Raw genomic sequence first — 1153433 nt, 5'->3', positions numbered from 1 at the left:
TAGTCATGGGTGACTAGAATTCGGTAGTAGGAAAAAAGAGAGGGAAACGTAGTAGGTGAATATGGATTGGGGTAAGAAATGAAAGAGGAAGCCGCCTGGTAGAATTTTGCACAGAGCATAACTCAATCATAGTTAACACTTGGTTCACGAATCATGAAAGAAGGTTGTACACATGGAAGAAGCCTGGAGATACTAAAAGGTATCACATAGATTATATAATGGTAAGGCAAAGATTTAGGAAGTAGGTTTAAATTGTAAGACATTTCCAGGGACAGATGTGGACTCTGACCACAACCTATTGGTTATGAACCGTAGATTAAAACTTAAGAAAGAGCAAAAAGGTGGAAATTTAAGGAGATGAGACCTGGATAAACTGACTAAACCAGAGATTGTAGAGAGTTTCAGGGAGAGCATAAGGGAACAATTGACAGGAATGGGGGAAAGAAATACAGTAGAAGAAGAATGGGTAGCTTTGAGGGAGGAAGTAGTGAAGGCAGCAGAGGACTAGTAGAAATCCTTGGGTAACAGAAGAAATATTGAATTTAACTGATAAAAGGAGAAAATATAAATATGCAGTAAATGAAGCAGGCAGAAAGGAATACAAACGTCTCAAAAATGAGATCGACAGGAAGTGCAAAATGGCTGAGCAGGGTTGGCTAGACGACAAATGGGGGAAAGGATGTAGAGGCTTTTCTCACTAGGGGCAAGATAGATACTGCCTACAGGAAAATTAGAGAGACCTTTGGAGAAAAGAGAACACTTGTATGAATATCAAGAGCTCAGATGGAAACCCAGTTCTAAAGCAAAGAATGGAAAGCAGAAATGTGGAAGAAGTATATAGAGGGTCTATACAAGGGCGATGTTCTTGAGGACAATATTATGGAAATGGAACAGGGTATAGATGAAGAGGATTTGGGAGATATGATACTGCGTGAAGAGTTTGACAGAGCACTGAAAGACCTAAGTCGAAACAAGGCCCCAGGAGTAGACAGCATTCATTTAGAACTACTGACAGCCTTGGGAGAGCCAGTCCTGACAAAACTCTACCATCTGGTGAGCAAGATGTATGTGCTAGGCGAAATACTCTCAGACTTAAAGAAGAATATAATAATTCCAATTCCAAAGAAAGCAGGTGTTGACAGATGTGAAAATTACCGAACTATCTACATCCATACTCCGCAAGCCACCTGACGGTGTGTGGCGGAGGGTATCTTGAGTACCTCTATCGGTTCTCCCTTCTATTCCAGTCTCGTATTGTTCGTGGAAAGAAGGATTGTCGGTATGCTTCTGTGTGGGCTCTAATCTCTCTGATTTTATCCTCATGGTCTCTTCGCGAGATATACGTAGGAGGGAGCAATATATTTCTTGCCTCTTCGGTGAAGGTATGTTCTCGAAACTTCAACAAAAGCCCGTACCGAGCTACTAAGCGTCTCTCCTGCAGAGTCTTCCACTGGAGTTTATCTATTATCTCCGTAACGCTTTCGCGAGTACTAAATGATCCTGTAACGAAGCGCGCTGCTCTCCTTTGGATCTTCTCTATCTCTTCTATCAACCCTATCTGGTACGGATCCCACACTGCTGAGCAGTATTCAAGCAATGGGCGAACAAGCGTACTGTAACCTACTTCCTTTGTTTTCGGATTGCATTTCCTTAGGATTCTTCCAATGAATCTCAATCTGGCATCTGCTGTACCAACGATCAACTTTATATGATCATTCCATTTTAAATCACTCCCAGATAATTTATGGAATTAACTGCTTCCAGTTGCTGACCTGCTTTATTGTAGCTAAATGATAAGGGATCTATCTTTCTATGTATTCGCAGCACTTTACACTTGTCTACATTGAGATTCAATTGCCATTCCCTGCACCATGCGTCAATTCACTGCAGATCCTCCTGCATTTCAGTACAATTTTCCAATGTTACAACCTCTCGATATACCACAGCATCATCCACAAAAAGCCTCAGTGAACTTCCGATGTCGTCCACAAGGTCATTTATGTATATTGTGAATAGCAACGGTCCTTCGACATTCCCCTGCGGCACACCTGAAATCACTCTTCCCTCGGAAGACTTCTCTCCATTGAGAATGACATGCTGCGTTCTGTTATCTAGGAACTCTTCAATCCAATCACACAATTTGTCTGATAGTCCATATGCTCTCACTTTGTTCATTAAACGACTGTGGGGAACTGTATCGAACGCCTTGCGGAAGTCAAGAAACACGGCATCCACCTGTGAACCCGTGTCTATGGCCCTCTGAGTCTCGTGGACGAATAGCGCGAGCTGGGTTTCACACGACCGTCTTTTTCGAAACCCATGCTGATTCGTACAGAGTAGATCTCTAGTCTCTATAAAAGTCATTATACTCGAACATAACACGTGTTCCAAAATTCTACAACTGATAGACGTTAGAGATATAGGTCTATAGTTCTGCACATCTGTTCGACGTCCCTTCTTGAAAACGAGGATGACCTGTACCCTTTTCCAATCCTTTGGAACGCTACGTTCTTCTAGAGACCTACGGTACACCGCTGCAAGAAGGGGGGCAAGTTCCTTCGCGTACTCCGTGTAAAATCGAACTGGTATCCCATCGGGTCCAGCGGCCTTTCCTCTTTTGAGCGCTTTTAATTGTTTCTCTATACCTCTGTCGTCTATTTCGATATCTACCATTTTGTCATCTGTGCGACAATCTAGAGAAGGAACTACAGTGCAGTCTTCCTCTGTGAAACAGCTTTGGAAAAAGACATTTAGTATTTCGCCTTTAGTCTGTCATCCTCTGTTTCAGTACCATTTTGGTCACAGAGCGTCTGGACATTTTGTTTTGATTCACCTACCGCTTTGACATACTTTCGAATTCATTGAACGCCTCTCGCATAGCCCTCCTCACACTACATTTCGCTTCGCGTAATTTTTGTTTGTCTGCAAGGCTTTGGCTATGTTTATGTTTGCTGTGAAGTTCCCTTTGCTTCCGCAGCAGTTTTCTAACTCGGTTGTTGTACCACGGTGGCTCTTTTCCATCTCTTACGATCTTGCTTGGCACATACTCACCTAACGCATATTGTACGATGGTTTTGAACTTCGTTCACTGATCCTCAACACTATCTGTACTTGAGACAAAACTTTTGTGTTGAGCCGTCAGGTACTCTGTAATCTGCTTTTTGTCACTTTTGCTAAACAGAAAAATCTTCCTACCTTTTTAAATATTTATACTTACGGCTGAAATTATCGATGCAGTAACCGCTTTATGATCGCTGATTCCCTGTTCTGCGTTAACTGTTTCAAATAGTTCGGGTCTATTTGTCACCAGAAGGTCTAATATGTTATCGCCACGAGTAGGTTCTCTGTTTAATTGCTCAAGGTAGTTTTCAGATAAAGCACCTCAAAAAATTTCACTGGATTCTTTGTCCCTGCCATCCGAAATAAACGTTTGAGTCTCCCAGTCTATATCCGGCAAATTAAAATCTACACCCAGAACTATAACATGGTGGGGAAATCTACTCGAAATATTTTCCAAATTATCCTTCAGGTGCTCAGCCACAACAGCTGCTGACCCAGGGGGCCTATAGACACATCCAATTACCATGTCTGAGCCTGCTTTAACCGTGACCTTCACCCAAATTATTTCACATTTCGGATCTCCGTCAATTTCCTACGATACTATTGCACTTCTTATCGCTATAAACACGCCTCCCCCTTCACTGTCCAGCCTGTCTCTGCGGTATACATTCCAATCTGAGTTTAGGATTTCATTACTGTTTACGTCTGGTTTCAGCCAACTTTCTGTCCCTAGTACAATATGGGCATTGTGACCGTTTATTAATGAGAGCAGTTCTGGGACCTTTCTATAGACGCTCCTGCAGTTTACTATTAGCACATTAATATTGTTATTCCCTGTTGCATTTTGCCTACTCCTGCCTTGCCGCGTCTCAGGAGGCGTCTTGTCGGGCCTGGGGAGGGAATTCTCTAACCTAAAAAACCCACATGTGCACTCCACACGTACTCCGCTACCCTTGTAACCGCTTGCTGCGTGTAGTGCACGCCTAAACTATCAGTTTAATCAGTCGCGGCTGCAAAATACTAACGCGAATTCCTTAGAGACGAATGGAAAAACTGGTAGAAGCCAACCCTGGGGAAGATCAGTTTTGATTCCATAGAAGTGTTGGAACACGTGAGACAATACTGAACCTACGACTTATCTTAGAAAATAGATTAAATGAAAGGCAAACCTACGTTTCTAGCATTTGTAGACTGGAATACTCTCTTTCAAATTCTGAAGGTGGCAGGGGTAAAATACAGGGAGCGAAAGGCTATTAACAATTTGTACAGAAACCAGATGGCAGTTATAAGAGTCGAGGTGTATGAAAGGGAAGCAGTGGTTGGGAAGGGAGTGAGACAGGGTTGTAGCCTCTCCCCGATGTTATTCAATCTGTATATTGAGCAAGTAGTAAAGGAAACGAAAGAAAAATTCGGAATAGGTATTAAAATCCATGGAGATGAAATAAAAACTTTGAGGTTCGCCGATGACATTGTAATTCTGTCAGAGACAGCAAAGGACTTGGTAGACAAGTTGAATGGAATGGACAGTGTCTCGAAAGGAGGATATAAGATTAACATCAACAAAAGCAAAACGAGGATAATGGAATGTAGTCGAATTAAGTCGGGTGATGCTGAGAGAATTAGATTAGGAAATGAGACACTTAATGTAGTAAATGACTTTTGCTATTTTGGGGAGCAAAATAACCGACGATGGTCGAAGTAGGGAGGATATAAAATGTAGACTGGCAATGGTAAGGAAAGTGTTTCTGAAGAAGAGAAATTTGTTAACATCGAGTATAGATTTAAGTGTCAGGAAGTCTTTCTGAAAGTATTTGTATGGAGTGTAGCCATGTATGGAAGTGAAACATGGATGATAAAGAGTTTTGACAAGAAGAGAATAGAAGCTTTCGCAATGTAGTGCTACCAAAGAATGCTGAAGATTAGATGGGTAGATCACACAACTACTGAGGAGGTATCGAATAGAATTGGAGAGAAAAGGAATTTGTGTCACAACTTGACAAGAAGAAGGGACCGGTTGGTAGGACATGTTCTGAGGCATCAAGGGATCACCAACTTAGTATTGGAGGGCAGCGTGGAGGGTAAAAATCGTAGAGGGAGGCCAAGAGATGAATACACCAAGCAGATTCGGAAGGATGTAGGTTGCAGTAGGTACTGGGAGATGAAGAAGCTTGCACAGGATGGAGTAGCATGGAGAGCTGCATCAAAGCAGTCTCTGGACTGTAGCCCACAACAACAACAACAAATGTTGTTTGTGCCTTGTCATGTCGAAAACTGTATGTGCCATTCTTCTTCAGCAAGAGCACCGTCACTGGATATTCCTACTTGGACCTGTTGCAGTAATGACTGATGCCTCAAATGCAATCGGATTCTCCATTCGTCTTTTCGCAGGATGGGGCTCCACCCCATTTTCATCGTGTAGTCCGTGGGTACCTGAACACAGACCTGCCACATCGATGGATCGGCTGTGCTTCAGAAGGAGACAGCTGTTGCATGAAATGGCCTCCTCGATCACCAGACCTCACTCCGTGTGACTTTTTTTCTGTGGGGACACATCAAAGATCTGGTGTATGTACCGCTTCTACCACGTGATGTAGCAGACCGCCACAGTCAACGATGCCATGCTGGGCCAGGTGTGGCAAGAATTCGATTACTGTATTGACGTCACTCATGGTTCGCATATCGAATGTTAGTAAAAAAACTTTCTGAGTTTTTCTTCAAAATGCAATATGTATCACATCTGTAAAATATTTAGTTCTTGTGCAATAAATAATTGAAAGTGTTCTCGGACTTTATGTACCCCCTGTATTATCTGTGCTGGAGAAAATGCTGCGAAACTCTGGGATTTATTCCTGAGTAGTGCCTCCAAATCAGTTCCCATGTCGAGGATTCGATGGGACTCCAATTGCTTTGAGAGACAAATGCCTTCGAGAACTGCTAATTCCCCTGGGACTATGCCCTCTGCTTGATTTGCCAGTCAATGCTATGATGGGAGCACTTTGTAACTTGCACCACTTACAGCTTCATTAATGTTTTCTTCAGCAGAATTCAACTGAAACAGATAAACATATTATAGTAGTGGAAGACACTTTTTATAGTATCAAAATTTCCTCAGTCACGATCTTATTAACTAATATCTTCTTCTATGTTGCCCTTCTGATTGGAAAACAGTTACTTGCAAGCACCCCCTTTTATTTGACCGTAATCTACTACGTGAAGGCGACTGTAATGGTGCTGTACGAGGGGTGTTAAGCAAACAATGCAAAACATATTTTTTTTATATATAAAAGCAAGCTGGTTTTATTCAGGATCCCAACACACCAAATTATTCCCCATTCTTTTGGCTACAAAAATTAATTTTTCAGCATAATCTCCATTGAATGCGACGGCCTTACGCCACCTTACTGTATGCCCACATTGTACCACTCTACTATGTTGATGTCAGAGCCCATGTTGTGCTGCATCAATAACCCATCATTCGCGTACTACTTCCTGCAGACTTCATCCTTCATTGGGCAAACAGGAGTATTGGAACAAGGCTAGCATCATTCCAAAGTACCGGTTCCAAGATGGCGGCGATGACGTCATCCAAGATGGCGGCCATGACGTCAATCAAGATGGCGGATTTTGGCGGGAAGTTTGAATTTTGGTGGGAAAATGCCACGCCACCCACGCCCAGAAAAGTGGCATGTAGTTCAAATTCCAACACGATAATGCATCACACCACGTTTATCTCTACTGAGCAAAGAAAATGGCGGGAAAAAAGGATTTGTCTTTATCACTTAACTAATTTCAAGCAGGTGTGTTCACCACTGGGTCTGGACTCTAAGTGGCTTAGTTAATATTGGTGCCACCAGAGGGCATTCTCCTGACATCAGGTGATGACGAAAGTACTGTTATTCAAGATGGCGGCACCCAGTGTGTTCACCACGAGTTCCAGAGAGCAAATGGCTCAGTTCATATCCGTGCCAGCACAGGGTGCCACCGTGACGCCAGAGCATGACGCAAGTACCGGTATTCTAGATGGCTATATACAGTGTGTGCACCGCAGGCTCCAGAGCCCAACTGGCTTAGTTCATATTGTGGCCACCAGATGACACTACCGTGACATTGGGTGCTGACACAAGATCATCTGCTCTCTCTCACACCACGCCACTAGCCTACGGGCGTTCGTCCGCTTCTGTCACACACCCTCGGCCGCCACCTCCATACACGTGCTAGACATAGTCTTCTGTAAATATGCTAACCAATTTGACTGAATAAAAGTGACACCAAAATTGCTCATCTAACCTATCAGTTTCCTAAATACTTAATCCCATTTCAATTTTAATCATATTCAATAAATCAATTTACAAGTTCAATATTCAATGATCTAATGAGAAGTTCCACATTTTCCCATTATCAGTGCGCGGTTCATTCATGACCTAGCACCCCCTACCCCTAGAATGCTGCACTCTATTGGCTACTGGATTAGTCACGGGATTCGACTTCACAGAACCGAGGACTTGGAATCAATTTTCACCAATGCCACACCCACCTGGACTTGGAATCAAATAGTTAAATTCTCCACTACGATCCTCAACCCAGCACCATGCCCCCTTACCAACCCCTGTTGGCGGGCTAACGTGTACTGACGTGCATTGCGCATGACGTCATTGAAGATGGTGGGGCGAAATGGCAGGAAAACAGATCTGAACACGTCTTTATTTTGCAGGCAGTGTCTCACATTACTGCCATCAGATCGTACTGTCATCCCTCCTATGACCTAAACGCTCTCCGAATGTGGAGGGGACTGGATACAGTCGAGTACAGTGCTATATTACGCCTCCCGATCAGTGCATTTGGGCTAAATGTTGGTGGCTGTGCTACATTTACAGGCAAATTTAGAAGACAGAACGAGGTTATTATGGCGTGATCGCATGGATTGTGACCTAACATCGATATAATTGCGAAAAATGACGATGGAATAGGTATAAATTGACAGAATACTCGCTGAAGTGCTGTTAAATTGAGGAAGTACTTGGGTATCTTCCAGTTCGCGCCGAACAATTTTTACATGGGGGCAAGTATGCGGCAACATGAGGAATCCAGGAAAACGTCGACATCGAAAAGAATGGAATCAGGGAGGTAGTCAATTTTTTTTCCGGCGAGGCAGTATTATCTGTATGCCTATTGAGGTAGCAGTGATACACGCGAGTTGACTACTGTACTTGATGCTTTTCAGGAGTACAGAGAAGGATTCACATCTAAAATTACTTGCATCTGCGTCAAAGGATATCCGAGAGTGGATGGGGTGATAGGGCTGTATCGAGGTACGATTTAATGGTTGACTGATTCATTCTAGAGAAGGAGAAGTTGCTGCAGGTCAATTTTTTTCCAGTGTTCTGTCCAGATGCATCAGTCCAGTGACATAGCCCTCGTTCTACTAGCAAACAGCCACGTGTTCTGTATGTGGTTTAAAGCACTGTCTACTTGCGATCGTTAACGATAAACCTGTCGGTCGTCAGAGGACTTCCGTCTCATGTGTGATTAAACTTGACACATTCCTCTAAACGAACTTTCGTTTATGCGATCCTCCCTGTCGCATCTTGGGTGTAAAATTGAGACTTCTGCATCGTAACTAAGTTTGCGATAGGAGCTTGTGAGGCGCTGCAATCCCCATGTACACAATTGCCCGACACATGAGCGGTTTACATAGTTAGTGACTGAATGACTTGTCAGTTTCACATGTTGGGCTCTGCTGCTAAGCGTTTATCTGTTTGCTTGTAGGATGCATACCCCGCTACTAGGTATCATTTTATATAGGCCTGATGAAGGCATAGTATAATTTCTGAATTGTGATCGGATGTGAACAGTGGACACTATCGTATCAGGGAACCTATATTGTGCTCATATCACGCAGAGCAAGTGTTTTAGGGAAGTAGTTTGTTTATCGTTTTAGAGTTCGATACGATAATTTATCGTAGAGAAATCGGGAAGAAGGACGTATGTCATGCGCTTGAAATATATTTCTCACATTGGAATATTAACAACGCTACAATTCCATACGTCTGATAGGTCGCAGATGCATGCAATCTAACATTATAGGCCCGTTTTAAGAGCAGAACGTTCTATCCTTAGGAGTGCGTGTGTTTATGTTCTCTCTCTTACGAATACTTTCCATGTGCCGATCCTAGACTCTAGAACAATACTTTAAAGTTGATAGCTTGGTTGATTTAAGTAAAAATGAGTCGAACTCAATCCATTTGGGGCTCCATAGCGTATAAAAATGAATAGTCTGTTGTTCTTCTTAACTGTCAGCTATTATATGAACGCACTTTGAAATCTGTTCCTATACATCGATAAGGTGTGCTAAGCCCCTCGACATGGTCGCATCTCGAGAAATCTCGTGCACTTGGTTGGGTTAGGACTCGGAAAGCTCAACTCATTCACGAGACGTGAAGTGTAGTGGTCTTTTTCTGGTCGGTTGCAGATTAACTCGCTAACTATGCTGCAGGGCTGGTCGGTCAATGGCAGTGTGATGAGGGTCTTTCACTCTCTATATTTACCCTAAGCGAGAATGCTCTGTGACTCCCATACGCAGAGAGATAGATCGTAAATTAAACACTATGCTCGAGGTGATAGAAATATGTGGAGCGCTGATTTATGTGTTCGAGAATTAAGACTGAATGGACGTACTGCTCAGTCATTTATCCATGTTCGAATGATACTCGCAACGTGAGGAGGGCATGGTTTAGCTATGATACTGAAATTGGGGAAACATGCTGTCACATCAGGGGCCGGTGTTGAACGGAGTGTAAAATTCTTCGCACTATCAAGTGTGATGTTTATTATTAGAGTACATGGATGTTGTTTTTCCATCCCATCCCTGCATTCGTTAGCAGATAATGATTGACTGATATGGCTTGTTTGAGTTGGGGAATAAGTTTTGGTGGATGGACGGCAACTTCCGGAGGTTGCTAGCAGCGAAAGAGTGATCGCAGTACATGCATGCAATATGAGGAATGAGTCGAAAGGGAACGCATAGTCGTCAGCCGTTCCACCACCGTGAGACGAGTCTAAATGTAAAGCTTGTGAATCACCTTCGGACTATAGTTTGGAGACCTACGCCAACGCTGTAAAAGTCTTCCTGTTTGCTCACGTTGTAAGTGTCTTTTATTTAAAATCAGCAGATGTGTGGCGTGTTATGGTTTCCGTCGTAAGACACGAAAGGCAGTAGCAGCAGCAGTTTGAGGTGAAAATTCGCAGAGGGAATGTGTATACCGCTAGGAATGCTTGCCTGGCTGCACGCTGTGCTATTCTGGGGAGTATTGTGAAATTTCTGTCTTTGCACTGGACCGCAGTGCAGATGTGTGTCATTGCACCAGCATCGATGCCTAGTTGACTTCTAAATGGGATGAGCTTTTATAGTTCGTAAATTTTCTCTGTTGGGGTGTAGAGAATAAGGAAGACAGCATGTTGGGCTGACTGATATGAATGGGCGCGGATCTGTAGTACTTGTATGTAGTGTGGGGACGTGCCACATTACGTGCATTTCCTCCGAATGGTCAAAACACGGTCCTTTTGCACTAACTAAGGTCGTTCTGTTTCTACGTGGGTTGCAGAAGGTGGTGTGCATGTCTTTCTCCTACTTTTGCTCAGTTCCGACTTAAATTGGAACAATCACATGCGGAAAGCTGTAGAAATGAGAGCACTTGCAAGATACGTAGGGTGTGACTAAAAACATGTTTTAATTTTACTGTAGCAGATAGGTTCGAGGAACGGTGACTCGTTTAGAGATATGAGAGTGCCTGAAATATGATTCACTTGTGGTTGTGAGCCTATGCAAGTATGTGCTTGAATGGAAAGATCTGTTTCCAAATGATGGACATAATTTCTAACATATAGCATAACACTAGAGATCTGAGAAGCTAGTGTACATTTTTCTTTTTATGACCTCATTCAGCACATCATGTACTGCTACTGTTTGTGTTGCTTCTCAATGAGTCATGGCGTATAACTCTGTGGATATATCGTGGAACCTCTGATACAGTCTCGAGACAGAATGCGCTGCAAATAATAAAGAATTATCTAGTTGGGGTCGGTGTGAGGGAGTCGCAAATATCGCCTACACGCCGCATTCCTTAGCCGAATCACTTTCAAAGTTTATTGTCTTTATCCCAAGGTTGCATCGTGGGCTTTCATATTCCTGCGATATGGTCGGTCACGGTATTTGTCCTGAAAAAAGAAAACAACCTTATTCAGAGGTAATGTCGTACTACCATTTGTAAAGTGGGTTTAGCTTTGAACATGGATACTTGTGTGACCTTTAGAACCAAGAGCGCTTGTGAGAGTAATATGTAGTAGTTGTTGGGATGGTTTTTTTTTTCTTTAACATCTGGTCGATTACGTCTCTCTTTCTACGACACTGTGGAAGGACTCGCAAGAAGAACCTAAGGGACATGCACGTGCATGATTTTGGATCAGTATTATTTCGTATCATAGGCAATGATTTACTGACGAACTTTTATACTTAGTAGTGGCGGTGAGTGCGTGATATGTATGCATTTGAGAATTAGGTTTATAAAGTAGGTTTGTGGAGAGGAGATGACTATGCACTGTTGTAGGGAAGGTATGGATTTGACTTAGAGTACTGTGATAGCAAAGGGAACAATGTGTCCAGTCGTAAGGCAGGTACAGATATTTCAATTTACAGAACAACTGCCTTCGGTAAGGTGTATTTACGATACTTCGCTCATTGTCGAATTACGTTCAACTGAGATCGCGATCATACGATTGGGGGCTTTCGTGATCAACTGGAAATTTGAGAACATTGTGTATGGAGGTGCGTTTGCTCTAGACCGTTATTCCCTCGCATGTAAATTGTTTGCTTGACTGTTTCTGAACATTTAGCGCGTTCATTTAGTTGAGATAAGATCGAATGTGGTGTGTGGAAGATAAGTTTTCCTGTTCTCTAGACATGGGAAACACCTTAGTTGGCTTGTAAATTATATGGATGATTTGGGATCTGTTACATGATAGACTTCGGTATTTGAGAGTGGAAATATCGGTTTCCTCTATTTGTTTCTAGTTACTCAGTAGTCTAGTGGACGCTTCACATAGCTAAAGTTTCGGCTTCGTCTATATCTTTGGAATTATACTGCGTGAGCGATCGGGAGGCTATTGCTTTGTTCTTGATATCGAAAAGTGTAAAATAGTTTATTACCGCTGAATGTCGTGTCTGTAAATGACAGAAAAGGCTGACGGTGCTTCCCTATCGGTGTGAGACTATAGCAGCAATTGTAGTATTTAATTCTAGTTATACTGGTAAATATCTTCCTGGCTTTGAATATTTTTCTGAGTATAGTATGTATTTTGCTATCTGTAGACAACTTTGCGGGTTTGACTGTCAATGCAGTTTAGCGACGTGTGGAAAATAATTTTACCTCTGAAAGGTCCAGAAAGAATAAGTGGATGGTCCTTCGATACCAGCGGCACCAGTAATTCGTCGGGTAAACTATATAAGAGCTAAGTATAATGTTCCATCGTTTGTGCTGGGATATAGGACCCTCTACATAACCTAGGGAACATTTGCGCATGTTGAGAGCAGGAAGGGTAACACGTTAGGATCGCTGGGGAGAGTGCATTTGATGTTATTTTCGTAAACAGGTTCTGTTAGGGAAAGAATTTCCGTGCATACAAACTGAGGCATGAAGAAAGGGAGGGTTAACTAGTTCTGGAACAGTATACAATTCTCGAGAGGTTGAGTTGGCTGCAATTTTTTTTTTTTTTTTTTTTTACAAAGAGATGTGATGTAAGAATCACATTGGGAACGTTGTCAGATGCATTTGTAAGTTGTGCATGCACTTGGCTGTGTTGCGTCAGTCACATTGGGTAGTTAAGTATGGTTAAACCCGTGTGTAATGTCGCGCTAGGAGCAATGCGCCCTATGCTATTGAGTCATAGGCGGTAAAGACATTTGCTGCTAGGAGATGTCTCGCGTGTGGGGGCTGCGCCTTGGAATTCCGCGATGTCCGTATAATGGTGGCCGTATAGACCCGACTTTGACCTGCGTTTGGCGGCCGCACCTCGGGACTGTGACGGAGCGTGGTCCTGAACAGATGTCTGTGTGTGTTTTGACAGCTGAAGGCCATGTCGACTGCAACTGCCGGACTAGCTTCCAGCGTTTGCGCCCTGTAAACATGTCTTTGCTCCCGTCCATTCGTGTCATCATTGGCGTCTAGGTGAACATGTATTGCGATAGCAGTTTCTCAGAAATGAAGTATGAAAGGGATGTGGCCTCTTGCGGGACCCGGGCGAGGGCCTGTGCGTAGTTTGACATCTGATGGATGCGTCACTTATTGCTACCTCCTGGGTACTGTACTGGACAGGGGGTGGCGGACTGTGCTTGCGTGCGTTGATTGCATGATTTTGCGAGCAGGTCTGTAGGCCGTGTTATGCCCTATTTGGACAGTTAACGAGTACTGAGCGTGTCTACACTTCAGCGTGAGGCATTATTTAGGAGTCTGAATGTCTGTAATTAAGTTATTACCGTAAATTACGAGTTTTTTGGGTGTCTGGAAACTGTGTATATTGAGCGCAAGCATAAGATGGAGAGTGTTTTGCCTCAGTGTGATAACTATATTCGCTCTCTAAATAAAATGTTCGAAAGTAAATAGAGTGGACTTCTTACTTGCTATCCCCAGCAGCCTAGCGCAGCCTGAGTAATTTTAGTATAATTCCCGCCCCTACAGGCCACCATCTGGGATTAGGTCATAGGGGGATGAGAGCACGATCTGATGCCAGTAATGTGTACTACGTCAGTTAGACAGTAAATCTCGTAGTGGAGACACTGCCTGCAAAATAAGGACTTATGTTCAGATGTTTTCCCGCCATTTAGCCCCACCATCTTGGATGACATCATGCGCTGAGCACGTTAGTGCATGTTAGTACACTTTAGCACATGTTAGCCCGCCAACAGGGATCGGTAAGAAGGCGTGGTACTGGGTTGAGGATCGTGGTGGAGAATTTAACTATTTGATTCCAAGTCCAGGTGGTTGTGGCATTGGTGAAAATTGATTCCAAGTCCTAGGTTCTATGAACTCGAATCACGTGACTAATGCAGTAGCCAATAGAGTGCAGCATTCTAGGGGTGGGGAGGTGGGGGGGGGGGGTGCTAGGTCATGAATGAACACCGCACTGATAGTGGGAAAATGTGGAACTTCTCATTAGATCACTGAATATTGAACTTGTAAATTGATTTATTGAATATGATTAAAATTGAAATGGAATTAAGTACTTAGGTAATTGATAGGTTAGATGAGTGATGTTGGTGTCACTCGTGTTCATTTAAATTGGTTAGTTTATTTACAGAAGACTATGTTCGGCACGCGCATGGAGGTGGCGGCCGAGGGTGTGTGACGTAAGCGTCGGATGCCCACGTGCCGGTGGCGCGGCACTAGAGAGAGCAGACGATCTTGTGTTATCACCCGACATCACGGTAGCGTCCTCTGGTGGCCACAATAGGAACTAACCCAGTTGGGCTCTGGAGCTCGCGGTGAACACACTGTATACAGCCATCTAAAATACCGGTACTGGCATCATGACATGATGTCACGGCGGCGCCCTCTGGTGGCACTGACAAGAACTAAGCCAGTTGGCGTCCAGACCCAGTGGAGAACACACCTGCTTGAAATTGGTTAAATAATAAAGACAAGTCCTTTTTCCCGCCATTTTCTTTGCTTAGTAGAGATAAGCGTGGTGTGATGCATTATCATGTTGGAATTTAAACTTCTTGCCATTTTTCTGAGCGAGGGGGCGTGGCACTTTCCTGCCAAAATTCAAACTTCCCGCCTAAATCCGCCATCTTGGTTGAGGTCATGGCCGCCATTTTGGATGACGTCTTCTCCACCATCTTGGACAGCGGTACTGCGGAATGAAGTCCGCCTTGTTCCAATACTAACAGATGGAAGTCAGAAGTTGCAATATCCGGGCTGTAGGGTCGATGAGGAAGAACAGTACAATAAGTTTTGTGAGCTCATCTCAGGTGCGTAGACTTGTGTGAGACCTTGCGTTCGTTTCCATTTTGATGGGGACGAAGACACTAAAGTCGTATCTTCAATTCCCTGAGCATGGCGAAACACTAAAGAGTTGGTGGTTGCACCATATGGGAGGACATAAAACAGAATAACATTCTGAGTCCCAGAAGACCGCCACCATGGCTTTACTGGGTGAGGGTGTGACTTTGAACTTTTTCTTCAGAGTAGAGGTGGCATGGCGCCACTCCATGGATGGCCGTTTTGTTTCCGGTTCAAAGCGATGAACCCATGCTTCATCACTTGTGACGATTTTCGACCGTTACTCCTTATGGTCTTCCATTAGGAGGAGGGAACACATCTTGCTGGTGGACGAGTGTGTCAGCACTACCAACAGAGTCGTTCAGTTGAGCAGCGATGTGTCTGATTGTGTTTCATCGAATCGAACGGCAGGAGCCACAGCTGTGTGCGACTGGACTGATCAGACACGTTTACGCGATCTGCTCGCCCAATGACTCACCGTGTTTTTGTTCACCGCCAGGTCCCCTTAGACGTTCTGCAAGCGCCTATGAATATCTGCGATGCTCTGGTTTCAATGACAGCTATCCGCTTGAAATGATGCACCTCCGTTACAAACGCCTTTTTGAAGGCTACTTGTGGCGCCGCCACCTGTCGGCACTTCCTGAAAATATAGGGGCTGAAGCGGGATTATGCCACCAGGTCCCCACAACAAATTCCGCATTTATTGAACCAAAACTGGCTAAGAAAAAAAAATGTGTTACAGTACAGAGTAGTTGCTTTCACAACAATACATCCACGAGAACTAAGCAGATGGAATCGCATTTGTTTAGTTGTGCTTGTGCCCACAGAGTACTACGGCGCGTGACGTCAGCTCGCCTTACCGTCGCAGTACCCTGCTGAGGCCATACGCGCTCCTTTTCGACCGCCCTTGGTGGAACAGTCCTGTCATATTTTTGTATACATTATTCTATCGTAGTTCTTTCATTTTTTAGTCTTTCAAATTTTTATGAGCGCTCTTGGAAATGTGTGGTGATTAATTCCACAGTCGAGTATAAAAACAAAATAAATAATTAAGGCAGCGCATTACAGGACAAATTTTATTTGTAACCATAGTTTTAAAACTGTACAGCACTGATATGAAGCAGTTAAACATAATTTCCAGTTAAACTAATACGAGAGGCGTTTTGTGTTACAGTACACAGTTCAAACATTCCACCAACGCTTGCACTGAGTAGTTCTTTATCCATAAAACTAACCACATGCCATCAAAACGTAGTCCCTGCAACCGTACTACTACTGATAACGCAAATAAATGAATTGGCTCTTTTGCTGAGTGGCAATCTTCTCACATTCAATTGGAATGCTGCAATCAGCTCCTGTATAAACAGAACCCATTTTTACGAAGTTAAACAAATCCCTATTCCACGAGTCCCAAATTTGTCTCAACGTGACCTTATCTGCTGTAGCATCCTTGTTGAAAATTAGTGCCTTTTGTATTTGTTTGGCATAACCTGTGCCATTAAGGTTCAACAGTTCATTTCATAGTCTGTTCATACATTGTAGCTGCTTCAGACAACAAATAACGAATTTAAGAAATCATTCCAGCTTCAGACATTGATTAAATTTTGCACGGAAGTATTTCTTTAATTCTTAAATAAGCAAAAGTATTATATATTTCGTGGTTACTCAAACACCTTATCGTAAATAACGCTAGAATGAAACTCTATTATTAATGTTTCTAAGCTGCTGTCCTTCGTGGACAGCTGAATGATGTTTCGACTGCTGTCGAGTGGCTGGTAATAACGCAAGTGAGCGTTTTGTGCGAAATATTCCGAAAAACATTTGCGACGATTTGAAAACGCTCAGGTCTGCTTCTATCCTCGATAATGTACCTCCAACATCCAAACTATCTATGGAAATAAAATGTAAATGCTCGTTTGTTCAAAATCTTAAATGTCCAAAAGTTCTTCACCGCTTGTTTTGAAATTTTGACTCAACGTTACATTTGAATACCGCGTATTTTTATGTACCTATTTACCTCAGTTTCTTACAGATACACTGACATGCACACAAGCTATAGGCAGGTGATCCAAAAGCCTGTCAACAATTGAAAATGCATTAATTCACTGAATAATGTACGTAGAGAGGCAAAAATTGACACACATGCCTGTCACGACATGTCATTTTATTAAAACCAAAAACATGTGCAAAAACTGGTCAAGAGATGGCGTTGGACAGCAACACGTCAGTGCAACCGCTTGAGAATGAGCTGTAGCGAGACAGGCAGTCGGATGCGCCACCAATCGCGGCATTTTAGCCTTACCAGAAAAGGCACTGTCAGAATGGAGAATCCGCTACTACAGCTTTACGATTCTGTCCCCCTAAGAAGAGTATTCGACTTGGTAAAGGTCCTGCTACAAGTGTAATTGTGAAGAAAATGATAACGAAGTTCGAAGCTACGGGTTGTTTAGGCGATCGGCCCCGACGTGGGCGACCAGACACAAGTACTACTGCTGCTCGGACAGTTCAGGAAGAAATGCTGACTGTAGCGGGTACATCTCCGCATGGTGAAGGCAGTGTTCGTGAAGTCGCACGTCACAGCGGCACTCTACGCACAGCACTCGACGTACAACTGTTTGGAGACCACTTACGACGCACTCTCCAATGCTATCCGCACACAATCCGGCGTCGTCACGATCTATTAGCCAACGATTTCGTGATACAGCGAACATTTGCGGTATGGGCACTTTAAAAAATGGGGAAAAATGATGATTAGTGGTCTAACGTGTTGTGGACCGACGAAGACCATTTCATACTTTGAGGATCTGTCAACAGCAATAACTGCAGAATTTAGGTTACCTAAAATCATAGAACAGTCATGGATACACCACTCCATGACGAGAAAGTCACGTTGAGGTGTGGATTTACCACATCAGTCGTGACAGGACCGTTTTTCTTCCAGGAAATCCGGGGTGCTGCTTTTCAAACTGTCAACGTGACGGTTATGAGGTAGGCCGACATGTTACAGAATCGGAACATTCCTAGCCTGGCTGATAAAAACCTGCTAGAAGAAACGACTTTTATGCAGGATGGCGCTCCATACCGTATTGCCACATGTATGGAAGATCTCTTGCGCACATCGTCTGGTGAGCATCGCATGCTGAGCCACCATTTCCGTCATGCTAGGCGTTTCGGTTAGGTTGACCTCGATCCGTGTGATTATTGGTTGTGGGGTCACCTCAAGCCGCAAGTCTACCGAGGTCGTCCGACAATGTACGACGGCCATTTCTCACCATACCTACTGTTAAGTTGTACTGTACCGCTGACAACATTGTCCCTGGATTCCATGTAGATTAGATTAGATTAGTTTTTCGTTCCATAGATCCGTGCTGAGGTGATCCTCGTGGATGTGGAACATGTCAATTTTTTTTAACGCTGAAATAACAATACTAATAGTATTCGTCAATGGAGTAGGAGGAGTTGGTCACTAGTAAGTCTTTCAGGCTCCTTTTAAACTGATCTTTATTTGTAACTAAATTTTTTATGTTTGCTGGCAAATTATTGAAGATGAGTGTTCCTGAGTAGTGGACCCCTTTTTGAACTAAAGTAAGTGCTTTTAAGTAATTGTGATGATCATTTTTGTTCCTGGTATTGTATGTATGAACTGAGCTGTTTGTTGGAAAAAGAGATATATTATTTAGGACAAATTTCATTAAGGAGTAAATATACTGACAGGCAGTAGTTAGTATACCTAGTTCTTTGAAGAGGTTTCTACAGGACGTCCGTCAATTTACTACACAAATAATAGGTATTACACGCTTTTGGACCCTGAATACTTTTGTTTGACTTTAAGAGTTACGCCAAAATATTATACCATATGACATTATGGAATGAAAGTAGGCAAAGTATGCAAGCTTTTTCATTTTTATAATGAAAGTAGGCAAAGTATGCAAGCTTTTTCATTTTTATGTTGCCTATGTCTGCTAACACTCGAATTGCAAATACAGATTTGTTAAGACGTTTCTGCAGTTCTGTAGTGTGCTCCTCCCAACTGAATTTATTACCAAGTTGAAATCCCAGGAATTTAAGACTGTCAACCTCTTCTATCTGCTCTTCTTCATACTTTATACATATGCTGGGTGGGAACCTCTTACAAGTTCTGAATTGCATATAGTGAGTCTTTACGAAGTTTAATGTCAGTGAGTTGGCTTTAAACCATTTATTAATATCCATGAAAATATCATTAGCAGATCTTTCTAGAACTACACTCGACATACTATTTATTGCAATACTTGTGTCATCTGCAAACAAAACGAACTCTGCTTCTGGCAGTGTAACTGATGAGAGATCATTAATGTACACAAGAAAAAGCAATGGCCCTAAGATGGATCCTTGTTGGGCACCACATGTAATTTCTTCCCATTCTGATGATAACTGATGACTTAATTCACTAGTCCCTTGCACTGACACCCTTTCTTTCCTGTTAGCGAGGTATGACTTGAAACATTTTGCAGCACTGCCTGTGACACCATAGAATTCTAATTTATTTAAAAGGATGTTGTGGTTCACACAATCAAATGCCTTTGACAAATCACAGAAAATACCTGCTGCTTGTAATTTGTTATTTAATGAATTAAGTACATTTTCACTGTAGGTGTAAATAGCCTTCTCGATATCAGAACCCTTCAGAAATCCAAACTATGTTCTTGACCATATGTTATTTGTGCTCAGATGGTTGAGAAGCTGCTGTACGTTACTTTTTCTAAAATTTTTGAGAATGCTGACAAAAGTGAAATCGGTCTGTAGCTAGATGGTATCTCTTTATCCCCTTTCTTGAGTAGAGGCTTAACATCTGCATATTTTAGCCAGTCAGGAAACGTCCCAGTTATAATTGACTGGTTACACAAGTAACTTAGAATTGTACTAAACTCACAAGAACATGCCTTAATTAACTTTGTTGATATTTCATCGTAACCACTAGAATGCTTTGTTTTTAAAGATTTTATTATGGAAGTTATTTCTTTTGGTGAAGTGAGTGACATATTCATGTACCTGAAGCTATTTGTAAAGAAAAGATGTTCAAGGGCATTATTTACTGATCCTGATATTTACTGATTTCGCTAAATCATCAGCATTGGAGCTATTCATGGTCGACAGATACGTTTTACATTTTCCTTTTTGTCTTACAGGAAATATTTAATCCTTGTGTAATCCATGATTTTATTATAGACTTCTGTTTAATTTGAGTAACTTTTAGAGGAAAACAGTTTTCAAACATGGTACTGATATTTTTCATGAATGTGCTATATTTTTCATTCATGTCATGAGCACTATAAACATCTTTCCAGTTCATATCTTTGAGCTGTTTTCCAAAACACTCAATTTTTTGGTTGATTGACTACTCTCCTGTACTCAGATTTAGCAGTCTTGATAATCTGCTTAGAGTTTACATCTAAAAGAAGGAGCTGCATGTCATGATCTGATAGTCCATTTATTACAGGTTTTATGATATGATTTTGTTTCTTTGATTTGTCTATAAAAATGTTATTAATGGCTGTCCTTGAGGATTTAGTGATCCTAGTTGGAAAGTTTACAGTGTGAATTAGATTGAAAGACAACATTACTAACTGCAGTAAATGTTTATTGGAAGATTTCATTAGGAAATCTGTATTAAAGTCACCAGGAATCAAAATTTCTTTGTTTCTTCCTGTTGTTGTTGTGGTCTTCAGTCCTGAGACTGGTTTGATGCAGCTCTCCATGCTACTCTATCCTGAGCAAGCTTCATCTCCCTGTACCTACTGCAACCTACATCCTTCTGAATATGCATCCCTTGGTCTCCCTCTATGATTTTTACCCTCCACGCTGCCTTCCAATACTAAATTGGTGATCCCTCGATGTCTCAGAACATGTCCTACCAACCGACCCCTTCTTCTAGTCAAGTTGTGCCACAAACTCTTCTTTTCCCCAATTCTATTCAATACCTCCTCATTAGTTATGTGATCTACCCATCTAATCTTCAGCATTTTTCTGTAGCACCACATTTCGAAAGCTTCTATTCTCTTCTTGTCTAAACTATTTATTGTCCACGTTTCACTGCCATACATGGCTACACTCCATACAAATACCTTCAGAAACAACCTCCTAACATTTAAATCAATACTTGATGTTAACAAATTTTTCTTCTTCAGAAACGCCTTCCTTGCCATTGCCAGTCTACATTTTATATCCTCTCTACTTCGACCAACATCAATTATTTTGCTCCCCAAATAGCAAAACTCCTTTACTACTTTAAGTGTCTCATTTCCTAATCTAATTCCCTCAGCATCACTCGACTTAATTCGACTACATTCCATTATCCTCGTTTCGCTTTTGTTGATGTTCATCTTATACCCTCCTTTCAAGACACTGTCCATTCCGTTCAACTGCTCTTCCAAGTCCTTTGCTGTCTCTGACAGAATTACAATGTCATCGGCGAACCTCAAAGTTTTTATTTCTTCTCCATGGATTTTAATACCTACTCCGAACATTTCTTTTATTTCCTTTATTGCTTGCTCAATATACAGATTGAATAACTTCGGGGATAGGCTACAACCCTGTCTGACTCCCTTCCTAACCATTGCTTCTCTTTCATACTCCTCGACTCTTTATAACTGCCATCTGCTTTCTGTACAAATTGTAAATAGCCTTTCGCTCTCTGTATTTTACCCCTGCCACCTTCAAAATTTTAAAGAGTATTCCAATCAACATTGTCAAAAGCTTTCTCTAAGTCTACAAATGCTAGAAACGTAGGTTTACCTGAAATAGTTACTATTATATAGGATCTGTTATGGAACTCTACTTCTGTTGCACATGCTTCTAGATGCTGCTCTAAACAGAATTTATTAATGTCAATGTTCTTGAATTTATAGCAGTTTTTAATAAATGTGGCAACTCCTCCTCCATCCATATCTACTCTGCAGAAGTAGGAAGCTAGCTTAAATCTTGAAATGTCTAACATATCTATACTAGTGGTCACTTGATGTTCAGAGAGGCAGATTATGTCAATTTGGTTAGGTGAATTCATTTCATCAACACAAATGAGTAGTTAATCAACTTTATTTCTGAGTCCCGGAATGTTCTGGTGTAATAGAGATAACTGATACAGCATACTAATGGGATTATAACTGCTTTGGCGAAGATGAACTGGCAGTTTCTGATTACTTTCTGTTAAACATTGTTTAAATGGAGGCTGTATGCTAAAATCTGACTCCTGTTCATCTGTTTTCTCAAACTGAGTGTGTCTGCCAATCTCTCTTAAAACTCGTTTTCTTTCCCCCTTCCCTATCCTAAAAAAGGCATCCCTCTGCCACCTGTGACCATTGGTATTTTACCACTTTTGACAGTGTCCCCCCTTAAGTTTTCTGCAACAACCCAGACAGTTTTCCCTTTCCTTTCCTATTGAGGTGAAGGCCATGCCTAGTGTAGTCCCACCTATCGATAGCGTTCACAGGAATCAAACCAATATGGGACTCTATATTCGTCCTAAGCAGCCACTCCAGCTCCAAGTTCACCCTCCCGACGGAAGAGTTCAAATGAGGCAGATCATGGCGTCTCAACACAGACACAAATCTCACACTCGTATGCTTCGTTGCTGATGCTATATTGTTGATGAATGGCGGCCGACGTATTGAGCATTTCTTATGAAGAACATTGTCTTTGCTAAAAATAATTTGTTGTGCTAACTGTTGCTTTTGTATAACATGAAGCGCCATCTGTTGGTCATTTTGTGCACTATTTTCGGTGAAGTATTGAATTTCCAAATGTTAACAGGCTTCTGGGTCACGCTGCAACTTTTAGAAAGCAATGCACAGATTTTCTATTAAAACCAACTGCGAGAACGAAAATGTTGTCCTTTGTCCTGTTGTGAATATGTGCGGTTTTGTTTTCTTTCTCGCAATGAGTTATATAAAAACGATGATCTCTTTTGATTTCTTCTTGCCTGATGGTTTTCATAGACAATGTAAAAGTTGTATTTATAGCGTATCAGCTTTCTGAATTTGCGCTAGCAATGAACAAGGCTCAAGGTCAGGTAGATGCTGAGAAGTAGGTGGACATATATAAGGAGGGAGCCGGGAGAAAATGGACATAAGAGGGGGAAGGAGGAGACGGACAAAAGATGGGGAGGAGGCGCTCGACAGAGAGGAGGGTGCGGGGGAGAGGAAGAGACTGGACATATAGCCAATTCCCATACATATTTAGAAATTGCTGAACATTGCTAGGTTCGCTATTTGAAAATATTTTCTAAAGGTACTGATGTGCTCGTTATCTCCTCACTTCGCTGGCGTTGTGTCGGAATCAGGTCTAGAGGCTCTTGACAAGGAACTCAGTGGTCTGTGGAGAGCTCTGATAATGCTTTAAACCTCCTTAGCAACAAACTTGAAGTTCCATTTGAAACTGATAATGAACCTGCATCAAGGTGATGCCAAAGTCCGAGCTGGTGAATAAAGGAAGCGGAAATATGAGTCATCAGACGTGACAGGTAATAGTATCCCTGAGGGTGGAGGTGAGGCGGGTCACAAAATGCACTCATTGTCAATGCCCGAGGAAAATTAAACAACCATTAGGGACATGCGATGGAACTGGATGGTGATTTTGCACCGCAACAAAACTAATTGTGCTGCTCGCCTTGCCTCTGATCAAACGCTTTGTTCATTCCAGTGAATGTCAGAGAACAAAACTGCTCATGCAATTTTGCCAAAGGTCTTTTAGTTCATCCCCGCCCTTGGTCTGTTCATGACCCTCCATTTATGAGCTGTACTGCAACTCTCGGCTGGAGGTCACTACAATTTTGTGTCAGCCTTGGCTATGGACCTTTCTAGAACTACATGGGCCTACTGTGTTGTACTTCAGAATAATTCTCAGTGACCCGGCAGTAAATAATTGCATATTAAGGCTATCAGTGTAAGAAACTGTATCTGGAATGAATGCAACAATTCGTTGTAACTTTAAGAAAACGTCCAATCAGTCTGCATAATAACAGCTTTAGAGACTAAATAATATATTTAAATTTGATCCGAGAAAAGCTTAATTTTACGGTACCGGTATTTGTAACAAAACAGAAAAAGAAATTCACAAAAATAGTGTCAATTCTGTGAAGCATTTCCTATAAAAATGATGGCATATATAGTAACAACAAGTGCTACGAGAAATGTTAAAAAAGGCAGGAAAATATTTTTGCTTGGCAAGAATGACAGAAAACAAAATGAAGAGTAGATGAGCAGTCAACATAAAATATTAAGCTTATATTTGTTCCTTTGTAATGTTGCAGTAATGGAGACAAAAGTACCGCAATAGCACAGTAGCGGGGATGCGGTTGGCGTCAAAATGGTACCCACTATCGCACGGAGTAAACGACCGCGCAGCTGTCCACGCCAGCACCAGCGGGCGGTGACAAAGAATAACAATTTGACCGTTAATGGTGGAGTGAAACGCTGTTCATTTGTTTGTAAAAATGGTTTCGATTCAAATATGAGGCAGATAGGCGGTATCGTTTTTACTCGACAGGAGGTCAGTATCGTTTAGATTCGAGCTGAAGTCATTCCAGTCTTGACTCAATCGTAGCGCATTCGGAAGTAGTTGGCACTCGGGAGTTGGCCGCCGGATTTTTGTTAGCATGCCAATGATTTGTTGTAAAGTTGCAGCCTATCAATACAGGATGGCATAAAGGTTTTCTTCCGTGAGACTACTACGTGGTTGTGTGTCGGATGTCTGAGTGTCGGGATCTGAACATAGGGAAGGTTTATGTGAAATTAATTTCGTGATTTTTTTCTGTAGCGATACAGGAGGTATTGCAACGGTTGTTGACCTTTTTTTATCTGAGAAGAGGTTAATCTGCATGGTTTGGAGATACGACTGTTCTGCAATTCATTTAAGTAGTGTGTGTGTGTGTGCGAAATCTTATGGGACTTAACTGTATTAAAGTAGTGTACTTCTCGTGGTCGCTCAAGGCTAGTTGAGTCGTAGCGTTTGCATATGGTTGTGGATGTGTGGGAAGTGTGGGAGAAAGTAGCTCCATACGTGTGGACGGAACTTTATACCGTAGCACGAATAAAAAAATGAATTGATTTTACGATTCGGATTCCCAAGTTTAATTTTGATCCTCACTGGAGTGAACCATTTAAGCACGGAACAATGTGACTAAGCAGATAATGCGGTCTCATCTACAGGAAAAGAGAAGTTACAAGTGGCTAATTGATCGTCTTTAGTTCACGCGTGGTATCGGTAGAACGCCTGAAGCAGCTCTGTAACTTACTTCGCTCAAATGTCAGAATTTAAATGGTGGTGGCCCTTAGTGGTTTATGTTTGATTTATTTTTATTAATATTCAGTCTGCTCAGTAGAGAGTTGCTTGTCCTCCTAATATAATGACGAATAAATGTACTATAAAATAGAAATAAAGTATTATGTTGTTCAAAGTGAAAAAGAAAGTGTCCAGACTTTTCAATAAATGGAAACCCACCTACTGATTGGCGAAAGAGAGAGAGAAAGAAACAATGCTTAAATAAAAATGAACGATTTTAAGAAAAACAATTACGTAAAGTAATCCACAGAGATTTACTACACAGTTAGGGGTGTTAGAAGGCAAAGATATTTCAAGTTTATTATTCATACAAAAATACTAATGTAAGTTCTCAAGAGAGTAATAATTATTTTCTGAAGACAAGTTCCGAAATATTTTGAGTTAACTGATAAGGGAATCATCTTTCGAATAGTTAATATTACGAAAAGTCTCTCAGAAAACAAACTCCTCTTCGAAGTTGTGGGGCAGCGGGGGGAGGGGGAGGGGGGGGGGGGGCAACAGCGCAAAGTAGGGGATGGTCTATAGGGGTGTGGGACCGAACGGTATCTGTGAAGGCCCTATACGAACTTCGAAAAAAAAAAAGATGTGTGTGAAATCTTACGGGAATTAACTGCTAAGGTCATAAAAAAAAAAATGGTTCAAATGGCTCTGAGCACTATGCGACTTAACTTCTGAGGTCATCAGTCGCCTAGAACTTAGAACTAATTAAACCTAACTAACGTAAGGACGTCACACACATCCATGCCCGAGGCAGGATTCGAACCTGCGACCGTAGCGGTCGCTCGGCTCCAGACTGTAGCGCCTAGAACCGCACGGTAAGGTCATCAGTCCATAAGCTTACACACTACTTAACCTAAATTATCCTAAGGACAAACACACACACCCATGCCCGAGGGAGGACTCGAACCTCCACCGGGATCAGCGGCGCCTTTAGACCGCTCGGCTAATCCCGCGCGGCCACTTCGAAAAGTGGCGACTAACGAGGCTCTGGTGAAGTTGTGATAGGCCTAGCTATCCGACAGGGGATCAACAACCTGCTTTCAACAAGGGAACTACCCTCTGAAAGTATGGATATTAAAGACAACGATCCGACAAGGTAAACGGACTATGAGTTGGAACGTCGAACATTGGGAAGGAAAGGTACAAGAGAAAGTGGATAAGCTGAATAAGTCAGGCATAGTAGAGACAAGATGGAAAGAATAATAATGCAGTGAGGAACTGAGGAAACGTTACAGACTGTATCGGAGTGGAAGCGAAAAAGGAAGAAAAAAGGGAGTGGGAATGGTTGTGAGGGATGGTCTAAAATAAGAGGAACAGAGGATACGCGAGACAATAATGAATATCAGAATGACAAAGGAAAAAGTATGTAGGTGGTTCAGATGTATGTCCTTCAAGAGAGCTTGTACATCTCATGAGATGAAGGACTTTTGGGAAGAATTACAAAAGCTGCTGAATGGGCGATTAATCATGGAGACCTGAATGCACATGTAGGAAATAAGCCAATGTTACAAAAAAGTTCTGATGGCAGAAAGATGGGGAGGTAGAAATATAGAAGGAAAGAGACTGCTGAAACTCTGTAAGAGAAATGGTTCAGTGACAGGTAACTCCTGGTCTCAGGAGATAGAGGGCCACACAGTAACGTGGTACAGCAGGAACCTAGCGCAGAAATCTTTGGTAGATCACATGCTTTATGATTGGGAAAAGAAGAGGACTATAACGGATATAAAGGTTCTACCACCTGAGGTATCGGACAGTGAGCACCAGCTACTGGTGATGAGCATGAGAAACATGAAGGAACAGAAGAAGGCAGAGAACCAGGAAAGGAAAATTAGAGTGTGGAAACCAAAGGAAAAGAAAGTCATGGAAGAATACCAGAAGATTATAAGGGAAAGGTTACCAAAGGACGAGCCAGAAACAGGAGACGAGGAATGGGGATAATTAAAAGTGCTATGGTATAACGGTGGAAGGAGACACCTTGATGAAATGAAACAGTCAAGAAGATGGTGGGAAGGAATAACGATGCATTTCTACAGTGGTCCCAGGAAAGGACCGAATTAGCAAGAGAGGAGCATAAGAGACAGAAGTAAGAGACAAATAAGACAGTGGTTGAAGAGAGAAGAAAGTGGATGGAAGAATGGACAGAGATGATGGTGAAGTAGCAGAGAAAGTAACAAAGTACTATGTGGAATGGTGAAAAGTAAAAAGATACGTTTGAGAGAAGATGCAACAATGATGAAAAACATTGTAAAGAGAAGAGGTTAATAATAAAGAGACACTGAGCCTTGCTAAATCCAAACAGACTTGGAGACGAGGATAACAGCCTAAATGAGGTAGAAGTAAACTCTGGGAGGGGGAGAGGACCTGACATGGGAATCAATGGAAATTGTACTAGGTAATATGAAAGGAGGAAAGGAACCAGGTGTGGATGAAGTAAGTGTCGAAATGATGAAGGCTGCAGGGGAGGTTAGGAAATAGAGGCTGTATAGTGTGATAAGGGTGGTATGGAAGGAGAAGAAGGCTTCAAAAGATTGGAAGATGGCACTAATTGTCCCTATTTTCGGGAAAGGCAGTAAGAAGGATTATAGAAACTACAGGGGAGTCACAATGATACCATAATGTGCCAAGGTATATGACAGGATCCTGGAGAGTAGAATCCGAATAAGTATTGAGAACAAACTGAGAGAGGAACAGCATGGCTTCAGACCGGGGACGTCAACTATTAACTTCACATTTGCAGTGACGCAGCTCCAGGAGCACTACGATGAATTTGGGGAAGATCTTGTGATGGGCTTCCTTGATACTGAAAACGCATTTGATAGCGTTTGTAGAAGAAAGGTCTGGGAAGACTAGAAAAGAAGGAAGTGGAAAAAGAGACAACAAGCAGAGTGGAGGAGACGTATTTTGGAAGTCAGAGTTGGGTGAAAGTGGTAAATGAAAGGATGGATCCATTCCAGAAAACAAGTGGTTGGGAACAGGTCAATGCATTGTCACCTCTTCTCTTCCGGTGTGCTTGGATGAGATAATCATTGACGTGGCAGAAAAAAAACTGGAGAAGACAAGATAAAAGCAGTGGTGTTTGTGAATGACTTGATGATCTGAGGAAACAGGGAGGAGGAGATACAGGAACAGCTAGAAGCTTGGGAAGAAACTGTCAGACAGTATGAAACGAAATTTAATGTAAATAGATGTGAAACATTGGTTACAATTGCAAAAAAGAATAAGGATTGTAAATGAGCCATTGAAGAAGGTGGAAAGTGTCAAGTACATGGAAAGTGTAAGTACCTGGGAAGTGTGATAGAGGAAAATAGAAGAAATGAAAAAGAGATCATTCTATGTGGCAGAGACGCAGAAGCATTCCTACGAAGTGTTAGAAGGCTGGTTTGGAACAAAGACGTCCGACAAAAAAGCAAAGAAATAATATATAGAAGTTACTACATCCCAATATTATCCTACGCATCTGAAACATAAATAGTGAAAATAATAGATGTAAGCAGATTATGGGATGTAAAAAGTAGTTCCTCAGAACTAGGAAAGAGTAACAATGGGAGATAGGATGAGGCATGAAGGACTAAGAGAAATAGTGAAAGAGGAATCTTTGTAGAACAGTACAGAAACATTAATGCTAAGATGGTACGGACACTTAAAGATAATAGAAAACAACAGGATTACCTACAAAATACAGGAAATGGAGATGCGAAGGAAACGACCAGCAGGAAGACCAAAGGACACAGCAGGAAGACCAAAGGACAGATGGCTGGTAAGTGTCGAAGAGTGTGTTGAAAAAAGAGAAACAGACTGGACCCAAATGAGTATAGAGTGTTGATGGGAAGGCAGAGCTAGGTGGCGAGTTTTATATTCAAGACAGACACAGCCTGAGGCTGGAAACTGCTCAAGGTGTTGATGATGCTGAAAATTACGAAACATTTTCTTTGGTAGTAAAGAAAGATATTATTGATTGTCAGGACGTCAAGCGTTATATTGCTGACTTGTAGTTGCGTACAATGCTGACGGTAGAGGAAAGATCTATACTCGCTATACAAGAATAATTAACACTGAATCGTCATATAAATGTTGTAATAAAAAATAACAGGATCACTTATTTAAAGAGCATTGCTGTAACAGAACTGGATTTTGTAAGTATACCAGCGAACATGCAATGCTTCGCAACTGTTATGTTTGTATGGGAATTGGATACACGACCTAATCACCTCCTTCTCCCTCTCTCTGTTCATCTCCTCCTCCCTCTCTTCCTCCTTCCCTTCTGTCTCTGTCTATCACCTGCATTCCCTCTCCCTATCCATCTCCTCCCCCCAACTCTCGCTCCCCAGCTCCTGCTCCCTTGGCTGACCAGATGTCAATGACAAAAAACTGGGACACTTTTTCTAATACTTCGAAGTTAAATTCAGTACTACAGTAACACTTACCTTTCTTGTCAGTTATCATAATATTTTGAAACCGATAATAGGCCTATGATGATGTTGCAGCTGAAAAAGCTATATCAAGAACGTATCTTCATTTTGTGAGTTGGAAAGAAGAATTTAAGTACAATATACACAAACAAAATTCTTTTCTTCGAAATTAAAAAAGACTGATACACATTGTTTTAGTATAGTAGTCTGGATATATTTTCTGCAATGTTTGTCACTTACCATTTTCAATGGGTGCAATTTGTTAATCCTAAAAACTGTAATACTAATCAGATACAAATTACAGATTTCAGCCTAACATTTATCTTTGCTATATTTATTAGAAGAGTGAACTGATTCTAGCAGTTCCTTATTATAAGATAATCATACAATTCTGTACAAGATAGACTGAAATGACTTTTAACAATGACAACTGTTACCGTTGTATCAAAATTAGCATGACCTTTTTCGTCATGGAAATACATATTAGCCAGCCGGTGTGGCCGTGCGGTTAAAGGCGCTTCAGTCTGGCACCGCGTGACCGCTACGGTCGCAGGTTCGAATCCTGCCCCGGGCATGGATGTGTGTGATGTCCTTAGGTTAGTTAGGTTTAATTAGTTCTAAGTTCTAGGCGACTGATGACCTCAGAAGTTAAGTCGCATAGCGCTCAGAACCATTTGAAACAAATACATATTAACCAAACTGAAGCCCCTTTCTACTGCAGCATTTGTGCCTGGCAGAAACAAAGCAAAATTAACAATTTTCTCTACATTTTCCACACAAACAATAGAAATTTCACGTTTTTTTAATACGGCAGTGCATCTTTCTTCAAGAAGCACAGTCTTCAATATCCAGTATTTGATATGCTATTCCATTATGTTCTTAACATGTTCAAACTCATCGAATAATGAATTATCATTGTAAGCAGACAGAGGAATACCATATTGAGACAAAAATCTAAGGGAATCCTGAACCTTAGTCCAGTGAGGTAAATCGTCGCAATGAATCCAAGATAGATCCTGAATTTCTGAATACTGAGCTGAAGTCCACTTTTTATGTAATTCACATAGTCATCGAAAATGGTTTAAATGATCTGAAGTCCTCTTTTTCTGTAAAAATTCTTCTTCTACAAGATTTTTCAACAGTTCTTTAACTGCTGTTGCTACGAGTCTGTTGACCTTTCTAGAAATAAACTTTTATATAAGATTGTCAATAAAATCAGAAATTTCAGTAAGTGAGATATTTTGATTCTCAATTTGATTAATGGTAGCAACTGAAACTTCTAAGTGATCTCCCAAAAATCTCAACCATAATGGCAAAGAGCTATTAGAGAAGGAATAGAGCGAAATTTGAGAGCAGTTGTCAAGGGATAAAAAGCATGACATAAGTCTTTCAGTAACATCCAGGACACTGTGCAAGGCAGGAAGAAAAGACAGCCGACGTGTTTTGCTGTTTCTTAACAGAGACTTGTATTCACCTCACATCAGTTTGCAGACCATCTGCTGCTGACTGAACACTATTGTGCAATATGTGGACACCACAACCAACACCTACCAGTGATTTACTTAATTTTTCTTGAAGTTTCTGCTAAACATTCTGTGTTCCATTACGGTTGGCTTACCCAACATTGGTATTTGCAGAAAATACAATTACCTTACCCATTAAACCACATTTTGTCAAAACTTTTTCAATAAAATGAATTTGTGTATCAGCTATTTCGTTTAGAACATCTTTAATGTCCAACATTTTATTTTTATGCCGAAACCAGGAATGCAGTATCGAACCACTAATTTTCATTTTTCTGTGATTTAATGCATCAGTCTATAATGAAACATAATTTGCTTTTTGTAAGTCATTAGCTATTACCATAACATTACATGGGAGGCAAACACATTAACAACAATTGCTTCACTTTTAGTTCTAGCACAACATTTATAGCTGCTGAAAAGCTTACGGATCAAAGAACAAATACCGTACAGTGATTTGATCGAAAGCTACTTTGAAAGCCATGATTGTGATAGACTGCATGATAAGCCAACGTACCTTCTTCAGCAGCCAGTTTTAAATATGGCATTCCTGGAGTGGTTCTCTTAGAAACGAATTCATCTTCTTGCTACTTGTAGATGTCGATGACGCTTCCTTGTGCTTTTTCTTTTGGAGATGATCTTTTATGTCGCTTCTCTCACCATGATCTATTGAAAACACCAAAGTGCATACTGCACACTCAGCTTCATCGTTTATATCTCTTTCTGTAAGAAATGGAAATTCTTTGTTTGACGTTTCATTAAATGAACACTTCCGCTTCGGCATTTTCATCAGACAACACATTTTCTGAGTTTAATATTCACATTCACTGACTGCTAACGATAGTAGACAGTAACTTTTCCCGCACAGTTGATGAGTCCACGACTTTCGTTTTTAAGTGAGAATTGGCGTCAGTTGTTCCAAACACCGGTAGATCGAAGCTTTGTCACTCGAGTGAGTGAAACCTGCTAACAATGCGCCTAACAATGCGCCGCCATTTCGTTTAACTGCTGACTGCTAGGGCAAGCAGGCATACGTGCCGAACAACATTCAATAAGTACTACTATCGCATGCAGCATCGTTCACATTCTTCACAAAATTAACTTCCATATGGCTACAGTTCCATTAGGAGAAATGGTTTAAATGATGCTTCTTTATACTTCCTTTTGGAAGGTCGGCAAGTTAGAGGCTTTTGTTTTCAACATATGCCTCCCTCTTTCTTTAGGCATAAGACGGGTTAAACCAAATACGGTTCATATTGTGAAAATATATTCCTATAACGTCCTGCACTAGGAAATTTGTTTTTCACAAATAATTAAGTAAGAACTATTATTGTATCCATTTTATTTCTCAATTAAAAACTGGTACGATTAGTGTCTCGAATGATTTTCTCGAGACACCGGGACATTTACATGAAAATCGGGAGTGTCCCTGCAAGACCGGGACGTCTGGTCAGCCTGTACCTCCCACCCTCCCTGCGTGCATGTCATTCTTCCACCTCTCTATGTCCATTTCCTCCCCCTTCTCTGTTCTATCCCTTCCCATACTATCTCTTACCTTGAGTCTTGTTTACTGTTCTTGCAAATTATACCCATATTGGGAATTAAAATCGCTTATAATGAAATCGGTTGGGATCATTGATACACAGGATATGGGAGAGATCTCTTTAGCTGTTGGATCTGTGAAGATAGTAGTTTCAATTACAATATTTCGCATTGTTTTAATCTGTGAATTGGTAGGGTTAAAAAGACAGCCACGTTCCTGTTTTCTGTTAAAACTAACAGCGAGACAGAAAACAAAACAGGACATTGTTGTGTATTCATTTTTGTGTAATATTGTGTTCAGGGAGGAAGAATGTATATATGGGCGAAAATTTTTTGTCTGATTGTTTAAATGCCCTCCTGGCCTACTTAAACTGACTTCGAGAAAGAAAATGAAACCGAAAATTTTTACAGCACGGCACAGCACAGCACATGCTTTTCGCAATCGATTTTAAGAGAAAACCTGCAAACTTATTTTATTTATTTATTTTAATAGCATGTCTGTCGGAATATGTATTAGAGTAGTGTGTAAAACTGGAAGGAAATCGGGCAAGGACTTTTCGAGATTTTACGTAATACATATATTACGTATATAAACTGCCATACATACTAAAAAATATGTAGCCTGTGTCCACCCGAATGTTTATTAGAGCATCATGTAGAAATTTTAAGTAAATCATTTTCGAGATTTTTGGTAAAGTAACGACTTGTCTTTATTTAATACCCTACTGTAGAATAGGTATGCATATTTATGTACCACATAAATTTAAAAAAGATATGTAGCCCATGTCCATCTGTATCATGTAAAGATTTTACGTAAATCAGTCAGATTTTTGCTAACGTTTCCCGTTTGTATGTATGACCGATTTACTCTAAATTTTTACTTGATGCTGTTTTTGGTAAAAACTTTACGTGACAACTCGTCTATATAATAGTATAGGTAATTCGTGTTTCGGTAAGTTGTAGCCAGCGATATAGTAATATTGCGTCGGTAAAAAAATATGCGGCGGAACGCCATTTAATTGCAACCAATATTACATTCGAAAGGGAAAATATTTAATATTTATTTGTTGGTTTAGTCCTAATATCGGTGTTGTGTATAATATCCAGTACAGGTACAATATCCAGTACAGGTTTTATGTAGAGATGAAGAAAAGGTGTTTAAACAAATTACGACGTTGCTAAGTTGTTACGTCATTTTTTGGACAAAAGTACCTAATCAAGTAGTATATCACGAAGGATTTGGATTTAAAAAAAAATAATTTGTTACTAGCTGACTGAATTTTTACTCGTAAACAGAGCGCTATACGCGTCTAAATAAAATCTAGCAGATTAAGCATAACTAAAACTAAAGTCAAAGTAACCATGGTTATTGAAATACGAGGATCGTTCACTAAGTAATGCCCCACATTTTTTTTTTTTTTTTTACAAAATGCCATTAATATACTGTACATAGACAAACATCCTGGTTGGTGCTTCACATTTGATTTGTCCTGTGCGCCGGTGAAGTTTCGAACCTTTCTGGCAGATGGCAGAACCGTACTATAGAGTCAAAATTGCGTCTGCATACGACCATAGACTTACTAAATACGACCATAGACTAGACCGCGCATTGGCGATAGTGTCGCGTCCCCACACTGAACGTGATATAAGCAGCCATTTGCAGGGAAACAGTGCGCAAACATGGTTCGTTCGTGTGCTGCTTTTAATTGTAACAGTAAGAACGGAAGCAAAGACGAAGACGGAAACAACATTACATTTCACAGGTCAGTCATTTCTGATTGTTTGTTACTTTCTATTACTTGTATATAGTATTTTTCACGGAGAAATAATACTTCATTAGCGTTTTTTTATTATATATATATATATATATATATATATATATATATATATATATATATATATATATGTTTCCCCTTACAAATGATTTTATAAATCGGAAATGAATAGCTGCTACTCGGAGAGAGAACTTCCAACCGACAGCAAATCATTTGCTGTGCTCCCTTCATTTTGAAGAGAATTGTTACATGGAAAATTATGTAAATAGACGTCAACTGAAGGTCGATGCTATACCGACAGTATTTGGATTTGCAACTCATTTGAAAAAGGTATAGTGTCCTGGAAATCGTGCAATATGGGCCTGGGTTAAATAGTGTGGAAATACTGTCAGTGTGTACAATTTTGAACGTTCCTTTTCCGGGTTACCAAGGCAAGGAAACAGACAAAGCCAATAAATGTTGAGACAGCAGAAAACGTGTGTGTGTGGATGTGCACGTTTCTGGTTACACTGGAGACCATAATTATTCATTTCCATCAAGTCCAAGTAAGCTGAAGGAAAAGTTCGAAAAAATTGAAGAAAGGAAAAATTGGGCAATATAAGACTAAGTTAAATACAGTGAACAAAAAGTGCAAAAGACAAACGCAGAAGATTTGCAAATTAGCAAATATTTTAGAAGAACTAAAAGCTAAAAACTTAGTAAAAGATAAAGTAATCTCGCGTATTAACGCTACTCACAGTGACATGTTATTGAAGATGGTCATTACAATGTTGTAAATGTCAGTGTGTTAGCTGTTACTTGTGATGGACTTTCCACTAATATTGCAATGGCAAAGGAGTTAGGGGCAAATATAATCGTACTGCCTGCTACTTTAAAAGTTTCATGTAATTATCTAATGCAAATAACTCGATGTAAACTCGCTCCACCTTTTCTGGAAAGAGCCTTACATTCTTAAATTTCGCGTCTCTATGCAGACGTATTTCGGAAATTAGGAAACCTGATTCATTTAAGTATACTTTTAAAATAGACTCGAATACTCAGTATTTTTTAAACAAACATGTATTTAATTTGTGCTTGAATTTACTCTTGTTGCGTCTCATATACTTCAAATAACAACCCCAGCACTAGGATTCATCCCTGCAAATGGCGGCGATCAGCTGCTTCAATTTGGGGACAGTTGCCTCGCTTCTCCGCCACGGCGTGGTAGGGGCTCGCATGACTCACATTACAAGCAGCGTGCTGTTATTGAATTCTTGTGAACATTTATGAACATTTGTGCGCAGTGTATGGCGATGCTGCATTTGGCAAGAGTACAGGTGGGCGACAGGTAAAGAAAGTTACAGCCTCAGAAAATATAGAAATAGAGCACCATGATCAGCCACATTTGGGACGTCCTGTCACAGCCACTGCTCCAGACATGCTGAATCATACGGATGCCATCATTCGTGCCGACAGGAATATCACAACTCGACAACTGGGTCTACGGTTGTCGGTCAGCATTGGAAATGCGTCTGCAATGATCAAGACTCTCGGATATCCAAAGAGATGCTGACGATGGGTTCCACGAATGCTCACAGCAGACCTCAAAATTCAAAGACGATTTCATCTGAATTGTTGGAGCGTTTCGAGACCGACAGAGAGGGCTTTCTGTCATGGATCGTGCCTGTCATGCAGTGAAAACATGGACAAGAGCTTTTACCAGCAGGAATACATGCTCTTCCACAGCGCTGGCGTACGGCCATAGAACGTGATAAGAAATGGTTCAAATGGCTCTGAGCACTATGGGACTTAACATCTGTGGTCATCAGTCCCCTAGAACTGAGAACCACTTAAACCTAACTAACCTAAGGACATCACACACGTCCATGCCCGAGGCAGGATTCGAACCTGCGACCGTAGCAGTCGCGCGGTTCCGGACTGAACGCCTAGAACCGCGAGACCACCGCGGCCGGCAACGTGATAAGAGACTACGTAGAAATATAGGGCATGGACAAGACATGTTGATATATATTGTCATCAAATTCTGACTCTTAACTACAAATATGTTTTGAGAAAAAAAATGAGGGGCGTTACTTATTGAACGATCCTTGTACTTGGACTGTAGGCGCGATCGCGTTGCCAAGGTCTTGGCGAGCTTCTAGTACAAAAGCAGTCAGTACGATGGTGTCGTTCTTACAGTGATAGTACATTTGAAGTTGGCGTGACTTTTACATTAAGTGCAGCATTGTGCAAGTACAGCTTCATCAATTAATACCATCCTGGATTCGAATAAATCTCGCTTCAAAAGACGTCTTGTAGAGTTTTATCTGTTGTTACGATAGATGGTTGAAATGCGGTGACTTGTGTAATACAAGGAGCAACAGAATTACAAGTAGTTGTGTACACGGAACCGCGACATCCAGCGTAGGCAATTTGTTCACTAGACTCTTTCTTAAAGCAGTGTTCGTGAACGAGCAGTGAACATTACATTACATTACACCGTACTACAGGCATGGACGGTGTCGGGGGGGGGGGGGGGGGGGGGGACTATGAGGGCTGTATATATTACTCCAACAGATTCAATCATTTTTTATAATTATGTAGCAACATAGGCTGCAATGTATTTCAGACACATTTTAACAAAAGAATATAGTGGCAAATAGCTTACTATCGAAACCAACAAATATAATTTAACTTAAAATGGACGTCTTATTATTTATTAATACACATTTTTTAACCTGAACTCCAAAACAGTTACCAAAGACTACTTTAAGCAAAATCAAATTTTACCAATTTGTCGGTGGAGGACCCCAACTCTCCTTTTGTTGTTGAGCGATATTCCATCCCCCCCCCCCCCCGGTCCCCCATTAGCCGTACCTACACCCCCTCCCCCTTGACTGACTTCTAGAATCGCCCCTGGCATACAGGGTGACTATAAGCACGGTATGTTATGGGATTGTCCATGTTTTGTTTAAGTGTCCTGTTGTCCAGACAAAATTACATACAGTTCATAATATTACTGTCCCTTTTTTATTAATCGCCCCATATCTTTAGAAATACGGTTGTTTTAAGTGACATGTAGTATAACCAAACGGACAAAAAAAGTGGTCATATCCCAAGAACACAGAAAATACCCTCTTTGATTAGATCAAACTGAATGAGGTATGTAATTTTCAACTTCCTTGCATCTCAAGACACCTATTGCAAGAATTTGCAGCTATTTACTGTCTTATGCTAGCTTTACCAGGCATTTATGCTGCTGCAAAAGCAGTGTTCCCTACCACAAATGATTTAGTGCGGAAACTGTTGACGAAATAACAAGGGCTTACTGTCAGGATACTTAATGTGTTGATTTTTATAAAAAATTTGTTTGAAAATATCAGGCACCTGAATGACGTACATTCTTTTGCAAAATACAGGACGCTTCGAAATTCCCGTTACAGACTTCTAGTTCCTGTAGAGGGGTGTGAGTATATAATACTTTGCATAGGAATGAATGTCCGGAAATACGTTCCACATCATAACGGTTACCGTGAGATTGATCAACGGAACACTAACTAACTATCGTTTCCCTTCTAGACGGTTTCATTTCAGATGTGTAACGCGTCCATGTTTGCTGCGGGAAAGAGGAGATTCCCGGAATTTCTTGTCCTGGTATGCAGTACGGTAGAGAGGATGACACGTACAATGTTAGACATTTACCTGATGTCACTTACCGTCGTAGGCAAAGTGTAATTTACGAGATTCCTGTAGAGACAAAGGAAGAACTGCTGGCACAAATTCTGGCGGCTGCACTAGAAACTGGAGAGACCAGGTGGGACGGAGAGTGTACCAGAACATGCTCCGTAGGTACAATGTCTGTAACAACTTTGGCGGTCGCCACATCAAGCCACTGTTGTAACGCATCAGTACTGTTCTGTACGTACAGCATATTGGGTTCTTTTTAATTTCGGAATAATGTAAACACATAATGTCCAAATGTTAATACAAACAAATGTGCATAAATGATATTGGATCTTTCGTTAGGTTTCCTTTTGAATTGTTACTTAATAACCGTACTCCGGCACACCTAATTCAGTTCCTCAAGCAGAATTGATTGAGTTAAACATCTGAACTGAAACCGTCGTGGAAAAGAAACGGTACGTTTCCGGACATGGGTTCCTATTCACTCCCCTCTTCAAATCCTAGAAGTTTCTAACGGGAATTTCCGAACACAGTGTATAACGAAAAATATTTTTCGGAAATTTCCCACAGCGAAATTTCCAGGCCAAGTGAGAGTGAGGAATACGTAGCCGTCACTGTAGAATATGTTCTTTACATTTTCAAACAGATGAAAATCGAATGGACCCAAGTCGGGACTTCATGGAGGACATCGATGACAGTGAACCCAAGGCACTTGATTGTTGCAGATATCGCAGCACAAGTATGTGGTGTGGCATTGTCATGCAGAAGAAGAGGGTGCTTCCTGTGTGGGCAAACTCTTTGAATTCAAAACTTCATTGCAGCATGTTGTTTCCCACGCACAGACATACTTACATTACACACCGCCATGTTACAAGCTACAATTCGGAGCCTTCTAGTGGCAGAGGACTGCAGATATGTATAAAGCTGTGATGGTGGTGCAGAGCTATGTCGTGGCCTCTCCAACAGAGGAAGGCCATTGATGCCAGTAGCCACTCATGGATGCAAGTTGGGCAGGCAACAGTAGCTAGCACACCTCCACAGGTATAGGACACTTTACCTATACCTGTGGAGGTGTGCTAGCGACTGTTGCCTGCTCAACTTGCACCCATGAGTGGCTACTGGCATCCATGGCCTTCCTCTGTTGGAGAGGCCATGACATAACTCTACACCACCACCACCACCACCACCACTGTCCCATGCAGAGCTGCTGGAAGCTCTGATGACCACAATTGTGCCCTAGTACCAAGTGTAGTTGAGCTGTTGGGCATCACCATCAAGCGACAGCAACTGCCACTAGCCTGGCTGGCTACCATGCATAGCAGGAAGGCTGTGTTATCTACCATCACCTTTCTGATGGCTCTGAGACACTGCTGAGTTGGATGTCAGTGCATTACAGTCCTGCATACTGCATTCATCGCCATCCTCACTGCAGCCAGAGAGAAAATGATTCATTTGTAAAATCAAAGCTAATAAATATATGTGAGGGTGGTTTGATAAGTCTGGTAAGTTTCCATAAAGAATGGAACATATCTGAGGTCCTTTACAGTTGGTAAGCTCGATTATTCCAGGAATTATATAAAGAATTTCAATGTACAGAGCATACAGTTCATTGTTGACAACTATCAGAATTGGTCAGTGTGCCGACTGTGATTGAAAATTGAGAAAACCCGAGTTTGGTGCTGTTATTTAACATTTTCATTTGAAGAACTGGACTGCCCGAAAAATCAAAATGGGACAGGATGAAGTTCCTGTGGACTCTGCACCATCAGAGAATACCATTAACTTTTGGATTATTGACTTTAAATGTAGCTGGACAAGCACTGAAGATGAAGCATGCTCTGGACATCCAGTTAAGGTCACCACAAATGAAACCATTGGCAAAATCCATGATGTAGTAATGCAAGACTGCCAAATGAAAATTCCTGAGATTTTTGTGACTGTGGGCATCCCAACTGAGCGAGTGCATAACATTCTGCATAGAGAATTGGCTATGAAGTGGCTGCACAGTGGATGCCGAATTGCTCACAACTGACCAAAAGCACATCTGGCACAACATTACAACACATGTCTGGCGATGTTTAATTGCCATCCGCAAGACATTTTGTGAGTGCTGATCAACCCTAAATCCATCATTACACACCAGAGTCAGAACAATGGACAGAGGCTGGTGAAAGTGCACCAAATAAGGCAAAGATCATTTTGACACTTGGTAAAGTGATGGCCACTGGTTTTTTGGGAATCCCAAGGAATAGTCCTCATAGATTACTTGCAAAAAGGAGGAACCATAACTGGACCCTCTTTTACTCCAATGTTGGATCATTTGAAACTTGTGTTGGCTGAAAAAAAAGACCGAGGTTGGTTTGCAAAAAAAGTGCTCTTCCTCCAGGATAATGCACCATCTCATACATTAGCAATAACAATGGCAAAAGGGCATGACTTGGTCTTTGAGTTAGTTTCTCATCCACACTCTTCACCAGACTTAGCCCCAGGTAACTTCTTCCTGTTCACTAACTTGGAACTTTGGCTTGGTGGGATCCTCCTCATCAAATGAGGAAGTGATAGTTGCAGTTAATAGCAATCTGCAGAGTGTGACAGAATCTAAATGGGATGAAAAAGCTAGAAGATTGTTGGACTTAGCGTATATCCATCAAAGGAGACTATGTCGAGAAGTACGGTGGGATGTTTATGAAACAAACATTTTTCCCTTGCTTTTTCACTAGATTTATCAAACCACCCTCATAATTTGCTAATGCTGTCTCATTAGCATCTAGGGCAGCTGACAGGCCCTCACCATCATGCTCCATGTTTCATCGTCCTACATCTGCAAGGGCCATAGCCCACTAACCGTTATATATTGGTGTCACAACTAGCTGTCTCCTCAGGATCTCAATGACAGTAGAAACACATCTGCAGTATTTATCATCGTGACCTGTCCACACTTGCATACTGACAAAATGCAGTGCATTGAGTGAACATTTTTCTGTTGCTCTTCTCTTTGCATTCACTTTTGTGTGACCAAGTAGAGCCATAGAGATATCAACAGCACTCCTAGAGTGTCATTTGATAATCCGCAGGAGCCTGCAGACTTGCCACAATTTAGGAGAAACTGCGAGGTAACTTATTTAGTGCTAGTGAAGTACAAGTTTGTGATTTATCAGAACATGAAGTGCCATGCACTAATTCATATGTGACATTTGTAAACGATCTGGCAGTTTGACATGGGACTCTTTTTGAGTCATGTTGGGCCATGATCCAGTGTAAACACCAATTTTGTTCCTGTTTTGTGTGTATTATAAGTGTAGTTTTTCCCAGTGTCTCTGCTACTGTAAGGACAACAGCAGAATACATAAAATGCAGACGTGCAGCTACTATGGGTGAGTCTGTCAGCACTTTACTGGAACAAGGAAGTAAAGTTACTGTAAGTGCTCAACAGAAACAATACAATAAATAATTACATAGGCAAGTAGAAGAACTACAAACCATACAACAGTCAGGATCAGGGGAAGTAAAATCAATATTTAGGTTACCACATCCTTCTGTGGATTGATTAGCCTTTTTCTAGAAAAATAACAGAACTCTGTTTTAACAAAGACCTACAATTAAATTGAGCAATTTGACAGATGAAACATGTTTACATATTATCAAAATATCCACGGGTATGCTGCCGGTCTATAGTGTCCAACGGGCACAATATTTCGGCGATCATACATGTCGCCATCATCAGGTGAACTGACGGACTGAGCTCCTGTGAACGTGCCGGCACGGAGATCCGTACGCTATGGCTGCTCAGAGGGAACTGGGTTCGGTCGCGGCGGCGGCCGATTTAAATACCCTCCGCCCGCGGCGCGCTCCCTCCGCCGTCCGCGCCACGGTCGCGCGGTGGAACAGATTGCGACGGCGTCTGAGATGACGTCGGTGTGATGGCTCTGTCCGCCGTGGTCGTCACAACTAGTTGTGCTCAGTCCGTCAGTTCACCTGATGATGGCGACACGTATGATCACTCGCTGAGTAGCAGTCGAGGGTTGAGCACCGCTCCTCTCACTCGCGTACTGTCGGCCATAGGCCCCCGCTTGCACGGAAGTAAAAACAGGAGTGACCCCGGCTCTGTTTTTATTAAAACATTGACGGGCACCTGCGCCGAGGTCTTAGCACGGACGGCACCTGGAAAAAATTTTGCATGGCGTCGCCTGGCAGAGTTGTCGTGTCTTCTCGTCGTGGTATGTCGAGCTTGGGTGGCGCCTTGGGGTCGCGGCGGTCTCTTTTCTTTCCGCCGACGACACGAGGCGCGTTATCTTGTTGCCGCGGGCCGCGCGGCCGGCCGTCTCGAGCACCTCAGCTGCCGCAGAGTCAGTCTCTGCCCCCCCCCCCCCCCCCAAGAACAGGGAAAAAGTAGGCCAGGACCTGGAAGCGGGCCGCGGAACCACAGAAGGGTTTTCCGCCGCCCCCGTCCAGAACTCCGCGTCTGCCATCGTGATAGTAGGGTCAGCAATGCAACCGGAAAACCCAACGGTGCCAACAAAAGTTGCAACTGACAATAACCTGGCAGCAAGCCCCCTTTCCGCTATTGACATGGCAAAAATACACGATACACAAACAAACAAATACATCGTCAGTATTTGCGATCCCGCCCCTCCCTCTCCTCTCATCTCCCCACTCCTACTTGCCAACGGCTGTGGCCTCCTTGCTGAACATATCCGCAACCTAAATGGCAAGCAGAAGCCCAGTGAACCGACTAAAATCCTTCCCAAACCTGCAACTGCCACCCAACCCCCTACCCGATCCCAGTTCCTCAAATCCCCCCCACTCAAGTCCACCACATCCAAGCAGCGGCGTGTAAGGAAGGACAAGAAGGAGAAGCACTCCAAGGGGAAAAAGCACTCCACCATCCCCATCCCAACCACTTCCACACCCTCTGAGGAGCCTGCGCCCCCGACAGCACCTGTCGTCGTCCTAGGAGGGGACCAGGAAACACCGGCACTGGAAGGGAACCGCATAACCGGGCAGGATTCGGATGATTTCGTGCTGGCGAGGAAAACCTTTCGCCAGCCGAGGCTCCCGCCGGCCCAGGGAGCGGAACCCACCCCGAACAGGTTCCAGGCGGTGGCCGATGAGCCAGAGACACCACAAGACACAACAACACAAACACAAAATCAGGTCAGCCACCACCACCTCCCTCCGATCATCGCGGACTTCACTCAGAACTACGAGGAATTCTACGAAATGTTAAAAACAGCAATCTGGGGAGGCAATTTCAAGGCAAAACCTGCTGGTGGTGACAAAATAAAAATAACATTACTCACACTCGAGCACTACACCACAATAAAAACACTTCTCAACAGCAAAAACATACCCCACTGCACTTTCCCCACAACAAAAACACGTAATAAAAACATAGTCATCAGAGACCTACCAAGACGAGTGGCCCCCCAGGCGATCAAAACAGACCTGACTGCCCAGGGATACGTCGTGAAGGCGGTCCAACAGATGGAAAACATAGGGAGCAAATGGCCCCTGTATCAGGTGACACTGCCGGATGTCCCACAAAACAAAAGGGACATTAAGATGATCCTGGCGGTCCCTGTGACCACTGAACCACTGCGCCGCAAAAACAAGATGGTGCAGTGCTTCAGATGTCAGGGCCTCAACCAAATTGCGGCACACTGCTCCATGGCAGTGAGGTGCAGAAAATGCGCCGAGGCCCATGACACAAGAACTTGCAACATAAAACACAAGGACCCGCAAATAAGGTGCGCGCTGTGTGGCAAAAACCACACAGCGGGTTACCAAGGTTGTGAGGTCCATAAAAGACACACACAGCAGGCAAAGGGCGCAAAGGCCGCCCCCCCCACACACGAAAAGAAACCACCACGAACCCATCCAGACACACAAGAAACCAAAACATGACAACACACACGGACAAGGCCTGGGTAAAACCAAGGCCGGACACACTGAGGGCGACTTATGCGGAAGTGGTTTCTCCTCCGAGGAACCATGAAAGCGTGGCCCAATCACCACAACACCAGACACTATCACGAGAACAACACCGGGAAACACAAAGCAACAATGACCAGGTCCACCATGACGGAGGAAGATCTAGGGAAATGGACCAGTTGTTAGGCGTAATGGTGCAGACCATGAATCTCGTCATGGAAATGATGAAGGAATTCAGGGAAGCCCAGAAGCAGAACACACAGATCCTCGTCGCCCTTCAGGCAACAGTCCAGCAGTCGCTCCCCTCTGCGACTTCCTCAGTAGTATCAAAACCCCATCATGAATAGACGACCGAATATTCAAGGCCTGACAATGTGCGTCTTTAACGCAGACGGCATTGTTAATCAAGAGGTCGAGTTCCGAGAACTCATGAAGGAGTTCTCCATCGACATATGCATGATGGGGGAAACCCACCTAAAACCGGGAATAAAAGCGACAGTTCCCAACTACGTTAGCTACCGTAAAGACAGGCCAACCCAAGGCGGAGGAGTGGCCATATATGTAAAAAGAGGGATCCCCCACCACCAGGTATTCTTACCAGCTACCAACAAAATCGAAGCAGTGGCGGTGGAAGTAACCACTGCCACTGGACCCCTAACAATTGTTGTAGTCTACCGACCCCCACATGACCAGATAGATGAGGGAGACATAGCTGCTCTAGGGCAAATTGAAGGCAAACTCGTAATAGGGGGAGACTTCAATGCCAAACACCCTGACTTGAATTCTGGAGTAACCTCCAGAGCAGGCGCCAAATTGCAACAACTAGTGCGCACCCACCACTTTGAAACATGGGGTCCAGTCGAGCCCACACATTTTCCGAAAAACGGAAGCAGGCCCGATGTGTTAGACATAGCTCTCACTAGGAGGATTGCAGGATTTGTGACCGCAAGGACAATCAACAGAATGTTCTCCGACCACAACCCAGTGATTCTAGAAGTCGATGTGGGAGAATGGGTAGCACTCCCACGGTACCAGACGTCTTACAAACGCACAGACTGGGAGCGATACCAAGAAACTGTCGCCTCTGATATCGCTCGCGCTCCGCCACCTACTGCCGAAACAGTAGAACAAGCGCTACTAGACTTGACAAGCACCATCTTGCAGGCAGCGGAAGAGGCCACCCCACCACAAAGGGATGGCCCTCCACCACAAATACAGCTCCCGGAACACTTGCTAGCTCAAATCCGACACAAGAACAGAGTGGCAAAAGAGTGGAAGATCACCAGAAATCAGGCCACCAGGAGGCTGCTCAGTCGTCTACAGAGAGAACGGAAGGTAGCGCTCAGTGAGCACAGAAACCAGCAATGGCAAAACCGCCTCACAGCTCTCAAAGTAGACGATCATACACTTTGGCAAGCAACCAAACAAGCCACTGCACGGTGAGCGGGGACTGGTCTACAGCCATGCTGAGAAGGCCAACGCCCTCGCCGACTCCTTCGAGAAGCAGTTTCAAACGGCTGAACCCCAGGATGAAGAGCATGAAGAGGTAGTCAGTCGTCAACTTGCCGTCTTCCTCAATGCCGAGGAGGACCCAGAGGACGAACCCATACTTTTTGCCCCCGAGGACGTGGCAAGAGTAATCAGGTCCCTCCCTACAAAAAAGGCGCCAGGGCACGACAGTGTCACAAACCAGTTAGTCAAAAAACTCCCACCCACAGCGATCACAAACCTCGCGAACGTCCTCAACGAGATTACTCGTTCCCGCGAGTTCCCAGCTTGCTGGAAACATGCGGAAGTGGTCGCGATACACAAACCAGGGAAAGACCCTCTATTCCCGCAGCACTACAGGCCGATTAGCCTCTTGCCAACACTCAGCAAGATCTATGAGCGCCTCCTGCTAAAACCCATACAAGAACATATTACCAGAGAGCAAATTCTGCCGGATTTCCAATTTGGATTCCGGCAGAACCACTCTGCCCCACAACAGGTCATGAGAATGGTTGAAGCAGCCACAGAGGGCTTCAACCACAGAGGCTACTGCAGGATAGTGCTACTAGACGTAGCCAAAGCCTTTGATTCAGTATGGCATAGAGGGCTACTCTACAAGTTGTACTCACAAGGGTTTCCAGGGAGCATAGTTCAGCTAATCAAGAGCTACCTCACGAATAGGACTTTCTTCGTCAAAGTAGAAACTGCCACCTCCATCAGAAGGCGTATTTGTGCCACAGGGATCGGTCCTGGGGCCCGTATTGTACAGTTTGTACACTGCGGACACTCCAACGGCCCCCCTGGTGCACACCACGCAGTACGCAGACGACACAGCCTTCTACACGAGAAATGCGAACAAGGACCTGGTCATTCGTAGGCTACAAAGGGTTTTAGACGACACAGAAAACTGGGCCCGTCACTGGCGCATCACCATCAATTCGGAGAAGACGCAGGCAATGCTGATTACCCGCAGGCTCAGAAGGCGCGAACCTCCTCAACGTCCCCCCCCCCTCCACCTCCACCTAAATGGAACCCAACTCCCCTGGCGCAGAACCGCCAAGTACCTTGGCGTAACCTTGGACTGTCGTCTTACGTGGAAACCCCACATAGACGAGGTCCACAGGAAGGTCTGCGCCAGAATGTCCATCCTATACCCTATCCTGAACACAACCAGCTCCCTTCCCTGCCCAGTAGCAGTAAATGTATACCAGGCCCTGATCCAGCCGGTAATGGAGTATGCGTGCCCTGTTTGGGGATACGCGGCAAAGCAGCACCTGGACAAACTCCAGAGGCTGCAAAACCGCGCCCTCAGAAGGGCACTGCATCTACCTCTCGGATTCCCCACAGACGACCTGCACGCCACAGCTGAAATCCCACTCCTGAGAGAGCGTTTCCAGGATCTGGCAAGGGCCTTCTATGAAGGTACTTCCAGATCCGGAAATGCACTCATCCACTCCCTAGGTCGGTATGACATGTCCTGCGATAACCACAAGCGCCCTATGACGATCTTCGACGATTAAGTCGAAGAGAAAACCCCAATACCCAATCCCTAATCCAGTTCCTTCCCATATATCACCAATCATCTCGCCTACCTCCGGCAAGTACCAGACTCATTCACAACAATTCATCACATATCACAGACACCAAAAACATATAGAAAAATCACACACACATGTACACAGGGGAGTAAAAGCCAAAAGGCTACAAACTCCCTCTCACACTTCCCCAAAGAGGGGAAAGTAACAGATGAAAGCAGCAACATGTATGATCACCGAAATATTGTGCCCGTTGGACACTATAGACCGGCAGCATACCCGTGGATATTTTGATTATCAAATATGCAGGGAGAAACTCAAGAATGTTTACATATTACTAACTTCTGGTTAGTGGGCGAGGCTAAAACATTCCTGATGTGTCACAAACATCTCAGTAGCTACCTGTTGCCTGTGCCACCACTACCAGAAATATAATAGCACGAGATTTTTTATGAAGAAACTAAGTGGTTTGGCGCAGAAGCATGATGAATCAGTGGAATCCTTCTTCAATAGGATCCAAAAGATCCGACATGGATTGTAGGGGTTGATGCAGTCACCTTGTGCGAAGCTGAGAACAGGACTCTGGACGTCTCCTTATGTGGTATTGTCACTGACCTGTCATGCAGAGTCTGGGTGGAGAATTCATCTGATATGACAACAGCTGTTAAGACTGGCACACTGTTGGAACAAATCAATATTGCCACAAAAGGGTGTAATGACTGATTTGTCTTTGCCTTCAACATGACGTGTTACAGATGTGGATCTGAAGGCCATATGCAAAAGCAATGTCATCAGCTGTAGTGCTATGAGAGTGATTGAGCTGGTTGTAAGGCACAAGAGTGCAGGATTAAGAAGCAAGGAAAACAGTACTAGATAAAGCATCTGTCAAATGCAAATGAGAATGTGTTGCCTGTTGAAAAGCTTTCACATTAGGGCATGGTACAGCACAGACATATACAGAGATGTAATGCTGCTTGTTTGGTTTAGTAAAGGGTAAGAAACATAGGTTTCAGTAGACAAAGGTGTGCACATGTCAGTCACATGCCTGGACCTCTTAGGCAGGAAGATACTCAAATCTCCACATTACCTGGGGTAGGTGACAAATTCAGGAAGTCATTAGGGGCAACACTGCTGAACTTTAGCATTGGAACTAAGAGTTTTCGTGAACACATCGAAGTTTGCCACCATTTGCTGAAGGTCATTCTCAAATTCCTTGATAAACATCATGCTAAAATCAATCTTTTGTGATATGCTATTGAACTCGGTTGAACTTTGTTTCTGCTGGAAGCAACAACTGCAAGAGAAGCAATGTCACAAGGTGCACAAATCATGAAGATGTTGCCAACTGAACTGCAAAAAATACTTAGGATAAGGATTGGTTCCTATGACAATGCACCATCAGGTACATAGAAGTTAGTTGGATTTCTGTACCCACCAAATATCTGCAAGAGGTACTTTGTGTAGTAGATTCACTAGAGAGGATTTAAGAATTGGATAAAATGTTGTGTTTTGTGTGCTGAAGCATAGCACTTATTAGTAATACAAAGGGGGTGAGTTTAAGATTACTGTTGGAATAGATAATTTTGGCATGGATGAGGTTAGTCTGATTAATTATTGCCATTGTAGATGTTCTGGATGAGGAAGATATTGATAAGTCATGTGATGTCAAAGCCAAAAGTGCATCTATAATACGAAAAAAAAAAAAATAAAAAAAAAAAAAATGTGAATCACTTACAAGGGAGAGATCAACGACCATTGGAAGCTTTACTGCTTCAACTCGTGGATTTGTTTAATACAAATGTCCATTACCAGTGACACGTGTTACACAACATCATATACCCATGGGTAATGATACTCCAGTCCGTAAGATGCTATGCCACATACCAAGGCATCTGCAGTCATTAATGGATGAATTCACTGATCGACACTGGCAGAAGGAACAATAGAAGATAGTGACTGTCCCTGGGGTGCAAGTGTCTTCACAGTTCAAGGGGGGCGGGGGAACTGCCGTATGGTACTAAACAATACAGATTCAGTTGCAACTGCTGATATTTCAATGCAAAAACTGTCAATGACACATATCCCATCTCCAATATTAATGAGAGATTGGGCAATGTAGAAAAATGCAGGTACTTTTCATCAATGGGGCTAAGAATTGGGTATCGTCAACTAGAAGTACTCCCAGAAATAGGCCAAAAGTTATCTTCATAACGCCATGGAATCATTAATAGTATTGTAGAATGCCATTTCGACTCTAGAACACCAGCTACATTTCAGAGATTACCGGCTACAATACTTCATGGATTAAAGCCTAAGTAATGTATGATGTACTTACATGACATCATAGTATTCTTGAAAGATATGGAAGAAAATGTGAGACAGCTAACTACGAACAAGACATCTGATGCTCAGCATGGATAAATGCCATTTCAAACAGACGAAAATTAACTACCTCTGACATGTAACTGGTAGAGAAGGTGTGACAACCAGTCTCAGGAACTTTGCTGAAATTACAGAATTGTTGAACTGCTTCTTAAGGAAAGGTGTAAAATTTGAGTGGTTAATGGAGTTTCCATATGCATTTGGAAAAAAAATTAAAAAGGTGTTGCTATCACATCAAGTTATGATATTTCTTGATTTCAAGAAAGAGTTCATCCTTTCATGTTAATAGCAATAGTATGGTTGGTAGTATCATGAGTCAAAACACAGCTGATAAAGAACATCCAGTGGCTTATGCATCTAGACAACTAAACATGGTGGAATGGAGCCACTCCACTACTGAAAAGGAGGTTGTAGCAGTTATTTACAGAATCGCCTATTTTCATTGCCATTTGTGTGGTCAGAAATTTAAGGTGGTAACCAATCATGCATCGCTAAAATGGTTGTTAGGATTAAAAGATTCTGATTCATTTATTAAATTATTCTTGACAAATAAATGATTTAGACTTCTTTAAATTAAAAATCTTTTAATAAACTTGAAATTCTTCTCTATAAAAAAATCTGGTAGGAAGGTGACATTCTTTTCACAAAATAACTGTGTCCAAAACAAAAGCTTGTAAAACAAAACTCTTTGGAAAAATGTGAATCTTTTTGCAAACAAAGTCTTTTTGCAATCTAAAATTTTCTAGGAAAAGAAATCCTCTTTCTTCCAAAGGTGGAGCTATGATAGGATAACTAAAATAAACAATGGATCTATGATGTGAAAGAATATTTATTCTACACTTTGCCTGTGGGAGACAGTCTTCTTTACAGCTAACTGAATAAAACCTACTGTCCATAAGCAGCCTTCTGAACACTAAAACACTACACACTCCTTGCCAACACTGGATGTGATAAAGACACACAGGAGCTTCTTAGGACAGGCTGGCATAGGGATGGTTTCAGACGTACATAGTGTACTTAAGAAGGATGGAATGAGTTTGTTAGACGCGTGTTGCATCACAAAGAATTCAAGAAAACTACATAGGCTTTTGCAAAAATTGGGCTAAATAACCAGCTATCACAAGCAAATGTGATGATTAGTGGACAGAAACAAATTTCAGTCTGTCTGTCTGTCTGCAAGGTATGGGGTATTGTAATAGAGTGAAGCACTGTCTGTGATAGGCAGCAGTTTCTTTCAGGTATAGTTCCAAATCCCCACCTGGTCTTGGTTCATCAAGCTATGGTCAACTATGTTGATGTGCGAACAATGAGTCGGCAATCATGGCATTCCATGTTGCCTGGCAGATGTAGGGTCAGAGACAAAGTGCAGATGGATGTAGCATAAACTGGTGGGCTAAGGTGTGGTTAACTGCTAGGCACGGAAATTGCTGACGTGCATTAAATATGAAATTGGCATGACATGTACTACATTCTCAGATATGTAAACAATTAACGTTTCAGTGTAGCTGCACACAATAGACGGGAGTAACACCATCTACATCCTGTACATAAGGAATGATTTCACGAGTCTGTCACCCAGAAATAGCATCTGAATGTTGGTCGATTGTGAGAAGATACTGGTATGCCGACTAGCACGTGTCCAAATTTGACAGTGTATAATTGACACTGCAGTTTCATGATATTGCTACACGTGTTATGAAGATCCCACCACTGCCATGCAAATATGGTATCATTGGATTAAGGAGGCACATAATAAATGTCATGCAAGATCTCAATGCCATTGCATAACATAGGTCCTGGAGGACCAACATACTGTTAATTCGAAATTAGAATTATTTATTAATACCTTCAGTTGGTGACGGGCATTGACATGTATCAACGGGGACAGGTGAAAATGTGTGTGACCGGAACTCGAACCCAGGATCTCCTGCTAACATGGCAGATGCTCTATCCATCTGAGCCACCGAGGGCACAGAGGATAGTGTGACTGCAGGGACTATCTTGTGCACGTCTCCCACATTCTCACCTTATATGTCCACACACTACATTCGTAGTGTCCCTACCCACACTCATTACTCGTGGAAGACATTCTTACCAAGTCCCGTAAGAGTACATGTAAGTACTGTTTATTTGGTCATGCACAGAGCCACAAGCATTTTGCAATGATATATCACAACTGCTGTTGCAGCTTTGCTAATTCCTGGATGTAGAAGATAAGATGCCGCAGTGTCTAAGTGGCCAAGAAAGTGTAATGTTTTTAGAGGTATGGTGTTTGGTTCCACTGGGTGCCAGTCTCTTTTTTGCGATGTGATATCAGCCAACTCATTTTATCATTTTCATGACATGGGTTCCTGTTACATCATTGTAGGCTGCTTTTCAAGTAACGTTGTGTAAATAGTGCTTAAGTATATATTTCTGTCACATCCTAAGCATAGATATAATAAAATTTAATATTCCTTTTTATCACACTGTAGAATATTAATGTTCTGAAAAAATATTTTTTATAAAATTAATTTCTATAAAAAACAAATTATTGTAGACTAATGTTTTTATATTAGTCAATGTATATCTTTACATTTTGATGTCTTTTATATTGGGTATGTCTTCAACATGTTTACTGTCACGAAGCTGCCAGTGAAACTTTCCTTACTATGTATGCAGTAGTCAACATACTGAAGAACTGGACCAATAGTTTTGTTTCAGTAAGAAGCTAAAGTCAATTGTCAAGTTTAGTTCGTGCTGGCCAAAAGTAATATTTTGTAATTAATAGCATATAAATATGTGTGTCCACTGACAATGAAAGAAAAGAGGACAAATATGAAAGAACAGATGCTTCTGTGCACAAAACTTAAGTATACACAAAATATTTTTGGCATAATCAAAATAACAGTTCCATTTACAGAATTTATAAGTGTTTCTCGCAATAGGACATACACAGCTGTTATATATTATTCACGATTGATAACATCCACTACACCTGTACAACTGTAGCGAGTATTATCAATTGTGAATAGAATATAGGAAGAGCTAACAACTCAGGACCATTGTGACCACTACAGTCCTCCAATGGTACAACCCATGAACCTCATATTCAAGCCTACAACTAGGAATTACAGTGTTACCATTTGCTGGATGAACACTTGCAGTATTATTGCTAGAAATGAAACTGTGAACATGGTAGAAAGAGTAACCACTTATGGTGGAGAGGTGGAAATTATAGGGATTCCAGATGAGAGTCTTAAAGGAAGAGACTTTGCCAAAATTAACCTGGTACTGATGACTATCTGGTCAACTTGTATAATCAAGCTGCTTAAAAACTTTCCCAATTCAATTCTCTCAATACAACACATTCCTGTCATTAATGGTTCCTTGTTACAACATTTCCTAAATTTTAAGTTGTCTTTGATATTATCATGACCTTAACAATGATTTTCATACAAATTTCTGCAAAAAGTGCATTGTATTTCTGCTAAAAGTGAGCCTTTGAACAAAGCATGAAATACAGCCTATACACAGAGTTATTGATCATGTCTACCTGTATTATAGATTCGCAGTGTTTGGAGGGTTGGGAAAGTATGCCGAGTCACTGCCTTAATGATAATCATGACCTGAAAATAGTAACTCTAGTAACAACCTTCATTCTGCTTTCAATGTTGTATCACAACAATTATAATTTAATGTAACAGTCATTTATACAAAGGAACACCACTTTTGAAGATGGCTGTCTCTACAATGAGCTTTCACGAATTGGCATTACTTCCGCTTAAAATACACTAATCCGTATCAGGCCCGCAGTCTTATGTAGATACAACCTGATGGCAGTCACAAACATTCCTTCTCGAGACACTCCATAACATGATGACAATTTCCACCCTCTTTCTCACCCAGGACGTCCCCGAGATGAGTGATCTCTTTGTCGGCAACAAAGTGCAGATTTCGTGCCTACTGTTCGTTGTTTACAAATACTACCAACTTTAGTGTTTTAACCAATGTCGTGTTACAAGTTTTATTTACCATAATTGTGATAACATCAAAAACACTCTACAGGAGATGTTCCAAATAGTTCCAAATAGTGCCAATATGTCATGAAGAGAACTACGTAAGAAGTCCTCCTGTCGCTAAACAATAAAAACAATTACCGCATATTTAATTAAGAATGCTGAAACAAATTGTGACATTACATTAAACTTCCCTAACAGTAGTCATTATATTTATATTTTACCTTTTCCACATAGTGACTGCTGCTTTGAATGCATCAAGGGAGATTTAACTCTAACAATGATCCTGAAAAAATAGAACTGTACTGGTAATGATAACCAAACAAATACTAGTGTAAAAGTTGTGTTCTGTAGTAACTTCAATCAGTGCCTATGAGTAAAATGATTAGGAGAGAGATGAAATGTATTTCTGTGGCAGAAAAAATGACAATTCTACACCATGTAAATTCACATGCTGGATCACGAGTTCAATTAGTGGAGGATCTTTGACTCTGCATTTCCACCCTGAACACGTTTGTGAGAAATCGCCCCAACATCGAAGCCAATGCAAGACAGTCTGGTTCTTTGGAAAAAAAAGTGTAAATACATATGGCCATCAGCATATGATCACTTGGCTAAACTTGTTGCAGAGTGGTTTGTTAGCATGAGAGCATTGGGAATTCCACTTGATGACAACATCTGAGAGATAAGGCACTTCAGTTTGCTGCAAAGTGGGGATTGCCAAATTCACATTATCAAATGGTTGGATCACTCTATTTAAAACTCACAGTAACATTGTTTACAACCCACTGTTTGATGAAAGTGTAAGTGTTGATAGTGGAACCGAGGACCAATGGAAAAGAAAAATTGCAAAATATCTTTAAAGATTACAATCCAAAACATTTTTAATGTTTATGAAACTGATCTTCTTTATAACATATTACAAACTAAAACCTTATGTTTTAAAGGTGATAAATGCCATGGTGGGAAACTGAGTAAGTAGGGGATAATTATTTTACTTATGGTCAAATCTGATGGGTCTGGAAAATTACCCTCCTTGGTAACTGGTAAATTTAAAAAAACCAAGATGTTTAATAAACTTGAGAACTCTGCCCACTAATTGCGATTCCAACAGCATTGCATGGATGACAATTTCTATCTTCACAGCCACCTTGCGTGCACTGGATGGGGGTAAGAAGTAGGAAAATAATGCTGCTAGTTGGCAGATGTCCATCACACCCTGACAATCTGCAGCTCAAAAATATTAAGTTAGTGTTCCTGCCTCCTATTTGTAGGAATGAGCTCCAACTGTTGGCTATGCCCTTTCAAAAGAACCATCCCAGCATTTGCCTGATGTGATTCAAGGAAATCACTGAAAACCTAAATCAGGACGGCCAGACTTAGGTTTGAACCATCATCCTCCCGAATGCGAGTCCAGGATGATGACGACGATTATTCAGTTGTGCCAGACAGTAGATAAGCTATGGAAACTACATACATTTTGAGGCAGTACATTAGTGATGATAGTGCGTTTGATGCTTTGTGTACTGTGGAGAGACACACAGCACTAATTTCTGTTAGAAAGAAATAAAAACAATTAATTATTTCCATATTTTTTAAATAACCAAAATTTAAATTGTTTTAATTGCGTGTCTTTGAACAATATGAAGAATATGACAGTAAGAATAATTTATTCATTTTCGCTTGTTGTCCTTCTTACGCTTTCCTTCATTTTTACATATTCCTTTCGATCAATCCACTGGAAATTCGACTGTATTCAGAAAAAAAAAAAAGGTCAGAGACTATATCATCTACGAAATATTTTAACTCTGTACCCCTCTCATGGGTTCCTGATCTTAAGTTTGTGTTCGCCAGTATAATGAAGTCACTCTCTCTCCTATCAGCAGTTGTCGCTGGTGAAACCTAAGATTTTCCACTTCACATACTCCATTTTTTATTCCAATAATTAAGTTTACCTTTCAATTGCCTACACTTTTTATATGAGAGTGTGGAGACAGCTGTTATTTTATCAGGTGCATGGGCTGCTACTTTTGTGCCAGAGTCCAACACACACTAGCGATGTCACTACTGTGAACTACATAATGTTTATAAACCAAGACAATGCTAAGGTCATAGTCAGGAACAGAATAGTGAACAAATGTTGCAGCTGCAAGAGAAGTGAGCTCAAACATGTAATCCTGGATAAAAGACAAAATTATCTTAAACAGCAACACAATAACAAAGTGCTAATTAGCAAGTCAAATACCAGGTCCATGAAGCAAAGTAAAATTGTATTCAATATCCACGGATGGAGGCTTCTGCAACAATAAACAAACTGCCTGATCCACTCACTGTGCTTGATATTTATCTCCTCTAGTGTGTCACTAGTTATAACTGTCATGGCAGTCAAAAGGGGAATCATGAACAACAACAATATTGTTGCTGGAGTAGAGAGCAATGAAAGTACCAACGAGGCAAAGCTGCTAGGGCTTCCTGATAGCTACAATGTAGTGCTAATAAGATATCTTTATGCAACACTGTGATGCTGACATCTTTTAACTTTATGCACAAGTTAGGATTCAGTGTGTACTTCCTAATCTCGAGGTGAAAATGCTGTCTCTCTCTACTCTGGCAATGATGATATGCCATGGAACAAAGTTTCCTTGGTACACTTCTTGCTCCATTTATAATTTTAGTGAAGCAATGAAATGAGTGAAATTCACCACTCACCACACAATGGAAAAGTTGAGCGACTGATGAACACAGAATAAAAGATAGAATGTAGTACTCCAAGTAATTAACTAATGGGGGGTGTTTTTAAAGAGGTACCATATTGAAAGTTGAGGTGCCGCAGTCAGTGTTTGGCTAACATGTGCTGTGTACAGCACTTCGATGGCAAGCCACATGCCACCTCCGATGGAGATGCTGGAGATTGGGAAATATGTGCCGAGATTCGTTTTCTTAATGCTAAAGGCATGAAAATGAATGAAATTCATAGTTAGATCAGTAAAGTGTATGAAGGAAACATTATGAGCAGTGGGAGGATATGGAAATGGGCGAGAACCTCTAAAGACCATACAAATGTGCATGATGATGAACAAAGTAGGCGACACTCAAGTCATTACTGACAATTCAGTGCAGAAAGTTGATGAAAAAGTGAGAGAGAACAGACACTTAATGATTTTGACATTGTGCAATAAGTTTCCTCAAGCGCCAAGAAATGTGGTTTATGCAATCATTACAGAATGTTTAAATTGTCAATGTTATGCTCAAACTGGGTACAAAAAATGCTGACCAAGTTGCATAAAAGCAAACATTTAGCCAGTTCTTTGACTTTCCAAAGAAGCAGTACAATGAGGAAGGTGATGGGTTTTTAAGGCAAATTGTAACAGGTAACAAAACTTGTGGTTTACATTATACACAGTTTGAACCATGCATTCTAATTTTGTAATTGGCTCAGTGTGAATTGCATTTTGAAGTACTACAGCAATGTGCAGGGTCCAAGATTGGAACACAAAAATCAATCATACTATCTGCAGAGAATGTGGATCTGGTGTGCAATGAGCAGTTAAAAGCATTGTAGAACAGAAAATCTGCACAAAGGGTGCACAAATCAGCTGGACACTCAAACGTCTACTTTTTCGATGTATTTATTTTTCTTAGCAGTTAACTGTATCTGCAGGTGAGTTGTGTTTCTCAGTCCACATTTCACAAAGTGCTACAGATTTTTTGTAGTAATTTCCATCTATGCAGCACTTATGCATTTTTAATGGAAGTTCATTTCTGCTGGTATGAAGAGCAATCCTTGTTTTCTTCGATTGGCAAGTGGTGATGGGGAGTGAAGGAGGTCAAGGAGTACTTTCCAAGCACATCTTATAGTAAGAGTAAAAAAACTCATTTTAGGAATTTATTGATTTTTTTTTTTCACTCTGCCCAATTATTTGTTGTTGAAAGATACAAATGCAATCTGAATCACAAAGTTTCATTGACTGGTCTGACACAATAATAGCAAACATGCTACGTATCAATTATCATTAGTATTTTAACATTTATAACTCATTACATTTGTACAAATAACGTATTAAAACTAACTATCAAACTGTTATAAGCACACAGGCTTCATAGTTCACACTTTTGCCTGCATTTTTTCCTTTAGCTCTGAGATAATGAACACAACATGCTTGTTGAAAAGACATTTCAAATTAAAGAGTATAAAGAGAACACAAAATTTTTTGTGAAATATGCAGTGTACAAATTAAAACGTAATGTTTCACTCTTGTGCCAGAATGAAACTGACTAAGATTAACTTCCCTTTTAAGATCTATATACTTATAATGCCATTTCATAGAATTGGACTAAAAATTTTAACACCACAGAAACTTCAAAAACAATAACATGTTTTGACAAATCCCCGTATCACTGACATCTTTATAGAAAGAATAATTATTTAAACACAAGATGTAAAATACACAGCAGAAAAACAAACATTAAAAATGAATACAGAAACTCAATTATAGGAGTGAAAGTCAAGAAATTTCTCTAATAAGTTAATATTCAAGTGAAAGATAAGTATCATCCCCCTCCTCCTCCTCCATGTAATAGCAATCTTTAATTTTGACTGAAGAAAGGCACTCAAATCAACAGCATCAAATAATCTGCAATAGCTCTTTAATATGATTCTTATTCGTGTTTTACTACATGTATTGTAGTAACGGATGTAAGCAAAGAACCTGACTAGCAAATGTGATCTTCGTTAGTACTTTCAAATACTCATCATCATCTTCATCAATAATAATAATAATAATAATAATAATAATAATAATAAAGCAACTGAAATGCAATACACTGTCTCATACTGTCTCTATTTAAACATAAACAAAAATTTAATTAACTTTTACCCACAGAGATTCATAAGTTTGTAAAACACTGTGGAACAAGTTAATAGCAATTCTTCCCGGAAAAAGACAACTAAGGAAATTGTCTACTGGATGACTGCATTTTAATGTTTCTGCAGACTGTGTGGAACTTGCAGCAAACAATTTTCACTGTTAATAAAATTGTGCACTCCTTAATACAATCATTTTTAATCAGCCTCATCGCAGTACATTATTTCAGAGCAGCATTTGTTGGAGTTATTTAGCTTCTTTCTTAACTGAAAAGTACTGACACAATTTAAAAAAAACTGAGGACACCTCTGTTAACAAAACAGCACCTAAAATTCAGGAACTACAATGAACATACATAAAGCCGAATGGACTAAATCAAACGCAAAAACCTAGGATGTTAAATTAAGAGCCTGAAAAATAAGCCAGTTTTTAAAACCAACTGATATGACAGGAGTTACAGTGGGCGAGACAATAGAGAGAGAGAGAGAGAGAGAGAGAGAGAGAGAGAGAGAGAGAGAGAGAGAGAGAGAGAGAGCTGGACTCTTGCAAACAAACCTTGCCTGTGCATTATTTTTATTGCTTATGAGGCAGCAAGGCATAAAAATTAATTACACACGACTATAAATATCAAGAGCTTACAATAATACAATTCATGTAAATAAAAGATGTTTACAAGTGTCATAATGATGGAAATTTAGTGAGGAGTACTTTAAAGTGGCAGTCAAATAAAACATTCAGCTGCAGAAATGAAGAAAGGCACAATGGGATTATAATACAATTCTCAAAATTTTCACAGTGTTCCTTGTAATAAATTACTACTGAATTAACAAACCACATTATCCAAATGAGGTTATTATAAAAGGAAAAGAAATGGAGAAATCATTTACAGATCTCACATAGTTTACAAATTATAAAACTGTACTTTAGTACTTAATGTAAGATATGACCACCATAGCAGTATTTTTGTAACTCAATCGTACCATTGCATTTATCGGAAGAGCTCACAACTGCTATTCCCTTTTGCGTGTTTGTATTATCTTAAAACTGGGTGTTCTTATGTCTATATTTAATACTGTTAAAACAAATTCCTTTAAACAAGTCTTACAAAACAAATAATGAGTGAACAAACTCGAGAGAGAGAGAGAGAGAGAGAGAGAGAGAGAGAGAGAGAGAGAGAGAGAGCTCTTCTGATGAACCACAAGAGTACCTATATGCAATAACATCTAAATATAATAATATTTAGATAACCATCTTATTTACCATCAAAAAGGCACAATTTTGGTGTATATTCTGGAACTCATGGGGACATAACATTTGAAACATGGAATCAAAATTTACACCTCTCAGTTACTGTTCAACATGTAATGGAAATAACAGGATGCAAAATACATGCGTCAAATATTACAGAAATTTGAATATATGTTGGCTATACATTAGAAGGCCATAATGGGTGGGTTGCAGATAGCTTTGGTTAAGTTTTTAGCATCAAGTGATTTATGTTTCATTCCCAAATTGTAAAAGAAATTTAAGAAATTATAAGTATAACATATGCATGGACTAAAAAACTGCCAGACAATGTGAATTTTCTAAAAGCACTGAGTTAATATTCATTTACATATTTAAACTGTCAAACAATGACAAAACAATTATTTAACAAATTAACAGTGGATTGTTCCTTAAATGGAAGAGTGAAGCCAATTCTGTAGCTTCTCTGCCATGTACTACCAATAATGAAATCACTCTGCTAAAAAATCTAAAAACATATTGGAAGACAGATTTCCAATTAGAAAAATGGAAGATTAAGCTAGAAAAAATATTACCTTCACCACTCATTTACCACACTACACCTAACAGTACTGTTTTCCAAAAATATTACGGTTAATACAGTATGTGAGATAATATGTGACTAGAATACAATACTCATGAACGTTCCATCACAATCTCATATTTGGATATTTGGGGTCTCCAGACATACATTGGCATTTAAAGATGTGATCTGTAATATTCCAGCAAACGAGAGATAGAGAGATAGAGAGAGAGAGAGAGAGAGAGAGAGAGAGAGAGAGAGAGAGAGGTGATGAGTAATGAGGAAATAGGTAGGAGGCTACATTTAGAATAATTTAGAGGGGCAGGAAGGAAAAAGGCAAGTCTGTCCAGAATAACCCCATCCCAACTGTAGGGGAAAATCATTCAATTTACTTCAAACTAAGTTATCACTAGTGTAATAACTTAATTGCATCTCTTGATCATAGTCCATTTTGTACAAGCACAGTACAGGACCCATGGTCTTCAAATTTCTGATGTTTTTAAAGTACTTTATTTTATGAAATATACAAAAATGATATCCCTCTGAAAACAGGAATCCTAATGTAGTTACATAACCTATAATTTTTTTAACACTCAAGTCGATACCATTCAGTTGCGCAAAAAGGATTTGCATCTAGAGAAACTGTGTAAGAGTGGAAATAATTTATTCATTCAGAAAGCAAAAGATACGGTTATCCAATTTCCTTTATGAATACCAGGAAAATAAATTGTTACAAATATCAGATGACGTGGTAAATGAAGGTGTCATATAATGAACAAGTTGTTTATATTTAGTGACTCGAACCTACTACTGTCAAGATTTCACTATCACTGGGAGGTCTGTGTCCCACAATAGGTTTTCAGGGAACCAGTGGGAATTCGCTGTATGTTAAGGCTATGTACAAAATGTCTATCTGCTTTGTGCAAAAACTTCCACATTGTATCACAAGTAGGATGATCAATTCAACCATCACACAAGACATTAATTTGCATGTAATGATAAAGGGCTTGTCATTTGGAATAATTTACCAAAAATTTCATTTGTAGTCACAAATACAATCCAAGCTCTTTTTTGAAAATATAAACCATAAATGAAAATACAGGATCGCTGTTTCTTTCATTACCACTGAGACACCGAGGTCCCACATCAAAATACTTCAGTTGAATACATAAATTAAAATAACCATACATTAATGTCTCACTCTGGATGGGGGAATGGAGTACTGACCACAATTAGTAACGTGATCACTGATGGAAAAAAAAAAAAAGACAAATCAGCAATCACTGATATTGCAACTAAAGTGTTTGTCTTACCTTATTATGTGAAAAATGCAAGTTGCCAAAACCCACAAGTAAAATATTGCATTACCTATAATTTTTGGTGAACAGTTTTAATATACAGGGCTATTACAAATGATTGAAGCGATTTCATAAATTCATTGTAGCTCCATTCATTGACATATGGTCACGACACACTACAGATACGTAGAAAAACTCATGAAGTTTTGTTCGGCTGAAGCCGCACTTTAGGTTTCTGCGCTCGAGAGAGCAGTGAGATAAAATGGCGACAGGAGCCGAGAAAGCGTATGTCGTGCTTGAAATGCACTCACATCAGTTAGTCATAACAGTGCAACGACACTTCAGGACGAAGTTCAACAAAGATCCACCAACTGCTAACTCCATTCGGCGATGGTATGCGCAGTTTAATGCTTCTGGATGCCTCTGTAAGGGGAAATCAACGGGTCGGCCTGCAGTGAGCGAAGAAACGGTTGAACGTGTGCGGGAAAGTTTCACGCGTAGCCCGCGGAAGTCGACGAATAAAGCAAGCAGGCAGCTAAACGTACCGCAGCCGACGGTTTGGAAGATCTTACGGAAAAGGCTAAAGCAGAAGCCTTACCGTTTACAAATGCTACAAGCCCTGACACCCGATGACAAAGTCAAACGCTTTGAATTTTCGGCGCGGTTGCAACAGCTCACGGAAGAGGATGCGTTCAGTGCGAAACTTGTTTTCAGTGATGAAGCAACATTTTTACTTAATGGTGAAGTGAACAGACACAACGTGCGAATCTGGGCGGTAGAAAATCCCCACGCATTCGTGCAGCAAATTCGCAATTCACTAAAAGTTAACGTGTTTTGTGCAGTCTCACGGTTTAAAGTTTACGGCCCCTTTTTCTTCTGCGAAAAAAACGTTACAGGACACGTGTATCTGGACATGCTGGAAAATTGGCTCATGCCACAACTGGAGACCGACAGCGCCGACTTCATCTTTCAACAGGATGGTGCTCCACCGCACTTCCATCATGATGTTCGGCATTTCTTAAACAGGAGATTGGAAAACCGATGGATCGGTCGTGGTGGAGAGCACGATCAGCAATTCATGTCATGGCCTCCACGCTCTCCCGACTTAACCCCATGCGATTTCTTTCTGTGGGGCTACGTGAAAGATTCGGTGTTTAAACCTCCTCTACCAAGAAACGTGCCAGAACTGCGAGCTCGCATCAACGATGCTTTCGAACTCATTGATGTGGACATGCTGCGCCGAGTGTGGGAGGAACTCGATTATCGGCTTGATGTCTGCCGAATCACTAAAGGGGCACATATCGAACATTTGTGAATGCCTAAAAAAACTTTTTGAGTTTTTGTATGTGTGTGCAAAGCATTGTGAAAATATCTCAAATAATAAAGTTATTGTAGAGCTGTGAAATCGCTTCAATCATTTGTAATAACCCTGTATGTTCTCATATTGAATACTCTGAAATACATAATGGATAGAAGAAACTGTTAGACTATAAGCTTTAGTATATCTGACAGCATAGCACTACATAAACTACTTTTTGGCAGTGTATTCTTTATAATATTTTAGTATAAGGATGAAAACTTGCCCCGCCCCCCACCCCCCACACACAGAGAAACAGAGACAGAGAGAGAGAGAGAGAGAGAGAGAGGGGGGGGGGGGGGGGGGGTTGATGACAGTTTTAAACTGAAAAGAAATAACCACCATAGAAGATGCATTTTGTGTGTGTCCGGGTATGTGGTATCATCTAAAGTCCAAAGTGCTTGTGCCCTGAAAATCGCCCAAAGTATGAAACAAGTACCAAGAGTTTTGTGCTATCTTCAGACCATGTAATACAGCAGAAAAATAGTGTGACAACAGTATAGACAAGCCTATCTATGTCCACTGTTTCTCAGACACAGTTATTCGATTCTATTTACCCCTTTTACCTCTCTTTATTTATGGTCTTGTGGGACTTTAATGGTCTCCTATTATTCTCCTTTTAATGTCTACATGTTGCTCCATTGCCACTTTCCGGTCAAGCATTTAACTATCAATATTCATTTGACATTTCATTATAAATTGTTACTACTTAAAGGAGCCTTTTGATGACAGTTTCTTTATTGCGGCCTTGCTAAATAACATACCTGCAATAATTATTTACTGAGAAATAGCTGAGAAATGCTCATTGTTTATAAATTAGAACATTACGAAAACAGAAGTGTTTTCTTTTGAAACTGTGCCAAAGTAAACTCATTAGCAGTAACAACTCCATAACAGGCTTTCTTGTTAACCATTAAAAAGGAATAATATGTATAACATTTACACAAATGACATCATTTGGCAGCTAACCTGGGATCCAATTACAAAGATAATTCATTTTCGAACAGTTGGAAATAAAGCAAAGACAACTATAATATTTATATTCACCACATCAACATGGAACAAATATGTTAACTACAGCATCTTAAAGCAAATAAGAATGATAGGACAAGCACTACAGGCACTCATTACAGTGTTTGCTTGAAGGAATAGTATCTGGATTCAACAGCAAATCAAATTACACCAACAGTCTACATCACAAAACCATCAAACAGCGATATGATTTACACTGGACAAATCTAAAATGTGACTGCATTTACTGCTGTCGTACTTCAGTGTTCATGAAAACTTATTACAATTTAAACTGAGAATATTTTACACGAGTATTATTAGCAGCTGTTTGATAAATTTGGTGGCCAGTGGTGGAATTCAAAATGTACAGTAATTACTTGATTCGCAAACTGCTTTCAAATTGTAAATTGCAACTGTTTGTAACTATCCACATCTTTGACAAACACTGTGGACAGGGAGAAGGAAAGGCAGCTTTTGACTAGTGGCATCTTAGGTCTCGGGGGTTGGCGAGCACATAAGAATTCAGGTACAGGAAATGTGCTGCTATAAATAAATACTTTTTAGCAGGAGTGTGGCATTGGTCCACAATAGCTAATTCTGTGACAGTACATCACAAATTAACTTGGTTTTACACTGACAAGAACAACGAGAGACTATCTAGTATGTGACAGACTAAGAATGTACACAGAACATAAGGAATAGGAGACAAAAAGAAATCAGTGACAGAAAAATTTACAAATAAAGTAGTACCAAATAAACTTAAATTTTGTTGTCAATTGAGAACTGCAATGAACTACATAATAAACTGTTTAAATACTTCAAGAAAGGAACAGAACATTTGTTAGAGAAGAAGGTACAGTAAAATTAAGTGGTAATTGCAGCATACTATATAATTAATGAGAGAGTAATATTGCTATCAATGGTTTAGATAAGTGGAACATGTGTGTGGTTGTTTTCTACTATTACCAGAATGCCTGTTAAAAAGAAACACAAAATAAGTTCTACAACAGAACCAGACTGACAGGGAATAATTAAAATCCTACAAATATTTATAACTGTGGCTTAGTTTTTATAATATTTTATATTTTATGTCTGAAACATGCAGTCAATGCTGGATTGGGGGTGGTGGATAGTTTTAATTTGGAATAACTTACTTTGTATCATGACGAGAAATAGCATCTTCCCTTACTGACAAAAACAGAAGAGAAGAAGAATTTAGTAAAGTGATGTCATTGTTTATAGACACTAAATTTGTCTTTACTGCGGAACAGGCACAAGTAATGAAAAATTCCGATTTTACATAAAATAAGACAAATGGCAGCCTTCCAAAGGAACAGGAATCACAACGAACTCTCAGGTAAACTAAATCACTGGCAGAGTTCATATCACACAATATGCACTGGACAGCAAATACAAATTACTAATTATTCTGATCAGAAGGAAGTTTTTATCACAGTCTGAGGCACACGAAACACAAATTAGGAATGTGGCTTACACATTTAGATGGTATGCGTATACATGCTCAATAGGGGCACAGTCTACAAAGAAAACTATTAAACAATGTACACATTGGCAGAGAATCAAGAATGGAATATAATACACAAACAAGGAAAAATCACCACTCTCAGAATAGAAGGGGCATTGAACAGCATGCAGGCATACAAAAAGGAAAGAATATTATCAGTTAAGCAATACTCTGTCCTTGGTATTTGTCTGTCCTCTTATTCAGCTCTTTTTCTACCAGTTGGGTTGTGATCCATCCTCATTCACATCTTACAATATTAAGTTTAGATGACAAACACCCAAAGTAATCTTCTTCCATTATACTAAGAACCTTTTAATTTATTGCATTTATGAGTAGAATATTTGGAAGATATTTTAACAGCTAATTGAAATCAAAAGTTCTTACGTAATCAAGTCAAACAAAATAATTTTCAGTACAAGCAAAGGACAGAACCCTCTTACGGGATGGGAAAAATGAGAATTACAATACAGTGAAAACACACTTTACAGTTGGATTGAGGAATAAGAGGAGGTTGATCTCTTTAAACTCCACTTCTCAAGTTTACAGCTTTGTCCAGTACACTTCATTTCAGTAAGTCACAACATGAGTTCCACTTTTTTAATGGATTTATCTTGACTCGTGTACAAAATATCAATATTTACCACAACAAAATGGAAGATATCTTTAAAAGAAAAAAAAAAAAAAATTATGTTTCAAAATCAAAATGTGCCCAGAACAACACACAGATTTTCATAGCTGATTATTTCTTGCTGTTTTTAAGGTGTAATAGTGTCCTGCCTGGTTGTGCTCGAGTGTCTACATCCTTTACTGAATGTTATTTTACCAAATCCTTTTTTCCATAAGCTTAATTTTTGGTTGACATTAAAGGAAAATTATGTAAATATTTATAACTAAGGAAAATTGCTACAGTATTTGCATTCCTGACTTCTAAAAGAAAGCCTCTGCACTATATAATGGACCAAATGCATGTACACAGACCAGGAGGAATAGAACACGTGGGAGTGACTGGTGAAAGAATAATTTACAAATAAGGTTGTACCAAATAAAACTTAGATTTTACAGTCATTGGGAAACTGCACAATCCACATAAATAACTGTAGGAGTACCTCAAGAGGCAATTTCCTCTGACTGTGCTACAGCACACAAAGAAAAATACACAGAGCATTTTAAATGCAAATAGCGTAAAGAGTTTAATAATACAAGTTAAATAGTGTAAAGAGGGAAATAAACACAAGTTAAATGCCAAAATATTTAAGGATGTGAGTGTATGTCATCTTTGTATTTCTGTTGCAAGTTTGAGTTCAGTGAAATCAAGTGCAGTTAATTATAGCTATTATGTAGACAAATGCTGTATATGCCACAGAAGTTCTAAGAAACCTAACTTGTCAGATTTCCATGGAAGACGGAACATAAGAAACAAACTATCAAAGAAGCTTCTTCACATTTCTTTAACAAGTTACATACTTCAAATAGCTTTAAAAAAGTTAAATTGGCAGTTCTAAAAGTGACTGCTCTCTGTGACATAATGCTGTTGTATCTATGGGTTCACAACATATGGAAGATTGTGATGAAACTCCATCAGTTATCAGTTGCATTATAACATAAAAATGAGCAAAAGGAAAAAAAATCCCTGAATTCTAAACGCTATTACACTGAAGAGAAAAAAAGGTGTGAACATTCCTAATATTTTTGCAGTTATAAATTAGATTTCTCTCTGTCCCTCAATACCATGTATACAAAATGATTGCCTTCTGGTGAACACAACTTTATTGCTTCAAGAGGTATTACCAGTTCGTAAAAAAATTATTTACAATAATTCAGCAACAGGATTTAACTTTTCACTTTGTTCTCTTTATATGGCATTTTCATGTTTTAACATTATTGTCATAAATATAAACACTAAAAATAAAAACAAATTATATATATGTATATAGAATTCACTTCAAAATTCCAATAAAATTATAAAGGATGATTCTGTAAATAAATGAGGTAAACAAAATTCAAAACATACATCTACAGTTCAGTTACACAATTACATTCCCTATGTCAACAGAATATCCTTGGACAGGATGCACAATTTTATAGTTTCACTTACGTATTAGAAACAGTAACCTTTTAGAAATGCAGATATTATGCAATGCTGGAAATGTACAAATGTAAAAATGAATGGTGCTGGCTCATATCCAATTGTGCTATTCAGCGCAAGTCACATAACTGCAGCTTTTCAGGAAAAAATGTGGTAAATTTTTCCTTTGATACTGGAACTGCATATAGAGGTTACCAAAAGATATACATCCCTGAGCTTAGCTTGAGTAGGCTGTGGCACTGGTATACATGCTCTGACAATGTGTGTCGACATATACATTCCTGAATGTTACTGACAGAGCTGGGGAAGAGTTGCAGAATCTCACATGTTAACCACATCCTACTGCCCCTCAGAATGGTTACATTTACAGATAAGATAAAGTTTTTTTTATTTACAAAAATCTTCTGTGCAAGCATTGTAAAAAATAATGTACGAGACAGCGTCCATTCTCTGTGACAATAATTTACATAGCCATCGTGACACAAATTTCCATGCTTCTATTAACTAAAGAGGGTCTTAATTCCAAGCATATCATTACATGGCTGAAATTCTGAATTCAAACATTCAGAGAGAGCAGAAGGAGCACCAGAGAAGATAGTGCAACTATGCGATTGTTACCAACCTCTGTGTAGACAGGTAGTTCATGCTCCAATGATCGAAAGTGGCTGACCAGAATGATAAGCACTGAATGAACACAACTCAGAATCAAATGAAGTGCGTCAAAACAGCCTAGGCCTGGAAAAACAAATAAATGTGTAAGTGGAAAATAATATTAAAAACTAAAGCAAATGAAACACAAATGCAGAATATCCATGACAAATATCTAAATACCACTGGTCAATAGCATTATTTGTTACAAAGAATGTGAATGGTTACAAAGACTGTAAATGGCATTCTTAGCTACTGAATTTTAAAATTAAATTTGTTTTTGCTTATTGGGCTCAGTTTTCATGTACAGTACCCTCTATCTACAACAAAAACTTAAAAATGCTGCATATTGGTTACTTTGGACTTACTTAATTTGCTTTTATTTATTTTTGCAGATGTAACTGTTAGCAGACAAGCAAAATACATACAAGGAATTCCATACATGATCTCAGTTACAACATTCACTGCCAGGATACAATGGAGACCGATGGGTCATCCTCACATTTTATCACGTCATGTTGCTCTGCTGCGTCACTCTCAGTAGTGGAAAAGCTCTGACCTTGCGAAGTGCATTCCTGTATGTTCGTGTAGGTTTGTGTTTTGAGTGATTTTAGAAGAAATGCCTCATACCTGTGTGAATAACCCAAATTCCATTTGTTATATCTGTTGTGACTTAACTCTGGAATCACAAAAACAAAAACTTAATCCTCTTTTTAAAAAAAAGTTATGAACTTTATTTTGGGTGCAAGGTTGGCAAACAAGACAAAAATGGGTCCCCTACAAATGCTGTTTGACATGTGTTGCACTCTTAACATTCTAGTTAACAGGATAATGACGGATGTCCTTTGGTGTCCCCACGATTTGGAGGAAATCAATAGGTCACTTAACAGACTTATTTTTGTGTGACAGAAATAGCTGGAATCGCCTTTAAAATAAGGAAAACTGTGCAGTGTCCTAATTTACTACCTGCTTTAAGACCTACATATCACCGTGAAGAATTGCCGGAACCAGTGCCTCCTGACAATGTGACAGAGAATGAAGAGGAATATTGAAATGAAGACAGAGGGGGAGATACACTGACTCAACATTTAATGCCCCCCTGTGAATCAAATGAGCCATTTTTTTCTTCTCTCAAGGGGGCCTCAATGATCTTATTCACGATTTAAATTTGTCAAAGAAACGGGCAAACCTTCTAGCTTCATGATTAAAAGAAAGGAATCTTATTCTTCCTGGTATGAAATTGAATGGTTATTGTGCCTGCCATCCTCCTCTTTCTTAACATGACAAGGTGACATGGTTTTTTGTAATGACATTGAATACATTATGGAGACTTTTGTCCATGATTTCCATGTGAGTGAGTGGCAATTGTTCATAGATTCTAGCAAACTTTGTCTGAAAGCAGTACTTCTCCACAAAGGGAGGAATTTCCTTCTCTTCCGATAGCTCAAGCATTTAACATGAAGGAGACACATGAGAACTCTGAACTGCTATTCACACATATCCAATATGAGAAATATAAATAGTGTATATGTATAGATCTCACAGTTATTGCAATTCTACTCTGTTTGCAGCTCGGGTATACAAATCACTGCTGCTTTATATGCAAGTGAGACAGCAGAGATGGAAAAAAACCACCATTCTGGTAAAAAAATGACCTGCTTGGAAAAAATTGCTACATGGAGAGAAGAATATGGTGAAGACTCCTCATGTTAACCCAAAAAATATTTATCTACCTCTACTGCAGGCTGTTCCAACCGAGCTCCAGGGAGCCGGAGCACTCACTGTGGCAGCTCAGAGCCCGCGTGGAGGGGGAAAGCAAACTCACTGCCCCCTCGCCGCATGCAGCCGCAACTGACGCAATAATCCGCGTTCAATGACAGCTATGACTAGCCGTGGGAGCACTGTACCTCTATTGGAGGATACCTTTCTACTCATTGAGAGGGATGGTCATCCCCAATGTCTTGTATGTTATAAAGTACTCAATTCTGCGAAGAGGTACAATATACAACGACATTATACACGTCCTCACGCAGCGCACTACGATCAGGTAGAAGGCGTTGCACGCAGATAACTGGTAGCCAGGCTTAAGAACGACATAGCAGGAGACGTGTGTTCTGTAATGCGTTTATAATTTTCAGGTGAATGAGAGCGGAGAAAACACTACTGAATCTGCAATTCGAGCAAGCTACAGGGTCGCTCACATTGTTGCGACAAGTGGCAAGCCATTTTCGGTGGGACCACTCGTAAAATCGTGCATGGTAGCAGTTGCAGAATGTTTGTTTCCAATGGAGGTGCAGGCAATTGAAGGGGTTTGCCTGTCGAAGCAAACAGTGTCTCGTCGAATCCTGGACATGGCAGCGGATTTAGAGACACAGCTCAGGAAAAAGGCGGAGAGCTTTGTTGCATTTTCGCTAGCGCTTGACGAAAGCACCAACATATTGGACTGTGCTCAGCTTGCAGTCTTTGTGCGTGGTGTCGACATGGAGCTGCAAGTAACTGAAGAACTCTTGGATGTGGTACCACTCGATTACACCGCAACAGGACATGACATTTTTGAAGCTGTTTGTGAATCAGTGGACAATATGAATTTGCCCTGGGATAAGCTCCATTCTGTAGTGACAGACGGTGCACCACAAATTATTAGGCGTCACCAAGGTTTTGCTTCTCGTTTGAAAAATAAACTCAGGGACGAATTCAGGAAAGACATTTTGACTCTTCTTTGTTTTATTCACCAAGAGGCACTGTGTGAATTTTGTGCGGCATCACAGTATGAATCATCGCCAATTCAAAGGATTCCTGAAAGATACGGAAGCGGAGTATGGGGATATACCTTACCACAGTACAGTTCGTTGGCTGAGTCGGGGAAAAGTTCTTGATGTTTTCTTTGCCATTCGTGAGGAAATATCCCTTTTTCTCGAAATGAAAGGGGTGGTGGTGGTGGTGGTTAGTGTTTAACGTCCCGTAATGAAAGGGGAAGAAATGTGTTGGCTGAAAGATATAAAATGGATATCAGACCTGGCATTCCTAGCTTATATAACTATGCATCTGAATAATGTAAATCTGTCATTGAAGGGCGCAAAGGGCAGTTAATCGTTGACATGCACAACCAGATCAAAGTGTTCATGGAGAAGTTACGTTTATTCGAGAGGCAGATGAGTAATGGACATTTAACGTTCTTCAATCTTCTTGCTTCTTTAAAACTACCTGGAGGTACTACTTTCGGCGATTACCAATCAAAGTTAAAGCAGCTCATCACGTCGTTTGAAACATGATTCCGAGACCTCACTAGTTTGGAAATGGAACTTAAGGTGTTCAGCACTCCTTTTTCAGTTTCCCCCAGTGACTTGTCACTGTCACTTCAATTGGAGATAATTGATTTGTGAAATTCAACTTTGTTGAAAGAGAGATACTACAACATGTTGGATTTGTCACGAAGGTATCGTTCATTACAGAAAAAAAACATTTCCCAAGCTTCACAACAATGCCGCTCAGATAATGTGCATGTTTGGATCTACGTATTGTTGTGTGCAGCTTTTCTCAGTAATGAAAAGAGTAAAAAGTAAGGAACGATCGTTTCTTCAGGATGCAACAATGAAGGCCATCCTCCGCATTAACACTGCGAACACTTTGATGCCTGATATTTCCGATCTTGTAATGAAAAGAAAATATCAAGCTACAGAGGCCCAATAAAGTTAGTATGCAATTTCTTGTAAAACAGTTGTTTCTTATTTATTTCCTGAACATCGTATTTCCTGGTGTAGCATGTCACCACGTCTTAGCAGCTAAGAGTATGAGGTTGTCGATCTTGTAAGACGCAGCTGGCACATCAAAACACTTGCCTTGCCGCCTGCCTCAGACAGCTGTGCCACGTGCCGGCCCACTTGAATGGCCACAGCGAGCGTCACGGCTCCCTGGAGCAGGGAGCGCTCCGCGGCTCACAATGAAGCCGACGAGCTGGAACAGCCTGCTCTACTGCATATTAAATTGTGTCCTACAAAAAACTTTGTGAAAGCCATGGACAAAACATCCCATGGGTTCATGTATTTGAGAAATAAGTTTCCAAATATCAGTGAAGCAAAAATTAAGGAGCGAATATTTGTAAGGATGCAAATAAGGGAATTAATGGCTGATGAAAATTTCCCCGACTTTTTTTGAGTCAACTTGAAAAAACAACATGGCTGTCTTTCATAAAGGTTTGTAAGAACTTTTCAGGCAACAATAAGGCAGGAAACTATCACAATATTGTACAAGAACTAATGAGATCATATCACTATATGGGCTGTAACATGTCAATTAAGATACATTGCTTGAATGATCATTTGAACTACTTCTGGATAACCTTGGTGCTAGTGACAAACATGATGAATGGTTCCACTAGGACATTTCTCAAATGCAAAAACATTATCAAAGGAACATGAGTACTGCAAAATGTCCGACTAACTACTGTTGGTCCTTATGAAGAGATGATCCTGAGGCAAAATATCATAGGAAATCAGGAAAAAACATTATCAGGTATGTTTATTCACTTTTCTTTACTCTTATGTTGCTCATTTCTTTGAATAACTACTGACAAATTTTTTTTGTTCTCCTTTTGCCAGAAACATATAATGCTGAAACACATCAGGTGACATAAGCAGTTACTGAATCCAGTATTACATGGGAACTACGACCGACACAGAAATTCTGAAATTAAATCTGTATTCAGGAATGAAGTATCTTCCAGAAACAGCGTGTTTCTGCAGATGAAAAAACTTTCACAGTGGTAGAACGATGAACGCTACCTGTGATGACTCGCTATCTGGTCTTCCTGAATTGAACAATTATTATCTGGAGTGGTAATGACAAGAATATACTTACCTCAAACTAAGATTATAGCTTTTAATATGTTCTGACAAAGTAGAGCTTCAAAGTAATTTAAAGCTACCAAATCGGTTCCAGAAGCTGTGACACCCATGCCCATATTTTGAGTTTACAATGTGACCAAGTTTGACTGCCATTCTTTCACCCAGTCTATTCATGCTTTCAAATGCTGAGTAAAATTTCATTTAAGTTCATGGCGATGCAAGCTAGTGCATCCTCTTCCCACTTTCCTTTGAGTAGAGTAACATAAAATTCCTCTATCAAAGTACACATATTTCTGAATGTTTCTCAGCAAATATTGCAACCTCACTATCTTCACCCTCTCTGAAATATTCTCAATTTTATCACTGTTGCATTCATATCTGAACAGAATTATTGAATTAGTAATATGTGATCAGACCGATGAACAGGGGGGGGGGGGGGGGGAATTTGGGGGAGGGTGGAAAGCTGGAAAGGGTTGGGTGGAAAGCTGGAAAGGGTTGGGTGGAAAGCTGGAAAGGGTTGCGTGGAAAGCTGGAAAGGGTTGCGTGGAAAGGTGGGGGAGGGAGGGTGGAAAGGTGGGGGAGGGAGGGTGGAAAGGTGGGGGAGGGAGGGTGGAAAGGTGGGGGAGGGAGGGTGGAAAGGTGGGGAGCCCGGTAACTTTGCAAAGTCATGTTTGGATTTATGTTTTGGAGAAGAATGACAGGCATGCCAATTTTCGATGTTAAAACTTGCAGTAATCTGCCAGGCAAATCTAGTGAATTTAAGAATTCAGCTGCATAAGATATCTTCATCTTAATGCATTATGTTAATGGTATGTTATTTGGGGGGGGGGGGGGGGGGAATTCCCGAATCTAGGCTGCACCTGAAATTTGAGATTTGAAATTCAAGGGGGGAGAAAAGTTTTAGGCCGCACCTCCAAATCGAAACAAAGTTGGTCCATTGTAATGTGAGACACAATTTAGGTCGAATGAATGACGATACAGCTACAGTAGTTTGGTTTGAGTCGTAAGCTTAGCAGTTAAGCTTTACCAGGTAGCCATTGCTATGCGTCAGGCACTCCATCCATATTTATATGGGTACCCCTCCTTTTTCATGTGCGTCGTCTCGTTTGAATTGATTGCTTATTTTGCTTTGATCTGATAAGTGCCGTTTTCTTTGTTATAGGTGTTTACGTCACTCTAAGCTGAAAATACATTACTGTACTGTGTCATGCATTGTTTGTCGCATTCTGATAGTGCGTGTTTACGGCTTGCTTTTATGCGTGTTACCGCCGCTTACAATTAAAAAAGAGAGAGAGAGAGGAATCGTCTCATTAGCGAAACAATGGCAAGAGACTGCTATTTGTTGTTATTTACACTGCTGCTTTCTTTGATAATGATCAACAAGAACCAAATAATAGACTGCGTATGATAGAACATGTTCTGAGCGAGAGTTAGGCGAATATTTTTCTCCATTTCAAAATCTTTGCGGCCGCTTCTTTAGTACATCAAATTCTGCACATAATTAGAGTCATCTTAGATTTAAAAATCTAGTCAGTTGCCGTGCTTCATTTCTGACTGTATCACAATTAGGCATAAGAATAATACGAATATAAATATGACACGATATGTATATTCTTCCGCGTTTGCTGTTGGGCCACTCTAGTTTCGTAGTTTATTAGGCAGACAGGATTTGAATGAGATAGCAGCAAACATGAAAGAATACATGGCAAAATGTTTATATTGACATTATTCTTATGGTGAAGAGAATACTGCATGTGATTCACATTTCATCAGGTTCCTATTAGCAACCATCTCTTCTCACAGGCAGGAAAAAATTCAGAACGTAGAGTTGGCCACATTGACAAACATCCCAAACAGTCTTGCCACTCGGATTTTCATAGTATATTGAAATTCTGCTACATTCGAAGATGAACAATATGGAATTTGTATTTACTTCGTTGGATAATGTATGAAAATGCAGTGGTCAAAACTCGTCTTTCACCTTTTTTAAAAATTTATTTACTGACGCAGAGGTTTTGGCGCCAGTATTTATCTTTGTGCCTACAAAGCATGCCTGTGTAGCGCTACACATATTCGATGGCAGAAGTTAGTTGTGGCGGCACCTACCAACATTTTTCAGAACTTCCACTTGCTTTGCACTCGATTCTAAGCCGCAGGCGGTTTTTTGGATTACAAAAACCGGAAAAAAAGTGCGGCTTAGATTCGAGTAAATATGGTATATGTTCTCCATAACTGGGAAACTTCTCAATCCTTAGAATGGTAAAGGTTTTATACACCGGCGCAAAATATCCTGAAACTTCGGAAAAAGAAAGCCAGCATAAAAAAAGACATGTTTTGAGAAAATGTTTGATGTTCAGTAACATGTACACTGAATGTTTCGTATTAAAGTATAAATACGACATCCTCTAAATACAGCAAGTTAGTTTCCGAAGCACTGAAATCAAGATAGCGATGTGTTTTTGTCAGCCAATCACAGCTCATGTCATGTGATGGCTCCAGCCAATGACAGCTGATATTCAGAGCATAGGCCATATAATGTAGTCTGCCGATAGCAACATCACTGTTAAGCAGAGCGAACACACAAATAGGAAAGATTAATGGCTTACATTAACAGACACAGAGTGCAGCTACAAGCTAAACTTTGACATATAATATCAATATTTTTTTCATGTGTTATCCTTTAACATACATTAAGCTCAAATCTGCCAGTAAAATTTTAAATAGTGGCATAAATATGTGGTCTTATGGGTCTGAAACTTTGCGAAGTGGCTGCTCCTCCAAGTTTTCAATGAGAGTCAAATGGTGTGATCAAAAGGACTTTGTTGCTTTGAAGTATTGTGTAGTCTTGTCGTTTGACACATTTTGCTCTCGGCAGATGTGCATTTGCACACACTGTTTTGTTGTTGTAAATGGAGCATTTTCTCTGCAATTTAAGTTTTATTTGAAGTCTTTCTCCCATTTATGTTTTATTGCTGCATATTACTCTGCAGTAGCAGACTGAAGTAAAATTTTTTGCTGGATTATCAGTTCTTACTAGCCAAAATTACAAAAATTTAACTGAAAACTGAAAGAATGAAAACTTCCCAGAATGCTGAAAATTTCTCAGGTTTTCCCAGTTTTCTTCCAGATAAAAAAATTCCAAGGATTTTCCCAGATTTCTAGGGGAGTATACACCCTGACTGAGAACACTGCACAGGTGCCATTACATTCCCACAAGAGCAGCTTCCACCCTCACTCTCCACTCTGTCCTCCTCTATAGTTACCATATACAGCTCCCACTAGTAGCATGGAAGTTATTCCCTGATGGTTTAACCCATGTCCTATCATCTTGTCACTTCTTCTTGTTCATTTCTTTGCCGATTCTGCGGAGAACCACCACCTTCCTTATCTTATCAGGCCACCTAATTTTCAACGTTCTTCTGTAGCTCCATATCTCAAATGGTTCAATTCTCTTCTGTTCCCTTTTACATTGTCCACGATTTCCTACCATACAATGTTGTGCTGCATATGTACATTTTCAAAAAATTCTTGCACAAATCAAGGCCTAGGTTTGATTCCAATACACTTCTCTGGACCAGGAATGTCTTTCTGCCTGTACTAGTCCGCTTTTTATGTCCTTGTTACATGTGCTAGTCTGCTTTTAAAGTCTTCCTTGCTTCATCCATCATGGGTTATTTTGCTTCAAAGGTAACAGAATTCCTAACTTCTTCTACTTCGTGATCACCAATTCTGATGTTAAAGTTAGTTGCTATTCTCATTACTTTTGTCTTCCTGGTTTACTCTTAATCGATATTCTGTACTCATTAGACTGTTCATTCCACTCAACAGATCTCTTAATAATTCTTCACTTTCAGTGAAGATAGCAATGTCATCAGTGGATCTTATCATTGATACCCTTTCACCTTGAATTTTAATCCCACTTTTGGACCTTTTCTTTTATTTCCATCATTGCTGCTTTGATGTATTGATTGAACAGTAGGGGTGAGAGACTGCATCCCTGTCTCATACCCTTTTTCAATTCAAGCACTTCATTCTTGGTCTTCCAATCTTATTGCTCCCTCGTTTCTGGTACATACTATACATTACCCTATCTTTCCCTGTCGCTTACTCCTATTTTTTTTCCCCTTCCATAATTCTGAACATCTTGCGCCATTTTACATTGTTGAACGCTTTTCTAGGTCAACGTATTCAATGAACCTGTCTATTTTCCTTCAGTCCTTTTTCCATTATCAAGCGCATCATCAGGATTGCCTCTTGCACCTTTCCTAAAGCAAAACTGATAGTCATCTAACAGATTCTCAATTTTCTTTTCCATTCTTCCATATATTATCTTTGTCAGTAGCTTGTATGCATGAGCTGTTATGCTAATTGTGTGATACTTCTCACACTCACCAGCCCTTGCTATCTGGATGAAATTTTTCCGAAAGTCTGATGGTCACGTTGGCAGTCTCTCAGATTCTACGCAGCAATGTGAATAGTCATTTCATTATCACTTTCTCCAATAATTTTAGAAATTCAGGTGGAATCCTCTTTTCTTTATTTAATATCAAGTCTTCCACAGCCTTGTTACATTCTCACTAATACTGTATCCCCTATGTCTTCCACATTAACTTCAATTTCTTCTGCTATCATGTCACTGGACAAGTCCTCCCCCTTATAGAGGCCTTCAGTATACTCTTTTGACCTATATGCTCTTTCCACTATGTTTATCAGTGAATTGCCATAGCACTCTTAATATTACCATCCTTACTCTTCTGTGGAAGCAAACAGCAGCAGATATTTATCTTCAATCATTTAAAAGGAAAAACACAAAGTAGACATTGAAGGAGACAATGCCTGATAAGTTTCAAATCAGAAGTGGTTAAGAAGGCCAAAGACGGAAAGGAGTTAATACGAGGAAGAGATCTTGATCAGCAGTGCACCACAATCAAATTCAAAGAGCATTTTTTAAAGGTAATTTGTAATAATAATAGTAATAGTAATAATTAATAATAATAATAATAATAATAATAATAATAATATAATAATAAACTTGCACCTCCATCATCTCATCTTGGCTGGGAGTTCCCATGGGGTAGTCATTTGTTGCTGGTCTTTGGTGGAAGCCAAAATTTGGAGCTAAATGATGATTGTGCCTGGGGCTGAAAGGCTGTCTAAGTGATGGAGCAGGAAATGCAGACTTCCTGGGTGATCTGGCTTTCACAATGCGTGGTGGCTTGTACATCTCTTCTAGTACTGAAGGTGCCACGTAAGTGAATCCCTGTTCACAACAAAATTATAAATTACAAATTGTGTCTACAACATTAGCACTCATGATAATTTACTGGGAAATCAAAAGGAGACAAAGGAGCCCAGAAATTTCAGGAATACCTAGGATTGGCAAGAAGCTGTGTGTGTGTGTGTGTGTGTGTGTGTGTGTGTGTGTGTGTGTGTGTGTGTGGGGGGGGGGGGGGGGGTAGGGGTATACGGAGAGGAACAGAGGGAGATGGACAGATGAACAGGGTGGTGATGTCCAACAATAATTTCCAAATATTTTAGTTAAGTGTAGACAAGTAATAAATATTTTCACCGTTAATTTACTCTGTTTTCACAATATGCTTCACACAATAAAGATTAATTTCTAGAGAATTGACCTATGAATTAATAATCTGGAACAGTATAATGTTACTTTCAGTTACAGAAAGCATTATAGCTAAAAATAGTTTGCTGCAAAGGCTACATTTGTAAACATCTTGATTCTATGAAAAAAGTCTGGAAACTACGTCTATTACAACTAAGAGCGATAAAAACAAAGGGGTTCTGTTTTCAATAAAAGTAGCTAAATGTAGTGCATAAAGAATCTTTAGATTACAATATGGTTAGGCACATAGAAAATTTAGTTTTTCCAATGACAGAAAATTAACAAGAAAGAGCATGTAATGAACCTTTTTTAATTTATTTCTCCTTTTTTTGTGAGTTAGGGCCTTCTAGGGGCCAAGTCCAATTCCCCTTTTTATTAAACACTACTATGTGCCAATTTCATTTCCTACCCCCATGGAAACCTATTTTTGAAACATATCTTTTAATTGCTTCTTCTCCTATATTGTTTCTTTTCCTCTTGAAACCAAATAAACTTTAAGATCATGTTACTTAGTCTATTATCATTCATTCTGTGAAGAACTGGAATCTCCTCTTTCACACAGTTTCTGATAAATTTTATTGTTAACCTGTAATTTCAAAATATTTGAAAAGTTTTTACAATGTCTAACATTTTATTTATAATTGATCTTTCTAATAACCCATTTTTCAACTTTTATTTCAAGCTAAGCATTCGCTGAAATGTGTGTTCCAGTTTCACAACTGTGGTTTAAAGTTTACCTTGAAAGGTTTTTAGATAAGTACTTTTTGCCATAATGTTCTTAACCATACCATAAAATCCTTCAGTCTTGTGTATGCCTCCATTTATAACACAGCAAGCTGACAATTCTGCCAATTTTCTCTTAGAAACAAAAACAAAAAATGAACTGTGTTTGCGTAGTGTACAGTGTCCATACACTAGACACTGCTGCTTTGTGTGTCTACAACTCTATTTTGTGAACATCTCTATGACAACGTCTCTTCATAACTCTTTAGATGGCTATTGCTTCGCCTAAAGCCATCTGTGCTTCACTGTTGAAAGCTGACAAAGTGCTGCCAGGTGTCAAGGATTTCTTTAAGTTGACTCAAGTGTAGGAGTGTCTTAACAGTATAGAATAAAATGACATAGTTTTGTAGATGCTTCCAGTGGCACACTTGGATACTGAACTGTAAATTGCACAGGGAACAGATTTAGTATTAATTGGGATCAGATTTCGTAGTAAAGACGTAATAAATATAAATATCATGCACAATGCAACAATTTTTCATGCATCTCAGTGTTTATGACGTCACATCTCCTGATATTTCTCTGTCATACATTGATATAACTTTGTAGGTATATTCAGTGGCATATATGGATACCATCTGCAATATTTGTTGTGAATAGAGTTAGTAGCACAGAAATAATAAATTAAAATGTTACGCATAAAGTGGCGGTCTTTCACACATTTCACTGTTTATGTCATCATAGCTTCTGAACTACATGGTTCTTAAACCCCACAGCAAATGTTACTCGACAGTAAGGGTTATACGTACCACATCTGTTTGAAATCGGTCCAGTGGTTTAGGAGATAAAAAAAAACACATGCATGTTAGCGTGTACGTGCACACGCACATACACACTTTTATAATATGTATGGATTTTATCATCATTATCTTGAATTGTTGCTTCCAAATATTGGAGTATCTGCACATTTTTTGCTGGAAAATCGTTTGTTCTTGAAACTTAATGACTAATTTTTGTAATCCTCTTTTACTTCTCAACGAAGATAATCAAAGAGTGCTCATGCGAGTTGATCTTAAGTTATTTATGTAATCAATCTCTTAACAGTGGAACATTTCTAGACTGGCTAAAATATCTTTACAAGAATGGGGATAAGGAGATACCATCACACTACAGACTAATTTCACTTTTGCCAGCGTTCTGAAAAATATTTGAAAACGTTGTGTTCAAGCGTCTCCTTGAGCATCTGACTACAATTAATATATTGTCTGAGTGACAGTTTGAGTTTCTTAAGGAAGCTATTTACACTTACAGTGATAATGTACTTAATTCATTAGATAATAAATTATTGGCTACTGGCATTTTCTGTGACCTGTCAAAAGCCTTTGACTGGGTGAACCACAGCATTCTCTTATGTAAATCAGAATATTATGGTGTCACCAGCAATGCTGCGAAATGGTTTGAATCCTATCCAACTAACAGAAAAAAAAGGGTGTCATTTCGAAATACCTATGCAGTAAGCAGTCAATCTCCATGTGGTGTTCCTCAAGGTTCCGTCTTGGGTCCACTGCTTTTTCTTGTGTACATTAATGACCTCTCGTCTGTTACACTGTCAGATGCTAAGTTTGTTTTATTTGCACATGATACAAACATTTCAATAAGTAGTAAGTTATGTAAAGATTTAGAAATAGCTGCTAGTCAAATTGTCAATGACATTAGTAAATGATTTAAAGCTAATTCACTGTCATTAAACTTTGTAAAGACCCATTATATGCAGTTCAGAACCTGTAAGAGATATCCTTCCAGCATGTGTATAAAATATGAAGACATGCAGATCAGAGGGGTTGACAGTGTTAAATTTCTGGTATTACAACTTGATAAATTCACTTGGGAGTGGTATACCACATAACTGCTTAAGTGCCTACACAAGTCCGTGTTTGCAGTGAGAATGATGTCAGATGTAGGGGGGGGGGGGGGGGGGGGGGGCAGGAGGAAAAAACCTTAAGCCTTGCATACTTTGCTCGCAAATGCTAGGCAGTTCATTGAAACTGCTTTTATTCCACCTCACCAGAGTTTGTGCAACTACTTTGTGTTAATTACATTTTTATTACAAATATGTATTTTCCTTAACAAGAAGTTAAAAAGGAGATTGGAGTAACTTACCCATAAATTTTACATTTGAGTGTGTCTGCAAGGACTTCACAAATTTAAGTTTCCCAATCTAAATTCATCTCCATTTTCAAATATTTACAGTTTGTCTATAAGCAGGATCAAAGGATTTTCAAAAATCAGAAGTTACAGCTATGTCTCTGAAGTTCATTAGTCTGTAATGAATTATGGGCATCAGGTTGAAAATATGTTTAGAGTGGGTTCTTCATCCATTGACTCCAGTGTAGATTGTATCTTATATTCAGTAATATTATTGAAAATAGCTTATAAGCAATTGGCAAACAAACCACACTTCTGTAAGTGTCAACATCTTTCTTATACCCTTCTAGTGAAATAGAATATTAAGCCCCTGTTCTCTCCTTTAATATTTTCTGTTTTTAAAATTTCTTCCATGATTATTTATAGATCAATGATTTTACTTCAGACAACTGTAGAAGCTGAGGTGTTATGCAGTCTTTGCTACTGACTTGGTAATTTTCTAAAAGATTTTGTTACTTCCTTAACTCCGTCAACTACACATAGTGAATCAGCTTTTGAGTTTCTGTGAATCTTTAGGTACTGTAATTTATGGTTAGGATCTGGACACTTCAGAAGATGCTTGAAGTGTTTTGCCAATATTTTACAGTTTTCTGTACTGTTAAAGCCAATTATACCATTTACAGCTCTAAAACCAATACTCAGGGCATGACAGCCTTTTAAGTTGTTCTTGAGCAGAAATTTGTCTATGTTTTATGTAATTACCCTATAATTCCAGGACTGCATTGTTTCAAAATATCTTTCAACATTCCTTATTAGTCTTATTGTTTCTTTTCTTTACGAAAAGAATAGACTGCTTCTTACCATATATGACTCGAGTCATCATTGTTCCCATCAATCTAGTGTCCCACATTATTCCTGTCAGTACTATATATGGTGGATAGCAATCTGTCCTTTTCATAATATTGTCGTTACTCCACTATGGATTTTTCAGTATTTGTTTCTTTTCTTTGTAGTTTAGTAGCTTAGAGTGTTCATTCTTTTGACAGCATTTCCATGTTTTCCATTTTTCATTATTTCTTACAGTGTTCCCCCCCCCCCTCCCCCTACACACACACACACACACACACACACACACACACACACGTTTCCACACTATCTTCTTTTTAGTTGTATCTGATACAACATATATTTTGATGCATTATTAATTTGTCTTGACGAATGTCCCCAGACAGCATATCAAGGTATTTTAATTAAATGTCATTTATTTTTTCGTTTCTTTTCAGTTTTTTGAGGTGGAAGTTAACATTTAATTCTTTGAAGGATAATGGCTGGAGTCTAATCCTCTACTTCTCATTTAAAAACTAATAATTAAATAAATAAAAAAATTTAAGTTAGGGGGCAAAAAACTTGAAAATAGTGTTTATGTTTTATATTCAGGAGGAGGAGGGGGGAGGTGACTTTATTGTTATATAGGTTTGGAGAATCCTAATAACTAAATTACGTCAAAGTAAACAAGAACAAAAGTTAAAATCGTGCAGCAATGTGTGTAAGACCAGGTAACAGTAAAATGTTCTCACAACTCTTTTAGCAAAGGCTAATTTGGTACGAAAATCAACCAGTAACCCGCCTGAGCACAGACCACACATTTGAACGTCGATGTTGAGCTTGCCAAGTTCAACATACTGTTGAACACTTGTGGATATGGTAAACATGTCTCACCATGGTACATGTGATGGCAGCATGCACCAGCAGCAGTATTTGGCTTGCAAATCACCCAGTTTGTTTACAAAACGGACAGATGTAAAATTCCTATGTCAGCTCTATTAAAACGTACATTTCCTCCCTTGTCTATATGTTAGGTTCTGTCAGTAGTATACATAAACAGTACCTTCAATCTACATCTACAACTACATGGATACTCTGCAAACCACATTTAAATCCCTGGCAGAGGGTTCATCAAACCACCTTCACAATAATTCTCTGTTTTTCTCATGCACTTTACGGGATTGGAAAAATAAACACCAATATCTTTCTGTGCGAGCTCTAATTTCCCCTATTTTATAATGATGATCATTTCTCCCTATGTAGGTCACTTTCGTGAGAAGATTCCGCTGCAACTAAAAATGCCTTTGTTTTAATGATGTCCACCCTAAATCCTGTATCATTTCAATGACACTCTCCCACCACTATTTTGTGACAATACAAAATGTGCTGCCCTTCTCTGAATTTTCCCGATGTACTCCATCAGTCCTGTCTGTTAAGGATCCCACACTGCACAGCAGTATTCTAAAAGTGGACGGACAAGCATAGTGTAGGCAGACTCTTTAGTACATCTGTTACATTTTCTAAGTGTCCTGCCAATAAATCACAGTCTTTGGTTAGCCTTCCCCTTCCAATTTAAGTTGTTTGTAATTGTAATTCCTAGGTATTTGGTTGAATTTACAGCTTTTAGGTGCATCTAATTTATTGTGTAACCAAAATTTAATGGATGCACTCACATGGATGACCTCACACATTTTGTTATTTAGGGTCAATTGCCAGTTTTTGCACCATACAGATGTCTCTTCTAAATCGTTTTGCAAAGATGGCTTCACTAGCTGATAAGTGACAGCACCATCTGCAAACAACCTAAGACAGTCGTTCACATTGTCTTCTAAATTGTTTATATAGATAAGGAATGCCAACAGCCTTGCGGCAGTGGTGACACCAATTCCCCCGGCAGATAACCAAAGTTGAGTCCTGTCAGTATGGGCTAGCACTTGGATGGGTGACCATCCGGTTTGCCAAGTGCTGTCAGCAAGCTGGGTGCACTCAGTGAGGCAAACTGAGGAGCTACTTAATTGAAAAGTAGCGGCTCCGGTCTCATAAACTGAGTTGAGGCCGGGAGAGCAGTGTGCTGACCACATGCCCCAGCATATGCGCATCCAGTGACGCCTGTGGGCTGAGGATGACACAGCGGTCAGTCGGTACTGTTGAGCCTTCCAAGGCCTGTTCAGGCAGAGTATAAATAAGTAACAGCAAAGAGCCTATATCACTACCTTGTGGAACGCCAGAAATCAGTCCTGTTTTACTCGATGGCTTTCTGTCAGTTACTACGAACTGTGACCTCTCTGACAGGAAATTGCAAATCCAGTCACATAACAGAGACAATATTCCATAACCACGCAATTTCACTACAAGCCGCTTGTATGGTCCAGTGTCAAAAGACTTCTGGAAATCTAGAAATATGGAATCAACTTGAAATCCCTTGTCAACAGCATTCAACACTTCATGTGAGTAATGCGCTAGTTTGTGTTTCACAAGAAAGATGTTTCCTAATTTGTGTTGATGTGTGTGTCAATAGGCCATTCTCCTTGAGGTAATTCATGATGTTCGATTACAATATATGCTCCAAAATCCTGCTGCTTATCACTATTAATGATATGGGCCTGTAGTGTAGTGTAGTGGACTACTACTACTACTACTACTACTACTACTACTATCTTTCTTGAATACTGGTGCAAACTGTGCAACATTCGTCTTTGAGTACAGATCTTTCGACAAGAAAATGGTTGTGTACGATTGTTAAGTATGGAGCTACTTTAACAGCATACTCTGAAAGAAGCCTAACTGGCATACAGTCTGGAACAGAAGACTTTCTTTTGTTAAGAGATTTAAGTCACTTCACTACTCCGAGGATATCTATTTCTACATTACTCATGTTTGCAGCTGTTTTTGATTCGAATTCTGGAATATTTACTTCATCCTCTGTGGTGAAAGAATTTCAGAAGGCTGTGTTTAGTAACTCTGTTTTAGCAGCACTGTTGGCAAAGGTATTTCCATTGCTATTGTGCAAGGAAGGCATTGATTGTGTTTTGCCACTAGCAAACTTCATGTACGACCAGAATGTCTTTGGATTTTCTACCAGGCCTCGAGACGAAGTTTCATTGTGGAAACTATTGTAAGCATCTCGCACTGAAGTCTGCACTAAATTTTGAGCTTCTATAAAAGATTGCCAATCTTGGAGGGTTTGCTTCTGTTTAAATTTGGCAGTTTTTTTCTTTTGTTGTTTCTGCAACAGTGGTCTGACCCGTTTTGTCTACCAAGGAGGATCAGATCCGTCATTTGTTAATTTATTGGGTGTAAATCTCTCAAATGCTGCTGATACTATTTCTTTGAATTCAAGTCACATCTGGTCTACACTTACATTGTTAATTTGAAAGAATGGAGATTGTCTCTCAGGAAGATGTCAAGTGAATTTTTATCTACTTTTTTAAATAGGTATACTTTTTGTTAATTTTTGGAGGATTTGGGGGTTACAATATTCTATCTCACTACGACAATCCTGTGTTCACTGATCCCTGTATCTGTTTTGACAGGTGTTATTAGCTCAGGATTTGGCATGAACTAACTGCTTGAAATAATTTTCAGCGAACGCATTTATCACAATTTTGGATGATTTTTTATGCGTACCTCCAGATTTAAATATATATTTTCGCCAACATATTGAGGGTAAATTAAAGTTACTACCAACTACAACTGTATGAGTCAGGTATGTGTTTGAAATGAAACTCAACCTTTGTTTGAACCTTTCAGCAATTGTATCATCTGAATTGGGAAGTCGGTGAAAGGATTCAATTATTATTTTATCCCGATTGCCAAGAATGATCTCTGCCCACACTAACTCACAGGAACTATCTACTTCAATTTCGCGACAAGGTAAACTACTTCTAACAGCAACAAACACTACATTGCCAATGTGTTTAGCCAATCCTTTCAGAACACCATTAGGTTCTTCCCAAAAATTTAAGCTGAACTGATCTCTGGCTTTAGCCAGCTTTCAGTGCCTATAATGATTTGAGCATCAGTGCTTTCTATTAGTGCTTGGAGCTCTGGTACTTTTCCCAACAGCTACGACAATTTACAACTGTTATACCTATTGGTTCCTGTATCTACATTCTTCCTGTGTTCGGCCTGCACCCTCCAAGACTGAAGCCCTTTTAGTGTTTTTCCAAGACCCTCTAACATGAAAAACTGCCCAGTCCATGACACACAGCCCCTGCTACTCATGTATCCCCCACCTGCATGTAGTGGACTCCTGACCCATTCAGCAGAACCCGAAACCCAACCATCCTGTGGTGCAACTTGAGGAATCTGCAGCCTAGGTTGCAGAACTGTCTGAGCTTCTGATTCAGACCCTCCACTCGGCTCTACCAGACGTCTGCAAGCAGTCCTGTCGATTATGCTGCAAATAGTGAATTATGCTTTTATCTCACAAGCAAGACTAGCAGCCTTTACAACTTGTTAGCCAGTTAAATCGAGAGAGAATCTCTTCCGATCTTAAGTGACACACGTCATTGGTATCGATGTGAGCCACAGAGTGCACCTTGGCATTCTTCCTCCTCCTTTGGCAGCCGTGTCCGTAAGGTGACCCATAATGGGCCAAACATTTGAGCTCCCAACTACCAATAAGCCCACCTTGTGTACGATTGCCTGGATCTTGCAGCCAGAGAGGTTTCCTCTGAAACAGAACAGATGACTGCATCTGGCTGAGCAACAGTGTCAGCCACAGACAGCACATAGAACCTGTTTGTCAGACAAATTGGGGAGGCCTTACATGCAGCCCCCTGGGAAGTCTTTTGCTGCTTGCCACACCCCGAGGCAAAGCCCAACTCGACCACAAGTGAGGGGTTGACCTCAGTGTAAGCAGTAACTAGGCTAGCCACCAGTGAGGACCTATTGGAGGACTCTGATGTCTGTTGGATCCCCATGGCCAACCCACAACCATGGTGCCCATCCGCTGCAGCTTCAAGCTCAGCTGTGTAACCAAAGCAATCACAGCCTGGAGCTGAGAGCAATGTGTCACCAACTTGGCTTGCATCCACACACAACAGTCCCAGTCCCTACCCATACTGAAGACCATGGAAAACCACATTACTCAGATAAACGGACTATTGACAGTGCTGCGGAACTCTACTGCAGGCCCTGATGAAAACACAAGAGCTGCATACAATAAATTACATTAATAGGCAGAGATTCCACACTAAATAAATCTGCCCCAGATTAGGAACTTGTAATATGTCATCCAATACAAATGAAAACGGGAGAACTGCATCTATTAGATATTAAATTAACACGCAAAACCTCAAGAAACTAAACTATTAAAGCACACAGATGAAATTATACGATTTGCTCCTGATCAGGCACTTGTAAAAGTTACAAATGAACATGTTTTAAGGCAAAAAGGAAGGTTCTATAATAAGTCAGTAAGGACACCAGTTTATGAAATCTCTTAGAAGTGGTGCTACACAAATTTGTAATAGTCTTTCATATAAGATAAAAATTATTTCATCTCACTGTTTAGTACAACCCTAAGGTCATTCTCATTAAACCGCTGTTTCTATTCAGTAGCAGAATCTTTAGTGCGTGTGAAATACAAGACTAAACGAGAAAGTGCAAAATATCTCACTGTAAGCAGTGCAAGCTAGAGAGAGAGAGAGAGAGAGAGAGAGAGAGAGAGAGAGAGAGAGAGAGAGAGAGAGAGAGGGGGGGGGGGGAGGGGGGGGGGGACATTGTGAAACACAAGCCTGCAACACATAACACATCACTGTCCGTGTATTCATTACGCTACACACAATTTCCATAAGATGCAGCCTGATCTTTTATACTGCCTTCATTTATGAGGTGGAATCCAAAATTTATGGCACTGGTGCTGCAATCTGGAAAGTAGGAGTAGTAGATCTTTGCACCGCTAGGTGGCGAGAGCTGCATATCTGACGAGTCAGTGTGCGGAAAGGCATTCAGCTGGGAGGACATGTTGCGTGTCCACAGTGATTTCCGTAATACTCTGTTTGGGGTGTGGCGATTTTACGATGAATCCGTGAACGGAACAGCGCATGTGATCAAATTCTGTGCGAATCTCAGGAAAAGTGCTATGGAGACCCTTGCAATGATTCAACAAGTGTTTCGGGGACAGAGCACGAGTCATACACGTGAGTTCGAGTAGTATGCTCGGTTCAGGGCTGTCCATACAGATGTCGAAGATGATGTTCACACTGGAAGGCCCATTAGCCGCACAACGCCAAACACTGTTGCCAAACTTCAACAATTTGTTCGTGCGGATCGACGTCGAACCCTTCAAGAACTTGTGGATTAAGTGAGTATTGGTTATGGGTCATGTCAACGAATGTTGACTGATTAACTGGGCATGCATTGTGTCACCACAAAATTTCTGGCAAGGATCTTAACTGCTGATCAGAAGGTACAGCATGTTGAAGTGTGCATGGACCTTCGTCAGACCACATCTGATGATCCAAACTTCTTGTCACAGGTTATCACCGGTGACGAGAGCTGGATTTACGGTTATGACACAGAGACAAAGTAACAATCATTTCAGTGGAAGAGCCCGGCTCTCCAAGACCCAAAAAAGCGAGACAGGAGAAGAGCAAAGTGAAGAGCATGATAATCATTTTCTTTATATCAAGAGAATTGTGCACAAAGAATTCATCCCACCCAACCAAACAGCGAATTCTGCGTACTACTGTGACATTTTGCGACGGCTCCTTGAAAACGTGCGCCGACAACGGCCCGAACTTTGGCATGAAGGGAACTGGCTGCTGCATCATCACAATGCACCCTGTCACACGCCCTTGCTCACCAGGACCTTTTTGGCAAAAAACACCCACTGTACTCACCAGATTTGGCACCTTGTGACTTCACGCTATTCCCAAAACTGAAACAAGTTGCAAAGCTGTCGGTTCAACACTCTAGAGAGGATTCAAGAAGTACCGCTGGCAGTGATAAACACCCTCAAAGAACAGGACTTCCAGAAAACGTTTGACCAGTGGCAGAAGTGCTGGGACCGGTGTGTACGTGTGGATGGCAACTACTTCGAGGGTGATGGTGACCATCAGCCCAAAGGTAAGATTTTCAACAGATGGCAGCACCAGTCCTGAAAATTTTTGATAGCACCTTGTAGTTTACACAACAAATTGTACTAATAAATGATAGGTTTTCAAAAGATCAATTTTCTGGTGCTTTGAAACAGCATATATTCAGAGCATGTAAGTCGTGACGTAAAAGCCGCCCAGTATGGGCTTCAACTTAAATCCAATATGGCGTTTCCAGACACTGTATGGGAAGAAAGATCACTTGTATGTGATGCAGGTAGCAATGCTCTGCATGTTCGGAAAGTCTCCCCAATGTGCTTTTTCGATGCTATGCTGTCAGAAATTCAGCATGCTCAACATTGACATACAATTGCAAGATCTGTGTTCCGATGGCTTTAGCGTCGTCGTACAAAATAGGAGGAATTCATAATAATGTCTACATGTGCTGAATTGTGTTCATCACAGCAAATTAATACTAATGAATTTTGAAATGTCTCAGTACATTAGCCCTCAGGGCCAGCTTTTTCGACTAAATAAATTCCAATTATGGATAGTTGGCACATACTCTTGTTAAAAGGCATTTATTTTTAGAGTTTTTCCATATTTTATTACATTTTATAACTAAAATTAACAGAAAGGTGGCACTGAGTTAACTGGACAAAGCAGTAGACTTGTTTTATAATTTAATGAAGAAAATGACAGCTCATTTCTCATTGTGAATGCATGTGATGGTCAAATTAGGGCACCTTCAAATCTAAAATAAGAGCAGGATGGTAGCCACCACTAGACTAAGCAGTCATGTGTTGTTAAAAACTGAGAAATCATAAATACGGCTGAGTTTATATGTTTTTTGAAAATCTGAAGCATCAAAAGGAAGTGACAACTAACCCTCTTCTCTGCCTAATCCATCCGAAACTATTTATTATAATAAAATGTGTGTGATCTGGGCTATGATTTGTTCATAAAACTAAAATTAATATTTTCCCACACACATGCACGCATACACGCATGCTAACTTTCAGAAAGAATACACGCATCAAACCACAAAAAGATGTTAAATGGTGTTACCTGGAATACAAGGTTAGCACTCTCACTCAGAGTGGATTCGTCTGGTGAGTCAATTGGTGTCTGCTTCGTAAACTTTGTATCGAATTGGGATACATCATCTTCACTACTCTGTAAAAAATTTACAATAATTTCAATTAAAACAGCATCGATTGTTTCAAGGTTAAAAGATATGTCTCAAGTGGATCACTACAGTATTACGTCATAATTTAGGTTAGAGGCACATTGTGATACAATAATATTAATTTTAGAGGTCTGCAAAGAAAAATTCAGTTCAAAACTAGGTTAAAGAGTTTAGCTGAATTGGTTGGTCTTATGATCTGCTTCAAAAAATCTGAGATTATAGCAGGGCAGACACAAAGATGTACAAAACAAGAGTAGTAAATTAAGTGAGAAAATTAGCAGAGAGTGAAAAAAGATCTCTACCAGGAATTGGAAAAATTGCAGCTGAAACACAATGAGTTAGAAAAGAAAATTTGTCACAGGTACAGTGATTCCAACCTTTCTGAGAGTATTACCCCTGAGAGACAGCATATAGAAACCAATACCCCAAACAAAGTTTGGTAACTAACTAACTAACTAACATTTAGATTGGGAAGAAAAAGGTTTGAATTCATATTTTGGGCAATATATTTCATTAATGCTGTACAATAAAACATGTTTCTGTAGGTGGTGTATTGCATCAAGAAATAATGAAGCTCAGTGAGATGGTTGGTATTGCTTATTTATAGCAATCTTTTATTCAGTTTGGTCTCAGTTAATGCCTCATAAATTGTGTTCAAAATTTCAATCAGTTCCTTGCTTTTGTTTTCATTGCCACTATAACTGCAAATCCACTTAACACCTATAGGTCATAGTAAATGGAATCAGTTTTCTTACGGGTTTCCTGATAACAATGGATAGTCTTCACTAATCTTTTTCTGAAACCTTGCTAGTTCTGTTTAAGAGAAATCTGCTCATGCGTTGTCTTCACATAGCGCAAGTGATTCTGTGTTGGCTTGAATTTTGCTGTCTCAAAATATTCCTTCAATCACTGCAACTGTTTTTAAGCATGGGCATTTAATTGTCGATTCTCCACTTCATGAAAATAATTACCAGTGCAATTTACTACTGATTGTCAGTGACAACTTATTTCACATGGGAAGAAGTACTTTTCAGTGTTCGTGTCCAGCATCACAATCAATTCTGAGAACATCGAATTGTCTTGAACTTCGGCACTGTGTTTGTAAAGCTCCATCTGCAAGGGAAACTGCCAACTTTACCTTGTGCTGTCAAAATAGTCACTGCATTTCCTTGCAACATATTCATCTCTACAGAGAAATCCACAAAGTATGCCACTTGGGAAACAAATATACATTGCCCATTATTTTGGCATATAAGTCTCTCTCTTTTTCCATCTTCACACTTTGCAGAAACAAAACAATTTCTTACCTAAGCTTGAGCAGTCCATGCAACACCTTGCCATATGACAGCAATTGTACTACTGTGTGGAACAATGAGCACATCGAATTTGGTTGTAACCTTTTTGTGCACCTCTTTGAGCTGTGTTTGTCGCAATACCTTGGAAATTGTTTTACAATCTTCACTACCTGATTCAGAAAATTTATAAGCTGCTTGTAGTAGTGTTCAGTGATTCTGAGAACAAGTATTCTCTTTTCAAATCATCATCTTATGTATAGAACATGGGCAAGCAGCTTGGAACAAGATGATGTGTCCGTCAATTCAGCAAAAAGAAATGAACTGGTCTTTATATTGTCGAACACTGTGTCAAAAATATCCAAACTCCTGGCCTTGATATGACTTCTGATTGTGTTGTTAGAAAGAGGTATCTATTTTTTCCTAAAACTAGCTTCATCACATCTAGTAAGCAATGCTTGATGAGATCCTCTAGTGTTGTATGAAGTTCCTTGGTTTCAGTGATTCAAAGAGGATTCAGTATGAAGCTTTAAAGTGTGATTTCTAGTGACTGGAAAAAAGGCTGATAAATCTGTGTGTGAACTTTTCAATTCAGCTTCATTGCAGTTGAACAATGCAGTGCCTTTCATTGAACTTTGCACAATTTCTTTTGAAGTGGTCTTTTGATTTGCTGGGTTTCACACACACTGCTGTTAGCACTTTACTTCATGGGACACACTGGAGCTTTTTGCTAGCTTTATCAATTACCATGGTAAAACTGTTACAGAAGAGCTTCTTTATAAGCTCTTTTTTCTCTCTTGGCATGGCTTCTGAAAGAAGGAAAAATTGTCTAAAATACAGATACTTAAGAACAAGATGCACATTATAACGTGTTTTTTTGCAAAAAAGTATTGTGAAAATGTAATATTATCATTCAAAAAGTAATGCAACTGATGTTTACAATATGTTTGGGGTTAAGCCTTTTTGCAACTTCCTTAATGCAATTTATATTTTGGCATTCATGTTTCATCTCAATTTATAATTTAAACATTCAGTAGCTTGAAGTATATACATATATACATATTTACACGCAATTCAAATGAGTCTGTGACATTGTTTCAAATTCACGGCACTGCATCTTGAATCTGGAGCTTGCAGGACATCACTTCACAAGCATTTAGAAGCCCACCTACAACTTATTCTCAGGCTCAACAATGTGGAACGTTGCCTTTGCAGACTTGAGCCAGCAACAAGTGAATATTGCAATGCACTGCAAATCACAGTGCAGCGTGACAAATCACAACATTGCCCATATTTCATTAACAGCGTTCTGTTCACAGATGATTGCCTGGGTTCACATTGTGTTAAATATGGAGTGGCATCGCAAAGAAACTGAACAACTTACTGAGCTTTATACAGAAATGCGGGAACTGTGGGACCCTATGGACAATAGTTACCATATAAAAACAAAAACAGAATAGTGACTGGTAATTGGCCGCAAGTGATGTTGGCTGTGAAACCGATACAGTTAGGAGGAATATGCAAACATTGATTACTATCTCTGATCTACTTTGGATATCCTCAACATGTACATTTATCGAAACTAGACATATTCATCACAGGGGATTTACCTGTGATCTTGTTTATGTAAATGTGTCTAATTTTTACAGTCTACAGATTTCTGACTTATTACACATCACCAGTTTCAGGAAACGTTGCCCGTCTTCATATCATATGTTATCATTACAGAGTAACTTGTCATACAGGAACTACCAGTTCATTGTCGTATACTGTATATGACAATACACTGACAGTTCCTTTAAGACAGGTTACTTGGTAACTACAACATATGATCTGAAGACGGGTGACATTGCCCGAAACCAGTAATCTGGAAATTACAAGCAACAATTTGCACACACAAAAATTACAGTTTTGAATCACCAATTGCCAAAATATCTTTGTGAGACGCTGGAGTTGTTTGTGCCGATTATTTACAGTCCAACTATAACAGCAGCTGTTCAAAGTGTTAGCGATATTTGATAGAAAAGTTTTGGCATGTTCATTCTTTCAAGGTAACTTGCAACTGTTTGAGAACAACTGCATTAAAAAAAGAGCCAATCCAAAAACTGTGGCTTTTATTTTTTTATGCAAAATGTAAAACACTTTCTGAAAAGCTATTTGAGCAAGAATTGCAGCTTAGTTTTATTTACATGAAGAAATTTTCTTCAGCAGCACAGCACATTACTCAGCTTTCAGATTTCTGCTTTCCTTGGACAAAACCTAGATGTAACAATTCTTTGTGTGGCAGTGTGAAAAAGTCTGCAACAAAGAGTCCACAACAAAGTTGTCTTTCGAGGCATGACCAGGTGTTAAATTTGTTCATGTCACAGAGCTGATAGAAGCATCGAACCATTGATGTGTGCAGAGAAGAGCAGGTCTGACATCACCTTATTGCCCAGCTGTTTGGCAATGCCGAGCTATTTCAAGTGTGCTTAGATACTAGTTCCTCCATGCTGATGTCAAGGTAGCTTTGACGTAAGTGGGTCGTGCAGACACAGTTGTCACAGTTGTCATAATCGGACTGCAAACGTGCAAATGCCGCCCCTCTCTCTATCCCCAAAGGCTTGCTTGGTGATGGCATGTGTAGTCAATCAATACAGAGGAGGTTGTGAAGTCTGATCACACAGTCCACTGACCATCACACAGTCCACTGGCTACCTCTGACAAACTCTGGCAATGGCTGGATTCTGTCCTGGCACTCCTCTGCTGGTTCTAAGCCCCATTTAACTTCTTCCCTTCATGTTCCTCCCTTCCATGAAGAAAATTCACCCTCGAATTTTACCAATATATAGATACTAGTTTATTTACACTCCTCCTGTCCACCTCCATTCGCATCTCACTTTGTCTTTCACATTATTTACTTTATATTTCCAACGTCACAAGCACTCAAGTCTACACAGAGGTCTTTGTTCATGGTGCTCTTTGTCCCTCATCACATTGTTTCTGGGAACCAGGTTTTAAATTTTAAGACATTTCCAGGGGCAGATGTGGACTCTGACCACAATCTATTGGTTATGAACTGTAGATTAAAACTGAAGAAACTGCAAAAAGGTGGGAATTTAAGGAGATGCGACCTGGATAAACTGACTAAACCAGAGGTTGTACAGAGTTTGAGCGAGAGCATAAGGGAACAATTGACAGGAATGGGGGGAAAGAAATACAGTAGAAGAAGAATGGGTAGCTTTCAGAAATGAGATAGTGAAGGCTGTGGAGGATCAAGTAGGTAAAAAGATGAGGGCTAGTAGAAATCCTTGGGTAACAGAAGAGAAACTGAATTTAACTGATGAAAGGAGGAAATACAAAAATGCAGTAAGTGAAGCAGGCAAAAAGGAACACAAACGTCTCAAAAATGAGATCGACAGGAAGTGCAAAATGGCTAAGCAAGGATGGCTAGAGGACAAATATAAGGACGTAGAGGCTTATCTCACGAGGGGTAAGACAGATACTGCCTAGAGGGAAATTAAAGAGACCTTTGGAGAAAAGAGAACCACTTGCATGAATATCAAGAGCTCAGATGGAAACCCAGTTCTAAGCAAAGAAGGGAAAGCAGAAAGGTGGAAGGAGTATATAGAGGGTCTACACAAGGGCGATGTACTTGAGGGCAATATTATTGAAAAGGAAGAGGATGTAGATGAAGATGAAATGGGAGATATGATACTGCATGAAGAGTTTGACAGAGCACTGAAAGACCTGAGTCGAAACAAGGCCCCGGGAGTAGACAACATTCCATTAGAACTATTGACAGCCTTGGGAGAGCCAGTCCTGACAAAACTCTATCATCTGGTGAGCAAGATGTATGAGACAGGTGAAATTCCCTCAGACTTCAAGAAGAATATAATAATTCCAATCCCAAAGAAAGCAGGTGTTGACAGATGTGAAAATTACCGAACTATCAGTTTAATAAGTCACAGCTGCAAAATACTAACGCCAATTCTTTACAGACAAATGGAAAAACTGGCAGAAGCCAACCTCGGGGAAGATCAGTTTGGATTCTGTAGAAATGTTGAAAGACGTGAAGCAATACTGACCCTACGACTTATCTTAGAAGAAAGATTAAGGAAAGGCAAACCTACTTTTCCAGCTTTTGTAGACTTAGAGAAAGCTTTTGACAATGTTGATTGGAATACTCTCTTTCAAATACTGAATGTGGCAGGGATAAAATACAGGGAGCGAAAGGCTATTTACAATTTGTACAGAAACCAGATGGCAGTTATAAGAGTCAAAGGGCATGAAAGGGAAGCAGTGGTTGGCAAGGAGCGAGAGAGGGGTTTAGCCTCTCCCCGATGTTATTCTATCTGTATATTGAGCAAGCAGTAAAGGAAACCAAAGAAAAATTCGGAGTAGGTATTAAAATCCATGGAGAAGAAATAAAAACTTTGAGGTTCGCCGATGACATTGTAATTCTGTCAGAGACAGCAAAGGACTTGAAAGAGCAGTTGAACGGAATGGACAGTGTCTTGAAAGGAGGGTATAAGATGAACATCAACAAAAGCAAAACGAGGATAATGGAATGTAGTCAAATTAAGTCGGGTGATGCTGAGGGAATTAGATTAGGAAATGAGACACTTAAAGTAGTAAATGAGTTTAGCTATTTGGGGAGCAAAATAACTGATGATGGTCGAAGTAGAGAGGATATAAAATGTAGACTGGCAATGACAAGGAAAGCGTTTCTAAAGAAGAGAAATTTGTTAAGATCGAGTATTGATTTAAGTGTCAGGAAGTCGTTTCTCAAAGTATTTGTATGGAGTGTAACCATGTATGGAAGTGAAACATGGACAATAAATAGTTTAGACAAGAAGAGGATAGAAGCTTTTGCAATGTAGTGCTACAGAAGAATACTGAAGATTAGATGGGTAGATCACATAACTAATGAGGGGGTATTGAATAGAATTGGGGAGAAGAGGAGTTTGTGGCACAACTTGACTAGAAGAAGGGATCGGTTGGTAGGACATGTTCTGAGGCATCAAGGGATCACGAATTTAGTTCTGGAGGGCAGCGTCGAGGGTAAAAATCGTAGAGGGAGACCAAGAGATGAATACACTACGCAGATTCCGAAGGATGTAGGCTGCAGTAGGTACTGGGAGATTAAGAAGCTTGCACAGGATAGGGTGGCATGGAGAGCTGCATCTTACCAGTCTCAGGGCTGAAGACCACAACAACAACATCTACAACGTCACAAGCACTCAAGTCTACACAGAGGTCTTTGTTCATGGTGCTCTTTGTCCCTCATCACATTGTTTCTGGGTGGTACCATTGTGACTAGTTTGACCAGTATGTTGAAGGTTGGTAGGGAGGGGATTTGGGCTACTTTCCACTTGAATTGGTGGTATATGATTCCCATTACTGTGAACAGGCAATGGTTGGGAACCTATAGCTACTAGCACTGCTGATATTCACTGCAATACTTTCTTATGTGATTTAACAGGTGTTTCAGTGATGTAGCAATGCTATATGGCTAACATTTGATCTAAGGAGGCAGACAGAGTCGAATCTAATGTATTATTTGGGAATGTTAGTTTTCCAGTGCATAAAGTATCAATGGTAGTTTGGGTACACAAATCAAAGCTGGGGTTATGTATTCAAGGTGGTGGTTCCTGTAAGGTGGTAATCAGAAGATCAGTCAGGACGTGTAACATTGGGTACCTAACACTGATGATCATCGTCTGACCATGTACTGTTAGTTCTGTTCACTGTGTGCCACTTTGGTGACCTCGCTCGTAACAAGTACAGATACAGACTGTCTGGTTTGCTATGGAAATAACCAGTGAAGACCCACACACTGGAAAAAACTTTTGTCTTGCCTGATCCGACTTCTTTCGGACATTCCGTCGCAGATTCCCGTCGATGGAACTGTCTGATGTTACCCTTCCTCCTGAATAAATAAAATGAGTTTGGTTAAATTGAGTAAAGCTAAAAGTCTATGACAAACACTTATACAAATACACATTTGTCTACTGAAAGTTAACAACTACTTCCTTGTCAGTTAATCGTGCACTGTTCACAAAATAATTAACTTACCGCACTAAGTATATAGACGTTTTTCCTGCCAGTTTAAGCACTAAAGTTCAACTGCCATTAATAAAATTGCAATATTGTTTCATCCAAAACTCTTTCAACTTAGAACTGATTCCAAATATTTCCTTTATGTTAACTTGTGAGCCTCTTTCACCAAAATAACGTACTTATAATTCATACTTATAATTCAGTCTTTCCTTTGTATGTTGAGACATCCACCTCACATATAAGATAAAGGGTCATAGAAGGAATTGTGATTCACCAGGAGACAATCTCAGTATCTTTAACTTTACATGATAACTGGGAAATATGTCTTATTTACCAGTTTTAACAGTTCTTGCAAGCCACATACTGCCCCACTTTCAGCTATTTGAACAAAGCATTTTCATGAGCTGCCACAGCAACAGTGGTCCTATTTGCATCTGTTGGATTGACTGATTGGTCCCATAAACCATCTCATTTAATCAATCAGTCAATTAATCAAAACAACCCAGGTCATCAGTACTGCAATTTCTACGTTACTCACAGAAGAAAGAGGGCCCACTAAAAGTGGACAATCAGGGGAGTCAAATTATAAAATAATGAAGTTAAAACACACACAGTAAAAGACATTAAAAGTGAGACCAAATCTGAAAATTGGAAAAAAAAGAGCAGTCATTCACAGAGGAAGTAGTCATGGGATCACAGACTGAAAAGATGTGAAGAGAGGCCCCAAACACTCTGCCCCTGCTCCAGGAGTGAAGCAAAACCTTATATCTGGAAATAAAAACCACTTTCATGGAGAAAACTGAGGACCAGTTCAACCATCCATGAATCATCTGCTAATATTAAAATTAAGGAATCTGGAAGACTATACTTAGCATGAAAAGCCAAACAAGGGGGACATTCCACCAATATGTGGGATACCGTCAGTCTGGCTCCACAACCACATTGTGGGGGTGGTTCATTATGCAGGAGGAAACAATGGGTGAGCCTGTTATGACAAAGGTATGGAAAGTGTTAAGGAGTGGACTACTCCTGACATGAGCGGAAGGAAGAGCGCCAAACTGCAGTAGACTCCTCGATTGTGCTGAGTTTATTACTGTGAGCAGTAGTGCACCAGATGTCATTCCACGTGCAGGCAGGAGGCGGAGAGCATTAAGCTTTGGCATGCATGTAGTCTTTAGATGGTGAATATGGGGCAGCCACGTCAGCTTTTTATAAAAAATAAGATCCAAGAAACAAGACTGTGCCACAATATCAAAGAGCTGCTTGCCTAAATCAAGTTCTGGAATGGGGTGTGCAGTGGGTTGTTGATAAAAATGCATAACCTGTGTTTTGGAGGGAGAAAACTGGAAGCCATGGGAGACAGCTCACGTGGAGGCTCGTCAGATGACACCTTGGAGCTGGCGCTCAGTAGATGCTACCGAGTGGGAGTTGCACCAGATGCAAAAATTGATGACATACAATGCCGGGGTAACCACAGGGCCAACAGATGTTACAAGCCCATTGACGGTTATGAGGAAGAGTGTGGCACTTAGCACAGAACACTGTGGGATACTGTTCTCCTGAGTCTGAGGTGCAGTGAGTGAAGTGCCAACTCAAACCCGGAAGAGCCGATGTGTGAAAATCTTGTGGACAAAAATCAGAAGGGGACCATGGAAGCCCCTATCATGGAAGATAACTAAAATGTGATGGCACCAAGTCATGTCATATGCCTTATGTAAGTCCAAGAAGACTGTGACAAGGTGCCAGTCATTAGTAAAAGCGAGTCAGGTTGCTGTTTCCAACCTGAGTAAATGGTCGATTGGAGATGGTCCTTCCTGGAAACCACACTGATATGGGGACAAAGGGCACCGAGATTTGAGTACTCAACATAATCTGAAGCTAACCATCCTCTTGAGCAGTTTACGAAGTGAATTTGTGAGACTAATGGGGCGGTGAGCAGTTTACAAAGTAAATTTGTCAGACTAATGGGGTGGTACCTATCAAGAGGCATTGGGTTCTTACTGGGCTAAAGGACAGGGATAACCACACTGTCTCACCATAGTGACAGAAAAGCACCCATGAGCCAAATGTGGTTGAAGATCCTGAGGAGCTGTTACCTCTGGGGAATGTCCAAGCATTGGATCATCTGATTGTGGATTGAGTCTTGACCTCGGGCTGCGTCATGTGAGGAGGTAAGTGCCTGCATGAATTCCCATTCATTGAAGGGTTCATTGTTGCGTTCAGCATGGTGCAGGTTGAAATAGAGGGGGGTCTGTTCAACTCTGTGTTTCTGCTGGAGAAAGGTACCATGATAGGGAGAAGACACTGACGTCGTTGCAAAGTGTGTTGCAAGGTGTTCTGCGAGGACCAATGGATCAGCGCACAGAGCACCTTGGATGTAAGACACTGGACAGTTGACTCATTGGTGGCCCAAAAGCTTGGACCAAACCTGCAATGAAGAGGCATATGTCCCCAGGGAAGAAACATAGCGCTCCTTTTTACTCCATTTTTATTAAGTAGTGAGTGAAGTGTCAACTCGAATCCGGAAGAGCTGGTGTGATAAAAACTTGCGAGCCTTAGCACGGAGATGCTTAAAAGCGAGGAGATTGATCCTGGAAAGGTGTTGTTTAAATCGCTGCAGCACTCATTGGCGGTCCTGGACAGCGACTGCTACATCCTTGGTCCACCACGGTACTGGTTGACGACGAGGGGGACCTATGGGTAGGGGGGGGGTGGGGGGGGGGGGGACAGCAGTGCCAGCACCATGAAGAATAATGGCAGAGATGCCTTGCACGACCGTATCAATACGATTCAATAGGGAGGTGTCGAAGTGCACAGTATATGTATATAAAAGCCAACTGCCCTGCAGAATACCCAATGTGGGGGCCTGGCTGGTTGGCGGCAGCAGGGGAACAATAGAATCACTAGGAAATGGTCACTGTCATGAAGATCATCATGGGATGACCAATGTAGGGAAGTCATGAGAGCAAGGGAGGAGATCATGAGATCGATAGCAGTAAAGGTGCTAAAGGTGCCACGAGCGGTACTGAAGTGGGTAGGGAAACCATCATTGAGGAGACACAAATTGAAGTCTGCAATAAGTTGATCAATTAGGAGACCACTACCCATTGAATTGGCACTCCCCCACAGTTGGTGGTGGGCACTGAAGTCCCCAAGGAGGAGAAATGGGGGCGGGAGTTGCTGTATTAAGGTAGACAATTTTCAACTTAAGACAGTGGCCTACCTGGAGGGAGGCAGACATTGCAAACAGTGATTGCCGGAGTCGTTTGCACTCTAACTACTAATCTTTCCAGGTTGGTACCAAGGGGGATCCAGTCACTAATGACATCTGAGAGAATCAAAGTGCAGACCCCACCAGATACTACCCCGAGGCCAGTACAATTCTGACAGAATGCATGATACCCATGAAATGTTGGAGATTGGTCATCATGGAAGTGCATTTCTTGAAGAGCAAGCCAGAATGCAGAATAGGAGGAAATGAGATGATGTCTTTCTGGTAGGTGACAATAGTACAGGTTGCAATTCCACTGGATGATTGTGTTGTGAGAGCCCAAGTTAGGCATAAAAAAGCCAAGAGGAGGTCAGGTCACTCAGTCAGTGGTCATCACTGACAAGAATGGGGTGACATCCATAAATAAGATGTCAGACCCAGGATGTGAGGGAGGAGATGGCACGTCTGGGGGCACCAGGGTGCCTATTCTTGGGACTTAAGTTTCTTCTTATTCTTCTTCTTCATCCTCTTTCTCTTCCAGAGGTGGAGGGCGGGGCACAGAGGGAGTACAGGTGTCCGCGAGATCCAGAACCAAGCGATAGTAGGCGACATTGGGGTGCATAGATGGCCGAGTTATGGTAGGAGGCCTTCGGGGTGAGACGCGCTAGGTGAAGGTCCCAGGGGTCGAGCCCCATCACTTGCAGGTACCGAAGAAGGGGAGCACTTCTTCAGCCAGGGAGGGTAGAGGTTCCCAGAAGGGTGGTCGTTGGAACTGCAGGGGAGAAGGGGGCAGAGCTGGGGTAAGGATGAGGTAGGAGGGGAAAGGATGTAACAGAGGCAAACACTGAAGAAAGTGACACTGGAGTCTTTCTCATTTCTGGAGAACCTCAGCTTAAGACTTGCAATCCAGACTTGTACTAGTGGAACTAGTCTTTTTTTAAGCAGGGCAATCTGGGAAGTGAGGAGAGTGGCGGTCATGACAATTGACTCATACTGATGGTAGAACATAGAGGCTTCCCTCTGTGCATAGGTGTCCACAGTCACTGCACAGAGGGTCCACCCTACAGCGGGAAGACATATGCCCAAAAATGCAAGCACTGAAAACACCTCATGGGTGGTGGGACATACAGCTTCATGTCACAGCTGTAGCACATAACCTTGACCTTCTCATGGAGGGTATATCCCTCAAAAGCCAGAATGGACGCGCCAGTATTGGTGCGATTGTCTTTGTGACCCTCCTGCACAGGTCGAACATAATGAACGCCACATTGCTCCAGATGAGCCCAGAGTTCCTCATCAGTTTGCAGGACGAGGTCCCTATGAAAAATCATTCTCCTGACCATATTCAGAGATTGATGATGGGTAATAGACACTGGGACATTGCCAAGATGATGTCAAGTACAAAGAAATGCAGACTGGGTGCCAGAGGAAGCTTTGATCAACAGGGAGGCTGACCGCTTCATACTGCAGGAGACTCGACTTCACCAAACTTGTCTTCGATATTCTCCACAAAAAACAATGCCTTTGTGGCGGTGAATGTGTCTCCGTCCATCCCAGTGCAGACAACATAGTGGGGAAGTGTGTCATCCCAAGACGGCGAGTCTGATCCTCCTCCCATGGTCTAGCCAGGCAAGGGAAGGCTGCTAGTTCATATGAAGCAGCATTCAGTGATCCTTCACCATTCAAAGGGTGGCCATTTGAGAAAGACCAGATTTTTGCAGCTTGATACATTTCATGCGCCAAGCATCTTCTACCTTGATACTATCCACTCCGGTCAGGCACTCTCCCTATGGGCACCACCCGGTCACAGCAAGGGCCGTCTGGCACAGCGGCCATTGCCGGGAGTTCCAATGCTCCAGGAAGACAAGCAACTACTCCTTGGCATACATGAGGAGGGAACAGCTCAGGTATCAGTAGCGTGATCCCTGTGTTGTCAGGGGGCTCATTCAGATGGGTACATAACAGCCCCACCACACAAACTGGCTACACGTGCTGGTGACCTAGAAGGGTGGAGGGGGGCTACAGCAGACAAGGAAGTGGGCAAAGAAAAGGAGGGGGGGGGGGGGGGAAGAAGGAATCCACACTATAGACGCTTGGGATGTAGTTCTTCCCCAAATGGTTTCACACTATAAACAGAAAATTTAGAGGTGGAGGTCAAACCTCTAACGGGGACCTAACTGCCAAAACAAATGAAAGAACAGGTAGAAGGAACAAAATTGCAAGCAATACATGGAACCAGGTGGATAGCCAGGTCGATATAAATCGGGACACAGAGAGATTGGAAGAAAGGGGCAACGGGGAAGGAGCTAGAATAAGGAGGGAGGGCAGAGTGAAGGAAATGCAGCCAGGGAAGGAAGAATAGGCTGCAACAGCTCAGGCCCCATTGTGCACCAAGCACGAACTAATGAAAGAACTGTGCGCCCCCGGGGGGGTGTCATTTGTTGGTAATATCTGTATTAGAAAGGTGTGAACAACAGTTAGTAGGAATGTATGGTGCAATTTTCTTCCTCTGTTCCAAGAAACCTTCACATGATTTAATGCCTTGTGAAGAAACAAAGAACATATTAATGCCGTGTATTTCTCTTTCCAATTAACTAAAATAAGTATTTTCTGTGTGTTATCCTTATCTCTCCCTTCCTACAAAAAGTCTCGAAAAATTGTCATTTTTTTGAAACTTCACTATGTCTCGTTTCACATTAACATCTTTTGACCACTTTATGTTCTGGAGAAGCAATTGCACCACTACTGTCTTTTAAGTTTTCTTGCTACAAATACCATGTGCTCTGTGATACCAAAAGTAGCTACTACTCTGACAATGCTCCACGAAGTTGGAGTATGTGTTTGAATTTGTTCAGTGTGAGTTGAACTTCTACATTTCTGAGTGCAGAGCTCTATTAAATGAAAAAAAAAAAAAAATGTTTTGCACTATTCACAGGGATATGCTATGAAATACAGGGCATTTATATGTTCTTTGTTTCTTTGCACGAATGCAGATTGTATGAATGTTTCTTGGAACACTTCGCACCACTAATTTCTAGTCACTACTCTTAACACCTTTCTCATGAATAGGCTTTCAACAGATGCAAATTGGACCACTGTTGCTGAGACAGCTCCATGAGAATGCTTTGATGGAACAGCTGCACGTGGGGTAATATGTGGCTTTCAAATAAGGTGGATGCCTTAACATTATGAAGTCACAGTGCATGACTGTACAAACCTGACAATAAGTGTTATGAAAAGATCTTATCTCTTAATTCAAGTGAACTTATTTTTCTTTTATATCAAGATGTAAAGGAAGAAGTTATATTCAAGATGGAAAACATTTTACAATACAATTTCCTTCTTTATATTTGAATTTGTTTATAAACTGTTCTTTGCAGAATTTTTATGTCTTTATACACTGGTATATATGTAGAAGATCACTGATGTCTTTCATTATTGCTTACATCTTTTCTTTTATTTCACTGAAGTTCTCATTTTAACTTACAACACTGCAATAGCGATACATCACTACATTTGTTTACCCAACGTGTCTCGTAATTATTTACACTGAAAAGACATTTAACTGTGAAGTACAACAAACTGTATACATTAAAAAAATAACCAATTCCCTGTATTGTTGAATGGGGACAGCACGTTTAAGTGGCCTTTTCATTTTATTCTTTGCCAGTGAGTTAGGATATTCTTCTTTACATCTAAGAATGCTACCAGGTACATGCACATTTCAGCAAAAAACATGTTGAATTTCAAATGTACATGTCCATATAAACAGTACTGGGAATATATTATACTGAATATTAAATGCCGGCATTTCTTTCTCGGTTGTTGACTAATTCCTTTCTGCCATATTAAGCTGTCAGATTCCTACACTACATGGTATTCCCGCCTATCTATTTCCTGACTCAAAATGCAATAAAAGGAAAAACTGCTGGAGTATCAACTGTGTCTGGTAATCTGGAAAGGCAAGAACTGGCCTAGATGTTAAAACGCCTTTTAGTTTTAGAAATGTTGCTTCACAATCTGGTGACCAATGTAACTTTATCCATTTCCTTAACAGCTATGGGAGAGGTCTTGCAATTCAAGCAAATTTGGGAATGTATTTGCAATAAAAATTGGCATGGCCTAAATACAATTGCAATTCCTTTATTGCAGTGTGTGTTGGAAAATTTTTGATTGCATCAACAAGTCACGAATCAGTGAGAGTCCCATTTCAGTCTGTAACACAGCATACGTAATGAACTTCTTGTAAAATGAAATGGCACTTTTCCATGCTACAAGTTAACTGTGCTGCACACAGTCCATCTAACATTATGCACAAATGCACTATACTCTCCTGGGTATCTCAGGAGAACACAATTATATCAAGCATTGCTTTGGTTTTAATCCTTGCAATATACCATTTAGTAAAAAGCTAAACAAAACTTCGCACGAACATGTCATGAAGGCCCAATGGTACCAACTAGCTGCCATGTCATCTTCAGCCCACAGGTGTCACTGGAAGCGGATATGGAGGGAGATGTGGTCAGCACACCGCTCTCCCAGCCATATGTCAGTTTACAAGACTTGAGCTGCTACTTCTCAAACAAGTAGCTCCTCAGTTTGCCTCCTTAGGGCCAAGTGCACCTCGCTTGTCAACAGTGCTTGGCAGACCAGATGGTCATCCATCCAAATGCTAGCTAAGCCAGACAGTGCTCAACTTTGGTGATCTGATGGAAACTGGTGTTACCACTGCTCACTGCTGCAAGGTTGTTGGCAATGGCTAGAAAGTAACTGGTGTATTTTTCAGTCCAAAAGACATATGATGATACTGATAATGGCCAGAAAGGGTTGAAAATACTGTCTTTGGATAATTTTCTTCCATGGCAGGTTTAGAGTTTGAGGAACATAATATGGTTTGTTATAAACAGAAGCTTCATTTACAGTGGAAGTATGATGATGATCTAGTGGAATAGCAAGCAATGGATGACGAGGATCGAACATTGTATTCTTCCAAAAACTTTTCCCTGTCCTTGTCCTGTCCTCCTCCATTTGCTACCTTATTTCTCAGTGCCATCTGGCTGACACACTATCCCACTGAGATGCAATTCAATGTTAAATCTCTGCCCAACTGATCTACATCTAGTACTTCTCAATTAGCTATTGGGATACCATGTGATAACTGCACCACCTGAGGGCTAAAGTTATCAATACTGACAGGCACTACTCTGCTTTCTCCTATTTCCCCCACGCACTGGCTAAATCTGACCATGAAAAACACTTCATCTTTTCTAATTCTTCATTCTCAAATAAAGGTTGAATGATTTTCAAAGAGTTCACAGGCAGATCAGCTTCTATTTCAACCCAGATTATTCTCAAAGTACCTTTTGATATGATAACCGGAAAGCTGACTTTAAGGGACCTCGTACACAGTTTAGATGGCCACCCCCTCGTCTATGGAGGTGAACATTGCGACGGTAATGGTATTCTGGCTGTAGAGCCCAGATGAAACTTCGCTCAACATTGGTGTGACGTTTAACCATGAAATCTGAACCAAGAATGAGTTTATAGGCACTGTCGACCATGGGAAGAACTTCTGTATCACCCTAGAAGTTACCTTTCCCCACTGTGAAACCTATTACCATTTAACTGATTGTATCTGCATGGTCCCTACCTACGCTACTTAATAACCCAGTGTGACTTGTCGCAGATAGCTAAGAGCCTGTAAAAAAAATCTTATGTAACTAATAAGAAGAAAGTCTGCCACTGATTTCACACTTGCATTAACTCTTACTGGGAGTGTTTTGTAGTGGACACACCACCACCTGCCCCATTTAACAGCATGGTGTGAGGCCTGCCCTGTGACCAACCTCCATGCCTCTAAGTTTTTGTCATTAAAACAACTACTCAGAACGTCCACATATCTGGCAATGTTGTTCTCTGCAATTTTGTTTCATATGCCCCTATGTCCACATCCAAAACATTTAACATCCACATTAAATATTTACCTTCTTTCCCTATGGCTTGATGACCATATTTATCTCAGTGCTGCCACAGATTGTACTGTTTCATTCAGTCTTTGGGAACTTAATCTGAAATCTTTGTGAGATCTCTGACTGTAACCCCCATAAAAATTTATCTTCTTCTTAGGAGCTGGCCTTATCATCATCATCATCATCATCATCAATGTCATCGTCTGATGATTTTGTGAATAGAGTCTGGGCGGTCACAGCAGTGTCTCTACATATTCTTTCTCCTACATCTGTTCACCAAACCTTCCCTGAGGATACCAAATGACTATGCTTCCCTCAACTTTTCATAGCACATCACATACGAGGGGCGTTTGAAACGTCCGTGCAAAAATCAAAACTACTTACGTGTTTGGGGTAAAACTTTTTTATTTTTTGACATAGCCTCCTTTTAGACTTGTACACTTCATCCAACACTGTTCTAATTTGTTGATCCCTTCTGAATAATAGGAATTGTCCAAGTCTGCAAAATAGCTATTAGTTGCTGCAATCACCTCCTCGTTTGAATAAAATCTTTGGCTCGCAAGCCATTTCTTCGAATTGGGGAAAAAATAGTAGTTCGAGGGAGCCAAGTCTGGAGAATAGGGGGAATGTGAAACAAGTTGGAATCCTGTTATCATTAATTTTGCGACCACAAATACTGAGGTGTGTGCTGGTCCATTTTCGTGATGGAAAAGCACTTTTTTGCGGTCCAATTGGCAGCGTTTTTCTAGCAGCTAGGTTTTCTAACGGTCCAATAACAATAAATAATATGCACCTGTAATAGTTTTACTCTTTTCCAGATAGTTTATGAGGATTATCCCTTGCAAGTCCCAAAAGACAGTTACCATAACCTTTCCAGCCGAAGGACTGGTCTTCGCCTTTTTTTTGGTGCAGATTCTTCCTTGGTAACCCATTGTTTACGTTGTTGCTTTGTCTCATACGTTGTTGCTTTGTCTCAGGAGTGGAGTGATCTATCCATGTTTCATCCACAGTGACAGAATGATGGTTAGTCCCGCAGATTCTTTCTGAACAGCTGCAAACCATCCTTGCAATCATTAATTTTGATGCACAAGCTCTTCTAGCATGTATCTCCACAACTACCTTCACACCAGTACGGCCACAGTCCTTACACTGCAAAGCTTTATTTATTAGTTCAGATAAAACAGTGTTCAACGACAACACCACAACCATAATCAATAGTTGTCATCACTATATTATCAGTATTAATACTGTCAAGCCCATTGTTCAAATATGTCAGTTTAGCTTTGAAGCACTTTGAGTAGTTGAAGCTGAGTCAAGTGTTATATCACATTTTATTTCAGTATTAGCAGAGTTAATCCATTTGGTGAACCAGGGTGTATACATGGACAAGGAAAAAAAATTCCCGGATTTTTCCCGGCTGAAAATACACTTTCTCCCGGTTGAAAATACACTTTTTCCGTGTTAAGTGACAGTATACTTTTCCTCGGCACTGTAAAACATATCAATCCTTAGAATGTTTATGGTTTTCTACACAGAGGTAGAATTTGCTGGCACTTTAGAAAACGAAACCCAGATCTTTGATGTGCAGCAACAAGTATGCTGCATTTTTTCGTGTTATGGAGGTATAAATTCGAATTCCATCAAACATTGCATGTTACTTTCGGAAGCAATGAAATATAAATTGCAACGCGCTTTTGTAAGCCAGTCATAGCTCATGTCACGTAATCTCGCCAGCTGATGACAGCATAGGACATGTGATGTAGTCAACCAATAGCAAGATCACTCATAAGTAGTAGCACGAACACACAAAAAAGAGAAGTCAATGGTTTAAATTAATATACATAGTGTTGCTACAAGAAAAACAAAGCTTTCACAAATATATTGGTCTCTAAGATTAATAATCTGCAAGAGAAGCTAAGCTTCCACATATAATGCTGAACTTTTTGCGCGCATTACACTTTAAGATACATCATGCAAATGTGCCAGTAAAATTTTTAATGAAAACTTAACTGTCTGATCTTCTGGGCTCGAAATTCTTCTAGATGGTCATCCTCAAAGAGTTGATTTTTAAATGAGTCAAATGCTCTGTGATTTAAGAAATTCATCGTACATTATCGCACATAGTTCGTCTTGCGTAAAAGGAAATTTACTTTGAAAGTAACACTTTTCAAACCACCATTCGCAATATTTTCCGATGACCTGTTAGAAATTGGGTCGTTTCAGCAGTTGCTAGAGAGTGCCAGATAACAGGGGTCACTGTGCCTGCGAAGCTACAATGACGCAGGAAGCCCGCATGTTGGTACATGTAAAACATTAAAAGATCTTGCATTATGTCATAAAAGAAACAAGACAAAGTATACTTCAAGACCATCGGAATTTCATGAACCATACTAAAATGCATAATTCGTCTTAAAGTGCACAATCTTATGTCCAGATTCGGATGTAAATTTTCTTGAGTACCAGTACTGTATTATCTCATGTTTGGTTCTTTATTATGGCATAATGCCACATGAGCTAGAAGATGGAAAACGTGCACTTGAAATGCAGCAAACAGATGAAACTTGCCCACAGTGTGAAATTAAACACTTCGTTTCAAATAAATTGACTGCCTCAGCGCAAAAGATTAATAAAAGCCAAATCTCTTTAGCAAGCGACAAAAATAACTTCATTGTTCTGCAAGGTGATTAATGCTTGACTGTCAGAAAGGTGGAAATAAAACCTGAAACTAACTACATATTTTATCCTTCCATAATAATGCGAACGTATTTTAATTCATTTGGTAGCTCCCGGCCACAGAAATCCGTTTTGTTTTCATTTAATGTGAGATCAATAAACGAAGAGGAAACAGCAAAATCACTAAACATAAACACAGGTCATGTGGACATTACCCACCTCCCCATTACAACTCAGACTGCTCTGTGCATCAGTCCCGGATCTACGATATTTCTGAACCGGAGCAATTTAGATAGTGGCGCCAAGCCACACATTTGTGGCCAGAGGCGGGAGAAGGTACTACTCATACGCGACTCAACTGCGCTTGCGCAAGAGCTCACCCGAAACTGCTCAAATGAATTTAATGTGAACAGCTGTCGCGTCACGCTCATCGGAGGCAATTTGTTGTTAGGAAGCACTGCATATTCTTCCTACAGCCTTTGACAGACTTTGGTTGGCAGACGCCTGTATGAGCACTGTGTTTTGTTGTTGCATAAGGCGCATTTCCTTTGTGACTTAAGTTTTTTTTTTCTTTTTTTTTTCTTTCTCTCGTTCACGTTTTGTAACTGCAGTGTTATTCTGCAAAAGCAGGTTACAGTAATATCCTTTGTTAGAGTATTGGTTCTTACCAGTCAAAATCACAAAAATTTAACTGGTATCTAAAACAATGAAAAATTCTCGGGTTTTTCCCAAACGAAAAAATTCCCGGATTTTTCCCGGATCATATACACCCTGTGAACCAATTTCCATAAAATTTAAGTTGTTTCACACTGAAGTTCTTAATTCTTTCCACTGCTTTCCAAGTGGAATAAGAAAGAAAAACACACACACACACACACACACACACACACACACACACACACACACACACACACAAATAAAAAAGAAGAAGAAGAAGAAGAAGAAACTCATGCACACAATTACTTCGCTATACATCAAATATTCACACCAAAACAACAGTAAGCAGTGACTAAACTCTCTGTATAAACAAAAGATGATCAATTGTAAAGCTTTCACAAGTTAGCCAACTTAACGGACTAAAAAGTCATAAAAATGAAACAAATGAGAGCAGAACTTTATTTTTAACAGAGCTGGCTTCGTGCCACGAGGATGTTGTGGTACGTGCATCCACTTTTAAATTCCTCTAATTTTGATACTTTCTGTGGTTCATTTTCCTGGAAGTAAACTTTCTCATTCTGGAAACTATAGAGAATTTTTTAAGACTTAAATTTAAAAAATGATTTTTTGACCGTTATTCACATACAAGTCCCTTAAAGCTTTTTAAATAAAACAAACATTGTTAACATTATACATCTGTATTCTTCTTGTCTACACATTTATTTCTCAACATGGTCACAATGCCAATGAACACATTTCTCCCAATTACAGTCCAGTTTGTTGACACTATTATTGTAGAATGTTTGACTGTTGATCGAGCCACAATCTCACCTCTGCTTGCAATGCTTCAACACTATCAAAATGATGTTCTTGATGTTCTTTAAGTCTTGAAATCAGATGAAAGTTGGACAGGGCAAAGTCAGAATTGTATGGAGCATGATTGATGATGGTACGACAGTGAACCCACGGCATCGGATTATTGCAGATGTCAGAGCACTCGTGTGATCTGGCATAGTCATGCTAAACAAGAGGGTGCTCCATGTATGAACTATCTCTTCAAACTCAATAACAGCCTGCTGCTTCTCAAGCACAGACAGTTATGTTACGCACCGCCATGTTACACGCTACAATTCAGAGCACTCTAGTGGCAGAAGGCTGCAAATATGTAGACATAAAGAATACAAATGTATAATGTGTTAATGACATTTGTTTTATTTACAAAGCTTTTATGAGTTTTCAGGACATACTTTTACGAGTTGGAAAATATTTGGGGCCCACAATAAATAATATACAAATTGCAAAAATAAAAAAACCTGATAGATTAAAAATAAAAGTAATCCAGACTTTTTCAACAATACTCTGGGAGAACTGAATTTAGAAAAATGAGGCTAAACAGATGAGGAACTGACACACACTGTAGGAAATGGTAATCCTCTGAGAAGAGCAAGGAAACACCAATAGTGGAGAATTGAATGTGAAGAAAAACAATTTTAAGAACATGGAAGCTTCAAAAAGGAAACAAAATTATCAGAAACAAGAAGACAAAATAAGAGATATTCAATTTCAATTGTCAAAACTTTAAGGGGAAACAACAGTTCATGTAATAACCAGATGCCAAATATTTAAAAGGAAATTAAAAATTTCAGCCACAGTGTGCTTTAAGAAAACAGGATGTAACCTTGCTATAAACAACAGACTTATCTGCAAAATTTTAGTTCAATATTTTGATAAATAACTAAATTGTGATAAACCAAGAAAATGTCATTTGGCAAATCTAAACCAATCCAAAAAACAAGTCAATTTACTCTAGTCCTTGACTAACATACTCCTTCACTCCTGTCCTCCTTTCAGTCATTCTACACTCACATCTTTCTCTAAGCAGTCTCCTCCTTCCTCTGTTGTACTATTCATGAATTTTAACTTTCTACACTTCTGTTATCCACAGTAGATTCTTTTACAAAATACATGTGGCAGTCTACATTCACCATGGAATGCATATGAAGCTGCTACTTGTTTACTACAATTTCCTTGAATAACTTGAGATAATTATACTATGGAGCTTTACTAGTCTAGACGGGGTGGGGGGAGGGGGGGGGGGAGGAGGAGGTGTGGGGGGGGGGGGGGGGGGGGGAAGGTTGTGGGAACACACGTCTCATTTGAAAACTAGTGTAATTTTCTACCAAATATAGTCAATAGTTTGTGACGGGTAAAAATATTGCATTATGTTTTGTTTTCAATCAAACTATCCCCTGCTGAGAAGAATACAGTATTTACTCAAATCTAAGCCGCACTATTTTTCCGGTTTTCGTAATCCAAAAAACCGCCTGCGGCTTAGAATCGAGTGCAAAGCAAGTGGAAGTTATGAAAAATGTTCGTACGTGCCGCCACAACTAACTTCTGCCGTCAAATATATGTAGCGCTACGCAGGCATGCTTTGTAGGCACAAAGATAAATACTGGCGCCAAAACCTCTGCATCAGTAAATAAATTTTTTTAAATAAAGTGGAAGACGAGCTTTTTTTCTCCGCCGCGAGTTTCGACCACTGCATTTTCATACATTATCCAACGAAGTAAATACAAATTCCGTATTGTTCATCTTCGAATGTAGCACAATTTCAGTGTACTACGAAAATCTGACTGGCAAGACTGTTTGGGATGTTTGTCAATATGGCCAACTCTACGTTCTGAATTTTTTCCTATCTGTGAGAAGAGATGGTTGCTAATAGGAACCTGATGAAATTTGAATCACATACAGTATTCTCTTCACCATAAGAATAATACGAATATAAACATTTTGCCATGTATTCTTTCGTGTTTGCTGCTATCTCATTTAAATCCTGTCTGCATAATAAACTACGAAACTAGAGTGAGACAACAGCAAACGCGGAAGAATATACGTATCGTGTCATGTTTATATTCGTATTATTCTTATGCCTAATAGTGATACTGCCAGAAATGAAGCACGGCAAGTGACTAGACTTTTAAATCTAAGATGACTCTAATTTCTGTGCAGAATTTGATGTAATAAAGAAGCGGCCGCAAAGATTTTCAAACGGAGAAAAATTTTCGCCTAACTCTCGTTCAGAACATGTTCTATCATACGCAGTCTATTATTTGATTCTTGTTGATCATTATCAAAGAAAGCAGCAGTGTAAATAACAAAAATTTTTTTTTTTTTTTTTTAAGTTGTACGCGGCGGTAGCGCGCACAAAAGCAAGCCATGCCGCGACCCGCGACAGGCCGTAAACAGGCACTATCAGAATCCGACAAACAATGCATGACACAGTGCAGTAATGCGTTTTCAGCTAAAGAGTGACACAAACACCTATAACAAAGAAAACGGCATTTATCAGATCAAAGCAAAATAAGCAATTGATTCAAACCAGACGAAGCACGTGAAAAAGGAAGGGTATCCGTATAAATACGGACGGAGCGCCTGACGCATAGCAATGGCTATGTGGTAAAGCTTAACTGCTAAGCTTACGACTCGAACCAAACTACTGTAGCTGTATCGTCATTCATTCGACCTAAATTGTGTCTCATATTACAATGGACCAACTTTGTTTCGATTTGGAGGTGCGGCCTAAAACTTTTCTCTCCCCTTGAATTTCGAGTCTCAAATTTCAGGTGCGGCTTAGATTCGGGAAATTTTTTTTCCTTTATTTCGAGTCTCATTTTTCAGGTGTGGCTTAGATTCGAGTGCGGCTTAGATTCGAGTAAATACGGTAAACAGAACAGAAATGCCACAGAGCGTAAAATGTGCATTGTGACATTGTCTTGAGCCGAACGGTACACTATTATAAAAATATTTTCATGGGTGCAATTAAGCCGACAATGTGTCATTAACTTTGAGATTTGAACAATGCAAATATATTAAATCATTAATCTCTTGAACCTTTCCAGAGTACTGACACTTTCAGAATAACATTTGTCAAATCTTTTATCTGTGTGACCTTTGTCAGTAGCTCAAGTATAAATACTGGTTCCGTGAATGCAGCTACTGAAACACACTAACAAAGCAAGTTAGAGAGCATAAAAGGGAACTATGAATCAACGCTGCCATGAAATCTACTAGTAACACAATATTTTTCAGTTGGCCAATGGTAGAGCACTTGCCCGCGAAAGGCAAAGGTCCCGAGTTCGAGTCTCAGTCCGGCACACAGTTTTAATCTGCCAGGAAGTTTCATATCAGCGCACACTCCGCTGCAGGGTGAAAATCTCGTTCTTCTACATATAACAACATACGTATAACCAGGAGCCAGAAAAATCCGCACTTTGCAACAAATGAGAAATAGATGTGAATCCTGCCTAAAAATGTAAAAATGTGAAATTATTTAACACACGCTGTTTCGTAGCAAATTGTATCAAGATGGGCTATACATTAGAGAGAGTTTGAAACAGCTTTATTTCTGTGTAGAATATTGAAAATGTAAGCAATTACTGAGAAAGCCCAATTTAGAAAGATAATGTTGACAAGAATCTACTTGCAAAAAAAGTGCATGGACGTAACCACGTATCAATGTGCCATGTCAATTGTGGACGGCTGAATGGTATAAGATACACGTTGCGTAAGGCAACATAGTACTCAGCCATGGCACCTAGCTATTTACCAGAAAGAAACATGTAGGTTTGTTTGCCAGCTAAAGATCAAAGGTAGTATAATGTGGACAGTTTTAACATGGCAACTTAGGCGGCGGATGTTTTGAACTTTAGTTACACTGAATATTGTTAAAGGCCGGACCTGAAGTATGTCGTTAACAACTTCAACAAGCAATTGCACAGTAGCCATACATGAATGCTTTGTGATGTGCATCGTCCATTGTTTTCTTTTCTTCTTTTGAAATAAGCTCCTTCCCCTGTGGTGGTCAAAATTTTAGTCTGTTTCCACTCACGGCCATCTGTGATTATGGCCTACAGCACCTGTCTTCTGCACTACAGCGATTGGAAAACAAAATCTGAAACATTTTTCGATGATGCTGAAATCCTTCCCCTAATGTTCCAATCTAGTTGCCGTACGGTTGGTTCTATCTGTAGCATCGTTAATCATGTGTCTTAGGGCTATGAATGCCCACAAATAGTCAAAATTAGTAGTCTGCAGTTTTGTTAATCTTCAAATTGGGTGGGAAAAGTAAAATTACGCCCAGAAACACCTTATATCGAAGACTCGGTCACTTAACTGGTGGGAAAATGCTTCTGTTTTTCAACAGAACAATCATTTTTGAAAGCTTACATACAGCCAAACGAAGAACACAGATGTCATTATGGAAGAAAAAAGCCTTTAAGGTTTTGCAAAGACAAACTACTAATAATTTGTACCCTCACTCGTGTGTGTGTGTGTGTGTGTGTGTTTGTTTTTTTTTTAGAAATTAGAATGCTCATCAGCAGACAGAAATAACGCCTCCCATGACTCGGTAGAAATAATTAATTATTAATGTCGAACGAAAGATATATTTTGCATTAACTGCAGTGATCATATAATGCTGATTGTCTAGTGTTAATGTCAAGCTTACTGTGATCAGCGCGGCATTAACATCTCTGTTACTACTATAAATTACGATGTGCTACCGATTTTGCACACTCTATTGTTCTAGCGCTTTTCTGTCAGCCTCTCGAACTATCAGATTCTATCTTGTTAGACATTTTAGTTCTAGTGAGCTCTATTTCTTAATATTATAATTATTATTTTTGTCTTATGACGTATTATTCATCACAATTACTGCGATATTATTATTTCCCACAATGATTTGCTCTGCTGATGAGCATTCTAATTTCTAAACAGGAAATATTAAACTTTATTAACGATAACTAATTTTTGCTGTAAGCTGGCAAATTCCTTTGTGTTTTCTTTGCAGATGTCTGCCATGAAACTTTTAAATGTATGAAATAATTTTTCTAAATAATAACCTGAATTATTGTAATATAAAAAAGGGGGGGGGGGGAGCAGTTTCACAAAATTATTTAGAAGTTAGATTTCCAGAGTCTCAAATATTCTATATTTCATCATTAGTTGACACCACTTCTGGACACTAATAAGAAAAAATACTTTTCTTTGTAAAGTTTTACCCTGCTCTTTAAAAGCTAGCCATCATACAAACCAAAAAACGATATATTTACTGCTGAATGACTTCTTGCAGAACTTCACTACAGGAACTACACAAAAGGTAAATCTCATGTTGCTAATGAACTTATAAAAGTTAGTATTTACTGTTAATAGAAGTCATATCATTTATAAAATATTCTCTCTATTTAACAAGATTTAACATTCTTTCAAGTAATATAAATAGAAAGTTATATTTCAGTGTGTGTGTTTGGAGGAGTGGGGGTGTGGAGGGGTGGAGCCACAGTCGAGCCACAATTGTAGGCTCTATTTCGGAACTACCTAAAAACAAGCATTTTCCAACTCCTTGCACAGGTTCAATAATCTTTACTTTCTTTCCTCTCTATCTGCTCACCTCATGGTACATTTGTGGTCTGACATATTCTGCAAACATGATGGATTTACAAAACATGGCTACATAAGGACCGACATCCAAACTACACAAAAGGAAGAGATTTTACTACTTTTAAACCAGCCCATTGCTGTGACAAGATGTTCCAGGTTATTTTTTTGTTTACGTTGAGTCATACTGTTCATGCTAACTGCCTGTATACTGGAACCATGCTTCAATGCTTATGTCTAATGTACCGGGTCGTTAGTTCCAATTTTGGCTAACAGGTGCAAACCTGGCACTGTACAGCACCTTGACGATATTTCCAATACTCATATTGAACAGATGGTGTGAGCGGCAGTTAATAATGAAATCAACGCTATATCTTTTTCACTTGTCTGACTTTTTCTGTCCACTTCCTGTTCCTAATCCACGAGATACGTAAACATTTCTGTTAATATTTCCTACATTCAGTGTCAGATTTGCACCTTGTGTCCAAAACTGGAACTAATTTTATCCAGTGTAAATCGATTTCACATTAACACATTAGACTATATACCAAGTTTTGTTGTCATATCATAATTACAGCCCACATTGGACGTTTGTGAGTATCTGCACTTTAATTATAACCGCCCGGTATATTGCATAATATGTACAAGCTATAAGGGTATAATGTTAAAAGCACTAGGGCAGCGATACAAACCAAAGAAGGCTTGAATGGTGGTTCCAATTTCCGTGCAAGCACATCAAGCCAATTGATATGCCGGAAAAAGGGGTGCATTTTTATGGCTTCACCATCTCCTGGACCTGAACCCAGTCGCTGGTTCACTTGCCTCTGTTTAAAGACAACAACAAGTTACATAATGAATGTGAACAAGATAGAGGAAGCAAATTACAGAGTTTCTAATTTTTTATGCAAAAGCTTAACCAGTAACTTTTATTCATTTGAGCATATGTATGTAATCATAATCATCAGCTAATTAATATCTATTACTGTGTGTGTGTGTGTGTTGGTTAAACACTTTAGAGACAGAAAGGAAGGTGTCGAGGATGAGCTGCAATCTGGCCAACCATCAACAAGCACAACCCAGACAACATCAAACGAATGTTATGTACACTTGTGGATGATGCTAACAGAAGAGTTGAAGATAAGCAAAGATGATGTAAGCATTATTGTTCACGAATAGTCGAAAAAGCAGGAGATTTGTGCCCCGTTTGTATGAGAGATGAGCAGATGCAAATTCAGATGGAGAATCTGGAGATTTCATCCAAATACCTGACAGGAATCCGCAGCATTTGGAAACTGCCATTACAAGAGGTGAGACCTGGTGCTACAGATATGATCTGGTGACCAAGCGACAGTCAATGACATGGTGTTCGCCATCTTCCCTGACTCCCAATGCTAAAGTGCGCGCAGTTTCAAGTAACACCAGCTTTAGCTCAAAGACAAATGTATGTGTTTTGTTCTAAAATGCTAGGTCCCAAGCCATATATGGCACATCATTCAAACACCCACTGTTTGACATGGCACTAGAGCATAATTTAACAAATGCACTGATACGTCATTGCATTCATGTATAGGTATGCTCTTTATTTTGCAACAATGTTCTTATACACAACTTTCCAAACTGGAATGCACTAGAATTAGTACAATACCAGTAACCAGTAATTGTTTACATTTTTGATGTCTATATGCATAAAACAATGCTATTTTGAACCACTTGTGATTCGAGAGTTCATCTGAATACAATTCGCAACAAAATTCGCATTTTCACATTTTAAGTCAGAAATGGCATCTATATTTGCATCTATCCCCCCAATAGCAATTTTCCAGGTCCCTACTCACGGCCTTATAGTAGCAACAATGGAAAAATGTAAATCGGTATGGCCAAATGGTGACACTAGCCTTCACCATCTCTAATACAATGCTAATTTGTTAAAAACAGTGCAAATTCCTCAAAAGACATTACTTCACAATGGTGTGTGTGTGTGTGTGTGTGTGTGTGTGTGTGTGTGTGTGTGTGTGTGTGTGTGTGTGCGCGCGCATGCACGCATTGTGGCTAGGCTTAGGCGGTCTGAGAGGAAGGGGGGGGGACAGAGTTATGAGTAAGTGCCCATGGGATTTCAGAAGACGGTGCACTAGGGGGCTGGTGTGTCAAAACGTGCACTCCATATTGTTGCATGAAATTAGTTCACATCTGCAAATAAGCAACCCAATGAACAGTCAGAGGTAAGGTCCAGTATGGCACTAATGGTAATGAAATGCAACATGCCACATTCTTCCATTATTCCTGAATATATGCAGATGAGGAAATATTACTTGAAAAATTAAAGGAGACTGATCTTGTTAGCATACCAAATCTGTTCCATAAATGCCAAAATCTTTTCTGCAAAAGGAAAATGCTGGTATTATCTATAGATATAGTGCATGGTAACTGAATAGATATAAGTTTGTAAGTAGTCACTGGAACTGAATAAGCAATGTGCAGGCTTTATATGTAAAGTGTCACATGTGATTTCCTCTGCCACCTCTATCCCACAAAAAATCAATAGCCCAAGGAAAGAACTCAATGAATACACATCACTGCGCAACAAAACGTTCTTCAACACAATAGAACTATACAAACAACACCTACACCAAAACTTCTCATGGAAGAATCTCTCTCTCTCTCTCTCTCTCTCTCTCTCTCTCTCTCTCTCTCTCTCTCTCTGCCCCACTTCTAAAAAAAAAAACCACACACACACACACACACACACACAAAAACCACTGACGCCAAATACAATTCAAACTCACATGCGTCACCCAGCCAAAACACACTACTACGAAACATATGGATACCACACAGCCACAACAACACGTAGTGGCAGTGAAAACTCTGCCTATGTTCTGAGAAATTGAAAAAGTGTAGTACCAAGCACCACAGGTCATGAAGTAAGCCTATTTCCCTCACCAACAACATAGGAGAATGCACCACAACTTCAAAACTGTAACTTACACACAAAAAGCGAGATACTGACTCATTTCCATTCGTAAAAGTTTATCAAACAGAAAAATAAAATACGTTTCAATTTTGCAGATGACAAGTTGTATACTGTGTAGCAGAATAGCTACCAAAATAAATGGACAATAGCATCATGTAAGGTACTTTAAATAATGCATACATCCACTTTTCACCAATTAAGCTAAAATGGAACTTTGACATATGGCTATAAACAATACAAATATTAATATGTAACATCAATTTTACAGTTAAAAATAAAAATTAAACCCACTAATAATAGCACAAAACTGCTGAAACATGTATGGGTGAAACAAAACAGGAAAAAAGGTGTCTTGCATAAGGCGGAATTTCTCATCCCATTTTCGTAACAAGAAGAACTGCACCACAAGATGATTACTCATTAATACAATTTACCAGCAACCAGAAGCACTCAGAATAACAAAAGCTGGCCAGTCACAGTGCAAGATAGCAAATGCCAATGTGTAACTTCACTATGTAGAAAATACAACTGGTATTCAAAGATGATCAAGATAAGTCATCTACTGTTTGCCACAGTCCATAAGGATAAAAGGCTCATACAACTAAACTGTCTAGCAAACACCAAAAGGATGTCTAACATTGTCACAAATCTTTTGCAACTAACTTCACAAAGGGACCTTTGTGCAAGTTGGCTCACAAGTGTACCCTTCGCATGACACCTGTGTCAAAGACTTTGAGCAGGGGAACATCACGGCTGAAAAATTGCATTTAGTTCTGGCATCAGGCATCTGGTATCAGTTCTGGGCAGGTAGCAGCTTTGGTCGATTCTTTCATTATCACTGTCTCCCAAAACCGTTGTCTCATAGCACTATGGCAAGTCGTTTCAATAGTGTCTCACTGGGCATACACAACCTCAAATGACTGTGGGCAGGCACAACTGTACATGCTGCCTGCCAGGTGGTACTAATGCCTGCCTCTTGGCATGCACAAGACTGTTAGCCTCCCATGGCTGGGGTCACTCAACCTAGGCAGTATAGTGTAGGCTATAGTCTGGCTGCCTGACTGCCCATGCTTACACTGTTTCCCCACCTCTGCATGCCAATGCCCACAGGCAGCATGGCATACACTGACATTCAAGCTGGAACAGTCTGCACTATAGTACAGGAGTAAGATCCTCTAACCTTTTGTTCCAATGAATGTGGTGGCATTGGTAATTTTGTCAGTTTTAGAGGCAACAAAATTTAGCCTTAACAGCTTCAGCTGGTGGACAACAGTCACCTTCATAACAACAACAGATAAGGAAAATTAACTGTTAAAATAAACATTGCAGCTAAGACAACACCTCTTTTGGTTGTTCTGGAGTAAGGGAATGCCTTTACAGAAATGCGGTATAATTTTTTTCAGGGCAGCAATCTCAGTGCATCTGATGTATAGGTGGAACTGGTCTTGGTTTTCTTTTTTGAAGCTGATTCACTTTCCTTTCTCATATTATGTGTAGGCAGTAATCACAGAGCATCAATACAAGTACATGAATGTGTATCTGGAACAAGATCGCAGTGTGCATTAAAGTGAACTAGAAATGTGCCTTTCCTTAATCTCTGTCTCCGAGATTATTCCCAAACTGTTGCAACAAGTACAGTTAACACTTTTGGAAGTTTCTGGCTTCTGGTCCTAGAGCAAAGAACAGGAAAGGATGCCAGTGAGGGGCAGGAAATGTTGTAAATAAAATGACAAGTCTTACACAAAAACTGTATTTAAGTACACAATTTTTATCTAAAGTGTTAAATTGAATTATCTTCATTATGGGTCCTCTGTTGTCCCTTAAACTTTAAGGACTGTAGCACTGCATTTCATTATCAGTACTGTTGCAGGGTGATGAAAGCGATCCAATGTTTAAGAGTCTGAATACTGTTATAATGAAAAAATCTATTTTTCACGTTATTGTATTGAAGTCTCAAACTTTTCCACTCATTTATACACATTATACACATTGATAATAGTAATTTAAACATTAACATTACACATAGTAATAAAAAACTAATATTTCTTTCTTTCCATGTTAAACTGATATATGATATGTATCTCTTACTTCTGTCAAGTTTAAAATTTTCTACAATATTTTATGTTTCATTCAGTATCAGAAACATGCTCTTCATTGAAAATTTCATTACATATTGAAACTACACGACAGACTTTTTTTATGTACTTCACACAAAACTTTGTTATTTCTAGCGTACTCTGTACATTCTCCCTTCTTGTTTCTTTCATCATCCACATTCCTGTTTGCAAGCCTTGCTCTTTTTGCTGAAAATCCTTGGTTTTCATTTTCTTGTGTTATCATTTTGGCCACCTCCTTTTCAATGGATTTGGATAAGGATGTCGTCACTGCTCTCTTGTGTATAACTGGTGGTATTAGCTCCTATTTGTCATAGGGACAATATAATGGCCATGTGATCGTTCTCATTATTTCCGGTAAGTATTATTTGAGCATTTATTCCAGAAATATCCAGGATATGGAAAAATATTGCACAGAGCCAGCATTCTGTTTTTTTTTTGGTGTGGAGTAGATGGTGTACATTTTATCCAATGTATCTACTCCTGTTTTTGTGGAATTTTACACAGTGATAATTTCAGGCTTCTTTTCCTTTCCTGTGCTGTCATCTATTTCATTACTAAAATGCATATATGAAAAAAGTATCACATCTTGTTCTCTTTTGGCACACTTTAAAGAACTATCAAATCCTTTTGAAATCCAAATAAGCTGCATCTCACATACCTCGTAGATGAATAACAGTATTCAGAGGTCATGTCATTATACTTCTTGGTGGAGGGCTCTTCATCCCATTTCATTGATTTGTCTTTTCCAAAGCAGAAATCTCTATTTTTCAAAACTTATTTCATTTTCATCACCATCCGTCTCTCCATCAGTTTCAAGTACTAATCCTTCATACTCATCAGGTGATAAATCTGATTTATCATATGTTCCTCCTCCTCGTTGTTCTTCTTCAAGTAATCTCTATTTCTCTTTTATTTTCTTCATATGTACACATGCTGTACATTGAGTTGTTCCCATACATTATCAGAAAGCAAACCAACTCAAAGACTTACTTCACCTGGAAAGCTAATTAACAACTGGGTTCACTTAATATAGCATACAAAGTGACAACACTGAAATAGCTGTGAAATTTTAAAAAAAACTGACGCTCCATATTATGAGGGCTGTTCAATAAAGAATGATCATAATTTTTTTTAATAACATACCTTTACTCATCCTCATAATTTTGATAGTCCTCCTCAAAGTACTCTCCCATGAATGTGATGCACTTGTCCCAGTATTTCTGCCAGTCTTCAATTACATGCTGGAAACCATTTTTTGAGATGTCCTTATAAATCGCCTCTGCAACCTTCACCACTGCTTCTGATGATTGATACTGCCTCCCACGAAGGTGTTTCTTCATGTTAGGGAATAGGAAAAAAAGGTCACATGGACTAAATCTGGACTATAGGGAGGGTGAGGGATGCACTTCACATTGATTTTTGCAAGATATCCAGCAACAACATAGGCAATATGCAGCCGCACATTATCGTGATGCAGCATCCAGCCTGCTTCATGGGAATGTGGTCTTATGCGCCTCGTATGAACTTGCTATGTTTTCAGGGCATCCCTGTAGTATTGTCCAGTTACTGATGTGTGTGCAGGTACAACATGCTGATAAACCATTCCACAAATATCAAAGAATGAGATGACCATAACTTTCCCAGCAGAAGCAACCACTTTTGCTTTTTTGGGGGTTGGTGATGAAGGAGATTTCCACACTTGGCTTTGCTGTTTACTCTCTGGATCAAAATGATGTGGCCAAGTTTCATTAGCAGTGATTACATTTGAAAGAAACTCCGGATCTTCCTCTAACATAAACTTTTACAGACTTGCATGCGAATGACCTTTTGTTTGGGAATCAACAGTCTTGGAACCCATCGCGCATGGAAACGTGTCGTGTAATTTTTCTACCACCAATGTGTGGGTGGCACTCAATGAAATGTTCAGTATTTCAGAAAGTGATCTTAAGGTAATTCGTCAATCCTCTCTCACAATGACAGCAGCAGTGTTGATGTTTTCTTCCGTATGAGGAGTAACTGGAGCACCTGGTCCACTTTCCTTTGAAATTGATTGTCTCTCGTCTTTAAACATTTTAAACCATCTTCGAGCTGTGTTGTAGGGAAGAACAGACTCTCCATAGGCCTCCAGTAACATTGGCTAGGCCTCAGATGAAGATTTGTTCAGATGAAAGCAGAATTTCAAAGTCGCATATTGTTCCTCACATGTTACCTCCATTGCGACAGTAGGCGATACTGAACATGTCCGACGTTGCCTGCCTCCCACAGGTAGGAACCAGGAGTCCCAACAATGAAACTACTATGGCATGTTTGTTGCACATTAAGCTAAAAGAGTATCATAAGATTAAATTTTAGCATGAAAAATTATAAACATAAAAAATTATGATCACTCTTTATTGAACAGCCCTTGTATTTTGATTTTTGTTACATTAGGACTGGCACATGTTGTCCTGAAAATCCCAGAACATGTTTTTGGCATATGAACAACAAGAATAATTGAAATTTAGTTTATTCTTCACTGTCCAGTCACATTAATGTGACCATCTGTCATAAGCCTGAAAAATAACCTTTTACGATGCAGACCTCTGCAGGGTGTACAGGAAGAGAGTCTACGACGTTCTGGAAGGTACCGACAGCATTGTGGAGCAATGCCAACCCCAGTGCCAAGGCTGGTTGTACTATGATTCTCAGTTGAGGATCAATGGCATGAACAGTCCAATCATACAGATTCTTGATAGGGTTTAAATCCGGAGAGTCCAGTGGTCAGGGGGGAAATGTAAACTCATCCTGGTGCTGGTTTAATGATTAAAGGGATCAAACAATGAGGTCATCGGTCCCTTCTGCCAAGAAGGAAAAGGTAAATGAATAAATGCAGGTGAGGTGCCAAGTCCAGGGAGCAGCCAGAGGGTGCTAAAGGCAGAAAGTACAATGAGGGACATACCACCACCACCACCACCACCACCACCACCACCACCACCCTATCCAACATCATCTAGAAAAAGACTTGTGGCACGGAGACAGTAAGAGAAGCACAAGAAAACAGAGGAAGAACATCAAGTCGAACAGCACATGCAAGAAGGGGGAAGAAGAGCAAAAGGGTGGGTAGGGCGAGAGCTGGAGCAGACCACTAAGTCCGGACAGCCACTGCCTATTTGGGGCATAGGAGGCAACAGAGTGTCTTGCCAACCAGTCAATGGGCCTACAAGACTGAGGTGCACTGCCTTAGAGACAGTAGTAAAAACTCCCTTTACAAATAAACTGTAAAGCTAGGTCAGTTGAGGAGGAATCATCCACTAACACCAGAGGTAGTGAGTAAGGAAGATTAAAAGTCCACCCCAGGGCAACTACTAGGTTAGGACAGTCCAACAAAATGTAGACAACCATGAAATGGGCACCATGACGATAGTGGGGCAGATCTTCACAATAGAGAAGATTGCTATGTGTCAGACAAGTATGGCAAATGCAGAGCCAGCAAAGAACGATGGAGTCCTCTAAAAAGGCTTGGATAGAGGAGCTCCGCAAATCTGTGGACTCTATTATTGCTCATACGTTGTTCAGCAAAGACAGTGTTTGCCATTCCATTTTCCAAATGCTTAGAACTAGAAAGTGTAATGCTGGCTGTAGGTCTAATTCTGGAATACTGATCTTAAAAGGCAGCTTGCCGGTAGCCAATTTGGTCAGCCTGTCAGTGAGTTCACTCCCCAGGATGCAACATGACCCTTGCCCCAGACAGTTCAGACAGACTACCAAGCATCAGCACTGTTCGAGGGCAAGCATCAGCACTGTTCAAGGGCAAAATAGGAAATCTGGATAGTCAGAACCAAAGGATGGTGAGGGTAACAGTGTTCAAGAGCTTGTAAACTGCTCAAAGAGTCACTACAGAGGAGGAATGACTCAGTGCAGGAATGGAAATGCTGAAGACCACAAGAGATGCCCACCATGTCATGGAGTGGATTTAATTACATCCTGCATGAACATAAGCAGAGCCAGTGTGATTCACAACCATCGAGCCATCAGTGTAGACTACTTCAGAACCCCAAAATGTACTGAAATTGCAGAAGAATTAACAGCAGAGGGCCTCAGGATAAGTCGAGTCTTTCAGAACTGTGAACGAGGGATGCACCACCAAGGTGCACGCGAATGGGCCCAGAGAAGATGTAGCAAGGAGAAAGCTGGAGTTCAGAAAGAGAGACCAGATGCAGATGGTGATCATAACCCAGACCTGGACCACTGTTGCAGGTGGCAGAGCTTTGTATCTGGAAAGAGGAGATGGTAGTTCAGGTGCTCTGGAGAGCAGCAGATGCATAGCACAAGGAGATCAACTGTTGCTGTTGGTGCAGAACCCGAAATGGTGGTACCCCTGCCCCTACTAGAAGGCTGATCACGGGGCTAGTACGAAAGGCACAAATTGTCATTTGTACTCCACAATGGTGTATTGGGTCCAGCATGTGCAACATCGAAGGTGATGCCGAGCCATTTGTGAGACTCCCATGGGACTGGATCAACACTATGTACAGCTGTATCAGAGCATATTGGTCCGCACCCCAGTTGGTGTTGCTGAGGTGTAAGAGCAAAGAGCATTGAAGTGCAACCAACACGTCTGATTTAGTCAACATAGAGGGAGAAACCATGTCAACCAGGAATCACAGACCAATCGCAAAGATTGGTAAGAGTTCACCACATTGATGGACTGGCCATCAACATTCAGATTTGGATGGGGAATGACAAATGCGTAAGACAGGTCTTGGCTGCCAAAAAATGGAAGATACAAGTGACAACCCAAGATTGCATTCGGTGTATTGCTTCCTGCAGTGTGCATTCAGAAATGCCCATCATGCACAAACAAAAATAAATGCACAAAGACGGGGACACTGTAGGCCCTGCAGCTGCCGCCAGAGCACTGACAGCCACTAAAAAGAGGGGGACACTGCAAACACAACTCTGAAGAACCCCATTTTCCTGCAGATGGGAGACGCTATGGGATGTGCCAACCTGTATCTGAAAACTGTGATAGGAAATAAAGTTCCAAATAAAAATCAGGAGTGGGCCATGGAGGCCCCATTCATGTAAGGTGACAAGGATATCATGGCACCATGTGGTAACACAAGTTTACGCTTATGTAAGAAGACTGTAACTAGGTGTTGATGCTGAGCATAAAATGTTCGGATACCACACTGCAAGTGGACTAAATTATCTGCAGTACAGTAGCCTGGGTGAGAACCACCCTGAGCCGAAGACAAAAGTTCTTGGGATTCAAGGATCCAACACAGCCTTCAATATACCACACATTCAAATAACTTTCAGAGGGCATTAAGTAAACTGATTGGATGATACCTGTCCATCTGAAGATGTTGTTACTCGATTTCAAAACTGCAATACAGACACTTTCTCATCATTTGGAAGGCGATTTCCTCTATCTCCAAATAGTTAAAAAGAGAAAGTATATGATGTTGACTAGCCACGGATAAGTGTTGAAGCATTTAGTTGCGCACCTCGTCCAGTCCAGGAGCTATCTTGGGGCGGCGAGCGAGGTCCCTGGTGAATTACCACTCGCTAAATGGGGTGTTATTAGGCTTCAGGTGCTGGAGAACAAAATATAGAAGACAGAATGTGGACAGATAGTGGATGGACACTGAAGCCTGGCTGAAATACTGAACAAAATCCTCAGTGACAGACTCTGGGCTGGTGAGGATAACATCATTAAGGGAAATTCCCCAGGACACCTGTAGGATGATGGCAGCCAAAAATGCACCTGATCTTTGCCCACTGCTGTGAAGAGGGAGTATGTTGTCCTATGGCAGCAACATATCATTCCCAACAAAGTACATTAGTAAAGGCTCACCTGGGAGTGCATCCAGGAGAGAGATGTTGGAGAGAAAATAAGATGATCTGAAAATGGTTATTGACATACAAATTGTCGTAAACTCCCCACTGGACAGAGGGGAAGAATACAAGGCTGCAGATGGAAAGATCAGTCAGCAAGCAAGTGCCACATACCAAACTAAAGTGTGTGGGGGTTCCAGTGTTGAGGAGTCTGATCAAGCCCCGCCAGCAGGTCTTCAATAAACTTGCCCATCGATCATTGCTGTACCACCCCACACAGTGTACAGGCATTAAAAGTCACAACGAGAAGGGAGGGGACAAGTAGCTGTCAAAGCACAGCAATAACAGCAGGAAGAGCAGGAAGCCTAGGAGAGGTCTGGCGGGAGATAATTATTGCATATTATAACTGTAGGGTCTAAATGGGTCCAAAAAAATGCCACTGCTTCCAGCACAGTATGAAGAGGGAAACAGAAATTAACAATGATTGTGCAGACCAATGTACAGGCACCGACAGAGGCTCACAAAGAGCCAACCTGGTTCTAGCTGATGGCTTGGGGGACCACAAAGAGTCAGCAAATGAGTATCCATAAAACGAGATTCCTGAAAAGCAACACAAGCTACAGAGTAGAGAGAAAGAAGGGACTACAGTTCTGGAAGTTGACAATAATAATCTTTATAGTTCCATTGGAGGAGAGTAGCACAAGACGATGGATGGTCGCCTAATGGGCCAGAATTGGTCATTGTGCTGAGTCAAAGTCAGTCACTGGTAAAGGACGGAGTGACATCTGTGAATGTAAGATTCGGCTCTGATTGAGAGGGAGGGGTGACACCCCCTGGGATGACCGAGGAAGGGGGGTGAGGAGTGGGGGGTGGGAGGGTAGCAGCCCAAGGCTTACACTTCTTCTTCTTCTTCTTCTTCTTCTTGTAGACCTCTTCCTCCTCCTCCTCCTGCTCCTCTGGAGGGCGAGAGGACGTGTGGTTGGGAAGAAAGCAAGCCACATCAATATCAGGATCCGAAAGAGAGCGAGCCATGCCGGATTACTCCTGATTTAGTCATCAGACTGAAGAAGGAGGTCCCTGCGGAAGATAATGTCCTGTGTCATTTTTCAGGACCGGTAAGGAGTGATGCTCGCCGGCACATCAGCTAAGAACTCTTAAGCCCAAAGGGAAGTTAACTGACTGGCAGAAGTAGTTTTAAGCAGTAGGGAACCATTTCACTTCTTACTAAGTCAACTTCACCGAACTTATCTTCGATATGTACTAACTTAAAAATTAAAAAAAAGAGAAAGCGGTTCGGTAGCAATGAAAGTCTCCCCATTGGGCCTGGAAAAAACCAAGTAACAGGGAAAGGTTTCACTCCAAGCCAGTAGGCCAGGCCCTCCTTCCATGGGGTAGCCTGGAGGAGAATGCTGAGGGAACCAAGGTAAGAGCAGAGAGAGAACCATTCCCATCTGAAGAGACAGTCACGGAAGGGTAGTCAGCAAGCTTCATGTGCAGATCATCTGCCCTGGTACCACCCACTCCAATCAGTGCCTCAGCAAGTGGGCTCCACCCAGCTGTGGCACGGGCCACCTGGCACAGCACTCCTTGCTGGGAGTTCCAATACCCCAAAAAGACGAGCAACCACTCCTATGCATACATGAGAGGGTGACAGCTTAGGTACCACAAGTGTGATCCCTATGTCTGTCAGGGCCTGAATGGCTTCCACTGCAAAAACAATTTAGAAAGGGAAGTTGAAGCCCAAGGGGACCAAAAGAGAGAGAGAGAGAGAGAGAGAGAGAGAGAGAGAGAGAGAGAGAGAGAGAGAGAGAAAACATGAGATGCAAGACCTAAAAGGAATTGTGGAACAGAGGGCATAACACTGAGGGAGGCAGAAGGGGGGAGCACGAGGGAAAGCAGCTATGATGCGATGGAGTGGAGTGGGGGAAGGGAATGCAGCCCATTAAGAAGAAAGGCTGCAATAGCTTGGGGCTCCATCTGCTACACACACACACACACAGCCACAGAAGAGCTGTGGGACCCCGGGGGTCAACCTGGTGCTCTTAAAACCATGTGCGTATGCTGTGAGATGTGCGACACATTCTGTTGTCCTACTGGTAGATGCCACCATGCCGAGCATGAACAAACCAAATTTTGGGGTGTCCATGGTCCGCAAGGATAGATGCACTCTGTGTTGAGCCATTTTGTTTTCCAAAATGACACTATCACCCAGGGAATACCATGAAAATTTTTCCCACACCATAAATCTCCCTTCTTCAACATGGACCATTCTGATGATTGAAACATAAAACGTGTTTCATCCGAAAAGGCCACTTGTCGCCACTCAGTGGATGTCCAGTTGCAGCGCTGGCATGCAAATTTCAGCCTTTGTTGCCAACGAACAGTCTTCAGCATGTGTATATCTACCATGTACCTGCTGTGGAGGCCCATATGCAGCAATTTTCACTGAAAAGTCATTCACTCCTGTCATCTATGGCCTGTGGTGCTCCATAGTTGCTTCGATGCAAAGTTTTGGATAGTGTCATTTTGCCATGCATGGTATATGAGTTTATTTTATCCACAGCTGCACATGAACAGTTTACAAACTTAGCCATTTTGGAAATGCTTCCACCCTTGGTCTGAAAGCCAATGATCATGCCCTTTTGGAGGTCAGCTAAATCACTCCATTTCCACCTTATGACGACTGCATTACATTGTGTGTCTCACAGACACACTTTATATATCCTCCACAGCTTGTCCTGCAATCTAGCTTCTGTGAGTGGTTATTGCACGTTGACATTTAACATAGGCAACGGTCACAGTAACACAACTGGGCTTAGTAATTTCATTATTTATACAGCCCTTATACAGAAATCTAACAGGGGTTTTTGACAATTATGAATTTTCAAACTAATAATAGGAGTGGTTTTTAATCTGTGGAGTGTCCACAGCACCCCATGCAGCACTAAAAGGTTAAACAGAAATATATATTATATTTTCCTGCTCTATGACCTCTGAAAGATCCTTATGTTTTGAAAGCCTGAGGTCCTAAAATCCTCTATAGTGTGGGCTACTTTTACTAGGTATTTTTATAAGCACACCTATTTTGCCTTTATAATAATTATATTTCTGAATAAAAAATGTTTAATAGACACTCTACAAGTTATTGGCTATGTACATTCCTTTAATGCTACTATATATTAAGGGCAACATTATGAGTATGGTTATTTTTCCACACAGCCTCTCACCTTAAGGAGCTTGCGTATCAGATCCCGAGCATCAGGTGTAAGGTACTGTGGTAAAACTAGTTTCCCCCTCAAGATTTTTTCTATTGTTTTCTTGCGGTTCTCAGCTGTGAATGGTGGCTGAAACAATAATAATAAAACATAAAGATTAAATTAAAAATATTAAAGAATGATGATGTTTTAATCACAATTCTAGGTTACTTTTCTTCTTTAGTAATTAACTGCTGGTCCCTCACATGTAATTCTCTACTTTAGCAATGAATGATCTTCATTTGTTCAACTACTACTACTACTACTACTACTACTACTACTACTACTATTAAAATTATGCAGTTTCTTATTTAGTTGTTTCCTGCTTTTATATGTACATACTGTTCCAGCACTTCTGGAATTATCACCAGTATATAGTATATAATCTTGTCTAATTGGAATTGACTGACTGCTTCTGCCCCTTCACTACTTAAGCATGTCTTTGTTGATGTTGTCGATACATGCTCTTGTGTATCATTCACATATAATAAGTGTTTCACAGAGTTACTAATAGGTAAACATACATTAAATATTTTAGTTATAAAAACATACCGCTCCCGTCAACATATCATACATCAATGCACCCAGTGACCACCAGTCTACTGCCTTTCCATGTCCACTTCGTGTTAGGATTTCTGGAGCCCTAAATAGAAACATTGAAATAAATAAAATTTAATACCAATTGGAATTCATATGCTTAAAACATATGCTGTAACATGTCTACAGTAGTTGGCTTGAAAAAGAGGAAACTGCTTGATATTAACATTTACTTATGCTGAAACACTACCTACTGCAAGTAGCCTGTGTGTAAAAAATCCAAGTGAACTCATAATAAAATAAATAGATGAAGGTATTTGGCTAACTGAGACATGTCACTGACTCACTGATATGCAGCTGTACGTATCAAAAAGCAACTATTCAATATGAATGGGACTGAATCACAGACTGGGTGTGGCAAAGGTACCCCAGTGGCGCTAGAAAACTGCATTTGGCAAGTGTTGCACTGCTGACCAAGTATCTTGCATCTGGATAGACAAATACTAATTTGCAAGAACTATAGCAGACAGAATGAAATTTTTACTTTGCAACAGAGTGTGCGCTGATATGAAACTTCCTGACAGGTTGAAATTGTTTGCTGGACCAAGGCAGAGCTCTTGCCCACAAAAGGCGAAGGTCCCTATTTCGAGTCTCAGTCCGACAAACAGTTTTAATCTGCCATGAAGTTTCAGTATAGTAGCTCTATCTCAACAATGCATACGACTGATGTGATGACATGGAAGGCTGGCTAAAAACTGACATTACCATTACACACGTGGAGTGGAGGAAATCCCAATACAGCTGCACATTTGTGTTTGATAGTGAGAGAGATGAAAGCTGTAAATTTGATGGGAGGTCATGAAGAAGCACTTCAACTCACTGACTGCTGCTGCTTTCTGCATGGTCTTTATGTGGGACAATTTATCTGTTACTGTACTTTGTTTTTAGTATCAACCAATCCTTTTTGTAACTGGCAACCACTGACTTATTTCTGATATGGTGCTATTGAGGTGCTTGGATGTGGCTTTTGTGTAGAGCCATTACTGTGTAGTGCTGTGATTTGGTTGGGTTATTTTACCATTTGAATTGAATGTTTCAGAGAGTTTTCTGGCTTTTTCGGAGCAGTGTTTCCATGGTCTGTTCTGCACTTTACACCACAGAATTAAGGCCTCTGGTGCACGCACACACACACGCAGTTAGAATTTTCAAGAAGTATGTTAGAACCTGTGATAACCATGTATTACATAGGGTACTTTCATTCACTGTGTTCCCTGCTAGTGTTCAAAGATCATTAAATAGTTTAGAGGCATGTGATGGCCAAGATGTAGGATTTTTAAATGCTTTGCAAGATACTTAGCCACCAACTCTGTCAAACAACTGATCAGCACATGTAACGGCACTTTGTTTATGCACACCATGCAGAGGGGCTAAGGTGTCTTGTGCTTCCAAGGCCACGCACCCATTGAGAACATCAACACACAACAGTATTTTGGCATATCAGATGTGATATGAGTTAGGACAAACTGGGTCTTCAACTGTCTCCAAGTACAATATACGCATATGGCAGATACATCAGAACTCTATTTTGTGCAACCCTCACAGTAAATAGCATGGACAGACTTTAAACATGCTCAGTTTTGGATAGCTACATGTGACACACATTATGAGTAGTTATGCTATTTATGCTGTGTTGTTCTGGTAGAAGTTCTCATGTTTAGAATACCTTGTCACTTAATTGCTGGTAATTACATTGTGAATATTGTCCTAGAAAACTTACCTACTGCATTTGTCAGAGATCACAGAGAGCCAGACATGTGGAATTCTGATACTATAATATCATTGCAATGTCTTTGTAATAAGTCTGAGGTTTCAGTACGATAGATGACTAGGTGGGACTTGAGGGATTGTGTGACGTCTAATAAATATGGGGAAGAGAGGAACAAAAAACAATAAAAATATACACAACACTCACAATGAAGATAGTTTACAATTCTGCATAAAGGATCCTAAATAATGTTAAGCTGTGAAGCTAGAAGTAACTTACATATACTCAATTGTGCCACAAAATGTGTGTGTCACTATGCCTTCTTGGATATGTTCCTTACACAGACCAAAGTCTGTCAGTTTTACGTGTCCCTGTGCATCTAACAGAATATTTTCCGGCTTCAGATCCCTGAAAAAGACAAAGTCTATGAAAGGCGATACTTTCAAGATGCACATCCACTAGATGAGCAAGTTTTACTTCACTGTTCACAGAATTTAGATAAAAATATTTAATAAATCAAGCAGAGACAGCTGAAGGTATTAAACTAAATAAACATTTGCAGCAAGACGAAGGGGCCAACACTGGCTGCTGGAATAGGAGTGACTGGAGCAGTCAGGACTTAAAACACCTTTACTCCATTTGTTGCAGTTGCTCTTAAATTATGTTACTGTTCTTGGGTTGGAAATACATTTTTTTATTTTTACTTTATTTTGCACACAAAATACATGCTACATATGAAGTGCCTACAAAATCTGATCATCAGTTTATACTTGTTACCCACTGCAATAAACACGAGTTGTTTCATGTGGTGTTCTGCTCCATAGTAATTAGTCACTTAGTTTTTATGTATATTATATCCTAACCAAATATTATGATCAAATGGACATGGCTTGGTGTTTCTCCTATTAATGTCTCTCATATGCTGTTCACCTCATTTTAAGAAGTTCTGTAGCAGTACAGAAGTAGCAGTCTGGGGTGAGACTACTTTAACCTGGATGTGAGTACTGTATGCCAATCATTTTACTTCAGTGCACAAGTTATGAAACAGTTTGCTTCACTGAAGTGGAAATCAGCAGATACAGTATAAACTATTTGTTCCCTTAGAATTGTGAATACCGCTACTGTGCTCAAAGCCACACAATTTATAGTTAATGTGAGAGATTTAGAGTACAGTTGCATTGCAGTTAATGATCTAAACTGCTGAAACCTATGGCTACAACATCAACTATTACACCCCCCCCCCCTTTTTTTTTGGCCGACATGAAAATTTCTCCTCCACCTCCAAATTAAGCTATTATCCTTGTCACAGAAGTGCCAATATCTACTGATTTTAGATGAACGACATTATTATGTATGTTGATGTATTTAATGGATCTAACAATACCACTTCGACTGTGCACAAGAAAAGTAAAGCCTGGGATTGTTTCAGAAAGAAGAAACAATATATTGGTCTGCAGGCGTTCATAGCCATTGCCACTGAAGTTAAAATCTTCCGGGTTGTTAGGTCATGCCACAGTTCTTCAAACAATTGATGTTTCGACTCCTCTGCTGGGATCATCTCCAGGATCTTGTGGTTTCCACTAGCCTGCTCTCAGTTGCAAGAAACAGACCCAGACACACTTCAGTCACACGGCAGGCACTGGGAGGTACTGAGTTTTGTAACAAGTTCGTTCCTACATGCTTTGATATTATGCCCACGATGGGGAGCATGCGTGTAAGTGTTCAGCTTCTACGGGTTGTCCAAGGCCTTCCATCAGCGCAGACACTAAAAAGACTGGTTTTGAAGTGTGGTCTGCTGTCCTGCTGCTGGACATTCTGTTTGTGATCCAGCCTTAGTATGGGCAGTGGAAGCCCTGGTTACTTTGTCTTCTGTGCCCCAACAAATGTCAGATGTGGTGTAAGTTTCTACCCATGTTTGACTTAATTCATCTTGTTCATGATACATAAATCTGCCACAGGTGTAAAATATTTTATTGACCAAAGTCTTGCATGACAGAAGTCACTATACACTACCACAGTTTCGGGGCTTTAGCTCCATCATCAGGTGTATCTGAAATATGAAGTAAAACAACAGTTGTAACCTACTCCATTAATCAATGAAGACATTTAAAAAAAATTAAAGTTAAACTAAAGAACGACCCTGTGGCAAGTGCAAGTCAGCTTACAACCTGATAGGACGAACCATGAGAAAATGCCTACATTTGAGGCCAACACTTACCAACTGCTGATACAGGACACCAGTGTGACCCGAGTGGCTATAGCAAGCAGACTGAGCAGTAAAGCCGTAGGCTCTGTTCGTGGTAAACAAGTGAAGAGGGTGCATAACATGGTACGGAGAGGACCTAAGGTACAAGCATGAACGAATGCTGCAAAAATGCAGAAGCAATATAGGTAATAACAAAGTAATTGCAGCCAATTATGGGAGATGTTCACCTTAACAAATAAGGAAAAGAAACATGACTAATAATAGAATAAGTACAATAAAGCAAAACACATTTTTTAAAATATTATAGTAATTGCTTAATTGAGTAGGTAATAACGGTTGTTTTACTTCAGATTTAGATACACATGACGATGGGGTATATATAACTTCCATTGTGAAAGACTTCGGCCAATTGAGTATTTTACAGTTGTTGCTGATTTGTTTACCATTAACATGTTGCAGAACAGTTACAGATGTCTTACAAATAAAAATTTATTAGTTCATCTTGTATCCTGGCTGAAAACACTAACATAAATATGGAGCCAGAGCCTTAGAAAACACAAGAACAGAGATGGCACCACTGTGGCTGGTATAAAGCCAGCAGACAAATATGATTCTTATTGCAGCAGTTCTTGACATACCACAGAGGGCATCTCCAACCTGGCGCACTATCTGAACACAGCCAAAAGGCTACCACCAATGTTTATGGGATCTCCAAGCATGACTCCTGGCACTTCGTGACTTGGGCAGTTCTGCTGCTCAAGGACCGCATATAAAGCTGGCCGGCTACAGGCCCTTCATGTTTGATACTTGCCATGCTCAATTTGCCTCAAGTTCTGTACACCGTCCTTGACACTGCCGTGACCTACAATTCTGCGACCAAATTAACCTTCACTCTAACAAGTGATTGCAGCACATTGGACTATGTCCTGGATTGGCTTTTTGGCTCTGCTTATGGACAAATTGCCTAACGTACAAGCAAGTGTTGTCCGTGGTCTCTGCTCAGTATCTCCGACAGGCTCTGTATGTGACTCTGCTGTGTACTGTGGTGTGTTAGCAATAAATACTTGTTAAAACAGAAAATAAATATGCCTTTGTAGATGTAAGATGAACACATTATCCTTTGCGAATCAATTCCTCTGATAAATCATCATTTACCATTGCCTCTTTTTAGGGACACAAATATTTTATTTATTTCTATGTAACAAAACTCTTAGCTTTGAATGTTATATGTAAAGGTTGAACTGAATGCTATAATGACTGCCAAGTGAAAAGATATCATTTTCTCTAATTAGCTTATTTTTTTGAAAATAATTATTTTGTCTATTTTCTATTTTCACACTTGGCTGCGCCTTATGCTTGCTGGTAGTTTCTGTACAACAGTGAATTGTGATTTACTTGTCTGCAAGTGTGCGTTTTACATATACGAAAAGATGCCCATACAGCAATCAGTTTATTTCAGATGGGAGGTTACATTACCGCTCCTTTGTGGATGTGCAGTATTACCATATACATGTTGTTGTTGTTGTGGTCTTCAGTCCTGAGACTGGTTTGATGCAGCTCTCCATGCTACTCTATCCTGTGCAAGCTTCTTCATCTCCCAGTACCTACTGCAACCTACATCCTTCGGAATCTGCTTAGTGTATTGATCTCTTGGTCTCCCTCTACGATTTTTACCCTCCACGCTGCCCTCCAATGCTAAATTTGTGATCCCTTGATGCCTCAAAACATGTCCTACCAACCGATCCCTTCTTCTAGTCAAGTTGTGCCACAAACTTCTCTTCTCCCCAATCCTATTCAATACCTCCTCATTAGTTACATGATCTACCCACCTTATCTTCAGCATTCTTCTGTAGCACCACATTTCAAAAGCTTCTATTCTCTTCTTGTCCATACTAGTTATCGTCCATGTTTAACTTCCATACATGGCTACACTCCATACAAATACTTTCAGAAACGACTTCCTGACACTTAAATCTATACTCGATGTTAACAAATTTCTCTTCTTCAGAAATGATTTCCTTGCCATTGCCAGTCTACATTTTATATCCTCTCTACTTCGACCATCATCAGCTACTTTACTCCCTAAATAGCAAAACTCCTTTACTACTTTAAGTGTTTCATTTCCTAATGTAATTCCCTCAGCATCACCCGATTTAATTTGACTACATTCCATGATCCTCGTTTTGCTTTTGTTGATGTTCATCTTATATCCTCCTTTCAAGACACTGTCCATTCCGTTCAACTGCTCTTCCAGGTCCTTTGCTGTCTCTGACAGAATTACAATGTCATCAGCGAACCTCAAAGTTTTTACTTCTTCTCCATGAATTTTAATACCTACTCCGAATTTTTCTTTTGTTTCCTTTACTGCTTGCTCAATATACAGATTGAATAACATCGGGGAGAGGCTACAACCCTGTCTCACTCCTTTCCCAACCACTGCTTCCCTTTCATGCCCCTCGACTCTTATAACTGCCATCTGGTTTCTGTACAAATTGTAAATAGCCTTTCGCTCCCTGTATGTTACCCCTGCCACCTTCAGAATGTGAAAGAGAGTATTCCAGTCAACACTGTCAAAAGCTTTCTCTAAGTCTACAAATGCTAGAAACGTAGGTTTGCCTTTTCTTAATCTTTCTTCTAAGATAAGTCTTAAGGTTAGTATTGCCTCACGTGTTCCAATATTTCTACGGAATCCAAACTGATCTTCCCCGAGGTCCGCTTCTACCAGTTTTTCCATTCGTCTGTAAAGAATTCGCGTTAGTATTTTGCAGCTGTGACTTATTAAACTAATAGTTCGGTAATTTTCACATCTGTCAACACCTGCTTTCTTTGGGATTGGAATTATTATACTCTTCTTGAAGTCTGAGGCTATTTCGCCTGTCTCATACATCTTGCTCACCAGATGGTAGAGTTTTGTCAGGACTGGCTCTCCCAAGGCCGTCAGTAGTTCTAATGGAATGTTGTCTACTCCCGGGGCCTTGTTTCGACTAAGGTCTTTCAGTGCTGTGTCAAACTCTTCACGCAGTATCGTATCTCCCATTTCATCTTCATCTACATCCTCTTCCATTTCCATAATATTGTCCTCAAGTACATCACCCTTGTATAAATCCTCTATATACTCTTTCCACCTTTCTGCCTTCCCTTCTTTGCTTAGAACTGGGTTTCCATCTGAGCTCTTGATATTCACACGAGTGGTTCTCTTTTCTCCAAATGTCTCTCTAATTTTCCTGTAGGTAGTATCTATCTTACCCCTAGTGAGACAAGCCTCTACATCCTTACATTTGTCCTCTAGCCATCCCTGCTTAGCCATTTTGCACTTCATGTCGATCTCACTTTTGAGACGTTTGTATTCCTTTTTGCCTGCTTCATTTACTGCATTTTTATATTTTCTCCTTTCATCAATTAAATTCAATATTTCTTCTGTTACCCAAGGATTTCTATTAGACCTCGTCTTTTTACCTACTTGATCGTCTGCTGCTTTCACTACTTCATCCCTCAGAGCTACCCATTCTTCTTCTACTGTATTTCTTTCCCCCATTCCTGTCAATTGTTCCCTAATGCTCTCCCTGAAACTCTGTACGACCTCTGGTTTAGTTAATTTATCCAGGTCCCATCTCCTTAAATTCCCATCTTTTTGCAGTTTCTTCAGTTTTAATGTACAGTTCATAACCAATAGATTGTGGTCAGAGTCCACACCTGCCCCTGGAAATGTCTTACAATTTAAAACCTGGTTCCTAAATCTCTGTCTTACCATTATATAATCTATCTGATACCTTCTAGTATCTCCAGGATTCTTCCATGTATACAACCTTCTTTTATGATTCTTGAACTAAGTGTTAGCTATGATTACGTTATGCTCTGTGCAAAATTCTACCAGGCGGCTTCCTCTTTCATTTCTTATCCCCATTCCATATTCACATACTATGTTTCCTTCTCTTCCTTTGCCTACTATTGAATTCCATTCACCCATGACTATTAAATTTTCGTCTCCCTTCACTACCTGAATAATTTCTTTTATCTCGTCATACATTTCATCAATTTCTTCATCATCTGCAGAGCTAGTTGGCATATAAACTTGTACTACTGTAGTAGGCATGGGCTTTGTGTCTATCTTGGCCACAATAATGCGTTCACTATGTTGTTGGCAGTAGGTAACCCGCACTCCTATTTTTTTATTCATTATTAAACCTACTCCTGCATTACCCCTATTGGACTTTGTGTTTATAACCCTGTAGTCACCTGACCAGAAGTCTTGTTCCTCCTGCCACCGAACTTCACTAATTCCCACTATATCTAACTTTAACCTATCCATTTCCCTTTTTAAATTTTCTAACCTACCTGCCCGATTAAGGGATCTGACATTCCACGCTCCGATCCATAGAACGCCAGTTTTCTTTCTCCTGATAATGACGTCCTCTTGAGTAGTCCCCTCCCGGAGATCCGAATGGGGGACTATTTTACCTCCGGAATATTTTACCCAAGAGGACGCCATCATCATTTAATCATACAGTAAAGCTGCAGGTCCTCAGGAAAAATTACGGCTGTAGTTTCCCCTTGCTTTCAGCCGTTCGCAGTACCAGCACAGCAAGGCCGTTTTGGTTAATGTTACAAGGCCAGATCAGTCAATCATCCAGACTGTTGCCGCTGCAACTACTGAAAAGGCTGCTGTCCCTCTTCAGGAACCACACGTTTGTCTGGCTTCTCAACAGATACCCCTCCGCTGTGGTTGCACCTACGGTACGGCCATCTGTATCGCTGAGGCACGCAAGCCTCCCCACCAACGGCAAGGTCCATGGTTCATGGGGGGTGCATATACATGTATTATAAAATTACAAATAGAAATTTTTTTATATAATACATATACATGTATTATATACAAAAATTTCTATTTGTAATTTCTTAATTGTGGTTGGTAATTTTGGTTTTTGTCAGAGATGTAAATAATATTTTTATTAAGAAATTACCTATATTAGAGGAATGTTATCAATAAAATGTGAAATACAACATTGTATCTTCTAGTATAGGTAATGGTATGAGAATGAATGAAAAGTTCGAAAGTATAGTTGAGTCAGCATAAGTTGATCCCTGACAGCTGGCATCTCTGTTGCCAGCTTTCAATGATAAAGCACAGACTGCTGCCAATGAAAATAATACCTGCCTACAGAGCTCTGGTAACACTAAAGCATTGATGTAGAGATGTTTACAAAATCAAGTAGCATTGCAACTGCTAGGATGTTCTTACAGCAGCAACTTGACTATAGTCATGATTAAAAATATTATTTGTGACTGTTATAGAAACCTTAATTAATAAACTACAAATATACTGAGTTACTCATCCTGGTACTATTGCAATGTTGGAATTACACAAAAATTAATATTTAGACTGCTGAGCTCTTTTTTTATACAAATTTTATTAGATTTTCTGCAGGGTTGGGTACCAGAGTGAAATATTTCGTTTCACATTTTACAATAGGATAAAAACAATGCCATGTGGACTGATAGTTGAAGTTCCAGCAGAACTGAAGAGCTATGAAGTGAGTGAAGATGAAGCTCATGACACAGAATTGGTGATTATTCCACCCAATGCAGATGAAATAACAAATGAAGACATTTCAGAAAATGCGCTGAACAATATTATATTGTACAAGATGCAGTGGGTACTTCAGAGCTTACAACCAACAGGGATGAAACTAATGTTACTGATTTACCTCCAGACAGTTAAGTGAAGAAAGTGGAAAGTGACACACACACACACACACACACACACACACACACACACACAAATGTAAGTGGTATAATGTGAACAAATACTAATGAACCACATAAGAGCAATGAAAATTATGTTGCAGAATATATAGCAAATAAGACAATGCTCCAGATGTTTGAGGAATTTTTTCTGAGGAACTAGTGAATACTATTACAGAACGAAGCAAAATCTATGCTTACCAACAGAACAACATATATTTTCTTGTAACCAAAGAAGAACTTCAGTCTTTAGTGGCATACTACTTCAGAGTGGGAATCATAAGCTTTTCCATGACAGTATGACTGGGGAAAACAGGGTCCAGATGTTGGTGTCCCTTTATTCTTCAACCCCATGCCAAGAAATACATTTCGGGAAATAAAGAAATTCAGTCATCTGAATGACAACTCCAAAACGGACAGAAGTAACAATATATGCAAACTGAGGTTGTACTTTGAAAAATGAAGAACAGATTTGGTATTTGGTGTATTTCATTCAGAACAATTGATAAAATAATGATACATTATTATAGTAAACATTCAGTTAAGATATTTCACAGGGGAAGGCTATCAACACAGGGGAAGACTATCAAATTTAGATACAAAATTTGGTCTCTTTCGAGTTCCAATGGTATTTTTTGTAACATTTCAACATACTGTGGTAAGACAGACAACAAAACGGAGTCTTTGGAAGCAATGGTAATAAATGAGATAACCTGCACGATTCCAGAACAAGAGTATCTAAATGAAAAGCTGTTCTTTGACAACTTTTCCATGAGTGCTGACACACTCATCACATTGAGGAAGCAGAAAATAAAAGCTATTGGAACAATAAGGGAGATGCGAATTAATGCATGCCTCTTGGTTGATTTGGAACAAATAAATAAATAAATAAATGGGGATCTATGATAAAGAGAATTAAGGCCTGGTAGTGAAATGAAGGGACAACAAACCAGTACGTGTAGCCACAAATCACAGCTCTATTATTCGTTTGAGTTGTGCTAAAGATGCTCATGGGCAAAGGAAAGGAAATATGTGTTACAATGCCACATCTCATTAATTAACATAATGCCCAAAATGGTGGAGTTGATCTACTGCACAACCATATCACTTTATAAGACGAGTACACGATCACAAAAGCGTTGATGGCGGCCATTACTCATACATGGTGAACACACGGTGTGTATACCAAACTGTTAACTCAAATGAAAAGCTCTCACTTTTTGACATCCAAAGGAGGACAGTGATGATGTACTTTTCAAAGAAAATGTAAAACCAAAACACAAGAGGACCACAGGGAAGCAAACTGAAGGGAGGGCAGGCATGCGCACACATATGACTAGATCCCAGAAATCATTTTATTGGGCCAAGTAAAACACACAAGAGGTGTGCACACTGTGAGGAAAAAAATGTGTGATAAGTATAATGTTGGTGTACATGACAAGTGTCATGTTTCATTTCATACTGAATAGATTTTTTTTTTTTTTTTTTTTTAGTAAGACAGTGTTTTGATGTCTTTCACAATGTTTCTTATAGTTTTCTGCATTCACACAATACAGGCATTTTGACAGATAATCTGTGATACTAATTGATAAATGAGAATTACATGAAGATTAAAGAGAGAATGCTTGTGAAGATATACAGAGTATTATTCTCAATGTAAAGAAGTGAATTTCATTCATTACAATGATGTGAAGAAAGCTACTGTCCTAGTCCGGAGCTGTCTTCGAAAGCCCACAGGTTTACAGAAATTAAGCAATCCACTGTAAATGGAAGAATTCATTTTACAAGGCAATGGAAAACGTAAGTCAACTAATAAGCATACTCACATGAATTAAGTGTTAGCCTTCTGATAGCAAATTGGCGAAACGTTGCAAAACAGCTTTCTTAAAGCACTGAGCCTTCACTTACAGTACAGTTCCAGTAACAATCTACTTCAGTATGGTTTAAATTTTGACTGATTTTACTTAAACTAATGAGTTACACAATATCACAAACTTTGTGCAAAGGGTCTTTTTTTATGTCAAGTGTGATGTGCTATCAATCTAAGTGTGTATGGAAAAACAAGTTTATGGTGTGAGGTTTAGTCTACTGAGCAAGCACACTATCACCAGGGAAGCAAACAAGGCATACATGCCACATGTAGTACAGAGATAAAAAATCTTCAGTGTAAGCTATCAATGGTCAATGTTCCTCTTGCAAAGGCCTTAAGTCAATTGCCTACAGCAGGAAATCTTCAGCGAATCTTCACTATAAGCTATCAATGGTAAATGTTCCTCATGCAAAGGCCTTACGTCAATTGTCTGCATCAGGAGCTGAGGCTGGATTTTGGGCAATTCTGAAGACAGACCTCTCAAGAAAATGAAGTACACCCAGAAATGCTTTTCAGAAGACTTTACACAGGATGGACATCTCTAAAAAAAATTTTGGGCTGTTGTTACGAAATGCTAGAAAAGGACGACAAATTTTCTTGTTGAATGAAGCAGTGTGCTATTTTAAAGTTTGTGAATCAACATACCTGGAAACAAAGAGAAAAATAAAAATTAAAAAGGTTGAAAAGGCACAGAAAGGGCGTGTTGTGGCAGAGCATGGTGTCTTTCTTTTCTCAATCTATCTTCTTCATGCAAAGTGCAAATGTTAACAGACAGTCAAAAATAACATTGTTCAATGTATGTTTATGTAGAATGGCAATTCTTAAACTTTTTCTACAATTCACTCAGCGTAGTGGCATCAGTATCTGTATAAGAGGATCGGCAGATGTGGACTACATAAACTGTCTCCCCATTTTTACACAAAACTAAATCAAGGTGTCAGATCAGAAATTCAAACAGATGTGTATAAGGGCCTCCAATGTGATGCAACCAGTAAGTTTCCATGTGATCATTACTTTTTCATACTATGTTGCAAGGGTCGGTTTCAAATGTAACAGATTTTTATGGAAACGTGTCTTACGTGGTAAAGCTTGTGTGTAAAGTTGACGGACATTTAAAAAATTTTTAAAAAGGGGGCATGACAGTTCATGTGCCCATTATCAACAGAAATTAGTTCAAATTAGTGAGTGACTGTCAAACTAACCTGTGGTTTCACTCTGTCAAATAGGTTCATTTCAGTTAGCTTCTATTCACTTGCATGCATCAATATATTTGTACACGTACCCTCCGACAGTGAAATATAAATGACCTAGCAGCTCATAGCCCAAACTCAGAATATTAGTTTCTGTGCCAACATTGCTCAATGTTAAATACTGTCACGAGGAAGAAACAAATGAGAAAGATTTCAGAATTTTTTCATTTTCTGAAAATACTCACCTATAAATGATTCCTTGTATATGTAAGTGTTCTAATGCCAGAATTATTTCGGACAGATAAAAACTGGAAAGAGAGGAAAAAAGCTTCATTAAGCATCATTATTTCTCATCAAGTATGTATTTCTCAGGTGAAAGGGAGAGGTTAGTTCTCACAAATAGGCTCACGAGAAACTTAATTAGAAACACATACCTAATAATATGTAGCAACACTCCTTTTCACTCTGATGACAGTGACAACACATTATGGCACGGAGCCCCCCCCCCCCCCTCTCCCCCCAACACGCGCACACAAACACATAACACACGTGCGAGTGAGCAGATGCACAAGACAGTGACACCACTGTGTAGCCATAATGCTTCACAACTACTCAACTATTATCCATCACTTATGGAGAATAGTGAAAGCTGAGCCCAAGGTGCATATCCCTCAATGGTGTCCTGAATGTGCTTAACAGGACAGATCAGTTGACCTGGAGGCGGCCAGGGAGAGGGGGACGGCAACATTGCCCATCATTTGTCCAAATTTACAATTCAGGTGTTGAAAAGGAATAAATTTCCAAAGAGACACAGAGAAAAATATATCAAAGGCCTTCACCACCTGCATGACGAGTGCCCGTTTTGAACTGACCTGATGATTCTTGTGACTTATCTTCCTGTGCTTAGAGTATCAAACCTTAGCAGTACTGTGTTAATGCTAATCTCTGCAACATGCAATGCTTGACCAGAATTGAGTTTGTATGCAATCTGCTGCACTGTTATCTCAGTTCACTCCTATGACCCGCAATAAATGACTGCAACCTGTTATTAATACATTGTTGCTCTTGGCAGTTCACTCAGACGGTGACTGTCTTTTACAAATGAAGGTACTTATGGGACTGACACTGTGGCATATGAATAACTCAGTGCTTGCATAACCTGTGGGATGCAGTGTGCGTTGATCTGACAGTTCTTTGCAGATGAAAACCGGGTGCAGGACTAGGTGAGACCAGTGCAATATGTAACAGTCTTTTCGTTGAGCCTGTCTGCAGCTCAATGCTGCAATGGTGAGCCAGCAATCTGTCCTTTTCTTAATATTGTTCATGTATAGATTAAGCTGTATTTATATGATAAAATTTGCTCTTTGTAAAATAAATGTGTAACAATGCCTCATCAAGCGTTACTGATAATTTTACAGGTAAAGGTAACTGTTAACTTGTGAGCAATTTAATTAGAAGTGGCTGCTGTAGTAAGAAAAGTGTGTTCTTGTCACTATGCCAAATCAAATAGTTTCCCATGTTGCATGACTCCAGCAAGACTCATGACCCTCACTAATCACAGAATGAAAAAGTTTCAAAGGTAAGAAAAAAGGAATCGGCAGAAGTAAAGTTGTGAGTGTGAGTCATGCTTTGATAGCTAAGCAAAAAGGTAAGAATCTCTGGTAAAAGTTTCAGTTCAGCATACATTTTTAATCTGCCAGAAAGTGTCACAAATGGCCTTTCCACAACAAAACACACAATGCCATATGTCCTGCCCATCCTGATCTCAAGTGTCATGCTGACTGCAGGTGCAAGGTTTTATAAAATTCCAGTCATGCAACATGGGAAACTATTTGATTTGGCATAGTAACAAGAACACACTTGTCTTACCACAGCAGCCACTTCTAATTAAATAAGCTCAGAAGCTTACAATTACCTTTATCTGTAAAATTATCAGTAACGCTTGATGAGGCATTGTTATACATCTATTTTGCAAAGAGCAAATTTGATCATATAAATACAGCTTAATCTATACATGAACAATATTAAGAAAAGGACAGATTGCTGGCTCACCATGAAGATTATGCATTGAGCTGCAGACAGGCTCAACGAAAAGACTGTTACATATTGCACTTTTCAGTCAAAGCCTTCTTTAGCACAGAAAACACACACACACACACACACACACACACACACACACACACACACAAAAGCAAGCACACCTCATGTACATGACCATTACCACCACCAGCTCTAACCAGAATCGAATCTGGTTGGTACTGGCAGTGGTAGTAGTCAGGTGCGCACAAGATGTGCTTGCTTGTGTGAATGTGCGTGTGTTTTCTTTGCTGAAAAAGTCTTTGGCCAAACACTATAATGAGTAAAAGTCTTTTCATTGCGCCTGTCTGCAACTCAACAAATCTTTACGGTGAGTAACAATATATCCTTTTCATAATATTGTTAACATTCCGAGCTGGAGTTTTCATTGTTTTAATCTCTAAATGGTTGCTATTCGAAGTAGAGCTGTTGGCATTGTTAAAAATTTTGGGAATCTGATAAATTGATATTTAAAAAAATATCAATATCCACTCTCAATATATCAAGAAAAAGTATTGATATACCAACACAAAAACTATAGACATATTGGCCCATAAAAATATCGGCTACACGTTGTAGATATCCTGCCAGTTTTAGAGATGAGTATTTAAGTATTGATTTATTATTAGACATTTTTACACCAACAAACTAGCAGCCCGCCTATCCCTCTTACAGCAAGAATTGAAAGGAAAATGATGCACATTCATGCTTGGCAATAACCACTCTGCTAACACTGATAACTGCATAAAGTGGTACATTAATAGGTGGCCGATGGGTCCATCGCTCGGTTTTGTCACATATCAGATTTGTCTAGGGCACTTTAAGTTGATTTCTCTTTGTTCTTCCTCTCCCCCCCCCCCCCCCCCCCCCCAAAGTCAATGACCTAACAGTTGTACAGCCAAAACTGTATGGTGTAGCTAATTGTTGCAGTTTCCGTTGGTAGTGCCAAGCGCTGATTATGTCAGAGTTTCCCCCTCACACATCTCCATCCAACCGCAAACACCAATCTTGTCATTTAGATTTTTGTTCCTCATTTCCAGAAAGTGTTTTTGAAGAAGGCCAATGTGAAGAAATAGCATACTACTTGTGTTAAAAATTGCTTTTTAATGGAACTAGTGTGCTATTTCTTCACAGCGGAAATGATGTTATTGCATTCACACTGTCACCCCAAACAGTGCAATCGGACTACTACTTTTGTGCCACATATACTTGCTTCCCATAGACAAAGAAAAAGATTGGGCGTGTTGAAAGTTTAGAGAGTAGAAATATTGCTTCACACAGAGAAAGTAATATTATGTTGTTCTACAATTTCAAAAGAACAAATTCAAACATATACCAAAAATTGCGAAAAAAACATAATATAAAATAAAAATACTGGCACTCGATACTGCCATTTTGATATCGATATATCAGGGGAAAAAATATTGCCGATAAATATTGATATCTTATCAACAGCCCTAGTTCGAAGTACACATTCAGATGTAACTAGCGCGCCTCTCAATTTAATTAGAGAATGATCAGTGGCTCAAAAGCTATTAAGGTATGTGGATGTACACCCGTGCATGTGTAATTCACCAGTCAGCACTTGCTAACACCAAGGAAGCTGGATATTATTGTGTGAGATCAGCATTTTTCTCATGTATTTTGCATTTCCTTTCAGCATCCCAGATACTGCTGAAGGCAATCTGTTCTAAGAAGCTATTAAGACATGTTAGACAAAAAAGTGCTTTACATATTTTATGCTTCGTTAACATTCCATTTGTTGTATGTAATTAACATGGTGAGACTAGAAACTTTTGTGTGTACAACTTATTTTCTTGGATGCTACATACCCTGCTGACCAAGTTAATTCTAAACTACAGGACTCTAGGGGTGCTTGAGTCGGCAAGAATTTGAACTGGCTGGAAAGTGAGAGGAGTGAGTACCAACATAAACTAAGAGATGACATGTTAGTGAAATGTAAACTATTAAAAATTAATGTTCTATAATTTAAATACTTAAAGAATACTGTACATACATTACATATGAAACTACAAATGCTGTAAATATGAGTAATAGAAAGTATTTTTCCACTGGAAAGGAGAAATTTTGTAAGCCGAATTATGTAATTTTAATTAGATTAGGGGCGTAAATGTTGCCTGTTGTGTACATTTTACACTAAACGTGAGCAAGAAATGTCATTGCAAGAATGAAATAGGTAAAGAGTTATCAATGGTTTGCTAAAAAAATAAATAAATAAATAAATAAATAAATAAATAAAATAAAAAATAAAAAAATGGTGACATCTTTAGTTTGTAAAGAGTAGTGCTGAATATTAAATTCATAATTTGTGTGTGTGTGTGTGTGTGTGTGTGTGTGTGTGTGTGTGTATGGGGGGAGGAAAATAGGAAAATAATAATGCAAAATTTTATTTATTTATTTTTTTTTTTAAACTCCAGTTTACTATGGAAGTGGAAAACGACAGTGCAATATCCTTCTTCGATGTTTTCTTTACAAGGCAGACTGATGGAAGGCTGGAACGAAGTCTTTCAGAAAGTCACATATACAGACAAATATATGCATGAGAACTCTAACAATCACCCACAACAAAAGTGTATTGTCGTTGAAAGTCTTGTTGATACGACCAAAAAAATTTGCATGCCGGATCACCTGGATGCCATTTGTTAGCAGAGATGTGGTGTTAATCACAGTGTAGTTTACTATTGAAATTCTGATAGCATACATTCCTAAAGGAATCAAGCAGTGTATTGCTTCTTCTTACATACACCTCACAAAAATTTGACAATTTTTTATCTTACACAGAGGGCTACCAACAATTGTTGGCATGTCTTCCAGGTTGTCTGTGTGGTCCAAGAAACTTTTCAGTCCCTGACAAACGGTAACAACAAATCTGATAAAATGCAGCGCTGAGTTACAGAAACAAATCGGTACCATTGACGATGTTCCTTATACACTTTTTTTAGAGCTGACTGTTCGAATTTTTCCATATGGATGAAGGCCTACACAACAGAATATATAATTTTTTTTCATTGCCTGTCAGAATTAATCTTTGACTTGCATACAATCAGTTTGGATTCCATCAGGAACTGCTGTGCACAGCAACCGTACATTGTATGGAAGGAGAGGCACACAGCAGTCCACTCGCAACCCTGTTAGTTTTTATTATGCTTGGTAATCTAGATTTCGGCTATAAATAGCCATTATTATTATTATTATTATTATTATTATTATTATTATTTATAGCAGAGGGCACTAAACAGCTAGGTCATCAGCAGCCTGGCAACAATGATATACTGAAGAAGATTGTGAAAATCTATGGAAAGACAACAGTAAACGGGAGAACTACATTTGATCCCATCACAGGAATCACAAAGCAACCCTAAGAAGGTGAGCTTCAGAAAAGCCCGTAATAAAATCCCAGCAAGACACAGCAGGATAACTAAATAAAATCATGGACAAAATACTTGTAAAGATGCTGTTAAAAAAGGGACAAATAACCAACTTAGATGATGACTTAGAAATAATACGTGACCCAGCCACTATACCTACATTTATACTCTGCAAGCCACCCCCAACGGTGTGTAGCAAAGGGCACTTTACGTGCCACTGTCATTACCTCCCTTTCCTGTTCCAGTCGTGTATGGTTCACGGGATGAACGACTGCCAAAAAGCCTCCATGCGTGCTCAAATCTCTCTAATTTTACATTCGTGATCTCCTCGGGAGGTATAAGTAGGGGGAAGCAATATATTCGATACCTCATCCAGAAACGCACCCTCTTGAAACCTGGACAGCAAGCTACACTGCGATGCAGATCGCCTCTCTTGCCGAGTCTGCCACTTGAGTTTGCTAAACATCTCTGTAACGCTATCATGCTTACCAAATAATCCTGTGACGAAACTCGCCACTCTTCTTTGGATCTTCTCTATCCCCTCTGTCAACCCGACCTGGTATGGATCCCACACCGATGAGCAATACTCAAGTATAGGTCGAATGCGTGTTTTGTAAGCCACCTCCTTTGTTGACGGACTACATTTGCTAAGGACTCTCCCAATAAATCTCAACCTGGCACCCGCCTTACCAACAATTAATTTTTATGATCATTCCACTTCAAATCGTTCCGTACGCATACTCCCAGGTATTTTACAAAAGTAACTGCTACCAGTGTTTGTTCCGCTATCATATAATCATACAATAAAGGATCCTTATTTCTATATATTTGCAACACATTACATTTGTCTATGTTAAGTGTCAGTTGCCACTCCCTGCACCAAGTGCCTATCCACTGCAGATCTTCCTGCATTTTGCTGCAATTTTCTAATGCTGCAACTTCTCTATATACTACAGCATCATCCGCGAAAAGCTCCATGGAACTTCCGACACTATCTGCTTGGTCTCTCCATTGAGAACAACATGCTGTGTTCTGTTTGCTAAAAACTCTTCAATCCAGCCACACAGCTGGTCTGATATTCCGTAGGCTCTTACTTTGTTTTTCAGGTGACAGTGCAGAACTGTATCTAACGCCTTCCGGAAGTCAAGGAAAGTGGCATCTACCTGGGAGCCTGTATTTAATATTTTCTGGGTCTCACGAACAAATAAAGCGAGTTGGGCCTCACACGATCACTGTTTCCGGAATCCACGTTGATTCCTACAGACTAGATTCTGGGTTCCAGAAATGACATGATACGCGAGCAAAAAACATATTCTAAAATTCTACAACAGATCGATGTAAGAGATATAGGCCTACAGTTTTGCACATCTGCTCAACGACCCTTCTTGAAGACTGGAACTACCTGTGCTCTTTTCCAATCATTTGGAACCTTCCGTTCCTCTAGAGACTTGCGGTACACGGCTGTTAGAAGGGGGGCAAGTTCATTCGCGTACTCTGTGTAGAATCGAATTGGTATCCCGTCAGGTACAGTGGACTTTTCTCTGTTGAGTGATTTCAGTTGATTTTCTATTCCTTGGACACTTACTTCGATGACAGCCATTTTTTCATTTGTGCGAGGATTTTGAGAAGGAATTGCAGTGTGGTCTTCCTCTGCGAAACAGCTTTGGAAAAAGGTGTTTAGTGTTTCAGCTTTACTCGTGTCATCCTCTGTTTCAATGCCATTATCATCCCAGAGTGTCTGGATATGCTGTTTCAAGCCACTTACTGATTTAACATAAGACCAGAACTTCCTAGGATTTTCTGTCAAGTCGGTACATAGAATTTTACTTTCGAACTCACTGAATGCTGCACGCATAGCTCTCTTTACGCTGACTTTGAAATCGTTTGGCTTCTGTTTGTCTTGGAGGTTTTGGCTGCGTTTAAACTTGCAGTGATGCTCTCTTTGCTTTCACAGTAGTTTCCTAATTTTGTTGATGAACCACGGTGGGTTTTTCCCGTCCCTCACAGTTTTACTCGGCACGTACCTGTCTAAAACGCATTTTACGATTGCCTTGAACTTTTTCCATAAACACTCAACATTGTCAATGTTGGAACAGAAATTTTCGTTTTGATCTGTTAGGTAGTCTGAAATCTGCCTCCTATTACTCTTGCTAAACAGATAAACCTTCCTCCTTTTTTTATATTCCTATTAACTTCCATATTCAGGGATGCTGCAACGGCCTTATGATCACTGATTCCCTGTTCTGCACATACAGAGTCGAAAAGTTCGGGTCTGTTTGTTATCAGTAGGTCCAAGATGTTATCTCCACGAGTCGGTTCTCTGTTTAATTGCTCGAGGTATAATGTCACTTGATGCTCTGTCTCTACCACCCGTCCTAAACATCTGAGTGTCCCAGCCGATATCTGCTAAATTGAAATCTCTACCTAAGACTATAACATGCTGAGGAAATTTATGTGAAATGTATTCCAGATTTTCTCTCAGTTGTTCTGCCACTAATGCTGCCGAGTTGGGAGGTCGGTAAAAGGAGCCAATTATTAACCTAGCTTGGCTGTTGTGTATTACCTCCACCCATAATAATTCACAGTAACTATCCACTTCTATGTCAGTACAAGATAAACTACTACTAACAGTGACAAACAGGCCACCACCGGTTGCACGCAATCTATCCTTTCTAAACAACATCTGTGCCTTTGTAAAAATTTCAGCAGAATTTTTCTCTGGCTTTAGCCAGCTTTCCGTACCTATAACGATTTCAGCTTCGGTGCTTTCTATCAGTGCTTTAAGTTCTGGTACTTTACCAACACAGCTTCGACAGTTTACAATTACAATACCGATTGCTGCTTGGTCCCCGCATGTCCTGACTTTGCCCGCAACCCTTTGAGGCTGTTGCCCTTTCTGTACTTGCCCATGGCCTTCTAACCTAAAAAACCGCCCAGTTCATGTCACACAACCTCTGCTACCCGTGTAGCCACCTGCTGTGTGTAGTGGACTCTTGACCTATCCAGCGGAACCCGAAACCCCACCACCCTTTGGCGTAAGTCTAGGAATCTGCAGCCCACAAGGTCGCAGAACCATCTCAGCCTCTGATTCAGACCCTCCACTCGGCTCTGTACCAAAGGTACGCAGTCAGTCCTGTCAATGATGCTGCAAATGGTGAGCTCTGCTTTCATCTGGCTAGTGAGACTGGCAGTCTTCACCAAATCTGATAGCAGCCAGAAGCTAGAGAGGATTTCCTCCGATCCATAGCGACGATCATCATTGGTGCCGACATGAGCGACCACCTGCAGATGGGTGCACCCTGTACCCTTCATGGCATCCGGAAGGACCCTTTACTCATCTGGAATGACTCCCCCCCGGTATGCACACGGAGTGCACATTGGTTTTCTTCCCCTCCCTTGCAGCCATGTGACACATTAAGGTCTCACACCCAGTATTTTGAGAAAAATTCTGGACACCACAGAAAATCTTAAGACACGAACAACATTTGCCTCGTTATAAGTGAAAACAGAGAGAAAATTCTATGGGAGACCCAGTTCAACCCTCAGATTTCCATATAAAACACATTCTGTTAAAATTTGTTATACTGGCATACTAGGGGCTCCTCCCGACATAAGAGGAAGCCGTGTCTCAATGGACAATGTCTCACTCTGAACCAAGTAAGGGCTACTCCTTCACACTGTCGCAAGCGGAAGGAGGTAATCCATGGTCACACTGAAGTCTTAATGGAAGGCAGTATATAATTCCTCACTTCCAGCCACTGAGACTCCCACCAACAAATGGTCTACCTGGTCAGAACTGAAGTGACAGCTCGCAGAGGGACTGAACAGCGAGCAGGAGGAGGAAGGGAGCAAGCCTCCTTGGCAACGGCATCAGCGAATTCATTTCCCTGGATGCTTAGGTGCCCTAGAACCCAGCAAAAAATGATTTCCTTGTTTCGCCTTTGCAAGAGAAGGAGAGTGACCTGTACCTCTTGCACCATCCAATCTTCTGGATAAATCTGTCCAACAGCGAGAAGGGCACTTTGAGAATCAGAGCAGATGATAATTTTTTTTGTCACAATGCCGTCTAATCTGCTCCTCTATTCTCACGACAGCAAACAGTTCTGCATAATAAACTCTCCTTTGCATGCATCCCAAATGGCCATGTTGCTTGTGGCCACTGATCAAACAGCTGTTCCAATGGCGGCTGAACAACGTAACTGGATGCTGGTGATGTAGGAATGGACAATGTCCTATATGCTTGGTGTACCATGAGAAGATGGTGTCGAATAAACAGCAGAGGATCACCAGCCTCTGCACACAAACTAACAACAGGGCTCGTGCAATATGCCCCTATTGACAGCCTAATACCCTCGTGGTGAACTGCATCCAGCATTTTAAGGTATGAAGGCCTTGCTGACCTATAAATCTGGCATCCTTATTCAAGCTGGGGTCGCACAATGGCCTTATTAAGTTGGAGCAGACATGCCCTGTCAGCTCCCCAAGACCTATGACTGACACATTTCAGGATGTTTGAGGCTTTTAGACATCTGAGTTTTAGTTCTTTAAGGTGTGGCAATTATGTTAACTTCTCATCAAAGATAAGATCCAGATACTTCACCTTATCCTTAAAAGTAAGAATGGTGTCCCCCAGTTTTGAAACGGGTAAGTCAAACAGACAGCAGGAATGATTAAAATCAATAAAAACTGTTTTCTCTAATGAGAATTTAAAACCTGTGGTGCTAGACCATTCCTCCAACGGGCTGATCGTCAGCTGCAATTGCCGAGTACCCGTGGCGAGGCTGGAGGATGCACAGAAGATGAAGAAGTCATCCACAAACAAGGAATACAGAGCTGGACATGGCACTGTAGATGTAATACTGTTGATTGGAATGGCGAAAGACGTGACACTCTAAACACTCCCTTGAGGGGCACCATTCTCCTGCTTAAAATGGTCAGACAGGACATTCCCAACCTTGTATCTAGAATATCTATCCAAGAGAAAGGATCATATGAAGGTTGGTAGTCGTCCACGGAATCGTCACTAGTGGAGGTGCAACAAAATATTATGCCTCCAGGTAGTATCGTAGGCCTTTCCCAAATCGAAGAAAACACTGGTAAGGTGTTGCTTATGAAGGGAAGCTTGTTGAATTGCAGCTTCAAGCAAGGTCAGGTTATTGAGCATGGAATGATACCTCCTGAACATACACTGGGAGTGACTGAGTAGGGACCTGGTTTCGGGCAACTGACAATGCAGAATCCAGCTCCCAAAAGGCTGGTTGTATTCTTCCATGTTGATGGAACATAAATCAATTTTTGCCTTTTCCTGTGCCTCCCGATAGCGACGGAAGTTGGAATACTGGCTAGAATTAGCTGTAATGGATTTATATGATTCAGCCACTGTCTGAGCCATATCCCCTGTCAACATTACAAGAGACCCCTGTATTCGTACAGCTGCTCTTTGCAGTCGTGAATTGTGCCTCAAGAGCCTCCTGATGGCTTCTCATACTTTACTTGCAGGTGTGGACCTATTGATGGAGTCCAGGAACTCTTGCCACGGCCTCTGCTTACTCTCCCGAATTACTCCCCTTGCCTTTGCATGTGCCATTCAAAAGTTTGCAAGATTCTCATCTGCAGGGCATCGATTGAATCTGTGCATAGCTGGCCTCCTGTGCCTGATTGCAAAATGACACTCATCATTCCACCAGGTGACAGATTGATTCACAGGCGTTTCCACAGAGTTTGGGATGGATGCATCAGCAGCATAGTGAAACACAGCTGTAATGTGATCCACCCAGTCCTAGACACCGTAACATTGCTCGAAAACAGCTAACTGCCTGCAAAGCATCCAGATAGCCGTTTTGAATAACCATCTCAGTGACTTTCTTTTGGAATCTGCTTCATCAGGCAGATGGCTCCATATTGGGAAATGGTCACTACCATGAAGGTCATCGTCCACTGCCCAATGAGCAATGTCTGCAAGAGCAGGTGAGCAGAAGGAGAGGTCTATGGGTGTACACGAACCTGTAACAGTACTAAAATGTGTGGCTTGACCCATGTTCAGCAGTATAAGATCTGATGTGTGTAGCATATCCTCAGGTATCTGACCCTTGGATACATGGTGTTAGAACTCCACAGTGCACTGTGTGCATTGAAGTCCCCCAAAAGGAGAAAGGGGTGAGGTAGTTCATCAAGAAGATGAATGAGGACCCCACTGTTAAGAAGCTCATGGGGCTGGTAAGTACACAGAGCACACTGTGATTTCAACATGGGCCACTATCCGAACAGCAACCGCTTGCTGTGTTGTTGTTAGGGGAATAGGTGAGGAGCGAAAACTGTCCTTTATGAACACTGCAGCCCCACCTTTTACCCTGTTACCAGTAAGGTCGCCTTCTCTATAAAGGTGATATCCACCAAGTACAGGTGTATCACTCTCTTTAAAATGAATCTCTTTAAGGCAGAGGCAAAAGGGTCTGTCCTCTACAAGAGTCACTTCTTCCAGACGAGTCCTGTGCTCATTTATATTCCATTGGAGTGTAGGAGCCATTTCATCAATGTGGTCTTTAATTACCCCTGTCTTTGCGCCAGGGTGGTGAGGCACTTGTAGAGTGAGGAAGAGTGGTGGGGCTGACTGGGCCTGGTGATGAGGCATTAAAGTCCACGATATCATCAGTCAGACATGCCAGAATGATGTCTGATGGCGCCCAGGTGAGTTTTCAACCCAAATGTTGGGTCCTTTCCCTGCTCCATTTCCCAGCACGAATGGGGGGAAAGTTGGTGGTGAGAGTCACTTTTCTTTGAAGAAAGTTGGCGTTGAGGGGCACTCTGTTTTTGGGGTGCTTTCGGGCTGTGCACTGTGGAAGCATTACTGGTCTCTTACGTCATAGCTGCCTGGATCGCTATGTACACTGGATGTCGTCCGAGTCAAAGCTTCGACCTTAGTAACAGGTTTCAGCACCAACAAAGCACAAAGTGGCAAAGATGGGGTGGGGGCTGGGGGGCGGGGGGGTGTTCATCACCCAATAGTCCTTCATGGCTCCTGCATAGGGGAACTGCTTTTTTGTCATTTTGATTTCCTGAATTTTGTGTTTCTCTGCAAAAACAGGGCAGGCTCAGCTCCAGACTGGGAGGCTCCCAGAGCAGTTAATGCAGAATGATGGAGATGGGCAGTCACTCCAGGCTCCATGGGCTTCCATTCCACACTTCCCACAAGCTGCTTCACCTCTGCAATTAACTGTTGTATGTCCAAAATGCTGGTATTTGAAGCAGGGCATAGGGTTAGGTACATAGGGCCTAACCCTAAGTCAGAGGAAACGTGTCATGATGTGTTCAGGTAGAGTCGCAGGATTGAATGTTACAATAAAGGTGCCAGTCTTACGTGTCCTTTGTTCCACATCTATTATCACCTGTGGTGCCCATTCTTTTTTAGTTCAGCAATGTCTATGTCCATAATATCACAGCAGGTTACCTTTGCTGGAGATAAGGGAGTTATGCAACTCAACAATGATGTCGTACTCACCCAATTTCTGTGGCTTCTTAAGTAGTTGCACCAGCTTAGCCCGCTTAGTCTCGACCAGCAAGGAACAGTTTCATAATCGCTTAATAGACACTACAGTACCACCAAGCCCTTCTAAACCTGGATATAGAAGGGGGGAAACTTTTTTCAAACATTCCCTCCTTCCTCTTGATCACTACAAAGACACTGTAATTCATGACTCCTTGAGCACTGTTACAAACAACAAGTTGATTATCAGGACGACTAGTCTCCCTCTTTCTTTTGGATGATGGTGTGAGTACTCCCAGGCAGTACACCCTTCCTGCCAGGAGGAGAAGAAGATTTTAAGGATTCCATCTTGGTCCCACGAGCAGCAAGGAAAATAAAGGTCCACTCATACAATGCCCCATGTGCCTGAGTAAGCATTATACAATTAAGGTGCAGCAGGCTTCCCAGAGGTTGCCCGTTAACGACTGTTCCTCCGCAACAGCCATGCATCTCATCAGCACACATCACACCTTGAGATTGATGTTTTTTTTTTTATAGAGGTTTATTTCATCCTTGTCATCCGGGCGGTCAATCCGAGATCCCATTCTCTGTGACACACAAAAGTCCACAGCCGTGCCGCATGGTGGTCGCTGAAGCATGTTCAGAGCTTACGGTGGCAGAGGACTGGTGACACTTACCAATCCCCTGCTCAGAAACTCTGGGATCGCCAAGCCCGTACTCAACAAACGAATGCTGAGCCCCTGAGGGCAGAAATGTTGAAAACAAACCGTTAACTTGCACCATGAACAACAGATGAAAAATAGCACACGACAGTAATCACAAAGTTCACATCAACAAGACTGAAGGCAAACTCCTTTGGAGTTACAAATCATGCAGGACGTTCAGCTAGGTATCCACTCTTAGACAATGCATACAGTATCATACTGGCATAATGGAGTGATGAGAAATGATCGAATGTGAGGGCATGCAACTGAATGCAAAACAGTCTCCATGGAGCTCATCATGAAACTAGTTATCCTTTACGGCATAGCAGCAGATAGTCTGATAATACATTTTATAGACAAGGAAAAAACAAACATTCAGAGGATGAATTTACCCAGTGGTTCCAAGTGGTATGAACTGCAATGTCACACACTTTTCAGAAGGGACAGTTTGCTCTAAAGAAGTATAATTTTTATACTCAGACTAGGAATCAAGCAAAAGCAAATTATTTTGTTGGTCGGTGGTTTAGAGTGCAAAACTACTAAGGTCATAAGCCCCATATCATAATGTAAGAAAACCAATCACTAAATAAAAACCTGAGGCAAAAACCCAATGAAGCAACTTTAAATGAGGAGCATCTGAAGATAAGAATGTCCGTACGGAAAATTTCTCAAAACATCATTGAGATCAAATTTGCTTTGCCATGACACTGTGGTGAATAAAAAGTAAAGTGAGATCAACAGAATGTGTGTCATCCAGTAAAACATCTGACAAAATAGACTCCTTTTGGGCACAGGCCAATGAATGGCTCGAGAATCGTAAAGACGAAATTGCCGAAAGGCATGCTAGAAAACTTGCAAATATGTCAAATAAGGCTGACTGCTGTAACACACAGAGCAATTATACTAATTCAATAAAGGAACTCAACTTTTATGAGAGAACAGTTAATAAAATAGTTCACATCTTCTGAAAATATGCTGTTGTCCAAAGGATTCCAATACAACATAGAACCCACAGTTAGTGAAGATGGCATATTAGAAAATCTAATAGTGGATCTTAAAATAGGCCTCAACTGCTCTAAAACAGCCAAAAATATTCAAACGCGAATAGCTCATGAGTCTTGCAAAATTTTAGAAAAAGAATTGACCACCATGCAAACGGATGCTAACATACTTAATACCATAAAAAGCATTAATCGTAAATTGAGAAATATTGACGCCCTGGTCACTAAAGCCGACACAGCAACTCCTTGATTATTTTTAGTAAAGATGAGTACGTAGAAGACAGAAAAGTTTTTTGAAGAAAAATATAGTGTATCAATCGAAAAAGACCCCACCACCACTTTGCAAAAAGAGTGGGTAGATTAGATTAGATTAGTACTTGTTCCATAGATCACGAATACGACACTTCGTAATGATGTGGAACGTGTCAGGTTAATAAAAGGTGTCTATACAAGATATTACATTACACAAAATATTACATGTCACTTAATATTTTTAATTTTTTTTTTTTTTTTTTTTTGGGGGGGGGGGAGTTAGGGAAATGACCCACTTATTATATCCAAAAATTCATCTAATGAGTAGAAGGAGTTGCCATTAAGAAATTCTTTTAATTTCCTTTTAAATGCTATATGCCTATCTGCCAGACTTTTGATGCTATTAGGTAAGTGACCAAAGACTTTCGTAGCAGCATAATTTACCCCCTTCTGAGCCAAAGTTAGATTTAACCTTGAATAGTGAAGATCATCCTTTCTCCTAGTGTTGTAGCCATGTACACTGCCATTACTTTTGAATTCGTTCGGATTGTTAATAACAAATTTCATAAGTGAATATATAAGTGTCTGCAGGATGATCATGCATGAGATCCAGCAATTATTCTGATTACACGCTTTTGTGCAATGAACACTCATTTACTCAATGATGAGTTACCCCAGAATATGGTGCCCTAGGAAAGCAGAAAATGAAAACAGGCATGGTAAGCTAATTTACTCAGATGTATATCGCCAAAATTTGCAATGACCCTAATAGCATAAGTAGCTGAACTCCGTTTCAGCAGATCCTCGGTGTGCTTTTTCCAGTTCAACCCTTCATCAATGCATACACCTAGAAATTTTGAATATTCTACATTAGCTACAGATTTCTAATCGAAGTCCATATTTATCAATGGTGTCATTCCATTTACTATGTGGAACTGTATATACTGTGTTTTGTCAAAGTTTAATGAGAGCCCATTTGCAGAGAATCACTTAATGATTTTCTGAAAAACATCGTTTACAATACTACCAGTTAATTCTTGTCTGTTGGGTGCAATAGCTATACTTGTATCATCGGCAAAAAGTACCAGCTTTGCATCTTCGTGAATATAGAATGGCAAGTCATTAATATATATTAAGAACAGCAGAGGACCCAAGACCGAACCTTGCAGCACCCCATTCTTGATTGTTCCCCAGTTTGAGAAATCACCAGTTTTTTGCATATTATGTGAACTGCTTATTTATTTCTGCACTCTTCCAGTTAGGTACGATTTAAACCATTGGAGCACTGTCCCATTCATACCACAGTACTTCAGCTTATCTAGAAGTAGGCCTATTCCATGATTTACACAATCAAAAGCCTTTGATAGATCACAAAAAATCCCAATGGGTGACTTCCGGTTACTCGGAGCATTTAATATTTCATTAGTGAAAGTATATACAGCATTTTCCGTTGAAAAACCCTTTTGGAAACCAAACTGACATTTTGTTAAAACTTTATTTTCACGAAGATATGAAGCTACTCTACAATACATTAATTTTTCAAAAATTTTGGATAAGGCAGTCAGAAGAGAGATTGGGTGGTAGTTGTTAACATCGGACATATCCCTTTTCTTATGCAGTGGTTTAACAATGGCATACTTCAGTCTATCTGGGAACATACCCTGCTTCAGAGAGCTATTAAATATGTGGCTAAGAATCCCACTTATTTCTTGGGGACAAGCTTTTATTATCCTGCTGGAAATGCCATCAATTCCACGTGAGCTTTTATTCTTGAGAGAGTTTATTATCTTCCTAATTTCCGAAGGACTTCACAACACTAAAAAACTTTTAGCGGAATCTCTCAAAAAAAAAAAAAAAAAAAAAAAAAATGGCTCATTAATATGAGTCCAAAACCGCCAATCTTAAGGAGATAATTTAAGGTCCACAAGATTAATCATCCGATCTGTTCGATAATAGATAGCACCAACAGCGCTTATCATAAATTAGCCAGATGTCTGCATTATAAAAGAAAAGAAAACTTCGTACTTGTGGATAATTACTCTGTTAAAAACTCTGTTGACCTAGCTAGCAGATTGAAAACTTTAATTTGCTCTGATGTTTCTAAACTCGTTTCCTTTGACATCACAAATCTGTACACTAACGTGCCAGTAAACCAAACTTTAGACATTTTAGATGCTAACTTGCGTTTCCACGAAAAATTATCGAACACTGAAATAGATGAATTAATGACACTCTTGCGCATCATCTTTAAGTAGACATCCCCAAGCCCACAATAAGGCCTCCTTCCATTCTTGCATACACCAAGCACTAGCCATTCCTCTTTCAACAGATGCAATGGAGAATGAATTCAAACCATAGAAGTTATCGCCTATAATAATGGATATAAACCAGAAATTGTGAGACAGCTCTTTAACAAGAAAACAGGTAGACAAATTACGACCTCATCTACACTGGGTATCGCACCAGAGGATAACTCCACTAGCTTCATTTTATTCCCTTCCTAAGCATCTTATAAAATAGGGTGACTCTTAAAGAGCCACGGCTTTAAAATTGCATATTCTACAAATAACAGCATAAAAAAATGGTCCACTCGTTAAAGAATACCAATGACAAATTCTCATTCTGGGGTGTACAAAATCACCTGTAGCGATTACCTGAGGTATTACATCAGCCAGACAGGGAGAGCCCTCTCAGCTACATATAAAGAAAATATACCCACGAAAAATGGTGATGGCACGTGTGGCTCGACTTTTGCAGAGCACCTTGTTCAATTGGCCCATGATCCCAATAGACCAAATAACACAGAGCTATTAAATTGCGAGGTTAAAGGCACTAGGCCTGACATCCTTGAGGAGTTGCATATCTTTAAACACCTGTTGCTTGATACAGAAAACCTGCTTAATGACCAGCTACAATTGAGAAATAAGAACTTTTTTGAAGGTTTTCAACCATTGCTTCACCAGCCCTGATGTTATGTTGCCTTTGCAGTCCCCGACGCCAGACTCTACTTTCTTTAGTTGAATAGTAATTTATTCAAAATTGAGAAATAATTTTGCCGAGTAATAGCTAGTCTTTCTTACGGGCTCCAAATCTGTTTAAAGGGTTCTCGTTCTCCTCAGAAGTAAGTTCGGTTACATATTACGCCATTAACAGTTTTAATGCTTATATTAATCCAATTCCTAATGTAAAGGTAGCTACTGTTAAGCACCTATATTTCCATGCGTGCATGCGCATGGCTATCAGCGGTGCTGAGTACATAGCTGCTTGCTGCGATTAGTTCCTGCGCAGCTCTCGCAGCCTACCAATCTCGTCCGCGCTGTGGGGCCTGCTGTTTCCCTTCAGCTAAGTAATGTATATTTATGACTAGGTACTACGGTGCTATAGTTTTATACTTGACATGGCCAAACTTTGGCATGCAATAATTTAGTGTCAATAGCTTCTGAAGGAGGTCAAATTATTTTGGCTGTAGCCTATGTAAAGATTGGTTTCTATTTGCAACTGAGGCAGACATGTTATATGTTTAATTCATTGGAGAATGAGCTGAGTGTACAGTGATAACTTCATGACTGATGGTGGTGGACGTGAATGGTGCTGAAAGTTATGATGGCCGAAATTATGTGCATTAAGTGGACCAAGGACACAAGTCTGCTGTTACAGCCAAATTTGTAGAACAAGTTGACAGCATGGTTAGAGAAAATCATAGGTTCACCATAACTGCTTTGTATATGGAAATTCTAGAAGTTTCAATATCTGTCGTACACTCTAGGCTACAAAAAACTTTCTGGTTGTTGGGTTCCAAAATGTCGGTGAACGCCCATAAAAGTCACCGAGTGGTGTCAGCTTTGAATTTCCTTGACCATTATCATGATGATGGAGAGAACTTTTGGAAATCAATTGTTAATGGAGATGAAACTTGGATCCAATATGACACACCAGAAACAAAACTACAATCACAACAATGGATGCATCCAAATTCACCAAACAAACCAAAGAAATTCAAACAAACATTCAACAACAGAAAGGTTATGATGACCGTGTTTTGGGACCAAAAAGGTGTGTTGCTTGTAGAGTTTATGCAGCCTGGAACCACTATCAATGCAGCTGCTTAGTGTGAAACTTTACGACATTTGTGGAGAGCCATTCAAAACAAACTAAGAGGAATGCTGATTTCAGGAACTGTGCTGGCACAACCCAACAGCTTCTTGAACAATTTCAATGGGACATTTTCAATCATCCGCCATACAGTCCTGACCCAGCACCCAGTGACTCACCTTTCCCTGAACTGAAGACGTGGGTAGGAGGGAAGCACTTTCAAACCAACAAAGATCTTCAAAACAATGTCAATGCTCGTTTGATATCATTGGCAGCAACATTTTTTGGGGTTGGGTTGTTTTGGGGGAGGAGACCAGACAGCGAGGTCATCGGTCTCATCGGAGTAGGGAAGGACGGGAAAAGAATTTGGCTGCACCCTTTCAAAGGAACCATCCTGGCATTTGCCTGATGCGATTTAGGGAAATCACGGAAAACCTCCATCAGGAAGGCTGGACACAGGATTAAACCATGGTCCTCCCAAATGCAAGTCCAGTGGCAAATGTCTCAACCTTTTTGGTGATTATGTTGAAAAGTAACCATAAGTGTACAAAACTTTTGGTAATAAAATAATTGTTTTTTATGAACTTGTCTTGTGTATAGCCTACCGGAGGTTGAAAAAACAAGGTCCTCATACAAGGGCGCACCCGACACCTTGGTTGGTCTTGGAACTGTCGGTGTAGGAGAAGACAACTGCCCCAAGCCATGTGAAAAGTGCAAGAAACTCACTGCGATACATCAGGCCAGTAGTTGTGCCCTTAGGAAGTGAATGGAGTCTGAATGAACATGTACCTCGGCACGAAGCCAGTGTGGTGAAGAGAATGCACCCATGGGGAATGTGGCAGGGAGCATAAAGCAAAGCTGCCCAAGCAGCAAATGAAAGTGAACTCTCAGAGGCAACAGAGAAGATGGGCGCAGCCCATACTGCCTGTCAAGAGAATCAGCAAAAGAGGGAGCATAGGATGGGTGAACAGGCATAGAAGACAGGTCACGTAAGGACAACCATAAATCAGCAGCCACAGCACAAAGACTCAACGGGACTGGTACAGAAGGGACCAGTGGCTAAACGTATCTCGCAATGGTGGATGGTGTTAAGACAACGTAAGATAGGCGGATGTGGGTTTGAATGTACAATACAGCCATAATCCAGTTTCAAATGGACAAGGGACCGGTATAAACGGCAGAGGATGGTTCGATCTGTTCCCCACAAGGTACTGCACGAAACACACAATACACCGAGGGAGCGAGTACAACAAGCTGTCATGGAAGAGATGTGGGAAGACCAACAGAGTTTCCTATCAAACATGAGTCCCAAGAATTTTGATGCGTCAATGAACAGAAGAAGGAACTGGCCAAGACATAGGGACAGGGGAAGAATGTCCTGGCACTGCCAGAAGTTCAGACAGACAGTCTTGTCAGTGTAAAAGCAGAAGCAATTGTTGACACTCCACAAATAAAGACGATCAAGACATCTCTGAAGGTGTTGCTCAGGTAGACAGGTTTGCTGAGAGGAGCAATAGATTGCAAAGTCATTAATGAAAGAAGAGCCTGAGATATCTGCCGAGAGATAATCCATAATAAGGTTAATGGTTTTGGGAAACAAGACAATGCTGAGCACAGAACCCTGAGGCACTCCGTGCTCTTGAATGAGTGTCCGACAGAGCCGAGCCCACACATACCTTGAAAACAGGGCCTTTTAAAAATTGCTGGATAAAAAGGGGTAGGCAAAACCAGAATCCCCACTCGTCCATAATGTGGAGGATACCCATCCTCCAGCAGGTGTCATATTCCTTCTCCAAATCAAAAAACATAGCCACAGTTCGGCACTTCTGCAAAAAATTGTTCATAATATGGGTTGACAAGGTTACAAGATGATCAATTGCAGAGGGTCGCCTATGGAATCCACATTGAGAGTTAGTGAGGAGATTCAGATATTCGAACCCCCACACCAGCCGACCATTAATCACATGTTCCATCATCTTGTGGACACTATAGGTGAAGGAAATTGGACGGTAGGTGGAAGGAAGGTGTTTGTCCTTACCAGGCTCAGGTATATGAGTCACAATAGCCTCATGCCAGCGAATGGGGAATGTGCCATCTGTCCAAATGTGGCTATATGTATGGAAGAGAAAGTGTAGACCCTCAGGACATAGGTGTTGCAACTTCAGAATGTTAACACTGTCCTGTCCTGGAGTAGATGACTGCGACAAAGAGAATGCATGTTTAAGCTGCCTCATAGTTAAAACAGTATTGTAACAGTCATAATTCAGAGGAGAAGGATATCATACTTGTCTCCGGCACCTGTTTCAGAGGGAAGAAGGAATGATGGTAGTGGGTGGAACTCTAAATGTCTGCAAAATATCTGCCCAAGATGTTGGAGATATCAAGAGGGTCTACCACAACAGACCAGGAACTGGGGAATAAACCGTTTCGTGAAAGCCAACAGAGATTACCGCAAACAACAGAAGAGGGAGTACAACTGTTGAAAGAGCTTTGAAAAGGAAGCTAACTATCCTTTTTGCTATCCCTGAAAATGTGGCAACACTGCACACATAGTTATTTATAGCAGATACAGTTCACCATCATGGATGGCGTTTAAAAATGCGGAGAGCTTGTCTTCACACACAGATTACGTCATGGCATGCCTCAGTCCACCAGGAGGTGGGGGCACGTCGCGGTGAGGAAGAGGTGTGCGGTATGGAACATTCCGTGGCAGTAAGGATAGCGTTTGTAATGTTTCTACCTGGTCATCAATGCAGGGAAGATGGTGTTCATTGAAAGTGGCCAGTTAGGAGTAGAGCTGCCAGTCATCTTCAGAAAGGTGCCAATTGGCTGGACGCACAGATGGGATAAGCATTAGCAAATGAATGACACAGAAATAGTGGTCACTTGAGAGTGTGTCGGAGAGAATGGACCACTCGTTACGATGAGCAAGCTGAGCAGTACAGATCACAAGGTCCAAGTGGGAAAAGGAGTGCATGGAACCAAATTGCTGGAGAATGAAATCTTGACAATGGCAGTCACTCGTGCTGGTAAAACAGCAGAAAAATCATTAGACAAATGTTGGCCAAAGAACCCGAGACAGAAGCCAACACACAGTTTGTCAGATTAGATTGAGCAGGTTGTAGATACTTACTAGGAGAGAGCCTCTCTGACAGGGGCGTCTAGAGCCCCAAAGGCGATGGTGGGCACTGAAGTCGCTGAGCAGCAAAACAATAGGAAAAGCTGAGCAATAAGTTACAAAATGCCTGCCCTGCTGACAGCTGAAGACGAGAGTGAGTAGATGTTGTGAACAGAGAAGATTAAACCAGGAAGGGAAAGACGAATAGCAACAACTTGAAGCTGGATGTGCAAGGAAATGGTGTGACTACAGACATCAGCTTGAATGAACAACACAACTACCTCATGAACCACAGTTCCCTGCCTCATAAGCATGTCAAAAATGGACTGAAATTAAGTGTGGGAAGTGGAAGTGATTGTAAGAGCGTAATTTTGTTCCTGGAGGTAGAAAAGGACTGGACAGTATGATCGAAAGTGAAGCTGTAATTTAACCCTATTTGATTTCATGCTGTGAATGTTCTATTGGAGAATAACCATATTTGAAGATAGACAGGAGATGTGTCAAATGTGGCGGTAGTTACAGTGGTGGCTGCCGAGTGCCAGAATTTGAACATACACAACAACCAGGTTCTGAGGTTGGATGGTTCGGGTCCATTAGTTTGACAGAGGTGTCTGTATTCGCTTTCAGTTGGGGAACAGAGTGGTTGTAGGAGGTGTGTCCTGGTGAAATGAAGGTTGGTTGGGTGAAGGTATCGTGTAGTGACATTGTTGAAGACGAACATCGAGGTGGAGATGGTGACTTCCTTTGACTGCTCGGAACCTTGACGTTTGTCAAGTGCAGACTGAGACAATGGCTGGCCAGAAGTGTGCAGAAAGTCATTGTGGGTGTACTCTTTTTTGGCTTTCCATGCTTCTGTTTGCGAGGCAAGCAATTTCACTGATGCAGACAAAAGTTTATTGGTGTAGTGTGCAACTGTAGCAGGTGAAGATGAGGAGGTGACCTTGGAGCTCGACAATTTCACAACTGTGGCGCTAAATTGGAAGTCGCAAGTCTATATAATCATGTCCTTCATAGGTAAGGGTGTAGTGAGAGCTGTACTGTAATTGTCAGAGGGTGGTGTATAAGGTTTACAGCTAGTAAACATTATCCAAGCAATGTGAGTAGGGACCTTTTCTTTCACCCAGATCTCCTGAATGGCTGTCTCACTGAGGTAGATTAGACAGTCACTGGATGAAGCAGCATGATCATCCTTGTAGTTGATAGAGTGAGGGGAAGGACTTGGACACACACCCTCATGAGAATCCCTGCCGCAGGTGACTTATTTAGCTGCTTTTTCACAAGATTCAGGGTGTGGTTGTAGCCCTGACATTTATAACAACATGTGGGATTTGGGATATATGGTCTGACAGTAATAGCTTTGTAGCCAGCCTTAATTTTTGATGGAAGTACCACATGGTCAAATGTGAGGAGTAGAGTGCTTTTGGGACTAATTCTTTATCAACCCTTTTCATGATGTGGAGAACGAACTGCAGTCACTCCCTGGTCAGTGAGATAGGCTGTTATTTCAGTCTCAGTCAGACCATCAAGCAGCCTAGTGTATATGACACCACAGGGGGAGTTCAGAGTGCGGTGCGCCTTTACTTTAAGAGGGTAGCTATGGAGAAGTGTTACATCATGAAGTTTCTATGCTTGAAAAGCACTATCCGTTTTCAAAAGCAAGGTCCCATTACACAACCAAGAGCAGGACTTCACAGGACTGGCAATGGAATCTACACCCTTTTGAATAACAAATGTATTAACTGTCATTAAATTGTCACCATCTTCCTTGAGTGACACCATGAGGTATCCGGATGCAGCTCGAAGAGGCATCAATTCTTTCATCTCAACCCATTTAGGTTTTTGAGATGTGGAACTCATCACAAAGAATCCCTTATGATTGCCAGTATATCTGATGACACGCTCCTCCCGTCCCCTGTTACCATTAGCAGCCAATATTGTGGTTGCATGACAGACAATATGTCGGGTGTCGAATGCTATAAATATATATGGCCTTTTGCAACCTCACACTGAAGGGGTTCCTTGTGAGACTGGATCTAGTTTCCTGAGCAAATCCAGTGTTACTTTCTGCCAAACTCTGTGTTGATTCTTGCCGAGCTCTGCATTGGTAGTGTGAAGCACTCCAATCTGTATAGGATGAACATCCTTTTCTTTTGGCATATGGGATAAACAGGCTTCTGTGTACTAATGGAAAGGTTTACATCTGAACTACCACAAGAATCACGAATACAAGACAGACAGAACATCAAAGTCTTTGCTGACTACAGAAAAAAACTCAGCTGGAACAAATCATGTGCTTCAGTCAGGAAATCCTGATGTGAAGTTTTCCAAAACCAAGCTTTTATCTACAATGGCAATATATTATCAAGGCTATATCAAATGCCACAAAAATATGCAAGCATGGAGATGACCTTAACAGAAAATAAGAAGCCATGAAACATTTAAGGATAGAGGATCTGCAAAATCAATATACAAGTTTTTAATCCTTGACAGGCGACAAAAGCCGAGTTTTATCTTCTTACAAGGATTATATATATGCTGATCATATGTAAACTTGAAGATGCCCATTTTACACAGTATTTATGTCAGCCTGGCACATCCAACTCATCTGTTGGCAAAACTCTGTGTCACCCAGAGCATCTCTGAAAATGTCCAGTGACCTTCTGCACGAAACAGCAGAAACCATACCCATACAACCTGGAAGACTAATCAGCAATTGTTCATAGGCCTTAGTGTGAGCTATAAGACTCAAATTTTTGTGGGATACACACAAGAAGAAGCAATATACTGGCCAACTCCTATCAGAATGTATGCTCTCAGAATTTTAATTGTCAGCTACACTGTGATTAACAACAACTAACTTCTGTCACTGGTGGCTGATAAGCACCTCTTATGTAATTTTCCATTATCAATGTGTTCCCCCTCCATATTTTTCCATTTCTGAAGTTAACTAGCTCAATTTTCAAGCTGATAAGAAGTGCCTAAATACTTGTTTTCTGTGTTACCATTTGAGGTGAAGAACATTCGTATAAGCAGTTTTAAGACAAACATTTTATACAGGCACAAATCGCCTAGAACAATGGAAATTACTTCCTTGCACCATTCTAAAATGGTTATAAAAACAGATTTACAGTTAATGAAACTGAGAACATGTACCACTGCAACAGTATATGCACTGGAAATAATGGGAGTTAACATGTTGTTTGCCAGAGCATACACATATTTCCTTTAGCATGAATATTTCACTTTGTCCTTCCAATGGATATTAACTACAATATTGATGTTCTCTTCTGTACAATTCTTGCATATTTTATTTACTCTTATATGCAATTTTCATCACTTTTAATGGATAACAATAATGCAATAACATTATTCTTAGGGTGTAATTGAAAATATGAGAAAAAACACAAAGTAATAGTATCGCAATATAACTATAAACATAAAAGAAAATATATTTCCAAATTATAATAAAAGTGTAGCAAAATACATGCTAGTACATACCAGGCAGTATCTTCTAGAAATATACCCTCACGCTCCAAGTGCATGAAGAGTTCCCCACCACTAAGGTATTCCAGTATGAGATACAGTTTGCCTCCAGTTTGGAATGCATACATCAGCTCCACAATGAATGGATGCTATACAAGCACACAAAAAGAATAATTTACTTCACCTTGTGATAGCATTCCTGTCTGACAGGGAAGAAAGTGCCACCACTCAAACTCAGAATAAGTACAACACTTCATTATTCAATATTTTCAGCTAAAAAGCAATAACAGATTCATGGTGACAAACTGTGTATGTTCTACATTACAGTGAAATGTGCAAGGAAGTGAAGCCACTTCACACAAGGTGGAGTGGATAAGCACTTCACTAAAAAAATGGAACATATTTTATATGAGGGAGTGAAGAGATTTCAGTGTCTAGCAGTGTGTGGACTTAAAGCCCATAGTAAATTGTCACGATCAAACATGCAGTCTAAGCTTAGTACTATCAATTCTGCCTCTCCTCTCCCTCTCATCTAACAGTTTGTGCTGTTTTAAACTCTTTATTTCCATTTATAATTTCATGTCAACTCTCACTTCCAACTGATCTGACACAATGGATTAATTCAGAATTATTATGTACAGCGTGCTTCAGATCTATGGTATTGGCACTTTTTCTTGGAATTGGTGCCATTGATCTTTTTCCAGTTAAATGCATTTTGGGAAAACCAATAAGGACAAAAAGAATAGGTGAAACTCAAATAGCCTGGAAACTGCTGGAAAACTGAAGAAACTAACTCAACTTCAGAATTTTCAGTTGGAACATGGGGAAAAGTTAGTACTGTTCAAAAGAACTCTCAAAATTGAAGACAATGGAAGTGCAGACGTTCTTGCTGCAATGCACTTTGATGCAGATCTTTTTTAAGTACCAGTAGCATGGGATTCCAGGGAGACCTGAAGTTCCACTTTAAGAAATCTACATGGCACTTTTTTTAATGAACATACCACATTTAAATTTATTATGAATTAAGGAAAGGTTAATTACAGACAAAAACCACCTTCTGTGCCTGGTTTCCGACTCAAAGTCTGGGCTTCAACTGTTGTACTGTGGACTAATGAAGCCGGCCTCAAATTTAATGACAGGATAAATATCAACAAAGGTGATCTCTCAGGTTTTCTCACTTCATTATAAGTCAGAAGAAAACCCTTACCCATAACGTGATCAAGTTAAGTTCATTCATTTTAGACAACCAGCAAATCTGGTGTAAGTGTAGCCAAGATGAACTCATCCATGATCAAGTTATAAGACAATACCTCTTTTATGAACAATCAACTAGGAAAGCACGTCTAAGCAGTGACTTGTAAGACACAGTATTATGAAGTTTAAACCTGTGATTTGGACACTTATTTATTCCACAACCATGGTAAATTGGCCTATTACACCTATGTTCTTGGATATACTTTTACCAAAATTGGTTTATATAACCAAAGATACACATTTTGATGATGACTTGTGTTCTACTCAAGTCTAATGATTTTTGATACTTTTAACACTTGAAAAGGGTCTCAGGCCAAAATCTAGATTGTGGAATAAGACCTGTTGTACAGTCAAGTGGTGCTTATCTCTTTCAGAAAGGTTCCTATGACTGACTCCACACAAAAGCAAAAATCATCATCTAGTAAATGTTGCTAGAACATGTTCCACTTTTCAACATTAGTCTTTTCTGTGCAAGCCTTTTCAGCTCTGCAGCCTAGATACACTTTACTGTATTCAAGCCATGGTCTCCAATAATTTTTACGCCCCCCCCACCCCCACCTCTTGATGTGTGGATGCAAAATGTTTTTCCTAGCCAGTACTATGTGAAGCCAAGAGAGGCCTGAGTGCAGTGTTGTAATTAGAGTGACGAACACACAAGGGTCAATACTGCAAAATATCATGCCACACGACTGAGCCCACTGGCACACACTGAGCAAGATGTTCAAATAGCCAATCAGCAGTACGACCTCACTGTGAAGGGAGCATAGTACAATTCTGCCAACCACACACAGTGGACTAAGAACATATAAATCATCTGCAGAACAACTTTCAGCCCACTGACACAGCAGGAAATAAAGAATTGAAAACCTGAAACAAAAAGCTGGCCCATGTGGGACAATGAAGAACACTGACAGGCCCAGGAAACCAGGCCACAGTCGATTGTCTTCACCAAGGGATAATGTTGCTGCCCTCAACAGACAGCTACTGACAGCCCTCAACAGACAGCTACTGACACACTGTCACTGTTCTGGAGAGGCGCGCTAGCTGCTGCTGCTGCTACCGCCGCCGCCTAAAGGTCCCTTTGCGAAATTCAACCTATGGTTATTTCAATTTATCCAAATCCCATCTCACTAATTTCCCATATTTCTGCAATTTCTTCAGTTTTAATCTGCAGTTTGTAACCAGACAATTACAGAGTGCACATCTGCCCCTGTGAATGTTTTTGTGGTTTAAAATCTAGTTTCAAAATCTGTCTTATTATATAATAATCTGTGTGTCTTCTGGACTTTTCCATACATAAAACCTTCTTTCATTATTCTTAAAACATGTATTTGCCATAATTAAACAGTGCTGTGTGGAAGATGCTACCAAGGGATTTTAACATTCATTCCTTTTCACCAGCCCAACAATTTTTCCTTACGATTGATTTCATAGTATCAAACTCCAGTAAACCAACTTGATTAAAATATAATCTCACTTTGTGTGCTGAAAAATTTATTCTTCTTCAAGCCAAAACTGCAGAAGGTACTGACGATGGACACTGGGGTCTGGAGTGAAGTCGATGTCTTAAGTCATCCCAAAGGTGTTCCACTGGTTTCAGGTTGGGACTTGGGGCAGTGTTATTCATTTCAGGACTGTTATTGTCCATAAATAATGGAACGTAGTCAAATTAAATCGGGTGATGCTGAGGGGATTAGATTAGGAAATGAGACACTTAAAGTAGTAAAGGAGTTTTGCTATTTAGGGAGTAAAATAACTGATGATGGTCGAAGTAGAGAGGATATAAAATGAAGACTGGCAATGGCAAGGAAATCGTTTCTGAAGAAGAGAAATTATTTAACATCGAGTATAGATTTAAGTGTCAGGAAGTCGTTTCTGAAAGTATTTGTATGGAGTGTAGCCATGTATGGAAGTGAAACATGGACGATAACCAGTTTGGACAGGAAGAGAATAGAAGCTTTCGAAATGTGGTGCTACAGAAGAATGCTGAAGATAAGGTGGGTAGATCACGTAACTAATGAGGAGGTATTGAATAGGATTGGGGAGAAGAGAAGTTTGTGGCACAACTTGACTAGAAGAAGGGATCGGTTGGTAGGACATGTTTTGAGGCATCAAGGGATCACCAATTTAGCATTGGAGGGCAGCGTGGAGGGTAAAATCGTAGAGGGAGACCAAGAGATCAATACACTAAGCAGATTCAGAAGGATGTAGGTTGCAGTAGGTACTGGGAGATGAAGAAGCTTGCACAGGATAGAGTAGCATGGAGAGCTGCATCAAACCAGTCTCAGGACTGAAGACCACAACAACAACAACAACATTGTCCCTAAACCATTGCCTCACAGATGCTGCTTTATGATAGGCTACACTGTCACACTGATACAGCCAATCATTGTCTGCAAACTGTTCCTTCCCTACAGACATTAGAAAATGGCGTAAAATTTGTTCACATACTTCTGCATTTAGCTTTTTCCTTAAGTGCAACAATTTTTCTTAAGTGCAACAAGGGACCACACCCAAACCATGAAAAACACCCGCATATCATAACAGCAAATCCTCCATACTTCATTGCCGGGTCCTATGTATGGTGGCAGGTAATGTTCTCAATGTTTTTTTTTTTTCAATCCCCAACCCAAACCCTTCCACTAGATTTCCACAGGGTATAGCGTGATTCACCAATCCAAATCATTCCTTTACAGAAATATGTTGCTTATGAGGAATTGTTTGACAATTTTACCCCATTATTTTTATCTCCTTATGCTAGCTAGATGCCTGGTAGCACTTCCTAACTTACACATGATGTGAAAGTTAGCTTGGCGGTAAATGTATCAATTTTTTGTAACCACTTTGTTATTTTGATTTCACTGTTTGACTGACACCAACATGTTAAATAGAACAAAGCATCATACATTTTATACATGATACATTGCATGAAAGACTGAAGTTTTTTCAAATTTTTAGATTTATGTTCATTGCTACCATAATCTAATGATTTACTTCAAAAATGGCACGAGCAATCTCAAGTTTATTATAAATAAAAATGAGGATAAGCAACCAGTCACTTGTAACAGATTTGATGCATGTAGCATACATACATGGGCACATGTAGAATCTTCAAATGCCTGCATACAGCAAGACAGAAGTCAATAAAATTGCTATACCAATATAAAGGGTCCAAATATGAGGCTAGTTTGAATAATATTATTCTGTACTGTACACCTTCATTGATATTGTAAAATAAATTTTTTTTAACATGTATTGCCATGAAAATATTGAAATGTAGTTTATTTGGTAAGTTTTATTAACCAGATAAATTTACTTCAGTGGACCATTGTCATTTTTATTTGGGCAGACAGGACAATATACAAAGCAACTTTTGAAATACGATCATTGTGCTACAGAAAGTGAACAGCGCATTAGCTACAATGAAGAATGTGCAATCACCCGGTCCTGGAAATATTCCTATTCCTGTGGAGTTACTAAAAGCTGGAGGACGCAATTTTGGAAAAAAAAAAATGGACCTTATGAACAACTGTTATCAAATGGTTCAAATGGCTCTAATCACTATGGGACTTAACATCTGAGGTCATCAGTCCCCTAAGACTTAGAACTACTTAAACCCAACTAACCTAAGGACATCACACACAGCCATGCCCGAGGCAGGATTCGAACCTGCGACCGTAGCAGCCGCGTGGTTCAGGACTGAAGCGCCTAGAACCACTCGGCTGGCAACTGTTGTCAATGAATTAAAATTCCATCCGAATGAAGAAAGATAATATATGTTTTCCATTTTCAAGGAGGGGAAACAGAAGAAAAACTGCTACTTAGTGTGAACTGCGTGTGTTTGTGTGTATCTGATGGGCACCCAATGTCGAGGTCACCAGCGCCCTTACACTTATGAAACCAAATGAATACGGAGATGAACTAAAAGTGTTTGTACAAGCTTGCACTCGAAATGACCACACAATTACTCTGTATCAGATGCACTCTCATGCGCACTAAAACAAATTAGGAGAGAAGAGAGTTAATCAAGGAATTAAAACACAGAGAAAACAAAACGCATAAGAACTAAAAGAAAAGCACAGGGAAATGTGACTGGCTGACCACTTACAAAAAATTAGAGTGAGCCAGCCACCCTTGGACACATTAAGAACATCTCCCTAAAATCTTGTTAAAAATGTAGGTCAATTCACAAAACTTTAAAACTTTAACCACATTCGTTTGATCATTACATAAAATAGACAGCAGATCTGCCTCAGCCCGCTGGTCGGCAAATAAAATGCAGTCCAATAAAATGTGGCACACCGTTATCTGCATGCCACAAGCACCACACATTGGAGGGTTCTCTCGCCGGAGTAAGAGTCCATTATCATAGGAGTGTGGCCTATTCGAAGATGAGTAAAAAGGACCTCGTCTCACCGACGTGGCTGGAAGGAAGTATTCCACGGCTGAGTTGTGGGCTTGATGACATGGAGCTTTTTATCGGTTGCAGCCAGCCATTTGTCTTCCCGTCTACACATGACTTTGTATCTCAAAAGTTAGGTGATAGTATGCAAGGGGGTAGCACACCAAAATACCAGAGGATCACGACACGCCTCCTTAGCTGCTCGATCCGTCCTTTCATTCCCTGCAATTCCAATGTGTCCAGGTGCCCAGCAGAAAGAAATCTCCTTCCCCTGTCATTGTAGGTGTAGGAGGTCATCCTGGATATTCTGGGTTACTGTATCTGCTGGGTACAAATGTTGGAGAGAGTAAAGGGCACTCAGAGAATCTGAGCAGGCAAGAAATCTGACTGACACCAGGAGAACACCTCATCTGCTCCAGTGCTCAAAAGATCACATATAATCCTGCTTCAAAGATGGTAAATTCTGGAGACAGTCTGACGTTGACTATACGATCCAGCAAAACGACAGAGCAACCAACAGTGTCCCCCTGCTTGTACCCATCCGTAAAACCAGCTACATGGTCATGGTACTCGGATAAAATATCAGTGAATATCACATTAAAAATGGAAGCAGGAGTGCTATCTCTCCTGTACTGCACCAAATCTAAAATCAATCTGGCCTCTCCAGTAACCAGGGCAGCAGATGGTTAAAACCATTGATTTGGGGTCATACTGGCTCCACATCAAGTGACTACAGCACACACTGCATGTGGATTCCAAATGGCATCAAGCCTCATGGACAGTTGAAAAATAGGCATTCCAGAGGTGGATGAGCGACAGTATGGTGTGCGGGTGAAGTTTGAGTGAGGAGCTGGCGGTAGATTGTAAGTGGCGGTTCCCCCGCCTCCGCACAGATGCTGGTCTGATAAGCACCTGTGGGCAGCTACCCTCAAGATGGGCAGCACCAATGATCCGCGAGTAAGAGAGCCTCACTGAGCAATGTTTCGGGTGTTGTTTGGAGGCACCTGTTTCAGCATTGCAGCTATCGGTAAATAGCTGTGTTTACCAGAAATCCTTCAAATGGCTTCCCATATTTTTATAGAAGGAGTGGAACAATTGATAGAGTCCAGGAACGCTTGCCATGACCTTTTCTTACTCTCCCTAACGACGCATTTAGCCGTGGCCGTCGCGACTCGAAAGACCCTAAGATTGTCTGCTGTTCTCTGACATTTAAAATATCTAAGAGCCGCACGTCTTTCCCGGATCACAGAATGGCACTCATATGTCCACCAAGGTACTCCTAAGACGACCTGAGGAATGTGGGGTGGAGAGATCAGCGGCACGATGGATCACACGTGTGATGTGGTCAGCCCACCCTTGGACGCTGTCGCAATGTTCGAACACGGCCACCTGGCTGACACGCCTCCAGTTAGCCCTGCTGACAATCCATTTTGGGGGCTTAACTTCAGGTGGTGAGTCATTTAGTAGGTGAAGGTAGATTGGGAAGTGGTCACTGGTATGAAGGTCGTCAATGACCTCTCACTGAAAAGTCGGCAAAAGTGGGAGAACAGAAAGAGAGGTCGATGGCTGAGAATGACCAAATAGCAGTACAGAAATGTGTGCGAGTACCCATGTTGAGGATGTACAGCTCTTGAGACACCCTCCAAAACCCAACCCCGAGGGCAAGTATTGATGCAGCCCGTTGAAGTCTCCAGGAGAAGGAATGGTCATAGGAGTTGTGCGACGTGATTCGTGAGAGCCTCAGAGTCTAGTGCATCTTGCGGAGGTAAATACAGTGAGCAAACAGTGATCCTTTGACACACATGAATTTCAACTGCAACTGCTTGCAGGTCAGTAGCCAAGGGGAGGGCAGAGGAGTAGTGCGCATTTGTGTCAAAACACTGCGAACCCCCCTTGGCCCTTTCCCCCAATAGGTCATCCTCGCAGTATAGCATATACCCTGCAGCACAAGGACATCTGTATCTTTAAAACGTGTTTCTTGTAAATAAAAGCACAAGGGACATGCCTGTGCTAGGAGTTTCCGTTCCTCTGCATGAGTCCTGAACCCATTCACATTCCACTGTAGTATGGAAGCCATGTCATTGGTGTGGTTTTAATTTACCCCTATCTTTGCACTGTGGAGGTGAAGCACTTTAAGAGCGAGGGGCAGTGGAGGGGCTGCCTGGACCCAAGACATGATATCCTCCTCATCAGTTGCATAGGAAAAAATTATATGTGATGGCACTCTGGACAGCCTTTCCCTGCACCCTGTCCCTTTGAGGACAAGCACTCCGCTTTTCTTGTACCTTCTGGTGCAGTTGCCGGGATTACTTTGTCCTTACTCTTTTTCCCTTGACATGTACATGTGAAAGTACGGGTGCTATTCGTGAATACAGGCACACTAGGCATCGTCTATGTCGAAGTGTCCGCCCTGGGAATAGGTTTCTGCACCATGGAGGAATATGAGGTGGCAAAGACAAGGGGTTTTGTGCCCTTATATTCTTTTTCAGCTTCGGCATAGGGGATCCACTTTGTCACTTATCTCCTGTATTTTGTGTCCTTCAGCAAAAACAGGGCAGTCTCGGCTCCAGAATGGGCAGCTCCCAAATCAGTTGATGCAGATCACTGGAGACAGACAGTCAGTCCCAGCGTCATGAGCAGCTTTCCCGCAGATTGCTTCACCTCCACAACACATGGTTATATGGCCGAAATGCTGGCATTTATAGCACTGGATATGGTTTGGAATGTAAGACCAAACATTAAGTCAAAGGAAGCTCGCTATAAGATGTTCAGGTAGTGTTGGAGAACTGAACGTGACAGTAAAAGTGGCGGTCTTTTCAGATGCTCCATTATTCATGCATGTTTGTTGCTCTGCATCGACTATTCCCTGGGATGCCCCCCCCCCCCTCTCCCTCCCACATTCCATATAGTACTTCCTTAATTCCTCAGCTGTCTTCCTCCATCATCTTTGTCCATTCTTCCACCCACTTTTTTCTCTGTAAGCCACTATCTTATTTGCTTCTTCTTCCTCTTTAAATATTCTTCTCTTGTTAATCTGGTCCCATTTCAGAACCACAAACTGAAGGCTTTGTTCTTCCTTCCCACTGCCTTCTTGACTAAGAACATTTCTAACAGCAATAAGATAAGAATGGGTTGACTAATGATTGAATCTGCCCCATGCCATGGATTTTGAATGCTGACCTCAAGAGAAGACTAATGGCTGTGGAAACGGATTATTTACAAAGGAGCACCAGAATATCACAAATCGAGAAGAAAACTAATGAAGAATTAAGAATTAGAATGAGGGAATGAAACAGTGGTAGTATTGAAATAAAATCATTAAAGATTTATGGCCATTTGTTAATGCAAGATCAACGGTGGCCATAGTGAAGTTTAGCATGGAAACCACCTCACACATGTAAACACAGCAGTACACAACATGCTTTGAAAGACTATAATAATGAAATAATGGAACACTGTGATGTATGCATGGATGAAGCCCTGGACATATGGGCTTGGCACAAGGTAACAAGCAAAGTGTCGTTAATTGATTTTTGTATTAATTAATCCTGTCACGACGATGATGACAGAAACAAAAACAATGACGAAGAGAACATGAAGGTAAAACTGACATGCAGAGGAAACAAATTCTTACGTGTTTAGTGGGTACTCCTCTGCAATAATACTGTTCCCGCAGTAAGGTACGTCATCTCCTCATACAAACAAAATTCTTCCGTCTTAAGCTCAAATTGACAAGTGGAAAGAGGCAACCAAAAAAATATGGACATAATATTTACCATCAGCTGGAACACTCATCAAGTTTTGGGCATGGAATGAGTAGCACAAAAGTTCATAAAGGATTTGAATTTCAATCATTAGCTGAATGAACATGTCTCAGGAACTGATGAATAAACTGAGTAACAATCCAGAACTGCTTAAATGGGTTGTGCTTTGTGCTGAAACATTACTGTATGGTTATGACATTTAAAATGAGATCCACATGTTCTCATGGAAACTTCCAGAACAACCAAGGCCATAAATGCTTGTTGCTTTTACTCACTAAGTTCTCTGAATGTAACGGTGTAATGTATGCTACATCATTGTTATCAGTTAGTTCAGTTTGTAAGAGGTACTTGTGTGAAACTATTTGAGGAAAATACCTGAATTTGTGGCAAAAAATGTGTTTTCATTTTGTTTTGTTTTAGGGTGCAAAAACAACTGGGGTAATACGCGCCCACGTCAAAACTATAGAACACGGAAATAGAGGAGAGTTAAATATTGTGTAAATGTCAATCCCAATTCACATATGAGAGTACAACTAAAAACAGGGACATGGAGAAAGGGCTACTAAAGACGCCATACAGGAACAGACATCCAAAACCAAAAATAAAAATGGCCTTTGCCATATTGCTTTGACAGATAAAAAGTAAAACTGCAGTAGACAGCCCACGCGTCATTAGGTAAAACGGCCAAAAACCCAGATGGCAAACCCAAAAAGGAGCGTCAATGGTTAAAAAATGGACATTCCGTCAAGAAGTGGTGGACAGTCAAAACTTGGGCACAATGTGTACAAAGTGGTAGGGGAGCACCACTTATCAAATGACTATGGCTAAAAAGCCCATGCCCAATACGCAACCTAGTTAAAATGACCTCCTCCCGGTGGGAGGGCCAAGAGGAGGTCGTCCACACCGCTGGGAGAGGCTGAATCCCATGAACAGAGGACCTATGGCAATGCCAAATGGACACCACCTCCCGACAGACGGCAGCACAGAGATCATTGGAAGGAATATAGGAACTAGCAGGCTGAGGTACAAGGACTGCAGCCTTGGCACCAGTCTCGTTTCCTGGCAGGCCGACATTACCAGGAACCCACATAAACTGCAAACTGGCTCCATCAAGAGTGAGCAACTGACAGTTTTCCTGCACCCACTGCACTAAGACATGGGCAGTGTATGGCACACATAGACTTTGAAGGGCACTGAGAGAGTCTGAGCAGATGACACAATTGAAAAGCCAGTGACGCCGGATGTACTCCGTGGCCTGATACAGGGCAAAGAGATCGGCTATAAATACTGAACAGTGTGCTGGAAGCTGATACCTAAAGATGTGGGAGGAGGAAGGAACACCTGACACCACCGTCAGTCTGAGAGCCATCAGTGTACACAAAGGTGCTATCACGAAATTACATGCGAAGGTCGTGAAACTGAAGGCGATAGAGCAAGGCTGGAGTAGTAACCTCAGGAAGCGAATGAAGGCCAAGGTGAACACAGGCCACCGTACGAAGCCAAGGTGTTGAAGAGTTCACACCCACCAGGAAAGTCACAGGTAGTGTGAAGTTAAGCTGCTGAATCAAGCGCAGAAAGGAGACTCCAGGGACGTAACAGAGAAGAGGGACACACCCCACACTGACGATCAAAGGAATCATGAAATAAGGAGGCATAGGATGGGTGGCCACGCATGGCAGACAGACGGTATACATACCTGCTGAGGAGAAAGTCACGACGGAAGCAGGACAGTGGTGGTTCACCAGCCTCAGCATACACTCTCAACCAAGCTAGCGTAAAAGGCGTCAGTGGCCAAACAAATGCCATGATGGTGGATAGTGTTGAGACGGCACAAGGGGGGTATTGACATGCAGACACATAAACAAAGCACCCGTAGTCGAGTTTCGAATGGACAAGGGACCGGTACAAACGGAGGAAGGTGGTTCAACTGGCACCTCCAGGAAGTTCCATTGAGGACACATAGGACACTGAGGAACCACATACAGTGGGGTGCCAGGTAAGACTCATCAGAGGACCAAGAGTGTTTGCTATCAAGTACAAGCCCCAGGAATTTCGTAGTTTCAAAGAATGGAAGGGCAACAGGCCCAAGATGTAAAGATGGTGGGAGAAACCATTTACACCACCAGAAATTCATACAGACGGTTTTGTCAGTGGAAAAACAAAAGCCACTGTCAGTGCTCCAGGAGTGGAGATGATCAAGACATTGCTGAAGATGCCACTCAGTGAGTCAGATCAGTGGAGAATTGCAACAGATGGCAAAATCGTCAACAAAAAGGAAGCCGGAGATGCCTGGCGGGAGACAGGCCATTATAGGGTTAATGGCAATAGCAAAGAGGACAATGCACAGGACGGAACCCTGAGGCACACTGTTCTCCTGGATAAGGTGTCTGACAAGGCAGAACCCACACACACCTTGAAAACTTGGTCTTTTAAAAATTCCTGAAGGAAACAGGACAGGCAGCCACAGAAGCCCCACATGTAAAGAGTATGGAGGGTACCAGTTCTCCAGCAGGTGTCATGGGCCTTCTCCACATTGAAAAACACAACCACAATCTGGGACTTCTACAGAAAACCATTCATGGCATGGGTGGACAAAGTAACGAGATGGTCAACTGCAGAATGCCGCACTCAAAATCCACACTGTGCAGTTGTTAGTAAATTGCGAGACTCGGGCCACCATACCAGCTGGGCACGAGTCATATGTTCCATCACCCTGCAAACACAACTGGTGAGAGAGATGGGGCGGTAGCTAGAAGGAAGGTTTTTCTCCTTATTGGGTTTAGGTATGGGTATGATGGTGGCTTCACACCAACATCTGGGAAATATGCCCTTTGCCCCAGATGCAGTTGTCCATGTTAAGCAGAAAGTGCTTGTGTGCAAGAGAAAGATGCTGCAACAACTGAATGTGGACAGCGTCTGGCCCTGGGGCGGATGATTGAGATGAACTGAGCATGATCTAGCTTGGTCATAGTAAAGGCGGCAGTGTAGCACTCATGATTCTGAGAAGAGAAGGGTATCACCTGAGCCGCCTCCACTTATTTCCGATGGAGGGAGGCAGCGTGATAGTGAGAAGAGCACGAATTTTCTCCAAAATGGCGGCCCAATGTATTGGAGATACCAATACAGTCCATGGTAACATTGTATACTAATGTCAGGACGAAAATTGTCAAATGGATCTTGGCCCCAGAGAGCCATTGGAAGTTGGCCCACGCGGCAGAGAATGGTGTGGAACTGTTAAAAGAACTAGTGAATTAAATCCAACTAGTTTTTTGCTATCCCGAAGAAAGTGATGACACTTTGCACGCAGCTGTTTATAATGAATGCAGTTTGCCATCATAGGACAATGGTTAAAAATGCAGAAAGCACGTCTCTGTGCGCAATTTGCATCACAGCATGCCTCAGTCCACCAAGGGACCGGGACATGGCATGGTAAAGAGGCAGCAGTAAGGATAACATTTGTAAGATCTTCCACGTGTTCATTAAAACTAGGGAAATCCTGTTCTTCGAAGGTCACCAGAGAGGAGTAAAGCCACCAGTCTGCCTTAGTAAGCTGCCATTTGTGTCTGCACGAAGGTGTGGTAGGAGTCAGCAAACAGACAGTACATGGGAAATGATCGCTCGAGTAGGTGTCAGAAAGAACGGACAACTCAAGACGATGGACAAGCTGGGCAGTGCAGAAGTAAAAGTCCAAATGGGATTAGGTGTGTGAGGAGTCAGAAAGTAATGTGGGTGCTCCAGTGTTAAGCCAGAAGAGGTTGAGTTGATAAAGAAGATCAACCAAGAGAGCACCTCTCCGACAGATTCTGGGAGAGCCCCACGGGGATGATGCGCCTTTAAGTCACCGAGTAGCAGGAATGGGTGAGGTAGCTGCCCAATGAGCTGAAGGAAGTCTGCCCTGGTGACACTGAATGATGGAGGGACATAAATGGTACAGAAGGAAAAAGTCAGGTGGGCAAGGAAAAGGTGAACTGCAACAGCTTGAAGATGGGTAGTCTGGGAGATGGGTTGACTATAAACGCCATCCCGTACAAGCAGTATGATACCCCATGAGACGGAATGCCAACCTCAGAGGAAAAGTCAAAACGAACCGAGAAGAAATGTGAAAGCTCAAAGTGGGTATGAGGACGCAATTTCGTTTTCGGAAGGCACAGTACAAGGGGGCACTGCAATGCTAAAAGCAGCTGTAAATCCTCTTTGTGGGACCGAATGCTGCAAACATTCTTTTGGAGGAGAGTCATGATGAGGAAGAGATGAAGGGGTGTCACTTCGGCAGCTGCCGAGTGACAGCCTGCGAAGAGTCACTGCTACGGGGCACAGAAGCAGGAGGAGCCTGCTCCACGAGGTCCACAGAAGCATCAACTTGCTTGTGCTGTCGGTCTGTGGAGTCCAACGCAGAAAAATGGTTGGTGGTGTGCACCGATGACCTGCAGGCCGGACAGGCTAAGGTATCACGTGGCGACACCGTCGAAGAGGATCTTCAAGTCCCTGAAGGAGAAGACTGTTTGCCTTTGGTGTTGGTTGGCTGGAGGGCCATGGGAAGTCTTCATGGGAGTAACTCCTCCTGTCCTTTCAGGCCTACCAGTTGTGTAGCTGGAGGTGAGAGTGATGGCTTGCTGCACTGCTGGATGGGGGGATGGCGATGCTACCTTGACACTGGGCGATTTCACAATCTCGGAGCTGCATGGCCATGTCCTTCATGGAGCGAGAGGTAACAAGAACAGAACAATAGGTGCCAGATGAGAGAACACGGGTTTGTGACTAGCCAGTATCTTGCGAGCTACTTGGGTAAGGCACTTTTTCGTTTACCCAGATCTCTTGGACAGCCCGCACATTAAGATACACAATCCCAAGAGGCGGTGGCATGGCTGCCATTGCAGTTGATACAGTGGGGACAGGAGGTGGACAATCTTCCATGTGTGAATCCCTACCACAGGTTACACATTTGGCTGGGTGTCGACAAGACGTTCTAGTGTGGTTGAATCGATGACACTGGTAGTAGAGCATCGGGTTCGGAATGTTTAGTCAGATTGTGAGAATTTTATAGCCTGCTTTGATCTTGGATGGAAGCTCCACTCTATCAAAACTGAAAAAAAAGTGTATGTGAGCAGTAAGAAGGAATCTACCTTTTCCATCACCCGATGGATGGCAATGATACACTGATCAGAGACGTAAGATTGGATTCTAACCTTGGTCAGACCATCGAGCAGCCTAGTGTAAATAACGCCACCGGAAGAATTCAGAGTTCTATGGGCCTAAACACGAACAGGGTAGACATGGAGAAGCAAAGTGGCAAGCAGTTGTTGTGCTTGTGAACCAGAAGTAGTCTCCAAAATCAAAGTGCCATTCCGTAAATGAGATCAGAATTTCACAGGGCCAGCAATTGCGTCAACACCTTTCCGAGCGGATTTACAATGGTGAGTGACTGACAGTCTTCAGAGCGTGAGACCATGAGGAACTGCAGTGCAGCTGGAAGAGTCTTTTGAATCGTTAGCCTAATTACGTTTATGTTTCACTGACATTGATTGTGAAGATGATTGGCTCATTGCAAGAAAATCCCCACGACTGCCAGTGTTTCCAACGATGTGCTCTTTCCAACTGGGGGCCCCCTTCACAAGGGGGCGCACCTGCCTTAGGTGATTGTTCGCACCTCAGATCACACCTTCCGAACACCTGGCAGAGGGACCAATCAGAAATTTGGGAAGGTTGCAGCTCAGGCAATCACCCCTCCCTGAGCCTGGCCTGTACCAGGGCGTATGTGCGAACCCTATGTGTCGACCCGGAGCTGGGAATTACGCATTATCCAGTCACCTGTTATGGCTCAGACACATGGGCCAGCCTTCAGGAGCGCACAGAGAGGAAGAAAACAAAAAGAGGAACCTCAAAAGACAAAATGGAGGAACGAGAGGAGAAGGGAAACAGAAAGTAAAAGGGAACAAAGACAGTGGTGAGACTGTTCTTATGTCAGCGACAGACAATGTGGAACATTCTATTAACACACCAGACATATTCCCCAAGGGAGGCGAAAAAGAATAGCATGAGGATAGACATGCAGCACGGAAGGGAAAAGATGCTACAAAGGGTGAGGCCCGATGGAAGCCAAGCACAAACCTGCCAAACAGCGACGAGCCTCCTGGGGGTGCAAAAAATGTGTGTGTACTTTGTGATAATGGCAAAGACTTCAGAGCTTGTTCATGAAGTTTTGGTGAAACAACACCATAACAATGCCTTATCTCCAAATTTGATGGAGATGCTGTGACTTCTTCCTAGTCCAAAAGCAGAAAAGACCCATGGAAAGGCAACCTTTGTTAACAATGAAGAGAGAAAAAGTGAGAACTAATTACCATTCTGAAGTGGTTTGAAAATCAGAAAAGTGTTTCTGTAGGGTATACTTTGAAAGGGACAAAAGTAAAATTAATGCTTAAGAACTTTACGAGGGGAAAAAATGGCTCTTTCATCAGACTTTGATAATAGTGAGACGTGTAAAAGAACATTCAATGATTTAAATATAGTATGAGAAGTCCAGACACAATGAAAATAATTTACGAGTAAAGAAGACCTCTCCCCGAATACTAGAAGCACTGAGGCATGGACAGGCATACACAACAGAGAATAAAAGCTTTGCTAGCTTTCTGAAGAAATTGTGTCAGATGAACACACAATGCAGAAATTGCAATTCGACAACAAACTACTTTCGTGAAAAAAACCAAGGACAGATTAACCATGCGAGGGTCATCTGCTAACAATGAGGACAAGGAAGGTCGGAGGGCGTATTTAGTGCAATCACTGTGGGGCCGGCAAGAGGGGGGGGGGGGGGGGGGTGCTGCTGTGGCTAGTTGCAGAGTAAAAGACCATGGGTTAATCTAGTATGGCAGATATGGAGACCGTAGAGGATGGTAGATTACGGCTGGGAGAGGTGGAGGGAAGAACACCACATGGTGAAGAGCCTCCTCGATTGCAAAAAGTTTATTAGACAAGAGGAGCAGCCCCGAAAGACTCTACTCATGATTGAGCGAAAAGGGATTTGATGTACAGTCGCAATCTGCACCCCAGAGGGGTCACAGAGAATGGGTTGGGAAGGAAATGGGTGGCTCCCACCAGCCAGATGATGAGCAAGTTCATTATCCAGGACACCCACGTGGCCGAGAACCCAAAAAAATCAACCTAACAAACAGTATCACCAAGATCAGCGAAGGTCGCAGATGGAAGAGACCAAGGGGAGGCAGAAAGAACACAAAGCAGTGGCCTAAAGGCCACTAAGCAAATCCATACATAACGAAACTTGAGTGGGGAGGACCACTGTTTCTGCTTTTTAAAATGGCCCGATAGATGGCCATCAATTCCACAGTAAACACGCCACACATGTCAGGCAAGAGATGGTGTTCTGTGTCAACAGATTATGTGAAGGTACATCCCACGTAATCAGCAGATTTAGAGCCAACGGTATAAAAAGCAATGGCATCCTGGATCTCCTGTAAGAACGGGCGGAACAAACAATGGAACACCACAGAAGCAGTGGAGGCTGTCAGGCCATAGAACAGATCTATTCAAATCTGGAACTAACCAAGGGGAGGGGGTGGGGGGGTGGCCAGGACAAATGTGGGAAAGGGAACAACAAGCAAAGATGGAAACCACAAAGGAGAGAATTGAGGCGGAGCCCAATCAGTAAACCCACCTGTGGGCAGACAGCATGTGGGCAACGTCCCAAAGCTGCAAAAAAAAAAAATAGGATACAAGCAGTGAGCAGGAGAAGAGTGAATAGTAATGGCATAGAAAACCCGTAGCTGGGACTGCCGAACCAAAACAGGAGTGATCCCAGCCTCAACCAGAAGACTACTGACAGGGTTAGTGGGAAAGGCACCGATGGCTTCACGAATACTACGATGAAACGGGACCACCAAGAGGAGCCGCATGGAAGGGGCAGCTGATCCATAAACTTGATAGATATAATTCAGGTGAGACAGAACTAATGTCCCATACACGCGGAGTAAGGTCAAACAATCCACACCCCAAAAGGTGTGGGGAAGTATGTGAAGGACACTTAATTTATGAAAATAGTCAATCTTCAGAGGAATATCGGGCAATCAAGTAAGCTTGTTGTCAAAAAGAAGACCCAAGAAACAGAACTGGGGAACCATGGTCTGGTGTTGGGCATCGAGGTAGATAAGGACATGACATGGACACGTTTGTATGGGCGCACAACAGCAAGGTCTTTACTGCCTGCACGAAAACAAATTGACACAAGTGTCAGTAAAATACACAAAACAGGAAGATAAAACGGCATGTAAAAAACAGGTATCAAAAGTTGAAAACCTATGTGCATGGCCACACAGAAACACGGAACAAAATATTGCGTCAGTAGTAAACATTAACAATACAGGAAGAAAGTGGTATAAGGAGCTAAAACAATATACCTGATGGGGCGTGGCTTGCTGACCACAAGAATAACGAAAGGAGAAACCAGTCACTATGCAATACACTAAAACATTTAGCCTCAAAGTTTAGGCCAGAGTCCAGACACATCACAGAACTTTAAAACCTTCATCACACTTGTATCATCATCAGCTAAAATAAAGGGCAGATCCCCACCAATGTTTGCTTCTGGCTTTGCAGCACAATATAAAATGCACTCATTAAAATATGGCAGACAGCAATGTGCACACCACAAGCATCACAAAATGAGGGATCCTCTCACTGTAGTAAAAGGTATGTGTGACAGGGCAGTGCCCAATTCTGAAACGCACGAGTCACTTCATCCTGCCTGAGCAACTGGCAGGAGGAACACCACGGCTGGGTTGTTTACTTCACCAACCACAGCTTATTGTCCATCACCACCAGCCATTCCTCATTCGACAACTGCATGCAGTTCCTATGTGGTGTCTAAACGACAACATGCAAGGGAATAGGACACTGTGCCACATCCTGTCCTCTGCAGGCCTCCTTGGCAGCCTGATTGGCCAGTTTATTTCCCCCATATCCCTACATGAACTGGCACTCAGCAGTATGACAACTGTTTACCCTGCCGTTGGAGCAAGTACAGCTGGTTATTTATCAGCCGGACCAACTCTCTCAGTTGAGTACAGGTTCTGTAACAATTGTAAGGGAATCGGAGCAAATGAGAAACCAATTGCCCCAAATACTGCACATCTGCTCCAGTGCCTTCAAGATTGCATGGAGTTCCGCTGAGAAAATGGTATACTCATCAGTAAGGCGAATCCTGGTGACATGGTCAGGGAACACGACAGAGCAGCCAAGGGAATTCCCTTGCTTGGAGCCATCAGTATACACTACTGTGAAACTGTGATGCGTATGGAAAACTTTAAAAAAAAAAATTTTTAATGTAAAATCTGACGTATGATCTTTCTTAAAATTCATCAAGTCTAAAATAAGTCTGGGCCTCTGGAGAAGCCAAGGTGGAAATCTGCTTCCACCACGATGTAAAACATGAAAACTGGCCACATCCATCTCTGGAAGGCAATCCCGTGCACGAATCCCATAGGGCCTCATTGCCTGTTGCTGGTTATGAAAAGGCTTTTCCAGTGGAGGCTGAGCAATGATATACTAGGTGGATGTGTATGGTTGGTTGGTTTTTGGGGGAAGAGACCAAACTGCGAGGTCATCGGTCTCATCGGATTAGGAAGGACGGGGAAGGAAGTCGGTCGTGCCCTTTCAAAGCAACCATCCCGGCATTTGCCTGGAGCGGATGTGTATGGTGTGGACAGTGTTCCCTACGCCTGGCGCACTACAAGTAGCCATCACCTGACATGAAGAGGCAGTTCACCAGCCTCTGCATAGAGATTGGTATGGGGCTTGTTCAGAATGCTCCAGTGGCCAACCAAATCCCTTCATGGTGCACCATGTCCAACATCTTTAAATAAGAGGGTCTCGCAGACCCATACACCGTGCAACCATAATCGAGCCGGGATCACACTAATGCCCTGTAAAACTGGAGTAGATAAGTCCTGTCTGCTCCCCGTGTACTGTGGCTAAGACACTTTAAAATACTTAAAGCTTTAAGTGACCATTTTTTCAGGTCCTTAAGATATGGTAACCACGTAAGCTTAGAGTCGAATATGAGGCCCAGAAAACTCACTGTGTCTTTAAAGTAAGGACAGTGTCCCTCATTCTCAACTCAGGAAAATTGAGAATGGAATGGGAATGGTTAAAAAGAACGCACACATACTTCTCTGTGGAAAATTTAAAACTACTCTTCTGCGCCCATTCATCCAAACGTCACAGAGTTAGTTGCAACTGACATGTTGTCGTTGCGAGGCTCGAAGAAGAGCAAAATACAGAGAAGTCATTCACAAAAAAGAAACGTTGGAGAGGACTTTTCACTATGGATGAAATGCTATTAATAGCTTTGGCAAAGACAGTCACACTTAAAACGCTACCTTGAGGGACACTGTTCTCCTGCTCAAAGCAATCAGACAGAGCATCACCGACTCGGTATCTAAAATATTGTGGCCAGAGGAAGGACTGACTAAAAATGGGAAGACAACCATGAAAACCCCATTTGTGAAGCTGCTCCAGGATAAGATGCCTCCAAGTAGTATCGTAAGCCTTCTTGATGTCAAAAAATATACCTAGGAGGTGATGCCGGCGTAGGATAGCCTGTTGTATAGTCACCTCCATGGGGGCACGGTTATCAAAGGTGGAGCGATACCTCCTGAATCCACACTGAAAGCAACTAAGGAGTTGCCTGGATTCTAAGATCCAGACAAGGTGGCAGCTGGCCATGCACTCAAAGGTCTTCCCCATGCAGCTAGTGAGGGCAACAGTATGTTAACTACTTGGGCATGTACGGTCTTTCCCCAGGGGATGTGTCACGAGCTGCAGACAGTGCAGAATCCAGCTCCCACACAGAAAATGGACAGTTACAATCTTCAGAGGTGGACTGGACGTCCAAACTACATGTCTCAGCAACCGCCTTATGGCGCTGGAAACCTGTATCCTGCCTGGCTGTTGCAGTAATTTTGGCAAAATATGCCACCATAATCTGGGCAATGCCTCGCAGGTTGATTTGGAGAGTGCCATTCCCCATTACAGCAGCCATGGGGCACTTGCCTCTTCTCCCAGAAATTCTCCTGATGGTATCCCAAACAACAGACCTTTTGATGGAGCAATTAGTGGTATTCAGGAACTGTTGCCACGACCTCCTCTTGTTATCTCGAATAATTGGGCAACAATTTGCCCTCACCACCCGAAGGCTGCAAGATTCTCTGCAGTTGGCCGACACTTGAACATACGCAGAGCCGCATGCCTGGTCCTGATTTCTGAGTGGCATTCGGCATTCCACAAAGAGACAGCTTGCCTCTTCTTTTGCCACGTGGAGTTTGGAATGGATGCTACAGTAGTGTGGTGGATCATTCTGGTGATGAGCCACCCATGCCTTGATATTCACACAATGTTCAAACTGGGCCAACTGGCTACAAAGTGTCCAGTCGGCTCTACCGAGCACCCATTGCAGCAGTTTCTTTCGGGTTCCACCCCATCTGGCAGATGAATCCAGATCGGGTCATGATCACTTCCATGCAAGTAACTGACCGCTTCCCATTGAGCAATGTCAGCAAGCACTGGAGAGCAAAGCGAGATATTAATGCCAGAAAATAATCCAGTTGTCGTGCAGAAGTGAGTGCTCTGTCCCGCATGTAGCAAGTATGCACATGATGACACGAGAAGCATCTCAAATTACTCTACCCCTGAGGCAGGTAGTTGCAGAACCCCAAAGCGCATTGTGTGCTTTAAAATCACCACAGATGATGAAGGGGCGTGGGAGCTGTGTAATAAGGTCAGTTAGGGCCTCTTCATCAAGTGCATCATGTGGAGGCAAGTAAAGGGAACATATTGTCAACAGGTGACACACGTGCACTGAAACAGCAACTGATTGTAAAGTCGTCACAAGAGATGTGAGGAATGGTAGTCGATATTGATGAAAAAATCTACACCTCCTCTAGCTCGCTCTCCACTCAGGTCGTCCTTTTTGTGGAGTACATAGCCTCGTAGCTCTTGGGTGTATGACTGATGGAAACGAGACAAAGTGGTCTACCCTGAGGTAAGATACGGAGTTCCTCCCCATGCGTCGTTAACCCCTGCAAGTTCCACTGCAGGATGGGAGCCATTTCATCAATGTGATTTTAATTTACCCCTGTCTTTGCACCACTGAGGTGGATCACTTGTAGAGCAAGGGGGAGTGGAGGGGCTGCTTGGATCTGAGGCATCTGACCCCATGATGTTCTCCTCCATCAGTCAGACGTGAAAGAATGATGTCTGATGGCGTTCGGGACAGCTTTCGACCCGAATGTCATGAATCTTTCCCTGCACCCAGTCCCTTTGATGATGATGGGGAGAGGGGTCATTGAGAGGCATTCTGCTTATTGTGTGCCTTCTTGACAGTCACTACGGAACTGTTGCTGGTCTTTTTTGTGGTGGCTGCTTGGATTGCTTTACCCTTACTTGTTTTGCCTTGACATGTACACATGCATGTACAGATGCTGGAGGTGGATGGTTGTACACTGGACGACATCTGCATCAAGTCATCGACCTAAGGAACAGGTTGCACCCCTATGGAAGCATAAGAAGTGGTAAACACAGGAGGTTTCATCGCCTTATATTCCTTTTTGGCTTCAGCATAGGGGATCCGCTTGGTGAATTAATTCCTAAATATTTCATCCCTTTGCAAAAACAGGATAGTCTTGGCTCCAGCCTGGGTGGCTCCCAGAGCAGTTAACGCATACACTGCTGGAGATGGACAGTCAATCCCAGCTTCATGGGCTGCCTTTCCAATTTTCCCACAGGTTGCTTCACCCCCACAAGTCAGGATTGTGTGACGAAAACACTGCGATTTGTAGCACCACATAGCATTAGGTACATAAGGCCTGACACTAAGACGGAGGAAACCCACCATGATGTGGTCCGGTAACGTTGGAGAATTGAAGGTCACAATGAAGGTGGCGGTCTTCTCAATTTCTCCATTACTCCTATACATCCTTTGCTCTATGCCCACTATCCCCTGTAATGCCCATTACTGTTTACGTTCGGCTATGCCGATATCCATAATGACATGGCATCTGACCACACCTTTGCTAGAATTTAGGGTTTTATGCAGTTTAACAGTTACATCAAATTCACCCAACTTTCCAGTCTTCATAAGTAGTTCCATCTGCTTTACACTGTTAGTCTCAAACAGCATGGGAACCATTCTGCAGCCACTTCACGGACATCAGGCTTCCAGCAAGTCCTAAGACTTCCTGAATATAGAAGGGGGACACTTTTTCAAACGTCCCCTCCTTCCTCTTAATGACCAAAAACACATTTTGATTTATGACTTCTTCAGCCCTATCTAGATCGGGTTGTGATCGCTTCCATGCAAGTAACTGACTGCTTCCCATTGGGCAATGTCAGCAAGCATTGGAGAGCAAAGTGAGAGATCAACTGATGCAAGTTAACCACCCCCCCCCCCCCCCCCCCCCCCCCCGCTCGTTTGGTGGATTGGGTGTGAATGCTCCCAAGGCGGTACACCCCTCCCACTGACAGGAAAAGATGATGATTTCGAGAATTCCATCTCAGTTCCACACACCGCTTAGGAAAACAATGGTCCACTGAGACAGAGCCATGCATGCCTGAGTAAGTCTTATACAACTGAGGTGTGGCAGGTTACCCAGACGTAGCCCGCTAATGACTGATCCACCCCAACAGTCATGCATCTCATCAGCACGCAGCACACCTTGAGATTGAGGGGTTTTTATGGAGGTTTTTACCATCCTCGCACTCTAGGCAGTCAAGCCAAGATCCTCATTCCCTGCGACACACAACGTTCCACTGCCACACTATACAGTGGTCTCTGAAGCATGCCCAAAGCTTACGGTAACAGGAGACTGGCGGTGCTTACCAGTTCCCAGCTGAGGAATCCTGGAGTCACCAAGACTGTACTCAGAAAATGAATGCTGAGTCCCTGAGGGCGTCAAGGCAAAGCTCTGGATTAGGATGGGCTGTAGTATGGAGACAGAAATGCACCACTCTCGATTTAAGGAGAGAGAATTGAGAAACATGCGAGAGCTTGCGTGTAGAAGCCTGCTTTTCTGCAGAGGCCACCAATTGGGAGATACACCAAATACAGAAAATCATCCAGGAATGACCAATGGTCTGGCTAAGGCCACAAGGACATTAATAGCAATGAGGTAAACAAGGACGGCTAATACAAAGCCCTGTGTAACTTCATTCTCCTGGGTCTGCTCAGAGCTCACAACAGTGCCATCCCAAACTCTGAATGACCAGTTGGACATGAACTGGCCAATAAAAATCAGGAGAAGGGAGGGAGGGGAGGGAGGGGGGGTGAGACACCACTCATCGAGTTTAAGCAGGATGTGGTGGTGCCAAGCTGTGTCATAGGCCTTGTGAAGATAAAAGAAAACTGCAACAAGATGGCAGTGCTGAGAAACGGCCTGCCGAACTGCAGCTTCCAATCGAAGTAAAGTGGATGATCAATGAGAGATCCTCCCTCCCAAAAGCTTCTCCAGTAAAGGGAGAAAAGGTCCTGAAATTCAAGGACCCAAATGAGCCGAGAAGTCACCATCCACTCAAGTAACTTGCAGGGGACAACGGTCCAACTGGTAGGCCAGTAGCTACACTCCTGGAAATGGAAAAAAAGAACACATTGACACCGGTGTGTCAGACCCACCATACTTGCTCCGGACACTGCGAGAGGGCTGTACAAGCAATGATCACACGCACGGCACAGCGGACACACCAGGAACCACGGTGTTGGCCGTCGAATGGCGCCAGCTGCGCAGCATTTGTGCACCGCCGCCGTCAGTGTCAGCCAGTTTGCCGTGGCATACGGAGCTCCATCGCAGTCTTTAACACTGGTAGCATGCCGCGACAGCGTGGACGTGAACCGTATGTGCAGTTGACGGACTTTGAGCGAGGGCGTATAGTGGGCATGCGGGAGGCCGGGTGGACGTACCGCCGAATTGCTCAACACGTGGGGCGTGAGGTCTCCACAGTACATCGATGTTGTCACCAATGGTCGGCGGAAGGTGCACGTGCCCGTCGACCTGGGACCGGACCGCAGTGACGCACGGATGCACGCCAAGACCGTAGGATCCTACGCAGTGCCATAGGGGACCGCACCGCCACTTCCCAGCAAATTAGGGGCACTGTTGCTCCTGGGGTATCGGCGAGGACCATTCGCAACCGTCTCCATGAAGCTGGGCTACGGTCCCGCACACCGTTAGGCCGTCTTCCGCTCACGCCCCAACATTGTGCAGCCCGCCTCCAGTGGTGTCGCGACAGGCGTGAATGGAGGGACGAATGGAGACGTGTCGTCTTCAGCGATGAGAGTCGCTTCTGCCTTGGTGCCAATGATGGTCGTATGCGTGTTTGGCGCCGTGCAGGTGAGCGCCACAATCAGGACTGCATACGACCGAGGCACACAGGGCCAACACCCGGCATCATGGTGTGGGGAGCGATCTCCTACACTGGCCGTACACCACTGGTGATCGTCGAGGGGACACTGAATAGTGCACGGTACATCCAAACCGTCATCGAACCCATCGTTCTACCATTCCTAGACCGGCAAGGGAACTTGCTGTTCCAACAGGACAATGCACGTCCGCATGTATCCCGTGCCACCCAACGTGCTCTAGAAGGTGTAAGTCAACTACCCTGGCCAGCAAGATCTCCGGATCTGTCCCCCATTGAGCATGTTTGGGACTGGATGAAGCGTCGTCTCACACGGTCTGCACGTCCAGCACGAACGCTGGTCCAACTGAGGCGCCAGGTGGAAATGGCATGGCAAGCCGTTCCACAGCATCTCTACGATCGTCTCCATGGGAGAATAGCAGCCTGCATTGCTGCGAAAGGTGGATATACACTGTACTAGTGCCGACATTGTGCATGCTCTGTTGCCTGTGTCTATGTGCCTGTGGTTCTGTCAGTGTGATCATGTGATGTATCTGACCCCAGGAATGTGTCAATAAAGTTTCCCCTTCCTGGGACAATGAATTCACGGTGTTCTTATTTCAATTTCCAGGAGTGTATTAAGGGACAATGTATTATTGCTGAGCTTAAGGACAGGAACCACAATATTCTCTCTCCATTGTGAGGGGAAAATGCCTTGGAGGAAATATTGTCGTTGTGGAGCACTGAGGTGTTGAAGCAATTGGTTATGGATGGAATCACAGCCAGGGGCTGAATCGTGAGAAGAAGAGAGGTTCTGAAGAAGTTCCCAGTCAGTGAAAGAGTCATTGTAGCTTTCTGCCTGACAAGGGGTAAAAAATTAGTAGGAAGCTTCAGCTCGCTGTTTCCAGATGAAAAAGGCAGCTGGATAGGAGGCTGATGACAATACTATCCAAAAATAAGTCATGAGGCGTTCCACAAGAACTGATGGATCTGTACGAAGGCCACCTGGAAGGGCAACACCCAGAACAGAAGAGTGCCGCTGACAACATTGGAGTGTGCTGAAGGTGCAGAAGAACCTGGGAGGAGACCAAGCATTCCCAACGCATCTGCTTGCTCTGTTTTGATAAGTAACGAGCTTTGGCGTGAAGTCATTTAAAGATAATAAGCCCGGTGGAGGATGGGTGCTGCTTAAGATGTTGCAAGATTTGACGACCATCATGAACAATGGTGGCGATGGCCAAGCTCCATTGTGGAACTGGTTGACGGCCGACGGAACCCATCGGGTGGGGAATGCCAATGTAAGCAGCGCAAATTATCTTATCAGACGTATCACGAATGACTTCATCAATACAACCTTACAAAGAAAGTGCAAACAAAATCTGTGAGGAATACAGAGGTCAATCGGCATAATGGAAAACCCCGTGGAGTAACCAGCCATTAGAAGTGGGAAGGGAACAAAAGGAATAATGGGAAGTGGCCACTACTGCACACGTCAGCATGTGGTAACCAATGTAAGGAAGGAACAAGGAGAAGTGAGTGAAAGACCAATGGTAGAGAGAGTGCTACATGCAGCACTAAAATGAATAGAGAAACCATCATTAAGAAGGCAAAGGTTCTCGTCCACAAGAAATTGGTCAATGAGGAGCTCCTGACTACACAAAAAAAAGCACTGCCCATAAAGAGGAAGAAGGCCAGTGTTCAGTCTGTTTGCTTGCCAGGGGGTCTCATCCGAAATGTGGAGAAGGCCCTGCCGCCAGCAATAGAGAGCACTGGGTGCACCCGACTGCAAATTGTTGCTGATGTCGGCACCAATGACTCCTGCCGTCTGGGTTCAGAGGTCATCCCCAGTTCATACAGGCGGTTGGCGGAGTTGGTGAAGACGGAAAGCCTCGCTCACAGGGTGGAATCTGAGCTAACTATTTCTAGTATTTTTCCCAGAACTGATCACGGTCCTCTGGTTTGGAGCCGAGTGGAAGACTTAAACCAGAGGTTCAGACGATTCTGCAGAGATCTGGGGTGCACGTTTCTCTACCTCTGCAATCGGGTGGAGAAATGTAGGGTCCCCCTGAATAGGTCAGGCGTGCATATAAAATAGAGGGAAACATTCCACGTGGGAAAAATATATCTAAAAACAAAGATGATGTGACTTACCAAACGAAAGCGCTGGCAGGTTGATAGACACACAAACAAACACATCTTTTCGTATTTCCCTCTCCTTCCCTCTTTCCTGACGAAGCAACCGTTGGTTGCGAAAGCTTGAATTTTGTGTGATGTTTGTGTGTCTATCGACCTGCCAGCGGTTTCGTTTGGTAAGTCACATCATCTTTGTTTATATATATAAAGGTGTGACTCAGGGCACCAGGGGACCTTGTTCTGGGACTTACATTTGTTGTCCTCCTCCTCCTCCTCCTCCTTGTCCTCCTCCTCCATAGGTCCAGGAGGGCAGGGCTCGGAGAGGAGCTGACTTCTGCAAGATCACGCACCGAAAGAACATCGGCGACCTTCGGGGGCATGGACTGTAGGTCCCGTAGCCAAGTTATGGCATCAGGCCTCCAGCCTGAGAAACATTAGGAACAGCGGTCCCAGAGGGGAGCCTCATAACTGGCAGGGGCTGAAGAAGAGGTACACTTCTGCAGCCAGGGAGGGGAAGCAGCACCCAGAAGCAAGTGCAGGAACCACTGGGGAGAGGAAGAGGAGAGGAGAACAGGACCAGATAAGGAGGAAAGAAGAGGGGGGAAGGGACTTAACAGATGCAAAGTTAGATGTCATATTTCTGATGAGCCTCAGTGTAGGATAAATGATCAAGGGACTTATGCTCCTGCACCTTCTTTTACTTCTGATAAACTGGGCAATATGGTGAGTGGGGAGAGTAATGGTTGTGACAATTAACACACACGGGCTGCAGACACACAGGCTCTCCTCATGGAGTGGGTGTCCACACAGAGGGCCCACTGAACAGAGGGAAGACACATGCCCAAAACACAAGACCATAAGCACCTCAGGGTGGCAGGACATGAGGCTTCATGTCACACCGATAATACATAATCTTGACCTTCTATGGGAGAATATCTCCCCCACATAACAGAAAAAATGTGCCAGTATTGGTGTGATAGTCCTTACGAACTTTCTGCACAAGACAGACAAAATTAAACGCCCCTTCATTCCAGACTGACCTAGAGTTCCTCATCATTTTGAAGGATGAGGTCCCTGTGAAACTGACTTCCTGAACCATATTTGAAGACTAGTGAGGAGTAATGGACACCAGGACATTGCGAAGATGAGCACAATCACAAAGGGCTTTTCGCGGATGATGCTGTAGTATACAGAGAAGTTGCAGCATTAGAAAATTGTAGCGAAATGCAGGAAGATCTGCAGCGGATAGGCACTTGGTGCAGGGAGTGGCAACTGACCCTTAACATAGACAAATGTAATGTATTGCAAATACATAGAAAGAAGGATCCTTTATTGTATGATTACATGATAGTGGAACAAACACTGGTAGCAGTTTCTTCTGTAAAATATTTGGGAGTATGCGTGCGGAACGATTTGAAGTGGAATGATCATATAAAATTAATTGTTGGTAAGGCGGGTACCAGGTTGAGATTCATTGGGAGAGTCCTTAGAAAATGTAGTCCATCAACAAAGGAGGTGGCTTACTTAACACTCGTTCGACCTATACTTGAGTATTGCTCATCAGTGTGGGATCCGTACCAGATCAGGTTGACGGAAGAGATAGAGAAGATCCAAAGAAGAGCGGCGCGTTTCGTCACAGGGTTATTTGGTAACCGTGATAGCGTTACGGAGATGTTTAGCAAACTCAAGTGGCAGACTCTGCAAGAGAGGCGCTCTGCATCGCGGTGTAGCTTGCTCGCCAGGTTTCGAGAGGGTGCGTTTCTGGATGAGGTATCAAATATATTGCTTCCCCCTACTTATACCTCCCAAGGAGATCACGAATGTAAAATTAGAGAGATTCGAGTGCGCACAGAGGCTTTCAGACAGTCTTTCTTCCCGCGAACCATACGCGACTGGAACAGAAAAGGGAGGTAATGACAGTGGCACGTAAAGTGCCCTCTGCCACAGGCCATTGGGTGGCTTGCGGAGTATAAATGTAGATGTAGATTGGGTGGCAGTAGTAGTTTTGACAAACAGGGAGCCCAACCACATCTTATTGAGAGACTCCACTTTGACAAACACGAGTTCGATATTTTCTACAGAAAATAATGGCTTTGAGGCAGTGAACATGATCCATCTGTCTGAGGGCAGACCAGCAAGCGGGGAAAGTGTTTCACCCCAAACTGGAGAGCCTGGTCCTACTACCAGGGTGTAGCCAAGGAAGTGAAGCCACAGAATCATAAGAAGCTGCATTCAATGATCCACTACCAACCAGAAGAATACTGCACAATAGTCCAGTGCCTCTTGTGCACCATACACAAACTCTTGAAAAAACTGTGAGCCCTAGTGGATGGGGAACGGTGGGGGGGGGGGGGGGGGGGGGGGGGGGTAAGTGGACTGGGGTGAAGGTTGTGTCAGGTGAGATGGCATAGAGTGGATACAGGCAGAGAAAGGTGGGAAGCAGGAGGGGGGGGGGGTTGGTGATGGGTAGCTAGTGGCTCACAGGGAGGCAGGAGTGCAGGCTAGGAATTTCAGAAGACAGAGGTGGCAGGTGCATAAGCTAGGCATGTAGCACATGGGTAAGGTGCGGCTTATGAAGATGACATGGATACATGGGTTGAGGTATGGGATCAGTGGGTTAGCAGAGATTGAACCCAAAAGGATAATCAAGTGGAGTAACAAAACAATATCCTTCAGCAGCACTTTGATTATTTATAAGAAGGCCCGTAAATGAGGGGTACCCTATCCAAGATTGTTCTCATGCCTGCTGAAGTGGTATCTCATCATTCACCCAACCTACACAACATCCTAGTCCATCACCAAGCCATTCTCATCCCAATCCCTTGCCACATATCACTGTGGAAGATTCATGTGCCAGACCTGCCTGATTCACCCACCCAATACATTCTACTCCAGTTCTAGCAAAGGCTCATCCTACCCCATCATCAGAGACAGCCACATCATAACAACCCTGCTGGATATGCTTGAGTTCTCCTCAGTGGCATATGCACATGGGAGGGGACGGGAGGGGAGGGGGGGACGGGAGGAGGTGGGGAGCAAGTGGGTCGCGCGCCCACCCCTTGTGGGGCTCCCCACATTGCCCCCCTTGCCACCCCCGCCAGCCAGCCCGCATGCTATTCGTTCGTTTCTTTCGTCAGTCAGCTCAACTTAATCGAGTTATCAAGTGTATTACAGGTTCGGTATGGGACATTATTGATGAGTATATGTCCAGTAATAGTGACTTTTGAGAAGATTCCTAAAAATGCATTGTTACTATACAGGCTCTCCTTCGAACGCACTAGAAAGGAACGGAATCGACAATAAAAGTTCCACACACCAATTGCCAGACGACATCCTCATTGGAAACTCACCCTTATATTATACGTCATAAGGTACATATTGGCTTGTCGCTTTCACGGTACGTATTTGTTCACACTCCATAGAAGTCTGGAAGTGAACATTCTGGTAGCCAATGTTCTCGAAACAACTGAGCCACATACTTAAGGAAAGCAGAGTCGCTGCCAGGTAGTCAGTTTGAAAGCTACAATTGTCGAGATAACTTTGAAGTGATAAAAAGTGAACAACTGTGATTATTGGCTATTACCATGGACTTCAGTCAATGTTGTGACTAGTGATGTTAGAAATATGTGGATTGTGACTGTGTGTGTTTTAGTGCTAAGTGTACCAGTGTTGCATTTTTCAGTGTGAATAAAGTGTTTATTTTAGAATAATTTGAATCTAATTTACCTACGCCATAACAATATAGTAAAACGAATCATTGTGTGTAATAATAAAAAGAAAAGTAGAAACATCTGAGGATACTGGACACCATTCACCCGCAAAAACACCACCAGATGTACAGGCAGAGCCCAGCACTTTGTCGAAACTTCCACAACAAAGTTCATTGACCAATTCCTTTCATCCCACGGATACTGGCAATTATTTGGATATATTAGCATCAGGAAATACTAGTGATGATATAAAACACAAGCTTCTCACAGCTCCAAGGAAACCTGAAAAAGGTTATAGCTTTCCTACTTCCGAGCACAACAAGAAGGTACGGGTTGAATGTTCTTACAAGGTAATTGGGACTTCATTGCATTAACTGTTCTATTTTTATGAATAATAAAATGGTTCAAGCAAAGAAATCCGTTACTGCAAAGAAACTAATGACTGGTCCACTAACAAAATGCGCCAAACTTACTGGTAAATATGGTGATCTTGAGACCCATTCTCAGCTCAAATACCTCGTTGAAGCATCAACAGATGCAAAATTATTATTTTGCATTATTATGAGACAACAGTGAACTTTAGGACATAAAACAACTGAAAGACAGAGAATGGAAAGCATTAGGGAAAACAGAGATCTATAATAAAAACCATCATATTTCATGGAAAGTAAAATACTTCTCTGTGGGGGCATAGAGATGATGGGAGTCTATTAGTCTACATGAAAATGATCATGAAAGTACAGTGAGTAACGAGGAAAGCCTTAGAGCTCTTCTAAGATTTAGAATTGACGCTGGAGACTTGCAACTAAAACATCACCTTGAGACCACTAAAGTGAATGCCACTTATATAAGTGAAACAATGTGTAACGAACTTATTTCGTACTATGAAACAGTGATGTCATCAAGAGTACTGGAGGAAATTAAAGATTCTCATTATTACAGCATAATCTTCAAGGAGACTACGGACATAGTGCTAAATGAGTTTAGCTGTAAGAGATGCTGATGGTGACAGCAAATTACACGACAGATTTTTGGGTTTCATTGACAACCATTAAGACAATGGCTGTAGTAGAAACATTGACGGTGAACCTCGAGAGAGTGAAGATGAAGAGCATAGCATTACTGGTAAAGTACTAGGTACTATGATTCTAAGGAGAATGGAAAGCCTTTCTCTGTCACTGGAGAACTCTGTGGGTACAGGCTGTGATGTTAATAAGTCAGTTAATATGTCAAGATTGACAGGAGCTGTGGCTACAATAAAAAAGAAAGCTACCAATGCATAAGTAGCACCGTGTCTAAGTCATCAGCTCAACCTCACTGTCTCTCACAGTGCAAAGTTACAAGTGCAAGAAACTCACTTGGTACTATTGAAGTAGTAGTGCCGTTCTTTACAGCGTCTAGCAAGTGGTTTGTAACAATGAAGCGTCACCTAAAACATTCGCTTCCGCCACATTGTCAAACAAGGTAGGTTGAGTGAAATGATGGTGTTATTGTGAGTTTATCATTGCTCTCTTCACACTGAGTGATATTATGAGCATAATATACCCAGTCATCAAAATCTTACAAGTCCCTAGCTTGGACATCGGAATGGCAAAAGCGAAATTAAATTCGACACTCAAGGTGTACGACAGCACGAGAGCTAATGCTGACAGCTCTTTGTTCGTACTGTTGAAGAGATGAAAGGATTTATGGAAGAGTCAGATGTCTAGATAAGTGTTCCTCGTCTTACCAGCAGACAAATACAAAGGGAAACTGCAATCATAATGATGATGCTATTACATATTGGAAAAGAACTGTTTTTATTCCAACACAGGACCACGTTATGACGGATGTGAGAGAACGTTTTGCTGAAGAAAATACAGTATTTATCATTTCAAATTCAACGTACTTTTGCCCTCACAACTACTGAAACATGATAATGATCTGGAACATAAACTGAATCAGTGCTTAACTGAACTACTGTTCTCTGATGAAGAATCACTCTTTGTGATTAAAGAGAGACTAATAGGAGAGATTCTTCAACACAAGCAAACAAGCATAAACACCCTTAATGATCATGATTCTGTTATGCAAGCATTTCTGTTTGTCCTAGCTCTAACTCTCCTACTTTGCACGTCGTACAAAATATTCGCTTGTCTGCATGCATCTATTACTACAGTAGAAAGAAGTTTTTCAACAATGCGGCGTACAAAGACATGGCTTAGGTCGACAATGAAGGAGGCTTGACATAATGGCTTAGCTCTGTTGAACACTCACCCTGACATTGATTGTCCAATAGAAGATTTAATTAACCAATTTGTCAGGAGGAATAGGCACATAGAATTTATCATTTAAGGAAGAGGATCACAATTTTAACTTTTTTTATATCATAAGATGGCATTGTCTTCTATATGTGAATAATCAGTTTAAATAAAACTTTCTTAAAGTTTGCATGTGACTGATAATTTTTTATTACGGTAAAAGTAAAGGTAGCGCAAGATATCTTTAGTGCCCCCTCCTTTAAGTTTTTCTGTATCCGCCACTGTTTCTCCTATGCCCCTCGTTTTTTCTCTGCCTGCCCTCCTTCCAAACACAAATAGATCCCCTTATTTTAACGTAGCTATGATAAAAATCTTGTCTACATTTGTTTGTTTGTCTGTACTTACCAAACCACATGACAAAACTGCCTCACTCTAAAGTTAACCACATTCTTTTTCACTGCAAAAATCAACTCATGACCATACTAAATAATCTTTTTTCACATTATTTTCTTTTTATTGCAATTAAACAGAAGCTACCAGTAAATTTAATGATTAAAACAACTTTCTTCAACTTTATTTTGGAACAGTTTTCGAAAAGCAAACACACATTCTACCACTCTGATTGAAGGAATGAATCTTTTATACTCAATTTTATTTTCACTGGTACCTTCACAGCTTCCAGTATATTTCTCTCAGCCTTTGTATGTGCAGTGTCTTTTTGGTTTCGGACAATAGAAGCTTTCCGCAACACTTTCATGGCAAATATGGTACCAGCATCTTTACCTGTCACCTTCCGAACCTGAAACACTTTACCATAACCACCTTTACCAAGCACTTTTCGAAGCTCAAAGTCTTGTGGACCAGTCTTCTCACTACCGGGATTAACATTCTGTTCTGAAAGCTGCACAGTCTCTACACCTTCAGACCTACAGTGGAAAAAAAAAAAAAAGAAAATTACATAAACTAGATAGCATGATTTATTATTTTTATAATTTTAATTAATTACTGCAATACATTACATATGAAATAACTAACTATAAATAACACATTGCAGTAAGAGTGCTTGCAGGAATGTAGCTTCCGCTTTATTAGAAAGCTATATACAAGAGGTACTCACAAAGCTTTAGTTATAAATTCAAATAAGTAATGTTAAGCAATTAAATTTTTTTTTTTTTTTTTTTTTTTGCAGGCACATGTTTGCAGACCTGGTTCACACTGAAATCCCTGTACAGCAGTACCGTAGCATGCTGCAAGAGAAATCAAAACAAATGTTGCAGCCCATCCCTGCTCTATCAACGGGGGCCACGACATTTGTTTTGGGTTCTCTTGCAGTGTGCAATGGTACTGTGGTGCAGGGATTTCAGTGTGAACCACTTCTACAAACAAACCAATTTGTTACATACTTAATTTTCTTGTGATGATAACTGAAACCATTTGACTACTCTCCATGGTAAATATGTAATGGTGCTGTAACTATAAACAAAACCGATATTTTTCTGGGACTAAGTGTGTACATACAGGGTGCACACAAGTCCCGGAACACTTTCAATTATTTATTGCACAAGAACTACACATTGTACAGCATCATACATATGTCATTTTAAAGAGAAACCCTGAAAGGTTTTTTTTTTCTTCATGTATACTGCCACAGAGTAGTTAGGTAATTTGCCAATAGTCAGCTCCTTGTGAATGTCTCTCATCTGCACTCCACATACACTTCACTCACACTGGGATGTCCTCCTCTCTTTGCAGGGCACAAGCAACCCGTCTTAATGAATTTGTTGTGCCAGTGGTAAATGGCCTTCCTTGTTGGTGGCTTCTTACCGTACTTGGTTCTAAACATCCATTGAATAGCTGGAGCACACTTGTTTTTGTTGAACTCCAACACACAGAAAGCTCGCTCCGCACCTGAACTCGCTGTGTTTGCGTCTAGCGTTGACTATCGGCAAGTTACCAAACTATGCTGTGGCAGTATATATGACAAAAAAACTTTCAGGGTTTCTCTTCAAAATGACATATGTATGATATGTGTACAATGTTTGGTTCTTGTGCAATAAATAATTGAAAGTGTTCCCTGACTTAATTTACACCCTGTGTGTGTGTGTGTGTGTGTGTGTGTGTGTGTGTGTGTGTGTCGCCCACCATATTTCTACGCACCAGGAATTGCATGGCGATGATTTTGAATGTCATATAAATTTTTGCCACTGGGCACAAAATAAATTACGAGGCGATAATAGGTTTTTCTTCTTCAAGGGTTCTATTTAGTGACAAAGCATCATTCACTAATAGAGGCAACGTAAACTGGCATAATATGCAATATTAGGCAAACAGAAAATTCATGACGGCTGCAACAAGTGGAACATTAGGGAACCTGGTGGGTTAATGTATGCTGTGGAATTATGGGAGGATATCTAATTGGACCTTATTTTAACAATGGCAATCTGAACGGTGCAATGTATGCCAATTTCTTAATTAATATTTTACTGATTCTACAACAAGATGTTTCACTTCATGACAGAATGGTGATGTACGTTCAACATGATGGATGGCTGGCACATAGCATGCGTGCAGTTAAAGCACTATTAAATAAAACATTTAATGACAAGTGGATTGGTCGTAGATGCACCATTCTATGGCCTGCACGTTCACCGGACCTTACATCTCTGAACTTCTTTCTTTGGGGAAAATTGAAAGATATTTGTTATCGTGATCCACCGACAACGCCTGAAAACATGCATCAGCGCATTGTCAATGCACATGCGACAAATGCTGAAGAAGATCTACTCACTGTTGAAAGGAATTTCATTACACATATTGCCAAATGCATTGAAGCTGGAAGACATCATTTTGAGCATTTATTACATTAAAGAGGTTATTATGGTTGTTCATGCAGTAACAGCATGCGTTCCCATAATTTATGATAAGGTCAAAAAAGTAAATGTACCACATTAGAACAACAGAAATAAAGTCCAAACATAACCACTTTTTGGGTTTTAATTTAAAAACCACATTGTTACCAAGTGTTCATCCAAATGAGTGTTGCAAAAGTGTTGCCAGTGCAGGATCCTATGCACGAACTGACCTCTCGATTATTTCCCATAATTATTCAATGGGATTCTTGTCGGGCGATCTGGATTGTCAAATCAATTCACTCTAATCGTCTTCCCACGAGACCAAGCTCGGGGTCCACGCAAACGTCGCTGAATGACAACACAGCATTTTGAATGCCGCGCACCAAAGGGTCCCGAGATAAACACTGGTCGAGTGCTTGCAATCCACACAGGGAGTCACTGCAGATGACAAATGACTCCCCAGGGCAGGAGGGTAGGTGAGCGAGTGCACGATAAAGAGTAACCAGCTCCGCAGTGAAAACACTGCTCCCACAAGGCAGAGAATGCTGCTCAACGTAGTCGCCGTGGATGAAAGCAAACCCAGTGCATCTGTTGACCACAGAACCATCGGTGTAGACTACATCTGCACCACGAAACGAGGCAAGAAGAGCCACGATTTGTTGACGAAGGCTGGCAGGTGGAACAGAGGACTTGGAGTCGCAGGACAAATCCAAGCAAAGCCACAAGCAAGGTTGGGACCAAGGAGGGGTAGAAGAAGAAGACCGGAAGGATGGTGGAAAGGGAAAGGACTCGAGTGACGAGAAAAGGGAACAAACACAGACCGCGATTGGAAGACCCGACCTAGGCCGCCGTCGTGGGGAGGGTAGTGCAGAAGATGGAAAAAGGAGCCTGCGGTTTGGGGGGGTCGGGTGAAGCATGGACGCGGGTGATGTATGATGCAAGCAACTGCTGTTGGTGGAATCGTAGGGGAGGGATTCCAGCTTCTACAAGAAGGCTAGTCACTGGACTAGCGCGGGAGGCACTTGTCGCCAGTCTGACGCGACAATGGAGAATCGGGTTGAGGATCTGCAACGTTGAAGGTGCTGCTGAGTCGTACATCACGCTCCCGTGGTCGAGATGGGACTGGACTAAGGCCTTATAGAACTGTAGGGGGGTTGCTCATGTAGCCCCCCAAACGGTGTGGCTGATGCAGCGAAGGATGTTGAGGTGCCGTCAGCACCGTTGTTTAAGCTCACGAAGATGAGGTGTCCAAGTGAGCTGAGCATCAAACAGCATGCCAAGAAAGACATGCGTCTCCTCAATACGAAGGAGTTCATTGGCAAGGTAGAGCTCTGGATGGAGGTGGACTGTTCGACGACGACAGAAATGCATCACTCGGGTCTTAGAAGCTGAGAACTGAAAACCATGGTTGGATGACCAAAAATGTGCCTTACGGATAGCTCCCTGCAGCTGCCGTTCAGCGACACTGATGCTTGTGGAACTGTAATAAAGACATTGTCATCGGCATATAGAGAGGAACAGATCAATGAGCTGACCGCAGCTGCAAGACCATTAATCGCCACCAAAAAGAGGGGAACACTGAGAACCGAGCCCTGCGGGACACCATTCTCCTGAATATGATCAGAGCTAAAATAAGTGCCAACTCTAACCCGAAAGGAGCAATTGGAGAGAAAATTCCGTAAAAAAATCTGAAGTGGACCCCGTAAGCCTCATTCATGCAGCGTAGCAAGGATATGATGGCGCCAGGTGGTATCGTACGCCTTCCAAAGATCAAAGAAAACAGCAACTAGATATTCTCGCCGAGTGAAAGCTGGGTGAATAGCCGACTCTAGCGAAACTAAATTGTCGATCGCTGAGCGGCCCTGACGGAAACCCCCCTGTTGCTAGGCCAGGAGGCCCCTCGAGGGTCCACATGAACCGCCGACTCACCATCCATTCCAGGAGTTTGCACATAACTTTGGTAAGGCTGATAGGGCGATAGCTATCAACCACCAACGGATCTGCACCAGGTTTCAGCACCGGGATGGTAACACTATCCTGCCAACGAGTTGGGAAAATGCCCTCCATCCAGATGCGGTTAAACAGGGCGAGTAATTCACCCTGACAGTTCACCGAGAGAAGGCGAAGAAATTGGTTGTGAATTCGGTCTGGACCTGGAGAGGTGTTGGGGCAAGCTGTAAGGGCACTTTGGAACTCCCATTCACTAAATGGGGTGTTGTATCGTTCCCAAAGGTGCATGCTCTTTAACGGCGCAGAATTCTGCGCTGTAGCCTGCTGTCACGGAATTACGAGTGAAGTACTCTGCCAGATGTTCGGCGATGGCGATTGGGTCAGTACAAAGTGTACCCCGAAGAGAAAGGCAAGGGACAGACGCATGAGGGCGAAAGCCAAAATTGCGCCGAACACACGACCACACCTGAGATGGGGAGGTGCGAGAACCTATGGTGGCAACATATCGTTCCCAGCAGTCCTGTTTGCTCCGCCAGATTAACCGCCGAGCCCGGGCCCGCAGCCATTTAAAGGCAACCAGATTCTCTAGGGAAGGGTGACGCCGGTGTCATTGCAGGGCTCGCCGGCGGTCCCGAATAGCTTCTGAAATCTCTGGTGTCCACCAAGGGACTGACTTACGCCTTAGGGTACTTTAAGAACAGGGGATAGTTGCCTCAGCAGCAGAAACAATGGCCATAGTGACCTCGTCCACTGCCAAATCAATGTCACCAGGAAGCGGAGCACTGGCCATAGTAGCTGAGGTGTAGGCTGCCCAATCAGCTCCATGAAGAGACCATCGTGGCAGCTGATCAGAGGGTTGGGATTGAAGAAAAGAAAGCAGGATAGGAAAGTGGTCGCTACCACAGAGGTCGTCGTGGACCCTCCAACTGAGGTATGGAAGAAGACCTGGGCTACTAAGAGAGAGGTCAATGGCCAAGTATGTGCCATGAGTCAAGCTAAAATATGTGGGAGCACCAGTGTTAAGGAGGCAGATGTCCTGCTGTGCCAAGAGAGCCTCAATATTCCTACCCTGGCCCCGAGATCTGGGCCCCACCCCATAAAGGGTGGTGGGCATTAAAGTCCCCCAAAAGGAAGAATGGCGGGGGGGAGCTGGGCGAACAAGGTAGCTAGGTCAGCAAAAGGGACAACCTCATCCGGGGGAAGGTAGAGGGAATAGATGGTAAGCTTCATTCCTGCCCGGATTCTAACAGCCACAGGCTCGAGAGCCGTGGCACTGGGGCACTAGAAACAGTGGCAAGAACATAAACACAGACACCGCCAGACACCCTGTCATATTCTATGCGGTTCTTATAGTAATCCCGGTAGCCACAGAGGGAGGGGGTCTGCCGAACAGGAAACCAGATTTCCTGTAGGGCCAGACAAGTGGCAGGGAAGCGGCACAAAAACTGTTTCAACTCAGTGAGGTGGTGGAAAAAACCATGGCAATTCCATTGAAGGATAATGGTATCCAACTGTGAAGACATGAAAGGACCTGGGGGGATAGGTCACGCCTTAGAAGCGCTCGCCGCCACCGATTGCGAAGTAGCCTGATCAACTTCCATAGGAGCTGCGGGTCGAGCAACATCTAGCTCCTGAGTGGACGCTAGATGCTCCACATCATCTTCAGGTGCAGTGGTGAACTCCTTTTCTGTCTCTGTGTCCTCCTCCTCTTGCTTTTTCTTCTTTTTGGTAGGGTCGTGTTTGTCCTTTAGTTTATCAGGCTGGGTGGGCTTCTCCGACACAGTCTCATGGACCGAGGAAGACCTGAAAGCCCTATGGCCCTCAGGTGGTGGCTTTTACAGCCACTGGCTGACATCTGGAGGGGCAGTAACTGTGGAAGGGAGGGCACCAAGCGATCCCTTCCGCATGAGGGGAGCCAGAGGAGGCGGGCATTTCTCCAGCTCAGAGGTGGGGACTGAATTCCCCAAAAAAGGAGGGGTTGTTACTCCCGATGTTGATAACAGGGGAGCAACGGAAGAGGGTGTTCCCCAACTACCAGGGGGGGCAGGAATAGACGGCCGGGCTGGAGGGACCACAAAAAGCGGCTGAGCTTGGGGGCTCATCACCAGGGATGGTGACTCGAAGCTGCTGCAGCATACGTCGATGAAATGCGAACAGGGTAAAGTCGGTCATGCTTGCGTTTAGCCTCTGTGTAAGTAAGCCTGTCCAAGGTTTTATACTCCATAATCTTCCATTCTTTTTGATAAACGGCGCAGTCTGATGAGCAAGGTGAATGTTTCTGTCCGCAGTTGACACAAACAGGGGGTGGCGAACATGGGACTTTGGGGTGGGAGGCACGTCCACAATCCCGACAGGTACGGTTGGTGTCACATCTCAATGACATATGTCCAAACCTCCAGCACTTAAAGCAGCGCATGGGAGGAAGGACGAAAGGCTTAACATCACATCGATATATCATCACCTTGACCTCGGGCAGGGTGTCACCCTCGAAAGCCAAGATGAAGGCGCTGGTGGCGATCCTACTATCTTTATGTCCCCTGAAGACACGTCGTACAAAGTGGACACTGTGGCGTTCCAGATTTGCACGGAGCTCGTCATCAGACTGCAACAACAGGTCACGATGAAAAATAAGTCCTTGAACCATATTGAGGCTCTTATGAGGCGTAATGGAGACTGCAACATCACCGAGCTTGTCACAAGCAAGCAATGTCCGTGACTGTGCTAGGGATGCTGTCTGTATGAGGACTGCTCCAGACCTCATTTTAGACATGCCCTCAACTTCTCCAAACTTGACCTCTAAATTTTCCACAAAAAACTGAGGCTTTGTGGTCAGAAATGAGTCCCCATCTGTTCGTCTGCAAATGAGAAATCAAGGAGAATACGTCTCACCAGGTAATTTAGACCACCACTCCTCCCCTGGTGTGGGCAGGGAAGGGAACAATTGGGGGTCATACTTTAAAGCATTGAACTTTCCTTTCTTAGAGACTCGTGCTTGCGCACTATTCGTATTTCTTTTCATAGTCGTCCCACGAGCAGCTAGGGAAAGGAATGTCCACCCAGGCAGAGCCCCGCTTGCCTGGGTAAGCCTAATACAACCGGGGAGCAGCAGGTTCCCCAGAAGACGCCCGCTAGCAACTGTTCTACCTCAATAGCCATGCGTCTCCTCAGCATGCAGCACACCTTGAGATTGAGAGATTTTTTATAGAGGTTTATACCATCCTCACGACCCAGGCAGTTAAGCCAAGATCCCCGGGCTCTGTACCATACAACGTTCCACCGTCGTGCCTTATGGTGGTCGTTGAAGCATGCTCTGAGCTTACGGTATTGAGGACTGGTGGCGCTTCCCAGTCCCCAGCTCAGGCGCCCCGGGGTCGCCAAGCCCGTACCCAGCAGCTAAGTGCTGAGCCCCCTGAGGGGGACAGCGGGAGGAGGAGACACAGATGCCCATGACATTGGGCTATTTCACAACCACGGATCTCAGTTTGAGGTCACATGTCTGTGTGCCCGCGTCCTTCATGGAGCAAAACGTAGCAGGAACAGCAGTGTTAGTGCCGGATGGTAGAATGCAGGGATTCCAACTAGCTGACAACTTGCAAACGACTGAGTAAGGCATTTTTTCCTTCACCTGGATCTCCTAGACAGCCTGCTCATTGAGATACAGCAAACAATATCAGGAGGAGGTGGCATGGTTGCTACTGCAGTTGGTACAGCAGGGAGATATAGCAGGCAATCGCCCTTGTGAGCATCCCTGCCATTTGGCCACGTGTCGACAGGATATTTGAGTGTGGTTGCACCGATGACACTGATAGCAGCATATTGGGTTCAGAACATATGGTCACACTGCGGTAAGTTCATAATCTGCTTTGATCTTTGACAGAAGCATCACTATTAAAATTGAGAAAAAAAGAGCATGTGGGCACTAAGGATGCATTTACCTTTTTCATCACCCGATGGACTGCAATGACACCCTGATCAGAGACGTACATTCGGATTTCTGCCTCGGTCACCATCAAGCAGCTAGTGTAAATAACACCACGGAAAGAATTCAGCATTCCATGGGCCTTGACACGAACATGACAACTGTAGAGATGTGAAGCTGCAAGAAGTTGTTGTACTTGAGAATCAGAAGTAGTCTTCAAAAGCAAAGTGCCATTGTGTAAACAAGAGCAGGATTTCACAGGGCCACAAATTGCATCAGCACCATTCCAAATAATAAACAGATATACCGTAGCAAAAGGCTGACCGCCTTCAGTACTTGAAACCGCGAGGAATCCTGGTGGAGCTGGTAGGGTCTTTGAATCGTTATCCTCATTGACTGAGAAGAGGATTACCAGTTCATTGTGAGAAACTCCTCCACGACGGCCAGTGTCTCCGATGGCGAACTTCTTCCAACTGGGGGCTGCCTGGAGATGGGGCACACCCAACTTAGGTGATTGTTTACACATCCTGAACACCTGACAAAGGAACCAATTGGCAATTTGGATAGGTAGCAGCTCAGGCAATCACCCCTCCCTGGGTCTGGAACGAAGAATGAAAAAAAGGAACGAAAAACAGTGGAGAGAGTCCTTCGAAATCGGTTACTGAAAATGTAGAACACTTTTCCAAAAACATCTCAGCCATGTTCCCCAAAGGAGGGGAAGAAGAATATCAAGAGGACAGACATGCAGTACAGAAGGGAAAAGATGGTGCAAAGGCTGGGCTTTGTGGGAGCCAAGCACAAACCCCCCAAAGAGTGACAAGCCACTTGGGAGAGAGTAGATGTGATGATGCACCAAGCCTTCATATGGGACATATCCTACTGCAACACATTCAGCAACTGGTGTATGCGAGGATGCAACATAGAAGGGATGACCATTCAACAGCCCTGCTCCACCGTGGCCAGGATGAGGACACCACTGACAATGTTGAACTGATCTTGTAGCAGAAAAGATATACACCACAATGTATCTGGTACTGAAGTAGTATGCTCAGAACATCTTGTCCCTACTGCTGAAACGATTTTCCGGAAATGTGAGTTATGTTTTGTTTTAGGACGCAAAAACAACTAGGGTCTTATACGCCCATGTCAGAACCGTAGAACCTGAAAACAGAAAGAGCAGTTAAAAATGACTACACATTAAGCCCAATTGACGGAAGGAGACAGCTAAAAACAGGGATGTGGAGAAAGGTCTCTAAAATACATCATAGAGAAATGGAGGTCCTGAAGATTAAATGTCCTTTGCCACATTACTATGACGGATAAAAAATAAAATGCAATCGACAGCCCACGCATTGTTTGCTAAATCGGTCAATAACTCAGATGGCAAATACAAACAAGAACAAAAGTGGTTAAAAAAAAGGCATTCCATCAGGAAAGGGCAAACCCTCAAAGGCTGAGGGCAATGAGCACAAAGTGGTAGCGACTAATACTTAGCAAATGGCAGTGGCTAAAAAGACAGCGCCCAATGCGCAACCAAGCTAAAATGATCTCACGGCAAGAGGGCCGAGAGGAGGTCATCAAAGCCACTGGGAGAGCTTAATATCCCGGAGCTCGTTCCTGTCAAGGGAGGACCAGTGGTGATTCTAAAGTGACACCACCTGCTGACAGACAACAACACAGCCATCATCAGTTGGAATGTATGAACTAGCGAGCTGAGAACTAGTGAAGGAAAACCAGCTAGCTTTTTTGCCACGCGACAACACTGTGCAAGCAACTGTTTATAATGAATGCAGTTTGTCATCGTAGGAAAACTGTTAAAAACACAGAGAGCATACCTCTGTATGTGAACTGAGTCACGGTATGTCGCAGTCCACCAAGGGACTGGGACATGGCGTGGTAAAGAAGTGTGAGGAATGGAATATTCTGCAGTGGTAAGGATAACTTTTGTAAGGTATTCTACCTGGTCATCACAACTGGGGAAATGTTGTTTGGTGAAGGTCACCAGGGAGGAGTAAAGCCTCCCGTCCGCCTTAGTAAGCTGCCATTTGGGTGTACATGTAAATGGGGTGAGATTCAGCAAATGGATAGCACACGGGAAATGATCGTTCGAGTTTGTGTCAGAGAGAACGGATCACTCAAGAGACAATGGGCAAGCTGGGCAATGCACAACAGATCCAAATGGGAATAGATGTGAGTGGAGTCTGAAAGGAACATGGGTGCTCCAGTGTTAAGGCAGAGGAAATTAAGTTGATTGACAAGGTTAGCCAAGAGGTCACCTCTCAGACAAATTCTGGGGAACCCCAAAGGGGATGGTGCGCATTTAAGTCACTGAGCAGCACAAAGGGGTGATGGAGTTCCCCTATAAGCTGGAGGAAGACTGCCCTGGTGACATCGGGAGATGAATTGACTATGAACATCATCCTCAATGAGCAGCATGATTCCCCCAACAAATGGAATGCCATCCTCAGGAGGAAGGTCAAAGTGAACTGGGAAGAAAGGCAAGAGCTCAAAGCAGTCTTGAGGACAATTTGTTGTTCCTGGAGGCGGAATACAAGCTGACACTGTCATTCTAAGAACAGTCGTAAGTCCTCTTTGCTGGACTGAAGGCCATGAATGTTTCATTGGAGGAGAGTCATTACAAGGAAAGCGCAGGAGGGAAAAAATGAAGGGATGTCGCCTTGGTGGCTGCTGAATGCCAGCCTTCGAAGACTCACTGCTATAGGGTGCAGAAGCTGGAGGATCCTGCTCCACGAGACATACAGAGGCATCAGCATTCTCCCTCTGCCGGTCTGCCGAGTCCAGGTCAGAAAAACACTTGGCGGTGCACTCTGCCGACATGGAGGATGTAAGGTGAGGGTATCACGTGGCAACACCGTTGAAGAGGAGCTCAGAGCCAGCGAAGGAGAAAACCATTTGCCTTTGATTTCTTGGAGCCTTTCCCGTTGGCAGAGAAAGACTTAGATGTTTATTGGCTGAAAAGACCCAAAAACTCTACATGGGAGTATTCCTTCTGTCCTTTCTGGCCTGCAGGTTGTGTGGCTGGTGACTTTGCCCCTTGAGGTGAAAGTTTGGTGGCTTGTTGCACAGCTGGAGGAGGAGACTGTGATGCTTCCATGACACTGGGCGATTTCACATCCGCAGTGCTGAATTTAAGGTCACGTCTGCATGGCCATGTCCTTCATAATGCACTTTTTCTTTACCTGGACCTCCTGGACAGCCCGCTCATTGAGATACACAGGACAATTACGAGAGGAGGCAGCATGGTCACCATTGCTGTTGATACAACAGAGTAAAGGAGGCAGATAATTTCCCTTGTGAGCATCGCTATCACATGTTACACATTTGGCCAGGTGTTGACAGGACATTCGAGTGTGGTTGAAACAATGACACTGGTAGCAGCGCATTGGATTCAGAAAGTATGGTTGGATGTGTTAACTTAATAACCTGCTTTGATGTTGGATGGAAGCACCACTATCAAAAGTGAAAAAAAGAGTGCATGCAGGCACTAAAGATGCAGCTACCTTTTTCATCACCTGATGCAGTGACACCTGATCATATAGGTACGTTTGGATTTCTGCCTCACTCAGACCACTGAGCAGTGTAGTGTTAAATATCACCTTGGGAAGAATTCAGAGTTCTATCGGCCTCAACATGAACAGTATAGCCATGGAGGAGCAAAGTGGCAAGCAGTTGTTGTGCTTGACAATCAGAAGCAGTCTCCTAAAGCAAAGTGTCATTGTGTAAATTAGAGCAATATTTCACAGGGCCGGCAATTGCGTCAACACCTTCCTGAATAAGAAATGGTTTTACTGTTGCAAAGGATTGACCATCTTCAGTACACGAAGCCACAAGGAACCTTGGTGCAGCTGGGAAGCTCTTTGAATCAGGAGCTTCATTCTGTTTACATTTGGTAGACACTGACTGCAAAGATGAGAATTGATTCTACATCTACATCGATACTCCGCAAGCCACCCAACGGTGTGTGGCGGAGGGCAACTTACGTGCCACCGTCATTACCTCCCTCTCCTGTTCCAGTCGCGTATGGTTCGCGGGAAGAACGACTGTCTGAAAGCCTCCGTGCGCGCTCTAATCTCTCTAATTTTACATTCGTGATCTCCTCGGGAAGTATAAGTAGGGGGAAGCAATATATTCGATACCTCATCCAGAAACGCACCCTCTCGAAACCTGGCGAGCAATCTACACCGCGATGCAGAGCGCCTCTCTTGCAGAGTCTGCCACTTGAGTTTATTAAACATCTCCGTAACGCTATCACGGTTACCAAATAACCCGGTGACGAAACGCGCCGCTCTTCTTTGGATCTTCTCTATCTCCTCCGTCAACCCGACCTGGTACGGATCCCACACTGATGAGCAATACTCAAGTATAGGTCGAACGAGTGTTTTGTAAGCCACCTCCTTTGTTGATGGACTACATTTTCTAAGCACTCTCCCAATGAATCTCAACCTGGTACCCGCCTTACCAACAATTAATTTTATATGATCATTCCACTTAAAATCGTTCCGCACGCATACTCCCAGATATTTTACAGAAGTAACTGCTACCAGTGTTTGTTCCGCTATCATATAATCATACAATAAAGGATCCTTCTTTCTATGTATTCACAATACATTACATTTGTCTATGTTAAGGGTCAGTTGCCACTCCCTGCACCAAGTGCCTATCCGCTGCAGATCTTCCTGTATTTCGCTACAATTTTCTAATGCAGCAACTTCTCTGTATACTACAGCATCATCCGCGAAAAGCCGCGTGGAACTTCCGACACTATCTACTAGGTCATTTATATATATTGTGAAAAGCAATGGTCCCATAACACTCCCCTGTGGCACGCCAGAGATTACTTTAACGTCTGTAGACGTCTCTCCATTGATAACAACATGCTGCGTTCTGTTTGCTAAAAACTCTTCAATCCAGCCACACAGCTGGTCTGATATTCCGTAGGCTCTTACTTTGTTTATCAGGCGACAGTGCGGAACTGTATCGAACGCCTTCCGGAAGTCAAGAAAAATAGCATCTACCTGGGAGCCTGTATCTAATATTTTCTGGGTCTCATGAACAAAATAAGGCGAGTTGGGTCTCACACGATCGCTGTTTCCGGAATCCATGTTGATTCCTACATAGTAGATTCTGGGTTTCCAGAAATGACATGATACGCGAGCAAAAAATATGTTCTAAAATTCTACAAGAGATCGACTTAAGAGATATAGGTCTATAGTTTTGCGCATCTGCTCGACGACCCTTCTTGAAGACTGGGACTATCTGTGCTCTTTTCCAATCATTTGGAACCCTCCGTTCCTCTAGAGACTTGCGGTACACGGCTGTTAGAAGGGGGGCAAGTTCTTTCGCGTACTCTGTGTAGAATCGAATTGGTATCCCGTCAGATCCAGTGGACTTTCCTCTATTGAGTGATTCCAGTTGCTTTTCTATTCCTTGGACACTTATTTCGATGTCAGCCATTTTTTCGTTTGTGCGAGGATTTAGAGAAGGAACTGCAGTGCGGTCTTCCTCTGTGAAACAGCTTTGGAAAAAGGTGTTTAGTATTTCAGCTTTACGCGTGTCATCCTCTGTTTCAATGCCATCATCATCCCGTTGTGTCTGGATATGCTGTTTCGAGCCACTTACTGATTTAACATAAGACCAGAACTTCCTAGGATTTTCTGTCAAGTCGGTACATAGAATTTTACTTTCGAATTCAATGAACGCTTCACGCATAGCCCTCCTTACGCTAACTTTGACATTGTTTAGCTTCTGTTTGTCTGAGAGGTTTTGGCTGCGTTTAAACTTGGAGTGGAGCTCTCTTTGCAAGAAAATCCCCCTTGATCACCAGTGTCTCCAATGACACACTCCTTCGAACTGGAGGCCCCTTTAGAGGGGGGGCTCACCCCTTTAGGTGATCGTTCACACCTCCCGAACACCTGACAGAGTAACCAATCGGCAATTTGGGAAGGTAGCAGTTCAGGCCCTTCCCTGGGCCTAGCTTGTACCAGGGGTATGTGCAAACCCTAACTGTTGACCAGGGTCAGGAATTACGCAGTACCTAGTCACCTGCTATGTGTCAGATGGGTGGGCTGGCCTTCAGAAGTGTACAGGGAGGAAGAAGAAAAAGAGGAATCTCAAATGCCAAAGCTGAGGAAGGACTGGAGAAGGGAAACGAAGAAAGAAAAAAGGAACAAAAAACTGTGGAGATATTGTTCTGATATCGATTATTGAAAATGCAAAACACCTTCCCAAAACCATCCTAGACATGTCCTCTCAAGGAAGGGGAAAAGGATAGGAGGAAGACAGACATGCAGCACAGAAGGGAAAAGATGCTGCAAAGCCTGGACCTTGTGGTAGCCAAGCACAAACACATCAAAGAGTGGTGAGCTACATGGGAGAGTGTAGACGTGATGATGTACCAAACCTTTCATATGGGACATACCATAGTGCAACACAATCAGCAACTGCAGTATGTGAGGACGTAACAGAGGGATGACCATTCAACAGCTCTGCTCCACTGTGGTCAGGATGAGGATACCCTGGACAATGTTGAAATGATCTTGCTGCAGAAAAGATATACACCACAATGTATCTGGTACCAAAGTAGCATGGTCAGACCATCCTGTCTCTACTGCTGAAACAATTTTCCAGAAAAGGAGGTTGGCAGCCATGACCTCCCACACTGTCAAAGGAAAATACAGCACCATCTGCTGCAAGGTATTGTCCTACCTTGGAAACTACAGCTTCCTGGCAATCAAATTATGAATTTGGTCCACCAAAGCCATACTAGGAACCACTGGCAGCCAGGTTAACATTTTACCCAGGAAATCAAACAGGGTGCAGAGCACCAACACTGCTTGAGGGTCTGCATTGATAATCCACAGACGACATATATTTGGTGCACTTTCAGCAAAGCCAATTAAAAAGATGAAGACGTGCACAGCCTGAGGAAACAAAGCAGTATACTAAGAAATTTCATCCAAAAGGACTGAACTGCCTTGAAGTTCTTGGGTTCTGGCAGGCTCACGATTGCTTTGATGCGCTTGTCTAAAGGGATGAGGAGATCTTCGTTAAGCATGTGGGATAAAAAAATGCACCTTTTGGGGAGACTAGGGAGAGGGGGATAAGATTTTTCCATTTACAACAAAGGCTTTTCACAAGAAGGCTGGGAAAACTGCCCACAGATTTTGTAAATGCTATTTCTTGTATTCCATGAACCAGGTGTCACAGATAATCAAGAGGGCATGTCTTGAATCAACTGTTTCAAATATCAAATATCACTGATGAATTCCTGGCGCTGATGTTATTCCAAAGGGTAAGTGATTAAACTGATAAGAGTCTAAAGCAGATGTCAAGCACTAAGAAATTCTGAGAAGTAGCACTCCACCACAACTGCCGGAACATGTCATACAAGTTAACGCATGGAAAATACTGGCCCCCTGACAACTTTGTCAACAGACCCCCTGGATGCAGAATTGGATACAGGTCCGTGACAGGTTGGGCGTTGTCCATCTATTTAAAACTGTTGCTATGGTGCAAGCTGTTGTCCGACTTCTGAATCATCACCAAGGAGGTGGCCCACTGGCTCAAAGTAGGAGAAATGATACCAAGGTCCTGCCAACATTACAACATTGTCACACAGTGAAGTGCATGGGGCGAGGCAACAAAATTTAGGTGTTTCTGGCGGCTTAAGGGAGGTATGTACCCCGGAATTATCTGTCTGACCCAGGACATGTTCAAACAACTTGTTGTACAACAGTAGTAAAGAATCACCGTTTTGAAAGGGGACCACACGAGACCCTAAATGTACTTTGTCAACTACCTGAAAACAAAAATAAGAAAAGGAGTCTAACCCAAAAATATCCTGTGGCAACAGTGAATTAAACACTAGCAACATAAGCTGCTGTTCCACATTCTAATAATTTGCAGAAATTGAGAATTATCACTTTGATCCTCAACCAATGTAACGAAAATACAATGGGACAAAGCTTGTCGAGTGTCAGACAGCCTCTGAGACAAGGGAAAAAACCAGGGCCTCTGACAACTGTTCCACGGCTCACCAACTGTCACAAACCATAGCCAAATGGCCCACCTTGCAGCATATCCCACACATGGCGTCTATGTGCAGGCTATCCCATTGAATGTGCACCAGAAGACATTCAGGGCAGGACCACCACCAACTTGCCTACCGAACAGAAACAGGTGTGGAAGGAAAGCAATATGAGACCCTGAAAAAAAGCAGCGAGAAGGGATGATGAGGCAGTGACTGACTCAAACCTCCTGAGCTCGATGCGAGCCACGACAAGCAGCACCACAATTCTGTTGCAGTACAACCATCCATGGTGCCAACACATGAAGGCTCAGCAGAAGGCAATGCCACCTGGCTCACCCACAAGGCACTAGAGTGGTTGATCAGACTTGTCGAACTTTATCAACTGCCAACTGTCAGATGGTACATCCTACAGCGCAGCTGTGGCGAGGGGCAGGGGGCAGAGTAGAGAGTAGATAGAGTTGAAGATGACAAGGAGATGTTGCTTGTAGTTGGACGAGAGATGTTTAATCATCTGACTGTGGATCCAATCTCACCCACGAGCTGTGTGGGAGCAATGTGCAAGAGTGTTGAGGAGCTCCCATTCTGTAAATGGGGCATTCATGGTTCAGTGTGGTGTGTTGTGAACGAGAGGACCTTCCCTTCCATCCGCCGTTTGAGGGTGTGAAAAGGGGGGGGGAGGGGAGGGGGGGGGGGTAATTCTCCAACGCAGAGAGTTGAGCATAGTGTTCAGCAAAGTGCTCAGCAATGGCGTTGAAGTCGGTAGATAACACGCCATTGATGTTAATGTCAGGGAATCTTGTTGGAGTCTGGTATCCAAAAACATGTCTGATCTTCGTCCAGACTTAGGAAGGTGACATATGGCAGCCAATGGTCAAGACATACCTCTCCAAACACTCCTGTTTCCGTCTTTTTATAAGCTGGCAAACGCCGGCACAGATCCGTTTAAAAGCTATTAGGTGCTCAACGGAAGGGTGCCACTTACGTCGCTGTAGGGCCTGCCTAAGGTCTTTAATGGCCTCAGCAATTTCTGGCGACCACCAATGTACTGTCTTTCGCTGGGGGCACCTTAAGGAACAAAGGATTGCATTTTCCACTGCAGAAATGATCATTCTGCTGACTCTCTCAACTACCACATTGACGACGTCATGTGTTGGAGAATCAGCAGTGACAGTAGAGGTGAAAGCTTCCCAGTCTGCTTTGTTTAAAGCCTATCTGGGTAGGCATCCATAGGTATGATGCTGGGGGAGTGACAGGAAGATTGAAAAGTGGTCACTGCCACTCAAGTTATCATGAGCTCTCCAATGGACAGATGGGAGACGTCCTGGGCTGCAAAGTGATAAATCAATGGCAGAGTCAGTAACATGAGCCACACTGAAATGTGTGGGGGGCCCAGCATTTAAAAGGCAGAGGTCAAGTTGAGACAGTAAATTTTTGACACCTCTACCTCAGCCAGTAAGCATGGTGCCACCCCACAAGGGGTTATGGGCATTAAAAACTCCTGAAAGTAGGAAAGGTTTAGAGAGTTGTTGAATCACTGCAGCCAGTACATTCAGGGGTACTGCACCATCTGGAAAAAGATACACATTGCTGACAGTGATTTTCAGTGCCGTCCTTATCCTGACAGTCACAGCTTCAAGAGGAGTTTGAAGGGGCACATGTTCACTACAAACAGAGTTCAGGACATAGATGAAAACTACACCTGACAGTCTATTTATTCGCTATGGTTCTTGTAATATCCCCTATAGGCGCGGAGGGCAGGGGTCCGCATTGCCGGGAACCAGGTTTCTTTGAGGGCAATGCAGGAAGTACATCTACAGCTTAAGAGTTGCCATAGCTCAGCCAGATGGTGGTATAAACCGCAGCAATTCCACTGGAGGATGACTTTTTCTGAGGCTGGGAAGGCATGAAGCACGCAAGGAGGCAGTTTACACCTCAGGGCCACCTGCTGCTAGCAATTGGGTATTGGTATCCATTCCCATTGCAGATGAGGCATCAGTGAGAATCAGGTCCTCAGGGGACGCTAAAAATCTCCACCTCATCCTCAGATGCAGAACCAGTAGGGAGTGGTGGTGTTGGGGCCACCAGAGAGTCCTGTATCTTAGCATTCTTCTTCTTCTTCTTCTTCATTTGGTTGCCCTCTCGCTTATTTTTATGGGCTTGCTGTGAGGACTTCTCCAAAGTAGCTTCAGGCATGGAGGAGGACCGTGAAGCTCTTCGTCCAGCAGCTTTTGACTCCTTTAGCCACTGGCGAGTGTCCGCTGTGGCACTATTGGAGACCTTGGAAGAGAGAGTCCCAAGGGACCCCTTCTGCACAAGAGGAGCTGGAGGAGGCTGCTGCTTCTCCGGCTGGGGGGAGGGGACTGATGGTCCCTGCTTTTGATGGGGAAACGAGTAGTCACACAGGTTGACTCTCCAATGGATGGAGGGGAGAAGACCAGGGCTGTTATGGAAAACCCCATCAAAGATTTTCTCCTTACCACCAAGGAGGCAGATGTATTCTAGTGGCCAGGAGGGCCCACTGTTTGTGGCACAGAGTGTGGAACTACTGGCACTTGGGACAGCGATGATGAAGTAGCTGCAGCATATGTGGACATCAACTGAGTGGGGTGTAATCTTTCAAATTTACACTTAGCCTCTTGGTAAGTCAACCAGTCCAGGGTCTTGTACTCCACGATTTTCCGCTCCTTTTGGAGCACTGTGCAGTCTGGCGAGCAGGATGAGTGGTGCTCTCCACAGTTGATACAAGTGGGAGGAGGCGCACATGGAATATCTGGGTGCAGTGGATGTCCGCAGCTTCAACATGTGGCCCTGGAAGTGCAGCGGGAAGAAATGAGCCTGAATTTCCAGCACTTAAAGCAGCACATAGAGGAGGGACATATGGTTTAACGTCACAGCGTTAAACCACCTCCTTGACCTCCTCGGGCAATGAATCACCCTCAAAGGTCAAGATGAAGGCACCAGTAGCAACCCTGTTGTCTTTGGATCCCCTGTAAATGCGTCAGATGAAATGAACACCCCGCCATTCTAAATTGGCACAGAGCTCGTCATGAAGACTGCAAGAGCAGGTCGTGAGGGAAAATAATCCCCTACACCATGTTGAGACTTTTACAGGGAGCGACAGGAACAGGAATACCACCTAGCTTGTCACAGGCGAGTAGCACCTGGGATTGCGCTGGGGATGCTGTCTGAATCAAGACTGTGCTGTTTCACATCTTGGACAGCGCTGTCACTTTCCCAAACTTATCCTCAAGATGTTCAACAAAAAACTGAGGCTTTGTAGGTTGAAAGGAGTCCCCATCCATTATGCTACAGACTAAAACCCGAAGCCAATATGGCTCCCTTCTTTCTGTAGCCCTACGTTCCTCCCATGGTGTAGCAATGGAGGGAAACAATTTATGGTCGTACCTGTCAGCATTGTATTTGATCTATCCCTTCTTAGAAACTGGTGGCGCCATTCGGTCCCCAGCAAAAGATGACTTTGTCCACTTCATTGCGAGTCATCCGCCCTGATGCCACTCTCTCAGATCAGGGGCTCTCCCCACAGACGCCACCCAGCCACAGCAAATGCCACCTGGCATGATGGCCGTGCCGAGATTCCACGAAGACGGGCATCTACTCCTGGGCATATGTGGGGAATTTACAGCTCAGGCATCAGGAATCCAATATGTCATGGTGGCGAAAGAGGACAGAAGACAGTGGAAGTAGAGGACATACACCGGCAAGTGTCCTCACACAAATAGTTGAATTGCAGGTGGTGATGCAAAGCCATGATGAGAAGAGGTTCAAGAGATTGAATCTAAGGGCACTATGGATAACTCGTGCACCACATAAGGCATCCTTCCCCATATGACCTGTACTTCTGTAGAATTTGGAAAGTGTCAGGTCAAACCATAAAATGGGACCTGAACTTATAGGGCTGAAACGTGAGACTCTTTTTGGTCGCCTCTTACGGCAGGCAGGAATACCTCGGGCCTATTCTAATCTCCGGTCCCGCAGGGCAGTGATAAGGTGTGGCACTAACAAAAGCTGAACGAAAGGCTGACTCCAGGCAGACCAAACTGTCAACAGTAGAATGGCCTTGGGAAAAACCACCCTCACACAAAGACAAAACACACCGAGCCTTAAGGTACCAATGCTGCCGCTGGCTCACCATATATTCGAACTACTTGCAGAGATAGTTGTTCTCTTAAGGGGGCATTTAGGCCAGTTCCAACACTAAAATGATTACGTTTTCTCACCACTGAGATGGCAACTCACTTTTGCTACAGAAATGATTGAAAATGGGAAGGCCATGACAACTATCCACCGATCAGTGTTCAAGCATTTGGCTGTTGATGCAGTCTGTCCTGGAGCAGTTTCAGGACAAAGGGCAAGGGGCAAGGACACTGTGGTATTCCCACTCACTGAATAGAACATTACACGGCTCCAGGTCAGTAGTTGTGAAAGGTAGGTGAAATTGGTCCACCCACTCTTTAAGGACACAAAACGCAGGCTGATAATTCTCAGATACAGTGACTTGAGCATAATGCAGTGCAAAATGTTCAGCAACAGCATCTGAGTTAGCAGACAACACCACACAGTGAGAGACTAGTTACACCTGTGGGGGACTTGTGTCCATAGAGGCAATGAACCGGTCCCCAAACCTGCGAAGCAGGGGTGCGCAGTCCAGTGGTAGTAACATACCATTCCCAGCATTTTGGTTCTCTCATCTTATTCAGTAGCAGATACAGCACAAAGCTTATGGTGTTGGAGAGCCCATCTGTGATCTCTAATGGCCACAGCAATTTCTGAAATCCATCAAGGTGTGTCTTCTGACAGGGGGGCTGGAAAGTCCCAAGAAATAGAGAATTACCAGGTCTGCTGGTAATAGTATGGCTGTGGAAGTGCTCTGGACAGTGGCATCAAAAACCCAGTTTGGAAGGTGGTAAGTGACGACAGGGATAACGGTGTCCCGGTTGCCATTATTGGGAGCCCATCTGGGTGGACGTTCAGATGACTGATGCTGAAAGAGGGACAGGATGACTGGAAAACGAGTAGTCACACAGGTTGACTCTCCAATGGATGGAGGGGAGAAGACCAGGGCTGTTATGGAAAAATCAATAGGTAAATAAGATCTACCTGTGACATTGAAGTGAACGGGAACACCAGTATTCAAGAGACAAAGGTCGACTCTGCAAGCAAGGCAGGAGAAACCCTTAAGAGATGTTGTAGCTCAGCCAGGCAGTGGAAAAAACCGCTACAGTTCCACTGGAGGTTCGCACTGTTGGTATCACGTGGGGGTGTGAAGGGACAAAGGAGACGGGTCATGCTCTAGATTTGCCTGCTGTCACTGGTTGGCGTCAATACATATTGGTTTTGAAGCAGGTTGTGTGGTGGGCAGGGAGAGGGGATCTGGTGCCACAAGGACTATGGGGAACTTCACCTTTGGTACAGTGTTGAAACGTGGTCTCCAGTGATGTGAGGCCCATCAGAACAATGTCCAGGAAGTCTTCTTTTTGTCCCTCTTCTTCTTGGATGGATTCAATGTCTGCAAGAGCTTGTCTGCCCTAGCTTCAGAGACAGAGGAGTAATGCAAAGCACTATGATCAGCACCCACCTGTAGCTCCACCAGCAACTAGTTAGTATTTAGTTACAGATCAGAAGAATCCTGGGAGTGGAGCATGCCAAGAAACCCTTTCCTGGTGAGGTATGATGGGGGAAGATGTTACTTTTCCAGGTGGGGGCTGGGCATCAACGTACTTGGTAGGTAGTGAGTCAACACTCAAATTTGTGTAAGGAATTGGCCCCTAACCACCAGTGGAGCTACTGTAGTCTAACAGCCTGAAGGGCCTGATGCAGAAGGCCTGAAGGGCACGGTTACTGTCACTAGAGAGGATGCCAACATTGGAGCCATAGCAAATTTTATCGTCTTAATTACAGGATATAAACAATCATATTTCGTCTTGGCCTCCTGATAGGCGAATCGATCAAGAGTGTCATTCTTGAATTTTCTTCTTTCTTTGGGAAATTGGGCAGTCTGGTTAATAGGGGTAATGGTGCTCCCCGCAGCTGACACGGCAGGGGGAAAGGCACAAGGAGGAGTAGCAGTACGCAACTGAATCCACAATTCCTACAAATAGGGAACACCTGTTACAACACAAAGACATGTGCCCCAATCCCATGCATCTGAAGTACCACACCATGAGACGGAGCATAAGGTTTCACATCGCATTTGTTCACAATCATCTTGACCTTTTCAGATGAGCCAACTTCAAAGTTCCAGTATCAACCTACTGTCCTCTGGTCTCAGTTGGGCACAACAAACAAAATGCATGCTCCGCCACTCCAAATTGGCACATAATTCACCATCAGTACATAAAAGGGGGTCACAGCACTAAGATGATACCATGTACCATATTAAGGCTGTTATGGGGAGGGGTAATGGCTACATGAATGCGTACCTGCCCATCAGCAAAAACCAAAAGTTAGGAGATTCAGTTTTAAAAATCAAGAGATATGAATGATCAAAAAGTCACAGCTCATTCTTGCATAAGCCCAAGCCAACTGATTTGACTTCACTATGATGTCACAAATATATATAATTGCTATTGAAACACAAATGAAAACACCGAAAGACGACAAATAACTATTGATATACAGGTAGCGCACGAATTCCTGATTTCTGTACAAACTTCAATAAGTATCGGGGGAATTGACTGGTATGTGAATGTCATCCAGCTTTTCACAGGCAAGCATCCAGTGGCTGAGCAGGGGATATCATTTTAATCAGAAATGCAACATTTTTCATTTTCAAAATCACCCTCAAGGTGTTCAACAGAGAATAATGGTTTTGTGGCCACACAGCAATCACCGCCAATCCTTGAGCAACATACGATAAGTACTGTGGACAGTGTTCTCCCCTTGTCTCTTAGCCCCATATTCCTACCCCAGTGTAGTCAGGGAAGGAAACTTTCTGGGGTTCTCTCTCTCTACACTACAGCATTCCTTTCCTTCAGAAGAGATTGCTGGAGCAGTGCAGCCACCAGTAGGTGAAAGTTTCGAGCTGCTTCAATTCTGTGTCATCCACCTTGGTGCCACCCACACCAAATAGGGACTCTCTCCACTGGCACCACCTAGCCACAGCCATGGAAACCTGGTCAGTTAACCATTGTCCAGAGTCTCCTCATGCCCCAATCATGGGAGACACACACTCTTAGGCACCAACAACAGTGCAATCCCTGCGTAGTCAGGTACTTTATTACCCCCCCCCCCCCCCCACACACACACACACACACACACACACACACACACACACACACACACACACACACACCCCCCAATGGTTGGCTACCATGTTGGGCTGTTAATGTTGAGTGGGTGGGTTATCCAGAATTTGCATAAATGGATGGTCCAATGACAATGAGGCACAAAAAGTAGTATGTACATCTCAGGTGATGGTCCTCAGACGATCCGTCCTTCTGCAAAATTTGGAAGAGGAATGGCAGGTCAAAACCAATAACAGGGGCTATATAGTGAAGGATGAAAGGTTGTATAGTGTTTCAGAAAAGCAAAAATTAAGTGTCCAAAATCAGAAACCAAAACCAGGGACGATAAGCACCAAAAAGACCATCCAATGGAAAGGCAGAGGGGGAAAAAAAAAAAAGCAGCAAGGAAAGGCAAGTAATGCTGTAATGATCAAGATTGAGTTTTGGCCAAGTGCATACTCACAATAAGAGGTGTTAGCCCTATGGGGGGGGGGGGGGGGGGAGGATCAAAAAGAGAGTAAGAGAAGGAAGGATAGTCAGAAGAGAGATTGCAGCACAGGTAAGGAAGGAGGTGCTGCAATAGCTTGGTGTTCCCTGCTCACAAAACACTCATGAAAGAGTTTTAAGCGCTCTGAGGGGTATGTTTTGTGGAACTAGTGTGGCACCACATCACAGAAAACCATGTCTCCACAATTATGGATCTCAGTAGTGATTTTCCAGACACCTTGATCCTTGTTGCATCAAACTGTCATGAAGCACCTTCTGCTTAAGAAATTGTCTAACAGGTGGGTACTAAAAAACTTGACACCTGAACACAAAAGGAATCTCAGAGAAGTAGCACTGATATATCAGCAGTGGTGCCACAGTAGCAGTAATGACTACCTTAACAGGATCATAGCAGGTGATGAGATAACAACTTCTCACTTTATCCCATACACCAAGCAGTAGTCAATATGTTAGTGTCACAGTGAATCTCTGGTCAAGATGAAGTTCAAACAGACTGTTGCTGCAAAAAGTGATGTCCATCCACAGGCCACAAATTTTAACACTGCGAGGATTGCAGCGGGAAATTCCAAATCATAGTCACACAATGCCTAGTGCAGCTGTTGTGCTGATCCACAACAATGTTTGCTCACATACAGCTCAGTGCACAATTACTATTCTGAAGGAGTTGGACTGGGAGCAGTTTGATAATCCACTGTACAATCCTGGTGTTGCTCCCTGTGATTTCCTTTTTTTTCCCCAGCACTTCATGAATTGTGTGTCAAATGATCAGCATTTTTACAATAATGGTGAATGTGTTAGTTCCATTCCCAGCAGACACGAGAATACAAATGAACTGATCTTGTGGCAACTGTCAATTCTGGTGATGATTGTGTGAAAAAATTACTCAAATACTGCTGCATATGTTGTCACTTAAGTTCTTCCATGTATTTATTTTTTAAAAATAGGAATGACCCTATAACATTGTTTTAAATACCTTCCTTGATTTTATGTACATTATCTGTTTGGTGATCTAAACTTCCTGAATTTCTCTCTCTTTAGTGAATATAGAGGAGCCTTGTTCCATAGTGAGTAGTTGCCAGAGCAAGTGATGCAAAAACTGAAGGAAGGTGCATGCCAGTCTCTGACTGTGTACAGCTGATCAACATCTTTCACAGGTGTGTGGACCTTCAAAACCAACTGTTGTGTGCCAAAACTTTAAAAATTGTGGCAAAATATGAGATTCAAAATGTTGGGTCATAGCTTCACAGAGAAAAATCCAGCTTTAATGTACTCGTGCAGAGATGGACTATCAGAGACAAGAATGAAAGCTGTTTTTTCCAAATTTATTTCTCCATTTGGTAAGACTACACATGTTACACTCACTTCCACTCCTCTTCCAGTTCTTGTGTTGAAATGTCAATAAAATTATGGTGAGTTACTACACATACACTGAATATTGTGCAACTGTGCTTTAATGGGATATTACCCTAGCAATTCGTCCCCCTCTTCTTCTCCTTTTCTTTTGTAAGGGTACAAGCATATTCAGACAGTTATATCAACTAAAAGATTTTTATTCACAAGGTTTCACAAAAACTTAATTCTCAACATACTAAAAAATGTGGAAGTGTGGGATGGGGAGGGAAAGGGGGGAGGAGAGAGGGAGAGGAAGGGGGAGCAATAACAACAAGAAGAAGAAGAAGAAAAAAAGACATTCCGCACTTAAATTAGTGACGCTCTTTCAAATGCCCACAATGTTCTTTTACAGCCAGATATATGGGGGCATTTTTGTATTCCCAAGGAGCATCACAGAAAAAAAGTGGATTCAAACCAATGTATCCCAGCAAGCATATAACAACCTAAGTGTAGCAGGTGCCACTTATTATACCCATTAATAACAGTTTTACCTCAACAACCACCAATCCCACCTGCTCTGCTTGGATATATTTCTGATCTTTTTAATGAAGTGTACACATATTGTGCCAATCCCAAAGAAAGCATGTGTTGACAGATGTGAAAATTACCGAACTATCAGTTTAATAAGTCACAGCTGCAAAATACTAACGCGAATTCTTTACAGGCAAATGGAAAAACTGGTAGAAGCCGACCTCGGCGAAGATCAGCTTGGATTCCGCAGAAACGTTGGAACAAGTGAGGCAATACTGACACTACGACTTATCTTATAAAATAGATTAAGGAAAACCAAACCTACATTTCTATCATTTGTAGACTTAGAGAAAGCTTTTGACAATGTTGACTGGAATACTCTCTTTCAAAATCTTAAGGTGGCAGGGGTAAAACAAAGGGAGCGAAAGGCTATTTACAATTTGTACAGAAACCAGATGGCAGTTATAAGAGTTGAAGGGCATGAAAGGGAAGCAGTGGTTGGGAAGGGAGTGAGACAGGGTTGTAGCCTCTCCCCAATGTTATTCAATCTGTATATTCAGCAAGCAGTAAAGGAAACAAAAGAAAAATTTGGAGTAGGTATTAAAGTCCATGGAGAAAAAATAAAAACATTGAGGTTCGTCGATGACATTGTAATTCTGTCAGAGACAGCAAAGGACTTAGAAGAGCAGTTGAACGGAATGGATAGTGTCTTGAAAGGAGGATATAAGATGAACATCAACAAAAGCAAAATGAGGATAATGGAATGTAGTCGAATTAAGTCGAGTGATGCTGAGGGAATTAGATTAGGAAATGAGACACTTAAAGTGGTAAAGGAGTTTTGCTATTTGGGGAGCAAAATAACTGATGATAGTCGAAGTAGAGAGGATATAAAATGTAGACTGGCAATGGCAAGGAAAACGTTTCTGAAGAAGAGAAATTTGTTAACACCGAGTATAGATTTAAGTGACAGGAAGTCGTTTCTGAAAGATTTTGTATGGAATGTAGCCATGTATGGAAGTGAAAAAATGGACGATAAATAGTTTGGACAAGAAGAGAATAGAAGCTTTCGAAATGTGGTGTTACAGAAGAATGCTAAAGATTAGATGGGTAGATCACATAACTAATGAGGAGGTTTTGAATAGAATTGGGGAGAAGAGGAGTTTGTGGCAGAACTTGACTAGAAGAAGGGACCGGTTGGTAGGACATGTTCTGAGGCATCAAGGGATCACAAATTTAGCATTGGAGGGCAGTGTGGAGTGTAAAAATCGTAGAGGGAGACGAAGAGATGAATACACTAAGCAGATTCAGAAGGATGTAGGTTGCAGTAAGTACTGGGAGATGAAGAAGCTTGCACAGGATGATGATTCCCACAACACTTTGGTTGGTTAGTGGGATTGAAGAGACCAGACTACTAGGGCCATCGGTTCCTTTTTCCATGAACTTGAAACCTCCACAAAAAATAAAAAACAAACAATGCAGATGACAAGAGACGACACAGGACAAGAAAGACACAGACAGAGCCCAGACAAAAGGAATTAAAATCACACCGAGTGTGACAGTGGTTGGCCAACCATAGAAACAAAAAGAAAGAAACAGCCAACCACCAAGAAACGCACTAAAAACCCCAGGCTAAAATCATAGGTCAAAGGCCAGACTCAACATAAAAAAAGGACAAACACTTAGATCAAGCGATAAAATCCCCCTGCACGAATAAAACTCAAAACTAAATCTGCCATCGCAACGCCATCTGATAAAAGAGCAGGAAGCGTATCAGGCAGCGCAAACGTCTGCCTGAGCAGAGTTAAAAGCGGGCAGTCCAACAAGATGTGGACCACAGTCAAAGCTGAACCACAGCGACAAAGATGATTCCTCGCAGCACAATAAATAGCTGTGCATTATCCAGATGTTGCCAATGCGCAGCCGGCAGAGGACAACAGAGTCCTTGCGAAAGACCCACAAGGAGGAGCGCCACCAACCGGTACCCTCCTTGATGGCCCAAAGTTTGTTGGGCGAAGGCAGGGCATGCCATTCTACACCCAAGGTGCAAAGTACCTTCTGCCGCAAAACTGACCTGACGTCACTCTCCAAAAGGCCAATCTCCAAGGCTGGTGCACCGACAGCCTGTTTGGCCAGCGTGTCAACACGTTCATTACCTGGAATGCCAACATGACCCGGGGTCCACACAAAGACCACAGAGCAGCCGCAATGGGCAAGAGTATGGAGGGATTCTTGGATAGCCATCACCAGACGTGAGCGAGGGAAACACTGGTCGACAGCTTGTAAACCATTCAGGGAGTTACTACAGATAACGAAGGACTCACCTGAGCATGAGCAGATATACTCTAGGACACGACAGATGGCGACCAGCTAAGCAGTGAAAACACTGCAGCCAGCTGGCAATGAGTGTTGTTCATAATGATCCCCTAGAGTAAGAGCATAACCGACATGACCAGCAACCATTGGACCGTCAGTATAGACAACGTCAGAGCCTTGAAACATGGCAAGGATTGAAAGAAAGCGGTGGCGGAGGGCCTCAGGAGGGACTGAGTCCTTCTGGCCCTGTGCCAAATCAAGCCGAAGGCACGAGCGGGGCACACACCACGAGGGTGTATGCACAGGAGCCCGGAAAAGAGGCGGAAGACGGAAAACCTCAAGCCCAGAGAGAGAAGAGCTCTGATGTGAACCACGAACGTACACCCTGACCGGGGCCACCGTTCCGGAAGATGGACGACCGACTGAGGGAACAGGAGACGATAATTGGCATGCCCGGGCAAGCTACAAATGTGTGTAGCAAAAGTGGCCAGTAATTGCTGGTGCCGGAACTGCAATGGAGGGACACCTGCCTCCACAAAGGTGCTGTTGACAGGGCTTGTCTGGATAGCTCCAGTGGCGAGCGGATCCCGCTGTGAAGGATGGGGTCCAGCAACCGCAATGCAGAAGGGGGTGCCGAATCGTAAGCCAGGCTCCCATAATCTAGATTATGGGTACAACCGTAGAAGGGTAGACTGATCGGCAACCCAGCTGGTGTGACTCAAGCAGCGAAGAGCGTTAAGATGACACCAGCACATTTGTTTAAGCTGCCGAATATGAGGCAGCCAAGTCAACCGGATGTCAAAAACCAATCCCAAAAACCGATGTGTCTCCAATACAGCAAGAGGTTTGCCGTCAAGATAAAGCCATGGCTCAGAGTGAACAGTGCGTCGCCGGCAGAAATGCATAACGCAGGTCTTGGCAGCCGAAAACTGGAACCATGCGCTACAGCCCAAGACTGCGCCTTTTGGATAGCGCCCTGTAGCTGCCATTCAGCAGCTGCAATGCCAGTGGTGCTATAGTACCACGTGTACTGGTATGAAATGAGCGTATAGTACGACATTCATATTTAAAAAAAAAAAAAAAAGAGGCGCAAGTTCAATGCTGGCTTTGTAGGAGAGCTTGTTGCACAGCCAACAACAAAAAGAGAAGGTTGTCCTGAACCCACACTTAAACAGTGGCCAAGGAGAGCTGCTTTGTCTCCAGTATCCAGATTTGGTAATGTTACATTCGCTCCATTTATCCTACACTATCTGCTGAGACAATCATCCTGTAACTAATGGTTTCTTCTTGTGCAGAATGCATTTATGGATGCACCCAGCATTACCCTCACTTCACGTAGAGCTTTTTCTGCATTGGAGGACCATGCTTTCTCGGTTTTCTTTTTGTGAATGTAATGGACGATCCTACTACTCAATCCTGTAGTCCTCGAACTGTCAGAAGGCCATAGAAAAAAGCATTCTGCAACATACTGGTCGACCATTCTATTGTTGGGCAGTAATGTCTTCTCTGGGATTAACAGATATTTTATTTCTCCTTTTAGGCGATTTTGATCAATTGATATGCAGTTTCCACTTCATTTTATCTGTGATGCAAAGGGGTCTTTCTCAGGGGTATTTATCCACTTTCCTAGGTATTTAAACTTTTCCATCCATGTTATTTCCCCTCCCACCTCATACCTGGTAAGATATTTGTAGTGATCTCCATAGATTTCAAAAAGGCTTACGATTCAATTGACTAAATAACTCTTTTCAAAATAGGGTAAGAATCTGGCTTTTACAGATGACTTTACAGTTTTTTCTCTGATTCACTAGATGCAACTGCAGAACAACTGACAACACAATCAGCAAAGGGAGGATTTCAGATTAAGTCTGGAACTAGGGAGGCGAAACGAGTAATTTAAAGAGAGTAACAGTTCTGGGTCAAGCCAGTTCGCAGGTCAGAGAGCAGATGACTACTTCCATGGCTCATCTGTGATGATAAACACTTCACCCAAAAATTATCTGCACCAACCTAATTAAAGGCGAAGACAATAACAGAACAAATAATGCCTTCTAGCTGGAGAATTAATAAGAGTAAAAATGAGAATGTTTAAAACATTTAACATTAGTAGGAGTGACAATAGTAAAATAAGGTGAGAGAAACGATCACGCAATACGTGGGCGGATGCAGTAGTGTTCCCCAGGGCTGAAGCATATGGTGGACTTGTCCCTTTGTCAGCTATCCCAACCATGAAAGTATAAAAATCTGTTCATCTATTCTTTTGCAAACAGATAGTACCAAGGTTAAGGAAACCTTAAGGGTTTGTCTTCACTGGAGCAGGTGGCTGGCAGAGGAGATAGAGTCAAAGGGCACCCGGGCCCAGCATGCAGTGGGAGACAACTCAACACTAACCATCCAACCCCAAAGAGAGTTTAAAAAAATATTACATCTGGAAATCAAAACAACATTCCTGGAGGAGACTAAGAACCAGTTTACCTGTCCATACATCATCTGCCAATATTGAAACCTAAGACCCTAGAACCATGGAGAGCCAGAAGGCTAGGGTGTTCCACCAGGATGTGAACTACTGTCTGTAAGGTTCTGCAATCAAAATATGGAGGTGGTTCAATAAACAAGGTAAAACTATTGTAAGCACAAATAATGTTGACACCCGGTGCAGTGGCTGTTGGGAGCAACTGCAACACCATTTCCCATTTACAGCCACTCCCATCAGCCAGTACACCGAGTGTCAATTTTGCTTGCGCAATCAGGATGTCTCAAGCTGGTATGACCAATGCAGAGTAAAACAGGACGATGGATTCCTTTTGGTGAAATGGAAAGAGCACCATGCAGCCAGTCTCCTTGGAAATGTAGAGTTTATTAGAGGTAGAGGTAGCTCACAAAATTTTGTTTCGTCGCCAACTGAGTAACTGCCTTATTTACATTTACAAATCTGCACCCAGAATTGTCAAAGTGAATTTGGATTAATAACTGCTTTTCTTGTGAGTGCCAGGGGTCAACACACATTGCATGAAAAAAGAATCTGATAAATCAGATCATTAAGAAATTGCTGTATGGTGAGTATGCAAGTGAGCAAGGCATGGATAGTCACTGCTGAGGAGGTAAGATCTCCACTGTGACTTTGATATTGGAGAGCAAAAAAAAAATTTAACTAATTTACACAAGTGCCCCCTGACAATCTGTGGATACTTTCAATGTTTGATGCTGCACTAACCATGCCTATTCATTTAAGCTGCCAGTCAGTGTCACAAAACAGGTTTCATGACAGCCAACATAACAAACACCAAACATTCACAACACACTTGCCTGCAGCTCGATGTCCCAAAACCATACTTAGTTTTATCTGTTTCCAAAGACAAATTATTTTCTCGCACATCACATGAAAATTCTGTGTTCTTGTCAGCGAAAGATTTACAGCTCATATGCTACATTTGGCAGTATTAGTTCTTTGGCATTGTCAACAGTCAAATCGATTAACTTCTATTGTTTTGAGCTAACAAACTGTCAGCAGGAGAGTTATCAAGTCCACTCAAACACTACGTATCTCCATGCAAGGAAACAAAGAACTAACCACTCAGTAATTAACTAACACATGGAATAATCTACCAATGCAATGACATACAGTATACAAATAAATCATAATATTCTCTTTGACACAGCTGTCCAAGAAGGTAGGTGCTGACAGTGTTTCTGCATTTCTTTTAAAAAACAGCTAACGTGCAAAACATTTCTGCCGGTACGATGATATAGTACTTACTCTGTGATGTCATTTATATTCAGATGTGGATCATATGGGCCCTGAAAATAAAAATTTCCGTCACTTACACAATGCAGAGGTTTAACCTTGGCACGAAACCCGACTATAAAATACTATTTGTCCCTCGAAACACCTTCACAGCACGCGAATCATACGCAAGAATAAGTTTACCTCTATCGTTATATCATCTTCAGAGTCTTGTTCAACATCTTCTTCATGTAGCTCTATATCAAACACTCCAGCCATCGTTTCTAAAAGTTACATTGATACTTCTTGACAATTCGGCGAAAGCATCAAACTCAATATGTTTCAGTATACGGTACAGAACCAGCGTCAACACAGTGTCGCAAGTGAATTGTATACCAAAAACTGTGTGCACCTGAAAACGTGAGACTTGAGGATGAACACAAGCGGCTGCACTCCTTTGGACCATATGTCTGTGTTAGAACTACAAATATCGATAAATTGAAAACTTCGTACCCTGACTTGGCATATCTATCAGTTTTTTTTCTAGCCGACATGAATATTACTTCCGACACACTGTGTGCTTTTTTATTTTGGTGTAACATCTACATTACAATATATATAATTCGGTATTAACAGTGAAAAGACCAAAATATGTCGTATGGAAGAGAGGTAAACTGTGTAAATATAGAAATATAGCAGGACATACCATGCAAATTGCATGTCTTAAAAATAAAGGTTTAAAATATTGTGTTTTTTTCTCTATCGGAAGATATATATTGATTTAATTTATAATTTAACCACATACGTTTCGAATAGAAAGAGGGGACGAAGCCAAAGATGCTTATTGACGCCGAGTGTGATATTTTTGAATACAAACATTGGATATGTTGTGATTTTGGAGGCGCGAAGTATGTGAGGCTTTAGTAAATCAAAATCTGTGTTGAGTCACTGATTTCTAAGGTATCGAAAATGACAAGCTTCTTGAAGAGCCCTAGTAGCTACTGTGAATTCAAAGCCAGGGGCAGGGATGCAGCTTACCGATTCAAGAATGGTTCACCTCAATTTAAAGAAGTGCTTCGAATGGTTAGTACTGTTTGATAAACATAATTTCCACGTATGCATGGTTAAATTGTCATGGGTCTGCTCTACAGTAAAATTTGGTTCCTCTTGATTAATGTATAATTTACAGTACTTAGATTCTGCGTTATAAACGAAAATTCATTTACTGTAGCCTACGATTTGATCAAGATAAACCAACTGTAACAAAAAAAAAAAAAAAAGCCCCGTACTAGAATAGTACTGGTTATCAGAAACTGCCTTTTCACTTTCGGGTACTGGTTATCTGAAACTGACTTTTCACTTTAACTTTTCGTTGTGGGTATGTGTGTTTGTGGTGGCCAATATATCGCACCCAGGCATGAAAAATGCCACCAAGACGAAGAAAGGCAATTTTAGTTTGTCACTGAAAAATACAGGCGTAGTGCCCCAACATGCACGAAAAATACATTGAAATTTGCTGCCAACCATATTTACTTGATATTTAAAGGGAGCTTATACTCATTCAGTATATCTTTCACAGAATTAATTTCGTAAGTCGATTTTTCTCAAATATTGCATTTTTTAGTTGCCAATGTTCATACCAGGGTGCAATATGATATCCCACACGTTGCAATCGAGTTTTGCTTATGTTTGTTATATTACAGTTACAAACATACGTATTTAAGAATTCTGCCGAAGTTGATTGTGTGTATAAAGTTAGTCAATCAAGAGATTTAAGTAACTTGCAAGCTTTGATTTCTCATTGAACAGTAAATACAGAACTCTAGTAGCTGGAAACCAGAGCACACTTGTAAATTTGATTTGATGAAAAATCACAGATCTAATAATTTATGTATGAATCCAGTGACAAATCAAGAGGACACTACGAACACTAGCAAAATGGGAACTAAACTTGTGTCTTCTTAAACTGACAGATATGCACAGCCAGCAGCTTTGTATCTGGTCATCTTCCCTCGTTTTCTCTAGGACAAAATTTTATACGTATACAAGAAGTAGCAGTATATTCATACTGTACTTGGTCTTTCAATTCTCATTTCTTTCATAATGAGACAATTGTTCTTGTGTATTAACACTATTAATATGCTACAAGAACACTATAACAGCAGAAGGTGCTGCAGTAAAAGTATCATGTCTGAGCGAGAACTTCAGATACTTAAAAAAAATTAAAACATGGAAAAATTTACAGATCCAATTCAGAGGAGACTGTTCACAAATAGGGAACAGATGGATATGCACCAGGCATAGCAGCCTTACCTAAAAGTTCCTTTTGCATCAAGAAACCCCCCAAATGCAGCTGTGGTAGTCATTTCAAAATAACCCTATTCTCACAGTGTGTGCCCTGCCGTTTAATCTAAGACAAGCCATGAACCTGCCTACCTCTTTACCCCAGATACTTTCTGATAACGGGGTAGCAGATAAAGAAATCATACTTTTTGTGAGGGGAAGCAGATTATATTAGCTACAAAATTTTGTACGCCTTGATGTTCAGTGTTGGGGTAGGTACTTGGAGGGAGTGTATCTCACTGTGACATATGCCCTGAGAGGTCTCCAACTGCTTTCTCCCCCTACACTGCCACAAAATTGTATGTTTTTGTGTACATATAGTATTTACCTAACCGTTAAAGTTAATAAGCCCTCCGGTCCATCCAAGTTGTCATTTTCTATCCTTTTTTTTTAAGTCATACTGAATTTGATGGCATCACTTGGTATATCCTTCAGTGAGAGTGGAGGCAGAGAGTGCACTTGCACCACAGATATCTCCTGCAGGAAGCCCCTAGCTGTGTCCACTTGTGCACTGGCATACATTTCCTCTAGCCGGCCAGCTGCCTGGGTTTTATCTCACTTCTGACCAAAGTTGCTCTCTTGCAGATTTCAACACTGTTGACAATGTCGAAAATGTTGTAGCTAACCATTCTCCTTTTTGTGTTAAACAACATTTTAATTGAATTCCAGAGGAGTGAAGGATGGATAACAAAGATGGATTGAGCACATCAGGTTGCTAGAAAGAAGGCAAATGCTCGAATTCATTTTATTGGGAAAGTGTAGCTCATCCATAAAGCAGGTGGTGTGTAGGATGCTAGTGCAACCCATTCTTGAATCCTGTTCTACTGTTAGCGGTAAGTTCGATCAGCACACAAGTATTTCAGGGACACCTCATTACGTCAAATGGGAATCCCTGGAAAGGAGACGATGATCTTTTCGTGAGGCACTACTGTGGAAATTTAGTGAACCAGGCATAATCCTTATTCTTCAGGTAGGGGGGTTACCTTCATAGTCTCATATGTTATTGAATTTAGCATGTGTTAAAATTCAGGCGTAAGTAAGAAACAGGTTTTTTTCCCCCCAAAAAAAGAAATTCCTGCCTCGAGATACAGGCTTCCAAAGATGACACTGCGAACACCATTTTGAAGAAGTGAATTTTGGAAAAAATTTTAAAGTGCTGTATCTCTGTCTGTAACAGTTCTAGATATTTTGTCAAGACAGGTTTTTTTTAAAAAAAAGATAATTGCTTTATGATTACAATATTACCCTTGGTTTGGACATATCTGTTAAAGTTGTTTTACTGTCACCTTCCTAAATTTTTTTATAATTTACAGATAATTTTCTTTTCAAAAATGCCAGTCCACAAAACTTAGATTTTTTCTGTTGATTAGAGCCATGTAGTACTATATTCTCTACAAAGGAGAGCTTCCACTTTGGTTGGACAGACTGTATTTTAAAAAATCACTTTATTTAACTTTCAAGAGTAATGTCTCTCCTCACTGAAGTTGTTTCTTACTAATTTCTTTGTTACAGTGTTTATATATATTGTCTTTGTTGCAGTTATTTCTTATCACTGTCTTTGTTGCAGTTATTTCTTATCACTTTCTTTGTTGCAGTTGTTTCCTATCACTTTCTTTGTTGCTGTTGTTTCTTATCAATTTCTTTGTTGCAGTTGTTTCTTATCACTTTTTTGTTGCTGTTGTTTCTTATCACTTTCTTTGTCGCTGTTGTTTCTTTTCTCTAACATTGTTCCAAATATTTCTTACACTTTGTTGTAGTTTCTTGTCAGTTTCTTTGTCCTGATTGTTCATTGCAGGTTTATGTATTATAGTTGTTCAGTGTTAATTTGTTTACTGAGGCGACTTATAAGAAATCTGAGACCATCCAGTGAGTTCTGTGTTTTCATGATGAATTTACCAGTTGACACAGTTGCAGTGTGTTTTGTAAAAAGGACTGTTTGAAATGTCTTCTGACTGGGGCCACAGGAGAGTGAAGTGTGCAGACTATTCGCATATCCATAAAAAGAGTGATATATAAGACAAACAACAGACATTGTTCAGGTTGGGAATAAGTGTTCTCATTTAAAGACTCTGTTTCAAAGTGAAGATGTTTCCAGTGACAACTTTTTGTGTTTTAAATGATAGCATCTGAACAAGGTGAAGCCTCCCATGATACAGATGATGCAGATTTTGCATCAATAGAGGAAGAAATAAATACCCTGAATCAGTCAGCTACAGAGGTAGGTGTTAGACCTGTTAAGTGAAGTTGAGTCATAAGCTCTGTGCATCAAGAAGGCGTAGAGAAATTATCAAAGCTATGGATGAATACACTATAGCAAAACTGACCAGGCTCTTCAAATTAGAAATTCCATCTTCAGAAGAAAATGAACCAAAGCACTCTTGCCACAAATTTTTCACAAATATCAATTCAGCTTTTGAATATTGTGCATCCTACAGTGAAAAGGTGCAAGTTTGAACCATTATTCCAGAGATATTTTCAAAGAAAACAATTTCAAACCACGTTCCATCAGTATCAAAGTACATGGTAGACACATCAAGAAATGTGAAGTCTGTTAAAGGAGTCTTTGGAAGACCAGATCCCTGTTGTGCTCATCCCGTAGAAGCAGCTCAAGTTCAAATAGTGGAGTCATTTTATCTGGAAGGTAAGTGGGACTGCTCTCGCCAACAAAAAAGACACTATAACTTTGACAGTTGAAGGTCAAAAAGTTGTGAAAGTGAAGAGGTACGGGACGCGTAGTATTAAAGAAACTTTTGCAGTTTTTAAGAGCAACTACACAACTTCACATATTGGAAGATCAAAATTTTATGACTATGACCTAAGTGGGCAATTCCACACCCACATAGAGATGTCTGTCTGTGTGTGAACTGTGCGAATTTTGAACTTGGCGTCGTAACTTTGAAGAACTTACTGCAGCACATGACAGGTCTCTTAGATCCTGAGTAATGGTAAATCAAAGTTGATCATTTATACATTTAAGTTGCAGTGTCGAGAAATGTAATATAATGAAAATGTAAGTTTATTTGTTCGTAAATGCAAAGTCTCCAAAATAAAAAACTTTTTCTGATCAAACAAGGCGAGCTCTTTTCAACGGTGCTGAGAAAAATCAAATTTGAGTGATCCCTTTTTAGATATGGCCTTTTGAAAGTGAGCCAAAAGTGACTAATTAAATTTTTAGCACACTTTGAACTTCGATAACTCAGTTATTATTTGAGCAATCTGGGTGCCACTTGCAGAGCTTTATGACATGGTGACAGGTTGCAGATAACTAAAGTATCAGCTTCAGAAAGTTATTCTTTCAGTAGGTACAAGGCAATAAAGTATAGTCAAAATTTGGCATGACAAGATTTATGAGCCACTTTCATAGCACACTGTGATGAATTTACCATAGTTTGACCTTTTGTACTACAACTAAGCTGTTGTAGCCAAAAAGTTGAGCAGGATCACAAAGTTTCAGCACGACAGGTCTCTTAGATCCTGAACAATGGTAAATCAAAGTTGATCATTTATTCATTTCTGTCACAGTGTCAAAAAATGAGCCGTTACGATAAGGTGGCTAATGGCCCCACCATACTACTTATGAAGCTGTAATTTGGCAATGCTTCATGTAAGGTCTATAGGTACATCCTGTAAAAATTTCATCGGAATTGGAAATGGTCGAGTGGGGACCCTTAGGCCTCTTGACATGGAATGACCCTTTTGGGACCATTTAAAATGCTTGAAAAATGAGTTTCTTATTTATCTTTCAAAACTAAAGGTGTGGTAAATAAGGCTAGGTTTTGATTTTATGATCCTGTTATGTAATAATGTGGTAATAAAACAGGTTTTATGTATGGCAAAAATTTCAGTTGTTTGTAAAACCTGTTTAGCTTAAAATTGGAAGCTCTCCTTTTCAGGAAATATAGAACTATGGTACTAATCAACAGAAAAAGAATAAAAATTTTGAGGATTGGCATTTTTGAAAAATAATTTCCATAAATTATAAAAAAGTTCACTCGCTGTAATAAAAGAACTTTGGTAGATAATTCCAAAGGGAGGAGTTCTTTGTAATAATAAAGCAATTCTTTTTCAAATATGGAATAAACCAACAAAAATCTAGAACTGATCCAGCGATACAGCATTTTAAAAATGTTTCCAAAATTATATTCTTCAAAATGCCATGCACAGTGTCATCTTTGGAGGGCTGTATCTCGGAGCAGAAATTTTTTTGGAGAAAACAAAAAAATATGTGTTCCTTTCTTAGTCCTTCATTTTAATGTATGCCAAATTCAATAACATCTGAGACTGTGAAGGTAAGATTTTTTCCTAGCCTGCCTGAATTGATATGGACTATGCCACCAGCATGAGAGGCAAACTGCAAAATTATTCTACTACTGCTAATGTGCATTCTGCATAAGGGCCACAAAGATATGATGCAGAAAGTTAGGGCTTAGACTGACGTTTTTCTCTTGATTTATTTGTGAATGTAACAGAAAAGAAAATTACTAGCAGTGCTATATTGTATTTCCGCCATGAACCATACGGTGGCTTGTGGGCTATGTATGTAGATTGATGTGTAGCCCCTTTAAATTCATAACCACATAATAGTAAGAGAACTAGCTGTAAGAACTACGTCATAAGGCAGTATTAACTATTAACTTCAGTTACTGATACTCTTCTGTATTTTCTGGTTGAACACAGTACAACTGTATGTGTTATATAACTATCATTTTTCCTGGTGTTTCGTCCACGTATGCATTTGACACATACATTGAACACACCACCTCGCCTCCTTCTCTGTGTCCACAGCTTCTTCCCTTTGCCTGTCCACTTTGTCCTCCCACCTCTACATGTTTATACCCTCCACGCCACTCTGTCTCTTCATCTCCTCCATACCGTCTCTCTGCCAATTTCTTCGACACTCTGTCTCTTAACTGTCTTCCTCAACTCTGACCATATCCTCATCCACACCCTCTATCTCCATTTCCTCTTCTTCCTTTTCCATCTGCCCTCTACCGTTCTACAACTTACATATGCCTCATGCACCTCCCCCTCCTCTCCCCTCTCTGTCCGTTTCGTCCTCTCCCCTCTCTGTTCGTTTCCTCCTATCCCCTCTCTGCCCATTTCCGCCTGTCCCCTCATTCTGTCTATCCCCTCCTCTGTTCATCTCGACTTGTTACAGCCATGTTCATCGGCCCTTGTAGGTCCCTGCAACACAGTTCAGTAAAACAGGCCAATAGTACTTACATAACATGCAAGTAATGCAGGATGGATTAGACATCAGGAGCTTTTGTGGGACGGCTTACTACACTTATGCAGTAATTTGTTTTTGGATACAATATAATCCAGTTTATTGTACACAAGATCAGCTTGTTGAAAAATTTCACACTTCGAATCCTTTAGGAATTCATATGTGCCACTGTTACATTGTATAGTTATTTCTAGAACACTACATCTTGTTCATGATAAGTTTGTGATTCACACCATGACTGTTGGGAAAGGCAGGAGGCATGCCTTGCATGTGCATTAGAACTGTTGATGGGAGAGGATTGGTGAGGAGAAGGCTGAGTACAGTAATACTTTGCATCAAATACTAGTTTAAAGTTGGAAGCACTAAGAGCAAATGAATATCTTTCAGCTAGTGCTGAATTTCTCTGCTTCTGGCACCACCAGTAAAATTGTCAACTTGTAGGGGACCAGCTGTACTTCCACAATGGGTTTTGGTTATTATTGACATGTTGCATGAATCATTTGTGTGGTGTACCTTAATGGCATGAACCGAGTCAATTTAAATATTATTAATTATTTCATTTGTGCTTAAATGTTGTCACATGCTGACCAGTTACACCAGTTCACATAAAATGTCGCAAGCTGACAAGTTACACAAGTTCACTTAAGACACCAAAACATTTAATTTGGAAATAGAGGCAAATATGCAACACTTTTGTACTAAAAAATTGTAAATAACAGAACATGTAACATGCCAGCCTCAGTTGCAAATAGAAGCCAAGCTTTACCTAGGTTTCAGCCAAAATAATTTGGCCTTCTTCAGAAGTGAGTGACAGCTCTTGCGGCCAACCGACCTCGTCTGCGCAGTGGGGTCTGCTGTTCTCTTCAGCCCAAGTAATGTAGTTTACTACTACCTACTATGGTGCTACAGTTTTATACATGACATGGCCAAACTTTGGCATGCAGTATTTTTGTGTCATTTGCTTCTGAAGAAGGCCAAATTATTTTGGCTGAAACCTGGGTAAAGCTCGGTTTCCATTTGCAAGGCTCACGTGTTACATGTTCAATTATCACAGTTGCTGACAGGGCTACACAATGTTAAAATTCTTGTTTTACGAATACTTATTTTGAGCACTATCAGAGACAATCAAAAATTTTGTTTTTTGAATTCATGTATTTATTTGTTGGTTGTAACTCTTAGCTTAACTTTGCTTACTGCATGTATTTCTGATCGTTCCTCAGCATAACAAAACTTTCTATTAATTGAGTATATGTTCTTAACTTGATATTTCATTTACATTGTATCTTGTATTGTAATTACATAAGTTACATCTAAACTAGGTACAATTTGACACATTCCTTATCCTTACAATTCGGTCACTACCTGGATCTACAGAACATGAAATAAATGAAGGGGAAGAAAAAAAAAAGGACCATGTGCAATCTTTTATAGCTGTGTATGACTGTGTGTGAAAGGCCATATTCTATAAAAAGGAAAATAGATAACATCACAAGGAGTAAATTTTGACGTAGAGCACAAAAAGCGGACAACAAAGGTAGCATTGATAAGGGCATGAGAGTGGCCCATCATCCACAAGAAACTACAGAAGTGTTCGGAAAGCCCAAATAATATATTCGGTATCCATTATTGTGTAGGACCTTAAAAACTGTGATATAAACTGCTTGAGTTTGTGGGATTCTTTGTGTGGCTTATTATGTAAGTTTGTTTGATAGTAGTATTCTTAAATATGCTTGAGTGTCAACATTAAAGGAGAAAGATTTGTTACAACAAATATATCCATACTACGCAATAATGTGGAATTATAATTAGGCAAACTACATGCACATATAGTAGTGTAGAGGCCTAGGGTCCCATGAGAGTCACAGTATCATTAATTACATTGATGAAGAGGGTGAGAAAGATCTTAAAATTAGGCACATTATCAGCCATGGTATTGTATGAAATAAATAGCAGGAACTTTTATATCGAACTAGTGTTGGGGCAGCAGTAACTACGTAATTTTCAGTAATTTTTTGATTGCTAACATTACATCTCGATGACTGTTATGTTGTTACCAATAACACTTTAGCTGTTTTGGCGAGCTGAGTGAGTAAAATTTTTGATTACATTTGTCTTTTTAAAGTGTGAACAGCAGTGGGTCAACTAGATATTTCTATAGCCTTGAGAATGTCTCTAGCACCAATAGACAAAATGTAGGGGAAAAAATTGCCTTGTATCATGAACAAAACCTCAAAGAAACAGTTACCACCTTGAGTGTCAGCATCAGCAATGGAAGTCTGCACTTCAGACAACAACATTGTTTTTCAAACGCAAATTAAAGTGCTTTTCCCTTAATGACTCCTGTGCCATACAGGAATTCTAAGTGAGAAGTTAATTAACATATAAATTCCCAGCGTAACTTTTGGAACACTGTACTTTCTCCCAGCTTTGCTGGCAGCACTACTTGGCAAATCTGACATACTATTCCTTGTAAGTATCTGCCAAATATTGTCAGCATGAGCCAGGAAATCTCCTGTATGGGTGCTTGTTCTGACATCGATGTGCAGATTTTCATCTGCAAATTATCTGTGCTTTCTGCAGGTAACTTTTCCATACACATCAAAAAGTCACCAAGACATGATCCACATCATAATGTATATCATGAAAACAGTCTGAGACATGCAGCTGACCAACCTTCTAAGAGCCCATCAGTATGTGCTGTTCGTGGCATTCTAATTTCTGACATTTTAATTGAATGTGTTTTATATCAAGACAGAACTTCCTGTCAGTTACTGTATGGCTTTATCAGATTTAATTTAGTATCCATGTTCAGGGTGGAATATACAATCTGAGGCAGTCCTGTTCTGGGAAGTCGATCTAAAACAATTGCTTTAATGTCACATTTAGTTAAAAACATAGTTTCATGCTCTGTACCTTGTTCATTTGTGTAAAAAGCCAGAATAACTGTACACAGAAACTCTGTTAATTGTGGCAAATTATGTCTATGGCAGTTGGATGTTCTTTGGATCATATTCACAGCAACTTGCCATGATGTGAAACATGCCAGTACCTTCTCAAGTAAAGTATATTTTCTCTGCTAAAACATAACTACATGCTATTTAATTTTAATGTACAACAAAATATTATTAATTTGACCCAACCATATGACAGCCTATTTTCTCAGAAATTCCTCTGTGAAGCAGAAAATATTAGAAAGTGTTGTCACATAGAAATGATTTCAGTTTGTGTAAAACCTTCATTGTTTACCAGCTTCTTTTTGTCGTAAGGTTAAGCTCTAAATAGGGGGACTATTTTTGTTGTTAGTATTGTGTATATGAATGCTGCTGCTGTTGTCAAATAATGACAAGATTCTTCGTAACAAGCTTCGTAAGAGACTAAATATATTATGAGGCTGTTGTTAAAAGCCCATTTTTTAAACAGCCCTCCCCAGTGAGACCAGCGCCACCTCTATGGAACACACAGCTATATGTAACTTGAAAACCAAGCTTCAGGTCATTGAGCATCTCTTCCGACATTTATCAGTTTTCCCTCTGCATGTTGTTATGAAATACTAGTGTGTCCTGATCTCTTTCAGGAGTACTTTAATTACCATCTCTCCACATACATCTCAGTCTGTTGTTAGATTTGTTTCTCTGTTGTCTTTGTCCCATTAATTGACTTATTAGCTTGGATTTGTGTACTGTCCCTGATTGTGTTTCTGTTGTATGTAGCTGTTCCAAATTTCTAAAAGGCTCTTAACTGTTGTCCAGTCTTTTGCTAATAACTTATCTTGTACTCTACACAGTAGCTAGCTTATAATAACTTCTAATAAGGGCTCCTCACAATTAGGATCATTGAGGTGTTTGACTTCACTTAGTTTACATCCAACAAAATCTCTGTATCCCTTCCATATGTTGCTATTATACAATTTTGACCTCAATAATTACATTTAAAATTTGTTTTGTGCTACTTCAATCCAGTATTTAGGTTTGAATTTGCTTTAACACCAATAAAAGGCTTGAAATCATCTACCCTCAGCGTACCCCATTGTACTGTGATTCCTCATAAATGCTTGACTACGAATTTAATCTTCTTGTGGTCCTACCATGTCCTGGATAACATACCTTGAAGTGAAGTGCCTTGAGAAATAACAAAGAATGTGTATCAATATAATGAAAAGGATAGTTGCTATTCACCATATAGCAGAGATGCTGTCGCAGCCGGCCTGTGTGGCCGAGCGGTTCTAGGAGCTACAGTCTGGAACCGCACAACTGCTATGGTCGCAGGTTCGAATCCTGCCTAGGGCATGGATGTGTTTGATGTCCTTAGATTAGTTAGGTTTAAGTGGTTCTAAGTTCTAGGGAACTGATGACCTTAGATGTTAAGTCCCATAGTGCTCAGAGCCATTTTTTTGCTGAGTCGCAGATAGGCACAACAAAAAGACTGTCACAAAATAAGCTTTCGGCCAACAAGGCCTTTGTCAAAAATGGAACACACACACACACACACACACACACACACACTTACTTTCTCTCTCTCTCTCTCTCTCTCTCTCTCTCTCTCTCTCTCTCTCTCTCTCTCCCTCCCCCTCTCCCGCCCGCACACATGACCACAGTCTCTGGCTACTGAGGCCATACTGCGAGCAACAGTGCACAGCGCATGATGGGAGAGGCAACTGGTTGAGGGAACTAAGGAGGAGGCCAGGGAGGAGAGGGATAGCAGGGTAGGGGAGGAGGATGGTAAAGTGCTACTTGTGGGAGTGCATAAAGACGAGGTGGAGAGGGGGTAGGGTAGTTATGTGCTTTCAGGAGGTTAAATGATGGGCAAGGGGGAGGGGGGAGTGGAAAAGGAGAGAAATAAAAAGACTGAGTGTGTTGGTGGAATAGAGGGCTGTGTAGTGCTGGAATAGCAACTGGGAAGGAGGTAGATAGGTAAGGACAATGACTAACGAAGGTTGAGGCCAGGAGAGTTTGGGGAACGTGAGGATACATTGCAGGGAGAGTTCCCAAGTGCGCAATTCAGAAAAGCTGGTAGTGGTCTAAAGGATGTCATGTTTGGCAGTGGGCTCAGCAACAATATGGTCCAGCTGTATCTTCGCCACACTTTGTAAATGGGCATTCATGTGGATAGACAGCTTGTTGGTTGTCATGCCCACGTCGAATGCAGCACATTGGTTGCAGCTTAGCTTGTAGTTCAAATGACTGGTTTCACAGTTAGCCCTGCCTTTGATGGAATAGGTGATGCCGATGACTGGATTAGGAGTAGGTGGGAGGATGTACGGCACAGATCTTGCATCTAGGTCTGTCACAGGGATATGAGCCGTGTGGCTAGGGGTTGCGAGCAGTAGTTGTATAGGAATGGACAAGAATATTGCATAGGTTCGGTGAGTGGCAGAATAACACTGTGGGAGGGACGGGAAGGATAGTATATCGGACATTCATCATTTCAAAGCATGATGAGAGATAATTGAAACACTGGTGGAAAATGTGATTCAGTTGCTCTAGTCCTGGGTGGTACTGAATCATGAGGGAAATGCTCCTTTGTGGCCGGATTGTGGGAGTTTGGGAGGTGTTGGGTGACAGAAGAGATGAGGCAAGCGAGATCTGTTTTTGTACAAGGTTGGGAGGATAATTGTAGACTGTGAAGGCTTCAGTGAGACCCCTGGTATATTTCAAGAGGGACCAGTCGTCACTACAGATGCAATGGTCATGAGTGGCTAGGTTGTATGGAAGGCACTCCTTGGTATGAAACAGGTGGCAGCTGTCGAAGTAGAGGTATTGCTGGTGTTTGGTAGGTTTTCTGTGGACAGAAGTATTGATGTAGCCATCTTTGAGGTGGAGGTCAATGTCGAGGAAGGTGGCTTGTTGGGTTGAGTAGGACCTGGTGAAGTCAATGGGGCAGAAAGTGTTACGAGATTCTGATGGGGCAGAAAGTGTTAAGAGATTCTGGGGGAATGTTGACAGGGTGTCCTCACACTCGATCCAGACCATAAGGATGTCATCACTGAATCGGAACCAGGTGAGGTGTTTGGGATTCTGGTGATTAGAGAGGATTCCTCTAGATGGCCCAAGAATTGGTTGGCATAGAATGGTGCCATGTGGGTGCCTATAGCTGTACTCCCAATTTGTTAATAGGTAATGCCTTCAAAGGAAATGTAATTGTGAGTGAGAATATAGTTGGTCATGGTGACTAGGAAGGAGGTTGTCAGTTTGGAATCTGTTTGGCATGGTGGAAGGTAGTGTTCGACATTGTTAAGGGAATGGGCTTTAGCAATGTTAATATAAAGGGAAGTGCCATCAATAGTGACAAACAGGGCACCATGTGGTAAAGGAACATGAACTGTGGACAGTCGGTGGAGGAAATAGTTATCTTTTATATAGGAGGGTAGGTTGTGGATAATATGCTGAATGTTTTGGTGTGTGAAAGCAGAGGTTCTCTCAATAGGGGCACAGTAAGCGGCCACAATGGTGTGTCCTGGGTGATTGTGTTTATGGAACTTAGGAAGCATGTAGAAGATAGGAGTGCAGAGTGTGGTGGTGAGGGGAGATATGGACTCCGGGGAGAGATTCTGGGATGGGCCTGAAGATTTAAGGGTCTCACTGTAGCCTTCACAGTCAGTAATTACCCTTCCAGCCCTGTACAAAACAGATCTCCCTTGCCTTACCTTTCCAGTCACCCATCACCTCCAAAAATTTCACCATGCGGCCACAGAGGAGCATTCCCCTCGTGACTCAGTACCACCCAGGACTGGAGAACTGAATCACATTCTCCATCAGGGTTTCAACTATCTCTCATCATGTCCTGAAATGAGGAATGTCCTACCTATTATCCTTCCCACCCCTCCCACAATGGTATTCCACCACTCACCGAATCTACACTATATTCTTGTCAATCCTACACAAGCCTGCTCCCAAACCCTTGCCTCACAGCTCATTTCCCCAGATGCAAGACATGTCCCATACATCCTCCCACCACCACCCACTCCAATCTGGTCACAAGCATCACCTATCCCATCGAAGGCAGGGCTACCTGTGAAACCAGACATGTGAACTACCAGCTAAGCTGCAGCCACTGCGCTGCATTCTTCGTGGGCATGACAACCAACAACCTGTCTGTTTGCATGAATGGCCACAGACAAACTGTGGCCAAGAAACAACTGGACCTCCTGTTACCCACCTGGCCTCAACCTTCGTTAGTCAGTGTCCTTACCCATCTAGACCCTTCACTGTTCCCATTCCAATACTACACAGACCTCTGTTCCAACACATCCTGTCTTTTTATTTCTCACATTTTCCCATACCTCCACTCCACCCTACCCCTCCCCTCACCCTCCAATTAACCTCCCAACTGCACCTACCTCACCTGCCCTCTCTCCACCTCGTCCCTGTACACTCCCACAAGCAGCACTTTACTGTCCCTTACCTCTACCATGCTATCCATCCCCATCCCAGCCTCCTCCTTACCACCACCATCCAGTTCTCTCTCCTATGATGTGCTGCTGCTCACATTCTAGCCTCAGTAGCCAGAGACTCTGGTTGTGTGCACGCGCGTGCGCACATCTGTGTGTGTGTGTGTGTGTGTGTGTGTGTGTGTGTGTGTGTGTGTGTGTGTGTGTGTGTGTGTGTGTGTGTGTGTGGCGGGGGGGGGGGGGTATTATTCACCTGTGAATGTAATTTACTTTCTCTGTGCTCATTACAGTAGTCCAGTGTAACAAATGTCAGTTTCATTAATTAAGAATGATATTGTTTCAATATGTTTGTCAATTTTTGCATGTTTGTTTCAGTCCATAGTAACCTGGTTTCTGTTTGAAGCTGTTTAATTATCATGTCTGGGGTTGTATTAAAAGAAGTTTTCCTTGTCATGTAATATCTCCTACTGTACGTTTTATTTCTTCTGCTTGTTTGAGTTTGAACCCTAGGTAGATTCTAATTTCCATTCTACCATTGACCTGTGTCATAAGATTATTGATATTAATTCCACCTGTTGCAATCTGGTATCCATTTTGTTCAACCTTGAATGTAATTGGGTAAAATTGTTATTCATCTGATCTGTTATTTGATGGCAATGCCATTACCTCTGTGAAAATTTTACATTGATCTGTTATGCAAATGTATGTAACAACACTTTGGCTGTTTATGATCTCCTGTGAGAGCCATGGTTGTTGAATTCATGTCTTAACTATTTGGTACATCGACACAAAGTTGTTGCTATACTATTGAATGAATTTGGTATGGTCTTGACTTTAAAAAAACTTCAGAGAACTGAGGTGGTATGCACTGATTGCTAGTTTACACTGAATTCATTCTATGCAATATATGTATCAGTATGCAAACAAATAAACATAGCTCGTTTCTGACGCACTGGATATTTATAGCTAAAAAGGTACATGCTTATGTACACCCTTAAACAACATGTCGCGCTGCTCGTAGGTGTTAATTTGGAGGGCTGGAATGTTTGCCCACTTCTGCTACTGTGTGGCAGTGATGCTGCATGCTGAAGTGGACAACTGATGTATGTGTATCCAATGACTCTTCATAGCTCTAAATTGGCATGCTGGAAATGTACGGAGGTATTGCTTGACTCGTATTCAACAATACAGAGATGTAAACCAACTACAACGTATGGTATTGTGTACGAATGAACTCATTCCCAGTTATTTCTATGTGAGGCAACACATTGATTCTTGTTGTTGTTGTTGTTGTTGTTGTTGTCTTCAGCCCTGAGACTGGTTTGATGCAGCTCTCCATGCTGCTCTATCCTGCGCAAGCTTCATCATCTCCCCGTACATACTGCAACCTACATCCTTCTGAATCTGCTTGGTGTATTCATCTCTTGGTCTCCCTCTACGATTTTTACCCTCCACGCTGCCCTCCAATACTAAATTGGTGATCCCTTGATGCCTCAAAACATGTCCTACCAACCGATCCCTTCTTCTAGTCAAGTTGTGCACAAACTTCTCTTCTCCCTAATCCTGTTCAACACCTTCTCATTAGTTATGTGATCTACCCATCTAATCTTCAGCATTCTTCTGTAGCACCACATTTCGATAGCTTCTATTCTCTTCTTGTCTAAACTATTTATCGTCCATGTTTCACTTCCATACATGGCTACACCCCATACAAATTCTTTCAGAAACGACTTCCTGACACTTAAATCTATACTTGACGTTAACAAATTTCTCTTCTTCAGAAACGCTTTTCTTCCCATTGCCAGTCTACATTTTATATCCTCTCTACTTCGACCATCATCAGTTATTTTGCTCCCCAAATAACAAAACTACTTTACTACTTTAAGTGTCTCATTTCCTAATCTAATACCCTCAACATCACCCGACTTAGACTACATTCCATTATCCTCGTTTTGCTTTTGTTGATGTTCATCTTATATCCTCCTTTCAAAACACTATCCATTCTGTTCAACTGCTCTTCCGAGTCCTTCGCTGTCTCTGACAGAATTACAATGTCATCGGTGAACCTCAAAGTTTTTATTTCTTCTCCATGGATTTTAATACCTACTCTGAATTTTTCTTTTATTTCCTTCACTGCTTGCTCAATATACAGATTGAATAACATCGGGGAGAGGCTACAAACGTGTCTCACTCCCTTCCCAACCACTGCTTCCCTTTCATGCTCCTCGACTCTTATAACTGCCATTTGGTTTCTATACAAATTGTAAATAGCCTTTCGCTCCCTATATTTTACCCCTACCACTTTCAGAATTTGAAAGAGAGTATTCCAGTCAACATTGTCAAAAGCTTTCTCTAAGTCTACAAATGCTAGAAATGTAGGTTTGCCTTTCCTTAATCTAGCTTCTAAGATAAGCCGTAGGGTCAGTATTGCCTCACGTGTTCCAATATTTCTACGGAATCCAAACTGATCTTCCCCAAGGTCAGCTTCTACTAGTTTTTCCATTCGCCTGTAAAGAATTCGCGTTAGTATTTTGCAGCCGTGACTTATTAAACTGATAGTTCGGTAATTTTCACATTTGTCAACACCTGCTTTCTTTGGGATTGGAATTATTATACTCTTCTTGAAGTCTGAGGCTATTTCGCCTGTCTCATACATCTTGCTCACCAGATGGTAAAGTTTTGTCAGGACTGGCTCTCCCAAGGCCGTCAGTAGTTGTAATGGAATGTTGTCTAGTCCCGGGGCCTTGTTTCGACTCAGGTCTTTCAGTGCTCCGTCAAACTCTTCACGCAGTATCGTATCTCCCATTTCATCTTTATCTACATCCTCTTCCATTTCCATAATATTGTCCTCAAGTACATCGCCCTTGTATAGACCCTCTATATACTCCTTACACCTTTCTGCTTTCCCTTCTTTGCTGAGGACTGGGTTTCCATCTGAGCTCTTGATATTCATACAAGTGGCTCTCTTTTCTCCAAAGGTCTCTTTAATTTTCCTGTAGGCAGTCTCTATCTTTCCCCTAGTGAGATAAGCCTCTACATCCTTACATTTATCCTCTAGCCATGCCTGCTTAGCCATTTTGCACTTCCTGTTGATCTCATTTTTGAGACGTTTGTATTCCTATTTGCCTGCTTCATTTACTGCATTTTTATATTTTCTCTATTCGTCAGTTAAATTCAATATTTCTTCTGTTACCCAAGGATTTCTACTAGCCCTCGTCTTTTTTACCTATTTGATCCTCTGCTGCCTTCACTACTTCATCCCTCAAAGCTACCAATTCTTCTTCTACTGTATTTCTTTCCCACATTCCTGCTATTTGTTCCCTTACGCTCTCCCTGAAACTCTGTACAACCTCTGGTTTAGTCAGTTTATCCAGGTCCCATCTCCTTAAATTCCCACCTTTTTGCAGTTTCTTCAGTTTTAATCTACACTTCATAACCAATAGATTGTGATCAGAGTCCACATCTGCCCCTGGAAATGTCTTACAATTTAAAACCTGGTTCCTAAATCTCTGTCTTACCATTATATAATCTATCTGATACCTTCTAGTATCTCCAGGGTTCTTCCACGTGTACAACTTTCTTTCATGATTCTTGAACCAAGTGTTAGCTGTGATTAAGTTATGCTCTGTGCAAAATTCTACTAGGCGGCTTCCTCTTTCATTTCTTCCCCCCAATCCATATTCACCTACTATGTTTCCTTCTCTCCCTTTTCCTACTACCGAATTCCAGTCACCCATGACTATTAAATTTTCGTCTCCCTTCACTATCTGAATAATTTCTTTTATCTCATCATACATTTCTTCAATTTCTTCGTCATCTGCAGAGCTAGTTAGCATGTAAACTTGTACTACTGTAGTAGGCATGGGCTTCGTGTCTATCTTGGCCACAATAATGCGTTCGCTATGCTGTTTGTAGTAGCTTACTCGCATTCCTATTTTTTTATTCATTATTAAACCTACTCCTTCATTACCCCTATTTGACTTTGTATTTATAACCCTGTATTCGCCTGACCTAAAGTCTTGTTCCTCCTGCCACCGAACTTCACTAATTCCCACTATATCTAACTTTAACCTATCCATTTCCTTTTTTATATTTTCTAACCTACATGCCCCATTAAGGTATCTGACATTCCACGCTCTGATCCGTAGAACGCCAGTTTTCTTTCTCCTGATAATGACGTCCTCTTGAGTAGTCCCCGCCTGGAGATCCGAATGGGGGATTATTTTACCTCCGGAATATTTTACCCAAGAGGACGCCATCATCATTAACCATTCAGTAAAGCTGCATGCCCTTGGGAAAAATTACGGTTGTAGTTTCCCTTTGCTTTCAACCGTTCGCAGTACCAGCACAGCAAGGCCGTTTTGGTTAGTGTTACAAGGCCAGATCAGTCAGTCATCCAGACTGTTGCCCCTGCAACTACTGAAAAGGCTGCTGCCCCTCTTCCAGAACCACGTGTTTGTCTGGCCTCTCAACAGATACCCCCCCCCCCCCCTCCCCCGTTGTGGTTGCACCTACGGTACGGCTATCTGTATCGCTGAGGCACGCAAACCTCCCCACCAATGGCAAGGCCCATGGTTCATGGGGGGTGGTTCTTGTTACTACCATTAAATTGTTCTTGAATGATGAAAAATATAGTTTTCACTGGTAAATAGCGAGGATTCCTCCTCTTTGAGTGATATTACTCGTTTTGGAAGGAACCCGCCTACCACCATACTTACACTGTGAAGTGGCTGCTATTATATACTAACAGGCACTGGTAGGCTCACAAACTGGATTTATTATTCCAATTACAATTCAGTTTAACTTCTGATCAACAGTAACTTCATACAACCAACTAATAACAAAAATGGACTGTCCTTATGGTTCTCAGTCAAATTTGGTTCTGTGTTGTACAATGATGAGGCAGAACATTATGACCACCAATGTAATAGACGGTATGTCCACCTTTGGCATGAATAACAGCGACGACGCGTTGTGGCATGGAAGCAATGAGGCCTTGGTAGGTTGCTGGAGAGAACTGGCACCACATTTGCACACACAAGTCGCCTAATTCCTGTAAATTCGGGGGATGGAGGCAATGAGCTCTGATCCTGCAATCGGTCACATCACAGATGTGTTGAACCGGTTTCTGATCTACTGAACTCGCCACTGTGTTCCTCGAACCACTCCATCACACTCCTGTCCTTGTGACATGGTGCATTATATTGGTGAAAAATGTCACTGCCATGTGGAAACATGATCGTCACGAAGTGATGCATGTAGTCTGAACCAGTATGTGACACTCCTTGGCCATCATAGTGCCTTGCACGAGCTCCATTGGACCCATTGGTACCCATGTGAATTTTTTTGCCAGCTTGTCTCTGTCCTGCAGTAAAAGTGTCAAGGATCTGCTCCCATGGAAGATGGATTTGCACCCTGCCCTCCCTTCGGCATGATGAAGAAGGTATCGGGATTCGTCAGACCAATCAATGCTCTGCCACTGCACCAGTATCCAGCACCAGTGGTCACATCCCATTTCAGTCGTACCTAACAATGCTGTGGTGTTAACATTGGCACATGCACAGGCAGTTAGCTGTGGTGACCCATCTTTAGACTGTCCTGTTCTACCAGTCTGCCCAGCCTACGACATCAGACATCTGTAATGGGGGGGGGGTGGGGGGGGGGGGGAAGTTGGCCACTCAACCCCACAATGCGTGGATAAGGTTTTACTTTGGTTTCACCATGTCTTGAAGACAACCACCACTGCACTCCTTGGACACCTGCCACTGAAATACTCGTGCCAAGCCTCCGGGCCACCACAATCTGCCTTTAGTCAAACTCAGATAGATTGGGCACCTTCCCCATTCTACGCACCCCACAATGTCTGGACAAGGTTTTACTTTGGTTTCACCATGTCTTGAAGACAACCACCACTGCACTCCTTGGACACCTGACAAGTCGTGCAGATTCTGAAATACTCGTGCCAAGCCTCCGGGCCACCACAATCTGCCTTTGATCAAACTCAGATAGATTGGGCACCTTCCCCATTCTACGCATGCTCACTGATAACTACATGCTCCAAGTGTGTGTCTGATTGGCAGTCATTCCTCACCAAGTGACAATGCTATGACATGGATGGGTTTATATCAATAATAGGTCAGTGGTCATAATGTTGTGGCTGATTAGTGTACATAGATCTCCTTAGTTACCAAGTCCCATGATCACGGAACTTGGCCATGAAAGGAAAACTATGGCATGCCGTACTGCTCTGCAGACTCTGAAAACAAAGATGATGTAACTTACCAAATGAAAGTGTTGGTGTGTTGATAGAGACACTAACAAACACACACACAAAATTCAAGCTTTTGCAACCAACGGTTGCTTCATCAGGAAAGAGGAAAGGAGAGGGAAAGACGAAAGGATGTGGGTTTTAAGGGAGAGGGTAAGGAGTCATTCCAATCCCGGGAGCAGAAAGACTTACCTTAGGGGGGGGAAAAAAGGGACAGGTATACACTCTAGCGCGTGCGCGCGCGCGCGCGCGCGCGCCCCCACCCACCCACACACACACACACACACACACACACACACACACACACACACACACACACACACACTCTTCTTGATGAAGCAACCGTTGGTTGCGAAAGCTTGAATTTTGTGTGTGTGTGTGTGTGTGTGTGTGTGTGTGTGTGTGTGTGTGTGTGTGTGTGTTCATTAGTGTCTCTATCAACATACCAACGATTTCGTTTGGCAAGTTAAATCATCTTTGTTTTTAGATATATTTTTCCCACGTGGAATGTTTCCCTCTATTACACACACACACACACACACACACACACACACACAATGAAGAGCCAAAGAAAATGGTACACCTACCTAGTATCGTGCAGGACCCCTCGCGAGCATGCGGAAGTGCCACAGTACGACGTGGCATGGACTCTACTAATGTCTCAAGGAGTGCTAAAGGAAATTGACACCATGAATGCTGCAGGGGGCTGTCCATAAATCTGTAAGCGTACAAGGGGCTGGAGTTCTTTTCTGAACAGCATGTTGCAAGGCATCCCAGATGTGCTCAATAATGTTCCTGTCTGTGGAGTCTGGTGGGCAGCGGAAGTGTTAAAACTCAGAGTGTTCTTGGAGCTACTCTGTAGCAATTCTGAACATGTGGTGTGTCACATTGTCCTGCTGGAATTGCCCAGGTCCATCAGAATGCACAATGGACATGATGGATGCTGGTGATCAGACAGGATGCTTACATATGTGTCACCTGTCAGTCATATCTAGGCGTATCATGGGCTCTATATCACCCAACTGCACGTGCCCCACACCATTGCATAGCCTCCTCTGGCTTGAACAGTCCCCTGCTGACATGCAGGGTCCATGGATTCGTGAGGTTGTCTCTTACCCATATACGCCCATCTGCTCAATATAATTTGAAATGAGACACATCTGACCAGACAAAAAGTTTCCAGTCATCAACAGTCCAGTGTCTGTTGACGGGTCCAAGCACGCCATAAAGCTTCGTGTCGTGCTGTCATCAAGGGTACACCAGTGGGCCTTCAGCTCTGAAAGCCCATATTGTTGATGGTTCGTTGAATGGTTCACACATTGGCATTTATTGATAGCCTTTTGAAATCCGCAACTATTTGCGGAAGGGTTCCATTTCTGCCACGTTGAATGATTCTCTTCAGTCGTCATTAGTCCTTTCTTGCAGGATCTTTTTCCGGTCACAGTGATGTCGGAAAAAGAACCTGGTGACCTCCATGTCTCCAGCCACCAACTGTAACTGCAAATCTACATCAAATGATGTACAGCACACAGTAATACACAATTATTTTACGTAGCATTGTTATTTATAGGCCTGTATTTTCTTATCTATATTACACTAATGATTTGACTCAGTTGTTTGCAGCATGAAAGTGTAGTTTTTCTATTGTTGCACCCTTTATTTGTGAAGTCCAGTATGGGAACAATACCAGTTATCAATGAATGACCTATTTCGTTTCAAGCGCTGCCACAAACGAGTGAAACAGGACCGTGGGAAGATTATGAACCTCCTCCGAAACTTGCCAAATGATGAACTACAAAATGTTTTATCAGATACAATACGTGATGAAGTAATGGATATAGTAGAGGCACCTTCAGGAAGTATGGATGGAGATTCTGAGGAGGAATTTACAATAGAAAAAGAAGAAGAAACTGTAGAAAAAGAAGGTAAAACTATTTACTTTTATTTAATATTATGATGGAATGTGAAATGAGGACACCTCTGAAAGTGCTGATGAGACCTCTCAAGATCTCCTTCATATCTTAGATGTCAAATTTTTGTGGGTATGGACTACATAGTAAAATATGGTTAGTTGTTTTTCATGACATTGAAGTGTAAGCTAGAAAATTACCACCACCAAAAAAACACACAGTATTGATGATTGGTGGCTGTAAGATGAAATGAGTGGTAGTAAAAAGAGAGGTATATGCAGTGCAACCTTAATTAATTATCACCTCACTGCTCTATATAACTTGGGATAGAACATGCTAGATTTAACGTAATAAAATTAAGAGCAAAGTTGTTACTTTGAAAGAAACCTTTTACATCTTCAGTTATTTCAAATAGCTGCTGCTCATCTACTGTTAGCTTAGTGTTTATATGACTGTAGATTTGTATAAAAAGTAACTTACCTGTTTACAGTTAACATTGCTGCTATTTATGCCGCTAACTGGTTCCTTCTAGTCTTGAATTTGGAAGATGATATTTTGTAGAATGAATGGCCAAAAAGAAATGTAATTTCTGGCATTCTAAGTTTTTGTCTTTGATAATAGGAGCTTATTGAAGTTGATGTAGAAACGTTTCTTTCTTCTGTTGTGGCTGTGTAAATCCATCGCTCTGGGGGGGGGGGCCGGGGGGGGGGGGGGGGGGCAAGATATACTGTTAAGGAGAAAATGTATTAGGAAGTGAGTATAAGAAGTCCAAGGTTTCTGCAAAATGTGAAGTTACTTCACTTAGAATTATTGCTGCTTGCATGTGCCGAATAAATATTTTATGTATTAAGTGGCATTGTCCCAAGAGAACTGCAAAACACAACAGAGTGTGAAACTGCTTGAAAGAAATACTGTTGTCATAGTGTAAGCATAGTGAGATATTGTTGTAAGTGAAAGTAATGCTGAACTGATTTAGCTGTGTGTGGACTTCGTTTTACATTGTCATCAAGATTGGCCCTAAGGAATGTGACACATTCTTTCATTTAGAATGTGGTTAATGATATCTATTTATGTTACCAGATTGTAATTTTTATTTGTTTTATATTGAATATAGTTAGTCTTTGGTGAGGTTAAGACTTAATTTGTAAAATTAAGAGACAGCACTGGCTAGCCATTATTTACCTCCAGGTAGCAAAATTTGAAGCAAGTGGATATGGAAAGTAGATATAGAAAGTAGATAGTCACAGACAGTACATTGGTAAGCACTGTGCCAGCTTCAGTCAGAGATGATAGGGGGAGGTGGTGAGAAGTAAAGATGGACTAAGGTGGAGAGGAGTGAGATGTCGGAAAGATGGTACAGTTAAGGTCTAGATTGGAAAAATGAGGAGATGGAAAAAAAATCAGAAAGGTGTGAATATAAGAAAGAAATAGGGATTGCTTCTTACTAACAGATAAAAAGAGGTGTAGGGTGAGAAACATTCTCTTAAACAATTGAAAGTATTCTCAGTTATGTAACTTACACAAGTGTTTAACTGAATATCATGAAGACTTCTGTAGAGTCAGCATTATTTTCATGTGGAATGTTGTGTTACAACTTCATTACATGGGGAATTGATGCTGGTTACAAATACTAGAAAATTGTACCTAATCTTGAAACTGCAAACTGGTTCAGCAGCTTTACAGGTATAAGTGTGCCATCTCAATGAAAAGATGTGACAGGTGTCATAGCTTTCATACTGAGTGAGGTAGCACAGTGGTTAGCTCACTGTACTCGCATTCCGTAAGATGACGGTTCAAACCCACGACTGGCCATCCAGATTTAGGTTTTCTGTGATTTGCCTGCCTCACATAAGACAAATTCCAGGATGCTTCCTTTGAAAATGCACAACAGCTTTCCTTCTTCATCTTTCCCCAATCTGAGCTTGTGCTCCATCTTGAAACAAGTTCAGAAGCACCCAGTAGTACAGGGTGTAATGTGTAGTATAAGACTATAAAGGAAAAGGGGCACAAAAAACTAAAGATCATATTGTCAGGTAGTAGTCATGGAAGTCAAATACAAGGATGGTGCAGAATTTCTTAGGTGGTGATTACTGGGAAGTTAATATTTTTAAGCCAAGTGTAAGGATCAGCAGTGTCACCCACTTTGGAAAAACTGTTAATAAAGATCTTGTTATTGTGTTTCAGTGCCGTCTCCTTATAGCACTCTGGCAAATGTAGGGTCTTAAGGAATCCTTATCCTTGATGCTGGCTGACAATGCAAGAAGACTCAATAAGATTTTATGCTTTCTCAAAAACAGAGGGTTTTATTCCGCTATTTATTATTTTCACTGTGCTGGCCCAGTAGTGGTCTGGGCATGGGAGGACTGTGCACCGCTGCATGCTCAGTCCTGCATAGAGGGGGGGGGGGGGGGGGGGGGGGCAGGCGGCTCACATGTCTGTCTTGCTTGTTAGCCAATTTTTTTTTTTTTTCCTTTTGTTTTATTTTCATCTGTCTTTCTGATCTTTGATGCATTTAGCCCCTTCCTCTTTTACTTGTATTGGCTTCCCCTCCTCCAGTCAAGAGCAGAGGGTTTATTACGTCACTGTTTCATGCCTGTACCAAGTTGGCTGGGGGTCAGGCGTGGGGGCGTGCTTCTTGTCGCAGATTAGGTACATCTACATACATACTCAGCAAGCCACCATATGCTGCACGGCGTAGAGTACCTCATACCACTACTAGTTGCCATCCCCATTTCTTCTTCACAGCATCCTACAAGACAACCTGATCTGACATTACCTTGCTATGTCACACAACCAGTTGAACCAGAGGTATTGTTATTGACCAATATACTTAAATTCTACGTGCCACAACAATACAACCAAATGGGTTTTACCACTAGCTGACAACACTATCCTTTTAGGACTTGCCAGAATGAGATTTTCACTCTGCAGCGGAGTGTGAGCTGATATGAAACTTCCTGGCAGATTAAAACTGTGTGCCCGACCGAGACTCAAACTCGGGACCTTTGCCTTTCGCGGGCAAGTGCTCTACCATCTGAGCTACCGACGCACGACTCACGCCCGGTCCTCACAGCTTTACTTCTGCCAGTATCTCGTCTCCTACCTTCCAAACTTTACAGAAGCTCTCCTGCGAACCTTGCAGAACTAGCACTCCTGAAAGAAAGTTCAAGTCTCGATCGGGCACACAGTTTTAGTCTGCCAGGAAGTTTCTTTTAGGACTTCTTTTGTGAAAGAGTTACTGATGACGATGTAGTTTGGTAACCTCAGAACACCATCCATTATTATTTTTTGACCCCTCAGTTCTGAGTTTTCTTGAGCTGGTAGTATCTGTCGACGATAACATTTACCCAGTGGCGGCTCATGCAAAATTTTACCAGTGTGCGATAATGATTGCTATAGCCATTTGATTTAGTAGAATAGTAATTGTACTTACAATGTATTAATACTGTTGAAATTTTATGATCAGTCAATTAACATTGCTATCAAAACCTTCAGAGAACTTACATGCTATTCACTTGTTCACACATTCCGTACCGTCAACCCTCGCAGTGCTGCGGATGACTTATTTCATTATCTTAGTGAAAAAAAAGGTTACATCATTTATTATATAATGTGCCTGTTTGTGTGCTATCATGTACAAAAAAGCCTCATTTCAATGTCTTGATCTGTTTATGAAATATGACTATTGCCACAGGATGAAAATGGGCATGCCGCACCCGACTGTCTGATGGATGTATAAACTAATAACTTGAAAATGAAATAAGACATCATTCTGCACTCGGTTTCAAAGAAAATTTAATATCTTACCTACATTTCATACGCAAAAATGTATGGACTAAAATCAACCATAAGCAAAGTTCACACCATGCATTTTTAACTCTGCAGACTCTTTAAATTTTTTTGCAGTATTTTACTTAATTTGATGCAGCACAGTAACTATGATGAATAATGAGAAGAAATTGTCATTTATTGAGTGAAGATATCTGAATGTAAGATGTGCAAAGATCAATTTTTTTCAACTAATAGTTTTCCTAAATTCAGATGTGTATTTCATAGCAGCAGCAGCATTAGTTAGGCAAACAGTATAGCAACAACAAAGCCGCCTCAAGAATGGAATGTAGAGGGCATGTCTGTAGCAGTCAAAAAATTAAATTTTATAATTGAGGTTTTAACATTGTGAGGAGTATAATAAAATGGAAAAAAATGTTGGTAGCAGTGGGATTTAAGCCCAGGCCAATGAATCGCCAGTCCACGGTCTAGACCACTTTGGCTGTGGGAATATTGTAAAAACTGCACCTCTAAAACCCCTCATACACTTTGCTTGTCACACCCACCCATCTTTCCCCGCTCCTCTCCTTTTTCGCTTTTCCCCTTCCTCCTTTCCAACACTCTGTCCCACAGCCTGCTTGCACTCTGACTGTTGGTAGTTTAGTCCCTGTACACTCTGTCACACAGTGCTCCCCCCCACCCCGTCCACCCATACACTGCCATCCATTGTTACCGCCCCCTGTAGATAGCTGCTTCCATTCCATGTGACAGTTGCATTCTGGCCCTAGATAAGTCATGTGTGCATGAGATGTGCTTGCATGTGTGAGTAAATGTGTGTTATTTTTCTGAAGAAGACTGTGACTGAAAGCTAATGCATAAGTGTCTTTTAATTGTGCCTGCCTGCAACTTAACATGCAACCTTTTTGGTAAGTATCAGTCACTCTTTCCTTACATTGTTGCATAATACTTTGCATGTATTGCTCAAAGAAAAATATTGAACTGGTACATTGAGCATGGTAACACCATCCGGGATGACATTACATCAGGGCATGCAAGGTCGAAAGCAGACAACCACATCCCTTCTCTGAGTTTGTTGTTGTGCAGCTGACTGTCATTTCGGCACTCGACCCTAGCTTCTAGTTATCATGGGGAGAGCGCTACAAAGCCTGTTTTTATCTGTTTTATTTGCTTGCTAGCATGCATTTGAAGAGAATTGGTGATTTCTGGCTTGTATTCAATGAGAAATGGCATAATGATAGCGTGATTTCGACCTTGCATTTGAACAGAAATGGCATAATTCTGTTGCCATTTTTACAGTTTGCTGTAGCACATTCTCACATGATCATCAGCCCCCAGTACATTTACTCATAATTTGAGTTCAGTTGGCCCCCTAATGACACTTTCTGGGAACTTTCGAACACTGAACCAAGGTTCTCATCACATCGTAATTTGTGGAATGTCTGTATCCAGACAGTGCTTAGCCACTGTAGATTCACAAGAGTGACCAAGCCTCGTGTGGAGTTAGTGTTCCACAGGTCAAACTTCCACTGTTCTGATTGTTTGGCTAATATATGAGATACCACATTCACAATAAACATTGTAGTTTTCTGGCTTCTGCAAGCTTAAATTGTCCTTTACATTGCTTGTTATGATGCTTGTCTTTTTCAGCAGGTGTGTCATACATTTGCCATTTATGTTTATTTAGGATTTTCGTGGTTTTTGCAGAGATTCTCTGCATAGGGGCATTGCATTTGGTTTTCCCACCTGTACTTTTTCTTTCTGCCAAGATGCTGATACATGAAATGCATTTGCAATTTGGATATGGCAATAGACGTGTGGAAATTCTCTTGTAAATGCTGAAGTTCAGATCCAATCCTCTTCATCTGACAGGGTGTTTTGAGATCTTCAAGACACCTGACTTCTGAGTCTGATAGTTACATGTATTTGTTGAGAGGTATTGCTCAATGTGGGGCAGCATATGTACAACCTCAGTTACCCCCTGCGGGCCCGGGGGTTAGAATAGGCCCGAGGTATTCCTGCCCATCATAAGAGGCGACTAACAGGAGTCCACACCTTTCAGCCTTTTATTTTATGGTCCCCTGTTGGGTTTGACCTCCATTTTTCAAAATTTTCCCGAACAGCGAGCCAATCAGGATAGGGCGCCGTACATGGTGCATCGTGTCTATAGTGCGTTGAGATCTTCCCACTTTCTCATCGTGGCATTGCAGTCCCGCTCGTCCTCCATCTCTTGGGTGAGGACACCTTTCTGGGTTTGTTTTCCTCCACCCACTATGCAGTGTCATTTTCTGCACCAATCATGGCCATGTAAAAACACGGGAGAACTGCCGGATATCAGTAACTTCCTGCCACGATATTTCGGCGCAGAGTCTTCTGGCCATCTTCAGGTGAATGCCACTGTAGTAGTACTGGCGAGTACGCACTGAGCTCCGCTATTTAAAGCCTTCTGAGGTGACATTGCGCATGCGCTGCTCAGCGTGCGCATTCATAACGGCTCCGTGCACTGTGCCTCGCGCCCTCCACTGCAAAAGCCTGGCGTATCGGTGTCAGGTCGAATTCCATCTTTATGCAGATAACTACGTCGACTACGAAGTTTCTCTACAACAGGATTCCAAGCAGAGTTCAGCTGATAACCGCTATCTCGATTGATGAGAGTCTCGTTGTCACACAATCTTATTTCCATAGATTCATTGATAATCGAGCTCCAAAAGTTTGATGTATGGGCCAAAATTTTTGTGTCGTCGTAATTCATGGAATGGTCTGTGGAAATACAATGTTCGGCGATTGCGGACTTGGTGGGTTGGAGAAGGTGAGTATGCCGTTGGTGTTCCACAATGCGTTCCTGCACAGTTCGCATTGTTTGCCCTATATATGATTTGCCGCGTTCACACAGAATTTTGTAAACACCTGGTTTATGCAGACCCAGGTTGTCTTTAATGGATCCCACCAGTGATGAAATTTTGGAAGGAGGGCGAAAGATGACTCTCACTTGATACTTTCTCAATATTCTGCCTATCTGTGAAGAAATATTCCCAATAAATGGTAGATAAACAGTCGACCTGAAGGCCTCTTCCTCTTCCTTGTTCCGTCATTCGTAGGTCTTCATCACTCTGTTCACTTGCCTAGGTGAAAAGCCATTCTTCAAAAATACTTTTTGCAGGTATTCCAGTTCCGCTTGAAGACTGTCAGCGTAAGAGATAGTATGGGCATGGTGGACCAAGGTTTTGAGAACGCCCATTGTTTGTGCTGGATGGTGGCAACTAGTAGCTTGTAGATACAGGTCTGCATGAGTGGGCTCTCTGTACACTGAGTGACCAAGTGTGCCATCACTCTTCCATCGCACCAAGACGTCTAAAAATGGCAGACAACCATCTCTCTCTATCTCCATGGTAAACTTTATGTTTTCATATATGGAGTTAGTGTGACGTAAAAATTCTTGGAGACAGTCCAGACCATGAGGCCACACTATAAAAGTGTCGTCAGTGTACCGCCAAAATACTGTCAGTTTAAAAGTGGCAGAGTCGAGTGCTCTCTCCTCAAAATCCTCCATAAAAAGATTGGTAACTAGGGGAGACAAAGGACTCCCCATGGCGACACCGTCAGATTGTTCGTAAAATTCGTTGTTAAATATAAAATATGTAGAGGAGAGTGTGTGCTCAAACAACGCTGTAATGTCCGCACCAAGCATATTGCCAATGAGGTGTAGTGAGACCACCAGAGGCTCTTTTGTCAACAGTGAAACCACATCAAAACTGACCAATAAATCACTACTTTGCAGTTGTAGTGACTGAAGTCGACTGATAAAATCACCAGAATTCTTTGTGATGTGCACACTTGCCTATCATTGGTTTGAGCAAAGATGCCAAGAATTTTGCTAGGTCGTAGGTGGCTGCTTCAATGTTACAATTGGACATAATGGCACATTTTCCTTGTGGATCTTAGGCAGTCCATATAGCCTAGGTGGAACTCAACTGTTTGGTTTCAGTCTCTTGATGACCTCCTTCGGTAGAGAACTATTTGATAAAAGTTCTGCTGTTTTTCGCACTACTCGACTCGTGGGATCCTTATTGATTTTGCGATACGTTGAATCACATAATAAAACATTGATCTTATTAATATAGTCATCCCTTGGTACGAGGACAGTAGCGTTTCCTTTGTCAGATTTTAAGACTACTGTATCCACATCTGCTCGTAAGTTACTGAGGGCTATCCTCTCCATGGGCGAGATGTTTTTCTTCAATGGTGCACCCCTGGTCAATACACGGCAAGACTCTCGACGAACTTCCTCCACTTCATCTGTATCAAGACGGCGTACAGCTTCTTCGATGGCACTGATGAAATCCACTAGTGGCGATGAAACAGGTGTGGGAGCAAAATTCAGTCCTTTTGCTAGGACAGACACAGTCGCGTCATCTAAAGTTTTCTCTGTCAAATTAACAACAGATCATCGAGTTGGAACTTCCTGCTGCATCTGTTTAGAAAGTCTGTCAATCTTGGCAGTTTGCCTCGTCACAGCTTTATCATGGCTCCAGTTTGCTTTAGCCCATGTCACACCATCCACCCAGTCCCACGACAGAGAAGATAGTCTTGCTGCCAATTCCAAATGTATGTGGAACATGTCCTTTGACACAGAATCCAATTCACGCCGAGTAAAACGAATCCTTTCTCTCACCAAAGTCATGCTTGCTTTACATTTGATGTTGTTTGCAGCAGTGGTATTTATGAAATGCACAATTTTGGCAAACGTTGGAATAATGCCCTTGTCTCTGCAACTTAATAAGAATATCAACGAGCTCAGCAGCCTCGCTCTTCTTTCATATAACTTGTCGAATCTTCGAATACATTCCATCACTTCCTCTCCGTAGAGTTGCTTGATGCGATGTTTAAAGCTTTCCCGGTGTACCGGGAAAGCTTTAAACATCACATGGCCATGTAATTTTTTGCACGTCATATCCAGCACGGTAGCCAGTCCGTTGTGATGGGGCTGCCATGTACCCTGTTGGTTGTAGCACCTTGACTACACAGGGATTGCTCTGCTGATGCCTGCGCCATTAATGCTCCACTTATGCAAAGGAGTAGGTGCCCCTCACCCTGGGGCATTGGGACTTGTGGCAATGGCCACCCTGCCAGGTGTCCTTTGCTGTGGCTGAGTGGCACCCATGGGGAGGGCCCCTGGTCGGAGTGGGTGGCATCAGGGCAGATGACGCATGATGAAACGTACCACATCATCACTTGCTGGTGATCAACCGCCAGCAGTCTGTAAGTGTTCCAAGTCTCATTACAATGCAAGGAAGTATGATCCTAAATCGTTCCCCTCCCTGGCCACACCATAGGAAGAACACAGGGCTAAGGATGGCAGCGAACCTTATTTGCCCCGGTACCTCATATGTACGAGAGCTGATGGGCACTCCTTTGTCTCGAAAGCCTCAGGTTTTTGTAGAGCATTTATAGGACAAGTTTGGGGAGGTGGAGGGCTTATCCGAAATGCGGTCAGGGTAAGTCTTGATAAAAACAGCATCTTCTGCCCAGTCACGGGCATTACTTGCTTGTGAGAAGCTGGGGGATGTTTCCATTACCATCACATCTCATAAGAGCTTAAATATGGTCCAGGGTATTATATTCCACAGGGACCTTCTTTTGCAATCTGATGACAAGCTGCGCTCCAACTTAGAGTGCCGAAAAGTCTATTTTGTCCGGCATGTCCATCGGGGTCTGAGGGATAATCAGGTTGCCATCGGTGCCTTCATCTTGGCCTTTAATGTTGACACGTTGCCCGAGAAGGTAAAGGTGATGGTCTACCGCTGTGACGTTAAGCCCCATATCCCTCTCCCAACGCAGTGCTTTAAGTGTTGGAATTTCGGTCACATGTCTTCCCGCTGCACATCCAGCATCACATGTCGAGATTGTGGGTGTCCATCACATCCCAATCCTCCATGTGCCCGGCCTCGCATCTGTGTCAACTGCAGTGAGCATCATACACCTTGCTCGCCAGACTGCAGGATTTTGCAGAAACAGAGGAAAGTCATGGAATATAAGACCCTGGACCGTTTGACCTGCACTGAGGCCAAGAGGAAATTTGAATGCCTACATCCTGTGGCTATGACCTCATCTTACACCGCCACTTGGAGAACAATTGTTGCCCCATCATTTGCTCAAATTCCTGTCACCTCTCAGAACCGGGAGACTACACCTGTCCCCTTGATGGTGGGGGGGCACTTCCCTCCCTGTTGCTCCCACACCACCTACTTCGGAAGCAACAACCCCCTCCCCAGCCATCGGGGAATTCAGTCCCCACTTCCGAGCCAGAGAAGCATAAGGCTTCTTTGCTCCTCTCGTTGGCTCCTCGCGCTAGGAAGGGGTCCCTTAGGTCACTCTCTTCCCAGGTTTCTGCTAGTGGGAAAGATGACAACCGCCAGTGGCTGTAGAGCCCAAAAGCAGCTGGTCGTAGGGCTTCATGCTCATCCTCAGTCCCGGATACTGAATTTGTGAAGTCCTCCCAGCCAGGGAAACCCAAGAAGCAGCGAGAGAAATCCATAAAGAAGGTCCCCAAGACCAAGGGAATTGCAGTAGCACCCACACCACCGCTACCTACAAGCTCTGCGTCTGCAGATGAGGTGGAGATTCTGGCGTCCGCTGAGGACATAGATCACGCCAGACCCTCGGACAAAATGGATATAGACTGCTCAGGCAAAAAGTCGGTGACAGCAGGTGACCCTGAGGTGTAAACTGCCGCATTGAATGTTCCATGCCTTCCCAGTCTCACGATGTTGTCACCCAGTGGAATTGCGGTGGTTTTTTCCACCGACTGGCTGATTGAGCTACGGCAACTGTTAAGCTTTACACCTGCTTTCTGCATTGCCCTCCAGGAAACCTGGTTCCTGGCAATGTGAACCCGTGCCTTCTGCAGCTATAAGGGATACCACAGGAACCGTAGCGACTATAATAGTGTGTCAGGTGGAGTTTGTATTTATGTCCTAAACTCAGTCTGTAGTGAAACTGTGCCCCTACAAACCCCCCTTGATACTGTAGCTGTCACAATAAGGACGACGCAGGAAACAACTGTCTGCAGTGTTTATCTTCCTCCAGATGGTGCAGTACCTCTGAATGCATTGGCTGCTCTGATTGATCAACTCCCTAAACCTTTCCTACTCTCAGGAAATTTTAATGCTCATAACCATCTACTTCGGAAGCAACACCCCCTCCCCAGCCATCGGGTGAAATCGTAGAGGGAGACCAAGAGATGAATACACTAAGCAGATTCAGAAGGATGTAGGTTGCATTAGGTACTGGGAGATGAAGGAGCTTGCACAGGATAGATTAGCATGAAGAGCTGCATCAAACCAGTCTCAGGACTGAAGACCACAACAACAACAACAACACTGGCCGAGACAGAGATGTTGAAATTTTACTGTCTCATTTCGACCTCTGCCTATTAAATACTGGGGCCGCCATGCGTTTCAGTGTGGCTTGAGGTAGTTACTCAGCTATTGATTTATCAATTCGCAGCCCAGGACTTCTCCCATCTATCCACTGGAGAGCACACGACGACCTTTGTGGTAGTGACCACTTCCCCATCTTCCTGTCACTGCCCCGGCGTCAGGCCCATGGACACCTGCCCAGATGGGCTTTAAAGAAGGCGGACTGAGAAACTTTCACCTCTGCTGTCACCGTTGAATCTCCCCCACACAGTAACATAAATGTGATGGTTGAGCAGGTGACAACAACAATTGTTTCTGTGACAGAAAACACGATCCCTCACTCTTTATGGTGCCCCCGGTGAAAGGTCGCTGAAGCAATTAAGGAGCATCGGCGAGCTCTACAGCCGCATAAGTGGCACCCTTCACTGAAGCACCTCATAGCCTTTAGACTGCTCCATGACCGTGTTCGCCAACTTATCAAATGACAGAAGCAGGAGTGTTGGGAGAGAGATGTCGCAACCATTGGGTGCCATACGTCACCTTCCCCAGTCTGGGCAAAGATCAAATGTGTTTTCGGGCACCAGACCCCAATAGGTGTCCCCCCACCCCACCCCCAGCCTTCTGCACTCTCAAACAGCAGCTGGAAGGTAAGGTCCTGTCATTCACTACATGCCACAGTGAATCCTATAATTCCCCATTTACAGAGTCGAAGCTCCTCAGTGCCTTTGCACATTGCCCCGACACTGCTCCTGGGCCAGATCGGATCCACAGTCAGATGATTAAACATCTCTCATCTGACTTCAGGCCAGGGTCGCTCTACCACTGATAATCTTTTGTCACTCATGTCTGCCATCTGAACAGCCTTTTTGAGGCACCAACACCTGGTTGCCATCCCTTACATAAAGCATAACACAGAACCTGGCAACATCATATCCTTGCCACATTGTCTGAGTGGGGCCACCGAGGCCCGCTCCCAATTTTTACCCAAAACTTCGTCGCTCCGTACTTTCCAGTCCAAGTTGGTGCCTCCAATAATTCCCCCCATATTCAGGAGAATGGTGTTCTGCAGGGCTCTGTATTGAGTGTATCTCTAATTTTAGTGTTCATTAATAGCCTAGCAGCAGCTGTAGGGCTGTTGGTCTCCCCTTCTCTGCATGCGAATGCCTTCTGCATTTCGTATTGCTCCGCCACTACTGGTGTTGCTGAAAGGCACCTAGAGGAAGACATTCACAAGGTGCAGTCATGGGCTTCTAATTTTCAGCCACGAAGTCGTGTGTTATGCTCTTCTGTCGGCGTCATACTGTTCATCCAAAACCTGAACTTTATCTTAATGATGAGCCACTCAGTGTAGTGGAGACATATCGATTCTTAGGACAGGTTTTCGACGCCCGATTGGCTTGGCTCCCCTTCCTTCGTCAACTTAAGCGGGAGTGCTCTCCACTGCCTGAGCAACGCCAACTGGGGTGCAGATCGCTCTACAGAGCCCTTGTTCAATCCCACCTTGACTATGTGAGTCTGGTTTACAGTTCAGTGGCACCCTCAGCATTGCATTTGCTCGACCCAGTGCACCACTGTGGTGTTCGCCTAGCGACGGGAGCTTTTAGAACAAGTCCAGTGACCAGTGTCCTAGTGGAGGCCAGAGTCTCTCCATTGCAGATCCGACGTGCACAATTGCTCGCCAGTTATGTTGCACACATTCATAGTTCTCCAGAGCATCCGAACTACCGTCTCCTTTTCCCACCTTCGGCTGTTCATCTCCCACATCGGCCGCTCAAGTCAGGGCTCACGATTACGGTTCATGTGCAATCCCTTCTCTACGAACTAGAATCCTTTCCTTTGCCACCTCTACATGAGGCCCATTCACATACACCTCCATGGTGTACACCTCGGCCGAAGCTTTGTCTGGACATTTTGCATTGCCCGCCGCTCTCCGCTGTCACTTCACCTCAATTCTTGACGTATTCCGGGGCACTGAAATTGTTTACACTGATGGCTCAATGGCTGATGTTAACGTTGGCTTTGCCTATGTCCACAGAGGCCATATTGAACAGCATTCCTTGCCCGCTAGCTGCAATGTATTGACTGCAGAGTTTGTGGCCATATGTTGTGCACTTCAGTACATCCCTGAGCAGCTTACAAGCTATCGACTAGTGCTACCCTTGCCATCCTTTGGTAGCGAACATCCAGGAGTCCATCTCTGTCCTGAAACTGTCCAGTCATTCAGTGGTGTTTGTGTGGACCCCAGGACACATTGGAATCCCAGGCGAGGAACTTACTAACAGGCTACGCAGAAACCGCTCCTGGAGATGGGCATTTCTGAAACTGACCTGCATTTTGTCTTACACTGCAAGGTTTTTCGGCTTTGAGAAACAGAGTGGAATAATAGTATGCACAAAAAACTGCATGTCATTAAGGAGACTGTGAATGTGTGGAAGTCTTCCCTGCAGGCTTCCCGCAGGGAATCAGTTGTCCTTTGTTGGCTCTGCATTGGCCATACGTGGCTCACACATGGCTACCTCATCTTGTCGCGAGGACTCACTTCAGTGTCACTGTGGCTCCCAAATGACAATCGTCCACCTCTTTGCTGGACACTTTAACTTTCCCAGCACCGTACCTTCGGCGTTCGGTGACAATGCTTCAACACCAGCTTTAGTTTTACATTTTATTCATGAGGGTGGGTTTTATCATTTGATCTGAGTTTTAGCACATGTCCTTTGTACCTATGTGTCCTCCACCCTAGGGCCATTAGGGCATAGGTTTTAATGTGTTGCGGTGTGGCTGGCTTCGCCTTTTTTATTCTCATGGTCAGCCAGCCATGGTAATTTGCTTTCTTGTTTCTAGTCTCTTCTCCCTGTTTCTTGCGTCTCTCTGTGGTTGTTCTGTTTTGTCCATTGTGGTGTTTTTTGTCCTTTTGTCAATCCTCTGGTTCTTCCTTTCTCGCGTTATTGCGCCATACTTCTTTTTCTTCTTTCCCTTGGTAATTGTTCTACTGGGAACAAGGGACAGATGACCTTGCAGTTTGGTCCCTTTCCCCCTCTTTAAAACCAACCAACCAAGCAAGCTCAGTTAGTTCTTTTCTGCCAAACTCGTGCTACCCCAACATTCTGTCTACCATGGAAATGGAAAGTTGTTTGGATTCTGTTCTCTGTGTCTTACTAAGGCAGAAGTCACTTAGTCCTGTTGGGCGAAATGTCTGTTGCAAGCCAACCCAGGTTGTGGGACTGTCATTAGGGAAGCAATTGAGATCATCCTGAAGGAAATCCTAATCAATATAGACACTGACTACCAAATTAGAAAGGCTTGGGAGCAATGCTCAAGTCATTGAACAAGAAACACGCCTCTCCCCTCCCCCTACACACAGTAAACAGAGGTGGCTCTTCTGGAAATGAAGAAAGCACTTCTTAGCCATCCTCTTAAGCGGCAGACACAGTAAAGGTCTCAGTGGTTCTGCAGGGAGCAGGCATGGATTTCAACTGCAGTGATGCAGCCAAGAAATAACATAATAATGCTGCAGGTTTGGAAGTGGACCATGTACAAAATGTCTCTGACTCGGCTGTCAGCTGTGGGGAGCAGACAGCAGGTGCAACTTTGTTAGCAAGACCACAGGAAGCCCAGGAGGATGTAGATATAAGAGAATCGGTAGTTTTCTTGATAGTTCAGTAGGTCAGAGCACCTGATGTTGACGACCAGTTGTGTTATCGAAATGTTGTGCCATTCAAACATTAGAGTCCAGCCAAATGCCTGCAATGTCGTCAGTTGACCTTGATTTTGGAAAAAACCTGAGAAGTTAAAATGCATACATGCCTTGCACAGTATAATTCTGCAGCCGTTGACACACTCATTCACATTGACAATGTACATATCGTTAAGAAATTTAAAAAAAGCTTGGGAGCAGAAGTAGGAATTAACTGCTTGCTGGACATAATGTGTGAGGGTAATCCCAAAAGTAAGGTCTCCTATTTTTTATAAGTACATAGACCTGTTTATTTCTACAATGGTTTACATCAGTTTACAACTTGAACATTTAGCTATTTTGCGACATAATCACCATTTCTGTCGCATTTTTGTAGACGCTGTGGCAGTTTTTGTATGCCCATGTCATACCAGCTCACCGCCATGCTGTTTAGAAAGCTATGAACCTCTTCTTTCACCTTGTTGTTGGAGCTGAATCGCTTTCCGGCCAAATGTTCTTTTAACCTAGGGAAGAGGTGATAGTCACTGGGTGCCAAGTCAGAACTATAGGGTGGGTGGGTGATTATGTTCCACTGAAACTGTTGCAGGAGGGCAACGGTTTGCCGAGCGGTGTGTGGGCAAGCATTGTCATGGACAATGTGTACGCCCTTGCTCAACATTCCTCTTCTCCGTTTCTGAATTGCCCATTTGAGTTTTTTCAGAGTCTCACAGTACCTGTCAATGTTAATTGTGGTCCCAGCGATTTAGCTCCGACGACAAGATGAAAGAAGAGGTTCATAACTTTCTGAGCAGCATGACGGTGAGCTGGTATGACATTGGCATACAAAAACTGCAACAGCGTCTACAAAAATGCATCGATAGATTGTGATTATGTTGAAAAATAGCTAATGTTCAATGTAAACCATTGTAGAAATAAACAGGTCTATGTACTTATAAAAAAAATAGGAGACCTTACTTTTGGGATTACCCTCGTATGTGTGGATCATATAGTAATATGATGCAAAAGTTACACATTGTACACCACAGTGCTCCGGTAGGCAGGATCCTCTTGGCTGTCTGTGACTTGCCATTGGCTTCCTCCAACTTCTCAACTAACCAAACAAATTATAGTTTAATCTGAATTCCAAACCATGGTGCTGCATGACATTTTTCTCATTAAAAAACAATGCTGTATAGAGCAACTGAAATTACTTTGCGAAATATGTAGTGGAAGCAGTATTGGGAAAGGCAAAGCTATGAAGTTATAATTTTGTTTCCCAAAAGCATAAAAGTTCTATTGCTCCCAGAATGTAAAGAAATAAATCATGTGTAAAGGGTATGCAGTTTCTGTACTGTCAACAAAATTTTGTCAGACTGAAAAAAAAAAGATTCTAACTTGTGTTCCAATTACACATGTATGGTCATTGATACATTGAGACAAAGTAATTCGAACTAGATTAATAGAGTGAACAAAAACATGATCTAAAAATGAAATATCTACACAGCATACCAAAAATTAATCTTTTTTCAGCTGAGACACGGCTTATGGAGTGTTACGAGTTGTTGCTTGAGGAGTACCTGGAAGCTATTCTGGCCGAACCACCTGCATGTTGGTGTCCTTTGTGCCAACGAGGTTCTTTGGCACTTATACCTGATGGAGAATTTGTGTGCATGCGCTGTGCTGCCCATCTGCCTGCACATGGATGTACCTCATTATCTTCTTTAGGGACGAGACTGATTGACTGCAGTCAGAGACACGAAAAAATCTGTGCTTGTCCACCACAGTTTCTGTTGACCACTGCCGAGGAAGGAGGGCATTTGTTGGCAGTTTGTAGCAACTGCAACACTGTTGAAACTGTGCTGTGATATTTCGCATTGTATTTTATGCTGTGTCACATTCTGTAATTAAATATCTCCAATTTGTTTTTCATTCCTTGGTCTTTTTATTTATGTTTGTGTCTGTTTTTAAAGACTGTAAAAAGACTCAATGTTACTTTAAAATAAATATAAACATCAATGGAATTATTGTATTTGATGTGCTGATTCCTTTTATGTGCTGTGATTACTGGCTGTGATTATTCACATTTTTCATTAAAGGCTTAATATAAAGACAATTTTATGAGTGAAAGTAAATGATGGAGTAGTTGAACTAAAATTCCATGTTGTGACTTAATGCTCATGAATTCTTTTGTAAATCTTACTGTATTTTCACATTCAATAACATATTGATAAAATGACAGATAGTTAACATGTTTGAACTTTAGTGGTACATAGTTCTTCCATCTAACAGCCCTTAAATCAGCTCTAATACACAATTACACTGGGGAAAAATCTTTTAAAAACATATGAATTTGACTGGTATCTAATAATTTTTTTCCTCACAAGCGCGCATATTTTGAGTCAACTCGGAGAGTGAATGACATGATGAAACTAAGTACTAGTGGAAAAAACAGATGAATACTTCAGGGAATTGACTTACGTCTATAGTTTACTCAGTGTATGTATCATCTCTAAACAAGACTGTTGCAAAAATACATAGGTCACCAACAAGCTCATAGTACCACGAATACTTCGTACCATTTGGAAATACATTACCAGAACTATTCCCACGGGTGCCACTGATGAATTTTGGCGAGTGCCATCAGTGAAACCAAAGGAAGTGGTTATTCCCCATGAAAAAGAAAGTAACATTTCTCCATCTTGCCAACAGTGGTATCCAATAAAATGTGTGAAAACAAGCAATTCCACGCTTAATAAAAACAAACACAGAAATGTAAGTTAAAAATTTCAGTATTAAATTGTGTCGAGATTGCAAATACCCTTGTTACTCCATCACATACAGAAGTTACAGCCACTCAATCAGTCATCATAATCAGGAAAACTAAATGAAATGAGGTGACCATCTATGTAGGTGAGGTGGCTGCAGAAGAAAATCCACATTGGATGACGTCTGCCAAGGTGTTGGAAAATCATACTGTCATCATCATCAATGACCAACTCTTCAAACATTAACTGATCTCAGAGTGTCATTCTATATGGTATTTAGTGCTTGTGCTGCCAGCAGAAGGTTGCAGGGATACAAACCAGAAAAAAGGCGAAGCACCCAGAAGGGAAGAATGAAACAGAAGGGATTACAAAATCAAGTCTTGTTTTCAAATAACTTACCATATATAGGAGGTGTTTTGTTGAGCACTTCAGAAACAGTGCATGTGCTTGCCCACCCACACGCACGCTCGCACACACTGTGTTAGTTTGTTGGTCGTTTTTGGAATAACCGCACTGAAGGCAACCCAACAGCAAACACAGAGTATGAATTGGCATGAAATTTATGTAATGAGAGATAATTACTACTTGCAGTACTGAAATTAAAGCATGGATTCTTGTTGAAACTAAATTGGTGCCATGAACAGTCTTCCTCGCAGCATAAGAAAAATACAGTGCAATGTACAAATAATGAAGTCACAAAAATGAATAATGTATACAGGATAATTTTTCTTACTCTGTCCGTTGAGATTTTAAAAAATGTCTGACTTCACAGAAAACTTGGTGCTTAACAAAGTCAGTTGTTTAATTATTACACATATATATTTAATAGAAATCACTATTAGGCTGCACTGATATCATTATTTTACGTCTAATTTTCTGCCAGTCGTGCAATCCATCCACTAAGTCTTGATGATGATTAGCACATACATATTTTAAGATGTGTTACAGCAGGGCCGGCCAAACGCTGCACAGTGTGCAGACGTGTGGAAGTGCTGCACATGTGTGCACGTGTGTGACAGCGTCATTTGTTGTTCGAGATGTGTCCTAAATGAACGGCGGCGGCTCCACTTCCCTGTTTATCTGGTACAAGCAAGAGCGCAACATACACAATCTCGTTTACCCCTGGTGACCGTAACTTTAACAGAGAAGTACTGAGAAATGGCAGGTACTGTGAAAAAGCAAAGAACGGTCGTTTCGATCAAGCATCAGTGATGAAAATCTCCTGCAACTGCTTGCGTTTGTCAATGAGCCATGTTTTTGAGCCTGGTATTAACTATATCATTTCTCATGACCAGTGATAAACGTGTTTGGATTTATTCCTTTCATAATTAAAAATTATTGTTTACTAACTGTGCATTATTGCCTCATTCTGCTCCATGTTACATTATTATCAGGAAAATTGGTCATTAAACCAATTGTTGTATACTTACATTTAGGTTTTTTTTTTTTTTTTTTTAAAAAATGTGTGAAGGGCTACGCTCAGCTGAAGTCGATAAAACATAACATTTATCTAATTGTTGGTTATTATGCAGATTTCAGACGGAACTGATGAAAGATGTAGCAGTAATGGTACGAGAGGTCTGCGGTTGTCATTCTGTTCAGAGGTCAGTGAGACAGAAATTATGTGGGTGTAACTGAGGGCACCGAGAATTAGTTAGGGGAAACCGTGCATTGGTTTAATGTTATTTGAAACCATCACTAAGGTTTGTTGGAAGTCGCTAAGTTCTCTCTTTCTTAAATACTAGATCAAAAACATTACGCTTATTTACGTGCCGTCAGTCAAGCTGCCTTAATAAAAACCCACGGTTGTTAACTGTATTACTTGTCTTACTGGGTTAAACTGTTAACATAAAAGTAGACGTCTCAATGAGTAGACTGTGAGAGTATTTTAAATGATTAATACGCGAAATACCTTCCCACGGTTGGCTTGCAAGCTGTGGAAAGAGCACTAGAATGCGCCGGTACAGAGTATCTCAGCAAGTGGATAAAGCGACATCTGTGCGTAGAAACATGCACTACATGAACGCTGACGGCTGTGGTGTGCACGCTGTGAACAGAAGTTGCACATGTGCAGGAGCACCGCACGCGTGCAGAATTTCTGGGCGGCCCTGTGTTACAGGATGGAAGAAATTACTGCCTCTTCTCATGATTGCAGGCAAAAGTCATGCTTATGAACAAATATAGCTTTTACTACACATATTGTTGATGCATGAGTGAAAATTACATGCCCTTTGTATGTGAGATCTTAAACATAAGTACTCTAAAGCAAGACTGAAACAAAAGTTGTTAAAAAATTTAATATTCTCCGGACACCGCTCCTCTCTTACAAAGATAATTTTAAAATCCTATCTTTGCCATCTTCTGTGGCAACGTTCAAATTTTTTATTGCTAATGGGGAAAAGAAGAAAAACACACGCACACACGGTTGCTGTCTCTAGCTGCTGCTGAGGCCCAACTGCAGACTACAGCTGTGTCTGAGGTGTGGAGAAATCTAGGGTAGATGGTGGTATTAAGGAGGATGCAAGGGGCAGGGAGAAGAAGGGATAGCAAAGTTAGGATGAGGGAAAATGTACTGCTTGTGGGAATCTGCAAGGACGTGATGGTGACGGGATGCAGTCTGCTTCACATCTGCTGTGCAGCGAGCTACGTTCATTTAAGTATTAACTGTATTTTTCTTACTTGTCACTTCTTCTTCCATGTGTTTTTGCTTTTAGGGAGCTTTAATTTTCGAGTGCCAGTAATGGTGTTCCATAGATTTCGTGTTTGTTTTGAATACAGTCAGAGTGAGTCCCTTTAGTCAGCTGAGTGCCGGTAGTGCTAGTGTTTGTTTTGAATACAGTCCAGAGACAGGTAGTGCTTATTTTCATTGTTTTCAACCAGAAGTGTCTAGTAACCACAGTTTAGTCAGCTATCAGCCGTCTTTACTGAATTAGCAGTCTAGTTAAAAGTTGATTAACTCTCTACAGTAAATTGATTTCTTAGGATGGATAGGATGTGTGACTGCTGTGTACAGACGCAGGAGGAACTGGCCACTGTTCACGAACAGCTGAACGTGTTGATGGCCATGGCCAGCCGTCTTCAGGCTGCTGCCTCCGAGTGTAGCGGCAGAGGGAAGGCTGGTGCATCGCATGGTACACCCCAGGTGTTACATGCTTCACCCACGGTCCCTGCTGTCAAGACATCTTCGTGGGTACTGGGCGCGGTTAGGCCACCCTCTCCCCAAGGGGAGTGGCGGGTTTGGTGGCGCATGAGGCGGAGGGTCAATGTGGAGGTTGGCCGTGTGGCATCGCCTGCCTGTGAGTGAACATGTGGCCACTCCTTCAGCAAGGTCCGAGCAGGCACACGAGAGGAGGGGTTTATTAGTGATTGGGAGCTCCAACGTTGGTGGGTGATGGAGCCCGTTAGAGAAATAGCAGAAAGGTCGGGGAAGAAGGCCAGTGTTCACTCAGTCTGCTTGCCAGGGGGTCTCATCCGAGATGTGGAGGAGGCCCTGCCGGCGGCGATAGAGAGCACTGGGTGCACCCGACTGCAAATTGTTGCTCGTGTCGGCAACAATGACTTCTGCCGTCTGGGTTCAAAGGTCATCCTCAGTTCATACAGGTGGTTGGTGAAGGCGGAAAGCCTTGCTCGTGGGGTGGAATCTGATCTAACTATTTGTAGTATCGTTCCCAGAACCGATCACGGTCCTCTGGTTTTGAGCCGAGTGGAAGGCTTAAACCAGAGGCTCAGACGATTCTATGGAGATTTGGGGTGCAAATTTCTCGACCTCCGCTATCGGGTGGAGAAACGTAGGGTCCCCCTGAATAGGTCAGGCGCGCACGACACGCAGGAAGCGGCTACAAGGGTAGCGGAGTACCTGTGGAGTGCACATGTGGGCTTTTTAGGTTAGAGAATTCCCTCCCTAGCCCCGACAAGACGCCTCCTGAGACGCGACAAGGTAGTAGTAGGCAAAACGCAAGAGGGAATAACAATATTAATGTGGTAATAGTAAACTGCAGGAGCGTCTACAGAAAGGTCCCAGAATTGATCTCATTAATTAACGGTCACAATGCCCACGTAGTACTAGGGACAGAAAGTTGGCTGAAACCAGATGTAAACAGTAATGAAATTCTAAACTCGGATTGGAATGTATACCGCAGAGACAGGCTGGACAGTGAGGGGGGAGGCATGTTTATAGCGATAAAAAGTGCAATAGTATCGAAGGAAATTGATGGAGATCCGAAATGTGAAATAATTTGGGTGAAGCAGGCTCAAACATGGTAATTGGATGTGTCTATAGGCCCCCTGGCTCAGCAGCTGTTGTGGCAGAGCACCTGAAAGAAAATTTGGAAAATATTTCGAATAGATTTCCCCACCATGTTATAGTTCTGGATGGAGATTTTAATTTGATGGATATAGATCGGGAGACTCAAACGTTTATATTGGGTGGCAGAGACAAAGAATCTAGTGAAATTTTTTTAAGTGCATTCTCTGAAAACTACCTTGAGCAGTTAAACAGAGAACCGACTCGTGGCGATAACATGTTAGACCTTCTGGTGACAAACAGACCCGAACTATTTGAAACAGCTATGGGCCTCCTTCAAAGAGAGTATGAGTGACGAAATACTGTACCAAATCCGACAATCTTATCCTGAACTAACCATCAAATTCAACAACGATATCGTCAATGAAACACTCATTCTTCTAGGTTTAGCAATTAACAACCAGATCTCAGTACAACGTGGGATGTAAGCACCATGAAAAGATGCTATTAATGTGCTAAACTTCGAAATTACAGAGGAAAAAAGCTACATCATTAAAAAACTGCTTCAGTACATTGCTCACAACAAACCATCCTTCATTGATAATCAAAAGGAAACAACACTGGCGGAATAATTTGCTTGGACGCACCAGGCGGCACCAGCAAAACATTTCTAGTAAATCTATTGCTGAAGAAAATACATGCTAAACAACTCATCGCACTTGCACTGGCATCATTCGCCATTGCAGCCACACTTATCGAAGGAAAATGAACGGCGCATGCCGCCCTACAACTATCGTTGAATATAGTCGAAGAACAATTCCTGGAATGTAACACCTCAACAGCATCTGGACAGGGTGAACTTCTAAAGAAAGCTAAAATTATGCACAATGGCACATAAAAAGTCATTCGTAGCCATGGACAGAACAATACAAGAGTTGCAAGGAAACTCTGGAGTGATGCCAGGAGTTCTACTCATGATCTCAGGAGATTTTCGGCAAATACTTCCAGCTACTGCAAAGTTAAGCAGACAAGGTCGGTGCACATCTTTGGCCACACATACAAATACTGTGACTAACAAAAAATCTGAGTGTTGAACTACCAAAAAACGAAACAATAGCACATTTTGCTCAACGACATTTCAAAATAGGCGAAGGCACATATCCTGATGACCAGAAAACTGGTCTCATTAAACTCAATAGCGATTTCTGCAAAATAGCCACTGCTGAAAATGAACTCATCGACCAAATTTACAATTTCTAAACTCTTTGCAAGTACCAGGAATGTCATTACACTGCCTATGACTTAAAATTAGATCTCGGATCATACTATTCAGAAATCTCAGCTCACCAGAACCGTGTAATGGAACAAGAATGCTCGTCAAACAGCTATCGAATAACATCAAAGCCGAACTTTTGACTGGAAAGTACATAGGATGCACAATATTTATCCCGAGAATACCACCGACCTCTAGTAAACTGCCGTACCAGTTTAAAAAAACTGTGATTTTCAACAATGTTGGCTTCCAGTTTTACAAACCACAAGGACAAACTTTAAAATATTGCGGAATCAACCTCAAAGATTCCTGTTTCTCTCATGTTCAATTATCCATAGCTTGCTCTTGTTAGGAAATGTGAAAAATTTGTACATTTACATCCCAGATAACAAAATGAAAAATGTTTATAAACAAGAACTGTAAATAGTTCGAATATGTTTCCAATAAAAAAAATTTTTCCTCATATACTCTAAAGTTCGTCCTTTTATGTCAGCTACCACACAATCGCATATCGACTTCCTGAGCGAAACCCTGTACCAAAGCTAGTTAGTAGTTATGTTGTATACAGATGTACAGGAAAGTTAAGATATAATATCGCTGAAGAGGTCAAAGAACTTCATTAAAATTAAACATTTTCGATCTTTTTTTTATTTTCTGTCATCTATTTTTGTGATCTCGTATTAGCTCCATGTTAAATATTACTTGTCTGGATAAAATTCATAACAAAATTTGTACATTTTACTGAAACATATTCAATACAAGAGTTGCAAGGAAACTCTGGAGTGATGCCAGGAGTTCTACTCATGATCTCAGGAGATTTTCGGCAAATACTTCCAGCTACTGCAAAGTTAAGCAGACAAGGTCGGTGCACATCTTTGGCCACACATACAAATACTGTGACTAACAAAAAATCTGAGTGTTGAACTACCAAAAAACGAAACAATAGCACATTTTGCTCAACGACATTTCAAAATAGGCGAAGGCACATATCCTGATGACCAGAAAACTGGTCTCATTAAACTCAATAGCGATTTCTGCAAAATAGCCACTGCTGAAAATGAACTCATCGACCAAATTTACAATTTCTAAACTCTTTGCAAGTACCAGGAATGTCATTACACTGCCTATGACTTAAAATTAGATCTCGGATCATACTATTCAGAAATCTCAGCTCACCAGAACCGTGTAATGGAACAAGAATGCTCGTCAAACAGCTATCGAATAACATCAAAGCCGAACTTTTGACTGGAAAGTACATAGGATGCACAATATTTATCCCGAGAATACCACCGACCTCTAGTAAACTGCCGTACCAGTTTAAAAAAACTGTGATTTTCAACAATGTTGGCTTCCAGTTTTACAAACCACAAGGACAAACTTTAAAATATTGCGGAATCAACCTCAAAGATTCCTGTTTCTCTCATGTTCAATTATCCATAGCTTGCTCTTGTTAGGAAATGCGAAAAATTTGTACATTTACATCCCAGATAACAAAATGAAAAATGTTTATAAACAAGAACTGTAAATAGTTCGAATATGTTTCCAATAAAAAAAATTTTTCCTCATATACTCTAAAGTTCGTCCTTTTATGTCAGCTACCACACAATCGCATATCGACTTCCTGAGCGAAACCCTGTACCAAAGCTAGTTAGTAGTTATGTTGTGTACAGATGTACAGGAAAGTTAAGATATAATATCGCTGAAGAGGTCAAAGAACTTCATTAAAATTAAACATTTTCGATCTTTTTTTTATTTTCTGTCATCTATTTTTGTGATCTCGTATTAGCTCCATGTTAAATATTACTTGTCTGGATGAAATTCATAACAAAATTTGTACATTTTACTGAAACATATTCAAGAAAGTTGAAATATTGTCTGAGAGTTACTTAAAACCTGTATGTTAACCAGTGACAGAATACGAGAAAGTACAGCTAAAAGGTCCGATCGCCTTCCGTTCGAATTGCACATGGCATAAAACCATTGTTAGAGGAACTACAAAATCTGCCATCTCCTTGGAATTGGAAAATTTCGCAAACATAGTCTTTATTGGGCACCAATTATAATACTGGCTATGCAACAGTTGAAAATATAGCAAAGAGTCTGAAAACCAACTATAAAGACTCTTTCGAAAGACAAATATCTCATTTCCTTATAAGATTAATCTTCCCTGTGCGGGAAGCCGTTCCTCTCTCTCTACGAATAGTAATATAAATATTTTACTTTCAGTGTCACAGGAACTGTACCTCTAATGGATAATTTGTGTATGTAAATAATTGTAAAATATTTGAGTCTTCAATAATGAATGTAATTTTCATTTCTGCGTACACGTCATGAGAGGAATTATACAGATCAGGAGAAAAATAATCACATAAAAGAGGAGATACGAGATATGGAACCTAGGAATTTCCTTAAATTTAACCTGAATGAATATATGGAAATGGACACATGACAGACGAGTATGGTAAGACAAGGCACAATAATAATTCGCCTTATCTATGTATACACAATGTAGTTAGGTTCGGCAGCAGTAGATGCTTTCCTTTATGAGTAGATCATATAGCGAATATTTCCACTAAATTTTAGAATTCTGTAACGATGTAATTAGTAGAAACAATTACATTGTTGAGAAGCAGCCATGTTGTCCTTACATAACAGAAATTTTTTCGGCTCCAAGATGAGAGCAACTTATAGCAACAGAAATATTAGTGAAGTCAGTCTCCATAGTTGAGTAGTTAGCGAGAAATCGACATGAATACATGCCAACTGGACCATTGCAGCGCCCTGTTTTGCTTTTGTTAGTGAGTTCCTTAAATCTAGATGGCATTGGGAGACATTTTACGTGTGGCTGTGTTGAATGGCAACTTCAGTTTCTGTATGTTTTTTGCACCTATAAACTGCAAAACAGCAATAACAAAAAAATCAAATAAAAATTAAAAAAATAAAAACCTTTTCGTCCCTTGGGCAACATTCCCAGAAACGGGAGGGAGGAGACAGTTATCAGTGCGGCTAACTGCCGTGCAGAAGGCCCGGGTTTGATTCCCTGCTGGATCAGAGATTTAATCCACTTGAAGAATGGGTCTTGTGTTGTTCTTGTTATCATTTCATTATCATCAATGCGCAAATCAAAGAAGTGGTGTCAAACATAAAGACTTGGCACCCCAGGTGGGGTCTCCTGGCCAAAAATGTCATACAACCACTTCCTTTTTCAGTACGAGTGGACACAGTTCATATAAGCAATAAATCTGAACCAGTAGAAAATAAAGAAACTAACGGAAGTATTTCAAGCAATCAGAATCAGGAAATAAATAATACAGATATGCAAACGGAAATAACTAGTGCTGAACATCATAAAAATGACATTACAATAAGTGGTAGTCAGTATCCAAATTTGACACCGTAAACAACCAAAGGGGTTTTGCTTAGAGATATTTCAATGCAAACGATGCTGTCATATTTAACACCAAGAAGTACTTTTTCTCAGAGTTGTTTAGAGGGAGATATTGTAATAGAATCTTGAGCTTTTGATAGTCTGATGTCATGATAACAAATAACATTCACGGACGAAAGGGCATCACAGATGTCAAGGAACACTATTTCATCTGAGCCAAGCAACATGAGCGACATAATACAATTTTTTAAAAAGTATGTTTACCAATATGTCGAATGATTTTGATCAAGAATTTTCACAATTACTGGAAGTGCAAAAGAAAACTACGTGTAGGTTAGAACAGCAGACCGAAATGCGAAGCAATTTGCAAGCTGCACATGATGATTTAGCTAAGACCACATCTAGAGTTCAGATAGATGTTTCACAATTATTATCCGTTTGCAAGAAACTGTCCCACAAAGTGAAAATACTGTCGGAAGAAACTTTGACAAAAACGTGTTAACACTAACGTAAAAAATTTGAACAATCGCACGGAGGTCAGGGCATTAGACAGTGACACCACACTCTCGGAAAAGTCATCACTGCAGCACCGAACTTACGTCGATGAAGTAGAAAAATTAATACCAAAAAAGAAAATAACATTGTTACCAAAGTAGATGCGGGCATCAAAGCTGCCATACAACGAATTCCTTATTTACTGGTCACTAGCAGAATGCAAGGACACACAGTAGAAATCCCATCAATGAGCACTGGTGTAAAGAAAGTGAAATCTTATATATTAATTTACCCTCATATGTCCAAGCATGTTCTTATTTCAGAAATACATTTAATGGTGGAGGGTCATGTATTTATGTTAAGAATGGCATTGAATTTAAAGTCAGTAATGATATTATCATGCTAAGTGTAGACAAAGACTTTGAAGTGTCAGCAGTAGAGATAGTTGCTATAAATATGCCCAAGAAACTAACTATATTATGTGTATATCGTTCTCCCAGTGGTAATTTAGAGATATTCTTTTCAAAACTTATACAAAGCCTAGAACTAGCGTTGACTCTGAAACATTATATCCTTTTGTGTGGGGACAAATAAAACAGATGACACCAGTAACACATTTATGAATATCCTACATAGTTTTAGTCTATCATCACTAGTCAATGGTGCAACAAGAATAACCACACATTCATCATCTACCATTGACCATGTAGCTACAGATGTAGGCAGAGAAAACTGTGATGTACTTGTCAAAAATCTGGGACTGTCTGACCATGTATGTCAAATTATAAAAGTAAAAGCTTGTGTAAAAAAAGAATCAAAACTGCATGTATATAAAAGAGTCTACTCTCCATCAGCTTTGAAAGAGTTTTCCTTAAAGTTAGCACATTAAAGTTGGGAAGGAGCATACACAGAAACTAAAGTGAATAGGAAGTTCTCCAATTTTCTGTCTGAGTTTAAATTAAAATTTGAAGAAACATTCCCCAAAGCATTAATTCCCATTGGAACACCCACCAACAATAAATGGATTACTAAAGGAATTATCTCAAACTTGTAAATACCTAAACTCCATTAAAAAGGACAATAGTGATCCAGTTTTATTGCACTACTACAAAAACTACAAAAGGATCTACAGGAAGGTACTCAAAACTGCAAAAAAAATCAGTCAATGATAGGTTCATAAATTTAGCCAATAATAAAAGTAAAGACCGAGCGAGGTGGCGCAGTGGTTAGACACTGGACTCGCATTCGGGAGGACGACGGTTCAATCCCGCGTCCGGCCATCGTGATTTAGGTTTTCCGTGATTTCCCTAAATCGCTCCAGGCAAATGCCGGGATGGTTCCTTTCAAAGGGCACGGCCGACTTCCTTCCCCGTCCTCCTCTAACCCGATGAGACCGATGACCTCGCTGTCTGGTCTCCTTCCCCAAAAAAACAAACAAACAATAAAAGTAAAGCTACATGGGCAGTAGTGAAACAAGAAACAGGAACTGTGAAGCAGAGAGGTACAAACACACAAATCAGGAACAAGGAAAACTTAGAAAGTAACCTGAAAGAATTAGCAAACTATGTGAATACCTACTTTAGCAGCATTGCAACGAACTTACAGAAAATTTTTCCAAAAGGGGCTAATCAACCAATACAGAAGCATATAGCAAACTCAATGGTATTGCTTCCAACTACTGAGGAGGAAGTATGCAATGTTGTAAGACAATTAAAGAACAAAAACTTGGCAGGTTTAGATGAAATCCGAACGTGTGTGCTGAAAAAATGCATAAATGGTATCAAAGCTCCACTAACAGAAATCATAAATGAATCCTTCAAAACTGGTTGCTTTCCTGACTATGTGAACCATGCCAAAATTTTACCAGTTCACAAGAAAGGTGATGTAGAAAACGTTGAGAACTACAGACGAATAGCCCTATTGTCATGCTTTTCCAAGGTGATAGAAACAATAATGAAAAACAGGCTTTTGAGCTACCTAAGTAAATTCGACCTCCTCTGCAATGACCAGCATGGTTTCAGGCCTGGTAGAGGTACAGAATCTGCAACAGCACAATTTACAAAAACAGTTTTAGAAGCACTAGATGAGAACAGCTATGTAACTGGCCTTTTCCTAGACCTGTCTAAGGCATTTGATACAGTAGACCACCAGAAGCTGTCTCATAAATTAGAGGCATTAGGAGTAAGGGGAGTGGCTCTCAAATGGTTTCGTTCATATCTAGAAAACAGAGTACAGTCAGTAGAGATCACACACATCTCCAGTGTATCAAAGTACATTGAGAAACACATATCTGATCCACAATATATCAATATTGGGGTCCCCTCAAGGAAGTGTACTAGACCCTGTATTATTTCTGTTGTATATAAATGATTTCCCACAACATATCAGCCATGGAGAAAAGATATTGTTTGCAGATGACAGCAACATAGTAATCACCAGTAAGACACCAGCACAAATGTTGGAAAATTCTACTGAAGTGCTGAGGGATGTTCACAAATGGTCTCAGGAAAACAAGGTAACTCTCAACGTAAAGAAAACAAATACAATATGCTTTAGAATGAACAGAAAACAGAGTCCCTTAAATTTAAAACTAGATAACAGCTCCATAGACCCCCACAACAAAATTCTTAGGATTGCACATTGACAGCCAAATGAAGTGGAAGAACATGCTATGAAACTCTCTGAAAAGATATCCACAACATGTTATGCACTTAGAGTCCTTGTATCCGCATGCAGTAGTGAATGTTTGAGAACTGTATACGTCAGTTACGTTCATTCAGTATTATTTTCTGGGGAAACAGTGTTCAGAATTTACATACAGTATTTAAAATGCAAAAGAGAGCAGTGAGAATTATAACAAAAAGCAGTAAGTGTGCCCACTGCAGAGAACTTTTCAAAATGTTAGAAATTCTAACTGTCCAAATGATCAACAACGTATGGATGAAGTCAGCCGTCAAACCTTTCTTGCCGAGAAATCTTGATCGTGCTGTGACGGGACAGTCAGTGTTGATGCCGCCATTGGAACTGCATTGCAGGATGTTTTGATGGGACAGTGTGAATTGGCCTTTGCGATGTATGTTGTTTTGAAGCCAGAGTGTGTGAGGCCTGTTGCCCTCTTAAATAATCCAAAACAATAGCAGAGTACTGTTTGTGAATGCTTCTAGTTCATTATTTCTGTTGTGCGCACACAACAGCAGTTTTAAATAGTAAAAATTACAGTGCTTACATGACTTACATGAATAACATAGCGCAAGGAAGGCAATTTCGATCGTTTTTATGTTCCTGAATGTGTATTTGATCTAATAATACAACACATTTGGCCTCGTTAATGTAAGTTGTTTTTGTTGATACAATTCGAGTAAACCGGGAAGAGAACGATGTGATGTGAAAAGGATGCTTTCGTAATGCATTTTATTCCTCTTTTACCATATTTGTATCGATAGCAAATGAAGCTGGAATTCCCAAACCAATGCTTGTTTGCGTACTGGAACCGTACTGCTTCTTGTTCATCAAATTCTCAGCTTTTAGCTCATATTTGCAATATTTTAATGCTGACATTTGCAAAAAAAATTCTGTTTGTTCTCTGTTAACTCATATACAAGTGATGAAGAAAGAAGCTAGGCATGCTATCGATCCTGTGCATGTAAATACAGTGGACGATTATTGAAATGTCAATGAAATATAGCTGCATAGAAGAATACCTCCATCCAGAATAGATTTCTTGTTTCATTAGATTGTCAGTGCATTAGTCTCAGCGTAGTTTACAAATCTTCTCACACTGAAAGCTGACCTATCACGCATCATTCAATTGTGGCCAAAAACAGCAAAAAGCGTTAACACAGCGGTTCGCATGTCGCAAGCTATAGGAAGAAGGGGCCCACTGGCGCAACCATGATGTGGGGCGTCCGTGACTCGGAGCGATGCGTAAGCGAAACAGAGCCACAGAGCCAGGGCGGGCCACTCTTCAGCTCGCTACCACGGACAGTCGTCTCAGTTCCCGACACATGTCGGAGACTTACAAGGCGAGGGCCGCAGGTTCGGACGCCGGAACGGGAGCGGTCATTGCCGCTGCATTCCCAGCTACGCCAGCCGAGGAAGAAGCAGCAGCACGGCCGCCCTACGGCTCCCGGCGGAGCAGTGTGGAGTCAACGGGGACGTTGGACGCTGAGTCGGCTGTTAGCGCAGCCATCCTGACGTAATTAGAACTCTGCAATTGGCGTACTAGGCCGGCTTGACACAGTGAGTTGCACAGGCCACAGGGGTGCTACTTCAGAAATGCGGGGCCTGTGACACGGACTGAGGTCAACGAAGATCTGTAGCGGAAAAAAATAAACCATTTGAAAAGCTCGGACGAGTTTTAATACACCACATTCTGACACCATCTACTACATTTGGTGTCAGGATAGCGGACGTCGTCTGTCCAGTACGACGTTCGAGCCCACCGCCTGCAGTACAGTCACAAAATGTGGTGAGTGCTGTCAAAATTGTTCTTTTGAGTGCTGGACGTTTTCTTTCTTTTTGGTGTTTTGAGTATGGCTTGCCAAGCCACATTTTGGATGTTTTGCGTATGCATATTATTTATTTTGTCAGAATAAGTGTTAGTGTATTTGGAACAGTAAGATGCTGTTTTTCGTGGCATTTGATTACTTTGTGTTGGTTTATGATGTTACTGAGTATGATGATACGGATTTGTAGGAAGTCAGATTATTCTTGTACTTAGTCCCGAAACAAAACGACTAACTGAGAACGAAAGCAACACATTGGCAGAGCCAAGGACGCAAGGTGTGTTGGAACCAGAAGCGGTGCGGATTTTGTTGGAAAAAGTAGCACAATTGACAGCAGACAATACGCAGTTGAGAAATGAATTAACATCTAGAAGTAAGCGGGAAACCGCATTTGATCAGTCGTTGTTGCCTAGGGTGCAGGAGATTGATCTAGCCACTGTCAGTTTGATTATTCCGTTTTCTGGCAAGGCATCTGAGGATGTGTGTTCATTTGTGAAGGACTTGGAGACTTCAGCGGTGATGAATGGTTGGTCTGATGAACAGCTGTTACATGTAGCTAAGATTAGACTAACGAGTGAAGCAAAAACGTATGTAAGGTGTTCTGAGGCCTTAAGGAAGGCAGGACAGTTAAAGTAGTTAAAGGAAGGGCTTTTACAAAGGTACAAGAAACAGAATAGCGGTCGGTACTTTAGGGAGAGGTTAAGTACAATGACAAAGAGACAGGGGCAGACGGTGGAGAAATTTGCGAACAGGATAAGGGAAATTAATGAGTACACTTACGAGTTGGGTCAGAGCGATGAAGCGAATAGTGTTCTGTTGCAGGAGGCCGAGCAAAGGGCACTTGATGTATTTTTGAGAGGGTTACCAGCGCATATGTCACGGAAAGTGCGTGAAGGAACTCCGAAAGATTTGTATTCGGCCATTCAGCTGGCAATCCAGTGTGAGGAAACAGACGTGGCAACAGGAGTACGCGAGAGGCAAACAGTATTGCAGCTGGTATAAAATGTTATAAGTGTCGTCGTACGGGACATGTGCAGAGGCAATGTACCCAGTCACCAAGGAATAGAGGAAGGGGTGGAAATCAGCAGCGTGGAGGATGGAGAAATGAAGATAGGAAAGGTGGACAAGCGTTAAACGACAGAGGGGGCTCCCCTTTAATTTCAATGCTACAAATACGTATGCAGAGGTGGAATGTTCAGTGGTAGGATCCGTAGGAACTAAAAAGTTTAAGATTTTGTTGGATACAGGGGCTCAAGTGTCAGTGGCTACTAAGAATATAATGAGACGAAGGAAGTTAGACCCATCACGTTATAGGTTGCGTGGAGTGGGGGACAAGGAGGTCACGCCTCTGAGGTCAGTGATAGTTGACTTTCGCATAGGGAAAGTCCAATTTAATGCATGCACGGAGGTAGTACCATGGGTGAGCCAGGGCTACGACATGATACTAGGAGTAGATTTCTTGCATCAACATCATGCCAAAACTGACCTTGGACAACGAACTGTGGAACTTGGTGGAATGTTATTTCCGCTGGGGGAAACTGTTGTCAATGCAGAGCTGTCGCAAGGGGCGTTCAACGTAATGAAGATACCAACTGAACCGCGTACATTAGCATTAAGGCTTAACTCGCATGAGTGTGTGTCTAGTGGCACCGGGAAGTCGCTTTGGGTAAGTGTGGAGTCGAATCTACTGTGAGTACACTATGTGTTATTGAACCAGTGGAGGATAATGTAGGTTTGGGTTCATTGGGTTGTTTTGTGAAACGTAGTGTTGTACGCGTACAGGAGGGAAATGACAGGCGAGTAGTTCCCATCAACATGGATAATTTTAGCGCTGTAGACACGAATTTGAGGAAAGGAGTTTTAGTAGCAAATTTGGATGTACCAGATGACGAAGACTGGTGTTCGAGAGGTAGGCGAAGCGATCTACCAGTAACTGCCGATAGAACTGCATTGCGTGACAAAATTAAGCATGTGAAAGGAGAAGAAAGGGAGCATATGGCAGAATTATTGTGGGAATTTAAGAAGTTGTTCTTTCCACAAGGGCCGTTACCAGCAACTCCGCCGGCCGAAGTGGCCGTGCGGTTAAAGGCGCTGCAGTCTGGAACCGCAAAACCGCTACGGTCGCAGGTTCGAATCCTGCCTCGGGCATGGATGTTTGTGATGTCCTTAGGTTAGTTAGGTTTAACTAGTTCTAAGTTCTAGGGACTAATGACCTCAGCAGTTGAGTCCCATAGTGCTCAGAGCCATTTGAACCAGCAACTCCATTAGTTCAACATAGGATACCAACAGGGAATGAAGCACCTGTTTACCATAAACCATACAGAATACCGAGGTATTTGCAGCCGATTGTGGAGGATTTCATTGATCAGCAGCTTGCGGACGGTATCATAGAGCATAGTAATAGTTGCTTGGGAGCAGGCATTGTCGTTGTGCCTAAAAAATCTGCGGATGGAACTAAGAAATACAGGTTCTGTTGTGACTATCGATACCTCAATAATAAGACAGTAACGGACACTTACCCCATTCCAAACATATCGGAGACTTTGGATCGCTTAGGACAGTGCCAGTACTTTTCTACGATGGATTTGACTAGTGGTTATCATTAGTTAGAGGTGGCTCCAGAGGATCGTCCAAAAACTGCTTTCTCTACACCTGGAGGCCATTACCAGCACATTAGAATGCCATTCGGTTTGAAAAACTCTCCGGCAACGTTTCAGAGGTTCCTAGACAGTGTATTGAGGGATTTGAAACCATGGCAGTGTCTTGTCTATTTGGATGACATTATAGTGTTTTCAAGTAGTGTGGAGCAACATAGACAGCGGTTAAGGGAAGTATTTATGAGGTTAAGAGCAGCTCGTTTGACGTTGAGCCTGGAGAATTGTCATTTCGCATTAGAAGAAGTAAAATATTTGAGACATATTATCAGTAAGAACGGTGTGCGAACAGATCTGAGGCTCGTACAGGCTGTAAGGGATTTTCAGGAACCGAAAACAGTTAAGGAAGTGCAGTAATTCATCGGACTTTGCAATTTCTATCGCAAGTTCGTGAAGGGTTTTGCAGATTTAGCACAGCCGTTGACGCAATTGTTATGGAAAGGTGTGAAATTTGAGTGGACAGAAGAGTGTCAGAAAGCGTTTGACAAACTGACATGAGTGTTAACATCAAGCCCGGTTCTTGTGTTTCCAGATTTTGAAAAGGAGATTATACTATCATGCGATGCATCGAATCAAGCATTAGAGTTTGTTCTTAGTCAGGAAAGTGACGGTAAAGAACATCCTGTAGCCTATGTGTGTCGGCCATTGAATGCAGCAGAGAAGAATTACTCAAGAACAGAAAGGGAGATGCTTCGCGTAATCTATGGAACCACTTATTTAAAATGTTATTTATATGGGAGAAGATTTCGGGTAGTGACAGATCATGCTGCATTGAAGTGGTTGTTAGGGTTGAAGGATCCGTCTACTAGACTCGCTCAATGGGCTGTGAGGCTTAGTGAGTTCAACTACGAGGTGGTGCACAAGCCTGGGAAGAAGCACGGTAATGCGGATGACCTAAGTTGGAAGATGGCAAAGTAGAAGTCCTAGGTTATGACCTAGCAGTATGGCAAAAATTACAGGACGCGGACAACGATTGTAAATTGTATCAGACATAGCCACAGTTTAATGTGTACGATGGTCTTCTGTGCAGGGAAATGAAGTTAGGGCCAAGGGTAATAGTGCCAGCGAAGTTGAGGGATGAGGTTTTAAAGGAAGCACATGATCACGTGTTATCCAGTTATGGAGGGTGTAGAGCGACGAATAGGAGAGTGGTGGAGAGGTATTGGTGGAGAGGTAGGAAAGGAGATGTGGATCAGTATTTCAAGAATTACATACTATGTGCGCAGAGAGCAGATTTGAGTAGGAAACAGATACAGCTACAATGATTACCGGAAGCAACATGTCCATTCTCTTCCCTGGGGATTGATGTCTTAGGATCTTTTAGGCGAATACCATCTGGGAACAGATTCGTTCTGACAATAATAGATCATTTTTCAAGGTACGTGGAGATGGTGGCCATGCCAAATCAACAGGCAGTAATTGTCGTGCGAGCGTTAGTAAACAACTGGATTTTGAAGTTTGATGTACCAGCGACAATAATTACTGACCAAGGGACCAACTTCATGTCGGATTTAATGAAGGAACTGTGTAAATTGTTGAACGTAAAGAAGTTGAGGACAAGTGTGTTGCATCCACAGGTGAACGGAAGGACAAAACGGGTACACAGAACAATCGGGAAGATGTTGAGTTTTTATGTAGATTGTCATCACCATCAGTGGGACTAGTATTTGAAGCGTATTGTATGCGCTTACAATGCAAAAGTCCATACAAATACCGGTTTGTCTCCATATGAGGTAGTGAAAGGGCGAAAAATGCCGTCACCGTTTGATTTAGTGAAGGTACAGAAAGGAAGGACTGGTGAATCTGTACGCCAATTTGCAAGGACAGTTCGGGATGTTTGGAAACGAGTACAAAAGGCGAATACAAAGGCTTTGGAAAGGCAGGAAGATGCAGTAAAGCGGAAAGGAAGTTTACTGCAGTATAGGGTGGGGCAACGGGTAATGCTGTCCAGCCCCTATACGCAAAAAGGGAAAACGAAGTAGTTGTTCACGAGGTATCAAGGGCCATACCAAGTTGTTGAAACTACATCTCCCGTTAATGTTAAGCTTCAGCTGCCAACTAGAACGACGATAGTACACATTGGGCGGTTACGGCCATTTAAGGGTTGCCTGCATGTGACTCCAGGCATGTCACAGGAAAGAAAGAGGAAGAAAGAGAGAGTAAAGAGAGGTGCTAAGCGCAGAGAAAACAAGGAAGATAGAGTACAGCATGAAGTACCGTATGCTTTGCTTTCTAGAAAGTAGTAGAGTATTTGTAGTTTTGTTTTTTATCTTCTTGTTATGTATCATTGGGTCTGTGTAGATTAATTAGGCATTGCATTTTATATGTGTTTTCGAGTATTGTGAGCCTGCTAGGAGCAGCAGTCTTTTTTGAAGAGGGAGGAAGAGTGATGGTGATCCCTGTCCTCAGGTCACTGAAAAGGACTGGCTCTGAGCACTATGGGACTTAACATCTATGGTCATCAGTCCCCTAGAACTTAGAACTACTTAAACCTAACTAACCTAAGGACAGCACACAACACCCAGCCATCACGAGGCAGAGAAAATCCCTGACCCCGCCGGGAATCGAACCCGGGAACACTGAAAAGGGAAGTGTAGCGTCTGACGTATGTTGAGTGTTGTTGGAGGAGAGGTCGAACGCAGTTCTGGAGAGATAAATGTGTGGGAGTGAATTTTGCGGCTAAGCCGTAATAAATATATGTCGAACGTTGTCAGAGTCGCACGATTTCCTGTTTAAACTTTTGGTTATCGGCAGTGCTGGGTCAGAAAAGTCGTGTTTATTGCACCAGTTCATGTAATGTATATTTAACGATAAAAGTAATCACACAGGTGTTGTTTGGAATCAAAAATAGTGAATGTTGGAGGAAAATCTGTGGCGCTACAAATATGGGACACGTGCATGGTGCACTTATTTTTAGCAAGGGGGTAAGGAATAGAATGTCCAAGGGACATCATGGAGCCAAAATTGAGCATGCATTGGATCTTCTCCAACTACGAAAATTTGATAGTAGTAACAATTTGTTTTGAGCAAGAAGTGTTTATGGAAGCAAAACGTGTAGAGCTCGAAGGAAATGGAATTTCAATCAATGGAACTAAGTGTAACATAATAGGGCCAACCTTCCATCTGCCAGCGTCAGTTTCAGGAGTCACACAATTGAATGTTACGCAGCCACAGCTGTACTGGCCCGAAACCACTTTAGAATTTTTGCCAAGGCAGAATCTGACCTTGTTAAATCAAACTCTGGAGCCAGGTCTGTTGAGATTCGTAAACCAGTTCATTATAGAGCAAGAGGGTCGTGTATCAGCCGAACAGCTTGTTCAACATGTCACTCAGTATAGGGAAAGGCAACGGCAAATAACGATCATTTTGAGCACCTCTGTGCCAAGTGTCATCGCAGCCTTAACTGTGTTTTGTGTCGTTTTCTTTCTAATCAGGCAGAGAGCTAATTCCAAAAGGGAATCGAGGGTACTCAAAGTCCCAGTGGATTGGATACTGAGGGCATGAGACGAGTAGGTAAGGGGTTGATCAAACAGTGGTCGTCCAGTAAGGAATTTTTACGTTTTATTTTATGTCATGGTTTTAAGGGGGCACTAGACCACATTTAAGTTTTCTAGTAGTAAGTAAGTATGTCGTAAGTGCCAATCCCAACAAGTTTAAGAGTTAGTTAAAGGACGACCCGAGGACTGGGTCTTTCCAAAGAAGGGGAATAATGTAGCGGCACCACAGTTTAAGACAGGGAAGTTAGATTTGGTGCAGTATTTCGGAGTGCACAAGTTACAGCCAGGTGCAGGCTGGATTGCAGTAAGTTACGCCGACTAGCGGTTGCAAAGTGGAATGGAGGCCACAGGGGCCATCGAACCGCTGAAAAGCGTAAACACAGCGGTTCACATGTCGCAAGCTATAGGAAGAAGGGGCCCACTGGCGCAACCAAGATGTGGGGCATCCGTGACTCAGAGTGATGCGTTAGCGAAACAGAGCCATGAAGCCGAGTATAAATAGGCGTGATTCATTCAAGTGTGGCAGCTCTCCTGGACGTCGGGGTGTGTCACGCTACTGGCAACCGATGGGGCGACAGCATCCCAGTCCACAGCGGGTCGTTGGTTTGACCCTCTGAGGCTGACGCAGAGTCCACAGCCAGCCAGGGTGGGCCACTCTTCGGCTCGCTACCACGAACAGTCGTCTCGGCTCCTGACACACACCGGAGACTTACAAGGCGAGGGCCGCAGGTTCGGACGCCGGAATGGGAGCAGTCATTGCCGCCGCATTCCCCGCTATGCCAGCTGAGGAAGAAGCAGCAGCACGTCCAGCCTATGGCTCCCAGCGGAGCAGTGCAGAGTCAACGGGGACGGTGGCCACTGAGTCAGCTGCTAGTGCAGCCATCCTGACGTAATTGGAACTCTGCAGCTGGCGTACAAGGCCGGCCCGACACAGTGCGTTGCACAGGCCGCTGGGGTGCTACCTCAGCAATGCGCGGCCTGTGACGTGGACCGAGGTCAACGAAGCTCTGTAGAAGAAAAAATAAATCATTTGAAAAGCGAGTTTTAATATGGCACCTCCTGGCACCCACCAGAGGGAATTGTCTCAAATGCTTAAGACCCTGTGAAGTGGATATTATACTTTAACTTGTATGTAAGTAATTTTTTTTAGTAATGACAGTGTAACCTGTGTGAGATGGTGAACCTACCTTACCAACAGTAGCCTATTTGCTTCTTTTTCTGAATATTTCTCGGCAGTCAGTTTTTCAGGAATAACCAAACATAGGACAATTGCAATTTACATCTACTTTGACCATCTGCTTGGTTTTACTCTTGAATTTCATTAGTTGGTTTTCCAACTATATAAGCCTATATCAAACTCTGTGATGTATCAATCATTGGTTAGGTAGTTTCATGTCCCATTTATCATTTGCACAATAAATCGTGTTGACGTGGAAATAGACATTATATACTGACATCAGTTTTTTGAAAATGCCTCCATACTGATCATTTATTAGATTTTTCGTTTTTTAAAATAAAGACAGACTGATGTTAGTCAGTAATTATTATTCATCACCATTTACACATTACATCGCTCAATTGCATTTGCTTCTACGTTGCTCAATTCTACACAGCAAAACTATTCCCAGATCGAGAAAGAAACTTTAGCTATTGTGTATGGAGTGACTAAGTTTCATGATTTTTTGTATGGTCGTAAGTTCTATTTGGTAACCGACCATAGCCTTTGACGTCGTTGTTTCTCCCGTCAAAGCCAGTTCCGGCCCGTAGGCCTACTGCACAAAAGTTGCAACGTTGGTCTTTGTTTTGTGCCTACAGCCCAGCATGGCAATGCTGATGCTGTGTCTCGTCTGCCTATCGGTCCTGACGAAGTGTTTGATTCTTCCAAATTGTCATGCATGTTTATTGATTCGCAAGATAAGGAATTAGCTGATGGTTTTTCGGTGAATTTTCGTCGCATTGCTGCCGCGACAGCCGCCAATACTTCTTTGCAGATTCTTTTGCAATATATTCATACTCAATGGCCTCCATCTTCTACACAAATTCGTGATCCATTTATTCGATGTTACTCTGCGCAACGTCACAACTTGTTTGTACATCACAGTGTTATCTTGTTATGAACTGACAATGATCAGTCTCGTGGGGTTGTACCTCGTACGTTGCAGTCGGAAATCCGGCGATTACTGCACGCTAGTCATTGGGGTACAGTACGGAAGAAGCAATTAGCGCATCGTCACTGCACTTAGGTCGGCATTGATAAACATATTGAGAATTTGCTTGCTAACTGCACAATCTGCTCCCCGCCAGCGCTTCTTTGCGTGGCCGACTCCTACTGTGCCTTGGCAGCACATTCATATTGATTTTGCGGGTCCTTTCTGGGACACCCGCTGGTTGATAGTTATTGATTCATACTGAAACTTTCCTTTTGTGGTACCTATGTCTTCTACTACATCTGCAAGTACTGTTCAGGCTTTGACGTCTATTTTTTGCATTGAGGGCCTTCCTGAAGTTATTTTCTCTGACAAAGGCCCCCACTTTGTGTCCTCAGAGTTTAAAGCGTTCTCTGCTGCTAATGGCATTCGCTATCTGACATCAGACCCGTTCCACTCCCAGTCGAATGGCGAGGTTGAACGCTTTGTGCATACATTTAAGTCGCAGGTGAGCAAGTTGCATGCCACGCACTCTCGTGAGCATGCGCTCTGGACTTTCCTTGCTTCCTATCGCTCTCAGCCCCACAGCACCCATTCCCCAGCGGAATTGCTTCATGGCCATGCCCATCGGTCGCTACTGCAACTTTTGCACCCGCCGCCACGTGCTCCCGCTGCTTCGCCCTGTTCTGGCTTGGCGCCACATGATTTGGTGTTGTATCGCATTTCCTCTGGCAGGCAGCGGTGGGAGCAGGGCACATTCTTCGCCAACTTGGTTGCGCCTTATTTGTTGTTTCTGGTCCCTTTAGCATTGTCAGTCGACACCGGAACCAGATCCATTTGTGCTGTCCTCGGTTTTCTGCCGCTGGTTGTTTTCTGGGAGAATTGGGGGCTTTGCTGCTTCTGCCACCTCAGCCCATGACTCCACCGACAGCGCCTCCGCCGCTCGCGCCTCCGCCGCTCGCGCCTCCGCCGCGGCAGTGCCTGCCATTGTCACTGCTACCAGTCTGGTCAGCTGCACCAAACAGACGCCTCTTCCCGCCGCCACGGCCCCACCTCCGGCCGCTGCCACCACCGTGTTCCTCTGCGGTGGCAGAACCGATGGACGCTGGGGCTGCCGTCACGCCGCCACCGCCACCCATGGATGTCGTTGCTCTGTCTCCTTATCTGAGCACACCAAGTGGCAGTGTGCGGCCTGGGCAGGTTTTCCACGGAGCATTTTCCTCGCACCCTCACAAGCGGGTGGACAGCACGCCCTGGCAGTTCCGCTGTCTGCCCCCTCAGCTGCACCACCCCTGGGCCCTCCACCTGCCGTCGGAAGCCGTACTCAATGACGGTGCGTTGTTTCAGGGGGGAGGGATGTGGTATTGATAGCAATGATGCCATGGCGTAAATACAAGTTCTAAAGTTGGCACTACAACATACACCAACGACACCACATTCTAGCCGGAGCGGGAGAGGTCTACGAGCTCCGCTCTTGATTCTGCCCATCTGATCAAGAGCCGACGCCCAGGACACTTTGCTTCAGCTTGAGACTGTGCTCATCTGTACAAAGTTACGTATGCCTCTGTATATATATTCAGGCTCCAGTAAACCACTTTTACTTATGTGCAGTACCGACATATTTTTCGTGCTCCTGCTCCTACCCACGCACCGCCTTCCAGGCAGGATACAAAAGTTACATTCGTCTGCAATCTCTCAGTCAGTCAGTCCCCAACTGGCATGCACAATTTTGTTGATGTTCTTGGCCTGATAATTGTTGGTAGATGTTGAAGGGCATCCTGAATGAGGGTCATCTTTAATGTCTGTCCAGCCATTTTTAAACTGTGTGAACCATATGTAATACCGGCTTAAGTATTCATCACCATAGGCTTCCTGCATTATTTGGTGTGTCTCTGTAGATGTTTTCTAAAGCTTTACGCAAAACTTAATGCAGACACGTTGCTCCTGTAACACTGCCATCTCGAAATTCGCAAGCTGCAACACAAGATTCTACTCAATACAGCACTCAACAATAAGTAACAGATATACAACAATGAAACTTCCAGCAATTACACATTAAACATAGGCGTGTGCAGGGATGCCAACTGCATTTCAATCCAACACACCTTTGGCACAAAATTCCAGAATTTTTTGAACAGACCTCATATTCCTAGAGTCACCATTTACAACCAGTTCTTGAGACTTTGTTAGTAGACTTTCTCAGGTTAGTTTATGGCTGTCTTCAAGAGCCTACCAGTTCAGTTTTTTTCTGTATCTCTGTGAAACTCTGCCACGGACCAAACAAACCTGCAATCATTCATGCTGTCTTTATCTATATGTTTTTGAACATTTAAAGGAAGCTGCCAATCTTTGCATCACTTTGAAATCTTATCAAGGTCTAACTGAATATTTATGCAGATTCTTACAGATGGTACTTCATTATAAGTAACTGCATCATCTACAAAAAATCTGAGGTTAGGGTTCTGACACACTTCACTGGGGCACACCTGGAATTGCTTCTACATCTGATGGTGACTCTCCGAGATAACATGCTATATTCTCCCTACCAAAATGCCCTCAATCCAGTCACAAATTTCACTTGATACCCCATCGTACTTTTGTAACAAGTGTAAGTGTGGTACTGATCCAAACACTTTTCAGAAATCAAGAAATACTGCATCTCCCTGCCTGCCTTGACAGTAAGTATGTTAACATGGAACTGTGTAAGCGTACTTATTTCAAAGAGCAATAATCACCATTTTCACAGCTGATGGACTAGGTGTTGAATTTTTATTAGTACGCTTTCTGAAATTACAGCTCACCTACGAGCAATTTGCAGCCATTTTCTTACATCTCATGCAGGTAGCTAGTAATGGTAATAAACTTTTTGAGATTCTGCAGTTACCAGTGCCGTACAAAGTCCAATAACTTAGCATCATCAAACTGACTGCCTGTAATCATCGTTTCGAATTAGAAATTGCAACACTATTATTCTGACAGTGGACCAAAGTTCTACATATCTCAATTCCAAAAATTCCAAAATCACAATAATTCATAATAAATGTTCTTTTGCCGATCTAATTCTTCCTCTCAGTTCTGGAAAGGAGAGTTGTAAGATGTTGAATAAATTTCTCTCTGTGTTGCACTACATTGACCTAATACAAAGAAGTACAAGGTCAAGGAAACTACACAAACATGCAATCAAATTTTCATTGGTATGCGAACACACAACCCAGTAATAACAAGAAAATCTGTGGCTGCAATTCTTATGTGCCATTACAAGACAATAGACCTAAAAACTCTGGCTATCAAGAAAATAACCATTATCAAAAAATGGAAATCCCAAAATACTATAACCCACCTAATCATGAAAACAGTGGTCAATACAACAGACAAGGTGCTCCAGCCAATAGGCAAGTAAGCAATGAGACGTAATGCCAATGAATGGTGGTCTGATACAAAAGAGAGGGGTCAGACAAGGGGATCAAGGTTTTTGCAGTAATCAGGATATAAATGGGTGTAATAGAGGAGATACAGTGCACATAGTTAAAGTGGTGGACAGCAGTGATGTTACTCCTCTGCCGCCATTGAAAACACTGATAGGTTGTGCTAAGCCTTCTGTCAACAACCAATAGGAATAGTGGGGGCACACAAAGTGAATGTGTACACTTTACGCAAATATAAATATTAATTTTAAGTTTAAATTTAAGAAAATGGACTAAGGAGGTAAGTGTGAATTATTATATACAAAACTCTGAACTGCACTATACTGCAAAGTAATTAAAACTTAACTAAATTAAATTCTGCCTGAACAGGTCATGAAGGCCCAATGGTACCAACCAGCTGCTGTGTCATCCTCAGCCCACAGGCATCACTGGATGTGGATATGAAGGGGCATGTGGTCAGCACATCACTCTTCCGGCCATATGTCAGTTTACGAGACTGGAGCCGTTACTTCTCAATCAATAGCTCCTCAGTTTGCCTCACAAAGGCTGAGTGCACTCTGTTTGCCTGCAGCACTTGGCATACTGGATGGTGACCCATCCAAGTGCTAGCCCAGCCAGACAGCTCTTTACTTTGGCGATCTGACGGGAACCAGTGTTACCACTGTGGCAAGTTGGTAAGAACTAATTAAACCTCTACTATTTACAGATATGTACTCTGATATCTATGAATAGCAACTGTAATAACTCAAAATGCTGTAGTTGAACTTACAATTTGATTCAATGAGAAAAATTCTCAAAAGGTTAGTTTTACTACTTACAGATTCAATAAGGTGTGCAAGCTATCCTGCCAACATGGGAGTTAATACATGAATCCACTAGTATGAGTCTTGTCAGGATAAGTTCAATTTTAGTACTTGTGGACTGCATAAGACACAAGAACAACATTTCATACAAGTGGTAAATAATGTGTTCTAAACTACCCTGCAAATACTGTTCTTGTGTATAATGGCATGCTGGCTAACCTAAGGGTAGTGAAGCATTTAATTATTCTGTCTAGTGGTAAATTTTAAGGGAATGATGTTGGTGCATATCCCAATTAGTAGAGGAGGGTATGTATAAAAATATTCATAAACATAGTGGTAGGAACTGTATGGGCCCTGCTTATATGAAAAATAATTTTGTTTGAATGTATAAGTGTGTGTGAAGACAAATGATATGTGGAGTAGCAAGGCATGTATGAATACTGTGGATTGAAAAGTAACAATAATTGTAAGATAGAAGCTGAAAATATATGCTATGTATCCTGCTACATACAGTGAGTCATAGAAGAATAAAGCTACTCATCAATTGACTGCATGTATTTTCACCGGCTAATGTAAAAACATTTAACAATATAAAAGCAGAGCTAACCTTTCACTTCCCCCCCCCCCCCCCCCAGTCAAGATATAACCATTAGCATTTTACATGCATTTAGTACAGAACTAGTAACAAATGGTAAAATGCTTGCACAAAATACAGTTTTTGAACAGTTCACAGCATCTATACTAGGTATAATACTCCATGTTGCACATGCATGAAGATAATATGTTAGTAGAATAGTCATGTACAGGGTGCAGTGCTTAATCCAGACAAATTTCCTGCCATATTGCAGCTCCACTGGAAGTTACGATTGGTGTTCTTCAAAGCCATAGGTATTTAGTAAAATGGCAGAACCTCAAAATGGCTGAGATCTTAACAGAGAAGTGCAGACGATAACTGAAGAGTCGCGATTGTCAAAAGTCTTCTAGCTGAGCATTCTCCCACTCAAATAGTTCCAATTCTTCAGGTACCGAGATCAACTCTATAAGGTATTGTGGCCAAGTATAAAGCTTCGGAGAAGTCTGAGGCAGGTTCTGATAACACGACAAGGAAACCTCATTCGAGAGAAAGGGTGTCATGACCTGCAACATTCATTGAAAAGGCTCAGATGCTTATTTTGGAGGACCGGGGGCAAATTGCTGAGGAAACTGGTGTCAGTATTGAATGCCAGTCCACGAACAGTGCATCAAATGGCAGAAGAGGATCTCATATGAGCCATCTAGTCCAAAACTGGTTCTCAGATAACATTGACATGTTCTGTCAAAGGAGTTTTGGCCCCAGAACAGCCCAAATTTGAAATCCCTCAACTACTGTGTTTGGAGGGTAGTTGAAAGAGTTACCGATACGATGAGGCAACTTAATGTCGCATATCTATGCACCACTATCGAAGCAGCATTTGTGATTATAGATAGCGCTGTTTTAAAGAATGCATGCGATTGCTTCTGGACAAGATTGGAGGTGGTCATTGTGGATGAGGGGGGTTTTGTCAAGTAATGTTACTCTTGAAAGATACCACTACCTACATGTAAAAGGATTTTCATTTGTATTTTGTTTTAATAAATTTAATTTTAAAAAAATGTTTCATTTGTCCATATTTAAGTGCCACACCCTGTATTTCTGTGTAAGAATGTGAAAGAGATACAATTAAGACTTGCCATGCAGGAGAATAAGATTAATTATGTAAATATGTATAGTTATAAGAATGACTGATGGAAATACGACCACAGGTTGATACACATACATATCACTATTAAAAATGTGAAATGACGATTACAATGATAAACATATATCTGCATATATATAAAAGTTTTGAAGTTTTGGAGGTGTGAACACTACAACCAATGCAAATTTGAAATAATGTTTTGACACAACATAGTGCGACTACAACATTGCCTCCTATTTGGAGTTGTTTATGTAAACATGAACATATTACAAGTAGTAAATAGGTACATGTTAGGTTTGTAGAAATTGTATATTGTGTTTGAATCTTATCTTGATTTATGCAGATGAAAGATGGCTTCTAAGCAGACACAGAAGTAAACTCTTCCTTGGATGCTGTTTAATCTAGTTGCAGGTGTGTAGACTATAGATTTTCGGTTAAGATTTTCTGGTAGCCAATGTAGAGTTGATAATACCCAGTGTGTTTGGTTACCTATAAAATGAGAAACCATGAATCAGCCTACTGTCCTTGAGAAAAGTACTTGATACACCAAGAATTACTGGGTCATTGCAAAGCAAAAATAGATAACAAAGGTGGATTATATGACATATTACTCTATAGGAAAATATTCATTGTAACACAAAATGTAAGTAATTGAACTTAAATGTGCCTTTAAATATAAATAGCAGTGTAAAAAGCATATGGGAGGTGAAGTTACCTATGACTGTTATCACAATGTTAAGAGAGAGATAAATGAATTTAGAGACAGTGAAGTCTGTAGAAAGGAAAAAAAAAATGATACAGTTTTATGATGAATATCTGTAAATGGTTTTCAGTTAAAGTGATAAAGTGACCTGCACAATGAAGTGTGGGCTTTGAAGCTGAATTTCAAGTATGAGTGAAGCTAAGCATTTGCCGTGCACCAACAGAACAGCAACCAGCACCGCTTCACCTCAACAAAAATACTTGATACTGTTGTTAAATCTTCTCTTATTCATATACACATATAATACGTAACACTCATAATTCTTCATACTTTAAGCTATACATCTTAATCATCTTTCCACATACGAGAGAGTGAAAAATAAAATCATGTACAAAGAAAAATGAATGATGTTATTTTTTCATTTGTCCGCCCCTTACCACATATTAATAATTAATGTCTTTGGTGATGCTTATGGTTGATCACAGTTTTTTTTAAATAAATTTTAACCTTACCTTCACCATGTTGTTGTTGTGGTCTTCAGTCCTGAGACTCATTTGATGCAGCTCTCCATGCTACTCTATCCTGTGCAAGCTTCTTCATCTCCCAGTACCTACTGCAGCCTACATCCTTCTGAATCTGCTTAGTGTATTCATCTCTTGGTCTCCCTCTACGATTTTTACCCTCCACGCTGCTATCCAATACTAAATTGGTGATCCCTCCATGTCTCAGAACATGTCCTACCAACCGGTCCCTTCTTCTAGTCAAGTAGTGCCACAAACTCCTCTTCTCCCCAATTCTATTCAATACCTCCTCATTAGTTATGTGATCTATCCATCTAATCTTCAGCATTCTTCTGTAGCACCACATTTCGAAAGCTTCTGTTCTCTTCTTGTCTAAACTATTTATCATCCACATTTCACTTCCATACGTGGCCACACTCCATACAAATACTTTCAGAAACGACTTCCTGACATTTAAATCTATACTCAATGTTAACAAATTTTTCTTCTTCAGAAACGCTTTCCTTGCCATTGCTAGTCTACATTTTATATCATCTCTACTTTGACCATCATCAGTTATTTTGCTCCCCAAATAGCAAAACTCCTTACTACTTTAAGTGTCTCATTTCCTAACCTAATTCTCTCAGCATCACCCGACTTAATACGACTACATTCCATTATCCTCGTTTTGCTTTTGTTGATGTTCATCTTATACCCTCCTTTCAAGACGTAGTCCATTCCGTTCGACTGCTCTTCCAAGTCCTTTGCTGCCTCTGACAGAATTACAATGTCATCGGCGAACCTCAAAGTTTTTATTTCTTCTCCATGGATTTTAAAACCTACTCCAAATTTTTCTTTTGTTTCCTTTATTGCTTGCTCAATATACAGATTGCATAACATCGGGGATAGGCTACAACCCTGTCTCACTCCCTTCCCAACCACTGCTTCCCTTTCATACCCCTCGACTCGTATGACTGCCATATGCTTTCTGTACAAATTGTAAATAGCCTTTCGCTCCCTGTATTTTACCCCTGCCACCTTCAGAATTTGAAAGAGAGTATTCCAATCAACATTGTCACCATGTACCTACACAATTGCCCGCACACTGTATGTTGACATGATACGAGACGTACAGTGTTTTTTGCATATACATATTTACATTTACATTTGCCGATAGGGGTCGATAACCTTTATTTGTCTGCTTCTCTTTTATTAAATGGAATGGATATGCCAGCTCATCCTATGTATGTTAAAGTTCTATAAGAAACTGCAAGATTATATACATAATATGATAGTTCATTACATATTTGAATTTGATATGCTGACAATAATGTTCAGTTTGCTTCGGCCTTATTGCCGGGTTTCGTGCTTGTGCACTAGCAGGTTTGGTGGCTAAGCACTAGTCGCTAATGGTCAACCTGCTAGTTGCTACCATCACACATGCCTGCGCTCATTTTTTTAATGTTGATTTCACCTGAGTATTAAATATTGAAGAATTGCCGTGGTGTTTGTCATCTACATCTACATGTACATGATTACTCTGCTATTAACAATCAAGTGCCTGGCAGAGGGTTCAATGAACCACCTTCAAGCTGTCTCCACTCTTGAATGGAGAGCGGGAAAAATGAGCACTTAAATTTTTCTGTGCGAGCCCTGCTTTCATTTATTTTATCTTGATGCTCATTTCTCCCTATGTAAGTGGGTGCCAACACAATGTTTTCTCAATCGGAGGAGAAAACTGGTGATTGAAATTTCATGAGAAGATCCCATTGCAAGAAAAACATCTTTGTTTTAATGATTGCCACTCCAATTCACATATCATGTCTGTCGCACTATTTCCCCTATTTCACAATAACACAGAACGAGCTGCCCTTATTTGTACTTTTTCGATGTCATCCGTCAGTCCAACCTGATACGGATCCCACACCACACAGCAATACTCCAGAGTAGGGTGTGCAAGCAGGGTGTAAGCAGTCTCTTTAGTAGAGCTGTTGCACCTTCTAAGTGTTCTGCCAATGAATGGCAGTCTTTGGTTTGCTCTACCCACAATATTATCTATGTGATTGTTCCATCCTGGGTGAAGTGAGTGTGTGCTTATTGTTTCAAAATCTGATGCTGTGGCAGAAGATCTCCATTTCCATGGTCTGGGCATCATTATTACCCGTCGTACTTGCATTTTCAGCAGAGAGAACCCTGGTCTACAGCATCCGTCGACGAGGTAAGTACAACTATAGTTCATTTATTAATGTATTAAGTGTTGTGAGCCATGATACTCAGAAATTATTTCGTTGCACACGTATGTTAATGTCACCACACTTGACTGTCCACTTGCTGAAAGACACATGTAGCCATCCAAAACATTGTATAAATTGCTTGTCTTTAAAGTTAATTCCTTCACACAGAGTTTTGTTTCCAATGAAAATTCATACAGGTATTGAGTTACAACAATATAGGTAACATGATAGACTATACCTATGGCTGACATTGCATCCATCACTAATACTATGAACATAAATTTCTCAAGTTTCAAAATGTCATAAATTTTTCATTAACTGCATTCTGATACTACAGTTTGTTTGTTAGTTTTAAGTTATCTTCATTCACACCACATATACAAATTAATTATATAACACATTGCTATGGTAAAATACAAGCATATGATATATTTATACTTCATTTTATAGATAGGCTTTTATCACTTACGAGAACTCATTTCTTCCTTAAGTAGAGTGGGAAGAAAAACATTCGAAATAGGACTAAAACATTATGCAGTGCTGGCCTAACTGTGCTTGGTGCTGCCTCCTTTGTTTGGGAGGGGAGAAAGGAAATACTCATCTATTAGTTCAAGGATTTATGAGGAAATGTTACTCATACAATCATGGACTAGTTGCCAAGGAACTGTTGTTCGTTCATGCGCTCGTGCTGTTTACTTCAATTCACATGTAGCTTCAGGTGAAATATGAAGAAGTTTCAACTATTGTAGATTTATCTTTCTCAAATACCTGGAAATGTCACTATTTAAGCTTTCATAAGACACAAAAAAAATGCAATTGCTTTTTGTAAAATCACATGCCTAAATGTTTATGTGTACTCTGCAGCAAATAGGTACTGGTAATTGTCACAGAGATATATTGCGATGATGCATATTTTCATTTTTCATTTGCCTTATGACCTTTCTATAAATATCCTTATAACTAAATTGTTTCTCAAGGTGCGGCCTGTTTCTTTATTTGGTGCCTGCTACTCTCGACATAATTCTGTTCTTCTGCACCATGATGATGCACTGGTCGCTGAAAGAAAAGAACTTAAAACTAATTGCATTATGTAACTCGGTGGCCACTGATACATTTGGCCATTACATCTGTCCGCAGATATTTTGTTTAAATTCGTAGACATTGGTTTATTCTGTTACCCATTATGATCATTTACCTTGCAAAGAAAATTATTTGACATTTCTAATAGTATTTTGTCATTTTCCTTAGCTTACACATCTTGTATATTTTCCCATAATGGTTCCTTTTGCTTGTAAATATGTTGTATATAGCTTAGTATTTAATTAAATCTCTGTGTACATAGATCAATAGGTTCCTTAGATCTTAGACAGTAGATGCAATTGCTTAGTATTTCCGTTTACTTTGTACTTAAGTGAGGTACATGTACATATCGTATTACTGTTTGGTTGTGCCTTCTGCCAGTCTGTTGCTCATGACTACAGGTCAATGCCTCCTCTCCTACTACCAACATCAGTGCATAATTTTGAGCAATGACAGCTGAGCCATAAGCTAATTTTATTTATACTTTCGCTTCACATGAAGCAATGTATTACTTCTCATTACTATTGGATTTTATGCTTATGTGTACAAATCAAAAGAATTACTTATGCCTATACACATTACTTTATCTTAAAATACACTGCAGAAGAAAAAATTAGATTTAGAGTTATGTACACCATGTACAATTATCTTGCGATAGAAAGAAAAAATGCTACCTAGCTTCATCATTCTATAAAAGCTTTTATACCTTTGTGAGGGTGGAGACCTTTGTCTTTCCCTGTTTCCTCACAGGCAAATCTGTACATCACAGGGTATGGTATCTTGGAAATTATGTATGGTCCTGAATAGAGTAATTGCCACTTCTTATTCAGTTTGCCAAATTTTGTCGATTTAGAGTGCATCTGTAAGAGAACTCATTGCCCTTCAAAAAATTGTGCAACACGTTTCAGTCTCTCATTATAAATTTTCTTTCTATACTCAGCACTCTTTTCTAGTGTAACCATGGCTTGTTCGATTTTGTCTTGTAGTGCAATTTCTGTAGTGGGTACCTTTGGTATGGGTGACTCCCACTCATTTGTTTGTTTTGTCGGGAACATCAATTTGTTAGGTGTGAAACCTGTTGAAGACTGTGGAAGGTTATTGACAACTTGCATCAAAGGAGTTACATAGTCTACCCATTGATTTATACCCTCTGAGGTCATAAATTGTTCCTGCTTTTGCCCGATGAAATATGAAGCATTATCAGTTAGTAGCACCTTTGGTTTACCTATTCGTCTCAAAGTCTCCCTCAATTCTTTTTCTGATATTTGCATTTTTAATGGCATACATTTTGAAATGTTTCGAGAAAATATCGTATAGTGCTGCTACGTATTTTACTCCTCCTTTACTTCTTGGATATGGACCAGCTATGTCCAGAAACACTATATCTAGAGGTTTTTATGTGAGTATTGGGTGTAGCTCAGTATACTTTGACACATTGTACTGTATGATTTTTAACATATTGCACACTTTCTTAATACCTGTAGGACTCGCCTTCTCAAATTTGGAAAATAACAAAGTGTTGCAATTTTCTCAGTACATTTGCCTACTCCATAATGTCCCCATACTTCATGTGTGTGTCATATAAATTTATCGATATAATCTTCAGAAATACCCACACATGATTGATCAGATTTTTCACGTGTCCTATGAAACAAAACGCCCTTGTACTCCTGATACCATTTATTTACCTTTCCACCTTTATCTTGCTTAAAGTCTTGCATGACTTTACTCCATCTGTGATCTTGCTGTTGTATAGCTTTCATCTGCTTACAAAACTTATGGGAATCAGACTGTTGTGTTGCACCTTGCATTAATACATTTTGATTTCTGCATCTTTCTCTTTTAATTCACTAAATTCCTAGACAAGGCATCTGTAATAACATTCTGACTTCCTTTAATGTAAATTATCTCAAAATTAAATTCTTGTAAATATAGACACCACTTAGGTAATCTATGGTGCAATAGTTACATGTTAAAAGAAATGAAAGTGACTGATGGTCACAGTAAACTATGGTATTCTTACCCCACAAAGAATATTCAAACTTTTTAAATGCCCGTATTACGGCTAAACTTTCCAATTCTGACACAGCGTAAGATATTTCTACTTCTGATAATGTGTGACTAGCAAAACTGATGAGCCTGGGTACTTCTTTACCTTCTTCTCGCATCTGGAATGAGCATGCCCCCAGCCCCTGAGATGAGGCATCTGTTCATAGACAAAAATCCTTGGACATGTCAGGGTGGCTAAGAATGTTTGCATTGACTAATGCCTGCTTAGTGTTATTAAAGTCCTCCTGACATTTATCATCCCATAACCAAGGCCTATTTTTTCATAACAAGTTGAGTAATGCGTCACTGTTCATCAGTTGCTGTGATATGAATTTACAAAAAAAGGATGCTAATCCTAAAAAAGCTTTTAGTTGTTCTTTATTCCTTGGAGCTGGACAATTGTGTATGGCGTCAAGGTTTTCTTTTCTCTCTCTCTCTTTTTCAGGTAATATACCTTATTCTGAAACATGTCCTACAAATTTGATTTGCTGCCTACCAAAACTAGACTTTTTTTTTGCTGTTACCCTGTAATCTGTAGATCGTTGAAGTACATGTGCAATCAGCCTGATATATTCAGACCAAGTGGGTGTGGCTGTTAGCGTATTGTCTACATAAACTGTAACTACAGTTGGTAATTGCTCAGATATTGGAGTTGTGGGTATGTCTACATTTTGGACTCTACAACTGTCACTGGTACCTGCTTCAGCTTGACTAAAGATATCACTCAAATTTTCAGTGATCTCTCTCTCCTTCTTAGCACATGCTGAGTCAACTTCTAATGTTGCTACCCTTAAAGTAAGTTCTTGTACAGCTAGAGATACACCTTCATAGTCTTTATTTAGTTTGTTAACGACAGTGGTTACCTTTTTTACTGCAGAACACAACTGGTTTTGCGTGGCTTCAGTATTTGTGTTTGTATCTGAGAATTTCTTTATCTGTTGCTCTACTAGATCATGAGGGTCATTTAAAAGAATCTACCTTCTGTTTTAACTCTGTAATGTTACTGTTAACTTCTGAAAGTTCATGCTTTACTTGTTTTTCCATATCATTCAATTTTTCGTCGATTTCAGTGCGATAATTTTTGGCTAAGTCATTGAATTTCTGTGAGATTGTGTCTTGCAAATCCTTGAATACTTGTTTTAGTTCTTGTTTGATTATATTTAGATCTTGTGTGCTGGTGTTCAGATTGTGTGTCAAATTATCAATTTTGGTATTCATATCTTGTTTCATACCACTGAAATTGTGTTTCATATCACTGGGATTTGTGTTCATATTATCAAATTCCGTGTTTATATTAGATAATAATTGCCGTAGCAGTGCATCAGTTATACTACTGTGGTTGCTGTCAGCTGTACTTTCCAAGTTAGTGTTTGTGTTATGAACAAGTGGTGTTTGTAATGTACTGTCAAGATTCATGTTTGTATCGCTCTCCAATGTTTCATTCATGAGCAGTATGTGACTCTGGGAGATGCGTGACATTGGCTCATCAATTATAAACAATGTTTCGTCAAGATTATTCTACTGTGGAGTGTCGCTATCATTTGTCACACCTGCGACATTCATCTCTGATCTGCTTAAACCTTCTGCAGTAGGCATGCATGGTGCCTGAACTTCAATTGTTCGATTGCGCAGTTCTACGCCATCTTGGTTGATTGTGTTTTTGCTATTGCTATCAACAATGGTCATACATTTTTCTGCCATTTTGTATGAATATGCAGAAACCAAAATTTCTTAAAAAACTTTAACATTTCATATGCTAATTATTACACTTGATAACTGTGATTCATATGATGTCAAAGCCTGTTTTACATCTACTATGATGCGCAAACTATTGTGTCACAATTCTTTATGTTTTACTGACAGTATATATCACACTGAAAAATTCCTGTAAATTTTCCACCATAAAATTCAAGGAAGGGAATAATGAGCAAAAGGTTTCTATCTACATCAAAAGAGGCCCTACCAAGCGTAACCAAGCAAGCAACTTGCGTAGACATGATACCTTTGTTGCGCTAAACAAAACAGCTTACTATGAAAAATTTGATGTAACCTGTGTCCAATTCTTATTCCTTTCCAAAATTTTCTCCTCAATTTTTGCCTTTTTACTTTACATGCTCCCCTTTGTGATTCATGCAAACAGAAAATACAGACAATTAGTCTTTATGACTAATAACAATGTCATAGAAATTTCTTACGATATTGATAGTTAACAAACCCTACTTAAAACCAGTGCCCTGAAGTCATGACACTCAGGTCACAGTTGTGTGATAATAAGAATAGTAATAAAATACATATATGAATGAAAAAATTATTAGAAATGTTCTGTTTGTACGAATTTAGGCTATTCGGACTTCCTATCTTACATTTCAAATGTAGATGTAGACAGCTGACTTCAAGGACACCAGTGCATGTCAAAAAATGAAGAAAATCCTCCTTACTTGGCTTCACTTCACTTCAATAAAAATACTTAATACTGTTGTTAAATCTTCTCTTTTTTTTTTTTTTTTTTTTTTTTTTTTTTTTTTTTTTTTTTTTACGCCTTTCCGCGCATTCATAATTAATGTCTGGTGATGCTTATGGTCAATTCAATCGCTGTTTCCTTAGATAAAGTTTAACCTTACTGTATCTGATCTGGGGGGTCTTTCACCATGTAACTGCACATAATGTCTGCTTAGGAGTAGTTGCTTGTCATTCTGGAGCATCCGAACTACTGGCAATGGCCACCATGCCAGACAGCTCTTGCTGTGGCTGAATGGTGTCCATGGGGAGAGCCGCTGATCAGACTGGGTGGTGTCAGGGAGGATGCTTTGCATATGAAACATATCAAGCTACAAGAATCTGGCCTTTCTTCTATAGCCATCTCTCTGGTTGGTAACAGGTCACTGAATGCTGCCCCTTATGACCCTTCGGCCTTCCCTTCCCTGGCTACACCCTGGGAGGAGGGCCAGGCTCACCATCTTGCGGTGAAACGCTTTCCCTGCTCCCTGGTCTGCACTAGGATGGATGGGGATACATTCACCACCACAAAGCCATTATTTTTGTGGAAAATATCGAAGACAAGTTTGGCAAAGTAGGATGTGGTTTGGTTCCCTGTTGATCAAAACTATTTCTGCCACCCAATCTGCAGCCCTTTGCACTTGTGATCAGCTTGTCCACTTTCTGGTGTCCATTACACCTCACCAGTCTTTGAATAAGGATGGTGGGTGACATCCATATATAACAGGTCAAACTCAGGTTGCAAGAGGGGAGATGGTACCTCCGGGGACATCAGGAGGGGGGCCTTATCCTTAGACTTATGTTTCTTCTTCTTCTCTTTCATTGGTTAAAGAGGGCTGTGCACAGAGGGAGAGCCGGCTTCTGCAAGATCCGGAACAGAAGGAGCGCAGGTGACCTTGTAAACTTTCTGTATACACTGAACAAAATGAATGCCCCATCATTCCAGATTGGCCTGGAGTTCCTCATCAGTTTGAAGGATGAGATCCCTAATAAAAATGACTCCCTGCACCTTATTCAAAGACATTTTGTGGGCTCTGTATCCAGTGTCCTTTCCTTTCTCAATGCTATTAATGGACTTGTGGCCACTGCTGGACCATTGGCCACCACTGCTCTGTATGTGGATGATTTCTATATTTGGGATAGCCCCCACTTGCTTGCCTCAGCAGAACCGTGGCTCCAGGGTGCCATCTGGCATGCTTTTGTGTGACAAAGTTGCAAAGATTTCAATGCTCTCCCCTTAAGTCAAGGGTGCTGCATTTTTTTTTCACAGTACTACGGTCCGTCCTGGTGTGGAGCTCTGCCTTGATGCCCAACAACAGACGATGATCCCCCAGTTCTGTTTTTTGGGTCTTATTTATGAAAACAAGCTTACTTGGTTGCCCCTTATTCACCTTCTGAAGGTTGGCTGTTTTCGTAAACTCAGTGTTCTTTGCTTTCTTGCCCACACCACTTGGAGTGCATATCGTTCAACTCTTCTCCACCTTTACTGGGCATTAGTTCTGTCTTATCTGAACTTTGGTTGTCAAGTTTATGGACCAGCTGCCCCTTTCATGCTGCTCCTCTTAGACCTGGTTCACCATTGTGTCATCCATTTATCCATAGGTGCCTTTCACTCTAGTCCTGTCGATAATCTTCTGGTAGACACTGGGATCCCTCTGCTTTCAATGTGCCAGTTCCAGCTCACTATCCACTCTTCCCCTGCTAACCACTCCTGTTCTATTTCTTTCACGTCTTCGGGCCATTGTCCACCCGCTGCCCACCCTCGGGAAGGTTTACTGGTTGGGCTCCGTCTTGCTTCTCTCCACTGTGACTTCCATGTCCCCTTTCAGTCCTCCTACCCCACATTCTCTGCTGACCACACCCCTTGGTTAGCTCCTTGGCCCTGAATTTGAATGGATCTCTTCTGGAATCCAAAAGCCTAATCGCTCGAATGATGTTACCTTGTTTGCTCTGAATGCTCTTACAGGCGTTTCAAGATGCCACTGTTTTTTTACGTCAATGGCTTGAAATCTACTGATCACATGGGATATGCCTTCATGTCTTCTGCTGGCATGGAACATCATCTCTTGCCTGCCACGTGTGGTGTGATTACTGCGGAATTTATGGCCATCTGTTGGGTCCTCTGCTTCATTAAATGGCCCTTACTCACTTGAGTTTTATTGTGTATGGACTCAATGGGTGGCCATCAGGCTATTACTTGGAATTTTTCCCACCACCCCTTGGTCTCTGCCATCCATGACGATCCTGGTGATGCTGCTTGTTCGGTTGATGTCCTTTGGGTTCCTGATCTGTAGATATCCTTGGTAATGAACTTGCTGATCATCTGGCTGGGGAAGGCAGCAACTACCTGCCCCTCCATTTTCTGTGTCCCCTCTGGGGGCAGATTTGTGGCTTAACATCAAATCACTTTTTAAAAATTTTTTTTCTTTTTAAAATTCAGTCTCGATCACACCACGTATGCTACAAGAACATAGGTGACCAGTTTCGGTCATATCACATGACCATCATCAGACCTGTAATTTAATTTAGAAAGTAATAGAAACTTTACTAGATTGACAATAAAATATGACAAAATGCTTATAAGGATAAAATACAATAAGACTCGTTATACCCATGGCATACGTGGTGTGATCAAGACTGAATTTTAAAAAGAAAAAAAAATTAAAATTTTTTTGATCACTGTCCCAAAAATGTTTATTAAAATCACTTTTTGCTCAATTGTGGACTGACTCTTGCAAGGTCCCCCCCCCCCCCCCTCCTCCCTCTGTCTAATAAACTTCATACAATCAAGGAGACTCCCACCACTTGATGTTTTTCCCTCTGTGTCTCCTGGCAGGAATCTACCATCCTCTGCCATATGAGTATTGGCCATACTAGGTTGACCCAGGGATTTTTACTCCCCAATGAGCTGCCCCCCCCTCCCCCCCCATCCCACTGCACCAGCCCTCCCTCACCCCTCCATCTCCATGTAGTTGCAGTGCTCCCCTCATGGTGATCCATATATTGCTGAAATGCCCCCCCCATTTTGGCCCTTCCACTAAATATGCATTCCCACCTTCCTTGTCTCGGATGTAAGCGGATGACCCTCACATGGTTACGTCTTTCCACAGTTTTCTTCACAAAAGTGGTTTCTTCCCTCAGGTTTAAATCCTTGAATTTTCCTCTGGAATTTGAGTCCTTCAATTAGTATAGTCATTGGTTATGGAGGCCTTAACCTTGCCTCCACGATGGCCAGGTTCTCCCTGCCTTTTCTCCCCATTTTGTCTTGTTTGTTGTGCAGTTTTGTTTCCCCTTTCTTATGCCTGTTTCACTTGTTGTTGTCCCCCTTTGTATCATAACAATAGTATGGTGTGAGTGTGAGAATGGATGGGTGGTGGTGCCGGTGCCCCACTGCGCATAGCGTTTCTGGGACACCCCTGCTGTCCCTGTTTCCACTTGCCCACTCCTGTTTCTGCTACCCTGATGCCCCTTTTCCCATTTCTTTCTTTCTTTCCTTTTTTTTCTTTTTTTTTTCCTTGCGTATTATCCCTTTGCCTTGACTGGACTGTCCTGTTTGAGTTGTTCTTGCAATGATTTCTGCCATCTCAGAACATGGAACTGATGAACTTGCTGTTTGGTAGGCCCCTGCCCCCCTCCCATGCTCCAATCAATGGACCAACCACAATAAAGTTAGTTCTAACCCTTGAAATGATCTTTCTACTTAACTTTACTGAAATGTACAACTATGTATGCTTGTTCATTTATATATCAAGCTAGTATGAGGTTTTCCTAATAATCAAATGGTTGCCTTTTTTGAAATTCTTACCAATAAACACTAGCAGAATGTCTTGTACCTTGTCACTAGCAAGTTTGCATAACATTTGCTCCAGGGCCTATATCTACCATTTAAAACACACTCATCTCATCACCATGGAGATGATGGGCACTCATTTTAACTCTGAAACTGTAGTAGAATATAAAAAAAAGATATTCAGTCTCACAAAATAAATTTGTATGTTAGCAACAATCATAATCATCACAAGTAGCCAGGGAGTTACCCCAACAGATGTGGTCCATCCCTAAGTGTATGTGCATGTGAACAGCCACACCAGTTCAGAAATGTCAGTTGAGTGTCTTCAACAAAGAATCATTCTACACTGTTGTTATTATCTACCCACCAGATGACTCTGCTCTCTAGCCGGAAGTAGGCCCTGGTTCTCATGAGTAACAACTTCAGTGAATATTGGCCATTTTGTCAATTGTTGCGAAAGCTTGAATTTTGTGTGTATGTTTGTGTTTGTTTGTGTGTCTATCGACGTGCCAGTGCTTTCGTTTGGTAAGTCACATCATCTTTGTTTATATATATATATATACACGAAATTCAAGCTTTCGCAACAAACTATTGCCTCATCAGGAAAGAGGGAAGGAGAGGGAAAGATGAAAGGATGTGGGTTTTAAGGGAGAGGGTAAGGAGTCATTCCAATCCCGGGAGCAGAAAGATTTACCTTAGGGGGAAAAAAGGACAGGTATACACTCGCGCACACACACACACACATATGCATCCGTACATACATGCATATGTGTGTGTGTGTGTGTGTGTGTGTGTGTGTGTGTGTGCGAGTGTATACCTGTCCTTTTTCCCCCCTAAGGTAAGTCTTTCCGCTCCCGGGATTGGAATGACTCCTTACCCTCTCCCTTAAAACCCACATACTTTCGTCTTTCCCTCTCCTTCCCTCTTACCTGATGAGGCAACAGTTTGTTGCGAAAGCTTGAATTTCGTGTGTATGTTTGTGTGTCTATCAACCTGCCAGCACTTTCGATCGGTAAGTCACATCATATATATATATATATATATATATAAGCGCTGGCAGGTCGATAGATACACAAACAAACACATACATACACACAAAATTCAAGCTTTCGCAACCAAAGAGTTGGGGCAGAGATGTCATTCGAGGCAGAAGTACAGAGGCAAAGATGTTGTTGAAAGACAGGTGAGGTATGAGTGGCGGCAACTTGAAATTAGCGGAAGTTGAGGCCTGGCAGATAATGAGAAAAGAGGATATACTGAAGGGCAAGTTCCCATCTCCGGAGTTCTGACAGGTTGGTGTTAGTGGGAAGTATCCAGATAACCCGGATGGAAGAAAAATGATCCTAATCGTACTCCTAATGATCCAACTCCCCAAGACACTATCCAAATTGAACCCTGCCTGGAACAGTTCCGTCCTCCGTCACAGCGGGACCCACCTCCTCTTCCTCAAAATCACCCTCTCCAAACCTTCCAGGAATTTCTGACTTCCAGCCTTGCTTCTCAATCCTTCTTAAAAAACCTTAATCCTACTCCCAACATCACCACTGCTGAAGCCCAAGCTATCCGTGATCTGAAGGCTGACCGATCCATCGTCATTCTTCCGGCGGACAAGGGTTCCACGACCGTGGTACTTGATTGTCGGGAGTAGGTGGCTGAGGGACTGCGTCAGCTTTCAGAAAACACCAAACACAAAGTTTGCCAAGGTAATCCCATTCCTGATGTCCAGGCGGAGCTTCAAGGAATCCTCAGAACCTTAGGCCCCCTACAAAACCTTTCACCTGACTCCATCAACCTCCTGACCCCACCGACACCCCGCACCACTATCTTCTACCTTCTTCCTAAAATTCACAAACCCCATCATCCCGGCCGCACCATTGTAGCTGTTTACCAAGCCCCCACAGAACGTATCTCTGCCTACATAGATCAACACCTTCAACCCATTACATGCAGTCTCCCATCCTTCATCAAAGACACCAACCACTTTCTCGAACGCCTGGAATCCTTACCCAATATATTACCCCCGGAAACCATCCTTGTAACCATTGATGCCACTTCCTTATACACAAATATTCCGCACGTCCAGGGCCTCGCTGCGATGGAGCACTTCCTTTCACGCCGATCACCTGCCACCCTACCTAAAACCTCTTTCCTCATTACCTTAGCCAGCTTCATCCTGACCCACAACTTCTTCACTTTTGAAGGCCAGACATACCAACAATTAAAGGGAACAGCCATGGGTACCAGGATGGCCCCCTCGTACACCAACCTATTCATGGGTCGCTTAGAGGAAGCCTTCTTGGTTACCCAGGCCTGCCAACCCAAAGTTTGGTACAGATTTATTGATGACATCTTCATGATCTGGACTCACAGTGAAGAAGAACTCCAGAATTTCCTCTCAAACCTCAACTCCTATGGTTCCATCAGATTCACCTGGTCCTACTCCAAATCCCATGCCACTTTCCTTGACGTTGACCTCCATCTGTCCAATGGCCAGCTTCACATGTCCGTCCACATCAAACCAACCAACAAGCAACAGTACCTCCATTATGACAGCTGCCACCCATTCCACATCAAACGGTCCCTTCCCTACAGCGTAGGTCTTCATGGCAAACGAATCTGCTCCAGTCCGGAATCCCTGAACCATTACACCAACAACCTGAAAACAGCTTTCACATCCCGCAACTACCCTCCCGACCTGGTACAGAAGCAAATAACCAGAGCCACTTCCTCATCCCCTCAAACCCAGAACCTCCCACAGAAGAACCACAAAAGTGCCCCACTTATGACAGGATACTTTCCTGGACTGGACCAGACTCTGAATGTGGCTCTCCAGCAGGGATACGACTTCCTCAAATCTTGCCCTGAAATGAGATCCATCCTTCATGAAATCCTCCCCACTCCACCAAGAGTGTCTTTCTGCCGTCCACCTAACATTCGTAACCTCTTAGTCCATCCCTATGAAATCCCTAAACCACCTTCCTTACCCTCTGGCTCCTACTCTTGTAACCGCCCCCGGAGTAAAACCTGTCCAATGCACCCTCCCACCACCACCTACTCCAGTCCTGTAACCCAGAAGGTGTACACGATCAAAGGCAGAGCCACGTGTGAAAGCACCCACGTGATTTACCAACTGACCTGCCTACACTGTGAAGCTTTCTATGTGGGAATGACCAGCAACAAACTGTCCATTCGCATGAGTGGACACAGGCAGTCAGTGTTTGTTGGTAATGAGGATCACCCTGTGGCTAAACATGCCTTGGTGCACGGCCAGCACATCTTGGCACAGTGTTACACCGTCCAGGTTATCTGGATACTTCCCACTAACACCAACCTGTCAGAACTCCGGAGATGGGAACTTGCCCTTCAGTATATCCTCTCTTCTCATTATCCGCCAGGCCTCAACTTCCGCTAATTTCAAGATGCCGCCGCTCATACCTCACCTGTCATTCAACAACATCTTTGCCTCTGTACTTCTGCCTCGACTGACATCTCTGCCCAAACTCTTTGCCTTTACAAATGTCTGCTTGTGTCTGTGTATGTGCAGATGGATATGTGTGTGTGTGCGAGTGTATACCTGTCATTTTTTCCCCCTAAGATAAGTCTTTCCGCTCCCGGGATTGGAATGACTCCTTACCCTCTCCCTTAAAACCCACATCCTTTCATCTTTCCCTCTCCTTCCCTCTTTCCCGACGAAGCAACCATTGGTTTCGAAAGCTTGAATTTTGTGTGTATGTATGTGTTTGTTTGTGTATCTATCGACCTGCCAGTGCTTACATATGGTAAGTCACATCATTTTTGTTTTTAAATATATTTTTCCCACATGGAATGTTTCCCTAGGGAAACATTCCACGTGGGAAAAATATATCTAAAAACAAAGAAGATGTAACTTACCAAACAAAGGCGTTGGTATGTTGATAGAGACACTAAGAAACACACACACACACAAAATTCAAGCTTTCGAAACCAATGGTTGCTTCGTCAGGAAAGAGGGAAGAAGGGGGAAAGACGAAAGGATGTGGGTTTTAAGGGAGAGGGCAAGGAGTCATTCCAATCCCGGGAGCGGAAAGACTTACCCTAGGGGGAAAAAGAGACAGGTGTGTGTGTATAATATATATATATATATATATATATATAGACACACACAAGCAGACATATGTAAAGGTCTTTATTTGTTACCAGTGCTCATTTACACCCAGGCATACTGCAGTATTTTCATGGTGCTCTGATGTCAAGTCAGCTGAAATTGCTAAGAGTCTCAATAGGTCCAGAAACAAGACTCATTGGCATAGCCTCTATAGTCTGTTAGACAATATGTAAGTCAGTGTAAGGAATGGCAATGAGGGTAGCATGTGACTGTTTCCCCCAGGACATCTAATACCATTTCCTCCTGTAGTTGCTCTATTTCTCCAGCTTGGCGTTGACAACTTTGGGAGGTTTTCCAAATTGACCCATAGGAATAAATGGATAGTAATATTATCTGAGTAACTCACCCATTGTGCTTCCACCAAGACTGTACTGACTATTGAACCTCTGTGAATTACTGGCACTGGGATGGAGTTGACATCAGAGCTGGTCCGATACTTGTTTTATTGGGGATTGATCTGGGAGATCTAGCTGACCAAGAGAGTACCTCAATATCAAGCAGACACTTCACAGAGCTTCATGCCATGTGTGAATGAGCATTGTCCAGTTGAAAAACGGCACAACCACACTGAAGTAAGAGATGTAACACGTGAGGATACAAGCTGTCTGTGACATACAACTGTTCTGTCAGAGTTCCCTCAGTTACTACCAGACATGACCCCCGGAAGTCATGCCAGATAGCTCCCCACATCATTATGGATTAACACCACTGTGCCTCCCAAAACATGAGAAGAATAGGATCTCTTCCGAGGTCTTTGTCTTACTCACTGACTATGATCATCCTGTGCAGTGCAAGGCTGCGATTCATGGTGGAACACAACACACCGCCATTTGTCAGCAGCCCGTGCTTCCTGGTCACAGCATCACTTCATAGATATTTGTGTTGTGGTTTTAATGTCAGCCTACACCTGGACAGTATTTTCCTAGCCCAGCTGCTTCTAGTCTGACCAGTGGTGCAGAATGATATAGAATTTTGCAGGGCGGCCATTAATTATTCTCAGATGGTTGGTGCAGATGTGAAGGGGTTATGATTTGCATGGTGGACAATACAGTAATCCTCCCTTGTGGTGGTCAGACATGGTCAACTGGAACCTTGATGAGGATTGAGCCTGTCCTCGCATTACCACGCACTTCCGACATCAGGCTGGTGTCATATCCAGCAGGCCCACAAATGTGGATATTCCATGATTTGACCAGCTGGCCAAACGAAGACTCGCAATGAGGCTCCTTTCAAATTTTCAGATGCTACTAATGCTGTCTCAGACAAATGTGTGGCACCCCTGTATCCTTCACAATGATCATTCAGCAAATGAAGCTGTTCACAACACTTAATGCTCTCCATGCCTGGTAACAAACTAAAGGCAAACAACATCAATCCACTCTGTTGACCACTCTACTTGTCACAGAGAATTGCAGTTCTAGTTGTTGACATATGTGGAAAATGTGTGTAAGTGTATGAAGTTATATTGATATCTGGCCATGTCTTCTGTGTGCTTCACTTTGTTGTCAAGCAGTGTATATCAGTCTTCATGTGATTAAGACTTAAAAGATTTGCTGAGAACAAGTTGTGGGCTTGTTCAGGTATTATATGGGCTCTAGCTAGTAATGTTGCCAGTGGCCTTGCCACAGTGGTAGCACCAGTTCCCATCAGATCACCGAAGTTAAGTACTGTTGGGCTGGGCTAGCACTTGGATGGGTGGCAATCCGGTCATCCGAGCGCTGTTAGCAAGCGGGGAGCACTCAGCCCTTGTGAGGCAAACTGATGAGCTATTTGATTGAGAAGTAGACGCTCCAGTCTCATAAACTGACATACGGCCAGGAGAGTGGTATGCTGACCATAAGCCCCTCCATATCTGCATCCTGTGATGTCTGTGGGCTGAGGATGACATGGCGGGCATGGTCAGTACCGTTGGGCCTTCCAAGGCCTGTTTGGATGAAGTTTAGTTTTTTCAGTTAGTAATGTTGATTTCTGGCCCTTGACTGATATGCTTGTATCATCAGCAAACATTACAGTTTTTGAGTTGTCCTTTGAAGCAACTGGAAGATCATTTATTATAATGAGAGTACCTTGTCACCAATCCTTATGAAATCTCTTTTATTATTTTCCCTCACTGTGACTTTAGTTTTATTGTTGTGATATAGTTTATCAATGTGATCCTCTGCTTTCTGTTAAGAATGTAAGGTCCCATCAATGCAAGAGGGTTACCATTAATGCAATAACATTTCAGTTTACCAAGTAGAATGTTGTGGTCACATACAGAAAGGCTTTGGCAAAATCACAGAATATACCAAAAGTATACTCTTTTTTGTTTAGATATGCTATGATTCATTTTTTAGATCTCAAATGGCAGGTCTGCAGCTAATATTTTGTCTAAGACAGGCAGTTAACAAATTCTGGTAAGAAAAATGAGTTGATATTCTATCACGGACCACTATGTCAAAAACTTTGGAAATGATTGGAAGGAATGAGATGGGTTTGTTATCAATTGTGATTTGCTTACTTTCCACTTCTATTGCTGATGTTCTAAGCGTATCTAAGTCTATCTGTTGCTGATTACAAAGATAGCATAGGGATGGTCCTATCAAGTTGGCTAATAACACAATTATAGCCTGGAGAATCACCACATTTAATGTCCTAATGATTTTTGTAATCAACTTAGATATGTAGTTTTGGAACTTTAATGGTGGTGGAGTTTGCTTAAGTAAATCTAAAGCATCTGGTGCAATATAACTAAGTATTCAACAATATAATAGAGGGAAACATTCCACGCGGGAAAAATATATTTAAAAACAAAGATGATGTGACTTACCATACGAAAGCGCTGGCAGGTCGATAGAAACACAAACAGACACATACATACACACAAAATTCAAGCTTTTGCAACAAACTGTTGCCTCATCAGGAAAGAGGGAAGGAGAGGGAAAGACGAAAGGAAGTGGGTTTTAAGGGAGAGGGTAAGGAGTCATTCCAATCCCGGGAGCGGAAAGACTTACCTTAGGGGGGGGCGCGCGCGCGCGCACACACACACACACACACACACACACACACACACACACACACACAAGCAGACATATTTAAAGACCAATATGTCTGCTTGTGTCTGTATATGTGTGGATGGATATATGTGTCTGTGTGCGAGTGTATTCCCGTCCTTTTTTCCCCCTAGGTAAGTCTTTCCGCTCCCGGGATTGGAATGACTCCTTACCCTCTCCCTTAAAACCCACTTCCTTTCGTCTTTCCCTCTCCTTCCCTCTTTCCTGATGAGGCAACAGTTTGATGCGAAAGCTTGAATTTTGTGTGTATGTATGTGTCTGTTTGTGTTTCTATCGACCTGCCAGTGCTTTCGTATGGTAAGTCACATCATCTTTGTTTTTAAATATAAGTATTCAACAAATTTGGTAGTCAATGGTTTCAGTGCATTATTGTTTCTGTCGCAGTTATTTTCATTTTATTTGCATCACTACTTTTGTTGGTTAATAGTGTTCCAAATTATTTCCTTTGTTTTTCTTGTTCATAATGTATGTCTTTAAAAGTTTAACAATAGACAGGATGATTCATCAATAGCGATGGTAAAATAAATTTCAGTTACTGACTATAAACAGTTTCATAATTTTTTGGAGGCCTCTCTCTCTCTAGCCCAACACAATCCCAAGGCTTATTCACTCCCTGCCCATCCTTATGTTTAGTTTTAAAGGAAAACAAAATTTAAATTTCAGCAGGAATGCATTTAGGAAATAGTTAAATTTTCTAGCTATGCTGTCAGCATCAAAAAACTTTTTCTGGCATTCTTCCTATAATCTCTCTAAACAGCGTGACTTCATAAGTAATGAATTTGTGGTACAATGCTTTTCTTCTGTGGCTTGAACCTAATTCGTCTGCATACATAATTGTTAAAATAACTATTCACAGTTGCCTGTACATCTAAATTACTGATTGGGACTTAAGTATGAGGACCCCCCCCCCCCCCTTTTCACACACACACACACACACACACACACACACACACACACACACACACACACACACACTTTTGATTTGGATACTAGAATTTCATCAATTTTTTATTTATAAAGCTTCTGATATTTTGATGACAGAGGCTGTGTGTTCTGTATGATCTATAACTTTGCCCAAGCTACAGTATTTTGTTTTGCTAGTAGCTGTTTCAACTATAACCACATGTACTTTGCAGCTCTCTATTTTGGAAGAACTTACCCGTGATACACCTAAGAAATGCTTTGGATGAAATGAATACTATTTTGGCTGGAATGAATTGTTGTGGTAGTTAGTTGTGCAAATACATTCTTACCATATGTGTTCAGATGCTGACTGTCTTGTGTATGATGGTACTGGAAGAGTTTATAATTCCTCCACCTCTTTGGCGAATAATCAAATGTTATTTTTCTTATGTGTTTAGTAAGAAGAGGAAGCAGAACTATCTTAATGACAGAAGCAGCGGTAAAATCAGCACAGTCGGTGATTGCTGGTCTGTTACAAAAAGAGTGATGCATGAGCATGAAAGAGATATGACAATTTCAATGTTAGTCTTTGCGCTGTGTGGTAATGCTTCTTTTTAAAGGACTGGACTTTGTGAAACAAATTTTGAATAAATGCAGATTCTTTTATTGATCATGTAATATGCATTTAAGGCAGCAGCAATGGCAGCTGATGAATAGCGTCACCATATTCATAACACCCAACTCATTAGGAGTGGCGGTAAAATCAGCACAGTCAGTGATTGCTGGTCTATTACTAACAGTTTATACAATTCTGTACAGGAAATGGCATAACACCATTGATAAATATAGACTATGAATGGAAGTCTGTTGCTAAAGTAGAATACTCAAAATTTCTGAGTATGTGCATTGATAAGAAATTGATTTGGGAGAAACACATTGATGATCTGCTAAAATGGTTGGGTTCAACTACTTATGCTATTAAGGTTATTGCAAATTTTGGTGATAAACATATCAGTAAATTAGCCTACTATGCCTATTTTAATTCACTGCTTCCATATGGCATCATATTTTGGGGCAATTCATCATTAAGAGAGAAAGTATTCATTGCACAAAAGCATGTAATCAGAATAATAGCTGGAGCCCACCCAAGATCATTTTGCAGACATTTATTTAAGGAACTCAAGATATTCACAGTACCTTTGCAATACATATATTCACTTATGAAATTTGGCATTAATAACCCATCCCAATCCAAAAATAACAGTGTAGTGCATAGCTACAACACTAGAAGAAAGGATGATATTCACTATTTTGGATTAAATCTCACTTTGGCACAGAAAGGGGTGAATTATGCTGCCACAAAAATCTTTGGTCATTTGCCAAATAGTATTAAAAGTCTGACAGATAGCCAACCAGCATTTAAAACCAAATTAAAAGAATTTCTGAATGGCAACTCCTTCTACTCAATAGATGAATTCTTAGATACAAAGTAGTAAATGTAAAAAAAATAATTAATTATTTTGTGTAAAGAAAACTTATGTTATAGTGACACATTCCACATCATTATGTCATATTCTTGATCTATGGAACATGGATTAATGTACGTATGTATGTATGTATTAGGTGCTCACCATTAAAAGGCTGTGAAAACATTTGAAACAATTTTAGGACAGGAATTGTGTAGTCCTTAAGAATTCTTCTGACACTGGCAGACACTGTTGTTGTCTTTGTAGCATAAAGTTTGACATATTTTGAAAAAAGATCATAAAGGCCTATTAAGTACTTAATTCAACCTCATGCAAAGGGTACAGGTTCGGCAACACTGACACATACTACTTCCAGAGTTTTAGTTGGCAATATAGAGAATAGTTCTGTATAGCAGCACTTATTTATGGGTTTTGTTCTCTGACAGATCAGACAAGTTTTCAACAACTGTTGTACACATATTCACATATTAGGAAAACAACAATAAAGGTTTAGCCTTCTTAGACATTGGGTGCACCCTAGTGCCCCAAACATAATGTTTCAGCATCATCAGGTGCATGCGCGCGCCCACACACACACACACACACACACACACACACACACAAACGCATGCACCAATTTCACTTTTTTTGTAGTGTTGTACGAGTTTCTCAGGTGCATTTTCTGTGACTAATGTCTTTACTTTGTGTCATCTAGGATCTGCGTCTTGTAGTGTGGAATGTAAGGTGTTATGTGGATGTGGACTATATGAAAGCTTTTGTGGTCACTGTTGCTTAGCTGTATTAAGTACTTGACTGGACTGTGTAGATACATCTTGAGGTGGCAGACTCCTTTTTCAAAGAGGCAAAGTCCATACCAGCTGGAAATCTCAAACACCAATCTCAACAGAATAAATTCAAAAGCTGCCACTTTACCGTGCATGTATTTCATCTCCATCATATACACTCCATGTGAAATTTTATTACAGCATACGAATTTAACAAAACTCACAACACACATTAGTTTTTGTCTCATCGCTCTGTACATCCTCTCTGAGTTACGCTTAACGAGTGATGACATGAGAATTGTCATGGAATAACTGTCCCTATGAGCAGATGTCTCCTTGTGCAGGAATGCAGGTGCCTCTTGCCCCTGCCTTGCAGGAGAAGGAAAGTAGAACATATTAGCAAACAGATCAGAAATTCTGATTGTGTCTCAAAGTCATGCTGAGCAGTAGTTAATGATATGAGGAACACTGATTAAAAAACTAAAATTAATAATATAGCGTTATCAAAAAACAAAGTATACATAATGATAATTTTTCTGATCCTTATATAGTTAGCAATATATTTAATGATTACTTTATAGATGCTATTGAAAATGATACTTGCATGAAACAGGAGAGGCAGTTTAAATATAAGGAAAAGGAACGAGACTCTTGTAAGCTACCTACAGTAACCATCAAGTACGTAACACAGCTAATTGACAGCCTAAAAAATAAAAGATCAGCTGGATGGGATGAATTTTCTCCTTTTCTACTGAAAAAATGCAAGGCTGAGTTAGCCAGACCATTAGTCCATCTAATAAATTGTGTACTCGAAGAAGGTGTGTTTCCGAAGAAACAGAAACTTGCTATAGTTAAACATTTATACAGAAAAGGGGAAACAAAGCAACTACAGACCAGTTGCCTTAACCTCAGTGTTTGGTAAATTAATTGAAAAAATAATGCTAGAAATCTTAATCGAGCACTATAATACGAATAACTCAATAGGAGATTTCCAACATGGCTTTAGAAGTGGTCGGAGCACCATATCTGCAGCAGTACAGTTTGTACACTGTCTGATGGAGAAAATAAAAGAGGGTCACAAAACGGCAGGAGTGTTTTTAGATCTTTCCAAATTGTTTGACAGAGTCCATCATGGCGCTCTTTTAAGTAAACTTGCTTGTAATGGTGTCAGTGGGAAACTGTTGCTTTTAACATAATCTTACCTTAAAGATACACAACAATGCACAGAAGTTATGTATGATAATGGAGAGGTAATCGAAAAAAGAAGATCAAAGATAAGAAATATAAATTTTGGTGTGCCACAAGGCTCTATCCTGGGCCCCTTCTTGTTTATTTGCTATGTGAATGATTTCCCAAAAGTATTAGACACCAGTCATCATATTACTATGTATGCTGATGACACCTCTGGGGTTTGCTGGGCACTTAGTAATGATGGCCTAAATTCAGTGGTATCGAATTTTGTTGAAAAAGCCCAAACACATTTTGAAAAAGAAAACCTGAGGGTCAATATTAACAAAACTAATTTATTTTAAGACAAGTGGCTCAAATAAAAATACTGTTGTAAATGAGGACATTCAGGAAAATACCTGTTCAAAATGTAAATTTCTGGGGATATATACATAGATGACAGACTTTCGTGGAATCAGCAAATAGATCATGTTTGTGGTAAAATAGCGTCTAGTCGGTATATACTAAGGAGATTAGTTCAATATCTAGATACTGAAGCAATAAAAATAGTGTATTTTGGGTTGGTGTATCCCCATCTATCTTATGGAATTGTATTGTGGGGGTGGGTGTAGCCAATACAATACAATATAATAGGAGTATTTGTATTGCAGAAAAGAGTAATAAGAACTATGGCAAAAGTAAGACCCAGAACTTCATGCAAAAACCTGTTTATTAATTTTAATATTATGACTATCTATGCAGTATATATGTTTCAATCAATATTATTAGTGAAAAAAGACAAAAAAGTGACAAACAGGAATATGGAAACCCATGATTATGATACAAGACACAAATCAGACTTTCATATGGTGAGCCGAAGATTGAATCTAACAACAAATACCCCATTCATTAAGGGAGCAATATTTTATAATTCTCTGCCAAACAACCTGAAACAGCTTTCTGATAGAATTTTTAAAAATGAGTTTAAAAAATGGCTTATACTGAAGTGCCCATAAAGTATGGTGCTGATATGATTTGACCTCAGGAATGCTATGTTAAATATAATTAAATGATCTTTTACTTAATACATATATGCATATAAAAACAAATATGATGAGACTTACCAAACAAAAGCGCTGGCAGGTCGATAGACACACAAACAAACACAAACATACACATAAAATTCTAGCTTTCGCAACCAACAGTTGCTTCGTCAGGAAAGAGGGAAGGACAAAGCAACCGTTGGTTGTGAAAGTTAGAATTTTGTGTGTATGTTTGTGTGTCTATCGACCTGCCAGCACTTTTGTTTGGTAAGTATCATCATCTTTGTTTTTAAATATATTTCTCCCACGTGGAATGTTTCCCTCTGTTATATATATATCTTAATCTCACCCAGCCAGTCTATTGTTTTCAACATATGATCTGTAAATAATATGAACAACAGTGGAGACAGGTTGCAGCCTTATCTTACCCCTGAAACTACTCTGAACCATGAACTCAATTTACTGTCAACTCTAACTGCTGCCTGACTATGTAAAGACCTTTAATTGCTTGCAAAAGTTTGCCTCCTATTCCATAATCTCGTAGAACAGACAATAACTTCCTCCTAGGAACCCAGTGATATTCCTTTTCTAGATCTGTAAAGCATAGATCAATTCCCTGTTCCACTCGTAACACTTCTCTATTATTTGCCGTAAGCTAAAGATCTGGTCCTGACAACCTCTAAGAGGCCTAAACCAACGCTGATTAAAGAGATACCCCTGTAGTTGTTACAATCTTTTCTGTTTCCACGTTTAAAGATTGGTGTGATTACTACTTTCATCCAGTCTGATGGAACCTGTCCCGACTCCCACGCCATTTCAATTATCCTGTGTAGCCATTTAAGACCTGACATTCCACTGTATTTTATGAGTTCCGACTTAATTTCATCCACCCCAGCTGCTTTATTGCACTTCAATCTATTGACCATTTTCTCCACTTGCTCAAATGTGATCCTATTTCCGTTATCATTCCTATCCCATTCTGCCTCGAAATCTGAAACGTTACTGATCGTATTTTCACCTACATTGAGCAACTCTTCAAAATATTCCCTCCATCTGCCCAAGGCATCCACAGGATTCACCTGACCTGTCCAAAATACTTGTCATTTCCTTCTTACCTCCCTTTCGAAGACTGCTAATTACACTCCAGAATGGTTTTCCAGCAGCTTGACTCAAAGTCTCCAACCTGTTTCCAAAGTCTTCCCAAGATTTCTTCTTGGATGCTGCAATTATCTGTTTGGCTTTGTTTCTTTCTTCAACATAACTTTCTCTGTCTACCTGAGTTCTAGTATGTAGGCATTTTTGATACACCTTTTTCCTTTTACAGGCTGCCTTGACTGTCATTCTACCAAGCTGTTTGCTTCATCCTACCTGTACACACTACTGATCCAAGACATTCTTTAGCCACTTCTAGTACTGTGTCCCTGTACCTTGTCCACTCCTTTTCCAATGACTGTAATTGACTACATTCAACTAACTGGTACCTTTCTGAGATCACTGTTATGCACTTGTGCCTGATTTCCTTATCCTGAAGTTTCTCCACTCTTATCCTCCTACCAATGGACCTGACCTCCTGCACTTTCGGCCTCACAATCCCAATTTCACTGCAGATAAATAGTGATCAGTGTCATCAAAGAATCCCCTGAATACACATGTGTCCCTCACAGCCTTCCTGAATTCCTGATCTGTTATTATATAGTCAATGACAGATCTGGTTCCCCTGCCTTCCCAAGTGTACCGGTGAATGTTCTTATGTTTAAAAAAAGAGTTTGTGATTACTAAGCCCATACTGGCACAGAAATCCAAGAGTTGTTTCCCGTTCCTGTTGGCCTCCATATCCTCTCCAAATTTACCCATAACCTTTTCATACCCTTCTGTTCGATTTCCAATCCTGGCATTAAAATCACCCATGAGCAGAACACTGTTCTTGTCCTTTACTCTAACAACTACATCACTGAGTGCCTCATAAAAACTATCCATCTTATCTTGATCTGTCCTTTCACAATGCGAATATACTGACACAATCCTAATTTTCTTGCTAGACACTGTCAAATCTATCCACATCAGTCGTTTGTTTACGTACCTTATTGCAACTACGCTGGGTTCCATTTCTTTCCTGATGTAAAGCCCTACACCCCATTGTGCTATTCCTGCTTTGATTCCTGACAGGTAGACCTTGAATTCTCCCACTTCCTTTTCTTTCCTCAGGAGTCTTAATTAAAATAAACATTTGCAATCTTCCTTAAGCTTATGTTATCTGTTCCGTGTTCTAGAATGAGCTCCACGACAAGTAGAGACTGTCTGAATAATTCGTGACAAAATTTGAACATTTTATTGAAATGTATTTCAATGAAGTTGAAATATTGTCTCTTGATTTCTTTAAAAACCATTATATGAATATTAATCAGTGACAGAAGAGAAGAAAGCACAGCAAAAAGTCCGGTTGCCTTCCATTCGAAGTGCACACGACATAAAATCATTGTTTGAAGAACTGCAAAATCTACCTTCAGGAAACAGGAAAACTTTGGAAAGATAATCTCTATTCGACACTAGTCATAATCCATGGTTAAATAATGATGGCGTCCTCTTGGGTAAAATATGCCGGAGGTAAAATAGTCCCCCATTCGGATCTCTGGGCGGGGACTACTCAAGAGGACGCCATTATCAGGAGAAAGACAGAAGAATGCTGAAGATTAGATGGGTAGACCACATAACTAATGAGGAGGTTTTGAATAGAATTGGGGAGAAGAGGAGTTTGTGGCACAACTTGACAAGAAGAAGGGACCGGTTGGTAGGACATGTTCTGAGGCATGAAGGGATCACAAATTTAGCATTGGAGGGCAGCGTGGAGGGTAAAAATCAAAGAGGGAGACCAAGAGATGAATACACTAAGCAGATTCAGAAGGATGTAGGTTGCAGTAAGTACTGGGAGATGAAGAAGCTTGCACAGGATGATGAGTCCCACAACACTTTGGTTGGTTAGTGGGATTGAAGAGACCAGACTACTAGGGCCATCGGTTCCTTTTTCCATGAACTTGAAACCCCCACAAAAAATAAAAAACAAACAATGCAGATGACAAGAGACGACAGCTTGCACAGGATAGAGTAGCATGGAGAGCTGCATCAAACCAGTCTCAGGACTGAAGACAACAACAACAACATCCAACGTGTGAAAAATACGTGGAGGAGTCTTAAATCCAACTGTAAAGACGTGAAACTTTATTTTATTTCTTTATTATATTCATCTTCCCAGTGAAGAAAGCCGTTTCTTTCTCTCTACATATAATATAAATATTTCACTGGCTTCCTCACAGGCCAATATTATGTGTGTAAATAACTGTAAAATATTTGATTGTTCCAGCAATAATAAATGTAATTTTCTTTTCCGTTTACATTTCAAGAGAGAAATTCAAGGCATTACAATCTACAGGGTAAGGAAAAAAAAAAAAAATCACATAAAAAGGAAGGTACAAGACATGTATGTTTTTTTTTCTTTCTTTCTTTTTTTTAAAATACAAAATTGAACCAGAATGAACATATCTTACTCATCGATCATGTCCCCATTTGCATAACGCAAGGAATAATAAATATTCGCCTTTAGTTATGCTAACTCAGCGTAGCACAGAAGTAGATGCTTTCTTTTCTGTGTAGGTGGTTTAGTAAAAATTTTCAGTAAATTGTAGAATTCTGTAATGGTGCAATTTGGGTCGGAAGGAATATTCTGGTGGAAATAATCAGATTATTGCAGTCTGTTTCCATAAATTAAGCAGCCATTACGTTGTACGTGGGACTGGAAAACGTAGCATATATTTTTGGCTGGTACATGTACTGCTTGGGAGTGTAATGTGGTAGTTCCCTGTTACTTTCCATGTAGGCAATAAGTTGCCCAGCCTGAAATAAGCCGCTCACTAATTGTAAGACTCTGTCTTAGCTGCCCCTATGGAGTACAGTTGCTACTTGTACTCTTTTTGTATCTAAAGAGAAAAGGGGTGCCTCTTCCACAAGCTTCTCTGTTCCAAAAGATTCTTTCTCTGCTGTCGCTGCTGTTGGGGTCTTATACATACAACAGGAAAAGGACATGGTGAGGACAGGTTTGGGGTAGAAAAGAGGAGTGATAGGCCATTGTGGGATACACTTGTCTGGCTCCTCCCCTTTGGCCTGTCCAGCTTGGGTGACCCTTCTGGCAGCTAAGCTACCACCAGCATAGTCCTCCGGATCCAGAGCATGCAAACCTCCTCGCCCATACAGACACTGCTACATTAACGAGGTGTCCCCTGAGGAGGTGTGTCAATGCAACCGAGAAATATATTCTCGCCTGTGTAGGCAATTACTTATGAGGGCCTAATGTAATGTTTCAGTAACCCAACTGACAAGAAGTTACCTGAAATGGCATTATTAATACTTCCAACGATTCTTCCTCCGTTGTTACATGGTATATGGAAGACAATTGCCCACAGATAAAATTTTATCTTAACAATCAGTATTAAGTATGTTTTACGTTATGTTCTTCCTTTGGCTTTAGTTTTATATTAATGGAACAAGCGTGAAAATATAAATAGTGTGATGTTGACAATCATAACACAAATACCACACAGAACCATAGAAGTTCATGTTTAGAATACGGATTCTAACCACGTCGTTACGTTCACTAGTATCTAAACATTGTCAGTAACTCTATATAGCAGTAATTCAAAAGTAAGTGCAACATTAAGTCGATTACAGAAATCGAGGAAGGTATGGATGAGCTACAGATTACTATGGAAGACCTAAGAAACAAAACTGACAAAATCAGGAAACTCACAGACAAACAAACCAGAGTGTAAATGAGAATCAACTAACAGACAATAGAAAGGGTGATTTCTGATGAAGAAAGAAGAATGAGTTCTGAGAGAATGAAGAAGTACTGGGCTGATACAAAACTGGAAAATTCTTTGTATAAAGTTGGCTAAAGTAAAAAAAATGTAAATAATAATAATTAAAAATATCAGTGATAACAGATCTGGAACAGTTGACACAGCGTCTTTACACCTTCTTCATCAGAAGTAAGGTTAGTTTCTAAGTTCGTGAACAAACATAATGGACATCGTTTATTCAAAATGTTAAACTTCCCACTCAACTGCTTTCACTCCCTAAAGTATTAGCAGCCGTATAATGTGAATTATATTGGTAGTAATTAGCAGTGTAAAAGTTTAATAATTCTCGTGATTTTCCATACACAGTTCCCATTTCGATTACTGACTGCTCTATGTATCCATCCATGTCTAGAAGAGATGATTCAAAATGACCCTTGAAGAATTCGCAGTGTATGACAGCCATAATTGATAACATAAGTGTGCAAAATGAGTATTTGTATGTATGTCATTGAGAAGTCATTATGTAATTTGAAAGGGATGATAAACTAATGTGAACTACACTGTGAGTGAAGTAAGAAAACTGCATTCTGAGATTTCATCCCATACCCCAAAATTTTCTGCCATGTATTTAGTTATAAAGACTTGCTAGAGTGTGATACTGATCTGTCCACCTCTCCTGCCTTGAATTTTAATTTTGATGACAGTGATCTGTAGCGTCGGCCAAGGGCTAGGTTAGGTAGGGAGGTTGCGTGGCTTAAGGTTGATGATGCTCAAGTGAAAACAATGGAAAGCAATGATAGTACAGTTACAAGTTGTCGTTGGGAATAGTACTACTGCAATATTTCAAAATACTGACAAAAGTTTAACTGCATATTGTACCGCTGGAAAAAATAATTTCTTGTTAAACATTTCGTAATACTTACATAATAGACACCAAACTGCATTTTTAGTAGTTTATGTACGATATATGTGAATAACATGCATCAAAATACTCGTCGGAGCCTTATCCATTATCTGTTTTTGAAATTACCCTGCAGTTTTAGCTGATGAAGAGTGTGTTTAAATATGTCACGAAAATTCCAGGCTACGCTACAGGCCTGTCAATTACACAACCCTTATTCGGTCTTCACATTTCTCGGCTGTACCCACTCTCAACAGAGTATATAATTTTTCTTGGAGCAAATTAGCTTCTTGGTTCATTTCTTCGACCTTAAGCATGGAATATATCCCCAGCGTGAGACACAAAGTTCTTAGAACGAAGTACGGACGTAGGACAACAGATGGCATACGGAATATAATGTTAACTGCGCTTTTTAGTTGCTACTTACGACTTCTAGCTGCGACTTGTCACAGAAATTGGAGTTAGACTCGGTAGTGTGTCACAAACAAAAATAGTAGTACGAACTTAGGCTGTCAGATGCACAAGGCTTTGAATGTTAACTGCACTTTTTAGTTGCACTTGCGACCTTCACTGAAATCATAGCTAGACAAAAGGTTCACAGGAAGAATGACGAAATTCGGCCAACATATGGCACACGGCATAAAATGTTAAAGGCTACTTGCGACTCCTAGTTGTGACTGAGATCGCAACCAGATTCTGTAAAGTAGTTATTGTGACACCTGCGACTTGTCAATCACTGTGATAACACAAGCGATTTCTTGCTCACCCCTAGTCAGGTTCAAGATTAGCACAACTTACAGCAAGTTATACTAGTGAACATAGTTCATATAAGCAGTAAAATGGAACAGGTAGAAAATAAGGACGTTAACGGAAGTGGTATTCCAAGCAATCGGAATCAGCAAACAAATAATATAGATATGAAAACAGAAATAGCTTCTCTTGAACGTCATAAAAATCACGTTACCACAAATGGTATTCAGGACCCAACTTTGATGCAGCATACAACAAAAGGGATTTTACTACAAGATATTTCTATGCAAATGATAGATGACTTACCATCACAGTTAACACCAAGAAGTATTTTTTCCCGAAGTAGTTTGGAGGGAGGTAAGTTATGGTAAAAGAATCGTAAAGTTTGGGCAGTCCGATGTCACTATAGAACAGGTGAAAGGAATCACAAATGTCAAGAAACGCTACTTCATCTGAGCCAAGCGAAGTCAATGATTCTGATTAGAAATTTTTCACTATTCTGGAAGGACAAAAGAAAACTACGTGTAGTTTAGAGAACTGACAGAAAAGCAAAACAATTTGCAAACTGCACGTGACGAGTTAGCTAAGACCTCAGAGCTACAATTAGCTTGCGACAACCTCCCGGACGAAGTGAAAAAACTGTCGGAAAAGATTGGGGTTATGAAACGTACAAAAAACGTGTTGTCACTGACGTAAAGAAGTTGAATGACCGAGCGGAGGTGGTGGCATTTGATAGTGACATCACACTCGCGAAAAAGTTGATACTGAAGCAACGAACTAACGTAGACGAAGTCGAAAAATTGATGTCCGAAACAGGAAATACAATTGTGAACAATTAGTGGACATCAAAGCCGCCGTACAATGAATTCACTCTGGTCACTGGAACAGTTAGTTCGAACAAACTGACTACTATCAAAGAAGGAAGCATGCAGGAGGGTTTAGCAAACGAAAGAGAAGATGCTTTTCACCTCCACGGAGTCACAATGCCGCTGCAAGAAATTTTGACACGTGTAATCAACCACTGATGCCTATGACAAACCAAAGGAGTTACCCACCCAGTGTCAATTCCACACTCACTGGAAACAAAATCCTGTCTTTCATCAATATTGTTAGATGGAAGCCTCTTAAAGTATTGGCAATTTTAGGTGTTTTCTGAACATCTCGTAATGTGCTGCTGCATGGCTGGATCGAATCACAAGTAGTACACTATGTAGTAGGATTTACCCAAGGAACAACAACTCTGTGCAGCGGATGATCAGTGTGAACAAACATTTCCAGACAAAGTTTGCTCTACGATGAGAAGTGTTTGACCTACAACCATTCAACAGGAAACATGGGGGGGGGGGGGTTTTGAAAAAAAAATTATACTTTTCAAGAAATATATACATAAAATGATGTACTGAAGCAAACTATCTTTCATGTAGATGTCGTAAAAATTTCGAAAGGAAGGTTACTGTCAATCATCTGCAAAAATTTAGCCACAATACCAGAAATTGATCTTGAAAGTTTTCTATGTTGGCTTCTGTTGACTTAATTTATGAAGAAGGACATGGTCAAGGAGGCAACACAAGCACTCAGTCGAATTTCCAGGGCAACAGGAACACAGAATCAAGTAACAACAACAAGGTCCATTGCTGGCACCCTTATTCATCACCAAAAGACAATAACACTAGAAACTAAGGAGGAAATTACTATAATCAAAAGAAAGTAGATTGTAGGTACAAAACCCAGATACCAGAACCCACCAAATCATGACACCAGAGTAGATACAACAACTGGCAAGCTGCTCCAAACACTAGACGAGTAAATAATGAGAGGTGATGAGTATAGAGCAATTAATGCTGGTTTGATGCAAAATAAGTGAGGTCAGACAAAGCGATCAAGGTTTCCGCAGTAATCAGGATACTAACTGACACAATACAGGACATGTAGTGCGCATAGTTAAAGTGGTAGACAATAGCGATGCTACTCTCCTACCACTGAAGGAAAACACCGACAGTTCGCGCTAAGTCTACTGACTATGATCAATGGGAATAGTGGGGGCACACAAAGTGAATATGTACAATTTATACAATGTGTTACACACACAATATATACAAAAATCTGAACTAATTAAACCTATACTATTTACAAATATGTATCCTTATGTCTATAAACAGCAACCCCAATAACTCAAAATGCTATAGATAAATGCAAAGATTAATGTGGGGTAGAGATATAGCAGTACATTGTATTATTATGAAGCACTTACAATATGATTCAATGAGCAAAGTTCTCAAAATTACTGGTGATGAATGCAACAAGTTGTGCAAGCTATCCTGCCAACATGAGTGTTAATACATGAACTCACTAGCATGAGCTTTGTCAGGACAAGTTTAATTATAATATCTGTGGGCACAAGAATAACATTTCATGAGTGGGAAATAATGCGTTCTAAACTACTCTGCAAACATTGTGCTTCAGGACGAATGGTAAACCAGCTAACTTACAGGTCATCAAGCATTTAATTATTCTGTCTAATGGTAAATTTTAAGGGAACGATACAGATGCACATCCCAATTAGTAGAGGGTATGTGTAAAGATATTCATGAATACTGTGGTAGGAACTATGAAGACCCTGCTGATGTGAAATGCAAGCATTTATGTATAACATTTTTATGTTTTATCAAGAATATAACTGATTTTATTACAGTTCTTTGCCTATTATTGGTGTGTAGTCTCCCCAGCAGATTACTACTTGACACCATATTAATCTGATGGCAAAGAATCAGTGAAATTTTTTGAAAATTTTATCTACAGTTAGTTCACAAGAAACACTGAGCAATACTGGTTGAAAACTACTATAGTCAATAACTGACTACACCTGACAAACAAATTTATCAGCACTTAAGTTTTCCAGACCTGCTCCAAGTGCTGACTGCTTCACATGAAATTTAAACAAACTGAAGAGTTTTAACAGGTGCCTGGCATGAACATCTAAATTGCATGTTGGGTTCTGATATGGATGGTTCCCTTATGCCTAAGATGCAACTAAGGGTTTTCCTCCCAATTCTTATCCTATTCCCCTTTGCAAACTCAACCACGATATTATTTTAAAAATTCATTATACTTCTCACAGTTCTGCATGAATACAGCACTATTCTGACATGAAACCTAAACAGTTATGTGAACGAAATGGCATTTATCATCTTAACAAGTGCCCCGTTTCACCTCCAGTCCAATGGAGAAGCAGAACGCTTCGTATGCACTTTCAAATGACAGATGGCCAAGCTTTGCACCACCCACACATGAGAATAGACTCTGCAACTTTTCTCACCTCCTATCTCTCCCACCCATGAGGCAGACCATCAGTGGTGGAACTTCTGCATGGCTGTTGCCATTGGATGCTCCTACAACCATCGCAGCATCTGGCCCCGCCAATGGTCCGCAAGTGTCGCTTTGCGCAGCACAGTTTTGTTCTCTTCAGGGTTTATGGCAACCGTGAGTGCTGGGAAAGAGGTGTGATCCAGGAACACATTGGCTCTTTTATGTAATTGATTGCAGTGCTGCCACCAGAACCAAATTTGTGCATGTCATATGCTCCACGATTCTGCTGCTTTTCTTCCCCCAGATTCACAGGTCTGCACGTCCTTCGCAACGGCCTGCTGGTGATACCAGGGCACTCCTGGAGGAGCGGATGGATGATGCGCCTTCACCTCTGCTGTCCCCATCACTGACCCAGTGGACCTGGACCCGCCACCACCATCACAGTCATTGCCCCAGGACACGCCCTCAGGCCTAGATATGTTCCCTAGCAGCAGTTTTCTGGAAGATGTTCCCACTGTCTCGCAAGCCAGATGGCTGGGAATGGTCAGGAGTATGCCATCCTCCACAGTCACGGCTCCTGGCTCATCTCCAAGTCCAGCATCCTGCCTCCCCTCCTCGTTGTCATTCGAATACTTCCTACACAACAGGTGCAGCATTTTTGTGAGGGGGGGGAGGGGGGGGGGGGAGAGGAGAAATGTGCTGGCCTAAGCTGTCACCAGCACACTGGTCAGCAAAGATGTAGCAGTAAGATCAATAGTAGGTGCTGGATCAAGCGTGCCTATCGGAGAGAGGCCAAAGACAGACTCGCAAGCAACATGCCACCAATGCCCCTCAACCACAAGTATTTAGATTGCTGCTGCAGACTGGAGGGCTCAGTCTGTCATGCGGTCTCAGTCACTAGCTCAGTCTCTCAGTCACTAGCCCAGCCACTCAGTCACTGGCACACAAACTTGCACTTCAAGTTGGCATCCAAGTTGGCATCTGACAGTACATTGCAACCAGATTAGTGTACCTAGTGGGACTTGTACCTCACCAGCAGTGAGGTTAACAAGGACTAATACTGAAGAGCTTGTACCACAACACATGAACACTGTTAAAGTTAAATAGCAGATATCTGTCTAAGTAAATAAAGAACCCTGTTAATACAAGTGTGTAGTTGTGTTGTAGATAAAGGATACCAGCCACTAAACAACATCTTCTCCCTTGATTCCTATGGTACAAGGCACAAGACACCATAAGAACCTACGGTTGCAATGACACATCTAGCAGGATGAAGGACATGGTTTGAGTTACTGTGAAGAATTCTGTTTTTGCTTGCAGTACCATGCTCTCACCTGGTTCGGTCTTGTATTACACACCCTGCAACAAGCCTGGCATTGGATCCCAATATTGCTCTCTCTAAGTCTGTGTATATGGAATTCCGACCAGAAGCAGTTTCTTCACAGAGGTGTTGGACCATTTTCTTGTTTCCTGAATGACCTTTGTCCCCAGCCTGAGTGTTCTCAGAATTTTTCATCTATCAAACTTGTATGATCCTTTGTTGAATGATGACTAGTCTGCTAGAGTATATCCCTAGTGACAACAGATGAAATTTAAGCATACATTAAAGCAATATGGGTAAAGATACCCAGAGTCTTCCTCACAGTGCTATTTCTGCACTGCAAGTGTAACACATGCTACAATGCATACAATGGTACAAGTAATCCACCATAAATTCGCATCTTCCTTGTGTCTGAAATTTAATGATCAGCAAAGTACTACACTGTTTAAGAATGGGGGAGTAAATTATAAGCTGATAATTTCACATTTATAAAAGTTGTTTCTTTTATTACAAATATATTATTACAAATTTTTTCAGTATCCAGAATGACCAAACAAATTTTTAAAAATTTTATGTACAGATATCACATGATTAGATAGAAACAGCACAGAGAGGAGCAGAACAGCAATTTTCATTGTTTTAAGAAAAGCACAGAACAAAAACATTGATCACTTGGTGCAGTTACTATCAAGTTATAATGCTTTATACGGAGCACAGAAATGCACTTAAAAAAAAAAACCGAAAAGAAAAAAAAAGGAAAAAAAAAAATCAGATTATATATTAGTATCGCAACGAGCAGTAAAAGGATAAACTCACCTAAGTACAGGCATTATTTGTGCCATATTCTTGCTAGGATTCACAAATATTTTGACTGTATTGTATGAAAGCATCAAAGTTGCTCATGTTACTGTGGCTGACTGAATAGACATAACTTTAGTAGAAGAGGAGAATTAATACATACGCTTTTCACTTCGTTAATTTCAACACGGCACAAATTTATTTGATAATTATTTAATGTTATTACCTTGAACACTAACCAGGAAAGTTGTATCTGTGACATTGTGAAATTATAAACCTTACATTGTACAAATAAAAATTTTGGGCTTCAATATGCTCTAGAATATTCTTGGACAAAATACACTTCTACATAATCAGATATAAGCTTGTGTTTAACATACAGCCTACTCCTGATTATCCAATTTGTGGATTATTCGTGCATTACCCATTGACGCTGCCACTAATACCTGTCCAGCAGACATAGTCCAGAATACATGTTTGAAAATATCAATTATTTGTATTTTTTGATTATTCATGCATCTTCTGCACCACATTACCCTGAATAATCAGAAGTATACTGTACATAATGATCTGCCTACCAAATGAGGACTTTTTTTTTTACCAAACATTACTTACTCCACAACACACCAAACTATCTTTGTCAGAATACCATGTCTATCTTTTAATGTAAATCTGTTTCTCATTTTGGACAAGACTGAGTTGCAGTAAGATTCTGTATGGAGAATTTACATATTTATTGACAATCTCTCTCAATAAAGTGACATAAGTAGCAGCCAGAAACTGTTTTTATCTCTATTCTTGCAGTTTCTGTACTCGCCTCTAGTTTCATATCCCAATACAAATCTATTTACAAAAATTCAGTGCATGATGATAACTTGCGTTAGGGAATATTTTATACAGACAGCTGATTCTTGGGACTTGGGAAAAACACCACTGTTAGCTGCTACTGGAAACTAAAACTGTAGCACACTAGAACATATTTAGCTATACTGGATAGAGACAAAATTTACTGCCTGCCCATTAAAGTTTAACAACTAAGTTTAAAGTGAGCTATATTTGTTTGATAATTTTAAACAACTTTTTTTGATTAAATCTGAAATGGAAAGTAAAAATACTGACCATCACAGTTTCCCTTGGTGTCTTTCCTTGTTTTGTGTTAATCATGGTGACATTATTCCTCCATATTTACACTACCCTGTAACAATCTGTGTGTTCAGAGGCATTAAAAGGACACCCTTCAAGTAGTGTAGAGCTCGCTTAAATGCAATATTTAATGAATATTTGTGTTGTGACAAACATTATCTCTACAAGCCCTCATAACAATAACTCTATTGTATGTGATGTCCTCTTTTACTCTCCAAATGTTTCACGTAAAAAGAATGTTACTGCTGCTTACAACCAGAGACTTTTCAAAAGGCAACAAACTGATCCTTCAGAATAGTCTTTATTCTTCTTTTAAAGTTTCTTTTAACAGGACCAATTGTTAACTTTACTTTCCTGGAAAAACTCAATGTTTTAACTATCAGTAGTTATAAAACTGACCTTAAGAAGCTACACCGAGGTGCATTTGTTTTGAGGTCTTTGCTTTTAGCAGTGGAGGTTTAATTTTCAAAACTACAAGCTAATTCTTGAAAAAATGAGAAGGTCTGCTTAGACAGAAAAATTATAGAAAAAATGACTTGTGAAATGTTAAAAAATAAAAATTGGAACGTATCACAATCTATCAAGGATACAGACATTGTGAATTGCTTTGCAGTCTGCTTATTTTTGAAAAATGTAAGAATAGGCAGTGTTAGTGACTTTGAAATACAGTGGAGTAAACAACAAAAACAAATAGAATATGGGAGGGTAATATGGTTGTCATGCCTTTCATACTTCCATATCTCATGTGTGGAGTCATGAAAGCAAAACAGTTTAATATAAGGTATAATATAATATGTGTTAGTCTCCTGCCATTTCACAGGGGGCAATGTTCAAATAATTTTTATCTCCATGACTTGTTATAGAATATTGTTGGGAAAAAAAGAACTGAAGTCTTTTGAATCTGTTTAGTTCACTACAGCTAACAAGATGAACACAGCACTATTAATAAACCAGCTGACAAGTACGGCTTTTAAATTTCCAGTATGCTTGTTTTAAATATTTGGTTATGAAAGTATCAACTTGTTGAAAATGAAACTCCGATCATTTTGGAATACAACAAAGAGGACACAATTGTGAATTTAAGTATTTAAACAGCAACTTATAAAACAATGATGCCAGTTTATGGCTCTGAAGTCCCTAGTATCAATCTTGTTTAAAAAGTGCATTTGGAGATAAATTACTATTCTGATCAGTTAACCATGGACAGTGGTGCCACAAAGAACTATGGAAAATTTAAGGAACAAAGCTCATTCATCTGGAGATGGTCTCATAACATGAAATAAGAAAACCTGTTTCAGAAAATATGCACAAATCCATGTTATTGCTCGCACAGGTGATAAAATAAAAAAGCTTCTTTTTAAACTGAATTTACAGTAACAGTATGTAGAGTGATGAATCTTGATCTGTTTATTTCTCTTGCTTGAATATGATGTATGATATATGCATCTCTTCAGATCTGAAGCTAAATGTGTTCCAACCTTTTTAACTTTGTCAAAAATATGAACAACTGAGTTCTTGCTATCCTCGGTTTTACAGGACTATTTTTATATCAATTTGCAACAGCACTGGAAAAAGGGAGAGGGGAGGGGGGGGGGAGGGGGGGGGGAGAGAGAGAGAGAGAGAGAGAGAGAGAGAGAGAGAGAGGACAGTCATGCGTTGAGAGTACTACATGGAATTTCAAAACATGTGATTTCATCTTGAAAAACAATAAAGAGTTAAAGTGAATTATAAATCTTGTGACAAAATGGGCTGTCTAATAATTGCTGACTTCTACATTAACATTTTTTAGTCATTACATTAAGATACAAGTAATGGCATAGAGGCATGTCACAGTTATTGAGATAATGCTTTAAATTTCAGTTTTCATTATGGAGTAAATAAAGCTGGCAATAAATGAGTACTGTATAGATCAATTACGTGCCTGACTTCACTGCACCAGCAACCATCCACACAACAAATTTTGCTGTTGATAAATTCTAATCACTACTTCATGATATCACAGCACTGGCAGACTTGTTTGCATTATAAACATTTGAAATATAACAAAATCATACATCATTTATTACTCATTAGAAAAACTGAAGGTAACTAGTATATAAATCAAAACAAAACAAAAATACACAATAATTAAGACTGTTATATTTACAACCACTGTATATTTAAAAATTCCTATTTATAAAAGTAATTGAGCCATTATTTGTACATTTCAAAGTTTGAGTTCATATTTATTGTAATTATGAACGGAGACTGGGCACAACATGAACACAAATTATATAACCAGAAAGCATGGGCATAAAGGAGGCTAAGATGCAACAACTTACTTCCACTTTGAGTTCTTCAGTTTTATATAATTACTTCAAGTGCATTATGAAAATGTGATTTGACAGAATATGACACCATACACAATTTCCGGCAACATGAAAATTAATAACTAGTTAAATGTTGGATCAAAGTAGTGCCTGGTGTTAAAATAATTTTGTTATGCCTAAAGAACAGCACGGCACAGAGATCAATGACAGGCCATAACATATCATTTATGCAATGCAATCATTTGCACAGATAAAATTAAAGGCAATGTAACTCTGCCATTTCAAGAGTGGAACTTCTTTCACTGCAAGAAAATTCAAGGTATTGACATAATTAAAAAAAATTATAAAAATATAATGACCATGGCTTACAAGTTTTATACTGTGATTGTGATGCAGTACTAATAATATAATGATTTATCTTCTATAAGTAACAGTGAAAGACAGTTACTGTTCCCTTCATAAGAGAAAAAAAGTTCTAAATCATCAGAAACACTCCTATCAAATACTTGCTAATGAAACTTGATCAACGAAAACTCTTTAAAGACGGACCAGACAATCACATCATAACCACATTATGTTGTTGGCTACTTCAAACTTCTCACAGAAGTTACTAATGCCAATACAGATAGCAATAAACACAAGTCATGAAACTGTTTATGAACTGCTGACTTTTACTGTTGAGGGTCAGTCTGGAGGCAGCTAAAAATTAGTAGAATTCTTTACACATAACAAACTCCAAGCACATTTGCTTTGATTCTTTCATACTTCTCCCCCACTTTTTGCTGATATGTAGCAAGCAGGTGAATAAATAACGGAAATAATCAGGTATCTTGAGTAAGTACTGTCTCTTCTCACATACATTCTTCCATGCAGTAGCTTGACAGCACTCCACTGCAATGCACAGATAAAGAGAGAAGATTATTATAATTAGACTCAATGAAGTAATAATGAATACACGTTCTCATACAACATGCCAACACAAGCGAGATCTTTAATGCAGAACATAACAAGTAATTGAATTTATGAAATGTAAATGTCTTTGGAAGTAACACACCTGAAGGACTCAGTGTTTTTGTATGAAAGAGAAATACAAAAAGAACTAGAGAACTAATTTCAAGATTCATAATTTTAAAATATTGCTTCAAACTGTACAATAAACATCACAAAACCAGAAACATAGATGTGTTACAAGCTGTTAAGGCAACAAATAAGTTCATTACAAATGAATATAAGCTAAGGATAGATAACAGGCTATAACAAAATGAGATAAAACACAGTTTCATGTTATTACAGTTATGAACATAATGATGAAAGAGTAGTATATTTGCCTTCTGCATACCTATGGGGGTACTTCAGGACCCCAACATGACTATTTTATTATTTGTAGCTGTTTGAAATAGTTTACAGTTTTTGGTACCCCGCTTGGGATTCCGTGTGACAAGAAAACAAACATGTATAAATGCACATTGTGGAAAGTTACGTTAGTAAAAGTGTGACATTAATATTTTAATTTTTCACGAATTGTTGTGGGTCTGTTAGACATTTACTTCAGTTCTGTTGCCATAGCACATTGTGTTGTGAAATGAACTTGTCAAAACAGGTAAAGTTACAGAAGAGATACAATTTACACAATGAAGGAGATCTCCAGAAGAAGTACTTTAAATAACAGGAGCAGAATTGGAACCAAGAGATAACGATGTGGAGTCTGTGTGTTCAAAAATGGAAGACAATGTGGAAGAAGTGGACATGGTTGAAAATGTTATTGAAGGAAGGACAATGAAGAAGTGACATAGATACATACATACATACATACATACATACATTTATCCTTCTTCCATAGATCATGAATACTACATTTCATAATGATGTGGAACGTGTCACTTTAACATCAGTTTTCTTTACACAAAATAATTAATTAATTAATTTTTTTTACAGTTACTACTTCATATCTAAGATTTCATCTATTGAGTAGAAGAAGTTGTCATTCAGAAATTCTTTTAATCTGCTTTTTAATGTTGGTTGGCTATCTGTCAGACTTTTAATACTATTTGGCAAATGACCAAAGATTTTTGTGGCAGCACAATTCACCCCTTTCTGTGCCAAAGTGAGATTTAATCCAGACAGTGAACATCATCCTTTCTTCTAGTGTTGTAGCTATGCACTTCGCTGTTATTTTTGAATTGGGATAGTACATTAATGACAAATTTCATAAGTGAATATATCTATTTCGAAGGTACTGTGAATATCCCAAGTTCCTGATGATATTCAAACAATGGAGAGACCTCCACACACTAACAAATTGGAATTATGTGACAGTCAATGTGCAAACAACCTAGTACGAATCAGGAAGAGTATATTTTGTCTACGAGGCTTGGCTTTAAAATAACGGGACTGATTCTGTTGGAGATTAAGTACGCATGCACAAAAGATGAACGACCAATAACTCTAAAGCATGAAGCCTTCTCAGCGAAATGCGGCACCTCTGAAGTCTGTAGACAAATCATTGTGGCTGTGGCCTTTGTGTATGTACGAGCTGTTATTTTGCCTTGCCAGAAAAATGGTAGGTGTAATAACAGAGCAACGAATTGTCATGAAGTTTCACATGAAACTTGGAAAAACTGCTACTGATACCTAATCTTTACTAAAAGAAGGGTATGGTAAAGACTGTTTACTTCACGTTTCTGAGTGGTTCACGCGTTTCCAAGGTGATCGAGAAGACGTTTAAGATAACTCATGCCTGAGATGTCCTTCAACATCAAAAACTGACGAACATATCGAAAAAGTCTGTAATCTGATTCAATCTGACTCTTGGTTGAGTATCTGATCAAATGTTGAAATTGTAGGACTTAATAAAGAATGCGTAAGGCAAATAACTAATTTAACATGAGAAAGGTATGTGTGAAACTACTGCTGAACATTTTCATGTTCGAAGAAAGGGATGCTCATGAAAATGTTTGTATTGACACTTTGAATACCACTGAAAATGATACTAATTTCTTGGAAAGACTGATAACATGTGATGGATCCTGGTTTCTCACTTATGATCCTGAAACGAAGTGCCAGTCCATGCAATGGAGGGCCCAACTTAACCAAGAGCAAAAAATGCTTGAATGTGCAAATAAAGATTTGATGAGATGCTGATTGATTTTTTTCCAATATTGATGGAATTGTGTATTTTCACTGGGCCCCTGAAGGTCAAACAATTAATCAATATTACTCTCTTGAGATTCTCGTTCAACTTAATGAGAAAATAAGAAAAAACATGACCCAAATTGTGGAAGAAAGAGACATGGGATCTGCATCAAGAGGATACACCGGCTCATATCATATTGTCTGTTATGAGGTTTCTACCGAAATACAGCATCCCTGTGTTAGAGCACCAACCCTATTTGTCTGACCTAGCACTACATGAATTTTATCAATTCCCCAATATCAAATCTGCATTAAAAGGAATGAGATGTCAATCTATTGAAGCAGTGAAAGAAGTGGCACATGTTATCAATGAGTACACAGATGAAGACATCCCACACTGTTTCCAACAATGGAAAATTCTTATAAAATGTTAAATGGATAGAGGAGGGGAGTATATTTGTTGTTACAATAAATAAATGTAAATGTTTTTGAAATAAAATGTTTTATAGCAATAGTTCGATTATTTCACAGCCACACTTCATACATCTAGCGGTCTCACAATGACTTCCAGGAGTGTGTCTTCGATTATTGAGACTTTCATGTTTTTCATTACACCTAAAATAGTGGACAAACTAGTAAAATATACAAAACAAAAAGCAGATACAATTTATAACCTATGGAATGTGACTCATCCTTCTAACAAACTTATGTTGATACCAACAAGTGCAACAAAAATGTTTAGTTTCATAGGGCTCGTTGTAATTATGGGAACATGAAAACCTAAAAGAGATTGATTTTTTATGTTATGGTCCAGGGAAATATATCCAGTTTCATTTTTGACAAATAGATTTTTTGAACTTCTTTCTTACATTAGATATGATGACAGGACTACTAGAGAGGAACAGAGACAAATGGACAAATTTTGTGCATTTAAAGAAATATTTACGACTTTTACACAAGAATGCTGGGTATCCAAATAGTCATTTGACAGTGGATGAGCAACTGGTAGCTTTTCATGGGAAATGCCCATTTAGGGTTTACATGAAGTCCAAACCAGCTAAGTAAGGCACAAAAATTTGGGCCCTCTGCGATGTTGAATCTCTGTATGCTTTCAACTTGCATGTCTTGCAGGTATACACAGGGATAGAAAGATCTATGGGAAAAAATCAGGGTGCTAGATTTGTAATGTACCTTATGTCGCATATGGTTCTACATCATAGCGACCTGATGAGCGGTCTGCTGATCACACGCCCCTCCTATTTGCATCCTCAGCTGAGGATGACACGGAGGTCGGATGGTCCCGATGGGCCGCTTGTGGCCTGAAGACGGAGTGCTTTTGTGCTACTACAACAGACAACTTCTTTACAAGTGTTCCACTTGTACAGGAGCTCTTCAAACTAGGGCTTAATTTCACTGGTACTCTTAGAAAAAACAAGCCTGATATCCCATTTGAACTTCAACTATTGCCACTGAAACCAAAATTTTCATCTCTGTTTGCATTCAATGAAAATCTAACCATAGTATCATATGTGTCTAAAAAGAACAAGGTAGTAATCCTTTTGAATTCTGAACATCATGACAGTAATTGCAGCACAAAGTAGGAGGAATTCAAACCCAACATTATTCTACACTACAGTAAAACCAAAGATTCTGTTGACACAATGGACAAAATGATACGTAAGTGGTCATGCAATACGACTACCAACATGATAGATACAGCAGCCATAAATGCATATGTTATTTGGAAGACAAAAAATTCTGACTGGGAGGTTCTTGCAAGCGACAAAAGGAGAAAACTTTTGTTGGATCTATGACAAGAACTTGTAAAGCCTCACATTAAGCAAAGACTTACACAAGGTTAAGGGCTGGGTCAAATAAATGCAATTTCTGGCAAACTTTTGATTGGTGGAAACAGGGCAGGACAGAAATATAAATACAACAGTGTGCAAAACTTAAGGAGGAAAGTAACTTTCGCTTGATGTGTCATTGCCAACTGACATAGCTCGATGGAATTGGACCACATGCATTGTAGTGCCAAAGAAACTGGTACTGGCATGCGTATTCAAGTACAGAGATATGTAAACAGGCAAAATAGGGTGCTGCGATCAGCAACGCCTATAAAAGACAAGTGTCTGGTGCAGTTGTTAGAGCGATTACTGTTGCTACAATGGCAGGTTATCAAGATTTAAGTGAATTTTGTGTTATAGTCGGCATACGAGTGATGGGGACACAGCATCTCCAAGGTAGCGATAAAGTGGGGAATTTTCTGTATGACCATTTCATGAATGTACTGTGAATATCAGGAATCCAGTAAACATCAGATCTCCGACATTGCTGCGGCCAGGAAAGGATCCTGTAGGAATGGGACCAACGACAGTTGAGGAGAATCACTCAACGTGACAGTAGTGCAACCCTTCCACAAATTTCTGCTGATTTCAATACTGGTCCATCAAGTGTCAGTGTGCAAACCAGTCAACGAAACATCATCGACATGGGCTTTTGGAGATGAAGGCCCACTCGTGTATCCCTGATGATCGCACGAGACATAGCTTTACACCTTGCCTGGGACTGTCAACACCGACATTGGATTGTTGATGACTGGAAACATGTTGCCTGGTCAGACGAGTCTCATTTCAAACTGTATCGAGCAGATGGACGTGTATGGATACAGAGAAAACCTCATGAATCCATGATCCTGCATGTCAGCAGAGGACTGTTCAAGCTGGTGGAGGCTCTGTAATGGTGTGGGGCATGTGCAGTTGGAGTGGTATGGGATCCCTAATATGTCTAGATACGACTCCTGACAGGTGACATGTATGTAAGCATCCTGTCTGATCACCTGCATCCATTCATGTCCATTGTGCATTCTGATGGACTTGGGCAATTCCAGCATGACATTACAACATCCCACATGTCCAGAATTGCTACAGAGTGGCTCCAGGAACACTCTTCTGAGTTTAAACACTTCCACTGGCCACCAAACTTCCCAGACATGAACATTTATTGCACATATCTGTGATGCCTTGCAACGTGCTGTTCAGAAGAGATCACCATCCCCTCGTGCTCTTACAGATTTATGGACAGGCCTACAGGATTCATGGTGTCAATTCCTGCCAGCACTACATCAGAAATTAGTTGAGTCCATGCCACACTGTGTTGCGGCATTTCTGCATTCTCTTGGGGGCCCTACATGTTATTAGGCAGGTGTATCAGTTTCTTTGGGTCTTCTGAGCAGAAAGAATGCATACAGTATAGTACAGATGCTAACAGAAGGACGTATGCAATGAGATGAACTGAAATGACACTTATTCAAAGACAACAATTAAACTGAAGTTAATTCCTACTCAATGGGATTTAAGTCAAAGGAATGAGCAGGCCAGTCCATTTGCTGAATATCCTCTCATTCCAGGTGCTCTTTGATCTGCACTGTTTGATGGGGATGCACATTGTCATTCATAAAAATCAAATCAGAGCCAAATGCACTACTGAAAAGATGCACATGGGAAGGAATACACTGTCATAATAACATTTACTGGTGAGACTATTGTTTTCAATGATTTGGAGATCAGAACACCCATGCAACATTATGCCTCCCAGCAGACAAACACCTGGACTACCAAAATGATCATGTTCGGTGGGTATATGCAGTGTTGTTGAATATAATAGGTTTGGTAGTCCAAGTCTTATGGTGTGGGTAGGCATAATGTTATTTCAGTGTACTGACCTCCAAAGTTTTGAACACAGGAAACTCGCAGGTAAACATTATTGTGACACGGTGCTCCTGTGCAACACACATGCTATTTGAATCATGTTCCATCTTTAGCAAAGTCCAAAGAACCACCATGAATTGTGGTGACTTTATTGTAATTATTGTATTTGAATAAAAGTGTCATTGCTGTTCATCTCATAGTATATTTCTTCCAGTTATTATACTGCATCAGTGGTGGCAGCAAGTTTCATCAAAATATGTTACTTGGCAGTGACGCATCATGTGAATGTTACTTTTATTCTTACGTTTTGCACATCAGTGGACTTTTGAAAGAATAGCCTCAGATCAAGACATCCTACTGTGACCGTAGTCACGTCATGGAGCAGCTCTGCAATAAGTTTTTCACAGCTTTTTTCATCTGAGCATGACCACCAACCAGCTGTTTATCTAACTGTAGCTAAGAGCAGAGTTGACTCCTCACTGGCAGAATTTAACATGCTCGATTTCGATAGCTGCATCACAACGCAACCCGCACCATCTGGATAGTTTCAATACCAGTTTCCACAGTTTCAATACCAGTTTCCACAGTTTCAATACCAGTTTCCACAAGTTACGTAGATGGGAATTGCTCTTACAATACATCCCACAATCCCCTTGGCCACAATCTCCATTAGTCCTTGTTCCAACACCAATATCCACCCACAGCCCTATGCTCACCCCTTCACTCATTCCACTACTCCCATTCTCCTCTATTCTCTCTCTCTCTTTTTCAATTCAATCCTTTGCTTCATTACATGTCACACACAATTCTACCTGTCTGTTCCAGAGATAAGTCACCAGTTTTGTATTCCTATTCCATGCCATTGTTGTGTCTCCATCCCAGTCATTACCAACCCTTCCTTCTACCACCCCCCCCCCCCCCCTTTCACTCTTTTTTCCCTCACATTACTTGAAAAGTATATGTGCTTGTTTGTGTGTTTTTTTGTGTGTGTGTGTGTGTGTGTGTGTGTGTGTGGGGGGGGGGGTTTCTATATTAATTGTCTCTGAAGAAGAACATTTTCCAAAAGCTTAGTATCACTTTTAGTCTTGTCTTCATAACCATTGAGAACTCAATGCCTCAACTACATGTCTTCCATTATACGTATTCTACATGGGATTTGGCATTGTCATAGAAATAAAACCATGTTCATTGGAAATACAGGCAATCTGAGAAAACAGCCGTTTTCTTAAACCGATGGTGGGAAGTATTCAAGATAAAGAAGTATGGTTCCAAAATTTACTCAAGAATGGGTATCGACTTGGTTCTAATGAGGAAATAATCTTAACAATTGACAATGACAAAATGTTCAACGGTTTGCTAAGCTACACACATATTGTATAATAAAGTTCACAAATACAGAAGGTGCACATTAGCACCTTCCACGAAGTTAAGTCTATATGGATTTTAATATAACGTAAAAAGTCTATTTAATGAAGGGGAGTGGTTACACACCGAGATAGGAGAAGGGGAGCTGACTGACATGGAAAAAAGAAACTCTAGTACAGTGGTCAGAGCAATGAAAGACAGTAACTTGAGCAAGTCGACAAAATTGAAGCACTAGCTTTTAAGGACTAGGAGGTTATTTTATTTTGTGTCTAAATTTTATGTAACATGAAATATACCATAATATTTAGAGAAACACTATCAATACGTTTTAATGACATTAACTTTCTTTTGGACTGGTTCCACAGTCTTGTTATATGTACAAAATGACAATATAGTTCCACTTACAGTTTGTTAGTCCAATACTGGTCAATATCAACTTTACAGTCATTATTAAGTGGTACATGCATAAAAATCTAGCTTAATTATATATATGTGCATTTAACAATATTATTAATAGGATAGATTGCTACTCACTGTGAAGATGAGACTCGAGTTACAGAAAGGCGAAATGAAAATACAGTCTTCTCACCGTGCCTGTCTGCAACTTAGTGTGTCATCTTTACAGTGGGTAGCAATGTATCCTTTTCATAAAACTGTTAGGTAAGATTTAATAATTCGGTGGATTGGTGGAATAATAATTCACTGTCATTTATGTTTTTATGAAAATGTGTAAATAGCAAATGTCCTCACAATAGGTTGGTACTTCTCAATCTGGGGTCTAGGTGATCTGCCTCTCTCCCCCAACATTTCTGAAACCTATCCGCTTTTCCGCCACAAGGGAGTTTCGAAAGTTATGCATAGTTTTTCCAGTTTTAAATGTACCAAATTTTCAGCTCTTGCCAATCAGTACTAGCCAGTCATTTTGTCACATTTTAATTTAACATTTTTCTCATATGATTTCTCATTTTGATAAAGTTACCTTCCTATGTAATTATGACACTCAAAAAAAAGTGTTCTAATTAACATCTGTACAGAAATAATGACAGTTCATGCAGATCACAACTTTTTTAGCAGTTATAGATTTATTATGAAACACGGACCTTGCCAAAATGGGTGGCTTGAATACCTCAACGATACAGATAGCCTTACAGTAAGTGCAACCATAACGGAGGGGTATTAGTGGAAAGGATAGACAAATACGTGGCTCCTGAAGAGGAGCAGCAGTGCTTTTCAGTAGGTGAAGAGGCACCACATTCAGTAATTGACTGATGTACACATCAGAGGTTGCTATTCAGGTTGCTGACTGTGTGTGAGGTGTACACAGGGATTTTTTTTAGATTAGGCAACTCTCTGTCCAATCCAGATAATGATAGCTGTAGGTAACAGTAGCAGTGTAAGAACGAAAGAAATAACTCCCACAGGTGAGAGTATTAAAATCCTAATGGTAAATTGCTGAAGCATTTGCAAAAAAGTGCCAGAGTTTGAAGCACTCATGAAAAGCAGTGAAGCTCGCATAATACTAGGTACAGAAAGCTGATTGGAACCTTAAATTGACAGCAGTGAGATTTTTGGGGAAAATTTAAGTGTATATCTTAAGGCTAGGCAAATGGGAAATGGAGGTGGTGTATTTGCCACAGTAGACAAGAAACTCAAATCCAATGAGGTAAAACCTGAAGCTTCATGTGAAATTGTTTAGGCAAGACTCACTATCTGGTGTGGACACGAAATGATAACTAGATCCTTCTATCGCCCACCAGACTCATCTGCTGATGTATCCGAAAACTTTAGAGAAAACCTCGGTACACTTGTACGTAAGTTCCTCAATCATAACTTAATCATTGGCGGAGACTTTAATCATCAAACGATTAATTTGGAAGATTACAGTTTTGTTACTGATGGTCATGATAAAGATACCCTGTGAAACTTTACTAAATGACTTCTCTGAAAACTACCTAGAACAGATAGAAACCCCACTCATGATGGAAATATACCGGATTTAATAGCAACAAATAGACCTGACCTCTCTGAGGAGATCCACATCACAACTGGGTTCAGTGACCATGATGGAGGTTTGGCAACAATGATTACCAAAGTACGAAGGACAACTAAAACAAGCAGAAAGATATATATGTTCAGCAGATAAAAAATTGGTAGTGTCACATCTCAATGACGAACTTGAAATTTTCAGCATGGAGCAAAGCATGTAGAGGAACTTTGGCTGGGAGGTAACCTCCAAGGTATACAGCCACTCTAAAGAAACTTTTAAAGAAAGAAAGAAATATTACTGAATAATAGGCGTGAAACAAAGTGTAGGGCTATAGACAGAGAGATGCTGAATGAAACGTATTTGGCTGTCAAGAGAGCAATACGAGATGCCTTCAATAAAAACCGTAGCAGAATATTGTCAAGTGATCTTTCACAGAACCCAAAGAAATTCTGCACATATGTGAAGACTGTTAGTGGCACCAAAGTTAGTGTCCAGTCTCTAGTGAATGGGACAGGAACTGAAATTGAGGGCAACAAAGCAAAAGCTGAAATGCTTAACTCCATTTCCAAATGTTCCTTTACAGAGGAAAACTGAGGAGAATTGTCCCAATTTAATCCTTGCACCACTGTAAAGATGAATGTAATAAGTATTAATGTCAGGGGTGTTGAGAAACAGCTGACTTCGTTAAAATTGAACAAAACTCCAGGTCCCGATGGAATCCCTGTCAGATTCTATACTGAATTTGCAGCTGAGTTAACTCCTCTTCTAACTATAATCCATGGTAGACCCCCAAACAAAAAACTGTGCTACAGCTCGTTAAAAAGCACAGCTGACATCCATGTACAAGGAGGACAGTAGAAGTGATCCACTAAAACTACCATCCAATATCCTTGACACTGACTTGTTGCAGAATCTTAGAACATACTTTGAGCTGAAGCATAATGAGGAACTTTGAACAGAATGACCTAAACGCCAACTAGCACGGATTTCGAAAACATCAATCGTGTGAAACCCAACTCAACTTTTCTCATATGACATATTGAAAGCTTTCAATCTAGGCAGTCATGTAGATGCTGTATTTCTTAATTTCTAAAAACCATTTGACTCAGTACCACACCTATACTTAATATCAAAATAGTGATCATATTGGGTATCAAGTGACATTTGTGACTGGATTGAGGACGTTTTGGTGGGGAGGGCACGGCATGATATCTTGGATGGAGAGTTATCGTCAGATGTAGAAGTAACTTTGGGTATACCTCAGGTAAGTGTGTTGGGAACCTTGCTGTTCATGTTGTGAATTAATGACCTTGCAGACAATATTAATAGTGAAATCAGGCTTTCTGCAGATCATGCAGTTATCTATAATGAAGTACTATCTGAAATATGCTGCATAAATATTTAGTCAGATCTTCCCCAATAAGATTTCAAAGTAGTACAAAGATTGGCTACGTGCTTTAAATGTTCAGAAATGAAAAATTTTGGACTTCACAAAATGAAAAAAATTAGTATCCTATGACTATAATATCAATGAGTCATTGTTGGAACCAGCCAACTCATACAAATACCTAGTTGTAATACTTTGTAGGGATATGAAATGAAATGATCACATATGTTCAGTTGTCGGTAAAGCAGGTGGTAGAATACTGGGGAAGTGACATCAATCTATGAAAGAAATTTTTCACAGATCACTTGTGTGACCAGATCTAAAATATTGTCAAATGTGTAGGACTCATACCAGGTAGGCCTAACGGGGGATATTGAATGTGTACAGAGAAGGGCAGCAAAATGGTCACAGGTTTGTTTAATCTGTGGGAGAGTGTCACAATGACCTGAACTGGAAGACTCTTGAAAATATATGTAAACTATCCCTAGAAAGTCTGTTAACAAAGTTTCAAGAACTGGCTTCAAATGATTACTCTAATTTTACTGCAACCTCCTATGTATCACTCACATAGGGATCGTGAGGATTAGACTAGAATAATTACTGCACACACAGAGGCACTCAAACAATCATTCTTCCTGCACTCCATATGTGAATGGAACAGAAAGAAACCCGAATAACTGGTACAATGGGACATAACCTCTGCTATGGACTTCACAGTTGTTTGCTGAGTACAGATATAGATGTAAATGTGGCCTTGGGACATTAGCCAAAACGGTCTTGGCTGTGCTTGTACTGTGAGCAGCTGAAAGCAAGGGGGCACTACAGCCGTTACTTTTCTCAAAGACATGCAGCTCTTCAGTGCGGTTTAGTGATGATGGCATCCTCTTGGGTAAAATAGTCTCTGATTTGGATCCCCAGACAGGGACTAGTCAGGAGGATATCATCATCAGGAAAAACAAAATTGGCATTCTACTTATCGGAGTATGGAATGTTAGGTCCTTTAATCATGTAGCAAGTTTAAAAAGTGGTATGGATAGGTTTAAGTTAGATGTAGAGGGAATTAGTGAAGAGTGGTGGCAAGAAAAACAGGATTTCTGGTCAGGTGAGTATATGGTTATAAATATAAAATCAAATAGGGAAGAGTCAGCCTAATAATGAATAAGAAAATAGGAATGTAGGTAACCCAAAATAGACATGAAGCCAAAGGTCCTCGCTTTCATATACCCATTACCTCCGCAGATAAAGAGACTGAAAGAATGTATGAAGAGATAAAAGAAATTAATTAGACAGTTAAGGAAGACAAAAATTTAATTGTGATGGGACACTGTAATTTGATAGTAGGAAAAGAAAGAGAAGAACAAATAATATGGACTGGTGGGAAGGAATGAATGAGGAAACCATCTGGTAGAATTTTGCACACAGCCTAATTTAATCATAGCTAACACTTGGCTTAAGAATTATGAAAGAAAGCAGTATGTGTGGAAGGGAGCCGGAGACACTGGAAGTTTTCAGACTGGTTATATAATGATAAGGCAGTAATTTCAAAACCAGATTTTAAACTATAAGACATATCCAAGGGTAGATGTGAACTCTGAACACAATTTATTGGTTGTGAACTGCAGACTAAAACTACAGAAACTGCAAAATAGCAGGAAACTAAAGAAATGGGACCTGGATATATTTAGGAACCGAAGGTTGTTGAAGAGTTTCACATGGAGCATTAGGTGATGTTGGGCTGTAACAACGGAAAGGAATATGGCAGAAAACAAATGGGTAGCTTTGTGAAATGCAGAGCATCACACGGGTAAAATGGCAAGACTAGTACAAGTTCTTGGAGATATTGATACTTACAAGGGAACCTCCCCATCGCACCCCCCTCAGATTTAGTTATAAGTTGGCACAGTGGATAGGCCTTGAAAAACTGCACACTGATCAATTGAGAAAACAGGAAGAAGTTGTGTGGAACTGTGAAAAAATAAGCAAAATATACAAACTGAGTAGTCCATGCGGAAGATAGGCAACATAAAGGACAACGTGAGCTCAGGAGCGCCGTGGTCTTGTGGTAACGTGAGCAGCTGCGGAACGGAAGGTCTTTGGTTCAAATCTTCCATCGAGTGAAAAGTTTAATTTTTTATTTTCAGTTTATGTGACAAACTCTTATGTTTTCATCACTTTTTTGGGAGTGATTATGACATCCACAAGAAAACCTAAATCGGGCAAGGTAGAAAAATCTTTTTACCCATTCGCCAAGTGTACAAGTTAGGTGGGTCGACAACATATTCCTGTCATGTGACGCACATGCCGTCACCAGTGTCGTATAGAATATATCAGATGTGTTTTCCTGTGGAGGAATCGGTTGCCCTATGACCTTGCAATCAAATGTCTTCGGTTCCCATTGGAGAGGCACGTCCTTTCGTCTACTAATCGCACGGTTTTGCGATGCGGTCGTAAAACACAGACACTAAACTTATTACAGTGAACAGAGACGTCAATGAACGAACGCACATATAATAACTATGCAAAAATAAAGAAAGTAAAATTTTCACTCGAGGGAAGACTTGAACCAAGGACCTCTCGTTTTGCAGCTGCTCACGCTACCACGGGACCACAGCGCTCCTGAGCTCACATTGTCCATGATGTTGCCTATGTCGCCCATGGACTACTCAGTTTGTATATTTTGCTTATTTTTTCACAGTTCCACACAACTTCTTCCTGTTTTCTCAATTGATCTGTGTTCAGTTTATCAAGGTCTATCCACTGTGCCAACTTATAACTAAATCTGAGGGGGGTGCGATGGGGAGGTTCCCTTGTTAGGAGATATTGATTTAAGTGGTGAAAAGAGAAAATATAAAAATACAGCAAATGAAGGAGGTGAATAGAAATACAGACAGCTTAAAAAATGAGTTTAACAGAAAGTCAAAATGGCTAAACAGGAATGGCTAGAGGACAAATGCAAGGCTGAAGAAACATGCATAACTAGGAGAAATATAGATGTTGCCTAAAGGAAAATTAAAAAGAGACCTTTGGCAAAAAAAGAAGCTATTATGTGAATATCAAGAGCTGAAAAAAGCAGCAGTTGTGTGAATATCAAGAGGTGAGATGGCAAGCCAGTACTAAGCAAAGAAGGGAAGCTGGGAGCTGTGGTGGTGATTTTAAATATAAAGTGACTCAATTATGTGATTATTAGTCGTTTAGTTCTCACTTGCCATCCAAGAATATAAGTATGAGACTTTTTTCGTACCTCTCTTTGTCTAATAGTAATTAATGAATGGATAACTAGCCTCTGAAAATTCTATTCTCAAAATATTACACCAAAATCATTGTGTAAAAGTTAAAATGCAAACCTAATATGTGTAGACAGTATCATTGTTCTCTGATGACACCTGCAATCTCTCTGCACCACCAAGGAACATGTTTCTGTCTAGAATGGCCTTAAGAGAATGATGTTGTGTTATTCACAATTTGGATGATCATTTCTATTGCATTTTTTACTACTTAATTGACCCTCTTCTCTGTATTTAATGTGATATGCACTTTAGCAATGAAAGTATTCCAGTTGGCTATTCACAGTGAGGAATGTGACAAACAACTGATTCGGTGCAAATTCGGGACCAATGAGTATCACACACGATGTCAAGAATGTTCGCTGGGTCTTTGGAGTGTAGTTATGACTTCACATTGTCAAATCTGTTTTAGAATAGGTGCCATAGACATACTGAAATGTTTTGGCACTCCCAAATTTATTAGACAGAGATCAATGTCTAAGAATAGTGTCTCTAGTGGTTGCTTTCTACAAGTCAAGTCATGGAGCATCATCACCACATGCATTTATTCCAGCCAGAAAAATCTGCAGTGGCGGAATATTGTCTTATGGAAGGACATAAAATGCTTTACGATGAGACACAAGTGGTAGCCCCTGCGTCACAGTGTTGGGACTGTGTAGTGAAAGAAGCCATTGAAATCTGGCTTCTGACAATATTATAAACAGAGATAAGGGGTAGCCTTTAAGTAAGAGTTGGAACCCAGTTCTGTTTGACAATAACAAACAACGGTCCTTCTCTCGGTCTTCAAAAACTGTCAATTAGGGTTTGATATCGATTTATTGTTTTCACGAGCTTTCACCACTGGTGCGCTGTTGTGTCTGTTGCTAGAGGGTGGTTATTTTCGTGCACGCACGATGGTCCAACGGTCGGTGTATAAAGGAGCTGCCGCGGCATGTTTGACTTCAGTTCTGGCGAGATAGTGCGACGGCCTACTCACCTGAAGATGGCAGCCAGGTGGACCGCCGAAATATTGTGTCCAGATGACGAGATGTTCCGGCTGGAGACCCGATATGAATACAATGAATTATTATGCCAGCAAGTTTACGGAGCCATTTCCATATGTTCATTCTGTGTTTATCTTATTTTTGTGATATATATATTATATGCTCTAGTATTAGGAAGGTGGTCTTCTAAAAGTCTCGATTCTTGTATTTCTGTACATACTGTGAGATACTTCGTGATTAATTGTAAATTTTTTGCAGGTAGAAATGGCAACCATTTCATTTCCATTGTAAAATCATTGAAAAGGCATTGATGTGGTCAGCGAAAATGAAGGTGAACTATGTTGAACTGCAGAGTGTTCCAATGCCTCCTGTCCACAGAATCTTGTATTGTCAAGGAAAGTTTCGGTTACATCAGAACAGATTAATCAGATCTTTGTTTTTTTTTCCCCCTGTCTGTTTCCTTCTTTTTCTCTTTTTGGTGTTTCCTTTTGTGTAATTTTTCAAGTTGTAAGTCCTGGTAAGAAGATGATCAGGCATTTCACTAGCTCAGTGTCTTAGCCTCGTTTAACCTTATTTTGGAAGGAAGAAGCTGTGGAGTGAGTCTTTTCCTCTTGTGCTGTCAGAGGGCTATGAAGTGTCCTCCTGCTGTATTTGCTGAGAGCCTCTTGCTGGCTTCATTGGTACGTAATGTGACTAAAGTGTTCAAGATTGTGCAGCAGAGGATATGCCTCCTTTGTGCTGATGAAATCTAATTGGTTCATCACTGTAAAAGTAAATCCTCTTATTCTAGCACACACCAGTGGTTGAATAAATTATTTCAGTCTCAATCTACATCTACATGGATAGGACACATTCTGTGGCCAACAAATTGTATATTTGGCATGGGAAGAAGTGTGAGAGGTAAAAATCAATCTTCTGGCTTGCCCTCTTTCTGTGTGGCAGCCAGGGAGGGAAAGCAGTTAGATTGTGACTGTCCACATTGAAATATCAATATCAATCTGTTGAGATGTCCAGATCAATATGGCCATTGTATGACTTAGTTCAATGTGTTCCATGTGATACAACCTACTCTGATCAAGGGCTTTCTCCACTGGTGCCATCCAACTGCAGTGAAGGTCATCTGGATGATGGCCATTGCTGGAAGTCCTGACGCCCCAAAAAGATGAGCATCTACTCATGGTATATGTGAGGAGTGCAGGGATCAGAAGGTTCTACCTAAAGGGTATAGAACAACCTCATTACATCGGCTACCTTAAGGCATTCCTCCCGACTCAGAATCCACACTACAGAAAAAAATTTGAAAATGTAGGTCAAATCCAAAAGAGGAACAAAAGTTACTTAAGCCAAAAAGAGATGTAAAGTAAATGGATACAAGTATAACCAAAGGAAAGCAGAACCTAGAGACATAGCTCAGTTGACATCAAAGACTGCCACCAAGGGGTAGAGGGTAAGAGAAGTAAGGATAGTCAGAGATGGGAGACTGCACACAGGAAAGGAATTAAATGCTGCAGTAGTTTGGGTCTAATGCCCACCAAGAAAATACGAAAGAGTTGTGGGGTCCTGAAGGGAAGGTAGAAGGAGTAAATACTGGGTCTGTATTAAGGAAACAAATTTGAGGACAATATTATAGAAGGAGAAGAAGAAGCAGGTGAAGATGAGATAAGGTATATGACATTATGAGAAGAATTTGACAGACTGAAAGACATAAGTGGAAAAAAAAGGGCCCCTGGAGAACGTGATGTTCCTGCAAAATTACCGAGCCCCTTGGGATAGCCAGTCACGAAAAAAATATTCTACCTGATTTGCAAGATACAAGGTGCTAACCAAGTGTTCCCTGATTGTATGAGTAGCTTGTGGAGTCCAGCTAATACAACAAAATACCTCTAGATGGTACCTCATACATCCTTTTGAGTTATTTAGCAGCTCAAGTAGCTTTGGGCTAGATGGTCACATTTAGTTTTTATGCATATTTCCCCATTCTCATGTTTTGTGTAACTTGCAAATTTGATGATTGCAGGTGTCTGGGAACCATGTATATGCATAAACTTTGTGTTTTAGACTTGGGAAAAACCGCTACATAAGCACATTATATGCTGAAGCAAGCATTTAAGGAGGTTGCCTTAGGTCACACTCAAACTTACATTTGTCTTAAAATGTTTTCAAGATGGCAGAACACTGTTTGACGATGATACCCATTCAGTACAGCCGTCAACCAACATTACTCCTCAAAATGTCGCTGCCGTTCCAAATACGGCGCTGGAAGATCATAGGCAGACCATTCAGTAGATATGCATTGTCACAGGGCGGTCTTACAGGAAGTGTTAAAGGATTTTATCTGGCGAAAGTGGTGCACAGCAAATGGTTCCTCCGTCATGACAATGCGAGGTCACACACACTGCATTGATCACCCAGGACTTTCTGGCAGCAAACAAAATGACAGGTGTTCCTCATCTGCAAGTCACTTTTTTTTATTCCTTGGAATGAAGCTCAAGTTAAAAAGCCGAATATTTCACACACCTGAGGAGATTAAAACAGAATTACAAATTGTAATAACAGGCTCATAAAAAATTCATTTCAAGAAGCTTTCAGTTTATGGTAAAAATGATAGGAGCAGTGTATGGCACCCCCAACGCAACTACTCGAATGTGATAGTGATAAGTAAGATCAAGGTGTATTCTGGTAATTTTTGTGCAGCACTTTGTATATGCCACAGGAAAACCATCCTCAAGTTTCAAGAAGAATGTAATGATTCCTGTTTCACAGAAGGTAGATACTGACATATGTGAAGACTACTAAACCAAAAGTTTAATAAGTCATAGTTGCAAAATAATGACATGAATTATTTACAGAAGAACAGAAAAGCTTGTAAAAGCCACCCTGGGGAAGATCAAGTTCAATTTTGGAAAAATGAAGAACACAAGAGGCGAAACTAACTCTATGGCTCACATTAGAAGATAGATTGAATAAAGACAAATTTACATTTATAGCATTTGTAAACTTAGAGAAAGCTTTAGACAGTGTTGACTGAACTATACTCAAAGTGAAACATGGTCAACACAGAGTTCAGACAAAAAGAGAATACAAGTTTCTGAAATGTGGTGCTACAAAAGAATGCTGAATATTAGATGGGTAGCTAGAATAACAAATTAGGAGGAATTGAATTGAACTGGTGGAGAAGAAGTGCCTGGTACAACTGGACTAAACAAAGGAATTGATGGTTAGGACACATTCTGCGGCCAACAAATTGTATATCTGGCATGGGAAGAAGTGTGAGAGGTAAAAATTGTAGAGGGAGACCAAGAGACATATACAGTAAGTAGGTTCAAATGGAAGTAGGTTGCAGTACTTATTCAGAGATGAAAAGGGTTGTGCATGATAGACTAAGGTGGAAAGCTGCACCAAACCAGTATTTGGGCTGAAGATACAATAATAAACTTTCCAGTTTATGTGAGAACTCTTCATATGTGAGAGACACAAGAAAAACTGAAGAATTACATCAGATAAGGTCAGGCACCACATTACAGTAAAATACTGTAGCGCATAAAAATTCAGCACTATGCTCTAGTTCACCAGTTCTTCAAAGACCACTACAGATCTTAAGAGTTTTGTGATGGATGTGCAACTGCACCAACAAATAATAATGTGTAATTCTTATGCTGACCTCAACTAGCAGGCTTTTAAAAAATATATGAGGTCTGTTCAAAAAATTCCAGAACTTTGTCAACAAAATTGTTCTACACTTTCCTTTTATTTATTTTGCACTGTCTTCTTTGAAATACTCTCTTCCGCAATTGATACACCGATCCCAGTTCTGTTTCCACTTCCAGAAACAGTCTTGGTATGCCTCATGCTGGATCACGCGAATTTCCTTTTATCTCGTCTATTGTTGCAAATATTCGTCTTTTCAGGGGAGTTTTCAATTTTGGAAATAAAAAACAGTCTCCAGGGGCCAGGTCTGGAGAGTACATAGGATGAGGCAGCACAGTGATTTTATTGTGAGGCAAGAGCCATGAATCGTCTTGCCACATTTCAGGCTGTTTCATTGTCACATTTTCATGTACGTGTCACAACACATCCTGACAGTACCAGCAATTGGCAGTTTGTCCCTGTGGCATGAATTCATGAAGAATTAATCCTTGAAATCTAAGAAAACTATCAGCGTGGCTTTGACATCTAACCTGACCTGATGAGCTGTTTTTTGGTCTTGGAGAACCTTTCCCAGGCCATTGTGAAGACTGAACCTTGATCTCAACAGCATAACCTTAGACCCCACGTCTCGTCACCAGTTATGATTCTCTTAAGGAACATCTCGTTCTCATTTGCATGATCCAAAAGCTCTTCACAGATTGCGAGGCGATGGTCTTTCTGTTCTTGACTCATGAGCCATGGGACAAACTTGGTGGCAACAAGATGCGTTCTAAGTTGCTGTGTCAAGATTTCATGACATGATCCAACTGAAGTATTACATTTTTCTGCAATCTCTCAGACAGTCAGTCTTTGGCTGGCACGTACAATTTCGTTGACGTTCCTGACATGAGCATCGTCAGCAGACATCGCATCCTGGACAAGGGTCCATCTTTAACTTCTGTTCACTCATTTTTAAAGCATGCAAACCATTTGTAAAACCAAATACAGCTTAAGCACTCATCACTGTAGGCTTCCTGCAGCATTTGGCACATATCTGTATACGTTTTCTTGAGTTTCACGCAAAATTTTATGCAGACGAATTGCTCCTGTAACTCTGCCATATAAAAATTCACAAACTGTGTGATACAATGTTCTACTTAATAGAGCACTGAACACTGACTAACAGACATACAACAATGAAACTTCGAGCAGTTACACATTAAACACATGCATGTGCAGGGATGCCAACCACATTTCGTTTCAACACACCACTGGCATGAAATTACAAAACTTCCGGAATTTTTTGAACAAACCCTGCATATACTCTCACCAGATAATGGTCAGTATAGCTAGTAATGTCTTATACAGACAACACTTGTTGTATTCCTTTATCATCATTTTTTGAAGTTTTGTTTGCGTTGCCAGTTCTGAAACAGGGATAATCAGACAAATTTCCAGAAAAAGCAAAATGGACTAATCAAAATAGTAAATTTTATTGAAAGTTTAAATATTCAACTTTGAACTCAATATTATTTGAACAGATTAGTAAAAAATGAACTGCATACATTATTATTACTACAATCTATGTTCACTGATTAGCAAGAGGCTAATTACTAAGTATTTTTTTTTCTTTTACATGACAGATGAGATAAAAACCTTCATTACATGAAAAAGTTCCACTTGCACAACAGCTGCTAATCATCCATAGTCTCACCCTTAAACATATTCATTCTTCATCTACAAGAGGAAAAAGTATCAGTATCTGACGCAGAAGTCAAAATTGAAACTTTGATAAGGGAATTCAACAGCATCTCTCAAACTGTAATAGTGATTAATTTCCTAGTTTCCATAATTTACTCATATCTACATAAACAGCAATGTTAACTTCAATTTACCTTATAACACATCACACACATCTTTTACATTATTTATGACACATTTTTGTGAAACTACTCACCAAGCAGTGGCAAAACACACACACAAAAGAAAGTCATAAGTAGGCAAGTTTTTGGAGCCAATGGTGGCTCCTTCTTCAGGCAGAAGGTTTGAAGGGGAAGGAAGAGGGGAGAAGGAAATGGACTGGAAAGGTCTAGAAAAATAGGTAGATCTTGGAAATATCACACAGAACCATGGGTCAGGGGAGACTTACCACACAGGATGAGAAGGAAAGACAGACTGTTGGGGACTGCACTGGATGAGATTTGAAAACCTGAGAGCTCTTAGGTTTTCAAATCTTGCCGATGCAGTCCCCAACAATCAGTCTTTTCTTCTCATCCCATCGGGTAAGTCTCCCCTGACCCATGGTTCTGTGTGACTTTTCCAAAATCTACTCCTTTTCCTAAACCTTTCCAGTCCTTTTCCTTCACCCCTCTTCCTTCCCCTACAACCCTTCTGCCTGAAGAAGAAGCTAATGGCTCCAAAAGCTAGCCTAATTATACCTTCCTCTTGTGCATGTGTTCTGCCACTGCTTGGTGAGCAGATTTTTTTATCTATCCAATTAAATTATTTTGTCAAATATTCATTATTTTCATTGTTATAAACCTTTTTGTCAGTGCTTTCCACAAAACATGAGTCATACAAAGATTAGGACAAAGCTCCAAAGACCCATTATCTGACAATGTGAGTACAGTGAATGTTTAGTGAGCACGTAACTGTATATTTTTGGGCTGCTTCAGCACAAGACGCATTAGAAGTAATGATACTGTTCGTCACTACCTACACATGTGAGACAGCAGCTTCTGTGATAGTTAAAATGAAAAATAAATACATTTCAAAAAGATTGAGCTATATTTCACAATAAAACTTCCAGGAATTCAATACGATATTAACATCCCTGTTGATGAGCTGTCCTATATTACCCACCTGAACATTTCTATGGAATACTTGGTTTAAAAGTCCAAGTAGACCTATAGAAATAAAATGCCTGAGAGACAGGCTATCTAAGCTTCTTTACGCATTTAGAGACATTCCTTATCAGAATAAAAGTAGTTAATTAGAAACCTGTAAAAACGGTCGGCACGTAGTCAATACACACAGATTTTTTTTACAGTAAAGCCTGAAAAATTTTCCACCTCACCACATGCAATATTAATGCAATATAAAAATTCACTACCAAGTACATTAATGTTCATGAAAACTGCTGCAGGATTACAGAGTTGTACACAGTCATTTATTGAGAATTCAAAGTCATGTGAAGCCCCCATGTGCTGCAATCAGAGCCTCTCAATTTCATGGCATGGAATCAACAAGGGCCTAGATACATTGCTGGGGATCTCCCTCTGTGCAGTTTGCATTTGAGTCTACACAGCATCGACAATGCTAGTTAGACAACAAGTTGCTGATCAACATATGCCTGACATGTTCAATGGGTGACTTGACAGGCAAATCTGTGATTTGATTGTGTGAACCACAACATCCTTTTAAACAAATTAGAATTCTATGGTGTCACGGGCAGCGCTGCAAAATGGTTCAAGTCATACCTCGCTAACAGGGTGTCAGTGCAAGGGACTAGTGAATTAAGTCATCAGTCATCATCAGAATGGGAAGAAATTAAATGTGGTGTCCCACAAGGATCCATCTTGGGGTCACTGCTTTTTCTTGTGTACATTAATGATCTATCATCAGTTACATGCCAGAAGCAGAGTTAGTTTTGTTTGCAGATGACACAAGCATTGCAATAAATAGTATGTAGAGTGTAGTTTTAGAAAGATCTGCTGATGATATTTTCATGGATATTAATAAATGGTTTAAAGCCAACTCACTGACATTAAACTTCGAAAAGACTCACTATTTGCAATTCAGAACCTGTAAGAGGTTTCCACCCAGCATATGTATAAAGTATGAAGGAGAACAGATAGAAGAGGTTGACAGTCTTAAATTCCTGGGATTACAACTTGATAATAAATTCAGTTGGGAGGAGCACACCACAGAACCGCAGAAACTCCTTAACAAATCTGTATTTGCAATTCGAGTGCTAGCAGACACAGGTGACATAAAAATGAAAAAGCTTGCATACATTGCCTACTTTCATTCCATAATGTCATATGGTATAATATTTTAGGGTAACTCTTCAAGTCAAACAAAAGTTTTAAGAGCCCAAAAGCATGTAATACATATTATTTGTGGAGTAAATTCACGGACGTCCTGTAGAAACCTCTTCAAAGAACTGTGTATACTAACTACAGCCTCTCAGTATATTTACTCCTTAATGAAATTTGTCCTAAATAATATATCTCTTTTTCCAACAAACAGCTCAGTTCATACATACAATACCAGGAACAAAAATGATCAACATATGCCTGACATGTTCAATGGGTGACTTGACAGGCAAATCTGTAGGCCAAGGAGGTCATTACATTTCTTGCCACGGATGACCAGCAATCTTCCTGCTGAAATATACCCTATGTAGCTGCATGAATGAGTAACTCTGGCTCTAAAACAATAACACAGTGGCTGCTGTTCAGAATGCTCTCCATACATAGTGATAGAGCAGACAACAGGCTGTATCTAAAAGGCACCCCAATACAACACTCTTAGTATGTTTGTTGTGACACTGAACATTGCAGGTTGCCACACTGTGATCACCACAATGGTGTCTAAAACATGCATGGTCACACCTGCAGGACAGTATGAAGTCATACTTGTCTGTAAACAAAATATATTTTACCAGTTATCAATGCCATCTGATTTGTCACTCTGAACCATAGAAGCTGATGAAATAGTATGTGTGCCATAGTCCAAATCACAGCAGATGGTGTGAACACCGAGTTTAGAAGTGTCTGCACCTGTTGCAGTACGCCATTGTAAAGCCAACAGTGGCAATGAAGAAGTACATCCATGACTACAGTCACATGAGGTGATTGTCATTCCATGTCACGCTCATACTGTGTGATGCAGTATCCATTCATTTCTTGTACCCACTGATTCCCAAAACCAGTAACATCGTAAAAGCTCAAGCTCATTAACAGGACAAAAAATCTATTCCCTCAGAGATCTGTTATTGTGATGTATTGAGGCTCATCTTCATGCTGATAGTGGCCCACTTCAAATTTCACAATAAGTAATAAATATGCAATTTGATATAGGTACTTTGGAGTGTCAGACAAAGTTTTGTATTTTTATCCACTTTTGCTAGATACTAACGTACTAAATATTGACAATGTGAACTACGAGACAATGTGAACTACAAAAAACAGAGAGAGAGAGAGAGAGAGAGAGAGAAAGCAGTTCAATTGTGCTCTTTCATGCAAATGTGTTTTGGAATAGTTTTAACTGACTCTCACACTACCCTTATATTCTACAGTTGTAATTTTATCAGCAGAAACTGGTTTCAAGGTTTTCAGTCAACTGAATATATTTTAAAAGAACTCTAACATATTAACTGTACTTCTGAAAAATGTCACAACACAAAAATGATTCTACTTGGAATATGGTGTTACAGTGAGCCAACTGATTTTATGCCACAATCACAGACAAGAGCTTATTGCCCTTATTTATTTTCTTTGAACAGCGAGAGGTTTTAGCTGGAAATACAGAGTGGAGCAGAGGAAACACATGTTTTTCACAACTGAATAACTGAAACCAGGTTTTATTTAAAGAAAGTTTGCATCAGTAATAGTACTTTTATCGCATTTTTGAAATCTGGGTACCTTAGAAAATATTATTGTTGAGATGATGTCCTCCTTGCTGGACACAAATTTGGATCCTCTCCAAAGAGGCTCTCTCTAACATTTCATTTGGTATAGCTTCAATTTCCTCACAAATGTAAATCTTACAGGTCATCAAATGTGCAAAGCTCATTCACATACACTCAGTTTCAAGCAGCCCCACAAAAAAAGTCACAGGTCAACAGATCAGGTGGGCCTGGGGGCTAAGGAACATCACCATATTTGTGAAATGAAATGTCTCGGTTACATGTTGAACCACTTCCATGGATGTTCTTGCCACGTGAGCTGTGGCACGATCCTGCTGGAACAACATCTCTCTCATGTGCACTTGACAGCTTGCAAGATCTGGACAAAGAAAGTTGTTTAATACTTTGACACAGTACACTGATGTCACAGTAACTGCAGTTCCTCCCTCTTCAAAACAACTAAGGTCCAATAATCCCTATTTTGGAGATACCGAACCACACTGTAACTTTTGAGCTATGGAGAAGTTTTTCGTTTAGTTCATGTGGGTTCTCTGGTGCTCAGTACCAACAGTTCTGTACATTAACATAACCATACAGATGAAAATGGGCTTTCTCACTAATGAATACTGGGGCATCTGCATCTTCTGTAAGAATAGTGCCTATACATTACAAAATTCTCTGTGCTGCACAAAATCTGTTTCATTTATCTGCTGGACAATCATTTTGTATTGGTGAAATCTGAGATCATCATGTAAGACGTGATTCAATATGAACAACATGACATACCCAGTGATACAGTGGATTGTTTCATTTTTTTTTTTTTTTAAATTCCCTTCACATATCCAGTACTTCTAAAGGTTGCAACCCACTCGAATATAGCGTTTCAATCTGGAACTGCTTCTCGACATCCAACATGAAACTTTCAAGAGAAAAAGTATTGAACCGTAACCACAGAACCATTGTTTTTAAAGAACTTCTCAACCATGAAACACAATGCTCTATGCTCAGACACATCACAGTGACTGAAACTGCATAGTTTGAGCTGTTTGCCAACAGTCATTCAAGGTCAATACCCCCACTTATCGAACACAACTAGCAATTTAAAAAACATGTGTTTCTTCTGCTCCGCCCTGCACTTACAACATGGCTGAGTTGTCTGCTCTACTTGTTTTCTCTCTGTATCCAAAGGCAGCCCACACTTGGTTGTTTGAGAAAACTCTAATTGTTTGAAGGTGGGATTAAGAGGAGAGGGTGTGAGTTTGGAGAAGAGGGGTTTCCATGATACTTCTGCCATACAAAAGTACGACTACTTTTAGCTATCTATAATGTGATGATATTAATGAAAGCTAAGATAAAATTGACAGCTCCCACTAGTATTGTATTGTATACTGTGTTACAATTAATAAATGGCATACCTGCTATGCATTTTGTCAGAGATGCATGTCTCTCTTCAGAACAGCTCTCCGAGCCTCCTCTGGTAACCGTGCAGGGTCTGTCAGAATATCTGTTGCTCTACTCAGGTACCGCAGTGAATTCAGAACCCCTATACATTTAAAACAGATTAATAAAAACATGAATATTAACTACAGAATCCTAAAAAAGTAAGAAGGAAGTAAATGGAGAGAGGGGGAGAGGCAAGAGGTGGGGATTGGAGGATTTACATCCCAGTTGTCTCATTGAACAAACAATATTTGTAGTTTTATTTTATATGTAATAAATTGGCATAAAAACCTGCAACTTAAGCTATGGTTTAGTTTAACACCCATATTATTTTTTAAATTCTGTACAGACTTTTGGATGCTCTTGTAAGAAAAAAGTTTGTGACCGCACTGCAACCTAGGACGCACAGTTCCTTTTTCACATTATTGTTACTATAAATTGCTGAGAGTGGGTATAAATTATACTGGCACAGTCACAATAAAAAGGATAAAAACGGAGTGGGGTTAGTGTTTCACAAAGATATTGACCCAGTTACAGATGTGAGCTTGTAAGTGAAAGGATAATCAGAGGAAGAGTGAACATGAGAAAGAATAGTTTTACTATACTCCAAGTGTACGCATCTCAGCAAGGGTACAGTGAGGAAGAAAAAATGAAATTCCTCGAAGAAAAGGAAGACCAAGTAAGAGAAGATAACATTATGATAATTGGGGATCTGAATGCTCAGGTTGGCATGGATAGAAATAGATATGAGGTGGTGATGGGCTCTTTTGAATACGGAAGACGAAATGTGGAGGGTGAAGAAACTCCAAATATGTGCATAAGGAATCATCTTTTAGTGAAGAATACATTCTTCAAGAAAGAAGATAGCCATAAGATTACTAGATATGGCTGAGATGGCAAATCTAAGACAGTTATAGACTATGTATAAACAGACAAATTACTTGGAGGAAAAGTTAGGAGGTTGGTTGGCAACACTGCGCTGACGCGGACTCTTCGAGTATTTGCTGCAATAAATAATTATAAAAAGCGTTGTTATTAACCTGTTTTTAAACATTTACAGTTGTTATAAATATAATTTAAGTGTTGTTAAATTAGTGGAAGTGTTAGTGAAGTATAAAATAAGATTAAATGGGGTAAGAAGCATATTTTTCTTCTCACACCTGTAGCACGAATCCTAGGCCTAATATCACGCGCGAATCGTAAGTAAGCAGTGAATTAAACTTATAGGTAAACGTTTCCAGCTGGTATAAATATAATGTAAGTGTTGTTACCTTAGTGGAAGTGTTAGTGAAGTGTTAAAGAAGATTAACGGGGTAAGAAGATCATTTTCCTTCTCGCGCCTATAGCACAGATTTTAGGCTTAATTTCATGCGCGCGCGTATCGTAAGTAAACAATGACTTAAACTTATATGTAATCACCAGTTTTTTAATTCAGTACTCTTTCAATTTATTTATATCCACCTAAATAGTTTCTAGGGTCCTTTGTTTACGTTTTAGTCAGTACTTAAATCAGTTTATACGATTTCTGTTTTTACCATGAGTGAGAAGTGTGTGACATGCCGTAGGATCGTGAGTTCTGGGGTGTGGTGTGATGTGATGGGTGCTGTAGTTTCTTTCATTGCGGCAAATGTAGTGGTGTGGGAAATCAGGACATAAATGAGGCTCACCAGTGGTACTGTAGGATCTGCAGTAGAGATAGGAAAATACTGGAACAGGAAGGGAAAACTGCAGCTCTTCAAGCTGATTTAGACAAGGCAAGGGAGGATCTGGACAGGTTAAAGAGGGAGAAGGGTGACAGAGTTGGGAATTGGCAACAGGTAATAGGGGCAACAGGCTGGTACTCTGGACCTAGATTTTCCTGCAGTAGTTGGCTAACACTTCTACCATGGGAACTACCTAACAACAGACCTTTTTTTCTCTTTACAAATTTCCCTATCTTTTTCAAGTCCTTGAAAGCTTGTTATGCCCTTTCTACAGCTTCAGCTACATGATGCTCATCCGATTCTGACTGAGGCAACAGGTCTACTCTATTTTCAAGATTTATGACCAGCTTTGTTATAAATCTTGAAAATAGATTTGACCTGTTGCCTCAGTCAGAATCTGATGAGCATCATGTAGCTGAAGCTGTAGAAAGGGCACAACACGCTTTCAAGGACTTGAAAAAGGTAGGGAAATTTGTAAAGAGAAAGAAAGTTCTGTTGGTAGGTAGTTCCCATGGTACAGGTGTTAGCCAACTATTGCAGGAAAATCTAGGTCCAGAGTACCAGGTCACAAACTTTTTCAAGCCTAGTGCAGATCTGGGTCAGGTAACACTAAGATGTAGGTTCTTTATGCAAGGATTTCACAAAGGAGGATGCCGTGGTTATAGTGGGTGGTCCGGGAAATAGCACTGACAGAGACTCTGAATATTCCATAGAGAGTGACCTGGTGAAGATAGCATCAGCAACGAAGCATACGAGTGTGGGATTTGTGTCTGTGTTGAGACGCCATGATCTGCCTCATATGAACTCTTCCGTCGGGAGGGTGAACTTGGAGTGGCTGCTTAGGATGGATATAGGGTCCCATATTGGTTTGATTCCTGTGGATGCTATCAATAGGTGGGACCAGACTAGGCATAGCATTCACCTCAATAGGAAAGGGAAGGGAAAACTGTCTGGGTTGATTGTAGAAAACTTAAAGGGGGGAAACTGTCACAAGTGGTAAAATACCAGTGGTCACAGGTGTCAGAGGGATGCCTTTTTAAGGATAGGGAAAGGGGAAAGAAAACGAGTTTTAAGAGCGATTGGCAGACACACTCAGTTTGAGAAAACAGATGAACAGGAGTCAGATTTTAGCATACAGCCTCCATTTGAACAATGTTTAACAGAAAGTAATCAGAAACTGCCAGTTCATCTTCGCCAAAGCAGTTATAATCCCATTAGAATGCAGTATCAGTTATCTTTATTACACCAGAACATTCCGGGACTCAGAAATAAAGTTGATGAACTACTCATTTGTGTTGATGAAATGAATTCATCTAACCAAATTGACATAATCTGACTCTCTGAACATCAAGTGACTACTAGTATATATATGTTAGACATTTCAGGATTTAAGCTAGCTTCCTACTTCTGCAGAGTAGATATGGATGGAGGAGGAGTTGCCACATTTATTAAAAACTGCCATAAATTCAAGAACATTGACATTAAAAAATTTTGTTTAGAGCAGCATCTAGAAGCATGTGCAACAGAAATAAGAGTTCCATAACAGATCCTATACAATAGTAACTATCTACCGAGCACCTGCAGGAAATTATACTCTATTCATAAATCATCTAGAAGCTCTTTTGGGTTATTTATTAGGAAGAAACAAAAATTTTGATTGCACATGACTTTAATACGGATTTTCTAATCCAATCTTCCAGTATACATTTACTGCAGTTAGCAATGTTGTCTTTCAATCTAACTCACACTGTAAACTTTCAAACTAGGGTCACTAAATACTCAAGGACAGCCATTGATAACATTTTTATAGACAAATCAAAGGAACAAAATCATATCATATAACCTGTAATAAATGGACTATCAGATCATGACATGCAGCTCCTTGTTTTAGATTTAAATTCTAAGCAGATTAACAAGACTGCTAAATCTGAGTACAGGAGAGTAGTCAATCAACCAAAAATTGAGTGTTTTAGAAAACTGCTCAAAGATATGAACTGGAAAGATGTTTATAGTGATCATGACATGAATGAAAAATATAACACATTCATGACCAATGTCAGTACCATGTTTGAAAACTGTTCTTCTCTGAAAGTTACTCAAATTAAACAGAAGTCTATAATAAAACCATGGATTACACAAAGAATAAAGATTTCCTGTAAGACAAAAACGAAAATGTATCTGTCGACCAAGAATACCTCCAATGCTGATGATTTAGCTAAATACAAGGAATACTGTAAAATATTAAAAAAAAGTAATTTAGACATCTAAACAAATGCACTACGAGAAGAAGATAGCAATGTCAGGGAACAAAATAAAAACAATATGGGATATAGTGAAAGAGGAGACTGGTAGAACCAGAGAGGAACAGGAGCAAATAGGATTAAGGGTAGATGACACATTAATAACCGATGGGCATAGTGTGGCAAATCTATTTAACAAGTACTTTATATCTGTTACTGATAGAATGGGATTGTTAGGATCAGTAAATAATGCCCTTGAATATCTGAAACTAGCCTTTACAAATAGCTTCAGGCACATGAATATGTCACTCACTGCACCAAAAGAAATAACTTCCATAATAAAATCTTTAAAACAAAGCATTCTAGTGGTTACGATGAAATATCAACAAAGTTAATTAAGGCATGTTCTTGTGAGTTTAGTACAATTCTAAGTTCCTTGTGTAACCAATCAATTATAACTGGGACATTTCCCGACTGGCTAAAATATGCAGATGTTAAGCCTCTATTCAAGAAAGGGGATAAAGAGATACCATCAATCTATAGACCGATTTCACTTTTGCCATCATGCTCAAAAATTTTTAGAAAAAGTAATGTACAGGCAGCTTCTCAACCATCTGACCACAAATAACATATTATCAAAAACACAGTTTGGATTTCTGAAGGGTTCTGATATCGAGAAGGCTATTTACATCTACAGTGAAAATGTACTTAATTCATTAAATAACAAATTACAAGCAGCAGGTATTTTCTGTGATTTGCCAAAGGCATTTGATTGTGTGAACCACAACATCCTTTTAAACAAATTAGAATTCTACGGTGTCACGGGCAGCGCTGCAAAATGGTTCAAGTCATACCTCGCTAACAGGGTGTCAGTGCAAGGGACTAGTGAATTAAGTCATCAGTCATCATCAGAATGGGAAGAAATTAAATGTGGTGTCCCACAAGGATCCATCTTGGGGTCACTGCTTTTTCTTGTGTACATTAATGATCTCTCATCAGTTACATGCCAGAAGCAGAGTTAGTTTTGTTTGCAGATGACACAAGCATTGCAATAAATAGTATGTAGAGTGTAGTTTTAGAAAGATCTGCTGATGATATTTTCATGGACATTAATAAATGGTTTAAAGCCAACTCACTGACATTAAACTTCGAAAAGACTCACTATTTGCAATTCAGAACCTGTAAGAGGTTTCCACCCAGCATATGCATAAAGTATGAAGAAGAGCAGATAGAAGAGGTTGACAGTCTTAAATTCCTGGGATTACAACTTGATAGTAAATTCAGTTGGGAGGAGCACACCACAGAACCACAGAAACTCCTTAACAAATCTGTATTTGCAATTTGTGTGCGAGCAGACACAGGCGACATAAAAATGAAAAAGCTTGCATACATTGCCTACTTTCATTCCATAATGTCATATGGTATAATATTTTAGGGTAACTCTTCAAGTCAAACAAAAGTTTTAAGAGTCCAAAAGCATGTAATACATATTATTTGTGGAGTAAATTCACGGATGTCCTGCAGAAACCTCTTCAAAGAACTGTGTATACTAACTACAGCCTCTCAGTATATTTACTCCTTAATGAAATTTGTCCTAAATAATATATCTCTTTTTCCAACAAACAGCTCAGTTCATACATACAATACCAGGAACAAAAATGATCTGCACAAGGACTTAAAAGCACTTACTTTAGTTGAAAAAGGGGTCCACTATTCAGGAACACTCATCTTCAATAATTTGCCAGCAAACATAAAAAGTTTAGTTACAAATAAAGATCAGTTTAAAAGAAGCCTGAAAGACTTACTAGTGGCCAACTCTTTCTACTCCATTGACGAATTTTTTAATGGAAACAAATGATGTATTGTATATACTCATACTATTAGTATTGTTATTTCAGCTCAAAAAAAAAAAAAAGTGACATGTTCCACATCCACGAGGATTTCCTCAGTATGGATCTATGGAACGAAAAACTAATCTAATCTAATCTTCATTATCGCAGAGGTGGACGAACCCGTGCTCGGGGTATATTTTTCTTAGCCCATGCACTGTCACCCAATCTACAATGAGGTACACTAACCATTAACTTGATAGACCGTACCACCAGTTCAGGTATCTCTTCCCTCTCATCTGAGAGCGCCACACTATTGTGTGAGCTAGCTGAAGCCGCTGTTGCAGTGCTCTCTCTTGGATCACACGGCGACGAACTTCGAGACAGCAATGAAGCCCTCCGCCTACACATCGCCGCCATGCAATCCAAGTTCAAGGACGCTCCTAAGCAGGTCACTCCTCTGTCACACACGGCCACACCCCCAACCCCTGCACCACTTCCTCGCACCTGCTGCCGACGCCATGTGACATTTCTACTGCCGGACAGAAGCTGTGCCCTCGACGCTACAAAGTACCCCACCGAGCTCGTAGTGCATCGGGTGCAGGCCCATCATCCCCATTGGTATTCGTGATCAACAATGGTACTGTCCACAGAATCAATACCACAGAAGGCCCACCGGTACATGCAAAGGCTAGGCGTTTAAATCTGGAGAAACATAACATGGCAAAGCTATTATTCAGGAACTTTTAGATGATAGGACTATTCGCCCTTCTTCTAGTAGTTGGTCATCACCCATTCATTTGGTGCCCAAGAAAGATGACGCTTTCCACCTCTGTGGTGATTATCGGGCACTTAACACCAGAACAATTCCAGATAATTATCCCATCCCAAATATTCAAGACTTTGCTTCCCAACTGCACGGGGCATGAATTTTCAGTATAATCGACTGTCACAAGTGATATCACCAGCTCCCAATGGCACCAGAAGACGCTGAAAAACCTGTCACCACCCCGTTTGGGTTGTTCGAGTATTTGTTTATGCCGTTCATCCTTAAAAATGCTGCACAAATGTGGCAACGGTTCACTGACTTGTTGGTCGGAAAACTGGATTTGCATATGCCTACCTGGACGACTTGTTAATTTTTCTTCCTCCCTCGAGGAACATGAACTCCATTTAAATACAGTGTTCCAATTATTAAAAGCAAATGGTGTTGCAGTGAATGATGCTAAGTCACAACTCCACCGCACTAGTGTCACTTTTCTGGTCCACGGGTTTTCTGCCAATGGCATCTGCCCCTACCCGAACGGGTTGAGGCCATTGGTACGGTGCCTTTGCTAAAGATTTTCAGGGCCTCCGCCGCTTCCTTGGAATAGTAAATTACTACTGCAAACACATCCCACATGCCGCTGAAATACAAGCCCCACTGACGGATGCTCTTGCAGGAAAAAACACTTCAGGGTCTCGGGCAGTGACGTGGACTCCTGATATGCGGTGCGCATTCGATAACCTAAAGTCAGCCTTACAGACAGCCGTTACGCTCGCTCACCCCATTCCTGATGCTCCCATCTCGCTTTCGTGGTATTTACCGACCAAGAGCCTTCCGTAACCCAAGCAAGGACTCGTCCCCGAGATGTTTTCATCATATGGACCTCATATGCCAGTTTATGAACGACATACTTTACGTCAGAGGGGCAGACAATGTTGTTGCCGATTTTATATCTTGTGTGTCGGTTTTATCTTCACAACTGGACCTCAGTGAACTCCCTAAATTGCAGGCAGAGGATACTGAATCACCGCATTGCGCTCCGATGTTAAAGCAGGACTCAAACTAGAGTTAAGGACACTTCCTGGGTTTTCATCACCCATCTGGTGATTCCGGCACCTCTCTGCTGGGACATTTTTAATAGTACCCACGACTTGGCACACCCTGGCATTCGTGCCATCACACGTCTGGGATGTGAGCCTTTCGTTTGGCCCTGGGTGATAAAAACAATGTCGCAGTTGGGTGCAAGCGTGCATGGCTTGTCAGCGCACAAAAGTAGGATGCCTTGCACAGCCCCCCATGGGTACGTTCGATGTGGCAAAAAGAAGATTCCAGCACATACACATCGATATTGTCAGGCCCTCAACCCCCTCGGGCCCTTCCGTTATATACTGTCTGCCATTGACAGGTTTACCCGCTGGGTAGAGGTAATTCCTCTCACAACTATCACAGCCGACGCAGTAGCCCAAGCCCTTTTATTAATGTGGATCTCGCGCTTTGGCTGCCTGGTTTCTATCACCACTGACCAGGGCCGCCAATTCGAGTCCATCCTCTTCCAACAGCTTTGTGAACTGCGTGGAGTGAAATGATTTCGGACTACAGCATACCACCCCCAGAGCAATGGGCTTGACGAACGCTGGCACCGAACACTTAAAGCTTCCCTGATGTGCCACGGAGGGGAGTGGGCCGACGCCTTACCATGGATAATGTTAGGTGTTCGGGCCGCATACAAAGAGGACCTTGGCACCTCCCTGGCAGAAAAACTGTACAGAGAACCCCTCACACTTCCACCAGAGCTAGTTGAGCCTTCACTCCCTCCAGATCAAAGCTGCACTCGACATTCGTTGGGCATGTTAAGGAGTTAATTGCTAACATTTGCGTGCCTCCATCTCGACCGCATTCGCCTCCTCCCGTATTTCTGCATAAGGACTTGGCGTTGTGCACTCACGTCATGGTGCACGATGACACTGATCGACCGGCACTCAGACTCGGGCCTGTACAGAGTCGTATCACGGCATACCAAAATGTTTGAGTTGCTCATTAATGGCACACCTCAAACGGTATCTGTCTGCTGCCTCAAACCGGTATGGTCACTGGGAGAACTGCCCGATACCCCACACAGTCAGCCCCGACCCCCTGCTAAACCCACCTCACACGAGGCATCCACCGACAGTCCGTGGATGAGTGACGCCCATTCCCGCACGTGTGATGTTACCCACACCTAGTTGTTTGACAGTGCTACAGGTATGTGTGACATTCCCACACAGAGTGATGCATGTGATGATTCCCCCTCCTATGGGCAGCCCCCCACCTTTCCCCTGTTAGGATTCAATGACGTATCAGGGACCAGCCTCGGGATAGGTGATGTTACTGCTGATGACTCATGTGGAGATCCTGTCAACCCGTATACGGGAGTGGTAGCGAATGTCAACACAGGTCTTATTTGCGGCTCTAAAGTGTTTTTTGTTATACAGCCAGATAATGTGTGTATCTTCTACGAACGAGCCAGCTCCCCCAATGACAACTTAACCCACATTCACCTTCTCCAGTCTGTCCCCTTGCCTATTGGTACTGACCCATCCATGGTAAAAGTACTACATACTGCAACAGGCATTCAGGTCCGCTACCCCAGTTCCTCACAATCCACAGTCCCCTCTCCAAATCGCTCGACTGCTGTACGAGGATTCACCCGCTCCGGCAGGACCATCCGCCCCCCTCGCTGGCTCGAAGACTTCAATTACTAATGTAATGTAAGGTATGGTTTCGGTTAAACACCCTCTACCTCCCCCTTGGGTGTTTCCTTTACATGTATGCCCCAATATTTATGTTTTGTGCTCCACACTCTGGGGGGGGGCTAATGTGGTGACTATCGACCAAGTCGCATGTAATATCTTTGTTTTGCGAAGCTCTTTGCGGCTGTCTGTGGCTGCTCGCGAAAGTTTACACACGTGGTGAGTGACCAAGAATGTATTTAACTGCTTCCGAGTAATAAAATACTGTTTATTACATGTGGTATAGTGTGCATCATTGGATCCTGCAGTCCTACAACACTAAAACCCATATATTTTTAAGTGTTTGATTTTTTTCTTTTTCACTGTTAGTTATAATTCAAATTAAGACACATTATGGACCTACACACAAATTTTTATCTATTGAATGCGATCAGTCAGATTGTTTCAATAGTGTCTAGCTTCACTGACCTCCTCCTGTCACTTACAACTACACTGTATGTTGAGAAGTACCTCTCAGCATCCACGATATTGACAGGTACCGGAATTGCAGGTAAAGTAGCTCTTTCAAATTCATCATATTTAAGCTTTTCGCAGAGTACAAGTTTCACTATATCAGGCTTCTCATCACATCTGAAACAGTTTGCAAGATGTCAATGGAATTTTTAAAAAAACAGTCAGGTGGCTTGCCAATGTTTTTGTAAAAAAATATTAGCTGGGCATTGTGATGTGTGTTTACGTAGTTACTGTAAACCTTACATAGCAGCAGATTTGAGACAAAATTTTGCAAATGCTGCCCATGCCTAGTTTTGGAATGTGTCGGAACAATTAATAGCAACTGTTGAAAAACAATCTTCAGAATTTTTCAATAGTGATTCTACACTCTCAAATGCCTCCCTTAACAAACATGCGAATGGGTAAGTCGTGTCTTCTAGTGTTGTAATTGAACTGCCAATGTTAATACATATACAACTTACAAATGTGCACTCTAAGAAGACTAAATCTGACGCAGCTTCACGTCTTAAATGATGATCAAGAGTGAGCTTTTTTGTTTTTGAATGATTGAAAAATTCCATGATTGCTGGCAAGTATGTATACAAGTACTGCACTGCATAGAACCAAGAACACCCTCTCACGATTATTGGATTGGTGAAGATTTTTTTCAGGTGAGGAAATTTCTCTTGAAGGAACTGAAGGTATGCTTTTTTCATTTTGCAAGAGTGCAGACAACTTGACAATAAAGTTTAGCTCCTTTGGTACTTTCATGAAGATATCATCTACTAAGTTTATTTTCATGTTTAATGCTATAGTCTTTTAGGGTCCCTACTGTGGCCTAGGCACAAGAACTTCTGATAGCAGAACTTGTTAGCAACATCTAAAAAGTTACAATACAGTTTATGTTCTGATGCTGCAGTCGTCCAAAATAAAACTGCAAATATGCACCTGCCATTTTTGTCAAAAGCATCTTTGATTTCTTCTTTCATTTCGTCACTGCACTACCTGACACATTCTTGGGGAAGTCTGTCTGAAATGGGTATACAGTCAGCACCGGGTACATATTTATTCACAAATGACCAAACTTCAACACCAATTTTCATTTTTTTGACATTTTATAGCATCTCACCAGTAGCAGCCAGTATTTTAGATGAAGTTCCTACAGCCACTGCAGATGTTTTTTTGTCTTTTGACTAGCACTGTTAACGTGTTTTTCCCCCAAATTGTCCTTCTACTTGAGTTTCACGTTATAAAAGTGACACACAAAAGAATTTTTGTCATGAACATAGAAACCTTAGTCTTTTGTGCCTACCTATTTTTAACACACTACAATCACATTCATTCACGAATTAACAAGACATTACAGTGTAACGGTTAATTAACAGCAGCTAATCCCAGTGATACCATATCTATACGACAGAAAAAAGTAGTTTTACTCATCTTTTAGAAAATCTTGTTCTGTAATTATGAGAACTAAAGAGTAAAAATACAGCCGAAGCCAGAAATAAACACCCATTCCAAAATTCAAGCAAGCGATGTATGTTTGCCACTTTCCTAACAAACATTCCTGTGTTTAGTGCAATAATGCTGTATTTATATCTAGTTATGGATTGCAGCGAATTAAAGAGAAGCAAAGAGAAAAGATAAGCAAAAAAATTCAAAAATTCTACACTACTATCCTTTCACATGCAATAAAGCAAGAAAAAGTACTGTCGGAAGTCATCTAGTAAAGCTTTGTAAGTTGCAGGTGGTGATTTTTGACTATGTATCTCAACTTTGATGCTTGTTTCTTGCCTCACTTTTATTTGTTAAGTACTCTATCCAGGTATAAATAAAACATCCTTGGTTTAGCGTTAGCAGAACATCATATCTAGCACATACATATTTACGCAACAACTATTTATTTATAATTGTAATTTTCACTCTTTTGTCATCTTTGTGGTGATTTCACATATAATATGGATATATTAAAGACAGTACAAGTTGCACACTTGTATATTCAGATGTTTTGCGGTTAAGTAATAAATTTCACTGAAATATGCAAAGTTTAATAAACTTTGCTGCAATATACCGATTTCACATTTTATCGCACTTTTAAATTGACTGAAAATGTAACGCTCGGGGTAGCATTAGAGTAACCATTTTTTACACATTTACAGCACATGCAACCTTACAGTGTATGACAGAGAGTACTTCATTTACCAGTGTGACTTCCCCCTTTCCTGTTCCAGTCTCGTATGGTTCACAGGAAGAAAGATTACTGATAAGCCTTCTTGTGGTTTCGAATCTTTCAAATTTTGTCTGCGTAGTTTTTTCGCAAAACATACATGGCAGGAAGCAACATACTGGTTGACTCTTCTAGACACACAAACTCTTGGAACTTTAACAGTACACCAAACTGATGCAGAACCCCTCTGTTGCAGCATCTGTCACTGGAGATGACTGGGCACCTCTGTGACACTTTCGCACTTACTAAATTAACCTGTAGCAAAACATACTGCCCTTTGCTCGATCTTTGGGTTTCCCTCTATCAATCCTACCTGGTGTGGATCCCAGGCTGACAAGCTATATTCACATATTGGTCAAACAAGTGTTTTGCAAGCTACTTCCTTTTTTAATGGGCTAAATTTCCTGACGATTCTCCTGATGGATCTCAGTCTGATATCTGTCTTACCTTTGAATAATTTTTCTGGTTGCTCCACTTCAAACTGCTCTGTATGCATAATCCTAGGTATTTTATGGAAGTAACTGCTTCCAGTGATTGTTACATTTGTTTATGCTGAGTGTCAATTGCCATTCCCTGAACGAAGCATCCATCATCTGCAGCTCTTCCACATTTTGCTACAATTTTATAGTATTGTGTCTTCTCTGTATACAACAACATCACCCACAAAAAGCCTCGTGGAACTTCTGACATTACCTACAATGTCATTTGTCTACATTGTGAAAAATAATGGTCATATAACACTCACTTGGAACACACCCAAAGTTACTTTTATTCCTAAAGAGTTCTCTCCATTCCGAATGACATGCTGTCTTCTGTTTGCTAGAAACTCTTCAACCCCAACACACAGTTGGTCTGATATTCTGTATGCTCATATTCTGTTAATTCGGCTGAAGTGCTGAACTGTATCAAATGCCTTCTGGAAGTCAAGGAATACGGCAGCTACCTGGGTGACTGTCTACTACTTTTTGGGTCTTAATGGAAAAAAAGCAAGCTGGGTTTCACACAACGTCTCCAGAAATAACATAATATGCATGCATAAAACTGGTCCCAAAATTCTACATCAGGCCAATGTCAGAGATAAAAGTGTATAGTTTCGCAGGTAAACCTGACAACCCTTCCTAAAAACGGAAATGACCAGTGCTTTTTTGCATATAGTTAACAATGCTTTGCTTCTCAAGAGACCTACTCTGTGTAGAATCAAACTGATAGATTCTTTTCTATCCCTTGATCGCTTAATTCAATATCTTTCACTCTGTTGTTTGTGTGGCTATTTAAAGGAGTGAACAGTTTTAGAAAAATGAGTATTATATTTGGACAGTTCCATCCTCTGTTTTAATGCCATTATGGTCACCGGGCATTTGGATCAATATCTTTAATCTGTTTACTGATTTAACATATGATTGAAACTTCTTTGGATTTTCTGTGAAGTTAGTATGTAGAATTTTACTGCTGAATTCGCTGAACATTTCACGATTAAATCTCCTTATGTCAATTTTGGCTTTGTTTAATTTTCATTTGTTTGTGATTCTTTGGCAACATTTAAATTTGCAGTGAAGCTCTCTTTGCTTTCATAGCAGCTTTATAATGTGGTTGTGGAATCGGGGTGTGTCTTTTCTGTCCCCCACAATTTTGCTCAGCATGTAACTGTCTAAGGCATATTGTACAGTGCTCTTGAACTTTGTGCACTGATGCTCAACATCATCCATGCTTGAGAGGAAATTTTCATGTAGAGCTATTAGGTAATCTGAAATCTGTCTCTTGTCGTTCTTGCTAAACAGAAAAATCTTTCTACCTTTCTTTGTATTCCTATTTACAGCGGTATTCAGTGATGTCATAATGACCTCATGATTATCAGTTCCCTGTCCTATGCTAACAAAGCGAAAAAGTTTGGTTCTGTTTGTTCCAGCAGGACTCTGATTTGATCTTCATGAGTCAGTTCTCTGATGAACTGCTCAAGGTAATTTTTTGGATAAAGCACTTACAATGATTTTACCCAATTCTCTGCCCCTACTACCCATCCTAATCACTTGAATCACCTACGCTGTAGCTGATAACTGACAATCTCCAGCTGAATTGTAACACAACCAGGAAATTTAGATGAATAATCTCCAAGTTTCCTCTCAGATGTTCTGTTATTACTGGTGCTGAGGCAGGGGATCTATTAAAGCATCTGATAACCATGTTTGAGCCACCTTTGACACTTATCTTCATCCAAATTACTTCACATTCTAACTCTTTAATAATTTCACTAGATATTATTGCTTATAAACTCACCTATCTTTGTGACATACATTCCAGTCTGAGTTTAGAATTTCATGGCTACTGACATTTGGTTTCAGCTAGCTTTCTGTCCCAAGTAGTATGTGAACACTGTAACCATTTATAAGTGAAACCAGTTCTGGGACTTTCCCATAGACGCTCCTGTCACTAACTGATACTATAGTAACATTTCCTATCACCAATCTGCTATGAAGAATGCTACCCTATATGGACTCAGAACATGTCTTTTTGGGCCTGCGAGGGGATTTCTGTGCTAAAATCCCATATGTGGATGCTGCAAGTCTTCCACTACCTTGGTAACCTCTCACTGGATGTAGTGCACACTTGATCCATTAAGGGAGAGGGGTCCAATGTTTCTCCATTGGATAGCACAAGTTGAGAAATCCGCCTTCAAGATCAGCACAGAATAGTCTGAGCCTTTCACTTGGTTCCAAATCAGAGGACAGTAATTAGTTCTGGGAACTAGGGTACCAAATGATATCTCTGCTTCCACCTCATGGATGAGGCTAGCTGTCTTCAACAAATCAGCCAGCCACCTCGAGGAACCAAGGATGTCCTACGAACCCACGTGACAGACACCATTTGCGCTGACATGAGCCTGGTTTGCAACCAGGTGCAGTCACTACACACAAACAGTGCCAGCATAGCCTCCTCCACATCTTGGATGACACCCCCTGGCAAGCAAACAGAGTGGATACTGATCTTCTTTTCCAACCTGCCCAATATTTCAATGAGCTGCTCAAACACCGGCCTAACATTGGAGCTCCCACCAACACACAATCCCAGCCTCTGTGCTTCTTTGCACCTCTCAAGAGCATAAGCCATGCTCCCAACACGTAAGACATACCATGCCAGCTCAGAAGTACTTTCAGCAGTGGGCAATACCTAAAAACTGTTCTTGAGGCATAAAGGAGCAGCCATACAGTCCGTATTAAGTTTGCCTTACACCCAGTCATTCATGACCCCAAGACTGTTCACCAATCACCATCAGGCAAATTTGGGCCAGCAGAGACGTGTGGATCTGAAGGTGCAGTGGCAACAGAGTGGCACAATAGGCTCCAGCAATGCCAAAGCAACTGTCTCCGATGCTCCAATGCTACTGCAGCTGAGGGCAGCAACCTGAAGCTTGTCAACCAGGGCCAACATAGCTTCCAGTTGTTTACATGCAGTGGGCAATTCCTAGCATGAGTAATGTAACACTAACCCAAGAAGTCCCTGGGTGCAATCTAAGTTCTGCTGCCATGCTACCTCTAACCTATAATACCAACGAAAGGCACTTCACACAAAGATAATGCACTAAAATTTACACCAAAAAACTTAATTAAGAGTAAGGTAGTAAACACTAGTCTACATGGTAAAATAAACAGGAACAGTTCACTTCTTCATAGAAGTACATGAAAAACACAGACTAAAATTAATTAATGTGTATTAGATAAACTGCTACAGCTCCAGGAGCGTCCTCTTGTCTCTGGAACTGCCACTACACTAGTCACATCCCACATTATGTATAATTAGTCTTTGTTTATCTAACAAATTAGTGTGTGTATGACAGAAAGGAACTCAGAAATAAAACTACACTCACATGAAGATCGAAATTCTCCTACAACAGATGAGATATGAAAACCTAATAAGTTACAAGTGGCAGAGAAGGTATCTGCCAAATAAGAGAGGAAGGGAAGTTATCTTCATACTTCAGTACACATTAAATATATTTTCCACACAATATTTCACCTCTTATAAGTTTTGTCATCTGCAGTGAATGTACAGGGTGACACATGGGAGACGGATGGTTTTGAACTGCGTAGTACTGAGGGCATGGTGGTGGGAGGTGATTGTGGTGGGGATAGCTCTGATCCACACAAGATGCCATTTCATTTACTCAGTCACTATGGAGGAGTGGGACTTGCAACGTCAAGTGTGTCTATGACAGTTTCATGAAAAGTGGTGAGTCTGTGATTGCTATGCAGCGACTGCATAGTACTGAGGGCATGGTGGTGGGAGGTGGTTGTGGTGGGGATAGCTCTGATCCACACAAGATGCCATTTCATTTACTCAGTCACTGTGGAGGAGTGGGACTTGCAATGTCAAGTGTGTCTATGACAATTTCGTGAAAAGTGGCGAGTCTATGATTGCTATGCAGCGACTGTTTCGTGCGCGGTTTAATGTCAGTCACATGGAGCTGTTCCGAGCCGTAACATAACCCTCAGATGGGTGGAAAACTTCGGATCAACTGGAAACATACTGGATAAGAAGCATCCTGGCCCTGTGAGGCAGAGTAACACCACCAGAAAGTGTATAAAGCGTAAGGCAAGCAGCAGTCAGAAGCCTAGGACGGTCAGCTAGATGTCATGCTAGTGAGTTACAAATCAATCGTGAATCGGTTAGATGAATTTTGCATTAAGAACTAAAATTCCATCCCTACAAAAAGCTCATTGCCCAACAACTAAAGGAAACTGATTTTGCTGTACAAGAAGACTTCGCTTACAGAATGCAAGTGATTTTGGGATCGAATGAAAATGAAATTTTATTGATGAGTAGTGAAGCTCATTTTCATTTAAACAGGACCATGAATAAGCAAAACCTACGTTACTGGGCTCCAGAGCATCCACATCTTATCCACCAGCGTCCTCTCTTTTTTTTTTTTTTTTTTTTTTTTTTTTTAGAACAGGGCCACAGTTACTGTTAATTCGGTTTGTTACGTTCATTTTCTTGAAACATTCTTGAAACCAGAACAAAGAAGACAAAGAATCCCTTTAAAACGCGTTTGGTTCGAGCAGGATGGGGCAACATTGCACACCGCAAACACTTCAATGACAGTTCTTAGACGCATGTTTCCTGGCCGGATTATCTCACGTTTTGGCAATGTTCCTTGGCCTCCCAGGTCTCTTGACTTGTCAGTGTGTGACTTTTTTCTGTGGGGGTACCTTAAGAACTATGTCTATAACCACAAATCACGAAATTTGGACGAGTTGAAGAATGCAATCATTCAAGAAATTGCTGCCATCCCTGCAGTGGTTTTAGTCTGTGTGATGGAGGATTTTGAGAAGAGACTTGAGTCCTGCATTTGAAATGATGGACATCGCCTTGACAACATTATTTTTCACGAATAACTTTGTTAACTAAAATGGCAAATAATGAGTTTTGATTTTGTGTAGATAAACATGCATTAATTTTAAAGTTGGCTGAGTATTATTTCATTAAAAACCGTCCATCTCCCATGTGTCACCCTGTATATGCCCAGATGCTGCCAAGTTAAGCAGATAGTTTTTTGGATATGTCCTCCACAATGGCCTCATGGGCTGTTGTTCCTCTCAACCCAGTTCTTCGTCATAATGTTTGTATCACAGTGACAGTGCCTTTTGCAATATTTGTCCTGTGCACTTTACTGTCACTACCTACACCTGCTGCATCACCAAATTGATTTCTCTCACCAGTGGGAGATGGCTTATCAGTTTATGCACAGCCAAACAAAGGCACACAATCGATGCCAGTAGCACAGTGTCCTCTAAATTACAAGGAAACAGAATGGCTTGCCAGTACTTACCATCAGAAGGCAATTTCTAAGTAGAAACCACTCTTCTAGCTTTCGACTGTTAGTTCCTTCCTGCAGGGGAAAAGAGAGAGAGATTGGGAAAAATCAGAAAGCATGGCAATGTCACTCACACAAACATATCGTCACATTTTGCCACCTTCCTTAAGTTTACATCTGCTGACATATCCTCCCTTTTCCTTTTTACCCTATCCCTCTTGCCAGTCTTGGTAGCATTTCTTGTTTATTTACTCAATAACTTATTCTGTCACTTTTTTATCTTCATGTGTTTTGCTCTCTCGCTGGTATTCCCCAGCCCCTTCTCTTCCACTTATTCCAAAATACATCTCATCTCTGGTTTGAAGATGGCACAGCATTTCTCTCTCCCCCCGACCCCCTCATCATACTAAAAATGGGTGGAACCCCCTCTGACCTTCCCCAACACATTCCTCTATCCTCCTTAAGTAAGCAACTAACAGTCTTGAAGGCTAGGCTAGTTTATTTATTTTTACACGTTTCCACTGACAACACTTAAAAATTTCATCTTTAGTGTTTGTGTTCTCTCTGTACTTTTACAGTTTTCTCAAACTATTTTTCCTTTTGATAAACAGTATCTTGTTGCAGACAATGCTCTGTAAAACAAATGCCGTGGCTATAGTGCATTCTCGACCAACTGTGGAACTTGCGATTCTGTTGAGCACTGCGTGTAACGCAGTGGTGGGAATTTGTTCTACAACACACTCAATTCCAACAACCAACCTGGTTTGAACTTACATTTATTATTACTATTATTGCCTACATCCTTTGCATGGTGATTATGTTTAATTTAATGCTTATGAGCTTGTACAGGGTGGTCAGAAACAGTCTGAAAAGATTTCAAGGCTGTTCCTGGGGAGGTTGTGCTGAGAAATAATTCTTAAGAAAAAAATTTGGTATGTTGCGCCTTTCCCAAATTATTTAGTAGGGAAGATAGCCAATTAGGTAGTCATGAGCGCAAACTCCAGCAGCTAACCAGAGGTGGTGTTGCCAAACGTGCTTTCATTTGGTTTCTTAAAACTGAACAAGAGAGTAATACAAAAATTGCACATGGGACGGTAGTAAGGATTGAAACTGAACCAATGCTGACAGTTTGGTGCACTATCACCTATGCTATGAGAACAACTGACATTAATTGTATTGGCAGGCTGCTTGCATTTACAGGCATGATGACCAAATTGACTGGCTTCAGTGCTAAATAACTTGGAAACTGTGCAATGGATCGAATGTTTTTCTCAACAATTACTTCTCAGCCCAACATCCACTGCAATACCTTACAATATTTTCAGACTGTTTTTGGCCACAAACTATAATGACTATTCAATGCAGAAAACACATAAAAGGAATAACAGAGGGTATAGTGATAAAGGCATTTACACTATATTGACAATGAAGTTACTGGGCATACAGCTAGTGTTCTAAAAGATGGGAGGAAGAAATTAGATGCAGCAACCAACAGAAGTAATTTAGGGAAAGCAGACTAAACATAAAACAGGTTGACCTGATTTAGAGTAAAGAAATAATCCTCCCAAACGAGGAACCACTGTTCACATTGTGTTGTCTTATTCTGAAGCAGAAAAGTGTTTATTTTGAAAATATTTGATAAAAAAAGCTCTAACACAACTTTTGTTACTAAATACATGTATCTCAACTGTAACATAATGAAAGCCAGTATCCAGCGGGAGAGAAACAAGTCTGTAGGTATTTTTTGAAACTTAGGAAAACCTGTATTAGAATGACACGGATGTGCTTCCGGAAGCCATGACGAGTATAGGATGCTGGTTTTGGCTGGTTATCTGATCTAGTAAGGACTGACAGTCTTGCCTGTGAAATGTAGGCAGAGCTCATCATCTGTAGCATCATCAACAGGACCGATGGCAGATGATTGGTACAGAGCCCAGTGAAGCATCTGAATCAGAGGCTCAGGCAGTTCTGTGACTGTGCAGGCTGTAGATTCCTTGACATGTGCTATAGTGCAGTGGGGTTCCAGGTTCTGCTTCATATGTCAAAGGTCCACTACACTCAGGTAACAACTACGAAAGTAGCAGAGGCTGTGAAGAATGAACTGGGCAGTTTGTTAAGTTAGGGGGTCTTGGGAAAATACAGAAAGGGCTTCAGTCTCAAAGGATGCAGGACAAACACAGGATGAGGGTGGACACAGCAACACTCAGTACTGTAGTTGTAAATCATCGTAGCTGTGTTGGATAAGAATCAAAGTTCTAAGTGCTAATAGAAAGCACTGAAGCTGACTAAAGCTGGGGACAAACTCAGCTGAAATTCTTACAAAAGGACCTAATTGTGTTCAGAATGGATAAGCTAAATACCACTGGTGGTGGACTGCTTGTTGCTATTAAGAGTTAGTTTATATGAAATTGCGGTAGATAGTTCCTGTGAGTTAGTATGGGTAGGATTCATACTTGAGAACCAGAATAAATTAGCATTTGGTTTCTTTTACCAATACTCTAACTCAGATAATACAGATTTTGAATAGTTAAAAAAAAGCTTGAGTCTCATTTCAAATAGGTACTCCACTCATACAATTATAGTTGGTGGTGACTTCAACCTATCCAGAACACATTGGTGAAAATACATGGTTAAAATTGGCAGTAGGTATAAATAATCATCCGAAATCCTACTGAATGCATTCTCAAAAAATTATTTTGAACAATTAGCTCAGGAGCTCACCCTAAGTGTAAATGGTTGCAAAAATATACCTGACTTCTTAGCAACAAATAACCCTGAGCAAATAGGAAGCACCAAGATGGATACAGGGGTTACTGACCACAAGGTTGTTGTAGCGAGGATGAATACCACAAAAAATAAATAGAAAATACATCTATTTTAAAAAGTATATAAAAATTTGCTTGACACCTTCCCAAGGGACAGTCTCCATTCCTTCCAAACTAACTATGTAAGTGTTGGCCAGATGTCGCTTAAATACAAAGAAATAGTATTGGCAGCAACTAAGAGATTTATATTGAATAAGTTAATAAAAGATGGCACTGATCCCCCATGGTACACAAAACAGGTCAGAACACTGTCAAAGAAGCAATGAAAAAAGAATGCCAAACTTAAAAGAATGTAAAATCTCAAAAGATTGGTGATGTTTTACTGACACTCAAAACTTAGTGTGGATTTCAATGTGGGATGTTTTTAATAGCTTTTACAACAAAACTCTGTCTCGAAATTTTACAGAAAATCTGAAGACCTTCTGGTCTTATGCAAAGTATACTACATGATACCGATGTTAACATTACCGACAACAGTGCCAATAAAGTGGAGTTACAAAACAAAGTTTTATAAAACCCCTTTGCCAAAGAAGATGGTGTAAATATTCGAGAATCTGAATCAGGAACAGCTATCAACATGAGTAACTTAGAAGTAGATATCCTTGGCATAGTGAAGCAGCTTAAACTGCTTAATAAAGGCATCTTATGGTATAGATTATGTACCAATTAAGTTCCTTTCAGAGTATACTGATACAATAGTTCCATGCTTGTAAACATATACAGCTGCTCGCTAGACGAAAGATCCGTACCTAAATACCACAAAATTGCACAAGACAAACCAATCCTCAAGAAAGGAATTAAGAATAATCCGATGAATTACAGACCCTTATTGCTGATGTTTATTTGCAGCAGAACTGTGGAACATACACTGTGTTCAAATGTTGTGAGTTACCTCAAAGAAAACTGCCTACTGCCACATAGTCCGCAAGGATTAAAAAAATATCATTCTTGTGAAACACAACTATATATACATACAAAGTGGTTAGTGCTACTGGCTGGGATCTCAAACTGATTTCATATTTCTAGATTTCCAGAGGGCTTTTGATTCTGTTCCTTAAAAGCGACTTCTAATCAAATTGTGAGCCTATGAGGAGGGGGGGGGGAGGGGACTGTCTCATTTGTGCAAAAGGATTTGTGATTCACTGTCATCAGAAAGGTCACAGTTTGTAGTAATCGAAGTGTTATAGGTCCTCTGTTTTTCTAATCTCTATAAACGATTTAGGAGATAATCTCAGCAGTCCTCGCAGACTGTTTCCAGACAATGCTGTCATTTACCTTTGAGAAAAGTCTTCAGCAAATTAAAACCAATGGCAAAATGACCCGAGGCACAGTATCTGCATGGTGTGAAAAGTGACAATTGTCTCTAAATAAGGAGAAGTGTGAGGTCATCCACATGAATGCTAAAAGAAATCAGTTAAATTTCAGTTTCATTATAAATTACACAAGTCTAAAGGCTGTCAGTTCCACTATATACCTAGTAATTAGAATTACAAACAACTTAAAAGATAATGGTGTGGGGAAGCCATACCAAGACTGTGTTTTATCAGCAGAACATGTAAAAGATGCAACATGTCAACTAAAGATACTGCCTACACTACACTTGTCCATCCTCTGGTAGAGTACAGCTGTGAAGTATGAGGTCCTTACCCGACAGGATTGACGGAGGAGATCAAAAAAGTCCAAAGAAGAGCAGATGATTTTGTACTACTGTGAAACTTGGGACAGTGTCTCTTGGACATGATAACCGAGGTGGGTGGCAATCACTGAAGCTGTTTGATAGTGGAACAGTAGAGAAATAGTCAGTAGGTGATTTAATAAACCTTCTGCCAAGTACTTACGTGCCGTGATCAGTCATGTTGATGTACATGAAAGGAGATGAAACAATATTTGATATGTGATAGGCTAGTAGACTGTCATGAAATATCTTACAGTTACCAAGTTTATCCAATAACCTTATGTTACAACACTTATACTCTTGTTTTATTTGATAACAACGCATTTTGTGCTAAAAAACTGGCATAACATGAAAAATTAACTTTGAAAGCAGGCAATGTACCGTATTTACCTGAAAATAAGACGACCCTCAATTTTAAAGAGGATGCTTCAGAAAAAATTATTTTTTTAACATACTCTGACTAATCAAAATTAAAAACTTTTACTGCTGAAAGGGTTTTACCTAGAAAGTTTATAAAGTGTCTATTTAAACTTATGTCATTTATTCACTGTCTACATTATACAAAGAGTGATAAAATAAACAAAAGAAAATGATTTACATTAATTTTTAACTTTACTGTCTTTTTTGTTCCTGTCATCTGTGGTATCACTATTTTTAATCATCATCATCATCATCATTCTAGCAGGACAGCTGTGAAACTTATATCTTCATTGTCAGAAATACTTGGCCATTTCTGAGATTGTGGTTACAGTAGGATCTGAGAACATGACTTTTTTTCCTGAACATGCAGCAGATTTCACTTCAATATTAATGTGAGAAATTTGCATCATCTCTGGCTTCCAAACATATCGTCTGTCTGCCACTCTCTCATTGGCTGTGTTAGACCCTATCATTCCTGTTATACCTCACGATGAGCGTCGACAACATTGCCGCACAAAATACATAAGTAGGCCACTGGCCATAACCTAGACTTTTAGTATCTGTTGCAGAAATCTATGCTACTGTTGAGTATTTGTCCAACTTTGAAGTCAATTCGATTCTGAGTACAAATGGATTCAGGCAAACTGCAGTTTAAACACGGTAGCTATTCCTAAAAAAGGTACAGTACATTCCTGTGGTTGGCAGCATGATAAAATTTGCTACCAAGTTACCACTCCCTTCCCTGCATTCATTGTAGTTCTCAACTAAGCTGCCAAATGTCACACGATTGTGTGACCGAGGTGAATACTGCACTGAACGAATCGGCTATTCAGGAAATGTTGAGCCTATTTGAACAAAAGCATTGTTTGCTAAGCCCTGCCCTTTGGAATTCTTCAAAATAAAGTTGTACAAAACCTCAAAAGTCAAAGCTTTACCTGTAAGTGCAGGATGACCTCTATATTAATCTCTTAAACGATGTAAAATCATTGACCCCAGCAGTTATAGTTTAGTTTGTGAATATAAGATGACCCATATTTTTCAAAAGATGAATTTGGAAAAAACCTTGTGTTATAATCAGGTAAATATGGTAATAGGCAGTAGAAAATTCCATGCTTGTGTGTACGTACCTGGTCGGAGTTCAACAAGGGAACAGTGCTGCTCAACCCATAATAAGGTGGAGCGGTATAAATCATCAAGGCTTGCAGTGCTCACAGCTGCTGTATATGATGACAAAAGTGGTTCAAATAATATGCTAAACTGAATATGTGTTAAAGTAAAATACTATAATCCCAAACAAATAATCTGAAACATGTTTAATTTTAACAACTGCTAAAGAATGAGTGAGAAACAGTAAGTGAACAATGGGTCAGAATTAGAAAATATACGCTACAGAATATTAAATAAGGAATTGTAATAAAGAATTGTTGGCAAAAGAAAACTTTAGAAAGAAGATCCTATGAGATAAAACCCGACCCATCAGAATTTGCTAAGCAACTGGAAAGGAGAATGTCTGAACTTAAGTCTTACAATAATTACAATATTTATATATATTTTCAAAGGAAGGCTAGAATAGTCTTATATATTTACTACAGCAGATGTTAGTAGGATGAAAAGTATTGAGAAAATGAATTCATTCCTGTAAAGTAAGTAAAAATGGGATTTCCCCTCCATGGCAAAAATATAGTTGGTCAATAGCAACTAGTCATGTCACCCAATATGCAAGGGAGCATTTAAAATCAAAACAAGAAAAAACAAAGGTACACAAAATTTATGAGGAAGAACAATTACTCAGATAGAAGACTGAGGCCACTGCCAGGATATCATTAGAAATTTAAAGGTGGTGCATAAACAAGAAAGAAGGGAACACAAACAAAAATAAGACTGACAACATATGGAGGGGAAAAATGGAAGTGGCAGGAGGAAGTAAAACATAGTACTGATTTTGCAAATTAAATTTTTTGTGCCTGCCAAGGATCAAATACAAAAATAATGGAATCTGCCTTGTTGTCAACTTCTTACCTCTTGAGCCTTTTCAGTTTTGTTGTTTTTTTAAAAACCTCCTTTAGGTGCCTTGCCAGGAGTCAAGATCACACTGAAAACTCTACAGAAGCAGAAGCAGACAATCTGGAGCTGAAGAATAATCATACAATCTTGCAGCAGTCATGTGCAGTGGATCACACTGACTACAACCACCTCCTCCTCATACTACAGGCCTCATGACAAACTCTGAATTCTGAAACAATGACTGTTAAAAAAAGTAAAGCAAAGTCTGTGGTGCTAGCCCATGGTTGGGCTATTGGCCTATCTGTAGGGAGACTGCAGCCTTTCTTTGCTGTGGTACTAGGAGATACAGGGTGGCAGGTAAATTGTCTTGGTTGCCTTTTACACACAAGAAGACACCTAGTACGCATTTAATATCAGGTTGAGCGGATCTGAAGCCATACTGGAGGGACTTGAACAAGAAAAATCCCCACTCCTATCTGGGATTGAACTCAGGAGCTCCAAGGCCAAAGTCTAACACCTTGCGTGCTAAAGACCATGGCCACAAAGTGAATGTTACTGGTGGCAAAAGCTATAACCACTAATTGTAACAAAATTAGTAACCAAGTTTCTGTGAGATATATGAGGTTTGATTTTTAAGTAAGGTCCGAATTGTTGTAGACACTAGTAGATCGCGCGTATACCGCAACGAGCATGTGCGTCGTGTACCAGCATGCCTCGGGAACAACTGTGCTCAGTTTCAGCTCTGTAGCTAACCTGTACAGTTCTGTTCTATGCTTTCAAAATGTTTAAGACTGTCAACTCACCCGCCACGTGTGAGGTTTGTTCAGTGATATGGTTTTTGTCAGCAAGGAACCTGTCTGCTGCAGAAATTCATCAACATATTTGCAAAGTGTACGGTGATACTGATATGAGTGAAAGCAAAGTGCATAAGTGGGTGTGAGAATTCAAAGCTGGCCGCGACAACGTCCATGATGAGGACCGGTCCGGTCGCCCTTCTTTGATTACAGACGATTTGGTGGCTTCAGTTGAAACGAGGGTTCGTGAGAACAGGCGCTTCACAATAATAGGTCTCTCAAACGAATTTCCTGACGTGTCGAGATCAGTGCTTTACAACACTGTTTCTGAACACCTAAAGTTTAGGAAACTGTGCTTCTGTTGGCTCCTGAAACTCCTAACAGAGGACCACAAAAACCAAAGAATTGAGTGTGTGATGAAGTTCTTGACTTGTTATCATGAAGAAGGTGACAGCTTCTTGAGTCAGATCGTAACTGGAGACAAAACAAGGATTTCGCATATTATGCCCAAGTCGAAGCAACAGAGCATGGAATGGAGACACAGAACATGGAATGGACACACACACACACACACACACACACACACACACACACACACACACACACACACACACACACACACTTGCCTGTAAAGGTGAAGGCCAAACAGACTCTGCCCCAGCACAAAATCATGGCGTCGGTGTTTTGGGATAGGCATGGTGTCTTGTTGGTCAACTTCATGCAACAAGGAACCACTATTAATGCAGAAGCTACGCAGAGCGATTCAAAACAAAGATGCGGCATGCTGACAAAGGGAATTGTCTTTCTCCATGACAATGCAAGACCACACACTGCAGGTCAGACCCACAATTTATTGGACAGTTTTGGCTGGAAAGTTTTAGACTACCCACCCTACAGTCTTGATCTTGCACCGAGTGATTACCATCTGTTCCTCCACCTCGAAGAACACCTCACTGGCAACCGTTACAATTACGACGAAATGTGAAAATGGCAGTGAAGTCTTGGTTACTGGAGCAGGCGTCAAGTTTTTATGAAGAGGGTATTTTAAAATTGGTTGAGAGGTATGATAAGTGTTTCAACAAACTTGGCAACTATGTCGAAAAGTAGAGTGAAATATGTACTTTCTGAAAATAAATTTACTTTTATGAAATAACCTTATGTTCAAATGGACCTTACTTAAAAAACACACCTCGTATATGCATTGTTTAAAACATTGAGTATTGCAAGAAGAGGTAGTCTCCATCACTTAAAGCTCTATTTTACAGAAAATCAGCCATAGAAGAGTATGTGTTGGATTTCAAATTATTTCTTTATGCACACGTTATTCTGAACAGAGTTCATGTTGGCGGCACATAAAAATGTATTTAAAAAGTCTTGCTACTAGCTTAGTTTTGTGCACATGTGAGAATAGTTTTTATGTTGACAGAATAGTTATATTCTTGGGATGCTATACAAGTGTTTTGTGCCACACCAAAGAGGAAACCATGATAATGAGCCAAAAATGTTTTCAATCCCCAAAGTCAACGGTCTTCACTGGAAACGGACAGAAACCATTCAACGAGGTAATTTTAAAGTTAGACAAAATTTGAAGGTAAGCTGAGCATTTTGTCATTGTTTCATACTGTCCCAAAATATATGTGTTTCATATTAGGGATCCAAAGGCACTTGCTGGCTGCTGAACCCATCCTCATAATCTTTCTCAGCTCATACTTGTCTGAGGTCTACTGCACAATGTTTTTGAATTTTATCTTTTTTTCATATCCTCAGAATGAATGTACAATGGTACCTAACCAGAAACTGCAGAAAAGAGCATTGCAAGTTCCCTACTTATGTCACACTTGTAGCATGCCCCACTGCATACACTTTGCACCTGTCATGAAACATGGTAATATCGCCTAGACTTGTGATCAGCAACTACAATAAGGAAGCCCAGTTACCATGTTCACTTCACTTTTTTGTTGTTTTCACTGTCTGTCTGTTACATGTTATAAGTTCGTTGCTGACTGTCTACTACTAGTCACAGTTACAATGCAATACAGCTGCCTACCAGGTTCAACAATTATGGGCCACATTCAGATTTACAGTAATGGAACATGAAGTGGCTAATATACAAAACTGTATTTGTCAATTTTTATTTGATTTTTGTAGATCCAAATATGGCACCTAATGGCCCAAGGCAGTAATCAATTCTATTGGCTCAAGTCAGTAATCAATTGTACTGCATCACAACTTGACTGTAATGAGTACTCAATTATAGATTTCCAATGGCTGATTTCCTGTTGATACAAATTGTACCACTGTTGTTATTATGGAAGTTTACATTAATATCTGGGTGTTCCAGAGGTTAGTAATTACTTGATAGTTGAAAACATTAAGCATCACATTTGCACCTGCTTTAGAATTTAGTGGTATCGCATACATTATTCGGCCAAATCTTTTGAATCAATTGTTGGCTATTAATTACCTTACATCATACTACATTTGCTCACATAATAAATGTTTCCTACCTCATAAACAGATATTTTCTCTCACATTCACTGCATTAACTTTCTGGACTGACTCAGAAGGACAGACAAATACAAAAGTAAAAAGATCTACTTACTTCTTGGATCACAGGTATGTAACAGAAACAAGTCCTATGTGTGCTCTAATCGAATTGTTGTCAAAAGACAAACATATTTTTGCTAATATAGTTTCATTATACATTCTTCTTGTGTCATTACATAAAGTAACATGTACCGTCAAACGGGGTTATTTTGGACACCGGGATGAATTCGGACAGTATGGCTTATTTGCTCTTTGCTACTGCATAGAAACAAAGAGTCACTTATTTTAACTTCCATGCGCCAGTTATTTTAAGCGCAAGATTGCATTTATCACTTTCCACAACTTTTATTTTGCGTCAATTGTTTCCCTAGGTGAATAACTGATGAACAGTCTCTGTGTTAAAAATCCATGCATTATCGTAAAGGGGAAACTTTCTATTGTTGTGCCGAGCGGGAAGTTATTGTAACCATAATTGTCAACGCACTCAGCAGCTAACAGCATTGAGACAATTTCTGTACAAGTCTGTTGAGTTTCTCATGCAAGGTTATAAAATAACAACGGTTTTTGTAAAACTGTGTACTGTGTGGGGTGATTTCGGACAATGCAAAGAATTTGTAAGAGCAGGAGAGGTGCTACAGTACGGTGTAATTATGACCCAGAACTTTTAGATAAAGCTGTTCGTGATATTCATAGTGGTAAATTATCGTACAGAAAAGCATGTGATTTGTATGGTATACCTAAATCAACCCTACAAAATAAAGTGCAGGAAGCACATCCGAAAAAATTGGGAGGACAGCCAGTGCCAAATAAAGAAGAAATGGTGAAGCAAGGTATTTTGAGGGCTGCACATTGGGGATTTCCTTTCACTATATTGGATATTAGATATTTAGTTAAAGGCTAACTTGATAAATCTAGCAAAAAAGAGAAGAAATTTCGTAATATCGTGCCAGGAGAAGAATGAGTGCATTTATTCCTCAAACGACAGTCAGAATATTAAATGAGCTTGAGCAGAAGTGAACAAAGAGACTGTTTGTTTAAATTATTGCAAAGTAAAAACTTATCTGTAATATATAAAATCCATTATATCATTCCATATCACTTATTCATAACAAAGGGCTCCCTTAAAATGTGTACAATGTCACCAAAATCAAATAAAAAGCATGTAGAATTTGAAAAAAATGCAGTAACTGTCTGAAGTCACCCTCTATATACTGTAATTTCAGACAGAGATTTAAAAACACACGTGTCCGAAATCACCCCAATCCATGGTGTGACTTCAGACACTTTATTTAACTGCCTCAGATAAATATACCTACATATATACTTTCTGGTTATGGGATATTTTATTCGTTACACATATACCCTACCACTTCCATAACAATTAATTTAATCTAACAATATATACGAAAGTTACAATCAAAATAATGACAAAATCGTCTGAAATCACCCTGTATGACGGTACTTTGAACAATTTACAAGAACTAATTTGTTCACGAATCTACTTAAGTTTAGGATTAAGAATAATAAACTACTTAATAGACATACAAGAATGTCTGAAAGGATACGATCCAGAACTTCCAGTTCTCTAGTGTCCTGATACGAACATATTCATCAAACATTTCTTTCATTTTACTGGTTCGTTGCCGTGAGACAGGCGCTCCAGTAGCTGGAAGCAGCGCCTGACAATTGCTGTAACAAATAATTTATCCAATGATCCTAAAAAAATGGTTTTATATCCTTGAGATGCTTCCCCTGTGCCAAAAAGCACGTTCGCACCCTCACACACACACACACACACACACACACACACACAGAGAGAGAGAGAGAGAGAGAGAGAGAGAGAGAGAGAGAGCACTGAATGCCCACTTAACCACATAACAAAAATTATTTCAAGGAAGTTATGTTTACTAATTTCTAGAAATAGTTGAAAATAATGAGATAGTAGTAAAATATTAGATCTCCATACATTATAATTTCTAGGACTTTTAGAGGGGAGTGAGTACAAAATATTTTGAATAGGAACCCATGTCCAATGGTTTCAATTCAGATGTGTAACACATCCATGTCTGTCAAGGGAAAGAGAAAAATCTCAAGAGCTTCTTGTCCTAGTATGCCAATAGGGTAGACAGGATGACATGTACTATGTCAGACAGTCACCTGATGTGGGGGCGTATGTAAAGTTTAATTTACAGGACTCCTGTAGAGGCAGAGGAAGATCTGCTGGCACGAATTTTGGCTGCTGCACTTGAAACTGAAGAGGCACCAGGTGGGATGGAGAGTTTGTACCAGAATGTGCTTCCTAGGTAAGATGTCTGCAACAACGCTGGTGTTCGCCACATCGAGATGCTGTTGTAGTGCATCAGTACTGTTCTGTACATACAGTATGCTGGGTCCTTTTTTGTTCCGGAATAATGTACACATGTAATGTTTAATTGTTTACATAAACAAATGTGCTTAATTGATAAATGAATGTTTTGTTATGTTTTCTTTCAAACTGTTACCAAATACTTGTACTGTATCATGTCTAATTCAGTTTCTCAAGCAAAAGTGGACAAGTTACACATCTGAATTGAAACCATTGTACAACAGAAACAATTAGTTTCCGGCCATGGGTTCCTATTCAAAATATTATGTACTAATTCCCTCTACAAGCCCTAGAAGCTGGTAACTGGAATTTCCAAACACCCAGTATTTATTTTTTTCAACAACTCAGTTAACAAAATCAATAATAGGAATGAGAAAATCTATGAAGACATAATAGCACTTACTTAGGTACAAAAATATATCTTATTGTTCAGAAACAAACATTTTCAATCACTTGTCAGCAAACCATGAAAAGATCAGGTATTAATGAAGAAGCACCATGTAAGCTACATCTCAAGAATGCGTTGGCAGCCAGTTCCCTCATTACTGAATAACTAGTTAACAGAATTTATTGTAGGCACATAAGAACACAAGTGGTAGCCAATTTCCCCCTACAGAATAACTTTCAAGCAGAATTTATTATCCGCACAATTTAAAGTGCAGAAAAATGATAGGTATACGCAATTGCTATAAACTGTCTGTTTATTAAGCTTGCTCTCTGGGCTTGGTTACTACAGTTTAGGATTTAAGTTATTTATTTTCATATGTATATGTATACATTCACATGCTTATGGGTATTTGCTGTATTAATTATATATTTATATATACGATTTATATTTATATACAGTCACAAGCAACTAAGCATAATATTTCTTTTTTCCTACCACGTTGTAATTAGAAAGTAAATTTTATTCTGTCTGTTCAAAGTTCTTGGATTTCTTACAACTAAACTTTAAAGATTCAAAGCACATTAGGAGCACTACTGAAAAGCTGAGGAAAAAGCTGAGGAACAGCACCTCTGAAGTTCTACCTTGAACCATCACCAACTAGCATTTTCAGGTGGACTTTCTAAAGTAGGCACGAAAGCTGCACACACTGGTGGCTAGTACCGTTACAATTTTCTACGTAAGGTTAAGAACTAAGCATTTGGTTTCGAAATGGAAGTTTTATTTTTCTTGGACGGTAATGGAAATTTCAAAAATAAAATGTTCTGGAGCCATACCTAATTGATGCATTGAGGCACTCTATTTCCTGGCGGAGACTCAGCATCTCCTCTCGCAGCTGATCCCGTTCAGCTCTCAGCTGTTGGATGTATTCCGCACCTTTCTGCAACATTGCTGCCTTACTAAGCTGTGAACACCATCAACAAAGAAAACTCAAGAAACATTTCACCATTACATCTGAGTGACACTATTGACAACATGTTTACTTCTTAGTAATTTCTAGTTATACAAAAGTGAAATGAGATACATCACTACCTTTTCAGAACTACTGACACTTTTGTTTTTGTAGCAAATAATTAAATTGCAAGAAGAAAGCCACATTTTTTGTTTACCGAATTTCTCACATGGCAAGTAAAGTCAAAACTGTATTGCTATTCAGCACACTCAATATCAGTGACAGCCTGCTGACTTTTAAACTATATTCTGGAGACTAGAAATCTACTCTGTACGAATCAGCACGAGTTTCAAAAAAGACGATCGTGTGAAACCCAGCTTGCGCTATTCGTCCAAGAGACTCAAGAGGGCCATAGACACGGGTTCCCAGGTAGATGCCGTGTTTCTTGACTTCCGCAAGATGTTTGATACAGTTCCCCATAGTCGTTTAATGAACAAAGTAAGAGCATACGGACTATCAGATCAATTGTGCGATTGGATTGAAGAGTTCCTAGATAGCAGAACACAGCATGTCATTCTCAATGGAGAGAAGTCTTCAGAAGTAAGAGTGATTTCAGATGTGCCGCAGAGAGTGTCATAGGACCGTTGCTATTCACAATATATATAAATGACCTTGTGGATAACATCGGAAGTTCACTGAGGCTTTTTGCGGATGATGCTGTAGTATATCAAGAGGTTGTAACAATTGAAAATTGTACTGAAATGCAGGAGGATCTGCAACGAATTGACGCATGGTGCAGGGAATGGCAATTGAATCTCAATGTAGACAAGTGTAATGTGCCACAAATCCATAGAAGGAAAGATCCCATATCATTTAGCTACAAAATAGCACCTCAGCAACTGGAAGCAGTTAATTCCACAATTTCTTTGGGAGTAGGCATTAGGAGTGACTCAAAATGGAATGACCATATAAAATTAATCATCGGTAAAGCAGATGCCAACTGAGATTCATTGGAAGAATCCTAAGGAAATGCAATCCGAAAACAATGGAAGTAGGTTACAGTACACTTGTTCGCCCACTGCTTGGCTACTGCTCACCGGTGTGGGATCCGTACCAAATAGGGTTGATAGAAGAGATAGAGAAGATCCAACGGAGAGAGATGATAGATAAACTCCAGTGGAAGACTCTGCAAGAGAGACGCTCAGTAACTCGATACGGTATTTTGTTGAAGTTTCGAGAACATACCTTCACCGAGGAGTCAAGCAGTATATTTCTCCCTTCTACGTATATCTTGCGAAGAGACCATGAGGATAAAATCAGAGAGATTAGAGCCCACACAGAGGCATACCGACAATCTTTCTTTCCACAAACAATACGAGACTGGAATAGAAGGGAGAACCGATAGAGGTACTCAAGGTACCCTCCACCACACACCGTCAGGTGGCTTGCTGAGTTTGGATGTGGATGTAAATGTAGATACTGTGCTGCTCCTTGATGACACTTGCAAGCAGGAAAGAGGGCAGTGCTTGCTCCTCAAGGTGTTAACAGTGGTGCACTGGCAAGAGGACAGTCCGTTTCTGTCCTGAGCAACAGCAACTTGGCAGTGTACGGCACTCTTGCTCTGGGCAGATTAAGCAGCAATGATGTGGTGGACGACTGTGGCTCGCTGTGGATCTGCATGTAGACAGACGGGAGGAGCAAGTGATTGCTTCCTGGGCTGGATACTGTACTCAGCCCATTGCTTATGAATTGCTGCGGTGGCTGTATTGAGTGACAGGAGCTATCTGTCAACTGCACAGTGCTGCTACAATTGAGTTAACCCTTTTTTTGTATATTTGTTTGTGATATTCTTCCAAGATCCTTTCTGGCAGTAGTCAATTTCATCACCACACTAAGTGTTGCTAATTTTAAGATTTAATGCACATACATAAAAAAATCTATTCAACAACTGGTGGCAGGAGAATAGTTTTTCTATAGGTCTATATTACATTTTCAAACATTGGTTATTTTTGTTGGTATAATTTTAAAAATTGGCACAGGTTATTGAGAATAACCTAGTCTAAGGTATTTCCAATTTAATTCATTAGTGTTTCTTAAGTCAGTTTTAAGTTGTTTGTGTTTTTAAATTGCTGAAGTTCTAGTTGAGAGGTTTGTCTTGTAAATAAAGTTGTCTAATGGTACACCAAATATGGTTGGTCACAATCAAACCCCATATTGCCTAGATGGCCTGTTAAATACTGGTAAATATTTGTAGTAACTCTATTGGCCTATTACAAAAATGAAATAAACTGATCTGACCGATAGATTCTTCACAGTTAACTGATAATGTCTTTGGCATGACAACACAAAACCATAAATTTCTCTTCATGTGCCAGAGGAAACAGAAATTCCATAGTTAGGTTCAGCGTATCTGCTGTATGGCCCATAAACAGAAGCATTCGATCTACACATCCTTGGACCTTTCAAGTTTTTGAGGTAAGAATAATAAAACGTCCATGGTTCAGTGAGTAGGACATTGCTTTGTTTTTATTTGAGTGAAAGCGCATGGGATAAAAATTTAACATGCAGGCACTGGCCATGGTGAGGTTGTGCAGCACATGATGATGATGATGATGACGATGATGATGATGACGATGATTATGGGGAGTTGGTTGGGAGGAGATGACAGAAAAGGGCTTTGGGGAAGAGAAAGTGGTGGCAAAATGGGTGAACTTATGGTTTTGGGGCAAGGAGAGGGTAGGTGTGGGGCAAGGGATTATTGTAGACTGATATAAGGAGGATTATGGGAGAGAAGGATGTCTTGCCAGGGTAACTCCAATCTATGAGTTCAGAAAAGCAGCTGCTAGGTGGAAGGATCCAGTGCTCAACAGCGTGTTCCACAGCCTGATGGTCAATTCTGTTCTTAGCCACAGTTCGTTAGTGGCCATTCATTTTGATGGACAGTCGGTTGGTGGTCATGTACACATAAAATACTTTGAAGAAATTGCAGCAGAGCTGGTAATGTCTTGGCTGCTTTCACACGCGGCCCCTACCTTTGATGAGATGGGATGGGATAAGTGTTGTGACTCGCCGATCATTCAAAGCGCCGCCGCGCAATTACGCGCGTCCTCTACGTGCGGCGCTGTCTGCCAGCCATGCAGCAGCTGCGCCACCTAAGCGGCCAGCCGAGCAGCGGCCGCTAGACTGGGACTCAGTGCTTATTCGAATGCTAACGTGTACACATGTCTTGCTTGTCAACTTACTCTGCGACTTATATGTGTTGTGTCATTCTGAAATATACTTGTTAAACTTGATGTTATAACAATTGGCGACGAGGTAGTGGATTTTTCCTTCTCACCGTTGACCCACAGGGTTCCATGGCTACTGTCGAGCAACTTTTGCAAAATCTCCTTGAACAGCAAACGCTTCTAACAGCAGTGGTTCGCGATTTCGTCGCGGCGTCAAATGCGGGGCGTTTCTCGTCGTTGGCTGTACCTCCTTTTCCTCCTCACGACGAGACAGCGGAAGACTGGTCTGATTATGAAAAACGTCTTCGACAGCACTTCTTGGAATTTCATGTCACGTACGAACAACCACGTAAGTCTCAGTTCCTTTCCTGGATTTCACCTCAAATGTATCGGTTGTTGTCGCAATTGGCTCCTTTGAAGGATCCTGCATCTTTGTCCTTTGCTGAAATGTGCTCACTTCTGTCTGTCTATTTTCAAAAGCAAACGCATGTGGTAGCCTCTCGTGTTGCCTTTTATCGTTGTCCAAACCAGCCACATCAATCCTATCGTGCTTGGGCTGCTGAACTTCACGGCCTCAGTCGAAAGTGTCAATTTGTTACTGACGTTCACAAAGAATCCTATGCCGATTCCATGGTACGGGATGCTATTATCCGGTCGGCGCCCGACAAAGAAGTTCGGCAACGTGCCCTTCAGTTGGCGAATCCAAGTCTAGATGAAGTTCTCTCCATTGCGCAGTCTTTTGAAATTTCTCGCGCCGCTGGGGCGCAAATAGAGGCGTGGGGTGATGTCGGGGAAATACAACCTCTGTGCGCTGTTTGACGACGCGTGCGGCACGTCCCCACCGGCCGATGTGGCCGCAGTGCGCTCCCACGCGCAGCCTCGGCCTAGCCGTAAACAACCCGCTAAGAAACTGCAGCAAAACCCCCGGCAACTTCCTTCATGTCCGCGGTGTTTTACGAAACATTCACGTGAGGATTGTCCCCAACATTGGGCTGTGTGTCACAATTGCAAAAAGAAAGGTCATGTGTCTTCCGTTTGCAAATCCGACCGCATAAATGATGTTCATGAACATAACGCTGATTCTGATTCTGTGTTGTCTGTCAATTGCACTTCTTCCCTTTCAGGGAAGTTATTCCTCACTGTCCAAATCCTTGGTCGAGATGTTTGCATGCAAGTGGATACCGGTTCTGCTGCCACTATAATTAATTCTCAGACGTATCTTCAGTTGGGTTCTCCACTTCTGTCACCTGTCACTCAGCAATTACGGATGTTCAATAAACAGAAGATTTCTCTCTTGGGACAGTTTAATGCTGAGGTATCTTACAAATCCGTCGTTCACACTGTTCCCATTTTTGTGGTCGACCAGAGCAACGCAGAAAATCTTTTTGGTTTTGATGCCTTTCGCGTTTTTGGGTTCTCCATAGATGACTCTGTCAATATTGTCTCTGATGCTATTCCTTAAGCTCAACTGTATTCCTTGTTGACGACATTTTCATCCCTTTTTTCTCCTGGTTTAGGCCGTGCAAACAATTTTGAAGCTCATATCACGCTCAAACCCACTGCTCGGCCTAAGTTTTTTCAGGCTCGGCCCATTCCTGTGGCCCTTCGTGATGGGGTAAAACAGGAGTTGGATCGTCTCACTACTTCAGTGGTCTTGCTTCCTGTCACTTCCAGTGAGTGGTCCTCTCCTGTCGTCATTGCTAAGCCCAATGGTGATATTCGTCTCTGTAGCGATTTCAAAGCCACTGTAAATGCTCAATGCCTCATCGACACTTACCCTATGCCCCGTCCTGAAGAACTGTTCACTAAACTTGCTGGAGACCAATATTTTTCTAAAATTGACCTGTCAGAAGCTTATCATCAACTTCCTCTCGACGCTGCTTCCCGGCAGTTTCTGGTCCTTAACACGCCTTTCGGCCTCTATCAATACCAATGCTTGCCCTTCGGGGTTGCTAGCGCCCCTGCTCTCTTTCAGCGATTCTTGGAACAACTATTGCTCCCTGTCCCTGGGTGTATCAATTAGATGGACGACATTGTTGTCACTGGCTCCACCACTGAAGAACATCTTCAAAATCTCCACACACTTTTTCATGTCTTACAGACTGCCGGTCTTAAGTGTAATCTTCAGAAATCACAATTTTTTCAGGCATCTATTACGTACTTGGGGTTTCAACTCTCTCGGGATGGTATTCGTCTGCTTCAGCAAACTGTCGCTGCGATTGATGCCCTTCCTCGCCCTACATCTGTTAAGGAACTGCAGGCCTTCTTGGGGAAAATAGCATACTATCACAAGTTTTTACCGTCTGCGGCTTCGGTGGCTCAGCTGCTGCATCGCCTGTTGCATAAAAACGTGCCTTTTCACTGGCCCGTGTCATGCGATGCGGCTTTCCAGAAATTGAAGACTATGCTGAAACAGGCCCGGGGCCTGGCTACTTATCGACCTGGTCAACACCTTGTTCTTGCCACAGACGCCTCTCAATACGGGGTCGGTGCAGTCCTTGCCCACCGTTTTTCTGACGGTTCAGAACAACCCATTGCTTATGCCTCCAAAACGCTCACGGATGCCCAACAAATTGAAAAAGAAGCTTTGGCCATTATTTATGCTCTTCATAAGTTTGGTGTTTTTCTCTATGGCTCCAAATTTCATCTCGTTATGGATCACAAACCACTTGTTTCCTTGTTTCATCCATCAACATCACTTCCCGACAAGGCTGTACACCGCCTCCAGCATTGGGCTCTTTACTTGTCTCGTTTCAATTATGAGATTCATTTCCAGCCAACGGCTCAACATGCAAATGCTGATGCTCTGTCTCGCCTTCCCATGGGTCCCGATCAGGCATTCGATAGGGACGAACTTTTGTGTTTCCACCTGGATGTTGCCGAGCAGTGGGTTGTGGACGGGTTCCCCATCACTGGGGACAGGCTGGCGGCTGCTACGATTTCTGACCCTACCCTCTCCCGGGTTTTACACTGTATTCAGAAGGGTTGGCCAGATCGCCTGTCCGCTAAGACTTCTGATCCGTTGCGGAACTACTACGCTTTGCGCTACCACCTCACGGCTAGGGATGGTGTTATCCTCCTCTCCACTGACAATGCTTCGCTGCATGTCGTGGTACCTGCGTCTTTGCGTGCTTCGGTCTTGCGCCTCCTTCACCAAGGGCACTGGGGTGTGTCTCGCACAAAATCTCTGGAGCGCCGTCATGTGTACTGGCCTGCCATCGACTCTGAAATAGCACACATGGTCACTGCTTGCGGCCCTTGTGCGTCACAGGCCGCTGCCCCGAAGTCATCTTTGTCACCGTGGCCTTCGCCTGAGAAGCCCTGGGAGCACATTCATGCTGACTTTGCGGGACCCTTTTTAGGTACATATTGGCTCCTTGTAATTGACGCCTACTCTAACTTTCCTTTCATTGTCCGTTGCACGTCGCCTACCACCGTGGCAACCACCAGTGCTCTCGCCCGCATTTTTTCTTTGGAAGGCCTTCCCTCTACTCTTGTTACTGATAATGGTCCTCAATTTGCCTCTTCCGAATTTGCGGATTTTTGTGCTCGTCACAGCGTTATGCATGTCATGGCCCCGCCATTCCATCCACAATCCAGCGGTGAGGCTGAACGACTGGTCCGCACATTTAAGGCTCAGATGCGGAAACTTCTGACTTCTTCTGCTGCTGATGATGCGCTTCTCCAGTTTCTGGCGTCTTACCTTTTCACCCCCATGGGCGACCACAGCCCGGCTGAGCTCTTACATGGCCGACAGCCCCGCACGCCACTTCATCTTCTGTGGCCTCCCACCTCACGGCCACAGGTGCCTTCCCTTGGCCGGTTCACCGCTGACGACCTCGTCTGGGTACGGGGATATGGCAGGCGGCCAAAATGGAGCCCGGGCCACATCTTAAGATACCGTGGCAGACGCCTGTATGAAATCCAGATGGACACGGGTGTTGCAGTACGTCATTCGGACCAGCTTCGGCCTCGTGTGCCAGCAACGCCTGTTCCAAATGCCGCTACACCACTTTTGGCCCTACCTGACGCTCGGGATCTTGGCATCTCTCAATACTCACAACGCAGCCCTCTCACCGTCATCGCGATGCCAGCACAAGAACGGACACCACCAGGAGATGTGCCCGTGCAGGAACCAGATGACCATCCTCTGTCAGAGCAAATCTACTTGCCTCCTCCTCCAACGGATGCCGACACATCGCCCATGTCTCATGTCATATCAACTGGACTTGCTGCAACGGGCAGATTGGTGCAGGGGGTCCCAGCAGACTCGACCCCTACGTCTCCTGTCATCTTGACCCGTTATCATCGGGGCACTTCCGTCCGTACGGGAAGCCTCCTCCTCGAGACTTTACGGTGAGTCAAACAACGCCTATGGACGTTAGCCATCTCCAGGACACCTCCATCAAGACCAGTGCAACAATTTCAAAGGGGGAAAAGTGTTGTGACTCGCCGATCATTCAAAGCGCCGCCGCGCAATTAGGCTCGTCCTCTATGTGCGGCGCTGTCTGCCAGCCATGCAGCAGCTGTGCCACCTATGCGGCCAGCCGAGCAGCGGCCGCTAGACTGGGACTCAGTGCTTATTCGAATGCAAACGTGTACACATGTCTTGCTTGTCAACTTACTCTGTGACTTATATGTGTTGTGTCGTTCTGAAATATATTTGTTAAACTTGACGTTATAACAATAAGCCTGTAGTGTGACTGGGATAGTATGGGTTGGGTGAGTGAATCAAACGGGTACTGCACCTAGGTTTCCCACAGGGATATGACGAATGTGGCAATGGGTTGAGGGTGGTGTGGCATCAGGGTGGAACGAGGGTATTGTGTAGATTGGGTGTGTAGAGTGGAATACCACTTTAGGAGGGGTGGGAAGAATTGTGGGTGTGTTTCATTTCTGGGCTCGATCATAGATAGTTAAAGCCCTGGTGGAGGATATCGTTCAATTGTTCCAATTCCAGATGACATAAAGTGATGTGGGAGTTGTTCCTTTGCAGCTGGTTCTTCGAGACGGGAGGGTTACTGAATGGAAAATCTGTCTGTGGACTAGACTTGGGGGCTGGTACCTATCTGTGAAGGTCTTAGTGAAACCTTCAGCATAAAGGGCATGGGAATTGTCTTCACTGTAGATGCACTTTCCACGGATGGCCACCAATATGGCAGCGATTTTTTGGTGTGGATGGGGCAACAGCTGTTAAAATGCAAATAAAAGATAATTATGGAACTTAACTGTTAAGAATCTTACAAACACAAATGTTTTACTCTGCAAAACAGAAAATAAGTTAATGTTCTATTCCTTAAACAGTGTCAACTTTGCTTTGTTTCAAAAACACTAATCATCAAATTGTCTCACACCTTTGCATTTGGGTTCTGATTCAGTTGAGGTATGAGAGAATGCAACATGTCAAATCCATTCTTAATGTTGCAACGTCGCTTCTGCTCTGCATTTATATGGCACATACGGCGATGTTCCTGAAATAAAGAAAATTTGTTTCCTTCTAATAAGTTTATAGATGACAAACTATTTATAATTAATCTAACAAGTCCAAAATTTTTTATTCTTAACTTATAAAAAAGTCCTTTTCATTAACATTACGTGGATCTTCATTATCATCTTTACAATAATGATGAAATATTTTAAAAAAAACCATTATGTTTATCATTACAAAATATAATGTACAATTTTCATGAATTGCTTGCATGGGAACCTTTACAGACACTTATACCTAACTGCACTTATTATGCAAGTACTGCATAAAACTATGAGGACACCAAAGTATGGAATTAAGTCGTCTTGTGTATTGCAAGAGTTCTGTTGGCAATGACAGTGGCCTATCTTTCACTAGCAACAGATAAAAAGTCCTGCACTGTGGATATAAAAATTTAACACTATCTTCTAGGCAAATATTACTTCAGTCTCAAAACAGAAATTGGTTCCATTTCACTAACTGGTAGGGCAAAACCACTGTATAAATGCGACCATCCCCGTGAAAGGTGCCTCCTGAATGAACCGAAGTTCAGACCATGAGGTGAACCCTATTAGGCAACCTCTACACATAATCAATGGTAGTGAACCAGCCTTGAAATGTGATTATGTGGCCAGGAGACTATGGTGGAACCCACCATGTTACCTCTTGTCATGTACTGATGCCTCTGCCACTGTTACCATTAGGTCCGTATGGTGCCGATATGAGCCGTTGGTATTCAGCTCACCTCCAATAGTGCCAGGCAGTGTGAGGCTGGCCACCAGGCAGTGCCGTGATCAAACATCAAAGGACAGCTCTGCATCATGGCCTGCATGTGCTGTCTTTGATCACCGCCACCACTGCTCACCGACAGACAAACTAAATTCATTTGCTTTTGTACATTCATCGTAGTTACTTCTACTCTGGTCTTTCTGACTAATCATGAACTGTGTTGTGTAGACTGTCCTTGGCTGTAGTCTGGAACTGGTGTGGAATATCAGATTGGTGTTCATATTAAAACCGTTATAACTTTGTGTGCGTTCTTACTTGTGTGGGGAGTTAGAACACAGCGGCAATGAGGGGGTTTGGACTTTCTTGCTGTGTTTCTGGACAATTTGATGATGACAGCCAGGGCATTCTTGGAGCTGATTCATCAAAGCATACTTTAATAATGACTGGAGAGCCACCAGTGGTTGGAAATGCAGCAGTGAGATCACATGTCCATGTTGGACAGGATGTTGATGGAACTGCTGGTCAAAACAGAAGAGCTGCCAGCCCAGCTGCCTTCCTTCCCAGTCCATGATGAATCTGCAGAGGTCTGGGAGATAGATGAAAAGTTGTTGCAGCATATCTTCGTCGCTTTCAAGGTAACAGACGCCGGGACCATTAAGGCTCTTTTTCTGCTGTGAACTACAACCCACACATATAACTTGTTATAGACATTAGCTCTGCTTCAGGAACCCTCTACCCTCTCATTCACTGAAATGAGTTGTTTACTGATGTCTTATCATTACTGACATGCTCAAGTTATTTTCTCCTTTGCTTATTGTCAGTGCAGGATGCAACTTCATCTAACATACCGTGCTTGGACAGTACAGTTGCAGGGTCTCAGCTGGAAGTGCTGACTCGTTACCTCTCGGCATAATGTGTCTTACACCGATCTGTGGTCAGGGTTGCTATTATTAGGTAGGTCACCAACGGAGAGATCCACCAATGGGAGCAAAAATTTGAAGACACCATCTAGAAAGAAGTCCTCTCAAATGCTCACTTTACGTTTTTCATGTGGCAGGCTACCAGTTGGAATCCTGGGTGGATATGGCCACAGTGACAACAACTGGCACACAGGTTTCGGCATGTCCTCTGAGGCAGAAATTGTGATGGTGCAGCATGCCCATAAGCCAGACGCAGGCTGCTTTCTTCTAGCCCCTTCCTTCTTGCCCCATGTCTTTTGTTCAACATGACCAGCTGGTCTATCTCAAGCATTGGTCTTCCTCCCATGATAGTCAGAAGAAAGGACACATTGCGGTGATGTGTAATCCTTGGCCCACTCGCACCACACCATCGAGCCCCCAACCTATGGGCATCAATGTGTGTGACACTTTTACGAAGGTACCCAATAAGTTGTTTCTCACTGTGAGTATCAAGGAGGAACCTTTTCAGCTGCAACTCCAATACTGGCAACTCGGAGTCTCTCATTCATTCTCACACATATTTGCACCTTGGAGCCTGCTGCTGGCACTCGCTATGCTTCATCTTATGAGCTGCAACAGGCAACAGATGCCCATATTTGGCCAATTTATGGCAGGCACGATGTACAAGTCTGTGGTCCAACCATTAACCATTCTTGTGGTGAGCAGTGCTTTCAATGAAAACTTGTTTGTCTTGGGTGCTTTCATGGCCTTTGGATTTATGGACTCCGATTCAGTTCTTAGATTTCTGGCCAAGTGTGGTACCAGGAACTTGAAGAACTTTGCAAGGGATTAATTGTCATTTTTTTCCCACCTTTTTCTTACCGCTTTGCAATCAAATCAAGCACGAAATCGACAAGGTGACGGCTTTGGATGTGACTGAATGTATTTCGTCAAGCCAATGGGCTACGCCACAAGTGGTCAACAAGAAAACCGTGCCACAAGTGGTCATCAAGAAACTGTCTCACAAGCTCCACATTTGCAAGCATTTTAAAATGACAATAACCACTAGCAGTGATCAACACTTACTGCATCCCGCATTCAGATGAATTGATGGTGAAGCTGACAGGAGGTCATTAGTTTTTTTACAAGTGGATTTCCTGGAGGTATATCTGTTGATTCCGCTCGATGAGTCATCTCACCAATAGATAGTGGTCAATACCCTCTATGAACTGAACTGTACAAATACAAGCAGTTGGTTTCTGAAGTATCAAGTGCTCCTGCAATTTTTCAACATTTCTGGAGCAACTCACACAACACATTTCTTGTCATATCAACTCTCTGGATAATACTGTCATCATTGGTCCTTCCATGGAGAAACATCTTCAGAACCTTCGGCTTCTGTTGCAGACACACAGAATGCGCGTCTCACATGTACTCTGTGTAATTAAGAATTCTTTCAGCCGTCTGTTGAATATATCATTTCCTGTCAGGAGATTAAGTTGACCATCAGTCATATCACTGCCACTTACAGTCTTCCATGGCCCACTAACCTGAAGGAACTCTAGGCTTTTTTGGGTAAAATTGCCTGTTACCACAAATTCATCCCAAAAGCTACTACCATTGAGTATTCTCTAAATCGGTAACTGAAAAATGCTGCACCATTTGTTTGGATGGCTGTGTGTGACAGAGCATTCATGATGCTGAAGGACAGTCTTTGTTTGGTCCACTATTCAGCCACATTTCAGCCTGGTAAACTGCTTGTCTTGGCTACTGATGCTTCCCAGTTTGGGCTTGAGTCTATTCTGGCTCATTGCAGTTCCAAGGTTCAGAGCAGCTAACAGGACTTGCCTCAAAGACGCTAAACACGGCGCTGAAGAATTACTCACAAATTGAGGAGGAGGCCCTAATCGTTATACAGGATGGTCCATCTGAAGTTTCGAATGAGATTATCTCGAAAACTATACATCGGGTAAAAATAGTGGGTAAGACAAGTTCGTAAGCTCAAACGGGGACATCATATGATACTACACGTGACCTCCAGCCCCTGCCCCCTTGCGTGGGGCGGGGAGCAACTTTTAAATCATAAATAGAAACCCCCATTTTTTATTGCAAATTTGGATTCTCCATAAAAATGTAATCAAGTTTCATCTGAAACATTTTTTTAACCATTGACAGATGATGCTGAAATCGAGAAAAATTAAAATTGGGGAAGAACTGAGATTTATTTAGAATGATCTGAGAAGGACGCATCAAATCAATACAAAATGCGCACCATTCCTTTCATTACGCCAAATCAAGCTCTTTTTTTACAAAATGTATCCTACTTACCACAGTTTTTAATGGAGGGAGGCGGAATAGTGTTAAAATCTCATTAGGGAACTCCTCACAATTGCATTACTCATCTGACTTCGCGCTACCATGGCCAAACTGCGAACTATGGATCAGTATAAAGGTCAGTGCAATGTGATCAGACTTTCAGATTGTGAACCGTAAACATCAGCTGACAAAAGTAAATGATTCTTTAGCGAAACATGGCTCACTATCCTCCTACAGAGATTGTTGATATGATGTTAGTTTTCGGTGACTGCCATAACAATTACGCTGCAGCTGCACAATTGTATGCGGATCATTTCCCAACAGATGACATCCAAGCGAAAACATTATTCAAAATTGCACTCAATGAGCCTGTAATGGATACATGCACCATCCACCTCGTCATCACGAATACAATGAAAATGACGCTCGTACCCTTACCGTTCTTACTTGTGTTCAACTGGATCCCGAAATGAGTAGTCGTGCGATTCAGAGACAAACTGGAATACTGAAATCAACTGTTTTGAGGATTTTGAAGACACACAAATATCATGCTTATCGTATCATACTGACACAGGCATTACCGCTGAAAGATATGCAAATACGTGTGTATTTCTGCCAATGGGCCTTGTAAATGATCAGAGATGACAATGATATTTTTAGATACGTTACGTTCACCGATGAAGCCACATTAAAAAACAATGGCAAATTAAATCATCATGATTATCATTATTGGTCCCCTGCCAATCCACACCAGCACAGACCTGTAGACAATCAACACAAATGGCCGTTAAGGATCTGCTGTGGAATTTAAAACAGTTATTTGAGAGGACCGTATTTTTTTGACCGAAATGTTACTGGTAAATCTTATTTACAACTTCTCCGCGATGATTTGTTGGAGCTAATGGAAGATGTTTATTTAGAAACTAGGCAATGAATTTGGTTCCAACAGGACAGAGCAGCTCCCCATTATGCTAAAAATGTGCGGAATGTTTTAAATTTACAGTACCCTGGTCAGTGGGTAGGACGCGGCGGACCAATTCAGTGGCCTCCATGTTCACCAGACCTAACATCTCCTGATTTTTTCTTGTGGGGTTATTTAAAAAATATTGTTTATGAAAGACAGCCCACAGCCCGAAACGATATGGAACAACGCATTCGAAGAGCGAGTGCAGCCATACCACGGGATGTGCTGCTCAAAACTGTGGACAGCTTTTGCAGACAATTGACTTTATGCATTGAAGGAAATGGGGATCATCTTGAACAATTTCTTCAGGGCTAATTTCATTAATTAAGCACCCCAAATTGTGAAAAGCAAGGGGTCTCACACTAATGAAGCACCTCAACATGTGAGAGGCAAAGGAACATCATTCTACTACATCCATGTCGTCATTCCTGGGTAACGCTAAAAGTAGGGTACAGTACATTTTGTACAAAAATAGCTTAATTTGGCATAACAAAAGATTTGGTGCACATTTTATTTTCAATGTGATGCATCTTTCTCGGATAATTCTAAATAAATCAGAGTTCTTAACCAATTTTACTTTTTTCTCAATTTCAGTGCCATCTGTCAATGGTTTAAATAATGTTTCAGACAAAACTTGATTACTTTTTTATGGAGAATCCGAATCTGCAATAAAAAAATGGTGGTTTCCATTTAAGATTTAAAAGTCTCCCCACACCCCACCCAAGGGAGTGGGGGCTGGAGGTCACGTGTAGTATCATTTGGCGTCCCCCTTTGAGCTTACGAACTTGTCTTACACACTATTTTTACCCGATGTATGGTTTTCGAGACAATCTCATCCGAAACTTCAGATGGACCACCCTGTATATGCGATAAAGTAGTTTCTTTTATATGGCGTGAAGTTTCACCTCATCATGGCCCACAAACTACTTATGTCCCCCTTTAGCTCATCTCCCCGACAGGATGGTCCACAGGCTGCTCCTCAGCTGTTACAGTTAAGAGATTCACTTCTGCCCGATGGTTCAGCACTCCAACACAGATGCCCTCTTGTAACTTCCTAAGGGTCCCGACCCCTGCAAATATCCAGGAGGCAATCTTTTGCTTTTATCTCAATGAGGGAGCTCAGCATGTGGTGGACAGCTTCCCTGTTATGAGCTCAAGTGTAGCTAATGCCATCAGCATGGATCCTGTTCTATACCAGATGCAGCAGCATATCCAGTGAGGTGGACGGAACGGCTCCTGACCCAAGCTGTTGGATCCCATCCATAATTACTTTGTGCTGTTCCACAGATTACGCAGCATGGTATCCAGCACATCAAAGCACCTCCATTTGACACGCAGTTTAACAGAAAAGTGGAGCATCTTGTATGGACCTTTAAAATGCAGATGAAGAACTATATGAGGATGCTCCGGTGGAAGTGGCGCTCTTTTTCCTAGTTCTTACATGGCCATCCCTACTAGTGGGAAGAGTCCAGTGGAAAGGCTGCATGGGTGCCAGCCACACACCTCGCTGCACCTCCTGCTGCCAATCCCTTGCCCACCGCCTGTGCCAACGTCACATACTAGGCGCCCTGGCCCCATATCTGGATTTGCGCCTCAGTCATTTTAAGTGCTGGATTCCGGCAGTTGTTCATGAGCCAGTGTTGTCTTCACAACACAGAACGGTTACAGGTTGGAGGCCTGCCACTGGAACTAACTGTGCCTGCAGGTGGGCTACACACCCACTGGCCCTCTTGCACCTCCTTTGCTGTCCACATGTTATATCCTGGTCTCCAACCTCTTCTCTACTTCTTGGTGCAGTTCCTCTCTCTCTGATCTGGCCTACAGCAATGTGTTCCCCTTTGCCTCCCATGCCCTCAGCTGCTGTTTTTTCCAGGCCTTCCTGGGTCACACAGGGCTGGTGGCAGAAGAGTTCTTCCCGCAGGGTGAGCTGCTGAGTGGACCATTGGAGCTGCCCCAGTACATTCCTATTCCTGTCCCCGAGGAGCCGGAGAACTGCATCACTTCCACTCTGGCACCACAGACACTGGCAGATCGCACTGCATGGTGTCTGCCCGTGGTAGAGTCATCATCATAAGAGCTACTTCCAGCTCCATTCTATGGTTACTGCCAATAGAGAGCTTCTGTCTGCATTGCACTCAGTTTAATGCGATGCCCCGGAGGTCATGGACATTGCTTCCTGCGTACCTGACTACAGCACATGGCGTGGGGGAAGGATGCTTGGTTCGCACTGATATCACTATTGCCCCTGAAAGGGTAGAGGACTGCAGTAACCCTCCACGCTACTGCTTGCCACATACTGACGCTTCCAATGCTGCTACCACAATGTCCTGCACAGTGCCGATGTAAGCCGTTACATTTCAACTCACCTGCCACAGGTATGATTGTCATTCTGGACGTTTGTATGTCACCATGTACCCAGATTCAGTACTTTACAATGCTCCATACAAATTATCTGCTTGGGTCGCAGGCACACTAACTAGGAGGATACTAACTACTTGCCACCTTCTATGGTTTTTAAGTTGGCTGTGACTCAGTGTAAGTTACTTGGGATATCTTCAAAAGACATGCTAAGAGCTCTTGGTGAAAAGTTTAACACTTGTTTAGCATGAAAATAAAGTCTCATAAATGCAACTTCAATTGCCAGAGGGATGAAAGGGTTAATCAATATGACACTATGGTGCATCCAAATTTTTATTGAAACACTATGCATGGTGGAAAATATGTTGAATATTTGTATTATGACATATATGAAACAGAATGACTTCATCTCTCCAAGTGAGCAGAAAGAGGTATGCCGTGGGCGACTATTTCAGTTCGCTAACCACATATTATTGTCCATCATTCCCAACCACTTTAATTACAACCCACACATGTCTATAAATCTCAGTACAGGAGTGATAGGATGTCAGGAGACAGCACATAGAAACAAGGGACTTTCCGCACAAGTCTTCTTTGTTACCATATCATTTAAGTCTTGTCTCTGAGACCTAGCAGAATGGCACCACCTTCTCCAGTCTCTGTTTATATAGAATTAGTCCTGGACTTAGTTATTTTCTGGATAAATGCATGATATACACTGAATACACAGAAGGAGTTGGAGTAAATGGATATTTTCACAATGAATATATATTGCATGCTTCAGTGGCCTCAAGATCCCTTGCAATTCTGCAGGAAATATTGTATATTTGTTTCGTAAAATTATCTTGAGGACAAACTCGAGGGAAGCAACAGAGTCCCTAAAAGAATAGTACTGTTTAGACCTGTCTGTGAGCACTACCAAATAGTTGTCATGCACGTTAAACTTTTGTAAAATATTGAGTTAGGGCTTCTTCAGTAATCATGGGAGAAATCAATTCCAACCCTAGCTAAAGAGTCAATGTTTGTTTCACACAAAGAACCACCAGATGATGAAGTGTGTGAATCTTAATGTTGTAATTGATCATGGGAGATTCATAAAAGAAAAAGAAAATCCATGGTAGGGTGAGCAACAGCTGGATATACCAGTTATTCTGTAATGTATTCCTGGCACACCATCAGCAAATGCCAAGAGATTGCATGTAGCACCTCCCCCCCCCCCCCCCTCCCCATCCCCCACCAAGTCAGAGAAATGAGTGCTACTGGAATAGAAAACTAGAGGAACTGATTATGGATACAACTGTAAAAAGAACAAACCACTTAAAAAGTCTATGTTATCAAATGGGACCATATTAGATGAATCTGAGTTATCACCATGTGAGTAAAAAAAGGATACACATTCATTACCTTTGGGGGTGGTCCCGAGTCCCTTCTTGAACTACGGTATGGTGGAGATTGTGGACTCCCAAGTGGTGAAGTCCCCAGAGGTGAACTCAAATCTGATGGTGAGTTCTTACATGGGCTTACCATGCTTATCTGCAAAATGGAGAGAATTACACACTTTTGCATCAGAAGGTTCCGTTTGCTACTCCATTTCATTTTGCAATGAAAAATGATAAACATGTAACTCACAATGCAATACAAATTTAAATACAACTAAATGTAAGAAAACACTCCATGGCATTCAGAAATATCCCATTCACATACTGAATTCAGAAGCTAACAATTTCCTTTGATGTATTTTTCAAAAATTATGTTGCACATTTTCTCTTAAACTAGATTTCCGTACTACTTAACAAATCCTACAAAATCCTAAAATTTTGTAACACTTAGCTTTTTCTTCCATATGTGTTTTTCTTTCCGTGTATTATGCAGAGAAATGAGGGACATTAATAGAAAAATTGAATAATCCACTGATCTAGCCCTGAAATAAAGTCACATATTCCGCTTTAATTTACACTGTGGTATTCGGTTTGGCCACATGGACATAGCAGTAACAACACACACAAGTAAGTACACCGCTAGAGCATAAAACACTGAGAAAACTGTTCAGAAGTTCCATACACAGCCCAAGAACAATGGCTAGCCGAATCCAATGCAATGCAGAGTGTCATGATAGTGGAGTAAAGTTAACATGAGAAAATACAACAACAGAATGAGACAGCATCCACTCCACTCCAGGATTATATCAGGTAGATGGCTTGTCAGTCTCTAGAGGGATGGTGTCCATTAGCTACCCATGCAGACTGCGATGTGGTGCTGCCGTCTATGTTTGATTGCGAAGCCACCTGACGGCCGGACTTGCACTGCTGCATGCTGGTGCAGGGGAATTGAATTGTGATAGTTCATGCTGGTGTGTTGTTGCTTTTTATTATGGTAATGGCCACTGAGGTGCCAGTATTACCACAGTCCTCACTCCTTGGAGGGGTGACTGTCAGATGGTACAATACCAGCATCCCTCTCCCATAGTGTGACGTATCACATGGTACACAGGAAAGCAATATTCATGTTGTGCTGAGCACTGCTGATGGGTGCCCTCAGAGTGGACAGAAGGTCTGTGTTGGTTGCAACTGGAATTTAGGGCAGAAAATGCTCTTGGTGGTGATGACCCCATCGAAGGCGGATGCCTGATGGTGCAATGCCACTCACAAAGGGCGCCAACACCAGAGCTGGATCTGTGTGGACATCAGGTGCCTTGGTGAGTGAAAGCAGGAACTAAATGGGACCCTGAGGCTTGTGTGGAGGGCAGGAGAAAACAGCGAATGAGAGTGTGGTGAGCAAGGACAACTCAGAACAGAAGATGGAGCCAAAAATAGGGACAGTGCCTGTAGGGATGAAGGAGAAGACAAAAATCCAGACCCCAGGAGAGAGGAAAGCTTGAGAGGTGTGCGCGGGCAGTGGAGCCCAGATGGGGGCCCCTGGCACATAGTGTGACAACAAACATGTATGTGGTGTAGGTAGCAGGAGGTGCAACACAATGCATGGCTGGTGCCCCTGCAGCAGCTCAGCAGGGCTCTTCTCATCAATCGGAGTGGACCTGTCAGAACTGGGGAAAAAACTGAGGGCTTCTTCCATATGTGCGTCTCTTATGTACTACTTCATCTCCATTTCGAAAGTCCATATGACACTTTCTGTTTCACTGTTTGTTTGACTGAAGGTGGAATGGATGTGTTCCAACATGGCGGATACCGTTCTGCACACAGAAGTCTTGAAAAGTCTGTGAAATAAACTGTGGGCCATTATCTGTCACCACAGTGCAGGGGAGACCCTCTATGGAGAAGATCTACATGAGGGTCTGCACCGTCGATTCCACTGTCATTGAACAGCAGTTTGTGATTTATAGAAATACAGATAGGCACTTATGACAATCACTCAATATCCATCCATCCAAAAAGGGGCTCATTGCAAAATCCAGATGGACATGCTCAAATGGCTGTGAAGATCCAAGCCACAGCAATTAATGTTGCCATGGCATTGCCTCATGGCCTGCATGCCCAGACAAGTAGTGATTAAATGTTCAATCTCACAAGAATGTCTCATCTGAGAGACAGCTGAATGACCACCCGTAGCACTATTGTCGACAAGAGTCGGTCAACGGCACAGCACAAAATAATTGGAGATAGGATCTGATACTTGAGCAGGAGGCCTTTCCAACGATCCCCCATGGACCTCTTCAGGGGACACCTCCTTGGCGAAGCACTGTCAGTGCAGGTGGAGGCTTGCATATTCACATGAAGCTGAGGGCTATGCTGAACGTAGAGGACCTACTGCCGGAAAGGTCTTAGCTGAGGGCTCAGACTAAGAGCGTCCCACAATGTCCTGTCTTCCTTATCCGCTCCTAGTCCTTACCCAACCCAAGGTGGGATGGGATCCATGCTGAGGGGTGCGTGGCACATGGGAAGATGTGTCGCAAACAGAGCTGCAGTGATACCAGGCGACCTCCCTGAGTAAGTAGCCTTACACCATGTGGTTTTTCCGTGGTCAGGACCGTTTGAATGCATTCCCACTACTGAATCAGGGTCTAGACCTGAGCGAGAAGTGGAAACTGTAACTATGAAATTGGACCAGATCAAGATTAAAGCCTTGTCTGGGGCCCAGAGGAGGAAACTTCTCAGGGAACAGAAACAAAAGGAAGGAAAAGAATGGCTTCCCAAACAAAAGTGAAGGGAATTAAAAGGGAATGAGACCAAGACCTCAAGAAAAAACTGTCTCAGGTTGAAAGGGATATGCAGACTCCCACAACGTCGAAGACGGGTAACAAGAGGATAAGGGAGGAATCTAAGATTCCCTCCTCCCAGGATAAGCGAGTCCAGAAAAAGCCAAGGCAAGAAATAGGGAAACAGACCTATAGTACTGCAGTCTTGGTTTTTAGGATGGCAGTTATCCAAGAAGGCTATCCACTGGTAAGCATAACTTCGCAGCAGGAGCAGCTCGTGCAGATGACCCTCTTCGAAAAGATTAGGAGGGGTGGGGTGGGGGCGACACTGGTCCACGACCCAATTTCAGGAGGGTCTGTCTAGATCGCAGAGCCCTCATTTTTGTCTGTGAGGGGGTGCATACAGTGGAATGTCTCAAGGACAAGATGTCCATGATATCCCCATGGGAGGATGCGATGCTGCAGGTCAAGACTGCAGCTGAGCTTCTTAAGACCTCAAAGGTATCAATATCGGTACCAAAGATCCTTAAGGATGTCTCTCCAAAAACTCTGTTCGAGAAAATAGGGCTCCAGAACTCAAAAGTCTCGACAGAGGATTGGAGAGTAATCAACCAGACGGCTGTAATGGAAGGAAAAACCCTGGTGCTGGAGGTCGGAGAGAAGTAGCTGAAATTGTTTTTAGAGTTCTCACAGGTTGCCATCAGGGTTATCAAAGGCCTCAAAAGCAATGATGGCAGCAAGATAGAGACTTGAGGTGCTGCAGATTAATCTGCAGTACAGTAAAGGGGCCATGCTGCCCTGAGATGTCACCTGGAGAGACAGGAAGTGGACATGACCCTGACAAGAACCCTACTTATATAAAGAGGGTGTATCGGGCCTCGGTGGCACTGGAGTTAAGCTGATTTCTGCTAGAAATCTAAGAAACTCCAGAACATGCACTTATGTCAGAAATGGAATTCTTTCATGCCAATGATGGATTTCTGTTGCAGGGACCTGGTGACCATCAGGATGCAGCAACATGAGGAAGGTATCACAAAGGAAATTGTTTTGGCCTCAGCATACCTTCCTTACGAAGGTAGTTCTCCACCTCCTTTGGAAGTGAGGAGACTGACAGAAGCTTGCCATCGGCAAAGTGACCAGCTGTTGGCTGGATGTGATGCCAGTGCCCACAATCTAGTTTGTAGCAGCAATGACACCAACAGTAGAGGTGACTTGCCACCAACAGTAGAGGTGAGTACCTTCTTGAATTCCTCTTGTCTAACAGCTTGGAGGTCCTGAATAGGGGTGACAAACCTACATTCAGGAACAGCAGAATGGAAGAAGTAACTGACATTACCTTTGTTTCCATGATGATGGGCAGCTATGTCAAACAATGGCATGTGGCATTAGAGCCATCCTCACTGGACCACATGTATATTAAATTCAAGGCTGAAATTGGAATTAAGACTGACCACGGCCAGTAGGAATCCCAGGAAAATAGACTGGGAGACATACAGGAGGGACCTTGACTTAAGGTTATCAGAAATTAAAACCACAATAAGGAAACCAGTAGCGTTTGAGGAAGTGGCACAGGCTGTAACCTCTGCCATGGTGACCTCATACCAAGACAACTGCTCAATCACCAAGAAGTGCACAAACAGGAGTGTGTCTTGGTGGAACAACAACTTCGAAGCGCAAAGAAGACAGGTACGAAGACTGTTTAACCTTGTGAGACGTAAAGGACAATGGGCAAAATATCGTGAGGCCCTTGTCAACTACAACCTTGCCACTAAACAAACAAAGGAGGCATCCTGGAAGGCATTCTGTGAGGAAGTGTAGGGCACAACTGATCAAGCCAGACTTCATGAAATCCTTGCTAGAGTACCAACTAATCCAGGAGATACGTTAAGGGTGGAGGATGGGGAATATACAACGACAGCACATGAGGCACTGGAATTGCTCCTCACAACTCACTTCCCTCAATATGCTCTGGCAGATAACATAGGCCAGAATGCAATCCCTGAGAGACAATGGTTCTCAGACATTCGAAGAGAGGACTGGGAATTGGCCAAGGAGTGTGTTGACTTAAGTAAAATCCAATGGGCAGTGAGAACATTCCAACCATTTAAGTCACCTGGCCCAGATGGCATCTTTCCAGCTCTCCTGCAACAAGCAGGAGAGAACCTTATAAGAGTCCTATGCAGGTTATTCACAGTTAGCCTAGCAGCAGGAAACATTCCCAATGCCAAGGACATGAGAACAATCAGCCAGTCCTCCTTCACTCTTAAAACATTGGAAAAACTGGTTAATGTACATGTTTGGGAGAGGAGGCTAACTAGGCTCCTCTACATTCAAACCAACATGCAAATCAACAACGTAAATCATGCGAGGCAGCTCTCCACAAATTCATTGGGAAGGTGGAGAAAGCACTTCACTTTCAGGAAATGGCACTCTGCATCTTTCTGGACATCAAGGGGGCTTTTAGTAGCACAACCTTCGATTCCATGGTTAGGGCAGCAGAGGTGCATAACCTAGGGACCACTATATGTAGGTGGACTAGGGTCATGCTTAGTGGAAGGAAGGTAGAGGCCACCAAGATAAATAAAAAGATGGTAATTAACACCACTAGAGGTTGTCCCCACGGAGGAGTTTTGTCCCCTTTATTGTGAAATCTAGTGGTGAACGAACTCATTGAGGGAACTAAATTCCACACAATGCTTTTGCGAAGTATACGCAGATGACGTCGTCATAGAAAATACCTGTGAAGGGGATAGTGAAATATCTAGGGGTAACCTTGGATGAGAAGCTAACATGGACCCCTCACATTAAGAGCAACAACTCCAAGGCGAAAGGTAGCCTAGTGAGTACCAGAAGAGCTTGTGGCAAAAACTGGGTCCTAAGCCCCAGAGGTATGCACTGGGTATACACCACAGTGGTTAGACCTAGGATCTCCTACAGGACTGTAGTGCGGTGGAAGAAAGTAGGACAGCAGGTTGTAGCTAAAGAGCTTGCTAAGCTGCAGAGACTGGCTTGCTTAGCCATAACAGGTGGAATTAGAAACACACCAACCACTGGGATGGAAACCATGCTGGACATGCATTCACTACACCTCTGGGTCAAGATGAAAGCAGCAACAGGTACAATACAGACTCAAAACTGGTAAAAACTATATCTCATTGGGATATCCAGTCACACACTAAGATAGTGAGTGAGGTAAATACAGGAATGGTTCGGGAAATGCCAGCTTATTATATAATAACTCCCAACTGCTTCAACCAACCTTACAATATGATAATTGGAAACAGGGAGCAGTGGGAAAAAACAGTTCAACACAGTGCAGGGAACACTATCTGGTTCACTGGTGTGTCAAAATCAGACGAAGGTGCTGGGGCGGGGTGTACGAGGTTCTGCCAAGACTGGAGGGCACCATCTATCTAAGAAAACTGGTCTCAGTATTCCAAGCCGAAATCACTGCAGTCAGGGAGTGTGTACGTGTGTGTGGAGGAGAATGTGTGTAGGTGCTACAAGGACTGAAGCATCTACAGCTACTCAGACAGCCCTGAAATCATTGGCAGCTCCTGCAACAAGATGTAAGATTGTTGCAGAATGTCACAGGGTTCTCGTGGAGCTAGGGGGAAGCAATAGGGTAAACTTAGTGTGGGTCCCTGGCCACTCAGGCATCGGTAGAAATGAACAAACTGACAGATTGGTCAGGATGGGGGCAAAGAATCCATTTATTGGACCGGAACCTGTCCTGAAAATCACCAAGGCTATGATCAAACTAGAACTATGGAACTGGCTCAGAAGACAGCACATATAATACTAGACCAAGGTCTATAAATAAAAACATGGTAAGGTAATGATGCCAAAGCCATGTTTTAAAAGAAGCTCTGTAATCCTGGGCTTGAACAAGAAAGAGATTAAACTCATGGTTGGACTGATGACCAGCCATGAGAATTTCAAAAAACACCTGAAAACAATGGGTATAACAGAAGAAGATCCTAAATGCAGGATCTGTGATGAGAGTAAAGAAACTGCATCAGTAGTGGAAATGGAGAGATATAAAAAGACTGGGTGTGATGTTGGAATGACGGCTATGTGGTGCTGGGATGAGAACAGGGAAAGGGCTGTATGGGTGAGGATAGTGACTAATGAAAGTTGTGGCCAGTAGGGTTGCGGGAACGTAAGATGTATTGCAGGACAAGTTCCCACCCGCGCAGTTCAAAAAAGCTGGTGTTGGTGGGAAGGATCCATACAGCACAGGCTGTGAAGCAGTGATTGAAATGAAGGATGCCATGTTTGGCAGCATGTTCAGTAACAGGGTGGTCCACTTGTTTCTTGGCCACAGTTTGTCAGTGGCCATTCATGTGGACAGACAGCCCGTTGAGTGTCATGCTACACAGAATGCAGCACAGTGGTTGCAGCTTAGCTTGTATATCACATAACTGGTTTCACATGTAGCCCTGCCTTTGATGGGATAGGTGATGTTAGTGACCGGACTGGAGTAGGTGGTTGTGGGAGGACATGTGGAACAGGTCTTGCATCTAGGTCTGTTACAGGGATATGAGCCATGAGGTAAGCAATTGGGAGCAAGGGTTGTGTAAGAATGGATGAGTATATTGTGTAGGTTCGGTGGACGGTGGAATACCACTGTGGGAGGGGTGGGAAGAATAGTGGGCAGGACATTTCTTATTTCAAGGCATTCAGTTGCTCCAGTCCTGGGTGGTACTGAGTTACGAGGGGAATGCTCCTCTGTGGCCAGGTGGTGTGACTTTGGGGGGTGGTGGGAGACTGGAAAGATAAGGCATGGGAGATCTGACCACCTCTCCACAGTTCCTGTCCCTTTACCATGCAGTGCCCTGCTTGTCACTATTGATATCACCTCTCTTTACACTAACATTCCTAAGGCCCATGGCCTTACTGCTATTGAACATTACCTTTCCCAACACCCGGCAGATTCCAGAGCAACAACCTCCTTCCTAGTCACCATGACCCACTATAACCTCACCCACAATTACTTCTGCTTTGAACGCATTACCTACAAACAAATCTGGGGTATGACTATGGGCACCCGCATGGCACCATCCTATGCCCACCAATTCATGGACCATCTAGAGGAATCCTTCCTAAAAACCCAGAATCCTAAACACCTCAGCTGGTTCAGATTCACTGATGATATCTTCACTATCTGGATTGAGGGTGAGAACACCCTACTCACATTCCTCCAGAACCTTAACAACTTCTTCTCCATTTGCTTCACTTGGTCCTCTCAATCCAACAAGCCACCTTCCCAGATGTTGACGTCCACCTTAAAGATGGCTACATCAGTACCTCCGTCCATATAAAACCTACTAACCACCAGCAGTACCTCCACTTCAGCAGCTGCCACCCGTTCCGTAACAAGACGTCCCTTCCGCACAGTCTAGCCACCCATGGTCGTCCTATCTGCAGTGGCGAGCAGTCCCTCTCAAATATACCAAGGGTCTCACCGAAGCCTTCACTGACTCTAATTATCCTCCCAATCTTGTATAAAAACAAATCTCCCATGGCTTATCTTTCAAGTCTCCCACCATCTTCCAAAGTCCCACCATCCAGCCACAGAGGAGAATTTCCGTTGTAACTCATTACCACCCAGGACTGGAGCAACTGAATTACATTCTCCACCGGGGTTTCGATTACCTCTCATCATGCCCTGAAATGAGAATTGTCCTGCCCACTATTCTTCCCACCCCTCCCACAGTGGTGTTCCGCCGTCCACCGAACCCACACAACATACTCATCCATCCTTACACAACACTGCTCACAATCCCTGACATCATGGCTCATACCCCCGTAATAGACCTAGATGTGAGACCTGTTCCATACATCCTCCCACAACCACCTACTCCAGTCCCGTCACTAACATCACCTTTCCCATCACAGGCAGGGCTACGTGTGAAACCAGTCATGTGATCTACAAGCTACGCTGCAACCATTGTGCTGCATTCTATGTAGGCATGACAACCAACAAGCTGTCTGTCTGCATGAATGGGCATCCACAAACTGTAGCCAAGAAACAAGTGGACCACCCGGTTGCTGAGCACACTGCCCAACACAACCTTCTTTATTTCAATGACTGCTTCACAGCCTGTGCTGGGATCCTTCCCACAAACACCGGCTTTTCTTATATGCGCAGGTGGGAACTTTCCCTGTGATACATCCTACATTCCCACAACCCTCTAGGCCTCAACCTTTGTTAGTTACTGTCGTCACCCATCCAGCCCCTTCCCTGTTCCCATCTCAGCACTGCACTGCACAGCCATCTTTCCACCATCACACCCAGTCTTTTTATTTCTCTCCTTTTATGCTAGTCTCCCCCCCCCTCCCCCCCCAAATCTCTCCCCTGCCCTCTGTCTATCCTGCTGCACTCCACTGTCTGCTACCCCCACCATACATCCCTTCCCCTCCATGCCCCAGTTTCCTCCCTTGCCCCCCCACCCAGTTGCCAAACCCCTCCTGCATTGGTGCTGCTGCCCGCAGTGTGGTTGCTGTTGCCTGAGACTGCAGCTGTGTGTGTGAATTGGTGTCTGTCTGTCTATTGTTCACAAAGGCTTTACTTACAAGAGTCTTTTTCTTGTGCAACTCAGTATCTCCGCTATATAGTGAGTAGCAACTTTCCTTTTCATAATAAAGTTCTCCCTTTAGTTGGTTATGAAATGCAAGTGACAATGACCTGGCTCTGAAGAAATGAGTCTGTGCTGTGGGTTTAAGATGAATGTGCACTGTAAAATCTCTGGCCTTGCCTGCCTATGCATAAAAATGTCTGAAAATTCTCTGCAAAGTCCATCTAATTACTTATATGGCACAAGACTGGAAATAGGGTTAGCGAAATTTGCGATTGTGAACCCAAACACCTTAAAAGTATAGAAGCCAAACAAATTTTCTGTAAAAGCTCTGTCCATCACACAGAAAGTCAGTGTGTGGACCATCACCCTGTATGCTATCTTCACCATAAACCGTCCAAGATCAGGGATTTGCTGTCTGTTATAGCTGATACATGAGGTAGCAGATGACAACAGGGAGCCAACACATAGATAAATATTAGAATTAATAAGCATGGCTGCCATGCCTGTATCCACTTGTAACTGTAGTGGTGTCCTGTTAATATACACAATGATGAACAGCTCATTGGAAACAGTTGCAAGCCTGTTACATGCATGGCTAATCACACCAATGTACATAAATCGAGAGGCATGGCGTACTGCTGCAATTTGTCCTTTCTTCCTACAATGGTGGTAAGAAGACCAATGCTTACATCAGGCCAACTGGTCATGTTACACAAAAGAAGCGGAGCAAGAAGGCAGGGGCTGATGGGAACCAATCTACCCGAGACATGTTTAAGTGGAGCATGTGGCTGGGTGTGCTGCACTGTCGCAATGTCCACTTCCGAAGATCTGCTGGAACGTAAGTGCATATCATTGCCTAAGCTGACAGCGGTCACATCCACCCAGGAATCCAACTGATGGCCCACCCACGGTTGAAGCCTTGCTAATGGACCAGTCAATACACTGTCCAACATGCCCGTGCACTCCTGCTGTTGCAATTCAAGAAGTTTCTTGCTTTCCAGCTGTTGCCATAGTAAGCTTTGAACCACTATCTCCATGGACGGGCCTGTTGACATCGTCAATTAGTGAAAAGAAAAAAAACATGTGAATGTTCAACTGAGCTCATCGCTGCTTGTGTAGTAACATCACACACGGATAAGTACGCACTTATAGCATAAGCCATTTTCATGAGAAAACAGTTTTGAAGTCCCACACACATTAAAAAAATAATGCCAGCCCACATACAACACAACGCGGAGAGTCCCAAAAGCACAGTAAAGTTAACACAAGAAAACACAATATCAGAATGATGCTGAGTGCACTCCATTCCGAAATTACATCAGATAGATTGCTTGTCAGTCTCTCAAGATGGCTCTGTCCCATCAGCTGTGCATGCCGACCCTGAAGCAGTGCTAATTTCAATATTTGATTGTGCTGCTACTTGGTGGCCAGAACTGCACTGCAATGGGCAAGTTGAACCATGATGGTTTGTTCCAGTGCCTCGCATCAAGTTATGGTAGCAGCCATAGAGGTCCCGTTACGATACGAGATGTAGCAAATTGTTATTATAGATACTATGGAAAGATTTTGATCCTCATCGAAACCTCTCTCTGTTCTGCTTCAATTGATGTTGAATATAAAACTTTCCTCAGTTTCTGATTCCACTGGATTCTAATCAACATTTGTTCTGAAAGAGCTCCATGAAAAGCAATATCTCAGTATTAATACAGGGTGGGGGCAAGTGAAAGTGTCCCAGAGAACAGAGTTCCAGTGTACAAAGAAACACAGCAGAGGAAAGGAAATACAGTACTAATCTGACTACAGCGGATGTTGAAAGTGCCGACCATTCATCTCTCGTCACGTTTGGGCACTGGTCAGCAAGCTCCTGAAGGCGGAAATGTTTTGCTGCACTTCCTGAATACTATGATGGTTGTTGTGATACACCTTAGACTTGAGGCCTCCCCACAAAAAGTAACTGCACTCTGATAGATCGGGTGACCTTTGTGGCCTATTAGGGACATGACCAGACTGACCTCAGCTAACAACTCTGTCAGGCGTGAAGATTGTGTAACTGTGCTCCACGGTTCGACAGTTGTGTGAGCAGTTGCTCCATCCTGTTGGAAGTAACTGCACATCTTTTCCTCCTCCGTTAATGCTGCCACAAATGGTTTCAAAAAGTTGACAATGTAACGTGCTGAAGTCAGAGTCTAATGAGAGAAGATCGGACCAATAATGCAGTGTGCAGACACTGCACACCAAACCAAAACCTTATGATCACGCAATGGTGTTTGTGAAAGTTGTGCGGATTCTCCACTGCCCAGAACCTGTGATTCTGTGAGTTGACATAACAACTCCAGTGAAACCAGGCTTCATCAGACATAAAGAACAGATCCATCTCCAAACCATTTATTGTTATCTCAGTCAATAGCCACTCACAAAACTGAAGGTGCTGAGTAGCATCTGCTGGTTTTAGCACATGAACAACAGATGCTCAGTAGGGATGCATGTGCAGGTCCAGGTTGAGTATTCGTCCGCATGATCAACGTGATATACAGGTCTCTGGCGACAGGCATTGAGTTGATTTGGTAGGGCTCTGAAGCAGTATGTGGTGAATCACAGCCACATTTTTTGGTTGGGGGCATGTTTCAGAGAGTTTGTTCCAAACATATCCTGTCCAACGCCATTTTTGGAATAAGCACTATATGGCGCTCTTTTCTGGCATATTGACAACATTAAATTCTCGTCAAACAACTGACCACACTGTTTCCATGACTCTGTCGCCACATAACTTTCCACGATGAACACCTGCTGGTCCACTCTGAGTACCATCACCTCCTTTGCACTGCTCCACTCAAACTGACACAGCCTGCACAATGCTCTGAACCAGTGCGGGTCACGAGATGGGCGTATACGTGATGTGCGCATCACGGGGTGTGGTTATATGCATACAATCGTGTCCAGTTGTATCCACTTGTCCAGGTCACTTTTATTTGCCCCATCCTGTATATTGTTTAAGGAGCAAAGATAACAATTCACTGAATCATAGAGGTGCTGATTTCTCAAAGGCACATAAACAAGTCTGAGAACTTGACTAGCTTTTGAACAAATCCTTTTTGAAATCTACAGTGCACACACTTGCACATTCCACCCCCCTCGCCTCCCACACACTCCTGTATGAGATTCCTTAAACTGTCAAATGGTTTGATAATTTCTTGACTGGTTATGGTCCACAGGCTGTGTGTCTGTATAAAATTGAAAGTTAGCTGAATAATACTGTGCCTGAGCTAGTGTAAGCACTTGTGGAGCTGTGCACTCCATGAAGCTGCAGCAGGTCATGAGCAGCTAGCATTAAGGACATTAGATCCGCAAGCAATACAGAGGAATGAGATGACCTAGTCCATCTTTGACATGATCTAGTCCATCTTTGACAATACTATAGCTGTAGTTTCAAGAAAGGCAATAGAAGACTTAATGAGACATTCAACTGTATGACATCGAGCTGCAATCCCTAACAGTCAACACTTCATACAGATAGACAACCGAGTTCGGGAACCACTGAAAGAAATGATCTTCAAATCTGTCCCTCACTAGAGTCAGCGACTACAGAAATGTGGATTATGAATGGAAAGATGGGTCGTAGAATCAATTGCTGATGTGCCATCCTCAATCCAGGGAATTCAACGTATAATTGCTCTTGACCAGGGAAGTTTTGGGGTAGATCCAGTAGTGGAAGCAACTGACGATATTTTAAACATGTTAGTTCCACAAGGAAATGATGAACCTAATGAACAACATGACAAGTGTAGCAAGAGTAGTCCTATAAACAATAGTACTAGTAGTTGCACAAATGGCTAAACTGTCAATACCAGTTTTGTATAAGTGGAATAGTAGTTTTTTTCCTTTTCTTTCGTGCTGTTAATATGTAATAAGTATTAATAATTATTACATAAATCTGTTATTATATGCAAATAGATGGGCTGTATAGCCTATTAAGAAAATAGGCTGTAATTGTGAAGAATAAACAAATTTTAAAAAATGAAGACAAAACTGTTGATTCTTTATGAATCTAATATGATAGCATTCATACAATGTCAAAAATTCTCATAGGAAATATTACTAGAAATATATCACTTTAAAGGAGATACTTCCTGGTATATTAAAACTACATGCCAGATCAGTTTCAAATCAAACCCTTCCCCATTTGCTGCCTCGGCTATCTCATGATCTGTCCCACAAGTGCATAATTTGTCCAGGTATCACTTCTGAGAGAAATGGTTTCATGGGGACAGACTGTGGCCAATCCACCAGAACCAGCTTTTCAGCTCATAGTAGAGTGTATGCAGATATTCAACTATGAAATAGGAACTGCATGTCCAATTGGGATTCAAATCCAGACCCCTAACTTTCTTGAACAATGCCCTTACCATATGAATTATGCCACTTGCCAAACAGTAAGGCACAGCTAGTGGTAGGCTAAAGTTTTGGGCCACATCATGTAAAATGTGTGAATAGCTCGGTTTAATAATAGCTCTATTTATTCATGGGTCTCGACACAAATGCTGGCCTTGTTCTCATCTTTAGTCTCCAAAAGACTTTCGTACCAGTGTACAATCCTCTACACAATGGATTTGGAAAGTTATTTTCAAATTTTTAATCAAGTTTTTTCCCCCTAAGATATGCCTCAGATCATATTAGCTTTACAACAAATGCACCATAGTTTTTGAAATGACAAAGATCCTGAACATGTAAAATTTCCTTTTTGAAAATAATAATAATAATAATAATAGTATGCTTGCTAAAAGTATTTCTTCCCTTTTTATGCTTATCATACACACAGTGTTCACAAAAGTGATCATTCCCCGACTAAACTAGCGAAATGAAGCACACATTTATGTATATGGTTTTTTCAGCACTAAAAATCATTGAAATATCTTTAGCAAATCTCCCCTCAAAAAAGGACTGGTAATTACTTCCTCATTCCACAATCAATGCTCTTTGATACCGCAGCAACAACATAGAAAGTCTGTATAAAGTGCTGGCAAGCAGAGCAATGCAGCATACAAGTAAAATGCTCAACCATTTGACGAGTGGTAAATAAGTGGAAACACAATGAAAATCACACTGTGGTCACCCACTTCTGATTCCTTGACATTCAAGATGACTGCTCAATTCAGCCTATTACCATTTCCTTCTCGCATAAATTTCAAAATTTCATCTCATTCTTAATGAAAGGAGGAAACAAAGATGATGACATTGAAGAAGAAATAAAGGTAGTTCATGTGTTTCAATCCTATGACTTGTGCAACTTGAAACTGAAACTATAAAGCCTGTTCTGTCTTAGTTAATTTGAATGCATTAATTTTTTCCAATGATGAAATTGACTATTCTAAATAGACAACAGATGCATAATGCTGTAATCAAAGTAAACTGGACAATGTGACCTCGTCACTGGAAAGAGAAACTGGTAACAAAGAATATATCCTATATGCACCACTCAAAACAGTTAGAAGGACAAGAATTTTATCAAGTGTGCCTTGTACGTAGCCTGTGATTAAGACATATACTGTTGCTTTTAGTCTCAATGCCCATTTTAATTATGAGAACAATCCTCCACAATTCATTTGAAAGTTATGGCTTAGTGGCAATATTCAAAGTATCATGCTGTAAGAGTGAAATGGATGAGTAATGTCTTTCACTCTACCATCTAGTTAGTGTAAGTAATGAGAGCATCTCTACACTCTTTCTGTACATTTCATCAGACACTGTGACACATCTAACTGATGCAGAATGTGTTCAGGCAGTGTAACTACTGCAGGAAGGTTGGACTATTCACACAGTGTCTACACAGTTTAATGTGGCTTCATTGTTCTTGGGAGGGTTTGGTAACAATTTTGTCAAACTAGCACATACACAAAAAAGCCAGGGCAAGGGAGACAATGCAAAACATCCACCAGAGATGATTGACATGTGGTTAATTGTTCTCTTCACTGGCGCACTGTGACAGCCAGGAACCTACAAAATGATCTAAGAGCAGCAACTGGTTGTAGTGTGAGTGATCAAACAATATAAAACGGACTCCGGGAGGCGCATTTAAGGCCAAGACGATCTCCTCACATCCCTCGATTAACTGCTTTGACAAATGAGGGATCGATTCTGATCTGCTGAGGAACATAGAAACAGGCAGATGCGTCACCTGTGCAATGTACTCTTTACAAATGAGTCTAACATGAGGCGACAGTAGTACACATGTATATCGCCATCTTGTTGAATGTTATAATGAAGCAGTAGTTCAGGAAATGGACATCTGGCTGCAGCTTAGTCATGGTGTGGGGTGGCATCACAATTGATGGCCCATAGGACCTTCAGATACTCAGAGGTCAACTTAAGCTCAAGTTACATCAATGAGATTGTACCGGATCATGTTATGTCCATCACAGTTGTCATGGCTCCTCAGTCTATCTTGCAACACGATAATGTGTCCCCAGTTTATCCTGCAACCAAAATGTGACAGCACATTCAGCAGCAGCCACCATGGAAACTTTACAGGACCTCGCGATTCAAACATTAGACGGGTCTGCTCTGAGTTCTGACCTCAGTCCTCTTGGGCATCTATGGTGTATACTGGACAGACAACTTTGGGCCCCTCCTGTAATACCTCAGACTCAACTTGCAGATGTCCTTTTTGAAGCATGGGGGGGGGGGGGGGGGGGGGGACACTGAAATGTTTCTTTTTGTGCCTTATGTCAAGTAGTTTCCACTTTGGTTTACGACCATTATGTTGTCTGGCCATAGCAATAGCATGTTCATTTATGTTAATCAGAGGTTTCATTTTCCACAACAAAATTCTGCTTCACTCCAAATATTTCCACAAAAATAATGCAGGTGCTTAAAATGTTGTTCCTCTAATTTTTGAGCAGTATATAATTTCACGTATGTAATGAAGAATGTCCTACCGTTGGAACAACTTGAGTGGGTGCTGTAGTTATAAGCAGTGTTGCCGGAGATGACTGCTGCTGTACAGGCAGGGCCGGCAATATGCTTGAAGCTTGTTTTGTTGGCACCTGGGCCGCTAGCGTTGGCCTTTCTGGTGTTGCCGTAAAGTTGAAGACTGTATTTGCAGAAGGAGCTGAAACAAGGAATAAGAATCTTTACAGGTAAATAGTGTAGTAGAAAAGTTACAGACATAGAATAGAAAAGACTTAACATAGGCAGAGTATACAAAACAGAAGGACAAGTACCAAGATACATTTTGCGCAAAAAGTTTTAATGTCATGAATGATAATTGACAACCTTTTCTTATGGAAGTGCAACATGTGAACACAATAATCAACTGTACATCACGTACCAAGTACTGTAGTGTCACTACTATTTTACAAGCAAATCAGTGGGAATATAGTGGTAAAGCACTGCAGCAGGTGCAGGCAGCTGGCAAGTGAGAGATGCTTTTCCAATAACCGTAACAGGGCTGTTTAATTCTTTGTGGGACAGGCTCAACTCTGCGAAACCTGCCAGCACAGTGAAAAGAGATGGCTTTTGCAGTACAGGCAAGGGGATTTCTCTGCCAAGATGCTCCAGCAATGTTGTCAAGAACGTGACTATACTATGTTCTTCATAAGAATAAACTTGATGTAAGCATTATGCCATGTATTCTTCCATGTTTGCTTACATCTCATTGGATTATGTTTCACATGGAGAGAAAACCAAGCTGCAACCAGTACAGTTATGTACACTCATGAGGATACGTTTTATGCCGTGTTACACACACAAAGACTGAGCGATAATGCAGGACAACAGCTTTACCGGCACATTGAACTTTGACAGCAATGGCCAGCTAGATGGGCCGACTAACCTGCAGTGATGTGAGCAGTTGCAGGTTCAGATGTAGAAAGAGACGAGCAAAGAAACTATATAGCTTTGAATGTCATCTAACTTTTAAAGAGAATGAAATAATATTCGGCAGAACTCCAGCACTAATGCATGCTTCTTAGGTGACCAGATGGAAATCATAAAATGCTCTTGCTCTCGCCTAACACAGTATTATAAACACAAACTAGAGTGATGAAAATTTCTAAGTTAAACACAGAGCAATTTTTCTGAGAGAGCTATGTGTGATGCAAAAGCATACTGCAGGGATTTCATTGCACTGCTGAATACTGAAACCACTGAAGATATTAATTACACTCAGTCATCTAATAATCTCTTGTCTCCTTCCTTATCTGAAACTGAGAAATAAATTTCAGTTCTGGAACTTTCGTCTGCTATGTTGATAATGAGTCAACCTACAACAGAATCCTTGAAGTCACCCATGTGCCTCATTTTCTCCTCTTCTTTTATTACGTGCCGTTCTATATCCCACCAGTGTTCAGCAGTGACGTGAAAAAGCTGTGCGCGTTAGTTTCAGTACGTCTGGCAGCTTGGCAATCTTGTTATTGCTTGAGCCAAATCCCTTAACTTGGCTCCAGATCAGCTCTGGTGTATTCATATTGTAATGGTACAGTGGCAAATGCAAAAATGCAGCATTTGTACATGCCGGATGCTGTGAAAATGATTGTTTTTCATGCTTCTATGATGCTAATCACCCTGGTTCATGTGAGACTACAACTGTGGTATAAAACAATGGGCATAGTCCAAATAAAAAGTATTTGGATTTTCATTTTTGCCCTAAAAATTTAAACTGTTATGTTTTCTTAATTTAGGCAACATTTATTAACAATCTTTCATAAAATATCGATAAGTAAGAATTGGTATTTGAAATTAAAACAAAAATTTCACTTACAATATGTAATTATAAACAAGAAGATGTGCGTTATTCATAAAGAGTGATGATGAATTTTAAAATTACGAGATGTACGTATTTCAAATTGAACGGAAAAAAAGAAAAGAAAGACGACTATGGTGAGACTTGAACGAGCGATCCATGAACTGCACTAGGTTATCAAGCTACTACACTACACTTTATGTGTGTTTGTACAGGGTGCGGCAATCAAACTACATTTATTATTAGTGCGCGGAAGTGTTGGAACTAGTGGGGGACGAGTAACCGAGGTCGCCACTGTGCTCCCCCAACACAAAGCATTTCAGTAGCCATGGAGCAGTGGACTAAGCAACAACGGTCGTTTGAGGTGAAAGCATTCTACCAAAGCGGTAGCTATGTAGCTGCTCAGCTTTGTTTCCGGGTACATTTCCAAATTAATTGTAATAGGCCGGTGCCTTTGGTTAACTCAATAAAAACTTGGGTCGAAAACTTTTAAAATGTCGGTGAAACAACAAGGAAAAGAGATGGCAGAGCGAAGACAATGCGTACTCCCGAGAATGTGGAACATGAAAGAGTTAATGTGGGAAGAAGGCCCTGGAGATCAGCGTGTAGACAGAGCGTTGCGCCTGGAATTTCTGGCAAGACTGTCTTAAGGATTTTGAGGTTAGACTTACATCACCACCCACACAAAATCAAAGTGGTTAACACTTTGAATAATAATGACCTCGTGGTCTGACAGCATTTATGTGAAAGTCTTTTGCAAATGATTGAAGAAAAGGAGGAGCTTGTTCACAGTCTCTGGATGAGTGAAGAGGCACATTGTCACCTCAGTGGATATGTGAACAAACAGAACTTTAGATATTGGAGTAATCAGAACCTTCACCAACTCCATGAAAAACCCCTGCACTCAACCAACGAAACAGTTTGGTGTGCAATGTCCTCATTGGGAATAACAGGCCCTTATTTTTTTGAGAATGAAAGAGGGCAATCTGTTACCATGAATGTTGAGCGCTATTCAACAATGTTAAGGACATTCTTCATAACTCAGCTTCGTCAGTATGGAGCAACAAGTCACACAGCCCACCTGAGCATTAATGTTTTCAATGAAGTTTTTCCTAACTGGGTGATTTCCAAGAATGGAGTGGGGAGTGGTTGCTTCCCCCCCCCCCCCCCCCCTCGACCTTACAGCTTGTGATTTTTTCTTGTGGGGTTACCTTAAGACCAAAGCGTACAAAGAATAACCTCATAATGATAATGTTGGTGCTCTCAAAGCAAGAATAAGGCTGGAAATCGAGAGAATAGCTCAGCGTATGCTCCGTCACGTGATGGACACCTTCATAAAGCGCCTGCAAAAATGCTGTTATCAAGAAGGATGCCATCTTGATGATGTATTTTCAAACAATGAAAAAATGTGTTTCTTAAATGTTTTTTAACGCAGAATAAGATCGTAAGAATAAAATTTTGATATCTGCATCCATGTTTATTTTACACTCATTTTAAAAAATGCAAGTTTGAGTGCCACACCCTGTTTATCAACTGTATCAAATACAGTGCCTCGGAAAACTTAAAAACGGATTTTTTCTGTAAATTTATGAAAACATTAAGAACGACCTATTTCTTGGCATTTTTTAACTGTGTTCAACACGTGTTTCACTACAGAACAGGAAGCAGCCCCAGCTATTATTGTACTGCATATAAACAGTGCGACAATCAGAGCACAATAGTACAGAGACTGTGACTGTACACAAGTTTTGAAATAAAAACTACATACCCAAGGCATGATTAAGAAAAACATTGATGGCTGTTAGTGCACTGCATTCTGGTATAAATAGCTATCATTTTCTGGCAGATTCATTGTAAATCCAGCAGTACTATTAAAGTGTGGAGGCTATGCCTGATGAAGGGAACACATGGATCCGCCAACCGCAGTCATGAGTTTGAGCCTCAATCGCTCCACCTTCCACACTTAGTACAAACGTGCAGCACAGCTATCCCAGGTCCACTCCATTAGTGAGCCTGACTTCTGCCCAGGGGGGCAGCACGTCGAATCAGACATGGCGGCTGTCTTCCGCCAATGCTAGTGCGGGCACCACCGCGCAATACCCTATCACCTGCCAGGCTGCAACCATCGACCAGTAATCTGGCTACATTGCAACAATTCCAGCCATTTTTGAGTCCTACTGATGACATGAGTTGTGGCGTGATTTACCTAACCAGTTTGTGTGCTGCATACAGGGCACCAACATCAGCAATTCTTGGTGTGCATGTCTCAGCCAATCGGCTGGGCACTAACAGTCATCTTGATGGTCACACAGCCCTGTGGAGACATGCTGAGATGGGTGTGGTCACTACTCCACAATCAAAGAGGGCAAATGGTAGAGTAAAACAAAGACAGCTGTGTTTCTCCGGGCCACCACTGGCCATCAGCCCCACAACAACACTCTGCCACCAGCCGTCCTACAACAAAAAGCCACCCCAGAATCTCTGGGGGTTGGCTCCAGTACTGAGCTTTCACCCAGTAATAAGAGTCTCTACCCCTCCATAATACAGGACTGTTTCTCATGTTTAGTTCTTATGCCTGGAAATTGTGATTTTTAGGTTTTATAGTTTTTTTTTTTTTTTTTTTTTTTTAATTTCACATTAGCCAGTGCTTCTTCAACGTTGCTTATTTCCCGATCTTGGACGACAATTTCTGCAACGAGAAATTATTCACAATTTTACTGGTTTGTGGTTACTAATCCATCTTCCTATTATGTTTTGCTGTATTACTTAATCAAGTCTTGTGAATATTATGGACTTAATTATATGAGAAAGGAGGTGTTCAGATACCAATGCATGTGAATGATGAATACATAATACTTAATACTTGATGTCAGGTTGCTTATGGTACCTTTTCACATTTGATTTAGCATCATATCCCAACCTTCTGCAGAGTTTTTATTGTCTGCCATTCTCAACTATTATTATGGCATTTGACTGTTATTTTTGGATATGTCATATTAGCGTAAGTATACTTATTTTCTGTAAATATTGTGCACTTTTTTGTATGAGAAAACATTATGTCACTCAAGCATGTTAATTGTTGTATGTTAATATTTGTAATATGACATTTGGAGAAGTACGGTATGTGTATATGGTACATTTGCATGACTGTGATTTGGTTTGTTATTCTGATTCTCGTATTTACTATAATCATACTGGTTTCAACCCTCTACAGCTGAAAATATGTTTTTATTCATGTAAGAAAATGCACACTTACATACTTTTGAGATAATGCAATCTTCCTTTTCCTTTTTATTTTTCCTCTTTTTTACACTTGTTAACATCTTATCGTTTTGTTCTGTAATTATGTATGGAGTCAAATAATTATGTGAAACGAGTAATAACTCTGGTTCTGTTAGTATGAAGGAGCACGAGTTACATCTCAGCTACAGTTAATTTATTGTAACAAATTTATTTAGTTCTTACTCTGTCACGTGTGTATACCTATTTGATCGTTTGTAACTGTGAGTTCTAATGGGTCACACAATTTTTGTGCGATCACACAGGTTGGTTTACCGTATAGGTGTAACTGTATATACAGGAAAAGTTAATATGTGCACATGTGATCAAAAGTATCCGGACACCTGGCTAAAAATGACTTACAAGTTCGTGGTGCTCTCCATCGGTAATGCTGGAATTCAATATGGTGTTGGCCTGCCCCTAGCCTTGATGACAGCTTCCACTTTTGCAGGCAAACGTTCAGTCAGGTGCTCGAAGGTTTCTTGGTGCATGCCAGCCCATTCTTCATGGAGTGGTGCACTGAGGAGAGGTATCGATGTCATTTCATGAGGTCTAGCACGAAATCGGCATTCCAGGACATCCCAAAGGTGTTGTATAGGATTCAGGTCAGGACACGGTGCAGGCCTGTCCATTACAGGGATGTTATTGTCGTGTAACCACTTCGCCACAGGCCATGCATTATGAACAGGTGCTCAATCGTGTTGAAAGATGCAATCGCCATCCTCGAATTGCTTTTCAACAGAGGGAAGCAAGGTGGTGCTTAAAACATCAATGTAGGCCTATGCTGTAATAGTGCCACGCTAAACAATAAGGGGTGCACACCCCCTCCATGAAACACACGACCACACCATAACACCACCACCACTGAATTTTACTGCTGCCACTACACATGCTGGCAGATGAATTTCACCAAGCGTTTGCAATACCCACACCCTGCCATCGGATCGCCACGTTATGTACAGTGATTTGTCACTCCAAACAAGGTTTTTCCACCATTCAATTGTCCAGTTTTTACGCTCCTTACACCAATCGAGGCGTCATTTGGCATTTACTGGCATGATGTGCGTCATTTGGCATTTACTGGCATGATGTGTGGCTTATGAGCAGCCACTCGACCATGAAATCCAAGTTTTCTCACCTCCCGCCTAACTGTCAAAGTACTTGCAGTGGATCCTTAATGCAGTTTGGAATCCTGTGTGATGGTCTGGATAGATGTCTGCCTATTACACATTACAACCCTCTTCAACTGTCAGTGGTCTCTGTGAGTCAACAGACGAGGCTGGCCTGTATGCTTTTGTGCTGTACGTATCCCTTCACATTTCCACTTCATTATCACATCGGAAACAATGAACCTAGGGATGTTTAGAAGTGTGGAAATCTCGCATACGGATGTATGACAAGTGATACCTAATCACCTGACCACGTTCGAAGTCCGGAGCGCCCCCATTCTGCTCTATCACGATGTCCAAAGACTACTAAGGTCGCTGATATGGAGTACCTGGCAGTAGGTGGCAGCACAATGCACCTAATATGAAAAACGTATGTTTTTGGGGGTGTCCGGATACTTATGATCACATAGTGTATTTCCATACTGATAATTGATACGACATGTGATTAATTATTAAATATTTGACCTTTTTGTAAGTATTACTTTGTATAATACTAACAAACAATTGATCAGTTTACATATAATTCTGTACATTTCTTGCTTTGTTTGGTCTCATACAGATACGGAGATTATGATACAGTGTTGAAACCAGTAATAATACAAGATTATTAATACAGCTGTCTGTCACACATTTCAAAGACTACATTACTCTTGCTGGAAATCACCTGCAAAAAATGTTCAATAACTGACCCACACAGAATAAGACCATGAACAGACAGATGACAGAAATGATGCATTTGCTGATGACTTGGGAAGATAAAATCCTTATAATTAGCTGTATATTACAACATAAAGATATCACACCAGTAAGGTGTCAAGACATGACTTTCTGCAAGATATAACTTTACGTTAACTGTTTATCACAACATACTATTATTCAGCAAGCATAGGGAATGAAACCTAGGCAAATCTATTATGTTTACAACATAAATACTCTGATAAATCAAAGAGTATCTTATGTTTTTACATAATGTCACAATCACAGCCCTCCATCTGGATTATAACTTGTCAAATGCCCATGCAATGGAATTTGATAGTGGGGAGTGGAAGCCTCCCCTTTTAGTGTGATATGCATTCCAGCAAGTATTTTACAAAATGGCACGTTTTAAGTTCTTCAACGATGGACTGATCATAATTTTATTTATTTATTTATTTGTGAATAAATCTTATGAACTCTATTCTCAAAAACCTAATTGATGGTCTTCCGAACTGAATGTTATAAACATTCATAAACTTAGCCAGACACAGGAACGAAATATCAATTCCAGTGTACTGTGATCAATACATTTGATTAGAACAAACCACAGAAGTTATACAGATTCACTAAATAATTGTGTCAATCTGTTAACTGTACACAAATTGAAACACAGGAAGATGCAATTTCTGCAGAAGTCCAAGCTTGAAAGGTAAATAACAGAGGTTCCATATACGAAAATTGACAGTCACGGAGCATCGCATTGTGTTAGAGAGAGAATTATAACAGTGTGCCTGGCGCCAAAGTGTGAACTCGTTTGACAACCATATCAGCTGACAGCTTGTTGACGACATGTGCCAATCTATGTCGTTACACCAGCCCCTTCAGTGAATGCAGAGTGTCATCCACAAATTACAACAGGAAGTGTACACACCATCCAGAAGGCGTTCAGTGCTTTGGTTGAGTTTCTGTTTCCTGCATAGTTTGTTGTACTCGAGGTGCAAGCTGTGTCTGGTTAGGTTGTACATGCATTTGTACTAATTCAGGTAACACAAAGGCTGGCTTAATCCTGTCAATTGAGACAGTACTTGATTTGCCATTAATCAAAATCTCCATGGTTCTTTCACCTATGTCAACAACACTAAAAGGGCCTGCGTATGGAGCTGTCAATGACAGTTTCACTCCATCTGTATGTAGCTTAACACGTGTGCATGACTAACACACGGTGCACACAGATGTGCGAAGTCCCATGCTTCGCTTGATGAGGTCAGGTACGAGTCATCTGTTCCCTCAGGTGAGAAATGAAATCTGCTTAATAGATATCATTCATCTTGACAGCACTCTGATCAGTAAGCTCACCAGGGAGTCACAGTGTTTCACCATAAATAAGCTCAGCCGATGAATAGTGCAGGTCAGATTTGTAAGTGCTTTGCAGACTGAACAAGACCAAGGCTAAAGTTGTTGTCCAACTTGAATTATGAAACATGGTTGTGCCTTTTAATGAATGGTGCCACTACTCTATCATGTCATTACTTTCTGGGTGATAGCTTTCGGTCTTGTGATGCACCGCACTGCAGGATTTGATCAGCTGGGCGAACAGTTCAGACTCGAATTGTCAGACCTGCTATCTGTTGTGATAGGTAGCGGACAACCGAAGCACGATATCCAGTGCAGAATGAAGGTGAAGGTTATTGTTTCCACTGAAATTTTGTAAACTTGTATGGCTTCGGGCCAGTGGGTAAAACGATCATTTTCTATTATCAGGTGTTGTTGGCCCTGGAGGCTCCTAGTTGTTAGGGTATCTTGATATCATCCTTGACTTTTCAGCCACAGTAAAGCAACACCAACAACACTTGGCCGAAAACTTTAAACACCTGGATCGGTACAGGGTTGTATTAAATATTTATAAGTGCATTTTTGGCCAAATTGAGATGAATTTGGTAGGCCAACATTTGTGCTTTAATGAGCTGAACAAAATCTATTGCATTCATTACTATGTCAATCTTGCAGTGTAAATCTTGCGGTTGTGCCCAGGCAATTTCGCACAGGAGCTGAGAAATCTTACACATTGACACGGAGCACATGTAAGTCCACGCTCGAAAGTCCTTTTGCATGCCAGGCCATACAAAACGGTTAACAATCAGTTTAACTGTAGATCTGATGCCAGGGTGGCAAAAGTTTTGAAGGCCCTCACAAGCATGTCTGCAGAATGAGGAAGGTAGGAACAGATGAGATGTCCCACCTGAGACTTTGCAATAAAGTGTTATGTTGGTGGCAGGAATGTCAGTCATTTTCAGCTGGAGGTTGGAGAAAGCACCTTTAATAATGCCCTGAAGCTCCTGGTCCAACGTTTGTCCTTTAACGAGTTGAACAAAATCTATTGCACTCATTATGTTGTTTACATGGGATAGGCAGTTGGCTACTATGTTATTAATTCTTTATATGTGGCGTACTTCAGAGTTGAATTGAACAATGAATTGTATTGTTGTGGCAAACACTTATTGTTATTCTGTCGGATGGCATAGACATGCGGTTTGTGGTTGGCAAAAATTGTAAACTCGTCTCCAATTGTCAGTGAAAGTATTTAAGATCTGTGTACACAGCAAGAAGTCGCAATCATGTGTGCACCAAATTTTATTTTATTTGTTTATTTTTGTATGACAGAGAGAGTTGGTGCAAGTAAAATGCAGGTGGCTACCACATACCATCTATCAGCCATTGCAACACTGAACCGATTGCAGTTTGGCTTGTATCGACCACCAGCACAAGAAGTGCTTCTAATGCGGGAAGTGCTGCGAGTGCTGCATTCACTATACTTTGTTTAGATGCTTCAAAAGTGGAGCTCACAGCATCTGTCCACTGGATTGGGGAGTTCACCTTGTGCTTAGGACCAGAAAATGCTGCAGTTAACAGTTCTTGAGTTCAGCTGAATGGGGTAGGTGATACCAGTGAAAATTCAGTATTTCTAGAAAGTGGCACAGTTCTTCATCCTTTCTGACTGTAAAATCCTGAATATTGCCTCTACCTTTTGAGGAAGTGGTAAGGACCCTCCAGGCAAGGTCAGATGGCCTACAAAAGTCATCTCAATTTGGCCAAAAATGCACTTATAAATATTTAATACAACCCTGTACTGATCCGGGTGTTTAAAGTTTTTGGCCAAGTGTTGTTGGCGTTGCTCTACTGTGGCTGAAAAGTCAAGGATGATATCAAGATACACTAAACGAAAAGACAAGCCTTAAAGCATCGAGTCTATAAATCTCTACCAAGTCTGCACAACATTGAGTAAGTCAAATGTCATGAAAAGACTTCCAAACAGGCCAAATGCTGTAATTGTAGCCATCTTCCACTGGTACGGGATAATAATACGGCCCCACTTTAGCATTAAGGGTGTGATAATCTCTGGACACTAAGAGTAGAGGCCATGACCACGGACTACTAGGAAGGTGAATGATGCCTTCCTTGAGCATAGTATTGAATTCAGCCTAGGCAATAATATAATGGTTGGGGGCAAGGTGTCTAGGCCTACGTGAAATTGGTAGGCCTGCAGTAATCTTAGTATAGTGCACAGTGCTGTGATGTACCTCTTTCGGAGCATCTGGAGGTCGTATAATACCCAGGAACTGCTCCAGCAGCTTGGCATAGCTGCTGCCTGCCATCTGGATAAGCTGGTGCTGTGCTGTGGCAAAACCTGGAAGCAGCTAGACCAGTGATACTATTGACGAGATGTGCATTGGCGATGTCTGGCAGCAGACAATAAAGCACCAGGAAGTCAACTCCAATGACGGGCTCAGTCACGTCCGGTACCATGAAGTTCCACGCAAAAGCGCAGCATAATCCCAAATCCAACTCTATGTGTTGTGTGCCATAGGTCATTATGATGAAGTTGTTGGCTGCAGAGAGATAGAATGCGATCGGCTTCCAATATTTGCTCAACAGGGTTCATGGGTTAATACATAAATCTGATCCTTTATCCTTTGGAAACTTCTGTCCTGACTTCCAATCTGTAATGAAGAGGTGCAGAAATGCTGACTGGCAATCAGATTGTTGTTTAGGAAGGCACATGGAGAAGTGCATTTAGGTGCCTGACTGAACTTCCGATGATACCAACAAATGTCGGGTGATGGCCATGCTGTGCCCCTCACTCGCTGATTTGTTTGCTCTGGGCATCAACCTTGTTCAGGAGGCAGATATATTTCGCACACATCACTGTAGTTGTCACTGCACTGTTGCACATAGCTGCTGTTGTACTACATGGGGACGGCACAATCATGTCCTGAATTGTATTTGCCAGATTCACTACAGCATCTCTTCTCTGGGGCAGTACAATGGCCTTTACTTGAGCTGGCAGTCAAGCTGTTCCACAGCGTGCACAACAGTCTGTCCAGTACTGTGCCCACATCGAGCTTCTTGCGGAGATGCTGAGATGACTTTCTGTCTCCAATGTCCTCTTGTGTAAATTCTGGCCTCGTACACTCTCGTGTGGGATGGATACCTCGCGTATCAGCTCTGCCTTGAGCTACTCGTATGAATTTGTCAGAGGGTGTAGTTATTATACCCTGGACTTCTGCAGCATAACAATGGTCTAGTTGGCTATTCACTAGAATAAATTTTGTGGAGTCTGTAATTACTCGAGTGCACAGAGAACTAGCCTTGACTCCAGCTAACTGTAGTGTGGCATTGTGTGGGCAAAATGGGATAGTCACATTGAAAGCCTTGATACTGGGGTATGATTATCTTCTTGGAAATTTTCAACTCTTGAAACAGCAGTAGTAATTCCTCTGGAATCATAAGTTTGTTCACAATGGCTGCCTCATGAAGGGGTCAACACTGTCACAAGACCGGTTGACAGTCTTCCAAACTGAATGCGATAATTGTTCATAAATTCAGCCCAACACGGGCATGAAATATCAGTTACAGTGTACCATGAGCAAAATATTTATTTAGAATAAATCATAGAACTTGCTAAATGGTCATATGTACCGTATTTACTCGAATATAAGCCGCATTTTTTTTCCGGTTTTTGTAATCCAAAAAACCACCTGCGGCTTAGAATCGAGTGCAAAGTAAATGGAAGTTCTGAAAAATGTTGGTAGGTGCCGCCAGAACTAACTTCTGCCATCAAATATATGTAGTGCTACAGAGGCATACTTTGCAGGCACAAAGATAAATACTGGCGCCAAAACCTCTGCGTCAGTAAATAATTTTTTTTAAAAAAAAGGTGTAAGACGAGCTTTTTTCTCCGCCCCGAGTTTCGACCACTGCATTTTCATACATTATCCAACGAAGTAAATACAAATTCCGTGTTGTTTATCTTCGAACGTAGCAGCATTTCAATGTACTACGAAAATCCGACTGGCAAGACTATTTGGGATGTTTGTCAATATGGCCAACTCTACGTTCTGAATTTTTTCCTACCTGTGAGAAGAGATGGTTGCTAATAGGAACTTTTATGAATTGCGAATTACATCCAGTATTTTCTTCAACATAAGAATAATACGGATATAAACATTTTGCCATGTATTCTTTCGTGTTTGCTGCTATCTCATTAAATCCTGTCTACCTAATAACATACGAAACTAGTGTGAGACAGCAGCAAAACCGGAAGAATATACATATCATGTCATGTTTATATTCGTATTATTCTGATGCCTAATAGTGATACAGTCAGAAATGAAGCACGGCAATTGACTAGATTTTTAAATCTAAGATGACTAATTTCTGTGCAGAATGTGATGTACGAAAGAGACGTCTGCAAAGATTTTCAAACGGAGAAAATTTTTAGCTAAACTGTCGTTCAGAACATCTATCATATGCAGTCTATTATTTGGTTCTTGTTGATCATTATCAAAGAAAGCAGCAGTATAATTAACAACAAATAGCAGTCTCTTGCCATTGTTTTGCTAATGAGACAATTCCTTTCTTTTTTTTATTGTAAGCGGCGGTAGCGCGCACGTAAGCAAGCCATGCCGCGAGCGGCGACAGGTCATAAACACTTACTATCAGAATGTGACAAACAATACATGACACAGTACAATAATGCCTTTTCAGCCTAGAGTGACGTAAATACCTATAACAAAGAGAATGGCACTTATCAGATCAAAGAAAAATAAGCAACCCATTCAAACCAGACGAAGCACGCCTGACGCATAGCAATGGCTACCTGGTAAAGCTTAACTGCTAAGCTTACGACTCGAACCGAACTACTGTAGCTGTATCGTCATTTATTCTACCTAAATTGTGTCTCATATTACAATAGACCAACTTTGTTTCGATTTGGAGGTGTGGCCTAAAACTTTTCTCTCCCCTTGAATTTCGTGTCTCAAATTTCAGGTGCGGCTTAGATTCGGGAAATTTTTTTTCGCTTGATTTCGAGTCTCATTTTTCACGTGCGGCTTAGATTCAAGTAAATACGGTAACTGTAAACTGACTACAAATTGAAACAAGGGCAGATACAATTTCTACATAAGTCCAAGCCTGAACGGTAACTAACTAAAGTTTTACATAGGAAAATCAATAGTCATGGAGCATTGCACTGTGCCAGAATGAGAAGAATAACAGTGCTCCTGGCAGCCAGTGCATCAACTCGTTTGACAGCTATGATGAGCATATCAGCTGATGGTTTGTTGACAATGTGTGCAGTTACAAGGTCATTAATACTGAATTTTGCATTACCAAAATAAATTACTACATAATAGCCAGGAAGACGAATCATCTATCTATTGTGAAAATATACAATGATACTGGAAAACCAGAAGAGACCAATGTTTCAAGACAGATGCCAACTTTTCTGCAAAAGTCTATTCACAAAATTTAAAGAAACAGAATTAAGTGAGCAATCTATGAATAAACCATAACCCTCTACATATTCCTCCCACACCAACTACAAAGACAAAATTAGACTTATTACAGCACACACAATCATTCTACCATTCTAATGGACCCACCCTTGAGGAAGCAACAAACAGTCATCCACCTGAGCCTAATAGCATAATACTGCTACGAACTTGATGATGGGACGTCTTCCTGAAGTGTGTTGCGTTTTTCAAATTAAATAAATCAAACATTCAGATAAGTGGTGCATCCCTAATTTCTGTGCTGACAGAGTAGTCTGCAGAAAAATTTACCAGCTCCTCAGCACTTAACAGACTGCCCCTTGACTTTTTTAATACAAACCTCACTAGAAATTGGAATAGTCCTAATCTTAGATTTTATGAATGAAAACTGTGTATTGGTGTTCAACGTATTGTCCTAGACAAAATAAGATTAAAATATTAAATTTAGAAAAATTGGTGTGACACACAAAAATTTTAGAATCTGTTCTAGGTGGAAACTATTTGAGTTAGAAAATAACTTAAATATGTGCAATACTGAGAAAACTGTATAGCAACCACGGAAAAATTATAAAAACAGTGCTGCTGGAATGTGAAAGTACAGACTGTTGCAAATCTACACCCAGTGCTTTATTGTGGTATTCCTGTTATGAAATAAATGATCATTTATTCGATGCTGTAGGATATATTAACACATTACAGCATGTTCTAAATATACTATACTACAAAATTACTAAAAACAAACAGAAACTAGCTACATTTCTCAGAAACATGCTGACATTGGGATAAACAGGTTTTTCTTTTAAGTGGATGCTGCCATCTACTTGGAACAAGCAGAAATAAAAACAAATTATGCACTGAAAGCAGATGGTGTAAAGTATATGCTACAATCAGGCACACCAAGTTTAGTTTATTCCTTGAGCTAGAAAAAAATACAATTTGGATGTAACATATATGCTAGATTAGTACTGAGGAGGTTAAAGCTAAATGGAGTGTGTGTGTGTTGGGGCTTACGGGCGCTCAATGTCGAGGTCATCAGTGCCCTGACACATATTAAAAGGAACAAATGTGGACAGACTTAGCAAAACCAAAGCACACACGCAAAGAAAGCAGGAAAAGAAGGAAAATGCTACATAAGAAAGTAAAATGTAAGGAAAACAAAAACATAGCAGGAAGAATGCCACAGGAAAGTGGCATTGGCTGGCCACTTACATAAAATATGGGCGAGCCTGTCACACAGTGAGCAAATTAAGACCCTCTCCTAAAATCTTTGTAAAAACATTTCACAAGTCACAGAACTTTAAAACTTTAACCACATACGTTCGAGTGTTAAAGCTAAATGGACTACCACCAGAATGAATATTACTTGCAGCATGAGAACTGTTTCATTCTCTTTTATTTCATGGTAGTAACTTCAATTACATTGTGTACCTTCTTCCTTACACATAACCTTGTGTTACTGCAAAGTTTTGATGGGTTAAGATTTTGTAGTAACATCCTACTTTAAGACAAGATAATAGGGGAGGAGTGGAGAGTATAATTGAGTGAGTTGTTGCGTATTTAATTTTCTAGATGTTGGAGTCTATTAATTGCTAAAAATACCCAGAATGTTCTTCGGAGACCTTTTCATCCTCTTACACTAAAACTCAGACTTCAAAAATGTCATCAGTCACCTCACATATACTGCAATTTGTGCAGCAGATATTTATTTATTTATTTATTCTTCTTTTAAAATTATCTCACAACAAACGTGTACTAAAAGTAATATAAAAATAATGTGTTTAAACAATGAATAGCCAAACACGTCAAATTTTAATAGCTTGTCTTTATTTGTTTGCATATTTCATTTTGATCTTTAATTTTATGTAAGATTGTTTGTGTGATTGGTATCACTGCACATTTTTGTTGCCAGTTTCTAATATTCAAATTGTGGCTTTAGCTCTACTGTCATTACTAAATTTTTTTCTGGGAGTAATTTTTTGTGTTGTAATTTCTGGTTGTTATGGAAGTTTAGTTTTAGGTATCAACAAAACTCCTGAGCAGTAACAGGTGCTTATACAGAGTGAGAGATATTGTGATCAGTGGCAGCTGTTATCACTTTACCGTGTAGTTCTATGTCAATTCAGCAAAGTGCAAACAGCATGTAACTTAATGCTACATCTGTTTTGAAATCAAGGGCTACATAAACAGCATTTACTTTTCCTCAAGTAATTGTTCATCTTATCTGCATCCTTTGGGCCTCCTCATCCTCAACTGTCAAAATTACAGGACAACAATATGTATCAGCAACATTTGTACCCCAACAATACTTAATATGCACATAATATTTTTACTAAGTAGCAGATAGCTAAGGATAGTGTGAAGGATATTCCTCATTTCAGAGTATGACAAGAGGTAGTCAGAACTCTTGTGAAGAACATATTCCCGATTGCACTTAGCTGCCCTCCCCTCCACATCCCTATATGCTCCGACAAGCAGCAATTTTCCGTCCCCCACCCCTATCCTGCTTTTCCTCCCCCTCCCCTCCACAACCCAGATTGCTTCTCTCATCATGCACAGTTGCTTGCAGTCTGACCTCGGCAGCCAGAGACTGGACTGTTATCATGTGTGTGTGTGTGTGTGTGTGTGTGTGTGTGTGTGTGTGTGTGTGTGTTTGTCTACTTCAGGAGGTGGTTTTTGGCGAAAGCTATCGTTTGTTTAGCAGTCTTTTTTTATGCTCGTCTGAGACTCACCACATCCACCGCTACATGGTCAGTAGCAATTTACCCTTATCACAATATTGTCATTATTTCATCCTGGATTTTCCACTGCTCGATTGTCAAGATCTCTGTATTTCGGATTTTTATTTTTTTGGAGGAACTAGTATTTATATTGTAAGAATACATATAATTATGCACAACTAACTTTGATTCAATTTTATGACAACTGAAATTAGTGGATGAAAAAAATCAACAAACAAGAGTGAAATTCTAACATGTCAGAACATAATAGGCTTTCAAGTTTTCACTTTCTCTCTCTCTCTCTCTCTCTCTCTCTCTCTCTCTCTCACACACACACACACACACACACACACAAAAGCTGGTAAAATGTGGGTTAATACTGGTTACAATCACAAGTTAAAAAGGTAGTGTGTGATATTAAAGCAAAAAATGATGGGAAAGAATAGCAAAAAGAGGGTAAGAGAGGTGGAAAAAAAAGTGTTTCTGATGATGTCATTGAATAGTTTGAAATAAGAAAGAAGGAGGAAGAAAATGGCCTGTGATTTCTCAAACGAAGTATCCCTGCATCTATTTTAGATGATTTTGGCAAATAACAGAAAAGCTAACTCTGGCCAGGGAACAAAAGTGTCGTCCTCTCAAATGTGAATCAAATGTTCTTATCACTGAGGGGATGGCCTGGACTTCAGGGGAAGAGGTTCGAACAGCTTGTCAACTGACACACCTTTTTAAGTCACCAGTGATGTGAGGTGCCACATCTTGAGAAAAAAGATGGAAAGATGACAGAGTTTACAGTTAGTTACAATTTGGCAGGAGCTATTCACACTGGTAGATAGCTGGTCATTCACATTTACATAGAACACTGCATATAGTATTAACATAGCTGGTAGATAATATGGCTTCTTTAAATTATGACCTTCTCTCAAATCTAATCATATATGTAGTACATTTAAACACAAAGATTCTGTAATTTACCAAACAAAAGCGTTGGTACGTTGATAGAAACAATAACAAACACAAACACACACACAAATTTCAAGTTTTCGCAACCCACGGTTCCTTCATCAGGAAAGAGGGAAGGAGAGGGAAAGAAGAAAGGATGTGGCTTTTAAGGGAGAGGATAAGGAGTCATTCCAATCCCGGGAACGGAAAGACTTACCTGGGGGGGGGGGGGGGGGGGGGAAGGGACAGGTATACGCTCGCGCACACACATATATCCATCCGCACATAACAGACACAAGCAGACATACGTAAAGGCAAAGAGTTTGGGCAGAGATGTCAGTCGAGGTGGAAGTACAGAGGCAAAGATGTTGAATGACAGGTGAGGTATGAGCGGCGGCAACTTGAAACTAGCGGAGGTTGAGGCCTGGTGGGTAACAGGAAGAGATGATATATTGAAGAGCAAGTTCCCATCTCCGGAGTTCTGACAGGTTGGTGTCAGTGGGAAGTATCCAGATAACCCGGACGTAGTAACACTGTGCCAAGATGTGCTGGCCGTGCACCAAGGCATGTTTAGCCACAGGGTGATCCTCATTACCAACAAACACTGTCTGTCTGTGTCCGTTCATGCGAATGGACAGTTTGTTGCTGGTCATTCCCACATAGAAAGCTTCACAGTGTAGGCAGATCAGTTGGTAAATTACGTGGATGCTGTCACACGTGGCTCTGCCTTTGATCGTGTACACCTTCTGGGTTACAGGACTGGAGTAGGTGGTGATGGGAGGGTGCATGGGACAGGTTTTACACCGGGGGCGGTTACAAGGGTAGGAGCCAGAGGGTAAGGAAGGTGGTTTGGGGATATCACAGGGATGAACCAAGAGGTTACGAAGGTTAGGTGGACGGTAGAAAGACACTCTTGGTGGAGTGGCGAGAATTTCGTGAAGGATGGATCTCATTTCAGGGCAGGATTTGAGGAAGTCGTATCCCTGCTGGAGAGCCACATTCAGAGTCTGGTCCAGTCTCGGAAAGTATCCTGTCACAAGTGGGGCACTTTTGTGGTTCTTCTGTGGGGGATTCTGGGTTCGAGGGGATGAGGAAGTGGCTCTGGTTATTTGCTTCTGTACCAGGTCGGGAGGGTAGTTGCGAGATGCGAAAGCTGTTGTCAGGTTGTTGGTGTAATGGTTCAGGGATTCCGGACTGGAGCAGATTCGTTTGCCACGAAGACCTAGGCTGTAGGGAAGGGACCGTTTGATGTGGAATGGGTGGCAGCTGTCATAATGGAGGTACTGTTGCTTGTTGGTGGGTTTGATGTGGACGGACGTGTGAAGCTGGCCATTGGACAGGTGGAGGCCAACGTCAAGGAAAGTGGCATGGGATTTGGAGTAGGACCAGGTGAATCTGATGGAACCAAAGGAGTTGAGGTTGGAGAGGAAATTCTGAAGTTCTTCTTCACTGTGAGTCCAGATCATGAAGATGTCATCAATAAATCTGTACCAAACTTTGGGTTGGCAGGCCTGGGTAACCAAGAAGGCTTCCTCTAAGCGACCCATGAATAGGTTGGCGTACGAGGGGGCCATCCTGGTACCCATGGCTGTTCCCTTTAATTGTTGGTATGTCTGGCCTTCAAAAGTGAAGAAGTTGTGGGTCAGGATGAAGCTGGCTAAGGTGATGAGGAAAGAGGTTTTAGGTAGGGTGGCAGGTGATCGGCGTGAAAGGAAGTGCTCCATCGCAGCGAGGCCCTGGACGTGTGGAATATTTGTGTATAAGGAAGTGGCATCAATGGTTACAAGGATGGTTTCCGGGGGTAACAGATTGGGTAAGGATTCCAGGCGTTCGAGAAAGTGGTTGGTGTCTTTGATGAAGGATGGGAGACTGCATGTAATGGGTTGAAGGTGTTGATCTACGTAGGCAGAGATGCGTTCTGTGGGGGCTTGGTAACCAGCTACAATGGGGCGGCCGGGATGACTGGGTTTGTGGATTTTAGGAAGAAGGTAGAAGGTAGGGGTGCGGGGTGTCGATGGGGTTAGGAGGTTGATGGAGTCAGGTGAAAGGTTTTGCAGGGGGCCTAAGGTTCTGAGGATTCCTTGAAGCTCCACCTGGACATCGGGAATGGGGTTACCTTGGCAAACTTTGTATGTGGTGTTGTCTCAAAGTTGACGCAGTCCCTCAGCCACATACTCCTGACGATCAAGTACCACGGTTGTGGAACCCTTGCCCGCAGGAAGAATTACGATGGATCGGTCAGCCTTCAGATCACGGATAGCCTGGGCTTCAGTAGTTGTGATGGGAGTAGGATTAAGGTTTTTTAAGAAGGATTGAGATGCAAGGCTGGAAGTCAGAAATTCCTGGAAGGTTTGGAGAGGGTGATTTTGAGGAAGAGGAGGTGGGTCCCGCTGTGACGGAGGACGGAACTGTTCCAGGCAGGGTTCAATTTGGATGGTGTCTTGGGGAGTTGGATCATTAGGAGTAGGATTGGGATCATTTTTCTTCGTGGCAAAGTGATATTTCCAGCAGAGAGTACGGGTGTAGGACAGTAAATACCTGTCCCATGCACCCTCCCACCACCACCTACTCCAGTCCTGTAACCCGGAAGGTGTACACGATCAAAGGTAGAGCCACGTGTGAGAGCACCCACGTGATCTACCAACTGACCTGCCTACACTGTGATGCATTCTATGTGGGAATGACTAGTAACAAACTGTCCATTCGCATGAATGGACACAAGCAGACAGTGTTTGTTGGTAATGAGCATCACCCTGTGGCTAAACATGCCTTGGTGCACGGCCAGCACATCTTGGCACAGTGTTACACCGTCCGGGTTATCTGGATACTTCCCACTAACACCAACCTATCCAAACTCCGAAGATGGGAAGTTGCTCTTCAATATATCCTCTCTTCCCGTTATCCACCAGGCCTCAATCTCCGCTTATTTCAAGTTGCCGCCACTCATACCTCACCTGTCTTTCAACAACATCTTTGCCTCTGCACTTCTGCCTCGACTGACATCTCTGCCCAAACTCTTTGTCTTCAAATATGTCTGCTTGTGTCTGTATATGTGTGGATGGATATATGTGTGTGTGTGTGTGTGTGTGTGTGTGTGTGTGTGTGTGTGTGTGTGTGTGCGCGCGCGTGCGCAAGTGTATACCCGTCCTTTTTTCCCCCTAAGGTAAGTCTTTCCGCTCCCGGGATTGGAATGACTCCTTACCCTCTCCCTTAAAACCCACATCCTTTCGTCTTTCCCTCTCCTTCCCTCTTTCCTGATGAGGCAACAGTTTGTTGCGAAAGCTTGAATTTTGTGTGTATGTTTGTGTTTGTTTGTGTGTCTGTCGACCTGCCAGCACTTTCATTTGGTAAGTCACATCATCTTTGTTTTCAGATATATTTTTCCTACGTAGAATGTTTCCCTCTATTATAATCATATCATTAATTTGAACCCAACAATCACGTTTGTTATTGTCGCTGTTGCATTTCGAAATCTTTCCTGTCGTCTTATTTTCTCTTTCTGTTTTTACCAGTAGTCTCACTTTTTATTCACCTTCCCCTTTTTACCGTAATCTACTATACAATTTTATCCCGCCTATATATACTCAATAATACGTAACCTACTTCCAAACCATAACCAAAAAAATTTCATTTTCCGTTTTCAACACTACCGCCGCCATAAAATCCACCGCTTCTAGTTCAATAACAGCTGCTTTCACGTATTTAACAACAATTTTGGCTAGTTCTAATAACTTTCACTTTATTTCCACTTCCGTTTTTCGCGCATCACTAATCATTTTTAGCCGCTCCCCACAAGTTTTAACTTCATTATTTCTTCGTCAGACAAGTGTTAGCCCCATTTTCGTAATCTTTCACCATAACACCACTCCTTTTCATACATTTACACGTTTTTTTCGAAATTTTCCCGAATTTCTCTGTCCTTTAATGTGTTTTAGCGGCAACACAAGCACCTAACCTTTATGCACATCGCTATCTACCAAGCCAAGTTCACCACAGGATCAACTTAACCAACACTTTTTCGCCTTTTTTTCATACCAGATCTCCAGTTGCTTTCTAGTTCACCTTTATCTCTCCCCATATATTTTTATTTTCATTTTCATTTCAGCCTCGTGTTACACTTTCCACCTTCTAATACCATGTCACCCTCACAACACCCCCGCAACGACCCCATTAAGTTTTATTTACATTCCCTCTGCAAACATGCCTTCGCCCTAGCCAGATTACGCTCCCATATTCTATTTTCTCAGGCCTGTCTGACATTTGGCATTACCCCCAAAGGCCTCACACTTAAAGTTCCCATCTCTGGCTGCAACCCTTCTTTCCATCAGTCCCTATACCAGTTCCAAACTGAACAATCCATTGCCCTCACCCACCTAATCCTTCACCTACACATCAACTCAGCCAATGAACACACCCGTCAACTCCTATCCTTAATAAAAGTCCTTAATCTTTCCTCTCCGACGTCCACACCGGCTGTTCAGAGCATCCTCCTACAGGCCAACCGTAAATTAGAACAGCATGCCACCCTCCACCTCAAAAAACTATCCAATCTCCTGGTTTCCCACCTCCAGAAAGGCAACTCGCTCACCCTTCACAACCTTTCCAGCAAACCTCAACCTCCTCTCATTGCACACCAACCCAGTCTCTCCCATCTACTCAATCTCCCACTTCCAGCTCCACCCCCTCCAAAACCTCAAAATTCCAATCAACACAACCTGGAACCACAACACCCAAATTCAGTAGTTAACCTTTCCTCCAAACCTCTCCCCCAATCCGAAACCTCTGTCCTATCCAAAGGCCTCACCTTCAGCCCCACTCCCAGATTCAACCAAACAGCCCTCGTCAAAGATTTACTGTCCTACACCCGTACTCTCTGCTGGAAATATCACTTTGCCACGAAGAAAAATGATCCCAATCCTACTCCTAATGATCCAACTCCCCAAGACACCATCCAAATTGAACCCTGCCTGGAACAGTTCCGTCCTCCGTCACAGCGGGACCCACCTCCTCTTCCTCAAAATCACCCTCTCCAAACCTTCCAGGAATTTCTGACTTCCAGCCTTGCATCTCAATCCTTCTTAAAAAACCTTAATCCTACTCCCATCACCACTGCTGAAGCCCAGGCTGTCCGTGATCTGAAGGCTGACCGATCCATCGTCATTCTTCCTGCGGGCAAGGGTTCCATAACCGTGGTACTTGATTGTCAGGAGTATGTGGCTGAGGGACTGCGTCAGCTTTGAGACAACACCACATACAAAGTTTGCCAAGGTAACCCCATTCCCGATGTCCAGGCGGAGCTTCAAGGAATCCTCAGAACCTTAGGCCCCCTGCAAAACCTTTCACCTGACTCCATCAACCTCCTGACCCCACCGACACCCCGCACCCCTACATTCTACCTTCTTCCTAAAATCCACAAACCCAATCATCCCGGCCGCCCCATTGTAGCTGGTTACCAAGCCCCCACAGAACGCATCTCTGCCTACGTAGATCAACACCTTCAACCCATTACATGCAGTCTCCCATCCTTCATCAAAGACACCAACCACTTTCTCGAACGCCTGGAATCCTTACCCAATCTGTTAACCCCGGAAACCATCCTTGTAACCATTGATGCCACTTCCTTATACATAAAAATATTCCACACGTCCAGGGCCTCGCTGCGATGGAGCACTTCCTTTCATGCCGATCACCTGCCACCCTACCTAAAACCTCTTTCCTCATCACCTTAGCCAGCTTCATCCTGACCCACAACTTCTTCACTTTTGAAGGCCAGACATACCAACAATTAAAGGGAACAGCCATGGGTACCAGGATGGCCCCCTCGTATGCCAACCTATTCATGGGTCGCTTAGAGGAAGCCTTCTTGGTTACCCAGGCCTGCCAACCCAAAGTTTGGTACAGATTTATTGATGACATCTTCATGATCTGGACTCACAGTGAAGAAGAACTTCAGAATTTCCTCTCCAACCTCAACTCCTTTGGTTCCATCAGATTCACCTGGTCCTACTCCAAATCCCATGCCACTTTCCTTGACGTTGACCTCCACCTGTCCAATGGCCAGCTTCACACGTCCGTCCACATCAAACCCACCAACAAGCAACAGTACCTCCATTATGACAGCTGCCACCCATTCCACATCAAACGGTCCCTTCCCTACAGCCTAGGTCTTCGTGGCAAACGAATCTGCTCCAGTCCGGAATCCCTGAACCATTACACCAACAACCTGACAACAGCTTTCGCATCTCGCAACTACCCTCCCGACCTGGTACAGAAGCAAATAACCAGAGCCACTTCCTCATCCCCTCGAACCCAGAATCCCCCACAGAAGAACCACAAAGGTGCCCCACTTGTGACAGGATACTTTCCGGGACTGGACCAGACTCTGAATGTGGCTCTCCAGCAGGGATACCACTTCCTCAAATCCTGCCCTGAAATGAGATCCATCCTTCATGAAATCCTCCCCACTCCACCAAGAGTGTCTTTCCGCCGTCCACCTAACCTTCGTAACCTGTTAGTTCATCCCTATGAAATCCCCAAACCACTCTCCCTACCCTCTGGCTCCTATCCTTGTAACCGCCCCCGGTGTAAAACCTGTCCCGTGCACCCTCCCACCACCACCTACTCCAGTCCTGTAACCCGGAAGGTGTACACGATCAAAGGCAGAGCCACGTGAGAGAGCACCCACGTGATCTACCAACTGACCTGCCTACACTGTGACGCATTCTATGTGGGAATGACTAGTAACATTCGCATGAATGGACACAGGCAGACAGTGTTTGTTGGTAATGAGCATCACCCTGTGGCTAAACATGCCTTGGTGCACGGCCAGCACATCTTGGCACAGTGTTACACCGTCCGGGTTATCTGGATACTTCCCACTAACACCAACCTATCCAAACTCCGAAGATGGGAACTTGCTCTTCAATATATCCTCTCTTCCCGTTATCCACCAGGCCTCAATCTCCGCTAATTTCAAGTTGCCGCCACTCATACCTCACCTGTCTTTCAACAACATTTTTGCCTCTGCACTTCTGCCTCGACTGACATCTCTGCCCAAACTCTTTGTCTTCAAATATGTCTGCTTGTGTCTGTATATGTGTGGATGGATATGTGTGTGTGTGCGAGTGTATACCCATCCTTTTTTCCCCCTAAGGTAAGTCTTTCCGCTCCCGGGATTGGAATGACTCCTTACCCTCTCCCTTAAAACCCACTTCCTTTCGTCTTCCCCTCTCCTTCCCTCTTTCCTGATGAGGCAACAGCTTGTTGCGAAAGCTTGAATTTTGTGTGTATGTTTGTGTTTGTTTGTGTGTCTATCGACCTGCCAGCGCTTTTGTTCGGTAAGTCACCTCATCTTTGTTTTTATATATAATTTTTCCCACGTGGAATGTTTCCTTCCATTATATATATATATATATATATATATATATATATATATATATATATATATATAATAGAGGGAAACATTACACGTGGGAAAAATATATCTAAAAACCAAGATGATGTGACTTATATATATGTTTTTTGAGGGCTGATACCATGCAAGGTCAATTACATTTTGCAGGAGCATTCTGAGTTATTAACTGAATATTCCGGGACAGGATCAGCTTCCCTAAAACCTAAATGATGGAACAGTGTCTCGCATTTGCTGTCAGATAACACTGTGCAAGTATGATAAAAATTTAATCAAAACAACTGTTCAACATAATCAGTTGTAGTAGCTGCCATCACTGCTGAAAGTTGTAGCTGGGGCTGCTTTACTGCCTGGATGTGCCAACTCTGTTGGCAAACTACCACCACTGTAGCACCATTAACAGATGAATTAATCCTGCACTTTGACTGAGGCAAAGGAAGTTTGAACATATTGTTTCACTTACATGATTCATAGAATGAGCACACTGTTATAAAATGGCCGCGAGGTGTAGAGTAATGGTTTCCTTTGCTGCTTGAGGGACTGAAGGTTAAAACTTGCTGAATGGCATCCCAAAATGTTGCACCCACTGTTCAGGATGTATCATATTTGTATGGTCATGTTAAACAGCACAATTGTTCTTTATCTTACAAAATACAGTGTGTCTAGAATCTGCCTGAAAGTGAATGACACTGTATTCTCAAATTCAACTGGCAGGCATATGACAAAGAACACAAAAGGTTCTGTTAGAGCAGTACTGAGTTTCATGTAATCATTGAGACTTTTGCAGCCACTTCTTGACATATTGCTTAGAGGTATTTATCTAAGGCTCCTTGACTGACTGCTGATTGATTGATAATCTTGACATTTTGTCAGTATGAGTGTCTGCCATTCTCAAGGGATTGTCTTCCACCATAAGGAAAGAAGAAAATTTCTTTGGAAATGCAAGAAAATTGTGCTAGTGAAATTTTGGATTATCAATCAAATACTAGAATAAATTTTCACTCTGCAGCAGAGTGTGCTCCGATTTCAAACTTTGTGGCAGATTATAACTGTGCGCAGAACTGGGATTCAAATATGGAACCACTGCCTTTTGCAGGCACTTGCTCTATCAAATGAGCTATCTGAGCATGACCCATGACCCATCCTCACACTTTACTTCTGTCAGTACTTCATCTCCCTTCCAAGCTTCACAGAAGTTCTCCCGCACTTATGGAACTAGCACTCCTGGAAGAAAGGACACGGTAGAGACATTGCTCAGCCATGACCTAGGAGATTGTTTCCAGAATGAATTTTCACTCTGCGGTTGTGTGTGCACTGATTTGAAACATCCTGGAAAATTAAAACTTATGCTGGACCAGGACTCAAACCTGGGACCTTAGTGGTTCGCGGGCAAGTGGTCTACTGACTGAGCTATCCCAGCTCAAATTCTGTGCAGAGTGAAAATTCATTCTGGAAACAATCCCCCTAGCTGTGGATAACACATCTCCACAATATCCTTTCTTCCACGTGTGCCAGTCGCACAAGCTGTGCAGGAGAACTTCTGTGAAGCTCGGAAGGTAGGTGGTGAGGTATTGGCAGAAGTAAAGTCATGAGGGGGGTTGGATAGCTCAGTTGATAGAACACTTGCCCACAAAAGGCAAAGGTCCCAAGTACCAGGTCTGAGTCCGGTCTGGCATACAGCTTTAATATTCCAGGAAGTGTCAATCAAATAGCCACCAGCTGAAGAATGTGAAACAGATGTCTCCAGGCAACACCCCACAATTTCTTCAACTAAAACAGTGATTAAGGTATTGTATTTGTATTACAGAGCAGTGAGGTTCAAATTTTCAACAAGCTAATGTGATTTTGATTTGCTGTGTGTTGCCTGAATTCCTTCAGGTTGAATGCACGGGTGGTTTCTTGAACCAGCACTGTTTGACTGCACTGAGCTCATAGTCCTCCAGCTCTAATGACCTTGATGGCAATAGGATGAAAAAACTCGAACATTCCTTCCTTTCATTTTTTTAGTGTTATAAACAGAGAAGACTTGACTATCTACTTTGGTGCACTGCAATAATCCCCCACCCCCTTCCTTTTTAAGTAGGGTCTCAATTGTCAAAACTAATCTTCAAGCACAGATGTCTAACATACAGTTCATAATTCTGAACTTTCAGCTAGTGTCACAGAAAAGATATAGACATCTAGTTTCCATCTTTTTTTATGTGTGACAGTCATCTTTCTTTCTTTTACTGTGGTATGGATATAAAAATAAGTGTTTAGTGGTACAGGTAATTAACATAAGCTCTCCTACACGCATGATTTGCTTGACAGAATGATACAAATGCTGCAAAATAGTTGAACGCCTGGAAAAAAAATTACAGAGAAATGAAGTAGGTTGCACATGCAAAAACAAACATCCAGAGTCCTGGGCAAGTCTTCAGTGAGACAAAACGAGACACTGTTTCCAAGACCTTGAGGTTTAGTGATAGGGTAAAATTTTTGTGTGCAGAAACATAACTCTCAAATTTATTAAAAAAAAAAAGTACATAACCAACTATACCTATCTAATTCACAATGCATACAGACTTACTGTTGGACAACAACTGTGCTAACAGCAATGGCTGCAATCCCTGACTGGCACCAACAACTGCTGGAACCTCTTGGGATGTGGTCTGAGGCATTGCCACTGTTGCTACAGATGGCGAGGGCCTGTTTACACCAGCAAGCAGGTTTGGACCACTCCGAGAACGTGTGCGTACAGCTTTCATCTGGTTCTCCTGGAATAAAAAAGTTGTCTGTCAGCTTTAAAAATATTTTACTTAATTATTTCCTCTATATTGGGACATACAATGGAAGTCTAGAACAAGGAAACCAATAGCTTAAAATTAAACTAATGAAAAGAGCTGAACAAATAAGATGGTTGGAAGCCACAGGTTCTACTTTTCCTTCAAAACGAGGAACAAAAATTATCTTATATTCCACTTATCAAGTATTATTTTGTGGCTTCTGTCAGCATTGTCAAGGTTTTTTTTTTCTGTGTTAAATGGAAGGTCAATCACACATATTTAAAAAACAATAATTTATACAACATTGATTCCTGTGATTTCTTCTTAATTACAAATATTCTTTCTCACAATTGTGTTCACTGAATTATTTAGTATAACACTTTGCATTCTTCTGGTTAAGTATGGTGCAAAACAGCTGTCTGTAACAGCATTAAATTTATAAAGCTTAAATTACCCAAAATAATGGCTTGCACATCTAAATACTTTGGAAAAATCACATCAAAAAAATATAACTGAATACTAACTGGTGCCATCATGTTACTTGAGGTTTCTACTGAGCAGAGAAGGGGAACAGGAGCGGGAGTGGAAGGAGCAGGAAGGCACCACACAACACTTCAAATTATTCTAAATGTGCACTAAATTTTGCGGAAAGATATTAAGATGAAATCATGATTCTTGAATCATGCATAATACTTTAACAGAGAAGGGAACTACAACGAAGCTTATCAGGTATTTTATAACGAAGTCTTAGGAAAACTAAAAATAACAAGGAGTTAAAAAAACTACAGGAAAGCGGGAATAATTTAAAAAATAATGAAACAGCATGATCTAGATCAAAATGCATGGAGGACTTCGTATCAGCTGATTACAGAAGTAATTTTGCTGTGAAGTCAGGATCAAGTGGTGAAGTTGTGTAGCAATTGTTCTAAGGAACAAACAGAAGATGAAACTGAAAGCTTATCTAATATACGTATCACTTACACACACACGAACTGGTCATACCAGACTCAAGAGTCCATTACCACAGCAATGTATTTTTGCCATCTGTCCCTGTCTTGGGCTATTTCCTTTCATTCACCTTCAATACCTAGGCTCCTCAAATCAGCCTTCACATTGTCCTCCCATCTACGCCTCGGTCTCCCCACAGGATGTTTTCCCTCTAAGTGCCCTACCAGTACTCTGCGCGCTGCCCTGCCCTATTCGAGCTATGTGACCTGCTCATTGCAGCCTACGTGATTTAATAATACTGATTATGATAGGGCTTGAATAGAGTTCATGAACCTCTTCGTTATGCAGTTTTTGCCACTCTTCGCTAATGTCATCCCTTTTTGCTCCAAAAATTTTCCTCAAAATTCTGTTTTCAAATACTCGAAATGGCTTTTCATTTTGCACAGTGAGAGACCATGTCTCACACCCATACAGCATAACTGGTAGAATAATAGTTTTGTATATTCTAATCTTTAAATTCCTAGACAATATCTGTGATGAAAGTAATCTATTCAGTGAGAAGTAGCACACATTTCCTGCCTATAATCTCTTCCTCAGTTTGGATTCAATCTCATTTCTCGAAGTGATGTCCACGCCTAGATACTTAAATGTGTTCACTTTTTCAAACTGCGTGTCTCCAACTCTTAACATTTCCTGATCTACTGCTGTTGGCATTCAAGTAGTAACCAGGTATTTAGTTTTGTCCTCACTTATCCTTAGACCTACATCTTCATTAACCTTGATTAATGCATTCACATTTGCTGTTACAAGTTCTTTCCTATCACTAATGATGTTTAGATCATCTGCATACCCTAATATCTTAATATTTCCATTTAACTCCACACCCTCTGAATTATCTGCTGCCATTCGTACAATATATTCTAGGACTAAATTAAAAAGTAGCGGAGACAGGGCATCTCCCTGCTTAAGTTTCTTTATTACAAATTCTTCTGACTCCAATTTCCCTACGCGTACTCTACCTTTTGTGTTTTTCAAACTCTCTTCTATAAGTCTAACATACTTCTTTGGTATTCCAAGTTCCAAAAGAATTCTGTACAATTTTGATTGCAATACTGAATTACATGCTTTTGTAAAATCTATGAAAACATTATGAACTGGTTTATTGTGTTCCCATTTCTTTTCCAAAATTTGACACAGGGTGAATATTTGGTCTATAGTTGATCTGTTCCTCCGAAAGCCAGCTTGGTAATCCCCCACAACTTCATCTACATATGGTGTAAGCCTGCTTAGCAGAATACTCGAGAAAATTTTGGAACATACTGGTAATAGCGATATCCCTCTCTAATTACTACAGTCCATTTTGTCGCCCTTCTTAAAAACTGGGATCAGAATCGACTCTTGCCACTCTTCAGATATCATCTCCGAGTTCCATACTTAAGTTATCACTTTGTGAACTACTTCCACCAATTTCTGTCCCCCATTTTAACTAATTCTGCAGTTATGCAATCTGATCCTGGTGCTTTATGGTTTTTCAATTTGTTGATTGCATCTCTTACTTTCTTTAACGTTGGCTCAGTTATCTGAAGTTCTGCTGTATGTATTTCGTACGCCTGCTCATTTCCTGCTTCCTGGTGTACATTTAATAGATGCTCAAAATATGCCCTCTATTTACTTAATATAGCACGGGGTTCTGTCAGTATTACCCCGGCATCCCCTCGAAGTGCATTTGTCCTAGCCTTGAACCCCTTCCTATACCCATTTATGTCTAGGTAAAGTTCCCTATTGTTTTTTGTTTTACTCTTTGTTTCCATTTTTTAAATTTGATTGTTCAAATAATCTCTCTTCTTTGCGCATAGCCTACGACCAACTTCCCTTCTCATGTTCAAGAACTCCTCTCATTTTCTGTCTCCCATTCTATCACAATCTAATCACGCTTTTCTCCTTTCCTCTACCAATTTCTTGCATTCCTCATCAAACCATGGTTTCTTCCTGTTCTTCTTAATTGTATCTATTGTGACCTTCGCTGCCTCTTTGATATTATTCCTCACAGTGATCCACTGTTTATTTTCATCCTCGTCTTGATCTCCGTGTGTCCTGAGAGCATCAAACCTATCTGCAATTTCTATCATGTACCTTCTTCTACGGTTTTCATCATTTAGCCTGTCTGTGTCGAAACTAACAAGTTCTGCATTGTGACACCTTGATGTTGCTGTAGATAGCCGTTGGTGAACTTTGGCAACTACAAGAAAATGATCAGAATCACAGTCTGCTCCCCTGAAAGTCCTAACATTTTCTATACTAGTGTGCCATCTCCGATCTACAAGAACATGATCAATTTGGTTTCGGGTGTGTTCATCCAGAGAGACCCAAGTTGCTTTATGAATGTCCTTCCTTTTAAAATATGTGCTCTCAACAATCATGTCTTTTGAAACAGCAAAATTAACCACCCTTGTGCCATTATCATTCGGAATGTTATGCAAACTTTCTTTCCCAATTGTATGCCGGAATGCTTTCTCCATCCCTATCTTCGCATTAAAATCACCTACGATTAATTTTGTATCGTACGAGGGGAACTCATCCTACAGTTGATCTAGTTCTTCATAAAAACCATCTTTAACAACCTCTTCAGTGTCCTCAGTTGGTGTGTGTACATTAATTACTACTAGTCTATTCCACCAGTCAGACAACACTATAACTCATAGTCGGTCACTAATGAACCTTATATCTCTGATTGCGTGAAGCACTTTTCTCTGTACTGTGAAACCTGTTCCGGAACTGTGAGCTTCCACACCTCCATCGAAAAATGTATAGTTACCCCTCTTTATGCTACTCTCCCCCTGCCACCGAGTTGCTTGAATAGCTGTAATGTCTACACTGTATCTATCTAACTTGTCTAATAATGTCTGGAACGTTCCTGGCCTGTTCAAACTTTTAACGTTCCAAGTTCCCAATATACTTATGAACTGTTTAATCTTACTCTCCAATTACAAACAGGAAATATGTAGAAAGGAAAGCTATATATGATAAAATAGAGGAAATGCATGAAATAACAGAGAAAAATGATAACTAAATGACCACAGGTAACTTAGCTGCCTGTGTGGGCACAGACCAAAATTTAAAATGGTGTGATAAATTTGGATATGGAAAAAAGTAGAGAAGGTAAAATGCTACTGGATTTTTTGGGCACTAGGAAAGAGACTTAAAAACACTTGGTTCCAGGCTCCTAATACAAAAAATAAGCTTGAAATACTCAAAGAAATAATGCTTGGTATAATACAGATCACGTTTTAGCCCAGGAAAGATACAGAAACCAAATTAAATCTCATCACACTGGCACAGGTATCAACACTTAGTAAACATTAGTTACAGCTGAAAGAAAGATTAGGGTTTATTGTCCTGTCAACAACAATGTCATTCAAGATGGAACACAAGATCAGACTGGGGAAGGAAATCGGCCATGCCTTCCCACAGGAATCATCCCGACTTGTCTCACACAGATGATTAGTAGTGTACATGATGCAGGTCACATGTTAAGTCGCAGAAAATAGATTTGAGATTGGAAAATTCAGGTAACATGTAAGAAGTTTTGTCTGTAAACACTACCCATTTTCTATCATACTTTACTCCAAGAGGCAACAATACGAAACATACACTGTTGAAAACTTTGCATCATGGTAAAGCTGATTGTTTTCTCAGGATAAGCAATGCAGCAAAAGCATGAGTTTCACTTAGTCTCCATTCAGGGCCTCACTAAAACATTCAATACAAATCAGTGGTTTCATCTGGACCAGAATGCACTGGATCATGTCTACACATTGTCTACTTTGTGATGCCTTTTCTTCACGTAGAGACAAAGTATAACTTTTTTCAAGTGAGAAAAGACATTCTCATATCTTTCTCTAGGTATGATGACACAATCCTATTGTTGAGCTAGGAAAAGGAAATAAAACACGCTAGAAATGCTGCCAATGTGTCTTAAAAAGCATTTCTACTTTTTCAACTTTAAGGTGACAGAGCCCCCAAATAAACTGTTGTCTCACTGTACTGTAACCACTCTGTAGTTCATCCTTTTTTTTTAATTGCTCTGCACTTTCCACATACTACTGAACACCGTTTTGTTGGTGCATTTCATTAATTGAGCGACTGATATGTTACAAACATTGCATTTTACAAAATATGTGTCACTCTGAATACAGTAATTACTGAACTGTTTAACAGTGTCATAGACTCTATCCCGGTACTCCTTCTGGATTTCAGTATCTTGGATGCAGAAATAAAAAGAAAATTATAAAACAGAAGAGCACATCATCAAATTCCAAACCTACTATGCTATTTCAATATTTGATGTATAATGTATAGCTAAAAATAGTCCAGTTACAATTTGAATTACCAAACATAGCCCTTTTTTTTTTTTTTTTTTTTTTTTTACTCGCAGTTCTTATTAATAATTCATTAATTTTTTTCTTGTTTGCCTCTTTCTGTAAGTGTTATTCATAATGATGCAATAACAGTGCCATGTCATTACAAAATTACATTTATTTCTTCACTACATATAAAGTGTCAAAACATTTCTGCACAAAATAACAAGGTAAGTTTTCTACTTCCATTGGATTAACAGCTTGTGACGAAGCAAGCTGGGATACTTTTTACTTCTCCTCTTGTTTTGCCATCTGCCTCCTTTCAATTTTAACTAATTACCATTAACATACATGACTATAATCTGCATTTTCATAAAAGAGAAAGGTTGGCCCCCAGTTTTAAATAATATAGCACCAGATTAATTTTGTGCTTAGTTTTATGTATGTAATTGATTTTCTAATTTATTTCGACTATTCCTAGTTAGTATCTTTTGTTATAGGGTGAAATCAGTAATTGTTTGGTAACTTAAATTCTATTGTAGATGTATAAACAAGTATAAATTCTGCAGTAATTATAAACATTTGGAAGACAAAATGCTAATAATCTTAAAGTATCTATGTGGCTCTATTCGAAAACATGTAAGCAAAGCCAGCCCTTAATTAATTCCAAAGTAATTAACAGTTTTGTCAAAAGTAATGTTTGCATAACTATATTTGTTTATTTCATGATTTAAACAAATAATTCTGCCTAGCTCTTACAGTAGAAGAAACTGTTAAAAGGACAGATTTTATTTCAATGTATTCAGTTAATTTAATGAGTTAAGTTTTAATTGTAATTTCAGTAAATTAAACTCCACAGCCGAGTTTCAGACGAGGAATCTGTGTTGCTTACAATGACAACAATGCATCAACTTAATAGCGAAATAAGTGTTACAGCAATAGGCCGTGTGTTAAAACAATGACGTGTCTGCTCCATACGTATCTTTCTATTCTTCAAGAACTGTGAACTTTGTGGTTAGGTTTTTACTGCTCTTAGATGTTCAGCAGTAAAATATTGTAGCCTGCAAACTATTAATGAGGCTTATGGAAAGTTAAACAATAGTGTACCGGCCGTACTAAATGTGTATATGGGGGGGTTGTGAAAAGTGGAAGTAAAAGACTGTGAAATGCAATTGAGCATCTGTCGGCTACATCATTTAAAGTAGTCAGTGTTTGACTTTCACTCCCCATTTTTCAGCCAGTATGTCAACACTGAGGACAACAAACGAAGAAATAAAAGAAAGCGAACTCCTACAAGCTGGTGTGTAAACATCAGGTTTTCCAACAGAAACAGATCAGCAGAGATTTAAGAATATTCCCAAATATTTTTCCTCTCATTCTGGGAATGAACTTGAATGATTTAGGTGGAGGTCAACGTGGAGACAGCATGAGCTTTAAGGCTGGAAAGTGCAACACAAAGCTTACAATGAGGCTAATGACATCCCATAGGGATGTATGATCATTTTAGACAAATAAACCTCAATGGTAAAAGACATTATTTGCTGTATCTGGAGGATATACTCATGAAGAAAGGCACTGAACTGGGAAGCAAGAAGTGAGATAAGTAAGTGTTTGATAATATTCTATGAAAAAAGTGTGAACCAAGCATGAAAATCTATCAATCAAATATGGCTCACATCTGCAGTTCATTAGCGATGATTAAAAATATTTGTTTTCAGTCAGAGAACAATTTTCAGAAAACAACTTCCTGATAACAGCCTACTGAGTTCTAGTGTGCCCCTCTCAGTCATTGTCGTCGTCACCACCACCACCACCACCACCACCACCACCACGACTTCACTTCACGACACTTCACTTCAAGCATCAGGCCTTCTTTTTGTCTTGCTGTTACAGTACTCATCACTTCCTTAGTCTTCTTTGACTTCTTTTTTTAGTCTGGAAAAAAGTGCAAACCCTTCCAGAAATAAAAACATCACATAATCCCAATTAATTATGACCCAAAAGGTTGTTTGCAAGCTGATCAGATATGCTTGCTCTTTTAATAGCTTGTTTTTACATACATGATAGTATGCATGTCCAAAAACATCCAGTTCAGCATCTGACTTTATTTACACTTTTCCCGATTTGAATTTACTGTACAAGATGGGATCTTCTCTCAACAGCAAAGCTTAAATCTCAAATGGCTTGCCTTGGTATTTTTGCATTATGATCTGGCAGCTCCTTAAATTCAAAAGTGTTACTGCTGTACCTGCAAGTACCTGGCTTTACTCCCCTGACCCCCATCTTCTTTTGAAGATGCTTAAAAATTTTGCAGAGAAGTCTGGGAAAATATAATTACACTACTGCCCCTGAAAAACTACCAGGAACTAATAGATTTGAGATTTATGGTTAACTTAATTATACTTCACACAAGAAAAAAATCACTCATATTATTTCCAAACTCCAAATCATGCATCTACATCATTCTATGTATAAACAAAATTGCATAAAATGTATTTCTGGACAGCACACATTTCAGATTTGTCATCGGAAGAACGATGTATTCTATGGTACGTACAGCATGAGGGGATGGGACAAGAGTTAGTGTCAGAAGACTATCTGCTCTCATATTTAGGTCTTCTTCTTCTTCTTCTTCTTCTTCTTCTTCTTCAAGTGTTGCAGTCTTTTCAGTACAGGTCAAGAAGCTTATCCATGGCAGCACAATGAGTCGATACAAGTTTACTGCTTATTACCGTTTCACTGTTAACCCGTGCGTATAACTGCCAAACAGGGTACCTACTGTCTTGCACTATGTGATCGTAAGACAAAAAACTTGTAACAGGGAAAATTAAGGCTAAACACAACCTGTTGAAATTTCCTGGATTTTTGCCCAAAATTCTCGCACCCTAGACAAATGCCTACAGCATAAGTGAAACAACTAGCTCCGAGTGAAAAAACAACTGTACTATGTTATATGTGTATGCTATGAGGGTGACATACTACCAGTGACATTTACAAAATGCACAATAATTAACATACCTGCAAAAGGAGAAACCAATAAACCACAGTTTTACAATTCTATGCTTCTTATATACAACTCAAGATAACCAGAGGAGTAAGTTCAACAATGAATTAAAAAATAGGAGTGCAGCTAAGCTACTACAAACAGCATAGTGAATGCATTATTGCAGCCAAGACAGACACGCAGCCCACACCTACCAGCACAGTAGTACAAGTTAATATGCTGATTAGCTCCACAGATGACGAAGAAATTGAAGAAATGTAAGATGAGATACAAGAAATTATTCAGGTAGCGAAGGGAGGCGAAAATTTAATAGTCATGGGGGACTAGAATTCAATAGTAGGAAAAGGAAGAGAAGGAAAAGTTGTAGGCGAGTATGGAATGGGGTAAGGAATGAAAGAGCAAGCCGCCTGATAGAATTTTGCACAGAGCACAACTTAATCATCGCAGACACTTGGTTTAAGAATCATGATAGAAAGTTGTATACATATATGTGGAGACACTGGAAGGTTTCAGATTGATTATATAATTGGAAGACAGAGATTTAGGAATCAGGTTCTAAACTGTAAGACATTTCGAAGGGCAGACGTGGACTATTACCACACACTGGTTATGAACTGTAAACTAAAACTGAAGAAACTGCAAAAAGGTAGGAATTTAAGGAGACGAGACCTGCATAAACTGAAAGAATCAGACATTGTAGAGGGTTTCAGAGAGAGACTTAGGGAACAATTGACAAGAACGGGGGAAAGAAAGAGTAGAAGAAGAATGGGTAGCTTTGAGAGATGAAATAGTGAAGGCAGCAGAGGATCAATTAGGTAAAAAGGCGAGGGGTAGTAGAAATCCTTGGGTAACAGAAGAGATACTGAATTTAATCGATGAAAGGAAAAAATATAAAAATGCAGTAAATGAAGCAAGAAAAAAGGAATACAGACATCTCAAAAATGTGATAGACAGGAAGTGCAAAATGGCTAAGCAGGGATGACTAGAGGACAAATGTAAGGATGTAGAGGCGTATATCACTAAGGGTAAGATAGATATTGCCTACAGGAAAATTAAAGAGACCTTTAGAGAGAAGAGAACCACTTGTACGAATATCAAGAGCTCAGATGGAAACCCAGTTCTAAGCAAAGAAGGGAAGGCAGAAAGGTGGAAGGAGTATATAGAGGGTCTATACAACAGCGATATAGTTGAGGGCAATATTATGGAAACGGAAGAGAATGTAGATCAAGAGGAAATGGCAGATATGATACTGCGTGGAAAGTTGAAACAAGGCCCTGGGAGTAGACAACATTCTATTAGAACTACTGATAGCCTTGGGGGAGCCAGCCATGACAAAACTCTACCATCTGGTGAGCAAGATGTATGAGACAGGCGAAATACCCTCAGACTTTAAGAAGAATACAACAATTAAAATCCCAAAGAAAGCAGGTGTTGACAGGTGTGAAAATTACCAAATTACCAGATTAATACACTGTGGCTGCAAAATACCAAAACGAATTCTTTACAGATGACTGGAAAAACTGGTAGAAGCCAACCTTGGGGAAGATCAGTTTGAATTCCATAGAAATGTGGGAGCACTTGAGGCAATAGTGACCCTACGACTTATCTTAGGAGATATATTAAGGGAAAAAAACCTAAATTTCTAGCACTTATAGACTTAGAGAAAGCTTTTGACAATGTTGACTGGAATACTCTCTTTCAAATTCTGAAGGTGGCAGGGGTCAAATACGGGGTGTGAAAGTCTATTTACAGTTTGTACAAAAACCAGACGGCAGTTACTAAGAGTCGAGGGGCACAAAAGAGAAGCACTGGTTGGGAGGGGACTGAGACAGGGTTGTAGCCTATCTCCACAATGTTATTCAATCTGTACACTGAGCAAGCAGTAAAGGAAACAAAAGAAAAATTTGGAGTAGATATTAAAATTCATGGAACAGAAATAAAAAATTTGAGGTTTGCTGATGACACTGTAATTCTGTCAAAAACAGCAAAGGACCTGGAAGAGCTGTTGAACGGAATGGACAGTGTCTTGAAAGGAGGATATAAGTTGAACATCAACAAAAGCAGAATGAGGATAATGGAATGTAGTCAAATTAAATCAGGTGATGCTGAGGGAATTAGATTAGGAAATGAGACTCTAAAAGTAGTTGATGAGTTTTGCTATTCAGGGAGAAAAATAACTGAAAGCGTTTCTGAAGAAGAGAAATTTGTTAACATCGAGTATAGATTTAAGTGTCAGGAAGTCATTTCTGAAAGTATTTGTATGGAGTGTAGCCATGTGTGGAAGCGAAACATGGACGATAAGTAGTTTGGACAAGAAGAGAATAGAAGCTTTCAAAATGTGGTGCTACAGAAGAATGCTGAAGATTAGATGAGTGGATCATGTAACTAATGCGGTACTGAATAGAATTGGGGAGAAGAGGAATCTGTTGCACAACTTGACTATAAGAATGGATTGGTTGGTAGGACACGTTCTGAGGCATCAAGGGATCACCAATTTAGTATTGGATGGAAGCAAGGAGGGTAAAAATCATAGAGGAAGACCAAGGGATGAATATATTAAGCAGAGCCAGAAGAACATAGGTTGCTGTAGTTACTTGGAGATGAAGAAGCTTGCACAGGATATAGTAGCATGGAGAGCTGAATCAAGAGCACTTGCCCACAAAAGGCAAAGGTCCTGAGCTCGAGTCTCGGTCCGGCACACAGTTTTAATCTGCCAGGAAGTTTCATATCAGCGCACACTCCGCTGCAGAGTGAAAATCTCATTCTTCAGCAAGGTCATTGTTCACACGACCTAAGATGACACAAACTAAAGGAGAAACAACACAAACAGCACAGTCCATTCGACAGAAGAAGAAAACAGGTAAACAAAGAACCAAAAGGAACATCATGGAAGCAGGAAGAGTAAAGAACAGGAGTGGAGCATTGGGGGGGGGGGGGGGGGGGGTGATAGCAGGGGGGTGCCCTAAAGGCAGTATCCATGAGGGGGTGCCAGCACTACCAATACCAATGACCCATCTCAACCCTCACACAATACCATGATCTAGACACAATGGGGACAACACCAGGGGAAGAAGACACAACAAAAGGGGAAACAAATTGGCACAAAAGCCAAAACCAATGCTAATTGAGGAACTGAAATTCTGGAAGAAAAATCAGGTACTTAAATCTGGGAGCACAAACCACTGTCACAAAGAAAACTGAGGATGGACATAACCATTTGAGGGTCGTCCACTAATAACCGGACAAGAAAGGTGGGAAGAAATATTTAGTGCGAAAGGCGGGTAAGTCTAGCAAAATATGGACCACCATGAGGAAGACCCTGGAACTACAAAAGGGAGTGGGGATGGGGGCTCATTACAGAGTAAAAAACCATTGGTCAACCTGGTATAGCCAATATGAAGCCAGCAAGGATGGCAGATTCCTGGCAAGAGAGGCAGAGGGAAGAATGCCACATAGTGAGAGTACCCTTGATCGCACAAAGTTTATTAGACATGCGGGTGACCTCCCCCAGAGTCAGCCCACAATTGAGCAAAAAGGAATTAGACACGAAGTCGCAAAGCTGCCCCCAGAGAGGTCATGGGCAGGTTGCTGCATACTCAGCCAGACAATCAGCAAGTTCATTACCTAGGATACCCACGTGGCTGGGAATCCAAAGGAAATCAATCGAACAAGTAGCAGCACTAAGCTCAGCGAGAAGGTCATGGATGGCAGAGACCAAGAGGTGGTGGAAAAAACACTGAACAATAGCCTGAAGGCCTCTCACTGAGTCCATGCACAACAGAACTCGGTTGAGGAAGGACCATTTAATAAAGTAGAGGGCCCAACAGAAGGCCATCAGTCCCATGGTAAACACCTGCCACACATGGCAGGCAAGAAATGGTGTTCCGTGCCAACAGAAGAAGGAGGCATATCCCACATAATTGGTGGATTTAGAGCCACTGGTTAATAAACAATAGCATCCCGAAGCTCTCGTAAGTGTAGGCAGAACAAACAATAGAAAACCACCAGAACAATCGCGACTTTCACTTCAGAAGAGATCTATCAGGGGCCAAGGAACTAATCAAGGCAGGGTGTTTGGGAGAGAATGGGGGAACAGGACAAAAAGGGAAGATGGAAATCACAGTTGAGAGAGGCGAAGCGGAGCCCCACAGGTACACCCACCTGAGGACACGTGGGTGATGTCCAGAAGCAATGAGAATAATAGAATAGGAGGGGTGAGCACAGAAGAGAGGACAGTGAGGGCATACGACACCAAAAGTTTGGATTGCCAATCCGAAAGGGGCGGGATGATCCCAGTGTCAACCAGAAGACTATTGACAAGGCTACAGCAAAGGGCGCTGGTGGTCAAACTGATACCATAATGGTGGACTGGGTTGAAGAGAAGCTGTGTGGAATGGGCAGCTGAGCCATAATTCAGACGAGGCAGAACTAAGGCTCAATAACGGCGGAAAAAGTATCACAATCCGTGCCCCAAGAGGTGTGAGCAAGGAAGCAAAGGAGATTGAGTTTACGGAAGCAGCCAATCTTCAGAAGACAGATATGGGGCAACAAAGTAAGCTTGTTATCAAAAAGAAGACGTGAGAAACGAAACTCAGGAACCACGATCAAATGTTGGGCATCAAGGTAGAACTCAGTATCAGGATGGACTATAGTATGGTGACAAGAATGCACTACCCGTGATTTAAGATGGGAGAATTGAAAATTGTATGATAGTGTTCACACACAAGGGCACTATATAGCACCCTGAAGCTGTCGGTCCACAGAGGCCATCAAGTGGAACTAGCCAAGATGCAGAAACCATCCACATACAGAGTACGGGTGACCAACAGTCCAACTGAGGTCACGAGTCCATCAATAGTGAAGAGAAAAAGAAGGACACTTAATAAGAAGCTCTGTGGAACATTATTCTCCTGCATCTGCGAAGAGCTGAGAATGCTGCCAGCCCAAACTCAGAATGACTGGCGCGACAGGAACTGAGTAATAAAATCTGGGAGGGAGCCCCGAAGACCCCACTCATGGAGTGTAAGTACGATGTGAAGTCACCAGGCCATGTTGTGGCCCTTACAAAGATCAAAGAAAACTGAAAAGATGACATTGCTGAGAAAAGGCCTGCGAACTGCAGTTTCCAATTGAACCACATGACCAACTGGAGACTGTCCCTCCTGAAAGCTGCACTGGTAAGAAGACAAAAGATCACACGATTTGAGGACCCAACTGAGCTGACGAGCCACTACTCGTTCAAATAACTTGCATGTGACATCGGTCAGACTGACCGGCAGATAACTATGGAGGGACAATGTATCCTTATTGAGCTTAAGGTCAGAAACTACAATACTGTCCCTCCATTGAGACGGGAAAACACCTTCGAGCCAAATATGGTTAAACACTCGGAGTATATATTCGAGTTGAAGAGGCTTGAGGTGTTGAAGGAATTGGTTATGGATAGAACTGGGGCCAGAGGCCGAATCGTGGGAAGAGGGAAGGTCAGGGCTGGTTGAGATGCTGACACTGATGCCGTCGCACAATGGATTGCTAGATGTTCTGCAAGAAGTGATGGATCTGTACAAAAGTCACTTGGAAGGGCAAGGTCCAGGATGGAAGACTGCTGCTGACAGTCTTGAGGGTGCGGAGTGTAGCCCACACCAGTAATGTAGGGACCGAAGAACATAGGGAGGAAGCAAAGTGTTTCCAACACATCCACTTGGTCTATTTGATTAAGTAACAGGCTTTGTTACCAAGACTAATAAGAACAGTCGAGAATGGGTGCCACTTAAAACGTTGCAATATCTGATGGTGATTGTAGATGGCTAAGCCAACAGCAATGGCTGTGCTCTACCACGGAGCCGGCCGACAGTGAACAGGGCCTATCAAATGGGGGACGGCAATGCTGGTGGCATGTGAATAACTGTAAGAATTTCATCAATATAATGTGCAAAGAGGTGGCAAATGGGACCTGGCAGGTATTTAGAGTCCAATTGTTGCAATGGAATGGCTAGTAGGGCAACCTGGCCATTTGGAGGCAGGAAGGACTATCACAGAGGTCATCATGCGGCAACCAGTGTCATGAAGGAAGAGGGGGAGCGGAAGATCTATGGCAGAGAAAGTGCCATAAGCGGCACTGAAATGGGTAGAGGAACCATCACTAAGAAGGCATAGGTCGTGGTCTCTACGAAGATGAACTACGACAATATCCTGACCAGATGAAAAAGCACTGCCCCACTAGGGGCGATTGGCATTATAATTGCTATGGAGGAGGAGGGAGGGTGGGGGTATTTGCTGAAGGATAGAAGTTAAGGCAGCAGCCATAGGTGGCCTGTGAGGAGGGAGACAGGGGTTGCAAACCATGATTACAGAGTCTAAGTAGAGCCAGCCGGAGACCACTTCTAATCTGGTATGAATGGGGATCCATGTACTAACAACATCAATATGGACCAATGGGATCAAGCCACCAGAAGAAGCCCCCAAAGGGCCAACCCAGTTCAGCAGAAAGCATGGAACCCACAAAAGGTTGGTGAGTAAGCATCAGTAAAATGGGATTCCTGGAGAATGACACAATCTAGAGAATAAAAGGAAGTGAGGGACTCCAACTCCAGAAGGTGATGGTAGTGTCCGTTACAATTCCACTGAATAAGCACAGAACGGGGATCCAATGGGTGGAAAACACGCTGAAACCGATCACGCCACTGGGTCACCATTCATCATCAAGTATGGGGTGACATCCATAAACAAGAGGTCTAACTCAGGTTGGAAAGAGAGAGTTGTCACCTCGGGGCACCTGAGGGGTCTTGTCACAGGACTTACATTTCTCCTTCGTATTCATAGGTCAAGGAGGACAGAGCCCATAGAGGAAGCAGGCTTCAGTGAGCTCTGGAACTGAGAGAGAGTGGGTACCCTTGGGAGTCCAGACTGTGGATACCACAGCGACTTGTGGCAGTAGAGGCTTCCAGTCTCAGAGTCAATGAGGAAGAGCGGTCCCAGGAGGGAGTCCTATCATCTCTCAGGCACCAAAGAGGGGGGACAATTCTCCAACCAGGTAAGCAGAGCAGCACCATGAGGGTAGGGCATGGGAACTGTAGGAGAGGTGGAGAGGAGAGGAGGATGGGACTGGGGTGTAAGAGTCGAGAGACATGAAAGCGATGCAGTTGTTGCGAAAGGAGTGAGACAGGGTTGTAGCCAATCCTTGGTGTTACTGCATCTGTACACTGAGCAAGCATATGAATGGAATGGACATTGTCTTGAAAGAAGGATATAAGATGAAACATCAACAAAAGCAAGACAAATATAATGGAATGTAGTCGAATTAAATGAAGTGATGATGGTGGAATTAGATTAGGAAATGAGACACTTAAAGTACACTGAAAAGCCAAAAAAAAGGTACACCTGCCAAATATCGTGTAGGGCCTCCACGAGCACGTAGAAGTGCCACAACACAATGTGGCATGGACTCAACTAATGTCTGAAGTAGAGTTGGAAAAGAATTGACACCATGAATCCTGCAGGGCTGTACATAAACCCGTAAGAGTACAAGATGGTGGAGCCATCTTCTGAACAGCATGTTGCAAGGCATCCCAGATATGCTCAATAATGTTCATGTCTGGAAAGTCTGGGGGGCAGTATGTGTCATCTGTCAGAGTCATATCTAGACTTATCAGGGGCCCATATCACTCCACCAGCACATGCCCCTTGCGATTACAGAGATTCCACCAGCTTGAACAGGCCTCTGCTGACATGCAGGGTCCATGAATTCATGAGGTTGTCTCAATACCCATACACATATCAATATAATTTGAAATCCTGTCATCAACAGTCCAATGTTGGTGCTGACGGACCCAGGCGAGGCATAAAGCTTTGTGTCATGTAGTCATCAAGGGTCCACGAGTGGGGCTTCGGCTCCAAAAGCCCATCTCGATAATGTTTCAATGAATGGTTTGCATGATGACACTTGTTGGTGGCCCAGCATTGAAATCTGCAGCGATCTGCAGAAGGGTTGCCCTTCTGTCACATTGAACAAATCTCTTCAGTTGTCGTTGGTCCCATTCTTGCAGGATCTTCTTCCAGCTGCAGCGATGTCGGAGATATTATGTTTTACCAGATTCCTGATATTCACAAGCACACTCATGAAATGGTTGTATGGGAGAATCCCCACTTCATCGTTATCTCGGAGAACCTCGGAGATGCTGTGTCCCATTGTTCATGTGCCAACTATAACATCATGTTCAAACTTACTCAAATCTTGATAACCTGCAATTGAAGCAGCAGTAATTGATCTAACAACTGAGCCAGACACTTGTCTTGTGCCGACCACAGCGCCGTGTTCTGCCTGTTTATATCTCTCTGTGTTTGAATGCACATGCCTATACCAGTTTCTTTGGTGCTTCAGTGTAGTACAGGAGTTTTGATATTTGTGCAGCAAAATAACATGATGGCCGAAGTAGAAAGGATATAAAATGTAGACTGGCAATGGCAAAAAAAGCATTTCTGAAGAAGAGAAATTTGTTAACATCAGATATAGATTTAAGTGTCAGGAAGTCTTTTGTGAAGTTGTTTGTGAACAGTTTAGATAAGATGAGAATAGAAGCTTTTGAAATGTGGTTCTATAGAAGAATGCCGAAGGTTAGAGGGGTAAATCATGTAACTAATGAGGCAGTACCGAATAGAACTAATAAGAAAAGAAATCTGTGGCACAACCTGACAAGAAGAAGGCATCAGTTGGTAAGACACATTCTTGAGACATCGAGGGATCATGAATTTAGTATTGGAGGGAAGTGTGGGTGGTAAAAATTGTACATGGAGGCCAAGAGATGAATACAGTAAACAGATTCATCCTTCCCATCCTTGCCACACTGTATTTCCTCCATCCACTGAACCTACATAATATACTTGTCCATCCCTACACAACCCCTGCTCCCAATGCCTTACCTCATGGCTCATACCCCTGTAAGAGACCTAGATGCAAGATCTTCCCATACATCCTCCCACCACCACCACCACCTACTCCAGTCCAGTCACTAACATCACCTATCCCATCAAAGCCAGGTCTACCTGTGAAACCAGTTATGTGGTCTACAAGTTAAGCTGCAACTACTGTCCTGCATTCTATGTAGGCATGACAACCAACAAGCTGGCTATCCACATGAATGGCCATTGACAAACTGTGGCCAAGAGACAAGTGGACCACCCTGTTGCTGAACACATTGCCGAACCTTATATCCTTCATTTCAATGACTTATTCACAGCCTGTACCATGTGGATCCTTCCCACCGACACCAGCTCTTCTGAATTGTGCAGCTGGGAACTTTCCCTGCAATACATCCTACATTCCCACAACCCTCCTGGTCTCAAGCTCCATTAGTCTGTGTCCTATCCCATCCAGCCTCTTCCCTGTTCCCATTCCAGCACTACACAACCATCATTTCCCTCCTTTTCCACAACTCCCCCCCCCCTCCCCCTCCCCATCTCTCCTCTGCCTTGTGTCTAACCTGCAGCACTTCACTGTCCGCCACCCCCAGCATACTATGGATCCCCCTCCCTGCCTCAGCCTCCTCCTTACCCCCACCCAGTCACCACGCCCATCATGCGCTGGTGCTGGTGCTCGCAGTGTGGTTTCAGTTACCTGAGAGATTAAAACTATTTGTCGTTAACACTCTTGCAATATCACAGATATCTTGAGCAGAATTAAATAGTAATTATAAAATACTAAACCTAAACACACACACACACACACACACACACACACACACACGAGCGGGTGCAGGTACCCTATTTTACGGACTATAAGATGCACCTTATTTTTTAAGTAATTTTTTTTAAAAAAAATAACATTTTTACCTTTTTTATTATTAGATTGCAAAGAAAGACTAAAAAAATTCTTAGTTTATAAAACCGAACTGACCTTTAAAATCTCTGAAAATAGCCATCTGAACTTCCTTCTTCTTCATCTTCATCTTCCCCTTCACTGTCCTCTTCATATATAAGATGGTCTTCACTGTCATCAAGATCAATGCTTATGCTGCACTTCTTGAAAGATTTGATAATGTCTTCTCTCAATCTAGACCACGACTGTTTTATCCGCTGACACACGCGTTTGATTGTAGGTCACTTTTAAAGCTCCCTTCAGCATGAATTCATATTGCGTTTCATCCATCATCCATTTGCTCTATTCCTCTCTCATATACTCTTTTAAATGGTTTATTTATCGTGACATCAATAGGTTGCAATTGTGAAGTAAGTCCTTCTGGAATAACAGCAAACTCTGTTCAAACAAATTTTGGGCTCGCAGTCGGTCGTCGTTCAATACTTCGCATGATATTTCAACTGGGCACCTGCCATCTGCAACGGCTCACGTGAAGATGACTGGCAGGTGCCCAGTTGAAATATCATGCGAAGTATTGAACGACGACTGGCTGCAAGCTCGGAATTTGTTTGAACAGTCAATTCGACAGGAAAATTTTAAAATTCACAGCAAACTCTGTATTTCCCTCTCTCAGTTTCTCTTTCACAGAATTTTTCAAGTAACTACTATACCGATCTCGCACAAGAAGAGAACTCTCCTTCAATAAAGTACCTTTCCTTCTCTCCCAAATCCATAATTTCATACCACTCTCGTCCATGTAACCCTCATCGTGTATATGAACACCATCACCTGGTGCTATTGCAGACAGTTCTGGCATTCTTTTGCACTTGAAAATGATTACTGGATGAAATTTAGTACTGTCAACACAACATGAAAGAACAACAGTGTAGTGCATTTTTTCATGCCCACTTGTTTCCATAAATTTAGCAACTTTCATGGCAATACTTCCGTTACTTGGCACATCAAATGTCAGAGGAGTTTTGTCCATATTTGCCAATCGGCTTAGTCCCACACTGGCTTTCTTTCGAAGTTGAATAATAAAGTGATGAAAGCACACAATTTTCTTTTCATACTACTGTGGCATTTTCTGAGATATTTTGGTTTTGGTTTGCATGCTAAGCCCGTGAGGCTTCACAAACCTGTAGCACCAACCAACTTCACCATTTAAGTCTGTTAAGGTCAACTGTAGCACCAACTTACGAGTTTGTATTTGAATCATTTTTGTATTAATTCCAATGCCATTTTGATGGTGTTCTCGAATCCATTTCCACACATCATCTAGTTTTGGCCATTTTGCATTCAGTCCTCTTTTGGCAAATTTCATCTTCTTCAGTTTTTTCAGTTCTTCCTTATTAGCCCGCCAATCGTAAATGTTTTTCTTCAGTTGCTGGAGGGCCAAAATGCTGCTCAGCTGCTCTGTTTCCATGTTGTTCTGCATATGCTGTTATTTTCAGTTTATAGCCTGCATTATATGAATGAATTTTATTTTTTACCAGTATGAAACTAGCTACTAACAAAAATATTGTACTGTTACCCATAACACTAATCACTTTCAATTCAAGTTCACTGGTACCATAGACTGTTAACAAGCTTGTGAATCCCCACAACTCATGTTCATCACATCAGTGCACTGCTGCTGCCAGTTGTATTCTGTGTTGCAAGATATATATGGCCATTTTTAAGACTGGCGGGAATTTTAAATCAAACACTTAACCTTTTTTATATTAATTTCGAGTATAACATACGCTTGAATTTTGGAGGCAATTTTTCAAAGAAAAATGTGCATCTTATAGTCCTTTGTGTCAGTAATGTGGAATGTCATACGAGGCATATTCAAAAGTAAAGAAGGTACATGCACTGTAGACACGTAGAATGAGAACATAAGAACACAATAAATGTACCTAACGTACCTTCGGAACAGCAAAGAGAGTACAATCTGTCACACTGTTGGAGCGTGATGTCACTTGGTGAGGATGAGCAGGTTGGTAACTTGTTGTCTGAGATAAAGTTTGCTGTTGTTGATGCCTCTGCAACTGCTGTGGCAGTGGCAACTGTGGCTGTTGGCGTTGCTGTTGTTGATATGGCAATGGCTTGTCCAGCAGCTGCTGTGACTGAGACTGTGTTATAACCTGGCGCTGAATGGGTGGTTGTGCTTCTTGCTTGCAAAAAGCCTGGATGGTTGTTGGAGGTTTTTCAGTCAGCGAGACAGGCTGCCCTGTAAACAATTCACAGCTCTTAATTATGGTTACTGCATTAGTAGACAATGTCACATATTTTTCTTGTCATGAAACATAGACAAAATGTAATATATAGCAGAGAGAACACACCTATTTTGTGTTTCAACAGGATAAAGATATGAGACACGAACTGCAATACCATGAGAGGGAGGAAGAAAAATCAACATTTTAGACATGGTTTTATGTTTATATCCTCTCTTGCAAAGCATTCTGTTAATTTCTGTTTTGTTTAATTATCCCAGGGTTCTGTGGTTCCATTGCATCTCCTCCCCTTTTTCTAGTTATTAGATCCTTACAAATGAGAAAAACGTACAAGAAGTCCCATAAGTGAATATAGGTTTACTATCACCACTGCAACAAGAGATGACAAATAATTCATATCAAAAGAAAGTTCATTGATTAGCTAACACTCACAGCATAATTAAATCAGAACTGCTGGATACAACTTCTCCCATTTTGCAAATCTTCACCTGAAAGTCATGATGTGACAGAGATTAATAACTGAATGTTACTACACAATATTTGAATGTTTTCTGCTTCTCAAAGAAACCTGAATGAAACAAGCTAATTATCGATACTGGTGACCAGATATTGTTGGTTGGAATGAAAATTATTTAGGATGTGCTCGAACTACCACGAAAATGAATTCACTGTATGGTTTATGATCCGGATTTCTCAAGTCGGCTTTTAATCTTCAGGTCAGCTGCCTATGCACAGACCAAAATTAATTACTCCTCAGTAATGCCTCCTTCATGGCTCAATTAGATATTAGATATCTTGAGACAAGAGTTCAAATTAGGTAAGACAATGATGAAACACTGCGAATGAACAATAATGTGTTGGCTAGGTAGTTCTAATATTACAGGTCTAACTTCACAGTAAGACTTACACGAAGAGATAGTAATGAAATCTTTTTAGCAGAATACGAGGTGTGCAAATAAAGAGACCATGCTGATGGTGCCAAACTTGGAGGGGAGGCAGATAAACAGGTGATACACTTACAGTGTGTGTTGGACCATGCTAGTGCCATCTTGGTTGTCTGTAGTGTATTTTTTTGTGATGGTTTTTCTGGTGATTCTTACAATAAGTGACCTGAATTTTGAGCAATGGTATGCAATCAGATTTTGTTTCAGATTTGTACACAGTGCATGGGCAATATTTGAAAAACTTTGGCAATCCTACAGAGACAGTGTTTTGTTAAGTAAGGGCTCAGGTGTTTTGGTGGTTTAAGGCATTTGCAGAAAGAGGACAGTCAACTGAAGATGAACCTCACAGTGGAAGGCCTTCTGTTTCAAGAACTGATGCATCGGAGGAGTCCATGAGCATGTGTGCAGATCATCAGCTGACAGAATGACACGGACAAATTTGAATATGAGTCACACCATCATTCGTAAGATACTGACCAATGAGTTGCAGATGTGAAAAATCTGCTCAAAACTGGTTCCAAGAAATCTCAAGTGCCTTGTCATGCAGCAATATCAGTAAACCGTATTTTGACCAGAAAGTACATTCCTGTCTCTCTTCAGCCTCCATATTCACCCTACATGAGTCCCTATGACTTTTTTCTCTGCCCAGGATTGAAAACACATCTCACATGATGTCACTTTGAGGCACTGGATAGTATTCAGATGGCTTTAACAGACCAACTGAATGCTATTCCATTATCCGAGTTCCAGAACTGCTATGAGAAATGGAGAAACCATCTCCAGCATTGAGTGGCTTTCCAAGACAAGTACTTTGAAGCGGAAAATATTCAATTGTGATGTTATAGGAATAAGACTGGTGAAAAAAAAATCTAAATACTTTACTCACACACCTTGTTTCTATGACAATGTTTTCTATCAACATTTCAAAATGAAGTGCTGAAATGTTGCAGCATGGGGATAGAGAAATCAGATGAAAATTCAAACACAGCTCATACTGAGGATACTTGTTGCATCCAACCACCACACATCTGCAGATTATGCAGGGTGGACATGGCAAAAAAGTGGGATGCAATGGGGTGGGGTGGAAGGAGGGAAAGCTGTATTCTGGAATTATTTGCAACTCAGTTTTATGTCCCAAGATTAAGTATTATCCCAAGGTGAAAACTTATTGCTCCTACCAGAAATACCATACTTGTAAAAGTACTACTTTTCCTTTATATTATGTTTCAATTTTAGCAAAAATCATGAAATATACAACAATGCTTCTTGTGTCATTTAGGCACGACTACTATGTGTTCAAGACATTTACATCAAGTTTTTTTAAGCAGCAATAGGAACTTTCATGATACACAATGTTACAATACCATTAAAAGATCTATCTGAGATATTATGTACCACCAGCAGTTCACAGCTGGTGAGAACTAGGGCAGAGGTCATCAGATATTCTTAAAATTACAAAAAAAAAAAGACATTAACAGCAATGAAAAATTATTCTTCAGTGCCCAGTGTGTCTTCCCACTGGAAATTATTCATCTTCACTTCAAATACTCACTCCAAAAACGTTCTATCTCAACACACCCTGAGTTGTTCACTTATAATGAGACAAGCTAAGTCTACATCTACATCTACATCTACATGATTACTCTGCTATTCACAGTAAAGTGCCTAGCAGAGAGTTCAATGAACCACCTTCAAGCTGTCTCTCTACCGTTCCACTCTTGAACGTTGCGGGAGAAACGAGCACTTAAATTGTTCTGTGCAAGCCCTAATTTCTCTTATTTTATCTTGATGATCATTTCTCCCTATGTAGGTCGGTGCCTACAGAATGTTTTCGCAATCGGAGGAGAAAACTGGTGATTGAAATTTCGTGAGAAGATCCAGTCGCAACGAAAAACGCCTTTGTTTTAATGATTGCCACTCCAGTTCACGTATCATGTCTGTGACACTATCTCCCCTATTTCGCGATAATACAAAATGAGCTGCCCTTCTTTGTACTTTTTCGATGTCATCCGTCAGTCCCATCTGATGTGGATCCCACACCACACAGCAATACTCCAGAATAGGACGGACAAGCGTGGTGTAAGCAGTCTCTTTAGTAGACCTGTTGCACCTTCTAAGTGTTCTGCCAATGAATCGCAGTCTTTGGTTTGCTCTACGCACAATATTATTTATGTGATCATTCCATTTAAGTTATTTGTAATTGTAATCTTTAAGTATTTAGCAGAATTTACAGCCTTCAATTTGTGTGACTTATTGTGTAATCAAAATTTAGGAGATTTCTTTTAGTACTCTTGTGAATAACTTCACACTTTTCTTTATTCAGGGTGAAATGCCACTTTTCTTATCATACAAATATCTTATCTAAATCATTTTGCAATTCATTTGGTCATTTGATGACTTTGCAAGATGGCAACTGACAGTATCATCTGCAAACAATCTAAGAGGGCTACCATATTTACTCGAATCTAAGCTGCACTCGAATCTAAGCCGCGCCTGAAAAATGAGACTCGAAATTAAAGAAAAAAAATTTTCCCGAATCTAAGCCACACCTGAAATTTGAGACTCAACATTCAAGGGGGGGGGAGGGGGGGGGGGGGCAGTCAAGTTTTAGACCACACCTCCAAATCGAAACAAAGTTGGTCCATTGTAACGTGAGACACAATTTAGGTTGAATGGATGAAGATACAACTAAAGTAGTTTGGTTCGATTCGTAAGCTTAGCAGTTAAGCTTTACCAGGTAGCCATTGCTATGCATCAGGTGCTCCATCCGTAATTATACGAGTACCCTTCCTTTTTCATGTGCTTCATCTGGTTTGAATCGATTGCTTATTTTGCTTTGATCTGATAAGTGCCATTTGCTTTGTTATAGGTGCTTACGTCACTCTAAGCTGAAAACCCATTATTGTACTGTGTCATGCATCGTCTGTCGCATTCTAATAATGAGTGTTTACGACCTGTCGCAGCTCGCGGCACGGGTTGCTTTTGTGCACGCTACTGCCGCTTTTTTAAAAAAAAAAAAAGAGAGAGAGAGAGAGAAGAAGAAGAAGAGAGGAATTGTCTCATTAGCGAAACAATGGCAAGAGACTGCTATCTGTTGTTACTGCAACGGTTACTTACAATGCAATGCAGGGGTCGAAACTTGGGGCGGAGAAAAAAAGCTCGTCTTGTACCCTTTATTTATATTTTATATATCTTTGCACTCGGTTGTCAGCCGCAGGCAGTATTTTGGTTCACAAAAACCGGTAAAAAAGTGTGGCTTAGATTCGAGTAAATATGGTACTCAGATTGTCTCCTGTGTCATTAATATACATCAGGAACAATAGAGGGCCTGTAACACTTCTTTGGAGAATGCCGGATATTACTTTTGTAGACTTTCTGTCTATTACTATGAACTGTAACCTTTCTGGACAGGAAATCACAAATCCAGCTGCACAACTGAGGCGATATACCACAGGCATGCAGTTTGATTAGAAGACGCTCGAGAGGAATGGTGTCAAAAGCCTTCTGGAAATCTAAAAATATGGAATCAATTTGACATCCTCCGCTGACAGCACTCATTACTTCATGAGCATAAAGAGCTAGTTATGTTTCACAAGAATGATATTTTATGAATCCGTGTTGACTATGTGTCAATAAATTGTTTTCTTCAAGGTACTTCATAATGTTCAAACACAGTATATTTCCAAAACCCTAATGCAAATCAACGTTAGTGATATGGGTCTGTCATTCAGTGGATTACTCCTACTTCCCCTTTTTGGGTATTGGTGTTACTTGAGCAATTTTCCAGTTTTTAGGTATGGATCTTTCTGTGAGCGAGTGGTTGTATATAATTGCTAAATATGAAGCTACTGTATAAGCATACTCTGAAAGGAACCTGACTGCTAGTCAATCTGGAAAAGAGGCCTTGCCTTTATTAAGTGATTTAAGCTGGTTTGCTACACCAAGGATACCTACTTTTATGTTTCTAATCTCAGCAGTTGTTCTTGACTGGGATTCATGAATATTTACTTCGTCTTCTTTGGTGAAGGAGTTTTGGAAACCTGTGTTTAATAACTCTGCTTTAGTGGCACTGTCATCAGTGAGTTCACAGTTATTATCGCGCAATGAAGGTATTGATTGCGTCTTGCCACTGGTGTGCTTTATGTATGAACAGAATCTCTTTGGGTTTTCAGCCAGATTCCAAGACAGAGTTTTGTTGTGGTAATTATTGAAAGCATCTCTCATTTAAGTATGCGCTATAATTCAAACTTCGGCAAAACTTTGCCAATCTTGGGGATTTTGCGGTCTTTTAAATTTGGCATGCTTTCTTCATTGCTTCTGCAACAGCAAACTGACCCATTTTGTGTACCATGGGGGATCGGCAGCATCACTCATTAACTTATGTGGTATATATCTCTCAATTGCTGTCGATACTATCTTTTTGAAACTATTCCACATCTTTTCAGTGTTTACATGATCAGATCAGAAGGTATGAAGACTGTCTCTTAAAAAGCCATTAGGAGCTTTTTTATCAGCTTTTTTAAATAGATATACTTTGCATTTATTTTTGATGGTTGTAGATGTTATGGTATTCAGCCTAGCAGCAACTGCATTTTGGTTGCTAATCCCTGTATTCGTCACAATATTCACTATTTGTCCAGGATTATTTGTTGCTAAGAGGTCAAGTATGCTTCTGAACCATTTGCGCTTCGAGTGGGCTCATGAACATGTCCAAAATAATTTTCTGAGAAAGCATTCAGTACAATTTCAGATGTCATTTTATGCCTGTCACCGACTTTAAACATATAATTTTTCCAGCACATCAAGGGTAGAATGGTCACCAACGACTTTAACTGTATGCATGGGGTACCTATTTGAAATGAGACTCTTTGAACCGTTGAGCAACTATATCTGCTGAGTCGAGGGAGGGACCGGGGGAGTGGGAGGGGGAGGGGGGGGGTGTACGTAAAACGATCCAATTAATAGTTTTGTCAGATTGTCAAGTATAACCTCTACCCATACTATTTCGCAGGAACTACCTACTTCACTTTCACTACAAGGTAAACTACTTCTGACAGCAATAAGTACTTAACCAGCAACTGTATTTCATCTATCCTTTCTGAACACTTTTAAATTGTTTGAAAAAATTATGGCTGAGCTTATTTCCGGCTTTATCCAGCTTTCTGTGCCTATAACTATTTGAGCTTCAGCGCTTTCTATTAGGGCTTGGAGCTCTGGTTCTTTCCCAACACAGCTACAACAATTTACAACTGCAATATAGATCATTTCTACAACTACCGTACTGTATTGTACCTGTCTCCCTTTAGACAGGCACCCTTTCTGTGATTTCCTGAGACCCTCAATCACACAGTCCCTTCCACACAGATCCCGCTACCAGTGTAGCCACTTCCTTTGTGTAGTGGACTCCTGAACTATTAAGTGGAACCTGGAAACTCAACACCCGACGGCGCAAGTCAAGGAATCTGCAGCCTACATGGTCACAGGACCACCTGAGCCTCTGATTCAGACCCTCCTCTCGGCTCTGCACCAAAGGAACACAGTCGGTACAATCAACGATGCTGCTTTGTCAAAATCAGTTAACGAGGTGGCAATTGTTGACCAGTTTACTAAAAATGTGTTCCTGTGCTCCACGGAAAGTCAAAAACGATAGATCTCTTACACAGTCTCATAAAAATTAGATGCAATAGTATTTTTAACAGTGAGACATACAAATGGAGAAGCATGTGAACTCAAATTGTTCTACTATGGTGACAATTACCGTTAATTGAACATTCTTGGTAAGCTGTAAAATGTAAAGTTACTAGGACAAAAATTTCACACTTATTAAAGTATTCTGGTCTATTACAATGTTGTCAAGTAAATTTCTTGGAGAAACCAAACATTTTGTTCACATCTGTGGAGCACATCTTCTGTGTCTGCACAGAACTGTGGTGCCAAGGAACACAGCCCTGAACTGTTATTAGGCCACAGCTGCAGCCTACCAGCTGGTCATCACCCCTGCCTACACAGTAACATCAGCAAAAGCTGTCACTTCTGTGTCATCCACTTCTGCATGTCGTTGGCCAAGGCTGGGATAGTCATCAACTGCTGCATAATAATAACCAGACCTCAGTCTTCAGCCTCTGTTCGAGATGCTTACAAGTGGCACAGAAGCATGGCTCTTCCATAAATTCAGCCCTGGGCAGCAATACAGGGTGTACATAAAGTCCAGGAACACTTTCAATTATTTATTGCATAAGCACCAAACATTGTACACATATCATACATTTTGAAGAGAAATCCTGAAAGTTTTTTTTCCACGTACACAACCACAGCTTAGTTTGGTAATTTGGCAATAGTCAGAGCTAGTTGCAAACATGGAGATTGCTTGTGCACGGCAAAGAGAAGCGGGCGTCCCAGTGTGAGTGAAGTGAATGCGGAGCACGTACAAGACACATTCATAAGGAGTCCAAAGAAATCAGTGTGTCGTGCATCCCACGAACTCAAATGACTATAATGACAGTGTGGAAAGTCCTGCACAGAATCTGTCTATGAAACCATTCAAATTGGAGCTAGTGCAGAAGCTCAATGATGACAGCAAAGACGAGTGTTTTAAGCTTTGTTTGCAGTTGCAACAACAGAATGAGGATGGGGTGGTATTGTTGATCACTTAATTTTTAGCGGTGAAGACACTTTTCACGCTAATGGGAAAGTGAACAGGCATAATTGTCGAATCTGGGGTACAAAGCACCCACACAAATGCATTGAATTTGAGCATGATCCCCAAAAGGTAAATGTTTTTTGTGCCTTGTCACATTGAAAACTGTATGGGCCATTCTTCTTCGCCGAGAGCACTGTCACTGGATATTCCTACTTGGACATGTTGCGGCAATGGCTGATGCCTCAATTGCAATCAGACTCTCCGTTCATCTTTCAACAGGATGGGGCTCAACCCCATCTTAATCGTGAAGTTCATGGGTACCTGAACATGGAGCTGCTGAATCGATGGATCAGCCATGCTACAGAAGAGGACAGCTGTTTCACGAAATGGCCTCCCAATCACTAGATCTCACTCCATGTGACTTTTTTCTGTCGGGACACATTATAGATCTGGTGTATGTACTGCCTCTACCACGTGATGTAGCAGAGTTCCAGGAGAGAATACGGGAAGTGACTGCCACAGTCGAAGATGCCATGCTGGGATGGGTATGGCAAGAATTTGATTACCGTATTGGCATCTGCCGGGTCACTCATGGTTCGCATACTGAATGTCTGTAAAAAAAAAAAAACTTTCAGAGTTTCTCTTCAAAATGCAATATGTATGACATCCATACAATGTTTAGTTCTTGTGAATTGAAAGTGTTCCTGGACTTTATGTACACCCTGTATTTAAAGCTCCAAGGCAGCGCATCCCTCAACAATACAGCTGAGCCATACTAACATGCACATCCCGTGCCAGTCGTTGCCACACTTATGCCGTAGCCATGACTGTTGTCTGATTGCCTTTGCTTTGGCAGCCAGCACTCAAGTTGCCACCTTATGGTTCGGGCCACACTGTGAGTTCCAGTCATCTCCACCTTAAGGAGAATCGCCACTGCCCACCATAGCTCTCCAGCCTGCAGTTCCGAGTTTGTCAACTGGGTAGTCCTACCACGCACACCAGTCTAGCCCTAGCTACTGGCTGTCTTGTTGTTGCACCACAGATATGCCGGATGCTGCTAGTGCATCTTTGCCAGCATGCTCAGGTCCGAGGGACATCGCCGACCACCTGCTCTCGATACACTGCTCTACATTCATGTATGACTGATAATAAAGAGTATTGGCAACCAATTGGCTGTCTACGTCATCTGCACCCCCACCCACCTCCAGCAGAGAGCAGCTTGTCTACACTTTCCCGCATGATCCATTATACTTCAGATGGTTGTGTGTGTTCTATTGAAGTCTCCAGTGTGATGCATCTCTCCACTGCCAGTTTATTCAGTGCAAGCTGCTTTACCTCTACATAACTATATAGCTTCTGCAGCCTGTATCCATTTTAACCTGTTTGATGTATCTCAGCCTTGATTAATATCCTGGCTCACTGCTGGCAGCAGTAATAGTTAATTTCCATGTGCCCCCTTAGAAAAGGTTGATGCTTCATGCTTTCAAAAACCTTGGACACATCTGGTAATTGTCAGTTGCTGTTACCCACTATTCCTACACATATCTTCCTCAGCACTGGGATCCAGATACCATTCAGTTTCACAATCTACTCCTGTTTAAAATTATTGGCATGTTTAAAAATCTTTATTGCCCTTCTGTACAGCCAAAGGAAATCCCTGCTCATGGTGTCTTCCTTGTTCTGGATGTGGAAGTCTTCAAGAAACAACAATGGCGGAAACACTTAATTTTTCATTTGCAACATTTTGTTGACAGGGAACTAGCAACTTTATTAAATTTCTTAAAGTGTTTATTAATGATTGTATCAACAGTTGCAGTATTTATATGAGGCAACTAGTTTCAAATCTTACAGGTTCATTTTCAAAACTAGCCTACAGAGGCTCCACTGACAGTGGACATCAAGGTGGCAACAGAGGTTGTGTAAATGTATCAAGAATGAATGCCATAATACACATGTGCCTCTTACCAAGTCAAAATCAGAGTGACATGGTGCAGCCTCAATAGGCTGGGCTTGAAAATGAATCTGTAATGTTTGGAACAAGTCACCTAGTATAAATACTGCAATTGTTGACAGAATCATTAATAAATGGTTAAAAAGAAACACTTAAATTATTTATAGGCTCTCTCCAAAATTAATGGGAGCAAGATGATAGACCATACTGCAGCTGTTGACAGAATCAGTAGTAAATGCTTTAGAGAAACATTTAAATTATTTATACACAGTCTCCAAAATTGATGGAAGGAAGATTATAGAGAAAGTTAGAAAAATATAATTTCTCTGTTAAAGGCATCAAATATTTGGATGTCTTTTAATATGAAAGTTATAAATCAAACCAAGAAGCATTTAAAAGCCTTTGAGGAACAATCCATTCCCAAGAACATAGAATTACAAGTGTTCCTAGGGAGGATCAACTACTAAATAAATTTTACTTCAAGTGCATCCCAAATACTGTATTCTTTTAACTATCTGAGATAAAAAGGTGTCACATGTTTGGTTGCACAACTGTGACAGAGACTTTGAAACCTTGAAATAGAATCTTAGATTCATCTCACACCTAGCAATGAATAACGTAGAAGACAAATTATACTGGTATGAGGGGTGTCAGTCTGGCACTGAATGATACTGTTACACAAGAATGCAGGTGGCAGTAAACATCCATTAGCCTACACTTCTCAACTACGAGGGTTGGAACTTTAATAGTGGCAACTATTTATTTACAGCTCGTACAAAATAGATACCTGTTTCAAAGTTTTAATATCATTCAAAGTAGTCAGCAGCATTGTGTATAACCTGTTGCCAGTGATGTGGAAGTCATAGGATACTCTTAGCAGAGCCAGTTGTGTTGACAGCTTGAGTGATGTAGTCTATTGCCCAACAATTTGTAGCAGTTCTGAAGCGAATGCTTTGAAGTATTTCCTTCAGTTTAGAAATCGAGTTGAACTCACGAGGGCGTAGGTCAGAGGAGTGCAGTAGGTGGTACAGCACTTAGCAACCCCATCTGTCAAATAAATCAGTAACAGCTTGCACCGTACGTGTTTGAGCATTGTCCAGCAAAATGATGGTCAGAAGCTGCAGAAAGTTTCACCACTTCTGTCTCTAAGCTGGTCATAGGTTGTGTTCCAAAAATGAACAGCATAGAGACAGAAGTGATGACACTTTCTGCAGGACCTAACCATCATTTTGCAGGACAATGTTCAAGCACGTACAGTGCAAGCTGTTACTGATTTTTTTGGCTGACGGGGCTGCTATTATTTGTGACAGTCTTTTTATTGTGCTTATCTGCAACTCAGCATTTCCACCATATTGTGAGTAGCAAATTTCCCTTTGACAATATTGTTACATTCCATCCTGGATTTTCCATTGTTTGAAGACTATAGTGATGATTGTTTTGAAAATAATTTACTGTTTGACACAATCACACTAACTTCAAACAAAGTTACTGGTTTTGGGCTGGCATTGACTATCCTCAGATCTACAACACAAATAAATTAAAAAATTAAAAGTGAAGTTACACAGATTACATCAAAATTAAAAAACAGTAAAACACAACAAAATAAAGTGAGGTTAAACCATAAAATGTGTGCTATGGGTTTAATCCCACCACTGTGGAAGCCTCATAGTCAATGAAAATAAATGAAATGAGTCCTGTAGACATATAAAACTTTTTATCTAAATACATTAAACTCATGGTGTACTGAGTGCTACAGTACAGGCTGTATCCATCACAGAATGCTGAAACATTGTAGGTATGTGCATCAATCAGTGTGCTCACGGAGTATGCTGAAAAATAGTTTCACTTTTTGCCAACAGGTGATAGCCGAGATATGGCCGAGGTATGCACAGAAATGAAGAGGATCCTCCAATCTTGTTATGGCAACAATGAACAGATCATTCAGTCCCACCCAGATTACCAGTGACCAGAAAATACAGCATCTATTTTTGGCAACATTCGCATCTATTCGTGGCAGTTCACATCTGTTCTGGTAAAATTTTGTAAGTGATTAGATGCACTTATAAAAGGTTATCACACTACATTAGTGCAGACAAACAAAGCCTTAGTTTCTTGAAACTGACTGTTAAAAGAGTGGGGATTGTGAACATTTTGACTGAACTGTTTGCTTTTGCAAAAACTTGAGCACTTTTTCTTCTGAAGTGGCCTTTGTATTCCTGGTTTGGCAGTATTTCAGCTTTCAAGAAGGACTGTTCTGTTGGAAAGCAGCAGCATTTTTCCGCCAGTGAACTGAATGTATCACTGAATTAAAGTGTTTCTGGGCATTGTTTGTCTCTTCCCGCCCAATTTGATGATTAGAAAATCTGGAGACTATTAATTTTGACCCCCCCCCCCCCCCCCCCATGAACCATGGACCTTGCCGTTGGTGAGGAGGCTTGCGTGCCTCAGCGATACAGATAGTCGTACCATAGGTGCAACCACAACTGTTGAGTGGCCAGACAAACGCGTGGTTCCTGAAGAGGGGCAGCAGACTTTTCAGTAGTTGCAGGGGCAACACTCTGGATGATTGACTGATCTGGCCTTGTAACACTAACCAAAACGGCCTTGCTGTGCTGGTACTGCGAACGGTTGAAAGCAAGGGGAAACTACAGCCGTAATTTTTCCCGAGGGCATGCAGCTTTACTGTATGGTTAATGATGACGGCGTCCTCTTGGGTAAAATATTCCCCCATTCGGATCTCCGGGTGGGGACTACTCAAGGGGACGTCATTATCAGGAGAAAGAAAACTGGCGTTCAACGGATCGGAACGTGGAATGTCAGATCCCTTAATCGGGCAGGTAGGTTATAAAATTTAAAAAGGGAAATGGATAAGTTAAAGTTAGATATAGTGGGAATTAATGAAGTTCGGTGGCAGGAGGAACAAGACTTTTGGTCAGGCGAATACAGGGTTATACATAAAAAGTCAAATAGGGGTAATGCAGAAGTAGGTTTAATAATGAGTAAAAAAATAGGAATGTGGGTAAGCTACTACAAACAGCATAGTGAACGCATTATTGTGGCCAAGATAGACACGAAGCCCACACCTACTACAGTAGTACAAGTTTATATGCCAACTAGCTCTGCAGATGACGAAGAAATTGAAGAAATGTATGATCAAATAAAAGAAATTATTCAGATAGTGAAGGGAGACGAAAATTTAATAGTCATGGGTGACTGGAATTCGGTAGTAGGAAAAGGGAGAGAAGGAAACGTAGTAGGTGAATATGGATTGGGGGTAATAAATGAAAGAGGAAGCCACCTGGTAGAATTTTGCGCAGAGCACAACTTAATCATTGCTAACACTTGGTTCAAGAATCATAAAAGAAGGTTGTCTACATGGAAGAAGCCTGGAGATACTGGCAGATTTCAGATAGATTATATAATGGTAAGACAGAGATTTAGGAACCAGGTTTTAAATTGTAAGGCATTTCTAGGGGCAGATGTGGGCTCTGACCACAATCTATTGGTTATGAACTGTAGATTGAAACTGAAGAAACTGCAAAAAGGCGGGAATTTAAGGAGATGGGACCTGGATAAACTGAAAGAACCAGAGGTTGTAGAGAGTTTCAGGGAGAGCGTAAGGGAACAAATGGCAGGAATGGGGGAAAGAAATACAGTAGAAGAAGAATGGGTAGCTTTGAGGGATGAAGTAGTGAAGGTAGCCGAGGATCAAGTAGGTAAAAAGACGAGGGCTAGTACAAATCCTTGGGTAACAGAAGAAATATTGAATTTAATTGACGAAAGGAGAAAATATAAAAATGCAGTAAATGAAGCAGGCAAAAAGGAATACAAACGTCTCAAAAGTGAGATCGACAGGAAGTGCAAATGGCTAAGCAGGGATGGCTAGAGGATAAATGTAAGGACATAGAGGCTTATCTCACTAGGGGTAAGATAGATACTGCCTACAGGAAAATTAAAGAGACCTTTGGAGAAAAGAGAGCCACTTGTATGAATATCAAGATGGAAACCCAGTTCTAAGCAAAGAAGGGAAAGCAGAAAGGTGGAAGGAGTATATAGAGGGTCTATACAAGGGCGATGTACTTGAGGACAATATTATGGAAATGGAAGAGGATGTAGATGAAGATCAAATGGGAGATATGATACTGCGTGAAGAGTTTGACAGAGCACTGAAAGACCTAAGTCGAAACAAGGCCCCAGGAGTAGACAACATTCCATTCGAACTACTGACGGCCTTGGGAGAGCCAGTCCTGACAAAACTCTACCATCAGGTGAGCAAGATGTATGAGACAGGCGAAATAGCCTCAGACTTCAAGAAGAACATAATAATTCTAATCCCAAAGAAAGCAGGTGTTGACAGATGTGAAAATTACCGAACTATCAGTTTAATAAGTCTTGGCTGCAAAATACTGACACGAATTCTCTACAGACGAATGGAAAAACTAGTAGCAGCCAACCTTGGGAAAGATCAGTTTGGATTCCGAAGAGATATTGGAACATGTGAGGCAATACTGACCCTACGGCTTATCTTAGAAGCTAGATTACGGAAAGGCAAACCTACGTTTCTAGCATTTGTAGACTTAGAGAAAGCTTTTGACAATGTTGACTGGAATACTCTCTTTCAAATTCTGAAGGTGGCAGGGGTAAAATATAGGGAGCGAAAGGCTATTTACAATTTGTATACAAACCAAATGGCAGTTATAAGAGTTGAGGGGCATGAAAGGGAAGCAGTGGTTGGGAAGGGAGTGAGACAGGATTGTAGCCTCTCCCCGATGTTATTCAATCTGTATATTGACCAAGCAGTGAAGGAAACAAAAGAAAAATTCGTAGTAGGTATTAAAATCCATGGAGAAGAAATAAAAACTTTGAGGTTCGCCGATGACATTGTAATTCTGTCAGAGACAGCAAAGGACTTGGAAGAGCAGTTGAATGGAATGGATAGTGTCTTGAAAGGAGGATATGAGATGAACATCAACAAAAGCAAAACAAGGATAATGGAATGTAGTCGAATTAAGTCGGGTGATGTTGAGGGTATTAGATTAGGAAATGAGACACTTAAAGTAGTAAAGGAGTTTTGCTATTTGGGGAGCAAAATAACTGATGATGGTCAAAGTAGAGAGGATATAACATGTAGACTGGCAATGGCAAGGAAAGTGTTTCTGAAGAAGAGAAATTTGTTAACATCGAGTATTGATTTAAGTGTCAGGAACTCGTTTCTGAAAGTATTTGTATGGAGTGTAGCCATGTATGGAAGTGAAACATTGAAGATAAATAGTTTAGACAAGAAGAGAATAGAAGCTTTCGAAATGTGGTGCTACAGAAGAATGCTGAAGATTAGATGGGTAGATCACATAACTGATGAGGAGGTGTTGAATAGGATTGGGGAGAAGAGAAGCTTGTGGCACAACTTGACTAGAAGAAGGGATCGGTTGGTAGGACATGTTCTGAGGCATCAAGGGATCACCAATTTAGTACTGGAGGGCAGCGAGGAGGGTAAAAATCGTAGAGAGAGACCAAGAGATGAATACACCAAGCAGATTCAGAAGGATGTAGGTTGCAGTAGGTACTGGGAGATGAAGAAGCTTGCACAGGATAGAGTAGCATGGAGAGCTGCATCAAACCAGTCTCAGGACTGAAGACCACAACAACAACATTAATTTTGACCGTTTGTAGGCATTCATAGCTGTGGGCCCCATGCCTGACAACGCTAAAAATTGAACTGACAAGGTACTTAGTGCAGAAGTACAGCTGACCGTACAGTAATATGATTTTTGCGTTAGGGGAAGGATTTCAGCACAGTCCAAAAAAGTTAGTGCGGGCGCTATTGGCTATAGTAGCAGATAGCCACGAGTGTAAACAAACTAGAATTTTGACCGCCAGACAGCAGAGGAGAAGAGCAAGGGAACAGACCCCACCTCCCTGCAGCAATGAAGCAGCCTACAGCAGGACTGACACATTGTTACAGGGATTGCTGATCTCTTCTGGTGTTGTAAGGGTGGTAGTCAAAATCCATGATAGACCAGGACTAGTCACTTCACTTTTTTTCAAAATAAGAAAAGAAATGCACAAACCAAGGAATTCTGGGATGGCTACTGTGCGACTGCTTGTTGAGGTTACCATTAATGACTTAGTTCAGGCACGATCACTAGCGGTATTCGATGCGACCACAGTACAAAACGTTCACCACCTAATTTGCCATGACAAAAGTGTCCACATTATACCATCTTCTGAGCATTTCTTAGGTGTAAAATGCTATGTCCCATAGCTGATAACTACAACGTTGCATTACATAGTGTGTATCTTAACATTATGCCGTCCGGTGACACCACAGTGGTGTTGTGCACAAAATAGCAATCAACGGCCAGCGAGACGACAGTTTTGTCATGTGCATAGTATCGCTCAGTGGCCGGTGACACCACAGTGGTGTCTTGAGCATAGTATTGCACAGTGGCCGGCAACAGCACTTCAGTATCTTTTATATTCTGTTGGTGTTTTGTTTAGGTAACAATAAATTACACACATCAACAAGTTTTTTGTTTTTATAAGTACTTGTGCCTTTTCATCATGGCAGACGAAAGAGACAGTATGATTAGTTATTTTGAATGTGTGGAAGTCTTGTCTAACATTCCCGATGACTTGGCCGATTGGGAAAAAGACATTGGAGATCCAAAAAATGGAAGTGAAGCAGAATTGTCAGAAGATAGTGAAATATGTCCAAGAAGGATTGGGCAAATGCTACGGTTGCCAACTGATTCGGATGAATCAGATGAAGAAGACAGTGCACAGTGGTCAGACTTTGATTTACCGAGGACCAATAATAAATTTGAAGAATCTCCGGGTTCAAACATACTTCCCAAAGATACACACAGTGTCAAGGATATCACAGAATTATATACTGGGAGCAATCTATTTGAATATATTAGCAACGAAACCAACAAGTACTACAGTCAAAAATGCAATAGAAGGAAACAGGATCAAAAAAATGCCAAATCTGTCAACGTTATGGGACCTGAACTTAGAAAATGGTTTGGGCTTGCTATCCTTATAGGAATTGTAAAAAAAAGCAAGTATCGATGATTATTGGTCAACGAATCCATTGACAGACACACACATATCTCATAAAACGATGTCCCATAACCGAATCAGACAAATATTATCATTTTTACATTTTTCCAACATGAACAATAAATTGGATAATGCCGACTGGCTTTTCAAAGTGCAATTCATAATTAATTATTTTCCAAAAAGTTTAAAGAAATGTTTAATCTAAATCAAAACATCTCAATTGAAGAAGGAATGATACTGTGGTGTTGGCGATTAAATTTTAAAGTTCACAATTCGTCGAAAACTACCAAATATGGCATACTCATTCGGATTCTGTGTGATTCAAGTACAGAATACATTTTCTCATTCAAGATATATTCCGGCACTGGACAGCCCTTAGCAAAATGTGATGGAACTATTGACACCTTGTGATTCTTGAGTTTCTCCTGGCGTATTTGACAGTCAAAATATCCACGCGTGTACTGCCGGTCTACAGTGTCCAACGGACACAATATTTCTGCGATCATACATGTCGCCATCATCAGGTGAACTGACTGAGCTCCTGTGAAATTCGCACCAATGACAACCTCGTAAACCGTGACTGTGGCTATAATCTTAGCAAGGCTTGGGAACCAGCGATTGGGTTAATCAAGAGTAAATCGAGCAAACGTAAAGTTCTGACGACCACGGCGGACAGAGCCATCACACCGACGTCACCTCAGACGTCGTCGCAATCTGTTCCACTGCGTGACCGTGGCGCGGGGCGCGGATGGCGGAGGGAGTGCGCCGCGGGCGGAGGGTATTTAAATCGGTCACCGCCGCGACCGAACCCAGTTGCCCCTGAGCAGCCATAGCGTACGGATCTCCGTACCGGCACATTCACAGGAGCTCAGTCCATCAGTTCACCTGATGATGGCGACATGTACGATCACTGAAATATTGTGCCCGTTGGACACTGTAGACCGGCAGTACACCTGTGGATATTTTGGTTATTGACACCTTCTTATGGAAAGTGGCATCACCTCTACATGGATAATTATTATAGCACTGTAGAACTTGCAGAGAAGTTTCTTGAAAAGAAAATTCGAGTATGTGGAACGATACGCCAAAATAGAGAATTTCTGGAAAAATTAAAGCACACAAAAGTCAATGTGTTTGAAGCTTGTCATGAACAGAAAGGTGGAAGTACTCGCCCAGGTATGGAGACCTTCAAAAAGTAAAGTGATATGAATGATCTCTACAATACTGACGCTTTGACTGACACTCAAAGAAAATGTAGAAAAATCAATTACACAATAAAAAAAACTTGAAAGTATATTAGGCTACAGCAAATACATGAAAGGAGTGGACCGGGCAGACCAATATTTGAGTTATTAGCCCTATATACAGAAAAACTATAAAATGATCAAACAATGCTTGCATGTACCTCTTTAATCACGCATTATTTAATGCATTCCGTACATGTCAGTATTTCAATACAGAACATAAGAGTCTCCAATTTCATGATTTTTTATTGAAAGTGTCTGATGCGTGGATAAAAGACCATGTACCTGCTTCTGAGTGAAACTTGGAGGTTGCCATTACATCGCTTATGTCCCATCATGATCCGGTTGACAAACTTTACGGTCACATAAAGCAACACCATCTAATACTTATTTCTGAAACGAATAAATGAAAACGAAGAAACTGCCATGTATGTTTCAAAAACAAAAAAGAACAATAAACTTAATGTGCAAGTTTATGGAGTTACGTTACATCTTGGAGACTGTTTTGCAGCATATCATATGAAAGAGAAATACTAAGTACCAAAGACAATGCAAATAAACAAATATATGAAATAAACAAATATTGTGTTTATTTACGTATGTATAGCCTAGAAATTTCATGAAAGTAGGGGAACAGGGTTGAGAACTCATAAGAACTAATGATGAGATTAGTAAAACTTAACAATTTATAATCTCCCGATAATGTCAAGAATGGCCGGCAACAAGCCAAGTAATCCGAATTAGCACTGCCGGCGACAAGTGAATAAATTTGTACGGGACGTTGGGACAGCAAAGTGTTAAATAGGCCATTTAAACGTTCACAACAGCATGGCACCAGATCATTGTGTGCAATGATACATTGTTGTGTTCATAAAGTTTTTATTTGGATACAGGTTCTTATGCACATTATCTTTTGAAACTGGGCTTTGACAGATGGTGTACAGTATCAGTAACTGAAAATTGGGACATGAAAGGGAAGCAGTGGTTGGGAAGGGAGTGAGACAGGGTTGTAGCCTCTCCCCGATACTATTCAATCTGTATATTGAGCAAGCCGTAAAGGAAAAAAAAGAAAAGTTCGGAGTAGGAATTAAAATCCATGGAGAAGAAATAAAAACTTTGAGGTTTGGCAATGACATTGTAATTCTGTCAGAGACAGCAAAGGACTTGGAAGAGCAGTTGAAAGGAATGGATAGTGCCTTGAAAGGAGGGTATAAGATGAACATCAACAAAAGCAAAACAAGGATAATGGAATGTAGTCGAATTAAGTCAGGTGATGCTGAGGGAATTAGATTAGGAAATGAGACACTTGAAGTAGTAAAGGAGTTTTGCTATTTGGGGAGCAAAATAACTGATGATGGTCGAAGTAGAGAGGATATAAAATGTAGACTAGCAATGGCAAGGAAAGCATTTCTAAAGAAGAGAAATTTGTTAACATTGAGCATTGATTTAAGTGTCAGGAACTCGTTTCTGAAAGTATTTGTATGGAGTGTAGCCGTGTATGGAAGTGAAACATGGATGATAAAAGTTTAGACAAGAAGAGAATAGAAGCTTTCGAAATGTGGTGCTACAGAAGAATGCTGAAGATTAGATGGGTAGATCACACAACTAATGGGGAGGTATTGAATAGGATTGGGGAGAAGAGAAGTTTGTGGCACAACTTGACTAGAAGAAGGGAACATTTGGTAGGACATGTTCTGAGGCATCAAGGGATCTCCAATTTAGTACTGGAGGGCAGCATGGAGGGTAAAAATTGTAGAGGGAGACCAAGAGATGAATACACTAAGCAGATTCAGAAGGATGTAGGTTGCAGTAAGTACTGGGAGATGAAGAAGCTTGCACAGGATAGAGTAGCATGGAGAGCTGCATCAAACCAGTCTCAGGACTGAAGACCACAACAACGACATGCAGAAAATAAAGCTATATCTGAGAAAGTAGTTCATACGGCTTCCATAAGCAATGAAATAGTGACATAATTTTGCGTTTTTGCATTTTGAGGCAAAATTCCTATCAATTTTGCATTTATCACAAAATGTGAATTTTTCCTGTTCCTACAGAGTACATAGAAGCCATAAAACCCATTCAGTTGGCCATCCCAGAGGAACTCAGTCCGACATTAACTGAATACCAGTGATGTATTCCATCTCTCTGGTTTCTTGGGGAAGATGTGGATGAATATGGTAGAGTCCTCATACCGAAAATTCTCCACACTTTTCTGGAGGACAATTGCCACCACTGAGTAATTCACATCAAGAGTACGGAGTATCTAAAGGGGGTATTTTGCAGATGATTGAGTTTTGAAGCATGGGAGTGTATGGGGGCACTTATCACACACAACATATGTGATGTTATTTCCACTACTCCCTCCATGGCTGCCACACTACATATTCATGTGAAATCTAAAAGACCAACCCAGAAAGTGTAGTAGTACAAGAACCATTCTGCATCTTCTTTGAATATCGGGGCTACAGCAAACAAGACTATAAGAAGACTGTGTTGTATCAGTGATTGAATACATAAACTGGTTTTCTTCGTTCCCAACATGGTTATATAGTTTCAGATTGGAGGCAGAAGGCAAAAGCTCAGTGTGCTATGCATAGGCAGCTACATCATAAGTCCATTTGTGATGAAGAAAAGGGTACTAAGACTTCTGTGGCTCAGATAAACATTACTTCCGTGGGAAAAACAGTTGTTGCTCTTCACAGTGTCATGCATCATTAGATGGTGCAAGTAAGAGTCTCAGACCTACAAGCCTGAGTAGGACGACTCAATGTGTGCTAAACACAAGAAGCCAACCGAGCTTCACAGCAAAGTCACTGATTGAGGATTTGAAATTGCAGACCTTCGATCAGAAGGAAATAACTATTTGTTCATTTGAATCAAAGCCTATTACCTTCACATCACTGCAGTTTTATTCAGTTTAATATGAAAGGGCTTTGGAAGAATTCTTTAGTGTCACTCATTGCCTTTGAAAGTCTTCATTCAGGGTTGCTACAATTTTCCCCAAGTGAAACTCCCTGATCTTATTCTGATCTCCAGACAAGTTTTATGATTTTTCCCTAAAAAGCTCTGATATCTCAAGGGTAAGTTAAGATGTAACTTGACATTCTATCTTTGCCGCTATGGTACAAGAAACAAAAGTGCAAACGAGGAAATATCTAAAAAAGATAGTGTTATGAAAAAGCAAGCCAAATGGTATGTGTGTTTCATTAAGACCATTGATGTTATTTTACTTCAATAAAATGAAACACATTTGGTGACAAAAATATGCATTTCCTTGGAGTCGCAAGACAGATTTAAAATACCTTCACTGATTTCAGAAATAACCTCAGAAGAAAGTAGGCCTCTTGAAAAAAAAGTATAAGCAGGGGAAGAATTGTGTAAACTAACACTGTAGGTGACCACCAATTAAATGTTGGTTCTATTATGTTCGTTATTCTCAGTTATTGCCCACTGTGTTATACCTATTATTTTACAGGTATTGCTCGATTTTTCTTTCGAGAAATATATGAGTACATAATGCGCAAACCGCCATCAACTGACACAATTTTCTTCTTCTTATCGTCCATACTTTCAAACATATACACTACTTTTGTAGTGCCAATATGTACTAGAAAAAATAAAATGTCAATAAAATGCCACACTGCACAACATACTTGTTGTGAAAGTGTCGAAATTCCTGAACTCCATCACCCTTGGCCTCTCGCCTGCCGAGGAGCACTGCAGTCTTGGGTCCATGGAAAAACCACAAAAATGTGCTGCATTACGCCACAATTAAACAGACCTGTCCTGTGGGCTGATCAGTAAGACTAGATTCGATGGGCAGGGTTTGCACATTGGTGGGAACCCGAATGGCTTCAGATCGGCAGGTCCAAACCATTACAGATACCTGCAGAAACAGCCTGCAGTTTTGGCCTGTCATGGTAATCCAATTGTGTGGCCAGCTATTTGCGAGCCACTGGCAGCATTTCGATGAAATGAGACTGTGGTGATCAATCCATGCAACAGATAACTTGAACAAATTCTCTGAGAATCAATAATAATGAGGATAGGTAGCAATTCACCATAAAGATGATTGCTGAGCCACAGACATGCACATGGAAAAGACAATCATCCTCTCACAACTAAATTTTCATTCATAGCTTTTGTCAGAAAACAAGAGCACAGACACATTCCCTCAGACACAACACATGCCTAATGCTTCTGAGTCTACAGTCTCTGAGAATCAGATCCAAACAAAGGAAAATCGTAGATGAAAATAACAAGATTGCTCCAAAAAAGCAAAATATCCATTCATACAACACAAGAAATAATCAAGATTTACATATGCAGTTTTCACATACAACACTAAAACAAAAAGGACCCTTGCAAGCAGGAAAAAAACTGTATAACAAACTACCTAAAGAAATTAAGGCAATAACTGGCATGCATAAATTCAAAACTGCAGTGAGTGACTACTTGCTACAGAATTGTTACTACAGTGCTAATGAATTTTTATCTACAATGTAAATATGTGAAAAATTTAAATAGTTTATACAATTAAGGCCAAAATAAGAAATGTGTACATTAGATTTATTTGTGTATTACATGTGGTCTATTACATATATGTGTGTGTCTGTATAATCAAGGCCAAAAGTACGAAATGTGTGCGTGTAAAATTTACTTGTGAAATGTTATTCCCATATGTTAGAGTTATATTGCTATATACTGAAAACCATACAACAGCTTTTTTCTGTTAAACTTTATTGCAAATTATTTGACTTGTCCTATACCATTATGTACCCCTGTACAGTGTATGATTCACAGGACCAATAAATATGCAATACAATACAATACACTCCTCATGCCCCTCGCCCACAGCTGCTAGGCTAGCAACAAGAAGTGATGGCAGCACTGACTGCTGCAAGCTGAGAGGAGTGGTAGGATGGGGAGAAACAGTAGTAATGAGGGAATGGAGAAGTGGCACACATACTCAGCTACACCTAGCCCGCAATGATGCATGACACCACAGTAAACAAACCATTTCATCTACAGAGACAAAAATGAGATATTTCCAGTTTTTATTTATTAATTTTTTATTTCCATGATGTGTGTGAAACTCCCTGACATTCCCTGTTTCCAGAACCTGTGGCGACCCTGTCATTTGATTTCACACTAGCCACCTGTTCCACAACATATAACGTGTTTATCATACGCCTGTAAGATTACAATAACAGATCCAAAAACCCACCAACGAAATATTTGCCGTGGATATTCTCATAGGAGGCAATTTTTGTTATAAATCAGTGAAGGACAGTTCCCCAATAGACATCTCTGAATCTTTAGTGTTAGTTTCTTCCATATGTGGCTGATTACTTAGAGGAAACAAGTCACGAGCCTGTGTGCATGTAACTCTGGTAAATTTCGTTCATTCTGACTGGTCTACTCTGCCCTCGGATAATGACTTCAAATGCTTTTGAGACTTGGAGACTATAAGAATTACTGCCAATCAAGATCGATCCATGAGCAACGAGGACAGGAGACTTCTTGAGGAATTCAGAGCATCTTTCTGTAGAATGGATCAACAAGCAGTGGTTTCACTTCCCAAAGACAGGACTAAACCCTCCCAACTGCAGACTGACTTCAGAGAAATGAGTCAACCACCTGGGGACAAGATTTCAACATCAAGAAGCCTTTAGGCAACTGTATCACTTAACTCTCAGAGAAGGCACTGTTTTATCTCCCTCATTATGCAATGAGGATAGAGAAATGTGGGAAGACCAAGAGGAGGATAGTCTTTGATGTATCGTCTCACAAAAGCAATTCCTCTCCTCTGAACGAGATGCTTGAGGCAGCACCGAATCTACTACTTGAGACCTTAGGAATTTTACTGTGATTCAGACTACATTCCATTGCTATTGTCATGGACATCACACAGGCATTCTTTCGATTGATCTTGCATGAAGAAGACAAAGACTTCATCACATTCTTCTGGTTCATAATTATCCAGAAGAAAACAGGATATCTTCAAATGATGGATAATGCAAGAATGTGTAGACGTTCTAAATAAAATTAGTAATTTCAAACTTGCCAGCAGCTTTTGTAGAAAAACAAATCTCGTGGGGGCTCCTGTATCTTACTGCATTCCTCCTTAAACACTTTAAAGTGAAAGAAGATTTTAGTTATCTAAATGAAGAATGTATTTTTGAAAGCTGTTGTGTAGAGCTGTGTGATTTAAATACTGTGATAATATCAATTTACAAAATTAGTGGGAGTTCTGCTACTAAATTGTTCTTAGAAAAATTTCAATATCACTTAGATAAACTAAAAAAAAAAAAAAATAAAATAAAATAAGAAAATTAAAAAAAAAAAATAAAAAAAAAATTGTGACTGCAGGGGACTTCAACTTAAATACATTAATTGAAAGCAGTGACATTGAAAAATTTCATGATTTAATCCAAAAATCTGGCTTCAAGTTAAACTTTACTATGAGCAACCTGCATAGATAATATCGTTACAAATTATCGGTTTGATGATACAAGGATCTGGGGATATCTGATCACTCAGCTTTGTTTCTATAGTTCCCCAAAACAGAGAAACTAAAATCTGAATCTGAATCTTATATAAGAAGGAATTTTAGCAAAGAAAATTTAGGGAGTTGTTTTGTGATATGTGAAGGGTTATACGCTGGCCTTTAGACCACTGTGATTCAAGCAATAAAAATTTTGATAAATTTCCAAATTGTTTTTTGGGTGTATTCAATAAAACATTTCTCCCAAAATCCTATCAAAAGAGAGTCAGGAATAAACAAAATTGGATTACACCAGGTATGAAAATTTCAAGTGCCAGAAAAAAAACAGCTGCACAATGAGCTCAAAGTAAATAGAAACCCTAATTTTGTAACTTATGTTAAGTGCTGTAAGACTATATTCAAAAAAGTGATACTGGCAGCAAAAAAACTGGCAAATAGTATATTCATAAACAAAGAAATAAAATAAAGGCAGTCTGGTCTATTATGAAATCAGAGTTGGGAGTCAATGTTAAAGACCAAGAAATTTCTCAAATTAGGTTTCATGTTGATATTATTGTAAATCATGTTTCAATGTCAAACTGCTTCAATGATTTCTTTGTCAATATAGCAAAATCTGATGTAGGCATGGCAGCCCATCAGGACAATATGATTTTCAGGCATAGAGATGACATTTGTTTTAAAAAATCAGAAAACGCACTCAGAAAGATGTGGAAGAGAGAATATTATCATTATTCAGCTGGATGAGATGGAATACCTTCCATGGTAATCAAGGAAGTACGCCATATTATTTCATACCTACTGACTATTATTGTAAACCAGTCCTTTGAACATGGATCTTTCCCAGATGTCCTAAAATATGCAGAGACTAAGCCATTATTTAAAAAGGGATCACCAGAAGATATGGGAAACTACTGGCCTATTCTCTCCTTCCCATTTTTTCTAAAATATTTGAAAAACTTGTGGCAAACAACTAGAAAATTTCCTTACAGTAAACGATAGTATTTGTACAAATCAGTTTGGCTTTAAAAGAGGAAAAAGCACCATAAATGCCATCAGAGAATTTACAGAAAAAATAAGCACATCACTAGACCAGGGTACAAAAGTCTCAGGAATATTCTGTGATCTAACGAAAGCCTTTGACTTCGTGAACCACTCATTATTACTTCACAAACTGAAGAGCTATGGGATCGAAGATACTGCATTACAGTGGTTCAACTCTTATCTGACAGAAAGGAAACAAAGAGTTATTTTAACATCAAATTCAGTTAACTACCACTCCAAATGGAAAACAATTTCCCAAGGAGTTCCACAGGGTTCAATACTGGGTCCTTGAACGTTCTTGTTGTATATAAATGATTTACCAATAAATATTGATGCTCATTCAGTCTTGTTCACAGATGATACCTCAGTCCAGATAGAAAATGATACAATAGACAAGATTCCAGAGTGTATACAAAATGTTCTGGGGAAACTGGAATCCTGGTTCCATAAAAACTGACTAAAGCTCAATGTCCATAAGACACAGATGATGCAATTTGTCTCTAAAGTGTCAACAATATGTCCTGTACAAATAGCCCATAATAATAAACTGATGACAGAAGTGAGCCATGAGAAATTCTTGGGCCTAAACCTTGATAAAAGTTTAAACTGGAAGGCACATATAGACTTCCTGGCAAATAAATTAAATTCCCTAGCTTTTGCAATGTTTATTTATCTGGTGCCACAAGAAAGACAGTCTACCACAGTTATTTTGAATCTGTTATTCGGTATGGGATAATTTTCTGGAGAAACTCTAGAAGCAGTACAAGGCTACTAATTATTCAGAAGCAAATCGTTAGAAATGTGTGCTGCCCACAAAAATAAGTCATGTAGCCCATTGTTCAAGAAATTAAATATACTAACAATTACTTTGTTGCACATTTTTGAAATTTTGATTTTTGTATACAATGATCAACATAATCTCGGAAGGTTTTGTTTTAAGCATCGCTATGATACTCGTCACAACGAAAACTTCAAATTTCTTTCGCAAACTTAAATCTTTATGCTCGGACACCACTGTACATGGGGCTAAAAATATGTAACAAATTAAAAGGAAGAAACATGTTAACAATGGACCTTCGTTCACTGAAAAGTTTACTCCAAAATATTTTAATTAAGAAATGTTGCTACACCACTGAAGATTTCATGGAAGATAGTCTCTGACACTTTGAACAACAAAAATCTGTAGCTAATATTGCAGTGTTGTCTGTGTACAACAAAGGAAATCGGTAAACTGTTAATTTATAGTAAATACTGTAGTGTTGCATTTACTGGCATTATTCTTAAAGTAGTGCCAAAAGAATTTCTGTAAATCATTATACATTATATTTTTGCTAAACTTGACGTGTTTCCTGTACAACAGATCATATGATCTGTACAATGTATGTAATGAGACTAATAAATCACAGTTTACATTTACATTTTACACATTGCAATACAATATGCTTCACCGAGCTCCCATTCGGGCTGACCTGTAGCCCATTTCTACACTCGGCAACGTTAAGACAGCATGCTGCCAAGTGTACATTATTTCCCACCGTGGTGCCACTTACAAACTGAATACATACATGGATGACTTTACGATCACAGTAGGAAGTGGTAATTCGGTGATCACCTACACTATGAACTAGTAGTCCTAATGAAACTAATCGGCCTCTCCTTATCAAAATGGGCTACCAACTCCAAACAACATAAAATTATCTGGAGATCCAAAGGGTGAGAACCCCCACACAGACTCAAGTTTTAGGTGTAGGTTGGAACACCATGGATGATTACTTCTGAAGCAACCACAGAGAAGTTACCAGAAAGTCGTCATAAGATCAAGTCACTAGTCAGTTCTTGCGGTGTACAGTTAGGATCTATGAACCACATGGACAGTTCTCCCCTGTTCCTCTTGTTAGAAAATTGTTATTCCAGGACATATGGTGCAGCTCTGCACATTTGTACAGACTTAGAAAATAACGTCCAACTCATTTAGTTTGTAGCAAGCACAAACTTGCTCCTATTAAGAAGGTAACCTTGCCACAATTGGAACTTTTAGTGGCAATAATAGGAACTTGACTACTTTGTTACATCTGATTACTTCTGTCATGCAGCAGAATTTAAAATCGTTCGTGTAATATTGTGGACAGATGCTAGTGATCCAAACAGATGGAAGAAATTTTTTTGTAATTATGTAACAGAGATACAAACTCACATAACTCTTACACAGTGGAGACACTGCTCAGCACAAGACAACTCTGCTGATATCTTTCATGAGGACTCCTCGGATGTCAAATAAGCCCCCTTCAAATTTTGTGGCATGGACTGCCTTGGCTTGCTTGCCCTCCTGAGTGTTGGTCAATCTGATACTTTGACAGTACACTGACTACATCCTGCAGAGAAGACAAAGAAAAATCATAGCCAAGTTCTGTCGATATCTGCAGTGACTATCCTCATGAACCTATCTGAATTCAGATCATACTGGAGGCTCATTCATATTGCAGCATGGACATACTGTTTTCTACATAACATTCGTCAGAAGGAGAAATCTTCGAGAAAGGTTACAGCCACTGAGCTATCAGCTATACAAATGTTTTGGATATGAGTAGTCCAGAGAGACTCCTTTGCTGAAGAACACCAAATGCTTTAAAATAACTTACCACTGCCAAGAGAGTATAACATTGCTGGTACAGCCTTTTCGTGGAATACGGACTGATATGCCTAGAGGGTCAACAACATTGCACTAGCCTTGATGGGGAACAAAAACATCCAGTGCTTCTTGACGGTTTCCACCATTTCAAGCAATTTGTTATTTGAGAGACACACTTTTTCCTTTCATCACTTTGGTGCTCATTCTTTATGGTCCAAACTCCAAATTGAATTTTGGATAATCAGAGCTCATTAGGCAATCAAAAGAGTCCTACACTTTTGGTTGTCATTTCAGATCCTGGAGAAACTGTGAGTGCAACAGATTGAAGCACCACTGTCATTTGAACAAGTTTTGCCTCCTAACCATTAGCTGTAACAGGGATATACTTTGCTGGACAATTATTCACTACAATCAGAAGAGAAATGCACAAGTCACATACTGCTCTATCGTATGAGCTACTGCACAAGCAGTGCACCTCAACCTCTGTACACACTTGTCAACAGATAAGTTTCTCGAGTCACTCCAGTGATTCACTGGAAGACATGGACAAGCCCATACGACTCACAAAAAAAGGATGTGAAAACATTAAATTTTGCAAATGTAGAACAAGCACAGCATTGGAAGGCCACCACAAAACCTTGCCACTTTCTTGCCCACCATGGTATTACATGGAAAATCATTGCCTCATGCGCAGCGTGGTGGGAAAGATGGCAAGACCTATAAGCGGTTGCCTGAGGAAGGCTCAGTGAAGAATTACTGAACACCACCCTCATTAGTACTAAAGCTACAGTTAACTCTAGGGCTGTCACACAATGAGATGATGCAGATGCACTGACCCCTTCCCATTTACTGACTGGAGAGAACTCTTGACAATTCCTACATCAAAAACGAACTTAGCAAAAGAATTTTGGCTGAGGCAGCAACTCTCTGACAGCTTTTGGAAATGTTGGATGAAAGAACATTTGTGGAACTGAGGAAGTTCCATGAATTTAAATGTCCACTACGATGACTCAAAATTCTGTCCTGGAGACAACGTTCTAGTACAAGGGGAAATGCGTCCACGACACAACTGGAAGGAGGCCAGAACAGAGAGAGCACTACCAGGGAGAGATGAGCAGGATAAGAACAATAATCCTCTGCACACCATCAGTTGTCCTGTGCCGCCGGACCTCTAAGAGGTTGATTAGGGTGGGGAGGATGAGAGACTATCTGTTTATTCTTTGGAGGAATATCTCTGACTTTTTGCTATTTCTCAATATATGTGGTTCTGTGATGAGAAGTATTGTTTTTGTTAGTACACTCTGTTGTGACTACATTTTTATGACACTCTTGTTCAACTGATTCTTAGGAACAGCTCATCATAAGAGGACTGTTACCACAAATGATTAAAAATGAGTGTTTCAAAGAAAAGCTGCACGTTTCATCATGAGTTCATTTACTAAGTGCTCATCTCATTCCTGTGACACATCTGCCACTGGAAGAAACCATTGTGCAGCTTGGAGAGATTTAATCGAGGCTCACTAACATCTGTTCCTCCCATATTCCTAAAAGAGTTGAACAGAGGCTGCAACAATGTAAGGTGGATAGCAGAGTGTAGATGCAGAAATGTGGCATGTTGACAGACGTAGGGAGAGAGAGTCTGTGACCATTAAATGACAGAGAAAATGTGAATACCATATAAATACAGAGCACTGGACATGACTTACACATACAAGCTAACCCTTTTTTAGTAACTCTGAAATCTCTGGTGGCATCGTCTCTGAACTCATGACTAATGACAGAAACCAAAGTGCCTGTATTTTTCAACAATCAACAGTTGTACACCACTGTGAGCAAGTTATATCTTCCATAGAACTATGTACTGAATTTATTTATTTGTACTTTCCACGAGTACTAAGACACTGAAACTCTATACTGGTATACTGCTCATCTTGTTTCACATTGTAATTTTTTTTTTATCTTCTCTCACTCTCAGCTCTGCTTGTCAACCCTCAACCATTTCCTTTCTGTGCACATCACACTCCTCTTAATTTTTACACATATGATTTAATGACATTTTTACATGGAATTCATTCAAAGCAGAATACCTGGGAATATTTGATAAGATCGAATAGTCACCAGTGGTGGTCAAGAGTACAGATGCATACTTCTGTGATACATGAAAGATCAACACGTCAATATCTGGATAGTCAAGGAGCAATCAAACTGCAAACCACACCATTATGAACTGCTGCGGTGGCAGCTTGTTGAAATTAATGAGTTCCATTACTAATTTCAGTTGCTGCTCCTGGCACACTACAAGTGACAATTTCTGCCCTGTTATCTCTTTACCAAATTAATATAATTTGTTGCCTACTTCACTAATATCGGCATGTGTTTTTTGTACAGCTGCTAAACTATTCCTCTGGGTCTACATCGAGAGATTTAACCTACCCTTCAGCACTTTCACCCTTTATAAAAATATTTCAATTCTCAAAGCTCAGAATACACTATTTAATGTGATGTACCTTATGATGACCTCAACTTATGTTTATAACAATACAATTGTGGACAAACCTTGGGTGAACACTGGATCCTGCTGCTGAGAGCTGTATGTGGCAGTGGGAATACCAGCAAGAGGATCTGCCAAAACATCCACTCCACTTGTGTTGCTTGCAGAATCGAACACTGTGGATGTAGTACTCTCCTCAGGCACAGCTGGCAGTTTAGAATAAGACAGCAGCTCTGCAGCAGAAGGAAGTGCGACTATTAAAAAAAAATGCACATTTCACGAAAATAGATACTTGAGCTATGAAAGAGATGGTATTCGAAAGAAACATTGATAACATTAGCTAATTTCCACTTAATAATACAAAGATGAAATATTATATCCTTAGTTCCAATGTCCACACTTTTCTTCGGCATTAATTTACCAATTCACCCCACTGTACAGCAAACCATCTTGTAGATACTGATAAGACATGATTCTGAGTGTTACATTCCGACGCCAGATTTTTTATCAAGCTTCCCGTTTACAACATTTGTAAGAATTTGTGCCAGAAGGAATGAAAAATAATGACTTAGAAATAAGTTGGTGTATTTGGTGGAATAGGTTGAGGAGGTGAGTAACATAGATGTATAGAACAGCAGTGGGGGAGGTGGACCAGCAAGGCAAGGGAGCTCTTAAAACCAAACTGAAGGCAGGTCATTTTGCATACAGAAGAGGCAAGCACAAAAAGGGATTAAATTCACTCCCGTTCCATACTTGGACTAAATTGTGTACAGTACACGCGAAATGTTGAATGAACTCTGCCATGATGCTGCTTATAAATGAGTACACCAGAATTATTGTGAAAAAGGTTGTAGTTTTTATTACTGATTTATTATAACAAGTCCCACATCAAATGTCCCAGTTTAGAACTATTCTGGGTATTCACCTCCACGAACTGTTGCCAGCCAATGACATTCAGTATAGTTGCTGGTGCCTTGATGTGAGGCACACAGGATGGCTATAGGTACAATCCTCCTGACTCTGCTGCAGCAATACTTCGGCAATGATACAACTATATTAATAACTATCTGCAGCGACTCTCTGTAAGGCTTGGCAATATGAAAGGTGTCCTTCCCCCTCTCTACCACACATCGAGCAGGTGCCTAAGATAGATGCCAGTTGATGTACGCCATGTGGAAGACTGTCTCTGGAGAATGGCTATAGAATACGATACTACAGATCAAATTGTGAAAAATACCTGGTCTTTGTTATCATATAATATTCATCACTGGATTATGCCAAAGAAATGGGAGTATCTGTGGAGGGCTCGTGTTGCAAACACACTTTCATACCTGGCTATGAGACATGTTCATATAAAATAAAGCTCCCACAGTAGAGGCGTATGAGCCATGGGGCTGGGAGTGGAACAGTTGCAAGGAATTTAAGAATTTTCTGCTGACTTGGTACTGCGGAAGAATACCAGCTGGGCAACTTGTGGCAGAATAAAAGGCATGGTATTCCTCTTTCCAGGGCTCAATTAAAGGCAGCCTAAGCCTACCAGAAGTTAGGGTTGAATTGTTTAAGCCCCTCAGTTCCACACTACATTTTAACAAACGAATAATCTATTGCCCTGAAGCCATGCGACCAGCGCAAGTCATAAAGATAAGTTATTTTAGATTACAACAGCATTTAGTTTAGTACTGATTACTTGGTAAATAGGTGTATTAGTGTGCTTTTTAAGCATACCATGAAATATTTCATTTCGCTTTATGTAATATAGCATAAAACATGAAAAGATCATCCTCTTGTGTAAAATATTCTGGAAGTAAAATAGTCCCCTGTTCAGATCCCCCGGCAGGGACTACTCAAGAGGACATCTTTATCAGGAGAAAGAAAACTGGCATTCTACAGATCGGAGCGTGGAATGTCAGATCCCTTAATCGGGCTGATAGGTTGGAAAATTTAAAAAGGGAAATGGATAGGTTAAAATTAGATATAGTGGGAATTAGTGAAGTTTGGTGGCAGGAGGAACAAGACTTTTGGTCAGACAAATACAGGGTTATAAATACAAAATCAAATAGGGGTAATGCAGGAGTAGGTTTAATAATGAATAAAAAAAATAGGAGTGCAGGTAAGCTACTACAAACAGCATAGCGAACGCATTATTGTGACCAAGATAGACACGACCACACTACTACAGTAGTACAAGTTTATATGCCAACTAGCTCTGCAGATGACGAAGAAATGTATGATCAAATAAAAGAAATTATTCAGATAGTGAAGGGAGACGAAAATTTAATAGTCTGGGGTGACGAATTCGGTAGTAGGAAAAGGGAGAGAAGGAAACGTAGTAGGTGAATATGGATTGGGGGTAAGAAATGAAAGCGGAAGCCGCCTGGTAGAATTTTGCACAGAGCACAACTTAATCATAGCTAACACTTGGTTCAAGAACCATAAAAGAAGGTTGTATACATGGAAAAAGCCTGGAGATACTGACAGGTTTCAGATAGATTATATAATGGCAAGACAGAGATTTAGGAACCAGGTTTTAAATTGTAAGACATTTCCAGGGGCAGATATGGACTCTGACCACAATCTATTGGTTATGAACTGTAGATTAAAACTGAAGAAACTGCAAAAAGGTGGGAATTTAAGGAGATGGGACCTGGATAAACTGACTAAACCAGAGGTTGTACAGAGTTTCAGGGAGAGCATAAGGGAACAATTGACAGGAATGGGAGAAAGAAATACAGTAGAAGAAGAATGGGTGGCTCTCAGGAGTGAAGTAGTGAAGGCAGCAGAGGATCAAGTAGGTAAAAAGACGAGGGCTAGTAGAAATCCTTGGGTAACAGAAGAAATATTGAATTTGATTGATGAAAGGAGAAAATATAAACATGCAGTAAATGAAGCAGGCAAAAAGGAATACAAACGTCTCAAAAATGAGATCGACAGGAAGTGCAAAACGGCTAGGGGACAAATGTAAGGATGTAGAGGCTTATCTCACGAGGGGTAAGATAGATACTGCCTACAGGAAAATTAAAGAGATCTTTGGAGAAAAGAGAACCACTTGTATGAATATCAAGAGCTCAGATGGAAATCCAGTTAAACAATGAAGGGAAAGCAGAAGAGTGGACGGAGTATATAGAGGGTCTATACAAGGGCGATGTACTAGAGGACAATAGTATGGAAATGGAAGAGGATGTAGATGAAGATGAAATGGGAGATATGACACTGCGTGAAGACTTTGACAGAGCACTGAAAGACCCGAGTCGAAACAAGGCCCCGGGAGTAGACAACATTCCATTAGAACTACTGACACCCTTGGGAGGGCCAGTCCTGACAAAACTGTACCATCTGGTGAGCAAGATGTATGAGACAGGCGAACTACCCTCAGACTTCAAAAAGACTATAATAATTCCAAAAAAAAAAGTGTTGGCAGCTATGAAAATTACCGAACTATCAGTTAACGGCTGCAAAATACTAACGCGAATTCTTTACACACGAATGGAAAAACTAGTAGAAGTTTATCTTGGGGAAGATCAGTTTGGATTCTGTAGAAATACTGACCCTACGACTTATCTTAGAAGCTAGATTAAGGAAAGGCAAACCTACGTTTCTAGCATTTATAGACTTAGAGAAAGCTTTTGACAATGTTGACTGGAATACTCTCTTTCAAATTCTGAAGGTGGCAGGGGTAAAATACAGGGAGCGAAAGGCTATTTACATTTTGTACAGAAGCCAGATGGCAGTTATAACAGTCGAGGGACATGAAAGGGAAGCAGTGGTTGGGAAGGGAGTGAGACAGGGTTGTAGCCCCTCCCCAGTGTTATTGAGCAAGCAGTGAAGGAAACAAAAGAAAAATTTGGAGTAGGTATTAAAATCCATGGAGCAGAAATAAAAACCTTGAGGTTCACCAATGACATTGCGATTCTGTAACAGACAGCAAAGGACTTGGAAGAGCAGTTGAAAGGAATGGATAGTATCTTGAAAGGAGGGTATAAGATCAACATCAACAAAAGCAAAACGGGGATAATGGAATGTAGTCGAATTAAGTCGGGTGATGCCGAGGGAATTAGATTAGGAAATGAGACCCTTAAAGTAGTAAAGGAGTTTTGCTATTTGGGGAGCAAAATAACTGATGATGGTCGAAGTAGAGAGGATATAAAATGTAGACTGGCAATGGCAAGGAAAGCGTTTCTAAAGAAGAGAAATTTGTTAACATCGAGTATTGATTTAAGTGTCAGGAAGTCGTTTCTGAAAGTATTTGTATGGAGTGTAGCCTTGTATGGAAGCGAAACATGGACGATAAGTAGTTTGGACAAGAAGAGAACAGAAGCTTTCGAAATGTGGTGCTACAGAAGAACGCTGAAGATTAGATGGGTAGATCACACAACTAATGGGGAGGTATTGAATAGGATTGGGGAGAAGAGAAGTTTGTGGCACAACTTGACTAGAAGAAGGGACCGGTTGGTCGGACATGTTCTGAGGCATCAAGGGATCACCTATTTAGTACTGGAGGGCAGTGTGGAGGGTAAAAATTGTAGAGAGAGACCAAGAGATGAATACACTAAGCAGATTCAGAAGGATGTAGGTTGCAGTAGGTACTGGGAGATGAAGAAGCTTGCACAGGATAGAGTAGCATGGAGAGCTGCATCAAACCAGTCTCAGGACTGAAGACCACAACAACAACAACAACAACAACAACAACGTTTATCATGAGTGAAAAGTGCTTGACTTGCCACAGAACTGTTAGGTCAGAGCTTTGGTGTACGGGTGCTGTAGATTTTCCATGTGGGTGGCTGTAGTGGCGTGGGAGTAGCAGAAGTAAATGAGACTCATCAATGGTTTTGTAGGATATGTAGTAGTAGAGATAGGAAGATATTAAAACACGAGGGGAAAACTGCCGCCCTTCAGGCTGAGTTAGACAAAGCCAGGGGAGATCTTGACAGGTTAGTTGCAGTGGTTAATAAAAAAGAAAAAGAGAAAGAAAGAAAAGGTTGAAAATGGTGGGAAGGAAATGGTGAATAAAAAGGGAGTTTTAAAATTGTAAATGACCGTGAAAAAGGGAAAGAATGAAAAGCAAATCGGACTTAGTATTACAGAAAAGCTATCGGACTTCGTGATTCGGAAAAGCTATTGTTGGGGTGGTCCTTGTGGCGTTTTTGAGCAAAAGTTAAACCAATTTCCACTACAAAAATTATTGAAAAAGAACAGAGAATAACAAAATGTAACTGACAGGGGGAAATGGCGTAGATAAGAGTTCATCCTTTACCAGGTTAACAAGTCTTCTTTCGTGCGGTGTCCTGGTCTTCAAAAATCTCCTTCATTTCTGCGTGAAAAGTCTGCTCCAAAATTTTGCAATAAGTTTCATTGTCCAGGAATTTCTAATGTATCCAAATGAAAATCATCTTGATACTGAATGCAATTTAATTTACTTTGCTACTTCCATCCTCCGAATTTCATAACTTCCACAATATGTCTACACATTAAAATCAGATCAAGACTAGCTAATAAGTTTTTTACGTCTTCATCAGATCACGTCTGCCTTAAGCTTCCGCTCTCGAGAGACAAAAAAGAAACGAATAGAAAAACAAAAAAAGTTACAATTTTAGTATTTTCTCTGCCGTCGAGCGCTCATACTGCTGCGCCAGTATAATTTTTATCTGAGGGAACGAGTGTAGCGCGGCGAAATTCAAAGTCCCGGTACAAAGGGATCACCAATTTAGTACTGGAGGGCAGCGTGGAGGGTAAAAATTGTAGAGAGAGACCAAGAGATGAATACATCAAGCAGATTCAGAAGGATGTAGGTTGCAGTAGGTACTGGGAGATGAAAAAGCTTGCACAGGATAGAGTAGCATGGAGAGCTGCATCAAACCAGTCTCAGGACTGAAGACCACAACAACAACAACAACAACAACAATAACGTTTATCATGAGTGAAAAGTGCTTGACTTGCCACAGAATTGTTAGGTCAGAGCATTGGTGTGACGGGTGCTGTAGATTTTCCATGTGGGTGGCTGTAGTGGCGTGGGAGTAGCAGAAGTAAATGAGACTTATCAGTGGTTTTGTAGGATGTGTAGTAGTAGAGATAGGAAGATATTAGAACACAAGGGGGAAAACTACCGCCCTTCAGGCTGAGTTAGACAAGGCCAGGGGAGATCTTGACAGGTTAAGGAGGGAGAAGGGTAAAGAGAGGTGGGAAGTGGCAACAGGCAACTGGAGGAACAGGCCTAGAACTTTGTCTGACAGCTTCGTGATGAATGTGGAAAATAGATTTGACCTGTTGTTTCACTTAGAAGCTGGTGACCCTAAAGCAGTTGCAGGTGTTGACAGGGCACAACAAACTTTCAGCAGAAAATTGAAAAATAAGAATGCAGGGAAATCAGGAAAGAGATAGAAAGTGTTGTTGTTAAGTAGTTCCCAAGGAAGATGCATTGGCCAACTTTTGCAGGATGAACTAGGATCAGAATACCAGGTCACCAATTTTTTTAAACCCAGTGCTGGTCTGGAGCAGGTGACAGAGGATTTAGGATCAATTTGCAAAGATTTCACTAAGAAAGACACTGTGGTTATAGTGTGTGGGCAGATAATAGTATTGACAGAGACAATATAGAGTTTGACCTGGCAAAGATTGCATCACCATCGAAGCATGCTAGTGTTGAGTTTGTATATGTTCTTGGGCGCCATGAGTGACCTCATTTGAACTCTTCTATCAGGAGAGTTAATTTGGAGTTGGAACGGCTGCTTATGTCGGGTGCAAGATCACACATTGGTGTGGTTCCTGTTGATTCTCTCAATAGGTGGGATTATACTTGGCATGGCCTTCACCTCAACAGGAAAGGGAAGGGTAAACTGGCTGGGAAAAAAGCAGGAAAGTTAAATGGGGGAGGCACTGTCATGAGTGATAAAATGCCAGTGGTTGTAGGGTTCAGACAAAACACTTTTTTTAGGTTGGGAAGGACAGAAAGAAACCCAAGTTTTAAGAGAGGTTAGGATTGGGACAAACCTCCAGTTTGAGAAAGAAACCAGAAAACATAATTCTAGCTTATTACATCAGAATAACCAGCTGTTGGTCAAGAATTTTCAACAATCTACAGAAATTTCAACTCAATTTTAACTCTGCCAATGTGAAATGTCAACTGTCTTTATTGCATCAAAATATTCAAGGCCTGAGAAATAAAATTAATGAACTAATTATCTGCATAGATGAATTAGAGACCTCAAACCCAGCTGACATACTCTGCCCCTCTGAACATCATGTGACCACTGGTACAGAACTTTTAAACGTTACAAGATTTAGGTTAGCATCTCACTTTTGTAGAACAGAAATGGAGAAAGGAGGAGTTGCCACATTCATCAGGAACTGTCATAAATTTAAGAAAATAGACATTCATAAATTTTGCCTAGAACAGCATACGGAAGCATGTGCAACAGCAGAATTTCACAAAAAAATCATTCATAATATTAAGTATGTATCGAGCACCTGCAGGTAACTTTAATCCGTTCATAAACAACCTTGAAACTGTACTGGCCCATTTAACAACCAAAAACAAAGAAATAGTGGTTGCTGGTGACTTCAATGTAGATTTCCTTAAAGACTCTCCCAATAAGAACTTATCTGAGTTAGTAACACTATCATTCAACTTAATTCCCACTGTAAAGTTCCCAACTATGGTAGCCAATTGCTCACAAACAGCCATTGATAATATTTTTATAGAAAAGTCCAAAGAACAAAATTATATTACAAAACAAATAGTCCATGGCCTCTCAGACCATGACATGCAGTTCCTTCTGTTAAATGTTAATACTGAACAGGATATAAAATCTCTTAAATCTGAACTAAAGAGGGTAATCAATAAGACAAAAATTGATTATTTTAGGACACTCTTCAGAGACATTCACTAGAGTGATGTTTACAGTGCTCATGGCATGAAGGAAAAATATAAAACTTTTGCTAATAAAGTGCTTACCTTATTTGAACACTGTTGGCAGCACTAGTGCAGATCGCACAAGCTTGAATATTAAGCTCGTGAGGATTGGTAATTAATTCTACCATAACTGTCAATGAAGTTAATATTACACCATAACGAAGTTAATTAGATTCTGTTTTACATTATCTATTTAGGGTTTTTTATGTATTTAAAAAAAAAAAAAAAAAAAAAAAAAAAAAAAAAAAAAAAAAAAAAAAAAAAGGAGAAAAGAAAAGAAACACCTAAGGGCTGGTTTCCGTGTACTTTGGACATAGGTCTACATACGAATTTAAGACATTTCTTTAAGTATTAAGGTTATTTTCATTATACATACATTTAGTAGTGCCATATCTAATCGAGGAATTAAAGGTTTTAAGTTCCTTCCTTTATTTCCTTTCAAAACACTTTAAGTACATATCACGCATACACAATCTTAAGCCTAATTTGTTGGGTATAAAAGTTTTGATTTTTAATGTTAGTTTAGCTGCAGTACATTACTATATGTATAATAGTATACACATATTACTGTTCCACATAACTTTAGTGACTCTTGTGATCTGTAGTTAATAGTATATTACTGTTATTGCCTAGATAAATTTTTTAATAATATTGTAAACAACATGAACGCGAAGCATAACTTAGTACCATCCTGGACTGGAGGAACTGAATTACATTCTCTGCCAGGGTTTCGATTACCTCTCATTATGCCCTGAAATCAGAAATGTCCTGCCCACTATCCTTCCCACCCCTCCTACAGTGGTACTCCGCCGTCCACCGAACCTACACAATATACTCGTCCATCCTTCCACAACCCCTGCTCCCAATACTTTACCTCATGGTTCATACCCCTGTAATAGACCTAGATGCAAGACCTGTCCCATACATCCTCCTACCACCACCTACTCCAGTCCGGTCACTAACATCACCTATCCCATCAAAGGCAAGGCTAACTGTGAAACCAGTCATGTGATTTACAAGCTAAGCTGCAACCACTGTGCTGCATTTTATGTAGGTACAACAACCAACAAGCTGGCTGTCCGCATGAATGGCTATCGACAAACTGTGGCCAAAAAACAAGTGGCCCACACTGTTGCTGAACACGTTGCCAAACATGATACCCCCATCTCAATGACTGCTTCACAGCCTGTGCCATATGGGTCCTTCCCACCAACACCAGCTTTCTGAATTGCGCAGGTGGGAACTTTCCCTGCAATACATCCTACGTTCCCGTAACCATCCTGGCCTCAACCTTCGTTAGTCACTGTCCTCACCCATCCAGCTCCCTCCCTGTTCCCATTCCTGCACTACACAATTGTCATTTCACTGCCACACCCAGTCTTCTAATGTCTTTTTATTTCTCTCCTTTCCACTACTTATCCCACCCCCCACTTTCCACTATCTCTCCTGCCCTTGCAGCACTTCACTGTCTGCCACCCCCACCATACTATCCCTCCCCCTCCCTGACCCAGCCTCCTCCTTACCCCCACCCAGTTGCCACTACCATTATGCACTGGTGCTGCTACTCACAGTGTGGTTTCAGTTGTCTGAGACTGCAGACATGTGTGCAAGTTGCGTGTGTGTGTGTGTGTGTGTGTGTGTGTGTGTGTGTGTTGCTGACAAAGGCCTTAATGGCTGAGAGCTAGAATTGTTTGAATCTTTTTGTTGTGCCTATCGCGGCTCACCATCTCCGTTATATGGTGAGTGAGAAGTGTTTGAGCTGCCATAGGAAAGTCAGTTCTGGGGTTCTGTGCAGCAGCAGTTGTGGCAGATGGTTACATTGAGGTGAATGTAGTGGCATGGGAATTGGAGAAGTAAATGGGTCTCTTCCAGAGTATTGCAGATTATGTTCAAGGGATAGGAAAATAACAGAACAGGAAGGGAAGATTAGAGCCCTTCAGGATGAACTGGATATTGCTAGGGAGGAACTGATGAGGTTAAGGGGGGGGGAGGAGGGTGAAGACAGGTGAGAAGTGGTAGCCAGGAACAGGGTACACAGAAAGAGAACAGTGTCTCACAGTTTCATCATTGGCACAAACAACATATTTGCCTTGCTACCTCAGTCAACTAAGGAAGAAGCTGAAGTAGATGTAAGTGTAGTCATCACTCAACAGACTTTCACTAGAAAACCAACAGTTGCAAAAAAAAGTAGAAAGTAGGAGGAAAGTTCTGTTGTTAGGTAGTAGCCATGGAACAGGTGTGGGCCAGATCTTGCAGGAAAAATGAGAGGTTACAGGTATTTTCAAGCCCAATGCACATCTTAGCCAAGTGATAGAGGATGTAGAATCCTCGTGTAAGAGTTTTACAAAGCAGGAGCGTGTTGTGGTAGTGGGTGGAGTGGGCAACAGTATTGATAGGGATCAGGGCTACAATATTGAGTGTGATCTGGTAAAAATAGCATCAGCAATGAACCATACAAATGTTGGCTTGGTTCCTGCTTTCATGTGGTATGATCGGCCCGAATTGAACAGCTTTGTCAGGAGGGTCAATATGGAGCTAGATCAGCTGTTTCGGGTGGCTACTTTGTCAGGCGTAGGTTTGGTTCCTGTTGATGGAGTTGGTAGATTGGACTTTGCGAGACATGCCCTGCATCTCAAAAGGAAAAGGAAGCATAAACTGGCCGGAATGATAGCAAAATCTTTAAGGTGTGCACTGAAACTCATGGGAGTACTTTTTTAGGCTAAGATCAGTGTCCTATCATCCTACACTGATTGAAATTAAGCTTAATAAGAAGTTTAGGCAGACAGGTACTAGAGATGTGAAAATATCACAAGATTCTCATAACAGTACAGTAAAAAATAATGTTAGTATGTCACAAGATTCATATAAAGGCACAGTAAAAATAATGTTAATATACTGCATCAGAATACCAGGGGGATTAAAAAATGAAGTAGATGAGCTTCTTGTTTTTTTAGAAAATTTAGAAACTGATGATGGAATAGATGTACTATGCCTGTCTCACCATCATATAGTCACAGGTATGAAAATGATAAATGTAGGTGGATATAAGCTTGCAGCACATGTAAGCAGACACTACGCAGAGAGGAGTTGCCATACATGTTAAAATGTCACAGAGTGAAAAATTTGGAAACTAAAAAATTTTGCATAGAGCAATATATAGAAGCATGTGCATGTGAGCTTAAACTAAATAATGGCACTTTTATAATTGTAGCCATGGATAGATCCCCATTGGGAAATTTTCAACTATTTTTGAAAATCTTGGATTCTTTTTTGTGCTATTTGTCAGACAGAGGAAAGCAAATTATTGTTTGTGGGGATTTCAAAGTAGATTTTCTGAAAGAGTCCGATAGAAAGCTTGACTTTGAAGTATTACTTTGTTCTTTCAACCTGGCATCAGTTATTGACTTTCCTACACGGGTGGTACAGGAAAGCAGCACACTGATAATGTTTCCATAGACCAAGATAAATTTAATCAAATAAAAACTTTTCCTGTTAAGAATGGTGTGTCTGATCATGATGCACTGCTAGTTACAGTATATGATATAGCTCCATACAGTAATGGAAAACAGTCCTCCAACATAGAGTGTTCGATTAACAATTTAACAATTCAAAATTTTAGGGATAGCTTGAAACAGACTGGGATGAGGTGTACAGGGAACATGATGCTAATTTAAAATTTAACCTATTTCATGATACCTTTGTGAGTATATTTGAAAACAGTTTCCCTCCGAAAACAGTGAAATATAATTGTTAGAAACCATGTAAAAAGCCATGGCTTACTAAAGGGATAAAAATATCCTGTGATCATAAAAGGGAAATTTATCTTATAGTTAGGAGGAATAATGATCCAGAAACAGTGAAACACTATAAAAACTACTGCACTGTATTAAGAAAAGTTATTAAAAAGTCCAGAAGTAAGTGCATTATGTCTCAGATTAGCAGATCTGATAGTAAAATTAAAATAATTTGGAATATTGTTAAAAGGGAAATAGGGCAACTGAGAGCACAGGAACATTTTAATAATCACTTTTAAGTGTTGTGGAGGAAATAAAACCTAGCTATTCATTAGAAAATGCACGGCAGTATATGGAAGAGGCAGTACCTATGCAATTTGATAAAATTGAAATTCAACCCGCCTCTCCTACTGAAATTGGGAAAATAATAAAATCACTCAAAAGTAACAGCTCATATGGAATTGATGGCATTTACAACAGAGCACTAAAAGCTTGTTCCCAACAAATAAGTAGGATTCTCAGCCACGTATGTAGTAGCTCACTGAAACAGGGCATTTTTCCAGATAGACTGAAATACGCTATTGATAAACCATTGCATGAAAAAGGGGATTGATCTGATGCTACCAACTACCGCCCAAACTCACGTCTGACTGCTTTATCCAAAATTCCTGAAAAAGTAATGTATCCGAGAGTAGCATCACATATTTTTAAAAATGAAGTACTAACAAAATGTCAATTTGGTTTCCAGAAAGGCTTTTCAACAGGAAATGCTATATATGTTTTCAATTATCAAAGATTAAATGTACTGAATAACCAAACATCATCCATTGGGATATTTTGTGATCTCTCAAAGGCTTTTAATTGTGTGAATTATGAAATTCTTCTAGATAAGCTTAGTAATGTGGTATGAATGTGACAGTGCACAAATGGTTTAATTCATACTTAACTGGAAGAATGCAGAAGATTGAAATTAACAGTACAGATAGTCTGCAAAAACCAGCAGAGTCCTCTAACTGGGGAGGTATCAACAATGGTGTCCCACAGGGTTCAGTCTTGGGTCCCTTATTGTTCTTAATATATATTAACAACTTGCCACTCTATGTTCATGAAGATGCAAAGCTAGTTCTGTTTGCTGATGATACAAGTATAGTAATCACACCCAAAAAGCTAGAATCAGCTGAGGAAATTGCAAATAATGACTATCAGAAAATTATTACGTGGTTCTCTGCAAATGGATTCTCACCAAATTTTGAGAAAACACAGTTTATACAATTATGTACAGTAAATGGCATAAAACCATTGATAAATACAGACTATGAACAGAAGTCTGTTGCTAACGAAGAATATTCAAAATTTCTGGGTGTGAGGAATTGAATTGGAAGAAACACATCGATGATCTGCTGAAATGGTTAGGTTCAGCTATTTATGCTATTAGGGTTATTGCATATTTTGGTGATAAACGTATCAGTAAATTAGCCTACTATGCCTATTTTCATTCACTGCTTTCGAATGGCATATATTTTGGGGCAATTCGTCATTAAGAGAGAAAGTATTCACTGCACAAAAGCGTGTAATCAGAATAATAGCTGGAGCCCACCCAAGATTACCTTGCAAACATTTATTTAAAGAATTTGAGATATTCACAGTACCTCTGCAATACATATATTCACATATGAGATTTGTCATTAATAACCCATCACAGTTCAAAGATAACAGCAAAGTGCATAGCTATAACACTACAAGAAAGGATGATATTCACTATTCTGGATTAAATCTCACTTTGGCACAGAAAGGGGTGAATTATGTTTCCACAAAAATCTTTGGTAATTTTCCAAATAGTATTAAAAGTCTGACAGATAGCCAACCAACATTTAAAAGCAAATTTCTGAATGACAACTCCTACTCAATAGATGACTTCTTAGATATGAAGTAGTAACATAAAAAAAAAATATTTAGTGTAAAGAAACTTATGGTAAACTGATATATTACATATCATTATGAAATGTCGTATTCATGATCTATGGGACAAGGATTAATGTATGTACATTTTCCCCCAAAACTAACCAAGGTTAGAGCAAAGTCTACAAAGAAGCCATGGATTACTCAAGGAGCAGAGGTATCTTGTAAAACAAAAAGAAAAATGTCAATCCGAAACAGTGCTGATGTTGATACTATAGCACATTACAATAAATACTGCAAAATATAAAGCAAATATATTACAAGGAAAAGATAGTCATATCAGATAACAAAATAAAGACAATATGGGATATAGTGAAGGAGGAGACTGATCGAACCAGACATGAAGAGGGGCCCAATTGCATTAAGAGTAAATGATACATGGGTGACAGATGTGTATAGTGTTGCAGAACTTTTTAACACACATTTTATAACTGTTACCGAAAAGATGCGGTTGTCAGGTTCTGTAGATGCCGCCATGGGATACCTCAGACCAGACATTTCAAGTAACTTCCATAATATGAATTTGACCCTCACTACCCTAGCAGATGTGATGCCCATCGTAAAATCTTTAAAATCAAAAACATCTTGTGGGTATGATGAAATATCAAGAAAGTTAATTAAAGAATGTGATTCTTGAGTTAAGTAATCTATTAAGCGATCTGTCTAACCAGTCATTTATCAGTGGAATTTTTCCTGAATGGCTGAAATATACTGAAGTTAAGCCACTGTTTAAGAGGGGAGATAAAGAAATAGCATCAAATTTCCATCCAATTTCACCTTTGCCAGCATTTTCCAAATTTTAGAGAAGGTAATGTAGAATCGGCTTTATAACCATCTTATCACAAATAACATACTGTCAAAGTCGCAGTTCAGATTTCTAAAGGGTTCTCATACTGAGAAGGCTATCTACACTTACAGTGAAAATGTACTAATTCATTAGACAAAAAATTGCAGGCAACTGGTATATTTCATGACCTATCAAAGGCATTTGACTGTGTGAATCACAATATCCTTTTACGTAAATTAGAATATTATGGTGTAACAGGAAATGCTGCAAAATGGTTCAACTATTATACCTCTGGCAGGAAACAAAGGGTGTTATTAGGAAAGGGACATGTATTAAGCTATCAGGCATCATCCAACTGGGAACTAATTACATGTGGGTTCCACAAAGTTCCATCTTAGGGCCCTTACTTTTTCTTGTGTATATCAATGACCTTTCATAAGTAACACTACCAGATGCTAAATTTGTTTTGTTTGCCGATGATACAAACATTTCAAGTAATAGCAAATCAAGTGTAGTCTTAGAAAGATCGGCTAATAAAATACTTGTGGAGATTAATCACTGGTTCATAGCCAATTCATTGTCACTAAACTTTGAAAAAACACACTACATGCAGTTCAGAACTTGTAAGAGTATATGCCTAACATATGATGAAAAGCAGATAGAAGAAGTGGACAGCATCAAATTATTGGGATTACAGGTTACCGCTTGATAATAAATTCAACTAGGAGGAGCACACCACAAAACTGTTGATGCATCTAAACAAATATCTATTTGCAATGCAAATTCTGTCAGACACAAGGGATATAAAAATGAAAAAGCTGACATACTATGCTTACTTTCACTTCATAACGTCATATAGGATTTTTTTGTGGGTAATTCATCAAGCCAAGCTAAAGTTTTCTGGGCACAAAAACACACAATAAGAGTTATATATGGTGTGAACTGAAGAACATCCTGCAGAGACCTGTTTAGGGAACTAGGGATAGTAACTACTGCTTCCCAATATATTTATTCCTTAATGAAATTTGTCCTTAAAAATATACCACTTTTTCAAACAAACAGCTCAGTTCATGGAATCAGTACTAGAAATAAGAACAATCTTCACAACGATTTAAAGTCATTTACTCTTGTACAAAAAGGTGTGCATTATTCAGGAACATACATTTTCATAACTTGCCAGCAACCATAAAAAGCTTAACGACCAATGAAATTCAGTTTAACGGAAGCCTAAAGGATTTACTGATGGCCAACTTCTTCTACTCCAAATAAGTATTGTAGTAGTTCTATTATATGTTTATTACCTTATAAATGAATAAAAACATGTTTTTTAAATTTTAAATTCAGTGCATTAATGCAATCTTAGTAAATGAGTGTTGTAAAATGATCCTTTCACATAGAAAAATAAAAAGAGGGACGATCATTCCACTTGGGAACTGTGGAAGGTAAATTAGCTTATTTGTTTTAGTTGTAAATATTTGTCAGGTATTATTGTCTTTCTGACATGTTCTACATCCTGGAGGACCTCCTCACTACCGATCAATTGGAATGAAAGTAAATCTAATCTAATCTACATGGACTGCCCAGTAAAACAGTTTAAAAGAGCCAATGACATAATCTCAATGAATTTCATGTAAAAAGGAGTACCCTGATAACATAATGTTTCAGATTTATAAATATGTCTTGCATATATCTTCCAAAAGTCATTTTCCGTGTGATGTAAGCTGTGGTGCATTATTCGTACAACAGCATATATTTTGACAGGGGTTTTCTATTAAGTTATTGTATAATACACTTCCTGGTAAATAAATTTCAACAAAAACAGTAGAAACAAATTTAAAGAAAGAAAATGCAACCTTGAAGAGGCTCAAATGTGTCCATGAAGTCATCCAGATTTGGCTGAAGCTGCACCAAGCTCGGCTGAATGAAGTCTGCAAGACCAGCTCCACGTGCTGTAAGACGCACGCACACACATTAACATACAGTAATCCACAGCATGTTAAGTCATTAATTGAGTGGTTTATTAAACACGGTATCTGAACAGCACTTTATGAAAGAAAAATAATTTTTTAGTAAAAGTTTCTTCATTCATGGAAAAATACAACACTAAGGTAACTTATTCACATTCGTCATCATCATCATCATCTATCTTTTGATCATTGTCTTACATTTCTATGTTCCTAATCTTCTCCTAGAAAATAAATATAAATCAATAGATAATCTTACAAATACTTAAGTAATATGCATAGCATTATCAACTAACGAAATGTTTAAATTCACAATTTCCTATGCCTTTGTTGATACTTAAGCTCTCTAGAGAGCGTGAATTGATGCAATAGACCCATCTCACGCATTAAAATGACTCACATTACACATTGAAACTTAGAGGCACACCAGGACCAAACTTAAATCTTTCATCATAAAATATGTGAGTTCCAGTTAGAAACAGTCAAAGTCTACCCATCGCCTGGGGTGTGAGCACTAGCGTGGCACCTCCAGCTGATACTGAAGGTGGACTAACTAGTTAATGCAGCATTGGTATTAAAATTTTATTAAGATATTAATTTTGTTCTATGACTTACACAAAAGCACATTTTGTAGAATCTTCATTTACTATCACACATACAATACCAAAGAATATGGTCACCCCATTTTAAAAATAACACATCTACTTTTGAGCTTTGATATTCGCAAAATCCTTGACAATATCACTTACTGAAATTCAGCTTAATGCTTTAAACTTTTTTTAAATAACAAAATCACATGGCAAATTTTAGGTAACAACAAAGGAAACAATAGCTATGTATGATATCTATATAGACTTGATTGAAAACACTGAGTTTAATACACGGAAATTTTAACTGTGCAGATGGTATCAACAAATTTAAAAATCAAAATATCCTGGATATAATGAAAGTTATGTTACACTCTGGTCTCATGCAGTTTAAAGTAAAATCTTTTCATAAGTAAATCTATGATATGATACACACCAATTTCACGTTGGTCTGGAAAGGCATATGGCTGATTTGCAGAAATGGTGGTGAACAATGTATCACTCATAAATTCCATGTAGTCTTCATCCACCATCATGGAGCCCACAGAATGCATACTGTCATTGCTGTGCGGCTGCCAATCAAAGATATCTGCCTCTGACAACTACAAAATGAGAAACAATTAAGGCTTCCTTCTTTTTTTCCAACAGAGAGAAAAAATGAGTATTGTGCAAATTTTATAGAACAATTTCCATCTGCAATAAACAAAACATACTTATGATTCAACAAACGTTTGACATCACGCAGCATTTTAAAATAAATTCCTGAATGATTATGCTCCCCTCCTCTAATGAAAGCTAATGTGATGAATAGGTGAATAGGTAGATGTAGGAAACTGAAAGTGAATAAATGGAGGTAGTGACACACACACACACACACACACACACACACACACCGCCTCAACCTCCGAGGTGTCCGTGATACTTTAGCAGATGTTTGTAAAATCACTATCTTCAACACTTTTACTTCAATAATGTAGGAAAAAGACAGATTGCTACTTACTGTAAAGAAGACTTGTGAAGTTGCAGACAAGCACAATTACAAGACACATACAGCTTTAGGCCACAGCCTTCATCAGTAAAAACACACACACACACACACACACACACACACACACACACACACACCTCACCTCATGCATGTATGAGTGCCAACTCCAGCATCCCTGTGTGTGTGTGTGTGTGTGTGTGTGTGTGTGTGTGCGCGTGCGTGCGTGCATGCGTGCGTGCGTGGGTGTGTTACTGTCAAAGGCTGTCGCCAAAAACTATATGTGAGTGTGTCTTTAACTGTGCCTGTCTGCGACCTGACATGCCTTCTTTACGGTAAGTAGCAATCTGTCTTTTCCTACATTGTTGATATTCCAACCTGGAGTTTCCATTGTCAGACTTGTACCTCATAAATTTCTAAGAATAAAGGATTTATCAAAACGAATTTAATCCCACTCATTCAAACACAGAGCAAATTAATTGAGAGATTAAATATTTATAAGTTTCAATTACATTATACTATACAAAGTAAACTTCCACTAACCACCTCATTGTTTCCATCTTTCGATGACCAGCCAGCCAACCTGTTTCTGTAGAACATCCTCCATTTCTTGTACTCTGCTGTTACAGCTGCAAGTTTACGCTTCCAGTATTTCCCCTCCAAAACCACTGCCTTAAAAAAAAATCAGTATATTTTGACTGTGAGATTATGTAACTGGTTCAATAATGTTAGTTAATGTACTGCAAAGCAGAAACAGTTGAATGTGATATTAGAATAACAGATACATGGAAAAGTACAGTTAATGAAAATATGCTACATTGTTTTCTATACCTATATTTTATATCAAAATGTTGGACTGAGATGTTTCAAATAACTTATTGTATGAGAAAGTGAAGAGAACGTAATATGTTTGTATGGACTGGGAAAAAAGAGCAGTTTGTTGCGGCAAAGTATTTCAACCTCTGATTTTCATAATTTTAATATGCACTCGACTGAAAATTCAGCAGTTTTGTGTGCGGTCTAATTTGTAGCAACATATGAATGAAATCAAACTAAAGATATTAATTACAATCATAGTATGGACACTAAACAGGCAATCATACGAGAAACTGAAAAGAAGGCAAGACAAACAATTAATGTCATTATGAAAAGAACAGATTACTACTCACCGTATAGAGGAGATGCTGTCGCAGATAGACACAACAAAAAGACTATAAAACATGTAAGCCTTTGGCCAATCACTCATGCAAATGTAACTCACACACATATGACCAGAATTTCTCGCTGTCGATGCCAGACTGCAGTCTATGTTGCCTAATTCCAATGAAAGCCTTTTTTGTGCAAGGCTTACTTATTTGACAGTCTTTTTGTTGTGCCTATCTGCAACTCAGCATCTCCGGTATATGGCGAGTACTAGCATATCCTTTTCATAATATTGCATTATTGTACCCTGGATTTTCCATTGTTTAAACAATTAATATCAGTTACATTCTAACAGTTACATTATGTATTTTGTCCTGGCTTGTGATACAACATTGTACATACTAACACTGCCAAGTATTTCAATGCATTTTATTAACAAACAAAATTAAAACAGATCAGTTTTCATTGCCCAAGTTCTACAAAGACCATTTTAATAGTTGAAAATCTTATAGTCAACACATAGGAAACATGAAAGACACAGGAAGAGGAAGAGAAATGTTAACAAACTGACGTAAATTTATTTCACAACATATTACAGAATTCACTATCTTTTTATGACAAACATTTTAATGAGCATGTGAACGAAAACTTGATTTTATTGTAAATTTCCTCTCTTTTTAGCTGCAAAAGATGACTTTGCTATGAACTGGGAGGGCAGCCTTTAAGCACAGCCAAGTGAGAATTAAGGAAATGAATTAAGGCAGGTTTTAGTGTCCGATTCAGACATTCATACCATGCAGTCATTAGCACTCATATGGTAACAATCATGGTGGATTGCTTGCATTCTAGTCAATGTAACAGCAGCTGCTTTCCTGTTGACTCAATGCCTTATGAAAGACACAAAGTATGGGAGACACTGAATGACCACACTGGCATGAGGTCTCTGGTGACATGATCAGCATCCGAACTGGTTGTGTTAATACCAGTTCTGAGCTGAGTGCCAGGTAAGTGTAACATGGGAAGGTTTGTTAGTTCCCCTACTGGCACATTCAAGGTGCAAGACATGGATGCTTTAGTCCAGGTAAAAGAAAACTGGGAATAGCAGACAGAGGAAACTCAGGCTTCACTGTAAGGTGCACACCCAACTATTTCTGTGTTTGTTTCTTGCTAACATTAGTTTGCCTTCGGAGAATTTACGTTTACCTTGATAACACAATTACCTGGAGTAAAATTTATTTTGGGATAATAAACAGCAAGCCTTTAGGCTCCAAAGACAGGTTGGAAGACGAATTAACTGTAAGTGATCATAGGCACATATCATGCAGATTAAAAAGACGTACAAATTTTGAAAAAAATGCACTCATCAAGCAGGAAATCAGAAACATAATTTTAAGAACTTATTTAAGAATTCAGAAGTATATCACATTAAATTACATGACTAGTTCAGTATTTCAGAAGATAAAGATTGCAGAGACAAAGAAAAGTGGATCACTTCTTTTAAATGTTGCGTTAAAATAAGCAGTAAAATAGGTTGCAGATACAAAGAGAAGTAAGGAAGAAAATTTCCAATGGAACAAGGCAGCAAAAAAATTGAAGACAAGAGCTTCAAACACACAATATCAGAATTATGACAAAATGTGCAGTAATAAATAAGACTATTTTGAAATGTCTTCCAAAGCATTTTAGAATACAGAACAAAAATTCAGTAAGATTCACTATGAAAACCCATAAGAGTATGGGGGGGGGGGGGGGGGCATTATGGCATTAAGTCATGGACATCTAATGTGATAACTCTTCAAAAACTGAGGGCTTTCTAGCAAGCAATGGAGAGATACTAGAGAAGAGCTGGGAGAAATAAGAAAACAAACAAAGGGATTAAGGAACAGACTGGTGCAGAAGACGTAATGAAAAAGATAAGGAGATGGGAAGGACTTACATAGCCAAGGTGAATGGTTGGTAGGTAGCAGATGGAGCTAGGATGCCTGTGTCCAATGCCAAGAGAAGGGGAAAGACTGAGACAACAATCTAATGGAAAATTGGCTAATGATATTAAAAAATGTGCAAGAATGGCATAGAAGCTTTTATGCATCAGTGGAGTCTAGTAATAGTAGTAGTAGTAGTAGTAGTAGTAGTTGTTGTTGTTGTTGTTGTTGTTGTTGGAGGTGGTGGAGGAGGAGTAGTACGTATTCTCTTAAAGTGATATAAACTTAAGCAGAAAGTAATTTTAAAATGATGCCAAAGAGCACTTGACAAAAGGTTAGGTATGGACAAAGCAATATTGCAAAATTTAATTAAATAAAGGAAGGAGAAAAATACATGCACCTACTGACATTTAAAGGCATTCAAACCAAACTGATGTTAAAGCACACAAGGTATCCAGAATAATACCATTTTGATATGTAAAATGTCACTATTTATGTAAAATTATTAGGTTTTACACCACTTTTGAACCTATGTTAAAACTAAATACAACACCAAAAAAACACAAGCACATCTTCTGCACACACAGCAGACTGCGCCACAAAACAACTGAGAAGAAGAATGGTATACAGCCGCTGAGATGAGGTGGGCAGATGTTTGGCTTCACTAAGAATCTCCTCAAGTGACAGCTGCCAGACTCCAGTCAACATTGCTTGATGCAGATCTGGCACTGGGTCCAGTACACTGACGGTTACAGTAATTTACAATGTTTTTCAGTTAGAAAATGGATACCAAAAGCAAAACCACAAAGGGACAGACATAAACCAACTAAAAATTTAAGATATTTACAAGCCATGTGTTCAAAAATGCACTGTGAGCAACAGCATTCCCTTTAGTAATATTAGGTACTGGAATCTACAAAAAGATGGCTCACACACCAAAATTATGTGATATGCACAAATCACAATTCATTAAACATGGCACATTACACTGCACTCATATCAGCACTGTGTGTCATTATACTTCTTCCTGCCTCATACTTGTGTAGTGTCAATATAGTGTGATTTATTCTGACTTAATGTCTCCTTTTGTAACATAATTCCACAGATGATCCATGAATTATGTCTACAATACAGTGCAGAAATGAAGGTGCCTTTTCTTCAAGTAATTATACTCCCAGGAGTCGAGGAAATGTTGTGAAACACCTTTGGTTCACCAGATTTGCAGCTCAGTCAATACACATTTGTGCACTCAAAGACAAAATAAGGTGTATGGTGAGGTTGTCAGTTATAAGCACACCATATGAACAGGAAATCCAATCAACTAGTATATGCTGTGCATTCTTCTCAAAATTGTGTGTACTGTCTTCCAGCAAACCTATGTTCACAAAATGAAAATCTGTAAGCATGTAACAATCATTCTGCAATGAAAGAGGCATCATGGGACCATTGATAAACAGTCATAGATATATCAGATTGTATTACTGTATTAGATTACAGCACATAAGCTGACTGACTGGAGGGCACCAATACAAAAATCAGTGTTTGCAGGGATACTATGATGAGACTGCATCATATGACTAAATGGGAAATTTGCAGTAATCTGCAACAGGAAGAGAAATCAGTGTAATGAGAAAAGAGACAGTAGGCTGATAATTACTTCACATATAATCAAAATATGACTTCTGCTATCAACCAGTTTGTAGATAACTGATGGAAGAGGAATTGAAAAACTTAGGTACAGTCTAATGGAAAAAAAGGAATGCGAGTGACTAACATCCCATAATGGCAGGGTCATTAAACACAGAACACAAGCCAGGATTGTAGATGGTTGGGGTAAGGAAGTCAGTCATGGGAATTTCAAAGGAGCTATCCGTGCATTTGCTTCAATAGGCTTGGAGAAACTATGGAAATTCTAAAACTGGATGGCCATGTGAGGAATTAAATCCTTCTTCAGTGCTGTAACTACTGCACCACTTTACGGGGTTTGACTGTTATGTGGAACATGTACTGGAGTGCTATGAGAGTTGGTTATGGGATCATGTTTTGACATCAGCGTGCTTTGTAAGTCTGACTGCTCTGTTAGTTCATTATTCTTATCCTCTACCAGCCTTTGGCCCATGACTCCACCCCCATATGCATATGTCCAAACACACGCGCACCCCCCACCCCCCACGCGAGCACACGTGCACACACGTGCGTGTGCACAGACAGCTCATCCAGAGATAACACTGAACCTTGAACAATGGAGTACGCTCACCTTGCATTCATAATGAGATTCTTCCATTCTGAGGTAGTTCCAAACATGTAAAAGAGAAACAGTTCTAAAGGTATTGTGACTGGTGGTAGACGGACTTTTCCAGGGCAGTGGCACATACCTGAAACCTCACTCTATCCATCACTAAACTTTTATGATTGCTGTAATATGTGCTTGGATCATAATGAAACCATCTAGAAATAAATTAGTACGACTGACCTAGGTCACTGATGTGCTAGCATATTCCCGTACTGGTTGTAGACGGTACCAACACTGACTCTTACATTCACCAGCCCATGATGATATGGGACATTCCCATATTCCTTGTAAGAGACATTCACGTTGCTCCTTGGATTCAGAAGCCCATGATGTGACGGCTTGTTGCCTCATTTCTTGTACATGACGTTCACATCATCCCTCAGATTCAGCAACTTACGAAGTGCTGGCTCATTCCCTGATTCCCTGAAAGTGACATTTGTGTCGATGTTCATATTCACTTGCCCAAACTGTGGTGACACGTTCCCACATAACCTGTAGTCAATGAAATGATCGATAATCTGTTATTTCTTCATTATAGTTTTGCTTTTTACCGTGTCTCTGCTTAATCTGATCAAAAGATTTCTGTTTTGTTTGAGGCATATTGACAACAGTAGCTGATTGCCATTTCAAGAAAAGGGACTGTCTGTGACAACTGATTGATTCTCAACTGTTTTACATTTATGACCCCACAGAGGACGTTAATTGTATCTTTGGTACTCAACCACGTGGCATGATCTTTGGACTGAAACATTACTGGCTCCCTGCAGCACTCATTCTCACAATCCGCTTGACACAGTGAACAATGCAAGTACGAGGCAGTTTTGTGTTTCATACTGATATAGTAGAAGGGTAACTTACTCCCACTTATTTCCACAGAAATAATGAGTCATATGTATTCCATATTTGATTGTAATTGCTCCAGGTATTCCTAGAGTTATGCCTTTTTGCCCTTAACCCAACATTGGGGATTGTACTGGTGTCTTACTGTCATAGTAAGTCATGTCTGTGCCAAGTTGAGTAGAAATTACTTCAGGCATTACAGAAATACACTGATATGTCACTGGAATTGCACCATCACCCCTCAGTGTGAACCGTCATCAACAAGCCTAGTGACACTGAAAACTATGAATCTGATACTAATTCAACTGAATATTTTTACATGTCTGTGGTTCTCACCCCACTCCTGTTAGGGGCACACTACCTGACAGATTTTTGCATGAAGAACTATACAAATAATGATTCATGAATATAGAAAACTTGGTTGAACTGTTCCAGAAGTTCTTCTGTTATTCTACTATATCACCTCCTTTTCACACCCACCCCAATGAGAGGTAGGTGCTTCTTGCTCCCATAGTGCTTTTTTCAAGACAGTAGGTGATTTGTGTACCATACTTGGTTCAAATGGATCCATTGGTTTAGGAGCAGAAGTGGAATCTATGTATGCACATACTTGCATACAGGGTGGACGAGAAGTCTCTGTACCTGCTCGTATCGAATGCTAATACATTTTACATGTGCCTTAATGATTACCCATAACAAGTTGTCAGGTGTGGTGAGGTCAATACTTCTTTGTGGCCATTTCATGGGAGCTGGCGTTACTGATTAACCATGACCTATCCACTGTCCTGGAAAGTGTTCATTAACAAATTTGTGCACTGCAAAAGCTTAGTCAGCAGGTGCTCCATCTTGCAGCAACCATATGTGCAAAGTAGGCTCCAAGCAGACGTTGTTGTCCTCTGTATATCAAATTCCAAAGCACATTTACGTCTCGACTTTGTAGGAGATTGTTCAAGTGAGACAGAGACTACAGCACATGTTTGTTCTTGTCTTCTTCCTTTCACTCTGTGGCCTGTCTTTAACACTGCCAAAAGCAAAAGCACATCCTTCCCAATCCACAAGTGATGCCTTTCGTGGTGGAGCCTTATTAAATGTTCCAAAATGCTCCTGTAATCTTTCTCACGGTCTGCCCTGTGTGGTGCTGTTCATCATGACACATATACTTGTCACTACTGCCCTGTGTGGTGCTGTTCATGACCCATACACTTGTCACTAAGTGCTTCTTAATAGTGTAACTGTGACTGCTCATAACTGCAAAGGCACACCATTTAAAACTCAACTGAGACTACAAAAACATTTTTAAACATGTATTCCAACAATCGATAAGAAGTAACATAGCTACCAACCCGCATAACAACATTTAATAATAAACAGGGGTTACAGGAGTACATGGACGTCTTGCCCACACTGTACACACATACATACAAATGTACATAGAACGATTTTTTTTAAACATATAAATGTAGCAGAAACAGGAACAACCAACTACATTTCACTGGATTCTAGGACATGGAACAGTCACAAAATGGCAAGCAATAATTCATGACTAAAAAGAGCATTAAATTAATAATTCTGAAGCAAGGTTTAAGATGTTTCATACGTATCAGCATGTATAACTGCATGATCAATAACCTAAGACAGTTTAAAATTTTCAGAGAAAACACTACATTGTTTAGAAAACTGAACAGATAGTTTCAAAACCAAGCTAAATAATTATGTGCACTGTGTTGTGCACGTTTAATTAAAAGTAATAATTAGAATCTAGCACAAAACGGCAACTAATCAAATGGTAATTTTTTTAAAGACACAGTTGGGCATTTCAGAAAATGCTTTTGTTATTTCTTTAGTATTTCAACAAGCTTCTGGATTTCATGAGGAGCAACTGTTGTCTGATGAAGTGAAATTCTGTCGCGAGTTCACCTAATGAACCTTATCAACAGCATTTTAGACTTACACTCCACCAATATCCAAATCATCTTAGTCACTATTGAAAAATAATATGCATACCTCAGGTTTGTTGTGAGTATCGACATCAAGAGGAGATGCAAATTGACACACAAGTGTGTTCTGCTTTCTTATGACTGAAAACAAACAGAGAGAGATGTATCCCACTGAAATCAGCTGAAAAGAGGTAAATAATTTGACACACATTATCAATAAATATTAAAGTCTAAACTATAGGGGTGTTCAGTAAATAATGCAATACATTTTATTTTTCTAGGCCAATTTACGTTGGAAAAAATGCAGAATTTGATTTGTGACATCGTGAAATATTTTGTTGGATGTGGTACATGTAGCCTTGAAAATGAAGTCTGCAACCGAGGTGCATTCCACGCAGAGATGTGTCACCAAGTTCCTTTTGGCAGAAAACCGGACATAGCAGGTATTTAAAGGCACTTGCAGAATGTCTACAGAGACCTGGCACTGGGCAAAAGCACGGCAAGTTTGGGCAAGGCATCTCATCATCACAACAAGGTCATGCAAACCTGTTCGATCTCCTGCGTGCCGACTGGCCGCACACATCTGCGACTCCTGCAATTTTGGAATGAGCGGACACTCTATTCGAGGCAATCGATGGATCACAATCGAACACCTCACTTCACAACAGGATGCCCCTGCAGATAGGGCCAACACACTCATCCACCAGTTGGGATACTTGAAGGTGTTTGCTGCTGAGTTCCTGGACGCTTAACAGAAGATCATAAACAGCAAGGAAAGGCACCAAGATGTTGGCTCCAACAACAACCATTACAGTGGAACCATGCAGGCTTACACGCCTCCCCAATAGATGGTATAAGGCTGTTGCATTGAACAGATTTTATATTGAAAAACACGGTTTAGTAGGCAAGAGTGGGGAATAATATGGTGTATTGGAATCCTGAATAAAACCAACCTGCTTTTAGAAAGAAACATGTATTGCATTACTTACTGAACACTCCTTGTATTATATTTAAAATGAATCACTAGGATATCACTTTCATGCATCAGTAGTTGAACAAAGACAGGACATTTAAAATTACTGGCTAATTTTATAACGCTATATTTTACGAAAACTGCCACCATCTCAAATAGAAACTGCAAATGTGGACAGTACAATATTACTGCGTATATGCCATCTATAGATAAATACACTCCTGGAAATTGAAATAAGAACACTGTGAATTCATTGTCCCAGGAAGGGGAAACTTTATTGACACATTCCTGGGGTCAGATACATCACATGATCACACTGACAGAACCACAGGCACATAGACACAGGCAACAGAGCATGCACAATGTCGGCACTAGTACAGTGTAAATCCACCTTTCGCAGCAATGCAGGCTGCTATTCTCCCATGGAGACGATCGTAGAGATGCTGGATGTAGTCCTGTGGAACGGCTTTCCATGCCATTTCCACCTGGCGCCTCAGTTGGACCAGCGTTCGTGCTGGACGTGCAGACCGCGTGAGACGACGCTTCAACCAGTCCCAAACATGCTCAATGGGGGACAGATCCGGAGATCTTGCTGGCCAGGGTAGTTGACTTACACCTTCTAGAGCACGTTGGGTGGCACGGGATACATGCGGACGTGCATTGTCCTGTTGGAACAGCAAGTTCCCTTGCCGGTCTAGGAATGGTAGAACGATGGGTTCGATGACGGTTTGGATGTACCGTGCACTATTCAGTGTCCCCTCGACGATCACCAGTGGTGTACGGCCAGTGTAGGAGATCGCTCCCCACACCATGATGCCGGGTGTTGGCCCTGTGTGCCTCGGTCGTATGCAGTCCTGATTGTGGCGCTCACCTGCACGGCGCCAGACACGCATACGACCATCATTGGCACCAAGTCAGAAGCGACTCTCATCGCTGAAGACGATACGTCTCCATTCGTCCCTCCATTCACGCCTGTCGCGACACCACTGGAGGCGGGCTGCACGATGTTGGGGCGTGAGCGGAAGACGGCCTAACGGTGTGCGGGACCGTAGTCCAGCTTCATGGAGACGGTTGCGAATGGTCCTCGCCGATACCCCAGGAGCAACAGTGTCCCTAATTTGCTGGGAAGTGGCGGTGCGGTCCCCTACGGCACTGAGTAGGATCCTACGGTCTTGGCGTGCATCCGTGCGTCGCTGCGGTCCGGTCCCAGGTCGACGGGCACGTGCACCTTCCGCCGACCACTGGCGACAACATCGATGTACTGTGGAGACCTCACGCCCCACGTGTCGAGCAATTCGGCGGTACGTCCACCCGGCCTCCCGCAAGCCCACTATACGCCCTGGCTCAAAGTCCGTCAACTGCACATACGGTTCACGTCCACGCTGTCGCGGCATGCTACCAGTGTTAAAGACTGCGATGGAGCTCCGTATGCCACGGCAAACTGGCTGACACTGACGGCGGCGGTGCACAAATGCTGCGCAGCTAGCGCCATTCGACGGCCAACACCGCGGTTCCTGGTGTGTCCGCTGTGCCGTGCGTGTGATCATTGCTTGTACAGCCCTCTCGCAGTGTCCGGAGCAAGTATGGTGGGTCAGACACACCGGTGTCAATGTGTTCTTTTTTCCATTTCCAGGAGTGTATGTGCAGTATTGTTCTTTCTGGAGAATGTAGCAATGTTGCCAACTGGTGTACTTTCAAAGATGAACAACAATCAACTGCAGCTTCACTATCATTTATATGACAATCTGGACAGTATGCTCCTCATATGACACCAACCCAACTGGGAGATCACATGTGAGATCGTAAGTGAATATGCAGTTGACAAAAGTATGTGAAAATTTGCTACAGGGCCCAGAAAAATGAGTCCTTCAGCTGTTGCACATACATAAGTGTTATGGTAGCTGTTGACAAGAATGCTGCACAAAGTATAACTTAATGATCATGTAAAGAGGCAAGAATTTTATACTAATTCTATAGTTATAATTGAGTAGTGTTTATGAATAATAAAGTGACAGTCAATTTACCTGGATAAGCCAACTATGTTCAGCTATGGGGATCCGATAAACCAGTAGCTACATTGAGATTAAATATGACAGCTAAACAATGAAGCAGTTTTGTGCACCTTCTACACGATATAATGCGCCAGTTCTGGTCACATCACTTAATTTGTGTACACCCTTTTGTATAAAAGGAGCATTATCAGGCAGTATTTGTTTTGTTCGTAACACAGCTTCGGGACTGTTCACCTATCATTGTTTTAGTAGCATAAAGTAGAGCTGGATAAATGACTTAAGTTGTAGCTAACATTCTTTGTTAACTGTGAGATGACTGTGGATATCAATAACTTCATTAACTTAAAAAGTCAGTTGTTTTCTGTTTGAGTTCTCTACTAAATGTTGAAGTATACATTTTTATACCAGATAAACTAAGTCTGTAGTAATCCACAAATAATTCCCCTTTTTTTATTTCTTCTCTCATACTTTCTTGTTTAAGGTCCTTTCTAATATCTACATTCCTTACTCTGTCCATTCATGTTTTTCCCTTAACTGCTCTGAGAAATTCCATTTCCCCTGCTTGCAGGCTGCTCCAGTCCCTTTCTGTCGTTGTCCATGTTTCTCCTCCAAAGGTGATCATAAGTAAATAGTAACTCTTATACATAAGGAATTTTGCTTTTTCCTTATTCCAAATCAGGTGTTTTATTTGTTCGGCACAAATTGCCTCCCTTCTGTAACCTCTTATTAATTTTGTTGGTTATTCTTCCATCATTACATATTTCACACCCTAAATAAGTGAAACTGTCTACCCCTTTGAGGAGTGTTCCATTCAAAGTAATATTCCCATTGACACCTTTGTCTCTTCCAAATACCATTACTTCACTCTTATATTTATTTATTTTTAATCCATACCTTTACATTATTTCCTTCCACACATCAAGCTGTAACTGTACATCTACCACTTTATCGCCCCATATTACCATATCATCTGCAAAAATCATCTTTTTGCCTTTTTCTTTTACTATAACTACCTTATTCATTCCCTCCATCACAACATTAAAAAGTGCAGGAGATAGAATACTTCCTTGTTTAAGTCCTTGTCTTATTTCGAAGAATTGTATCATCTGTACATTGCCTTTATTACATTAATGTATCCATCTTCTATACCTATCTTCTTCACTTCTTCCCACAGCCTTTCCCTGTTAACTGAGTCATATGCTTTTTCTATAAAAACAATTATCATCCTTTTGTATACTCCCAACTTTTTTGTATCAGTTGACAGAAAATATCAGCTTGATTGTGCTTCTTCCTTTCCTAAACCCATGCTGTTCTTCACTTAGCTCCACTTCTCTTTTCACTTATTCAATTTAGTAAAATTCTTACAAAAATATTGGCTGTATGATTCATAAGGGTTATTCATCTGTAGGTTTTACAAACACTTTTAATCCCTTTTTTGAAGATGGGAACAATGTCTCCTCTTCTCAAATCGTCAGGTACTGTACTATTTCTCCACACACTTGACAGTACTCTACACAGCCACAGCATTCCCACTGGACCTGCTGCTGTTATCATGTCCACTGATACTTCATCAGGTCTTGGGGCTTTCTCCCCATTCGTCATCTTCACAGCTACTTCCATTTCTTCCTGTGTAATTTGACCTAATCCTGCTTCCCAACTTCTCTCAATTACTCCAGTATTTGTTGTTTCCTGGTGTACCTGCTCCTCAGCATTTAATAGTTTCTTAAAATGTTCTCTCCAAAGATCTTTTCTATTCTCTGGATGTTCAATCACAGTACCGTCCTCTCTTTCCATCTTCATTGGTACTTCAGAAGCCTTCCTTTTATTTTTCATCATTTTATAGAACATTTTCTTATTGCTCTTAACATCATCTTCAAGATTTTTGTAAACTCTTCCCATGCCCTTTTATTTGCTGTTTCCACTATTTCTTTGTGCTATTTCTTTTCCTCTATGTATCTTTTATGGTCCTCGTCATCTTCAGTTTCCCACCGCTTTCTCCATGCTTCATTTTTTCTTCTAACTGCCTGGATTGTGGTATCATCCCACCAACTTGTCTGTCTTACGTTTTCCTTTTCAGATGTTTTACCACATACTTTTTGTGCTCTTACGACTAGAGTGTCTTTGAATAAACTCCATTCTTTTTCTGCATCGTAGAAAACTTCTTTTGGAAATTTTTTGTGATTAATTCTCTATACTTCTCATATCCTCATCACTTTCTTCTATTTTCTGTTTTTGACACATTGATTCATTTTCCATTGTCCCACCAGTAATCTATGGTCTCCATCTACACTCACATTTGGAATTATTCACATTTGTTACTTTCTCTTCCCATTCCCTATCTACTAGAATATAATCAATTACACTCTTGGTTCTTCCATCCCAACTGTATCTGGTGATAACATGACTTTCTCTCCTCATAAACCAACTGTTTGCTATTTTCATTCCATTCCTCTGGCACAAATCCAGAAGTTTTTCCCCTTCTTCATTTCTGCCTCCATATCCAAAACATCCCAATACTTACTCAAATCCCTTTCTGTCTTTGCCTACCTGTGCATTATGTAATTCTCTGACTCATTTTCAAAGTACATCTTCTCTTCTTCACTACATTCCACTTGAGGTACATAAATCTGGATAACTTTTATTGTTTCTTTTTGGAATCTCAGGTTTAAGATTATGATCCTTCCTGATATATATCTCACACTTTCAATACAGTTTTGTACATTCTTATTCACCATCACTGCCACACCATTTCTTCCACACCTATTATTCCTCACTCCAGTATAGTTTTCCTCCTCCTCTCAAATTATTCTCACCTTTTCCCTTCCATTTCGTTTTGCTTAATCCCAAAATATCTAACTTTCTCTCTGTTAGTACATCTGTCATTTCTTCCATTTTTCCACTGCGGGTTAGTGCATTAAGGGTGGCAGTATTTAGGTTATTTTTTAGTCCATTTGATTTCATCATCTTGTCCTGATGAATATCATCAGATCTCCCATCATTTGCACCAGTACTTGAAGAAGTAGTTGGGTCAAATCCTGAGTGGTTCGTTCCGAGGCTCCTCTGTGTTTTGAAAGCAATATATGTAGACTTTCCTACTGGCTTGTTAGGCCGAACGCAAGAAAAGATTTTCTGTTGGGATTGTCTCCCTTAGCCTTTGGAGTTTCTCCTCCATCACAAGGCAGTGGTTCCCTTCTAATTTAATCTCATGAAAGGAGGGTTGCCTCATCTGCCAGTTCGCTGTTCCGTAGTCTTTCCTCTACACCATCACTGCCATTAAGGTCTTCACCCATAACCCTAGGCATGTGTTCTGTGTTATACCCCAGGGGATTGGGTCCCTGCCTGAACTCAGCCATCGTATCACTGCCTTTGATTGTGGCACCATACAAAATCATTAACCCGGCTCCAGGAGGTACTCTACTCCTCCGCTGAGGTAATTCCTGTCTGGTGCATCCATGTCGCAGGGGTGGGCATCCTACACTTCAGTAGGTGGCAAGAAGTAACTGGGACAACTTTCCTAATTATTGAAACTTCCTGGCAGATTAAAACTGTTAGGACCGAAATCGGGAACCTTTGCCTTTGCGGGCAAGTGCTCTAACAGCTGAGCTTCCCAAGCACGACTCACGACCCGTCCTCACAACCTTATTTCCACAAGTACCTCATCTCCTACCTTCCTAACTACACACAAGTTCTCCTGCAAAACTTGCAGGACTAGCACTACTGGAAGAATGGATATTGCAGAGACATGGCTTAGCCACAGTTCTCCTGCGAGTTTCTCCTGCAAGTTTCGCATGAGAACTTCTGTGAAGTTAGGAAGGTAGGAGACGAGGTACTGGTGGAAGTACAGTTGTGAGGGCGGGTTGTGAGTCGTGCTTGGGTAGCTCAGTTGGTAGAGCACTTGCCACGAAAGGCAAAGGTCCCGAGTTCGAGTCTCGGTCTGACACACTGATTTAATCTGCCAAAAAGTTTCAAAATCAGCACACACTCCACTACAGAGTGAAAATTTCATTCTGGATACCTAATTATTATCTGGAGCTGTCATAACTGATTATGAGTGTCATAATTTATTTTAATAACAACAGACACCATGCTTTAACTGTTCATTGTAATGCGCACTTCAACTTCTATCAAACTATTTGGCCTTGCATACATACTCACCATACAGTATTTGTACTTCCATGTCAATAAAAGCTTATTTTTAACTGGGATACAATTACTGGGGTTCAATATTCTTACTGCTATGGAAATAATCCTTCCTGGCATTGTAACAATTTCAGAACATATTATCCTTTCTTAATTCTGATTAATGTGTAATTTGATGCTCAATCCTCAGTCACAAAAATATTGCATAAATGAGTTGACAGTCAATCTGTAGTTCAGTTACATGTCTTGGGTGATATTCTGTGGCACTACACTAGATGGAGAAAATTAATAGCAGTAGAAACTTCTACCACAATAACAGAATTACAAATTAATTTATAAACGCAGAGGATCTACAATAAAGATTTATTTTTATGGTGAAATAATAGAATTTTCACACACTTTCAAAACTTTCTGCCTCAGTTTCAAGAACTAAATTATAAATTATGTTTTGACTCACAGCTCAGAGGAAACACTGCCAATTTTCTGATCTAGTAGATACCAGAATGTTAGTCAGGCATCTACGCTAATGGCACAATTCAGCAGATACTTGAATTGGCTATTAATAACCATAATATTAATTATAATCACATACTAAACTCTGAATTGTACAAAATGTGGGGCTATTGGTACCATCAGTACTCTTAGTTCATCCATGGGGATAGCCTCAGAGGTTAATATCAATTTCCTTCATATTATAAATATTTCACTTGTAAAATTTAGTCAACACATGATGTTCCAGTACATTACATATTAGAAGTGAGACAGAACGTTAGATTTGTTTCTCAAGACATATAACACTGTCATACATCACCTCTGACCTTTCTGTACATCAAACATGCCACCAAGTGACACATGCACAAGATGGGGTCATGTGACAACCAATCAGTATTCTCCACACTTATAGAAACTATGGACTTACAAAAGAGGAATTTGACAAGCAATGTCCCAAAGGCACACCTGATTCAATGCAATCATATATGTACATGAAATTTGCCTGTAGGGTGTTGTGGTTGGTTGGTAGCAATATCAATACATTATTGTATTACTATTATTAATGTGTGATGTAAACTTAAAACTTTTCTAACAGTTCTTCATGATACTGAAATTTTTCTGTCTGAGGTTGAGTGCAATGATCTCTCATTTGGCTCTCCATGTTATATCTACAGTCACCCTTCAACTGAAAAAAATTAACTTAGATGAGGAAATTGGAAAGTGTGTGTGACACAGACTAAACAAAATCTGTTGAATGAACTACGGCTCTATCGGATTCCATAAGATATATGAAATAGATGTGGACATAACTACCAGTAAGATACAAATGAAGTCCAAGACTATTGATTTTCTGCTGCTGTCACACTTACAATTGAATTTTGGTACCTTCGTAGAGCCTTTCTGCCTGTATTAGATTATGCCAGTTTCGAGTAAAATCCACTGTGGTCATAATATCTTTCAGCTGACTATTCACCATCAAAGAGGTCTTACCAGGAACTGAGAGACTGCCTAGAAAACCACTGTCTTTTCTTTAGTGCACCATCCTCAAAATGTTGGTTCATCCACTACTACACCCCTTCTGCAGATCTCTTGCATCATCCTACACTTCTTGTATCTGTAAAGACACTTTCTTTCTCCACTGATGTCACGAGAGCCAGACCAACCGTACAGAAGGCAGCATGTTGTCAGTAGAAAAGCAGTAACACCAGAAAGGGTCAGTCAGAAGAGCTCTGTCACTTTGAATGTGGACTAGTCAGTGGATGTCACCTGAACTGCATCTGCATCTCCATCTCCATAGCAGAGGATACACTGTACTACTACTAGTTATTTCCTTTCCTTGTCCATTCAGATATGATTTGTTCTGTGCATTACAATAACAAGTAGTAATTATAAGAACCAAAGCTGCAGAGCAAGGGAAAAATGACTGTCTGTCTCTATGCCTCTGTATGAGCCCTAATTTCTATTATTTTTAAATATCCACCAGTGACATTTCAACCCTTCTAAAACTGTTCAACAAGATTGTCGGTTATATGATTGTGAAGTGGAAACACATAGGAAGGAACACAACTAGCCCAGACAGACTTCATGCACTAACAGACAGGGACCTTGGAGCACTGCGGAGGGTTACTGTAAATAATCACACAAAATCAGTGGAGGGAATCACTTGTGAGTTACGGAGTGCTACCAGCAGTCCATCTAGCACAATCACTACATGCAGGGAGTTAAAAAGAATGAGGTACAAAGGTCGAGCAGCTCCTTGGAAGCCACTTATTTCTGTTGTCAATGCTTTGTGATGCTTGACGTAATTTAAAGATTGATGTTACTGAACAGTGGATGATTGGAAACAAGTTACTTGGAGTGCTCAGACACATTACCTGCCACAACATGCAGTGTTAACAGTAAAGTATGCAAGAAACATTGTTGTTACGGTATGACTGTGTTTATTGTGGTTATGATGTGGTAGCCTTATTGCACTGGCAAAAATGCTAAATGTGGAAGGATATGAACACATTTTACAGCACTGTGTACTGTGCTCAACAGACACACAGTTTGGAGATGATGGTTGATTTTATCAGCATGAATCTGCACCCTTCCATAAAAAACTCTCTGTGAAGCAATGGTTTTTGGACAGTAACAATCCTAAAATGGACTGGCCTGCCCAGAATACTGACCTCAAGTCAATGGAACACCTTTCGGATGAGTTAGAATGTTGACTTTGCTCCATACTGCAGTGTCAATGTCACTACTTTCTTTGGTTTGGGCTCTTGAGGAAGAACGGGTGGCCATTCCTCCACAGACATTCAGACACCTCACTGAAAGTGACCCCAGCAGAGTTAAGTGTCCAGACACTTTTGATGAGATAAGTGTACATCAGTATGCTGCAAGCCAGAGTACAGCATGGGGCAGAGATATATAAAGTACAAGTATCTTTCAATGATTTTTTAAATTAGTGTTGGCAGTAATGAATGACTTATGCTACACTTGGCCCAAATTTCTGTAACTTCGATTTCACGGTCATTATGTGGGTTTTAAGATGGATGAAGCAGCATGCTCATTGGTCACTGGCTAATAATGTATGCTCCTAGAATTATTATTGTAATGCACAGAAAAAATCATATCGTTTTAACTTCTAGCTGCACAGCAAAAATTCTTGTCAAGTACAATGGCTCATTGCTGATGAAAGTGCCAAACAGTCTATCCCCCCCCCCCCCCCCCCCAATCCCATATTTTCTAGCATGAGACTACAACTACGACGAGGGTCAGCCACCATTTTTGCACCAAAGTAGTTTCTCTGAAAACTGGTAGGACCTGTATTTTGCAACTTTCATGACATGATCTATATATACACAACACTGTCTCAGAGTGAATAATATACTGAGTTTTGTATTTTAAGAATTCTTCAGTCCAACCTCATATCTGTACCAATATACTATAAGCACAAATTTTGTTCACTCAGTGGAATGGTACTGAAAATTTCCAGAAAGTCTGTAACTACATCATCTTGTGCTCTGCTCTCGATAGTTTTCTTCATCTCGTAGATGTAACTGTACTAGGGTTTCACATGATCAGTGCTTGTGGATTCTGTACTGATTCCAACAAAAGAAATGTTGGGTTAACTGAAACAGTTATGATCCATAAGTATACAGCAAATGGATGTTCTTGCTCTAGTCTTTCCACTCTTCACTCAAGAAATGCACCAGCATGGTATGTAAATTCAACACCACTCTTTTGTACTGAGAGACCAACCACTTATTATATTTTCCAAAATATTACTGCTTATTTCAGGGCAGTAATAAAGAAAATACCAGTCTCCTTTAACTGATGTTGCCAAATAGCTGACGCACTCAATCTGGATGTAGTTGCATGAACCACAACCAGGAAGTGCATCGATGAGCTGTTGTGAATTGAAGTTATCACCAGAGTATTAAACATGCCAGAAGTTCACTCTGAAGAAATTTGTAAATCTTGAGGATCATGCCTGTGATCTGAAATGTCATTGAATTTGCGGTTCTGGAATGACGAATGTGGACGAGACTGTATCTATATTTTTACGCAGATACTCAATAAATGAATACACTACGTTTTTGAAGATTGAAGAGCAACATGTGAAAGGTAAAATTCTAAGATAACTGCTAATACCTGGCTTATAATGGGATGTAGAAAAAAAAAAAAAAAGAGAAAGAGAGAGAGAGAACCCTCAGTCTGCCTGCAAAGACTGTTTGTGAAAGTGATGAAATAGCTTTAGAAATAGATGCAGCAAAAAAGAATATTTGCAAGTTGTGAATCAAACCAGAGAACGTATCACTGAGTATGAATGACACTTTTGCCAAGGATGCAAAGATTCTGAAAAATTTTCTGACTGAATGTCAACAAATTCAGTGCAAATAGTGCTTGAGAAACAAAGAATTAATTCAACTATGTTAGTATAGTGGAGCTCACAAACACCAATGCTGCAGTTTACATTAGACTTACCACAATTTTTACAGGGTTTCCAGACCATGAACTAGGAAAACACAAGTGTACATGTTAATGGAACACATGCAAACCACATTTATTTTTCTGCTGCTGATGATGATGTAATATTTACCTCCAGTGCAATAAACAATGAACGGAAGAACTTATTAGAACAAGTTTGAATGTAGGCCTGAAAATCAATTATAATGAAACTAAAATAGTGTGTAATCAATACACTGAAAAGAAAATCATATAACTTTATAGTGAGGTCAAGGAACCAGCTGAGTATTTACAGCAGCTGAAGACAACAATTTGATGACGAAAAAGAAATAGAGAGATAAGTATAAACAGCCTTGCGTGCTTTTGGTAGATACTGTTGTACTGAATTGTCTATGGATGAATAAATAAATAAAATGAAATAAAATAAGCAAAGGGAAGTTTACAATCAGTGTGTCAGAGTGTCTTACCAGATCGGATTTACAGCACAGAGTCATGGACTTTTAATCTATTAACCATTCAATAGCTATGGGTTGCTCGGCAGTGATGCCGAGATGCTTGTTGATGATTACAAGAGAGAGAGAGAGAGAGAGAGAGAGAGAGAGAGAGAGAGAGAGAGAGAGAGAGAGAGAAACACTCATGTGGATTACGGAACTGGAATGGAAGACGTAATAGGACAGTAATGAAAGTGATGTTGGGTTGGGTTATGGCTGCCATATGTCATGGTTTCTCAGCATTTGTACTTGTGTTGAGGGCAACTGGTGGTATCCTGAAAGGGGAGGGCGGGGGCAGGGGGGAGCGGAGGGGAACGGAGAATGTGAGAGGGGCGTGTTGTACAACTGTCTGGGTAAACCTTTTGTGTCTGCAGGATTTCGATTGATTACAAATAAACAGATTTTAATGAATCTCCGTTAAAATTCAATAAATGACTGGCACATAGGTAGTTTAATAATTGTCAATGCGATAGGGTCCGCATCTGCAATAAATTTTTTGAACGATTTCTTGAAGCCTTCAGCTGCTATTTTCTTAATTTCCCAACCAGAATCATTAGTTGCGCTGCGTTCACGTCTGTTTGTATTGTGCTGTAGCCAAGGAGTTTGCCGTGTAGGCGTGCCTGTAGTCTTGCATGCCAGCTTCCTACCGCGATTCACTAACGCGGTTGTGTTAGTCTTACTGCTATAAATGAGTCTCACAATGCACGTGTTTTCCAGGCATCGGCTGATTTACGTCCCTGCCTCACTATTACGTAGTGCCTACGTTGTGTCGTGTGTGTGCTTTTGTGAAAACTAGCCAGAGCAGTGTTGAGGTGACCACACTGGCGGTCAGCGGTGTTGTGTGCCTGTCGTGTGTAGATCAGTTGGGATACCATCGGCAGAGCCTCGCAGATGTCAGACCCTGTGACTACCGTGGGAGACTTCTGATGTATACTTGGCTAAGCACTCTGGCTCTGTAACCTTCACATGAGGTACTTGAAAACGGCCTAAGGCCGAAATTGTACAATCGTACAGGAAATTAAGAAAATGGCAGCTAAAGGCTTCAAGAAATCATTGAAAAAATAGGTAGTTTTGTTTATTTCATTTTAAAAACCCAACATATCTTTGACAGATGGTATGTGTCTGGGAAAATAATCACGTCTGACCCAAATGTTCGGGATTTTCAAAGTCTCCGTCCGAGTTTGGCAATTAAAGTGATGGCAGACCAAGGTTGGGTAGGATATGAAGCTAAGTGAATGGATGGTAGAGGGATCAAGGAAGTACGTTGGTTTTCGTGGGGGAGGGGGAGGGGGGGGGGATGCGAAGTCCTAATGGGAAATGGTGGGAACATGCGGAAACAGCTTGGATGGATATAACTGAAGACGTATAAGAAAAAAAGGTCCAGAGGTGGCTTGTATCCAGCAGTGGACATCATATGACTTGCAATGACAACAGCCTTCTAGATCAAGCTTTGCATACTTTTTTCGACACATTTTGTTCATCTCAATTTTAATGTCCCTAAAATAAGTTGGAATAACTTCAAACTGACAATTTCTGAGGACTTACTAGTAACACGGAGTGTTATTGTTTCGAGCTAGCTTTACACGCTTTCAGTGTTATGTATACAAGATTACTGTCAGCTATGAGGATGTCCAAATGCATCATTTGGTCTTTTGAGTGCACGATACCTGTAAAGAAACCTCATAAATAATGCTGTTTTCTTTGTTATCTTGTTTGATTACAGTAACATATTTATTCAGAACAATAAATCGTCCAACAACAGGAAGCAAATATCGTTTTTGTACTGTAAACTATTCATACCCCTCACTGGTCGAATAACTGAAAATATCGGGGGCGCAACTGCCCCTCCTGTTAACTGCAGGACAATACTATACGAAGCTGATCCGCATGGAATGTGGTGAGTGAACATGTCGCAAAATTAATTGCATTTGCTTTCCGAAGGGAGGAAATTAGATGTGGTCCTACAAAATATACCTAAAAAAGTTGCTTAAAAATAATAATTCGGAAATGCTGATAGAAAAAGGAGATGAGCAAAGTAAGCAACTAAAACGGATATGCTTACACTGCATATGCCAACAGCGCCAGATGACGTTGTTCAGCCGTATTTTGTCCTTCCAGCGAAGACGAATCCCCTTGAAACGATTCCATTTCGGCGATGTCAGCTTCTGCCTGCAACAGAGTAATAACAATGTCAAACATCACTACACCTACCACACCAACGCTTATTAACAAAAGTACGGTCATGCGAAGTATCAAACAATATTTGTAACTGGAATGAGGATCTCGGATGGTGAGTCATCGACAGAAGGAGAAGTGTCGAAGAGAAATGTGCTGGTACCCTTGTTGTTCATGCAGTACATTAATGACCTAGCATATAATATTAAGAGTGACGTCACATTGTTTGTAAATGACGCAGTTATCTTCAATTACGTGCTTTCTTGCAAAAAAATGGACAAATACAGAATCAGATTTTGATAAGATTTCAAGGTGGTGCGATGATTGTTGCAAATGTTCAAAACTTAAAACTGAGCTCTTCACAAAACGGAAAAACACAGATAACCACAATATTAATGTGTCACAATAGTGATCAGTCAATTCAGAGGCAATGAGATATCTTAAACAGAATGATGCTCCTCAATGCCAACCAGCACGGATTTCGAAAACATCGATCATGTTGACTTCCGAAAAGCATTTGACTCAGTACCACACCTACGCTTATTGTCAAAAGTACTACCACAAAGGGTATCAAGTGAAATTCGTGACTGGATTGAGGGCATTTTGATAGGAAGGGCCCCGTATGTTATCTTGGATAGAGTCATCGTCGGCCGACCTCTGTGACCGAGCGGTTCTAGGCGCTTCAGTCCCGAACCGAGCGACTGCTACAGTCGCAGATTCGAATCCTGCTTCGGGCATGGATGTGTGTGATCTCCTTAGGTTAGTTAGCTTTAAGTAGTTCTAAGTTCTAGGGGATTGATGACCACAGAGGTTAAGTTCCATGATGCTTAGAGCCATTTCAGCCAGAGTCATTGTCAGATGTAACTTCAGGTGTGCTCCAGGGAAGTGTGTTAGGACCCTTGCTGTTCATGTTTTATATTAATGGCCTTGCAGACAATATTAATAGTAAAATCAGTCTTTTGCAGATGATGTAGATATCTATAATGAGGTAATGTCTGAAAGAAGCTGTGTAAATATTCAGTCAGATCCTGATAAGACTTCAAAGTGGTGCAAAGATTGGCAACTTGCTTTACATGTTCAGTAATGTAAAACTGTGCACTTCATAAAACAAAAAAAGTATTATTCTATGACTAATATCAACGAGTCACTATTGGAATCGGCTAACTCATAAAAATACCTGGGTGTAACACTTTGTCGGGATATGAAATGGAATGATTACAGAGGCTCAGTTGAGGATAAGCAGGTGGTAGATTTCGGTTTATTGGTAGAATGCTGGGGAAATGCAATCAGTCTACAAAAGAGACTGCTTAAAAATCACTCGAGTGAATGGTTCTGGAATATTGCTCAAGTGTTTGGGACCCGTATCAGATAGGACTAACAGGGGTATTGAACGTATACAGAAAAAGGGTAGCACAAATAGGAGAGTGTCACACAGATGCTGAATGTACAAAACTTTTAGTCTAGGAAACAGACGTAAACAATCCCGAGAAAGTGTATTAACAAAGTTTCTAAAACTGGCTGCAAATGATTACTCTATGGACATACTACAACCCCCTACGTATCGCTCACACAGGGACAGTGAGGGTAAGAGTAGAGTAATTACAGCACGCACAGAGGTATTTAAACAACATTCATCCCGCGCTCCGTACATGAATGGAACAGGGAGAAACCCTAATAACTGGTACAACGGGACATACCCACCGCCATGCACCTCACGGTGGTCTGCTGAGTACAGATGTATGTGTACATGTAGACAAATACCTGTATGTAACAATTTCTAGGGATACAAAATTGAACAACCACTGGAAGGAAAGTGGCAGAGTTCGGGTGATTGGCAGGGTTCTGGGAAAATACTATTTGTCTACGAAAGATACTGCTTACGAAACACCCGCACGATCCATCCTAGAATAACGGTCAAGCGTGTGGCACTCTTGCCAAACAGGACTAACAAAGGATATGGCTAGATACAAAGGTGGGCGGTACGAAACGTCTCATGTCTGACTCACAGGAGAATGTCACGGAAATGTTGAACACCTGAATTGGTAAACTTTTGACGATGAAAATTCTGTCTCGAAGGCCTAATTCCACAATTTCTAGAACAATTATTACGTGAAGAATCTAGATAAATTCTTCAGTTATACTGATTACCGTAAGCCCAGAGGCACATCAAAAAGTAGGGAATAACTAAACACTGAACGAAAATCTAACTTGCCCTTCCATTTCATCTCAGCCACTCGCCTTAACCTGCCTGTGAAAATTATACCTGGTCCTTTGCTGTCATCAATTCGTAGAAGGCTGATATTCCATGAAACTTGTTGGCAGGTTAATACTTCGTGTCGGACTGGGGCTCTAACTCAGAACCCTGCCTTCCACTGAAAATGCTTTTAATGAGTTATGCAGGGAGCCTCGCTGTTCATGTTGTATATTAATGACCTTGCAGACAATATTAATTGTAAAAACAGGCTTTCTGCAGATGATGCAGCATGTTATTTTGGACGGAGAGTCATCGTCAGATGTAGAAGTAACTTCAGGAGTGCCCCAGGGAAGTGCGCTGGGATCCTTGCCGTTCATATTGTATATTAATAACCTTGCCAACAATCTTAATAGCAACCTCACACTTTCTGAGATGATGCAGTTATCTGTAAGCAAGTGCTGCCTGAAAGAAGCTACATAAATATTCAGTCAGATCTTGATAAGATTTCAAAGTGGTGCAAAGATTGGTAACTTGCTTTAAATGTTCAGAAATGTACAATTGTGCACTTCACAAACCGAAAAAGCCTAGTACCCTACGACTATAATATCCACCAGTTGGAGCCGACCAACTCATAAAACTGTCTATGTGTAACACTTGATAGGAACAGGATATGGAATGATCACATAGGCTCACTTGTGGCTTGAGCAGATGTTAGTCTTCGGTTTAATGGTAGAATGCTGGGTAAGTTCAATCAGCTTACAAAGGAATCAAAAAGGACCAACAGGGAATATTGAACGTATACGAAGGCGGACAGTACATATGGTCACGGGTTTGTTTGATCCGTGGGAGAATACTGAAGAAACTAAACTGGAGGACGTGAAGAGAGACGTAAACTGTCACGAGAAAATTTATTAATAAAGTTTCAAGAACCAGCCTAAATTTATGACTCTAGGAATACACTGCTATCCCCTACGTGTTGCTCATATAGGGATTGAGAGGACAAGATTAGAATAATTACAGCACACACAGAGGCATTCAAACAATCATTCTTCCACCGCTCCCTATGTGAATGGAACGGGAAGAAGCCCTAGTAACTGGTACAATGAAACGTACACTCTGCAGAGCACTTCATGGTAGCTAGCTGAGTATAGATGTAGATGTAGCGTTTGCTGCTCGAGTTAGCCAAGCATTTACATAACGTTCTCGCGCTTACTAAACAAATCCATGTTCTGTTAATTGTCTTCACTATAAATCCTGACCAGTAACCGCTCCACACTAACGAACAAAACTCAGTAAATCGGTGGCTTGGTAAGCTACCAACTACCTAAATGAATTATATTTCTTACGATTCTTTCAATTAATCTCTGCCTATATAATCTGCCTTGTATACAGCTAGTTCAACTTAAATCGCTCCGTACGCATGCTCCCAGATGTTTAATCGTTGTCACTGTTTCCAGTGATTGATCGTCACTGTGTAACAAAACAATAATGATTCTTTCGCCTATTTATGCGGAATACAATTTTTTTTTTTTTTTTTTTGAACAGTCAATTGCCAGTCCCAGCAGCTGCTTTCGGTTCTCTGGAGGTCTTACCTACCTACACTCCTGTAGCTATTTTCACATATGAAGATTGTTCGTATAGAATGACGTTTTCTATATCCCGGTCAACATAAGAAAAACCTGATGTAAACAAACACAAACGCGGTGATTGGTGGTGTTACGATCTTGGAAGTAGGTCCTGCTTATGTATTATATGTATTATTACTAAGTTACGTTAAATGAAACCTCAACGCCGGCCGCGGTGGTCTCGCGGTTCTAGGCGCGCAGTCCGGAACCGCGCGACTGCTACGGTCGCAGGTTCGAATCCTGCCTCGGGCAGGGATGTGTGTGATGTCCTTAGGTTAGTTAGGTTTCAGTAGTTCTACGTTCTAGGGGACTGATGACCACAGCTGCTCAGCTGCTCAGAGCCATTTGAACCATTTTGAAACCTCAACATATTCAAATGTATTAACAGTCAATCAATGTTTTTCTTAATTACGCTTTGGCTATGTAGTTTTTATTTCAAAAATCGTGTATAGTCAGCCTCTGCACTGTTGTGCTCTGATTGCCGCGCTGGTAATACGCAGTATGAAAATGGCTGAGGCTGGTTCCTGTTCCTTTCTGAAACACGCGACTGGAAAGCGGTTAAAAAGTGCCGAGAGATAGGTTGTTCTTAATGTGTCATAAATTTACAGAGATAATAGGCTTTGAAGTTTTACGAGGGACTGTATTAGGTACAGTTGCAACGCAGATGTAAGTTAATGTACAGCGGAATCGGTAACGCAATAGTTGCACACGGCTCGCAGGTTCGAATCTTGCCCGAACCAATTTTTTCTCTCGTTCAATTTGAATTACCTTCACCTAGTAATTTTTATAAATAACGCACATCTTCTTGTTTTTAATTACATATTGCACGCGAAATTCCAGCTTTCATTTCAAATACAAATTCTCAATTACAGATATTTTATGAAAGACTGTTAACAAGGGTTGTTTAAATTAAGAAAACATAATTTAATTTTTAAGACAAAAAGTAAAAACTAAACACACTTTATTTGGACTATGTTCGCTGTTTTATACCACAGATGCGTCGCAGAAACATGAAAAACCATCATTTTTACAGCACCGAGCACACCATAAAAATGCTGCATTTTTACATTTGCCAATGTACCATTATATGAACCCAACAGAACTGATCTGGAACCAAGCTAAGGGATTTGGCCCGAGAAATAACAAGACTGTTAAGCTGCCAGACGTATTGGATCTCATGCACGCAGCTCTTTCATGCCAGTGCCGAACATAGGAGGGATACAGAATGACACATCATGAAAGAAGAGGAGAAAATGCGGTGCTGGGTGGCTTCGTGGATCCTGTTGTTAATCGACTCGTTATCAACGTAACATATGATAGTTCCAGCAGTGAAATGTATTTCTCGGATTCGGATAAGGAAGGAGCTAAGAGATTAGCAGACGACTGACTGTAATTAATACCGTCAATGGCTTCAGTATACAACACTACGGTGAAATCCCTGCAGTATAATTCTGCACCACACGTGGCTCGCTCAGAAAAACTACGCTGTGTTTAAGTTACGAATTTTCTTCACTCTTGTTTGTGATTATAATACTACGTAAAGTGAGAACGAAACCATTTTATGCTTTCCGTCTGCTCACCTAAGAAGCGCGCCGTAGTGCTGAAGTTTTGCCGAATTTTCATTCTCTTTAAAAATTAAATGACATTCGAAGCTATATCATTATTATATAAGGCCGTCTCTTTTTACGTTTGAACTGCAACTGTGAGTATCATTGCAGGCTAGTTGGACCGCTGGCTGGCCAGTGCTGTTTAATGTGCCGGTAAAGCGAAATTACCGCTCAAAGCTGCTGTCCCGGACATTATCGCTCAATCTATGTGCATGTAACACAGCATAAAATGTATCCTTATGATCGTACTTGACTGTACTGGTCACAACTTGGCTTCAGCTCCACGTGAAACGAAATCCAATGAGATTCTTCAAGCAAACACGGAAGAATACATGGCGTAATGTAAACATCAGGTTTGTTCTTATGATGAACGGAGTATAGTAAGTTTTCAATCCTATCACGAAGCTAGCTCACCAAATCAGCTTACACTTGTATCAACACGTTGCGTGAGAAATGTCTAGTGACTTGTTGCTTAAATGCTCAAGTGTAGTACAGATTTAGCACTTCCAAGCGCGACTGAAAATACCGTGGCTTTAACTACCACTATACACCTTAAATTTATTTGTCTGTCACGTTATTAACGAGAAATTGTGTCGTTCCTTTGGCGTGGCGCCAGTTTCGATAAGAGTGCTTTCGTACGGTTTCCCACATTCATCTACTTGAATACTGGCCCTGGATTAAACTTTACGCAAACACTCAAAAATGAAACTTTCTATATGTTATTATGTTCTAGTTTAACCATGCCAGTCAACATAAAAAAGATAGGCCGCAAAAAAGCAATCCGATAAAACTATTAACAGGACCAGATTTGAAGTACTGTAAGCAAACAAAGCAGTCTACATTGCATCATCGAAGCTGTATAAGCAATATTTTAAAGCTTAATTGTAGTTTCCCCATTTCTTAGGATAAATTATTTATCGCATTTTTTGCTTATTTTTTTACCAGAATATTTTTTTCTGTCGTTTACCTATCTCCGATTGTTAATTTCTAGTATCAATCAACCGTTATGTGAACAGAAGATTATTTTTTTAAATTTTCCTAGTTTTATTACTCAACTCGAGGGATATTTTTTATTTAATGGAACGAGGATGTAGTTTCAGGCAGTTAATTCAGTACAGGTGGCATCGATCGTCATGTTCATAATACGAAAAGATGCAATTTGCATCTATCAGTGGAATATGCTTACTTTTTAGGAATCAAAGTAATTTACCTCAAAATAAATGGAGTGGATGCACTACGTGATTAAAAGTATCCGGACACCCCCCCAAAACATACGTTATTCATATTAGGTGCATTGCGCTGCCACCTACTGCCAGGTACTCCATATCAGCGACCTGAGCAGTCACTAGACATAGTGAGAGAGCAGAATGGGGTACTCCGCAAACTTAGAACGTGGTCAGATGATTGGGTATCACTTGTGCCATACGTCTGTACGCGAGATTTCCACACTCTTAAACATCCCTACGTCCACTGTTTCCGATGTGATAGTGAAGTGGAAACGTGAAAGGACACGTACAGCAAAAAAGCGTACAGGTCGACATCGTCTGTTGATTGACAGAGACAGCCGACAGTTGAAGAGGGTTGTAGTGTGCAATAGGCAGACCTCTATCCAGACCATCATACAGGAATTCCAAACTGCATCAGGATCCACTGCAAGTACTATGACAGTTAGGCGGGAGGTGAGAAAACTTGGATTTCATAGTCGAGCGGCTGTTCATAAGCCACACATCACGCCGGTAAATGTCAAACGACGCCTCGATTGGCGTAAGGAGCATAAACATTGGACGATTGAACAGAGAAAAAACGTCGTGTGGAGTGACGAAACACGGTACACAATGTGGCGATTCGATGGCAGAGTGTGGGTATGGCGAATGCCCGGTGAACGTCATCTGCCAGCGTGTGTAGTGCTAGCAGTAAAATTCGGAGGCGGTGGCGTTATGGTGCGGTCGTGTTTTTCATGGAGGGGCCTTGCACCCCATGTTGTTTTGCGCGGCACTATCACAGCACAGGCCTAAATTGATGTTTTAAGCACCTTCTTGCTTCCCACTGTTGAAGAGCAATTCGGGTATGGCGATTGCATCTTTCAACAAGATCGAGCACCTGTTTATAATGCACGGCCTGTTGCGGGGTGGTTACACGGCAATAACATCCCTGTAATGGACTTGCCTGCACAGAGTCCTGACCTGAATCCTACAGAACACCTTTGGGATGTTTTGGAACGCCGACTTCGTGCCAGGTCTCACCGACCGACATCGATACCTCTCCTCAGTGAAGCACTGCGTGAAGAATGGGCTGTCATTCCCCAGGAAATCTCCAGCACCTGATTGAACTTATGCCTGCGAGAGTGGAAGCTTCATCAAGGCTAAGGGTGGGCGAACACCAAATTGAATTCCAGCATTACCGATGGAGGGCGCCACGAACTTGAAATTCCTTTTCAGCCAGGTGTCCGGATACTTTTGATCACATAGTGTAGCTATTAATCGTTTAGGATACAGGAAGCGTAGTGTACTTCTTGTCAAAATATATTCTTCGAGGACGGCATGTCTTCAAATTCTTCAACTCACTTGTCAGTTGTATACAAGCACGGGCCTGATCAGAATGTAAAAATGAAATCTGTGGACTGCTGGCGATGTAATATTTAGTCTTTGGCACGTGTAAATAAGTGCACCGTAGAAGGGTGTATCTTGTGTGTTGTAACTTAGTCAATAACTTTGTCGATACAGCCATGAAATCCATATCTTTGAAGCATCTTTCCCCCATCAGAATGTCTGCTTCATCGTGAACTGCTTCTTAATATTTTTCCAGCAGCTGTCAAATCTTACTTTACATTTATCATCTACTACAATTTCGGTGTCTATAGGGGGAGATTACATCACCGAGAATTTCAAACTGAGACTTCCCGCTCCACAATCTTCTCGTGGGTCTAATTTCTTCGTAGCGTATGTTTCAAACACTATTTTTTGCCTTAACCCGACCATTCTCATTATTTCATAACATTTAGAGAAATGCCTCTATATGGACATGCTTCGCAGAGTGAAATTTGATTTTACATCTCTGTTCGGCGTTAATGTACCATAGTTAACTTCTGCAGTTCATTTTGAGATTTCTTAAATGAAAGTTTTGGCTGCAAAAATGTCATTCTCCGGCTTCCCCCCCCCCCCCCCACCCCCTTTTGTTTGCAGTAGTACTGTTATCTCCGCACGACAATAAAAAATTAATGTATTTTTTCATTCACTAGTTTCGAATTTTACTCAGATATTAGTTCTCGTTGAAAATCGCAAATCTGTTTCCATTATGAGTTAAGTTTTAATACTGTGAATGGAAATTCTGTCGATGTAGCGCCCACATTAAATCTAACTCGCCCTTCTGCTTCTCGCCCACTCACCTTACTCTGAGATTTATATTGGGAATATTCCTATCTTCGATTCGTAGACGTCTAACTTTCCTTGCTACTTCCTGGCAGATTAACACTGTGTGCCGGACCTTTACCTTATGCGGATAATGCTCTTACCGATTGAGTTACGCAGGTACGACTCACGCCCCGACTTCGGCTGTATGAGAGTTAAGCCTAGATAGCTCAACTGGTTAAGAGTACTGTCTTTGAAAGGCAAGGTTCGTGTTCGTGTGCGAGTCCCAGACCAGCACACAGTTTTAATCTGCCGGAAAGTTCCAAAAAACAGTGAAAACCCTGCTGCATAGTCAAAGATTTATTTGAGAATTAAAACATACAATTTAAATAAATCAATCAATGACGTTTATCTTCGAACATTAAGACTACGGCACGACCAGATTCCTGCCAGTAGTTCTAGAATTTGGTAAGAAACTCTCAGTATCAATGAAATCATTTATCTAATGGTTATAGAACATTTTCCACAACACTGCTAAACATAGTGCAACCTATCCTAGACAGTGTATCGGGTGAATTGTCAAGATGTATTTAGAAATGGAAGGTTCTATTCTAAGCAAATTTTCAAACGCAAATATATCATTCGTTAAAGATTAATGAACGAAAAGACATGGTCATAATATTAATTGATTTTAACATGTATTTTGACTCTGTTAACAGACAAAGCCCTAGATAAAATCATGCATGAGTTTAAGAGTTCAATCTAAATTCGTAAGCCTAATCCGTAGAGTCCTTACAGACGCAATCTTAGAAGAAAAATTTCTGAGTGGGGTATCCCGTGCTTTCAAAATAAGTACAGAAGTACTGGGTGTAGTGGTGTAGTCGTCGTCGTCGTCATCATTATCAATGACGCGCTAGTGTCGCCGAAGCGGCATCGAATAAAAAGACTCGCACTAGGCGGCCGAACAACTTCAGGAGGACACAAAGGAATTACAGACATTGGCTGCGAGCGGGCATTGACTGAAATCACTGGGGCAAGTTGAAAATTTATTGCGGACCAGGATTCAAACCCGGGTCTCCTGCTTACTAGGCAGATAACCTGACCACCAAGCCATCCAGAAAGAATGGTCATTGCAGCTGCACAGACTATCCGAGCATGCATTCTGTCGAACCCAAATTCTCAACTTATCCTCACATGGTTAAGGGGAGCCGGAGGTGGTCAAATCCAAAAAATTACTTTTTTTTTGCTACCGAAAATTAATTGGAATATTCGTCTTTAATGTAAACTTTGAATTATTGTTCTACTCGCCCTAGAAGTGGAGTTATTACCATTTTCCCCCACGCCTGCAGAGGAAATGGGCGGCCGCTGAATACATCTAACACCCTCTCGTGACTTCCTGGCGAACTGCTTGGGATTTTCTCGGCCTGTTACGCATACAGCGCCTTATGTTACGCATACAGCGAGTGTGCAAGGGTTGGCTACATTGTTTTCTGTGACAAATGAAGCGCTAAGAGCGCGGAACATCGTCTCTTTGCTGTTTACCGTTTCGAATTAGTTCAGTGTTGCGCCTGTTGTTGGTAGTATTATGCTTCTTATGTAAAGCGTTGTTCTGGTTACGATGCCACGTTTTAGTAACCGTGTATAAGAAGAGGAAGAACGTAGGCAAAAGAAAATTAACACTAATACCAAGTTGCGATACTACAATTACTGAAACAGTGCGTTCTTCTGCTAAGCAACACATGGCCGGCCATAGCCCTGTGACATCTTCTAGCAAGAAGCTGACTGGTGGAAGTGACAGATTTCGTAAATATGTTAGTGACAGTGATGATATTAACGAAGTACTGAATATTGGATTATTATCTTCTGTGCGGAAAGAAAGTGTTCTGTGCAAAATGTGTTCAAGTGTAGGAGTGGGACTAGAGATAACAAAGCACTTTGGTTTAGCTTGTGAGATGAAGATAATCTGTGCATGTTGCAAGTATTAAGTGACTTTCTACAATTCACATGCCAGTCTCTTTGGTGAAAATGGACGATCTAGAGTGTTTGATGTGAATGTTCGACTTGTGTATCGTCTTTGATCCATTGGAAAAGGGTCTGCTCCTGGTAAACTGTTTTGTGGTATTATGAACTTGCCATCGCCTCCAAGCAAATTTGGGTACTACTGTGAACTGGTAGGATCCTCTGTTGAAGATGTGGCTTTGAAAACCATGAAGGAAGCAGTGGAGGAATCTGTAGAAATGAACAGTGGTTCTAGGGATTTGGTAGTGGCATTAGATGGTTCCTGGCAAAAGAAGGGTCATAAATCCCTGAATGGGGTTGTAACTGCTACTTGTGGTGATAGTGCAAAAGTGATAGATGTTACAATATTATCAAAACATTGTAGGTGCAAAAATAAAATCAAAGGAGAGCACAGTGGAACTTGTGAGGCAAATTTTAGTGGATCAAGTGGAGCAATGGAAGTGGATGGAGTGAAACAAATTTTTGAACGTTCAGTTCCCAGATACAACGTTAGGTACAAATACTACCTTGGGGATGGTGACTCCAAAGGTTTCAAGACTACAGAGGAACTGAAACCATATGGAAATGAATTTGTAGTTGAAAAGTTGGAATGCGTTGGGCATGTGCAAAAGCATATGGGTGCACGGCTTCGAAGGCTCAAACAAACTTTGGGTTCAAGTAAGCTCAGTGATTGAAAGACAATAGGAGGGAGAGGCAGGCTTACTGATGAGGTGATTGAACGTCTACAGAGATACTATGGGTATGCTATAAGGCAAAATACTAGTAATGTTAGTGACATGCGAAAAGCAGTGTGGGCATTGTTCCTTCATACTGCCTCTTCCAATGAATACACTCAACACAGCCTGTGCCCAAAAGATTCCTGGTGCAAATATAATGCAAAAAAGGACTATGATCACAATCATGGTTTGCCAACAGCTGTGATAAATGCAATAAAACCAATTTTTCATGACTTAGCACAGCCAGAATTGTTACACAAATGTCTACACGGAAAGACGCAGAATCCTAATGAGAGCGTAAACAATTTAATTTGGAAAGTGATTCCTAAAAGGGTGTTTGTAAGCATAGAAACACTGCACTTTGGCATTTATGATGCAATAGCAACCTACAACCAAGGGAACAGTGTGAAGTGTGAAGTTCTGAAGGAATTAGGATTTACAGCTGGGGTGAACACTGTACAAGCACTAAGAAATATTGACAGAGAAAGGAGAAGAGGAGCAGAAAGAAGAGAAAGGCATATGAAGTATGATAGAACAACAGGCCAGAAAAGAGGACAGAAGAGGAAGCTTTTGGAGGATGAAGAAGAAGACCCTGATAATCCATCCTATAGTGCAGGAATGTATTGAGAAACTCTGATAGCCATTTCCCGTAAATTAGAATTTTTCGAATATAAGGAACATTTTCTCAAAATCCGCTCAAGCTAGAGAGATGAAATTTTTATACAGCACTCCTAGTGGTCAAACTTACATTGTAACACAGCCATTTGGCAATATGTTCAGTAGTTTCATTTCAGTTTAATTATAAAGCAATTATTTGTAAAAAAAATTTGGGTCATTAATAAAAAAATAATTGGAAGGAAACTAGAAAAGATACTCCAAAATCCCTCAGTCATAACTGCAATACTAAACCACTCTATATGTAAAAAAAAATTCAAATTTTTCTATTTGGTAGATTATTCATAAATGTTCCTGAAACTTAGTGATTTTAACATGGGCAGCATAGGCACCTCCGGCTCCCCTTAATGTAGTGTTCCTTGCCCATTATCCTCATTACTCGCCCTGTTCCGCCGATTCCCGTATGAGTTCGAAGTTGGTGTGCCTCTGCACTGATGAGATCACTGGCAGTCTCGCCGTAACGATGGGGTATCCTGCCCAATAATGCCATACGATTACTTCATTTCCATGATTTTTCAATTACAGCTTGGAAAAAGACCGAGCATTTGGAATGAACAAGGTAAGTGCGACAAAATATTAATCGTCATGCTGGCAAGAAAGAATATAGGTGTTGTGATACATTGTGTAGCATTTGCAGACGACTTTGCTATTTCTGTGGACCCCTGAGAACAGTTGCCAAACAAGTTTCCTGCAGGAGACAGCCACCATGACAGGCTACAGAATCTCCACAGAATAACAAAATTTATAACCAATGTAAAAAGTGCTCTAAATTTTTAGGAACAGATGTTACACCCATAGAAAAGGAAAAAAAATACAAATTTTCATGGACTCAAAACAAGAAAAGTACTTAGAAAAACCTGTTTGTGGGGAAATGGTACACTACAATGATGACAAGAGCTTCCGGTGAAATTATGAATACACACAGAAAAAATACCTACAAAAAAACCTTGAAATAAAGTACTCCAACAGCAGTGATAGCGTGTTGCCTATGAATGACAGTGGATGTTGTTGTTGTTGTTGTTGTTGTGGTCTTCAGTCCTGAGACAGGTTTGATGCAGCTCTCCATGCTACTCTATCCTGTGCAAGCTTCTTCATCTCCCAGTACTTACTGCAACCTACATCCTTCTGAATCTGCTTAGTGTATTCATCTCTTGGTCTCCCTCTACGATTTTTACCCTCCACGCTGCCCTCCAATGCCAAATTAGTGATCCCTTGATGCCTCAAAACATGTCCTACCAACCGGTCCCCTCTTCTTGTCAAGTTGTGCCACAAACTCCTCTTCTCCCCAATTCTATTCAATACCTTCTCATTAGTTATGTGATCTACCCATCTAATCTTCAGCATTCTTCTGTAGCACCACATTTCGAAAGCTTCTATTCTCTTCTTGTCCAAACTATTTATCGTCCATGTTTCGCTTCCATACATGGCTACACTCAATACAAATACTTTCAGAAACGACTTCCTGACACTTACATCTATACTCGATGTTAACAAATTTCTCTTCTTCAGAAACGCTTTCCTTGCCATTGCCAGTCTACATTTTATATCCTCTCTACTTCGACCATCATCAGTTATTTTGCTCCCCAAATAGCAAAACTCCTTTACTACTTTAAGTGTCTCATTTCCTAATCTAATTCCCTCAGCATCACACGACTTAATTCGACTACACTCCATTATCTTCGTTTTGCTTTTGTTGATGTTCATCTTATATCCTCCTTTCAAGACACTGTCGATTCCATTCAACTGCTCTCCCAATGACAGTGGATAATTAGTTCTAAATTATAAGCTTGCAAAGTTAAAAGTATTAGAAAGAAGAATTATATGGAAAATATTAGATCTTTAAGAACCTGACTGTAGAAATTATCAAAACACAGGAGACTTGTCAGAAACAAGGAGGAAGACAAGATTGATATTCTTTGGATATATTTACAAAAATGATGAAAATAAACTCATCAAAAGGATCTTTTAAATATCATTGGGAAAAGAAGTCAAACCACCTGGAGTCAAACAGCCAAAAAAGTTTTTGAGAAAAAAGAGACAAGAGGAGAGCAGTAGTAATGGGAAGAGAAATGTTTAGAAGGAAAATCTTGAAAATGGAAAGATTCTGTGGTGTCACCGCCAGACACCACACTTGCTAGGTGGTAGCCTTTAAATCGGTCGCGGTCCGTTAGTATACGTTGGACCCGTGTGTCGCCACTATCAGTGATTGCAGACCGAGCGCCGCCACACGGCAGGTCTAGAGAGACTTCCTAGCACTCACCCCAGTTGTACAACCGACTTTGCTAGCGATGGTTCACTGACAAAATACGCTCTCACTTGCCGAGACGATAGTTAGCATCGCCTTCAGCTATGTCATTTGCTACGACCTAGCAAGGCGCCAGTACCAGTTACTATTGATACTGTAATAATGTACTGTCAAGACCGACGTTCACCATTAACGGATTAAAGTTAAGTATTCCACCAGCTACGTCCGTTTTTTTTCTAAATTCTAATTTCCTTGTCCTGTTCCAGACCTCACGCCAGCCTGCGTGAGCTAAACCGCGTGCCTTTCGGCTTCCTCTATTAATACGGTGTTGGCTCTCCTGCCAACCCACAACAGATTCCATGGGAGGGAAGAAAAGAAAACAAGCAGAAAGTAATCTGAAGAAAGGAAACATAATAAAACAATGACGGAATCTGGAAGGAAAGAAAGAAACAATAACAGACGAAGAGCTGAAATTGGAACGTGATTCCTAGAAGGTGCAGAAATTCCGAAAGCACAACCGTCGGTGGCACAAGCTGACTCTCTTTGAAATGGGGCCCTCGTACTATCGCTCGCCAGCTTGGATTTACGTGTAACAGACCCCGGAAACGGTTGCGCAGTGGAGGAGCAGCGGCGGCGACTTCTGCGAAGCGTCCCAGGGCCCACGCCGCGGCCAGCGGCCGGTACGCGCTCAGCGCCTGCCCACGGCGCGCATTCTGCAGCGATAACGCGGATTTGCTTACGGGGTCCCGGCGCCGCTTCGGGCAGCACACGTGTACTTTAGCTACCTGCGGGCTCAACGTACGTAGCTCCCAGGCACGCTCTGCTCCACTACAGTTACCTCACCCGCACAATGGAAACATCTCCCCTGTAACAAATACACGCAAAGGCGCCCGCAGATATCTCTGTATGTAAAAGACACTGTTCTGACTGACTGACTCATCATCTCCCAGCCCAAACCGCTAAGGAAATTTGTATGTGTGGATATTACACTATAGGCCTCGTTTAAGAAAGGATTTTTCGAAATTCTAACCTTAAGGGGGTGAAATAGGGGGCTGAAGGTTTCTATCCTATTTTTATTTTATTTTATTTTGAAAATGTCGCTATTAGGGCAATTTTGAAGCAAGACTTACAAAAAATTGTTATTTGTTTTCTCGGTCAGAAACAAAGAAATACGTAATGAGATTTGCAGTGTGCGCTGATATGAAACTTCATGGTAGATTAAAACTGTGTGCCGGACCGAGACTCGAACTGCAGAGTGAAAATCTCATTCTGGAAACATCCCCTAGGCTGTGGCTAAGCCATGTCTCCGCAATATCCTTTCTTTCAGGAGTGCTAGTTCTGCAAGGTTCGCAGGAGAGCTTCTGTAAAGTTTGGAAGGTAGGAGACGGGGTACTGGCAGAACTAAAGCTGTGAGGACGGGGCGTGAGTCGTGCTTGGGTAACTCAGTTGGTAGAGCACTTGCCCGCGAAAGTCAAAGGTCCCGAGTTCGAGTCTCGGTCCGGCACACAGTTTTAATCTCCCAGGAAGTTTCAAAGAAATACGTGTTTCAGCATTTTTGGAAGTTTAATCCTATGGGGGTGGAATAGTGGTTGGAAGTTTTTTTTAATATATCATTATTGAAGAACAAATAAAATTATTTTTAAAGTTACATCTATGAACACTGGTATTTGAATTCTCGGATTAAAAAAAACTTTCAGTGCCTTTGGAAACTGAGCCCGCAAGGAGGTGAAATAGGGGATGAAAGTTTTTAAGGAAATACTTCAATGTCCAAACATTTTTGAAGATAAATATATCAAAATCTCTATTTGACTTCTCTGTTAGAAACAAAACATACGCATGTCACTGTTTTTGTAAATTCAACCACTAAAGGGGAGAAATAGTGGATGAAACGTTTTATGAAAATATTTCATTGCGAAAGCATTTTTATACCTAAATATTTGAAAATTCGTGTTTAGCTTCTCGGTTAGAGGTGAAAAAATTGGAAATTCATTTCCTAAGGGGGTGAAATAGGGTCAGACTCATCCACTGACTCATCATCGTCCAGCCCAAACCGCTGAGGATAGAAACTTGAAATTTGGAGAGGGTGTAGCCGTCGTTTAAGAAGGTTTTGTCCGAAATTCCACTTTTAAGAGGGTGAAATGAGGGATGAAAGGCTTTTTGAAATTATCTCGCTATTAAAGGAATTTTGAAGCTAGAACTAAGAAAACTGGTATGGTATTTGGTTTCTTAGTCAGAAAATAAAAAATAAGCGTTTCCGCCTTTTTTAGAAACTCAGGCACTAAGGGGGTAAATTAGCGGCTGAAAGTTTTTTTTAAAATAAATAATTACTAAAGACATTCTGAAGGATTTTTAAGGCTACATCTATGACAATCGGCTTTTTGACTTCTCGGTCAGAGATAATAATAATAATAATAATAATAATAATAATAATTTGGGCTCAGAAAAAACACAAACAATCATCATAAAGGAATTCAAGTTCAAACGCTCTCTTAAATGGGAATAATCGAAAAAAAAAAAAAAAAAAAAAAAAAAAAAAACGAGTTTCAGATTTTCTGGAAATTCAAACCCTAAGGGGTACAATAGAGGACGAAAATTTTTAATATAATATTTCATTACACTAAAAAAATTGAAGCTAAATTTATGAAAATTGGTATTTCACCTCCCGGTTAGATATACAGAAATATTTGTTAGGGGATGAAACTGGCTATAGAAATATCTCCACAAGATCATAAACGGCATGATCAACAAAAACTTTAGACTAGAGCCACCAAAACCGCTTTTTGGTCAGAAGTAGATTGGAGAAGACCATGCCTATATGGCCTTAATTAGCGTGAAAAGCTTAGAAGTTGTTTGAATTTGCGAAAAACACAAAAATTCGATTAAATAAAAAAAACAAAAGATCTCTGCATGTCATACAGAGTACGCGAGCGAAGCAGCGGGTGGTAAGCGTAAGCTAGTTTTGCTATAACCGATTCGTTGTGTCTTAAAACTTTTCGTGTCTGAAGAACTAAATTTGACAAGAAGAACAAAATATTTATTGTATCTGAAAATATTAATACTCATGCACTAAGTGTTTCTAAGGGAAATTACTTTGATACCTCAACGGTGGCGTATTTCAATAGTACATGCAAAGTACATCGTTTTATATTATTAATGTGACTAAGGATGCAACCTTTTTGATTCAACGATCTAAAATTACGCTGAAACTCAAAATACACGAATCTGTAATAGGGAAAAGAGCCAATACAACGGGAGAATCCCGATGGATACTAACAAAAATGCCACATTAATACTCCTGGGACTGGAGAAATCGACAGCAAACGTTCTAGAAAATTTAAACTTTTAACACGAGCTTGTTTGATTACAAAACTTCACATCTGTTCACTATTTTTTAATGTCGACTGGCATAACTGAAGTAGAACGAAATGTATTTTCTAATCTACATTTTTTGGGGGTTGGTTAGGTAAAATGCAGCCCACGGGCAGTAGGTGACTAGGTGACCTTGGAATATCTCCTCAAAACCACCCTCAAATTGCCCGGTACTGTCAATTTTTTAACAGCCTACGACTTAAGCAAGGCAATCCTCACCTCTCCAGTTTTAAAACATTACACTGAGGTGATGTAATGTCATGGGATAGCGATATGCACATAGGCGGAGCTGTAATTCCTACTCAGCTGATTCATGTGGAAAGGTTTCCGACGTGATTATGACCGCACGACGGTAATTAACAGACTTTGAACGCGGAATGGTCGTTGGATCTAGAGGCATGGGACATTCCATTTCGGAAATCATTAGGGATTTCTGTGTTCCGAGATCCATAACGTCAACAGTGTGCCGAGAATACCAAATTTCATGCATTACCTCTCCCCAAGGCCTTCACTTAACGGTCGAGAACAGCAGCGTTTGCGTAGAGTTGTCAGTGCTGATAGACAAGTAACAGTCCGTGAAATAACCGCATAATTCAAAGTGGGACGTACGACGACCGTATCCGTTAGGACACTGAGGCGTAATTTGGCGTTAATGGGCTATGGCAGCCGATGACCGATGCCAGTGCCTTTGGTAACTGCACGACATTGCTGTAGCGCCTCTCCTGCTCGTGACCACATCAATTGGACCCTAGGCGACTGGAAAACCGTGGTCTGGTCAGATGAGTCTTGACTGCACTTGGTAAGAGCTGATAGTAGGGTTCGAGTGAGGAGCAGACTCCATGTAGCCGTGGACATCAGTTGTCAACAAGGTACAGCACAAGCTGGTGGTGGCTAAAATAATCGTGTGGGCTATGTTTACATAAAAAGGACTGGGTCCTCCGGTCCAACTGAATCGATCATTGACTGGAAACGGTTATATTCGGCTACTTGGAGACCATCTGCTGCCTGTCATGCACTTCATGTTCCCAAACAACGATAGGATTTTCACGGATGCCAATTCACCAGGTCACCGGACCACAATTGTTCGCGTGGTTAGAACAACATTCTGGACAATTCGAGAGAATCATCTGGCCACCCAGATCGCTCGACATGAATCCCATCGAACATGTGCATAATCGAGGGGTCAGTTCGTGCACAAAATCTTGCACCAGCAATTCTAACGCATCTGTGGACGACTTTAGAGGCAGCATGGCTCAACATTTCTGCAGGGAACTTCCAACAACTTATTGAGTCCATGTCACGTCGAGTTGCTGCACTACGCAAGTGGCAAAAGGAAGTCCGACTCGATATTAGGAGGCATCGCAAAACTTTTGTCACTTCAGTGTATTTTGCAGAATTCGTAGCTCTACGACTCCTTGTAGCATTGTGTTGCACCCCCGAGTTTTAGAAGGTCCCAATTTCAGACGAGGATATCTTTTTAAACCTCGGAATTTCACAGTTTTAGGCCTTCTTCTGTGCAGAAAATTATACCCCCGTTTTTCGACAGGCGTGTTGTCTAAGGATAGAAATTTTAAATTTGGAGAGGATGTTGATCTTATTTTGTAGGCGTCGTTTCAGACAGGATTTTTCGAAACGCCACCCCTAAGGGGGTGAAACAGGGGATGAAATGTTTTATGGCAATATTTCATTATAAAAACATTTTAAAGCTAAATCCATGAAATTTTGCAGCCATTTTTGAAGTTAAATGTGTGAAATTTTGTTAGAAAAAAAATTAACTGTTTTTGGAAATTCAACCCTTACGAAGGAAAGACTGATTTTCACTGTTTTTGGAAAGTCAACCACTAAGGCGGAGATGTAGGGAATGAAAAGTTTTGAGAAAATATTTCCTTTCATTAAAAAAAAAAATCAAAACCGGTATTTTACATCTCGCTTAGACATATACAAATGTATGTTTGGGAATGAAAGTTTCTATTTAGAAGGTGTTGCAACTTATGAAAAACATAAAAATTCGATTAAACAAAAAATAAAAAAACAAAAAAAATTACAGCGTAAATCACCTGAAACTTGCACCGCAAATATTTCGATAATGGAAGGCGCCACTGATACGTGGATATCACACTCTGGAATGTTAGGCATGGGCTCGCCTATGCAGCCTATACATAGAGTGTTACGAGTTTCAAATGTGTATTTATTTCTTTAAAAAAGTACAAATATTTCAACGGAACAAAGCCTTCGGAAAGTACCACAATCAAAGCAGACAAAATTAGAAAGCCAATGGCGTTCGTTGCAGCGGTCTAGAGCAAGTAGTGTACGAGATATCGTAGTTTGACCATTGTAAACACCTACAGTTGTCTGCAACATGTTGTAGCAAAAACGGATGTGAATTTCACATGGGTGCGTATGTGCAGCACTACACAGATGTTGGTAAGTATCCGGAGGTTTCGTGTTGTTAAATCAGACATTGCCTACAACAAACGAAAGGCAAACAAAGGTGAATGCAGTGCCTCTGTGGTGTCTGACACAGAAAGAACCAATGTACCCTCAAAATCTGTGGTCAAGACGATGTCAATACAAAACTGCAGTCTGCCATGCAACGATTACTGTACACGTTCTAGCATTTCAGCGGAAACTGCAGCGTAGGCAGCAGTTGCATATCATCTGTAATTCTTAGAAGAGGTTGAATTGGTTGGCTTCTGTTGGGATATCTTTCGACGTACCAACCAACGGCATACTTCCCACATTCACCATAAACCATGAGCCTGTCCGTCGTTTTCGCACTGGGAAATTTCCAAGCACATCTTACTATGTCCACTATCACAAAATAAGAAACTACGTACAGAAAACTTTCAAGCTGCTAAACCGTTTGGGGTGTGTTTCTCTGTCGACATCATGAGTGTACTTCTATTCATTTTTTTTCCTTTTCTGCACAAAGTACATTTCTTCAAAGTGGTTGGTTTATAATTCAATCTACTTCAGTTAAACAACTCACAATTAGTCGGATAATATCAACCACTTGCGTGATACACCTCACATTACTGCTGCACGTACTGCTGAAGATGTCATGCTAAACTCACAAACGTAACATGACGACGATGAACGGATTAGGACGCGTCTGCACCCCATTCGAGTAGTTGACTGAACAGTGCACACATTCCAGTGAAAGATTCCTGGCAAAGACTGCCAGATTTCTGCCCTGCCTCGCTGAGGTCACTGGCCCTGTAAGAAGTGTGTCGAGCTACATATAAAAGTAGTGCAGCCTTCCAGGCGGCAACTGACCCTGGTCACGTTTTGCGTGTCAGTAATGATCCGATGGAGAGGTTTCTACTTTCTACCCAGTATAGATATAACTCTTTTTCTGGCTTCTCGTGTTCTTTTATCGCCATACAATTGAGAGTCAAGGTCTCAGCAGTTATCACGAGTCGTGTATGCGCTGCTGCGTGAGCGAAAAATCAGGAACATAATTCTTGCTTATACTTGGCAAAAGCAACACACAGAATTGTACGAGAAGACGTATCGTATGATACGACTAATTGAGATACATACATTAGGATGTCCGACACTCAACTCAGGACAAGAGGATGGACTACGGTATCGGGGACAGGTCGTTCTTTATCTCTTCGAGTACAGACTCAAAAGGGATCCCCGCGCATCACATATAGATTACGCTCAACTGAAACCAACGCTACGAAACTGGCTTTATAAGACATAGGAGTACAAATATTGGGCGCAGAAAGGATGACTGGCAAAGGGCAACATCGTGCGAGTAGAAAGTTGGAATAGGTATCTGGGGCGGAGGAAGCCTTTGGACTCATCTACAGCCACGAACGAATGCATGATACATTTTTAGTAGCTGCTACACCTATTTTTCCCACTACGTCGTTCCATTCTTCAAGCACTGTACCAAAATAATGCTGAGTAGAGAGACCTTCAATGCACGATACTTGTCATTAACCTCACAGAGACAAGTACCCGCCGCTGCAGATGGACGAATTTGGTACCGAGCAAAATAGATATACTCTACCTCACATGCGACAATTATCTGAATGTTGCTGTTGCTGAAACACAAAGTTAAAACAAAATTATTACACAATTGGCACAATTCATTCAGATTTGCCACTAAACGCAGACACCCTTCCTCACTGCAATACCAGCAGAATCCACACAAAGGTAAAACAGCGAAAATGGCCAGTGCTGATGCCGTATCCTAGCCTTGTGGCTTGACTCCGACGCCGAAACTAGTAGCGAGAACCGAAAATAAATAAATAAAATAAAAACAAGGTAAGTGTGGTAGGTCTCAACAACAAATACTTTTATCATTTTCGGACCTTCCAATAAAAAATTCTCCTGGTAAAACAATGGAGATCATGAAACCTACGGCAATTTCGAGAATGAGACAGATTCCTGCGACTGAATCATGGCTTCCAAGTCACCATCAGTACAAAACAGACTGGAGGCGGGATGCAGAAGAAGACATACAATGTCAAGTGTTTCTGCGGAAGCATTAATTTACGGACTAATAATCTCCAGATGCTGGAGTTTGCAGCAGAGATTGTGTTAATTTCCTGCAGCTATGGACGCTGTCGAAATATCATCGAAAAATGATAAACATGATTTCTACAGCGGATGTACGGGGATTATCAATCTCGCCTAGCGTTAAAATCATATGTTCATTCACACGCCATGTTTTGGCATTTTAGTAAAACTGACTTAGTGACTTTGTAACTTGTTTTCTACGATGTTCTTATTGATGGTAGGTAAGTTAGTTGTGCACATGACGTGACTAACAAGCCTTAATAATTATTACAGCCTGAATGGAAAAAAGTCTCCTTAATTGAACACAGTAGAAGCTACATGCGAGCAGGTCCGCCACAGCAGTTGTGGCGCGTACGGGCGGCAGGTTATCGCGGCTGGAACCTTTTGTGTCAATCACGGAGGCCACTAGGCCAGGCAGCAGCCGGAGGTAAACAGCCGGTGAGTAAACAGCGGCGCTGGGTACACTCGGGCCCGGTGACCGCGCTCGTTACGTCACGAGGTGGAGGCGAGGCGCAGGCGGAGCAGCGACTCAGCACGGCTCACCCAAAGGCAGTTCCAGAGGAGGCCTCATATGTGAGCCCACCACAGCGCGGAAAACATGTAGCACCTCTTCCTAACCACTTGATTTTAGTTGGAGACTGACAGATTTCTAGCCCAAACACTGATTCCCTACAAACTTATTTTACTAGTAAAACCCTGTCAACTGTATTTGATGCCGAAAGCTCCATCTTCAGGAATAACGCATTTAAATCGAGACTTCTCTTGGTGAGCTGCAGAAGCAGTCACACCCGAGGAATGTCATAATGATAAAAAAGACGTAACTGAACATCCAATTTTGTGAAAATGTGGTTATACGTTGGTCCAAAATGGGTTTTCATCGTATGCTTTACTCGTAATGTGACAACAAACATAAGTTCGAAAAGTTTGCACGTTGTCCGTCTGCTTTCAGAGATCGTTTCTTCTTTAATATACAATTTTCATTATAAACCGGATAAACGATTCGCATTATACACTGAAATACAGGAATAGTTGATATGAATAAATGGCTGAATTAAGGTTTTCACATAAATGCTGTGTTCTGTGGTTTGTTTTGCACTAATGTTCCGAAGCACGTTGCGTTTATTTATCAATAATGCCCTCCCTTACGGCTGCTTCACCAGGTCACGATGAAGACCCTTGTACTGTATTGTACTTTAACCGGGGGGCCTAGAAACGACGGAGAGGCTCCGTCCCCGCCGCAGCCGCAGTGGTCCACAACCCCGCGACGACCACCGCAGTCCATTTCACCCCTCCGACAACCCACACCGAACCATTCTTTCAGGGTTATTGTGCGATTCGGCCCCCGGTGGACATCTAGATTTGTGGGGGATTCGGATGTGACAGTGGCCCGATGTCTGACTGTACGGGAAGGCATACTCACCGTCAAGGTTCCAGTCGACCACGTCTGACCATCACAAGGGAGTATTACGGTACTGTGCACTAAGGACATTATCTCTGCGCCTGCTATCGGTGAACAAGTAATTGACTCTCTGAAACACTGTCACATTCCGCACCATTGGTCGGAAACTAGCACATGCTGGAGTGTGGAATTATCCGTTTCAGGCGTAGGCTAGTGCTAACATCACAACAGAAACGGCTGCGTTTGGAGTGGTACCCTCACTGGAAAGCATCGACTATTGATGAATGGCGTCACACGTGTTAAGCGCTGAATCGTGGTCCTGCTCTACCTCGAATGACCATCATCGGCGTGTATGGCGCCCACCTGGGTGAGGTACCAATCGTACAATGTTTTGCAGGGGTACAGCGGTGTTACTCTAGGCGTCATGGTGTGGGGAGCCAGCAGATATGACTTCAGGTCACATCTGGTACAGATTGAGGAGTCTCTGACAGCAGAACGGTACATCCGTCCTCATGTGTTACCTCCAACGCGACAGTACTGTAGTGGCAGTTTTCAACAGGACAATGCTCGCCCATATATGACCCGTGTGTCTATGAACTGACCGCGTGATGATGGCGTATGTCAACTCGGTCCCATTGCCAGTATTCAGGGTATCAAGGACCAGAGACGGTAGTTGTGGGCCACCTTCCCTCAGGACAGGATAAACGGGTTCGTGACACCATTGCCAAACGAATCAGTGCTTGCAACCACGCCTAAGGGGGGTCCAACGTTATACTGACAAGTAGGCTCGTACTGCCAAGTTCTTTGTAAATTTAATTCGATTTTGTACTGAAATAACATCAAACACCATCTCAGCCCTTGAAGTTTGATTACGTTTCCTCCTCACCTTCTGGGAACTTCACTTTTTTATGAGGAAGCGTATTTGACGTGTTTTATGAACTGCTCAAAAAAGTTTTGCACCACCCTTATGACGTATACAGTTTGTGAACCCGCCTCGTTCCCCCTCCCCAATACCCTATCTTTATCACCGTCGCCTACAGATACCTGCGTAATGGCGGTTAAATAAACCTGCTTTCTCAGTTTATTTCAGTATAGCCCGATGTGTCTGCAATCGTGAACAAAACACTGCAACGTTATTACATTTTTCAGTGTGTCATCATACATCGAAAGGTTATTCCAAGCTAACACCGATGAGCGTTGTCACCAAGGAGCAAGAAGTGGTCTATGCATGGGATGTTCCCTGCCGAATTGGCGTACACCGCAACGACGTCATTCGAGCATTCAACCTTTACAGTGATGACAAAACATTGAAGGACTCCGTCATTTTGTCGCCCGAGGTCAACACCACCACTAGTGGACGCTACCTATAAATAACAATGTCTCGCACGTGCTCCGCGGAGAATGTAACAGAACTACTCGCTATCTCTTTGGCGGAAACTGGGAGGGCTTTGTCAACCCAGGACAATACTCAACTGCTTCCATGCAAGAAATTTGGCCTCTGCCCACTCCGTTACGAAAGACTGTACGAATCCCCTGCCATCGTGGTGCGGTAAGAAGATGGGTACAGAAACACCTAGAGTGGAACCTGGATCATTGGCGTCGGAGTATCTTCACTAACGAGTGCAGTACTTGCCTGATGATCGTCGTGGAAGAGTATGGAGGCAGTCAGGCAGCAATGCACGTCTCAGGCACGCAGTTCCACTGGTTCCGCAGGGAGGCGGGACAAACACGTTTTGGACCGATATCACGTCGGTCGCCTTTGCAGGCTGTGCAGTAACGGGGCAGGGTCCTCCAACCTATAGTTGAGCCTCATAATCCACATTTCGGCGATCGGTTATCTTTCAAGACGATACCGGACGAACACACAGCGCCCAACTCATGAACACTTTCCTCCAGGAGGCAGAAATCAAACCGGTGGTGTGCGTTGCGAATGACACGAGCCCCACTGCCCATGCTTGGGACCGTTGAACACTGCAGAGCGTCGTCGTAGGAAACGTTCTCACAGACTGGATGACCTCAAGAGTGCCATTGACGAGTAAGATAAGCTTCAGCAGCAACGTCTGGATCACCCTGTAGACAGCAGGCCGAGGACCCAAGCATGTTATAATAGCCAGAGTGAAGGAACATGGTATTGAATGTTACCCAGCAGGAGGTATTAATTTCTGCAAGTGTGATCTTTCGAACAGACTCTTAATTTGGTTATCGGTTTGTTTTTATTTAATAGTAGTTAACTTTTATTTCACTTTCAAGAGGCTTTTTCGTTCATTCCCAGCTCCCTTTGAATCTGAGACTACATGTTCACTCAAATCCAGGTTGTGCAAAAGATTTTTTGAGCAGTTTCTATTATTCCACTCTAATTCGTTAGATTTATTAATCCAACGAATCTTGGACGGCGAAGCTTACTGTCGGTTGCTAAATAGCCAAGGACTCAAGACAGCGTAGTATATTAGTGCCCAAAGTAATGTTATCTATACTACTATATAAAAACAAGACTTTCTTTAACGTTGTTACCAAAAATCTCGAAATGTACTTGATCGACGTACTTAAAATTTTTACACGATACTTTATTGGACTTTCGCTCAGATATAGGCTATGTGTTTTCAAGATATATAATATATGGCTGTATATGTAATATAAAAAAGAAACGTTGTTACCAAAAATCTCGAATAAGTTTTTACATGTGATTCTTCAGTTTCTCCCGGCGTATTTGTTGCTCGAACAGTCCACGGGTATACGGCCGGTTCATAGTGTCCAACGGCCTGTTGGACACTATGAACCGGCAGTATACCCGTGGACTGTTCGAGCAAGCTTTTACATGATACTCTGATGAACATTTGGACAAACAATGGTTATTTTTTTATATATACAATATATAAAGGGGAAATGTTGTTACCAAAATCTCGAAAGGTTCTTAATTGAATTACTTCAAATTTTTGCACGATACTTTAATGAACATTCGGACAGTCATGGTGTACATATTTTTAACGTGTATAATATATAAATATATTTGTAATATATACGCGGAACACATTTTTATCAAAAATCTTGTAAAGTTCTCGACTGATTAACTTATAATTCTTACATGATACTTTAATAAACCGACGGATATGGGCTATATATATATATATATATATATATATATATATATATATATATATATATATATATATATATATGCAGTTTCGATCTCTTTCTCGCAGGTAGTTTCAACTACAATAGGAGGGCATGTAGACTACTAGACAAGTTGTTTCTACCATACATATTCTTTCTCCTTTTTATACGCACACAATATACCATCCTCAAAGATCCAACAGCTGGAGAGGTGTCTCTCATAACCTGTGTACCAATGATGCCAATCGATTTACACATTCACCTTACGGAACTTCAGCTCCCAATTAAGGTTTTGTATAAAACAACAATAAACAAGGCACGAGATCAGAGAGAGGGGTCAGAAGGCAGTGTGGGTGGCGGGAAATAGAGACGGTGGAGGAGGAGATGGACGGAGAGAGGAGGGAGAAGGTGATGCACAGAAAGATGGGCGGAGGAAGCAGATGGGTAAAGAGAGTGGGGAGGGGAAAGATCCGCAGAGAGAAAGGGAGAAGTAATTTAGGATGTATATCCAATTCTCACATGTATGTGCAATTACGAAGCATTGCCGGGTTCTCTAGTATACATGCTTGTATATAGCAATAACTTTATTGGGTAAAACCCTTAAAAGTATAGTCCGCTTGAGTTTTGGTAAATTTTATACACGTTAAATGGAACAGTTTGTTTGTCAGAACCAACGTAGAGGCCAAACTAAGTTCTACTCCCCAATATTTTGCATAGAACCTGAGAATTTTAACAGAAACTTACAGTGCATGCAATACTGCATGCGGTTATATAAAAGAGAGGTTAAGCTCTCCACCAAATTATCAACTGATCTCTCTTTGGTAAACTGAATGATCTTTTCCGAAACGTGGTGTATGCCACAAGCGCTACATTCGCCAGAGTAGCAACACTCGAGTTAAGAAGCAGTACCCAGTACGGCGACGAGTGAGAGGTACGCCATGGCCAGGTAGTAAGTTCCACCGCTCTTTGTCCTCACTCCCAGCCACTCACCGGCACAAGTGCGAGAGAGAGATCATTGTATCTAGGGGAAGGGAGGGGGAGGTACTGACATTGTTCAACTGTAGCCAGCATCCAGGAATTTTTAGAAACTGACTGTGACGCTGTACGTTTATACGTTTCAGAAGTGCGCGCTTCTAATGTGTCCCCCCCCCCCCCCGTCCCCTCCCCTCCTTTCTCTCAGTCTTCTTCGTCTGTTAGTAACAGTTACGAACCAGCGTTGTTTCAGAGCTTTAGTACATACGACGTACCTACCATATAGCCTTTTCAGTCAGAAACGTCGTGTATTCTTCGCATGGCTGACGTTCTGTAACACGACCATGCCACCTGCTTAGTTCAGTGGTTTTGACGCCGACCAGTAGTTAATAACAGAATTGTACTTTACAGTGTAATTAAGAAACACGTACTAAAATGTTGAGAACAGATCTCAAACCATACACACAGAAACGTTAAAGTAATTATTAGCAAGTCTCACTCGGTTTCTACCATCTCCACGCTCCCACAAACTCATATAAAACTCTGAATATTGTTCTGCACGAGACATGTCTCTCAACAGAAAATAAGGAAACTGAAGGAAAGGGATCATCTGTATTCGTACGTACGTTGACGGAGATCGCTAATTAACGAGCCAATCACTCCGGATATCGCACCAAATCTTCCGCGAACAACTAAGTATCAAGTTCGGCTGCCAGTAAAAATATAGGACCACTTCAGGCACATCCCGTCGATAGTTAAAACACAGGATGCATCTCTCTGAACTCTTCCGTTGGAATATGGTTTCAGTTAGTACCCACCACATACAATAAACACTATCAGACCTATCTTTTTACAGTAAAAACGCCATGATTCACTGGGCATTGTCTTGTCTGCTGCAGCGTAACTACCAAGTGGTGATAAGCAGAAACGCTACAGGACTGCGTGTTCTGCCGACTGTCTCTACTGCTGTAGGGACAATTGCATCACAGATTTTATTAGATGCCTTCCTGAATGAGTGTGTCTGCAGATAGACAGTCCAAACAGTTTTCAGGCAGTCGAAGTAGAAAAGAAAAGTGTCCCCTACGAAGGCCGGATCTCCTGTAGTATCTTTAGCGCCCAGCACAAATCACGTACTTTCATTAACACATGCCAAGAAAATGGCTTGTTCTATGTAAGCAAGTACAATATTGAGACACTCAACTGAAGTGGAGCATGAGTAGAGATGTAATGGCAACAGATGGTTTCTCATATGCTATCTTCTTAGTTATTGCAGTTAAAGAGTAATGAACTTCTGTGCTACTTGCAGATATTAGAGATTATTCCGGATTCTAGACATTAGATTCAGTCTCCGGAATAATGGTTCTCATGTGGACGAGGAAAGAACTTAAAATGTGCAAAATATGGGGTCAGTATCTCTCATGTGAAAGTCACACATAGAGCTGCCACCACCCGCTAAGCGGTCGTCTGCCAGCATCTGCGCAAATGGTGAGCACTGGTCTCGCCTGGTGTCGACAGGGTCATGTCCACCTGGCTCGATGAGCCGCATTCAGTACGGAAGCTGCACCGACCCACAGACAGTACAGCTACAAACGTAATCCAATGTCCTTTTTGTTCAGCAGGGAGTTACCCAGCTTTTGTTGTGACTTTCTGGACTCCTATGCAGCCACTGTCAAAGGCACTTTACTGTCAAAAAGTTCAACAGACGTTTCAGTTTTGCCTTTGGGAGTCGCAACTGATGTTGAGTAAGAATAAATTCTGAGCTCGTAAATGTATGAAAAAAGCTATATTCGGAGAACTACCGCGACGTTTGATGAAATAAGCTATATTAACTACAAATTTCGATCAACCAGTCATTATCAGGTACCATAAAATTATTTACATCGTCTTCTACGAGCGCGTTCTTGCCTTGGCGTCAAAAATTAAATTAAAGAAGAGTCCTCGAAATTTCCGTCAACAGCAAAATGCACTAGTTATTACTGGAGGAAGTTTCAGTGATTTTTTTACACTACGATAAGAACGCTGCCATACAAACTGACGCAAATAATTTTATGGAACATGATTTAGGCGAGAAAGCCGAAACTGGTGAGTTAAACTGCCCGGGAGAAGGTGAAGGGTTGGTCTGCGCTATTCAGGTCATTAATACGGGAGACAGCAAACTTGGATGAGGGTGCAATAGGAACTCAGCCGCAGCCATGCTGAAGGAAGCATCCCGGTATTCCTTTAATTGATTTTGGGTACCTGAACCAAAATGGAGGGACGGGAATTAGAACCCCAATCTCCCAGAAAGTGAGTCCACCCAGTGTCGACGACAGCGGCATCTCTTTCGGTCAAGCGGAAGGAGACCTCCGCTTGGGACCTCAGTTTCCACCTCAGGATTCCGATCAGCTTCAGTGTTTTCTGGAAGGAAATTGTGACTGGTGATTGCCAAATATTGTTACTGAACGAGTGCTGTCAGAAATATCGAAAACTACGTCGCCTGGCACTCACATGTTTGCAAAAGAAAAAGTACGTGAGGCATTTAAGTGTGCAGTGGGTTCTGATGTTGCTCGTATTGGAGAAAGAGGACTTCGTGTCCCGATTTGCTGATGATTGTACATTATCTTTAACACAGCTGGATAATTTCAAAAGTAATGACTGCGAAGAAAATTTGCTTACGACATCTTGGTTTTCAGAAATAAAAACAAAGCTCGGCATGAAATTATCGAATCAGCAATTTACAAAAAATGATTTGTCACGATAATCTTAATCACTTCATTTTTTTTATTTTTATGGCATGCTTTACGAGTAGGTCGTAGCTACGCGTAGATTATCATAGCGACGTTTACGTAAATTACACCGGTTTCCACCTGTTGCCATTTATTAGGGTTATTTAAAAAGAAACGAGCCGGAGTCAATAAAATGAAAAACCGCTGATAGGACCGTATTGCCACAGCCTCCGGAAGAAGTTATGATTCCCTTTAAGAGCCCTGAGGCCCCAAACTCGCCGCTAGGAGAACACTGGCGCACGCCCAAGGATACAACAGACCGAGCACGTGCACGCGTCGACCATCCTTTGCACTCATTCGCGCTGAAACAGTGGAAAGGAGACTTGAAACGAAGAGCAAAAGCATTTAGTGCGTTTCCTGGCAGAGGAAGGAGTGCGGGGAACGGAAATTCATCGAATAATATCACAGGTAGACAGAGAGCAGTCAGTGTCCGTCGCAATTCGGACGCTTAATTCGACCTCTGGGCTCATGGTTGCCACCGTAACTCGCCGCCATTCAATAATGACATCTACTTGCCGAACAATGATACTGATAATCCGGTGTGGCATTCCAGATTGTGCGTCATCGGCCAACGACATACGTCCCGTCCTTCAATCGTTTGTGCTACGCCTTGATCCTTGCAAAGGACAGGCAGTGCTCTTCGTACACTTGCACCATTATTTGACGAATTTCCGTTCCCCGCATTACCTCCTCTGTCAGGAAACGCACTACACTCTTTAGCTCTTCTTCTCAAATCTCCATTCCTGGGTTTTCAGCAAGGCTGAGTATAGTGGTCGTCTGACGCGTGCACATCCTCGCCTTGACGTCACGTACGCGTGCGCCCATGTCCCTCTAGCTTAGTGGTTCCCCATCTTTCTAAGATCATTACCACTGAGTGCAATCAGGTATCAGCCAGCCCCCCCCCCCTCCTCACCCCCCCCCCCAAAATATCATCATCAATATTACCGCCTAACTAAACTTTACAACAAAAAAATGTTTATACCGTCTTTTTTAAAATGATGAAAGATAAATGATGTTTAAGTTCAACGGTTTTTTAACTGAACCACTAACTAACGAGTCAACTGGTCTATTATTCCCAAAACTTTTTTTCAGAATGATGAAGCTATTCTCGGTGCATCGCAAGTGTTGTCTACAACTCTGTTTCAGGAAAGAAGTTAAATTATCTTCATGCGGGGCAGGCATTTGTTACAAAGCATGCTTCCTTTGAACCAATCTTCTCCCTAGCGACACTTGCACTTCCATTTACGAGGGTTGTTTTTTAAGCAAGGGCCGTTCGCGCGTATAGTCCCGTAGTTCGCGCGGACGCCGCAAGCCACCGCGCCACTTGCCGGCATCCTTCCCGTTCACACTAATGCAAGTTGCAACTCTGTAGCTGACGTACGCATCGCTGTGCTACTTTATAATGTTTACGATTATTGAATCGCCCGCCGCGTGTGAGATACGGTCAGTGATACGTTTCTTGACCGCGAGAAGCCTATCAGCTGCAGAAATTCATCGTCAGTTAACAGAAGTTTATGGCTTGAATGCAGTGGGTTAGAGAGTTTAAAAATGGCCGTCAAAACGTCCATGACGAAGAACGCTCAGGCCGGCCCTCTGTGATCACTGATCATTTGGTGGCTGCAGTCGAAACAAAGATTCGTGAGGACAGAAGATTCACAATTTCCACTCTTTCTTTGGAATTTCCACAAGTTTCAAGATCGGTTTTGTACAAAATTGTGTTTGAAAACCTAAACTTTAAGAAACTGTGTTCTCGGTGGGTACCCAAACTCCTCACAGAGGACCACAAAGGGAAGAGATTTGCCACTTCATTGGGCTTTTTGATTCGTTACGAGGAAGAAGGGGATGACATGTTGAGTCAAATTGTCACTGGAGATGAAACATGGGTATCCCATATCACTCCCGAAAGCAAGCGACAGTCGATGGAATGGCGACACACAACCTCACCCGTCAAGGTCAAAGCCAAACAGACGCTGTCAAAGCGCAAGGTTATGGCAACTGTGTTCTGGGACCGGCGCGGTGTTTTGCTAGTGGACTTTATGCCACGAGGAACGACAATCAACTCAGATGCCTACTGTGCAACTCTAAAGAAGCTCCGCAGAGCAATTCAAAACAAAAGGCGCGGCATGCTGACAAAAGGAGTTTTGCTCCTGCACGATAACGCTAGGCCTCACACCTCTCAAAAGACTCTGGATTTGATTGATTCTTATGGCTGGGAAGTTTTGGACCATGCACCATACAGCCCCGACCTTGTTCCTAGCGATTTTCACCTTTTCCGGTACCTGAAACACCATCTTGGCGGGCAGCGCTTCAATGACGACGATGAAGTGAAAGCGGCCGTGAACTCTTGGCTGTCGGAGCAGGCGGCCGAATTCTTTGAAGAGGGAATTAAAAACTTAGTTGTACGGTATGACAAGTGCTTAAATAAACAAGGCAACTATGTAGAAAAATAGGTAAAAGTGTGTAGAATCAGAAAATAAAAGTTTTTTTACAAAAGTATTTGTATCTTTTTTTAAAAATAAAAACGGCCCTTACTTAAAAAAGCAACCCTCGTACAATCAACCAAATTAAAATATATGCACTATTCCATCTGTCCCTAAATCATTTCATTTTTGCGCTCCTTACCTCTGAACTGGTAGAAATTGGAAGATTTCACCACCACCACCATCGATACTGATGTGGTTGACGGTACTGTGCAGGACTTACAGCAGTGTAGTGGTCATTACACAGCTTTTGTTGTGCTGTCGTGTCAATTAGTTTACCAGTTACATTGTGAATACTGAAGCCTTTTCTGGTCCAATCCGGGATCTATCTACAAGCTGGAGAAGGCAGTCTCATGAGACGTTTAAACATACATGATGAATATGTCTCAATTTTAGTGTCACAGATGCATGGTACGAATTATGTGTGTAGTAGATGGACTATGTTTGGAAGCTGATCCATACATTCGATTCACAAGTTGTAATGTCCACCACATTGCGTCATGCACTAATGATAGTGCTGATAAAAAAAAAGTAATTGTTGGTAACTTATGTAATCAGTATTACCGTCTTACAAAATAGTGATAATTGAATGGTCTTTTTTTTTAAAAAAAAAGGGGGGGAGGGTTCGAAACGCAATCAAATCCTTTTGCTTTAACCACTCAGAAAACTTCATTTTACTCCTCAAGGGGTAATTATCACCTGGTTGGGAATCACTGCTGTAGTTGCGACTTTGGGATCTCAACGCTCTTACAGGGATCACACCTTCTTCTGTACGCAACGTCATTACGATCTCTTCAGCGGTTTTTATTTTACATCCTCTGGCTCGTTTCTTCTTGAATGTCCCTAATATACAGAATGCCTCTCCTAAGATTCGTCAGGCGCATTATCTGTGGCCTTTCGCCAGCTATCTGCAATTTCGTTTTTGCACTGTGCAGATGGAGTCGGCCCAAACAAATACTGCACGTCACGTTTCGTGCGACGCTCAGTGTGAACGGAAAACTTCGATTTGTCTCCCGTTACGAATAAAATTACTTTTAAAGCAGAATTTTACATGCCCATTCAATAGAGCGGTCCCGAAGTAGCCTAGTACCATATTCGGTTTAGCGATATATATTAAGAGGAACAATAAAACACGAAGCATAGCCAGCATTCTGGTAGCAACCGAGGAGTGCCGCTACTGCACGGCTGTGGCTGTCAGCGCGTGCACGGCGGCACACACACAGTCGCTGCCGGCTATTCTTCGTGTTCTACTGACCCTTACAATATACATCGCTACATCGAATACTGCACTAGGCTAATTCGGAACCGTTCTATCGAACGAACGTGTGTAAAATCCTTCTTTTAAAATCATTTTCTTTGTATGAGGAAACAAAGCGACGCTTTCCGTTGACACTGAGCATCACATGAAAGACGCGACGAGCATTATTTGCTTGGACTGACTTAGCTGCAAATTGCAAAAACAAAATTGCACAAATATCTGGCGAAACTCTAGAGACAATGCGTCTGACGACTCTTGGGACAGACACCCTGTATACTGTTGCAGCCGCAACACATTTCTGCGTAGCTATGACCGAACATTCAACCAGTTCATTGTGTCGACACGATGTGGCGTTGTTTCGGTTATCATTCGTAAGGAAGGTTTGACCTGTCGCTTCTCAGCTGCCACTTTCATTTCAGCAGAACTGTTGGCTGCATCTTGCTTTCGTACCTAGACCTTCTTGTGCAGTTCTTCGAAGCTCTCCATCACCGGTTCAGAAAAGGAACGATTTGTCTCACTACGCGATAAATCACTCCGTCTCTTCATTTTATTGCGTTACCTGTAATCAATTTTTCTTTATTCCTCTCTCTGTCGTTCCACCAATTTTACTGAAGCACAACGTTTCAAAGCCTTTTAATCGTTTCATTTGTGTTTTCTCCATTCTGTACCTTTCGCATACATACAGAGCTGTGTTTTAAACATAGATTTTCGTGCTTTTTTCTGCCGTTAGGTTTGCATTCTAGCAGTTCTCTTTTCAGAGAAACCGCTTTCTCCTCATATAATCTATGCTACTATGTCTGCCCTGTATCTCCCTTCTTTATCTGTTCTGTTCCCAAGGTAGAGGTTTCTTGTCAGAATTTACCCTGCCAGCATGTCCACCTGTTGCGGACGCCACTACCTTGGTTTTCGTTTTGTTTACATGCAAACTGAAGCTATCAGCTAGCACAAGTTACATTTTATTTAGCGCCCGATTCAGCTCGTTTTCACTTTCAGAGACTATTGTTTTGTCATCAGCGAACCCATAAAATGTAGATTTTTTTCTCTGTAACAAACCATCCCACGTCGAGGTAGACCTTTACTTCCCTCACTGCCTCTCCTACACGAAAAATACAAATCAGTGGTGACAACGAGCAACTCTGCCTTATGCCCTTCCTGATTTTGGCATCTTGTATGAATCTCTCAGTCCTCTACCGTCCTCCGGCCTGCTTCGCGCAATGAGAGTGGATCTTCTTCCATTCCCGTACTTTATACCACACTACCTTAGGGTGGGATGCTACCCCTGAAACAAAACTGGTCTTTTTTTAATTTACTTTTCATCGATAAAATATGTGAATACATTCAACGTATGTTATATTAGACTGCATGTACGATAACATTCACATCAATCGGCTTTCGCTCGATTCAGAAACTTAATAATAACATTCTTTTCAGAATCTGGTGGAATTTCTCTAACTTCACAAATTAACAAGCTGCTACAGACGTTGCTCCGCTCTTTTGGCGCATGCCCTAAAGTATTCTGCTACTACGTCATCTTTACCCGCACATTTCTTCCTTCTGAGTTCAATGAAAGCTTTCTGAAATAATTCTCTCTATCGAATTCTAGCACTGTGTCCTCATTTTCAGCTGACTTTATTTCCTCTGTCCAACTACATGGGTTGGATAAAATGTCGTAGCATCACTGTTACAATTCATACCACATTTTATTGACAGACGTCCACTGTATTACATGCCCTCCGTATAATTGCCCCGCAACATGTCACCTTCCCTCGCACAAATGGAAGGCATCGTACACCGGCAGCCGTCAGCGCGTTCACCTTTGCCGATGTCTCTCAAGGACGGCCCTGGGGCACGGACAATATCTTATCTTGTGCTGTAGTAATTGGTGAATAGATCGCAATAGCACCGACTCATATTGTGCTGAACATGGTGGATACGAAAGAGCTTCTGCAGGGGGTGTGGTGTCACCGCCAGACACCACACTTGCTAGGTGGTAGCCTTTAAATCGGCCGCGGTCCGTTAGTATACGTCGGATCCGCGTGTCGCCACTATCTGTGATTGCAGACCGAGCGCCGCCACACGGCGGTTCACTGTCTACATACGCTCTCATTTGCAAATACGACAGTTTAGCATAGCCTTCAGCTACGTCATTTACTACGACCTTGCAAGGCGCCATATTCAGTTACTATAATTACTGATAATATTGTGAATCATGTACCGTCAAGAGCGACGTTCATCATTAATGGATTAAAGTTGAGTATCAAACTAATTACGTCCGCTTTCTGAATTCTCATTCCTTGTCATGTTCCAGACTACACGTCAGTATAGTTCTTCCCTCTTCACGCCAGCCTGCCTGAGCTAACACGCGTGCATTTCGGCCTCCTCTCGTAACACGGTGTTGGCTCTTCTGCTAACACAACACGGGGTTCGCTGTGTAGCATCGTGCAATGTCAAGAAATTACAGCAGTAGACTGCAATGACCGTCTGCCCCTGCGGTACAACGTCATGCAGAATGAATCCATGGATATCTTCAGCCACAATAACCATCCCTTACGAGATGTAAGCAGTGCAAGGCAGGAAAGTTGTCTGGGAGCATTAATGTTGTGTGTTCCATATTGAGTTGGCGATTGGAATGATATCACATGCATATGATGGGAGCAAGTCATGACGTAAGTAATATGTTTACAACCAATGTAAATATTGTGTGTGTGTGTGTGTGTGTGTGTGTGTGTGTGTGTGTGTGTGTGTGTGTGTGTGTGTGAGTGAGAGAGAGAGAGAGAGAGAGAGAGAGAGAGAGAGAGAGAGAGAGAGATTCAATGTGTCTGAGGCTGGCAGAGGTAGTACAAAAAAATGGCTCAGAGCACTATGAGACTCAACATCTTAGGTCATAAGTCCCCTAGAACTTAGAACTACTTAAACCTAACTAACCTAAGGACATCACACACACCAAGATGTAGATGTTTCGCTCGTGTTACAGTAATCCTCTTGTGAAGCTTAAAAGTGAAACACCCTATCGCACCCCATTCAGATTTAATGGTAAGTAGGCCCATTGGAGAGTCCTTCAAAAACTGTACACAGATCAAGCATGAAAACAGGAAGGTGTACTGAACTGTGGAAAAAAAGAAGAAAAATAGAAACAGTGAATGACCCAAATTTAATATGTGTAACATCGAGAAGTGTTAACAGTCGTCGTATGGTGGTCGTGTGGTCACGGTGGTGGTGGATTACTTCACAGGGGATCCAGGTTCAAAATCTACCCGGCCCAATTTTTTTCCCTTAATAAAATTACGAGCTTTCTGTCCAGTCATTGACACGTCTGTTCGCTGTATTCAAATTTGTGTGCGCGTTGTGGTGTAATGTCACTCGGCAACAGTGACATGTAACGAAGGGGCCACCTGACGCATGAACCTCCTACTTGTTCTCCACAGGTACATGTTATGCCTCTTGCATTCCGTTTTGGAAGTTTTTACTCTTTAATTCCTTCGTTGTAATATAGTTGACACCCGTTTGTTTTCGTTTCTGTGAGAGGTCTATGTGGCATCTCGCCTGCTCTTACTACTCGTCACATTTACTTGCGACGGTGATATATTCTTACCACATGACTCATATTGTGTGATGAAGAATGGGAGCAGCTGAGATGGCGCATGGACCTCTCACAGAAATGAAAACAACAAACCAGTGTGAACTATATTACAAGGAAAGAATTCAAGAGTCAAAACTTCCAATTCAGAAAGCAGGAGGCATCACATGTGGTACCTGTGTAGAACAAAGGAAGGTACATACATCTGGAAGCCTTTCGTTACACATCGCTGTTGCAAACTGACATTAAGCCACAACACAGAAACAAATCTGAACACAGTGAATACACACATCAATGACTGAACGGAATGTTCATAATTGTGTGTGTGTGGGTGGGGGGGGGGGGGGGGAGGTGGAGGCAAAAAATTGGACTGAGTGAGATTTGAACTTTGATCTCCCACGTTGGAGTCCAACACTGTGACCACTCAACCACGACACGACAACTATTAACGTTGGTCGATGTTACAAACAATAAATTTGGACCGTTCCCTGTTTCTATTTTCCTCCTTTTTTCCACAGTTAAGTATACCTTCTTCCTGTTTTCATGCTTGAACTGTGTTCAGTTTTTGACGGTCCATCCAATGGGCCAGCTTTCCACTAAATCTGAGGGAGGTGCGATGGGGAGTTTCCCGTATTAGTATAGTGCGCGCAGAATATCTTGGTCGGTAGATGCCCAGACGGCAGGGCATGCCTGGGGAGAGCGGTAATGGTGGGGGCTACGGGCAGGCGCTGTAGGGATTTGGGGGAAATGCTGAACGCTGGAGGAAAGTGCCATTCTAAACTGAAGCCTACCTCAAATTTTCTGTAACTATTAAGGGGGGGAGGGGGGGCTTCTCCACGCCCATACTTGCATGGTGGCCATTCTAATAGATGTACTGTCACCTCTGCTTTGATTAATATCTAAAAGAATTTCGACGAAACTGCAGCGATTTATTTTCGCCTGGCTTGTTAACCATTTGCTTCTTTTGCCAAAACACAGCGAAGTTTATAGTCGCATCTCACCGACATGCTGTACAGACGCCGTTCCAAAAGAATTCTGAAAAAGTGGTTTACTAAGCCTGTTAAGTGACGAGCTGAGGTAAAGTGAGATCAGTGGCTTATGAAAGAGCACATTACCGGCACAAAATAAACGTTTAATCTCTTATGTTGTTTCCAAACCAACAGCATTTCTCGTTTCACCATCTATCGATGGCCCTTAAAAACTGCTTTCTTTCATCGAAAAAGACTGCAGTGACTGGAATAACGCGGCAGATAATGAAATTTTGCATAATAACCACACAGCAAAATACTCTTCTCTTTGCTTGCTATCATTTACCAAAATCTCATTCCGATGTGTCAAACCGTTTACGAAATATCAGGAATGTTTTGGAAATTTCACTCTGGCTTTAACGCTGGCGATCTTAAGTGAGTGTGTTGCGTCAGATCAAATTTCTCGAGATGGGTGACAGATAGAGACCTCCACCAAAGTCTAACGAAAAATTCAATACTTTGGCTAAATTTCATACGCTGCAACAATTATGAAATATGCACTAAACGCAAAATCATAGCGACCTCTATTTTTCACTGCAAACTTTTTCGAATTTCGCGCAGTGTCTTACTTTCAGGTAAATACCACTGTAACTATGACCACTAAGGAAATGATGTCATCATGAACCTGACATATAAAGCTGTAAGAGTACAGCAAAAATGACGTTTTGTTGTTTTTTACCGAACAGTTTCTGTAAGATCGTTTGAGAAAGATTGCAGGGCGTGCGCCTGGATTCTGTCATCGCCGACCGGCCAAAAGGTTTCAGATACTTGTCAGCCTGCCCTTCCGAACGAACGAAGTCGCCCAGCGCTTTGGACGATAACTGGCTCCTGCGCACCGGTTACTGTATCCTGCGGGAGCTATACGCACTGTCATGATTACTGAGATTCACTGCCGTCATTCATTCATTGTCGTGTACTCTTTGGGGCACACTCCTTAGCCGTGCCACGCACAGAGCGTGTCCATATCTAGGTTTGATTCATGGCAGGCAGAAAGGGAAGCTGAGCAATCTGCTGTGCTGCTGAAAGAACATACGAGGGTAATCCCAAAAGTAAGGTCTCCTATTTTTTTATAAGTACAGAACTCTGTGCGGCAGTTGGTCACACTGTTATGAAGAGTGCTTCACGCGCTGTGGGTAAACATACGCACGCCGCGCTGAGGCGCTCAGTCTTTTGGTCGTAATTATTACGGTACTTCAAATCTGTGTAACTCACAGCCCACTGTTCGATGAATTTGCGATGAATTAAGATGCAAATTACGATTGCTAATCTGGGGGAAGCTGAAATTGGCAATCTGAAATTTACGCTAGGTTTGAAAAAAAGTGACTCAACCGGGCTTCGATCGCACAACCTTTCGGTTTCCAGCTGTAAGTTCTACCGCTAGACGATCACACCTGATGCGAATTAGATCTCTCATGCTGTATCCTCGAGGCACTACTGTCCGCAGCGTTTTCACAACTTAACTTTAATTCATTATAATTCAAAAAATTGGCAGAAATATTTATAAATTATACACAAAAAACCTTCCCTGTGAATCAGTGTACTTATTAGTCAACACCGGCTTAAAAAGTCCTACAGCAGCTTCTTCTGAGATTAGCGTGCATGTACAGACGGAAGCGAGCAAGCGACTTCAATTTATATATATAGAAAGAGAAGACAAGAGATATATCGTCTGCTATCTAAGGTAACCTTTTCCTGACCCCCCCCTTACCTCATCCCTGTTCCTTTTCTGCTGCATTTACCATACCTCTTAAGACCATTGTATTGGTCTCCTACATCAGCAACTTCTTGGGGGTTATTTTATGTTCTCCCATAAAAGCAATTGTTTAGTTTCGTCAAAATGTCTAGGTTCCAACCTTTACTTAATTTCATGAATTTCAGCTAGCATTTCATTAACACTAGATTACGGTTACTGGCGACACCAGCATTTTGATAAATTTTGCAGTCTAACTTAATTCCGGACATCTTGCTTGATCCGTTGGCGTCTTCGACGTGTACCTCCTTCTCAACGAGTTCTCGCAAACAGTATTCGCAACGATTGATTCATACCCAGCAAAAAATTCAATTAATGTTAATGAATAACGCAGCCATGCCGAATTCCTTTACCTTGCTTTCGCCATCTGTATTCCAGTTTCCCATTATGTTTAAATTCTCAAGTCAAACACCTTACGTGTTGATTAATATTAGCATTTCTTCAATTCACTCTTCTTCCGCATCTATGGTTAGAATGTATAATTGTATGATTACAATGTCCACTGGATAGCCATTCAATTTTACACCAATGTTCTTTCATTATTATCCTACTGCTTCTATGCCATTATCTGACAAGAGTACGAATAATAAGACCGTCACTCCAAAAAAATATCTAATTCTAGTCATCGCATCTAACTGATTCATAAAATATCTACCTGCATTCTTTCCGATTCTACCTTAGCTTTTTTAGTTTTCCCACACTGCGTTAGAGTTCAAACAGTCCACGTGTCACCCCACTTACCATTATCTCCTCGCCTCAGAGCTCTTCCCGAGAAGTCCGCGCTCAGCGATCTGTATCGTGGGCTATTTTACCTTTGGAATATTTCACTCAGGAAGAAGCCATCGTGACATTTTTGGCAGAGAATTGCACATACTAGGAATCCTTGCTCGTGAAGGGTAGAGCTTCGTCCTCCATAATATACGTCAGGTTCAGGTTGCCGGCAGCTCCAAAGCAGCACTATATGGTGGACTGTCTTCGCTAAAACGGCACAATCTCAAAGGTCTGAGATTCAGACCTCTGTCAGTCGGTACTACAATCTTTGTCTCCGTTCAGGCCAAATTTCACTATGGTTCCGTACCCATGTTAAACTGTAGGTCCGGTTACCCAGCCAGTGCAAAGAAAGGCAGGGGCAAACCACTGTCAACAGGACCATACTAAAGCTAGGAGGTTGATAGCAGCTTTAACTAACAATAAGTATGTGTATTGTGCTGCCGCAGTTACATTATCAGTATTTATGAACTACACGCAAGCGCTACGTGGAACATCGGTGGTGCACAGTTTAGACATCGGTGAAGCAAGAATTGTGTGCTGTGGCAGTCTATCATTTAATCTAGGGGCATTTTCATTTAAATATATTTCAATTAGCATGGTGCCTAACCTGTTACGGGCATGGCATCTAAGATCTTACAGAGAATAATTTTCTGAAAATAATATACTTTCATTTTCGTCAGACTGTATCGAACATTGAAGATAGTTCCACAACGGTTTTTTTTTCCTTCCCCTGAAATCCCTGGTCGATATGATTCGTAAGAATCACCACCCGACGGCAGCTATTTCTCGTGGAACGAAATCCTGTGTGTTCGACGAGAATGCACTGAAGTACTGTCAGGTGACTTTTGTTGTACATCAATCTCTCTAGTATTTTACAGCATACGCTTATAATAAGGCCGTAGGTCAACATACTTCCGTAGAGTATCAGGCTTTTCCACGCTTTACTATGGCTACAATTTTTCGTCTATTGAGAAAGGATGGGAGTCCACATTTCTTTACGATATCACAAAACATTTACCACGGCGCTGCATGTTTTTAGGGCCACGCCGTTTCAGATGTTCACACGGTAGATATAAACCAGGCTTGTCCCTTTTGATTTCTTTCGGGGTATCTGAAATTTCTATACAGAAAAGTCATGAGAAGCGAGTGTCTGTTTTAGCTCCTTACTTTTAGTCCTTAGTTCACTGTGGATTTTCCACTTCACATTATTTTTAGTGACTTCTGACGCTCTTCATTTTGAAGAAAATAATTCTGAGTGTTATGCGGCGTCATTGTAAAACACTAAAGTAACTTAATTGCTGACGTTTCGACCGACTTTCTGGATACTGATGAATGTCTTCCCCTGTTTGCTGTCTAGTTCAGTTGTCTGATAGCTATCGACGTCACATGTCTGGGATGTCATTGGATAATTCGAAGAGATGTTGCTATGGAGAGGGATGGCTTTACAGCACGCTACTGACTGTGCTGTTCTGGTAGCTGACGTTCTGGTTAAGGCATGCAATCTACTTACCACAGGATCTGGCTTTATTATAGAGTTATTGACATGATAGCTTGGGGTGTTAGAGTCCAATATCCGGCAATGAGATTATACTTTCGTGTTGACAGCTTATACTTATTGTCAGTGTATTCCCGTTCTCTTTCATGGAGAAGTCTAAGCCATCCAGTAATTGATTAGTGACCTCTGTGGGTGGCGAAAGGAAGGGCATCCCGCCAATTGTTATTTGCTCTACGCTGTTACGATTAAGAGGAAAAGGCACACTCCGCTCGTAAAGTATCACTAAAATTACCAAATGCAATTATTAACACGCCAACCCCGTGAAGAAACGGAGTACAGGCCAGGAAAAAATAAGAAGAAACTCTTGCAACATCTTACATACTAGTACTTTGGGGGAAAAATATAAACAGTTCCGTTTTTCTCTATTCGCCAATTTTCTTCTTAATATATGCTCATGACAATAAGCCCAGGCGCTCTCATTCCAAGTTTGGTTTGGGACGCCGTAGTACTTCATGGGATATCTGTCGTGACTAGTTTTATACAAATTGTTGTTTGCTCTACGCTGTTACAATCAAGAGGGAAAGGTACACCCCACTCGTGAAGTGCAAAGGAAATAGCTTCTTTGTCGTCAGCATCATCATCCTGTGGTCATAAACGCAACTTCTGTGCAGAATACATGTGTTCATCTTGTTACGACGTCAGCACAGTTTTCACGACTTTTCAGCTATCGTCCAGATACCCCTCTTTATCAGTAAACGCGCCAGGAATTAAGCAGCTTTTATGACGCTATCAGCTTAAGTCGTTCTCAAACATGCCGCCTTATTTCACAGGAGAGACAATGGGATGTTCTGACAGACGTGCCTCACACGAATATTCACAGAATCTACAACTGATGCGTCAAAAACAGACTATCACAATCATGAATACGAGCAATCTTTTTTCACATTGATCTACATGGATGATACCCAAAAGACGTCTAACATCTTTATGACTATCATTACAGCAGTAGCAGCAGTTATTGTTGCTGCTGTTCCCAGTTCAAAGACGGATTTGCTGCGGCGCCCACGCTACTCTGTCATGCAGATGTCTCTTCGTCTCTACATATTTACTGCAACCTACATGATTTTGAACATGTTTATAGTACTCATGCTTTGGTCTTTCTCTACAATTTTTAACCCTTCCCCACACTTCCTTCAATAAAGAAACTGATTATTCTTTGATACCTGAGGATGTGTGTTACCAATCGAGCCTACCTTATTCCCAAGCTGTGCCATAATTTTGTTTTTTCTTTTTCAGTATCTCTGTATTTGTTGTAAAATCTACCAATCCAATCTTCAGCATTCTTCTGTAGCGTCACATTCCAAAAGCTTCCATTCTCTTCGTATCCGTACTGTAGATAGCCACAATTTCGCTTCGCCAGAAGATGATGATGAATGTGGCATTTGTCGAAACAGAGGCATCTCAACACTGCCAGCCGGCTGAAGAGTCCAAATACTTTTCACCACTACCTTGGAAAAGCGAGTCGATTATTGATTCTATACGCGTGTGTTTATGAAAATACAAACAGAGCATAATTCGTCTTAAAAATTGGCTTGTTAAAAATGTGTGGAGTCGTCTTAAAGAGAAACTTGAAATGATGCACTGTAAAAGAGGCACGATGAGGTAGCATAAAATTTATACCATGGCCTACATTTTGTTTGCGGCGCTGAAGTATTTTCTCTAAGTACTTACTTTCGTGTACCAGCTCACACAGTGAACGCCCAGAGCGTTAGCCTTGAGAGACAGGGGAGTGTTACAGATGATTACGTGGTGGTGAAGGCGGACGACAGCAAGTGTTTAGTGCTGGTGTTAAAATGCAATGACATGAGTGTGGATAAAGGTCATAAAATTATTGAAGTGGGAATTGCAAGCAAAAATTTAAGAACGTTCTAATTTTTTTATTTCGCGTTGTACTCTACATCAAGCCTTTCGTTTTTAAGTAAAAGGTTACAACACATCAGAAAACAATACCATGCATTACTGTCAATTTGTTGCGACATTAGAAAGATAGCGATACATATTAGTACTGGTATCGATTGTAACACTGATCCCTACTACTGGTTAAAACCAAATTATCGACATCAATGTCCTCTCCTATGTGATGGTGGAGAATTCAGGGCGCGCCAGGAGGCGTGCTTGGATAGCCTGGTTGCGAAAAGCTGGAAATCCACGTTCCAGTAGCATTCTTGACAAAAATTTCTAAGTGTCACTTCACAGCATTTGAAGCGGTTGTTGCAGCAAGTAAAGGCTATCACAAAAATATTTGTGTGTTTTTTTCCCGTCGTTACAACTACAAGAAAAATGCTTGTTTTCCTCAACAGGCACGTTTCTCCTTATTGAAGTGAAGCATTATCAGTGGTCTGTAATAAAAAAAAAAGGCTCTGAGCATTATGGGACTTAACATCTGAGGTCATCAGTCCCCTAGAACTTAGAACTACTTAAACCTAACTAACCTAAGGACATCACACACATACATGCCCGAGGCAGGATATGAACCTGCGACCGCAGCGGTCGGGTCTGTAATTAAAGACATAAACAATTTAATTTGTTTTTACGATCGAAAAACTAGGGGTTGCACAAAAATACACGGAAACATCTCGTGAACTGCATGCTTGAACATACATGCATAGGCTAGCCAACCAGCAAGCTGCGCTGATGTGTCTGACCACGAACGGCGCCTGTTCAATGACCTTAATACTTTGCAAGTGTCAGTCGTGGTCAGAACTGTTCTGTGTAGTTGTTGAGTGCATTATGTCGGAACTAAGTGAATTCGAATGTGGGTAAATTGTTGGTACTCGTATGGTGGGTGCTTGCGTAACTAGCAGAGCCTAAGTGTTTGGTGTTTCAAGTAAAACGGCTGTATCACAACACGGAGGAAAGTGTGTTGAGTCGTGACCGACGGTCATTTGCTGCCAAAGCCTGGACTATGGAGCAATCGAAGAATGTCATTTGGTCAAATGAGTCTTCCACACTGTTTTCAACGTTGGCCGAGTTTACGTCCCAAGAGTGCAACAAGGCGGGAATTTGGTGATATTTGGGAAGCCATATCATGGAATTCTATGGGCCCCATGGCCACTCTGTAAGGTCGCATTACTGTCAAGGATTATATGACAATTTTGGCTGATCTGACCCATCTACATCTACATCTACATCTACATTGATACTCCGCAAGCCACCCAACGGTGTGTGGCGGAGGGCACTTTACGTGCCACTGTCATTACCTCCCTTTCCTGTTCCAGTCGCGTGTGGTTCGCGGGAAGAACGACTGTCTGAAAGCCTCCGTGCGCGCTCTAATCTCTCTAATTTTACATTCGTGATCTCCTCGGGAGGTATAAGTAGGAGGAAGCAATATATTCGATACCTCATCCAGAAACGCACCTTCTCGAAACCTGGCGAGCAAGCTACACCGCGATGCAGAGCGCCTCTCTTGCAGAGTCTGCCACTTGAGTTTATTAAACATCTCCGTAACGCTATCACGGTTACCAAATAACCCGGTGACGAAACGCGCCGCTCTTCTTTGGATCTTCTCTATCTCCTCCGTCAACCCGACCTGGTACGGATCCCACACTGATGAGCAATACTCAAGTATAGGTCGAACGAGTGTTTTGTAAGCCACCTCCTTTGTTGATGGACTACATTTTCTAAGCACTCTCCCAATGAATCTCAACCTGGTACCCGCCTTACCAACAATTAATTTTATATGATCATTCCACTTCAAATCGTTCCGTACGCATACTCCCAGATATTTTACAGAAGTAACTGCTACCAGTGTTTGTTCCGCTATCATATAATCATACAATAAAGGATCCTTCTTTCTATGTATTCGCAATACATTACATTTGTCTATGTTAAGGGTCAGTTGCCACTCCCTGCACCAAGTGCCTATCCGCTGCACATCTTCCTGTATTTCGCTACAATTTTCTAATGCAGCAACTTCTCTGTATACTACAGCATCATCCGCGAAAAGCCGCATGGAACTTCCGACACTATCTACTAAGTCATTTATATATATATTGTGAAAAGCAATGGTCCCATAACACTCCCCTGTGGCACGCCAGAGGTTACTTTAACGTCTGTAGACGTCTCTCCATTGATAACAACATGCTGTGTTCTGTTTGCTAAAAACTCTTCAATCCAGCCACACAGCTGGTCTGATATTCCGTAGGCTCTTACTTTGTTTATCAGGCGACAGTGCGGAACTGTATCGAACGCCTTCCGGAAGTCAAGAAAAATAGCATCTACCTGGGAGCCTGTATCTAATATTTTCTGGGTCTCATGAACAAATAAGGCGAGTTGGGTCTCATACGATCGCTGTTTCCGGAATCCATGTTGATTCCTACATAGTAGATTCTGGGTTTCCAGAAATGACATGATACGCGAGCAAAAAACATGTTCTAAAATTCTACAAGAGATCGACGTCAGAGATATAGGTCTATAGTTTTGCGCATCTGCTCGACGACCCTTCTTGAAGACTGGGACTATCTGTGCTCTTTTCCAATCATTTGGAACCCTCCGTTCCTCTAGAGACTTGCGGTACACGGCTGTTAGAAGGGGGGCAAGTTCTTTCGCGTACTCTGTGTAGAATCGAATTGGTATCCCGTCAGGTCCAGTGGACTTTCCTCTATTGAGTGATTCCAGTTGCTTTTCTATTCCTTGGACACTTATTTCGATGTCAGCCATTTTTCCATTTGTGCGAGGATTTAGAGAAGGAACTGCAGTGCGGTCTTCCTCTGTGAAACAGCTTTGGAAAAAGGTGTTTAGTATTTCAGCTTTACGCGTGTCATCCTCTGTTTCAATGCCATAATCATCCCGTAGTGTCTGGATGCTGTTTCGAGCCACTTACTGATTTAACGTAAGACCAGAACTTCCTAGGATTTTCTGTCAAGTCGGTACATAGAATTTTACTTTCGAATTCAATGAACGCTTCACGCATAGCCCTCCTTACGCTAACTTTGACATCGTTTAGCTTCTGTTTGTCTGAGAGGTTTTGGCTGCGTTTAAACTTGGAGTGGAGCTCTCTTTGCTTTCGCAGTAGTTTCCTAACTTTGTTGTTGTACCACGGTGGGTTTTTCCCGTCCCTCACAGTTTTACTCGGCACGTACCTGTCTAAAACGCATTTTACGATTGCCTTGAACTTTTGCCATAAACACTCAACATTGTCAGTGTCGGAACAGAAATTTTCGTTTTGATCTGTTAGGTAGTCTGAAATCTGCCTTCTATTACTCTTGCTAAACAGATAAACCTTCCTCCCTTTTTTTATATTCCTATTAACTTCCATATTCAGGGATGCTGCAACGGCCTTATGATCACTGATTCCCTGTTCTGTACATACAGAGTCGAAAAGTTCGGGTCTGTTTGTTATCAGTAGGTCCAAGATGTTATCTCCACGAGTCGGTTCTCTGTTTAATTGCTCGAGGTAATTTTCGGATAGTGCACTCAGTATAATGTCACTCGATGCTCTGTCCCTACCACCCGTCCTAAACATCTGAGTGTCCCAGTCTATATCTGGTAAATTGAAATCTCCACCTAAGACTATAACATGCTGAGAAAATTTATGTGAAATGTATTCCAAATTTTCTCTCAGTTGTTCTGCCACTAATGCTGCTGAGTCGGGAGGTCGGTAAAAGGAGCCAATTATTAACCTAATTCGGTTGTTTAGTGTAACCTCCACCCATAATAATTCACAGGAACTATCCACTTCTACTTCACTACAGGATAAACTACTACTAACAGCGACGAACACTCCACCACCGGTTGCATGCAATCTATCCTTTCTAAACACCGTCTGTACCTTTGTAAAAATTTCGGCAGAATTTATCTCTGGCTTAAGCCAGCTTTCTGTACCTATAACGATTTCAGCTTCGGTGCTTTCTATCAGCGCTTGAAGTTCCGGTACTTTACCAACGCAGCTTCGACAGTTGACAATTACAATACCGATTGCTGCTTGGTCCCCACATGTCCTGACTTTGCCTCGCACCCGTTGAGGCTGTTGCCCTTTCTGTACTTGCCCAAGGCCATCTAACCTAAAAAACCGCCCAGCCCACGCCACACAACCCCTGCTACCCGTGTAGCCGCTTGTTGCGTGTAGTGGACTCCTGACCTATCCAGCGGAACCCGAAACCCCACCACCCTATGGCGCAAGTCGAGGAATCTGCAGCCCACACGGTCGCAGAACCGTCTCAGCCTCTGATTCAGACCCTCCACTCGGCTCTGTACCAAAGGTCCGCAGTCAGTCCTGTCGACGATGCTGCAGATGGTGAGCTCTGCTTTCATCCCGCTAGCGAGACTGGCAGTCTTCACCAAATCAGATAGCCGCCGGAAGCCAGAGAGGATTTCCTCGGATCCATAGCGACACACATCATTGGTGCCGACATGAGCGACCACCTGCAGATGGGTGCACCCTGTACCCTTCATGGCATCCGGAAGGACCCTTTCCACATCTGGAATGACTCCCCCCGGAATGCACACGGAGTGCACATTGGTTTTCTTCCCCTCTCTTGCTGCCATTTCCCTAAGGGGCCCCATTACGCGCCTGACGTTGGAGCTCCCAACTACCAGTAAGCCCACCCTCTGCGACTGCCCGGATCTTGCAGACTGAGGGGCAACCTCTGGAACAGGACAAGCAGCCATGTCAGGCCGAAGATCAGTATCAGCCTGAGACAGAGCCTGAAACCGGTTCGTCAGACAAACTGGAGAGGCTTTCCGTTCAGCCCTCCGGAATGTCTTTCGCCCCCTGCCACACCTTGAAACGACCTCCCACTCTACCACAGGTGAGGGATCAGCCTCAATGCGGGCAGTATCCCGGGCAACCACAGTCGTAGTCCGATCAGGGGATGCGTGGGACGAGCTGGCCGTCCCCGACAAACCCCCATCCGGACCCCCACAGTGATGCCCATTGGCAACAGCCTCAAGCTGTGTGACCGAAGCCAACACTGCCTGAAGCTGGGAGCGAAGGGATGCCAACTCAGCCTGCATCCGAACACAGCAGTTGCAGTCCCTATCCATGCTAAAAACTGTTTTGCAAAGAACGTCTGAACTAATCTACAGAGAGCGCAAACAAATCGACAAAATTTAAACGGTTATTAAAATACAAGATTGCCTAGTAAATGCAGTAATGCTGCTACTTGCGCACTGCTGACACTGCTCGGCGGCGGAAGGAGACTAAGCGAAATTACACTATTCAGGTACTAAAACACGATGCTACACTCTCAAATACTATAATACGCCCGAAATTTATGAATTAAACAATGCAAGTACCAAAAACACGCAAAGAAATTAAGAATTAAACTATGTAACAAATGAGTGAGCTAGGAGTATACGACTTGCTGCTCAGCTGCTTATCCAACGGCGGCAGGGAGCACCCATTTCAAGGTATAATGTTGTTCCAAGACGACAGAGCCCGTGTTCAAGCAGCTCGCATCGTCCAGGTCTTTTTTTTGTAAGCACGTGGAAAAATGTCGTCAGATTCCCTTGAAAATCATACAGGACCCGTATTTAGCCGTTCTGAGACGACTGGAAGCAGTTTTCAATGCCAGCGGGTTCCCTACACCGCATTAGACATGGTAATATGTTGTGTTTTTGGTGTCTACATTTTTTGTACAACCCCTGTAGTTCCTCCCCCTCCTAGATGTCTTCAATATACTCTTTCGACCCGTCCATTCTCTACGTTTAACAGCGGAATTCCTCCTGCATATTTAATGTTGAAACTTCTGCCTTTAATTTCACCGAAGCTTGTTTCGACATTTCTACGGGGTTTAAAAAGAACTATTCAGTATTTCAGGGGATGATAGCATGCATCAAAATAGGACAAAAATCTCTTAACCTTGGGTCTTAAAAAGTATACGTTATGACATTCATAGGACATGTTCTTATGATGTAATCCACGGCAATGCGTTACTTGTTATACTACAGACAACTATCCGATAATTAACGTTAATTATAACCCCTGGCATGAAATACTGCGTGGTAGGAAAGCATCACGAAGAGGTGGTTGCAGATATGAGCACCATTGTTACATTGGCGCTCTGTGTCATAACAAGGATCAACAGCTTGCTGGGATACTACCGTGCAGTATCGATGTAAACATTAGTTGGCTCTGTAGTCTTCAGTGAGTTGTCCCGTTTACGTTGTGTGATTGTACCGAAATCTTGTTACATCGGACATACCCTCTAACTCCGAGTGTGTACAGTGCTAACAGGTCACGCTTAAAGCACGTGTTATGTGATGTTTGTGGTGCTGTACAACGTGTTCTCTCTATCACAGATACTCCGTCACAAACTAGCAATGGAAGCCTTTATCTCACAAGTGAAATGGCAGACATGATTTACTGCTATGCTTTAGCAGATGGCGTTAATCTGAGAGCCCGTAACCTGTACACTGAACGATTTCCGGCACGCAGGGTACAATCTGTTAAGTTGTTCAGTCGGTTTTTCCAGTGCTTGGGGAAACAGGTTTCGTAGTACGCAACAAGCCGATAAAAATACTCATACGGTTCAAGAAATAAGGCATCAGGATCGATTCTCAATGTATCGGTAAGCGTTCTTGGCGATAGATTAATAGGGCCATACGTACTACCACCGGGGTTCGTTATCACCGCTTTCTGAAGAACGTACTGCCTATCTTGCTGGAGGATGTGCCATGTCAGGGCAGACTACAGACGTAGTTCATGCATGATGGTGCACCAGCACATTTTCTCTGCATTGTGTGTCGGCAGCTGACGAGGACATATGAAATCGGTGGACTGGCCGTGGAGGTCCCATAACTTGGCCTGCTTATTCCCCGGACCTAAAACCATTAGACTTCTGGTCATGGGGACACATGAAACAATTGGTCTACGCCACTGCAATAAACGATGTGGTCTACGCCACTGCAATAAACGATGTGCAGATGCTGCACAATCGTGACTTCCGTGCATCTCAGCACATTCAGAACCAACCAGGACGATTTCAGAGTGTGTGAGACCTTACTTTAAGATAAGTGGACATCATGCTGAGCACCTCCTCTGAACAAATGGTCATATATCAGAATGTATGCTTTGTAGGACCCTTGGTTATAAGACTTTCTTGATTTGATGCGTACAATCATCCCCCTAAAATACTGAACAGTTTTTTAACACTGTACATGCTGAATCTGTCTTTCAGAAAATCACTTGTTTATAGATTTCTTCGCCTTTTTTCCTGTAATCATTTCGCCATTTCCCTTGCAGTTTCTATATCTTTCCTGCCTAACGATGTATTCCCTTCTTTTCCCGAGCATTTTTGTACTTACTTCATTCGACGATCAACTGAGGTATTTCTCGAAATAAAATTTTGCCTTGATCGTATATTTTAAAATGACCGAGTTTCGATTGCTCGAACAATCATTTCCAAAAAGAAAGTGACAGAGAACATACTACTAAAACTTCGTTACAGTGAGTAACTCGTAGTACAAACACGTACCGACATTAAAACTGCTTTCTGTTATGTGATGCAACTCTTTAAGATAGAGACAAATGAACATTTGCTAAAATCACAATGGTGTGCACAGTCATTTGAATAAATGTATCACATAAAATCAAAAAATAAAATGTGAAATACTAAAGGACAGCCGCGTGGGATTAGCCGAGCGGTCTCTGGCGCTGTAGTCATGGACTGTGCGGCTGGTCCCTGCGGAGGTTCGAGTCCTCCCTCGGGCGTGTGTGTGTGTGTGTGTGTGTGTGTGTGTGTGTGTGTGTGTGTGTGTGTGTGTGTGTGTGTTTGTCCTTAGGATAATTTAGGTTAAGTAGTGTGTAAGCTTAGGAACTGATGACCTTAGCAGTTAAGTCCCATAAGATTTCACACACATTTGAACTAAAGGACAAAGAGGAAAAGTTGCATCGCCGATGAATTAATTGCATCCAGCAGTATTCCTTATGTTGCCGACGCTTTCTTCGCAATTACCTTTCTGGTGCTTATACCTGTCGTCCAACTTCTGTGATTGCGCTTTTTCGAAATGTCCATTCCTCTTCATCTGAACTTCCTACTCTTGTTGCAATAGAAAAATGTTGGAAATTAAGTGGACTGGTACGATAAGGAATAAGGAGGTTCTCCGCAAAACCTACTAAGATAAAAATATGTGGGAAACATTAATAACAAGAAGGGACAAGATGACAGGATATGTGTTATTGTTAAGACACAATGAAATAACATTCATAGTTCAAGAGGATCTGTAGGTGGTGAAAACTGTAGGGGGAGACAGAGAATGGGATATTCCAACAAATAACTGAGGACTTTGGGTGCAAGTGCTACTCTGAAATAAAGAGGTTAGCGCAGGAGAGGAATTCGTGACAGGTCGCATCAAATCAGTCAAAAAACTATGTTTATTTCTGCTAGCTGTTTACCTTCATTCATAGTACGATGGAACTTTTTTGAAGTTATTAAAGAAAAAAAAGTTTGTTGAGGAGACAAAATCTCGTTATTGGTAGATTTCAACAGGAGATTGCGTTCATGAAGAAAGGATTCCAGTCTTTGCCGACCGAAGTGGCCGTGCTGTTAAAGGCGCTGCAGTCTGGAACCGCAAGACCGCTACGGTCGCAGGTTCGAATCCTGCCTCGGGCATGGATGTTTGTGATGTCCTTAGGTTAGTTAGGTTTAACTAGTTCTAAGTTCTAGGGGACTAATGACCTCAGCAATTGAGTCCCATAGTGCTCAGAGCCATTTGAACCATTTTGATTCCAGTCTTCGTCTATCCGTCCTCGATGGTTTGAATTCATTCGAAAGTGGCAGAGACAACAAAAGAATGAAAAAAATCCAAAAATTACCTGAAAAACAAAAAAGGTTGCCTTGGGAATATGCTGCCGTGAGACACAGATGATCAAATGATAACGACATAGTGTTTTTACTTCATAATTACAAAGGAAAAACTACTGCCAGCATTTCTATTATCATTGTATGCAGATATGAAGTGTTTCTCCGTGTACTTGGTTTCTTGAACATATAATACCCCCCCCCCCACCCAAAAAAAACTGTAGTAACGGGTGCAAAGTCGTGTTTATTGTGATTTTACAAAAACACTCTTGGAGTTAAAGTTTTTTATTTCATCTCCGTCTCAAATGAGGGCTTTAGAAGAAAGCTTTTTAATGTTGAATGTGTACGGCAATAAACGAAAAACGACAGTAATTAGTTATATTTTCAGGTACACGTTGGTTCAGCCCTCTTCAGATCTGTCTTGAACATGTTACTTGATTTTCTCTTACAGCCACGCCACTTTAAATTACGGTTTGTAATTTTCAACGAACTGCGTATTTACATCATAAGCCAATAAGCAAACTTAGCTGCCAACTGAAAATTTGCGTGAGCCTAGACATACGTTACGTACAAAAACACACATTTAAAAAGAAAAGTAGTGAACGTTATCGATTTTTCAGTTTTCTAACAGAAAAATCACGTAATTCTACAATAACCGTGTCTTTTTTTCTGAAACAGAATTCCGTGAACCGTTTTGAAGCGACCCCGTTCCCTGCTATTACCATCATCATTATTAATATCAAACACAGCAAATACATTAAATTCACTACGCTGAATTTCATATTTTATCACTAGTCGGATACTTCCTAAGCGCCTACGACTGTGTGATGTCGGCAGATAATTTGTGCAGATTCCAGTAAAGTGGCATTCCTTTGGCAGATGGATATTTTATCAATGACATTGGTTTTGGCACTCTTTCACGACCACAGGGGCCATTTTTTACTGATTTACACCACAGCAGCTGTAGTACGATTTTCAAGTCCTCGTACCTTTTTTCCATGATTGTGACACCTGGTGTGTTAGTTATTATGTTCCAGCATTTGAGCTGCCTGAAGTCCCACAGTAATTTGACATGTTCGTTTCCGCCATATTTTTCTGGCTTGTGACCCCCACCTGTTCCTTGTCACCGGCAGATGGTAATTTTCGCCTAAATCCCAGTGGGTCATTCGAGCCACATGAATAGGAGCGATCTTTTTGCAACAGCTCAACATATGGTCAACTGTTTCCCCAGTTTATTTGCAGAGTCTGCACTTTGGGTCTTCTGTTGACTTCTCGATTGTTAGTTAGATGCCTTTAGTTCTGATGGTTTTTTCCCTTCTTCCGGTGCAGCAAAAAACAATCCTGACGTTTCCATTTAGAGTTCCGTTGGTAAGCCAAGGCTGCGTATTTTCGGTATCAGTTTCTCCTTCAATATACTCCAAAAACTGCCCATGCATTATTATTATTATTATTATTTCCTTCACTTTCTCAGACGTTAAGTCCGGTTAAAAATGGAGTGACACGGACCTTGATCAAGCGTCACTTCCTTTTAACTGTACGGTATGTGTTATATTGCATTTAGGAACTTTCGGGTAATTGAACATGTATCAATAATTACGGATTTCTGTAGCTGTATATATATGTTTGGATGTAGCTGTATTGCATTGATGTACTGGTGGATATTGTGTGGTATGACTCCTGTAGTTGATAGTATAATTGGTATGATGTCAACTTTATCCTGATGCCACATGTCTTTCACTTCCTCAGCCAGTTGGATGTATTTTTCAATTTTTTCTCCTGTTTTCTTTTGTATATTTGTTGTATTGGGTATAGATATTTCGATTAGTTGTGTTAATTTCTTCTTTTTATTGGTGAGTATGATGTCAGGTTTGTTATGTGGTGTTGTTTTATCTGTTATAATGGCTCTGTTCCAATATAATTTGTATTCATCATTCTCCAGTACATTTTGTGGTGTATACTTGTATGTAGGAACGTGTTGTTTTAAAAGTTTATGTTGTAAGGCAAGCTGTTGATGTATTATTTTTGCGACATTGTCATGTCTTCTGGGGTATTCTGTATTTGCTAGTATTGTACAGCCGCTTGTGATGTGATCTACTGTTTCTATTTGTTGTTTACAAAGTCTGCATTTATCCGTTGTGGTATTGGGATCTTTAATAATACGCTTGCTGTAATACCTGGTGTTTATTGTTTGATCCTGTATTGCAATCATGAATCCTTCTGTCTCACTGTATATATTGCCTTTTCTTAGCCATGTGTTGGATGCGTCTTGATCGATGTGTGGCTGTGTTAGATGATACGGGTGCTTGCCATGTAGTGTTTTCTTTTTCCAATTTACTTTCTTCATGTCTGTTGATGTTATGTGATCTAAAGGGTTGTAGAAGTGGTTATGAAATTGCAGTGGTGTAGCCGATGTATTTATATGAGTGATTGCCTTGTGTATTTTGCTAGTTTCTGCTCGTTCTAGAAAGAATTTTCTTAAATTGTTTACCTGTCCATAATGTAGGTTTTTTATGTCGATAAATCCCCTTCCTCCTTCCTTTCTGCTTAATGTGAATCTTTCTGTTGCTGAATGTATGTGATGTATTCTATATTTGTGGCATTGTGATCGTGTAAGTGTATTGAGTGCTTCTAGGTCTGTGTTACTCCATTTCACTACTCCAAATGAGTAGGTCAATATTGGTATGGCATAGGTATTTATAGCTTTTGTCTTGTTTCTTGCTGTCAATTCTGTTTTCAGTATTTTTGTTAGTCTTTGTCTATATTTTTCTTTTAGTTCTTCTTTGATATTTGTATTATCTATTCCTACTTTTTGCCTGTATCCTAGATATTTATAGGCATCCGTTTTTTCCATCGCTTCTATGCAGTCGCTGTGGTTATCCAATATGTAATCTTCTTGTTTAGTATGTTTTCCCTTGATTATGCTATTTTTCTTACATTTGTCTGTTCCAAAAGCCATACTTATATCATTGCTGAATCCTTCTGTTATCTTTAGTAATTGGTTGAGTTGTTGATTTGTTGCTGCCAGTAGTTTTAGGTCATCCATGTATAGCAAATGTGTGATTTTGTGTGGGTATGTTCCAGTAATATTGTATCCATAATTTGTATTATTTAGCATGTTGGATAGTGGGTTCAGAGCAAGGCAGAACCAGAAAGGACTTAATGAGTCTCCTTGGTATATTCCACGCTTAATCTGTATTGGCTGTGATGTGATATTATTTGAATTTGTTTGGATATTAAGTGTGGTTTTCCAATTTTTCATTACTATGTTTAGGAACTGTATCAATTTAGGATCTACTTTGTATATTTCCAATATCTGTAGTAACCACGAGTGGGGTACACTATCAAAAGCTTTTTGGTAATCAATGTATGCGTAGTGTAGCGACCTTTGTTTAGTTTTAGCTTGATATGTCACCTCTGCATCTATTATCAGTTGCTCTTTACATCCTCGTGCTCCTTTGCAACAGCCTTTTTGTTCTTCATTTATAATTTTGTTCTGTGTTGTATGTGTCATTAATTTCTGTTTAAAGACTGAAGTTAATATTTTGTATATTGTTGGTAGGCATGTTATGGGGCGATATTTAGCTGGGTTCGCTGTGTCTGCTTGATCTTTAGGTTTCAGATATGTTATTCCATGTGTAAGTGTATCAGGGAATGTGTATGGGTCTGCAATGTAACTGTTAAATAATTTAGTTAGATGTGAATGTGTTGAGGTGAACTTCTTTAACCAGAAATTTGCTATTTTATCATTTCCAGGGGCTTTCCAATTGTGAGTAGAATTAATTGCTTGGGTGACTTCATGTTGCAAAATTATCACTTCAGGCATTTGTGGTATCATCTTGTATGTGTCTGTTTCTGCTTGTATCCAGCGTGCATGCCTGTTATGTTGTACCGGGTTTGACCATATGTTGCTCCAGAAGTGTTCCATGTCTGTTATGTTTGGTGGATTGTTTATTTTAATGTGTGTGTTATCTATTGTCTGGTAAAATTTCTTTTGGTTTGTGTTGAATGTTTGGTTTTGTTTCCTTCTATTTTCACTTTTTTTGTATCTTCTGAGTCGTTTGGCTAATGCTTGTAATTTCTGCTTCTTTTCGTCTAATTGCTCTGTCGCTTCTTGTTGTGAGATTTTACCTAACTTTTTTCGTTTTTTTCCGAGATTTCATTTCTTATAAATTGTGTTAGCTGTCCGATGTCTTTTCTCAGTTTTTCTATTTTGATCTGTAGCCTGTGTTGCCATGCTGGTTTAGTGGGTTTCTTCTGTGTGTTGGTTGGTTCTGATCTCTGCCTAGTGTGTATATTTAGTGTAGTGAGTGCTCCTATATAAACCAGTAGTTGTAACTCTTCCATAGTTGTGTTTTCATTTATTTTGTTGTGTATGATTGTGTTGATAGTTTTTATTGTTGTTTCGACTTGTGGGTTATTTGGTGGTCTACGCAAGAATGGTCTAATGTCTGTATTTGTGCCTTTGTATTCTATATATGTTAGCTGAAATTTTTCTTGTATATCTAACATCTGTGTCACTTCGTGTTCTATTTGTGCTTGTTCTGGTGGCTGTCTTAAGATTTCGTTTTCCTCTGATTGTTTAATTGGTGCATGTTGTTCTTTGTTTGTTTGCTCTGGGATGTTTGAGTCCATTACTGTATTTTCTTCTTCTTCTGATTGCACATTATTTTGTTCCAGTATTTCTTGTACTTGTTGTTTGATGTTTTCTAATTCTGACTGGGGTATCCTGTTATTTTTGATTATTACACGGATCTGATCAGCTAATCGTTGTTCTGTTAAAAATTTTAATTCTGGGTATCTGGTAATAAATGTTGTGTATACTTGTGATCTGTATCCAGTTGTGTTGGTTCCTAGGTTTGTTGCTTGGTAATAACAGAACATGAGGTGTCGATTAACTTCATCTGACCATCTCATCCTCTGTCTTTGTTTTCCTTCTAGGGTGGTTGCAGGAAGCATATCCTGCAAAACACCTCTATTTGGATTTAAATCATTTTCCAGTTGGCTAGCAGTGTCGTTACCATTGTGGGCGGGCATAGGGTTCAAGCGTCGTCCCCGACCATGACGGCGCTTGTCCGAGGCTTCTTTAGTTCTGTCCTGAACCAACTAATCACACTAAAAGGGGGGTTAGCCCTATTAGTGGTTTGTTCTTTTCGTCGCCTTTTACGACTGGCAGAACATACCGGAGGCCGATTCGTTTCCCGGGCCTCCACGGGGTTTATTATTATTATTATTATTATTATTATTATTACAATACTATTATTATTATTATTATTATTATTATTATTATTATTATTATTATTACAATACTATTATTCGAACAACTAGCAACGCATGCATCACTATTGTTTTGCCACTGTATTCTTCGTCAATTACATTGTGAAACACGATTAGCGGAATACGAAGAGTTCCGTTGCCAAAAGTCTGTTAACTCAAGACATACTCCACACAAACATAACTCTGATAAGTCGGCATGCATCAGCGTTCTTAAAACCACGCGCGAAGTGCAGTAGTTAACGCTTCGGCCTCTTGCTGTATTGGGCGGCGTCTCACTGGAATGTTCCATTACTCGTAACGTTCTAAAGCCACGTAAGTTAGTTTTTTGCTATCAAAAAATGACGAATAATTAGACTGCGATAAAATATTATGAGTGCCAATATTATTTGCGGGCCCTCATGGCCGACTGATAAGAACTGTTCTTGTCACGAACTCTTCTATATGACAGAACAACTGTGTCGTCTTTCTTATCTCTCCCGAGACACTGCAGTATTAGTGTACAGTCTTTTTTTGTTGCTTCCACTGCAGAAGAGGTGTTAGCTAGAAGTGAGTTGTATTGGCCACAGGCACGGGGTCGTACAAATAAAAGGGAGAATGTACTTGATTCTCGGAATTTCGGAAAACATTCCCAGGTTCGCATGAATAAAGCGAATTGGAGAATATACTTCGCCGAGAAAGTTCTCACCTTGAGTAAAAGAGTGGGGACATCGTCAAATGAGAATAAACATTCCCCTATTTCGTATGAAGAAAACTAGAGAAGTTTCTCCAAAGCAGGAAACTCTCTCTCTCTTTTATTCTCGGAATTCCGGAAAGCATTCCCAGGTTCGCATGAATAAAGCGAATTGGAGAATATACTTCGCCTGAGAAAGTTCTCACCTTGTAGCATACTTCGAGCTGAGTAAGTTCTGTTGAGGTTCTTTTAAAGTAGAAATGACAGAATTTATGTTGTTCGGAAGGCAAAAAAGGTATACATTGCCCGAAGAAATAATGAAGAAAAAAACTGTAGTTTATACAGATTTAAGAATAAAAAAATTTGTTGGCTGGCGAACTTCCTTCCCGTAACTCATGAAAGAGGAGGAGGCAACCTTTAAAATAAAACGAAGATGAGAATATTTTTGTGCTATGTAGCAGATCCAGTTTCCAGACTGGTGTAGAAGGTATTCACCAGATAACCATGTCACTGAAATTGTCAAATGTTCTTCTTCATGTTTCCTCGCAACATAAATCTTATATCTTGCTATGTGAGAAATAAACAGGCAGATGAGAAAAAGTAATGACTGGTTTGTTACGAACCTAACGATCTGTTTCTCATAACGAAAGCACACGGACGACCGTCTTAATACATGACGAGTGAGCAGATGAATTCGACAACATAGTAAGAAAACGTATTTTCGCAAAATGTCTGTAATCGTCTTAATAATCTATTGCCGCACATAAAACTAAAACTGAAACGTAGTGCAACTCTTCCAGAACTCACTGGTGGTAATTCAATATTTGTACACTGTTTGAGCAAGACGAATGAAATGTAAGATTATGCGTGCGTTCTGCGCCGGACGTGGCAGACTACACACACCCAGAACCCTCTCAAGAAGGAGAAGTAGTGAGAAAGAACTTTCTCATCTGGAAATACGCTTATAAGTTTTTGTTCGTATGAAACTGAGCACTTTCTCAGAAAATGTTCTTTTGCTCTGAGAACCTTCTCTATGGATTTTTTTTTTCATTCATATAACCCACGAGCTCCATATCGTGCACTTACGATCCTGTATAGAAAGAAACTAAATATGCTCAGTAGCACGTTATGCTGGCATGGGGGAAGGCAAGGAGCGTGGAAAGCTAAAATCCCTGGTTGCGACAAAACTGGGTCGATTTGTTCTCCATGCCGATTGGTCAGCACGCGTGCCGTCGTAACAGCGGGATTGGCTGAAGCGGGTCTCCTCAGGGGCACGCTGCTGACCTTCAGCGATAACAGCTCGCAACGAATTCCTATCGGCTAACTACTGATGCGGGATTTTTTCTGACTCCTGAACTACCACACGCACCGTATGAAGCTTCGAACAGAACTACGTGATATACTCTGCACAGTTAGAACGAGATCCCAATATTCACCCACCTAATATCAATAATGTGATATATCACTGTCTGTCTGATGAGCCACTGAGACACAAGACTCACTTCATTTAATTGATATTACTGATAACCGTATCTCCAACATCCTATCTCGTATCTCTCCCTCTCTCTCTCTCTCTCTCTCTCTCTCTCTCTCTCTCTCTCTCTCTCTCTCTCATAAATATTTATTCACAGCATGCAACATGAAAAAAGTTTAGAATACTACAATTTTCCTCAAAACAAATTATTTAAGAAACACGTAAATTATTCTTTTCAGCTGACAGCTTCCAAATGAAGTTTTTCTTTTACAACGATTAAGTCATCATCAGAGACGGAATAGTCCGAATCATTTTTATTAGTGACTGCAATAATTGTTCATCGTGTTCTCTTTCAGTGAGTTTCTAATCGTCACATACATTATCATCAGAAAGAGAACAACATGAACAAATAAAGGAAAGGCAATAATATGAGGGTTTTACGTCCCGTAGACGAGGTCATTACAGACAGAGTATAAATTCGGACACAGGAAACACGGGGAAAGAATTTGGACTTTTTTTCAGAAAATTATCTCAATATTTGCCATAAGCGATGATTCGAGGAAACCGCGGAAAACCTAAATCTGGATGCCCAGACGAGGATCTGAACCACAGTCCTCTCGAATAAGAGTTCAGATGACCAATGTGAAAGAATGGAGTCGCTATTTTGGCACATACCAATGTAAGATAAAGAACAGTACAACAATTTTAACTCGAGAGAAACGCCCATGTACGATACAATAATTGCGGTACGTCTGATCTGACGGTATACAAATCTCTCTCTGCGCCCTGTATCTCAAAGTGTAAGCGAGATGGACAAACTCGCAGCTTCCTTTAAATGTTCTGGAACGTAAAGCTGTGCACTTTACAAAACGAAACGAAGTATTTTATGATTCCAGTGTCAGCGAGTCACAAACAGAATCCGTCAACTCATACGAATACCTGGGTATAAAATGTTGTAGGAGGCATGAAATGGAACGATAGATCATAAAGTCTCAACCAGGTGGCAGCCATCATCGGTTCGCTGGCAGAATACCCGAGAGGTGCAACCGGTCTACAAAGGAAACTGCTTACAAGACACTCGTCCGACCCTTAGTAGAATACTACTCAAGTGTGTGGGATCTGTACCAAATAGGACTAACAGAGAGTACTGAACGTATACAAAGAAAGGCGGCACAAACGGTCACAGCTCTGACCCATGGGCTAGCGTCACCGAGATGCTGCAAAAACTGAACTGGCATAGCCGGCCAGAGTGGCCGAGCAGTTCTAGGCGTTAGTCTGGAACCGCACGACCGCCACGGTCGCAGATTCGAATCCTGCCTCGGGCATGGCTGTGTGTGATGTCCTTAGGTTAGTTACGTTTAAGTAGTTCTAAGTTCTAGGGGACTGATGACCACAGAAGTTAAGTCCCATAATGCTCAGAGCCATTTGAACTGGCATACGCTTGAAGAGAGGCGTAAACTATCCCGTGTGAAGCTCACTGCACAGTTTCAAAACCCAGCTTTAAAGGGAAAATCTAGGAAAATACTGTAACCGTCTACGTATCGCTCCAGTAGCGATCACGGAAAGATTACACTAGTTACAGCGGGCACAGAGGCCCTTATGAACGCATTCTTCCCGTTCTCCATAATTATGCGAACAGAGGACTCAATATCTGCTACATTACGGAGTACCCTCTACCACGCTAAACAGAGCATAGATGTATATGTAGGGATCGACAATGTCATCGAGGTATTTCACGAGAACAGTGCTATCCCACGAGATAACGATAATGTGCATATGTCATTTTATTACCCGTTTCAAACAATAGCTGTTTTAATTTACGTCGATATTAAACGGGCATAATTTGCTGCAAATGATTCCGTACAATAGAATGAAGTGAAGACACAGAGAATAAGATTTAACTCTTATATCGCGCTTCGGATACCAAATTACACTGTCAGGATAAATGTGAAATTTTGCATGTTATCAACAGGATGTGTCAAAGTTATTAGCATACTGGTCGTAGTATCAGACAACCACGTAACACGCTTGCAGAGGGTTATGCATAGAGTGCTAGGCTGTGAGAAGAATGCAGCCTGACCAGAATATAACTGGCATGCCGGTATGTTAGCCAGCCAGAGCTTGGTTTTTACGCAGTTTCTCATACCCGTTTACGCTGTTACTGGGGTCCTCACAAGGGGAATTACTTATCGCACCCTCCTCAGGTTTAGTGGTACGAGGACAGCCCGTCAAAAACTGAAGACAGATTAGGCATGAAAACTGGAAGGTGGTGTACTGAACTGTGAAAAAGCAAAATAGAAACAGTGAACAACCCAAGCGCTAGGTGTGCAACATCAAGCATGTGGCACAGTCGCGACGCCGTGGTTAAGTGGTCACGGTGTTTGACTGCCCAGCGGGCGAGCCGTGATCGAAGCTCCCTCATGCCTTCTTTTTTTCTCTCCATAAAATTATGAACTGTCCGTCCAGCCACTGACATGTTTGTTCGGTGTATTAAAATTTATGTTTGTGTCGTGGTGTAACGTCCGTTTGCAACAGCGACGTGTAAGGACGGGGCCTATAATGAAAGTTGATTCTGCACTACTACTCCATTAGCGGCCGAAAGGAAGAGGCTTTCGAATGGAACAGCAAACGTTTGATGACAAGGCAACAAACAAGTCAACCGAATCCTCCACCGGAAACACGTCTGGTGTGTCAGTGACGGCATTAGTAACAATACGTGTGTCATATGATAGGAATCTCTTATCGAAGCACTTAACTTGTACGCCAGCTGAGTGAGATATGCCTCCTTGCCCGATTTAGGTGGTGTTGTGAACGTGAACTATAAAACTGCAACAAATGAACGCAACAGTTTCATCATCACACAGTCTTCCCTGTCTCTATCAACCCATATGTTTTTAACGTTTTTGACGCTGTGTTCCATTTTGTGAGTTTTGACTCTTGAATTCCTTTGTTGTAATACAGTTCACACCCGTTTATTTGTTGTCTTCATTTCTGTGATATGTCCGTGTGGTATCTCGCCTGCTCTCACTATTAGCACATTTACATTTGACGGTAATGTATTCTTATACATGACACATATTCTATAACCAATGGATAGTATAACAACTGCCAAGACTACAGAAAGAGAACAAACATTTCAATGACTGGACGGACAGTTCATAATTTTGTGGAAAAAATATGGCATGATAGAGTTTTGAACCCGTCTCTTCATCTCTGGAGTCTGACACCGTGACCATTTTATCACGACGCCCTGACTCTTCTTGTCCGCTACGTGTTTCACTTCTTGAGCTTTGACCGTTCACAGTTTTATTTTGCTTCCTTTTCACAATTCAGTACACCTTCTTCCTGTTTTCATGTCTGATCTGTGTGCACTTTTTTATGGGCTACCCACTGGAACATATTACCACCAAATCTGATGGGGGTGCGATGGGGAGTTTCTCTTGTCAGAAACACAAACAATTACAAAGATAAAATACGTTGCACTCATAAACGATCTTCGCTAGTTCCAAGGCAGTACCTACTAGGGGGTGAAGAATGGTGAACTAATTGCATCCTAGCAACTGAGACAGACAAGAGGATGTTTTGTCCACCATGCTTTTAAATCTGACATTTGTGCGGCAGTCCAACGTTTCAAATTAAAATGTTTAATAACAGCAAGAAATTAGGTTGTCCGCATTTTCAACCGCAGTCGACGCACTGACCAATTCTGACGGCTGTCGAGAACGAAATCTGTATTATACATTGTTGAAATTCTTCATACGCTTCTTGTAATAATCAAGCTTGCCAACCACGAAGGCGCAATAACAATGTTCCATTTTTAATGGTAATTTGCCAGACTTATCAAACCACCCTCTTATGTGCCAGCTGGTCCTATGCACTCAGTGCAGGAAAAGGCGTCGACGTGGAGACGTGACAGTCAGAAAGGCTCTACCTGTGCGGGCGTGCCTGTGACCACACGGTGAATGAAGCAGGCAGATCTGTTGGAGCATCAACGCTGTCTGTCCACTGTGTCTAGAAGAAATGGTGTACTACTCGCAGCGGTGTAATATGAGCACAGAGGTCGTAGAAAGATCCTAACCGACAAGACTGGAGACGAGTATCGCGCCTTTTCAGTGACGATCGGTAGACGTATGTGTGTTCTGTGGATACCTGCATAGTATTTCGAGCTCGGGCAAACTGAAGAGCACGCTATGCGTAACTCCACATGGTTGGTGATTTCTGTTTTTTTTTTTAATACTTGTGAGGTGCGTTACAAAAGTAACGGGATCCTTTTTTACATTAGAAGTATCAGAACAGCTTTAGCTATATCGAATACTTAGTCTGTAAGCTGTCAAGAATTAAGTATGTACTAACAAAATGTTCATGGTGTGGGTTCCTGTAGTCATGTCCTGGTTCATGAACCACGGGCAACGTATGAGTGGCCAAGTAGGCCTACGTGGTCCCGACAGTCGGGATACCAGTTACTTTGGAATAATGCTGGGCATCTCGGACATATTCTGAGTCGCGGTCACCTTTGTGCTCATACGGCAAAGACTACCAAATCCACCGGTTAGTCCCTCAGCCGTTGGGGGTAAAACCCAATGGGACTCGGGGCAAGTAAGGCTAGCAACCTGCTTCCCTGGTACTTTAAATATGATGCTGGTAACAATAAAAGCAAAATGCCTCGGACCTTTGGAGGTGGCGGAGTCCCATCTCTAACTGACAAATCAGGGACTCCTAAGATACGACTTGGCAAACAAATGGTAATGAGATGGGGAGCTATTAATATCAATGGGGGCTACTCTGGGAAGGAGGTAGAGCTGGCAGAGGCTGCAAGTAAGATGGGGCTGGACGTTTTAGCTGTTGGTGACATTCGGGTAAGGGGTGAGAAAGAAGAGGAAGTGGGAGAATACAAGGTCTACCTGTCAGGAGTCAAAGCAGGAATAGCACAATGGGGTGTAGGGCTTTACATCAGGAAAGAAATGGAACCCAGCATAGTTGCAATAAGGTATGTAAACGAACGACTGATGTGGATAGATTTGACAGTGTCTAGTAAGAAAATTAGGATTGTGTCAGTATATTCGCATTGTGAAGGGACAGATCAAGATAAGATGGATAGTTTTTATGACACACTCAGTGATGTAGTTGTTAGAGTAAAGGACAAGAACAGTGTTCTGCTCATGGGTGATTTTAACGCCAGGATTGGAAATCGAACAGAAGGGTATGAAAAGGTTATGGGTAAATTTGGAGAGGATATGGAGGCCAACAGGAACGGGAAACAACTCTTGGATTTCTGTGCCAGTATGGGCTTAGTAATCACAAACTCCTTTTTTAAACATAAGAACATTCACCGGTATACTTGGGAAGGCGGGGGAACCAGATCTGTCATTGACTGTATAATAACAGATCAGGAATTCAGGAAGGCTGTGAGGGACACACGTGTATTCAGGGGATTCTTTGATGACACTGATCATTATTTAATCTGCAGTGAAATTGGGATTGTGAGGCCGAAAGCACAGGAGGTCAGGTCCATATGTAGGAGGATAAGAGTGGAGAAACTTCAGGATAAGGAAATCAGGCACAAGTACATAACAGTGATATCAGAAAGGTACCAGTTAGTTGAATGTAGTCAATTACAGTCATTGGAAAAGGAATGGACAAGGTACAGGGACACAGTACTAGAAGTGGCTAAAGAATGTCTTGGAACAGTAGTGTGTACAGGTAGGATGAAGCAAACAGCTTGGTAGAATGACAGTCAAGGCAGCCTGTAAAAGGAAAAAGGTGTATCAAAACTGCCTACATACTAGAACTCAGGTAGACAGAGAAAGTTATGTTGAAGAAAGAAACAAAGCCAAACAGATAATTGCAGCATCCAAGAAGAAACCTTGGGAAAACTTTGGAAACAGGTTGGAGACTATGGGTCAAGCTGCTGGAAAACCATTCTGGAGTGTAATTAGCAGTCTTCGAAAGGGAGGTAAGAAGGAAATGACAAGTATTTTGGACAGGTCAGGAAAACTGCTGGTGAATCCTGTGGATGCCTTGGGCAGATGGAGGGAATATTTTGAAGAGTTGCTCAATATAGGTGAAAATACGATCAGTAATGTTTCAGATTTCGATGTACAATGGGATAGGATCACATTGGAGAAAATGGTCAATAGATTGCAGTGCAATAAAGCAGCTGGGGTGGATGAAATTAAGTCGAAACCCATCAAATACAGTGGAATGTCAGGTCTTAAAAGGCTACACAGGATAATTGAATTGGCCTGGGAGTCGGGACAGGTTCCATCAGACTGGACAAAAGCAGTAATCATACCAATCTTTAAATATGGAAACAGAAAAGATTGTAACAACTACAGAGGTATCTCTTTAATCAGCGGTGTGGGTAAAATCTTCTCAGGTATTGTTGAAAGGAAAGTGCGAGTATTAGTTGAGGACCAATTGGATGAAAATCAGTGTGGGTTAAGGCCTCTTAGAGGTTGTCAGGACCAGATCTTTAGCTTACGGCAAATAATGGAGAAGTGTTATGTGTGGAACAGGGAATTGTATCTATGCTTTATAGATCTAGAAAAGGCATATGACCGGGTTCCTAGGAGGAAGTTATTGTCTGTTCTACGAGATTATGGAATAGGAGGCAAACTTTTGCAAGCAATTAAAGGTCTTTACATGGATAGTCAGGCAGCAGTTAGAGTTGACGGTAAATTGAGTTCACGGTTCAGAGTAGTTTCAGGGGTAAGACAAGGCTGCAACCTGTCTCCACTGTTGTTCATATTATTTATGGATCATATGTTGAAAACAATAGACTGGCTGGGTGAGATTAAGATATGTGAACACAAAATAAGCACTCTTGCATATGCGGATGACTTAGTTGTGATGGCAGATTAGATTGAAAGTTTGCAAAGTAATATTTCAGAGCTAGATCAGAAATGTAAGGACTATGGTATGAAGATTAGCATCTCCAAAACGAAAGTAATGTCAGTGGGAAAGAAGTATAAACGGATTGAGTGCCAAATAGGAGGAACAAAGTTAGAACAGGTGGACGGTTTCAAGTACTTAGGATGCATATTCTCACAGGATGGCAACATAGTGAAAGAACTGGAAGCGAGGTGTAGCAAAGCTAATGCAGTGAGCGCTCAGGTACGATCTACTCTCTTCTGCAAGAAGGAAGTCAGTACCACGACTAAGTTATCTGTGCACCGTTCAATCTTTCGACCAACTTTGTTGTATGGGAGCAAAAGCTGGGTGGATTCAGGTTACCTTATCAACAAGGTTGAGGTTACGGATATGAAAGTAGCTAGCATGATTGCAGGTACCAGTAGATGGGAACAATGGCAGGAGGGTGTCCACAATGAGGAAATCAAAGAAAAACTGGGAATGAAATCTATAGATGTAGCGGTCAGGGCAAACAGGCTTAGATGGTGGGGGCATGTTACATGCATGGGAGAAGCAAGGTTACCCAAAAGACTCATGGGTTCAGCAGTAGAGGGTAGGAGGAGTCGGGGCAGACCAAGGAGAAGGTACCTGGATTCGGTTAAGAATGATTTTGAAGTAGTAGGTTTAACATCAGAAAAGGCACCAATGTTAGCACTGAATATAGCATCATGGAGGAATTTTATAAGGGGGCTATGCTCCAGACTGAACGCTGAAAGGCATAATCAGTCATAGATGATGATGATGATGATGACTAACAAAATGTTAATTTTTTGGTTTTCAGAAATGCTTTTCAACAGAAAATGCTATACAGGGTGGTCGGAAATTCCCGTTACAAACTTCTAGGACTTGTAGTGGGGAGTGAGCACATAATATTTTGTATAGGAACCCATGTTCAGAAACGTACCATTTCCGTGCTACAACCATTTGAAAACGTATTGCTAATGCACCCATTTTTACAAGTAGTTGACAGGGCGTGATCCAGTAAATCACTTGTTTTACAATTCCACTCATTAATAGACAATGAGACTGCTCGTGTACTAGTTGACGGGTTCTCATCAACGTGATGCACTAACTCCTCTTCCAGTTCGGGCGTGTGGGGCCTCCCTGGAGCGCCACAGTCACGCCTGCTGCTGGTGAAGACACCCTTTCTCGAAACCGCTGCGTGATTGTGGCGGAAAGGAGACGCGATGTAGTCTGAAGTTGTGGAGAATTATCTCGAAAACGCGACGAGCAGCTCTTCCATTGCCGTGAGCTTCGCCATACAGGAAGATCATGTCGGTGTTTTCTGCAAACTTGTACTCAACCATGTTGCTCAAACACTGACAGATGCGTGAATGAGGCTCAACCAAGTCAGTGAGGTAGGATAGGATGTCAAATGACATCAGTCGAACTAACGTAAGCACCCATCACTATGACTATCCTGTTGCAAACCTACCTAGCAAATATGTTTTCAAACGTTTGTAGCACGAAAATGGTATGTTTCCGGACAAGGGTTCCTATTCAAAATATTATGTACTCACTCCCCTCTACAAGTCCTAGAAGTTTGTAACGGCAATTTCCGACCACCCTATATATGCTTTCACTGATCAAATATTAAATGCTCTGATAACCGAACATCATCCACTGGAATTTTTTGTGGTCGCCCAAAGGCTTCTGACTATGTGAATCATGAAATTCTTATTCTAGATAAATATTGTGGTATGAGTGGGACAGTGCACAAATTGTTTAATCCATATTTAACTGGAAAAATGCAGACGGTTGAAATTAACAGTACAGACAGTAGCCTTTGCTTGCTGCTACGTTAATATGACAGCTTTGCAAAATCCTACTCTGTATTTTGAAGGCTATTGTTGGCACTACGTGTACTGTATCACGTATTTCTGGTACATTGCTCTCCATATCTTTGCAACTGGATCTTTGTTTCTGGGCTTCGCAATTTTCACAACCGTTAGTATGTTAGGGGAGTCCGCTAGTCAAGCGTACTTGTAATTTAGTGAAAATCAAATACATGAAGTCATGCAACAAATGCAGTTAGCTCGAGTATTGGCAAGCTGGAGGAAATGAGAATATTTAAAAGAATCTGTTGCGTGGTTATTAAACCAGCATTCGTCTGTGCAGTACCGATATGACAACGCAGAGACTGCAGTGCTTAATTTGTGACGGTACGCGCCGCTAAGGAATACTGGTACCGTTCAAATACGATTTTAAGAAGTCTAAACTTGAAAAAAAACCTCCCTTCTGAAACGTCATAGCACCGGAACTATTTTTTCCCCTCCCAAACCAAGCACTGACAGTCTGTTAAATGAGCATTTGTGAATCTTGAAGTTAGTGGATACTGGATTACTGAAGAAGATACTCTTGTATTGCAGCAGTTATTACGCTACATAGTAATATTTTCCCCGCCATTGTGTTCTTGGATATCTGTTGACGATTTACTGATGAACCAGTTTCAGCCAGATTTGTCTGTACTCTTAGCATATTGCAACAGACTGTTCAGCAATCTGCAGACACGCGTGACCCTTTTTCTTATGTGATATAACAAGTCTGCTACTGCTGACAGATGTTCCTGCGACAGGTACAGCGTGCAGCGGAAATAACTATCGTATCACATATGGATCCTAACCTTTTGGAGGGGGACGATGTCTCTCATGTCCAGAATTTCAATTTTTCATTCTTGTTTTCTTAATCAATGATCCTTTCGTTACATAACAAAAGCTGAACTTTGTAGCTTTTTTTTCTGTAACAGCAATAGTATCAACTAGCTGCCACAGCGCATCAAACTGTCCCGCCCACATATCTCGGTTTGCTTTGGTGTACCGATTTTGGTAACGGTGATAGAAAGGCGTTCAAAAATGCGACCAATTGACCTCTCACCCGGTAGTACAACTGAATACTGCGTATGTAAAAGGACGGAAGACCAATTGAAAACATCTGTGAAACAACAGAAAGTAATGACCCTTGAACATTTACTTGCAGCTATAACCTACATCAGAATTCCGTCATGTGAATGAAACGAACTACAGGCGTTTCACCTGTATTAACCCGCAAAATTCAACTAGAACTGGAGTCGTTAACAGCGGCAACTGGCTCATGCTTTTTCATAAAAATATCGCTTCAAGACAATCCACATTTCGTTTTTTCGAAAGAATTTTCTCTATTCGTCTACATCAATGTTATTCCCTTCAAAATAGTTCCCAATAGAAATTATGCTGTACATTTGGCGTAAACTAGATCTTTGGGATACTTTTTTTTTTTTGTACTTTAAGGTTTTCTTTATTTTTGGGAGCAGTTTAAAGTCACATGCAGTGACGTCTTGCGAATATGGATGCTGGGGCAATATTACAGAGTTATTTTCGGCAATAAATTCAAGAAAATGTAACGAAGTGTGTAAGGTGCATTGTCGTGGTGCAAAAATTAGTAGTACTCACTGATCGTTCGACCTTGGTACAAAAACTCAACTAAGCCGTTAGCATCGAAGAACACACTGTGCATAATTTTCGTTCGCATTTGACAGCACTTCTCAAGCTTTTTTCGGTTTTGGTGATTCAGAAGATTTCCACTGCAACGATTTAGCGTTCATTTCCAAGTCATATCCGTAATGCCATATTTCATCTCTCGTTACGACACGCTTCAATAGATCTACATCGTTCTTGTTTTCGTCTACCGACGCTTGTGGAATTTGCATTCGATGCTTTTTTTTTTTTCTTGGAAAGTCGACATTTTGGAAGAGATTTTACTGTCACACGTATCATATTTAAAAAATTCGAAAAAGTGTCAAGCCATGAATCAGTTCATATGCCAATATCATTAGCGACTAGTGTGACTGTGATCCAGAGATCGTTCCTAATGGGTTGTACCATTTTTTCCACGATTTCATTAGTTAATGATGTGCTGGGGCGTCCAGGTCGCTCGTCATCTTCAGTGTCTTCAGGGCTCCTTCGAAACGATTATACCACTCTTAAAGCGTTGTTTTGCCATAGCACATTCACCAAAATCAGTATTTATCATTTCTAAATTTTCCTGTTTTTTTGTTACACTAGTGTAGCAAAATTTGTTACAAATATGACCATTTTTATACAAATAAAATAATTACCAATACTAACAAACCTTTTTACATTACATTAACACTTGTCCCATAGATCATTAACACATTTTACAATGATGCGGAACGAGTCAGTTTAACATAAGGTTTGTTTGCACGATATAATTTTTGTCTTTGCAATTATTACTTCATATCTAAAAATTCATCTATTGAGTAGAAGGAGTTTTCATTCAGACATTCTTTTAATTTGTTTTTAAATGCTGGTTGGCTGTCTCTCAGACTTTTAATGCTGTTTAGTAAATTACCAGACTTTTGTGGAAGTATAATTCACCTCTCTCTGTGCCAGATTTAACCCAGAATAGTGATCACCTTCCTTCTAGTGTTGTAGCTATGCACTTTGCTATTTTGGACTGGGTTGGGTTATGAACAACAAATTTCGTAAGTGAATATATGTATTATGAAGGTACTGTGCGTATCCCTAGTTCCCTAAATAAGCGTCAATGTGATCTTGGGTGGGCTCCAGCAATTATTCTGATTACGCACTTTTGTGCACTGAATGAAAATGGACATAATAGGCTAATTTAGTAATATGTTTATCACCAGAATTTACATTAGCCCTGATAGCATAAGTAGTTGAACTCAAACGTTCAATCGCCAATGTGCTGCTTCCAATTCCACGTCTCATCAATGCACACACCCAGAAATTTTAAATATTCTGCCTTAGCAACAGGCTTCTGTTCAAAGCCAGTATCTATAAATAGTATTATGCCATTTGCTGTACAGGAATTTCTCAAAATGTAGTGGGAGTCCATTTGCAGAGAACCACTTAATAATTTTCTGAAAGACATTATTTACAACTTCCTCAGCTAATTCTTGTTTGCTGGGTGTGATTAATATCCAAAGGGACAGAATAATCTGCCTCTGGGTAATGAGTCTGTCAAACCGTGCTATTTCGACTAGTACAGAGGCTGGGGCACCGCAGCGGGAGTGTATCTGCCTGCATCGTCTAGTGCGAGCTGCACTGGTGGCTCTCCTGCCATTGTATGGGCGTCCCCTTTCTCATAAACAGAAATAAGACCGAGAATGTGAACGCCATCGTTGGCTTGCTGAACGGAATAGTGTACTGATTTCAAGAGTGTTTTGTTTCAATATGACCTAAGTGATAGAAGTTGGACACTACTGTGGAAATGACCAGATTGCACTGGTAATGATATGGCGGACAAATGCAAATTGTGAAAATTTGGGGACGCAATCGAACTTGAGACCTCGATGTCAATAGCATCTACTGCATCACGGAAATTTTAGAGCCAGCCTTCGAGCAACTCCAAAACCACATTTCAACAAGAAAATGCCCTGAGAAAATTGCAAGCCTTCTTCCGCAAAAAACAGATCCAATGTTTCCCTGGCTTTCACGTGTGCCTGACATGTTGCCGAGCGAACATGTCTGGGGTATGGCCGGTACGCAACTCGTTCGTCAGCTACCAGTGTTGGTTCTTTGTGGACTCGCTTGCAAACCAGGTGGAGACAGAATTTCCTGGAAATACAGTGTCTCAAAAATACTTTTTCAAACATTGGGGGCAGGTTCGTTCACTCAAACGAGGGAAAAAATCATACAAATGTATGAGAATCTTTCGTTTTCGAGTTATTATTGAAAGTTCATAATTTATGTGGCTGTAGTTCAAATGGCTCTGAGCACGATGGGACTTAACTTGTAAGGTCATCAGTCCCCTAGAACTTATAACTACTTAAACCTAACTAACCTAACACATCCATGCCCGAGGCAGGATTCGAATCTGCGACCGTAGCGGTCGCGCGGTTCCAGACTGTAGCGCCTTTAACCGCTTGGCCACCCCGGCCGGCCATGTGACTGTAGTTCGTCGACACATTAATACGAAATAAATGCTCGAAAATGTTCTCCCCTCTTGCTTCTAAACACGCATGAAATCGTCTAATCATGGATTATCGCACCCTTTCAAACATCCTGGTTTTGAATTGGTCTGCTGCATAGACCAATTGTTTAAGGTTTTCCCTGAGATGATAATCCAAAGGACTGACGTCGGTTGAACGTGTAAGCCACGGAACTGATCCTCCTCTACCTATACATCTGTCATTACACTCGCAGATACTAGCCCGTGCATTTCGAGCACTGAGTCTGAAATGCGCTGGAGCTCTATCATACACAAAACTCTTATTTCTTCTTATTTACAGGTCTTCTAGTAGGTCTTCGTAGGTGTTCTGAATAAAGCCCCTTTAGACAGCACGGTATGTGCTGGGGGAACATATGGCCCTACCGGACAGTCTTGCCGCCCACCCCCACCTCAAATAAATCATTCTGTTTCTAGCCCGTACTGTAAAACAAGGATTGCGATCGGTCTATATATGTTGGCTGTGGAAATTTATTTCATCTCTCCCAAACGTTGCCTCATCTGTAAACAATCAAGCGAGGTGGCGCGGTGATTGGTATATTGGACTCGCATTTGGGAGAACGACTGTTCAAATCCCCTCCTGCCATCCTGATTTGGGTTTTTCGTTATTTCCCTAAATCTCTCTAGGCAAATTGCCGGGATGGTTCCACTGAAAAGAGGACGGCAGATTTGTTTCCCCACCCTTTGGTAATCCGAGCTTGTGCTCTTCTCTAATCTTACCTCCTTCAGCTGTAAACAAAACTGCGAGAAAATACGGACTGGCAGTTTCTGTAGCAAACCATCGGTAGTTCTTCCGTGGTGGGCGATCGGCAGGCGCAACACACTGCACACATTGAAGATGATACGGATACACGAGTTTGTCGCGAAGTACCGTCCTGGCTGAACGTGGAGATGTACCACATGCCAGGGCTACTAGTCTAGCGCTGATACCTGGTTCTCGCTCGACAAACCGTAGCAAGTGCTCTTCCTGGTCACGTACGAGCAACATGTGATCTTTCCCGATCCACGGACTCTGACTCGGCAACGCGATGACACACAGCACCAAAGGGTGGATGACTGACTCGGCGATCTTCGGCTTGGGAACGCCGTCTGATACAGCGGTGCTGCCAAGAGTCCATTATCATTCTCGCGGCCGTACATATCAATCATGTCCGTTTGCTCACGAAACTAATGTCTTGCCATGTTTGAACAGAGCACTTACAGTTAACTCACTACCTGTAGACACGTTGAAGACAGGCGAATGACGAATGTGCCAAAGTATCCCTCACAGCGCAGCACCCTATAGGGCACAATGAGTCAAACGGGTGCACTGATAAGCGAAGCTGTTGGGTTGTACCTGGAAAGACTTTGAACGTCAACTTTCGTTAATAACTCAAAAACTACGGATTTTTGGAAATATGTTTATATCAACTTTTTTCTTGTTTTGGTATAAAGAACCTGTTCCCAAAGTTTGTAAAAGTATTTTTGAAAAAGCCTGTATATCAGTTTATCCGATGACCCCAAACAGTACCTTTATATGTTTTGACTGCAGCACATATTGCCTTTCAACCCACACTAAATTTTCAAAATTAGAGATCATCTACATTTCTGCATTTTCTAAAATAGAGGTTACTGTGTTGTCGCACGTTCCTTATCGAAGAGCAAATGTGGAGTTTTGACGAAAATGTTTGATATACAGGAGAATAGAACAATATGTACACTTGACATTGGCAATGTGTGGACATGCTACACATTTGCGGTTTATACCCGCTGCAGTAATCCAACAGCAATAAACAAAACAAATTATCCACATCTTTACCACGAGCTGTTCCTATGCGCTGTGTTTAAATCACTCGAGTAAAGCTCCACATCTGCACTTCAATGGCGAATGCGAGAAGATCGTACGATAACATAACATAAAATAGAACCGAAAACTAAATTAAAGTAATATCCTCACGGAATCGAATCTACACGATTTCAGAGGAGTACAATGCCAAAAGCGCTCAGAACGTTTTACGAAAACATCTTCTTATCCGATGAACCAGGGCAAACATTTTAGGAAACTTCCGACTGATGAGACAGCCCTCTTTGGAAAGTTTTGATATTTAAATGACAATATCGTAACTGAAATAGTGCACAACTGGGTCAAAAATGAAAGTTCAGCTGGGACGTCTTGTGATTTGTCCCTCACCGAGCACTTCTCCTTCACCTTCGCGGTAACAATGGGTCAACAGCAACACCAATATTTCCCTTTACAGTACTGAACTCGGACCTCTTGACGCTTCGGCTATCTACTGTTTCCCAACGGCGAGAATCTCCGAGCGCTATCGTAGCGATTGCAGCAGCACAGAAAAGTGAAAGCCGGCGCCACTGCGCAGATTCATCCTATGCTCCAGCTGGCGACACCACAGCCTGTGGTGGCTACATCCGTTCCAGCGCCTTCCATGGGCTTCCTCTTCGATCTCGCCAGTTCCTGTGTGTGTATAACAATCAAGTACTCCAGTCATTTGCTGCTAGAACCGGCTAACAGCGTACTTCAAGTTATTTAGGGAACTCACAGGAAACCTAGCTTATCATACGACAAAAAATGCGTGGTTTCGACTGAGCATATCATAGGCAGCAAACGGTTGGTAGAAAAAATTAACGCTGCTGGCTGTCCTGCCACATTATTGTGATCACCAATTCTATTCGACATCAACGTGTAGTAACCACTCATAGATAGCAGGCGGCAGCACTAGCAATGGACGGTATACACAGCTTGCAGGGGAACACGGAAAACACTGCAGTCACTGTCGTAACGCGGAAACGGAGCGATTTGTCGGGGGTCCAAAAGGGAATTACATTGGCTTTCAGGCCAAGGTTGGAACCATTTCCTAATCGGCTAAGTTTGTCAACTGTTCGCGTGCCGCAGTGGTTAAAACATACCACGCATGCGAAAACGGCGCTATACAAAACCGGCACCGAGCCAACTGTGGTGCATCATGGGCCATAAATGACTGTAGTGAACGACGGCTGCGAAGATATGTAAGGACGAATAGAGTGCAACTGTTGAGCAAATCGCTGCCCCGATGAACCAAAGGGTTACCAATAGTGTCTCCTCAACGACCAATCTGCGAACGTTGCTACGTATGGGCCTCCAGAGGATGTGCCTAGGTCGTGTACCCATGCTGGCTGATATTCATCAGCGACGAAGGCTGGAATTTCCACGCCAATACTGCAACTGGACGTCCAGTGAGTGGTGAAAGATAGCCTTTTCAGATGAATCACGTTTTATACGTCATCGGACAGATGGACGTTGGAGTGTACAGCGTGAAAGGTCTCAAATCAAACACCCTGCAACAATTGCCGGAATGCTAGAAGACTGAGCGTTACGGTGTGCTGAATGTTTTCGTGGCATTCCCTGGATGGTCTCGCCATTCTAGAAGGCACAATGGATCAACAAAAGCATAGAACTATCCTTGGGGACTATGTCCACCTCTAATGGCAATTTATTTTTCCTCAGCACGATGGCATCTACCAGCAGGACAATGCAACGTTTCACGCAGCTCGCAGTGTATGTGCGAGGTTCGAGGAGCACCAGGATGAATTTACTGCAATCCTCTGGGAACCTAAATCGTCGGGTTTAAACCAATGGAGAATGTGTGGGACCATCTAGATCGGGCTGCTCGCGCCATGGATCCTCAGCCAACAGACCTAGCGCATCTGAATAGGGCACTGGAGTCGGCATGGCTCCCCGACCCTGTCCGTACCTTCCAGAACCTCACTGACACACTTCCTGCACGTCCCACAGCGGTCCGCGCTGCAAAAGGTGGTAATTCAGCCTTCTGACAGACGGCCCAATTAATGTGATTGGACAGCGTATAACAGTGTGAAAATTGACACATGAAAAGTGAACGAATACAAAAACAACGTGGGCTTATGACAAACTTAAAAAAGCCGCGTTCAAAATTTTTCGTTTAGAGTCAGTTTTGGTGTGAAATGTAGGATTGAAACGATTAACAGATTAGAGAAAAGTTTCTTACACGAAGTAAAAAGGGCTGTTAAATAGTCCCGATATCTGGAAACTAATTTCTGGATTCTAAAGTCAGCTGCACACTACTATTGGTCATACACCATTAGATGGCTCTAGGGTAATGTATGCATAAGCAAACTGTTAATGTCGACACTGCGTACTTCATACCCTGTGAGCCGTAGTAAAAATTGCCGTTTTGAAGAGCGCGCCGCAACGCTTAGTGTAAAGCAGTCGCCTTCCGTTTCTGGCGGTGGCGCCGCTGTGGCAATCGCAGCTTGGGTGTCTCCCTCTGGTGGGAAAGCGGAAAAGTTGCCTGTTCACGTGCATTTAAGGGGCGAAATCAGCTCCGCAATGGGTCAGTCTGTGAGTCTGAGTCTAGTCAGTTGGTCAGCCGGCTCAGTGTCGGGCAGTCAGTGTCTGTCCGTTTGTCGGTCTACCGTTCGTTAAGGTCAGAGTCGCCGAGTCTGGTTAGTTGGTCAGCCAAGTTAGTCTGGGTCTGTCTGTCGCCCGGAGTGCTAGTATGTGTTAGGCCGCCAGTCAGCTCGAGTCTGTTTAGGCAATGGGCATTGGCGGTTGGTCGGTCGCGCACTGAGACACAATATGACTTCTCCGCCTGGAGCGTCGGCGCATGTGAGGTCGCCACGTGAGTCCAGTGGCTGCGCCGTATAGCGAGGCGTAGTGGCTTCGCGCCCGACACGAGAGCAACAGGAGTCTACCCCCGAAATCGGTCTGGCCGGCGCGAGCTGCGACGCCGTGAGACGGGAGATTGGCGCGCCTTACTGCGTCCGTTGAAGCGGCTGGCAGCGGACGGTTCGGGAGAGCGTTGGGGGTGCTGCGCCAGGTCTTCGCCAGAAATCGCAGTTTATTATAAGTGACTGGAGATATGTTGTGTCACTTGTTAAATTAAACTTGTTTTCTTAGTGAGTCTGTCAGTCTCGGGCAGTCTGGTCAGTCTGGGAGTCGGTGCAGTGAGGCGACAGAGTCAGTCAGAAGGCAGGCACTCCCATGTTAGTCGGTCGGCTCTAAGTCTGTCGCTGTTGGGTTGTGAACTGAGTCGGGTTCGTCGTTTCTCCGATGTTGGACGAGTTAATGGTTCAAATGGCTCTGAGCACTATGGGACTTAACTTCTGAGGCCATCAGTCCCCTAGAACTTAGAACTACTTAAACCTAACTAACCTAAGGACATCACACACAGCCATGCCCGAGGCAGGATTCGAATCTGCGGCCGTAGCGGTCGCACGGCTCCAGACTGTAGCGTCTAGAACCGCTCGGCCACTTCGGCCGGCGAGTTGGCAGTCAGCAGCAGGCAGGTCCGCACCGTGCAGGTACGCGCCAGGACCGTGGTTGACGCAGATGGAAGGCCGTTGGTCGATCGGTCGGCTGGTCGTCAGATGGCGACATGTGGTCTGCTGAGCACGGACATTAGTATCAGTCGGGAAGAGTTGGCAGCCAGCAACGGTCGGGTCCGTATGGTGTTACTATTCGCCGGGACCGATGTCGGCGAAAGCGGGCAGCCGTTGGTCGTTCCTCGGCCGGTCGTCTTAGTCGACGACGTCTTCGATTCTCAGGATGAACACCATTTTCCGAGTCGGGATGTGGTTGGACCTTGTTGGTTCGTTGGAACTGAGCAGCGACGCCGTCTCCACAGCGCGAAGCCAGGCCGGAGCTTTTGGCGGCGGGCACGCGCTGTTGCATGTGTAGGTGCTAGCTGCGAGAGCGACTCTTCGCTTTCCTCCGAAGCAGGATCATCAAGTTGAGTAATTAGTTACTTCTTTTAAAATCTAGACTGTTACGATTTGTTCGTTATTTGTGGATTGTTGTTTCCTCAGCAGTTCACGCGTGTGATAACAAGTGGTGGGTGTTGTTTTCTAGAACCCGCAGCCTTCTTCCGTAGTGGTTTGACAGTTGCGACTTGTGTTTTCTGTATTCTTTTAAACTTGTCTTGAGTGGTGTTTGATGCCTTGATCTTGGTCAGGCCGAGTTAGAAAGTGTAGGTACCTTGGTTTACTCGACATCAGCCGATATTCTGTTGTTTGTGCAGTTGGATCTGACGGTTGGAAATCGGTCGGAGTGCTAATATGTCTGTCGTTCGGAGCTGCCTCTGTCATGTTTGTCGGATTTGGTGTTAACGAATTTATTGCGTAAAGGCCGAATTCTTGATGTATGTTTTTATCTTGCCTATCATCTTGCGAGGTGGTATATGTGTAATGCAGAGCCTATTGTACATTTTATGTAAGTCTGCATTTTATGGGTTTTATTTACTCATTTTAGTTTATAAAGTGGCCACCCTTCCACCGTAAAACTTCTTTTAAAAACAAGTAGCACTTTCGGTGGTAAATTTTAATGTGTTTTGTACCATTTCCATCCCTCTTACGGGGTGCATAGTTTGTGTGTTTGTGTGAGTTTTTTAGTTTAATCTCGTGTGTTGCAGATTTACAACAGTGTAATCTTTCAGAGGTTGATGTGAGCGGTCGTGACTGCGGCCGTGTTGAAAGGGAGCAGGCAAACTTCTCAGCCCGAAGGCTCCTACTGTTAATATTGTTCTTTGCCTCCAAAATTGTAACCTGATATTTCGAGGGTGCTTTTCTGCTTATAATTTTAAATCTGTTTTTGAAAAGGGTTTTAGGAATAAAATTCACATTTGTTAAAAGTAATTTTCCATCAGTTACTTCCTGGCAACTACTTCCACGCTCACCTAGTGTGATTAAATGTGTTAATGTTCTTGATGAATCGCTAGTAAAGAAAGTAAATTCTCGGTTCACCCTGAAAGACCGATTTCGAATGATCTTGGAGTGTGAAATATACAGGGTGTTTCAAAAATGACCGGTATATTTGAAACGGCAATAAAAACTAAACGAGCAGCGATAGAAATACACCATTTGTTGCAATATGCTTGGGACAACAGTACATTTTCAGGCAGACAAACTTTCGAAATTACAGTAGTTACAATTTTCAACAACAGATGGCGCTGCGGTCTGGGAAACTCTATAGTACGATATTTTCCACATATCCACCATGCGTAGCAATAACATGGCGTAGTCTCTGAATGAAATTACCCGAAACCTTTGACAACGTGTCTGGCGGAATGGCTTCACATGCAGATGAGATGTACTGCTTCAGCTGTTCAATTGTTTCTGGATTCTGGCGGTACACCTGGTCTTTCAAGTGTCCCCACAGAAAGAAGTCACAGGGGTTCATGTCTGGCGAATAGGGAGGCCAATCCACGCCGCCTTCTGTATGTTTCGGATAGCCCAAAGCAATCACACGATCATCGAAATATTCATTCAGGAAATTAAAGACGTCGGCCGTGCGATGTGGCCGGGCACCATCTTGCATAAACCACGAGGTGTTCGCAGTGTCGTCTAAGGCAGTTTGTACCGCCACAAATTCACGAAGAATGTCCAGACAGCGTGATGCAGTAATCGTTTCGGATCTGAAAAATGGGCCAATGATTCCTTTGGAAGAAATGGCGGCCCAGATCAGTACTTTTTGAGGATGCAGGGACGATGGGACTGCAACATGGGGCTTTTCGGTTCCCCATATGCGCCAGTTCTGTTTATTGACGAAGCCGTCCAGGTAAAAATAAACTTCGTCAGTAAACCAAATGCTGCCCACATGCATATCGCCGTCATCAATACTGTGCACTATAACGTTAGCGAATGTCTCTCGTGCAGCAATGGTAGCGGCGCTGAGGGGTTGCCGCGTTTGAATTTTGTATGGATAGAGGTGTAAACTCTGGCGCATGAGACGATACGTGGACGTTGGCGTCATTTGGACCGCAGCTGCAACACGGCGAACGGAAACCCGAGGCCGCTGTTGGATCACCTGCTGCACTAGCTGCGCGTTGCCCTCTGTGGTTGCCGTACGCGGTCGCCCTACTTTTCCAGCACGTTCATCCGTCACGTTCCCAGTCCGTTGAAATTTTTCAAACAGATCCTTTATTGTATCGCTTTTCGGTCCTTTGGTTACATTAAACCTCCGTTGAAAACTTCGTCTTGTTGCAACAACACTGTGTTCTAGGCGGTGGAATTCCGACACCAGAAAAATCCTCTGTTCTAAGGAATAAACCATGTTGTCTACAGCACACCTGCACGTTGCGAACAGCACACGCTTACAGCAGAAAGACGACGTACAGAATGGCGCACCCACAGACTGCGTTGTCTTCTATATCTTTCACATCACTTGCAGCGCCATCTGTTGTTGAAAATTGTAACTACTGTAATTTCGAAAGTATGTCCGCCTGAAAATGTACTGTTGTCCCAAGCATATTGCAACAAACGGTGTATTTCTATCACTGCTCGTTTAGTTTTTATTGCCGTTTCAAATATACCGGTCATTTTTGAAACACCCTGTATCTGTACTTCATTAAGAACAGGTCGCATTTTGCGTCTAAAGGAACGCGTATCTAAAACTGTAAATAACTAGCTCAATAACTTAAATATTATTATCAATACAATTACTAATGGAGGCCCTTTGGTGTCACCGCATTTCCCTCAAGCTCTTAGCTAATGATCAAGCTCGTTCCCAGCTCGGCAGTTCCGTCTATTTGTAACGTAACTCCTCTGTTGCTACATAGGGGACCAATGTTACACATTTGTGTGCCACAATTAGCTTGCAAATCCAATAACAGCAATCGCAACCTTAGGTCTTTATCAGGTGGCCCGGTGTATATTGCCCAGCAGACTGCGCAATGGATTATCGTCGTGTCCGTCATTACTGTGTAGGCAGACACACATCGATCCCGTGCCGAAGAGACAATAGCCACCCAACACATATGGCGTGTGTGTTTCCATGCTACCCTCCGCTCCTATATTCCATTGTTCTTCAGAAGCGGGAAAAATTGTGTATACTTAATTTCACTCTGACGTCAATCATCAATCTGCCAGAGTTCCGCTACAAGAAACCAGACAGTGTGTTTAAATAGAATATAGTTAAATTACATCTGGTTAAGGTAGGAAAATTAGGTTACGAAATGAGACACTGCAAGTAGTAGATGACTTTTGTTATTTGGGCAGCTAAGTAAATGATTATGGACGGAATAGAGGGATATAAAATGCCGACTGGCAATCACAGGAAGTGCGTTTCTCAAAAAGGTAAATTTGTAAACATCGAATAAACATTTGAATGATAGGAAATCTTTCCTGAAGGTATTTGTCTGAAGTGAACGATAAACAGTTCAAACCAGAACAGAACAGAAGCTTTTGAGGTGTGGTGCTATAGCAGAATGCTGATGGTTAGACCAGTAGATCGGATAACTAATGAGGAGGTACAGAGTCGAATTGGAAAGAGAAGAAATTTGTGGCATAACTTGGTTAAAATAAGAGATCGGTTTACAGAACGCATCCAGAGGCATCAAGGAACTGCGAAATTCGTAATGGAGGAATGTGTGGTGGGTAAAAATTGTGTGGGAGACAAAGGCTTGATTACGTTGTGTGTGTTCAAAGTGGTTGGAGGTTGCAGTAGTTACTCAGAAATGACGAGCGAGGTTCCACTAGCGTGGAGAACTGCGTCAAACCAGTCTTCGGACTTACGACCACAACACACTTAAGTAACGGTCAACAACGGAGATATGAAGAACAACGGGGGCAAGAGGGCGGGGGAAGCGAAGCAGGGAGATATTAATACAAAGGTTCCACCAAAACGAATACAAAATTGGTCGCGATTTCTTAACTGATGCAGTTATTTATTTTTAATTTCTGCAACCAGTCACTTATATTTTTTTTATGTTTAACATAATACAACGCGTTTCGAACATATTGTGTTCAATAGGTGTTTATACGTACGTACATACATACAAACAGAGAAATGTTACTCAAAAATAAATTGTCTTAAACTACATTAACCTATGACTTTTTGTCCATTTTTCGTTACTGCAGTGGCTGCCGTGGCATTTGGGAGGGAGGGGGGGGGGGGGGGAGGCGGGCAGTGGATGGCCAGAAACCGAGGTCAGTGTTGTCTGGTTTTTCCTGTTGTTGGTTATGTATGACATCAAAGCCTGTATAGGATGCAGATAGTTTTGCATCAGCTGTGTGACGCGAAAGTCGTGTTAAAGGCGTTTATATGACAGTTGATCACTTACAATTTTATTATCTAGATTTTGTATCGATATCCTTGGTACTACAGGACCTAGGGCTAGCAATGGAAAGCCGCCCCCCCCCCCCCCCCCCCCTCAGTTGCCTCATAGCTGAAATATTTATCAACCATACAGAAAATAAAATAGTGACACTAAATTATAACATCACAAGCAAAGTTAAATTTTATACGAGATAGGTGGATGACATCCTCAGTCTATTTGATGGCACAGAAGATGAAGTGACAAGCCTTTTTAGTAAATTGAGTAGCCCACTTAAAAATATTCAGTTCACCCTCTAACAAGAAGACAACACCACAACTTTTATAGACATGAAAGTATCAAAACAGAACCAAAAGGTAGTTTTCGTAGTTTTCAACGTTTACAGAAAACCAAACTCCTCTCCATATACCTCCTCCCACAAAAAAAACTGCTTATAGATCAATTCTGAACAGAGCACACAAATCTCCACTTCAACATACAAAACTCCAGTAAGAAATAGAAACCATAACATATACCGCAATAAATAATGGATATGATCCTTCACTAATTAATACCATGTTACAAAAGATAAAAAAACTGTACAAATAGTATCAAACTACACTCACAACTGACAGCGACCCAGCAGTCAAACACGTAAAATTTACCTATCTTGGAACAGTATCCGACAAATTAGCAAGACTAGTCAAAAACACAAATGTAAAAATCAGCTTGAGCACCAACAACAACCTAAGTAGGAAGCTTATTCACAGTATAAAATCATCACTTACAAGTCTTGATGTATCTGGCATTTACAAAGTTACCTGCAGCCAATGCAATAAATATTATATAGGCAAACAGACACAAGTTTCACAACTCGATTCAAAGAACATTTAGACTACTAGAGACTTGATAAATGTAACACATCAGCAGTAGCAACTTACATTAAAGACACACGCCATCCTTTAAAAATCGAAGAAAACCTCGAAATTTTACATAAAATAGGAAAAGTAAAAGAATGGACATCGTGGAGGAAATGGAAATTTTCTTTCATAATACCGAAAAAGGAGATAACATTCTTAATGACATAACCGAATTCAAAAACTCAAACTTCTTCAACAGCCTGAAGCCAATTCTAACTCAATAGGTTCAAGATGTCAATGTAAAGAAAGACTACAAATCTGTCGGTACCAAGAATATCTATACAAAAACTCGATAATCGATACTGACTAACGTGCTAGAAGTCCACCATATTGTATTAAGTGCATAATGTTTACATGCATGTCGGGCAGTGGCCACGTGTAATGTTACTCAACAGCTCCGCTATTACACAAATGATCCAAGTGAAGCTACAAGGCAGAAAATCGTAAGTGATCAACTGTTATCCAAAAGCCTTTCACACGATTTTCGCAACACACAACTGACGCAAGATTATCTGCATCCTATAAATGCTGTGATGTCATATATAACTAATAACAAGAAAAATCAGCAGAAGACATCACTGACATCGACTTCTGGCCATTCACTGCCACCTCCCCCCCAAATGCCGCACCAGCCCCTACAGTAACGAACAATGGACAAGGAGTTCTAGGTTAATTTAGTTTACGACAATTTATTTTTAAGTAACGTTTCTCTGCATGTATGTACGTATAAACGCCTGATGATGAACAGAACATGTTCGAAGCGCGTTGTATTATATGAAACATTAAAAATAAAAGTAACTGGAAGCAGAAATAAAAAATAATTAATTATTCCACACAGCAACGGTACACAAACTATCCATTATGACCGAAAATAACGGACGTAGATTTTGTCCATACCACCCAGTTATAGTAGCTCTTACTTTACATGTGCTCCACTATCTCCTCTCTGTATAGCAACGTGCTGGCATAGAGTTCTTGGTGGAAAAGGAGCGTAAATTAACCGTTATTCGTAGAAGTCTGCAGAATATATGCTGAAATGGCACCACAGTTGTACACATGTGTATGAAGAAGTTTACCTAAGGGGAAACTAAAATTAAAGACGAACAATGTAAAGTGAGACTTTCAGCGGAGTCAGTGAGTAGGCGATTTGAATCCTGTGGAGACATGTCAACATTAATGATCTTCCAGCACTACTAAACAGTGGCCTAGCATTTTTGAATAGAGGAAGAGTCATTCAAGTTCATGTGAAATACGAACAATCAACGTCAGTTAACACTGAACTTCAGTTTTGCATTACTTTCATTATAATGATGGTAGGGAGCCAGAGCGAACTAAGACGGAGACACAATGTAATCCAGACAAGAAAATGTCTATTCAAACGCGACTGACTGTGTCAGTGGTTACCTTTATTCTATTACTCTTCTTTACGAACAAGAAAGCTACTGACAATGACAGATATGCTCAGATATATTTCAAGGGTGATGCCTAAGAGTTTTCAGAGGAAAAAGTCTTCTCCGATTAACGCTGTTATGGTGACGTGTTCTGTGGATAATTTCCTATCTTTGGCTATAAAAGACGAACTTCCAAGTTCTGACACACCGGAAATACGAAATGAGAGGGAGTGCTGTTCATTCATATACATACATTCTCTAATGTCTGTTGTTGGAATGCACTAGCTTCGAGTGATATATTCTGAACTTTCTGAAAGTACAACCATCATTCGTATTATGTTTCGTTCATTTCGCCACTTCTTAGAGCATGGCTAAATATGAAACGCACTATTTACTAGAAACGAGCTCTGACGGAACAGTAAACATATCTTAAATAGTGGATGGGGAAGAGGAGAAGTCAAACGAAATGTCGAGGTCTTCATAAGTAAACGAAGAGTGGTAAACTGACACAGTGTACTTTATACGGCGCTATAATTTTTTACTTGCCTTATAAGAATTCTCTCTTACTGCCTCCTGGAGTCCCACAACAGATTCTAAACAAAACAGCTCCGGAATACGAAAGTGGTAGACGCGTCTGCACTGCACGTACAGACCAGGAGCCTGTTTGTGGCGGAAAAGGAGCATAATAGCAATTGTCAATATACATCGGTAAAATCGTATGTCCCACGTTAGTTCACATGAGTTTTTCGCAAGCGCACTGATGCCAGCTAGCTGAAGCACCTTTGCGCTTTACTGCTGTCACTCATGTGATTCTGAAATAACGTTATTGTGTGAGAGGCAGTAAATTATTTTTTGCCATAAACAGAGGTAATATTAACCTGGGAAGAGGCAATCTGGATGACAGCACGACTATGTCACAAAACAAGTGTTCACAGGAATTTCAGTTTTCAGCGGAAAGGCTGAGTGCATAGAACACAGAATGATATTCATAAACCGGATTGAGCAGAACGTATTGTGCAAGAAGTTTATTTAATTTTGCTCTTTTAAAACTACGTCATTTGTAAAACATTATTCTTTACACATATATCTTTCGATACCTATGTGTTATCTTCAGTGAATCTCTTTTAGTTTCTGTAAAAATATTATACAAGGTTAGCTGTTGGTTTTTTATTTTAGACATTTCTAAATTTTATTTTGATTGCTCATCTGAAACTACATTACCTTGAAGACATTAACTTGAAGATGAAATTATGCAGATTGGCTTGCTTGGCTTGACAGCATGTCATCTGCAGCGTCGTACAAAGAACTTCCTTTAAGATTTACTATTTTTAACAACTTTTCCTACAGAAACAATTGAGCATCTGTTTTCTTTATTTGTAGAAATTATACATACTGATTTAATAGTTTTCTCGCTTCACGCACATCTGGTATCGCACTTTTCAATACACGAGATTTACGAATAACTTATGTCACCACGTTCATTGACAAACAGTCACACAGGAGTGAGACAAACTTAATAATGGGCGAATCGCTCAAGGATACTGCATTCGCTCTTATACTAAGCCCAGATAAGTGGTCTTCCAATGACTTTTAACACGCTGACTGCCACATCGCCGCTAGCGGCCACAGCAGAGGCTCACGCCTGGCGCATGATGCCGTAGCCTGGTCTGGTCTGGCGGTGGGACATCCGTCACTATGGGTGCGGCAGGCCCGCCCGGTTGGTCCGTGCGGTCTAACGCACGGCTTTCCGAGCAGGAAAGAGCGCCTGGTTCCAGGCACGAATCCACCCGGTGGATTTGTGCCGAGGTCTGGTGAACCGGCCAGTCTGTGGGTGGTGTTTAGGTGGTTTTCCATCTGCCTCGGCGAATGCGGGCTGGTTCCCCTTGTACCGCCGCAGTTACACTACGTCGGCGATTACTGCGCAAACAAGTTCTCCACGTAGGCGTATACCACCGTGGGTCGAACCGCACAATAACCCTTGGTTCCGTGTGGGGCGGCGGAGGGGTGAAGTTGACTGCGGTGGTCGTCGTGGGGTTGTGGAGCACTGCGGCTGCGGCGGGGACGGGGCCTCTCCGTCGTTTCTAGGTCCCCGGTTAACATACAATACAATACATAGAATGGGTGCGGCAGTCAAACGTGTTAAAGGGCGATTCAAAAGCTATACATTTGCTGATGTCACATGCGTACTAATTAAGTGCTCAAACTCAAAGTTAGCCTACAGATAATAACTGAGCAGACATACGGGGGCTTTACTGCTTGACAATATTTTCAGCCATTTTTCCTCAGTTGCTACTTCAATTATGTTTTATCATATAAATAAGAAATATTTCGTCTTCTGAAACTAAATATTTTAATTGTGTGTACCAAATATGTTTGACCCTATTTATGATAGGTATCTTCAATTGTATTGACTTTCTGTACTTTGTCTCCTGCAACTGAATGTTTTATTTGTTTCCACCAAATATGTTTTACTTATTCATGCTGGGCGTTTTGAGTGACATCCATTTTATGAACTGCGTCTGCTGCAAATGAACATTTTATTTGTGTGTACCAAACCGTGGTATTCATTTTATGAAGTCCGCCTCTTGCAACTGAAAACTGTACAAACATCGTTCGTCTATTCATAGTAGGTATCTTCAGTGGCATTCACTTCATGAATGGTGTGGTTCCGCACCGTGTGGGACGATGATTTCTTTCGTCATTGCCTTACTATGGCTTCAGTTGTGCAGTTCAAACACTGCGTTGACGCGCTGACGATCAACAGCCGTATTCAATTGAGAACGAACTTGCAAACTGCGACTATGGTTCTGCATCAGTTGTAGGATGTTTCACAACGAGTGAAAATTTGTGCCGGACAGGAACAAAAGCCAACAGTGTCTCACATTGCACTACAGTATCTTATGGCATAGCAAAGCAATGCCGAAAGAAAACAGTGCCTCACCCTGTGCAGGAATCACGATAATATAGAGCGAGCACAAAGGAGGGAAGACATAACGACAAATGGAGATTTGGGCCGCTACTGGAAAAGCGTGCTGGGATAGCCGAAGTGGTTAAGGCGGCAAGCAAGAAATCTGGGTTCGAATCTCGGTCTGCCACAAATTTACGTTTGTTCAGAAATAACAGCTAATGCAGAACCACAATCGCAATTCGCGAGTTCATTCTTAATTGAACACGGCTATTGACCGCTACCGCAGCGTCTTACACTACATTACATAAGATACAGGAAATTTGGAATCCTTACCAACGCAAAAGAAAATTATAAATTTAGCGTATTAGTCATCCCTACTACACACTGCCCGACCGTCAAGATTCAAGGGCTGAAAATTCGTATAAGCTAAGTGGTAAGTAGCGTTATACATTTCAAAGCTCCGTGGCGAGAAGTGGTGTACAGTTATTAGGTTTCATTTCTGAGAGATATGTGTAACTACAATCTTTTGAAAAGTACCTATGTATATTTTACTTGACGATCCTACAGCCGTCGAAATATTTTAGCATCAACTGTAGTAAGTATACCTATACTACCCATCGTTGACGTATGAAAATTTGCGCCAGGCTGGGCCTCGAACTCGGATGCCCCACTTGTTGCGAGCAGTTGCCTTACAACTTAGACTACCCGAACGCGCTCCCTGGACGGACGAAGGGATGAACAGACGAGACCATGACATAAGTATGTAGACAACATGACATATGGAAGTTTGGGTCGTTCCAGGGAGCGTGTTCGGATAGCCTAAATTGTAAGATGACCGCTTCCTGTCGGCCAAAGTGGCCGTGCGGTTCTAGGCGCTGCAGTTTGGAACCGCGCGACCGCTACGGTCGCAGGTTCAAATCCTGCCTCGGGCATGGATGTGTGTGATGTCCTTAGGTTAGTTAGGTTTAACTAGTTCTAAGTTCTAGGGGACTAATGACCTCAGTAGTTGAGTCCCATAGTGCTCAGAGCCATTTGAACCATTTTTGACCGCTTCCGCTAAGAGGAAAATCCGGGTTTGAGTCCCGATCCAGCACAAATTTTCATTTGCTACCGACGGGTAGTATAGCTGACGCTAAAAGAATTCGCAATTCAGTGAATATATTTCGGGAAGTACCTATGGAATCAAGAGCTACAGAATATAAACGGCTGCTATTTATAGTGAGTGGTTCTCTCTATAATTTAGTAGGCTAGATTTATGTGGCACAATCAAAAATAGCATTGATCAGTATAGTGGTAGTTTATTGTTAATGTAATTCACGGTTAATGTTTTCATTATTTGCTTTCTTTGTTACTGGAAACCACCTCCAAAGTTCTCCTTCATGAAGCGACCTACAAACCATCATGAAAAAAACCTCAATTAACAAACATGTTTGGAAAGCTGACGGCCACAGCTTGCAACAACAGGTTAACTAGGGTAAATAACGGAATCTTTCCTGCAGTTCCTGCAGCGGCGGGGGTGGGGGATGTGGGGGTGTGGGGGTGCCAACGATAAGCTGATCTTGGAAAACGTTCTCGCCGTTGCAGGATACGCAATCACACGCTTAATATAAGTTGCTGGGATTCGTTTTGTCGCCAGAACTTTACCCTCATTCAAGACGAATCACATTTCAATCTGTCATGTTTTCCTATGTGTCAGAATCTAATCTAAACACCTCAGCCAAGTGCACAAAAAGAACGGGTGTTAATAAGGACAACCATAGATTTGCATCTAACTTCAATTCTGTTTCGGAAGCTGCCTTACATTGCACTGCGCTATATGAGGGTATCGACTCAAGTGACATATTATTTAGCATGTTGTAACGCATGAGAGAGAGGAAAAATGCGAGGTCAGAGTTTAAGGTCGCGTCGACATCGAGGCCATTAGAGACGAAGGCCTATCTCGGTTGGATAAGGACGCGAAAGAAAATCGGCTGCGGATTTCATTCCGTTGAAACTAAATCACTTACGGTAAGCCATGGAAAATTTAAGTCGAAGTGGACGTGGGAGATTTGGAGCTCTTTCCTCTGGGAGAGGGAGGGATACGATCGATATTATAAATTTTAAAAAAGTATCATTTTAAAAGCATAGTGTTTTTGTTAAGTAAGCAGTGAAACTATAAAAGCGACAACAACAACACTTGAGCACTATGAGACAGACACTATTTGTTAACGGAAGAATGGAACTGTTATTTCGTGTTACTGAATTGACGCAGGCCACTAAAGGCCGATTATATAAAGCACTTAACCTTAGGTTAAGACAGAAAGTAACCTTAGATCAAACTTAACCTGGAAATCAGCGTTGTACAAATGTTAATCCTACATCATATCGCCGTGAAGACGGATCATATTTGACTGGCGAAAATTCGTGGTTTAAAGCCAGGTTCAGCTCTAATCGTCTGTTTATAGTATAGTGGCACTACGATTCATCGCTTTTGTTTTTAGCAGATACCAAATGAAATGATAACAAGATATTATTAACACAAACAATGGCAAGTAAATATGTGATTACGCCATTTCCATTCCGCTGATGTTCAAAATAATTTTTTTTCCATCTGGACGGTTAGGTTAAGAAAATTACCGTGATTACTTATCGATCAATCTCATAACAGCTCTTGGGAGACGACTAATTTGTGTGATTAGGCATTTTACAGACACTCAGCAGCAGAGTAATAAAGTAAAATTCTAAATATTTGCAGGGAACAGTTAAGTAAGGGAATTTTGTCAGGAGCCAATAACGATTCAACATCACTTATATATGTTCTCTTTCGGCTCTAGTAGCAGTTACTATGCAATTCGTAATAAAATGTTAACTACCGGACACGTCCTTAAACTGCTATGATAATTCACGTGCGTTGATAAAGAGAACATGAGTTAATACGTTGAAATACATTAACCGCAGAACTCTCTTGATTCATTTCGATGACTCAGAGGTTGCGTTGTGGACTGCAGTGCAAAAGATCGGATGTTCGCACCGACGTCATTTTTTGAATTTTTTCCGTTTGTTAGTACTTTATCTATATTATTGTTCGTAAAGATAATTGTATCAGCACTACCATGTCATTCCATACCACAGACACAATACCATACTCTCCGTTTTCCGAGTATTCTGCACCACAGTTGGACAAAATGCTGTGTGCAAGAGCCCTTAGCGAAGTGAATCACTTTGTTCCCTTTCGTTTACTTTACACATATCTGAGCATCCAATGTGTCCACAGAGGACGTTGATGACGGAGTTCAACGAGTTCCCCGCACGTTCCATGAGAGGGTGAACCCACTCCAGGAGTTAAGTAACATGTCATTTTAGATGACGTTTCGTTTGGAGCAAAGTACTGTAGAGCAGTTGGAACTAAGGCTCAGAGATTATCTGATGAAACCAATCAAAAGAAACCAACCACTGACTGCAATGTGCATGTTGCTGTTCACTTTAAGATTTTACGCCACATCAACCTTTCAAATGGTGGTTGGTGATCTGCTTATAGCAGACATAGCAATAGCTTGCAGAGCTGTCCATAAGGTATCGGCCTTACGAGAGAATTTATAACAGCAACTTCTCTCCATGCTTTTACCGTTTTGGCCACAGTGGTTTTACCTGTTCTTTCTTTTTTTTTTTTTTTTACTCACTTATATCTTTATACCGGTCCAACACAATTTCCAGCAGCAAATATTTCTCGTACTGCGAAAAGTTTGACGATCGCTCCTTTTTGTCTTTACTTGCTCCCACGGTTATAGCACAATACTTTCGATAGCAAATACTGCGTATCTACGATGTAAGATAAATATTTGCGATCGAAGCGCAATAATAGTGTCGATATCCGATTTTAGCCACGTTGCCAAGCGTGTTATGTGCTTAAGATCACATCTGAACTTGCTTCGGTGGATCCAAGTTTAGCGTTATTTGACAATAGAACTGAGTCCTGAAAATATTTCACTTTTTGATCTAATGTCAAATTTTATCTCCAGTCAGCGATGATTTTACAATATATCCTAAGAGTTATGCATTCTGTAAGTGTGCATCCCAACTAAGTACACTGCCTCTGCTTAGAAATCAGAGTTATGCATTCTATAGGTGTGCACCCCTACTAAGTACACTGTATCTACTTAGAAAACTTTTTATTGATTTCTTAAAACATTTTTTCACTACACAAACAGGGAAAATTGTTGAATTTTTCACATAAAGTCGCAAAATTTAATTTTCAACTCATCATATTCCATTACAGTTTTCGAAGGGCTTACTTGGTCTTTCTCTTTATGCGGTAGACTGAGCTATCTTCGTAACTAAACACGATAAGTTCACTGCACACAGCTCCTGGCAGCATTTGTCAATGAAAATATATCAATTTCAGACAATACAGATAGCTTACTGTTCGAGGTAAATCTTTCTTGCTGCAAGGCTAAATGGGTAATGTCCAGTGGTTAATAAATTAATACAACCTCTTGTTTCCCGCCCTAAGTGACTGAAATCACTCCAGACTGACTTCTGAGCTCATATTTTCAGTCCTTTCATGCTGTTGCGGGTCCTGGTCTGTACAGTCAAAAGAACTACATCACTAGTTTCGAGATGATGTACTGAAGTGTGTGTGTGAGGGCAGGGCGGGGGGAAGGGGGGGGGGGCACGACCATCAGATAAGTGAACGCATTGGGTGGCGGGCGGCGAGGAGAAAGATGGGAGGGGGGGGGGGTTACAGAAACAAAACAACGAGGCCATCAGTCCCTCTATCTAAGAGTGGTGCTTCAGGAAGTAGAGACGTCCACCGAGAACATTTTCTGATTAGCCAGAAGATTCATAACAGTGAAAGCGAGAAGGCTAATGAAATATGGAATTCAGTCGATGGCCGTCCTCGGAGTCTGCACGCGAGAGGAAACGTTCCATCCGCAGCTGTTCCACTCCTGATACATTATAGTGAAGAGAGCCTACTATTCAACGAAGTGCGACACCTAGAACAGAAAATTGAGCGCGGCGGCAGAAAGAAGGCAAATAGAATCTAAAAAGTGATTACAACAGAGTAAAATAGGGATGAAAGAGTAGCCTGAACGGGGATTCCACAGATGTAGCACACGGCGGGATACACCCCATCCTTAACCACCCAACCATGCTTCGGACATTAACTGAGAATAAAGACCACCTGATAATAAAAACGAATTTCGCGGAGAAAACTGAGAACCAGTTCAGCCATCCGCGAATCGTCAACCAATATTAGAAGCTATGAGTCCTGAAATCCGTACTTAGCATGGGGTACAAAAAGGAGGGCGTGTTCCACCAAGAGATGAGTTAAAGGTCTTTAAAGCTCCACACCCAAAACGTAACGGTGGTTCGCAACACACAATAAAACTATGGCTAACCCGATATAACCAAGGAGAAAATGACAGTCTTCTTGATTGTGCAGAGTTTATTAAACGAGGTAGTAACCAACCAGATGTTCCGTTTCCGAGCGAGCGGAGACTTCATATGCACCTGCAAACACGCACCTGAGGTCGGCAAGGCGAATGGGGAGCGAGTAACTGCTCTTCCCGCAAAACAGTCGGACAGGTATACCCACACGACTTGGGACCCACAAAGGTCAAGGGATCCACAGAAAGACAACTGAGCAGGCAACGCGATGAAAGTCAGCGAGAAGGTCATGAACAGCGGAGACCAAGAGTGGCAAGGACAGCATTGGTCAATAGCTTGGAAACTGCTCACTCAGTCAGTACATATTAAAACACGTTCAAGGAAGGCCCGTTTAATAAAACGGAGGGCGCTGGTACGGGCTGTGAGCTCTGCCATAAACACTGCATGTTCCTGGCAGGAAATGGCGTTCCATACCGGCAGGAGACGTAAAAGCATAACACGTCTGATACACAGTTTTAAAGCCGTTGGCGTAAAAGATGGTAGCACCCTGGAACTCTTGAAGAACTGGACGTAACAAATACCATAAGGTTCTGGGGGCGACAGAGACTTCAGGAACTTCGAACAGATCGGTCCTAATCCGTGGCCTGGCCACCATACTTGGGGGAGTGTACGAGAAAACAGTCTTGAGCAGGGGAGGGGAGAGGAGAGGAGGAGAGGGGAGGGATATGGGGATCTTGACAGAGGGAAGTGAGACACATTCCAACTGGTAATCTCATCCGAGGGTGGGACAGACGGATGACACACCTGTATAGAGAATAGGATACGTGTGTTGATCAAGGAACTCCTGAATGGCGATTGCATCGGAGACCAAGTGCTGGTACCACAGAACCTGGGGGGAGAGGGGGGGGGGGGACCCGCTTCGATAAAGAGACTGCCTGTGGAACTAATCTGAAAGGCACCGGTGGCCAGACACAGGCCACGATGGTGGACTGGGTCTAACAGTTTTAAAGGTGAGGGAGCCGCCAAGCCATAAACCTGGCAAAAATAGTACAGTTCCGACGAAACCAGCTCCCGATCTGGGTAAGAGTAGCATGATCCGCACTCCAAGATGTGTGGGCAAGGAAGCAGAGAGCGTTAAGTTTATGCATGCAGCTAATCTTCAGGTGTCAAATATGGGAAAGCCAGGTCAGCGTTTTATCCAAAAGGAGGCACAAGCAGAGTTCTGGGCCAGGATGGACTATGGTACGACGATAGAAATGCATTAACCGTGATTTTGTAGGAGAGAACTGGATACCATGAGAAAGAGCCCATGCAAAGGCCACCGGGTGATACCTTTGAGCTGGCGTTCAGCAGAGGGTACCGAGTGGGAGCCGTATCAAATGCAAAAATGAACACCAGTTTCGAATTATTTTCATAGTTAAAACTATCTTGGTTGCGAAATTATTTAATGTCAATGACGTGCTTCATCCTTTTGGGGCATCATTAGATTGTCTATAAGAACAAGAAACCAATTAATTAGTAACAGATAAAGGAAGGTGCATGGCACTATCTTGAACGACTACGCTGGTAAAACGAACTGAAAGTAATGAGAGACACAAAAGTAGATGTATATGAAAGCCATCCGTCATACAGCTATATAAAATCCAAAACTGACGCATTAACAACTTGATAAATAATCCATCTGTCATAAATGAAAGGTGGACCTAGTTAAAAGACAAGATAACCGCCAGTATTTCATCACGAAAGCACAGAAAAGTGGCGGAAAAATTTCATCGACTATCGAAAAATGGTTCAAATGGCTCTGAGCACTATGGGACTTAACATCTGTGGTCATCAGTCCCCTAGAACTTAGAACTACTAACCTAAGGACATCACACACATCCATGCCCGAAGCAGGATTCGAACCTGCGACCGTAGCGGTCACGCGGTTCCAGACTCAAGCGCCTAGAACCGCATGGCCACAGCGGCCGGCTCACCGACTATCGCACGTTACCTGAACACACCAGTTGACACTATCATGGTAGTACAAAATAGGGCCGCACTTACGAAAATAAACGCGGTACGAGCCGCACCCAGCACGCACCACAATGTCCTTTTGGCGTGCACACAAATACCACTGAGAAGGAACAAGATGCAAACACTGCGTTTAGTGTGACAAGAAGAGCCCAGGTGGTGCACATGATCGGCGTAAGGCACATTTACGAAATATAAAAACCACGTTAACCCAATAAATTGCAACCACATGAAGACAAAAGTACATTAAGGTACCCCTATACAAAACAGAATATTTAGTTGAAATGATGACACAAAATAGCAATTCAAAATATGCCATTAACTGTCATACGGAGTAAAATAGCTAAATTTTAGAGTGCTTGCACGGCATACAAAACCAGCAATCCAAACACAAAGCCGTCAGAAATAGAGGCAGGTGTAAGCATTGCAAAGTACTGACGTCGTCCTATTTCTTACCATTTGAATAAAAAATGTTAAGTTGCAGAATACAAAAAAGTATTGTGACCTACGACAAAATAAGTTCATTAATAAGCCCCCTTTAAAATATAACTGCCGTGACTTCACGCACAACAAAACAAACAAAAATTGGGCAATCGACAAAATAAAATGTATCACTGTAGTAATATTTCAAACACCAGAAGCACTGTATCATAACAACTTGGTTTCTGCTAATCAGTTGATCCTTCAGCAACTTGGCTTTATCAACATTGAGATGTTTAACGATTTCCAACTCCTCAAGTAGATTCAACTTTTTCCCTTTCTGAGCAAGTTTTCTAGTGTGAGTACGTTTAACTTAAGATGTTCAGCAAACGCAGAATTCTGTTTAACCTGGCCTTTCTTCCTTAGCATGTGCTCGCTGAACCTGGTTTTCGATATCCTACCTCTCTGGCCCACATATGACTTGCACAATCACTACACTCTAATTTGTATTCGCCCAACCCAGCATACTTATCCTTACGAGGGCGTTCATTGCGAATGTAATTATGCTGGAGCTAAAACAACACGCTTATCTCGGTTCTTAAAAAGCTTAGCCAAATTATAAGAGAGGATTCGCACCAACAGAATATTCACAAAGCTGGACCTCGAAAACAGCGAGACGTGGAGACCTCTGTGTTCAGCTACTGAATTTTTTCTTCTTCTTTGTATATCGTATCAACAACTCCAAAGACTGTAGGTATTATTTACAGCGATGCATTTCAAATTCGCTAACGCTTTATCTATGGAGGATTTGCTGAGCGGTATTTTATCACACACACACACACACACACACACACACACACACACACACACACACTGTTAAAACACCACGCCTAACCAGTAAGAAGTAGAAGACAAACTTCGTGATGCACAGCTACAAACTACATGAGCATCTTCTTGTAAAGAACCCCTGCAGCCGCTGTATATCTCACATTTTAATAAAGCCACAGAACATTCGGCGTTTAGATTTCTGTCCAATGGCACAAAACTGGTTTAATTCAAACAATTCAAAATTGAAATCGGTATTCGACGTTACACATGGTGCGAAACGTGGCTGTATTTATTTGAAATCAGAATAAATAGATGTTGTTATGAACGCTGAACGTGTAGGTCCAATGCCACAGGAGCGGAAACAGCGCATCATACAGTGAGATGTAAAAAGTCGTGGGATACCTCCTAACACCGTGTCGAGTCTCCTTTTGCCCGGCGCAGTACAGCAACTCGACCTGGCATGGACTCAACAAGTCGCTGGAAGTTCCCTGCAGAAATATTGAGCCATGCTTCCTCTACAGCCGTCCACAAATGCAGAAGTCTTGCTGGTGCAGCAGTTTGTGCACAACTGGCCTCTCGATTATGTCCCATAAATCTTCGATGGGATGCATGTCGGACGATCAGCGGGGAGGGGGTTGGGCAGATCATATGCTCGTAATTGTAAAGAATTTTCTTCAAAGCAATCGCGAACAATTGTGGGCCGGCGACATGGCGCGTTGTAATCCATAAAGAATTCCACTGTCATCTTGAAATATGAAGTCCGCGAATGGCTGCAAATCCTCTCGAAGTAGCCGAACTTAACCATTTCCAGGCAATAGTCGGTTCAGTTGTACCAGGGGGCCCAGTACATTCCATGTAAACACAGCGCAGATCGTTATCAAGTCACCACCAGTTTGCACAGTGCCTTGTTGACAACTCCAGTCCATGGCGTCGTGGGGTCTGCGCCACACTCAAACCCTACTATCAGCTCTTACCACCTGAAATCGGGACTCTCATCAGAGGTGGTCACGCTTTACCAGCAGTCAATGGTAGAACCAATATGATCACGAGTCCAGCAGAGGCGCTGCAGGCGATGTCGTGCTGTTAAAAAAGACACTTGCACCGGTCGTCTGCTGCCATAGCCCATTAACGTCTAATTACAACGCATTATAGTAACGGCTACGTTGACTTCTGCAGTTATTTTACGCAATGCTGCTTGTCTGTTAGCAATGACAGCTCTACGCAAATCCCGCTGCTCTCGGTCGTTAAGTGAAGTCCGTCTGCCACTGCGTTGTCCGTGGTGAGAGGTAATGTCTGAAACTTGGGTATTCTCGATACACTCTTGACACTGTGGATGTCGGAGTATTGAATTCGCTGACGATTTCGAAACAGGATGTCCCTTGCGTCTAGATCTATCCACCATCCCACGTTCAAAGTCTTAATTCCCGCCGTGAGGCCATAATCAAGTAAGAAACCGTTTCACATGAACCCATTGAGTAGCAATGACAGCTCCGTCTATGCACTGCCCTTTTATACTTTGTCCAGGCGATACTACCGCCATCTGTAAATGTACGTATCGCAATCCTAGGACTTGTCAGCTTAGTGTATGTACCACAAAATGGGTTTCCGAGAAAAGCTACAAAATACTGGACCTGTGTTGCGAGTTCTGTCAGAGAGGCCGTTTAGAATCTAGAACGACCGCACGTAGGAACGTTGCGTAGGGCCAGGCCTTGCGGCCGTTACGTTTATCCAAACCATAAATACCTTGGCCTCAAGCCGGCTGTCAAACAATAATCGCTCAGCGGTCTGGACTAAAATAATAAACTCACGAGGAAGCGCGCACTCCCGAGACTAGGAATCAGGAAAAACAGATTCCCTCCCTCTCCCCCAACTCCTACCACTACTCTCTGTACACACCAACACGACTAAACTCTTAAAACAGCAACCGAATGTCGACTTGACAACTTGATACCGCATTTGCCCCGTTTCCAGCGCCTCTTATGGGTATTAAAGTTCGGACAAAAATTCAGTGCCGATTTTCTAGGAAGTCTTGTTTTTTCTCCGCTCAAACTTTTTACGAAAAATAGCTCTTTTCATTTTTTTCTTTATACGATAACTGGTAATTCTTCTGATTTATTACAATTTCTCGAGTATATTTCGACAAAAATGAAGTCAGTTAAAAATTTGTCCTGTTACACGTTCATCACATGAAGAGTTAGCTGAAAATACGTTACAACGAAGAAACAAGAGTGCCACGCGGAAAGCGAATTTCTGGCGTGGTTTTTTGTCGACAGTGCGGCACGACATTTCTTAACAATGAGACTCAACGATCGTAAGGGACGCATCGCCCAAAATTCCTCCAAGGTCACCTGGTCTCATTATATGACTTTTTGTGGTAGTTTGTGAAAGACCACGTCTAGTGCCCCTCTTCCGACAACTTTAGGTGAACTGCGAAGCCGTACGTGAGCAGCAGTGAAAGCAGTTGATTCTAGACATGTACGGGAAAAGTTTAACCATCGTCAGGTGAGGGTCACACTGATCATTTGTGAAATATAAGTACAATTTTTTATCCTATACGTAATTGTAAATAGTCTCCTGGTTGAATGTGTATGTATGTAAAGGACATGCAAAATCTGATAGTTCTTTTGAAAATAAATCTTTGTAGCCCTAAACGAAAGTCTTGCGATATCGGATGATTCTTTCAGAAACACCACGTAAAGCATTATGACGTTTGCTGAAGTTTGCAGCAGAGAAGTGTACTAAACGTGTACGCTGCAACTGATGGGACAGCGGAGAAACACTGTCGACGGTTAAAAAGCGAAGTAGGTTAATCTACCCGAATATCGTCCCATCAAAAATGCATAGGCATCAATAAATAGGTGGATAAATAAAACTGGGCCACGAGTACTAGTCATGAAGCAGAATACTTATCTCGCGTAGGGCAATGTGCATAATCAGAGAATGACATGTATACAGGGGGTGGACAAAAATACGGAAGCACCAAACACACAGCACATTACCATGATTAATACGGTGTAGAAACCAGTAGCTATTGAAAACAGCTTCCAGTTACCTCAGAACACACACGTCCTGTAGGCTTTTCTAGGGAATAGCATACCATTCTTCCTGCAAAACAGCAGCTGGTTCAGGTAACAATGAAGATGGTGGACAGCCATCACACACCCTTCTCTTCAATTTAGATCACAAAGACTCAATAATATTGAGATCCCCCCCCCATGAACCATGGACCTTGCCGTTGGTGGGGAGGCTTGCGTGCCTCAGCGATACAGATAGCCGTACCGTAGGTGCAACCACAACGGAGGGGTATCTGTTGAGAGGCCAGACAAACGTGTGGTTCCTGAAGAGGGGCAGCAGCCTTTTCAGTAGTTGCAAGGGCAACAGTCTGGATGATTGACTGATCCTTGTAACAATAACCAAAATGGCCTTGCTGTGCAGGTACTGCGAACGGCTGAAAGCAAGGGGAAACTACAGCCGTAATTTTTCCCGAGGGCATGCAGCTTTACTGTATAATTAAATGATTATGGCGTCCTCTTGGGTAAAATATTCCGGAGGTAAAATAGTCCCCCATTCGGATCTCCGGGCGGGGACTACTCAAGAGGATGTCGTTATAAGGAGAAAGAAAACTGGCGTTCTACGGATCGGAGCGTGGAATGTCAGATCCCTTAATCGGGCAGGTAGGTTAGAAAATTTAAAAAGGGAAATGGATAGGTTGAAGTTAGATATAGTGGGAATTAGTGAAGTTCGGTGGCAGGAGGAACAAGACTTCTGGTCAGGTGGCTACAGGGTTATAAACACAAAATCAAATATGGGTAATGCAGGAGTAGGTTTAATAATGAATAGGAAAATAGGAATGCGGGTAAGCTACTACAAACAGCATAGTGAACGCATTATTGTGGCCAAGATAGATACGAAGCCCACGCCTACTACAGTAGTACAAGTTTATATGCCAACTAGCTCTGAAGATGACGAAGAAATTGAAGAAATGTATGATGAAATAAAAGAAATTATTCAGATTGTGAAGGGAGACGAAAATTTAATAGTCATGGGTGACTGGAATTCGAGTGTAGGAAAAGGGAGAGAAGGAAACATAGTAGGTGAATATGGATTGGGGGACAGAAATGAAAGAGGAAGCCGCCTGGTCGAATTTTGCACAGAGCACAACATAATCATAACTAACACTTGGTTTAAGAATCATGAAAAAAGGTTGTATACATGGAAGAACCCTGGAGATACTAAAAGGTATCAGATAGATTATATAATGGTAAGACAGAGATTTAGGAACCAGGTTTTAAATTGTAAGACATTTCCAGGGGCAGATGTGGACTCTGACCACAATCTATTGGTTATGACCTGTAGATTAAAACTGAAGGAACTGCAAAAAGGTGGGAATTTAAGGAGATGGGACCTGGATAAACTAAAAGAACCAGAGGTTGTACAGAGATTCAGGGAGAGCATAAGGGAGCAATTGACAGGAATGGGGGAAATAAATACAGTAGAAGAAGAATGGGTAGCTTTGAGGGATGAAGTAGTGAAGGCAGCAGAGGATCAAGTAGGTAAAACGACGAGGGCTAGTAGAAATCCTTGGGTAACAGAAGAAATATTGAATTTAATTGATGAAAGGAGAAAATATAAAAATGCAGTAAGTGAAACAGGCAAAAAGGAATACAAACGCCTCAAAAATGAGATCGACAGGAAGTGCAAAATGGCTAAGCAGGGATGGCTAGAGGACAAATGTAAGGATGTAGAGGCCTATCTCACTAGGGGTAAGATAGATACCGCCTACAGGAAAATTAAAGAGACCCTTGGAGATAAGAGAACGACTTGTATGAATATCAAGAGCTCAGATGGAAACCCAGTTCTAAGCAAAGAAGGGAAAGCAGAAAGGTGGAAGGAGTATATAGAGGGTCTATACAAGGGCGATGTACTTGAGGACAATATTATGGAAATGGAAGAGGATGTAGATGAAGATGAAATGGGAGATATGATACTGCGTGAAGAGTTTGACAGAGCACTGAAAGACCTGAGTCGAAACAAGGCCCCCGGAGTAGACAATATTCCATTGGAACTACTGACGGCCGTGGGAGAGCCAGTCCTGACAAAACTCTACCATCTGGTGAGCAAGATGTATGAAACAGGCGAAATACCCTCAGACTTCAAGAAGAATATAATAATTCCAATCCCAAAGAAAGCAGGTGTTGACAGATGTGAAAATTACCGAACTATCAGCTTAATAAGTCACAGCTGCAAAATACTAACACGAATTCTTTACAGACGAATGGAAAAACTAGTAGAAGCCAACCTCGGGGAAGGTCAGTTTGGATTCCGTAGAAACACTGGAACACGTGAGGCAATACTGACCTTACGACTTATCTTAGAAGAAAGATTAAGGAAAGGCAAACCTACGTTTCTAGCATTTGTAGACTTAGAGAAAGCTTTTGACAATGTTGACTGGAATACTCTCTTTCAAATTCTAAAGGTGGCAGGGGTAAAATACAGGGAGCGAAAGGCTATTTACAATTTGTACAGAAACCAGATGGCAGTTATAAGAGTCGAGGGACATGAAAGGGAAGCAGTGGTTGGGAAGGGAGTAAGACAGGGTTGTAGCCTCTCCCCGATGTTGTTCAATCTGTATATTGAGCAAGCAGTAAAGGAAACAAAAGAAAAATTCGGAGTAGGTATTAAAATTCATGGAGAAGAAATAAAAACTTTGAAGTTCGCCGATGACATTGTAATTTTGTCAGAGACAGCAAAGGACTTGGAAGAGCAGTTGAATGGAATGGACAGTGTCTTGAAAGGAGGATATAAGATGAACATCAACAAAAGCAAAACAAGGATAATGGAATGTAGTCTAATTAAGTCGGGTGATGCCGAGGGAATTAGATTAGGAAATGAGACCCTTAAAGTAGTAAAGGAGTTTTGCTATTTGGGGAGCAAAATAACTGATGATGGTCGAAGTAGAGAGGATATAAAATGTAGGCTGGCAATGGCAAGGAAAGCGTTTCTGAAGAAGAGAAATTTGTTAACATCCAGTATTGATTTAAGTGTCAGGAAGTCATTTCTGAAAGTATTCGTATGGAGTGTAGCCATGTATGGAAGTGAAACATGGACGATAAATAGTTTGGACAAGAAGAGAATAGAAGCTTTCGAAATGTGGTGCTACAGAAGAATGCTGAAGATTAGATGGGTAGATCACATAACTAATGAGGAGGTATTGAATAGGATTGGGGAGAAGAGACGTTTGTGGCACAACTTGACCAGAAGAAGGGATCGGTTGGTAGGACATGTTCTGAGGCATCAAGGGATCACCAATTTAGTATTGGAGGGCAGCGTGGAGGGTAAAAATCGTAGAGGGAGACCAAGAGATGAATACACTAAGCAGATTCAGAAGGATGTAGGTTGCAGTAGGTACTGGGAGATGAAAAAGCTTGCACAGGATAGAGTAGCATGGAGAGCTGCATCAAACCAGTCTCAGGACTGAAGACCACAACAACAACAACAACAACAATATTGAGATCTGGTGATTGTGATGGCCATGGGAGATGAGGCAATTCACCCTTGCACCCACGAAACCAGTTCTGGACGACATGTGCTGTGTGAACAGGGCCCTGTTTTCTTGGAACACAGCACCACCATTGGGGAACAAATACTGTAGCACTGGACGGACTTTTTCAGCCAAAATGGTCAAATAATCCTAGGCAATAATGTGACATTGCCGAGTAACCATAGAGCCCATGGAATACCACAATATGGCTGCCCGGATCCCCACCATGTTTCACTCTTCGCATCAAGCAGTCTGCACCGTAAACTTGTGACGGCGTATGTCAGAAGTTGGAAACACCGTGAATCAGCCGACCGAACGACTTTCTTCATTTGCTCCGTGGTCCGGAATTTATGGTTTGGGTACCATGTTTTCCTGATATTTGCATCACTGATGAGTGGTTTTGAAATTCCAGCTCGTCCTGCACTGCCCTGGTCATGGAGCACCCCTCTTGCTGTTTTGGTCTTGAGAGACAAAGAGATGGGGTGTCGGTAATGGCAATCAACAGCTTGTTTATCATTGTCCTTGCGGAATGTGAGTGTATACATCTCGGGAGATGAAGGCCCCTCTTGCCTTGGCAGCGTGTCACTGGGTCTGGCGCGATCTCTCGCGAAGTCTATCAAGACATTCAGTTCTGCAGCGACTTTTGCAGCGGTCGTCCTCTTATTTTTCGTCACATTCCTCTTCATTCACGGTCTGACAGGATCACTCACAACACACACTTTCATACGCGTTATAACTTAGCGGACGATGTTTTTCCCCTTTAGGTGAATGCAGTGTAAATCATCTAAACGGCGCCTCTTTAAACAATAAGCGCTTCAGCTATTTTGGTTACATAAGTATCTATCATACAAGCACCAAAAATTTGCCGACGTATGCAATAAGGAAACGTGGTTCTGCCTTGAGCAAACACATTTTTTTCTTGTTTTACTACCGATGCATATGTTTCTCCATTTTTATTTATTATCTGCTGAACAATATACAAAGAATTTATGCATTTGATGTTTATCAGTTTTTGAAAACATAGTATTTGCACTGACAGAAACACTAACATGAAGAATAAATGTAAGCATTATTACATATCGGTTTTCACAACCCTGTCTGGTATTTGCAGCATGGCTGCAATGAACGTCTTTCAGTATGTCATTTGTAATTAATAAACGTTTATCACTGGTTTGTGCGTCATAGACTTTTTCTTCTTCTTTCTATAACACTACTGTCGTAATATTACTTTATTTTGTAAAAAACGTTCGTTGTCCACTTTCGAATTCACTTAGCTCCGATGTAACGCACTCACAACTACACAGAACATTGTTGTGACCACGGCTGACACTTGCGACGTTCTGAGGGCACTGCACAAGTGACAGAGTCAAATTCAACAGCACAACCTGCAGGCTTGGCTAGCATCTGCATTTATGTTCAAGTATGCATTTCTCGCGGTGTTTCGATATTTTTGCACAACCACTGTTCCATTTGCCTGTGGCAAAATCCCGTCGCGCGGGAATGGACGACACACACACACACACACACACACACACACACACACACACACACACACACACGAGAAAGAGAGAGACAAAGAGATGGGGTGTCGGTAATGGCAATCAACAGCTTGTTTATCATTGTCCTTGCGGAATGTGAGTGTATACATCTGGGGAGATGAAGGCCCTCTTGCCTTGGCAGCGTGTCACTGGGTCTGGCGCGATCTCTCGCCAACGGGGCAGCCCTCTGCGCCGATACGGGCGGCGGATATTACCGGTTCGCAGCAACACAGCCGTGCCCGCCTTCGTGAGCGACAGTGGTGCTTCCAGTCGCGGCTTATTACTCCTGCGGCACGCAACGGAAGCTGTGGGCAAACGTCCGCTGGCTCTCGCGAGAAAGGCTGGCGCGCCGACGAAGCACGGACACGATGCAGTCACCCAACACGTATGCGCACTTGTTGTTACGCTATCTGTAATTACAGACGCTGTTTACTGCTGTCAGCATACCGAGAGGAGCTCTAGCGTCGTGCGCTCGTAGGAGGCTGGGAAGCTAGCAAGCATACTGCTACGGCTGAAAAGCAGCATTGATAATGTACTTCCTGTCTCTCGAGATGTAACGCCACTGGAGACAGCTTTCTTATCTTTTAAACATTTAAAATCGAAAGCAAACAGCTAACGTCCAGTAAAGCTAGTTAGTAAATTCGATCGAGCGTACGAGGAGTAGAAGTGGATAGAAATGTAGGATGCGGTGACAAGACGGGAAGAAAACAAAGACGTGCAAGGGAGGCGGTAGGGGGAAGAGGAGGAGGAGGAGGAGGAGGAGGAGGAGGAGGAGAGAAGTAGTTCGGTAAACCGTTGTCACACTTATTCCCTTGCTGTTACTGGACGAAAACGCCAAAGGCCACAAAAAACCGCAGGGTCTACGTAGCAATGATTTTTCCTGCGAAACCATTCTGGCACAGAAATAAATAATCCAGAAGACGTAGCACCCGAACAACGGTGCCTGCAGTACCCTATTATCTAACAAGTAGAGGATCTTTCCAGAAATAAATACAGCCATTTCGCCACTTTCTGGGTAAACGTGCTGCTATTTAACTGTCACATAATTTATTTAACAATTACTTGTCGATCACGCAACCGTATCCCAACTCTGACAATAGTCAAGTATCGACATCAACTACCACTGTTGTCATGACATTGCAGACGACGATTACAGACCAGCATGAGTCTGCGTGGTCACTCCGATCATAAATTTAAAAATCTTTCTACTGACCCTCAGCGATTTCTTTCGAAACGAGAGCCAGAGCTGCACAGTCGGATTTCTTAATTAGTAGGTCGATCTTGCCGTCTAATTCTCAGCGTTCTGCATCGTTAGATTCAAAATTACATCTGAAGAGGGTGAGTAGGTTTCGCTTTGACGGTTGGCACGACACGTACTGGAGTACAAACGAAATCGTAATGGATTGTCATCAAGTAGTGCTAGCAGTATATTAGTTGTGCTATGTGAGCATGAAAATAACTGACTGATATACGGCAGAATTAAGGAGGGTATAAAATGTAGATCGAAAATGGCAAGGAAAACTTCCTGAAAATGAGAAATATAACTAAAAATATATATTACTACGAAGTGGTTTCTAAAAATATTTGTTTGTAGCTTAGTGTTATACGAAAGTAAAAATGGACAAACAAGAAGAGACTGTAAGTTTACTAAATTTAGCGCTACAGAATAACGCTGCAGGTAAGATGGGTATATTAATTACCTAAGAGGTACTGAATAGAGGACGGATACGCTGATAGGGAATCTCCTGAGGCATTTAGAAACAATTAATTTGCTCAAGAGCTTACGAAGCGAGGAACATGGGAGGTCATACGAGCTCCTTCCTCGTAGAAACTAAATTTTCACACCGAAATCAAATGCTGGTCCGCCGAACGAACAGACCTCGTCAGTCCAGTATGAGACCGAGAAAAGCCACGATGTGTACTGGATATTGACCAGTAGCATGTGTAGGGCCTACAGACAGAATATAAGCTCAATTATTTCGCCATTCAAAGAAAAATAAATTAGCATGGTTTGCCACCGCCCTCACCCCTCCTTCCCACCAGACGAGACCCCGAGTACGGTCTTAAATCTGGTAACGTAGTGAAGTTCGGGAGGTAAAAACCGTAAAGAGAAACCATGGTTTGAACACAGTGAGCAAGTTCAAATAGATCGTAGTTATGGAAATATACCCAGAATAGGCAACCGTAGATAGTATGAAGGCTTTCACGACCGGATGACATATCCTCTGGTAAACCTTCCGGGATGTAAGGTCGTGGTCCATGAAACTCTTCAGCTCCTAACGTTTCGTCCAGAGCTGCGCTGGACATCTTCAGAGGGGTGTGTCTCCTCCGGTGAGTCGGCAAGACTCACCGGAGGAGACACACCCCTCTGAAGATGTCCAGCGCAGCTCTGGACGAAACGTTAGGAGCTGAAGAGTTTCATGGACCACGACCTTACATCCCGGAAGGTTTACCAGAAGATACAACCGTAGATAGTTGCATCAAAACGGTCTTCCGACTGATAACTACAATAACAAGAAATATGAAACTTCCTTACCAGCCTCTGATAAACATTTACTTCAGGACTATGAATTCACTTTTTATTCTCGGACTTTCCCAATTCATTCCGCATATCTGACTGACACGTAACGGACTTTTTTTCGTGTAGTATTTTATAAGAAAATGCGCTCGCTGATGCAACTCTTTCAATTATTGCGACAAGTCAAACACTTCTCGTAGGGCCGTCCACATGCTGTAAAATTTAAACCCTTTATCCTCGCCATTTCGTCACTGGCATTAATGTATGCACGCAAGAACACTGTTATGAAGAGTGGTACGGCTGCTAGCCGCTGGCCTTTTGTCCGCCGCTAACGAACGCACATTCCCGTATTTAGAGTCACAGAGAAAATCCACCCAGCGTGCAGTTAGCAGATTGGTATCTGCAAGGAGAAAATATGAATAATAATAATTTGTGACCCTTCTTCAGTTGATATTATGGGTCAAACTCGAGAAAACTTACGATATATTTCTTCAAAAATTAGTTTAGTAGACTCAGATTATAATTCCAGTCATAAAATGTTTCAGGTCTATTTTCGTTGCAATAATTATAACTCAAAACATGTTTTCGTTTTTCAAAGCTGAATGAAAATACACGCTTACAATGGCACGAAGCTGTTGAAACTTTCTGGGGCATTAAAAAGAACGGCCGTTTTCAGAACAGGCGGATTTGGATTCCCGTAACCAAGATGTATTAATTTCTGAAAATAGACTGCGTTATCGCACTAAACGCAGGCTAGCACTGGAAAATCAAAACATTTTTTCTGTAGATTTGTACAGTTTTAAGCGACGCACAAACGTTCTTCGACACACAGTAAGTTAGCCACACTCTAACGTGCAGTGAAAAGGTCACGTTCCTGAAAATACGGGACGACCTTGCTCCCATGCCCGACACGCTAAACACGCGCTCACTAGGCTTCTCTGTGGCGCTAAACGCGGGAAGTGTCTTCATACGGCCATCATTAGCAACGAGGCAGAACCAGTTTTCAACAGAAAAAATAACAGACCTCCACCCTGCCGTCCAATGAGTTCTCGCTTGACTAACCTGAAGTCGCAAATGGAGGTGGCTTGAGGACAGTGGAACGCACGCTACAGGGCGTCTGGCTCGGAACTGTCCTTGAAGTAACCGATTTGTAACAGTTCACTGTGTCACTGTGGTGCCAACTGCTGCTCAAATTGCGACTGCAGATGCAGTACGATGCGCCAGAGGCATACGCTGAACACGATGGTCTTCCCTCTCGGTAGTGTCACGTGGACGTCCGGAGCCCGGTCTTCTTGCGACCGTTCATTCTCGTAATCACAGCTGCCAGCAATCAATCATGTACAGCGGCTACATTCCTGCCAAGTCTTTCTGTAATATCGCAGAAGGGACATCCAGCTTCTCGTAGCCCTATTACACGTCCCCCTTCAAGCTCAATGAAGTGTTGGTAATGGGATCTTTGTCGTCTTAATGGCGTTCTCGACTAACATCAACTCACCACGTTGTAATGGTACTTGAATTACGTAACCATTACGGCACCTCACCTCAACCTCTCGATACCAGCAATATTCTACTGTTTCTGTAAAATAATTAACATATTTCTGTGACAACAGATTTGATTTCATTAATGTAGAGGTACTTTGATACATCGACATGTTTATATTGCAATGATATTATTCTTATGTGTATTCTTTCTTCTGTCACTATGATCTTTGACGTACGTGTAACTCTGATTTTTGGGCGCGTAAGCGGTAATTAGAGAGTCAAGTCTTGGTCGTCATGTTGAAAAGACGCAAATTGTAGTCAGTTTATGAAATGTGAACTTTAACAGTGAGGAAGATATTTTCAAGTATGTTTTATATTGTGAAGTGATGTTGCAACAAAAGTAATAAATAAGAAGTGTAACTTAAATTCGTAGTGCTGATTACTTTTTTACATCACCACTGTGCTAACTTGCAAAAGTTTAATCTTCAAGAATGGTTTATGAAACACATCTACAAAATTTTTGAATATCGCAGAATAACACCTAGGCCTCTTTGCATACGAGCTTGGAATCATCACTACATACATTTTCGACGATTGAGCCATGAGTTCACAACGAGACCAGCGTGGGAAACACGAAAAGATGAGTGCCTAGTTTATCCATTATTTCAAGAAATGACTTTAATAACTGTGCTCTAATGACACCTGCCACGTAATATAACTTTGTTGTTGCCCGAAAATGCAATATTTAGCAGCGTGAGCAACACTACAATCATAATTAATTTTTGACCTTTGTTGTGGTAGGGTTGTTAGAAAGTCCAGTTTCAAAGGTAACACGCTCACGACCGTTATATATGTATTCAAAGCAAATCCTATTCACACTCATGCGGCAGGGGCTAAATTTGAACAGATATCATCTTTCTGATGTAGAAACACGCCTATCAGATTTTGCTTAAGTCGCAAAAGTCCTCCTTGGTGTTGTGACTTTTTCCGTCGATGTATTTTTAATATCGTAAATAACGAATTTACGTCTTTGTGTCTGATATGGATAGTACTATGAAAACATTCACGAGCTGTAAATGTTTGTTAATAAAAAAATGCACTGTCAATCTCGTTCCTTTTGTGCCGACATCTGACATTTTCCCTCAAACCCAGGAACCCGTCCGTAGAGTAATCTACTCATCTCCTGCACTGTGTCCATTCGATCAAGTTCTACATAGTCTAGAAAGCCGAAAAAAAGTGCCGGAATGGTTTATTACTATAGAAATAATTTCTTGATAATGCGTGCAGTTCTGTTTAATTTGTTGACAGCCTACGTTCTATTATGCGTAGCAACCGATAAACGTACGCTGTCCGGCTCCAGACAGTATGGGTGTAATTCAGCCAAAATAATGCACAGAGCGAATATGTCTGTTCACAAATTTAATTTTTATAATAAAAATGACAAATTAGGGTTTAACGTGGTCAATAGAAAGGTAGCACAAGCTCGGATTGTGGAACGATGGGGTTAGGATATCGGCTGTGTCGTTTTGAAAGGAAGCGTCCCAGAATCTGTTTAAAGCGATTAAGCAAAATCACGTAAAACCTAAATTAGGATAACCGGACGGGTATTTCAACCGCCGTAGTCCCGAGTGCGAGTCCATTGTCGCATCGCCGCGCCTGTCTCTCGGACCTCGTATCGACGTCACACTATAAGTACGGAATAGCATCGGGGCATTCGGAGGGTGACAGTATAGCGTTGCGTGTCCTTATATGCCATCAGCTACCGGATGTCACGGCGGTCATGGCGGCAGCACTGTTATCGTGGACAAGGTGCTCTCAGTGTGTACGTCGTGCGTTGTCATAGGCCCAGTAGATAAGTCACAATCCTCGTAGTTCGTCTGGCACACAAGAAAAAAGTACCTCAGACATTTACGCTGTCTTTTGACAGTGCCTGTTCATAAAACTAGGTTTTTGTCTTTAAACGTTGTTAGTTTTCGACGCAGTCAAAAAATAATGACAGCGTCGTCGGGAGAAAAGATTGGCGCGGTTTTGATCAACAACAAATAAAAAACCATTTGTGCGCTACCTTTGTGCAACAGTACCGCTGTTCTCTCCACTTAGCAACTGCTTCGAATCGGAATTCGAAACCGGAACAACTCTTTGAGTAAGAATCTACCGTGTGATTATTGTAGAAGCTCGCGACATATCTCACTGTTTTTCTGTCAAATAATGACTGGCGGAAAAATTCTCCTATAGGAGCACAAAAAATGCTAATATGTGAAAAACCTGGACAGAAAAATGGTGTACCAGCTGCCTCAATTCGTACTTTTTTCAAACATGTAACTCACGTCAAACTCCCACAAGTTCCCCTATATGTAACTCACACCCACTACTCCATTGCTGTCAGTTGCTCATACCTACTCATTCCCTGTTGCCACTTCTCACTCACTCAAGCAGCCCAACTCATTGTCAGTATATCTTTGTGTCTGTCATTGTCACCTGTGTCACAGCCGCAGTTCCCTTCATTCTGTCCTACTACTACAGCCACCTCTCACTGTCACTGTCTCCTCTAACTGCTCTTATGTCATTCATTCCTTCCTTCCTACTGCTGCTATATCTTCTCACTGTCGCTATTTCTCTCTTCCTTGTCAATGTCGCCCGTCTCCCATTATCACTGGCTCTCAGCCACTTTCACTTTCTCTTTCTCTTCCTCCCCAGGAACTGTTTCCTTCACTCTTTTCCTAGCACTGTTCTGTCACTGTCAACTCGGTTCCATGCCACTGTGTCCACTCTTTCTTTCATACTGCCATTGTCTCCTTCGATCTTTCTGTAACACAACTGCTGTCTACTATTTTCAAATATTTATTATTTTTCTGTCTAGCGCGAATATGTTCGCATCCCAAAATTTTTAGGAAAAATTTTAAATGTGCTGAGGAAGGTAGATGAGGTAGATGGTACTCCACTTTTCAGCCAAAGTCTTTTAAATAAACAGGAACATATTCACACATCTTGCGCACCGATAGGGGTATTTTTCCGCTGGTTCCCTTCTTTTCCCTGCTGCATTCGTCAATAGCATTTAGATAGTTTACTTATGTGAAATTCAAATAACGCAAAACTTCTTTTAATCCAAAAAGACCGGATTCGACGTACACAAAAAAATTGCATGTATTTCAGTATTACAACTTGGTTTTCCAGTTGATAATGGAGATACTTTAGAGCATATTGCTCTGTTTGCCTAAGCAGGAGGAAATGTGTAATATTCATACTTTGACCCAGTACTATACAGCAGTGATAGTAAAACGATCCTTCTGTTGTGTATACAAATGGTGCCTTGCCCAAGGGCTATCCTGAAAGAACACTTAACCCTACTTTTCTATCACCAATAGAACCCGAGGTATGAGCACCGGACCCGTTTTCACGCGCATATTAGGTACGCATGGAGTACGCTACCCCCCCCCCCCCCCCCCGCACTTTTTTCAGACATGTAACTCACGTCAAACTCCCACAAGTTCCCCTAAATGTAACTCACACCCACTACTCCATTGCTGTCAGTTGCTCATACCTACTCATTCCCTGTTGCCACTTCTCACTCACTCAAGCAGCCCAACTCATTGTCAGTCTCTCTCTCTCTCTCTCTCTCTCTCTCTCTCTCTCTCTCACACACACACACACACACACACACACACACACACACACCGCAGACGGTGCAAAGATAGGCAACTGCGCACAACTGAAGCGCTTGTCTCTGCAACAGAAGGCTAAAATGTGGAAAACACAACTAATCAATACGCAGCCACTGGTAAACAATGTGCTACACAAATACTAAGCTCTACAAAGGAGGTTCCCCCAGCCCCCAAGAGGTCACTAAACTCAAGAGGACGCAATGATCCACTGCATTATGCTCTGTAAGTGAAGACACTGTCGACGAAATATATGTAACCACAAAGAAGTGGTCATCTGAAACTAACACTTGGTTGCCCACGGTAGAGGCTCTCAAATTCAAGTTAAGAACGCCACGCGAAATACTTGTCAGAAGACTGGGAAATGTAGCTGTAGTTCAACCGAACAAGGGTAGGAGAGGCAACAGCTATGGCCTGGTATACGGAATAACCCCGGGACTGGCCTGACCGGACTTAACGGAAACGACGAGAGTGTAAATCGGAATGGTAGGACAGTAATTTCAACCGTTCCCCTCCAGATTAACAGGCCAGTACCGTAACCAGAGCGCCAACTCGGTTGGCACCATTCAAATGGACACCAAGTCGTTTATGTCAGATGTGATCAAACTCAGGTTCTCATCCCACGTCACCACACGAGTCGCCTACAGTATTTTCCGCAATGATGCAATGCACCGAACTTGGACAAACTCAAATGGTGGACCGCAGCGCAAACATTTTCGGACGTGAGCACTAATGACATCGCCGATCCTAAGAGTAAAACGTACAGAAGACTTAAAATGTGAAGCAGAGACAGCGCTACCAGGAACGCACAAGAAGCTATTTCTCAACAGTTTTCAACGTCTCTATGGATGAGGATTTCGAATTTTTATACTCATAAAATAATAACCTCGTCCATTACATGTATCCTATGGGATATTTGCGTTTCCAGAGCTCTATTATCTTCAATGTTTGGAAATGCTTACAGAAGTTAAAAAAAGAAAAAAGAAAGAAAGATCCATACATTAAAGTCCATTTAACATTTTTACTATCTAACATAATTTATTATAAGAGCCTATGACTTTCCCACGGAAAACCTTAAAATATAATCTACAATATCACATTTGATTCAGCTAAGTTACTAATGAATAAACAAAACGAGATTGGTACACACGAGAAGTCCGAAGAGAACAACTTTACTTGGACACTTTTAAAAACCTGAATACCAATCGCGAGGGACGAACCGACCGTTACCCGATGTCGGCTTTGATTTCGGACGTATTGAAGTTTTCTAGTGTGCAGCACACACGCGCGTAAACATAAAACGACGTATTGCCAACATTTATTTTGCTCCTACATTATTTTCTGGGTTGTAGGTTGTTGTGAGAAAGGTAATTTGTGGCGTAGCCCGACGTCTGCGTTAGGTTCGAAAGTGGCAGTTTGGTTGGAAGTTAGCAAAGTCAACGAAAGTATGGACGAAACTTTCGTTGGGTGAATGAATGTCAGTTTCGATTAGCGGATTATGTGTGCACTTTGATGACGCCATTGGGCAAAACAGACGGGTGAACCAAGTAGGTTCAATATTTCCTATATTTTCAGGCGAGTCATTGCACTCCTCCTGTGCTTAATGGTATTAAGCTGTCTTTGATTTTTCTGGTCTCTTTTTGTACCACTCAAGTCTTATTTCGCTTTGCAAAATTCAAAATGTTTGATTACTCCAGAGCTAGTTTGAAATGAAGTAGTTTTCTGACTAGTAAAAGAATTCTTTCTCACTTCTGCGACCCAGTATCCGGTCACGCGGATTTTGCTATCGGTGGTTTGCAAAGTAACACTGATGCAAGCTTCAAATAGTTGCTGCCTACCTACCCTCTTGTGTGTATCCCTGGTTGTCTTTTTATGTGACAGGCCTTCCACAGCGTAACAGATCTGCGGGTTCCTAAATGACGGGATTCCTGTCTACATAATCCTCCTGAATATTTCAACAACTTTACAACGGGGCTGTAATAGTTACGTCGACGTTTATCGCCCCCACGTCTACAGTCACGCTAACGTATCTGAATCAATTTGATTTTATCCATAATTCGTAACTGTTGACAAGGATTTATTCAATACACGGAGTTTTGTGGCGATTCCAGCAGAGATGACAAATTGCGGGAATGTTGATTGCCACATTTCATCCAGTGTTCCAAATAATCTAGGACACTTTCTATGGCATTAAGAAGTGTGATTTGGCGGACTAGTCGAGATGCTATAGAGTGCCCGAGTTTTCTTCAAACCAGGGACGTATGCATGGAGCTCTGTGAACACGGACGGCTATTCTCATCTGAATGTTCAAGAGTTATTCATCATGAAGACGTACGACACTAAAAGGCAATAATTGGTCAAAGAGAATGTTGAAATAAACCATCTGGCCCACGCTTACGGTAACCAGTCAGCTACTGCGTTGTTTCGCCTAATTAAGACGTGAACATTCACGTACCGCTGTTAGCAATGGTCTTTTGAGATGCACCCGACTCGGAAAGCATGCAATTCCCTTCAGTGTTCGCTCGCGCAAACTGGTTGGGCTGGACCTGCATTCACAAAAAGCAGCAATGAAACAGATTTGCTAACATGATGTGCCACTCGTCTCAGATTCCTGTCGGTTACGATATTTTCCATGACAATCGTTCTTACACCGTGTAGTGCAGCATTCTATGTAGCAACGTTGGACATTCCGAGTTGATACCCCAACAAATTAGGCAATTCTGGGTGTGGTCATGAGCAATTACAACATAATAGCTTGTGTCTGTCAAATCTCCTCGTCGACCTATCTTGCCGTCTGACACATGCATACCACCGCACTGCAATGAAATACGTCATCAGTGAGGGTCACATAACTGCTGGAAACCAGTTCTATACCACCTACTGCACTCCAAAGCGACGTGCTGGCATACATAGCTAGCTATAATTTGAATCTTACATTATTTCTCTTGGCAGAGGTAGGTCGTATAAATGTATGTTTCTGTTACAAGAATGTTAGAACTCAAACTTTGAAAACTGCGGATAAAACAAAACGAAAAACGGTTAAGTAGACTAATATGGCTACAATCAATAAGCGTTATTTGTGACCGATGACTTTGGTTATTATAGTTTCCGTATAAAATGATTTATTTGACCTTTGGTTACAATTAAGCGGTAGCTTCCATTTCTGGTGGCACTGGTAGTACAGTGCTCTCAACGGTGAAATATCATCGATTAGCAGCGCGACACTAGTTGTTGGAGCATCATGCAAATCACTAGTTTTGTTTACTATGTTTGTATTTAATCGATCATTTAGGATTTGAATTGACAGGTGAAATGACTGCGAACCGCGAGTAAATAAACAGTACGGAGTCACTGATTTGAAAACTTGTATGCAGTATGACCAACGGTACTGTTGGATCTGTTTCACGATACACTTGTTGTTTCGATTCTATTACACATCATATGTACTGTTGACAGGTTGTCAACGATCAATTCGACAGCAACAAGTAGACGTTAAACGTATGTATGTGTTCGCACTTTGTAATGTTGTTGTATTAATTTGTTCTGATTGCGGTGCTGATATTCAAGACCATAAAAGTGGGTTAAAAGCTGTGAGCTATCTGAGGAAGTTAACCTTGCATTACTGCGCAACTGTTTCACCAGGTATCCAGTCTAGCTTACCAAATTCCCAACCAGACTAACATTAATTACAATCTTTTAGTACTCATCTTACGATAACCGGTGATATATATATAATCAGTTTATATTTGGACATTTATTTTAACATTGATCATTGTTCCGTTAAAATTTCAGCATATCAAACTTGATTCATAACTAAACTGGTGCCTTATTTAGGATTGTGAAAATGTGAGTTTGTAATCTTACAGAATACATCAAATAGGGAGCCAAGATTGGGAGACTACATACAACACTGCATTCATAAAATAACACACGAAGAACGTTGAAACATATCCAAGAGGAAATTAACCACAACCAACCGATTCAATTTTCACCCAAAGAAGTTACGTTCGTAGTGCAATCCTGTCCGTCATGAAATTACCATACATTGGTATACTAAGTTCATACTAAATCTTTGTGAAATCTTCCCGAAAAGAATAGCTGAGGGCTACTTTGATGCTTACACCACTTGCTTCACGTGGTCAACTTGGTTTACACAAAGAGTGTAACGCCACAAAAATTTTGATAATTAAAATAAATTACATCGAAACGCAATTTACAAAAGAAAAACCTCGAACTGGTTACTATCGTCTTACTATTAACCTGATGGGTCAAACAATTGTATAACCACGTGGTACTGGTCTCACAAAGTACACCCCACGTGGGTTGAACATAAAGAAATGTTGCTATATTGAAAAATATTGTCAAGACGAGACGTTATAATCTCACGCACATTCGCATTTAAGATTGATGATCTTGGTTAGAGTTACTGATCAACACGTGGTTCCACTTTACTCACAAAGTAGTGACAAAGCAACTACCGGAAGATATTCTGAATTTCACACTCGAATTACACTGCGTTGCAATTTAAGATAACATTAGATATTTTAGAGCTAAACCTGAAATAAAGGCGATTAAATTTTCAGTTAGACTGAACTTAAGAAATCCATTGTCCTACGGACTCAGCAGACACGCGCTTACCCGGAGATCTTACCACTTCAGACGCTCGCCAGGGACAGACTGCTGTGGGTCCCTCCTGAGGGGTGCCTCACAAATACAAACGGGCTAGAGAGGCAGCTCCCTATACCAACATGACAAGGGACGGACAGGACCATACTAAGAATAGAAACCTCTTTGCTTCTAGAAAGCGTAGCTACCTGTTCCGACGTTGGTTCTACTGTTCTCTAGCAGACAGGCTTGTCTGCTACCATCAAGCATGCAACTAGAAATGCATTTGCTCATTCATTCTTTCACACAGAAGGGAAGGGGGATGACAGTATCTTATCATATACAGTATATAAAAGAAAGCAGATGTAGGTTCCGTATGAGACTGTGTGACATGAATTACATATAAACTGTGTTTTAAAGTGTAGTAGTGTGACAGATCGTTCTTGTTTATGTGTAAAAGTAACACGTTTCACTGCTCAGTCTCCTCCCAGATAGCCAGAAAAACCACAGTAAATTTAGAAGAGGAATTTATGCCGTAAATGACAACAGATTTAAGAAATTAACATGAAAGGAATCCAACAGAGACCTTTCAACTTGGTTGCCACAACCAGCCGACGCCGGAGACAAGGAATGTAGGAGTGACCAGCGACGAATACCGAGAAGTGTAACAACCAAATGGGTAGAGCGTAGACCAAGCCACCTGTAAGACCTCTGTTTAGCGACCACATGGCGATCAGACTGTTTGAGAGTGCTTTTTCGGAAAATGACGTTCGATATAGGGAAATTTATCGTCGAAATTCAGCGTTGTACCCCGTTACATGGCGTATGTTCCCGATTTATCATACAATTAAATATAAATCTGCTCACCTTAACCCTCCAGCGGGCGCACCTGTGTATAAAGTGCGCCAACCAAAAATAAAATGATTTTGTGCGGTTCCATTTTTGTTTCACAACTGCAAACCTATACCTATTCCTTCAGTGATCCTTCAGGTAACACAGCGATAAATTGCGTTGTCGTACGTCCAAGGGAGCAGCAGTAATATAAAATAAAAAGCGAGGATGGCGAGAAAAAAATTACGATCAGTTCAAAAAAAATGACCCCAGTTACGAACTAGCAACATAATCCCACATTGAGGAAGTTGTCTACGAGATAATAAGTGATCGAATAAGCAGCTGACAGAGATCTGATGCAACTGCACGTCTTAATGCTTCGAATGCGCCATTACTGTCTCTTTAACACTTGTCCTTGGCAACAGAGTTAAGAGTGAAAATTTATTTCATTATTGTTTAATAAAACAGTAGTTTAGCTCATATTATGTAAGTTTATTTGCTCCTTGTTGAAATAAACTGAGATTAAACTTTTTCTGATCATACATGACTTACCTTGGTAACATAAGGAAACCTATTCTATTCATGTGCACAAAGTGCGCCGCGCGCCCGCTCGTGTTATGAAAAACGGCGCGCCCGCTCGAGGGTTGATGTAACAAACAGTTTTTCTCCTGATGATATGTAATATTTTGAATGTGTGTCCGGGTCCTGAATGGATAATCTCAGCTCGTTCAGCACTTTTTCACATAAGTTGACATTCTCAAGTAGTTCAAAAGCTCATCGACATTTTTTTCATAACTGAAAACTTTGAACATAACCTTATTTCTTCCTTTTTGTAGCAGAAAGTGCACCCAATATGTTTTTTTCCTGGCCTTTTTGTTCTGAGCAGTCAAAAGAACAATTACGACGTCCATCTCTGTAAACTATAAGCGACGAGCCGCGGTATCCTCCCTCCCGGCTGCTTCCACCTTTGGTTGCTGGCAAGCATAGTTACTAGCGACTGATCGACAACGAGATTTACACAAACTGTCCCTCTACTAGTGATGCCCAACTTGGTATGAAACAGATAAATCTACAGTGACAGTGGACAAAGTCTGCCTGCGAACCGGCACGAACCGATACCTGTCGGTCGCCCAGGCTCATTTCCTAGAGTGGCCGAGCACACACGCCGTCGCCCGGTAGCGTGTAAGGCGAACGGTGCACTAGGTTCCCAAAGTGGCGAGGCTCAGCGAGCAGGATTTGTGAGAGTAAGGTGGCCGGAAAGATGTGAGCTGGAACTTCATATTCAGCTCATAGCATACAGCGTAGTTACCAGAGATGGAGGAGGATGGGGGAGAGGAATCGTCGAAGTCTATTGACGCCTGCCCAACGTTGACCTGTGGTTATTTAGTGAGACCGCGGAGATGATGGCACATAAATTCCACTCTTCCAGAATACGACACAGTGCGCTACACACACGGTTATTCATTGTTATCTACAGGTCCTAATTAGTCACAAGAACAATGACAGAATACTCAACAGAATATGCCCAATGAGACAGCCTACCGCCTCAAAGAATGAAGAATGCAATATTACATACGAGCCACAAAAGTTTGTAATATTAGAAAAAAACAGTAACTCTGAAACTTCGTGGCAGATTAACTACAAGCCCGGTCGGAACATACGAACTGGGCGATGTTTTTATAGACAGAACTATCTGGACGTGACTCATGAAATGTGTAACACCTTTACTTCTGCTAATACATTTCCCCCATTTCTCAAATTCACAGTATCTCTCCTGCGTACCCAGCTAGCCTACAACTAGGACGAAGGATGGCGCGGACAAACGGGTTACCCCACAGTCTTGGGGTTTACATCCAAAGTGAATGTTACCCTTCGTAGCGGAGTGTACGCAGTTTTTACGCCCCCTGGAGGTTTCAAGCCCTGTGGCCGCCAAAGGCAAGGTTCCGGGTTCGAGTCCTGCATAGTTTTAATTTGCCAGACAATTTCAAAACAGTGCAAACTTCGCTTTAGGGTGGAACATTCATTTTGGAAACTGTAAATTGCCTAGTAATGGTAATCAGATGTTTGAATAATGTTATTTCTCTTTCTGTGTTAACGATAAATATAGCAAAAAAAGTTGAGTCCAGAGCGCAACTAATATTTGTTTATTCTGATAGCCAGTTTCCGCCATAAATGGCCAGCCTGAGACCACTAACTCCTTAGTGACGTGAGGAGCCGGTACCTGCTGCTGTACGTACGAGAAGGTACGAGTCAGCAAATGCAGTTGTTTTGTTTGGGTGGTACTTTCTTGGTGACTCTGGAGTCGCTACCTGGAACTGCTATGCGTACGAGATGATACGAGTCAGCAAATGCATCTGTTTTGTTGACTGGTATTTTCTAGTACGTACAGCAGCTCCACTCGTCACCAAGGAGTTAGTGGTCTGAAGTTGGTCACTTTTTACAGAAACCAGTTATCAGAATCAATAAATATTATTGAGATCTAGCCTGCCTGTTTTTGCTACACTGCTTAAGAAGAACTGTAGTTCCAACATCAAAAATTATTACCGAGTAATAGCTACAATTTCGCATGCTCTTCATTACTTGCTACCAAATTTACAGAAAATTGTGATTTTTACTTTATGGGCATTCGGCCGTAGTCCAATGGATATTTGTCTGCCTAACTGATGATATCTCCAGCATTTGGTGACGAAACGTCAGAGAGAGAAAAATGTTCTGCACCACGGCCTAAGCCCACAATTAACTAAATCTACCAAGGACGCAAATACAGGTCGTTAAAAGCCTACACTTATGATTTGCACACAATCTTGTGCAGTGTGTCATTTTTTTACATCAGCTAACTTTATCGCAATTATTTATTGCGTTACAATAAGAGCGTTCGCGCAATGGTTAAAGCTAGTGGTCTTGTATTCGAGAGTGGGACATCGAATCTATGTTTTCTATGTTTTCTCTACAGGAACGAAGTCGAATGCCGAAACGATTACTTCGATAAGGTGAAGGGCGATCTCTTTCCCCGCGCTCCTCCGAGTCAGTCCGTGCTGTGTCGTTAATGACAACGCTGTCGACAAGGTGTTAAAGCCTATCAATCACTTTTATTTTTTATCATACCTCCTTAATATAACCTCCTGAGTATCTCAGTTTCAGAGCAATGGGTTTTCCAGCCGGTTAACACACCGTCGCTGCAGTTGTGCCCGCCAGTGGTTTCTTACATCCGTTTTGTAGGGTCTAGCGCCATCTCTCTTTTCTTTGCTTTATCCCATCAACACTTGACCAGCTGAATTGCCGTTCATTCCAGTGAATACCTACTCTGGAACTTTGTTACTTTTTTTACCAGCTAGAAAAGCACCTTCAGCCATGAAACTACTTTTTATACTGTAGTTCGTACTTTTTATGTTGCCTGGAGGTCCTTTCGATTCCTTCACCTCACAATACCCACTGAACAATGTGGCCGTCAAATTGCATTTCTTCTCGATTTACTTCTACGTTGGTGCTTTCGTCGCACATCCATATTTGCTATGGTTTCTCTCCTGTGCGCTGGTTACACCTCGTATAAATTTAGAGGTGAGATGATTAATTCTATCTACCATTGTTTTGTAAAGTAACTACTTTAAGTCAAATGAGATCAGACCATGGCTCTAATAGCCTGCGAACGACTCTCGGATTGGCACTCATTGGTGGAATCGAATAAAGCCTGGCACACATTGTCTTCGCGAGGAGGCTGCTTGCTGATGCGTCCCTCTGTTTTGCTCCGCACCTCTCTAATTTTAGAGTGGTTACTTGGTGCTTGAAAATATTCGAACTCGTCTATCTACGTAATATCGTTATTCGTTCAAGTCATCACAAATGCTATTGCAATCTATAGCGTCGAAATGTGATCCTCATAGGATGTCAGTTCTACTTATGTTCAGTGTCAATGGGAATATGGCAATTGGATCTATTATACAAGTTGTATCGAAAAGAATGTTCCGATTAAAAAAAAATCATAACTAATACGTTGTTTGAGACATATGCGTAAACGACGTACTCTTGGAAAGAGCAAACCTCGAGTTTTGCATGGTTTCCTCTAGGTACCAGCAGTGTGCACCCACTTCAGTTCTACTAAAAATGGTGTCGGGACGACAGAAAGCGTTTGGTGTTCTACATTTTACGCAGTGCGGGTCAGTAATAACTGTTCAGGGTGACTTTCGTACTAGGTATGGAGTGGATCCTCCTACAGAAAAGAGTATTATACGATGGCGTGAACAATTTCGAAATACGAGTTGTTTGTGTAAAGGAAAATCGCCGGACCGTCCCAGAGTGTCTGGCACAGACGTACAACGCATTCGCCATTGTTTCAGGAGTCCGCAGAAAACCGTTCGCCTTGCAGCTCGACAGCTCAACATGCCCCCGACGTCCGTCTGGTGTGTGTTGCGGCGAAGTTTACACATGAAATCATAAGAAATTCAGCTACTACAGACTCTTCGTGAAGGTGACGAACAACAACGCATGGAGTTCTGTAATTTTGTCCTTGACAACATGGAGCACGACAGTTTCCTTCCACGTTTAGAATTTAGTGACGAGGCAACATTCCATTCAAATGGAAAGGTGAACCGTCATAATGTGAGAATATGGGATACGGAATAACCACGTGAAGTTGAAAAAGAAGAGAGGGGCCCTCCAAAATTTAATATGTTTTGTGCAGTTTCACGGGAAAAGGTGTATGGTCCATTTTTCTTTGCCGAGAACACTGTTACAGGAAGAACGTATCTCGATACGATTGAGAACTTTCTTTTCCCACAGTTGGAGACTGGTTCGAACGGCTTCATTTACCAAGAGGACGGGGGCACCGCCACAATGGCATCTGGAAGTGCGGGAATTTTTAAATCAGAAGATTACTGAACGATGTATCGGTCGCACTGGATCAAATGACTCAGCCTTACATTACTAGCCTCCAAGGTCACCGGACCTTACTGTATGTGATTATTTCTTGTGGGGGTTTATAAAAGACTGTTTAAGTGCCTCTGTTACCAACAACAATGAATGAACTGAGACATCGCATAACAGCAGCTGTGGAAGTTTTAACTCAAGACATGCTCGCTGCAGCGTGGAAACAATTTGAATACCGCATGGACATATCTCAAGGGGGGCATACTGAACACCTATGAAAAGGTATGAAAAAACTTTTTGAGTTTCCCGTTCATCAAAAAACCAAATTCATTGTATATGTTTATTAATTTCAGGAAGTATAGACGAGCCATATTGGATGATTCTTTTTGATACACCCTGTACATTGATTTTTTTCGCTAGACCTGTATGTTGCACAGTCTCTCCCGACTCCCGGAAATTATACTGTGGGGAAGATTTGCAATTACAATATTTTGTCCCAGTAGTTAGGAGACATATTTTTCTTCACTGGCTTACGTACTCACTGGAGTGGGGTTAAGACTGCAGAGTTGCTTAGTTTATGGGACGCCAGTCATTTAATGCTTACGCATTGATTGTTTCATGAGGGTGATTTCTGAAATTCATGACTAAATATCCTAGCGATAAATTTCTTAATTTTTTTCTGTCCAGAAAACAAAAAATAGTTCTAGGACTGCGGTCACGTACATTGGTCTCTAACTATTTTGCCTAAATGTTAGGCAAGAAAGTTTTCGTTCGTAAGAAGGGATCAGATTCGATTGGACCATCATAAATGTGATTGGAATCTGACCTGGAAGCAGGCGGCTGACGAAAAAAACGTTGAAATGTACTCATATGAATACTTAGTACGGGGTCATTGTTTACTGTAGACGTGAAGTACAATGATTCATCAAATAAACTGTTTTTATTCAATTTCATCGCGGTACCAAAGACCAATTAGTCTCGCGTTTGAACAGAAAGTCTCGTTCGAACAACGGAAATTATTTCTGACATGATTGCAGGTTAACCGTGTAGATGTGCCGACAATTCATTGCATGGTAGTTAAAAGGGAACAGATTTGACAACAAGTACGCATATATGTGCAACTTATGTCAAACGCAGAGAAATATGCAACCCAACATGTCATCAGTTGAATTCTTATCTGGCATTAATATTCAGTCTGTGCTGCCACTTAACACGAAACAGTTTTTGACAGAAGACAGCGTTGTAAGATGGTATTTGCTTTCATATCGTCTGCTGACATATGCGTTCCTTCTATTCACACCCCCCACCCCCAATCACTTCCCACCTGCTGGAGTGTGCTGTCAGCGTGAACAGTAATTTGAGTTATGAGCACATACTACTACACTTTTCTCCTCGCGAATCTGATACTAAATCGCGGCTCCCTTATTTCTGCAGTAAAATGTTATCTTTTCACCAGGTGATAATACGTTTTATAAAACAAATGCTCCTCCGCTACAACGAAAAATTAGACAAGTATCAAATAAAATATAAAAACGCTGAATACAGCCTACTCACGCTGAAAACAGTTTGTACACTGCATAGATCTAGAAAGAGGACCGTACCTACGAAGACCTATAGGCTTGGACAACAATTTCAACATTTATAATACCTTCCTCTAGCTGCATTGCAGTTCTGCAACTGTGTTATACACCCGATTATACTTCATTCTCGGGAAGTAGGTGAACCCGATGCCCCATGCATGCCAAGCGATCGCACTGGTCACAGGAAGAAGCAAGACTATGGTTTAGCGTCCTGTCGACGAGGATGTCATTAGAGGAGCAACACAAGTTCGGATTGAGGAAAGCCGTGGTCGCTATTCGCCATGTCCTTTTCACAGGAATCATTCCAACATTTAAGTGAAGCGATTTAGGGACGCACGAAAAAGCTACTCAAGATTGCCAGACAGAGTGTTGAAGCTCCATCCTACCGAATGTGGGTCCAGTGTCTTACCTCAGCGCCACTTAGCTTGATTTTAGTATGGTTAAAAAAATGGTTCCTAACTATCTGATGAGATATCACGTGAACTAAACTGCAGAACACATCACTGACAGATACCTCAATCTCTACCTTGACAAGCGACTTTTAAAAACAAGCCTATTAGAAGCAGTTTTCTAAAATCAATTTTCCAGATGCATACTTGCAAACAGCACTTGCGGGGCTTAGCAATGAACTGCCTTTCATTTTCTACGACTGTCTCTCGAGGCACTATGAAAGCTAAATTACGGGTGGACAAATTTACCTGGACCAATCATTCAAGATCTGTCACTGAAGCTTTCAGTTCGTCGTCAGACACTTATCCATACATCCATCAACGTACAGAACTTTTTATAAAATCTAAAAGTTTGACGTTCAAAAACAGCAAAGGAGCACCAATTGTTTTCGATCTGTATTTAAAAGAACTGCGTGGTTAGAAAAATCCTGGCGCTTTTTACATTTTTATTTGTTGGCATTTCGTACAGCAGGATTTTATTGGTGTGATGCCTGCGATGAAAAGAATATCCGCTGCATAAATGATGAAATCCAAAAGGTGTATGAAAAATCTTAAAAGCGCATTATGAATATCTTTAGTTTCTTTCTCCTTTTTAAAAAGAATTTTCAAATCAGAAATGACCGTAATATGAGACTGCAACAGATACGTTAGAGCTAGTCCTTTGAAGATGCTTTTTTCAAGTCTGCAACAGGTCTTAATCATCCCTTAAACAAAGATTAAAGAAAACTGTGTGCCACATTTCTCAAAATAGCCCTTTATGACGAAATGGTGATCTACGAGGGTCACTCGAAAAGAAATGCACACTATTTTTGTAAAAATACAGTTTTCATTCTGCATGTGTGAAAGTTTTGCAGTGTGTAGATACATCCTTCCTGCTTGTTTTCAAACTTAGTTCAACTTGTTCCCTTGAGTGGTGCCGCAACAGAATGTCTTCAAGATGGCTGCTACACTTGACGTTCGTCAGAAGCAACGTGCTGTCATAGAAATCCTGTGCTGTGAAAACGAGACAGTGGTAAACATCCACAAGAGGTTGAAAAAGGTGTATGGAGATGCTGCTGTCGATCGCAAATGGAGGATTGTCCTAGCAGTGGCAGACCTCGTACTGCACACACTCCAGAAAATGTGCAGAGAGTTAACGAATTGGTGACTGCTGACAGACGCATCACTATCATCTCTTTGGGAAACTGACAGACTCTCTTCGTGGAGCAAAGTTTGAAGATGATGACTCCCTGGTCCACGCTGCCAAACAGTGGCTCCAACAGGTTGGTCCAGAATTTTACCGTGCGGGTACACAGAAGCTGGTTCCAAGGTGGCATAAGGCAATTGAGAGGGATGGAAATTATGTGGACAAATGAAAATATTGTTTCTAAAGGATGTATCTACACACTGTAAAACTTTCAAACATGTAGAATAAAAGATGGATTAAAAAAATAGTGTGCATTTCTTTTGGAGTGACCCTCGTATAATATATTAATCAGATTAATTGCAAACGCTAAATGCCTGGAAAATAAGGAATAACTATAAACGAAAAACGTGCTGAGGAAAAGCTATACGGTATGGCGCTTAAACGACGTGAAAAAGAAACATTATATTACGGGTTTGCAATGTCTGCATTTCACGATGAATAGTAAAACGGTCGCCTTAACTACTGTAGCTGTCCGTGCACGCCTCCGGAGCGACCTAAACTTCCACATCTCACTTTTGATCTTTCTCCGTATCCTCTATGCTCGCACTTCGCAGTTCTGCACAGGGCGAGTCAAATTTTTTATTAATGACATTTTAGCCATTCGAGGCATATATACCAATTTCCAGCGCGGAAATCACAAACTGCGAGCACGGGGGATACGGGCAAACATGACACATATGGAAGTTTGGGTTGGTCCGGGAGGCGTTCACGGATAGCCCAAGTAGTTACGGCGTCCGTTCGCGATGGGCACGAAATCCGGCTTCCACTTCGGGTCCGGCGCAAAATTTCAGTTGTTCAAATGGTTCAAATGGCTCTGAGCACTATGGGACTTGAAATTTGAGGTCATAAGTCCCCTAGCACTTAGAACTACTTAAACCTAACTAACCTAAGGACATCACACACATCCATGCCCGAGGCAGGATTCGAACCTGCGACCGCAGCGGTCGCGCGGCTCCAGACTGAAGCGCCTAGAACCGCTCGGCCACACCGGCAGGCTTTTCAGTTGTCACTAATCATTAGTACAGCTGATGAATAATTATAGTCTGTTTGTAATTTGCGAATACGTTTCTTCAAATATTATATTATTGAACCAAGAAGTGTAACGAATAATACATTTCCGAAATGTCTGAGTAACTAGATTAAATTCCAATTTGATACTATTTAGGCTTAATATCGGTGCTCTCAGAAACAAGCGTGCGCGTGTAACGGGTGATTGTTTTAGTAGGGGCCGTATACGCCCTATCGTTGACTGTAGCACATAACTCATCCACCATTTGCCGGTCGTTAGACGGAGCAGTAATAGCATCGGGATCATAAAGGAATGCTGACCGTGCAGATTTACGTAAGGCGTAGGAGCCACGGGACCAGCACGCGCTGAAAACATCGTTATGAGTATTAGCGGGCCACGCCTGAACTCGCCTGTGACGGTGTCTTGCTAGGATCCCGCTGCGATCATCTGGTCCACTACTTCCCGCTACCAATCTTACTGGCCTTCCTCTCCTACACTAGGGTGTTTTATAAATCTGGAAAGGCACACAGTAAATAACATTGATTTTTAAACACAATCTTCAAAGAGCTAGACGCACTCTGCCTCTTAAAGTTTCAATTTTTTTTTTAAATAGTCACAAAAATTGTTTACCACTGTGCGTACTACTCGTTAACAGCACAGATAACCACTTCATGTGATGATCCTCCTCCCCCCCCCCCCCAAAGCTCTATCTTATAAGATTAGGAAAAAGAAATAGTCACTTGTAGCAGACATGGGAAACAGGGTGGCTGAGAAAGTGTTTCGAAACACAGCTCGTCAACTTTCGGCAACGCAGCGGCCGCTGTGTTAGCAGGCACACTGCCCAAGTGCGAGAAAACGCTTTTGTGTGCTAATATTGTTCGCTTCTGCTTCAAATCTCACTGCAGACGATCCAACAACGTTGCGTATAAAGAGTCACTCACTGGTGTAACCTTTTCAAAACAGTCACTCACTGGTGTAACCTTCTCAAAACAGTCAATCGTGATAATATACGATTAAAGAATTGGGTTTGCAAATGACAACAAAAGACTTTTTGCAGATAGAAATTTTCGGCGTTTCTGTGGCTCTGCCTGCATATGAACAGCATGCGCATGAGGACAGATAAGAACACAGGATAAAAATATGAATGGCTAACCAACCAATGCCTTATTGATTAGTAAATATCCATAAAACAAAAACCTAATAATGATGGTATAGGCGTAATAGAAATAGTTGAGGTAATACTACTAAAACAATTTGTCGTTTTCAAACATACGTATAATATCTAATGCCTAATTTTAGACCGCCAAAAATAAAGTATAACTGCGATGATACCATGCGATGACCAAAATAGAGCCTACAGCAATTTTTACGCCGAATAAACTGTTTCCTCTTTTTGCTGCACTTTTTCATCTTTTCCAACCAATTACTTGACTGTAGTTTTCAGGCTGTATGATGAGTCCAGATGTCGTCTAAAACCGAATGACGACAATGCGTTAACCACTGTGAAGCATCAAACGGCATCTGTCAGATATTAAATTTTGTGGTAGCTTTGTTTCCCAATCGTTCTCGTCGGATAAGCTTAGAAGTTGTCAAAAAGGAGATCTAATCTAGTAAAACACAAGCGTTACCAAGATTACTATGAAAGATTCATTTAAAATAACTATTGGCGACCGTTTCCCTTGATTCTACCTATCGATGTGAAGCGCCAAGCAGGAGTAACACCTTATGTACCGCGGAGAAAGCTCAACGTTGTTTTCGTACTTTCTGTGCTCAGGGGTTTGTGAAATAAGTAACTATCGTATCATTTAACACATATTTTCCGGTCTTTTACAACTTAAGATCTGAGCGAGCTACTGTACTGCTCAAGGAAATTGCACGTCAATAGTAAAGGGGTGTGTGTGTGATAACATTTAGGAACACTGGTAACGTCGTAATCTGACAATGAGACCCACCGTTCTGGATGTTCAACTTACGGCTGTAACTGAGCTTCATATATGATTATTTGTATGTGCAACTTTTTAAACTCCAGAATTATGCATTAGTTCGACGAATATGAAGACTTGAGTAGGCGTCGATTTCAGTGAACGGAAAAAAAATTGCTAAAGTGAAAACGTCTAGGACGTCTTCCCGGCGTGTAGTGCTAACAGAAATCCCTTAGCGTGCGTGATAAAGTGACCCGCTATGATCCTCGGTATAGAACAACTCTCGGCAACTGGCTTGTGCCGAGTACCAAACAGCGTTAGCTGGCACGAGACTGGTTGACGGCGTGTACGAAACGATTCCTGAATGTATGAGGGGAAGTAAGCAAGGGGGACGGGGGAGGGGCAGAGATAAGGGGCACAGAGGAAACATTTGACACTAGACAATACTTACTGCAGTTCACATACTAAGGATACCTAATCCTCGTGGAGGGGTGGGGGAAATTAATTACCCTCTGCATGCGAACACACACACACACACACACACACACACACACACACACACACACACACACACACACACACGAGAGAGAGAGAGAGAAAGGGGGAGGAGTGAGCGACGACCGAAGGGATGGTGACAAGAAGAGTAAGTTCTCGTAAGCGACTGACGTCATACGGTCGCACGAGTTCAACTGGAAATTTTCACAGCGAACGTCAGAGAATGCTGCGTACTGCGAACCATTTCCCTGTCCGTTCCCAGAAGAGAACGGGGCGACTGCGGGGCTTCCCTGTCCGCTGCGTGAACCTACGCTACTGCACTGGCGTTTCTTTCGACTTTTACGTACCTTCGACGTTTAACGAGTGAACGTTTCCGGTGTGGTACGTAAGTTTTAGGAAAGAGGCTGACAAGGCCCCTGACACGTGTCTCTGGTTTATGGCGAGTTACAATCTCTCGAACAGAAGTTACATCCGCTTGCCTAAGGCGAAGTAGATGCAGTCACAATGCCGTATCACGCAGTAAATCGAGCAAGAATGGTTACCACATGAGCGAGACCTTCCGTGGAGGCACGCCTGAACGTCAGCCTTCTATCGGCGGCTACGTCAGTGGCAGCTGTCCTGCATCGACGATATCTACAGTGGAATACTCCAACGTCTACCCGTGGACAGCAGCAACGTCTGACCGAGCAGTGTTATCCCCCACACTAGCCGTTCTCTCACGCACGCCCAAGTCCCAAACTGAAGCGCAGTTCTTGACATCACTGAACCGTGATACAAGGTGCGTTGCGCTTTTTCGTATTCTTCATTTTATGACGCTAAAGCGCTTGCGTCAGTTTCTTATCATCGGTTGTGGAGTATTAGCTTACGTCCATAATAGAACAACAACACAATGTTTCGTGTTTCACTATAAATCGCCATTTCGTGCGGTACATCTAGTATCATGGAAGTTCTCTGCGGAATTTTCGCCCGTCAGAGAAAAAAATCTGGAAATAAAAATAAATGAAGAAGGTATTCTGAACAAATAAGAATAGTCGAAGACTGAGGCAGCACTTGCTATTACAGAAATACTGGGTACTCAGTTGGTCAGTGGTTAGCAATCACTTGAGACGATTTAAGGAAAACACAGTAAATCTAAATTAGAATGATAGCAAAAGAGGCCAGACCGCAAATACTACCTGTCCGCACTTATGCAGGAATTACTATGTTAAACATTGCGATAGTCATAATGCAAGCAAAGCCGGATTTGTATTCAAGTAGATGACATGATGGGGTATGAATTATTGTCTGCTGCATTAACGATGAGACTGAAAAGAATGATGTTCGTAATGGATGGAAGCTTGAATGATGCGGTGATGTGTTTTCTAATTAGTTTTACTTTCAAACTTTCGTTGCCATTGATTTCGTTACTCGCACAGATTACCCTTTACAGTATTTGTGGTCCGCCAAGTGCACGTGGCACCAGTCGCTACAAAGGGTGGGGAGCTGATGTTAATCCACAAGGCACTAGAATGAATTTTCGCTCTGCAGCATATTGTGCACTGATTTGAAAGTTCCTGTCCCGATTAAACCTATGTGCCGGACCGGAACTCAAACCTGGAACCATCACCTACTGCGGGCAAGTGCGCTACCGACTGAGTTATCCAGGCACGACTCACGACCCGCCCTCATAGCTTTACTTCCGCCAGTACCTCGTCACCTACCTTCCAAACCTAACAGAATTACTCCTACATACCTACCAGGACCAACACTCTTGGGAGAAAGAATATTGAGGAGACATGACTAAGCCACAGTTTGGGGACCTAGGTTCAACTCCCGGTCAGGCACACAGTTTTGATCAACCAAGAACTTCTGCACAACACTGACCACAGAAGTACCGCAAATATGCGAGACAGGAGCAGCTGTCTGAAGGAGCAGTGAAACATCTAGCACGTAAAAGCCTTTAGAAAACATCTCAGGAAACTCCTATCACTGTTGTAACAGTATTCGCGAACAAAAACTATTCGTAACATCTCAGGTATAGAAAAAAATGCGCAAGTTAATCGAACAGCCACCACATTGACTTTTGTTATATGTAGTAGCTGAGTTAAAAACAACGGTGTACGATTGTATTCATGCTGGACCACAATGTTTCTTCTCAGAAATGTGCTATTACTGTGTATTGTTACTACGCTGAGCTGACGAAGTCAAGGGGAGTGATATGCACGTATACCGATGGCGGTACTATCGCGGACACAAGACATAGAAGAGCGGTAATCGGCTGAGCTGTAATTTGTACTCAGGTGAGTCATATGAAAAGGTTTCCGGCGACGAGAATTAACAGACTTCGAACATGGAATGGTAGTTGGCGCTAGACGTGTGGGACCTTCCATTTCGGAAATCGTTTGGTAATTCAATATTCTGAGATCCTTCGTGTCAGAAGTGTATCGAGAATACCAAATTTCGGGCATTACCTCTCACCACGGACAACGCAGTGACAGAGAATCTTCCCTTAACGACCGAGAGCAGCCACGTTTGCGTAGAGTTGCCAGTGTAACAGAAACGGAAAACTACGTGAAATAACGGCAGATATCAATGTCAGACCTACGACGAACGTATGTGTTAGGACAGTGCGACGAAATGTGGTGTTAATGGGCGATGGCGGTAGATGGCCGACGCGAGTGCCTCTGTTTTTAGCACGTCGTCACCTGCAGCGCCTCTCCTGAGCTCGTCATTATCGGCTGGACCCTAGGTAACTGGAAAACCGTGGTGGCCTGGTCAGATGAATCCCAATTTCAGTTGGTAAGAGCTGGTAGTGTTCGAGTGTGGCACAAACCCCACGAAGCCATTGACCCAAGTTGTCAACAAGGCACTGTGCATGCTGGTGGTGGCTCCACAATGGTGTGGGCTGTGTTTACATGGAATGAACTGGATCCTCTGGTCCAACTCAGTCGATCATTGACTGGAAACGGTTATATTCGACTATATGGAATCCATATGCAGCCACTCACGGACTTCATGTTCAAAAGCTACGACGAAATTTTTAATGGTCACAAATGCTCGCGATTGGTTTGAAGAACATTCTGGACAGCTTCAGTGAATGATTTAGCTACCCAGATCGCCCGACATGAAACTCATCAAACATTTGTGGGACATAATAGAGAGGTCGGTCAGTGCACATCATCCTGCACTGGCAACTTTCACAATTATGGACGACTGTAGAGGCAGTATGGCTCAATATTTCTGCAGGTAGCTTCCAACGTCCTGTTGAGTTCATGCCACGTCGAGGTGCTGCTCTACGCCGGGCAAAATGAGGTCCAACACGATATTACCAGGAATCCCATGAGTTCGGTCACCTCAGAGCAGTACTTACTGATAAACATATAGAAGAAAAAAACAACTGGGTTGTTGTGCCACGTCATGTTCCTCTTCAATAGCACACGATTCGACCCTCTGCTGGGGGTCTTCTTCTGGTCTCTTGTGGTGTGTCTGGTTGGCTGAAGACTCGTCAGCTACTGAAGAAGTAAGTCTGAAGAGAAACATGGCGAGGCCTATCTGCTTAGAAGATTTTAACTTCAATTAAAACGCCAACGACAGCTCCTGTTTCACACAAGAGAGACATCCTGTAAAGGCATCGTGTAAACCTGTTCGACGGTACATCTTCCGTGCTCAGCCGTGCTGAACAATCGAGGCTGTTTCTTTCGAAGGAACATACTAATTAACTGGAATTCGCTGTGCTCCAGCTTTATTTGAGTAAAAGGCAAGTACAGTGAGAGAGACGAGAACAATAAAACGCTTCCTGTCACTGTGAGGCGCGGCGTTTATGAGCAAATGTTTACTTGGCAGCAAGCGCGCGATAGTCTCGGCCTTGAACAGTGAGGCTGGGCGAAGAATGCAGCCGTCATCGATGACGTAAGTGAGCGCCGTTGCTGTGCAACTCAGACCGTAAACAGGTCGACGACAACTCGACGCGAAATGCTCCGGCCGCCAGCTCGAGGAAGCGGACGTTTGCCACTGCTTTAAAGATAACTTCAAAACATGGAGGGACGATCACGGTGTAACGTCCCGTCGACAACAAGGTCGTTTAGGGAGGTAACCCAAGTGCCGATCGAGGAGATGCAGAGAAGAAAATAGTACGTATCCTTTTTCAAAAGGAACCATTCCGTAATTTACTGGAAGAGATTTCGGGAAACCATGAAAAAACGAATTCTGGATGGCCGGCTGGGTATCTGAACCGGCGTCCTGCTGAGTAATGTACATACAATTACTAAGCTTACCACCACTCCCAGGAAATGGTCTGACGAAATATTAATCTCCTTTAAAATTTACCTGAAGAGCGGACACATAGAACCCACAGTATTTTTGTTCAGGAAACTTGGGCGACGCTATAACGGATGGTACAACTACGCAATTGCTTGATCCACAACTGGTCCTATTCAACGACTGCGAACTGAAGGAAGAAACGCACGGTGGAGTCAAAAGGTATACTAACAAGGGGAGTCCACGACGTTCGGATCACGGATTTACTTCAGACTTTGTACACGTTTGGTAGTCCATTAGAACAACATAAGGTGCAAGAAGTAAGGCGTAGACCCTACTACCTAGGCACTTTCGAGAAAATCGCAAGAGAGGTTCCACGCGTCAGTGATGTACCCGTGTGTTGCGATCCCGAGTACGAGCTGATGGCAGTCGTGGGGTTAACGTTCAAGCTCCGTTGTCGCTGGATCGCTCGATTGAGTCCGATCATGCTTTTTTTAAAAAATTTATATTTTCTTCAACACTGTTCATATTACTCACATTTGAAATGTAATATGATAAAGATACGTGTATTTTCATGAACTTTTATTGAATTCCCAATGTTACTTGGTTGTTTGATATTTTTACTATCACAACAAATACTACATTTGTAACCATCGACAAATAAACGACCAGACGTACACAGTTTTTCTTAAAATCTATGCCTCATGATTTCCGAAACTCCTCATACCTGCAATCGGGTAAGGGACCGGAAACTGCTTTGCATCTGGACACTTCGATCTGCAGACACTTGGTTCAAGGACGAGGGACGGGTTTTGAATGCCAAAGTAAAACGACGATAACTAATGGAGTAAATAACTTTATTCAGTCATACAATGAGTTACAATATGCCAGAATATGAGGGTGTTGTAAGATAAATCGTCGGGTTTGCTTTCGGCATTACAAGTTGCAGGATGATATTTTTGATACGGATACGAAAACATAAAAAGGCATATACTACTATAAATGAATGCAATTTTTCCACATGCACAAAACATCTTCAGAGCTTCTAAGGAAAAATATAGCTCGTTGACATATTGAAAAGTTTCTGCTTTTTCCGACACTTTGGTTACAAACCATGCGTAACGCAATATTTTAGTAACAATAGGTGCTGAAAATTAGCGATGAACAACTGAATGAATTTTGTAGCATCTTTACGAGAAGCAATTTCTCGTTCTTTACCAATCAACCATGAAGAAGTTTGCAGGCCCTTGATAAAGTTTTTAACTTACCTATAGAGATAAAATTCGCGTAACATTTGCTATAATAATGAAAAAGTAGTTAACAGCGAAATAACATTGGAAATTCGATAGAAGTTCCTGCATATACGCGTATCTTTTCATTATATTACATTTCAACTGTAATATGACGAAATAATATGACTAGTGTTGAAGAAAATGTAAATAATAAAAATGAGCGGGGCTCGATCCAGTGGTCCACCATTTACCTCTTGACCGCCCCCACCTCGTGCTCAGAGTGGCAAGTCGCCGGTAAATCGTTGACGCGTAACACTTATCCTGCTATCTTCTCGAAATCGCGTAAACAGGGCGCCTTACTGCTTGCACATTATGTTGTCCTAATGAACTATCAAAAGTGTATGAAGCTTGAAGGAAATCCGTGATGCGAACGTCGTGGCCTATTCCTTATAAGTGAGCCACTGAAATGGGAAGGTCGCATATATATGGGCAATACAGTGGAATGGAAGTAGTGAATAAGCTTTCTGTAATGCTTATTAATGTTGGAATTACGGACAGTTTAAGCCACAGGCTAAAAAATTCGGGAAGCTTCATTGACGCTCAAGCGCAGGTTACAACAACAAAATTGCTTCATTCACGACTGATCCCACACAGTGAATGAACTGAAGAATGAAATGACCCTCCTACACAGTGGAGTCAGAGGGAATACGAAGTCTGTTCAAAAATTTTAGAACATTAGTAATTTCGCGCCGATGGTATGCTGGAGCGAAATGCGGATGGCATCCTTGCACACGTCTGTGTTTAATGTGTAACCGCCTGAAATTTCATGTTGTACATCAGTTAGTTATTGTTCAGCGCTGTACTGGTAAGAACGTTGTGTCACATGGTTAGCGAATTTCGAGAGGCCAGAGTTAGAGGACCAACACGTCTGCATTAAATTACAAGTGAAACTCAAGAAAACCTTTACAGAGACGCACCATATGATGCAGGAAACCTACAGTGATGAGAGCTTAAGCCGTACTCGGTGTTACGAATGGTCCACACAGTTTAAAAATGGCCGGACGGAAGTTACAAGATGACACTCGTTCAGGACGTCCTTCGACGCCTACCGACGAACGCCCAAGTTGAAAAAGAGAGGGCAGGGAAAGAGAGGGTGATACATACTTACACATGATAAACCCTCTTCCCTCGAATATTTTTTTCTCCTTCATACCCCCTCCGTGTTACAACAGATGACGTACTAAGGCTGCAGTACACGCGACGTGCCTATTTGCTCCCACCGCCCTTAGTGGAATGCCTAAGTTCCAATAAATATCCACCAATCTTCTATAGTTGTTGTCTTCCGCTGCGCAGAAAACAGCACATAGGTCGTGAATCCGTTATCTTGAGGCTGTAAGAAACGCTTATTGAGGAACTGATATTATGTGAATAATTAAATAGTCAATAAGCTTGTGTATGCGGGATGCCGCTCGCTTTTTATTAGCAGAACACGAGAAACTGCAAATTACATTCCACGTTAGAGTCACAAATATTCTTCAACAAAACAATTAACTGCGTATTTCCGTAAATATTATCACACACTTCTGAACCACATGTCCAAATAACCAGAGTTAGCAAATAAAGTCTCAACTGACACCGACTGCGGCAGACAATATGCTTGTCCTCCGACACTGGCGAACCAGCTCTCATCTTACAGCCGAACCATTTCGCCCGCCATCCAAGTTAGGAGCGATCCGAAGATCACCGAACTGCTTCGTCTGTCTCTTCGTTTAGCAGTTGTTTATTATTCTGCTGTTTATTAATACTTGTGAAATACTGGAATGATAGCACAATATCGAGAGTTGCTCTAATTTGAAATGTAAGTAAATACGCCGTTTACTTTGTCTAATATTAATAACAGAATATTATTATTTTGGCGCGCAACTTCCGAATGCAGCAGCCAATAGCGGAGAAGGACCGCAATTTTGGCGGTCTTTCTCACAATACCCGTAACGAAAAACCATCTGTCATCGGTACCTCACACCACATTGTCATCTTGCCACTTCTCAACTGCTCTAAGAAGAGCTTCTTGTACCTGAATATCATGGGTGCAAAGCCAGAAATATTGCACGCTCATGTCAGGAAAGTCAACGACATTGTGCGTGCCAATCGAAGACTCACTGTCCGAGAGATTGCTGAAGAATGTAACATTTTAGTTGGTTCATTTAATGAAATTCTGGCACAGTATCTCCGAATGCAACGTGTTGCCGCCATCTTCGTCCCGTGGCTTTGGAGTCAAGACCAGAAAGACCTTCGCTTTTTTATCGGGCAAATCAGAACGAGATTTTCTTAAAGAGAATCATAACTGGTGATGAGACTGGGCCTAAGGTTATAATGTTGAACCAAGGTTCAATCTTCACAATGGGTCGGGAAAGGTTCTCGAAAATCAAAAAAAGCTTGTCATGTCAGGTCAAGCGTCAAAACAAAGGTGACAGTTTTCTTTGACTTCGAAAGATTGGGTCGTCATAAATTTGTGCCACAGGGACAAACTGTTAATCGATGGCATCTGCGAGAAACTGTGAGAGGAAAACAGAAAATTTATGGCTCTTGCATCACGATAACACAACTCGCATTCATCCCTGTTGGTGCGTGACTACTGCACAAAAAAAGTGAAATCACTGTACTGCCTCATCTTCCGTACTCTCCAGACCTGGCCCCCGCAGACCTTTCTCTATTTCCAGTGTTGAAAACCCTGTTGAAAGAACGAAGTTTTGTAACGATATACGAGATAAAAGAAAATTCGCAGACGGCGCTTCGCGCGTTCCAGCAACAGACGTACCAAGACAGCTTCCGGAAGTGGAAACGGCGTGGGGAGTGCTGTATCAACTATGAAGGAGAGTATTTAGAAGGAGACCACGCACACTAAGTAAAAAGTAATGGTAGAAAAAAATTGTGGACAAAGTTCCGGAATTTTTGGTATAGGCCTTGTACTAAGTAAGCAACTGAAACGGGAAGATCGTATTCACGCGAGCAATACAGTGAAATGGAAGTGGTGAGTACTATTTCGGTAATGCTTATTACGGTTGGTATTACAGATATTTTAACAGATTGAGGAAAAGAAGATGGAGCCATCTTCCTATAAGTTTGCCTGACTGTAGAAACGAGTGATTCAGAGAATCACTCTAAAGTACAGCTCAGAAGCGATGTGAAACGGAGACGGCCCCAGTAAAATCAAATGTGAAATTTATCGAGGACAGAAAAAGGGAAGATTACCCAAACACAGGAGTGAGACCACGGAAATCCAGACAAATTGCAAAGTAGTGACCACAAAGTGAAAATCCTAAATCCAGCAGCGGATAACAAATGTTCACTCTGAACTCAGTTCCAGTTAATATACGTAAGAGAGAAAACATGTACGCTTAATTAATCAACAGTTAACACCTGACAATGCGGCTGATAAAGAAAACCATACCTTTTTTGTTTATTCTGATATGCAACCTCACACCTTCTGTAGTTAGGTGCCCATCGTAGGATCAAACATTAACTATAATTCAGAAGAATTTTGACAAATCATTAGACGCTACGAAATTCTGCGAGAAAAGTGCACTATTGCTGTTAAATATTGTTTACAGATCTTCTGCGAAACGACAGCGTAGCAGGCAATTAACACGTTGATAGCGGACAGAAACACTGCCCCGTGACGTCATGCGCCAGCCGGTTACGTCACGAGCGGAGGCAGCGGCGCAATCAGAAGATCAGTGGCACATTCCCCCCCCCATCCCCCCCCAACCCTCTCTCTCTCTCTCTCTCTCTCTCTCTCTCTCTCTCTAGGCATTACAATAACTGTGCAGTGCTCCATTGGTTTAACTGAATGGTGATCTGTATGCACCATCAACTTTTTTGCTAATTCAAGCCACAAAAAGGAGAGATTGATGACCGCAATGACAACCTACCTTCGAAGGTCTAGTAATCATTACTTGTGCATCTGGTCGTCACTGTAGAGAAAAGATGAAAACCTGAGAACAGTCTACGTCATTGTACGGTCGAAATTTTCTGAAACAAACTTTGTGGTACCGATATCCAGCTTATTATATATTAACTTTTAACTGAAGTAGTATATGTGGTCTTTTAAACTGCTACTACTAGTTTTCAAGGTCAGCGGAACAAAGTCTCTTGTTCAAACGAACAACTGTCATGTAACACGTTCCCTCGAGTCTTTTCGATGTCCCTGGAAGACTTAGGATGCTAAACAAACACAGCACCCACAAGCCATTCTAGGCTTTTGTAAACGATCCCGTTCGATTTATTAAAGCAACTTTCTAGCAAATTAAAACATTATCGTTCAACCCGCAAACCAAGGTTATCGACTGACACGTTTGTGTGTGTGTGTGTGTGTGTGTGTGTGTGTGTGTGTGTGTGTGTGTGTGTGCGCGCGCGCGCGCTCGTGATGTCGGTGGGGTGGCTGTGACGGAAGGGCCTTGTTATTCTTTGACGACGAATACCAAGAAATTTATGATTTTAAAAGAAAACATTGTTTACACAAGAATCGTCAATCCAACTACACACGCGAAACAATTTAAAATAATGTTCCAATTAACATTCCAGGTTCAAAGATTTCTGGGGTTCGAAGTTGGGAGAAGAGTTAGCGGGCAATGGGGAAGAGGAAGGCATAGTTAATTAATTTTGCTAAATATTACTCGAAATGTTGAGTTGCTGTCGACTTTGCCTCAGGAAATAGTTCTACTTCGTCTATTTTCTGTCCCTACTTTTCAGAAATTCATATTTACATAAAATATTTTGAGGCTTGTCCACTGGATATCGCTCAACCCTTTATGTTGTTTAATCTCAGGAAACTGTGGGAGCGCCTTTCCACAGTAATGGTTAGGTACGTATATTCTACACTTAAAACTGTTATTTGGTAATGCTAACGTCACTGTGGTATCGTTGACCATGCCTACTGTAACCTCACTAATCCAAAAACAAAAAACAATAGAAAAATCAAAATTGAAAAAGAAACGCCGAATCTTAATATGAGTTCGGGAATGCTGGTGGGTATTTAGTACTTCGTGGTCTGACATTTCATTTGCGATCATTTCAGACATTTTCCAATGATCTCGTGAAATACACAGCATATGTGACAGTATTTACGAAATCTTACGTAGTACTGAATCTTCTATCCCTTCATTCCATGTTTACTACCAGACTGCAATGAACGAAGGCAAAGTTAACGTGGAAATTTTCTGGGTATGGTGCTGTATCATATTGTAAATAACTACCACTGATGACATCAGTAACAGTTATTTACAATATGACGCAGTACCATGCCCAGAAAATTTCCACGTTAACTGACTCTGGCTGCGGACGCTTATGCAATTATAGCAAGCAAAGTGATTTTCAGTTTACTATATTACTCACTCTTTGGTGGAAACGACAATATTGCGCGGTATCCATCAACGCTTCTCCACAAGGAACAAGTGACCGTGTTTAAATACCTACTGACATCGACGGAAAGAAGTATACATTTTACACGTCTCGTCGAGTCGACACCGTGGTCATTAGAGGCGGAGCACACCACCTCAGAATGTTTCGCGGATGGGGAACCAACGCGGCACTGGCCCGGAGCGATTTATGGAAATCATGGAAAACTTAAATCCGGCCGGTCGGACGCGGATCTGAACCGTCATCTTCCCAAGTGCGAGTCCAGTGTGCTAAAGACTGCGTCACCTCGCTCGGTCGCTGACATAGGGTCAAACACGATGAATGTTTGTTCGGTCAGACAAGGATTAGGCACTACTCAACCGTGGCCTGGAAGCTGGAACCATAACATTGTTTACTTACGTCATTTTTTGGAGTGGGTGGGGGGTGGGGTGGAGATAGAGCGAGGCTGGACCACGAGCTCCCAGATCTGTCCCATTTTAGCAAGAAAGTGGTTGGTCGATGGGGTTAAACTTAATTTACCTTTGTACTGAACACATATGAGACAAACCGGACAAAATACATCCAAAAAACCTCAGCAAAATGCAAATAGCTTAATAGAGCACTGTGACGCTTCTTTCTTACGTTTACGAAAATGTTCAAGCACAAGGGCTAAGATTATGCTAGAACAAGGATAAATCGCAGAGACATTATACAACGTGACGAGAATGTCTTTTCACAACTGATACACAAGTCACGAAACAATGAACACTCTTTCAATAGCACTGCATTGCATTCCATTGCTGATTTCATACTGATTCTGACTACTATTCATTGCCGAATTAATATAAGCGTATGAAGAAAATAGAACTTGAAAGCAGTGTTACTCAAAGTCGTGAGTATTACAAAAGGGGCGTTCAAAAAGAAACGAGCCGGAGGCATAATTACAGAAACCAGTAACTGTATGTTAGAAGTACTGACTCTGGCTGTTGAGACACTTGTCGCACTCTGACACAAAGCGTTGAATGGCTGTCTCATAAAATTCGCGGGGCTGCCATGTTAACCAGTTCCTAACGTACAGCTGAATGTCGTCGTCCACACGAATGCAGGAGAGGTTCTTCTTCTCAATAGCCAGGATCAATACTTCTAACATACAGGTACTGGTTTCAGTAATTATGCCTCCGGCTCGTTTCTTTTTGAACGCCCCTTATATATTCATTCCCAGTCACAACTTAATTTCAACAACATTGTGAGACAAGTGGCATATGTTAAAGACGACGTTTCGAGAGTTTTAAGTCGGGTTCTCCGGCAATTAAACAGACTGTATATCTGAAAAAGCAGTGTACAATTTTCGGCATTACGTTAAAGTAGTTCGATGATCTTCCTAATAGACGGCACGGTCAAATGTTTTCAGTGATATATTCAAATCCCATGAGCTGATATCACAGAGAATTTTGGTTTACAGTGGGCCTATTTATGAACAACATTTATTATTATAAATTATAAAATATTGCTACGTTTTATCTCATTAGCAGTTCATACGAAAGAAAATTTTCTTGACAACAATTTATGAACCAAAGATATAACACGATCACATTCCACTTTCGTGTCGGATTTCATTGTTATAGCTAGATAAAAGTAATCATAGTCTCCGATTACGTATAGTATCCAAGCGTGAGTAGAAACATTTTTAAAAAGAATAATGTCTTATTTTTTTTAGTTAGAGCATACAGGTTATAGACCATTCGGTGATAGTTAAATGCATTTTCAATAGTAGCATAACAGAAACAGCTGACTACTGGATTCCTTCTAACAATAAGGGAAACTACCTGCGAGAAGACTGGAGGCGGGGGGAGAACCGCTTGACAAGCGCTTCTAGGAGGTGGCGTATAATGGAAGCTGAGAAAGGCTCTCTATCTCTCTCTCTCTCTCTCTCTCTCTCTCTCTCTCTCTCTCTGTGTGTGTGTGTGTGTGTGTGTGTGTGTGTGTGTGTGTGTGTGTGAGAGAGAGAGAGAGAGAGAGCGCACGCGTGTACATGTGTGTTTGTTGTTTTGTTTTCCCGGTAAAACTGGGTGTTTTGTATTAGTCTCATTGTAAACAGCCATTTTTAACTACACTTAACTGTGATTATGCACAGAAAGCCTTCCTGTCATTTATCGACATCAAAACATTGTAAGTTACTGATGTAAAATGATATCAAATTGCTGAAACAGCTCATGCAGTACAGTGTTCTTTACCTAGCGACTAACAAAAAATGTCTTGGACCTCAACGAACGAAAGGCACTGTCTCACTAAGCCACGGGTTTTAAAGGTCTTGGCATTAAACTGTGTAGTTCCGTAAAACAGCTTTTAGGCGGATTAAGGGCGGTTTTGTGGTTCTGGCGGCCTGGTTTAAGATGAAAAGATCTTGGGATAGAGGCCGTACCTCATGCTTGATTCTGCAGCTGAGCTATAAGAAAGTCGTGTCGAAGCATTCGACATGCGTCGTATGAGGAGAGTAGGCTGCTGCTTTATACATGTGGTGCATAGTTTGACAAAATTAATACTGTTTTATGTGTGTACATTCAATATCTCCGTGTTCGCAGTATCTTAGTATTCTCGTATTCTTAGTCGTACGGTGTGACTTCTGCGAAGCAACTCACAGTACTGTCTGAACGAAATGAAAACTCGTGGAGTCTGCCTATGAAAGGGGAAACGGGAGATGGGTTATTCGCAGGGGGTATGAATACAGTGGATGAAGTTTGTGAAGGACTGCACGCGCATGTGAACTTACGACAAAAGGCAGTGTGCTGCACAGTGCCGAGTTGGTTATATTGCGTTCATTGTAAGAATAAACCTAAGTAAACATTACACTTTTAATTCTTCGCCGTTTGCTGCAGCCTCATTAAATTTTCTTTTACGTGGAGCGGAAGCCAATTTGTGTTCACAAGACAAAGTGTTATATCTGGAACACGTTTTCTGCTTAAGTTACGCGCACACCGATTCAGCGATAATACGGGACACTACAGCTTTAGCGCCGTATTTAATTTGGACAGCCATGGCCAGCCATCTGGTCCCAACTAGTCTGCAGAGTCCGTCTCGGTAGCTGCGCGGCGGATTGCTAGCCGAAGGGGCCCGGGTTCGATTCCGGGCCGGATCGTGGATTTCCTCCACTCGAGGACTGGGTATTGTGTTGTCCTTACGTTCATGTCAGCATAACTGACATTCCACTGTTGAGCTGGATGATGGGCGCGAACTGACGAAAAACAAAAAATCCTAACCTGCAGTGATGTGTGGAATTGCAGTTAAAACGTAAACAGGGATGAGCAGGGAAAACGACATAGTTCAGAATTTCATTTAATTTGTGAACAGAACGAAATAATATATCTCTGAAGTCCTTCCATATTCGTAACCGAGGAATCCATATCAGTATTGGAACTGTCATCTGCTCCGTTGATAATGAGGCGACCAAACCATTACACACGAAGCCACACAACGCCACATTTTCTTCTTTTCTTTAATCACGTGCTGTTCTGCATTCCTTCAGTGTTCGGCACTGATGTGTGCACAGCTTCGCGCATTAGTTCAAGTACTTCTGGCAGCTTAAATGTCTTGCTACTTCTCGCGACAACCTTCCTTAACTTGGTTCCAGATCAAGTCTGTTGGGTTCAATTTGCAGTGGTACAGCAACAATTGTACAAATGCATTAGTACGCTGTACAAATTATTATTTTCCATGTTTCTACGACTCTCTTCACTCTGGCTCATATCAGACCACATATATCGTATAAAACAATGGACATGGTCCAAATAAAGAATATTTGATTTTTCATTCTTATCTGAAATTTTTTCTTTATTTAAACTATCCTTAACAAAAATCGTTTGGAAAACATCGATAACTAAACATTTATAGTCACAACAAAATCTGGAGTTTAGATGTGACATATAATTACATACAAGACGACGAACATTCATAAAAACATGATGATTATGTCAGTTGATGCATGTTTGATGAATTTTTATATTTAAATGATGTAGGTATACGAATTGAACGAAAAAATAAAAGACCACGCTGAGATTTCAACCAGTGATGCGCAACAACACTGGTTCCTATTCTCCAACGCGACCAATTAACCAGGGCATCTCGTTTACAAAAACGAGAAGGAAGCAATATCAGCTATTTTCACAGAACATGTTAACAGCGCGACCATGACAGTACTACTAGAGTTTACAGAGCCTGCGATTGTACACGATTAGTAAAATAAAAAAACGACGTAGCTAAAGTACCATTACGAAAAATGATTCATTTACAGTAATAGTAAAAAAATATCTAAAACATGAGCAGAACCTACTTCCTAGAGAGCACCACCACCTGTGTATGTGAGCTACGGCTGCTGACCAGTCATCGCGTTTGTGTTTGTTTACATCAGGTTTGTTCTTATGATGAAAGAAATATAGTGACTGAGGTACTCGCGACGTCCAGTTTGTTCGCTTCCTAGGCCGCCCGCAACACATTTTGCGAATACAACCTAAACACTGCAAGAAATGAGGCGTTCCTTCAGATATCCGGATCGGTCACCTATCAGTTTCTTGGATTCGCTGAGTTTTCGTATGTGTCTGTGGGCAGTTATTCGTTTCTGATGGTTTCCTCTTGAATTTTGCACTCAGAAATACGACAGACATGTCCACGATACGAAGAATTTACGAAAAATACCAATACCGTCGTAGAAAAGACAGAAGATGGCACTAATGTACCACTAATGTACCCGGCAGATGACAATACGGTAATCGAATTCTTGCCATACCCGTCCCAGCATGGGATCGTCGGCTGTGGCAGTCCCTTTCCGTACTCTCTTCCGGACCTCTGCTGCATCACGTAGTAGAGGCGGTACACACACCAGACCTTTAAAGTCAGACGGAGTGAGATCTGTTGATCGGGGAGACCATTTCATGAAACAGCTGTCCTCTTCTGTAGCACGGCCCATCCATCGATGCAGCAGTTCCTTGTTCAGATGCCCACGGACCTCACGATGAAAATGGGGTGGGGCCCCATCCTGCTGAAAGATGCATTTGAGGCATCAGCCATTGCTGCAACACGTCCAAGTAGGAACATCCAGTGACAGTGCTCTCGGTGAAGAAGAATGGCCTGTACAGTTTTCGACGTGATAAGACACAAAAACATTTACCTTTGGGGAATCACGCTCAAGTTCAATGCATTTGTGTGGATGCTTTGTATCCCAGATTCGACAATTATGCTTGCTCACTTTCCCATTAGTGTGAAAAGTGGCTTCGTCGCTAAAAATTAAGCGATCAACAATGCCATCCCCATCATTCAATTGTTGCATCTGCGAACAAAACTCAAAGCGCTTATCTTTGTCGTGGTCACTGAGCTTCTGCACTAGCTCAAATTTGAATTGTTTCATAGACAGCTTCTGTCGCAGGACTTTCCACACGTCGGTTTGCAGTAGGGTTTTGGAGCATATACTGTATTCAAACATAATGAATCACCTCGAAAGGAACGATCTATTGATACGTAATCAGCATGGTTTCAGGAAACATCGTTCTTGTGCAACGCAGCTAGCTCTTTATTCGCACGAAGTAATGGCCGCTATCTACAGGGGATCTCAAGTTGATTCCATATTTCTAGATTTCCGGAAAGCTTTTGACACCGTTCCTCACAAGCGACTTCTAATCAAGTTGCGGGCCTATGGGGTATCGTTGTGCGACTGGATTCGTGATTTCCTGTCAGGAAGGTAGCAGTTCGTAGTAACAGACGACAAATCATCGACTAAAACTGAAGTGATATCAGGTGTTCCCCAGGGAAGCGTCCTGGGACCTCTGCTGTTCCTGATCTATATAAATGACCCGTGTGACAATCTGAGCAGTTCTCTTAGGTTGTTCGCAGATGATGATGTAATTTACCGTCTAGTAAGGTAATCCGAAGACCAGTATCAGTTGCAAAGCGATTTAGAAAAGATTGCTGTATGTTGTGGCAGGTGGCAGTTGACGCTAAATAACGAAAAGTGTGAGGTGATCCACATGAGTTCCAAAAGAAATCCGTTGGAAGTCGATTACTCGATAAATAGTACAATTCTCAAGGCTGTCAATTCAACTAAGTACCAGGGTGTAAAAATTACGAACAACTTCAGTTGGAAAGACCACATAGATAATATTGTGGGGAAGGCGAGCCAAAGGTTGCGTTTCATTGGCAGGACAATTAGAAGATGCAACAAGTCCACTAAAGAGACGGCTTACACTACACTCGTTCGTCCTCCGTTAGAATATTGCTGCGCGGTGTGGGATCCTTACCAGGTGGGATTGACCGAGGACATCGAAAGGGTGCAAAAAAGGGCAGCTCGTTTTGTATTATCGCGTAATAGGGGAGAGAGTGTGGTAGATGCGATACGCGAATTGGGATGGAAGTCATTAAAGCAAAGACGTTTTTCGTCGCGGCGAGATCTATTTATGAAATTTCAGTCACCAACTTTCTCTTCCGAATGCGAAAATATTTTGTTGAGCCCAACCTACATAGGTAGGAATGATCATCAAAATAAAATAAGAGAAATCAGAGCTCGAACAGAAAGGTTTAGGTGTTCGTTTTTCCCGCGCGCTGTTCTGGAGTGGAATGGTAGGGAGATAGTATGATTGTGGTTCGATGAACCCTCTGCCAAGCACTTAAATGTGAATTGCAGAGTAATCATGTAGATGTAGATGGGAGCCATTTCGAGTTGACGGAATGCACGACGCACCGATTTCTTTGAATCCTTATGAATGTCTCGTACGCGCTCCACATTAACTTCACTCACACTGGGACGTCCGCTTCTCTTTGCCGAGCACAAGCAACCCGTCGTAACGAATTTGTTGTGACATTGTGCCACAGGTAAATGGCCTTCCTTGTTGGTGGCTTCTTATCGTACTTGGTTTTAAACATCAATAGAAGAGATGTAGCACACTTGTTTTTGTCGAACTCCAACACAAAGATAGCTCGCTCCGCACCTGAACTCATCACGTTTGCGACTATCGCTATCGGCAAATTACCAAACTACGATGTGGCGGTAGACACAAAAAAAAATTCCGGGTTTATTCTTCAAAATGACATATGTATGTTATCTGTACAATGTTTGGTTCTTGTGCAATAAATAATTGAAAGTGTTCCCGGGCGTTATGTACATCCTGTATTTTGCTCGACATTAATTCTTACAACTACCTGCTTCAAAAACACTGTACATGGATTTAATTAGATTAAATCAGGCACTACAGTATAAATGTTGCTGCTCCGACCCATTTGTCAGAACAATTTACGCCAATCATACACCATTTCTCCAGCTGGAAGAGACTTTTTAGTTTGGGGAAGCCAAGCTATTTCTGAACCTTATCAGCGCCGAACCTTGTGTGGGTGTCTCGGCAGATTGTCGTGTAACGAAACCGCTCTCCCTTCCTCCCCCCCTTCCCTCCCCCACGTCCAAAACAAAAAACAATAATCTCTTGTGCAATACCTGGGCGCCAGAGCAGAAAACACCGCACGAGGCGCTGCAAACACTGCAGAGGCGGTAGACGCGCAGGCTGACCTTGCTGTCGGCTGTGTGAACACGGTTCATAGCAGAGTGTCTTTACGTTACAGCAGGAATGAAAACTACTACTCAGCGTCATCGCTTTTTATCTAACTTGAGACATCTAAACTGGCGCAGAGTCGTCCGGAAAATACAGCTCGCTCAATGTATACGCACAATCTGCACCCATACACCAAAAAGAAAAATTGTTCGACCCAAGTCGCTTTATTGGTCTTTTTTTCGCCACGTATACGTTCTGCATGTGAAGGAGACGTGTTAAACGCTGCGCTACGGAAACGACGGTGAAGGCAGCTTGTGCTTGTGCACTGTTAGCAGCATTAGCTTCTCTTCCCTTCGCGCAAGAGACATTTGATAGACAACAGTTTCGACAGTCTGAAAGCCAACACAGATAAGATCACAATTAGTGGTCGGAATGTTCGCGCACGTGTCTTCTTCCTATGTTATTGCCCTTTTTTTTAATACAAATCGCTTTTTCTGGGCAATGTGTGGATCTCAGTTTTCTTTTTTCTCGAAAAATAAGGTACACGATTTCACTATCGATTCTTTTATGCTGCAGCCGTTTGTCGTTTGGCACTGTGTTTCGAGACATTCTAACTACTACCTCAATTTATTACTCTTTTCCTAGAAACGAGAGCGAAACACCTCGCTGTATGTTATGGCTCACAGCGTTGTACTGAATTGCGTGCAGCTTATCCGCTACCCATTTCTTAGCGGTCCAAGGTGATAAAACATCATCGCGCTACCTGACACGACAACTTTTCCTAGCAAGGAGAAGTAATTGTCTTGAGATTACTAGTTTCTTTACAGTTTTTCATAGTGCGCCATTGGATAAGTGCGGTCAAAGCGAACCCAATCAATAGATCCCATAGATCCCACAATTGCGTTAGCAGTAGCAAATAGCAACTTTTAAGTATTCAATACATCTATTTAAGCAGTAAAGTTAGATAAAAGTATTGGTACATAAAATATTGTTGCATAAAATACATGAACTGGTGTTCTCTTCGTCGACATTCGAACGCTGGTTCCACATTTCTCAGAGGCCAAACAACATAATACTTTAAGAAGCGACAAACAATAGGAAGTTCTCAAAATATTTTATGTGAATATGAGTTTCTGGAAAACTGAGACACAAAAGAGACGAAGTCAACAAATGAACATTCTGAAATTAAACCTGTGCCAAACGAATTTGGGTATGTACGTGTAGCATTTTCAGCCGTTTCGGATCTGGAACAGTTCCGCCCGGTTCAGCAAACTGCACTGGAAACTATTAACATAGTAACAGTGTGCTACTGTATCTTCAAACCTTATTTGCAATGAAATTATACCGTGACACCTTTTTCAGATCTTTGGAACAGCAATGCTGACACAGAAGTTAGAAAATGCATTAGAACTATCCGTGGACACGAGCTAACGCAGTTTAAAGTATTTGCGGTTCTGATAAAAGAATCACACTAAAATAAAATTATTACAGATCGACTGTTTTCCAAAACCAAATGCTATTTTCTGGGAATGTGTCAGTAAAGAAACGAAATTAGTAGAAGTTTCGGCTCCGTTAAGTCTGTATTTAAAACTATTAAATTCACCATAAGCGTAAGAGTAAGATCTTACCTCCATGGCTTTGACGCGACACAACACCTAATAAGTTTCCAACGCTGTTTTTAGAATAGACAGTTTTCACAATTCGCGCTTACCGAAATGGTTATTAGCACTATGAGTGTGTTCTAAAACGCGTTTGGTCCGAAAGTTAAGAAGAAAGATTTATACATAAAACGAAACCGACATTGTGCATAAGCATCATAATTTTTACTACGACAGAAATAAAGAGTATTTATACATGAAAGAAATGAGACGCAACTTCTAAAGAGATTTAAACACTTTTCTCGACCCGTAAAATTCATGTAACACGACGGTTCCTTGGGGCAGCCACATCTCAATCGACGGCACCTCACTGAAAACAAACACCCTGTGCAACAATAGTTACGGAAGGTTGCAGTTTAGCGTCTCGTCGCGGCCTTTACTTGAACAGTTACAGAATAATTGGTAAAGGAATGAGCCATGGGATGTTTTTGGGGCAACCCTAGCGTTTTCATGTGAGTTTAAACAAGTCGTGGGAAGCCTAAATGAGGATAAAATGACGCGCTCTTCCCGAATACTAATCCAACAGCTTAACCACCCCCCGTGCCGGGAGTATCTGTTGAGAGGCCAGACAAACGTGTGGTTCCTGAAGCGGGGCAGCGGCCTTTTCAGTAGTTGCAGGGGCAACAGTCTAGGGGACGGAGGGGGGGGGGGGGGGGTTGGGGAGGAGACCAAACTGCGAGGTCATCGGTCTCATTGGATTAAGGAAGGAAGTCGGTCGTGCCCTTTCAAAGGAACCATCCCAACATTTGCCTGAGGCGATTTAGGAAAATCACGGAAAACCTAAATCAGGATGGCCGAACGCGGGATTGAACCGTCGTCCTCCCGTGTGCTAACCAATGCGCCACTTCACTCGTTCAACAGTCTGGATGACTGACTGATTTGACCTTTTAACATCAAGCAGAATGGCCTTGCAGTGCCAGTAGTGCGAACGTCTGAAAGCAAGGGGAAACTACAGCAGTAATTTTTCTCGGGGGCATTCAGCTCTACTGTATCGCTAAATCATGATGGCATCGTCTTGGGTAAAATATTCTATGGGTGAAATAGACCCCCCCCCCCCCCCCGTTCGTGCCAGCAGGTGGGCCCGACTCAGGAGGATGTCATCAGGAGAAGCAAAACTGGGGTTTTAAGGATCGAAGCGTGGAACGTTAGTACTCTTCATCGCGAAGGAGAGTTAGAAAATTTAAACAGGTAGAAGTTTTATACTGCGAGAATTAATGAGGTTCGGTGGCAGGAAGAACAGGACTGCTGGGTCAGATGAATGCAGAGTTACACTACAAAATCAAATAGAGGTAATCCAGGAGTAGGTTTAAAATGAATAATAAAATAGGTATGCGGGTAAGATACAATAAACAGCACAAAAACTGTAGATCAATATGGGGTGGGAGAAAGGATGCCGCCTGGTAGAATGCTGCACAGAGCATAATATTATCATCGCTAAGATTTGATTTCCGAATCATGAAAGAAGACTGTATACGTGGAAGAGACCTGGAGACACCGGAAGTTTTCATATTGATTGTTTAAGTGCAAGACAGAGATTTAAAAACAAGATTTTAAACTGAAAGACACTTCCACGGCAGCTGTGAACTCAGATCACAATTTATTGGTTATGAAACAATAAAGAAATTGAAAAAAAAGTTAGGAAATTAACGAGATGCGACCCGTATAAAATGGCAAAAACAAGGGTTGCTGAGAGTTTCAGAGGGAGCATTAGGCAACGACTAGCTCGAACAGGGGAAAGGAATACAGAGAATACGAATACGTAACTTTGAGAGATAATATAGTGAGGGTAGTAGATTCAAATAGGTAAAAAGACAAGGTCTAGTAGAAATCCTTCGATAACACAGGAGATGATACTGAATGTAATTGATGAAAAGACAAAACATAAAAATGCAGCAAATAAATCGGGCGATAGGGAATACAAACATCTAAAAATGAGACTGACAGGAAATGCAAGGATTTAGAAGCACATTTCTCTAGGGGACAGATAAATACCGCCTATAGGAAAAACAGAATCAGTTGTACGAATAGGAAGAGCTCAGATGAAAAAAACAGTCCTAAGCGAAGAAGGGAACCTGAAGGTTGGAAGGAGTATATAGAGGATCTATACAAGGGAGACGTACATGAAAGCCGGCCGCGGTGGCCGTGCGGTTCTAGGCGCTCCAGTCCGGAGCCGCGCTGTTGCTACGGTCGCAGGTTCGAATCCTGCCTCGGGCGCGGGTGTATGTGATGTCCTTAGATTAGTTAGGTTTAAGTAGTTCTAAGTTCTAGGGGACTGATGACCACAGCAGTTGAGTCCCATAGTGCTCAGAGCCATTTGAACGTACGTGAAAGCAATATTACAGAAATGGAAGAGGATGTAGATGAACATGAGATGCAACGTACGATACGGCGAGAAGAATTTGATGGAGCATTGAAAGACCCAAGTCGGAACTAGGCCCTGGGAGTAGACGACATTCCGTCACAACTACTGATAGCCTTGGTAGAGATAACCAAGACAAAACTCTTCCATCTGGTGTGCAAGATGTATGTGACAGGCGAATTACCCTCAGACTTCAAGAAGAATGTCGTAATTCCAATTCCAAAGAATACAGTTGTTCACAAGTGTGAAAATTACCGAACTATCAGTTTAATAAGTCATGGTTGCAAAATACTAAGGTGAATTCTTTACAGAAGTAGGAGAAAGTGCTGGAAGCCGACCTCGGGTAACATCGGTTTGGATTCCGGAAAAATGTAGGAACACGCGAGGCAAATCTGACCCTACAATTTGTCTTAGAAGGTAGGCTACGGGAAGGCGAATCTAAATTTATAGCATTTGTCGACTTGCAGAAACCTTTTGACAAAATGCAACACGGAAACAACAGAAGAGTTGATAGCTTAAATTATTTGGGAGAATGGATACAATCAAATGGATGGCATAGCTCACCCAAAATCGATGTAATAAAAGATGAGTATCATTGCAGGCGAAAAGTAAGGAAAATATTGCGAAAAATTTTAGGACCCCTAAAGATGAAAGTTAACAACTGGACCAAGAGAAAAAAATGAGGGTTTTTACAGAAATATAGAAGCAATTACGTGCCCAATAAGGAAGAAGAGATTGAAGTTTTATAGTCATATTCACAGAATGAATGATAATAGGCTAACCAAGTAAATTTGGCATATTTTATATATTTTATATATATATATTCTCAAATCCCTTCTCGTCTGCCTGCCGGAGTGACCGAGCGGTTCTAGGCGCTACAGTCTGGAACCGCGAACTTTTATATAGTTTATATAAAAACCAGAAGTAAAAACTTTGAGGTTCGCCGATGACATTGTAATTCTGTCAGAGACAGCAAAGGACTTGGAAGAGCAGTTGAACGGAATGGACAGTGTCTTGAAAGGAGGATATAAGATGAACATCAACAAAAGCAAAACGAGGATAATGGAATGTAGTCAAATTAAATCGGGTGATGCTGAGGGTATTAGATTAGGAAATGAGACACTTAAAGTAGTAAAGGAGTTTTGCTATTTAGGGAGTAAAATAACTGATGATGGTCGAAGTAGAGAGTATATAAAATGTAGACTGGCAATGGCAAGGAAATCGTTTCTGAAGAAGAGAAATTTGTTAACATAGAGTATAGATTTAAGTGTCAGGAAGTCGTTTCTGAAAGTATTTGTATGGAGTGTAGCCATGCATGGAAGTGAAACATGGACGATAACCAGTTTGGACAAGAAGAGAATAGAAGCTTTCGAAATGTGGTGCTACAGAAGAATGCTGAAGATAAGGTGGGTAGATCACGTAACTAATGAGGAGGTATTGAATAGGATTGGGGAGAAGAGAAGCTTGTGGCACAACTTGACTAGAAGAAGGGATCGGTTGGTAGGACATGTTTTGAGGCATCAAGGGATCACAAATTTAGCATTGGAGGGCAGCGTGGAGGGTAAAAATCGTAGAGGGAGACCAAGAGATGAATACACTAAGCAGATTCAGAAGGATGTAGGTTGCAGTAGGTACTGGGAGATGAAGAAGCTTGCACAGGATAGAGTAGCATGGAGAGCTGCATCAAACCAGTCTCAGGACTGAAGACCACAACAACAACAACAATATAAAAACCTCCAAAGGTTCGCTCGAAGAGACGAGAAGGGATCTGAGAAGACTTAACATAACAGAAGGCACCATACGGGATAGGTAAAATTTAGGACTACCTATCAAAACTGCAAAACTTGATGTCCAACAACAAAAACCACTACCTAGGAGAGTGACGTGAAATTAACAGGAGCAGGTTATCTGGCAAAGTAGAAAAAGTTTTGGGGAAATAAGAACACAGTAAAATAGTTATATCTTCTAAGCGGTTTAGAATTGGCCAAATTCTGTAACAAACAAATACAGTACGCGGTTGACACAGTAGCAGAAGGACAAAGTAGCGGCAGTGAGCCGCCACGCGGTGACGTCGCCTGCCCGACAGACTGTTTACGGCCAGGAGGCGGCGATTAATCGCAGGCAAATGCGGCCTCCCGCGCCGCGCCGCCTCGAGTTACACAAGCGCTCATTTGCATCACTGCCGCCGTCGCGTCATCGAATTATTTTACGCTTAATGGCTGGGATCCCCGCAGATGGCAAGCGTTCGCAAGCAGCGTTAAGTTCGCACCAGGCGAGTTTCGCGACAGAATCGCTGACAATAGATACCTTCGCCGAAATGACAGACATGGAAAACCATTACTAACAACCGTATAGTTATAATTGTAATTAATATTGTGTTCATACTTGTAGCTGGTGAAGAGGAAAGTTAGTTATTAGTATTTTATTAATGATCTCATTCATAAGCAACCATATCACAGCATCACAGTCGCTCAAGAAAGTTATAATTGCCGGCCGAAGTGGCCGTGCGGTTAAAGGCGCTACAGTCTGGAACCGCAAGACCGCTACGGTCGCAGGTTCGAATCCTGCCTCGGGCATGGATGTTTGTGATGTCCTTAGGTTAGTTAGGTTTAAGTAGTTCTAAGTTCTAGGGGACTGATGACCTCAGCAGTTGAGTCCCATAGTGCTCAGAGCCATTTTTTGAAAGTTATAATTAAGCTTTACACGTTTAATCAGAATCGGACGATGACTCTCCTTGTCCGCAGTCTCGATGATTCGAAGCTATCTGCAATCCTGTGTAAATAAAATGTCTTGGTTTTCTTGCGTTGCGTAGTCAGTCGGGAAACCTCAGATCAAGCGGAAAGTTTGCTTTGATAGAGTTTAATTATCCGATGAAATAATGGAGCTCTTGGATCAAATAATTGCAGGTTCGTTTCCAATTCATCGGAAGTTCCCTTCTGATTACCAACGAAACGACACCTCCGTGAAAATTTCCAATTAGAGAATACATATATAATGAAATTCCTTACATACCTTTGATATAAATGCTCAGTATATATTTTCTTGAGTAGCATACAATATATTTTCAATCTCTTTCTTCCAGTAATCTCGATAGCAAAATTCTAATTATTCAACGCGGCTATTCTGCACGGAGATCATCCTAGAAGTCCCCCAACACACCAGAGAGAATATTACAAAGAGTAATTATGCTCTCATGGAATAGTAATAGTACTGTACTACTTTGCGCATCGATTCTGCGAGAATATAGACGATCAAGTAGGAAACTTAATTCACTTATAAAATTGTGCAGAGATAATTTGGTTCAAATGGCTCTGAGCACTATGGGACTTAACATTTGTGGCCATCAGTTCCCTAGAACTTAGAACTACTTAAACCTAACTAACCTAAGGGCATCACACAACACCCAGTCATCACGTGGCAGAGAAAATTCCTGACCCCGCCGGGACAGAGATAATTAGTAGAATATAAAGAGATATTACATAGTATCCAAACTAATGGCGCATAATATTTGTTGAGGGTATGGTAATAAATGCCTGGAACTTGCTGTACACGTACTTTCGGAACAGAGTTCAAAATTACTAAATCTCGATAGGAATGAACAAACAAACAAAACCACTTCATTACTCAAGAATCACATTTAACAGCGCTATTAAGTATTCAAATTATCGAGTTTCTACTTATAACTATTCTAATTAAAGGTATTGCCAAATTCACGAAAATGGAATAGACAGTGTCATCGTTTCTATGAAAATCTTTAAATAACTTCTCAAATAAGAGAATGTGATATTGTGTTTGAGGAATTTCTGGCACCTTATCTGTTGCCGTATGTCTGAAAATCTGGTTGTTGTACCATCAATCCTATTTTTGAGATATTCAGTAGTGAGTGACGGAAGGAAGATTAGTGTTTAACGTCCCGTCGACAACAAGGGTGGTCTCCCACCCCTATTAGACGTACGATTGGCGTTGCACATTATTTCTATTTGTGCTTCAACTACGGTATGTTGTCAGAGACCCAAGTTACACAATGGCCAAAAATCTGCATGGAAAAGCTCAGAATGTCTCAATGTTGTCCGTTTATACGTTCAAAAGTTCTTCCGCATGTACGCTATGTGATCCAAAAGTATCCGGAAGCTCTATGTAATGCGGAATTGACCGCTAGATGTCACGGGAGACGGACCCGACACTATAAAAGGACTCACGGAGTATTCTGTTATTAATACAGAAGCAATAACAGCAGAGTGAGTCAGTCTGGAGACCTCAGTGACTGCATGTCAGTTTAGTACGAAAACCATCAGGCACATTCATATCCTTCTAAAGCTGCTAGAATCACTATTCGTGGTGTGATTGTGAAGCGGAAACGTGAAGAGATACCACAGCCAAACAAAGGCCAGGCACTGAGGGACAGGGACCATCGAGCACTGCTGAGAGTGGTTGTAACAAATCGCACGAATCACTTGTGGTCAAACGTGCTACCAGCAGCCCATCTAGCACAATGACTGTGCCTAGGGAGTTAAAAAGCGTGGGGCACAACGGCAGAGCAGCTCCTCATAAGACACACATTTCTATAGTTGATGATATTGTATTGCATGTTAACCGAGGGCCTAGAAACGACGGAGAGGCTCCGTCCCCGCCGCAGCCGCAGTGGTCCACAACCTAACGACGACTACCGCAGTCTTCACCCCTCCGCCGCCCCACACCGAACCATTCTTTCAGGGTTATTGTGCGGTTCGGCCCCGGTGAATCGCCCCCAGGGAACGTCTCACACCAGATGAATGTAACCCCTACGTTTGCGTGGCAGAGTAATGGTGATGTACGCGTACGTGAAGAACTTGTTTGCGCAGCAATTGCCGACATAGTGTAGCTGAGGCGGAATACGGGGAATGGACAAGAGGGAACGAGTGATCACACTATACTCTGTGTCGATCCCATGAATGGTTTGGGTTTGACGAATGTCTGGGAAACATCTGCCGTCATGTGTAGCGCCAATAGTGAAGTGCGGAGGAGGTTCTGTAACGGTTAGGGTATGGTCCCCTTATCGCGCTATAGAAAACACTAAATGCGGAAAGGTATGTACACATTTTACAGGATTGTTTACTGCGTTTAATAGAGGAACAGTTTGGAGACAATAATTGCCCCACGCCATAAAGCTGCACGTTTCAGGCAATGGTTTGTGGACACTAACATTCCTGAAATGGATTGACATGCCCAGAGCGTCAAATTGAACCCAGTGGAACACCTTTGCGATGTCGACTTCGCTCCAGACAAGAGAGTTCAACATCACTCGCACTTTCTCTCGAGAGCGGGTCACAAAGGCCCAAACATTCAGATCTGATGACTGTGATGGCCAGTGGAAATTCGACATTTCATCCTCGTGATCACAAAATCAGTACTAGACGATGCGACCTTTGTGAACAGGGGCTATGTCGTCTTCACAGCATGAACACTAGGGAACAAACACTGTACCATGGGTTGGAACCGATCAGCCAAAACGGTCAAATAATCCTTTGCAGTAATGCGACCTTGCAAAATAACCATGGAGCCTACGGAATATCACGATGTGGCTACCCAAACCATCACCACATACCAGCCATGTTTTATTCTGCGAATTAAACTCAACCAGAAGATGGAAACAGTGTGAAACAAGATTCATCCGACCAAATAACTTTCTTCCATCGTTCAACAGTACAGCTTTTATGGCTTCGACGCCACGTTTTCCTGTTACGGACATTTGCATCACTGATGAATGCTTTTGGAATTCCCGCTCGCCCTGCAATTCTCCACGTGTGGAGCTCCCTTTGTATTGTTTTCGTGCTGACGAGGTTCGCGGTTGCACATTCAGTTCTACAGTGATTTTTGCTGCTGTCGTCCTCTTAATTCTCGTCACAATCCTTTTCCATGACCGTCTGTCACGAGGACTCAACGTACACTGTCGTCCGCTCTGTGACTTAACGGATGATGTTTTTCCGCTTTCCTTGTAAGCGGTATAGATCTTCGATACGGTGCCTCTTGTAACAACAAACACTTCTGCCACCTTGTCACGGAAGCGTCCACCATAGGAGCAACAACAATTCGCCCACGTTCAAATTCACTTAGCTGCTACATAATGCACTCACAACTACATAGAACTCTGTTCTGACAGGGATTGACACTTGCAACACATTGAGTTCATTGCACGGGTACCGTTCGTGGCTAAATACAACATCGCAACCTGCATGCTTAGCTAGCATCTACATTTACGTTCAAGCATGCATTTCTCGTGGTGTTTCCATATATTTATCCAACCCCTGTGTACTCTCTAAAGTATCTTCTTGAGGTCATTTAAAGGTTCAGCACGAATTTAACCCGTTTCATTTCCTATCTCGATAATTACATGCCGCGTGGGATTATAGCCGACCGGTCTTAGGCGCTGCAGTCATGGACTGTGCGGCTGGTCCCGGTGGAGGTTCGAGTCCTCCCTCAGGCATGGGTGTGTATGTTTGTCCTTAGGATAATCTAGGTTAAGTAGTCTGTAAGCTTAGGGACTGATGACCTCAGCAGTTAAGTCCCATAAAATTTCACACACATTTGAACATTTTTTGATTATTACACGGCCCTTCAGACGTAGGTATTAAATAACACTATTACGGTCGTGCTTGCATAACCTCAGTCACACGTAGTATGTACAAGTCGACATGCACGCATTTAGTGTCATGGGGCGTCCACGAACGCCCAGTGTTATAAAACTCAGTCATGACGCAATGGCCTGCAGTATTTGTAATATTTTGTTTTTGGGTGGAAGAATGCGAGGGGAACAGGGTCAGATTACTAGTCTACTGACTGACGCAGTCTGCCACAACTTCCTCTCCTGTGTCAACCTCATCATTTCACAGCAGCACCCATACCCAACGGTCTCGATTACATGTGGCATATCTTTCAACGTCTATCTTCTCATACTGTTTTTGCCCTCTACGACGCCTACTAATCCCGTATAAGTTATTCCCTGATGTCTTAACACACATTCTATCACCTCGCCCCTTCTCTGGTAGTGCTGTCCACATATTTCTTTCCTCATTTATCATCAGTCAATTTTCAGCGTTCTTCTATGTTGTTATTCTTGATTGTGGTCTTCAGCTTGAAGATTGGTTTGATGCAGATCTTTATGCTATACTATCATGTGCGAGCCTCTTCATCTCCGAATAACTGCTGCAACCTATACCTTCCTTAATCTACTTACTGAATTCACCTCTTCGTCTCCCTATACGATTTTTATCGCCACATTTCCTTCAATACTAAATCGATAATCCTTTGATGTCACAGAATGTGTTCTATCAACAGGTCCCTTCTTTTGGTCAAGTTGTGCCACAAATTTCTTGTCTCCCCAATTCTGTTCAGTTCTTCCTCATTAGTTACGTGACCGAGGCACCTAATCTTCAACATTCTTTTCTAACACCACATTTCGAAACATTCTATTCTCTTTTTACCCAAACTGTATACTCTCCATTTTTCACTTCCTCACATGCCTACACACCAGACAAATACCTTCAGAAAAGTTTTCCTAACAGTTAAATCTATACTGGACGTTAGTAAATTTTTCTTCATAAATGCTTTTCTTGCCATTGCCAGTCTACATTTTATTTTCTCTGTACTTCAGCTATTATCAATTATTTTGCTGCCCAAATAGCAAAACTCATCTACTACTTTAAGTGTCTCATTTCCTAATGTAACTCCCTCAGCATCACCTCATCTAATACGACTACACTCCATTATACTTATCTTATGCTCTTGATGTTCATCTTATATGTTCCTTTCAAGACAACTGTCCATTCCATTTAATTGCACTTCCACGTCCTTTACTGACGGAATTACAATGTCATCTGCACACCTCAGAGCTTTTATTCCTTCTCCCTGAACTTTAATTCCTACTCCAATTTTTTCTTTGTCTCCTTTACTTCTTGCTCACTGTACAGATTGAATAACATCAGGGATAGGCTACAACCTTTTCTCAATCCCTTCTCAAGCACATCTTCCCTTTCATGACCCTAGACTCTTGTAACTGTTGCCTGCTTTCAGTACAGCTGAAAATAGCCTTTTGCTATCTGGTCTATCTATTTTACCGCTGCCACCTTCAGAATTACAAAGAGAGTATCCCAGCCAACACTGTCAAAAGCTTTCTCCGAGTCTACAAAGGCTATAAATGTAAGTTTGTCTTCCCATAACCTACATTCTACGATGTCGTGTGACTCGTCGTAGGGTCAATATTGCCTCGCGTGTTCCTACATTTCTCCGGAATCCAAACCGAGGTCGGCTTCCAGTAGTTTCTCCGTTCTTCTGTAACGAATTCGTCTTAGTATTTTCCAACCATGACTTATTAAAATAATAGTTCGGTAATTTTCACACTCGTCAGCAACTGCTTTCTTTGGAATTGGAATTACTACATTCTTTCTCAAGTCTGGGGGTATTTCGCCTGTCGCATACATCTTGCACATCAAATGGAAGAGTTTTGTCATGGCTGGCTCTTCCAAGGCTATCACTAGTTCTGAGGAAATGTAGTCTCCTCCCGGAGCCTTGTTTCGACTTAGGCCTTTTTAGAGCTCTGTCAAATTCTTCACGCAGTATCACATCTCCCAACTCATCTTCATCTACGTCCACTACTTTTATACGATGTTGGTTTCAAGTTCATCTCTCTTGTACAGCCGGCCGGTGTGGCCGTTCGGTTCTAAGCGCTTCAGTTTGGAACCGCGTGACCGCTATAGTCGCAGGTTCGAATCCTGCCTCGGGCATGGATGCGTGTGATGTCCTTAGGTTAGTTAGGTTTAAGTAGTTCTAAGTTCTAGGGGACTGATGACCTCAGAAGTTAAGTCCCATAGTGCTCAGAGCCATTTAAACCATTTTTTTCTCTTGTACAGACCTCTCTATATACTGCTTCTATTTTTCAGCTCTCCCTTCTTTGCTTAGGACTGGTTTTCCACCTGAGCTCTTCATATTCACACACTTGCTTCTCTTTTACCCCAAGGCCTCTTTAATTTTCCTGTAGGCGGTATCTATCTTTCCCTTAGTGAAATATGCTTCTAAAGCCTTACATCTGTGATCTAGCCATTCCTGCTTAGCCATTTTGAACTTCCTGTCAATCTGATTTTTTAAACGTTTGTATTCCCTTTCGCAAACTTCATTTGCTGTATTTTCATATTTTGTCTTTCCAACAGTTACATTCATTATCATCTCCTGTTTTCTTGTTTCATCAATTAAATTCAATATCTGCTGTGTTATCCAAGGATTTCTACTAGGCCTTGTCTTTTTACCTACTTGATCCTATGCAGCCTTCACTGTTTCATCTCTTGAAGCCACCCATTTGTCTTCTACTGTAGTCCGTTCCCTTGTTATAGTCAATTGTTGCCTAATGCACCCTCTGAAACTCTAAACAACCTCTGGTTCTTTCAATTTATCAAGGTCCCATCTCTTTAATTTCCAACCTTTTTCCGGCTTCTTCCATTTTAATCTACAGCTCATAACCAATAAACTGTGGTCAGAGTTCACTCCTGCCCCTGGAAATGTCTTACAATTTAAAATCTGTTTCCTAAACCTCTGTCTAATCACTAGAAAATCAATTTGATAAGTGTCCCAGATGTCATCCACGTATACAACCTTCATTCATGATTCTTAAGCAGGTTTTAACGATGATTAAATTATAATCTATGCAAAATTCTACCAGGCGGCTTCTTCTTCCATTCCTTTCCCCCAGCCCACATTCACCTATTCTTCCTTATCTTCCTTTTCCTACTATCAAATGCCAGTCCGCCAACACAAAAAAACGCGTGTGAAATCTTATGGGACTTAACTGCCAAGGTCATCAGTCCCTAAGCTTACACACTACTTAACCTAAATTATCCTAAGGACAAACACACACACAAACACACACCCATGCCCGAGGGAGGACTCGAACCTCCACGGGGACCAGCCGCATAGTCCGTGACTGCAGCGCCTTAGACCGCTCGGCTCATCCCACGCGGCCCGTCAACACAATTACATTTTCGTGTGCATCGTAATCTAATACAGGTCTCCCAGGAAACGCTCAAAAGAAAGCACAAACTATGAGAAGAGTCAGGCTTCTTATACTTAAGTCGGTATTGTGCCATTTGAATTAAATCCCGAGTCAGTCGTCTTGTACTTAAGTCGGCATTGTGCCATTTGAATTAAATCGCGACTCAATATCTGTGTTTCATCGTCAATGTCAAGGTTCAAGGGATACAGTAAAGCTGCAGTGTTGCTTCGTAATCTAATATTGTTCTCCCAGGAAGCGCTCAAAGGAAACCACAAACTATGAGAAGAGTCAGTCGTCCTGTACTTAAGTCGGCATTGTGCCATTTGAATTAAATCCCGACGCAATATCTGTGTTTCATCGTCAATGTGAAGGTCGCAAAAACTTCTTTTATCTCATCATATATTTTTCAATCTCTTTACCATGTGTGAATCTAGATGGCATGTAAACCTGTACTACTGTTGTAGGCGTGGGCTTCGTGTCTTATCCTGGCTACGATTATGCGTTTACTATGCTCTTCACAGTAGCTTACTCGCATTCCTGTTTTCTAATTCATTACTAAACCCACTCTTGGATTGCCCCTACTTGACTTTTGTATTTATAACCCTGTATTCACTTGACTGGATGTCCTCTTCCTCCTGCCACCGACTTCACTAATTCCCATTATTCCCTTCAACCTATCCATTTGCCTTTTTAAATTTTCTAACTTACTTTCCCGATTAAGGGATTTAACATTCTACGCTCCGATCCGTATAACGCCAGTTTCGTTTCTCCTGGTGACATCCTCCTGACTATTTCCAGTCCAGAAACCCGAATGGGGAACTATTTTACCTCCGGAATACAGGGTGTTTCAAAATGAATATACGGAAGTTAAGGCTTTGTAGCACATATTACATTCACCTTAAAATTATAAATAATACACCAAATGAAAGAGAAACACAAACAGTTTTTCTTACAATTATCACACATCGAATAGATAGGCGAGTTGTTCCGAAACCTTGATCAATGTGCAGGAGTAACTGTTGCAATAACACTGTTTCCAAAGGCGGATAGATCAGCTGGTATCGGAGGCACACATACACACATGATCGCGTCAGATCGTGTGTGAACGTGGAGGTCATGCATAAGATGCTGTGTCAACCGGCCCCTTGCGCCCAATCCACGGTCGGATACAACGTCGTTTTACCAGTCGCGTACTGAGTTATGTCGGTGAGGCGGCGCACCATCTTACTCCCAAATAAAGATGTGTTGTTCAGCTTCTTCCCATTGAGGCACGGGCCATAGCGGAAGCACATCACGATAAGAAACATCAGTTACAGTTGATTCACCGAAAAAGGCAGGCCCATAAACATTCCGCGGGGACATTTCTTGGGGGTAAGCGTGAAAAACTAGCATTCGTTCAACACGTTTTTCAGGCACTGTTTGTCATTCCATTCTCTTCCCATTGCGCACAGGTATACAAATCAAACTGTCTGAGTTGCTCTTTCATTAGGTGTATTATTTACAATTGTAAGTTGAACGTAATAAATGCTACAACACCTTAAAACCGGTATGTTCATTTTGAAACATCCTGTATTTTGTCCAAGAGGACGCCATCATTTAAGCATGCAGTAGAGCTGCAAGTAGCCGGGAAAAATTATGGCTGCAGTTACCCCTTGCTTTCAGCCGTTCGCAGTACCGGCACAGCAAGGCTGTTTTGGCTGATGTTGCAAGGCCAAATCAGTCAGTCATCCACACTGTTAGCTATGCAACTACTGAAAAGGCTGCTGCCCCTCTTCAGGAACCACACGTTTGTCTGGCCTCTCAACAGATACCCCTCCATTGTGATTGCACCCACGGTACGGCTATCTGTATCGCTGAAAACGCAAGCCATCCCAAGGACGACAAGATCAGTAGTCCACGGCGGGGGGCACCGTACTTCTATAACACATCTCTCACATTATCTCTTTTCACCACAGTTGATGATTCACTTTCATATTATACTGTACTCTAGAAGTAAATTATTAAAAGTTTATTCCTCAGATTAAGTCTAGTAGATATCTTCTAGCGGGCAATGCTGTCTTTATCTTTATTAGTTTGCTTCCTACAGCCTCCTTGCTTCGTCAGTCATGCGTTTGTTTGTTTCCTAGCTAAAGGATTTGCTTCGCTTGGTCTACAATGTGGTCGCCAAGTTTGATGTCTATAACGGTAATAACACTTCTATGAACAGCAATTTTGGTGTATGTTAGGAACCTTACATAACAAACTGTGCTACTGAATTATTTATTTATGTATACATTTATTTCATGTGTCACATCTCACCATAATTATATTAATATCGCTACGCTGCTTTGATAACGCTAAATGAGAGATGGGTGAATCTCTTTGTGACTAGCTATCCAATGTACACTTTTTATTTTACGTTGTTACGAACGGCCAACCTTGCGAGTCTGATAATTGATCACGCCTGTACAAGGCCACAGGCTGTTGAAACGTGCAACAGACCAGATATAATTACGCAACAGCGTCGTCGATCTTCTGTCACATTCGCCCAGATCATAAACCACGACCATTAAAAATACATAAACAAACAAACAACCTGCACCCTACAGATAAACAAACGAGCCACATAAATCAAGGCCGTATAGAAGGGCACAAAATGGTGAAAATTCCTTATTATCGGAAAACTTGACACGAGCACAATCTACCACGACGCTTCCTTCGTAAGAACATTTTTCTGCAACGACAAACTAAAAAGTAACGTATTCTTTACTAAGGGCTTGCATGGTATTTTTCTGGTATTGCATTACACTAAGTGGGGAGAGAGAGAGAGAGAGAGAGAGAGAGAGAGAGAGAGAGAGAGGGAGGGAGGGAGGGGGGGAGAGAGAGAGAGAGAGAGAGAGAGAGAGAGAGAGAGAGAGAGAGAGAGAGAGAGGGGGAGGGGGAGAGGGAGAGAGAGGGAGAGAGAGAGAGAGAGAGAGAGAGAGATGCCTTATAGTAATTCGCGTGTACCGTCATTGGTTACCATCTAGTACGAGGATCGAGAGCTGCTCTAAGCCTGGCTTTCGTGAAGTTGTGAGTTACGACGCGCATAGAACTATAACTCTGCGCCGCTTGCTAAAGCAGAGTACACAAGCTGATACAGACTATTTCCCCGACGAAGATTGTTGACGGCAGGTCGTTAGGATTATCTATTAGTTCTTGGAAAGAGGTGAACCAATGGATGCTAATAAGAAATACGCCCTGAAATACGCTGCTTCTAGATAAGCAACCTGTAACAGCTAACAGGAGCGATGCTTTGTTAGTTTTCTTTTAACTTTATGAAACAAGAACGTGAGTGTCAAAACTGTCCTATGAGACCCTATTAAAGTCTCTACATTCAGCTCAGGTGAGTAACCAAGCAGCTATACCCCTCCTTAACCGCCAGTGTCTTTTTGAGGTGATACATGATACACCAATAAATTAACTTTCAAACATATCTTTGACTGCTTTCTTCAGTGAAGGCTGTCAAAACTTTAAAATATCAGCAGTAAGGCATAATTTTCTCGTCCGAAAAAATATTGAACTGTACATCTTCTGAGTATTTTAAACATCTTTATTATACTGCTGTCAGGAGGTTCACTGCCAGCATGTATCATCTTATGAGAGCAGGAAGCGAAACTGCCAATCAAATAAAAAGAAAAGAGGCAGCACTTGGCGATCTCATATACAAACGATTATGTTGATCACTGCGAACAAATGTAAATAAATGATCATCTGTCAGGACCACAGCTCGCGACGAACACAGAGAAAACGTTGGCGCATAAGCTGCACGCCTTATGGCGAAACAAAGCGAATATGAAGTAGGCCTAACACACGTAATTACAATTGTTCCAAGAAACGATTAAACTCTGTATATAGTAGTATCACAACAATCTGCAGTATGTGGAACTACAACGAACAACCGCAACAGTCTACATCTAACAGTAAAGAATGAAACAAATTTAGGAAGAATCTCCGAAGAGTGACATTCCAGCCAGATCCTTCAAATACTATACAAGTCTGACGTCCAACTGCGTCGGGAATTGGACGAGACAGGCGCCGTCGGACGAAATCTAAAATATTCAATGCCCAACAAGCAGGGGAACAAGTAGTACCGTCAGTGCAGAGGAAAGGGCTCGAATATTTTTTGAATAACGTGCGCTAAAGATAGGAATGTTGCTCCCGGCTTACTTTGAAGCATATCCTTCGGGCTCTACAGCTTTCTAGGTCCGCCGACGCTGTTTAAAAAGTATGTACTCTGAACGCAATAGTTCACGACAGGCAACACAAGTCTCCGATCGTCGCAGCAACCGTTTGTCAGTTATTGATGGATCCTGTGTGGCACAGCGATCTTCGTTTGTGGAAGTGTACAACGTTACATTTCTGTACATTAAATGATAGCTTTACCCGCAACTATCAGATATGCGCATTATCATCAAAAAGTCTTGAGATTGAAACATACTATCTGACAACTCATTAATGTACTGCAAGAAAAATTACACTACATGTTATTTGAGGTTTTGCAAACGACTCTTCAGCCAGGACAGCGTGCCTGTCAAAACATTCCTTCCTGTGGGGTGCTGTCAGATGATGATTTCCTGACAGGCAGAAACACTATCTGCTTATGTGGAATAATTAAGATTCAGAACTGATACCACACACATAGTACGACAACGCGATATGGACGCTTTGAGTGCTCACTGTATTAATAACTAAAACAGAGCATCTGTTTATAATCTAAACTCATCACAAAGCAGTTATCTAATACTTAATATTTCGTGATAAGCCTACAAATCACACACTGGTGAAGTTAAGTACTGAATTTCTTTCTGCAGAAAATATACACATCGCTTCACTAGTGCTAAAACCTAACTGCGCCCATTAATACGCGTCTCTCGAACTGCGTGTAGAGCATGTTTGTAAGAAAGCGACCGAGTCAGTGACCTGCTGAAACGCTATGTTATCAGGAAGTTTTCAGGAATTCAATAGACCTTTCTGATTCTACAATAATCAGACTGGAAATAAATACGAACAATGGATCGAGCTTAAAGATGTTTCCTCAGTATGAATTAAATCTTGCATACTTCTTTTACTTAGACGAGAATTTGTAGCACTCGCCAAAGAAATAGCGTAACAGCAAATACTATTTTTCCACTTCCTATGTGCGTGAAACATTTATGTAGCCTTCTCTTAATATTTGGCCCATGTGGTTAAAGCGTATAGTATAATAATAATGTCATGTGACTAGGGCCTCCCGTCGGGTAGACCGTTCGCCTTGTGCAAGTCTTTCGATTTGACGCCACTTCGGCGACTTGCGCGTCGATGGGGATGAAATGGTGATGATTAGGACTACACAACACCCAGTCCCTGAGCGGAGAAAATCTCCGACCCAGCCGGGAATCGAACCCGGGCCCTTAGGATTGACATTCTGTCGTGCTGACCACTTTTTTTTAATCTCATTTTGTTCGTCTTCGTTCTTTGTATCTGCTCGGAGCGGACGTCGCAAGACACCCTTATTACAGAGGGCAGCTAACCCTCTGACCGAACACGCTCAGTTACCGTGGCGGCTATCTTATTTTGTTCGCTTTCGTTCGTTGCATCTGCTCGGGGCGGACGTCGTAAGACACCCGTTTAAGATCGTCGTTGATCGATTAACTCAGTTTTTATTTATTTATGTTATATTACAGAGGGCAGCTAACCGTCTGACCGAACACGCTGAGCTACCGTGCCGGCACCACTCAGCTACCGGCGGCGGACTAAGCGCATGGTTAAACGATGTGATAGGATTATGATTTCACTCAAGGTAATTTGTTTCAAAGGAATACCAGGAAAGGGCACTCGACCTCAACGCGACAACAGAACGAAGAAACAAAGCTTTTATTTTCTCCCGGATCTGAATTGAATATGGGATTTACGTCCGATTTAAAACTCAACAGGCATCCAAAGGTCTAGCTGCTGTAAAGTTGCTGAACGTTACGATTACTCATCCCCTCTTATGTTGTTGAGGTTTCTATTCTCAGCGCTTCACACGCTGAAGGCAATAGGAACAGAGCACTAGCTTACTTTATTGGAGATGCAAGGTAGAATTATCCGGAGTTTAACTACGCAATGAAGCTCGTCCTGAATATTAATCTTTAAGCAACATGACGCCAGTTAATAGTAATTCGCTAGATCAAGTAACGCCCGCATCAATCACTTGTAATGCAACTATCGTACAAATGAAAGATTTAATCGGCATATTTGCGTAGTGCTTTTAATTCGACGAGTATGTCTACTGACAGAAGAGTATGCCTCTGAAAGGAAAAGGAAAGCGAGAAAAAGCTGTATGACGCCCAGCAACAAAATTATCGTATTATCAAGAAATTGCATCGAAAAGTGCTTCAATTAGTCTAAATAAAATCGGACAAACATTCTGTATGGGGAAACAAAATAGATCTACGCCGCTATATTATATATCGCAGCACCTTATATATATAAGAGCACCTTGTGAAGAATGATACGCGATACATTTTTCAAGGACGCCCAGTATATGCGAGCATGTGAAGTTTAACGCTACGATGTAGTCAGGGGGCAACGCAGTGGCGACACCTGCAGCGGGGTCTGGAGCTTAGATTACAGAAAATTTGCCGCGCAGGTGATCTCTGGAAAGTAACACTCGTACTAGGGACACTTTCCCAAAAGTGTTCCTGTTTGGTAATTCATATGAAGAACGTTAGTAACACGTTGGCTGCATCTTTCTGAAAATGCCACTACTTTCACATTCACCAGTTTCCATAGGGCTCCCAAACCTGGATCTCTTAAGCCGATTTCACAATACTAGTTCTGGTTGGTCATGTCTACACTGCAAAACAGATTCTTGAAATTCGTTTCTAGCTGCCTGTTTTGAACTTCCACCAAAGTATTTTCGATCCTATGTAAACCCATGACCGATTTGGAATGTGCTTGGGTTGTCAAGTTACGTCTTGTTATCAAAATATTGGGCTTAATATGGACGGAGTGACTTATTGCGCAGTGAAGGAGGCGCAGAAATATTACGCTGAGTACGAAACTGTCTGTCTATAATATTAAACTGAAGAAAAATAGCGAGTGTGCTAACTGAATCAGAAACTGGAACAGCTGTTTTGCTGACGCCATATTTGACTAGGCCAGTAAAACCGCTTCACGCCTTAACAAGTAAACATGACGGCGAAAAACAGTTTCCGAAATCCGGGAGTCGTCTTGGAAGATGTGTACATGTGAATGTAGTGACTGTGCCGCTTCGAGACGCATTGTCGTTCAGCTGGGAATGTGAGCTCCGAGTGTTACTGTATGGCATATGAATGGGGCGGCAAAGTGGCGTGGTCATTTATGACGTTATTTGCAGCTGACTTTGGCTTTCATCTGTCGCGGGATTCGGATTACTGTCCATAGATGTTCGAAACGAAGCTTCTCAATAAAATCTTAGCGCATCTGTTTGAGAATACTCGAATTTTCATGAGGCAGTGTATTGTAGGTAGATGCACTGTTCTCACCGAAATATACAACGCAAGCGGTACATTCTCACTGTCATCTATTACGGACCTCTTAATTGTAGGCTGTGGTTCGATGGATTAATTCCACATAGCTTGTAGGTGGGCCAGGAATGGCTATATTAGTCTTTAATTTAAACGAGTACCCGTTATTTAGGTAGCAGGTTATATATCTTGTCTTTTGGGTTTGAACGTTAAATGGAGCTCCACATGCTAGTTACTTTCGTAGTGTTATAATGTTTTCCTTTTCTATGCCAGTTATACTTTAAACTCTAAGCTAGGAGGCTGGCGTTTGTAGCCATGTTCTCCAGTATATGCTAATCATTTTCTGAAGTATTATTTCGTAGTTCACTAAGGTGCAGTCCACCCTGGAAACTTCGAACCTGGAATATATTAAAATTTAAACTATTTTAATTATTTGGGTAGAAGGAATTTTACTGCCACACGTGCGAAGGCTTTGGTTTACGGATAATAATCTTTTGTCTTGGTCAAATCCCAATGTTTCATTTTTCAGAACACCAGGGTATCCATAATGTGATTACGAACGACCCTAAGCACTGGCTGACGTAAATGGTGAAGGAACGTCCTTTCAAAGGAATGAAATAAGTCATTCATTAAAAATTCAATGAAAATTATTCACTGTTCAACTATTGTGGCAGATATTTATTTTCTTGCCACTGCAATATTTTTAATTAATAAATTAAGAAATCGTTATGCGCTCGATTAACCCAGAACTCGCTGCCACTACCGACCTGTGGTACAACACGTGTTTCCTAATACGCTTTTATCCCCTTGACGAAATCCGTGTCCAAGCAACTGGAGACGACGCGTGCGAAACGGGCCAGCGCGACGCGCCTATCACAATACGAGCCGACATGCGGATACCTGTTACGTAGCTACACGTTTGTTTCACGTGATACTGCTTTTGCATATGTTACCACTACTTTAGTTCTGTTAAATAATTTTATTTTTATGTTTATTTTTGAATATATATACATAAATTTTTACACAAACAATTTTTTGACAGAAAATATCTTTCTCGGCGTCTCCAGGTGCGACTTCTTCAGAAGAATTGTAATAACACGACGCCTAAACGTAGTGGTTCGGTTTCTCGCTGCCTGTCCTCCTGCCCCTCCCCCCAACACACACGAAATATAACTTACCGTCACCCCTCCCCTTCTGCATGCTACAGATAAGTTTTTAATATTAATATCAATAAGACATATAAAATACTTTAATGTAATAATTTGTTTAGATAAGTGAATAGTACATTGCTATAGTATAATAAGATTGGTTGGTGGATTCGGGGGAAAGGGCCAAACAGCGGCCCCACACGATTGGGGAAGGAAGTCGGCCGTGCCCTTTCAAAGAAACCATCCCGGCATTTGCCTGAAGCGATTTTGAGAAATCACGGAAAACCTAAATGAGGATGGCCGGACGCGGTTTGAACCGTCGTCCTCCCGAATGCGTGCCCAGTGTGCTAACCACTGCGCCATCTCGCTCGATTAGCATAATAAATAAATAGTCTTACACTTTGGGAATGAAAGGAGGGGAAGCAGAAGCAATGTCTTCCACAGCTACTCATGATACGATCTTAGTGAAGGTGGTTTGTCGTTGCCTTCCTTTAATCTTGTATGAAGTGTATACCCTTGTCGTATGAATGACTGCGATGAGAGCTTGCACTGTGCAATGTTGGGTTACTGTTGTTGTACATGAAGGGAAGGGAGAGCGTGAAATCTGGTGTCGGCACATAATCTAGTCTTCTCGAAAAGCACCAAGGCGGCAGCAGAGCTTAACATCCCCATCCAAAGGACGGATCACTATCAATGCTCCCACTTCATGAGACACTGCGGAGAGGTTTCAGATTTAATCCGGCACATCGGCGCAAAGAATGACGAGCAGAAACTTCGCGCACCATCTCTCCCTTCCCATGCCGGACTAATACTGGCAGTGAAAATTTCATCCACGACTAAGAATGTGTGTGAAATCTCATGGGACTTAAGTGCTACGGTCATCAATTCCTAAGCTTACACATTATTTAACCTAAATTATCCTAAGGACAAACACACAGACAGACACACACACACACACACACACACACACACACACATATACATGCCCGAAGGAGGACTCGAACCTCCGCCGCGATCAGCCGCACAGTCCAGGACTGCAGCGCCTCAGACCGCTCAGCTAATCCCGCGCGGCCACAACTAAGATTCGAACTGGCTGCCTCAGAGTCGAGCGTTAGCGACCTCGGCTACGGAGGTGGGTTTCAGCGTAACACCCAAGAAATAAAAGTTGTCAAGAGAAAATAACTACAGAGGTGGATATAGCACAGCTTTATCTACATAAAACAATGCTTCAAGCGCATTAAATTCACTTGAGATTTCCGTTCCGCGTATCGTACGACACAGTTGCGTGGAGCAACCAACACTCCACGTTGCGCTGGGCGATACAAATGAGAATAAAATCGGTGTCGTCCCTGCGTTTCTACGCGCTCTGCCGATCTGGGGGGGGGGGGGGGGGGGGGGGGGGGGGGGGGGGGGAGGGAAGCAATTCTGCGTGGTATCGCAAGGCGAGTCGCATCGCGTATCGTATAGTATCACTTCAGTGAGAACCGTGCCTTTGTTTCCATGCTACTTTATTCTCTGAAAGTTTGCTGTCAAATTTGGAAATTTTTGTACGTAAAAATATAAATCCTCCCATTTTTTTTATTTCGACGGTGGGCCATGACCCCCATAACCCGTCATCCCTGACGCCTACTCCGTATCCTGAGAGCGCTTCGTGTCCGTTGCTGGAGTTCGGTAGCTGCAGCTCGTGCGTCCCCCTCGCTGGCACGGCAGTCGCACGCGCGTTTAGCTGGAGTACAGCTGGTGGCGCAGGTGCTGTGCCCAGCCGCCGGCGCCAGCCGGGCGCCACTTGGCGTCCCCCCCCCCCCCCCCTGCCACTCGCTGTGCTATTTTGTAGCGCGGGCAGCGACGTGGCGTGGTGGGGCGCCGCTCCCCCTCCCCGACGCCGCCGGCAGACCTTCGCGCGTCGCTGACGACCCGCGAACCACCACCTGAAGATTCGCGCCCCGGCGCTAGCCAAGATCCCGGCAGCCGCCTTGTTTACCATCGGCTGAGGCACCAGCTCGCCTGGTACCGCTCTGCCAGCACGGTGTCAACTGTGACCGCGTGGCGAAACTTGCTGTCCGCCGACTTTTTACTTAACCTCGACAATATGCGCGAACTAGCGGCACGACCAAGAAGAGTATACAAAGTGTACGTAAAGACGCTACGGAACGTTCGGGAGCATCTGCAACTTAATCAGTTGTACAGTATGTTTCGCAACGCTTTGACGATTTCAAATAACATTGTACTGGTCGAAGCAACATCGTGCGTTCACGGTGGAATGCCATTTTCGATTCGGCGAATCTGTCGTGCACATGCAACGTGCCTTTCGTAAGCATTCCAAGAGTCAGCGGCGATATCCAATTCCCGCTCGCAGAACAATATTTAGCTGGGTAATAAACTTCCGTCCAGCTACCAGCGCATCGAATCAAAAGCCAACAGGCTCTCAGGAAACGGTCCGAACTCCGTGTCAGACTTTTACCTGCGGGGTTATTTGACAGCGAGCGTGTACTCCCGTACTACAACCACTACCTTTGGCAAAAAATAGGGAATGCTGTGTAGAACTGACAGTGAACGTAAGATAACGCAATGCGTTCACCTGTTGCAAATCCTTCAAACTCACACTGGCGGTAGAAAGGGAAGTCTATTTATCGTGGTCGGTAGATTGATCGGACGGTGCATAATCAACATCTGCATGTCTAACTTTGCAAGTCATTTTCTGGTGTGTGGCGCAGTTTACATCGAGCCCATCTGCCTCATTTCATGTTACTCGCGACGAATGGTGCTCTGTAAGAAGCCTAAGTGAGGAAGTCGAAATTTACCTTCATTAGCGTTTAGAGAATTATGTGAGTGTGTAGCTGGAAGTAGGATGGTGCAAGACTTCTCTTGGGAGTTGCGGTCACGGAGTTTAACAGTAAACCACAAAATGATGCAGAACTCTCTTGTAGTGGAATAGGATGTGTATAACCGCAACACACTGGCTAAACGCAAAGGTGACAAAACGTGGCGTTTCTCTTTTTCTATTCTCCGCCTCTTCCTTTAATTCTACACACTGTCATGGTTCGGTGAGCATGGGTGGAACAAGGGTTTTCTGTAGCTTATTTGCGGATCATTTACATTCCTTTAAGATTCTTTCAACAAATCTGTCTTGTCATCTGCTTCTCCCAAAATCGCGTCAATCGTTTAATCAAGGAAGAATGGACCTTTCCTCTTATTTATGTGCAATACGTAAAATTTGCTATTGTTGGAGATCAACTGCTGGTTCCTGTACCACGCAAAGATTCTCTACAGTTCTTCCATAATTTTATGGCGCTGCATTTTTCCATATACAACAGCATTATTTGTAAACGGCCTCCGACATTACCCACATTGGTTATACGCGTCGTGAAAAGTAATAATCCTGTAACATTATCTTGCGTACGCTCAAAGCTGCCTTTACAACTGACAGTTTCTCCTCGATGAGAATTATGTGCTGCGTATTATTTTGCTAGGAAGTCATTGATATAATCAACATCAGCTTCGGCGTTCCGTACTCCTTCTTTTGTTTACAGGGGACAAATGGCTCTGAGCACTATGGGACTTAATATCTGAGGTCATCAGTCCCCTAGAACTTAGAACTACTTAAACCTAACTACCCTAAGGACATCACACACATTCATGCCCGAGGCAGGATTCGAACCTACGACCGTAGCGGTCGCGCAGTTTCAGACTGAAGCGCCTAGAACCGCTCGGCCACAACGGCCCGCTCGAAAGCAATAACCGCATTCTGAAATGTGATTGTTATCGAAAGATAGCAGATGGAGAATATCACAATCTCCAGTATTGTTCCCTGCAGATACCATTAAAGGTGCTGCGAAAGAGTAAAAATATTCTACATTTATATATATGCTCCGCAAGTCATTGTATGGAACAAGATCCCAAATTCTCCAGTGGCCGGGACTACTAAGGTATCATTGATGATCAGCAGAAGCATTGGCTGAGCACTATAGAAAAATAGTGGAGTCGCGCAATTCTTGATCAAGTGTGCTGGCAAAAACTTGAAATTAACGGAAACGTGCTTTTTGAAACAAACATAACTGCACTGAAGAAAAAAGCAGGCTCCAAGGACTGGTAGGTGGTGAATTTGCAAAAGCAGACAAGAATCTTGAATCAGCTCAGGCTGAAACTAAATTTACCAGCGAATCAGTGAAGAAAGATTAGCAAGAATAGGACAAGAGTTGTAGCTAGGTCCTATATCGGACCGGTTTCTAGACTCATCTGCAGAGGTAACTGGGAACATCAGACGAATACATCTCTCCGTAGAGGCGGTGGACAAAAATAAGGAAACATCACAAGAAATGCATATTTCAGCATAAATGCAAACGCTAGCCGGCATGCTGGTTGCGCTGTTGTATTTGACCAGGAACGGCATCTGTATAATGTTCTCAATATGTTGCAAACGACAGTCGGCTCAGAACAGCGTTCCGTGTTGTTGTAAGCATTATGTCGAAGGTCAATGTATTCGACGGGGGTTCAAATGGCTCTGAGCAATATGGGACTTAACATTCGTGGTCATCAGTCCCCTAGAACTTAGAACTACTTAAATCTAACTAACCTAAGGACATCACACACATCCATGCCCGAGGCAGGATTCGAACCTGCGACCGTAGCAGTCTCGCGGTTCCGGACTGCGCGCCTAGAACCGCGAGACCACCGCGGCCGGCTTCGACGGGGGCAAATTGTTGTTGATCATATGGCGAGTGCTTCTAACCATGGTAGCCCAAGTATTCGGTGTTTCAAGAGGCATCCTATTGCAGATTTATACCACATACACGGAACGTGGAAAAACATCATCCGCCAAGTCACAAAAGTGTGCGTTGAGTGAACGTGACGGACGATTACTGAAGGGAATTGTGACGCCAAATAAGAGGACGACAGCCGCGAAAGTCACTGCAGACCTGAATGTCGCACTCGTGAATCCTGTCAGCATAAAAACATCACGAAGGGAGCTCGAGAAGCAGGAAACTGCAGGGCGAGCTGGAATTCTAAAATCACTTATGAGTGATGCAAATACCCGCAACAGGAAAACGTGGTGTTAAGGCCACGTGGTGGTCGGATGAGTCTTGCTTCAAACGTCTGGCCGAGTTTATATCCCAAGAATAAAACATGGGGGGTTCGGTAATGATTCGTGCGTTCGTGGGCCCTATGGTTACTTTGCAAAATTTCATTACTGCCAAGGATTATGTGACCATTTTGGCTGATCATTTCCATTCCGTGGCACAAAGTTTGTTCTCCAATGATGATCTGTGTTCCAAGACGACAAGGCCCCTGTTCGCAAAGCTCTCATCATCCAGGACGGGTTTTGTGAGCACGAGGAGAAATCGTCGCATCTCCCCTGCCAACCACAGTCACTCATCTGTATATTACAGAGCTTTTATGATCTACCTTGGAGAGAAGGGTGAGCGATCGCTATCTACCTCCACCGTCGTTACGTCAACATGCCACTATTCTGCAGAAAGAATGATATATGACTCCCTTAAAACCACCCATGGAAGGAGGCCCCCCGAAGATTGCGATTGAGAAAAACAATGAAGGTTGACCCTTTCACACCAGAAACATATACAAGCCCATTTTTAGGGCTACAGCTACTCATTATCCCAATCAACATAGAAGGAATAACATCAGCCAAAGAAGAACTGCTACAAGAACTTTGCTGACAGCACCAATGTCATGTGCTGTGCGTACAGGAAACAAACAGGAGTTGCGACATGCGTACACCAAAAATAAACGGACTGCACCTTGCCATCTAAAGACCACTTGATAAATACGGAAGTGCTACCTTTGTTCTTCCAGACGTCCAAATTCTATCCACAGCACTCACAGAGCAAGTCCTTAGTATAAAAACAGCTAATTGCGCCATGTCGTCTTTCTACGAACCACCTGGTGAAGAATTCACATTTAATAAACCGACAAATTACCAAAATAAACAGGTGCAGATTGTGATGGGCCATTTCGACAGACATAGTAACCTTTGGGGCTATGATAATGAAGATGAAAATGAGGCAGCAGTACTAGAGTGGGCAGAAATGACTCACCGTACAACAATCAACGATGCAAAACTACCTACATCATTTAACAGCGGCAAGTGGAGACAGTGTACTTTAGAAAGGCTTACTGGTCGAGATTTGCAAATTTACTGCATTCCGAAGTGTCTTCTATAGAACCAACACCAGAACGGTACGATACCTTCACCACGGCAGTAAAGAGATGTTTCAAAATATCTATCCCTCGTGGCTGTCGAATACCTTACATCCCTGCGCGGACCAAATAGCACACCACTTACTGTCAAATGGGAAGCCCAGCCATAAATCCAAAAAACCAAACCTACGAAGAACTGAGCAAGAGCAAAATAACAACTTCTCACGCTCATTCACGATGGACGAATTGCAGAAGGCTATTAAACAAAGTAATACGGGTTAAGTCAGTTGGCTTGGACGATGTATGAATTGAGAAAATTAAGCACTCTGGATTAGCAACAAATGGATGGATTCTCCAACACTTCAATAAATGTATCGATGGATATCAAATTCCAAAGGTATGGCGGAAGAGCTGGGTAATTGCCACATGAAACCTGATAAAGAAGGAAACAGTGCGAAGAATTTTGGAGCAATCGCTCTACTGTGTCACCGCTAGAGAGAATAATTTTAAACTGTCTCTCACATGTTACCGATCCCTTGCTTATACCTCAGAAAGCTGGATTCCACTCTGGTAAAAGCTGCACAGGACAATTACTCAGTCTTACACAGTTCGTAGAAGATGGTTTTGAAGCCGGTAAGGTGACAGGAGTGGCATTCATTCATGGATTTGACAGAAGCGTAAGACACCGTTAACCACTAGTTACTGTTAAACCAAGGATGTCAGACACCAGGCTCAACGCCAATCGTCTGAAGAACCGAAGATTCTTCACTGACCTCCAAGGACAGTGTAGCCAATGAAGGTACAGAAAAATGGCCTTCCCCATGGAAATGTATTGGCTCCAGTTCTGTTCAGTATATAAATATTAACGACCAACCAATAGCCTACAACTGCAGGAGTTTCTTGGCACTGTGGCAACCCAAAGCACGAACTTCAATTCAATAAAAATCACCCCAAATAGTGTTCTTGAAGATCTGTCAAAATACTATTGAATAAACCAGCTTAAACCAAACCCATCAAAGACAAGTGCGTGCTTTCCATCTGAGAAACACGGAAACCACCCACAAGTTACAGACAGAATGGTCATGGGTTAACTTGGAACATTGTGATACTCCAAAATACCTTGGAATAACACTTGGCAAATCTCTAATGTTAAAAAAACTGCATGAATTTCAAATCAAAAGTCTCCACCACGAACAACCTACTGAGAATACTGGGCCGATACAGTGGGGCAGTCAAGCTGAAACCATCCGAACTTCTGCAATGACATTACGCTACTCCACTGCGGAGTATGCCTGTCCTTTCTGGTGTAAGTGAACATATGCCAAACAGGTGGATACTGCCCTAAACGGCACATGCAGATTTACAACAGGCTCCTTGAAGTCAGCTTCAGTCGAATGGCTCTAAGACATTGCAGAAATTGCACCACTTCTTGTTCGAAGAGAAATAGCAGCAAACAGGGAAAGAACGAAACTGGAGCAGGGAAAAACGCATCCCATGCATGAGCAAAAACCCTACCCACTACGACTGAGCACAAGGAAAATTTCTTCAGAACATCGGAGAAACTAACAACCACTGAGTAAGACTGGACGACTGAGGCACCTCTCCTGGCTGGACAAGATTTTCAGAATCTTTAACCCCTGATCATGATGAGAATTCGCCCATTTGGAAGTCCTTGAACAGGCTGAGGTCAGGAATGGGCAGGTCACGTGTTAATCTGGGAAAATGGGGATTCATTGAAGAAAACAAAAACCAATGTGACTGCGCGGAAGAACTGACTGCACAGAAGATGACCTTCACCAGGAAAAGGAAAATGCAAAGGAAATGGCCAAATTTTGGTCAAAGATTATATAAACTTTTTATGTATGTTTCTGACACGAGAATAACAACTGGTTTCATCTGTAAAGCGCCGCATATACATAGAGTACTGGTACACCCATTATTTACATTTCCCATTACAAATGAGGAAATGGAAATTATACATTTTCATACCTTCAAAAAAAAACTTGTTAATATACAGGGCTATTACAAATGATTGAAGCGATTTCATAAGTTCACTGTAGCTCCATTCATTCACATATGGTCACGACACACTACAGATACGTAGAAAAACTCATAAAGTTTTGTTAGGCTGAAGCCGCACTTCAGGTTTCTGCCGCCAGAGCGCTCGAGAGCGCAGTGAGACAAAATGGCGACAGGAGCCGAGAAAGCGTACGTCGTGCTTGAAATGCACTCACATCAGTCAGTCATAACAGTGCAACGACACTTCAGGACGGAGTTCAACAAAGATCCACCAGCTGCTAACTCCATTCGGCGATGGTATGCGCAGTTTAAAGCTTCTGGATGCCTCTGTAAGGGGAAATCAACGGGTCGGCCTGCAGTGAGCGAAGAAACGGTTGAACGCGTACGGGCAAGTTTCACGCGTAGCCCGCGGAAGTCGACGAATAAAGCAAGCAAGGGAGCTAAACGTACCACAGCCGACGGTTTGGAAAATCTTACGGAAAAGGCTAAAGCAGAAGCCTTACCGTTTACTTTTGCTACAAGCCCTGACACCCGATGACAAAGTCAAACGCTTTGAATTTTCGGCGCGGTTGCAACAGCTGATGGTGAAGTGAACAGACACATGTGCGAATCTGGGCGGTAGAGAATCCTCACGCATTCGTGCAGCAAATTCGCAATTCACCAAAAGTTAACGTGTTTTGTGCAATCTCACGATTTAAAGTTTACGGCCCCTTTTTCTTCTGCGAAAAAAACTTTACAGGACACGTGTATCTGGACATGCTGGAAAATTCGGCTCATGCCACAACTCGAGACCGACAGCGCCGACTTCATCTTTCAACAGGATGGTGCTCCACCGCACTTCCATCATGATGCTCGACATTTCTTAAAAAGGAGATTGGAAAAACCGATGGCTCGGTCGTGGTGGAGATCATGATCAGCAATTCATGTCATGGCCTCCACGCTATCCCGACTTAACCCAATGCGATTTCTTTCTGTGGGGTTATGTGAAAGATTCAGTGTTTAAACCTCCTCTACCAAGAAACGTGCCAGAACTGCGAGCTCGCATTAACGATGCTTTCGAACTCATTGATGGGGACATGCTGCGCCGAGTGTGGGAGGAACTTGATTATCGGCTTGATGTCTGCCGAATCACTAATGGGGCACATATCGAACATTTGTGAATGCCTAAAAAAACTTTTTGAGTTTTTGTATGTGTGTGCAAAGCATTGTGAAAATATCTCAAATAATAAAGCTATTGTAGAGCTGTGAAATCGCTTCAATCATTTGTAATAACCCTGTACATCCTGTTCCCTTATGACTGTATCATACATACCGTGTTCACATTATAGTGGACAGTATGTGGCACATTCCGCAAAGGTTTGTTAAAAATAAAAAAAGCTCATTACAAATATAAACAACACAGTTACAGTACATCCTTAATTGCACAAGATGCTTTTTAACTATTATTTTTATCTGTGACAAGCTGTTTCTATTTTTAACATACCTGTGTGGAATGTGCTACATACTACCCACTTAGTGTGAACATGGCATGTGTTATACGATCATAATGAAACAGGACGTATAATTACATAATACGATCATAATGAAACAGGACGTATAATTACAAGTTTTTATGAAGGTATGAAAATGCAGAATTTCCATTTCATCATTTGTAATGGCAAATATAAGTAATGATTCTGCATTCACTCTGTGTAAACAGTCTCAACTGTTGAAACCAGTAATCAGGGATAAATGCGATCTTGACTATTGAAAGTTTTTCCAAGACAAATACAAATCGCTCGTTCTAATCTCTAATTATGAAAAAATTCAATCTAAGGTAAAACAGTGCATTTCTGTTACGCCACAGTCAACAACTGTTCCATTACTGCACAGAGCTTCTCCTAAGCAACTCTTCGCCATGACCACGAGATACTGTGTATTAAAGCTTCAGATACCCCATCATCCCACGGCAATGGTGCGCAGCTTCTGTAATAGCGAAATATTCAGCACGCACCAGTAGTTGTCTAGCGATGCGATATGCGCTGACGGAGGAAAGTAATGGGCCCGCCACGAACAACGCATCATTGTCCACGCTGTTTTTCAAGGTAGCTGCTAACATCTTGTGTCATGTTGGAACCGTATGTACCTATGAATTATCAGCGCCATGTCTTCCTGGAACCGTCGAAGGACTTTGTAGAGGAACGTTAGGCAGGCCCCTCTTTTCAGTCTTAAGGAAATTAGATGGTAATGATGCACAGAGTACCAGCAAACATTACGGAACAAGCTTCGAAAGACTGATGAATCCATCTCAGTCTTCCCTACGTTTGCTCACTAACATAACAGCTTCAGCCGCAACAGATGCAGTGTTTTGCTCGTGTTGGAAACATCGGTGATTGTTCAAATAGTTTATTTTCCGGCACAAACACACAATTTCAACACGAAATTACCTGTTTCGGCCGTGGCTGGGGTGAACTACTACATCAGTCTTGTGATCTGTAGATGGCCGGTGAAAGTCGAAAACTGTAATTTCTTAGTCATATTTTGGAATTAAGCAGAAAATAGCTGCCATTTCAGAATTTATTTTACAACGACTGTGGAGTTTAGTTGTGCACATAAATTGATAAGATAGTGAAATCGTTGGGGCTTTCGTGGTCGCCACTTGATCTGCCTATTACAGTTCTCCTCCAGTTTTTCAGCTGATTTTGACACCACAAACGACTACTGCTGTCGAAGATCCACCCTGAGCTACTGGTGGAAACTTGGAATCGAGCCCGCGGTTGGAGGTTAGTATCACTCACCGCGGCATTGTCTGCGGACCTACTCCCTCATCATTGCTGGCGTGGCTTCCAGCTTGTCACCTGAGACGGGTATCAGCCACAATGGGAAAATCTAGCTGCGTTTCTTCTGCAGCATTCTGCTTCCTCCTTGAAGCAGTTGTCCTACTTGTGATCTCCATAATTTTCACTTTTAATATGTTTCATTTTCCACCCCGAAGAGTGGGTAGAGCTGGCTGTTCCTGACCCATGGGAGGGACCATTTCTTTTCACGTAGATGCAGCGACGATTACTTGTCTATCAAAAATGCTGGTCCGAAGTCTATGTTAAACTGTAGGTCCCCCCTACAGCTGGCTAGAGAAGTCGTTCCAGGATCGGACAAGGGAAAGGGTACACTGCCTTGGGATTTCCAATTCCGGAATTTGTCTTACAATCTAGAGAAAATTACCGAATATCTTGGTCGGAGTTGAGAAATTTGATTTATTCTTAGGGCAATACTCGCCAGACCAAAGAGGGAAGGCCTAGTAAGTGTTTTAAGTATCTGTTTACAACAGAGTAACGCCGATAGCTTGTTCGATATGGGAACTGTGGCTATCGGCTCATTCCAATTCGTCGTCTTTGAGTAAATGGTCACGATAGCTGTTCTCCACGGCGAGTACATGTATCTTCAATCTATGCGATCGCAGTCTCACCATCTCGTGCCCAGCAATAACTGATTTCTCCATGTATCCCAGACTGCTAAGTCGTTTATATCAGCTAATTCGGGTACTGATAGATCGTAATTTACCCTAATATAAACGTTTCTGTAGATACACTTTCGACGTTGCGAGTGCATCCATCACATAAGATACAAAGTCTTGAGGGATGGAGTGGGAGAGTCACGGGAAACCCTGGAACATATGCACTGCTAGAGCGAGTGCCTGCGTGTGCACGCGTGTCCGTGTGTAATGGCAGCGCGATTCCACGAAAAGTAGATATTCAACGCGGTATCGGCGGACTCAGGAGAATGCGCGCGGAGCTTCGTTGCGTGAGGCGGCAGCGACGAGCTATTTGTGAACAGCAACGGCGCGAGCTCGCTATAGTAGGTCCGCAGAGCGACGCGTGCATTGCGTCCCAGACTTTCGCAAGCGCCCACTCCACAGTATTTTGTAAGATTTTAGCTCAGCGCTGGTGTGGCATGTGCCCGTCTATGTTTGTAGTCTTTCTTCTGGAAGACAGGTGACTAAGTAAAATTACACTGTCACTTCTCTCTGCTGCTAGTGGTTCAGAGATATTTTCAAGTTTTGCGAGAAAACGTGTCACCTAAAGCACGTATTAAATGTGTCTGGCGAGCAAAAGGGAACTTCTAGATATAACAGGTGATGCGTAAGACGGAAGTCTGCTCCCATGAATTACTACACCTGTTTGTACAATGACATTTTCAGTCTGCTTCTACATCATACATTGACATGACAAAAGTCCTGGGTTATATCGTATCGGACCTCCTTTAGCCCGGCTTGATGCAGCAACTCGAATTGGCATGGGCACAACAAGTCGTTGGAAGTCCCCTGGAGAAACAGAGCAATGCAGCCTCTATAGCCGCCCATAAGTGTTGCCGGTGAAGGATTTTGTGTACGAATTGATCTCTCGATAATGCCCATAAATGGTCGATGCGATTCATGTCGAACGTAGCCAAATCATTCGCTCGAATTGTCCAGAATGCGAGCAATTGTGGCCCGGTCACATGGCGCCTTGTCATTCACAAAAATTCCATCATTGTTTGAGAACATGAAGTCCATGAACGGCTGCAAATGGTCTCCAAGAAGCTGAATACAACCATTTCCATCCAATGATCGGTCCAGTTTGACCAGAGGACCTTAACCCACTCAATGTACACGCAACTCACACCATTCCATTACGAAGGCACCACCAGCTCACAGTGCCTAGTTGACAACTTGGGTCCATGTCTTCGTGGGATCTGCGCGACACTCGAACCCTACTGTCAGCTCTTAACAACTGAAATCGGCACTCGTCTGACCAAGAGAGGCGCTGCAGGCGATGTTGTACTGTTAGCAAAGACACTCGCGTCGTTCGTCTGCTGCCATAGTCCATAAAAGTAAAATTTCACCGCACTGTTCTAACGGATGCGTTCGTGGTACGTCCCACATTGATTTCAGAGGTTATTTCACGCAATGTTGCTTGGCTATTAGCACTGACAACTGCACACAAACGCTGCTGCTCTTGATCGTTAAGTGAAGGCCGTCGGCCGCTGCGTTGTCCGTGGTGAGAGGTAATGCCTGAAATTTGGTACTCTCGGCACACTCTTAACACTATGGATCTCGGAATATTGGATTTCTTAACGATTTGCAAAATCGAATGTCCCACACGTCTAGCTCCAACTCCATTCCGTGGTCAAAGTCTTAATTCCCGTCGTGCGACCGTAACCACGACGTAAACCTTTTCACATAAATCACCTGAGCGCAAAATGTGTGTGTGAAATCTTATGGGACTTAACTGCTAAGGTCATCAGTCCCTAAGCTTACACACTACTTAACCTAAATTACCCTAAGGACAAACACACACACCCATGCCCGAGGGACGACTCGAACCTCCGCCGGGAGCAGCAGCACAGTCCATGACTGAGCGCCTTAGACCGCTCGGACCTGAGCGCGAACGACAGCTCCGCCAATGCACGACCGTTTTATACCTTGCGTACGCGATAGTGCCGCCGTCTGTATGTGTGTAATCGCTGTCCCATGACTTTTTGTCACATCAGTGTGCACCGGTATGCAAAACTTTGGGACAAAAGTAACTTTCGCCTGATGTGTCAATACCAATGTAACATAGTTCGATGGAAGTCGGACCATACATAGGACAGCTACGGTACGGTACAGTACAGAACAGAAGGTAACTGAAAGAAATACGCAATTAGAATAATAGAAATGACGCTATTATTCAAAGATAATAATTAAAATGAAGTCACCGTCATTCATGAGTGTCTCCTGGATATTAAAAAGGCAGTACACGGTTCCTAATAGGGTGTCTGATCACCACGGGCTGCAATGCATGCTCTGCAACGTGTTCCAATGCTGGCCACAAGGTTGGTTAGGAGTTCCATGCTTCCATCAGCGCCCTGATAACTAGAGCATTTTTTTTTTAATTTTAATTTCCGTCATTTGGCGTTTATTTCGCACAGTCATGATTTCGGCTTTAAAGTCATTCTCAAGTGCAAGTTAAATGTCACAAAATTCCCGACATGTCTGAATGGCATGTCATCGTCGAAATAATACAGGGTGTACATAAAGTCCGGGAAGACTTTCAATTATTTACTGCACAAGAACCAAACATTGTACAGATATCATACATATGTCATTTTGAAAAGAAACTCGGATTTTTTTTTCATGTCTACTGCCACAGCGTAGTTTGTTAATTTGCCGATAGTCATCGCTAGTCGCAAACGCGACGAGTTCAAGGTGTGGAAAGAGCTTTCTGTGTTGAAGTTCAACAAAAACAAGTGTGCTACGGTGCCCGTCCGTGCAAGAAGCCACCAACATGGAAGGCCATTTACCACTGGCACAACAAATTCGTTACGACGGGTTGCTTGTGCCCGGCAGAGATAAGCGGACGTCCCAGTGTGAGTGAAGTGAATGTAGATCGCGTACGAGAGACATTACCGTATTGACGTCTGCCGGCTCACTCACGGTTCGGATATAGAATGTTTGTAAAAAAAAAAAAAAAAAAAAAAAGAAAAGAAACGCTTTCAGAGTTTCTCTTCAAAGTGCAATTTGTATTACATATTTACAATGTTTAGTTCTTGTGGAATAAATAATTAAAAGTGTTCCCGGACTTCATGTACAAGCTGTATATGTCTGGTCTTATGAACCAGATACGTTGTTTCTACGATGACGTGTCACTTAGGCATGTCGGACATATTGTGACATTTCAACTTCCGCATGAAAATGTCTATAAAGTCGAAATCATGACTGTGTGAAATAAACGGTTTACAGTCCAATGTAGGAAACTTCTTTCAAAAGCTCCTAAATGACAGTGGTCATCCATGAAGGGAAATTAATTGCTTGATGGTCACATGTGGACATGGTGCAACAGTCTTCCACACTACGTCCCACACGTGCTCGATGGAATTTAAAACACAATGCGACTGGAACCTTGGCGACGAGTATGCTTGCCCTCGCGTTCCTGTGCGGTCCAACATCGGGCCACTGCCACACCCGCATGCCCCACAAATGTGGATGCTGCACGATTCGAGCAGACGGCCATATGCAGAACCACAACGACGTGCCTCTCAAATTTTGTCAGGTGCCGACAACGCTGTCTCACAGAAGTACGCGACATCACCGTGTGCTTCACAGTGATCACTCAACTTCTGATGCTCTTCACGCCCCCTATATGCTCGACAAGACTTGGCAACAGCACTAGACATGGACAACACTAACTACCTGTCACAGAGAAGTGCAACTCTAATCATTTACGTACCAACCGACGGTGTTTAGGTGCACGAAATTACAGAGATACGACCCTGTCTTCTGGGCGCGTTACTATTTTTGGCAGGCAGGGTAAAATTCAAGCACTCCGACGCCGCAGTGCGATTCTTTGCATACCAACATCACAAAACTGCTCTGTATGTTTCAACATGCAGTTGACCTTATTTAAAGATTACCTACTACGAACGGTACCACACAAACAGGAATACTAGTCCGTCCACACAACATTTCGGACTATACTCCACTGAGGAGATACAGGGTATTTATAAATGAATATCGGGGTTTTAACGCTTTATAAAATTTATTATATTAAACTTACAGTTATAAATGATATGTCAAATGAAAGAGCAATTCAAACAGTTTTAACAAGAACCTTATAAATGTTCAATGTGTGCACCATTTGTCACACGGCACACATCAATTCTATAGCCGAGTTATTCCAAAACGTTGATAAGTGTGTCTTCAGTGATTGTAGCAACAGCTGCTTCAATCCGGTTTCTTAATTCAGAGTGGTCTGCTGGTAGAGGAGGCACGTACACATGATCCTTGATGAAGCCCGAAAGGAAAAAAATCGCATGGCATTAGGTCCGGTGAATGTGGAGGGCATGCAAAGCAAGCCCTTCATTGGGCTCCTTGCGGCCTATCCAGCGCTTGGGTATAGACTTGATGGTGCCGTGTGACAAATGGTGCTCACATTGAACATTTATAAGGTTCTTGGTAAAACTGTTTGAGTTGCTCTTTTATTTGACATATCATTTATAACTGTAAGTTTAATATAATAAATATTATAAAGCGTTAAAACCCCGATATTCATGTATAAACAACCTGTATAACAGAGTTTCAGACGATATGTTTGAAGCTCCAAGAAACATTTCGTTCATCGATAGCAGTGTGATCTAAAATTTGTTTCACCGAACAACTATTGGTTTTATACCACAGTCTTCTTTCCCCAAGTCCTTACTACAAGTGACGGTCAAATAAAAACGAGGCAAATGGAAAAAAAGTGAGTAAACTACATATTATTTCAAAAGTAATCGCCATAGACGAGATGGTCAGTTTCTTCTTGGAAAAATGTTTGCGGTTGCCTACGGAACCATGACTGTACCCAGAAGTGCACCTCTTCGTCTGAAGCAAATCAATAACCACTAATGTCTTTCTGCACGGCTGCGAAAATGGGGAAATCGCATGTGGAGAGATTGGGATTGTATAGATGATGCGTACGGGCTCACCCGTTAAATTTCTGCAGCGCAGTCGAAACAGCATTGGTAAAATTGGGCCCGTCCGTGCAAAAATTGAAGTTCAAACGCCCAAGAATGTTGATGGACAGCATAATGCCTACCTACATGTTGCCAAGTTTGTTTAGAGTTTCGACTACACTGGAGATGTGATGCTGGGAAGCCCTTACACATCATCCACACGATGCCGATATCTCCCCATGCGATTTCCTAATTTTGGGACTCACGAAGTAAGACATTCGTCGCAGTCGATGAGATTCGGACGAAGAGGTGCACGCCTGGGTACAATCATGGTTCCCTGGCCAGCCGCTAACATTTTTCCATGAAGGCACTGAACGTCTTGTCTCATAGTGTGTTAAATGTATAACCAGTTACGCCGATTACTTTTGATGCAGCAGTTTACTTACTTTTTCCGCATCTGTCTCGTTTTCATTTGACTCTCCCTCATGCTTCGATGTGGTAATCCATATGTGTTCTTGGCGCTGTCAACTCACCGGTTCTTGACATCTTAGAGCGCGTTTCGCGGTCCTGCTTTTCTTTGTCCCTCCTAAAAAATTCATGAATTAATCGTGGAAAAATACATTCGTCAAAAACTTTTATCCGAAGGGCAGACACAATTCTCGACGGACAGTCCCTTCTTACACAAGCTAATCTTGTCCCGCCGCGCAAAAACATGTCACAAAAGTCGCACCACGAGAGGTCCATCTTGCAATCAAATCTGTTTCCATCTTCTTAAAGTAGCCAGAGAAATATTAAAAGTGATTATTAGTATATCAGCTAATATTAAAAGCTATTACAGGTACATATCCCCAACAATGACATGGTACTATGTATTGACTGTCCCTCTGTCGGGAATCACTGTGTGTGTGTGTGTGTGTGTGTGTGTGTGTGTGTGTGTGTGTGTGTGTGTGTGTGTGGTGGGGGGGGGGGGGGGGAGACAAGTAGACGCATGGAAGTTTGGGTCGATCCTAGAGGCGCGAGCTCGGACAAAAAAATGGTTCAAATGGCTCTGAGCACTATGGGACTTAACATCTGTGGTCATCAATCCCCTAGAACTTAGAACTACTTAAACCTAACTAACCTAAGGACATCACACACATCCATGCCCGAGGCAGGATTCGAACCTGCGACCGTAGCAGTCCCTCGGTCCCGGACTGAGCGCCTAGAACCGCTAGACCACCGCGGCCGGCGAGCTCGGACAGCCGAAGCCGTTTAGGTGACCACTCGCCTAAAGCGGTGAATCTGGTTTAAAGTCTCGATTCGACAAATTTTTTCACACGTCACCGATAAACAGTATAGCTGAAGTTGAATTAGATTCTCAATCTACCAATCATATCATAAAAGACACATCTGTTTTGACGCCGCTAACATCGTTTGCTAGGAGGAGCGTCCCGTATGGAACTTTCTTGTTGCTGTGGTAGGAAAGTGCACCATTAAAAATTAGGCGTTATTTAATCGTTACTATTAAGATGACATTAAAAAAGAAACCCGACATATTGTAATAAAAAAATAAAAAGTCCCACTAAATCGAAAGAACAATAATTTGCATAAGTAATATTGATTGGAAATAATAGTTTCCTTCCCTGACGTCCTCTCTGATAACGCGGCTCCAGGCTGGTTCATGATTAAACGTCTCCTGCAACTAACGAAGCACTTATCAGACAACAAACGAGTCCCGAATAACCTGTGATCCTGACATCGTTATTTAACTGTATCCAGAATCCGATTCAGAAAACTCGATGACAGTTGCATTGGCGCCTTGTACCAGACTTCTGCTAGCTACTGCTCGTTCGTACCAAGTTTGGTTTGAAGTTCCGCCTGGAAAAAAGCCGCCGACCGCCTACGAAGTAGCTATTTTGGGGCGGCCAGAAACGTCTAGTTGCAGCGAAGGCCTAACGGAAAAACATCAGCAGAAGCCTCTGGTAAGCAAAGCGCGCCTCGAAACGTTTATTTCTCTTCCCATGTTTTCCCTGCCAAAGACACGGTATATGCTTCCTTAGATCAGCGTTTCTGAAGTACTGTTCGACCTCTTCTTGAACGAACCCCAAATGCAGAGGTCAGTGTTTGTTTGGTTTTGGTATAAGTCTACGAACTAACAAGGGACGGGGCACTTATTGGATTACAAGCCGCCATTTGTACACAGTAATTTAGAAAGCCATGGAAAATCTTCATGTGTCCAATGACCATGGCGTCGACGAGACAAACCTCTTTATCCATAATGGTTTTCTCATATTGCAGAATTTTTTGGTACCTTGCAATTATGTGAAACTGGTAACACTGCGACATATAAACTAAGGAGCCAATCATAGTCCAAGTGCCTGCTTGGTGCCACTGTGTTACTGCTCAGCCAACAACACAATGTCAAGTCTTTTTTGACACCAATGGACAGCAGTAACAGGAGCATGGATGACTGGATTGGTACAGCAGACGAAACAAATACATTTTGAAAGAATTCACAAAACCATCCACTGGCAGGGGCGATTATATCTGAGGGGGGCGGGGGTGCAAGACTATGGTGATGAAACTTCAGGGCAGATTAAAACTGTGTGCCAGACCAAGACTCAGGACCTTTGCCTTTTGCGGGAAAGTGCTCTACCATCTAAGCTACCCAAGCACAACTCACAACCTGGCCTCATAGCTTCAATTCTGTCAACTGCGCCAGTACCTCATCTCCTACCTTCCAAACATCCCCAAGGCTGTGGCTAAGCCATGCCTCCGCAATATCATTTCTACCAAGAGTGCTAGTTCTGCAAGGTTTGCAGGAGAGCTTCTGTGAAGTCTGGAAGGTAGGAGAGTCTCAGTTAAGTCCACACTTTCAATCTGCCAGGAAGTTTCATATCAGTGCACACTCCCCTGCAGAGTGAAAATTTCATTCCGACTATGGTGATGTTTTTCTCAAAAAAGACACTGTATTTCCACTTGTTGTAATGGATGGTGATTCTCTTTAAATGTAAATGAAAGCAAAATAAATATGAGAATGAATCCAATACTATCTGATTACAAGGTAAGTGGTAAATTTCTGGAGTCTGTCATATGGTTTAAATATATGGTTGCTATATTATGGAATGATGTGAAATGGATGAACCTGTAAATACACGTTTAGGAAAAGCTAATGGAACACTTACATCTGTTGGAAGGCTTATGAAAAACTGTAGTGAATCTGTTAACTAATCCATACACATGAGCATAGTATGAAGTATGCTAAAGGACTACTCACACTTGGAGGCTCTATCAAGAGACATAAGAGAAATCCTACTAGAATCTTAACTGGTAGGTGCAGCTCATATGAAGCGGTAAGAGAAACACCCAATAACTTGAATGGGAATCACCAGTACAAATGCAATGTACTTCACAAAAAATATTGGTGAGTAAATTTAGACAACTAATATAAGTAGAATGTCCAATAGTTGTGGTGCCGAAAGTGTAGAACTCATTTACGGATTATGAGAATAAGTTAAGATTGTTTAGAAGGCGCACAGAGGTTACTCAATCCACCACTTGTTTCCTGTGTAATATGGGACAGTGAATCTACTTCAAGAAGAAAGTATCCTCCACCGTGTATTGTGTGATGGCTTGCAGATAATATAAAAAGCTGTAAAAGTTGGAAAATCTAGCTGTGACAACAAAATGTAACCAGATACACATATAAAACGTTATTCTGGTACACGCAATCTGTTGGAAATGGCACAAAATAGAGGTCATTAAACACGAAGACTTATCAGTTGTCACTGTTGTTCATTCGGTTTCGAAGCAGGCAGCTCAAATTTCAATATAACAAGTAATGATGTATGCAATGTTGGCTGGAAAAATCTGATGTGAAGGTCTACTTGCATATATCAAAAAGATTTTCCATCTTCGCAAATTGTGTGTGTTGTGTCTTAAGTGTAGGGGGTTGTTACGGTTATGCATAGAGCTTCTTATTGTGTTTGTGATGTTGAAGATGAGAAAGATGGAACTGAGAAAGCCTGACATCCCATCCATTGGACAAATCACAATCAACAGCGTCAGCTGCCCTTACTCCAAGAGACTTTGAGAACAAGTTTGGCATTTAAAACAAGACTGAAGCAGGGTCTTTTGATCACAAATTTCATACAATCAATGATAAACACTATATATCAGTAGAACTTGCTGAGAACAATATGTTAGTTCTTAAAATTTTCTTGCTGCAAGAAGGTTAACACAAAATAGGCCTGATAAGAACCAAATTAAACTAAAATTGAAACTGACTATGCTTTATCAAATATTAAAGAAATTACATTAGATGTGAAGTCCTGAATAAAATAGAATAGAAACAAAACTAGAGACAGACTGAATCTTTCGCTCTGCAGTGGTGCATATGCCATTTTAAACTTTGTGGCAGATTCATCAGACTTTAAGTAATAAACATACATTACGAAAAATTATCAACTAAATTAAGCAACCAATTCAGAAAACTAAAAAAAAAAATTTGATTATGCAAGCCTTCCCCTTTCAGAGCAATTATTTAACAAAGGTATTTATTCTACTAGCAAAGGATGTAGATAGGAAAAAAGCCAAAGAAGAAAAAATGTCAAATGGAACAAAACAACTATTTAAGGGAAGGTGAAAGTTTCAAGTAAACAATAATAAGAACATGATAGAATAAGCTAGATTAAACAAAACTATTTGGAATTACCTTTGAGAGCATGTGAGGAGATGCAATGAAAATGTGGATGGCAACAGAAATGATTCAAAACAATAAGAGTATGGAAAAAACAGAAAGTTACATTGAGTAGATACCACATACCTTCAAGTGTTAGATGTCATGATAATTAGCAATGCAGAAAAACTGGACAGCCATTGAGTATTTCTTTAAGGGTCTGTATAATTCCAGAGGTGGATCACAAGTGCAGACAGTCAGTACAGAAAATAACAACGTTCTGGAAATAATGCCAGATGTGGTGTATAAAGTAACTCAGAATATGAAGACAGAAAAGTGCTTTGATATAATGATGATTCAGCTGAAGGCATACTAATACAAAAGAAACTTGCAAAATTCTGTTCACAAAGTATGTGGAGGAAAACAATACCTCAAAACTAGAAAGAAGAAGAAGATGATGATGAGGTCCTATACTCCGAGGAGTGTAGGGGACGAGCGGGAGACCAGCACCGCCGTACTAGGGAAGGTCCTAGTGGAGGTGGTTTGCCACTGCCTTCCTCCGACCGTAATGGGGATGAATGATGATGATGCAGACGACACAACAACACCCAGTCATCTAGAGGCAGGAAATCTCCCTGATCCCGTCGGAAATAGAACATGTGACCCCATGTGTGGGAAGCCAGAATGCTCATAAGAAAGGAGATAATGAAAGAAAACAACTACAAGCCTAACTGGCTAATCACAGTGCGCCCTTCACAAGTCATGAATGAAACTGCAGAACAGATTAATGAATGTGAATAATCATATCATCTACAAATTATAGGTTTTGAGAAAACTTTTGATTTGGGTTCTACCAAATTTGCAGAGACAGCCCCTGTACTTGAGAAACAAAGTACTGATCCATCCTCTGGCAAGGCTACAGTTTCTATTACACGTCACCAGCACTGTGAGAAATTCAAAAATAAAGATCAATCACACAAGATTTCATACCACCAAAACCGTTCCCAGTAATTTCATAGCAAGTTTTTGAGTTCCTTAAACCAGGAAAATAAGGAAGGCATATGCATTAAATGAATATATCTGAATTAGCTTTCAATAAAAGCTTTAATTATGACCAAAATGAGAATTAAATGGTGGTGGGGACATGTAGCAAGATAAAAAGATGGTAATTGGACAAAGGAAGCTGTCTGTTGGATTCTAGACGATAAGAAAAGCCCATGTAAGGATCCAATGGAAGGTGAGTGGGTGGAATAAAAAACACAGGAGTGAAATTGATGCCTGTAGCTGATGAGTGTGGCACTTGGAAAAGCCTAGATAAGCCTTTATCCAGCAGTTTATGTCAAATGGATGATGACAATGACGGTGGTGGTGATTAGAGCAAGGTCCATTGCTCAGGAATTTTATAACCCTTCCTCTTCTCCATTGGCTAGCAAAATAATGATTACTAAGATTTCTCTGCCCATCATGATTCCTGCAGATCACGAGACACTGTATTAGTCTACATTATAAAACTTAACTACAAACCACTGGTTGGTATTGTGATAGCGAAAGAGTTATTAGATGAGCTTAGTTGGTAAAAAGAGTTTGTCTTGCTCATGAGACAATGATTCAATGGTAGTGTTTAAATTAAAAACTTTTGCTACACTGCTTTACAGGAAAAGGGACTAAAATAAGGAACTAAGATTGTGATGGTGGTAGGTCCTTAGCATAAGTACTTCACACTTTCCACAAGGAGTGATGCTACCGACAGCCCGAATTCGTCATTTCACTACTCTTGTATTGATCATTAACAACATAATAATAGACATGTGCTGGAAATAGTATACTTCAACCAAAACAGTGGTACACTAAAGAATATTGAGAATTTACTACACCTGAGAAAAAGTTTCCAAATAGATCAGCTGAGCTAACTCTGAAGATATCAAAATCAATGACAAACCATAGTGTTAGACTTTTCTCAAAAAGAAATAGAGAAAGTTCTGAATCTTCTTGTGCTTTCAATGACTGTTACAGCAGCATAATAATTTTTTTTAACAAGCTCCATTACTGTATAATCTGATTTCAGAGGCACCACGTGAAGCAAATACGCAGCTGTTCACAATGTGTCAACAGTTAAACCCAAAATTAACATCAGGCTTATCTAGACACTGAAATGCTTGACTAGAATAAGCCCTTAAGGAGATGGTATGAAACTGTCTTTCTCCAACCCAGTCATTTATTAAGGAATATGATGAAGTATCTCAACCACATGTAATTTTTCATATATACAAACTCTAGAGCACCTGAGCACTTGTTGTCTGACAGTTACACATGGAGACATAATATCCCCCACCCCCTCCGTCTCTCTGACAAGAGGCAAGATAAAGGGTGTGATGATAAACTATACCTTGGAAATTAATGATGTGTTCTGTTGTTTTCCAAATGGGTAAATGCCCCTTTCCCCAGGTATCTGCCCCCTCTCCAATGGATAGAGTTTTAACTTTCATGTTAACAGTTGACAAGTGAGTTCCACATTACAATAACATATTTTTTTATACTTTTGATGGGCGCAGACTGAAACATATTAATGGCAACGTCTGCTCCAAGTGCCTTACCAGTTGAAAGGATATAAACTGATATTATACGAAACCCTATGTATGTAATCTAGTATTACGGCAGATATATGTGCAATATCATAAACAATATAGATAAAATACAAATAACTCTAGTATTTAATGGCAAATTTCATTAATCACAAGTTACAACCACAAATAATTACAAAATACTACAGAAATTACTTCTAGTTTGTTTCAGGACTTACATAAAACTCTATACTTCATGCCATTATGGCAGACAATTAAAATCACACTTCTACAGCTGTGAACATTTTTCAGAAAACGGGATAGGTTACATCCCTGGTAATCAAAGTATATTAATCTTTCAATTCTTTTCTGAAAAAAAAAAAAAAAAAAAAAAAAAAAAAAAAAAAAAAAAAAAAAATTGCATTCTTCGTTTTTCACATAATATATATGTGTTTAAATGTACTATACTGGTACACTAACTATCGACAAGCCCTACCTCAAACTAAAGCTACAATTAAATTGTCATATTAGGTGGATACACAAAGCCCATAAGCACTGATAAATTTTAACTCAAAAAATTAATTTCTAAACCCATAACGTCTGTTGTGTACCAACAAATTGTCTGATAATTCAGAATTCAATACATTACATACTAACTTATGTGGGAATAAATCGTCACTCGTCAGACAGAATTGGACAAAGAAAAGATTAACCATTCATTCACTTTCACACAACTACTTATTTACACACTGTGACTGCAGTTGGGCCTTAGTAGCAGGCATCAACAATGACCGAGTTCTGGGCACATGTACTGTGTGTGTGTGTGTGTGTGTGTGTGTGTGTGTGTAGAGAGAGAGAGAGAGAGAGAGAGAGAGAGAGAGATTGTGTGAAAATTATGGTGTCTACTACATCTGAAGAAGGGCTTAGTCCAGCAGCTGAGAAGTATCTAGCAGTCTTTTTCAATGTGTGTGTCTGTCACTCAACAGCTACTTTATGTGGTCAGTAGCATCTATTCTTTCATAGTGCTGTTATTCACAAAAGAATGATATTATGCTCATTAAAGAGTGTGAGATACTTCCTAGGCTTCTGTGGCCAATGATTATCAAAATCAACAGTTTATGCTCAGTATTTACATAGGTCACATTATGAAACTGAAAATGTTCACAAGCGATATATTACACAGCACTCATCTTATATATTTTTTTTGCATATGTAACATTTTTTGAAATGTTGGTTATGGTGATACTCTAATCTGAAGCACAGAAAAAGGTATAGGTCGCGGTGGAGGCTTATAGTAAGGTTAAATGTTGGCAGAGCCGACGAATGTGAATACGAAGTTTCAGTTGTGATAACAAACTGATTGGCAGTGTAAATTGGGGCATAAGTTTGTTTGTGTGTGTGTGGGGGGGGGGGGGGGGGGGGGGGCAGGTATCTGTAAAATTAACTATTCTAGGAGTGAAACAGCCCTGCTTTATTTCTTCAAAATGCGAGTGAGGTTATCTAAAATATAGCAATCATCTGAGCTCATGATATAATACTGCAGATATCATACAATGGTGACAGGTAGGATTGGCAGATTAACTAAAGTGTTTGATACCACTTTGCCAACTTACAGCCAAACTGTCACTCACTAAGGTGTCTCACCACTGTAAGATTTTGTATTCACATTTGTTGGCTTCTTCCACTATTCTGTCATCTTCTGTGCTTACCAAAACTTTAGGCTATGTACAGATCAGTCTGTAACCACAACCATAATTCAAATACTAATAAAGAGGCAAAATAAATATTGTCAATATTCTGTTCTTTTTTTTATTTGTTTGAGCATGTATATCACACTTCATGTTGTCACACTGTGGGACGAAACCAAGATCTGGTAATCTGGTATCAGTAGGTTCAGTTCACCTAGAGTGTCAGTATTTCAATTGCATTAACTCTAAGCCTGCACTCAACATTTAGTCCTATCTGGCAATATTGTCAACAAGTCACTTTAATTGTGATAATTCCAGCTTCTGTTATATATTTGCGATTTACTTGGGAATTGGGTTTTGAGAAGAGCAGGAGAGGCAAGTAGCCTACCAAAACAATTAAGCCTACGTCTTTCATACCAGCGTACCATGATGATCGAAGTGTTGTTGGAAAGAAAAATGCAGCATGCACAAGCACGACAAAAATCCATGGGCGACATTAAATCTGGCAGAAAATATGAGAACTTCATAAGGATTAGCTTCAAGAAAATGAGTGAATCCATCAACTTTTATGTTAATGAATACAGCAGAAAGTACAAAAGCTGACAAAAGTCGTCTCCTTCACTACTATAGAAAGACATATTTCTATGAAATTTGTTCATATCTGATAGGCAGCTGCCAGTTACATCAATATCACAACCATATTACAGCAGTAGTGAAGCCTCTAAATCAGAAAGCTAAATACAGAATAATAATAATAATAATAATAATAATAGTTGAAAATTATCAGATACAATAATAGTTATGTACCACGTCCATAAATGTAAATGGATCACATTTTGGTATAGTCTGTTAGTAGTATAGATGTATCACTGTTCAATGAATAAGTCTATCCGACACAAGGAGCAGTTTTGACTACGTCTGTGTGTTCTTTTTCATGGAAGTAGCAGTAAATTCACATTGATACTAGCCTACCCTACAAAATTTTAAAATAAACATGGAGTTTTTTTTCTCTGTTGTCAACTGTTGTCATTTACATTTATTTAAGAACTTGAATACTCCTGTCTGCTGTATGGCACTTTTAAAATAAAATTCCATTATCACATCTGAAAACTACACTACACAGAAGGATAACGTGTGAATGGGAAGAAAAATACCCATTATCAATGTACACCAAAGAGAAAATATTATGGTCAAATACAGCCAAACGTCACTCCCATCATTCCCATATTCCCTGCTTCCACATAACTAAGGCAAATAAAAAAATCATAACATCCATAATACGCAAGAATTTAATCTTGAATCATTTCCTAGCCATCTCCACTGGACACAAATTCGATATAGGCCTAATCCTTTCTGTGAATACGATGGAATAAGAGTAGAGGATATCAATCACATATTTTTTGAACATAAACAGTATGCAAACCAGCAAATCGATTTCATACAACTAATCCTATGTCTTCAACCACTGTCAACTACTATATCAACTTTACTTCATCAAATGATATAGTAGTTTTAAAAGTAATTATGAAATTCTTTGATAAATGCGATGTTAACCTATAAAACTCAAAACACTGGGAGATGGCTGTATGGCCTTCAGCCAAATGCCACAAAAATAATTTTAAAAATTTATAAAGGAACAACAGTGGGAGTATTACTAATTTATAATTAAGAGCTGGAGAGGCTCCAAGGACTATTTGACATTACATAAATATTTCAAAATAAGTGTTCATGCACCATACAAGCCATATTGCTCCTCAAGTTTTAAAATTATATAATCAACAGCATAGGAGAATTCTTATTATTAAAAATGTAACAGAAAATAGCAGATTACACAAGGAATCCTGCTAAGATGCTACAGCCTATAAAATAATAGAAGCAAAGTCAACATCCTTAAAACCTAAACCTCTTTTTTGGTTGGATCTCTCTAAAATTTGCGGTGGTGTATACATAATATCAATTATAATGGGAACTAACAGAGCAATACTGATTACTCATTCAGCCGGAGAGTAAGTTCAGGTAGTGTTGCTGGGCATAAGGTCTGATTCTTTCATGAATTTTATGAAGAACAAGTTTCCTAGTTACTTCAAGCATATCGGATCTCTGAGGTCTTATGTACAGATATGCAATGATGGACAGCATTACTGACAAGGAGAAGCATATGTTAATAAAGTTAATAAACAATTATTTTAGTACTATGGTGATTCTATACAAATACATGCAAATGCTAAGTGCCTGTTTATAATTTAAAAAATGAAGCTATGGTTAATGTCTCGGAACGATATGCATGTTCATATGCTGTGACTCTGTTGGATTTTGATGCATCTCTCTTTCACATAAAAACGAAACACACTTTATGTAATGCACTACATGTAGATGGAATGATGTTGAAAGAAATCTATAGTGTCATTTTCTACAGGAATGCAATATTAATGCTCTTTCAGACACTGTGTATGCATGTAAACAAACAACTTGGAAAACAAAGGATTTGCGGTTTTACTTTTTTAAATGTAGCTCTGAAAATGAAACACAGTTTTGTTTATTTTATTTATTAGTGTTATACGATCAGATAACTTTTTACTGTTGTTTTAACTGATTGGGTTAAAAAATGCTTGTAACTTTTGTGTCACTATCACAAAGAATCAACACAGGTTACAGGGCAACAATTTGTCCCGTATTTGAAGTAAATCGTATTTTTTCAAAATCTCACAATTCGTGTACAATACAAACGTGATTATCTCAGAGAGATGTAAGGGTTAAAACCTTCATATCAGCGTTTTAAACAGTGTTTTGATTATTAAGAACGACAATTTTGGAAGAAAACAAACATCTTTATTGTTTACAGTCTCATTTCATGAACATCAAATTACTGAGATGCTGCACAGATAAGGTAAATTCGTCACTATTTGTTGTGTTTGTCAGCTGCGACTAGCGTTTAGAACATGTGAAGCAAACACCAGGAAGCAACTACCAAGCTGTACAGGAAAGTTGCTTCAAATTATAGCATTCAAGACACACAACAAAATGACTAGCAGAACTTCTGTGCATAATTCTAAGGAGAAATGACTTAAATACTCACCTATACGCTAGGGACATGCATTGAAACAGCTTTGCTAACGATGTCTCGATGGAAACTTGTTGCGTTTTTTCTTGGCGATTTGCACTGATGAATGTCTCAGTATTCGAAATGCTAATGGCAACAGCAACCGTTTTGTTTTCTTCCTCAGGCAACGCGACTGCCACATTGAATTCGTCATCTTGTGCTTCAGCCTCAAAATCTGATACCATAAAATGTCCCGAGTGTATTGCCTCTTTCTCGGGCTTCTTCTTCCTCTCACCAAAGGAATCAGCTCCCTGCGTCATGCTGTACACTTTTCGATACGCTAAACCACTACACTGCATTTGTACTGATTTAAAAAGTATGTCAATGAAACTCAAATATGAATGTCACTACTTTTCCACTTGCGTCGGGCACTAGCCATCCTCCGAACTGTCTCCATATCACAAACAGATGTACAACGCGTATATTCACGTTAACACAAACGCACTTCTCATGAGCCAAACTTAGTTACGGAGTCGCCTCCTGAGAGCACTAGTGTTCCATTTAGTTTGTGCTCCGCATTACAGATGGCGCTGCAGTAGCGGTGACAATAGGCAGTTGGAGTAACTAGTAGATTGCTCGGAGTGATGTGACATCACGCGAAAAGATGCGGAAGTATGAAGTATTAAAGGTATGAGCCACGATGTATTCGAAACGGGCATAGCAAAATACGTCTTTAATTAATAAATTTGTCATATGCTCGGGGCTACAATTACCGGGCTTACACACAATGTCTGTGTTTTACTAACATGCGTACATTGTTAAGCTTGCAGCGTCTTGATGTTCCTATCATATTTAGCATTTAACATTAGTAAAAGTAGTTGATTTATCACAACAAAATACCACTTTTAGTCTGTTTTTAAATACCAACTTGCTTTTCGCTTGTTATTTCATGCGAAGTTTTCTTTACATCGTTAACATAATCACGTTCTTACCAATCTGTCTGCAAATATCTATTGTAAAGCATGCCGCAAGCTTGTCTGGCGTAGGTCCAGAGTTCGATTCTGAGGAAGGTGACAGTTTCTTTGGGATTTGGGTGTTTTACAAAATATATTTTAACTTCGGCATGTCTGTCGGCACGAGGGGCATTAGAGTGACGCCTACGCTCCCTCCATAGACCGTTGTTCATAATGTAGGTTACTTTCACTGTAGACAATGGTGCTTACAATGACCCCCCCCTCCCCCTTTGCCAGAAATTTGACACGCCTCACATGCCTAGGATTTTAATACTGGTAGCAACAACACACAAATATAACAAAACTAATAATAAATTAATAGTGTGTTTATACCAGTTCATCACCCTAACATAACTTCAAAGAAAATGAAATCCAAAGGGATCCATCGTTTGAAAATTTGATAAATGTTTACGTTATGAAACGATTTAAGAAACTTTAAAAACTATGAGAAGTCATAATTTACACACCATAAAATCAAAATGGGTACGCTCCATAATAAATATTTCACTCAGCATTAAATTTGTGAGCACAGGCCTGCAGACTATTACTAGGCAAGCGTGTAAATAGGGGAATGCTACCCGTTTCAGTAGTCTCTGCCTATATTTGGCAACAGCCAATTTTTTTTTTTTTTTTTCTTGGTGGAAGTTCTTTCCCTTCGTCTTGCCTTACTCAATTTCCTCGAACTCCAAACCATGTAGGATTTTTTGTTGGAAGCAAACATAGTCAGTCCGTGAATGAGCGCCTTTAGTTGCACGAATATTTTTTCAGCTGCTCAAGCTGAAAGCCCATCCACGTGGGCTTACTCCTAGAAAGTTAACTAAAAAGTAGAATGCTTTACCATTTTCGAGAACCACAGTTTTTATGCTACATTATTCTTCTTGGCTAAAAAGTCTGGAAAACGATTCAAGTAAAAATATAAATGGTTTTGATAAGTATTCTTTAGGGAGGATGAATGAGCCTCCCTTGCATCCACGCCTAGGAAAGGCCGGTATTACACTATCAAATTTCTTTGTCCAATATCTTTGTCAAAGATATTTGATAGTGTAATAGGGACTTTGTCAAATGTCGTCCAATATTTGATCAAATCTAGGGCCTCTCTGTATATTTGATCAAAGAAACCGCTTGTCTTCTGTTCACTGCAATGTGACATGTTACCACATGGAGCGCTAGCATTGCTGCAGCGTTCTGTCGTCTGTATTGTTTTTATAACCATTGCCGGTAAATGCAATTGGTGTGTGCTGACAACTACAAAATTAATTGAGATGTCTGAAGCTGATGAGGCGCTTTACAACGTGGGGCACCATGAATACAAAAATAGATTAAGAAGATTGGAGACCTGACCTAACCGAACCTAACATAACATAACCCTCTCCTCTAGCAAGGAATCGGAGTGTTACAGTGAGCCTGTCTTCTGAAGATGTAGCAGTTCTTAAGTGAATATTGTGCTTTGTGATATGAGGATACACTTCATTGAGCACATACAGAAATGTATGCTCATCCATTCTTAAGTAATTGATGTGCGACTTGACGTCTTCCACTGTAAGCTCACGTAACAAGTTTTGTTGAATGCTTTTGTCGTGTCGTTGTAAAACCCACGGCTTCACCCAGATTAGATTAGTTTTTCGTTCCATAGATCTGTGCTGAGGAGATCCTCGTGGATGTGGAACATGTCGATTTTTTTAAAGATGAAATAACAATACTAATAATATGAATAAATACAATACATCATTTGTTTCTATTAAAAAATTCGCCAATGGAGTAGAAGGAGTTGGCCAGTAGTAAGTCTTTCAGGCTCCTTTTAAACTGATCTTTATTTCTAACTAATTTTTTTATGTTTCCTGGCAAATAATTGAAGATGAGTGTTCGTGAGTAGTGGACCCCTTTTTGAACTTAAGTAAGTGCTTTTAAGTCCTTGTGCAGATCATTTTTGTTCCTGGTATTGTATGTATGAACTGAGTTGTTTGTTGGAAAAAGAGATATATTATTTACGACAAATTTCATTAAGAAGTAAAGATACTGAGAGGCAGTAGTTAGTATACCCAGTTGTTTGAAGAGGTTTCTGCAGGACGTCAGTGAATTTACTCCACAAATAATACGTATTACACGCTTTTGGACTCTGAAAACTTTTGTTTGACTTCAAGATTTACCCCAAAATATTATCCCATATGACATTATGGAATGAAAGTAGGCAAAGTATGCAAGCTTTTTCATTTTTATGTTATCTATGTCTGCTAACACTCGAATTGCAAATACAGTTTTGTTAAGGCCTTTCTGCAGTTCTGTGGTGTGCTCCTCCCAACTGAATTTATTATCAAGTTGTAATCTCCGGACTTTTAAGACTGTCAACCTCGTATGTATGGTTCCATTTTTCCCCCACTTCTTTTCCGCAAGTGCACACAATGCAATTGGGGTACGTACAACTGCTGCAGTTAATAACAAGTTGTTGTCAGCCATCTTGAACTTTTGACGAAAAATTTGATGACAGTGTAACACCCCTTCTAGCGCTACGTCAAAGATCTTTGTCAAATATATTGGTCGGAATATTGGATCACATCTTTGATCAAATCTTTGACAAAGAAATTTGATAGTGTAATACCGGCCTAATGCCCAAATATCGGCCTGGCGCAATAATTGGTAGCTTTGTTTCAACATTGAGATCTACAGAAATGTATTGTTGCACACTCCAGTACTGTTTTACAAGTACTTGTGACTAACAAAGAGTGGAGATACGGAACAATCTGCTACAATTTTATGGACTCACAGCCATCCCAAGGAAAGAAAGAAGAAGAAGAAGAAAAAAGCAGACTGTTTCTATCATAAGATACTGGATGCTGCAGATTACTTAGAAAACAACTGTATGGGCCATGCTGAAATATTACTGGAGAGTATAGAACCGGTATCAGGTTGATCTGACAAGGAATATTTATTTTATATTTACATTACATTACCAGTAGTCGCAGTCCATGAAACGCGAGAAGAGTGGAAAGAAGTGAAGGAAGTACATTTAATTTAATTTAAGTGCAATACAGTTACAATGCTATTTATCATCATAGAAAAACTGAACCGTTAAATTTAACAGTTTATGTGACGATACGCATCGAACGAATTTTCCAACGGAAAGTGCTTTAATTCTGCCTTTAACCCCTGCATATTACCTACACGACAATTACTGTGCTCTAGTAGGTTGCTGAATACAGATGCACCCATGTATCTGACCCTTTTCTGTAGTAAAGTTAGCCCCGCAAAGTCTTTGTAGAGGTTCTTTTCTCTATTTTTCAGTAACGAGAAATACTGGTAAACATTGGCGTATTCTGATGATGTTGGTAAGGCATGCAACATGAAACTTATCAGTGCATAGATATGCGTACCTCAACTAGAAAACCCACTGACTAGAATTAATAGAGGGTCTTGGTTCAGCTATGTTTCCAGTATGCATGACTACTGCCATAGACGATTTCAAAATGAGGAGAACTAGGTTATTCTCCATAATTCTATTCAAGAATGTGTTATGGATTCCTTTTCCGGGGAAATCCAAGTGACACGGCAGGTATTTCAAAATACAGAAGCGTATTATAATAATATTTTGTGTTATCCCCAGAAACAGTTAGAAATCTACTCTGTAGGAATCAGTATGGGTTTCGAAAAAGACGATCGTGTGAAACCCAGCTCGCGCTATTTGTCCACGAGACTCAGAGGGCCATAGACACGGGTTCCCAGGTAAATGGCGTGTTTCTTGACTTCCGCAAGGCGTTCGATACAGTTCCTCACAGTCGTTTAATGAACAAAATAAGAGCATATGGACTATCAGACCAATTGTGTGATTGGATTGAAGAGTTCCTAGATAACAGAACGCAGCATATCATTCTCAATGGAGAGAAGTCTTCCGAAGTAAGGGGAGTATCATAGGACTGTTGCTATTCGCAATATATATATAAATGACCTTGTGGATAACATCGAAGTTCACTGAGGCGTTTTGCGGATGATGCTGTAGTATATCGTGAGGTTGTAACAATGGAAAATTGTATTGAAATGCAGGAGGATCTGCAACGAGGTGCAGGGAATGGCAATTGAATCTCAATGTAGACAAGTGTAATGTGCTGCGAATACATAGAAAGAAAGATCCCTTATCATTTAGCTACAATATAGCAGGTCAGCAACTGGAAGCAGTTAATTCCATAAATTATCTCGGAGTAGGCATTAGGAGTGATTTAAAATGGAATGACCATATAAAATTAATCGTCGGTAAAGCAGATGCCAGACTGAGATTCATTGGAAGAATCCTAAGGAAATGCAATCCGAAAACAAAGGAAGTAGGTAACAGTACGCTTGTTCGCCCACTGCTTGAATATTGCTCACCAGTGTGGGATCCATACCAGATAGGGTTGATCGAAGAGATAGAGAAGATCCAACGGAGAGCAGCGCGCTTCGTTACAGGATCATTTAGTAATCGCGAAAGCGTTACGGAGATGATAGATAAACTCCAGTGGAAGACTCTGCAAGAGACGTTCAGTAGCTCGGTACGGGCTTTTGTTGAAGTTTCGAGAACATACCTTCACCGAGGAGTCAAGCAGTATATTGCTCCCTTCTACGTATATCTCGTGAAGAGACCATGAGGATAAAATCAGAGAGATTAGAGCCTACACAGAGGCATACCGACAATCTTTCTTTCCACGAACAATACAGGACTGGAATAGAAGGGAGAACTGATAGAGGTACTCAAGGTACTCTCCCGCCACACACCGTCAGTTGACTTGCAGAGTATGGATGTAGATGTAGAATATCTTGGGAAGACCTCTTCAAAAAAACCGGGCGTTTTAACAACTACTTCACAAAGAAAAATTGGATGGTTTTATTCAAGAGAAAGAACTTGACACATGGAGCAAATAAATAGTGCGTTGATCCACCTCTGGCGTTGTGTAAGCAGTTATTAGCCTTGGCATTGTTTGACAAAGTTGTTGGATGTCCTCCTTAGGAATATCGTGCCAAATTCTGTCGAATTGGCGCGTTAGGTGATCAAAATCCCGAGCTGGTTGGACGGCCCTGGTCCAAACGTTCCCTGTTGGGGAAAGATCCGGTGACCTTGCTGGCGGAGGTAGGATTTGGCAAGCGCGAAGGCAAGCAGTAGAAACTCTCGTGGTGAGTGGGCTGGGATTATCTTGCTGAAATGTAGGTCCAGGATGGATTGTCGTGAATGACAACAAAATGGGTCGTAGAATATCGTCGACGTACCCATGAGCTCTGACTGGACTAGAATTGTCTAGAGTGATGAGTCATGCTTCGAACTGAGCCCCGATGACGAGAGAAGACGTGTCTGGAGACACCGTGGACAGCGGTGGGATACCAGTCTGACTGTTGCTCGCCATACGACCCGACAACCAGGAGTGATGATGTGGTGTGGCAATTATTTTCATAGCAGGACCCCTTCGGCAGTCAGCCGCGACACCTGACAATACTGCGGTAAGTCGACAATATTCTACGCCCCGTTTTGTTGCCCTTCATAAAAAGCCATCCGGGTTCACATTTAAGACGCAAGAGTTTTTACTGCTTGTCTTCGTTCTTGCCAAACCCTACCTTGCCCGGCAAAGTCACCAGATCTCTCCCTAGTAGAGAACATTTGAAGACTTATGGGCAGAGCTCTCCAATCATATCCGGAATTATACGATCTAACGCGCCAATTGGGCAGAATTTGGCACGATATCTCTCAGAAGGACATCCAGTAGCTCTATCAATCAATGATAAGCTGAATAATTGCCTGCGAGAGGACCAGAGGTGAACCAACGCGTTTTTGACTTGCTCCTATTCTGAAGCTCTTTCTATTGAATTAATCATCCACTTTTCCTGAAATTGTAATCATCTTTTTGTTTGTACATGTACAACACATCTAGCGACTTCCGTCCCATTCGGTTAATGCCTTCATGGTGCATACCTTTTTTTTGTCTTAAGAGCGCATATTTATTAATGTCCTTTGTCATTACGTACCAACATTTCTCTGTTCACAAAAGACAGTGAAAAGCACGGCTATGGGAACAGGATAAAAAAATCCTCTAAAAAGTATGCTAGTATATCTGGGACACTTACTAGATAGCATTAACAGACGGGATGGGTTCATTGGGTTCATTTAGCGGGCACGAGAATGTTTCGGAGGTGCCCATCAAACTCCAATGAAAGGTTACAAGAGAGACGATGGAGACCATGGAGAAGTTTTCTGCTAAAAATCTGAGAGCATACGTTCCAAAAAGTGAAACACCCATTATTTTCTCACATAGAAATCCCACAAAATAACCAAGACGACAAAGCCGGAGAAATTATGATTCATACGATTCGCCGACTGTCGTTCATTTCAAACAGTAGTATTGAAAACGAAAGGGGAGAAACGGATGGGGTGCCAGAGCTGAGGTACTCTCCGCCATAAGCCGTAAGGTGGCTTGTGGATCGTAGCTGTAAGTGTGGTGGACGTAACAGCTGCCGTGCTGGGAGACGTTTGTACGAAATACGAGTATTTGCCAGTACTGAACTAAAAATGCGGATAGGGGATAATTATCTGTCTCGTGGGATGGTCTGCGTAATATGCTTAAAACGAATCAGATACAAGAAGAAAGTGTATTACGTAAACGAAAGTTGGTAGGCGTGTTACTACACTACTGGCCATTAAAATTGCTGCACCACGAAGATGACGTGCTACAGACGCGAAATTTATCCGACAGGAAGAAGATGCTGTGATATGCAAATGATTAGCTTTTAAGAGCATTCACACAAGTTTGGCGCCGGTGGCGACATCTACAACGTGCTGACATGAGGAAAGTTTCCAACCGATTTCTCATACACAAACAACAGTTGACCGTTGTTGCCTCGTGTAAGGAGGAGAAATGCGTACTATCACGTTTCCGACTTTGATAAAGGTCGGATTGTAGCCTATCGCGATTGCGGTTTATTGTATCGCGACACTGCTGCCCGAGTTGGTCGAGATACAATGACTGTTAGCAGAATATGGATTCGGTGGGTTCAGGAGGGTAATACGGAACGCCGTGCTCAATCCCAACGGCCTCGTATCACTAGCAGTCGAGATGACAGGCATCTTATCCGCGTGGCTGTAACGGATCGTGCAGCCACGTCTCGATCCCTGAGTCAACAGATGGGTACGTTTGCAAGACAATAACCATCTGCACGAATAGTTCGACGACGTTTGCAGCAGCATGGACTGTTAGCTTGGAGACCATGGCTGCGGTTACCCTTGACGCTGCATCACAGACAGGAGGGCCCGCGATGGTGTACTCAACGACGAACCTGGGTGAACGAATGGCAAAACGTCATTTTTTCGGATGAATCCAGGTTCTGTTTACAGCATCATGACGGTCGCATCCGTGTTTGGCGACATCGCGGTGAACGCACATTGGAAGCGTGTATTCGTCATCGCCATACTGGCGTATCACCCGGCGTGATGGTATGGGGTGCCATTGGTCACACGTCTCGGTCACCTCTTGTTCGCATTGACGGCACTTTGAACAGTGGACGTTACATTTCAGATGTGTTACGACCCGTGCCCGCATCTCGTGATCGTGCGGTAGCGTTCTCGCTTCCCGCGCCCGGGTTCCCGGGTTCGATTCCCGGCGGGGTCAGGGATTTTCTCTGCCTCGTGATGGCTGGGTGTTGTGTGTTGTTAGGTTAGTTAGGTTTAAGTAGTTCTAAGTTCTAGGGGACTGATGACCATAGATGTTAAGTCCCATAGTGCTCAGATCCATTTGTTACGACCCGTGGCTCTACCCTCCATTCGATCCCTGCGAAACCCTACACTTCAGCAGGATAATGCACGACCGCATGTTGCAGGTCCTGCACGGGCCTTTCTGGATACAGAAAATGTTCGACTGCTGCCCTGGCCAGCACATTCTTCAGATCTCTCACCAATTAAAAACGTCTGGTCAATGGTGGCCGAGCAACTAGCTCGTCACAATACGCCAGTCACTACTCTTGATGAACTGTGGTATCGTGTTGAAGCTGCATGGGCAGCTGGACCTGTACACGCAATCCAGGCTCTGTTTGACTCAATTCCCAGGCGTATCAAGGCCGATATTACCCAGATGTGGTTATTCTGGGTACTGATTTCTCAGGATCTATGCACCCAAATTGCGTGAAAATGTAATCACATGTCAGTTCTAGTATAATACATTTGTCCAATGAATACCCGTTTATCATCTGCATTTCTTCTTGGTGTAGCAATTTTAATGGCCAGTAGTGTACATCAGGAGTTACTGTCTGGTGTGCCATTTCATATGACAGCAGTAACACTGTCGTGGTTATTCCACGCACCCTGGCTGCAAATTTGTACGTCAGTCTGGTGATTCGACCTGATGTGCTACCATTTATGAACAGCGTTCGAAGGGGTGTTTTCCAACAGGACAACGCTCACCCACATATTTCTCTTGTAACCAAACATAGCCTACAGAGTGTCGACATGTTGCCTTGGCGTGCTCGATCACCAAATCTCCAATCAAGCATATATGAGAAATCATGGGACGACAAGGCCAGCGTCATCCACAAACAGCATTAACGGCCCTTGATTGACCGACAAGTGTAACAGGTACCTAACTCCATCCGACGAACTGTCACCCGTCATCTATGCAACACAATACATGCACGTCTGCATGCTTGCACTCAACATTCTGTTACCAGTATTATCAGTTACACGAGTTATTAATGTTCTAGCATTTCATATTTGCAATGGCGTACCTCGCACGTTCATTAACCTGTGATCTTTCAATATTAATCACTTAAATATGTTAACTAGCCAAATGCATAAATTTAATTACTCCACGTTATTATTTTTTAGTATTGCGATTTTCTTCCCATCGGTGTATTTTACGCTCCGTATTCAATTAAGATATTTTTAAAAGTTTTTAATTATTTTTTTAATGAATCATCATTCTTCTGACTGGTTTGATGGGCCCGCCACGAATTCCTATCCTATGCCACCCTCTTCATCTCCGAGTAGCACTTGCAACCTACGCCCTCAATTGTTGCTGGATGTATTCGAATTTCTGTCTTCTACAGTTTTTATCTCTAGTATCATGGAAGTTATTCTCTGATGTCTTAAAAGATGTCCTGCCGGCGTGTGTCTTTTCTTGTCAGTGTTTACCACAGATCCCTTTCCTCCTCATTCCTTACCCTATAGGCCCACATAATTTTCAACATTCTTCTTAGCACCACATCTCAAATGCTTCTGTTCTCTTCTTTTACGGTTTTCCCACAGTTCATGATTCACTTCTATACAATTCTGTGCTCCAAACGTACTTTCTCAGAAATTTCTTCCTCAAATTGAGGCCTATGTTTTGTTAGTAGTAGACTTCTCCTTGTCAGGAATGCCGTGTTTACCAGTGCTAGTCTGCTTTTTATGTCCTCCTTCTCCGTCAATCACGGGTTATTTTGCTGCCTAGGTATCAGAATTCCTTAACTTCACATCTGCTTCGTGATCACCAATTTTTATGTTAAGTTTTTCGCTGTCCTCGTTTCTGCTACTTTTCATTACTTCCGTTTTTCTTCGAGTTAGTCTCAGTCCATATTTTGTACTCATTAGACTGGTTATTTCATTCAGCAGATCACGCAGTTCTGCTTCACTTTCACTCAGGATACGAATACCATCAGCCAATCTTATCACTGATATCCTTTTACCTAGAATTTTAGTTTCACTCTTGAACCTTTCTTTTATTTCCGTCATTGCATCTTCGATGTATATATTTAACAATAGGGGCGAAAGCCTACACCCCTGCCTTACATCCTTTTTAATCTGAGCACTTCGCTCTTGGTCTTCCACTCTTATTGTTGTTCCCACTTGGCTCTTGTACACATTGTATAAACCCGTCTTTCTCCGTAGCGTATCCCTATTTTCCCCAGAATTCGAACATCTTGCATCATTTTACATTGTCGAACGCTTTATCCTATGGACGTGTCTTTATTTTTCTTTACTCTTGCTTCCATTATCATCCACAAAGTCAGAACTCCGTCTCTGGTGTCTTTGCCTTTCCTAAAGCCAAACTGATCCTTAATTTTATTTTCCATTCTTCTGTACATCATTCCTGTCAGCAACTTGGATGCATGAGACGTTAAGCTGATTCTGCAATTAAGTCTTGTAGTCTTCGGAATTGTGTGGATGATATTTTTTCCCAAAGTCAGATGGTATATCACCAGACTCATACATTGTACACACCAACATGAAGAGTCGTTTTGTTGCCACTTTCTCCAATACTTTTAGAAATTCTGATGGATTGTTCTTTTGCCCTTTTGCGTTATTCGATCTTAAGTCTTCCAAACCTCTTTCAAATTCTGATTCTAATACTGGATCCCGTATCTCTTCTACATCGACTCTTGTTTCTTCTTCTATCACGTCATCTGATAAGTCTTTCCCCTCATAGAGGCCTTCAGTGTACACTTTCCGCCTACTCGGTCTCACCTCTGCATTTAATAGTGGAATTGTTATTGCGCTCTTAAAGTTGCCGTCCTTGCCTTTCATTTCATCAAAGGTTGTTTAATTTTTTTATATGCTGAGTCAGTCCTTCCCACATCCATTTCTTTTTGATTTCTTCACCTTTTTCATACACCCGTTTCGTCTTACATTTCCTGCACTTCCTATTTATTTCATTCCTCAGCGACTTGTATTTCTGTATTCCTGAATTTCCCTGAATATTTTTGCATTTCCTGCTTTCATCGAACAACTGTAGTATTTCTTCTGTTACCCATGGTTTGTTCGCAGTTGCCTTCTTTGCACCTATGTTTTTCTTTCCAACTTCTGTGTTTTCCCGTTTTAGAGATGTCCATTCGTCTTCAACTGACTACCTACTGAGCTATTTCTTATTGCAGTATCTATAGCCTTAGGTAACTTCAAGCATACCTCTTCATTCCTTTGTACTTCAGTATTCCACTTCTTTGCATATTGTTTCTTCCTGACTAACCTCTTAAACTTCAGCCTACTCTTCATCACTACTGAATAGTGACCGGAATCTACTATATCTGCTCCTGGGTACGCCTTAGAATCCAGTATCTGATTTCAAAATCTCTGTCTGACCATGGTGTAATCTAAGGAAATCTTCTCGTATCTGCTGGCCTTTTCCAAATATACCTCCTACTCTTGTGATTTTTGAACAGAGTATTCGCTATTACTAGCTGAAATTATTGCAGAACTCAATTAACCTTTCTCCTCTTTCATTCCTTGTACGAATCCCAAATTCTTCTGTAATCCTTTCTTCTACTCATTCCCATACAACGACATTCCGATCTCCCATGAGTATTAGATTTTCGTCTCCCTTTACGTGCTGAATTACCCCATCAAAATCGTAATATATTTTTTCTATCTATTCATCTTCGGCTTGCATCGTCAGCGTGTATAGCTGACTATCGTTATCGGTGTTAGTTTGCTGTCGAATCTGATGGGAACAATCCTATCACTGAACTGTTCACAGTAACTCACTCTCTGCCCTATCTTCCTATTCATAACGAACCCTGCTCCCATTATAGAATTTTCTGCTGCTGTTGATATTACCCTATACTCATTTTATCAGAAATCCCTGTGTTCTTTCCACTTCAGTCCACTGACCCCATCTGTATCTAGAGTGAGCCATAGTATTTTGCTTTTCAGATTTTCTAGCTTCCCTACCACGTTCAGGCTTCTGATACCCCACGCCCCTAGTCGCAAAACATTATCCTTTCGTTAGTTATACTGTCTTTTCCTCATGACGGCCACCTTTCCCTTGGCAGTCCCCTCCTGGATATCCGAATGGGGGCTGCTACGGAATCTTTTGCCAATAGAGAGATCATCATGACACTTTTTCACATGTCCGGCGGATACACATTACGTGTGTTTAATGCAGTGGTTTCCATTGCCTTCTACAGCTTAATGCTTGATCATTGCTAATTCTTCTGCCTTTGGGAGCAGTTTACCACCCGAAGGGAGGGGTAGTGCCCTGAACCTTTGTCCGCTCCTCCGCCCTCTTTGGCGAGGCCGTTGGCCAAATGAGAGTGACTTCTTATGCCAGACGTCTTGGGCCGCCTTTGTTGACGATTTTTATTCAAAATTGAAAATTCGAACCTAGGACTGAGGACGTTTTGTTTACTAATCAAAGATACTACCCCCACCCTTTTTTTTTTGTTCGTTGCATTTGTTCGGGGCGGACGTCCCATGATGCCTGTGCAAGTTCATCGTTGATCCTTTCAGTCGTTTTTTTTTTATTATTACAAAGGGCAGCTAACTCGCTGACCGAACGCGCTGAGCTATCCTGCTGACCCCTTAGACCACGGGTTGAGAGTAATGTGATAACGGAAAGACTGTTTCAAGTTAACTTCGATTATATTTTATAACAAGTGGGATAAAATTTCGTGTTGCCTCGGCTTGGCATAGCAATGGGACGACTGTCTTGCGCTTTATTTCCGTTTCTGGACTTACAATCGCATCCTTTCGACTGTTTTGTAGCATGGTTCTGGAAGCCAATGCAGCCTGGCGGAGAGCAAAGCGGTACAGAGAATGGCTGGAGTATCGCGAGTGGCTGAGCTCATGAGGTGCCTTCGGCTCGGAGGCAGAGCTGACGCTATGAAACACAGTCGCATACAATACAGGAACTGAAAAACATCTGCTGGGAAGCTGCCGCCATCCAACTTTATGCCAGGTGTCTGTGAATATGCTTAGAGGTGCACAGCTGTGTATTAATTTTGCTATGGATCACTCAACATCTTTTATAAATTTATTTTTCATTATATTTTTCATTGTAAATAAATGGTTAGTCCATATCAGCACTTCGTTTCCGTAATTTCACTGATTTTCCTCGTACTTACACGGGCTACTTCTAGGAGTATCTGCGCCACCCTGTACCTACAGTACTCCTGTATCAGGGTTATGAATGTCTCTGGTTGCAAAATGTACTTTATGCTATAGTGATTGTGTAAGAAAAAATTTCAGCATTTGGGTTAAGAGAACAGTCTGATTCCACTCGTCTGCTTTGACCTATGACGTCCTGTCTGAAGTCACGAGTTTACATTGCGTAGGATGCAAGCAGCATGGTAAGCGACCTGCTATTAAATGTTATTTGTGGTTGTCTTAGTAAGTAGTGTAATTTCTGCTGTTTATTCCAAACATGTGATGTACGAGGTTGTGCGTAGCATGGAACCTTGCGCAGCTTAAATTGTTGATAGAGGAACTATTAACGATTATATATTATTTTTTCCTTACATGTATTTGGGTGTATTTGGTACGATTTCCGAGGGTAGAGTTAGGCAGGTATCTAGATGCATGACTCAAATGGTCGTGAGTGAAACGAGTAGTAATGTTGTTTATAATTTTTTTAAAATTATTTGGCTTTTTTTCGATGTGACGTTGTGAGGTTGCTGCACACATGAAATGGATTGTTCTTAATAGGGACTGTGTTTCTCTTACGGGGGTCTAACTCTTGTGATGGATGTTTGTTTTGCGATGTGGTTTGTAGTAATGATTCAGTGAAATGGGATGGACTCTGTGGTATTTATTGGTTGTTTATTTGTTTTCGGTTTTTGACCAGTTACTTTTCCTTTGTATATGCTTTCGGTTTATTCTGGAAGAATTCCTGTGTTATTTTTCGATTAAATCATTGCTTTGTGGCTGTGTGCCTGGTCTCCCTTCCTTAGTTTCAGCTATAAAGGTCAAGCGAAATATTCGATTTCAGCTGTGTGCTTTTTGCATGTTTTGTTCGGTTTGTTCTTGAGCAATGAGTCTGTGTTACTTTTTGATTTGTGGTTGTGTTGTGGGTGTTCCGGTATCCCTGTCTTCGTTTGAGCTATAGAGGTCAAGCGGTCACATTTCGATAATGTGGTTGTCTGTGTGTGTGTGTGTGTGTGTGTGTGTGTGTGTGTGTGTGTGTGTGTGGAAGGGGGGGAGGGGAACTGGTAAACTGGTATTGCTTACCTATATAGGTCAACCGAATGATTCGAATCCAAGTTTGTTTTTTGTATATCTTCGTTCAGTTTTTTCTAGAGGAATTCGTGTGCGCTATTTTTCAATTTTTTGGTTGCTTTGGAATGAACTTAGCTTTACTATCGTTTTTTAAATTTGTCCCCAGCCATCACCCTCTAATTTCCGCAGATGTTCCGTTAATTTCACTACATTAGCTGAGTGAAATATTTCGCTCATTTTTTTTATGTTTCTATTAGACCGTAATGGTCTGTCTTGTGGTTGCCATCTTGAAGGATGTAATCGGCCTGTTGTCATGTGCGGTTGTCTTAGTAACTCGTGTAAACTATGCTCTTTGCTCGAAATATGACATCACGCGCCAAAGCAGACTGATGGAATCTGACCTTGCTCTATTCGGCTAATTTGGACAGAATGTTGATGCAGTACTACTCTCGTTTCAGGAACCTGGGGCTGTCTGCTAGCGTAACCTACAGTACATTACACTAACCGTGCTTATTTTATCTTAATTTGGAAAGAAAATGTCTGTAACTCTCCCCCTACGTCCGATGGCCTAGAATGTGAGTAGCGAAATCTACAGCGGATAGTACGCTTACAATATACAGGGCTTATCTCATTACTTCTGCAACAAGTAATAACTTGCCGTTAGATGGCTCTGAGCACTATGGGACTCAACTTCTGAGGTCATTAGTCCCCTAGAACTTAGAACTAGTTAAACCTAACTAACCTAAGGACATCACACACATCCATGCCCGAGGCAGGATTCGAACCTGCGACCGTAGCGGTCTCGCGGTTCCAGACTGCAGCGCCTAGAACCGCACGGCCACTTCGGCCGGCAGCCGTTAGATGGATCATAGCTGCAGTACTTCTCCTGTTTCAGGGTTATGAACATCACTGCTTGCAAAGTTCACAGCGTATTATTGTGCTTTCCTCATTTTTTGTGTAAAACTTATTGTCTTAATATGGACAGGTTGCTGATACCAAACTACTCCTGTTTCAGGGACCTGAGGGTTGAATGTTAGCATAATGTATGGTTTATTACACTGATTGCGGTTCTTTCACCTTGATTTAGAAAGAATATTTCTGCAGTTCTCCTCCTGGGTCAGGAGCCCAAGGATGGGTGCAGCGAAAAATACGGTGCATGGTACGGCTACAAGCAATAACGTGCTTTGGACGCAATACAGGGTGAGTCACCTAACATTACCGCTGGATATATTTCGTAAACCACATCAAATACTGACGAATCGATTCCACAGACCGAACGTGAGGAGAGGGGTTAGTGTAATTGGTTAATTCAAACTATGAAAAAATGCACGGAAGTATGTTTTTTAACACAAACCTACCTTTTTTTAAATGGAACCCCTTCAGTTTTATTAGCACATATGAATATATAAACAAATATGTAGTCAGTGCCGTTTGTTGCATTTGAAAATGTTAATTAGCTCCGGAGATATTGTAACCTAAAGTTGACGCTTGAGTACCACTCCTCCGCTGTTCGATCGTGTGTATCGGAGAGCACCGAATTACGTAGGGATCCAAAGGGAACGGTGATGGACCCTAGGTAGAGAAGAGACTGGAACAGCACATTACGTCCACATGCTAACACCTTTTTATTGGTCTTTTTCACTGACGCACATGTACATTACCATGAGGGGTGAGGTACACGTACACACGTGGTTTCCGTTTTCAATTACGGAGTGGAATAGAGTGTGTCCCGACATGTCAGGGCAATAGATGTTCAATGTGGTGGCCGTCATTTGCTGCACACAATTGAAATCTCTGGCATAATGAATGTCGTACACGCCTCAGTACATCTGGTGTAATGTCGTCGCAGGCTGCCACAATACGTTGTTTCATTTCATATCCTCTGGGGTTGTAGGCACATTACGGTACACATTCTCCTTTAACGTACCCCACAGAAAGAAGCCCAGAGGGCTGGCCAATTTATGCGTCCTCCACGTCCTATGAAACGCCCGTCGAACATCCTGTCAAGGGTCAGCCTAGTGTTAATTGCGGAATGTGCAGGTGCACCATCATGCTGATATCACATACGTCGACGCGTTTCCAGCGGGACATTTTCGAGCAACGTTGGCAGATCATTCTGTAGAAACGCGATGTATGTTGCAGCTGTTTGGGCCCCTGCAATGAAGTGAGGACCAATGAGGTGGTCGCCAATGATTCCGCACCATACATTTACAGTACACAGTCGCTGTCGCTCTACCTGTCTGAGCCAGCGAGGATTGTCCACGGACCAGTAATGCATGTTCCGTAGATTCACTGCCCCGTGGTTTGTGAAACCCGCTTCATCGGTAAACAGGTAGAACTGCAACGCATTCTCTGTTAATGCCCATTGACAGAATTGCACTCGATGATTAAAGTCATCATCATGTAATTGCTGATGTAGCGACACATGAAACGGGTGAAAGCGGTGACGATGCAGTATGCGCATGACACTACCTTGACTCAGTCCACCGGCTCTTGCAATGTCCCGTGTACTCATGTGTGGGTTCATGGCAACAGCAGCTAACACACCAACTGCACCCGCTTCTCCTGTGACGGGCCTGTTACGGACCCGTTTGCGTGCTACGACCATACCTGTTGCATACAGTTGGCGGTAGATGTTTTGCAATGTGCGGCACGTTGGATGCTCTCTGTCCGGGTACCGTTCTGCATACACCCTGCAGGCTTCAGCTGCATTTCGTCGACACTCGCCATAGATGAGTATCATCTCCGCCTTTTGAGAGTTCGAATACACCATGGTCACAGTTCCTACAACACTACACTATCATAGACGTCTGGTAACACGGTGTACTACAGTTGATCTGCGTGCGGAGACGAATGCAGAATAACAATAGCAGCAAGCGCTACATGCGGACACTGCGACAGCTAGACCAAACCACAAGTGCACTACAGCCACACTCGTAAACACGGTCGTCATCGTAAACATGTCCCTGTAGATGCTGCTCGCCGACCGTGGCCCGTGTTTGTTACAACACGCAACTGAACGTCGGAGGTTTCAAGCGTCAACTTTAGGTTACAATATCTCGGGATGTAATTAACATTTTACAATGCAACAAACGGCACTGATTACATATTTGTTTATATGTTCAGATGTGCTAGCAAAACTAACGTGGTTCCATTTAAAAAAACTTTTTTTTTTTTTTTGTCATCAGTCTACTGACTGGTTTGATGCGGCCCGCCACGAATTCCTTTCCTGTGCTAACCTCTTCATCTCAGAGTAGCACTTGCAACCTACGTCCTCAATTATTTGCTTGACGTATTCCAATCTCTGTCTTCCTCTACAGTTTTTGCCCTCTACAGCTCCCTCTAGTACCATGGAAGTCGTTCCCTCATGTCTTAGCAGATGTCCTATCATCCTGTCCCTTCTCCTTATCAGTGTTTTCCACATATTCCTTTCCTCCCCGATTCTGCGTAGAACCTCCTCATTCCTTACCTTACCAGTCCACCTAATTTTCAACATTCGTCTATAGCACCACATCTCAAATGCTTCGATTCTCTTCTGTTCCGGTTTTCCCACAGTCCATGTTTCACTACCATACAATGCTGTACTCCAGACGTACATCCTCAGAAATTTCTTCCTCGAATTAAGGCCGGTATTTGATATTAGTAGACTTCTCTTGGCCAGAAATGCCTTTTTTGCCATAGCGAGTCTGCTTTTGATGTCCTCCTAGCTCCGTCCGTCATTGGTTATTTTACTGCCTAGGTAGCAGAATTCCTGAACTTCATTGACTTCGTGACCATCAATCCTGATGTTAGGTTTCTCGCTGTTCTCATTTCTACTACTTCTCATTACCTTCGTCTTTCTCCGATTTACTCTCAAACCATACTGTATACTCATTAGACTGTTCCGTTCAGCAGATCATTTAATTCTTCTTCACTTTCACTCAGGATAGCAATGTCATCAGCGAATCGTATCATTGATATCCTTTCACCTTGTATTTTAATTCCACTCCTGAACCTTTCTTTTATTTCCATCATTGCTTCCTCGACGTACAGATTGAAGAGTAGGGGCGAAAGGCTACAGCCTTGTCTTACACCCTTCTTAATACGAGCACTTCGTTCTTGATCGTCCACTCTTATTATTCCCTCTTGGTTGTTGTACATATTGTATATGACCTGTCTCTCCCTATAACTTACCCCTACTTTTTTCAGAATCTCGAACAGCTTGCACCATTTTATATTGTCGAACGCTTTTTCCAGGTCGACAAATCCTATGAACGTGTCTTGATTTTTCTTTAGCCTTGCTTCCATTATTAGCCGTAACGTCAGAATTGCCTCTCTCGTCCCTTTACTTTTCCTAAAGCCAAACTGATCATCACCTAGCGCATTCTCAATTTTCTTTTCCATTCTTCTGTATATTATTCTTGTAAGCAGCTTCGATGCATGAGCTGATAAGCTGATTGTGCGATAATTCTCGCACTTGTCAGCTCTTGCCGTCTTCGGAATTGTGTGGATGATGCTTTTCCGAAAATCAGATTGTATGTCGCCAGACTCATATATTCTACAGACCAACGTGAATAGTCGTTTTGTTGCCACTTCCCCCAATGATTTTAGAAATTCTGATGGAATGTTATCTATGCCTTCTGCCTTATTTGACCGTAAGTCTTCCAAAGCTCTTTTAAATTCCGATTCTAATACTGGATCCCCTATCTCTTCTAAATGGACTCCTGTTTCTTCTTCCATCACATCAGACAAATCTTCACCCTCATAGAGGCTTTCAATGTATTCTTTCCACCTATCTGCTCTCTCCTCTGCATTTAACAGTGGAATTCCCGTTGTACTCTTAATGTTACCACCGTTGCTTTTAATGTCACCAAAGGTTGTTTTGACTTTCCTGTATGCTGAGTCTGTCCTTCCGACAATCATATCTTTTTCGATGTCTTCACATTTTTCCTGCAGCCATTTCGTCTTAGCTTCCCTGCCCTTCCTATTTATTTCATTCCTCAACGACTTGTATTTCTGTATTCCTGATCTTCCCGGAACATGTTTGTACTTCCTCCTTTCATCAATCGACTGAAGTATTTCTTCTGTTACCCATGGTTTCTTCGCAGCTACCTTCTTTGTACCTATGTTTTCCTTCCCAACTTCTGTGATGGCCCTTTTTAGAGATGTCCACTCCTCTTCAACTGTTCTGCCTACTGCGCTATTCCTTATTGCTGTATCTATAGCGTTAGAGAACTTCAAACGTATCTTGTCATTCCTTAGTACTTCCGTATCCCACTTCTTTGTGTATTGATTCTTCCTGACTAATGTCTTGAACTTCAGCCTACTCTTCATCACTACTATATTGTGATCTGAGTCTATATCTGCTCCTGGGTACGCCTTACAATCCAATATCTGATTTCGGAATCTCTGTCTGACCATGATGTAATCTAATTGAGAGTTCGAATACACGTAGGTTTGTGTTAAAAACATATTTCCGTGCATTTTTGTATGGTTTGTATTAAACAATTACACTAGCCCCTCTCCTCACGTTCGGTCTGTGGAATCGGTTCGTCAGTATTGGACGTGGTTTACGAAATATATCCAGCGGTAACGTTAGGTGACTCACCCTGTATAGCGGCACTACTCCTTCTGTTCCAGGCGTCTACACGCAAAAACTACAGTGCATTGTACTGTTACAGCGTACAAGGTTATTGTAAATGATTCATTGGTGCTTAAAGCATTGTTTATTGACAAGTGTACGGCATACAAAGACAATTAACAAGTGAAGAGATAGATACACCACCAAGTTTATAAGATCCTGCCTTGTGGCTCCTGTGCTCGGCAGGCGGCAGGCCTGTGACGGCACCCTACAAGACGGCGGCAGTTCCGGGGAAGAGATTTTGTGTGTTAGAACATGAGAAGTGTTCGTCAGTTACAAGCGTTCAGCACGTATTCGTAAACACATACGGAAAAGCTGCACCTGGTCACCAGAGCATTTTGCGTTGGTTTCGTCAGTTCTGTGGTACTGGTTGTCTGTTGTCTGTCCAAAGGGAAAAGTGCGTTGCGAAATCGTGGAGCACTTACGTGCTGTTCGCGCAAGTCGTGATCTGCTGATTCCATACAAAACGGTATGGAATGTTTTGCAGATATGTTTGCATTTCAAAACCTACCGTCTGCAACAGTTACAAAATCTGACTCCAGATCATTATGCCAGCCGATTGGAGTTTTGTATCCAAATGCTGCAAGCTACGGAAAATGATGATGACTTCGCGGGAACATCGATATTCAGTGACGAGGTGACATTCCATACGTTGGGAGAGAAGAATTGTCACATTGTGAGAGTGCGTGGTACTGAAATACCGCAAGTACATGTGGAATTGGAAAGGGATTCGCCAAAAGTGAATGGCGTCTGTGCCATATTCTTTTTCTTCGTCGAGCAGACGGTGGCATGTTCTGTGTACCTGGATATGTTGCAGCTGTGGTTGTTGCCACAACTGCCTACTGACTCCTCGGCTTTCATCTTTCAACAGGACATGGCTCCACCTTGCTAGAGCACAACTGTCCACACCTTTCTCAAGAGAGAACCACCACATTGCTGGATAGAGCCTGCTGGTCTGGGTGATGTTCCTCTGTTACCATGGCCACCTTGCCAGGTCTCATGTCATGTTATTTCTTCATGTGGTCTTATATTAAAGACAAAGTTTATGTGTCTCCAACACCAACAATGCTGCAAGCATGTTGGAATGCATCACTGTCGCTGTGACAGAAATTGACGGAAAAATGCTAGTGAACAAATGGATGAAACTAGATTACTATTTGGATGTGTGCTGGGTGACCAAGGGCGCACACAATGAACATCAATGAACATCTGTAGAACGCACCAGAAACTTGTTGAGTGTATATATCTCTTCGTGTATCACTCGTTTTTGTATCATCATCATCATTTAAGACTGATTATGCCTTTCAGTGTTCAGTCTGGAGCATAGTCCCCCTTATAAAATCCCTCTATGATCCCTTCAGTGCTAAAATTGGTGCCTCTTCTGATGTTAAGCCTATTACTTCAAAATCATTCTTAACCGAATCCAGGTACTTTCTCCTTGGTCTAACCCGACTCCTCCTACCATCTACTGCTAAACACATGAGTCTCTTGAGTAACCTTGCTTCTCCCATGCGTGTAACATGACCCCACCATCTAAACCTGTTCGCCCTGACTGCTACACCTATAGAGTTCATTCCCAGTTTTTCTTTGATTACCTCATTGTGGACACCCTCCTGCCATTGTTCCCATCTACTAGTACCTGCAATCATCCTAGCTACTTTCATATCCGTAACCTCAACCTTATTGATAAGGTAACCTGAATCCACCCAGCTTTCGCTCCCATACAACAAAGTTGGTCGAAAGATTGAAAGGTGCACAGATAACTTAGTCTTGGTACTGACTTCCTTCTTGCAGAAGAGAGTAGATCCTAGCTGAGCGCTCAATGCATTAGCTTTGCTACACCTCGCTTTCAGTTCTTTCACCATGTTGCCATCCTGTGAGAATATGCATCCTACGTACTTGAAACCGTCCACCTGTTCTAACTTTGTTCCTCCTATTTGGCACCCAATCAATTAATATCTCTTTCCCACTGACATTACTTTCGTTTTGGAGATGCTAATCTTCATACCATAGTCCTTACATTTCTGATCTAGCTCTGAAATTTTACTTTGCAAACTTTCAATCTAATCTACCATCACAACTAAGTCATCTGCATATGCGAGAGTGCTTATTTTTTGTTCACATATCTTAATCTCACCCAGCCAGTTTATTGTTTTCAACATATGATCCATAAATAATATGAACAACAGTGGAGACAGGTTGTAACCTTGTCTTACCCCTGAAACTACTCTGAACCGTGAACTCAATTTACCGTCAACTCTAACTGCTGCCTGACTATCTATGTAAAGACCTTTAATTGCTTGCAAAAGTTTGCCTCCTATTCCATAATCTCGTAGAACAGACAACTTCCTCCAAGCAACCCGGTCATATGCCTTTTCTAGATCTATAAAGCATAGATACAATTCCCTGTTCCATTCGTAACACTTCTCCATTGTTTGCCATAAGCTAAAGATCTGGTCCTGACAACCACTAAGAAGCCTAAACCCACACTGATTTTCATCCAATTTGTCCTCGTTTTTGTATGTCATAAATAAACCGTGGTCTGAAACCCGATGAATCATTTAGGCCAATCCTGTACTGTGTGTATCTCTGTATTTCTACAACAAAGTAATGTATTTCACCTCTCCTCTTTTTCCTGAGGTAGTCTGTGAGATAATCGGCTCTGTATTTTACAAGTAAGAACAGTGTATATATCATTACTTGTGAGACAGAAGCTCTGTTGCTTTTGGCAAATCATAATAACAATAACAATAATAATGATTGGAGTTCTCTTCGAGTTGCATGAATCTGAGTAAGTCTGGAAGCTAAATCTACTTTGTAGTGTTGGCTGAGAATATACGGTTTTTATGTCTGTATCTGCAGAACTGGTCTAATTGTAATTTGGTAATCTGGTACATTTCTCTTCGATGAGATGGTATGTCTCAGAAACTTTACTGGCAGTGATTTCACTTCTCGAGAATGTCACTAACACGTGATGTAGCGGTTTATAATGTTCTTGCCAAGTCGCAGTTGCAATATGCAGGTCGTCTACATATGCCATGACCGTGTCTAATAATAGTTCCAGACCAAAGACGGAGTTCAGGGCCGTTATGAAGACCCAAGAGCTCACATTCAGCCTCTAGGCCAATACTTTAAATAAAGGTAGTATACTTGCGGGAGTCCTCCGTTAAGCTCACACGCCAATAGAAGTACATGAGATCTGTTGTAGACAGATATTGTGCTTCATACAATTTTTGAATTTGCTCCTGTAGTATGTCAGGTCTGGACCTGACTGGAACTACAATTTAATTAATGGATCCAACACTAACCCCACGGCGCTCCAAGCTAAGGTATGGCTAATAATGGACTACTGTAAGGTGACAAGGAAGTCTCTATGATATTCCATTGCAATATCTTCACGTTTTACGACCTCCCTTCTAGCCCATGGGATGGAATACGACTCATAACTATGTTTTATGTGGAACCACCTTCCTATGATACTGATATCCTTTAATTACCTCAAGTTTATTGGAGAAAACTAGCATAACAACAATAAGTTTGCTAGTCCAAGTGCCTGTTCCTCTGACAAACATTCTGGTTCTTAAACATTCTTGTATATTCGGACAGGATCATAGCTCACTGAAACCTGGTAGTCAAGGGAAGGCATGATTCGCTTACGATTGTGGACTGGGCCGTAATCAGCTACTATTGGTTCCCTTTTATAGTTACAAAAAACTTATTTTAAACCAGTAATTCCAGACTCAACAATAAATAAAAATACCACACGTTATTAATGAAGGAATAAACACCTGTGTAAATAATAGTGTTTTCAATGAGTTACAATTTAGCAAATCACCATTAAATAGAGATACAGCAGATAATGTTTTAAAAGCAAGCCACTGTGATCTGGGCAGAAGGCCTTACACACCAGGAATGGCAATAAATTACGAATTGTTTAAAACTCGCTGCAACTACAAATTACAGGTATTGAAATATTAAAGGCAAGTCCCCACAAACACAGAAGAAGGCATCTGTCGCCAATGGCAGTAAATAAGGTTTTAAAGGCTTACTGCGTAAATACAAATACCAAATTAGAATTTTAAGGCAAGTGACCACAATCACGGCTGAAGGCCTTACACGCCGGGAACGGCAATAATATAAAACATTTAGAAACTGCTGTAAAATAGCAAATACAATAGCAAAGGTTAATTAAAAAACAAGCAACCGATCACCAAACGGGTGAAAAAAGATGATGGTAAACTTTGTAACACGACGCTTAACATCCACTGAACACTACACTGCTAGATTTATTCCAGAAGGCGACCAGAACTATTAACGAGAACTATATAACATTTAATGTGGGCATACAAGGTATTGTAATAAATAATACAATAATAAAATACAAGGAACAGTACATAAGTTCCTTAAAGGCAGATTGTTCCCGCGGAAGGCGTGGGATGAAGGAGCGTTACACTGAACTACTGGCCATCAGACCTCCTTTTAGAACACACATGTCTTACAAGAACCAAGGGGTCAGAGACGGTGCTCCAGGAATCGACCTCTGAGAAGGACCAGCAACAAACACTTCGCGAGCGATGAGATAGGCAGCCAAGAGTTGCATTCATTTCACAAGATGGTAACTCAGACTAGTGGCAGTCTAACTAGTGACTAATGATAATCTTGCTGAAGCTACCTGATGTCCGATAAGCCGAAAACAACGATGGAACAATACGCCAAAGCCGGAACTGGCGGTCTGCATTACGTCCCCAGAATGCTGTGCTTAGAGCGCCCAGAACGAGAAGGAATCACTACCACCAGAGTAGAAGAATCACCAAGCAGCCTACAATCAAGAAAGCTGTCAAAACTACACGCCTTACCGGACAGCAGCGACAAGGCGAGGAAACGTACACTGCCGTTACATACACTTACCCCCAGGGCAGGTAACTGGGGTGTTAGCGGCCACCAGGCAAGAAGAATTACCGCTGGTTGAACGTAACAAATTGTAACAAGCTGAACGCAGTAAATAGTAATAAGAAGTCGAGGAAAGCTAATCAGATCCGCCTTCCCCAAGCACTTCACTCGCTGCTCTTCACTTCGGCGACACTACGAGCAGCAACACGAACACAAGTCACTGGAGAATCGCGAGATATCACAATGGTGGAGGTTTCTCTACTTGCATTGAAATGCACTCATCTTAAAGCTTGCTGGATCTGGTTTACGACGAGGTCGTGCACCCTCGTGACCACAGCCCTTCCATCCAGCAGTCCATGTGTGTCGCCAGCGGTCCCGGCGTGTTCTGGCACTGCGCGGACCTGGCTCCTCCTCAGTGCCCAACCGAACTCGCACACTCACACGACCTGGAGAAACAACGACGTTGCCCCAAAGATAGGGCAACAGTTACTACATACCGATAATCGCCGCTGCTGCCACTAGCGGACAGGACACGCTTTGCGAAACCGAGTGGCGCCAGTCAACACGAGAAGAAGACAAACAACCGCAACCATGCCGACTAAACGATACCGTCTGGCCTCCAAGAGAGGGTGGAAACCTACAAACCGCATCGACGCGAGCCGTAGCACGGATAACTCACGTCATCATCATTTGACAGTACAGACTTGTTACTAGTAGAGTCAGGGTGATCGAGCAAGCACATCACCGAAGATCATATTATTTTCACTTTAGTCCCCTTACATAATCTGCCGTGACGTGCCTTGATTTTAACTAAATTTTAGATAACCTCTCTGTCATCGACTATGAAATGACATTGGTCGCTTGGACGGTCAATTTTTGTGTTCCTTCCTCGCAGGAACTCGATGTTCAATAAGAGTTGACAGATAACCCTTTCACCACTGTTATCATATTTTACATTAATCTGCTCTTGCTTATCCGTCTGTCTTCTGGCACCGATAGACCTAGATACTAAGTAATTCTGCACTGTTAGAGGAGGAATTTTCAAAGTGTCGCTAATCCTTTTAAAGAAATTACTATCAATAACGTTCACATTAGCGCCAGTGTCAAGTATAATGGCGGTCGGAATTCCCTCTGCAACGGTATTAACTGTGGCCTGGCAAGTTCTGGTGTAAGTTTTCTAAACAACTCAGAGTCAACGCAGAGCTCTTGCCTAATATCTATGTCGTCACTGTACCACAACATATAGAGATGCCTCCTTTCCGTGCCTCCTTTCCGTCCCACAGCTGTCTCCAGGGAGCACGATGGAGATGCATCTTGTCTGACACTTCGTTTGTTGTTGAGGATGCTTATCTGTCACCTCAACAATGTGAACAGCATGATTCACTCCTTGTGGCCATTTAGGCAGAGGTCCTGGATTGGTCACCAGTCTGTTGCCAAAATTATGGTTTTGATTCGGTGGCCAATTCGGCGGAGGTCCTGCATTGGTCAATGGCCTGTTACAATGATTAGAATTTCGGATCTACAGTGTCGGTGCTACTGGTTGCCGAATTTCGAGTGCCATTAGTTTTGGTGGGTTCCATTGCAGTTCGCAGGTTAAATCTGTTGTTGTTATTTCTCGACCGCCTATAGAAACGCGCCAAGTTCTGCGTGTTTACGTGATTGTTTTGGTTTGGCGGCCCGGGCTGCGGCTCTACGCAGTTGCCACAATGTCCATTGCTGCGCCCTTGATTGCTGGCGTGCGTATTGCTTTCACAATCTGCGCGTCGCCAGTGCCATAAGCACATTTAAAATGATTCTGGATACAGTCAGTCGATTTTACTAATGTATCGTTCGAAGTATTTCCTCAAGCTACGATGCTTTGGACTGTAGACTTCTGGGTTAAAAACCTTTTTCTGAAGACGTTCCTGCATGCATCATGGCTAATACTTGGCCGAGGAGGCCTTCTCAGACTGGTCATATGTTGTACAGTTCTCAGCAACATCAGTTGGCCAGATAGCTCCCTCGCCCTGAATGGATGCCGTGACAAACTGAATTTTCTGCATTTCGTTCCAAGAATGGGCAGGAAACCTGTAAAGGCTTTTATAAAGGCAACTGGCTATGGAGGCTTCTTTTCACGTGAATACACCTGTAATTGGCAATACTTCAATAAGCATTCTTCTAAAAATGTTGCCGTCAAGGCGAGTGCTGCCACCACTGATTCAGTAGAATAATCTACGCGTCGAGCAGTTTGTCCTGCCTTATCCTTATAATTCGATTGCAAGCTTCAGTCGCCCCATAAATTTCATTGAGTGCGGATCTGCAGTAGGTCCTCCATCATACTACGGTGCCTTTATTGCGGTGGCCTCGGGGTGCGGATTATTAACTTGACAGGCGGTGCGCCCTCAGGAATGCTGTGATTTAGTACACGCTTTATATCTTCCAGCTCAGTATCGCTTCACTCAAAGGATCTGATTCAGGTTATGCTTCAACACTAGCTCGCTGTATATGATGTATTCAGTTGGAATTTGATTTTTTATTAACTTCTTTATTTTTTCCTCTAATGACTTTGTAAACTCGTTACAAATCCTTTGATCTTGAGCAACTTGTAGCACTTTCTTGGGTTCAAGGACTGTATTTCCTACCGTCTGAGAGAGCTGCTGCACGTACTGTCTGTCATGATCTGAGCTGTCTGTTTCTGAACATCACCGTTTAAATGCTTTATCACTTCGGACATGCCCTGACAAGTTTTCTTTAAATTAGAAATTTCAGTTGAGATGCTTGATAAACTAGAATCTATTCGCTTTCTTAATTCTTTGTCCTGTCCTGTTTGCGTGGTATTTACCTCTGCGCCAAAGTGTTTATTACGTTCGTCCATTCACGCAGCAGATTATTTTTCTCGCTCACTAAGTGTGGTATTTACATGACCAGAAATTTGCATGGACAATTCTTTTTATGCTCATCAAGTGTCTTATTTATTTTTGCAGCAAACTGTTTATCACATTCGGCCATTCATACTGCTAACTGTTGATCATGAGTATTTATCGTTGCTGTATTTTTTTCTAAAAAGGTTCGCAAATTGATCCTCAGTCTCAGTAGTTTCGGAAATTTGCTCACTGCTAGGCTCGTTTAATTCCGATTCAGGAATAACGGAGTTCAGTTCCTCTGTTGCCGGATCGGCGTTGCTGCCGCCATCAATATGAGATTTAGTGTTTATCTCATTTACTGCTTCCAATGGTACCGTTTCTCCCATTTTTATCATACTAAACAATGAGAAAATGATTTATAATTAATTTGTCGTATGATACAGCTAATAAATGCCATAACTTATGGCAGCAAAAATTATTTCTGTCTGCAGTTAAACAATAGGCAAAAAAAATGGCTCTGAGCACTATGGGACTTAACATCTATGGTCATCAGTCCCCTAGAACTTAGAACTACTTAAACCTAACTAACCTAAGGACATCACACAACACCCAGTCATCAAACAATAGGCAATATGGACCAAAGAAGAACTCCCAGCAGAATGGAAAACAGCTCTGATTTGTCCAGTAAGAAAGGCGACAAACTGAAATGTGACAACTATCGAGGAATCACCCTGCTTAACGTCTGCTATAAGATACTGTCCAATTGCCTGATACATGCAGTTCAGTCAGTGGCAGAATCGGTGAATGGGGACTACCAGGAGGTTTCTGGCCAGGACGGACAACAGTAGACCACATCTTCTTATTGAGAAACTGGGTGAATATGGTAAAGATGTGCATATTTTATTCATTGATTTTAAGAAAGCCTATGATTGTATACATCGCAAGAGCCTCTTAAGCTGTTTAAGGGAGTTTGCATGGCAGAGAAAGATCTGTCTGAGCGAAACACATGCAAAGGTGAAGATGGGAAATAGCGTAACTGAGGAATTTGAAATTGTGACAGGACTCAGGCAAGGAGATGGTTTGTCCCCTATCCTGTTCAACTTTGCCCTCGAGAAGATCGTACGCGAGACCTTCCAAGAGACTGAAGGGATTGAAATCGAAGGAAAGAGACTGGCATACTTAGCCTATGCAGACGACATCCATTTACTCTCTAGGTCTGAAGAGGAATTGGAGCAAATGACCAGAGCACTAAAGGAGGTCGCCAGCAAATTTGTGCTAAACGTAAACGAAGCCAAGACAGAGTACCTCGTTATGACGCGTGGTCAGAGTCAGACTGCTGGTCATCCACAATCACTGCAGGTGGGAGACCAGTCCTACAAGAGAGTGCATGAACTTTAATACCTAGGGGCACTTTTCACTGAGAACTCGTCATGTGAAGAAGAGATCAATGTCAGAATACAAGCAGGAAACCGATCTTACTACAGCCTAGCACAACTAGTTCAGTGAATATGTCTCTCCAGACAGTTCAAGATTCGACTGCACAAAACCCTGATCCAGCCTGTTGTTTTTTTATGGTTGTGAGACATGGAGTATCCAAAGGTCCCGAGTTCGAGTCTCGGTCCGGCACACAGTTTTAATCTGCCAGGAAGTTTTGTGTAAATACTGTTCACGAGCTATCTCCGATCTGGAATAATCCAAATATATCTTTGATGGATCAAATAGCTTCTTCGATATGATTCCATACGGTATGTTTCCGTGATGATATTAAAAACTTTCGGAAATGGAGTAGTAGGGTAAATGTATCAATTTTAGGGAGGGGACCCTGGTCCTGAAATGAGCTAATCGAAAGTTATAAGCGAAAATCATTCTGATACCTCTGCCAGTGGAATTCTTCCACTGAAAGCTCTTTGCATTCAGTACATTGGGAGGGGGCGTATGGAATATGGAATGGAGGTAATGAATGAAAGAGGAAGCCCCCTGGCAGAGTTTTGCACAGAGCATAACTTGATCATAGCTAACACTTGGTTGAAGAATCACGAAAGAAGGTTGTACACATGTAAGAGGCTTGGTGACACTGGAAGGTTTCAGATAGATTACGTAGTGGTAAGACAGAGATTTGGGAATCAGGTTTTAAATTGTGAGACATTTCCAGGGGCACATGTGGACTCTGATCACTATCTATTGGTTATGAACTATAGATTAAAACTGAAGAAAGGAAGGAATTTAAAGAGATGGGACTTGGATAAACTGAAAGAACCAGAGGTTGTAGAGAGTTTCAGAGAGAGCATTAGGGAACGATTGACAAGAACAGGGGAAAGGAATACAGTACAAGAAGAATGGTTAGCTTTGAGAAATGAAGTAGTAAAGGCAGCAGAGGATCAAGTAGGTAAAAAGACGAGGGCTAGTAGAAGTCTTTGGGTAACAGATATTGAATTTAATTGATGAAAGGAGAAAAAAATGAAGCATGCAAAAATGAATACAAACGTCTCAAAAATGAGATCGACAGGAAGCACAAAACGGCTAAGCAGGGAAGGCTACAAGACAAAAGTAAGGGCGTAGAGGCATGTATCACTGGGGCTAAGATAGATACTACCTACAGGAAAATTAAAGGGACCTTTAGAGAGAAGAGGACCACTTGTATGAATATCAAGAGCTCAGATGGAAAACCAGTTCTAAGCAAAGAAGGGAAGGCAGAAAGGTGGAAGGAGTATATAGAGGGTTTATACAAGGGCGATGTACTTGAGGACAATATTATGGAAATGGAAGAGGCCGTAGGTGAAGATGAAATGGTAGACATGATACTGCGTGAAGAGTTTGAAAGAGCACTGAAAGACCTAAATCGAAACAAGACCTCGGGAGCAGACAACATTCCATTAGAACTACTGATAGCCTTGATAGAGCCAGCCCTGACAAAACTCTACCATCTTGTGAGTAAGATGTATGGGACAGGCGAAATACCCTCAGACTTAATGAAGAATATAATAATTCCAATCCCAAAGAAAGCAAGAGTTGACAGGTGTGAAAATTACCAAGCTATGAGTTTAATAAGTCACGGCTGCAAAATACTAACACGAATTCTTTACAGACGAATGGAAAAACTGGTTGAAGCCGACCTCGGCGAAGATCAGTTTGGATTCCGTAGAAATACTGGAACACGGGAGTCAATACTGACCCTACGACTTATCTTAGAAAATAGATTAATGAAAGGCAAACCTACGTTTCTAGCATTTGTAGACTCAGAGCAAGCTTTTGACAATGTTGACTAGAATACTCTCTTTCAAATTATGAAGGTGGCAGGCGTCAAATACAGGGAGCGAAAGGCTATTTACAATTTGTACAGAAACCAGATGGCAGTTGTAAGAGTCGAGGGACATGAAAGGGAAGCAGTGGTTCAGAGGCGAGTGAGACAGGGTTGTAGCCTATCTTCGATGATATTCAATCTGTATATTGAGGCAGCAGTAAAGGAAACAAAAGAAAATTTGGAGTAGGAATTAAAATCTGTCGAGAAGAGATAAAAACTTTGAGGTTTGCCGACGACATTGCAATTCTGTCAGAGACAGCAAAGGACCTGGAAGAGCGGTTGAAAGGAATGGATAGTGTCTTGAAAGGAGGATATAAGTTGAACATCAACTAAAGCAAAACGAGGATAATGGAATGTAGTCGAACTAAAACAGATGATGCCGAGGGAATTAGATTAGGAAACGAGACACTTAAAGTATTGAATGATTTTTACTATTTGGGGGGGGGGGGGCAAAATAATTGATGATGGTCGAAGTAGAGAGGATATAAAATGTAGACTGGTAATGGCAAGGAAAACGCTTCTGAAGAAGAGAAATTTGTTAATATCGAGTATAGATTTAAGTGTCAGGAAGTCTTTTCCGGAAGCATTTGTATGGAGTGTAGCCATGTATGGAACTGAAACATGGGCGATAAATAGTTTAGACAAGAAGAGAATAGAAGCTTCCGAAATGTGGTGCTATAGAAGAATGCTGAAGATTAGATTGGTAATCACGTAACTAATGGGGAGGTACTGAATAGAATTGGGGAGAAGAGGAATTTGTAGCACAACTTGACTAAAAGAAGGGATCTGTTGGCAGGACACGTTCTGAGGCATCACGGGTCATTAGTTTAGTATTGGAGGGAAGTGCAGAGGATAGAAATCGTTGAGGGAGGCCAAGGCATGAATACACTAAAGACTAAACAGATTCAGAAGGATGTACACTATGTGATCAAAAACATACGGACACCCCCAAAAACATACGTTTTTCGTATTAGGTGCATTGTGTTGCCATCTACTGCCATGTACCCCATACAAGCGACCTCAGTAGTGATTAGACATCGTTAGAGAGCAGAATGAGGCTCTCCGCGGAACTCGCGGACTTCGGACGTGGTCAGGTGATTGGGTGTCACTTGTGTCATACGTCTGTACGCGAGATTTTCACACTCCTAAACATCCCTAGGTCCCCTGTTCACGATGTGATAGTGAAGTGGAAACGTGAAGAGACACGTACAGCACAAAAGCGTACAGGCCGACCTCGTCTGTTGACTGACAGAGACCGCCGACAGTTGAAGAGGGTCGTAATGTGTAATAGGCAGATTTCATGGTCGAGCGGCTACTCATAAGCCACACATAACGGCGGTAAATGCCAAGCGACGCCTCGCTTGACGTATGGAGCGTAAACATTGGACTATTGAACGGTGGAAAAACGTTGTGTGGAGTGACGAATCACGGTATACAATGTGGCGATCCGATGGCGGGGTGTGGGTACGGCGAATGGCCGGTGAACGTCATCTGCCAGCGTGTGTAGTGCCAACAGTAAAATTCGGAGGCGGTGGTGTTATGGTGTGACCGTGTTTTCCATAGAGGGGGTTGCACCCTTTCTTGTTTTGCGTGGCACTATCACAGCACAGGCCTACATTGATGTTTTGAGCACCTTATTGCTTCCCACTGTTGAAGAGCAATTCGGTTATGGTGATTGCATCTTTCAACACGATAGAGCACGTATTCATAGTGCGTGGCCTGTGGCGGAGTGGTTACACGACAATAACATCCCTGTAATGGACTGGCCTGAGCGGAGTCCTGGCCTGAATTCTACAGAACATCAGTGGGATGTTTTGAAACGCCTACTTCGTGCCAGGCCTCACCGACCGACATCGATACGTCTCCTCGGTGTAGCACTCTGTGAAGAATGGGCTACCATTCCTCAAAAAATCTTCTAGTACCTGATAGAACGTATGCCTGCGAGAGTGGAAGCTGTCATCAAGGCTAAGGGTGGAACAACACCATATTGAATTCCAGCATTACCGATGGAGTGTACAACTAACTTGTAAGTCATTATCAGCCAGGTGTCCGGATACTTTTGATCACCGAGTGTAAGTTGCAGTAGTTAATCAGAGATGAAGAAGCTTGCACAGGATCGAGTAGCCTGGAGAGCTGCATCAAACCAGTATCTGGACTGAAGATCACAGCAAAAAGAACATATTAGGAAGAGTAGTATGGACGAAAAACAAGTTGTCCTCACCTGTCGCTGAAGATATGCTTTTATGCGCTTGGTACGCATCCACGTTGATATGTGATGGATCTGTTTTTAGCAACGTGAATCAGATTGTTTTCCACGTACAATGTACCGGAAAACATGTCAAAGCGGTGAGATTTCTTTTTTGGTTTGCGCATGGTGCGAGAAATTTTTGTGTTTCGTCTGTTTCTACGATAAATTTAACCCAACTGTTTATGAGAACGCTCATGAATAGACGATCAGTTAGAATCACGCAATAATATACTTAGGGTGTACTTTTGTGCTATGTATTACGATGAAAATAACTGTCGATACATTATAAATACTTTTTTGATTAACTTGAGAGGTATGGGCACTTGTTCAGTACAAGATGGGTTACACGATAGCAAAGATAAGAAGTGCTCATGGTTCTTAAGGTATGCACTTAATGGTCTACGTTTATTGAACTTTTTTTGTTGTTTTGGTCCATACTACATCCTCCCAAAATATGGAAAGCAAAGAGCTTGCAATAGAAGAGGTCTAGCGGCAGAAGTATCAGAACGATTTTCACTCACAGATTTCGACTTGGTTGTTTCCACACCAGGGTTCCTTACCTGAATTCGATACATTTATCTTTCCCCAGCAGCCCTGAAAGTTTGTAACATCGTCACCGAATCACCCTGTATAATACCACTGTTCTTTCTAGTGCAGAAAACTATGACTAATTTTTATCTAAACAAGACTGGTAAAAGCGATCGTAAGACAGGGAACATCTCGAAGGCGGCACACCAGCGGAGGAGAAATCGAATAATGATCACATTCTTAATCATTTCGCTAATAGGTATAGTACTGGAAAAGGTCTGGAAGGTGCATCCTGTTCCTCATATTAGTGCAGGTTTTTTTAAACACTTTTCCGCTCAGAATAGGAGAAAGATACAACTTCAGTGCAACAGAACTGTTCTTATCGCAGAAACACAAAGACGTATCGTTTGCCTCATGTTCTGACATTTTGGGACCGTATTTAATCACCTACATAAATTTTAAGCAAACAGTTCAATTCTTAACTCAACGAAGAGAAATTCTAAGAAATATGAAATAATAATCTAGAAGAAGATAACTAATTTGAAAATTTACGGCAAGCTGAAATTCCTTTTCTTTCGCCTAATTTACAATAAAGACGTTTCTTATTTAAATAGATACTGCGAAGTCGTTGATACCTCTCTCGATACTTTTTTGTATTTCTAGTTTGTGTATTTAGGACAGGCCGCTTGCAGTGGAAATACATCGAAATATGATTTAAAATTTCATACGAAAGAGATAGTGATGTAAATGTGGTGAAATTAACGTCATTAGAAACAGATATCACGAGCTGCAATAGAGAGCAAGTGAACTTCACCTATTAAAACTCTAGGGACTTGAAATGTTCACTAGCGGTAAAATGTGAAATAAAAAACATAGCGATGGTAGAGAAGAGTGTAAAACATAGTTCTAAAGATTGCATTCATTACCCTGTCTGACTTCTTCTTTTCGGATTTTCCTGTTTCTCAAGTCATACTCTTTCATAACGTGTTTCAGACGGTATTGACATATAGTCGCTCGTACGTAGGCAACATGCATAACCAGTCTGACTGTTGGGTGGCCTAAGATTTGCCATGCTCAAGGAAATTTTTGTGGCCAGAATTCTGCATTGAGCATTACTGGAGATTAATTTCAGTGCAGTTGCCGTACAGAAATCAGTCACACGACTATTTGTCAAGAGCGAGTACGATTCTGTTTTCATGGTCGTTATGCTGCCGATAATTCACAGCTCACGAGAACTAGTTCGCAACGTTTCTTATAGCGGTGGTAAGCACATCACATCGTCCAGAACATCGAATGAAAATTTTGAGGAGTGGTAAGTCTCGGGAGATTGTGTCATACTCCGATGTGTGGAGCTTTAGACTGCCTGGTTATCAATGTTCATCTAAACATTTTGTGATAGTGGAAGTGCAAGGAGTAAGATCAGTAAGTCTGCAGACTTTCGTGGCCGTTGTCGTTAAAGGTAAAGTTTTCTAGTTTTCTGGGCCACACGACGTTCCTCTGCAGTGTCTTCTTACACAATCGAGGTTTCGACCCCCTGGTGGGATCTTTTCAGGATTTTCTGGTATCCCTCGTTAGCTAACTGGAGACATTAAGAGGTCGTGAGTTCCCAACAGAGGGATGGAAACCTCAATTGCTTAAGAAGAAACTGAAGAAAAACGTGAGGCGACCTGACAGTCTATAATACTTTACCTTCAAGAGAGTAGGGTTTAACGCACGGACGACGACGATTTCATTAGAAACAGACCACAAGCAATGACTGGCTGGAAAAGGAACTATCGCGGAATCCGCATTAATCGATTTATGGACCACGGCAGACTTAAATTTTTGTGGGCGTACAGGAATTTTAAAATCGCTCCTCCCTGATTCGAGTGCATTGCTTCCACCACTGCGTAACTGCGCTGGGTACATATGACAGTGATAATCTAATTATGGTTTTCGGCGGTCTGGATACTCTACTGTGTTATGCCATTTCGATCTTATAGCGTAGCCTGACGTGACTAATTTGTGTATACTGACAATAGCCCTGCTTTCGAGGCTAGACACATCTCTCCCCAGTACTAATATAAGTCGTTAAATTTTGTTTAATCGTGTGGATGTAATAGGAACAGTGCGCAAATTACGCGTCCGACTAAAACAGAAGTACACAGGTTACATGCCCGTATTACATCGTACACATTCTATCAATACTACATTCGCCAATAGTATTGCAATGTGTTGAAGTGGTGAGTGGTCAACACGCTTTAGTATTGGTACTTCTCGTTATAGTAATTAGGATTTGATTAAATCTTGTGTACACTGCCCGTTATCTGAAATATAAATACGCTTGCTCAAAGAGCTGTAACGTGGGTTGCTATTGACAACTACAATTCAACAACTCTCGGTAAAATTGCCTACTTTATTCACCCGTAACTTGCGCCTACTATGGCGTTGTTATTCACACTTAAAATGATTAAAGCCTTTTAACGACAGCAGACAACTTTATAACCCCAAATAACAGTAGCTATCGCTGGTTATTCACGTTACTCACGCTAACGATCGGTATAGTTTACTACGCAATAATCTATCATAAAGAATCACCTAAAACGTGTAATAAATACACTCCTGGAAATTGACATAAGAACACCGTGAATTCATTGTCCCAGGAAGGGGAAACTTTATTGACACATTCCTGGGGTCAGATACATCACATGATCACACTGACAGAACCACAGGCACATAGACACAGGCAACAGAGCATGCACAATGTCGGCACTAGTACAGTGTATATCCACCTTTCGCAGCAATGCAGGCTGCTATTCTCCCATGGAGACGATCGTAGAGATGCTGGATGTAGTCCTGTGGAACGGCTTGCCATGCCATTTCCACCTGGCGCCTCAGTTGGACCAGCGTTCGTGCTGGACGTGCAGACCGCGTGAGACGACGCTTCATCCAGTCCCAAACATGCTCAATGGGGGACAGATCCGGAGATCTTGCTGGCCAGGGTAGTTGACTTACACCTTCTAGAGCACGTTGGGTGGCACGGGATACATGCGGACGTGCATTGTCCTGTTGGAACAGCAAGTTCCCTTGCCGGTCTAGGAATGGTAGAACGATGGGTTCGATGACGGTTTGGATGTACCGTGCACTATTCAGTGTCCCCTCGACGATCACCAGTGGTGTACGGCCAGTGTAGGAGATCGCTCCCCACACCATGATGCCGGGTGTTGGCCCTGTGTGCCTCGGTCGTATGCAGTCCTGATTGTGGCGCTCACCTGCACGGCGCCAAACACGCATACGACCATCATTGGCACCAAGGCAGAAGCGACTCTCATCGCTGAAGACGACACGTCTCCATTCGTCCCTCCATTCACGCCTGTCGCGACACCACTGAAGGCGCGCTGCACGATGTTGTGGCGTGAGCGGAAGACGGCCTAACGGTGTGCGGGACCGTAGCCCAGCTTCATGGAGACGGTTGCGAATGGTCCTCGCCGATACCCCAGGAGCAACAGTGTCCCTAATTTGCTGGGAAGTGGCAGTGCGGTCCCCTACGGCACTGCATAGGATCCTACGGTCTTGGCGTGCATCCGTGCGTCGCTGCGGTCCGGTCCCAGGTCGACGGGCACGTGCACCTTCCGCCGACCACTGGCGACAACATCGATGTACTGTGGAGACCTCACGCCCCACGTGTTGAGCAATTCGGCGGTACGTCCACCCGGCCTCCCGCATGCCCACTATACGCCCTCGTTCAAAGTCCGTCAACTGCACATACGGTTCACGTCCACGCTGTCGCGGCATGCTACCAGTGTTAAAGACTGCGATGGAGCTCCGTATGCCACGGCAAACTGGCTGACACTGACGGCGGCGGTGCACAAATGCTGCGCAGCTAGCGCCATTCGACGGCCAACACCGCGGTTCCTGGTGTGTCCGCTGTGCCGTGCGTGTGATCATTGCTTGTACAGCCCTCTCGCAGTGTCCGGAGCAAGTATGGTGGGTCTGACACACCGGTGTCAATGTGTTCTTTTTTCCATTTCCAGGAGTGTATTTACTGTGACCAACGTTTCACTTACTTGCTGCAAATCTCAGTTTCGTTTATCCTTGTTCAGTTAAATTTAATAAGCCGTTTCTTATTAAGATAAATCCGAACGTAGTAACCGAAGTTGTAATTTCATTGCAAGGCAGGGATATAGCGATAGCTATCTCTGTGATTCTGTTAACTCTCTTACGATCTACAAACGTTATTTCTTCTTCTCCCTTTTCCTTACTTCTTTCTCTTTACATTCTTGAAATAACGTTTAATTGAAAAAGAAGTTAATACCTTTGATTTTTCTTAAATGAAATCTAATTAAACCCTTTTTCTCTAAATACGGATTTTAAATCCTAATAAACTCTCAATAAGACGTTAATTCTTTGTGTCTGTGTAACCTGGAATAACTGACTTAACATTGCAAGACTGACTTTTAACTACTTCGCATGACTATAGCTATTTATTATTCACGCCGCTTGCGTATCTTTCTGTGGGGATTCAATCCTTTCCACAGTACAATTAGACTCTGCAGTCAGAAGTAAATTTGATTTTTCTTTATTGGAATAAAATTAGTATCTCACGTACAATTTCCATGTGAACGAGTGACATTTAAAAAATCTAACCCCATACTAATCGGTACAGGACAGACAAAACAAAAACACAAACAAAAATCCTACGTGCCGCCACCACTTTTGTATTAACTTTAATACAGTAATCAAGGCTCATACACTTCAGCTGTTGGCAATCGCGTTCCCTAAGTTGAATTCGCCACTCGTCACCCTAGGAAGCGGTGGAATGGGATATCATCGAAAAATATTTGTTGATTCCATCTTCAAAGGTCAGGCTCACAAAATTTACGGTCAACAATAACTGTATCGTCTTTTACATAAGTCGTACAGATCCTGATTCCTGGCTTTATAAAACACCATTTGAGATTTAAACTCAATGGAAAATAAAATCACAATTATTACGCCACTAACCTTGTAGTGCGTACTCAAAATATACCCAACAGAAACCACTCAACACTCAGGTGCCTTGGAGCGGGCGTCCAAAATCACAAAAATACCGCAACCGCTCAATTATCTTAGAGTGTGCGTGAATACAACATCCATCAACTTAAACCACAACGACTTCTAGAGTCTTATGAGCACTAGGAATACCCCGAACCGCACTCTAAGATAGGATCGATGACTAACACTTTCAAACATCAGCTTCTCCCAATATGGAACACAGTTTCACCAAAATTAGAGCGTAAATTTACAACACCACACTAACCCGCTACTTCCTACACAACGTGATCACTAATAAACTTTATCCACGCAATAGCAACGTCATTTAACCAATTCCTCTACATACACGACCGTAGCGAAAATCTCTCCTGCGCCACGACCTAAAATAAACTCAAATCAGTTACTTAACGTGCCCTACTTTCTCTCACGAAACAACATAAATTGAAGTAGATACACGTCTAACAACCCGGTCACATTAAGTTCTGATCTACAGCACCGACCGAATACTAACTCAATAATTCAATAAAATTTCTTCACGATATTCTCAAAAAAATTATTAGTCGCTAAATTCGCGATTTATTGTCTTTCCCGGTGGCTGTTAGACACGATAACTGATTAGAGCTTGCACCTACCAGCCCTAGCATAGGCTTCCATGGGAAGACTTAAATCCGAACTGAACTTCTAAAACCCAAAAACCATAGGGGAACCAATTTAGACAATCACTTTACAGTTACATTCCTTTTAACAACTAAATGTGAGTTCTTCGGCGGCCTTCATCTCGTTGAATAGCGGACAGCTCGATGTGATGATATCTTTTGCTCGGACAGCTGATGTCTGCTGCTGCGACGCGAGGAGACTCTTTGCCGCAATTTACTCGTTCTGTCAAGCGCGGTCGAAAGCTCACTTTTCTACAACAGTTGCACACGTAGAGACTTTAGTTATAGAACATACATACATTCATACTACATACAACATACATACATACATACATTCATCACCTATTTAATACTTGCCAACCACTAAGTTAATACGTTGATGGGAATCTAAGTCCGTGACGGCACCCAAAAACGTTTATCCCGTCACAACACAAACCATTAGTTTGTGTCTATGTCGAAATGAATGCTGATGTTTACAAAACCATTTTGGACAATAACATCCTTTCTCGTTTTGCGTCAATAATTTTATGTTGCGACAATTGTTTGGAATTCGACCTTTTAGGTCTCACCATGATTATATTCCTGTCCGCAAGGTCCACTGCATAGTGGTTGATGAATGGAGATGATGGAGCTGATGGAGTTGCCAGACTGAGTTTGTTTATAGCTCAGATCTGCAGTCTGTGAATCACGGTCGGGGTGAATTAGGACTCTAATCTACGCCAGATCAATTTGCCTAAAAATCATGCGCCAACTTTTAGCCAAGTTTCAGAGAAAGCTGAAACCAGTTCTGCATTAACTTATCGAAACTTCGTGAAAGCCTTTCCAATGGCTAAATGCAGTGTTAGCACCGGATAGGCGCTACCATCATCGGTTAAATGTCTGGTATCTTTGGAAAGAACGATAACTCGTATCGGTAAATGTTAGTGAAACGTTAGAAACGTGTTTTACTGAATGACTAAGCTCATAATCCGTTTGAAGGCGTTAAATTTTTTCACGTCTTGAATTAGATCTCCCGAGGTGTCCCTTCTGAAGTTCTGCAATGTCTATAGTGAGACGGACGTTACTGTCATACTAACCCCAACAGTTCTTCTTCATTAGTGTCATCGTCATGAAGTGATAGACTCTGCTGACAGTGGTCATCAGCAATCAGTGACCATCAATAGACGCTGGTTATGACTTTTTTTACTTTTTTCTGTTGCACTCAGAGATGTAGGTGGTTAGAAGAGACTGTAAACTTCTGTATGTTCAGATTTATTTCAAGCAGTGGTTGCTACTCTTCACTGTGAGGCTGAAAATAGTTTTTGCGAACATTGGTTAGAACCAATAATCTGGCTACGTGTATTCTTAATAGGAATTAGGCTAATTATGAAACATGATCTCAAATTTAAGAAGACTATGTCTACACGACGTCGTCAAGGCAGCTTAGCCGTTCCAACAGAAACAATGCGAGAAACCTTTCAACTTATTCGATCCCGTCAGTAAATTTCAATAATTGAATGCACAATTACTTTTGGATATCAGTTAAGATTAAGGAAACGATACTTAACAGGCAGCAAATATTTTACGGGTTGGCAATAACCTATGGGCTACAGCTGCAATACGTACAACTGAAGAGGCAGTTACTTCCTCCTTTCAACATCGTTCGTTACTGTACATATACTAACAGAATCATCATAAAAACGTATTTTTTGTCAATGAAAACTACTTGGACACACTAAGTTCTGACCTACAACATCAACCGAATACTAACTCAATAATTCAGCAGTGTAGTGTGGCTACACTATTCTAAATAAGAAGACAATATATGTTATTTATAACAATGACATTCGGAGACCTGGCGAGTAACCAATTTTATCTACTCATTTTCCACTTCTTATTTCGCCTGATGAGGCGCTTATACATTTTGTACATTTTGTGGCCAAAGAAATCTGGACAACCCACTACTCGCATTATATGTGACGCTATAATCAGCATCCAAGGATGCATGGATGCAGGATCGAGGCATCAGCATGACATAGTGTTTTCTGTCAGAGCTAGGCAGTTGTTGAGTGAACTCGGAGGTTTACAATTGTAGTCGAAAATATACTCGTTTATTCCCGCAGAGAGATTCACAGTCATAACTCTGTTAGACAAAAAAATTAAAAAAAACTGTCGTATCAAGACCACCAAAGTCTAAAACATACTGTGCGATCAAATCACTAGACGTAGGCGTCGTCTGTAGTAGTGAAGTTCCGTTGTAGCTTAACTACAGAGGTCAGGAACACGACGGTCGGCTGACAGGCGGTAGGACTGTTTCCATAGCCGTCATGCTTACCACAAAACGTCGATGACATGGTGAGATCTAAAGGATCAAATTTCAAACAAATAGCGCGACATCAAACTATCAAGACAGTACGAGGAAGCATGTTATTGTCTGCATTAGAATTCATTTCGATACCGACTCAAACCGGCGAAAAACATCAATTGATTATCACTGCCATATTTACCCAGTGCAGTTGTCCAGTGGTAGAGGCAGTGGACTCGAACCAGGGAGGAGCGATTTTCAAATCCCTGCAAGTCCACAAAAATTTAAGTTTGTCGTTGTTTCTCAATCTATTAATGCGGGTTCTGGGATAGTTCCTTTTCCATACTCCCAACTCGGCTGCACTTCAGGAACGGCTACTGAATGACAGGCGAATAAGACAGCCAACCAGTTGCAATAAATGATGGTCCTCAGTTACCCTTAACTGTTGATTCAACGGATTTAAACACGTTTTCTACAGGACAAGAAACCTGGATACAGTGCAACAATATAAATTACACTCAAAATATCATGGATCAAAATTACATGTCATACAGAAAGTACTACCTACAATGAACGTTGGCATGTTACAAACAACACGATAAATACCAACATACAATAAGTAATACTTACATTTCACATTAATGAACGGTCAGTTCGTAAAGTGATCTGTCTCCACATAAAACGTGTCGGCAACGAGCTGCGCATTCATTTGCGAAAGTTAAGGCCCCTAAAACCAAGGGCTTGGCACATAAGTAAAAATCAATCACATAAAATGCCAGACCATATTAAGAGCTACAAGCCAGCTGACGGAGAGAGGAGAGCGTGGATACCAGGAGAACAAATACTGAGGCGCATGCGCCGATAAACAAGTACGCTTGGCGGCATAAACAGACAGCAAGCGTAAGCACATTGAAATTACTAACAGAACGACAGAAATTCACCCTGCGAATAAACGAGTATAGAATAAAATGTTGAAAAAGACAAATGCAAAATAAAATACGCTAGCATACATTAAGAACCGTATAGGGCCTTCAGTACGTTATCATTCGAAAATAATGTTGTCTGTACATAAGTACGTTATTATAAGCATAATGACAGTAAACAAATTACTATCATCAAATTCGAGTGATTAAATATAACTGTAATGTCTCTTTCGCTACAGACAATGGTTTACAGAGAACACTTTTGCGTACATAGGAAAATACTGGAGACTCCTTTTCCAATTGACGTGTCTATAAATTAACCTGCAATAATTGCCCATGCTGTTACATTGGTCAAACAGGCGAAGCTGTGAGGAACAAATGTAAAGAGCATTTGTTAGGAAAGAAAGGAGCAAACATACATAACTCTACGTTCACTAGACATCTACTAATTGGCAACCACACTCTGAGAAATATTGTAGACACAGCTATCCTTCACAGGAATGTCAAAGGTTTTTTTTTGTTTTTTGGTCATCAGTCTTCTGGCTGGTTTGATGCGGCCCGCCACGAATTCCTCTCCTTTGCTAACCTCTTCATCTCAGAGTAGCACTTGCAACTTACGTCCTCAATTATTTGCTGAATGTATTCCACTCTCTGTCTTCTCCTGCAGTTTTTGCCCTCTGCAGCTCCCTCTAGTACCATGGAAGTCACTCCCTCAAGTCTAACAGATGTCCTATTATCCTGTCCCTTCTCCTTATCAGTGTTTTCCGCATATTCCTTTCCTCTCCGATTCTGCGCAGAACCTCCTCATTCCTTACCTTATCAGTCACATAATTTTCAACATTCGTCTGTAGCACCACATCTCAAATGCTTCGATTCTCTTCTGTTCCGGTTTTCCCATAGTCCATCTTTCACTACCATAGAATGCGGTACTCCAGATGCACATTCTCAGAAATTTCTTCGTCAAATTAAGGCCGATATTTGATATTAGTAGACTTCTCTTGGCCAGGAATACCCCTTTTTTCCAATGCTAGTTTGCTTTTGATGTCCTCCTTGCTCCGTCCGTCATTGGTTATTTTACTGTCCAGGTAGTAGAATTCCTTAACTTCATCTACTTCGTGACGATCAATCCTCGCTGTTCTCATTTCTACTACTTCTCATTACCTTCGTCTTTCTTCGATTTACTCTCAATCCATACTCTGTACACATTAGACTGTTCACTCCGTTCAGCAGGTCATGTAATTCTTCTTCACTTTGACTGAGGACAGCAATGTCATAAGCGAATCGTTTCATTGATATCCTTTCACGTTGAATTTTAATTCCATTTCTGAATCTTTCTTTTATTTCCATCATTGCTTCATCAATGTACAGATTGAACAGTAGGGGTGAAAGGCTACATCCTTGTCTTAAACCGTTTTTAATACGAGCACTTCGTTCTTGGTCGTCCACTCTTATTATTCCCTCTTGGCCGTTGTACATATTGTATATGGCCCGTCTCTCCCTATAGCTTACCGCTACTGTTTTCAGAATCTCGAACAGCTTGCACCATTTTATATTGCCGAACGCTTTTTCCAGGTCGACAAATCCTATGAACGTGTCTTGAATTTTCTTTAGTCTTGCTTCCATTATTAACCGCAACGTCAGAATTGCCTCTCTCGTGCTTTTACCTTTCCTAAAGCCAAACTGATTGTCATCTAGCGCATCCTCAGTTTTCTTTTCCATTCTTCTGTATATTATTCTTGTAAGCAACTTGGATGCAAGAGCTGTTAAGCTGATTGTGCGATAATTCTCGCACTTGTCAGCTCTCGCCGTCTTGTGTATTGTGTGGATGACGCTTTTCCGAAAGTCAGATGGTATGTCACCAGACTCATACATTCTACACACCAACGTTAATAGTCGTTTTGTTGCCGATTCCCCCAATGATTTTAGAAATCCTGATGAAATGTTATTTATCCCTTCTGCCTTATTTGATCTTAAGTCCTCGAAAGCTCTTTTAAATACTGATTCTAATACTGGATCCCCTATCTCTTCTAAATCGACTCCTGTTTCTTCTTCTATGACATCAGACAAATCTTCCTCCTCACAGAGGCTTTCAATGTATTCTTCCCACCTATCCGCTCTCTCCTCTGCGTTTAACAGTGGAATTCCCGTCGCACTCTTAATGTTACCACCCTTGCTTTTAATGTCACCGAAGGTTGTTTTGACTTTCCTGTGTGCAGCCATTTCGTCTTAGCTTTCCTGCACTTCTTATTTGTTTCTTTCCTCAGCGACTTGTATTTCTGTATTCCTGAGTTTCCCGGAACATTTTTGTACTTCCTCCTTTCATCGATCAACTGAAGTATTTCGTCTGTTGCCGGCCGCTGTGGTCGAGCGGTTTTAGTAGCTCCAGTCCGGAACCACGCTGCTGCTACGGTCGCAAGTTCGAATCCTACCTTGGGCATGGATGTGTGTGATCTCTTTAGGTTAGTTAGGTTTACCTAGTTCTAAGTCTAGGGACTGATGACCTCTGATGTTAAGTCCCATAGTGCTTAGATCCATTTCAACCATTTCGTCTGTTACGCATGGTTTCTTCGCAGTTACCTTCTTTGTACCTATGTTTTCTTTTCCAACTACTGTGATGGCCGTTTTTAGAGATGTGTATTCCTCTTCAACTGTACTGCCTGCTGAGCTATTCCTTATTGCTGTATCTATAGCCTTAGAGAACTTCAACTGTATCTCGTCATTCCTTAGTACTTCCGTATCCCACTTCTTGCGTATTGATTCTTCCTAACTAATATCTTAAACTTCAGCCTACTCATAATCACTACTATATTGTGATCTGAGTCTATATCTGCTCCTGGGTACGCCTTACAATCCAGTATCTGATTTCGGAATCTCTGTCTGACCATGATGTAATCTAACTGAAATCATCCCGTATCACCCGACCTTTTCCAAGTATACCTCCTCCTCTTGTGATTCCTGAACAGAGTATTCGCTATTACTAGCTGAAACTTGTTATAGAACTCAATTAATCTTTCTCCTCTCTCATTTGTTGTCCTAAGCCCATATTCTCATGTAACCTTTCCTTCTATTTCTTCCCCTACAACTGCATTCAAGTCCCCCATGTCTATTAGATTTTCATCCCCCTTTACATACCGTATTACCCTTTCAATATCCTCATACAGTTTCTCTATCTCTTCATCTTCAGCTTGCGACGTCGGCATGTATGCCTAAACTATCGTTGTCGTTGTCGGTTTCCTGTCGATTCTGATAAGAACAATCCTGTCACTGAACTGTTCACAGCAACACACTCTCTGCCCTACCTTCCTATTCATGTCGAATCCTACTTCCGTTATACCATTTTCTGTTGCTGTTGATGTTACCCTACAATCATCTGACCAGAAATCCTTGTCTTCTTTCTACTTCACTTCACTGACCCCTACTATATCTACACTCCTGGAAATTGAAATAAGAACACCGTGAATTCATTGTCCCAGGAAGGGGAAACTTTATTGGCACATTCCTGGGGTCAGATACATCACATGATCACACTGACAGAACCACAGGCACATAGACACAGGCAACAGAGCATGCACAATGTCTGCACTAGTACAGTGTATATCCACCTTTCGCAGCAATGCAGGCTGTTATTCTCCCATGGAGACGATCGTAGAGATGCTGGATGTAGTCCTGTGGAACGGCTTGCCATGCCATTTCCACCTGGCGCCTCAGTTGGACCAGCGTTCGTGCTGGACGTGCAGACCGCGTGAGACGGCGCTTCATCCAGTCCCAAACATGCTCAATGGGGGACAGATCCGGAGATCTTGCTGGCCAGGGTAGTTGACTTACACCTTCTAGAGCACGTTGGGTGGCACGGGATACATGTGGACGTGCATTGTCCTGTTGGAACAGCAAGTTCCCTTGCCGGTCTAGGAATGGTGGAACGATGGGTTCGATGACGGTTTGGATGTACCGTGCACGATTCAGTGTCCCCTCGACGATCACCAGTGGTGTACGGCCAGTGTAGGAGATCGCTCCCCACACCATGATGCCGGGTGTTGGCCCTGTGTGCCTCGGTCGTATGCAGTCCTGATTGTGGCGCTCACCTGCACGGCGCCAAACACGCATACGACCATCATTGGCACCAAGGCAGAAGCGACTCTCATCGCTGAAGACGACACGTCTCCATTCGTCCCTCCATTCACGCCTGTCGCGACACCACTGGAGGCGGGCTGCACGATGTTGGGACGTGAGCGGAAGACGGCCTAACGGTGTGCGGGACCGTAGCCCAGCTTCATGGAGACGGTTGCGAATGGTCCTCGCCGATACCCCAGGAGCAACAGTGTCCCTAATTTGCTGGGAAGTGGCGGTGCGGTCCCCTACGGCACTGCGTAGGATCCTACGGTCTTGGCGTGCATCCGTGCGTCGCTGCGGTCCGGTCCCAGGTCGACGGGCACGTGCACCTTCTGCCGACCACTGGCGACAACATCGACGTACTGTGGAGACCTCACGCCCCACGTGTTGAGCAATTCGGCGGTACGTCCACCCGGCCTCCCGCATGCCCACTATACGCCCTCGCTCAAAGTCCGTCAACTGCACATACGGTTCACGTCCACGCTGTCGCGGCATGCTACCAGTGTTAAAGACTGCGATGGAGCTCCGTATGCCACGGCAAACTGGCTGACACTGACGGCGGCGGTGCACAAATGCTGCGCAGCTAGCGCCATTCGACGGCCAACACCGCGGTTCCTGGTGTGTCCGCTGTGCCGTGCGTGTGATCATTGCTTGTACAGCCCTCTCGCAGTGTCCGGAGCAAGTATGGTGGGTCTGACACACCGGTGTCAATGTGTTCTTTTTTCCATTTCCAGGAGTGTAGATTGAGCCGTTGCAATTCCATTTTCAGATTTTCTCGTTTCCCTGCCATGTTCTAGCTTCTGACATTCCACGCCTTGACTCCTAGAACGTTATCCTTTCGTTGATTGTTCAATCTTTTTCTCATGGTAGCCTCCCCCTTAGCAGTCCCCTCCCGGAGATCCGAATGAAGGGACTATTCCGGAATCTTTTGCCAATGACACTCCTTCAATTACAGGCAACATGTCCTGTGGATACACGTTACGTGTGTTAAATGCAGTGGTTTCCATTGCTTCTTCATCCTCGTGCCGTTGATCATTGCTGATTCTTCCACCTTTAGGGGCAATTTCCCACCCCTAGGACAAGAGAGTGCCCTGAAGCTCTGTCTGCTCCTCCGCCCTCTTCGACAAGGCCATTGGCAGAAGGAGGGGTGACTTCTTATGCTGGAAGTCTTCGGCCGCCAATGTTGATTATTAATCAAAATTTAAGCAGCGGTGGGATTCGAAACCGGGACTGTAGACGTTTTGATTATGAAAGCTACCCCTACTATAACATCCAGAGCTCAGAGGTGGCACTTTACTGAACGACCAGTTGCAGATCGCCTGCAGATAATTTTTCGATGGCTTCAAAACCATACTGTTCGCGAAAAAACCTTCATACGACTGCCGGTAGCCTTTACGAGTAATTCATTTCCTCAAAATTCTAGTATACAATTTTTGAGCATATAGTTTCGTTTGTCAGTTTAAGTTGTACTAACATATTAATGCAACTCTTGTTACGTTTCTCACTATGCAGGCACCTAAGAATTTTAGCTCTTGACTGTCATTATGTTTAACAGCGTACTAATGCACTGGCATTATTACATTTCGGACGACGACGTACTGGAGGTTATATTAATTTGTTTAATATCATTATGCTTGTAATAACGTACCTGCGTGGAGACATAATTATTTTCGTACTATAATGTGCTAATGGCCCTATAAGGGTCTTAATATATGCTAGTTTACTTTGTTTTTTTTTTCAACATTTTATTCTATACTCGTTTATTCGCTGGCTGAATTTCTGTAATTCTGTTAGTAATTTCAATGTGCATACGCTTGCTGTCTGTTTATGCCGCCGAGCGTACTTATTTATCGGTGCATGCGCCTCAGTATTTGTTGTCCTGGTATCCATGCTCTCCTCTCTCCGTCAGCTGGCTTGTAGCTCTTAACATGGTCTGGCATTTTATGTGATTTATTTTTACTTATGTGACAAGCCCTTGGTTTTAGGGGCCTTAAATGTCGCAAATGGATGTGCAGATTGTTGCCGACACGTTTCATGTGGAAACAGATCACTTTACTAACTGACCGTTCATTAATGCGAAGTTTGTAAGTACTACATTTTGTATGTTGGTATTTATCATGTTGTTTGTAACATGCCAACATTCATTGTAGGTAGTAGTTTCTGAATGACATATGATTTTGGTCGAAGATGCTTTGATTGTAGTTTATGTTGTCGCCCTGTGTGCAGGTTTCTTGTCCTTCTAGAGATGACGGGTTTAAATCCTTTGAAACCATGTTAAAAGTTAATTGAAAACCATCATTTATTGCAATTAGTTCGCTGTCTTATTTACCTGCAGTTTCTTTCCAGTCTGCTTTTGTAGTCTTTTTCTAATGACGTAGGCATCGTCGGTGCGCTAATCCCTAATCTCCCTTCAAGGTTAAGTCCTATAGGTTTTACGTCGCGTCATGTTCCGCTTGAATTTCTTCTTACACGATCGAAGTTTTGACCCCTCTGCTGGGATGTTCTTCACGATCTTTTGGTGTCCCCAGTTAGCTAACCAAGGACATCAGAAGATCCTGAAAATATCCAGCAGGGGCGTCGAAACCTCGATTGCGTAAGAAGATATTGCAGATGAATATCGTATGGCTTAGAAAACTAGAAAACCTTACCTTTAACGACAACGGCAAAGAAACTCTGTAGGTTTACTGATCCTCCTCCTTGCACTTCCACTGTCACAACATACTCAGATAATTAGGCATCCGAGAGCTCCACACATCAGAGGGTAACACCATCTCCCGGGACTTCTCACTCCGTAAAATTTTCATTCGGTGCCCTGAAGATCAGTGACGATGTGGTTGCCAAAGCTGTAAGAAACGTTGCGAACTCGTTCTCGTGAGCTTTGAATTATCGGCAGCGTAACGACCATGGAAACGCAGTCGAACTCATTCTTGATGGATCGTCATGTGACTGATTTCTGTACAGCAACTGCACTGGAATTAATCTGCAGTAATGCTCAATGCAGAATTCTGGCACAAGAATTTCCAAGAGCTTTGGAAACCTTAGGCCACCCAACAGTCAGACCGGTTATGCATGTTGCCTACGCACTACCAAAGAAGGCGCACGGCGAAACACCTTCTCTCTCTCTGGCGTATGACCGGAGGATCTGAAACAAGAGTCACCGATTTTGATCAAGTTTTGCAAGGGTGTTATACACTGAAAGGAAAGAGCACATGTTTTGGCTTTTTGCTAGGCACTCCCTAGTTTATAGAAAAAAATAGAGATCGAAACTGACGATGGAAAATCGTATTTTCAATGCAATAAATCAAAAGATCGTCTGAAAACAAACATTGTTTCTTAATATACTATGAGTACGAAATCAGTAATGTTGGATTTATTAATGCTTTTATATTTTCATGTTGTAGCTTGGGTACCTCTCATTTCACGTCAGGTCAGTGGTCGAGCGGTTGAGGCGTTAGTGTTCGATTACTGGTCGTGGAATCTTTTTTCACTTGATATTTTTGATAATCGGAGTATTTTTCTTTGTCTTTTTTTGAAATAATACATTCGGAGAAGTGATAAATAATCAAAAAAGTATGTATAATGTACTGAAAGTTATTTTCATTCTGATACGTAGTACAAAGGACACCTAAAGTACATTATTGCGTAATTCTAACTGATCATCTATTCGTGAGCGTTCTCGCAAACAGTTGGGTGAAACTTATCATAGAAACAGACCAAAAAAGTTTCTCGCACGATGCGCATAACAAAAAAGAAATCTCGCCGCTTTTAAATGTTTTTCGGTATATTGTTCGTGAAAATATATCTGATACACGTTGCTAAAAACAGATCCATCAGATATCCATGTGAATGCTTACCAAGTGCATAAAAGTACATCTTCAACGGCAGGTGTGGACAACTTGTTTTGGCCATACTACCTCCTCCCAATGTATGGAAAGCAAAGAGTTTGCAGTGGAAGATGTTTACAGGCAGAGGTATCAGAACGATTTTCTCTTATAACTTTCGACTAGATCATTTTAGTACAAGAGTCCCTTATCTAAAATTGTTACATTTACCTTTCTCCTTAATGCCTGAAAGTCTGTAACATCATCACGGAATCACCCTGTATGGGTTCTCGAGCCGACAAACGTAAGTAGTCTAACATCAAATGGGATATTTTCAAAAATGCAATTCTTAAAAATAAGATTAAATGTTCAACAGTTATTCCTACCCCCAAATTCAAACTGAAAATTATACATGGCTATTTATATTTCTCTATACTCATGTCTTTGGATGTCTGAACCAAGAATACGAAACCACAAGCTGCTGTAACAAAGTACAAATTTAGAAATCAATTACCTTAAATTAAATCCTCTTCTGTGACTTATCAAAAATCTTACTCTCTTTTCTCGTCCCAAATAATTAATCGGTAAATCAACATGTTCCACTTCCACAAACATAACTGCAGCCGTACCACTCGTCCATGCCGTACTATTCCACATGACACACCACTGCCGACTACTGTGTCTCCTCATCTCACGATTAACAGTGCGCATCACCTCCTGCCCGCGCGTCTTGCACAGCAGAGGTGGTAAAGGCAAGACTCCAGGCAACACAACATCTCCAATGACACTGCGCGCGTATAAGATCAGACAGTAGAAAGGCGCTTACGCGTTCATGACATCCAAATACTAGGGAAACGCCCATGAAATTATCTACAGTCCCCTATCCCTCCTTAAGCATAGTCACTGTGTTAGCTGGACTGCTGGTAGTGCTCTGGGATTCAAGAATGATTCATTCCTATGATTTAACATGAATTTTTACAATCACCCTCTACAATGCCCAACTGAGCCTGTCCATCAGTACATGAGGTCTCCAGTACATGAGGTCTGCCGATCTTGGTCTACAATGTGGTTGTTCCTTAACGCTTCTACTGTGAAGACGGGTTTCCATGGGAGCGATATTTGGCCGGAGTTTGTGTAAACATGGACTTCCGACTGTTTTATTAACATTTTACACTGCAAGAGCGCATACGTAAATAAACTAGGCAAACACTTGTACTCGATCTTCAAATCAATTGACATCAAGAGAAACAATAATTTAAAAAAAAATGACCCGCAGCAATACGAGTAAAATAACGAAAGCTTCAGAGGGGGTACTACGTACATTCAACAGTACTTAACCTAAGATACATATCATTCATTAGAAACATGTCCTCGGCCCGCAGAGACTAAACTTACAGGAAGTGATACTACACAACAACGCTAGCTTATCAGAAAATACAGCACCACCAAACTACAGCAACACGTAAACACACACTGGACAAGCAACACATACACTGAAGAGCCAAAGAAACTGGTATACCTGTCTAATATCATGTAGACCCCTCAGCGAACACGCAGAAGTGCCGCAGTACGACATGGCATGGACTCGACTAATGTCTGGAGTTGTGCTGCAGGATACCGACACCATGAATCTTGCAGGGCTGTCCATAAATCCATAAGAGCCGTGTGGAGGGTCTAAACCAGAGGCTCAGACGACTCTGCGACTATAATGGTTGCAAATTCATCGACCTCCGTTATTGGGTGGAGAACTGTAGGGCCCCCCTAGACAGGTCAGGCGTGCACTACACACCGGAAGCAGCTACTAGGGTAGCAGAGTACGTGTGGCGTGCACACGGGGGTTTTTTAGGTTAGAGGGACCACCCCTTGGGCGAAACGATAAAATACCTCACGGCTTACCAGAGAGGACATTATCATCGTTGATAAAGAATGTCCGTCCTCAGAGACCAAAAACAGGAAAAGTTAACGTAATATTGGTAAACTGCAGGAGTATCCAGGGCAAGGTTCCTGAATTAGTATCTCTTATTGAAGGAAATAGTGCGCATATAGTATTAGGAACGGAAAGTTGGTTAAAACCGGAAGTGAACAGTAACGAAATCCTAGACACAGAATGGAATATATACCGCAAGGATAGGATAAACGCCAATGGTGGAGGAGTATTTATAGCAGTAAAGAATTCAATAATATCCAGTGAAGTTATTAGCGAATGCGAATGTGAAATAATCTGGGTTAAGTTAAGTATCAAAGGTGGGTCAGATATGATAGTCGGATGCTTCTATAGACCACCTGCATCAGCAACCGTAGTAGTTGAGCGCCTCAGAGAGAACCTGCAGAACATCGTGAAGAAGTTTCGTGATCATACTATTGTAATAGGGGGAGACTTCAATCTACCAGGTATAGAATGGGATAGTCACACAATCAGAACTGGAGCCAGGGACAGAGACTCTTGTGACATTATCCTGACTGCCTTGTCCGAGAATTACTTCGAGCAGATAGTTAGAGAACCAACTCGTGAAGCTAACGTTTTAGACCTCATAGCAACAAATAGACCGGAACTTTTCGACTCCGTGAATGTAGAAGAGGGTATCGGTGATCATAACTCAGTGGTTGCATCAATGACTACAAGTGTAATAAGAAATGCCAAGAAAGGAAGGAAAATATATTTGCTTAACAAGAGTGATAGGGCACAAATCGCAGAATATCTGAGTGACCACCATCAAACGTTCATTTCTGAGGAAGAGGATGTGGAACAAAAATGGAAAAAATTCAGAAACATCGTCCAGTACGCCTTAGATAAGTTCGTACCGACTAAGGTCCAAAGCGAGGGGAAAGATCCACCGTGGTATAACAATCATGTACGAAAGGTACTACGGAAACAAAGAAAGCTTCATCATAGGTTTAAGAGTAGTCGAATCATAGCTGATAAGGAAAAGCTGAACGAAGCGAAAAAGAGCGTAAAGAGAGCAATGAGAGAAGCATTCAACGAATTCGAACATAAAACATTGGCAAACAATCTAAACAAGAACCCTAAAAAGTTTTGGTCATATGTAAAATCGGTAAGCGGATCTAAATCCCCTATTCAGTCACTCGTTGACCACGATGGAACCGAAACAGAGGACGACCGAAGAAAGGCAGAAATACTGAATTCAGTGTTCCGAAACTGTTTCACTGCGGAAAATCGTAACACGGTCCCTGACTTCAGCCGTCGCACGGACGCCAAAATGGAAAATATTGAAATAAACGATATCGGAATTGAAAAACAACTGCTATCACTTAGTAGCGGAAAAGCATCCGGACCAGACGAGATACCCTTAAGATTCTACAGTGATTATGCTAAAGAACTTGCCCCCTTTCTATCAGCAATTTATCGTAGATCGCTGGAAGAACGTAAAGTACCTAGCGACTGGAAGAAAGCACAGGTCGTTCCCATTTTCAAGAAGGGTCATAAATCAGATGCGAATAATTATAGGCCTATTTCGCTTACGTCAATCTGTTGTAGAATAATGGAACATGTTTTGTGTTCTCGTATTATGACGTTCTTAGATAATACAAATCTCCTTCATCATAACCAACATGGATTCCGCAAACAGAGATCATGTGAAACTCAGCTCGCCCTATTTGCCCAAGAAATTCACAGTGCCGTAGACACTGGCGAGCAGATTGATGCCGTATTCCTGGACTTCAGGAAGGCATTTGATACGGTTCCGCACTTACGTTTAGTGAAAAAAATACGAGCTTACGGAATATCGGACCAGGTTTGTGATTGGATTCAGGATTTCGTAGAAGAAAGAACACAACATGTCATTCTTAACGGTTCAAAATCTGCAGATGTAGAGGTAATTTCGGGAGTACCGCAGGGAAGCGTGATAGGACCTTTATTGTTTACAATATACATAAATGACTTAGTTGACAACATCGGTAGCTCCATGAGGCTATTTGCAGATGACACGGTTGTCTACAAGAAAGTAGCAACATCAGAAGACTCGTACGTACTCCAGGAGGACCTGCAGAGGATTAATGCATGGTGCGACAGCTGGCAGCTTTCCCTAAACGTAGATAAATGTAATATAATGCGCATACATAGGGGCAGAAATCCATTCCAGTACGATTATGCCATAGGTGGTAAATCATTGGAAGCGGTAACGACCGTAAAATACTTAGGAGTTACTATCCGGAGCGATCTGAAGTGGAATGATCACATAAAACAAATAGTGGGAAAAGCAGGCGCCAGGTTGAGATTCATAGGAAGAATTCTAAGAAAATGTGACTCATCGACGAAAGAAGTAGCTTACAAAACGCTTGTTCGTCCGATTCTTGAGTATTGCTCATCAGTATGGGACCCTTACCAGGTTGGATTAATAGAAGAGATAGACATGATCCAGCGAAAAGCAGCGCGATTCGTCATGGGGACATTTAGTCAGCGCGAGAGCGTTACGGAGATGCTGAACAAGCTCCAGTGGCGGACACTTCAAGAAAGGCGTTACGCAATACGGAGAGGTTTATTATCGAAATTACGAGAGAGCACATTCCGGGAAGAGATGGGCAACATATTACTACCGCCCACATATATCTCGCGTAATGATCACAACGAAAAGATCCGAGAAATTAGAGCAAATACGGAGACTTACAAGCAGTCGTTCATCCCACGCACAATTCGTGAATGGAACAGGGAAGGGGGGATCAGATAGTGGTACAATAAGTACCCTCCGCCACACACCGTAAGGTGGCTCGCGGAGTATAGATGTAGATGTAGATGTAGAAGAGTACGAGGGGGGTGGAGCTCTCTTCTGAACAGCACGATCGCAACTACCATATTACTATCACAAGCGGTATTAGTTCTACAGGTACACACAAGTATCCATATACTGACTCTATAAATCATGGCATGGCATTACGTCCAAACGGAGTGGTTTTTCCATACAAATACTGCCAAACTGTATATAGAAATAGATCGCTGGAGTGTATATTATCAGACCTACGGTGCGGTTACACGTAGCCGACAATGCAACCTCGTGATACAATCACTGAATTTAGAAAGTTATTTGGGTAAGGAACGTTGTATGAAACCGGTACTTGCAACTCCTTCATGCCGCCGCTAGATATTTCTCCAGTATTTGTAATGCAGTCTATCTCGATGCCATGTCAGAGGTTTTGCGACATATCCACTGGGTTATAGGTGAAGGCTGATTGAGAAGGATCACAAACAGTAGACGCTGTGCTGATTGAGGTCGTAAGAAATGTACACTATCTTTTCAGATCTCTAGTGTTACGCTCTCTGGTAGAAATGCTGTCTGGGATTTGGACTCAAGACTTTCCATTCAACCACACGCCCTGCGTTGAATCCTATGGAGAAGTCCTTTAATGATTACAGCCACTCATATTTCTGGCACTCTCGTATCGTGAAACGAGTCAGCTTCTCCGAACTTATCAGCCACAGTAAAATTTTAGATAGTCCCTATCCCTTTTGCAACTGCTGCCATTTAGGCAGCTTTGCGCGTGTTATCGTTCCAGTTTAAGTAGGAACTGAGCAGAAGTTGAAGAGAGCCGTGTCTACCACCTTCTGCAACCCGTGTAGAAACGGAGTGATCTGAGTTAGTGCGGCAGGACCGTGTTTTGACCATTAGGTGGAAATGGGAACATGTTGTTGTCGCTCCGCCAACATTGTACGATGTGTAAGGTCAGCGCCAAACGCTGGGTGAACTGGGAGAAAGTCGAGGATTTTCTACTGTATATTGGTGCATCCTCATACTACATACAAGTACTGCTGTCCGAAACAGATCCGCGTCCCTCAGGGCCCATTCACGTCTGTCACCCCAACATGCTATCTTCGTTATTCTGTACTATCCAACAGAGAAAAATTATCAACTATAAATGCCCCACTAACTTCATCCGAGAGAGAACTCGATAAGATTTTTTACTGCATCTCTCTCCTCCCATATATCGAAAAGAAATACCGTCTGTGTGCTGGCATCGATCACATGTGGCACTCCTATTAAATATGCAGCTATTGATCCAATGCATGGACCAGCGTAAAGTTGTATCACCTATACTGTAGAAGGATGACTGTATCCCAAAAATTATACTATAAATCGAAGAGAACCCCCCTTGACCGTGTGTCATTGTTTGAAACATCGTTTTTTTCTGCTGTAACACGCTTTGTACACTGCCATATATTTTATTTTTTCCTGCCACGACTTCGAGGTCTATGTCAGTTTCTAAACTGACATTAACACGTTCTGATCCATTGGTTATCACAGAAAACTAGATGTCATACGGTATAAGCCATTTTGCTAGTGCTGCTACCATAATACACCATGCACACTGGGTGATTTTAAATAAAAGATAGTACAACGTAAGAAACTGGAAGAGTTTGGTGGTGTTGTGGAGAGCTGCCAAACTGCTGTCCGAAGGTGACTGACGACCTCTACATTTAAACTCATCTGTCACAGTGACGGAATAGCTGATGGCCCTACGTTCCATTTCGACTGATTCCTCATATTGCATTCATGTATGTGATCACTGTTTCGGTGCAGCCATCCACCGAAGGTGTTGCATTGTCGGCAATGTGTAACCGCACCGTTGGTCTGATAATATACACTCCAGCGATGTATTTGTGTATACAATGTCGCAGTATTTATCTGGAAAAACCACTTCACTTGGAGGTAATGCCATGCTTTGATTTATAGAGCCGGTACATGGATACTTGTGTGTGCCTGTAGAAGCAAGATCGCTTGTGATACTAATATGGTTTTTCTTAACATATGGCTGTCTGTAAGACGATTACGCCTCTCTTTCTAAGACACAGGGCACCACTCGGTATCACCGGAAATCAGTTATTGGCCAAGTATTATATTTAGTAGTAGGGCATGCGTGATAGGTTCGCCTTGAGCATCAGGCTTGTAAAGTATGTGTGTGTGTGTTCCGACATTGGCATAGGGAATGACTATGTCCAATTGTAAGGAAAGTATGGATTTGATGCGGAACACTGTGACATCAAAGGGAAGAGTATGTCAAGTCATAAGAAAGGTATATTTCCGACACTTCATTCATTGTAGAATGTTGTCCAATTGTGAAGGCAATCGTAATATTTAATTCTAAGGTCTGTGATAAAATATAAATGTGGCCAGTTTACTAGGATGATTTGGTCTATATGTGCTTGGCGTGCAGTGCTGGTGACTTGTGGTGGGAATGACTCATGTTTCCAGCTAATGGTAGGAGCAGTCCGAATGGAGAAGCCTGTTGGGTTGCAGGAATGTATCTGACTTAACCGTGTCGTCCTCTAGATGGCATACTAATATTTAGTGTGTGTTGGACAGCTTTCATGATCGCATGGATATTTGAGAAGATTCAATATGGACATGTGTTTGCACTGGACCATTATTCCGCCCATATAATTGTCCGATTTACTGCTTCTTCACATTTCCTATCTTTGTTTAGTTGAGAGAACGTCGATTGTGGTGTGCACATCTAGCAGGTGAAACACAGGTGGGAGACACGTTTGCTGGTTCTCCGGACATGAGAAACACCTTATTTGAATTTATAAAGTATAGGGATGATTTGGAATCTGTTACATCACTGACATCGGTATTCACGAGTGGAAATATCAGTTTCCTCTATTTTTCTTGGGTTTTCATGTAGGGGTCTTCACAGACAGGATAAGTTTCTAGTTACTCAGAGGTTTACAGCAAGCTTCACCTCGCTAAAGTTTCGGATTTCTAGAGATTAATTGCCAGTTTATATCTTCAGAATTATGTTGCAGGGGCAATATTGCTATGCAAGCGATATTGCTATGTGCTTGATATCGAGAAGTATCGTGTAAATGGTATAATATTCAGGCAAACCATAGGAAATTACATATTTTCTTCTAATCCCAGAGACTGGAGACTGGTGTAGAAAACAAGCAGGCAAGCAGGTCAGCACCAGAAATGGTGACGCCTTTGTGCTGAGGGGAAACGAGCCCATCTTTGTTCAACAGTTTGGAAAGTGAATTTGGTCCACCAACAGCGCTCTGGTCACACATCAGAAGCTGATGACTTGTGACTGTCAGCTGCAGCAAAATATCTAGTGCTGCGAGGAATATATATGATGCTGTCGATCTTTGTGGTATATGTACAAGTGTCTGGTGGCCGACAGCTATATGCATGATGCAAAAGGGGCGATTTTGTATGGCGCAGAATACGAATTGTAAGTTTACTACATCGACACTGTACACTGTGATATTTTGTCGAGTTAGTAGTCGGTTTCACGCTCTAATATTCAAGCTTCTGTTCTCAGTGGCAGAACAGCGTAATTGAGTAAGAGTCTTTCTGTATTTGACGATCTGTATGCCACTTTTGCAGGGTTTAAGTGTCAGTGCAATAAGACAATCTGTACAATATAGTTTTGCCACTGAAACTGTCGTCTGCAGAAAGAAATAAGAAGGCAGACAGTGCTTCCATACTGGCAGCCTCAGTAATTTGGCAGGTAAATTCAATAAGAGCCGATCACAAGGCTCCATTCATTCACGAGACATACTTTGTGCCTGGACGTAGGAGCCTCTACATAGTGGCGAGAATGTTTAACGCTGCTGGCCTTATACCACTACTAGGGCTCCTCCGAGCCATAATCCTAACAACATCACCTTGGTTCACTCCGAGCTGCCTGGTCACTTCCCTTGTTGAGAGCCCTTCCTGGCACAAAGTAATGGGGACGCTATCTAATCGCGGTATTGACCATCTAGGTATGGTTGAACTTCAGACAACAAGAGCCGTGTACCTCGTTTCTGATGGAATAACTGGAACTGATCGGCTGTCGGACACCCTCCGTCTAGTAGGTGCTGCTCATGCATGGTTGTTTATATCTTTGGGCGTGTTAGTGACGTCTGTGAACAGTCAAAGGGACTGTGTCTGTGATATAATATCCACAGTCAATGTCTATCTGCAGGAGTTCTGGGAACTGGGGCAATGCAAAACTATTTTTTATGTGAGTATCTTAAAGTCTGTGGAACACATCTACAATAATGGCATCTAAGGAATGCTACTTTCTATAGAATTTTACGAGCTCGCCTAACTACTGGGAAGGAAAGTAAATGAAGAAGGAGAAAAATGGTTGATTTTGCTGTGCACTGCATGCTATTTGTTCCTTTTGAAAGAAATACGTTATTACGGAGTCAGTAGTCAGTCTGCCAAACAAAACAAAAGTAAAATTTTTGCCGCAAGTGTATTGAGTGAGAAATCTTACCTAAAAAGTATTTGCTTAATGTACTCGAACTATAGGTCAGGTAGAGGGTAAACAGTAAAGAGTTGGCATAAAAAGATTACCGCTAAACATATTGGAATAAACAGAAATAATTTAAGACAAAGTGGTGTTGACCTGCTGAGAAAAACAACTGTAAAATTAGGATCATCGACACAGGTATAATCTTTCGTCACCAGAGTGAACAAACAGTTATCTAGAGGCAAAAAAATCATTAGAAACATCGTGACAAATCAAATATAGCTTCCTCTCCACAATCTTGTTAACAACCTCCTTTCTCAATGCATAAGCAATCCCTTCCTCAGGCAAAAAAATTACTAAGAATTACAAAGTGTGCATAGTAAGCAAATCACAAGTTTCCTAGCCATATTCGCACCCTCCTACGCATCATCAAAACATCGCTTGAAAACATATCACGTAAAGCCAAATAACTGGATCAAAATAAAATATACATAACATCATGTCTCCTACCCACTACTAAAATTCCTCCAATACGTCGTCATTCATCTACGAATCAATATAAATGTTTCGTGACTTTGCCCAAAAATGCTGCCTTTGCCATAATACGCTGAAAACAGCGAATTCTTCAAACATTTTAACAACTACTTCAAAGAAATGTTACCTGACCTACGCAAGCGTCCAACCTCATTTACCTTTACCTCTAACTTCTACTGTATAACACTGTCTCCCTATATATGCACTACTGGCCTTTAAAATTGCTACTCCAAGAAGAAATGCAGATGATAAACGGGTATTCATCGGACAAATATATTATACTAGAACTGACATGTGATTACATTTTCACGCAATTTGGGTACATAGATCCTGAGAAATCAGAACCCAGAACAACCACCTCTGGCTGTAATAACGGCCTTGATACCCCTGGGCATTGAGTCCAACAGAGCTTGGATGGCGTGTACAGGTACAGCTGCCCATGCAGCTTCAACACGATACCACAGTTCATCAAGAATAGTGACTGGCGTATTGTGACGAGCCAGTTGCTCGGCCACCATTGACCAGACGTTTTCAATTGGTGGGAGATCTGGAGAATGTGCTGGCCAGGGTAGCAGTCGAACATTTTTTGTATCCCGAAAGGCCCGTACAGAACCTGCAACATGCGGTCGTGCATTATCCTGCTGAAATGTAAGGTTTCGCAGGGATCGAATGAAGGGTAGAGCCACGGGTCGTAACACATCTGAAATGTAACGTCCACTGTTCAAAGTGCCGTCAATGTGAACAAGAAGTGACCGAGACGTGTAACCGATGGCATCCCATACCATCACGCCGGGTGATACGCCAGTATGGGGATGACGAATACACGCTTCCAGTGTGCGTTCACCGCGATGTCGCCAAACTCGGATGCGGCCATCACGATGCTGTAAAAACAACCTGGATTCATCCGAAAAATGACGTTTTGCCATTGGTTCACCCAGGTTCGTCGTTGAGTACACCATCGCAGGCGCTCCTGTCTGTGATGCAACGTCAAGGTTAACCGCATCCATGGTCTCCGAGCTGATAGTCCATGCTGCTGCAAACGTCGTCGAACTGTTCGTGCAGATGATTGTTGTCTTGCAAACGTCCCCATCTGTTGACTCAGGGATCGAGACGTGGCTGCACGATCCGTTACAGCCATGCGGATAACATGCCTGTCGTCTCGACTGCTAGTGATACGAGGCCGTTGGGATTCAGCACGGCGTTCCGTATTACCCTCCTGAACCCACCGATTCCATATTCTGCTAACAGTCATTGGATCTCGACCAACGCGAGCAGCAATGTCGTGATACGATAAACCGCAATCGCGATAGGGTGCAATCCGACCTTTATCAAAGTCGGAAACGTGATTGTACGCATTTCTCCTCCTTACACGAGGCACCACAAGAACTTCTTTCCAGGCAACGCCGGTCAACTGCTGTTTGTGTGTGAGAAATCGGTTGGAAACTTATCTCATGTCAGCACGTTGTAGGTATCGCCACCGACGCCAACCTTGTGTGAACGGTCTGAAAAGCTAATCATTTGCATATCACAGCATCTTCTTCCTGTCGGTTATTTTTCGCGTCTGTAGCACGTCATCTTCGTGGCGTAGCAATTTTAATGGCCAGTAGTGTAGTTCCACGCGTCGACGAGACATAGAATTATAACGGACAGTCAAATGAAAACCGAACAGCCTTCGTCCGACTGGCGTTATCATAGCCTTCTTTTTTGACTGCAGGAGCCCCCTGCTCGTCGAGTTCCTCGGTTGTGGAACCACAAACAATGCGTAGCGTTACGAAGGCACTTTGTAGAAACTGCGATATGTCGTAAAGTCAAAACGCCCGGAAATGCTGTCGTACGGAATCATACTGTTGCACGACTACTCCCGCTCCCACACTACCAATCGGACGAGGGCTACGTGCGTTTCGGCGATTTGGATGGGAGAACTGCAACATCATCCGTAAAAATGGATCTTTCACTGTATGATTTTCACATCTGTGGCGACCTGAAGAAAAACATGCGTGAGCGTCAGTTTCAGTCGGACGAGGAAGTACAGGAGAGGGTGCAGTTGTGGTGAAACGTCCCCTTAGAAAAATTTATGAATGTCGTGACCAGAATTCTTAAATGTTTTGAATTTACGTGTAGTGATGAATAGCTTATAGTCAAAATCATTATGTCGGCGAGTCGCATACCGGTCATTGTTACTTCGTTTCGGCGGTTCCATCTCAAAATTCAGTGCGCCTTGCCAATATCTTTCATAATTTCCGAAATGCCCTGTGTTACTATTTTGTGACTTTTCCGTATTTCTATGTCCCTCTTCCCGTGTTGGAGCGCGTGTCTCCTCTGAAATATGTAATTCTTGTATTACCAGTATCAGCTGATCTTGTACTTCCCGGATTTCTCTTTTGTATTGTGTATTGATTTGATTTTGATTTTGTTTGAATTTTCTAATTTGTTCATAATTCCAAAAACTTTGTGAGTGCACAAGTGGTGGTTTATGGACTTGCTATATTGTCCGCAAGACTCTACGATGGTGATTGTGCACCTGCACATTCGCAAGAGACGGCTGCTGGCCGTCTCTACAAGGACTGCAGTGGGTCTGCACCTCTGGTGGCCCAACAATACCATACTGTCTACCAGGACTACCGTGGGTCTGCTTTGTGATGACCTACCTATCAATATTCTTCAAAACTTCGACTGACTCTGCTGTGGATTTGCTCTGTTGTGGCCCATTGCCTGTCTGCATGTCAAGAGTCAGCATTATCTTTCTGTTGGAAGGACAGCACTATTTCTTCAAGACTACATGGGAATCCACTACTTCCGTGTGCATTTTCTTTTACTAATCAGACTTTGTGAGAAAAAAACTGTAATTACTATTGTGATAAATGATCAGGACTGTCTTTATGGACTGTGAGAAAATTTTAGCTTTTGACCAACAGTGTATCAATAAGTGTGTGCATTTGATATCTTTGTTATTGTAATTATAAAATTTTTTTTCAAATATGTATTGGCCACTGCCCAAAACAATTTGTAAAATTTTTTGTGGGGAGCATGTGGGCCATGTAAGTAGGCTGTTTAGGTTTTTATGTTAGTAACGCCATGTAGCGCTCTATATGAAAATCACTGACTGTGCTGTGTGCAGTCTGTGGCTGGTTTGCATTGTTGGAATTTGCTATTGAAGTGTTGGGCAGTTGGCTGTTAACAGAGCGTAGCGTTGCGCTGTTGGAGGTGAGCCGCCAGCAGTGGTGGATGTGGGGAGAGAGATGGCGGAGTTTTGAGAGCGGACGATCTGGACGTGTGTCCATCAGAAAGAGTAAATCTGTAAGACTGGATGTCATGAACTGATATATATAATGACTTTTGAACACTATTAAGGTAAATACATTGTTTGTTATCCATCAAAAATTTTCATTTCCTAACTATACCTATCAGTACTTAGTGACTTCAGTAGTTAGAATCTTTTATTTAGCTGGCAGTATTGGCGCTCAGGGTATTGCAGTAGTTCGAGTAACGAAAATTTTTGTGAGGTAAGTGATTCATGGAAGTTATAGGTTATAGGTTATTGTTAGGCAGGGCCATTCTTTTGTAGGGACTGTTGAAAGTCAGATTGCGTTGCGCTAGAAATATTGTGTGTCAGTTTAGTGTTGATCAGAATAAGTAAAGAGAGAAATGTCTGAGTACGTTTAGTTCTGCTCAGCTGTTTGAAAATCAAATAACGTAAGGGTTTTATTAGCACAATCATTCATAAATTTTTCTAAGGGGACGTTTCAGTGGATCTGTCAGCGGCCGACCGTGTTCTACGAAACAGGAATTGATTGACTCTTATCCCAGTAGGATAAATGTCTTAAAGCGTGTGGTGATTATTTTCGAACCATTCCATGGTCGCGTTGTGGCGTAAGTGGCTGCCACTTGTACTTCCAAGCGTCACTTCTGTGTTGTTTCAAGAATCGCTACACTGAGGTGTTAACGCGTTCTATTTAGGTACGTCTCCTATGTGGGCTACTCTCTTCGTAATGCTGATCTTCAGTTAGAGCCCAAGAGCTTCCCAAGTTCCACGATACAGGAGGTTGGTTGTTGCGACGGCGATGAACAGTTTTCCTTGGAATGGTTGTGGAAGCTGCTGTTTTCATTGCGTCGATAAACCTGACATACCATACATCTAGCGTGAGGAGCGAACTAATAATTTACTGTTTGATCCGTTTCTGACTCAAAGCGATCAGGATGAAACAAATGCCTGATAACATGGAATGTTCCTAGACTCCCCAGTCACTTATAATTTCTAATTTCCTATTCAACTAATGCCCTGTGGACTCTGTACCGATGCCAGGGTTTTGCTATGATAGTATCTACTTCTCAGATGTGACGTATGACATGTCAGAGTTGATCTAATTTCTCATGAATCTTTATTATCCTGACTTTATGGACCTGAGTTTGATTATTTCTACAAGAGGTTCCAAACTGACCTCCTCATTCAGAGTTCAGATGCACGTGTATCGTGAAGCCCTACGTATGTACCGAAATACTAGGTGTGACGCAATTTGAGTTTTCCTAGCGAGGCCCCATGATGTGCTCGCAAAAACGATTTTCGATAGTACAGTTGCCTTGTAGGGTCTAACGTTTGTTAAGATGTTGAGGTTCCTACTGCGGAATACTGACATCAGTTCCGCTCCGTACCGGAAGCTTTAGGTCCTGCACATGTCTATGGAAAAAATGCGTGTCCATTGTGACTCCCAGATACTTGGCAGTTGAGCTCCCCTTGCCCCTGGACAACAATTTTTCTGTCTAGTTGCGATCGTTTTTTGGTAAAGTATATTGCCATTGTTTTGGCCATAATAATTTTAATCTTGTTATGTCTGCACCACTCAGTGGTGAGTTCCAGTTGTGTCTGTAATCTTATGATGTTGTCGGTTACGCAGTGTCATCAGTGAACTGTGCCAGTTGAACGTTTCCAATCGTCGGCATGTCGTTGACGTGGATTGTAAAAAAGAGTGGTGACAAGACTGAGTCTTGTGGAATTCCGGTCTGTAGGAGTTTGATCTCCGAACTGATGCCTTCAGTTTGCACTTGCATTTTTTTTTGCTTGTCTGGGGGTCATTGTTTGGTCTCTCATCTTCTGTAACAGGTTCTCACGCTAGACCTTATCATAGATCTGTTCCACGTCTAGAAAAACAGCAGTGTTCGAGGTTGTCGTATTTAAATTCTTCGTGACATGTTCCATAATTCTCAACACTTCGCCGAAATATTCAGCCGGAAGTTATACTGCTCTGTTCGGATCATCTAATCTTGAGTTAACATGTCCTGTTGTTTGTCCTTGATTCTTTCGGAAGTTTTTTGAGGACTGCTCGGTAAACTGATCGGTCTGCGGTTTGCAGGTTGAGTTAAGTCTTTCTCTGGTTTTGGAGTAGGAATGACGCGTGGCAAACGCCGTTTGTGTGGAAAAAGCAGTTGAGCAAGTAGCTGTTGTAAATTCCAGTCAATAGGACGAGTGGTTTTGTAAGTAGGCTGTTTAGGTTTTATATTGGTAACGCCACTTAGCGCTCTGTACGAAAATCACTGGCTGTGCTGTGTGCAGTCTGTGGCTGGGTGGCAGTGTTGGAATTTGCTATTGTAGTGTTGGGCAGTTGGCTGTTAACAGCGCGTAGCGTTGCGCAGTCGGAGGTGAGCCGCCAGCAGTGGTGATGTGGGGAGAGAGATGGCGGAGTTTTGAGAGCGGATGATCTGGACGTGTGTTCATCAGAGACAGTAAATTTGTAAGACTGGATGTCATGAACTGCTATATATATTATGACTTTTGAACACTATTAAGGTAAATACATTGTTTGTTCTTTATCAAAATCTTTCATTTGCTAACTATGTTATCAGTAGTTAGTGACTTCAGTAGTTAGAATCTTTTATTTAGCTGTCAGTAGTGGCGCTCGCTGTATTGCTGTAGTTTGAGTAAAGAAGATTTTTGTGAGGTAAGTGATTCGTGAAAGGTATAGGTTATTGTTAGTCAGGGCCATTCTTTTGTAGGGATTTTTGAAAGTCAGATTGCGTTGCGCTAAAAATATTGTGTGTCTAGTGTTGATCAGAATAGGTAAAGAGCGAAATGTCTTGAGTACGTTCAGTTCTGCTTAGCTGTTTGAAAATCAAATAATGTAAGAGGTTAATCAGCACAGTAATTTATTAATTTTTCTAAGGGGACGTTTCAGTTTCACCATTGAAGTCGCGGAGTGTGACTCATATCCTGGTGCAGATACTATGGTTCACGTTATTTATTTCACTTGATGCGTGACGTGGAGAATAGTTCCACCCTGCTGGCGACCTCTGCAGCAAGCCCCTAGAATTGGTGGTGAACTCGCTTCGCCTGGCGGGTCCGCCCTCCTGTGTAGCATGCGTTGCTTCAGGTAACTCTAGCTTGTAGGAGCTGCAACAAAGTCACGACAGTGAAGACTACTGGTTTCTACTGCACCTTGGCGTGTAACTAAGAATCCACTGAAGACAGACTTTCTTATCAGCTCATGACCATTATTCTTTTGTGTTACTGTATGTACTATCTGTCTATGGCGAAATGCTGATCATTGCATTTGGCGTATTTAACGTAAAGCAGTACGCGGCTGTACAATATGTACACTGTCACTTTGATGAGCACCTGGCTTCGCTCTGAAGCAACTGTAGCACTGCCTGATAACAACAATGTATGATGACACATGGAAATGCACCTCGTCAATAACAACACAAGCTAGTAAACCATGTGAATGCCTCTAAGAACGTCTCAATAATACGTTTGGTTACTATGTTCCTTTGAATCGTTCTACAATTGCCACTGTGCTCGTAAAGGGTACGTCCTGTACCAGTGTCATCGCCCCTTTCCTGCTCCAGTCGTTCATGGCGCGGTGAAAAGAACGACTGTTGCTAGACCTCCATGTGAGATTGAATCTCTCTCATGTTACCTACATGATCTTTTTGTGAAATATTCTGGGGACACATTCAAGTATTTGTATGTCTGTGGAGAAATGGCAGCCCATTCTTCTTCAATAGTTGAAACCAGAGATGGTAGTAATATTGGATATTCCGGTCTGAAATCAAGTCAACGTTCTAACTCATCCCAAAGCTATTCTATTGGGTTCATATCGGAACTATGGGCAGGCCAGTACATTCCTGAAAGCAACTGTTCACAAATGATTGCCTCACAGACACAGCTTTATGACAGTACACTGTCATGCTGATACAAACAGCTGTCGTCTCCTAACTGTTCCTCTACTGCACGCACTACACAATGCTGTAATATGTATTAGTATCTTTCCTAATTTAGTGTTTTCTTAAATGCAATAAGAGGACTGCAACCCAACCATGAAAACACCTCATACCTTCAAACCACCTCCTCCATGCTATGTTGTTGGCACTACGCATGATGGCAGGTAACTTTCCCAAGCCATTCACCAAACGCAAACCGTTCCCTCGGACTCTCACAAGATATCTCGCTCATCATCCCTCCAGATCACTCGTTTGCAGTCATCCACAATCCAGTAGCGTCGCTCTTTACACCAATTCAAGCGTTGCTTAGCACTGACTACAGAAATCTGCGGCTTATTAGGAGCTGCCCTACCATTGTATCCTATTGTTCTGAACTCCCGAAAGTTATCTTAATAACAATAATCTGACTGCTGTTATTTATTAAAGGGTTTACTTGCTGGCAACGTAATCTATCTCTAACCTTACGTACAGAGTCCACAGGGCATTAGCTAAATACGAAATTAGAAATGAGACGCGACAAATAACGAAACAAACCATCAGAGGAGAGAGTTATGGACCTGTCGCCTTTACAAGTCTTCCCGAAGTGCAGTAAAGAAAGTGGTGAAAACTAAACCTTACCCTGTCATCGAGAAGAGGAGATCGCTGAAAAAGCGATGAGGTTTCAAAAAATAAAAAAAAGAAATAAAAAATAAAAAAATTAAGTGGCAGAGTGTTTTCGAGAGGGTGTTACTGCGAGAGTTCCAGTTCCAGTCGCCGCCACAGCTACCGCTCTAGTTCATAGCAGCTCACCTATCCGAAGAAGGTTTCGCCACTCTTTGACAACTCATGACAATGTCACGAAAATGCCTAAGCTGGATAGAAGACTTTAATGTCCAGCAATTGGACTTATCCTCAGAGCAAGACTGTTACTGGCTGGTAATGATGCAGAAGGATCTCTTTAAGTTGAGTATTTGTGTTCCATTGAATGAATGTGTTTCGGAAATAGAACTGTAGGCGTTTCAGTAATTGAACTTATTGGAATGCTTGCTTTATGTCTGGTTGGGAGTGGCGCCCCTGTTTACACTGACATCAGTGGCATGTCGGTGTTTTTTGTCAACATACACGTTGGCGACGAGGTGTAGCTACTCTATTCACTACTTACCCACTCTGAACATCACGACCAACAGGGCGATGCCAGCTGACACATTGTCGACAACAGCTGTCGGCAATGCAGCGACCAAAGCTTGCACTCAACCGCTCCGGAAGCGACAGCAGAGGCGCGCCCATGCGAGTGCCGCGAGCCGAGATTGAGAATCGACAGCGGGAAGGTGAGGGTGTGGGAGTGGTGGTGGTGGGGGAAGTGGAGGGGCGGGGGGCAACACGTATAGTATTCGTCCACCGATTTCGGCGGTTGTGTCGATATGGCCCAAGCGTAACACTCAGCTTAGATTCTCCAGATAGAACATAATTCGAGAAGATTGTATTTATATGAACATAAGTACCAGTCTAGCCATCCATGACACAAACCCGTCTTGTCAATATACTCTATTCGGACGTCTTGCGCTACCTCGAGGAGAACGATTTATCGACACAGTCAGCAGGGATCCAGAAAATTTCGTTCATGTGAAACACAACTAGCTCTTTATACTCAAGAAGTAACGAGTGCTATCGACAAGGGTTGTCAAATAGAGTACATATTTTTACTTTTCCAGAAGATTTTTGACACTGTTCCTCACAAGTAACTTCTAATCATATTGCTTGCTTATGGGGTATCGTGTCATTTGTGCGACTGGATTCATGATTTCCTATGAGAAATCTCACTTTCGTAGTATCTGACGGAAAGTCATCGAGGAAAACAGAAGTGATATCCGCCGTTCCCTAAGGAAGTATTGTAAGCCCTTGCTGTTCCCAATCTATACATATATGATTTAGGAGCCAATCTGAGCAGCCCTCTTAAATTATTTGCAGATGATTCTGTCATTTACGACAAACTGCTGGAAACAGAATCCACTGTAAAATATTTATGTATCTACCAAGAGCGACCTTCAGTGGTATGACCACATAAAACAAAAGGAAAAGCGGGCACCAGACTGAGATTCATCGGAAGAATCTTATGAAAATGTCATTCATAGACGAAGGAAGCGGCTTATAAGGTGCTTCTTCGACCAATTTTTGAGTATTATTCATGATTCTGGGACCGATCAAGTAGGACTGATAGAAGAGATTGAGAAAATCCAACGAAAAACGGCGCGTTTCTTCACGGTATCGTATAGCGGGCGCGATATCGTTGCAGAGATATTTAACAAACTCCATTGGCAGACGCTACAAGAGAGGCTTTGTGCACCACGGAGAGGTTTACCACTAATTAGAAGAGAGTACATTCCTCCACATACATCTCATGAAATCACCACGACGACAAAATTCGAGAAATTTGAGCTAATATAGAGGCTTACTGACAATCATTTTCCCCATGCGCCATTCGCGAGTGGAACATGGTAGAGGGGATCTGTTAGTCGCACCTGAAGTATCGTCCACCACACACTGTCAAGTGACTTGCGGGGTACTTATATAGGTATAGAAACAGATATCCAACTCCACAGTTATCGCTGATGGTTACTTCTATCTATCGTCGATATGTTGGTGAAAATATATGTTTAAAGTTGGTGGCAAGAATAAAATATCGTCCGAAATCGTACTTGATTCGTTGTCAGAAAATTATTTTGAACAATTAGTTCAGGAACCCACTCGAAGTGTAAATGGTTGCAAAACATGCTTGAACCTTAGCAACAAATAATCCTTAGCAAATAGGGAACATCTTGACGTTTACAGGAATTAGTGACCACAACGTCGTTGTAGCGAGACTGAACAGTGTAACATCCAAATCCACCAAAAACAATCGCAAAACACATCTGTTTAAAAATAAAAAGGCAGATAAAAGTTCACTCGACGTCTTCCGAAGAAACAGTCAACACTCCTTCCAAACTATATAAGTGTAAACCAGATGAAGCTTAAATACAAAGAAACAGTATCGGTAGCAGTTTAACGATTTTTATCGAATAAATTAATAAAGGATAGTACTGATCCCCTATGGTACACAAAACAGGTCAGAATACTGTTACACAAGCAACAAAAAAGCATGCCCAATTCAAAATAATACAAAATGGCCACGTTTTTCTGAAGCTAAAAAAATAGTGCGGGATTCAGTGCGGGATCATGCAATGAAGGCTTTCACGACCGGATGTTTCAACTGCTGAGAATTCTTCTGGGTTGTTTGACCGTGGTCCATGGAACTCTTCTATCTCTGACGTTTCGTCCAAGGCCGCGTTGGACATCTTCGGAGGTACTCAGCACAACCAGGAATACCTCCGAAGATATCCAACGCTGCCTTGGACGAAATGTCAAGGATAGAATAGTTCCATGGACCACAGCCATACAACCCGGAAGATTTCTCAGCAGCTCAGTGCGGGATGCTTTTAATAGCTTCTGCAACGAAACTCTGTCTCGAAATCTGGCAGAAAATCCCCCAGATTCTGGTCTTGAGTAAAATACACCAACGGCAAGACACAACCAATACATTCAATCCGTGATATCAATGGAAATATTATCGGGGTGACAGTGTCAGTAAGCAGAGATTTTCAGAGGTTCCTTCACCAAAGAAGAAAATGTAAATATTCCAAATTTCCATTCAAGAATAGTTACCAACATGAGTAACATCGAAGTAGATATCCTCGGCGTGGAGAAGCAGCTAAAGTCACTTAATAAAAACAAGGCCTCTAGTCTACATCGTATACCAGTCACATTCCTTTCAGAGAATGCTGATACAACAACACCATACGTAGATATCATATACAACCTAGAGACTGCAAAGTTGTCCACGTGACACCAATACTCGAGGAAAGAAATAGGAGTAATCCGTCGGATTACCCAACCATATCATTGACGTTGATTTGCAGTAGAGTTTTGGAATACATGCTGTGTTAGAATATTATGAAATACCTAGGAAAAAACGATTTATTGACACATAGTCAGCAGGATCCAGAAAATTTCGTTCATGTGAAACTAGCTCTTTATACTCATGAAGTGATGAGTGTTATCGACAAGGGTTGTCAAATAGATTCCACATTTTTAGATTTCCAGAAGGTTTTTGACACCGTTTCTCACAAGCGATGTCTAATCATATTGCGTGTCTATGGAGTATCGTCTCAGTTGCGCGAATGGATTCGTGATTTCCTATGAGAAAGTTCACTTTACGTAGTAACTGATGGAAAGTCATAGAGTAAAACAAAAGTGATATCCGGCGTTCCCTAAGGAAGTGTTATAGGCCCTTGTTGTTCCTATGCTATATAAATGATTTAGAAGACAATCTGAGCAGCCCTCTTAGATTGTTTGCAGATTATACTGTCATTTACCGTCTTGTAAATTTATCACGTAACCAAAACCAACACCAAAATGATTTATACAAGATACTTGTAAGGTGGCAGAAGTGGCAATTCACTCTAAACAATGGAAAGTGTGAAGTCATCCACATGCGTACTAAAAAGAATCTGCTAAATTTCACTTGCAAGATAAAACACATAATTCTAAAGGTTGTAAAGTCAACTAAATACTTAGGGATTACAATTACGAACAACGTAAATTGGAGCAGTCATAAAGATAATGTTGTTGGGAGAGCAAACCAAAGACTGCGATTTATTGGCAGATTACATAGGAAATGCAATAAGTATATTATAGAGACTGCTTACACAACACGTTTCCGTGCCCTTCTGGAGTACTGCTGTGCGGTGTGTGATCCGCAACAGATAGGATAGACGGACATCATCGAAAAAGTTCAAAGAAAGACAGTTGGGTTTGTATTATGAAGGAAGAGGAGAATGCCATGGATATGATATGCGAATAGTGGTGACAATCATTAAAAGAAAGGCGTTTTTCGTTGCTGCTGTATGTCCTCATGAAATTTCAATAGCCAACTCTCTCCTCAGAATGTAAAAGTGTTTTGTTGGTGCCAAGCTACGTAGTGAGGAATGATAATCGTAATAAAATAAAGGAAATTAGAGCTCACACGGGAAGAGTTAGGTGTTCGTTTTTCTCGCGCGCTGTACGAGCGTGGAATGGCAGCGAAGTAGCTTGTAGGTGGTTCGATGAATACTCCGCCAGGAACTTAATTGTCAATTGAAGAGTAATAATGTAGTTGTAGCTGCAGAGGAGGATGAACCCTTTTAAAAAGTACTTTCACTTTATCTGTTTATTGTGAATTGTACAACTTGTTTTGGTGCTTGCTTTTAATTTTGATTTTGCTTCCTGAGGAGGATTACTCTCAAGAAAACAAGAATCAATTATCCTTACCAGTTACTCATTATTTACAAAGTAATATAACACGGCATGGGAAAGTGTTGGACCTAGACGATAGTGTACATTTGTTTTTTGGTCAGTGCTTCAATCTGGTGATGGATTTTAGAATCACTTAAAGTAACGCGCTCTAGAGGCCGCCATAAGCAGTTAGCGCATGTTTCTACAGTTTTTGTTGCTGGTAGGCATGAGGTTGTGCTTTGCACATGATTTGTAAAGATTTCGAGCTCTGCACATTTAAGTGGTGTGTAATATATTGCAGGTATTTGGAATATATTAAATCTTCATTTACAGAATTTCATGGCAAGGAAAGTTCTATATATTTTTAAAACTACTTATATAGCATGTGGACAGTCAAACTATACTTCGACAGTTGTATGTCAGTTTTTACCTTGAAACAGAAGTTCTTTTACCACGGAGCACTGGATAATCGCAAATGAACTGAGTTTTGTTAATGTCTTAACAGGTTCCCTTGTTTTGAAAATGAAAATTTGTGTTGGTTTCCAATAATTTCACTTTCAAAATGTATTTAACTCGTAATGGTTTTTTGATAACACTTGCGTTTTATTTTATTCCACTTAATGATTATTGGTGTGTAGTAGAGTAATAATGTAACTGGTAGACGGCTAAATATAGTATTGACAAGATTTTCTCGATTGCAACGCTTTTAAATTTCAATGTAATAATGTAATATTCGTTTATATGTACACGACCATATTGTATGTTGGAAAATGATTTTACGTTTGGGAAGTCCTTAATTTTCTGGAATAATTTCAGACAAGACTGCCGCACATAGAAAGTTAATGCCACATTTCGGAGTGGTATGAGAAAATACGAGGGCAGTTCAATAAGTAATGCAACACATTTTTTTTCTCGGCCAATTTTGGTTGAAAAAACCGGAAACTTCTTGTGGAATATTTTCAAACATTCCCGCTTCGTCTCGTATAGTTTCATTGACTTCCGACAGGTGTCAGCGCTGTACGGAGCTGTTAAAATGGCGTCTGTAATGGATGTGCGTTGCAAACAACGGGCAGTAATCGAGTTTCTTTTGGCGGAAAACCAGGGCATCTCAGATATTCATAGGCGCTTTGCAGAATGTCTACGGTGATCTAGCAGTGGACAAAAGCACGGTGAGTCGTTGGGCAAAGCGTGTGTCATCATCGCCGCAAGGTCAAGCAAGACTGTCTGATCTCCCGCGTGCGGGCCGGCCGTGCACAGCTGTGACTCCTGCAATGGCGGAGCGTTCGAACACACTCGTTCGATATGATCGACGGATCACCATCAAACAACTCAGTGCTCAACTTGACATCTCTGTTGGTAGTGCTGTCACAATTGTTCACCAGTTGGGATATTCAAAGGTTTGTTCCCGCTGGGTCCCTCGTTGTCTAACCGAACACCATAAAGAGCAAAGGAGAACCATCTGTGCGGAATTGCTTGCTCGTCATATGGCTGAGGGTGACAATTTCTTGTCAAAGATTGTTACAGGCGATGAAACATGGGTTCATCACTTCGAACCTGAAACAAAACGGCAATCAATGGAGTGGCGCCACACTTACTCCCCTACCAAGAAAAAGTTTAAAGCCATACCCTCAGCCGGTAAAGTCATGGTTACAGTCTTCTGGGATGCTGAAGGGGTTATTCTGTTCGATGTCCTTCCCCATGGTCAAACGATCAACTCTGAAGTGTATTGTGCTACTCTTCAGAAATTGAAGAAACGACTTCAGCGTGTTCGTAGGCACAAAAATCTGAACGAACTTCTCCTTCTTCATGACAACGCAAGACCTCACACAAGTCTTCGCACCTGAGAGGAGCTCACAAAACTTCAGTCGACTGTTCTTCCTCATGCACCCTACAGCACCGATCTCGCACCGTCGGATTTCCATATGTTTGGCCCAATGAAGGACGCAATCCGTGGGAGGCACTACGTGGATGATGAAGAAGTTATTGATGCAGTACGACGTTGGCTCCAACATCGACCAGTGGAATGGTACCGTGCAGGCATACAGACCCTCATTTCAAGGTGACGTAAGGCCGTAGCATTGAATGGAGATTACGATGAAAAATAGTGTTGTGTAGCTAAAAGATTGGGGAATAACCTGGTGTATTTCAATACTGAATAAAACAACCCCTGTTTCAGAAAAAAAATGTGTTGCATTACTTATTGAACTGCCCTCGTATATTAAACTTCTACAGTATTATCAATAGTAAGACTAGAGGCGCCACGAGGGCAGTGTACTAGGTAGGCAACCCACATGGAGCCGCCTACGTCATTTCAGCTCCGTGTTGCTCAATGATACGCAATCGAGCTACATGGGGCGTGGACCTACTGAGGCTACTCAAGTTCACGGAGACATATGCAGCCCAGACAGCTGTAGTGCATTTATCATTTTCTTCCCTTAAAACTAAAGTCTTCTGTAATACCATATCCCTTCATTAAAAAATGTACAGCTTGTGCTGGAACAACTTTGCTCCAACTCTTGGTGGAAACTATGAGAGTACATGGAATTAATAAGTCGATACCCGATAGACCTTGTTGGCAAACGCAAATATGTGAAACGTCCTCTACACAATCATGTCCCTTTCATTAAAACTCTCAATGAGAATTAATAATAAAGCTATGAAAGGAACCACCAAAAACCTGTCTCTGTCCAGGTTCCCATGTTTTTTTAAGTTTGTAAGTTTTCATTTAATATATTTCATATTAGTGCAGTTGGACGTGGTAATTGGTGGCTTACAGTTGCTGTGAGTCGCTGTATTACTGATTCACTCCCTGGGCTTGAGAGTTGAATTAAAGAGATTTGATTGCATATAAGACGTTTCACATATCTGAGTTTGCTACCCTATTGCGCCTCTGATAGTTTCCACCAGGAATCACAGGAAAGTTGATCCAGCAGAAGCTGTTCATTTTTGGATGAAGGGACTTGGTATTATAGAAGACTATAAAATCCCTGGAGATATAGCCCTGTAATGTCATTATTAGCAAATATTTAGCTTTTAGGAGAAAACAATTATGAATTACATTGAAATCTAATGAAGAAATCACTTGTGCTTCGTACGACATTTGTACACTGATTTTGGCGATTGTGGGGATATGGCCCAGATTAGATTCTCCAGATAGAACATAATTCGAGAAGATTGTATTTGTATGAATAGACATAGTCATCCGTGACATGAAACCATCTCGTTAACGGACTATGTAAGCTATGGTCGCCACCCCAGCTCGTAGCAGCATGGATCATATCAAATCATTTTACTACCACCCCCCCCCCCTGCCCCCCCTCACGATATTTGCCATATGAAATGACACTGATAAGAAATCTAGCCACATTACATAATTTGTGGTGATGTTAATACACTTGCTACATCCTGGGGTTGCAATGACCTCTCGCCCACAATGATATCTTCACCCTATTCTGAAAAACTCAACTGTTGATTTCTTCCTCTGTTCTGATATGTGACTGGGAAGTCTAGAAACACTCCATGGTGTCAGGTCATTATTGCATCCTGATCACTTTGAGTCAGAAATGGATCAAATAGTAAATCATCAGTTTCGTTCCTCACCACGCTAGAGGTATGGTATGACTGGTTTATCGACACAATGAAAACAGCAGCTTCCTCAACCATTCCAAGAAAAACTGACCATTGCCATTGCAACAAGCAGCCTCCTATATCGTGGAACCTGAAAATCTCTTGGGCTCTATCTAAAAGTCAGCATTACGAAGAGAGTAGCACACACAGAAAACGCACCTAAATACAAACGCGTTAACACCTCAGTGTAGTGGTTCTTGAAACAACGCAGAAATGACTCGTGGAAGTCTGAGTGGCAGTAATATGAAAACCGAATACATGTCACAACGGGGCCATGGGATGGTTCCATTCAAAACTAATTGCAACACACGTTAAGACATTTATCCCATTCGGAGAAGAGTCGATCAGTTCCTGTTCCGTAGAAAGCGGTCGGCTGCTGACACTGCTGACAGATCCATAACTGCATCCACTCTTGTATTTCATCGTCTGACTGAAACTGATGTCCACGCATGTCTTTCTGCAGTTCCACAAGGATGTGAAATTCACACGGTGAAAGAAGTAGATATCCTCAGTGTAGCACAGCAGCTTAAATTACTTAATAAAGGCAATGCCTCCAATCTATTAAGATTCCCTTCAGAGTGTGCTGACACAATTGCTCCATACTAAGCAATCATGTTCAACCGCTCGCTCATCGAAAGATCCTTGCTTTAAGACTGGAAACTTGCACAGGAAGCTACAAAACTCGCGAAAAAATACGAGTAATCCGCTGAATTACAGACTAATATCATTAACGTCGATGTGCAGTAGGATTCTGGTATCCGTGTTTTTATAGGCTTAAGTTTTTTTTTAGTATATTTCATATTAGTGCAATTGGACATGGTAAAGGTTGGTTTACTGTTGCTCTGATTCGCTGTATTACCGCACCACTCTCTGGGCTTGAGAGTTTTAATGAAAGAGATGTGATTGTGTACAAGACCTTTCACATATCTGAGTTTGCCAAGAAGAACTATGGGGAAATGACTTATCATCCTGATGTTCCTCCGATGGTTTCCACCAGGAATCAGAGGAAAGTTGATAAAGCAGAAGTTGTTCATTTTTGGGTGAAGGGACATGGTATTATAGAAGACTTTAAAATCACTGGAGATATAGCACTGTATTGTCATTATTAACAAAGATTTAGTTTTAAGGAAAACAAAGAAACAATTATGTACTGAAGCTGTGCGGGCTGCTCGTGAGCTCTCTTGTGACTTTGAGCAATCTCAGTAGCTCCGTGCAACTAGATTGCACATGATTGTGCAACACACAGCTGCAATGATGTACCGTGGCTCCATGCGGGTTGCCCACCTAGAGCCCTGAAAGTCTGGAAAGTTTACCAAGGCACAGCACTCTCTCCTACATGACAAATAAATGCATGATAATACCGTAGATAGCCCGCCCAGTTAGCCGCGCGGTCTAACGCACTGCTTCCCGAGCAGGAAGGCGTGCTGGTCCCCAGCACGAATCCGCCCGGCGAAGTTGTGTCGAGGTCCGGTGTGCCGGCCAGCCTGTGGATCGTTTTTCAGGGGGTTTTCCATCTGCCTCGGCGAATGCGGGCTGGTTCTCCTTATTCTGCCTCAGTTACACTACGTCGGCGATTGCTGCTCAAACACTGTCTCAGCGTATGTGTCCACCATAATTACTCTACCAGACAAACATCTGGGGTTACACTTGTCTGGTATGAGACGTTCCCGGATAAGGGGGATTCGCTGGGGGCCGAACCACACAATAACCCTGCGTTCAGTGTGGGGCGGCGGTGGGCTAGGTGAACCACAGAGGGCTACGGCGGGAACGATGCCTCTCCATCGTTTCTAGGTCCCTGGTTCAATATGCAATACCCACAATATAGAAAATTGTTCTAAAAGGCCTGAGAAGCTAATTTATCGTCATGGAATTCAAGGAACTCTTTAATGTTGTGAAATAGGCTGTTGACAGCTAGCTGCTTAACTTCATTGCAGATGTCTTTAGTGGTATAGAGTGAGGATATGTGGCTTCACTTAGTGAGAGCTCAAGTTCTATTTCACAGGGAACGAGCTTAGCTGTAGTTTTATGCTTTCAAACTTTCTGCATGACAGCAAATTCTGAAATGATGTTTGTAATATAGAGCCGCGAAGCATAGACATATACAGGGTGTCCCAGCTATCTTGTCCACCCAAAATATCTCTGGAACAATAACAGCTATTGGAAAACGACTTTCACCGGTATCAATGTAGGGCTGGGGCCCATGAATGTACATATTTGGAAACATTCTAAAACGAAAGCATATGTGTTTTTTAACACAAACTTATGTTTTTTTTAAATGGACCTCCTGTATTTTTTCTTCAGCAATCCATAGCATGACAAAGCACGTACACAATGGCGTTGATTGCATCGCAATTTTCCCTTTACATCCAGAGATATTAAGACGCGAAGTTGACGCTTGAAACACCCGACATGCGCTGTTAGCGCACGTCCTGAGGCTCAGGCGTGAACCCCATGCTGCCCGTAATCGCGATGTGATTGACATGCGTAATCACACTTCCATACTTATCGAGAGGTCCGAAACGAATAATACGGTCTGCTGCCATTCTGCATTAACGTCGTACATTCCAGCAGGTATTTATCCCATAGGCTAGGATCGATGCGATTCTGTAACATATCTGTGTACCGCAACGTTAGTCACAAAGTTAACTTCGCTTATCGTTAATCCGTTACTAAAAAGGTAATGCCGTTCAACGTTAAAACTTTACTTTACTGTAGATCTAGCGCAAGTGACAGTTAATCATTCACTCGTAATAGTAAAATTCATGTTGATGGTTTTAGTGAAACGATTTAGTGGACTAAAAGTTTTACCGTTGTTTAGGTAAAAATGTTTTGATTTGGGAAGTTCAGGTAGGACATAGAAGATGAATGTAAACATGTTTAACCAATTAGTTTTATTATCACATAATTATCAATGTTATGTTTATCTAATGCGTTAAATGACAAATTGTTGCAAACAAATGTTTCTTAACATCACTGGGTAAAATGGCCCTTTGTAGAAACTTCCACTGTGATACCAGCACTACATACTAAACATAGCGTTCACATCTCATGCTCAAAGTGATGCCCATTGGCTTGCATACATAGGGTCACTCTGGATGAAGGATGCCCTACTTCGTGCTACTGTTTCCTCTTTGGTGGCTGTACAAGCATCAATAATGCGCTGCTTCATGTCCTCTGGTGTTGTTGATTCATGTTGGTAAACAGCATCCTTCACTGCTCCCCAAAGAAAATAATCCAGCGGTGTAAGGTCCGGAGATCGGGCAGGCCACCTAACTGGGCCACCTCGTCCAATCCTCCTACCAGGGAACTTACAGTTCAGAAGTTTCTCCGGTTCAGAGGTACGGTGTCCAAGAGAACAGGAAGATTGTGTCGTATAAATCTGGAGTATTATCTGCCATTTTGTATGTCATTTATAAAGAAAGGTCCGATAATGGTATCTCCAATAATCCCACACCAAACATTAACTTTCCACGGACGTTGATGCTCTACCTGACGGAGCCATTTTGGATTGTCTGCGGACCAATAATGCATATTCCTCATATTGACAATTCCTTTGTTGGAGAATGATGCCTCGTCGGTAAAGAGAACATTTGCAAAAAATTTGGATTAGTCAGAAGTTTTTGCTGAGTCCACCAACAAAATGTTACCCTATTGCGGAAGTCATTTCCATGAAGATCCTGGTGTAAATGAACATGGTAAGGATGAAATTTATGACGTTGAAGAAAACGCTGTGCACTTGATTTCAACACACCAACTTCACGTTCAATTTGGCGTGTGCTGATTTGAGGATTCACAGCTATGGTAGCGAGCACAGCAACTTCAGCACGTTCATCTGAGCGTGTTCTAGGACGATGTCGAGGTCTTGGATTTAAGCTTCCCGTTTCACGTAGACGAGATGTGAGACGACCAAACATCCTGCGCGAAGGCGATGGCTTGTCAGGGAATCGTCTTCTGTACAGTCGTTCTGCCTGAACAGCATTTCGTCCACCTACAACAGGGTGCAGTACAGGTACGTAGAGTAGGGTAGAAAAGAGACATATTAACTTAATAATCATGATGTTCGCTAACAGTACTATCAACAAACAAGCAATCTTATAAACGTATTTCCCTTCAACGTACATTCTCCATAGATCAGCAGCATTTCTACCATATCTTCATGTGTGTACATTATACTGTACAGTATAAGTTCCACAACACAACGTTTATTCACAATGTGTACTACCTCCGTGCCGTCACTAGATTACTCTGATGCATGACTACACTGGCAAGCGGTGTACTGCACGCCAAAGCAACAACAAATGGGATGCTCGGAGGGTGGTGGAGTACAGGAGTTTGCATGGGTCGCAAATCATGAACAAGGCGAAGTGGTAGCTGTGGCAGTAGTGGGAACTACGTTGGACACTTGACTAGGTAGAGCCAGGCCCTGCGCGACAGGCACAATGGGTCATATAACGCATTAGATAAACCTTATTTTGGTGTGCAGGATAAATAAGACAACCTGATGGGTGTACGCCGATCGGTACTGGTTCATATTGTATACGTAGACACGTAAAACGTGCAAGATGGAAACCATTATGTGCTTATGAGAGTTGATGGCAGCAGACCGTATTATTCGTTCCGGACCGGAGGTGTGATTACACATGTCAATCATATCGCGATTACGGGCAGCATGGGGTTCACACCTGAGCCTCAGGACGTGCGCTAGCAGCGCATGTCGGGTGTTTCAAGCGTCAACTTCGCGTCTCAATATCTCGGTATGTAATGGGAATATTGCGATGCAATCAACGCCATTGTGTGTGTACTTTGTCATGCTATGAATTGCTGAAGAAAAAATATAGGAGGTCCATTTAAAAAAACATAAGTTTGTTTTAAAAAACACATATGCTTTCGTTTTAGAATGTTTCCAAATATGTACATTCACGGGCCCCATCCCTACTTTGATACCGGTGAAAGTCGTTTTCTAATAGCTGTTGTTGTTCCAGAGATATTTTGGGTGGACAAGATAGCTGGGACGCCCTGTATATTCACAATTGTAAGCCCACAGAGCCTGTTAAAATGGAGACAGTACTCCATACAACCCATTGTTCAAATTATTCATACAATTTGTTCTTGTGTTTTTGAAATATTAATGACATGAGGGTAATTTTTCCATATGAAACATGGGGTGCGCCAAGTAAAAGTGGCACAGAGAAGAGAGTTCCAGGCTACAAAGAAACACAGCACAGGAAAGAAAATACCTGACTGTCGTAGATGTTGAAAGTGACCACCATTCATCTCGTGGCACTTCTGGGCCCCGGTCTGCAAGTCGCTGAAGACAGATCGAAGCTGTATTGCAGAAATTGTTGCAGTCTCATTCGAAATGTTCTGCTGTAATTCGTAAAGACTGTGAGGGTTGTAGTCACAAACTGAGAGATCAGGTGACTTGGGTGGCCAGTTAGGGCCTTGACCAGACTGACCTGTGCTAACAGTCTATCAGGCGCGGAGACCGTGTAAATGTGCTCCAATGTTCAGCTGGCTGTATGGAAGTTGTTGGAAGTAACTATAGGTCTTTTTCTAGTCCGTTAATGCTGGTACAAATGATTTAAAAATATTTGCAATGCAATGCGCCGAATTCAGCTTATGATGAAAGAAGATGGAACCAATAATGCGGTGTGCAGACATTGCACACCAAACCCGAACCTTCTGATCACGCAGTGGTGTTTCATGAAAGTTACGCGGATTATTTGATGCCCAGAAACTGATTCTGTGAGTTGGCAATCAAGTGAAACCAGGCTTCATCAGATGTAAAGAACACATCCATAACCAAGCCATTCATTGTTATCTCAGTGAACAGCCACTCACAAAACTGGAGGCACTGAGGAACATCTGTTGTTTTAATACACGGACAACAGACACTTTGTAGGGATGCATGTGCATATCTAGGTGGAGTATTCGTCAGCATGATCAACGTGGTATGCCAACCTCTTGCGACAGGCGTCAGTTTGATATGGTAGGACTCTGAAACATTTTCTGGTGAACTGCAGCCACATATTTTGGTGTGTGGGCACATTTTGGAATGTTTTTTTTTGACTTGTTCAAAACAGATCCTGTCATACGCCATTTTCGGATTAGGCGTTGCATGGCACGGTTTGCTGACACTTTGACACCATTAAACCTCTCAGCAAACAACTGACCACACCGTTTCCATGACTTTGTTTTCACATAACTTTCCACAATGAAAACCTGCTGCTCCACTATGAGTACCACCATTCCCTTTGCACTGCTCCACTCACACTGATACAACACGCATTATGCTCTGAACCGATGAGGTTCGCGTGGCAGGTGTACACATGGTGTGTGTGTGTGTGTGTGTGTCAAGTGTGTGATTATATGCACACATTCATGTCCAGTTGTCTCCATTCGTCTGGGCTACTTTTATTTTCCCCACTCTGTATGTAACTGGAACAGACAAAAATACATTACTCAATGATATACTCTGCTCACCATGTATCTTACCCCACAAATCCTCTTCCCGCTGGAGTTTGGAATCTATTGGATGTCTAAATATTTTACTAATTTATTTGCCTATAGACGGCTGGAATTAGAGCTGAAGGTGTTCATAATGTTTAGCCTGTGTTATATACAAGTTTATAGCGGCGAACGAGTGCAAAATAGAAGCTTTTGTTTTCTGATTCAGAGATGAAATGTCCTGATGCGTAATGAGTATTGTCGTGTCATCAACCTAATGTATGACAGACTGATGTATGTAACAAGGATAGCTTATCTCTACTCGATTTGCTTTTCTTTCAACCCTAAACCTATGAAACCTGCCCACTCTCGTCTTTTGTTCTCTGTCATGCTTTTAACTATAATGAACTTCCGAATTACCCTAATTCTGGTCCTAGCTTTTCACAAAAGACACTAAAAGGTGCATTTTAGCATTTTACCTGGACTTCACTTAAGACGTAATGCTTCAAAGTCAAGTTTACAGGACTAATAATTGATAAGATCAACACCCACTATCAAAACACCACTTAATTAAGAAACGTTTGGGACTAGGTGTTCCATCTCAACGTTATTAACTTTCAACGGTAGCAGCAAAACGCTGCAAAATTTTTGACGTTAGACAGCGGCATTACAACTGTTCTTTCTTTATTTGTAAAAACATCAAAATACTCAAGCACCAACACAAAGATTTCTGAACTATGACTGTTAAGATTTCATAACCAACACTGCCTACTCGCGCACATACAACAGGAATGATACTGTAGCTGCCATAGGATCATTTTCATGCAAAATATCTTCAATAATGGATCTACAAGCAAAATCTCTGTTACCAGAAGAATCTGCAGTTCCCGCTTTTACCAGAGGCAAACGCTGGAACTGCTTAAGCAGCCTGTCATGAAGATACAAATGACATAGGCCCTTTACCTCATATAACTCTGCGCGCGTGTCTAAAAGGTAAGTAGCCTTATTATCTATCGTTAAGCGCTGTTTCCGTCACTTTCCCAACGAGTACGGATCTTTATATGCCCCCTGTTCCATTAGCCTGTATACACACAAAATTAGAGCGGTGAACGAGTGCAAAACAGAATCTAATGTTCTCTGATTTAGAGCTGCCTTGCTAAGTTTTGAGTTATTTCCGGGGGGCGCATTCTCGACCGCATCTTGTAATTTATTTGATAGAGCCCACATATACTGCTTCTGCCAGCTAAATGTTCTACTCCTTAGCTCCTCTCCTACAATGTTTGGTTGGCATTCATTAAGTAGCAGTCCAATATAAAAATATTGTAAGACGTATGCGTTGCCGGCGATGGGCAAGGCATGGGAGAGTCTCTGACCAGAGAGCAGTATGTAGTTGGTTGTTGCTTGTCGCTAGTCGGCAGTAGTCTTCTGTAGTCTTCGGTAGTCGGCAGTTGTGTGCGCGTGTCGGGAGTCTGCTCTGGTCGAGACTCTGGAGGATGAGTATTACTGTTTAAGGTAAAGAAGCATCCTTGCGCATATCTAGTAATGTACGTGAATTATCATTCCAATTTTTTTTAAATGCCACAATAATAATTTTTACAATATAAAGTAATTTTTTTTAAAAGAAAGCATTCATTTCAATTTAAAGATTTTATCCAATGAATAATTAATTCCTTTCACGAGTCACAAAGCATAGGCCAGCATTGCACGGAGCTGTGCCGAAAATTTTTTAGGTAAGGGCAGATATATTCGCAGTTTTTATTGAGGTAAGAATTTTTGCTTTTTTTATTCCGAGCACAGGGCCGTGGCGCAGCGCTGCTGTCGTCATAAAATTTACCAGGTTACTGAATTTTTTTATTATTTTGGTGTTTAGGAATTTTTCTGTTTCGAACTTAACATTAAATGAGAAAAGAATTTTGTGGGTACATTAAATGTGAATGCATTTCAGCACGGAGATAATAAATGGGAGCCAATTTTGTTCAGAGGTTACAATATTTAAAATTCATTTAATTATTATTTCCGTGGGAGGTTACACTTGGTTCATGGTTCATATTTTAATATAAAATAATTTTGTGGGGAGGTTACAATATCATCCACTTTTATTTCGTAGAAAATATCATGGTTGCTGCGTTCAAGGACGTCACGCTGTGCTTAGACACTATTTACTTTTATTTCTCAGGTGGAATACAATGATTTCCATATTCTGACATCACAAAATACTCCTCATTACATCGCACGCCATCTGAGTTTGCCAGCTTGCCTTGGCTGTGCATTATATGCAAGTGCCGACTGCAATCTTACTTTCTTAATTCTGCCATCATGTACGTGCAAACATTCCAATCATTCAATAAATTTGACATGGTTGTTATAATTATACCTGGGTACTGAAATTAACTCTCAACAGATGTAGAAAAGCAACAGTCTATCGATGCTGGCAGCAAACACCTCTTGGTCCATTCCTGTGTCAATGTACTAAATGCATTTCCACTAATACTAAAAAAAAAAAAAAAAGTTACATTGTGCCGCAGTTTGACTAATATCATTCGTCACTACAAAAATCAACTAGTAGTTCCCTCTGAAGTTCGGTGGACCAATATTAGTTCAGGAATTTGTCTCGGTGTGTGCATATATGTGAAATTTCATTTCCCCTCGGAACAGTATCCTCTTTCAGATGCCCCACTATAAAAAGAAATTGTTCTTGCACTGACCAAGGTACAGCTAACACAGTTATAAACTCATATACACATAATTTTGCGTGCTCTATCCCTCGCAGATCAAAATAACTGAACTGACAACATCCAATAAATGGACCTTCTGCTAAGGTGACCAATGACTGTTGTACCATCTGTTGCAACAACTGTTGAGTTTGTTGGTCAGTTTCACCCAATTTCTCATCCACACTACTGGCCAGTAAAATTTCTACACCAAGAAGAAAAGCAGATGATAAATGAATATTCATTGGAAAAATATATTATACTAGTACTGATATATGATTACATTTTCACGCAGTTTGGGTGCATCGATCCTGAGAAATCAGTACCCTGAACAACCACCTCTGGCCGTAATGACGGCCTTGATACGCCTGGGCATTGAGTCAAACAGAGCTTGGATGGCGTGTATGGTACAGCTGCCCATGTAGCTTCAACACGATACCACAGTTCATCAAGAGTAGTGACTGGCGTATCGTGACGAGCCAGTTGCTCGGCCACCATTGACCAGACGTTTTCAGTTGGTGAGAGATCTGGAGAATATGCAGGCCAGGGCAGCAGTCGAACATTTTCTGTATCCAGAAAGGCCCGTACAGGACCTGCAACATGCGGTTGTGCATTATCCTGCTGAAATGTAGGGTTTTGCAGGGATCGTATGAAGGGTAGAGCCAAGGGTCGTAACACATCTGAAATGTAACGTCCACTGTTCAAAGTGCCGTCAATGGGAACGAGAGGTGCGTAATGTGCGTTCAGTGCGATGTCGCCAAACACGGATGCGACCATCATGATGCTGCAAACATAACCTGGATTCATCCGAAAAAATGAGGTTTTGCCATTCTTGCACCCAGGTTCGTCGTTGAGTACACCATCGCAGGTGCTCCTGTCTGTGATGCAGCGTCAAGGGTAACCGCAGCCATGGTCTGCGAGCTGATAGTCCATGCTGCTGCATACGTCGTCGAGCTGTTCGTGCAGATGGTTGTTGTCTTGTAAATGTCCCCAATTGTTGACTCAGGGATCGAGACGTGGCTGCACGATCCGTTGCAGCATTGCAGATAAGATGCCTGTCATCTCGACTGCTAGTGATACGAGGCCGTCGGGATTCTCCAGCACTGCGTTCCGTATTACCCTCCTGAATCCACCGATTCCATATTCCACAGTCATTGGATCTCGACCAACGCGAGCAGCAATGTCGCGATACGATAAACCGCAATCGCGATAGGCTACAATCCGACCTTTATCAAAGTCGGAAACGTGATGGTAAGCATTTGTCCTCGTTACACGAGGCATCTAAACAACGTTTCACCAGGCAACGCCGGTCAGCTGGTGTTTTTGTATGAGAAATTGGTTGGAAACTTTCCTCATGGCAGCACGTTGTAGGTGTCGCCACCGGCGCCATCCTTGTGTGAATGGTCTGAAAAGCTAATCATTTACATATCACAGCATCTTCTTCCTGTCGGTTAAATTTCACGACTGTAGCACGTCATCTTCGTGGTGTAGCAATTTTAATGGCCAGTAGTGTACAATGGTATTATGCTGCAGCTGTATACTTTGAAATAATGCACGTATATTCCTCTTACGTCAAACTTGTGATTTGTGTCATCGACGTAGTTACTAAAACGAGTGCGCTGCTCTTGCGCCATATTAGCACTTATACTAGACTAGCGCGCAGCCCAGGCTGTAACGCCGGAAATGCATATCCTCCTATTTCCATCTATTGTACTATAATTTGTTTTCCTTATTTTTGCTACCTGAATATATGATATTTCTGTGTCTTTACATATTGTAATTGTTTTACTATTTGTATATATATATTTATGCACTTATGTCGATGTATAATTGGTTTGTTGTGTAAAGATTATTTGTATTTTTACGCTGGGTCTTGCCTAGGGAAAACTGCTATCGAACGATTACATCGATAGGTCGTGTGAAGACTCAAAGTGTGTAGGATCTTTGGTAGTGTTAACTCTGCCGCGTGGAGCGCGGGCAGGGCTGTCAGAGTCTGGCTGGAGTAGTGAGTGGAGCAGGTGTGTTGTGTGACGCTCCCGCGAGTTGCCGCGCTTTCGGGGTTTGGCAGCATGTAATTGCGCTCGACTCGCGATGATAGTTTCTGACATGGTGTCGCGGACGGGAAGCATTAGCTGGCGCACATCAAGAGCCCGTTTCGCCTGGTGACCGTGTCGAGAAGAAGGCGCGCCAACATCCAGCTTCTGCAACAGCGACGGCCGACAATGAGTGACTGTCGCCACCTCCTCGATCGACGGCTTCAAACCTTCAATCAACCAACAAGGAAGACTAAAAGCACGTAAAGTTTCAGAACTGTATGGCAGACCTCAGCTTTTCAAATTGTTCCATTTGCCTCACAAAATTACAGCAACTTAGCATGAACCATTTGTTGCTCATTGTCCCAATTGCATTGCCAAGCAGGGTCCCTTCCTTTTCCGAAATGAACCCGAGTGTCGTTGAAATTCAAACGCCAGCGTAATTCCATTTCACTGCTTTAATTTCAAAGTTCAATTTAAGTATTCATAGCTGGCTACAATAGTTAGATTACACAAGCACAAATTAAGAGTGCGAGTTTTGTTACCGTATTTTAGCTTACCTGTGACTGCAGCTCAGCTTGGTACGTACTAAATTTTACTATTGTTAATTATTCAGAATCGTTTAATTCAAGTTCAAAGTTAAATCTCTTCTTTCTAAATTGCGTAGATTCAAGTAGCTTTAGAAATGATTGTTGAGATAGTCCAAGACTAACTGTATTTCGATGTGCTTCAGAAAGAAAGCTCGCTATTAACTTCAGTCACTAAATTCACTTTCGATTTTCCGGTTTCATTAATTCTTTTGCTAAATTAAGTGTAGCGAAATTTATTACTTCTGACAAACTTTCAGTTTTCACACTACACGTGTCAACCTTCAGTTGCCACGCTTCTAGTGCTAATTATACACTCCTGGAAATGGAAAAAAGAACACATTGACACCGGTGTGTCAGACCCACCATACTTGCTCCGGACACTGCGAGAGGGCTGTACAAGCAATGATCACACGCACGGCACAGCGGACACACCAGGAACCGCGGTGTTGGCCGTCGAATGGCGCTAGCTGCGCAGCATTTGTGCACCGCCGCCGTCAGTGTCAACCAGTTTGCCGTGGCATACGGAGCTCCATCGCAGTCTTTAACACTGGTAGCATGCAGCGACAGCGTGGACGTGAACCGTATGTGCAGTTGACGGACTTTGAGCGAGGGCGTATAGAGGGCATGCGGAAGGCCGGGTGGACGTACCGCCGAATTGCTCAACACGTGGGGCGTGGGGTCTCCACAGTACATCGATGTTGTCGCCAGTGGTCGGCGGAAGGTGCATGTGCCCGTCGACCTGGGACCGGACCGCAGCGACGCACGGATGCACGCCAAGACCGTAGGATCCTACGCAGTGCCGTAGGGGACCGCACCGCCACTTCCCAGCAAATTAGGGACACTGTTGCTCCTGGGGTATCGGCGAGCACCATTCGCAACCGTCTCCATGAAGCTGGGCTACGGTCCCGCACACCGTTAGGCCGTCTTCCGCTCACGCCCCAACATCGTGCAGCCCGCCTCCAGTGGTGTCACGACAGGCGTGAATGGAGGGACGAATGGAGACGTGTCGTCTTCAGCGATGAGAGTCGCTTCTGCCTTGGTGCCAATGATGGTCGTATGCGTGTTTGGCGCCGTGCAGGTGAGCGCCACAATCAGGACTGCATACGACCGAGGCACACAGGGCCAACACCCGGCATCATGGTGTGGGGAGCGATCTCCTACACTGGCCGTACACCACTGGTGATCGTCGAGGGGACACTGAATAGTGCACGGTACATCCAAACCGTCATCGAACCCATCGTTCTACCATTCCTAGACCGGCAAGGGAACTTGCTGTTCCAACAGGACAATGCACGTCCGCATGTATCCCGTGCCACCCAACGTGCTCTAGAAGTGTGAGTCAACTACCCTGGCCAGCAAGATCTCCGGATCTGTCCCCCATTGAGCATGTTTGGGACTGGATGAAGCGTCGTCTCACGCGGTCTGCACGTCCAGCACGAACGCTGGTCCAACTGAGGCGCCAGGTGGAAATGGCATGGCAAGCCGTTCCACAGGACTACATCCAGCATGTCTACGATCGTCTCCATGGGAGAATAGCAGCCTGCATTGCTGCGAAAGGTGGATATACACTGTACTAGTGCCGACATTGTGCATGCTCTGTTGCCTGTGTCTATGTGCCTGTGGTTCTGTCAGTGTAATCATGTGATGTATCTGACCCCAAGAATGTGTCAATAAAGTTTCCCCTTCCTGGGACAATGAATTCACGGTGTTCTTATTTCAATTTCCAGGAGTGTATGTGTAATAACCTTTCTTTTTCAGTTATTATAGTAATTGTCCATAGGACTGGCGACCGTAATTTCCCCCAAATCTCAAATATCTAATTACCGCTAGTTGATTGTTAACGTAACGGCCGCACATTTACTTTCTTTATTAACTTTATCCCTATTTCAAAATTAATTTCCACCAGTTTCACTTGCATTTTTCCTTTCATTTAGATGTAACCCTTTCCTCCCTCTTTACCGACAGGTTAACTTCGGTGACGATTACTTTTCAAAAATTACCATTAGGTACACGCGGTTTCATTTTTCACTGTCATTAAGGTCGATAAGTGAGGGGGAGGTTACACGTGGCGACCTGGTGACAGGACAATCTTCAAATTTGAGGTTGTTCTGGACACGAATTTTGCATTGTACAAATCTCGTAACAAAGTACTGGTTACGAAATGGTCGATACTTCAGCGAGAATATTAGTGTGAGGAATCCTAATTAGATTTGAGATTTGGCATTTATATTGAAAATTATTAAAATGAGTGAAGGCAACAATTACCAAAATTTGGTAGTCTTGGATAAGGAACAATCGGTCGAACAGTGGGGAACGCGCACCGCTGTACCCATTGTTCAGGGACAGGCGGCTAGCATGAAAGACGCGACCGCCGAAACGCAACAAAGAGCAGAAATGGAATTCCACACTTTAGAAAATGTTTCGGAGTCGGAAGTGAAAATCAAATGCGAATCCCTTGATGACGAATACGGGGGACAATTAAAGAGGAAGCCGCTACGGAAGTAAAACCGGTAGTTTCCGGGAATTTAACTGATTTATTGAATGTTTTGATTAACGAAATCAAGAGTCAATCGGCCAAGCAAGAAGCTCAGTCTGAAAAAATTGAACGAAAGCTAGACAGTCACAACAAAGCTATAAATGTTGTTAACAACAATGTTGGAGTTGTTAACACAAAAGTTGATAAAATCAAAGAAGATATTATTGTGATTAATAGCGAAATCGGTAATCTTAAACAGGAAATGATAGGCGTTCAGGAGGAAATTGCGAGCATAAATACTCGTTTTTATTCCGAAATTAGCAGAATCGAGAAAAGTGTAGGAGAATCAGTTGCTCCGATCATCGAGAATAAGGTGACGGAACAAATTCAATTAGTGAAAAAAAGAGGATCAAAAGAAGGTGGAAACTTTAAAGGCTTTAGTATCCGAAGTAGATACCAAAGTGACGAAGCAGGCTAATACCTGCGAAGAGAAAAAAAGGGAAGTAGAAACGCTTGCGACAACCACTTGCCAAGTAATTACGAGAGTGTCGGAATTAGAAAAGAAGCTTGACGAAAAACAGAGCTATGTGCCAATCTATGCACATAGTTCGGAATTGTTGACGAAAGAGGAGCGGTTCGATCCCTTGAAAAAAGGCGGTATACACGCGACGGATTTCATTAAGAATTGTGAAAGAGTTTTACCCAGATCATGGACTAATGAGAGAAAAATTAATGCGATTATTGATGTGTTGGCTGGTGATGCCAAGCGTTGGGGCTTAAACCTCAACATTACGGACCTGACTTTTGACGAATTTAAAAATTTGTTTCTGGCTGAATACTGGTCAGAGCAAAAACAGCAAAGTGTCTGGCGCGAATTTGTCGTATCGAGGCCTTTCGATGCGAATTCGCGCGGTTCGATGAAGGAGTTTTGTGAGGGCTGGATCCGCAAGTTGGAATACTTGCGTGATCGCCGCACGGAATCCGAAATAGTCTGGGAACTCTACAAAAAGCTTCCAGATGATACAAAACGCTACGTAGGAAGCAATTACAGAACAATAAATGATTTCCTGGAAAGAGTGGAGGACGAGGACAATTGGCGCAATAATCGCGACAGTGGTAGAGGCCGTGGTAACAACAACGGGTACCACAGCAACCACAACAACGATAACCATGGGAATAATGCATACCGCAACCATGGCAGCAATAACAATAATGGTTCGGATCGTAATAACAATCGGTACAATGCAAATAATAACAGGAATGACGGAAACCAGTATCATACTAACGTGATACGGGCTTCACAGAATAGTAATAACGCCAGAGGGTGTGATCAGCCGCCTCAGCAGCATCCGGGGACCGTATCTGCTGGGACGAGACAGGGAAATCATTAGCCGCGCCGGTGAGGGGCCGACCGGGCGTGGAGAAATTTTGGCGGCCCAATAGCAGGAGAAAACCCAGGTGTCGTCGATATGAAAATTCCGTGTGGAATAATCAACGGCGGGAGAGTGTGCCAGTGTTAGGAGAAAGGAGTGCGCCCACAAGTAGTAGATCAGCTGTATACACGGCAGTAGGAAGTACATTCACTGTCAGTGAGAACAATTTAAGTAGTGTTCCGGAAATCGATTATAAAGTGGCAGCTGTAATACCCACAGCGGAACTGGAGATTGAGTTTAAGAATGATTCGCAAGTGTTGAGAGAAGATCAGATGTCGGATAAAACGTCCGTCATCGAGCGAGGGGATGCAGAGAGGGATGAGGTCTGGTTAAGGCAGTTCGGTCGCTTATACGTCGAACTAAGAGATTATAGGGGCCTGTATGGGAGAAGTGATTACGGGGAGCGCGTGCAGGATTTTCCGCGTCTCGTCCCGCAGGAAGATAGTGTTTGTGAAATGATAGAAAGTTCTGGCCCTAACCGGCAGACTTTACTAGAAATAGTTGATGTTAATGGGGAGCACGAGCAAGATTCGTCGTGTTTCGTCCCGCAAGAGTTGGATGTTGAAGTAGTAACGGAAAGTTCTGGCCCTAACCGGCAGACCTTACCGAAAGTTTCAGTGGTAGAAGTAGCCGACCCATCCGACGCAAACCTCCAGTTTAAACATTGCGAAAGTATTAAGGAGAAAGATTGCGAAAATTTTAGTGATAGCTGGACACGATTGGTAGAAAACCACGTAGATTACAGTGTGTATGAGGTTAGAGCTGACGTTATACGGTCAGACGATAACAGCGTGGGTTGCGCAGATCTAGAGGAAGTAATTGCAGATACTACTGGGCACATTTCTCCAGGTAGATTGGCAGATGAGATCAATCTGGCTAAAGAGGAATCAACGAAGATGACAATTAGTGAATTGATAGCAAAGCAACACTCGCTAGTTGACGAGTTACAGGAAAAGGTTTCGGTATTGGAGGCGAAGCTACAGACAAAGCCTCAGGACAAACGTGTTGAAATTAAAACTGTATGTGAACAGAGGCTGAAAAAGCCGCCAGATAAGCCGGATTTGGGATCAAAGCCGGATGGTTTTTTCTGGAATGACCTGGATATAGACGAGGATTTACTGTGGGAAAATAAAGAAACAGTCGAGGACAAGTGTAGACGGGTACTAGTGTCTGTTAATATGCACGACCTACAACTAAACGTGTTGATTGACACCGGTGCAGAATTGAGTGTTGTATCTGGGAAAATATTTGAGTTACTGAAAGATAGACCTGGCATCGTAGTTATGCCAGTAACAGGAGTGAAAATTATCGGTGCTACTGGGAAGGCCAGTAAACCGGTCACAAAACAGATTTTTGTCCACTTCGAGATATGTGGGGCACGATTTGAACAAGAGTTTGTCATCGTGCCAGACTTGACTACGGAAGTAATTATCGGGTTGGATTGGCTATTAAAGTACCGTGCAGTGATTAAGTGCGAAAGCAAAACTTTGACATGTACGTCACAAGATAAAACAATAGTAGTTAGTTTTGACGAGGCAGGAGACGGTGTGCATAGGCAATACCAGCCTATCACATTGTTAACTGGCCGGATGCTATTGACGTAGGTATGAATTTGAACTACTGTAATGTGAGGAATCTCGGCATTGACAATAGTGTAGAAAGTGAATTGGAAAGTATTATAGACGGTGTGTCAAACGTAACACACGAACAAAGACGAGGCCTGTATGAAGTAATAATGAAGAATAAGAGTGTGTTTTCAGACAAACCGGGACTTGTGGAAGGATATAAATGCAAGTTGCATGTGATTCCGCACGAACCATTCTTCGTGAAACCGTATGCTATACCGCTGTTCAAAAAGGAAGCAGTGCAACGGGAGATAGATAAGATGATCGAATGGGGAGTGATTGAAAGAAGTACGAGTCCATATAATAACGGTTTGGTCACTGTAGCAAAACGGGATGGTAGTGTGCGTATTGTGATTGACGCACGCACGTTGAATAGGGTCGTTCAACGTGAAACAGACAGACCAGAGAGTATGGAGGACATTTTGCAACGTTTTCATGACGTTAAATTCATGACTAGCCTCGATCTGACGGCTAGTTACTGGCAAATAGAACTCGAAGAAGAATCTAGGCCATACACCGCCTTCTTGTTTGCGGGCAGGTGTTATCAGTATAGAGTACTGCCGTTTGGACTTAATATATCTGTGTCCGTATTCATCAGGGCCCTAGATAAAGTGCTAGGACCGGCTTTGAGTTCAAGATTAACTGTATATGTTGACGACCTATTGTTGGCCAATGCCACTTGGCATGACCATTGTGACCTGTTAGATGAAGTTTTTAGAGCATTGCGCCGTGGCAGAATGACTCTAAAGCTAAAGAAATGCGAATTTGTGAAGCAGGAACTGAAATTTTTAGGGCATGTAATTACCACTGCTGGTATTACAAAGGACCCAGAGAAACTAGAGGCAATAAGGAATTGTCCTCCACCCAAGTCTAGGAAACAGTTAAAAAGTTTTCTAGGGCTAACAGGATTTTACCGTAAATTTGTAAAAGGACAAGTGTTTAATGATGAAAATTTGAATAACCTCTTACGCAAAAACGTTCCGTTTGTGTGGACTGACGGGTGTCAGGCCGCTTTCGAGAGATTAAAAGACGAGTTGTTAAGATCTAACATACTGTTTCATCCTGATTTATCGCTACCCTTCCATCTGGGAACGGATTCGTCGAATTATGGGGTGGGGGTAGAACTGTTCCAAGAAGTTGGTAAAGGAGAGGATAAGGAACACCGGACGATAGCGTTCGCGAGTCGAACTTTATCAAAAAGTGAGCGAAACTACACGATTTCTGAGAAAGAGTGTCTCGCTATCGTGTGGGGATTCAAAAAGTTCAAGGGTTACCTATGGGACCGTAAGGTGATTATTCATACGGACCATAAGGCGCTCACTTATCTGAAGGATTGTAAACTACTTCACGAAAGACTGACTAGGTGGTCGCTGTATTTACAGCAATTTAACTATGACATCTGTTACGTAAAAGGGACCGACAATTGCGTAGCGGATGCGCTGTCGCGTTTGCCCGAGTCTAATCGAGAGATATTGAAAGATGAGTCAGATGGAGTGGTCAAATTGTACTATTTTAAAGAAGTTGAGGGACGTAAATTATTAATGAACATCTGTAAGAATCTACGTCGTCATCAGAACGAGGATGGTTGTTTAAATATGGTGAAAACCCGATATGATGAAAAGAGTCCAGAAGGAGAGAAATTAAGGAAGTATTACAAGATATACGATCATATCTTGTACATACGTAAGGGTGAAGATAGTAATATTTGGCGGGTATGCTGGCCCACCAAATACGTCACGGAAAAAATAGACTACTACCATTTGGCGTATGGTCACTGTGGACCAAAGAAATGTACGGAAAAGCTGAGTGAAGTAGTGCATTTTAACAACATGTTAAAACGAGTTACTGACAGAGTGAAAACTTGCGATTTATGTCAGAAGGTGAAGGTTACCAACTGTACGAGTCGTGGTCCTATGCAAAGTATAAGGCCTAACGACGCCTTTGAGTTACTGTGCGTGGACTTGTACGGACCTTTGCCCAAGTCATCAGGAAACTTTGCCTACATTTTAGTAGTGCTAGAAGCTTTTTCCAAGTTCATCAAACTATACCCGATTAGGAAAGCTACAGCCAAAGCGGTCTATAGCAAGCTTGTGAACGATTATTTTGTTCATATTGGTAAGCCCAAGGCGATTCTATCAGACAATGGGGCACAATTTACTTCTAAGTTGTGGAATGAAGGCATGGAAAGTAATGGTGTCGAGGTGATCCATATTTCAGCTTATTGTCCGGCTGGGAATCTCGCTGAGAGGTATATGCGCGAGCTAGGCCGACTGTGCCGTACCTATTGCCATCACAACCATAGGGCATGGGGCAAATATGTAGCAGTATTTGAGAGAATTATGAACACCTTGAGACATGAATCTACGGGATTTTCTCCAGAGGAAATCCTGTTGGATGACAGAAGTAAAAGTTTAGTGGAAGAGATAATCAAATTCCCTCCACGGATTGACATTAGTATTGGTGTGAAAAAGGATCGTTTGCGAGAAGTAATGAAGCTAAAAGCCGATGCTCGCATACGTCGTCATGACGCTAAAGCGCGTTTTGCTAAGTTTGCAATCGGAGACTTAGTACTTGTAAAAGCTCATGAGAAATCGAGCGAGTTAGACCATGAAATCTCTAAATTTAAGTTTGTTTATAATGGACCATATAAAGTCATTGGTATACCTCACACAAATGCTTATTGCTTAGAGTATCCAAGCTCTGGAAAACTATTAGGTATACGGAACATTGTAGACTTGAAATTGTACCAACCTAGGATCGATTAATACCACACAATGGGTAATTTATACAGTATGTAAAATAGAGTGTAAGATTTAACGATTTGCTAGATTGCCATGCTTTTGACTGACCAAGGTCATTAAAGAAGTTGTAATTAACAAGTAATTAATTTTGAATAATCAATTTAATTTTAATCAATTTAATCATGATCTAATCAACTGAAAAATCCAAGCTGCTAGTTTAAGTTTTCAGCTGAGTCACAGTAGATTAAGGAATGTAAATATGATTTTGTAAATAGCTGTAAGATTCCATAAATATGTGATTTACTAGTCATTGCCGATGTACTTAGACGCTGTTTTAAGTTTCAGGCTAGTGCATGCGTGTGATGATGGACAGTGTTGAGTTATCCACTGTGATAGTGTTTATGGACTCCTTGAGATTACTCGGGAGTGAGTTTTACCGAAAGAATTCAGTGAAACGGACGTTCTGGAAATGCCGTTACAAGAGCCAGAGAGATCAAGCGTGCCGCACAGGCGGGCGCAACAATACTGGCGGGGCGGAACCGCTGTCGGCTCTTGTGCCGCTGTCGGCTCTTGTGCCGCTGTCGGCATTCTTTGTACTTGCGAGTACGGAAGGCGGAGTTGTTTTTCTTCCCGGACAGCTGATATGAAAGAATTCTGTTGTCAATATTTATGTTTTTGTCGATCTGCTGTATATTATTTTCTTGTTTAGCGTTAAGTGCACACTCATGACGAGAATATTAATTATGAAAAGGTTATATAAAATGTATAGTCTATTTAATTATTTATTTGCGTATTTTGATCTACCTGTTTTTATGACCATGCACTCTAATTAATTTTGCAAATAGTATTCCATTTCTCATAGTGTTACGAATTTTAATGATTTTGGAATAGCTAAACCATTTTCTATGTTTTCTATGAATTTTAATATGTTGTCAACCTGTTTTATTTTGTGCAAGATGACAGAGTGGAATAAGATTAGGAGTGTCTCCACTCAATTATTATCGTCTAAAAATTGGTTTATGGTTAATTAGGCGAATGCTAAATTTTGTTGATGTTTTGAGCATATGCATTTCCGCTGTTTCTTTTTTTTTTTGGACATTTTCTGAGTCTGTTTACGTTACACGAACATCCTCAGACAATGTGGGGCACGTGTAACGCCGGAAATACATATCCTCCTATTTCCATCTATTGTACTATAATTTGTTTTCCTTATTTTTGCTACCTGAATATATGATATTTCTGTGTCTTTACATATTGTAATTGTTTTACTATTTGTATATATATATTTATGCACTTATGTCGATGTATAATTGGTTTGTTGTGTAAAGATTATTTGTATTTTTACGCTGGGTCTTGCCTAGGGAAAACTGCTATCGAACGATTACATCGATAGGTCGTGTGAAGACTCAAAGTGTGTAGGATCTTTGGTAGTGTTAACTCTGCCGCGTGGAGCGCGGGCAGGGCTGTCGGAGTCTGGCTGGAGTAGCGAGTGGAGCAGGTGTGTTGTGTGACGCTCCCGCGAGTTGCCGCGCTTTCGGGGTTTGGCAGCATGTAATTGCGCTCGACTCGCGATGATAGTTTTTGACATGGTGTCGCGGACGGGAAGCATTAGCTGGCGCACATCAAGAGCCCGTTTCGCCTGGTGACCGTGTCGAGAAGAAGGCGCGCCAACATCCAGCTTCTGCAACAGCGACGGCCGACAATGAGTGACTGTCGCCACCTCCTCGATCGACGGCTTCAAACCTTCAATCAATCAACAAGGAAGACTAAAAGCACGTAAAGTTTCAGAACTGTATGGCAGACCTCAGCTTTTCAAATTGTTCCATTTGCCTCACAAAATTACAGCAACTTAGCATGAACCATTTGTTGCTCATTGTCCCAATTGCATTGCCAAGCAGGGTCCCTTCCTTTTCCGAAATGAACCCGAGTGTCGTTGAAATTCAAACGCCAGCATAATTCCATTTCACTGCTTTAATTTCAAAGTTCAATTTAAGTATTCATAGCTGGCTACAATAGTTAGATTACACAAGCACAAATTAAGAGTGCGAGTTTTGTTACCGTATTTTAGCTTACCTGTGACTGCAGCTCAGCTTGGTACGTACTAAATTTTACTATTGTTAATTGTTCAGAATCGTTTAATTCAAGTTCAAAGTTAAATCTCTTCTTTCTAAATTGCGTAGATTCAAGTAGCTTTAGAAATGATTGTTGAGGTAGTCCAAGACTAACTGTATTTCGATGTGCTTCAGAAAGAAAGCTCACTATTAACTTCAGTCACTAAATTAACTTTCGATTTTCTGGTTTCATTAATTCTTTTGCTAAATTAAGTGTAGCGAAATTTATTACTTCTGACAAACTTTCAGTTTTCACACTACACGTGTCAACCTTCAGTTGCCACGCTTCTAGTGCTAATTATATGTGTAATAACCTTTCTTTTTCAGTTATTATAGTAATTGTCCATAGGACTGGCGACCGTAATTTCCCCCAAATCTCAAATATCTAATTACCGCTAGTTGATTGTTAACGTAACGGCCGCACATTTACTTTCTTTATTAACTTTATCCCTATTTCAAAATTAATTTCCACCAGTTTCACTTGCATTTTTCCTTTCATTTAGATGTAACCCTTTCCTCCCTCTTTACCGACAGGTTAACTTCGGTGACGATTGCTTTTCCAAAATTCCCATTAGGTACACGCGGTTTCATTTTTCACTGTCATTAAGGTCGATAAGTGAGGGGGAGGTTACAAGGCTTCGCATCCGTAGTACTAAGTAATGTCATTTTTCCTCCTATCTATGTAATTATGTAGTTCTCAATTCGCTCGAGCACTCAATCATTCATAATAGGAAACACAATCATAACTCAGTCACTCAAAATGATTCAGAAATTTTACTTGTTAGAATGAAATCAGCTGATGATTCTTCTTCTCTGCAGGCTCGTGCTTTGCGGCAGTCTGCTAATCTGTACAAATAAAATGCCTCGTAATTTTGGGAGCGTTGTATAACCAGTCGGGAAACCTCAGATCAAGCGGATATTTGGCTTTGATGAAGTTTAACCTTCGGAAGAAGTAATGGAGCTCTTGGATTATTAAATACAGTTTCGTATCCAGTCTTTCGGAAGTTCTTTTCTGATTAACAACTACGTAATATATATTCCTTTTAGTCGTACAATTTCGTATCAGTTATCTTTTGTCATAAATCTCAATATTCAGATTACACTTCTTCAAACAATGCTCAGGCTAATCGGCACCAAGACAAGCTCGGAGGCTTTATTCTAACAACCACCAGAGAGAGTACTACAAAGAATAATTATGCGCTCATGGCATAGCTATTGTATGAAACTACTTTGCGCATGGATTCTGCGAGTATGAAGATAGAAAATTAGTAAACGTCATTCAAGGGTAGAATTGTATCAGAATAATTCATCGAATATAAAGAGATATTACAGTAACTACGGCTGTACAACTTGTCTAGCGTAGCGGTAATTTTGTTTACACGCCACTGAATAGAGCAATCATAAAAATAAGAACGTTAGGTTACTGAATAGCATCACTTTCATACAAATTAAACGATTTTAGCAATACACACCACTTGCTAGCGTACTGTAGCACCTAAAGGCTTCAGCAGACTGCCCGACTGCAACACGTCAACTATGCAAACAGTGCATCGAAGGTGCCACTTCTCTGCGGCCGCTTCATACCCGATACGGCCGTAAAAGCAGGTCATTAGCTGGCGGTCACAGCTGTGCCCTGCTTCCCCCGCTGCAGGTGGCGCAGTAGCTCGCAGCTCCCATTAATGCCACAACTCGTCACTCCAAGTGCCAGCTAAACATGTAACAGATATCATCAGTGCCTCCTGAGAACTTACACCAGTCTGCCACGAGTGTAATAATCCCTACAGTAGTTCACGACACTAGCCCGAAAATACAGACAGAAGCGGGCAGGGAACTTGCATTTATACAGACAGCTGTTTACACACGGATTTTTCGGGTCTGGCTTGCGGAGCCTCTATTTGTTTAGTGACTGTGTTACAGGCGTTTTCATTTACTTCCAACTTTTACTCGAGTTTGAGCTTAGATTGTTGTGTGCTCAAAGTGTGCTTACTGTGCCAAATTCCAGGTCGACATTAACAAGTAACAACTTTCAATTTGGAAGTGACATGTTCATCCAACTGTACTCTAGAGAGAGTAAACTGGTATTCAATGGCCTGTTTCGCTTCCAGTTTTAAGTTAAAAATTTTATTTGAAAGATATGTTCGTACATCATTGATCTCAGTTATTACGAGTATACAGGAATAAAATGTCATTTTCATGTTTCAATTTGGACTTGAGATCACCGGATGCATCTATTAAAGACAATGCCAAAACGTTTTGCACTCTGGGTTTGACATCCAAAGACAGTCTCTGCACTGTTCTTCTGACATATGCGAGTGTCTTCAGTACCTCTAGGTGCTGAATCGCTCACCTCGAGTTCAACTGCTTTAATCTTCTCTTGAGCTGCCAATCTCACACTAAGCTGTTACTCCGCGATTTTGTCATCATCCTGAGTAAGAAAGGAATACATATCATGACTGAAACCTACTGTATGCTCACCTCAGCTTTAATTCTGCTGCACATTATACTGAGCATCACTAGGTGGTATAGAATCTACTTGTTCCCTACTCTGAGCTATTCTGTTTGGGAATTTTACAGGAGTGCCCAGCAGCTGCAAAATTACTTTTTGTCTTAGCTTTTACGGAGTCTGTGGATGGGTTATGGAGAGCTGTGTTCTCACTGATGTGGCAAACCTCCAGCGTGACCCTCGGGTGTAGGGCCATCGGTGTGCCAATCGCGTACGTCGTGTGACTAGGGCCTCCCGTCGGGTAGACCGTTCGCCTGGTGCAGGTCTTTCGAGTTGACGCCACTTCGGCGACCTGCGCGTCAATGGCGATGAAATGATGATGATTTGGACAACACAACACCCAGTCCCTGAGCGGAGAAAATCTCCGACCCAGCCGGGAATCGAACCCGGGCCCTTAGGACTGACATTCTGTCGCGCTGAACACTCAGCTACCGGAGGCGGACACTCGCGCAGGTGATTCCTTGCTACCTGCGCAATGGGATTGGTTATTGGTCTTTCCCGTGGGATAGTAGACAGATATAAAAATCTCCCTTCTGTCTTTAAAGGTCCATGCTACCACCTGACAACTCTGTTCTCAATGTCTCTTAAAAAAATCCCATGTTTCAAAACTTTTATGCTCAGTGCCTCCTATTGCAGTATTCCTAAGGTTCCACAGAATCCTGATGTACCAATTTGTAACTTAGCGTCCTACCTGTTAATATTGCGTCGATTTGTACAAGCTATGTCAAAAACACACTACATACAACATCGCCGTCAAAAAAGATTCTCTGCATAGGCGGCAGCTTGAGCTACAGGCACTCACAACCGCACACTACAGTGAACACAGCTATTCGTTTCGTCAAGTCGACACACGTAAGTGGCGCTGCAGCCTCCAAAACTGACCTGCCTATCGTTTACTGCGCAATTCTGTCATTCCAGTCCTGCTGGTGGCACATGTGTACACTTTATTTGAAATAATAGGCCAGGGAAGAGGTTGATTGACCAGAAAATAAGTACCCAGTGCGTCTGGTGAAACCAGACATGTTGTTGACATGCTGTATCCACCAAGTAAGTTGGTTTACAGACGTATAATATTAAAAATCAAAGATATGTGTGCGTCAAACCCAAATTCAAGGAGTCTTCACTGCAGCCACTTATTCCGAGTAATCGTCTCTCTACGAACTAGCAACACCTGTGGCATCTTGCCCACTCATCACGTATACTACACTACTGGCCATTAAAATTGCTACACCAAGAAAAAATGCAGATGATAACCGGGTATTCATTGGACAAATATATTTTACTAGAACTGACATGTGATTACATTTTCACGCAATTTGGGTGCATAGATCCTGAGAAATCAGTACCCAGCACAACCACCTCTGGACGTAATAACGGCCTTAATACGCCTGGGCATTGAGTCAAACAGAGCTTGGATGGCGTGTACAGATACAGCTGCCCATGTAGCTTCAACACGATACCACAGTTCATCAAGAGTAGTGACTGGCGTATTGTGACGAGCCAGTTGCTCGGCCACCATTGACCAGACGTTTTCAGTTGGTGAGAGATCTGGAGAATGTGCTGGCCAGGGCAGCAGTCGAACATTTTCTGTATCCAGAAAGGCCCGTACAGGACCTGCAACATGCGGTCGTGTATTATCCTGCTGAAATGTAGGGTTTCGCAGGGATCGAATGAAGGGTAGAGCCACGGGTCGTAACACATCTGAAATGTAACGTCCACCGTTCAAAGTGCCGTCAATGCAAATAAGAGGTGACCGAGACGTGTAACCAATGACACCCCATACCATCACGCCCGGTGATACGCCAGTATGGCGATGATGAATACACGCTTCCAATGTGCGTTCACCGCGATGTCGCCAAATACGGATGCGACCTTCATGATGCTGTAAACAGAACCTGGATTCATCCGAAAAAATGACGTTTTGCCATTCGTGCATCCAGGTTCGTCGCTGAGACACCATCGCAGGTCCTCCCGTCTGTGATGCAGCGTCAAGGATAACCGCAGCCATGGTCTCCGAGCTGATGATCCATGCTGCTGCAAACATCGTCGAACTGTTCGTGCAGATGTTTGTTGTCTTGCAAACGGCCCCATCTGTTGACTCAGGGATCGAGACATGGCTGCACGATCCGTTACAGCCATGCGGTTGCCTGTCATGTCGACTGCTAGTTATACGAGACCGTTGGGATCCAGCAAGGCGTTCCGTATTACCCTCCTGAACCCACCGATTCCATATTCTGCTAACAGTGATTGGATCTCGACCAACGCGAGTAGCAATGTCGCGATACGATAAACCGCAATCGCGATAAGCTATTATCCGACCTTTATCAAAGTCGGTAACGTGATGGTATGCATTTCACCTCCTTACACGAGGCATCGCAACAACGTTGCACCAGGCAACGCCGGTCAACTGCTGTTTGTGTATGAGAAATCGGTTGAAAACTTTCCTCATGCCAGCACGTTGTAGGTGTCGCCACCGGCACCAACCTTGTGTGAATGCTCTGAAAAGCTAATCATTTGCATATCACAGCATCTTCTTCCTGTTGGTTAAATTTCGCGTCTGTAGCACGTCATCTTCGTGATGTAGCAATTTTAATGGCCAGTAGTGTATGTGTAAATGATGCTGCGCTCTCGGAATGCTATACAACAGTTAAAGCGAATAACATTAATAGTTTTTATTACAAATAAGAAGACTGACAATACTTAACTTCTATTTACAACACGTGGTTGCGAGCGATGGGCGACATGCAAATAAGTGGCCTTTGCTATATACAATATTCCTGCAAGCAGTTGATATGGATGATACGTCGCTACTATCGTAGCACTCTCTGCTAGGCCTGTCCGTATACCGTACGAATCCTGTCCGAATAATGAGGGAATACTGAGCGGCCGAGGCTGTCAGGAGCGGAGCTTATATTCTCCTCTTGTAGAGGCCTCTCCTGTCGTGTGCGGTCCTAATCAGCGCACCTTTGGCCGACGTTTCACCGCCTTTTCTTCTCTTGCGTTCTTCATCTTCGTTCCGGCGCTTGTGGTTACTCCAGAACAACACCAGTGGGAGGTAAATAAACGGGGGGTATTACAGCCACACATTCAATGACTCCTGAACAAAATTTGCTGCCACACTGGACTTTACACACGAAACGACAGGATATTTAAGATACCGCTTGGGATTGTACGCAATAAGATCCTCCTCTGCTATTACGTTTCCCAACTCAATCCCTACAGTAGTTCACGACATTAGCCCGAAAATATAGACAGAAGCGGGCAGGGAACTTGCATTTATATATAGACAACTGTTTACACACGGATTTATGGAGTTGAGAGTCACGATACAATAGACTGGCATAAGCTTTGTTCATCTGCGTTAATCCTGCCTAATTAGTAGGAATAACTACTACTTATTCTTACCATTCAAAATAAAACTTTTGTGCAGTGATCAAATTCACTTCCTACACGACTGTACATGGTTTTACTGTTCAACATCAGATAAACTACCAATTGAGCTAGACCGAGCGAGGTGGCGCAGTGGTTAGACACTGGACTCGCATTAGGGAGGACGACGGTTCAATTCCGCGTCCGGCCATCCTGATTTAGGTTCTCCGTGATTTCCCTAAATCACTCCAGGCAAATGCCGGGATGGTTCCTCTGAAAGGGCAGGGCCGACTTCCTTCCCCATCCTTCCCTAATCTGATGAAACCGATGACCACGCTGTCTGGTCTCCTTCCCCAAACCAACCAACCAATTGAGCTTAGTGTGGCAATGAGGTAGGACTGCCTCCAGTGACATGGTCTGCCCTCAGCCAACCCCCTCACGATCCGCCTCAAACAAGAAGATGCTATTCCCATTGGTAAACCTTTCTGTCTTGTGATCTCAGATACATCACTTTTCACAAAATCCGTAAGTAACATACTTTTACTAGCTCCAATGGTGACTGACGCTTATACTCACTCGGAGCGCCTGTTGGGAGAATTTTAGGATGTATTTTTCTTATCGAAACAGTATATTTATTGATAACTATTCTGCATCTCCTCCCCTTCTGGGACATGGGCGAGTCCATTCTACTATTGCCAAGGGGTGTCTCTCTTCAAATTGCGTGCTAGTTTTTAGTTTCATCAGAAATATTCCCAATGCCATCTTGTAGAACATTCGAGACACGTCTTTTCCCTTCCTCTGGAACACGGCTTCCACCCACTTTTAGCCACCTTACTTTTTCTGCGGCCATTCCGCATCTCCTTGCATAACAGTGGCCATACACGGCTGCCTAGCACCATGAATTCTGCTCCTCTGCTAAATTCAGAATTCCTGAGCCCACGATTGGATTTAGATATGGGTTGTATCAATAAATTACAAAATTCCAATCGCATGTTTTACGATCTGTTGTATATTAAATTATACTTTCCCTCAGTTTAAGGAATTATGTGATCTGGTGTTCGGAAATGAGTGTGGACAAGGAGATAACATGTCACTGCCATGTTTCAAATATGCTTCCAGTTATTTCACGGGAGTAACATGTTGTTGTTGTGGTCTTCAGTCCCGAGACTGGTTTGATGCAGCTCTCCATGCTACTCTATCCTGTGCAAGCTTTTTCATCTCCCAGTACCTACTGCAACCTAAATCCTTCTGAATCTGCTTAGTGTATTCATCTCTTGGTCTCCCTCTACGATTTTTACCCTCCACGCTGCCCTCCAATACTAAATTGGTGATCCCTTGATGCCTCAGAACATGTCCTACCAACCGATCCCTTCTTCTGGTCAAGTTGTGCCACAAACTTCTCTTCTCCCCAATCCTATTCAATACTTCCTCATTAGTTATGTGATCTACCCATCTAATCTTCAGCATTCTTCTGTAGCACCACATTTCGAAAGCTTCTATTCTCTTCTTGTCCAAACTATTTATCGTCCATGTTTCACTTCCATACATGGCTACACTCCATACGAATACTTTCAGAAATGACTTCCTGACACTTAAATCTATACTGGATGTTAACAAATTTCTCTTCTTCAGAAACGCTTTCCTTGCCATTGCCAGCCTACATTTTATATCCTCTCTACTTCGACCATCATCAGTTATTTTGCTCCCCAAATAGCAAAACTCCTTTACTACTTTAAGTGCCTCATTTCCTAATCTAATTCCCTCAGCATCACCCGACTTAATTAGACTACATTCCATTATCCTTGTTTTGCTTTTGTTGATGTTCATCTTATATCCTCCTTTCAAGACACTGTCCATTCCATTCAACTGCTCTTCCAAGTCCTTTGCTGTCTCTGACAGAATTACAATGTCATCGGCGAACCTCAAAGTTTTTATTTCTTCTCCATGAATTTTAATACCTACTCCGAATTTTTCTTTTGTTTCCTTTACTGCTTGCTCAATATACAGATTGAACAACATCGGGGAGAGGCTACAACCCTGTCTTACTCCCTTCCCAACCACTGCTTCCCTTTCATGTCCCTCGACTCTTATAACTGCCATCTGGTTTCTGTACAAATTGTAAATAGCCTTTCGCTCCCTGTATTTTACCCCTGCCACCTTTAGAATTTGAAAGAGAGAATTCCAGTCAACATTGTCAAAAGCTTTCTCTAAGTCTACAAATGCTAGAAACGTAGGTTTGCCTTTCCTTAATCTTTCTTCTAAGATAAGTCGTAAGGTCAGTATTGCCTCACGTGTTCCAGTGTTTCTACGGAATCCAAACTGATCTTCCCCGAGGTTGGCTTCTACTAGTTTTTCCATTCTTCTGTAAAGAATTCGTGTTAGTATTTTGCAGCTGTGACTTAACATCTGACTATATAAATTATCTCCCATATACGAATCGAAGAGGAAGGCTCTGTTCTCGCTTCGATTGATACCTTCCCTCGCAAGTGAAAGGCGACTGAGTGTTCAAGTTGGCACCTAAGAAGAAATGGGTAGATTCACTCTGTCCTCTCCCTACCTCTCTTGGAGTCAATGACCCATCACGTCACCCAACCAATGTGACCTGTGACATGAGTACGTGTTCGGTTAAGGTGAATGTGGTACACAAACTGCCTACAATCGCTAATGAATAAATTTGTCACGCAGAATATAATTCTCTCTTTCATCCCGAGAGGAAGAATTATAAGCAAACGAGAAAATACCGTTAATTATTGTGATTTTGAGCTTGAGATATGTAGATCCATTTTCCGCTGCCGGAATAATAGGCTCTCAATTTCTAATTCGTGACCGTGTGAATAATAGTTGTAACACGCACTTCAATTTGATCGTGCTAAGACATCGGACTCCGTAGAAAATCTGCAGGCTCTGAAAAGGTTTACTACCGTTAGTAGCGATCTGCATGAGATGTAACGAATGGTTGCTAATTGTTCCCGTTATTCCGGGAAGCGTTGCAAGTACTTACAAAAATTCAACATCAGGTCGGTCATCTGTGAAAATAGTAATTATTATTCTTTGAAGTTAACATACTCATATAATTTCGTATTAACATACTTATTATTAACGAACCTTACAAATGCTTACATAGGCAATGGCTAAGGAAGCAGGGACGGATGTGTCTGACTGTAAAGAACAAGCGAGAGTGAGTCTCTTAAAAACAAGTGATGAACAAATTACAAAAGTTCAGAGAAGCAGTTCGTTAATTTTCATCGCAGTCACTGATATGCTAAGTCTGCCTTCTCTGGCCATGAAAAGTCATTGGATTACATATTTTAGATAGCATGGAGGCAAGAAATTTTCTTTATAAAATTACGCGGTGAAAACAAGTGTTCCTTTCACTGCAAGGAGCCTGTATGTAGGAAATGTATTTCATATTGAAAGTCACTTTCTATACGTTTCGCGTTATGATTTAGATATAACACGGAGAATTATATTTTTTTGTCTACATCGTTTTAGAATTAGGTAGTAAGTTTGTTAACCTGTATTCGTGTTTCCTTCGCTCTCATTTTAGTTCGACTTAGTCGCCTTACACTTGTGACACAACAGATTCAAGCATTTCAATTGATTTTGGCCTGTTCACTTAACATCTAACAGAAAATTACAAATTTTTTTTATTGAATGTTGTTCTAGAAAGAAAATTAAGGAACAGTTACCTAACCATTTCTTTGAGGTAAAATGTAGTTAATTGATATTGGACTGTGGTGATGTTCGTGGTAGACGTGAGATCAGATGTGATGAATCGCAGGTACAGTGATGAAACGGCCAAGGTTTCATTGGCTGAACCAAGAAGCTCCAGGAAAGTCTTTCACGACAATCGGGTAAAGTACTTCCTGGCGGCCTTGGATAGGAATCCAGGGAGCTGTATCGCCGCCCAGAATTAGCGGTTTAAGTAGAGATGACATAGAAGTAGCAGTTAGGGTGACTGGCCAAGCCAGTTACTTGAGCGTGCAGTAACGTAAGTAATCCTAGTGAATTACTTGTTCGGTCTTTAATGATATTAGGCATTAAATTTTACTGGTGATATCTAGATTGATTTACAGAAGAATGGAAAGACTGTTAGAAGCCGGAAGATGAGTTTGGATTCCAGAGAAATGTAGGAACACCTGAGGCAATACTGGCCCTACGACTTCTCACAGAAGATAGGTTAAGGAAAGGCAAAACTATGTTTATAGCATTTGTAGTCTCAGAGAAAGACTTTGACAATGTTGAATGGAAAACTCTCTTTCAGATTCTAAACGTGGCAAGGGTAAAATACAGGGAGCGAAAGGCTATTTACAATTTGTACAGAAACCAGTTGGCCGTTATAGGTGTCGAAGGGCACGAAAACGAATCAGTGGTTGAGAATGGACTGAGACAGGGTTGCATCCTATCCCCGATGTTATTCAATCTGTATATGGAGCAAGCAGTAAAGGAAACAAAAGAAAAGTTTGGAGTAAGAATTAAAGTCCTGAGAGAAGAAATAAAAAACTTTGAGATTTGTCGATGACATTCTTATTCTGTCAGACAGAGCAAAGGACCTGGAAGAGCAGTTAAATGGAATTAACAGTATCTTGAAACGAGGATATAAGATGAACATCAACAAAAGCAAAACCAAGATAATGGAATGTAGTCGAATTAAATCAGGTGATGCTAAGGAAATTAGATAAGGAAATGAGACACTTAAAGTGATAAATGAGTTTTACTATTTCGGCAACAAAATAACTGATGATGGTCGAAGTAGAGAGGATATAAAATGTAGAGTGGCAATGACAAGAAAAGCGCTTCTGAAGAAAAGAAATTTATTAACATGAATGTAGATTTAAGTGTCAGGAAGCCTATCCTGAAAGTATTGTATGGAGTGTTGCCACGTATGGAAGTGAAACATGGACGATGAGCAGTTTAGGCAAGAAGAGAATAGAAGCTTTTGAAATGTGGTGCTACAGAAGAATGCTGGATATTAGATGGGTAGATCTCGAACTAATGAGGAGGTACTGAATAGAATTGGGGGGAAGACAAATTTGTGGCACAACCGGACTAGAAGAAGGGATCGTTTAGTAGGACACATTCCGAGGCATCAAGGGATTATCAGTTTAATGCTGCAGGAAAGCGTGGGAGGTAAAAATCGTAGAGGAAGACCAAGAGGTGAATACAGTAAGCAGATTAAGAAGGATGTAGGTTGCAGTAATTACTCGGAGATGAAGAGGCTTGTACAGGATAAAGTAGCATACAGAACTGCAGCAAACCAGTCTTTGGACTGAAGATTAACAACAACAACATGTTATTCTCGTGAGTGCAATAGATGTCGTGTTACCATTAGATAACTTAATGGTCGCAAACTTTACATACCCGTTTACAAAGTGCATTACGTACCTCTTGAATAAATTAATTCAATCGATAGCAGCTTAATAGAAAATAGCAGTTACAGATGCTACAGGTGGCATCGCCTTTATACGTCATCTCGTAGACTGAGAAATTATTTTCATTCACGCACTTAAATTTCAAGAACGCGGACTCCATGTCCAAGGCAGCCGCGCGGGAATAGCCGAGCGGTCTGAGGCGCTGCAGTCATGGACTGTGCGGCTGGTCCCGGTGGAGGTTCGAGTCCTCCCTCGGGCATGGGAGTGTGTGTTTGTCCTTAGGGAAAATTAGGTTACGTAGTGAGTAAGCTTAGGGACTGATGACCTCAGCAGTTAAGTCCCATAAGATTTCACACACATTTGAACATTTTCCATGTCCAAGGCACCGCCGACAATGACAGCTAAACCGCCGCAGCGGCCATTTCGTTGCTCACGTTACCAGCTGCAGTGTCACCAACTCAGCCGATTTTCGGATCATTCTGGCAGTTTTGTGTTTCTTAAAGTCGAAAAACATTCCTTTCAGCTGACAGCCGAAAACCGGTCACATTTCTTGTACTGATTTATTTTAATAAACTAAATACTTTAATCAATCAACTCAGTTCACATTGTTATTAAAATATTAACACTTAAACAAGAAATTCCATTGAGTTAATAATGAAATTTATATTCTGGGCGAACTTCTAGAATACACAGCTTAATACATTGTTTAACAATCATTATTCTTATTATTACTGCGTACAGCGTAACATCTGACGCGATGACAGACTGCTGCGGGACCACAGTGGGTTGCTAGAATAATCACTCTTGATACAGTACACTCTGAAGTGTTATCACAGCCATTATTATTATCAACAATACACTGGCAGCGGTCTCTAAATCGTTTCCAGTGCATTTATTTAAATCTTTTCACTCTGAATAAGAAGTTAGTTTTCTTAGACATGTGTACGTTTTGCAAAAAAATGTCGAAAAAACATACACGCAGCATTTTGGAGAAGAATGATTAAAAGATGAAGAGTTAAAAGGCTGGATTCAAAAGTTGCTGACAGATAAAAAATGCTGCATTGTCCTTTTTATCAGTGCCTTCTCAACACTGTAAGTATTTGGGACTGAGAGATCATTCTAAATCCGACAACTATCTGAAAGCGGCTAAGCCATTTTCTCGTGCTGGGCAGTCTACATCGAATTTTCAGCCCAAAATTCCATAAGTGACGACACTTAGAGTTGAGGCCAGAATGAAAATATTTGTGAGAATGCGTTGTGCGGTACAGAGTTTTGATCATCTCAGCGAGCTTAACAAATGGTGTTTCTAAATAACTGATCTGAAAAAACATCGCACGAAATGCACTGAAATGATAAAAATGTAATATATCTACACTTTAAAGTTTTGTTAAAAATGGTGTTGGCGATAGTTTGTATAGTGTACTTGTGGACGACAGCACCGTCATTACTACACTGCTGGCCATTAAAATTGCTACACCAAGACGAAATGCAGATGATAAACGGGTATTCATTGGACAAATATATTATACTAGAACTGACATGTGATTACATTTTCACGCACTTTGGGTGCATAGATCCTAAGAAATCAGTACCCAGAACAACCACCTCTGGCCGTAATAACGGCCTTGATACGCTTGGGCATTGAGTCAAACAGAGCTTGGATGGCGTGTACAGGTACAGCTGCCCGTGCAGCTTCAACACGATACCACAGTTCATCAAGAGTAGTGACTGGCATATTGTGACGAGCCAGTTGCTCGGTCACCATTGACCAAACGTTTACAATCGGTGAGAAATCTGGAGAATGTGCTGGCCAGGGCAGCAGTCGAACATTTTCTGTATCCAGAAAGGCCCGTACAGGACCTGCAACATGCGGTGGTGCATTATCCTGCAGAAATGTAGGGTTTCGCAGGGATCGAATGAAGGGTAGAGCCACGGGTCGTAACACATCTGAAATGTAACGTCCACTGTTCAAAGTGCCGTCAATGCGAACATGAGGTGACCGAGACGTGTAACCAATGGCACCCCATACCATCAAGCCGGGTGATACGACAGTATGGCGATGATGAATACACGCTTCCAATGTGCGTTCACCACGATATTACCAAACACGGATGCGATCATCATGATGCAGTAAAAAGAACCTGAAGTCATCGGAAAAAATGACGTTTTTCCATTCGTGCACCCAGGTTCGTCGTTGAGTACACTATCGCAGGCGCTCCTGCCTGTGATGCAGTGTCAATGGTAATCGCAGCCATGGTCTCCGAGCTGATAGTCTATGCTGCTGCAAACGTTGTCGAACTGTTCGTGCAGATGGTTATTGTCTTGTAAATGTCCCCATTTGTTGACTCAGGGATCGAGACGTGGCTGCACGATCCGTTACAGCCATGCGGATAAGATGCCTGTCATCTCGACTGCTAATGATACGAGGCCTTTGGGATCCAGCACGGCGTTCCGTATTACCCTCCTGAACCCACCGATTCCATATTCTGCTAACAGTCATAGGATCTCGACTAACGCGAGCAGCAATGTCGCGATCCAATAAACCACAATCGCGATAGGCTACAATCTGACCTTTATCAAAGTCGGAAACGTGATGGTACGCATTTCTCCTCCTTACACGAGGCATCACAACAACGTTTCACCAGGCAACGCCGGTCAACTGCTGTTTGTGTATGAGAAATCCGTTGGAAACTTTCCTCATGTCAGCACGTTGTATGTGTCGCCACCGGCGCCAACCTTGTGTGAATGCTCTGAAATGCTAATAATTTGCAAATCACAGCGTCTTCTTCCTGTCGGTTAAATTTCGCGTCTGTAGCACGTCATCTTCGTGGTGTAGCAATTTTAATGGCCAGTAGTGTATTATGAAACAGCTAGGTGTTTGTATTTTGTACTTCTCAGAAAACAAAGAGCATATAGTTTCAACGTTTTCGAAACTGTTACAGGTAGATTCAGCTGACGCAAAAGCAACTGTTGATAGAGCTAAAGCTTATATTAGCTGCCTTGAACTCAAATGTGTGTGAAATGTTCAAATGTGTGTGAAATCTTATGAGACTTAACTGCTAAGGTCATCAGTCCCTAAGCTTACACACTACTTAACCTAAATTATCCTAAGGACAAACACACACACCCATGCCCGAAGGAGGACTCCAACCTCCTCTGGGACCAGCTGCACAGTCCATGACTGCAGTGCCTTAGGCCTCTCGGCTAATCCTGCGCAGCTGTCTTCGAACTGAATTTGGAGTAAATGCATGGTAGGCACAGGTAACACATGTGTTATGGTAGGGAAAGCAGCAGAATTTATACTCTCCATAGGCAACGAATTTCATATTTAATCCTAATATGATGTTCTTTTCATTAGATCCAGTTGGCCTTTTCTCACTCTTGTAAGGGAGAATTACCGACCTATTTTTTTCAAAAACACACCACTGCTTTCACCGCTCTTCAATAAGGCAAAAGGCCTGCAATGATCTGTATAATACACTTTATGATGATCTCTTGCAGATACTACAAAGCGCCGGTACACGATGGATCTCAAGTGAGCGTGTCAGTGGGAGGCTCTAACAGAGCACTTCAGAGAAGACTCGGTGAATGAAAAGTACTACACTTCTCAGATACTATATAAAATGTATAAAGACAATGAGACGAAATTATAGTGCGAGAGTGCAACGTAGTTAATAAAGGCGCTCCAGTCTAGATCTACTGACTCACGAAGTTGTTGCAAGATCTCACTGTTTTAATCAGAACACTTGTGCAAATGGTAATCGTAAGAGGGTGTCAAGAAGATCTACTTTTTCCAAATGTTAAGGATTTTCCTCTTCCGAAGCCACATTTGGTTTCCGCTTTTGAGATGGTTCAAATGGTTCTGAGCAGTATGGGACTTAACATCTGTGGTCGTCAGTCCCCTAGAACTTAGAACTACTTAAACCTAACTAACCTAAGGACATCACACACATCCATGCCCGAGGCAAGATTCGAACCTGCGACCGTAGCGGTCACGCGGTTCCAGACTGAAGCGCCTAGAACCTCACGGTCCCACCGGCCAGCTCCGCTTTTGAGACGCAAATAGGAATTTGCGTACCTGCGGTAGAATGACTGTGGCCACTGAAATGGAAAGTCGGGTAATTTGCCCTAATTTTATCGTACGCCTTGTCAGTGAACTCCAGTCCAGTCTCCCGAAGAGTGTAGAGGTGCTACGCAGGGCATTTTCTATAGTACCATGAAACTGTTTGAGAAAAATAAAGGACAATATCACATCATTAGTTTCGGAAATAGTTATCAGACTGGCCATCCTGTCTGACGTAGAACACCAGTAACAGAAAATCCGGAGAATGTGACAGAGACGGTGCTCTGACGTATCAAAATATGAGCTTGCAAGTAAACAGAAGCCTTTTAGGCTCTGAGCACTATGGGACTCAACTGCTGTGGGCATCCGTCCCCTAGAACTTAGAACTACTTAAACGTAACCAACCTAAGGACATCACACACACCCATGCCCGAGGCAGGATTCGTACCTGCGACCGTAGCAGCAGCGCGGCTCCGGACTGAAGCGCCTAGAACCGCACGGCCACCGCGGCCGGCAGAAGCCTTTTAGTAAATGCGGCCATTTGGCTAAGACACTTCTAGTGCTGCTTTGAATAAATACAAAAGCAGGGAGGTGCTTTAGCGAAAAGAATATTGCCAAAAGATCGTACACGAACAGGATAGGGAAGGCCATGCTCAGTTCCATTCTGGCGATTCGTGTTGGCGTTCGGCACCTCAGAGTGTAAATATTCCTGAATGTAAATATTCCTGAATTCCAATGATGAACAACTGCCAAGATGAGAAACATAGAAGTAGATATCCTGGGTGTAGCAAAGCAGCTTAAATCACTTAATAAAGGCAAGACCTCCGGTACAAATTGTATAGCAGTCAGGTTCCTTTCAGAGTATGCTGATGCAATAGCTCCGTATTTAGCATTTATATACAACCGCTCGCTCACAGAAAGTTCCGTACCTAAAGACCGGAAAATTACTCAAGTCACACCAATATCCAAAAACGGAAATACGAGTAATCCTCTGAATTACAGGCCCATATCACTAACGTGGATTTACAGTAGGGTTTTGGAACATATACTGTGTTCGAACATTATGAATTACCTCGAAGAAAAAGATTTATTGATACACAGTCAGCACGGATTCAGGAAACATCGTTCTTCGGAAACACAACTAGCACTTTATACTCGTGAAGTAATAAGTGCTATCGACAGGGGATGTCAAATTGATTCCAAATTTTTAGATTTCCAGAAGGCTTTCGACACCTTTCTTCACGAGCGAGTTCTAACCAAACTGCGTGCCTATGGAATGTCGACTCAGTTGTGCGACTGGATTCGTGATTTCCTGTCGGAAAGGTCACAGTTCGTAGTAACAGACGGAAAGTCATCGAGTAAAATAGAAGTAATATCCGGCGTTCTCCAAGGAAGTGTTATAGGCCCTTTATTGTTCTTGATCTGTATTAACGACATAGGAGACGCTCTGAGTAGCCCTGTTAGATTGTTTGAAGATGATGCTCTCACTTACCGTCTTGTAAAGTCATCAGATGACCAAAACGAATTGCAAAGTGATGTAGATAAGATATCTGTATGGTGTGAAAAGTGGCAATTGACCCTGAATAAAGAAAAGTGTGAAGTTATTCACATGAGTACTAAAAGAAATCTGCTAAGTTTGGATTACCCAACAAGTCACACAAATTTGAAGGCTGTAAATTCAACTAAATACTTAGGGATTACAATTACAAATAATCTAAATTAGAACGATCACATAAATAATGTTGTGGGTAGAGCAAACCAAAAACTGCGATTCATTGGCAGAACACTTAGAAGGTGTAACAGGTCTATTACAGAGACTGCTTACACCACGCTTGTCCGCCCTATTCTGGAGTATTGTTGTGCGGTGTGGGATCCGCATCAGGTGGGACTGACGCATGACATCGAAGAAGTTCAAAGAAGAGCGGCTCGTTTTGTACTATTGCGAATTAGAGGAGATAGTGCCACAAACGTGATACGTGAATTGGAATGGCAATCATTAAAACAAAGGCGTTTCTCGTTGCGATGGGATCTTCTCATGAAATTTCAATCACCAGTTTTCTCCTCCGATTGCGAAAACATTCTGTTGGCTCCCACCTACATAGGGAGAAATGATCATCACGATAAAATAAGAGAAATCAGGGCTCGCAGAGAAAAATTTAACTGCTCGCTTTTCCCGCACGTCGTTCGAGAGTGGAACGGTAGAGAGGCAGTTTGGAGATGGTTCATTGATTCCTCTGCCAGGCGCTTTATTGTGAGTAGCAGAGTAATCACGTAGATGTAGATGTAGACCATCGTGAGTCCTCTCCATCTTGCCATATTTCTATAGTGCTTTACATACATGTATCTAGGTCCCAACCACGAGAAATCCCATTAGAGTACAGTTACTGGCATGTCTAAAGCCTTAACATTTCACTACAGCAATTTGCGCATTTGCATGTTGTTTGCATAATCTCATTCTCACTTTACGGAAATACTAATTTTTTACAGGTTGTGTCCTCGTCAATTGTTGCTAACAGAGCAAAGTCACTCAGTAACGTTTGGCGTCACTGACCAGATGGTCACGATCGCTTTAGTCATACTATGAACGCCGTTGGCAAAGCTGCAGCCTTTCAGAAGATTCTGAATGGTAGAATAATAGACCTTGGACAGCAGACAGCAATTCAAAAACTACGAAATCGCAGTACTGTCTTGTAGCTTTTCTGCATACAGCAGACGAGAGACATGAACTCCAACGAGAATGAAGAAACTCAGAAACATCTCAACGAGAGAGTTTAAGGAGGGAGGTGCTCCCAAGATCATTGCATACTACGTGATAGAGGAGAAATCCCAGCCAGAAAAGCGAAGTTCAGAATCGTGTTCTAACTTCGCTAAAATACGAGTTCACCTGAGAGCAAAACGCAACAAGAGCTGAAGCGAAAGACGTCCTTTCCCCACGGCCTTGCAGATAGAAGACACTTCATCAAACCTTCTGGCTCTCCAGCAAACACCAGATTTCCTCCACCATAAATGCGGGCGGCGAATCGTAATCATAGAACCCCTTGTACATTCTCCCTCTCTGTTCATCCTTCCGACCGCTGAGCAACGTCCGACTTTTGTCTGTTTTTTGGCGTCGAAAATTCTAGAATTTATCCCTACTTTGTCGTCTAAACAAAATTAGAAATTTGTGGTGAGTTCTATGGAACCAAACCGCTGAGGGCATCGTTCCCTAAGCTTACACACTACTTAATCTAACTTAAACTAAGTTACGCTAAGGACAACACACATACCCGTGCCCGAGGGAGGACTCGAACCACCGACGGGGGGAGCCGCCCGAACCGTGACAAGGTGCCCCAGACCGAACGGCTACCACGCGCGGCTTAACAAAATTCTACCACTCGGACACCACTTAGTGAAAAATTCGAGGGAAGCAACCTGACGTACGTGACTGCCGAGCTAACGGCTGCTGGAGCCTCAGTGTCGCTTAGGACAATCCAAACTTCCTCTGTGTTCTTCAACAAGATTTCCAGAAGCGACAGCAAAGGCGCCGACCAGGCTTAGGTGCACATTATTGCCACGCTCTCGCAGTCCAGTCTACGAGGTTGCCGACCGCTCTAACATGAAAGGACCGTGGGCCGCCCCGCGTGTCCCTGTGGGAACTCGCGTGGCAAGCTGGACTCAGAAACAGCCGTTGAAAGCTGTGCCGCCGCATCCCCACACTATCTGCCGCTTCCGGCCTGGCGACGACTGCCCACACACACATACACATACCGTGAGACCTATGTTCCGTTTGTCTCTCTTATTCCACTGAGCTCGATAACAAAATCAATCACCCGCCAAGCAATGAATGGGTGGAAAAGTGTACCTGACGATGTCAGTCACATTCAAATGTCCTCATAAACGATGCGGAACCTATCAAATATTTCCTAATTACAGATTAATCACGTGGCAAGGAGTGGCAATTGAATCATTGCAAGGTGTAAAATACTACCACCTTATAACACTTACAAACATACATGCACATGGTGACCCATAAGATAAATAAAAGAAAATTCAGTTGCCATCGCTACGTGGTTATTCCAACATTTTAGTAATATTCTTCATCCTACCCTTAATGGTAATACAATTATTGTCATCCATGGGCTCACTCATCACTGTGTGCTTAACAAATTTTACTCAGTTTCCGAAACAGCAGACAATTAGTTAAGTCATTTTGGTTCAAATGGTTCAAATGGCTCTGAGCATCATGGGACTCAACTGCTGAGGTCATTAGTCCCCTAGAACTTAGAACTAGTTAAACCTAACTAACCTAAGGACGTCACAAACTTCCATGCCCGAGGCAGGATTCGAACCTGCGACTGTAGCGGTCTTGCGGTTCCAGACTGCAGCGCCTTTAACCGCACGGCCACTTCGGCCGGCTAAGTCATTTTGATAATACATTATGCTTACATCATTTGATCATTTTGTGATCGTAGAAGTCTTTACTGCACCAATTTCATGTAACCAAGAAAATGAAATTGTCTCATCACTGTCCTTAAAAAAATATTCATTCAACATTTACTTCGATGACAGTCATTCCATCATTAGAAATCTTCACTATTTACACTCACTTGAGCGTCATTATTGGTCACTTTATATACCTACGTTCCAGACGTCGTACAATGCTTATAGCATTTTTGCTCATTAGGCTTAAAATCACAGAACAGAAAATTTATTCTATAATGCAGACGGAGCACTTACTGGCCCAGCTTCAGGTACATGATGGTTGAATAGAATTCGTAAATTATAGGCTGCCACATCTACATTAGATCTTAGCTACAGATGACAGACAGGCTTACAATATGATCTTTTGCCTAAACTTTACTATTACTAACACTTAGTCCTCACCATCATCATCATCAGTGTTCTGCCAAAAGGCAGGTTTTCACATGGTAGTTCTCCAGGCTGTCCGGTCTTCTGCCATCCCCTGCAGGTCTGCATAATTTCCTCTTCCCTCTATGTCATCTATCACCTTGTATCTCCTTCTTCCTCTCAGTCTTCTCCCACAAACCAATCCTTCCAAAGCATCTACTAGCAAGCACTCCCTTCTCAATGAATGTCCCAACCAGTTCTTTTTCCTTTCTCTTACAACCTTCAGCAGACATCTTCTCTCACCAACCCTTTCCAATACTCTTTCATTACTCATTCTTTCCATTCAGATTATTCTCTCCATTCTCCTCCACATCCACATCTCAAATGCTTCTAACCTTTTTTCATCCTCTCGTCTGAGTGTCCATGTTTCTGCCCTGTATAGTGCCACACTCCAGACAAAACATTTGCCAAACCTTTTCCTTAGTCCTTTATCTAATTTGCCACATAAGAGTCTCCTCTTCCTGTTGAATGCCTCCTTTGCTACGGCAATTCGAGTTTTCACCTCCTGGTGACATCTCAAGTCTTCAGTTATTGTGCTTCCGAGATATTTAAGTTGACTTACTTGGCTAATGGTAGATTGTCCTATTTTAATATTGGACAGTCTGCGTCTTGTCCATACTCTTTGTTTTTGCTGTGTTTATTTGCATCCCATATTCCACACAAGCTTCATTCAGATCTTTGACCATGTTATTCACTGTCCGCTCACTTTCTCCCACTAATACTATGTTATCAGCAAATCTTATAAAATTTGCTGACTTAGTCCTATAGCAGATTATTTTGTGAGGACATAGCATTTGGCTGGCTATTCATGTGACATGTGAAGTTTTTACATACACTCGCTTACTTATTATACAAAACACTTCCATACCTTGTACAGGGCCTTTAATTTTTTGTTTGCTCTTACCCAATAGGCATATGACCAAACTGCTTTTACTTACATACTAAATGAGTCGTGTCCAATGACTCCAATTACTTTAATCAATACTTAAGGTTGTAGTGGTCATACTACTCAAACATTCTCCTCTGACACATCAAGTGCATGTTTTCACTTAATCAGATGACTAGTTGTCTATGTCCTAGCTCCTGTTGCTACACCCACCAATAAAATTTGTATATGGAGTAGATGTACTTTCTGACGTACTTCCAACCAAATACGGGCACGTCCCCTCCATAACTAAAACTTGTGGTAATTTAAATTATCAATTTTTTAACATTATTAACTAAGCATGAAATTATATTTACTGTAATTAGCGCAACTGTATAACAGAAGCCTGTACTAATCCTATTTTACTGGTTCTGTCAATATATGCTTTCAGCTACTGAAATGTCTCTTGAAGTCAGGATTTTCCTCGCAGTTGGTTATGCCAATAGGTAACTATGTTTGTGGGAAATTATATAGTAATTGCCATTTGTTATTCTTTTTCAAACAACTGTGAAGGTTTATAGTGGGGTTTCAACATTACACTCTCACTTACATAGTATACCTGCATTCTGCCTAATCTTTTTTCACACTGCTACTTTCGCAAATTAGCATTTTCCATGATAGTTTTCAACACTTGTTTTGTCTTTTTTACCACATTTCTCCGTTCATGCCATATGTGGAATAGTGCTCAGCCCCTCATTCTTTTATTTTCCTCCTCTTCAAAAAATTTGCTGGAGTGTGTGAGGTGGAGTACATAGGAAGATTATTCATTATTTGGAGTTGATAGTCTCCCATCGGACGCCTCCCTGGGTAGAAGATAGGGGAAGCTCACCAGATATGGTGGGTACCAGGCAAATAAAATACCTTTTGTGGACCATAATTAGCAGCTGCTGCCTTGTAGCGTGATATTGTCTTATCAAAAGGCTAAAGAAAGAAAACCTTAAGAATAAGTTACCCAGTCCCTGAGGTTGGGGGCTGTGCAGTGTGCCAGCTCATTACTCACATGAAAAAATTAAAATGCTAAAAAACATAACATGCTTCAGAAAGAGAGGAATCTTTGATGACTAACTTGCAAAGAGAAACGGAAAATGATATTTGGATGCTGGAATGCGCAGGGCGTCTCCACAAAATTGAATACATTACCAAACAGAACTTGACAGGTTCAAAATAGATGTTGTCATGCTCTCTGAGACCTAGAGGAAAGGCAAAGGAGAAGAACTTGGTAGTTATGTAGGTAAGTGGAGTAGGGTGTCCAAAGTGGTAAGAGACAAAGCAGAAGTCTCCATTATGATAAAGTAAATATGGAAAAAGAGAATCACAAGTTGTAAATTTATTAATGAACGTATTGTTACCCTGGAACTGACTCTGTTTGCTGTGGAAGTTGTAATTATTGTGTACCGACAAATGATACGAGAGACCAGTAGAAATATGCTTTTTGGACAATCCTTATCGAGACTACAGCAAAAAACCCAACGAACCAGCAAAAAAGCAACTGATTCTCATGAGAGATATGAATAGAAGAGTAGGAATTAGAGAATCATGTACAATAGTGTGAAAACATGGAGAGATGAATATAATGACAATGGAGAACGACTGATTGAAATTTGTGAACAGTTTGTCCAAAAATTACCAACACATTTTTAAATACAAGGATATTCATAAATATACTTGGCAAGAGAATACTAGAAAACTTCATTGTATAATAGATTATGTTACCATTAGACAGACAAGTAGTTTCAAAGCAGCAGATGTTAGATCTTATAGAGGAGTCCAGTGTGGACCAGACCATTAACTAGTAAACAAGAAAGGTCTTTGGCCATGGAAGAATGCAAAGAATGATACTAACAACACTAAAATGAGTTGTGCCGAGAAAGCTCAAAATCTACACTTCAATGTAACGTCTGTGTTAGATTCGTTTCATATTATTTAACCCAATTACATTAAAGTATTAATATTCCAGTAAGCATCTAATCCTATGTACATTACCTACATTTTGTGCTCCCAAATTTCCATTCTCTCTTTATCATCTGTATGAATGAGTTAGTGAGTGTGTATATTGAATTTGTCATATATGTTGTAGTAGTACAGCATCTGGCTATCTGCTGCGGTCGCAACAATGTAGTCAATGTAGCTTTCTCAGTCAAGGCAAAGAGATATGCACCCTTTTGGTAGTCATTCGACAGTAGCCAAGTTGGTGGTGGGAAAGAACCCTTTGGCCCCTTCCAGCTGTATGGAAGAAGTTCACTGCAGGGAGAATGTGCTATCAGCACTCTGGACTGGGTATAATAATTAAAAATAAGCTGAAAATAAATTTTCAAATCCAGGTAGAACAATTATTTGCTTGACAGCTGGTAGACTATGCATAGATCATATTTGCACATTACGACAAATTTTAGAGAAACATAAAGAAAAATTAAAAAAAAACATGGGATTGATTTTCATGTTTTCAGAAAAAAGCATGTAATACTGTTCGGAGAAAACTGCTTTGGAGAGCGTTACATAAGGCCAACATAAAGGGTCCTTCAATTAAAATAATTCAAGAAATATGTAAATATAACATGTGAATTGAAACTTGATAATACCGATTCACAGATATTTAGAACAAGCAAAGGTCTGTTACAAGGCTCCCACATGTCACCAACATTATGTGAGATCTATATAGACATTAATCTTAAGACATGATCTCATAAATGCAATGGGGTGGGGCTAGAAATTAAAGATGGAGTTTATTTACATCACCTATTATTTGCTGATCATCAACTAGTTACAGTATAAGATGGGGAGGATGAAAATTACATATTCTGACACTCCACTCCTTTTCATTTTTGTCAGGCATCAGCAAAAACACCCTGTGAGTGCATTAGTGTCTCTAGAATCAGTGATTGGGGTCAGGAGTGGATCCTTATTCTAGGACAGAACACGTTGGTGTTTAGCTGTACACAGTTTGTTTAATTTCAGAATTATTGTCAAAGAAGTACATGAATTTACATAGGTTGCGACATGACAGTTGTCAAGATAACGCATTACGTGCTGTTTAACCGAAATACCACTGAACACAACAATATTAAATTTAAATAGAAAGTTCTCTACAATTGAAGTTGGCCAATATTACGACAAATCATCCGATTCCGGTTCTAAGTTCGGTACTATTTAGGATGACAATGAAGTCTACGGAGCATGGTTAGTTTTTGTGACAAGATGAGCAAAAGATTACTCAAGCTTACTCGAGTTCACAGTGGACGCAAGCTGGAGAATCAACATGTTTATGCATTTGCTAATGGCATTTACCTTAGCTGCGATGAACTGGCGGCTGAAGGGCTGCTCTCGCCATCTGAAAATCCTATAAAAAAGCTAAACTGCGGAAACAGTCCTATGTTCCTCGTTAAGCAAGAAAACATTCACAATCCCCTAGTCTGGAAATATGGTGATATACACGTGCATAGATAGAGCAGCATGTATATTACAATGCCCTCTCAGTTACCGCAAGAACAATTAACTACGTGGCTGTTTAGTTTCTCCGCTGTTGGAGCTCAACGACTCTTCAGCTAATTTCTAGCTGAATGTCAGCCGAAGTGAATACAGTGTTCACACAAAATTCCTCTTTTGGCGTCATACAGAGCGTGAGGTGCCCTGTTCTAAACTTGACACTGGTTCAGAGTCGGTCTAGTGTCTTTTGTAGCAAACTGTTCCCCACTTTCGTGTTTCACGTCACAGTTTTTCAGACCATTGGGAGCATTCCTTTCATCTTGTGGAAACTACCTCTGCCAATCGCAAAGGGCCTACCTTCAAACTGCGTCGAAATTTCGCTCCTTTCTACTCCTTCGGGGTTTATTACAGCCAATCAGACATTTTGTGCCCGCTACTGACACCCAAAAGTTACATGCATATATCACGAGCGCACCATGGGCATTTCACGTGATCAAGTGTGTTGCTGGTCTATTTGTATCCATCTGGAAATTCCCCAGCCCAGTTTTATAAAGAATATCTCTGTAGCAAGCAGCACTAGCCTGCTACCTGCTCTCCTTGATGTATCAGCAGGCATGTTCATTGTTCCTTTCGCCATGTGTCACCAACTCCTTTTTAAAAGCATTCCGTTGTGCTCGGACCATGATGGCGCAATGCGTCTGCTCCCAAACTAAAATGTTTCCTCCAGCAGCTTTTTTCACCTTTTGCTCATTGACATGCATGATTTGGGTTCGGTGTGTTAATACCATTGAATCTAGTGTCATCCCTTTACGTTACATACTGTAAATTTTAATAGGCAAATCTGCTCATTATCGCCAAAGTATGTCAGTTGACATACTCATCTACTTTTTATGACATAAAATCTCTCATGTAAGGTGCGAAATTGACATTCATTCCATCTACCACCTTACAATATGTAATCAGTTAGAAGTGGTATACAGAAACTGGGGATTAAAGATTAATTAATCAGAAAACAGCATACTGCAGTAATGATCCAGATGACTTATACATAGCAGGAAAAAGAATTAAGAAGGTCAGTACTTTGTTATTTGGGATCCATTTTAGAGATGGGTGGAAAATCAGAGATGGAAATTAATAAAAGAATTAGCATTGTAAGGAATGTTATTGGAATGTTTAATTCAGTCTTATGGAACAGAAATGTAATAAACTGAACCAAAATAATCATGTATAAATCAATACTAGAGAGCATAATTATGTATTGACTGAAGACATGTACTACTAATCTGAAACACAAGAAAAACTGCAAGCAGTAGAAATTGACTTCTGGAGAAGGTCACCAAGAGTTTCTGGGAATGAGAAAGTAAGAAACGTTGAAATAATAAAGAGAATGGAAGGAAGGGAAAGAATATATGACATAATGAATAGAAGGAAGTTACAATGGTATAGGCATGTAAGAAGAATGGAGGAAGATGGAATATCAAAAATGATCCTGCAATAGAAACCAGAAGAAAGGAGGGCACCCTACGATCACCTGGTTCCAAAATGCTCTATTAACAATGAAAACACTTGGTACAGAAGAAGAAGATACACAAGATCTAAACACTTGGAGGGACATCCTGAGGATATAAATTAAGATCTTGTTGTAACAGATGGTGATCTGTAGGGGGAAAATGGCGCGAAAATGACTCAGGCTGCGCTGGGCTGCTGGGGAGAATAAGGAAGCAGTGCACTCTATTTATTTTTGAACATTTTATTTATCACACTCATACAAAGAGACATCCTTCAGGCCATCTCACACAGTCCAGAAATCTATAAACAACTTCTAAATAACGCTCTCCAGACACGCAAACAACTCATAATTTTCCCAAATAATTTCATTACACACTTGCAGACTCCTCCTAACTAATGCAGCACAGGGATGTGTAGACATGCTCAATACTCGTAAACTGTTCAAATAACACGTAGCACAGCCTACAGGACCGCTCTCAAAATACTGCAATAAACATGCATAATCACCCTCGGCCAATCCCTGTCCAGTAGAGCACACAGACAACCCAAACGAAGGGGCGCGGCTGTCAGCTGTCAAACCATGCACAGGCCCCCGCTCAGGTCCCACAAGCATGAGTCGGCCACATCCCTTTTCATACTTGACACAAGAGAAATTCCTATCGCAATACGTATTCACCTAGACACATGTCCTGACGCGACCGACCAGGGACCCGCGTGCTGTCACAGTCGCGACCTGCCACCGAACATAGGTGAAAGTTGGCTGGCCATATTTTCGTGTATACACTCACGCTTATACTGACGTCACTAAATTCCTAGATGCGCTCACACGAGACACCTCCGAGCAGCACATGTTTTTACCGCCCATGACAGAACAGCACAGGGCGCACTGCTCCTAGCGCGACATGAGACATCCACTGAACCATACTTAACTACCCAGCGTGGCTCTCGCCTCGCCGCGAAACGTCTCCATGGCTACTCGCCATCTAAAACGTTCTCAATGTTATTCTTACGTCACATGGCTTTGTAAAGAAAAGTAAGAGCCAAGTAGACCTCTCGGGAATTGTATAGTGTCGCAGAAATAGTTAACGCACGATTTCTACGTGTCTCAGCTTGTTTGCACGAAAATTCATACCCTCACAGAACCTGTTTAAGAAAATAACATACAATTCACTCGTCCCAGCACACCTAACGTGATACCCTTGCTGCACTCAACATACGCAAACGTCCTTAACGCTATGTAGAGGGTCCTGTATTCCAGCACAAACGATATCAATCAATTGAGCATTATGATTCGCTCTTGTCGAATTTACCCACAGAATTACTTATACTGCCGATATCGAAGCACTGTCAACAGTTTTTCCTTCTGCACAGATCGTCATATTGCACTGACAATTAAATCATACAATCTACCATATATATCGTCAAATATGGAAAGACTATCACTATAGGACACATAGTCATCCTCTCTAGTCAGACCATAACATAAGCCGTAATAACTTTACATTGCAATATATACATATTACACACATCGTAAGCTACATTAACTTTACAATACAATATATACACATTTCAACACACATGCAGTTATCTTTTATATCTGTACAGCACTCGAAAAAATTATACTATGCCTACACTCACACAGGCTATATGTTACCATGCACAGCAGGTCGCGACTGTGACAGGGCGTGCATCCCTGGCCGGTCGCGCTAGGGCATGTGCCTAGGTGAACATGTATTGCGATAGGAATTTCTCTTGTGTCAAGAATGAAAAGTGATGTGGCTGCGTCATGCTTGCAGGACCTGAGCAGGGGCCTGTGCGTCGTTTGACAGCTGACGGCCGCACCCCTTCGTTGGGGTTGTCTGTGCGCTCTACTGGACAGGGTTTGGCGGAGGATGCTTGCATGTGTTGATTGCATTTTGGGAGTGGGCATGTAGGCAGAGCTATGCGTTATTAGGACAGTTTACAAGTACTGAGCTTGTCTAAACATCCCTGTGCTGCATTCGTTAGGAGAAGTCTGCAAGTGTGTAATGAAATTATTTGGGAATATTAAGAGTTGTTTGCGTGTCTGGAGAGCGTTATTTAGAAGTTGTTTACAGGTCTGTGGACTGTATGAGATGGCGCGAAGGATGTCTTTTGTATGAGTGTGGTAAATAAAATGTTCAAAAACAAATAGAGTGCACTGCTTCCTTATTCTCCCCAGCAGCCCAGTGCAGCCTGCGTCATTTTCGCGCCATTTTCCCCACTACTGATCACCATCTTGGGTTCTATGACGTAGAATCACATGACTAATGCAGTAGCCAATAGGAGTGCAGCATTCTAGGGGTGGGGGGTGCTACGTGATGAATGAATGAGCATTGCAGTCCTATTGGGAAAATGTGAAAATTATCAATTGATAACTGAATATAGAAATAGTATATTAATTTATGGAATATAATTAAAATTGAATTGGAATTAAGTACTTAGGTAATTGATTGGTTAGATGTGCGATGTGGGTGTCACATGTGTTCAGTTACATTCGTTAGGGTATCTGTGGTGTGGATATGAACGTGCAGGCTGGAGGTTGTGACCTCAGCGGTCACATGCTCGCAGGCCGCATATGCGAAAGAGATAGAATGGATGATCTGGGGTTCCATAATGGGACCGTGCAGTGGTTGTGAGTCCTAGAGCACATGGTGAAGAAAATGTATGCAGCCATCTTGAACAATGGTACTTGCTTCATGACCCAACATCATGGTAGTGCCCTCTGGTGGCGACGATGTGAACTAAGCCAATTGGGCTCTGGACCTCTTGGTGGACACACTGGGTGGCGCCATCTTGGATAACGGTACTTGCATCACAACCTGATGACCTGAGAGTGCCCTCTGCTGGTGGCAATCTGAACTAAGTCAGTTGGAGTCCAGACCCAGTGGCGAACACACCTGCTTGAAATTGGTTAAAAAATAAAGAAAAGTGCTTTTTTACAACGAATCCTTAGGTGGAGCAGTCGACTGAGGTTAGTACAAGTGTCCTTTCTCTCACGCCAGCAGCAAAACCACAAGTGACCTACGTTCCCTCGAAAATTGAAACCTTTGTAGGAGGAAATGGTGATCTGGTGACTTACGTTAGTGGAGGTAGGCCAAGTGTCCTATCTTCCCGCGATTTTCTTTGCTTAGTAGAGATAAGTGTGGTGTGGTGCATTGTACTGTTGGAATTTGAATTTCGCACAATTTTTCTGGGGAGGGGGGCATGGCACTTACCTGCCAAAATTCAAACTTCCCACCAAAATCTGCCATCGTGAATGACGACACAGACGCCATCTTGGATTACGTCATCGCCGCCATCTTGGATGACATCATCGCCGCCATCTTGGATAACGGTACTTTGGGGTCGTACATACTTTGTTCCAATACTCATGATGTATTTAGAAAAGATGCCATATAAGGCAGAAGGCAGTGACCATGAAAAGTAATTGTAAACAGCACTCAGAGGTTTTGTAGCTAATGTCAGATGAAATTCTGTCTTACTAAGCAAGTTAAAAGGTTTTACCTTTTAGTGGAGTGGACAAGCTTGCAAAATTTGTTGAGCATGTCACAACATATTTGGGAAATAGCAATGTACGTTCAGTTTCCTGTGGCACTTCTTTGCGACATAATGCTCCTGAACATAATCAGTATATAATGCAAGAGCATGATAAGTGCTGAGAACACACACACAAACACACACACACACACACACATTTGTCAGATGAGATATCTCTCCTGTAGAACAAACCACCGTCCTATGATTAATAATGTTGTTGTATCTTGGTATTATTCATTTGCTGAAGAAGAAGCTTCATTTTACTCCACCTAGGGTCGTTACTTTGTTACTCCTTCACGTCCTTACAATGGCTAGAAAATGGTGCTTATACTGCGAATCTTTCATCAGCATAATTTTCAATTCAGGGGTTTGTTCTACCAGGTTTTCAAAGTCGGGTAATCCCTGGGGTAATCGTGATAAGGCGTCAGCAATAATACTGCCACTTCCTTTTAAGTAAATACTCTCAAAGTCATATGACAGAAGAAGCATTGTGCAAGGGGCAAGACGATTGTGTAACACTTTACGTGGCGGTAAGAAACTCAAGGCTCGGTGATCACAGTAATCTTTGAAATGAGAAAATTTTTTAAAAGTCCAGACAGTAGCCAAGATCTCTAGTTCAGTTTCAGTGTATCTTTATTTGCTCTCACATAAGGCCCATCTGGTGAAGCTGATTATCCTTACTTCATCTTTTCCTTCATTGGGTATAAACTGAAAGAGGCATGCCTCCAGCCCAGAATATGAGGCATAAGAGGCAAGGCAAAAGTCTTTCGACTTGTCACGACGATAGAATATGTTAGAGTGTGCTAATGCATTCTTTATAGCCTCAAAGTCTTCCTTCCAACGCTCCATCCAGTTCCACTGGCTATTCTTCTTATCTAATAAGGCATTATTATTTATTAACTGATGTGGCACAAATCACCTAAAAAGAGAACATAACGCTATAAAGGCTTTCAGTTGTCGTTTGTTGCTTGGATACGGAGAGTTTTTAATAGCATCCAATTTCACAGACTCGGATATTATACCCTCAAATGAAATTACATTATCTAAAAATTGGATTTTGTTTTGTACGAACTTAGATTTTGATAAATTTGCAGTAATTTCAACAGATAAAAATTTCTGCAATACTTTTTCTAACAATTCAGTGTGCTATTGCCAGGTAGGACTGCAATTAGGATGTCATCCATGTACACAGTTATTTTATCCAATAATTTTGCCCAAGCATTGTGTCATGTGCGACTGTAAAGACTTCTGAACTAACATTCAATCCGAAGGGCAACACATGGTATTAGTGACATCTTCCAGCCCAGTTAAACGCAATATATTTTCTCGAATCTTCCGAGAGCAAAATCTGCCAGTATGAAGAACTTCTATAGTTGTTCTTCCATGTTTTCAGGAGAAGTTCATACCAGAACAATTATGCGGTTAACATCCCTTGCGTCGACTACGAGGCAGACTTTACCATCGGGCTTGGCCGCAGCAAGAAGCGAACTACCATAGGGAGAGGAAGAAGACTTGATGACCACCACTCCAACATACGTCGTATTTCTCGAATCACAACATCTAGCTTAGACCACAGAATTGAACGGGGGTTTTTACAAAAAGTTTCATACCTCAGTGCCGTATTAATAAATTTTAATACGCCTGGGTTCTTGTAAAGCACTTTGACAGTAAATCTTTTAACTCCTTCTACTGCTGGACAGACTTTAAGACTTTGCCTAGAACTAATTTTTCATCGCAAAATTCGAAGTACTCTGATGAACGAATCATCAACCAGTAATTGTCTCGTTTTGACAAGCTGTAATCGAATGTTTTGACAATGCTTATGACGAATAGAAATTTTGATTAAATCCACAGCGACCTCCTTCTCATCAACACGGAGATAGCATTTACCATTATTACCAAGCAGGGACCCTTTCCTTTCCATGCAATCACCGAGTGTCGTAAAAATATGAAAACTGATTAACTATTTACTGCCAGTTTTGTTTGTTTGCTAAGGATCACTTTCAGCGCAAATTTTACTGCCTCAGTAACTGTTCATTATCGTATTGCATAATCGAGGCTTAACAAATTTGCGGTTTTGAGTATGAAGTTCACCCACTTAAGGTAACGTAAAAGTTCATTGGCAAAACTAATAACTAAAGATACAGCAAAAATTAAGAGTGTGCAATTTCACTTTTTCTGTATTTACTTTATCGAGTGAATTCTGTTGGCTTGGTAAGTACGTTGTTGCTCTTATGTTAATAGTAAATTCAGTTGCTCATTCGCTTGAATTAAATTCAATTCAGTTGTTCAATAATTAAAAATAAATTGCTTGCTTTTTCCAAATTTTGCATTACGTTATGCAGGGTTTGTAGCCGCCCACCGTCGATCTGCTGTCGTCGATTTCTCTGAGATAATATATTTATGTCGTTATCTACTGCATATGTCCGACTTTTCTTTATATCTACGCATCAGATGGAGCAGCCGCAAATATATTCACTGTAACGGCAACTAAATTTCGGGTTTCCATAATAATAATAATTAATGTTGACTTTTTGCACAGTCGATCACCCTTCATTTTTTGCTGCGTTACTGAAGACAAAACAGTTAATAACGTCTTTGGATGTTAGTTATTATTTCAACTTACTATTTCCGACGTTACTATTTATCCGCACTGTTTCTGATTCTGTATTAATTCTGTCCGATTGAAAATGAAATGTTAAATAGCTTTTAAGTCACAATTCACGCTTCGTAATATTTCATAATCGAACCTTCCGTCATTCAGAGATATAGCTTTCAGCTTGCCTATAATTATCGTTCACTAATACACATGCTATTGTGGAAATCACTTTCGTTTTTTATTAACAACATTTAATAATAATTAAATGACCATGAATGATTTCGCTTTGTGTATAGAGAAAAGGAAGGTTGATCCTGCAATTACTCTCAGCAGCTACGGCAACTTATAGTTCGTCACTTAATGATATTACAGCAAGGACTATGGGCCATTGCTATACTTGGATACAGTCATTGAAACTTATTACGATTTTACTTTCACAAAGCTAAGTGTCCAATTCCGTTCTTATGTTCAATTTAACGTTCCTTCGTGTAGTCCACGGACCCTATTATCAGTTATTCGGCATCTAAACAAAGTTTAATACTGAGCACTACTTTCTCTCGCGCACACAATTCCTCAGATATTCTTAGTCCGCGACCTTATGGCAAAGATCTACCAAGATCTCAGTATAAGTTTCAACCTAAGTCTGTCCCGTATGAATTAACTATAGTCACTTTTCTTGCAGTTTAACAGAAGTGCCCTGATTCCTTCCGTAGCATATCACACGGAAATGCCAGCTATATCGCACGTCGCAGCTACGTAGACTTATTCAGAACGCAGAAAACAAGACAACAGAACTAAAAATACCCATGCATAATTTATATAGTAGAATTTAGAAACTAAAGTAGCCGCTTTGAACCCTCTTTGATTCCCCTGAGGCGCTACTTCGTTGCGCGTTTTATTCAGACGAGAGACTGTTGTTGTGGTCTTCAGTCCAGAGACTGGTTAGATGCAGCTCTCCATGCTACTCTATCCTGTGCAAGCTTCTTCATCTCCCATTACTAACTGCAACCTACATCCTTCTGAATCTGCTTAGTGTATTCATCTCTTGGTCTCCCTCTACGATTTTTACCCTCCACGATGCCCTCCAATACTAAATTGGTGACGCCTCAGGACATGTCCTACCAACCGATCCCTTCTTCTAGTCAAGTTGTGCCACAAATTTCCCTTCTCCTTAATTCTGTTCAATACCTCCTCATTAGTTATGTGATCTACCCATCTAATCTTCAGCATTTTTCTGTAGCACCACATTTCGTAAGCTTCTATTCTCTTCTTGTCCAAACTATTTATCGTCCATGTTTCACTTCCATACAAATACTTTCAGAAACGACTTCCTGACACTTAAATCTATACTCTATGTTAACAAATTTCTCTTCTTCAGAAACACTTTCCTTGCCATTGCCAGTCTACATTTTATATTCCCTCTACTTCGACCATCATCAGTTATTTTGCCCCCGAAATACCAGAACTCATTTACTACTTTAAGTGTCTCATTTCCTAATCTAATTCCCTCAGCATCACCCGATTTAATTCGACTACATTCCATTATCCTTGTTTTGCTTTTTTTGATGTTTATCTTATACCCTCCTTTCAACACACTGTCCATTCCGTTCAGTTGCTCTTCCAGGTCCTTTGCTGTCTCTGACAGAATTACAGTGTCATCGGACAACCTCAAAGTTTTTATTTCTTCTCCGTGGATTTTAATTCCTATTCCGAATTTTTCTTTTATTTCCTTTACTGCTTGCTCAATATACAGATTGAATAACATCGGGGTTAGGGTACAACCCTGTCTCACTCCCTTCCTACCACTGCTTCCCTTTCATGCCCCTCGATTCTCATAACTGCCATCTGGATTCTGTACAAATTGTAAATAGCCTTTCGCTCCCTATATTTTACCCCTGCCACCTTCAGAATATGAAAGAGAGCATTCCAGTCAACATTGCCAAAAGCTTTCTCTAAGTGTACAAATGCTAGAAACGTAGGTTTGCCGTTCCGTAATCTCTCTTGTAAGATAAGTCGTAGGGTCAGTATTGCCTCACGTGTTCCAATTATCGATATACAATCTCTCCCCTCCCGCGCCCCCCCCCCTTCCTAACATGAACCATGAACCTTGCCATTGGTGGGGAGGCTTGCGTGCCTCACTGATACATATAGCCGTACCATAGATGCAACTACAACGGAGGGGTATCTGTTGAGAGACCAGACAAACGGGTGGATCCTGAATTTTTAATTAAAATTATCGAGAGATTATATATCGATTATTATAATTAAAATTTTTTCAGTGCTATTAATTATTTCCGATATTATCCATCACTTCTCCCCTGTCTGCATCTGCTGCACAGTGTTGTCATTCTCACCCTTAACCATGATCTTTATATTTCCACTAAGTCAGTAAACAATCTTTACTTCGCCTAAGAGGAGGAATGAACTTATATTTGCTGATTTATTTAGTGATTTTAATGTAGACTGTGAGGCTAATTCTCTTGGCTTTTGCAGCACCGAGGTGTTGATGATTGGGGAAAGGGGGAAGATTGTTGGTTATGTTACATTGTTCTTTCTATAGTAGTTTGTACAGTGCTTCTTACAAATAATATGTTTACACAATATCATCGTAGATTTTTAAATATTATAAGTCATTTAAATACTTCATGACTGTTATGCAGAAAAAGTCTGCCTATCATAAATATCTGCATTGTAGATATAGTTCATTTAAATACTTCATCGCTAAATTGTGCACAATAAGTCTGCCTATCATTAATAAGTTCATTACAAGTATTTTACAATTGTGTTAAAGTTGCCTAAAAGAACTATCTTTGGTCTTGAGCTTTATAGATTTTTCAGGTGACTTCAGCTTGTCAACTCCGCGTCGCCTTCTCTTGAGGCCCTCCGTGCGGTTGCGCGGGGGAAAGTAAAACCAATTTTCGTGAGGCCCTCCGTGCGGCTGCACGAGGGAATGCAGCAATTATTTGAGATGGGACTCATCTTTTCGAGCCGCCTCTTGAATAGGCTAGCGACTCGACAGACTGTTGTTAGCATTGTCTACATGCCGACTTCAGTTATTTGTTTGTTACGGCAGCGTCTCCACGAGACTGTTTCAACACATGTACCAACCTCCTCTTATGACTTGCGGAATACGTTAGTTCAACTAAGTATTTGCTGGTATGTCTCTTCTTACAATTATTAATCAGCGGTAGACGATATATCTTGATCATTGGTGCATCTGATTTCTTCTTGCTGATTGATGAAATACTTATTGACATCTTCTTGTTTTCCGTTGCTTTTAATGCATCATGGCTTTATTAAGTGGGGTTTTATTTTGCAGATGTTGTCCCCCGCAAGTTTCTTTCTTGACATTATCGTCAATCTTGACATAAGCAGCTTTAGACGAGGTTGTCGTTGCAATATTCTTAACTTCTTGGTTCCTAGCTGTGTGCAATTTCGTCCGACAGGATACTGGTACAGCATCTTCAATCTCGTTTCACTTAGAACTTTACCAAGAAGTACATTTCTATCGATTGTGCTCTAGCCCCATCAGAGAATTCAGGCAGCGAAAGCACGTCATCTCGACCAGCAGATAGTTGTGGCAGCCTCGGCATGTTAGCTCACCCCGTAAGATGTTGCAGGCAGCGTCGGCGTGTATTCTCGCCTTATGAGGTACGTTGTGCTGCGTCGGTACGTTGCACCGAGCTGACTCTCGAAGTAAGTGGTTCTGCAGAACTCAGTCATATAGATAGTGTGGATATGGGTGATCAAATTTGTGCATACATACGGTAGCAACAATTGCATCGCTTCAAGACAAAAGAATGATAATTGGTCACACTTAAAATAGTTACCACCTTAGGAGCTCGTGAGCTTCACGAAATAAACTTAATCATAGTCATTTTTCACCAAATCACTCACCTCACTGTCTTTAACACAGATTCTACATCGTCATGTATTACATACATAATCACATCGGGTTCATTTGATAGTAACACTCACATTAATTACATTTAATAATTGTGCAACTAGTTACGTGACAGATACCGTCCTTTCAGTTCTACCCACGTACAGCCGCAACACATGATCAGTCAACGTCTCCCAACACGAGCTCAGATTCTTTCCTTTCACCTCTAAACACGTAATGACATGACGTTTGATTAACCACTTCCTGCGCGTAACTAGCCAAGATTCTGTCTTTTTTCATTTCCGAACACGTAAAACGCATGATACGATGGTCCAAGCTTCTGTCTCACACTTTATGATTCAGTTACTTTTATCTTTAATAACGCAGTTGCACATCATCAAATAACCAAGTATAGTACCAAGATTCTGTCCTCACGTCAGTTCTTGACAACAGGTCAGTCACAGTCGGTGATCATATATTGCAAAAACTCACACAGTTTGTTACAATGAATTAGGATCAACCCCCACTAAATAGGAAATAACTGACTGTTAACTTTTACCACAATTGTACTCCGGCTACTCCTGCTACGTACTGAATTACTGCTTCAATACTCATCGTGCTTTTACATATAATGGCCTCATGAAACTGACTTTACACCTGACGCATTTATTCAACTTAATCCTAGAACATAAATTCACTAATAATGCAAATAACCATATAGAAAACATGCACTAAGATAGTTTCCTTACAATTACATGAAATCGCACAAAAAATATAACTTATCCTAAAGACAATAACTAAACTTTTCTTCCTCGTTTTCTTCTCATTCTTAATATTTCTTTAGGTCTTTGAGTGAACAATCCTTTGGCAAGCCCCTCATTATGGATACCTCCCAATACATGTCTACCCAGACATGAAATCTTGATTATCTTATACAGTCCGGTATACAGATGTTGCCATTATTTATTCATCGTCTTCAACGAAGATGACTTAGCGTGTTTCCGTAACAGTACTTTATCATTCAAATTATATGCATTAACTTTAATTAGTTTCCTATGATACTTTCGTTTCCTTAACGTCGCAGCTTTGTGCGAGGCTAGCTGAACTTTACCAAGAAGTACATTTCTATCGATTACGGGATCAGCTATTCTCTGTAAGTTCTTAATTCGTTCCCAGGGTGCTGCCTTGTGGAACATTATTTCTACAGAACTACACTGGACGGATGACTGAGGCAGTTCGTTATGAATCTTTTCAAACATATCTACGTGTTCTATCCATATAAACTGGTTTGTCTCTAGATATGTTCTAAGAAACCTATTGAATTCCCGGAATACCTAGCCCCTGATCGTTTAAAGAACACACACCCTTCTCAGTGTTGAGTGTTACACCTCGTTCACGCACAAAATCCCATCCTCAAATACTTGGGTAAGTTAAATTACGAGCCAAGGAAGTGCTAATAAGTCGTTCCCCATGCGCTACTATTTCTACCTGTACTTGCGCGTTTATGCATACTGACTGGGTTCCTAATGTTCTAGACAAAGTACAGTTTGCTACTTGTACTACTGGCAACTTCTGTTTGCTATTCAAATATAAATAAAGTCTCATATTCATCACACTAAAAGTTGCGCCAGTGTCCAACAGGATGCTAATATCGTCATCTAAGATTTTAACTTTAACCATGGCTTCACCACTTCAACCTGGATTACCTAAGAGTTCTTCTCATCGTATACCTCGTTATAAAATATTAATTGGCTCCCGTCTCTTCGCCAGCTGCGCTGGGAAGGCTCAGGGCAGCTGGTTTTAGTTTGACGCATCTGTTTGGTGGTTATCCGTTTCATCGAGTACCACCACTCGAATCCTAGAATTCTGCCCATTCCATTCATTGTTACTGATAGTCGAGATATTCTCAGGCATAGACATTAAGGACGTTGGTACAAACTGTCCGGTAGATGTAATAACATTAGTGGGAGAGCCCTGCCCCCCCCCCCCCTTTTTCACTGAATATTCGGTCCATTACCCCACTGAACACCACTGTCTTGCGCTTGTCCTTGCTGTCCCGACTGCTCTTCGTACTTTCGTTTTCTATTAAAACCGTTTGAATTGTGTCCATTCTGCTGATTCTGTTGATTTCTATTGCTGTATTCAGCGTTATTATTACGATTTTGTCCGTAATTGTTATTAGAGTTGTTCTGTTTATAATTTTATCTCCAGAGTGATTACCATTATCCTGATAGTTATACTTACTATTCTGATTTCGATTAACATAGTGATCATTTCCATTGTCTTTCGTTTTACTATTACTGTTATTGCCACTACAACAAGTATTTTGTTGAGAGTTGCTACAATTAGTACAATGAAATTGATACTCCATGCTTTTAGCGTCTTCCTAAATTACGTCCAGGGAATCAGTAACTCACAAAAATTGGTCAACATCGTCATCCGGTATGTTTATTAATTTCTCGCGTAACAAATAAGTAATTTTCGCTTGAGAATTCCAATAACCTCTCTGTGACTAATGGAATTATCAGACAATGTGAGTTCTTAAGGGACCAAACTGCAGAGGTCATCGGTCCCTAGACTTAAACGCTACTTAAACTAACCTATGCTAAGAACAACACACACACCCATGCCCGAGGGAGGACTCGAACCTCGGCGGGAGGGGCCGCCCAGTCAGTGACACGGCGCCTCTAACAGCGTGGCCACTCCGCGCGGCGGCGATTATCCCAATATCAAATTTTATTAATGTACTTTCCACTGGTGTTTGACAGTATAAACTGTATTTTATCTTGTTCCTCTCAAGATCGGAGAAATACCTTTCTGAACATTTTATAAACACCATTGAGTGTACAGAATTTTTGTCGTTCGAAAATATTTGTAACTGCCTACCTTTGAAAATACTGTGTTCAGTCTTAGAGAATGAAACAGTCCGCTTGCGATCATACTATAGAACTTCAAGTTCCGACTCATCGCTACTCCTGCTGTTGCTATGATCGCTCTCTCGCCACTTGATTTTTAGAATACGGTTCTGGATATCTTTCAAATTGGTTTTGTTTTTTAGGACTATCTTCATCTTTTGACAAACGATTAGGTACATATTCCTGTCACATAGGCATCTCGGATAATAAAACTTTCCCCTTGTTGTTGTTGTTGTTGTGGTCTTCAGTCCTGAGACTGGTTTGATGCAGCTCTCCATGCTACTCTATCCTGTGCAAGCTTCTTCATCTCCCAGTACCTACTGCAACCTACATCCTTCTGAATCTGCTTAGTGTATTGATCTCTTGGTCACCCTCTACGATTTTTACCCTCCACGCTGCCCTCCAGTGCTAAATTTGTGATCCCTTGATGCCTCAAAACATGTCCTACCAACCGGTCCCTTCTTCTTGTCAAGTTGTGCCACAAACTTCTCTTCTCCCCAATCCTATTCAATACCTCCTCATTAGTTACGTGATCTACCCACCTTATCTTCAGCATTCTTCTGTAGCACCACATTTCGAAAGCTTCTATTCTCTTCTTGTCCAAACTGGTTATCGTCCATGTTTCACTTCCATACATGGCTACACTCCATACAAATACTTTCAGAAACGACTTCCTGACACTTAAATCTATACTCGATGTTAACAAATTTCTCTTCTTCAGAAACGATTTCCGTGCCATTGCCAGTCTACATTTTATATCCTCTCTACTTCGACCATCATCAGTTATTTTACTCCCCAAATAGCAAAACTCCTTTACTACTTTAAGTGTCTCATTTCCTAATCTAATCCCCTCAGCATCACCCGATTTAATTTGACTACATTCCATTATCCTCGTTTTGCTTTTGTTGATGTTCATCTTATATCCTCCTTTCAAGACACTGTCCATTCCGTTCAACTGCTCTTCCAAGTCCTTTGCTGTCTCTGACAGAATTACAATGTCATCGGCGAACCTCAAAGTTTTTACTTCTTCTCCATGAATTTAAATCCTACTCCGAATTTTTCTTTTGTTTCCTTTACTGCTTGCTCAATATACAGATTGAATAACATCGGGGAGAGGCTACAACCCTGTCTCACTCCCTTCCCAACCACTGCTTCCCTTTCATGCCCCTCGACTCTTATAACTGCCATCTGGTTTCTGTACAAATTGTAAATAGCCTTTCGCTCCCTGTATTTTACCCCTGCCACCTTCAGAATTTGAAAGAGAGTATTCCAGTTAACGTTGTCAAAAGCTTTCTCTAAGTCTACAAATGCTAGAAACGTAGGTTTGCCTTTTCTTAATCTTTCTTCTAAGATAAGTCGTAAGGTTAGTATTGCCTCACGTGTTCCAACATTTCTACGGAATCCAAACTGATCTTCCCCGAGGTCCGCTTCTACCAGTTTTTCCATTCGTCTATAAAGAATTCGCGTTAGTATTTTGCAGCTGTGACTTATTAAACTGATAGTTCGGTAATTTTCACATCTGTCAACACCTGCTTTCTTTGGTATTGGAATTATTATATTCTTCTTGAAGTCTGTGGGTATTTCGCCTGTCTCATACATCTTGCTCACCAGATGGTAGAGTTTTGTCATCACTGGCTCTCCCAAGGCCATCAGTAGTTCTAATGGAATGTTGTCTACTCCCGGGGCGTTGTTTCGACTCAGGTCTTTCAGTGCTCTGTCAAACTCTTTACGCAGTATCTTATCTCCCATTTCATCTTCATCTACATCCACTTCCATTTCCATAATATTGTCCCTTATATAAACACTCTACATACTCCTTCCACCTTTCTGCCTTCCCTTCTTTGCTTAGAACTGGGTTGCCATCTGAGCTCTTGATATTCATACAAGTGGTTCTCTTCTCTCCAAAGGTCTCTTTAATTTTCCTGTAGGCAGTATCTATCTTACCCCTAGTGAGACAAGCCTCTACATCCTTACATTTGTCCTCTAGCCATCCCTGCTTAGCCATTTTGCACTTTCTGTCGATCTCATTTTTGAGACGTTTGTATTCCCTTTTGCCTGCTTCATTTACTGCATTTTTATATTTTCTCCTTTCATCAATTAAATTCAATATTTCTTCTGTTACCCAAGGATTTCTATTAGCCCTCGTCTTTTTACCTACTTGATCCTCTGCTGCCTTCACTACTTCATCCCTCAGAGCTACCCATTCTTCTTCTACTGTATTTCTTTCCCCCATTCCTGTCAATTGTTCCCTTATGCTCTCCCTGAAACTCTGTACAACCTCTGGTTCTTTCAGTTTATCCAGGTCCCATCTCCTTAAATTCCCACCTTTTTGCAGTTTCTTCAGTTTCAATCTGCAGTTCATAACCAATAGATTGTGGTCAGAATCCACATCTGCCCCTGGAAATGTCTTACAATTTAAAACCTGGTTCCTAAATCTCTGTCTTACCATTATATAATCTATCTGATACCTATTAGTATCTCCAGGATTCTTCCAGGTATACAACCTTCTTTTATGATTCTTGAACCAAGTGTTAGCTATGATTAAGTTATGCTCTGTGCAAAATTCTACAAGGCGGCTTCCTCTTTCATTTCTTCCCCCCAATCCATATTCACCTACTATGTTTCCTTCTCTCCCTTTTCCTACTGACGAATTCCAGTCACCCATGACTATTAAATTTTCGTCTCCCTTCACTACCTGAATAATTTCTTTTATCTCGTCATACATTTCATCAATTTCTTCATCATCTGCAGAGCTAGTTGGCATATAAACTTGTACTACTGTAGTAGGCATGGGCTTTGTGTCTATCTTGGCCACAATAATGCGTTCACTATGCTGTTTGTAGTAGCTAACCCGCACTCCTATTTTTTTATTCATTATTAAACCTATTCCTGCATTACCCCTATTTGATTTTGTATTTATAACCCTGTAATCACCTGACCAAAAGTCTTGTTCCTCCTGCCACCGAACTTCACTAATTCCCACTATATCTAACTTTAACCTATCCATTTCCCTTTTTAAATTTTCTAACCGACCTGCCCGATTAAGGGATCTGACATTCCACGCTCCGATCCGTAGAATGCCAGTTTTCTTTCTCCTGATAACGACGTCCTCTTGAGTAGTCCCCGCCCGGAGATCCGAATGGGGGACTATTTTACCTCCGGAATATTTTACCCAAGAGGACGCCATCATCATTTAATCATACAGTAAAGCTGCATGTCCTCGGGAAAAATTACGGCTGTAGTTTCCCCTTGCTTTCAGCCGTTCGTAGTACCAGCACAGCAAGGCCGTTTTGGTTAATGTTACAAGGCCAGATCAGTCAATCATCCAGACTGTTGCCACTGCAACTACTGAAAAGGCTGCTGCCCCTCTTCAGGAACCACATGTTTGTCTGGCCTCTCAACAGATACCCCTCCGTTGTGGTTGCACCTACGGTACGGCCATCTGTATCGCTGAGGCACGCAAGCCTCCCCACCAACGGCAAGGTCCATGGTTCATGGGGGAAGACTTTCCCCTTAATAAGATTGAATTCTGCTTTCATGTGTTCCACCTGTCTACCTCCTCGCGTCGCGGTGCATTTGGTTTATTCTGTTGCGTCACGTTGTCGATAGCATTCTGAACTTGCGTTTGAACTTCTCCCGCCTTTGCTTCTAATCATTCTGACAAATCATCCTCTATCTTAGTTGTCTGTTTACTAAGGTACTCATCAATTACTACAGTCATCAGTAAACTCCTGCCCTGTGATTTTTAAACCTTCTACTTGTTTAGTTCTTTACCGATCTGTCCACCTATTTTAGTCTGTTCTTTATTTATTGCCTCCACATTCACCCTCTAATTTGGAGGCTGACGTTTGCAATGTTTCGTTCATTTCATTAGCAGATTTTACACTTAATGTTAATTTATCTATCTCGGCAGATAAGTATTCATCCCTTTTGTTAGTTCATGATTCTAGGTCATCAACAATCTTTAATACCCCTTTCTTAAATTCTTGGTCTTGATGATCTCGTTGTTCCTGTAATTCTAACATCTTCTCCTTAAAAGCTTTTTCCGCAGGTTCGCGTCGTTTCTGTTGTTCTCTTTCTCTAAGCTCGCGTCGTTTATTTTACTCTTAAATTTCTTCTCTAAAGCGTTTATGTCTAAGATCACACTGTTCATTTAGCACTATTCCTCTGAGTTCACGTTGTTTGTTTTACTCTAATTGTTCCTGATTTGATTTCACTAGAAATTCAAACAGCTTACTGATACTGACATCTCCAGTCGGCATATTGACCACACTGGTAGGATTACTTTCCTCACAAGTTCCTACAGCTTCAAACTCGTCACTTTCGGTATAATCATTACTCCTTACCAAACTTGGCCTACTCATATTTGACATTTCACGTTCCAACACATCCTCTGTGCTATTAACATCTAAATTTTCCACACCGCTTCCGTCCTCGCTCGTATATTCTCTCTCTCAAAGTTCCTAGACTTGTACCTAGATTCGCCGGCCGGAGTGGCCGAGCGGTTCTAGACGCTACAGTCTGGAACCGCGCGACCGCTACGGTAGCAGGTTCGAATCCTGCTTCGGGCATGGATGTGTGTGATGTCCTTAGGTTAGTTAGGTATAAGTAGTTCTAAGTTCTAGGGGACTGATGACCTCGGCAGTTAAGTCCCATAGTGCTCAGAGCCATTTGAACCATTTTGTACCTAGATTCGATCTTAAATGATATCCCCGTTTCATTGTTATCAATATTCACTCCCAGAATAACACCGAAATAATAATATACAATAAATAAAATATAACTCTAACTACTTATACAATTTCTGCGTCACGGACTTGCCTCATTTATCCACGCAATTAAAATAAAAAAGCAAGCACAATGAGGTACCGTTCATCCAGTAATAAAATGTCTTCACACATATAAGTCCGAGACGCAGTAACACAAGTCACTTATTACCCACCTTCCGCACAGCTCCCGACGCCTTGTAGTTCCAGGAGGTAAGCGCCTCGTTGTCGGCCGCACTCGCAGATGCGATCTACCGTCCGCAATCAGCTCGTGTCGTTGCACGTGCGTCGTCGGTTGTCATAGTGGAGAATATGAAACAGCCGCGCGGGATTAGCCGAGCGGTCTCGGGCGCTGCAGTCGTGGACCGTGCGACTGGTCCTGGCGGTGCCTCGAGTCCTCCCTTGGGCATGGGTGTGTGTGTTTGTTCTTAGGATAATTTAGGTTAAGTAGTGTGTAAGCTTAGGGACTGATAACCTTAGCAGTTAAGCCCCATAAGATCTCACACACATTTGAACATTTTGAATATGACACATAACGTTGGAAGTTTACAGTCGCTGTTCATTACGTAATCACAACAGTTATATTTCATCACCGTTTATTATGTAATAATTGTTTTCATACCTTTCTTCGAGCCCCACGTTGGGTGCCAGTTGTAGCCGCCCACCGTTGATCTGCTGTCGTCGACTTCTCTGAGATATATATTGATGTTGTTATCTACTGTATATGACCGACTTTTCGTAATACCTACGCATCAGGTGGAGCAGCCGCAAACATCTTCACTGTAACGGCGACTAAATTTCGGGTTTTCATAATAATAATTAATGTTGACGTTTTGCACAGTCGATCACCCTTCATTTGTTGCTGCGTTACCGAAGACAAGACAGTTAATAACGTCTTTGGATGGTAGTTATTATTTCAACTTACTATTTCCGACGTTACTACTTATCCACACTGTTTCTGATTCTCTATTATTTCTGTCCAGTTGAAAATGAAATGTTAAGTAGCTTTTACGTCACAATTTACGCTTCGTAATATTTCATAATTGAACCTTCTGTCATCCAGAGATACAGTTTGCAGATTGCGTATGATTATCGTTGACTAATACACATGCTATTATGGAAATCACTTTAGTTTTTTATTAACAACATTTAATAATAATTAAATGATAATGAATGACTGCGTTTTGTGTATAGAGAAACAGAGGGTTGCTCCTACAATTACTCTAAGCAATTACGGCAACTAAAATAGTTTATAGTTCGTCACTCAAAGATATTATGGCAAGGCCTACGATCCATTACTATACTTCGATACAGTCATTAAAACTTCGTACGCTTTTACTTTCACAAAGCTAAGTGTCCAATTCTGTTCTTACATTCAGTTTAGCGTCCCTTCGTATAGTTCACGTATCCTGTTATTAGTTATTCGGTATGTAACAGAGTTTAGCACTGAGCGCAACTTTCTCTCGCGCACATAATTCCTCAGATATTCTTAGTCCGTGACTTTACGGCAAAGATCTACGGAGATCTCAGAATAAGATTCAACGTAAATCTGTCCTGTATAAATTAACTAAAGTCACTTTTCTTGCAGTTTAACAGAAGTGCCCTGATTCCATCCGTAGCATATCACACGGAAATGCCAGCTATATCGCATGTTGCAACTATGTAGACATATTCAGAGCGCAGAAAACAAGACAAGAGGTCTAAAAATACCCGCCCATTATTTACGTAGCAGAAGTTAGAAACAACAGTAGTCGAATGGAACACTCTTTGATTTTCCCGAGGCGATACTTTGCTGCGGGCGTCTTTTTGATGAGAGATTATAAATCTATAATTTTAATTAAAATTTTTCAATGCTATTAATTATTTCCGATGTTATCGATCACCTCTCTCCTGAATGAGAATAAGCCTCATCAATTAAAAGAGCGGTTATAGATTACTTAAAGTAATTTTTTATGTAACAAAGTTTCAGTTACAGTCAGTCATTTATTTAACCAGCAACCTCATTTAACTTTGCTTTTAAAATTTAGTATTTCAGAATTAGTAACTGCAAACTCATTGCTTTTGATTCATTTAATTTCTCGTGAACTGTTGTGTTATGGGAAAGCGTGATAATCTTCTGCTGCCACGCCAGTGATTACTTGCTTAATTTTCTTTGCCATTACCTATCTTAAGATTCTGGATAATTATGGCCCTAGTGGGCTAATCAGTATTTTTTGTATTATCAGTATTTTTGTATTTAAATATTGCGTGGTATCCTTTTCCTCCCTGTGTTGCTCCTGAGCGACTGCACTCTATTCCACCCATTTCAAAATTATTACCAGTAGGATTAGATTATGGTTAGACTAGATTCTGCTATCAGGAGGGATTGTTGTGCACTTTCCTCCTGCTAACTGGTATTATTTTCCTTCGGCTCACTGTGAAATTTCATTAGGCGTAAGCGATCACGGTCAATTATATCGCAGTCCAGTAGGCCGATTAGGAAGGGGGAGGTTACAGTGTTATCAGCAATTTACCATTTTACAGTATTTGATTGCTTTCCCACTTTATTAGGTCGAACGGTTAATTTAACTTGAACCTCTTGTTGCCAGCTGCGCAGATCCTGAGTCTAAGTTTCTCTCAGGAAACAAAGTTCGTTTTTGACAGCTTGTGCTATTGTACCCTGTTAAACACGTACATCAATGACTGTTCTACTTCGAATTTTTAGTTGTTTTACTATCGTTTTCTTTCAGAAATTCCTCCAATTTTCTTCACACAACACTTCTTGTTTCACTGTAAGTTTCAGACTATTTTTCTCTAGCCGCAAAGTGACAAAACTTTCGGACCATTCTGTTACCTTTTCAAATGGCTCTAAGCACTATGGGAGTTAACTTTTGAGGTCATCAGTCCCCTAGAACTTAGAACTACTTAAACCTAACTAACCTAAGGACATCACACACATTCAAACCCGAGACAAGATTCGAACCTGCAACCGTAGTGGTCGCGCGGTTCCAGACTGCAGCGCCTAGAACCGGCTGGCCACTCCGGCCGGCCTTTACCTTTTCAGGAACGCCCTTAACAGTTCCTGCAAACCTGATATTTCGGTATTTATGTGATCCAGATGGGTTCTTAACACTTCTGTTACGTGGTTTGCCCCTTCTGCTTTCTACTGTTTGGTTTGATTCTGAAGTTATTCGTTGACATGCTCCACTTGTTGTTTCAAAGCAGAAAAATCATTAGACATTGGACTGGAATGACATATTTCAAGAGGAATTTGAAAGGAGTAAAGAAGCATTGTGTAATGCAGATATAGTATCCGATCCTGATTTCGCTAGAGACTTTTACTTGGGAGTGGATAGCTCAGATTATGGACTAGGCGTACATTAATACCACATCGAAAAAGGAGGAGATACCAAGGTGATAAAGACTACAGCCTTTGGTAGCAGAAGAGTGAATGCATGGGAAAGGAGATATAGCGTTACAGAGAAAGAGACACTGGCTATCATGTGCAGTTTTAAATGATTTCGTTATTATCTGGCAGGATGACATGTAAAGGTGGTCATGAACCACAAAGCTCTGACATTTTTAACTAAAATAACCTGAGACACAGCCACGTGATAAGATGGACATTGGCGTTGCAAGATATTGACTTCAAAGTGATACTCAAACCTGGTAAAGCACATACCATACCTGATGTGTTATCAAGGCTGCCACTCGATTCTTGGGGAACAGCCATGAGCGGACCAGAAGGCAGAGAAGTTTGACTAAATTTAATGAAGGCATTAGAGCATGAAGATTTTGTGAAGTGGTTCTTGAGGAACATACGTAGAGAGCCAAACCAGGGTGAAAAACTGATAGTAATCAAGATTAAGTATAGATGTGCTGACGAAGAAAAGATTAGGGCATACTATTATATGTATCAGGGTATACTGCACAAGAGAAGAAGAGAGGATGAAGAGAGCTGGAGATTATGTATGCCAGAGCATACAATAGAAAAGTTAATCTGGTACACACATTATAGCAATGCCCATTATGGATCTAAGAAATGCCTTGACAAACTGAAAGTGGACTGCGTCTTCAATAACGTGGGAAGGTGTACACACAAGTTACTGAGCACTTGTGATACCTGTCAGAAAACTAAAACTACCACTGTTCAACACAAAGGTTACATGCATCAAGTCATACCAGAATCAATTAGAGACATCGTGGAAGTGGATCTGTTCAGCCAACAGAGAGGTGCCAAAAGGAAATTAAACCCAAATTCTACTTGCAGAAGAATTAGGGAAATTACACACAAATTCTACTTGCAGAAGAATTATTATCTAAATTTGTGAAGTTTTATCTATTAAAGAAAGCGAGAAGCAAGGCTATCATTAATAAGTTTGAAAAATATTACTTCAGCTATGTATGTAAACCGAAACGAATCGTAAGTGAGAATGGATCCCAATTCTGATCCAAGGAGTGGAGGAAATAGTTGAATAGGCATCAAGTGGAAGAGATCACCATCTCTAGATACAAACTGGCCTCAAACCCAGCTGAACGAATGATGAAGTTGAGTACTTGGAAGGAATACCTAGAAGAATTAGAGCATATTCAGAACCACCTGTAACACCATAGCTTAGACACTACATACCTTTTGTTGATTCATTTTGCTTTCTGTTTTGTTCAACATTCCATTGTTGAGCTTCTGTAAATGTTGTTTGATTGAATCGATAACACAAAATTGTATACTCCTTTCTTTGTAAAAAATTTGATGTCATGGTTTGATTCCATGCAATGTAGTGTATCTGTCATTTAAATTCTTTGTCTCATTTGGAGGGAACAAAACTTACTGTAAATAATTGCAATTTCTGTGTGAATAATATTTTTGTAGATACGTCAATATTGTAGGCTGCAGTAGGTGCTGGGAGATGAAGAATCTTGCACAGGATAGAGTAGCATGGAGAGCTGCATCAAACCAGTCTCAGGACTGAAGACCACAACAACAACAACAACGTCAATATTGCAAATGTTCTGTTTTAATTAATATGTTTGGTTGCTGTTATGTAAGCTGCTGACCTTCACTTATGGTTCAGAGTTATTTTGTATGTAAAAGGTGGTGTGGTTCCCCTCAGGAACGGAACTGTGTAGCATGTGCAAAATGTGGTGGGCATGGATAGAAAGGTGGAACCAAGGGTCAGTCGGGGACGAGCTACCAAACTATCAACTGCTCATGTAAAAGTTGTGTATTATGCTGGTTCCGAGAGAGGCTTTTTCTGACGCTTTCCAATGCCTCAGATGGATGGATAAAGAGCTTGAACTATTCTGGAATTGGTATCTATCATCGCCACCAGGAAATGACAGAGTCCAGCAATTCTACCTGCAAATCCACCTACCAACATGCACTCGCCACCACATTGCACAATCACTGTAATGGAATAGAAGAACTATAGTAATGTATAGTGAAGGGTTAGGTCATTGGATGTTTTAGTGTGCTCAAATATAAGGTAATTTATAACTGAATTTATGTGCCTACCTTGATTTTTTCCTTATCACAACACCTCTCCAGTTCCTCTCCATTTGAACTATAATTACCGAGTGTCCTTGTTGTAAAAGAAAAAAAAACCTCAAAGCCAAACAGTTAATTAAGTAATGTTGTTTGATCTTTGGTAAGAAGAGAGTATCCAGTTTTACTGTGGATTTGGTAAAATTGTGAGAGGTAGCAAATGTAGCTTTGTGAAAACCTCCCAGCGATTGAAACAGTCCAATTTAAAGTTTTGTGGACTTTCAAAGTTACTTGTTTGATCATTGACTTGAAAGTAGAAGACTGTAGTAATAAAGACAATTTGCTGTTACTTTTAAAAATTAAAAGTTCTTAAAACTGAGGCTTATAAAGTTTTGCTTAGTTAATGATCACAGTGCTGCCTGTTGTAAATTTTAAAAGGTGAGTCAGTTTTTTTTTATAAATTTGTCAATATTGTGTCTCACTGCAGTAAAAGTCGTGAACTGCATTTGTGGAAAGTTATATACTTATGTTTGCTAAGTGCTTGTCTCTCTTGTGAATTGGAAGTGCATGTTAATAGTGTAACAGGATCCACAGTTTGTCTATTGTGCTCTTGCTAGATAACAATTAATAGAAAGACCACTATCTATGAAAATAGTAACTTCTTTATTCAAAAGACAGTGAGAAGTAATTTGTTAGTGAACTCTATTTAATTTTCATTCTAGGTAGAAAGGTATTCAGTAGTGAGAGACTTAATCTATGCACAATAACTAATTTTGCTGTGAGCTATATCAATATTGCTTGTCAGACAGGAATTTGTTTGAAAAGTAATATTAAACCTAGGCCCAATTTATGATTCTACAGTGAATATTAATAGTAACATTATTGAGACCATTCAGTCTGACTAAGTCCTCAAGGTAATAGTGTGTTTTGTTATCTGTTATATTTATGCAAATAGTTTGTTCTGCTCTGTCAGCTCCAACCTTAACGTGAACATACTGCATGTAGGTGCCAGAGTTCATTGCACTCTCGTGTGACAAAGTATAGGCTGTGTTTGCCCATTGAAGTTACTTATTTTCAGTTTCTTGAACAAGAGTGTTACTCATTCTCATGTGTAATTAGGCTGGCGACCGTTTTTATTATCATTTGGACGCTGTGGATAGGTAAATTATTGTTTGTTACTGTTTAAATATTTATTTATTTCTGACATTCACTTCCGATATGCCACCTCCATTAGGTACATCGCGGTCATCAGAACAAAATTCCTTTCAGAGGGTAACGCTGCTCTGTTGCTTGATACCATAATTGCTTTAACAAAATAGTTCCATTTTACGATCTACATCCAACTTTAATGTTATGGTATAGCAGTAACACACGGTAGTGTTATACACCTACCACATAATTCAACACGATTTGCACCATGCGAAATCCTACTTAATCAGGAGCCTGACACTGCTTTTTGTGCGTTGGTGGAATATCCACAAGGAGATAACCTAACTTGGGAGAACAAACTTGGACTAGTAGAAGCGAACAGAAGGGAGAAGGCGACAAGGAGACAGGGAAGACATGATAAATTGGTGAAACTTATAACCTACAGGGTAGGAGACTTAGTGTTGGTAAAAGTGCACGATAAGCCAAAGAAGATAGATTCTGAAGTACATAAATTGAACCAAGTATACAAGAGACCATTTAGAATTACCAAGATCGAACACCCCAATACTCTGGAGTTGGAATATGCTCAAACCAGTCAATTGCATGGCAAGGAACATGTTGAAAATGTAAAATGATACTATCTGCATGAAGATCAGGGCAACCCAGAGGAAAGAAGGGATCAGGACGATGAAGTAGGGCCTAGCCAGGCGTAAACATAAATGTGTATAGGTGTTTTTTGGTTGTTATGTGTATTTGGAGAGTAAAGATCATGAGCACTGGCGTTCAAGTGTCAGCTGTTGTCTTTTGGTTACTATATTTGTGTCTGTTCAGGATTATGGGTTTTCATGATGACTTAACCATATTTAAGGGATGAATTGCATATAAACTGAGATACAGTTATCCTTTCTAGTGTGAGAAGTTTTAGTATTTAGAATATTGTAGTATTTATATGACCTTGATATAAACCATTCTGTGAACTGTGTTAATAATAAACGCTCAGAAGCAGGAAACACAATTTGTAACCAGGAAGAAAGACATTTCTTTAGAGATTGATCTTGTAATGACCACACTGATGGTAGATTCATATATACATTATTGAATAGAGAGTAAATTATTGTCATTTATCTGCATTTGTATTAAGTATTATTTGTTATGTACTGTGTTTTCGGTCACTGATGTTTTAGGTTAAGTAGGTATTAGTCGAATGAGAGAAAGTTATTTCCTGTGATGTGTGGTGCTAATATAGTAGGGTTTTGACTGTGTTCTGGATGACAAACCTCACTGAGATGAACCGAAATGGAAATAGTTTTGTTACAATATGATTCAGTAGATAGCCAGAGTTTTATAGTTCATCAATTGCAGTGGAGAGGAGTTTTGTTATAATCTATATGTGATAATGTTGTTTCAACAGATTACAATTTTGAGTGGTGTCATTAGGATAGTTTGTAATTTGGATGTAACTTGTTTTGTAGAAGCAGTTTATAACTGGAGTCAGGGGATTTACCACTGAATTTGTAAATTTCATTGTACTTGTATTTAATGTTTATTCTCTTTATACCACTGTGTCTATATTCTTTTCCACCTCCGGTTTCAAAGAAGTCCTTTTTTTGGGGGGGGGGGGATATAAGGGTTCAACTGCCCCTTCCGTATTGAGAACAGTATACCTTTGCATCATGCTGGACGCATTAGGTACTATCGATAGTCGAGCGCCCGGTGTGTAAGAGTAGTCTCTGTTGAGACTCCGAATAAGTAAGTTGTTGACTGCTAAACGAGCAGGGCGGATTTCGGCGGGACGGCCGACTGCATACAAGTGTTTAATGGCTGTGTGCGTCACCCAACGCCTGGAGCCTGACCTCCAGCAAATACGGAAATGGCATTAATTGAGTGATTTGTCGATGTGTTTAAGTGTTCATTTGTGCATCGTGATTACACACAACCACGCCGGGTACCAACGATTTTGATTGCACGGAGGAATGTGCATTCGGTGCTACATGAAGCATATTGGCATGTGACGATGTTAGTAGGCGACCTGTGATGAGTTAACCGTTATTATTTTGTCAGACGAAGGGAGTAACTACCTCAGTCGTGACGTTTAGACAATATATATAGAACCTTAACAACAAAGTATTTACCGATTATTGCTACCTGACATCCTAATTAGCTTTGTTGGATTTGAAAAGAAACAACTCCAGTGCAAATATTAACCGACCAGCCTTTATCAGTTGCACACTGTCAAACTATTCTAAACTGTTAGGCTATAGTCCACTAGTCAATAATAGTAGGTTAATGAGTGAGTGTTTCAAGCTATATTTGAGGTTCCAATGAAAATGGACATTGCGACCTCAGTTGTTTCACGTTGTTTAATAAAAAATACAAACATCGAAGAAGAATTGGAAACAATGTTAAACACTACTTCCACTGACTCACAGGAAATTGAATATGACGGCCAAAGAATTGATGCCAGTGAATCGAGTACCGGAACAGAAGGAATGGAGGTAGAAAATGCTGCTATAGCAGGTGAGGAAGCACCAGAGACACAGGATTTGATGACAGTTAACAACGAGACACCAGCACCAACTAATGGTTGTTACAAGATACTGACAACTTCAAACAGTGTTAATAAAGTGAAACGCATTCGAGAAGCTTCCAAAGAAGGTTTTCAATTGCAGCCAAAGAAAATGAAAGCAGCCTTATGTAACAAAATTCCAAAACCTTCTGTTGGACAGAATGTCAGAATTAAAGTACCAAATGTAGACTCGGCAGAGATACAAAATCTGTAATAGCAGTAGTGATAAATATTCAGGATGACGAATTTTATCAACTTGGTACCAAAGCTGGTAAACTGAAGTCGTACACCAGGAACCAATTTACACTGTGCAAGGAAAATTTTATCAACGTCAAAGAAGTAGCAAGAGAAAAATTTAGTCCAAGGGAAGTGGTTGCCAAACAGTCTTTTGTTGGAGGACAAAGGCTCACAAAGTGCAAATGCTTAAAAAAGGTATTCAACTAAAAAATGCTTGCGTAAATTGTCTTCCATATTATGTAATTCGAAATGCCACAATAGTCAGCCTTGTAACAAAATTCAAAGTTTACAAGGTAACATTTTTCACTAATATGGAATATTGCTCATTAGAATCACATTGGAACGCAAGAATGTATAAAATACGAGGGCAGTTCAATAAGTAATGCCTCACATTTTTTTTCTCGGCCAATTTTGGTTGAAAAAACCGGAAATTTCTTGTGGAATATTTTCAAACATTCCCGCTTCGTCTCGTATAGTTTCATTGACTTCCGACAGGTGGCAGCGCTGTACGGAGCTGTTGAAATGGCGTCTGTAACGGATGTGCGTTGCAAACAACGGGCAGTGATCGAGTTTCTTTTGGCGGAAAACCAGGGCATCTCAGATATTCATAGGTGCTTGCAGAATGTCTACGGTGGTCTGGCAGTGGACAAAAGCACGGTGAGTCGTTGGGCAAAGCGTGTGTCATCATCGCCGCAAGGTCAAGCAAGACTATCTGATCTCCCGCGTGCGGGCCGGCCGTGCACAGCTGTGACTCCTGCAATGGCGGAGCGTGCGAACACACTCGTTCGAGATGATCGACGGATCACCATCAAACAACTCAGTGCTCAACTTGACATCTCTGTTGGTAGTGCTGTCACAATTGTTCACCAGTTGGGATATTCCAAGGTTTGTTCCCGCTGAGTCCCTCGTTGTCTAATCGAACACCATAAAGAGCAAAGGAGAACCATCTGTGCGGAATTGCTTGCTCGTCATGTGGCTGAGGGTGACAATTTCTTGTCAAAGATTGTTACAGGCGATGAAACATGGGTTCATCACTTCGAACCTGAAACAAAACGGCAATCAATGGAGTGGCGCCACGCCCACTCCCTACCAAGAAAAAGTTTAAAGCCATACCCTCAGCCAGTAAAGTCATGGTTACAGTCTTCTGGGACGCTGAAGGGGTTATTCTGTACGATGTCCTTCCCCATGGTCAAACGATCAACTCTGAAGTGTATTGTGCTACTCTTCAGAAATTGAAGAAACGACTTCAGCATGTTCGTAGGCACAAAAATCTGAACGAACTTCTCCTTCTTCATGACAACGCAAGACCTCACACAAGTCTTCGCACCCGAGAGGAGCTCACAAAACTTCAGTGGACTGTTCTTCCTCATGCACCCTACAGCCCCGATCTCGCACCATCGGATTTCCGTATGTTTGGCCCAATGAAGGACGCAATCCGTGGGAGGCACTACGCAGATGATGAAGAAGTTATTGATGCAGTACGACGTTGGCTCCGACATCGACCAGTGGAATGGCACCGTGCAGGCATACAGGCCCTCATTTCAAGGTGGCGTTATGCCGTAGCATTGAATGGAGATTACGTTGAAAAATAGTGTTGTGTAGCTAAAAGATTGGGGAATAACCTGGTGTATTTCAATGCTGAATAAAACAACCCCTGTTTCAGAAAAAAAATGTGTTGCATTACTTATTGAACTGCCCTCGTACATAAAGTTACAATAAATACGAATGGGTACATCCTAAAATTTACCAATGTCTCTTGGTGAAAGTTCAAAATCTAAGCATATAATAAGAAATTTCGGACTTTTACCACACCATGATGGTAAGTCTTAGGTTTCACGAGTTAATTCTACGATTTACCAATCATGTTACTTTTACAGTAACATATACAGCACAAAATTCAAGTCCTGTTATGGTCGGCAGTATAACTCTCCCTTTCAGACCGAGAGGAAGAGCTGTATTGGTAAAAGTACAAATATTGTTAATTACTGCTATTTGGAGATTGAGATATGTAGAACCATTGTCGGCTGCCGGAATAAGAGGTTCCCGCCGGCCGTTGTGGCCGAGCGGTTCTAGGCCATTCAGTCAGGAACCGCGCGACCGCTACGGTCGCAGGTTCGAATCCTGCATCTTGCATGGATGTGTATGATGTCCTTAGGTTAGTTAGGTTTAAGTAGTTCTAAGTTCTAGGGGACTGATGACCTCAGATGTTAAGTCCCATAGAGCTCAGAGCCATTTGAACCATTTTAACAGGTTCCCAATTTCTAATTCCCGACCGCATGATTGATAATTATTGCAGGCACGTCAATTTGTTCACGTTAAGACATCGGACTTCGAAGAGAATTAATAACAGCAGTTTTCTACTGTTAGTACCGATTTGCTTGAGATGTAAAAAATAGTTTCTAATTGTTTGTTGGCAAGCATTCCAGAACGCGTTACAAGTACTTACAAAAACTCAACATCAGGTCCGTCAGCTGTGAAAATGGTAATTATTATTGTCTGAAATAAAGACAATTACACAATTTCATGTTGACACACTTATTATTAACGATAGTTACAAATGTTTATATAGGCAATGGCCGAGGGAGGAGAGGGAGAAGTGTCTGTTTCTAAAGAACAAGTCAGAGAGGGTCTCTTAAAAACAAGTGATGAACAACTTAGAAACTTTCTCAGATAACCTTTTGTTAATTTAATTACAATCACTGACATACACTAAATGTGCCTTCTCTGACCATGAGAAGTCCTGAATTACATATTTTAAACAGCGCGTATAATACAAAATACAAATCAGTTTACGTACCCTTTCAAGAAGTAATAATCTGGGAAACTGATGGGTTTATTTTTATGGTTTATCCGATACTGTAGGTCTAGGACAGGGATGCCGCTTATGACCGGCCATTGATCTGATGGAGCCTCATTCCCTCACCGCTCGTTCATATAATTTTGTTTTACTCGTCTTTCATCTGTTCTGGACACGAGAGGGTGGACCCTAGTTAACATAGTTCTTTTGAGCCACGCCAGTGTAACTGGCATTGGGCAGGGGGATCCCAATACGGAATAATAACTTGTCTTTCATGATTTAAGTAATGAAAACTGTATCAGTTACTTATTTTTTGATGAGTAGAATTTATTCTCATTTTCAAGTGCATTTGTGCGTTTGTTTACATGAATATGTTTGGTGATATTTTCCTGTGTAATTTTCTGCCTCTCTTGCGTCTTTTTGTAAGTAGGCTATAATCGGAAAAGTGAACAAAATGAATCTTTGAGTGTTTTTAAATGGTAATGTTAGGAATGGTATTTTTCTTTGTCTACTTATAGGTATTATTCTTCGCGCATTATAGAGAATATCACACACACACAAGACATGCTACAAAGATATTACGACAGTATGGCTTCACAAAGAGTTTGTATACAGTCAGAGTTGTTAGTGTTTTGGATTACATAATCTACGTATATGAGGCTTTAGATTATACACCAAAGACACAAATAACATTATAAATTTGTTTAATACTGTAGACAAGAAAATAAATATCACAGTACAATTTGACGGAAAGAGTAGCATTAATTTTCTACATTGTGCGTAGAAAATGAAAATAAGAGGCGCAATTTCAAAACATACAGAAGGAAGACAACCTCCAGCAACATAATCCCTACCACATTGTGTCACCCAAATGTACACAAGAAAGCTGCATTCCAAACGATGATACACACAGCACACAAAATTCCAGTGAACAAAAAGGATAGAGAGAAAGAATTAGAGATCATTATGAAAATTACAGTGGATAATGACTTCCGCAGCTCAGTGATAGTATGCAGAGTCAAATAACAAAAAAAGAAAGATATTCCTGGATCTTTAGAAGAAACCAATGATGCAATCAAATGTACGGTTAACATACCTTACATAGATAACATTCCTCTAGAAATAACAAACCTACTTAGGATACATAAAGTGAAGTTAGTTATCTCCATAAGTAACAACAAATAACAAACCTTAAAAAATAAAGAAAAGATAAATTCTAAGACTCAGGAATATAGAAAATAACATGTCAAACTTGCTCAAGCTACTACATAGGACAAACTGGCAGGAATTTTCAAATTAGATACATTGAGCGCATCAGCTGTTACACACGCAATCGGTTTACAAAATCAGCAATAGCAACACACACAAGAAACACTGGACACTCATTCGAAAACATAGAAGACGATCTTAAGATATTCCACCACTTCCAAAAATCTCATAGAATGGATTTAATGGAGGAGCTTGAAATTTTTGTACACCAAAAAAGCAAGGGAAAAAGTTCTCAATAACAAGGTAGATAGTGAATCAGTTATTTTCTTTAAATGTTTCTTCTGCATGTGCTAACTGTAACAATTTTCGTAAATATGTACATTTCCTCATTAGGAGAAAAAATATACTCGATAATTAAGCAATCAATAGTGGTAAAAATATATTTTACAATTAACAACCTTATTTAGGCCCCTACGTATATAATGTAGTCCAAAACACTGTAACAACTCTGACTGTGGTTCAAATGGCTCTGAGCACTATGGGACTTTACTGCTGAGGTCATCAGTCCCCTTGAACTTAGAACTACTTAAACCTAACTAACCTAAGGACATCACACACGTCCATGTCCGAGGCAGGATTCGAACCTGCGACCGTAGCGGTCTCGCGGTTCCAGACTGTAGCGCCTAGAACCGCTCGGCCACTCCGGCCAGCACTCTGTGTACAAACTCTTTGTGAAGCCATATTGTCGCAATATCTCAGTAGCATGTTTTGCAAACATTGTAAGTGATGATTTGCGTGTGTGCGACATTCTGTACAATGAAGGAGGTACAATATCTGTAAGTCGACAAACAAAAATACTATTTCTAATATTAGCGTTTAAAAACACTCAAAGATGTATTTTGTCCGAATTTCCGATTACAGTCCGCCTTCAAAAAGACGCAAGAGAGGCAGCAAATCATACATGCAGACATCCACTAAAAACACATTCATGTAAACAAATGCACAAATTCCCTTGAAAATGAGAATAAATTTTCTAAACGCATTCTTCTAAGCATCAAAAACATAAGTAACTGGAGTAGTTTTAATTGTTCAAGTCATGAGTGACACAGTTGTAGGTTTTTCTGAAACATCTAATATGATGAACGAAATTAAGTTAATGAGCACTTGCGACTGCAGGGAACGACGTGTTTCTGTATAAATATGTTGTTGTAATTAAATTTGTTAAATAAAATAAATATTTGTCTGGTCTCAGGAAACCTCTTCTCCTTATCCTAGTGAGCCCAAATTCCGCAAGTTAATTTTTACATGCAATGGAACTGAACCGAAGGCTATCGTAAAAAACGTATTGAAATTTTTTTTAAAAAAGGTGCCAAACAAGATTAGTAAAGCTGCGAGGACAGCCTGAATTTCCACGTCAGTCAAGGCACCACAAATTTCTATATGATTCGGCGTAAGGAATCATTAAATATAACACTTTCTCCAAAATGAGGAATGTGGCCCTACTGGAGTCAAACGCATCTCCTTTTTTTAGTCATTTTTACATGTGATTTATGTTCTGTCGTACTTATTCATTGATGAGTAAACAAAGGAACGTCGCGGAGTATTGGAAGTCGAAAGAATTACGGAAATATTTGACGAAACACTCGAATTACCGCGTTTTAAACAGCCACTAACTTCGAACTGAGTGCTTCTGGGCCGTCGCTCGTAACAATCGCTTTGATTTATCGAATGTGCTAAAACACAAGAATTATTCGATTTATCGATGGTTTTCCAACGGGCAACTAATCTGAATTATCGAAAAATTATATTTATTGCAGTTTGTATTAGCAAGAGTCGACTGAATGTATCCTCCTCCAGGCGCCACATTGTATTCTTTTACATTCGTGTAAGATCAGTGTATTAGTTGAATGAACTCCAGAAAATGACTGTTACTTTTGTGGATTTAGGAAATCTCGCTGTAATTATTATTTTCACTTGATATACCAACGTTACAGTAATACAGTCTTCAGACATTTAGGTTCGTTAAAACCGAATTAGCGGGTGACGACTTCCGGCCATCAGTAAAGACTGATTTCTGTCTTACATGTAGCCGATATGATCTTTAAAGAAGTGTTTGAGATAAGATTATCTTACTGCCGACTTCCGCTGTTTGTTGACTTCAAAATTATCGGTTTTACTGATTGTATTCTATCGTAGCCTCGAGCAGGCTACTTATCTGGAACGTGTTCGTGGAGAAGTTCAAGGAAATCTCCCTTTGCGATCGCTGTTTACTTGTTTTCGTGGAATCTGCAAAGCAACAGCTTAACTCTATGGCGTGGAACAATGTATTGGTGTGCTTTTCCAGGCTGAAGATCTCTTTCTCTGCCTGATCAGCAACGTCCTTGATATCTATACTTCGCTAAAAGGCACTCAAGAAAACACGGTTCCGTATAATAGGTCCAAGGAAGTTCGTTTTGATTACTGCTTGATGACAGACACAATATAACACTCTATGTAAGACATACGAATGAACGTGAAATCTGAAACAACATATGTGTTTTAGCAACAAACATGTATGGGTTAATATGGTTATTCTCTCGTTTATCTGCTCTGCGTATGAGTGGAGCAAACAAGTCTGTTTACCACAAAGATAAAGGCTAAGTATACTCAACTTGCTTCTGAAACAATGTGTTCGCGGAATATGGAAAACAATTTTTTCTTTTTATCTTATGTTCTTCCTGAATAGTGGACATTCATGTGCTGCGAACTTAATATTCCATTTTTAGTAATATGTATAATGCTGTTGATCTTTTTGTGTATTTATTGGTCTTGGATCAAGATAGGCCTTCTTGAATCTATTGCACATCGTTTAACACAAGCGTAACAAAAGCTTACGCTTTTTCTGAAACAAAATACCTCTGTCAAAGCTTCCTTTTCTTTGAATATCGGCTACAAATTACTTATCAGTGAAATGAAACATAGCATTCACCATTGGCTACTATATCGGTAGTTCACCCACAGTATCGTTGGATAGCTTAGGATGGCTGCAACTACACACAGAATATTGCATGCATCTATGGTGCAAGCAGTGTGATGTGGAGGTTAGCGCCGCTGACTGGCGTGCTGTGGATCAGCGGCTCAAATTCGAACAGCAACAGTTATTTTTTATTTCGTATTTATCATTTGTGGAAGGTATTTGAAATATTGTGTTTGTATATCTGGAATATCATTGGTTGTATAAATACTAGCATTATGGAGTATTCGATGTTTATACTAACAGAGAACAGTTTTGTTCTGGATGTAAGTTGGCGTCAGTAATGAACGTACTGTCTATACAAAGTGTTGAGCTTCACTGTCGACCCTGCCTGCGGATTTGAACTTAGTTCCGGTTTAGACGTGACAATATTAGAAGAACAAAGTTTTCCGACTTCTAATGGTTAAGAACAAGATATTGCAGACGCTAAGATAAATTGCATCATAATATGCACTTCATACTCTACCAACCTCTATGCCAATACGCAGTGCGGTGACGCACTGATAGTCTTGCTGTTGAATTAACTGTGTTGTCTAATGGTGTTGTGTTTAAGTGTTATGACGGAAGATGACTGGTGACACAGAAACACGTACCCAGAGAGGAGCAGGTCAGATGCCACCCTCCTCCCCTCCCCTCCCGAATAAGCAAAAGAAATGTACCCCACAGACCAATCTCTCATGTTGCTCTGACACACTGATAGACGTGAAGAAAGTCACAACATGTGACTTTTGTTGAGTCGTAGCAGGTGTACCCGCAACCCTTCGCCGAGCAATCTCAAAACGTTTATGCCCTTTGCCGATATTCTCCCTACAGATAGATGAATTTGCTAGATGGCTCTTGGTTCTAAAAGCTTTAATTATTGCGTCGCAGCTTCACTTCGCAATGCTTTTTCTCGCGTTACCTGCCAATGTCAAAAACTATTAAACAAAAGTATTTACTAAGTATTTACACGTGTCTGAACGTTATCGCGTGACAGCAAAATGTACTGCCCTGAATATGGAAGTCAATAGGAATATAAAAAAGGGAGGAAGGTTTATCTGTTTAGCAAGAGTAATAGAAGGCAGATTTCAGACTATCTAACAGATCAAAACGAAAATTTCTGTTCCGATACTGACAATGTTGAGTGTTTATGAAAAAAGTTCAAGGCAATCGTAAAATGCGTTTTAGATAGGTACGTGCCGAGTAAAACTGTGAGGGACGGGAAAAACCCACCGTGGTTCAACAAAGCTAGGAAACTACTGCGAAAGCAAAGAGAGCTTTACCGCAAGTTTAAACGCAGCCAAAACCTCTCAGACAAACAGAAGCTAAACAATGTCAAAGTTAGCGTAAGGAGGGCTATGCGTGAAGCGTTCAGTGAATTCGAAAGTAAAATTCTATGCACCGACTTGACAGAAAATCCTAGGAAGTTCTGGTCTTACGTTAAATCAGTAAGTGGCTCGAAACAGCATATCCAGACACTCTGGGATGATGATGGCATTGAAACAGAGGATGACACGTGTAAAGCTGAAATACTAAACACCTTTTTCCAAAGCTGTTTCACAGAGAAAGACCGCACTGCAGTTCCTTCTCTAAATCCTCGCACAAACTAAAAAATGGCTGACATCGAAATAAGTGTCCAAGGAATAGAAAAGCAACTGAAATCACTAAACAGAGGAAAGTCCACTGGACCTGACGGGATACCAATTCGATTCTACACAGAGTACGCGAAAGAACTTGCCCCCATTCTAACAGCCGTGTACCGCAAGTCTCTAGAGTCTAGAGGAACGGAAGGTTCCAAATGATTGGAAAAGAGCACAGGTAGTCCCAGTCTTCAAGAAGGGTCGTCGAGCAGATGCGCAAAACTATAGACCTATATCTCTGACGTCGATCTGTTGTAGAATTTTAGAACACGTTTTTTGCTGGAAACCCAGAGTCTACTCTGTAGGAATCAACATGGATTCCGGAAAGGGCGATCGTGTGAGACCCAACTCGCTTTATTTGTTCATGAGACCCAGAAAATATTAGATACAGGCTCCCAGGTAGATGCCATTTTCCTTGACTTCCGGAAGGCGTTCGATACAGTTCCGCACTGATAAACAAGGTAAGAAAAATGGTTCAAATGGCTCTGAGCGACTTAACTTCTGAGGTCATCAGTCGCCTAGAACTTAGAACTAATTAAACCTAACTAACCTAAGCACATCACACACATCCATGCCCGAGGCAGGATTCGAACCTCCGACCGGAGCGGTCACTCGGCTCCAGACTGTAGCGCCTAGAAGAGCACGTCCACTCCGCCCGGCCAAACAAGGTAACAGCCTACGGAATATCAGACCAGATGTGTGGCTGGATTGAAGAGTTTTTAGCAAACAGAACACAGCGTGCTGTTCTCAATGGAGAGACGTCTACAGACGTTAAAGTAACCTCTGGCGTGCCACAGGGGAGTGTTATGGGACCATTGCTTTCACAATATATATAAATGACCTAGTAGATAGTGTCGAAGGTTCCATGCGGCTTTTCGCGGATGATGGTCTAGTATACAGAGAAGTTGCAGCATTAGAAAATTGCAGCTAAATGCAGGAAGATCTGCAGCGGATAGGCACTTGGTGCGGGGAGTGGCAACTGACCCTTAACATAGACAAATGTAATGTATTACGAATACATAGAAAGAAGGATCCTTTATTGTATGATTATATGATAGCGGAACAAACACTGGTAGCAGTTACTTCTGTAAAATATCTGGGAGTATGCGTGCGGAACGATTCGAAGTGGAATGATCATATAAAATTAATTGTTGGTAAGGCGGGTGCCAGATTGAGATTCATTGGGAGAGTCCTTATAAAATGTAGTCCATCAACAAAGGAGGTGGCTTACAAAACACTCGTTCGACCTATACTTGAGTATTGCTCATCAGTGGGGGATCCGTACCAGATCGGTCTTACGGAGGAGATAGAGAAGATCCAAAGAAGAGCGGCGCGTTCGTCACAGGGTTATATGGTAACCGTGATAGCGTTACGGCAGACTCTGCAAGAGAGGCTCTCTGCCTCGCGGTGTAGCTTGCTGTCCAGGTTTCGAGAGAATGCATTTCTGGATGAGGTATCGAATATATTGCTTCCCCCTACTTATACCTCCCTAGGAGATCACGAATGTAAAATTAGAGAGATTCGAGCGCGCACGGAGCCTTTCGGCAGTCGTTCTTCTCGCGAACCATACGCGACTGGAACGGGAAAGGGAGGTAATGACAGTGGCCCTCCGCCACACACCGTTGTGTGGTTTGCGGAGTATAGATGTAGATGTAGATGTCATCACAGAGTTAAATATGTTGTAGGTGGCAGGTATCTATTACAAAATGATAGTATTAGTATGTCTGGTAGCGTTTCTGAAGAAGAGAAACTTGTTAACATCGAGTATAGATTTAAGTGTCAGGAAGTTATTTCTGAAAGTATTCGTGTGGAGTGTAGCCATGTATGGAAGTGAAACATGGACGGTAAATAGTTTGGACAAGAAGGGAATAGAAGCTTTTGAAATGTGGTGCTACAGGAGAATGCTGAAGATTAGATGGGTAGATCACATAACTAATGAGGAAGTATTGAATAGGATTGGGGAGAAGAGAAGTTTGTGGCACAACTTGACCAGAAGAAGGGATCGGTTGGTAGGACATGTTCTGAGGCATCAAGGGATCACCAATTTAGTATTGGAGGGCAGCGTGGAGGGTAAAAATCATAGGGGGAGACCAAGAGATGAATACACTAAGCAGATTCAGAAGGATGTAGGTTGCAGTAGGTACTGGGAGAGGAAGAAGCTTGCACAGGATAGATTAGCATGGAGAGCTGCATCAAACCAGTCTCAGGACTGAAGACCACAACAACAACAAGTATGTCTGGTGGTTAATAAATATAGTTACTCAATAGTTCTTAGTTTTATTTTATAACTAGCTAGCAAACTCAGTACTGCTCGGGTATTGATTTCGCCAATTTTCTAATAGAAATCAAAACAAAAATATACTGTGTTTGTAGTGTAACATAGAAAAAAATTTCTTTCCATTTCGGCATTTATGACGTCGTATCTTTCGAACTATGTGTCGTGCAATGATATACTTATGGAAGTACATCCAACGGCATATGTGAATACTATCTGTGAAATACGTTGCAAATAGAGTTGGTAGCAAAGAGGTAAGAAATTTCGACGCCATGCATCATGTAACCGCTTTTCTCGCGTCTGTGTTTATGATGGTCTTGTCTCCTGAACTATGTATGGCATCATGATATTATTTTGTAGGTGCCTTTTAGCGGCATGTGTGTACACAATCTGCGAAATTTATTGCGAGTAGAGTTATTAGCACAGAGATAATAAATTTAAACGTCATGCGTAACGCGGCAGTTTTTCACTCATCTCATCGTTTATGACAACATACCACCTGAACTATAATAGGCAGATGGTTCTTATCCCCACAGCGATTGTTGTCTGATAGTAGGGGTTCTGTGTACAAAGTTTGGTTGAAATCAGTCCAGTGGTTTAGGAGGAGATATAGAACATACTCATATGCACACACAAATACATACATCCATTTTTATAATATGATTGGATTATGCTTCTTTTCCTCCATCCTTCACTCTTCCACGAAACTTAATATGAAGGAGATATTCGTGTAGCTCACAAGCTGTGTGGTGTTGCTGGTCATCGTAGTCATCACCTAAACCTTCTAGGAAAGAGAACTCGCAATTCACGTATTAGTAAACTTTACTCGAAATTGAAAGGCGCCAATCTTCTGCTTATTCTTCTTCGGCCAGTTTCCACATCCACATCTTGCAGCTGAAGGATAGAACAGGCTGACCTAATATGGGCAGCCAGCTGGTCAACCTTGTCATTGCACAGCAGTGAATTGAGGCTCACAGCAAGAAATTCCAATATCTGTTCTTACACTTTTCAGTTATTCTTGAGTTATTTATAGTATCTGGATATTCATTTTGCTGTCCAATTTCGGATTTTCAATGGTTAATCTGATAATATAAATAGCTTCTAGAGCCTTGAATGACAATCAAATCTGAAAGGTTCTCAGATCACTATCGCTTCTGCAGTAAAAACTGAACAATATGGGGGCAGGTGAAACTGTTTGGAATGTTTCTAATTGGGAACAAGAAACGCAGCTATCTCCGCTTGTTAATGACATGCACTAATGCACACCAGTACGAGCCGCCTGCCAGTTGTCCATTTCTGTCAAAGCATCGACCAGAACCCCGGAAGGTGGCCCAGCGATTTATATTAACAAAATGGATGTATTTTGTTTCCTTTTTAATTATACGTAGCTTGTAATGGGAAGATAATAATTGTTTCAGAATTAAAACGTAGCTGTAGTCTAAAGTGATATAATGTTATGTGAAGATAACAGCAATTGTAACGTATGGTACTCTTCTTACGTTCCTATAGCAGGCGCGCCCTTTATTTGTTACTAATTGCAAATGGCGCATTGGAGAAACGTAACTAATATTAATTAGTTTCAAAAAATGGGGTTAAACTAATTGCAACACTACGTAAATTGCACCCAACGTCCGCCCTTAACAAAGTGCTCACAACATACGCAATGCCCATCGTGAGGTTAACGACATTCTTCATCCTATAACACCTGTACTGAGAAACACATTCTTTTATGCGAGAGAAAATAGAATGAAGACGCCCGTTCCAGTGAGCATATGAAACTTATTAAGGAAGGTATAACTGAAGGCCTTTACGCTGACGGACTAGAAAATGTTTTATCATGAATATCTGACCGAACGCTCGAAAACGGATATGCCATAGATGTGGAGTAATTGATTAAAATTTAATTCGTACACGATATTATTTTGAATTTATTTAGTAGCGAAAAAAAACCAATTGCACAGATGAAAAATGATGTGAGTACATTATAGCTGTTGGGTATGTCTAACATTACTTGAATTTTCAAGTGGTGATCTCAACACTATCCCGAAAGACGTGGAGCTGCAACTTGGTGCCATCTTTCAGACTGCGAGAAATCGAATCGTTAGCACTGTATCGTACGAGTCAAGTCAGGGAGCAGTGCTGTATTTAGGGCACGAGTTGAAGTCAGGCGATGCAGCATTTCGTCACATCAACAGCTTCCTCAGTAGCGATCCAGATCTCCGAAAATTGACCCGCCTACAGGAAGTTTCGACAGCATTAAAGTACATCTACATCTACATCCATACTCCGCAAGCCACCTGACGGTGTGTGGCGGAGGGTACTTCGAGTACCTCTATCGGTTCTCCCTTCTATTCCAGTCTCTTATTATTTGTGGAAAGAAAGATTGTCGGTATGCCCTTGTGTGGGCTCTAATCTCTCTGATTTTATCGTCATGGTCGCTTCATGAGATATACGTAGGAGGGAGCAATGTACTGCTTGACTCCTCGGTGACGGTATGTTCTCGAAACTTCAACAAAAGCCCGTACCGAGCTACTGAGCGTCTCTCCTGCAAAGTCTTCCACTGGAGTTTATCTCCGTAACGCTTTCCCGATTACTAAATGAACCTGTAACGAATCGCGCTGCTCTCCGTTGGATCTTTTCTGTCTCGTCTATCAACCCTATCTGGTACGGATTCCACACTGGTGAGCAATATTCAAGCAGTGGGCGAACAAGTGTACTGTAACCTACTGCCTTTGTTTTCGGATTGCATTTCCTTAGGATTCTTCCAATGAATCTCAGTCTGGCATCTGCTTTACCGACGATCAGCTTCATATGATCATTCCATTTTAAACCACTCCTAATGACTACTCCCAGATAATTTATGGAATTAAATGCTTCCAGTTGCTGACCTGCTGTACTGTAGCTAAATGATAAGGGATCTTTCTTTCTATGTATTCGCAACAGATTACACTTGTCTACATTGAGATTCAATTGCCATTCCGTGCACCATGCGTCAATTCGTTGCAGATCCTCCTGCATTTCAGTACAATTTTTCATTGTTACAACCTCTCGATATACCACAGCATCATTCGCAAAAAGCCTCAGTGAACTTCCGATGTTATCCACAAGGTCATTTATGTATAATGTAAATAGGAACGGTCCTACGACACTCCCCTGCGGCACACCTGAAATCACTCTTACTTCAGAAGACTTCTCTCCATCGAGAATGACATGCTGCGTTCTGTTATCTAGGAACTCTTCAATCCACTCACACAATTGGTCTGATAGTCCATATGCTCTTATTTTGTTCATTAAACGACTGTGAGGAACTGTATCGAACGCCTTGCGGAAGTCAAGAAACACGGCATCTACCTGGGAACCCGTGTCTATGGCCCTCTCAGTTTCGTGGACGAATAGCGCGAGCTGGGTTTCACACGATCGTCTTTTTCGAAACCCATGCTGATTCCTACAGAGTAGATTTCTAGTCTCCAGAAAAGTCATTATACTCGAACATAATACGTGTTCCAAAATTGAGGCAGAACGCGACTTCCGCATTAACAGGGTCCATTTTGCTGCATATACATCCTCAGACAGGCTGAGCAGGTCACCAGCACAGCCAAGCCAAGAGCCGGTCTCTGCTGCTGGGTCGTGGAAACTTTCCTTACGCAGCTGTCATATTAACGCACTGGTGATGCGAACCAACGCCTTCTGCCAGAGAGTCGTTGCTTCGCCATCAGAGCACCTACACTTCGCCGTCATCTCCACATGACTGCCTGCCAGAAGTCCACTTACTGCCTCGCAGTCCGAGATAAGAACTGTGAGCCTCCCAGCCGCATGTTAATGTGATCTGCCGACGCCAGCCTTTGCATTCCAGCCAGCGGTTCACGTTTCGACCTTTGGCAACACCACCAACCACCACTGATGCTGCGTCTGGGCTTGCTCCACTTGCAGCATCAGGAGCGGAGGCGCTTCTACGTGACTCTGCATTGAGAAACAGCTGTTACCAATGTGGAAGCACAGCCGTGCAAATGAGAAGTGCTGACAGAGCACATCTAGCCCAGCCCATCTTGACCTGAGGTTCATCGCCTGGCGCCCGTCACCCGCTGGCACATAGTTTCTGCACCTGTTCACTAGATAATCAGTAATTGTTCGTCAACCACTGGCTGCCTCAATCTTCTGCACGTCCTCTCCACCTCTCTGAGATAACTTATCGTCCGCAACAATCCGAGTCATTACAAGTGGTATCAGAAGAGCTGTTGGAGTTTGAAACGATCGACTGATAAGCGGCGGCACGGACGATGGTAGCGGCAATTTAGCAGTGGCGTACAGAAAAAGTGTGCTAGTAAATGCTGACTTTAAGTTTTTTCTGTTTGACCTTGTATCGTTGTTCTCTGTCTTTCTTTTTCATTTTGGGGTATATAGTACATTTCTGATAGTGATGGATGAGAAGATGACAGTAAGTGAACAGTATCAACTTAGGAAGCGATTTAGCACTTGCTGGGTAAGTTCGCTTAAATGTTAGCTGCTAATGTACCGGGTGATCAAAAAGTCAGTATAAATTTGAAAACTTAATAAACCACGGATTAATGCAGATAGAGAGGTAAAAATTGCGGTTTTATTAGCACTAAAAAGAAAAAAAAAACAAAGTATTGCTAGACGCGTGAAAGAACTCTTGCGCGTCGTTTGGTGATGATCGTGTGCTCAGCCGCCGCTTTCGTCATGCTTGGCCTCCCAGGTCCCCAGACCTCAGTCCGTGCGATTATTGGCTTTGGGGTTACCTGAAGTCGCAAGTGTATCGTGATCGACCGACATCTCTAGGGATGCTGAAAGACAAAATCCGACGCCAATGCCTCACCATAACTTCGGACATGCTTTACAGTGCTGTTCGCAACATTATTCCTCGACTACAGCTATTGTTGAGGAATGATGGTGGACATATTGAGCATTTCCTGTAAAGAACGTCATCTTTATTTTGTCTTATTTTGTTATGTTAATTATTGCTATTCTGATCAGATGAAGCGCCATCTGTCGGACATTTTTTGAACTTTTGTATTTTTTGGTTCTAATGAAACCCCATGTCATTCCAAGCATGTGTGTCAATTTGTAACTCTCTATCTACATTATTCCGTGATTTATTCAGTTTTCAAATTTATACTGACTTTTTGATCACCCGGTAGATTTAAATACGGACCTAGAAAGGCTAAGAGAGGAGAGACGGGGGCCAAATCCTAACACATCACCACCTGTCCTACAGTAGAGTCGGCATAGGCTGATTCTGGGCAGCTGGCTGCCCAGTTGCCAGCTTCCAACTACGAAGCGCCAACTGCTGCAGGTGAAAACAATAGCCATGCATACAGCTCCAGCAAGGCAAGCCAAGGCAAAAGAAAGTAATTAATGTTGAGATCGAACAATGAAGCACAAAAAAAAAACTGGTGTAGGTATGTTTAGCCGGCCGGTGTGGCCGTGCGGTTAAAGGCGCTTCAGTCTGGAACCGCGCGAACGCTACGGTCGCAGGTTCGAATCCTGCCTCGGGCATGGATGTGTGTGATGTCCTTAGGTTAGTTAGGTTTAATTAGTTCTCAGTTCTAGGCGACTGATGACCTCAGAAGTTAAGTCGCATAGTGCTCAGAGCCATTTGAACCATTTTAGGTATGTTTATTCAAATACAGAGACATGTAAACAGGCAGAATACGGCGCTTCGGTCGGCAGCGCCTATATAAGACAAGTGTCTGGCGCAGTTGTCACATCGGTTACTGCTGTTGCAGTGGAAGGTTACCAAGACTTAAGTTACTTTGAACATGGTGTTATAGTCGGCAGATGAACGATGGGACTCTGCATCTCCGAGGTAGCGATGAAGTGGGGATTTTCTCGCACGACCATTTCATGAGTGTACCGTGAATATCAGGAATCCAGTAAAATATTAAATATCCGATATCTCTGCGGCCGGAAAAAGATTTTCCAAGAACGGGAGACAACCGTTCAACTTGCAACCCTTCCGCAAATTGCTGCAGATTTCAATGTTGGGCCATCAACAAGTGTCAGCGTGTGAATCATTCAACGATACATCATGTGTATGGTCTTCCGGAGCCGAAGGCCCACTCGTGTACCCTTGATGACTGCACGACACAAAGCTTTATGCCTCGCCAGGGTCCGCCAACACCGACATTGTACTGTTGACGACTGGTAACATATTGCCTGGTCGGACGACTCTCGTTTCAAATTCTATCGAGCGGATGGACGCGTACCAGTACGGAGACCACCTTATGAGTCCATGGACACCGCATGTCAGCAGAGGACTGTTCAAGCTGATGGAGGCTCTGCAATGGTGTGGGGCGTGTACAGTTGGACTAATATGGGATCCCTGATACGCCTAGATACGCCTCTGACAGGTGACACGTACGTAAGCATCCTGTCCGATCACCTGCATGGCTTCCATTCTGAGGTGCAACAGCTGGTAAGATAGGTATAATCCTGAACAGCAAGGAATCAGATCAGTCTACTGACCAATCAGGAAAACTGAAGAAATTTCGCTACCTGTTAAAGATCGTCTTGGCCAGAGAGTGCGGGAAATTTATAATATTCCTTACGAGTGTGGCAAAAGCCATGTGGACCAGTCTGTATGGACTACTGCCGAGCGCCACGTCTAGCATGAGCGTAGTCTTAAATATAGCTATTAAAAAAAATCAGCTGTAACACAGCCTCTTAAACAAACATAAGATTTTGTATGAACAATGAGAATACTTGCTCACACACTGATCTATTGGGTCTCTGTGATCAGGAAAGCAGTTGGCATTAGACTATGTGAAAACAAATTCAGTAGACACACTGGGTATGCATTTAGCAATGCATGGAAGTGCGCACTTAATAAAAAAAAAAGAGCACAGAATAAAACTTCTCAAAGTATATTGCTGTTGCGGTTGATGCAAGGGATGGCGCTGTAAGCAATACTGTATAGAGAGTGCAAACAAAATCTATGGACGTAGAGAGCGCCACCTCAACAAACACCATTTCTGTGTTGACATCATACGTCATTCAGTATAAAATAGGAGCCTCGCCAGCTTCACGTACCAACTCATCAAATTCCCACCTCTCCTTAATCACTTTCAACACGTCCACAAACTCAACTCCAATAATCCTCTCGGTTCCCCTCTACTTTCCAATCCTCATATCCTGCTGCATCTTTACCAACACATCCTACCAACCCTGCACTTACCTCCATATGCTTTCCCAACGAAATTTCAACCATGTCCCCTTACCAGATCGTGAACTCCGCCCTGACATTTATGCATCCTACCAGCTATAGGCCACCCTATCCAATCCATCTTATCAGTGTACCTCTCCCTTCTCTCCCCACATTTCCTTACCCCCTTTTTTCCCCATCTGCCTTTCTTTCCCTATCGCCTTTTCGCACCAACTATTAGTGTCAGCAACTCCCACTCTAATCCACCCCCTCTTGTGTCCCAACAGCCACTCCTACACCATCGCTGCTGCACACCAGTCTTCCTTCCCTCCTTGTATCACCACATTCCGACCCTCCTTACCGGACAAACTTTCTCCCCTTCACAAACTGAATCCCTATCCCACGGCAGGTGCTTACCAGTTTATAGTGATAGGAAAGTGCTTATTTTAAACATCAGTGTTTCAGCAACATGTTTTAGACGTTTTAAATAGATTAAGGAAAGGCAAACCTACGTTTGTAGCATTTGTAGACTTAGAGAAACCTTTTGACGATGTTGACTGGAATACTCTCTTTCAAATCCTGAGGGTAGCAGGGGTAAAATACAGGGAGCGAAAGGCTATTTACAATTTGTACAGAAACCAGATGGCAGTTATAAGAGTCGAGGGACATGGAAGGGAAGCAGAGGTTGGGAAGGGAGTGAGACAGGGTTGTAGCCTATCCCCGATGATATTAAATCTGTATATTGAGCAAGCAGTAAAGGAAACAAAAGAAAAATTCAGAGTAGGAATTAAAATCCATGGAGAAGAAACAAAAACTTTGAGGTTCGCCGATGACATTGTAATTCTGTCAGAGATAGCAAAAGACCTGGAAGAGCAGTTGAACGGAACGGACAGTGTCTTGAAAGGAGGATATAAGATGAAAATCAAAAAAAGCAAAACGAGGATAATGGAATGTAGTCGAATTAAATCGGGCGATGCTGCCGGAATTAGATTAGGAAATGAGACACTTAAAGTAGTAGAGGAGTTTTGCTATTTGGGGAGCAAAATAACTGATGATGGTCGAAGTAGAGAAGATATAAAATGTAGACTGGCAATGGCAAGGAAAGCGTTTCTGAAGAACAGAAATTTGTTAACATCGAGTATGGATTTACGTGTCAGAAAGTCGTTTCTGAAAGTATTTGTATTGATTGTAGCCATGTATGGAAATGAAACGTGGACGATAAATAGTTTAGACAAGAAGAGAATAGAAGCTTTCGAAATGTGGTGCTACAGAAGAATGCTGAAGATTAGATGGGTAGATCACATAACTAATGAGAAGGTACTGAATAGAACTGGGGAGAAGAGAAATTTGTGGCACAACTTGACTAGAAGAAGGGATCGGCTGGTAGGGCATATTCTGAGGCATCAAGGGATCCCAACTTTAGTATTGGAGGGCAGCGTGGAGGGTAAAAATCGTAGAGGGAGACCAAGAGATGAATACACTAAGCAGATTCAGAAGGATGAAGGTTGCAGTAGGTACTGGGAGATGAAGAAGCTTGCACAGGATAGAGTAGCATGGAGAGTTGCATCAAACCAGTCTCTGGACTGAAGACCACAACAACAACAAATTTGCCCTTATTGTGTTTCATTTTACCTTTTATTATTACTGTTCCTTACTACTAGTGCAAGAAGGCATCTAGTATACATCTGACAACTTCCATTTTATTTTTCACATCTAAAAAGTTTTAAATTCAACGCAAATGTCTCCACTATGTGTTTGTTTTTCGTCTCATTCACTTTTATATTGTAAATTTGCAGGAGGTCGTGTAGTGGGACTTTGAAGTTCGCCGCGGTAAAAACTTATTGAAGTGCAGACATATAGCATAGTGGAAGCTTGTATGAAATCTGGAGGATGGAAGCAGTCATAAAATACATTGCATTCAAGATCAAGATGGTTTTAATTTGTAGACATTAGTAATTCCTGGACGATGAAATTTGCTGCATGATTTTGGAGCAGCTACGACTTTTTCAAGCAGAAATGAAGCAGGAGATCGTTGGAGAACAAGACCTGAACGCCGCACGAAAGAAGACATATTAACTTGGTAATGAATGTACTCTTATCTACGCCATTTCCCCCTGTTAATCACATTTTGTTATTCTCTGTTCTCTTTCAAATAATTTTTGTAGTGGAAATTGGTTTGACTTTTGCTCAGAAACGCCACAAGGACCACCCCAACAATAGCTTTTCCGAATCACGAAGTCCGATAGCTTTTGTGTAATACGAAGTCCGATTTGCATTTCATTCTTTCCATTTTTCACGGTCATTAACGATTTTAGAACCCCTTTTTATTCACCATTTCATCCCACATTTTCAACCTTTTCTTTTCTTCTCTTTTTCTTTTTTATTAGCCACTACAGGCGGGTGCCTGTACCGCTGACAGCCCACCACCTGCCTTGCCTATATGTGGCGAGGGGGGATGAAATAAAAAAAAATCCTGTTTCACGTCAGTCACACTTAGCCCCTGACGTCAATAATACGGGCCATCATCTAAATTTTATCCGAATCTGACATGGCAAGTAAACTGAGAACTTGTTATGCACTGGATATTCGAGATATGGATAACAGAGACTGTAGTAATCCGGCAGGGCAGGAAATTTATTACGGAACAAGTAAAGCTATTGTGTCGACTTTTACAGTAAGGAGAAATTGTGAACTAGCGCACTATATCTGCAAGTAAATGGGAGGGCAGAGAGGACGCACAGAAAACGGAAAAATGCTAAGTTTTTGCGTAAATAATTATCATAGTTACTGGGACACTACTACTGTACATAGTAGCAGCACATAATTCAAAAATACATGATACTCTTGGCTTGACAACATACAAAGTTGTTTATGGGCAAAGGATACAATCCCCACAACCTACAGATGTATCTTCCGTTTGAAATTTTGCTACGATGTTGAAGAGCCCATGTTGCAGGGTTCAGAAGATGAACACAATAGCCCTGGAGCGGCAAGAGGATGTGCAAAAAAGAAAAGGAAAGCTACCCAAGTAGCGAACCTCGTTGGGCAATTGGTAATACTAACTAACCACTAAGAACTAAAAGTTAAAACAAAGAAATTTGTGAAGTGGTAGCAACGTCCTCATCGAGTAACTGAAATGACATCTCCAGTCAATGTCAAACTGCAACTTGCGATTCAGACCACGGTAGTACCTGTGGGATGAGTCCGTCCATTTAAGCACTACTGCAGTTGCTGACAGCTCCTTCGAAGGAGAGGAAAGAAGAGTATAAGGTCAAGCAGAAGGAACAGGATATACACCGGCGGTTATTCTAACGTATCAATACAGTTCGAAGTCATAGGGTCTCCTCGTACCCTATGATATGATCCAAATCCTACCCAGGACCAAACCATAGAGTACAATGGATGTTTATCACTTCCAGAATAAAGAGTATCGGAAAATGGGAATGGTAAAAATGAGAGGTATCGCCGCAGTGATGGTTCAAAATGGTTCAAATGGCTCTGAGCACTAAGGGACTTAACATCTGAGGTCATCAGTCCCCAAGAGCTCAGAACTACTTAAACCTAACTAACCTAAGGACATCACTCACATCCATGCCCGAGGCAGGATTCCAACCTGCGACCGTAGCGATCGCGCGGTTCCAGACTGAAGGGCCTAGAACCGCTCGGCCACACCGTCCGGCCGCACTGATTGTCTTGGCCCTGTTGTGCAGGTAAGAATCCAACAGACCTTATGTTTCGTGTGTGAGCAGAGGCCCACCAGACACTTTCTGGGATGGCAACGGTGTTCGTTTCCTAAGGCTATTGAGTAATAAAAGACTGTTTTTAACGTGGTGTATCCGTCGACGCCAGGGGCGCGTCGCAACCTTTTCCCACAAACTAACAATGACAACGTAGGCAGAACTGTAAAGAACTGACTCCTGCAGGAATCCCATATTCTGGGAAACACTAGGCTAGGACAGTTTAGAGATAAAGTTTTTTATTCCTGTCTTTGATCAAAATATGAAGTGCTTCGACGATGACCGGTTTCAGTCAGTAATGACCATCTTCAGATCTACAATATAAAAATATACAACTAGTGGGAAATTTATCAATCAAAACAATACAGTATTTCATATCACGATATACTCTCATATAAACAGGGAATGTACAGATAAAATAAGGTAAAGCTACCTGTTTTCCACCATGTCCTGATGTGATAAAGCCTTAATAGCGTCGTCAAAATATATAAATACACTCAGCAAATCGTCATCACGTAGAACTAAGATATGGTGTAAAATAGGCCACATCGTCCACACAGTCATTTTGCAACTGGCGTTACTGTACAAAACATACCCAAGTATGTTTTCCTATATGCTTCATAGATGTCGCTACTTTGGGCTTAGATGTATTCTTTATTTACGTAAGAACAATAATATGATGAAAATACGGTAGGTAAAATACACTCCTGGAAATGGAAAAAAGAACACATTGACACCGGTGTGTCAGACCCACCATACTTGCTCCGGACACTGCGAGAGGGCTGTACAAGCAATGATCACACGCACGGCACAGCGGACACACCAGGAACCGCGGTGTTGGCCGTCGAATGACGCTAGCTGCGCAGCATTTGTGCACCGCCGCCGTCAGTGTCAGCCAGTTTGCCGTGGCATACGGAGCTCCATCGCAGTCTTTAACACTGGTAGCATGCCGCGACAGCGTGGACGTGAACCGTATGTGCAGTTGACGGACTTTGAGCGAGGGCGTATAGTGGGCATGCGGGAGCCCGGGTGGACGTACCGCCGAATTGCTCAACACGTGGGGCGTGAGGTCTCCACAGTACATCGATGTTGTCGCCAGTGGTCGGCGGAAGGTGCACGTGCCCGTCGACCTGGGACCGGACCGCAGCGACGCACGGATGCACGCCAAGACCGTAGGATCCTACGCAGTGCCGTAGGGGACCGCACCGCCACTTCCCAGCAAATTAGGGACACTGTTGCTCCTGGGGTATCGGCGAGGACCATTCGCAACCGTCTCCATGAAGCTGGGCTACGGTCGCGCACACCGTTAGGCCGTCTTCCACTCACGCCCCAACATCGTGCAGCCCGCCTCCAGTGGTGTCGCGACAGGCGTGAATGGAGGGACGAATGGAGACGTGTCGTCTTCAGCGATGAGAGTCGCTTCTGCCTTGGTGCCAATGATGGTCGTATGCGTGTTTGGCGCCGTGCAGGTGAGCGCCACAATCAGGACTGCATACGACCGAGGCACACAGGGCCAACACCCGGCATCATGGTGTGGGGAGCGATCTCCTACACTGGCCGTACACCACTGGTGATCGTCGATGGGACACTGAATAGTGCACGGTACATCCAAACCGTCATCGAACCCATCGTTCTACCATTCCTAGACCGGCAAGGGAACTTGCTGTTCCAACAGGACAATGGACGTCCGCATGTATCCCGTGCCACCCAACGTGCTCTAGAAGGTGTAAGTCAATTAACCTGGCCAGCAAGATCTCCGGATCTGTCCCCCATTGAGCATGTTTGGGACTGGATGAAGCGTCGTCTCACGCGGTCTGCACGTCCAGCACGAACGCTGGTCCAACTGAGGCGCCAGGTGGAAATGGCGTGGCAAGCCGTTCCACAGGACTACATCCAGCATCTCTACGATCGTCTCCATGGGAGAATAGCAGCCTGCATTGCTGCGAAAGGCGGATGTACACTGTACTAGTGCCGACATTGTGCATGCTCTGTTGCCTGTGTCTATGTGCCTGTGGTTCTGTCAGTGTGATCATGTGATGTATGTGACCCCAGGAATGTGTCAATAAAGTTTCCCCTTCCTGGGACAATGAATTCATGGTGTTCTTATTTCAATTTCCAGGAGTGTACATGTAGCAGACTTTTAAATTTTGGTAACTGTTATAGAAATAAATAGTGATTAAATAGAAGACGAATACAGTTAAATATATAAAATTATTTAAAGGAAATATATAAAGATAATAGGTTTGACTCTTTTATGGTGAATTTACGGTCAAAATAAAATGTACGTGATACATTGCCTATAGCAACCTATAAATTACCTATGAAAGATAAAATGTCTATATGACAAAATTAAGAACTTATCCGCTAGAGGGATTTTCGTATATCGTGATATGTCTTCCAAAGAAAAGATCTATACAACATAATAACAGTCAATAAATAAGATTATATAGTCTGACCATACAATCCATGAATAGGTAGGATATAATCAATTACAGGATTAGAACATTCCCAGTTTGTATGAGAGTATATCGTGATATGAAATACTGTATTGTTTTGATAGATAGACTGCCACTAGTTGTATATTGTAGATCTGAAGATGGTCACTACTGATTAAAATCGGTCATCGACGAAGGACTTTATATTGTAATCAAAGACTGGAATAAAAAACATTTGACAGTACCTGGATCATTGTTCACATTCGCGACCACGTCGTGAGTTTAGAGATAAGTTGTGAGAGGTAGAATGAGAAGACGCCATCCGGCATCTTGGAGCTTAGGAGTGTGGCACCAGCAGAACTCAAGCTAAACGAGGTCGCTGATTTTTGCTAAGAAATTGCAAGAGCAACTACTGTTGGTTAACATAAATAAACTGTTCAGTGGCAGAACGCAACTCGCCCGTTCGCATGTGGAGGAGGCTTCACTGGCTGCAGTGTGAAATAGGACAGACAGTGAGAGTCAGACGCTTTCTGATTCTGAGGTCCACCACTAATAGTCCCCACTGTTGGATAATCATGTTAAAATTGGGGGTGGGACGGATACTGCTGACTTATTTGAAAGTATCTGATTGGTCATCGCTCAGTAGAACCACTGTATTTGGCTATCAAAATCATGCACCAGGTTTATACAATAAGAGTAAAGATTCATTTCTTGCTGCGAATAGTCTGAAGAGCACTTCCGTTCGAAACTTGACAGGGGACACTTCATCCGAGACACGGATTTCGACTCTGTGCTCCGAGGTATATAAGGGTTTGATGCAGGGCAGGTGACTTAGAGTTTACAGCCACCACAGCAGCCACTCATCAACATCAGCAGTTCCAAGCGTGGTGAGTAACAGAAGTATTCTCCAACCGAGTTGTAGGACACACGCAAAGAATGCAGATCAACGTTAGACATTTCACATTTTTATTTCGAGTACACTGATAAGCAATCGCAGGCCCAACATGCACGCAATTAAGGCAGCAGGTGCATGTGTGATTCTTTCTGTTGTTCTTTCCTTCCTTCTTGATTAACAACAGGCAATCACTGTGCAGAATCTGTGCAGTTAAGTGTTTCCACAAATGCATGCTGATTCTAACTTGTTCTGTAACCTATATTAACCTCTAGCGTCCGTAGGTATCGTATGCGATACCTCTAGTCTAAAATTTTTTACTTGTTTTTCGACCGCTTTAGCGAGAGCGCCTGCCGCTATCACAGTATACATTCAGCACATTCTGTTCGTCATTTGTTTAAACTTCTTCACGGCATCAACAGGTGGCAGCAGCAGCAGCTGGAAAGTGAGTGTTACGATGGCATGCACCATGTCGGGAATAAAAAAGATAAATATTCTTACCTTTTGCAATTTCACACATTTAGAAGCACATATATATTCGCAAATGGTTCATTTATCCTATAAATAAATATCTCTACCGAGTCCTGTAAATAAATATCTCTACCGAGAAACTACTCATCAAGAACAAAATCTTCTACTTAATTGGAGGAATCATCCCTGATACCTCGGGATTCTAATAAATCTCCTGTCATTGTTTACTTGGTTATAGTGGCGCGTGTGTTCGTTTCTCATTTTTTGGTAAATGTTCTTCTGTTTGCTGTCGTTGTCCTGATTAAATTACGTGTTTCCCTTACATGTAAATATATTGGGCATTTATTGTATTACTTTCATGAAAATAATGAACCCAGTATTCCCATTTTTCCCTGCTGTGGGGCTAACTGATGAAGAAATAGCGGAACTTTTGGTAGTGGAAGTTCCAAATATTTCTGAATTTTATCTATCTGAAGAAGAAGATGGGCTTGATATAGCTTCAGATCACAAACTACAGCAGCTGATGAGTCATCATCCGAATCAGATGACGATGGGGTACCTTTGAATGAGATTGCAAAGATTTTCAATATTTCATGCAACGTATTGACCAAACATTGTTTGATGATTTGGCTTATTATATATATTTACGTCATGTTACAATAACGGGAAGGTAAATGGACTGTAGTGGAGCAGAATTGAGACAGTTTTGGGGGGTTGGTATGCTGATTGCATTACTGGGGTTCCCTAGTTTGATAATGTGTTGGGAAAGGCGAACACCTTATCCACTGATTGCAGGGACAGGTTTTACCTGACAAGAAATAATCTGAAACTGATAAATGAAAAGCACCAGTTTGCTTTTGTTCTACAATATTACTTTTATTGTAAACCGGTTTTCGGCATACAAGGCCATCTTCAGACATTTACTGAGTATTATCACCAAAGAAGTTAAATGTTAGCAGACAACATTGGAAGAGAAGTAACACATCTAGACTGATGTAGAAACATACTGTAAGTAACATCTTTGCAATGAAAAAGTAAAAACTAAACTGTACATGAATAACAATGGAGTAGGCAGGAAAAACTTTAGCACAAAATAGGAATAGCATGCCTACATAACAGTCTCTATTAATAAACAAAACTAATAAAAAAAATTAGTACTAGACAAGGCTTCATCAGGAGGTATGAAACATGGAGAGTGATATACAACAAATTAAAAGAAGAGACAGTTATCAGTGTAAATACAGAATACATAAGGAACTTAAGAAATATCAATAAGATAAACAGAAATAAATAAATGCAGGAAAATGGAGGTGTTTGAGGGAACCCACAGTCTAAGAGTGTGGTGGTACTGCATTTTAACATTAACATTATAATCAAAGCAGTGGCTGTGTAACAGTTTTCATTAAATAAATGAGCAAAGTAAAATATGAACAGTATTTGACGAGACAACTACAAGGGGTGTTAAACATGGACAGTAATACAAGTACCTGTTAAAAGAAAGCCTTAACTATTGAAACTACAGTCTATGTGGAATACAAAGACAACTTCAACAAAACAAAACAACTTAATGAATACAGGAAAACGGGAATATGTAGGAAGAGAGAGTGTGGGGAGTCATTAACAACAAAGATGATTATATGAAGTTTAGGAGAGGGGAAGTGTTGACCTGTATCTGGTCATTTAGGATCTGGACTGTGAGCAAGATGTTTAATTTCGAGGGCTTCGAGCAGGTTGAGTTTATGGCCTTTGTTTGCTAAGTGAAGTACATGGGACACTGGCTGGTAGTTGTGTCCCTCACTCAGTACATGCTCAGCAAATGCAGAGTCTGAATTCTGCAACCTCCAACTGCGTTCATGTTCAGCCATCCTAGTTGATATGTCTGTGCCTGACTGACCAATGTAAAATTTGTCACAATCAGAACAGTTGATTTTGTATACCCCACTGTTGGCTAATAACTAGATCTTGTCTTTGCTATTAAAAACACACCGGGCTGTTGTGTTCCTGACATAGTAGGAAACCATATACTTGCAGGATTTCAGTGCTTTGGCTACAATCTGTGTTACCTGACCTAGAAATGGTAGTGTACACCATTTCTTACAGACAGTGGATGGGGAAGCAGGTGGGGCATAGAGGAGGGGTATAATTTTTCGTTTTTGTTTCCTGTGCAAGATGTGGTCAATAAGAACTGGATTGTAGCCATTGGCTGTGGCAATAAATTTTATTGTATCCAACTCTGCTTTAAAATCATCTCTGTACATGGGGATAGATATGAGACGGTGTACCATTGAGTGGAAGGCTGCATGTTTGTGAGCTATGGGGTGTTGTGAGCAAGAAGGTATTACTGTGCCTGTAGTTGTTGTTTTTCTGTAAATTTTGAAACAATGTGTGTGTGTGTACTGATGTCAATGGTGAGATCTAAGAAGTTTATGGATTTGTTGCCAATCTCCATAGTGAACTGGATATTTTTGTGTTGACTGTTTAGGTTTTTCAAGAATGTGTTGAGTTGTCTTGTAGTACCAGTCCACATACACAGGACATCATCTAATATCTACACCAGTATTTGATGTTTGCACTGAAAGGTTCTGTTTTAGAAAATTTTGTTCAAAATGGTCCATAAATATTTCAGCCAACAGTGGACTAAGAGGGGAACCCACAGCTAAGCCATCTAATTGTTTAAAAAAAGTCCATTGGAACTGGAAATAGTTCTGTGTGAGGCATGTCTGTGTGGCCAGTTTCAAGTCATTCAATTCTACAGGATTGACATTAGACTTGTGCATCAGCTCTGTCAGAATATCAATGCATTCTTCTACTGGTATGTTAGAAAACAAACTGTTGACATCAAAGGATACTAATTTATCACTGTGTGAGACAGATATACCTTTTAACTTGTTTACTAGGTGCACAGAGTTCGAAATACCATGCTTTGGTTTGAATTTAGTCTTGCTCTTGATTAGGACATCCAGTTCACTGGCTAGTTTGTAGGATGGAGCAATGAATGATGATACAGCTGGACGAATAGGAACATCTTGTTTATGCTGTTTAGGAAGCCCATACATTCTAGTAGGCACTGGGTTCAGTTATTAGAAGATATGACCACTCCTTGACAGACTAAGAAGTAAACCCCACCCAGTTGGCTTGAAAAACTTTGTGCTAGCTACATCCAATGGTATACCACTTGACTTTTTGCTGTACCAAGGAAAGGGTAAAGATATCACGCCTGGAAAAATTCTAGTTCCTGACAACCTTGATATTGGAGGGCGTGTTGTTCTAAAGCTTACAGATTCCTTACCACATGGATCACTAATACTTCACATCTGTCGCCTTACTAGATAGTCTCCTAACTCGTGGGCCAATCTTAGCAACTGGGACTGTCATGGCTAAGAGATTTAGATTTGAAAAAGAAGGGCAGAGGTTCTTTTGATCAGGTTGTAAGGAGTGATGAAAAAAACAGCTGCAATGAAATGGTTTGACAATAAACCTATTGTTAATGTATATGATTTCACTTCTGGTCGTCAGTGTTAATGTATACGGGCAGGGAAGGGGGGAGAAGGTTGTTGCATACGCCTCGTGACGACAAGGTGCAGGAGGTCGAACGGTTAGGATTTAAGAGTGAGCATCCAGGGCTGCCGTTAAATGACAAAACAGGAAATTAGGTACCGGTACAATAAAGACGATATATTTGAATGTTCAGTGTACAAGGGGCGCGCCTAGGGTCGCAAGTAACCAGGTTTACACCAGTCTAGGAGGTCGAACAATTAATTGAAATGGGCAACGGAAGGGGAAGGGCGGTTCATGTTAACTTACGTTGGTGGCCGGTCGTGAAAAGCAGAGCCGGAGGCTCTGCCTTCCAAAAAGACGACTGTTCTGCTCGAGGTCTGGATTACAAGAGAGAGAGGCAACCGTGTTCCGCACCGCAGAACACTCCAGCGTCCATACACGTGACCTGTATCCCACGCTATTGGCTAAAACCAATGGCGTGAATTTGCTAGCAGTTTCAGGGGAGGGCTCAGGGCGTCTCTTGTCAGCCTCTTTAACTGGACAGAACTGCCTCGGTTTTGAAAGACAGGCAACTTGTGTCACGTAGCCACAGCGTAACTTGCTCTCGGAGTAAACTTGTAAAGATTTGACTGGCCCTTTGAAATAATGGTTCAAATGGCTCTAAGCACTATGGGACTCAACTGCTGAGGTCATTAGTCCCCTAGAACTTAGAACTAGTTAAACGTAACTAACCTAAGGACATCACAAACATCCATGCCCGAGGCAGGATTCGAACCTGCGACCGTAGCGGTCTTGCGGTTCCAGACTGCAGCGCCTTTAACCGCACGGCCACTTCGGCCGGCCTTTGAAATAATTTTTTTAAACCAATTCCCTAAAATATTCCTTGAGTGGCTGCCACCATGTACACTATTTAAGTTGCATCTTTTGCTTTTGGTGTTCATCTCACTGTCAAACTACAACGTTGGTCAAAGAAAGATAAGGTTTATGTCCAAACTCCTAGGCCAAATGCAGTTACCAAATATAACAAATATATGGGTGATGCGGATCTCCTGGGTAGGGTAGTGGGAAAATACACAATGAGAAGCAGAACTAACAAATTGACAGCACGCGTGATCCAACACTTCATAGATTTTGCTGTTGCAGTAGCTTGGCTAGAATATAGGCAAGCAACGCAAAGTAATAAATTTATGAGAAAATACATCATGCAGTATCAAGCTTTCAAGCTTGATGCTGCACAAAATCTTATTTTCTGTGGTCTACTAGAAAATGAGCAAAGATCAGACTCAAGCAATGATAATGATGACTACCATATTTTGACATTCAGGGTATCAAATGCTAAGCACATGCCTCAGATGATGAACAACATACAGAAAAATAGATCAAAATGCAAGTTAGGGGGTTTAAAGGTCTAACGTTTGTACGATGTAGCACATGTCAAATGTTCCTCTGCTTTACATCTGAAAGAAATTGCTTTGATCGTATTCACAAGAAGTGAATTTGAACTTACGTTTCTCACACAAAAAAGGATTATTTTATATATTAATAATAATTTTGTTGTAACACTCGTATGTATTACTTTGTATTAACATAGACTGCAGGTATCACATATGATACGATCTGAAAAATATATGTAAAAATGATAATAAAATTTTTCTCTGTAATAAGTTTCCTTTAATTTACGTCTATGGTCACAAACTTTTTGTTAACAGATTACTGGTTTCGGTCTTTAATGACCATCATCAGATCTGTTTCATAAAAACAAAGTCCTAATGTACTGCAGCCATAGTGGCATCGTCAAATGTTAAATGCGGAATCAGCACCAGCATCGTCAAATACATATAAATAACATCACATGCACGCGTCATGTTGCCAGTAGTACTTTTTCTCTGTATTTTTTACGTATTTGTGACCTTATCACTTGTGAATATCTGTTTTAATAAACTCAGACTTCGGACCAACCTTCAGGACTCTAGAGGTTAAAGGACTTATAATAAATAGAGCTTTATAGTGACCATTTGTTTCACTCAATAGTCTCATGAACTTCCTATTTTTACCATCTTTGCGTGCTACAGCATCCATTTTCACGTACATTAGGGCCACTGCTGTTTAATTATGTTATCAGTTGCACAATACCCATAATAAAATAAACATGATCCTATAGCAAGCGATTTGTTTATCAATACAGTCAACCCACTACAGGTCACTCTGACATCCGCATTGGTATGTCGATTGCTCAGCCAAAACATCACAGTATGCACGATCATCCTGGATGAATGATGTTTTAAACACTCAATTTAGCGCAACTTTCCTCTGTCCCTTCCATTACCTCACCAGACTTTTCGACGAGTGACTGACTTTGATTTTACATAGGACCGGAATATTCTCAGGTTCTCGGCACTATGGGAACTGTTGTAATAGTATGACTATTTGCGAATCGATCTTTTTATAGATGAACGAATTTCTACAAACTTCTGCCTGTAGACATCTCCACGTTCCTTTATGAACCGAGAGTGAAACAGTCTTTGTTTTGTCAGCATTCTCCGAATTTTGCTATTATAGCGTGGTGCGTCTTATCCGTTCGTAATCCACTTACCCCGCACATATTTTTCCAGAGCGCGGTTAACAATTAGTTTAAGCTGCGCTCATAATTCCCCTATGTCCGTCGTACTGAAACTAAATTATGTCCATTAATTGTCTAATGTAGGAGGCTAACGACTGCTTATCTGCCCCTTCCAGCATAAAAAGTCTCATAGCTGCTACTGACATAGTTATTAACTTTTGTATCAATAGTCATTATGGTGACACCGTGATCACTAATCCCTGACTATTGCGACGGTGCCAATAAAATCAGGCCTATCTGTAGCTACAAGGTCTAAAATATTACAATTGCATGCGGATTGATGAACTAATAGCGCAGAAGAGTTTTCGGAAAAGAGTGTTAAGAACTACTTCACAGTATTGTCCGTGCATACACTGAGCGAAATGGCCCAGTAGAAGCCGGCACGGTAGCTCAATGTGTTCTGCCAGAGGGTTAGCTGTCCTCTGTAGTAAAAAAACTTGAGTGAATGGATCAACAATGAACTACAATGGATGTCATGGGACGTCCGCCCCGAACAAATTCAGTGAGCAATAACGAACAAAATGAGATAAAAAAGTGGTTCGGAATTGCTGTAGGGATGGTTCCTTTGACAGGGCACGGCCAGTTTCCTATCCTACCATTCTCTAACCAGACCTTGCGCTCCGTCACTGATGATCTCGTTGTCGACGGTATGTTAAATTAATTTTCCTTCCTTTTTCCTGTGCATCCCATATGCAAAGAATGTGTAGGAGTCCCAGTCTGTACTCGGTAGGTTAAAGTCGCCTCCAAGTAATATTACATTCCCGAGATATTTCTGCACTACTGAGACTACACTTTCCTTGAATGATTCTGCAACTCTTACTGCGCAATCTCTCGGCAGCTGAAAATATCTTGTAATTAACTTGAATTTCACGTAAGTCGGTTATTCACGCCCTTATAACATGGTAGCCAGAGTCAATTACGACCTCTATAAACACAATATTTTTGTCGGCTGTAATGGACATTCTCCTATGGCGTCTAACATGTCTTTTCAATATTATGTTCCATGCTTCACTAAATATTTTGGAAATTTCCACTTCGGATTTCGTCCTGTTCTCTGTGCCGAGTGTGATTTGAAAGCAACAGCAACCAGCAGGGTATACGGATCAGGTGTGCTACATCTGCATACTGCGTACCCCAGAAAATTGATAGAGTGATTTTCAACACAAAACCTTAGAAGTGATTCAGGAAGTTTACCTACCCAATTTCACGTGGAGCAGATAACTGGATTATAAGCAACATACCCCGCATATGTACACTGCAGAGTGCCTCCTCCTTATTGCCTCTCGGAGCCATAACCAACCACAAATCACGCCTAACCTAATAAGGAAGCGTCAGCAAATATTTTCCCCATGATTTGATCTATGACCTCTATAAATTTGATGCAATAACGTTGAGACTTTTTATATATGCAGCCTGTTAGGGTTATAAGAGCAGATATTTCTATAGATGATTGAGGACGATGTACTGAACAACATTACATCAGTGTTTATTTCGTTTGCAGATTAATAATTATAGCTAATAAGGTAGTATGTTTTTAGGATGGTTGGTACCTCTAAGACCACGCGGCTAGAGGAAGTCATTAATTTAACAGGTTAGGTGTCGATGTGTGGATGCATAGACTCAAATCGGTTAGAGTATCCTGACGGTCGTAGTACACTTAGCGATGAAATTATGACCGTGCAGAAAACATCAGGCAGTAAGTTACGTGATGAGTTTGCGGGAAAATTGTTAGATGCAGAGAAAAAACAATTAACATGTTGAAGTGGGTACGTATTAAGATAAAAATGATCACAAAATCTGCACTTATACCCCTAACACAGGGTCAAAGTCATTGCATAAAACATATACCGATGGTAGATCATAACATGAGGAACAACTTCTGTTGGAGAGAAGATGTTCGCTGCCGCTTCCCAAAGACGCTGGGGGTCTTTTATGATATGTGATGCTCCTGCATCTTGTCTGATATTACACTACTGTCCATTAAAATTGCTACACCAAGAAGAAATGCAGATGATGAACGGGTATTCATTGGACAAATATATTATACTAGAACTGACATGTGATCACATTTTCACACAATTTGAGTGCGTAGATCCTGAGAAATCAGTACCCAGAACAATCACCTCTGGCCGTAATAACGGCTTTGATACGCCTGGGTATTGAGTCAAACACAGCTGGGATGGCGTGAACAGGTACAGCTGTCCATGCAGCTTCAACACGATACCACAGTTCATGAAGAGTAGTGACTGGCGTATTGTGACGGGCCAGTTGCTCGGCCATCGTTGACCAGACGTTTTCAATTGGTGAGAGATCTGGAGAATGTGCTGGCCAGGGCAGGAGTCGAACACTTTCTGTATCCAGAAAGCCCTGTCCAGGGCCTGCAACATGCGATCGTGCATTATCCTGCTGAAATGTAGGGTTCCGCAGGGATCGAATGAAGGGTAGAGCCACGGGTCGTAACACATCTGAAATGTAACGTCCACTGTTCAAAGTGCCGTCAATGTGAACAAGAGGTGACCGAGACGTGTAACCAATGGCACCCCATACCATCACGTCGGGTGATAACGCCAGTACGACGATGACGAATACAAGCTTCAAATGTGCGTTCACCGCGATGTCGCCAAACACTAATGCGACCATCATGATGCTGTAAACAGAACCTGGATTCATCCGAAAAAATGACGTTTTGCCATTCGTGCACCCAGGTTCGTCGTTGAGTACACCATCGCAAGCGCTCCTGTCTGTGATGCAGCGTCAAGGGTAACCGCAGCCATGGTCTCCGAGCTGACAATCCATGCTGCTGCAAACGTTGTCGAACTGTTGGTGCAGATGGTTGTTGTGCAAACGTCCCCATCTGTTGACTCGGGGATCGAGACGTGGCTGCACGATCCGTTACAGCCATGCGGATAAGATGCAAGTCATCTCGACTGCTAATGATACGAGGCCATTGGGATCCAGCACGGCGTTCCGTATTACCCTCCTGAACCCACCGATTCCATATTCTGCTAACAGTCATTGAATCTCGACCAACGCGAGCAGCAATGTCGCGATATGATTAACCGCAATCGCGATAGGCTACAATCCGACCTTTATCAAAGTCGGAAACGTGATGGTACGCATTTCTCCTCCTTACACGAGGCATCACAACAACGTTTCACCAGGCAACGCCGGTCAACTAACTGCTGTTTGTGTATGCGAAATCGGTTGGAAACTTTCCTCATGTTAGCACGTTGTAGGTGTCGCCACTGGCGCCAACCTTGTGTGAATGCTCTGGAAAGCTAATCATTTGCACATCATAGAATCGTCTTCCTGCCAGTTAAATTTCGCGTCTGTAGCACGTCATCTTCGTGGTGTAGCAATTTTAATGGCCGGTAGTGTATTTTACACATTCCAACGGGTTGAAGGAAACGTATATAAAAATTATTTCAAATTATCTGTAATATCTTACTAGTTTCATTAAAATCTATCATACGACTAGGATTAGGCTACAGAAAACGTATCTATATTAGCGACTATCCCAGAACTCGGGACGCAGGTTGTCTGTCCTATCGGCTTCCAGGAGCAACAAAATTGATTTTAAATATTTTGCGTAATTATTGACCGTAATCTACGCTAAAAGAGGTATAATCCTATGTCAAAAGCTTAACATAACAAGTATTATAAATAGAAACTGTGCATTTGTCTTAAGGCAGGACAAATCACGGCGTGCAAATATCCTGGATGTATTCTTCCAGTATTTGAGAACGAGAGAATTTAGCGATTTCCAATGAACTTTACACTTTATTACTAACCTTTACGAAAATTTTTTTCCCTGACACCCCCACAAAATGATGAAAGGAAAAAAGCTTATCTCTTACTACATTTTTGCTGTTCATGTAGTAAAATTTCAGCATTAAACATGATTTTTTGATGTATTAGTTCTTTACTGCTAACTCCAAAATTATATATAAATTATATGCTTCAGGATACATATAGCCGTAAGTTAAGTCATTACCAATACTTCTCCTTTTATAAAAAATTGTAAAGCGCCAAAAACAACCTGAACAAAGACATCATGGGGTTAACATTAGTAGAGAAAGGAGGCAGATACACAAGGTACGCTTGTATTCAACAACTTACCAGAGCATACTAAATGTGTTGTAAGAACTTTGGTAGAGTTTATGATTCAACTAAAAAACCTCTTGAGCACATCCTTTTAGGATATCTTAACGGAAACTCTTAAAATTAATATGTTAGCTTATTTTATGATCAAGTATCTCTGATAAATCTTCTAAGAAGCGGTCATGGTTTCACTGTAAGTCAGTATAAGGCTGTAATACCTTTATAATTTTATTATCACTTCAATTTTAAAGTTCAGAAGCTGTAACTTCAAATCGGTCTCACTTAGTTGAGCCACCATCAAACCCCATATTCTTTAAAGAATCGAAATCACATGTATAAAACAGCTTCAAACGTCTGATTATTTGACAAACCAGTAAATGTATTCAGCATTTGATGCAAGTCATGTAAGCAAGAAAAAATTTAGGTAAGGTCTGAAATTATGCTAAAACTACCCCCCTTCTTCAAACACTTGCAGCATTTACCAGCACTTATCCTGGAACACAGTCTGACTAATTTCCACGCAAAAACAGGTGTCTGTCATTCTCTGAGTCTGCTTCATCTTTAGTGGAGTCACAGCTCCAACCACAGCCTCATTTCTTGATTCCTTTTGGCGATAATGGCCTAAATTTCCTTTTCATCAGTCTTCTTGCTTGTCCTTTCTTCTTGTTTCTGTTACTATTTTTTCATTTCATTCCTGTGTTAATCCGTATAAATAGGGCGTTTTGATAAAGGAACAGCAGGCAGCTTTTCGTTTCCTTACTGACCTGGGTCCATCCAGCTTCGGCAATAAGAAAATTTCCTGAAAAGTTATTTGGAGGAGTTTCACTTGTACTTGTAGCTGTGGCTGTCCAATTTATTGACCTGTTGCAGTCGTTTCTAGGAACTTCGCTCAGGATTTCCGCTTATTCATTGTCTGCTTGCTCAGTCGTCACTGATGTGAGAAAGTCAGCTTCAGTAAGCCGGCCGGGGTGGCCGAGCGGTTCTAATCGCTACAGTCTGGAACCGCACGAGAGCTACGGTCGCAGGTTCGAATCCTGCCTCGGGCATGGATGTGTGTGATGTCCTTAGGTTAGTTAGGTTTAAGTAGTTCTAAGTTCTAGGGGACTGATGACCTTAGAAGTTAAGTCCCATAACGCTCAGAGCCATTTGAACCAGCTTCAGTAAAAAACATTGGGATTGTGTGGCGTAACCCAGTTGGCGATATTCATTGGTGTACATCATCTGAAATGTTTCACACAAAATATTGCGGTCGTTTCAAAAACTTATTCATCCAGATGTCAAGAGCTTGGTCATGACAGGCACTAAACGGAAACATAACCTCAACATCTGAAAGCTGGAGCTAATGTGCCCAGTGTAGTGGCAAGCACAAAACTGGAGTGCAGTTATCTCCTACTGCCTCAATAAGTTTTAGGTCCTTCTCGTCTAATCTCCATCTCCATCTATACACTGCAAACAACTGTAGAGCGCATGGTGGATGGTACTTCCCGTGGTACCAAGTATTAGGGCCGCTTCCCGTTCCACTCGTGTATGACGCAAGAAAAGAGTGATTGTTTGAATACCTCTGTACGCGCTCTAACTACTGTAATACTGTTTGCGACGCCTTTAGAGCGATACGTAGATAGTTATAATATAATTTTAGATTTATCGCTTAAAGTTGTTTCTTGATTCTTCGGAAGCAGGCTTTCACGGGACAGTTTGAGTTATGTTCAGGCGTCTGGCACATCAGGCAGTCCAGCACCTTCGCTACACTCTCCTGTGGTTCAAATAAGCCTGTGACTACTCTTGCTGGTCTTCCTTGTTTATGTTCAATATCCACTGTTATTCCTATCTGATATGAGTCCCACATACGCCTGCGATATTCTAGTATGCGTCACACGAGTGTTTTCAAAACAATCTACTTCGTCTACTAGTTGGATTTTCCTAGTATACTACCAATGCAGCAGTCTACATCCGTTCTACCTTCGACTTAGCCTATATGGTCATTCCGTTTCTCGTTCCTACAAATTATTACACCGAGGTTTTTTATGAGTCGGCTGATTCCAACTGTGACTCATTGACACTTAGGTCAGAGGGTATTACGTGTTTCCCTTTGTGAAGGCACACTTTTACATTTCTGAACTTCTAAAACAATCTGTAAATTTTTACAGTTTGAAATCTTATCAAGATGTGATTGAATATTTATGCAGCTTTTTTCAGACAGTGCTTCAGTGTAGATAATTCTATGATGGGGAAGATGAGCGATATATACTGGGTGTCTACACCAAAATTCCCTTATTTTGTGAGGCAATATAAAAATAGTAAATCTTTCTTTGTTTCAGGTCCGACTTGTCCATTGGGTGCAATAGGACTTAAAGTTGCTGCCTAAATTTTTTCAACATCTGGCGCACTTTCATTTCTGAATTGTTGTCAGTAGAAGCGAAAACGCGTCAGTTCAGAAGAAGACACAAACAGTGCTTTGGTACGCAGAGTTTAAATCCACTGTATGGTGCAAATGCAGTTAGTGGTTTTTAGAGGAAAGCGGCACCAAACGCCAAGAGCGTAAAACCACGCCACGGTCGGTTTCTGGAAACTTGCAGAATTTCCAGAGGGGCATGGAGGAGGTCGTCGGGTCTCTGAAGAATAAGTTGAGAATATCCGCCAAACATTCCAACGAAGTCCACGAAAATCAGTCCGTCAAGCTTCACGAGAACGTCAGATGCCTCGTGCAACTGTTCATAAAGTCCTCAGAAAGCGTTGCATCTCTATTCATACAAGGTGCAGATACTGCGGGCCACAAAGCCTGACGACAAGTAGCGACGAAACGAATTTGCATGTGAAATGCTTAAAAAACGGTTCAAATGGCTCTGAGCACTATGGGACTTGACATATGAGGTCATCAGTCCCCTAGAACTTAGAACTACTTAAACCTAACTAACCTAAGGACATCACACACATCCATGCCTGAGGCAGGATTCGAACCTGCGACCGTAGCAGTCGCGCAGTTCCGGACTGAAGTGCCTAGAACCGCTTGGCCACAACGGCCGGCTGTGAAATGCTTAACCGAATCGAGTGGAATCCCGCGTTTCTGTCAAGTATAATGTTATCTGACGAGGCCACATTCCATGTCTCTGGAACTGTGAACAACCATAATGTTCCAATTTGAGGGTCGCAGAATTCTCACGCTGTCAGGGAAAAGGTACGAGATAGCCCGAAAGTGAATGTTTGGTGTGGCCTCATGTGTGACGAGATAATTTGACCATTCTACTTTGCTGACACAACTGTCACAGGAACGACGTACCAAGACATGATGGAGATCTTTGTCTTTCCCCAGGCTGAAGACTTGCAACGAAACCTTTGGTTTCAGCAAGTTGGTGCTTCTAGCGTTAAAAGGTTTTGCTTTTCACATTTAACCAAATATAACATTGATGATGATAATTTATGGCAATGTTTGCCGACAAGATAAAGAATGCAACCTTTAACACTAGATTGCGTACTCACGGCAATTCTCCTTGGCCGTTTTTTTTTTGGTACGACTTGGAAAGAGAGTAAAATTAATGAATGACCGCCGATGCGTCGGTTCTCGATTGTGTTCAGGAGATGTACAGATTGACTGCGCGAAAATAATTTCTGAAATGACCTCTTAACCCGGATTGCTTTCGCGCAATCAGACTCCTTAATGAAATTACCTAAGGGACCTATTTGAATAATAATAAAAAATTGTAAATGAGTGCAAAAAAGTGAAATTTTGTAAAAAAAGTTGTCAGATCGGAAATTGAACACATTAATGGTCTCCCAAATACAATCGAGACAGCGCGATAAAGAGCGAACCTGTAACAAAGTTCATTTAAACATAAACATTATTTGTGGTTTATTTAAAGAAAAGAATAAGCATAGATTTTCTGTACAGTGAAGCATCAATGTATTCTCAAAGAACAAAGGCGTTAAACTATAAACATTAACAAATTTACAATGAATACAAAACTTACATTTTTATGTTTTTCTCATACATGGAGCAGTCCAACAATCGCTGCTTTTGTATGTGTGATATTTTGTAAAAATTAAATGTCCTGGCGTGCGCGTAAGTATTTTTTATCGTCACAAGGTTTACAAAACCGTTTTTTTTTCTTAGTGCTAACGTGGTTTTTCACACTAAATGAAATATAACTTGTAGCGGTATTACACATGTCTTAACAAGTCGGCGACCAAACATCAAAGGTAATGAAGTACATGTTAACATATCGGCGACCAGAAGTACAACTAACTATAAAGACTTTAGAATTTTCCTAACAAATGATAAATTCCCGAATGAGATTTTCACTCTGCAGCGGAGTGTGCGCTGATGTGAAACTTCCTGTGAGAGCGGGCTTGAGTCGTGCTTCGGTAGCTCAGTTGGTAGAGCACTTGCCCGCGAAAGGCAAAGGTCCCGCGTTCGAGTCTCGGTCGGGCACACAGTTTCATCTGCCAGGAAGTTTCAAATGATAAATTGTTCTTTCTTCTGTTTCGCAGCTTCTTGCTATCAAGCGCTGCGGCAATGATTTTAAATATCTGCGCCCAGCGAGTCATAGTGTTTAAAACTACCTTTTAAACGCTGGCCGCGCGTCTTGGTATAGGCGCACGTTATAAACAGATTTCGTTTCTTCACTCTCGCGTTGTCATGCTTAGTATCATTACAAATTACAGCTCGATGGCTGTCCTTTTCTCATATGCAAAATGTCTGAAATCCAATAATATCACATGCTCCACCACACTGGTCGACGAATGTTCGGGAAGCTCTAAATGCAACATTTCCAGGACACTGAATTGGACGAGGTGCACTCATGAATTGGCCTCCAAGTTCTCCTGACATCACGCCATGAATTTTTTTCTATGGGGATACTTCAAGGACAGCGTGTGCGCCACTGCAGTGCGGGACATTCAAGACCTCCGTACTCTGATTGTGGAAGTAATTGACACCATTCTTTCGTACATGTTGCAGTGGACCTGGATGGAAATTGAAAAAAGACTCGACATTCTTCGTGTCACCGCAGGAGCTCACGTGGAAGCGTTTTGACTTGTTACTGTAATTTTCTTTCAAAACTTAGGTTCACTTAAACCTATTTTTATGGAAAAAACTGTTTCATTTAGTTTTGTATATGGAACACATTTAAAACAGCGAATTTCGGTGAGACACACTGTATACTTGTACCGCGATGGACACGGCACCATTCCAATAGTGCCAGCATGGACTTGAATTCCCTGGCGGTAGTGTCGAGCGTCACCGCTGGACCCGTGCTGATTCTGGGCCCTATAGAGCCGCATTGTCCCTGTACTGCCAGAGGCAGAAGGACACTACCTGCATCACGGAATTTGGGCTACACTTGGACGGCACAGCAACTGCCTGGCGTGCCGTGACTGCAGCTGAGCGAGGGGCACCAGTTCCGCCTGGCGGTCGACTTGTAAATGTTGGTGAATGTGGTGGCACTCCATCATGACACAGCTTCCCGGGTGTTGTCACCAGTTGTTCAGAGTAGTCAGTAACAATGCTCCTTTCGAGAGTATACTAGTAGTAATAATGTTAGATTACTGTCTAAGACCGTAGAGTTTTTCCGTAAGTTCAATAAACAGAGACTTTAGTCGTCACTAATATATTCTCCTACACTATTTACAATAGTCTGCCAACGCTGGGGTAACTTTTCTATTTTGTGACGGTAGAAATAACGTGGTTTTGAGGGGAAGAACCCGTCGAACCCTGTTCACAGCGCATTTTCATCCGGAATGGAAGTTCCTTCAAGCTTGTTCGACAGGGAGCAGGAAAGGTGAAAATCTGAGGACGCAAGGTGAGGTGAAGAACTTAAGAGTGGAATGACTTCCCAACCCAGCTCCTGTGTAGTGTTTCTTTTGTCAGTCTAGGAAAATACGGCCCGGCTTATTGTGACGCAGCATCACTTCACACTGTCTTCCTGGTCGTTGGATTGCGTCTGCAAGACGTCTCATCTGTTGACAATAAATGTCAGCAGTGATGGTTACACGACGGGGAAGCAATTCGTAGTACAGGCACACCTTTGCTGTTCCACCAGATGCATAACATTATCTTTTGTGGATGCACGCAGGTCTTTGTACGGGGAGCTGCTGCTGTTTTGGGCTCAACCATTCCTTTCTCTTCCTTATGTTAGCATAAAGACACCATTTCTCGTCACCAGTAACGATACAGGATACGAATAGTCGACATAGTTCACGAGCCAATAGACGACGAGCAAGCAGAGATGCACATGTGGCCACCAGCAGATTTTTTGTTGTTTTGGCTTAGAGCATGCGGTACCCATACCATTTTTTAACCTTCCCCATTGCATGCAAATGTCGCACCATGGCGGAATGATCACAGTTAATCAAATTTGTTGTTCTCTAGTACACTGACGTGGATCATTGTGGATTAAATGATCTTCAGCAAACCCCCGAAGATCTTCCCAAACGTGGATAGTCACTAATGTCAAAACGATCGTGTTTAAAACGAGAAACCATTCTTTACAGTGGTCTGCTCAACGGCATTATCCCCTTACACGCTAAAAATGTTTCTGCGTGCCTCCACTGATGTCGCTCCTCTACTGAACACAAACAGAAGAATACGTCGAAATGTTCCGATTTCTCCAATTGTCATTCCATTTTCTAGCGTCTACAGTTCCACTCACTGTTTCCAAATGACAAAAAATCCGAGGTCCGACTGCGATTCGATGCCGCGACCTCTTGGTTTCCAGTCAAGTACTAAAGTAAAAAAAAATAAAAAAATAAAAATAAAAAGTGAAACGAAAATCAAATCTACCTCTTCTTGGCACCGTCACTTTTTCCCTACCACAAGAAATGAACTATCCCTCTTCATGCGTTGCCCCTAATTATTCTCAAAAATTCTCCCGAGGCGACAGGATCCACGGTTTTATAATTATATTTATTATTATTATTTTTTAATTGTTTTTCATTTATTTAAATACTTTTGTTACATGATAATAATTAGTAAATGTGTACAAATGAAAATCCTGTAAAACAGAATGCTATAAAAGTTTTATTCAGAGGATGAACTAAAATAGCGTTGTGTATTATTCGTGTAACTTCAGCTGAAAAGAAATCTTTCTTCAAGGGATGATCTAATTGGAGTTTTCTTGTCTTCAGCCACTGGCGTTTTCTGTCTCTAACGATTCAGTCTAAAATATCTGCAACAGACTGTTGCTGCTTTGCTAATGTCTTAATGAATGCAGCTTTCCATGTGTCAGCCAACATCTTTCCCTGCTCACTGCTTACAATTCAGGTCATTCTGTCTTCGATGTGATGCTGCACGGAAAGTGTTGTGTTGGCGGAAGAGCCAACATCGTGTTACTAGAGGAGGCCGAAATGCACGCGTTTTAGCTCACGCAGGCTGGCGTGAGGAGGGAAGGACTATACTGACTTGAGGTCTGGAACATGACAAGGAATTAGAATTCAGAAAGCGGACGGAATTAGTTTGATACTTAACTTTAATCCATTAATGATGAACGGCGCTCTTGACGGTACATGATTCACAATATTATTTGTTCAGAATACAGTCTTGAAGTAATTAGTTGCAGTAACTGAATATGGCGCCTTGCTAGGTCGTAGCAAATGACGTAGCTGAAGGCTATGCTAAACTGTCGTCTCTGCAAATGAGAGCGTAAGTAGTCAGTGAACTATCGTTAGCAAAGTCGGCTGTACAACTGGGGCGAGTGCTAGGGAGTCTCTCTAGACTAGACCTGCCATGTGGCGGCGCTCGGTCTGCAATCACTGATAGTGGCGACACGCGGATCCGACGTATACTAACGGACCGCGACCTATTTAAAGGCTACCACCTGGCAAGTGTGGTGTCTGGCGGTGACACCACAGAAAGACACACTGAACCTGGCACTCCCCAACTAGAAAGGGGAGGGAGGGTTACGAAAACACTGCTTAAATAATTTGCAAAGAGCGTACGGTACCTCAGTCTACGTTCAAGAGCGTTTAGCAGGTACCACGAATAATCGAGCTCCACACTTTCTCCCCTTCGCCGAAGACGTAGTCGATGTTCGTTCCCTTGAACCATGTAAGCGCATGACATTTATCGAGGGGAAAGTAACAGTCATCTGGGCACAGAAGGGTTTGAGGTTCAGTCAGGTCTGCTGTGACGCAGTGGTAACAAGCTAAGATCTTTTATATCTCCCGCCAAACGCTGGACGACGACACAAACGTGAAGCGATGTTCATCGGTGTCCAGGAAGCGACAGTCAGGGCAAAGTGGGGGGTCCGTTAAGCCGATAGCGTGGAGCTGGTGTCTCGTCGCATACATTTTGTTGGTGACTTGATATCACGTGACACGCACAGTGGTTGACAGGAAGTGGTGAAGTATAGTTTTCCACATTCAAGGCCAATTGACAACCGGGTACTTAGTTTCTACCATGTTACGCGGAACTGTGCACGGAAGGCCGGTGTAAAAATCTTTTGTCTTCGGCAGATACGAGAGAGCTACCGAGAGAGCTACCGACACCGACAGGACGTGAGAGACAGACAGACCCATGAGGGAGGCGTGTTGATTGGTCCATTGGTTCCACGTATTCCTCATATAAAGGGCACTTGCCTCTGCCCGGACGTTAACCAGTCCCAGCCATCCATCGTGCAGAGGGAGGGTGATAGTATCACAATGTACTTTAAACACCAGTCCTGTGGATAGGAAATAGCCGAAAACCGCCTGAAGTCGGTAGGGTGAGGACCAGTGTCACGTTATTGAGTTTTGACGCCGCATTGAGGTTCAGATATTCCACACGTTGCAGCTGGTTCAAATCTTGGAGCAGGCTCTGGTGCACCATCACGCATACGCTCTGTAGTAATTGTCGATATTTGCAGCGGCCTCTCCGCGCACGTCCTTTGTAAACATGACTCCCAAATACCTCAATTCGGTAACTGGCGAGAGGGGGGCGACAGCACCCGGCCCGACACCGCGCCTTGTATATAGCGCTGCCAACTTGATAATGTTTAGAAGACTGCTTGCAGCCAGTCCATATTGCTCGAACCAGTTTAATATGCTGCGGACTTCATCGGTGGAACGAACCAGCAATGGCAGGTCGTCGGCGCACGCTATGCAGGGAAAAATGATGTCCTACAGGACGATGCCAGATAGCCTACGGTTGAGACCCCAGAAGGAGTGGCTTTACCGTAATTGTATAAAGGTAGGTAGAAAGGGGCACCGTTTTTGTAGAGACCTCTTAATGGGTATTGAGGCCACTATCCATCTGTCGATCTGGACCTGAGACCTGGCTGGTGCCAGAAGGCACTACAGGGTGTCAATGAGCCTCAGAAATCCCATGAAATCCATCGCCTGTAGGAGGAAGTTATGGTGCACTATCGAAGGCCCAATTGAAATCGATGGAGACAATCACCACTCTCAGGCGGCACTCTGAGGCGATAGCTATTAATTCACAGCAGATGTTGGCATCGCACCTCAGCGACACTTGTGTACTGGGTCTAGGATCATTGGCAAAGTCTGCAACCAGCCAAAAGCCTGGCGACCACCTTGTAGTTGGCGTCCGACATTGTAAGTGAGTGATAATCATTCAAAGATTGCCCTCCCGCTGGCTTGTGTACCAGTGTGAGAAGTCCTTTGACTGATGTAGGCAGTACAGTCTGGGAACATGAGTTCTCAGAACACTGTAACCCGTTGGGGCATCATGATGTCACGAAATGTCTGGTAAAACTCTATTGGTGATCCACTGGGCCTGGAGACTTACTGACCGCACATTTATCCAAGGTGCCCTCACCTCCTCAGGTGAGACTTCCTCTATTAATGCTGTCGTTGTTACTGTGTCGATAGCGCGTGTCACATATTGTAATGCTTCCGCAGTGACCTCATCACCTAATGTTCTTTCCTGGTAAAGATGACGAAAATGATCCTCCATGGCTTTTACTGTGGTTGCTTGAGTTGTACAGGAACTACTGTCTCGCATCGTAAGGCGTTTGGTTAACTGTCAGCGGTGTTGGCGCAAGTCCGCCACAATGTGGTGCGTGATGGATACTTCTGTGGCCGTTTGGTTGTGTCCTCACGAGCGGAGTACAGCGCCTTCTAATCGGCGCTTCGTAAGCGATAGTTTGTGAGCCGTGATTTGGAGTCATTCTCGTTATCTGCCTGGCAGCGGGGGTAGAGCGGTGAGGTCCCTGAGCACCACGTAATAAAAGTTCAGGGTCTGCCAGTGCCATGCAGCTCTGTCCTAGCCAAACTGCATAAGCATCTTGTGGATTGTAGAGGAGCCACCACGCCATAGTCGAGTGGTATGGGGAGTGATGTTGTTCACAGTTTGCCCATGTTGTGGCAGCTTGCCAAAGGCAGTTTGGGTCCTGGAGGGTGTTACATCTTCCAAAGTGCCAGACATGTTGAGGATGGAAATACATCATGCAAATATAACAGTGTCACGAGAGAAGGTCAGAGGCCATAATTCAGCGGCCGCTACTCCCTGTTAAGAAATTGTCACGCATATACGCGATCCAGTCGGCTCGCCGAACTACTGGTAAGATGCGTGTGTACAGAGCTTCTTTTTTATCTTTACCCACGGGTCGCACAAGTGAAGATCGTGAATCACCGTACCAACTTGTGGACAAGGCATGTAGAGTGGGATTCGATCCTTGGGATGAAGGACGCAATTAAAATCGCCAACGTAGAAGCTGTGTTTACGCCGTCCTAGGAAAAGGGGGACGACATCAGTGGAGCAGAAAATGGCCCAGTCACAACATCTAGTGATGCCCGACGGTTCATGAACATTAATCAATCGGGCGTTGAGTGCTGTGACCACTAATCCTCGAGTTGAGGAAAGATGTCAGTAACTTCGATACTGTCACACATTAAAATCGCCACTCCAGTATCTGTGGGACCATCAGGTGTCACATACGTCGCATAACCATAAAAGTTCGGAAGTATGCTCGTTCGCACCTATTGCAGGAATGCAAAGTCGACTCCTGTGGTGTGTATTCTCTCAGGACTTGGATTTGGGCAAGGGAGCTAACCAAGTTGGTATTCATAATGGCCAAACAGTAAGCCTGGCGGTACGTTGGTTGGGTAGGGTTATCCATGTGACGATGGAGAGAAGCAGACGTCGCTAGTGACGTCACACCCCACCGAATGCGGCCCTTCTGGTACTGTTCAGAACTCAGTGGGCTCCAGATCAGGATCCCGGCCAGTCTCGACGTCCTCGGTCCACGATGTGGGCGCGGAAATCTGTTCACGTTCCGTAATGTTGTAGTGGTTGATAGGAACGCACCGAGCAGTTTCACAGTCTGCCCTGGAACCTTCCTGCTGACCACTGTTTGCCCCAGAAGGTTGGCAGACGGACTCTGTTTGCCCCACCGTCCGTTCTGCAGGGCAGAGTCAGTAGATTATCGTGTCGTTCTTATGGTCGGCGCCTTACAGGATCAGTTCTTCTTCCTTCTGCGAGTGAGAGGTGTTATGTTCCGACATGGTCTTGTAGCATCGCTTTCGGCATTCGTGCGTGGCCTTGCTTGTCGGACAATAGCACTGACTCACACTTCGCCAGCACGAAGGCTTCTGTTGATACGATAAGTGTATCGATTACCATCTTCCTGTCAATGGTGCCTACAGTGTTCAGTGGTATTGATGGCATTGTATGGACTTCTCTCACTGGCTACATTGACTGATTGTCCAGGCATTGGCCCATGGACTGTTGTTTCGGTACTGAAACGTCGGTCTGTTGTGCATGGACAGATGTAGAAATCGTGAGTGCCGCCACTTACGTTTGGTAAGATAGTTGGCGTCAGTGCAGGTCCCACATCCTGTGGTGGAAGTTGTGTGATTCGACATTTGGAGAAACTCGCTTTTGGCTGGCTGTCACGAATAGCTATGGGTCAGTAGCGTCCTATTTGGAGATATGATGATATGTGTCATCGGAGTTCAATGTGCACCTGATGTACTCCGTTGAGGGCTGGATACGTTATAAGTTGAGTCCAATTTTCTGTCACGTGTTCTTCTAGCATGCCATAGGGCCGAGCGCCGCCACGATGTCTGCCGCTGGGACTTTAAAGGGTTGTTCGAATATGCATATCGTTTGCAGTCCCAGTCCAGCACGGTCAACCTCGACGTTGCCAACATTTCCGCCTGCATAGGAGAAGAGGAGTCTTTGCTTCATCTCTCGAAAAACCCTATCGAATGTAACGACGTTGATCAGTTTCACACAGACCTTGTTACTTACGATCGAAAAGTGGATGCTGACAGCGTTGGTAGCCGGGGTCTTGACTGCTTCCTCTAGAAAGCGCTCGACACAGAGTGCTTTTGGGCTAGCAAAGTCGTTTCTAAAAGCGAATTTCTGTGAAGATTTTCGGTACTGATTCGGCATGATGCTGTCGCCCTACGGCCTCACGTTAGTGTCGGCCGGAAGAAGTGAGCATGCTTGCGCTACAGGCGAAAACACACAGCACCTCTGCTCTGCTTGGGTCCTAAAGCCGGACTGACCGCTAAACCACAAGGCGCGACTTATTTCGAGAAATGTTGAAGGCAGTTGAGTCATCTCAGTTGGTACACTGATGTACTATTATTTATTATCTGAACTGTGTTCCAACGTCAAATGCTAATACTGGGAAGAGAATCTATATTGTATGAGGATCATCTCTTGAAGAATGGAATTTCTATTGAATCTCGTTAATATGACTTTTGACTCAGTCATGTCATTAAATATCTGAGTGTAGCGTTGCGATGCTATGTTAAACAGAACGAGCATGTGAGAATTGTGTTCGGGAAGGTGAATGGTCGACTTCACTTTATTGGGAGAATTTTAGGAAAGTGTGGTCCATCTGTAAAGGAGACGGTATATAGGACGCTAATGAGACCTACTCTTGAGTACTGCTCGAGTGTTTGGGATCCGCACCAGATTGAATTGAAAGAAGACATCGAAGCAATTCAGAGGCGAGCTGCTAGATTTGTTACTGGTAGATTCGATCAGCATGCAAGTGTTACGGATGAGTTCAAGTAGGAATCCCTGGAAGGAAGAAGACGTTCATTTCGAAGAACACTACTGAGAAAGTTTACAGAACCAGCATTTGAAGCTGACTGCAGAACAATCCTGCTGCCGCCAACATATATTTCGCGTAGGGTCCACGATGATAAGACACGAGAAATTAGGGCTCATTCCGAGGCATTTAGATAGTCGTTTTTCTCGTTCTATCTGCGAGTGGAACAGGAAAGCAAACGATTAGTTGTGGTAAAGAGTACCCTCGCACACTGTACTGTGGCTTGCGGAGTATGTATGTAGATGTAGATTAATCACACACATAACTATTATACAATAAGTTTTATACTGTGAACTTATTGTGCTGTCCAGCAACTTTGTCTGTGATGAGAATTTTCTGTTTATTGTACTTTATTCATGCTTACGTGCCTGGAAGGTCGACTTTACACTGTGCAGTGGTTTTCAATAAATATTATGAGACCAAGTGCACGTAATGAGCCAGTCCTATCACTCCACTACCGCTCCATAACACTTAATTCTGTATGTCAAGTTATTAATATATAATATGAACTGCTATAGTCCCAACACACTTCCCCCGGACACGTCTGAAATCGACGATTCTCCATCCAAGATAACACGCTGTGTTGTCTGTACCAAGAAATCCTCAACCTAGTAACAAAATTTCTTTTGATACCTCATATGGTTGTACTTTTGTTAGTAAGTGTTGGTGTGGTGGTGGGTCAAATACTTTTCTAAAAATCAAGAAATATTGCCTTTACCTGACGGCCCCGATCCATGGCTTTCAGTTTCCAAAATATGCATTTGTACAGAATTTTAGGGTTTTAAATGTTAATGTAATTTTACACAACAGTTATAATTTTGTCAGTATGATGGTGTTGACTGTACTATGATGTAATGGTGATGATAGTGCTGCACGAAAATGACCATATCACTAAAGAGATAAAATGATGACTGCTACAGTGGGATCCCGTGGAACCACAATAACAAGTTATTGAGTGAAGAGATGGAGGAGGGAGAATACGTAAGGATGGTTGAGTTGGAGCATTGTTGACTACGACAGGAAGGGATGTTGTAGCTCAGGACGGATTACATAGTTGCACAGTGAAAGTTGGTTGAGGTTGGATAAAGTAGCAAGGTACCCGTATTGGTGATTAATGGCCAGGGTATTCGGTGATGGGATTGGATTTTCCGATGAATGTTTGACTCTGAAGATGCTCCAAGGACATCAGAAAGTTTCGGAAATGGACGAGTTAGTATAGGATGCGGATTTGGGGAAGTTAGGCTGATGCGGAAGGCTAGGTGGAATGCATGCTTTTATACGGTTTAAAGTGATTTGTGGAATTTAGGAGGGCGGATATCCAGATAACATCGGAATGTGTTAGGATGGGACGGATGACGGATTTATAGGTGAGGATAATGGCAAAAGTATGGGCTATTACTAGTTTTAGTCCGTATTCTGGCTTTGTTTTAAACGGATGCGGATCCAAAAGGGAGGATTGTGGAGATAAAGGCCTCCCCCCCCTCCCCCCCCCCCCCCGCCGACAACATTTTGGTGAAATCATTTATACGAGTTGTACATACATCAGTTTCAATTTTTTTTCTTTTGGAAAAAAATATCGGAACACCCAGAAGGAGTTATGCGACATAAACGAAAGTTGGTGCATTTGTTTCTACATCTGAAAGAGCATGTCTATTCAGTCACATAAGACTGGCGCTAGTAGCACCACTATGATAATTCAAATCACGTTTGCTTTAAATATACTCTGTAACGATCGTGAGCATTAGTTGCCTTTGAGATCGGACGTCGAGAGTGGATGTTAGTCAAGGATAGTTACTATTAAAATCAGTCTGGCTCACAAATTTATTTATTCTGGTAACCGGTTTCGACCACGCCTGTGGTCATCTTCAGACCAAAGTGCTGTATGAGCAGGAGCCTCCTTCTGGTGGTAAATCACTGTGATTTACCACAGGCTCCTGCTCATACAGCATTTTGGTCTGAAGATGACCACAGGCGTGGTCGAAACCGGTTACCAGAATAAACAAATTTGTGATCAAGACTGATTGTAATAGTAATTATTAGTAATAACATTGATCACTGTCTGCTCCCACGATGTATTCAAAAGTAATTAGTCAAGTATGCCTTTAAGGAGACAAAGACTACATTATCAACGTGTCATTAAGTTTGAGCAAGGTCGTGTAACAGGGCTACGAGAGCTAACTGTTTCTCCTGCGATATTGCAGAAAAACTTGGCAGGAATGTAGCCATTGCACATGGTTGGGCGCAGCGGTGATCACGAGAATGTATGGTCGCAAAGAGACCGGGCTCTGGGCGGCCATGTAGCACTACGAGAGGGAAGATCATCGTGTTCGGTGTGTGGCTCTAGCAAATCGGTTACTTCAAGGAAAGCTCCGAGCCAGACGCCCTGTAGCGTGCAATCCACTGACCCCAAATCACCGCCATTTGCCACTTCAGTAGTGTTAAGCGAGAGCTCATTGGAGGGCACGGTGGAGGTCTGTTGTGTTTTCCGATGAAAGATGTTTCTGCCTCAGTGTCGGTAATCGCTGTATGTTGATCAGAAGGAGACTAGTTGAGGGCCTGTAACCAATCTATCTGCGTCCTTGACACACTGGACCTACACCTGGAGTTATGGTCTGGTGTGTGATATCGTACGACAGGCGGAGCACTCTCGTGGTTATCTCACGCACCCTGACTGCAAATTTGTACGTCAGCTTCGTGGTTCGATCTGTTGTGCTGCCATTCATGAACAGCATTCCCTGAGGTGTTTTCGAAAGGGTGACGCTGGCCCAAATACCGCTGTTGTAACATAACACGCTCTAGGATGTGTCGACATGTTTCCTTGACCTGCTCGATCACCAGATCTGTCCCCAGCCGAGCACATATGGGACATCATCGGACAACTCCAGTATCATCCACAACCAGCGTTAACCGTCTCTGTATTGACTGACTAAGTGTAACAGGCATGGAACTCCATCTCTAAAAGTGACGTCCGGCACCTGTACAACTTAAATGTACCAGAATTTCACATTTGCAGTGGCTTACCTTATGCTTCCATTACCCTGTGATTTTGCAACGTTAATCACTTAAATACGTTATCTACACAAATGTATACCCGAAATTTCATTTCTCTACATTAATTATTTTTTGGTGTTCATTTTTTTTCCGTCAGTGGAAATCTCAATAATGGCAAGGAATTTTCAGGCTGCAGCGAAGGAGAGTTGCCGACGAATTGTTTGGTGGCCACAGCCGAACGCTACTAATATTCAACCGGCATGATTCACTGATGTGAGAATGTCAGCTTCAGTAAGCCGGCCGAAGTGGCCGTGCGGTTCAAGGCGCTGCAGCCTGGAACCGCAAGACCGCTACGGTCGCAGGTTCGAATCCTGCCTCGGGCATGGATGTTTGTGATGTCCTTAGGTTAGTTAGGTTTAACTAGTTCTAAGTTCTAGGGGACTAATGACCTCAGCAGTTGAGTCCCATAGTGCTCAGAGCCATCTACTTTATCAACTTTTTTTTCAGCGTCCCTGAGATCTCTTTTTACCGATCTTTTCTATCAATATCCGGGAAATGTAATTACGCAAACTGTTTAACAATCAGTAAATGTCTTTTGAGGGAATTAATTTCAGTCAGGAATATTTAAAGAAGATACCAGAAATTAACTTCCACAGCTAATGTTAAACTCAATATTTAAAATTAACACCTCCACCTCCAAAAGATCGCAATATAATGTTTTAATATAAGTAATATTACATTCTGACCGATTGCAGAAAATGTTATAGCTACGAAAAGGTGCTCACTCATAAGCTGACTCTACCTATTGCCAACAACCAATTCTACGCGCTTCGTGGTATTTATGCTACAATGATGTACTAAGCACTGATATAAACAAATTATTATCACTATTATATTAAAACATTCTATATTTTTATTATTAATATTAGGCGCTGCAGTCTCGAACCGCGAGACCGCTACGGTTGCAGGTTCGAATCCTGCCTCGGGCATGGATGTGTGTGATGTCCTTAGGTTAGTTAGGTTTAACTAGTTCTAAGTTCTAGGGGACTAATGACCTCAGAAGTTGAGTCCCATAGTGCTCAGAGCCATTTGAACCATTTATTAATATTATTAAAATGTTCGGCATCTGTGGCTCGTTAAATGTGAGGATGACGGAAAGTTATGTCTGCGGGAGGGGGCCACAGTAACAAACCGTGTTCTTTCCCCCTTCCCCCTCTCCGTAGAACTTAATGCCGGATTCGTATCTGGAGTAGAATGATAACGAGGTGTACATTCCATTTTAGTATTCAGTGAACAGTTAGTCCTGAATACTTTACGGTATATTGAGATCTGATGCCATGTGCCAGTTTCTCTTAATGTTTGTACAGGTATTCTGCCTCTTCATTTTTTTTTTTCATCAGAATGAGAGCTTATTAGGGCATAGATCTGAATGATTTACAATGAATATTTTTTTATCTTTGTAACAAGTTTTGTTAGTCATACACCGAATTAGAATACAGCTATGTGTGTGTGTGAGGGGGGGGGGGGGGACACAGAGTTACCGTCTTGTAAATGAAATTTTTTAAAATTAAATATTTCGTCTTCAGGTCACACAAATGGTATCATTACCGGTCTCTCTTGATTATTAAAGCATCAGTGATACTGACTTCCTAAGAAGTCAAAACCTATAATGATACCACTTACGTGACATATTTAAATAAAAAATTTCTTGTTATTCTGAGATTGCTTCAACAACTGCATAACTATATTTAATTTTATTTTTTATATGAGACTATTCGTTTAAAATTGTGAGATGGCTGTTGTGCATTCCAGGGGGCAAGTTATATAATAGTTGACCTCTTTCTATCCCTAAACATCAGTGTCATTGTTTTTTTCTGTGCGCTCCGGTATTCTTCGAGACATATGAGTAGATCAGGCAACAACTACTATTTCGGTGTATTACTTTTCTGTGTCTTTTCCTACGTCAGATTTTACATTTGTCTGATACTGCTCCTGCTCTTCACGCTATCCGTGACAAATTACAAATCCTGATAAGATGCTATCGACAGCGTAACAATTGCCGGAAGTCCACTTGAAATTATCGCGATATCCAGAACACGTGATGTGAAACCATTACTCTTATCTGGCTCTCTCCCCACCCTCAGATTACCATCGAAAAACATGCAACTCACAAGCTACAAAAGAGCGCATTGTGCAGGGACTCTCGCAAACAAGCCATCAGCAATCATTAGAGGAGTCAGACACAAGTAAGTAAATACTGCTTCCACCGCGGTAATTACTCCATCATAATGTCGCTGAAACGAAGCACTTTTACGTTTAGTGAAGTTCACAGTTTTACATCTCTGTACATTAAAAGCTAGTTGCTAGTCTTTCGCCGGCCGCTGTGGCCGAGCGGTTCTAGGCGCTTCAGTCCGGAACCGCGGTGCTGCTACGGTCGCAGGTTCGAATTCTGCCTCGGGCATGGATGTGTGTGATGTCCTTAGGTTAGTTAGGTTTAAGTAGTTGTAAGTCTAGGGGACTGATGACCTCAAATGTTAAGTCCCATAGTGCTTAGAGCCATTTGAACCATTCTGAGCTAGTCTTTCCCGCAGACAGATAGTTTTGAACGTCCTAGTCGATATCACTACGCCTTCCGTCGGATATAAGTTCCTCATACATAACTACATCACCTGGGGAAACTCTGAAATTTCAACTACTACTATTGAGTGGGTAACATCGCTAATAATCATATCTGATCGAGGACCATGATATTATTTCTATGCCTGTAGATGGCTGTTAGTCCGAGGATAGAGTCCTACGCTGTGACTGGCAACAAATTTTCAGTTCTAGCTGAATCTGCAGTTCATTAGATATGGATTTGAAACAGCTTATAGCATCCTGCCAAAAGTAGGAATGAGTGATACTGGCTAGATATGGCAGCTCCATAAATAAGTTTTGACGCTTTTTTGTGGAGGAATGTGACCGTTGTGATTTTCTGATGACTGGGAATATTTCATTGCTTAGGCGATCTACAGTACATTATGGTCGAAAACAGAGCGGGCTATGTGTACCGCCTGACAGGGAGTCGGTCGGGTCCAGTCGCCTTGCTGGGTTTTAACGATTTCAGTCGTCTTTCAGCATCGTTAGTACTGTCTGCTGTCAGTCAGCCTTACAGCGGTAAGGCAGTTGAATGGAGAAGACATTCGTTGCTTCTTCCTTTGTGAACGATACTAAAAAAAAAATTCAGCTTTACAACTTTCGTTTACCATTAACTACTGTCGTCTGTATCAACATTAATATGTGTGTCACTGGCAGCCTTCACGTATGACTAAACTGATTAGTGTTTTGGGAGAGGTTCTGCATTAACAAATGGTTCAAATGGCTCTGACCACTATGGGACTTAACTACTGAGATCATCAGTCCCATAGAACTTAGAACTACTTAAACCTAACTGACCTAAGGACATCACACACATCCATGCCTGAGGCAGGATTCGAACCTGCGAACGTAGCGGTCGTGCGGTTCCAGACTGTAGCGCCTAGAACCGCTCGGCCACTCCGACCGGCCCTGCTTAACAGCGGACGCTGTTTCTTAATAAGCTTTCCAACACTGAACGTCTACCAAGTGGGGTCTCACTATTCTACTAGGTCAAAGAAAATGGCGCATGACATACACAGACTATGGAATGGTTACTGTAATATATAAAACGGGGGATTCTGTGAGTTATCCCCGAGAGAGAACCTGTGTTACCATGGCACCACAAGAACGTGGCTGTTAGATCAGAAGTAAAAGTGTTTTTCAACGCCGACCCGTTTTTAATCATTTAATTTGTCTAACATTTCTCAAGTGAATCAGAGTGCTCCATAGCTGGTGAATAAGTTGGTTACATCAACAATGTGTGCTGGATGCTATTCAGTTTTTGCACTGGTTAAGTAGCCTTGTGAACAAATATATTGTCTTCATGAAAGTGACTGCATTTCACCCAAGCATCTTCTCGAGTACTTTTTACCCGGCTGGTCCAAGAAACTTGCATGGCATCGTTAGCTACTGTTTGCCCATTTCAGGATAATCTTTTGCATTTTAGAGAAATTTGGCTGTAGTTTTTCATTGAGGGAGAATCCATTTTACCTGTCACTTGCATCCACTGATTGAAGTTTCCTTTCTTGCTGAAGAGGAAGTTCTCCATGTCATTTACTGTAACAAACTGATTGCCCAAACTCAGCTGCATAAGACGTTCCAAACAACTACTGGATATTATTTTCTATCTTTCCTTTGGTCATTATCAACAAATACAGTACCAGTCTTGCACAAAGCTGTCTTATTGTGTAATCTTCATGTAAAATGAACCGTACGCCTTCTTCTCGTGCAGTTTGCTGATTTACACACTGTTAATTTACAACCGCCAATTCAGCATCGTGACTTCATTTGTGATTGCATTTCAAGCATGTCACTCTTTGGATAATTTTTGATACTTTTCGAGAATAAAAGATAATTCCGATCCTACGTAAATATGCTAAACTGGTAAAAAGCATTCTATCGGTCACTTATCGATGAGTCTGATATCAATACAGAAGACAGCTGAATGAAATCTACAATACACTACTGGCCATTAAAATTGCTACATCAAGAAGAAATGCAGATGATAAACGGGTATTCATTGGACAAAGATATTATACTAGAACTGACATGTGATTACATTTTCACGCAATTTGGGTGCATAGATCCTGAGAAATCAGTACCAGAACAACCACCTCTGGCCGTAATAACGGCCTTGATACACCTGGGCATTGAGTCAAACAGCTTGGATGGCGTGTACAGGTACAGTTGCCCATGCAGCTTCAACACGATACCACAGTTCATCACGAGTAGTGACTGGCGTATTGTGACGAGCCAGCTGCTCGGCCACCATTGACCAGACGTTTTAAATTGGTGAGACATCTGGAGAATGTGCTGGCCAGGGCAGCAGTCTAACATTTTCTGTATCCAGAAAGGCCCGTACAGGACCTGCAACATGCGGTCGTGCATTATTCTGCTGAAATGTAGGGTTTCGCAGGCATCGAATGAAGGGTAGAGCCACGGGTCATAACACATCTGAAATGCAACGTCCACTGTTCAAAGTGCCGTCAATGCGAACAAGAAGTGAGCGAGACGTGTAACCAATGACACCCCATACCATCACGCCGGGTGATACGCCAGTATGGCGATGACGAATACACGCTTCCAACTTGCGTTCACCGCGATGTCGCCAAACACGGATGCGACCATCATGATGCTGTAAACAGAACCTGGATTCGTCCGAAAAAATGACGTTTTGCCATTCGTGCACCCAGGTTCGTCGTTGAGTACACCATCTCAGCTGCTCCTGTCTGTGATGCAGCGTCAAGGGTAACCGCACCCATGGTCTCCGAGCTGATAGTCCATGCTGCTGCAAACGTCGTCGAATTGTTCATGCAGATGGTTGTTGTCTTGCAAACGTCCCCATCTGATGACTCAGGGATCGAGACGTGGCCGCACGATCCGTTACAGCCATGCGGATAAGATGCCTGTCATCTCGACTTCTAGTGATCTGAGGCCGTTGGGATCCAGCACGGCGTTCCGTATTACCATCCTGCACCCTCCGATTCCATATTCTGCTAACAGTCATTGGATCTCGACCAACGCGAGCAGCAATGTCGCGATACGATAATCCGCAATCGCGATAGGTTACAATCCGACCTTTATCAAATTGGGAAACGTGATGTTACGCATTTCTCGTTACACGAGGCATCACAACAACGTTTCACCAGGCAACGCCAGTCAACCTTGTGTGAATGCTCTGAAAAGCTAATCATTTGCATATCACAGCGTCTTCTTCCTGTCGGTTAAATTTCGCGTCTGTAGCACGTCATCTCCGTGGTGTAGCAATTTTATTGGGCAGTAGTGTATTAAATCCCGTATTTAAAAAATTATTTAAATATCCTACGAGATTAATGGTGTGTTTTCTGCGCTCAGCTGAGGTGTTAATTCAGTTTTTCTGCACGGTATTACGACGACCGACCCAGTGATCCTGAGGAGCTACGAATTGTGTTGTTATGCTTACTCGTTGCCTGGGCTCCAACCAGTCTGTGGTCTGGCCTTGTGCTTGATGTTTATGGCGTTATAACCCCTGAACTATGTGTCGTACACTGATATAATTTTGTAGGTACATTCAGCGGGGAATGTGAATACTGTCTGTAACCTGTATTGAGAGTGGAGTTAGTAGCAACGAAGTAATAAATTGAAACGTCATACACGATGCGACAGTTTTTCAAGCATCTCACTATTTATGACGTCATATCTCCCGAACTATGTGTCGTACAATGATATAATACTGTAGGTACGCTGAGCATCATATATGCATACTGTCTGCGAAATTTATTGCGAATAGAGTTAATAGGGGAGATGTAATACTTTTAAATGTCGTGCGTAATGCGGCAGTTTTTCACATATCTCATTGTTTATGATGTCATATCTCCTGAACTATTAGTCGTACAGTGATATAATTTTGCACTTACATTCAGTGTCATATGTGAATTACGTGTATAAAATGTGTCACGAATGTAGCTACTAGTAAAGAAGTAGTAAGTTACAATGTCATGCCTCATGTGGTACTTACAGGGCAAAAGTAGTAAGCGATAAATGTTTTCCCTTTCATCATTTTATACGGGTTGTCAGCGAGAAAAAAAAAAATTCGTAATATTTTGAAATTATGTGGAAAGTTTGTTGCAAGTCGCTAAGAGCTCTCGTTCTCAAATTCAGGACGAATGAAATATGGGAATTTACGCTTCGCAGACTACGCTTCTTTTTCACCACTATCCGCACCTCTTTTGATGAGTAAGTGGTCCTTACTCCCACAACGGTTGTCGCCTGGCAGTAAGCGATATGTGTACCAAGTTTGGTTGAAATCAGTCCAGTGGTTTAGGAGCAGATGTGGGACACACACACACACACACACACACACACACACACACACACACACACACACACTAACACATCCATTTTCATAGTTGTATCTGTGGGTATTGTTAACGTCGTTCTCCTTTGGAGTCCTTGACCATACACCGTCCGTCCAAAGAGTTGCGAGACAGGTTTCATTGTTGGCGTGTAAGCTAAGTCAGCGCAGTAGCTACTATGGCTGAGATTATAAATGTAGATAACTGAAGTTTGTTCTACTAATCGGTTGTCAGTAGGCAGTGTTAAGCAGAGGACGTGTGGCTGAAGTGTGTCAACGTTATTGCGTCCGAAATCGTATTGGAGCCACGTCTCTAAATCAAATGTTCAAGACATTTTCCAGAATGAGAAAAGTGTGTCTAAAATTTGTACAGCACGCTTTGATTTCCGAGCAAAACCAACGATGCATGGACGCCTGCCGCGAGTTGACTGAAATGCAAAACGCGCACAATTCTTTTTTGTGAAAATTCGTGACGGGTGACGAGACTTGGTGTTATCAATAGAATCTACCACAGAACGACAATGTGCAGAAATTCACACGAAGGATCAACGCTTTGACAGGATAACCAAAAGCCGGCCGGTGTGGCCGAGCGGTTCTAGGCGCTTCAGTCTGGAACCGCGCGACCGCTACGGTCGCAGGTTCGAATGCTGCCTCGGGCATGGATGTGTGTGATGTCCTTAGGTTAGTTAGATTTAAGTAGTTCTAAGTCCTAGGGGACTGATGACCTCAGATGTTAAGTCCCATAGTGCTCAGAGCCATTTGAACCATTTTTGAACCATTTGAACCATAACCGAAAAATTGTTGTGGTAAGGTCTTATGGTACCAAATTGCTGAGGTCATCGGTTCCTGAACCTACACGTTACTTAATCTAACTTAAACTAACATACGATATGGACAACACACACACCCATGCCCGAGGGAGGACTCGAACTTCCGACGTGGGGAGCCGCACGGACCGTGACAAGACGCCCATAGACTACGCGGTATCCCGCGCGGCAACATAACCGACATTCAAGCCAAGGTGAAGTGCAAGTCGAGCAGAATCGCTACGAAAGACGTTTCTGACAGTTTCAAATGTTCGTATGAACGATCTGTTCGCTGTATTGAAGTTTAAGAGGGAGAGGTTGGAGGAGTCTATGTAGAACATATGGAGCATTAGTATCACCATGTTGACTTTTCTCTATTCTTTTATAATCCATTCGCGAAACTTTTTGGACTGACGGGGTTTTATAAGCTGGAATGTAATGAGTTTGCCCGAGAGAGGAAAATTTCTAGCCGAAAATCAGCACAGATATAGAAAGGTTCATTCGTACGAAACATGGATTGCCTTTTTCACACACGATAGATATCCTTCGAATCATGGATGCAGATCATCAGGCGGGTTCTATGTACCTACATTTCCCGAAAGGTGTTCGACACTGAACCACACTGTGGAGTGTAGACACTTAGGGAAGTCCGAGCGTAAGGAACAGGTACTCATATGTGTGGTCAGTACCTTGTCCTGGGCGGCGAGTGTTTATCGGAGATGAAGGTAACATCCGGAGTGCCCCAGACAAGAGTGAAGTGACCGCTCCTGTTCTCAATGTACATGAACAAACTATCCGACAGGGCGGACATCGATCGGAGACTGTTTTGGCGTTGACACTTATGTATACTGAGAAGTGTTGTCTTTGAGTGAGTACAGAGCTGTTCAGGTTGACAGAGACAGAATTTCTATTTTATACAACGAATGACATTCTGTTTTAAATGCGGATAAATGTAAATTAATGTACTAAGAGAAATCTTTTGGAAATATTCGTATTCAGCACTAATGGTATGGAATACCTAGGTGCAACACCGCAAACGGACTTGAAATGCAACAAGGAAGTAATGTCGGTCGTAGGGAAGACGAATGCTCGACCACATCTACATCTAGATCTATACTCTGCAAACCATCGTGAGGTGCATAGCAGAGGGTCCCATTGTACCAATTACTAGGGATTCTTCCTGTTCCAATCACGTATGGAGAGGAGGAAGAATAATTGTTTGAATGCCTCGGTGCATGCAGTAATTATTCTAATCTTATCCTCACGATCCCCCTGTGACCGGTACGTAAGGGGTTGTAGTATATTCCTAGAACATTTAAAGCCATTTCTTGAAACTTTCTTAATAGACTTTCTCGAGATGGTTTACGTCTATCGTCAAGAGTCTTCCACTTCAGTTCCTTCAGTATCTCTGTGACGCAATCCCACGTATTAAACAAACCTGTGGCCATTCGTACTGCCGTTCTATGTATACGTTCAATATCTCCTCTTAGTCCTATCTGGTACGGGTCCTACACACTTCAACAGTATTCTAGAACCGGTCGCACGAGTGTTCTGTAAGCAATCTCCTTTGTAGACTAATTGCACTTCCCCAATATTCTACCAATAAACCGAAGTCTACCACCTGCATTACCTACGACTGAACATATGTGATCATTCCATTTCATATTTCTACAAAGTGTTACACCCAGATCTGTGTATGAGTTGGCTGATTCCAGCAGTGGCTCATTATTATTATAGTCACAGGATGCTACTTTTTTTTGTTTTATGAAGTGCAAAATTTTACGTTCCTGAACATTTACAGCAACCCGCACCACGTTAAAATCTTACCAAGATTTGTGCAGCTTCTTTAAGATAATACTTCATTATAGACAACTGCATCACCCGCAAAAAGCCTGATTTTACTATTAATATTGTCTTCAGAGTCATTAATATACAACATGGATAGTAAGTTTCACAACACACTTCAATAGGGCACACCCGAAGTTACTTCTACATCTGATGAAGACTCTCCATCCAAGATAACATGCTGTGTCCTCCCAGCCAAAAAGTCCTGAATCCAATCACAAATTTCACTTGATACCCCATAGGATCATACTTTTGACAATAAACGTAGGTGTGGTACTGACTCGAATGCTTCTCGGAAATCAATAAACGCTGGATCTACCTCTTTGGTCCGATCCAAAACTTTCATGAGAGAAAAGTGCGAGTTGGGTTGCACATGATCGACGTTTTCGAAATCCGAGCTGGTTGGCACTGAAAAGTTCATTCTGTTCAAGATATCTCATCGTGTTTCAGTTCAGAATATGTTCTAAGATTCTACAACAACTGGGGGCCGAACCGCACAATAAACCTGGGTTTGGTGTGGGACGGCGTTGGGGTGGGTGACCTGTTGTGGGGTTGTGAACCACTGAGGGCTAAGGAGGGACGAAACCTATCTGTCATTTCTAGGTCCCCAGTTTAAATACACTATCATTGCATCACAAGATTTTATACTGAGCTATCCATTCTTTCTCTCTTGTATCATCACTATATACGCGATAATTAGTCTGCCACATAAATCTTGTTCTATATTGCTAATAAAGCGTTATCATGATTTTGCGTGCGCTTTCCCAGTTATGTTCCAAATTCTTGTTTCCGAGATTCAGTATAACCTCGGAAACTGGACTTTGCAGCCTATAGTAAAAAAACAAAATTCTGATGATATTAAAGCTATGTTTGTGTCATGCCGAGAAATGTCTCGTTTCTATCGTTCCTGAGCGGTAGAGCAGAGCTTTATTAGTCTTTTACCTTACAGTCAGACTAAATCAGGCACGCACCATCTATCCCATCAAAACGTAATTTCCTCTAAAACATACACGTCGCAGAAGATCTCAACAGGTCATATTTTATCCTCTAATTTTTTTTATTTACTCAGTGAATGAAAAAATCGCTTTCTCAGTCCGGCAGTTTTTAGAAAATATCATCCATGATTGGCTAAGTACTCCACTTTGCACCCATTGGTGACAAACTGTGACTATATTACCTTTTCATAAATTTAGGAAAATGATGCAAGAAGAGAGATCAGCTAGAAATAATTGCTATCTGTGTAATCACTCGTTGTGTATAGTAGCATAACATTAACATAAGCAAGCTGAACAAAAACATTTGTCTTTTCCAGGAGACATCAAGCTATATTTCTAGGTGACATCACGATAATACGGTCAAACACCACCTTTAGACCGGATAATGCCCTCAATTTGGCGAGGAAGAGAGTCTACTAATTTCTTAAGGTGTGCCAAGTCCAGCTGAAGCTACTCATTGATGGTTGGATTCCGTAGGGCTGCCAGATTTTGGGGATACTGATTACTGCGTTTCACCCGCTGGCCTAAATAATCCCAGAAATTTTCTATGCCATTAAGATAGGGTGATTTAGCGGGCCAGTCGAAGTTCTATATGGTGCCCGATTGTTCATCAAACGAGGAATGTGTGTGTGTGGAGCTCTGTGAACATGACTGCCGTCTGGGAAGACATCATCATCCAAAGCATACTCATCCCGAAGAGATAGGAGAAAAGGCAACATTTGATAGCCGAGAATGTTGAAATGAACACTCTGGTACATGTTCATGGTAACCTGAATGGGTGCGAACATATCATGATACGTAAAACACCCTAAAAAACATCACAGAACCACTTCCAGCCGGAACTACACCTTTCAAACGCTACACCTTTCAAAACGCTTCATTAGGTCGTCGCTGAACTCGACGCCTTGCATCATTTGAAAAGACTCACTTGACGACACTACGCGCCTCCGGTAAACCACTATGCAGTTTATGTATTTTTTAGTCCACTGAGGATATGAATCTTTATATGCTACCGTCAGTAATGATCTTTGTGGAGATGCTCTACACCAAATCTTCTTCGCAATATTCGCTCGGAAACTGGTTGAGACGGACCTACATTCACTGACTGTAGCAGTCCGTTTCGGTTTTGAAACTGACTGACAAGACATAACACTCGTCACGGGTCCGTGTCGATTGGAATCGCCGACAGCTAACGAAAAAACAAGCATGAGAACAGAAAACCAAAAAATCTAGACGTGAGTATATGCCGATTTTTCATAATTTAAGTATAAGTGGGCGCTGTGGCCTATGGCCAGATAGAGGAAAAGCATATTTGGGCACGATATACGAAGAAAAAACACTGAAGTGTATGTTGTACAACTGCGAAAGGCGTCTGGAAAGTAAGTAAAAAATATACGGCAGTAATAGAAACACATTTGATTTTGTAAAACGAAAGTAATACCTTAAACTAGGAGACCGGCGAGACTTCTAAGCTTTTATGGTTTTAAACAATGATAGTATTTGGAATAAGTGTGTTCATTGGGGTATGTGTAACTGTGGGAAGGAAGGGAAAAATCTTTAAATATGAAGCGAAAGTTGTCAAATAAAAATAATGAATTTATGAAACGTCCTTGTTATACATATTTTCATACGGTAATGCTTGAAATTTCTAAGTTTCGACAGTAATACTTCTATTTGCCTGTTTTTGACGAGAAGTTTAATGAGAAATACGAATATAAAATACAAATAAATAAATATGAAATGTGTAAGTTAGAACGCAGTGTTCGCTTCTTACCTGTTATATTACTCAGGCCACAAGAACCTGTTAGTGGATTTTGTGATTGTAATTGAACTTCGTATTTTATGTAATTACTTTAGGCCTTAGTAGCAATAGGTAAATAACAATTCGAAGAGACAATGACAGGTATTTTTATCGTTTTTTTCCGTATAGAAAAGTTAATTCATACGACGGGCAGAGATAATGGACTACGACCGTTGTCAGGGTTATTAATCTGGGACAATGCAGTATGTAAATTATCCAGTTAATAAGAACTTTAAAATAAATAAAATGGTATTTGTAATACGATAATATGAAAAGGGAGCCTTATTCGTGATCAATGACACAATTTCGTAAAATTCAGTATGTTCGAAATTCTCATTACTTACTTCTAGGGCTTGTAGAGAGGAGTACGTAATATTTTGCATAGGAAACCATGTCCGTAAACGTACCGTTTCCGTTCTACGACGGTTTCAGTTCAGATGTGTCACACGTCCAAGCCCGCTGAGGGAAAGAGAAAATTCTGAGTTGTTTGTCCCGGTATGCAATACGGTAGTGGGGTGGACTACTACTTGTGGAGTCGTATGCTGCACTAGAAACTGCAGGCACACCAGGTGGGATGGAGGGTGTTTACCAGAACATGCTTCGTAGGTACAGTGTCTGTAACAAGGTTGGTCGTCGCCACGTCGAGCGTCTGTTGTATTTCATCAGTACTGTTCTCAACGTACGATATGCTGGTTTTTTTTCGTTTTGGAATAATGTAAACACATAAAGTTTAAGTGTTAATACAAATGTGCTTAAGTGATAAATGGATGTTTCCTTTCGAATTGTTACCTAAATGTTTACTGCTTCAAGCCTAATTCAATTCCTCAAGCAGAAGTGGATGAGTCGAGCGTCTGAATTGGAACCATGTAGAACTCCCCTCTACAAGTCCTAGAAGTCTGTAACGGGAAATTCCGAACACCCTGTATAGTTATGAAGTTGGGCACCCATGATGCCCTTTTGCCTATGATAGTTTTAAAGTCTGTTATGTTAAAACTTTCCACAAATAGTAAGTTTTAGCGCCAAATCGGTATGCAATGTCAAAAGATGGTTAAATAACCTTTCTAACGATGCCTCAGTCGTCCCTATACAATTAGTATGTGTCGAGAAAAAAGGTTGTTAACTTGAGAAATAATATGTGCACAGAAGAGCCAAAGAAACTGGTACAACCACCTAATATCCTGTAGGGCCCCCACGAGCACACGCAGAAGTGCCGCAACATGACGTGGCTTGGACTGGACTGACGTTTGAAGCGGTGCTGGAGGGAACTGACACCATGAATCCTGCGGGGCTGCCCATTAATCTGTAAGAGTACGAGGGGGTGGAGATTTCTTCTGAACAGCACGTTGCAAGGCATCCCAAATATGTTCCATAACGTTCACGTCTGGGGAGTTTGGTGGCCAGCGGAAGTGTTAAAACTCAGAGTAAAGTTCCTGGAGCCACTCTGTAACAATTCTGGACGTGTGGGGTGTCGCATTGCCCTACTGGAAGTTCCCAAGTCCGTCGCAATGCACAATGGACGTGAATGGATGCAGGTGATCAGACAGGATGCTTACGTACGTGTCACCTGTCAGAGTCGTATCTAGACGTATCAGGGGTCCTATACCACTCCACACCATTACAGAGCCTTCACCAGCTTGAATAGTCCCCTGCTGACTTGCAGGGTCCATGGATTCGTGAGGTTGTCTTCATACCCATAAACGTCCATCCGCCGAAACCATTTGAAACGAGACTCATTCGATCAAGTAACATGTTTCCAGTCATCAACATTCAGACGTCACTGTTGAGGGCCCAGGCGAGGTGTAAAGCTTTGTGTCGTGCAGTCATCAAAGGTACACGAGTGGGCCTTCGGCTCCGAAAGCCCATATCGACGATGTTTTCCATGAATGGTTCGCACGCTGTCATTTGTTGATGGTCCAGCATTGAAATTTGCAGATATTTGCATGAGGGTTGTAATTCTGTCACGCTGAATGATTATTTTCAGCCGTCGTTGGTCCCGTTCTTGCAGGATCTCTTTTCGGCCTCAGCGGTGTCGGAGATTTGATGTTTTACCGGATTCCTGATATTCACGGTACACTCGTGAAATGGTCGTACGGGAAAATCCCCACTTCATCGTTACCTCGGAGATGCTGTGCCCCATCGCTCGTAGCCTACTATTATAACACCACGTTCAAACTCACTTAAATCATGATAACCTGCCATTGTAGCAGCAGTAACCGATCTGACAACTGCGCCAGACACTTGTTGTCTTATATAGGCGTTGCCGACCGCAGCGCCGTATTCTGCTTGTTTACGTATCTCTGTTTCTTCGGTGCTTCAGTGTATGATCCATTTAGACAGTTATTGTTATTATTTTTCACGTGTGGACCCAATAGGACCATGCGAGGTACAATCAAGCAATGTAGCTTTTGATGGTTGGCCTTTGTTTGTGTCCGAATTTGTTTCATTCTGTCAGAATGAAGTCTCTTTCTTTCATCAGACCATGGTATTCCAGTCCGTTTTCTAATATCTCTCTGACCAACTTTCGAATCAAATATCTTTTGTCTGAATGCTTTTCTATTTGTAACGTCTGCCTGAGTTATACCGGCTACTGTAAGATCCTCCTTAATCGCAGCGATCCATTTAATTGGTTCAGTTTTGGGCTTATTTGTGTTTTCTTAGAATCCTACTATTTATTTTGTCAACCTAGTGGACGCCGTTCTTTTAGTGTTGCCATAAAACTTAAGTCTTTATTTTCTCATGTCACCATGTATGTTTGTGTATTCTTCTATTTCCTTATAACTTCTCAGTCTATAAGTTCCTCCATCAATAATTTTGGGGCCTAACATTTCCCCCCCCCCCCCCATGAACCTTGCCGTTGTTGGGGAGGCTTGCGTGCCTCAGTGATACAGATGGCCGTACCGCAGGTGCAACCACAACGGAGGGGTATCTGTTGAGGGGCCAGACAAACGTGTGGTTCCTGAAGATGGGCAGCAGCCTTTTCAGTAGTTGCAGGGGCAACAGTTTGGATGATTGACTGATCTGGCTTTGTAACAATAACCAAAACGACCTTGCTGTGCTGGTACTGCGAACGGCTGAAAGCAAGGGGAAACTACAGCCGTAATTTTTCCCGAGGGCATGCAGCTTTACTGTATGGTTAAATGATGATGGCGTCCTCTTGGGTAAAATATTCCGAAGGTAAAACAGTCCCCCATTCGGATCTCCGGGCGGGGACTACTCAAGAGAAAGTTGTTATCAGGAGAAAGAAAACTGGCGTTCTACGGATCGGAGCGTGGAATGTCAGATCCCTTAATCGAGCAGGTAGATTAGAAAATTTGGGAAATGGATAGGTTAAAATTAGATATGGTGGGAATTAGTGAAGTTCTGTGTCAGGAGGAACAAGACTTTTGGTCAGGTGAATACAGGGTTATAAACACAAAATCAAATAGGGGTAATGGAGGAGTAGTTTCAATAATGAATAGGAAAACAGGAATGCCGGTAAGCTACTACAAACAGCATAGTGAACGCATTATTGTGGCCAAGATAGACACGAAGCCCACGTCTACTACAGTAGTACAAGTTTATATGCCAACTAGCTCTGCAGATGATGAAGAAATTGATGAAATGTATGATGAGATAAAAGAAATTATTCAGATAGTGAAGGGAGACGAAAATTTAATAGTCATGGGTCACTGGAATTCGAGTGTAGGAAAAGGGAGAGAATGAAACGTAGTAGGTGAATATGGATTGGATGTAAGAAATGAAAGAGGAAGCCGTCTGGTAGAATTTTGCACAGAGCATAACTTAATCATAGCTAACACTTGGTTCAAGAATCATAAAAGAAGGTTGTATACATGGAAGAATGCCGGAGTACTAAAAGGTATCAGATAGATTATATAATGGTAAGACAGAGATTTAGGAACAAGGTTTTAAATTGTAAGACATTTCCAGGGGCAGATGTGGACTCTGACCACAATCTATTGGTTATGAACTGCAGATTAAAATTGAAGAAACTGCAAAAAGGTGGGAATTTAAGGAGATGGGACCTGGATAAACTGACTAAACCAGAGGTTGTACAGAGTTTCAGGGAGAGCATAAGGGAACAATTGACAGCAGAGGGGGAAAGAAGTACAGTAGAAGAAGAATGGGTAGCTCTGAGGGATGAAGTAGTGAAGGCAGCAGAGGATCAAGTAGGTAAAAAGATGAGGGCTAGTAGAAATCCTTGGGAAACAGAATAAATACTGAATTTAATTGATGAAAGGAGAAAATATAAAAATGCAGTAAATGAAGCAGGCAAAAAGGAATACAAACATCTCAAAAATGAGATCGACAGGAAGTGCAAAATGGCTAAGCAGGGATGGCTAGAGGACAAATGTAAGGATTTAGAGGCTTATCTCACTAGGGGTAAGATAGATACTGCCTACAGGAAGATTAAAGAGACCTTTGGAGAAAAGAGAACCACTTGTATGAATATCAAGAGCTCAGATGGAGACCAAAGAAGGGAAAGCAGAAAGATGGAAGGATTATATAGAGGGTCTATACAACGGCGATGTACTTGAGGACAATATTATGGAAATGGAAGAGGATGTAGATGAAAATGAAATGAGAGATACGATACTGCGTGAAGAGTTTGACAGAGCACTGAAAGACCTGAGCCGAAACAAGGCCCCGGGAGTAGACAACATTCCATTAGAACTACTGACGGCCTTGGGAGAGCCAGTCCTGACAGAACTCTACCACCTGGTGAGCAAGATGTATGATACAGGCAAAGTACCCTCAGAAGAATATAATAATTCCAATACCAAAGAAAGCAGGTGTTGACAGATGTGAAAATTACCGAACTATCAGTTTAATAAGTCATAGCTGCAATATACTAACACGAATTCTTTACAGACGAATGGAAAAACTGGTAGAAGCCGACATCGGGGGAGATCAGTTTGGATTCCGTAGAAATATTGGAACACGTGAGGCAATACTGACCTTAAGACTTATCTTAGAAGAAAGATTAAGGAAAGGCAAACCTACGTTTTTAGCATTTGTGGACTTAGAGAAAGCTTTTGACAATATTGACTGGAATACTCTCTTTCAAATTCTAAAGGTGGCAGGGGTAAAATACAGAGAGCGAAAGGTTATTTACAATTTGTACAGAAACCAGATGGCAGTTATAAGAGTCGAGGGGCATGAAAGGGAACCAGTGGTTGTGAAGGGAGTGAGACAGGGTTGTAGCCTCTCCCCGATGTTATTCAATCTGTATATTGAGCAAGCAGTGAAGGAAATAAAAGAAAAATTCAGAGTAGGTATTAAAATCCATGGACAGGAAATAAAAACTTTGAGGTTCGCCGATGACATTGTAATTCTGTCAGGGACAGCAAAGGACTTGGAAGAGCAGTTGAACGGAATTGACAGTGTCTTGAAAGGATGATATAAGATGAACATCAGAAAAAGCAAAACGAGGATAATGGAATGTAGTCAAATTAAGTCGGGTGATGCTGAGGGAATTAGATTAGGAAATGAGACACTTAAAGTAGTAGAGGAGTTTTGCTATTTGGGGAGCAAAATAACTGATGATGGTCGAAGTAGAGAAGATATAAAATGTAGACTGGCAATGGCAAGGAAAGCGTTTCTGAAGAAGAGAAATTTGTTAACATCGAGTATAGATTTAAGTGTCAGGAAGTCGTTTCTGAGGGTATTTGTATGGAGTGTAGCCATGTATGGAAATGAATCATGGACGATAAATAGTTTGGACAGGAAGAGAATAGAAGCTTTCGAAATGTGGTGCTACAGAAGAATGCTGAAGATTAGATGGGTAGATCACATAACTAATGAGGTGGTATTGAATAGAATTGGGGAGAAGAGGAGTTTGTGGCACAACTTGACAAGAAGAAGCGACCGGTTGGTAGGACATGTTCTGAGGCATCAAGGGATCACAAATTTAGCATTGGAGGGCAGCGTGGAGGGTAAAAATCGTAGAGGGAGACCAAGAGATGTAAACACTAAGCAGATTCAGAAGAATGCAGGTTGCAGTAGGTACTGGGAGATGAAGAAACTTGCACAGGATAGGGTAGCATGGAGAGCTGCATCAAACTAGTTTCAGGACTGAAGACCACAACAACAACAATATTTTCCTAACAGTCTTTCTTTCTTTAGAATTTCTTCAGTATCCCTCTTTCTACTTAAAATTAAAGCTTCTGCTCCATAAAGACATTCAGGTTTGATTACAGTGCTGTAACGTCTACGTTTAATGGATTTAGAAAGTGATTATTATAAATATTTTGTGCTAATCTGGATGCAGCTGCCAATTTTTGTCACCGAACTTCGTTTGCAGCTTCTTCCAGATCGCTTTCTTGTATGATCTCCCACAATTATTTAAATTGAGGGAGCCTTGTTATGTTTACTCATTTCGTGTTCAAAAACTTTGGTGCTTGCCTGTTACTTGTCATATATTCCGTTTCTTGAACGATATTTGCAGTCCTACTTTTTCCGCAACTTCCTTAAGAATTTAAATTTGTTTATTAGCTGTGGTAGTATCCCTAGCTAAAACTGCCAGATCATCTGCAAACCGAGGCAACCTACTGTAATATCACTTCTGCCTAACTTGACTGATTGATCTACATTTTGATTCTATTTTTGCTCTCCGCCACTCTGTAATTACCTTCACCAAAACACAGTTAAACAGTAATTGGAAGAGTCCATCTCCCTGTCTAACATCAGTCTTCATATTAAATGGTTCAGAAATTTTTCTCATGAATTTATAGCTAGTGTCGTTTAACGTTTCCTTAATCAGTGTTACAGTTTTATTATGTAGCCCTTGTTCCTTTAAAATTTAGAAAAGAGTTTCACGACCAACTGAGTCGTAGGCCTTTTAAAAATCCACAAATGTACGTACAATATTGTTGCCAGAAATCCTTTGCTGTCTAAGGATTAGTTTTAAATTAAAAATTTGCTCCGTACCGGATCTGTTTTGTCTAAAGCCTGCTTGGTATTCACCAATTTAGGTTCTAACTGTCCTTGGGCGCGATCAAGTAAACATTGCGACAGAATTTTGTATGTTACTGGAAGAAGAGAGACTCTTCGGTAATTACTAATATCGGTTCTGTCCCCTTTTCTATGCAGTGGATGTATTAGGGCAGTTTTTCAGTCTTCAGGTATCTTCTCAGTTTCCCAGATCTGTCCTATTAGTTGAGTGACATTTTTTGTAGTGTTAGTGCCAGCTGATTTTAGTCGTTCTGCAGTAGACCTTCTTCTACGGATGCTTTATTGTTTTTAAGTCTCTTAATTTGTTTAGTTATTTCCATTTCGTCAGGTTCTTTAGAGTTAGGGTTGATCTTATTAGTTTGCAGTGGTTGGAATTTATTCGCTGCTTCTGGGCAGTTTAATAGTTTTTTCAAAATAATCAGCAAGTACCTTACAATTTTCCTGGTTGTTAAGAGCCAAACTGCCATTTTCATTTCTGAGGCAAAAACTTTGAGGCTGGTAACTGGTTAGTTTTATTTTGAATATTTTATAGAAGTTTCTTGTATTGTTCTTTTGGAAGTCTTTTTATACTCTAAAAGTCAGGCATTTTCGTAGTTTCTTTTTGTCTGTCAGATTAATTTAGATGTTTCTTTTCTTACAGCTAGAAAGGTGTTCTACATATTTTCAGTTTTGTTACTACTCCAATTTTTGAATGCCTCATGCCTAGATTTAACAGCTGTTTAATTCCGCTTCTTTCGAAGCGAAATTAAATTTTTTGCGGTTCTGATGAACTTTTCTTTTAGGCTTTACCAATTTTGGAATGTTTTTGTCAAATTTGCATGTTAGAGTTCGGGTTATTTTAGTAGTGTCAAATTTTGGCGTAACGTTTTTTATTTTGAAGCGCTTTTGAGGCTGAAGTTTTACTTTTATTCGTGTTAAATAATGGGGAGAATCAATATTAATCTCTTTCCTAACTTGGACATTTAAAATTTCTTTGTAGTTAGCGTATGAAATTGCTATATGATCGATCTGAAATTCCACAATGAATATATTGGGTGCCCGCCAAGTCTTTTGTTTAGAAGGGTTCATTTTAAAACGTGTAGACATTACTTAAAGGTTAAAATTTTTGCACGTTTCGACAAGTCTTTGGCCATTTTGGTTTCCCCATTTACGCGCAGGAACTCCTCCCACTGTTGTCTTACATGTTTTTCTCTTTACCTAATTCAGCATTAAAATCAACTATTAAAATTTTAACATGGTTTGAGGGAATTTTCGAGATGGTGCTTTGTAACGTTTCCCAAGCTTCATTAACTTCTTCAGGTTTTTAACGGTTATGCTCATTGACTGCTATATGGGCATTAATTAAAGTATATGCTTTAGTTTCGCACTTAAGAGAAATTGTCAATAGTTTATTATTAACGGGCTTCACCTCCGTTATTGAATTTAAAATTTTTTTGGAGACTGCGAAAGTAAATCCCAGATTTGGTGTGTTATTAAGTATTCTTTTATGAATTTTAATTTTAAAAAGACGATAATTGCCGAAATCCATGGTGTTATCGTCCATAATTCGTGTTTCTTGAAGTCCAAAAATTAGAATCTCCTGTTCTTTTAATGTACCGGTATCTCCCAGTTAGGAAGTTTACTTGGTTGCAAAAGTGTTTGTATGTTAAGTGTTGCAAAAACCGTATTTGTTTTGTTTTTAAGTTGGCCAGAGAACTCCGACTTCCTCTGTTGAATCACACTGCATTTTAACCTGGCGGCCTCAGCATCCGGAAGACCAGTTCGTCAGTAATACTGGCGGTGGATTGACCACCTGGGGTAATACTGAGATTATCAAAATGCTCCATGATGATTGTACCTGGAATCAGGTGGGGTTGAGTAGACTCATTGAGTAAACTCAGACTGTTAAGACCGGAAGGGTTATTCCAGAATATAAATATCAGCCGCACCACTGCTGAACAGGTGCAACTGCCTTGCCGCAGTGGATACACCGGTTCCCGTGAGATCCGAAGTTAAGCGCTGTCGGGCATGGTCGGCACTTGGATCACCAGGGCCGCCATGCGCTGTTGCCATTTTTCGGGGCGTAGTCAGCCTCGTGATGCCATTGAGGAGCTACTCGACCGAATAGTAGCGGCTTCGGTCAAGAATACCATCATAACGACCGGGAGAGCGGTGTGCTGACCCCACGCCCCTCCTATCCGCATCCTCCACTGAGAATGACACGGCGGTCGAATGGTCCCGGTAGGCCACTCGTGGCCTGAAGACGGAGTGCTTTCTTTATCACTGGTGAACAGGCGCTGGTCACTTTGCCGCTTGCTACAGGACAGACTCAAAGTGGATTTGGTTTTGTTTTGCCTTGGTCCGGACTGCTTATTTTGTATTCGGTCCAGTATCCGAGGCAAGGTCGACTTCTTAGACTTTTAGTTACGAAGTCTTGAAGCCTGGACTTTAGACAATTTATTGTACAGTTCTATTCCTAGATAGAAAATATTCTTCTGAATTTTATGTTTGTTATTTATGGGTAAATGTAAGTCCAGTATAGGTCTCGTATCACAGTCATGGACAGAGCTGTTTGTAGTAAGTACCTAGGTTAGTTTCTGTGTGCGTAACTTAGTGGGAATGTACTGGCATGGTGTGGTGCGGGAATCGCATCCACTTCTACTGTGCAGTGAGCATTACCTAATGCATGGCGTGTGCCGCGCAGGTGATGGACATGCGGCAGTGGGCGGTGCGCTTTCTGCTGGGGTTGGCGGCGTGGGCGGCATGGGCGGCGCCGGCGGTGGGCGGCGGGCTGCTCTTCCCTCGGGACTCGGAGTCCCGCGAGCTGCGCTCCCTGGACGGCGTCTGGAGCTTCCGCCTGGACCCCGGCACGCAGGGTTACGACGACGCTTGGTACTCCACCGATCTCAGCCAGGTACGCTCGACACGTGCTGCCAGCAACCAGGATGCCACCTGCACTCACGTCGATACGTCTTGAATCCTCAGTCAATAATGTGACAACAAATCTGGCCCTGATCTCCTTAAGAAGCTCCCACGGCAAAGACACTAACTCCCTCAGCATAATGCAGCAGAAAGTAAGGTCACATCCATTAATTCAGTTCAAAATGGGGAGAGGGGTACGACAAAATCTCACCAAATATCATTTAAATGGGGGGGGGGGCAATCAAGTTATATTCATGTGGGTTCCTGGCTATGTTGGTTTGCCTGGGAATGACGCTGCTGATGCTGGAGCCAAGGCCGCCGTCCATCTCGGTTGGCCCGCCTCTTGCTCTGTTCCCTCACAAGATATTTGCACTTTCCTCTATCAGCTTATCGCGTCACTTCGGCATGACCATTGGTGCTCCCTTCATGGGAGGAAACTCAGAGAAGTGAAACCTCTCCGAACAGCCTGGTCGACTTCCTCCCGGCCGTCTCGCCGTGAGAAAGTAACGTTGGCTCGGTTGCGAATAGGGCACTGCCGCTTTAGTCATCGCCACTTGTTGAATGGCGGCCCTGCACCCAGCTCTCCTTTCTGTAGCCAGCCATTAACAGTCAAGACATTTTCTGACCCTCTGCCCCTGTTTTAGCCACTTACGTTTCAGTGTTGGGCAGCCGCCCGCTCTGCCAGACATTTTAGCAGATGACGTGCGAGCTGTGGCTTGCGTTTAAGTTTCTAAAAAGCAGTAATATGGCAAAAGAGATTTGATTTCTACCTGGTGACTCCGGTTTCTTGTCGACGTCTTTTAGATACTCTTCCGTAACGTCTTGATGTTTTAGATTTGTTTTTTCTTCCTTTTTGTATTGGACCTCACAACGGTTTTTTCCCCTCGCGGTCCCAGCATTCTCTGGTTCTTTACTGGGCGTTTATGACCTTAGATGTTTTGCGCCCAAAACCCCACACAAAAAAATGCGGGGCAATGAAAATCTCATGTCAACTTATTAGTTCAGAGAATTTACATTATTATAACTGATAACATTTTATTTTATAGAATTAATCTTGAGCACAGACAATACTATAGTGTCCACCAGTCTTTATGGGCTCTCTAACCTGAGTGCTTTACACGAGTCCATGCTTGGGATTCCCCGATATGGAACAAGTGCCGTGAAACGGTCAGATTTCATTCGGTTAGTTCCCTTCCGCGCTGGTCGAAATCACTTAGTGTTAGTTAGTGACTCAATTGCGATATTCTGCAACGCATATAAGGCCGATGTTATTGTGTTCAAAATCAATTTATATCAAAACTTCGTTAAAGCTTATGTTACGCAGCACACCGGCAAGTCGAAACAAATTCGCCAGCAAGAAGCTGATATTTTGTGGAAGCTGAAGTTCACCGACAAGAACTATCTTACTGATGACATAAATCAGTAGACTAGGAATCTACGTAATCATATTGTTCAAGTACAAACGGTGTTGTTTTTCATCTGCAAAATAAGTCAAGGTCCAATGACGTTTAAAGTATGTATTACATCAAAGAATGTAAATTTTTTCGTGGCCTTTCAAAACGATTAATACTATTGTCACGGAGCCTTCTTCTCCATCTGACTCTGCCTGTCTGTCTGAATACTACTCAGGATTGACATGTTTAAAATAAAGTGGTTTTAATAACGTGTTAAAAACACTGTTCAATACACTTAATAAATCCAGGCACTACATTTTTTTCTGTAAAATTAGAGACAAAAACAATAACTACGTTTAAGATGGACTATAACGAGCTTTTATATTAATTCTCTTGGAAGCTGCCAAACAGCAGAGAATTTCAGAGCATTTCCATTACTATAACGGATATCATTTTGCTTTATAGGATTAATTCCGAACAACCTAATAGGTGTTCTAGTGGTATGAAAAAAAACCATGAACACATCAAAAAAATACAATTAGTTAAGAATTACAGAGTAAACATCACGTGAGGGGAAGAGGGGGACACTAAATCTCATCAAATTTCACTAAGCTGGGACGGGGCGTCCCAATAAAAACAAAAACTCACGTATTTAATGGACGTCAGCTATACTCGTCTATTATTCATTTTTTTAAAATACCGTTCCAGAAACGGAAATAATTAACACTAAACCTATAGATCACTTAATACATAGCGCATATAAACACTCTGGACAAAAATTTAGTCGCCCTGGGATGACTTTACGCTAATACCGTGTAACATTGCCTCTTGGTTGCATAATACCCTCAATTCACCGAGGAAGGAAATCTACAATATTTTTTTCAGCTACGCCGTATGCAGCTGACGCCACTGATTGATGATTACATCCCGCAGTGTTACCATTGCGGGGCTGTTGATCGCTACGATTCACAAGTTAATTTCAGACATTTCATATGTTAGTAACATCAGTTGATTTATCGCGCTAATGGAGGTGCAATGCGGTTGCCGTAGTTTTTATCAAACCAGGAACGTATGCATATGGGCCCGTGAATACGTCTGTTTATATTGGAAGATAGGAGTGTTCTTGGCACAGTCATCACGTGGATATAGAAAAAAGGACAATACTTAATCACTGAGAACATTCAGTTCAAATCGGATTCACATTCACGATATCCCGAATGACTATACCCAAGTGCTGGTACGACAAACACCCGCCAAACATCACAGCAACACTTACAATCCAAAATACACCTTCCACACCCCTCGTTTTTAAAACGCCTCATCTGGTCGTCGGTGCACTCCACACCTTGCAGTATTTCAAAACACGCGCACTCGCAACTCCTCGAACCACACTACATGTCCCTTTCAGATACTATCTAGAAAAGAATTGTTAATTATAGGCCTCTAAAGAAGTTGTTGTTAGTCTAATTTTATCTTTTTACTTCCGCAAGGACCAGATACGCAGATTCCTGAAGAATGTTCCCTGAATTCACATTAATAATCTGACTACTTAATTTTCTAAGTAGCTTTTCGATAGCTATTAGATATTTGTCTTCGAGCGTCCACTATTTCAGATTTTTCAGGTTATAAATCGCCCTAGCTACGAGTGTTGATACAAAGTGATGAATCCATTTCATTCCCTGGAAGTTACCTCAGAACGTGAATGTCACTAACCTTGGTGTTAACGACAAGAGAAGACGAGCTCACGTAAAGCGCAACAAAAAAGGTTGAATGTCGCTCTCAAGTAACGCAACTGAACATAAAATACGACCGAGCGAGGTGGCGCAGTGGTTAACACACTGGACTCGCATTCGGGAGGACGACGGTTCAATCCCGCGTCCGACCATCCAGATTTAGGCTTTCCGTGATTTCCCTAAATCGTTCCAGGCAAATGCCGGGATGGTTCCTTTGAAAGGGCACGACCGGCTTCCTTCCCCGTCCTTCCCTAATCCGATGAGACCGATGACCTCGCAGTTTGGTCTCTTCCCCCAAACAACCCAACCCAACCCCATAGGATACGAGCGTGAAACTGTTAATCGAATGCAACGCTATGTCAAACTGTTGCAAATCACACCTCATATGTAAGATCTGTGCAGGAACAAATTTCTTGGTCGTTTGTTACCTGTTCTGCCTAATAATCTATAAACATTTAGCATGTGTTGTGAATGCAATGGTCCGCAGTTATGTAGTCTCAGTAGGACGAAATCTCGGTGTGACTACATCAGTTTCAACTCATCCTGCTTGCCGATAATCGATTATAAAACGCCATGTGCAGAGTAACGCCCAATTCAAGCGCACCATTCTGTGGAAGTGCATGAGAAGCATAACATGGAGACAAACACAAACGCCTGAAATTGATAACACCTGGAAAAGGTGTGAGTTAATGTATTTGCGAACTCTAAATGCAATAGATAAACAGTATAATTTACCGATACATTAGTTTCACAACCTTGTCGTGGTGGCGATGAATAAACAAGGAATAACATTAGCTAACATTCCTTTTGAAAAACGTCTCAGATTTCAAAGGAAGTAAAATTACAGAGTCCCTGGAAACTTGGCATTGAATGGAAAAAGTTACTTATAAGCCACTTAAGTTTACAGATGCTTAATAGAGACGGATTCAGACCAAAAAGTGTTCTGTAAAAATTGAAATGTGAATAAAGACTCGATATTCTGTATGTGAAATCTGAACACAAACTACATGTAAAGAATACGAGTGAACCTAACCTGACTTCTATCATATTTCGCAGTCATATGAAGGCAACTGCAATTCTTGCGGCAGGCTAAGCTTCATACTAGCGATGTTTGCTGGTAGAAGGCATCCAGTCTATACAAATGTCTGCAAAACTACTTGCTACACGAGCTGTACAGGACGACGAACAAGGAGAAAGTGATATCTTTGCTCAGCAATCCGTGGTAGACCAAAACTGACTTTCACAGTTTAGCGTTCCTGTCTGCTGAAAGTCAGTCAAAGCTCTCCATTCGCAGAAAGATTGACTGATACTTTTTAGTTTTGGCAAAGATTTCTCATTTTGTCAGAAAAAGGCGACACGAGGCTGAATGTCTCTGATCAAACAAATGACATTCTACACTGCACAGTCTAGTAGCACGGCTGTGTATGTTCTGCCATAAACTGCTGACTCAGCACCTGTCAGCGTTTTTTTATCTGCGGTTTCATATTGCAAGTGAGACACTCATGCATGTCATATTTCGCTGACAGCAGCATCAACACTTCCTTATCTCGAAGGCCATACTGGGAACCTCATACCAAGGCCGGCGAGGGGAGAGGAGGTGAGGGAGGGAGGACCAGGTATCATGTAACATCAGTATCAGCACGTTTTTATCGTCAAGGCCATTTCAGGACTCATGACGTCAGCATAACCGCATCTGGCCACTTGTTAAGGGCAATTAGGGGGAGGGGAGGGGTAGTGGGAGACCCCCTATTTACCATATATTGTGAAACATCTCACAACTGTCAACCACAAATTAAATATTGCCGCATCTAATAATCTGTCTAACTTATTAAACTACATGATTATCGAAATATAAGCCAAATTGCTACCAAAATTCGATTTCATACGCCTTGCAGGTGCATTGAACCATCAAAATATACCTAACGCCACCCTCCATTGTTTTATATTCTAAACAAATGCCACAACACATATTAAAGTAGTGATATTCTCTATAATGTACACACATGTAGATGTGAGGGTTGTAATGTTCTAAAATTTTTGGATCACAACGGGAAACATTAGAGATTCTGCCAACCCATGATGCTACCACAGCTGAAACAGACACATTATATCAAGCCCTCAGACACATCGTTCATGTTGTGATGTGTATAAATTAATGATGTGTTCCACAAAAATTGGCGGCGAATAATAATATAATAGTATAATTTAACGATATATTCCGCGACTTGTGTGTGACAGAGTGCCAAATCGCAGAGACTTAAACCATTCTCCGTCATAGAAATTACGCATTTAAGTGGAGTTACTGTGGTGTGTGTACGAAAAAGAAAACGGGAGATTGAAGAGATCGAAGCCAAAAAACGAAAACTGGTGTATATAGCGAAGACAGCTGTCGTAAAGAACAATAAAAACTGAAAACAGAATAAGGAAAAGCTATTACAGATGTGCAGGCAAAGCGTACATATGGTTTTAAACAGAGACTGTTAATAGCACTGGGAAGTGGCCATGTGTTCGAATCCTGCCCGAAAATGGTGGATTGGAACATGTTTACAACAATAAAGAACGCACGAAAAGTCTGTTTACAAAGCTCCATTCCCACCTGGATCTTCTCACAATGGATGGTTACATCATATCCAAATGTGTTAAACTGAATATTATGTACCTAGCAACAGAACAACCACTTGCAGAGTTCAAAACCAACGGAATAACAACATATAATGGCTGCTCGTTTGCAAAAGTTGTAAACATAAAGTTCTATGTTGAAATTTCACAAGAATGTGCAGCAGGAGAGCCGGGAGCGTACACCCAGGAAGATGTGAAGTGTTATAACAATAATGTTATGCACGAAATGAGAGATAAAAAATTAAAATTCGCTATGTTCTTGCCTAGAAGAACTGCTGGAAACAACAGAGCTAATTGTCAAAGCCATAAAAGAGATAGTTTTCAGGAAAAACCTTGATATGTATTGGATTTCGAGAACGTATCTTCCTTGTACCTGTCAAATTACTGGCTGAAGAAAGGGTTAGGGCAGTTAAATGTAGATATAAATTATAAGTTAAAAATGAAACTAGATGATATTAAAACTACACCAAATAAAAGTAAAGAAAGAGTAATTTTCTGTGTGTGAACGTACAGACAAGAATAAAGTTTGACAATATATTACGCTTTCTTATTTACTGTCCTGGCGAAATCCTAAAGAATCTTCCATTTACGATGATCTACGTGTGTGGGATGTGGATAGTTGTAAAGGTAGCTGAAAGTTTAGCGACCCCCTACATGACTTCGAAGTCCTAAATTTCTGGTTTTCTTTTCTTTCGCAGACGTACCATGCTTAGGGGCTTATCACTCAAGTATGCAAACTGCAGAACACCACACATAGCCTGACATTTTTTCTGTTCGCAGAGATGCTCACCATTGGAATATGACAACCGGCTGCTACGGAGCAGTTCAGAATTACCACTGCAAGCTGCTAATGCATCAGTTTTAAACTCGGGAAACGGTTGTTACGTAGTTATCGACAGAACTTACAAGTCGTATTTATTGGCACAGAATACCACTGCATTTGGAATACAAAATGCACAACAGAATCTTATAGCTGTAAACAGGATTTATCGTGTGCTTTACACTGTGCAAGACTTCTTTAAGTGTATTGAAGACCATCTAACAGTATTTGCTGTGTGCTCCGCTCTACTCTGTGCCAATTGCTTGCATGTTAACGAATAACTTACAGAACAACAATCGTTGTGTAAGGTTTAACATAGTTTCTGCTGCTTGTCTACTGGCGTACAGGTAGGGCAATAACTATATTCTATATGGACACTGCTATAATAAGCTACTCTGACTGCCATAGAATTGCTGTATTAAAAACAGGGGATGTAGGAAACATTGTTCTCCACGATACCGTCAGCGGCGCAGTCTGTCCATTGCGATATTGCACTCTGTCACAGACAAACCGCGGAATATGCTATTAAATTATCCTGTTGTGATATTATTCGCCGCCATTTTCCGTGGAAGATGCTATGACATCATTAATTTATACACAGCATATAACGAACATACACTTTCGGATAACTGAAATAATTGATGACACCTATTCCTAATGTCCCTGTTGTCCGGGAAAAAGCATCGGTTCCAAAGAACAAATTAAATCCAAAAGCATGTAGAATCAGTTATAGCCGGATCGTTATTGCGCGGATGCAACTTCGCAATAACGGTCGAAAGAATTTTGACAAATGATAAAAACTGCAAAGTAGTTAGTGAAATTGCAGATAATGAAGTTAAATATTTTTTAATACAGCTTGTAATGTTAATAGAAAACGGTCGCCAGCTGACTGTGTTAATCAATTTGGAAAAGTATTTAAGTAACAATTAAAGCAAAACCATCAGGCGGGAGTCGGCACAATAACACTGACTCGAGCTCAGATTCAAAATCACAGTTAGCAACATGAAATAAATCTAATCGTGAAATCAGGAAAAAAAAGAAGAATTGCACTAAGCGTATACACTTGACTGGTAATTGTTTGGCAACCTGTCTGCGTAATAAATAGCTTTGCGCAGCCTACTATGATACCTACTGTTAATATTTCTGTTCTTAAATAAATGAGTCATACTAGTGCGTAACTTTCATTAAATAACTACTGATTAACGTTTGCTTAAAACTCTTACGTATTTTGGAAATGAGAGCAAAGATTAGTGATCACACAAGGAAATTATACATTCTCATGTACAATAATCCTTGAAAGCTCCCTTACATTATTTTTTCATAGTCACTGAAAATTCACCGAGCAACAAAGTCCATTATCTTTAACTATTAGTCTCAATTATTTTTTAAGTTTTGACAGCCTTCATTGTTATACACATTATCAAAATTAAATTAGCTCAGCAATTTTAGTCTTTTTATTATCAACAGCAACACTCGGTTTTAATTAATAATGATGGGGTATGACCCTACTTGGTAACTGTTCAGGTTTAAGCACTTGTAGCACAGAGTTAACGTTAAGCTGGTAATTGTTCACAAAATGAAACTACTATACTGGCCAGCCTTGATACATTTCTAAATATTAAAGTTGGTCTGATCTTAGTTCAATGAGTGGCTGCTGGTGCTGCTTAAGGTACTAATCGCCGACAATGCATTTAATTCCTCTTGATGCTTTTTGTACTGTGCCCAATTAACACTGTAATTATGCCTCGACATAGCATACAATTCTTTCAGTTTGGTACCTGACAATGCACCACACTACACGCTGCTAGCAACAACTGCGCCTGAGTGCTTCTGTCTGACTCTACTGCACAAGAGCTAGCAGCAGACTCAATTGCACTGTGTGTATTGCCGCCCAACAACAATGTTCCCTACTTCAAATATACTCTTTGTTCACAATAGTAAATCGCCCTGACTAGACCAGCGTGTTTACTATATGTTATTACATAATTCTTTTCCAGCTATTGCATTTAAATTACATAATCATGTTCATTCATAATAATATTCACAAAAAACTGACAAAATATATTATATAAAAATTACGTCAGTACTCAAAATAAGAACATTAATACAGAGAAAATTCTTTCGTTAGACATTGTGTTGTGTGACAAGCATACATGAGATTCACATACTATTCTCGCGAAACTGCATTACAAATCAACATTATTGGAACCAGCCTTCTTTGGTAATTGTATGAAGTATTTACTAGGTGGAGTGTAATGTTCGCTTGGAGGTGATATCTAGCATATACAGTGACAACTAGGGTTATACTATTCGATGAGACAGTAGGCGTTGTCTGTTTATTATGAGCAGCCTGAAACTGTACAGTAAAACTTATATTACATATACCAAATCACAAGCCCAGGGGCAGGCAACGTTATTGGTATCTCCCTTATTGATTTTATAAAGTATCTAGATGTGTGACTCCAGGAAACGTTTACGTCCGTCTTGACTAAAGAACATATTATCACTAGGCTGGAGTCATCTAGCGAATGGATAGTGTGTTTGATCTTTGTGGGAGACTGTTTAGGTATGTACAAGATGACCTGTATCTTTGTTTTCAACTAATGTGTTATAGAATACAATTACGTCACTTCGGTATTTTTGCTGCTGTGATCACATTATTTTGTCCCTTACATATTTTTAGGTTACTGTGAGCAATAACAGAGGAAAAATACAGCATATAAAGCTTTTAGAAAGCCTTGTGATTGCAAATTGCTTTCATTTGCATAGTCTCCAGTAAGCCTGTGTCATTTATAATAACAGCAATTACTGGCAATCAGTAGTATCCTTTATTGTGTTTCTAGTGAATAAGACGATGCATTATCTTTGTCCCTTGTAAAACGGTTCTTGAGAACAATGTAAATGTGGAAATATTTAATTTAGGCTGTGTTGTGACTTACATCAAGAGTAGGCCTAATTAATTACATTCAGTTTGTTATTTGCTTGCTGAACATAGTATTTTTTGCTAACACATGTTTTCTGCAGTTATAATTATGATCAAGTTAGTTTTACGACATCGAATTACTGGGCCTAACTTACAAAATGTCAACTGTTATCCGACATAGAAATTTAGCATTGGGGTACATATTTCAGAATTTTGATCACTGATTTGCCAAATACGTATATATCTGGAAATTTACTCTATTTATCTTTTACATTGTAGATGTATTTTTGCAGTATTGTAGCAATAGATTAATTGATTTGAGTCTTACAGCGTTTTTCATGTCTTAACCTCAACAAACAATATAAACATCGCACTTTTCGCGCTACCGACGTATTTTGCAGACATTTTAGAATTTTTTTCAACTTTCAGATATGGAAGATAATTAATTTAAGGCTCTGATGTGTTTTTTAATTGTGCACCTGTGAACTGGTGGCAATACGAAATCGAGGTTCACAAATCAAACTTCACTCTTTTTATAACGCAGCCATCTGCTGGTGCCACTAAGCACTCATTTTCTACAGTGCCGCTATCTGTTAGTGACAGGAGCGAGGAGGATGTGAAACAGGACATGATTTCAGGGTTTGTGGGATAGTATTTCAGGTAAAACTCGTTTTCAATAAATATGAATTCCTAATTTGTTATTTATATTTTATAAGCAAATGTTGCTTCTTAATTTTTTGTAGAGAAATATGCTATCTGCTCATTCCAGTATTACATGGTGAATGACATACAACTTCAAATGAAATTTTCCATTGTGTCTGGTGACGTAATCTGCAAGCGAATATTTGGGAGTCAGTAATGATAACATTGCTGACGAAGTTTTCGACACATCAGGTATTTTACCGTATTTGGCTGTCACTGCCACTCCTCCCCCCCCCCCCCCCCCCCACCCCCCGTGGCATTGGCACGTGGACAGATGCGATGGTGCTGATGCCATGATGTCCGGAACGACCTCGGATAAAGTGTTGATGCTGATGTGGCGTAACACCTGGTTCTCCTCTCCTCCCCTCTCCTCCTTGGCATTGGCATGTCGTTCCTGGTGTGGTCTTGGTGATAAGGAAGTGCTCTGTTCAATTGTCTCAGCTGTAATGCGACGCTGCGGATAAGAAAGTACTACAGGTGATGAGTCACCATTTTTTGCCAGAACATACAATGCCCTGCTACTCTCCTCCACACATTTTTCCTTACCTTCTCCATTGCTGGTCATTAAAATAACAAGACTACGCATGACATCATGTAACAAAATTACGGATCACTGTCCTCTAGCGCGCCAGTAGATTGGGGCCATTGCTAGATTGCATGGCGTTGATAAGGGATTCTCCTCAACCTAGCGATTCCAAATTCACATGACAGTTACCGGATTCCACCCGGCGCGAGCAGCAATGTCACTGAACGATAAACCGCAGTGTCGAGAGACTATGAACATACTGCTGTCAAATTCCGAAAAGTATAGGTAAATGTTCTCCTCCTTACACGAATCATAACACGACCTTCTCCAAACAAGCAACATTCAGTTGCGATTTCTGAACGAGGAGCGCACTGCGTGATGTTTCGTTATAAACAGAATGCAGATGACGTTGCTCCTACCTGCTTTGCTCGGTAAAAATGGTTCAAATGGCTCTGAGCACTACAGGACTTAACATCTGAGGTCATTAGTCTCCTAGAACTTAGAACTAAATCTAACTAACCTAAGGACATCACACAAATCCATGCCCGAGGCAGGATTCGAATCTGCGACCGTAGCGGTCACGCGGTTCCAGACTGTAGCGCCAAGAACCGCTCGGCCACTCCGACCGGCTTTGCTCGGTGGTACCGAAAAGCAAATCATTAGCATATCACATATATATAGTACACTTCATGCCAATTTGACTTTCGCCATATGCTGCCTTCATGGTGTGGCGACTGTCGTGTCCAGGATTGTGTAAGATGGATGTCACTCACTAGTTCAACATAACGTCGAGCTTACAAACTTTTAGTATTTCTTTTAGGACGTATACCCATAGTTTCACAGTCTCGTACCGATGAATCAAAGTTGCCTCTGCCGGCCGGGGTAGCCGAGCGGCTCTAGCCGCTACAGTCTGGAACCGCCCGACCGCTACGGTCGCAGGTACGAATCCTGCCTCGCGCATGGATGTGTGTGATGTCTTTAGATTAGTTAGGTTTCAGTAGTTCTAAGTTCTAGGGGACTGATGACCTCAGATGTTGACTCCCATAGTGCTCAGAGCCAAAGTTGCCTCTCGATTTAGGCCAAATGTACCTTAGCCCATAAGAAAGTTCCACTTCATATTCTGACGGCTGACACTATCAGATGTTTGTATATCATGACAGAGTGTGGTCAAAGGATGCTGCAGATCTACATTCCGTAAGCAGTACAACTTTAATTGTATCTCCATTTAAAACTGTAGGGTCTGTGCATTAGGATCATATCTTGTCGAGAGCTCATTCGATAGCTGAACAATCTATTTAGAATAACATGCAGATAGCTATGTCAATCGGGAAATGTACGATATACTAACGTTATTCGTTAATTTGAATGTTATGTCAACCGTAATGACATCACCTCACTTTCGTGCTTACATCCGAAATTATTTCGGCATCTCTCTATGGCTCTCCTTCGAGAAAAACGTGCTAGTCTCGTCGTTTGGAGGATGTAAGGATGGCTAGTGGACAAATCTAAGGATGTAGTGGCATATCTCACTAGGGGTAAGATAGATTCTGCCTACAGGAAAATTAAAGAGACTTTTCGGGAAAAGAGAACCAGTTGTATGAATATCAAGAGCTCAGAAGGAAATCCAATTCTAAGCAAAGAAGAGAATGCAGAAAGGTGGAAGGAGTGTATAGTGGTTCTGTACAAGGGTGATGCACTTGAGGACAATATTATGGAAATGAAAGAAGACGTAGAGAAACATGAAAAGGGAGATACAATACTGCGGGAAGAATATGACAAAGCACTGACAGATGTAAGTTCCGATAGACCTACTGGTTGCGCTGGGAGAGCCAACGGGCGAGGGGGGGGGGGGGGGGGGCGGGGAAGACGTATGAGGCATACGAAATACCCTCAGACATCAAGAAGAATATAATAATTCCAATCCCAAAGAAAGCAGGTGTTGACAGATGTGAATATTACCGAACCATCAGATTAATAAGCCACGGCTGCAAAATACTAACACGAATTCTCTACAGACGAATGGAAAAACTGGTAGAAGCCGACCTCGGGGAAGATCAGTTTGGATTCCGTAGAAATGTTGGAACACGTGAGGCAAAACTGACCCTACGAATTACCTTAGAAAATAGATTAAGGAAAGGCAAACCTACGTTTCTAGCATTTGTAGACTTAGAGAAAGCTTTTTACAATGCTGACTGGAATACTCTAAATTCTGAAGGTGGCAGGGATAAAATACAGGGAGCGAAAGGCTATTTACAATTTCTACAGAAACCAGATGGCAGTTATAAGAGCCGAGGGACATGAAAGGGAAGCAGTGGTTGGGAAGGGAGTGAGACAGGGTTGTAGCCTCTCCCCGATGTTATTCAATCTGTATATTAAGCAAGCAGTGAAGGAAACAAAAGAAAAATTCGGAGTAGGTATTAAAATCCAGAATAGGAGCAGAATAGGAGATTTTGAAATGTGTTGCTTCAAAAGAATGCTGAAGATTAGATGGGTAGATCATATAACTAATGAGGAGGTATTGAATAGAATTAGGGAGAAGAGAAATTTATGGCACACCTTGACTAGAAGAAGGGATCTGTTGGTAGGACATGTTCTGAGGCATCAAGGGATCACCCATTTAGTACTGGAATGCAGCGTGGAGGGTAAAGATCGTAGAAGAAGACCAAGAGATGAATACACTAAGCAGATTCAGAAGGATGTAGGTTGCAGTAGGTATTGGGAGATGATGAAGCTTGCACAGGATAGAGTAGCATGGAGAGCTGCATCAAACCAGTCTCCGGAATGAAGACCACAACAACAACAACAAAAAATGGTTCAAATGGCTCTGAGCACTATGGGACTTAACATCTATGGTCATCAGTCCCCTAGAACTTAGAACTACTTAAACCTAACTAACCTAAGGACATCACACAACACCCAGTCATCACGAGGCAGAGAAAATCCCTGACCCCGCCGGGAATCGAACCCGGGCGCGGGGAGTGAGAACGCTACCGCACGACCACGAGCTGCGGACAACAACAACATGTAGTGTGTATATTTAGCGTGCTCTAGTTAGCAGAATGATCATATATGGTTACTCAACTACTTTCGCTTTCTGAATGAAAAAGGAATGTACTGTTACTATGTTTTAGATATTTTAAATAAAAGATATTTTTTTGAATGATTCTTTGCATGTAAAGAGGAAAAACGTAAATCAGCTTATTCACTTGCCACTAATGACATCACATCACAATGGTCACACAAGAAAATTAACTTTGACCAACACTAAAAATTTATGCTATCCCGACTGAGTCAACTTTGTGCTTGTAACAGTACTACGAGAAAAGAACAAGATATTACGCTTGAAAATTTATTTCTAAGATTTTATGTTGGAAAATTTGTTTCTGCTGTAGCACGGCCATCGTCTGGTATTGCCTAGTAGCGGCGACTTTGATTGTCAGGCGCACTACATTCTTCTAAATCAGAGGGAGTAAACCTTTTCTACCTAGCGCGCGCTTTTGCATCTCTGTTAGTAGTAAAATTACCTAGCTGCCCACCAGTTCCACAGTAACGGGGTTTTTTAAATTAGATAAGTAATTTTACTTCACAAGATGTATATAGCAGTGTCACAGCGAGTTAAAGCATATAATAATAATAATAATTACTTGCCAAGTACTTAAGGTCAAAATTTTATGAAAATATAATGAAAATGTTTTTAAAGCCCCCTACCGCCTCGTGCCCAGGCACCAGACTGACTTAACACTAGTCTAAATGGTCAGCTGGGTACTTCATAGCAACAGATTTATCACAACTAGTATGTATTCCTGTAAATAAAACGGAATAAAGCCATCATCATCATCATCATCATTTAAGACTGATTATGCCTTTCAACGTTCAGTCTGGAGCATAGTCCCCCTTATAAAATTCCTCCATGATCCCCTATTCAGTGCTAACATAGGTGCTTCTTCTGATGTTAAGCCTATTACTTCAAAATCATTCTTAACCGAATCCAGGTACCTTCTCCTTGGTCTACCCCGACTCCTCCTACCCTCTACTGCTGAACCCATGAGTCTCTTGGGTAACCTTGCTTCTTCCATGCGTGTAACATGACCCTACCATCTAAGCCTGTTCGCCCTGACTGCTACATTTATAGAGTTCATTCCCAGTTTTTCTTTGATTTCCTCATTGTGCACACCCTCCTGCCATTGTTCCCATCTACTAATACCTGCAATCATCCTAGCTACTTTCATATCCGTAACCTCAACCTTATTGATAAGGTAACCTGAATCCACGCAGCTTTCGTTCCCATACAACAAAGTTGGTCGAAAGATTGAAAGGTGCACAGATAACTTAGTCTTGGTACTGACTTCCTTCTTGCAGAAGAGAGTAGATCGTAGCTGAGCGCTCACTGCATTAGCTTTGCTACACCTCGCTTCCAGTTCTTTCACTATGTTGCCATCCTGTGAGAATATGCATCCTAAGTACTTGAAACCGTCCACCTGTTCTGACTTTGTTCCTCCTATTTGGCACTCAATCCGTTTATATCTCTTTCCCACTGTCATTACTTTTGTTTTGGAGATGCTAATCTTCATACCATAGTCCCTACATTTCTGATCTAACTCCGAAATATTACTTTGCAAACTTTCAATAGAATCTGCCCTCACAACTAAGTCATCCGCATATGCGAGACTGCTTATTTTGTGTTCACCTATCTTAATCTCACCCAGTCAGTCTATTGTTTTCAACATATGATCCATAAATAATATGAACAACAGAGGAGACAGGTTGCAGCCTTGTCTTACCCCTGAAACTACTCTGAACCATGGACTCAATTTACCGTCATCTCTAAAAAAATGGCTCTGAGCACTATGGGACTTAACATCTATGGTCATCAGTCCCCTAGAACTTAGAACTACTTAAACCTAACTAACCTAAGGACAGCACACAACACCCAGCCATCACGAGGCAGAGAAAATCCCTGACCCCGCCGGGAATCGAACCCGGGAACCCGGGCGTGGGAAGCGAGAACGCTACCGCGCGACCACGAGATGCGGGCCGTCAACTCTAACTGCTGCCTGACTATCTATGTAAAGACCTTTAATTGCTTGCAGAAGTTTGGCTCCTATTCCATAATCACGTAGAACAGGCAATAACTTCCTCCTAGGAACCCGGTCATATGCCTTTTCTAGATCTGTAAAGCATAGATCAATTCCCTGTTCCACTCGTAACACTTCTCCATTATTTGCCGTAAGCTAAAGATCTGGTCCTGACAACCTCTAAGAGGCCTAAACCCACACTGATTTTCATCCAATTTGTCCTCAACTAATAGTCGCAATTTCCTTTCAACAATACCTGAGAAGATTTTACCCACAACGCTGATCAAAGAGATACCTCTGTAGTTGTTACAATCTTTTCTGTTTCCATGTTTAAAGATTGGTGTGATTACTGCTTTCGTCCAGTCTGATGGAACCTGTCCCGACTCCCACGCCATTTCAATTATCATGTGTAGCCATTTATGACCTGACATTCTACTGTATTTGATGAGTTCCGACTTAATTTCATCCACCCCAGCTGCTTTATTGCACTGCAATCTATTGACCATTTTCTCCACTTCCTCAAATGTGATCTTATTTCCATCATCATTCCTGTCCCATTGTACATCGAAATCTGAAACATTACTGACCGTATTTTCACCTACATTGAGCTACTCTTCAAGATATTCCCTCCATCTGCCCAAGGCATCAACAGGATTCACCAGCAGTTTTCCTGACTTGTCCAAAATACTTGTCATTTCCTTCTTACCTCTCTTTCGAAGACTGCTTATTACGCTCCAGAATGGTTTTCCAGCAGCTTGACCCATAGTCTCCAACCTGTTTCCAAAGTCTTCCCAAGATATCTTCCTGGATGCTGCAATTATCTGTTTGGCTTTGTTTCTTTCTTCAACATAACTTTCTCTGTCTACCTGAGTTCTAGTATGTAGCCATTTTTGATATTCCTTCTTTTCCCTTTTACAGGCTGCCTTGACTGTGTCATTCCACCAAGCTGTTTGCTTCATCCTACCTTTACACACTACTGTTCCAAGACATTCTTTGGCCACTTCTAGTACTGTGTCCCTGTACCTTGCCCATTCCTTTTCCAGTGACTGTAATTGACTACATTCAACTAACTGGTACCTTTCTGAGATCACTGTTATGTACTTGTGTCTGATTTCCTTATCCTGAAGTTTCTCCACTCTTATCCTCCTACACATGGACCTGACCTCCTGCACTTTCGGCCTCTCAATACCAATTTCACTGCAGATTAAATAGTGATCAGTGTCATCAAAGAATCCCCTGAATACACGTGTGTCCCTCACAGCCTTCCTGAATTCCTGATCTGTTATTATGTAGTCAATGACAGATCTGGTTCCCCTGTCTTCCAAAGTAAACCGGTGAATGTTCTTATGTTTAAAAAAGGAGTTTGTGATTACTAAGCCCATACTGGCACAGAAATCCAAGAGTTGTTTCCCGTTCCTGTTGGCCTCCATATCCTCTCCAAATTTACCCATAACCTTTTCATACCCTTCTGTTCGATTTCCAGTCCTGGCATTAAAATCACCCATGAGCAGAACACTGTCCTTGTTCTTTACTCTGACAACTACATCACTGAGTGCGTCATAAAAACTATCCATCTTATCTTGATCTGTCCCTTCACAATGCGAATATACTGACACAATCCTAATTTTCTTGCTAGACACTGTTAAATCTATCCACATCAGTCGTTCGTTTACATACCTTATTGCAACTACGCTGGGTTCCATTTCATTCCTGATGAAAAGCCCTACACCCCATTGTGCTATTCCTGCTTTGACTCCTGACAGGTAGACCTTGTATTCTCCCACTTCCTCTTCTTTCTCACCCCTTACCCGAATGTCACTTACAGCTAAAACGTCCAACCCCATCTTACTTGCAGCCTCTGCCAGCTCTACCTTCTTCCCAGAGTAGCCCCCATTGATATTAATAGCTCCCCATCTCGTTACCATTCGTTTGCCGAGTCGTATCTTAGGAGTCCCTGGTTTGTCAATTAGAGGTGGAACTCCGTCATCTCCAAAGGTCCGAGGCATTTTGCTCTGATTGTTGCCAGCATCATATTTATAGTACCAGGGAAGCAGGTTGCTAGCCTTACTTGCCCCGGGTACCATTGAGTTTTACCCCTAACGGTTGAGGGACTAACCGGTGGATTTGGTAGTCTTTGCCGTCTGAGCACAAAGGTGGCCACGACTCGGAATATGTCCGAGATGCCCAGCCTTATTCCAAAGTAACTGGTATCCCGACTGTCAGGACCACTTACTTGGTCACTCATACGTTGCCCGTGGTTCATGAACTAGGACATGATACCAGGAATAATAAAGCCGCCTTTAAAAAAACGTTTTCGCTCTTCCTAACCTCACGTCACAAGCAAACTGTAGAGGTATAATTTCTATAGAAGAAAATTCAACGTCCGCATTGTCTCCGCGTTTTCTAATGTCAACATAAACGAAATTTCTTTCCCAGGTGTCGTCGTATAGCAGTGTGGCTTTGAATCATGCACCTGACCACAGTGAAAATGGTTAGATGTACAGGAAGCAGCGTGACATGGTTCCATGTCGGTCACTTAAGTACGGGCACTCAGATTTTGAAGCAATCAGACACAGAATACGGCAAGGTTCTATTTTTGGTCCTCTGTCATTTCTGATATACATTTTTCACTGAATAGTCAGAAGACGGAAATTTTGTCACTTTTACCGACAATACAAAGATAGCAATAAAAAAATGGTACTTCCCCTTAGCGAAAAAGCAGCCAACAGGTAGATCAAAGTAAGTGGATAGTCATTAAATTTTGAGAAGATACAATACATAAAATTTAGTAAGTCTTATAGAACTCCACAAGCTATAAAAATAGCTTACCAAGGAAATGCCATAAATAGAAAGTTTTAAGTTTTCAGCACTAGAGGTAGAACCACGACCTTCACTGGATAACCCGCTGCTTAGAGTTACAGAAGCGCTTCAGTCCGGTAATATTTGTGGTATGCATGGTTACTGGAATAAGTGATTTAAAAACGAACAAACTAATTTATTTTGCGTATTTCCCTTCACTAATAAGTTATGAAATCATTGTTTGGTGACTCAGTTTATAGTGATAGTTTCTTCAAAATGTGGAAGTGTGTTGTAAGAACTGTATCTAGAGTTAATTGAAGAAATTTCAGCAGAGATATCTTCCAAAAAGGATTAAAATTTGCAAACTGTTTCACAGAATATATCTTTTTTGAAGTACTTTGTGACTGCCACTACCTTTTTTCCCGAAAGATAATGAGAAACTTGAATTTGCAATCGGTACCAAAAACGATCTCTGCAGTGGCTTCAAGAGGTTAACATTAGCACAGAATGGAATCCTATACATAGCGATACACGCATTCAGTAACATGGTAAAGCATATTAAACACCTTGTAGATAATGTGGTGGAGTTTAAGACCGAATTTAAGCACTTTCTGTTTGGCAGCTTATTCTACTCGTTTGGAGAGCATGTTCTCAGAATCAATAATACAATGGTCGAAATAAATGTTGCATATTGCTATATTGTCAATACTGGACATAATAGGAAACAAAACTGATTTTGTTCTGTCAGTTACAGTCATAAGGAAACAAAAATAAACAAGATAAACTCTTTTCCACTTGGTAAACAGAAATGAGAGACAGAAACCAAACCACTATAAACACTACAGTTTCTTCTCGCTGTCATGTTGTGTAGCACACTGTCTAGGAACAAATTGGCCCTCCTCGTAATTGAAGATACTTTTAAATGCGGTTAGGCATACTTCTTACTTAATTGTCCAGACGAGCCTTGGTATTTATCCCATTCCTCTACAGCCGCCGTAGACATGTAGCGTTATGTTGGGTGTTTTTTGCCTCTTGTTTTACGCAGGTATCGGTCCTGCATACCTGTTGTTTTGCTTCTGCGGCCATTTCTGCGGCGATCTTCAACTGATCCTCTCTCTAGAAAGTTGTTTCAGATTCCAGAGACATAGAGACATGACTTTGACTCACAACAACGTGCGCTCCCACATACAGTCCGTGAACCAACACAACTCTCGTAATGATACACAACGCAAGTTCTGCAATGTTCACAGGTGACGCAGTTTCCATAGACTGCATATACTACCACCTAACGGCAGAATCATGGACTGCTTCCGATAGAAGTACAGGGTGACCAAACAGTCAGTATAAATTTGAAAACTTAATAAACCATGGAATAATGAGCCGGCCGGTGTGGCCGTGTTCTAGGCGCTTCAGCCTGGAACCGCGTGACCGCTACGGTCGCAGGTTCGAATCCTGCCTCGGGCATGGATGTGTGTGATGTCCTTAGATTAGTTAGGTTAAGTAGTTCTAAGTTCTAGGAGACTGATGACCACAGATGTTAAGTCCCATAGTGCTCAGAGCCATTTGAACCATGGAATAATGTAGATAGAGAGGTAAAAATTGACACACATGCTTGGAATGACATGGGGTTTTATTAGAACAAAAAAAAAAAAAGAAAACACCCCATATTGCTAGACGCGTGAAAGATCTCTTGCGCGCGTCGTTTGGTGATGATCGTGTGCTCACCCACCACTTTCGTCATGCTTGGCCTCCCAGGTCCCCAGACCTCAGTCCGTGCGATTATTGGCTTTGGGGTTACCTGAAATCGCAAGTGCATCGTGATCGACCGACATCTCTAGGGATGCTGAAAGACAACATCTGACGCCAATGCCTCACCATAACTCCGGACATGCTTTACAGTGCTGTTCACAACATTATTCCTCGACTACATATATTGTTGAGGAGTGATGGTGGACATAATGAGCGTTTCCTGTAAAGAACATCATCTTTGTTTTGTCTTATTTTGTTATGTTAATTATTGCTATTCTGATCAGATGAAGCGCCATCTGTCGGACATTTATTGAACTTTTGTATTTTTTTGGTTCTAGCATTTGTAGACTTAGAGAAAGCTTTTGACGATGTTGGCTGGAATACTCTCTTTCAAATTCTGAAGGTGGCAGAGATAAAATACAGGGAGCGAAAGGCTATTTACAATTTGTACAGAAACCAGATGGCAGCTATAAGAGTCGAGGGGCACGAAAGGGAAGCAGTGGTTGGGAAGGTTGTGACACAGGTTTGTAGCCTCTCCCTGATGCTATTCAATCTGTATATTGAGCAAGCAGTGAAGGAAACAAAAGAAAAATTCGGAGTAGGTATTAAAATCCATGGAGAAGAAATAAAAACTTTGAGGTTCGCCGATGACATTGTAATTCCGTCAGAGACAGCAACGGACTTAGAAGAGCAGTTGAACGGAATGGATAGTGTCTTGAAAGGAAGATATAAGATGAACATCAACAAAAGCAAAACGAGGGTAATGGAATGTAGGCGAATTAAGTCGGGTGATGCTGAAGGAATTAGATTAGGAAATGAGACACTTACAGTAGTAAAGGAGTTTTGCTATTTGGGGAGCAAAATAACTGATGATGGTCGAAGTAGAGAGGATATAAAATGTAGACTGGTAATGGCAAGGAAAGCGTTTCTGAAGAAGAGAAATTTGTTAACATCGAGTATAGATTTAAGTGTCAGGAAGTCGTTTCTGAAAGTATTTGCATGGAGCGTAGCCATGTATGGAAGTGAAACATGAACGATAACTAGTTTGGACAAGAAGAGAATAGAAGCTTTCGAAATGTGGTGCTACAGAAGAATGCTGAAGATTAGATGGGTAGATCATATAACTAATGAGGAGGTAATGAATAGGACTGGGGAGAAGAGAAGTCTGTGGCACAACTTGACTAGAAGAAGGGATCGATTGGTAGGACATGTTGTGAGGCATCAAGGGATCACCAATTTGGTATTGGAGGGCAGCGTGGAGGGTAAAAATCGTAGAGGGAGACCAGGAGATGGATACACTAAGCAGATTCAGAAGGATGTAAGTTGCAGTAGGTACTGGGAGGTGAAGAAGCTAATTTGTACCTCTCTATCCACTTTATTCTGTGATTTATTCAGTTTTCAAATTTATACTGACTTTTTGATCACCCGGTACATTACAAACAGGCCAATGTACTGGTATCATAACCTATTGCTGTATCACAACGTTCAATACTAAAGATTTAGCAGTATGCAACTTGCGTTTTGTCCACTGTATTTCATGCGCTGTTGGTTGGTTGGTTGGTTGGTTGTTGTGGGGAAGGAGACCAGACAGCGAGGTCATCGGTCTCATCGGATTAGGGAAGGACGGGGCAGGAAGTCGGCCGTGCCCTTTGAAAGGAACCATCCCGGCATTTACCTGGAGCGATTTAGGGAAATCACGGAAAACCTAAATCAGGATTGCCGGACGCGGGATTGAACCGTCGTCCTCCCGAATGCGAGTCCAGTGTCTAACCACTGCGCCACCTCGCTCGGTGTCATGCGCTGTGTCACTTACTTGAAATTCACTTGAAGGAAATGTACGTGTTGACTCGTTTGCACACCCCGGAGAATAGAGCTGACGCAAAGGCGGACACGCTGTTGCAGACGGGCGCCGTGGTGCAGATGCCGGTGCCGGCCAGCTACAACGACGTGACGCAGGAGGCGGCGCTGCGCGACCACGTGGGGCTGGCCTGGTACGACCGGCGCTTCTTCGCGCCCGCCGCCTGGAGGGAGTCCGGCAGACGCGTCTGGCTGCGCTTCGGCAGCGTCCACTACTTCGCGCAGGTGGTGAGTACGCCTGCCCTCGATAGTGCTCGTGGGGGCGTCGGTTGCCATGCGCAACGTGGTTCACGCAGTCTACTCTAAGGCCACCTTTCTTCAGTGGCTCGGCTCCTTAGTCCTGTACTGGTACGGAGTTTTATACACCGAAGAGTTTGAAAAACACAAAAGGTAGAGTACGCGTGGAGAAATTGGAGTCAGAAGAATTTGTAATAAAGAACGGACTTAAGCAGGGAGATGCCCTGTCTCCGGTACTTTTTAATTTAGTCCTACAATATATTGTACGAATGGCAGCATGTAATTCAGAGGGTGTGGAGTTAAATGGAAATATTAAGATATTAGGGTATGCAGATGATCTAAACATCATTAGTGATAGGAAAGAATCTGTAACCGTAAATGTGAATGCATTAATCAAGGCTAGTCAAGATGTAGGTCTAAGGATAAGTGAGGACAAAACTAAATACCTGGTTACTACTAGAATGCCAACAGCAGTAGATCAGGGAATGTTAAGAGTTGGAGACACGCAGTTTGAATTAGTGAACACATTTAAGTATCTAGGCATGGAAATCACTTCGAGATATGAGATTGAATCCAATCTGAAGAAGAGATTATAGGCAGGAAATGTGTGCTACTTCTCACTGAATAGATTACTTTCATCAAGTATATTGTCTAGGAATTTAAAGATTAGAATATACGTAACTATTATTCTACCAGTTATGCTGTAAGGGTGTGAGACTTGGTCTCTCACTGTGCAAAATGAAAAGCCGTTTCGAGTATTTGAAAACAAAATTTTGAGGAAAATTTTCGGAGCAAAAAGGGATGACATTAGCGGAGAGCGGCGAAAACTGAATAACGAAGAGGTTCACGAACTCTATTCAAGCCCTGACATAATCAGTATTATTAAATCACGTAGGCTGCGATGGGCGGGTCACGTAGCTCGAAGGGATGAGGGCAGGGCAGCGTGCAGAATACTGGTAGGGCACCCAGAAGGAAAACGTCCTGTGGGGAGACCGAGGCGTAGATGGGAGGATAATGTGAAGGCTGATTTGAGGAGCCTAGGTATTGAATGAAGGTGAATGGAAGGAAATAGCCCAAGACAGGGACAGATGGAGAAAATACGTTGCTGCGGTAATGGACTCTCGAGTCCGGTATGACCAGTGAGTAAGTAAGTAAGTAAGTAAGTAAGAAGAGTCAAAGACACTGGTACACCCGCCTAATATCGTGTAGAGACAAGCAGCGGTGTCGCAACACGACGTGGCACGGACTCGACTAATGTCTGACGCCGTGAATCCTGTAAGGCTGTCCATAAACCCTCAAGAGTACGAGAGGGTGGACATCTCTTCTGAACAATACGTTGCAAGGCATCTCATATATGCTCAATAATGTTCATGTGTGGGGAGTTTGGTGGCCAGCGGAAGTGTTTAAACTCAGAAGAGTGTTCCTGGAGCCACTCTGTAGGAATTCTGGACGTGTGGGGTGTCTCATTGTCGTGATGGAATTGTCCAATTCCGTCTAAATGCACAATGGACGTGAATGGATACTTACGTACATGTCACCTGTCGTATCTAGACGTATCAGGGATCCCATACCACTCCAACTGCACACGCCCCACACCATTACAGAGCTTCCATCAGCTTGAACAACCTCTTGCTGACACGCAGGGTCCATGGATTCATGACGTTGTCTCCATATCCGTACACGTCCATCCGCTCAGTACAATTTGAAACGAGACGCTTCCGACTGTGCAACTTGTTACCAGTCATCAACAGTCCAATGTCGGTGTTGACGGGCACAGGCGAGGCGTAGAGCTTTGCGTCGTGCGATCATCAAAGGTACACGGGTGGAGCGTCGGCTCCGAAAGCCCATATCGATGACGTTTCGTTGAACAGTTGTTTTTCTCCTCCCTTCTGTTTCCTTTCTTTCCATAATCCCTCTTTTTGTTTACAATTTCAATATTTTCGGCGGAGCTTAGCACTTTGGATGCAGTTGGTGCCTCCGTCTTAATATTCTTAGTTTTATCGACAGATGAAACAGATGACATATCTTTCAAAATTTTTGTAAGTGTTGGTTTAAAAGCAGTCAGTATTGAAGCGGAAATCTTAGAAGATTTAGGTTTAGCAGGAATGGATTCCGAAGTTGTGTCAGTGAAGGAGTTTGTCTTTCGCTCTGCTCTTTTGATGAGCTTGGGATCACTAAGTCGTTTGACGAGCTTTGAGGTGGACGGTTGGCAGCGTGTTCTGTTATAGGTTTATTAAATAAGCGCGACAGCTTCACGGAGGAACTCAGTCATCTCCAGCGGCAGATGCTGCAAATGAGGCGTTCTGCATCACGGTGTGATTTTATGTTAAAAGTTCCGAGAGTGTACGTTCCTAGAAGAGTCAACAAATATATCGCTTCCTCGTACGTATATCTCGCGAAAACACCATAGAGCTAAAATTAGACATATTCCGGTACACACAGAGGCTTACCTACAATCGTTCTTCTCGCGAACCATTCGTGAGTGGAACCTAAATGGAGGAAGTGACAGTGGTAAACAAAGTACCCTCCGCCACGTACCTTATGGTGGCCTGTGAAGTACAGACGCAGATATTCACATCCAATGTACATACAGCGGATAGGCAAAATAATGTGAACACCTGTACTTACTTGGGAATGGTTTATTAATAAGGGGTTGGACCCCATTTGCCTGCAATACAGCTGCGATTCTTCTTGGAATACTGGCATATAATGGTTGCATAGCCTCCAGTGGAATGTTATTGCCACTCTTTGATTAGAAAGTCTAACTCCTGTAGTGACGAGGGGGGCAGAAATCTGCTGCGGAGTGTGCGCTCCGATACCGTCCACAAGGGTTCGATAATGTTCAAATTCGGGGACAGTGCTGGCCAGGGAAGAAGACGCTGCAGTTCAGTTGCATGCTCCTCATATCACGATTATACTGTCCTGGCGGTGTAAATGAGTCCATTATCGTCCTGAACTATGGCATCATTGTTGGGGAGCAACTCTTGAATCATGGGGTGTTCACGTAATCGTTGGCTGTAACACGGCCCTTGAGAGTAATGTTGGGACCAGCAGAATACCATGATATGGCTACCCACGCTATCACACTTCCACCTCCATTCTTAACCGTTGGAATCAAGCAATCAGGATTGTAGGCTTCTTTTGGCGTTCTCCAGACGTAAACCAGGTCCGAAGTTGGAAATAACAAAAATAGTTGAATCGTCGAACCAGATAAGCCGTCCAGGTTCAAATGGTTCAAATGGCTCTAAGCACTATGACCGGCCGCAGTGGCCATGCGGTTCTAGGCGGTGCAGTCTGGAACCGAGCGACCGCTCCGGTCGCAGGTTCGAATCCTGCCACGGGCATGGATGTGTGCGATGTCCTTAGGTTAGTTAGGTTTAATTAGTTCTAAGTTCTAGGCGACTGATGACCTCAGAAGTTAAGCTGCATAGTGCTCAGAGCCATTTGAACCATTTAAGCACTATGGGATTTAACATTTGAGGTCATCAGTCCTCTAGAACTTAGAACTGCTTAAACCTAACTAACCTAAGGACATCACACACATCCATGCCCGAGGCAGGATTCGAACCTGCGACCGCAGCAGTCGCGCGGTTCCGGACTGAAGGCCGTCCAGGATTTATGTTCCTGAGAGCATGTCTTACGCTCCATTGCGTTGGTTGTCGTCAGTAATGGTTTTGGTATAGCAGCTCGTCCATGAATATTCGCTTTATGGAGTTTTCGGAAGGCAGTGTCAATAGATACGGGGTCTCGAGGATGACTATTGAGCTCAGCAGTCACTTTAGCCGTTGTAGTTTTATGTTGGTTTTAAACAATTCGTGTTAGCGTACGACAATCTCTGTCATTTAGTTTTGATTTGCGCCCCGTGTTGCGATTACACTATGATGTCTTTCCATGTTTTGTGTAGGCTGTCATGACTGATGAAATAGTTGGTCTTGAAACACTCAATAAGTTAGCTGTCTTGGTTACTGATGCCCTAGCTAACTGGGCTCCCACAATCTCTTCTCTTTGGAATTCTGTTGGGTCTTTCATTGCACGTCGACTTCGGCCTCTGAATGCAAATACGAAGTGTGTGCTCTACTCATAAACAACATGCACTCATGCCTAGTCCGTACTAAACAAGCGCAGTCCAGCGCGACACGTGCCTTACCTGCGTTGCTGGCCGTCAAAAACAGCCATCCCATTACTGCCACTATTTACCTTATTTTGCATATCCCCTGTATATCCCACTACAGAATAACCGTCCAGCACGCAAAATCGATGCCTTATTGTCAAGCGAGGTGCGTCAGTCCACGTAATTTCCAACGTGCTCGTGCCATGCTATCGGCATTTAGCAACATGTCGCCAAGTGACTTCCTTCCATGCTGTACGCGGCGTTCCTGTGTCCATACTTTGATATATACGACCGGTAGACGTACACCGGTGAGGCGGTGGCTTCTTGTATCTAATAGCGAAGATGTGGTCACGGATAATATGATCGGCATGCAGTAAGTAATACAACACTTTTTTCCTCGGCCAGTTCGGACTGAAAAATGCGGGATTTTTTGTTGGACATCATGGAATTTTCTCGCTTCGGTTCCTATAGTTTCATTAAGTTCAGATAGGTGGCGGTATCTTCAAAATGGCGTCTTTAATAGAGGTGCATTCCAAGCAACGAGTTCTCATTGAGTTTCTTTTGGCGGAAAACCAGAGCGTCACCGATATTCGTAGGCGCTTACAGAATATTTACGGAGACCTGGCAATGAACAAAAGTACGGTGAACCGTTGAGCGAGTTGTCTGTCATCATGACGACAAGGTCGCGCAAGCCTGACCGATCTCCGCTCGCAGGCTTGAGTGGCCGAGCGGTTCTAGGCGCTACTGTCTGGAACCGCGCGACCGCTACGGTCGCAGGTTCGAATCCTGCCTCGGTCATGGATGTGTGTGATGTCCTTAGGTTAGTTAGGTTTAAGTAGTTCTAGGGGACTGATGACCTCAGAAGTTAAGTCCCATAGTGCTCAGAGCCATTTGAACCATTTTTTGATCTCCGCTCGGACACTCTCATTTGAGGTAATCGATGCATCACAAACACCTTGATGCACAACGGCTGTCTCTGTTGGTAGTGGTGACACACTCGTTTACCAGCTGGGGTGCTCAGAGGTGTGCGTCCTCTGTGTTCCTCGTTGCCTAACAGAAGAGCATAAAGAGCAGCGAAGGACTATCTAGCGGAACTGCTTGCGTGTTAGGAGGTCGATCGTGACAATTTTTGTTGAACATCGCATCGAACTGGAAACAAAAGAACAATCCATAGAGTCGCGCCACACCATCTTCCCTCTGAAGAAAAAGTTCAGAGCTGCGTACTCAGTCAGTAAAGTTTTGGCGACAATCTTCTGGGACTCTGAGAGGTTATTTCACTTGATGTTCTCCCTCATGGTGTAACGATCAAATCTGAAGTGTATCGTGCTACCCTCAGGAAATTGAAGAAACGACTTCAGCGTGTTCGTCGCTACAAAAGAGTTTTTAGCAAACAGAACACAGCATGTTGTTCTCAATGGAGAGAAGTCTACAGTCGTTAAAGTAACCTCTGGTGTTATGGGACCATTGCTTTTCACAATATATATAAATGACCTAGTAGATAGTTTTGGAAGTTCCATGTGGCTTTTTGCGGATGAGCGGATGATGCTGTAGTATACAGAGAAGTTGCAGCATTAGAAAATTGCAGCGAAATGCAGGAAGATCTGCAGCGGACAGGCACTTGGCGCAGGGAGTGACAACTGACCCTTAACATAGACAAATGTAATGTATTGGGAATACATAGAAAGAAGGATCCTTTATTGTATGATTATATGATAGCGGCATAAACACTAGTAGCAGTTACTTCTGTAAAATATCTGGGAGTATGCCTACGGAACGATTTGAAGTGGAATGATCATATAAAATTATTTGTTGGTAAGGCGGGTACCAGGTTGCGATTCATTAGAAGAGTCCTTAGAAAATGTAGTCCATCAACAAAGGAAGTGGCTTACAAAACACTCGTTCGACCTATACTTTAGTGTTGCTCATCAGTGTGGGATCCGTACCAGGTCGGGTTGACAGAGGAGACAGAGAAGATCCAAAGAAGAGCGGCGCGTTTCGTCACAGGGTTTATTGGTAAGCGTGATAGCGTTACGGAGATGTTTAGCAAACTCAAGTGGCTGACACTGCAAGAGAGGCGCTCTGCATCGCGGTGTAGCTTGCTGTGCAGGTTTCCTGAGGGTGCGTTTCTGGATGAGGTATCGAATATATTGCTTCCCCCTACTTATACCTCCCTAGGAGATCACGAATGTAAAATAAGAGAGATTCGAGAGCGCACGGAGGCTTTCCGGCAGTCGTTCTTCCCGCGAACCATACGCGACTGGCACAGGAAAGGGAGGTAATGACAGTGGCACGTAAAGTGCCCTCCGCCACACACCGTTGGGTGGCTTGCGGAGTATAAATGAGAGAAGTTCACAGAACTTCATTCTACTTCTTTCTCATCCAGGCTACAGTCCGGATCTCACACCTTCCGACTTCCATCGGTCTGACTCAACGAAGGATGCACTCTGCGGGAAGCGGTACATGAATGGTGGAGAGGTTATCGACGCAGGGAAAAGTTGGATTCGCCGTCTGCCGGTAGAGTGGTACCATATGGACACACAGGCCCTCACACTAATGTGGCATAAAACTATCGCATTGAACGCAGATTATGTTGAAAAATAGGGTTTTGTAGCCAAAAGAGTGGGGAATAATATAATGTATTAAAATACTGAATGTAACCAATTTGCTTTCAGAAAAAAATGTGTTTGCATTACTCACTGAACACTCCTTGTATACCGACTGATGTCGAACACTGAACTGATGAAATGAAATTATCATATGCCATTATTAGCCAGGAAAAGCTATCTGGGGTTGTTCGGCCGCCTATTGCAAGTCATTTTATTTGGCGCCACTTCAGTGTCTTGCGTGTCAGTGATGATGAAATTATGAGGACAACACAACACCCAGTCCCTGAGCAGATAAAACTGACAAGTATACGACATATGAAGACGGATGATTACTGAAGAGATAGATACACCATCTGGAGGCGCCGGAAGGCTTCAGATTGATTATATAATGGTTAGACAGAGATTTAGGAACCAGATTATAAACTGTAATATATTTACAGGGACAGATGTAGAGTCTGACCACGATTTATTAGTTATGAACTGCATACTAAAACTGAACATACTGCAAATAGACAGGAATTTAAGAAGATGGGACCTGGATAAACTGAAAGAAACAGAGGTTTTAGAGGGTTGCAGAGGGAGCATTAGGGAACAACTGACAAGAATGGAGGAAACAAATACCATAGAAGAAGAACTGGTAGCTTTTAGTGATGAAATAGTGAAGTCAGCAGGAGATACAGTAGGTAAAAAGACAAGGGCTAGTAGAAATCCTAGGGTAACACAAGAGATACTGAATTTAATCAGTGAAGGGAAAAAAATATAAAACTGCAGTAAATGAAGCAAGAGAAAGGGAATACGAACGTCTAAAAAATGTAATTGACAGGGGTGCAAAATTGCTAATCGGGAATGGCTAGAGGACAAATGTAAGGATGTAAGAGCATATACCACTAGGGGTAAGATAGATACTGCCTACAGGAACATTAAAGAGACCTTTGGAGATAAGAGAATAATTTGTATGAGTATCAAGAGCTCAAATGGCAAACCAATTCTAAGAAAAGAAGGGAAAGCAGAAAGGTGGAAGGAGTACATAGAGGGTCTATACAAGGGAGATGCACTTGAGCGCAATATTATGGAAACGGAAGAAAACGTAGAGAAACATGAAAAGAGATATACGATACTGCGGGAAGAATCTGACGAAGCACTGAAAGATTTAAGTCGAAACAAGGCCCCAGGAGTAGCCAACATTCCGTTAGACCTGCTGATAGCCCTGGGAGAACCAACGGGGAACAAGATGTATGATGCCGGCGAAATAACCTCAGACTTCAAGAAGAAAACAATAATTCCAATTCCAAAGAAAGCAGATGTTGATAGGTGTGAAAATTACCGAACTATCAGTTTAATAAGTCATGGCTTCAAAATACTAACACGAATCGCTTACAGAAGAACGGAAAAACTTGTAGAAGCCGACCTCTGGGAAGATCAGTTTGGATTCACGAAAAATGTAGCAACACACGAGACAATACTGACCCTACGACTTCTCGTAGAAGATAGATTAAGGAAAGGCAAACCTACGTTTATAGTATTTGCAGACTTAGAGGAAGCTTTTGACAATGTTGATTGGAATACTCTATTTCATATTCTTAAGTTGGCTGGGGTAAAATACAGAGAGCAGAAGGCTATTTACAATTTGTACAGAAACCAGATGGCAGTTATAAGAATTGAGAGAAGCAGTGGTTGAGAAGGGAGTGAGACAGGGTTGCAGTCTGTCTCCGATGTTATTCAATCTGTGTATTGAGATAGCAGTAAAGTAAACAATAGAAAAATTTGGAGTAGGGGTTAAAGTCCAGGTTTGCCGATGACATTACAATTTTGTCAGAGACAGCAAAGGACTTGGAAGAGCAGTTGAACGGCATGGACAGTATCTTGAAAGGAGGATATAAGGCGAACATCAACAAAAGCCAAACGAGAATAATGGAGTGTAGTCGAATAAAATCAGGCGATGCTGAGGGAATTAGAGTAGGAAATGAGACAAAGTAGTAAATGAGGTTTTCTATTTGGGAAGCAAAATAATTGATGATGGTCGATGTCAGGAGGATATAAAATATGGATTGGCAGTGGTAAGAAAAGCATTTCTGAAGGAGAGAAATTTGTTAACATCGAGTATAGAGATAAGTGTCAGGAAGTCGTTTCTGAAAGTATTTGTATGGAGTGTAGCCATGTGAAAGTACTGAATAGAATTGGGGAGATGAGAAATTTGCGGTACAACCTGGCCGAAAGAAGCGATCGGTTGAGTGCAGGACACATTCTGAGGGAACAAAGGATCACCAATTTAGTACTGAAGTGAAGAGTCTGGGGTAAAAATGGTAGAGGGAGACCAAGGGTTGAATACAGTAATCAGATTCAGAGCGATGTAGGTTGCAGTAGTTATTTGGAGATGAAGAAGCTTGCACAGGATAGAGTAGCATGGTGAGCTGCATCAAACCAGTCTTTGGACTGACGACCACAACAGATACACTCATCAACTTAAAAAAAAACCGCACCGTGGCTTGCGTACACGCTAGATGGCAGGTCTGTGGCGGCTGTCTAAAAAATGACGGCATTGCAACAGAAGAGTCTTTATGTGTTACAATATGCGAAGTGTTAGTAGGTTAGGAGCGTTCAGCGTGCATTCGTGCTTAAATACTCAGAAGCTGCAGCTGGTCACCAGAGCATTTTGGCTGATTTTGCCAGTTTCGTCATGCTGGTTGTCTGTGTAGAGGGAAAAGCACTGGTCGAGCGCGTGTCCCAGAGGAAACCGTGGAGACGCGAGACAGAGCTGTGTGTGCAGCCACCAAAAATCAACCATTCGTGCAAACCGTGAACTGGACATTCAGCAGAAAACAATGTGGAATGTTTCGAGGCGGCATTTACATTTCAAGTCCGATCTTTTGCAACTGTTACAACAACTGACTCCAAATGATGTCCGCCTATTAGATTTTTGTCCCTGTTTGCATCAAGTTTTGGAAGATGGTGAAGACTTTACAGGGACACTGATATTCAGCGACGAGGAGTCTTTCCATCCGCCGGGAAACGTGAATCGTCACAGTGTGAGTATTGGGTACTGAACCGCCGCAAGTTTCTGCTGAGTTGGAAAGGGATTTTACCAAAAGTGAATATCTTCTATGCTATATCCAGGACAAATGTGTATGGCCTCTTTCTCTTCATCGAGCTGACAGTGACAGGTTCCGTGTACCTGGACACGTTACCGTTGTGGTTGTTGCCACGACCAACTGCTGACTCCTCGACTTTCATCTTACAACAGGACGGGCTCCACCTCACGGGAACATAATTGTCTGCTCCTTTCTCAACAGGGAACTACACATTGCTGGGTAGGGTGCTCTGGTTTAAGTGCCACGACCCTCCATGTCGGCAGATCTCACGCCAACACGACCCATCTCCTTATGGGTTTATGTTAAGGACAAAATTTATGTGTCCTCAATGCCGTCAACGCTGCAAGAACTGCACCACTGCTTCTGTGTTGGACATTGACGAAAACACGCTATTGATCGTATGTACGGAACTGAATTATCGTTTGGATGTGTGCCGGGTGACCAAGGGCGCACACATTGAACAATTACAGAATGCACCAGAAACTTTGTGAGTGTAAATCGTATATTTGTAAACAAACAATGCTCTGAAACCTAATGAATCGTTTCACATATTAAATATGTTGTGACCGGTATGTAGCCAATTCAAATGGTTTCTTGGTGGGATCATGACGTTCTCGGGAGAGCACGAAGTGAGGCACAACTTGCAGGCAAGGATATTCACCACATTCACATACTGCACAGTCGCAGGTAAATCCCCGTTTTCTCATATTGACCTTCGTTTTGTCAGCTGCAGAGTGCAGCCTATTGAGCGTATTCCATATAAATCAGCTTTTCTCATGATCGTATGGGAGGCCTTCATAAGGCATCATCGATCCTTCAAGGCGGCTGGATGAGGAACGCCATGAATTTTGTCTCAAACTTTAAGATAATTCAGTGAGGCTTTCTGTAGCACGAAATAACTATTTCTTGACTTGACTCTTTGGGTTGCTAGTTGATTCTTACATAAAGTACGAGTTCTCAAATTCAGTGCCTTAGATTTCTCCATTCTGGACGCGCTCTCACAGCGGATGTCTGGAAGCGGAATATCGGCTAGACAGTAAACGTTTTCACGTGGTGTAGATCTCAAACAGCGTGTAATGAGTTTGTAGGTCTTATTGAAGGACACATCTACTTGACTCGCATCGGCAGATCAGCACCAGATGGGGCAGGCATATTCTGCAGCTGAATAACAGAGAGCTACAGCTGAAGTTCTTATGATACGAGGGTGCGTCCCCCAGACTGTTCCATAAAATTTCCGGAGAAATTTGTTGCTTTCTGATACCTTTCCTTTGGTGTTCAAGCAATGTAATCTGTAGATGAGGGCTCCGTCAAGAATATTCCTAAATGTTTCGATCTGAAGCAGTGTTCTAGTTGCTTACCTTCCCAGATCAGCTGGAATTGTGTTGCTGCTTGTCTGTTTCTGCGGTGGAATGCACAGACATGTTTTTGATGGCTCCGCTTTCAGCTGGTTCTCTTGATAGTAACTGTCTAGAGTTTGTAGAGCATGGCAAAGCCTATCTACTGCATCTTCGAAAGTTGCCCCTTCAGCTATTAGGGCGACATCATCTGTATAAGTAGAGACCTTTGTTCCTTGTGAACAGGGCTAATCATTAGTGTCGATATTTTGAAGAGTAAGGGGCTAATAGAAGTCTTTGTGAAAGGTGCTTATGAAAGGCAGTTGTTGGATAAGTCCAAAAATAAAGTCAATGAAAGTACATGCTGTTGTGACTTGGCAAGACATCCAAGTCACTATGAGAGGAAGCCGAAAGGCACGCGCTTAAGCTCACGCAGACTGGAGTGAGGTCTGGAACATTACAAGGAATTAATAGTAGCAAATAAAGTACGTAGTTTATATAATACTTAACTTTAATCCATAATCGGTGTACATCGCTCTTGTACAGATATAATCTCCATTTCAATATACACTGGTAATGGCGCCTTGCTAGGTCGTAGCAATTAACGTAGCTGAAGGCTATGCTAACTATCGTCTCGGCAAATGAGAGCGTATTTGTCAGTGTGGCTTCGCTAACAAAGTCTGCTGTACAACTGGGGCGAGTGCCAGGACGTCTCTCTAGACCTGCCGTGTGGTGGCGCTCGGTCTGCTATCACTGACAGTGGCGACACGCGGGTCCGACGTATACTAACGGACCGCGGCCGATTTAAAGGCTACCACTCAGCAAGTGTGGTGTCTGGCGGTGACACCACACATGCAATTTTTACCAGCAGATCCCGAACGGCCGTATGTATATAGCATGAAAATCGATACTTTTTTAACTGTGGCATCCTATTTTAATTGTACAGCGCATAGCTGACGGATCTTTACTTACCTGTATCTTGCAATTTGTATACGACTAGACGTTCTCCTTGACAGCACAACGTCACTTTTATCTACGAAAGGAATGTCCTGTTCCCGCGCGTCCTCGAACCTTGTACACCCTGTTAAGTATATTTTCGCGCTTTAACTTTTTGTATGTCATGTTTACATTGTATTATCCTTAAACGGGCGAACGAGATGTCCAACATGGCCTCCAGACGTGTAGATGAACCAGAGCAAAGGCCGTTGATCGTTGAGGGCAGATTCGATCTTGTTCTGCCCCACCTTCCTGTCGCTCAAACTAAAAGCCAACGACTTATGCAACACCAGCGAGTCATTGCATGGCAATATCTACATCTACATCTACATGGATCCTCTGCAAATCACATTTAAGTGCCCGGCAGAGGGTTCATCGAACCACCTTCACAGTTCTCTATTATTACAATCCCGTATAGCGTGCGGAAAGAACGAACGCCTATACAGTATCTTGCCGTACGATCTCTGATTTCCCTTATTTTATCGTGGTGATCGTTTCTCCCTATGTAGGTCGGTGTCAACAAAATATTTTCGCATCCGGCGGAGAAAGTTGGTGATTGGAATTTCGTGAGAAGATTCCGTCGCAACGAAAAACGCCTTTCTTTTAATGATGTCCAGCTCAAATCCTGTATCATTTCTGTGACACTCTCTCCTCTGTTTCGCTATAATACAAAACGTGCAGTCCTCCTTTGAACTTTTTCGATGTACTCCGTCAGACCTATCTGGTAAGGATCCCACACCGCGCAGCAGTATTCTAAAAGACGGACAAGAGAGCATGGGCAGTCTCCTTAGCAGATCTGTCACAGTTTCTAAGTGTTCTGCCAATAAAACGCAGTCTTTGGTTAGCCTTCCCCACAACATTTTCTATGTGTTCTTTCCAATTTAAGTTGTTCGTAATTGTAATTCCTAGGTATTTAGTTGAATTTACGGCTTTTAGATTAGACTGATTTATCGTATAACTGAAGTTTAACGAACTCCTTTTAGCACTCATGTGGATGACCTCACACTTTTCGTTATTTAGAGTCAACTGCCAATTTTCACACCATTCAGGAATCTTTTCTAAATCGTTTTGCAAATTGTTTTGATCTTCTGATGACTTTAGTAGTCGATAAGCGACAGCGTCATCAGCAAACAACCTAAGACGGCCGTTCAGATTGTCTCTAAAATCGTTTTTATAGATAAGGAACAGCAAAGGGCCTATAACACTACCATGGGGAACGCCAGAAATCACTTCTATTTTGCTCGATGACTTTCCGTCAATTACTACGAATTGTGACCTCTCTGACAGGAAGCCACAAATCCAGTCACATAACTGAGACGATATTCCTTAAGCACACAATTTCACTACAAGCCGCTTGTGTGGTACAGTGTCAAAAGCCTTCCGTAAATCCAGAAATACGGGATCGATCTGTAATCCCTAGTCATAGCGCTGAACACTTCATGCGTTTAAAGAGCTAGTTCTGATTCACAATAACGATGTTTTCTAAACCCATGTTGAGTGTGTGTCAATAGGCCGTTTTCTTCCAGGTAATTCATTATGTTCGAACACAATATATGTTCCAGAATCCTGCTGCATATCGACGTTAAAGATATGGGCCTGTAATTAAGTGGATTACTCCTACTACCTTTCTTGAATATTGGTGTGACCTGTGCAACTTTCCAGTCTTTGAGTGCAGATCTTTTGTCGAGCGAACGGCTGTATATGATTGTTAAGCATGGAGCTAATGCATCAGCATACTCCGAAAGGAACCTAATTGGTATACAGTCTGGACCAGAAGACTTGCTTTTATTCAGTGATTTAAGTTGCTTCACTACTCAGAGGATATTTACTTCTACGTTACTCATGTTGGCAACTGTTCTCGATTCGAATTCTGGAATATTTACTTCGTCTTCTTTTGTGAAGGCATTTCGTAAGGCTGTGTTTAGTAACTCTGCTTTGGCAGCACTATCTTCGATAGTATCTCCATTGCTATCACGCAGAAAAGACATTGATTGTTTCTTGCCGCTAACATACTTAACATACGACCAGAATCTCTTTGGATTTTCTGCCAGGTTTCGAGACAAAGTTTCATTGTGCAAACTGTTATAAGCATTTCGCATTGAAGTCCGCGCTAAATTTCGAGCTTCTGTAAAAGATCCTCGGGATTTTGCGTCTGTTTAAATTGGGCATGTTTGCTTCGTTGTTTCTGCAACAGTGTTCTGACCCGTTTTGTGTACCAAGGAGGATCAGCTCCGTCGTTTGTTAATTTATTTGGTATAAATCTCTCAATTGCTGCTAATATTATTTCTTTGAATTTAAGCCACATCTGGTCTACACTTATATTATTAATTTGGAAGGAATGCAGATTGTCTCTCAGGAAGGCGTCAAGTGAATTTTTATCTGCTTTTTTGAATAGGTATATTTTTCGTTTATTTTTGGAGGATTCGGAGGTTACGATATTCAATCGCACTATGGAAATCCTGTGTTCATTAATCCCTGTATCCGGTTTGGTGCTCGGTACTAACTCAGGATTATTTGTTGCTAAGAGATCAAGTGTGTTTTCACAACCGTTTATTATTCGCGTGGGCTCATGAACTAACTGATTGAAATAATTTTCCAAGAATACGTTTAGCACAATTTCGGATGATGTTTTATGCGTAACTCCGGAATCAAACATGTACTTTCGCCAACGTATTGAGGGTAAATTTAAGTCGCCACCAACTATAATCGTATGAGTCGGGTGTGTGTTCGAAATCCAACTCAAGTTAAGTTTTCTTTGAACCTTTCAGCAACTGTATCATCTGAATTGGGAGGTCGGTAAAAGGATCCAATTATTATTTTATTCCGGTTGCCAACAATGACGTCTGCCCATACTAACTCACAGGGTCTATCTAATTCAATTTCGGGACAAGATAAATTACTTCCAACAGCAAAAAGCACGCCACCCGCTACCTTGTTTAGCCTATCCTTTCGGACCACCGTTTGGTTCTTCGTAAAAATTTTGGCTGAGTTTATCTCTGGCTTTAGCCAGATTTCAGTGCCTGTAACGATTTGAGCATCAGTGTCTTCTAGACTACTGGCCATTAAAATTGCTACACCAAGAAGAAATGCAGATGATAAACGGGTATTCATTGGACAAATATATTATACTAGAACTGACATGTGATTACATTTTCACGCAATTTGGTTGCATAGATCCTGAGATATCAATATCCAGAACAACCACTTCTACAGCTGGGCATTGAGTCAAACAGAGCTTGGATGGCGTGTACAGGTACAGCTGCCCATGCAACTTCAAACCGATACCACAGTTCATCAAGAGTAGTGACTGGCGTATTGTGACGAGCCAGTTACTCGGCCACCATTGACCATACGTTTCCAATTGGTGAGAGATCTGGAGAATGTTCTGGCCAGGGCAGCAGTCGAACATTTTCTGCATCCAGAAAGGCCCGTACACAACCTGCAACATGCGGTCGTGCATTATCCTGCTGAAATGTAGGGTTTCGTAGGGATCGAATGAAGGGTAGAGCCACGGGTCGTAACACATCTGAAATGTAACGTCCACTGTTCAAAGTGCCGTCAATGCGAACAAGAGGTGACCGAGACATGTAACCAATGGCTCCCCATACCATCACGCCGGGTGATACGCCAGTATGGCGATGACGAATACACGCTTCCAATGTGCGTTCCCCGCGATGTCGCCAAACACGGATGCGACCATCATGATGCTGTAAACAGAACCTGGATTCATCCGAAAAAATGACGTTTTGCCATTCGTGCACCCAGGTTCGTTTTTGAGTACACCATCGCAGGCGCTCCTGTCTGTGATGCAGCGTCAAGGGTAACAGCAGCCATGGTCTCCGAGCTGATTGTCCAAGCTGCTGCAAACGCCCTCGAACTCTTCGTGCAGATGGTGGTTGTTTTGCAAACTTCCCCATCTGTTGACTCAGTGATCAAGACGTGGCTGCGCGATCCGTTACAGCCATGTGGATAAGATGCAAGTCATCTCGACTGCTAGTGATACGAGGGCGTTGGGTCCAGCACGGCGTTCCGTATTACCCTCCTGAACCCACTCATTCCATATTCTGCTAACAGTCATTGGATCTCGACCAACGCGAGCAGCAATGTCGCGGTACGATAAACCGCAATCGCGATAGGCTACAATCCGTCCTTTATAAAGTCGGAAACGTGATGTTACGCATTTCTCCTCCTTACACGAGGCACCACAAGAACTTCTTACCAGGCAACGCCGGTCAACTGCTGTCTGTGTGTGAGAAATCGGTTGGAAACTTTCCTCATGTCAGCACGTTGTAGGTGACGCCACTGGCGCCAACCTTGTATGAATGCTCTGGAAAGCTAATTATTTGCGTATCACAGCATCTTCTTCCTGTCGGTTACATTTCGCGTCTGTAGCACGTCATCTTCGTGGTGTAGCAATTTTAACGACCAGTAGTGCATAGCGTTTGGAGCACTGGTACTTTCCCAAGACAGCTACGACAATTTACAGCTGTCGTACCGATTGTTCCGGTATCTACGTTCTTCCTGTGTTCTGCCTGCACCCTTTGTAACTGAAGCCCTTCTTGTGTTTTCGTGAGACCCTCTAACATAATAAAAATCTGCCCAGTCCAAGCCACACAGCCCCTGCTACCCGTGTAGCCGTCTCCTAAGTATAGTGGACACCTGACCTATTCAGCGGAACCCGAAATCCAACCACCCTTTGGCGGAAGTCGAGGAATGTGCAGCCTACTGCGTCGCAGAACCGTCTGAGCCTCTGATTCAGACCCTTCACTCGGCTCTGTACTAGAGGTCCGCAATCAGTCCTGTCGACTATGCTGTAAATGGTCAGTTCTGCTTTCACCTTGCAAGCAAGACTGGCAGCCTTTATCACTTCTGTTAGCCGCTCGAGAACAGAGAGAATCTCTTCTGATCCAAAGTGACACACATCATTGGTACCGACGTGAGCAACCACCTGCAGTTGGCTGCACCCTGTGCTCTTCATGGTCTCTGGGAAGACCCGTTCCACATCTGGAATGACTCCATCCAGTATGCACACGGAGTGCACATTGGTTTTCTTTCCATTCTTGGTAGCCATGTCCCTAAGGGGCCCCATAACGCGCCTAACATTGGAGCTCCCAACTATCAATAATCCCACCCTCTGTGATTGTCCGGATCCTGCAGGCTGACAGGTTTTCTCTGAAACAGCACAGGCGACAGAATCTGGCTCAGCAACAGTGTGAGCCATATGATGGGCGTTCAATAAAAAATGTAACACTTTTTTTTTCTCGGACAGCTCCTGTTGGAAATGCTTGCCTCCCAAAGCAGCGGGCTCGGGTTCGATTCCCGGCTGGTTTAGAGACGGGTTCGATTCCCGGCTGGTTTAGAGATTTTCTCCACTCTTGGGCTGGGTGTTGTGTTGTCCTCATCATCATTTCATCGTCATCCCCGAAGCGCAAGTCGCCCAGTGTGGCGTCGACCGAAATAAGACTTGCACTCGGCGGCCGAACTTGCCGGATGGGGCCTCCTGGTCAGCAATGTCACACGATCATTTCATTTTTTTTCTGTCGGAAAAATGCGGAATTTGTTGTGGGACATCCCGGAATACTCCAGATTCAGTTCCTACAGTTTTATGAAATTCCGATAGGTGGTGGCGCTATTCATAGCCTCCAAAACGGCGTCTGTAACGGGGATGCGCTCCAAGTGGAGAGCTACCTTTGAGTTTTTTTTTGGTGGAAAACCAGAGCGTCGCAGATATTCTTAGGTGCTTGCAGAACGTCTAAAGAGACCTGGCGACGAACAAAAGCATGGTGAGTCATTGGGTGAGGTGTCTATCATCGTAGCAACAAAATCGCGCAAAGCTGTCCGATCTCCCGCGTGCCAGTCGGCGGTACGCAGCTGTGACTCCTGCAATGTTGGGACATGCGGACACTCTCATTCGAGGTGATCGACGGATCAAAATCAAACACCTCGATGCTCAACTGGACGTTTCTGTCGGCAGTGCTGACACACCAGTTGGGTTACTCAAATGTGCGTTCTTCCTCATCCCCCTTACAGCCCGGATCTCGCACCTCCCGACTTCCATCTGTTTGTTCCAGGAAAGGATGCACTCTGTGGGAAGGAGTTCTTGGAAGATGATGCGGTTATTCATGCAGCAGGACGTTGACTCCGACGTTGACCAGTAATGTGGTATCATTCAGGCCCTCCCAGTAACATGTTATAGGGCCGTCGCATTGAACAGAGATTAGATTGAGAAAACAGGGTTTTGTAAGCAAAAGAGTGGACAATAATATGGTGTATATGAATCCTGAATAAAACCAACCTGATTTCAGAAAAATATGTGTTGCGTTATTTATTGGGTACTCCTCGTAGAAATGTAATAAAACTGTCCATACATTGACATTATTGGAGCGCTCTCATACTCATCGGTGTGACGTATGTAGGGAGTGCGTGAGTATATATTGCAAAGAAAGAAAGTCAGAACCGATCGTCACTGTCGCAACCATTGGAGGAGGAGAACCTACTCTGTTAGTCCGTCTAAAGAACTGTCGCGGCGTTACTATTAAGCCATTTAGGTCAACTGTGTAATGCCTACATCAGGTTAGCCTGTAAAAGGATTCTAATCTACGTCCAGTGTGCTAATGCCGGTGCTGCAGTGTCGCAAGCAATACGATGCTTGTTTTTTCTATCTAATGCCCCAGTTGGAGTAACAGTGTGAGTGCCTGATATGTTTGAAAATACTAAATTAAATCAAGCTTTGTAACATCACTTAACAAAGAAACGGAAGTCAGTTGTAGCAATGAAAAAAGAAGATAAAGTAATGAAAAGCTACGCAGACAAAATCTGTAGAGCGAAATAATCGCTTGTAATTAAGTAAAATGTACAGACTGAATTCAAAATAAACCGCGACACAGAAGAAGCAAGCGACCGTTAAGTAAGCTAAACGATTGTGCAGTAACCGGAAGATTTTGGCCAGAAGGGTAGATCTCCAATAGCCAAGAGGCAACTACCAAACGGAGGACGAAAGTAACAGCGATGAAAAAGTGAAATGGAGCTTTTGGAGCATGCATAAGAATAGTGACCGACTAAGAGAGAGCAGCAAGAAGAAGCAAAAAATATGAATCAGCGTTTTTTAAATTAATGTACTGAGCATCGTGTGGACTGGAAACGAACAGTTCTGGTTAAGCCTACGAGAAAGCTACCAGCAGCGCGTGACATGACCACGGAAACTGGTCACGTTTCACGAATAAATGAACCAGCGCCTTCCTTCTCGTCAGTGCCTGTTGACAACGTATACGTTTCTATGCTCACTGTGGTATATGTCTGGATTGTTCTTCGATGGGACTGTGTTTTGCTGACGCTAGATATTTTGAAAGGGACTTAGATTTTGTCGGTATTTTCTTTCAGGAGCTTTTGGTCTAGCCTATGAGGATATCGTAGATCTAAGCTTCGTATTATACTGAAATTAACATGTAATCCCCGGCAACCACCTACGTCTATTAACAAATTTATGTTACTGCGCTCACAAAAGTCTGCCCCTATAACTGAGCAATCAGTGCGTCTGTTTTATGGAGGCCGCAGGTTCAATCCTAGGGATCTATCCTTGGTGGGAGAACTGGACATCTATCTCAGTTGTTATTTTTTCTCCCTAACTTTAATTCCTATTTCAAATTTTTCTTTGATTCCCTTTACTGCTTGCTCAATATACAGATTGAGTAACATAGCAAAGCACTCCGTCTTCAGGCCACAAGTGGCCCATTGGGACCATCCGACCGCCGCGTTATCTTCAGATGAGGATGCGGATAGGAGGGGCGTGTGGTCAGCACACCGCTCTCCCGGTCGTTATGATGGTTCTCTTTGACCGGAGCCACTACTATTCGGTCGAGTAGCTCCTCAATTGCCATCACGAGGCTGAGTGCACTCCGAAAAATGGCAACAGCGCATGGCGGCTGGATGGTCACCCATCCAAGTGCGGGCCACGCCCGACAGCGCTTAACTTCGGTGATCTCACGGGTACCGGTGTATCCACTGCGGCAAGGCCGTTGCCGAGTAACGTAGGGGATAGGCTAAACCAGGGGCGGGCAGGAATCCTGCACATGTGCGGTGCACTTGCACGCGTGCAGTTAACAGGTGTTCCGCGTGCACACAGGGGCAAGCTGGCCACCCGCTTATCTCCCATCCCCACCATACCTTCTGTCCGCTCCTTCCTCTGTAATGCGTTTTGTTTCCTAGCTTGCTTTATTGAGTGAATGAATAAGGTTAGTAGGAGTGCTTGAAAGAAATCATGGTTTGAAAGAGTACCTATTACCTACGATACCTTTTATTTAATTATCACAGGTGGAGTTTACAATACTTTAATATCTGGAACAAAATTTCTACATACAGACAAACACAAACAGTTACGTAAATTTTCATCACTGATGTTTGCTCTTAACCGAGACTTATTAATGCAGCAAATGGTTTTCCAGCTGTCGCTATATTAAGCGCAGTCTTATAACATGCACATACCGCTGGGCTATTATTGTTATCGTCCTGAAAACTTGAAAACAGTGCTCCATAAAATGTTAAATCAGTTAGATGAGAGACATGACGAGAGAAAGTCGCAGATCTCTCGTGACAACAGCAACTACGACAAATTCGAATGGCTCTGAGCACTATGGGACTTAACTGCTGTGGTCATCAGTCCCCTAGAACTTAGAACTACTTAAACCTAACTAACCTAAGGACATCACACACATCCATGCCCGAGGCAGCATTCGAACCTGCGACCATAGCGGTCGCGCGGTTCCAGACTGTAGTGCTTAGAACCGCTCGACCACTTCGGCCGGCCAACTACGACAGATTCATCTGGTATCGTCAGATCGCTCTTCTTAAGCTCAGTCAATTCCCCATCCGCTCAGAATCCGACAATAAATTGTACTCGTCCTTGTGAAATTTATTATAATAGCCTTCAATACTAAACTTCCATTGACCAGCGAGAATACTGCCACATATTAAACATTTCGAATTTTCACGTTTTTGCACAAAGAAAAAATGATTCTCCCATTATTTTTTGAAAGATAGCAAATCTCTACTTCTCCGTTTCTTGAAATACAACGTTCACTACATAGTGCTCGTTTCGCATCAACGTCCGCAGCTTAGCCTGGCACTACACTGCCGCAACCTGCCGGCTGTCGCCACAGCCCCGGTCGACGCCTGCACGCGAGCAGCACACGTGCAGCGCTCTGCACTCATGAGCCGCGTGCAACGTTTGCCCGCCCCTGGGCTAAACCCTCTCTCACTCCCTTCTCAACTACTGATTCCCTTTCATGCCCTCTACTCTTATACCTGCCGTCTTGTTTCTGTTCAAGTTGTAAATAGCCTCTCGCTCTCTGTATTTTACTCTTATTACCTTCAGAATTACAAAGAGTTTATTCCAGCCAACAGCGTCAAAAACTTTCTCTAAGTCTAAAGATGTTATAAACGTAGGTTTTCCTTTCCTTAACCTGTCTCCTAATCGCAAGGTCAGCATTGCCTCGCTTGTTCCTTCATTTATCTGCAATACAAACTGATTTTCTCCGAGGTCGGCTTCTATCAGATTTTCCATTCCTCCATAAAAAATTCGTGTTGGTATTGTGCAAGCACGACTTATTAAACTGATAGTTCGGTAATATTCACAACTGTCGGTACCTGCTTTCATCGGATTCGAATTATTACGTTCTTCTTGAGATCTAAAGGTATTTCCCATGTGCCGTACACATTGCACATCAAGTGGAATACATTTGTCTTGGCTGACTCTCCCATCTATATCAGTAGTTGTGAAGGAATGTCGTCTACTCCCGTGGCCTTGTTTCTACACTATCCAGTAACATTGATGTGACTACCTGTCAAAAGCCCGAATAACCTGCTTTTGCAGCACTGACTGCTGCGAGACTTGCAGCAAGATAGTCAGTGAGGTTCTGGTAAGTACTAACAGGGATCTGAAGCCCTGCTAATTCCAGCTCCCTGGTCAGCTGTTCTAGGTTTCTCAGCTGAGGATCCATGGTCCAAACAGCCCGATCGAGGTGGTCCCATAGGTTCTCGATTGGGTTTAAATTGGGGGAGTCTGGTGGACAGGGGAGTTGTGTTGTTGTTGTGGTCTTCAGTCCTGAAACTGGTTTGATGCAGCTCTCCATGCTACTCTATCCTGTGCAAGCTTCTTCATCTACCACTACTTACTGCAACCTACATCCTTCTGAATCTGCTTAGTGTATTCATCTCTTGGTCTCCCTCAACGATTTTTACCCTCCACGCTGCCATCCAATGCTAAATTTGTGATCCCTTGATGCCTCACAACATGTCCTACCAACCGGTATCTTCTGCTTGTCAAGTTGTGCCACAAACTCCTCTTCTCCCCAATTCTATTCAATACCTCCTCATTAGTTATGTGATCTACCCATCTAATCTTCAGCATTCTTCTGTAGCACCACATTTCGAAAGCTTCTATTCTCTTCTTGTCCAAACTATTTATCGTCCATGTTTCACTTCCATACATGGCTACACTCCATACAAATACTTTCAGAAACGACTTCCTGACACTTAAATCTATGCTCGATGTTAACAAATTTCTCTTCTTCAGAAACGCTTTCCTTGCCATTGCCAGTCTACATTATATATCCTCTCTACTTCGACCATCATCATTTATTTTGCTCCGCAAATATCAAAACTCCTTTATTACTTACGGTAAATTAATCTTGGTGCTCTTCAAACCAAGCACGTACACTGCGAGTCGTATGACACAATGCATTGTCCTGCTAATAGATCCATTGTGGCGAGGAAAAACAAACTGCATTTAGAAGTGGACGTGGTCCCCGAGGGTAGACGCGTACTTGTGATGATCCAATGTGCCTTCCAGAATAGCGAGGTCACCAAGAGTATACCACAAAAACGTTCCCCGGCTCATAAAACTCCCTCCTCCGACCTGGACCCATGAGCTTTCAGACGTTTCACGCCATACAGGCCAAAGGCCATCTGTCCAACAGAGCATAAAACGTGGTTCCTCTGAAAAGGCCATCTGTCGCCACTCAGTGGAAGTTCAGTGGCATGAAAATTCCAGCCTTCATCTCCAATGAACAGCAGTGAGCATGTGTGCATAAACCACGCGCCTGCCGCTGAGACACATGCACAGCAATGGTCGGTGAACTATCATTGAGGAAACGCTGTTGGTAGCACTTAGGCTCATCTGGATGGTCAACTACATGTCTTCCCTTATGAGCATCTGAGTGGTCAGTTGCATGTCTATTCACCTGTACACACCTCCGTAGGTGTCATTCACCACTGCCGTCTAGTCCGTGGTGCACCATAGTTGCCTTTGCTCCAGTTTTGGATGGCGCTATTTTGCCATGCATGGCATACTTCAACCATGGCAACACGTGAACAGTTTACAAACTTAACCGCTTCGGAAATGCTTCAACGCCTGGCCCGAAAGTCAATGATAATGCCCTTTTGGGTACCAGATAAATCGTTCTGTTTCCACATCACGACAACGACTGAACTTTTTTCCGCATCCCGCCTCCCTTCCCCCCCTCGACACGCTTTATATGGCCTCCATTGCTAGTGCTGCCACCTGTGAGTGGCTATAGCACGTTGATGTCGAACTTAGGTGGTGGTCACATTAATGTGGACTGTGTAGTTATGTCTTTCAGTGTTATGTCAGATCCTTCTTGCAGTACACATATCTCCAGTCTCATCTTCATCTACTTCGTCCACTCTTGCTACATTATTCCTTTCCCTAGTATAGCCCCTCTGTATATTCGTTACAACTTTAAATTTTCCCTTCTTTACTTAGCGGTCTACTGGTTTTTCACCTGACAGCTGCTTTTATTTTGTCCGGAGGTCTCTCTTATTTTCTTGAAGGCTGTATCCATCTTTTCCTGATCATAAACGATTCTATAACCTTGCATTTTTCCTTTAGCCATTCCTACTTAGGCAGTTTGCACTTTTTGTCAATTTCATTTTTTAAATATCTGTATATCCTTTTGCTAGCTTCATGTATCCTGTGGTACCCAAAGATTTCTGCTGTGCCTTGTCTTTTTACCTATTTGGTCCTCTACTTTCACTATTTCATCTCTCAAAGCTACCCATTCGTCTTTTAATGTATTCCTTTCCCCAGCTTCAGACACTCATTGCCTAGCGCTCATTTTGAAACTCTCAACAATCTCTGACCATTTTCAACTTATACTGGTCCCATCTTCTTAATTTCCTATCTTTTTGCAATTCACAACCAAAAAATTATGGACAGAGTCCACATCTGACCCTGGAAATGTCTTACAGTTTAAAACCTGATTCCGAAATCTCTTTCATACCATTATGTAACCTATCTGAAACCTTCCGTGTCTCCATGTCTCTTCCACGTACACAGTCTTCTTTCATGGTTCTTAAACCAAGTATTAACGATGATTAAATAAGGCTCTGTGCAGAATTCTACGAGACAGCTTCCTCTTTTAGTCCTTTCCTCCTGTCCATATTCTTCTACTATTTTCTCTTCTCTTCCTTTCTCTGCTATCAGATTCCACTCCCCCCACCCCCTCACAGTTAAATTTTTCTTTCCCTTAACTATCTGAATAATTACTTTTACCTCATCATACTACCTTTCAATCTCTTCAGCGTATGCGGATCTAGTCGACATATAAACTTTTACTACTGTAGTTAGTGTTGGCTTTTGTGCCTATCTTGGCTACTATAATGCATTCACTGAGCTGTTAATAGTAGCTTACACGAATCACTACTTTCTTATTCATTATTAGATCTAGTCTTGCATTACCCCCATTTCATTGTGGCTTATAACTCTGTACTCACCTGACAAAAAGTTCTGTTCACCCTGGCACTTCACTAGTTCCCACTATATCTAGCTTCAACCTATCCATTTCTCTTTTTAAATTTTCTAACCTAATTATCCGATGAAGAGATCAAACATTCCAGGCTCCTACCTGAGGAGTGCCAGTTTTATTTTATTTTATTTATTTTTTGACTGATGACAACATCCTCCTGAGAAGTCGTCGCTTGTACATCCGATTGGGGGATTATTCTACTTCCGGAATATTTTACCCAACATGGTGCCACCATCATTTAACCATGTAGCAGAGCTGCATGCCCTTGGGAAAAGTAACGGCTGTAGTTTCTCCTTGCTTTCAGTCCTTTACAGTACCAGCATAGCAAGACCTTATTGACTGACGCAAAAGGCCAGATCAGTCCGTGATCCAGACTGCTGCCCCTGCAACTACTGAAAAAGCTGCTGCCCGTCTTCAGGAACCATTGGCCTCTCCACAGATATCCCACCATTATGACTGCACCTCTTTCGCTGAGGCAAACCAACCACCCAACGTCGGCAGGGTCCATGGTTCATGCGGGGGATTAATATAACCATGAATAACAATTCTTTTGGTTAATGATCGGAAATCATTTCCTTATTTAATTCAGTCAACCGCCTCGAATGTGTTAGGAAATAAAATTAAAAACTATTTCAAAACATCTTTCTATTCACAAATCATTAATGTTTGGCTGCACTGAAAATTAAAGATCTGCAAATGAAAAAAAGAACGGCAGAGAAAATCCTGTTGGGTATCAACAAAATAACCAGCGAGAAATGCTACTAATAAAAAATTTTTAGAAGGGAGAAACAAGGCATAAATTTTAAACAACACATATACAACTCTGATGCCGTATATAACACTTTGCTTACAAACCTTACATCTGATCATTTTCATGCGTTATTTTTGTGTCATTTTATTTACGAGGGCGTGCTGAAAAGTAACGCCTCCGAATTTTTTATGTGAGCTTTTTAAATAAAACAAACGTTATTAACATTCTACACATTCATACTTCATTTCTTAAACGTTATTAACATTCCACATCTTCGTTCTTCATTTTGTCATATTTCCACCCCTCTGTCGCTAGTGAGCTCCGAACTGTCGCGTGAAGCATAACGGTGTGTAACGTAACTACGTCGGTGCGTGAGAAACATCGCGCTGTAATCGAGTATAGAGTTCCAAGAATTTGCCCACTCACAGAGCAGCGTCTCCTTCAGCATGAAAATACCAGACCACACACGAGCGTTGCGACATCTGCAACAATCTTGTCTAAACTGTGTATCGTTTACGTTTCATTTCCATGCAAGACTACACTCCATCAAATGCTTTCAGAAAAGACTTGCTGGCGCATATTCGAGTTAACAAATTTCTCTTCTTCGAAATGCTTTGCTTGTCATTGCCTGTCTACATTTTATATCTTCTCTGTTTCGGCCAACATCAGTTATTTTACTGCCCTAATAGCAAACCTCATTTAATGCATCTAATATCTCATTTTCTAATCTAATCCCCTCAGCATCGTCCATTGCTGTCTCTGACAGAATTACAATGTTATCGGCAATCTCGAAGTTTATATTACTTTTCCCTGAACTTTAATTACTACTTTGAGAACTTCAGTTGATAGAAGAGATGAAAGCAGAGATGGGTTTGTGGCTTCCTCAACAAGGTCAAACATTCTACAAAGACGGTGTCAACAAATTGACCTCTCTTTGGGAAAAATACACTCCTGGAAATGGAAAAAAGAACACATTGACAGCGGTGTGTCAGACCCACCATACTTGCTCCGGACACTGCGAGAGGGCTGTACAAGCAATGATCACACGCACGGCACAGCGGACACACCAGGAACCGCGGTGTTGGCCATCGAATGGCGCTAGCTGCGCAGCATTTGTGCACCGCCGCCGTCAGTGTCAGCCAGTTTGCCGTGGCATACGGAGCTCCATCGCAGTCTTTAACACTGGTAGCATGCCGCGACGGCGTGGACGTGAACCGTATGTGCAGTTGACGGACTTTGAGCGAGGGCGTATAGTGGGCATGCGGGAGGCCGGGTGGACGTACCGCCGAATTGCTCAACACGTGGGGCGTGAGGTCTCCACAGTACATCGATGTTGTCGCCAGTGGTCGGCGGAAGGTGCACGTGCCCGTCGACCTGGGACCGGACCGCAGCGACGCACGGATGCACGCCAAGACCGTAGGATCCTACGCAGTGCCGTAGGGGACCGCACCGCCACTTCCCAGCAAATTAGGGACACTGTTGCTCCTGGGCTATCGGCGAGGACCATTCGCAACCGTCTCCATGAAGCTGGGCAACGGTCCCGCACACCGTTAGGCCGTCTTCCGCTCACGCCCCAACATCGTGCAGCCCGCCTCCAGTGGTGTCGCGACAGGCGTGAATGGAGGGACGAATGGAGACGTGTCGTCTTCAGCGATGAGAGTCGCTTCTGCCTTGGTGCCAATGATGGTCGTATGCGTGTTTGGCGCTGTGCAGGTGAGCGCCACAATCAGGACTGCATACGACCGAGGCACACAGGGCCAACACCCGGCATCATGGTGTGGGGAGCGATCTCCTAAACTGGCCGTACACCACTGGTGATCGTCGAGGGGACACTGAATAGTGCACGGTACATCCAAACCGTCATCGAACCCATCGTTCTACAATTCCTAGACCGGCAAGGGAACTTGCTGTTCCAACAGGACAATGCACGTCCGCATGTATCCCGTGCCACCCAACGTGCTCTAGAAGGTGTAAGTCAACTACCCTGGCCAGCAAGATCTCCGGATCTGTCCCCCATTGAGCATGTTTGGGACTGGATGAAGCGTCGTCTCACGCGGTCTGCACGTCCAGCACGAACGCTGGTCCAACTGAGGCGCCAGGTGGAAATGGCATGGCAAGCCGTTCCACAGGACTACATCCAGCATCTCTACGATCATCTCCATGGGAGAATAGCAGCCTGCATTGCTGCGAAAGGTGGATATACACTGTACTAGTGCCGACATTGTGCATGCTCTGTTGCCTGTGTCTATGTGCCTGTGGTTCTGTCAGTGTGATCATGTGATGTATCTGACCCCAGGAATGTGTCAATAAAGTTTCCCCTTCCTGGGACAATGAATTCACGGTGTTCTTATTTCAATTTCCAGGAGTGTATGTTCGTCGCCAGGGTGACTATGTTCAGAAATAAATATGTAGACATGAAGAATAAAGATGTAAAATGTTAATAACGCTTGTTTTATTTAAAAAGCTTTAAGAGTATTCACATAAAAAACTCGGAGGCGTCACTTTCATCACGCCCTCTTAATATTAAGTGCCATAATTAAAGTTCAATAAAATGTGTTTTGAAAGCGATTTATCGGGTTGCTTGGATAAAGAGTAATCCAGGATAAGCATTCAACATGATGAATGTGGTAAATCTCATCAGTGCTAAATCTATAATTTAGATGAATCACAGAGGACCGAAAATCTAGTTAATGAATGAGTAACTGCTTTCGTTAGCCGATAATAATTTCGTTCGATGAGTTGTCACAGGGTACTAAGTAAGCTACTTCATTTTTAAGGAAAAACTGAGAACTTTGTCTTACACAGCTGCTAGATACAAAGGACCCCTCTTAAGAGATTCATCCGGGATTTGTTGCAGCCGTTTGAATGACACGAATGCCGTCGACCGGTTAGATAACTGCCGAGCAGTACTAAAATTTGGATTCATAGGTGGATTAAGGCCTCCATCTTAATGCAGGTTTCAAGTTATTTCCCTAAATCTCTAGACTAATGTCGCAATGTTCTCTTCAACAACGCAAGGACCAACTTTCTTTCTCGTCTCTGTCCACAGATCTAGTGCCGTGTGATGCCTCGAGCATATATACATTGCAGTATTTGGTGTTTATCCTCGTCTTCGCTTTTGCTCCAATCATTCATGACCGTTTGCGGCCTGCCCCAATAGAAACAGGAATCACAGTGCTCTCGAACACACGCAGTTACTTTATCCGAAGGCAATATTTTAGGGAAGAAGCAAGAGGTAATGTAAAGCAACTTTTCTTAATATCTTGATAAAACTGTCTCATGGGTATGTTAGTGATAAGCAGATGGAAATTACTCTGTGAGGAAGAATTTAAGAATTGTGATGGTTATTATGGACGGGCGCGTAAGCAAACGATAGTGTCAGCAGGTGTAAGAGTAATGCTGATGCTGATTTGTCAAAAAGTGACACTTTTGGAAGACCGTAGCTGTTACGTGATACAGAATGATGACACTGCACAGCAGAAATGAGTCATAGTTTTTTTTTCTTTTTTTTTTTTACTGTTATGCGTTCATCGTCACACAGGTTGCATGCATTTGCCAAAACATACGAACATTTCACGGCAACCCATATGCAAACCAGCATCCATGTGATTTTATGGAAGAAAATCATTTCGAAACCGGTAACGATGTTTTTTGAATAAAGTTATGCAAAACCAAGTTGTGACTGATTTACATTGCCCACTATCAACGAAATGTAAGAGTGGTGGGATTTAACCCTTATTGCTTGTAGGTATCAACGTTGCTGGATAAGAAGGGCGTGGAAGAGTGAATAACGAGAGATATCTAGTGGTAGATGAAAGCATTTGGCTCTCACCGTCAATATCCATGACCTACAGAGTTCTCTTTTGGTGCTAAATGAGTTAGAACTCTTAATAATAATCCTACAAGGCTCAATAATAAAAGCAGATTAATGATGTTTCTCGTTCAGTAATGTGTGACTAGATTAAACGCCAAAGAGTATAAATATTTATGACGTGAGCGTTCGGACGTGCAGAAGGACAATTAATCCGCAACGTCTGCTGCTGCAGCTCAAGTTACGTAATTTTGGGACGGCGCATTTCAACCTGTATAGCGCTTAGCGTGTTTTAAATGTTATTACTTTGCTACTACAGATAGATCGGCTTCAGAAGTTCCGTGAAACTTCGTAACGCGTTTTACAGACATCTTAAGAATTTGATTCCAGGAACTGAAGTTGACTTAAAGATATGAAGTACAATGGTATTGTGCCTTTTCGCCACACTATCATTGCACAGATTTTACATCATTTACATTTTTTTCCGTAACGGGATAGGAAGTGACACGCAACAATATTTTTTTATGTTTTCTATTTGCACTTATTTATATTGTCCAATCTCTGTTACAATCACACTGTAGACGGCGCCGAAGTGTTGCGAAAAGGCAACAGATTTAGAACTATGAAATTCTTACAGCACCGAGCGAGGTGGCGCAGTTGCTAGCACACTGGACTCGCATTCGGGAGGACGACGATTCAATCCCGCGTCCAGCCATCCCGATTTAGGTTTTCCGTGATTTCCCTAAATCGCTCCAGGCAAAGGCCGGTATGGTTCCTTTGAAAGGGCACGGCCGACTTCCTTCTCTGTCCTTCCCTAATCCGATGAGACCGATGACCTCGCTGTCTGGTCTCCTCCCCCAAACAACCCAACCCAACTCTTATAGCAAATACGGTAAGCGATTTGCATCTCCTGCTTCTCCATAATTATTTTCAATTTTTCTTTATTTACGCTTCTGCTTTTTACAGACAAGTAAAATATCTATAACATTTTTTCGCCATCTCATCAGAAAAGTAAAACCATACACTACACACAAATCATAAAAAAAATACAAGATCAGTGCTCGAATTTTGGAGTAATAAAAGAATTCACAGCCAACAATATTGCTTTTTAAGTTTTCTATTGCACTGATTCATATTGTCGAATCTGTTCTAATTAATTGCATTACAATGACACTGTATAGAAAACTGTCTCATGCAGGAATACTTAGATGCGCACAAGGGTTTGAGAGCCTGCATAAACCGGAGAAAGTTAATCAGACTGTCATGTATCAATTATACATGGCTAGCAGTTTACTCAACACACTTGCAAAGTTTATCTAGCACTTGTCTCGTAAACTCATGGTCATAATATCGCAGAAATTGTTTCTACAATACAAGACTTTATAATACAGAGTCTCGAGATTTTTCAACAAACAAAAGGCATCGTATCAATACGACATTTACAATTACACTCATGTTGTACATAGCTTTGAAAAGTAACGTGTCATCTTTTTAGATTCTTCTCTTTACAATACTGCACCACAGCTGTTACTAAAACTTAAACGGGCAGAAACGTATATAAAATAAGGTGTAACTTCCAAGTTGCGCTACTACCACGCATTATAAACAAGCAGCATCATTCCAAAATCACGTGACCAGCCCGGTTTAGTGTTGAGAACAAGCGCAGTACACTATGCTCACTCACACAAACGTACTCTACGTTAAATGCGCCTGCTTTTATTTGAGACTGCATCCGGCTGTCTGTGACACACGTATTTCTGACTTGCAGTGGCTGAACGGCTACAGCGTGATGACGCACGAGATTGGCCATCTGCCCTTCCAGGCCGACGTCACTTCTTACCTCATATACGGCGAGAGCAACAGGATTACCGTCGCCGTCAACAACACTCTGAGCAGCACCACCATACCACAAGGATCGCTGGAGCAAATGCAAACGTAACGCTCTTTTCCTGTTTTGTCCATTTACTTCAGTGTTATAGGAAATGTACTGCCTACATTCTTTGAACGATTGTATTACTCCTTGCACGTCACGTTAATAACACAGCCTCACAGTTTCACGTTTTTCACATCTTTATAAAGGGCAATTAGAAATGGATACGGCAGTTACAAACGGCTACAAGTATTTAATGCGTAGCGTTACATCGATGAAAATTACAGAAAATGTAGAAGACAGACCAGTTTTTTACTTACATTGTAAGTGTTTTATATAACTCACTGTGCCCACATACTTTTCTGAACGATAATCCACATGTTGCCGGCAAAGGAGACACATACACAAGATCTTTCATATATTCCTATAAAGTGAAATCTATGGATCTAGTTGACCAAGAGCAGAACACTGCGTCATGTCCAGTAAAAGGGATCCAACGGTTTAAAATATATTGAATTAAAAATGTGAGAAACTCAAAATCCCAATGTGGGGGTGCCCCATCTTCTCAAAGTTGCAACCGAAGGTGTCTGTATCTAGGTAAATGTTTGTTGAAACATTAGCTCAGTGAACAAAAATGGACCATACACTTTTGTACCGATGTCTCATGTGTTGTTGTGGTTGCCTGAGACTGGCTTGATGCAGCTCTCCATGCTACTCTATCCTGTGCAAGCTTCTTCATCTACCACTACTTACTGCAACCTACATCCTTCTGAATCTGTTTAGTGTATTCATCTCTTGGTCTCCCTCTACGATTTTTACCCTCCACGCTGCCCTCCAATACTAAACTGGTGATCCCTTGATGCCTCAGAACATGTCCTACCTACCGATCCCTTCTTCTAGTCAAGTTGTGCCACAAACTCTTCTCCCCAATTCTATTCAATACCTCCTCATTAGTTATATGATCTACCCATCTAATCTTCAGCATTCTTCTGTAGCACCACATTTCGAAAGCTTCTATTCTCTTCTTGTCCAAACTAGTTATCGTCCATGTTTCACTTTCGTACATGGCTACGCTCCACACAAATATTTTCAGAAACGACTTCCTGACACTTAAATCTATACTCGATGTTAACAAATTTCTCTTCTTCAGAAACGCTTTCCTTGCCACTGCCAGTCTACATTTGATATCCTCTCTACTTCGACCAACAGTTATTTTGCTCCCCAAATAGCAAAACTCCTTTACTACTTTAAGTATCTCATTTCCTAATCTAATTCCCTCAGCATCACCCAATTTAATTCGACTACATTCCATTATCCTCGTTTTGCTTTTGTTGATGTTCATCTTATACCCTCCTTTCAAGAGACTGTCCATTCCGTTCAACTGCTCTTCCAAGTCCTTTGTTGTCTCTGACAGAATTACAATGTCTTCGGCGAACCTCATAGTTTTTATTTATTCTCCATGGATTTTAATACCTACTCCGAACTTTTCTTATGTTTCCTTTACTGCTTGCTCAATATACAGATTGAATAACATCGGGGATAGGCTACAACCCTGTCTCACTCCCTTCCCAACCACTGCTTCCCCTTCATGCCCCTCGACTCTTATAACTGCCATCTGGTTTCTGTACAAATTGTAAATAGCCTTTCGCTCCCTGTATTTTACCCCTGCCACCTTCAGAATTTGAAAGAGAGTATTCCAGTCAACACTGTCAAAAGCTTTCTCTAAGTCTACAAATGCTAGAAACGTAGGTTTGCCTTTCCTTAATCTAGCTTCTAAGATAAGTCGTAGGGTCAGTATTGCCTCATGTGTTCCAATATTTCTACGGAATCCAAACTGATCTTCCCCGAGGTTGGCTTCTACCAGTTTTTCCATTCGTCTGTAACGAATTCGCGTTAGTATTTTGCATCCGTGACTTATTAAACTGAGTGCTCGGTAATTTTCACATCTGTCAGCACCTGCTTTCATTGGGATTGGAATTATTATATTCTTCTTGAAGTCTGAGTGTATTTCGCCTGTCTCATACATTTTGCTCACCAGATGGTAGAGTTTTGTCAGGACTGGCTCTCCCAAGGCTGTCAGTAGTTCTAATGGAATGTTGTCTACTCCCGGGGCCTTGTTTCGACTTAGGTCTTTCAGTGCTCTGTCAAACTCTTCACGCAATATCATATCTCCCATTTCATCTTCATCTGCATCCTTTTCCATTTCCATACGCCCTTGTATAGACACTCTATATACTCCTTTCTGATTTCTCTTCTTTGCTTAGAACTGGGTTCCCATCTGAGCTCTTGATATTCATTCCTGTTTCTCATGTAGCACATTAACTTTAGGTGAATCTGGTTAAAATGCAGTTACCCACAAAGGCTTTTCTGTACCCTATATTCGAATATCGTGGTTGTTAACATGGTCATTTGTGTGGGAGGTTGATAGCCACTAAAAATCAAATGTACAGCTAATGTTTATTACGACAGGGCTTCGCCAAAGATAGCATACTTCAGGTATTTTACGAATTCTTCCTGTTTCTATTGTACTTAAATATAGTTTTGTGAGTTTTAAATGGCGTAGAACCATAATAACACACGTTTAGAGTCCGAATGAACATTTATTTTGGTACTGAACAGAACCAATACAGAAAATAGATGTCGAACATGGTGCGAGAGAACAAAGACTGAATACAAAACTAAAGAGCATAAGCAAAGAACTGTCGCCTCGTGTCAGAGACGCCAAAGACCCCCCTCCCCGGCAGTGCAGAGAATGGCGGGGCGGAGCTAGCACACATCCACAACAAAGTCCTCGTGCCAACTATAGTATAATAAAATAATGGAATAGATGATAATAAAATGCGTGGCTTTTTAAAATGTATTGAATTAATGAGATTAATTTTTCGGCGTGAATGACAAACACAATAAGCTGAGCTATGCCTGGAAATAAGTCCGTATTAGTTCATATTATTTTGCAGGGCGGAGTAGTTTCTTTCTCCGCTGTAGATTTGTGCTTACCATTCTTTATAATATTACGTTTGGTCGCCGCGTTCACCTTTGAAGTCTTGACCGTGTTCCTATTAAGCTTATCGGATCTTCGTAATTTTCCAAAGTACACAGGTGGGCTTCAGTTATTGTAATTATTGTACTATTTGAAATAACAACTCACACGACCTTTCTGTTAATAAAACAATACTGTATTTTTCTAAACGGTGCACATATGAAATCCACACTCCTCACTTATTCATAGCGACCCCAAAATGGCGGTCTACAATTACTCGCTAAAAAATTGACGTGCTTCTCACTCTTTCACTAGCTGAGCGCGAATCCCTCCTTCCTCCTACCGGTACCAGAAAAAATCCTCTGTTTATTAACAACTGAAAGTCAAAAAATACATGACGGTAGGCATAGGCTCTATGATGGGCTACCGCTTCATCTTGTCTCTTTGCCTTTAAGGAAGACGAAAACATAAAGGAAATGCAAAAGGTTTATCACACAACATGGCGGACAGAGGTGGCATCCGGCGTGCGAAGTGTGAATCTCAGTGCGTCGTCAGGGTCCTGCACATCGGACAGCTACACAGGCAGTGGCAAGTCGATGGGGCCCATGGCGGCAGTGTCAGCGGGTGAGGCGTCGGCAGAGGCAGGCCGGCAGGGAGTGACGGGACCCACAAAGGGAGGCATGTGTGGTGGGGCGAGAGGGGGCACACGAGTGGCGCAGGTTGACTGACCTTGGAGTGCTGGGATGGCGTATATGAAGTGTTGGCAATAGGCGACAGCTGAGCACATGGTGCGGTAGCCACGGAAAGTGAGCAATCCTGCGAAGTGAGGACATGGACGTCCGAGCCGGGCTGGAGTGATGTGAGCAGGCCTCAGTGGGAGATGGCGACGGTGGGCATGGCGCGATGGCTGCGAGATGCGAAGGATCCCACAAAGCGGGGGCTAGTGTGTCCTGTAGGTCCAACTGCATCCACGTGGAACAGGCAGCAGGAAAGGAGTAGCTCGATACAGGAGCGGGGCAGAGCAAAGGCACTGTAGGAGAGGGAGGCTCCATTGACAGGAGCGGCTCTGCAGAGAGGCAGTGTAAGGTAATTCATGGATGAGCCAATTCAGCAGCGGTGGTAGCAATGAGGGAGCATAACTCCATGTTATGAGTGTGTAGTCTGTCGATCTGCTTGCGGACGTCCGATAAATTAGAGAGGCGAGTCGCAATATCTTCAAGCAGAGAAGCACATGTGGAAGGCGTGGCCAACAAGGTGGAGAGCAGAGACATGTCGAGTTCATTCGAGCACGGAAAGGCAGAACCTGATGCATGATGGAGCGTAGCGGCCTGCAGGTGTGGCGAAAGTTAGCAATGGTGTAGAAAGTCTAACCCAACCACAGGTTCGACCAGGTTGGCGATGTGGAAGGTCCAAGGAAGTGTCGCACTCAGTGATAGATGAAGCAACATCTTAATGGAGCTCAGGACTGTGATAGGAGAGTGATTTGCAGCGATCAAATCAAGGTTAGCAGGAGAAAGTGTGTTGCCCACAAACTTGACCGGGATAACGCTGATGTCAGTGCCACTGTCGACGAGGAAGCAAGTGCCTGATGACAATTCAGTGACGTAGAGGCATTGCACTGCTGAAGCAAGTAGTGCGGCATCGGATGCTAGGTGCTGTGAAGAATCATGGCAGGACATGGTGCCTAAGTGTGCCCACTGGTCTCAGTTGGGAAAGGCGGAAGGCGCACAATTGCGAGCTGTGTCCCCACAAGTAGCGTGCAACCAGCACAGTGCAACTGACTGCGTCGGGGCAGGAAGCTGATCAGGTTGCTGCTTGGGCGAGGTTGGCAGCTGTCGAGGGCTGCAGGCAGTACCTCCTGTAGGCCGCTAGGTTGCAGCTCCTAACAGGCAGCTAAGGTGCTGATGGGAGTGCACTGGTCTCTGTTGGCAGAGCATGCCAACTGGGGTGTCGGGGATGTTGTCTGTGACAGTCGGCGTCGGTGACGAATGATCATGTAGGCCCGATTGGCCATGCATAGGTGAACCACGAGATGGTCCGTGATGTGAGATAACAGGTGAAGTTGCAGATCCAACAGCAGTTTGACCGACCACAAAGTCCAAAGCGCCATGTCTGGTAGTGTTTGATTATCAATTAATGCATGAATGTGCTGCCAAAACTGCAAAGGTGTGCAGTCATCGAGGTGCTCGTCGTGGATGATGTGCTGGATAGCTTCTGCCAGAGAGCGAGAAAGGTGTTCGGTAAGTATTGTCCGAAATTCCATGAATATCCAGTAGATGGTGCACTAGTGCGAACCAAGTCCTGGGGTTGTCCTTCTGAAACTCAGGCAGCTTAGGAAATCTGCCAGGTAACACATGTTGATGTAGCACTGGTAGGTGAAGATCTGTGTCGGCGATGGAGGGGGCCCCCAACACCAGGAGCGCAGTAGCGGTGAATGGTGCGTCGCCCAAAGTCTGCGTGGTGGGGCGGCCGCAAGCAGCACACAATGTGGAGTGAGCCGGTGTAACCAACAGCACAGTGTGTACCAACTGCAGGCCTGGAGGTGGACACGGAACGAGTGTACTGGCCGTTGCCGTTGCAACAGTGGGTGGAAGGTGATTGCGAAGCAGCCAAGGGGGGGCTGATGCGGAAGCCAGCACCGTAGAAACGGCCGGTGCCATTACGGGAGTGGGCGGAAGGCGATTGTGGTGTGACCATGGAGCGATGGTCATGGAAACTGGCGTGGCTGAGATAACCGGTGTCGAGACAGCATGCAGAGGGGGGGGGGGGGGGAGGTGAGGTGCACTGGCATCAGGCATATAAGAATGTGCAACCCCGTGCATGTGAACGTCGAAGTATAGTTCTCAAACTGCGTCTGCACATCAAACCAACTAGAAGGCGACTGTTTAAATGGAGGATGAAACACAATGTCCTTCATATGATTATCATTCACAATGTCGTTAAGCAGTGTGCACTGTCCGGGCGACAGGCATTGCTGCATAGTAGCATCTGACGGTGGCCATGTTGGGCCGGTAATAGTTAAGTGGCTGCTGGCATGGCAGGGGCCAGGTAATTGTTCACTTTTAGCCAATTGTCCATTAGGAAGCACAGTTGAAAGGGTGTGTGGCACTACCACGAAACAACACTGGTAGATCCATTGTTCCGAAGATAATGTGGACTGGCACACGAAGTTCGTTAATGATGAAAATAAACACAACATAATTTCCAAACACACCACTGTGGGTTTTATGTTTCGTAGAACCATAATAACACACTTTTAGAGCCAGAATGAACATTTGTTTCGGCACTGAACAGAGCGAATACAGAAAATGGATGTCGAAGAAGTTGTGAGAGAACAAAGACTGAAGGCAAAACCAAAGAGCATAAGCAAAGAACTGTCGCTTCGCATCAGAGATGCCACAGTTTCATTTTCAGCTTCCTTTTGAGAACACGTCAAACCATTGTTTGTGGCATTTGTAGCTCATTTTTTGTTTAGTACGTCAATTTCCATGCATTACAGTGAAAGGAAAGGTGAAGTCTTTCAATGTTTTGTACTGGTGGCCCCGACAAGTAGTCAGCTGATATATTTTTCTTCGGACTACTGAGAACATCTATAAATGTTGGTGGTATTTAGAAATGCTTGATAGCATCGCTGATTAAATAGTCTATGCATCGCGATAACAGAATGACAATTGTTAAATTCTAACAAGCAGAATTCCTACTAAATGGAACCCACCATTTTCATTTACATTTATTTTGATTTACCATATTTTTTATACTTAGACGTGTGGCCAAGTGTTTTGTATTGGTGCTAAATACTGACATCTAAATAGATCCATCCTATCTACTGATCTCCAGTTTTTTTTATTTTATTTTTCACCACTTTGTACAGATGTTCAATCTAGTTACAGATAGCATGCCATAATCCACAAGTCAGTTTCAAAACAAAAGACAAGGCTTCAGTGAGTTGTTCCCTAGCTTTAGCCTATCTGAGGAATTGTCAAGAAACAGCTTCCTGTGCTGGACTGTCTACAGAGGAGCATTGTAATACTAGTAACAGCTGTCTCTTGTAGCTATGAGAGTTATGAACTATAAATGCTAATCATTGTAATTAAGTTAAATCATAAAGAAACTTGAAGTTGCTAATCATATGTTAGGCCTATGTTAATTTATTAATCGTATCTGTGATTAGACAATAATGTAGTATTGTACATTAAAAACAGTGGAGTGCTGTTTTCCAAATTGTTCATGTGAAATGCTGAAGCTGTGAATAACGCTTGAAATACAAATATTATTCCTGTGCAGGGGAAATGGTAACATCACATACTTGACCTTCACATTCGACTTCTTCAATTACGCTGGCATTCATCGCTCTGTTGTCCTCTACACAACACCAGAAGTCTACATAGATGACATCACTATCACTACAGACTATTCAGCTGATGGAACTGGTATGTTTTTAGGTTTAATATTGTTTCTGCTCACAAAAAGACTATTCTGTGAAACTACTGGCACATTAATGTATGGTATTTTTTTAAGAAAGCAACAGTAGAAATTTTCCCGATTTTATTCACAAAGAGCCTAAAGAAAACTGAAAATTTTAAACCTGTACATGGAGTGGAGAAGTAGTAGGTGAATATGGACTGGGAGTAAGGAATAAATGAGGAAGCTGCCTTGTAGAATTTTGCCCATAACATAACTTAATCATAGCTAACACTTGGTTTAAGAATCATAAAAGAAGGTTGTATACATGGAAGAGGCCTGGAAACATTGGAAGATTTCAGGCAGATTATATAATGGTAAGACACAGATTTAGGAACCAGTTTTTAAATTTTAAGACATTTCCAAGAGCAGATGTGGACTCTGACCACAATTTATTGGTTATGGACTGTAGATTAAAACTGAAGAAACTGCAAAAAGGTGGTAATTTAAGGAAATGGGACCTGGATAAACTGAAGGAACCAGAGGCTGTAGACAGTTTCAGAGAGAGCATTAGGAAATGACTGATAAGATGGCGGAAAGTAATACTGTAGAAGAAGAATGCGTAGCTTTGAGAGATGAAACAGTGAAGGCAGCAGAGGATCAAGTAGGCAAAAAGATGAGGCCTATAGATACTCCCTGGGTAACAGAAAAGATACTGAATTTAATTGATGAAAGGAGAAAAAATAAAAATGCGGTAAATGAGGCAGGCAAAAAGAAATACAAACATCTCAAAAATGAGATGGACAGGAAGTGCAAAATGACTAATCAGGGATGGCTAGAGGACAAATTTAAGTACGTAGAGGCGTATATCACTAGGGGTAAGATAGATACTGTCCACAGGAAAATTAGAGATAACTTTGGAGAAAAGAGAACCACTTGTATGAATATCAAGAGCTCAGATGGCAACCAGTTCTAAGCAAAGAAGGGAAGCAGAAAGGTGGAAGGAGTACATAGATGGTTTATACAAGGCCGATGTACTGGAGGGCAATACTATGGAATTGGAAGAGGGTGTAGATGAAGATGAAATGAGAGATATGATACTGCATGATGAGTTTGACAGAGTACTGAAAGACCTGAGTAGAAGCAAGATCCCGGGAGCAGACAACATTCCATTAGAACTACTGATAGCCTTGGGAGACCAGCCCTGAAAAAACTCTACCACCTGGTCAGCAGGATGTATGGGATAGGCGAAATACTCTGTGACTTCAAGGAGAACATAATAATTCCAAAGCAAGCAAGTGCTGACAGGTGTGAATATTACCAAACTATCAGTTTAATAAGCCATGGTTGCAAAATGCTAACATGAATTCTTTACAGATGAATGAAAAAACTAGTAGGAGCCAACTTTGGGGAAGATCAGTTTTGATTCCGTAGAAATGTTGGAAGACACGAGACAATACTGACCCTATGACTTGGATTAGAGAATACGTTAAGGAAAAGCAAACGTACATTTCTAGCATTTGCAGACTTAGAGAAAACTTTTGACAATGTTGACTGGAACACTCTCTTTCAAATTCTAAAGATGACAGGGGTAATATACAGGGAGCGAAAGGCAATTTACAATTTGTACAGAAACCAGATGGCAGTTATAAGAGTTGAGGGCCATGAAAGGGGAGCAGGGGTTGAGAAGGGAGTGAGACAGGGTTGTAGCCTATCCCTGATGTTATTCAATCTGTATATTGAGCAAGCAGTAAAGGAAAATTTGGAATAGGAATTAATCCATGGAGAAGAAATAAAAACTTTGAGGTTTGCCGACGACATTGTAATTATGTGAGAGAGAGCAAAGGACCTGGAAGAGCAGCTGAACAGAATGGACAGTGTCTTGAAAGGAGTATATAAGATGAACATCAACAAAAGCAAAATGAGGATAATGGAATGTGGTCAAATTACATCAAGTGATGCTGAGGGAATTAGATTAGGAAATGAGACACTTAATGTGTTAAAAAATTTTACTATTTGCAAAGCAAAATAACTGATGATTGTCGAAGTAGGGAGGATATAAAATGTAGACTAGCTATGGCAAGAAAATGTGCGTGAAATCTTATGAAGGTCATCAGTCCCTAAAATTACACACTACTTAACCTAAATTATCCTAAGGACAAACACACACACACATGCCCGAGGGAGGACTCGAACCTCCGCTGGGACCAGCCGCACAGTCCATGACTGCAGCGCCTTAGACCGCTCGGCTAATCCTGCGTGGTGGTTATGGCAAGGAAAGTGTTTCTGAAAAAGAGAAATCTGTTTACCACGAGTATAGATTTAAGTGTCAGGAAGCCTTTCCTGAATGTATTTGTATGGAGTGTAGCCATGTATGGAAGTGAAACGTGGACAATAAGAGAACAGAAGAAGAGAACAGAAGCTTTCGAAATGTGGTGCTACAGAAGAATGCAGAAGATTAGATGCGTAGAACACATAACTAATGAGGGGGTACTGAATAGAATTGGGGAGAAGAGAAATTTGTGGCACAACTTGACTAGATGAAGGGATCAGTTGATAGGTCATGTTCTGAGGCATCAAGCAATCACCAATTTAGTACTGGAGGGAAGTGTGGAGGTTAAAAACTATAGAAGGAGTCCAAGAGATGAATACACTAAGCAGAATCTGAAGGATGTAGGTTGCAATAGTTATTCAGAGATGAAGAGGCTTGCACAGAATAGAGTAGCATGGAGAGCTTCATCAAACCAGTCTTTGGACTGAAGACCACCACCATCACAACAACAACAACAACAACAACAACATGGAGTGCAAAAGAATACATGATATAAGGTGGCAGGTGTTATTCCATACTACCATCTATACATTAAAAAATAATGAATGATGACTAGAGCACACTGAAGAGTGTGTAGTGAGACTATTCCTAACTTGGACAAAAGAATGGAGGATACCAGATTAACAGTGTATAATTTACTAAACTGAATGAAAGAATATCTGCCTCTGTACTTGTGTGATCACTGTGGATGACTGCTAAGCTGATGTTCTAGGATCAGTTACTGGAACTGCCAGGATTTTTCTTTGGTGGGAGGACCAAAAGACGGTACACTCAGCCTAATGATGTCAACTGATTAGTAGAAACTCTAGGTCATAAAAACTGACAACGGTCACGAAAGCGGTGTGCTGACCACATGTCCCTCTACACCGCATCCAATGACACCATTAACAGAGGGTGTCATGGTGGTCAGCTGGCACTGGGATGCATACCAGGACCTTTGGATGGAGTTTTGTGAATGAAAGACTAAAGACTTGAAGTACGCTAAACCAAATGTAATTACGACATAGAAGATATCAGAAAGGAGTAATTAAAGCAGGGACAGTTTCGGTCAGAAGAGGTAACAAGCAATACAGTTGAACAGCCCATTAAATACAATCAGTGTATTCTTCTAGTACCTTAGTGTAGTACTGGTAGAGAGAATAGCAATCATTCTATTACTTCAGCTGCATGTAATTTGTGCTGGATTTCTCAGTGTTACTATTACAATAAGGAGTAAAGTATTTCTCATAGAAATATAGTTCTACTGCAAGATATGTTAATATTGTCAGTTTAGTGTTATGTATGTCTTCATTATTCACACCATGAACAAGCACAAAGTTTAGTATCATGTTTTGGATACTTGTTACACTAAAATAAGGACTGAGAGTTGCTTAAAAATCACCATAAGGAAGAATAGAAGGCAGAACAGTATAAAAACCAGTAACAAACATCACTAGATTAAATTACACAAAATAAAACTGAAGCAAAAAATTAGTAAACACCGCCAGATTAAACTACTCACAGAAATGTTGTTTACTCAGTACACAGGCCCTCTCACAGCATTTCCAGTTGCAATCATTAGATAATTTTAACTGTGATGATCTTATCTTCAACACAGTGACAGCCAGTTGAATACATAGAGATACTTGATCTTCTCAGGCTGTCCTTGTATCTGTCATCACAGGCACACATCCTTCTGGCGATTTTGATATGTGCCATGGCTGTTCATGCTCTGATGGTAATGGTGGCACTCACATTACTGATATTGCCTAGTTTGTGTTCCACAGCTCGAATGCAGACTATGGCATCACAGACTAATGATGAATAGAAGTTTTTATAAAAACTGTTCCTAATGTGTCTCACACAAAAATGCTGGCAACCAAGTGGCAATGTATGAGATTTGTCCTTTCGAACCGGTCTTTTATTCTGTACTGCAGCAATATCACTCTTGTGGTTTGGAGGAGAAATGGTAATGAGAAAGTGTACCTTTGTTATGGAATTGTTTTTATACAACCTGTGATGATGCACATGATCAGGATGGTATCAGGAGCTCAGGCGGACATCCCGTATGTAAAATGAAAAGTGTTAGGATTCAGAGGAATGTGGGTATCATTTCGAATAACATCCACTAAGGGGTACAGCATTCACAGAAACTGACTAAAGCTGCAGAGTGAACCACGCATGGTCTGGAAACAGAATTTTGCTCTCAATAGAAAGGACTGGTGGACATGTCCTGAGGGTAAGGAAACTGGCAGGCAAGAGGCAAGAGAGCGGCCTGGTGTTGTGGCTGCTAACTCGCAAACCCTCTTGCGTATCTCATGTGATGGCACCTGGTCCTCCCCTTGGCTGCCATGTCACAGAAAGTTGGTGTCCCTCGCTCAGTAATACTGTGGTGGTGCCCATAGCTCAGCGTAATAGCATGGGGTAGCTGGCCACAAGTACTGAGGAGTAACTTACGTAACTGCTCACTCCACTTCCTGAGGCTAAATTAAAATGATGGAAGTAGAATATGATAAAATTTTTTACCACTATTACCCATTACCATGTGCAGTAAGTCCAATTGTCTTATTTAAAGCATCCTTCCATATGGCTTGAATGTGCATTTTGGCAGTTTGTATCTCACACAGATTGCGAAGACACTTGTGAAATAATCAAGAGAAATTTATGTAGCTGACTAAACCACAGAGAGTAAAATAGTTCATCAGCAATTAAGACAACCCATCATGAAAGTCTTAATTCCATTCATTCATGGTTCATATTATTGAAGCATTAGAACAAAATATAGGTATGAAGTGGGACAAAAAGTGTGACAAAAAGTGAACTACCCACCAAATCAAACTGGTGTGGAACAGCAGACAGTCATAAAAAAGTGTCAATAACTGTAACTTGGCAATAATGCTTGCATTCAGTTCACACACAAACAGCCCCCTCCCTTCCCCCATTTCCCTCTCTCTTGTTCATTATCAAATATTGGCTGTTAATTGTTCAATGATTTGAATTGTGAAATCCATAAAATTTAAATTGTTTCTCAGATTAACAAAGAAATGAATCAATCAATCAATCAGTTAGTCTTCCTCTCCAATCTCCTTATACCCTGCCCACCACCATCTCTCCCTTCTTCATACGGTATGTCCTCTTTCAGTCTATGTAGAAGCATTAAGTTATCTCAAGAACCAGAAAAAATAAATATTGTCAAGCGGTCTGATGCATGAAATGTCAAGTGATCATGAGGCATGAAATATTCTTTTGTGAACTTCTTGTGGTTAAATTGTGCAAGGTTAATTCAATGAGCAGTATTTTAACAGATACAGTTTCACAAAAGTTTGTTTTTATAGATATATGACTTATATAGCAATTACAATGGGGGTTCCTGTTAAAAATTAAGTTTAGCCTATTTTCAACAATAACATCACCATTTAGCAGAGCAGTGAAAATAAATTTCAAACAAAAGTTGTTTAGTTTTTGCTGTAGAATAATAATAATAAAAAGTGCAGTTTCCCTTTTAATTAATAAAAATCTCATTTTTACCAATCAAAACACCATCTAGGCTGCCACTTTTGAACCCCTTCATCTTCAACAAGTTTCATTTGATACACTTTCCTCGTAGGTTGTACATCTTTCAAGGTGTATTTCAGCAAAGATTAAAATGTGATGCCCCATAGGACCTATGCTGCAACACAAATGGGGCAAAACTTTGGGAGAGTAACAGTACATGTTTGGCACAGTTTGTATAAATTCTGACAGCTGAGCTACAGCAATGAAGACCTTATTTGTGGCTCTTGCTGAACTTCATTGCTGTATTGTGAATGGTTGATATCACTGTTTCCATTTTACCCAGGATTTTTGTTGTTGTATTAATTATTTTCAGTCATTGACATGCTTTTCAGCTTAATTTTTTGTGCTGTGTTAATAGGTGTTCTGAACTATACCGTTGTTTCTGGTGGCCAGCTGACAGTTACACCACAATGTGAGGTTGAACTACTGGATGCCAATGGATCTGTAGTTGCTACAGGAACAGGTTTCTCAGGAGAGCTGACAGTGATCAATGCAAATGCTTGGTGGCCATATCTAATGAACAGTAATCCTGGGTACTTGTATACTTTGAAGGTAAATGTCAAAGCCTCTCACAATTAGTTAAATGTGAAATATAGTGGACTTCTTGTATTAATCATGAGGTGATAAGATGCTACATGACAGTAATGGAACACAAAGATATCAATACTTTATAGAGTTTATTTGAAGAGAGAACTGTTCTTTGTAGTGTAGTGTGTTATCTATTTGTTTGGTTATTTAATGCCAGAAACAGTTTAGCAAATAAAAAATAAAAATCAGAACAGACAGCTCAAGGACTTCCTTCCTTGGATAGAGAAAGTAAAGAAAATATCATATACTAACGGTAGAATGACTGCAATGTGTGTATCTACTTAACGCATGACATGGCAAAGATTTGTGAAATTGTGAAGTGGCTATGGTACTTGTCTTAATTTGGTACTTCATAATACTACAACAAGTATACACACTGCCATGAAGAAGGATATTAGTTCAAAATTATTGCTCGTTATTTGCACTCTTGGCATTTCTTGATTTAATAAACTGGTCTAAACAAAAACAAGGCGTAGCTTGATCAGCAGCATAAATTAGTTTCAATAATATTTTTCTCTGAAAGTTTCTTTGTGTGTAAATAAGTAGATTTGCAATATTTAAGTTTGCTGTATTTTATATTTTCCTTCGTTTTCCTTGTCTTCACCAGTGATATTTTTTCTGTTGATGATGACATGCAATCTTTACACACACACACACACACACACACACACACACACGAACACGTATAAAAAAGTAATATGTGGACAAAAGTGTACTGGTGGTACCTGGAGATGGGGTATAGGCCATACAGAAGTATGGGACAGTGGGAAATATCTTTGAGGCTAGAGGCTTGCAAAAATGAAGTATATATTGCAGGGAGAGTTGCCACCTGTACATTTCAAAAAAGCTTGTGAAGCATCCACTGATGATGGTCCATAAGTTGTTAGCATAGTTGGCTTTTGGTCACAGTTTGGTGGCGGCCATTTATGTAGATGAGTACCTGATTCATTATAGTAGTCATACAGATTTCTGTGCATTAATGTTGTACACTGACATTGGTACATGGGCGGATGGGTGAGGGAGAATTGTTAAACTGTGATTTCAGTGTGTATGTGTGATGAGCATTTTATATTTTGTTAGTGAAGAGAACTCACAAGATTGCAATACATTTATCTTTTCCCCCACAGGTGAATGTGACATCAGTAGATCTGGGCACAGAAGACATTTACAGACTCCCTGTGGGAATACGTCGACTGAGGTGGGACAACACCTCACTTCTTATCAACGACAAGCCTGTATATCTCAGAGGGTTTGGAAGACATGAGGATTCTGATGTGAGTCTGCAGTCAAATTCAAAGAAAATAGTTGATTCTAAGAACATTTATTAGAGAAATTTAGAACTGAAGATAGTCGAATTCCATGATTTTCCAAGTTTACTGATAAAAAATTAACAGCCTGTTAGATATGTTAATGGCTGCAGTATCAGACATGGAACTGTTTACAGTATATAGTGAACTTCAGCTAAGAGCTCTATTTTATTTAATGGAAAACTCGGCTAAAGTCTAGATCAGAGTCAGTGGCAGTTATGGCAGTGCTTGTTTACTGTTCATAGGTTGGCAATGTGTCTATTTCATGTAGCCAATGGGATGATTCTTTGACATAAACAATGAGAGGTGAGAAGAGAGACAATGTATTTCTAGCTCCAAAATTGAAACCATTGTCTTGTTTGCTGTTTTTTAGTGTATTAGTGAGTTTTAAGAGAAATATTTTGATTGTGAAAGCAAGAGTTGTAAAGGGACTGACGTTGGTGCATGTCTCATGGATCCATTGCACAGACACAAAAATGTATCAAATGTGGTGGTTAAATGAATATGCAATCAATCTGCGTGAGCGCACTGAGTAAGCAGATCAAAATATTTTAATTAAAGCATTACAGAAGGCAAGTAGGTCCATGTTTATTGATAATAGAGCTGCACATTCAATATATTAATGAACACTGATCCACCAACCTTCTTCTATGATTTAATTAAAAAACATTGATCCCCTACCTCCTCCCACGATTTAATTAAAAAACATTCATCCACCTATCTTGCCCAGGATTTAATTAAAGAACATTGATCCATTCACTCAGTGCGCTCCTGCAAATTGACTGCATAGCAACAAAGAACAGAGAAACATTACACTGCTTTTTCAAATATATCTACAGTTGCGATGCTGTCCTTGGTTTGCAAATACTAGCACAGTTTAAACAGCTATGACTCAAAGAAGGAGCAGTTAAATTTATAATCATTATTAACAGCAATGTTTCACTCTTTCTTCTGAATGTATTACATCGAAACATTGTTCGCCTGCCTGCTGCTCTCTCATTGGCTATGTAACACAAACAGCTGACACATCTTCTTTTGTTCCCATCATACCTCAAGGCAACCACTGACAATATTCCTGCATGAAATGTGTAAGTATGCCACTGGTCCTATTCTAGACTTTTACCAATTACTCAACTGAGAAAATGAAGTGATGATTATTATGGAAACATCAATGTTCATAACTGTTATAAAACAGAAGCCACAAAAACACAAAGGAAAAAACTAACAGTAGACTTACAGATTTTGGGCCTGACAGTTCCTTCTTTGACTGGTATACTGCCAATTTTGAGAGCTAGATTCTTAATTTTTCTGTAAGTCATGCTGTGATTATCCACCATTCACTGACCAGTCAGTATACACATTTCTTCTGTTTCAGACAGCACATTTATTGAATTTTCATTTTTATATTTTAAGTTTGAAAAGGATTGCTCTTCATGCCCATCAATATTTTTAATATTTGGACATCTGATATCTTGAACAAGTGAAAGAAAATATTAAGATTTTCTTTAAATTCTGACATAATCTTCAGTACTGCATTATAAACACAAATACAAAAAATTAAACTTATTTACAAAGAGCTATATCTTACATAAATTAGGCCTAATTTACCAAGATTATCAACTGATGAAACCTAAAAACAAAACAAATTTGCTAGCCTTCTAGGTTGCATGCCTAACATTAGTGGCTGAATGTAAAAAAGAAAGAAAGCAATAACAACCATTAGATATGTGGGCAAAACAAAAATTCCTTAAGAGCAAAAGAAAGAAATGAGAATAAAATTCTCCAAAACAATGACCATCCCAAGTTTGCTGATGAAAGAAAAAACTTGGAACTTTTATTAACAGAAATACTTTGGAGCATAGTGCAAGAATTGTGGAAAAAGAAATCAAGGAATAAAGGTGTAAGAATTAAAGATATATATTGTAATGGATATCAAAATGGAAAAAAGAAAATTCTGTATTCATCATCTAATGAGTGTGTGTCCTAACTAGCATGTAGTGAAAGCTTGGTGATTTCAATTTACTGGTGGGAAAGACCTCATAGAATGAGGAAATGTTGGGACACTAGAACAGCTTATTCAGCCTAATTCTTGAAAGAAAATGGTGATGAATTAAGAGAAATGTCATTTTTTGGAGGTTTTAGGTTTTCAGTTTCTTATTAACAGTGCAGATTGCTTACTGCATATTGCTGAAGATAGATAAAAGTTTAACATTATTACCCCCAAGTAAACATTTTATTGTGCTACTACTCAGGTCTTACTTGCTATCAGAATAATATTTTTTCCTCCTATGTGTTTTATAATCATTCTCTGTTTATCTACTACTATACAATGAATTAGTTCCACATCTCATTGAGCTGATACTGAGCTGCTCTTTCACAATATCTCTCTCTTTCTTGACACAGCTTTACATAGAGTGCTAAAATTTAATGATAGTGTGATCAAAGATAAACTAAGCTAAAGTGCAAAATTAGGTGGCCCACTGATTATGATGCTATTAATGTGACAGAGTTGGACCTTTAGATGCCACGCTAAAATATTAGTAGACAATAATCTTGATCCAAAGAACAGTTTATAGAATTTGAGGAAATAATACATATTATAGCCTTAGAAGGAATACTTTAAACAGTTACAAGGATGAACTCTTAAAATAATGAAAGAACACAAAATCATCTAGATTTCTTTAACTTCTAATGCAAACCTAAATGCTGCTGTATACATTGATAACAGGAAATGATTTAGAAAGAGATATGGAAAAATTACTCTTAGTCAGGTAAGTCTGGGCTTATTTGTATCCATTTAAATCTGATTAAAAAAATTATAACACAGATTTATATAACTAAAAAGTAATCTTTTACAACACTGCATGTTTCAGTGACTGTATTGAACAAACTGAAATGGTTCCAGGTTTTTGGTAGGGGCTTAAATCTTCCTATGGTTTCTCGAGATCACAGCCTACTGAAATGGGTGGGAGCCAATGCATACAGAACATCACATTATCCTTATGCTGAGGAGACCATGGACTTTGCTGACCAACAAGGAATTATGATTATTGATGAATCTCCTGGCCTCAACATTGAGTGAGTGTTACATTATATGAGAACTTCATTAAATATGGATTGAAGTAAAATTTTATAACCGTTTTCATGGCAGATAAGTTAAACTGTAAAAAGGGCTGCACTTATTAACCACTATAATGTGTAACTCAGTAACACAGTTAGGTTCAATATGAAAACTTGGCCAAACATCCTACTCATGAGAATCCAATTCTGCATGTTATGTTAACTACATACCCAATATTAAAAGGTGATTGACTTGCTGATTTCTAGGTCAGTCAAACCTCTTACTTATTTGCACACTCCACATCACAATTATGAGGTCTCATTATGATGCGAAACCTTCTAGTTAGTTCTCAACAGTACCAAACTTTCTGGGTGAAAAATGTGGCAATATAGTGCCCATTCACATGAGTGCCTTTTAGATTAATATATGTAGGAATGTTATGGCAAAATGTAAATATTTTGTGGGTAAAGGGGACCATTCACTGAATAGCAAAAGCATTGGCTTGTCAAAAGGTACACACAAAAGCAAAAGGGCACAGCCCCCCCCCCCCCCCACACTTAATATCAGCTGTACACACAACGCCAGGATTGCATTTCGGCAAGCAGGTTAGGATGAGGTGGTGGCTGTGTCAGGTGAGGTGGGTACGGGAGAAAAAGATGGGAGGCAGGAGGAGTGCTTCGGGGTGGGTAGCTAACACATTGAAAGGGGGCATGTACGCTGGCTAGGAATGAGGAAGGGAGGGGTCACATATCCATGGGCAGGCATGTGGTACACAGATAGTGAAGCTGGTGGGGTACAGTGCACAACAAAGGTGATGTGGGGTGGGAGGGGGTGACAGGGCAAATGAGTGAGAAACTGTCAGTGAGAAGATATGGGAACAGTGGGTCAGGAGTGCTACGAGAGCAAGGGATATCTTTAAGGATAGCTCCCCATCCATGTAGTCTTGAAAGGCTGGTGGTGGAGGGAAGGATCCAGATGACCTGAGTTGTGAAACAGCTATGTGGACGGTTGGTTGGTTGTCATACTGATGTAACAAGCTGTGCAGTGATTGCAGCAGAGTTGATATATGGTATGGCTGCTTTCACAGGTGGCCTTGTCTCTGATGTGACAGGATAAGCCTGTTAGAGGACTGAAGAAGGAAGTGCTGCACCTAGGGCGGGTAGGACATGCACCTGGATCTACCAAGGGATATTATCCCTGTGGAAAGGAATTGGGAATGGGAGTGGATCAGGGGTGGACCTCGATGTTGTTAGGTTGGATGGGCAATGGAATATCACTTAGGAATGGGAAGGATCTTCTTTGGGACGTCCCTCATTTCTGGACCAAAGTTCTGTTGAAGGATATGGTTCATTTGTTCCAGTCCAGGGTGATGTTGGGTGTGCTACTTCACTGCTGATTCTTGGGGGTGGTGAGAATATGGCACACAAAATCTGTTCCCCTCAAAGGAGAATTAGTTGTGTGTGAGGATTTGGCAGGGTGAATGAGGAATGAAGTAGTGGGTTTGGAGTCAAAAACACATTGGGAGAGCTAGTGTACAATAGTGGCAAGGCCATGGACACGAGAAATGTGAGTGTATAGGGAGGTGGCATCAAGAGTGACAACTAGGGATTCACAGGATAAAGAGGTGTGGATGAAAGAACTTTGATGTGAGAGGCTAGTTTTCAGACAATTGGTTGGAAGTGTTGTCAACCAGAGTGGAAATTCTTTTAGTAGGAGCAGAACAACAAGTTACAATTGGGCATCCAGGATTGTTGGGTTTGTGGATTTTGAGAAGCATGTAGGAGGTGGATATGCTCCAGTCTACCTGACGCAACCGCTACTTAATCCTCGTCCACCAGCCGACATTTAATCCTTGCAATGTGTGTCCAGCTGGCAGAATGCAGTGGCACATGGGTAAACCATGAAAAATTTTTGTTTTTGGCTAAATAATTCACCCCTTTCTGTCCTGAATAGTCAAAGTAATTTCTCTGTCAACTGTCATATTAATAAATGTAACATGTTATTGTTTTTTGAGTTACAATTAACTGTTGACAAAAGTAATTCAGTCAGAATCTTTTATGAAATTCACAATATCACTTTTCCAGTTTTAGCTGTCATGAGGATGTGCCCTCTTAAAAATGTTTAACATTAATCTATCTTGGAAATATTCTTGAATTATTGAAGTACTCTATATTTGTCTAATCCTACTATCACTGAGCCATTTCATTTTCGTGCAGTATAGTGTTATCAATGTTGTAAGTGACAGACTAAAAATCTGAAGGTCCACATTTCAATCCAGAGGCAAAGTATTATGCTTATCACTTATTGCTTCTTTTGCCTCCAGAAATTATTTGTACATATGAAAAATACCAAGCTGTATGATGGTTCAGAATTTACATTTAAACTATAGCTCCTACTGTAGCTGGTTGGTTAAGTTAATTTAAAGCCCAGAGGAATACAAGGCTGTATCACCTCCAATAGGGCCATGCCTAGTAAAACACTGACCAATTTCAGGGCTGTGTACACCTTTACTTTTTTTTACCATATTGTCAACCACGTAATATAATTGCACTCTTTAGAAACTGAGTGTTTCCCTTATTTTAGAAAGGAAGTAAAAAATTGTTAGTTAAATTTTCCAATAATTTGTCTTTAATTTTGATCCCCCCCCCCCCCCCTTTCCTTCGCAAATGAATTTTGTCAGCTTTAGACAGAAATAGACTATTAACTATATCTGCTACATACTTTTTAATCTGATCCCCTACCATTCTATTAAAAAAATTATATTAATTTTATTTTTTGATTTGTTAATTTCGTGCAACTCCATACTTAATTTCATCTAGAAGTAATATACCATAGTTTTCTTAAATGGAGCATTTTTATTAATTCATAAATATTGATATTCTCAATGTCTTGAACATAAAATGAATATCTCACGTAATATATCATATTTACCTGATCAAAACGAGGCTTTTTTTCCCAAATTCGATATTCGAAAAACAAGGGGTCGTCTTATATTGGTGGATTAAACTATTGTGCTGAAGTCGACGTTCTTACATGGATTAAAAGATTCGTATAGGGGTCGTTTTACATTTACAGGTGAAATTTTGGCTATTGTGGTTTCGTACATATTTATTTGTTATTTCGAACAATCCTTAAGCATACGACATTTGAAACAATGTTACTGTCGCAAACGCTCGAGATATTCCGATACGCCAAAGCGCTCAATACACTATCGACGTCGCTCTAAAAGCCACATGACATTTAACTCGTGGCGCTAATTCAATTGGTACACGAGTAACTACGATCTAGCCACTACAACAATAAATATTCTTCTTAAAAATGACAATTTTGCGAAACACAGGAGGAAATAACATTAAATTTCATAAACTTAAAAAGTTTTGTTGTATCTGAACAGGTGTGCAATACATGTTCTCATACATGTATGGATATAGTATACACACATTATGCTGCTTTTTCAGTTAAAGTAACATTTAAAGACGAAAATCTTGCTCTTCAAAAACAATTACTTAATTCACAATCCAAGTGAATATTTTATTTAGTTATGAGAAACTAACGGTTTACCAAGCGGGTTACAAATGAGAAAGTCGGTTGGGGTACACGTGTTAGAATACTGGCGAAAATCATCACTAGCTTTCAATTAGCTTTAGAACAACCTGACGACATTCAGATGAAAAGTCTAACAAACGAAATAAATCATATTCAACTGACGGTAACTGTTGTCGCGAGAGTATGTTACAGCGGAATATCCTGTTGTGGAGATAAAATCTGAGAATCGGACTGAATAGTGACTCCGATCTTTTACTTATGTAGTAGTTGTTGTTTCTACCTACGACCTCCACTCTCGAAGACATTTCCGTCCATGTTGCACTGTTGCTCAAGCACAGCACTACTGAAAGCTGGAGGGGGGACTGTGACGCACCTTGGCTGTGAACTACGATGAGTGCACAGAGGAGAGTGTTGAGCAGGCAGAAATTTTGCCGTTCAGCCAACAATGAGAATATACGAGTACACCGCGTACTTTGGCTTTTTATTAACATCTACCATAATCAAATTGGTTTGCCTGAATCCATTTGCACTCGGAATCAGGTTGACCTCAAAACTGGACAAACACTCAACAATAGCAAATACGTCTGCAAGTGACGCTAAAAGTCTAGACATGGGTGTACTTATTTGTCGACGCTCACTGTGATGTATGACGGGAACGATTGGGGATAGTTTAGCTGCTGGTTCTACACAGCCAATGAGAGAGCGCGAGCAGACGATATGTTTGGGAGCAAGAGACATAACGTCCTCGCGTCAGCATAGAGGCGAAATCCACTGTGTTTCGAAAAAAAAAACAGCAACTTTTTGAGCCCCACAGTAACCAAAACCTCAGAAATTGCGACACGATCGGTGGAAACAGCCCCATATTTGTGACCATGGAGAAATAACTTTCACAGCTGTCCTGTTAAGATGACGCCAATGATGATGAAAAATAGCGATACCATAGACGACAGGCTAAGTAAACAAAAAAGGCAATGAAGATAAAAATTAGTGTAAACAATTTCTTTTTGTTAACTTTTTTCTCTCTGTATTATCAAAATGAAGACCATCAATAAATTGCATAAATTTAGAATGCGTGTAATGTTCAACTTTGTGGATAGATTCATTACATCAATAGTAGCTTGTAATTTTTATTTGTCAGAATATGTTGAAAAATAAATTTTTCTAAAGGAGGCTCTTAAAAAAATGGGGTCGTCGTCGTATGTTCAGGGTTATCTTATACTTGAGTAAATACGGTACCTCTTCCTATTGCTTCCAAGGCTCCAGGACCTGATGGAATCGTGTCAAATTCTGCAGAGAATTTGCAGATGAGTTAGCTCCTATTTTAGCTGTAATATACCACAGATCCCTCGTACAAAACTGTGCCCAGTGACTGGGAGAAAGCACAGGTCACACCTGCGTACAAGGAGGGCATCAGAAAGGATCTACAGGAACACTGATTTCCATCTGTTGTAGAAAATTCTGAGTTGAAATATAATGTGGTATCTTAAATTTATAAAAAGAAGGGTAGGATGAATCATCAAAGATTTGTGTGATTCGTGGCAGAACATAAGTTGGGCTTTTCGGAATTTTATTTAACAGTCACTTAAGAGTAAATACCAATTATTCCAGGAAAAGCTGATTACTAAGGTCGAATAAACAGTAGTGGAAAAACTAGCATTATATTTCAGGCTTCAACCTGTCACTCCCCCAGGGACCACAAAGATATGATCAGACTGATAATAGCGTGCGCTGAGGCATTTAAACACTCAGTCTTTCACGTCGATCGGCATCATAACTGTGCAAGCCACCTTGATGGTGTGTGGCGGAAGGAACTTCCGATATCATTAAATGATCCTCCACTTCCTCATTCCACTCGCGAGTGGCCCATGGGAAGAATGATTGTCAGTAACCCTATGTATTAGCTCCAATTTTTTTTTTTTTACTTTTCTCGTCATGGTCTTTTTGTAAGGTGCATGTGGGAGGAAGTAACATGTTGTCTGACTCTTCCTGGAAAGTGTTCTCTCGAAATATCAATAGCAAATCTCTCCATGATGCACCATGCCTCTCTTGCAATGTCTTCCACTGGAGTTTGTTGAGCATCTCTGTAATGTTCTCACGCGAACTAACAATTCCATGATGAAAAGCACTTTGTTGGATCTTCTCTACATGTCATACATGGTAAGAATCCCGTTTGATGAACAGCACTCAAGAATCCATTTAACAAGTACCTTATAAGCCACTTCCTTTGTGGATGAGTTACATTTCCATAAGATTCTTCCTATGAATCTCAGTCTGGCATCTGCTTTTCCTGGTATGTGTTATATGTGGCCATTCTACTTAATCGCTCCGGGTAGTTACTCCTAGACATTCAATGGTAGCAGTTTGTCATCCAAAGTGTATTTGTATTATGGAGGATTTGTTTTCCTGTGTATGCGCAATATAACACGTTCAGGGGAAACTGCCAGAGCCTGTACCACTTATCAATCCACTGCAAGTCATTCTACAAATTGATACTGTCTTCTGGCATCGCTAATTTAATCTTCTATAGACAACCACGTCATCTGCAAAGTCTTAATGAGCTTCCAACGCTTTCTATTACATATACATGGCAACAAGTAATGGTTGCAGCACATTTCCTTGGGGTACTCTAGAAATTACATTTACACTTGCCGATTTTGACCAGTTAACGGTGATATGGTAAATTCTACCTGCAAGGAAGTCTTGAATCCGGTCAAAAATCTGATGTGACACTCGATAAGCTCATTTTTTTTCACTAATCAGCAGTGTCGGACGCTTTTATAAGTCTTCCTGAAGTCAATGAATACGGCATCAACATGAGTATCATTGTATACACCACTATGCAACTCACGGAGGAACAGCGTGAGCTGATTTTGCAAGATCTCTGTTTGCAGAATCCGCATTGATTTTCATAGGGAAGATTTTCGTTCTCCAAAAACGTTATAATTCTTGAGCTTAGAACAAGTTCCATAATTCTATAACAGATTGATGTCAACAATACAGGCTTATAATTATATGTATTTGTCCTACTGCTCTTTTTTCCCATCACCAGGTACCCTTTCTTGCTTCAGAAATCTGTGATAACTGTTGCTAGAAGGGGAGCAAGTTCTATCACATAATCTTCGCGGAATCTTATATATCTCATCTGGTCCTGATGTCTTTCCACCACATCTACATCTACATCTACATCCATACTCCGCAAGCCACCTGACGGTGTGTGGCGGAGGGTACCTTGAGTACCTCTATCGGTTCTCTCTTCTGTTCCAGTCTCGCATTGTTCATGGAAAGAAAGATTGTCGGTATGCCTCTGTGTGGGCTTTAATCTCTCTGATTTTATCCTCATGGTCTCTTCGCGAGATATACGTAGGAGGGAGCAATATACTGCTTGACTCCTCAATGAAGGTATGTTCTCGAAACTTCGACAAAAGCCCGTACCGAGCTGCTGAGCGTCTCTCCTGCAGAGTCTTCCACTGGAGTTTATCTATCATCTCCGTAACGCTTTCGCGATTACTAAATGATCCTGTAACGAAGCGCGCTGCTCTCCGTTGGATCTTCTCTATCTCTTCTATCAACCCCATCTGCTGCGGATCCCACACCGCTGGGCAGTATTCAAGCAGTGGGCGAACACGCGTACTGTAACCTACTTCCTTTGTTTTCATATTGCATTTCCATAGGATTCTTCCAGTGAATCTCAGTCTGGCATCTGCTTTACCGACGACCAACTTTATATGATCATTCCATTTTAAATCACTCCCAATGCGTACTCCCAGATAATTTATGGAATTAACTGCTTCCGGTTGCTGACTTGCTATATTGTAGCTAAATGATAAGGGATCTTTCTTTCTATGTATTCGCAGCACATTACACTTGTCTACATAGAGATTCAATTGCCATTTTCTGCACCATGCGTCAATTCGCTGCAGATCCTCCTGCATTTCAATACAATTTTCCATTGTTACAACCTCTCGATATATCACAGCATCATCCGCAAAACGCCTCAGTGAACTTCCGATGTCATCCACAAGGTCATTTATGGGTATTGTGAATAGCAACGGTCCTACGACACACATGAAATCACTCTTACTTCGGAAGACTTCTCTCCATTGAGAATGACATGCTGCGTTCTGTTATCTAGGAACTCTTCAGTCCAATCACACAATTGGCCTGATAGCAATTCTGTGAAGCGTTATCTAAATGTCTACCATTTTCACATTCGTATTTGAAAGATGGGATTGTGTTACAATCCTCCACAGCGAAACAGTTTTGAAATACCGAATTCAGTATTTTGGCCTTCTTTCTGTTGTCTCCCGTTTCGGTGTCAGTATGGTCACTGAGTGAGTGAATAGATTTCGAACTGCTTACTGATTTTACATAAGACTAAAGAAAGGTAGACAAAATCTTACTTTCAAAGTTACTGAACGGTTCTCTCATTGCTCTTCATACTCTCTCTTTTTCTTGGCTCAGCTTTTGTTTGTCAGCTCGGTTTTGACTTCCGTTATATTTGTGGTGAAACTCCCTTCGTGTATGTAGCAGCTTTCTAATACAGCTATTAAACCATGGCGAGTCTTTCACATCCCCTAAGATCTTTGTAAACCCCTCTCATATGTAAAAAGTATCAGCACAGTCTAACATAATTTTAAGACTGTGGTATTAGTTGGCGGCTAGCCCATCTGACAACAATGACAGTACATCTGTTTACTTGTCAGCGCTTGTAGTTATGACGAGAGGAATACATTCAGTTTAAGAATTTGAATTCTGGTACTTATCTAGCTGGTGCGCTGATCTGCTTCTGCTTTCTTCAGCTGTTTTCAAATGTTGGGCGGTAGGTTGTTTGATATTTAAACTGGACAAAAGATATTTTCCATTTGTTTATTTCAGAAAGCCATGCCATCTCCTCATTACTGCTGTGTATCAATTAGAATTTATAAAATCATAGTTTGTTGAGCAACGTTGCTAAGCATCAAAGCATAACAAGCTACTAGCCTCCACCACTGACGTCTCTCTCTGACCGACTGACAAGCCAACAATTGCGTTTTAATAGCTTCGATTCTTGGAATTGTTTGGTTAGTTGTATTTAGTTTTTATAATAAAGCCGATAACAGAAAACATAAGAAGAATTGGAATTTTTATGTCTTTAATTTTAGCTAGTCACATTTGGACATTACTCGATCTTTGAACTGATGTGTAGTAGATACGAGTTATAAATATAAACGCCGTTGTGAAAAAATACCTTTAGTTTGTGTATGCTAATAAACATTTAAATAATATTATAATCCATTCTACTTTTCCTCTGAACATAAATACGATAATTGTAGAGAAATTAATTTACAGAGACATGGTATTTTTCTATTATGTGATAAAATTGGTTTCATTATGGTATGGATTATATCTCCTACCTCTGACAAAGTCGTTAGTGTTTGTTTGTATACCTGATTTGGTCTAAATTGGGAAATGTAGCCGTAATGTGAAGAAAATGGTAAAAAAGGAGCAATGTTGCTTGTTTTACTGCACCTTGCTTGGATTATACCCGTCTAAGGTATATTGAATGATGCTTTTGAATTTTTCCCTGTTTGTGGTCCGCATTCTCGTCCTCATCACTAAGTATTTGATGCTGACTACTCAGACACTCTGCAATTTATATTCTGTCACTCTTGCTACCGTATGCGATTATATCTTCCTTCCTTTCTTAACATTCCTTGTAAAACCCGTAGTAATAGTTGCTATCACAGCCTTATGATCACTACCTTCCTCTACGTTTACTGATTTGGTAAGTTCCGGCCCGTTTGTTGCTGGGAGGTCTAAGATGTTGCTTCCAAAAGTTGGTTCTCTAGCTATTTGCTCGAAGTAATTTTCAGACAAGACATACATAATAATGTCACACAAAACCCTGTCTCTGGCACCGGTTGTGATAGCATGACTTTCTTAATCTATATCTGGCAAGTTGGAGTCCCCCCCCCCCCCCCTCCTCCCACTCAATTACAACAACACGAAGATGAAAATTATTAATGATATTCTGCAAGTTCTCTCTGAAACACTCTACCACAACAGCTCCTGACCCTCGTGGTCTATAGGAGCATACGATTACCATTTTTGACTGACCTCTGGTGATTAACTTCATCCACATAAATTCTCATTCGGAATCCATGATAACCTTGATAGATATTATCAAGTTCTTTAATAAAACAAATACGCCGCCACCATTCTACATCTACATGGATACTCTGCAAATCACATTTAAGTGCCTGGCAAAGGGTTCATCGAACCACCTTCACAATTCTCTGTTATTCCTATCTCGTATGGCGCGCGTTAAGAATGAACACCTATATCTTTCCGTACGAGCTCTTATTTCCCTTATTTTATCGTGGTGATCGTTCCTATGTAGGTCGGTGTCAACAAAATATTTTCGCATTCGGAGGAGAAAGTGGGTGATTGGAATTTCGTGAGAAGATTCCGTCGCAACGAAAAACGCCTTTCTTTTAACGATTTCCAGCCCAAATCCTGTATCATTTCTGTGACACTCTCTCCCATATTTCGCGATAATACAAAACGTGCTGCCTTTCTTTGAACTTTTTCGATGTACTCCGTCAGTCCTATCTGGTAAGGATCGCACACCGCGCAGTAGTATTCTAAAAGAGGACGGACAAGCGTAGTGTAGGCAGTCTCCTTAGCAGGTCTGTTACATTTTCTAAGTGTCCTGCCAATGAAACGTAGTCTTTGGTTAGCCTTCCCAACATTTTCTGTGTGTTCCTTCCAATTTAAGTTGTTCGTAATTGTAATACCTAGGTATTTAGTTGAATTTACGGCTTTTAGATTTGACTGATTTATCGTGTAAGCAAAGTTTAATGAGTTCCTTTTAGCACTTATGTGGATGACCTCACACTTTTCGTTATTCAGGGTCAATTGCCACTTTTCGCACCATTCAGATATTTTCTTCTAAATCGTTTTACGGTTTGTTTTGATCTTCTGATGACTTTATTAGTCGATAAACGACAGCGTCATTTGCAAACAACCGAAGGCGGCTGCTCAGATTGTCTCCAAATCGTTTATATAGATAAGGAACGCCAGAAATCACTTCTGTTTTACACGATGACTTTCCGTAAATCACTACGAACTGTGACCTCTCTGACAGGAAATCACAAATCCAGTCACATAACTGAGACGATATTCCATAAGCACGCAATTTGAATACGAGCCGCATGTGTGGTACAGTGTCAAAAGCCTTCCGAAAATCCAGAAATACGGGATCGATCTATAACACCTAGTCAATAGCACTCAACACTTCATGTGAATAAAGAGCTAGTTGTGTTTCACAGGAACGATGTTTTCTAAACCCATGTTGACTGTGTGTCAATAGTTTTCTTCGAGGTGAGTAACCTATCTTTATAATAAATATTCCAATCTGAACTTACGATTTCGTTGCTCGCCACTTCCAGTGTGAACCAACCTTCTGTTCCTAATACTGTCTGGGCATTATAACCTTCAATAAGCAGTACTAATTCTAAGACTCTTCCTTGGATGGTCCTGCAGTTTACTAATATCATACTAACCTTTTCTGTATCCTGTAAATGCATTCGTATTTGCAAATAATGACAACCATCAGCTGTAGAATGGAAAGACGACAATGAAAATTTGTGGCGGACTGATACTCGAACCCGCCTTACCATTTGGATATCTGTGCACGACGTACGGCCACACGCAAACTTCCATATGTCGTCAACCATGCCTCTTCGATCTGGACTCGTACATCCATTATGTATATTCCTATACATGTCAGACGTTGTACTTGAAAATCGTTTTTTATATCCGATCTGCGAGGATGAGCATTATCTGGGATTGTTATGGCTGTTGTAACTTCGATTTTTGCAGGCATTTCATCTCTGATCCCAAGGGAAGGGATTCTCTAACGTAAAAATCCCCCATGTGCACGCCACATGTATTCTACTACCCTATCGCAGCTTCCTGTTAAGGCTAGAAACTCTGCTTGCACGACAGCTACTGCAGGAATTAAATATGCAAACTCAGATGCACTGATCTAAACTAACACAAGATTCAAACATAGTCAAATGACATGGTGCTTCTGGCGGAGGAAAAATTACATGAGCAGGCCAACTCACACAAGGATATGCACTAGGACTTATGCAGAAATAATAACTTAAGAGTACTTTATGTGAATGGAACAAGCAGTAACTGTGACATGTATAGTACAATGCTAACATGTGGTCTGTGGTTCACACTGATTTGCAGAGTTTGTATGAAGATGTAGGAAGTATTGAAATACAATTGTTCACAATTAATCAATGTACAATAATTTCCCTTTTATCACTGTCTTAATTTCCGTATACTTGGACATTGTAACATATGTGGATGAGATATTTAAATCTGGCGACACTTTCTGACATTTCCTGGCAAATTGTTCCACATTTTTACTCTTCTTATGCTTTCTCATGTGAGCTCACCCATGCGTATTTCCAGTGGCCGATCCAGGATTTTGTTTTGGGAGGGGCTTGACCCAGCTGAGCGTAGTCTTTCTCAAGGTAAACATTAATACACTAAAACGCACACACAATTTTATTTTGCTCATTTAACGCATAGCGAGTCTTCTCGGATAACGCTTTGCAAATTCTTCAATGACTTCGACAGGTTGTAGGTAGCCAGATATATCTCGATGTATATACATGGCAGCCAAACCATTCAACCTGTCATCCGTCAATGTCGTACGAAGGTACGACTTTTATCAGTTCAAGCGAAGAGAAGCTACGCTCCACACCACAAGTAGATACTGGTAATGCAGCGATAATTTGTAAAAGAATTTTTATATTAGGGAAAAATTCATTTGTCTCTTGTTGTGCCTCTGCTGTTGTTTGGGGAGGATGTTCCCTGTCTCTCCAGACCTCCTTCCAAAGAGTTATTTCTCCCGATAACGAGAGAGGATGAGACAAGTCGCTGCTGTAAACACGTGCAGCTGCCACTAAAGAGCTCGATTTTCTGTTTTTACGATGGAACTTGGTATAAGGGTGAACAGGTCGAGAATTGAAGAGTGCTCTGCTCTCGAAAAGCGACTCCTCAACTGTCCCAATACAAAATCGATGAAAGAAAGGAATACATTCAATCTGAAACAAAACACGACATGACATTATTCTCGAACTCGAAAGAACAGAAAAGAAAGAAATGCTGCATCAAGCAAAAAGCGTGTGTATGTATTAAAGGTTTATTTTGCCTGTAGTATTCCTTAGCATCAGGTGCTTCATTATTTGAGTGAAGAGTAGAACTATTGGCGATTCTGGGTGACTGCATTGGGATGTCCAAAGGTTGTACGATATGACATGCCTCTTGGAAAATTTCTTCATATTTCGTTTCTCTGTATCGTTCCAGTGTTCTTATTACACTGCCTACCATCTCATAGCAAAGGTTGAGATCTAATTCAACAGACTGAAGTTGCCGTGAAAGCGAAACGGTAACTTCAAATACATCGGCGGTTGCCGTCAAAGTTAAGACAAAGTCATATCGTTGAATAGAAGCCAGAAGACTTTCACTTTCCGATGACGGAGAAGTTTTGTCCATTTCTTCAAGGAACTGTACGATAAAGTCAAAGAGCTCTTTGAATTGAAAAAGTGGATCATGCTTTTCAAGCCAGTGTGTATCAGTAAGACTTTGTAACTTTAACTCTTTTCGCTTCTGGGCGTTTTTCAAGGATAGCTCGTTTGATAAATTTGAATCTTTTTGCTGGCTTGCGCACGACTTACAACTCCCATCATATTGCGAATACTAGGCAAGCTGCAGGCTCTTGCGATAGCTAGGTTTAGTTTATGTGCCGCACAACGCATGTAAGTCGCTAGCGGTTGGAACTGATTTATTCGCACTGACCTTTCCAGACATGTTGGCACCTCCATCACACTGAGTTGTTCCGTGCCACTGGAATCCGTTGTTTCATCGCCAAGAACAGCATAACATTTTGCTTCTTTGACTCGTGCTTTTTTTTGTAAATTGAGACACCTGATACATACAGTGAGTTGTTCCGTGCCACTGGAATCCGTTGTTTCATCGCCAAGAACAGCATAACATTTTGCTTCTTTGACTTTGTCGTGTACGTTTTTCATAATTACAGAATGGCAACAATCAATCAGCTGACTCTGAGTTGTTTTGCTCAGATATGTAGCATTTTTTGGCGCTATCTCTACATGTTTTTGGAGAGACGTATCACCTGAGGCAATGCTAAAATTTAAAAGAACTCGAAATTTTCCTTGGCTGATTTCATTCCGGTAGCCGCTTAACAGTATGTTTTCTCGACCACATAATATGATCGTCTTTACTATAGGAATCAGCCGCTCTCTGTTTGATATAATCATTTTCACTTTCTCAATTTCGATTAAATTATTTACAGCTTATTCAGGGTTTTTATGAACTTCTGAAATGTGCTTTTTAAAACTGTCATTTTGTGGTAATCTGTAGCAGAATAGTTTCTGAAGATTTCTAGTGTCTTTTTGTATTTGCAAAGTGGACGAATGTCTAAAGATCTTAGAGCCACAGAATGCTTGCCCCCACTACGAGGTTTTCTGAAGACTCTGTCAGATGTTTATACTTTTCCTCGTCACTGAGTACTTTTCCTACCACATAAGAAATATCAAAAGGATTTTCAGCGGAAGTAATCGATGTACTAGCCACTCCCACTGACACTGGTTCCAGTTCTATAACAGCAGCAAACAATTACAGATTTTAAGTAAATAACGCGGTATAATAGTATGAAATTCGCGGCAACACCGGCATTCGCACTAAGAAAGCTAGTTTAAAAAGAACTCAAAACCGAAAAAAAACCCGATGATTGATATTACATTACATTATTTACCCTAAATATTACTTCACGCTGTCTTTTGTAGGGCAGACAGAGAAGATCGAGTGCTCAGAGCATTTTTGTTGCCAACAGTGAAATGAGATTTCCTTCTAAAAGAACTTATTCAAAACTATACACCACTGCATTTTTTATCGTGCCTTTAACAAAACCATTAGACTGTTTTCTTTTAAGCACTGAGTACGTTGATTAACCAAAAGTATGAGACAGTTCAATTTATCCCTTTGTTTAAAGCTAGAACAATATTATGAAATGTGGCACAGCGAACTTACCTAAGAGAAAATGAAGAGCTCGGTGTTACCAACGTCTTCCTCGACAGAAGGGTCAACACCAGAGGCAGAGGTAGTGGCGGATAAAGTATGTTCAGATGCTTTACATGTCGTTAACAGTTCCTATCAGGTCACATGACACTGAATAAAACCGTGAACAGCTGTTAATTGATGGTCTTTTAACACGATCGGTTTCACTACGTTAAAGTAACATCTTCAGGTATTAGTGGTGTCATATAAATTACCACATGGAGGTACCCCAACGTTCGTAGTCAGAGAATCCAACCCCATGAAGAGGGGAAGTGCTCAACGAATAAAAAAAAGGCGAAAAATGGGGGCGAATAGTGCAGGGGATGCGGCAACTGTAGTCACTAAATGGCTCTGAGCACTATGGGACTCAACTACTGAGGTCATTAGTCCCCTAGAACATAGAACTAGTTAAACCTAACTAACCTAAGGACATCACAAACATTCATGCCCGAGGCAGGATTCGAATCTGCGACGTAGCGGTCTCGCGGTTCCAGACTGCAGCGCCTTTAACCGCAGGGCCACTTCGGCCGGCTGTAGTCACTAGTCGTAAGGGTAAAACACTAGCGGATTCACAGACTACGAACGTTGGGAGCATCTCCATGCGTTGATTTATGTGACACCACTTACACCCGAATATGCTGCTTTAACGAAGCGAAACCGGGCGGGTAAATAAACAATCAGTTAACAGCTGTCTGCGTTTTCAACGGCTGTGGATGTCCATGTTACAAAGTTGTAAGTTCCTATCTGCATCAGCATTTCTGTTGACAGTTCGTTATTGTGGCAACATTGTTTCTTCCTTCCGATTCCTGCTCCAATCGACAAAGCGAATTCGTCATTTCGGATTTCATTTTATTTCTCGCTTTAGTTTTAATAATGTTCATCTGGCTTTAAAGTCTTTCCACTTCCGCATTCGACCATGGTAACATTAGTCGTGACAGCGCAAAAGTTGCCAATTCGTGAAATGAGTTGACGTCATTTGCATCTCTGTGTTGAAACACTTCACACTAGAAATTAACAGCGTCTGTTTCGGACCATTTGACAAGAGCTGAACTTTGTCATTGAAATCAATGTTTGTTATTGTGCCAGGGTCAATATTACACGATTCACGGAGAGGAATCAATTACTCTTTAACAACACGAAGAGCTTTGGACACTATAAGACGTGAAATTCTCCTCAAAATTTCATTGTTGTCCGGAAGTTGTTGCAACAACTGAATTATTATTGGTGCACAAGCTGGATGCATCTCAGACATAGGACACGTTCTTGTTCTGGATATAATTCAGATTTTCTCAATTCATTAACCTTATTTTCGAACTAATATCCAAGATAAGTTTTGCTATCTAAGTGGATTTCAAAGTCTAACTTTAATTTTCTTCACATAGGATATGTAGGGACAAAAACTTTTTTTATTAATGATTCTGTTAGCACAACGTGGTTATTTAGCAGCTTCCACTGATCCTCTGTGTTAGGATCAAAATGTGATTAACCAGATGCACATTTGGAAGAATCGTCTTGGAAAATATTTAAATACGCCTAATTGGATTCATCAGAAAATACTGAATAAAGCATTTCTGCAGTGTAACAGTTGTCTTTGATTCGCGTTATGTCAATGTGCTTTCTAAGCTGGAGCCGCTGGTCTGTAGTTTTTGTTAACACAGGTTTTATGGACAACCATTGCGTATCACATGCGCGTGGAATTTTAAGGGGTTCTGCTTCTTTGACAGCCTGACAAATATCACTGTTGGCGAGTTCAAGACTGCAAAAACCAATTGTACGTTTTCTTAGTTAAGAAGTCCAGATTTCCTGGAGCGTCTCACTTGCAGCAGAAGTAGCAAGTTGAACTGAATGGCTTACACATTTTATAACAATCAAATCCAGAATTACATTTTTCAAAATCTGGTTGACACAACTTTGACCACCTACAATTGCATTCGTACAGTCTGTGCCTATTCCCTGCCGCTTATTTAGATCTAATTTAAGACAGTAGGATAATACCAAGTTTAATTTGAGTTTGGTCACGGGTGGATCCAGATGCTTATGGGAGGGGCCTTGAGCCTCTTATCCCTCCCTCTGAATCCGCTGTATATTTAATAAATTCTCCAAAGTGTGGCTGTTTCTCTTCTATGTGCAAGGTTTTATTATTTCATGATCATTTCCGGTCTTCTGCAGGCTTCCATTACATACTTGACTGATTTCTAAGGCACTCTTTTGTCTGCTTAGATAGGCATCTGTGGAGGATCTCTTATTGCTGTAGCAAATTCCAACTGTGGTTTCTCAAGTGGTAAGGCGGCATTCTTCATTATACCATTGCACCTTTCAGTGCATCATTAACACTTTGTAATTTACAACAATTGTCAATTTGAAGATTGACTTTAAAAAGTGGTAGAGTTTTATTGGTACCTACTGCCAATGCATATCACTGAGAGGCAAAAACATTGAATTATAACTGTTAACTGAATTTTTAGAAGAATACTATCCCTGGGAAATTCTGCCTGGGTTTTTGTATGTAATTCAGTATAACAACCAGATTAATATTTCTATTTAATGGTATGTTTATCCTTTACACTTGCACTAAAATATAACAAATTTTTTTACAATAAACATCGTGTGCTATTGAACTTTGACATAAAACTGATTACATCTTCTGCACTGGCGCCAACTAACTTCCATTATAGACACTACATAGATTAAATTCAGACTGAATTGATGAACACTGCTGCTGGACTATAAATAAGTTAAAATAATCACCATATTTCATACTATTGTTAGTGATTGTACACAATCAAACTTATAATAAAATTATGCTTTTACATAATACTAGATACAAAAAATGAAAATACCTTTTACATAAATTGATTCATTGTTAGATGTATTTTTCATTGTGAAGTTCTATCACGACTTAGGGGTTGACAATTAATTTCAGAAAACAATAACTTAATTACAAAATATCTTTCATTACTAATATTTACAATTAATCTTGATTTAATAATTAACACTATACATCTGACATTTTCAAGGTAAACAGTTTTTGAATATAATTTCAGGGACTGATGCCAAACAGAGGTTCTGGAAATTACTGTGAAAGTAAATTTGCATAAAATAATGATAATTTGAAAGCTGGAAACAAGGTTTTCTTAGTGTATAGCTAATTATAAACTCTACTCAGGTGGAAACAAGAATGCCCATATTAGCAGTCATTTACAAAATACATGTCTATATAGAACCTTTGGATCAGAATGTGCATCAATCCTGGCATCTGTAATTTCCTTATATTGTTACCTGTCCTATTGCATCACAATCTGCAGACACTTCTTCAATCCCTAGTTTTAAATTTATGTATTACGATCTGTATGTTTCAGGAATTATTCTCCAGAGCTACTGGAAAACCACAAAAGATCACTAACAGAGTTGATTACAAGGGACAAGAACAGGCCAAGTGTTATCATTTGGTCAGTATCTAATGAACCACGTACACAGCTTGATGGAACTGAGGACTACTACAGGTCATTAGCAACAGACATTAGAACTTAATTACTGGTAAAATGATATCTTCCAATATTATTCAAAAATAGTGTCTATAAACTCAATTCTGCACATGTTGTACTGCAATAAATCTTTCAGCAGATGATAATCAATACTTTGAGGTGCCAAGAACATTTATTCTTCCTTTGCTTGGTTTTTTCATTATCATCACTGTCTTGCACGTAGTCACCATATATAAATGTGAAATGTACCAACTGCAGTTTCAATACTAATCTTTTGAATTTTCGTTTTATTGAAGGGGTGTTGCATTTCCATAAAAAGATAACTTATACATTGTGGTATCCCTGGTATTCAATTAAAGTACTCTCTGAACAGTTTGATAGCACTAACCACTAAATGATCAAGTCCACACCATAACTATTACTTCAAGTGTTTATTAAGACAAAGACATACACAGATTCTCTTGCAGCACTGCCTCTATAAAGATTGACTTCACACGGCTTCAACCATGTCATTTACACGAAATCACAATAATGAGAGATGTACAAGAACATGCTGCTTCTCTACATTTCATAGTTTGCAATCAATGTTTTACATATTTGGATAATTTGGTCACAGATTAAACGTTGTCTTGGCACATACTTCTATATTCAATAATTACATTGATTTCTATTCTATTCTATGATTTAGAGACAGTAAGTTTTGTAAATACATGATTTCAAGTGGATTAACAATGGATTATAGGAGTTATTTAACTTTTGCATTAAGTGGATTTCAATATTCCTAATATGTTTCCAATAATATAAAGTTGTGCACTTCAGATACATTTACTGTGAGTCTCCCTAAATAATTTGGAAGTCATAGTATGTGGGTTTGTTTGATTTGGGCTGCATAAATTAGCAGTTAATATACACTGAATCTGTAATGAAAAACTGCCAATTATATGCCTGAGTTCTTGTTTTGTACATCAAAATTCATATACCAACCAGATAATGAATGACACTGTAGGTTTAGTGTAACTTTACAGTGAGCAATGTGTGGTAATTGTCCCATTCTGCCACATTACAACTGTAATAAATGAAGGTATGTGAGTATAAAAACTATGTTTAGTTACGAAATTTATCTTTTGTGATGAAAGTTGGCTTTTAGGCCTACGTGCTAGATATTTATTGAATCAGTGTATTATGATGCATGCAGTTAACCAGTACTATTTATGAATAAGACAAATCCTAGTTCTATACTTTTCACTTTATTTTGAAATGGAAATTATTTGGAAAGGTGTCTTACATAGGTACGATTTCTTTGAGTGAATTGTTGCTCCCTTAATTTAATTTTTTATTTTCATTGTTAAAGGTGTTTAAAATAATCTATTATATTAATAGCACTGTGATCTAAACTAAATAAGTGTAATGAAAATACCAGAATAGAAGACTAGCTATGTTGCACAGTAATGAACACATCACTTGTTGGAACAAGGGATAACAGGAAATACACTCCTGGAAATGGAAAAAAGAACACATTGACACCGGTGTGTCAGACCCACCATACTTGCTCCGGACACTGCGAGAGGGCTGTACAAGCAATGATCACACGCACGGCACAGCGGACGCACCAGGAACCGCGGTGTTGGCCGTCGAATGGCGCTAGCTGCGCAGCATTTGTGCACCGCCGCCGTCAGTGTCAGCCAGTTTGCCGTGGCATACGGAGCTCCATCGCAGTCTTTAACACTGGTAGCATGCCGCTACAGCGTGGACGTGAACCGTATGTGCAGTCGACGGACTTTGAGCGAGGGCGTATAGTGGGCATGCGGGAGGCCGGGTGGACGTACCGCCGAATTGCTCAACACGTGGGGCGTGAGGTCTCCACAGTACATCGATGTTGTCACCAGTGGTCGGCGGAAGGTGCACGTGCCCGTCGACCTGGGACCGGACCGCAGCGACGCACGGATGCACGCCAAGACCGTAGGATCCTACGCAGTGCCGTAGGGGACCACACCGCCACTTCCCAGCAAATTAGGGACACTGTTGCTCCTGGGCTATCGGCGAGGACCATTCGCAACCGTCTCCATGAAGCTGGGCTACGGTCCCGCACACCGTTAGGCCGTCTTCCGCTCACGCCCCAACATCGCGCAGCCCGCCTCCAGTGGTGTCGCGACAGGCGTGAATGGAGGGACGAATGGAGACGTGTCGTCTTCAGCGATGAGAGTCGCTTCTGCCTTGGTGCCAATGATGGTCGTATGTGTGTTTGGCGCCGTGCAGGTGAGCGCCACAATCAGGACTGCATACGACCGAGGCATACAGGGCCAACACCCGGCATCATGGTGTGGGGAGCGATCTCCTACACTGGCCGTACACTACTGGTGATCGTCGAGGGGACACTGAATAGTGCACGGTACATCCAAACCGTCATCGAACCCATCGTTCTACCATTCCTAGACCGGCAAGGGAACTTGCTGTTCCAACAGGACAATGCACGTCCGCATGTATCCCGTGCCACCCAATGTGCTCTAGAAGGTGTAAGTCAACTACCCTGGCCAGCAAGATCTCCGGATCTGTCCCCCATTGAGCATGTTTGGGACTGAATGAAGCGTCGTCTCACGCGGTCTGCACGTCCAGCACGAACGCTGGTCCAACTGAGGCACCAGGTGGAAATGGCATGGCAAGCCGTTCCACAGGACTACATCCAGCATCTCTACGATCGTCTCCATGAGAGAATAGCAGCCTGCATTGCTGCGAAAGGTGGATATACACTGTACTAGTGCCGACATTGTGCATGCTCTGTTGCCTGTGTCTATGTGCCTGTGGTTCTGTCAGTGTGATCATGTGATGTATCTGACCCCAGGAATGTGTCAATAAAGTTTCCCCTTCCTGGGACAATGAATTCACGGTGTTCTTATTTCAATTTGCAGGAGTGTAGATATGATCGCCAGTTGTGAGACATATATGTTCCTAAGGAAAATTTTATAAAAATGGACTTATTTAAGCAAATTAGTAATTTTAAACCCACAAATGCGTATGTTTAAAAAAAGTAATTTTGGATATTAGGTTGACTTGTTATAAAACACTAAAAAAACTATACCACCAACATTTCAACCCTCTTCGCAGTGAGGCTCTTTAGCGTCACCGAAGAGGAGTGCTGCAAAAATGATCAAAATGTTGGTGGCACAGTTATTTTACGAACTCATGACCTAGCATCCAAAATGATTTTATTTAAACTATGAACCTGTATTTAGTAAAGCAATTATTTAATATGAAACAGGATATATTGCCCTTCCCATTCCCCTTCCCCTTCCCCGTGAGGCTTTTAACTGATCTGATGTGATCCATCACAAACCCCCACCTGCGCCAACCTCTTCAGAGTTGCACATGCACCTTAGGTCCTCAATTATTTGTTGGATGTATTTCAATCTCTATCTTCCCCTATAATTTTTAGCCTTTACAGGTCCCCTTCAGAGCCACAGAAAATTATCATGCTGCAATTTAACACATGTCATGTCATCCTGTTCTTTCTTCTTGTTAGTGATTTGCTCAAGTACCTACCTTCCTTTGGCAATTCTACGGAGAAACTCCTCATTCCTTGTCTTTTCAATCCACCCTTAGCATTACATATCAAATTCTTTGATTCCATCCATTTCCGGTTTTTCCCCAGTCCATGAATCACTACCAACAATTTTGTGTTCAAAAAGTACATTCTCAGAAATTTCTTCCTCAAATGGAGGCCTTTATGTTTGATACTAACAGACTTCTTTTGGCCAGAAATGTCTTCTTTGATTATGATAGTGTGCTTTTTATGTCCTCTTTGGTTCATCCATCCAAGGCAGCATAATTCCTTAAATTTATCTGCTTTGTGGGCAACAATTTTGATGTTAACTTAATCACTAATCTCATTTCTGCTACTCTTCATTACTTTCATCTTTCTTCAGTTTATTCTCAATTCATATTCTGCACTCATTTGGCAGTTCATTCCAGTCAACAGGTCCTGTAATTCTTTTTTACTTTTACTGAGAATAGCAAAATCATCAGTAAATTTTGTTATTCATATCCTTTCATCAAAGATTTAAGTCTCACTCGTAAACATTTCTTTTATTTCTGTGATTGCTGCTTTAATGTATAGACTGAACAGTAAGTTTTTAATCTGAGCATTTCAGCCTTAACCCTTCAGTGTTATTGTTCCCTCTTGATTCTTGTAGGTATTGAATATTATTTTTTCCCCTATAGCTTATAGCTACTTTTCTTTGAATTTCAAACATTTTGCACTATTTTACATTGCTGAACACTTTTTCCAGGTCAATAAATCTTGCGTCCATCATGATGCTCCCTATTTGCTCAGGATTATTTTTTGCTAAGGGCCCCCATGAACCATGGACCTTGCCACTGGTGGGGAGGCTCATGTGCCTCAGTGATACAGATAGCCTTACTGTAGGTGCATCCACAATGGAGGGGTATCTGTTGAGAGGCCAGACAAATGTGTGGTTCCCGAAGGCTTGCAGCAGCCTTTTCAGTAGTTGCAAGGGCAACAGTCTGGATGATTGACTGATCTGGCCTTGTAACATTAACCGAAATGGCCTTGCTGTGCTGGTACTGCAAATAGCTGAAAGCAAGGGGAAACTACAGCCATAATTTTTCCCAAGGCATGGAGCTTTACAGTATGGCTAAATGACGATAGTCCCCCATTTGGGTCTTCGGCTGGGGACTACTCAGAAGGATGTCATTATCAGGAGAAACAAAACTGGTCTTCTACGGATCGGAGTGTGGAATGTCAGATCCCATAATTGGGCAGGTAGGTTAGAAAATTGAAAAAGGGAAATGGATAGGTTAAAGTTAGATATAGTGGGAATTAGTGAAGTTCAGTGGCAGGAGGAACAAGACTTTTGGTCAGGTGAATACAGGTATATAAATACAAAATAAAATAATGGTAATGCAGGATTTAGTTTAATAATGAAAAAAAAAAAGCAGTAGCACGGGTAGGCTACTATGAAAAGCACAGTGAATGTAGCCAAGACAGATGTGAAGCCCACGCCTACCACAGAAGTACAAGTTTATATGCCAACTATCTCCACAGATGATGAAGAGATTGAAGAACTGTATGATGAGGTAAAAAAAAAAATCATTCAGATAGTGAGGGGAGATGAAAATTTAATAGTCATGGGTGACAGGAATTCAATAGTAGGAAAAGAAAACTAAGGACAAGTAGTGGGTGAATATCGAATGGAGGTAAGGAATGAAAGAGAAAGCCTCCTGGTAGAATTCTGCACAGAGCATAAGTTAATCATAGCTAACACTTGGTTTAAGAATCATGAAAGAAGGTAGTATAAATGGAAGAGGCCTGGAGACACTGGAAGATTTCAGATGGGTTATATAATGGCAAGACAGAGATTTAGGACCTAGGTTTTAAATTTTAAGACATTTCCAGGGGCAGATGTGGACTCTGACCACAGTTTATTGGTTATGAACTGCAGACTAAAACTGAAGAACCTGTAAAAAGGTATGAATTCAATGAGATGGGATCTGAATAAACTGAAAGAACCAGAGGTTGTAGAGAGTTTCAGAGAGAGCATCAGGGAAAGTTTGACAAGAATGGGGGAAAGAAGTACTGTAGAAGAAGAATGGATAGCTTTGAGAGATGAAATAGTGAAGACAGCAGAGGATCAAGTATGTAAAAAGATGGGGGCTCATAGAAATCCTTGGGTAACAGAAGAGACATGGAATTTAATTGATGGAAGGAGAAAATATAAAAATTCAGTTAATGAAGCAGACAAAAAGAGATACAAATAGAAATGAGATCTACAGGAAGTGCAAAATGGCTAATCAGGTATGGCTAGAGGGCAGATGTAAGGATTTAGAGGAGTATATCACTAGGGGTAAGATATATACTGCCTACAGGAAAATTAAAGAGATCTTTGGAGGAAAGAGAACCACTTGTATGAATATTAAGAGCTCAGATGGAAAACCAGTTCTAAACAAAGAAGGGAAAGCAGAAAGTTGGAAGGAGTACATAGAGGGTCTATACAAGGGAGGTGTACTGGAGGGCAATATTATGGAAACAGAAGAGGATGTAGATGAAGAAACAAGACCCTAGGAGGAGACAACATTCCATTAGAACTACTGATAGCCTTGGGAGAACGAGCCATGAGAAAACTCTACCACCTGGTGAGCAAACATATGAGATGGTGAAATACCCTCAGACTTCAAGAAGAATGGAATAATTCCAACACCATAGAAAGCAGGTGTTGACAGGTGTGAAAATTACTGAACTATCAGTTCAATATGTCACGTCTGCAAAATATTAACATGAATTCTTTACAGACAAATGGAAAAACTGGTAAAAGGTGACCTCGGGGAAGATCAGCTTGGATCCCATAGAAATGTTGGAACACCAAGGCAATACTGACCCTATGACTTGTCATAGAAGATAGGTTCAGAAAAGGCAAACTACATTTGTAACATTTATAGACTTGGAGAAAGCTTTTGACAATGTTGATTGGCATACTCTCTTTCAACTCTAAAGGTGGCAGGGGTAAAATAAAGGGAGCAAAAGGCTATTTATAATTCATACAGAAACCACATGGCAGTTACAAGAGTTGAGGGAAGCAATGGTTGAGAAGGGAGTGAGACAGAGTTGTAGACTATCCCCGGTGTTATTCAGTCTGTATATTGAGCGAGCAAGCAGCAAAAGAAATAAAAGAAAATTTGTATTAGGAATTAACGTCCAGGGAGAAGAAGTGAAAACTTTGAGGTTCACTGATGACATTGTAATTCTGCCAGAGACAACAAAGGACTTGGAAGAGCCGTTGAATGGAATGGACAGTGTCTTGAAAGGAAGCCATAAGATGAACATCAGCAAAAGCAAAATGAGGATAATGGAATATAGTCTAAATAAATCAGATGATGCTAATGGAATTAGGCCTGGAAATGAGACACTTATAGTAGATGAGGTTTGCTATTTGGGAAGTAAAGTAAGTGATGATGATCAAAGTTGGGAGGGTATAAAATGCAGACTGGCAATGGCATGAAAAGCATCTCTGATGAAGAGAAATTTGTTAACATAAAGTGCATATTTAAGTGGCAGGAGGTCTTTTCTGAAAGTATTTTTATGGAAGTGAAACATGGACAATAAATAGTTTAGACAAAAAGAGAATAGAGGCTTTTGAAATGTGGTGCTACAGAAGAATGTTGAAGATTAGATGGATAGACCATGTATCTGATGAAGAGTTACTGAATAGAATTGGGGAGAAGAGGAATTTGTGGCACAAAATGACTAGAAGATGGAATCCTTTGGTAGGACATATTCTGAGTCATCAAAGGATCACCAATTTAGTGTTGGAGGGCAGCATGGAGGGTAAAAATTGTAGAAGGAGACCAATAGATGAATACACTAAGCAGATTCAGAAGGATGTAGGTTGCAGTATGTACTTTGAGATGTAAAAGCTTGCACAGGATGGGGTAGCATGGAGAGGTGCATCAAACTAGTCTTTGGAATGAAGACCACAACAACAACACAAAGAGGATTAGTATGTTTCACAACTGTTTATACTTTGTATGCTCCTGAACTAACTGCACAAAATAAGTTTCAGACAACGAATTTAATACAATTTCTGATGATATTTTATGCCTACCATCTACTTTGAACATGTATTTTCAGAAACATATTGAGAGTACATTGAAGTCACCACTGACTGTAACTGTATGAGTGGGGTACATATTTGAGATGATACTCAAGTTTTCTTTGAATGTTTCAGCAATTGTATCATTTGAGTCATGGAGTTGGTAAAAGAAACAAATTATTAATGTATTCCAGATGTCAAGTATAACCTCTACCTGTACTGACTCACAGGAACTATCATCTCCAATTTCATTGCAAGATAAATGACTTCTATCAAAAACAAACATGCCAACACAACTGTATTTAATCTATTCTTCCTGAACCCTGGTAGGTCCTTTGTGAACATTTTGGCTGAACTTATCTCTGGCTTTTGTCAGCTTTCAGTACTTATAACAATTTCAGCCTCAGTGCTTTCTATTAGCATGGAACTCTGGCTCTTCCCCAACACTGCTAAGAGATTTACAACTATAATATATATGGTTCCTAGGTCTACCCTCATCCTGTGTTCAACCTGCAAACACTCTGATAATGGAGCCCTTTACATTCTTTCCCAAGAAAGCTAAGAAACCACACAGTCCATTTCACACAGCCCCCATTATCTGTGAAGCCAGTTCTAGTGTATTGTGGACCCCTGAGCTATTAAGTGGAACTCAACACCCCTAACTCTCTAAGGCGGAAGTGTAAGAATCTGCAGCAGGCACGGTCACATAACCATCTGAGCCTGTGATTCAAAACCCTGACTTGGCTCTGTACAAAGGTCCACAATCAGTGTTATTGACAATGCTACTGATCGTGAGTGAGCTCTGCCTCCCTCTCACAAGCAAGAATGGCAACAGTCTTTACCAACCTTGGATACCAGTACTACATCCCCCCTCCTCCTCATCTCGTCCCAGCTGTTATGCCTGTATATGCACAGAATGCACATTGAACTTCTTCCCCTCCTTGGCAGCTATATCAATGAGAGGAACAAATATTTACCTAACACTGGAGCCCTACCTGCCAGTAATCCCATCCTCTGTGAATACCTAGATCTTGCAGGCTGAGAGGCTTCCTCTGAAACAGGACAAGTGACGATGTCTGGCTGAGGATCTTTATTACCCACAGACAGCACCTGAAATACGTTTGTCAAGTGAACTGGAAATGCCTTTTACTTGGGCCCACTGCCCATCTGACTATGAGTGCAGAGCCAACCTCAGTGTGGGTAGCAACTGGGTAGCCACAGTGATGCACGACTGAGGGGCACTTGGGTAGTGATGGATGTCCCTTGAATTCCCACATGTGGCTCCCTGCATTGATGTCTACTGGCAGTACCCTCAGACAGACCGACAGAAGACAGCACCACCAGGAGCTGTGAGCAAGGAGTCACCAACTCAACTCTTATCTGAACACAGCAATCACAGTTCCTATTCGTATTAAATATGGTGGAACTATTCACTACACTGTTATTAAAACATGAGTCTGTGCCTAGAAAATACACAAATCTGCAAGAAATTCAAGAATTAAACTACTAAGCACACAGGTAAATGAAAATAAGCTGCCGTCAGCTTGTCCCCATTCTGCAGTATAGGTGTCAAGGAGCTGTTCCCCTGGAAAAGGATTTGCAACCTCCCATTGGCATGATGTAGAAGGTATCAGGATACATCAAACCATGGAGCAGTCTGCCGCTATCCAGTGCCAATTGTCATGTGACCATTTCAGTCATTGTTGATGATGCTGTGGTGTTAACTTTGGCACATGCATGGGTCATTGGCTGTTGAGGCCCATCATTACGAGTGTTTGGTGCACTGTTTGTTCAGACACACTTGTACTCTGCCCAGCATTAAAGTCTGATGCTAGTTCTCCCACAGTTCACTGCCTGCTCTGTTTTGCCAGTCTGCCCAACCTATGACATCTGACATCTGTTGTGAGGGAAAGGCGCTCAACCCCACGATGCCTGGATGTGGTTTCATCTTGGTTCCACCATGTGCATTCTCTGAACATCCGACAAGTCACAAGGTTTCTAAAATGCTCATGCCAACCCTGTAGGCCAAGACAATCTGACCTTGGTTGAACTCATTTATTGCGAACCTCTTGCCCAACGTAAAGTCCCGAGCGACTGGAAAAAAGCGCAGGTGACGCCTGTATATAAGAAGGGTAGAAGAACAGATCCTCAAAATTACAGACTAATATCCTTAACATTGGTTTGTTGCAGGATTCTCGAACATATTCTCGGTTCGAATATAATGAATTTCCTTGAGACAGAGAAGTTGCTGTCCATACATCAGCACGGCTTTAGAAAGCATTGCTCCTGCGAAACGCAACTTGCCCTTTTTTCACAGGGAAGTGTGGTAGGTCCGCTGTTGTTTTCTATCTACATAAGTGATCTTTTGGATAGGGTGGATAGCAATGTGCAGCTGTTTGCTGATGATGCTGTGGTGTACGGGAAGGTGTCGTCGTTGAGTGACTGTAGGAGGATACAAGATGACTTGGACAGGATTTGTGATTGGTGTAAAGAATGGCAGCTAACTCTAAATACAGGTAAATGTAAATTAATGCAGATGAATAGGAAAAAGGATCCCGTAATGTTTGAATACTCCATTAGTAGTGTAGTGCTTGACACAGTCACGTCGATTAAATATTTGGGCGTAACATTGCAGAGCGATATGAAGTGGGACAAGCATGTAATGGCAGTTGTGGGGAAGGCGGATAGTCATCTTCGGTTCATTGGTAGAATTTTTGGAAGATGTGGTTCATCTGTAAAGTAAAACACTAATACGACCTATTCTTGTGTATTGCTCGAGTGTTTGGGCTCCCAGTCAGGTTGGATTGAGGGAGGACATAGAAGCAATTCAGAGGTGGGCTGCTAGATTTGTTACTGGTAGGTTTGATCATCACGCGAGTGTTACGGAAATGCTTCAGGAACTCGGGTGGGAGTCTCTAGAGGAAAGGAGGCATTCTTTTCGTGAATCGCTACTGAGGAAATTTAGAGAACCAGCATTTGAGGCTGACTGCAGTACAATTTTACTGCCGCCAACTTACATTTTGCGGAAAGACCACAAAGATAAGATAAGAGAAATTAGGGCTCGTACAGAGGCATATAGGCAGTCATTTTTCCCTCATTCTGTTTGCGAGTGGAACAGGGAGAGAAGATGCTAGTTGTGGTACGAGGTACCCTCCGCCACACACCGTATGGTGGATTGCGGAGTATGTATGTAGATGTAGATGTAGAGTACATCGCAGATACTGCAGGCACTGTGCATGTGTCTGACTAGCAGTCATTCTTCACCAAGTGATGCTGCTATCTCCAGGACAGGTTTATATCAATGGTAGGTCAATGCTCATAATGTTCTGGTGATCAGTGCATGGCGATTTTAATGAGAGGTCTCAAACTGTGAGAATTTAATTTATGCACTAGTAAGTTGTACACATATGAAATTATTGGTTAAATTGAATGGTGATCATTTTGTAAATATTTGTATTGAGTACAGCAGTAATCACATTACTATGAGCTTAAAGTACTGCACAGAGCAGTACATGCAGCCTTTTGCTAGTGAGTTTTCAATGGAGGAGGTTGAACAATTAGAAATCTTTCAGGAATTAGAATAGTTTTGTGGGAGTGAGTTCTGAGCTTTAAATTCTGTTGGGCCTTAAAGATGTTCATGTGGCTTTCTTGTTCTTCTGTGATCACACAGACTTTATTGTTGTTCAGACAGTTTAAGGCTGCCGTGAACTATAATATTTCAGTGGATTTATTGTTGATAATGGTGTGATGAATTTGTCAGATATTTTTCATTATGGTAATGGTGAGTAATTAACTGTAGTTTTCAATGTTACTGAGGCATCATGCTAATGAATTTTAAGATTTTGCTACATGTTTCAGAGAGTTAAAATGCATCTGTATGAATATTAAACCACACATTCTACTGCATTAAATAGTCTGCATGCATAAACATAACAACATTTCGCACCACTGGTTTGAGTGTTGTTCAACTGAATTATCATTTATCCTTGTAAGGCCCTCATTTGCACATTTGAGTGCATATGTCTTGAATAAAAATTTGTCTTGGATTTTAAACAGTTTGATTTAGCCCACATTAGTATCCTACAGGATTTTATTAAACTCTATGTTCACCTTTTAGCTATTTGTTTAATATTTTATGTTTCATTTTTGCTAACTTGTTGTTCTATAATTAAAATATTTGGAGAATATCATTATTACTTGTGTTAATACTGGGCTTAAAATGACAGTGCACAATTGCACCTGTAGACTTCAAGTGAGTCATGCTAAAATTTTAGATTGCACATTGCACACACCAGTTTGCTAGACTGAAACATTGTTGGGATAGTTGGTAGTGTTTCTTCTTATTAGATGGTAGGACTGCAATTGAATTCACTCATCCAGATTTAGGTAGTACAGTTGTAATTGGATTGAATCATCCTGACATCTGATTGTTACATTGGACCAGATATTGTACAGAACCTTGTTCTAATGTGTACATTCCACTATTGGATGATAGCAAACAGGTGAAAATAAAAAGTCCAAAAATGCACAGGGGACATAACTACTAAAATATGCTTGCTTTTTTATAATAAATTTAATTGCTATTGTGCCGGTCTCCCGGCCAGTCTGGGGAGTAGCACAACTTTTTATCGTTAATTCTAAATTTTTCTACTTACATTTACATCTTTAGTATTCAAGTACTATTTATTGTGGTCTACATAATAAACAAAATCATCACTTCAGCAGAAGATGTTTCTTTCTGTAAAATATGCTGCCCAGCAATCCCCTATGCACCACTTTTCGAACAGCCAGTAAGGAGTGTGGTGCAAGAAATTAAATCAAGAAAATGAGATGTTTACAAAGCAGTGCAAAGCTGTTTTATTTTATAATTTTTGGTATCTTCTATAACTTCTTTGTTAAATTATTTCTAGAGTATTCCACAGCAGTCCTATACTTTAACAATATAATCCTTTCTTTTTTGCAGAGAACTTATTGACCACGTGAAAAGTCTTGATGCTACACGTCCTACTACAATTGCTATGACTTCAACCTATGATGTGGACCGTGCGGTATGAAAATCTAGATAAGTTATAGTAATTTTCCTTGTAGTTTATTTTCTTCTGCCTTTCACAGATTAGGCCAATTGACCTGTTCTAATTGCAGTCCCTTTGTGATATCTTTTAAATACAGGGTGGAGTCTAGGTAATGCATGTTTTTTAAACCGATAGTGCTCAGTTGAGAATGGGGTATTAACCTTGGGTGAGCTCTGGTGGACAGCTCAGACAACACTGTTTCTGTTACTATGGAGCAATGGAGCACAGAGTATCATATGTTTACTGTCAACCAGTTTTTTTAGAAACAGCAATTCTGTGGCCAGGATTCAACTTCATTTCAGTAGAAATTTTAATACTGAACATGAAGGTGCACCTCAGATCGAAACAATCTACTATGTTGGGCTGACCCATTTAGAACTACTGGATCTGTGATGAAGAAAAATCACCAGGTCTTCCCCATTCAGTCCAAACTCTGGAAAATGTGGACAGAGTGGAGCACTTCTTGCTAGTCTGAAAGGATCAACTAGGCAACAGGGTATAGAACTGGTTACATCACATTTTTGATTCATCACATCTCCAAGTGATCACAAATTTCAGGCTACAAAACAATGATGATGCAGCAGGTAAGTTATAGGTTTTTTTAGCAACACAAAAAATTTTGTGACATAACAAATGCCTTTCTTATGGAAGATGGAGATGTCCTAACAGTGATAAATGACAAAGTCCATTTCCATCAGGATGGCTATGTTAATGTACAGAACTGTCTGTACTGGGTGCTGGAGAACCCATGTGAATTACACCAGAGATCTCCACAGCTAAAAAGTAAATGTGGTACAGTGTGTCTTTACATTTTTGAAGGGGGGGGGGGGGGGGGGGAGGGGGGTGATGGGAGAGAACCACAGTTACTGTGATATCAGTGCAGTACATTGAAATGCTAAACAACTTCCTGCATCTGAAACAGGAAAGGTGAAGGAGAGAAAAATATGGTTCCAACAAGATGATCAGGCAGCTCAAATGGCAAGAGCATCTGCGGAAGTGGTTCAGCAAATATTTAACTGGATGCATCATTTCATGATTCAGCAATGTATCTTGGCTTGTGCACTCTCCCAGTCTGTCAATTTGTGATTTCTTTTTGTGGGGTTCCCTCAAATCAGGAGTGTATGTGAACAAGCCTTGCACAATCAATGACCTGAAAATTTATATTCATCAAGAAATTGCAGCTGTGTCGAATGAAATGCTGGAGGAAGTCATGCAGAGTTTTAAGGAGGGACTCTAAATTTGCATCTAACAAGAAGGCTGTCATCTTAATGACATTATTTAATGAACCTAGTTAATGAATGTATATTTCAAAAATGCAATAAAAATACTGTTAGTTTGGGTAAAAGTCTTTTCTGTATGTAAAACAGTGGAAGTTATTCAGTACTACTGGCAAACATGCATTGTCTCTGCTTCACCCTTTTTATATTCTTTACTGATGCCACTATTCAATCTTATGAGACCAATTTTGTTTCACACATTACATTATTGATTGTAATTAATTTATATATTTTAGAAAGAGTTAATTACATACTCAATGAACTACCAAATTTAAATGTAACAAATCAAAGACGTAGTTATAACACAAGAATCAGTAGTACTTTGCTCTTACCACAAAAAAGAATAGCAAAAACAAACAATAATCACACCTACGTGGCAGTCAATATATATAACAGATTGTGTAAACATATCACAAGTATACCAATCAAATCATTTAAGGAAATGGTAGCTAACCCATTTTATTCTTTAGAAGATTTTTACAAATGCCAAATACAATAACATAAATAATGTAAGTATGTATTTTGTAATATCAGTAAGTGTACTCAAAAAGTGTGTTGCATGTACAAATGCTGACTGACTAGTAAAGACTCTGAATCTGAATCATGTCATAGATCTGATTCATCTGTCATAAATATGTAGAGTGATGACCCTTTCATGTGATGAGTTGGATATTTAGAAAAAGTAATAAATACCAGTTACAAATCTTATATGACTCATACAAAGTTCACAAATGAACTGCTGTTCTTTTTACAGGGCCAGTTTTTGGATATCATTGGTGTGAATCGCTATAATGCGTGGTACTTTGATAGTGGGTTTACAGGAGTCATAGTTCCCAAACTACTTGAAGAAATGGAAAACTGGAGGGAAAAGTATAATAAACCAATAATCATGACAGAATATGGAGCTGACAGTATGGTGGGGCTTCACATGGTAAGACAAAGCATAGCAACATGAAAGTTTGCTGCTAAGAATATGAAAGGAATAATACAACTATGAGTTTCCTCTTATGAGCCTGTTGACAGTATAGATATTTAATTTGTTTTCCCATGTTTTGTGAAAAATAAGCTGTTGCTGTCATTCTTGTTGAGGGACAGGTCATTCTGTGGCTCTTGAAGTAGTCTAAAGTCACATTTACTGCTGTGTGGGACCACTATAGTGTTAAAGGTGCAAAAACTAGACTGAATTTTCTCATGTTGAGACATGAGAAGGAGCAATGTGTTTTACTTGGTAAGAGAACTTTCTATAGCCAAGATCACATAAATATTTCTTTATTTTCACCAACCAGTTTCAACAAACTTTGCTATCATCTTTAGGTCTGTAACATAGTGCACTTAGATGGAATATATTTCATATTATGAATTATGACATGGTACTTGAGAAATGAAGAAGAAAGCTTTTGTTTGACATTACGAGAAATGGGAAAGGAAACTGTACATTTACATACCTTCAAAAATTTTGCTAAAAATGGTGTTAATTGTGAGCTGGAACCCCATGCCAGGTTGTCATGTTAGTGGATAAAATCGAGCAACTTATGGAAAGGTTTTTCAGCAATAAAATATTTACAATCAAAAAGCATCTTGTGTACATGGCCTTGTCCATACATGTAGCACTCACAGCTGATTTTTAATTCATAAAAATCACAATATACAATAAATATATCTAAAAACAAAGATGATGTGACTTACCAAACGAAAGCGCTGGCACGTCGATAGACACACAAACATACACACAAAATTCAAGCTTTCGCAACAAACTGTTGCCTCATCAGGAAAGAGGGAAGGAGAGGGAAAGACGAAAGGAAGTGGGTTTTAAGGGAGAGGGTAAGGAGTCATTCCAATCCCGGGAGCAGAAAGACTTACCTTAGGGGGAAAAAAGGACGGGTATACACTCGCACACACACACATATCCATCCACACATATACAGACACAAGCAGACATACAATAGAATACACATAGCACATCTGTGTATGTTAGCTTGATTTTTCCACTAATATAAAGATAACACATATACAGTGTTGCAGCCATTAGATAGCTCTTACATCAGTATCATAAGCCCATAACATGTATTGTTACATTTTCACATACTTTTCTGAGTGGACTTTAAACATTGTTGTTGTTGTGGTCTTCGGTCCCGAGACTGGTTTGATGCAGCTCTTCGTGTTACTCTATCCTGTGCAAGCCTCTTCATCTCCAAGTAACTACTGCAAACTACATCCTTTTGAATCTGCTTACTTAGTATCTGTCTATGACTTTTACCACCCCCCCCACCCCCCCATACTTTCCTCCAGCACGAAATTGGTGATCTGTTGACACCTCAGAATGTGTCCATGTGTCCTACCAACCGATTCCTTCTTCTAGTCAGATTGTGCCACAAATTTCTCTTCTCCCCATTCCTATTCAGTACCTCCTCATTAGTTACATGATCTATCCATCTAATCTACAGCATTCTTCTGCAGCACCACATTTCAAATGCTTCTATTCTCTTCTTGTCAAAACTGTTTATTGTCCATGTTTCTCTTCCACTCCATACAAACACTTCAGGAAAGGACTTCCTGAAACTTACATCTATACTTGATCTTAACCAATTTCTCTTTGTCAGAGACACTTTTCATACCATTGCCTGTGTGCATTTTATACCCTCCCTACGTTGACCATCATCAGTTACTTTACTTCCCAAATAGCAAAACTCATCTACTAATTTATGTGTCTCATTTCCTAACCTAATTCCCTTAGCAACATCTGATTTAATTAGACTATATTCCATTATCCTCATTTTGCTTTTGCTGATGTTCATCTTATGGCCTCCTTTCAAGACACTGTCCATTCCGTTAAATGGCTCTTCCAAGTCCTTTGCTGTCTCTGACAGAATTACAATGTCATCAGTGAATCTCAAAGTTTTTATTTCTTCTCTCTGGACATTAATTCCTAATCCAAATTTTCTTTTGTTTCTTTTGCTGCTTGCTCAATATACAGATTGAATAACATCGAGGATGGGATACAATCCTGTCTCACTCCCTTCTTAACCATTGCTTCCCTCAACTCTTGTAACTGCCATGTGGTTTCTGTATGAATTATAAATAGCCTTTTGCTCCCTTTATTTTACCCCTACCACCTTTAGAGTTGAAAGAGAGTATTCCAGTCATCATTGTCAAAAGCTTTCTCCATGTCTACAAATGCTACAAATGTAGTTTGCCTTTTCTTAACCTATCTTCTATGAGAAGTCATAGGGTCAGTGTTGCCTCATGTGTTCCAAAATTTCTACGGGATCCAAACTGATCTTCCCCGAGATTAGCTTCTACCAGTTTTTCCATTCTTCTGTAAACGATTCATGTTAGTATTTTGCAACCATGAGTTATTAAACTTATAGTTCAGTAATTTTCACACCTGTCAGCACCTGCTAAATTTTCTCATTTAAACTTACATACATTTGTGAGTGGTCTTTAATCATTGTATTGATTACAAAACTCTACTATATCTGTACATGAAACATGTTTCGCATACATACATACATACATAGTACAGTTTCATGTACTGATGTAGTACAGTTTTATAACTGTTACAGTGTTTAAAGACCACTCATAAAAGTATGTAAGTTTAAATGTGAAAAAATAATAATTTACTTTCTGTTATTATGATACTCATGTAAACTCCATCTATTGACTGTAACACGCTGTGCACATGTTATCTTTACAGCATTGCCTTCCAGCTTTACCTTACACACCATCTAAGGTGGATCAGCAATTAATGGAAAATGTCAAGCTATTGTAAACAGATGAGCTACTGTGCATTTTATTCTATATTGTGATTTTGATGAATTATCAATCATTTGTGAGTGCTACATATATGGACATGGCCATGTACACAAGGTGACTTTTGACTGCAAATGTTTCATTATGACAAACCTTTGTATAAGCTGCTACATTCCATCCACTACCATGACAACTTGGTGTGAAGTTCCAATTCACAATGAACTGATTTTGTAGCAAAAATTTTGAAGGTATGTAAATGTAGAGTTTCCTTTTCCATTTCCAGTGGTGGCAAATAATTTTTTTTTTCTAAGTACTATGTTATAATTCATGATATAAAATATTTTCCCCATATGTGTACTATGTCACAGACCTGAAGATGACATAAAAGTCTGTCAAAACTGGTTGTTGAAAATAAAGAAATTTTTATGCAATCTTGGTCTTAGAAAGCTTTTTTTTTACCAAGTTCTTATTAGTAAAATATGACTTTATTAAAAGGATATCAATTATTAGTGTTATTGGCAGTTGTTGCTGGAGCAGTGTCATAAATCACAGCCCTGCCTAAACTGAATAGATCCAATTGGAAATACTCACACAATTAGGCATTTTGTCAAGTAACGGTCATGGTATCTTTTTGATGGCCACATTTGAATATATGCCTGTATCTCTGACTCTTTCATAAAACTATCAAAGACCTATGAATCCTCAATAACTCTGAAATGTCTCATGAATGCATGACCTCCAAACATACTCCACGTGACTGCACTTTTTAAACTGTGCCATGAATGTATAACATTCAGCCTCAGTTCCCACAGCTTCACCTTCTACCTTCTTTTGAAATTATTGAGTTATCCTGTTATACCTTGTCAGTATCCACCCTCTTCCAGGCAACTGTTAATTTAAAGGGGAAAAGCTGCACTTTGCTAAGTTTCCGCACTGTTCTTGCCATGGTGGTCTCATGATGGTGGTAGTGATGATTTACTTCACTCAAGAGCTTCAAGCCTTTACATCCATTATTGAGCTGCTCATAGGTTATTAAATCATGACAGCCATGTAATTCTCTTGGCACTGTGTGTTTCTTTCTTTCTTTCTTCTTCATCATCTTTTTTTTTTTTCAGAATGCATATCTTGAATGATATGGTGAGAGAGTGCTGCAAATTTTGATAATTATGACTATAATGTCTATCCCTCTTTCCCTATGTTTGATATGGATTTTTTTTATCAAGATATGATTGATACCCAGTTGCCATTTCCACTGAGTATTTCCTGAATTTTTAACATTCAAACTCCGCGACAAAAGCATGAAAATTCAAACAAGAACCTTTAACACGGAAAATCAAGGCCACGGTTTTTTGGGATTGTAAACGCATTCTTCTGTTAGACTTTTTGCCAAGAGGAATGACACAGAGATACTGTGAAATATTATTGAAGCTTAGGTGCACTATTTCAAATTGCCAGTGGGGACTGCTGTGTAGCAGCATTGTTCTGCTTCACAACAATGCTTGGTCTCATGTTCTGGCAAGAACAAAGACACAACTGGACCAGTTTTTATTGGGAAATACTGCATTGTCCACCATACATCCCTGAAGTAGCACCATCACACTTTCACCTGTTTCCAAAACTGAAGGAATTCCTTGGTGGCAAGTGCTTTGAAAATATTGATATGTTGAAAGAAACTGTTACTAACTGGTTTAACAGAGAGGCAGCAATCGATGGTAGGATCTAAAAACTGGTGCCATGACTTGACAAATGTTTTCATGTTCATGGTAACTATGTTAAAAACTGAAAAAAATGTGCTTATTGTAGTCTGTGAAACAAATTTACATTCATAAATAAATTTTCTCTTTCTCCATTGCAAATCGGCTCTTACTTTAACAATGACCCTCATGTACAATTTATGTTCATAGATAAAGTTTCTCTTTCTCCATTACAAATCAGTTCTTACTTTAACAATGACCCTCATACATTTAGTGGCATATGTGGATACTGTCTGAAAAATAAGAGATGGATAAAGTCTGGGTATTCACATGTTACGGGTTATAGTGTCTTTTAATCTCCCACCCCCACCTCTTTGATAGGTAGGTGGTTCTTACTACCACAGTAATGCTCCCAGTGATGGGTGTACAAAGTTTAGTTGAAATTGGCCCACAGCTTTAGGAGGAGATGTGGAAGATACATACATACAACTGTCCATTTTGAAAATATTTTTGGATCCTTTTGGGTATGGTAGGCTGGTGGATAAATGTGCGCAGGCCAGGAAAGCATATTTTATAAAACATGAATGAAGTATCTGGCAACAACTTGACCAGGAAACTATGCATTGCAGATGAGAGGCTTGAAGTTATTGATTTTAAATTACATTTTCTGATTGTTAAGAATGCTTGTCTGAACAGTTGCTACTGACAGGCAAGTTTTCTTTTTGTAAAACATTTGCTGGAAAGTTGTAAAATCAATAACATCTGACGCTCCCTCTTCCTTCATGAGGCACTTCTTGGTTTTGCTACTTTTACAGTGATCTCATATCTGATGTATTCTGTAGATTCAGTTACGATTCCTTGGCAACTGATTTAGAAGATCGAAGTCACTGGCAAGAGGAAGGAAAGAATGCCACCTGATAGCTATGACCTCATAATTTGTGTGTAAACTGCACTTCAGTCTTGCATGTTTTACATAATTTTTCTTTGTACAAGTTACATTTATGTCTCTTTTCTGACTTTATATCATTTTCTTCTTCTGCTAAGGAATGTTGTACGCCACTTCACAACAAGTATTAGACAGCAATCTGTAATTGCCTATAAGAGACAAGGGAAGGTAGCTATTAAATATGGAAAGCAATCATCTTCTGAGCTACCACTGACATACACAGAAAAGGTCTCAGTCTTGGACTGAGATCCTTTCTCATAGACTTATGAAACACAGGTCCCAGTTTCTCTGCTTTATGAGCTTCCGTAGGAATATTATTTTGGCAATAACTCAGTTCCTTCAAACTTGAGACAGTGGCCTTTCAGTATGGAGTGATTCACTTATGAAAGACAAAGCAAGATAAAATGAACCACAGAATAGATGTGTTTTCGTATTTGCAAATTGCTGTCTCTTCAAAATATTTGCAACAGTAAAGTAATATGCCAATTCTTATCAAATTAGTGGAATGATACCATAGTATATAAATGACATCTACACATCATTTTACTAACTTACTAAATTCGCTGTCATATTGCAAATGATGAATCAATGATGTCATGCCTAAATGCCCCAATTAATTAAGAAAAGCCTGTAGAAAAAGTATCACTGTCTCAATATTTGTGTCAATAAGAGACAAAATTTCTGTTTTATCATAGTGAAGAAATCATTTACTTTCTGTTGGACAGAGAAGTTTCAACTAACAATGACATTTGTTCTCATAATTCTACAAATATTCATAGAATGCAGTAAATTTCTAAAAAGATACACTTTGGCTGAATATTTCTGCTTTCTCATTCCTCTTTTACAAATATAACAGTAAATAATATGTATCAAGATGAATTATTGGACTGGTTTATAGTATATGATCATGTCTTTAAAAGTAGCACACTGAAAATGGAGTCAAATGTGTGCCCACATAATTCAAAAGTGAATTCCTATTTGTATCTTTCTCCAAATTATGAATCATTGTTGAATTATATCCTTTGCAGTTATTCGTTGATATTGACAAACTGTCACATTCATCCACAGCAACCTGAATATCTTTGGTCTGAGGAGTACCAAGTGCTTCTGATGTCTGAGCACTTTAAGGCTTTTGACACTCTTCGAGAGAGAGGTTACTTTATTGGAGAACTGATATGGAACTTTGCTGATTTCCAAACTGGTCAATGTAAGTACAATAGCCTTATATACTCTATGAAACATCATCCTAATGAAATGTCATCCAGATAAATGAACGCCAGTGCAAATGCTATTAAGCCTAAATTATTCATTCTTAAGCTCTATAAATCTCTGGAGGTATTTGAAAAGGTTGTGTTCAAGCATCTTGTTAAACATATGACTGCAAGTAATGTATTGTCCAAGTCACAGTTTGGATTTCTTAAGGGTTCTGATATAGAGAAAGCACACATACAGTGAGAATGCACTTAATTCATTAGATAATAAAATAGAGGCTACTGGTATTTTCTGTGACCTGTCAAAAGCCTTTGACTGTGTGAACCACAGCATTCTCTTAAGTAAATTAGAAAATTATGGTGTCACCGACAATGCTGTGAAATGGTTTGAGTCTTATCTATCTAACAGGAAACAAAGGGTGTCGTTGTGAAATACCTGTGCAGTAAGCAGTCAGTCTTCATCTGACTTGGAAATAATTACATGTGGTGTTCCTCAAGATTCCATCTTGAGTCCATTGCTTTTTCTTGTGTACATTAATGACATCTCGTCTGCTACATTGCCAGATTATAAGTTTGTTTTGTTTGCAGATGATACAAACATTGCAATAAGTAACAAGTCAAGTATGGATTTAGAAGTAGCTGCTAATCAAATTTTCACTGACATTAATAAGTTATTAAAGCTAATTCACAGTCATTAAACTTTGAGGAGACCCACTATATGCAGTTCAGAACCTGTAAGAGATTTCCTTCCAGCAAGAGTATAACATATGAGGACATGTAGATCGAACAGGTTGACAGTGTTAAATTTCTCGGATTACAACTTAATAATAAATTCAGTTGGGAAGGGCATACCACAGAATTGTTTAAGCGCCTAAACGAGTCTGTATTTGCTGTGAGAATGATGTCAGATGTAGGAGATAAAAATATAAAAAAAAACTTGCATACTTTGCTTACTTTCCTTCTATTACATCATATGGGATCATATCCTGGGGCAACTCATCAAACTGAGAAAAAGTTTTTAGGGTGCAAAAGCATGTGATAAGAATCATTTGTGGTGTAAATTCAAGAACATCTTGTAGAAACCTGTTCAAAGAACTCTGTAATCTAACCACTGATTCTCAGTATATTTATTCCTTAATGAAATTTGTTGCAAGTAATATATCTCTATTTTCATCCGATAGCTCAATACATAGTATCAATACTAGTAATAAGAACAATCTACATAAAGACCTAAAATCACTTACCTTGACCCTAAAAGGGGTCCAGTATTCAGGAACACACACTTTCAATAAATTGCCAGCAACCATTAAAAACTTGGTTTCAGATAAAGCATGGTTTAAACAGAGTTTGAAAGACTTTTTGATTGGCAACTCCTACTCCTTAGATGAATATCTTAACAGAGACTATTAAGCCAGTTTAAGTTTTGACAAAACTTGGTCATGACAGTCAAGATTAGGTATTTAGTGTATGATAAATTTATTAATAGTGCATAACAGTGTTTCGTTCTGACAGCGTGTTAATTCTGTAAATATTAGCTGTTCCAGTTTACTGCATTGTGTTAACCTATTTCAACTATCTCCTGACAAATGATCAGGGTAGTAAGTATTGTATTCAAATGTTTTATGTTATACTTTCTGACATGTTCCACACCCATGAGAGTCATCTCATTTTTTGGGTCTATGAAATGAAAACTGAATCTAATCTAATCTAGTCTAATCTGGAAGAGCGAACATTTTTAATACTGACATCTAATATGCAAAAGAGTTAATTTTTGTCACTTGTGACAAATGCTGTAAACTAAATTTGTGTATGGGTTTTTTGCTTGGTCACAACAAACACTACCAAATTATGGGATAGTGTAAATTTTGATTTGTTTGTTATACACATTTTAATTAACAATGTAGTCAAGTGTGACAGTTGCAGCATTGTGTAGTTGTGAAGGATATAAAGTACCAATCTATTAAAACTAATAATTGAATAATGAAAATCTATTGTAATGAATGAAGGATTTATTAGGAAATAGTGCCTGACATTTACTGAAGGGACTCTAAATGTACATAATAAAGAACACCAGCACAGTATGTTTGAAGAGTCAGCTTGGGTAAGAAGTGACTGAAGGACTGCATTAATTTTGTGAAGCTGCACACTTTTTTCCAAAAATTTTGAAGTCTCTTCTTCATGAAATTCTTACTAGCAGATAGAAATTTTATATTTCCATAACTTTTTATTTGGTGATACATTGCCTTGAATTTTAACCTCCTTGAGCCAAAGTAAGAAATTTGATAATGAATGTGTAACCAGGAGACTTTTCTGAGATGTTTGGAGCATGTGGAGAAGACTCAACAGCTGTTCAGTCCAGCTCCCTTACAAAGGAAAAGGGTTAAATAAAATTACAATTTGTTTCCAATCACAGATCTGTATTGTTTAAGCAATCATGAGGTCACTGGCAGTAGTTATGGACATATTAATCAATTAATTAAAATGTCATTGAAATTAACCCATGAATTTATGTATTAAAACTAGTTTTTCCTGTACAGCTGAAACCACTGATAGCCTATCAGCTGGCCAGGGAGGAGCAGTTTTTGTGATCATCAAACATGTAATTCATAAAAGATAGTGAAAATCAGTGAAAGTTCTGGGGCTCTTATTTTCAGATTCCTGACACAGCAGAACTGGTGCCACCTCATGTTCGCCAACCTGAGCACTAGGGGTTCGAGATGCCCCCTTGGCTGGAAGCAATAAGAACTATTCGCGTTAATGTCCTCAGAACAGTTGGCTACAGGGACCTTTTTCTATTGGAGGAGGCACACTGCTGTGCTGCATCTTAGGATAAAAAATCAGCCTCATTTCATGTCATCTCTCAGAAGGGTTCACTTCATGAGTAGGAGTAGCATGGTAGTTGCTACCATTTTCTGACACATGTGTTGACATGCATCATCTTGGAAGCAACCATTTGTAGATAAGTAAGTTCCAGTTAAAAATTTTCATGGTACAATGGTTCTGCCAACTTTGTTATTAAGCAGAAGATATGTGATTTGCACAGTGAGCATCCATCATCATAGTTGTACCGATGTTAGAGCTGTAAGCTTTGCCCTGTCCGTGTGCTCACATTATGTGACTCCAGTTGGCTCTTGTTCATGATTTTCAATTCCCAACATTCCTCTCCGTTTTTCTGATTATTAGTCTCTCTAGGAACTGGTCCCATTATTGTCATTTCTCATTTGATTCTGTAACTGCTTTAAGCACATTTAGCTTGAGCTACAACAAGCCAGTGGCTAGCCATTTACTGCAGAACTGTGGGTCAACTAAATTCCATTCTTTGTGATAAGACTGTCTCACATTTGTGTGTTTTATCAAGAATATAACTGATTTAATTGCAGTTCTCTGCCTGTTGCTGCTCTGGTAGGGAAAACAGTGACAAGCAGCCGCTTTTAGAGTCCAAAGTAACTCATTGATAACCTGAACTCATGATATCGTATGGTCTGTGCTGCTGTTTCAACCATCAAATCAGAATATGATTTCATGAAATTTTCCATTTCTGTCACTTTCCTGCTATGCTCTTCATTACTGAAGCTAATATCACCACTGATCTTCTTTATATAGTCATAGTTAGGCCCATCCCTTATGTTGTCATACGTGTCCAGTCATTCTGCCTCTGCAATTCATTATGTTCTTTAACGTGTTGACTGCTGCATGCTAACAATAGATGTTTCACCACAAGACCAGACCAAGCACATGGTATTAGGTGTCAGGCTTTGCTGTGGAGAACAGGCATGTGGTTCCGCTACGGCCACCAGTGGCCATAAGACAGTCAGTGTGAAAAAAGGCATTTTTTTGCTTACCAACTCACTGCAGAATGTCTTCATTCCTTAATCATCAATTTATCTTATCTTGGTAAGTCTCCTGTAGGATCAGATTTGAAAGACTGCCAAGCCTTATGCAGTCTGCACCATACTGGATTCAAACTATCAGTTAGAAATTCATGATGATATGTCTTATCTGGGAACATACGTGCTTCTACATTTTTATCCTTATTCATAGGATGTGTTTGGATGATTCAGTGATTTAATGCTGAGTAATTATGCTCCAGGTTATCTAAAATTTGTGTCATCCTTTGTTAAGGAATGTTCCCAGGAGTCATATATTGGCCAGGGATTGAGGAATGCCAAAATTTGGCATGAGGTAGAGTGTCCAGTTCATTCAATACCAAGATTATTCCTCCTCCAAATTCCATAAGGTCAACTCACCTCACCATGTGGAGGGAGCCCTAGCTGTATTTACAACCTGTAAACAAACAAGTAGGACAAGCAGGATAGGTCTACACAAAGGCTAATGCAAGTTTTGATTAGTATCTCAGTAAAATTGATAATGATAGTCCTCAACTGCAAATTCATCTTTCAGTGTGAAACAATTTTCGCAACAATGGATAACTTGGTAGAGTGCTCTGTTGTACATCTTCATTTTTACCATTCAGAATACCTTCCATATCAAAAATCACGTTGTCATAGTCCAGAAATGCCTGCCATTCAATGACTCCCTCATATGAGGAAAGAAGAAGTCACTGAGCTCAATGTTAGGAGTATACAAGGGTCAATGCAACGCTTCATAGTCCAAAGAAGTAGCATGTGCGAATGTGTCCTGTGCAGGGAGCAAAAATACCCCATTTCGATAGTTTCCCACAAAGCCTTATCTTGACAGTCTCCCACATCCATATCAGAAGATTTCAGTGGTACCATCCTGTAATGGTTTTTGAAAAAACAAACAGCATCAGCATGCTCGATGATGGTTGGGTACTATGTTTTTAAGCAGTGGTAGATCTACAATTTTGACTGAATACATCGCTCCTTTGTCTCAGGATTGTGATGATACACCCAGGACTCACTCATCCATGGTGATTACATAGCTAAAGAAGATAACTGGATAGGCTTTTCAGAATGGCAATGTTTCCTGTTCTGACTCAGTTCAGAGCACTTTTTGAATGGGAGTGGATAGTTGTAGACCACAGAGGTTGGCCTCCTTTATCATGTTTGAAATGTTATGTTAGATATTAATAATAATAGTAATAATAATAACAATAGGCCCGGGAAAAGATAGGCCTCTGGTATGTTCTGCCAGTCGTAAAAGGCAATGAAAAGAACAAACCACTAATAGGGCTAACCCCCCTTTTAGTGTGATTAGTTGGTTCAGGACAGAACTAATGAAGCCTCGGACAAGCGCTGTCATGGTCGGGGACGGCACTTGAACCCTACGCCCGTCCACAACAGTAACGACACTGCTAGCCACACGGCAAATGATTTAAATCCAAATAGAGGTGTTTTGCAGGATATAGAAGGAAAACAAAGACAGAGGATGAGATGGTCAGATGAAGTTAACCGACACCTCATGTTCTGTTATTGCCAAGCAACAAACTTAGGAACCAGCACAACTGGATACAGATCGCAAGTATACACAACATTTATTACCAGAAACCCAGAATTAAAATTTTTAACAGGACAACAACTAGCTGATCAGATTTGTGTAATAATCAAAAATAACAGGATACCCCAGTCAGAATTAGAAAACATCAAACAACAAGTACAACAAATACTGGAACAAAATAATGTGCAATCAGAAGAAGAAGAAAATACAGTAATGGACTCAAACATCCCAGAGCAAACAAAGAACAACACGCATCAATTAAGCAATCAGAGGAAAACGAAATCTTAAGACGCCCACCAGAACAAGCACAAATAGAACATGAAGTGACACACATGTTAGATATAGAAGAAAAATTTCAGTTGACATATATAGAATACAAAGACACAAATACAGACATTAGACCATTCTTGCATAGACCACCAAATAACCCACAAGTTGAAACAACAATAACAACTATCAACACAATCACATACAACAAAATAAATGAAAGTACAACCATGGGAGAGTTACAACTACTGGTTTATGTAGGAGCACTCACTACACTAAATATACACACTAGGCAGAGATCAGAACCAACCAACACACAGAAGAAACCCACAAAACCAGCATGGCAACACAGGCTACAGATCAGAATAGAAAAACTGAGAAAAGACATCGGACAGCTAACACAATTTATAAGAAATGAAATATCACACAAAAAATGAAAAAGGTTAGGTAAAATCTCACAACAAGAAGTGATAGAGCAATTAGATGAAAAGAAGCAGAAATTACAAGCATTGGCCAAACGACTTAGAAGATACAAAAAAAAATGAAAATAGAAGGAAACAAAACCAAACATTCGACACAAACCAAAAGAAATTTTACCAGACAATAGATAACACACACATTAAAATAGACAATCCACCAAACATAGCAGACGTGGAACGCTTCTGGAGCAACATATGGTCAAACCTGGTAGAACATAACAGACATGCATGGTGGATACAAGTAGAAACAGACTCATACAAGATGATACCACAAATGCCTGAAGTGATAATTTTGCAACATGAACTCACCCAAGCAATTAATTCTACGCACAATTGGAAAGCCCCTGGAAATGATAAAATAGCAAATTTCTGGCTAAAGAAGTTCACCTCAACACATTCACATCTAACCAAATTATTTAACAGTTACATTGCAGACCCCCACACACAGTCCCTGATACACTTACACAAGGAATAACTTATCTGAAACCCAAAGATCAAGCAGACACAGCAAACCCAGCAAAATATCACCCATAACATGCCTACCAACAATGTACAAAATATTAACTTCAGTCATTACACAGAAATTAATGACACATACAACACAGAACAAAATTATAAATGAAGAACAAAAAGGCTGCTGCAAAGGAGCACGAGGATGTAAAGAGCAACTGATAATAGATACAGAGGTGACATATCAAGCTAAAACTAAACAAAGGTCGCTGCACTATGCATACATTGATAACCAAAAAGCTTTTGATAGTGTACCTCACTCATGGTTACTACAGATATTGGAAATATACAAAGTAGATCCTAAATTAATACAGTTCCTAAACATAGTAATAAAAAATTGGAAAACCACACTTAATATCCAAACAAATTCAGATAATATCACATCACAGTCAATACAGATTAAGCGTGGAATATACCAAGGAGACTCATTAAGTCCTTTCTGGTTCTGCCTTGCTCTGAACCCACTATCCAACATGCTAAATAATACAAATTATGGATATAATATTACTGGAACATACCCACACAAAATCACACATTTGCCATACATGGATGATCTAAAACTATACTGGCAGCAACAAATCAACAACTCAACCAATTACTAAAGATAACAGAAGTATTCAGCAATGATATAAATATGGTTTTCGGAACAGACAAATGTAAGAAAAATAGCATAGTCAAGGGAAAACACACTAAACAAGAAGATTACGTATTGGATAACCACAGCGACTGCATAGAAGCGATGGAAAAAACAGATGCCTATAAATATCTAGGATACAGACAAAAAATAGGAATAGATAATACAAATATTAAAGAAGAACTAAAAGAAAAATATAGACAAAGACTAACAAAAATATTGAAAACAGAATTGACAGCAAGAAATAAGACAAAAGCTATAAATACTTATGCTATACCAATATTGACCTACTCATTTGGAGTAGTGAAATGGAGTAACACAGACCTAGAAGCACTCAATACACTTACACAATCACAATGCCACAAACATAGAATACATCACATACATTCAGCAATGGAAAGATTCACATTAAGCAGAAAGGAAGGAGGAAGGGGATTTATCGACATAAAAAACCTACGTTATGGACATATTTAAAAACAAAGATGATGTGACTTACCATACGAAAGCGCTGGCAGGTCGATAGAAACACAAACAGCGACATACATACACACAAAATTCAAGATTTCGCAACAAACTGTTGCCTCATCAGGAAAGAGGGAAGGAAAGGGAAAGACGAAAGGAAGTGGGTTTTAAGGGAGAGGGTAAGGAGTCATTCCAATCCCGGGAGCGGAAAGACTTACCTTAGGGGGAAAAAAGGACGGGTATACACTTGCACACACACACATATCCATCCACACATATACAGACACAAGCAGACATATTAAAAGACAAAGAGTTTGGGCAGAGATGTCAGTCGAGGCGGAAGAGCAGAGGCAAAGATGATGTTGAATGACAGGTGAGGTATGAGTGGCGGCAACTTGAAATTAGCGGAGATTGAGGCCTGGTGGGTAACGGGAAGAGAGGATATATTGAAGAGCAAGTTCCCATCTCTGGAGTTCGGATAGGTTGGTGTTGGTGGGAAGTATCCAGATAACCCGGATGGTGTAACACTGTGCCAAGATGTGCTGGCCGTGCACCAAGGCATGTTTAGCCACAGGGTGATCCTCATTACCAACAAACACTGTCTGCCTGTGTCCATTCATGCGAATGGACAGTTTGTTGCTGATCATTCCCACATAGAATGCATCACAGTGTAGGCAGGTCAGTTGGTAAATCACGTGGGTGCTTTCACATGTGGCTCTGCCTTTGATCGTGTACACCTTCCGGGTTACAGGACTGGAGTAGGTGGTGGTGGGAGGGTGCATGGGACAGGTTTTACACCGGGGGCGGTTACAAGGATAGGAGCCAGAGGGTAGGGAAGGTGGTTTGGGGATTTCATAGGGATGAACTAACAGGTTACGAAGGTTAGGTGGATTGCGGAAAGACACTCTTGGTGGAGTGGGGAGGATTTCATGAAGGATGGATCTCATTTCAGGGCAGGATTTGAGGAAGTCTTATCCCTGCTGGAGAGCCACATTCAGAGTCTGGTCCAGTCCCGGAAAGTATCCTGTCACAAGTGGGGCACTTTTGTGGTTCTTCTGTGGGGGATTCTGGGTTTGAGGGGATGAGGAAGTGGCTCTGGTTATTTGCTTCTGTACCAGGTCGGGAGGGTAATTGCGGGATGCGAAAGCTGTTGTCAGGTTGTTGGTGTAATGGTTCAGGGATTCCGGACTAGAGCAGCACCTTCCCTACCCTCTGGCTCCTATCCTTGTAACCGCCCCCGGTGTAAAACCTGTCCCATGCACCCTCCCACCACCACCTACTCCAGTCCTGTAACCTGGAAGGTGTACACGATCATAGGCAGAGCCACATGTGAAAGCACCCACGTGATTTACCCACTGACCTGCCTACACTGTGATGCATTCTATGTGGGAATGACCAGCAACAAACTGTCCATTCGCATGAATGGACACAGGCAGACAGTGTTTGTTGGTAATGAGGATCACCCTGTGGCTAAACATGCCTTGGTGCACGGCCAGCACATCTTGGCACAGTGTTACACCGTCCGGGTTATCTGGATACTTCCCACCAACACCAACCTATCCAAACTCCGGAGATGGGAACTTGCTCTTCAATATATCCTCTCTTCCTGTTACCCACCAGGCCTCAATCTCCGCTAATTTCAAGTTGCCACCACTCATACCTCACCTGTCATTCAACATCATCTTTGCCTCTGCACTTCCGCCTTGGCTGACATCTCTGCCCAAACTCTTTGTCTTTTAATATGTCTGCTTGTGTCTGTATATGTGTGGATGGATATGTGTGTGTGTGTGCGCGACGTTGTTATCGTCGTCGCCGACGATTGCTTGTCTACAAAACACTTGTAAATGTGGACGGCACTCTTGGTGCTTCGACATCTTCTGCTAAGGGGAAAAAGAACGAAGTTAGGGGAGTGGGTAAAACCGCTCAATTTGTTCTTATAAATGGACCTACTTTGTTTTGTGGCGCGAGGTTTAATTTTTCTTTAATGAAAAGTTCTACTTCTTCGGGTTTGGGTAATGGATGGATAACAGTTGCTTTTGTTGCATGTAACAGTGCAGGGAGAGCTGGTTTGGAATCCTTTGAAACCCGTGAAATTTTGGCTTACCGTACTATACCTGTTTCTGAGATTATTATATCTGGTGAGGGTTCCTACCTTATGCCACATGGGAGTTTATCTTTGACTTGTCGTAGACGTGTTAAGATAAATTCTGATTGCAATATTCACTTGTGGGTGAAGGCAAGTGGTTCATCCTCTTTGGAAGATTGTCACATTGTGGGTGACTGTACTCTGTATAACCATTGAAGCAGGTCCTTTTTTCCCCCTAAGGTAAGTCTTTCCGCTCCCGGGATTGGAATGACTCCTTACCCTCTCCCTTAAAACCCACTTCCTTTCGTCTTTCCCTCTCCTTCCCTCTTTCCTGATGAGGCAAAAGTTTGTTGCGAAAGCTTGAATTTTGTGTGTATGTATGTGGCTGTTTGTGTTTCTATCGACCTGCCAGCGCTTTCATATGGTAAGTCACATCATCTTTGTTTTTAAATTTATTTTTCCCGTGTGGAATGTTTCCCTCTATTATATTGATGTCATTAATTTGAACCCTACATTATGGACAGGTAGACAATTTAAGAAAATTCTTTATAGAACGAGCAGAAACTAGCAAAATACACAAAGCAGTCACTCATATAAATACATCGGCTACACCATTGCAATTTCATAACCACTTCTACAACTCTTTAGATCACATAACATCAACAGATACAAAGAAAGAAAATTGGCAAAAGAAAACACTACATGGTAAGCACCCATATCATCTAACACAGCCACACATTGATCAAGATGCATCCAACGCATGGCTAAGAAAAGGCAATATATACAGTGAGACAGAAGGATTCATGATTTCAATACAGGATCAAACAATAAACACCAGATATTACAGCAAGCATATTATTAAAGATCCCAATACCACAACAGATAAATGCAGACTTTGCAAACAACAAATAGAAACAGTAGACCACATCACAAGCGGATGTACAATACTAGCAAATACAGAATACCCCAGAAGACATGACAATGTAGCAAAAATAATACATCAACAGGTTGCCATACAACATAAACTAATAAAACAAAATGTGACCACATACAAGTATGCACCACAAAATGTACTGTAGAATGATGAATACAAATTATACAGGAATAGAACCATTACAACAGATAATACAACACCACATAACAAACCTGACATCATACTCACCAATAAAAAGAAGAAATTAACACAACTAATCGAAATATCCATATCCAATACAACAAATATACAGAAGAAAACAGGAGAAAAAATTGAAAAATACATCCAACTGGCTGAGGAAGTCAAGGACATGTGGCATCAGGATAAAGTTGACATTATACCAATTATGCTATCAACTACAGGAGTCATACCACACAATATCCACCAGTACATCAACACAATACAGCTACATCCAAACATATATATATATATATATATATATATATATATATATATATATATATATATATATATATATAGACACACACACAACTACAGAAATCTGTAATTATTGATACATGTTCAATTGCCTGAAAGTTCCTAAATGCAATGTAACATATACCGTACAGTTAAAAGGAAGTCACGCTTCATCAAGGTCCACGTCACTTTCCATTTTTAACCAGACATAACGCCTGAGAAAGTAAAGAAATAATAATAATAATAGTAATTTATGTGGCTCACTGGCCTGGTGCAAGTCTTTCAATTGGATGCCACTTCGGTGACTTGTGTGTCCCTAACACAACCCAGTTATCCAACTGAGGAAGGGGCCTACAGTTTAATGTAGAATCCATACCAAGTGTCATTTCTGGTGAATCTTCACTCTGTTTAGAGGTGAAGCCCACTTTAAAATGCAGACTGAAAAATCTAAGGTCTGGCCAGGATTCCATTGCATGACCTCTTGGATTCCAGTGAAGGTTGCAATGTTTTTCCCTTCAGATTCAGAAAATGGTAAGTTGCACAGTACTCCAGTTTACTGATGGGCAGCACCATTTTGTTTTGTCTCCTCTAGCAGCACACTTCAGTATTGTGGTGCTATGATTTCAAAATTTTTACATACATTCACATAAAATGAAGTGACAAATACAGGCGGTGGTGCCAGCTGTTCCAGGGTACCCCATGAATTCTTTCAGTTAATTACACAATCCATAGAAGTGTGTGATGTGGGCAGAATTGTGCTGCTGTGTTAGTGGATCTTGAAGAACCCGGATGTACCACTGTCCTTCCATGCGTGTGCCTGGTTAGTTTGGTCCCACAGTAGTGCAACACAGCACCTTCGTGTTGCAGCGTTCAATTATGTGGGAGCAGACAGGAAGGGCGTGTTCACGCGGGGACGCCAGCCCAAAGCAGCAGCACACCACTTACGTAGCCATTACTGGTAATTGGCACAGCAAGTGGATGGTGCACAACCACCTGAAGATGTTGATTTCTACCTAGCGGTTGCTGCTAACCGCAATGAGCTCTGAACACATCATGCTGTAAAATCGAAATAAATAACTAAACAAGGAAAACTTCTCTTGTTCTTAATGTCCACCTAAAAAGTAATGTAGTTTATCTGCAAATTGGAAGCACAAGCAGAAGACTTCCAACTCTTTATAGCCACTTACATCCATCAACATCTGCATCTACACTGTCCAGTCATATTAATGTGAGTACTGCCTATGTTTGACATCAGTATGCAGTAACTACTCAAGATGGCAGGTCGCAGCAGTAGCGGTGGACATAATACAGGGTGATCATCTGCAAGGATGAATTTCTGACTGGAAATGGAGGAAAAAAAGGTCCTGTGCATATGTGTCTGGAAATGCATCGTTGCCAAAGTACGTGGCGCTGACGAATGAAAGTTCCTCTGACCACATGTGTTGTGTTCCTTGTGTGTTGCAAGCTGTGTGATTGATGCAGCATATTGTGGGCAGCGGAATGGTCTGGTATTCAAGTTGGGAACAAGCCGAGATGGTGTTTGTGTACAACCAAGCAGATGAAAATGGTCGCGAGGCAGCACATCTATACCAAAACAAGTAGCCTTACAGACACCGACTCTGTAACATAACACTTCAAGCCATTTTTGAGCATTCGTGCAGAAATGGGTCCTTTCAGACAGACGAACTAGCAGGGAGGGTGCAGATTGTGCATACACCAGATTTGGGGCACTGGGTTCTATCCTGTAGGACCGTTTCCATCCGTTTAGCTGTACACAAACACCATCACGACTTGTTACCGACGTGACTACCAGCCATTCTGTTGCTTACAGTATGCTGCATCAGACACACGGCGCGTGATCAGATGAATTGTGATTCATCAACCCCATCTACCATGGCAATGATGCATTTACAGACACATGTTGATAGGACTTTTTTCCTCCATTTCCAGTCAGGAATCTGACCCTATAGTTTATTACTTTTTTTAATGTTCACCCCGTATAAAGCATCTCCAGGGGACATAGAAAACTGTGCAGTTGCTGTTGTAATGTGGAAACAGACCAATTTATCTGACAAAATTAGAATTATATATATTAATACCATCAGCTGCTGATGGGTGTTGATATATATCAATGGGGACAGGTGAAAATGTGTGCTCCGACCGGGACTCGAACCCGGGATCTCTTGCTTACATGGCAGACGCTCTATCTCTCTGAGCCACCAAGGCGTGTGCAAGATAGTCCCTGCAGTCACACTATCCTCTGTGCCCTCGGTGACTCAGATGGATAGAGCGTCTGCCATGTAAGCAGGAGATACCTGGTTCGAGTCCCGGTCGGGGCACACACTTTCACCTGTCCCCATTGATATATATCAACACCCGTCAGCAGCTGAAGGTATTAATATATATAATTCTAATTTCGCTCTAGATGGCTGCAGGTCATCAATGGTGTCTGTTCTTTCGGACATGTCCGAAAGAACAGACACTATATTCAAATAAGTACAGAATAGAATAGAACAGAATAGAATAGAATGGAATCTTCATTTGCCTTTCCATATGTTTTCCATACAATTGGCATCGTCAGTGTGTTCAATACTTTTTTTTTAATTACAATAATTATTATTGTACATAATTGTGCCTGTGCAGGGCAAGCAGATATGCATGCTAAAGTAATATTGATACTACAACAATTATTCATTCACAATAATAATAATAATAATAATAATAATAATAATAATAATAATAATAATAATAATAATAATAAATTATAATAGTTAAATATACAATAGTATCATGATAAATTTATGGTACATCTTATGTATCCATGTAAAAAGTCTTTGTTGGTACATTACTGTCACAAACATATGGGTATAATTCATATGGCAGTTTTTTGTTTCATGTAGCATATCTCTTTTGTGTCACTGTTTAGAAACTCATCAAGGGAGTAATATGGCATACATTTGAGCCACACTTCTATTGTTTGCTTAAAGTTATTCATTGGTAGTTCACTCTCAGCCTTTGGGAGTTTGTTATAAAATTTCAAGCTAAGGTGTTTATGGCTCTTTTGTGTTAATGTCAGCCTTGTGTATGGTATGTCTATGTTACTATTATTTCGAGTATTATGAACATGCACTTCAAATCTTAAATTAAAGTTTTTTACATTCTCTTTAGCATATATTAAACAATTATAAATGTATATGCTAGGTGGTGTCATTATCTTTAGTTCTTTAAAATGATTTTTGCAACTTTGTCTTGGTGCTAGTCCTAAAATGCACCTGACTGCTTTCTTCTGCCACTTGAGGACAGTATTTGAACCCACTGAGTTACCCCAAAGAAATGCCCCATATTGCAGTTGTGAATGGAAAAAAGCAAACTATGTGGAGATTAGCAGATTTTTACTGATAACGTGTCTCAGCTTGTGTAATAGAAAGAGAGTTCAAGCAAGTTTATCTGACATTCAAAAGGACATGATACTGGCTTTCAAGCCAATGGTGGAAACATTTCAGAGATGGCTAAGTCTGCAAACTGACTGCATTCTGCCATGGTTAAAGTATCATGTTTTATACTCCATTGAAGAGATGGCCGTTGGTGCCTACGACATAAAATGTCTGAAAGAAAACGCCCTGCAACAATCATCAGAAGATTCCAGGCCACAGGAGGGAAAGTAATGGTGTGGGGAACGTTTTTGTAGCATTCCCTGGGTGATCTCGTCATTCTGGAATGCGCAGCGTATCAACACAAGTATGCATCTGTCCTTGGGAACCATGTCCACCCCTACTTGCAGTTTTCTTTCCAGCGCGATGGCCCTAAGAGCACCACGATGAATTTACCATACATCCCTGGCCACCAAACCCTCCGGATTTAAAACCAGTCGAGAATCTGTTCAAGTACCTCGATAGGGCTGTTTGTCCTATGGATCCTCAATCAAGAAATTTAGTGCATCTGGCCACTGTACTGGGAGTGGCACGACCCCACATCCCTGTTGATACCTTCCAGAACATAACTGACTCTCACCCTGCATATCTCGCTGCGGTCTGCACTGCAAAAGGTGGTCATTCAGGTTTTTGACTCGTGATGACATTAATGTGACTGGATAGTGCATATTCTGCAAACCACTGTGAAGTGCTTGGCAGAGGACATGTCCCATTGTACCAGTTACGAGGGCTTTTTCCCGTTTGATTCATGTTTGCAGTGTGGGAGAATGACACTTTAAACACCTCTGAAAAGATTAGATTAGATTAGATTAGTTTTCCGTTCCATAGATCTGTACTGGGGAGATCCTCATGGATGTGGAACATCTCACTTTTTTTTTTTTAAGCTGAAATAACAATACTAATAGTATGAGTATATACAATACATCATTTTTTTAAGCTGATCTTTATTTGTAACTAAATTTTTTATGTTTGCTGGCAAATTATTGAAGATGAGTGTTCCTGAGTAGTGGACCCCTTTTTGAAGTAAAGTAAGTGCTTTTAAGTCCTTGTACAGATCATTTTTGTTCCTGGTATTGTATGTATGAACTGAGCTGTTTGTTGGAAAAGGAGATATTATTTAGGACTTTTCCATTTTTATGTCGCCTATGTCTGCTAACACTTGAATTGCAAATACAGATTTGTTAAGGCGTTTCTGCAGTTCTGTGGTGTGCTCCTCCCAACTGAATTTATCATCAAGTTGTAATTCCAGGAATTTAAGACTGTCAACCTCATCTATCTGCTCTTCTTCATACTTTATGCATATGCTGGATGGAAACCTCTTACGGGTTCTGAACTGGACATAGTGAGTCTTTTCGAAGTTAAATGTCAGTGAGTTGGCTTTAAACCATTCATTAATATCCATGAAAATATCATTAGCAGATCTTTCTAGAACTACACTCGACATACTATTTATTGCAATAAAGATGAATGAAATAAGTATTAGTGTCACTGGGCTCAGGAACAGCTGCAATTGTTAAAACGGACCAAAGGTCTGGGGTCCGATTGAATCCCATTCATATTCTACATTGAATTTGCTTCTGAGTTAGCCCTCAAATCCCTCAAATTAACAATCATGCCAGGAAGTAGGAAGAAAGCACAGGTCACATATTACTAGAGGGGCAGCAGAAGTGTTCCATAAACTCATTTGTTGTAGAACCTTTGAACATATTCTGAGCTCAAATGTAACAGGATATCTTGAACAGAATGACCTCCTCTGTGTCAACCATAATGGATTCGAAAAAAACAAAAAAATAAAAAAAAAATAGATCCCGTAAAAACCAACTCGCATTTTTCTCACATGACATCCTGAAAGCCTTGGATGAAGACAGCCAGGTAGATACATAGATACATTTGACTCAGTATCATATCTATGCTTATTATTAAAAGTAAGATATATGGGGTATTAAGCGAAATATGTGATTGGATTGAGGATTTTTTGGCATGTAGGACACAGCAAGAAGTTATCTGGTGTAAAGAGTCACTGACAGATGTAGAAATAACTTCGGGTGTGTTTCCACCTTTCCTGTTCTTATTGTACATTAATGACCTTGTGGACAATATTAAAAGCATTCTCAAACTTTTTGTAGATGATGCAGTTATCCATAAGAAGCATGATCTGAAAGAAGCTGCATAAATGTTCAGTCACATCTTGATAAAATTTCATAGCAGTTCAAAGATTGGAAACTTGCTTTAAATATTCAGAGATGTGAAACTGTGCACTTCCCAAAAGGAACAAATGTATTATCCTATGACTTTATCAATGAGTCATAGCTAGAATTAATCAACTGATGCAAATACCTGGATGAAAAACTTAGCACAGATATGAAAAGCATGGTTCATATAGGCTCAGTCATTGGTAAAGCAGGTGGCAGAGTTCAGTTTATTGGTAGAACACTAGGGAAATTTTATCAGTCAACAAAGGGATTACCTGCAAATCACTTGTGCAATTCATCTTATAATATTGCTAAAGTGGGTTGGACCTGTACCAAATAGAACTAGCAGGGGATATTGAATGTATAGAGAGAGGAGCAGCATGTATGGTCACAAGTTTAATGCGCGGGAAAGTATTACAGAGATGTTGAAGAAACTGAACTGGCAGACTCTTGAAGATAGATTTAAATTGTCCCGACAGGACCTGGTTACAAACTTTCAAGATACAGCTTTAAATGATAACGCAAGGCATAGGATCTGAGTTTCTTTTTTTATTTCAACAAATAAACCACCTCCATTTACTTAATTATACTTTTCCTCAAAAATCTCACTGCTTATCAACTTCCATTTTTCAATCAACTTTGTGTATCTAGTAATTGTGTGTGTGTGTGTGTGTGTGTGTGTGTGTGTGTATTTGGGAGCATTTCTTTGGAACTTACATCGATACTTCTGGGTCTCCTAAAGCTACCATTTTCTAGACTTGGTGGAGAGTTGGCTAATCTAAGAAACTCTTGTATGCATCTCAGACAGTCAGCTACCTGGATAGCACCTCTGATGTGTAGTGCACACCTGAGCCATTCACCTTACAGTTCCCTACCCTATGGCGCTGGTCTAGGACGTTACAGCCTAGCTTGTCACAGAACCGACACAGTCTCTGGTTCCATCTTTCCAGTTAGCTCAAAACCAGGGAGCCATGACCTGTTTCTGGGACAGTGCTGAAAATTGTTAGGTTCGTTGGAATTCCAGGAAGAAACGTGGTATTCTCAACTTTCTCTGTCGGCCGGTGGAATGATTCAGGTATGACCTCGGAGCCCAGACGACAGGCATCATCGCTGCCAATGTGCACCACAATCTGCAGTTGGTTACATCTTGTTCACTAAATAGCTGCAGAAATAACCGCTTCAACATGTTGAACGAGTCTGCCGCCCGCCCTCCCCCCCCCCTCCCCCCCCCCCCCCCCCTCCCCCCCTGTTGCACCCGGAATATACACACATGGTGTTCCTTCCCATCCCTTACCATCATGTCCTGAAGAGGTAACATTATTCGCTGTACATTTCAACTGCTGATGATTAAGAGGTCCCTATCCGTTTGTGTTTGCCTCTTGATATGGGACACAGCATGTTTCCCAACAGATGAAATGAGTCTCACTGGCTCAGTTTCAGTTTGAAACAGCACCTCAGACGTTTTGGTCAGGAGGGTAGGTATGACCTCCTGACCTCCTGAGTACTTCCTGGTCCCTATTTCTCATATACAGAACGCCTAAACCTGCCACGGACATTCCACTCACAGTTAAGTGGATGAGCAGTGACTGATCCTCTATTTCCTGCAGAAGAGACAGTATCCACAGGAGAGGGTAGTACTTGAGGTATCTGTGGTGTATCTGGTACAGGACTTGCAGCAACTGTCCCTGCACATTCACCTGCAGCAGACACCAATCACTTGGAGGTAGCCTGGGTGATTTCCAGTTGATGTGGAACAACAACTATCTCATCCCATGCCCAAGAACACCACACAGTGGGGCTGCATTGTGCCTGATGCATTGTTGTACAGATGAGTAAGCAAATCAGTTTAACCCATTCAGAGCAGAATTTTTTCTGGAAGATGGAAAATTTTTCTTTATGTGGTAATGCTCGTAGATGATTTTAATGATTTTAGATGCAAGATTTATACAAAAATATGTACCCGTTTTCAAAACAAATTTTGTACACTTGGCTTCATTTTATGGGCTAAAAGAGCTAATTACAAAATATTCTCTATTGGAATAAATAGTAAAATGTGATTCAATAATTACCATGGAAAATAACAATAACAGTATTCAATTATACAGTGGAATATAGCGAACCAACCACATCCGTCTATTCTTATGGTCACGAGTTGCTGCGCACTGCTACATTCACTTGCTGATATTTTCTTAGTGATGCCCATCAGTTGGCAGCACTTGCGCATGATGAAAAGGTTGAACATTCTCAAATGTACATCTTGGGTTTCCATTGGGAAAAAATACTTGTGTTGCAGCTAGACACAGTAAAAGTTAATGTACACAATTGTAGCGTGAGAGTCTGGATTTTATTCAAACTTATGTGTCCAGTATGCTACAAATATTACCATATTACCAGTAGCCTTTTATATTATAACTGAAGCAGTTAAGAGCCAAAACAAAAAGTCTCTTGAAAAAAAAAAAAAAACTGCCAGAAGGGCGCAGCAGTCATCAGTCCCCTAGACTTAGAACTATTTAAACCTAACTAACCTAAGGACATTACACACATCCGTGCCCGAGGCAGGATTCGAACCTGCGACCATAGCATTCACGCGGTTCCAGACTGAAGCACCTAGAACCGCTCGGCCACACCGGCCGGCTATGTGTGGCCCCCCTCCACCCCAAATCACTGACTGTCCTGACCACCACACATTTATGTTACCATAGTTATTTGGTGGCACCTGAAGATGAAGCTTTGTGCTTCGAAACCGATCGTGGAATAAATTAAGAAATTAGCGATAACTGAAGCGGATTTTTATTCTATAAATGTTCAGTAACATTTGAAATTGTTACTAACTGGCAGGGCTTTAAGACGCCCGTTTTCGTGACGATGACTGTAGTGTGCGTGGCACATCTTCTCGTTTACAGACTTGGCGTTCATGCGTGCGGGTGGCAACAGGAAGGGCGCGTTCACGCGGTCGCGCCAGCCCAAGGCCGCGGCGCACCACCTGCGTGGCCGCTACTGGCGCCTGGCGCAGCAGCTGGACGGCGCCCAGCCGCCTGAAGACGTCGATCCGTTCCTGGCCGCCGCTGCACCCCGCGACGAACTCTGAACGCACTCGCGCTGTAAACTCCAAATAAACAACTAAACCCGGAACACTACTCTTGTTGTTAATGTCCTTCTGAAATGGAATATACGAGGGGCGGTCAATATGTAATGCAACACATTTTTTTCTGAAAGTAGCTTGGTTTTATTCAGCATTACAGTATACCATATTATTCCCCACTCTTTTGGCTACAAAACCCTATTTCTCAACGTAATTCCCGTTCAATGGGACGGCCTGACGCCATGTTACTGGGTGGGCATATGTCCGCATGGTACCGCTCTGCTAGGCTACGTCACAGGCAACGCCTTGCTGCACCAATAACCCCCCCCCCCCCTCCCCTCCTCCATCATCCACGTACTGCTTCCCGTGTAATGTATCCCTCATTGGGCCACGCAGATGTAAGTTGGAAGCTGCGAGATCTAGGCTGTAGGGTGGATGAGGAAGAACAGTCCAATGAAGTTTTGTGAGCTCCTCAGGTGCGCAGACTTGCGTGAGGCCTTGCGTTGTCATAGAGAAGGAGAAGGTCGTTTGCATTTTTGTGCCGATGAACACATTGGCTGGCCGTTGTGGCCGAGCGGTTCAAGGCGCTTCAGTCCGAAATCACGTGGCTGCTACGTTCGCAGGTTCAAATCCTGCCTCGAGCGTGGATGTGTGTGATGTCCTTAGATTAGTTAGGTTTAAGTAGTTCCAAGTCTAGGGAACTGATGACCTCAGATGTTAATTCCGATAGTGCTTAGAGCCATTTGAACCATTTTTGAACACATTGAAGTCGTTTCTTCAATTTACTGATGGTAGCACAAAATGGTTCAAATGGTTCTGAGCACTATGGGACTTAACTTCCGAGGTCATCAGTCCCGTAGAACTTAGAACTACTTAAGCGTAACTAACCTAAGGACATCACACACATCCATGCCCGAGGCAAGATTCGAACCTGCGACCGTAGCGGTGGCGCGGTTCCAGATTGTAGAGCCTAGAATCGCTCGGCCACACCGGCCGGCGATGGTAGCACAATGCACTTTAGAGTGGGCTGTTGCACCATGAGGGAAGGCATCAAACACAATAACCCCTTCAGAATCCCAGAAGACTGTCGGCTTGACTTTACCGGCTAAGGGGGCAGTTTTGAAGTTTTTCTTAGGAGGAGAGATGGTGTGGCGCCACTCCGTGTATTGATCCTTTGTTTCCGGTTAAAAGTGATGAACCCAAATTTCATCGCCTATGACGACATTCGACAAAAAATTGTCACGATCAGCCTCGTAGCTCGCAAGCAATTCCGCGAAGATGCTCCTTCGTTGCTCGTTACGGCGGCGATGAGACCAGCTGAAGGACGAGTATGTCAGGACCACCAACAGAAACGTCCAGTTGTGCAGCGAGATGTTTGATTGTGATCTGTCTATCAGTTCGAATGAGAGTGTCCACACGTTCCAACATTGCAGAGTCACAACCATGTGTGGCCGGCTGGCACGCGGGAAATCGAACAGATTTATGCGACCTTGTTGCGATGTGAGAAACGCCACACCCAACGACTCAGCGTGCTTTTCTTCACGGTCAAGTCCCTGTAGACTATCCGCAAGCGCCTATGACTGCGATGCTCTGGTCTTCCGCCAAAAGAAACTCAATGACAGCGGTCTGCTTGGACGGACCTCCACTGCAGACACCATTTCAAAGTCTATACATAGCGACGTCGCCTATCGGAACTTTGTGACACTATAGGGGCTGAAGTGAGAATATTGCATGATGTCCCTCAACAAATTCCGTATGTTTTCAACTGAAAGTGGCCGAGAAAAAAATATGTTGCATTACTTAGTGAACGCTCCTCGTACATAAACGCGTCAATATACTACGAAATACAGAAGTTAATAACTAATACCTAACCGAGGCAAGAAACACATCCAAAAGAAATTTACATAAATCACCGCAAGTTGCACTAACCTGCTGGACGGAAAACCAGTTCCCGGTGTTCCTGTACAGCAACTGCCTTCTTCTGGGAAAGGCTACGTGTCCCACCACGAGCACTGTTTGTCTTTCAGTTTACAGGCAGAATACACCGTAGTTGTTGTAGTGTTTTCATCCGTGGCTCACTTCTATAAGGATTTTATAGATGTCGTTGTACTGCAGTTTAAGAACAAAATATCACATGCTGAATGAGCCGTAAGGTGATGCCAGAATGTCAGAGGTCGCTCAGTGCTGCGATCTGCAGCAAAAACTAAACTCTTTTACAGTTACTGTACCGCACGTACTGGTCGTCAAACGTTAACATAAACTGCGTCCGCCAAAAAATTATAGTCCACAATAAGATAGACGGAACAGAAGCGACTGAAACTTGAAGTAGCAGACGTTCAACGTCCATCACAGACTGATGACAATAATGTGAGCAAGTTCGGAGCGTACCACGAGACATGGGCGACGGTAGCAATGGTGTTCAGAGGCAATATATGGGAGTGTATCACCGGCACTCGAGCACGGCTGACAGTGTCCTGTGACAGCACAGTAGGCGAGGTAGGCAGGCTCCAGCGGGGCGAAGCGATGTCATAAGCAGAGTTCAAAGGCAGTGGCGGTGAGAACACTGTGGCGTAAGGGGCACTCACTCGTTAAACTGTCAGTATGTGTATTGACCGTCTGATGGTGTGTGTTGACGTGTTGTCAGTGCTAGAAATATTGACGAGCAGTACTGATGGCCCTCATTATACTCTTAGTATTGTCAATACATACTCAATATGAGAAGTCAAGTATCGACGGTTTGACAAGTGACCGATGTTCGTGAACCAGGCACTCGGCATTAGTGTACGCTGCTTATGTTTTCATTTCGCCTTTGTGCATGTTATACCTGAGATTCAATTTTTTCAGTTATTTTTATAACACAAAACAATTTTAATGGGCCTATACCAATTTAGCGATGGCTAGAGGACAAATGTAAGGATGTAGAGGCTTATCTCAATAGGGGTCAGATAGACACTGCCTACAGGAAAATTAAAGAGACCTTTGGAGAAAAGAGAACCACTTGTATGAATATCAAGAGCTCAGATGGAAACCGAGTTCTAAGCAAAGAAGGGAAAGCAGAAAGGTGGAAGGAGTATATAGAGGGTCTATACAAGGGCGATGTACTTGAGGACAATATTTTGGAAATGGAAGAGGATGTAGATGAAGATGAAATGTGAGATATGATACTGCGTGAAGAGTTCGACAGAGCACTGAAAGACCTGAGTCGAAACAAAGACCCGGGAGTAGACAACATTCCATTAGAACTACTGTCAGCTTTGGGAGAGCCAGTCCTGACAAAACTCTACCATCTGGTGAGCAAGATGTATGAGAAAGGCGAAATACCCTCAGACTTCAAAAAGAATATAATAATTCCAATTCCAAAGAAAGTAGGTGTTGACATGTGAAAATTACCGAACTATCAGTTTAATAAGTCACAGCTGCAAAATACTAACGCGAATTCTTTACACACGAATGGAAAAACTAGTAGAAGCTGATCTTGGGGAAGATCAGTTTGGATTCTGTAGAAATACTGACCCTACGACTTATCTTAGAAGCTAGATTAAGGAAAGGCAAACCTACGTTTCTAGCATTTGTAGACTTGGAGAAAGCTTTTGACAATGTTGACTGGAATACTCTCTTTCAAATTCTGAAGGTGGCAGGGGTAAAATACAGAGAGCGAAAGGCTATTTACAATTTGTACAGAAACCAGATGGCATTATAAGGGTCGAGGGACATGAAAGGGAAGCTGTGGTTGGGAAGGGAGTGAGACAGGGTTGTAGCCTCTCCCCGATGTCATTCAATCTGCATATTGAGCAAGCAGTGAAGGAAACAAACGAAAAATTCGGAGTAGGTATTAAAATCCATGGAGAAGAAATAAAAACTTTGAGGTTCGCCGATGACATTGTAATTCTGTCAGAGACAGCAAAGGACTTAGAAGAGCAGTTGAACGGAATGGACAGTGTCTTGAAAGGAGGATATTTGACGAACATCAACAAAAGCAAAACGAGGATAATGGAATGTAGTCGAATTAAGTCAGGCGATGCTGAGGGAATTAGATTAGAATATGAGACACTTAAAGTAGTAAAGGAGTTTTGCTATTTGGGGATCAAAATAACTGATGATGGTCGAAGTAGAGAGGATATAAAATGTAGACTGGAAATGGCAAGGAAAGAATTTCTGAAGAAGAGAAATTTGTTAACTTCGAGTATAGATTTAAGTGTCAGGAAGTCGTTTCTGAAAGTATTTCTATGGAGTGTAGCCATGTATGGAAGTGAAACGTGGGCGATAAATATTTTGGACAAGAAGAGAATAGTATCTTTCGAAATGTGGTGCTACAGAAGAATGCTGAAGATTAGATGGGTAGATCACATAACTAATGAGGAGGTATTGAATAGAATTGGGGAGAAGAGGAGTTTGTGGCACAACTTGAGTAGAAGAAGGAATCGGTTGGTAGGACATGTTCTGTGGCATCAAGGGATCACCAGTTTAGTATTGGAGGGCAGTGTGGAGGGTAAAAATTGTAGAGGGAGACCAAGAGACGAATGTACTAAGCAGATTCAGAAGGATGTAGGTTGCAGTAGGTGCTGGGAGATGAAGAAGCTTGCACAGGATAGAGTAGCATGGAGAGCTGCATCAAACCAGTCTCAGGACTGAAGACCACCACAACAACAACAACAACAACAACCACTTTAGCATGGTAAAAGGTGGATTCTCTATGACCCTGTTAAGTTTATTAATTGGAAAATATGGTACGGTGTACGTTGGTGAATTACGTAGCAGCCTGAAAAAGCGCTTCCACTTCGAAAAATACGTCACTTATCTACAATGGCTAGTAATACATCTCGGAAATGCATCTCAGTTTCGCCAAATTATCACAAAACTTAAAAAAAAAGTTGAACATGTCATGATATTGCAGAACTTAATTGCAAGCATTCGAATGACATGCCTGTCGCCAGAAATCTCGAAGTTACTCCTGACATCTCGCCAACAGAGACTCATTCCTCATTAACATGCTTCCTTCTCTGTTTTTTTGCGTTTTCCGAGATGGCTGGGGTGGTGCCTTAATCAAGGACGCGGCCGAACACCTATCCTACCCTTATGGGATAACTATCTTATCTCCACAAAGCACGTAATGTACGCTGTGTGTTTTATTTTTAGAGTTACTGATTTGCATTGCACTACCTTGACAAATCGTATATCACTGTGAGATGATCCTCGACTGAATGAAGATAAATAAATAAATAAAACGGATAGAAATTAATAATTTTTGGTACTATGCAGGACCGATTAGAATGTTATGAAATCTTTCGGAAAAGCGAATTCGATTTCAGTCAGTAAATTAAAATGCCGAAAGTAGCTTCACTTTTTCAGTCATTCTATGACCAATTTCGCCTCTTTCTTTGTTTTCTGTTGTTACAGCTAACATAATTGGGGAACACGCTTTATTTTGGGTGTTCAGCATCTTAACCTTGTAAACTCCCGACGACAATTGACAAAACTGACAATAATATTGATGACGTGTGCGTTTCCTCAATATACTGAAAATTTGAGAAACTAATATTATTAAGAACTAATGAACATGTGCAGGTTCCTTTAGTGTAGGTGGTGACTTCCTGTTCGAGTTTGTAAAGTAATTTTTCCTTACTGGCAGAATAAAATTTGGGAAAAGATCTGGACTTGATAAAAACATATGCAATGCATTTGAGAATGGTTTGTCACTGGAAAAGTACATCACAAGTGCAATGGCACGATGCAGCTATGAACGTAACATACATTGCACAGAAGTTGAATTCTTGTATTTAACTTCACTAAATTACTTTCTGTCATACTATTGCCATCGCGTGATTTATCAGATAATGATGGCTGTTGTACTTCCTCATTGATTAAAAGCATTTTTGACCGTGGGCATACTGTATTAGTTTTCATGTAAAATTGTGGTGATAAGTATCAGTATGGACTTCAAGAAAAGATCTGCAGGTTCGACCTTGTATCTAAGCAATATTTAAACGACAGGACACGATATAGCATTCGGTCGTTATGCTCTCAAACAATGAATGCGCAATCCTGATACATTTTCATCTGAAACATAAAGAAACTGACATAAAAATTTAATGTGGCTAACGAAAGGATTCTACAAATGATTTGTAAACACCTTTTAAGTATGAATTAAACAGTTATTACTGAATAATAATTACAGATGACACAGAGAAGTGAAGATGGGAACTCGAAGACCACGCTTCCTTGCTTTTGTTTTAAAAAATGAATGACAATTAGATATAGCCCTTGTTGGTTTTCGCTAAACACAATCAGTGAATTAAATATAGCAAATACGTAGGTAAGTAACCGACCATGAAATTTATGAAAACAGGATGGCACGCCATAGCGTGACAAAAGGGAATGCATTCATGTTTTGCGGCGAAAAGCATAATCGACTTCATCGGTCGTCATTGTCAACAGGCGGCCGGCTTGCGTGGCTGTCGGTCGGGACGTGTCGCCACCACCGCTTATGGCCGCGAAACCTACCACGTCCATGGTTTCGGTTGTCCAAGTGTCTTCGTCCATCAATGGCAAAATATGAGATTCAGGATTTTTTCTGAGTATTTTGCTATGAGGTAGCTTTGGAATTTGTTTTATTTCGTACCCCAATTGATTTTTTGTTTTACTTGTACTGTGAAACCTTGCTTCTTCCCAAAGTTCGTGATACCCTATAGGTTTTGATGAGTGAGTTTGCGACTGTCAAAATATATGGCATAAACGACTGAATGTTTTGAGTGCTTTGACTTAGAAATTTAAAATTTTTACACCGCCAACGGCCCATAGACCTCAGTATGTGACATAAATTTGAACTTGATGCGTAAACTTGTTCCAGAGAAAAGAGGGTCTTAACACATAGATAGACAAACAAACAGATAAAAAATGACAAAAAGTATTTTTTAGTGTTATATAATTACAAATTATCAATTTTCGGAATTTTTCCTTTACTTGTACTGTGAACCTTCGCTTATTTCCAAATTGCAAAATATGATATAAATAGCCTTATCTTTAGAGTCCATTGACTTAGAAGCTTAAGTTTCTAACCCGTCAAGGATCCGTAGACACTTTTGTATGTGACATAAATTTTAACCTGATGCGCCAAATTGCTTCAGAGAAAAAGAATATTAACAGACGAACAGACAAACAGACAGACGGATAAAAACTATAAAAATAGTTTTTTCTTATTATATAATTAAAAATTAACAATTTTAGAGATTTTCATTTACTTGTACAGCGAAACCTTTCTGTTGTGACTGACAATTCGCAATTTTTCACAAACGCAAATTTTATCGAGGTAAGTTCACAATTTTGATGACTGAACAACAAACGAAAAGGTAACAATAACAATGCCAGTAAAAGTCTCCTTATTTAGGCAAACCAAAGTTCACGTCTAATTTTCTACAAAGGTTCGTGGTTTGTAAAAAAACAAACAAAAACACACATACACACACACACACACACACACACACACACACTAGTAAAAGTCCAATTCAGAGACGAATACTTAATCTTCGGCGATCGAAGCACGGGAGGTCGGCATCCGGAGTAAACTGAACTTCAGGGCTGGTTCTATCCCCTAAATTCCTGTCTCCAGCCAATCAGATTTTGGCGTAGTGATACTTCCTGCATGCCGTGGCTCGGGCTCCCCTTAAGGAAGTAGTGCTCGGAATGTCTGTTCCCATTATCTGGTACGTAAATAGCCGGTGTTTACCATAGTGCTTTTAGTACGCCTGGGACGTAGACAACGCCGTCCTCTGTGGTGTAATTTGGGTTGCCGGCCCTCAGGGGCTACCTTGGCTCCGGCGTAACACTTTCGTATTGCCAAATTTCCCGATGTTAGATCAATGGGAAACACCCTATAGGTTTTGAAGAGTGTGTATCAAAGAATGTGACATAAATGGCCGTATCTTTAGACTGAAGTAACTTACGTGCCAAAATTTTTACACCTCTGGCAGTACTTGCTAACGCCCACAACGAGATCGAGCATCACCATGCTACTGTCCCTTCTTCGCCAGTTACCTTCGTGTGATTTTTACGTCACCCCTGCTCAGCTGAATGGTGCCATACACGGTCGACACTCCCCCGCCCCGTTCCCCTCACTACATTTCCATATCGTAACCCACAAGGGGTAGGTGCAAGGACACACGCCCCTTTCTTTTATGCACTATACCAGACCAAGCTGGGCATTCTCCCAACTCTTTGCTTCCACCCTCCTTTCAAGCGCATGTACCCTGTAGTGGAGCCAGGGGCACCGTGATCAGGTCTCACATGTTGACCCCTTCCCACTCTGCCCCATGCTCCAGCTGCCAAGCAGGTGGATACCTGCAAGTCTTATCATATCCCCGTCCCGTCTTCTCTCTTTGTCTGTGGCGTCACGTTTCTTAGCTTACTTTCTTTTTCTTTTCATAGCTCCCGCACCTAATTAATAAAGACTTTTGGATGTCTTTTCTGAATGTAGCTAGTTCCGCTGGGAGGACAGACTTTACATTGTATTTATATTTGTACGAATAAAGAAGTTTTGTTTAACTCGCTTCCTGACCAAAAAAAAAAAGTCAGTAGAGCACTTGCCTGTGAAAGGTAAAACTACCGATTTTGAGTCTTGATCTACCACACAGTTTTAATCTGCCAGGAAGTTTTTATTTGGAAATTGTATACCCTGGGAGAAACTTATGTCAAAGAAGAAAAGCACCCTCATTCTGAAACTGCCTTATCAAAGAGGGCAGAGGACCGGACAGAGGTTCACGGCTCTCTCTTGCTCCTGGAGTGGGAAACGTCCCCTAAAAGACAGAAGTATCAGCAACGATCCACGGCATGAGAATGCAGAAAGCAATGGAAAATACGGCATTGAAGACACACAGTGTGTATCCACATGACGTATGGCCTGTAATTGAAAAAGTGTCATAATGATGATCTCTCCATTTGCAAAAGAGTCCAGACTAGTCCTCTATTCGGATCTCTGGGAGGGGACTGCCAGGGGGGAGGCGACCATGAAAGGATAATGTTCCACGATTCGAGGCGTGGGATGTCAGATGTTTGAAACTGGTACAGACGCTAGAAAATTTGAAAAGGGAAATGATAAGGCTCATTAGAGATGTAGTAGAGGTCAGTGAACTAAAACAGAAAGAAGACAAGGATTTCTGGTCGGATGAGTAAAGCGTAATATCAACAGCAGCGGAAAATGGCATAACAGCAGTAGTATTAATTATGAGTAGGGATGTTCGGCAGAGAGTGAGTTACTGTGACCAGTGATAGAGTTGTTCTCATCAGAATCGACAGCAAATCAATACTGACAACAGTAGATCAGGTGTACATGCCGATGTCGGAAGCAGAAGATGGAGAGATAGAAAGGATATTGAACGGTTAATTCAGTTTGCAAAGAGAGTTGGAAACCTAAAAGTCTTGGTGGACTGGAATGCTGTTGCAGGGGAAGAAGCAGAAGAAAAAGTTAAGGAGGAAGACTAATTGGAGCTCCACAATAAATTTCAGTTATTGCGAATACTCTGTTCAAGAATCACAAGAGGAGAAGGTATATTTGGAAAAGGCCAGAAGATATGGGAAGATTTCAGTTAGATGACACCATGGTCAGTTAGAGATTCCTAAGTCAGAGACTGGCTTGTGAGGTGTACTCAGGAGCCAATACAGACTCAGGTCATAGTTATGATGAAGAGTGGGCTGAAGCGTAACAGAATAGTCAGGAAGAAACAGTGTGCAAGGAAGTGGGATAGGGAAATACTAAGGAATGGAAAAGTACATTTGAAGTTCTCTGGGGTCATAGATTCTGTGATAATGCATAGGTCATTAGGCAGTTCAGTTGACGAGGAATGGACTTCTCTAGAAATATAAGTACAAAGACGATTACTGCGAAGAGACCATGAGTAACAGAAGAAATACTCCAGCTGCTCGACGAAAAAAGAAAGTACAAAAATGTTCAGGAAAATTTAGGATTACAGAGATACAAATCAGTTACACTATGTGATCAAAAGTATCCGGACACTCCGAAAAACATCCGTTTTTCATATTAGGTTAAAAAAATGGTTCAAATGGCTCTGAGCACTATGGGACTTAACATCTTAGGTCATCAGTCCCCTAGAACTTGGAACTACTTAAACCTAACTAACCTAAGGACATCACACACATCCATGCCCGAGGCAGGATTCGAACCTGCGACCGTAGCAGTCCCGCGGTTCCAATTAGGTTCATTGTGCTGCCACCTACTGCCAGGTACTGCATATCAGCGACCTCAGTAGTCATTAGACATCGTGAGAGAGCATAATGGGGCGGAATACAGAGATACTAGTCAGTTACATTATGTGATCAAAAGTATCCGGAGACTCCGAAAAACATACGTTTTTCGTATTAGGTTCATTGTACTGCCATCTACTGCTAAGTTCTGCATATCAGCGACCTCAGTAGTTATTAGACATCGTGAGAGAGCATAAGGGGGCGCTCCGTGGAACTCACGGACTTCGAACGTGGTCAGGTGATTGGGTCTCACTTCCGTCATACGTCTGTTCGCGAGATTTCCACACTCTTAAACATCCCTAGGCCCACTGTTTACGATGTGATAGTGGAGTGGAGACGTGGAGGGACACGTACAGCACAAAAGTGTACAGGCCGACCTCGTCTGTTGACTGACAGAGACAGCCGACAGTTGAAGAGGGTCGTAATGTGTAATAGGCAGACATCTATCCAGACCATCACACAAAAGTTACAGACAGCATGAGGATCCACTGCAAGTATTATGACAGTTAGACAGGAAGTGAGAAAACATGGATTTCATGGTCGAGCCACACATCACGCCGGTGAATGCCGAACGACGCCTCGCTTGGTGTAAGGAGCATAAACATTGGACGATTGAGCAGTGTAAAAACGTTGTGTGGAGTGACGAATCACGGTACACAATGTGGCGATCCGATGGCAGGGTGTGGGTATGGCGAATGGCGGTAAAGGTCATCTACCAGTGTGTGTAAGTGCCAACAGTAAAATTCGGAGGCGGTGCTGTGGTAGTGTTTTTCATGGAGGGGGCTTGCAACCTTTGTTGTTTTGCATGGCACTATTACAGCACAGGCTTACATTGATGTTTTAAGCACCTTCTTGCTTTCCACTGTTGAAGAGCAATTCGACGATGGCGATTGCATCTTCAGACACGATCGAGCACCTGTTCATAATGCACGGCGTGTGGCGGAGTGGTTACACGACAATAACATCCCTGTAACGGACTGGTCTCCACAGAGTCCTGACCTGAATCCTGTAGAACACTTTTGGGATGTTTTGGAACGCCGACTTCGTGCCAGGCCACACGGACCGACATCGATACCTCTACCCAGTGCAGCCGTCATTGAAGAATGCGCTGCCATTCCCCAAGAAACCTTCCAGCACCTGATTGAACGTATGCCTGCGAGAGTGGAAGCTGTACTGAAGGCTAAGGGGTGGACCAACACCATATTGAACTCCAGCGTTACCGATGGAGGGCGCCACGAACTTGTAAGTCATTTTCGCTACGGTTACAGGTTCGAATCCTGCCTCGGGCATGGATCTGTGTGATGTCCTTAGGTTAGTTAGATTTAAGTAATTCTAAGTTCTAGAGGACTGATGACCTCAGCAGCTAAGTCCTATAGTGCTCACAAGGGAACCTCCCCATCACACCCCCCTCAGATTTAGTTATATGGTGGCACAGTGGATAGGCCTTGAAAAACTGAACACAAATCAATCGAGAAAACAGGAAGAAGTTGTGTGGAACTATGAAAAAAATAAGCAAAATTTGCAAACTGAGTAGTCCATGTTCAAGATAGGTAACATCAAGGACAGCGTAAGCTCAGCAGCGCTGTGGTCCCGTGGTTAGCGTGAGCAGCTGCGGAACGAGAGGTCCTTCGTTCAAGTCTTCCCTCGAATGAAAAGTTTATTTTCGCAAAGTTATGATCTGTCCGTTCGTTCATTGACGTTTTGTTCGCTGTAATAAGTTTACTGTCTGTGTTTTGCGACCGCGCCGCAAAACTGTGGGATTGCCTCTCCAATGGAAACCGAAAACATTTGATCGCAAGGTCATAGGTCAACCGGTTCCTCCACAGGAAAATATGTCTGATATATTCCATACGACACTGGTGACGGCATGTGCCTCACATGACAGGAATATGTTGTCGACCCACCTAACTTGTACACTTGGCGAATGGGTAAAAAGATTCTTCTACCTTGCCCGATTTAGGTTTTCTTGTGGATGTGATAATCACTCCCAAGAACGTAATGAAAACATAAGAGTTTGTCACATAAACTGCAACAAATAAACGCAACAGTTTCACAGTCGCACAGTTTTCCTTGTGCTCTCTCAAAACATATGTTTTTAACGTTTTCAAATTTTCCCGTGTGTAGACGGTCAAATCCTGCATATGTCCAAGCAAATCTGAACATGTCCTGGAATTTTGGAAGGCGAAGTTGATTATATAAAAAATTAAACTTGTCACTCGAGGGAAGACTTGAACCAAGGACCTCTCGCTCCGTAGCTGCTCACGCTAACCACGGGACCACGGCGCTCGTGAACTTATAGTATCCTTGATGTTGCATATCTTGCGCATGGACTACTCAGTTTGTATATTTTGCTTATTTTTTTCATAGTTCCACACAACTTCTTCCTGTTTCCTCGATTGATCTGTGTTCAGTTTTTCAAGGCCTATCCACTGTGCCAACTTATAACTAAATCTGAGGGGGGGTGCGATGGGGAGGTTCCCTTGTCAGAGCCATTTTGTAAGTCATTTTCAGTAAGGTGTCCGGATACGTTTGATCACATAGTGTAGGAAAGAAGTAAATACGAAGAGCAGGGAAGGTAATGCGAAATGGGTGCTCGAAAAATGTGAAGAAATCAAAACAATAATGATTGTCAGAAGTACTGACGCAGTGTATAGGGAAGTCAAAACAAAACAACCTTCGGTGTAATTAAAAGCATGGATGGTAACATTAATACTGCAGTTGGAATTCCGCTGTTAAATGCAGAGGAGGGAGCGGGTATCTGGATAGAGAACACTGAATGCCTCTATGGGATGGAGGACTTGCCTGATGTCGTGACAGAAGAAGAAACAGGAGTCGATAGGGAAGAGATAAGGAATCCAGTTGTAAAGTTATGGGTATATGGGCGAGTTAGTCATCCACGTAGGCCTGGTACTGAGGAGAGATGAATCTGTTGCTCGTCTGAATGCCAGCAGGCCCAGGTCACAGGGCGCGCCGCGGTCAGGCTGGCTGGTTGAAGGCTTCTGGCCATCCAGGCGTACAGATGAGCTGTGTCACTGGAAACGAGTATACTCCAGTGCTGGGAATTTAGACAGCAGTCACTCGCATGGGCATTGTGCAACAGATAATGCTCCAGGAAATGGGGGAGTCTGAGACAATCATAAGGATGGCTACAGCTCTCTGAACTTCGACAATAAGTCACAGTTACATATTAAAGTGAATCTGAATACATCTGCAGTCTCAGAAAAATGGGGCACAGTCAATGACACAACCACGTTTCGGTATCTTTAAAGTGGATAGTAGCGGATCACTCCGGGAGTCTAGCGCAGACTGGACCTTTCAAGTGACAAGCTCAAGGGAGCCATTTTGGACGCTTTCACGCGAGTTTTGGAAGAAGGCAGACCTGTCTAGAGCAACGGGCACGATTCCGTCGTCTAAGTGACTGATTCTGGGCAGTGAACGGCCGCTACCACACTTTAACTTTTGAAGGGATTTGTGTTTCGAGAGATCTGAATGGGCTTCAGAACAGGACTCTAATTTTGTCTGCGTACATTAAGGAACTGAAGATAGACATAGTATGAGTTACTATTCTTGGTGTTGCGTATGTTAATTTGTGAATCATCATACTGAATTCTGAACTGTTTTGTGCTGGTGAATATTTAGTGTGTTGTGGTTGCTAATTGGACTTAGTTTTTGCATGTCTTTGATCACTATTTAGTCTGGGGAATTTTCTACCATTCTTTTAACGCTCTCAAAGTAACTTTCTGCAGCTGTCTGTGTTTTAAATGAATATCGTAGGACCACTTCCAGTTTATTTGAGATGTCCTTTCTCGAATAAACATTATTCAACACAATTCTCTGCCGTCTACAGCTATTATAAGCGTTAGGACAGTCCCCTTTTATTAAATTATTCATTTATCTTTATTTTGTATTTCTGGGTATTTTATTAACTCGCAGTCCTAGCCAATGCATATACTACTTGACTACAGGGTCACAGCTACAAGTTATTATTTGCAGTGACTTAGCTGCAGGGCATGAAAGCAGATGTGCGCGGCTCGACCCTTATGACAACATCAAGCTATTCTGCAAAAACAGAGCAGTCCATAGCCCAAGTACCCAAAGTACGAGTAAAGAGAAACTACTCAGCAGTAACCGTTAGGTACCATAGCACAGTATTAGAGCCAGAATTTAAAAGAGCTTTCGAGCACTTATGATCAAATAAGGCAGAAGGGATAGATAATACTGCATTGGATTTACTATAATCTGGAGAAAGTGCCAAAAAAACGACTATTCCACGTTGGTATGTACAGGGTTATTACAAATGTTTGAAGCGATTTCACAGCTCTACAATAACTTCATTATTTGAGATATTTTCACAATGCTTTGCACACACATACAAAAACTCAAAAAGTTTTTTTAGGCATTCACAAATGTTCGATATGTGCCCCTTTAGTGATTCGGCAGACATCAAGCCGACAATCAAGTTCCTCCCACACTCGGCGCAGCATGTCCCCATCAATGAGTTCGAAAGCATCGTTGATGCGAGCTCGCAGTTCTGGCACGTTTCTTGGTAGAGGAGGTTTAAACACTGAATCTTTCACATAACCCGACAGAAAGAAATCGCATGGGGTTAAGTCGGGAAAGCGTGGAGGCCATGACATGAATTGCTGGTCATGATCTCCACCACGACCGATCCATCGGTTTTCCAATCTCCTGTTTAAGAAATGCCGAACATCATGATGGAAGTGCGGTGGAGCACCATCCTGTTGAAAGATGAAGTCGGCGCTGTCGGTCTCCAGTTGTGGCATGAGCCAATTTTCCAGCATGTCCGGATACACGTGTCCTGTAACGTTTTTTTCGCAGAAGAAAAAGGGGCCGTAAACTTTAAACCGTGAGATTGTACAAAACACGTTAACTTTTGGTGAATTGCGAATTTGCTGCACGAATGCGTGAGGATTCTCTACCGCCCAGATTCGCACATTGTGCCTGTTCACTTCACCATTAAGAAAAAATGTTGCTTCATCACTGAAAACAAGTTTCGCACTGAACCCATCCTCTTCCATGAGCTGTTGCAACCGCGCCGAAAGTTCAAAGCGTTTGACTTTGTCATCGGGTGTCAGGGCTTGTAGCAATTGTAAACGGTAAGGCTTCTGCTTTAGCCTTTTCCGTAAGATTTTCCAAACCGTCGGCTGTGGTATGTTTTGCTCCCTGCTTGCTTTATTCGTCGACTTCCGCGGGTTATGCGTGAAACTTGCCCGCACGCGTTCAACCGTTTCTTCGCTCACTGCAGGCCGACCCGTTGATTTCTCCTTACAGAGGCATCCAGAAGCTTTAAACTGCGCATACCATCGTCGAATGGAGTTAGCAGTTGGTGGATCTTTGTTGAACTTCGTCCTGAAGTGTCGTTGCACTGTTATGACTGACTGATGTGAGTGCATTTCAAGCACGACATATGCTTTCTCGGCTCCTGTCGCCATTTTGTCTCACTGCGCTCTCGAGCGCTCTGGCGGCAGAAACCTGAAGTGCGGCTTCAGCCGAACAAAACTTTATGAGTTTTTCTACGTATCTGTAGTGTGTCGTGACCATATGTCAATGAATGGAGCTACAGTGAATTTATGAAATCGCTTCAATCATTTGTAATAGCCCTGTAGAATGTATGAGACTGGCGCTAACGTCTTCCACAAAATTCCGGAGATAGCAATAGCCGACAAGTTCAAAAAATGTTCAAATGTGTGTGAAATCTTATGGGACTTAACTGCTAAGGTCATCGGTCCCTAAGCTTACACACTATTTAACCTAAATTATCCTAAGGACAAACACACACACCCACGCCCGAGGGAGGACTCGAACCTCCGCAGGGACCAACCACACAGTCCATGACTGCAGCGCCTAAGACCGCTCGGCTAATCCCGCGCGGCTTACCCGACAAGTGCGAGAATTATCGCACAATCAGCTTAACAGCTCATGCATCCAAGTTACTGACAACAATAATACCCAGAAGAATGGAAAATAGGATCTAACAGATGACGATCAGTTTGGCTTTAGGAAAGGTAGAGGCACCAGAGAGGCAGTTCTAACGTCGCGGTTAATAATGGAAGCAAGACTGAAGAGAAATAAAGAGATGTTCACAAGATTTGTCGACCTGGAAAAAGCTTTCGACAATATACAATGGTGCAAGATGTTTGTAATTCCGATAAAAGTAGAAAAAGACGGGAAATATGTAACATGCACAAGAACCAGGAGGCAACCATAAGAGTGGGAGACCAAGAACGAGGTGCTCGGATTAAAAAGCGTGTAGGACTAGGACGTAGTCTTTCGCCCCTACTGTTCAAAGTATACATCGAAAAAGCAATAACGTAAATAAAAGAAAGATTCAATTGCAGAATTAAAATTCAGGTTGAAGGGATATCAGTCATAATAATCGCTGATGACATTGCTGTCCTCAATTAAAGAGAAAAAGAATTGAATGGACTGAACAGTATAATGTGTACAGAATGTGAATTGAGAATAAACTGAAAAAAAAACACGAAAGTAACGACAAGCAGCAGAAATGAGAACAGCGTGATACTTCGCACCAGAAATAGGTATAACGATGTAGACAAAGTCCTGCTATCTACACAGCAAAGTAACCCATGACGGACGGAGCAAGGAGGACATAAAAAGGAAAGTAGCACTCGTAAAAAGGGCATTCCTGGACAAGAGAAGTCTAGTAGTATCAAACAGGCTTTAATTTGAGAAAGGAATTTCTGAGAATGTACGTCTGGAGCACAGCGTTGTATGGTAGTGAAACATGGACTGTGGGAAAACCAGAACAGAAGAGAATGGAAGCATTTGAGATGCGGTGCTACAGAAGAATGCTGAAAATTAGGTGGACTGTTAGGGTAAGGAATGAGGAGTTCTTCCGCAGAATCGGCGAGGAAAGGAATATACGGAAAATACTGACAAGAAAAAGGGATAGGATTATTGGGCACCTGTTAAGACATCAGGGAATAACATCCATGGTATTAGAGGGAGCTGTAGAGGGTAAAAACTGTAGTGGAAGGCGGAGATTGGAATACACCCAGCAAATAATTGAGAACGTAAGATCCAAGCGCTACTCTGAGACGAAGAGGTTGGCACAGGAGAGGAATTCTCGGAGGGCCGCGTCCAACCAGTCAGAAGACTGATGACTCAAAAAAAAAAAAAAAAAAAGAAGTGTTGTCTGTGTGTGAAATTTTTTAAATTGGTTTCATATATTTTGATGAGATTATAATAGAGAAATTGTGGTAAGTTTCAGGTCCTCCTCACGTGACTCAACCAATATATATTGCTTCCTCCTACGCAAGTCTCGTGTAAAGACCCTGAAGATAGAAGTCAGAGAGAATTGATCTCACACTGAGTCTTACCAGCAATCGTTCACGCCGTGAAACTTACGCTACTGGAACAGGAAAAGTGGGAATACGAATGATACACAAAGTACCCTCCGCTACATACCAGACAAGAAAGCGCGTTAGTATTGCATTATCAACCCGTTCTGCGCTATGTTCAAAGCTGTAAGTCTGTAGCTCATCGGGGAGTTAGTTTAAAGTGAATTACAACATTTTTACCGAACACACAAACAGGCTAGCAAGCAACTTAATAAAAATGCGTTTAGCTACTAAGAGATGAGGAAGAGCTTGTATAATTAGATTCAGTGATGTCATCGAGCGTCGGCGCTGTTTTCCTGCCGGATTCTTCGCATGTTCTGACTACTCACCTACTAGCCGTGGGGCCTGACTTCATTCTCCGAACAACCGATTTCCGCTTATGTGAATCGTGAAGGGATTAACTGATGTGGCGGGAGAAACATTCTGGCGGACGCAGGCCTACTGGAAGGGAAAGTGCTATCGTGACAAAACGGCGGACTAGTACTCAGAAGTAGAAAATAAACGTGAATCACAGAAATCCTCATCAGAGCTGTTGTGCACAGTCACATGCAATGACGGTATGGTCACCAAACGTCACAGTCGTTAAGAGGAAAACCATAATTGGCGATAATGATTGTTGTCCATAGCCAGTGCGTGTTGCGGTGTATGGATCACTGTCCAAATTTACGCGGGTTGGAAGACGGAGACATACCCCACACTGAACAGAATTGAAATTCGTGACATATTTCACATGCAAAATGGAATGAAACAAGAAAGGCATGGTGGGCAACAGAAGTGATAAGCGTTTGATTAATGTGCATGTTATTGGGAAACTGCAGTCTGGAAACGGGACTGCGTATTAAATGCTAGTTAAACCTGTACTAGTGGACTCAGAAGTGTAAAGGCCAAACCCAGTAGGACTGCGCGAATCTTTCTTTCCTTTTCTTTTTTTTTAAGAACTGGCATTTCCTGCATAGATTGGTATTAAATACATTTAATAACGATGGCGATTTTGGCTACTGTGTCGTTCTCGAGTAACAGCTCATTATGATGATCGTCAGTGCTTGCTCACTCCTCTTAAGAGAACATCGCCTTCGTCTAAACAGTGTTTACACATACCATATTACATGCATAACAAAACAGGTTGGCTGGTTGGTTTGGGGAGAGGGGACCAGACTGCGAGATCATCGGTCTCATCGTATTAAGGAAGGATGGGGAAGGAAGTTGGCCGCGCTCTTTCAGAGGAACCATCCCGGCATTTACCTGAAGCGATTTGGGGAAATCACGGAAAACCTAAATCAGGATGGCCGGACGCGGGAATGAAGCGTCGTCCTCCCGAATGCGAGTCCAGTGTGCTAACCACTGCGCTACTTCGCTCGGTCCATAACAAAACAGGCTTGACCATGGATTTGTCCTGCTCAGCCTGCCAAACTTCTTGACATAGTCGATGGAAGCTATGTAGCTGTGTGTGTCTCATTATCAAATTATCTTCTTTCATTTATCAGTATCTTCAAAGTGAATATATTATCCATGGTTGTTCGCCAAAATCTAAATCCGCTGTGGTCTTCAGTTAAAATTGTTTCAGATATTGATCTTTACTCTAGAGTTAAAATGTTTTGCATGTGAAGCTGTTGAAACACTTGTTTTCTTACAATTGTTGTAGTATTTTCCATCTTCTGCTTAAAAATCGAGTGCTTAGGGGGGGGGGGGGGAGGATGTCAAATGGGCCGTCTTGGAGCAGGAGAGGAACCACAGGACATTTTAATTTCCACTGTCTATACTTTTACTAATAAATTCATAAAACTTTGTCAGTATGACCAATAAGGATTCATGATTCACACTCATAGCACTGGAAGTTCAAAAACATAAGAAATTGAATTTTTTTTACATGTGAAATTTCATCATGTTTTTCTCTTACTATCGGCTGCATTTGTTGCTATAAGTACACTTTTCTTCAGATGTGAGAGAGATTCTTAGAGGAATTTTGCACTGCATATAAACCATACTTACAAGTGTACGAAACTCAAGAATTTATTTAATTTACCCTTACATTCAACTTACATTTTAAACTTCATCTTTAGAAAAAACTCAAATTTTATAGTAAATTATCTCAATTTTTACCACAGTTTTAAGTAGAGTTGGAAAATTTTAGAATTCCATACATCTACAAGTATAGTTTGTATGATGTGCAAAATTCATGGAAGAATCTCTCCTACTTATGAAGAAAAGTGTATACCTATAGCAACAAATTCTGCTAATAGTAAGTGAGAAAATGATGAAATTTCACGAGTAAAAAATTTATTTTGTTATGTTTTTGAACTTCCAGTGCTATGAGTGTGAATCCTGAACCCTTCCTGGTCATGCTGACAAAGTTTTATGAATGTATTTGTAAAATTGTGAACAGTGGAAATTAAAACATCCTTTGGTGCCTGTCGTGCTCCAAGTCGAACCGTTTGATGCCCTACCCCCTTAACTGTTGTTGATCAGATTTTCGGTTTCTCGCTTTCTCCCCGCGTAAATTTAAGAGGTATATAAGCCTTGGTTTGAAGATAATTCCGCCTTACGCAAATAACTCGCTGCAAATGACATCTATACCAGCTGACTATGTGTTTTCACCCTGGTCAGTATCACAAGAAAATAGAATTCCTCGACGTTTGATATGCTCCCCAAAAATGTTGCACAATGAACCTAAATTTGTAATGACAAATGTTCAAATGTGTGTGAAATCTTATGGGACTTAACTGCTAAGGTCATCAGTCCCTAAGCTTACACACTACTTAACCTAAATTATCCTAAGGACAAACACGCACACCCCTGCCTGAGGCAGGACTCGAACCTTGACCAGCCGCACAGTCCATGAGTGCAGCGTCTCTAGACCGCTCGGTTAATCCCGCGCGGCCTTGCAATTACCGCAGGGTACAAAATAAGTAAGAACGATATATAACTAACCAAGGAGGTAAAGAAGTTTGCAGTCTTTCCCGTTTTTTTTTCAGTTCAGTAAAAATTACACGATCAAAAAGTGGACTTAGCAAAAACCAAAAAACAACAAAAGAATAAAACTGGATAAGGACCATCATATATATGAATGTTGACATGTGCTGAAGACCAGACTGCAATAGCCACTTCAGAAGAATTACAAAGAAAAACTTTTAAATTAAACCAAATTGATCAAAGTTATAATTTATAGATATCTCTAGAAAAGGCAAGTAAAGCATCCTGTGGTAAACAGCAGCTGTGATTAAAAATAGGGATAGAAAACGAAGTAATCGAGCAAGCAAATAATTTTAATTACCTTGTTTGCAATATCTTTCGATAACGATAAAAGTGTATATAATAAAACAGCAAAATGTAAGCAAAAATAACATCAAATGAAAAAAACATCTAAAGAAACGCAACTGTAATTCTATAAAACACTAGCTGTCTCATTGCTACTTTACAGATCCGAGGCTTGGATAGCAAACAAGATAGTCGTAAAACGAAGAGTGGTCCGCCCCCGGGAGCTGAGTGGTCAGTGCGACAAAATGTCAGTCCTAAGGGGCCAGGTTCGTTTCCCGGATGGGTCGGACGGAGATTTTCTCCACTCAGGGACTGGGTGTTGTGTTGTCCTAATCATCATCATTTCATCCCCATCGACATGTAAGTTGCGGAAGTGGCGTCAAATCGAAAGACTTGCAGATGGCGAACGGTCTTCCCGCTGGGAGGCCCTAGTTACACAACATTTTTTAAATTATCGAAGAGTGTGATCAGAAATGAAATTTCTCAGGTCAGCTGAAGGATATAATCTAGAAGACAGACTAAGAAACGAAGATACTATAAGTGAGACAGAATATTTGAAATAACAGAAAAAAATCGACACGTGTAAGCAAGAAACAGAATGCAGAAAAGCGGGTATATTAAAAAGGTTTTGGAATTTATACACAAAAAGTTAAGTGACGTAGGTCGGAACAAGAAGTTATTAAGCTAAGAAGCTGGAGCCGGAACAGCTTCCTTGAACCTTAAACATGAATGTAGCTGATATGATGATGATGATGTGGGGCCGCTCACATGTTGCCTAAGTTGTTTCGAGACGTTGCGGAAGTTTCCCTGGGGAGTCCTTACACAGTCTCCAAACAGTCCTCATCTCTCCTCATGCTATTTCCATATTTTTGGAGTCCTGAAGCAAGTCATTCATGACCGTCGATTTGCTTCGGACGAAGAGGTGCACTTCTGGGTACAATCATGATTCCGTAGGTAGCCGCAGACATTTTTTCCATAAATGCATTCACCGTCTTGTCTCACAGTGGGAGAAACGTAAGTTTCGGCTATTACTTTTGAAATAATAAACTGTTTACTTATTTTTTCCATCTGTATTGTTTTTGTTCCGTTCTAACATTCTGCGTGGTGTCTGTTTGTTCTATATCGTGTCTCCCTACCACTTTCGCGCAACGACGCTCTGAGCGTGTTTTTTAGGGAATTGACTAGTTTGAACCTGGGACCTGTTGCTGGTAAGGAGACGCCAGACCACACATGACATGTAGAATTCAGAAGAGTTCAGTGAGAGTAGCGATAATATAACCAAATACTTAATGATTTCAGCGTCAGCTCCACTGCACTCCCTGTAAAAGAATCTTAATACTAACTAAATTTAGTGGAAGGGGTTAAAGGCTTTCCTATTTTTAGTTAGCTGGTAAAATAACGTCGAAAAAGCAGTTAAGTTTACGATTGGAAATTTTATTCTACTCACAAAACCTTGTTTATAAATTGCATTATTGATAAAAGGAAATTTTTTTAATACAGGATGGTAAAAACCAACTGCGTTCAACAAAAATGTGAACAAATACTTCCTGAATGGGTTTCCAAGTACTACAATGGATCGAAGGATGACCTATGCCATATCACATCAATAATCTAGGTTTAAATTAAGTTTCACAAAAGAGAAAACTATCAAAATGGTCTACAGTGACCCTCAGTTATCTTTAATTACTTATCTAACTTGTCGTAAATTGCAGTGGCTGATGTGGCTTCTCAATAACTATATAACAGAAAAATCATCGCGTTTCAGATTTTTACTTCAAGTGGCAAATGTGAACACCATGAGCTTTAATTGACGATCGACACTAGTATTACGCAAAAAGGGGATGCAACAGATGAGACTTCTGCAGTTCTGAGTGAAGCCTTATGCGCTCAAAAATGCGGCATCGCGTGCGTTCATTACCTTGTCGGTGTTCGTCATGGGGTGGCGGACAGCACAGCTACAGTCACCTTGCCGTCCCCGAAGCAACTCTCTCTCGTAACTTCTTCTTACTACAATTTACCGAAGTTGGTTTAAAAAAAACTATCTGGCTGTGTTTTCATCTGACCAATCAGGGTCTCAATGTTAACCTTAAGCTCCGCCTACAAAAATTCTGTCTATCCAATGAGAAACGTTATACTTTTCGTGGTGGGGCAATGTTTTTTAAAGTTTGCAACGTAAAAGAGATGCGAAAAAATCTCACGTTAAAACTTGCAGCTGGTGTGGTCCTTTTAGCGTTATCGTAAGATCTATACTGTTCTTCTGGAGGGCTCTATCTTTTAACATGGGCTGGGGGTGGTCCCGACGTAACAGAGACGCGAAAAAGTCTCACGCTAAAACTTACGGGTGGTGTAGCCCTTTTTGTGTTATCGTAAGATCTATACTGTTCTTCTGGAGGGCTCTAGCTTTTAACATTGGCTGGGGGGTGGTCCTGACGTAACAGAGACGCGAAAAAGTCTCATGCTAAAACTTGCGGGTGGTGTGATCCTAGCGGTTATCTGGCGACATGGGTGTCCATCCGTCCCTTATCATAGGGTCTTCCAGCTTAACACGGTTCTGCTCTCGGCTTCTGTTCTCGTTTCTCCCCTCGGAACTGCGTCTGTCTCACGGTGGGAAGGTATGACATGCATTTAGGCATTCTTGTGTTAGTCTGTGGTATTCCATTTGCTCACTCGTTACTCGTATTACTTTGGTTAATTTAATGTCACGATTTATTCGGAGCTATGTGACATACTACTGGATTTGCTTATCATGTCAGGGTTTTCATGGAAGGTGTTGGATTTGCCAAACACCTTACATATCACCACCCTTCGAACTGAATTTTTGTACTGAAGTTAGGCAATGATTGATCGTTGTCTAAGCCAGTCAAAAATTATTCCGTTATCTAAATTTTGTTGCCTACTGTTCAGCCACGTTATTCTGTTCTATGCTAGTTTGTATTACTAATTTATATTTTTATATTCTTCCACATTATTCTCAAAAATGACAAGAGAATAATATTTTTATGCTATTATTAATTTTTAATTATTTTCTTTCCTTATTTATGTGTGAAGTTTGTTTTTTAAGAAGTTTGTTATCGAAAGTGAGTAGTCTTTCACATCGATTTTCTTAGAAATATATTTTTTATGTAAATGTAGTAATTAAGTAAAATCTATTCCTAACACATTTTCTAAATATCATGTACAAGTAAAATGTTTTTGTTTCTAGACACTCATTTCAACATTGTTACACTAACAAATAAGAATTATTTCCAAGAATTGCTTTGACAAAGAAATATACATACACAAGTATTGAGATATTATCCTAACAAATGGTACAAATGTTAAAAAAAAGGGAAAACATCCAAAAAGATAATTTTTTATTCTTTGTTTTTATAAGGAGAAAATAAGTAAAAATAGTTATTCTTTTATTTTTATGAGGAGAAAATAAGTGGCATATAGTTTTAGTGTTTATTATGCCTTACTTTTGTTCTTTATATACTGTCTATTTCAGAACTAATGACTTATTTTTTTCGATAGTCTATTTTTTACTTAAGTCCATAGTCAATGACTGTTCTTTTGTAGTTTATTAGCTGTCTGGTATGCTTAACGTATTTAGTTTTTCACACGTTTCTTTTGCACAATTCCTACATCACATAATTTGATTTCACACATTCACACAATCCTATGAATGTTTAAGCATGAGGTTGACAAATGTTTTTGCACGAAGGTGATGGACTTGAGCGAGATGGATGTGTGCAAGTATTTGATGTACAGCTTCGTTTGTCATTCCTTGTTGGCTTTGCAAGTGTGTGTTGCTGTTGTGGAGGTTCCATAATGGAATGGAGCTGTGAGTGCAGAATCTCGTTGTTTACTGGCTTTGTATGCGTGAAAGTCATCGTTATGTGTCACTGAAAGCGGTCGTTTTTCGTTGTAATACTTCACAGATGACTAGTTTACAATAGGATAGGGATTTGGGAAGGTATGTCGTCTATTCTTCACCCATCTTCTTTCTTTGTCTCAAACTTGCGAATCTTCAACTTCTGTTCTTCCTGCTTTTTCTCTACTTCTTACTTGCTTCTTGGTTCTTCTCTGGGCAGGATATGGAAATATTTATTGATAACTAGTCGCTTTGAAGTTCTCCTCTTAGTAACAGTTTGATAAATGGTATGGGCATTTCACTTCTACTTTGTGGACATTTTCTTCAGTTTCGTGCATCAGCGTGCTGTTTAATAGCGGTAGTGTGACTTTTACACATATATTTTTGCCAGTGGTGACTTGCCCAAGCGGTCTTCTCGTTGGGGCGTTTTTTGCTCGCTCCATTCATTCGGGGCGCTCGGAGACCCTTCCGGCGTTCGGCGTCCCGTCGTGTCTCTGCAGGGCTCTGTGTGGCTCCATGTTCTGTCGCAGCAGGGTTCCGCCTAGCGGGCAAATTTATTGCCCACTTTCGATACCTTCTGTTGGTCTTGCTGTCCTTTCCTTTCTCTCGACGTTTCTGCCTTATAGGAATCGTGTCTTGCTAATTACGTCCTTTTCTTTCTTGATACTTCTCTCACTGCAGCTAGTGGGTCGTTGAATCTTGTCCTTGCTGGAGTTTTTACAATGGTTCTTACAAAAAGTTTTACTTATAATCATCTAACATATGTCTAGTACCTACATTGTTTTACGCCTTCTTAAAAAGCTTTACAAATTTCGGCGCCCTTTCCATGTTACAGTCCTGAGATATTTTGAGTCTTAACTTCTACAAAAATCCTCAAATTAGTTTTTTATTTTTTGTGTAGTGTCATGGGGTGTAGCATTTTAGTATTTCATGCTGTTAGACTATCTACGCTTTATCCCTTCACCTTAATCTATGGTACTATTGGTGTTATTTTTGTTTTTGTTTTTACTGAAACTACTTTCTTTTTCCCACCTTCCTCTCTCTTCATTCTTCTTTCTCCTGACGATCTTATCTGCAACATAATCTTGAAATATTGTGCTGATTATTTACCAGTAATAAAATTAATCCTCAAACTTGTACTGAAAGTGTTTAATACTGGCAGTCTTAGGTAAAAATACCTCTGCTTTATCTTGTAAAATACCCTCTAATTCTCTTTTACTGTGTCCCGAAATACCTTGAACTTCTTGCAATTTTTCGTCGATTTCTTTATGGACTTCTAACATGAGTTGAGGCGATTCCCCCTTTTGTGCATACCATTCTAGTTCTTCATCCTCTTTATCTCGCGTCATTCTTAATTGTTTGTTTATAACTGGTATTTCTTCTAATTTTAGCTTTTGCTCAAAGAGAAGTGTGACATTCCCGAATGTTATGCTACCTTTCCCCATATCTATTATCACTTGTCTCTCATTTAAACATCTGCACCTATAATCAAATCTACAGTTAGTTTAGGTATAATCACGAAGTTGGCTTCGATCTTTTGACCTTGGCACGGAAGAGTTAACCTTGTTTGTCTCGTAACTTCCGCAGCATTGTTTCCAATAGGACCTCTTACTTTAATCTTACGTGTTTTCAGAACTGGCAATTCCTCATTGGTATTAAACTGCATGAATAAATTTTCTGAGATCGCAGTCAGTTCACTTCCGGTATCAATTACAATATGACTGGGATATGCTTTACCATGGCCTTCACAATTGGTTGAATTTGAAAGGGTTGGTTCTGTTCTTCTTCTTCTTGCATCAACGAATCCTCCACTGAATCATACATGAGTCTTTTTAGGAATTTCCCTTGTGAATTCGAACTTTCTGTAGGATACGCTTCGACTGCTACTTCTCTCTCTTTTATTTCCTCTTCTCTATTTCTTCCTTCATTTACGCTTTCTTCAACATCCTCTACTTTTTCCTCATCCTCGTCTATCTTCTCCTTCTTCGTCGCTACTTCCACATAATCGCATCTAAATGCTCTAATTATCACTTCATAACTTCCTTCATTATATACGTTGGGTTGTGTGCCCACTCGTAACTTATTTTCAACTTCTGTCGACTGCGCATTATCCTCATTGAATCCGCTTTCCCTGGTTTCCATCTCAAATAGCTCTGCAATACTCATTACCTTGTCCTTTTGCTCCTACATTCGTTGTGCATGCCTCTGGTAATTCATTTTCCTCGTCAGTATTCTCCCAATTAATTTCGTCCCAACATGATATTGTTATTTTCTTGTCTTCGTTTTCATCTGGTCCCTGCGGATTTGTTTCTTGCTTCTTCTCTTCTCGTGATAAGATTTTTACTTCTCTGTTCAAGGTGCTGCAATTGTCCTGGGTCGGTGCGTCATTCCCTTTGGCATGGGCGCTTAGCTGTCAATTCGAACGTTTTTCGGGGTTTGGTGGTCTTACCTCCACCTCTTCTATCTGTATTCTCTTTTCTTGTTCAGCTTATTGATAGTGGTTTCTTTGTTGATAATTTGTCGGTCTATTGGTTCTCCAGTACCCGCTCCGGTTGTCGTTATTCCCTCTGTAATAGTTGTTGCCGTTCCTGGGTGAATTATAGTTATTGCCATATTATCTTCTAAATCCATAACCGGTTCTTTGTTGAAATCTATTGTCGTTTCTTGGTGCAAAGTTATCACATGGTTCGTAATTATTGTTTCTTCGTACTGTGTCTTGTGGATTCCACTGCTTTTTGCTTTCGTTTTCACGTGCACTTCGTCTTTTTCTTGCGTCATCTTCCGAAAATATGAACTCTAGTTCCCTTAGAATACCTTTAAATGCTTCGACGTCATTGCCTCCGCGACCTACTAATGAATGGTAGCTTCATCGCGCATAATTTAATCAACTCTCCGTCACTGTATGGTACATCTAAGCATTGATTTTTCTTTGCCATTAATTCGAAAAATTTCACGGGACTCTTCTTTCCTGAATTTTCAAAATATGGGTTCTGTAATAATTCGTACTTCACTCTGTTCTGTGCTTCGCTGGACCAATATCGTGAGAGAAACTTCTCTCTGAAATCTTCGTACGATCGGCATGTCGCTACAACATTCTGCATGGTTTCTGCAACTGTTCCTGACACGTGTGCACATACAAAGTCTAATTTGTGTGCTAGCGTCCAGTGTTCTGGTAATCCTACTCGGAATTGATCAATAAAAGTTCGTGGATGTAATGAGTTTCCTTCTCGAAAGTGTTGAAATTTTCTGACTGTGAGGAAATGATCGTTGTCGTACTTCGTCATAGTTCCATATGAAATTCGCGATTCTTCGCCACTTTTGTTTCTGATCATTTCTCCCGTCGTTCTTTCCGGTTGAGGTAGATCCATTGGATATTGTCCACTGTAACTTTCGCGTACCCGCGGTGCAGGCTGTCTGATTTCACGCATGTTACTTTCCGCCTGTGATTGGAATCGCAAATGCATAATATCTTCGTTAATTGCTTGTTTTTCCGGTGCTGTTACAGATACGGATGTGGTTGCAGACTCTGTGCTTGTTCGATCCTGTTCACTACGCTCTTCAATGGTTTGCAACAACTCTGTTCGCAATTTCTGAAATTGTTGCTTCGTTTGCGCTTCTATTTTGAATCTGCTGTTATCATATCTTTTCAGCGCTGCTTTTGTGATACGTTTGTGTAACACACTGTTTTCAACAATTTTACGCGCTGTACCTGCTGCTTGTCTAGTAATTACGTTTATCTGTTTCTCTAGTTTCTTGACTTCTCCCTGGGTGTTGTTAGGTAATGTTTTGATCTCGTCCTGAATGTCATTACGCAATGTTTGTACGTCCGCTTGTACCTTGTCAGTGTCTGTTATCAATTGATTGTGACCTATTATTAAGTTTCCATCACTTCTCGAGATTCTTTTGCCTCGTCTTCAATATGACTTAGGTGTAACTGAATTTTTTTGTTTTGTTCTTTAATCGCACGCATTTGTCTCGTGGTTTCTGCATTTTGTTTCGTCATTCTGCATTCTGAATTTTAATTTGGTTCGCAATTTCGTTATTTTGTCTTGTCATCGTTTCCGTCATTAATTGTAATAATTCTGCCAGATTGGTGGGTCCTATTGCGTTTTCTTCCGACGTCCTACGCTCTGTGTTTTCGCCCAAGTGTTGGTTTGCAACCGATTGCATTGAACTGTGCTGTGACACGTTTCTGATCGCATTCCTTGTACTCTGTGGTGAGGGAGCTCTGATTCCTTGTACTATAGGTTATACGTATTCAAGACACAAGTTAGAATCCTCATCGACTGTCTCTCTACTTTCCTGCTCCTCTGTCGTATGTTGACTTACGTTTTCTATGCCTTGATGTACATTATCCTCGTTATGGTGCGTTATCTGTCCTATTTCTCGCGATACTGCATCGTCTGTTGTACTTTCCTCTATTCTCTGTCCATTTTCATGCTGGGTCTCTACCTCAATTCGGTCAAGGTCTCGATCTGCCATTGCAAATCTTTCTGAATCCCTTATTTTCTGTTTTAAAAGCAATTCACGCGCCCTACTTCGTGTCAACATGCGCTCATACGATCTCACGCGTTTCATAAACTTTATGCACCCACGACTTGACAATCCATTCACTTACTTGTTGGGCCAGAACCAACTTGTCAACGATTTATCCGCCACCTGTGCGCTTGCATTGAAGAGAAAACTTAATTCTAACAATTTTTAAAATTCATAAGTTAATTATGCTATTGTCTCTGCTAGAATGTCTCACTACCTCTCGCTGCAGCTACTGTTTTCAACTATTTATAATGTTCAAAAAAAATTTTTTTTATTACGAAAATTTTTTAACAGAATATTTTTCTGACCTAGTTAGGCATGTGGTCGACCTTCAATCATGGTATTTTACCATCCTGGCAGGGTCACCATTTTCTAACATTCTGCGTGGTGTCTGTTTGTTCTATATCGTGTCTCCGTACCACTTTCGCACAACGACGCTCTGAGCGTGTTTTTTAGGGAATTGACTAGTTTGAACCTGGGACCTGTTGCTGGTAAGGAGACGCCAGACCACACAAGACATGTAGAATTCAGAAGAGTTCAGTGAGACTAGCGATGATATAACCAAATACTGAATGAATTCAGCGTCAGCTCCACGGCACTCCCTGTAAGAGAATCTTAATACTAACTAAATTTAGTGGAAGGGGTTAAAGGCTTTCCTACTTTTAGTTAGCTGGTAAAATAACGTCGAAAAAGCAGTTAAGTTTACGATTGGAAATTTTATTCTACTCACAATACCCTGTTTATAAATTGCACTATTGATAAAAGGAAATGTTTTAATACAGGATGGTAAAAACCAACTGCGTTCAACAAAAAAAATGGCGTTCATCCGAAAAAATGGCGTTTTGCCATTCGTACACCCAGTTTCATCGTTGAGTACACCATCGCAGGCGCTCCTGTCTGTGATGCAGCGTCAGGGGTAACCGTAGCCATGGTCTCCGAGCTGATAGTCGATGCTGCTGCAAACGTCGTCGAAATGTTCGTGCAGATGGTTGTTGTCTTGAAAATGTCCTCATCTGTTGACTCATGGATCGAGACGTGGCTGCACGATCCGTTACAGCCATGCGGATAAGATGCCTGTCATCTCGACTGCTAGTGATATGAGGCCGTTGGCATCCAGCACGGCGTTCCGTATTATCCTCCTGAACCCACCGATTCCGTATTCTGCTAAGTCATTCGATCTCGACCAACACGAGCAGCAATGTCGCGATACGATAAACCGCAATCGCGATAGGCTACAATCGGACCTTATCAAAGTCGGAAACGTGATGGTACGCATTTCACCTCCTTACACGAGGCATCACAACAACGTTTCACCAGGCAACGCCGGTCAGTTGCTGTTTGTGTATGAGAAAGTGGTTGGAAACTTTCCTCAAGTCAGCACGTTGTAGGTGTCGCCACCGGCGTCAATCTTGTGTGAATTCTCTGAAAAGCTAATCATTTGCATATCACAGCATTTTTTTCCTGTCGGTTAAATTTCGCGTCTGTAGCACGTCATCTTCGTGATGTAGCAATTTTAATGGCCAGTAGTGTAGCTCCAGGTATAGGTCCATTATGTCTAGCACTCCTAACCGACTCACGGCCATCACTGGCATCGAGACAGAACCAACTTTCATCAGAAATCACAACAGACCATCACCATGTCCTCCAGTGGGCTCTCGCTTGACACCACTGAAGTCGCAAATGGCGATAGTTTGGAGTTAGTGGAATGCACGCTACAGTGCGTCTGGTTCGGAGCTGTCAGTGAAGTAACCGATGGGTAGCAGTTCACTGTGTCACTATGGTGCCACATGCTGCTGAAATTGCTGCTGCAGATGCAGTACGATGCGCCAGAGCCGCACGCCGAACACGGTGGTCTTCCCTCTCGGTAGTGCCACGTGGCCGTCCAGAGCCCGGTTTTCTTGCGACCGTGCGTTCCTCTGACCACCACTGCCAGCAATCATGTACAGTGACTACATTCCCGCCAACGCTTTCTGCAATATTGCAGAAGGGACATCCAGCTTCTCATAACCCTGTTACACACCCTAGATCGAACTCAATGAGTTCATGATAATGGCATCATTGCAGCCTTAAAGGCATTTTTAACTAACGTCAACTCACCACATCCAATCTCAAAGAAACTAATCACGACAGTTACAGTGTGTATTAAAAGCAAACGTGATTTTCATAGTGTCGCTACTCTTATGCGACTGGCGCAAAATTTGAATAAACATCTTCTTTCAGTTATAGAAACACGCCAACCAACTTTCGTTTATGTCGCACAATTCGTTCTTGATGCTGCGATTTTCTTTCGTCTTTTATGTACTCAAGCATCTGTCGAACAAGCCCCTTGTAAGCCACTTCTTTCGTGAATGAGTTGCATTTCCTTAACATTCTTGCTATTAATCTTTCTGTTACCTGTTTTTCCTGCTGTCTATTTTATGTGTTCTTTGCAGTTAAGTTCGCTCTAGATACCCCTGGATATTTTACTGTGGTTACTGTTTTCAGCAATATGTCGTCAACAATGTAGCTGTACAGGAGTGGATTCTTTTTCTATGTACGCGCAATATATCACATTTATTTACTTTCATGGTAAACTACCAGAGCTTTGTATCACATTCTGCAAATCACTACTGTCTTCTGGCGTTGCTGCTTATATATAGACAATCGCAACATCTGCAAACAGTCTTAAAGAGCTTCCGATGCGGTCTACTTGAACATTTATGTAGAATCTAAACAGTAACGGTCCTAGCACGTTTATTTGCTGTACTCCAGAAATTACCTTTATGTCTGTCGATTTTGTTTTATTAAGAGCGACGTTATTCGAGCTTTTTCTCATGGTCACCTCTCCTTTGGCAGACCCCTCCCGGTGATCCAAATGGGGGACTTTTTAAGTTACAGGCCACATGTCTTGTAGATACACACTATGTGTCTTTGATGCAGTAGTTTCCATTGCTTTCTGCATCCTCATGCCGTTGAAGATTGTTGATTCTTCCGCCTTTCAGGAACAATTTTCACCACAAGGGCAAGAGAGTGCCCTGTACCTCCGTCCGCCCTCTTTGACAAGACCGTTGGCAGAACGAAGGTGATTTCTTATGCCGCAAGTCTTCTGCCACTATTGCTGGTAATTTTCATTCAAAATTAAAAAAGTGGTTTGTTTCACCCGGGACCGAGGACTTTTTGATTACTAGCCAAAGAAGCTACCTGTAGACCATGATTCAAGTACCATAACGGATACAGCAAGGACATAAAAAGCAGACTAGCACTGGAAAAAGGACATTCCTGGCCAAGAGAGGGCTACTAGTATCTTAATTTGGGGAAGAAATTTCTGAGAATGTACGTTTGCAGCACAGCACTGTTTGATGGTGAAACATGGACTGTGGGAAAATCGAAAGAAAAGAGAATCGAAGCATTTGAGATGTTGTTCTACAAAGGAAAGTTGAAAATTAGGTGGACCGATTTGGTAAGGAATGAGGAGGTTATCCTCAGAATCGGCGAGGAAAGGAATATATGGAAAACACTGACAAGAGGAAGGAACAGGATGATAGGACACCTATTAAGATATCAGGGAATAACTTCCTCGGTACTAGAGTGAGCTATAGAGTGTAAAAGCTGCGCGGGCAGGCAGAGATTGGAATACATCCAGCAAATGATTGAAGACGTAGGTTACAAGTGGTACTCTGAGAAGAAAACGTTGACACAAGAGAGGAACTCATGGAGGCCCGCGTCAAACCAGTCAGAATGACTGATGGCTCAAAAATGCGATGTCTTGAGTTCTTGAAGCAAGGAAGTTTTGAAAACAGTTCCAAACCTATTGTGTAAGCACGTATTTTCCTTACTAAGCAGCAGAACAGGATGGTGACAAATGCCTTCCTGGAATGAAGGAACACTGCATCAACATCAGCACAGTCGTCTACAGCCCTATGGATCTCATGGAGGAACAGAGCGAGCTGAGTTTCGCAAGATCACTATTTGCAGAATACGTGTTGATTTTTATAGAGGAGATTTTTATTCTCCAAGAGCGTCCTAATTCTTGAGCATAGAACATGTTTCATAATTCTACAAAAGACTGATGTTACCCCTATTGACCTTATATTATGGGTATCAGTCCTACGATCCTTCTTGAAAATGAGAATTATATACACATTTTTCGGATCGCTAGGTACCCTTCGTTGCGCCATTGAACTACGATAAGCAGCTACCAGAGGAGGAGGAAGTTCTTTCGGATAATCTTTGTAGAATCATACAGTTATTTGGTCTTGATACATTTGGATTCCGTAGAAACATGGGAACACGTGAGGCAATACTGACCCTACGACTCATCTTAGAAGCTAGATTAAGAAAAGGCAAACCTACATTTCTAGCATTTGTAGACTTGGAGAAAGCTTTTGACAATGTTGACTGGAATACTCTCTTTCAAATTCTAAAGGTGGCAGGGGTAAAATACGGGGAGAGAAAGGCTATTTACAATTTGTACAAAACCAGATGGCAGTTATAAGAGTCGAGGGACATGAAAGGGACGCAGTGGTTGGGAAGGGAGTGAGACAGGGTTGTAGCCTCTCCCCGATGTCATTCAATCTGCATATTGAGCAAGCAGTGAAGGAAACAAACGAAAAATTCGGAGTAGGTATTAAAATCCATGGATAAGAAATAAAAACTTTGAGGTTCGCCGATGACATTGTAATTCTGTCAGAGACAGCAAAGGACTTAGAAGAGCAGTTGAACGGAATGGACAGTGTCTTGAAAGGAGGATATTTGACGAACATCAACAAAAGCAAAACGAGGATAATGGAATGTAGTCGAATTAAGTCAGGCGATGCTGAGGGAATTAGATTAGAAAATGAGACACTTAAAGTAGTAAAGGAGTTTTGCTATTTGGGGATCAAAATAACTGATGATGGTTGAAGTAGAGAGGATATAAAATGTAGACTGGAAATGGCAAGGAAAGAATTTCTGAAGAAGAGAAATTTGTTAACATCGAGTATAGATTTAAGTGTCAGTAAGTCGTTTCTGAAAGTATTTCTATGGAGTGTAGCCATGTATGGAAGTGAAACATGGATGATAAATAGTTTGGACCAGAAGAGAATTGAAGCTTTCGAAATGTGGTGCTACAGAAGAATGCTGAAGATTAGATGGGTAGATCACATAACTAACGAGGAAGTATTGAACAGGGTTGGGGAGAAGAGGAGTTTGTGGCACAACTTGACTAGAAGAAGGGATCGGTTGGTAGGACATGTTCTGAGGTATCAAGGGATCACCAATTTAGTATTGGAGGGCAGCGTGGGGGATAAAAACCGTAGAGGGAGACCAAGAGATGAATACACTAAGCAGATTCAGAAAGATGTAGGCTGCAGTACGTACTGGGAGATGAAGATGCTTGCACAGGATAGAGTAGCATGGAGAGCTGCATCAAACCAGTCTCGGGACTGAAGACCACAACAACATTTCCACAACCAAGCGATTGTAGTTGCTTCCTTTGTGTGAGAAATCATGAGAACGAACTGTCTGGGGCAACTATCCAAGACCCTCTTTGTAGAGATAGATCAGGACAGCATGGGCAGCATACGGTCTTGCGTTATCTTGCTGAAAAATAACGTCGCGGAGACCTCTAAGATAGAGTGCACCCACTGGCGTTAATACGTCAGAAATGCAAGAGCGGCTGTCCATTTACAGGCTATGCGAACCAGAGGTGACCGTATTGTGTACCCAGCGGAAACCCATATCCTAACTTCATATACTGGACTTATGACGATGGCGAATTCAATCTGGAGGCTCAGAGCCTCCACACACGGGTAAAATCACCGTGATGCTGCACGCAGAGTACGGACTTGTCTGAAAAGACGACGCTTTACCACACCAGTGTCCAGTGTTGTCGTTCTGCGCACAGTTGTCTGGATATCCCTCTGCTGCCGCTGACAATCCGTGTTGCTTCAGATGCCGCCTCCCTGTCAGTGTTCATACTTGTCTAGCTGGTAATCAGCTAGAGCTGCTAAAATGTTTAATGTTGTTAGATATGGGGAACAGTAGCTCAGGCGACAGGGTTGTCTTCAATCTTGACATAAATATTTCTGTGTGCGCACTTTTGTTTAAGTAGCAGTAAATTCATTCCTTTGCGTTTCGAGATTCGTTATAGTGAGATAGATATTCATCATCTTTCCTTTGTGTCTGTATTCAGCATCACTCACACCTATTTAAATAATCAATCGTTATTCAGATGTGCATAAATATCAAGGTTAAAACAGTTGTACTTAAATTCACTTTGTTTAATTAAGAGTAAATCAATTACAGTAATTTCACCAAATTCAACTTCAGTCGTTTAAATCACTGCTCGACAGTCATTTGTCTAACTGAACAACAGCTAATGTGACATAGAAATATACAGGGTGAATGCTTGATGATGTTACAAATTTTCAGGGATGATGGAGAAGGGTAAATGTTTCAATCTGAGTTGAGAGACCTTGGTACGGAAACGACCGAGTCTAATGTTACAATCGAAAATCGTTCTGATACCTTTGTCAGTGGAGCACATGTCGATACTGGCGTTACGAAGACTGTAGGGAAGGTAACTTTCAGAGGTTATAGTATGGACACACCAATTCATCAGATATTCAAGAAGTTTGAGCCCCATTAACTAATCACTCTGTAATATTCATAAGAGCAACCAATTGACAAAAAGAAAATATGGAACAATATTCAGTCCCGTACGAGGTGATTCATACGTCATGGCCCACAGGACAAATAAGGTGAACCAGAACTCCAGTGACAAACTTTCAGAGGTGGTGCTGTGGATAAAAATAAGAAAGAAATGTCTAATAAACAGGGGCTTTAAAACGCCTCCCTCAAGAACAATGAGCACTTCTTCTTCACCTTCGATCCTGTGAAGCAGCAAGCTCTTCGCTTTCCATATTTTGAGTGGTGGGATAAAAACAAGGGAAAAAAAACCTCTAGTCAACATTGGCTCTAAAATGCATGCCTTACGACCTACGAGCCCTCGTTCATCTTCGCTACTGTGGAACACATCACATCTGTTGCACAAGGCCTCATAGTTCTTAAGGTATGCACTTTAGAGCATCTGTTTTCTGAACATTTGTTTCTTGCTCTGGCCCATACTACCGCCTCTCAAAATATGGAAAGCGAAGAACTTGCAGTGGAAGAGATTTGTTTCATAGTGTCAAAGCTGAAATAGTGCTCATAGCTCTTAAACGTATCCATTTCCGAGCCTGTTTTTACTAGACTTTGTTTCTTGTTTTTTTCGATATTGTCACTTATTAAAGTTTGTCACTGGAGTTCTGATTCACCCTATTTGTCCTGTAGCACCCGCCTTTTGAATTATCCCGAATAATATTGATTTAGTTGTTGTTGCTCATATGGAATTACAGAGCCTACACTTTTGGAATGTCTGCTGAAGCGGTGTGTTTACGAACCAGAAATATTTTTAAAATTTTTAGTAACTATCCCAGGCTTGCTAACTGAGCTTTACATTTCAAGTTATGACGACCAGCGATATGGTAAATAAAGTCACTGATAGTTGGAATAGTTCTCCCAGCCCTTGACTGGGCAGTAGTTTGATGGCCAAATGTGTGATTCCCATACTGAGAAGGCTACTCTAATTAAAATTCGAAGCATCTGCAGTTAGTAGGGACCTATTCTCTTTTTTTTTTTTATAATTTACATTAATATGACTGAAAGCTTACTGCCTTTGTATCTGGTTCCGTTTCGTACAGAAGCCGAGTTGCCACAATGTTCGTCTTTAAGTGACGCACTTGTCTCGCGTCTCTACGCATTATTATTTGTAGCTGAGGATGGTTGTACCCGAAACCGTCAGTATGGGGTGTCAAGTGGTTAGCCGATGTAGCAGCTCAGACGAAGTAAACTTAAATCTATAACCGAGTAATCGAGCTCAAAAACACTGAAACTAGAGGAACTGCGTTGAGCTATGGCTATTAGAAGCTGGCTAATAAAACTGGGAATGAATTATAGCTCTTTATTTCTTACAGCTTCTGTGGTTCTTGTCAGGAGTGTTTGAACGGTACTGCCAGAAAGTGTACCCAGATATTAAAGTCGCGAGAAGGAAAAAATGGAATTTGGGAATTCAACGTTGAGACCACACTGAGAGCGCTGTAAATGGAGCATTCGGTCCTTGGGATTAGATACAGGAATCAGCTGAAGTATTGTTGAAGGAACTGTTCCAGCATTCGCCTGATGTGATCAAGGGACATCGGCAAATCTAACCGATGTTCGTTGGATGGGCTTACTCTCCTGCCTTTCCTGAGTGCGAGTTCAGAAATGTATCACTAACCCACGTCTGTCAATCATCGATTTAGGCGCGGTATGATGTTGCGAAGACAGAGAGACTGTATCAGTTATCTAAGGCGTGCACTTCGTTGCCTATAAAACTGACACGGACAGTATCAGTTAGCGTCGAAAACAACTCGTGGAAGATAGTTACTGTCAAAACATAGTCAGATCTTAACGGTAAAGAGACAGAGCCACTCTTTACTTGACTATAGCAACGTGCTACCTGCCATATTATTCAGGAAGAAGGAACGAAGAGTAGAGTTTAATGTCCCATCGACAATGAGGTCATTAGAGACGGAGCATTTGCTCGGATTACGAAAAGTTGGGGAACTAAATCAGCCGTTCCCTTTCACGAGTCAAAATGTTTTCGTTGTTAAACCTGTATACACTCCTCCAGTTTCTCTCTTCAGAATTTCTTCGGGCTACTTACTGGAATGAAACAACCGTTTTTCTGTTATATCATTTTTTTTTCAACGCCGGTTGAACCTGAATGTGGAAACCGCTCAAATTAGTCAGTTTCTTAACGATTTTCGGTTTTTTATTCCCGTTATTTCCTGTAATAAACGTAGAAATCGAACACAGAACGAAAATTTATGATGTCCCCAGGGTTTCGTGTTACATAGAATCAAAATATTAAATTAAAAACTAAAATAAAAGTCGAACAGTTAGACCGTCAGCCGTTCGATGCTTTTCTCTAAAAGTGATAAGTGGCTGAATACTACAAAAAATCGCCAGTATTTTTTGAAACCCATCTCAAAAATTATGTCGTAGTCGAGGATAATACCACTGTCGGGCACTACGAATAGTCAGTGCTAAAGTGTGAAAAGTGAGTTAGAAGAATTATATCTTTTTGTCAATGCGTCCGTTTTCAGACGTTACAAACAGGTAAAGCCATGTTATGTAGACAGAGACAACAGAGAGGCTACTTTCTATTTTTATTTAAACTATGAATGAATTGTTAAGTTTTGTCTCCTATTGTGATGTTGCAAGTTTGTTTGTGGTTCATCCCTTCTTTAATCAAAATGTTAAAAGTGCGTGATTTCCTAAGGGACCAAATTGCTTAGGTCATCGGTCCCTAGACTTACACACTACTTAAACTAACTTGTGCTAAGCACAACACACACACCCAAGCCCCCGAGGAAGGACTCGAACCACCGGCGGGAGGGGCCGCGCAGTCCGTGACATGACGCCTCAAACCGCGCGGGCCACTGCGCGCGGCCTTCCTTAATCTTTTAAGCCAAGTGTGGCATTGTACTTCACTGATACCGCACTTTGTAAAATAGTTCCAGACCTGGGAAGGCGGCAGTCTGTAATACAACTAATGTTCGACTACAACAACGAGAAACTACCAAATAGAGCATGTGGGTCAAGTCTTGCACACTGCACGTATATGTGTGCCATCTAATAGGCCATGCCATGGTAACAGGTACGTTATTATCTCAGCAAAGCTGTATCAATTCTTATGCCTTGTGTTTGTTGTTCGTTTTTGTTGGTATTGTTATTACAACAGCACTAATCGCTTTTACCATTTTCTATAATAACACAATACTTCAAAGCAATGCAAATTTTACCAATAAAAATTATTCGCTTTTTTAAAAAAGTTTTATCTAGGAACCAAAAATTTTAGCACTTTTGCTATAGCTAATTGAAACTTCGTTTTCTTTAACCGATTGTTAGTAAAAATAAATAAAAAGCACTTGTTATAACCGAGACAAAACAAATACCGAAAAACACTGGTTATTTAGGACCAAAACACCG

General features: G+C 41.5%; 5 protein-coding genes across 6 annotated transcripts; 3 read left to right on the top strand and 2 right to left on the bottom strand.

Annotated features, from left to right (window-relative positions):
- Window positions 1–66968: 66968 nt before the first annotated feature.
- Window positions 66969–235805, bottom strand: LOC126486056 (ribosomal protein S6 kinase beta-1). Its single transcript, XM_050108921.1, has 12 exons — window positions 235543–235805; window positions 235372–235412; window positions 203584–203842; window positions 170030–170163; window positions 144662–144724; window positions 133688–133816; window positions 131659–131749; window positions 131080–131196; window positions 117637–117768; window positions 90542–90649; window positions 78156–78377; window positions 66969–68360 (listed from the first exon to the last, which is right to left on the bottom strand). The coding sequence occupies exons 1-12, from the start codon at window positions 235615–235617 to the stop codon at window positions 68355–68357; spliced, it is 1377 nt and encodes a 458-aa protein (XP_049964878.1). The 5' UTR covers window positions 235618–235805; the 3' UTR covers window positions 66969–68354.
- A 425-nt stretch (window positions 235806–236230) lies between these two features.
- Window positions 236231–275371, top strand: LOC126458415 (uncharacterized). Its single transcript, XM_050095445.1, has 3 exons — window positions 236231–236421; window positions 258284–258488; window positions 274881–275371. The coding sequence occupies exons 1-3, from the start codon at window positions 236308–236310 to the stop codon at window positions 275213–275215; spliced, it is 654 nt and encodes a 217-aa protein (XP_049951402.1). The 5' UTR covers window positions 236231–236307; the 3' UTR covers window positions 275216–275371.
- A 23861-nt stretch (window positions 275372–299232) lies between these two features.
- On the top strand, window positions 299233–299685 carry LOC126442094 (uncharacterized). Its single transcript, XM_050090694.1, has one exon. It carries the CDS (start codon window positions 299233–299235, stop codon window positions 299683–299685), a length of 453 nt encoding a protein of 150 aa, XP_049946651.1.
- Window positions 299686–304415: 4730 nt separating this feature from the next.
- LOC126486030 (MLX-interacting protein) lies at window positions 304416–756519 on the bottom strand. 2 transcript variants are annotated; one of them, XM_050108920.1, is made up of 17 exons: window positions 756041–756519; window positions 555677–555783; window positions 541620–541693; window positions 533961–534089; window positions 532869–533034; window positions 531735–531830; window positions 515561–515728; window positions 484677–484981; window positions 464408–464594; window positions 436993–437165; window positions 420728–420856; window positions 411945–412061; window positions 403248–403375; window positions 401227–401350; window positions 395444–395573; window positions 371577–371704; window positions 304416–304752 (listed from the first exon to the last, which is right to left on the bottom strand). In XM_050108920.1, exons 1-16 carry the CDS (start codon window positions 756361–756363, stop codon window positions 371592–371594), a joined length of 2469 nt encoding a protein of 822 aa, XP_049964877.1. In that variant the 5' UTR covers window positions 756364–756519; the 3' UTR covers window positions 304416–304752; window positions 371577–371591. The 2 variants fall into 2 exon arrangements, with proteins under 2 accessions (XP_049964877.1, XP_049964876.1); XM_050108919.1 differs by lacking the exon at window positions 304416–304752 and adding an exon at window positions 344361–345945.
- Window positions 756520–756614: 95 nt separating this feature from the next.
- LOC126486014 (beta-glucuronidase-like) lies at window positions 756615–1114134 on the top strand. The gene is made up of 13 exons (XM_050108918.1): window positions 756615–756692; window positions 982203–982412; window positions 1004663–1004845; window positions 1036142–1036308; window positions 1043508–1043653; window positions 1049849–1050042; window positions 1051206–1051352; window positions 1054291–1054463; window positions 1072494–1072637; window positions 1085184–1085268; window positions 1087324–1087500; window positions 1094028–1094166; window positions 1113943–1114134. Exons 1-13 carry the CDS (start codon window positions 756669–756671, stop codon window positions 1114125–1114127), a joined length of 1974 nt encoding a protein of 657 aa, XP_049964875.1. The 5' UTR covers window positions 756615–756668; the 3' UTR covers window positions 1114128–1114134.
- The last annotated feature ends 39299 nt before the right edge of the window (window positions 1114135–1153433 follow it).

This window comes from Schistocerca serialis, chromosome 1 (genome assembly GCF_023864345.2).
Source record: "Schistocerca serialis cubense isolate TAMUIC-IGC-003099 chromosome 1, iqSchSeri2.2, whole genome shotgun sequence".
NCBI lineage: Eukaryota > Metazoa > Arthropoda > Insecta > Orthoptera > Acrididae > Schistocerca > Schistocerca serialis.
Note: the sequence above shows the minus strand (reverse complement) of the source record. Positions and strands in the feature narration are given on the sequence as shown.

Excerpts from the sequence above, each read along its gene's own strand:
- LOC126486056 (XM_050108921.1), bottom strand. The coding sequence starts at position 235,617 with ATGGCTGGAGTGTTTGATATAGAGCTACATGAAGAAGATGTTGAACAA. Across the intron at positions 131,750-133,687 it reads TGTGGCACAATTGAGTATAT|GGCTCCAGAAATCCTAACAC; the intron begins GTAAGTTACTTC and ends GTTTCTATTTAG. Across the intron at positions 78,378-90,541 it reads GTGCTAACCTTGTATTCCAG|GGATTCACTTACGTGGCACC; the intron begins GTAACACCATTT and ends TGTTGTGAACAG.
- LOC126458415 (XM_050095445.1), top strand. The coding sequence starts at position 236,308 with ATGACAAGCTTCTTGAAGAGCCCTAGTAGCTACTGTGAATTCAAAGCC. Across the intron at positions 236,422-258,283 it reads TTAAAGAAGTGCTTCGAATG|CGCTGCCACAAACGAGTGAA; the intron begins GTTAGTACTGTT and ends TTTCGTTTCAAG. Across the intron at positions 258,489-274,880 it reads AGAAACTGTAGAAAAAGAAG|CTGAGACACGGCTTATGGAG; the intron begins GTAAAACTATTT and ends ATCTTTTTTCAG.
- LOC126442094 (XM_050090694.1), top strand. The coding sequence starts at position 299,233 with ATGACTCCACCGACAGCGCCTCCGCCGCTCGCGCCTCCGCCGCTCGCG.
- LOC126486030 (XM_050108920.1), bottom strand. The coding sequence starts at position 756,363 with ATGCAGTGTAGTGGTTTAGCGTATCGAAAAGTGTACAGCATGACGCAG. Across the intron at positions 533,035-533,960 it reads AAGATGGAAACAATGAGGTG|TTGTCAGAGGCAGATATCTT; the intron begins GTTAGTGGAAGT and ends CTCATTTTGTAG. Across the intron at positions 464,595-484,676 it reads CTCTCTTTGCTGTTCCGAAG|GAGAACCAGATGAAAGCTGT; the intron begins GTACGTTAGGTA and ends TTTTTATTCCAG.
- LOC126486014 (XM_050108918.1), top strand. The coding sequence starts at position 756,669 with ATGCGGAAGTATGAAGTATTAAAG. Across the intron at positions 1,036,309-1,043,507 it reads TCGCTGGAGCAAATGCAAAC|GGGAAATGGTAACATCACAT; the intron begins GTAACGCTCTTT and ends ATTCCTGTGCAG. Across the intron at positions 1,051,353-1,054,290 it reads GAAGACATGAGGATTCTGAT|GTTTTTGGTAGGGGCTTAAA; the intron begins GTGAGTCTGCAG and ends AAATGGTTCCAG.